Source organism: Dendrobates tinctorius, unplaced genomic scaffold, assembly GCF_039654945.1.
Source record: "Dendrobates tinctorius isolate UK_male_01 unplaced genomic scaffold, ASM3965494v1 ptg000062l, whole genome shotgun sequence".
NCBI lineage: Eukaryota > Metazoa > Chordata > Amphibia > Anura > Dendrobatidae > Dendrobates > Dendrobates tinctorius.
The window spans coordinates 14147733-15182515 of NW_027361730.1; the positions used below are offsets into that span (position 1 = coordinate 14147733).

General features: G+C 44.4%; 3 protein-coding genes and 1 long non-coding RNA gene across 9 annotated transcripts; 1 reads left to right on the forward strand and 3 right to left on the reverse strand.

The window, feature by feature from the left end:
• Positions 1–17044: 17044 nt before the first annotated feature.
• On the reverse strand, positions 17045–78510 carry ARSA (arylsulfatase A). Its single transcript, XM_073579305.1, has 9 exons — positions 78359–78510; positions 77970–78234; positions 73719–73959; positions 72945–73163; positions 60379–60548; positions 57053–57177; positions 40768–40895; positions 23830–23932; positions 17045–18425 (listed from the first exon to the last, which is right to left on the reverse strand). The coding sequence occupies exons 2-9, from the start codon at positions 78191–78193 to the stop codon at positions 18127–18129; spliced, it is 1509 nt and encodes a 502-aa protein (XP_073435406.1). The 5' UTR covers positions 78194–78234; positions 78359–78510; the 3' UTR covers positions 17045–18126.
• Positions 78511–143770: 65260 nt separating this feature from the next.
• On the reverse strand, positions 143771–145675 carry LOC141093134 (uncharacterized). The gene is made up of 2 exons (XM_073579606.1): positions 145414–145675; positions 143771–145303 (listed from the first exon to the last, which is right to left on the reverse strand). Exon 2 carries the CDS (start codon positions 145066–145068, stop codon positions 143893–143895), a length of 1176 nt encoding a protein of 391 aa, XP_073435707.1. The 5' UTR covers positions 145069–145303; positions 145414–145675; the 3' UTR covers positions 143771–143892.
• A 194704-nt stretch (positions 145676–340379) lies between these two features.
• On the forward strand, positions 340380–949774 carry SHANK3 (SH3 and multiple ankyrin repeat domains 3). 6 transcript variants are annotated; one of them, XM_073579309.1, is made up of 25 exons: positions 340400–340478; positions 340810–340835; positions 457687–457726; positions 532943–533542; positions 651270–651473; positions 665582–665653; positions 729690–729798; positions 751006–751157; positions 753613–753780; positions 754964–755080; positions 764112–764189; positions 775556–775622; positions 777111–777444; positions 824131–824282; positions 874873–874986; positions 875209–875284; positions 877506–877588; positions 882445–882569; positions 883238–883373; positions 909893–909973; positions 911453–911580; positions 911725–911830; positions 912692–914924; positions 944465–944617; positions 946405–949774. In XM_073579309.1, the coding sequence occupies exons 4-25, from the start codon at positions 532943–532945 to the stop codon at positions 946931–946933; spliced, it is 5817 nt and encodes a 1938-aa protein (XP_073435410.1). In that variant the 5' UTR covers positions 340400–340478; positions 340810–340835; positions 457687–457726; the 3' UTR covers positions 946934–949774. The 6 variants fall into 6 exon arrangements, with proteins under 6 accessions (XP_073435409.1, XP_073435410.1, XP_073435408.1 ...); XM_073579308.1 differs by lacking the exon at positions 340810–340835 and having other exon boundaries at positions 340380–340478; XM_073579307.1 differs by lacking the exons at positions 340400–340478; positions 340810–340835 and adding an exon at positions 367452–367751.
• LOC141092940 (uncharacterized) lies at positions 693498–731711 on the reverse strand. The gene is made up of 4 exons (XR_012232964.1): positions 731588–731711; positions 731273–731383; positions 719469–719651; positions 693498–693733 (listed from the first exon to the last, which is right to left on the reverse strand). It is a non-coding gene; the product is annotated as an uncharacterized lncRNA (long non-coding RNA).
• Positions 949775–1034783: the final 85009 nt, after the last annotated feature.

A 1034783-nucleotide genomic window follows, 5' to 3' on the forward strand; every position in this document is an offset into this window, starting at 1 on the left:
CCAGACCCGCCCATCTTTCATAGCTACCGACAACCCGGACCCAGGTGCCCCAAACGACATCTTAGTGTTTACGTGCACTAAAGAAAATACTCCTGGGTACATCATAGAGAGCAGCCATCTCTGTGACACATACTTCCCATTGATCACACAGCCATTAGCCTATATATATATATATATTCTCACCATCTCCAGGTCCATTGTTGAGATTCCGCCTTTGCTCCTGGAATTTGATGTGCTCAGCAGCTCTGGATGGGGCATTCGCCTACGTGGAAGAGAGTATTGGCAGCCACACTGTCAGCATAACTTAAGCCAATATCAGATACTGGGAGCAGTGGTGGAGACTCAGTGCTGGACCCGGTGAGGGTGAGTAAAGTGCAGTTTGTTTTTCTATAAAGAAACTGTGCCCAGAGAGTAGGCTTTTCTTAAATGGGACAACCCCTTTAATGTTTCATTTTAAATATATAATGATATACTTTTACCATGTCAATAAAATATGTAAATCTGATAAATAATCTGAACTGAACAAATAGCCAATATGTAATTTAGTATTGTACTTCTATTTCCACATAATTACAAATTCTTGCTATAGATACAAGTTCAGAAATGTGAACCATGAGTGTAAAAGTCTCCTAGAATTTCCACCAAAAGATGCACTGACAGTCAGCTACAGTACAAGAGTTTCTTTTGTGACCTAGTTATTCATCTGCCGTCTTCTGTCAGCTCTAGTCTTGCCTTTGATACCGTTTGACTTTCTTACTGTACAGTCTCCACTGGGATTTGAAAGAATATATCTTGTTAGTTTGCTTCATCAACCAATGAACCTGTGTTTTCTGCATTTACAGATGTCATGCTGTTTGTCAGAAGCTGTTGAGGGCAGATTCCCAGGACAGTTATTTTTGATGCATCATGGTTGCTGCTCAATTGTATTTATTGCACTACCTCAATGATACACAAATTATCTGCTTTGGTAAATTATATTTTAGCAGTTGGTAGTGTTCCCTTCTGAGTGCCTGCAGTACTCAAACTAATACTAGAATTGTAGAAGCCTAGGTGCCTCATGAGGCCGGGGTCACACTAGAGAGGAATACGAACAAGTGTGAGGCATTAAAAGCACGCATTACACACGGACAAATGATTCTCTATGGGGCAGCTCCCAACAGCCGTATAATTCTCGCCCGTATTCTACGGACCGTGCCAATTGCAGCATGCTGCGATTGTCAGCGTATTACGCCCATAGTACGCCAATGCAAGTATATGGGTGTGCAAAAAATACGGATTACACACGGAGCACACGTGTGACTTGCGAGAAATACGCAGGTCTTTTGGCTGGTGACAGGAAATGGGCCAATCCATCATCAGGAAGCTTAGACATGCAAATGAGCTCAAAAAGCGCTCCAGACATCCAGGAAGTACGCCTCCACGGAGTACATCAGCGTCATGGCGCCATATTTTCTGAATGTGGAAATGTTGATTGTGTTAGTGCAGAAGCGGCCAGAACTCTGGGACCAACGTGATGCCCATTATGTGAATCGGGCAAGAAAGGAGGCATCATGGAGGCGCATATGTCGCCAGATGTTCCATGATTTTGGTGATCGGCCACGTGAGGAGCAGCAGCAACTGAGTAAGTACAACCCAAAAACTGTTTAAAAATACCTCACATCAAAAAATGCATATAGAATCAGCCCCCCCCCCTTCCTGTGCTTGTACTTTTTTCCTCATGAGGCGGGTAGATTTTGATGTCACCCATGGTTTTACACTGCCATCATTTGGCACAGGCCACAAGCTCCTCATCCTCCTAGCCAACCAAGTTATTAAGTGTCGTTACTTGATACATGAACTATTGTGAGCCTGTGTATCTGGCCTGGATGGCCCAGTTAGATATGCCTCCCTGGGTAGAAAGCACACCCCAGAAGGCCACATGCCTAGGCTACTGGTAGCAAATTTGACCTATCAAATATGTGAAATTGAGAATATTTCCTGTTACATTGCAGTGGAAGATGTGATGAGACGCTGGCGCAGCATCAGCGGGAACGTCAGCAGCGGTCCAGGAGTGGTGATGCGGGCCACATAAAGAGGAAATACGTCTATTATGACCGCCTCTCCTTCCTCGCCCCTATTCTGGATCTGAGACCGTAAGTAGCTACCTCACACCACATTACACAGATACTTTACAGGGCCAAAAATATTGATTTATTTTTGGCTCTGTTCTATTTCATAACAGAACTCAGTCCAACCTTACGGAGAGAGGAACTGGCTCAGATACAGAGCCCATCATTGATCCTGTAGGGGATGAGGTGGCTGTCCCATCTTCAACCCCTACAAGAAGCATGGGTGAAAAATCCTCTCAGGAAAACCCATTGCCTGCGTCACAAACCCCACCACCAGGACCACATCCACAACCAGGACCGTCTGCTGCTGCACCATCAGCCATACAGGAGGAGCAGGGCACCATGAGCAGCAGCCCAACTGCCCAGATCCGGGGCTCCCCACAGCCTGCTGGACCATCCCGGCGCCATATCCCTGCCCAAGATACCCATACCAATGTGGACACAGGGGTCCTCAACTATCTGTCTAGAGTCAATAATGATGGCGAGGAAGCATACTCACGCAGCCTGGCCCTTTATCTACGTGCCCTTTCCCGTGAGGTGAGGCTCCGTATTCGAGGATGTTTTCAGATCCTGCTTGATGCAAGCACACACCCCAATACCCCATATGAGTTATTTGAATATCTGGAGAGGTGGCAACTTTCACCAAGCAATCTAAAGCGCCTTAGACCACCCACACACATGCTGGCTCAAGCAGGCTCTGACGATCCTCAAATACGTGGGCCTACACCTCACCCCCTTCCTCCCCCTACCCAACCTTTACAACAGCAGCCACATATGTCTGGCTCTAGCCAACCTCACCAATATGGCCACTTTTTCCCACCCAGTGTTGGAGGCTGGTGCCAACCTGGTTGGGGACGACATGGCTATATTGGTGGGTATGAGACACGGGCCTACCCAACCCAACAAGATGCCCCTGTTCAGTATCACTCTGGGCAGTACCAAGCCCAATCCCAGGAGGCAGTACACTACCCACATCATGGGCAACAGTATGCCCCCACACAGGGCGATGGGCAAGTTGGGCAAAGGAGCCAGCAGCAAACACAGGCTGGTCTTCCGCCTTCTCCTCCCCCAATGTACCAACATTTATAATGTTTCCATTATGTTAGTGCCTCTAGTTATTTTTGGTGTTTTCTGTGTGTGAAAATTTTATTGTGACACAATGTTCACATCTGCAAAAAGGCCAATTTGGGCCATTGCCATATTTCTGATATGGCAAGAATGTTTTGCTTTAAAAAAAAAACCCCAAAAAGTAAACATTTGTCTACTACATTTTACGTCTCTGTCTCAGTTCTAACAAACCGTGTCAGCATACTAACATACGCTTACCAATGCAATTCAACAGTCATAGAATCAGAAGGGGAAGAAATATATATATTTAGACACACATAAACCAAAATATTATAACATAGACACAGCATGCTCTTGCCAAGAAGTTTCCCCCTCAGGTGACAAAGTAATTTGTGAAAATATCACGCACTTTGAGGCCAGAGAGCGGTCTACGTTGAGGGTTGATAGGTGGTCTCGCCCAACGCACATTGTCCAACCCACGCACAACACCAGCAGAGGAGGAACAATCATGTATCCTGGTGAAGTTATGAAGAACCACACAGGCTTTAACTACTTCATTAACATTTTGTTCACTCAGCTGAATGGCAGACTGGAGTACCTGCCATTTTGCACAAAGAATGCCAAAGGAACACTCCACCAGTCGCCGAGCACGTGATAGGCGCAAGTTAAAAATTCTGCGCCGGTGGTCAAGGTTGCGCTGGGGATATGGCCTCATGACATTGCGCGTTAACTGAAACGCCTCATCTGCCACAAGGACATAAGGGACAGATTCTTGAGTGGAGCCTGGTAGCTGGCGTGGTGGTGGTTGATCCAACTGGTTGGTGCGTAGCCGCCGAGCCATAATGGAAGTATTGAAGACTCGAGAGTCTCCCGTCCTTCCATAGGCCCCAATGTCAACAATTATAAACTTGCATTGAGGGTCGAGAAGAGCCAACAATACAACAGAAAAGTATTGTTTATAATGGAAGAATTGGGAGCCAGAGTTTGGCGGCTTACGCACCCGGATATGTTTGCCATCAAGGGCCCCAATACAATTAGGAAACTGGCATTTCTCCTCAAAGTCCCTTGATATCCTCAACCAGTCTTCCATCCTGGGCTCGGGCATGACGACTTGATGTAGTCTTGTCCAGATTTCACTACATACCTGACTATGCCAGAAATGGTAGATCTTCCAATCAGAAACTCATGGTGGAGGGCTGCATAAGACAGGCCAGTAGACAGGAAGCTGAAGAACAACAGAAAAGGACCATTTTATAATGCACAAATTACCCAAAAAACAGGTACATACATACCAAACTTGTTAGGATTTCAGATCTACTAACACACACATATTTGGTTGTACAATGACTAAGTGATATTCAGTACATATTACACATAACATTCTGGTCTGTAAGTTTCAACATATCTGGAATAAGATGAGGGCATTAACCCCTTACCTACAATTGACGTAATATTCCGTCCATGTGACCATGGACCTAATTACCATGGACGAAATATTACATCATCGCGATCAGTGGCGCCCACGTGGTGAGCGCCGCTGATCGCGGCCGAGTGTCAGCTAATTATCATAGCTGACACCCGGCACAATGTATCAGGGGCAGTCACGGACCGCCCCCGACACGTTAACCCCTTGCACACCGCAATCAAACACGATCGCGGTGTACCGGGGGTTAAAAGGAAGCATCGGCAGGGAGGGGGCTCCCTCGGTGCTTCCCTGAGCCCCCCACGGCAGCGCAATGTGCAGCGCTGCTGCGGGGGGCTCTTTCCCTGCAGGTCCCCGGATCCAATATGGCGACGGGGACCTCCGGGGGCCTGCAGGAATCTGGCTTCCTCAGTGCCTGCAAAGCGCAGGCATGAGGAAGCCTGTGCAGTGCCTGTGACAGATCGCTGATCTGTCACAGTGATCTGTGATGTGACAGATCAGCGATCTGTCACAGGACAGTTATGTCCCCCCTGGGACATTGTAATAAAGTAAAAAAAAAAAAAAAAAAAAAAAAAAGTTTAAAAATAATAATAAAAAAAAATCGCTAAATAAATTAAAAAAAAAACAATATTCCCCAAAAAATTGATTTTTTGCAAATAAAAAAAAACCAAAACAATAAAAGTACACATATTTGGTATCGCCGCGTCCGTAACGACCCGCCCTATAAAACTGTCCCAATAGTTAACCCCTTAAACGAACCCCTTAAAAAATAAAAATAAAAAACGAAGCAAAAAATAATGATTTATTATCCTACCGCCGAACAAAAAGTGCAATAACGCGCGATCAAAAAGACGCATATAAATATCCATGGTACCGCTGAAAACATCATCTTGTCCCGCAAAAAACGAGCCACCATACAGTATCATCAGCGAAAAAATAAAAAAGTTATAGCTCGCAGAATAAAGCAATGCAAAAATAATTATTTTTTATATAAAATTGTTTTCATTGCATAAAAGCGCCAAAACATAAAAAAACGACCTAAATGAGGTATCGCTGTAACCGTACTGACCCGAAGAATAAAACTGCCTTATAAATTTTACCACACCCGGAACGGCGTAAACGCACCACCCAAAAAAAATTCATGAAACGCTGGTTTTTGTTCATTCTGCGTCCCAAAAAACTAAATAAAAAGCGATCAAAAAATGTCACATGCCCAAACATGATACCAATAAAAGCGTCAACTCGTCCCGCAAAAAATAAGACCTCACATGACTCGGTGGGTCAAAATATGGAAAAATTATAGCTCTCAATATGTGGTGATGCAAAAACTATTTTTACAATAAAAAGCGTCTTTTAGCGTGCGACAGCTGCCAAACATAAAAACCGCCATAAATAGTAAATCAAACCCCCCGATATCACCCCCTTAGTTAGGGAAAAATAATAAAATTAAAAAAATGTATTTATTTCCATTTTCCCATTAGGGCTAGGGTTAGAATTGGGGGTTTCCACTATTTGCGCACATGAGGTGCTCTCCAAACGCAACATGGCGTCTGATCTCAATTCCAGCCAATTCTGCGTTGAAAAAGTCAAATGGTGCTCCTTCCCTTCCAAGCTCTACCATGCACCCAAACAGTGTTTTACCCCCTCATATGGGGTATCAGCCTACTCAGGACAATTTGCAAAACTACTTTTGGGGTCCTATTTCTCCTGTTGCCCTTAGGAAAATAAAAATTTTGAGGCAAAAATATCATTTTTGTGGAAAAAAAATGTTTTGTTATTTTCACGCCTGGGCGTTATAAACTTCTGTGAAGCCCTTGTGGGTTCAAAGTTCTCACTACATATCTAGATAAGTTCCTTAGGAGGTCTAGTTTCATAAATGGGGTCACTTGTGGGGGGTTTCCACTGTTTAGGTACATCAGGGGCTCTCCAAACGCGACATGGCGTCCGATCAGAATTCCAGCCAATTTTGCATTGAAAAAGTCAAACGGCGCTCCTTCCCTTCTGAGCTCTGCCATGCACCGAAACAGTGGTTCCCCCCCACATATCAGGTATCAGCGTACTCAGGACAAATTGCACAATAATTTTTGCAGTCCAATTTCTCCTGTTACACTTGGTAAAATAAAAAAAATTGAACCTGAAGTAAATTTTTTTGTGAAAAAAAGTTAAATGTTAATTTTTTTTAAATATTCAAAAAATTCCTGTGACGCACCTGAAGGGTTAATAAACTCCTTGAATGTGGTTTTAAGCCCAGGCGTGAAAATAACAAAACATTTTTTTTCCACAAAAATGATATTTTTGCCTCAAAATTTTTGGTGTCACTTTTGGGGGTATTTTCTATCATATAGACCCCTCAAAGTGGCTTCAAATGTGATGTGGTCCGTAAAAATAAAATGGTGTTACAAAAATGAGAGATCGCTGGTCAACTTTTAACTCTTATATCTTACTAACAAATAAAAATTTTGGTTCCAAAATTGTGCTGATGTAAAGTAAACATGTGGCAAATGTTACTTATTAACTTTTTTGTGTGCCATATCTCTGTGGTTTAAGGGCATAAAAATTCAAAGTTGGAAAATTGCGGAATTTTCAAAATTTTCGCCAAATTTCCGTTTTTCTCACAAATAAACGCAAGTTATATGAATGAAATTTTACCACTAGCATGAAGTACAATATGTCACGAGAAAACAGTGTCAGAATCACCGGGATCCATGGAAGCGTTTCAGAGTTATTACCTCATAAAGGGACAGTGGTCAGAATTGTAAAAATTGGCCCGGTAGTTAACGTGCAAACCACCCTTGGTAGTGAAGGGGTTAAAATTAGTCCATGAAGCAATATCTACATACTTTGGGCAACACATCATGAACATAGAGAATGTGGTTGTGTAGTACATACGGTAATGTGAGTAGAAGTCACTCCTCTGCAGATATAGCTTTGTGCATCCTTGTGTCCTGAAAGGTTATCCCAGGGCGCACTGTCTCCAAGAGTCAATCAAATGTTGCAAGGCTCATGCGACAGTATTGGTAGAATTTTGCAGGATGCTCCCGCAGAGAAGAATAGAGGTGGTGAAAATGACCTCTTGTGAGTCGTTGCCTCAAAAGTGGATGGACCCACATGCGTCTCCTCCTCAGCGGATCCACTATCACTGGGTATGGTTGACCAAAGCGGCGTGACAAAAGCCAGTTGAAGAGAACCTGCTCAGTTGTGTTGAAACTCAGACTGTTTGCCATGTTGCACATACAACACCAACACACCTAGTGAAGGCAAGGGCACAAATGGACAGAATGGAGGCTGCCACCTGTTCCTGAGGCAATAAATAGGGTGCAGTCTAATGATTTAAATAGTTTGCAGGCCTCAAAACCGTTAAATGTCCATTTTGCAAGCCTCCGAGAAAATCTCGCAATACGGATTCCATACGGATGCTGACATGCGCAAAATATGCGACCACACCTTGCTTATGGATGACATACGGAGCACTATTTAGGGGTCATTCATCTGTATTACGCATGTAAACTACGGACCGTATTTTGCGTCGGTTAGTGTGACCCCGGCCTAACTGGTAATGTGGTAACCAAAATACAAACCAAAAATGGTATCTAATTGTAAACTTGCCAATAATATTCCAAAAGAATGTAATTTTGTATCGTTTTTTGTGTATACTGGTTAATATAGCTCAGTTAAAAGAGTAATCCGGTCTTTTGACTATGTGACTGCAGATTTCTGAACCACACACTGTCAGGTTTCTCCGGTATTGCCAGCGCCAGCAGGTAGTCGTGTTATTGCAAGAGGAAAACGCAACATGCGAAACGTACGTCGGGGCAGTATTGGTGGGCTCTACTAATCTTTCCTCACAATGGGTAAGCAACACTTCATTTAATTAACCTCTCTTTGTCTCACTCTGTTTATGGCCACTTGGCCCACTTCATAATCTATGACTCATTGTGACTGGGTGCTTTTGTGTTTTACACATTTTGTTTCAATAAATGATCTTTTTTACCTTTATTGGTGGTTCATGGTTACGCTTTCTTTCTGTTCCAATTGATTACCTGCACCTGCCTGTTGTTCATGGCGCCATTCTTCACCAGCACAGAGCGGTCAGGGACCACTCCTGTTGAGGGTTCTGCTGCCTCTGTGGACGTCACGTTGTCAGAGCAGCGGATTCTTTTCTGCTTCGCTCTGTTGACAGGGTGGGACTTCCAACATCATTCTGATTGACAGCCGGATTCCCGCTGCCTAACTGGGGGAATCCGGCTGTCAATCAGAAGTTCGGAAGCCCTGCCCCGTTAACAGAGCAGGGTGGAAAAGAAGCCTTCTGTCACGGCACTGTGGCAGGATATCCCGGAGCTAGGGGCTCCTTCCCTATCCATAAAGCTAGGGGCTCCCTAGCTATACCTGCTCCCCGAATTACTTCTGATGATGAAGACGCCATGGCTGTGAACTCGCAAGACCTTTCTGATGGCACCGCGAGCATGTGAACTTTCTCATGCTCGCGATGACATCAGTGAGGTGAAAGGAGTTCACTGCAAGGCATTGACCAAGCATGCACAGCTCAGAATCTCTGCTGGATGGCAGGCTGTATAGTCGCATCATGTAGCAGAGCTAGATACGTCGTGGGTCAAATGGATTATCTCCTCTGCAGACAGGTGAGGAATATTATCAATACCATCCAAACTACAATTTAATGACACCCAATTGTGTCATTTTACATAGTAGTGGACCATAAAATATGGACACTCCACTAAGACTATATACCTACAAGAGACAGAGTACAAAGTCCAAAGTTGTAGAAACATATAAACAAGCTTTATTGCACAAGTAATAGCAATGACTCACTAAGTCCTGCCAAGCATACATAGATAGAGGGACATCTCACCCATTGTAAGCCTTTATTGGCAGTGCAGTGGGGCTTCTATCCACTGCACTGCCACTAAAGGGTTACAATGGGTGAGATGTCCCTCTATGTATGCTTGTCAAGACTTAGTTACATTCAACATAGGGTGTTATATTTGCTTCTTTATAAGGGCATTTTTTGGGACTATGTACCTATTTTATGCTATGACACATATACTAATTGAGTATAACTCCCTCTGTTTTTTGGTCATTTTGATCTTTGGCAGCTTGAATAATCCAGATGTCACTGTATATTATATTATTGTAAGCACTTGTTGTTAGCTGTACATCATATATCTCGTGCATGTTGGTGGATTTGTGCAATGGATATCTTTTGCCACTGTGCGCCATTTCCTTTTTATTATGTGAGTCATTGCTATTACTTGTGTAAGGTTATGTGCCCACGTATGCAGAAAATTTATGCTTCAAAACCAGACTCCTTCCCATAAAACGCCGTTTTATTTCCACGTGTTTTCCGCGTGTTTTTTGTGCAAACTCATAGAAAATAGCTAAAAACGCTGACTTTTCTGCAAAATTAATGAGCATGCTGTGTTTTTTACTGCAAAGCTTTTTTTTGCGGAAAAAAAACGCATCAATGTGCACAAAAAGTGCGGAATTCATTTAAAATGAATGGGATGCTTCTTGTATGCGTTTTTGAGGCGTTTTGACCGGGACAAATGCTTCAAAAATGCGAAAAAAACGCTTAGATGGGCACACAGCCTAATAAAGCTTGTTTATATGTTTCTACAACTTTGGCTTTTGTCTCTTGTAGGTCCTATAGGTGAGGAATATTGTTTATTATTTTAATGCTGTTACAGGGGAAATTGGCTTCAGTGGATTGGGCGATGACGGGAGTATGGTTTCATTTAGATTAATTAAAAAAGTCTGTGTCACTCTTTCAATTAAAGGACTTTATTCTGGGTGTGTTTTTTTTTTTTAAACAATAACACTATGGGGTTATTAATGGGGACACCTTATAGACACTTCTCCATTACTAACCTCTGGGCTTGATGTCACCTGACAATACAAAGGTGACATAAACCCCCTCATCTAATCACCCCACTTGCCTTCGCACTTGGGCAAGTGGGAAGAGCGAGGCCAAGTGCCAGAATTGGCGTTTTATGGATGCGCCTTTTCTGGGGTGGCTGAGAGCTGATGTTTTTAGTCTGGGAGGGAGGCCAATATCTATGGCCCCTACATAGGCTATTAATATGATCCCACAACTGTCTGCCTAGCCTTTGGTGGTTATTAAGTATAGGGGACCCTATGTAATTGTTTTTTTGGGGGGGAGGGTTCCCCCATTTTGATAACCAGGAAAAGCTAAGTATACAGCTGTGAGCTGAAATTAATAGCCTGCGAAGCTCCATGGGTATTACCCACCTACCAAGGCTATAAACATCTGCCCTCAGCTGTCCACTTTCCCTCTGCTGATTAAAAAATGTTAATGCTCTAACAATCCCAGTCTTCTAATCTCAGGAATCAAAGCCACATGGAGATAAAAAAAACTAAACACTTTTTTACTCATGCATGCAATTCTGTTCTTCATAGAAGTCAGAATAGATAAGAAAAAATAACTTTTTTTTTGTGTATAAAACAAATGTATGGCTACTTTAGTTTAGCTTTTATTTACAAATAGTTACGTGTTCCCAAACAAAAACCTAGTCAATATACCCTATGTCATAGCGTGTATAGAGGGCATCTCGATGAGCTGATGTCCCATAATGTCCATAATGGGGTAATTACATTTGACATCTAACAGAATAAATGAGGGGAGAAAAGTCTGAAAAATGTCAGTTAATTTGAGACTGGTCAGAAAACAGCCGTAAATTCTCTTTTCTACGAGAACTGGGTCAATTTGGCAAATTACACTCTGATCAACCGCTTGAATGAGAGAATTGGAGCACACAGTGAGAAGATGGAGGACAAACTTTCTCCTTCTTCTCTATAGTGTCAGTGCATGGAAATTTAGACTGCACACCGAGTGCAGTACAATGATTACCATGCACTCATTGACTTCCAGGGCTAAATGCAATCTGAATATTGGATCAAACTCAGATATGTGTAGGGAGGAGGGCCCCCGCAGAGTGTCCGGGCTGGAACCAAAGGGTTCCTAAGGGAACTGTACCCGGGGAACGGAGGAGGAGAGTGGACTGCTGGGAGTGACAGGACAGTAAGGGGAGGAGCGAGGATAAAAGGGACAGGGAGCGCGCAGGGGAGTCAGTTGGCGGAACGGCAGACACGAAGCAAGAGATTGTGGGAGTTTGAGAGGGCCAGAGTGACAGACGGTGACCAGAGAGGAGACCAGCGGCAGAGGGGAAATTTACAGTGGCCTGCGGAGAGGAAGCGCCGAACTTACCGACAAGAGACTGCCGCTTCATTCCAATCTGGGGTCACGACCTGCCCGCGGTCGTCCGCAGCCGTTGCCGCTGTGCTCCAGCCCGTTGCGGCCTGTCAGCCGCCTCTCGTGGCCACTGCCGCTTCACTCCAGCCCGCGGCTGCGGCCTGCCCACTGCAGCCCCGCTTCAGCCCTCAGCTGACATCACCCCGCTGCAGTCGGCAGTTGGGGCCTACTCCTTGCTTACGGAGAAACTCTTTGCCCAGGCCGTGCACGTGGCCTGCTAAGCGCCACTCCTGGGAACTGCGTTACAACCCTGCTTGGGGACTGGAGTCTGATTGAAATCGCTAACTAGCGGAACCCCGCTGTCTCTACAGGGGGTTACCTCAAAGGACTCCCTCAGGGCCTGTTGCACCCCAACTCCTCCTGGGCGCTGGGGCGCCCGAAAAATACGACAGATCTTCAGCAGCTGGGCCCATCGGCTGCGACGCCAAAGCAGCTTCATCGGAGACGCCGAGGGACGTCAGGACGGATAAGTGACACTATAGGAAATAAGGACCCATAGTCGGCCATATCGTGGCCCTATAGTAACCGGCCTTTGCCGGGTTAGTCGTGTTCTCTTTAAAAGTGTTTGTTTGTGCTGAGTCCCTGCGAGGACAATAGCTTTTACTTTGTTTTGGTTGCTTAGTATAGCCCTAGCGGCTTAAATTTATAAAAGTTTCTCCCCAAAGTACAACTCAGTCTCGCGTCTCGTCACTGCATCCTGCGTACCTGCTATTACCTACATATGCAGCAATTTTTTATTCTGTAAAACTCTGTACAAGGAAAAAAAAAGCAGCCATGTGCACGGCCCCATAGACTAACATTAGTTCGGGTGCGATCTGAGGTTTTTTCAGATTACACTTGGACCGATAACACGGTTGTCTGCACCTGCCCTTACAAGAGCTTAAAATGGTTTTCAAGCTGTGTTCAACCATTATCAGATATTAACATCCATAACTTTACAGGTGCCAGTTCAGAAGAAGGAGAGTACACAGCTTCTCTAGACAGAATACACTACCGTGTAAAAGTATAGGGTCACTTAGAAATTTCCTTATTTTTGAAAGAAAAGCCTTTTTTTTCCAATGAAGCTAACATTAAATGATTCAGAAATACACTATACATTGTTAATGTGGTAAATGATTATTCTAGCTGAAAACATCTGGTTTGTAATTCAATATCTTCATAGGTGTATAGTGGCCCATTTCCAACAACCATCACTCCAGTGTTCTTATCGTTCTTTGTGTTTGCCAACTATGTAAGAAGGCTAGTGGATGGTTAGAATACCCTTGAAAACCTTTGTGCAAGTATGTTAGCACAGCTGAAAACAGTTTGGCTGATTAGAGAAGCTATAAACCTGACCTTCCTTTGAGCTAGTTGAGAGTCTGGAGCATTACATTTGTTGGTTCCATTAAACTCTCAAAATGGCCAGAAAAAAAGAACTTTCATGTGAAACTCCACAGTCTATACTTGTTCTTAGAAATGAAGGCTATTCCATGCGAGAATTTGCCAAGAAACTGAAGATTTCCTACAACGGTGTGTACTACTCCTTTCAGAGTAGAGCACAAACAGGCTCTAACCAGAGTAGAAAGAGAAGTGGCAGGCCCCGCTGCACAACTGAGTAATAACACTCCATGACTCAGCACCACCCTACATCTCCTCCCTCCTCTCAGCCTACCACCCTACCCGTGCCCTCCGTTCTTCTAATGACCTGAGGTTAACATCCTCATTAATCAGAACCTCCCATTCCCGTCGCCAAGACTTTTCATGTGCCACACCGATTCTTTGGAATGCACTACCCAGGCTAATACGATTAATCCCCAAATCCCCACAGTTTTAAGCGGGCCTTAAAAATGCATTTGTTCAGGCTGGCCTATTGCCTCAACGCACCAACCTAAATATCCCTGTGTGACTCATTTCATAATTTTTTACCATATCCAGGTTCCTTGCATCATGCTTTTTGCATTTAATAGCCATCTGTGTCTGTACTGTTACATATTTAGACTGTTAACTGGTTCATGCAGCAACAGGAACACCCGATTCTTACACTAGGGATGGTCCAAACAATAAAAACAATAAAACCAATTGTTACCATCCACCTTTCGTGTCTCCCCTTTTTCCTTATAGATTGTAAGCTTACGAGCAGGGCCCTCATTCCTATTGATATCTGTTTTGATCTATGTGTTTATTGCTATGCTATAGCATAATGTCTATTGCCTGTAGAAGTCCCCTCTATAATGTAAAGTGCTGTGGAATATGTTGGCGCTATAGAAATAAAATTATTATTATAATAATAATAAGACAAGTACATTAGAGTCTGTAGTTTGAGAAAGCGACGCCTCACAGGTCCTCAACTGGGAGCTTCATTAAATAGTACACGCAAAACGCCAGTGTCAACATTACAGTGAAGAGGCAACTCCGGGATGCTGGCCTTCAGGGCAGAGTGGCAAAGAAAAAGCCATATCTGAGACTGGCCAATAAAGGGAAAAGATTAATATGGGCAAAGGAACACAGACATTGGACAGAGGAAGATTGGAAAAAAGTGTTATGGACAGACGAATCCAAGTTTGAGGTGTTTGGATCACAAAGAACAACATTTGTTCTGATCATACCGCAGCTGCTCGGCAGTGGAGGAAGCAAAAGAGAGTATACAGACAGGACAGCACGGGATCACAGCTGATTCTTTGAATTAAAACATTATTTAAAAAGAGGCAGGGAAATGTTTTACCTTAAAAAAAGAATCAGCTGTGTTCCCCTTCTGTAATGACTATACCTCTTTTGATCCCTGCACAGGAGATGTGGTATGATCAGACGATGTGCCGTGCACCGTCAGACACAGCCTTTACACAGTACACAGCAGGGGCACATGTATAAGATTATCTCAGCACAGGAACATTTTATTTAACACATCCAATTGTGGAACTTATTATTATACCAAGATCTATTGACGGTTTTTACCAGACATCATATATACACTACATAGATAGCATTGACGCTAAAGTTGAGTAAAATTAGCTTATAGTCATGTAGGTCCATCACTTTTACAGTATACAATGAGGTATATGATTTGAAATAGGGCGTTTCTATTAATTTGTCAACAGCTTATACTAACATATAAGATGTAAAAGTAATATCAGAAATCACGTTTAATTGTCTTTGGTTGCATATATGCATACTTACTGTTAGGGCGAGGAAAGCCAGTGGCATAATCCATAAAATGCCATAGCAAAATTGAGATTTTATGTACAAACAAATGGAACTTCATTGCCAATTTGTGTCTTCCCAGATGCTAAGGAGAATGACCGTAATGAGACCTCAGTTTAGAATGATGAAAGTGGCAGTATAGTGACCTAGCAATGCAATGGCTTAGTTTATCCCCAGTTCTACAGTGTGACACGATGATGGAATTATTTGACCCTTTTGGGACCTTTTGAGGAAAAAGGATGGCCCCTTATAGTGCCTTCAGAAACAGTATTTTCGGAAATATGCTGTGGTATTTTGCAATATCCTCTTAAGCAGGCTCTAATTTAGTATTTTTTTCATATACATCTCTATAAAAAGAAAAACTAATGGTCTGAGTATGGGAGGCAATGTTTGGACTGGCCCCGGGTCTTCTGACCCAAACTCGAAATTCTTACACATACCAATGAGGCTGTTGAATTGGAGTCAGCAAACCAATGGCCGACTCACACATCACGGTGCATGATAGGCTGGTTTCACACTTTCGATATTCACAAATGAAACAAGTAACGCATGTCAAAAATCTATGACCAAAAAACACATTCATGGTGGGTTTTTTTTACAGAGAATTACAAAGATACAGAATTAGGATAGGATAACGCTTGAAGAACCTTTTGTCCAAAGGATAAGCCAGAAACTGAAAGTCAATTAAGTTGACAAAGGCAAAAAAGTAAAGGGAAGAGATCAAATAGCAGCCTTACAAAAATTGTGGGGAAATAAGAGGAAAAAGATATTTTTCCCCACTTCCAGTCTCAGAGCTCAATCACACACAAGTGACTCGTCACTATTGGAAGTGAACTGGACGCTGGTACACAAGACGCCAACATCAATAATATGATGCCGACATCTCCAGTATAGGCAGGAACCCCTCATCAGAACTCCTGAAGGAGCGATCTACAGTTCAGACAAGCTGCTTGACCATCAAGGAAGGAGCAGCTGGCGGATGTAGGACTTGGGCAGGAGCAGTACACCAGATCTCAGCAAGCAATGGGAAGATAGTACTCGATCAGATATTATTGAAAAAAGTTGTTGGGGCAGTCTCAGTGGTAAAATGCTACTGAAGACAAAAGAAAACTACCTTCTCCAGCTTGACCAAGGCAGCACTTGGGCACTACAGGTGTCCTACGTAGTAGAGACCACTGAAACAGAAGGTGAGGATTTCCTTTTTACACCTATAGGTTTCATGTCCTAGGTGAGTAAACCACTCATGTTGGTGTTATGGGTAAAAGAAAAAAAATCCAATTTATATTTGCCCAGGATTCTGAGGCATAAATAGAAGGCAGAACCAAAAGGTTTCTATCTGAGATTTGTATTCAGTTGAGCTAATCCATGTTGCCCTACCAGTTTTCAAGCAGGCATGTCACTTGAAAGAGTTTGAAAGCCTTGCTGGGAAAAACTGAGACCTTATGCATAGAAGACTTTTTGTATGCAGAATTTAGCACACAAAAAACACGCGATTTTCATGGCAAATCTGTGCAAAAAACCACACCCTTGTTATCAGCCACCCTGACATTTGCCGTCCAAGTACAGGTATGGATCATGAGGACCAGACCAGTCACCGATTTCCTGACCCAAGCTCAAAGCCTCACAGGAGTGTAACAAGCCGCTCAGGTCAGGAGACCGCAGCCAGACTGGAGATCGCAGTCCGTGCATGGACTATAAGACTCAGATGTGTGAACGTGACTCTGCAATAAATCTTTTTGCAATCTTCTCAGCTCCACCTGATCTATAATATGATGCTTGCAGATTGCACAGCATTTCCAAGTTGACAGGTTACAATTAAGATTGTTATTAAAAATCTTCCCATTGTACTGATCTGTATTTAGAATACGTTACTTATTTTGGCTTATGAAAATGGATAAAACATTTAAATCAAACACAGAAGCGTGACCGCGGCTTTAACCCAGTTTGTAAGTATGGAGAGGAAAAAAAAGAGCAACCTTACAATATTTTATATGGGGTTTTATTAACTCTTTCAATGTCACAAATGTAAGATGATCTTGACCATGTGTTAATGAGCACAATGGCTTTTAGCTCCTATGTGCAGCAATATCTACTGAGATATAAATTAATAAACATGTTAACAGAAAAACTTCATTCGCATTGTTTAGAGGAGATACTTATTCCACTACAGTATATTCCGGTCATTTACAGTGTCAGCAGATTTTACAATGCAAACTGCGTAGATTAAGGTACATAAGGTTTGCAAACTTACTTTGATAATTTATGTCAGAATGGCTCTATAATCCTTTTTGAAACTTTTTACTCAATTTCTGCCTACAATATCTGATTGACAGCTCCTCAGTGTCCCTCCTCCCCCTGCTGCTGATAAAATCTCACACTATTCAGTACAAGCTGCAGCTGTCAGTCAGGCCGTATTGAGTACATACAGACCCATGAGCTCGCTCCCACTTTAGCTAGTTTATTTAGCCATTTTAAGATGGAATTTCAAAAGGAAGTAATCCAGCCTCATCAGTTCTGATAGATCTATTCAATAATACATGCAGTTTGCATTTTGAAATCTTTTCAGATAAACTTTAAAGTTAATGACGTTCAAAAAACCTAGAAATATTAGTAGTCATAGTGATGAGGGTCTATTCTTAATGCAACAAGAAGGTCCCATCTCCTCTTCAGACATGGTCATTCATCTGCAATCACTACACTGCAATGAATGGTTGGCACGGCAACCTGCCACTGCTCCCTGATTATAAAGGCGGCATTCACAAATTTGCTGTTAGGCTCCAATCACATATGCAGTTTTTTTTTTCCACATAGTTTTTGAAAACCATGTGTGGACCATAAAGCAGGCAATGTGAAAATGAAAGACTTCTTTCTACATCCACACCACACCTTGGAAAACAGATTGCTCAAAACTGGATGTGTGAACAGAGCACAAGAAAGAATAAAACAATGACTTGCATGCTTATCCATCCACTTCTTACAAATGCAGGCTTCTCAAGAAATATGGATTTTAAACAGACACACGACCTGAAGCACATTCAGAAAATAAGCTGAGGTTCACGTCAGAATTAGCATCGGCAACAGCTTGGCTTTGGACTGCATTGCGGGTTGCAGCACGGCCTCAACGAAGGGTCTGTGCCTTTGTTAATCTCACTTTTGGCACAAGTCATGCTTTTCAGAAATCTCTCCCGCTCCTTTTGTATTTCCTGAACAATTTGTTTTAGTTCTTCAGGGATATCTGGGTCCAGTAAGTTGTAGTTCTCGGCAGGATCTGTCTCCAGATCAAACAGCAGAGGTGGGTTATGTTCCTTGAGCAGTGCCGTGGCGTGGCAGTCTGGATCTGGAGTTGTCTCACTGTGAAATGCTCCTGTGGATATATATAAAAGTCTTAAAAGATAAATTTGAGGAATAAAACATAGGGACGAGAGTAGTGGCCCATTTAGAGAAGTCGGTGGTCATCTGTTGGCTTGTGTAAACTGATTGGCGAATTCAGGAGCACATCTTCTGTTTACACCAGACAATGTGCTGCCGAGAACCATTATTTTTAAATCTGCTTTCGAAACATCGCTACACGCTTGGCAGTCTTTGAGGTGAGCTTAGAATATCAGAATACGATTACACCCAGCAATTACCGTTTATAACCATGGATACCCTATGGTCTGCATAGGAGCTGAGGACACAAAACTCCAGGAGACTATTTATTTTACTCATTTATATAGCACCATTAATTCCACAGCGCTTTACAGACATTATTGGCTCTGTCCCCAATGGGGCTCACAATCTAAATTCCCTATCAGTATGTCTTTCAAATGGGTGAGGAAACCCATGCAAACACAGGGAGAACATACAAACTCCTTACAGATTTTGTCCTTGGTGGGATTTGAACCCAGGACCACAGCTTTGCAAGGCTGCAGTGCTAACCACTGAGCCACCCTACTTGCAAATTTACCTCGTTTATGGCGTTCAAAAATACAAAAATAGGTTATTCAAGTCAATTTCAAGTGATCACAAAAAGCTACATGACATATTTGTGGTGCACATTAGATACCTCGCAGAAAAACAGATTCTAACTTATGTGAGTTTTACTAGTTCTTATGAATGACTGAGGAAATGTTGTGTTATGCAGGAGGCCATCACATTAGCCCCTCTCCTCTTTGTCCAGCATCTGTGTCATTTCAGTAAAAATTCCATGTATTCTGCCAGCTTTGCATTCTCAGCCTTGTAAATGGAATAATGTAAAGGACATGTTCACTTGAGAATAAAACATTTTCTCATGTACTTTTTGTGTGTTGTAATATTTGCATTTGTTGACTACATATTTGTTCCATGACACATGAAGCATCCTATTTTATTAGAAACTAGATTATGGCCCGATGCTATCGCATCGGGAGGATGCGATAGCATCACACCTCTTGCCATGTTAACCCTCAACACACACACTCCTCAACACACACTCCTCTCACCATCTCCACTCACTCTTTCACTCCACATACGACCCCTTCTCTCACTCCATCTCTCATACTCACGCCGTCATCGCCGCTGCTCCACGATCCCCGACATCTTCTTCCACCGGCGCCATCCTGGATCCAGACGTTGTCCACGCCGGCGACATGTTCTTGCGGCGACGCCATCTTGAGTATCGTGAAATCCCGCGATAGTCAAGATAGCGTCGCCAGAAGAACATGTCGCCGGCGTGGACGACGTCGGGATCCAAAATGGCGTCGGCGAAATCTCGCGAGTTTTCGCCGACGCCATTTTGGATCCCGACGTCGTTCTCGCCGGCGACATGTTCTTGCGGCGACACCATCTTAACTATCGCGGGATTTCGCCGATCCAAAATGGCGTCGCCGCAAGAACATGTCGCCGGCGTGGACGACATCGGGATCCAAAATGGCGTCGGCGTAATCTCGCGAGATTTCGCCGACGCCATCTTTTTGGATCCCGAGTCGTCCACGCCAGCGACATGATCTTGCGGCGACACCATCTTGAATCTCGCGGGATTTCACGAAATCCAAGATGGCGTCGCCGCAAGAACATGTCGGCGGCCTGGAGAACGTCTGGATCCAGGATCGCGGCGGCGGAGGAAGATGTCGGGGCAGCGACGATGACGGTGTGAGTATGAGAAATGGAGTGAGAGAAAGGAACGTATGTGGAGTGAAAGAGTGAGTGGACGTGAGTGGAGGTGAAAGGTGAGAGGAGTGTGTTGAGGGTTAACATGTGCGTGTGTGTGGTGACGTCACCGGTTACAACTGGACGGAAATTGTTACAACCGGAAGCTGCTTAGGGCATTTATTATTATAGATGATGAGGAAGAAGGCGTCTGTTGTTGGCGGTGATGGCGTGTAGAGGCTTCTTCAGCCAATGTAATAGATTTAGAGTTAGGGGATTCGTGTGTGAGACGACGGCGTTTATAAGCCTTAATCTTGTCAAGTCGATGCTGTTTTTCCTCAGGAGTCTCATTAGCACGGCGTTGTTTTTGTCGTAGTGCTAAAGCTGCTTTCCTTTTACTGGCATTGGCATACTGTGCATCGGTATTGAATGGTGGTATTGATAGGGCAGAAACAGATTGCTGATTAGTTATGTCAGTGAACGGCATATGGGATGAAGTGTAGCAGTAAATTGTTCCACATGCTGATGTGGAAGCATCCTGTTGTGAGTCTAATAATAATGATGAGGAAGAGGCCGTCTGTTGTCGGCGGTGACGGCGTGCAGAGGCTTCTTCAGCCAATCTTATGGATTTAGAGTTAGGGGATTCGTGTGTGAGGCGACGGCGTTTATAAGCCTTAATCTTCTCAAGGCGATGGTGTTTTTCCTCAGGAGTCTCATTAGCACGGCGTTGTTTTTGTCGTAGTGCTAAAGCTGCTTTCCTTTCACTGGCATTGGCATACTTTTTGTTATGACTCATGTTGGCACAGCTAAAGGAGTCTATTTGGCAGTTATCTGGCAGTGAAGAAGGCGTCCTGGAGTATTGTAGAGTAAACAGATACTAATTGACCCTGTAATTGCCCAGCAGTAGTTATGAAGTGGTAGTGGCAAATTGGCCCTGTAGTTAGACACCGGCAGAGGAGCAAGGCAGCAGTAGTTATGGCGGTAGAGGCAAATTGGCCCTGTAATTAGACACCGGCAGAGGAGCAAGGCAGCAGTAGTTATGGCGGTAGAGGCAAATTGGCCCTGTAGTTAGACACCGGCAGAGGAGCAAGGCAGCAGTAGTTATGGCGGTAGAGGCAAATTGGCCCTGTAATTAGACACCAGCAGAGGAGCAAGGCAGCAGTAGTTATGGTGGTAGAGGCAAATTGGCCCTGTAATTAGACACCGGCAGAGGAGCAAGGCAGCAGTAGTTATGGCGGTAGAGGCAAATTGATCCTGTAATTAGACACCGGCAGAGGAGCAAGGCAGCAGTAGTTATGGCGGTAGAGGCAAATTGGCCCTGTAAATTAGACACCGGCAGAGGAGCAAGGCAGCAGTAGTTATGGCGGTAGAGGCAAATTAGCCCTGTAATTAGACACCGGCAGAGGAGCAAGGCAGCAGTAGTTATGGCGGTATAGGCAAATTGGCCCTGTAATTAGACACCGGCAGAGGAGCAAGGCAGCAGTAGTTATGGCGGTAGAGGCAAATTGGCCCTGTAATTAGACACCGGCAGAGGAGCAAGGCAGCAGTAGTTATGGCGGTAGAGGCAAATTAGCCCTGTAATTAGACACCGGCAGAGGAGCAAGGCAGCAGTAGTTATGGCGGTATAGGCAAATTGGCCCTGTAATTAGACACCGGCAGAGGAGCAAGGCAGCAGTAGTTATGGCGGTAGAGGCAAATTAGCCCTGTAATTAGACACCGGCAGAGGAGCAAGGCAGCAGTAGTTATGGCGGTAGAGGCAAATTAGCCCTGTAATTAGACACCAGCAGAGGAGCAAGGCAGCAGTAGTTATGGCGGTATAGGCAAATTGGCCCTGTAATTAGACACCGGCAGAGGAGCAAGGCAGCAGTAGTTATGGCGGTAGAGGCAAATTAGCCCTGTAATTAGACACCGGCAGAGTAGCAAGGTAGCAATAGTTATGGCAGTACAGGCAAATTGGTCCAGTAATTAGACACCGGCAGTAAACAGGCATAGGACCAAGGCAGCAGTAGTTATGGTGGTACAGGCAATGCCAAGCGTCCGCACAGCAAGTCGGCGTGAGGTAAATGACGCAATTTCACGAATGCAAGATGGCGTCGGCGAAATCTCGCGAGATTTCGCCGACGTCGTTAACACCTCTTGCCATGTTAACCCTCAACACACCACACCCTCAACACACACTCCTCTCACCTTTCACCTCCACTCATGTCCACTCACTCTTTCACTCCACATACGTTCCTTTCTCTCACTCCGTTTCTCATACTCACACCGTCATCGTCGCTGCCCCGACATCTTCCTCCGCCGCCGCGATCCTGGATCCAGACGTTCTCCAGGCCGCCGACATGTTCTTGCGGCGACGCCATCTTGGATTTCGTGAAGTCCCGCGATATTCAAGATGGCATCGCCGCAACAACATGTCGCTGGCATGGGCGACATCGGGATCCAAAATGGCGTCGGCGTAATCTCGCGAGATTTCGCCGACGCCATCTTTTTGGATCCCGATGTCGTCCACGCCAGCGACATGTTGTTGCGGCGACGCCATTTTAAATATCGCGGGATTTCACGAAATCCAAGCTGGCGTCCCGCAAGAACATGTCGGCGGCCTGGAGAACGTCTGGATCCTGGATCGCGGCGGCGGAGGAAGATGTCGGGGCAGCGACGATGACGGTGTGAGTATGAGAAACGGAGTGAGAGAAAGGAACGTATGTGGAGTGAAAGAGTGAGTGGACATGAGTGGAGGTGAAAGGTGAGAGGAGTGTGTGTTGAGGCGGTGTGGTGTGTTGAGGTTTAACGTGCGTGTGTGTGTGGTGACGTCACTGGTTACAACTGGACGCAAGTTGTTACAACCGGAAGCTGGTTAGGGCATTTATTATTATAGATTTAATGCATATTATACATTCTGCAGACAGCCCCTGTATAACGATGCATGGACATTGTGACTTCCCCAGATTTACTTTTCCCAATTTCTTAAATTTCTCTCTCCTGTAAATACTGTAACGGTGCTAGAGAAGTTAAGGTCCTGTTACATTTAGCGATGCACCAGCGATCCCGACAACGGTCGGCAGTCGTTACTTACCTGTCAGATGGCAGCTCTGGTGACGACTTCCTCCCGCGTCTATTGAGTCGCTCGTCTGCGCCAGCAGGAAGCCGACGACGAGAAATGGACGAGGCCAATCTCGCGCGATCAGCGATAGCCAGCGGGGGAGCCGGGTCGGATGTGTCACATGTAGCGAGATCGCTAGCGAGATCGCTGTTGCGTCACAAAATCGGTGACGCTTTAGTGATATCACTAGCGATCTCGCTATGTGTGAAGGGGGCTTAAGGCTGGGATCACACATGCGAGAAATACGGCCGAGACTCGCATGGTAATACCCGGCACTGCCGCCGGTACTCAGGAACGGAGCGTGCGGCTGCATAGAAATAAATGGAGCCGCACGCTCTACTCTCAAGTGCTGACAGCAGTGCCGGGTATTACCAGCGATATCACTAAAGCGTCACCGATTTTGTAAGCAACAGCGATCTCGCTAGCGATCTCGCTACATGTGACACCTCCGACACCTCACTAAACTAACGAAATTAAAAAGCAGAAAGCTGTAAAAATTGAGATTCTCAGATCAGAAACTGAAAAACTACTGGGTAGTATACAGATAAAAAAAAATATATACCTTGTGTATAGAAGTGAGCCTTGTATTTTCCCATCCTCAGGGCGTGGATTCCTCTTCTAGGATCAATAGATGAAGGATAATAATAAAAAGTGTTTCTTGGACTCTGAAGACATAAGAGAAACACAATTAGATTTTACGTCTGTAAAATTAGAAAAAAAATAAATTGAAATCAAGCAACAATTATCAAAAGGTATTTGTAACCCCTTCATGACATGCCGATTTTCCTTTTTTTCTTTCTCCCCATTTTTTCAAAAGCCATAACTTTTTATTTTTCTGTCAATATAGCTGTATGAGATACCAAACAAGCATTTTTTTATTTAAGTGGTGAAATAAAATTTGGAAATTTGTAAAAAAAAAAAAAAAAAAGTTCCTTGTGTCTCCATTTTTCTAGACCCATAACAATTTAATCTTTTGGGATATGGGGCTCTGTGAGGGCTTATTTTTTGTGCCATTTTTGATGATGCTTTTACAGCTTATTGCATTTTATTGCAATGTTGTGAAGGTAAAAAAAAATTAAATCTGGAATTTTGATTTTTCATTACGCCATTTACAGATTGGATTAATTTAGTTTATATTTTGATAGACCAGACTTCTAAAAAATGCAGCAATACCAAATATGCACATCTGTATTTTTTTTAATGGTTTTATTATTAATGAGGCAAAAAGAGGGTGTTTTGACCTTTTTTCCCCTTCACGTTTTACTATATTTAATAGTTCCCTTAGGGGACATGAAGCTGCGATCATCCGATCGCTTGTGCAATACATAGCAGTGAATTAGTAAAGCCATGTATAGAAAAAAACAAAACAAAAAAAAAAAAACACGATTTCCACGGGCTGGCGTTCACAGGAGGACTGTAATGACAGGCACGAGGGCCATCAACAGACCCTCTGCCGTCATGACAACCCATTGGCATCTCGCGATCAAGTCTTTTGCACTGATGGGTGAGTGGGCATGTGTTAAATGCCGCTTTCAGAGATTGACAGCGGCATTTAACAGGTTGGCAATAGGGGGCAAAGCTATGCTCCACCTGAAGATGTTAAGAGGCATGTGATGGCTGATTAAATAAGCCATCATGTGTGGAGAAAGATGCGGGCTCAGCATGCGAGCCCGCATGAAAGACAGGAACACAACATATGACGTACGTTTACATCATGTGCTGAGAAGGGGCTAAATAAAAACTGAATAATTCTGTTGATCTTCACAAATGTCCTTACAACCATCGTATGCCAGTAACATAAGTACATGTGATACATAACAAATGAGACAATTACACACTCATTAAAAAACTAGCTAAGAATGCTAGTTTTAAATTATGTACTGCACTAAAGAACCACAATTACTTACACATTATCATTTTATAATAATTTTCTATTTATGTACTGGCAGCATAGTCTGCAGATCTTTACAATTCAGAAGGTTCATGTACAAACAATATCAGGCATTTCTGAGTAATAGATAATTCAGAAATACAAACAAGAGGAGTGATGGCCTTGCTCAGAAGAGCTCAAAATCCATGAGGAAATAGGGGTGACACTAGAGATAAAAAAGACTTGTAGTGTATGGCCCAGCCATTAATAATGGAAGGGCCGGACTGGCCATCTGGCAAATGCCAGAATGGCCTGTCTGATTGTGGGCTGCCATGTCTGCTACGTTGTTAACTGAATTGGTGTTCTAAAGACACCAATACTGTTGACAGTTGTGACGGAGCACTAAGTCACTGACTCCGTCACTTACCCCAGCAGGCCACCGGTATCATCTAATATATAAAGCTCAATGTGTGTGTGTGTCCGGGATTGGCATCTGCACCATCGCAGCTACAGCCACAAAATTTGGCAGTGTCACACGTCTGGACCCCAAGAGCGTCATAGGCTATGTTGTGACGTGAAATTTTAACCCCGCGCGTTCCAATTCACCAAACAATTTTTGCCCCTATCTACATAATGGGGAAAAAGTGTAAGTATGTATTGGCATCTGCACCGTCGTAGCTACAGCCACAAAATTTTGCACAGTCACACGTCTGGACCCTGAGAGCATCATAGGCCATGTTGTGAGGCGAAATTTTAACCCCGCGCGTTTCAATTCACCAAACAATTTTGCCCCTATCTACATAATGGGAAAAAAGTGAAAGGAAAAGTGTTGGAGACAAATTGACAGCTGCCAGATGTGAACAAGGGGGACTTAAAGAAAGAGAGCGATGGCACCAAAGAGTATATTCCGTACAGTTGCTAAGGTGGGGCCCTGACATGGGATACTCACCACACACGGGGATATGAACACACACACAAAATGCGCCACACACCACCATGTGCTTCAACACATATACCACCCTCAGCACACATTTCACCACACATACACCAACCTCGCCACATAAAAGTCGAAACACAAAAGTCGCCACTCAAAACTCGCCACGCTGTCCCAGAGCTGTTTAAAAGATGAAAAATGAGCTGTGATTGGTTGCTATCAGCAACAGTTTTCTTTGTAGACAGTTGTGGTAACTGAGGCCTATTATTCTTATCATTTCTATGGTGTTATCGTCCTTCTGTAAAGCTGGAAATAACACAATTTATTACCGTGCCTACACAGACCACCCTCTGACACAGACTGCAGGGGGAGCCCAGTATCACACAGGATAGGATTAGATACACGGCTCAGCAGTCAGTATCACACAGGATCGGATTAGACACACAGCTCAGCAGTCAGTATCACACAGGATAAGAATAGATATACGGCTCAACAGACTGTATCACACAGGATAGGATTAGATACGCAGCTCAGCAGGCAGTATCAAACAGAATAGGATTAGATACACAGCTCAGCAGTCAGTATCACACAGGATAGGATTAGATACACGTCTCAGCAGACAGTATCACACAGGATAGGATTAGATACGCAGCTCAGCAGTCAGTATTACACAGGATAGGATTAGATACACAGCTCAGCAGTCAGTATCACACAGGATAGGATTAGATACACGGCTCAACAGACAGTATCACACAGGATAGGATTAGATACACAGCTAAGCACACAGTATCACACAGAATAGTATTAGATACACGGCTCAGCACAGTATCACACAGAATAGGATTAGATACATGGCTCAACAGTCAGTATCACACAGAATAGTATTAGATACACGGCTCAGCAGACAGTATCACACAGTATAGGATTAGATACATGGCTCAACAGTCAGTATCACACAGGATAGGATTAGATGCACGGTTTTTATGTGCAAAATAATCATTATAATTTGTTATAACTAACCACAGTTTGATACTATGCCCAGGCAACGCCGGGCTCTTCAGCTAGTTAGAAATATTGAGCTTGTAGTAAATCTTGACTCCTCCATCCAGGGTATTATTAGTAAGATATCCCATCTGGTGCATGGAGATGGTGACAACATGGGCCTGTATGATGGCAAATGCCAGGGCTGAATTTCAGTCCCAGTCCGTACCTGAATAATGGTATTCATGATAAGCTGTATGAACCAGAAACCATCCAGTATCTGTATACAATGTGTGTAGAATTTTTAGCCAAGTGAGTACCTTGACCATATCATGATTTTTAGACACAGTTTCCAAGCTGTATAAATGTGATAGCTTATCGGATGACGCAGATCACGTCATGTATATTAGTGTAATGAGGGAGGGTGCAGCCTAACAATACAACACCCTTTATCAAGGTGTGCAGAATTATTAGGCAGCTTGCTTTTTCTCAGGCAAAATAAGCCAAAATAGAGATTTGACTGACTCTAAAAAGTCAAAATTTGTTACAAGTCTTACAAAGGGATGCATACATGTTGCATTTGGCGCAGGTCGCCGCACCGTCAAAAGGACGCATGCGGCGGCAAAAGCATACCTGCGAACGGCCTCCGCACCCAATGCTAAAGATAGGGTACGCAGGCCGCATGCAGCGGCATGCGCCCATAGGCGGAGCTGACCGGAGGAGGCACGGCAGGGGGCGGAGTTTCACAGCGAGTGTCCGCTGCACCAGAGGCGTATCTAGGCTTTCTGGCACCCGGGGCAAGAATTTGGTTCGGCGCCCCCCCCAAAAAAAAAGGACATATGTGACTTACACACTTAGCCATGTACCCACGAGCTGCTCTCCCTAATGCTCTCAATGTTCAGTAAAAAACTGAAAGCAGGAAGAGAAGCTCGTTGTCACAAGACCACATCTATGAAAATCGCATATGAGTGAAGTGTCCATGTGATGACACTGGAACCTGCAGAGCTGAGTCCTGACATTGGAGCTTCTGAATTCTCACAATGAATGCACTGCACACTTTTAGGATTCTCCCTGGCCGATGTACAGTCATGTCAGCACAAGTATGTGATTTATATACTTCTGGCCACATTCCAACTAGACGTGCCCGGCCTCGCTCTGTTCATTTTCATTGAGTGAGGCCACACATATCTAGTCAGCATGTGACCGCATGTATGTAAATTACCGGCACGAGAGAATCCTAACAGCGTTCAGTGAGCACTGTGAGAATTCAGACGTCTGCAGTCACATAGAATGACTGTAGACTCAGCACAAACCTGGACATCCCCTTTAATGTTCCTAACAAATAAAAACATGAGAATTAGTCAGTATCACAAATAACATTTACATCCAGGTACCTTATAGATGACGTCGTCTCTGCAGTCGTTCTCCTTTTCTTCTTCTTGTCCAGACCCCATGATAAGTTTTCTCATCCACATCTCGTCTCAGCAGACTTCCATCTTCTCCGGTCTTCTGCAGCAAATCTTCACACGATGCCCTTAAAGATAGAAGTGTCATTATAATGCTCCTAAATAAAAATGTCTGCAATATACTGTCGCCTCACACTATTCCCCTCCCTCCTCATACTGTCTCCTCTATCATCCTCCTGTTCACCATACTGTCTCCTCACATACCCCCTCACTCTCTATACTGTCTGCTCACACATACCCCCGACTCCTCATACTGTGTCTGCACACATCCCATCACCCTCACTCCCCATACTGTGCCCACATAAATTCATCCGTTCGCACCCCTTACTGTCTGCACCCATCCCCCATACTGCTTCCTCATATATGCCCTCATACATACTCTTCATTTTGTGTCCTCAAATCTCCCCACACACGTTAAATACCATCCCCACTCCAAATCCACCACACACATTAAGTACCCCCCATCCCCACTCCAAATCCCCCCACACATTAAGTATCCCCATCCCCACTCAATAATCCCTTGTCCCTACTCCCAAATCCCCCCACACATTAAGTATCCCCCATCCCCACTCCCAAATCCCCCCACACATTATGTACCCCCACCCCCACTAATTAACCCCATCTCCACTCATTAAACCCCATACATTAACCCCCTACACATTAACCCCCCCCACTTATTAACTACCATCCCCACATTAACCCCCATAGCCACTCATTAACCCCCACACTCATTAACGCCCCACTCATTAACCCCCATACTTTAACCCCCACACATTAACCCCCCACTCATTAACCCCATCCCCACATTAACCCCCACACTTTAACCCCCATCTCTACATTAACCCCCATCTCCACTCATTAACCCCCCACTCATTAACCCCCATCTTCACTCATTAACCCCCCCACTCATTAACCCCCATCCCCACATTAACCCCCTCACTTTAACCCCCATCCCCACATTAACCCCCATCTCCACTCAATAACCCCCCACTCATTAACCCCCATCCCCACATTAACCCCCTCACTTTAACCCCCATCCCCACATTAAACCCCATCTCCACTCATTAACCCCCCACTCATTAACCCCCATCCCCACTCATTAACCCCCCACTCATTAACCCCCACACTTTAACCCCCCGACTCATTAACCCCCATCCCCACTCAATAACCCCCCCACTCATTAACACCCCCCCATCTCCCATCTTCGGTGGTTCTTCAGCTCCACAGAGGAGCACACTTACCACCAGCGTTTGCTCTGGGCGCCGGGGAGTGACGTCAGCAGCGTGATCACATGACATGATCACGCTGCTGACGTCGCTCTGACCCGGCGGTCAGAGCTAATTGTACAGGCGTCTGTATAGACGCCAGTACAATTGCTGCCTGGGAGCCGGCGCGGCCTCCTTCTCTGCGCTGGCTGTCAGCTTGACAGCCGTCACAGAGAACAGCCGGCTCACAGGATGGTGGGCGGCAGAGCGCAGCCGCCGGGGGGAGACACTGCGGACCGCTGCATTAGGCGGCCCGACTGCGCCCCTCTGCTGGCTGCGCCCGGGGCAACTGCCCCGGCTGCCCCCCCTGGATACGCCACTGCGCTGCACCTCCAAAAGCAAGTGTGAAACTAACCTAAGATGTTTTCTTCAAGCACTGGCGCAATAAAAAGTCTGCATATTTCAAGAAAACCATGATTTGTATACAGGACAATGGTCCATTGCATGAATCAATGTAGTCCGCGATTGGCTAGCCATTATAGGCCTTGACGATGAAAGAATAATAACGTGGCTCCCTCCTCACCTGATCTAAACTTTATCGATAACTTGTGGGCCCTTCTTAAATGCCCTTCTGAAATGGGAAATTCACAGTGAAGGTAAAGATGACGCCTCTCTGAACAGTAGGAACAATAATACCTCAATAAAATAATGTCAAAATAAATATTTTTATTATTAATTCAATATTTTAGAGTAAAAAAATTCATCACATAGACAAAGATAGCAAGTGTATAAGGCATACAGACAGTACAATCTGAGGCAACGGAATTATGTGTTAGGACCTGGTAGAAAAACACCCAATTTTTATATCCTAGCCATAAAAACCGTTATATATACAGGGATGTACCTATTGCATATGGTAACCAGTGCACTTTCTTATGTAAAATGTCCTGCACGCTTATCCTACTAGTAGGTGCCAATAAACGGTCAAACAGTCAATAGATATAAACCAAGTTAAAAAAGACAAGGAATAAGGGGGTCATACCACAATAAGTCCACCGTGCCGTCAGGTGTCGCAGCCCCAACGCGCGTTTCGCGTGGGCTTCCTCAGGGGGCCTTTTGTTACATCATTTTCAGGGGTACCATCATTTCTGTCCAGGCCTATTTCATGAGATTTTTTTTTTTTTATTAAATTCTGTGGAAGCATGGTTGAAAAACAATGTCTGACTTTTATTTGTAATTTTCATAGATTTTGAATTTATTACTTTTGTCAGATTCAAGTTATTTCTGTGACCATTGTGGGTTTTTCTGTCATTAAACGACGGGAACATCAAGGAACATCACAGTGTCAGATTGCACCATACGTTGATGTACGAGCCAAAGTGGACTTCATGGGTGATGACAAAGGAGGACACCATTGTTGAAAAAAAATGATAAAAAAAAGCCAGACTGGAATTTGCCAAACTACATGTTGACAAACCACAAAGCTTCTGGGAGAATGTCCTATAGACAGATGAGACAAAAATTTAACTTTTTGGCAAGGCACATCAGATCTATGTTCACAGCCAGAAAAATGAAGCATATCAAGAACACTGTCCCTACTGTGAAACATGGAGGAGGCTCTGATATATTCTGGGGCTGCTTTGCTGCATTCTGGCACACGATATCTAGAATCTGTGCAGGGTACAAAGAAATCTCAAGACTAAGGGATTCTAGAGAAAAATGTGCTGCCCAGTGTCAGAAAGCTTGGTCTAAAACACCCAAGAATAGCTAAGAGGAAAAGATTGGACTATTCTGAGGTGGCCTTCTAGGAGCCCTGACCTAAATCATCTTTAGAAAGAGCTGAAACATGCCATCTGGAAAGGGCAATGTTCAAACATGAGACAATTGGAGCAGTTTGCTCTTGAGGAGTGGGCCAAAATACCTGTTGAGAGGTGCAGAAGTCTCATTGACATTTACAGGAATCGTTTGATTGCAGTGATTGCCTCAAAAGGTTGTGCAACAAAATATAAAGTTAAGGGCGCAATCATTTCTGTCCAGGCCTATTTCATGAGTTTTATTTATTTAAAAAATTCTGTGGAAGCATGGCTTATACTCGGGTCGACTTATACTCAAGTATATACGGTACCTTCCTTTTCTCTCTCTGGTTGCTGCTCCTGTAAGGCTGTGTGCACACGCTGCGGATTTTGCTGCGGTCCGCAATGCAGACGGTGCGGAATGTTCCGCGCGGATTATCTGCGGTTTTCAATCCGCAGAAAGAATTGATTCTGCTGCGGTTTGCCATCTCCTCCATTGAGGAGATGAAAAACCGCAGGGCAAAACCGCAGAGCAATCCGCAGGTATTTTGACCTGCGGTTTCACCTGCGGATTTTACAAAATCTGCGCGGATGAATCCGCACCTAATCCGCAGCGTGTGCACACAGCCTAAGTCTGCCAGGCATGATTTAGATTCCATTTACCTGCAGATTGCAACTATACCTGTAGAAAAATAGCGTATTTTGCCGATGACAGGTTCACTTTAAATTTTTACATGATTGTAGTTTGTGTGGTGATCTTATTTTCCGCCACTCGTATTTCACCGAGGACAGCATATACTTCCATCAAGGTCAGATGTTTATACTCAATTTTCTTTTTGAAGGGAGTCAATCAAATGTGTATTCTCTTCTCGTTGAACCATAAAGAACAATATATTAGATATAAAAAAGCCAGCAAATAGAGGAAACACAAATGGAATATATTTATTCAGATTGCTTTGCCACCCGAGTACGAATGGTTTCTCTGAAGCGGGGTGCAAACACTTTAAAGAATTGTAAAACAAGTACACATTTAGTAATGTAGACCTAGGGAAACCAGTCTCATGAATGGATAGCAATCAGTGAAAACATTAAAAATTACTGAAAGATTGCAAAAATATCATTAATTACCTTGTGTCAATGACACTTGTCAAGGACTGGAATAAATTTAGCATCAAGTAAACAATCAAATTTCCTTAAGTTGCTTTGTTGAAGCAGGAAAACAGGTGAAGATCTAAGCAGCTTTGACAAGGGATCTAAATTGCAGTGGCCAAAAGACTAGGATAAATTAGAGCCTCTACAAACCGGCAGTCTTGTAGTGTGTTCCTGATATATAGCGGGCAGAACTACCAAAAAATAGTCAAAGGATGAACACTTGGGGGACTGTCAACAGACTCAAGGTTTTCCAGGGTTCACTAAAGTGCATGGAGATCAAAGGTTAGCCCGTCTTATCAAGTGCTGTAGTAGAATATGATGCTGAAAAAATTAATGCTGGCTATGATCGAGCAGTGTAAAATTGTGCAATGTATGAAATGATTTTTATTTCACGTAGAAGGGTGTGAGTGCATTGCTTATCTGGAGATGAGCTAGCACCAGGATGCCCTTTGTGAAGGCGTAGTGGGCAATGTTCGTTCTGCTGTGAATTCTTAGATGCTGGAGTTTTTCACAGATATTACTGTTACACACGCAAATGCCTAACACAGTAGCAGACCAAGCTCAAACCTACACAGCAATCGTGTTCTCTACTAGCAGTGTTCTAGTTTAGCAAAATAACGCGTTTTTCAACCATGCAAAAATTGTTCAGTAATGGTTTGACGAACAGGACAGTAAGTCAGGGGAACATGGTTTGAAGAACAGGAGTTCAAGGTGTTAACAAAACCTTCAAATTCCACATATCAAAATTCACTTCAGCATCTGTGGGAGATATTGGAAAAATAAGTCTGATCCACGGAGGTCTCATAGCTTACAGGACTCCGTTGCTACAGCTATTATCACAGACACCATGGGACACATTTAGGGAACTCATGAAGTCTATGCATCAATTTGTTAGAGCTGTATTGGAAGCACAAAGGGGAACCTGTACACCTTTATAGTGGACAGACAGATAAAGGTTCTCCCAGTTACTTATGCTGCTACTGGGTTTGGCTACAATAGGACACATCTGACACATCTGCTGGATGGAAAGACAGACATTTTTTAAAGATAATATTTTCTACATTGGTGTTGGGTTACCTGTCCAGCACCACAGCTGCATATGTGGTCTGTGACCCCTTAAATTAAAAATTATAGCAGTTTAAACACTATGTTTGATAAATAAAGGCTATAATTTATACATGGGTGCTTCTCACAAAATTAGAATACCATTAAAAAGTTACCGTAATTTATTTCAGCTCTTCAATACAAAAAGTGGAACTCATATGTTAAATAGCGTCATTACAAACAGAGTGATCGATTTCAAGTGTTTATTTCTGTTAATGTTGATGATTATGGTTTGCAGCCAATAACAACCCAAGTCATTAGCTCAGTAAATTAGAATAACTGAAAAAACACCTGCAAAGGCTTCCTAAGAATTTAAAAAGGTCTCTTCGTCTGTTTCAGTAGGCTCCACAATCATGGGGAAGACTGCTGACATGACAGATGTCCAGAAGGCAGTCACTGACACACTCCACAAGGAGGGTAAGCCACAAAAGGTCATGGCTAAGCTGGCTGTTCACAGAGTGCTGTATCCAAGCATATTAATGGAAAGATGAGTGGAAGGAAAAAGTATGGTAACTGCAGCCTTGAAAGGATTTTTAAGAAAAGGCCATTAAAAAATTTGGGGGAAATTCACAAGTGGACTGCTATTGGAGTCACTGCTTCAAGAGCCACCACACACAGATGTATCCAGGACATTGATTACAAGTGTCCCATTGCTTGTGTCAAGCCACTCATGACCAATAGACAACGCCAGAAGTGTCTTACCTGGGCCAAGGAGAAAAAGTACTGGACTATTGCTCAGTGGTTCAAGGTGCTGTTTTCAGATGAAAGTAAATTTTGCATTTCATTTGGAAATCAAGGTCCCACGGTCTGGAGGAAGAGTGGAGAGACACAAAATTCAAGCTGCTTGAGGTCTAGTGTGAAGTTTCCGCAATCAGTGATGGTTTGGGGTGCCATGTTATCTGCTGGTGTAGGTCCACTGTGTTTTATCAAAACCAAAGGCAGCGCATCCATCTACCAGGAAATTTTAGAACACTTCATGCTTCCCTCTGCCGACAAGCTTTTTGGAGATGGAAATTTCATTCTCCAGCAGGACTTGGCACCTGTCCACACTGCCAAAAGTACCAAATACCTGGTTTAAAAACAACAGTATCATTGTGCTTAATTGGCCATCAAACTCACCTGACCTTAACCCCATCGAGAATCTATGTGGTATTGTCAAGAAGAAGATGAGACACTCCAGACCCAACAATGTAAATGAGCTGAAGGCTGCTATCAAAGCAACCTGGGCTTCCATAACACCTCAGCAGTGTCACAGGCTGATCGCCATGCTGCATTGATGAAGTAATTGATGCAAAAAGAACCCCGACCAAGTATTGAGTGCATTTACTGAACATAAGTTCCAGTAGGCCAACATTTCGGATTTTATAATCATTTTTCAAGCTGTTGTTATACAGTATTCTAATTTACTGAGATAATGACTTTTGGGTTTTCATTGGCTGTAAGCCATAATCATCAACATTAGCAGAAATAAACACTTGAAATAGATCACTCTGTTTGTAATGACTCTATATAATATATGTTTCACTTTTTGTATTGAAGAACTGAAATAAATGAACTTTTTGATTATATTCTAATTTTGTGGGAAGCACCTGTATATCACTCAAATTGGATTAGACTGTGAAGGTCAACACAAACTCCAGCTAAATGTGTGTTTTTTCTTGGATTTTTGCATTTGGCGCAAATGAGACTGTGGCCTCCCCTCCTTGAGAAGGACATCACATTACTAAAGCTTCCCAAGGCTGAGGTGTCTAGAGATCAGGACCCAATCCTTTTTTTGCCCTTATTCACACAGGTCAGTCAAGCTCCAGCTCAATCTGTATGTTTTTCCTATGCTATAAGTGTCAAACTTAATCCGGCCCACCATGTCATACTATGCGGCCTGCGAGGATAGAACACACTTCAACACTGCTCCATACGAGGAAAGTGGATAGCTGGTCTGAGCAGTGTTGAAGTGTGGAGCGGAGCTCAAAATCTAAGATGGCAGCCACTTCCTGTGCTGGCATCATCCCCTCTACTAAGTACTGGTTGTGGTCTATATCAACACAGCCAGTGCTTAGCAGAGCTGGCATATGGAGCTGATGTGATGTTCGAATCTGAACCTATGCAGAGAGAGGAAAAAAAGAGGGGGTGGCGCCAGCACAAGGAGCAGGTGCCAGCTTTCTCAGCGTGAACAGTGCACGAACAGTCAGCCTGCACAAAAGGTGAAGCAGTTATCTCTGTCAGCCAGCACAAAAAGGTAAAGCACTTTTGTGTGGTTCCATCTCTGAATCAAAGCAGACACAACCAGCACTTAGCAAAGGGAGCAGTCAATCTTGGACTCTGAGGTCTGGCACGGCGCCCCCTGAGCCCTGCCGCACAGGGACACGGCGCCCCCTGAGCCCTGCCGCACAGGGACACGGCGCCCCGAGCCCTGCCGCACAGGGACACGGCGCCCCCTGAGCCCTGCCGCACAGGGACACGGCGCCCCCTGAGCCCTGCCGCACAGGGACACGGCGCCCCGAGCCCTGCCGCACAGGGACACGGCGCCCCCTGAGCCCTGCCGTACAGGGACATGGCCCCCCTGAGCCCTGCCGCACAAGGACAGCACTCTCTTATCATTACTACCAACTTGCCCAAGTTCTACATAACCTTTTTGGACCCAGTTTAAGAAAGTGGTTTCGCAACACATTATATAAGGAAGATAGGGATACTCTGTGTGATGACTGACTGACCACATCATTTAAGCTTGTGTCTGTGACTCCACACTCAGATCTAGTACCCAGAACTCATTGGCTGTAGAGAAAAGGACTATTTTGGAGTGAGAACCTACTTTTGAATGCAACTCCTATGGTGAGATCCACATCTTCTCCTCCATATTTAGCAGATCCCTTTGCTGTCAGGACGTCCCATTGCCCCCATACCATGGGCCATCCCCCTACCTACTCTGCAGGATTCTTTGGGTGGGCCCACAAAAGTATACTTTTAATAAAAGGAGTCTACAAACCTTCCAATCCTCTTTCCATGTGACTAAGGTGTCCCTAAAAAGATCTGAATATTTAATCAAATGAGGAAGATTTTCTTCCTTTGTATAGAGTAGATCCCTCATATTCCATGGGGAAGTCAAGGCTTTCTCCAGTTACAGGATTGAGTAATTGGTAGTATTGTGCATCCAGCTATATGCTGTGTACAATCCATTTATCACCTGTAATTGATGTGATATAATAGGAGCTATTGTGTTATTGTGGCTTCTCTGCTAAGAACAGAGGAATTTCCAGTGAGAACAGGTCTGGGCACCAGTGTTGTGGAGGTGATTTTGTCAAGTGACATATACTCACCACCAGTTGAAGTTACCTCTGTAGTCCTGGTGCCAAAACCTTTGTTCACAGTTTAGTACTATGATTTCAGTGAAGCAGCTGCAATAACACAACTGTTCTACTCACATCACTGTAGCGGTGAGTACATGTCACTGGATAAAATCACCACTGTAGCCCTGGGTGCCCGGACCCATGCTCACCGGTAATTACAGCGATCTGAGCATAGCAGTTATGTTATTGCAGCTGCTCCACTCAGATCACAGTAAATCTCTGCAGAGCGGAGTATCTAATATGATCATCTATGAGACAGTGTGCAGAGTCATGTATCTAATCCTGAAAAAACTGGGACGAAAAAGACAGCCCAACAGGGTTTTAAACAAGGTTATGCTAACCTGGGTTAGTTGTGTATACACAACATTTCCATCACTTATAAATCCAGCTTTAGCTGTTCCAATGGGTCATCAGAATGGGAAAACACAGATAAGAAGGATTTGCAGATAATCTGTGCTGCTGGTATCTTGTATAATAGATAGAAGTCCAGACAGAAAGTATATGCAGTTTTTCTTTATCTTCAGTTACCATGTTTTGAAGTACTATAGACTTCATCAGGACAAGAAAAGCATGTTTTTCTTGTCCTGATGAAGAAGAAGCCTGTAGTACTTCAAAACGTATTGACTGAATAAAGAAAAAGCGCATATACTTTTGGCCTGGAATTGGATTTATCATATGGGATACCAGCAGCGCAAATTATCCGCAAATCCTCCTTATCAATGTATCTAATCCGAACATGTGTGACACAGAGTTCTTACATGTGTATCTAATTCTATCTTGCGTGACACATACTGCTGAGCCGGTATCTAAACCTGTCAAGTTTGCTCCAGTCCACTGAGCGAGGTATCTAATCCTATTATGTGTGATGAAGTGCAAAGAACCATGTATCTAATATGATCATGTGGGATATAGACTGCAGAGCTGTGTATCTGATCCTATGTGTAATTCAGTGTGCAGAGGCACGTATGTACAGTACTTTGATCATGTGTGATACAGTCCGATGAGCTGTGTATCTAATCCTATCACATATGATCGAGTCAGCAGGTGTGTAATTACTGTGTTCTGAGTGCTGCAGCTGCAGTGATATGACTGCTCCACTCAGATCTCTGTAAAGAGCAGCGCAGCACCATCTAACATAATAGGCGCTGCCAGCCTTCCTTGGTGACAATGTCCATATCTTGGTATCACATCGCAGTCAGAAACAAAATAGCTCTGCACGGTGATCCTAAACTTTATCCTCCCTTATTCTTTTGCAAAGTCCTAGAAGGGTCGGGGAGGAGTGACATCAGACACATGTGAGCAGATTCTGCTTACATTTACTGCAGCTGTACACTAGGTTTTTATAGTAAATTTCAGCAGTTATTCCACTTAGTGTTTAAAAGTTGAAAATATGAAAACAAAAATTTTTTTTAATGGTATAAGATATGAAAAATGATTTTAGAAAGTTTTGATAAGGCGCATCTCTAAGATGCACCAATTCTGGCACTTAGTCTCGCTCTTCCCACTTGCCCTGGTGGGATGGCAAGTGGGGTGATAGTTGGGGGGTGGGTTGATGTCACCTTTGTATTTTCAGGTGACATCAAGCCCAGATGATAGTAATGGAGAGGAGTCTATAAGACGCCTCCATTACTAACCCCATAGTGACATTGTATAAAAAAAAATTAAAAAAAACCACACACCCAGAAATAAGTCCTGCAATGCGTCTAGCCCTGCTACATCTACATGGCATGTTGCATTGTTGTATGATGCGACTATACAGCCTGCTCTCCAGCAGAGACTCTGAGCTGTGCGCGCTTGCTCAGCGCCTCATGGTGAACTCCTTTCACCACACCGACGTTATCATGTGCGTGAGAAAGTTTTCACGCTCATGGTGCCATCAGAAAGATCCTGGCAGTTCACAGCCAATGAACTTTGTTCAACTCACCTACATCAGCACAAGCGCCGTGGGAAAAGTTCTAACAGTGCTCGCGCTGACTTCACTGGGTTGAACGGAGTTCATTGGCTGTGAAGTCCCAGAATCTTTCTGACAGCACCGAGAGCGAGATCCCACACTTTTTTTTTTCCCGAAAGGAATTTTTTTTTTTTTTTTTTTCACTAAATAAAGCATCCAAAATTGGACCGTTTTTTCCATAGTTATGTGTATGAGCCCTAATTCTGATATAATTTTCTCTAGGAGACTGGGAGTAATTTTAAGAATACAATTTGTCAGGTCATCTACTTTAATTCTCAGGTAAGTATCACATCATCTGCGAAAAGCCCCAATTTGACCTATTGAGAACTAACAGGTATACCTTTGTACAGATTAGAATCTTACAGAGTGAAGGCCAAGGGCTCTAAAGCCAGGGCAAATTAGACAAGGGACACCCCTGACGGGTTATCTTGGTAAGTGCAATAAGTGGCGATAAAGACAAAGCTTGTGTAACCTAGCTATGGGTGTCCTACATAGCCCCGCCAAGTACAATACACTTGAAGATATCTATCATCTCATTCAACACCAAGGCGGATGTTTTTCATGGTATGGCTGAATAATAAATGTATGTATAACCAGTAATAAACAAGACAAGATAAGACAATAAAACGGTTTATGTTCTATATGGTTTACCTCAACATAAACTCCCTTAGCGAAAGCTGTCGGGGTGATAGCTCTGTGTAATTTAAGATATCTTCATTGCTTACAGAGCTGTTGCAGAAACAGTAGGCATTTTGGAGTTCTTAGTTACAGGACAGAAGTCCAACTGGGAGATAATTGTTTATTTGTAAGTATACCGTCAAAGCAAATGTAGAAAACTGTAAAAGAACAGCTACAGTAGTCTTAATGATTCAGCAACTCTCTCCAAGTCATTTCCATTTAAATGAACTACGCAAGGAGAAATCAGATTGAGTTAGCAAAAAAGCCTAAGATTTTAAACAAAAAAAGGCAAATTATAATAAGAAAAAAATAAATTGGCTCACGTGATGAAGGACAAAACAAAGACCCAATTCCGTCATTTTTGGGGGAAAGTTTTGTCCTTGCAACATTCAATGTGTGAATGAAACGAGTCACTGAAATTTGTAGGAAAAAAAAATGTGATTTGTTTGCTTCGCCATATTTTGAGACCCACATCTTCATGGACAGGAAAATAAAAAAAAGTTGTGCGAGGGCTTTATTTGGCTTTCTGAACTAACATTTTCAATTATACAATTTTGGGTTAAAATACACTTTTTTGGCATTTTATTCTGAGAAGTGCAAAGACCAAAAATGGCAATTTTAGTGTTCCGATTTGTTTTTCTTTTCGGCATTTAATATCAGGTTTAAATTATTTTATATCTTAATGGATATATTTGGTATTGTGCCCAGAAAATTCATGTTTCTTTTTTACATTTTAAAATTCATTATTTTGGAAAGAGGAAACGGGGGTGATTTAAATGATTAAAATGTAAAACTTTTTTCCCCCATTTTATACTTTGTTTTTTAGTCCCCTTAGGGGACTTAAAGCTGAGGTTGCTCAACTGCCTATAAAGTAAACTGTAACACCATCGTGGTTCTCCTATGAAGTTCAGCCGATGGTTTCTAGAAAGCATGAGGCCTTACACCACTAAGACTACAGGGAAGCCCAACTGCTCCTAACTTATTATCTGGCCTAGGTTTCACAGTCATTTCAAATCGCTTACCTTTTCACCGCTAAAAAGAAATTTACTTAGATCATATCCATCCAATGGGACTTTAGGAAGAGGGGCGCCTGCTAAAGACGCTATTGTTGGCAGAATGTCCAGCGTACTGGCCAACTCAGAGGTCACTCCTGCAGGGGAACAGAAGACAGGGGAACAGATAATAATCAAAAACTTTATAAGGAAACAAGTTAGGCTAGCTACCGACAGGATATAAAAACCTAGAATGACAAACTTCACATTATGAATAACCATCACAAAATGTTGAAAAAAAAAAAGTAGGAACCGAGTAAATTATTCAAGTCTATGGTCTGCTTCACTCGTTGTTGGAAGGCTATACATTTTGATCATAACACAACTACGGTATTTACAGGAGTAACTATTACCAAAATCAAGCTTTTATATATATATATATATATATATATATATATATATATATATATATACTAGCTGAAGAGCCCGGCGTTGCCTGGGCATAGCAACCAACTGTGGTTAGTTATAACAAATTATAATGATTATATTGCACATAAAAACCGTGCATCTAATCCTATCCTGTGTGATACTGACTGCTGAGCCGTGTATCTAATCCTATTCTGTGTGATACTGTCTGCTGAGCCGTGTATCTAATACTATTCTGTGTGATACTGCGTGATGAGCTGCGTATCTAATCGTATCCTGTGTGATACTGTCTGCTGAGCCGTGTATCTATTCCTATCCTGTGTGATACTGATTGCTGAGCCATGTGTCTAATCCTCTCCTGTGTGATACTGACTGCTGAGCTGTGTATCTAATCCTATTCTGTGTGATACTAACTGCTGAGCCGTGTATCTAATCCTGTCATGTGTGATACTGTCTGCTGAGCTGTGTATCTAATCCTATCCTGTGTGATACTGCCTTTTGAGCCGTGTATCTATTCCTATCCTGTGTGATACTGACTGCTGAGCTGTGTATCTAATCATATCCTGTGTGATACTGACTGCTGAGCCGTGTATCTAATCCTATCCTGTGTGATACTGGGATCCCCCTGCAGTCTGTGTCAGAGGGTGGTCTGTGTTGGCACAGTAATAAATTGTGTTATTTCCAGCTTTACAGAAGGACGATAACACCAGAATAATAGGCCTCAGTTACCACAACTGTCTACAAAGAAAACTGTTGCTGATAGCAACCAATCACAGCTCATTTTTCATCTTTTAAACAGCTCTGGGACCGTGTGGCGAGTTTTGAGTGGCGACATTTGTGTTTCGAATTTTATGTGGCGAGGTTGGTGTATATGTGGTGAAATGTGTGCTGAGGGTGGTATATGTGTTGAAGCACGTGGTAGTGTGTGGTGCATTTTGTGTGTGTGTTCATATCCCCGTGTGTGGTGAGTATCCCATGTCAGGGCCCCACCTTAGCAACTGTACGGTATATACTCTTTGGCGCCATCGCTCTCATTCTTTTAAGTCCCCCTTGTTCACATCTGGCAGCTGTCAATTTGCCTCCAACACTTTTCCTTTCACTTTTTCCCCATTATGTAGATAGGGGCAAAATTGTTTGGTGAATTGGAACGCGCGGGGTGAAAATTTTGCCTCACAACATAGCCTATGACGCTCTCGGGGTCCAGATGTGACTGTGCCAAATTTTGAGGCTGTAGCTGCGACGGTGCGGATGCCAATCCCGGACATACATACATACACACCCACATTGAGCTTTATATATTAGATATATACTGTATATACTCGAGTATAAGCCGACCCCCCTAATTTTGCCACAAAAAAACTGGGAAAACTTATTGACTCGAGTATAAGCCTAGGGTGGGAAATGTTCCATAGATTATTCCCCCATATGGTGTCCCCAGAAGAAGCTCCATAGATTGTTCCCCCATATGCTGCCCCCATAAGAAGCTCCATAGATTGTTCCCCCATATGCTGCCCCCATTAGAAGCTCCATAGATTGTTCCCCATATGCTGCCCCCATTAGAAGCTCCATATTGTTCCCCCATATACTGCCCCCATAAGCAGCTCCAAGGATTATTCCCCCATATACTGCCCCCATAAGCAGCTCCATAGATTATTCCCCCATATACTGCCCCCATAAGCAGCTCCAAGGATTATTCCCCCATATACTACCCCCATAAGCAGCTCCAAGGATTATTCCCCCATATACTGCCCCCATTAGAAGCTCCATATTGTTCCTCCATATACTGCCCCCATTAGAAGCTCCATAGATTATTCCCCCATATTAGAAGCTCCTTAAGATTATTCCCCCATGTGCTGCCGCTGCTGCAGCATGTAAAAATATAAAAAAAGACATACTCACCTCTCCGTCGCTGGGTGTCAGATACTCACCTGTCCTGCGTCCATGGCTGCTCACCGCTATCTGCCACGTCATCAGTCAGTGACGTTCAGACTGCAGGGGGCGCGGCGCGCACTAATCACGTCACCGCGCCCTCTGCTGTCTCAAGTCACTGACCGATGACAGACAGCAGCGAGCAGCCATGGACGCAGGCCAGGTGAGTATCGCTATACTTACCCGTCCTGACGCTGTCGCTTGAGCCCCAAGCTTCTCCGCACTCTCTCTTCCTGCGTTCAGCGGTCAGGTGATACCGCTCATTAAAACTCATGAATATGCGCATATTCATGAGTTTTAATGAGCGGCACCACGTGACCGCTGAAGGCAGGAACAGAGAGCGCGGAGAAGCTGGGGGCTCAAGAGACAGCGTCAGGACGGGTAAGTATGACCTGACACCCCCGCCCCCTCTCCCCCTCTGACCCCCCGGTGTATATGACTTGAATATAAACCGAGAGGGGGACTTTCAGCCCAAAAAAACGGGCTGAAAATCTCGGCTTATATTCGAGTATATACGGTATATATATATTATAAGCTAGTATCACATTTGCGTCTTTGTGCGCTGCGCATCGTGCGCAAGTAGAAATGCATGCAAAAACACATGCAAACGCATGCAAATGCAGCGTTCTTTTAAAAGCATCAACGTACGCATGACAAAAAACGCAGCGTTTGCATGCCTTTTCATGCCTTTTTGCATGCGTTTGCGTTTTTTATGCGCATGTGTTCTCTAGGTGTCACATTTCACAGGAGGAAAATCCTTGAAACAGACTCCACCAATGGGAAACCAGTGGGCATGTGTCATGGGAATTCTTTATATAGACCCTGTTACAGCTGAATTCTATAGATTTTGCTGCTGTTTCCTTTGTCGCCATGGATGTGCGTTGGAAAAGTTTTCGTTTCAACTTGGATCTGGACATCGCGCTGTCTCAGGCTTTTGCATTTGCTTGCCAGCAAGAAAGGCAGAGAGAGAGAGACGGCGAAGATGGCAGCAGCGGAGTTTTTGGATACATCCGATTATTGAAGTCTGGGAGAGCCGTGGAGCGTACCACACCCTCTACAGCGAGCTCCAGGCAAACCCAGAGAAATTTAGTGACTATAACCTCATGTCCCAAGAAAGCTTCATGGATTTGCTTGGTCATGTTCAAGGAGCCATTCGGAGACAGGACACACCGCTCCGTCGTGCGATTCCTCCTGAGGAACAGCTCCTGGTCAAATTACGGTACGTAATATTTAAAAACCAATGACTGCATAATTGTTTTTGTTCTGCCATGTACTAATCCAAAGTCTGCAGAATTATTGTTCTGCCATGTAGTAAACAAAAGCCTGCAGGCTTATTGTTCTGCCATGTACTAATATTTTTTCAATTCAGTGTTTTGCAAAAACCTAGACATAAATATTAATTTTTTTCTCTCTCTGTTTGGCAGATTCCTGACTACTGGAGAGACCCTATCATCACTCCACTTCCAGGACCGGCTTGGAATCTCTACCTTGTCGGGAACAGTGTGGACACTTGCGGGGCTTTGTGGGACGTTCTCTGTCCAGAATTTATGCCCCTGCCCACTGCGGAAAAGTGGATCGAAATCGCTGAACAATTCTTGACAGTCTGCAATTTCCCCAACTGTTTGGGAGTGGTGGATGGGAAACACATCAGGATAATCAAACCCAAAAGAAGTGGATCGGCGTACTATAACTATAAGGCTGTGTTCACACACAGCGTTTTTTTCCACGGATTTACCAAAAAATCCACTTAAAAAACGCTTAAAAGAAGCTTCTCATTCATTTTAATGCATTTTGCACTTTTTGTACATATTGATGCGTTTTTTTTCCGCGAAAAAAACGCTTCGCGGTAAAAAATGCAGCATGCTCATTAATTTTGCGTAAAATTCTGCATTTCTGGCTATTTTCTATGTGTCTGGGGACGCGCGGAAAAAAATGCACAAAAGTTGCAGCAAAAACACACAGAAAAAAACGCGCGTTTTCTGCATACGTGTGCACATAGCCTAAAAAGTACTTTTCTACAGTACTCATGGCCATTGCGGATGTAGACTGTCGGTTTCCTGCCGTGGACATTGGGGCATTTGGCCGGGGCAATGACTCCCAGGCTTTTAAAAACTCGGACATGGGCCATAGGTTGTATGCAACCATTTTAATTACCCTCTGCCACGGCCTCTTCCCCACACCGAAGGTCCGCCCCTGCCATTTGTAATGGTTGGGGATGAGGCCTTTCAAATGTGCCAAAACCTGCTGAAACCCTACTCCAGCCGGGACTTGGACCACACTAAAAAAATATTTAATTACAGACTGACCAGGGCACGAAGAACTGTAGAGTGTGCCTTTGGGATTCTTGTGTCCAGATGGCGCATTCTCAGCACAGCCATTAATCTTAAACTGGAAACAGTGGGTGAGGTGGTGAAAGCATGTGTGGTTCTTCAAAATTTTGTTAAAGCTAAAGAGCACCCTAACTTTGAACTAGATGAAGCAGCTGCCAACCCATTGCCTGATTTCACTCAGCACCCTCTCAGGTCATCAGTTGAAGTTGGCCAAATGAGGGACCAATTTGCTGCCTACTTTATCTCTGATGTAGGACGGCAAGATGAAATGGTGTAAAATTGTTTTCTTGTGTGTATGTAAATAAGAAACCTGTTTTGATACCTGTACCGAGTGCACTCTGTCTTTATACACTCCAATACAATAATCACCTGCGCCCAGGTGTCCAGTGAATTCAGGATTCTGTGTTTTGTGCATCCTGACTTTACTAGGAGTCCTCACCAGGTGATTCTAGATAGAAAAGTTGTATGACCTTCATCATCTCTCCAGTCTGTGTTCAATAAGGCAGATTGCAGCGGCGGTGGAGATAATACAAATAATATTTATATCACCTGGCCTGATGTTAAAAATAGTGATTTTGGGATGCACTAGCATCCTTCACTCTTTATGACACCTGACCATGTGAGTATAAATATTAGCTGTAGTATCGCCACTGTGGCTTCAGTATGCACGCAGACTGGAGAGATGATAAAGTTTATACAACTTCTACAATCCCCTGGCCTGGTGTCATGCTGAAGTGAGGATGCCCCAAAAACCACATCCTGACTTCACAATTTTAGGACACCTGGGCAGGTGAATACACATATGAGTTAACCTCCAGCATCTCTCCAGTCTGCGTGCAATAGATAATGCAGACTGAAGCGACGCTGCAGATGACAACTCATAGGTATACTCACCTGGCCAGGTATGCTAAATAGTTACGATATCAGGCCAGGGTATTGTAGATATGACGTGTATTTTCTCCATAATCTCTTCAGACTATTCATCACAGACTGAATAGATGATGTGGTTAATTACAAGGTATAGCTAGAATCCCCCGGCCTTGTGTCACAAAGAGTGAAATTATGATGGCCAAAACACACCATCCTCAATTAACTCTTTATGATACCTGGCAAGGTGAGAATAGATATGCCTTGCACTCACCACTATCCTCTATTCAGTCTGACCAATACTAGCAGACTAAAGAGACTGGTGGTGAAAATACAAGTCATATATTTGTGTTTTTAACAACACATAGCTCCAGGACTGACACAAGAAACATGTGTCAGTACTGGTGCTATGTGGTGGCAAAACCACAAAGTGTACAGTGTAGTGTGTGTAGGCGGCGAAAGACACAATAACCAAACAGTATTAGGGGAAAACAAAAGAATATTTATTTAAAAAAAAAAATTACAAACAATTTACTGGGAGGGATGTTTAGGGAAAGATGGTGGCAACTTGGGGGTGTGGAGGGATGAGAAATGGCTTAAAGACGAGGAAGGGGTTCTAGGGGAAGGGGTGACGAAAGTAGTATGGGAGGGAGCTCAGGGATGGAACTGGAGGCATGGAGGCATGGAGCGGGTCAGACACAGTGTGGGGTGAGGGGGGAGGGTAAGAGTTTTTCTTTTTTGTGCGCACTTTTGTGCTTTCTGTGGCCTGCCTGGAGTGCCTGGAGCTGGGGGACCTCCTGGAGCTGGGGGACCTCCTGGAGCTGGGGGACCTCCTGGCAGGATCCTGTAGCTGCTGCAGCATGCTGGTAGTGGAGGTCCTGCCAGGGTCCGTGGTGACAAATATGGAATGTGGGTCCCCCAGCTGCTGCTGCTCGGTCGTGGTCCAGGCAGGAGTTGTGGCAGTGGTGGTACAGACAGGAGTGGTGGAGGTGGTGGTCCAGGCAGGAGTGGTGGCGGTGGTGGTCCAGGCAGGAGCAGCGCTTGGCATGCTTGTGGCAGAATCATAGAATCATAGAATCGTAGAGTTGGAAGGGACCTCCTGGGCCATCTGGTCCAACCCCATGCTCAAAGCAGGATTCTCTAAATCATCCCAGTCAGATGTCTGTCCAGCCTCTGTTTGAAGACTTCCATTGAAGGAGAACTCACCACTTCTCGTGGCAGCCTGTTCCACTCATTGATCACTCTAACTGTCAAAGTTTTTTCTAATATCTAATCTGTGTCTCTTCCCATTCAGTTTCATCCCATTGCTTCTAGTCTTTCCTTGTGCAAATGAGAATAAAGTTGATCCTTCTACAATGTGACAGCCCTTTAGATATTTGTAGACAGCTATTAAGTCTCCTCTCAGTCTTCTCTTTTGCAAACTAAACATTCCCAAATCCTGCAACCTTTCCTCATAAGACAGGGTTTGCAGACCGGTCACCATTCTGGTCGCTCTTTTCTGAACTTGCTCCAGTTTGTTGATGTCTTTTTTAAAATGTGGTGCCCAAAACTGGACACAATATTCCAGATGAGGTCTGACCAAAGAGGAGTAGAGGGAAATAATGACTTCACGTGATCTAGACTGTATGCTTCTGTTAATACATCCTAGAATTGCATTTGCCTTTTTTGCTGCTGCATCACACTGTTGACTCATATTCAGTCTGTGATCTATTAGTATACCCAAGTCTTTTTCACATGTGCTGTCACTTAGCACTATTCCTCCCATTCTATATATGCTTTTTTCAATTTTATTGCCCAGATGTAGTACTTTGCATTTCTCCCTGTTAAAAACCATTCTGTTAGTTGCTGCCCACTTCTCCAGTTTATTTAAATCTTTTTGAATCCTCTCTCTCTCTTCTCTAGTATTAGCTATCCCTCCTAGCTTTGTGTCATCAGCAAATTTAATCAGTTTACCCTCAATTCCTTCATCTAAATCGTTGATAAAGATGTTGAACAATACAGGGCCCAGGACAGAGCCCTGTGGTACCCCACTTGAGACATTCTTCCAACTGGATGTGCAGCCATTTACGACCACTCTTTGGGTCCGATCACTAAGCCAGTTATGAATCCACCTAACAGTTGCCTTGTCCATTCCATACTTAGTCATTTTTTCAATAAGGATTGTATGAGAGACTTTGTCAAATGCTTTGCTGAAGTCAAGATATACTATATCTACAGCATTTCCTTGATCCACCCAATCAGTGATACCGTCATAGAAGGAAATTAAGTTAGTCTGACATGACTTATTAGTTAGAAACCCATGCTGACTCTGTTTAATCACTTCATTCTTATCCAGGTATTGACATACATGTTGTTTAATAATTTGTTCAAAGATCTTTCCTGGTATAGAAGTCAGACTCACCGGCCTATAGTTGCCTGGGTCCACCTTCTTCCCCTTTTTGAAGATAGGAACAACATTTGCTCTTCTCCAGTCTTCTGGCACTTCTCCTGTTCTCCAAGAATTTTCAAAGATTATGGAGAGGGGTTCAAAAATTTCTTCTGCTATCTCCTTCAGTACTCTGGGGTGTAATTCATCTGGACCTGGAGACTTGAATTCATTTAGGTTAGCTAAGTGTTTCCTCACTATCTTTCTGTTTATAGATATCCTGGATTCTTCTATTCCCTTAATAGGACAGTGAATAACAGTTGATGTTGCATTTCCTTTCTGAGAGAAAACAGATGCAAAATAGGAATTTAAAAGTTCAGCCTTCTCAACATCCTGTCTTACCATTTCATCATTTTCATCCTGTAAAAATCCTATAGCATCTTTGACTTTTCTTTTACTTTTGACATATCCCCAAAATCCTTTATTATTGCTTTTGACATCTCTTGCAAGCCTCAGTTCATTTTCAGCTTTAGCAAATCTGATTTGTGCCCTGCAGGTTCTGCAGACAGCATTATATTCTTCTTTAGATATGCCTCCCTCTTTCCATTTTATAAACATTTTTTTCTTCCTTTTTAGCATGTGCTTAAGTTCTGTGTTCATCCATCCTGGTTTCCTTAAATGCTTCCTATTCTTCCCTCTTTTCGGAATTGTTAACAACTGTGCTTTGAGAATTTCATTTTTCAAGATTTCCCATCCTTCCTGGACATTTTTGTCTTTAAGGATATCCAGCCATTGGATCCCTCCAATTCTCTTTCTGAATCCCTTAAAATCTGCCTTTCTGAAATCTAACCTTGACGTCTGAGTCTTCACAGGTCTTCCACCTCTAGTAATCCAAAATTCTAAAATAGCATGGTCGCTACCTCCTAGGGTCCCAGCCACTTTTACCTCCTCAACCATTTCCTCCCTGTTTATAAGGATTAGATCCAAGGTAGCAGTTCCCCTTGTTTTCTCCCTTACCTTTTGGAAGATAAAGTTGTCAGCAAGAGAGGATAAGAATTTCCTTGACCTGTTAGTTTTGCCTGAGAGAGATTCCCAACAAATGTCTGGATAGTTGAAATCTCCCATGACAACTATGTCATATTTTTTGGAGAACTTGGCCATCTGATGCATAAAGAGTTCATCTATATCTTCGGCTTGCACAGGCGGCCTGTAGTAAATGCCTACAATGGTGTCCTTTCCATTGTTCTGTCCTTGTATTCTTACCCAAACAGTTTCCACAGAACTCCCAGTCTCTGAAGCTTCAATCTCTGTGCAGATATACGCGTTTCGAACATACAATGCGACACCCCCTCCTCGTTTATCAAGTCTGTTTCTTGCAAATAAGTTGTATCCTTCTAGTCTTGTATTCCAATCATGTGTATTGTCCCACCAAGTTTCAGTGATTCCAATTACATCATATTTCTGTTCCTGTGTTAGTAGTTCCAATTCTCCTTGTTTGTTGCCCATGCTTTGTGCATTAGTATAGAAACATTTTAGTTTGTGATTGGTTTCTCTTTCTCCAATATTTTTATTAATTAGATTCTTTCGTCTTTGTTCTTCCTTTCCACTTCTAATAGCAGAGTTCTCAATAGCATTTGTCAGGTGTATGGCTTTTTCTGGTCTTTTGCTTCCCTTCCCATGTTGTTCTAGTTTAAAGCTCTCCTTACAAGTGTAGCAAGGCGACTTCCAAATACATGCTTTCCAGTCTTCGTAAGGTGCACCCCATCTCTAGCAAGTAGTCCATCGTATAAGTAGTTCACTCCGTGATCCAGAAATCCAAATCGTTGCTGACGGCACCATCGACGTAGCCAGTTGTTCACCTGCAGAATCTTATTCCACCTCCTTGTTCCATGGCCATCCACTGGGAGGATGGAAGAGAAGACCACCTGCGCTCCCAGTTCTTTCACTTTCTTGCCTAAGTCTTCAAAGTCTCTGCAGATGGTTTCCAGGTCGTTTCTTGCGGTGTCATTTGTCCCCACATGTAGTAGCAGGAATGGGTAGTCATCTGTAGGTCTGAAGAGTCCTGATATCCTGTCAGACACATCTTTAATTTTTGCACCTGGAAGACAGCACATTTCTCTTGTAGTTATATCCGGTCTGCAGATAGCGGCCTCTGTTCCTCTCAGCAGGGGAGTGTCCAGCTGCACTTGGCCTTGTGGTGGTGTACTGGTGTCCGGCATGGCTTGCAATACAGGTGGCCGTGCAGTGTTATGCAGCAGAAGTCGGTAGTGAGGTGAAGTGAGTCAGTTGTGGCACAGTTGGAAATGCCACCACTGACTGCTGCAAGTACTGACTCTGCTGCTTAGCCTGCATGTAAGCAGTTTTGCAGGCCTGCATCACATTCATCTGTAGCTCAGGACTAAGGTGTTCCGCCATGCCCCGTTCGATTTGGTTAAAGAAATGGTGCGCTGGTCTGTTGAGGTTGGCCTGGAAGCGGGTTTCCATTAGGGTAAAACCGCTTTCCACTCTGTCTGACAGCGCCTTGAGGCCATTCTGAAAGACCGAGCTCAAGTGAAGGAACTCGGGTATGACAGTCCTGTCCGAGGCCTTCTGCCGCTGGCGGGAAGTGCTCGCAAAACCAGTGGCAGAGACCTGGGACAGGGGAACACCTGATTGATCAGCTTCCTGGTCTCCAGCTGTCTGCGGTGCCGACCTGCAAACTGTTTCTTGGCTGTCGGCTGGCTGGGACGGGTCCGAGGCAGCTCGATGAAGGACCGCTCCAGGAGCAAGTTGCAGGGTGCTGCTCCAGGTGATGTGAAAAGAAAAGAAAAACATTAGTATGCATTTACAATAGTCATGAGCCAACTCCTGTGGAATAGAAGAACAGAGTAAACACAATACAATACAATAACAAAGTACTTACGCTCTGGTGGCAAGGACCGGTCTTGAGAAGGCCAACGCCCGATGGTATCTGTATTTTCTGGAGGTCCTTGCTGCAGCACCACTGCAACCCTGGCTCTCCTGACGGACATCCCTGTTGAAGCGGTCCTTCATTGATCGCCAACAGGTTCTGACCTTGTTCACTGTGAAAAAAAAAAAAATTAGACAATGCACTGTAGGATGGGATAACACAAATGTGTGTGATGCTAGAAACTCGCAGGAGTTACTAGCATCACACACAGTTGTGTGATCCCGACCAAGGTCACTGCCGCATCACACAGAATTGAAATACTTACGAAATTCCTTGCGGACCCGTTGAGAGGCGTTGTCCCAGCCATCCAGCATCGTTGCGGCCACCTCATTCCAGAGCCGCCGGATCACCATCTTGCCCGAGTGCAGTGGATCATGGCTGTCCCACAACGGGACTTGCTCCTGGACTAACTGGATCAGGGCGTCATTGTCCAGGGCGAGTTCTTCATCCCGCTGTGGAGCCTAGAAAAGAAAGAAAAACATTAATCTTGGAAAGATTTGGAAATGAAAAAGATAGAAAACAAGACAGAAAAGAAGCAAGATTGAAGAGGAAAAACAGGCCAGAAAAAAGTCAGGGGGAAAAAAAAGAGTACAATCAGTCAGTCTATACTTACACGCCGTCTCCCCACCTGCACTTGCATTGGCTGCTCCTGCTGTTCCTCCGCTGAAGTGGACGATGAGGTCTGAAAAAGAAAAAAAATTATTTTGCCACATGTGTATATGCGACAGCGATTACTTACCAATCTGTAGGGAAGGAAGGTACTCACTTCACTCTCTGCTTGTGCCAGTTCACCAGGGGCCGATACAAATTCCTCTCCAGAAGACATGCTGCAATAAAAAAAAGAGACATTAGTACATAATAAATTGAGAAAAAAGGACAGGCAGACATTAGGTTTAATACTCACATTATTCCAGTTGATGCTTCTCTCTTGCAGGCTGAAGGATGCTTCTCTCTTGCAGGCTGTATAGTGGACTGCCAGTGCCAACACCTTTTATATACACTACCCCCCAAACAATGTTTCTTTGTGTAAGGGGTGGCTTAAACCAGTGCCTAGACACGTTTAGTCAAAAAAACGCATGCGCACAAAAACGTAGACAAACGTATGTCCATGCGAACGCCTGGGTTCCCATAGACTGTAATGCGTTATTTTGGCGCATTACGTGCGCAAGCGAACGCATCCGTTTTTTTAACGACTTTGGACGGACCCAAAAATGCAACATGTTGCGTCGGGCGCGCCTAGGCGCACACCTGGAAAAAACGCATGTGCACGAAAACAGACGAACGCGTGGAAACGCAAGACCATACGAACGCCATGTTAAAAATAGGTGCGCATGACGCATGCAATCGGATGCGCACGAGGCGCTGCGCAAAAAAAACCCACTAATGTGGAACCAGCCATAGAGATAATAAAATGATGCATGACCAGGTTAAAAATTCCTTACTATAGATGATTGAATATTTGAAGATCCAAATTCGCCAGCTTCGTTTACAAAAAATGCGATGGTAACTGGTGGAAATTAACAGTCTGCTTAATGTGCTGCACTGACAAACATTTTATCGTTATAAAAGCAGCCTAATACGTATCCCTTTTAGAATTTTGTGATCTGACAAACCGTTCTGTTTGCGTTTGAAAATCCAAGAGAACTGTGCTAGGAATTTACCCACCTAGGCCTGTGGCCCACGCCAAACCTGGTTGACCATGCATTTTTTTAAACTATGCGTACAGGGTCCTACAGTTGATGACAACCATGTACTCTTGTGTCACCACTCCATTGCTATTACCACTGCATGGATAACTGGTGTCATTCTTAGGGCTCATACTCACATGCGAGAAACACCGACACTCGGAACGGAGCGTTCAGCTGCATAGAAATACATGCAGCTGAACGCTCCGCTCCCGAGTGCCGGCGGCAGTGCCAGGTATTGACGTGAGAGACTCGTCCGAGTTTCTCGCATGCGAGTATGAGCCCTTAGATGTGGTATATTGGCTTCTTTCTTTCACACTACTATGTCCATTTCCAGCTTTTCTTTTATCATACATTTCGTACACAAGTATAATTAACCCCTTAATGACCGTCAATAAGTCTTTAGTTTTAACTGACCCGAGATATAAGAGAATATCATCCTCCTACAGGTGACCATCCAGCATCTGTCAGCTGTGCACTATAGCTGACAACTTGCTGCATCAGCCACTATCAGTGTTGTCACCGTCCATATCTGTTTAACCCCTTAAATGCTGCTGTCAATAGTGACTATATTATATAAATGTTTTAAAGACTGTGGCTTCTCCCTCTTTATCCAATTTGGCACTCTGAGATCACGATTGTGTGGTCCTGATGTTTGCCAAAAATAAATAAATAGCGTCCTTAGAGTCTGCCGGCTACACTGACCTGTTCAAAAGTCAGCAACATTTAGGTGTTAGGCTGGTTTCACATTAGCGCTTTTTAAGCGCACGCACGGCCGGGGGTAGCTCCGCCCCCGAGCCGGCTCTCTGCCCGGCGTGCCCGCCCCTTGCTTGTAGCGCCGCCTCCTAGCGCACAGCGGCGCCTGCGATCGGCGCACCCTATCTTTAACATAGGGTGCGCAGATCGTGCGCAGGCCGTGCGCTAGTTGCGCTTTGACCTGCGCTGCGCACTTTTGACGGTGCGCCGTGCGCGCCAAAATCCAAAAAGTTTGATTTTGGCGCGCACGGCGCACCGTCAAAAGTGCGCAGCGCAGGTCAAAGCGCAACTAGCGCACGGCCTGCGCACGATCTGCGCACCCTATGCTAAAGCTAGGGTGCGCCGATCGCAGGCGCCGCAGTGCGCTAGGAGGCGGCGCTACAAGCAAGGGGCGGGCACGCCGGGCAGAGAGCCGGCTCGGGGGCGGAGCTACCCCCGGCCGTGCGTGCGCTTAAAAAGCGCTAATGTGAAACCAGCCTTAAATATCAACTTTTTCATTCCTATCATGCCATTTTGTATTAATTCCTGAAAGGCACCTGAAGGGTTAATAAACTACCTGACAGCAGTTTTCAATAAGTCAAGGGGTGCTGTTTTTAAAATGCTATCACTTTTGGGATTTTTCCAATATATACGACCCCCAAAGTCACTTCAAACCTGTAGAGGCCCCTAAAAAAATTATTTTGTAAATTTCCATGAAAAAATGAAAAATTACTGCTATATGTTTCAACCTCCTAAAATGCTAACAAAATAAAATAACATTTTTCAAATGGTGCTGATGTAGAGCAGACATGTGGGAAATATTATTTATTAAAGTTTTGCTATAGTATGACGATCTGAATTAAAGGGATAATCATTCAAAGTTTGAAAATTGTTAATTTTTTTACATTTTTGACAAATTTCTGATATTTTTTATAAATAAACACAAAACATGTGAACCTAAATTGACCATGATCATAAAGTACAATGTGTCACGAAAAAACAATCACAAAATCACTGGATTTTGTCAAAGCGTTCCAGAGTTATTACCACATAAAGTGACACTGGTCAGATTTTTAAAATTTGGCCCTGCACTAAGGGGTTAATATTTACAACTTTTTTTGAAGGACAGTTATTTAACCCTTGACAAAAAAGGATTGAACAAGAAATGCCAGGTAGGTACAAGTGACGGCCAAAAAATATTATGCAACAACAGCCTAAATTTGATTTGAGTTAAATGGTGCACATAAATCCAACGGAAAATGTGTAGATTTTTGCAACATCGATTTGCATTTTATTAATAAACATTAAAACCTCTCCCCAAATATCATGTAACAAAAAAAAATGGCGGGTATATATATAGTGGTAAATCAGCTCACTCAGGTGCACATAAAAGGTAGACACAGGAACACTGTCTATTTAAATCTTCCACAGATTGAACACAGCGAAATACTTCTGTGACATAGTTCACCGGCGCATGCGCACTAATGCTTTTAGGCTTTGCCCGCAGTTGGGCAAAGCATACTGTGCGTGCGCGAGTCCAGATTGCAATGCGCACGCACGCAATATGGAGGCCAAGTACAGAAATTCCCAGAAATATTGCGGACAGTGGCCAAGGAAGGGTGGAGAAAAGGACCCGAAACACCGCCCATCGGACCGAACCCAAGTCATTTAAATGAGGTGACAGATTCCCTTTAACACAAAAGACCATCTCCAGAGTTTGTACCTCCAGACCCACCCCACACTGAAATGCTCTAGAAGGCTGGGTATTTATTCCTACTCCTCCCACTCTACAGCTGTTCAATCAACCTAGCACAACACATGTTTGATTAACCCCTCTCATCATTATACACACACATATACGCACATACATATACGCAACATACATATACACACAGACACACACAAATATACAACACGCTCCCTTTGGCATGGAATACATTTTTTTTTATGTTTATTTTGCCATGTTTGGTGTACGAGTTCTTTTCCCTATATTTTAACATTATCCATTAGCCAGTAGTTTAGGAGGACAGCACAAACATTTTGCAAGACTGCGGAGAATCTACTTTCTTTTTTCATTTTTACGTTATATTATATACACACACACTGTATAAATCAAATCTGCGTATAAGTATCTATTAATATACTCATCTGTTGTTGCCTTCTCCGGGATCCAAGGCCATCCTTTCGAAGTAACAGCTCGTCAGACTCTGTGGGTCACACTTGTTCTGTGTGACTCCAAAGTGGATTTCACAATGTATGCCTATGGAGTGTCAGCTTTTTTACAGGCTATGAGAGTCCCTGCTGCTTCGCAGACCTAAACAGTAAGGCTAGTTTCACACTAGCGTTTATTCCATGCAGCGCACGGCGCCGCTAAGCCCCGCCCCCTGCTGGCTCCCTGCCCGCCCCATCCGGTCATCGCCGCCTACTATCGCACATGGACGCATGCAGTCTGCGCACCCTATCTTTAGCATAGGGTGCGCAGATCGTGCGCTGGCCGTGCGCTAGTAGGATCTTAGCGTGCGCTGCGCACTTTTGAAGGTGCGCCGAGCGCGCCAAAATGCAACATGCTGCATTCGGCGCACACGGGCGCACCTTCAAAAGTGCGCAGCGCACGCTAAAATCGTACTAGCGCACGGCCAGCGCACGATCTGCGCACCCTATACTAAAGATAGGGTGTGCAGATCGCATGCGTCCATGTGCGATAGTGGGCGGCAATGACCGGATGGGGCGGGCAGGGAGTCGGCAGGGGGCGGGGCTTAGCAGCGTCGTGCGCTGCATGGAATAAATGCTAGTGTGAAACTAGCCTAAGGCATTATGAGGAAGCCCGTGAAGCAAAACAAGTCCTCCCTGACTGATGCAATCTTCGTCAATGTGTAAAATGGGGCTCGGCTACTCAAACAAAATGAATTTCAAATTGTTTGAATTCGCTGGGATGATAAGATTTGACAATTTCCATTCATGTGGAATTGATTCTCTCATCTTTACCCTTTACCTTTTTGTCAATAAACTTGACAGGCAGTGTTCTTACCTGGTTTTATCTTTCCTTCCCAATACATAATAGCAGGTTCTCGCAATCCTCCCTCATAAGTCGTACTTTTGCCACATTTCAGTAGACCCGAGCTACCCCCTCTCTCTTTACGCATGGTCTCTGGTCTGATGAAGAAAAAAAAAAATACTCTCACTCATAAAATTAAAAAGGTTTTGGAAAAGCAAAACAGATGTGGCATTCTTATATATTGCTATAAGACATCATTGTGCATATATTAGTTCCTTATATCACATTTTTATGCCGAAAAATGCTGACAATACAGTGAGAGTCCTGTCAATCACCCACAGTGGAGATGGGAGAAGTCTATTTTATATGTGCTCACCTGTTCTTTTTCTCTTTGTGGGCAGAGTCTAGCAATTCCAGATGTGTTAGTCTGATTCATCAATTACGACTTTTCAAAATGTTGCAAAATTTGGCACAACTTCACTCCAGTCTCCCCATGTTGTATGTTTTCAGTTGATCATCATTTTGGCAGAATTTTTGCAACTTTTGGTGCAAAAAGATGTAAAAACAGATCAAGACATAAAGAAAGCACGCTTTCGCCAAATTCAAGAAAAAATGGTAACCAATACCATAAGACAGGGGTGGGCAGTTAACTTTCCCGAGAGGCCACATGAGAGTCCCACGTAGCCTCCCCATGTCCTGCCCGAGAGCCCCACGTAGCTTCCCCATGTCCTGCCCGAGAGCCCCACGCTGCGTCATCATGTCCTGCTTGAGAGCCCCAAGCTGCGTCATCATCTCCTGCCCGAGAGCCCCAAGCAGCCTCATCATGTCCTGCTCGAGAGCCCCACATAGCTTCCCCATGTCCTGCCCGAGAGGCCCACACAGCTTCTTCATGTCCTGCCCGAGGACCCCACAGCCTCCCTATGTCCAGCCTGAGAGCCCCACAGCCTCCTCATGTCCAACCTGAGAGCCCCACAGCATTACCATGTCCAGGATGAGACCCCCCATAGACTGCACATGTCCAGGATGAGACCACCCATAGCCTGCCCATGTCCAGGATGAGACCCCCCCATAGCCTGCTCATGTCCAGGATGAGCGCCCCATAGCCTGCCCATGTCCAGGAAGAGACTCTCCCCATAGCCTGCCCATGTCCAGGATGAGACCCACCCATAGCCTGCCCATGTCCAGGATGAGACCCACCCATAGCCTGCCCATGTCCAGGATGAGACCCCCCCATAGCCTGCCCATGTCCAGGATGAGACCCCCCCATGTCCATGATGAGACCCCCCATAGCCTGCCCATGTCTAGGATGAGACCCCCCCCATAGCCTGCCCATGTCCAGGATGAGACCCCACATAGCCTGCCTATGCCCAGGATGAGACCCCACATAGCCTGCCCATGTCCAGCATGATGCCCTTATAACCTCCCCATGTCCAGGATGAGACCTCCCATAGCCACTCCAAGTCCAGCCAAACATCCCATACACATGATAAAAAAAGAGACCACCACATACTCACTATAGTCCCGTTCCCTCATCGCTCTGCTTCCGCCCCTGTCTCCGGTGCACTGACTCTCCGCAGTACACAGCTGACGTGACGAAATGACGTCATCGGGTCAGCTGTTTATTAACCCTTCAGTTGCTTGACAAGAATTGAAGCAATGTGGAAGGAAAAAAATGAACATTAAATTTTTCTGACAAAAATTTTACTTTAGACCCAAACTTTTTATTTTCACAAGGGCAACAAGAGAAAATAGACCACAAAATTGGATGAGCAATTTCTCCCGAGTACGCAGATACCCTATTTGTGGGGTAAATCTACTGTTTGGGTGCATGGCAGGGCTCGGAATGGAAGGAGCACCATTTGACTTTTTGAATGCAAAATTGGTTGGAATCGAGAGCGGACGCCATGTCACTTTTGGAGAGCCCTTGATGTGCCTAAACAGTGGAATCCCTCCACGAGTGACACCATTTTGTAAACCACACCCTCAAGGATTTTATCCAGGGGTATAGTGTCCATTTTGAACCCAAAGGTATGACACAGATTTTGGTAACATTAGGTCGTCATATTGAATATGTCGTCATTAGTGTTGCGCGCGAGTGCTCGCTACTCCAGTTTGCATCAGGTGCTCGGGTATTCACCAAATATCGCGGGTGCTCGAGTGACATGCTTGAGTCCCTGCCCTGCATGTTTTGCAGCTGTTAAACACCCCGAAAAAAAATGCAGGGATCTGCAATACTGTGTACATAAAAAACAAATCTGAACTGAGAAAAGTAAGTTAATGTGTATGCACAATGTAAGTGCATATTGACACATGACCATTAACCATAGCCTGCCCATAACTTACTTTTCTCAGTTCAGATTTGTTTTTTATTCATTTCATTGTGCATTCAGTGCATATATGGGTGTGACCGCCCTCTTTCTGAGCAGGGAAAGCCATCCAGTCTGGCCTAAGCTGTTACTAGTGGTTCAGCCGCTCGATCCTTATTCACATTCACGTCACTTGGCAAGTGAAAAGGTTTTAAATACTAGAGTAGGGACTGTCCCACAAGGGTTGCCGTGACGTGGCGGGATGGCTTGTACATTATTTTGATCAAAATTATGTTTACTAAATACCCTTATTATTATTATTACCTTTATGCATTATTTGCAGTATATTTTTTACTTTTTAGTTCAGGACATTTGTGTTTTTTGCTTTTTGTTTAATACTGTGTACATGCCCGAGCACCCGATGCAAACTCGAGTAGTGAGGACTTGCGCTCAAAAGTAGCTGTCAAATATTTTTTTTGCTTTTGAAAACCCTCCAATTCAAACTCCAACCCTATCACAACCCTAACCTCAACTGCAAAAAAAAAAAAGTTTACATATGGATGACAAGTGAGAAAAAAATAGTCTATGTTTTCTGGATTAAACACTGAACTAGTTTCACATACTCGTGAGAACCTACCCTTAGGGCGATCACTGGCATTTTTACACTGACCAATATTTGGGAATAAATTGGGCAAAATGCACCTTTAGATAGGGCGATACTGCACACTGTGATTTTCCAATAAGTCACAAGCTTTGTGGAATGTTACTCATTCTGACTGTTAGAAACTTAAGATCACTCCCTCTCACATACAGTCACAGTATTGAACTTAATATAAACTCCAGCAAGGATGAGTAGTAGTACAAGGTTATGAGCAGGCGTGAAACATGTCTCTGGGTATAATATGCATTAGGTTGTTACAATACAAAGCCTCAAAAGCAGAAGAAAAAAAAACATGGTGATAATGTAGAACAAACAAGAACTATAAATCGTTGTCTTTTCAGGCTACATAATGGTTAAACACATTATCGCTTCATAAGAATAGATGGCATTACCCATTGTCAGACGTAAAGATGATGAGTGTGTTGTTCTCAATTCCCATATCCCACACAGACTTGAGCAATTCTCCCACTGTTCCATCGACTTCCAGCAAAGCATCCCCAAATTTTCCCCTTGGAGAATGCCCCGTATACCGAGCACTTGCAAACTGAGGATAATGTGTATGCTGAGAAAAAAAAAGATCCATGAAACTAAATGACTAAATATCTCATTAGTTAAGTTCACCTTTACATGAAGACAAATCTTACACCAACTGATAAAGCAGAACAAATGCACCCAGAGAGTAGACAGTGGACACTGCAACTATTTATACCGCTACATTAGTGAGTAAATTCTCAGTCTGTTCTAAAACAATCTATACTTCAAATACAGTGAATTGGTGTTTTAGAGTTCCATGATGACCCAAGTAAGAATGGATAGTATACAGTGGCATGTAAAAGCTTGGGCACCCCTGGTCAAAATTACTGTTATTGTGAACAGTTAAGCAAATTGAAGATGACATTATCTCTTAAAGGCCTAAAGTTAAAGATGACACACTTCCTTTGTATTTTTAGAAAAAAATATATACATACAGCTCGGTCAAAAATTAAAAGACCACTGCAAAATTTTCAGTCTGTCTGATTTTTCTCTTTATAGGTATATTTTTGAGTAAAATAGAGTAAAATATAAATTGCTCTTTTAATTCTATAAACTACTGACAACATGTCTTCGAATTTCCAAGCACTAAATTTTGTATTTATTTTCAGAAAATGAGAAAAGGTCAAAAGAACAAAAACATGCAGCGCTTACAGACCTCAGATAATGCTAAGAAAACAAGTTCATAATCATTTAGAAACAACAATACTAATTTTCAAGGATCGCGTAACAGGTACCCACCGGTCCGTACGCATCCTTTGCAGTGCATGCAAACGGGGCTCGCAGCGTCCGGGGGAAGAGACGGGACGGCACACGACCGCTGGTGAGCAGGACCTGCAGTATGTCACCGCAGGGGGGAGGAACCGGAGCGGAGCCAACAGCAGGACGCCTGGAGGAGCTAGCGGGACACGTCGGGATCCGACCGGACCGCAGGGTGGTAAGGCGAGACGGAGCAGCCCGGTAAGAGCACCAGAAGCAGGAGAGTACTCAGGGCCAAGCCAAAGGAGTCAGGAAACCAAGAGAGGCAATAACATTACCAAGGGGACAGACAGAGCAGATAGTCAATAACCACGCAGAAGTCAAAGAACCAGGCGATCAAGCAGACAGTAGGCAAATCAGAAGGCATATACACAACGGGGAAACAGACCGGGTCAGAACCAAGAAATCACACACAAAAGGAGGCACAAGGCACAGGCACACAGGGGTCAACTAACTCAGCCGAGTGCAGGACTATAACTGAAAAGGATTCGAGATAACCAAGGCTATAAAAATCCCTCCCAGATCCAGAGAGAGGCCCCACTGATTAATCCCTGATGCGTCAGTCCCAAACCTATCATAGAAGATGCAGGATAGGAAAAAAGTGGTCAGACAATCCGCGCTGTGAATCAATTATTATTACAGTGGTCTTTATTCGACGTGTTTCAAAGTTTCACAGAACTGCTTCCTCAGGAAAAAAACCACATGCAATTATCATGAACAGGTTCTTAAATAGAAAAAACAGTACACTTGTCATTCAGGTGCTCGGCGTCTAACAGGTCACCTGATTCAAAAGGATGTCAAAGTTCATTGCTTGAACACATGATAGACACTTAATAGACAAAATATATATAAATTTCTGTTATAAAATTATTATATTTGCATTATAAAATGACTAATATATATTAATTTCTTTATTAACAACCAACGGAAAAAAATTATTAAAAGAATTCTATTTAAGAACCTGTTCATGATACTTGCATGTGGTTTTTTCCTGAGGAAGGAGTTCTGTGAAACTTCGAAACGCGTCGAATAAAGACCACTGTAATAATAATTGTTCATAGTGATTCGCAGCACGGATTGTGTGACCACTTTTTTCCTATCCTGCATCTTCTACGTTGGTCCCTTGTGGATCTGTAGTTTCTGCAGCAGCAAATCCTCCATGCTTATTACAAGCTCCATCTGGTGAGTGTATTATTTTTAAATTGATGTACCTACACTGGATAATGCACTATTGCGCTATTTCTCTTCAATAGTATCCCAAACCTATCATAGGATCATGACAGTAACCCCCTCTCAACAGGGGGCCTCCGGACCCCAGGCTTCCCCGGGTGCTTGGCATGAAATGCCAAAACCAGACGATCCATGTTAGGAATCTGGGTTCTATAATGCCTATGCGGGAATCCAGATTCACACATTTGTCTGCAGAGGCTAAGTCCTTTGTCCCAGCTTCTGAGCATGCTCATGGGACTAGCTCTCATTGGAGTTCAGGAGTCAGGTGCTCAGGTCCTGCTCCTGATTTGATTGGTTATGCTCAGGGCTCTGGAGATTTCCGGCAGGTCCCGTACGCTTTAAAAAGTGCGCATGGCCGCTATGCCATGCGCTAGTATTTTTCATACTGCTGCTGTATGTATGGTGATGGATGCTTGGACTGGTGACTGACTTATTATGAAACCCCTTTCCTCTGATATTACAATTGTGTGAGTGATTGGGCAGCCGCCAGTAGCAGCGCTAGTGTCAGCGCGCTCCAGCTATACTTTTCCAGCAGCTAGCGTCCTGCGAGTTTGCGGTGTCTCCTCTGTGGTTCCGTGCACATTGTTACGGTAGGTCTAGACGGAGCAGTCCTGCGGTTTAAGGCTATTCCTGTGACCTTAAATACCGTATCTGTGTTGCTGTAAGTCTGTGACATAGAACAGACTCAGCGTTATTGTATAATCTGTGCGTGAACAGAGCTTGCCTCAGTGCATATTGGGTGCAGTTATACACAGTGCACACTACCGCCGTAGTGCACTGCATCTGTTAGCAGTGGTCTTTCCATCTGCCACACGGTAGACCCCGGGTGGCGAACACGCTTATTTATATTTTTTTAAGCGTGTTCCGCCACCGTAACAATCCACATGCACCTGTCACGTGCCCCGTCCTGAGTGACACGGCCAGCAGGCCGGTTACTGATACAACAGGACGCGGCATGTGTAATTGTCATATGTGACGCGGCCCGCAGGCCGGTAACTAATACAATAAGACAAGGGAATAGGGAAAACCTGGGTAACAATAACAATGGTGGCCCTGCGATAGGGAATGGGGACGTGGAGACCTCCTGCACTCCCCTGAGTCAGTGTCTCTACACTCCTAACGTTCCCTAGGCCGGTTCCGCACCAGGCGCCGATCAGGAACCTCAAAACCCTGACTCGCCCTGCACCTAAACCCTCACTAGGGAATTGGTCGGTGCGGAAACTAATCCCACCACTGCACTAAACACACATAAGGAAAAATGACAAAACAGGGGAACACCACTTAGCTTTGCTCTGTTGCTTACGCTCCCAGCAGAGCCCACCAACTGCGTGCATCTTTTCCTCCAACCGGATCCAACACCATAGTGCAGCCTTGGAGTAAACAGAGTCCACCACCTGCGTGCAGCTGTCCAGAAACAGAGTCCCGCAAATGAGTCCAGCTTTTCTGCCAAAAAGTCCAGCATGCTTGAGTCCAGCTCTCAGCAACAAAGTCCAGCACTTTGAGTGCAGCTTTTGAGCAAAGAGATCACACCTGCGTGCAGCTGTCCAGAAACAGAGTCCCGCAAATGAGTCCAGCTTTTCTGCCAAAAAGTCCAGCATGCTTGAGTCCAGCTCTCAGCAACAACGTCCAGCATTTTGAGTGCGGCTCTACACCATAGCTGCCACTCCACCAATCCATGCGGGCGCTCCTTGCTGACACCATAACTGCAATTCCACCACGCCATGCCAGCCCTCCTTGCAGACACCATAGCTGACACTCCAGGAATCTCACTGAGCTGACCGTGACTCTCCTTTAGCTCCATCCTTCACCCAGGCTTGCTTGCAAATGAAGACCTTATCACAAACAGTGATTAACACACCTGATACTCTCTTATAGAGCTATCACACCTGTTACATGATTACGTGCACAAACTAAGGTAACCAAAGTGCAATGACCCTAATGGCCACCGGGGGGAAAACTACAACTGAAATCACCACAGTGCAATGACCCTAATGGCCACCGGGGCAAAACCACCTTTGGCACACAGCCAAGGGAAAAAAAAGGTTACTTTGTGCATTTACCCTGTCAGATCCAACCTGGATCATGACAGTACCAAATGAGCCGGGATCCACAAGCGATCCTCCGGCCCATACCCCTTCCAGTGAACCAGGTACTGCAAGGAGCGACGCACCAGCCGAGAATCCACAATATGTGCAACCTTATACTCCATGTAACCCTCTATTAACACTGGAGGAGCCATGGACCCAGGATCCTCCTTGACTGACCCCAATGGTTTCAAGCAGTGATTTATGGAACACATTGCGTCTCTCCGCCTCGTATAAAATATCCAATCTATATGCCACCGGATTGAATATTTCCACAATCTCGTATGGACCGATGAACTTTGGTCCCAGTTTAGCTGACTGAACCTTCAGGTTGATGTTCCGTGTGGAAAGCCAAACCTTCTCCCTCACCTAAAACATGTGCCCCTGGGCTCTCTTTTTGTCCACGAAAAATTTATACCTCCCCTGAGCCCTGGAGATATTCCACCGGACTTCAGCCCACAGATTTTTTAACCGTTGAACGGATCCCTCTGCCCCCGGGCACCTGGAATCCAATGGCGAAAATTCCCCAAAATGTGGACTAAACCCATAGCTGACAAAAATGGGGACATACTGGTGGACTGATTCACCTGATTGCTAAAGGCGAATTCGCCCAAAGGTAATGCGACATACCAGTCATTCTGTCTGTCAGAGGTCAAACACCTAATCTGTTCCAGGGACTGATTAGTGTATTCAGTCTGGCCGTTACTCTCCAGGTGATATGCAGAAGAATAAGATAAAAAAATGCCCAATTTCTTACAGAATGCCCTCCAAAATTTGGCCACAAATTGCACACCTCTATCAGACACCACCATTCAGGGGTACCCCATGCAAATGAACTACATGCTGCACAAACAACCTGGACAAAGTCTTCGCTGAGGGCAATTCCGTCAAGGGAACAAAATGAGCCTGCTTCGAAAACCTGTCCACCACCACCCATACCACCATATTGCCCTTGGAAGGTGGGCGACCGGTGATAAAGTCCATGAACAGGTGAGTCCATGGCCTATCAGGAACCAGCAAAGGCACCAGTTCTCCGGACGGCAGGCTATGAGTGTTTTCGGAACGACCGCAAACTCCACATGCAGATATAAATTTCTTGACCACGGAACCAAGTGAAGGCCACCAAAACACCCTGGCCACCGCCTCTCGTGTGGCTGTGATACTGGGATGGGCACTTAGCTTAGACTCATGAAACTCCTGCAGGAGCTTAGACCACAAATGTCCTGGAACAAACAATTTATCCCCTGGCTTAGAAGCAGGGGGTCAGAGACTGGGCCCCCCACAATTTCTCGTTCCAACTCAGACAAGACCTCTGCTACCACCGCCCCGGGACCAAGAATGGAAGATGGTGGTTCGGGGGGAGATACAGGCTCAAAACTTCTGGAAAAAGCATCCGTTTTAACATTCTTGGAACCTGGCCAAAAAGTAATAGAAAAACTGAACGTGCGAAAAAAAGCGACCAACGAGCTTGTCTAGGAGTCAGCCTTTTTCCGGACTCGATATATGCCAAATTTGTATGATCCGTGATTACCATAATCGGATAGCTGCCTCTTCCAAAAACTGCCTCCTTTTGTTAATCCTCTGGCTTGGAGTTCTGAGCCGAAGCTCCCTCTGCTCCCTCTGGTGGTTGCTGAGAGTGGTGGAGCTGGTCAGGTGGATGGAAGTTCCCCACCTGACGACGATAATTGGAAACCCGGGATTACTGGCTGGGAGCATATAATTGAGCTGGCTGCTCTTGGAGGTTGCTGGTGATTCCCTCAGTGTGCATTTGGAGCTCTTTTTTCCTCTGCCTGATCTGCATGGTTCAGCTAAGTGATTATTTTGCTAATCCTTTGCATCTAATCTGGTTGTGTCTTTTTTTTTGCTTTCTGTTTTGCTGCTAGGGTTCAGCGTGCTCCCTGCTGGGGGCAGCGCTGGGCCCTGCTTCATATGTTGCAGCTTGTTCAGTCCCCTGTTATGTTAGTATCTTTTTGCTTTGCTGCCTGTTTATACCAGAGTGCTGATCTAGCAGGGGTGAGATCTTGTAATCTCAGGTTTTTTTGTATATCAGTAGTGTTGGACTTTTTCAGGGTTTTGTGTGTGATTGCAGACAGTATCTTTTCTGTCCTGTCCTGTCTAGACAGCTTTGGCCCCACCATTTGCTCAGTCTGTTCTCTGCCTGTGTTTGTGTCTCATCTTGTCTCACCGACAAAATATTTTTGGGGGCTGTCTATTCCTTTGGGAATCTGCTCCAGGGCAGTTTAGATTTCATCTTTCTGTCTTTAGGCTTAGTTAGTCCTCCGGCTGTGACAATGCGTCTAGGGCATCGTAGGAACGCTCCACGGCTACTGCTAGTTGTGTGGATAGGATCAGGGGTCTGCAATCCGCTTAGTTACAAACCTCTCTGGTCTTCTGGTGGCTTAGGCTGTTCCTGCCATCCTCCTCGGTGACCCATTCATAACAGCCTCCATTCTTCTAATGCCAATTTGACCGCAAGAAGTTCTCTATTGCCCACATCATAATTTCTCTCGGCGGACGAGAACTTCTTGGAAAAGAAGGCACAGGGTTTGAGGTTGGTTAAAGTGGCAGGACCCTGGGACAACACTGCCCCCCCACCTCAGAAGTGTCCACCTCAACAACAAAAGGTTTGGACGAGTCTGGCTATACCAAAATCGGAGTGGACATAAAACATTTCTTAAGTACCAAGAAGGACTCCTTGTCGAGCCCTGACCAATTTCTTATATCCGCCCCCTTGCGAGTAAGATCAGTAAGTGGTTTAGCCACTTGTGAAAATCCCTTAATAAACTTCCGATAATAGTTTGCGAATCCCAAGAAATGCTGCAGCCCCTTAAGATCTCGTGGTTGAACCCAGTCTGCAATCGTCTGCACCTCCTTGGGATCCATGCGAAACCTCTCACAGGAAACAATCAGAACCAAAAAAAAAACCAGTTCTTGTACGTAAACAGAGAATTTTTCCAATTTACCGAACAATTGATTTTCCCTGAGTCTTTGGAGAACCGTTCGTAGATGTTGTAAATGAGTCTGACTGTCGGGGGAATACGCTAAAATGTCATCCAAATAAATAATAACAAGGGGGCCTATAAGGTCCGCAAACACCACATTATTGACATTTTGAAAAATAGCGGGAGCATTAGTAAGTCCAAACGGCATGACCAGATTTTCAGAGTCCCTCTGATGTGAGGAATGCAGTTTTCCACTCGTCCCCCTCCCGAACCCTTATCAGATTGTAAGCCCATCGGAGATCTAATTTAGAGAACCATTTGGCCCCTGAAAACTGGTTATACAAATCTGGGATAAGGGGAAAAGGGTAGGTGTTTCTTACAGTTATTTTATTAAGCTCCCGAAAGTCGAGGCAGGGGCGCAGACCACCATCTTTTTTCTTTAAGAAAAAGAAACCGGCAGCCACAAGAGAAACGGAAGGCCGTATATGTCCCTTACGGAGGCATTGCACAATATACTCCTTCATGGCTAACCTCTCAGGACTGGACAGATTGAACAGATGGGCTTTCGGTAACTTAGCCCCAAGAACTAACTTAATGGCACAATCAAAGGGTCTATGTGGCGGTAAGACCTCAGCTTCACTTTCTTCACTTTTGGAGAACACGTCCTCAAAGTCCTTCAGGTACTCTGGAATACCTTCCAGACTGACAGACGACACAGCGACAGACCGGTTCAGATAATAATTTAGATTCACAACAATGGTTAACACAATTAGGACCCAATTGGACAATTTCCCCCTTCTCCCAATTCATTATAGGGTTGTGGTGTTGTAACCAGGGTATACCCAACACCAACCCAGCCGGCAAATTCTCCAAAAACAAATTATTTTTTCCACATGATCAGAGCCCACTTTGAACGAGAATACTTCCGAGATGTAACAAATCCCTTATTTGGTGAGGGTTGAAGAGTCAATGGCCACCACTTTAACAGGAGTCTGGAGTCTATCTGTCCCTATCTTGCAATGGGAAATCAACTGAAGGCTGACTAAGTTCCCCTGACAGACATTCATCACCATGTCCTCAGCCAAGTGCACTCAATCGGGCTTATCGTAAATATGTCCTAGAGCCTCAAAAAACGCATTCACAGACACTCTCTCAGGGGCCGTAGAAGGAAGAGAAAACGCCCAGGCTTGCGGAGCCTCCCTAAGCAGTGTGGGGTACAGCACGCAAGCATCCCATAAGCAAAGCATCACAGAAGGTAAGCATCAAGTAAATGGCAGTTATCCATGGCAAGGAATTAACATTCATCTTCTCTCTTCACACAGGTAATCAAATCATTCAACTTCTGAACTGATCCACCCTGCATGTATTCACTCCATTCACTGTTAGCAAGCAGCCTGAATGGTACAACTCCCCACCTCTGCTGGTTGTCTTTTCTGCTGCAATATATCCAAATAGTACAACTCCATACTTCTGCTTGCTGTCTGTCTTCTGCTGCTTTACCATTTTGCTACATATTTTAATGTGCCTGCTAAAGCTTTGGTATAATTAATTTGTTGCACTGTATTTAATACTTGCTGCTTTATATCCGTGACTGCGGCCTCTCTAGATCTTATCAGGTGGAAGGTGCTACAACATATAGATGCAGCCTGGTCTAGTGCATTTGATCATCTAACCACCCCCTGGTGTGCTGGCCCCAGCTGCCAAATTATCCCCAACGAGCTCCCACAATCCCTCTCTCCTGACCCTGTAGTGTGGCCTATATATTTAGTAGTTCCTAAGGGGAAGCACACAGTGTTTGGTACAGCATGCAAGCATCCCATAAGCAAAGCATCACAGAAGCTAAGCATCAAGAAAACGGCAGTTATACATGGCAGTTAATCAAGACAGGAGTCAGGTAAACCACTTTGCTTTCCCCTTTAACCATGTGCTATATTTCTATCCTCCTGTGTTCCCTTGCCATCCAGATTCACCACCCCATCCCTCCTCTATCAAGACTCATACACATCAGCTCCTCTCTACTTCCCTCTCCCATGTATAGCTCCCACGCACTCCTCACCTTCCTGAAAAACCTCAGCCTATCTTGCCCAAACACATTGCAGAAAAAAACTACTTACAAATCCAACAACTATTTGCGCTTTATGTTCCTACTGATTTCAGGTGACATCTCCCCCAACCCTGGTCCACCATCCCCCAACCTCAACCCCTACCCTACCTCATATAGAAACCATAATAATCTTATTAATATTACTTGCACTCCCTCATCTCCATCTTTTAATTGTGCCCTCTGGAATCCACGGTCTGTTTATAACAAGCTTCCTTTCCTGCACAACTACTTTCTGAACAACTCTCTTAATCTGTTGGCCCTCACTGAAACCTGGATTAAGGATTCAGTCACTGTCTCTCCTGCTGCCATTTCCTATGGTGGCTTACAATTCTCTCATTCCCTGAGACCCACAAACAGACATGGTGGTGGTAGCTCACTCCTACCTACCACACATTCAGAAATCTACAAGCCATTATCACTCAGACACTTTCAGACTCCCTACACTCATCACTGTCCCCAATCTCCTCTTTTTCCTGTCCTGATCTGGCTGTTCATCACTACAATGATACTCTTAGAAGCAGCCTTGACCAAGTAGCTCCACTCACGCTCAAAACCTCCAAGCACAGAGTAAAACAGCCCTGGCTCACATCGCAAACTCAACTTCTCCAGTGATGCTCTAGGAGTGCTGAACGCCTATGGAGAAAAACCCACACACCAGAAGACTTCATCCACTTCAAATTTATGTTGAGAACCTATAACACTGCCCTTCACCTCGCCAAACAGACCTACTTCACCACCCTGATCTCTTAAAAACTTAAATGAGACCTCATGTCAAGCCCCAGTTCTCAGCCAGTGCTCAGGTCTCAGGGTTTTAGCTACAGTAAGGACGTCACATCGACAGCTCAGATCCACTGCTACAGCCTATTACTGAGTTCATTGGCTTATGCCGTCTCCATGGCCGAGCCGATCGGCTCAATGGTTACATACACTAGTGATGTGAGCTGTTGACTAGAAGGCCCAACTACAGCCAAAACAGACTTGAGTAATTATTAAGCAACATGTATGTCAGTACCTGGATAAGAATGAAGTGATTAAACAGAGTCAGCATGGGTTTGTAACTAATAAGTCATGTCAGACAAACTTAATTTCCTTCTATGACGGAATCACTGATTGGGTGGATCAAGGAAATGCTGTAGATATAGTATATCTTGACTTCAGCAAAGCATTTGACAAAGTATCTCATACAATCCTTATTGAAAAAATGACTAAGTATGGAATGGACAAGGCAACTGTTAGGTGGATTCATAACTGGCTTAGTGATCGGACCCAAAGAGTGGTCGTAAATGGCTGCACATCCAGTTGGAAGAATGTCTCAAGTGGGGTACCACAGGGCTCTGTCCTGGGCCCTGTATTGTTCAACATCTTTATCAACGATTTAGATGAAGGAATTGAGGGTAAACTGATTAAATTTGCTGATGACACAAAGCTAGGAGGGATAGCTAATACTAGAGAAGAGAGAGAGAGGATTCAAAAAGAAATAAATAAACTGGAGAAGTGGGCAGCAACTAACAGAATGGTTTTTAACAGGGAAAAATGCAAAGTACTACATCTGGGCAATAAAAATGAAAAAAGCATATACAGAATGGGAGGAATAGGCCTAAGCAACAGCACATGTGAAAAAGACTTGGGTATACTAATAGATCACAGACTGAATATGAGTCAACAGTGTGGTGCAGCAGCAAAAAAACCAAATGCAATTCTAGGATGTATTAACAGAAGCATACAGTCTAGATCACGTGAAGTCATTATTTCCCTCTACTCCTCTTTGGTCAGACCTCATCTGGAATATTGTGTCCAGTTTTGGGCACCACATTTTAAAAAAGACATCAACAAACTGGAGCAAGTTCAGAAAAGAGCAACCAGAATGGTGACCGGTCTGCAAACCCTGTCTTATGAGGAAAGGTTGCAGGATTTGGGATTGTTTAGTTTGCAAAAGAGAAGACTGAGAGGAGACTTAATAGCTGTCTACAAATATCTAAAGGGCTGTCACATTGTAGAAGGGTCAACTTTATTCTCATTTGCACAAGGAAAGACTAGAAGCAATGGGATGAAACTGAATGGGAGGAGACACAGATTAGATATTAGAAAAAACTTTTTGACAGTTAGAGTGATCAATGAGTGGAACAAGCTGCCACGAGAAGTGGTGAGTTCTCCTTCAATGGATGTCTTCAAACAGAGGCTGGACAGACATCTGACTGGGATGATTTAGCGAATCCTGCTTTGAGCAGGGGGTTGGACCAGATGGCCCAGGAGGTCCCTTCCAACTCTACGATTCTATGATTCTATGGTTGAGGCAGCGCTCAGTGATGTCTGTAAAATTTATTGGAAGAGTGGCTACTGGGAGAAAATGAAGTTTTATTCTCAATGCAGCCGTTCACTTCCAGTCAATGGGGCGGTGCAGGGAGCTGATACAGTCACCACTCTGTAATTTCTCCCCGGCACATTGATCAATAACTTGTGTGCAGAGCAAGCTGTGATTGCTCTGTAATCCCTCCCCTGCACAATCACTGTATAGTAAAGGCCCTGTCACACACAGCGAGATCGCTAGCGAGATCGCTAATTTTGTGATGCGCCAGCAATCTGGCTGTGTGTGACACGCATCAGCGACCGCCCCCCCCCCCCCCCGCCGGGTATCGCTGATCGTGCACAAATGTCCTGGGCCGTTTGTCTCCCGCTGGCCAGCATGCATCGTGGCGTGTGGCAGCGGAAGAGCAACGATCAGCGAGCTCCCAGCGCTGTAAGCAGACGCTGGGAGCTGGTATCCAAGGTAAATATCGGGTAACTAAACGCGCGCATCCATGGTAAATATCGGGTAATTAAGTGATGCGCGCGCTTAGTTACCCGATATTTACCTTAGATACCAGCGTCCTAGAGCAAGCACGCAGGTATCTAAGGTACACAGCGGGTAACTAAGTGATGCGCGCGCTTAGTTACCCAATATTTACCTTAGATACCAGCGTCCTCGCTGGTCCTGATCGCTGGTGAAGCTGCCTGTTTGGCAGCTCACCAGTGATCATGTAGCGAGGCACCAGCGATCCTGACAAGGTCATATCGTTGTCGCGATCGCTGGTGCAACGTTTAGTGTGACGGGGCCTTAAGTGGTGACTACCTCTCCCTGCACTGCCCAGATGACTGGAAATGAGCAGCTGCAGGGAGGATATAACTGCATTTTCTCCTGGTAGCCGCTGTTCCAATAAGCCTGCCAGATATGATTTAAAATACTATTCACATGCAGATTAACACTGTATATGTGTTTTTGAGGTTCCCTTTAAACGTATAGATGTTCTATTATGACTTGGAACACTTACGTGTGGAGCGTAGTACAGAAAGAATGGCTTCTTTTCAGTCGCTGCTTTATGAATGAAATCCTTACTGAATTCCTGATATAGAGGGACTAGTCCAGGAAAGTTCACTGGTTGCTGCAAGATCATTTCATTGATGAATACAGGAAGAAGAGTCTCCCCCAAGTCACACGTCCCATAGCACAGTGTGTTTGGTGGGAAACATGTCAAGTTCTGACAGGGACCCTATAGAAACACATGAGGTACAAATATTATACAATACGGCAATAAAATCATTACAAAAGGTCAGATGTGTTCATAATGAAGTGCAATTAAAGTTGGTGTATATCGATTCACCCCATCAAGTCCACAGGCCATGTCAGTAATCTCTGGTGGAAAGCTGGGAGAACTGCTCTAAGACTATGTTCACACGGAGATTTCTGGAGATAAAACTGAGCAGAAACTTTCCAAATCCTCTTCAAAAACTTGGGAGTATCCACTCTATTTCTGTTCTGAAAACTCAACAAAAAGACTGGGTGAGCACACACCCCTACTTACCATCATCCGTGGTTCTCTTTTGATTAGCCGGAATGGTGCAATGTCATTATTGCGTAATACACAAATGACGTTTGATTACCCAGGCCGGCTAATCAAAAGAAGAGCCAGGGAAGTCGGCAGGTAATTGGAGGTTCTCACAGTACCTATCCAGCTGCTAAAGACTACTGACATAGCCGATGGACCAATTTGTGCAAATCAAGATGTACCATCTCTATGCCCAATACCTCAATAAAACTACTTTACCTGATCATGTGAATAAGGAACTCCCAAATAGTACTGAAATCCTTGCCGCGTGGGCAGGAAAGTCCCATTACGTCCCAGTCCCAGATGCCATTTGCCTGCCATGGCTGTGACATATCCACGAGATTGTAGTACCTCAGCAATGGTAACCTCGCTCAGAGGAAGTCCCCCCACAGAGCTGGGGTAGAACACTCCAGGGTACACCCCAGAACGGGTCTGGAAACGACCTGTCAGGAGACCGGCTCTGAATAGATGGAAAATAAGACCGCAAAATTGTAAGAATATTAATATAGTAAGAGTTGGGTAAGAAATGGTCTACTCAACTGCAAATGCTTTGTACCCAAAAGAATGACCTAAGGTCAAGAAGTATAAAAATCACTTTGGCACTAAAAAAAAGGAAGAAAGCAAGATTGCTCGAGTGGTGTTTATTAGTCTCCGACCAATGGAATAGATAAATACCCAATGTGTCGGCCACACTGGTCTTTATCAAGGTTTTTCTGGGTGAAATAGTGCACATACGAACATATTAACCATATGTACAATAATGTGGCCATGATCAGAGAGCACCAACCATAATCTGCATTTATAAGCTGAACGTGATAAACATTTGTGCTCAAAAGTTTACACACCCCGGCAGAATTTTTGCTTTCTTGGCCTTTTTCAGAGAATATGAATGATAACACCAAAACTTTTTCTCCACTCATGGTCAGTGGTTGGATGAAGCCTTTTATTGTCAAACTATGTGCTTTCTCTTTTTAAATCATAATGACAACCCAAAACATCCAAATGGCCTTGATCAAATGTCCACATACCCTGGTGATTTTGAACTGATAACATGCACAGAGGTTGATACAAATGGGTTTGACAGGCTCCTAAAGATAACATCCTCACCTGTGACCTGTGACAAATGGCAGGAAAATTGTTCGGGATGCAAAGAAAAACCCACAAATAGCATCAGCTGAAATACAGGACTCTCTGAAAAGTAGCGGTGTGGCTGTTTCAAGATGCACAATAAGGACGCACTTGAAAAAAATGGGCTGCATGGTTGAGTCGCCAGAAGAAAGCCATTACTGCGCAAATGCCACAAAGTATCTTGCCTACAATACGCAAAACAGCACGGAGACAAGCCTCAAAACTTCTGGAACAAGGTAATTTGGAATGATGAGACCAAAATTGAACTTTTTGGCCACAACCATGAACGTTACATTTGGAGAGAGATCAACAAGGCCTATGATGAAAGGAACACCATTCCTACTGTAAAGCACGGAGGTGGATTGCTGATGTTTTGGGGATGTGTGAGTTTCAAAGGCACAAAAAACTTGGTGAATGTTGAAGGAAAGATGAATGCGTTAAGTTGTCAGAAAATACTGCAGGAAAATTTGCAATCATCAGCCCGGAAGCTGCGAATGGGACGTACTTGGACGTTCCAACATGACAACGATCCAAAACACAAGGCCAAGTTGACCTGTCATTGGCTACAGCAGAACAAAGTGAAGGTTCTGGAGTGGCCATCTCAGTCTCCTGACATCAATATCATTGAATACAGGAGAAAAAACTATAGCATGCGATAAGATTTGTATAAAAAATATCAAAAGCTTTTTTCAAAAATACTACAGATTACAAGTAATTGTATAATAATATAGTGCCAGTCAAAAAATGCAGATGACATTCACCCAAACATCACCAACTCCTCCCACAATGATGGAGCACCTCTCGGAAAGCAACCCCAATATGTAGCCATATCCCGAGAACATAAACCCCATATAGGTGCAGAGTCATTAAGCCCAAAGGCCGTATAGGGGGCTCAGGAACTATAAGGTAACATTAGGGAGCATTCTCACAATATATGTTGACAAGTCAAATGTACAGCGATATGATGTCCCAAATATAGTAGGGAAGCTTACCAGGGGGGAATAGGGGAGAAGGGAAGCCCGGCAGTAACACCCGAGTATGTAAACTTTTGAGCACATCTGTATACTAAAGTAAATAGATTATTATACAACAATCGGTAAAATTGTATGTGGTTCAGGCAGGAAGTCAGAAAATGGTCACCAAAAAGCCTAGGTATAAGGCAAAGCTTACAGCACTAATACTGAGTATTTAGGACTCAAATAGTGGTCCAAGAGTCACTGTAGAGAAATAGGACATGGATCTCTATGTATACAGCTAATAAATACGTTAAAGGAGAAAGGGAACATACAATACAAAAGACAGGAGGGAGAAAGATGGAGACGGTGGACAGAGGAAAACGGGAAGAGATATTATGATTGGTACTCTTTGATCATGTCAGTACATTATTGTATTTATGGTTAATATGTACATATGTGCACTATTTCACAGATAAACCTTGATGAAGGCCAGTCCGGCCGAAACGTTGGGTATTTATTAGAGTTGAGCGAATTTGTTCGGGTCCCTGCTTATTCAGCAAGCTATAGCGCTTACCAAATAAGCTACAGCGGGAACCCGGATACATGGAAAACTCTGGCTGATCGGAGCCGCAACTGCATGTGTCGTGGCTGCCTGACAGTCATGACACATATATGGACGGCATGTGTGTTGGGCTGTCCATGTATGTGTTGTAAATGTCAGACAGCCGCGACACATGCAGCTGCGGCGCCGATCAGCTGATTATCGGGAGCGCTCCAGGTATCCGGGTTCCTGCTGTAGCTTATATGGTAAGTGCTATAGCTTGCCGAATAAGCAGGGAACCGAACAAATTCGCTCAACTCTACTATTTATCTATTCCATTGGACGGAGTCTGCTAAATATCACTTGAGCAATTAACATTTCTTGCAGTTTTTCAGTGTCAAAGTGACTCTTAAATTAATATAATAATCCTTGTGTAGTGTTATGCCCGGTGCCCCTGCATGGTGTCACGTTCTGCCACCATGCAGAGACGCCAGCTTACTCACTGCACCCACCCGCGGAACTATCCCCAGTGTGCTCCTGTCCCTGCCTCCTTCCTCCTCTGTGCACGCTTCACTGTGCCTCGGCAGCGTACACACTCCCCTGTTCTTAAAGGTGCAGCGCGCACATGGTAAATGCTTGGAAGCATTGAGTAAAATGTGAATAAACCTGCAAGGTATCTCCCAGTCAACAGCTGGGAGACACCTTGTATATAAGGCACCCTCCACTACTGGCAGGTGCCTGAGCAACCCCTATAGTTCTGTTAGGTGGTGGGTAGTAACTGTATGTTGCCAGGTCCTACTTCCCTAGTCTATTAGTTTCCCGTGTTCAAACTAGTCCGCCATAGTTAGTCCTTGTCTCCTGTGACAGCTGCGGAGGTACCGGTCTGCCACCCTGGGGGCTTAATACCGAGGCCAGCAATGTAAACTTATCCCTGTGGCTGTCCTGTCTGTACAGGGAGAACCGGTCACAGTGGCCGTCCCGTGTGAACTTGCTTTGTCCAACTATCTGAAGTGACGTCTCTGTCCCTTTGGGGTCAGCGGCTACTGTCGGCCGGCGCCCTAGAGTGATACCTGACAGATACATGCCGCAAATGTCTGTCCTCACCACGAGAGGCTCTAGCAAACATCTAGGTAGCTGCTTAGTCACGTCCCTCCAGGGTAAGTACGGTCTGTGGCACAGTGGATTCACGAACTGGGTGCGCCACCTAGTAGTGTAACACCTTGCCAGTCTGTATATGTACTTGTAGTGATTGAGGGACATCATGAAGTCAGTAGGTGAAACAAATAAAAGCACACCAGTGGTACAAATAGCAAGAACTGTGGCATGCGTTATCCATCTATGGAATTGGGACAAAACTGCGGTTTCTCTGTATGAAAAACACTTTCTGTAATTTCTCCATAGATATATTTGTAATAAATCAAATATAATGAGTCATTTTAGTAAGTCACATACATTTTCTACTGGCAAGATTCCACCTCCTTCATAGAGGCAAATAGGCATGGGCCACAAAATGAGGAAAAGTTGCATATTATCAGGAGCTGTAGACTGCTGGATCATGACAGTGTGCTCATTGTCATTATTTTCCAGTGTGAGCGACGCTGTGATCCAACTTCTTGGGGGTTACATGCCATATAGACTTGTCCGGCAGCTCTCAATACAAGTGAGCTGAGAGAACGTCCACAATCACACCGTCGCTCGCACCGGGGAATCCTGACTGCGTGCACACTGTACGATTTGATTGCAGACTTTTGTCCCAAACCTGGACGACCCAACTCCGCAGAGCAATTCCACCATACCATGAGCTAGTGACATCAACCATCCCCTGGTCGACATCCTTCATATTACCTGGACGGTGAGCACACAGAGCCGGTGGTGTAGAAATCTGTAAAGCGCAGTCCTCTGGCCGCCATAATATCAAGATTAGGAGTATGGGAAGTGGGGTGTCCATAGCACCCCAGGTCACCATAGCCAAGGTCATCAGCGAAGATCAGGATGAAATTCGGGGGATCAGACGACGCGGCAGCATGACACAGAAGACACCCAAATATGAAGATGATGAAGGGGGTCATGGTGAACGAAGCGGTTTGGGGGTCCTCTTCTTCCTCAGAACCTGTGGTCATAAAAAGTTCATTATGGAGCTAATAACATTTCCATCAGGGCTTGTATCTCCTGAACACTTGGTAAATGGTGACAGTAGTGCAGCCTTATAGGGAGGAAAGACATGAATGTATTACCAGCAGGGAGCAGGAAGAAGCACTGACCCAGCAGGGCAGTAACTGCAGCTACAGGCGGGCATGGGAAAGTGTGGCTACAGAAACACGTGACAGCAGGGAAACCAGGATGTCAGAACAGCACATGCAGAAACCACTGCTGCAGGTAGGGGGCAGCACTACAACAGCACATGCTGATAACACGGCTGCCTGCAACACCCCAAGTAGCGGGTGAAAGCAATGCATGCCGGGAACTGTAGTCTCTTCTGTAGTCTCCGCCTATATCAACCCGTCTCCTCGATATTCGATAAGTCGTCTGCAGAGTTTGTGTCCTCGCCTCTGTGTGAGCAGAGAAGACGGTGTCCTCTACCGAGTAGTGCACGGACGGCCATCAGCGGCGTGTGCCTCTCCCCCTCAGGGAGCAGATAGTGGCGGCTGAGCACGGGTGATCAATGTGTGCAATTATATGCGCAGCAGGAAAATGTGGAGTAATGAGTGAGGAGCAGTACAGCCAAACTGTGTCACCACAGCACTGTGATCAGAGCTCTGTACTGTGCATCCATACGCTGTACACAGGAGCTCTGTACTGTGCACACATTCACTGCACACAGGAGCTCTGTACTCTGCATACATACACTGTACACAGGAGCTCTGTATGGTGCATACATACACTGTACACAGGAGCTCTGTACTCTGCATACATACACTGTACACAGGAGCTCTGTATGGTGCATACATACACTGTACACAGGAGCTCTGTATGGTGCATACATACACTGTACACAGGAGCTCTGTATGGTGCATACATACACTACACACAGGAGCTCTGTACTCTGCATACATACACTGTACACAGGAGCTCTGTATGGTGCATACATACACTGTACACAGGAGCTCTGTACTCTGCATACATACACTGTACACAGGAGCTCTGTATGGTGCATACATACACTGTACACAGGAGCTCTGTATGGTGCATACATACACTGTACACAGGAGCTCTGTATGGTGCATACATACACTGTACACAGGAGCTCTGTACTGTGCACACATTCACTGCACACAGGAGCTCTGTACGGTGCATACATACACTGTACACAGGAGCTCTGTATGGTGCATACATACACTGTACACAGGAGCTCTGTACTCTGCATACATACACTGTACACAGGAGCTCTGTATGGTGCATACATACACTGTACACAGGAGCTCTGTATGGTGCATACATACACTGTACACAGGAGCTCTGTATGGTGCATACATACACTGTACACAGGAGCTCTGTATGGTGCATACATACACTGTACACAGGAGCTCTGTACTCTGCATACATACACTGTACACAAGAGCTCTGTATGGTGCATACATACACTGTACACAGGAGCTCTGTATGGTGCATACATACACTGTACACAGGAGCTCTGTATGGTGCATACATACACTGTACACAGGAGCTCTGTATGGTGCATACATACACTGTACACAGGAGCTCTGTACTCTGCATACATACACTGTACACAGGAGCTCTGTACTCTGCATACATACACTGTACACAGGAGCTCTGTATGGTGCATACATACACTGTACACAGGAGCTCTGTATGGTGCATACATACACTGTACACAGGAGCTCTGTACTGTGCATCCATACACTACACACAGGAGCTCTATTCTGTGCATACAGACACTGCTCACAGGAGCTCTGTACTGGCCATACACTGCACACAGGAGCTCTGTACTCTGCATACATACTCTACACAGGAGCTCTGTACGGTGCATATCATACACTGTACACAGGAGCTCTGTATGGTGCATACATACACTGTACACAGGAGCTCTGTATGGTGCATACATACACTGTACACAGGAGCTCTGTATGGTGCATACATACACTGTACACAGGAGCTCTGTACTGGGCATCCATACACTACCTAGGAGCTCTGTACTGTGCATCCATACACTACACACAGGAGCTCTATTCTGTGCATACAGACACTGCTCACAGGAGCTCTGTACTGGTCATACTCTGTACACAGGAGCTCTGTACGGTGCATACATACACTACACAGGAGCTCTGTACGGTGCATACATACACTGTACACAGGAGCTCTGTATGGTGCATACATACACTGTACACAGGAGCTCTGTATGGTGCATACATACACTACACAGGAGCTCTGTATGGTGCATACATACACTGTACACAGGAGCTCTGTATGGTGCATACATACACTGTACACAGGAGCTCTGTACTGGGCATCCATACACTACCTAGGAGCTCTGTACTGTGCATCCATACACTACACACAGGAGCTCTATTCTGTGCATACAGACACTGCTCACAGGAGCTCTGTACTGGTCATACTCTGTACACAGGAGCTCTGTACGGTGCATACATACACTACACAGGAGCTCTGTACGGTGCATACATACACTGTACACAGGAGCTCTGTATGGTGCATACATACACTGTACACAGGAGCTCTGTATGGTGCATACATACACTGTACACAGGAGCTCTGTATGGTGCATACATACACTGTACACAGGAGCTCTGTACTCTGCATACATACTCTGTACACAGGAGCTCTGTACGGTGCATACATACTCTACACAGGAGCTCTGTACGGTGCATACATACTCTACACAGGAGCTCTGTACAGTGCATACATACTCTGTACACAGGAGCTCTGTACGGTGCATACATACTCTGTACACAGGAGCTCTGTATGGTGCATACATACTCTGTACACAGGAGCTCTGTACGGTGCATACATACTCTGTACACAGGAGCTCTGTATGGTGCATACATACTCTGTACACAGGAGCTCTGTACAGTGCATACATACTCTGTACACAGGAGCTCTGTACGGTGCATACATACTCTACACAGGAGCTCTGTACGGTGCATACATACTCTGTACACAGGAGCTCTGTACAGTGCATACATACTCTGTACACAGGAGCTCTGTACAGTGCATACATACTCTGTACACAGGAGCTCTGTACAGTGCATACATACTCTACACAGGAGCTCTGTATGGTGCATACATACTCTGTACACAGGAGCTCTGTACTCTGCATACATACACTGTACACAGGAGCTCTGTACAGTGCATCCATACACTACACACAGGAGCTCTATTCTGTGCATACAGACACTGCTCACAGGAGCTCTGTACTGGCCATACACTGCACACAGGAGCTCTGTACTCTGCATACATACTCTACACAGGAGCTCTGTATGGTGCATTCATACACTGTACACAGGAGCTCTGTACAGTGCATACATACTCTACATAGGAGCTCTGTACGGTGCATACATACTCTGTACACAGGAGCTCTGTACTGGGCATCCATACACTACCTAGGAGCTCTGTACTGTGCATCCATACACTACACACAGGAGCTCTATTCTGTGCATACAGACACTGCTCACAGGAGCTCTGTACTGGTCATACTCTGTACACAGGAGCTCTGTACGGTGCATACATACACTACACAGGAGCTCTGTACGGTGCATACATACACTGTACACAGGAGCTCTGTATGGTGCATACATACACTGTACACAGGAGCTCTGTACGGTGCATACATACACTGTACACAGGAGCTCTGTATGGTGCATACATACACTGTACACAGGAGCTCTGTACTCTGCATACATACACTGTACACAGGAGCTCTGTATGGTGCATACATACACTGTACACAGGAGCTCTGTATGGTGCATACATACACTGTACACAGGAGCTCTGTACTGTGCATCCATACACTACACACAGGAGCTCTATTCTGTGCATACAGACACTGCTCACAGGAGCTCTGTACTGGCCATACACTGCACACAGGAGCTCTGTACTCTGCATACATACTCTACACAGGAGCTCTGTACGGTGCATATCATACACTGTACACAGGAGCTCTGTATGGTGCATACATACACTGTACACAGGAGCTCTGTATGGTGCATACATACACTACACACAGGAGCTCTATTCTGTGCATACAGACACTGCTCACAGGAGCTCTGTACTGGTCATACTCTGTACACAGGAGCTCTGTACGGTGCATACATACACTGTACACAGGAGCTCTGTATGGTGCATACATACACTGTACACAGGAGCTCTGTATGGTGCATACATACACTGTACACAGGAGCTCTGTACTGGGCATCCATACACTACACACAGGAGCTCTATTCTGTGCATACAGACACTGCTCACAGGAGCTCTGTACTGGTCATACTCTGTACACAGGAGCTCTGTACAGTGCATACATACTCTGTACACAGGAGCTCTGTACAGTGCATACATACTCTACACAGGAGCTCTGTATGGTGCATACATACTCTGTACACAGGAGCTCTGTACAGTGCATACATACTCTACATAGGAGCTCTGTACGGTGCATACATACTCTGTACACAGGAGCTCTGTACTGGGCATCCATACACTACCTAGGAGCTCTGTACTGTGCATCCATACACTACACACAGGAGCTCTATTCTGTGCATACAGACACTGCTCACAGGAGCTCTGTACTGGTCATACTCTGTACACAGGAGCTCTGTACGGTGCATACATACACTGTACACAGGAGCTCTGTATGGTGCATACATACACTGTACACAGGAGCTCTGTATGGTGCATACATACACTGTACACAGGAGCTCTGTACTCTGCATACATACACTGTACACAGGAGCTCTGTACAGTGCATACATACTCTGTACACAGGAGCTCTGTACGGTGCATACATACTCTGTACACAGGAGCTCTGTATGGTGCATACATACTCTGTACACAGGAGCTCTGTACTCTGCACACAGGAGCTCTGTACTCTGCATACATACACTGTACACAGGAGCTCTGTACAGTGCATACATACTCTACACAGGAGCTCTGTATGGTGCATACATACTCTGTACACAGGAGCTCTGTATGGTGCATACATACTCTGTACACAGGAGCTCTGTACTCTGCACACAGGAGCTCTGTACTCTGCATACATACACTGTACACAGGAGCTCTGTACAGTGCATACATACTCTACACAGGAGCTCTGTATGGTGCATACATACTCTGTACACAGGAGCTCTGTATGGTGCATACATACTCTGTACACAGGAGCTCTGTACTCTGCACACAGGAGCTCTGTACTCTGCATACATACACTGTACACAGGAGCTCTGTACAGTGCATACATACTCTACACAGGAGCTCTGTATGGTGCATACATACTCTGTACACAGGAGCTCTGTATGGTGCATACATACTCTGTACACAGGAGCTCTGTACTCTGCACACAGGAGCTCTGTACTCTGCATACATACTCTACACAGGAGCTCTGTATGGTGCATACATACTCTGTACACAGGAGCTCTGTACAGTGCATACATACTCTGTACACAGGAGCTCTGTATGGTGCATACATACTCTGTACACAGGAGCTCTGTACAGTGCATACATACTCTGTACACAGGAGCTCTGTATGGTGCATACATACTCTGTACACAGGAGCTCTGTACAGTGCATACATACTCTGTACACAGGAGCTCTGTACTCTGCATACATACTCTGCACACAGGAGCTCTGTATGGTGCATACATACACTGTACACAGGAGCTCTGTACAGTGCATACATACTCTGTACACAGGAGCTCTGTATGGTGCATACATACTCTGTACACAGGAGCTCTGTACAGTGCATACATACTCTGTACACAGGAGCTCTGTACAGTGCATACATACTCTGTACACAGGAGCTCTGTATGGTGCATACATACACTGTACACAGGAGCTCTGTACAGTGCATACATACTCTGTACACAGGAGCTCTGTATGGTGCATACATACTCTGTACACAGGAGCTCTGTACAGTGCATACATACTCTGTACACAGGAGCTCTGTACTCTGCATACATACTCTGTACACAGGAGCTCTGTATGGTGCATACATACTCTGTACACAGGAGCTCTGTACTCTGCATACAGGAGCTCTGTACTCTGCACACAGGAGCTCTGTACTCTGCATACATACACTGTACAGAGCTCCTGTGTACAGTGTATGTATGCACCATACAGAGCTCCTGTGTACAGTGTATGTATGCACCATACAGAGCTCCTGTGTACAGAGTATGTATGCAGAGTACAGAGCTCCTGTGTACAGTGTATGTATGCACCATACAGAGCTCCTGTGTACAGTGTATGTATGCACTGTACAGAGCTCCTGTGTAGAGTATGTATGCACTGTACAGAGCTCCTGTGTACAGTGCATACATACTCTACACAGGAGCTCTGTACAGTGCATACATACACTGTACACAGGAGCTCTGTATGGTGCATACATACACTGTACACAGGAGCTCTGTACTCTGCATACATACTCTGTACACAGGAGCTCTGTATGGTGCATACATACACTGTACACAGGAGCTCTGTATGGTGCATACATACACTGTACACAGGAGCTCTGTACTCTGCATACATACTCTGTACACAGGAGCGCCGTATGGTGCATACATACACTGTACACAGGTGCTCTGTTCTGTGCATTGTTAGGCATCGGGTTCCTGTCGCTGGATAGCAGGAATCCTGAGCCTTGCTTCCGACGGTCTCCCATTTCTCTCCAGCCGCAGTGGAGGTTGCTCAGCAGACTCATCGGTTCCGGTGCTCTGCCCAGACTAGCGCCATGGGTTTGGTTGCTGCTGCCACCTCTGGTGCAGCTATAGCAACGCATGCTGGTCAGCAGCGAGCTATTCCAGGGACTAAGTCCTCCTTTCGGTCCACTGAGCATGCCCATGGGACGATCTCTCATTGGAGATCGGAGGTAACTGACATTTGAAACCCCTACCCTTGGTACGCATTTGTTGTGCAGCCTAGCCTGTTAAGCGCCCAGGCTTAGGTGTAGGTAAAGGCAGAGTCTGAGACTAACATCAGCGTCCACCGGTGGCTCTGCACGCCACGGTGCACGTGCTCGACACTCCACCTTAGCAGCTATAGTGGCGTCTGCAGGTGCGACGCTGCGCGCTCAGTATGTCTAGAGGGACTCAGACCTCATGTCCTTGGGGCTGAGTTCTGTGACCGCATACTGAGCGCTCTCTTGCCGAGTGCTGTGATTTTAACAGGCTCCGGCATTTATGTTCAGCGGTGGCGCGGCTCTGTGTCGTAACAGAGTTCGCTTCTGTTCACACTGGGTAACGTTAACCCACGTGTGGCCTCTTGTATACCGCTTTATACTTCCGCCATTACTAAGCAGCAGCTTACCACCCCTGCACGGTGGACCCCGGGCTGCGATCGCACCTTACTATTATTTTATTATTTGGTGCGTTCCGCCAGCCCTAACATTATACTAGCGCCAGGGTCTGGCTAGTAATGGACGAACAGCGACTGCAGCGGTACATCCAGCAGCTGGAGGGCAGGCTGGCGGCTCTTGAGCGCTCAGCCTTGGCTGTGGATGTTACCACAGTCGCTGTTCAGGCAGCCACAGAGTCTGTCTTCCGTGTGTCCCCTGCCATCCCTGCCCCAACTTTGTCCCGCCTCCCATTGCCCTAGAAGTTCTCGGGCGATAGTGCTTCTTGTAGGGGTTTCATGAGCCAGTGTACCATACATCTGGAGCTGCTGGCTGCACGATTGCCTTCCAAGCGGGCTACAGTGGGATTTGTTATTTCCCTGTTGTCGGGCAGGGCTCTGGAGTGGGCCACACCGCTGTGGGACCGTGGTGATCATGTGATGCAGAGTGCCTCGCGGTTCTTGGGCACTCTAAAGCAGGTCTTTTTGGGACCGCGAGTCACCCATGATACCGCGCTCCAGCTGCTGGCGTTATCGCAGGGCTCGTCTCTGGTCAGCCATTATGCCATCCAGTTCCGGATGCTGGCTTCAGAGCTGGAGTGGTCAGATAAGACCCTCATTCCGGTGTTCTGGAGAGGTCTGGCTGGCCATGTAAAGGACACCCTGGCCACCAGGGAGATTCCTGCCACACTGGAGGGGCTTATCACCATCTCCACCCGCATAGACCTTCGTTTTTCGGAGCGAAGGTTGGAGCGGTCCCAGTGTAGGCAGAGGTTTAGGTTGGCACCTAGTTTTACTAAACCTCCGGAACCTCCCTATTGGGCGTCCGAGCTCCAAGAGGCCATGGGGAGTTCTTGCGCGGGATCCAGGTCCCGGTCCGCGCGAGCACCTGTGGTCTGTCACATTTGCCGGCAGTCTGGTCACCCTGCCAACAGGTGCCCACAGCGGCCAGGAAAACGCTCACGTCTAGTGGCTGTTGCGGGAGGCCTACTAGATACTGCATCGTTTTCCTCCAAGCTGTCCTTTGAGGGCACGCTTGAGTTTGGCTCTTCCACTCTGACGGTGGAGGTTTGCGTGGATTCCGGGGCGGAGGGCAATTTCATGTCGTCTGCCTTTGCCCAACGGCACGCAATTCCTCTGGTTTTGCTACCTCAGACAGTCACCATCAGAGTGGTGAATGGAGTGACATTACCCTCCCAGATCACCCACCAGACCACCCCGCTGATAATCTCATTGTCTCCTTCCCATCAGGAGACGCTATCTCTCCTTGTCATGCCCGAGGGTATCGACCAGGTCCTCTTAGGCGTTCCCTGGTTGCGTCATCACTCCCCCCATATAGAGTGGTCCTCAGGGAGAATTCTCGGGTGGAGTAAATCCTGTGAGGGTAGATGTCAGAGGGAGTGCGTTCAGGTTGCCTCCACGGAAGTCCCCGCAGACCTTTCCTCTCTCCCCAAATGCTATCGACAGTATGCAGACGTATTTTCCAAGAAGGCGGCGGAGCCCTTCTGCCTCACCGCCCCTACGACTGTCATATTGACCTCTTGCCTGGTGCTGAGCCTCCCCGGGGTCGAGTCTATCCCCTATCTCTCCCGGAGACAGAGGCCATGTCTCAGTCTATCAGGTCGAATCTGGCAAGAGGATTCATTAGGAAGTCGGTGTCACCAGCGGAGGCGGGATTCTTCTTCATCCAGGAAAAGAATCGATTACAAGGGTCTTAAAGCCATCTCCATTAAGAATAAGTATCCTCTGCCCCTGATATCGGAACTGTTCAATAGGCTACGGGGAGCGAGAGTGTTTAGTAACTTGATCTGCGGGGGGCTTACAACCTGATTCGCATCCATGAGGGGGACAAATGGAAGACAGCTTTTAACACCAGGGATGGGCACTATGAATACCTGGTGATGCCCTACGGACTCTGTAACGCTACAGCTGTCTTCCAAGACTTTGTAAACAACATCTTCCGGGGTATGCTCACCACCTCGGTTGTAGTCTATCTGGATGATATCCTCATCTACTCTCCAGATATTGACTGTCACCGGAGAGATGTTTGCAAAGTTTTCGACCTCCTACGGGCAAACTCCCTCTACGCCAAGTTGGAGAAGTGTGTGTTTGAGCAGGAGTCCTTGCATTTCCTGGGCTACATCATCTCCGCCCAGGGATTGGCCATGGATCCTGCCAAGCTACAGGTGGTGATGGATTGGCAGGAGCCTCATTCTCTCAAAGCGGTGCAGCGCTTTATGGGATTCATAAATTATTACCGCCAATTCATCCCCCACTTCTCGACGTTGGTGGCCCTCATCAAGAAGGGTGCAAATCCCAAGTTGTGGTCAGAACCTGTCTCCAAGGCCTTCTCCTCCATTATGTCCTATTTCGCTAGCGCTCCCATTCTACATCACCCCGATGTAGATAAACCCTACATTCTGGAAGTGGATGCCTCTTGCGTCGGTGCTGGAGCGGTCCTGTTTCAGAAGGACACGCAAGGTCGGAAGCACCCATGCTTCTTTTTCTCCAAGACCTTCAAACCGGCAGAGAGGAATTATTCCATCGGGGACAGGGAGTTGCTAGCGATGAAGTTGGCCTTCTCGGAGTGGAGACACCTCCTGGAGGGGGCTCGCCACCCTTTCCAGGTGTTCACCGACCACAAGAATTTGGTTTATCTACAAACAGGCCAGCGGCTAAATTCTCGCCAGGCCAGATGGTCCTTGTTCTTCTCCCGGTTCCACTTCACCCTGCATTTTCTCTCCGGGGTGAAGACCATCCAGGCCAATGCTCTCTCCCGCTCCGTGGTGTCATCAGAGGAGGAGGAGCCTCGGCTGATAGTCCCATCTGAGAGCCTGAGGATAGTGGCTCCGGTCGCCCTTGAGTCTGTACCTCCGGGCAAGACTTTTGTCCCCGCCCGTCTGTGACCAGAGGTCCTCTCTTGGGCTCATTTGTCCAGGGTGGGTTGACATTTTGGGACGAAACGGACCTCTGAGCTTCTGGTGAGGACATACTGGTGGCCGCATATTGCCCGTGACGTCAGGGACTATATTCAGGCGTGCGTCTCTTGCGCCCAGAATAGGTCCGCTCGGCAGCGGCCCGCTGGGCTACTTTATCCCCTGCCGGTAGCGGACAGGACCTGGGAGATGGTTGGTATGGACTATGTGGTGGGGCTACCCAAGTCCAGTGGCAGCATGGTCATTTGGGTTGTCACCGACCATTTCTCCAATATGGTGCACCTGGTACCTCTCTCCCGGTTACCTTCTGCACGAGGCCTGGCAGCGTTGTTCATTAAGCACGTTTTCCTCCTGCACGACATGCCGGACAAGATTGCCAGCGACTGGGGACCCCAGTTTGCATCTTGGTTCTGGAGAGAGCTCTGTAGCCTGCTCAGCATTGAGCTAAATCTCTCCTCGGCCTATCATCCCGAGACGAATGGGTTGGTAGAGAGAGCCAACCAGACCCTGGTCACATATCTACAACATTTTGTCTCAGCCAGGCAGGATGACTGGGCATCTTTGCTGCCATGGGCGGAGTTTGCTTTGAATAACGCTGTGGCTGATTCCACCGGTCAGACCCCATTCCTCCTTAATTATGGCCAGCATCCACGTGTCCCTGTACCCATGCCCGTGTCGTCCACCGATTCCAGGGTGGCAGACTGGGTGGTGGAGGCACGTGACATTTGGGATCGCACTCAGAATGCTATCCGGGCCTCCAAGGAGAGAATGAGGGCCTCCGCCGACACGGGCGGGCGCCCCGCTCCGACCTTTGCTCCTGGCGACTTGGTGTGGCTCTCCGCCCGTAACATCTGGCTGCGGGTCGAGTCCACAAAATTCGCACCACGCTACATTGGCCCCTTCAAGGTCCTTGAGCAGGTCAACTCTGTGGTCTACCGTCTGGCCCTTCCACCACATTTGGCTATTTCCGACACCTTCCACGTGTCCCTCCTTAAGCCAGCCCTCATGTCCCGGTTCTCCGAGTCGTCTGCCGGGTCATCTGACATGTGCTCAGACGAGTTTGAGGTTAATGCCATCGTGGGATGCAGGGTGGTGCGTGGTATAAAGTTTTATTTGGTGGACATGACCCTGTCCAGAGGCTCGGACCTGGGAGCCAGTGGAGAACATCCGTGCTCCACTTCTCATTGCGGAATTTGAGCGGAGCGAAGCTCAGAGAGGAGGGGGCCTTGGGAGGGGGGGTAATGTTAGGCATCGGGTTCCTGTCGCTGCCCTGCGGGAATCCCGAGCCTTGCTTCCGGCGGTCTCCCGTTCCTCTCCAGCCGCAGAGGAGGTTGCTCAGCAGACTCGTCGGGGTCGGCGCTCTGCCCAGACTAGCTCCATGTGTTTGGTTGCTGCTATCACCTCTGATCCAGCTATAGCAACGCATGCTGGTCAGCAGAGAGCTACTCCTGGGACTAAGTCCTCCTTTCGGTCCACTGAGCATGCCCGTAGGACGATCTCTCATTGGAGATCGGAGGTCACATGCTCAGATCCTTCTCCAGCTCCGATTGGACCATCAGAAAGGTCAGGAAGGTCCCGGAAGGACGCGGCTATAAAAAGGTTCGCATGGCCGCTCGGCCATGCGCTAGTATAGACTGCATTACCAGACTTTGAGGAGTGAGTGTTGTATGCAAGTATGAATGTTTCTGGTGACTGACTCATTTGAAACCCCTGCCCTTGGTACGCATTTGTTGTGCATCCTAGCCTGTTAAGCACCAGGCTTAGGTGTAGGTAGAGGCAGAGTCTGAGACTAACATCAGTGTCCACCAGTGGCTCTGCACGCCACGGTGCACGTGCTCGACGCTCCACCTTAGCCAGCAGCTATAGTGGCATCTGCAGGTGCGACGCAGCGCGCTCAGTAGGTCTAGAGGGACTCAGACCTCGTGTCGTTGGGGCTGAGTTCTGTGACCGCATACTGAGCGCTCTTTTGCCGAGTGCTGTGATTTTAACAGGCTCCGGCATCTGTGTCGTAACAGAGTTCACTTCTGTTCACACTGGGTGACGTTAACCCACGTGTGACCTCTTGTATACCGCTTTATACTTCCGCCATTACAAAGCAGCAGTTTACCACCCCTGCACGGTGGACCCCGGGCTGCGAACGCACCTTACTATTATTTTATTATTTGGTGCGTTCCGCCAGCCCTAACATTCATACATACACTATACACAGGAGCTCTGTACTGTGCATCCATACACTGTCAAAAGGAGCTCTGTACTGTGCACACATACACTGCATACAGGAGCTCTGTAATGGGGCTGCCGTGCGCCCAAACAGTGGTTTATGACCACATATGAGGTATCAGTGTACTCAGGAGAAATTGCCCAACAAATTTTAGGATCCACTTTATCCTGTTGCCCATGTGAAAATGAAAAAACTGAGGTTAAAAGAAAATGTTTGTGAAAAAAAAGTACTTTTTTTTACGGATCAATTTGTGAAGCACCTGGGGGTTCAAATTGCTCATTATGCATCTAGATAAGTTCCTTGGAGGGTCTAGTATCCAAAATGGGGTCATTTGTGGGGGAGCTCCAATGTTTAGGTGCACAAGGGCTCTCCAAACGCGACATGGCAACCGCTAAATATTCCAGCATATTTTCCATTCAAAAAGTCAAATGGCGCTCCTTCCCTTCTGAGCCCTGCCGTGCGCCCAAACAGTGGTGTCATGATCCAGGACGGGATTTCGCTTTGACCCGTCCTGGTTAGACTATGGGTTAATTGTGCTGCCTCTCTCTGGCAGAAGGAGGCTATTTAGTGCTCACTGGACCTGGGTCCGGTGTCAGTTATACTCCTGCCCTCGGCTGAGTTAAGTGACCTCTTGTATACGTGTGCTTTGTGCCTGATAACTTGTTGCCTGCTTGGTTGTGATCTGGTTCTGTCCCTGTTACGAGTTCTGCCTGACCCTCTTGTACTGCGCTTCCTCTCGTGTATCACTCTCTGCTTGTGACCCGACTTCTCTCTGCTCGTCCCCTTGGTACCACGTCGCCCTCTTGTGTATGACCCTTGGCTTTGTCTGACTACCCGTCTGTTTGTCCCTCCTGTACCTCGTTTGCCCTTACTGTTGTGACCTCCGTTTTGCCTGACTCGGAGTTGTTGTATGGTGTCCTGTCATATCTGAAAGCAGGACGCTAAGCCACGCCCCCTTGCAGTCACATGACCATAGGTCCTGTGCAAGCTTGCTCATTTTCAGTGTCCGCAGGTCCCGTGCCTCTTTACTTTCCAGCGCTGACTGGACCCTGACACTATTAGCTTGAAGCACGCATTGTCACCTCTGCTGCCCTGCTCCCCAGGTAACTCTTAGCACTGCTTCTGTACTCAGGACACGCGCACTGGCTCTATGAGCAAGTGTAGTGCGGTGTCTCTGACAAGTGGTTTATGACCACATATGAGGTATCGATGTACTCAGGAGAAATTGCGAAACAAATTTTATGATCCATTTTATCCTGTTACCCACGTGAAAATGAAAAAATTGATGCTAAAAGAAAATTTTTGTTGGAAAAATTAAAATGTCCATTTTTTCCTTCCACGTTGCTTTAGTTCCTGTGAAGCACCTGAAGGGTTAATAATCTTCTTGACTGTAGTTTTGAGTAGCTTGAGGGGTGCAGTTTTTAGAATGGTGTCACTGTTGGGTATTTTCTGCCATATAGACCCCTCAAAGTGACTTCAAATGTGATGTGGTCCCTAAAAAAATGGTTTTGTAAATTTTATTGTAAAAATGAGAAATCGCTGGTCAACTTTTAACCCTTATAACTTCCTAACAAAAAAAAATTTTGTTTCCAAAATTGTGCTGATGTAAAGTATACATGTGGGAAATGTTATTTAGTAACTATTTTGTGTCATATACTTCTCTGGTTTAACAGAATAAAAATTCAAAATTTGAAAATTGCAAAATTTTCAAAATTTTCACCAAATTTCCGTTTTTTTCACAAATAAACGCAAAAATTTTCGACCTAAATTTACCACTAACATGAAGCCCAATATGTCACGAAAAAATCTCAGAATCGCTAGGATGCGTTGAAGCGTTCCAGAGTTATTACCTCATAAAGGGACACTGGTCAGAATTGCAAAAAATGGCCAGGTATTAAGGTCAAAATAGGCTGGGTCATGAAGGAGGTAATTCAAAAACAGTGTTTACTAAGAACCCTAAGTTATTTGTATGCACTATTGCTTTTACTTACTTACAGCAGGGTATATGTTCATTTTGTTTCAATCTTGGGTTTTGTCTGTCGAATGGCCAGTGTGAACATGCTCCTACATTTTGCATGCATTCCAACTAGTACATCTTTTTCGGTTAAGTAGAATTTTACAAAGCGTTAGTATGACCTCATCTGGTATATGCAGTTCAGTTCTGGGCATCAGTTTATTAAAAAAGATGCCCAGGAATTAGAAAAAGAACAGAGAAGAGCCGAATATTCAGAATTAAGAGTCCTCAGTGGTTGATACCTTTTAATGGCTAACTGAAAAGATGGCAACAAATTTCAAGCTTTCCAGACTACTCAGGTCTCTGCAATGCCTGATGAATAGACCTGAGTCTTAATTATGAATTTTTTTTATCTACTGGCTAACACGGTACAAAGATATACATCTTTCCTGTAGAGAAGAGCCGCAAATCTAATAAGGGGCATAGGGGATCCTAGTTATGAGTAAAGATTTAAATTTAGTCTTGAGAAGTAACTAAGAACATGTAGTGGCACAGGGTAATATATCGGCATTAGAGGTAAACTGTCACTATATTGTCAGTTTTAGAACAGGTATGTAGACATTGTGCTAACTGTTCTAGTATGTTTTTCCTAATGGATAATTAGGCTATATGCCTCCGATGTAATATGTAGTTCATTTATATGTATACCTATTGTTGAATATTACTTGCCCACTACCTATCTTTCTACATATATTGTTTTACATCTTTGAAGTTTATTTACCAAATGTTAGGACCTTACATTCCTTTTTAATCATATTGTTTTAAAGGTTATCTGTCTCTTTGGAAAATTCTGTTTGCCTGCAGATATAGGGTTAATCTGCATTTAAATAGGGGCAGCACGGTGGCTCAGTGGTTAGCACTTTGCAGCATTGTGATAGTGGGTTCAAATTCCTCCAAGGACAACATCTGCAAGGAGTTTGTGTGGATTTTCTTCCAGGTTCTCCACGTTCCTCTCAGACTCCAAAAACACATACTGATAGGGAATATAGATTGTTACCCCCAATGGGGACAGTGATGATAATGACTGAAAGCCAACAGCTCCTGGAAGGAAGTGAACACTTTCAATAAGGTGGTCGGACAGAATTAACCTTATATCTGCAGGCAAATAGCGTTTTCTAAGTTGGCAGGTTCCCTTTAAAGTATTTCAATAAATATTATGTTATTTTGATCCTATTTGTCTCTAGTACTTGTTGTGTTGGTTTAACTATTTTTCAAAGAATCTGAGACCATTGTTTAGATGTCACTTGATGGACTATGGGTATTTTGATAATAAATAGTTTATTCCATAACACTGTGTTACCAAGGTTTTGTCCCTCGCACAATTTTGAGTGTTCCTGATAGATTTTTTCATGCTGATTTCAGAAATTACTTCAGATTTTTCCTATCACGTAAGGTTTTTGAGAAATGATATGAAACATTATAATATTCTGTTATAATTCTAAAATCTCATATCTGAACTTTTTCTGAAACGGTATATTCTGAATTTTCCACTGAAATAACATAAATCACTGATCTACACATATGCAAGCACTTATTATGCAAATTCCGCGCAGGCGCAGTGAATCATTCGACTGATTGTGTACGGAGCATACCACATCTCCTGGGCAGGGGAGGAATCAAAAGACAATACTGACATACTTAGAGCATGGCTGAATGGATCACAACCTTCAATGCCGTTCGTTGTCCCAATGATATGGGGAGAAAAGAGAGGTCATGTAACAGATTTCTACTTCTGCCTTACAAATGTAACAGGATATTCAGCAAAGAACAAGAAATCAATAGAATATCTTAATCTTCCTTCAGCCATAAGACCAGTGCCACATGATGAAAGTCTTTGTGTTCCAAAGCCGTCCAAAGTATGGACAATGGAGGATGACGAAGATGAACTAACAATGTCAGTGGAAAATGAAACTGCTGCAGACCCAGACTTTGAGCCTTCTACATCTAATCCACATCTGTTCAGTCAAGCTGATCTGAGTGACTTGGTCAGAGATTTGAAATTGTCAAAGAGGCTGGCAGAATTATTGGGATCAAGGCTACAAGAACAGAATCTCTTATTACCATGAACAAGAGTTTCTGTTTTTCGCAGTCGTCAAGAAGACCTTAATCAATTTTTCAACCATGTCGACAGTTTAACCTTTTGCAACAACGTCTAGGGGTTCTTTGGTGCTCTTGGATGTGAACATGACCCGAAGGAATGGCGACTGTTCATTGACTCGTCAGTTTTAACTCTGAAGGCTGTTTTACTACACATCGGAAATATCTATCCTTCTATACCTATAGGACATGCCGTACACATGAAAGAAACGTATGAGAATATGGAGTTACTGATGACCCACATTAATAGAAATAACTGGAACATATGTTGTGATCTAAAAATTGTGGCACTTCTTCTTGGACTGCAGCTTGGATATACCAAGTATTGTTGTTTTGTTTGGGAGTGGGACAGTCGTGCATGAGAAATGCACTATTTCAGAAAGGATTGGCCACTCTGTGAAAATCTGGTTGCTGGACAGAAGAATGTTAAACATAATCCTGTCGTTGATCCAGCAAAGATATTTCCCCCTCCTTTGCATATTAAACTTGGGCTTATCAAGATTTTTGTCAAAGCAATGAACAAAGAATCGGAAGCCTTTTCTTACTTGCGACAGAAATTTCCAAGAATAAGGGATGCAAAGATTAAAGAAGGTATTTTTATTGGCCCAACAGATCAGAGATATAATAAATGACAGTAGCTTTGATGGTCTTTTTCAAGGTGCTGAACAAGTGGCATGGAAAGCCTTTAAAGATGTGACCTTCAACTTCCTTGGCAACAGCAGGGCACCGAACTTTGAACAACTCGTGGACAACATGCTCACAGCATATCATTTGATGAAATGCAATATGTCACTAAAAATGCATTTTCTACATTCTCACTTGGACTTCTTTCCAGCAATCTTGGTGCCGTTAGCGATGAACACGGTGAAAGATTTCACCAAGACATTGCGCTGATGGAGAAAAGGTATCAGGGAAAGTGGAGTACGTCAATGCTGGCTGACTATTGCTAGAATCTTATTCGTTAAGCATCTGATATGGATTATAAACGAAAGTCGTCTGCAAAACACTTTTGAACAATTGCTTTTGCTACTGACATCGGTGCACATGTATGTAGTGTCTCGGACGTCATAATGTAGACTATGAACTTTTATTTCTTAAAAACCTTAGGTGATACTGACTTTTGGAACACATATTCGCGTTCAGCATATCAAATTTTATAAGATACAATAACATTTTCTCAGGGGACAAGAACTTCCCTGAAATTTGTTACGCAGTGTAATTTATGCTAGTTGCTTTATATGACAGTTCTAAAAACCGTTATAAATGCTGTGGCGTCACACAGGCCATTATTCAGGGTGTCTATAAAGCTCCTTGTTTTATCGTTCTTCCCATATTTTATGAATGGAGGCAGCTGAGGGAATGTGGTAGTGGGCTGTGTATACAATGATTTTGTTATTTTACATTCTATTGTTCATTGACTCATTCATTCATGAGCAATTAGGTCACATTTTTATTTTCAGTAATTATTCAGTGTCTGATTCAGTGTATGTTGAATCTTTATGATGAGTCTGAATATACAAGCTACAGAAGTAGATTGGTGCACTAATGTGTCTCGCTACACAAAAAAAAGACATTTCTACTGAGCAACGATCAGTGTGTCAAAATTTATTATTCTCAAGCTCTGCAGGTTCTGTTTATGACCATTCGTACAGTATGGGTTTACTTTCTATGCATTTATGGCATGTGTTTAGCACATATGAATATGTGTATCTTTAAGGGCTCATTCAGATGTATAATTAGAAAGTATGCTGTCCTTGTGTGCCACAGACCGCACACCGACCCATTATAGCTATTGTGACAGTGCACATGGCCGATTTCCCACATGTACTGCTTGTCTGGGTAGAAAAAAATTGCAGTATGTGCTACTTTCATAGACCAGAATAATGCATGACATTACCCGTCCAGACTATGGATAATCAGACAAAGCCAGTCATGTTAGCTATGTAGTTGTTTGATGATCTGAAACATTTAAGTTTGACAAACATGAATTGAAATAGGAAATCAGGAAGGGGCAAACACTTTTTCACACAACTGTATGTAGACTCGAATGGCCCACTTTTCCATATGGCCTTTTGAACCCGACCAAATCAATCCTTGCTTTTATTCCACAGACTTCAAGTATATCACTGCGGCATTGTGGTGGTTGTGTTCATATTACATTGTGAGCCTTTTGTCAGATCTACATGTCCGTAGGACCGAACACATGTAGGCACATGACCGGATGCAATGCACAGAATAGCACTAGGCGGGAACAGTCAACAAACTATTGCTTCCGATATGGTAGGAATTTGCGACCTGGGACTGGGAAAGCAGTTTAACAACAGAAAAACAACACAAACACAATACGTTGGTGTCAGAAGTGATGGCCTGGCTCATTCGTGTCGTCCTATCACCGCAGGCGTGCTCCTCTGGTCGAAATCTCCTCTGGGATCTTCGGTGCTTGACCGATTGCAAATGTCTTCTGGGCATGGGGGAAAGAGGGCTGGGCTTTGGCCCTTTGCCGACGCCGTATTGCCTCTGGAACTTGACCAGAGTAGATCCGAGATTTGGGCTTTAACCGATGCAGTCTGGGCTCAGTGTCTTGACAGGCATAGTCGAGTCTTCGGATTTCACTGGGCTCCATTTGACAGCAACCAGCACTCTACCGGCACACGCTTTCTGCTGAAGCCTGTCACTCTGGCTTCAGTATCGTTCCTGGTGCATGTCCGCACTTCTCCTTTCCTTGGCACCAAATCACCCCACGGTTTGGCGCGCAGGTCCTTTATATCCGGGAACAGCTCATCCTCCTTGAAACTCTTCTTGTGCCGGTTGGTTTCACATGGTCCTGTCTAGCCAGTAGGTGGCAGCCTTCCCGCACAGATGACAAATCACACAGGGGCACTTCAGGAGTAAACTCGCCCCCTCTTACATACACACATGAGGTTACAACCTCAGGTAAAACAAATTCAAGCTGCAAACCCTCCACCAAGTAATGTTTTAATTATGTTTCTGTTGTCACTTTTCCACCCCTCAGTGTGTCTGTGCTGAAGCTGTCAGTGCTTTGATTGAGAGCTCAGCCATCCAGTCTGGCACTGGGGCGTGCTGAGCTGTCAGTGTGTTGATTGACAGCTCGACTATCCAGTCTGAAACTAGGAGGCGTCAGCTGTCTCCAAGTGTTCATTATCCCAGGTGATTGCCATGCTACTTAACTGAGCTGCTTCTTCCAGACCTCTGCCAGACATACATTCAGCTAGTGTGGTTTGTTTTCTCTGTGCCTCAAGTTCTGTATTTTGATCTTTCATTGCCTGACCTTGGACTTTGTTCTGACCATTCGTCTGTTTAAACCCTTCTGCTCTGATCTTCTCTCCTCCTGGTATTCTGACCTTGGAACGTTACCTGACTAAGCTTTTGTCTCTTCATTCTGTTTATGATGTACCCTCCTGTCTTCTGACCTTGGACTTCTTGACTATCCTGACTCACGGCTTGGCTGTGAAAAGTGCCTAGCGTCACAACTGTCTGACGGCTACCACATATATGCTGTCCATATATGGATAATTATATTATTGGAGGAATCTTATGAAATGGAATATAAAATTACTGAATATACTGTATCATTGGGATTCAGAAATGGAAAGCTGAGAATCCCATTCTCTAACTGGAGACTATTTAAAAGTCTGCCAAGTCAAGTGCTTGTCTTGCGTGAGCACCCCCTTTCCTTAGGCTAACAGAGTATGTATATATGTCACTGGAGTATACATTTGACAAAGGTCTGTGATCAATGCCATACAATGGATTTGTCACCTATAGGATCTCATTGGATTAACCTAAGGCTGGGTCCACATACCATTTTTATCTAAGTTCTGTGGCCCCATTGAGGCTCATGTCTGGTCCCCCCAACGTTAAACAGGATTTGGGTGTATCTGTGAGTCGGGTCATTGACTATAAAGATACAGATAGAGGTACTGTGTGCTATGTCGTGCATATTTTTCAGCCATAAAAGCTTATTGGAGGTGTACACTACACAAAATGCCTGTATTCTGACCTGAAGGGTTCATACCCATCAGAGACAGTGAGCTGCGTGTGATAGTAGAGTAAGCTACACAAGCACTGTACTCATACCCATCAGAGACAGTGAGCTGCGTGTGATAGTAGAGTAAGCTACACAAGCACTGTACTAATTATATATGTCACTGACATCTTTCTATCTATTCTACACTAGTGACCAAAAGGTTTGCATTTGATTGTTGTGGTGCTATTTTCTTGGTGATTTTAGTAAACTGGAAGCAAATGGTTGTCAGCTATAAGGATGAAAATTGTGTTTGACATTGTTTTATCCCTTTATGTGTTGGTTTTTGACATTTGCAGAGCCAAATGATTTGCATATTTTGTCATGGATGGTCAAATTTTTCCTAAAATTCACTTTTTTTTTTGTTTGTGTGTTTTTAGTTTAAAACATGGCAAAGACATAACCATATTTATCACCAGATGTCAGGAAGCTTATTATTCTGAGAGTGAAGTCAGACAAAGCCAAAAAGAGGTAACCATGAAATTCAACTGTTCTCAGAGTCAAGTGTCACGTATAATAAAGAAAGAAAAAGAGGAACAGCTGACAAACCTAGAAATGGACAACCACGGAAAACTTCCACCAAAGTTGTTCACATTATTAAGAAATAGTATCTGATGTCCGTAAAAGTGCTGTACAGATTTTGCACGAAATAAATGAAGAATATGGGATCAAAGTGAGGCACCAAAGAGCATTAGGGTTGAATGCCTGAGTTTCAGTCAAGAAGCCTTTCATCTCTGCAAAGAACCGGAAGGTCCGACTTGCGTTTGCCAAAGAACATAGCCAATAGAAAAAGTCAGACTGGACTAAGTCGATGTGGTCAATCTGTTTTGTAGTGATGGCAAGCACTATACATAGCACCCAATTGGAAAACGTAATGATGTAAGGTATCAAACACCTATAATGAAACATGGTGGTGGCATTGTCATGGTTTGGGGTTTCGTTTCTGCATCTGCCATTGGCTCTCTGCATAGAATTGATGGAAATATGAATGCTACCATGTACAAGGATATAATGGAGAATGTAATGCAGCCACATGGTAAAACCTAAGAAGGCAGGGGCTGGAAATTCCAGCAAGACAATGTTCTTAAGTCCACATCCAATTTAGTCAAAAATTGGTTAGTAAAGAAAAATGTTTGCCTGTTGCAATGGTCACGCCAATCACCAAATTTAAACCATTGTGGAGGGTCAGTTCACTTAGCTGCTCCCGAGGAAGACACAGGAACACTTTAGGTTAAAGTTTCTGGGTGGTATATTACTTGATAACCATAAAGCTCAAAATAGTAACAAAACAGCCTTTCTGGCACAAATCAAAATAAAAAGTCCATAGAAAGTCCTTCCCAGTATGGCTCTCACCTGCTGAGACAAACACGCACGGCAGCTCTCTTTGGAGATTCAGCTTGGAGGCTTCCCTCCTCCGAAACAGCACAGACAGAAAACAAAAAATCACTGGCTGGACAATTAACTCCCTCCAGCCACACCCTTGAGATGGAGACATGGTGAGTAGGCATTCCGCCCATCTCTTACCTACTCACTGAAACCCAGATACTGGTAATGACTGATTTACTCTCAGCACATATCATGCTGGAGGGAAACTTATGGGCTTCACATCACGCAGGATAACAACCTTTGCGATGCGACACATATCTCCCCCCACATACTGCGCCATTGACCCTGTCACACCATATAAAGCACTTTTGGTATGAGTTAGAGCAACGAGTTGGGGCCCGTACCCATAGCAATAAAGATGAATTGTTTGCAGATTTGCAAATGGAATGGAGCAAGATCCCTCAGGATGTCTTCTGAATACCTTAGTGGCTTCAATGCCCTGTCGGTGTGGTGCAGTAATTAAAGCAAGAGGTTATGCTATGAATACTAAGTTATGACATTGTAAATAGTGAATTACTCTATATGTTTTGATGAATAAATAGTATATGCAAAACTTTTGGCAGTCAGTTTTCCTTAATTAAATTACCATACCTATATTCTAAAGCATTTTGGTTAAAATTAAGGTCTTGCGTGATGACAACTTCATGCACTTTCAATTCATCACCAGGAAACTGGCATGACAACCACCAGACAGAACTAATAACGCTTTTACAAAAATGCAAACCTTTTAGTCACTACTGTATGTATACTGTATATGTCTATTTTATATGTTCTATTCTGTTGGGTCTTGCTGTGATTTTACTGCACACGGCTAATGAAATGTTGGATTTTCAAGGAGATGTGTGCATAAAAATTGGTCGGCACACACATGGTCCGTGTGCTGTGCGATTTTTTTTTTTCTTGCAAGCATTGCACTTGCATTAGTGAGTCTCGTTCATTGTATGAGGACAATCACAGAATCCTGCGATTTTCTTTTTTTTTTCTCAGTCCGATCTATATAAATAATAATAATAATAATAATAAATTTTATTTTTATAGCGCCGACATATTCCGCAGCACTTTACATTTCAGAGGGGATTTGTACAGACAATAGACATTACAGCATAACAATAATCACATACAGTAGATTATAACAAATACCAAGAGGAGTGAGGGCCCTGCTCGCAAGCTTACAGTCTATGAGGAAAGAGGTAGACACGAAAGGTGGGTGGTAACAGTTGCCCTGATTGTATGGACCAGCCATAATGTTAAGTGTGTAACAGTACAGACACAGAGGGCTAATGGATGCATAAAGCATGTGGGAACATGATGCTGGGAACCTGGTTATGGTAAAACTTTTGGCTCTGCCACACAGGGATAGGTTAGGTTAATGTGTTGAGGCGATAGGCCAGTCTGAATAAATGTGTTTTCAGGACACGCTTAAAATTGTGGGGATTGGGGACTAATCGTATTGACCTGGGAAGTGCATTCCAAAGAATTGGCGCGGCACGTGTAAAGTCTTGAAGACGGGAGTGGGAGGTTCTGACTATTGAGGATACTAACCTCAGGTCATCAGCAGAACGGAGGGCGCGGGTAGGGTGGTATACTGAAACAAGGGAGGAGATGTAGGGTGGTGCTGAGCCATGGAGGGCTTTGTGGGTGAGGGTAATAAGTTTATACTGAATTCTGGAGTGGATGGGTAGCCAGTGTAATGACTGGCACAAGGTAGAGGCATCGGTGTAACGATTGGTGAGGAATATGATCCTGGCTGCAACATTCAAGACAGATTGGAGAGGAGAGAGTTTTGTAAGAGGGAGACCGATTAGAAGAGAGTTACAATAGTCGAGACGAGAATGAATAAGAGAAACAGTAAGAGTTTTTGCAGAGTCAAAAGTAAGAAAAGGTAGAATTCTAGAAATGTTTTTGAGGTGCAGATGACAAGAGCGAGCCAGTGATCGAATTTCGGGGGCAAAGGAAAGCTCGGAATCAAGTATGACCCCAAGACAGCGGGCATGTTGCTGGGGAGTAATAGTGGAACCACAGACGGAAATGGCAATGTCGGGTGTAGGTACATTAGTAGCGGGAGGAAACACAAGGAGTTCAGTCTTTGACAGGTTCAGTTTCAGATATAGTGAGGACATGATATTAGACACAGCGTTTAGACAATCGCCAGTGTTTTCTAGAAAGGCTGGCGTGATGTCAGGAGAAGAAGCGTATAATTGGGTGTCATCAACATAGAGATGGTACTGGAAACCAAATCTACTGATTGTTTGACCAATAGGGGCAGTGTACAAGGAGAAGAGGAGGGGGCCTAGAATCGATCCTTGAGGAACCCCAACAGTAAGGGGAAGGTGAGAGGAGGAGGAACCGGCAAAAGAAACAGTAAAGGAGCGGTCGGAGAGATAGGAGGAGAACCAGGAGAGAACGGTGTCCTTGAGGCCAATGGAATGGAGCATAGTGAGGAGGAGCTGATGATCCACAGTGTCGAATGCTGCAGAGAGATCCAAGAGAATTAGCATGGAAAACTAATTCTCCGACCACGCCAAAATTCTCGGAGGACACCCGAGCATGCTTGGAAAAACCTGAGCAACGAGTATACTCACTCGTCACTAGTAACAATGTTTTGAACTTTGGAATTTCAGGCTCCATATCTCACCGCCCACTACTGCTTTCATCATGATGTACCTGTTTTGTCTGCTCTTGCCCTTAGTTCGGTTGATTCTGCCCTTAACCAAAATGGAGTTGCTGGCTTCACAGGGCCATCTTGCTTCCTGTCTGATATTTGTGGTTTCCTGTCTGCAGTGTATATAAAGAAACTCTGCACATTGTACCTTGCTTGTGTATCTTGTACCTTACTTGCTGCCAAGCTGGAAGGACCTGCAATCTGCTTGCTTCTTCTAATCTTCGGGATACCCCGCCTGCTTTGGATCTACGTACCACGGAAGAACTCTGTTGTTCTACACCCGCTCTGCACCCACCTCCGCTACGGTCTGCTTTTCTTTAGGAGCCGGCCCAGGCTCTGGCCCCGGACCCTGCATTGCTGGACTGGTCTGTACTACTTTGAGACTGTCTTATTTGCCTGCTTATCTGTAGAGTCACAGTTTGCATCTCATCTAAAGTTCATATCTCTGCAATATATAAATCTTGAACTGTGATATGCCGTGTCTGTCTTCATTTCTGACCCACGTCATCGGGCTCCATAGAACTTTAGCATAAACTTATAACAATGAGACTACTAGTGATGGGCGAGCACTGAAATGCTCAGGTGCTCGTTGCTTGGGTCGAGCAAATTGGAATGCTTGGGTGCTCAACCCGAGCAACGAGCCCAGTGAAAGTCTATGGGAAATCTGTGCATTTTTGCTGTGCCCCCCCAGGGTCTTTTTAGGGTCTAAAAATGTCCAAAATCGATGGAAACAGTGCTCAAATGACATGGGAACAACATGGGGAAGCCCCCTGGAAGCATTTCTGGCTTCCCAGGTTACAGCTCTGAACAATGTTGTGAGAGTCTTACGCCATTTTTACAGGCGTAAAATAAAACATGCAAAAACTAAACCAAAATGGATTTTCCTGGGAAATATGTTCAGGAACATCCTTTCCAGGGTAATGATTTTTATGTAATGCAAACTAAACAACCCAAAACAAAAATGTTCCTTCACCACTTAGGCTATGTTCACACGTAGCATTTTTGATGCATTTTTCAACTTTAGCATTGCCTTCAACCAAGACAAATGCATTACCTGGTAAATGTCATTTTAACATTTTACAACCTTATTTGGCCATGTGATGTGTGACATCATTAGACACATCCTGTTTTATTTATGAAGGAGGGACTCTGAAAGTCACAAAGTCTATTTTTATAGGGCCAGCAGTCGGCCCTCACTATTCTTAGAGAGCCGGCTATGCTTTGTTGTTCCCACTATTAAACCGTGGGTCCCTTATATTGTTATTGTGTATGCAGTGAGTGGCAGGACTGCCCAAAATTTGGACGCACCCCAACAACCCATTGAACAGACGTCATGGATCCCTTTTGAGTTTCGCTATAGCCCACAAAGACTCCTTGCTTTGCATGTGATTCCCACTTGGAAAGTTTTTGTTTGGGAACATATATAAACGTTTTGCTTCCAAATATCCTGAGGTGCTTCAGGTTAGGCTTCTCGCAGTCCCATAGCTCATATGGAGTTTTATTTGTGGCTTTACCTAGCACCTAGTTTTGAAGATGGCACGCCATCATGATGGCTTCTCCCCAATATGTTGTAGGTAGATTTGCATCAAGCAACATACTTCTTCCACTTCCACAGAGAGTACGGTTCTTTCTCTCTGCAATGCTATTTTGTTCTGGGTTGTATGGAATGGTAGTCTGGAACACGATTCCATCCTTTTTCAAAATGGTTTGCACCTTACCACTTGTATATTCGGTTCCATTATCTGCATGCAGGGCTTTTGGCATTCTTCCAAATTTGTTAAACACTACAGCAAGATATTCTTCAAGTTTTTGTGGAACTTCATCCTTACTGTGAAGCAGGTAAGCGACTGTATATCTGGAGTAGTCATCAATAAATGTGAGTTAATATCTCTTCTAGCTAGGAGTTTGAACACTCATTGCACCATATACATCTGTATGTATCAGATACAAAGGCTGTGCAGATCCAGTGGTGCTTATTTTAGGAAAGGATTTTCGGGATATTTTCCTTTTAAGACAGCTAGTGCACTTCATCATTTGACTACACTGGTTCATTTCAATACCATTTGCAAGTTGAGCTAGCTTCCTTACTGATTCTGGGTCTCTGTGCCCAAGACGTCTGTGCCATACATGGATACAGTTCTTATGTAGATCTTGTGTAGCACTGTACACTCTTTCTTTGCATTTTAGCTGATAAAGTTCATCTTGGATTTTTTTCTTCTGCAAGAGTGATACCCTTTGAGATGATGCAGCTGTTATCTTTAAAAGTAACTACATTCCCCTTTTGCGTGAGCTTCTTTACTGACAGAAGCTTGCTTTCAAGGCTGGGAGCATAGAGAGCATCCTTTATTGGGATCTTTCTGCTTTGTGCAGAGTAAACTGGACAGTGGAGATAGCAATCTCCTACTCCTTCTGAAGTCTTAAAGTCACCATTAGCTAAGATTACCTTTTCTGACTTGTTTTCATTAAGGTCAGTGTTATTTGTCATATGGCTGCTTGCACCAGAATCTATACACCATATATGCTTTGCAGATAGGACTGTACTGGCATTAAATGCAGTTTCACACATGCAGAATCTTCCTTTACAGCTGTTTTAGCCCTTTGATGACTGTTCTGCTTTTTAAGCTGACTCAATCTTGCTTTCCAAATTCTGCAGTCTGCTTTAAGGTGGCCAGGCTTTTTACACACAAAACATTCACGAGTTTCTCTTTTATTGCTCTTATATTTAGGAAAATCCTGCGTCTTTAATGCTGTTTCTGCTCTGGATTCATTACTGCTGCTTACATGCTGTATTTTTTCTCTTGAATTCATCAACAAGTTTGCCTTTAACATACACTAATGTCAGCTCATCATCTGTCCATGCATCTAGTGCATTCATGAGTGTGTCATAACTTTCTGGAAAATCACTTAATAGAAGTTTCGCCTCCGGAAGAAGCTGACGGTGAAACGCGCATCAGGGTGAGGGTACACTGCTTGGGACACGCACATTGGTTTTACATCCTTTCAAGGTAATGCAATAAGTTATTGAATTCACGTTCATTTGTTGGAGCAGAGTCCTTTTGGGATATATGCAGCACAATAGCACTTTATGATTGTATATTCTGGTACCTAATCCTTCAATTAGTAGAGCTATCATGCAGACTTACTACTGTTGGACTTATTGATTATAGGGAGGATTAACTTTGACTGCACATGGTAATATTTTTGCTATGCACCCTACCTAGAAAACTATGACATATCTTTACAACAACAGTGTAATATAACATCTTATTTATTTAGTATGTGTGACTCTGTCAATAGAGTTTTGGATGTAATAGGACAGGGGATTAATTTTTTCTATGTATGGCTAGTTTCACACTAGCGTTTATGAGCGCAGCGACGGCCTGCGCACGGCCGCCGCTAAGCCCCGCCCCCTGACGCGCCTCCGCCGGTAGCTCCGCCCACCGGCGCATGACGCTGCATGCGCCCTGCGTACCCTATCTTTATCACAGGGGGCGCAGGCCGTGCGCAGTATGCGTTTGGCGGCGCATGCACCTTTTTGACGGTGCGCCGACGCAACCAAACTGCAGCAGGTTGCGTTTGGCGCAGGTCGGCGCACCGTCAAAAGGACGAATGCGCCGCCAAACGCATACTGCGCACAGCCTGCGCCACCAGTGATAAAGATAGGGGACGCAGGGCGCATGCAGCGTCATGCGCCGGTGGGCGGAGCTACCGGCGGAGGCGCGGCAGGGGGCGGGGCTTAGCGGCGGCCGTGCTCAGGCCGTCGCTGCACTCATAAACGCTAGTGTGAAACTAGCCTAAGATTTGATCAATTTTTCTTTTTTATATAATCAATAGAATATTTTTTTGTCTGATAATATATGGATAGATAATTTTATATAAATTATTGCATTATGATGATGGGCAGGAGTTTTAATATAGGGGATAAGTTTACCCAGATATATGACTTATTGTCCTATCTTTCATTATTCCTTGTATAATGGATGTTCATGTGTCTTTTTAACAGCATCCCCTACATGACATTTTGTTAGTGTATTTATTCTGGGTAATTTTTCTAGTTGTTTGTTATACATCAATAAAGTAATTTTAAATTGGGATCTCTTCGTAGGACTGCACCTCTTTTTTTACTAAGAATTACAGTTCGTCTCTGTGTAGTCACTTAATAGAAGTGCAGCAATATGAAAATCTTTAATTTCTTCTCCAATACCCCTGAGATGCTCTGCAATCTCTAGAATGATTCTTATATAATCCTGGATATTCTGTCCATCACTTAGCTTAGACTGATAGAGCTTTCTCATGAGATAAAGCTTATTGCTGAGATTTGATCTTTCATGCACTTTCTGTCACTATCCCACATCTCCTTGCATTTGCATATATGCATAATCTGATTATCATCTACACTGAGGGAGATCGTTCTTTGTGCTTTCTGATCCTTCTCTAGCCAATCATCTGATAATGGATGATGCACTTGTTCCTGAATATATTTCCATCTACCTTCTCTTGTGAGCAGAATCTTCACCTTGAATTTCCAGGACTGGTAGTTCTGGTTAGTGAGGATTGGCATTGAGAATTTGACAGGATTGCTGCTAGTGGACATATTCTCTGTTGCTCTGTGCTGCTTTTTGCTTTGGACTTCTGTTGCTGTGTCACTCTGGGCCCATAACCTGTTAGCAGCGGTTTATTCATGATACTCTATAAGCTTGTGACAGCAGAGCTTCTTTATTCAGGAACAAACAGGAACAATATATGATAAGCTTAATAGATCAGGAATAAATCATTTGTGCATTTCTATCTGTGCAGCATCTACAGCAGGCTGCTTCTCTCATACACAGACACAGGAAAAACAGGAAATAAAGTCACATAATCTCCCTATGTGATCCTCTGGGAGTTTTTTTTTTGTTCTAACTTTATAAACAGCATACAAATCTAGCAACTAAACACTCATACAGGAATGGAGTTGTTGCACCAAACATATTCCAACAATGCTCCCATATCTACCTTTTTCTGTGAATTTAGGGTGATATGCAGTTTCTTTTGGCCTCCAAACATGGTGTGTATTATGGCATCCAAAGAGTTCAATATTGGTTTTATCTGACCAGACTATATACTCCCAGTTAGAGTTGAGCGACTTTTGTTTTTTTAGGGTCGCGTTCGTTTCGTGAAACCCGACTTTTCCAAAAGTCGGGTCGAGCAAGATCGTCCGATTATAGGGAAAAGTCGGGGTCGTCCCGAAACACGAAACCCAATGTAAGTCAATGGGGAATAAAAGTCGGCAGTGAGAGGAGGACAGGAAACACACCTACAGTGCCCATTTGAATGCCAAAAGCATCAATTCTTCTTACTTAAGCTTGTCAACCTTAATTAACTTCATAATATAAGTTACGCACTGAAAAATGGGGGTTATTTGGCTAAAGTTGTGGGGGGGGGAGGGCTGGCTGCAGGTTTTCATGTGCCCTGGGCGAAAGAGCGCCCCTTTAACACATACCACAACTCATCATGCTCCGATACGGCAGATAGATAGCGGTATAGTACAATGAAAAATACCTCACTTTTTACATCTCATGACGAGGCCCATCTATTTCTCCATACAGAATCATTGGTCCCATATAATGTTTGAAACAGTATATGATGAGCTCCACATAATGCTACAGTATATGTTGGTCCCCATGGATGAAGCTCCACTGTCTTATGGGCCCAAATAATGCTCCAAACATAATGGGCCCCATTTCTAATGCTCTAGTGTATAATGGGCCCTGTAAATGCTGCTCCAGTGTCTGATGTCCACCTTTGGAATGTTCCAGTGTATGGTGGGCCCCATCTATCATTCTCCAGAGTATAGTGCTCCCCAAAAATTGCTGTCCCAACATTGAAAACAATCAAATAAGTCTCCTCGCTAGGGAATCCCTGTACTTGTCTGGACAGGTGCTGCAGCTTGCTTAACAGCTCGCCAGCCGTTCTCACGCCCAGTATGGATTGCACGTGATTGCACAAAGGTTAGAAAGGGTACCGTATCCCTGGATAACATGTATGGATAGCGTACACATTCAAAATATATGTCTATACAGCATGAGGCAGGCTCAGACGGTGTTAGGCCCAGTATGGATTGCACGTCATTGCACAAAGGTTAGAAAGGGTACCGTATCCCTGGATTACATGTATGGAAAGCGTACACATTCAAAATATATGTCTCAGGAGGCAGGCTCAGACGGTGTCAGGCACAGTATGGATTTGACGGCCCAGATTACACAGCGGAGGAGCAGGGAGAGGTAAAGATTGCAAATGCTGGGGCCCTGCCCAAGCAAGGGGGGCCCACTCGTGGGCGTCGGTACTGGCACTGGGCCCCTCATAGTACAGCGGTGTGTCTGACGGCGGGTGTGCACCACCACTGTCAGAGACACTTGATTGCACTATGAGGGACCCTGTGCCAGTGCCCGCTCCCAAGAGTCGGCCTACCCACCTGTCCAGGGCAACGGCACTCGCACGGTGTCGTGCGCTAGGTGGTTACCCCGGCCATGGGGGGGGAGGCAGCACAGTTAGGGAGTTTTAGAAAGTGGCATATGTTGATGTTGGACATTCAGCTGATGCAAAAGGCGAAATAGGTGAAGTACCAGGAAGAGGTGGACCAAAGCAAGCCATTTTTCTGTCACCCTATGTGTCATCAGGGGAAGGTGGGACAAAATCCTTGGAAACCCATGCGTGGTTCATTTTAATGAAGGTTAGATCATCCACATTTTGGGTTGACAGACTGGTCCTTTTTTCTGTCAGGATTGATCCAGCTGCACTGAAGACTCTTTCCGATAGCACACTTGCAGCTGGGCAAGCGAGCTCCTGTAAGGCATATTGGGCCAATTCAGGCCAGGTGTCCAGTTTAGCGGCCCAATAGTCAAAGGGGAATGACCTGTGTGGGAGAACATCGATATGGGAGGAAAAGTAGTTTGTAACCATAGTTCACAACTGCTGTCTCCTGTCACTTTCCATCGATGCAGTATTACCAGTTGTGTGAGCGGTATTTGAAAAATCAGTCCACAACATTGTCATGAAACCCCTGTCTCCAACGCCACTTCTGCTGTGTGCACCACGAACACCTCTGCCAAGCTGCCCCCGGCCCGTACGGCTCGTGTGAGAACCATCACCGCTGCTGTGTGCTGGGAATGCCTCAAGCAACCGATTTACCAGAGTTGCTTGTTTATTAGCCAATATTAGGTCAAGGTTCTCCTGTGGCATGATGTTTTGTAATTTGCCTTTATAGCGTGGATCCAGGATGCTGGCCAACCAGTAGTCGTCATCGTTCATCATTTTGGCAATGCGGGGGTCCCTTGTTAGGATCCGCAAGGCATAATCTGACATGTGGGCCAATGTTCCCGGTGTCAATGATGCACTGCGAGTGCTGGGTGGAGGAGCACTTTCTGGCAAATCCACATCCCTCCAGTCACGCACAAACCCTGTACCAGACCTTGCCACGCCAACATTTTCACTTGCCCCACGAGATGCATCCTCCTCCCCTAAGTAATCATCCCCATCATCCTCCTCCTCCTCCTCCTCTTCTTCCTCCACCTCGTCCAGGAGAGGTCCCTGAGCAGACAATGGCTGAATGTCATCAAGGATTCCCTCCTCCTCTTCCTCCTCATCAACATTGGCTGCAGACGCCTGCTCCTTAAGGTGCGTCAAAGTTTGCATGAGCAGACGCATAAGTGGGATGCTCATGCTTAGGATGGCGTCGTCTGCGCTTACCAGCCATGTGCATTCCTCAAAACACTGAAGGACTTTACAAAGGTCTTTCAGCTTCGACCACTGCACGCCTGTCAACTCCATGTCTGCTCTCAAAGTGCCTGGCCGTGTATCCTCCCACAAATGCATTATGGCCTGCCTCTGCTCGCACAGCCGCTCCACCATGTGCAGGGTGGAGTTCCACCTTGTTGCAATGTCGATAATGAGGCGGTGGTTGGGAAGGTGGAGCAATCGCTGCAGCTTCTGCATACGAACGGAGTGTACAGGCGACCGGCGGATGTGCGCGCACAGTCTTCGCACCTTCTGGAGCAGGGCTGTTAACTCCGGATAATTTTTGAGGAAGCACTGCACCACCAGGTTCAAGGTGTGAGCCAAGCAAGGTATGTGGCTGAGTTTTGAAAGGGCTATGGCTGCCACAAAATTACGGCCGTTATCACTAACTACCTTGCCTGCCTCAAGATGTACACTGCCCAGCCATGACTCAGTTTGTCGCTTCAAGTACTCGGCCAGCACCTCGGCGGTGTGTCTGTCGCCCAAACACATCATCTGCAACACAGCCTGCTGACGCTTTCCACTAGCTGCTCGATAGGGGGACACATCGTGTGCAACAGTGGCAACTGCAGATGGAGTGCTCGTACGACTGCGCTCTGTGGACGAGCTTTCGCTTCTGGAGGAGGAGGAGGAGGAGGAGGAGGGTCGAACGCCTACAGCCAACTGTTTCCTATACCATGGGCTAGGCAGCACTGTCCCACCACCGCTGTCCCCTGTGGACCCTGCATCCACCACATTAACCCAGTGCGCAGTGATGGACACGTAACGGCCCTGGCCATGCCGACTGGACCATGCATCAGTTATGAGGTGCACCTTTCCGCTCACTGACTGCTTGAGTGCATGGACAATGCGGTCTTTCACATGATGGTGGAGGGCTGGGGTGGCTTTGCGAGAGAAGAAGTGGCGACTGGGTAGGTCATAGCGTGGTACTGCATAGGCCATGAGTTCGCGGAAAGCTGTGCTTTCCACCAACCGAAAGGGCATCATCTCAAACGAGATTAGTTTGGCAATGTGGGCGTTCAAACCCAGTGTACGCGGAGGAGAGACTGAGTACTTTCTTGACCTACTCATAGTGTCTGGGAGGGTGAGCTGGACTTGAGAGCTGCATATGGTGGAAGTAGCGGTGGACAGGGCGGACTGAGAGAGGGTTGGTGATGGTGATGGAGTTGGTGTTCTTTCTGATGGCCTAGAATCAGTCTTTCGTTGATATAACAGTGGGATTCCCTGACTGCTGTGGCCTTGGAACGACACCTCAACATTTGCTGCTGTGCTAACCGGTGGGCTTACAGTGGGGGAAACAATGTAGCGTTGCTGACTACCTTCGTTGTGATCAGTTGCACATGTGGCACTTGAGGTTTGGTGTTGTGTCCACGCTTGCAAGTGCATGCTGGTTAAATGTCTAAGCATGCAACTGGTATTCAAATTTTTCAGATTTTTCACTCGGCTAAAGGTCTTTGCGCACTTCTTACAGATAACCTTGGCCTGATCATGAGGATTTTGTTCAAAAAAGTGCCACACTGCACTCTTCCTACTTTGGCAGACATTTTGCGGCCTAGCATGCTGTGATCTTTTGACCCTCTGGACAAGCTGTCCAGCAACTCTTTTGATGTTTGGAACCTGTCTTTGGAGTGCTCCGGGCCTGCCAGATAACAGCTGTTGCGATGTCGATGTCTTCTGTGGATGCTCCTCATCTGAGCTATTGGAAGCAGCACCCTCTTCCCCCAATGGATGCCAATCTGGGTCAACAACTGGGTCATCCATCACCTCCTCTTCTATGTCATGTGCACCTTTCTCTGTGTCACCGTGTATGGTGGTATAGTGTGCGGGAAGGGGCACCTGAGTCTCATCAGGGTCAAAATCTGGCTCTGTACACTGCGAGGACAATGTAGTGCTCTGAGTGAATGTACCAGCAGAATCATCCATCAGCGGCTGTGCATCAGTGCACTCCATGTCAGATTCATCTTGGCCTGGGTAATTCACCATTTGACTTGATAATCCAGGCATGGTATGTGAAAACAGCTCCATGGAGTAATCAGTAGTATGGCCTGCGTCATCCTTCAATCTTGGTTGGGGTGAAGGACACAAGGAAAGGTGTGGTTCATGAACATGAGCCTCCAATGACGACTCAGTGCTTTTACTTTTTACAACTGAAGAAGAGGAGGCGATAGAGCTGGAGGCTGAGTCAGCAATGTAAGACAAAACTTTTTCCTGATGCTCTGCCTTTAAAAGCGGTTTGCCAACTCCTAGAAAACTAAGCGTTCGAGGCCTTATGTAGCCAGACGATGACGCAGGGTCAGCACCTCCTGCATTCGGTCCTATTTTGCTCTTGCCACTACCATCAGATCCACCACCAACACCATCATTACCAGCTGCCAACCCCCGCCCAATTCCACGGCCTCTTCCACCAGCCTTCCTCATTTTTGGTATTAATGTAGACAAAATCCAACAAACTATATAGTAATGTAAAACAAGGTACAAGGTGTCTATAGGACAGGGGAGATTTAGAATTTCTGCACACACTTGTGGACAGTGGACACTTTTGGATTGTGTGAGGCCCACTGATATCTGAGCGCTATGTGACACGCTCGATGGCACAGCTGCCTGTGACCAAAGTGACGAGAGGATAATGGAGATTTTGAATCTCTGCGTACACTTTTGGACACTGGACACTTTTGGATTGTGTGAGGCCCACTGATATCTGAGCGCTATGTGACACGCTCGATGGCACAGCTGCCTGTGACCAAAGTGACGAGAGGATAATGGAGATTTTGAATCTCTGCGTACACTTTTGGACACTGGACACTTGTGGATTGTGTGAGGCCCACTGATATCTGAGCGCTATGTGACACGCTCGATGGCACAGCTGCCTGTGACCAAAGTGACGAGAGGATAATGGAGATTTTGAATCTCTGCGTACACTTTTGGACACTGGACACTTGTGGATTGTGTGAGGCCCACTGATATCTGAGCGCTATGTGACACGCTCGATGGCACAGCTGCCTGTGACCAAAGTGACGAGAGGATAATGGAGATTTTGAATCTCTGCGTACACTTTTGGACACTGGACACTTGTGGATTGTGTGAGGTCCACTGATATCTGAGCGCTATGTGACACGCTCGATGGCACAGCTGCCTGTGACCAAAGTGACGAGAGGATAATGGAGATTTTGAATCTCTGCGTACACTTTTGGACACTGGACACTTGTGGATTGTGTGAGGCCCACTGATATCTGAGCGCTATGTGACACGCTCGATGGCACAGCTGTCTGTGACCAAAGTGACGAGAGGATAATGGAGATTTTGAATCTCTGCGTACACTTTTGGACACTGGACACTTGTGGATTGTGTGAGGCCCACTGATATCTGAGCGCTATGTGACACGCTCGATGGCACAGCTGTGACAAAAGTGACTAGAGGATAAGGGAGATTGGATTGCTTTTAAAAAAGCAGTTTGCGGAGCAGTGGGTAAACAGCAATGCCAGCGTGTCAGGAAGCCTTAAAAGGCAGCCCAACAACCAACACCACTGATACACCACAATATAGCCTCCCCTTGCACTGCACACACAGTGACTTGTGTGTTGTGCAGGCCAAATCGTTAGCAGCAGAAGCAGTTTTTTTGTCTTCTTCCATGCCTAACGCTCTCCCTACAGAATCAGCAACAACCTCTCCCTATACTAAGATCGGCAGAAGTAAGATGGCGGTCGGCGTGCACGCCCTTTTATACCCCCTGTGACGCCCACCAAAGCAAGCCAATCACTTGCATGCCCTTTTGAAAGATAGTGGTGACCCGTGCCTAGGTCATCACGTTTCCCACAGTGTCCGTGGATCCTGATTGGCTGAAAAAGAGCGCAAAACAAACTTTTGAAACGCGACTTTGGCGCGTAAGTCGCCGACCTCGTGGCCGACCTCATCCTAGGGTCGGGTTTCGTTTCATGAAACCCGACTTTGCCAAAAGTCGGCGACTTTTGAATTTTTTCGACCCGTTTCGCTCAACTCTACTCCCAGTATTTCACAGGCTTCAAGTAAGCTTTAAATGTACTTGAACATGGTTTTTGTTCAGCAATGGAGTCTTTCATAGTGAGCGTGCATACAGGCCATAGAGTTTGAGTGCATTACTTATTGTACAATAAGTAATGCACTCTATTGTTTTCTTTGAAACAATTGTACCTTCTGTTTCCAGGTCTTTCTTTAGCTCTCGACAGGTGGTCCTCGGCTCTTGGACAATGCTTGTGTGCTTTTTGCTTGAACCAAGCAATTCCTAATACTCCCATGCTTGTTTCGAGTAACGAGTATAAAGGGAGTCAATGGGAAATCCGAGCTTTTTTCCGTCAGACCCTACAAAGAGTTCAGGACAATAAAACATTCCAAACCGATGAGAAATTTAATATTACAGGAAAAAAAAGTTAAGCATTTTTTCCTGTATAATGACTTATATAAGGCTATTTAGAATTGAGAGTCCTCAGTGGTTGATACCTTTTAATAGCTAACTGAAAAGATGGAAACACATTGCAAGCTTTCGAGACTACTCATGTCTCTTGCGTTATTTCTGTGCTGTTTTGTGTATAATTATGTGATTCTTCAGATGTTGTATTAATCATAGAATCATAGAATCGTACAGTTGGAAGGGACCTCCTGGGCCATCTGGTCCAACCCCCTGCTCAAAGCAGGATTCGCTAAATCATCCCAGTCAGATGTCTGTCCAGCCTCTGTTTGAAGACTTCCATTGAAGGAGAACTCACCACTTCTCGTGGCAGCCTGTTTCACTCATTGATCACTCTAACTGTCAAAAAGTTTTTTCTAATATCTAATCTGTGTCTCCTCCCATTCAGTTTCATCCCATTGCTTCTAGTCTTTCCTTGTGCAAATGAGAATAAAGTTGATCCTTCTACAATGTGACAGCCCTTTAGATATTTGTAGACAGCTATTAAGTCTCCTCTCAGTCTTCTCTTTTGCAAACTAAACATTCCCAAATCCTGCAACCTTTCCTCATAAGACAGGGTTTGCAGACCGGTCACCATTCTGGTCGCTCTTTTCTGAACTTGCTCCAGTTTGTTGATGTCTTTTTTAAAATGTGGTGCCCAAAACTGGACACAATATTCCAGATGAGGTCTGACCAAAGAGGAGTAGAGGGAAATAATGACTTCACGTGATCTAGACTGTATGCTTCTGTTAATACATCCTAGAATTGCATTTGCCTTTTTTGCTGCTGCATCACACTGTTGACTCATATTCAGTCTGTGATCTATTAGTATACCCAAGTCTTTTTCACATGTGCTGTCACTTAGCCCTATTCCTCCCATTCTATATATGTTTTTTCCATTTTTATTGCCCAGATGTAGTACTTTGCATTTCTCCCTGTTAAAAACCATTCTGTTAGTTGCTGCCCACTTCTCCAGTTTATTTAAATCTTTTTGAATCCTCTCTCTCTCTTCTCTAGTATTAGCTATCCCTCCTAGCTTTGTGTCATCAGCAAATTTAATCAGTTTACCCTCAATTCCTTCATCTAAATCGTTGATAAAGATGTTGAACAATACAGGGCCCAGGACAGAGCCCTGTGGTACCCCACTTGAGACATTCTTCCAACTGGATGTGCAGCCATTTACGACCACTCTTTGGGTCCGATCACTAAGCCAGTTATGAATCCACCTAACAGTTGCCTTGTCCATTCCATACTTAATCATTTTTTCAATAAGGATTGTATGAGAGACTTTGTCAAATGCTTTGCTGAAGTCAAGATATACTATATCTACAGCATTTCCTTGATCCACCCAATCAGTGATACCGTCATAGAAGGAAATTAAGTTAGTCTGACATGACTTATTAGTTACAAACCCATGCAGACTCTGTTTAATCACTTCATTCTTATCCAGGTATTGACATACATGTTGTTTAATAATTTGTTCAAAGATCTTTCCTGGTATAGAAGTCAGACTCACCGGCCTATAGTTACCTGGGTCCACCTTCTTCCCCTTTTTGAAGATAGGAACAACATTTGCTCTTCTCCAGTCTTCTGGCACTTCTCCTGTTCTCCAAGAATTTTCAAAGATTATAGAGAGGGGTTCAAAAATTTCTTCTGCTATCTCCTTCAGTACTCTGGGGTGTAATTCATCTGGACCTGGAGACTTGAATTCATTTAGGCTAGCTAAGTGTTTCCTCACTATCTTTCTGTTTATAGATATCCTGGATTCTTCTATTCCCTTAATAGGACAGTGAATAACAGTTGATGTTACATTTCCTTTCTGAGAGAAAACAGATGCAAAATAGGAATTTAAAAGTTCAGCCTTCTCAACATCCTGTCTTACCATTTCATCATTTTCATCCTGTAAAAATCCTATAGCATCTTTGACTTTTCTTTTACTTTTGACATATCCCCAAAATCCTTTATTATTGCTTTTGACATCTCTTGTATTAGTCTAGCCTGATGAAGAGACCTGAGTAGTCTCGAAAGCTTGCAATGTGTTACCATCTTTTCAGTTAGCCATTAAAAGATATCAACCACTGAGGACTCTCAATTCTAAATATTTTTCTTTCTACTGGCTAAGGCTAGTTTCACACTAGCGTTTGGAGGTGCAGCGGACGCTCGCCGTGAAGCTCCGTCCCCTGCCGCGCCTCCTCCGGTCAGCTCCGCCTATGGAGCCTATTTGAATTGTTTATGCTATCTCCTGCCTATGGTGATCCCCTGCTTTGTGGCCTATTTCTTTTTTCTTTGTTAATCACTTACTCTGCTATAGGTCTAGGTTGGATCCCCTTAATAGTTCGGTAGTGCCCCCGTTTCTTGTTTCAGCTCCGCCTATGGGCACATGACGCTGCATGCGACCTGCGTACCCTATCTTTAGCATTGGGTATGCAGGCCATGCGCAGGTATGCTTTTGCCGGCACATGCGTCCTTTTGACGGTTCACCGACCGCACCAAAATGCAACACTATGCATTTGGCATAAGAAGGGCGAATGCGCTGGCAAAAGCATACCTTCGGACGGCCTGCGTACCCAATGCTAAAGATAGGGTACGCAGGTGACATGCAGCGTCATGCGCCCATAGGCGGAGCTGACCGGAGGAGGCACGGCAGAGGACGGAGCTTCACGGTGAGCGTCCGCTGCGCCTCCAAACGCTAGTGTGAAACTAGCCTTACACGGTAAAAAAGATAAAAAAATGAAATTTAAGTGAACCTAAAAACAAAAAAAAACAAAACAGTACTTATCTGTGAATATATACTCCTTCATAATGATATTCATAAGGTCCATGATAACATCATTCCTCAGATATAGTCCGCACACTCTCAATGGCAGCCTTATCAGTTGGATTAGTCTCCACTGCCAGACCGCTCTGACCAATATGCATCTCTCCTGATGAACCCGCAGTAGGGGGAAACGCGTTGAGTGTGCGGACTATATCTAAGGAATGATGTTATCATGGACCTTATGGTTATCATTATGAAGGAGTATATATTCACAGATAAGTACTGTTTTGTTTTGCTTTTTTTGTTTTTTTTTCCCATGAATGGGCTTATTGTCAGTATCTGGTGATTTAAACTACGGGTATGATATATATCTGATATCTGGAGTGGCTGTAGCACCCCTACTAATTTACACTGAGACTTGAAAATCTGGTACATTCAGTGGTGTCTTTGTTTGCTTTCATGATTTCTGACAATTTGTTATCAGATAAGCCGTTCCTGTTTACCTACCATTGATTCATCATTGTGTCTAATAGGCAGTTTTTTATCTGGGTACTTGATGTGACAATTTTTATATATACTTCATATACATAACATTGTGGTTTTGGGAAAGAGCATAATTTGCTACAAATTTATATGTAACTGGTTCTACTGTGTGTGACTGTTATGCATCTATTCAGAGTGTCTGGACGTTCTACCTTTCCTCACATGCATATATGATTGTATAAATCTACTTTACTGCATTCATGAAGATATTCTAAGCAAATGGATTCAGGCCATCTGGCCCTCTGTTTCTAATCTGTCGTCTTATAGGATGATATAGGAGATTAGGGATGGCCATCGCACGAGCGGGGGCGCCATTCTTGTATTTCTTAGGGTGCCAACCTCTGCACCTAGGTAGGTGTTCAGATAGTCATTTTGTATAGTGCCAGGTCACTCTTTTCTTCACATCGACTGAGTGAAATTGTTATCAGATGGTAGCACGTATTATCAATTTTTATACATCTTCTTTATGTCCATTTCCCCTTTTTTTTCCGGTTTTTGGGCTATAATAGTATTGTGCAGTTTTTAACTGCTATGATTCAGGGTTTTTCTGACCACATGATTGGATTGGCAGATTCAGCTGGTTAGATTTGGTTTGACTGCTATACCTTATCTCTTTCCAGCAATACAATAGCCCGTTTTTTACTAGGCTTTATAATAGGGGACATCTGTGCAATTTTATATTGCTATTTTTGTACTTAATAAAAGTTATATTTTAATAGGGTTTTTTTTCAGTTAGTCGGTTATAGGTAACCCTTGTTCACATTATACTTGTTAGTTAATACCCTATGTATGAACAATATGATACCAATACATTTTCAACACTTTATTTTGAGGGTTATATACCAAAAAAATGTACTCTAGACCATTTAATATTCTATAGGTGAGCAATATAATACTGATACATTTTTTAACAAGTTTTTTGAGGGTTATATACCAACAAAATGTACTCCAGACCACAGAATAGTCCATAGGTTTTTTGAGGCTAATACAGCAACAAAATGTACAAAGGAATATGTAAAAGTCTATTGATGAGCAATATATTATACCAATCAATTTTTTAATAAGTTTTTTGAAACTTAGATACCACCAAAATCTACCCAAGAATATTTAAAATTCTATGGATGAGCAATATAATACCGATACATTTTTTAACAAGTTTTTTAGGGTTATATAATAACAAAATGTATCCCAGAAGATTCAATAGTGTATGGGTGATAAATGTAACACAACAAAAAAATGTAAAGCTTTTTTGGAGAGTTAGATATAATAAAAATGTAACCCAGAACAAGGAAGAGTGTTTTGGTGAGAAATGTAGCTCAGCTAAATTTTGTAAAACTTATTGGAAGTGTTATATATTATAGAAATATACACAAGACCACATAATACTCTATGGCTGCAAAATTTAACCAAGCAAAATTTATTAATTTTTTTTGAGTGTTATATATGACAAAAATGTACCCCAGGCCACAGAATAGAGTATGGGTAAGAAATGTAACCCAGCCAAATATTTAAATGCTTTTTTGGAGTGTTATGTATCCATAAAATGTAACCCAGAGCACAGAATAGTGTATGGGTAAGAAATGTAACCAAGCCAAAGTTTTTAAAGTTTTTTTGTACTGTTATATACCACCAAAATGTAAAAGAAAGCATATAATACATGGATGTGTAACCTAATCCAGAAATCTTTTTCAACACTTTGTGAGTTGTACATATCACCATAATGCAATAATAACCATGTTAAACTATATGGATGACTCATTGAATCCATGAAAAAAATTAGAACGTAAATATTTTGAAACTGCACATTATGTACTTATACATTCAGGAAGGATTTGCAGAAAGTGCAAAACCAGTAAAAATTTGAGAGTCATCCATAGACCCCTGAAAGGCAACCACTGGTAGGTCTCATTCAAATATTTTAAAAGTGTACTTGCTGTACTCCTACACTCATAAAGGCTTTGCACAACGTGCAAAGACAAGAAAACATTATAAGGACGGATGGTCATCCATAGGCCCCTGAAAGGCAACAACTAGCAGGGCTCATTCAAATATTAAAGTGTACTTGCTGTACTCCTGCACCATAAAGGCTTTGTACAAAGCCAGTAAAAAATTATAAGCAGGATAATACAATAATCCTCTTCAGGTGTCTGCTTCTTCTTATCCACCTGCTTCCTGGAGCCCAATTCCCAGGTGCCTGGACTGTAAGTGACCAAGCTCTAGCTTGTGTCAGAACCCTTGACATATAGAAATGGGCAACAGCCCCCAAGTGACCTGCACCATCAGTTGCTCATGCATAGGAGGTGGGGAACCCCAAGGCCAATGACATTACAATCTCTCGGGGGGTGGTAATAGTTGTGTCTTGAGCTGCCTCAATAAGCCTCTCCCAGGCCAGTTTATTCCTCAAGAAGGGTTCATCATGCTCCCTTCCTTCTGGGATCACACAGACTGCATACCATCAATGTTGCCCCCATTTTGTAGACCATGACACTAGTTTCAGCTGTCAGCTCTTGAAGCCTTCGATGATTGAACGAGATGTGATGACGGGTCACAAAATCTTCAATGAACCCCCTTTTTCGCTGATGGTCATAAGTAAATACCAACTCCTGGCATAACAACTCTCAGAACCTTATGGCTATCAGGCCTGATAACATTTATCCAGACCAGGTCGTGGCTCGCCTCTTGTCTCTTCTGTCAAGCCTAGGCCCCGCTGTTCACTCACCATTTCCTGATTTTTGTCTCTCCCATCTGCAGTCCACAAGCATTCCAGCAGTAAAGGATACGGCCTGTGTTCGTGCCTTGGTGGCTCCGGGACCACAAGCTCCTACCACCTCTGCTGTTGTGCCAGCTTCCTCTGGCTCCGATATTCCTCCCGTCACTCCCTCGGAAGTCTTTTCACTCTTCTTTTGCAAACTGCTCCAGGTCTCTTATATTTTTAGTGCGCCTTCTCACAACTGCAATTTTAAGATCACTCCACAGGTGTTCAATGGGATTTAGATCTGGATTAATTGCTGGCCACTTCAGAAGTCTCTAGCGCTTTGTTTTCATCCATTTCTGGGTACTTCTTTAAGCATGTTTGGGGTCATTGTCATGCTGGAAGACCCATGACGTGGGACGCAAACCAAGCTTTCTAACGCTGGGCACTACATTGAGACCCAAAACCCAGAGACAACAAAACAGCCTCAAACATCTTTAATCCTCCATCACATTTTACTCTAGTTAGGGTGGTTTCACATTAGCGTTTCAGGGCGCAGCGACGGCCTGTGCACGGCCGCCGCTAAGCCCCGCCCCCTGCTGCGCCTCCTCCGGTAGCTCTGCATGACGCTGCATGCGTCCTGCGTCCCCTATCTTAATCACTGGGGATGCAAGCCGTGCGCAGTATGCGTTTGGCGGTGCATGCGTCCTCTTGACGGTGCGCCGAGCGCAACCAAATTGCAACAGGTTGCGTTTGGCGCTGGTCGGCGCACCATCAAAGGACGCATGCGCCACCAAACACATACTGCGCACGGCCTGCGTCCCAAGTGATAAAGATAGGGGACGCATGCGCCGGTAGGTGGAGTTACCGGAGGAGGCGTGGGAGGGCCTTAGCGGTGGCCGTGCGCAGGCCGTCGCTGCGCCCTGAAACGCTAATGTGAAACCACCCTTACTGTGTTCTTTTCTTTGTAGACATCATTCTGTTTTTCGTAAACAGTAGAATGATGTGAACTGACAAGGAGAAAAAGAAATGCCTCACCGTGCGATAAGTCATATGGCTGCTCTCATTAAGTATGCATGGATCCAGTAACTGTTGACCACAAGTAATAGATGCATAAGGTAAAAATGAGCCACATCACAAAAGAAAATAAATTAAAATTCAAGCCTTATTCTATCCAGATTAAAAATTTAGACATCCATGGCATAGGATTAAAAACATGTTCATTCTGACGCGTTAAAAATGAGTATGTTTTTAATCCTATGCCATTGATGTCTAAATTTTTAATTTGGATGGAATAAAGACTTCAATTTTATTTTATTTTCCTTCTTGATGCTGATCCCTTTTCCCTTATGTAGTAGAATGATGTGCTTTATCTTAAAGCTCTATTTGAACTCATCTGTTCATATGATGCTTTACCATAAGGATTTCGGCTTACTCACATACATTTTGGCAAACTGCAGTGTAGTTTTTTTATGTCTGTGTCAGCAGTGGGGTTCTCCCAGGCTCCTGCCATAGCGTTTGATTTCATTCAAATGTTTGACAGTTAGTTTGCGCTGACACTGATGCACTCTGAGCCTGCAGGACAGCTTGAATTTCTTTGGAAGTTGATTGGGGCTGTGTCACGGGTTAATCACTGAAGAAAAAATATCTCTTTCTTACTTTTTTCTTAAGGGCAAGAGCACGGTGAGGATAGAAAGGAAAGCAATATTGAATTGTGTGGATAAAATAAATCTTGTTTAATTATTCAAAAAAGGATTACAAAAATGAAGAAAAGTAAGTTCATAGCACACAAAATATAAATATTGGATTAAAAGAAAAAAAAACAAGCATTCATTGGTTCTTACATATGGTCTTGAGGCATGTGTTACGTGTTCGAGATTCTCTAGATATGGGAGATCTGACTAGGTCGGCTTTTATACTATTTTGACCTATAGACTTGCATTAGTGTCTATTTTTCCTGTCTCATAACCACATATGGTGATCTGCCGCTATGTTCGTAGCTTCTTCCATATTAGAACAACAGTAGTAACTTATAGAATATGCATATTAGTTATTATGCATTACCTTATTCTGAAAAACTTAAGCCTATGGCCTTTGACCTTTGGAACCATTTACAACCTCCAAATAGTCACATATTGACAGTTCTGACAAATTCCCTATAGTTCTGACAAACAGAGAACAGATGTACCAGCCAAAATCCTCAGAATAGCTCACTCATCCACTAGCCAGAGTTTCTGCTTCCCTGCTTATTTTTTATTATAGAAATACTGATATTTTACAATCACCACAGAGAGGGGCTGGAAGACTGCAGCATCTGATTAATTCTATACCTGTACTGATTCAAAGCACTTTAACTCCTGCACTGCTAAACAAAATCTGCACCATTTAATATGAAGGTAATCTGCTCATTTGAAAGCTCTTGGAAGCTTTTCTGCATTAAGGCTCACAGCTGTTCAATTTTAGCCACTCCCATCTCCTATATAATATGTGCAAGCAACCATTGTCAGAGTAGCTTTTGCCACTTGGTAGGAGGTTTTTAGTTGGTGGTTGTTATTTGGTGGACTTATCTGTGACTGTTGCTAGGTTTTCGGTGTGTGGTAATTTACCCTCCTTCTCTTACTTTAGTTTCACCCTATCATCCATGTCCCGGTGCATTCCTCTGTTGTTTGTGTGTATATTTGTATGATTAGTATTTTCCTTTATCCCTGTTTGTATTTACCTTGTTAGTCTGGTTGGTGTACTATGGTACATTACTACTCCCCTCTTCCCTGATGGGGGAAGGGTATAGACTGAGAGCAGATTCAGGAGCTAAGGCAATGTACATGGCCCCAGCGTCTCCACCATCAGAAGTAACCCGGGGAACAGTGCGAGCTAGGACACCCCAAGTATTAGGGACAGGGAAGGAGCCCTTGCTCCTGGGAAACATAGTTACATAGCTACATAGTTAGCAAGGCCGAAAAAAGACATTTGTCCATCCAGTTCAGCCTGTATTCCATCAGAATAAATCCCCAGATCTACGTCCTTCTAAAGAACCTAATCACTGTAAGATACAATATTGTTACGCTCCAGGAAGACATCCAGGCCTCTCTTGAGCCCCTCGAATGAGTTCACCATTGCCACCTCCTCAGGCAAGGAATTCCAGATTCTCACTGCCCTAACAGTAAAGAATCCTCTTCTATGTTGGTGGAAAAACCTTCTCTCCTCCAGACACAGAGAATGCCCCCTTGTGACCGTCACATTCCTTGGTATAAACAGATCCTCGGAGAGATATTTGTATTGTACCATTATATACTTATATATTGTTATTAGATCACCCCTCAGTTTTTCTTTTTTCTATACTAAATAATCCTAATTTTGCTAATCTCTCTGAGTATTGTAGTTCCCCCATCCCCTTTATTAATTTTGTTGTCCTCCTTTGTACCGCTCTAGTTCCATTATATCCTTCCTAAGCACCGGTGCCCAAAACTGTACACAGTACTCCATGTGCGGTCTAATCAGAGATTTGTACAGAGGCAGTATAATGCTCTCATCATGTGTATCCAGGCCTCTTTTTATGCACCCCATGATCCTGTTTGCCTTGGCAGCCGCTGCCTGGCACTGGCTGCTCCAAGTAAGTTTATCATTAACCAGGATCCCCAAGTCCTTCTCCATGTCAGATTTACCCAATGGTTTCCCATTCAGTATGTAATGGTGATATTGATTCCTTCTTCCCATGTGTATAACCTTATATTTATCATTGTTAAACCGCATCTGCCACCTTTCGGCACAAGTTTCCAACTTATCCAGATCCATCTGTAGCAGAATACTGTCTTCTCTTGTATTGACTGCTTCACATAGTTTTGTATCATCTGCAAATATCGATATTTTACTGTGTAAAACTTCTATCAGATCGTTAATAAATATGTTGAAGAGAATAGGTCCCAATACCGACCCCTGCAGTACCCCACTGGTCAGAGCAACCCAGTTAGAGAATATACCATTTATAACCACCCTCTGCTTTCTATCACTAAGCCAGTTACTTATCCATTTACACACACTTTCCCCCAGGCCCAGCATTCTCATTTTGTGTATCAACCTCTTTTGTGGCATGGTATCAAACGCTTTGGAAAAATCAAGATATGCCACTTCGAATGACACACCTTGGTCCAGTCTATAGCTTTCCTCTTCATAAAAACTGATTAGATTGGTTTGACAGGAGCGATTCCTCATAAACCTATGCTGGTATCGAGTTAAACAGTTATTCTCATTGAGATAATCCAGAATAACATCCTTCAGAAACCGTTCAAATATTTTACCAACAATAGAGGTTACACTTACTGGCCTATAATTTCCAGGTTCACTTTTAGAGCCTTTTTTAAAAATTGGTACCACATTTGCAATGCTCCAGGCCTGTGGAACAGACCCCGTCTCTATAGAGTCCCTAAATATCAGAAATAATGGCTTGTATTTACTTGTAATTACTTAGTGTCAGGAACACCGCACTGCACTTGCTCACTGAGCCAGTGCCCGTGTCCCGAGTAAGACAAACTGTGCTCAAAGATACCTGAGGAGCGGGCAGCAGCAGTGAAGATGTGTGCTTCAGACCAGCAGGACCTAAAGCACGTGATGCTGGGGACGTGGCCTAAACTCCAGAGAGCTAGGAGCTGCAGGAAAACTCCTAGAATAGTAACTATGGGACAAAGTTACCAAGGGGCATAGACAGGGACGTAAACAGATCAGGCCGGGGTCAAAGCACGAGATAGCACGACAATACCAAAGGATTAGACAGAACGGATAGTCAGGACGTAGCCAAGAAGTCAAAAACCAGAGAACCAGATATACAGTACAGAATCAACAGACAAACTCACAACAGGGGACAGAAGCGGGTCAGAACCATATAAGCAAACTAGAAGACAACGAACAAGCACAGGGGTCACCACACTCGGCCAAAGGCAAAAGTGTAACTGACAGGGATTGGAGTTTCCCAGGGCTATAAGAAGCTCTCCCTGAACCAAAGAGGCCACAATAATTAACTCCAGGCGTGCAGGTCAAAGCCTGCACTTGGCTCAAGACATTAACCCCTGACGTGCAGGTCAAAACCTGCACTGGGATCATGACAGTACCCCCCTCTCAACGGGGGGCCTCTGGACCCCCAGGTTTCCCCGGGTATTTAGCATGGAAAGCCTGAATCAGGCGATCTGCATGTACAGAGTGAGCAGGGAACCATAAGCGATCCTCTGGTCCATATCCCTTCCAGTGGACCAGGTATGCAAGGAGAGGTGCACCTGCCAAGAGTCCACAATATGTCCGACCTCATACTCCAAGTGACCCTCCACCAACACTGGAGGAACAACCGACTCAGAGTCCTCCTTGACAGACCCCACGGGTTTCAACAGAGATTTATGGAACACATTGGATATTTTTAAGGAGGCGGGGAGACGCAACCTATATGCCACTGGGTTGACTATCTCCATAATCTCGTACGGACCAATGAAATTTGGTCCCAATTTAGCTGATGGTACCTTAAGTGGATGTTACCTGTGGAAAGCCAAACCTTCTCCCCCACCTGAAACATGTGTCCCGGGGCTCTCTTTTTTTCAGCAAAATATTTGTACCTCCCCTGGGTCCGAGAGATATTACGCTGGACTTCAGCCCCGAGGTTTTTTAACCGTTGAACGGACCCCTCTGCCCCTGGACAACCGGAATCCCCCAGTGAAAACTCCCCAAAATGAGGATTAAACATAAATTAATCAGGAATGGAGACAGGTTGGTGGACTGACTCACCCGGTTGTTAAAAGCGAATTCTGCCTACGCATCACACCAATCCTCCTGTCTGGCGGAGGTCAGACACCTGAGAATTTGTTCCAGGGATTGATTGGTGCGTTCCGTCTGACCATTACTCTCCGGGTGATATGCCGACGAGAAGGAGAGTGAGATGCCCAATTTCATACAGAATGCCCTCCAAAATTTGGCCACAAGCTGCACACCTCTATCAGACACCACATTCAGGTGCCCCCCATGCAATCAGACCACATGCTGCACAAACAACCTTGACAATGTTTCTGCTGAGGGTAATGCTGCCAAGGGGATGAAATGGGCCTGCTTTGAAAACCTATCCACCACCATCCAGATCACAGTATTGCCCCTGGAATGTGGAAGACCGGTAATAAAGTCCATGGAGAGATGAGTCCATGGCCTATCAGGAACCGGTAAAGGTATGAGTTCTCCAGCCGGCCAGTTATGCGAGCTTTTGGAATGGGCACACACACCACAAGCAGAAATTAATTTCTTGACATCAGACCCCAGGGAAGGCCACCAAAAAACCCTAGCTACTGCCTCTCTAGTGGCCGTGATACCGGGATGAGCACTCAGCCTAGACTCATGAAACTCCTGCAGAAGTCTAGGCCGCAATAAATCTGGAACAAACAATTTATCCCCTGGCCTGGTTGCCGGAGCTAGGGACTGAGCCCTTAAAATTTATTTTTCCAACTCTGATGAGACCCCCGCCACTACCACCCCTGGGGGAAGAATGGAGGACCGCGGTTCGTGGGGAGACACCGGGTCAAAACTTCTGGACAGGGCATCCGTTTTGACATTTTTGAACCCCGGTCAAAAAGTAATGGAGAATTGAAATCGTGAAAAAAAAAAAAGTGACCAACGGGCTTGTCTAGGAGTAAGCCTCTTAGCAGATTCAAGGTATGCCAAATTTTTGTGATCCGTGATAACAGTGATAGGGTGAGCCGCCCTTTCCAAAAAGTGCCTCCATTCTTCGAATGCCAGCTTGACCGCAAGATGTTCTCTATTGCCTACATCATAGTTTCTCTCGGCTGAAGAGAACTTCTTGAAGAAGAAGGCACAGGGTTTGAGATTAGTAAGGGTGGCCGGACCCTGGGACAGCACAGCCCCCACCCCCCACTTCAGAAGCATCCACCTCCACAATGAATGGCTTGGACGGGTCTGGTTGGACCAACACCGGGGCGGACATGAAACATTTCTTAAGAGCTGAGAAAGACTCCTTAGCGAGTACAGACCAATTTTTTACATCAGCCCCCTTCTGGGTAAGATCCGTGAGTGGTTTAACCACTTGTGAGAAATCTTTAATGAATCTCCAGTAATAGTTTGCAAATCCTAAGAAGCGCTGGAGCCCCTTGAGATCTCAAGGCTGAACCGTCAGCGATTGCCAGCACCTTCCTAGCATTCATACGAAACCCCTCACAGCACGCAATCAGCCCCAAAAAAGACAGTTCCTGTATGAAAAATGAACACTTTTCGAATTTAACAAACAATTGGTTCTCCCTGAGTCTCTAGAGAACTGTCCGTAGGTGTTGCAAGTGAAACTGACTGTCCGGGGAATACACCAAAATGTCATCCAAATAAATGATAACAAAACGACCTATCAGGTCAGAAAACACAACATTGATAAAATTCTGGAAAATAGCGGGTGCATAAGTTAACCCAAACGGCATTACCAGGATTTCAGAGTCCTTCTGACATGAGGAACGCAGTTTTCCACTCGTCCCCTTCCCGAACCCTTATCAGATTGTAGGCCCCCTGAAGATCTAACTTGGAGAACCATTGGGCCCCAGATAACTGGTTGCATAAAACACAAGAGAAAAGGTCCTCCAACGAAGGTTAAAAAATTTATATTTTATTAATCAAATAAATACAAGATAAAATTAGACTTGGCAAACCATACAGAAATAGGATAGCAGAAAACAAGCACACTGGGTGACACAATGAATAACTGGTGACAAACTACATTATTAATATCACATGAGAAAGCACATAAAAAAATTGTATACATTTTTTTATATATATATAAAGTGCTTAGTGCAAGAATATTATTGAACAATATGTTTCAAAACTCCAGGCAGATTTAAATTAATCCAAAAAATGCATGAAGAAATACATAAAATGATGGTGAAGTGAGGAAACTATAAGCAAAAAGTATTATAATTAGATAGTGTATTTCATAACTCCAAATATATCCATATCAATCCATAAAAGTGCATAGAGAAATACATAAAGTGCTGGTGCAGCAAAAGAATTAAAGGCAAAAATATAAATTCATGACAAGATCATGCACATAAAAGTTAATCATATACTGGTATTGCTAGTTTTTCCCATATCTGGTTTCCTCAGAAAGGGATCAAAGCCCTTAAATCTGTAATGCATGATGTACATATACTGAGAGAGCCAGGTATAAGGAAGTGCACCTCATGGCTGTAAAGAAAAACTGTATATAGATTATATTTACCACAATAGAATATCACCCAGGGTCCCCCTAATGCGTGTTTCGATGGATATCTTCCTCAGAAGGTTATATCTTCCTCAGAAGAGTTCTAACTTGGAAAACCATTGGGCCCCAGATAACTGGTTACATATGTCTGGGATGAGGGTAAGCGGGTTAGTGTTCCTAACCGTTATCTTGTTAAGTTCCCAAAAGTCGAGGCAAACCACCATCTTTCTTCTTCACAAAGAAGAATCCTGCTGCCATGGGTGACACAGAAGGCCTGATATGCCCTTTGCGGAGACTCTCAGTTATGTAATCCTTCATGGCTTGGTGGTCAGGCCTGGACAAATTGAACAACCGAGCCTTAGGTAACTTGGCTCCGGGTACTAACTCAATGGCACAATCGTAGGGTCTATGTGGTGGCAGCGCCTCAGCCTCACTTTCGGAAAAAACGTCTTCGAAATCCTTCAGGTAATTCGGAATACCTTCCAGACCAACAGACGACACAGATACGGATTTAAAACAGATACCGTCCTGGGTAAGAGGGGACGAGTCAATTGCCACAAGTTTAACAGGATCCTGAAGCCTGACTGTCCCTATCTTATTAAAAGTCATAATTCGGGTATCAATCAGGTTCACAGCAGAACCACAGTCAACAAAAGCAGTAGTCTGAACAGGACCATAACCAAGTTCCAGTTCCACCTGTGAGGAAAATTGTACCTGAAGGTCTGGGTAGCCTCCTCGACTACTACCCAGACCTAGTAGTTTCCCGCCATCTTGGAGGATGACGGACAGGAGGGGCAGTCCTTGTTCCAATGTCCAGATTACCCACAATAGAAGCATAACTGCTTTTCCCGGCGTCGTCTTCTTTCCTTCTCCTCACAGGTGACAGCGCTCACCTCCATAGCCACTGGAGGAGTCCGGGTCTCACCTCCACTGGAGAATAATGGTGTTTCAAGTTGCATAACACCTCTTGCCCGCAGTCTGCGATCCATGCGAACCGCTTGGGTCATGGCATCCTCCAGAGAGTCAGGTGGAGGATGGAGTGCCAGGGCATCCTTCAGACATTCACACAGGCCTCTACGGAATAGCCCCCGAAGGGCGGCATCACTCCAAGAAATCTCAGCTGTCCAACGTCTAAATTCAGAACAGAACCACTCGGCCGAGTGCTCCCCCTGACAGACACTCATCACCTTGTCCTCAGCCAAATGAACTCTATCAGCCTCATCGTAAATAAGCCCTAAGGCCTCAAAAAACGCATCCACAGTCATTCTCTCAGGGGCAGAAGTTAAAGAGAAAATGCCCAGGCTTGTGGGGACCCCCTAGGCAGGGACATAACTACACACACCCTCTTTCTCATCCCCAGAGGAAGGGGGTCTCAAGGAGAAAAAGAGCTTACAGCCCTCCTTAAATGCTCTAAATTCATTTTGTTACCAGCAACCGTATCTGGTAACTTAACCGGGGATTCAGGTGGCACTAAAATGACATCTCTATTCCCCACCTGCTGAAAGTGTGCGGAAAGCGCGCCCTGAACCATGTCCGCAACCTGCCATTGGGACTGGGCCAGAGTTTGGTGTTCCAAACTTAGCTTCTGCAGCGACCGAGTCAAGCAATTCAACTGCTCAGATAAAGCATGCATTGGGTCCATGCTGCAGAAGTGAGGAAAAAAAAAGTTCATGGTCAGTTATAATGTCAGGAACACCGCACTACACTTGCTCACTGAGCCAGTGCGCGTGTCCCGAGTAAGACAAACTGTGCTCAAAGATACCTGAGGAGCGGGCAGCAGCAGTGAAGATTATTATTATTATTATTTATTATTATAGCGCCATTTATTCCATGGCGCTTTACATGTGAGGAGGGGTATACATAGTACATACAAGTACAGTAATCTTAAACATTACAAGTCACGACTGGTACAGGATGAGAGAGGACCCTGCCCGCAAGGGCTCACAATCTACAACGGGATGGGTGAGGATACAGTATGCGAGGGTAGAGATGGTCGTGCAGCGGTTTGGTGGATCGGTGGTTACTGCAAGTTGTAGGCTTGTCGGAAGAGGTAGGTTTTCAAGTTCTTTTTGAAGGTTTCCATGGTAGGTGAGAGTCTGATATGTTGTGGTAGAGAGTTCCAGAGTAGAGGGGATGCGCGGGAGAAATCTTGTATGGGATTGTGGGAAGAGGAGATAAGAGGGGAGTACAGAAGGAGATCTTGTGAGGATCGGAGGTTTCGTGCAGGTAAGTACCGGGAGACTAGGTCACAGATGTACGGAGGACTCAGGTTGTGGATGGCTTTGTATGTCATGGTTAGGGTTTTGAACTGGAGTCTTTGGGTAATGGGGAGCCAGTGCAGGGATTGACAGAGGGGAGAGGCCGGGGAATAGCGGGGGGACAGGTGGATTAGTCGGGCAGCAGAGTTAAGAATAGATTGGAAGGGTGCGAGAGTGTTAGAGGGGAGGCCACAGAGCAGGAGGTTGCAGTAGTCAAGGCAGGAGATGATGAGGGCATGGACTAGAGTTTTTGCAGATTCTTGGTTGAGGAATGTACGGATCCATGAAATATTTTTGAGTTGAAGTCAGCAGGAAGCGGAAAGGGCTTGGATATGTGGTTTGAAGGAGAGATCAGTGTCAAGGATAACCCCGAGGCAGTGAGCTTGTGGGACTGGAGAGAGTGGGCAGCCGTTTACTTTAATGGATAGGTCCATTGGGGGGGTCACGTGAGATGGGCGAAAGATGATTAATTCTGTTTTGTCCATATTAAGTTTTAGAAATCTAGCGGAGAAGAAGGATGAAATAGCAGACAGATATTGAGGGATTCTGTTTAGTAGGGAGGTGATGTCTGGTCCAGAGATGTAGATCTGTGTGTCATCAGCATAGAGATGATACTGAAAGCCATGAGATTCTATGAGCTGTCCGAGGCCGAAGGTGTAAACGGAGAAGAGCAGGGGCCCTAGGACTGAACCTTGCGGGACTCTGACGGATAGGGGGCGCGGTGAGGAGGTGGTGTGCGAATGAGAGACACTGAATATCCGGTCTGCTAGGTATGACGCAATGCAGATAGGGCCAAGTCTGTGATACAAAGAGATGAGAGGGTCTGTAGTAATAAGGAATGGTCCACTGTGTCAAAGGCAGAGGACAGGTCCAGGAGGAGGAGGACAGAGTAGTGGGCATCTAGTAGGTCATTGGTGACCTTAGTTAGGGCAGTTTCAGTGGAGTGGTGTCGCCAGAAGCCGGATTGCAAGTGGTCAAGGAGGGAGCAAGAAGAGAGGTGGGAGGATAGTTCAAGATGGACGTGTTGTTCCAGTATTTTTGAGGCATAGGGGAGAAGTGATATAGGGCGATAGCTAGATACAGAGGATGGGTCAAGAGAGGGCTTTTTGAGGATAGGTGTGATTGTGGCATGTTTAAAGCTTGAGGGGAAAGCACCAGTTGTTAGTGATAGGTTGAAGAGATGGGTTAGGGTTGGGATGAAGACTGTGGTGAGGTTTGGGATGAAGTGGGATGGGATCGGGTCAAGTGCACAGGTAGTGAGATGTGATCTTGAGAGTAGAGTGGAGAGTCGATCTTCTGTAATGGTGGAGAAGTTGGTTTTCGGGGATTAGGGCAGGGCAGATAGGAGGAAGGGCACTGGGGGTTGTTGACCAAAACTGTCTCTGATGTTATCAATCTTCTCCTTGAAAAATGAGGCAAAGTCTTCAGCTGTGTTGAGTGGAGAGGGAGGAGGTGCTGGGGGCGGAGGAGAGAATTGAAGGTGTTGAATAACTGTTTAGGGTTGTGAGACAGGGAGGATATGAGAGATGAGAAGTAGGTTTGTTTTGCTGCAGCGAGTGTGGCCTTGAAAGTAGTGAGGGACTGTTTGAATGTGATGAAGTCCTCATTGGAGTGGGATTTTTTCCATCTCCGCTCAGCAGCCCGGAAGCCCGCCTCAGTTCTTTGGTCAGACTGGTGTGCCAGGGCTGTCTGTTGATTTTGCGAGTTTTGGTATGTTTGAGAGGGGCAACTGATTACAAAGCTACAGCTATTGTGGTGTTATATAGAGCGGCAGCGGCATCCGCATTGTGTAGGGAACTTATGTCTGTAAGAGGGAGGATGGATTCAGACAGTGAGTGTAGATCGAGGTGTTGAAGATTTCTGCGAGGGTGTGCGAGTTTTTGAGGTGGGGATTGTGGACCTGAGGAGGAGAGGGAAGAGAATGTAAGTAGGTTGTGGTCAGAGAGAGGAAGAGGTGAGTTAGAGAGGCTAGATAGGGAGCAGAGGCGGGTGAAGATGAGGTCTAGTGTGTGGCCATCTTTGTGAGTGGCTGCAGAAGACCATTGAGTGAGGCCAGAGGAGGAAGTGAGAGATAGAAGTTTAGTGGCAGCTGAGAGGGAAGTGTCAATGGGGATGTTGAAGTCACCCAAGATGATAGTGGGGATATCAGTGGAAAGGAAATGAAGTAGCCAGGTGGTGAAGTGGTCAAAGAAGGTGGTGGCTGTCCCTGGGGGGCGGTATATGACAGCTAGTTGGAGGTTGGAGGGGGAGTAGATGCGCACAGAGTGCACCTCGAAGGAAGGGAGGGTAACAGAGGGTGGCAGTGGGATTGGGGTGAAGGAGCAGTTATCTGACAGGAGAAAACCAACTCCTCCACCATGCTTGCAGCTGGGGCGGGGGGTGTGGGAAAGGTGGAATCCACCATATGAGAGTGCAGCAGGAGAGACTGTGTCAGAGGAGGTGAGCCAGGTTTCGGTGATGGCGAGGAAGGAAAGTTTGTTAGTAATAAAAAGATCATGGATGAAAGAAAGTTTGTTGCAGACAGAGCGAGCGTTCCACAGAGCTCCTGTTAGAGGGACTGGGGATGCTGGGGCTGGGCGAATGTGTATAAGGGTGGAGTGGTTACGGAAAGTTGTGATTGGGTGTGGATGGGAGGTAGAAATGACTGTGGGAATGTGGTGAGGAGGACCAGGATTTGGAGAGATATCGCCAGCAGTGAGGAGGAGCAGAGAGAGTGTTAGCATGTGGGAGCAGGAGAGGGCATGAGGGGGCTGTCTGTGTTTGGAGACAGAGGATTGTATGTTGATGAACAGATCTGAGGAAGAGGCGAGATGGATTGGAAGGATTGAAGAAGAGATGAACAGTTCCCTACTAGGTGTAGGGATTAGTGGCGTTATCAGAAAGTGAAGGATTATAGGGGTTAGAGTGGAAACAACCAGAAACATTGTTTAAAGTGACTCTTTCCAGTTACCTTCTGTTCCCGTCTGGTTCAATTCTGGATTAATTCATATCTTCATATCATCTCACACTTTTAAGATACACACTTCTAGGATACACACTGCAGACTAAAGTCTTGGCAGACTTGTGCTATGCAATATATGTGCTACAAAGTGCATTCAAGTGTGAAGCTGAGAGGAGTGGTCTGTGCTCCTCTTGGTCAGATAATTAAGAGTGAACCAGATGCATATGATCAAGCCAAAGTAAACAAGGTCATAAATAATACTGGGGTAAAGCAGGGGGTTAGTTGAGAGACATACCAAGTGAATGCTATGTGCAGATGTAAGAAGTCTTTGTGGAAAGCTGAGTGACGTACCAAGTGAATGCTATGTGCAGAGGTAAGAAGTCTTTGTGGAAAGCTGAGTGACATACCAAGTGAATGCTATATGCAGAGGTAAGACGTCTTTGTGGAAAGTTGAGTGACGTACCAAGTGAATGCTATGTGCAGAGGTAAGAAGTCTTTGTGGAAAGCTGAGTGACGTACCAAGTGAATGCTATGTGCAGAGGTAAGAAGTCTTTGTGGAAAGCTGAGTGACGTACCAAGTGAATGCTGTGTGCAGAGGTAAGAAGTCTTTGTGGAAAGCTGAGTGACGTACCAAGTGAATGCTATGTGCAGAGGTAAGAAGTCTTTGTGGAAAGTTGAGTGACGTACCAAGTGAATGCTATGTGCAGAGGTAAGAAGTCTTTGTGGAAAGCTGAGTGACGTACCAAGTGAATGCTATGTGCAGAGGTAAGAAGTCTTTGTGGAAAGCTGAGTGACGTACCAAGTGAATGCTATGTGCAGAGGTAAGAAGTCTTTGTGGAAAGCTGAGTGACGTACCTGTAGGGAGAATAGATAGACATGCTGGTTATAGTGTGATGGTGGCAGATGAGAGGGCACAGTCTGTATGCATCATTCTGGATTAATTCATATTTTCATATCATCTCACACTTTTAAGATACACACTTCTAGGATACACACTGCAGACTAAAGATGTGTGCTTCAGACCAGCAGGACCTAAAACACGTGACTGCTGGGGGCGTGGCCTAAACTCCAGAGAGCTAGGAGCTGCAGGAAAACTTCTAGAATGGTAACTACAGGACAAAGTTACCAAGGGGCATAGACAGGGACGTAAAGAGATCAGGCCGGTGGTCATAGCACGAGATAGCACGACAATACCAAAGGATTAGACAGAACGGATAGTCAGGACGTAGCCAAGAAGTCAGAAACCAGAGAACCAGATATACAGTACAGAATCAACAGGCAAACTCACAACAGGGGACAGAAGCGGGTCAGAACCATATAAGCAAGCTAGAAGACAATGAACAGGCACAGGGGTTACCACACTCGGCCAAAGGCAAAAGTATAACTGACAGGGATTGGAGTTTCCCAGGGCTATAAGAAGCTCTCCCTGAACCAAAGAGAGGCCACAATAATTAACCCCAGGCGTGCTGGTCAAAGCCTGCACTTGGCTCAAGACATTAACCCCTGACGTGCAGGTCAAAACCTGCACTGGGATCATGACACTTAGTTCTCTTAGTACTCGTGGGTGTATGACATCCAGACCTGGAGATTTATCTATTTTAATCTTATTTAGCCAGTTTCGCACCTCCTCTTGGGTTAGATTGACCCTTAATATAGGATTTTCTTTGTCTCACGGCATTTCACCTAGCATTTCATTTTCCACCGTGAATACTGTGTAGAAGAAGGTGTTTAATATATTAGCTTTTTTCTCGTCATCTACAACCATTCTTTCCTCACAAATTTTAAGGGGCCTGTTGTGAATTCTCTTGCTCGGATTTCTGCGCCGAAGCTCCCTCTTCTCCCTCTGGTGGTTACTGAGAGTGGTGGAGCTGGCAAGGTTGATGGACCTGACGACGATAATTGGGAACCTAGGATTACTGGCTGGGAGCATATAATTGAGCTGGCTGCTCTTGAAGGTTGCTGGTGATTTTTCCTCCTTGTGCATTTGGAGTTCTTTTGTCCCCTGCCTGATCTGCATGGTTCAGTTAAGTGATTCTTTTGCTAATCCTTTGCATCTAATCTGGTTGTGCCTTTTTTTTGCTTTCTGCTTTGTTCAGGGGTTCAGCGTGCTCCCTGCTTCAAATGTTACAGTTTGTTCAGTCCCCTGTTATGTTAGTATCTTTTTGCTTTGCTTCCAGGTTATACCAGAGTGCTGATCTAGCGGGGGTGAGGTTATGTGGCCTCAGATTTTTTTGTATATCAGAAATGTTGTTTTTTAGGGTTTTGTGCGTGTTTGCAGACAGTATCTTTTCTGTCCTGTCCTGTCTAGACAGCTTGGGCCCCACTGTTTGCTCAGTCTGTTCTCTGCCTGTGTTTGTATCTCATCTTGTCTCACCGACAATATGTTTGGGGAATGTCTATTCCTTTGGGGATCTGCTCCGGGGCAGTTTAGATTTCACCTGTCTTTAGGCTTAGTTAGTTCTCCGACCGTGATGAAGCGTCTAGGGCACCGTTGGAATGCTGCACGGCTGCTGCTAGTTGTGTTGATTGAATCAGGGGTCTGCAATCCGCTTAGTTACCTGTTAGGCGTTGGATTTCTGTGTTTACTCCGCAGGGATCCAGATCCTCACATTCTGCAGTCTCCTGCTGTTTATCTACTGCAGAGGAGATTGCAGAGGAGATTGCCTTGCAGCAAATCTCTCCTGAGGCTAAGTCCTTCAGTCCTCCTACTGAGCATGCTCATGGGATGATCTCCCATTGGAGATCGGGAGTCATGTACTCAGGTCCCGCTCCAGATCTCATTGGTCCATCTCAGAGATCTGGAAGCTTGCGGAAGGTCCCGGCTGCTATAAAAGGCGCGCATGGCTGTTCCGCCATGCGCTAGTATAGACTTACTTGCTGCTGTGTGTATGAGGACGGATGTATGATTCTGGTGAATGACTCATTATAAAACCCCTTCCCTCTGATATTACGTATGTGGTTAGGGACTGCGTTTAGAATCAGTGCCAGCGCTCCTCTGCTGCAACATCCACAGCTGCTAGCGTCCGACATTGTGCTTGCGCCTTAGCTTTGTCGCTTAGCGCCAGTGTCCACGCCGCGCTGCAGTAGCAGCCCTCTTTGCATTCGCAGTTGCGACGCTGCACACACGGTAGGTCTAGATGGACGTATTGCCGCCGTCTTGGGCTACTCCTGTGACCTGATACCGTGTGTGCGTTTTTACTGAGTACTGTGACTTCAACAGGCTCAGTCCTTTGTGTTTGTACTTGTTTGACATCTCTGAATTAACTGAGATTGCTCTGCGCACCTGGGTGAAGTTTAACCCTGTGCGCATTTCCGCCATATTGCTCCTGCCACCACTTAGCAGCGGTTATATCATCTACTGCACGGTGGACCCTGAGCGGCGAACGCACTTTATTATTATTTTTATTTATTGCGTTCTGCCGTTCTTAACAGTTACCAACCTCTCTGGTCTTCTGATGGCTTAGCCTTTCCTGCCATCCTCCTCGGTGACCCATTCATAACAGAATCACCAGCCAAAGCTCTAGGGTACTCAAAAGAAGGAAAGAATTGTTAAAAAAAAAAAGTGTCAGAATTTTTTATATATTTTTTCCTTTTTTTTCTCTGGGGCTGTAGGAGGATTTTTTCTTTAATGGAGACTAAGCAATTCTCCGATCATGTTGAGCAGCTCGCTGCTGAAGTGCGGGGAATTTCTGCCTATCTCGCTCAATCATCTGCTGTAGAACCAAAGATCCCTACTCCTGATGTGTTTTCGGGGGATAGGTCAAAATTTTTGAATTTCAAGAAGGACTGTAAACTATTTCTTGCTTTGAAGCCTAATTCATCAGGGAGCACGGTGCAGCAGGTTAAAATTGTCATCTCCCTGCTGAGCGGCAATCCCCAGGTTTGGGCTCTTTCTCTGACACCTGGAGATCCTATTCTGGCTAATGTAGATGCATTTTTTCAGGCCCTGGGGTTGTTGTATGATGAACCTAATGCTATTGATCAAGCTGAGAAGACCTTATTGGCATTGAACCAGGGTCAGGATGCTGCAGAGTTATATTGCCAGAAGTTCCGAAAGTTGGCGGTCCTTACTAAGTGGAATGACGATACCCTAGCAGCTCTCTTTCGGAAAGGTCTGGCAGAAACTGTAAAAGATGATATGGTGGGATTTCCTGTCCCCTCTGGTCTTAACGACTCCATGTCATTTGCCATTCAAATTGATCGACGTTTACGTGAATGTAAAAATACGCGAGAGGCGGTGCTGCCTTTTGAACAAACTTCTGAACTCATGCAGTGTGATAGGGTTTTGTCTAGGGCGCAATGTCAAGAGTTCAGAAGGCGTAATAAAATATGCTTCTTTTGTGGGGACGCCTCTCATGTTATATCTGTCTGCCCTAAACGAGAAAAACGTTTTGCTCACGCATTTGCGGTGGGCAGTGTACAGCCTAGGTTCCAGTTGGCAGTTACTTTGATTTGCTCCTTGTCTACATTTTCTGCTAAGGCCTTTGTTGATTCAGGAGCAGCTGTGAATCTGATGGATCTTGACTTTGCCAAGCGTTGTGGTTTCCCCATGGTGCCCCTGAGAACCCCTATTCCCTTGAGGGGGATTGATGCTACCCCTTTGGCAGAGAATAAACCCCAGTTTTGGACCCAGGTAGTAATGCGGGTCACCCCGGACCATCAAGAGAATTGTAAATTTGTGGTGTTGCACAATCTACATGATACTATTGTTCTGAGTTTTCCTTGGTTGCAAACCCATAATCCTATTTTGGATTGAAAATCTTTGTCTGTGGTGAGTTGGGATTGTCAATGTGGTCTTATTGAAACTCCTGTTTTCTCCACCTCTCCCCAGTCTCAAGACGTTCCTGACTATTTGGCTGATTTTTCTGATTTATTTAGTGAGAGTAAGTCCGCGTCTTTGCCTCCTCATAGGAATTATGACTGCGCAATTGAGTTAATGCCCGGTTGTAAATTTCCCAAGGGTCGGCTTTTCAACTTATCTGTACCTGAACATGATGCTATGCGATCTTATATTAAGGAATCATTGGAGTAGGGTTATATCAAACCATCCTTTTCACCTTTGGGTGCTGGTTTTTTCTTTGTGGCCAAAAAAGATGGCTCATTAAGGACATGTATTGACTATCGTTCCCTTAACAAAATATCAGTACCCGTTACCCCTGTTTTCTGATTTATTTTCCAGAGTTAAAAGTGCCAAACTTGACCTCAGGGGGCATATAATCTCATTCACATCAAGTACGGGGATGAATGGAAGACGGCATTTAATACTCCGGAGGGACATTTTGAGTACCTGGTGATGCCTTTTGGGCTCACTAATGCCCCTTCCGTCTACCAATCTTTTATGAACGATATTTTCCGGGACCATGTGGATAAGTTTTTGATCATTTATCTGGATGATATTTTGATTTTTTTCCAGTGATTGGGATTCTCAATGGGAAAATACTCTGTATGTTAAGGGATCGAAATGTCTTTTTGGTGGACAGAGGATTTCGTTTTTGGGATTCATTTTGTCCCCGTCTGCTATTGAAATGGACCCGGCCAAGGTACAGGCCATTTATGATTGGGTTCAGCCCACTTCTCTGAAGGCTCTTCAGAAGTTTTTGGGTTTTGCTAATTTCTACCGTAAATTTCTAAGTTATTTTTCTGGTATTGTTAAACCACTGACGGATTTGACCAAAAAGGGCGCTGATGTGGTGAATTGGTCTCCAGAGGCAGTTGCGGCATTTCAGGAGCTTAAGGAGAGATTCACTTCTGCTCAGGTTCTATGGCAACCTGATGTTTCACTCCCATTTCAGGTTGAAATAGATGCTTCTGAGATTGGTGCAGGAGCTGTTTTGTCTCAAAGGGATCCGGTAACCTCTAAGTAGAATCGCTATGCCTTCTTATCTTGAAAATTTTCTCCATTTTTGTATATCAGAAGTGTTGGACTTTTTTAGGGTTTTGTGCGTGATTGCAGACAGAATCTTTTCTATCCTGTCCTGTCTAGACAGCTTGGGCCCCACTGTTTGCTCAGTCTGTTCTCTGCCTGTGTTTGTTTCTCATCTTGTCTCACTGACAATACATGTTTGGGGGCTGTCTATTTCTTTGGGGATCTGCTCCGGGGCAGTTTAGATTTCACCTTTCTGTCTTTAGGCTTAGTTAGTTCTCCGGCTGTGACGAAGCATCTAGGGCACCGTAGGAACGCTCCTGCTAGTTGTGTTGATAGGATCAGGGGTCTGCAATCCGCTAAGGCTAGTTTCACACTTGCTTTTTTTTGCAGCGCGTTTTTCCCGCAAAAAAACGCATTAAAAAAACGCATACAAATGCATACAAACGCTGCGTTTTTTTCAAGCATTTTTGTGCGCATGCAGGAAAAAAACGCAGCGTTTTTGCGCGTTTGTATGCGTTTTTTGTGCGTTTGCGTTTTTTTACAGATTTTGGAAAAACCCCACAAAAATGAAAAAACAACCATTCAACAACACACAAGACCAATGGGACTTCATTGTGGGTGTGGTATGTTAATATATAGACCCTGTCTACAGTATTCTTCACATTTGCTTGATTCTTCTCGTGACCATGGATCTGCGCTGGAAGAGTTTTCACTTCAACTTGGATTTGGACATCGCGATGGCTCAGGCGTATGCAGTTGCTTGCCATGAACAAAGGAAGAGAGAGAGGCAGCGAAGACGGCGGCGTATGTGGATACATCCGATTGTTGAACTCCAGGAGAGCCGTGGGGCATACCACACCCTCTACAGCGAGCTACAGGCAAACCCGGAGAAATTTACAGATTATATCAGGATGTCCCACGAAAGTTTCATGGATTTGCTTGCTCGTGTCCAACAATCCATCCGGAGACAGGACACACAGCTCCGTCGTGCGATTCCTCCTGAGGAACGGCTACTGGTGACATTACGGTATGTTTTAAAAACCAAGGGGTGCGGTCTGATGGTTTTTTTTTAAATTTAGTATTCAAAACCGTGGGTAATTAGTTTTCGTGAATGTACTAATATTTTATTTTATAGTTTTTTAAAATAATATACATAAATATTAATTTTACTTCTTTGTCTGTTCACAGATTCCTGGCGACTGGAGAAACCCTATCTTCACTACACTTCCAGTACCGTATTGGAATCTCTACCTTGTCTGGAATTGTTGCTGACACCTGCCGGGCTCTCTGGAATGTTCTTTGCCCAGAATTTATGCCCCTGCCCACCGCTGAAAAGTGGATGGAAATTGCTGACAAATTCTGGACAGTATGCAATTTTCCCAACTGTTTGGGAGCTGTTGATGGTAAACACATACGGATCATCAAACCCCAAAGAACGGGATCTGAGTACTATAATTACAAAAAGTACTTTTCAATAGTACTCATTGCGATTGCGGATGCCGGATGTATGTTTGTAGCAGTGGACATTGGAGCATTTGGCCGTGGTAATGACTCACAGGCTTTTAAAAACTCAGACATGGGCCGGAGGTTGTATGGCAACCAATTTAATTTCCCTATGCCACGGCCTCTTCCTCACACCGAAGCTCCGCCACTGCCCTTTGTAATGGTTGGCGATGAGGCTTTTCAAATGTGCGGAAACTTACTGAAACCCTACTCCAGCCGGGACTTGGACCACACCAAAAAAATATTTAATTACAGGCTGACCAGGACCAGAAGAACTGTCGAGTGTGCTTTTGGGATTCTTGTTTCCAGATGGCGAATTCTGGGCACGGCCATTAATCTTAAACTTGAAACAGTCGATGAGGTGGTGAAGGCCTGTGTGGTTCTACATAACTTTGTGATGGCTAAAGAGCACCCGACCTTTGAACTGGACGATGATGCTCCTAACCCATTGCCGGAATTCACTCAGCACACTCTCAGGTCATCCGTTGAAGTTGGCCAAATGAGGGACCAATTTGCGGCCTACTTTATTTCTGATGTAGGACGGGTGCACTGGCAAGATGAAATGGTGTAATATTTTTGTTTGTTTATGGTAATAAAAAACCTTATTTGATACCATTACTGAGTGCACTATATTTTTTAAACTCCAATTTAATAAACTTCCCATGTATAACTGAATTTTTTGATGTTCACACACCTGGGCAGGTAAATACACATATGAGTTAAAATGCAGCATTGCTAGTCTGCGTGAAATATATTGGAACGAGCAAAGCTGCAGGCCATGAATCAGGAAACCATTTTTTTTCAAGAGAAAATTGTGCAACTAGTTGAAAACAAAGTATGTGATTTTCTCAAAACACAACCCTCAAAACCCAACCCCAATGAAAGTCCATGGGGAATACAAGTCAGCATTGAGTGGATGAATGTAATCTGCTCCATTCCAACTTACAAGTTATTACACTAGGCCTTTGAATGACTATACTAGGCCGTGGTATTTCAAATATGAGTATAGTAGGCCTTGGGCCTACTAGTATAGTCATATGTGAAATACCACGGCCTAGTATAGTCATACCAAGGCCTACTGTAATAACTCGATTTTTAACAACTAGCATCTTGTTTCACAAAAAACAAACTGGTGAAACTAGAAAGAAACTTATAAGTTTCAACAGTTTGTTTTTCATGAAACCAGATTCTAGTTGGTAAAACTAGAGTTATTACACTAGGCCTTGGAATGACTATACTAGGCCGTGGTATTTCAAATATGAGTATAGTAGGCCTTGGGCCTACTAGTATAGTCATATGTGAAATACCACGGCCTAGTATAGTCATACCAAGGCCTACTGTAATAACTCGATTTTTAAAAACTAGCATCTTGTTTCACAAAAAACAAACTGGTGAAACTAGAAAGAAACTTTTAATTTTCAACAGTTTGTTTTTCATGAAAACAGATTCTAGTTGGTAAAACTAGAGTTATTACACTAGGCCTTTGAATGACTATACTAGGCCGTGGTATTTCAAATATGAGTATAGTAGGCCTTGGGCCTACTAGTATAGTCATATGTGAAATACCACGGCCTAGTATAGTCATACCAAGGCCTACTGTAATAACTCGATTTTTAACAACTAGCATCTTGTTTCACAAAAAACAAACTGGTGAAACTAGAAAGAAACTTCTTTTTAAGACAAGTTTCAACAGTTTGTTTTTCATGAAACCAGATCCAAGTTGGTAAAACTCGAGTTATTACACTAGGCCTTGGTATGACTATACTAGTCCGTGTTATTTCACATATGACTATACTAGGCCTTGGGTTGGTTTTTAACATGTATTTACCCATCAGTGTGTGTGAGCGGCGCAAACAACATTAATGAAACTTAGTAATGGTGAACCACAAATGTAAATTTATTTTTTATCACAAAAATAAACCAAAAAATTATTTTTTCCGGCGTTTGGGGGCAGATGGTTTCAATTTGGGGGTGTGCAGGGAATATGCAACACTTGCTGTTGAAGACGGTGTTTGAGGGGAAGGGGCAACAAAACTTGTGGGGGAAGGTAGTCCAGTTAAGGGAATCAAACTAGGAACACTTGGAGGAGAGGAAATCTGTTCAGGTACATTAGTTGTAATGGCATGTCGCCGTAGGCTTGTGTGCCTGGACCGACTTTGGCCCAATGCCCGCCTTGATGGATTTCGCCTTGAAGTAGGGGCAAATATTGAGTGTAGGTCCCCCGTCTGCAGGTGTGGCTGCTGCTGCTGCTGAGGTGGCGGCTGCTGCTGCTGAGGTGGCGGCTGCTGCTGAGGTGGCGGCTGCTGCTGAGGTGGCTGCTGCTGCTGAGGTGGTTGCAGCTGCTGCTGAGGTGGTTGCAGCTGCTGCTGAGGTGGCTGCTGCTGCTGAGGTGGCTGCTGCTGCTGAGGTGGCTGCTGATGAGGTGGCTGGAGCTGCTGCTGAGGTGGCTGCTGCTGCTGCTCTTCGTTGTCAGTGCTCGTCCTTGCAGGAGGACTGGTGGCGGCAGTGATGGTCCAGGTTTGCAGAGTGGTGGTGGCAGGGCTACTACACGTTGTTGTAGCGGCAGGGCTGTTCCATGTTTGCCTAGTGGTGGCTGAGCTCCACGCATGCATGGGAGTGGCGGTGGTGCTCCAGACAGGAGCAGCGCTTGCCATGGTGGTGTCGGTGAAGTGACCAGCTGCACTCAGACTTGTGGTGGTGTAACGGTGGGTGTCCTGGCTTTGAATAGAGGTGTCCGTGCAGTGGTATGCAGCACAAGTCGGTAGTGAGGTGAAGCGAGTCAATGGTGGCACAGGTGGAAAGGACACCACTGACTGCTGACCGTACCGATTATGCTGCATAGCCTGCAAGAAAGCATTGTTGCAGGCCTGCAGCACATTCAGCTGTTGATCAGGACTAAGGTGTTCCGCCATGCCCTTTTCAATCTTACTAAAAAAATGGTGTGCTGGTCTGTTGAGGTCGGCCTCCAGACGGTCAAGGCGCTGTTCTACAGAATTGAAGCGGTGTTCAAAGTGGTTAAAACCACGTTCCATGAGTGCAAAACCGCTTTCAACTCTGTCGGACAGTGACTTGAGGCTGGAATTAAATGTCTCGCTCAAATGCATAAACTCGGGCAAGACATTCCTGTCCAAGGCCCTCTGCCGCTGGCGGGTAGTGCCCGCATAACCAGTGGCAGAGACCTGGGACAGGGGAACACCTGATGGCCCAGCTTCCTGGTCACCAGCTGTGTGTGTGGTTGACCTGCAAGGTGCTTCCTGGCTGTCGGATGGCTGGGACGGGTCAGAGGACGTCCGAGGAAGGACCGCTCCAGGGCCAGGTTGCAGGGTGCTGCTCCAGGTGCTGTTGAAGAAAGGAAAATCATTACTACCATGCCTTTACAAGAAGCATCAGCTGTGGATTAGAAAAACACAGATTAATAAAAATAAAAACCCAAAATTTATAATACTTACGATCTCGTGGCAAGGACCGGTCTTAGGAACTGCAACGCGTTATAGTGACGGTATCTAGTTCTGGTCCTTGACGCAGATCCACTGCGAACCTGGCCCTCAGCACGAACATCACTGTTGAAGCGGTCCTTGATCGAACGCCAACGTGTTCGGACTTTGTCCACTGTTGATAAAAAAAAAACAGTGCCGTCAAGGACAACAGTCACTGCGGCACAATGTAGCAATACAATACTCAAAGCAGTCACTGTAGACCACGATGACACTGTTGGGTTTCCTGCTAGAATACACCTAGCACGAAACCCAACAGTGCCGTCAAGGACAACAGTCACTGCGGCACAATGTAGCAATACAATACTCAAAGCAGTCACTGTAGACCACGATGACACTGTTGGGTTTCCTGCTAGAATACACCTAGCACAAAACCCAACAGTGCCGTCAAGGACAACAGTCACTGCGGCACAATGTAGCAATACAATACTCAAAGCAGTCACTGTAGACCACGATGACACTGTTGGGTTTCCTGCTAGAATACACCTAGCACGAAACCCAACAGTGCCGTCAAGGACAACAGTCACTGCGGCACAATGTAGCAATACAATACTCAAAGCAGTCACTGTAGACCACAATGACACTGTTGGGTTTCCTGCTAGAATACACCTAGCACGAAACCCAACAGTGCCGTCAAGGACAACAGTCACTGCGGCACAATGTAGCAATACAATACTCAAAGCAGTCACTGTAGACCCCGATGACACTGTTGGGTTTCCTGCTAGAATACACCTAGCACGAAACCCAACAGTGCCGTCAAGGACAACAGTCACTGCGGCACAATGTAGCAATACAATACTCAAAGCAGTCACTGTAGACCACGATGACACTGTTGGGTTTCCTGCTAGAATACACCTAGCACGAAACCCAACAGTGCCGTCAAGGACAACAGTCACTGCGGCACAATACAGAGCAGGGAAATACTCACTAAACGCCTTTTTGGAGGATGCTGTGGCGCTGTCCCAGCCATCCATCAACGCTGCGGCCACCTCATTCCATAGCCGCCGGGTCACCACAATGTCCTTGTGCAGCCGGTCACGGCTGTCCCACAACGGCGAACGCTCCTGGACCAGGCTGATGAGCTGCTCATTATCCAGGTACACGTCTTCATCTCGTTGTGGAACCTAGACAAAACACATTCATTAGAATAATCCAATTTAAATTGAATAAAAAGTTACAAAAAAAGAAACATAAAAAAGAGTAAAAATAGAAGATAAAAAATAAAGAACATTACAAATCATTTGATACTTACATTCCGTATCACCACCGGGACTTGGCTTCGCTGCTCCTGCTCTTCGCCCTCACTAGTCCCGTCCACAGAAGAGGATGATGACGATGTCTTAAAAAAGTTGAAAAAAACGTAAGAGATTTGGAGAAGCAGCAGATATACTTACCAGATGCACAAAAATAATCACCTCACGGTCTGCTTGCGCCAATTCCTGCCGCGATGGGGAATACTCTGATTCTGAAGACATACTGCATGTAAAAATAATAAAAATCATTAGTACATACATAATTTAAAAGGACAGGCATATAATGTAATATACTCACATTCTTCGCTGATATAATGGGTTCTTGGTTGACTGTCTGCTCTTCAATCTGTCAGTGTAGTAGTGGCAGAGTTTTGGCAGGCACCTCCTTTATATAGACTTTTTTTTTTTGACTTTAGAAGATTATAACTAGGACAACAAGTGGACACCACCAAAAAAACGCAGCGCTAAAAAAACGCATACCTGCGCATGCCAGTGCGCACGTATGCGCATCCATAGGCTATAATGGCCATTTTTAGCGCAAAACGTGCGCATACGTGCGCATGCGCTTTTTTCAAGGGCCAAAAAATGCAACATGCTGCGTCTGGAAAATACCAACGCACACCCCAAAAAAACGCAGCGCATGAAAATCGCATACATGCGCTGACCAGTGCGCAGGTATGCGCACCCATGTTAAATATAGGGGAAAAAACGCATGCGCAGGTATGCGTTTTTTTCCAGCGCTAAAAAACGCAAATGTGAAACCAGCCTTAGTTACCAACCTCTCTGGTCCTCTGGTGGCTTAGCCTGTTCCTGCCATCCTCCTCGGTGATCCATTCATAACAGGGGCCTAGACTTTCACTTATGATTCTTTTACTATTGCTATAGTTGAAGAACAGTTTGGGTTTAGTTTTACTCTCCTTAGCAATGTGCTTCTTTCTCTGTTTCCTTTTTGGCAGCTTTAATTAGTTTTTTTAGATAAAGTATTTTTTCCCTAAAGTTTTTTAGAGCTTCAACAGTGCCATCCTGCTTTAGTAATTTAAATGCTTTCTTTTTACTGTTAATTGCCCCTCTTACTTCTTTGTTTAGCCATATTGTGTTTTTATTTCTTGTCTTTTTTTCCAGCAAGTTATAAACCCCTTACAGTGCCTATTTAGGATGTTCTTAACCATTTCCTATTTATTATCTGTATTCTTATTTCTGAGGACATTGTCCCAGTCAACCAGATTGAGGGCATCTCTAAGCTGGTCAAATTTTGCCTTCCTAAACTTCAGTGTTTTTGTGACTCCCTGACAAGTCCCCTTAGCGAAAGACAAGTGAAACTGTACAATATTGTTGTCGCTATTTCCTAGATGCCCGACAACCTGCAGAATTGAAATTTTCTTACCTCCCTTCTGAGTATGTTGCATTGAGTCTTCTTTGCCGCACCTCATATTCTTCATCAGTATACAGTATTTTCTGGCTTCATGTGCGAGTCTAATGTTTTTCTTCCCGTCCCCTCTTGTTCTAGTTTACCGCCGTCCTGATGAGTGTGGCAAGTCTTCGGGCGAATGTGTGTTTTCCAGGTTTGTTGAGGTGTAGTCTGTCTCTGGCGAGGAGTCCGTCATACAGGTAATTCACACCGTGGTCCAGGAATCCAAATCCTTGTTGACTGCAATATCATCTTAGCCAGTCGTTCGCATCAAGGATCCTGTTCCATTTCCTGGTGCCTTGCTCGTCTACTGGAAGGATAGAAGAAAAACACTACCTGTGCATCCAGTTCCTGTACTTTCTTCCCCAACTCTTCAAAGTCCTTGCAGATTGTCGGTAGGTCCTTCCTTGCCATGTCATTGGTGCCAACATGTATCAGAAGAAACAGGTGGACATCCTTGGAACTGATGAGCTTTGGTATCCTATTGGTCACATCCTTGATCTTCGCACGTGGGAGGCAGCATACTTCTCTTGCGGTTATGTCCGGTCTGCAGATGGCTGTTTCTGTGCCTCTCAGTAGTGAGTTTCCTACCACTACCACTCTTCTTTGCTTCTTGGCTATACTTTATGTTGTCACTTCTGGGTGTTGCTGTGTGCCCTTTTCTTCTTTGCTTGCTGGTAGTGCCTCATCCTTAGGTTTGCCATCTTCATCCTCCACAAGGCATTGGTATCGGTTTCTCAGTTGTGTGGTTGGTGATGTCTCCATGGTCTTCTTGCTTCTTTTGGTCACATGCTTCCACTCACCTGCTTTTGGAGGTTCTCTGACACTTTCTTCCCATTCTGTGACCGGTAGAGAGGTTCCTGTTCTGTCTAGGAAGTCTTCATTTTCTTTGAGTTTCAAAGTTGAAATTCTTTCTTCCCCACAATGTTTCTTCTAAAAGGGCCAATAGTCTAAACTTCTGGCAGGTGAAGTTGGATTCTTCTTCTGGTTGATCTGTGAACGTGTAGTACATGTTGCACCTCATTATGTAGGTTGTCACATCCGCCATGTTGCTCCTAGATCCTGCTAACTTGCTGTGTGTCTTCCTTCTTGTGTAATCTACTGTGTGTATCCTTCTTGTGTAATCTGCTTTGTGTTTTCCTTCTTGTGTAATCTACTCAATCAGCCAAGCTTTCTTGCAATAATATCCTAGAGGAAAAAATACGGCGCGTGGTATGGCGATGCTTTCCAAGCAGCTGGTCCCGGCTGTACCCAACGATCTTCTTGCTGAGGGAGACGCTTCGCTTTTCCCAGAAGGCACCTGGAATATGCACATTGTCTTCTTCAAGCTTCAATCCCTGGTTCAAACCTGCAACAGAGCCGTGACAACCTGCTTATCCACCATCTGTACCACCCTGCGTTGCAACCTTTTATAAATTTTTCTCTGCCGTTCCACTACCAGGGAGATTAGCTACAGTGACATGGGTTGTAAACCTCTTGATTATGTTGCTTAACGTCGACAAAAGAACATCAAGATCTCTGGACATGGATTTGTAACCTTGAGATTAATATTTTTCAACAGGTTTTGTTCTCAATTCCTCACACAGTTCTACTCTTGTCTTTCTGTTCTCTATGCTTAGTGTGGCACACACAGACACACAATGCAACGATTGAGTCATCTTCTCTTTTTAGCTAGTTTCAGGTGGATTTTCATATTGCCCACACTTGTTACCTGCCACAGATAAGTTTGTATGAGCATTACATGTGTGAAACAAAGTTGTTTACCCACAATTTTGGAAAGGTGCCACAATTTTGTAAGGCCTATTTTGGGGGGACTTGGGTGAAATTATGTCCAATTTGCCTTTTCTCTCTGTTTTTTTGTGTTGTTCCAATACACACTAAGGAAATAAGGATGTATATAACAAACATATGTAATTGCAATAATTTTCTGGGAGAAACACTTCATTTTCTGGAACAGTTTCAAGGGCGCTAACACTTTCGGCCATGACTGTATATATATTGTGACAGGGTCACTGGCAATGTAAGTGAGGGGATATACAGTATGTATCTTCCATTAAGTAAAAACCCAGAAGTTTTGCTTCAGCATGTTATGAGCAGAGAGGGGTTTATCAACCATGACAAGGTTTGGCTTTTTTGTGAGTGGCTATAAGAGATGGGCCAGACTGTCACTCACCATATCTTTTCCCCAAGGTTGTGGTTTGACTAGGGATGAGCGAGTAGTGAAATACTCAGACTTGCTGTACTTGTTACGAGTAGCTCCTAATACTCGGGTACTCGTAACGAGTAGCGAGTCCAATGTAAGTCTATGGGAAATGCGAGTAATGGGCAGAGAATGTGTGTGGGTGGAGGCTATGTGTGCATGAAGAATGTGTGCGGGGGTATGTGGGGCTGTGTGTGTGCGGGCTGTGCTGGATCTGTGCGGTGGCTGTGCGGGCATCGTCCAATGGGACTACTTGTCTCATCCGGCTATGCCCGCTACAGTGACAGCATTAGCGGATGATGGGAAAGTAGTATTCCCATCATCCGGCTAATGTGGTGAATGTAAAAAAAAAAAGGACATACAGAACATACAACATATAACATATAACATACAGTACATACACATAACATACAACACATAACATAAAGTACATACTCACCGCACACATTCCCTGCCATTGATCACCTGTAAAGAAGTTAAAATAATAAAGCAACCTATACTCACCTTTCCGCTGTAATCTCATTAATAACAAAGGTTCCATGTCAATCTCCCGTGGAGAGCAGCCGCATCAGCTGATGCGACTGCTCTCCAGGGGCTCCAGCGATATAGTGATGCTGCGCGGCCAGCCAATCACAGTAATGCCACAACAAAGAAGGCCGTGGCTGTTAGGCATCAGGTTACTGCCTCTGTACAGGAGGAATCCCAGGTGTTATGATTGGGTCACCGAGGAGGAAAGCAAGACCAAGCTAAGCCACAGAAAACCAGAGAGGTTGGTAACTAAGCAGATTGCAGACCCTTGATCCTATCCACACAACTAGCAGTAGCCGTGGAGCGTACCTACGATGATTCTAGACGTCTCGACACAGCCGGAGAACTAAATAAGCCTAAAGCAAGAAAGGGGAAATCTAAACTGCCCCAGAGCAGACCCCAAAGGAATAGACAACCCCCAAACATATAGTCGGTGAGACAAGATGAAAACGCAAACATAGGTAGGAAAATAGGCTGAGCAAACGATGGGGCCCACACTAACTAGAGAGCAGAGGCGTATCCGGGGGGGCAGCCGGGGCATTTGCCCTGGGCGCAGCCAACAGAGGGGCGCCATCGGGCCTCCTGATGCTGCGGTCCAGGGAGGAGGCTCTCAGTCGGCGGCATTCTGCCACCCCCACACAGATTCTCCCATTCTCTGAGCGGGCTGTCAAACTGACAGCCGGCTCAGAGAAAGTGCTGCACGTCGGTCGGTGACTCGCTGTACAAGCGTCTTCAGGTGTCAGACGCTAGTACACGTGATTCACTTGTTGCTGTATTCTCTGACCGCCGCCGGGCGCCGGCACTTCTGCATGAATGAAGCACCAGCAGCGTGATCAGGTCAGATGATCATGCTGCTGACGTCACACGCCGGCTCTTCACAGGCGAAGACACAGGGCACAGGCAGCGTTGCGGTTGGTGGTAAGTGCTCCAGCTCCAGATGGGGTAATGGAGCTGAAGACACCGAAGATCAATGGTGGAAATGTAAGGACATGCTCTGGGGGCTAGGAAGGGATGGTTGGGGTCGGGGACGCTATATGGAGTGCATCGGTGGATGGGTGCAGACAGATGCATGTGGTGTGGAAACAAATGGGGAGAAGGGGACAGAAATCTGAGGACATTATAGGGGGGGACACTTTATGTGAGGGTGGATTTGGAGTGGGGATGAGGGGGGTACTTTATATGTGGGGTTATTTGGAGTGGGGATGAGGGGGTACTTTATGTATGGGGAGATTTGGAGTGGAGATGAGGGGGTACTTTATGTGTGGGGGGATTTGGAGAGGGGATGAGGGGGTACTTTTTGTGTGGGGAGATTTGGAGTGGAGATGAAGGGGTATTTTATGTGTGGGGAGATTTGGAGTTGAGATGAGGGGGTACTTTATGTGGGGGGGGATTTGGAGAGGGTATGAGGGGGTACTTTTTGTGGGGGGAGATTTGGAGTGGAGATGAGGGTGTACTTTATGTGTGGGGGATTTGGAGTGGGGATGAGGGGGTACTTTATGTGTGGGGGGATTTGGAGTGGGGATTAGGGGGTACTTTTTGTGTGGGGGAATTTGGAGTGGAAATGAGGGGGTACTTTATGTGTGTGTGGATTTGGAGTGGGGATGAGGGGGTACTTTAAGGATGTGGTTAATTTGGCGTGGGGATGGGGGGTACTTAATGTGTGTGGGGGGATTTGGAGTGGGGATTAGGGGGTAATTTATGTGTGTGGGATTTGGAGTGGGGATTAGGGGGTAATTTATGTGTGGGGGATTTGGAGAGGGGATGAGGGGGTACTTTTTGTGTGGGGGGATTTGGAGTGGGGATGGGGGATTTAATGTGTGGGGAGATTTGAGGACACAACGAATAGTATGTATGTATGTATGAGGGCATGTATGAGGAAACAGTATGGGGGATGGGTGCAGACAGTATGGGGAGCGAATGGATAAATGTATGTGGACACAGTTAGTAGCGATGGGAAAAATGTATGGGGAGTGAGGGTGATGGGATATGTGCAGACACAGTATGGGGAGTCAGGGGTATGTGTGAGCAGACAGTATAGAGCAGTGATGGCGAACCTTTCTGAGATCAAGTGCCCAAACTGCAACCTAAAACCCAATTATTTATGACGAAGTGCCAACACATGTCAAATGCCCCATCATTGTCCCCTTCATGTAGAAATATGCCCCATAATGATCCCCTTTATGCAGAAATATGCCCCATCATGATCCCCTTCATGTAGAAATTGCCCATTCCACCACCTCCATCATTTCCTCCACCCCATCACCCCATCATTGTCCCTCTCCCCATCATTCCCATCACTGGCCTTCTCCCCATCACTGGCCTTCTCCCCATCACTGGCCCTCTCCCCATCGGCCATCTCCCCATCACTCCCATCATTGGCCCTCTGCACATCACTGACAAACACACACACCACAGCGGCCACATTCACCGCCACACTCACCACACACAAACACACACACCACAGCGGCCACACTCGCCAAACACACACATCACAGCGGCCACACACACACCAGCGGCCACACTCACCTCTCCGCGCACCGTGTGAGAAGCAGGAAGTTCAGCTTCGGATTAGTGAGGCGAGGCCGCGTGCCCTCTCTGGCACACGTGCCATAGGTTCGCCATCACTGGTATAGAGAGTGAGGGGGTAAATATATAAGGAGACAGTGTGGTGAACAGAGAGATGTTAGAGGAGACAGTATGAGGAGGGAGGGGAATAGTGTGAAGCGACAGTGTATTGCAGACATTTTTATTTAGGAGCATTATAATAACACTTCTATCTTTAAGGGGATCGTGTGGAGATTTGCTGCAGAAGACCGGAGAAGATGGAAGTCTGCAGAGATGAGATGTGGATGAGAAAACTCATCATGGGGTCAGGACAAGAAGAAGAAAAGAAGAGCGACGTCATCTATAAGGTACCTGGATGTAAATATTATTTGTGATACTGACTAATTCTCATGTTTTTATTTGTTAGGAACATTAAAGGGGTTCTCCAGGTTTGTGCTGAGTCTGCAGTCATTCTATGTGACTGCAGACTTCTGAATTCTCACAGTGCTCACTGAACGCTGTTAGGATTCTCTCGTGCCGGTAATTTACATACATGCGGTCACATGCTGACAAGACATGCATGGCTTCACTCAATGAAAATCAACCGAGCGAGGCTGTGCACGTCTAGTCGGAATGTGGCCAGAAGTTTATACATACATGTGCTGATATATGACCGTGTACTCTTGCCACCGGTACTGGAGAATCCTAAAAGTGTGTAGTGCATTCGTTGTGAGAATTCAGAAGCTGCAATGTCAGGATTCAGCTCTGCAGGTTCCAGTAGTCATCACATGGACACTTCACTCATATGAGACTTTCATACTTATGGTCCTGTGACAACGAGCTTCTTTTCCTGCTTCTCTCAGTTTTTCACTGAACATTAGGAAGAGCAGCTCGTGGGTACAGGACTAAGTGTGCAAATCGCATGTGTGTGTGTGTGTGGGGGGGTGCCGGACCGAATTTTTGCCCCGGGTGCCAGAAAGCCTAGATACACCTCTGCTAGACAGGACAGGAAAGGAAAGACACTGTCTGCAATCACGCAAAAAACCCTGCAAAAGATGCCCAACACGTCTGATAGAAAAATACTGAAGTCACTAGACTTCGCCCACTATATCAGCACTCTGGCATATTCTGAGAGCAGAGCAAAAAGAGGCCAATCTAGTAAGGGACAAAAACAAACTGGCACAAGCAGTAACATAAGGATGGAAATTCAGCACAGCCCCAGCCAGGACTGGCTGACCACACAAAACTGAATAGACAAAACCAAATCAAATGTGAACAATAGCAAAAGAACACTTAGCTTGAGCATGCAGGGACTGAGCTGGAACTAAGACCTCAGGAGGCAGGAAAAAATCACCAGCAGGGATAGAGGGAATCGGTTGTCTTAAATCCAGTTAAAAACTCCAGATGTTCAATCGTCCTCCTCATTATCAGGTGGCAGGCCTCTGTTAATTAGATCAGCTCCATTACCTCCTGTAATCACCAGAGGGAGCCCGGAAAGAGAACTCGCGACCCCTCTGTCAATATAACCAACTCCACTACCTTCACTAGTAACCAGAGGTAGGCCAGAAAGTGAATTCACAACAGTACCCCCCTTGAGGAGGGGTCACCAAACCGTCATCTACGCCACCAGGCCGATCAGGATGGACCCGGTGAAAAGCACGAACCAATCTATCGGCATGAATGTCAGAAGCAGAGACCCAAGAATTATCCTCCTGGCCATAACCCTTCCATTTGACCAAGTACTGGAGTCTCCGTCTAGCCAAACGAGAATCCAATATTTTCTCTACCTCATATTCCACATTGCCTTTAACCAATACAGGGTCAGGAGGTGCTGCCATAGGAACTACTGGCTCCACAAACCTCTTCAACAGAGATTTATGAAACACGTTATGGATCTTAAACGTTACTGGAATAGCCAATCGAAAAGAAACAGGATTAAGAATCTCCAAAATCTTATAAGGTCCAATGAATCTTGGCTTGAACTTTGGAGACGCAACCTTCATAGGAATATTCTTTGACGACAACCAAACCATATCACCCACTTTAAACCGGGGACCAATGGTCCTATGCCGGTTGGAAAACCGTTGGGCTTTTTCCTGAGAGAGGGACAACTTATCCACCACTTGGTCCCAAATCTGCTACATTCTCTCTACCACAGTGTCCACACTTGGGCAGGTCGAAGATTCCACTTGCCCTGAAGAAAATCGAGAATGAAACCCAAAGTTACAGAAAAAGGGCGACATCAAAGTGGCAGAACTAGCTCTATTGTTTAGCACGAATTTGGCCAAGGGCGAAAATGAGACCCAGTCATCCTGATCAGCAGATATAAAACATCTCAAATAGGACTCCAAAGTCTGGTTTGTTCTCTCAGTCTGCCCATTGGTCTGAGGATGAAACTCAGAGGAGAAAGATAACTGAATTCCCAGATTGGAACAAAAAGTTCTCCAAAATCTGGAAACAAACTGGACTCCTCTGTCTGACACAATGTTCTCTGGAATCCCATGCAACCGAACCACCTGTTGTCAAAACAAGGGCACCAACTCTGAAGAAGATGGCATCTTTCGGAGTGGTACAAGATAGATCATCTTAGAAAATCTATCACAAATCACCCAGATAGTCATTCTCTGAGAGACAGGAAGATCAGAAATAAAATCCATTGAGATATGGGTCCATGGCCTCCTGGGCACCGGCAGGGGCATCAACAACCCACTAGAACGAGAACAGGGTTTAGACCGAGAACAAGTCCCACAGGACTGCACAAAATTCCTGACATCACGAGATAAGGCAGGCCACCAAAAAGACCGATTCATCAAATCTCTGGTACCAAAAATACCTGGATGACCAGTCAACACGGAGCAATGAATTTCAGACATCACTCTCTTCCTCCACTGGTCAGGAACATACAATTTTCCCATATGGCAACGCTCAGGTTTGTCCCCCTGAAATTCCTCCAGGGCACGTCTCAAATCGGACGAGATGGCGTAAAGAACTACCCCCTCACCTAGAATGGGAGTAGGCTCGGTCACAATAAGAGAATCCGCAAAGAAACTCCTAGAAAGGGCGTCTGCCTTAACATTTTTAGTGCCTGGACTAAAAGAGACCACTAAAATAAAACGCGTGAAAAGCAAGGCCCACCTAGCCTGTCTAGGATTCAAGCGTTTGGCTGATTCAAGATAAATCAAATTCTTGTGGTCGGTGAGGACCACAACTTGATGTCTAGTTCCCTCCAACCAATGTCTCCTCTCTTCAAATGCCCATTTCATGGCCAACAATTCATGACTCCCCACATCATAGTTACGTTCAGATGGGGAGAATTTGAGAAAAGAAGGCACAGGGATTCATTTTAGAAGTCACCGGATCTTTTTGGGACAAAACAGTGTCAGGAACACCGCACTGCACTTGCTCACTGAGCCAGTGCGCATGTCCTGAGTACAAACCTGTGCCCAAAGATACCTGTGGAGCGGGGCAGCAGTGGTGACAATGCATGCTCCAGGCTCACAGGACCTGTGTCACTGAAGGTAGAAAGCAGTGAAGGACCTACGATCATGTGACTGCAGGGGGCGGGGCATAGCATCCTGCTGCTGGAGATAAGAGCAGGATTCTACTACAGGGATCCTCAAATCAGACAAATGGTGGTCATACACAGAGAGGGCAGTGCGGTACCAGAGGGACAAGCAGAGAGTAGTCAGAACGTAAGCAATGAGTCATACATGGAGATAGCAGCACAGTACAATAGGGGCAATCAGAGACTTAGTCAGGACATAGGCAATGAGTCAGAAACCAGGAGAAGAAGATAAACAGTACAGAATCAAGAGACAAACTCACAACAGGGGACAGAACCGGGTCAGAACCATATAAGCAAGCTAGAAGACAATCAGAAGGCACAGGCACACAGGGGTCACCACACTCGGCCAAAGGCAAAAGTATAACTGACAGGGATTGGAGTCTCCCAGGGCTATAAGAAGCCCTCCTTGAGCCAAAGAGAGGCTACAATTAAGCTCCTGAAAAACCGAGACTGCCTCTGGAGACCAATTCACCACATCAGCGCCCTTTTTGCTCAGATCAGTCAGTGGTTTGACAATACCAGAAAAATTACCTATAAATTTACGATAGAAATTAGCAAAACCCAAAAACTTCTGGAGAGCCATCAAAGAAGTGGGCTGAACCCAATCATAAATGGCCTGTACCTTGGCCGGGTCCATTTCAATAGCCGACGGAGACAAAATAAATCCCAAAAATGAAATCCTCTGTACACCAAAGAGGCATTTCGATCCCTTAACATACAGGGAATTTTCCCTCAAAATCCGGAACACAGTCCGTACATGTTCCACCTGAGAATCCCCATCACTGGAAAAGATCAAAATATCATCCAGATAAATGATCAAAAACTTATCCACAAAGTCCCGGAAAATATCGTTCATAAAGGATTGGAAGACAGAAGGGGCATTAGTGAGCCCAAAAGGCATCACCAGGTACTCAAAATGTCCCTCCGGAGTATTAAACACCGTCTTCCATTGATCCCCATGCTTGATGCGAATAAGATTATACGCCTCCCTGAGGTCAAGCTTGGTAAACCAGCAGGCACTTTTAACTCTGGAAAATAAATCAGAAATCAGGGGTAACGGGTACTGATATTTAACAGTGATTTTGTTAAGGGAACGATAGTCAATACAAGGCCTTAATGAACCATCTTTCTTGGTCACAAAAAAAACTCCAGCACCTAAGAGTGAAGAGGATGGTCTAATATGACCCTTCTCCAACAACTCCCTGATATAAGATCACATAGCATCATGTTCGGGTACCGATAGGTTGAAAATCCGACCCTTTGGAAATTACACCGGGGCATTAACTCAATTGCACAGTCATAACTCCTATGAGGAGGCAAAGACGCTGACTTACTCTCACTAAATACATCAGAAAAATCAGCCAAATAATCAGGAATATCATGAGACTGGGGAGAGGTGGAGAAAACAGGAGTGTCCCTAAGAACACACTGACAACCCCAACTCACCACAGACACAGATTTCTAATCCAAAACAGGATTATGAGTTTGCAACCAGGGAAATCCCAGAACAATAGTATCATGCAAATTGTGCAGCACCAAAAATTTACAATTTTCTTAGTGGTCCGGGGCGACCCGCATTATCACCTGGATCCAAAACTGGGGTTTATTCTCCGCCAAAGGAGTAGCATCAATACCCCTCAAAGGGATAGGAGTTTGCAGGGGTATCATAGGAAAACCACAACGTTTAGCAAAGTCCAAATCCATCAGATTCAAAGCTGCTCCTGAATCTACAAAAGCCTTAGCAGAAAATGTAGATAAGGAGCAGATCAGAGTAATTGCCAAAAGGAACTTAGGTTGTACACTGCCCACAGCAAATGTGTGCGCAATACGTTCCTCTCGTTTAGGGCAGACAGAAATAGTATGAGGCGTCCCCACAAAAAAAAACACAGCTTATTACGCCTTCTAAGCTCCTGACGTTGCGCCCTAGACAAAACCCTATCACATTGCATGGGTTCAGACGTTTGTTCAAAAGGCGGCAACGCCTCTCATGTAGTTTTACGCTCACATAAATGCTGATCAACTTGAATAGCTAATGACATAGAATCATCAAGACCAGAGGGAACAGGAAATCCCACCATAACATCTTTTACGGTTTCTGATAAACCCTTCTGAAAGAGAGCTGCTAAGGCATCGTCATTCCACTTTCGGAATTTTTGACAGTGTAACTCTGCAGAATCCTGACCCTGGTTCAATGCCAATAGGGTTTTGTCAGCTTGATCAATAGCATTAGGTTCATCATACAACAACCCCAAGGCTTGAAAAAATGCGTCCACATTAGTCAGAATAGGATTTCCAGGTGTCATAGAAAAAGCCCAATCCTGGGGATCAACGCGCAGCAAGGAGATGACAATTTTAACCTGCTGCACAGAGCTCCCCGATGAGTTAGGCTTCACGGCAAGAAATAGTTTACAGTTATTCTTAAAATTCAAAAATTTAGACCGATCCCCAGAAAACACATCAGGAGTAGGGATTTTTGGTTCAACAGCAGGTGATTGAGCGAAATAGGCGGAAATTCCCCACACTTCAGCAGCGAGCTGCTCAACACGATGAGACAATTGCTTAATCTCCATTAAAGATAAAAACCTCCTACGGCCCCAGAGAAAAAGAGGAAAAAATATATATTAAAAAGAAAATTCTGACACTTTTTTTTTTTTTTTTACAATTCTCTCATGCTTTTGAGTACCCTAGAATCTGCGGTTTGGGCTGGCTGAGCAGGCTCCTCTGCGGCTGGAGATGAATGGGAGACCGCAGAAGGCAAGGCGTGGGTGTTGTGAAATCACTTTCTGGCCTACCTCTGGTTACTAGTGAAAGTAGTGGAGCTGGTAGTTACAGGAGGTAATGGAGCTGATCTGATTAACAGAGGCTTGCCACCTGATAATGAGGACGACGATTGGAGATCTGGGGTTTCAGACTGGATTTAAGACAGCCGACTCCCTCTATCTCTGCTGGTGATTTTTTCCTGCCTCCTGAGGTCTTAGTTTCCAGCTCAGTCCCTGCATGCTCAGCTAAGTGTTCTTTTGCTATTCTGTTCACATTTGATCTGGTTTTGTCTATTTCAGTTTTGTGTGGGTCAGCCAGCTCCGGCTGGGGCTGTGCTGAATCACCATCCATATGTTACTGCTTGTGCCAGTTTGTTTTTGTCTCTTATTAGATTGGCCTCTTTTTGCTCTGCTTTCAGAATATACCAGAGTGCTGATATAGTGGACGAAGTTGTGCGACTTCAGTATGTGTTGGACCTTTTTGCAGTGTTTTTTTGCGTGATTGCAGACAGTGTCTTTCCTTTCCTGTCCTGTCTAGTCAGTGTGGGTCCCATCGTTTACTCAGTCTATTTTCCTACCTGCGTTTGTGTTTTCATCTTGTCTCGCCGACAATATATGTTTGGGGGCTATCTATTTCTTTGGGGTCTGCTCTGGGGCAGTTTAGATTTCCCCTTTCTTGCTTTAGACTTAGTTAGCTTTCCGGCTGTGCCGAGGCGTCTAAGATCATCGTAGGCACGCTCCTCGGCTACTGCTAGTTGTGTGGATAGCATCAGGGGTCTACAATCCACTTAGTTACCAACCTCTCTGGTTTTCTGTGGCTTAGCTTGGGCTTGCTCTCCTCCTCGGTGACCCAATCATAACAGATTCCCCTTTGGGCGGGCTAAGGTGGGATTTGTCATTTCCCTCTTGTCGGGCAGGGCTTTGGAGTGGGCCACACTGCTGTGGGAGCATGGTGATCATGTGGTGCAGAGTGCCTCGCAGTTCTTGGCCACTCTGAAGCAGGTCTTCTTGGGACCGCGAGTCACCCATGACACCGCGCTCCGGCTGCTGGCATTATCACAGGGCTCGTCCATGGTCAGCAACTTCGCCATCCAGTTCCGGACACTGGCCTCTGAGTTTGAGTGGCCAGATAAGGTCCTCATTCTGGCATTCTGGAGAGGCTTGGCTGGCCATATGAAGGATGCTCTGGCCACCAGGGAGGTCCCTGCCACACTGGAGGAGCTTATAACCATCTCCACCCGTATAGACCTTCGCTTTATCGAGCGAAGGATGGAGCGGTCCCAGTGTAGGCAGAGGTTTGGGTTGGCAGCTAGTGTCACTAAACCTCTGGAACCTCCGGATTGGGCGTCCGAGCCTCAGGGGGCTCCTCGTGCGGGATCCAGGTCCCAGTCCGCTTGAGCACCTGTGGTCTGTCATGTTTGCCGGCAATTTTGGTCACCTTCCCATCCGGTGCCCACTGCGGTCGGGAAAATCAGCGGCGTTTTCCTCCAAGCTGACCTATAAGGGAGCGCTTGAGGTCGGTTCATCCACTCTGGCGGTGGAGGTATGCATGGACTCCGGAGCGGAGGGCAATTTCATGTCTTCTGCCTTCGCTCAAAGGCACGCAGTACCTCTGGTTATGATGGCCAAGCCAGTCACCGTGAGGGTGGTGAACGGCGCAACTCTACCCTCACAGATTACCCACCAGACCGCCCCGTTGATACTCTCTGTGTCTCCATCTCATCAGGAGATGATATCCCTCCTCATCATGCCCGAGGGTATCGATCAGGTCCTTTTAGGGGTTCCCTGGTTGCGGTTCCACTCTCCCCATATAGAGTGGTCCTCGGGGAGGATTTTTGGTTGGGGTAAAGCCTGTGAGGGTAAATGTCTGAGGGAGTGCGTTCAGGTTGCTTCCACCGAAGTCCCTGCAGATCTTCCCTCTCTCCCCAAACACTATCAACAGTACGCAGACGTGCTCTCCAAGAGGGTGGCGGAGACCCTTCCACCGCACCGCCCCTATGACTGTCCTATTGACCTCTTGCCTGGTGCTGAGCCTCCCCGGGGTCGAGTCTATCCCCTATCTCTCCCGGAGACAGAGGCCATGTCTCAATACATCAGGGAGAATCTGGCCAGAGGATTCATTAGGAAGTCAGTGTCACCAGCGGGTGCGGGATTCTTCTTCGTCCAAAAGAAGAGTGGGGAACTACATCCCTGCATCGATTACAGAGGTCTTAACACCATCACCGTTAAGAATAAGTATCCTTTGCCCCTGATATTGGGGAGCGAGAGTGTTTACCAAACTTGATCTGCGGGGGGCTTACAACCTGATTCGCATCCGTGAGGGGGACGAATGGAAGACGGCATTTAACACCAGGGACGGGCACTATGAATACCTGGTGATGCCCTTTGGGCTCTGTAATGCCCCGGCCGTCTTCCAAGACTTTGTCAACGATATTTTCCAGGGTATGCTCACCACTTCGGTTGTAGTCTATCTGGATGATATCCTCATCTACTCTCCAGATATTGACTCCCACCGGAGAGATGTTTGCAAAGTTTTTGAACTCCTGCGGGCAAACTCCCTCTATGCCAAGTTGGAGAAGTGTTTGTTTGAGCAGGAGTCCTTGCCTTTCCTGGGCTATATAATCTCCACCCAGGGATTGGCCAAGCTACAGGCGGTGATGGATTGGCAGGAACCCCATTCTCTCAAAGCGGTGCAGCGCTTTATGAGGTTCATAAATTACTATCGCCAATTCATCCTCCACTTCTCGACTTTGGTAGCCCCCTTCGTAGCCCTCACCAAGAAGGGTGCAAACCCGAAGTTGCGGTCGGAACCTGTCTCCAAGGCATTCTCCTCTATTAAGTCCCATTTTGCTAGCACTCCCATTCTACATCTCCCCGATGTGGATAAACCCTTCATTCTGGAGGTGGATGCCTCTTCCGTCGGTGCTGGAGCGGTCCTGTTCCAGAAGGACTTGCAAGGTCGGAAGTACCCATGCTTCTTCTTCTCCAAGACTTTCACACCGGTGGAGAGGAATTATTCCATCGGGGACAGGGAGTTGCTAGCGATGAAGTTGGCCTTTTCAGAGTGGAGACACCTCCTGGAGGGGGCTTGCCACCCTTTCCAGGCGTTCACCGGCCACAAGAACTTGGTTTATCTACAAACAGGCCAGCGGCTAAATTCTCGCCAGGCCAGATGGTCCTTGTTCTTCTCCCGGTTCCACTTCACCCTGCATTTTCTCTTCGGGGAGAAGACCGTCTGGGCCAATGCTCTCTCCCGCTCCGTGGTGTCACCAGAGGAGGAGGAGCCTCGGCTGATAATCCCATCTGAGAGCCTGAGGATAGTGGCTCCGGTCGCCCTTGAGTCTGTACCTCCGGGCAAGACTTTTGTCCCTGCCCGTCTGTGACTCGAGGTCCTGTCTTGGGCTCATTTGTCCAGGGTGGGTTGACATTTTGGGACGAAACTGACCTCTGAGCTTCTGGCGAGGACATACTGGTGGCCACATATGGCCCGTGATATCAGGGACTATATTCAGGCGTGCGTCTCTTGCACCCAGAATCGGTCCTCTCAGCATCGGCCTGCTGGGCTACTCTACCCCCTGCCGGTAGCGGACAGGCCCTGGGAGATGGTCGGTATGGACTTTGTGGTGGGACTGCCCAAGTCCAGTGGCAGCACGGTCATTTGGGTTGTCACGACCATTTCTCCAAGATGGTGCATCTGGTACCACTTACTTTGTTACCTTCTGCATGGGGCCTGGCAGCGTTGTTCATTAAGCATGTCTTCCACCTACACGGCATGCCGGACAAGATTGTCAGCGACCGGGGTCCCCAGTTCGCGTCTTGGTTTTGGAGAGAACTATGTCACCTGCTCAGTATTGAGCTGAACCTCTCCTCGGCCTATCACCCCAAGACGAACGTGTTGGTAGAGAGAGCCAACCAGACCCTGGTCACATATCTACGATATTTGTCTCGGCCCGGCAGGATGATGGGCATCCTTGCTGTCGTAGGCGGAGTTCGCTTTGAATAACGCTGTGGCTGATTCCACCGGTCAGACCCCATTCCTCCTTCATTATGGCCAGCATCCGCGTGTTCCTGTGCTCATTCCCGTGTCGTCCACTGACTCTAGGGTGGCAGACTGGGCGGTAGAGGCACGTGACATTTGGGACCGAACTCAGGATGCCATCCGGGCCTCCAAGGAGGGAGTGAAGGTTTCTGTTGACACTCACCAGCGCCCCGCTCCGTCCTTTGCTCCCAGCGACTTGGTGTGGCTATCCGCCCATAACATCAGGCTGCGGGTTGAGTCCACTAAGTTCGCGCTTCACTTTATTGGTCCCTTCAAGGTCTACCATTTGGCTCTTCCACCACACCTGGGTATCACTGACACCTTCCATGTGTCCCTTCTTAAGCCCGTTCACATGTCCCGGTTTTTGGAGTCACCTACCGGGACATCAAGCTTGTTCTCGGACAAGTACGAGGTGAACGCCATCGTGGGGTGTAAAGTGGTACAGGGCAAAAAATATTATCTAGTGGACTGGAAGGGTCATGGCCCAGAGGATAGGACTTGGGAACCTGTGGAGAATATTCATGCTCCCTTGCTCATTGCAGCCTTTGAGCATAGCAAGGCACAGGGGGAGGGGGCCCTATTGGGGGGGTAATGTTAGGCGTTGGGATCCTCCTCTGCACAGAAGGAATCCCGGGCCTTGCCTTCTGCGGTCTCCTATTCCTCTCCAGCCGCAGAGGAGCCTGCTCAGCAAAGACGTAGTTCCCGGCGTTTTGCTCAGTCTACTACTGTTTGCTTGGTTACTGCTGCCAATCGGGGTTCAGCTATAGTAACCTGCAATAGCCAGCAGCGAGCAGCTCTTGGGACTAAGTCCTTCTTTCATAGAATCATAGAATCGTAGAGTTGGAAAGGACCTCCTGGGCCATCTGGTCCAACCCCCTGCTCAAAGCAGGATTTGCTAAATCATCCCAGCCCAGACAGATGTCTGTCCAGCCTCTGTTTGAAGACTTCTGTTGAAGGAGAACTTACCACCTCTCATGGCAGCCTGTTCCACTCATTGATCACTCTGTCAAAACGTTTTTTCTAATATCTAATCTGTGTCTCCTCCCATTCAGTTTCATCCCATTGCTTCCAGTCTTTCCTTGTGCAAATGAGAATAAAGATGATCCTTCTACAATGTGACAGCCCTTGAGATATTTGTAGACAGCTATTAAGTCTCCTCTCAGGTTGCTCTTTTCTGAACTTGCTCCAGCTTGTTGATGTCTTTTTTAAAATGTGACGCCCAAAACTGGACATAGTATTGCACATGAGGTCTGACCAAAGAGAAGTAGAGGGCAATAATGAATTCACATGATCTAGACTGTATGCTTCTGTTAATACATCCTAGAATTGCATTTGCCTTTTTTGCTGCTGCATCACACTGTTGACTTATATTCAGTCTGTGATCTATTAGCATACCCAAGTCTTTTTCACATGTGCTGTTGCTTAGTTCTATTCCTCCCATTCTGTATATGATTTTTTCATTTTTATTGCCCAGATGTAGTACTTTGCATTTTTCCCTGTTAAAAACCATTCTGGTAGTTGCTGCCCACTGCTCCAGTTTATTTATATCTTTTTGAATCCTCTCTCTTCTCTAGTATTAGCTATCCTTCCTAGCTTTGTGTCATCAGCAAATTTAATCAGTTTACCCTCAATTCCTTCATCTAAATCATTGATAAAGATGTTGAACAATACAGGGCCCAGGACAGAGCCCTGTGGTACCCCACTTGAGACATTCTTCCACCTGGATGTGCAGCCATTTACGACCACTTTTTGGGTCCGATCACTAAGCCAGTTATGAATCCACCTAACAGTTGCCTTGTCCAGTCCATACTTAGCCATTTTTTCAATAAGGATTGTGTGAGATACTTTGTCAAATGCTTTGCTGAAGTCAAGATATACTATATCTACAGCATTTCCCTGATCCACCCAATCAGTGATTCTGTCGTAGAAGGAAATTAAGTTAGTCTGACATGACTTTTTAGTTACAAACCCATGCTGACTCTGTTTGGCCACTTCATTCTTATCCAGGTACTTACATACATGTTGTTTAATAATTTGTTCAAAGATCTCTCCTGGTATAGAAGTCAGACTCACCGGCCTATAGTTGCCTGGGTCCACCTTCTTCCCCTTTTTGAAGATAGGAACAACATTTGCTCTTCTCCAGTCTTCTGGGACTTCTCCTGTTCTCCACGAATTTTCAAAGATTATGGAGAGGGGTTCAAAAATTTCTTCTGCTATCTCCTTCAGTACTCTGGGGTATAATTCATCTGGACCTGGAGACTTGAATTCATTTAGGCTAGCTAAGTGTTTCCTCACTATCTTTCTGTTTATAGATAGTAACATAGTAACATAGTTATTAAGGTTGAAGAAAGACTTTAAGTCCATCTAGTTCAACCCATATCCTATCCTAACTTGCCCTAACAGGTTGATCCAGAGGAAGGCAAAAAAAACCCATGTGGCAAACAGTAAGCTTCACATTGGGGAAAAAAATTCCTTCCCGACTCCACATACGGCAATCAGACTAGCTCCCTGGATCAATGCAATATTAAGGAAACTAGTGTATATACCCTGTAATATTATACTTTTCAAGAAAGGCATCCAGTCCCTTCTTAAATTTTATTAGGGAATCACGCATTACAACATCATATGGCAGAGAGTTCCATAGTCTCACTGCTCTTACAGTAAAGAATCCGCATCTGTGGTTATGCTTAAACCTTCTTTCCTCCAGACGTAGAGGATGCCCCCTTGTCCCTGTCACAGGTCTAAGAGTAAAAAGATCATTAGAAAGGTCTTTGTATTGTCCCCGTATATATTTATACATTGTAATAAGATCACCCCTAAGCCTTCGATTTTCCAAACTAAATAACCCCAAGTGTAATAACCTGTCTTGGTATTACAGACCCCCTAGTTCCCTAATAACCTTGGTCGCTCTTCTCTGCACCCGCTCCAGTTCAGCTATGTCTTTCTTATACACCGGAGACCAGAACTGTACACAGTATTCTAAGTGTGGTCGCACTAGTGACTTATATAGAGGTAAAATTATGTTCTCCTCATGAGCATCTATGCCTCTTTTAATGCATCCCATTATTTTATTTGCCTTTGCAGCAGCTGCCTGACACTGACCACTAAATGTGAGTTTGTCGTCCACCCATACACCCAGGTCTCTTTCAGTGTCAGTTTTGCCCAGTGTTTTACAATTAAGCACATAATTATACATCTTGTTCGTTCTACCCAAGTGCATGACCTTACATTTATCCCCATTAAAGCTCATTTGCCTTTTATCAGCCCAAGCTTCTAGTTTACATAAATCCTCCTGTAATATAAAATTGTCCTCCTCTGTATTGATTACCCTGCAGAGTTTAGTGTCACCTGCAAATATTGAAATTCTACTCTCTATGCCCCCTACAAGGTCATTAATAAATATGTTAAAAAGACGCGGGCCCAAAACTGACCCCTGTGGTACCCCACTGCTAACCGTGACCCAGTCCGAGTGTGCTCCATTATTAACCACCCTTTGTTTCCTATCCCTGAGCCAGCTCTTAACCCACCTACACATATTTTCCTCTATCCCCATTGTTCTCATTTTATGTATCAACCTTTTGTGTGGCACCGTATTAAAAGCTTTTGAAAAGTCCATGTACACCACGTCCACTGCATTCCCTTGGTCCAGTCCTGAACTTACCTCTTCATAAAAGCTTATCAGATTAGTCTGACAGGAACGGTTCCTTGTAAACCCATGTTAATATTGGGTCATGAGGTTATTCTTCTCCAGATACTCCAGTATAGTATCTCTTAGAAAACCCTCCAGGATTTTACCCACAGTTCAGGTTAAACTTACTGGCCTATAATTTCCAAGTTCAGTTTTTGTCCCCTTTTTGAATATTGGCACCACATTTGCTATACGCCAGTCCTGTGGTACAGACCCTGTTATTATGGAATCTTTAAAGATTAAAAATAATGGTCAATCTATGACTGTGCTTAATTCCTGCAGTACTCTGGGGTGTATCCCATCCGGGCCCGGGGATTTGTCAATTTTAGGACAACGAAGAACAGTTGATGTTACATTTCCTTTCTGAGAGAAAACAGATGCAAAATAGGAATTTAAAAATTCGGCCTTTTCAACATCCTGTCTTACCATTTCATCATTTTCATCCTGTAAAAATCCTATAGTATCTTTGACTTTTCTTTTACTTTTGACATATCCCCAAAATCCTTTATTATTGCTTTTGACATCTCTTGCAAGCCTCAATTCATTGTCAGCTTTAGCTAATCTGATTTGTGCCCTGCAAGTTCTGCAGACAGCATTATATTATTCTTTACATATGCCTCCCTCTTTCCATTTTATAAACTTTCTTTCTTCCTTTTTAGCATGTGCTTAAGTTCTGTGTTCATCCATCCTAGTTTCCTTAAATGCTTCCTATTCTTCCCTCTTTTCGGAATTGTTAACAATTGTGCTTTGAGAATTTCATTTTTCAAGATTTCCCATCCTTCCTGAACATTTTTGTCCTTAAGGATATCCAGCCATTGGATCCCTCCAATTCTCTTTCTGAATCCCTTAAAATCTGCCTTTCTGAAATCTAACCTTGACGTCTGAGTCTTCACAGGTCTTCCTCCTCTAGTTATCCAAAATTCTAAAATAGCATGGTCGCTACCTCCTAGGGTCCCAGCCACTTTTACATCCTCCACCATTTCCTCCCTCAACCATTTTTGGCCCACTTAGCATGCCCGTGGGAAGTCTTCTCATTGGAGGTCTGAGGTCACATGCTCAGGTCCTATTGCTGCTCCCATTGGACCACTAGGAAGGTCCCGGAAGGACGCTGCTATAAAAGGTTTGCATGACCGCTCGGCCATGCTCTAGTATAGACTCAAATACTTATGGAGTGTATGATGATGGGTGCATGTATCTGGTGACTGACTCCTTATGAAACCCCTACCCTTGGTTGTGTCTGTTGTTAGGATTTAGCGGTTAGAGTCAGTGCCTGTCAGTGGCTTGTGTATACACCACAGTGCATTCCAGTTTTCTGCACACTAGGGTCCGATGGTGTTGCCCACTGCAGGGCACTATCGTACCGCGGCAAGTGACAGCCACACCTGTGCAGCGCCTTGTGCAACCTGTGCGCTTATCTGGCCCAATCCTGGGCGATTAGTGGCATCCGCCTGAGCGGCACTGTGCACACTTGCACGCGTTATCTATTATAGTAACTCTTATAGTAACTCTTGCTGGCACCGGAGTCGCAGCGCCGAGTGCTAGCGGTCTAGAGGGACTCCAGTCCTGCGGTCTAAGGGCTGAGTCTTGTGACCTTACGATATGCGCTTCCTCTGCGGATTCTTGTGGGGTTAACAGGCTCTGGCTTTTCTTTCAGCGGTTCTGTGGAGTAACAGAGTTCGCCCCAGTGCACACCGGGTCAGTGGTTAACCTGCCGGTGTTCACTTAGTACTCCGCCATTACTAAGCAGCAGTTTCCATCTCTGCACGGCGGACCCCGGGTTGCGATCGCACTTCCTTATATTTTATATTTAATGCAATCCGCAACCCTAACAGCGGCTTTACTGTGATTGGCTAACACATGCCAGTGGGAGATCCGAATATTGCGAGGCGATTAGTGAAATTTACTCGCTAGGATTCGAGTACCGCGAGTACCTCATTACTCGCCGAGTACCGAATCCTAACGAGTATACTCGTTCATCCCTAGATTTGACAAGTTAAATGTCTGACCACTGAGTTTTTTTTTTCTCTGTCTGTGGATCTGGAGGCAGGAGAGTTCCAGAGAAATGTTTTTTCCAGCTTTTTTCCCCATAGTATACAGACATATACAGGTATATCTGCATCTACCAGTACATTATCCATGTGCTATACACAGATAAAAATTCTTTTATATACAGCAATAAAGCGTATTACTCACGATTAATGTTTCTGCCTTCCACATCAGAGGTTTTAAGTTTAAATTCCAGCAGTGACAAGTTACAAAAAATTCTGAGAATTAATTAAATATAAAGAGGTTACATCTGAACTGTCACGCTGCCAAGATGGCTTCTCCTCCCCATGATCTCTGAAGGAGGATTTTCCAGGTTGAAAGAGCACAACAGTATTTGTATACAGCGGTACATAAATGGAGTCATATAGTAATCTGGTCAGTATGTATCCATCTACCTGATGTGGCTCTTTTACCTAGTGGGCCCTATGGCTGCCCCTGGTTCCCATCTCTTGACATGTGCCACTAAAACAAAATGAAGAACTTTTTTAATTATTCCTTTCACCTTATGACTTTTTTCATAGGAGAAAATTGGAACCTGGTGCTTCCATTTGTTCTTTGTTTTGCTATTTTAGTGACAGGTACATGATTAGTTCAGTTCTTTGCAACATTAGCATCACTAAGTTATTGCCATGGAAGCCTGATCGGGGAATAGCAATCTGCAATTAAAACTAATCAGCAATAAAACTGCCAATTTAAATATATAGATTGCAGACAAGAAGGGATTATGCACCTTACTGTTATGATTTTTATAGACAGGTTATAGACTATCTTTACATTTTAAAAAATGTATTAGATTTTTTGTGGCTCCTGAGAACAATTCCATATTAGAGTCGAGACAGCATGCCCTTTCAGTGATACATGCTGCATACTCCTCTGCCAGCTGTGTGAAATTGTAACCACCTCACTTTTTAATACCCCCTTTCACTACTCTATGTGGAAATGTCTCATCTCCTTGTTGCTGCTGCTGAGATGGTTGTTTCCGGTTATTACAGCCTGATGTGACATCTAAAAGAGAATGTAACCTCTCAAACAGTGGCTAGATGGCTAGAGAACCGTCCATTTCCAAAGGATCCTAAAATTTGGGCTACACGGTGACATGTGAAACAACATAAATTTTTAGTCAGGTTGCAACACCAGAAACATTTGAGCAACTTGTCTGTGACTTTCTGTCACATAACTATTTTAGAGCTCAGTAGTTGATACCTTTTAATGGCCAACTGAAAAGATGGTAACAAATTGCAAGCTTTCCAGACTACTCAGGTCTCTTCATCAGGCTAGACTAATACAAAATCTGAAGTCACATATTTATGCACAATACAGCCTAGAAAAAATGCAATAGATAAGACAAGTGACGTGAAGCAGAACTATCAATATGGGAGAGGGAGAAACATAAATATAAACATTGGACCAGTTCATAGATAAGGAGTCCGGATGTTTTATGGTCCTCTGATTGGGGTCTAGTTCTGTGTTGTGATGCCCCCACAAGGTTTTAAAAGGAAATTCCTTAATTGATGTAAAAAGACATAAATCCATGCGACACATTCATTCCAGCACTGAGAGTGTCAAAGTTCGTCATAAATTTGTACTTATGACGAACTTTGACACTCTCAGTGCTGGAATGAATGTGTCGCATGGATTTATGTCTTTTTACATCAATTAAGGAATTTCCTTTTAAAACCTTGTGGGGGCATTACAACACAGAACTAGACCCCAATCAGAGGACCATAAAACATCTGGACTCCTTATCTATGAACTGGTCCAATGTTTATATTTATGTTTCTCCCTCTCCCATATTGATAGTTCTGCTTCATGTCACTTGTCTTATCTATTGCATTTTTTCTAGGCTGTATTGTGCATAAATATGTGACTTCAGATTTTGTATTAGTCTAGCCTGATGAAGAGACCTGAGTAGTCTTGAAAGCTTGCAATGTGTTACCATCTTTTCAGTTAGCCATTAAAAGGTATCAACTACTGAGGACTCTCAATCCTGAATATTTTTCTATCTACTGGCTAACACGGTACAAAGATATACATCTTTCCTGTATTTTAGAGCTGCGATTTTCCTGCAGAGGAAACTTGATGTGACTTACAATGAAGTCTATGTCAAGTTTGTCACATGAGACTTGCAACCGGCGATAAAAAACACATTTAGAAACATTTAAAACTACATGCTGCAGTAAGTTGCACTTTGCAATTGGACACTATAAGAAATCATTAGATGTGACACCGGAATCTCAATAATGTGCGACACAAGTCACAATTTAGCTATAGCCTAAGGATATCTCCTTCAGTGGTTTACCCTTAACTCTTTTACGACTAATGACGGACACAGCACATCATGAGTGGGTGTAAGTTCCCGCATCATGACATGCTATGTCCATCATGCTTTAAAATTGTCACTTCATGTAAACACGCAGTGACAGATCAGTACCAACAGCTGTCACTGACAGATGAGCGTCACTGGAGGAGGTGTAGGGACCCATGTCAGCGGTCCCTGAACTCAGAGCATTGTGATCGCTATACCTAAATATATGATTCATATGGAGTTCCCGATGGAAGATTCCCTATGATGAGGCAGATGGAGACTCTGTAAGGGTGTGGAATGATACTATTGCCTTGCTCTTCCTCCTTTAATGTTCTTAATGTTTTTTTAATAATTTAGTGGTACTGCTACATGTTGTCATGTACAGTATTATCACCCAGAATTAATGGTATTGCCACACTGTGATATGTGTTACCATGTGCTGTAAATATGTTGTGCTTCATTGTAATATGCTATGTTTTAGATAAGGAAAGGGAAGTGCATCCTTTGGACACTAGAGGGGTGCATTTCATATATAGAGCTCTTGGTAGGATAGGGTTAAGTGTAGGAGGGGCTGCTGGGAGTTAAGGTTAGATGGGAAGGAAATTAGTTCAGACAGGGCCAGAGTGCCAGAAGTGTCCACATGGTCTATAGGCCCAGGATGGCTCAGCAGCCAAGCTACATTAAGCAGCAACAGTCCAAATTATCCACGGTTATTGGACATCAGTTTAATGGACCAAAGCAGTAGAGAAAATGTGGCGACTCATAGCCTGGGAGGACGCTCTTAGGGCGGGAGTCGGACAGAGTGAGGAACAGAAGGATGCTGTAGCTTCGCAGGGAGCGGTACAGATGGTCGGATGCTTTTCCAGAGGCAACCAAACCAGGTGGCGGATGATTCCAAGTCTGGGGCAAAATAGGCAGAAGGAATTGTCATCATGGCAAGGTTAGGCCAGGAAGAAGCTGGGAAGCAGTCTAAGACGGTCCGGTCCGGGCACGTGCCAAATAGAAGTGTCAGCAAAGTAGGGAACGCTGAGGAAGCAAGTAAAGACGAGTATGTAATCTATGATGAGCCAACTGTGGATATATTGTGTGAAGTTGTCAGTAAAGAAACCGTTCAAGTTACCATGGACTGTGTCTTAATTACTGTGAGTCGCCTCAGAGAGGGGCCATCGCCGGTTGGGAAGTGCCCAGGGGGACCTGAACCTGAAGACGCAGGTACGCCGTACACTGATGCTTTAGTGTCTCTGGCCACGACTATAGTCCTGGCCGACGCTTGCAACACTGTCAATGCCGTCTGGCCTATGATTTGGCACTGTCTCTCTTTCTAGGTGTGCATAAAAGCACGGTCAGCCACCGTTTTGTGCACATCTGAAAATCCAAATGTTAGCGTGGGTGGTCAGGAGCGGGAGCTCCGAGAGTGGACCCTCTGGACCGTGGCACCGAGGGACCCCGGGCGAGCTGCCAGGTGGAACCGACCCCTATACAGGGACCGTTAGGAGCAGGCCCAGGGGTTCGAGTACCACGGTAGCCGGTACCGAGAGGGGCGGCTCAGGATGGACCGGAGTAAGACTGAGACTGGAGTAGGACGGCAGGAGCACTGAAGACAGGACTGGAGAAGGACGGCAGGAACACAAGGCAGGACTGGAGTAGGACGGCAGGAACAGTGAAGGCAGGACTGGAGTAGGACGGCAGGAACACAAGGCAGGACTGGAGTAGGACGGCAGGAACAGTGAAGGCAGGACTGGAGTAGGACGGCAGGAACAGTGAAGGCAGGACTGGAGTAGGACGGCAGAAACACAAGGCAGGACTGGAGTAGGACGACAGGAACACGGGTAGCAGGACTGAGAAGCTGCTGTGAGGAGCAGCCGAGACAGGAACTGCAGGAGCAGAGTGTGCACGATGGAGCGAGGCCAGAGTGTCAGGAAACACAACGATCAGGCGCCTCCCTCAGGGGGAAGCGGCCTGATATGGCCCCGTCTGGACAGCCATTGGTCCAAATGTGCTTCCGGGTCAGGGCACAGCCGGAGCATAAGAAGCAGGAAGGAGGCGCGGCCGCGGCCTATGGCGCATGCGCATAGCATGCAGGGAAGGCATCGGTCGCGGGTCTGTCTCAGGTGACCGCCGCGGCCGTCGGGTGGAGGGCGACTGCGGCGTGGGAGCGGAGGCCGGGTGAGTATGGCGGAGCGGTGTAACAGTACCCCCTCCCCTAAGCCGCCCCCCCCGGAGATTAACAAGAAACCTCTTGAGGATACGGGGAGCATTAATATTCTCCCGAGGCTCCCAGGATCTCTCCTCAGGACCAAAGCCCTTCCAATCAACGAGAAAGAAAGTCCTACCTCTAACCCTTTTCACAGCGAGGATGTCCTGCACTTCAAAAACGTCGTCGGCACCCACCGGCTGAGGACCAAGATCAAGCGAGGAATGGAAACGATTCAGCACCACAGGCTTCAGGAGAGAGACGTGAAAGGTGTTCGGGATCCGGAGCGAAGCAGGCAACCTCAATTTGTAGGCAACTTCGTTAATACGTCCCAGAATTTCAAACGGACCGATGTAGCGTGGACCCAACTTGTAGGAGGGCAGTTTTAGTCGGACGAATTTGGAGGAGAGCCAGACCTTGTCGCCAACACGATACGGAGGAGAATCCAACCTCTTTTTGTCTGCATAGTTCTTCATCTGATCAGCGGATCTCTTGAGTGATGTGTTGGTCTCAGCCCAAATCTTAGAAAATTCCGAGGACAAGGCATTGGCCGCGGGTACCCCAGAGGCAGGGGTTATCGGAAGAGGGACACCAGGATGTCTGCCAAAAACAATGAAAAACGGAGACTTGGCCGAAGACTCACCAGCATGGTTGTTATAAGCGAACTCTGCCCAGGGGAGTAAGCTGACCCAATCGTTCTGGTGGGCGTTAGAGAAGTGGCGTAAGTATCCCGTAAGCGTCTGGTTGGTACGCTCTACTTGTCCGTTGGACTGTGGATGGTAGGCCGAGGAGAAGTCGAGGGAAACGTTCATAAGCTTACAAAGCGAATGCCAGAACTTGGAGGTAAACTGAACCCCTCGGTCAGACACAATGCGTCGAGGTAGTCCATGAAGCCTGAAGACTTGATGAATGAAGATCTCGGCCAGCTCCGGCGCTGAGGGAAGACCGGGCAGAGGGATGAAGTGAGCCATCTTGGAAAAACGATCCACCACCACCAGAATGACTGAGCAGCCCGCAGAGCAGGGTAGGTCGGTGATGAAATCCATGGCGATGTTCTCCCAAGGAACCGTAGGGACAGGCAACGGAAGCAACAAGCCAGACGGAGATCTCCGTGGTACCTTGTTCTTTGCACAGGATGGACAAGAAGCCACAAAATCGAGTACATCTTGGCGAAGTGAGGGCCACCAGTAGTGACGTTTGATAAGATCAAGGGTCTTCTTAGTTCCGGCATGGCCGGCCAGTTTGGAGGAGTGCCCCCATAGAAGAACCTTTTGCTTGAGATTCTCTGGCACAAGCGTCTTGCCAGGCGGAGGAGTAAGCCAGTTCACTGGAGCCACGGTGATGATCCTAGTGGGATCAATGATATGTGACGGTTCCTCCGTGGATTCGTGTGGTTGGAAGACCCTGGACAGGGCGTCGGCTTTGGAATTCTTGCTGCCGGGACGGAATCGGAGCTCGAAATCAAATCGGGCAAAAAATAAAGACCATCTGGCCTGGCGAGGGTTTAGTCTCTGGGCAGACTGGAGATAGGCCAGATTCTTGTGGTCCGAGAAGATGACAAAAGGATGGACAGCTCCTTCCAGGAGGTGGCGCCATTCCTCCAAGGCCAACTTGATGGCCAAAAGTTCCCGGTCACCGATCGAGTAGTTACACTCGGATGGAGAAAAGGCCTTCGAGAAGAAGCCACAAGGGTGCAGGCGACCGGAGGCGGTTCTCTGGGACAGCACCGCCCCGGCACCAGTCGAGGAAGCGTCCACCTCGAGTACAAAAGGTCGATCGCTCTCAGGGCGATGCAGGACCGGAGCCGTGGAGAAAGCCCGTTTTAGGGACAGAAAGGCCTCCTCTGCCTCAGGAGACCAATCCTTGGAAGTAGACCCTTTATGGGTGAGCACAGAAATGGGTCTTGTGATCGCGGAGAAGTGGGAGACAAATTGCCGGTAATAGTTGGCGAACCCGAGGAATCGTTGTATCGCCTTTAATCCGACGGGGCGAGGCCATTTGAGGATGGCAGACAACTTCTCGGGATCCATCCTTAGACCAGCGTCGGAGATAATGTATCCCAGAAATGGCAGAGAGGTCTGTTCGAAGAGACATTTCTCGATCTTTGCATACAGACGGTTCTCCCGAAGACGCTGAAGCACCAGGCGGACACTCTTTCTGTGGGACGAGAGGTCCGGCGAGAAGACGAGGATGTCGTCTAAGTACACGACCACACAGGAGTACAAGAGATCCCGGAAGATCTCGTTGACGAACTCTTGAAAGACTGCAGGAGCATTGCAAAGACCGAAGGGCATGACCAGGTACTCGTAATGGCCATCTCGAGTGTTGAAAGCGGTCTTCCACTCGTCACCTGCACGGATACGGACCAGATTGTAGGCTCCTCTGAGGTCCAGCTTGGTAAAGATCCGAGCCCCTCTGAGACGGTCAAACAGTTCCGGAATGAGTGGAAGAGGGTACCTGTTCTTGATGGTAATCTCATTCAAGCCCCTATAGTCAATGCATGGCCGTAGAGTCCCGTCCTTCTTTTTGACGAAGAAGAACCCGGCTCCCGCGGGCGAAGAGGATTTCCGTATAAAGCCTTTGGCGAGGTTCTCTCGGACGTACTCGGACATGGCGGTGGTCTCCACGGGAGACAGAGGGTAGATTCTGCCCCTTGGGGGGGTTGAACCAGAAACAAGTTCAATTGGGCAGTCAAACGGCCGGTGTGGAGGGAGGACCTCTGCTTCCTTCTTATCAAAAACATCGGCGTAGGAGCTGTAAGCTGGAGGAAGACCCGGGAGGTCTGGAGGTGACCGTGGAGCGGCCGCCAGGCGGACAGGAGTCAGACAGCGAGCTTGGCACGGGTGCCCCCAGCGGAGTATCTCCCCAGAAGACCAGTCGAGAACAGGCTGATGAGTCCTTAACCATGGAAGACCGAGTAGAATGGCGTGAGAAAGCTTAGGTAAAACGTAAAAGGCTATCTTCTCTCGATGTAAGGCTCCGATTTGCAATTCCACCTCTTCAGTGACCAAGGTGACGGTCACCTGTAGCGGTTTGCCATCCACGGTGGCAATCTGAATTGGGTTAGATAGAGTGACTACAGGAATTTGGTATTTGTCTACCTCTTCCGGCCGAATGAAGTTACCCGCTGAGCCCGAATCCACGTAGGCCACCTCGGAACCACGCCTCCCTCCTGAAACCAAAAGCACAGAAATCGTAAGGGGTTGAGAGGAATCATCATCATCACCTAGGAAGGCCTCTCTTACCTGACCTAGGTGGAGTCGTTTCCCTGTCTCTTAGGACAGGTGCGGATATAGTGTGACGAATGACCGCAATAGAGGCACAGACCTTGTGCCCGTCTCTCTCTCTGACGTAACTCGGCCAACCTGAGATGATCTATCTGCATGGGCTCACCCGAAGAGAGGGAAGAAGATCCGACTGAACGTGAGCTGGCCGACTGAGTGAAAGGAGGAACTGACCTGGAGGAGCGCCTGTCTCTCACTGACTCCCGAGCGCGCTCCAGGAAGCGCAGGTCAATGCGGGTAGCCAGCGAGATAAGGTCCTCTAAGGTGGACGGGGTATCTCGACCAGCGAGTTCATCCTTTATTTTACTAGAAAGACCGCGCCAGAATGCCCCCACCAAAGCTGCGTTATTCCAGCCGAGCTCAGAGGAAATAGTGCGAAAGCGAATAGCGTACTGTCCGACCGTGAGAGAGCCCTGGTGTAAGTTAAAGAGTGACTCAGTGAGAGAGGCTAACCGGCCCGGCTCATCGAAAACCTTACGAAACGTATCCAGGAAAACCGGGAGACTCGAAAAGACCGGGTCGTCACGTTCCCAGAGCGGGTTTACCCAAGAAAGGGCCTCTCCCTCCAGATGGGACATGATGAAGGCCACTTTGGCCCGGTCCGAGGGATATTGCTGCGGCAGCCATTCAAAGTGGAGACTACACTGATTTAAGAACCCCCTACAGAGCTTGGGATCCCCGGTGAAACGAGGCGGCTTGGCGAGGCGGGGCGTCGGATGAGCAGCAGACGCAGGGGGAGGAGACGGCACTGCAGCGGCAGCCTGGAGGGCCGACAAGCGACTATCAAAGGAGGCCATGTAGGACAAAATGTGGGTTTGAGTATCTTGCTGCTGGCCCAGCTCCTGTTGGAGACTGGCCAGCTGAGTGGCATTTCCAGGATCGGCCACCTGTAAGGCCGACAAACGGGTGTCCATCGACTTCATGATTGACATAATGCGCCCCTGATTCTCCCGTAGGAATAGCAACTCTTTCTGGGTAGCAGCCGTAGTACCGGCGGAGTCCATGGCCTGATCGTACTGTTAGCGTGGGTGGTCAGGAGCGGGAGCTCCGAGAGTGGACCCTCTGGACCGTGGCACCGAGGGACCCCGGGCGAGCTGCCAGGTGGAACCGACCCCTATACAGGGACCGTTAGGAGCAGGCCCAGGGGTTCGAGTACCACGGTAGCCGGTACCGAGAGGGGCGGCTCAGGATGGACCGGAGTAAGACTGAGACTGGAGTAGGACGGCAGGAGCACTGAAGACAGGACTGGAGTAGGACGGCAGGAACACAAGGCAGGACTGGAGTAGGACGGCAGGAACAGTGAAGGCAGGACTGGAGTAGGACGGCAGGAACAGTGAAGGCAGGACTGGAGTAGGACGGCAGGAACAGTGAAGGCAGGACTGGAGTAGGACGGCAGAAACACAAGGCAGGACTGGAGTAGGACGACAGGAACACGGGTAGCAGGACTGAGAAGCTGCTGTGAGGAGCAGCCGAGACAGGAACTGCAGGAGCAGAGTGTGCACGATGGAGCGAGGCCAGAGTGTCAGGAAACACAATGATCAGGCGCCTCCCTCAGGGGGAAGCGGCCTGATATGGCCCCGTCTGGACAGCCATTGGTCCAAATGTGCTTCCGGGTCAGGGCACAGCCGGAGCATAAGAAGCAGGAAGGAGGCGCGGCCGCGGCCTATGGCGCATGCGCATAGCATGCAGGGAAGGCATCGGTCGCGGGTCTGTCTCAGGTGACCGCCGCGGCCGTCGGGTGGAGGGCGACTGCGGCGTGGGAGCGGAGGCCGGGTGAGTATGGCGGAGCGGTGTAACACCAAATACCACCAAACTGAAGCCAGACAGAGTCCAGAGTAACTCTGCTGCCTCATTATAGTGAATGGATCCCTCAGGGGTTTTATCCAAAACAGGTATTTTGTAGATTAAATGGAAACCCCTATGTAAGTGCTCAGCATAGAGCACAGGATAAATGTGAACTGATCCAAAAATGTTCTGTACTTCAAAATGCAAAGAATAAAAGCTACTACTCAAGCCACAAAAAAGCAAGTTTCCACTCAGGTTTGTCATCTGTTAACAAAATTTTAGGGGGTTTCCACATTACTGGTAGCACACAGAATCTGGAAAAGTGACTTTGCTCTCACCAAAAGAAATCCAGCAAAATCTGCTCTCCCAAATCCAAATGACTCTCACCTCCTGAGCCCCACAGTTTGCCTAAACTGCAGTTAGCATCCACATCTTTATCATTATTGTAGCAAGGAGTGTGAAGGGTTAAAACGAAAATAAAAATATCCTGAAATCCTGATCACTGTTAGTGTCGGGCGTGGTGAAGTGATCGAAGATTGGGTAGGATACGTAACTCAGGTATATATAGATAGATATATATAACCAGAGGTGTCCGGAGGGATAGTTTGAGACGCCCTCCTCCTTTCACTGAGTACCGTGTTGAATTTTGGGTATTCCAGAGGGGGATTATTGACCCAGTGGAACAGAGACTGAAATGGCCGCCAGTACTGTGCACAACTGAAGTAAGGATATTTAGCGCTAAATGAGAGAATCCGTGGAAGGAAAAGAAGAATTTTGTGGCTTGGCATATGAATTGTGTGACGAAGGTGTTAGGAAGAACAGAAAAAGTGAATTCTGATTGTTTCTGTTCCTGCTATGTTGAAGAAGGAAAAATTGTCTATTATTATGGCAAGGACTGGATGTTTTGTGGTTCAAGAAAGTGACTGTGGTGTGAGAATTGAGGAAGTGATTAAAGAAGAAGCGGATATCGGGACTGATGTGTCAGGCAGACACATAGTTTAGAATGATTTGAAAGAAGAGGTCTCCCTGCTAGATGACAATTGTACCAGGAGACCGGGAGACGCTGACGGTACCTATTATCATCCGCCGCCAGCCTCAGTCCCCACTATGCCTAATATTGCTAGTGGTTATGAGTATACTCCCTTCACCCCATCTCAAATAGACACCCTTTGCAATCAATTACCCAATCCAGAGACTTCCCCTATGGCTTTCTACAGGCAAATGGCAGCAAATCGAGAGATTTATTCCATTCCCCGAAGAGATCTATTACACATACTTCGAGTAAAAGCTGGGGAGAGGTATTTTCCAATTATTGAGGGTGGCATAATATATAATATGAATCTGGATGGGGAAACCTATGAGAGTGGTGTTGATTTCTGCAAGGCCTTAATGGTTTGGGCACAAGATAGATTAGCGGACCAAGCTACCTCTCTCACAGATGTCACACAGGCCAAGAGGGAGACTGCCGAGAATTTCTATGGGCGTCTTATGGTAGTATTTAGAGATCAGGGATTCTCACTGTATAATAAAGCCCATACACATCTTTTTGTGGCAGCTTTGATGTCCGGCCTTAAACCTGAATTGCAAGAGATGATAATGTCTGTTAGACCTGATGTCGAGAATTACACTCCGGATCATGCATTGAAAGTAATAAAAAGTTTTCATAAGAATTTAACCCGCTCTGCAGCAGCAAGGAAACAATAAAATAAATCAACAGCGGCAGCTGTGACAGCCCCTGCTCTAACAGCAGCCCCCACCATCGCGCCTAGCGCGGCTGCGTGCACACAGCAAACTCTGGCCCCCCCCTCAGACTTCAGCTCCCTACTCTCCTAATCCTGTGACTAGGAACCTTAAGGGCCTGTCACACTAAGCGATATCGCTAGCAATATAGAATCGTTCGGCAAACGACACTGTCAATCTGGCACTGAAGTACATTTTGGATCATACAGATGAACTGCACTCATATGTCCGGATTCTTTTCATGGACTTTAGCTCAGCGTTCAATACCATTGATCCGAATTTACTTCATAAGAAAATGGTAGCTCTTGGAGTCCCTCTTAACTTATGCTGGTGGATTTATAACTTCCTGACAGCCAGGATACAGAGTGTAAAAGTTGGACCATTCACTTCGGACACCTTGGTCACAAACATCGGGGCACCTCAGGGGTGTGTTTTGTCCCCGTTACTGTTTTCTCTCTATACGAATGATTGCATCTCTTCAGCAGACTCAGTAAAAATCTTGAAATTTGCCGATGATATGACACTGATTGGTCTCATCAGGGGAAATGCTGAAGACTTGTATCGGAGTGAGGTGGAAAGAATATGTGACTGGTGTAAAGCCAATAATCTTGTACTCAACACTAAAAAAACTGCTGAGATGGTTGTGGATTTTAGGAAAGATCAACATGAGATACTTCCAATCTACATCCATGACGAAGTGGTTCTTAGGGTCACAGAGACCAAATTCCTTGGTGTTATCATCTCTCATGATCTTAAATGGGGGAAAAACGTGGATGCTGTTATAAGAAAAGCACAACAGAGGATGTTCTTCCTGCGTCAGCTGAAAAGATATGGTTTGTCTAAGAATCTGCTGATCTTATTCTTTAATGCTGTCATCAGATCTGTGATTTGTTCCTCTCTGATAGTCTGGTATGGGGGAGCCACTGCGCATGACAAACTCCGCTTACAAAGGACTTTCAGAACAGCAGAGAGAATTATAGGTTCCCCCCTGCCTAAAATCCAGGATCTTTATGATAAGAGTATTCGATCCCACGCATTGAAAAATTCATCCGATCCCTCTCACCCGGGACACTCCTCATTCCAACTACTCCCTTCAGGACGTCGCTTCAGAGTCCCCAAATGCAGCACCAACCGCCATATGAACAGCTTCTATCCACTCTCTGTTCAACAATTAAATCGTCATGTGTAGACTATATACTGTATCTGTCTTGTTAGATGTTACTTGTTGTATCTGTTGTTATATATTATGTTGCCTCTTTGCCACAAAGAATTCCTTGTATATATGTAATATGTACTTGGCGATAATAAATTTGATTTGATTTGATTTGATATCTCTGTGTGATACTTACCTGCGACCCTCTCCCCTGCTGCTTATCGCTGATCACGCGAGAACAGGCTGGACTGTTTCACGTCGTCAGCTTCCTGCTGGGCTTCCTGTGGAGAGATGAGCGACGAGCGTGGAGCCGGGTGGGATCGCCTAGTGTGACAGGTAAGTAGCGACCCCTGTCCCCAGCGATGTCGCTGGTGAGATCTGCCTGTGTGGCAGCTCACTAGCGACCACTTAGCGATGTACCAGCGATCCTGACCGCGTCATATCGCTGGTCGGGATCTCTGGTACATCGCTGAGTGTGACAGAACCCTTACTCCCCAGATCCACCGTGCCAATTCTCATCTGCAATGTTGGCGCTGTGGCCGACTCAGTCACTTTCAGAGAGACTGTCACACTCCCGCTGATAGATGCTACACTCAAGTTCCCTCTTCTAATCGTAATCTAAATACTCCCAATTAACATACTTTTACAAACCCCATCCCTGTGGGACCCTTCCCCGAGGTTACTACTCAATTTGTAATCTCTCCCACATGTCCAGTAAATTTACTAGGGGCAGATTTATTATCACAGTTCCGCTCCAGAATGCAATTCCAAGATGATGGTCAGATGGTTCTTAAGTTATATAATCCCTATGTAGATGAAGACAGTGAGGAAATCTGTATTTTGCATGCCTTTCCCACAGATGCCACAAGGGGACCAAAACAGTCCCAACTAGTTTGCAAAAAAAAAAAAAAATATGAGCAGGTGTCTTTTGCCAATCCTGCCACTGTTAGCCTCTTCAAGCATCTGGCAGCACTGAATTGTCGGGTTTCGGCCTCGAGACTTCAGTTCTGCCTTGGTCAAGTGATATTCTTGGGTCACTGTCTCCCTCAGGGTGCCAGACACCTCGCAGAAGAAGGAAAAATAGTTGTCAACTCCCTTTCCCAAAAGATGAAACTGAACTCCAGCGTTTTCTTGGACTATGCACTTATTGTTGTCAGTGGATACCGGATGCATCCCCCATCATGCAACCCCTTTACAATGCCTTGAAAGACGGTATAATGAACTATAAGGAAAGATGGCAGTGATGAGGATTACCTCCAATATGATTGTTCCCAACTTCTGACTGAAGAAACAGCTACTCCACCAAATGTCAGTGAGAATTCACTCCCAAATCCTGATCTGGTGTTATACACGGATGGTTCAAGATATGCTGACGAGTTTGGTAGATTCCACACGGTATATGCTGTTACCACAGAGGACACTGTAGTGCACGCAGCTGTGCTCCCGCCATCACAGTCAGCACAAGAAGCAGAACTCCAGGCTCTGTCTACTGCATGTACTTTGGCCAAGAACAGATGGGCTAATATATACACGGACTCACGGTATGTATTTGGTATTGCTCACGATTTTGGGGCTCTATGGGCCAATCGAGGGTTTATTACTCCTGCCGAAACTCCAGTGAAAAATTCTGACGCTGTTAAAACCCTCATGGACTCGATCAAATTACCTATTCAGGTGGCTATTATCAAAGTTAAGGTGCACGGTCCTAGGATCAGTCCACAGACTGTTGGCAACGCATTTTTGGATATGCAAGCAAAAGCCGCCGCTCTCTTACCCGTTGAACCAACCATACCAACTATGGTGACCACACGCTCTCAGTGTAAACAGTTACAAGAAGCATTGACCCTACAAGAACCTGATGATCTACGACAGACTGAAGTTTTCTGTTATATGCAGATATAGGGTTCCAGAAGTTGTTGAAAGTGATCAAGGTCTGTCCTTTTCTTCTCATGTGTACCAAAAAGTTCTGACAATGCTTGGATCCACTGTAGCCCTCCATACTTCGTACCACCCCCAATCCTGTGGGGAAGTTGAGAGGCTGAACGGCACACTGAGGGCACACTGAGGGGACAATTGACCAAAATGATGCAGGAGACTACGGCTCCATGGCCAGAACTCCTACCCATTGTACTATACCACATTCGTACTACCCCTATTGCAAAACATGGCCAGTCCCCATATGAGATATTGTTTGGTGCTAGGCCCCCAGTTGCAAATTTCCAGCCTCAGCAGTTATCAGAAGAAACTGACCGTGCTGTTCAATGTGTTATATAAAAATCTTGCTAACACCCATGCTCTAGTTTCTTCTTTTCTTCCAGATTCAGCAGAAACCGACACCTGTCATAACCTGAAGCCTGGTGATTTGGTAGTCGTGAAAAGGCATGTCAGGAAGCATGGACTAGAACCCTTGTATGACGGTCCCTATCAAGTTCTCCTCATCACCCAACAAGCCAATAGCAAATAAAGGGGACATAATGTTTTGGTTTTTTGCATTTTCCATATTATTATTGGTAGAAGTTAAAAGTTAAAGTTAGAAGATATTCAAAGACTCAGAGATCAATACAATAAAGACAATGATCGTAATAAGGACAGTTGGTGGTCAGACACCTTCTCCTTTCTCAATCCAGCCAATTGATTTAAGGGAATTGGGGGCTGGATAGCTGGGATCTTACAAAGCTTGTTGCATATTGCTTCCTGTATCCTTGTTGCATATGTGATACTAAAACTTGTTCTTTGGTGTATTTCTGTATGTATTAGGAAATTCTGCACTAAGACAGCTAATGATGATACCAAAGGTGTCGTTGCCCCTGCTCTTCTCTGCACCGATTGCAAAAGGCTACCTTCAAAAGATCTCCACCACCGCCATCAAAAATTGTTATTCGTGAATTGCAGTATACAGGGGGGACGGGTGCGCCGCAACAGCCATGACTGGTAACACAGCATCAGTCATGTGAAGACCAGTACCCCTCAAGCTGTTAGCTTGGGATAGCACCTCTGATTCTGCATATGTGTTAAAAAATTTTATCTAGGGGGGATTGTGAAGGGTTAAAACAAATCAGAGCTGAAGTTTCATTTTCTCCATTCTCTGAAGGTTTCGTTTCTTCATTTTTGTTGCTGTAAGATAAATTTTTGTAATTTGGATGAAAAATTTCAGGCTGTCATGAAACCAGACTGTTCCCATCAGGTGCAAGATAAGGGAACCGGGGGTGTAGAACTCTGAAGAATATGCCATTATACTACTTTCCATGCTATTTGGATATGGACATATATGCAGTTTCTGGTTTTCTTGCAATATTATTGGCTTATAAAGTGAAATGATACTATTGGTAGTTGAGAACTTTGCATAATTAAGCAAAATATTATAAAAGAAGTGACTAAAATAAAGGGGCTAGTGATCTGTCTGGATCCTCCCGTACAGAGATAAGATAAGATAAGATAAGATAATCCTTTAATCGTCCCACCATGGGGAAATTCAGAGACCATTCCCAGTTGCTAGCAACGCCCTGTGGATTAATTTGGAAATCACTGGATCAACCGTGAAGGGTTAATTTAGCCCTCCCTAAATAGCTACCTCGACAGGAGAACTCACTTAATTTACGGGGTGCGTCTCCAGAAGCACAAATTTGGCACAATGTATGAGCACTACAATGTACGGGGAACTACAATGTACTGGGCACTACAATATATGGGCACTACAATGGCATATTTGCATTTTAATTTAGCAACATTCATTGCTGATTGTTTCTGGAAAATACCCACGGAATCAAAATCATCACTACACCTGTAGATAAATTCCCAGAGCGGTGTAATTTCCAAATTTGGGTCAATTGAGGGGGATTTTGCCCTTCTGGCACTAAGGGGCTCTGTATATAAAGTCCACAAATCATCCTCTGAAAATGTGTTCTGCAAGAGTCAAATAGCGCACCTTCTGTCCCGAGCCTTGTTGTGTGGCCAAACAGTACTGTACAACCACATATGGGGTATTGCCTCATTGAGAAAAAATTGTGTAACAAATTATGTGGTAATTTTTACCTATTTCTCCATGTGAAAATGTAAAATCTGGGGGGTTTCCATTGTTTAAGCACATCAGGGGCTCTGGAAATGCGACATGGCATCCACTATCTATTCCAGACAATTTTGCACGCGGAAAGTCAGATAGCGCTTCTTCCCTTCCAAGCCCTGCCGTGCGCCCAAACAGTAGTTTTACACCATATATGGAGTATTGGCATCCAAATTTTTAGGTCCATTTTTTCCTGTTACCGTTGGGAAAATGAAAAATTTGGTGCTGAAGCAACATGTTTGCGGTAAAAAAAATGCATTTTTTCATTTTCACGGCTCACCATTATAAAATTCTGTGAACCCCTGTTGGTTCAAGGTACTCACTACACCTCTAGATTAGTTCCTAGAGGGGTGTAGTTCCCAAAATGGGGCCACTTGTAAGGGATTTAAACTGTTTAAGCATATCAGCAGCTCTGTAAATGCAATATGTCTTCTGCTATCAATTCCAGCCAATTTTGCACTCCAAGACAAATGGTGCTTCTTCCCTGCCGTGCACCTGTCACGCCACCTGTCACGACGCTCTCACCTGGGGGCGGGACCTCTGGCCCAACGTCACCTCTTCCGGTGCCGCGACCCCATTCCGGGGGTCCCGTCGGGTACGCAAGCGCACCTCTCGTACTTAGTTCCATGTCTGCGCAAGGTTCTTTGTGCGCATGCGCGCTCCTCTCTGCTCTGCCTCCGGTCATGTCCTCTCTATGGTATTGGAGGACCTGACCCAGAATTCCTAGTGCTCATGTGCTATATCAGGCTTCCTCTTCCTATGGGAGGTGAATGATTATTGTTGTGCTTCCTGGCTTGGTCTGCCTTGTCCTTGCTTGGCTGTGCACTGTATTCAGGTCCCCTGCCTTATGCTCTGTTGTGCCTCCTGGCACATGCTCTGCTCTTGTATTCTGCCTTATACTCTGTCGTGCATCCTGGCACATGCTCTGTTCCTGTCCTCTGCCTGGTGCTCCATTCCTGTACTCGGCCTAGTGCTCTGCTCCTGCACTGTGTTCAGTCGTGCCTCTCGGCAAACGCTCTGCTCTATGCTCTGTTGTGCCTCCTAGAACGCCTCCTGCCTAGCCTTGCACTCTGGCGTGCTTCTCTGCGCACGCTCTGTCTAACTTTGTACCCTGACGTGCTCCTTTGCACGCACCCTGCTTTGCTCGCACCTGGGCGTGCTTGTCTGTGCGCGCCATATGTGCTCTTGTGTACCCGCCTTGCACTATCCTGTATCTAGCGTAATCCTGTGTACCGTCCTGTATCCTGCGTGTCCATGTGTCCATGCTTTGCATGTTCCTGCAGACACACTCACTCGTGTCTCCTGTGCGCTAGCCACCTGGTGCCAGCAGTTGTGGTACCTTACCCCCTTTGGCGTGCCCCTGACACTCCCTGTATAGGGGGTGGTCCTCACTAGGTCAGCTCACCCTGGGAGGGTTGGTGTCATGACCCAGATGGTCCACTCCAGGAGTCGTCACAGTATAATCAGGCCATGGACCCCGCTGGTACCATTGCTCCCATGCAAAAGGAGCTGGTGTTTCTTCGGGAAAACCAGACTAGGATTATGTCATTTCTGAAGTCCATGGAGTCCTGTTTATTGGCCTTACAGTCCTCTGATCCAGGAAATGCTTCCCAGTTGGCCAGCCTCCAGCAAGAACTCACGCAGCAACGCGATACCCAGGCCCACATCCTCAACTATACTGTATGGCGTCGGTAGACAACCATCTTCTTTCCCTACAATCTGTTGCCTCTGCTTCTGCCCAAGACTCTGCCCCTCACCCATTGCCTGGTTTATGCAAACCACCCCGATATAGTGGTGATCCTAAGTTTTGTCGGGGATTTTTGAACCAATGCCGGTTACATTTTGAGCTCTTGCCGCAGCACTAGCCCACCGATCACGCTAAAATATCCTTTATAATTTCCCACTTAGAAGGGGAGGCGTTAGCGTGGGTGAATCCCCTCTGTGAGCCTAATAATCCACTCGTCTCTCAGCTCTCCACCTTTTTGGACACCTTTCGCAAGGTGTTCGACGAGCCGGGTCATCTGGCTTCCACCACTGAGTCCCTCTTTAACCTTTATCAGGGTACCCTATCGGTAGGACAATATGCCATCCGTTTTCGTACCTTGTCCTCCGAACTTGGTTCGAACAACAAGGCCCTCGTAGGGGTCTTTTGGCTTGGCCTGTCCAGTCGGATCAAAGATGAACTAGCAGGTCAGGATACCCCTACCTCTTTAAAGGATCTGATCTCTCTGGCCACACTCATTGATCTGCGCTTCCAAGAGCGTACCCGTTAAGCGGCCAGAGAGAGAAGGGCTCCTCGTCTCCCTCGGACCACCCGCAGACCTCTCAACTCGCGCCCCTTCTTCTGTGGTCCCCGTACTAGAGTCTATGGAGGTTGGTCGTTTCAAGATGGTCGAACGGCATCGCGAAGAGAGGCTTACATTAGGTCTCTGCTTTTTCTGTGAGAGCCCCTCTCATTTCCTTTGCTCTTGTCCTAAGAAGCCGGGAAACTTCTCCGCCTAGGATTGGTAGGAGAGTCCTCCCTAGGTATACTTGACACCTCTCCTCCCCTGGTCGTGTCTGTTTTGCTGAATCTTGGTACCAAGCATTATTTAAAGGAGGCCTTTACAGATTCAGGCATGGCTGGGAATTTTATGCTAAAGTAGCATTTTTCTGAAAAAAGTAAAAATGTTCAGTTTTTTTCGTTCGATATTCCTTTAATTCCTGTGAAGAACCTGAAGGGTTAAAAAACTTATTGAATGTGATTTTGAGCACTTTGAGGGGTTCAGTTTTTAGATTGTTGTCATTTTTTTGTATTTTCTATCAAGTGGGCCCCTCAAACTCACTTCAAATGTGATGTGGGCCCTAAAAAAATAGTATTGTAAATTTTGTTGGATAAATGAGAAATTGCTGATAAATTTTAACCCTTCTAACTTTCTAACAGACAAAAATGTTTAAAAAATGCTTCAGATGTAAAGTAGACATATAGAAAATGTTACTTATTAACTATTTTCTCATCCCTGTCCTCCTCACCTGGCACCCATGTCCAGCAACACGAGCACCCCCGCAGAAACCTTGCACACCTAGACACCCACGCGCTCTCTGACTCTATTCTACCACTGGCATCCATATCCTCACTCCATGACACAGACGGTGCCACTGCTTTCTACAATGCCACTCTCGCATCAGCTATTGACACGGTTGCCCCTCTCGTTCATGGCAGAATGCGACGTATCAACAGACAACCCTGGCACAATAACACCACTAAAATGCTCCGGCAAGTGCAGAGCGGCGCTGGAAGAAAACAAATTCGCAAGATGACTTTACCACATTCAAACAGGCAACACTCAATTTCAAATCTGCCCTCACCTCTGCTAAACAGGCCTACTTCACAACACTCGTATCTTCCCTATCTTACAACCCCAAACAGTTATTCAAAACTTTTACCTCCCTCCTCCGCCCAGCACTGCCTCCTCCAACCTCCCTCATCGCTGCCGAGGACTTTGCCACACACTTCAAAAACAAGATTGAACAAACAAGGCAAGTCTTAATCACTCAACCACCACAACCCTTTTGTATACCAGACCAATGCCCAAACCCCATAACCTCACTCTCCAACATCACTGAAGGGGAGCTTAATTGTCTCTTCTCCAAATCGCACCTCACAACCTGTGCACTCGACCCTATCCCATCCCACCTCCTCTCCAACCTCACCACCACACTTATCCCATCCCTAACCCACCTCTTCAACCTATCACTAACGTCCAGTACCTTCCCTTCTGCTTTCAAACATGCCACAATCACGCCTATCCTTAAAAAGCCAACCCCCGACCCAACCGCTATGTCCAGCTATCGCCCAATATCGTTGCTCCCATTCGCTTCCAAACTCCTGGAACAGCACGTCCACGCTGAACTTTCCTCCCACCTATCATCTAACTTGCTCTTTGACAATCTACAATCTGGTTTCCACCCCCATAACTACTCTGAGACAGCCCTGACCAAAATTACTAACGACCTACTTACAGCCAAATTAAATGGGACAATACTCTATACTCCTGTTTCTAGACCTGTCCTCTGCATTCGACATAGTTGACCACTGCCTCCTACTACAGATCCTCTCCTCCTTCGGCATCAAAGGCCTTGCCCTATCCTGGATCTCCTCATACCTTTCCAACCGCACATTCAGTGTCTCCCACTCCCACACCACCTCCTCATCCCACCCTCTCTCTGTTGGAGTCCCCCAAGGCTCTGTTTTAGGACCCCTACTCTTCTCAATCTATACACTTGGTCTGGGGCAACTCATAAATTCCCATGGATTCCAGTACCACCTTTATGCTGATGACACTCAGATCTACCTCTCTGGCCCAGACGTCACCTCTCTGTTGTCCAGAATCCCAGAGTGTCTATAATAATAATAATAATAATAATTATAATCTTTATTTATATAGCGCCACCATATTCCGCAGCGCTTTACAGTTTAACAGTTTCAAAACACAAGTCATGAGTAGCAATGTTAACAATACAATAATTAAAGCAAAATAAGACGAAATAAGACGGCCCTGCTCGTGAGAGCTTACAATCTACAATGAGGTGAGGGAGATACAAAGTACAGGTGTGTATTTACAATTGTGTATTTACAATGAAGGTCCAGCCATCTTGAGGGAGTGAAGGATGGATGGAGATAGTGAATGGGCTACACACGCACACTTACACATAGAATGACTTTGATTAGTGAACGTGATAGGCCGCTCTGAACAAATGTGTTTTGAGGGAGCGCCTAAAACTATGCAAATTGTGGTTAGTCTTAATTTCTTGGGGTAGAGCATTCCAGAGGATAGGAGCAACACGGGAGAAGTCTTGGAGTCGGGAGTGGGAGGTATGGATTAGTGCAGAGGTTAGTCGAAAGTCGTTTGCAGAGCGCAGCGATCGGCTAGGCTGATAGACTGAAATGAGGGAGGAGATGTAGGGGGGTGCTGCACTGTGGAGAGCTTTGTGGGTGAGAACAAGTACTTTTAATTGGATCCTATAATGAATGGGCAGCCAGTGTAATGACTGACGAAGAGCGGACATGTCCGAGTACCGATTAGCCAGATGGATTACCCTGGCCGCTGCATTAAGTATGGACTGGAGAGGGGATAGTCGAGTGACGGGGAGGCCAATTAATAGAGCGTTGCAGTAATCCAGGTGGGAGTGGATCAATGCTACAGTGAGTGTTTTTGCTGTTTCCATGGTGAGAAAAGTGCGGATTTTAGAGATGTTCTTTAGGTGTAAGCGTGTCTATCAGCCATATCCTCCTTCTTCTCCTGTCGCTTCCTCAAGCTCAATGTGGACAAATCTGAACTCATCATCTTTCCTCCATCTCACAGATCTTCATTACCCAACCTAGCTATAACAATTAATGACATCACACTATTCCCAGTACCGGAAGTCCACTGCCTCGGAGTAACCTTTGACTCTGCCCTGTCCTTCAAACCGCACATCCAAGCTCTTTCTACCTCCTGTCGCCTCCAGCTCAAAAATATTTCCAGAATCCATCCTTTCCTCAACCCTCAATCTACTAAAATGCTTGTGCATGACCCCATCACCTGCCACCTCGACTACTGCAACATCCTTTTCTGTGGTCTTCCTGCTAACACACTCGCACCTCTCCAGTCCATCCTTAACTCTGCTGCCTGATTAATTCATCTCTCTCCTCGCTACTCATCCGCTTCTCCCCTCTGCAAATCTCTTCACTGGCTCCCACTCCCTCAGCGTATCCAGTTCAAATTACTAATACTGACCTACAAGGCCATCTATAACCTGTCTCCCCCATATGTCTCTGAACTAATCTCCCGATACCTTCCCTCACGTAATCTCCGGTCCTCCCAAGACCTCCTTCTCTCCTCCACACTTATTCGCTCCTCACCCAATCGCCTCCAAGACTTCTCCCGAATAGCCCCTATTCTCTGGAATTCTTTGCCCCAGCAAGTCCGACTTTCAACCACATTTGGATCCTTCAGACGGAACATGAAAACCCACCTCTTCAAGAAAACCTACAGCCTGCAATGACCCCGCTACCTCCTTCTCTCTCACCACTACCGGTGATATCACCTCAACCAACACCGGAACTGCTGCAACCCACCAACCTACTGTCTCCTTCCCCACCATCCTGTAGCATGTAAGCCCGAAAGCGCAGGGTCCTCTCTCCCGCCTGTATCAGTCTGTCTTTGTGGTTTGTTTACTGTAAGTGATATCTGTAATTTTTATGTAACTCCTTCTCATGTACAGCACCATGGAGTCAATGGTGCTATATAAATAAATAATAATAATATAACTATCTGATTAAGGCTGTGTGCCCAAGATGCGATTTTTAAGCGTTTTTGCCACGATTTTCGGCGCGAAAACGCTGCGAAAATGTTTAAAAATCGTGTACAGAATGCCCCCCATGCATTCCTATGGCATTCTGCACATGCTGTGCTAATGCTGCGCTTTTTTCCGCTTTTTTTCGCAGCATGATCATTCTTTTGTGCGGAATCGTAAAGAATTGCCGTGATTCCGCACCCATAGGAATGCATGAGAATCGCTTACTTCCCGCATGTGGCTATGCCCACCATGCGTGAAGTTAAGCGTCTCATGTGCGGTTGGTACCCACGGTGTGGAGGAGAGGAGACTGTCCTCCATGCCCTGGGTACCATACCCCTGTAAAAAAAAGAATAAAAAATAAAAAATCGGAGTATATTTACCTTCCGACGTCCCGCGCTGCATTCCCGGCCTAGCGTTCCCAGTAATGCCTTGCGGCAAGGTCCTGTGATGACGTAGTCTCGCGTGACTCTAGCGGTCTCGCGAGACCGCTATAGTAACACGAGACCAACGTCATCACAGGTCTCGCAAGGCATTACTGGGAATGCTGATGCCTGGGATGGCAGCGCGGGACGTCGGAAGGTAAATATACCCCGATTTTTTATTTTTTTAGCATTTTTAACATTCTATCTTTTACTATTGAGGCCGCATAGGCGGCCTCAATAGTAAAAAGCTGGTCACACTTGTCAAACACTATGTTTGACGAGTGTGACCAACCTGTCAATCACTTTCCAAGCGATGCTTCAAATCGCTTGGAAAGTGCTTGAGAAAATCGCGGCAAAATCGCGAACAGAATCGCAGTGAAATAGCGTGGAAAAAAACGCGCAATTTCTGTGAAGGAGTCCGGTTTTCAGTGTGCGTTTTAACACGCAACGTGGGCACATAGCCTTATGGCTACTTTCACACTTGCGTTTTTTTGCTGCGTGTTTTTTGCGCACACAAATGCATGAAAAAAGTGCATCATGCGTTTGTGTGCGTTTTTTGCGGGTTTTGGTGCGTTTTTTGGAATACCGCAGTTACACCCACTACACAGCAACTCTACTCAAAAATTGATCAAATTTTTTACATCAAAGAACTAGCAGCAAGAGTAATTCATAGTTCTGTTAAATTTAATAGTATTTGGAGATATTGGTCCCAATTTAGGACACAAAAATCCTTTCACTCAGTAATTACACTGTAATTCTTTATTAGACACATATCCCAAGGTGCTATCCCCATTCCTAATTCCCTTTTCCACTGCATAACTCCCCCCTGCTCTTCTGATCCCATCCTATCTTTCCTATCTTTCCTTTATTTATCTCTTGTTGTTTCTCGTTAACAAAAATTGAAAACTGCAACTGTCCACAATTCTTTTGTTTGCAGGGATTGAGAATATGACACACAAAATAACTTCTGTGTCCCTGTTAAATATTTGTACTACTGTTTCTAATGCTGATTTGATTGTGTTCTCAACCACTGTTTGCTATTTGCAAATTTTTCAATAAAAAGAATGTTGAAAGAAAGAAAACAGTCTCAGATAGGCACTGCCCCATAGTGTAACATTGGGTCGAGTGCTATCCCATAAAACATCAGATAGCACTCGGTCGTGTTATATTCTCGTGCTAGAGAGCTCTTAGTTTTGGGGTCATTTCTTTTAATGCTAATTGTTTTTATACAGCGTTGAAGGGTTACTGCGGCCACCGCCATCAGTGGCTTATCTACAGCATTCTGTAATGCTGTAGATAAGCCCCTGATGAAACCTGAAAGATAAGAAAAAAGAGTTAGATTATACTCACCCCGGCGTTCGGTCCGGTCCGATGGGTGTCGACGTCCCGTCTTCATACGATGATGTCCTTCTCCTTGCTTCTCCCTTGGCTCCTGCACAGGCATACTATATCTGCCCTCTTGAGGGCAGAGTAGAGAACGGCAGAGCGCAGGCGCTGGGAAAGGTCGGAGAGGTCCGGCGCCTGCGCACTGCAGTACTTTACTCTGCCCTCAGCAGGGCAGATATAGTATGCCTGCGCAGGAGCCGAGGGAGGAGTAAGGAGGAGGACATCATTGTATGAAGATGGGAGGCGCCGGACCGGACCACGACACCCACCGCACACGACCCCACCTTTTCTTTCAGTGCTCATTATTTGAGGTCCTAATCTCTTAATTTGGCCTCAAAATATTCTGCAGCACTTTGCAAATAATTGGAATATTAGGCTATAATTCATGCATAGCAATCTATAAAAAGGACACAAATATTTAGCATGTTGTTAGATTTAATTCGATTATAGTAGGTAAATATTTCCAAATGTTCCAAGTACACAAATTCTGCACAAGATTATTATTTTGTCTTTTAGCTTTTCAGACAAGATATTAATTTATTTTACAAGAAGAGTAATAATTTTTTTATCTGTTGAACACAATATAGTTCACCTTTTCGCATTCGTTTTCCTGTGGTTAGAAGGATTATTTGCTGGAAAACTGCGTCTTTATGATTAGAAAGAGGTAAGCCTCCCCAGTGGTATGATTGACTTCAGTGCGGTGAATGCCAGCTTAGTAACTCCTCTAAAGCCATCTGGCAGGTTTTTGTCCAAGGACAATGGCTTAGGTTTGTACATTTTCTGTTGCTTCTGAAGTGTGTTCTGCTCCTTGAGCAACATATTGTAAGGAGCAGGGAAATAATATTACTTTTAGAAGTTTATTGTTGAAGGTCAGCGAAGTATAACATAGAGTAGGAAAGAAAAATATTAGGAAGGTATCACTTAGCCCCTGACATGTACAGCATAAAGTGGTGCCTCCATGTAGATGTGGTTTGCGCCTTCTAAAAATTGTTGGGTGCATTTTTTTCAATTCACATACAGTCATATGTTAAAGTTTGGGCACCCCTATTAATATTAACCTTTTTTCTTTATAATAATTTTGGTTTTTGCAACAGCTATTTCAGTTTCACATATCTAATAACTGATGGACTCAGTTATATTTCTGGATTCAAATGAGGCTTATTGTACTAACAGAAAATGTGCAATCTGCATTTAAACAAAATTTGACCGGTGCAAAAGTATGGGCACCCATATCATTTTCTTGATTTGAACACTCCTAACTACTTTTTACTGACTTCCTAAAGCACTAAATTAGTTTTGTAACCTCATTGAGCTTTGAACTTCATAGACAGGTGTATCAAATCATGAGAAAAGGTATTTAACCCCTTCACTCCCAAGGGTGGTTTGCACGTTCATTACCGGGCCAATTTTTACAATTCTGACCACTGTCCCTTTATGAGGTCATAACTCTGGAACGCTTCTATGGATCCCGGTGATTCTGACATTGTTTTCTCGTGACATATTGTACTTCATGATAGTGGTAAAATTTCATTCAAATAACTTGCGTTTATTTGTGAAAAAAATGGAGATTTGGCGAAAATTTTGAAAATTTCGCAATTTTCCAACTTTGAATTTTTATGCCCTTAAATCGCAGAGATACGGCACACACAAAACTTGATAAGTAACTGTTGTGAGTTCATTTTCCCCTTCGTCACTGAGGATACCGCGTCCACACTCCACAAACCACCACGCAGTGGGACGGCTTCATGTGCCTCCTCACAGGATTGGTCTATCTCACAAAGCCCAGTCACTAAGAATCTCACAGTACAATATATCGTACATTGATGAAGGTCCTAGACCGAAACATCTGTGTATGTATGTACTGTTGTATAATTAAAAATCACCTTTCTTCCTCAGAAACCTTTGGTGTGTGCCAAGTTTATATACATTTACGGACTGGATATAAGGCTGCCGATGCCCTTCTGCCCTGCGGGTGATTTCTCTGTGGACTTCTAGGACACCAGTCTGATTCCTGCTCCTCTAAAGCTAAGTTTTCTGTTTTGCCTGTTAGCATTTTTGTTTTGTTTTTTGTTTTCCTTGCTTTTCTGTATTCTGCCATTCCCTGCTGGGGTGAGCTGAATCTCCTTTTGCCTGTAGCTCTGTCTTCAGAATATTCCTGAGTACTGACTTAGTTTTTTTGAAGCCTAGCGTCTTCAGGGCCTTTTTCACTGTCAGTCTGTTGGCTCTTATTTTCATAGGGTTTTTCACGGATTGCAGACAGCAGCCTTCCTGTCCTTTTCTATCTAGCTAGCTTGGGCCCCGTCTTTGCTCAGTCTATCTTTCTGTCTGTGTTAGTGTTTTCACCTTGCTTCACCGTCATTATATTATGGGGGCTGCCTATTGCTTTGGGGTCTGCTCTGGGGCAGTTTAGATTTCCCCTTTCTTTCTTTAGGCCTATTTAATTCTCCGGCTGTGATCGAGGGGTCTAGGGCATCGTAGGAACCCCCCACGGCTACTGCTAGTTGTGTTGATAGGTTCAGGGGTCTGCAATCCGATAGCTGCCAACTTCTCTGGTTTTCTGGACTTAGCTAGCATTTCTGTTTAACAGAATCACCCGCCATACTGCAGATCCTAGGGTACTCAATAGCAGGAAAGAATTGTGTTTAAAAAAAAAAAAAAAAAAAAGTGTGTGTATATTCTTTCCTCTATATCTCTGAGGCCATAGGGGGAATTTTTTTTTCCTCTCTCAATGGAGATAAAGCAATTGTCTGATCGTGTGGAGCAGCTCGCTGCGGAAGTGCGGGATATTTCCGCCTACCTTGCTCGTTCGCATGTTGAACCAAAGATCCCTACACCTGATGTATTTTTTGGGGATCGATCTAAATTTTTGAGTTTCAAAAATAATTGTAAATTATTTTTTGCCTTGAAGCCTAACTCGTCAGGGAGCTCCGCGCAGCAGGTTAAAATTGTCATCTCTTTGCTGCGTGGTGATCCCCAGGATTGGGCGTTTTCTTTGAAACCAGATGATCCTATTCTGACCAATGTGAACGCATTATTTCAAGCTTTGGGGTTGTTGTATGACGAACCTAATGCTATTGATCAGGCTGAAAAGACCCTGTTGGCATTGAACCAGGGTCGAGATTCTGCAGAGTTGTACTGTCAAAAGTTCCAAAAGTGGGCGGTCCTTACTACCTGGAATGATAATGCCTTGGCTGCTCTCTTTCGGAAGGGTTTGTCAGAAGCCGTAAAAGATACTATGGTGGGATTTCCTGTTCCCTCTGGTCTGGACGATTCTATGTCATTAGCCATTCAGGTTGATCGGCGTTTACGTGAACGCAGGATTGCACGAGAGGTGTTGCCACCGGTTGAACAGACGTCTGAACCTATGCAATGTGATAGAGTTTTGTCTAAGGCGCAACGTCAGGAGTTCAGAAGGCGTAATAAGCTGTGTCTTTTCTGTGGAGATGCCTCGCATATTATTTCTGTTTGTCCTAAACGAGAGAAACGCTTTGCACACACGTTTTCTGTTGGTGGTGTTCAACCTAAGTTTCTTCTGGCAATTACTCTGATCTGCTCCCTGTCCACATTTTTTCCGCCAAGGCTTTTGTGGATTCGGGAGCAGCGCTAAACCTAATGGACTTGGATTTTGCTAAACGTTGTGGATTTCCAATGACACCTCTGCAGACGCCTATCCCTTTGAGGGGGATTGATGCTACTCCTTTGGCTAAAAATAAACCTCAGTTTTGGACCCAGGTGGTCATGCGGGTCGCCCCAGACCATCAAGAAAATTGCAGATTTTTGGTATTGCTTGGTCTGCATGATGCCGTTGTTCTGGGGTTTCCCTGGTTGCAAATTCATAATCCAGTTTTGGATTGGAAATCTGTGTCTGTGGTGAGTTGGGGTTGTCGGTGTGCCTTTAGTGAGGCTCCGGTTTTTTCCACCTCTCCTCAGTCGCATGATGTTCCTGACTATTTGGCGGACTTTTATGATGTATTTAGTGAGAATGAGTCTGCGTCCTTGCCTCCTCATAGGAGTTATGACTGTGCAATTGAACTAAGCCCGGGGAGTAAATTTCCCAAGGGTCGGCTCTTCAATTTATCTGTACCCGAGCACGAGGCTATGCGGTCCTATATTAAGGAGGCGTTGGAGAAGGGTCATATTAGACCATCCTCTTCACCCTTAGGTGCCGTTTTTTTTTTGTGGCCAAAAAGGATGGTTCTTTAAGGCCTTGTATTGATTATCGTGCCCTCAATAAAATTACTATTAAATATCAGTATCCGTTACCCCTGATTTCGGATCTATTCTCTAGAGTTAGAGGTGCTTGCTGGTTTACCAAGCTTGACCTCAGGGGGGCGTATAATCTTATCCACATTAAGCAGGGGGATGAATGGAAGATGGCGTTTAATACTCCGGAGGGACATTTTGAGTACCTGGTGATGCCTTTTGGGCTCACTAATGCCCCTTCTGTCTTCCAGTGCTTCATGAACGATATTTTCCGAGACTTTGTCGATAAATTTTTGATTATCTATCTGGATGATATTTTGATCTTCTCCAAGGATTGGGATTCTCATGTGGAACATACTCGGACTGTGTTCCGGATCTTGAGGGAGAATTCCTTCTATGTCAAAGGATCGAAATGCCTTTTTGGAGTACAGAGGATTTCATTTTTGGGATTTATTTTGTCTCCGTCAACTATTGAAATGGACCTGGCCAAGGTACAGGCCATTTATGATTGGGTTCAGCCCACTTCTTTGAAGGCCCTCCAGAAGTTTTTGGGTTTTGCTAATTTTTATCAGAAATTTATAGCAAAATTTTCTAGTATTGCCAAGCCATTGACTGATCTGACTAAGAAAGGTGCTGATGTGTTGAATTGGTCTCATGAGGCTATTGCTTCCTTTCAGGAGCTGAAGCGAAGATTTACCTCCGTCCCGGTTTTGCGGCAACCTGATGTCTCACTCCCGTTCCAGGTAGAGGTGGATGCTTCTGAGATTGGTGCAGGAGCTGTTTTGTCCCAAAAGGATCCTGTAACATCTAAAATGAATCCCTGTGCTTTCTTTTCCCGAAAGTTCTCTCCATCTGAACGTAACTATGATGTGGGGAATCGGGAACTGTTGGCCATGAAATGGGCATTAGAGGAGTGGAGACATTGGCTGGAGGGAGCTAAACATCAAGTTGTGGTCCTCACTGACCACAAGAATTTGATTTACCTTGAGTCGGCTAAACGCTTGAACCCTAGACAGGCTAGGTGGGCCTTGTTTTTTACACGTTTTGATTTTGTGGTCTCTTTTCTTCCTGGAACTAAGAATGTCAAGGCAGACGCCCTCTCTAGGAGTTTCTTTGCTGATTCTCCTGTGGTGACCAAGCCTGCTACCATCTTAGGCGAAGGGGTAGTTCTTTCTGCCATCTCGCCCGATTTGAGACTTGCTCTGCAAGAGTTCCAGGAGGACAAACCTGAGCATTGTCCCTGTGGAAAGTTGTATGTTCCTGACCAGTGGAAGAAGAGAGTGATGTCTGAAGTTCATTGCTCTGCATTGGCTGGTCATCCAGGTATTTTTGGTACTAGAGATCTGGTGAGTCGCTCTTTTTGGTGGCCCACCTTGTCTCATGATGTCAGGAATTTTGTGCAGTCCTGTGGGACTTGCTCCCGGTCTAAATCTTGTTCTCGCTCTAGTGGGTTGTTGATGCCTTTGCCGGTCCCCAGGAGGCCATGGACCCATATTTCAATGGATTTCATCTCTGATATGCCGGTCTCTCAAAGAATGACTGTTATTTGGGTGATTTGTGATAGGTTCTCTAAGATGGTTCATCTTGTACCATTCCCTAAGTTGCCATCTTCCTCTGAGTTGGTGCCCCTGTTTTTGCAACAGGTGGTTCTTTTACACGGGATTCCTGAGAACATTGTATCTGACAGAGGAATTCAGTTTGTGTCTAGATTTTGGAGGACCTTCTGTTCCAAGCTGGGAATTCAGTTGTCCTTTTCCTCTGCTTTTCACCCTCAGACCAATGGGCAGACAGAGAGAACAAACCAGACCTTGGAGTCGTATTTGAGATGTTTTATTTCCGCTGATCAGGATGATTGGGTTTCATTTTTGCCCTTGGCCGAATTTGCTTTAAATAATAGAGCTAGTTCTGCCACTTTGATGTCACCTTTTTTTTGTAACTTTGGGTTTCATCCTCGATTTTCTTCAGGGCAGGTGGAGCCTTCTGCCTGCCCAGGTGTTGACACTGTGGTGGAGAGAATGCACCAGATCTGGGACCAAGTGGTGGATAAGTTATCTCTCTCCCAGGAAAAGGCCCAGCGGTTTTCCAATTGACATAGGACCATTGGTCCCCAGTTTAAGATTGGTGATATGGTGTGGTTATCAGCAAAAAATATTGCTATGAAGGTGGCTTCTCCTAAGTTTAAGCCTAGATTTATTGGACCTTACAAGATTTTGGAGATTTAATCCAGTCTCTTTTCGTTTGGCTCTTCCTGTCACATTTAAAATCCATAATGTGTTCCATAAGTCCTTGTTGAAGAGGTTTGTTGAACCAGTTGTTCCTGGGGTGGCACCTCCAGACCCTGTATTGGTTGAAGGTAACATGGAATATGAGGTAGAGAAAATACTGGATTCCCGTCTGGCTAGACGGAGACTCCAGTATTTGGTTAAGTGGAAGGGTTATGGTCAGGAGGATAATTCCTGGGTCTCTGCCTCTGATATTCATGCCAAAAGATTGGTGCGTGCCTTTCATCGGGCTCCCCCTGATCGCCCTGGTGGCGTGGTTGAGGGTTCGGTGACCCCTCCTCAAGGGGGAGGTACAGTTGTGAGTTCATTTTCCCCTTCGTCACTGAGGTCTGGTGAACTCCCTATTCTGGTGAAGGAAGGTAGTGAGCCTGATTATCAGGCACCTGAGCCTAATGAGGATGATTGGCTGAGTGGAGTCACGGACTGGATATAAGGCTGCCGACGCCCTTCTGCCCTGCGGGTGATTTCTCTGTGGACTTCTAGGACACCACTCTGATTCCTGCTCCTCTAAAGCTAAGTTTTCTGTTTTGCCTGTTAGCATTTTTGTTTTGTTTTTTGTTTTCCTTGCTTTTCTGTATTCTGCCATTCCCTGCTGGGGTGAGCTGAATCTCCTTTTGCCTGTAGCTCTGTCTTCAGAATATTCCTGAGTACTGACTTAGTTTTTTTGAAGCCTAGCGTCTTCAGGGCCTTTTTCACTGTCAGTCTGTTGGCTCTTATTTTCATAGGGTTTTTCACGGATTGCAGACAGCAGCCTTCCTGTCCTTTTCTATCTAGCTAGCTTGGGCCCCGTCTTTGCTCAGTCTATCTTTCTGTCTGTGTTAGTGTTTTCACCTTGCTTCACCGTCATTATATGTTGGGGGCTGCCTATTGCTTTGGGGTCTGCTCTGGGGCAGTTTAGATTTCCCCTTTCTTTCTTTAGGCCTATTTAATGCTCCGGCTGTGATCGAGGGGTCTAGGGCATCGTAGGAACCCCCCACGGCTACTGCTAGTTGTGTTGATAGGTTCAGGGGTCTGCAATCCGATAGCTGCCAACTTCTCTGGTTTTCTGGACTTAGCTAGCATTTCTGTTTTTGCCTCCTACGGTGACTCAATCATAACAAGTAACATTTCCCACATGTTTACTTTACATCAGCACAATTTTGGAACCAAAATTTTTTTTGTTAGGAAATTATAAGGGTTAAAAATTGACCAGCGATTTCTCATTTTTTGCAACACCATTTTATTTTTACTGACCACATCACAATTGAAGCCACTTTGAGGGGTCTATATGATAGAAAATACCCAAAATTGACACCACTCTAAAAACTGCACCCCTTAAGGTGCTCAAAACCACATTCAAGAAGTTTATTAACCCTTTAGGTGCGTCACAGGAATTTTTTGAATATTTAAAAAAAAATGAATATCTAACTTTTTTTCACAAAAAAAAATTTCAGGTTCAATTTTTTTTATTTTACCAAGGGTAACAGGACAAATTGGACTGCAAAAGTTATTGTGCAATTTGTCCTGAGTACGCTGATATCTGATATGTTGGGGGAAACCACTGTTTCGGCGCATTGCAGAGCTCAGAAGGGAAGGAACGCCGTTTGACTTTTTCAATGCAAAATTGGCTGGAATTCAGATCGGATGCCATGTCACGTTTGGAGAGCCCCTGATGTACCTAAACAGTGGAAACCCCCAACAAGTGACCCCATTTTGGAAACTAGACCCCCCAAGGAACTTATCTAGATATGTGGTGAGAACTTGGACCCCACAAGGGCTTCACAGAAGTTTATAACGTACAGCGGTACAATTAAAAAATCATATTTTTTCCACAAAAATGATCTTTTCACCCCCAATTTTTATTTTCCCAAGGGTAACAGGACCCTAAAAGTTATTGTGCCATTTGTCCTGAGTACGCTGATACCCCACATGTGGGGGTAAACCACTATTTGGGCACATGGCAGAGCTCGGAAGGGAAGCAGCGCCATTTGACGTTTTTGGCTGGAATTGAGATCGGACACCATGTCGCGATTGGAAAACCCCTGATGTACCAAAACAGTGGAAACCCCCACAAATGACACCATTTTGGAAACTAGACCCCCCAAGGAACTTATCTAGATGTGTGGTGAGAACTTTGAACCCCCAAGGGCTTCATAGAAGTTTATAACATACAGCCGTACAATTAAAAAATCATATTTTTTCCACAAAAATGATCTTTTCACCCTCAATTCTTATTTTTCCAAGGGTAACAGGACCCTAAAAGTTATTGTGCAATTTGTCCTGAGTACGCTGATACCCCACATGTGGGGCTAAACCACTATTTGGGTGCATGGCAGAGCTCGGAAGGGAAGTAGCGCCGTTTGACGTTTTTGGCTGGAATTGAGATCTGACACCATGTCGCGTTTGGAAAGCCCCTGATGTACCAAAACAGTGGAAACCCCCCACAAATGACACCATTTTGGAAACTAGACCCCCAAGGAACTTATCTAGATGTGTGGTGAGCACTTTGACCCCACCAGTGCTTCACAGAAGTTTATAACGCCCGGGCGTGAAAATAAAAAATTCTTATTTTTTCCACAAACCTGATCTTTTAGTCACCAATTTTTTTATTTTCCCAAGGGTACCAGGAGAAATTGGACCCTAAAAGTTGCTGTCCAATTTGTCCTGAGTACGTTGATACCCCTTATGTGGGAAAAAAACTACTGTATGGGCACATGTCGGGGCTCAGAAGGGAAGTAGTGACGTTTTGGAATGCAGACTTTGATGGAATGGTCTGCGGGTGTCATGTTGTCTTTGGAGAGCCCCTAATGTACCTAAACAGTGGAAACCCCCCACAAATGACCCCATTTTGGAAACTAGACCCCCTAGGGAACTTATTTAGATGTGTGGTTAGCACTTTGAACCCCCAAGGGCTTCACAGAAGTTTATAGTGCCCAGGCATGAAAATAAAAAAATCGTATTTTTTCCACAAACATGATCAATTAGTCCCCAATTTTTTTATTTTCCCAAGGGTAACAGGAGAAATTGGACCCCAAAAGTTGTTGTCCAATTTGTCCTGAGTACGCTGACACCCCATTTGTGAGAGAAAACTACTGTATGGGCACACGTCGGGGCTCGGAATGGAAGTAGTGACGTTTTGGAATGCAGACTTTGATGGAATGGTCTGCGGGTGTCATGTGCGTTTTGAGAGCCCCTGATCTACCTAAACTATTGAAACTCCCCACAAGTGACCCCATTTTGGACACTAGACCCCCCCACGGAACTTATCTAGATGTGTGGTGAGCACTTTGAACCCCCAAGGGCTTCACAGAAGTTTATAATGCCGGGCATGAAAATAAAAAAATCGTATTTTTTCCACAAACATGATCAATTAGTCCCCAATTTTTTTATTTTCCCAAGGGTAGCAGGAGAAATTGGACCCCAAAAGTTGTTGTCCAATTTGTCCTGAGTACGCTGACACCCCATTTGTGAGAGAAAACTACTGTATGGGCACACGTCGGGGCTCGGAATGGAAGTAGTGACGTTTTGGAATGCAGACTTTGATGGAATGGTCTGCGCGTGTCATGTGCGTTTGGAGAGCCCCTAATCTACCTAAACTATTGAAACTCCCCACAAGTGACCCCATTTTGGACACTAGACCCCCCACGGAACTTATCTAGATGTGTGGTGAGCACTTTGAACCCCCAAGTGCTTCACAGAAGTTTATAACGCCAGGGCATGAAAATAAAAACAATCATTTTTTTCCACAAAAATGATATTTTTGCCCCCAATTTTTTATTTTCCTAACGGTAACAGGAGAAATTGGACCCCAAAAGTTGTTTTGCAATTTGTCCTGAGTAGACTGATACCCTACATGTGGGGGTAAAACACTGTTTGGGCGCATGGCAGAGCTTGGAAGGGAAGGAGCACCATTTGACTTTTTCAACTCAGAATTGGCTGGAATTGAGATCAGATGCCATGTTGCATTTGGAGAGCACCTAATGTGCCCAAACAGTGGAAACCCCCAATTCTAACTCTAACCCTAACGCCAACAGACCCCTAACCCTAATCTCAGCCCTAACCCTAACCCTAGCCCTAACCCTAACCCTAACCCTGTCAGTCTCTTGGCTCTTATTTTCATAGGGTTTTTCACGGATTGCAGACAGCAGCCTTCCTGTCCTTTTCTATCTAGCTAGCTTGGGCCCCGTCTTTGCTCAGTCTATCTTTCTGTCTGTGTTAGTGTTTTCACCTTGCTTCACTGTCATTATATGTTGGGGGCTGCCTATTGCTTTGGGGTCTGCTCTGGGGCAGTTTAGATTTCCCCTTTCTTTCTTTAGGCCTATTTAATTCTCCGGCTGTGATCGAGGGGTCTAGGGCATCGTAGGAACCCCCCACGGCTACTGCTAGTTGTGTTGATAGGTTCAGGGGTCTGCAATCCGATAGCTGCCAACTTCTCTGGTTTTCTGGACTTAGCTAGCATTTCTGTTTTTGCCTCCTACGGTGACTCAATCATAACAAGTAACATTTCCCACATGTTTACTTTACATCAGCACAATTTTGGAACCAAAATTTTTTTTGTTAGGAAATTATAAGGGTTAAAAATTGACCAGCGATTTCTCATTTTTTGCAACACCATTTTATTTTTACTGACCACATCACATTTGAAGCCACTTTGAGGGGTCTATATGATAGAAAATACCCAAAATTGACACTACTCTAAAAACTGCACCCCTTTAGGTGCTCAAAACCACATTCAAGAAGTTTATTAACCCTTTAGGTGCGTCACAGGAATTTTTTGAATATTTAAAAAAAAATGAATATCTAACTTTTTTTCACAAAAAAAAATTTCAGGTTCAATTTTTTTTATTTTACCAAGGGTAACAGGACAAATTGGACTGCAAAAGTTACTGTGCAATTTGTCCTGAGTACGCTGATACCTGATATGTTGGGGGGAACCACTGTTTCGGCGCATGGCAGAGCTCAGAAGGGAAGGAGCGCCGTTTGACTTTTTCAATGCAAAATTGGCTGGAATTCAGATCGGACGCCATGTCACGTTTGGAGAGCCCCTGATGTACCTAAACAGTGGAAACCCCCAACAAGTGACCCCATTTTGGAAACTAGACCCCCCAAGGAACTTATCTAGATATGTGGTGAGAACTTGGACCCCACAAGGGCTTCTCAGAAGTTTATAACGTACAGCGGTACAATTAAAAAATCATATTTTTTCCACAAAAATGATCTTTTCACCCCCAATTTTTATTTTCCCAAGGGTAACAGGACCCTAAAAGTTATTGTGCCATTTGTCCTGAGTACGCTGATACCCCACATGTGGGGGTAAACCACTATTTGGGCGCATGGCAGAGCTCGGAAGGGAAGCAGCGCCATTTGACGTTTTTGGCTGGAATTGAGATCGGACACCATGTCGCGATTGGAAAACCCCTGATGTACCAAAACAGTGGAAACCCCCACAAATGACACCATTTTGGAAACTAGACCCCCCAAGGAACTTATCTAGATGTGTGGTGAGAACTTTGAACCCCCAAGGGCTTCATAGAAGTTTATAACATACAGCCGTACAATTAAAAAATCATATTTTTTCCACAAAAATGATCTTTTCACCCTCAATTCTTATTTTTCCAAGGGTAACAGGACCCTAAAAGTTATTGTGCAATTTGTCCTGAGTACGCTGATACCCCACATGTGGGGGTAAACCACTATTTGGGTGCATGGCAGAGCTCGGAAGGGAAGCAGCTCCGTTTGACGTTTTTGGCTGGAATTGAGATCTGACACCATGTCGCGTTTGGAAAGCCCCTGATGTACCAAAACAGTGGAAACCCCCCACAAATGACACCATTTTGGAAACTAGACCCCCAAGGAACTTATCTAGATGTGTGGTGAGCACTTTGACCCCACCAGTGCTTCACAGAAGTTTATAACGCCCGGGCGTGAAAATAAAAAATTCTTATTTTTTCCACAAACCTGATCTTTTAGTCACCAATTTTTTTATTTTCCCAAGGGTACCCAGGAGAAATTGGACCCTAAAAGTTGCTGTCCAATTTGTCCTGAGTACGTTGATACCCCTTATGTGGGAAAAAAACTACTGTATGGGCACATGTCGGGGCTCAGAAGGGAAGTAGTGACGTTTTGGAATGCAGACTTTGATGGAATGGTCTGCGGGTGTCATGTTGTCTTTGGAGAGCCCCTAATGTACCTAAACAGTGGAAACCCCCCACAAATGACCCCATTTTGGAAACTAGACCCCCTAAGGAACTTATTTAGATGTGTGGTTAGCACTTTGAACCCCCAAGGGCTTCACAGAAGTTTATAGTGCCCGGGCATGAAAATAAAAAAATCGTATTTTTTCCACAAACATGATCAATTAGTCCCCAATTTTTTTATTTTCCCAAGGGTAACAGGAGAAATTGGACCCCAAAAGTTGTTGTCCAATTTGTCCTGAGTACGCTGACACCCCATTTGTGGGAGAAAACTACTGTATGGGCACACGTCAGGGCTTGGAAGGGAAGTAGTGATGTTTTGGAATGCAGACTTTGATGGAATGGTCTGCGGGTGTCATGTGCGTTTTGAGAGCCCCTGATCTACCTAAACTATTGAAACTCCCCACAAGTGACCCCATTTTGGACACTAGACCCCCCCACGGAACTTATCTAGATGTGTGGTGAGCACTTTGAACCCCCAAGGGCTTCACAGAAGTTTATAATGCCGGGCATGAAAATAAAAAAATCGTATTTTTTCCACAAACATGATCAATTAGTCCCCAATTTTTTTATTTTCCCAAGGGTAGCAGGAGAAATTGGACCCCAAAAGTTGTTGTCCAATTTGTCCTGAGTACGCTGACACCCCATTTGTGAGAGAAAACTACTGTATGGGCACACGTCGGGGCTCGGAAGGGAAGTAGTGACGTTTTGGAATGCAGACTTTGATGGAATGGTCTGCGGGTGTCATGTGGGTTTGGAGAGCCCCTGATCTACCTAAACTATTGAAACTCCCTACAAATGACCACATTTTGGACACTAGACCCCCCACGCAACTTATCTAGATGTGTGGTGAGCACTTTGAACCCCCAAGTGCTTCACAGAAGTTTATAATGCCCGGGCATGAAAATAAAAAAATCATATTTTTTTCCACAAACATGATCAATTAGTACCCAATTATTTTATTTTCCCAAGGGTAGCAGGAGAAATTGAACCCTAAAAGTTGTTGTCCAATTTGTCCTGAGTACGCTGACACCCCATTTGTGGGAGAAAACTACTGTATGGGCACACGTCGGGGCTCGGAATGGAAGTAGTGACGTTTTGGAATGCAGACTTTGATGGAATGGTCTGCGGGTGTCATGTTGCCTTTGGAGAGCCCCTAATGTACCTAAACAGTGGAAACCCCCCACAAATGACACTATTTTGTATACTAGACCCCCCACGGAACTTATCTAGATGTGTGGTGAGCACTTTGAACCCCCAAGTGCTTCACAGAAGTTTATAACGCCCGGGCATGAAAATAAAAAAAATCATTTTTTTCCACAAAAATGATATTTTTGCCCCTAATTTTTTATTTTCCTAACGGTAACAGGAGAAATTGGACCCCAAAAGTTGTTTTGCAATTTGTCCTGAGTAGACTGATACCCTACATGTGGGGGTAAAACACTGTTTGGGCGCATGGCAGAGCTTGGAAGGGAAGGAGCACCATTTGACTTTTTCAACTCAGAATTGGCTGGAATTGAGATCAGACGCCATGTTGCATTTGGAGAGCACCTAATGTGCCCAAACAGTGGAAACCCCCAATTCTAACTCCAACCCTAACGCCAACAGACCCCTAACCCTAATCTCAGCCCTAACCCTAACCCTAGCCCTAACCCTAGCCCTAACCCTAACCCTGGCCCTAACCCTAGCCCTAGCCCTAACCTTAATGGGAAAATGGAAATAAATACATTTTCTTTTAATTTTATTATTTTTCCCTTACTAAGGGGGTGATAACGGGGGGTTTGATTTACTATTTATGGCGGTATTTATTTTTGGCGGCTGTCGCACGCTAAAAGACGCTTTTTATTGTAAAAATAGTTTTTGCATCACCACATATTGAGAGCTATAATTTTTCCGTATTTTGACTCACTGAGTCATATGAGGTCTTATTTTTTGCGGGACGAGTTGACGTTTTTATTGGTACCATTTTCGGGCATGTGACATTTTTTGATCGCTTTTTATTCCGATTTTTGGGACGCAGAATGAACAAAAACCAGCGTTTCATGAATATCTTTTGGGGGGGTGCGTTTACACCGTTCTGCGTGCGGTAAAATTGATAAAGCGGTTTTATTCTTCGGGTCAGTACGGTTACAGCGATACCTCATTTAGGTCGGTTTTTATGTTTTGTCGGTTTTATGCAATGAAAACTATTTTATATAAAAAATAATTAGTTTTGTATTGCTTTATTCTGCAAGCTATAACTTTTTTATTTTTTCACTGATGATGCTGTATGGTGGCTCGTTTTTTGTGGGACAAGATGACGTTTTCAGCGGTACCATGGCTATTTATATGCGTCTTTTTGATTGCGTGTTATTGCACTTTTTGTTTGGCGGTATGATAATAAATCATTATTTTTTGCTTCGTTTTTTATTTTTATTTTTTAAGGGGTTCGCTAAAGGGGTTAACTAATGGGATAGTTTTATAGGGCAGATCGTTACGGACGCGGCAATACCTAATATGTGTACTTTTATTTTTTTTTTTAATTTAAAAAAAATGGATTTATTGGGTGAATATTTTTTTTTTCTAATTTATTTGGCGATTTTTTTAAAATTATTTTAACACTTTTTTTTTTTTTTTAACTTTGTTACATAGTCCCAGGTGGGACATCACTGTCCTGTGACAGATCGCTGATCTGTCACATCACAGATCACAGCAATCTGTCACAGGCAGTTCTGCAGACTTCCTCATGCCTGCGCTTTGCAGGCACTGAGGAAGTCAGCTCCCTACAAGCCCCCGAAGGCCCCCGTCACCATCTTGGATTCGGGGGCCTGTGGGGAAAGAGACCCCCGCAGCAGCGCTGCACATTGCGCTGCCGTGGGGGGCTCAGGGAAGCACGGAGGGAGCCCCCTCCCTGCCGATGCTTCCCTTTAACCCCCGGTACACCGCGATCATGTTTGATCGCAGTGTGCAAGGGGTTAACGTGTCGGGGGCGGTCCGTGACTGCCCCTGACACATAGTGCCGGGTGTCAGCTGTGAGAATCAGCTGACACCCGGCCGCGATCAGCGGCACTCACCACGTGGGTGCCGCTGATCGCGGTAGACGTACTATCCCGTCCATGGGCATAGGGGCCCGGGTCCCATGGGCGGGATAGTACGTCTGATGTCAGGAAGGGGTTAAGGTGGCCATTTGCAAGTAGTTCTCCTATTTGATTCTCCTATGAAGAGTGACATCATGGGCTCCTCAAAACAACTCTCAAATGATCTGAAAACAAAGATTATTCAACATAGCTTTTCAGGGGAAGGATACAAAAAGTTGTCTCAGAGATTTAACCTGTCAGTTTCCACTGTGAGGAACATAGTAAGGAAATGGAAGAACACAGGTACAGTTCTTGTTAAGACCAAAAGTGGCAGGCCAAGAAAAACATCAGAAAGGCAGAGAAGAAGAATGGTGAGAACAGTCGAGGACAATCCACAGACCACCTCCAAAGACCTGCAGCATCATCTTGCTGCAGATGGTGTCACTGTGCATCGGTCAACAATACAGCGCACTTTGCACAAGGAGAAGCTGTATGGGAGAGTGATGCGAAAGAAGCCGTTTCTGCAAGCACGCCACAAACAGAGTTGCCGAGGTATGCAAAAGCACATTTGGACAAGCCAGTTACATTTTGGAAGAAGGTCCTGTGGACTGATGAAAAAAAGATTGAGTTGTTTGGTCATACAAAAAGGCGTTATGCATGGAGGCTAAAAAACACAGCATTCCAAGATAAACACTTGCTACCCACAGTAAAATTTGGTGGAGGTTCCATCATGCTTTGGGGCTGTGTGGCCAATGCCGGCACCGGGAATCTTGTTAAAGTTGAGGGTCGCATGGATTCAACTCAGTATCAGCAGATTCTTGAAAATAATGTGCAAGAATCAGTGATGAAGTTGAAGTTACGCAGGGGATGGATATTTCAGCAAGACAATGATCCAAAACACGGCTCCAAATCTACTCAGGCATTCATGCAGAGGAACAATTACAATGTTCTGGAATGGCCATCCCAGTCCCCAGACCTGAATATCATTGAACATCTGTGGGATGATTTGAAGCGGGCTGTCCATGCTCGGCGACCATCAAACTTAACTGAACTGGAATTGTTTTGTAAACAGGAATGGTCACAAATACCTTCATCCAGGATCTAGGAACTCATTAATAGCTACAGGATGCGACTAGAGGCTGTTATTTTTGCAAAAGGAGGATCTACAAAATATTAATGTCACTTTTATGTTGAGGTGCCCATACTTTTGCACCGGTCAAATTTTGTTTAAATGCAGATTGCACATTTTCTGTTAGTACAATAACCCTCATTTGAATCCAGAAATATAACTGAGTCCATCAGTTATTAGATATATGAAACTGAAATAGCTGTTGCAAAAACCAAAATTGTTATAAAGAAAAAAGGTTAACATTAATAGGGGGGCCCAAACTTTAACATATGACTGTATACTGTATACTGCAGGGTTATTTACTTCTGGGACATTTATGGTAAGATAATGCAAGTTCTACTTTAATCTAGTGCCAACTGGGAAGCCGTATATTACAGCAGACCTCTTTTCCGAAAATCATTGACAATACATAAGGTAAAAGATGGTACACAGACAACTTTCATGAGATCATTCTATAGAAGGCATATGAACTTTGATGACAAGTTTAGCCGGCATCCAACATCTAATAAAATGATCAGACCTCGGGTGCCTAAATCATTTGATTCAGGAATTCTGAACATAAACAACCTGTGAAATTATTGCTAATAAAGAGTGTATCAATCATTGTCACGGCATGTGTCTATGAGCAGATAGTAAGTGTGAATTTACAGCTACAGAAGTTATACTGATGGCAGAAGACATGTCAGATCTGATAAGGCAGTATAGCCATTATGTATTGGATTCATTGACTTTGTAAAGGGATAATAGGTGCCACATCATGATTAATAGTTGGAAAGAACAATTGGCATATGACATATTTTTAAGACTTATGCATACAGATGATTAGGGAGGAAGAGGAGAAGGGATCACAGAAAGAGCAGTAATTATATGTGGCAGAGAAACTGGAGATTATACTGAAGGTAAAACTTGGTGCTACATTCTTCAGTGCCTCAAGTGGAAATTTGAACTTTATTGAGCAGAAATGCACATTCTATTTGGCGTCTTAGGCTGGTTTCACATTAGCGTTTTTTTGCGCAGAGCACCGTGTGCGTCCATGCGCATGCGTCATGCGCACCTATGTTTAACATGGGGGGCGCATGGTCTTGTGTTTGCACGCGTTCGTATGCGTTTTCGTGTGCATGCGTTTTTTTAATGTGTGCGCCGAGGTGCGCCAAACGCAACCTGTTACATTTTTGGGTCCCTCCAACGGTGTCAAAAAAACGCATGTGCACACTTGTGCATGGAATGCAACAAAATAACGCATTACAGTCTATGGAACGCAGGACATGGACATGCGCACGCCTGCGTTAAAAAACGCAAGAGTTTTAAGAGTTAACATGGCTAGAAACTGGTTAAAATGCATGCACCTAAAAAACGCGAACGCATGCAAAATGCATGATGCGTTTTTTGCATGCATTTCTTTTGCGCACGAAGCGCTGTGCTAAAAAACGCTAATGTGAAAGTAGCCTTAAAGGAGTTTTTCACCTTTCGGGATATTTTTTTTTTTTTACTTAAGTGCATGTAATTAGATTTTTGCAATTAGGTTTCATTAAAAATTTAACCCTCTATAGCATGTGTGCATTGTCATTTGCTGACTGCAGAATGAGTTAACTAATGATTTAGTAAGCCCTGTAAGAAAGAAGGAGGTAAGGTTACTAATACTGACATTGATTTTTTTTACCGGATTTTGGTCCTAGGATTTAGGAGTGACGAAAAGAGCCTGGGTGGGATAGGTCACTCCCATACTTCCATCCTGGTCTTGTAAGTCTAATAACAGTCAGCTGGGTTAGTTCAGCAGAGTGAGTTGCGCTGGAGCTAATCAGAGGTGTTTTCAGTGCCGTAACTATAAACTTCGGGGCCCCGGGGCAAAACTTCATAGTGGGGCCCCTCAACATTTCAATTACTAGAGGTTGTGCGGAACGTGGTGAAGCCTGCTACGCATTGCTGTATACAACACACAGGCTTCACCACGTTCCGCAAGACCTTTAATAGATTTTGTTTATGATGCAAGTTTTAGAAGTTAAATATTCAGTGAATATGTTTGGAAAATTAATAAGGTGAATAATTCCAAATATTGCACAATTTTCAAATAACTGTATATGTTTATTAAATATTAAGTAGTTTTAAACAGTAAATATTTCATCTTTGTTCACTTAAACATAACATTACTTAAACAAACATTACCAATTTCTTCAGTTTTAAACAGCTACTTAAACATTTGTTTCCGAACTGTCAGAGAAGCGAATTAATCAATTACTTTGTCAACGTTGATCTGTTGAGCTCGATCATTCTCAACAGAAAGTAAAGCTAAGCGGCTGAGTCTTTCTTGAGCCATAGTACTTCTCAAGTAGTTTATGATGAGTTTAAGCTTAGCGAAGGATCGTTCAGCCTTAGACACAGTCACAGGAGCAGTCAAATACATGTCTGGATAGCTTGATGAAAGTGAAGAATGCTCAACTATTAGGAAATCAGCAAATTCCTTAACACTTTTCATTTTTTCCAGTTGCTTTTGAAACGAATTTTGGCCGCTGACCGATGAGCAATGGCCAATGAGCAGTTCAGCAGTTGGGGTAAACAAGACCTCAGTGTCAGTGCACGTCGCGGCCGCTGCCTGAACTATTGGCTGAGTCACCGCCTGGCGCGACAACACCACACGATCAGATAACAGTCTACTGTCTGCCATAGAGCTCCTGTTACTAAGCGAAATAGCGTTTCCCCGTGTAAGGTATAAACAAACAAAAAACATTTACGCTTGCACTTTCATGGATCTTTTCGTTATTTTTATTAACTTCAAACACAAATAATATAGGAGCTGGGTATTTTATGAGAAATTAAAGAATTAAAATACAATTTTTTACCATCAGTTTGGGGCCCCTTGGGTGGTTGGGGCCCCGACTGCCCCGGTTGTAGTTACGGCCCTGGGTGTTTTTGTTGGTAAAAGCATTTAAAACTACTTGAGCTGCCACTACCTGCAGTACCGAGATTAGCGAGACTGCTACATTTACTTTGTTGTTTTGGGTGAAGAAAGTACTGTTCATGTTATTCACTTGGGCTAGAGAAAGGCTGTTTTCATTTTTGAGCTATAAAGATTATGAAGAAAAACTCTATGCCTGTGGGTATCCAAACGACTACCAAAGAGCTGAACCCCTATAGATTGGTGTTTAAATGTGGGCATGAAGCCCCAAAGAGTCCAGATGATTACAGTTTGGACCCCAAATCAGTTTGTTTTTGGCATAATTCTGTAAATATGGAAGGGAGGTAATCATCTATTTCAGTAGCTTCCTTGCTCACTCGCTCCTCCCTCCTCATCACGAGATGTGGCGTTGAATTCACATGCCACAGCAAGGTATGCATGACTAATATTGTAAGTATTTTGGCATAACTAACTGAATGTTAATAGCATTTGGAGACGTGACAGGTTCCCTTTAACCCCTTTACCCCCAAGGGTGGTTTGTATGTTAATGACCAGGCCAATTTTTACAATTCTGACCACTGTCCCTTTATGAGGTAATAACTCTGGAACGCTTCCATGGATCCCGGTGATTCTGACATTGTTTTCTCGTGACATATTGTACTTCATGATCGTGGTAAAACTTCTTTGCTATGACTTGTGTTTATTTGTGGGGAAAAAAAACAGAAATTTGGCAAAAATTTTGAAAATTTAGCAATTTTCCAACTTTGAATTTTCATGTCCTTAAAACAGAGAAATATGTCACATAAAATAGTTAATAAATAACATTTCCCACATGTCTACTTTACATCAGCACAATTTTGGAACCAACAAATTTTTTTTGTTAGTAAGTTATAAGGGTTAACAGTTGACCAGCGATTTCTTTACAACACAATTTTTTTTAGGGACCACACCGCATTTGAAGTCACTTTGAGGGGTCTATATGATAAAAAATACCCAAAAGTGACACCATTCTAAAAACTGCACCCCTCAATGTGCTCAAAACCACATTCAAGAAGTTTATTAACCCTTCAGGTGCTTTATAGGATTTTTTGGAATGATTAAAAAAAAATGAACATTTAACTTTTTTTCACAAAAAATTTACTTCATATCCTATTTGTTTTATTTTCCCAAGGGTAACAGGAGAAATTGGACCCCAAAAGTTGTTGTACAATTTGTCCTGAGTATGCTGATACCCCAAAAGTGGGGGTAAACCACTGTTTGGGCACATGGCAAAGCTTGGAAGGAGCGCCACTTTCAATGCAAAATTGGCTGGAATTGAGATTGGACGCCATGTCGTGTTTGGAGAGCCCCTGATGTGCCTAAACAGTGGAACCCCCCACAAGTGACACCATTTTGGAAAGTAGACACCCTAAGGAACTTATCTAGATGTGTGGTGAGCACTTTGAACCCTCAAGTGCGTCACAGAAGTTTATAATGTAGAGCCGTAAAAATAAAAATTAATATTTTTTTCACAAAAATGATCTTTTCACACCCAATTTTTTATTTACCCAAGAGTAACAGGAAATATTAGACCCTAAAAGTTGTGCAATTTGTCCTGAGTATGCTGATATCCCATATGTGGGGGTAATCCACTGTTTGGGCGCATGGCAGCGCTCGGAAACTAAGGAGTACCGTTTGACTTTTCAATGTAAAATTGGCTGGAATTGAGATCAGATGCCATGTCACGTTTGGAGAGCCCTTGATGTGCCTAAACAGTGGACACCCCCCAATTCTAACTCCAACCGTAACCCCAACCATAACCCTAACCACAAACCTAACCCTAATCCCAACCCTAACCCTAATCCCAACTGTAACCCTAACCCTAACTTTAGCCCCATCCCTAACCCTAACTTTAGCCCTAACCCTAACTTTAGCCCTATCCCTAACCCTAGCCCAAACCCTAACCCTAATGGGAAAATGGAAAAAAAAACATTTTTTTATTTTAATATTTTTACCTAAGGGGATGATAAAGGGGTGTTTGAATTTAATATATATAGTGGGTTTTTATGGTGGGTTTTATGTTTGGCAGCTGTCACACACTAAAAGTCGCTTTTTATTGCAAAAAATACGGTAGTTTTTGCATCACCACATTTTGAGAGCTATTATTTTTCCATATTTTGGCCCACAGAGTCATGTGAGGGTTTTTTTTTGCGGAACGAGTTGATGTTTTTATTGGTACCATTTTCGGGCACATGACATTTTTTGATCGCTTTCTATTCTGATTTTTTTGTTTGAGGGGGGTTTGTTTGATAAAGAAGGTTTATTCTTTGGGTCAGTATGATAACAGTGATGCCTCATTTATAAATTTTTTTTATGTTTTGGGGCTTCTATACAATAAAAACTACCATATATACTCTCGTATAAGCCGAGATTTTCAGCCCATTTTTTAAGGCTGAAAGTCCCCCTCTCAGCTTATACGTGAGTCATATACCAGGGGGGAGGGGGAGCGAGGGTGTCAGAGACCATACTCACCCCCTCCTGGCACGTCTCTGCAGCCCCTGCTTCTCCGTAGGACTCCTGCGCCAGTGTTCAGGGTTACGTGGTACCGCTCATTAAATTCATGCATATTTATGACTTTAACCACTTCAAGACCAAGCCTATTTTGACCTTAATGACCAGACCATTTTTTGCAATTCTGACCAGTGTCCCTTTATGGATAAACTGCATAATGATCACTTTGAACCCCCAGGTGCTTCACAAATTGATCTGTAAAAAAAAAAAGTACCGTGTTTTTCGCTTTGTAAGACGCACTTTTTTCCCCCAAATTTGAGGGGAAAATAGGGGTGCGTCTTACAATGCAAATATACCTTTTATTGTGCTGCCGCTACGGGTGTCTGTTACTTGCCGCCACCGCGCTGGGTCCCACTGGTGCTGCCGCCACCGTGCTGGGTCCCTCAGGTGCTGCTGCCTCGCTGTGTCCCCCGGTGCCTGCTGCCGGGCTCCGTCCCGTGCTGCATGGGGGGCTCTGCCATTCCATCCATGCCTGTGCGGTGGATTGCTTCCTGGAAAATGGCCACCGCGCAAGCGCAGATTGAGATCTCGGCACTGAAATCTCGGGAGATGAGACTTCAGTGCTGAAATCTCATCTCCTGAGTTTTCAATGCCGAGATCTCCATTTTTTCATTTTTTCCTCAAAAATTATTTTTTAGCACACTATTTTTAATTTTCACAAGGCTAACAGGAGAAATTGGACCCCAAAAGTTGTTGTCCAGGTTGTCCTGAGTACGCTGGTACCCCATATGTGGGGGGAACCATTGTTTGGGCGCACGGCAAGGCTCAGAAGGGAAGGAGCGCCATTTAACTTCTTGAAATGCAAATTACTTCTAATCGTTAGCGGACACCATGTAGTGTTTGGAGAGCCCATGTGTACCCCCCACAAATGACCCCATTTTGGAAACTAGACCCCCTAAGGAACTTATCTAGATGCATAGTGAGCACTTTGAACCCCCAAGTGCTTCACAAAATTTTCAAAGCCGTGAAAATAAAAAATATTTTTTTTTCCTCAAAAAATTATTTTTTAGTGCACAATTTTTTATTTTCACAAGGGTATCAGGATAAATTGGACCCCAAAGGTTGTTGTCCAGTTTGTCCTGAGTATGCTGGTGCCCCATATGTGGGGGGGAACCACTGTTTCGGCACACGTCGGGGCTCGGAAGGGAAGTAGTGACATTTTGAAATGCTGACTTTGATGGAATGGTCTGCGGGCATCATGCTACATATGCAGAGCCCCTGGTGTACCTAAACTGTGGAACTCCCCCACAAGTAACCCCATTTTGGAAACTAGACCCCCCACGGAACTTAACTAGATGTGTGGTGAGCACCTTGAACCCCCAAGCGCTTCACAGAAGTTTATAACGCGGAGCCGTGAAAATAAAAAATAATTTTTTTTCCTCAGCAAAAATGATTTTTAGCCAGCAATTTTTTTTTTCACAAGGCTAGCGGGATAAATTGGACCCCAAAAGTTGTTGTACAGTTTGTCCTGAGTACGCTGGTACCCCATATGTGGGTGGGGACCACTGTTTGGGCACACGTCGGGGCTCGGAAGGGAAGTAGTGACATTATGAAATGCTGACTTTGATGGAATGGTCTGCGTGCATCATGTTACATTTGTAGAGCCCCTGATGTACCTAAACTGTGGAACCCCCCACAAGTGACCCCATTTTAGAAACTAGACCCCCCAAGGAACTTATCTAGATGTGTGGTGAGCACCTTGAATCCCCAAGTGCTTCACAGAAGTTTATAACGCAGAGCGGTGCAAATAAAAAATATTTTTTTTTCCTCAAAAAAAAGATTTTTAGCCAGCAATTTTTTTCACAATGGTACCAGGATAAATTGGACCCCAAAAGTTGTTGTACAGTTTGTCCTGAGTACGCTGGTACCCCATATGTGGGTGGGGACCACTGTTTGGGCACACGTCGGGGCTCGGAAGGGAAGTAGTGACATTATGAAATGCTGACTTTGATGGAATGGTCTGCGTGCATCATGTTACATTTGTAGAGCCCCTGATGTACCTAAACTGTGGAACCCCCCACAAGTGACCCCATTTTAGAAACTAGACCCCCCAAGGAACTTATCTAGATGTGTGGTGAGCACCTTGAATCCCCAAGTGCTTCACAGAAGTTTATAACGCAGAGCGGTGCAAATAAAAAATATTTTTTTTCCTCAAAAAAAAGATTTTTAGCCAGCAATTTTTTTCACAATGGTACCAGGATAAATTGGACCCCAAAAGTTGTTGTCCAGTTTGTCCTGAGTACGCTGGTACCCCACATATGGGGGGAACCATTGTTTGGGCACACGTAAGGGCTCGGAATGGAAGTAGTGACATTTTGAAATGCAGACTTTGATGGAATGGTCTGCGGTCATCGTTATGTTTGCAGAGCCCCTAATGTGCCTAAACAATAGAAACCCCCCACAAGTGACCCCATTTTTAAAACTAGACCCCACAAGGAACTTATCTAGATGCCCGGTGAGCACTTTGAACCCCCAAGTGCTTCACAGAAGTTTATAACGTAGAGACGTGAAAATAAAAAAAAACATTTTTTCCCACAAAAATAATTTTTTAGCCCCCAATTTTTTATTTTCCCAAGGGTACCAGGAGAAATAAGACCCCCAAAGCTGTTGTGCAATTTTTCCTGAGTACGCTGATACCCTATATGTAAGGGGGTTTATTTACTTTTCATTCTATTTTGATAACTGTGAGAATTTATCACAGTGATCAAAATGAATGAAAGGAAATAGAAGCTGGCGGGCGCATACGCATTTTCCTATATGGCGGCGCCTATGGTCCGGGACCGCGGGACACCGGGAGCCATAGTGGCACTCAGTGAGCACCGGGGGGGTGGGAGGGGGGGAGCGGAGGGAAGGCGGGGGGGCAGTTGATGACAGCGGCGGCACATCACCGCTGTCATTTAGTGGCGGGGGGCAGATCGCCCCCGTTAACCGTGGGGGGGTTGGATCGGTGTCACCAGCCATGTCCGATGCTACAGCAGTGTCGGACATGGCTGGATTGTAATATTTCAACAATTTTCATTGATGAAATATTACTATCGCTCTGATTGGCTATTTCACTTTTAATAGCCAATTAGAGCGATCGTAGCCACATGGGGGCGAAGCCACACCCCCGTGGTGAAGTACAAAGCCCCCTGTATCTGCGGGTCAGGTGACCTTTCAGTGACCTAGGTCACCCGACCCGCAGGGGGGCTTTAAAGTCATGACACCTCATAGGCGTCACTGGTCAGATTGGTTCCAGTTTTCATGACGCCTATGTGGCGTCATTAGTCGTGAAGGGGTTAATGAGCAGTACCACATGACCGCAGAACGCAGGAAGAAAATGACCGAGGGAGAAGCAGGGGCTGCAGAGAAGACCTTGCGCTAGGAGGGGGGTGAGTATGATGGGGGGGGCAGAGCAGTATTCACCTGTCCCCGTTCCACCGCCGTGCACCGCTCTGTCTCCGGGTCCTCTGGCTGTGACGTTCAGCAGAGGGCGTGATGACGTAGTCAGTGCGCACCCTCTGCTGAACGTCACTGCAGAGACCCGGGAGACACAGCGTCGCTCAGCGATGGATCAGGGACTGGTAAATATCGCCAGTGCCGGGGGCCTGAGCAAGCGGCGACACCGGCACCTGACCCCCAGCGATGAGAGGTGAGTATTTTTTGCAGCAGCAGCAATATATGGGGGGTATTTATGGAGCATCGTCTTGGGCCAGCGTTAACCCTTGTGCAGCAGCATATGGGGGGTATTTATGGAGCATCTTCTTGGGCCACCATTAACCCTTGTGCAGCAGCATATGGTTTTTTTTTTATCTATGGAGCATCTTGTTGGGCCACAATTAACCCTTGTGCAGCAATATATGTTTTTTTAATGTATGGAGTATCTTCTTGGGCCACCATTAACCCTTGTGCAGCATTTTATGGGTGGTAATTATCAATGGAGCATCTTCTTGGACCACCATTAACCCTTGTGCAGCATCACCCTCGGCTTATACACAGGTCAATAAGTTTTCACAGGTTTTTGTGGCAAAATTAGGGGGTCGGCTTATACGAGGGTTGGCTTTTACACGAGTATATACAGTATATTATATAAAAAATAATTATTTTTGCATCGCTTTATTTTGAGAGCTATGACTTTTTTTTATTTTTTTGCTGATGACGCTGTATGGGGGCTTGTTTTTTGTGGGACAAGATGTCATTTTCAGTGTGTTATTCCACTTTTTGTTCGGCGGTATGATATAGCATTGTTTTCGCTAGTCACCTTCCACGACAGCCACATCGGAGGATGTCTCCCCGCCCTAATGGGGGACAGGAAATGCACAAGAGGTTAAATAACCCTCCCCTTCCTGCTATCTCCAGTGTTTTTCCTGTCCCCTATGGGGCATGAAGAGGTCCTGATAGTGCTGCCGTGGCCAGCGACCGGAGGCACTACAACATCAGAATACCTGTAATGCCGGGCAGTCAACGGTAGAGGACTCTGCTCTCCTCTGTAGGAAGGCTGCTCCCATCTCCACTTCGGTTGTACTTGGGACCCTTGCTCGCCCCTCCTGCGCCCCCTCAGCGGGGTAAAGCGGGGTGGTGCTGTGCAGCTGGGGTCCTCCTGGAACTCCCCAGCATCCTCCTCCCCAGGCGGCTTGTGATCCGGGGCTGCGCGCTCACACACACCGGAAGTGGCGTCGGGACTGGCGTCGAACTTCTGGTTTGCCTTCCACCTGCCAGGCTGGAGCACACGCGAGGCCGGGAGATACCGGACCGCGGGCGCGGTCCGGGGCCCCACCACAACAGCGAACACCGCCAACCCCCACAGGGAGCCTCCCGACAGGGTGAGTGTGCAGGGGCAGTCGCTGATCAGCTGGAGAATCAGCTGTGGAGGAGGGGTGATTGAAATGACCCCCACCCGTGGACCGAGGGGAGGAGGAGCACACAACACGCTGGATGGACCTCGGTTATTCTAATCCTGGTCTGGGTGCATCCAGGTTAGGCCATTATCTGTACAGGTGACTGTGACAGACTGACCATGGACGGCGACAAATCCTTACTGCCTGCAGAGCACAGCGTCACCCTCCTACTGTAAGTAGCAGGGTGGGTCCCCCCTTTTCTGTCCAGGGTAGTCTCGGAGGTGACTTAGTATGCCTTCTCTCGCTCTTGTAGGGAGACAAGGCCTCTGACCCTAAAAAGAATAAACCAGGTGTGGTTCCAGGCTTCCCTCTTCATATAGGAGAAGCTTTGTCAGCCCTGCACGGACGATGTATTACGTGCAGAGCAGCCCTCCCTACTGGACAGTATAAAAATTCTCATCGGACAAGAAGTCCAATCTTCTATGACGACATTTTCCCAGCCACAGCCCCCTCCTGCTAGGAGAAAATCGACACCTGTGGAATCTGATTGACTCGGATTCGATACCTCTAACTCAGAGGATGCGTGAAAAAATGAGGGTTCCACTTCCACCCCCAGATCTGAAAATACTATTTCTCTTCCGAAGGTGCCACCGGCCATTCTAGACTGAGCGTGACTACATTCGTCACGGCCGCTAAGCAGCTTGAGGCTGGGCCGAGTCCGGAATGGGAGACCAGATTAGTTGGTATGGTGAGGAGAAAGTGGAATTCTCTATACAGGATGAGATGTTTGGGGGGGCTGAAGCCTAAAGCCCAAAAGGGGTTTCCCATTCACGACAACCTCAAACTAATGGGTTATTCGCACCCACCAGCCATTCTAGGCTGAGCGTGAGTGCGTTTGTCAGGTGGCAGCCGCTAAGCAGCTTGAGCCTGGGTCGGGACCAGAATGGGAGCTTTCACGATGGACTGAGATTGAAATTCGAGAGTCCTCCCCCTCAATGGCTAAGAGTGATGTCCTTGCAGGCGCATCTCCAAAAATCCTTGCTGTCAGACCTAAAGACACTTCTGCAAGCAAGAGTGATCTCCCCAGTTCCACAACAGGAGATAGACAGAGGCCACTACTCTCGCCTCTTCGTAATTGTAAAACCCTCAGGAAAGCAGGGTTATAATAAACTTAAAACCATTGAACCAAGTGGTAAAGTACAGACGATTCAGGATGGAGTCAGTTAAGTCAGCAATCCCCCTCATAGGACAAATTGGGTGTTGGCCACAATAGACCTGAGGGACGCTTAATATCACGTCCCGATTCGTCCAGACCACAGGAAATTCCTCTGATTTGTGGTTTCCCAGGATCTCTGGGTCAACCACTACCAGTTCAATGTCCTGCCGTTCGGGGTGTCATCAGCCCCTCGAGTGTGTACCAAGATAAGGGTAGAGGCAGTGATCTTCATTCGCCAGCAGGGGATTTGCATTGTCCCATACCTAGACGACTTTCTAATAATGGCTCCATCCATATCTCACCTGAACCAGGACGTAGAAAAGTCCCAGGAGATTTTACTGTCCTTGGATTGGATCCCCAACCAGAAGAAATCAGACCTTCTTCCCTCTGCATGGAAGAAGTTCTTAGGGATACTCCTGGACTCAGAAAAGCGAACATCTTTCTTACCCAGGGAACGACAACGACAACTTGACCTTTTCAGAGAATCTCCAGGTTCAGAGACCAGAGGGCACCAACCCCGAGAGACTCAATGTCCATCCTAGGATCGCTTACAGCGTGCATCCAAGCTGTTTCCTAGGCTCAAGCCCATGCTCAGATCCTTCAGGTACTCCGGTGTTCAAAGAAGTATCAGAATACACTGACCTAGAGAACCCCTCTTCCTGGTCATGTGAAGGCATTTCTCCTATGGTGGCTGGACTACCAGAACCTCCAGCGGGGCGTCAGCGGGGATCAGCTCCCCCTGAAAATCGTCACCACAGACGCCAGTCAGAGAGGCTGGGGTGCTATAGTGGAGAAATCACACTTCCAGGGAGTATGGCCCCCAGACGTCAGAGCCAGCTCCTCAAATGTGAGAGAACTGAAAGCTGTAGAAGAAGTGTTGAAAGCAGCGTCAACCCTTGTCCAAAATCATAATGTACGTGTCTGCTCAGACAAAATGACTACAGTGTCCTACATCTGACACCAAGGAGGCATGAAATTCTTGAACCTAAAATTGGCTGCAAGAATTTTTTCTTGGGTAAAGAAACATCTGTTGTCCATATCAGCAGTACATCTAAGGGTAGGCGGACTTCCTCAGCAGGAAAGACGTTCATCCCGGGGCCTAGACCAAACAGTTTTTTTTTTTTTGTCTCTGGTTTTTTTGTCTCTGGTGGGGAAATCCCAGTGTGGACCTTTTTGTCAGCGGTCAGAGCGCAAAAGTGGAAACATTTCCCTCAGTCCCAGCAACGGAGCGTGGGAAGTGGATGCCTTCTCCCATCCATGGCAGTTCTATCTGGCTTACGCCTTCCCTCCGATTCCCATGAGAGTGAGAACATTGCAGAAGATACGAGCAGAGCAAGTCACTACAATCCTAGTGGCTCCCTTGTGGCCAGGGAGGAGCTGGTATGGAGCCCTACAGAACATGGCTCAGGAAGACCCAATACTTCTGCCCCAGAGGGCCAGTCTCCTTTACTAGGGCCCTCTACTGCACCCAGACCCGCACAGAATGAACCTTGCGGCCTGGCTACTGAATCCGGAATTCTAAAGGCTAAAGACTTCCGAGAAATTGATCCAAACTCTACAGAAGAGTAGGAAACCAGTGACTAGCGCCATTTACGGGAAGGTTTGGAAGAAGTTCTCATCTTGGTGTTCCCCAAGTACTCCAGACCCCTTCCAGCCTAATATCGCACAAATCTTAGAGTTTCTTCAAGACGGCTTAGATCTAGGGCTCACTCCTAGTACACTAAAGGTTCAGGTGTCCGCTCTTAGTTCATTTTACGATCAAGACCTGGCAAGCCATCGATGGGTCAAGCGATTCATGACCTCAGCGACTAGAATCCATCCCAGACTCCATAGTCAGCTCCCCCGAGACTTGAACCTAGTTCTCAAAGGTTTGACCAGGGAACCGTTTGAGCCACTGTCTTCCACGGCTCTAAAAAACTTAACACTTAAAACTGTTTTTGGTAGCAATTACTACCGCAAGGCGCATAGGAGAATTACAGGCCCTTTTAATACAGGAGCCATACTTGACCATCATGGAGGACAGCATCATCCTAAGGTTAGATCCCTCCTTTATGCCTAAGGTCTCGAACTTTCATAGGTTCCAGGACATTGTATTGCCTTCCTTCTGCACAAACCCCTCCAACACGAAAGAAGAAGTCTTTCACACCCTCGACGTCTGTAGAGTAGTTCTCTTCTACCTCCAGCAGATGGAGAGTTAGAGGATTGACCATATTCATTCAAATTTCCAGTCGGAATAAAGGCAAAAAGGCGACAAAAATTACAATCGCGAATTGGATCAGGCAAGTCGTCAGCCTCACCTACTCGTAACAGAACGTTCCTCCTCCTACATCTCTGAAAGCCCACTCTACTCGTCAGTATCAATATCATGGGCAGAAAGAGGGGACGCATCTTCTGAGCAGATATGCAGAGCCGCCACCTGGTCGTCTGTACATGTATTCACCAGACACTATGCATTAAATTTCAATAGGGATTTAACGTTTGGCAGATATGTTCTGCAGGCTGTTGTCCCTCCCAAAGAAATTAGTTGTTGGTATTTCTCCGATGTGGCTGTTGTGGAAGGTGACTAGAGAAAATAGAATTCATCTTACCGGTAATTCGGTTTCTTCCATGACCTCACTAATTTCCCTCCCTATCTGATATTCTTATTGGATGATTCCTGCACCTTGGTGGTAACTACTGTATACATGCTAGTGTGTCCAGAATAAACACTGGAGATAGCAGGAAGGGGAGGGTTATTTAACCTCTTGTGCATTTCCTGTCCCCCATTAGGGCGGGGAGACATCCTCCGATGTGGCTGTAGTGGAAGGTTCCTAGAAACCGAATTACCGGTAAGACTAATTCTATTTTTTCGCCTTGTATTTTTTATGGTGTTCACTAAATTGACTAACTAGTGGGATAGTTTTATAGGGCGGGTCGTTACAGATGCGGCGATACTAAATATGTGTACTGTACTTTTATTGTGTAGGATTTTTTTATTTAAATATTTATTTATTGATTGAATAAATATTGATTTTTTTTATTTATTTTTTATTTTTTTTATTATTTTTTAAAAATATTTTTACAATTATTTAAAACTTTTTAAATTTAATTCTTAGTTTTACACCCTGTCCCACTTTGGGACACTCATTCTGTGCAGGCTGATCGCTTCCATAGCATGCATGTATACCAACTCAAATCAAGCTCACTTTTTGTGTGCTTTTTCTTTGTATTTTTGCATTCTGTGCAAGCCATGGTGTGGCCTCCCTCTCCTGAGCTGGAAATTGCATTTAAAGGCTTCCCCTGACTGGTGACCACTGGCTGGGACCTGGTCCTTTTGTCTGCCCTTATTCACACACTGACGTCAGCTTTGAGACATGATAAGGTTTTTAATATTAGACAGCAGGACCGCCCCAATCAGTCATCTTGCCGATGGTGGAATGGCTTTTATGCTATATTTGATCAAATACATTATTACTAAGAACTCTGTTACTTAAATGCACTTTTGCTTTTTATTTGTTTAAATACAGCAGGGTTTTTCTCATTTTGTCTTTTGTAGGTTTTGTATGCTATAGAAGCTGTCAGCGCTGCACAGAGTTGCACACTGACCAGAGAGACTTCCTTGTAATCACTGATCATGACAGGAAGTCTCTCAGCAGTGGAGAAAGGCACTGAAAGGCAGAGGGGCTGTCACAGCTGACAGCCCCTCTGCCTGCTCCCGGTACACTGCAATCACATTTGATCGCAGTGTGTCGGGGGTTATAGTGCCGGGAATGGTCCGTGACCGCTCCTGGCACTTAGTGCTGGGTGTCAGCTGTGATAATCAGCTGACACCCGGCCACGATCAGCCGCGCTCCCCCCATAAGCGCGGCTGATCGCATATGACATACTATTCTGTCCATAGGAATTAAGTCACAGGTCACATGGATGGAATAGCATGTCATATGTCAGAAAGGGGTTAAATTATCAAATTGGAGACGCACATCAATATTACAGGCAGGCTTGTGTTGAATTAGCATTTTTGGCCATTATGTGAACCCTGCATTGCATTTGTGGTTGATTCTGTAGTTTTCCAAGGTTGGTTATGTGCAGTAGGTGCAGCCGCCCTGGGCCCCGCGTCCCCATTACTTTCAACTGTATCAGCGTGCACAGCATCAGCAGATACAGTTGAAAACAATGATGGAGGAGGGAGTGTCAGGATGCGCTTCCTCCCCATCACTCTTTCTCGGCATCTGACGTCTCAGCATGATGATGTCACTACATGGTGTCCTCTAAGTTGAGATGTGCGATGCTTCAAAGGCCAGAGCAGCGGAGGAATGATAAAGAGAGGTGAGAACTGTATTTTATTTTATTTTTTTAGAACATTGTGGTGGCCATAAAACTGTATTGAGAACCATGAAGGGATGCATTATACTGTATGGACCATGGGGGGATTCACTATGCTATATGGGCCATGGGGGGATGCATTATGCTGTATGGACCATTGGGGGATGCATTATTTTGTATAGACCTTGTGGCGATGCAATATGCTGTATGCAACATGAGGGGATGCATTATGCTGTGGGGACCAGAGGGGATGCATTACACTGTATGGATCATGGGGGATGCATTATACTGTGAGGACCATGAGGGAAGCACTATACTATATGGACCATGGGGGAATGCAGTATACTGTATGGACCGTGGGGGTTATACTATACTGTATGGACCGTGGGGGTTATACTATACTGTATGGACTATGGGGGGATGCACTATACTATGAGGACCATGGGGGATGCATTATAATGTTTGGGCTATGTGGTGCATTGTACTGTATGGGCTGTGAGGGGGTTGCATTATACTGTATGGGCTATGGGGTGCATTATACTGTATGGACCATGGGGGGATGCATTATACTGTATGGGCTATGGGAGGATGGTTTATACTGTATAGGGCAGGGGTGGAGAATCTTTTTTTTTCTGCCAAGTGCCATTTGGATATTTATACCATCCTTCTGGGACCATACAAACTCCACCCACAAAGTACATCCTGACTCTAGCACTGGTGTCAGGACGTAATCTTTCATTGCATGCCCTTAGTGTCGGTAGTGAACACTGCGTGTGTGTGTGCTAACAGAGCAAGAAGAAATTAATGAGCTGGTGGCAATCAAAATACAACTCCCTGCCCAAGAATGTGGTCCTTGGCAATCTGCCTGGGGGCCTGATAAAAGGTCATAAATGGCCCAGGGGCCTGAGGTTCCCCACCCTTGGTATAGCATATGGGGGATGCATTATATTGTATGGGCTATGGGATGCATTGTACTGTATGGACCATGGGGAACATTGTACTGTATGGCCCATTATATTGTAAGGGCCATGAGGTGTAGTATATAATATGGACTATGGGGTGCATTTTACTATATGGGCTACGGACTGCATTATATTGTATAGGTTATATGGTGCATTATGCTGTATGGGCTATAGAGTGCGTTATGCTGTGTGGACTATGGGGTGCATTATGCTGTATGGGCTGTATGGGCTATGAGGTGCATTATGATGTATGGAGGACTATGTGTGGGTATTATATTTGGTGGCTTATGTGGGATTCTTTAAACTGCAAGCAGTTATACAGTGTGTATGTTTGTGTTGTGTCCATCATACTGTGTGAAAGGCTGTGTTAGGGCAATTTTACACTGTGGAGAGGTTTTGGCTATTGTATTGTATGCAGACTTATTATACTGCATGGAGGATTGTGTGGGGGTCACAGTTGGGAGAGCATACTGTGTTGGGATCACCATGCTTTTCCGGGGTAGTTGAGCGGTAGGGTCATCATACTGTGTGTGTGTGAGAATGGTACTGTAGAGGAATTCACTGCATGGGGTATCTGTTTTTCTGGGGCACTTTTATTGACATCATACTTTATGAATACAGTTAAAGGGGAATTTAGGGTTCTAGTAGGAGGAACATTAGAGGGCATACAGTACCACACAGTAGGTGCAGTAATAGGGACACATTTGGCAACAGTGGCTCAGCATTGGTATCAGTAGGATGAGGAGTTTGTGCAGGTTGGGAATAGATGGGGACGGTGCCTGAAATGTGAGAAGTCAAATGTGCCTTTGTTGTAATCTCTGTAGCCGAGTCCTGGATGGAAGAAGTTGCCATGTCCGCCTGGGCCAGAGAGAAAAGATGGGGAAAAGTGAATGACTCCACCAGAAAGGACATTAGCTGTAAGTCACCATCAATAACTGTACTGTAATTGGATCACCCCAGGGCTGTGGGAATCACTCAGTACCAGGCCGGTGTCTTAAATGGATGTGTTGCGGTGGCAGTGACCTGGTCCGTGGCCCTGGGTGTCCATGTAAAATAGGTGGAATGAAGCTGAATAAAGTTTATAGGTAGATAGTTTGTGACGCCACCTGTGCTACTCGGCAATGAAGGTGTTAAGCCGACACTGCAGTGCAGATCCTTTGGGACAGATAGTGTGGTGCAGCAAAGATGGAATAGCTCTCCACAGGTAGAGCTGTAGTCCTAGGGCAGTGATAAAGGATGTTGAGGTAGATGATGTAGTGTTAGGCACAGAGATGTAGCAGTGCTGAGTAGGTTGGCGCAGGAAGAAGGCAATAACACAGCCCGAGTGCAGTTCCAATGCTTTTACTCACGTTTCTGGCACAGACAGGTGCCCGCTTCAGTGCCGTGGTTGCCAGGTCAGGGGCTCAGCCAACTCCCCGGCCAATGGAATTAACCCTTCCAGCACTCCCTTTCGTGTGCCTTTTCTGAACGTCTCCTTTCTAGTGCTAGTCTGAAGTACTTGTAGTTCTGAATTACACTCAAGTTCCTCCTTCTTGATGTTACTTATAACTCCACTTGTATGACAGGCAGCTGAATCCTGCTTCGGGGACTCCATACAATCATGTCCCGGCTCTCACACGCTACTGTGTTTTCGAGTCTTAGGTGGGAATAAAGTGGTCACAACTTCTATTCCTCCGGTTTCTGCTGTAGGATCATTAATATCACACACAGCCTCGGATACCGGCGCCCGGCCATGGCGCAATAAACTTAGGAAAGGGCTCTGCACTAGCCCTAGTCCCCAGTCTCTCTCCTCCTCATGTTCCGTTCATATCTATCTTCCTTCTGAAAAACTGATTCTTCCTTATTTCTCACTTTCCTTGCCAGCAGCTCCAGCTCACAGGAGGCTGTGTTGTGAATTCTTTTTCTGGAATCCCTCTGGTGGTTACTGAAGGTACTGGAGCTGGTCAGAGTGACAGAGGTGTTGCGAGTTCTCTTTCTGGGCTCCCTCTGGTGGTTACTGGAGGTAGTGGAGCTGGTCAGATTGACAAAGGCTTGCCACCTGATAATAATGATGACGATTGGAGATCTGGGGTTTCTGACTGGTGTAATTAAGACAGCTGACTTCCTTCAATCCCTGCTGGTGATTTTCTTCCTGTGCCTTCTGAGGTCTGATGTCTCCTGCTCTGTTCCTGCATGGTTCAGCTAAGTGGCTCATTTGCTAATCTTTTTGCATTTTATCTGGTTTTGTCTATCTCTGCTTTGTGCGGGTCAGCTTGCTCGTGCTGGGGCTGTGTTGGATCACTGCCCATATATTACTGCTTGTGTCAGTTTGTTTTGTCCCCTGTTATATTGGTCCCTGTTTGCTTTGCTTTCAGTATATACCAGAGTGCTGATTTAGTGGGGGCGAAGTCGTGTGACTTCAGTGTTTTTTTGCATCAGACGTGTTGGATTTTTCAGGGTTTTTTGCGTGATTGCAGACAGTGTCTTTCCTTTCCTGTCCTGTCTAGTCAGTTTGGGCCCATCATTTGCTCAGTCTATTTTTCTGCCTGCGTATGTGTTTTCATCTTGTCTCACTGACAATATGAGTTTGGGGGCTGTCTATTCCTTTGGGGTCTGCTCCGTGGCAGTTTAGTTTCACCTTTCTTGCTTTAGGCTGAGTTAGTTCTCCGGCTGTGCCGAGGCGCCTAGGGCATCATATGTACGCTCCTCGGCTACTGCTAGTTGTGTGGATAGGATCAGGGGTCTGCAATCCGCTTAGTTTCCAACCTCTCTGGTTTTCTGTGGCTTAGCCTGGTCCTGTTATCCTCCTCGGTGACCCATTCATAACAAGGCTGCTGCAAACACGTCCTTTCCCTCCTTCCCCCAGTGGGGAACTGTCTTCCTCCCCCTCTATGGGGATTCTGACTGCAGAGAGGTCCTCTCTCTGTTTCCCCCTGTGGGGAACTGACTTACCTTCCTGTCAGCTTTCCCCTCTAGTGTAATCTAAGCTCCACCCACCACCCAGCACCCTTCATGAACCAAAGCAGCTGCCATAAAAGGTGCTTTTCTAAGGTGTCTGTGCTGGATGTAGGTGCTGGAGTCTGGTCAGGTGTTACCATCTTACCTGGGGAGTGGGATACTACGCCTCAGGAGTAGGTGCAGTACCCCTGTGGCGACTGAACCCTCAGGGGTGCCACATAATCTTATATGTTCTGCAGCACTGGTATCTACTGTACCACTATATGACAGTAATACCAGTGTTGGTCTTTGTATGGAGAATTTTTTTGTAACAGCGCAGTCATCTGCTAAGGTTCTCCTCCACTATTAGGGTGCATCACCATAGTTGTAATCTGGGTTATCTGGTTAAGGGCCCACTCAGAAGTTTGCCCCCCCCCTGAACCAAACTCCCAGCTACGCCTCTGTGCATTAACACATTTTGGTAAAGGTCTTAAAAGTTATTCTTGTGTCCAAAATGTATATTAAATCAAACTGTGGCACTGGCAACAGACATCGCACTGTGAGGGAAAAAATCCACCTAATGCCAACGCAAAAAAATGTGGGAGCCGCAAGCAGGAGGGTCAGTAAGAGGAAAATAAGTCATGCACATACTAGCTTGCACAAAATATGAATTACAGCCGTTACGTGGTTCTAACCACACCAGCTTCTTCCTATCTTTTAAGCATGAATGGGCTGAAGAGGAGGAGTTGAGAGGGAGGAGGAGATGGAGAGTCATCTTCCTGGTGGGAACAGGGAAGTCTTGCCTGTTGGGAGTCTGGCGCACATGGCTGACTTTATGTCCCTCTGCCTTTCCCGTGATGTTTATATTATAAGCATTTGAGCAACACTGATTACTCATTGTTCACCCTTCTCGACCCACGCTCCAAGGAGAACATCCCATCTCTCCTTCCTGCAACTAAGAGGGGTAGTAAAATCATTCAATACCAGAATGCCCTAGTCAAACAATTCCCATCTGACAACGCTGATGGCAGAGGTCATAGATCCTTTGGCAACCAAGGAGGAGAGATGAGAGACACACACCAAGTCCAATAGAGACAGGTGAACACTAGCAGAGGTCTGGGACAGTATCATTAGATCCTCCCAGCGCCCAGGCCCTGATGTGCAGGGTAGTCTGACAAGGAAAGTTTTTAAAGATAGTGAAGGAGTATCTAGCTGACTGTACCATCATCCTTAGTGATTCCTCTGTGCAAAATAACTATTGGGTATCCAACCTGGACACGTGGGATGAACTGTCCCTCAACTTCTTGTAGGTGCTGGCCTTCCCTGTCGCTTACATTTTGTTTAACAGGATTTTACTCCCGCCGTGGGCGTAATTGTAGCGCCCCTGAGGCTCAGTCACCACAGAGGTACTGCACCTTCTCCTAAGGTGTAGTGCCCCACCATCCAGGTAAGGTGGGAACTCCTTTCCACGCTCCAACACTCTCACCCCACACAACAGGGTAGTTCTGCACAACCACATTGCAGCTCAGTGCTTAGAGAGTAGCAGAGCACCTTTGGTGGTTCCGTGCTTGGAGTACTGGATGTGCTGGGAGGTGGGTGGAGTTTAGATACATAAAAGAGTGGGAAATTGTAGGATGTGAGGTTCAGTCTGGCAGAAGGTCAGGTGGGTAAGAAGTCACTCAGACAGGAGTGAGGATCCCTGGAAGAAGGGATGGAGGAAGGAGTGCTGCAGCTGCCTCAGTGATGTGAGCCAGCTGGCACGGGAAAGGAAAAGAAGGAGGAAGACGTAGAACTGAAAACTAAGCTTCCATAAGAGAGAAAGACATGTACGGAACGAAGGAGTAGGAGAACAGAGAGGACGTGGGTTGGAAGAGGAACCCTGCCTATAGGTTCTCAGCGCAAGGTCGGGGCCCGGTCCCTGAGGTTGTATGGACACTTATGGTTCTGCAGCAGACACCGGTGGAGTAGATAGCTGTAAATGCATTACTCCCATCTAAGACTTGGGGCACAACAGCAATCGGATAGAGAGCCGGGACTCAGGAGAAGGGAGTCCCCGAAGCAGGCTACAGCTGTCTGCCGTACAAGTAGAGTTCTTGGGAACATCTGTAAAGAGGAACTCCAGTGTATTGGCCTAACATCTCACTTGCCGAACACCACAGCCGCTACTGTGACACATCCCCCTGACACTGGCCCGGTACCGAGTACCCCACGGCCCTGGGAGGGCGCCCCAACTTGGCATCACGAACAGGATGACGAAACCCAATGCCGAACTTTTGAAAATGTGTAGAAGACCCAATTTAATAGACTGTGACATGAAAACTAAAAATGGCTGCTGGCACGGATAAGAAGGGCGTGAAAAGGTAGGAGGTCCTAGGAAAAGACTGCGAAGAGTATTGGGCCTCCCCTGCCTGAATTACTATGTGACAGTGACATGGCCCACCCCCCGAGGGGTTCGTATACTGGCTTGGTATGGAGGCGCTGGAAGAAGACGCCGCCCCCGGAAGGAGGGGCAGAAGAAGCCAGTGGCGGGAAAGGGGCCGAGGCAGGAAGAACGCCAGAACGCCATTTTGAAGAGTGAGGGAAGGAGGCCTGTAGAGCGCGCAGAGGTTAAGTCTGATCTCCCCTGGCCATGGCTGAAGGCTCCGACCCCGTCTCAGAGATGAACCGCCAGCAGCTGGAGGACGAAATTGCCCAGCTGACGCGCCGCCTGCAACTGAGGCAGGAAGCACTATGGACATTGAATCTGCAGCGTGCCCAGGAGGGGCCTACACCTGCAGTACCCGCGACACCGGTACCAGCCGCTGCTACACCGGACCTCTTCCCGGCAGACCCTGTGGAGCCTGCGGCCGCTGCCATGTCGCCGGCAGCATACCTTGTTCCCTCTCTGCAGCTGCTATCGGAGGAATTGTACACAGCCCAGGGAGCTGCAGTGGAGGAAGAGGAGCCCCTGCCCGGTCCTGCCAGCGACCCCAGCGGAGCCGGAGGTGCCAATGGCTCCGCCGCCATCCCCGGTGTCTCACCGGGCAGCGCCCATTGCCATCATGCCTGCACCGGAGCAGAGACCACACTGCCAGGAGGCACCAGGTATATACCCTGGCCCTCCTAATGGGTTGAGCTCCGAATTCACGTTGTCTGAGGGGGGTTTGCGACAACTCGAAATGGGGCAGTTGGAAGAGTCAGCTGGGGGCGCTAGTCAGTCAGGCATGGGGCGGTGGAAGAGGTCCCTACTGAGAAAGGTACGGCTGGAACAGGCACGTACGATTCGACATCTTCGGGGAATAGATGAGTCTCAGTCGCTTTGGGATAGTGACCTCGGGATCCCTTGGCGGCCGAACCCTCGTATAGTTGCTTATCAGTGCAGACAAGCTGCGGAATCCCTCGGTGCTAGGCCTCGTACCAGAGCAGCAGAATCATCTATTGAGGAGGAGCAGTTGATGGGCATTGAGATGCATCATGGGTTCCCTTTACCACAGCTTCAGTGCCCTATAGCCAGAAACCAGAATCAAGATGAAGATACCATGTCTGGTAGCAGTTCCCAATTAGCTTCCAGAACCCCAGGAGGGGACCAGCATTGGTGAATTACAGTAACTCTCATGACCCAGGAGGGTTTGTTTAACACCGTTGAGCCTTTTTGTTTTTCTACCATGGTTTTGTTTTTTCCAGAGTTGCCCTGTTTGGATTGGCAGCGTTCTTCAAAGTGAACTAGCGATCATGAACTTTGAGTGATCCAAAAACTCTTACTTGTAAATAGTTGCACCTCTTTAGGTGCCCTCTCTTGGTTTTACATAAGGACACTTTGCGAAGATGTCAAGATTTTACATAAGGACACTTTGCGAAGATGATGTCTACCTCAAAGGACACTGCAAGAGATCCCGGCTGGGAGCGGTGTCCAGCACTTACAAGAATAACTGTTGAAAGTTGAAAGTTTCAATGTGAAATGTTTTTGATAATGATGTATCTTATGAGAGTATTAGTAGCTAGGAAATTGCTTTTATATAGAACAGAAATGAGAGACTTGAATAAAGAGTTGAAAATGTGAATGGTGAACCAGGTCACAGTTGTCACTTGAAAGAGAATAGAAAATGTGCACTAGAAAGAGAAGAAGAAATGTCTACTAGAGAAGGAAAGATGACTAGTACTGAAGTGATAGTGTGTCACAGACGATAGCACTTAGAATGAAAAATTGCACTTTTGACTTTTTAATTTAGATAGTTAATTAAGAATTGTTTGCAAAGTTCAAGAAACAATGCCTCCTATATTAGGAAGTTTAGTATAAGAAATGTTTATGCAGCATTATAAAATTCTGCATGTTCCTGTACTGTCAACTTTGTTTGTCTTGCAGCCCGCGGACGTGCTGTGTTTAATGGGGGGTATGTGGCGCCCTTGAGGCTCAGTCACCACAGAGGTACTGCACCTTCTCCTAAGGTGTAGTGCCCCACCATCCAGGTAAGGTGGGAACTCCTTTCCACGCTCCAACACTCGCACCACACACAACAGGGTAGTTCTGCACAACCACATTGCGGCTCAGTGCTTAGAGAGTAGCAGAGCACCTTTGGTGGTTCCCTGCTTGGAACGCTGGATGTGCTGGGAGGTGGGTGGAGTTTAGATACATAAAAGAGTGGGAAAGTGTAGGATGTGAGGTTCAGTCTGGCAGAAGGTCAGGTGGGTAAGAAGTCACTCAGACAGGAGTGAGGATCCCTGGAAGAAGGGATGGAGGAAGGAGTGCTGCAGCTGCCTCAGTGATCTGAGCAAGCTGGCATGGGAAAGGAAAAGAAGGAGAAAGACGTAGAACTGAAAACTAAGCTTCCATAAGAGAGAAAGACAAGTACGGAATGAAGGAGTAGGAGAACAGAGAGGGCGTGGGTTGGAAGAGGAACCCTGCCTATAGGTTCTCAGCGCAAGGCCGGGGCCCGGTCCCCGAGGTTGTATGGACACTTATGGTTCTGCAGCAGACACCGGTGGAGTAGTTGGCTGTAAATGCATTACTCCCATCTAAGACTTGGGGCACAACAGCAATCGGATAGAGAGCCGGGACTCAGAAGAAGGGAGTCCCCGAAGCAGGCTACAGCTGTCTGCTGTACAAGTAGAGTTCTTGGGAACATCTGTAAAGAGGAACTCCAGTGTACCACGGTTCTGGAGATCTTCACACTTTAGGGCGCAATAGAGGAGTCATTCAGGAAAGGTACATGTTGGCGGAGTGTTGGAGAGGAGCTTTCCATCTTGCCTGGAGGTTGGCTGAGTCTCTGACCAGGAGGACACGGCCCGGAGGCAGGCACCATTGTGTACCGTAGACTGTGAGTAAAGCTTTGGAACTACAAGCCCCAGTGTCCTCCATTCATTCTTGTGCCAACCCGCTCAGCACCACTACATCTGGGTACCATCCTTTACACTGACTGCGCCTCTCCTCAGCCATTACGGCTACACGGCCCTGGGGCTACAGCTTCACCTGTGGGAGCTACACCATCTATGCTGCAACACATCACCAGCCCCAGAGGATCCGCCTGCAGCGTCGGCCTAACATCTCACTTGCCGAACACCACAGGTGGCGTCACGAACTATTCCATTCCACTTAAACTACACTACATCCCCCCCATTGATTTGGGCTCCCAGGGCCACGGACCAGGTCACCGCTGCTGTGACACATCCCCCTGACGCTGGCCCGGTACCGAGTACCCCACGGCCCTGGGAGGGCGCCCCATAATAACTGATAAACGCATCTGCCTCTCAACTGAAAATGCTGACAGTATGACTATTTTCAAAATGAACAAGGCCAGACTTCTCCATGCCACCGGATGACAGCAACGAAACATAAAGTAAATTCAAATGTTCCTTTTTTTATTGGGTATTCCCATGCAGCCCTTCCCACCCCAAACAAGGGTATACGGTCCATGTTTTTTTCTTTTTCTTACCTCCTCCTCCTACAGCATATCAACAGGGTAATCAGGTGGCCCTTACTCTAAATTATTTACAGGGTCATCCTGCAGCCCTCACTCAAAATTTATAAGGCCTGGATTGGCTCAGACATCTCAACCCCACCAGATGACAACGGAACATAAAGCCAATTCAAAATGTAGAATCATCAGGCAGCTCTCATTCAAAATCTTTATAGGGTCATAAAGTGGCCCTCACTTAAAATCTTTATAAGGTCAACAGCTGGCTCTCACTTAAAATTCTTATAGAGTCATCATGCGGCCCTCACTTTATATGAACAACGTCTTGATTGGCCCAATTTTCAGCCCTACCAGATGACAGAGACAGAGCATAAAGCCAAATCAAATGTAGGATTGTGGTATTTGCAGGTTCGCAGGATGCAGTGACGAGTTGCGAGACAATTTGGTGCTTCCTAAAATAACGTTTATAAGACTAGAGGGAACTTTCCTCAGTCTCGGCCTGATCGCCAACAGGGGTAACATGGGTTGCCCTCACAGGGGCAATAGACAAACAAACACACAGTAGGTAGAACACGACTACTTCCGGCAATAGCCGGTCACTATAGGGCCCCGGTATGGCCGACTACGGGTCCTTAATTGTAAAGTCAACTTAGCTGTCCAGACATCCCTTGCCATTCGGGTAGGTGGTCTTTCGGCGAAGTAGTTGCTGGGCCCAGTTGCTGAGGCGTTGACAGAGTCTTCGCGCCCTCCGGCGCGCTGGTGACACTGGAGCCCCACAGGCCCCGGCAGAATCCTTGGATGGGTGGGCCGCAGGCCCCAGCCTGGGGCAAGCAGTAGCGATGGATGGTGGCGAATGACAGGCCACCTGTGCAGCTAGCGGCTGCAAAGGGGAGTCCGCGGTCAGCAGAGGCCTGGCCCCTGCTGCGGACCGGAGAGGGACAGTGGTGGCCGCCGACAGCACGGTACTTGCCTCGGCCACGGGCAAGAGTGGGGTGGCGGCGGGTGGCAGGGAACAGGCCACAGCCGCAAGCTGAGGGGAGGCGGCGGTCGCCGTGGGTGACCGTGGGTAGGCTACAGCCGCGGGTTGAGAAGAGGCGGCCGTTGGTTGAACTGAGGCCGCAGTGGCCGCAGGTTGGAGCGGGGCAGCAAGTCTCGGCCGGTCGCCTTGGCACCGTCCCTCTGGAGTCCTCGGTGAGCGTCCTCTCTGGCACTGGTGCGTCGCTCTAGCTTCCAGTCGCTCCCACGCTCTCCTGCAGTCTCTGTCCCGGTCTGCTAACCCATCGTCCGGGGAATTTCCTGCCTCCTTTATACTGGTCCCTCCCCCAGCCCATCTGTCTGTCAGAACGGTCCATCCCCGAATTCTGTCCCTCCGGGACAGTTTCCCCCGGAACCCAGATGACGGATCCTTTGGTTCCGGCCCGGACACTCAACGGGGGCTGTTCCTCCCACTGGATCATCAGGCGTCCCTCAGTCAAAATTTTTAGTGAGCCATTATTGCCCAATTTTTAGAAGGTCATTATGTGTCACTCTCTCCAAATCTTTAGAGGCCCATTATGAGTCACTCCCGCTTCAGATTTTTAGTAGGTAATTATGCATCACTCTCTCCAAATTTTTAGAGGGCCATTATGCATCACTCTCTCCAAATTTTTAGAGGGTCATCATGTGGCACTTTTTCAAAATTTCAAAAAGTCTTCCAGGATATATTGCAGTCTCTCCTTCTAATCTTTGGCAACCCTTGCACTTAGTGCATAGTCTAGTAATACCACTACCTAACAATTTCTAATACAATATGTACTGTATGAGACCCTCCTTTATGTCAAATACAGGATGTATCAGAGTCCCTTTTCCTTCTAATTTTTGGCAGTTCTTGCATTATCAGAATAGGCTTTGTGAGTTTGAGTCCCTCTGTCATAAAATTAAGCAGGATGTGTCTGACCATGTCACACACACCACATGCCTAGATAAAGAAGTAAAGGGTTAAAATTGCATTTACCAGTGCCTATCGGCGGGTGTAGTTTTATATCCCTCTCTGCTGTGTCATCTACTGTACTCATAAGCAAGGTGAAATACGGTGAGAGATGGTATGGCTATTAAAGAGTGAGGAAGCGGTTTTTTTTCTGTTTTCAATTTTGCCTTATATTCAAGTCATTTCCCGTAAAATTAATTTTCTTTAGTTTTGTCTGTTTTATTGTAAGTCCGTAAAAGTCGCATAATACTCTGCCAACATTGTTCACAGCAGTGATCTGGGAGTCAGAGAAGCATTCAGGCATCTTCCTCATGCTATTCCCATTACATTCGAGCGCTATTTCTATCCATTTCAGCAATTTTACTGCCCTCCCAACCCTCTGGGTAGGGTCTTCCTGAAAAATCTCAAGTTTTCCATTGACTTCCATTATTCTTGTTACTTGAGTCGAGCCCGTCCCAGCTTCTCACCTGCTTGATTCAAGAACTGTGCCCTCAAGTATTTTAGTGCTTAATCATCCCTAGTTTCTATCTTCCATTGTGGCCGATATCTAAGACTAAGACTTTTAAAGGAGTGCAACATCTCTTTTTAGATATACATTTTGGTGGTTTCAGATGTTAATTTTTCTGGATCACTAGAGTTTTTTTTAAAAACTTTGTCAAATCTCCAATCAGAATGAACTCAGTTGTATGATAGTGATGACTACTAGAAACAATTGTATCTGCAATAGGCTTGTGATATGTTGATGTTAGTGGAGCGCCCACCAGGGCCGTGGGGTACTCGGTACCAGGCCGCTTCTTAAAGGGGCAGTGTCACAGCAGAGGTGACCCAGTCCGTGACCCTGGGCGTCCAATAAAAGGGGATATTTACAAAGGAAAAATAGAGTTTGTAAAGTGTTCGTGACGCCACCTGTGGTGTCTGATCCGAGGTGACCAGCGCTGCAGGACAGATCCTCTGGGACTGATGGTGATGCAGGAGAGTTGGTATAGCTCTTCACAGGCATATTTTTGTCCCAGGGCAGTTGTGGTAGTGAAGATGTTGTGTTTGAGGATGATAGATGTAGCAGAGTTGAATAGGTGATGCAGGAATAATTAGAGGACACAACAAAGTGAAGCTTCCTTTACCTTTTACTGAGTTGTGTAGGTACAGTCCAGGGCTCAGGTTACAGATGGTTCTGGAGTCGGTTAGCCTGAGAGCGATTTGAGAATCTCCTTATTCAGGTGGGTTGTGAGGACTTCTCTCTAGCACTATTCTCTGAGGTACTTGCTGATGTGGACTCTATTCAAACTCCTCTCTGTGTCTGCTACTTAGGTAGAACACCACTCGCATGACAAACAGCTGTAACCTACTTCAGGAATCGCTCCTATATGGCGTCTCCGGCTCACACGTGCTGCTATGTCGTCGAGTCTCAGTTGGGGACAGAGGATCCTGCAGCCTTCTGTCCTCCGGATTCTGCTGTGGGACCTTTAGTACTCACACAGCCTCGGACTCCGGCGTCCAGTCTCTGGGGATGAGCTCTGCTATGCTCCTGACCCCAGCTTTCCCTTCGCACATCCTCTTTTCCCTGTTCAGGCATTAACTCTCTACTAACTTCCTCCTCCTGACCAGAGAGAGCAGCTCCCCTGAAGTCGGGTTTAGAGCTCCCACTGCTGGCCTGGAGCAGGAACTGTGTTGTATGCTAGAACTACCTGATAAGGGGATCCCTTCTTTACTTCCAGGCATGACACCACTCCCCCTGGAGGGAGGCAAGGCCACTGTGCAACCGTACTCCTGGGGTGCCACATTAGTAATAGGCGAAATTAGTTGAGTGGTATATAATTATACACGAATTTTACAAAAATCAACATTGGGGAGAATATGGATTTTTTTTGAGATTCACGCTGTGTGAATTCAGTAAAATGCTGGCCACCATCTTGCTGAGCAGTAGAGGGCCAGCAAAAGGTTAAAAAAGTTGAAAAGTAGAAAAAACATACTCACCTGACTACTCACCTCTCCAGCCATTCGCAACCACTTCTCCGACCTTGTATTTACTCTGAGCCAGAGTTTCAGAGCCACGAGCAGGATCCAGAGTTCACTGTGCATGATCCAGGGCCTACTCCAGGCTGCAATCCCCGGCTCAGGTCGGAAATGTGTGTTGTGGACTGACCTGAGTTGGAGTAGTGATATTGCAACCACTAGGAGCAGCATCGGCAGATAGCATTGTCAGGTAGTAGCCAGAGGTCCGTACACGGAGCAGCAGTATAGTTGGGAGGATAAGCAGGTAATGTAGTCAGGATATAGCGAGATGTCAGTACACAGAGCAGCAGTATAATTGGGAGGATAAGCAGGTAACATAGTCAGGATATAGACAGAGGACGGTACACAGAGCAGTAGTATAGCTGGAAGGATCAGTAGCAGGTGGAAAAAAACTAGACTAAAGTCTGGGAGCTCAATAATCTCTCAAGGAAGGAAGTGCAGTGCCAATTTTAAGTAGGGTGTTCAATCAGTCTGCATCCCCAGCTTGTGGCTGCCGCCTACACCGTCCAGCCCCCGAGCAATGCCATACCGCCGAGAGGTGCAATGCAGAGGAACTCTTCAGGGGTCTGCTGTGCCCCCACTTCGCCTGAGCGTAGGAACGCACGAAGTCCCTGCCAGATCCTCGTTGGCTGGGCCCAGCGGCTGAAACGCTGAAGCATCACCGATCACCACTCTGCCAGACGTCAGAGAGGATAAGTGACACGTTGTAGTTAATACTCAGGACCCGTAGTCGGCCATACCGCGGCCCTATAGTAACCGGTCTTTGCCGGGTTAGCCGTGTTCGTGTTACCAGTGTATTCTTGTTTTGATCCCTGCGAGGATAACTATTGTTAGCTTGTTTGGTTGCTCAAGATAGAGAGATAGATGCCTATAGGGGCTATATATATAAAAGTTGCATTTTAAGTTCATCCCGTCTCGTCACTGCATCCCGCGTACCTGCGATCCCTACATTTGGTGTAGTCGGCAGGATGCAGTATCCAAGTGCGAGCGGAGATGCTGCAGACCAAGGAGGGGCCGTGGACTCAGCGGGCAACGATGGCCCCCTGTCCAGTATATCCTTGGGGGCTATGCTGAGCAACCTGCCCAATTTTTCTGGCACCAACACCATGCTGTGGAGCTGGACGGAATGGATGCGAGGGCTATTTAGAATGCATCCGATGACCCCTGACTTAGAAGCAGAGATGGCCCTTATGGCATTGGACGGGGAGGCCCGGGACTCTGTAATGTTGAGACCCCAGGACACCGTAACACCTTTGCTAGGGTCTTACAGATATTGGAGGAGACTCATGGAGATCCGACGAATGTGGGGGAGCTGAGAACTCGGTTGTTCAGTCGTATGCAAGGGGAAGGGGAGACGGTCACCCAGTACATGAACGTCCTTCAGGAATTGTACACGGCCATCGAGCGGAAGGATGGCGTAGGTGTGGGACCTATCGACATCACCCTACGCGACCTGTTAGTGACTGGACTCCAAGAACCTCTGACTAAGCAGGCATTACGGAAGCAAGTCTGGGTAAACTCACGTACGGCTTTCTCCGAGGTGGGGAGTCGGGCGCGCATGCGGGAGCAGGGGATGACAGTCCCTGTGGGGAAGGTCCGGTGCACGGAAGTCTCCGTGAATGCCATTGGAGAGCCCCCGATGGGTGGGAGAAATGAAACGAGATGAAGAACATCAGGGGCGAACTGGCCAAGGTGAAGAGAAGGGTGGAGGCCACCAGTGAATGGCCTGGGGTTGGCCCCTGCGACCTCGGGAATGTTATGAATGTGGAGAAACTGGCCACCTCGCCCAAGAGTGTCCACGACGTGGGAGATACCCATCCCGGCGGCCATTAAAATAGAGGGCTCTGAGCTGGGGGGACGCCGCTCGGAGCCAGAAACCACGACTTGGGGTGGTGGAAGTCCCGAAGATCTGATCGCGAAGTGTCCAGTGATATGGGCAGAGTTCCAAGGCCATGCCGTACGATGCCTAGTCGATACAGGGTCGCAAGTAACAACCATGCCAGAGACTTATTTTCGGCAGCATTTTCCCGAAGCAGTGAGACCTCAGTGGGGGTCCGTGATAAAGTTGTTAGCCGCCAACCAGCTACCAGTTCCTGTCATCGGAGTAGTCTGGATGCAGATTTCGTTATGCGGCAAACCACTCAGCCGCCAGGGAGTGATCCTGATCCAGGGAGACGCAACGACAAACATCCAGTTACCCTGGGTATGAACATATTGCAATAGTTCGGCAGCCTACTCGTCAATGAGCCCACACAAGACTCTGAGCCAGTGGGGCTCCCGCACGCCCCAAGGGTGGGTCTTCCAACCGTTGGGGGGGTGAGCGCGAGTCCTACAGGACTACCAGGTGGGCGAGGTGCTGGGGAATGTGATCGCGCCGGCGGCTCCTCCACTCGTGCTGCCGCCCGGGCAGACAGTATTGGCTTTGCCTATCCGGGCCCCTGTGCCCCTGGAGGGAGTGGAGATGCAGGTGGAGCCATGCTTCTCGGAGCGCCTACCGCCTGGAGTCCTCATGGCCCATACCTTGGCCACTGTGCGGAAAGGGACCGCTTTGGTACGTTGCGTCAACCTGGAAGACCAAAACATCGCCCTGAAACCGCGAGCTGAAATGGCGAAACTGGTGAGACCTCTGGATGAGGTGCTTCTGACCCTGCGTTCCAACTAAAAGTGCAGGCAGGGGACCCTTGGGCAGTATCTATCTGTTCTCTTCAGACCACCGGGTCCTCGGCCGAAGAAAAGGGCCGAATCGTCCTGGAGAAAATGCGAGCAGAACTCTCTGGCCTTACCCTGGCCCAAATACTCCAGATAGAAACGCTTCTAGGCCAGTACCAGGAGGTATTCGCCAACCATGAGGATGATTTTGAATGTACCACAGCCATCACGCACGGCATTCCCACTGCAGGAACGGCTCCTATCAGGGAACGATATCGACAGATTCCCTCAAAACTATACCAGGAGGTAAAAACACTACTGGGCCTAATGCTGCGAAAAGGAGTTATCCGAGAAAGCCAGAGTCCCTCGGCGGATCCCCATCGTGTTGGTCCGCAAAAAGGATGGCACCTTGCGGTTCTGTGTGGATTATCAAAAATTGAATGCCTGTACCATCAAAGACTCGTACCCACTGCCCCGGATAGAGGAGTCCCTATCCGCCCTGGGGAAGGCAACATACTTTTCGACCCTAGATCTGGCCAGTGGGTACTGGCGGGTGCCAATGTCAGAGGAAGACCGTGCCAAGACTGCGTTCATCCTACCCATGGGACTGTTTGAATTTAATCGTATGCCATTCGGGCTGGCCAACGCCCCTGGGAACTTCCAAAGGCTGATGGAGTGGTGTCTGGGAGATCTCAACTTCGAGGCCACGTTGATACACCTGGACAACATTATCTATGCCGCCACATTTGAGGACCACCTGTGGCGGTTGGGGCAGGTGCCCGAGTGGCTGCAGAAGTACGGGTTGAAGGTAAAACCCCAGAAATGCCACCTGTTCCATACACAGATCGAATACTTGGGACAAACCGTCTCCGCCGAAGGCGTTAGACCGTCCATGGAGAAGGTCGCCGCGATCCAAGAGTGGCCTACTCCCGAGTTGGTAGAAGACGTACGAGCCTTTCTGGGGTTGACTGGATATTACCGTTGCTTCGTAAAGAACTTCACCCGTCGAGGACGAGCCCTGCAAGACCTGCTGAAGGGGGCCCCTGCCGGAGCAAATGGATGGAAGATTCAATGGAGATAAACACAGGAGGAGGCCTTCCGAGATCTCAAAGCCGCACTCTCGGACGCCCCGGTGTTAGCTTATGCGGATTTCTCGCAGCCATTCATACTGCACACCGACGGGAGCCTACATGGGCTAGGAGCTGTGTTGTCACAAGTCCAAGACGGCCGGGAAAGAGTGATCGCTAACAGCAGTCGATCACTCCATGACTCCGAATGTAATCCCGACAATTACAGCTCCTCGCGGTAGTGTGGGCCATGATGGAGCGGTTCACAGAGTACCTGGCAGGCTCTGAGGTGGTGGTATGGACTGACAACAACCCGCTGGCCCACCTCGATAATGCCAAATTAGGGGCCCTGGAGCAACGATGGGTGGCCCGAATGGCCAAGTTCAAGTACAAGAGCATCTATAAACGGGGAGCCGAGAATGTGCATGCGGATGCCCTCTCCAGAATTCGACGTACAACCCCGGGGTGAGGCCGAGACAACGAACTAGAAGGAGAAGAGACACCGCTCGCTCTAGCCCCCGCTGGACTCACAGCTACGACCCGAAAACAATTCCACATAGGACTCACTAGGGGCATGTTAGAACAATCCCGGGACAAATGGATCCAGCAGCAATAAGAAGATGGAGAGATTGGGCCCCTGCGTCAATGGGTGGCCACCTGCAAAATACCTAAAGACACTCAGAGGCAGACTTTGACTCAGGACACTTTGCTAATGCTACGTCAATGGGAGAAATTGGTAATCAGAGGAGGACTATTGTACCGAAAAGCAGTATCGCGGATGACATCAGCGATAGCTTGGCAGGTAGTAGTACCAGGAGCCCAACTTAGTGAACTAGCTTGAGAGACCCATGAAAAAGGGGCTCATTTTGGGGCTCAAAAGACTTTTCAGTGTTTGCAACAAATGGCCTACCATCCTTGCTTGCAGACCGCAGTGGAAGAAGCTTGCCGTGCAAGCCGTCTGTGTGAGCTAAATAAACCACCCGCACAACGGGCCCCAATACAGACAATAGTAACGTCGGCACCCCTTGAACTTTTGATGATAGACTATTTAACCATTGGCCCCGCACACCAGGGGTATGAACACTGTCTCGTCATGGTGGACCATTTCACCAAATTCGCCGTGGTAACCCCTACTACCCCTACTCGAGATAAAACTGCAGGGTCAGCCGCCTACGCGATTTGTAAAAACTTTATCCAAGTATACGGCTACCCCCAACGGATCCATTCAGATCAGGGTGTGTGCTTCCTGGGAAAAGTCATGAAAGAACTACACCATCTATATGGTATCGATAAATCCCGGACCACTCCGTACCACCCACAAAGGAATGGAGCCTGTGAACGATTTAATTGGGCATTGATCCAAATGTTACGCACCCTAAAGAGCAACCGAAAGGCCCGCTGGCCTAAATACGTTCCTGAACTAGTGAGTTTATAACAACCGGGTACACCGAGTCACCAGTTACACTCCTTACTCGCTGCTATTTGGCCGAGAAGGCAAGGGGATCACGGAGGTGGAGTTAAATACGGAAGAGAAACAACCATGGACAGGGGTCTCCTCGTGGGTCCGAAACCACCGGCATCGGCTGCAAACCCTGCACTGAATCACCCACACAAAACTTCAGGACCTGGAACATCCAGGGAGGACTCTGCCTCAATCCATCGACCTCCAGACCGGAGATCGGGTACTCGTACGAGATCAGCGCCCTCAGAACAAGTTGGAACCCCGCTGGGAAGAGAATCCCTATCAGGTGTTGTGCTGAATAAGCCACAATGGGCCAGTGTACGAAATACAGTCTGCAAAAGGCGGGGACTGCCCTACCCGTACCGTACACTGTAATGTTACGACCCTGTACCTCCACCGACCCCGCAGGACCCGAGGCCCCTCCTCAGGTCTCAGAATCTCCGCCAGCAGTATGGGATGAAGACAACGAGGAAGACCACCCAGCAGTACAAACGGACACTTCGAGAGATAATATTTCAGCGGACCCAGTCAACCCGCCAGGCCCGGTCGACCCGCCACCTTCCACCACCCCAGAGGACTCCGCCACAGTCGAACCACGACGCTCCAAGCGGTCAACAGCTGGCCAACCCCCCAAACGCTACGAACAGGATCAGTTTGTATGGTAGAATAAACTTTCATCTCAAGAAACCGGCCCAGGCCTTACCAAGCCCTCGACCGAGGACTGGCGAGCATACAGGATGGGGGAGTCCCTGCTGTGTGCCTAGGCCAGAATCAAGGGGACTGTCACCAAGGTTCCTAGGGGGACTGTTTCCGGGGGACATAATTAGGGGATGGAGCACAGAGTTCTAGAAAGGTTGGGGGTGGAGACAGTATAAAAGGGGCTGAGGACGCCAGCAGCAGTCAGTCAACGGAGCAGGAGAGAAGGCAGAAGGAAGCTAGAGGGCGCCAGAGAGCCAGAGCGAGAGCCAGAGCAAGAAGGGAAGAGCAGCGACTGGAGAGACTGAAGGGAGACTCACCGCAGGCAAAAGGGAGATGGCACCGAGCCATCCAGCAGTGAGACACCGTCTGTCCGACCGCGCTCCTCGCGGCCGCCACCGCCCAACTTCAGCAAGCGGCTGCGGCCTGTACGCTGTTGCCCGCGGCCTCCGCAACTCGGCTCCTGTCTGCAGCTGTGGCCGGTTCGCCACCACCTGTGGCCGCCGCTGCCTGTCCCCAGCTTGTGGCTGCGGCCTACACCGCCCGGCCCTCATGCAACGCCGTACCGCCTACGCCAGGAGGCGCCAAGCAGAGGAACTCTTCAGGGGCCTGCTGTGCCCCCACTTCGCCTGGGCGTAGGAACACCCGAAGTCTCCGCTAGATCCTCTTTGGCTGGGCCCAGCGGCTGAAACACCGAAGCATCGCCGATCACCACTCTGCTGGACGTTAGAGAGGATAAGTGACACGTTGTAGTTAATACTCAGGACTAGAGTTGAGCGATACCGTCCGATACTTCAAAGTATCGGATCGGAATGGATCGGCCGATCTTTAAAAAAAGTATCGGTATCGCCGATTCCGATACCGGAAGTCCCATTCAAGTCTATGGGACTTCCGGTATCGGAATAAGAAAAATCCTGTTTTTCCCTTGTACAGCCTCTCTGGGGTCTGTACGGGCCTTTCGGGGGGCTGTGCCGGCCTGCCGGGGGGGCTGTGCAGGCTCCGGTGGTCTGTGCCGGCCTGCCGGGGGGGCTGTGCAGGCTCCGGTGGTCTGTGCCGGCCTGCCGGGGGGCTGTGCAGGCTCCGGTGGGCTGTGCCGGCCTGCCGGGGGGCTGTGCCGGCCTGCCGGGGGGCTGTGCAGGCTCCGGGGGGCTGTGCCGGCCTGCCGGGGGGCTGTGCCGGCCTGCCGGGGGGCTGTGCAGGCTCCGGGGGGCTGTGCAGGCTCCGGGGGGGCTGTGCAGGCATCGTCCGATGGGACTACAAGTCCCATCGGGCGATGCCTGCTACCATGACAGTGATTGACACATTAGCCAATGATGGGACAGTAGTAGTCCCATCATCCGGCTAATGTGTTGAATGTAAAAAAAAAAAAAAAATTACATGCTACATACATGCTACATACATACAACATGCATACTACATACATGCTACATTCATACTACATACTACATACATGCTACATTCATACTACATATATACTACATGCAACATACATACTACATATATACTACATGCAACATACATACTACATACATACTACATGCTACATACATACTACATATATACTACATACATACTACATACATACTACATGCATGCTACATACATACTGCATGCTACATACATACTACATACATACTACATGCTACATACATACTACATATATACTACATACATACTACATGCATGCTACATACATACTACATGCTACATACATACCACATATATACTACATACATACTACATACAATACATTCATACAATACATACATAGACATACAGTACATATAACATAGAGTAACATACTTACCAATACTTGTCACATTGTTCCCCGAAGCCATTGTCTTTTACGGAATAAATATTAACATAACAAACCACAAAAATACTCACCCACGATCCGAAGCAGTCCACGAGTGTGTCCCACGACGATCTTGGGTAGAGAACTGCAGCATCAGCTGTTGCTGCCGTTCTCTACGGGCTGCAGGAATCCAATGATGGAAGGTAGGTATCCTTCCACACTGTATTCCTCCGCCACTTAAAAAAAAAAAAAGTCCCTAGTCTCACTTTATGCCATTGCTGCGTGGGAATTTCCCACACAGCAATGGCATAAAGTGAGACTAGGGACTTTTTTTTTTTTAAGTGGCGGAGGAATACAGTGCGGAAGGATACCTACCTTCCGTCATTGGATTCCTGCAGCCCGTAGAGAACGGCAGCAACAGCTGATGCTGCAGTTCTCTACCCAAGATCGTCGTGGGACACACTCGTGGACTGCTTCGGATCGTGGGTGAGTATTTTTGTGGTTTGTTATGTTAATATTTATTCCGTAAAAGACAATGGCTTCGGGGAACAATGTGACAAGTATTGGTAAGTATGTTACTCTATGTTATATGTACTGTATGTCTATGTATGTATTGTATGAATGTATTGTATGTATGTATGTAGTATATATGTGGTATGTATGTAGCATGTAGTATGTATGTAGCATGCATGTAGTATGTATGTAGTATGTATGTAGTATATATGTAGTATGTATGTAGCATGTAGTATGTATGTATGTAGCATGCATGTAGTATGTATGTAGTATATATGTGGTATGTATGTAGCATGTAGTGTGTATGTAGTATGTATGTAGCATGCATGTAGCATGCAGTATGTATGTAGTATGCATGTAGTATATATGTAGTATGTATGTAGCATGTATGTAGTATATATGTGGTATGTATGTAGCATGTAGTATGTATGTAGTATGTATGTAGTATATATGTAGTATGTATGTAGCATGTAGTATGTATGTATGTAGCATGCATGTAGTATGTATGTAGCATGTAGTATGCATGTAGTATATATGTAGTATGTATGTAGCATGTAGTATGTAGCATGCATGTAGTATGTATGTAGTATGTATGTGGTATGCATGTAGCATGCATGTAGTATGTATGTAGTATGTATGTAGCATGTAGTATGTATGTAGCATGCATGTAGTATATATGTAGTATGTATGTAGTATGTATGTAGTATGTATGTGGTATGTATGTAGTATGTATGTAGTATGTATGTAGTATGTATGTAGCATGTAGTATGTATGTAGCATGTAGTATGTATGTAGCATGCATGTAGTATATATGTAGTATGTATGTAGTATGTATGTAGTATGTATGTAGTATGTATGTGGTATGTATGTAGTATGTATGTAGTATGTATGTAGTATGTATGTAGCATGTAGTATGTATGTAGCATGTAGTATGTATGTAGTATTTATTTTTTTTTTTTTTAACATTTAACACATTAGCCGGATGATGGGACTACTACTGTCCCATCATTGGCTAATGTGTCAATCACTGTCATGGTAGCAGGCATCGCCCGATGGGACTTGTAGTCCCATCGGACGATGCTTGCACAGACCCCCGGACATCAGCACAGCCCCCCGGCAGGCCGGTACAGACCCCCACAGGGTGCACAGACCACCGGCAGGCCAGCACAGCCCCCCGGCAGGCCGGTACAGACCCCCACAGGCTGCACAGACCACCGGAAGGCCGGCACAGCCCCCCGGCAGGCCGGTACAGACCCCGGGCAGTCCACACAGCCCCCCGGCAGGCCGGCAGAGACCCCCGGAAGGCCCGAAATGACGGCGCATCATGATGCGCACACACCGCGCATCATGATGACGTCAGGCTGTCAATCAACTTTGAACTTCCGATTCCGATGCCGACTTCCGATATTGAAAAAATATCGGAAGTCGGTATCGGAATTCCGATACAGCAAGTATCGGCCGATACCCGATACTTGCGGTATCGGAATGCTCAACACTACTCAGGACCCGTAGTGGGCCATACCGCAGCCCTATAGTAACCGGTCTTTGCCGGGTTAGTCATGTACGTGTTACCAGTGTATTCTTGTTTTGATCCCTGCGAGGATAACTATTGTTAGCTTGTTTGGTTGCTCGAGATAGCCCCCTATAGGCATCTATATATATAAAAGTTCATCCCGTCTCGTCACTGCATCCTGCGCACCTGCGATCCCTATATTTGTATCTGGTTTAGCAAGGAACTGTCCAGCAAACTGAAGAGCTCAGAGGGAAGAGCTGCCACCTGATGCACAAGAGCTACTGAGTTCGAGTCGCAACAATACGGTGTGAAAGAGTTGTGCTGACAGACTTGATAGTAGGCAGTGAACAGCTGTGGAGGTGAGCAATAAGACAGGTGTGTTTTCTTAACGTTTTGCCAGGATGCTTACATCTCCGGTCAACTGCACCTCTTTCTGTTTTTAATGCCATGCCATATCCCTGGCCTGATGTTACCTCCACGCTAATGCGCAGTGAACTCTGGGGCCATTTTACACCTTACATTTACTATGCTTTGGTGTTTAGAGTGACCCCCCTACATAATAGGGAACATTCAAATCGAATTTCCCAGGAAAGTCTGTGCGATTTGGCGAATTCTAATTTTAACAGATCCACTCATCTCTAGTTGATGTGGCTATAATTATGCCTAAGGCCACATGCACACATCCAGTATTTGGTGAGTTTTTTACCCCAGTATTTGTAAGCCAAAATCAGGAGTGGGTGAAAAATGCAGAAGTGGTGCAAATGTTTCTATTATGCTTTTCCTCTGACCATTGCACTCCTGGTTTTGGCTTACAAATACTGGGGTAAAAAAAAATCATCAAATACTCATTGTGTGCACATGGCCTAACAGTAGTAAGTTCATGAAATTCATTTGAGTAGCAGTGAAGTCACTGCAAAATAGAAACTAGGGAAGAGAAAAAATACAGTCGGTACATGTCAGCAGCGTCAACTCTGCCAGCATCTTAAAGGCAGGAGGAGAATGGTGTGCACTCAAGTCATAAAAGGCGAGGTGCTGGTGGAACAGGCTATGGAGCCCCAATAAATCAACTATTTAAAATCACCGCACATTCTAATAGAGAATTTTTGCAAGAAGAAGAAACAAGTTTATTCAAAGTTCAACAATTAGCCATGATGAAGGCCATGAAAAAAAAATGTTTGAAACCGAAAACCCAACGTTTCGACTCTCCCGGGTCTTAATCATGGGGTTACTTGGTTCCAGGGGAGTATATAGAAGGGCAGAATAGAGAGGAATAGAGACCCTTTGATGTATTTCCAGGCACTTATGGCAAAAGGCTGGACTCCAGGATATGTAGCCGTCTTTACATCCAGCACTACCAGCAGGGCGTGGGAGCGCCGCATACATCCACCACTTCAGTAAGGGCCAATACTGGCATGACAGCCCCAAGGATTGGCTACTTCTTTTTCAATAAAAGGCCATTCACTGTAAACTTGTTTCTTCTTCTTGCAAAAATTCTCTATTAGAGTGTGCGGTGATTTTCAATAGCTGAGCATCTTAAAGGCATCGTATGCACATACCCTTAGATCAGTTTCACACAAATGTAATATATGCCTACAGGCCAGGATTCTGTTGTTTTTCTGCTAATTGACCACTAGTCGCTGCTGTTGCATACCATGAGAAATTGTACTGCATTTCCACTTCTTACCACTGGAAGCTACTATTTTGTATCTAGAAATGCCCTTTACTATGATGGCCTTTATTGTTCTTATGGAAGCCATCTTGCTTCCTATTTGTGCCTCCTTAAAGCACAACTCCTGCTGTTTTTTTATTTTATCCCTGGAGTTGAATTACTAATGTAAATGCCCTGCCCCCAGTAATATACTCACGAGTACTCATCTGTTTTCAGCGTTGCTCCCGTCATCTTCTGCAGGTTATGACCTTCCGGATCCCTCAAGTGTTTCCTGGGCAACCCGGAAGTCACTTCTCAATGAAAGTCTATGATACGAAGAAGTAAGCTCTCATAGACGTACATTAAGAGCTTTGAACCATTAGCTTTTGACTTCCAGGATCAATCAGATGTTGCGGTCGCAAGATGGCAAATTGCGATGAGCAGAGGACATTGCTTATGTCAGAGAATTTACATTAGTGGCACCACCCTAGCTCAAAAATACAAGAAAACGCTGCAGTGGTGAGTATTGCGTCTAGCCTTCTGTCCAAGTTCCAGTTTCCAGCTGATGCAAACTGCTTATCCAGACTGTTCCTTCTCCTCTCAAAATATCTTCTACAATTTCAAATACTACTTTACAGGACTGTTACTACAACTTAAGGTGTCCTGCTCATGCTCTTCTGGCCACTGGATCTCAGCAGTGCTCCAGCATTATTGTAACTATTTATGTACGCTGATGTAGGTTCAGGTTATTAGTTCCATTGTTAGGCTGTTACTTGCAGCCATTAAAATGTAGGCGCATAAATGGGTCAGTATATGTTTGTGTGAAGCTGGCCTGCCTGATATTGGACCAACTTTTGTGTCTACCTCATTTTCATCACTCTTCGCTCTCATATTTACAGTCCATGATCTGAACTATTTTGTTACATTTTCCCCTATATTAAACACTTTCTATATGATGAGTAATGTACATAATAATTCACTATATACCGTAAGTACTGCTGCCACTTCCTTTTATGTAATCTGCTTGTGGAGCAGTTGTATTAACAAGTCTTCTTTGCATTTCATTTATTCTAACATTTCATTATTGCCATTATTTCATGGATTCAAAGATTGCTCTGAATGTCTATTTATGGAACTTGCAATGACACATCCAGAAAGCAGTAATATATAATGTGGGCTGTGACATTCTGTGGCAGAATGGATTTTTATTAGTAGGTGATCTGTTGCAACTTTTACATTTTGCAAATTCAAACCAATGCTTCTCTTTATATATATATATATATATATATATATATATATATATATACTGTATATATATATATATATATATATATATTTATATATATATATACACTACCGTTCAAAAACTTGGGGTCACCCAGACAATTTTGTGTTTTCCATGAAAACTCATACTTATATTAATCAAATGAGTTCCCAAATGAAATTAAAATCTAGTCCAGACATTGACAAGGTTCGAAAAAAAGATTTTTATTTGAAATAATAATTTTCTCTTTCAAACTTTGCTTTCGTCAAAGAATGCTCTCTTTGCAGCAATTACAGCAATTGCAGACCTTTGGCATTCTAGCAGTTAATTTGCTGAGGTAATCTGGAGAAATTACACCCCATGCTCCCAGAAGCCCCTCCCACAAGTTGGTTTGGCTTGATGGGAACTTTTTGCGTACCATACGGTCAAGCTGCTCCCACAACAGCTCAATGGGGTTGAGATCTGGTGACTGCGCTGGCCACTCCATTACAGATAGAATACCAGCTGCCTACTTCTTCCCTAAATAGTTCTTGCATAATTTGGAGGTGTGCTTTGGGTCATTGTCCTGTTGTAGGATGAAATTGGCTTCAATCAAGCGCTGTCCACAGGATATGGCATTGCAAAATGGAGTGATAGCCTTCCTTATTCAAAATCCCTTTTACCTTGTACAAATCTCCCACTTTACCAGCTCCAAAGCAACCCCAGACCATCACATTACCTCCACCATGCTTGACAGATAGCGTCAGGCACTCTTCCAGCATCTCTTCAGTTGTTCTGCATCTCACAAATGTTCTTCTGTGTGATCCAAATACCTCAAACTTGGATTCGTCTGTTCATAACACTTTTTTCCAGTCTTCCTCTGTCCAATGTCTGTGTTCTTTTGCCCATATTAATCTTTTCCTTTTATTAGCCAGTCTCAGATATGGATTTTTCTTTGCCTCTCTGCCCTGAAGGCCAGCATCGCGTAGTCGCCTCTTCACTGTAGACGTTGACATTGGTGTTTTGCGTGAGCTATTTAATGAAGCTGCCAGTTGAGGACCTGTGAGTCGTCGATTTCTCAAACTACAGACTCTAAGGTACTTGTCTTGTTGCTCAGTTGTGCATCGGGGCCTCCCACTTCTCTTTCTACTCTGGTTAGAGCCAGTTTGTGCTCTCTTCTGAAGCGAGTAGAACACACCGTTGTACGAAATATTAAATTTCTTGGCAATTTCTCGCAAGGAATATCCTTAATTTCTAAGAACAAGAATAGACTGTCGAGTTTCACATGAAAGTTCTTTTTTTCTGGCTATTTTGAGAGTTTAATGGAGCCAACAAATGTAATGCTCCAGATTCTCAACTAGCTCCAAGGTAGGTCAGGTTTATAGCTTTTCTAATCAGCCAAACTGTTTTCAGCTGTGCTAACTTACTTGCATAAGGGTTTTCAAGGGTATTCAAGGGTAACATCCATTAGCCTTCTTACACAGTTAGCAAACACAAAGTACCATAAGAACACTGGAGTGATGATTGTTGGAAATGGGCCTCTATACACCTATGAAGATATTGCATTACAAACCAGACATTTGCAGCTAGAATAGTCATTTACCACATTAACAATGTACAGAGTGCATTTCTGAATCATTTAATGTTAGGTTCATTGGAAAAAAAACTGATTTTCTTTAAAAAATAAGGAAATTTCTAAGTGACCCTAAACTTTTGAACGGTACTGTGTGTGTGCATATATTGTAAGGTAATGCTTGTCATTAAGGTAGGGGACACTCGCTAGGCAGCCAAATAACCAGGTCCGGCACAGGTTTCTCATACAACATCAACAGTCCAAGTGGTTTATTATGCAGCATAAACCATCAGTAGCAACAGAAAGTTCATATTAAAACTGCATAACGTCCATGACAGAGCTCCACTCTGTTAACCCTGTGGTCACACAGGCTTTGCTATCTCCGGTACGCAGGCTCTCTAGCCTCACAGTTATTTCCCCTGTCCGGGTTACCTCACAGCTGCTTCTCAGTCCGGATGTTCATTCCCTCTCCTGGAAACTCTCAGACACATGCAGCCATGATACACACGTGCACTCAGGAAGGCAGACACATCTTCCTCAGCACAGTTGGTCTGATGAGACCTTCCATACGGACCAACCGGGTCCAAGCATTTACTCATGTGACCTACCCTGGCCACCTTATATGGTTTGTAGCCACGCCCACTGGATCACATGGCTATGACCTCATCACAGGTCCTTCAACCATTCATACACATACTTTAGTATGGCGTTTTAGACACCCGCCCCTAGGTGGGTTTGTACGTGATTGATATCACCCATCTCACCAATCACCTAAAGGCTTCTCCCTAACACATTGGAAGAAAACATCAACTCTGCTGATCAGCACATAATCAAGCCTTCATCCCAAGGCCACCCACCTTGGGATACATAATGGTCATTTAGGACCCTGCTCCTGTTACCACTCTGGACATGACTATCCATCCTGGGACACTCACACAGCGCCCCCTAGCAGACACAGTGGTCACTACACCACATACCTCCCCCCTCTGTTCAAGCTTGTGTGGTTGAACACACAACATCACCCCGGGATCTCGAGACCGGGCACCCATGTCACCTTGCCCCACAGGCCGAGAGAACCGTCTACATCTGTTTTGTCTATCGTAGTGCCTCATCTCTACGTTAGGCCTGCCCCGCCCCCAGCGGTCAGAATATCGGTCTTGGGCTTTGGCCCTCCAGTCACAGTCTGTCTGCGTCATCAGACACTGTTTAGTCACCACACTTCTCCAGTGCGCTCCGTCACCTACTTTCCTGTCTATGCGTCTGGTAACAAATGGTACATCACCACGTCTAAGTTTGCTTTTCAATGCATTAACCTCATGGTCCATTGCATCTGCTGTCTCTGTAGCATCCTCCAGTTCAAGCTGTAATCTACGGTACAACGTATTGGCACGTTGAGCCTCTTTCTCTGCTTCTTCCACCTGGTGCTTCAGCTGTTTCAGACGAACATTATTTCCCTCTGCCAGGTCTTTGTACTGCTCAGAATTACGCCTTTTATCATCCATTTGCATTCGTCCATTCTTCAAGTTTTTCTCTGTACGACGTAGTTGTTTGCTTGCAGATTATCGCTCTTTAGTTTCAGCATAAAGCTGTTCCTCCAGTTGAGCAACCTTTGCTTTTAACCCCTTATTCTGGCGATCTAATTGTTGATGGGCATTCTCATTCTTCTCAGCATTACTACGTTCCGCAATCAGATCAGCATTCATCTGGTCAACCTGAAGTGTAGCCTTTCTCAGCCTGTCATTGGCTAATTCAACGTTGCCTTGTTCTTCCTCCAATTCTTCTTCAAGCTGTACAATGCGAGACTCTAAACGCCTCTTTTATTCCAAAGTCAGAGCATCTTTACCACTGTTGTTGTCAATTATATCGGCCAGTTCATCTCTTTCCTGCTGTGCTTGCCTTTTAGCACGCTCTACAGCAGCAAGCTCCTCCTGCATATGGATCATCTCTGCTTCCATACTCTCCAGTTTCTTCTTGTCTTCACTCTGTTCATCACTCGGGCCAGGCCGCTGTAAGTCTTCCTCCCACTTCTTCTCCCGCAGAAGACCTCTTACAGTTTCTGTGAGTACTCCTACCTCTTCTCTGAGGGACTTATTCAGACCTTGCCACGTTGCCAAGTGACCTTTGAGCTTGGAGACTTCCCTCTCTAGCTCTTCTAGTCTGTACTCCCTTTTTCTCTCAGAGCCACAGTCACCCCCAGAGACTGAGTCACCCCGATCATCCGAGTGAACCCTCCAGTTACCCTCTGGCCGTGTGTCCACTCCAGTCGTCTCATCTCCCAGCCCACCATCCGTCATGTCACAAGACGTCAGGTCCGTAAGTTGCGCAGATGTACCCCTTCTTCCGGTCACTTCTACATCAGACCTGTCCACTTTAGAAGGCGTCACCGTCTCAATGTCTGCTAGCCCAACATTAGAAACGTCTCCATCCCCCTGCCATACATCATCAAACAAAACAAAGTCCCGGCCCATCTCAAAGGCATATACTAAGTCTGGTGGTATACCGCCACCTAGGTACTCAATGCATTCAGACCCCTCAAACATTACTCTGTCTACCGCATAGGTCACAGTGACCCCATGTTTACAGCGAACCAGGATTATTTTCTCTGTCAGACAGAAAATGAGAGGAGTTCCTGTCAGTCACCTGACTCTTTGAGTCCAACCGTCCAGAGACTCCTTCTCGGTGCAACATCACAGTACACACCTGCGGCCCATCGTTATCTGGAAAGAATGTCTCACATTCTGAAAAAGTCATACACGAACACTGCGGTTCCCCAGACATGTTCACTGAGGTACCCAGTGCTGCCCTTTTCTGGACCACCCCGATTTGGGTCGCCGCCCCCCTCTGGGACTCCACCCCTTTTTGGGTTACCACCCCGATTTGGGTCACCGCCCCCCTCTGGGACTCCACCCCTTTTTGGATTACCACCCCGATTTGGGTCACCGCCCCTTTCGGGATTTCCCCATGTCACTTCTACAGGTCTCCTTAGACCACAGTTGACACAAAACAGTTTGTCTCTTGGGCCCGTACTGGCCCTTTAAGTATGATACCACACAAGTTCTTGCTGGCACCACCACAGCTCCTGCTGTCACCGATCTCCAACACCTCCGGCTGCCACTCACACACAGCTGCTGGTGTCACCTTCGTAACCCCACCCAGTTACAGCAAGCTGCTTGTCACCTTCGTAACCCCGCTGAGTTACAGCAAGTCACTTGTCACCTTCATAACCCCGCCGAGTTACAGCAAGCCGCTTGTCACTAGCCTCACAGTTATTTCCCCTGACCGGGTTACCTCACAGCTGCTTCTCAATCCGGATGTTCATTCCCTCTCCTGGAAACTCTCAGACACATGCAACCATGATACACAAGTGCACTCAGGAAGGCAGATACATCTTCCTCAGCACAGTTGGTCTGATGAGACCTTCCATACGGACCAACCGGGTCCAAGCATTTACTCATGTGACCTACCCTGGCCACCTTATATGGTCCGTAGCCACGTCCACCGGATCACATGGCTATGACCTCATCACAGGTCCTTCATCCATTCATACACATACTTTAGTATGGCGTTTTAGACACCCGCCCCTAGGTGGGTTTGTAGGTGATTGATATCACCCATCTCACCAATCACCTGAAGGCTTCTCCCTAACACATTGGAAGAAAACATCAGCTCTGCTGATCAGCACATAATCAAGCCTTCATCCCAAGGCCACCCACCTTGGGATACATAATGGTCATTTAGGACCCTGCTCCTGTTACCACTCTGGACATGGCTATCCGTCTGTCCTGGGACACCCACACAGCGCCCCCTAGCGGACACAGTGGTCACTACACTACACTATATTATATACAGTTGTGCTCAAAAGTTTACATACCCTGGCTGAATTTTTGCTTTCTTGGCCTTTTTTCAGAGAATATGAATGATAACACAAAACCTTTTTCTACACTCAAGGTTAGTGGTTGGGTGCCATTTATTCTCAAACTGCTGTACTTTCTTTTTTTTTAATCATGACAACCCAAAACATTCAAATGACCCTGATCGAAAGTTCACATACCCCATATCTTAATACCGTGTATTGCCCTCTCTAACATCAAGGACAGCTTGAAGTCTTTTGTGGTAGTTGTGGATGAGGTTCTTTATTTTTTCAGATAGTAAAGCTACCCACTCTTCTTGTCAAAAAGCTTTCAGTTCCTGTAAAATCCTGAGCTGTCTAAAATGAACTGCGCGCTTGAGATCTCCCCAGGGTGGCTCAATGATATTGAGGTCAGCAGACTGAGATGGTCACTTCAGAACCTTCACTTTGTTCTGCTGTAGCCAATGACAGATCGACTTGGTCTTGTGTCTTGGATCATTGTCACGTTGGAACGTCCAAGTACGTCCCATGTGCAGCTTCGGGCTGATGATTGCAAATTTGCCTCCAGTATTTGCTGATAACGTGCTGCATTCATCTTTCCTTCAACTTTGACGAAGTTTCCTTTACCTTTGTAGCTCACACATCCCCAAAACATCAGCAATCCACCTCCGTGCTTTATAGTAAGAATGGTGTTCCTTTCATCATAGGCCTTGTTGACCTTTCTCCAAATGTAATGTTTATGGTTGTGGCCAAAAAGTTCAATTTTGGTCTCATCATTCCAAATTACCATGTTCCAGAAGTTTTGAGGCTTGTCTCTGCTGTTTTGCGTATTGTAGGCGAGATACTTTGTATCATTTGCGCAGTTATAGCTTTCTTCTGGCGAATCGACCATGCAGCCAATTTTTCTTCAAGTGCCTCCTTATTGTGCATCTTGAAACAGCCACACCGCTAGTTTTCAAAGAGTCCAGTTTTTCAGCTGATGTTATTTGTGGGTTTTTCTTTGCATCCCAAATAATTTTTCTGGCAGTTGTGGACAAAATTTTTGTTGGGCTACCTGACTGTGGTTTTGCTTTTACAGAGTGTGACGTGAGTCACTATAGTAATAATAAGTCCCAAAAATGGATACAAAGACTACTATAACAGATAGTAATGTAATACTACTTACTGGATAAGTGAAGAGAGGTCAGATGATCTGAGGTCAGGTCCAGGAAATAGCGCAGTACAACAAGGGGTAGTCAGAGACTAAATCCCATTCACAAGCAGGGGGTCAGGAAAATCAGTAAGGCAATATAGTTTACAGGGAGCAGGCAAAGGAGAAGTCAGGTCACAAGCAAATAGTCTAAGTCCAGGAAGGGAATAAAGTCAGGCTGGGTCAGGCTCAGAGCACAGAGTGATCAGACTTACACAGGCAACAGCAAGTGCATGATTGACACAGATTGAAGGAGCTAGCATGCTTAAGTAGAAGACTAATCAAGGAAGGTGAGCACAGATGATGCAGCACAAACCCAGCAAAACCACTACACAATGTAGCATATCAGACAGGAACAGAGTGGAGATCGTGACAGTACCAATGGGTACCACCGGACCCCCAGGTTTCCCAGGAAACCTCCGATGAAAGTCCTGGACCAACCGATCAGCCCTTACAGAATGAGCTGGAACCCAGGACCTTTCCTCAGGTCCATACCCCTTCCAATGTACCAGATATTGAAGGGAATTTTGGACCATTTGAGAATCATTAAATCTTTGTACCTCATATTCCAAGTTTACCTCAAAAGACATTGGAGGAGGCAGGGGCGAGGAAGACAGAACAGGAGGAATAAACTTCAACAACGACTTGTGGAACTCAATAGGAATACAAAAAGACTGAGGGAGATTTAACCGGAAGGCAACTGGATTGACCACATGTAAAATTTCATACAGACCTATGAATCTAGGACCCAACTAGGATCCAACTTCAGCGAGGGCAACTTCAATCTAATATTCTTAGAGGATAACCATACCTTATCTAACACTTTGAAGGCGACCACTGACGAGCGCCTCCTAACGATCTTCCACTTCTGCCGATGCTGAGCCACCCCAATGTTCATTTAATCCTCCTCCAGACATCCCCCAGCTCTCGAATGGTGACATCCACCCCAGGACACCCAGAACTTACCCTGGAGAACTCATCAAAATGAGGATGAAACTGTAATTACAGAAAAATGGCGAGGTCCCAGTGGACTGATTAAACTGACTGTTAAAGGCAAACTCAGCCAGAGGAAGAAATGATGATCAATTCTCCTGCTGATCGGTGACAAAACATCTTAATATTTGCTCCAAAGACTGATTTGTCCTCTCTGTCTGACCGTTAGTTTCAGGGTGATAAGCAGAGGAGAAGGACAAATCAATCCCCAATCAATCCCTCCAAAATCTAGAGACGAAATGTACACCCCTATCCGATATAACATTTAGAGGAATCCCATGCAAACATGCCACATGAATAATAAACAGTTTGGAGAGAGTTTCAGCATTGGGTAACCTGGATAATGGGACAAAGTGAGCTTGTTTGCTGAAGCGAACGACCACCACCCAAATACCAGTCATTCCCCCAGACAACTGTAAATCTAAAATGAAATCCATGGACAAGTGAGTCCATGGTCTTTCCGGAGTTGGCAAAGGAGCCGGCCATTCTGTACTTGAGCGTGTGCACAAGTTTCACAATCAGACACAAAATCTCTAATATCCTTATGCATAGCGGACCACCAAAAGAGTCCAGCAACTGCCTTCTGGGTGGCAGTGACCCCAGGATGACTACTCAACATGGAGTCATGGAATTCTTGCAAAAGGCGTAATCTGAGATACGCAGGGACAAACAGCTTGCATCCAGGGGTATTGGAAGGAGCCAATGACTGAGCAGCACTGATTTCAGCTTCCAGCTCCTATGAAACCATGGCCACAACAAACCCTGAGGAAGAATGGCGGAAGGAGGTTCTGGAGGAGACACAGAATCAGGACTACGAGACAGGGCATCCACGCTCACGTTCTTAGACCCTGGTCTGAGCGTAATAGAAAAATTAAATTGTGAGAAAAATAAAGACCAACGGGCCTGTCTAGCTGTCAACTGCTTGGCATATTCAATATAAGCTAGATTTTTGTGATTAGTCACCACGGTGACTGGATGAACGGCTCCCTCCAAAAAACTGCCTTCAGTCTTCAAAAGCCAACTTCACAGCAAGCAACTCCCGATCACCCACATCATAGTTTCGCTCAGCAGGAGAAATTTTTTTAGAGAAGAAGGCGCATGATTCAAAATCCAGAAACGTCAGTGGCTGGATGCAAGAGTCTGTCGGGATCCCAGAAACTCACTCAGCTTTTATACGCACACTTAATACAAGCAAACAGGTCACAGGTGAGGATGTTACCTTTAGTAGCCATTCAAACCCATTTCTGTCTACATCTGTGCATGTTATCAGGCCAAAATCACCAGGGTATGTAAAATTTTGATCAGGGTAAATTGGATGTTTTGGGTTGTCATTATGATTTAAAAAGAGAAAACACAGTAGTTTGACAATAAATGGCTTCAACCAACCACTAGCCATGAGGGGAGAAAAAGTTTTGGTGTTATCATTCATATTCTCTGAAAAAAGGCCAAGAAAGCAAAAATTCTGTGGTTTAATAGCCCATAGGGGCTTCATCGATGTTTCAGCTCTAGGTGTGAGCTTTTCTCAACGCGCTGGCACTTTACAGACACGTGGTGTCCCAGTCCAGTGTGCTTCAGAATGTGGGGTGCATCACACTCATTTGTAGGCCACAGATCTCCGCTACCTCTAAACTTCCGTACTCAAGAAACGCCGTACACAATTCAGGGGACACCAAGTTCTTTACAACAGGCAAACGTTTACTGGTAAGTTCAAGCTCATCATTTGTTGACATGTGGGATAGGGCACAACATTTCACGTTTCTTCCTTCCTTAGTACAATACCTATTCAGCCATGCCACTCGTCCTGGAGTATGTCTATGCCCACCGACTCAATCAGCCTCAGTGATTTCCTGTCCACTTCAGCAGTGCACCCAGGACCGGCCACCTGCCTCCCATGTAATTCCACATCCACATCAGAAGACTAGGTCCGCTCCTTGGTACCTGGCCCTAGCCCTAAGCTCCAGACGTTACCAGAATGTCGATCAGAGATATCAGTACGGCCTCCCACTGCCTCGAACGATTGGCCCATGCTGACCTTAGCAGCCCACTGCACCTGAATTTGACATTGACACTGCACTTCTCTAACCACTCACTATCAGAAAGCACCTGCCTTTTATTAACACTAGTTCCCGCCCACTGGGCTAGTTCTATCATTAACTATATCCTATCCTATAGAGTAAACCTATTGTTGTTATCCTATGTCCTATACTGTTGCTAAACCACTTACCACTACACATATTATATATTTAACACTTTACATGACTTATGCTGTACAATACCATAACACATTATATTAGACACACATCACTATTACATGTAAAACCGCAATTGTCTTCAGGGGCAGAAATAGGATAAGATAGTCAAGATCCCTATACTGACATAAAGAAGTGATAGCACACCACCAAGTTTTCTTGTCATAGCTGCAGAAGCCCCGTCGCACCAATCACTTTGTAGTGTCTTCTTGCTGCTTCAGGACTTCTACTGCTGCCTTTGACCCATTGCTTTGTGAGCTTGTATTCCTGGCTCAAAGAGCTAAAAGGACCCTTTGTCCAAGTCAAGGTTCAGGCATCAGGCTACTGAGAGCGCTCTTAGGGCAAAAACAATCCAATGTGCAAGACAGCTGTCTAATGTCTAGAAAAGTGTATGTGTCCCCTCTACAACTAGGTAATTAAATAAATTAATTTTCAAATTCTTGTCAACACTTTCCTCTCAATCAAGAACAGCTGCTGACCTTCCTGACTTGCTGGAAGTTGCATTTTTCTCCAGAGATTGCATTCAACAAAGGAAATCTTGCTCGCATTATCTGGTCAGACCTGAGATAACTGACTTATAGGCATATTTCATGGATGTATGAAATGGGCGCTAAAGGGGTTGTCCAGGTTTTTTCACAAAAGTTTACGGTCACTCTATGCTACGGCAGACTTGTGAAACATCACATCATGTGCACTGAGCACTGAGGATTCTCCAGTGTCAGCAGTTAGACTGAGCAATAGTATGACCCCAGGTATGCACTATGCTAACTCCCGGCCACATTCTGACTAGATTTGCATTGAGCAAAACTGCGCATCTAGTCAGAATGTGCCCAGAAGTATGCATATTCGCATTCTTGCAGTAAAATTACCACACGGTCTCACCACGGTGATGTGGGAATTCACAAGTCGGCAGTCGCATAGTGACTGCAGACTTTCGTGAAAAAACCTGGACAACCCCTTTAATGGATGTGCCATCTCTAGGATTCCCACCAATTGGATGAATGGATCAGTTTCCACACACTGCTTTTTCCATATACTTTAATGGAGATGTGTCTGCAAATTTGCGAATCAGTCAGGTAATATTTGCATTAACTGGAAAGCTGTAGAGTAGACCTCAAGAATTAATTTTACTGGTGGTGGGTATCCCATTCCAACACTGGATATGTATAGTTATATAAATATGCAGAAAGAGAACCACAAACACAGGAAGAATATACAAACTTGCAGCTTTATGTCCTTGGTGGGATTTAAACCAAGGATCCGATCTCTGCAAGACTCCTTTGGATATGACTCTGATCTCCAGTTGTCTTTATAGAGCAGCATAGTGGCTCAGAGTAGAGTTGAGCGAAACGGGTCGAAAAAATTCAAAAGTCGCCGACTTTTGGCAAAGTCGGGTTTCATGAAACGAAACCCGACCCTAGGATGAGGTCGGCCACGAGGTCGGCGACTTACGCGCCAAAGTCGCGTTTCAAAAGTTTGTTTTGCGCTCTTTTTCAGCCAATCAGGATCCACGGACACTGTGGGCAACGTGATGACCTAGGCACGGGTCACCACCATCTTTCAGAAGGGCATGCAAGTGATTTGGCTTGCTTTGGTGGGCGTCACAGGGGGTATAAAAGGGCGTGCACGCCGACCGCCATCTTACTTCTGCCGATCTTAGTATAGGGAGAGGTTGCTGCTGATTCTGTAGGGAGAGCGTTAGGCAGGGAAGAAGACAGAAAAACTGCTTCTGCTGCTAGCGATTTGGCCTGCACAACACACAAGTCACTGTGTGTGCAGTGCAAGGGGAGGCTATATTGTGGTGTATCAGTGGTGTTGGTTGTTGGGCTGCCTTTTAAGGCTTCCTGACACACTGGCATTGCTGTTTACCCACTGCTCCGCAAACTGCTTTTTTAAAAGCAATCCAATCTCCCTTATCCTCTAGTCACTTTTGTCACAGCTGTGCCATCGAGCGTGTCACATAGCGCTCAGATATCAGTGGGCCTCACACAATCCACAAGTGTCCAGTGTCCAAAAGTGTACGCACAGATTCAAAATCTCCATTATCCTCTCGTCACTTTGGTCACAGGCAGCTGTGCCATCGAGCGTGTCACATAGCGCTCAGATATCAGTGGGCCTCACACAATCCACAAGTGTCCAGTGTCCAAAAGTGTACGCAGAGATTCAAAATCTCCATTATCCTCTCGTCACTTTGGTCACAGGCAGCTGTGCCATCGAGCGTGTCACATAGCGCTCAGATATCAGTGGGCCTCACACAATCCACAAGTGTCCAGTGTCCAAAAGTGTACGCAGAGATTCAAAATCTCCATTATCCTCTCGTCACTTTGGTCACAGGCAGCTGTGCCATCGAGCGTGTCACATAGCGCTCAGATATCAGTGGGCCTCACACAATCCACAAGTGTCCAGTGTCCAAAAGTGTACGCAGAGATTCAAAATCTCCATTATCCTCTCGTCACTTTGGTCACAGGCAGCTGTGCCATCGAGCGTGTCACATAGCGCTCAGATATCAGTGGGCCTCACACAATCCACAAGTGTCCAGTGTCCAAAAGTGTACGCAGAGATTCAAAATCTCCATTATCCTCTCGTCACTTTGGTCACAGGCAGCTGTGCCATCGAGCGTGTCACATAGCGCTCAGATATCAGTGGGCCTCACACAATCCACAAGTGTCCAGTGTCCAAAAGTGTACGCAGAGATTCAAAATCTCCATTATCCTCTCGTCACTTTGGTCACAGGCAGCTGTGCCATCGAGCGTGTCACATAGCGCTCAGATATCAGTGGGCCTCACACAATCCACAAGTGTCCAGTGTCCAAAAGTGTACGCAGAGATTCAAAATCTCCATTATCCTCTCGTCACTTTGGTCACAGGCAGCTGTGCCATCGAGCGTGTCACATAGCGCTCAGATATCAGTTGGCCTCACACAATCCACAAGTGTCCAGTGTCCAAAAGTGTACGCAGAGATTCAAAATCTCCATTATCCTCTCGTCACTTTGGTCACAGGCAGCTGTGCCATCGAGCGTGTCACATAGCGCTCAGATATCAGTGGGCCTCACACAATCCACAAGTGTCCAGTGTCCAAAAGTGTACGCAGAGATTCAAAATCTCCATTATCCTCTCGTCACTTTGGTCACAGGCAGCTGTGCCATCGAGCGTGTCACATAGCGCTCAGATATCAGTGGGCCTCACACAATCCACAAGTGTCCAGTGTCCAAAAGTGTACGCAGAGATTCAAAATCTCCATTATCCTCTCGTCACTTTGGTCACAGGCAGCTGTGCCATCGAGCGTGTCACATAGCGCTCAGATATCAGTGGGCCTCACACAATCCACAAGTGTCCAGTGTCCAAAAGTGTACGCAGAGATTCAAAATCTCCATTATCCTCTCGTCACTTTGGTCACAGGCAGCTGTGCCATCGAGCGTGTCACATAGCGCTCAGATATCAGTGGGCCTCACACAATCCACAAGTGTCCAGTGTCCAAAAGTGTACGCAGAGATTCAAAATCTCCATTATCCTCTCGTCACTTTGGTCACAGGCAGCTGTGCCATCGAGCGTGTCACATAGCGCTCAGATATCAGTGGGCCTCACACAATCCACAAGTGTCCAGTGTCCAAAAGTGTACGCAGAGATTCAAAATCTCCATTATCCTCTCGTCACTTTGGTCACAGGCAGCTGTGCCATCGAGCGTGTCACATAGCGCTCAGATATCAGTGGGCCTCACACAATCCACAAGTGTCCAGTGTCCAAAAGTGTACGCAGAGATTCAAAATCTCCATTATCCTCTCGTCACTTTGGTCACAGGCAGCTGTGCCATCGAGCGTGTCACATAGCGCTCAGATATCAGTGGGCCTCACACAATCCACAAGTGTCCAGTGTCCAAAAGTGTACGCAGAGATTCAAAATCTCCATTATCCTCTCGTCACTTTGGTCACAGGCAGCTGTGCCATCGAGCGTGTCACATAGCGCTCAGATATCAGTGGGCCTCACACAATCCACAAGTGTCCAGTGTCCAAAAGTGTACGCAGAGATTCAAAATCTCCATTATCCTCTCGTCACTTTGGTCACAGGCAGCTGTGCCATCGAGCGTGTCACATAGCGCTCAGATATCAGTGGGCCTCACACAATCCACAAGTGTCCAGTGTCCAAAAGTATGTGCAGAAATTCTAAATCTCCCCTGTCCTATAGACACCTTGTACCTTGTTTTACATTACTATATAGTTTGTTGGATTTTGTCTACATTTCTACCAAAAATGAGGAAGGCTGGTGGAAGAGGCCGTGGAATTGGGCGGGGGTTGGCAGCTGGTAATGATGGTGTTGGTGGTGGATCTGATGGTAGTGGCAAGAGCAAAATAGGACCGAATGCAGGAGGTGCTGACCCTGCGTCATCGTCTGGCTACATAAGGCCTCGAACGCTTAGTTTTCTAGGAGTTGGCAAACCGCTTTTAAAGGCAGAGCATCAGGAAAAAGTTTTGTCTTACATTGCTGACTCAGCCTCCAGCTCTATCGCCTCCTCTTCTTCAGTTGTAAAAAGTAAAAGCACTGAGTCGTCATTGGAGGCTCATGTTCATGAACCACACCTTTCCTTGTGTCCTTCACCCCAACCAAGATTGAAGGATGACGCAGGCCATACTACTGATTACTCCATGGAGCTGTTTTCACATACCATGCCTGGATTATCAAGTCAAATGGTGAATTACCCAGGCCAAGATGAATCTGACATGGAGTGCACTGATGCACAGCCGCTGATGGATGATTCTGCTGGTACATTCACTCAGAGCACTACATTGTCCTCGCAGTGTACAGAGCCAGATTTTGACCCTGATGAGACTCAGGTGCCCCTTCCCGCACACTATACCACCATACACGGTGACACAGAGAAAGGTGCACATGACATAGAAGAGGAGGTGATGGATGACCCAGTTGTTGACCCAGATTGGCATCCATTGGGGGAAGAGGGTGCTGCTTCCAATAGCTCAGATGAGGAGCATCCACAGCAGACATCGACATCGCAACAGCTGTTATCTGGCAGGCCCGGAGCACTCCAAAGACAGGTTCCAAACATCAAAAGAGTTGCTGGACAGCTTGTCCAGAGGGTCAAAAGATCACAGCGTGCTAGGCCGCAAAATGTCTGCCAAAGTAGGAAGAGTGCAGTGTGGCACTTTTTTGAACAAAATCCTCATGATCAGGCCAAGGTTATCTGTAAGAAGTGCGCAAAGACCTTTAGCCGAGGGAAAAATCTGAAAAATTTGAATACCAGTTGCATGCTTAGACATTTAACCAGCATGCACTTGCAAGCGTGGACACAACACCAAACCTCAAGTGCCACATGTGCAACTGATCACAACGAAGGTAGTCAGCAATGCTACATTGTTTCCCCAACTGTAAGCCCACCGGTTAGCACAGCAGCAAATGTTGAGGTGTCGTTGCAAGGCCACAGCAGTCAGGGAATCCCACTGTTATATCAACGAAAGACTGATTCTAGGCCATCAGAAAGAACACCAACTCCATCACCATCATCAACTCTCTCTCAGTCCGCCCTGTCCACCGCTACTTCCACCATATGCAGCTCTCAAGTCCAGCTCACCCTCCCAGACACTATGAGTAGGTCAAGAAAGTACTCAGTCTCTCATCCGCGTACACTGGGTTTGAACGCCCACATTGCCAAACTAATCTCGTTTGAGATGATGCCCTTTCGGTTGGTGGAAAGCACAGCTTTCCGCGAACTCATGGCCTATGCAGTACCACGCTATGACCTACCCAGTCGCCACTTCTTCTCTCGCAAAGCCATCCCAGCCCTCCACCATCATGTGAAAGACCGCATTGTCCATGCACTCAAGCAGTCAGTGAGCGGAAAGGTGCACCTCACAACTGATGCATGGTCCAGTCGGCATGGCCAGGGCCGTTACGTGTCCATCACTGCGCACTGGGTTAATGTGGTGGATGCAGGGTCCACAGGGGACAGCGGTGGTGGGACAGTGCTGCCTAGCCCACGGTATAGGAAACAGTTGGCTGTAGGCGTTCGACCCTCCTCCTCCTCCTCCTCCAGAAGCGAAAGCTCGTCCACAGAGCGCAGTCGTACAAGCACTCCATCTGCAGCTGCCACTGTTGCACACGATGTGTCCCCCTATCGAGCAGCTAGTGGAAAGCGTCAGCAGGCTGTGTTGCAGATGATGTGTTTGGGCGACAGACACACCGCCGAGGTGCTGGCCGAGTACTTGAAGCGACAAACTGAGTCATGGCTGGGCAGTGTACATCTTGAGGCAGGCAAGGTAGTTAGTGATAACGGCCGTAATTTTGTGGCAGCCATAGCCCTTTCAAAACTCAGCCACATACCTTGCTTGGCTCACACCTTGAACCTGGTGGTGCAGTGCTTCCTCAAAAATTATCCGGAGTTAACAGCCCTGCTCCAGAAGGTGCGAAGACTGTGCGCGCACATCCGCCGGTCGCCTGTACACTCCGTTCGTATGCAGAAGCTGCAGCGATTGCTCCACCTTCCCAACCACCGCCTCATTATCGACATTGCAACAAGGTGGAACTCCACCCTGCACATGGTGGAGCGGCTGTGCGAGCAGAGGCAGGCCATAATGCATTTGTGGGAGGATACACGGCCAGGCACTTTGAGAGCAGACATGGAGTTGACAGGCGTGCAGTGGTCGAAGCTGAAAGACCTTTGTAAAGTCCTTCAGTGTTTTGAGGAATGCACACGGCTGGTAAGCGCAGACGACGCCATCCTAAGCATGAGCATCCCACTTATGCGTCTGCTCATGCAAACTTTGACGCACCTTAAGGAGCAGGCGTCTGCAGCCAATGTTGATGAGGAGGAAGAGGAGGAGGGAATCCTTGATGACATTCAGCCATTGTCTGCTCAGGGACCTCTCCTGGACGAGGTGGAGGAAGAAGAGGAGGAGGAGGAGGAGGATGATGGGGATGATTACTTAGGGGAGGAGGATGCATCTCGTGGGGCAAGTGAAAATGTTGGCGTGGCAAGGTCTGGTACAGGGTTTGTGCGTGACTGGAGGGATGTGGATTTGCCAGAAAGTGCTCCTCCACCCAGCACTCGCAGTGCATCATTGACAACGGGAACATGTCAGATTATGCCTTGCGGATCCTAAAAAGGGACCCCCGCATTGCCAAAATGATGAACGATGACGACTACTGGTTGGCCAGCATCCTGGATCCACGCTATAAAGGCAAATTACAAAACATCATGCCACAGGAGAACCTTGACCTAATATTGGCTAATAAACAAGCAACTCTGGTAAATCGGTTGCTTGAGGCATTCCCAGCACACAGCAGCGGTGATGGTTCTCACACGAGCCGTACGGGCCGGGGGCAGCTTGGCAGAGGTGTTCGTGGTGCACACAGCAGAAGTGGCGTTGGAGACAGGGGTTTCATGACAATGTTGTGGACTGATTTTTCAAATACCGCTCACACAACTGGTAATACTGCATCGATGGAAAGTGACAGGAGACAGCAGTTGTCAACTATGGTTACAAACTACTTTTCCTCCCATATCGATGTTCTCCCACACAGGTCATTCCCCTTTGACTATTGGGCCGCTAAACTGGACACCTGGCCTGAATTGGCCCAATATGCCTTACAGGAGCTCGCTTGCCCAGCTGCAAGTGTGCTATCGGAAAGAGTCTTCAGTGCAGCTGGATCAATCCTGACAGAAAAAAGGACCCGTCTGTCAACCCAAAATGTGGATGATCTAACCTTCATTAAAATGAACCACGCATGGGTTTCCAAGGATTTTGTCCCACCTTCCCCTGATGACACATAGGGTGACATAAAAATGGCTTGCTTTGGTCCACCTCTTCCTGGTACTTCACCTATTTCGCCTTTTGCATCAGCTGAATGTCCAACATCAACATATGCCACTTTCTAAAACTCCCTAACTGTGCTGCCTCCCCCCCATGGCTGGGGTAACCACCTAGCGCACGACACCGTGCGAGTGCCGTTGCCCTGGACAGGTGGGTAGGCCGACTCTTGGGCGCGGGCACTGGCACAGGGTCCCTCATAGTGCAATCAAGTGTCTCTGACGGTGGTGGTGCACACCCGCCGTCAGACACACCGCTGTACTATGAGGGGCCCAGTGCCAGTACCGACGCCCACGAGTGGGCCCCCCTTGCTTCGGCAGGGCCCCAGCATTTGCAATCTTTACCTCTCCCTGCTCCTCCGCTGTGTAATCTGGGCCGTCAAATCCATACTGTGCCTGACACCGTCTGAGCCTGCCTCCTGAGACATATATTTTGAATGTGTACGCTATCCATACATGTTATCCAGGGATACGGTACCCTTTCTAACCTTTGTACAATGACGTGCAATCCATACTGGGCCTAACACCGTCTGAGCCTGCCTCATGCTGTATAGACATATATTTTGAATGTGTACGCTATCCATACATGTTATCCAGGGATACGGTACCCTTTCTAACCTTTGTGCAATCACGTGCAATCCATACTGGGCGTGAGAACGGCTGGTGAGCTGTTAAGCAAGCTACAGCACCTGTCCAGACAAGTACAGGGATTCCCTAGCGAGGAGACTTATTTGATTGTTTTCAATGTTGGGACAGCAATTTTTGGGGAGCACTATACTCTGGAGAATGATAGATGGGGCCCACCATACACTGGAACATTCCAAAGGTGGACATCAGACACTGGAGCAGCATTTACAGGGCCCATTATACACTAGAGCATTAGAAATGGGGCCCATTATGTTTGGAGCATTATTTGGGCCCATAAGACAGTGGAGCTTCATCCATGGGGACCAACATATACTGTAGCATTATGTGGAGCTCATCATATACTCTTTCAAACATTATATGGGACCAATGATTCTGTATGGAGAAATAGATGGGCCTCGTCATGAGATGTAAAAAGTGAGGTATTTTTCATTGTACTATACCGCTATTTATCTGCCGTATCGGAGCATGATGAGTTGTGGTATGTGTTAAAGGGGCGCTCTTTCGCCCAGGGCACATGAAAACCTGCAGCCAGCCCTCCCCCCCCCCCACAACTTTAGCCAAATAACCCCCATTTTTCAGTGCGTAACTTATATTATGAAGTTAATTAAGGTTGACAAGCTTAAGTAAGAAGAATTGATGCTTTTGGCATTCAAATGGGCACTGTAGGTGTGTTTCCTGTCCTCCTCTCACTGCCGACTTTTATTCCCCATTGACTTACATTGGGTTTCGTGTTTCGGGACGACCCCGACTTTTCCCTATAATCGGACGATCTTGCTCGACCCGACTTTTGGAAAAGTCAGGTTTCACGAAACGAAACGCGACCCTAAAAAACCAAAAGTCGCTCAACTCTAGCTCAGAGGTTACAACTGATGCCTTGCAGATCTTTGGTTAAATTCCAGTGAGGACAACAGCTACAAGGAGTTTGTATGTTCTCCACGTGATTATGTAGGTTTCTTCCTGGAACTTTGGTTTTCTCCATACATAGACATATTTGTAGGGAATTTACATTGTGAGCCCCAATGGTGATAGTGATGATGAGGGTTGTAAAAAGCTGTGTAATTAACGGTGCTACATAAGCAAGTAAAATAAACGAGAGGATTTTTACACCTTAATTGGCTATGTAGTTTTTCCCACAAAATCACATGGCTATTACCAGTCAATTTGAAAACTGATCTGATTGGTGATTAAGCCACATGCCGACATGGCTTTAGTGGCCAATGCAGCTGTGCTATGCCAGCTATGTGTGATCTCACCCATAAATCATTGACATTTATTTTAAAGACTATAATAACACCTATCTAGCAGGGCAGATTCTAACTTTTCTGCCTCCTGAGGAGGATAAAACAAATGGTACCTCTCCCTGCAGTGCCATTTATACTTGCAGTGAACAATTGCAACTCCATCATTGTTTTTTGGGTTTTACTTGTATGGTATTCATTCATTATTATTTACTTCCCTTAGGGGACTTGAATCTGCGATAGTCTGAACGTTTATACTACATACTACAATGCCTCAGTATTGCAGTGTATAGAAAAAAAAAATCACTGTCTCCTATAAAGGAATACAAAACCAGAACCTCCATCAGTACAGAAATAGACCAACCAACAGTACATGACTACAACACCAGAACCACCATCACCCAACATGGCGCCCTTAAAACTAATATTTTCATTATAATGCTCTGTTATGATTTGGTAACGGAGGAGGATAACAATGGGAGAATAGACTAGGCAAAGAGATAACCAGAGAGGTTGGCAGCTAAGCGGATTGTAGACCCCGAAACTGACAACACAACTAAAATTAGCCGTGGGACGTACCTACGATGCCCTAGACACCTCTGCACAGCCACAGAATTAACTAAGCCTAAATAGAGAAATGGGAAGGCTAAACTGTCCCGGAGTAGACCCCCAAAGGAATAGATAGCCCCCGGACATATATTGCCGGTGAGACAAGATGAAGCACAAAACACAGGCAGAGAATAGAGTAAGCAAATGATGCGGCCCAAACTGTCTAGATAGAACAGGATAGGAAAGGATACTGTCTGCAATCATGCAAAAAACCCTAAGAAAAATCCAACACGTCTGATATGCAAAAATACTGAGGCCACACGACCTCTCCCCCACTAAATCAGAACTCTGGTGTGAACTGGTTACTGAAAAGACTAACATACGTTGTGGCATATGGAGCAGAGTCCAGCACAGGTCCCGACAGGGAACCAGGCTGAACACACACCAGCTAAGCAAAAATCAAAGACAAGCAAAAATGGATCCAATGCAAAAAAAGATTCAAGAAGACAAATAACTTATCTGAAAGATGCATGACGGAGCAAGAGACAAGCAGACTTCAAAATATGCTCAGGAAGCAAACCAAATCACCGTCAAGAGCTGAGGGAAGGTTGTTCATTTAAATCTCCGCAGTCTGTAACACCTGACCTCCAATCATCCAGCTCAGGTGATTGACTTCTGTCAGCTAGACCAGCTGCATTACCAGCGACAACCACCAGAGGGAGGCCAGACTCAGAAGCCAGGTTAAAAGTGTTCACAACATTGCTCCTTAAAAAAATCATCTGCTACTGCTGTGAATAATAATAGCCTTTCACTGTACACCCTGTAGAAAATATGACTCCCACACCATCCCTCCTATGGTACATAGCCTCCACACTGTCCTCTCCTATTAAATATTGTATCAAACATGGTTTGTACTTGATCTATACAGTAAAACATAATCACTCTTTATGATCTATAACTGCCAAATTGTGTTTATGAACTACAGCATAGTCATGGCCAAAAGTTTGGAGACTGACACAAATTTTGGTTTTCACAAAGTTTACTGTTTAAGTGTTTTAGATCTTTTACTCGAGATGTTTCTATAGTATACTAATGTACTATTATAGGCATTTGAGAAGTATTTAAACTTTTAATAACAAGTACTTCAAGTTTATGCAAAGTCTCAATATTTCAAGAAATTACTCCTATTTTTGAAGACTTTTGCAATTCACCCTGGCATATTTTGGAAATATTCTGGGCCAAATAATCACTCATGTCAGCCAATTTGTGTATAATCATTGCTTGAAATTTATCACAATTTTTGTGTTTTTATTTATCCACTCACTTTTTCACTGTTGATACCAGGAGATTACTGGCCGTGGACAGCTATTTTCAATGTTTTGTTCACCAAGTCACTTAGGCTAGTTTCACACTAGCTTATTTTCCACGCAGCACTCGGCGCCGCTAAGCCCCGCCCCCTGCCGGCTCCCTGCCCGCCCCATCCGGTCATCGCCGCCTACTATCGCACACAGCTGCATGCGATCTGCGCACCCTATCTTTAGCATAGGGTGCGCAGACCGTGCGCTGGCCGTGCGCTAGTAGGATTTTAGCATGCAATGCGCACTTTTGAAGGTGCGCCAAGTGCGCCAAAATGCAACATGGTGCATTCGGCGCACACCGGCGCACCTTCAAAAGTGCGCAGCGCACGCTAAAATCCTACTAGCGCACGGTCTGCACACCCCATGCTAAAGATAGGGTGCGCAGATCGCATGCAGCTGTGTGTGATAGTAGGCGGTGATGACCGGATGGGGTGGGCAGGGGGCAGGGCTTAGCGGCGCCGAGCGCTGCGTGGAAAATAAGCTAGTGTGAAACTAGCCTTAGATATTACTTTAGCCTTATGATATGATGCACCTACATGTTGGAGAAAGCATTGCTCATAACCAAATTGCTCTTAGATCATTGGAAGAAATCTGCAACGTGTGCACATACCCGAATAGTCTCAAGATGTTATATTTTTGACATGACACAAGACTCACGTTAGACCTAACCTTTTGTACTCTGGACAAACATTGTTCCAGATGTCCCAAACAGTCTGAAGGAAGTACAATCAGAGAAAATAACTTGAACTCTGTCCTCTGCAGTTGAATTCCTGTACTTTATGCAGAATATTAGTCTGTCCTTGAATTTTTTGCTGTCCCTCTTTTAACCAGGCCAGTCTCCAAAAGCCTTTCCTTCTCTGTGAGTGCACACATGTGCTGACAGGTGCTTGCTGTCGTCATTCCTGATCAAGCACTACAAAGGTTTTAAATCTATCCAGTAGCTGCAGGGGTGTGATTCATGCAGTTTGGTCAGGTTCGAGTGAACTGTTTGTTCAAATTACAGTCGGTTCACTGAACCATCAAGAAGCGGCACCATGATCCGGTTCTGTGTGCCACCTACTTCAACTAAATGTGTTTCCTCAGACACCACCTGCTTCCTGCACCTCAATAGTTAGCAGCTGCCAGCCAATCGGGCCTGGCAGATGATGTAGTCGCTCATGTCGCCAGTATATAACATCACTGCCTTGTGCCGGCCTGTACATGCCGCATTTGGAGCTGGAAGAGGATGCTGCTGGACAGCGAACAGTTGAGAAAAACCTTTTTTTTATTTTAATTACCAAAGAGTGACAATATTCAGTCACACATGAGGACCAGGATGGGAGACATATAAGGACTAGAATGGGAGACACAAGAGGACCAGCATGGTAGAATTATCTTAACCAGGATAGGGGATATTTGTGGACCACGATGGGAGACATGGGAACCAGGATGGGATATATATGGGGGACCTATGGGGACCAGGATGGGAGATGTAGTGTAACCAGGATGGGAGCCACATGAGCGCCAAGGATGGAGAACATATGATGAGGATGAGTGACATATGGGGATCAGGATGGGAGACATGGGGACCAGGATGGAGTACATGTGTGGATCAAGTGGGGCACATATGAGGCGCACAATAAGTGACATGGGGACAAGGTGGGGGGACAGATAAAGTAGGAAGAACCAGGATGGGAGATATTTATGGACAAGGATGGAATACATGGGAACCAGGATTGGAGATATATGGTGGACCCGGATGGGAACATATTGGAACCAGAATGGGATATATTTTTTGACCTGGACGAGAGATATATGGGGAAGAAAACGAGAGACACATGAGGACCAGGGTAGGAGACATATGGGATCAGGATGGAGCACATATGAGGACTAAGAGCACATATAAGTATCAGGTGACATTTGGGGACACTGAAGGAGCACATATCATGAAGCAGTATGAGGGGCATATAGGGACCAGGATGGAGCACATATAAGGACTAGAATGAGTAACATATGTGGACCAGGATGGGATACATGAGGACAAGGATGGAGCAATTATGAGGACCAGAATTAGGGGAATATTGGGACCAGGATGAGGGACATATGAGGACCAGGATAGAGCACATATGGGACCAGAATGAGGGACATATGGGGACCAGGATGGGAGACATGGGGACCAGGATGGAGCGCATATGGATGGGAACAAATGGGACCCAGGATGAAGAATATTACAGAAAGGGGCCCCGGATGTGACATTTCAGCATGGGTCCAGGATGGGGACAGGATGAACACATTGTTATAAAATGCGTCTAGGATGGTGGACATTATTACAGGATGAGGGACATTATTGCAGTGTGGGACCAGAATGGAGTACATAATTACTTGTGAGGGGTTGACTAACTCAGCTGCTTGCAGAGGTAGACACAGGAACGCCTCTTGTGATAAATCACCTGCTGGTTTATTAAAGCACATCATAAACCATGGCAGGCTTCAGCAAAATAAAAATGGCCTTTCTGGCCTAATGGCAAAAAAAAAAAAGATAAAGTTCTATAGAGTCCTTTTATCCTGCAGGCTTCAGGTAACACACAAGGTCTTCAGCTCCTCCTGGATCCACGTTTGGCGTCTCTCCTCTCCAAACACACAACAGAGCAAAGAGAACAGTGGCTCAACATATTAAATTCCCAGCTACTGCCTCCTCCATCATGTGAATGAACATTTAACTCCTTAACGACCGCTGATGCGCCTTTTTAATGTCGGCATTTAAAGGTAATTAAACCACACCGCCGCTTTTTAACGGCGCTGATGAATAAGGGAATAGCGCCCCCGAGAGTCGGAATTTCTCTGGGGTCTCGGCTACTGGGGGTAGCTGAGACCCCAGAGAACATGATTCGGGTCGGTTTTTACCAACCCCGGTGTTGCAATCGCAGTTACAGTATTTGTGGTATAATCGTGACCGCAAAAAATAAAGTACGATTTTCCATTCTTCCAGGATAAAATGGCGGGCGCATGCGAGATCCTCCGGTCGGCACCCAGCAACAATAGGAAATTTTTCCTATTGGTTCACTTTGATCACTGTGATAGGGTCTATCACAGTGATCAAAATGAAAAAACTAGTAAATCAAACTCCTCTTTATCACCCCCTTATTTAGCTAAAAATAATAAAGTAAAGTACAGTATATACTCGCGCATAAGCTGAGATTTTCATACCATTTGTTTGGGCTGAAAGTCCCCCTTTCGACTTATACGAGAGTCATATACCAGGGTCGGTGGGGGAGGGGGAGTGGGGTGTCAGAGATCAAACTTTCCCCCCTGGAACGTCTCCCCTGTAGAGACTTGCCCCCCTGGAACGTCTCTACAGCCCCCCTGCTTCTCCCAGTCTTCCTTCAGTGGTCACATGGAACCGTTCATTAAAGTCATGAATATGCGCATGTTCATGACTTTAATGAGTGGTACCATGTGACCACTGAAGGAAGGAAGAGCTGCCAGAGATGCAGGGGCTGCAGAGACCGCGCCAGGAGGGGTTAAGTAAAAGCGATATTCACCTGTCCCTGGTTCATCGCTGCACCCGCTCTGTCCTCCGCATCCTCTGTCAGTGAAGTTCAGGCAGCAGAGGGCGCGAGGACATAGTTAGTGCGCACCGCGCCCTTTGCTGCCTGAACGTCACTGACAGAGGACCCGGAAGACAAAGTGGGTGCAACGATGGACTGGGGACAGGAGAATATCGCAGGTGCCGAGGCCCTGAGCCAGCGGTGACACCAGCACCTGTCCCCGCCTGCTAAGGATACCAGCACCTGGCCCCCAGCGACGAGAGGGGAGAATGTCATTTTTTTTTAATTTGCAGTAGCGGAATATGGGGCAAAATCTATGGAGCATTTTATGGGGGCATTATCTATGGAGCATTTTATGGGGGCATAATCTATGGAGCATGTTATGGAGCATCTTATAGGGGCATAATCTATGGAGCATCTTATGTGGGCATAATCTATGGAGCATCTTATGGGGGCATAATCTATGGAGCATTTTATGGGGGGCATAATCTATGGAGCATCTTATGGTGCATAATCTATGGAGCATCTTATGGGGGCATAACCTATGGAGCATTTTATGGGGCCATAACCTTTATGGAGCAGCATTTGGGGCATATTATTTTATGGAGCATCTTATGAGGCCATTATTAACCTTTGTGCAGTATTATATGGGGTGTATTTTGTATGGAGCACCTTATGGGGCCATCATGAACTGTATGGAGCATTATATGAGGCTCCTGATTCAATATGGATATTCAAAAACATTTAAAACATTTAACCTACTGATGTCTCAATTAGTTTTACTTTTATTGGTATCTATTTTTATTTTTGAAATTTACCAGTAACAGAGTAACATACATAGTAACATAGTTTTGAAGGCTGAAGTAAGACCTTATGTCCATCTAGTTCAGCCTATTTTTAGGGCATCTGTTCTGCATTGTTGATCCGGGGGAAAGCAAAAAACCCACAGAGTAGAAGCCAATTTTCTCCATAGGGAAAAAAATTCCTTCCCCTAAGCTGGGTCAACCATCTACCTATAATATTCTGTTATTCGTAACCTTCTATACTGTTACTCACAAGAAAAGCATCCATTCCTTTCTTAAATTCATTCAGTGAATTGGCCTTCACCACTTCCTCAGGAAGAGAATTACAGAGCCTCACTGCTCTTACCGTGAAGAACCCTCTTCTATGCTGGTGCAGAAATTGTCTTTCCTCCAAACGAAGAGAATGCCCCCTTGTTCTTGTCACAGTCCTTGGTACAAACAGTTCATTGGAGAGCTCTCTGTATTGCCCTCTGATATACTTGTACATATATATTAAGTCTCCCCTAAGTCTTCTCTTTTCTAGAGTAAATAGACCTAATTTAGATATCCTTTCTGGGTATTGTAGTGAACCAACTCCATTTATCATTTTAGTAGCCCGCCTTTGAACCCTTTCAAGTTCAGTAATGTCTTTCTTGAGCACCGGCGTCCAAAATTGCAGACAATACTCCAAGTGTGGTCTGACGAGTGATTTGTACAGAGGGAGAATTATGTTTTCATCTCGTGTCCCCAGACCTCTTCTAATGCATCCCATGACCCTATTTTCTTTGGTGGCAGCTGCCTGACACTGGGCACTCCAGTTTAGCTTCTTATTGACTAAGATGCCTAAGTCTTTTTCCATGTCTGATTTCCCCAGCAGTTTCCCATTTAGTAAGTAATTATAGCATCTGTTTCTCCTTCCCATGTGCATAACCTTACACTTATCTGTGTTAAACCTCATTTGCCATTTTTCAGCCCAATTCTCCAATTTACTCAAATCTGTCAGTAGTTGCAAACTGTCCTCCTTTGTGTTAACTACCTTACATAGTTTTGTATCATCTGCAAATACTGATATTTTACTGTGTAAGCCATCCACTAGATCATTAATAAATATATTAAATAGTAGGGGGCCCAATACAGAACCCTGTGGTACCCCACTAGTAACCCTGGCCCAATCTGAGTATGCACCATTAATAACCACTCTTTGTTTTCTATCACTAAGCCAGCTACCTACCCATCTACACACATTTTCCCCTAGCCCAAGCTTTCTCATCTTACTTACCAATCTTTTATGTGGGACAGTGTCAAATGCTTTAGAGAAGTCGAGATAAATGACATCCAATGATTCTCCTTGGTCCATTTGAGAGCTTACATCCTCATAGAAGCTGATCAGGTTAGTTTGACAGGAGCGATCCTTCATAAATCCATGTTGATATGGAGTTAAACATTTATTAGCAATTAGATATTCCATAATGGTATCCCTTAGAAACCCTTCAAAAATTTTACCCACAACAGATGTTAAACTTACCGGCCTATAGTTTCCAGGTTCCCTTTTACACCCCTTTTTGAATATTGGTACCACATTTGCTTGCCGCCAATCAAAAGGAACAGACACTGTTTCTATAGAGTCTTTAAATATAAGGAAGAGAGGCCTGTCTATCACATTACTTAACTCCCTTAATACCCGAGGGTGAATGCTATCAGGGCCTGGTGATTTGTCAATTTTAATCTTACTAAGGCAGTTCTGCACTTCTTCCTGGGTTAGGCAGGTAATACTTAATGGGGAGTTTACATTATCACTCTGCATTTCCCCTGGCAAATCCTTTTCCTGTGTGAACACTGTTAAGAAAAAAGTATTTAAAACATTTGCTTTTCCCACATCGCTCTCTATGATTTCACCCTCATTGTTCTTTAAAGGGCCGACACCATCAATTTTAATCTTTTTACTGTTTATATAATTAAAGAATAGTTTGGGGTTTGTTTTACTTTCCTTAGCAATGAGTCTCTCAGTTTCCACTTTTGCTAAATGTATTTGTTTTTTACACATTTTATTTTTTTCTCTATAACTTTTTAATGCTTCTTCATTGCCTTCTTGTTTTAGCTTCCTAAATGCCTTGTTCTTGTTATTTATTGCCCTTTTTACATCCTTAGTTAGCCATATTGGTGTTCTCCTGTTCCTAGCCCTTTTATTTCTGTATGGTATGGCTAGCTCGCAGTGGGTGTGTAAAACTGATTTAAATATTTCCCATTTATTTTCTGTGCTCCTATTTTTGAGGATATTGTCCCAATCAATTCGGCGAAGGTCCTCTCTAAGCTGATCAAACTTTGCTTTCCTGAAATTCAGCGTTTTCGTAACCCCCTTCCAGGGCACCTTACTGAAGGACAAGTGGAATTGTATTATATTGTGGTCACTGTTCCCTAGGTGCCCATCGACTCGTACTTCTGTTATTCTATCTGGCCTGTTGCTTAAAATTAAGTCCAGAAGGGCTGTCCCTCTAGTTGGGCCCTGCACAAGTTGTGACAGATAATTATCTTTGGTCACTGACAGAAATTGGTTTCCTTTCTGAGATACGCAGGTTTTAGTTTCCCAGTCTATGTCGGGGTAGTTGAAGTCCCCCATAATAATCACCTCATTGTGATTTGCTGCTTTGTCTATTTGTTTCAATAATACATTTTCAGTGGTTTCTGTTATATTTGGTGGCTTATAACAAACCCCTATGAGGATTTTATTACTTTTCTCTCCTTGTAGCTCCACCCATAGAGACTCTACCTCTTCATTTCCCTCTTGTATATCTTCTCTTAGTGTGGGCTTTAAAGTGGACTTTATATATAGACAGACTCCACCCCCTTTCCTTTTTTTACAATCCCTTCTAAACAAATCATATCCTTGCAAGTTAGCCGCCCAGTCATAGCTGTCGTCTAACCATGTCTCAGTTATTCCTACTATGTCGTATTTTTCCTCATACATTACCAACTACAGATCTTCAGTCTTATTGGTCAGGCTTCTTGCGTTGGTCAGCATGCAGGAAAGAAGTTTTGCTTCATTTTTCTTAGCTTCCTTCTGAGTACCCTGTCTTGGGTCCTCTTTACCACATCTAGTATCCTTGATTAGTTTGTCCTTCTGCTGCATGTTCTTGTCTGCTGTTTTTCCTCCCATCCCCTCTTCTTCTAGTTTAAAGCCCTCCTGATGAGTGTGGCAAGTCTTCTGGCGAATGTGTGTTTCCCAGGTTTTGTGAGGTGTATCCCATCTCTTGCGAGAAGTCCATTGTAGAGGTAATTCACACCATGGTCCAAGAATCCAAATCTTTGCTGCCTGCACCACCGTCGTAGCCAGTTGTTCACCTCTAGTATCCTATTCCATCTTCTGATGCCATGGCCATTGACTGGGAGGATTGATGAGAAAACAACCTGTACATTGCGTTCCTTTATTTTCTTCCCCAGAATTTCAAATTCTTCGCAGATAGTTGGTAGGTCATTTCTTGCCGTGTCATTTGTGCCTACATGTATCAGTAGGAAAGGGTAGTCGTCCTTGGATTTGAGGATAGTTGGTATCCTGTTGGCCACATCCTTGATTTTTGCTCCTGGAAGGCAGCATATTTCTCGTGCAGTTATGTCCGGCCTGCAGATAGTTGCCTCCGTGCCTCTTAATAGTGAGTCGCCCACAACTACCACTCTTCTTTTCTTTCCGGACGCACTGCTTGTTGCTCGTGAATGTTTTTGAGTGTCATTTGTTTCCGCTTTTGTTGACAGAGTAACTTTTGTTGATAGTGTGTCTTCTCTTGTAGATACGGTATCACCCTGAGCTTTGCCATTTTCGTTCTCCAACATGAGGGCTTCATACTGGTTGCTAAACTGTGTGGGTGGTGATGACCACTTGATCCGTTTGCTTCTTTTCGTCACATGGCTCCACTTTTCAGCCTCTGTATGTGCTCTGAAGCTTTTCTCACTTTCCAAATCCTGAATGGTTGCTTCTGCTTCATCCAAGAAGTCCTCATGTTCTTTAATTACCTTCAATGTTGCTATTCTTTCTTCCAGTCCCTGCACCTTTTCCTCTAAGAGGGCAACAAGTTTGCACTTCTGACAGGTAAAGTTGAGTTTTTAGGCCGGAAGATCCGTAAACATGTAGCATGTGTTGCAGGTGACCATGTGGATTTTCTTCTCTTCCATATTGCTGATGCAGGCTATGATGGGTGGAAAGTCGCGCGCGGTTTTGCGATGTCCTCAAACAGCGAGACCCGGCAAGTCCCAGCGATCGATCAGCTTTAGGCGACTCTTCTCCTCTTCCCAGAATGCACCGGAAATATGCAGATGAGCTTCCTGCTTCTCCAATCCCTGGTTTTAGCTGCTGCATTTCCCACCCTAGGCTTATACGCGAGTCAATAAGTTTTCCCAGTTTTTTGTGGCAAAATTAGGGGGGTCTGCTTATACTCGGGTCGGCTAATACACGAGTATATACGGTATTTCCATTTTTCCATTACGGTTAGGGTTGGGCTAAAGTGGGTTTGGCGTGTTAGGGTTAGGGGAATATTAGAGTTAGGGGCATGTTAGGGGTGTGGTTAGGGTTATGGTTTGGGCTGAGATTAGGATTAGGAGTGTGTTGGGGTTAGTGTTGGAGTTAGAATTGGGGGATTTCCACTGTTTAGGCACCTCAGGGGGTCTCCAAACGTGACATTGCACCACCATTGATTCCAGCCATTTTTGAGTTCAAAAAGTTAAATGGTGCTCCCTCCCTTCTGAGCCCTGCCATGCACCCAATTAGTGGCTTTTTCCCACATATGGGGTATCGGCGTATTCAGTAGAAATTGCACAACAAATTTTGTGGTCCACTTTCTCCTGATACCCTTGTAAAAATAAAAAAATGGTTCCAAAGTAAATTTTTTGTGAAAAAAATAAAAGGTTTATTTTTTCCTTCCACATTGCTTTAGCTCTTGTGAAGTACCTGAAGGGTTAATAAACATCTTGACTGTGGTTTTGCGCACCTTGAAGGGTGCAGTTTTTAGAATGGTGTCACTTTTGGCTATTTCCAGTTATATTGACCCCCCAAACTCACTTCAAATGTGAGGTGGTCTCTAAAAAAAATGATTTTGTAAATTTTGTTAGAAAAATAATAAATCGCTGGTCAACTTTTAACCCTTATAACGTCCTAACAAAAAAACATTGTTTCCAAAATTGTGGTGATGTAAAGTAGACATGTGGGAAATGTTATTTATTAACTATTTTGTATGACACAACTCTCTGATTTAAGTGTACAAAAATTAAAATTTTAAAATGGCAAAATGTTTAAAATTTTTGGCAAATTTCCATTTTGTTCATAAACAAATCCAACTTGTATCAAAGAAATTTAACCACTAATATGAAGTACAATATGTCACGAAAAAACAAGAATCAGTTGGATCCGTTAAAGCGTTCTAGAGCTATAACCTCATAAACTGACAGTGGTCAGAATTGTAAAAATTGGCTTGGTAATTAAGTACCAAATTGGCTCTGTCACTAAGGGGTTAAATCCCCAGCCACTGCCTCCTCGATCATGTGACTGATCACATGACTGTGACATCACACAGGTCCTGTCAGCACACAGTGGTGCTCTGCAGGTGGAGATAAGGTGGACATCTTCTCACCCACTCTATGGATGTCCACATAAAACAAGTCCATGTATGCAACTTTAAATTAATCATCACAACACATAGTGTGCTGGAGGAAAATACTCTGGTTTCACATCACTGACGCCATTACACGCAGTGACACATATCTCCCCTCCATTATTTTACCAGTGACTCTGTCACATACTGTATAGGGACAGAATGAGGAACATACATTATTAATTTATGGTAGCAAGTGGGTGACATAATTACGGTAGGGGCCAATCAGGGGACATTATTGCTGCTGTAAGAAATTTTACTTTTGAGGATACTGTTTTCAATGGGGAGAACATGGGATGCCCTGTTACTGTGGAGGACGGCACTATGTCATTTTTTCTTCATTTGTTAAGTGTAGAAATCGGGGAAAAAAGTTATAGATGACTGTGCTATTTTCTGTAGACGAGTCCGAGCTGGAAGATGTCTGCACCAGTTGAAGAAGAAAAACAAAGAGGAAGGACTTCAACTAGAGACCTCATTGGTGAGTCAGTGTGTTACCAGTATGCATGCACTATATACATAGCTCCTGTGTATAATGGTATTGATGGTCACTGTATTACCTGTACTGAGCTCCTGTGTATAATGTCATCTGTGATCCCTGTATTATTGCACACTGACACTATATACAGAGCTCCTGTGTACAATGGCACTGGTGATCACTGTATTACCTGTACACTATATACAGAGCTCCTGTGTATAATGGTATTGATGGTCACTGTATTACCTGTACTGAGCTCCTGTGTATAATGTCATCTGTGATCCCTGTATTATTGTACACTGACACTATATACAGAGCTCCTGTGTACAATGGCACTGGTGATCACTGTATTACCTGTACACTATATGGCAACCTATTCACAAAATATATATAGCCTTGTTGAGATAAAGCACATAAATCTTTATTAACATAATGCAAAAAATAAATATAAAAGATTTTAATCATATATAGGCACATGAAGCAAACAAACAGGGGGCAACACTGTTTAATTGTTTTTAGGTTATGCTATATGAATTTTTCTTTTGTATGAGCTATTCTTGTTCATTAATATTTTTGTTGTTTTTTCTGTATCTCCATTTAATTCAGTTGTATTTCTGATTGGAGCAAAGTATTTTCACACTAATTGATTCAAACTATGTCTACACAAGATGGACTACCTCAGCTGTAAAATGCCCTGAACTGTGTTTATTTATTGTTTGTCCTCCAGTTTTTTTCTATTGGTAACGCATAGTTGTACATTATTGCACTAGTTAACCCCTTCAAGACCCTGCCCTTTTTCGTTTTTGCATTTCTGTTTTTTGCTCCCCTTCTTCCCATAGCCATAGCTTTTTTATTTTTTGTCAATATGGCCGTGTGGGGGCTTGTTTTTTTGTGGGACAAGTTGTACTTTTGAACGACACCATTGGTTTAACCATATCGTGTACTCAAATGAGGAAAAAAAATTCCAAGTGTGGTGAAATTGCAAAAAAAGTGCAATTCCACAACGGTTTTTTGGATTTTTTTTTTACCATATTCACCAAATGCTAAAAGTGACCTGCCATTATGATTCTTCAGGTCACTGCAAGTTCATGGACACCAAACATGTCTAGGTTCTTTTTTTATTTAAGTGGTGAAAAAAATCCAAATTTGGTTAAAAAAATTGCGCCATTTCCCGAAACCCGTAGCGACTCCATTTTTCTTTATCTCAGGCTGGGTGAGGACTTCTTTTTTGCGTACTGAGCTAACGTTTTTATTGATACCATTTTGGTGCAGATACGATCTTTTGATCGCCCGTTATTGTATTTTAATGCAATATCGCAGTGACCAAAAAAAATAATTCTGACATTGACTTTTTCTCACTACGTCGTTTAGTGATCAGGTTAATCCTTTTTTTTATTGATAGACCAGGCGATTCTGAATTCAGTAATAACAAATATGTGCGTGTTTGTTTTTTTATTATTTTATTTTGAATGGGGCAAAAGGGGGGTGATTTAAACTTTTCAACATTTTTTTTTTAATATTTTGAAAAACTTTTTTTTTTTTTCAATTGTTTTCATGGGAGACTAGAAGCTGCCACAACCCAATTGGCTCTGCTACATACAGGTGATTGTCAGATGGCCTCTGTGTAGTAGAATTGCTGACTTGCAATGAGCACCGACCACTGGGCTTCCTTCATAACAATCCGGCATTGACAACCATAGAGGTCTCCAGGAGACCTCTGGTTGTCATGCCAACCGACCGGCGACCCGCAATCACGGGACGGGGGTCACCGGTGGGGGGATTTCCGGCCCGATGGCACGGGTTAAATGCCGCTGTCAGAGTTTGACAGCGGCATTTAGCTAGTTAATAGCTGCGGGTGGATCGCGATTCCACCTGCAGCTGTTCTGGGCACATGTCAGCTGTTCAAAACAGCTGACATCCCTGGAAAGATGTGGGCTTATTGCCGGAGCCCACATTAAAGGGAGGGATAAGACCTCCGCAGCACTAGTATGGCGGAGATCGTAAAGAGGTTAATATTGCATTATGCACTTTATTCTACTTATTCTTCCCCATTCTCTCTTCCTGAAAATGTTTTACATTATAAGCACATCATTGTCATCATTCATTCACATCATTGTTGTTATTACACCATATTATAGTTGGTCTTAATTAATGCACATTTTAATAAAAATATATACTGCTCAAATAAATAAAGGGAACACAATGAGCCTGTTGCAAATGGAATAGTGTTCCCTTTATTTTTTGAGCAGTATATATTTTTTCAACATATGTATATTTCTTATACACATTTTTTACATTTTTGTACCCCCTATATTTATTGCCTTTTTTTAGTGTTGATGTACTTATGCTGTACTTATCTTTGTTATAAATAATCATGTTATTCTGCTCATCTTACTCCTTTTTTTGTATTCCCCAGACCCTTTATGATATATCTCAATTGGGCTATATATATTTAATGAATAGGTTGCTTTGTGTTCTTTTATATGGCCGCATTCCTGCTCTAATTTTTGCCAGTTAAGAGTTTTTTTTCCCAATTCCTTTTTTTGTTCTGGCCATTATAGGTTACCCACTATACACTATATACAGTTCCTGTGGATAATGTCACCGGTGAACACTGTACACTTGCACTATATACAGAGCTCCTGTGTATTGGCACTGATGGTAATATTACAGTAGTGTTTTCAGTGTTGTGGTTTTTATTAATGTATAATGTACTACTATAGTGTTCAGGCAATATGTGGTCTAGTCATGGTGTGGTGGTATTTGTCCCTTGTATGTGTTATTATTCAGCCACTGAGGTGGTAATATGTGATCTGGTCATGGTGTGGCAGTGTTTTTCCCTTGTATGTGGTATAATTTGGTCACTATGTGATGGTAATACGCAGTCTGGTCATGGTGTGGTGCTATTTCTCTCTTCTATGTGGTATTATTTGGTCAATATGTGAGGTAGTATCTTGTCTGGTCATGGTGTGATGGTATTTTGTGCATATTTGGCCTGTGGCAGCTGAGGACAGAGATTAGTTGCAGCAGACAGTTGAGGTGAGAAGTGGACAAGAGGTCATTCTTTCTAATTTGAGCAGGTTCCTCAAAGTACTTATTTTCAAAACTTGTAGAAAACCCCTTTAATAGTATACACCACACTAATAAGTGACTGACAGTGACTGCAACAATGTGTGCTGGACAGGAGGCAATGAGACTATAAATAAAGGTACAGGTGGGGTAAGAAGGGTAAACCGCCTTTACTGTTAGTTATTGTTACTTGCATTTCGTTGTTGAGGAAGGTGTGCATGAAAATGAGTGTAGGTAGAATATAAGTGTGGTATGTTAATGGGCATGACTTTTTAAATGGGCATGGTTTCTAAACACAAACAAGGAACCTGTTGTTAAAAAATTTAATCCTACACCTGAGTAGCTGAATCATCTTTAGGAGATGGGTTTAGTCAGCTCCCTGTGTGCACCTATTTCTTGTTTCATAATATTTTTAAACTTCTGATGATGTTCCATTTGAGTCTCCAAGCATCCACTGGGGAGTCTCAAATGGAACATCATCACTGGGTTGAGGCTGCAGTCACTACTCCCTTATTCTTTTACAATCCTAAATAGGACATAAAGAGTGATGTCACTTTAAGGGGCTGGTCTCTATTCTAAATAGCATGCTCCCAATTCTGACAAATGCTTAGTATGCTCTCACAACTAATAGTGCTTTCTTTCTTTCACAACACACTAGTAGTTTGCTTCCTTGCTCCCTTATGTAGTTATTATTGCTGCTGCAGTGTTTGACCATTAACCTCTGTTGAATATCTGATTTTTGTATTTTTTGTTCAGATATATTGGTGAATTATCATCAGTATCTATGGTGTTCTGTCTATATATAGTATGTGCAATTTCTAAATACCCTTATTAAAGAAGCACTCTCTTCAAAGCTTTTATCTTCTTAATATTGTTATGCTTGTGTAGCAACTCACTCAGGAAAATAAGTAATATGCTAAAAAACTGCAACTGACCCTTTCAGTTCCAGTAGAGAGTAAATATCCTGATGCCACAGTTTCTAGTGATTCCTCCTGTGTGAGAAGAGATAGCCCTAACCACAAATTAGAAGATAGCATCTCAGACCAAAACTGCTTAAAAGGCCGTTGAGTTGCTTCATGTTCCTCCTAAAGAACCAGAGGGCAGAGAAGAGTGAGCATTACCTTCAAGAGGGAAAGTGTGCTGAACAAAGGAACGATACCAGAGTAAGAAAAGTAAATCACAAAATACTAAAGAAATAATAAAGCAAGTACTTTCAGAGAATATACTGCCTACTTCGTAAAGATAAATGGGAGGTGGATGGAGAGTATAGCACAGAAACAGAAAAGCGAAAACCCTTAGCTAGAATTTCACCGTCTAGCTCTAAACAGCAACAGAATGGCAGAACATCCAAATGAATCAATCACAAGCAGGAAATGCCAGCAGGGGGAAATAATGTAAAGTTGCACCTGAAAGGTGATTGGGCAGACAAATAAAAACACCAGTGTTAGCTAAACAGACTGCAGTCAGAATAACAGAACTAAAACACCTAGGAAAAAGGTGTGTCTGCAGTGGCTGGCTGAGAGAAGCCGATAACCAAACAAACTCAGGGGTTCAAACCCAAGTGCATAACAAATTTATTGCATCCATCAAATTATTTTGCACTGTATACTTACCCAGCTAATTCTTTTTTCTCAGCTTTAGAGTTTGCTAAAAAAACACATGAAGGACTCCCATACTATGAGAAATAAAATTCTCTGGTCTGATGAGACAAAGATAGAACTTTTTGGTGATATTTCTAAGCGGTATGTGTGGAGAAAACTAGGCACTGCTCATCACCTGCTCAATTCAATCACAACAGTGAAACATAGTGGTGGCAGCATCATGCTATGGGGGTGTTTTTCAGCTGCAGGGACAGGACGACTGGTTGCAATTGAAGGAAACATGAATGCGGCCAAGTACAGAGATATCCTGGATGAAAATCTCTTCCAGAGTGCTCTGGACCTCAGACTTGACCGAAGGTTCACCTTCCAACAAGACAATGACCCTAAGCACACAGCTAAAATAACAAAGGAGTGGCTTCAGAACAACTCTGTGACCATTCTTGACTGGCCCAGCCATAGCCCTGACCTAAACCCAATTGAGTATCTCTGGAGAGACCTGAAAATGGCTGTCCACCATAGTTCAACATCCAACCCGACGGAACTGGAGAGGATCTGAAAGGAAGAATGGCAAAGGATCTCCAAATCCAGGTGTGAAAAACTTGTTGCATCATTCCCAAGAAGACTCCATGGCTGTACTAGCTTAAAAGGGCACTTCTACTCAATAGTGAGCAAAGGGTCTGAATACTTATGACCATGTGATATTTCAGTTTTTCTTTTTTAATAAATTTGCAAAAACTTCTACATTTCTTTTTTTTTCAGTCAAGATGAAGATGAGATGCAGAGTGACCTTAATTAGAAAAAAAAACCTTTTTTGAATTTACCAAATGGCTGCAATGAAACAAAGAGTGAAAAATTTAAAGGGGTCTGAATACTTTCTGTACCCACTGTACATATTATAGAGCTGAAATTCGTAAAGCTTACTCCAATTAGGATGTGGATACCCTTAAATTAAAGCTGAGAGTCTGCACTTTAAGCACATAGTGATTATGTAACTGTATCTTGAATGTGTTGGTAAACAGCTAAAATGCCAAAATGAGTGTGTCACTGTCCAAATATTTCTGGACCTGATATATAAAACATTTTTAACAATACTCTGAATAAAATTCATCAATAGTTCTCTTAACAGCACAGAATAAAGTCTGTCATTTTAGCTACAACACCCAATATTTTTAGAGCTTCAGAACAGCAGGTACGCGGTATAGAATGTTCTGAATGTCAACCTAGTCCTGAATTTAGAGATAAGCAAATTAGTTGTAAAAGGTAACAGTTTTTCCTGCTTTTGCCCTTTCTTCTTTGTAATGAATTAGCACTTTCTTAAGAAAAAAAATTGAATAATGTGTTTTTTTCTCAATGTTATAATTAATTCAATGGTCCCTCTGGAACTGAGCTCGGCCAAGACAGCATGAACAGGAAGTGCTTTCCATCTTATCTTGTGATGGTTGTGTCATTTCAGCTTAACTCCTACACTCTATTTCTTCCAAAATACCCAATCTTACAATCCTGGTTCATACTTATGTACTAGGAAATGTATTACATAGATACCACTTTTTTAATATACTTCCATTATCTTTTCACTTAGAGTAAAACTAATTATTTTATTATAATTATTTTATAGAGTAAGGAGATACAGTAATTAAATTAGACATATAATGGCTTTCACTGCTGCCCTCTTGTATCATTTAATCACTTTCCCATGGCGTGTATTATGAGTATGAACTAAACTAATAATAAATGGCGCTATATAAATGCATAATAATAATAATAATAATAACTGCAGTCCATATACAGTGCTATAAATGAAAAGTACAATATTTGCCCCCTTCCCAATGTTTTATATTTTTACAAATCTGGCAAACTTTAATGTTTCAGACAATCAAACTACTTTATTATTGGACAAAGGGAACCTACGTAAGTCTGCTGGCAACTCTTGCAATATATCACATTGAGTGGTGGGCTACCATCTATATGCAAGAAATCATACAATATGTAAAGAAAAGATAAATGCATAAAAATTAAGGTACAGTCTCTTCTTGTATGTAGGTATCTTTTCGCTACACGTTTTACATTCAGCCATGATGATTTCCAGAACTGTTAACTCTAAACATCTACCAAGCAGAACCTGTGGTGGCAATTTTAAGTAGATAGAAGGTCTCAAAAAGTAGCACATGATGCCATATTCTAGGGAGATATAAGCCCAGATGTGAAACAAAGGAACTGAAATCTACTAGCATGAAAAGGGTTACAAAGAGTAGACTAAAGGCCCCGTTACACATAACGATGTCCCAGCGATCCCAGCAACGATCCGACATGGATGGGATCACTGGGACATCGTTAGGCTGATCGCTGGTGAGCTGTCACAAAGACAGCCCCTCCAGTGATCAGGACCAGCGAGCAAGCTGGTTTCCAAGGTAAACAGTGGGTAACTAAGAGCCGCGCGGCTCTTAGATACCCGCTGTTTACATTGGAAACCAGCGTCCAGCATCGCTGATCGCTGGTTTCTCGCTGCCACACGCAGCATTGCGCGCTGGCCAGCGGGAGACCAACGATCAATAAGCGGCCCAGGACGATGGAGCTCGATCAGCGATACCCGGCAGGGGGGCCGATCGCTGATCCATGTCACACACAGCGATATCGCTGGCGAGATCGCTGTAGCGTCACAAAATCAGCAATCTCGCTGGCGATATCACTGTGTGTGACGGGACCTTTAGGCTCTGGGACTCCAGTAATTCATAGTGAGAGCCATTATCTACAAATGGAAAAGACTTGAGGCTGTGGTGAACCTTTCTAGGAGTGACTGGTGTGCCAAAATTTCACCTGGAGCACACCTACAACTAAAGAACTGCAGTTATTATTTGCCTCTGTTAAAGTGAATCTGTTGGCAGGATTTCACCCCAAAACATTTATACAGTGCATTGAAAAAGTATTCATACCCCATAAACTTATATTTATTTTATTTGTATTTTATGTGATACTAGCTGAAGAGCCCGGCGTTGTCCGGGCATAGTAACTAACTGTGGTTAGTTATAACAAATTCTAATGATTACATCTATCTATATGTATATATAACTGAGTGCATAGCCCCGACCACTCTGCATAGCCACACTCACTCTAATATTTCACATCATCCCGTCAGCCAGAGCCACTGGACTACTACCCCTGATATCCCACATCATCCCGTCAGAACCACCGGACTACTACTCCTAATATCCCACATCATCCCGTCAGAGCCATCGTACTACTACCCCTAATATCTCACATTATCCCATCAGCCAGAGCCACCGGACTACTACCACTAATATCCCACATCATCCCGTCAGAGCTACCGGACTACTACCCCTAATATCCCATATCATCCCGTCAGCCAGAGCCACCGGACTACTACCCCTAATATTCCACATCATCCTGTCAGCCAGAGCTACCGGATTACTATCTCTAATATCCTACATCATCCCGTCAGCCAGAGCCACCGGACTACTACCCCTAATATCCCACATCATCCTGTCAGCCAGAGCTACTGGACTACTACTACTAATATCCCACATCATCCCGTCAGAGCCACCGAACTACTACCCCTAATATCCCACATTATGCCGTCAGTCAGAGCCACTGGACTACTTCCACTAATATCCCACATCATCTCGTCAGCCAGAGCCACCGGACTACTACCCCTAATATCCCACATCATGCCGTCAGTCAGAGCCACCAGACTATTTCCAATAATATCCCACATCATCCCATCAGTCAGAGCCACCGGAATACTACCACTAATATTCCACATCATCTCATTAGCCAGAGTCACCGGTATGCTACCACTAATATCCCACATCATCCTGTCAGAGCCACTGGACTACTACCCCAAATATCCCACATCATCCCATCAGAGCCAACATTGTCAGGTTGGCACTGTTACACCAATTAAAATGATACCTGGGTTTGAGAAATCCATCTTGTTTTTCTTTTTTAAATCTGTGTTTGAATTTTTAAGTTAGAGGATGCTTCATGCCAGACAAAGAAGTTCCTGATTCTAGGCTCCCCCTGCAGTCTGTGTCAGAGGGTGGTCTGTGTCGGCACGGTAATAAACTGTGTTATTTCCAGCTCTACAGAAGGACGATAACACCATAGAAATGATAAGAATAATAGGCCTCAGTTAGCACAACTGTCTACAAGGAAAACTATTGCTCATAGCAACCAATCACAGCTCAGCTTTCATCTTTTAAATAGCTCTGGTGAAATGAATGCGATATTCTCAGCAAATGAGAGCAGAGGAGTGATAAAATTCTTGTTTCTGCAAGGAAAGTCCATGAAGGATATTCATGGTGATATGTCGCAGACATTGTGGGATGAATGTCCTTCATATTCTACAGTTAAGAACTGAGTTGCTAAATTTAAAACAGGCCACTTCAGCACCAACGATGAGGAAAGTCCTGGATGACCGAGAGTGGTTGATGTTCCGGAGATCATTGATTCTGTGCACAACCTCATACCGGAGAATTGGCAAATGTCAGCTAAAGCAATAGCAGACATCATGGGGATTTCACGTGAATGTGCTTGCGTAATTATCAATGGACATTTGGACATGGAGAAACTATCTGGAAAGTGGGTCCCCAAATGTTTAACAATAGATCAGAAGAGCATGCGAAAGAAAACTTCCCGGTCCATTTATCAGCATTTCCAGACTGATAAGATCTTCCTGGATCGACTGGTCACTATGGACAAGACCTGGATTTATTTGTATGACCCTGAAACCAAGGAGCAGTCAGAAGAGTGGAGGCACAGTGGTTCTCCTCATCCAAAAAAGTTCAAGGTGCAAAAATCGGTCACTAAGATAATGGCGTCTGTGTTCTGGGATAAGAAGGGCGTGCTGCTAGTGGACTACCTTCAAAAGAGTTCCACCATCAATGCAAGGAATTACACTGAACTTTTGGACCAATTGAAGGCAGCTCTGAAGGCCAAAAGGCGTGGCAAGCTGTCCAAAAGAATCTTGTTCCTGCAAGACAATGCCTCTGCTCACACTGCAAAAGCGTCCAAGGCAAAACTGGTGGAGCTGGGCTTCCAGCTGGTTGACCACCCATCTTATTCACCAGATCTAGCTCCCTCCGACTATCATCTGTTTCCAAACCTGAAGAAACACCTCAAGGGTACCAAATTTCACACCATTTCTGTTGCCTGGTTTGAGGCACAACCGAAATCCTTATTTTTGCAAGGCTTAGGCTACTTTCACACTAGCATTTCCTGGAGCTGCGGAGGGATGTGCATGACCGCCGTGCAGCTCCGCCCACGGCGGCAGCTCCTCCGGTCAGCTCCGCCTATGCGCGCATGATGCTGCATGCGACCTGCGTACCCTATTTTTAGCATTGGGTATGCAGGCCGTGCGCAGGTATGCGTTTGCCAGCGCATGCATCCTTTTGACGGTGCGCCGACCTGCGCCAAATACACCATGTTGCATTTTGGTGCGCTCGGCGCACCGTCAAAAGGACACATGCGCCGGCAAACGCATGCCAGCGCACGGCCTGCGTACCCAATGCTAAAGATAGGGTACGCAGGTCACATGCAGCGTCTTGCGCCCATAGGCGGAGCTGACCGGAGGAGGTGCGGCCGTGGGCGGAGCTTCACGGCAGCCGCGCGCATCCATGCGCAGCTCTAGGAAACGCTAGTGTGAAAGCAGCCTTACAGAACTTGGAATACCGATGTAAGAAGTGTGTTAACATCAGTGGAGAGTATGTGGAGTAAGTGTAAAGTTTCATCTTCCTATCTCGTTTATTTCTCGGTAAAGCCAAAGACTTATATCTATATATCAGATATTTATTATACGGGGCTTTGCGTGTGGAGTGAGCGTGGCTATGTGGAGTGGGCGGAGATATGTGGCGTAGGCATGGCTTGATACACACACACATACACACATACATTCATACATACACTGCTCAAAAAAATAAAGGGAACACTAAAATACCACATCCTAGATATCTCTGAATGAAATATTCCAGTTGCAAATTTTTATTCATTGCATAGTGGAATGTGTTCAGAACAATAAAACATAACAATTATCAATGTAAATCAAAATGAATAACCCATGAAGGTCTGGATTTGGAATGATACTCAAAATCAAAGTGGAAAATCAAATTACAGGCTGATCCAACTTCAGTGAAAATGCCTCATGATAAGGAAAAGATGCTCAGTAGTGTGTGTGACCTCTGATAGGTTCGGGGGGCCTCTTGAGACCCTTCTAGTATGTTGGAATGGTGCCAGATCAGATATGCTAACTGTGATTAGCTACCTCAATCGATTCTGTGCTATGTGTCAAGTGCTAACTTGCGCGTTTATCAGTCATCAGGTTGTGTTGACCCAAAGAAATGTACAACTTATCTGATATGTTCAAAGTCTCACTGCAAGCAAATGTCATCTTAGATTAATAGGTACTGTTCTAACACATGAGAGTAATAGTGTTTGAGAGATATTCCTAAAAGGGTCTCTAAGTGTGTGTTAGAAGGGTAGAAGGGTCTCTGAATACCCTATCACCTCCATGTGCCTGTATGACCTCCCTACAATGCCTGTGCATGCTCCTGATGAGGCAGCAGATGGTCTCCTGAGGGATCTCCTCCAAGACCTGGACTAAAGCATCCGCCAACTCCTGGACAGTCTGTGGTGCAATGTGACGTTGGTGGATGGAGCGAGACATGATGTCCCAGATGTAGTCAATCGGATTCAGGTCTGGGGAAAGGGCGGGCCAGTCCATAGCTCAAATGCCTTCATCTTGCAGGAATTGCTGACACACTCCAGCCACATGAGGTCTGGCATTGTCCTGCATTAGGAGGAACCCAGGGCCAACCGCACCAGCATATGATGTCACAAGGGGTCTGAGGATCTCATCAAGGTACCTAATGGCAGTCAGGCTACTTCTGGCGAGCACATGGAGGGCTGTGCGGCCCTCCAAAGAAATGCCACCCCACACCATTACGTACCCACTGTCAAACCGGTCATGCTGAAGGATGTTGCAAGCAGCAGATCGCTCTCCACGGCGTCTCCAGACTCTATCACATCTGTCACATGTGCTCAGTGTGAACCTGCTTTCATCTGTGAAGAGCACAGGGCGCCAGTGGCAAATTTGCCAATCCTGGTGTTCTGTGGCAAATACCAAGCATCCTGCACGGTGTTGGGCTGTGAGCACAACCCCCATCTGTGGACGTCGGGTACTCAGACCATCCTCATGGAGTCGGTTTCTAACCATTTGTGCAGACACATGCACATTTGTGGCCTGCTGGAGGTCATTTTGCAGGGCTCTGGCAGTGCTCCTCATGTTGCTGCTTGCACAAAGGCAAAGGTAGTGGTCCTGCTCCTGGGTTTTTGCCCTCCTATGGCCCTCTCCACATTTTCTGGTGTACTGGCCTGTCTCCTGGTAGCACCTCCAGCCTCTGGACACTATGCTGACAGACACAGCAAACCTTCTTGCCACAGCTCACATTGATGTGCCATCCTGGATGAGCTGCACTACCTGAGCCACTTGTGTGGGTTGTAGAGTCCATCTCATACTACCACGAGTGTGAAAGCACAACCAACATTCAAAAGTGACCAAAACATCAGCCAGAAAGCGCTGGTACTGAGATGTGCACCTGCAGAACCACTCCTTTATTGAGAGTGTCTTGATAATTGCCAATAATTTCCATCTGTTGTCTATTCCATTTGTACAACAGCATGTGAAATTGATTGTCAATCAGTGTTGCTTCCTAAGTGGACAGTTTGATTTCACATAAGTTTGATTTACTTGGAGTTATATTCTGTTGTTTAAGTGTTCCCTTTATTTTTTGAGCAGTGTATATAGATACCAACACAAAGCAGCAAGTATTTGTGGTGTCAAGGAAATACATACATGGTTTTCTAAATATTTACTACTGCAAGTCTTTTGGGATATGTCTTTACCAGCTTTGTATATCTTGAGGCTGAATTTTTGCCCATTCTTCTTTGCAAACCAGCTCTAGCTTAGTGAGATTGGATGGAGGTGTCTGTGAACAGCAATTTTCAAGTCTTGTCACAGTTACTCAATGGGATTTAGTTCTGTACTTTGACTAGCCCATTCAAACACATGAGTATGTTTTGATCTAAACCATTCCATTGTACCTCTTACATATGTTTAAGGCCATTGTCCTGCTGGAAGATGAACCTGTCATGCCGGTAAATCGCACGGCTTGTAAGCACCACCTTAGTCATCGCATGCACTGCTCGGCTCCTCCCAGTGTCTAATAATCTCTCTCGGCTGCCTCTTGCATATACTTCCAGCACTGCTACTACTCACTGCTGTTGCTGAGAGTCCCCCCCCCCAACCCGAGATGTTCTCTTGTTTTGCTTGACCACTCGTCTCCTGACTCCGGCTATGTCTTCTGAACCTGTGCTGCCTGCCCCAACCTTGGATTGACTACGTCTCTGCCTACGCCCTTGGTGCCTCCTATTTTGGTGACTACCCTAATGGTCCAAGCCTATCCTTCCCATCAGACGCTCTATTAAAGATCAGGTCACTTACTTACACCATTCCAGGGTAAGCCAGGCCAGTGGCGCAGTGGGTCCACGACAACCATTGTCATAGTACCTATACCCCTATCTTTTGCAGTCTCTAACAGGTTTTCCTCCTGGATTGCCCTGTATTTAGCTCCATCCATCTTCCCATTAATTCTGACTAGCTTCCTTGTATCTGCTGAAAAAAAGCCTCTACACAGCATGATGCTGCCATCACCATGATTGATGGTGGGGATGTTGTTTTCAGGGTGATGTGCAGGGTTAGTTTTCTACCACACATTGCATGTCTGGCCTCTGACATACATAACACTGAGGCTGTACATTTGAAGACTCTGTCACGCCAGCTTTTTTCCTGCTCAGTTTTGGAGTGGCTGAATCAAAGTTGAGATGCTGTGGCAAAACTTTAAATAGGAACCACATGCTCAAAAAATCCTTTATTGTTGCCAAATTAAAAACAAATTCAGCAAAGAAGATCAAATTTGCTTGATTGCAATGTAAATGACATATCTTAAGTTATTGCAAATGTTTTATTGCAATATTTTCTGCCAAGTTTGGAACAATCAGTTATTAGGTTTAGAAGAGGGCAATTATTTTTTCATGTTTGATACAGGTTTTAAATAAATATTTGTCTGCATGTAACATAAACAAAATATAAAAACTGCATTTGTGATTACACCATTGTTGTTATCTTATAGTAACATTTGTAGGATGACCTGAAACATTTAAATGTGATAAATTAGAAAAAAAAAAGAAAAACTATTCAATATTAAGATACTGTAAGTAGTCATCAGTTCACAAAAATAAGAATATCATGCCCTGGACATATAATTAAAATTGAACCTAACTATACACTAAAGCCACATTTACATTGTGCAATTTATTGCACTTTTTAGCCCAAATTATAATTGGATATTAAAAGTAGCCACTTTATAACATTCTTCAGCTTTGGATCCACTTCTGACTGTGGCTACAAAAAGTTTAAAAATAAATGTGAATCTGACCTGCTGACACCAGAAAAGGAAGCGTGGAGACTGTTGGGGGACACCAGCAGCAGTAAAGAGGAATTATGGGGGTCTGGTGTTTTTTATGTTAACACCATCATTGTTCTATGTTTAAACTGTTAAAATAGTGGACAGACCCTTTTCATCTGACTATGAACAGGTAAGTAAAATGTATTTTTATCCTGTTTTTTAGTATTTTCTGTAAATGAGACTTACAAAATTAATTATTATTATTTATTTATATAGCACCAATAAATGGTGCTGCGCATGAGAAGGGGTTACATACAAATTACAGATATCACTTACAGTAAACAAACTTACAATCACAGACTGATACAGGGGGAGATGACCCTGCCCTTGTGGGCTTACATTCTACAGGATGGTGGGGAAGGAGACAGTAGGTTGGGGAGTTGCAGCAGCAATGGTGATGGTGAGACAGTAGCTCCGGTAGTGGTGAGGAGGCAGCGGGGTCATCGCAGGCTGTGAGCTTTCCTGAAGAGGTGTGTTTTCAGGTTCCATCTGAAGGATCTGAATGTGGTTGATAGTCGAATGTGTTGGGGCAAAGAATTCCAGAGGATGGGGAATATTCGGGAGAAGTCTTGGAGGTGGTTAGGTGAGGAGCAAATAAGTGTGGAGGAGAGGAGTTCTTGGGAGAACCGGAGATTACGTGAGGGAAAATATCGGGAGATTAGTTCAGAGATATATGGAGGAGACAGGTTATAGATGGCCTTGTAGGTCAGTATTAGTAATTTGAACTGGTTACGCTGAGGGAAAGGGAGCCAGAGAAGAGATTTGCAGAGGAGAGAAATGGAGGAGTATCGAGGAAAAAGATTAATTAGTCGGGCAGCAGAGTTAAGGATGGACTGGAGAGGTATGAGGGTGTTAGCAGGGAGGCCACAGAAGAGGATGTTGCAGTAATCGAGGTGGGAGATAATGAGGGTTGAGGAAAGGACGGATTCTGGAAATATTTTGAGCTGGAGGCGACAGAAGGTGGAAAGAGCTTGGATGTGAGGTCAGGTAAGGAAGATCTGTGAGATGGAGGAAAAATGATGAATTCAGATTTGTCCACATTGAGTTTGAGGAAGAGAGAGGAGAAGGGGATATGGCTGATAGACACTCAGGGATTCTGGACATCAGAGAGGTGACATCTGGGCTAGAGGTAGATCTGAGTGTCGTCAGCATACAGGTGGTACTGGAATCAATGGGACATTACGAGTTGTCCCAGGCCAAATGTATGGATTGAGAAGAGTAGAGGTCCTAGAACAGAGCCTTGGGGGACTCCAACAGAGAGAGGGTGGGATGAGGAGGTAGTGTGGGAGTGGGAGACGCTGAATGTGCGGTTGGAAAGGTATGAGGAGATCCAGGATAGGGCCAGGTCTTTGATGCCAAAGGAGGAGAGGACCTGTAATAGGAGGCAGTGGTCAACTGTGTCAAAAGCAGAGGACAGGTCTAGAAGGTGGAGTATAGTGTATTGTCCGTTATCTTTGGCTGTAAGTTGGTCATTAGTAATTTTGGTCAAGGCTGTTTCAGTGGAGTGATGGGGTGGATACCAGATTGTAGATTTTCAAAGAGCAAGTTAGATGAGAGGTGGGAAGAAAGTTCAGCGTTGACGTGCTCCAGGAGTTTGGAAGCGAATGGGAGTAGCGATATTGGGCGATAGCTGGACAGAGCAATTGGGTCGAGGGTTGGCTTTTTGTGGATATGCGTGATTGTGGCATGTTTGAAAGCAGAAGGGAAGATACCAGAAGCAAGTGATAGGTTGAAAAGGTGGGTTAGGGATGGGATAAGAGTGGTGGTGAGGTTGGGGAGGAGGTGGTATGGGATGGGGTTGAGTGCACAGGTGGTGAAATGCGATTTGAAGAGACAATTAATCTCCCCTTCAGTGATGTTTGAGATTGAGGTTTGGGATTTGGACATTGGTCTGGTATACAAAGGGGTTGTGGTGGTTGAACAATGAAGACTTGCCTTGTTTGGTCAATCTTATTTTTGAAGTGTGTGGCTAAGTCCTCAGCAGAGATGAGGGAGGTTGGAGGGGGCAGTGGTGGGCAGAGGAGGGAGTTAAAAGTTTTGAATTACTGTTTGGGGTTGTAGGTGTAGGGAAGGTGACCTGACGGATGGACGGACTTGGCAGGATAGAGAAAGGAAGGTTTGCACAGTCTAGACAGGTGTCAGTTATTACAGTGGGCAAACAGCTAGGAAAGTGTAATGGACATGCAGTACCTTGGGTTGACCATTAGAGGGCAGGGAGGAGTGTGAGCATAGGACTTGACATCAGCTTAGGGCTTACAAAACAGTTGGTCATGGGGGGCGGAGTCAGAGGGAACCGGGAAAGTTATAAATTTGACAGGAGGGTTCCAGAAAGTTCCAGTCCCCAGGGGGAGCTCAAGTGACATGAGGACTACAACAGTTTGTGCACTGTGAGAGAACCAAACCAGGGGGACTGAGGAGAGAGAAAGTCAGGGGGGTGGTCCTGACACGAAAGTACCGCAGCATTGACGAGGCAAGGAGGAAAAGCATACCGTATTGAGAGAGACGACTGATCAGCAAAAGTACTGTTGGTTTACGGGCCTAAGGCGGCCACAGTGACAGATCTGACAGGAGCGTCTAAGAGTTGTGGTGTAGTGACCACTGTGTCCACTAGGGGGCGCTGTATGGATGTCCAAAGAGTGTGAGTGGTTGAAGAGCCATTATGTATCTCAAGGTGGGTGACCTTGAGATAGAGACATATATATGTTTATTAATGCTATTGTAAAGTATATCTGTCTGTCTGAAGGACCTGTGGTGAGGTCATAGTCATGTGACCCGGTGGGCGTGGCTATGGACCATATAATGTGGCCAGGTTAGGTCACATGGGGGTGAATGCAGGGACCTGGTTGGTCCAGAGTGGAAGGTCTTGTGCAAAGAGATGTCTGTGTTCCTAACAGCACGTGTGGTCGCTGTGTAAAGGCTGCCAGAGCCTGAGAGTTCCCTGGAGGGATATGGACGTCTGCAGCATGAATGAAGCAGCCGTGAGAGAACCCTGACGGGGTGAGATAATACTGAGGCCGAAGGGCCTGTATGCTGGACATTTGCATAACCTATGTGATATAAGGATTACAGAGTGAAACTATGGACGCTATGCAGTTGTTATGAAGTTATGTTGCCTCTGTGATGGTTTATGGTGTTTAATAAACCGCATGGACTGTGTTATGGCTTATGAAGACCCGTGCTGGATCTGTTTTTGTGGCTGCTGAGCGAGTATCCCCTACTTAGATGACAGCGCTACCTCATATAGTGAAGAGGGGACGGTGCGTACATGTACGTCCCCGATGTAAAGCACAGTGTGCGTGAAGCGGCCATAGAAATGGAAGGCCGCGAAGGAAATATTGTGGTGTACTGTGAGGGCCATCAGTCGGACGGTGAGAGAATAAACTTGGACCTGTTGAACCCGAAACCTGCCTCATCTTGTGTCTTTAAGTTGCTGCGCGGTACCCAGAGGGACCACCCCCCAGTCCGGTCCACCGACCCTACATAGGATAGGGAAGATATGAGGGTTGTGAAGTACGCCTGTTTAGCAGAGGTGAGGGCAGATTTGAAAGCGAGTGTTGATTGTTTGAATGCAGTGTAGTTGTCTTGCGAATGTGTTTTCTTCCAACGCCATTGACATCTGTTCAAATTTTAGATAATAAGAAAGCCCCGTTGCTCAAAAAAGTAAAACATTTTTTTGTGGGCTGATTGAATAGGAAATACAAAAAATACCTTTAGATTGCAGAAATGTGGTTAAGCTTTATATACAAGTATTTGTGCTCTCAGAATTCACACAGTTTTTATTTGTAACTAGAACAGAATAGACATACATAGAAATCACACAAGCTGACTTCAAGTGCATCCTTTAATAAATGACTCCTGATGCCCAGAAATTCTTGGCATGACAAGGGCACATAACTACCAATATTTCAATTGGCCAGAAAGAGAAAGGGTAGAATCTGCTCCAGATATCCTTTTAATATGCTTGGTTCTGAGTAACTCAGAAGACGCGGACCAAATTACCAGCCCAAATGTTTCATCCATCTCGCCCCCTTATCTGCCTTCTCTTAGATTCTGGATACTCTTTCAGCTCATGAATTCTGTATGGAGAGGGTTAATGGAGCAGCAAGACAGTAATTACAGAGAAACTACAAATAATGACAAGTTGGTCTCAAAGCTAACTGGGTTTAAATAATGTCAATCAGCAGTCAGAGCATGCTATAAGGGGGCAAGTACAGTGAAAAACATCCACCAGAGATCAGAGGGGCACACATCACATACTTACCTAATTTGCAATGCTGATAAAAGATATGTCCATTTTCCTTATCTTAGGGAAAAAAATTCCCTCCTGACTCCAAATTTGGCAATTGGAATAGTAACCTATGACCGGCAATAGTGAAGTAATTGAAAGAAAACCTAATAGCGCATTATTGGATGAGTGGCAATGCACTCTGCTCCTACACTACTCAATCTCAAGGACCGAAGGAGCAGGATAAAAGGTTGATGCTAGAACATAAGTTTATTACATAAATTTGCTGATATTTCATTGTCAATTTTTTTTTATTGAGAGAATTGATATTGGTTGCCACATTTTTTTGGCTAACAAATATGTGTATGGAAACATTAGGGCTAGATGGCCACACAATACATATTGACATTAATGTGATGTCCTGTAGAATAAAGGTCACACATACCCAGGTCAGTTGAACCTGCTGATAATGGCAATACTCTGATAGTCTAACTTGTAAGATGACCTCCCGACACTGCACAGATGACGCTGAGAGAGACAAGGATCCGGCATGTTGGATTTCCAACAGTGAATTGTTTTATTCACCAGAAGATCAGCCTCTGCCACTAGAGTATGGCAGCAGCTCTCTTATAGAGAGCACTGGTGCACTCAATAAAGCCATGTATGGGGGAGTCAGAATAGATAGACAGCTATCTAAAGCCTATGAGCACTATTTATATTGAATCATAGACTCATAGAATCGTAGAGTTGGAAGGGACCTCCTGGGCCATCTGGTCCAACCCCCTGCTCAAAGCAGGATTCGCTAAATCATCCCAGACAGATGTCTGTCCAGCCTCTGTTTGAAGACTTCTATTGAAGGAGAACTCACCACCTCTTGTGGCAGTCTGTTCCACTCATTGATCACTCTAACTGTAAAAAAGTTTTTTCTAATATCTAATCTGTGTCTCCTCCCATTCAGTTTCATCCCATTGCTTCTAGTCTTTCCTTGTGCAAATGAGAATAAAGATGATCCTTCTACAATGTGACAGCCCTTGAGATATTTGTAGACAGCTGTGAAGTCTCCTCTCAGTCATCTCTTTTGCAAGCTAAACATTCCCAAATCCTGCAACCTTTCCTCATAAGACAGGGTTTGCAGACCGGTCACCATTCTGGTCGCTCTTTTCTCAACTTGCTCCAGTTTGTTGATGTCTTTTTTAAAATGCGGCGCCCAAAACTGGACACAGTATTCTAGATGAGGTCTGACCAAAGAGGAGTAGAGAGCAATAATGACTTCACGTGATCTAGACTGTATGCTTCTGTTAATACATCCTAGAATTGCATTTTCCTTTTTGCTGCTGCATCACACTGTTGATTCATATTCAGTCTGTGATCTATTAGTATACCCGTCTTATTCACATGTGCTGTTGGTTAGCCCTATTCCTCCCATTCTGTATATGATTTTTTCATTTTTATTGCCCAGATGTAGTACTTTGCATTTTTCCCTGTTAAAAACCATTCTGTTAGTTGCTGTCCACTGCTCTCCAGTTTATTTATATCTTTTTGAATCCTCTCTCTCTTCTCTAGTATTAGCTATCCCTCCTAGCTTTGTGTCATCAGCAAATTTAATCAGTTTACCCTCAATTCCTTCATCTAAATCATTGATAATAATAATAATAATAATAATAATAAATTTTATTTTTATAGCGCCGACATATTCCGCAGCACTTTACATTTCAGAGGGGATTTGTACAGACAATAGACATTACAGCATAACAATAATCACATACAGTAGATTATAACTAATACCAAGAGGAAAGAGGGCCCTGCTCGCAAGCTTACAGTCTATGAGGAAAGAGGGAGACACGAAAGGTGGGTGGTAACAGTTACCCTGATTGTATGGACCAGTCATAATGTTAAGTGTGTAACAGTACAGACACAGAGGGCTAATGGAGGCATAAAGCATGTGGGAACATGATGCGGGGAACCTGGTTATGGTAAAACTTTTGGCTCTGCCACACAGGGATAGATTAGGTTAATGTGTTGGGGTGGTAGGCCAGTCTGAATAAATGCGTTTTCAGGACACGCTTAAAATTGTGGGGATTGGGGACTAATCGTATTGACCTGGGAAGTGCATTCCAAAGAATTGGCGCGGCACGTGTAAAGTCTTGGAGACGGGAGTGGGAGGTTCTGACTATTGAGGATGCTAATCTCAGGTCATCAGCAGAACGGAGGGCGCGGGTAGGGTGGTATACTGAAACAAGGGAGGAGATGTAGGGTGGTGCTGAGCCATGGAGGGCTTTGTGAGTGAGGGTAATAAGTTTATACTGAATTCTGGAGTGGATGGGTAGCCAGTGTAATGACTGGCACAAGGTAGAGGCATCGGTGTAACGATTGGTGAGGAATATGATCCTGGCTGCAGCATTCAAGACAGATTGGAGGGGGGAGAGTTTGGTAAGAGGGAGACCGATTAGAAGAGAGTTACCATAGTCGAGATGAGAATGAATAAGAGAAACAGTAAGAGTTTTTGCAGAGTCAAAGGTAAGAAAAGGTCGAATTCTAGAAATGTTTTTGAGGTGCAGATGACAAGAGCGAGCCAGTGATCGAATGTGGGGGGCAAAGGAAAGCTCGGAATCAAGTATGACCCCAAGACAGCGGGCCTGTTGCTGGGGAGTAATAGTGGAACCACACACAGAAATGGCAATGTCGGGTATAGGTACATTAGTAGAGGGAGGAAACACCAGGAGTTCAGTCTTTGACAGGTTCAGTTTCAGATATAGTGAGGACATGATATTAGACACAGCGTTTAGACAATCGCCGGTGTTTTCTAGAAAGGCTGGCGTGATGTCAGGAGAAGAAGCGTATAATTGGGTGTCATCAGCATAGAGATGGTACTGGAAATCAAATCTACTGATTGTTTGACCAATAGGGGCAGTGTACAAGGAGAAGAGGAGGGGACCTAGAACCGATCCTTGGGGGACCCCAACAGTAAGGGGAAGATGAGAGGAGGAGGAACTGGCAAAAGATAGAGTAAATGAGCGGTCGGAGAGATAGGAGGAGAACCAGGAGAGAACGGTATCCTTGAGGCCAATGGAACGGAGCATAGTGAGGAGGAGCTGATGATCCACAGTGTCGAATGCTGCAGAGAGATCCAAGAGAATTAGCATGGAGTAGTGACCATTTGATTTAGCTGTTAGCAGATCATTTGAGACTTTAGTGAGGGCAGTTTCAGTGGAGTGTAAAGAGCGGAAACCGGATTGGAGAGGGTCGAGAAGAGAGTTTTCTGAGAGATAGCGGATAAGACGGGAGTGGACCAGGCGTTCCAGGAGTTTAGAGATGAAGGGAAGATTAGAGACAGGTCTATAGTTAGCGGCACAGTTTTGGTCGAGGGATGGTTTTTAAGTAGTGGATGTATGATGGCATGCTTAAATGAGAAGGGAAAAATACCAGAAGAGAGAGAGAGGTTAAATATTTTAGTTAGGTGAGGGGTGACAGCAGGGGAAAGGGACTGAAGGAGCTGTGACGGAAATGGGTCACTGGTGCAAGTAGTTGGGCGAGAAGATGCAAGGAGCCTGCTTACTTCTTCTTCTGTGACTGGTTCAAAATCAGAGAGTGAGTTCGATGCAGTGGGGGAGGGAGGACAGTGTATGGTATGAGGTGATTGGGAGATAATTTCCTGTCGGATCTGGTCAATTTTTTCTTTGAAGTAATTGGCCAGATTGTCAGCTCAGAGCTCCGTGGTTGGGGCCTGTACTCTTGGATTGAGTAGAGAATGAAAAGTGTCAAAGAGACGTTTCGGGTTATTGGACAGTGAGGTGATGAGGGTGTTGAAATAGGTTTGTTTGGAGAGGTGAAGGGCAGTGTTGTATGTTCTAAGCATAAACTTAAAATGGATGAAATCTTCGGGTAGATTGGATTTTCTCCACAGACGTTCGGCGCACCTGGAGCACCGCTGCAGGAAACGTGTTTGCACCGTGTGCCAGGGTTGTCGCCGTCTGCGTTGTGGTGTTCTATTTATAGGGGGTGCAAATTCATCCAGGGCACTTTGAAGTGTTTCATTGTAATGCTTCAATGCAGAATCAGGACAGGAGAGGGAGGAGATAGGGGCCAATGAAGACTGCAAGTTCTTCATAAGTTTCTGGGTGTTAATGGCCTGTATGTTTCTATAAGTATGGACAGTGGGGGTGACCTGAGCAGCATGGCAGTTCTTGATAGAGAATGAAAGAAGATTGTGGTCAGAGAGCGGGAGAGGGGAGTTTGCAAAATCATCCACTGCACAAAGCCGAGAGAAGACCAAGTCGAGGGAGTTTCCGTCTTCATGCGTTGGAGAATTAGTAAGCTGCGAAAGGCCAAATGAGGAGGTTAGAGATAAAAGGTGAGTAGCAGATGGTGAGAGGGGAAGAGCAATGGGGATGTTGAAATCACCCATGATGAGGGTAGGGATGTCACAGGAGAGAAAATGTGGAAGCCAAGTGGCAAAATGATCCAGGAACTGATGGGAGGGGCCGGGAGGACGATACACCACCGCCACTCGCATGGAGAAGGGGGTGTAGAGTCTGACGGCATGGACCTCAAAAGAAGGGAAGACAAGTGAGGGTACTTGAGGGATAACCTGAAAGGTACATTTTGGTGATAGGAGCAGACCAACGCCTCCACCAGCTCTATTGTCTGATCTTGGGGTATGAGAGAAGTGAAGCCCCCCGTATGAAAGAGCAGCAGCAGCGATAGTGTCTGACTGCTGGATCCAGGTTTCAGTAAGAGCCAGGAGGTTAAGAGAATTAGAAAGGAAAAAGTCATGAATGAAGGAGAGTTTGTTACACACTGAGCGAGAATTCCAAAGTGCACAATTAAGAGAGACAGATGGCATGCAGGGAATATTAATAAGATTAGAGGGGTTTCTGAGTGTAGCAGTCGGGAGGTTTGAGTTTCTATAACATGGGGGACCAGGGTTGGGAGCAATGTCTCCTGCGACTAGGAGAAGGAGGATAGAAAGAGTGAGCAGATGGTTAAGTGATTTGTGAGAGCGTCTCTGATGTTGAATGGTGGGACTGACTGGATCTGTGCAGTTTAACAACGTGAAAAGAGCATGAGTGCTATACATAGGAGAGGAAAGAAGCGAGGGGCCAATGTGGATGGAGTGTAGAGAGTTAATGCCAGGGCGGTGGATGTGTGTGAATGCAGCGGCCAGGATTAAAATTACACAAATGCATATGGCATATATTTGTTGTACTCCAAATGTACAGGGAGTAGATGTATTGATAAAGATGTTGAACAATACAGGGCCCAGGACAGAGCCCTGTGGTACCCCACTTGAGACATTCATCCAACTGGATGTGCAGCCATTTACAATCACTCTTTGGGTCCGATCACTAAGCCAGTTATGAATCCACCTAACAGTTGCCTTGTCCATTCCATACTTAGTCATTTTTTCAATAAGGATTGTGTGAGATACTTTGTCAAATGCTTTGAAGAAGTCAAGATATACTATATCTACAGCATTTCCCTGATCCACCCAATCAGTGATTCTGTCATAGAAGGAAATTAAGTTAGTCTGACATGACTTATTAGTTACAAACCCATGCTGACTCTGTTTAATCACTTCATTCTTATCTAGGTACGTACATATATGTTGTTTAATAATTTGTTCAAAGATCTTTCCTGGTATAGAAGTCAGACTCACCGGCCTATAGTTGCCTGGGTCCACCTTCTTCCCCTTTTTGAAGATAGGAACAACATTAGCTCTTCTCCAGTCTTCTGGGACTTCTCCTGTTCTCCAAGAATTTTCAAAGATTATGGAGAGGGGTTCAAAAATTTCTTCTGCTATCTCCTTCAGTACTCTGGGGTGTAATTCATCTGGACCTAGAGACTTGAATTAATTTAGGTTAGCTAAGTTTTTCCTCACTATCTTTCGGTTTATAGATATCCTGGATTCTGCTATTCCCTTAATAGGACAGTGAAGAACAGTTGATGTTGCATTTCCTTTCTGAGAGAAAACAGATGCAAAATAGGAATTTAAAAGTTCGGCCTTCTCAACATCCTGTCTTACCATTTCATAATTTTCATCCTGTAAAAATCTTATAGCATCTTTGACTTTTCTTTGACTTTTGACATATCCCCAAAATCCTTTATTATTGCTTTTGACATCTCTTGCAAGCCTCAATTCATTGTCAGCTTTAGCTAATCTGATTTGTGCCCTGCAGGTTCTGCAGACAGCATTATATTCTTCTTTAGATATGCCTCCCTCTTTCCATTTTATAAACTTTTTTTTCTTCCTTTTTAGCATGTGCTTAAGTTCTGTGTTCATCCATCCTGGTTTCCTTAAATGCTTCCTATTCTTCCCTCTTTTCGGAATTGTTAACAATTGTGCTTTGAGAATTTCATTTTTCAAGATTTCCCATCCTTCCTGGACATTTTTGTCTTTAAGAATATCCAGCCATTGGATCCCTCCAATTCTCTTTCTGAATCCCTTAAAATCTGCCTTTCTGAAATCTAACCTTGACGTCTGAGTCTAAACAGGTCTTCCTCCTCTAGTTATCCAAAATTCTAAAATAGCATGGTCGCTACCACCTAGGGTCCCAGCCACTTTTACCTCCTCAACCATTTCCTCCCTGTTTATAAGGATTAGATCCAAGGTAGCAGTTCCCCTTATTTTCTCCCCTACCTTTTGGAAGGTAAAGTTGTCAGCAAGAGAGGATAAGAATTTCCTTGACCTGTTAGTTTTGCCTGAGAGAGATTCCCAACAAATGTCTGGATAGTTGAAATCTCCCATGACAACTATGTCATATTTTTTGGAGAACTTGGCCTTTTGATGCATAAAGAGTTCATCCATATTTACAGCTTGCACAGGCGGCCTGTAGTAAATGCCTACAATGGTGTCCTTTCCATTGTTCTTTCCTTGTATTTTTACCCAAACAGTTTCCACAGAACTCCCAGTCTCTGAAGCTTCAATCTCTGTGCAGATATACGCGTTTCTAACATACAATGTGACACCTCCTCCTCGTTTATCAAGTCTGTTTCTTGCAAATAAGTTGTATCCTTCTAGTCTTGTATTCCAATCATGTGTATTGTCCCACCAAGTTTCAGTGATTCCAATGACATCATATTTCTTTTCCTGTGTTAGTAGTTCCAATTCTCCTTGTTTGTTGCCCATGCTTTGTGCATTAGTATAGAAACATTTTAGTTTGTAGTTGGTTTCTCTTTCTCCAATATTTGTATTAATTAGATTCTTTTGTCTTTGTTCTTCCTTTCCACTTCTAATAGCAGAGTTCTCAATAGCATTTGTCAGGTGTATGACTTTTTCTGGTTTTTTGCTTCCCTTCCCATGTTGTTCTAGTTTAAAGCTCTCCTTACAAGTGTAGCAAGGCGACTTCCAAATACATGTTTTCCAGTCTTCGTAAGGTGCACCCCATCTCTAGCAAGTAGTCCATCGTTTAGGTAATTCACTCCGTGATCCAGAAATCCAAATTGTTGCTGACGGCACCATCGACGTAGCCAGTTGTTCACCTGCAGAATCTTATTCCACCTCCTTGTTCCATGGCCATCCACTGGGAGAATGGAAGAGAAGACCACCTGCGCTCCCAGTTCTTTCACTTTCATGCCTAAGTTTTCAAAGTCTCTGCAGACAGCAGACTACATTACACTGTTTCTGTAATACTCATAGAAATGAATGGGTGAGCGTTACGGATGCAAAGTCACATTTTCTGTAACAGCATAGCTCCTATTCACTTCTATGACTGCTTGGCTGTTTTTGTAGCCCTGACCAACATCAGAAAATAAATGGAAAGTCACACAACTACATGAAACGGATCCTAATATGTATGTACATGATTAAAAATGCTGCATGAGGTCACTTTAATATAATTGCACCTGTGCACTATGATTGGCCCAGTGTAAGTAACCTCCAATGGTAGGGGCAAATACATGTATTTTAAAGGAGGGGCTCCAAATACGTTAGAGACCAAGAATGACAACGATGATGAAAATTCCTCTAATTTCCTGTGCTCCATTGTTTATACTTGCTTAGCTAACATAATATTAGAGCCGATGTTAAGGGCAGGCAGGCTAGGCATTTGCCTAGGGACCCTGCTCACTCGGGGCCCCCACCTAGCGGCCGCTATGGGACCGTGAGTAAGGAGGGCTCGGCGTCGCTCCCCTAATTCCGCATTGTGCATTCAACTTATCAGCATCTGATATCTATCATGGATGCCAATACAGTTGAAAGCAATGATGAAGGAGAGAATGTCAGATGACACTCCCTCTCCCATCACTTCCCCTCTGCCTCTGACACAACATGCTTGTGATGAGATCACTTCATCATGCCCCACACGGTGCCAGCGGTGGAGCTGATGAGACGCGCTGCAGAAGCCAGAGCAGCATGGTAATGGGGAGAGGTAAGTATTGTATTTATTTTCATAATACTGCGGGGCTGCATTAGAGTGTGTGTGTGTTGCATTATATTGTGTGTGTAGGCTACATTATACTCTATGAGGGGGCTGCATTATACTCTATGAAGGGCCTGTAATATACTCTATGAGGCAGCTGCATTATACTCTGAGGGGGAGCTGCATTATACTCTGTGAAGGGGCTACATTATACTCTAAGGGGACTGCATTATACTCTGATGGGGCTGCATTATATTCAATGAGCGGGCTGCATTATACTCTGGGGGGCTGCATCATTCTCTGAGGAGGGCTGCATTATACTCTATAAGGGAGGCTGCATTATACTCCATGATGGGGCTGCATTATACTCTGAGGTGTCTGCATTGTACTCTATGGGATGTCTGCATTGTACTCTATGGGATGTCTGCATTATTCTCTGAGTTGGGCTGCATTATACCCTATGAGGGGGGCTGCATTGTACTCTATGGGATGGCTGCATTATACTCTATTGAGGAGTATGGGCTGCATTATACTATTTGCACTATACGGGACCTGCATTATACTGTGAAAACTGTAGATAGGCTGCTGATACCATGATACCGTATGGGGAAAGATTGATCTAGTAGTATCCTCATCATTCTTCCTCAGACGGTGTAAAGAGGCCAGGAAACAAGCTTCAAGCGACTTCAGTAGTGTCGATCGCACTTGTTTAATGGCCTGAAATCAGCACATGTAAATATAATCAAAATGTTTCTGTGCGATGGTGCAATATGTTAGCATTCTGGGCCTCCCTTTAAACTTTTGCTCAGGGCCCAACTTTGTTTAAAAAGGACTCTGAATAATATAACTCCTGTTATATCCCTAATGGTTGAGTGGCTTAGTTCTTAATACCTAGGATCTCGTGTTCTAGGGTGATAATTGGGTTAATGTTGATATATCATACTTGATAATGTATGTTAATATCTAATAACATTTGAGGTTTAGGATAGCTCAGTGATTAACACTAAATATTCTGTATTTTACTCAATATTTTCTATTGAACTTCTAAGAGGGTTCTGGATAATAGGAAACTCCCGAATTTTCCCATGGCTGTTAACAGTATGTTGCCACTATATATTGTTATTTGATAACATTCATTTATGAATACACAAAGCTTTACCTGAGACAGTCACATGTGCGCTTCCATTTTATTATTTCTAAAAGCTTACTGGAATCAGTAAGAAATTTTCCATTTGATTTATTGTTGCTTTATTGACCAAAAATCAAGACTATAATAAAGCTGGTGGGACATTCAGCTGTAGGGCTCTGGTACACTGCTTCACAATGGTCTGTACATCATTAAAAACAGAATACAAACACCTAGGAGGAATATGGAGATGACAAGTAGTTAACACTATTCAGACAAAGCAAATCAGTTCCATACATCTCAGTAATGTTGGCTTAGCAATGTGTCCATGGACTTTACAAACCCTGTTCAGAAGAATATAACACTTCTTCAACAAATATTCCATATGTGAACAGTATAGTTTTATGGTGCATGCTGAGCTAAAATAAAAAATACATACAATTGGTAATAATCATCAATATAACTGGCATCCTCTGTGGGAATTCAGACAATAGAATGGCTGAGAATAGAATAAATCAGAAAAGGCTGCGAGAAAGCAGTTGGCCAGGAAGTGTCTTCATCAGATGGAAGAGAGAACTGGTTGTAATGTGAGGAAATAGATAAATTATGTACTATTGTAAAATCAACATTGACTATAGTCCTAAATGTTCTTTTATTTCAATTACTGTGCTTCCTACATACTGCCTCTTCCTTTCTTCTTATTGTCTTATTATTGAGAACAAGTTAATATTTATATACAGCATATACAATATATACATATATATGTGTGATATTATTATTATGTTATATATTATAGCAAATTAATAGGATATACTGTATATTAAGAATCATTTTGAATTTTCAAAATATTTGTATAAATTTGACCTAAAACTACATCTGATTTTCATACAAGTCTTAACCCCTTTCTGACATTGGGCATAATAGTACGCCCACATTAGAATCCCTCCCTTTGATGTGGGCTCTGGCGCTGAGCCCACCTCTTTCTCGGCACATGTCAACTGTTTTTGAACAGCTGACATGTGCCTCTAACAGCCGCGGGTGGAATCTCGAACCACCCACGGCTGTTAACCTGTTAAATGCTGCTGTCAATCTCTGACAGCGGCATTTAACTTGTGCTTACCGGAAGCGCATTGGAAATCCCGCCCATCGGTGACCCTGTCTTGTGATTGCGGATCACTGACGGGTTGGCATGACAACCAGTTCTCCAGCAGACCTCTATGGTTGTCATAGCCGGATTGCTATAAGCGCCGCCCGGTGGTCTGCGTTCATAGCACGTGAGCATTTCTGCTACACACAGGCGATCTGATCATCGCCTGTGTGTAGCAGAAGCGATCAGACAACTGCAGCTTCTAGTCTCCCATGGAGACTATTGAAGCATGCAAAATGTAAAGAAAGTGTTTTTAAAAATATTTAAAAAATATTCCTGAGAAATGGAGACGCTACTGGTCTTGGAAAATGGCACCTTTTTATTGCCAAAGTTTTGATTTTTTTTTCCACCACCACTTAAATAAATAAAGAACCTAGACATGTTCGGTGTCCCTGAACTCGCAATGACCTGGAGACTCATAATGGCAGGTCAGTTTTAGCATTTAGTGAATAGGATAAAAATATACAACTGTGGAATTGCACTTTTTTTTGCAATTTCACCGCACTTGGAATTTTTTCTCCCGTTTTCCAGTACACGATATGTTAAAACCAATGACGTCGTTCAAAAGTACAACTTGTCCCACAAAAAAAACAGGCCCTCACATGGCCATTTTGACAGAAAAAAAAGTTATGGCTCTGGGAAGAAGGGGAGCAAAAAAGGAAAACGCAAAAACGAAAATACCTCCGGTCATGAAGGGGTTAAAAGTGGATAAAGAAACCCAAATATAATGAGTCAAAAGCATTGAACTGCTATTTTTTTAAATGAGGAAGATTATCCAATGTCACTTGTTTGTAAGTGGCAAAAGTATATGGACCTTTGGGATTAGCAGATAATTTGATGGTGAAATTAGGGTCCGATGTTTTCAATAAATGGGATGACAATTAGGTATGAGTTGGTAACCTGTTTATCTAAAGAACAGGAACCTGTCTGATCTGACACATTTGTGGAGGTGTATCATGGCATCGCGAGGGGCCTATCGTTGCCAAGTTGTCCTGATGTCAGCAAGATGTAACAAGTTTGTCAGTGCAGCGCTGACAGTTTTCACAAGCAAAGTGAAAGTCCCACAGTGGGCCAAAGTCAAAAAGTAAAAAAAAAAAAAAAGTGAAAAACAAATTGTAAAAATATATTTATTTTAAAGATCACAAAATAATTAAAAAAAAGTAAAAATATATTGTGCCCATAAATAAATATTTTTATTAAAAAAATAAATAAAATACACATATTTTGCCACATCTGGAACACCTTAACCTATAAAACTTTATCATTAGTTAACCCCTTTAGATAACACCACAAAAAAACAAGGTAAAAAAATGATGCTTTATCACCATGCTGCCCATCAAACAGTAGACAACAACGCGATTAATAAGAAAAATGTAAATAAAAATGGTATCGTTGAAAATGTCATCTAGTACCACAAAAAAGCAAGCCATCATACTGTACAGCTCCATCAGCGGAAAAATAAAAAAAGTTTTAGCTCTCGGATAAAGCGATGGAAAAATAATTATTGCTTTCTATAACATATTTTTTCGTGTGTAAAAGTGCCAAAAGATAAATAAAAGATATAAATGTATTGCTGTAATCGTACTGACCCAAAGAATAAAGCTGCCTTATCAATCTTACCACATGAGGAACAGGCTAAAAAAAATTCCTAAATTGCTGGTTTGTGTTCATTCTGCCTCACAAAAATTGGAATAGAGCGGTCAAAAAATCTCATGTGTTCGAAAATACCAATAAAAACGTCAACTCATCTCGCTAGAAACGTCAACTCATCTCGCTAAAAACAAGCCCTCGCATGATTCAGCTGAAATATGGAAGAATTATAGCAATCAAAATATGGCAATGTAAAAACTATTTTTTTTTTAAAAGCGTCTTTTAGTGTGTGACAGCAGCTAAACATAAAAAAGATGGAAATCTGGTATCACTGTAATCACACCGACCCAAAGAATAAAGTCACCTAATCACTTATACCACACGAGAAACGGCGTAAAAAATAAATACAAACAATTTTTCACCTGCTGTTGACTGGTTCATTCTGCCTCCCAAAGATCGCAGTATGGTTCAGCTCACATTCATACTATGCTCTGCACGGTTATAGGATGGGGGCGAATTGCTGGGGGCGAGCTGCTGGGGGCAAAACATCCAAATTCCGCTCTGCACTGAGCACTTGCACCGGGATTTCCTAGCAAATCTCTGAAATACGTGAACATCCGGGGGAAGATTCCCTATAGTGAGGCAGATGGAGACACTGTGGACACTGTTTGGCTTATGATCCAGCGGTGTCCGTCATTTTAGATGTGCATAAAAACGTGGTCCGCCACAGTTTTGTGAACTTCTGAAAAAAAGGAAATTGCTGAACAGAGGTAACTCTGCTGCCTATTTATAGTGAATGGATCCTTTAGGGGTTTCATCTGAATCACGTCACTTGGAGATTTAGGTGGAAACCCCAAAGTAAATGTGTTCCCAAATGATATGTAAAATGTCCTCAATAAAAGATTCAACTCACTCCACAAAAAAAATCCCCACTCAGTTTCATCATCCGTTAATGGTGATATAGGGGGCTTCCATTTTACTGGTAGCACAAAGTCTCTGGAAAAGTGAAATGGCTCCTCGCACTCCCAAAAGAAATTCAGCAAATTCTGTGTTCCTAAATCCAAATGCCCTTCTGCCTTCTGCGCCCCACAGTGTTCCTAAACCACATTTAGCATCTACATTTTGGCATTTCTGTAGCAATGTGAGCCTGCCTAATTTATGGGTGCGTGTATCCAGAAGCATGAGCAGCGCACAATGTACTAGTCACTACAAAGTACTGATCACTACAACGGCAGTTTGCAATTTTTGCTCAGCAACATCCACTGCTACTTGTTTCTGGAAAACACACATTAAGTCAAAATCGTCACTACACCTGTAGATAAATTCTCAAAGGGGTATAATTTCCTAAATTTGGTAATTTGAAGGGGGATTCTTGTCTTCTAGTACTTTGAGGCTCTGTATATGGAGTCTGCAAGGAATTCTAGTAAAATCTGAGCCCCAGGAGACAAATAGCGCTCCGTCCCTTCCGTGTCTCGCCGTAAGGCTAAGCAGTACTGTACAGGCATATAGGGTATTTCTACATTCAGCAGAAATTGTGAGACACATTTTGATGCCCTTTTCACTCATTTCCCCATGAGAAAATGTAAAATCTGGGGCTAAAACAACATTTTGGTGGTAAAAGTGTAATTATTTTTTATCTTCACTGGCCAATGGTATATAATTCTGTCACCCACCTGTGCTGTCTCTTATGGGGGATTTTGCTGTTCTAACACCCCAGGGGCTCTGCCAATGTGACATGGCACCTTCAAATAAGTCAAGCAAAATCTTAACTCCAATATGCGCTTCTTCACCTTCTGAGCTTTGCACTGTGCCTCAAAAGTAGTTTTCGACATATGGATTATTGGTGTACTCAGGAGAAACTGCACAACAAATTTTGGGGTCCATTTTCTCTTGCTACCCTTGTGAAAATAAAAAAATTGGGCCTAAAAAAACATTTTTTGTTCGAAAAAAGTGATTTTTTTTATTTTCACAGCTCTACGTTATAAACTTCTGTTAAGCACCTGTGGGTTCAAGGTGCTCACCACACATATAGATACATTCCCTGAAGGGGCCTACTTTCCAAAATGGTGTCACTTGTGGGCAGTTCCCACTGTTTAGGTACATCAGGGGCTCTCCAAACACAACACGACATCAAAATCTGCATTCCAAAATGTCACTCCTTCCTTTCTGGGCCCTGCTATGCACCCAAATAGTAGTTTTTCACCACATATACAGTATCTGTGTACTCAGGAGAACTTGTACAGCAAATTGTATGGTGCAAGTTCTCCTGTTAACCTTATGAAAATGCAAAATTCGGGGGGCTTAAAAACATTTTTAAGGGAATTTTTTTTTTATTTCACGGTTCAATGCATTATTTAGTCTGTGAAGCACCTAGGAGTTCAAAGTGCTCACCACACATCTAGATATGTTTCCTGAGGGATCTAGTATCCAAAAATGGTGTCACTGGTGGAGGGTTTCCACTGTTTAAGCACATCAGGGGCTCTCCAAACGCGACATGTCCTCCGCATAACTCTCTGATTTAAAGGCATAAAAATTAAAAGTTTGAAAACGGCAAAATGTTCAAAATTTTTCCCAACTTACCCCTTTTTTTTTTTACAAATAAACACAAGTTACATTGAAGAAAAGTTACCACTATCATGACGTACAATATGTCTAAAAAACAAAATCTCAGAATCAGTGGGATCCATTGAAGTGTTCCACAGTTAATACCTCATAAAATTTCATTGATCAGAATTAAAAAATTTGACATGGTCATGAAGGTGAAAACAGGTTTGAGGACTGAAGGGGTTAAACTGATAGAAATATTGTGTAAGGTCCTGAGGCTAGCAGTTCATGGGAAAAATCTCACAAATATAACAGACTTGAAGCTGTATATACGGTGGGTGCGGAAAATAATCGGACCCTTTTAAATTTCTACTCTTTGTTTCATTACAGCCATTTGCTAAATTCAAAATTATACAGTAAATTCACATGGTCATAAGTATTCAGACCCTTTGCTCAGACACTCATATTTAAGTCACATGCTGTCCATTTCCTTGTGATCCTCCTTGAGATGGTTCTACTCCTTCATTGAAGACCACCTGTGTTTAATTAAACTAATAGGACTTGATTTGTAAAGGCACATACCTATCTATATAAGACCTCACAGCTCACAGTGCATGTCAGACCAAATGAGAATCATGAGGTCAAAGGAACTGGCCAAGGAGTTCAGAGACAGAATTGAGGCAAGGCACAGATTTAGCCAAGGTTACAAAAGAATTTCTGCAGTACTCAAGGTTCCTAAGAGCACAGTGGCCTCCATAATCCTTAAATGGAAGAAGCTTGGGACCACTAGAAGTCTTCCTAGACCTGGCTATCCAGTCAAACTGAGCAATCATGAGAGAAGAGCCTTGGTGAGAAAGGTAAAGAAGAACCCCAAAATCACTGTGGATGAGCTCCACAAATGCAGTAGGGAGATGGGAGAAAGTTAAACAAAGTCAACTATCACTGCAGCCCTCCACCAGTCAGGCCTTTATGGCAGAGTGGCCCAACGGAAGCCTCTCCTCAGTGCAAGACATATGAAAGCCTGCATAGAGTTTGCTAAAAAAAAACACATGAAGGACTCCCAGACTATGAGAAATTAGAGTCTCTGGTCTGATGAGACAAAGATAGAACTTTTTGGTGATAATTCTAAGCGGTATGTGTTGAGAAAAACAGACACTGCTCATCACCTGCCCAATACAATCCCAACAGTGAACCATGGTGGTGGCAGTAGGGTGCTATGGGGGTGTTTTTCAGCTGCAGGGACAGGATGACTGATTGCAATGGAAGGAAACATGAATGCGGCCAAGTACAGAGATATCCTGGATGAAAATCTCTTCCCGATTGCTCTGGACCTCAGACTTGGCTGAAGGTTCACCTTCCAACAAGACAATGACCCTAAGCATACAGCTAAAATAACAAAGGAGTGGCTACAGAACAACTCTGTGACCATTCTTGACTGGCCTAGCCAGAGTCCTGACCTAAACCCAATTGAGCGTCTCTGGAGAGACCTGAAAATAGCCATCCACCAATGTTCACCATTCAACCTGATGGAACTGGAGAGAATCTGTAAGGAAGAATGGCAGAGGATCTTCAAATCCAGGTCCTCTGCATCATTGCTGCATCATTCTCAAGAAGACTCATGGCTGAACTAGCTCAAAAGGGTGCTTCTACTCAATTCTCAGCAAAGGATCTGAATACTTATGACCATGTGATATTTCAGTTTTTCTTTTATAATAAATTTGCAAAAATTTCTACATTCTAGATTTCTGTTTTTTTTTTAACAAGATGGGGTGCAGAGTATACATTAATGAGAAAAAATGAACTTTTTTGAATTTGCCAAATGTCTGCAATGAAACAAAGAGTAAAAAATGTAAAAGGGTCTGAATACTTTCCATACTCACTGAATATACCTGGGTATTATTTGGAGAACTGGGTATTGCTTCAGATTAGGTAGACCTGCAGTCATACATAACACTGTACAAATTTAGAAATCATATTGTGAAGTGCCAAATGTCAAACTCAGCTTTTATGTATCTGTCAACCTCAAATCTACCACATCTGTATAAAGTGAAGTTTTTTTTTACTCTGCTTTATTAAATTTAACAATACAGGTGTTTTTACAGCACAACTCACAAATAATTATAGTTTATTAGTATTTTTTTCAGGTGTTATGTGTAACGTACATGACAATTCTACTTAGAGCAAAAGCTAATAGGCCTAGTCAAAAAGTTGTTCGAAGTGGCATTAAATTGGTAGCGTAAAAAGTACCATCCTAACACCAGAAAGTGACAGTGCAGTGGTACTTAACCATATAAAACTGATCTTTAAATCAGCAATCATCATAATGTAAAAGGAAGGTTCTCATCCAAAGTTGTGTGGATGTGGACATGTTCCAGGTATCTCCTCTAGGTACGCTTGATGAGCCCAGAGCGACCGAGTATATTACCTGTATTTCTCCCGACTCATTTCTTCTCAGAGATTCATCAGGGGAATCTTCTGGATTATACAGAGTGTCTCATGCTACTGAACAGCTTAGGTGGCTAATCCCTGTATGCTGTAGTAAATTGTATTTCCAGTCTTCAATCTGTATCCGGCGCGGTAACCCAACCGCGTCATATCTGGGTCATAAAGGCTTCACTTCCGTTCCTTGGAAAAGCAAAGGCCTGTGGTGAAACACATATGCCACTTCCGGTATGCGTTCCAATACAGCTGGTCATATTCTATGTGGACAGAACAAGAGGGGTCAAGGTAGAAGGCAAATACGTAATATCGGAAAACAATCTTCTCAAAGTGGACATTTTTTGGAACAAAACTATCCCGAGAAATCTATTCAATCCCACCAATCCCCACACCCCTTCAATCCACCTAGGTAATAAACTTCTCTTCTAGATCATTAACCATGGATGAGGTGGTGGTTCTAATTGAGGGTCTCTCTTTTGTTCTTTCAAAGAATATTGACACCTTTGAATGTATAAAGGATTTACATTTGTTTGTCCGTAAATTGAAATAGCAGAAACATTTCTTTAGAGAGGATAAAAAAAACATGCCTAGTCCTGTGAGTCCCTGATAGTCTCCTTCCAGATATCAGATTATTATATAATCTTAGAGATGAGAATCCGAATTTAACCACTTAACGACCAGAGCTATGTTTGGTTTTGCATTTTCATTTTTTGCTCCCCTTCTTCCCAGAGCCATAACTTTTTTTATTTTTTGATCAAAATGGCCATGTGAGGACTTGTTTTTTTTGTGGGACGAGTTGTCCTTTTGAATGACCCCACTGGTTTTACCATATCATGTACTTGAAAACTGGAAAAAAATTCCAAGTGCGGTGAAATTGCCAAAAAAAGAGCCAACCCTACAGTTGTTTTTTTTAGTTTTTTTTCACCATGATCACTAAATGCCTAAACTAACCTGACATTATGATTCTCCAGGTCATTACAAGTTCATAGACACCAAACATGTCTAGGTTCTTTTTTATTTACTGTAAGTGGCGAAAACAAAATTCCAAACTTTGTTTAAAAAAAAAAAAAAATTGCGCTTGTTTACAATACACATAGTGTCTCCATTTTTTGTGATCTCAGGTTGGGTGATGGCTTATTTTTTGCATGCCAAGCTGACGTTTTTAATGATACCATTTTGGTGCAGAAACGATCTTTTGATCATCCGCTATTGCATTTTAATGCAATGTTGCGGCAATCAAAAAAACATAATTCTGGTGTTTTTACTTTTTTTTGTTACGCTGTTAAGCGATCAGGTTAATTTTTTTTTTATATTGATTGGGTGATTCTGAACGCTGCGATAACAAATATGTGTATGTTTGATTTTTTTATTTTGAATCGGGCGAAGGGGGGGTGATTTGAACTTTTATATTTTTTTATATTTTTATATTTTTGAAAACATTTTTTTTTACTTCTGACATGCTTCAATAGTCTCCGTGGGAGACTTGAAGCTGCCATAACCTGATTGGCTCTGCTATATACAGGCGATGATCAAATCACCTGTACAGTACCTTGCGAAAGTATTCGGCCCCCTGGAACTTTTCAACCTTTTCCCACATATCATGCTTCACCAAAAATTTACATTTGGTTTCTTTATGATTGAAGAATCAACAACAAGTGGGACACAATTGTGAAGTTGAACGAGATGGAAGCGTATCATACCACTGCAAATTTACTAAGACCTGGCTTTCCCTCTAAACTTTCATCTCAAACAAGGAGAAGACTGATCAGAGATGCAGCCAAGAGGCCCATGATCATTCTGGATGAACTGCAGAGATCTACAGCTGAGGTGGGACAGTCTGTCCATAGGACAACAATCAGTCGTACACTGCACAAATCTGGCCTTTATGGAAGAGAGGCAAGAAGAAAGCCATTTTTCAAAGATATCCATAAAAAGTGTTGTTTAAAGTTTGCAACAAGCCACCTGGGAGACATACCAAACATGTGGAAGTAGGTGCTCTGGTCAGATGAAACCAAAATCGAACTTTTTGGCAATAATGCCAAACGATATGTTTGACGTAAAGGCAACACAGCTCATCACCCTGAATACACCATCTCCACTGTCAAACATGGTGGTGGCAGCATCATGGTTTGGGCCTGCTTTTCTTCAGCAGGGACAGGGAAGATGGGTAAAATTGATGGGAAGATGGATGGAGCCAAATACAGGACCATTCTTGAAGAAAACCTGTTTGAGTCTGCAAAAGACCTGAGACTGGGACGGAGATTTGTCTTCCAACAAGACAATGATCCCAAACATAAAGCAAAATCTACAATGGAATGGTTCACAAATAAACGTATCCAGGTGTTAGAATGGCCAAGTCAAAGTCCAGACCTGAATCCAATCGAGAATCTGTGGAAAAAGCTGAACACTGCTGTTCACAAACGATCTCCATCAAACCTCATTGAGCTCAAGCTGTTTACCAAGGAAGAATGGGCAAGAATTTCAGTCTCTCGATGTACAAAACTGATAGAGACATACCCAAAGCGACTTGCAGCTGTAATCGCAGCAAGAGGTGGTGCAACAAAGTATTAAGTTAAAGGGGCCGAATAATATTGCACGCCCCACTTTTCAGTTTTTGAATTTCCACAAACATTTAAAATAACCAATAAATTTTGTTCAACTTCACAATTGTGTCCCACTTGTTGTTGATTCTTCACCAAAAAATTACATTTGGTATCTTTATGTTTAAAGCATGATATGTGGGAAAAGGTTGAAAATTTCCAGGGGGCCGAATACTTTTGCAAGGCACTGTATGTAGCAGAATTGCTGACTTGCTCTGAGCGCCGACCACTGGGCGACGAGCATAGCAATCCGGCAGCGACAACCATAGAGGTCTGCAGGAGACCTCCGGTTGTCATGCCAACCCATCGGTGAACCGCGATCACGTGACGGGGTCATCGATGGGTGGAGTTCTGGTGCGCTTGCTGGAAGTGCGTGTTAAATGCCACTGTCAGAGTTTGACAGCAGCATTTAACGGGTTAATAGCTGCTGGTGGATCGCCATTCCAAGCGCGGCTGTTAGCAGCACATGTCAGCTGTTCAAAACCGCTATCATGATCCAGAAAAGATGTGGGCTTAGCGCCGGAGCCCACATCAAAGGAAGGGTGTCCAACATCGACGTATTATTATGCCTGATGTCGGAAAGGGGTTAATTCTAAGGATATGGGTGAGTGCTGCATTTCTATTCCTACTTTTTAATTCCTTTCATTACAACTTACTCCAATAGGTCACAAGATGTGAGGAAAATACTTGAAAGACATTTGCCAATTCTACAGATTGATGAGGATATTGGGATTTTGAAGGCCCCAGTCACACAAATCACCTACAAGAAAGGGAGATCTTTGAAGGACAGATTGGTCAATAGTCATTTCACACCCATGGAACATACCTCATGACTACACTCTACCATAAAGGGATGTTATAGATGTGTTGGGTGTATAGCATGTAACTCATTTAACAACCAGAAAGGACTTTAGAAGTAAGGTGATAAGAGACATCTTTTTCATTAGGTCATTTATCAACTGTCAATATAATGGTGTCATTTATAAAGCCACATGTAAATGTGGGCTAGAATATGTCAGGAGACCTAAACGAGAGATCAGGAGGAGGGTTAGTGAACATTTGAGAGACATTGCCACAAACGAATACACACCAATAGCTATACACATTAATACCGTATATGGGGGACATAGATCAGCTATTAAATTCAAGGGAATAGACCAGATCGATGTACCACAAACAGGGGAAAACTGGAACAAAAAAAATCCTATAAAAGGAGAACAGATGGATATTAAGTTGAAGACTGTAGTACCATCAGGTCTTAGTGAGCAATTATTATTTAGCTTCTTTTTATGAGTGCAAGGTGAACCAGGGTAAGGCCAGGGTCAGACTAGCGTATGGCATCCGATGCAAGAGCATTGGATGCGACATGCTAATGACCCTCGGCTCCTGCTCTGCTGCAAGATCCGAGTGTCATGCGTCTGTGCTCCGAGGCTCTTGCACAGAGAGGATCGGAGCACAGCTGCGGAGTAGGTGGAGAAATGAATTTCTCAATCTCCTCCATTGCCGGGGTCAGCGTATATCGCACATCACTCGGATGATATGGGTGCGAGTGAGCCGAGACTCGGCCGAGTGTCGGTGTCGGTGACAATCGCAGCATGAAGCGATTTCACTCTCATGTTGAAAACGGCCGAGAAAAAAAACGGTGATGGGAGCTGCCTCATAGATGAATACTGGTCCGAGTGCTATGCGTTGTTTTATCGCATAGCACTCGTCCGTATTCATCGCTAGTGTGACCCCGGCCTAACAGTGAGAGTCAGACAATGATGAGTGGGGGCGCCAACTGCACAGGTCCTAGGGTGCCAACCTCTGCTGTTAGGAAAGAATAAGAATAGCCCCAGGGCATCCAGGGGCACGTAGTTCTGTAGAACCAAACTAGTAAGTAAAAAATAACAAGAAAGTGTATTTAAATAAAAGTTTATTCAATCATGAAATATATATCTTATGACGACACCCCATTATTGTTATCTACCATAGGTTATGTTTGTTTAATTGAATAACTCCTTGGCACCTTTATTTTTTAAGGTACCATGTGTAGTCGAGTATAAGCTGAGTTTTTCAACACATTGTTTTGTGCTGAAAACTCCACCCACGGCTTATACTCAAGTTGTTGTCACAGAAGATGGAGAGGCAACGGCGAGCAGCGGGTGACAGGAATAGCAATCCGGCAGCGACAACCATAGAGCTGTGCAGGAGACCTCCGGTTGTCATGCCAACCCATCGGTGAACCGCGATCACGTGACGGGGTCATCGATGGGTGGAGTTGTGGCGCGCTTGCTGGAAGTGCGTGTTAAATGCCACTGTCAGAGTTTGACAGCAGCATTTAACGGGTTAACAGCTGCTGGTGGATCGCCATTCCAAGCGCGGCTGTTAGCAGCACATGTCAGCTGTTCAAAACAGCTATCATGATCCAGAAAAGATGTGGGCTTAGCGCCGGAGCCCACATCAAAGGAAGGGTGTCCAACATCGACGTATTATTATGCCTGATGTCGGAAAGGGGTTAATTCTAAGGATATGGGTGAGTGCTGCATTTCTATTCCTACTTTTTAATTCCTTTCATTACAACTTACTCCAATAGGTCACAAGATGTGAGGAAAATACTTGAAAGACATTTGCCAATTCTACAGATTGATGAGGATATTGGGATTTTGAAGGCCCCAGTCACACAAATCACCTACAAGAAAGGGAGATCTTTGAAGGACAGATTGGTCAATAGTCATTTCACACCCATGGAACATACTTCATGACTACACTCTACCATAAAGGGATGTTATAGATGTGTTGGGTGTATAGCATGTAACTCATTTAACAACCAGAAAGGACTTTAGAAGTAAGGTGATAAGAGACATCTTTTTCATTAGGTCATTTATCAACTGTCAATATAATGGTGTCATTTATAAAGCCACATGTAAATGTGGGCTAGAATATGTCAGGAGACCTAAACGAGAGATCAGGAGGAGGGTTGGTGAACATTTGAGAGACATTGCCACAAACGAATACACACCAATAGCTATACACATTAATACCGTATATGGGGGACATAGATCAGCTATTAAATTCAAGGGAATAGACCAGATCGATGTACCACAAACAATGGAAAACTGGAAAAAAAAAAATCCTATAAAAGGAGAACAGATGGATATTAAGTTGAAGACTGTAGTACCATCAGGTCTTAGTGAGCAATTATTATTTAGCTTCTTTTTATGAGTGCAAGGTGAACCAGGGTAAGGCCAGGGTCAGACTAGCGTATGGCATCCGATGCAAGAGCATTGGATGCGACATGCTAATGACCCTCGGCTCCTGCTCTGCTGCAAGATCCGAGTATCATGCGTCTGTGCTCCGAGGCTCTTGCACAGAGAGGATCGGAGCACAGCTGCGGAGTAGGTGGAGAAATGAATTTCTCAATCTCCTCCATTGCCGGGGTCAGCGTATATCGCACATCACTCGGATGATATGGGTGCGAGTGAGCCGAGACTCGGCCGAGTGTCGGTGTCGGTGACAATCGCAGCATGAAGCGATTTCACTCTCATGTTGAAAACGGCCGAGAAAAAAAACGGTGATGGGAGCTGCCCCATAGATGAATACTGGTCCGAGTGCTATGCGTTGTTTTATCGCATAGCACTCGTCCGTATTCATCGCTAGTGTGACCCCGGCCTAACAGTGAGAGTCAGACAATGATGAGTGGGGGCGCCAACTGCACAGGTCCTAGGGTGCCAACCTCTGCTGTTAGGAAAGAATAAGAATAGCCCCAGGGCATCCAGGGGCACGTAGTTCTGTAGAACCAAACTAGTAAGTAAAAAATAACAAGAAAATGTATTTAAATAAAAGTTTATTCAATCATGAAATATATATCTTATGACGACACCCCATTATTGTTATCTACCATAGGTTATGTTTGTTTAATTGAATAACTCCTTGGCACCTTTATTTTTTAAGGTACCATGTGTAGTCGAGTATAAGCTGAGTTTTTCAGCACATTGTTTTGTGCTGAAAACGCCACCCACGGCTTATACTCAAGTTGTTGTTACAGAAGATGGAGAGGCAACGGCGAGCAGCGGGTGACAGGAAGCAGGAGCCGGCTGCTGCAGCTAACTACTGTACCCACTGCTAAAGAGAAATTAATATTTACTGCGCTGGCAGTGAATATTCATTTCTCTGTAATAGCGCGCACAGTGTCAGCCGCAGTAGCCAGCTTCCAGCAGCAGCTGGGCGATCACAAGTGCCCAATACTTAAGAGAAATGAATATTGACCTCTCTCCACTCCGATAGGCATGGAGCACAGTGAATATTCATTCCCTTAAGTAGCGGGGACACGTGATCACCCGGCCGTTGAATCTGCTGGCACGGAACAAGATGCAGCGAGGGCGCGCAGTGATGGTAAGTAGGATGTCTTTTTTTTTTAATGCTTTTCTGATGGGGGCCATACATACAAGGATAGGGATGAGGGTGCCATGCATACCAGGATAGGGATTAAGAGCCATGCATACCAGGATAGGGATGAGATGGCCATGCATACAAGGATGGGGATGAGGATACATGCATACCAGGATGGGGATACAGAGTCTTGCATACCAGGATAGGGATGAAGAGCCATGCATACCAGGATAGGGATGAGATGGCCATGCATGCAAGGATGGGAATGAAGTGACCATGCATATAAGGATGGGGATGAGGAGCCATGCATACCAGGATAAGGATGAGAAACTTATGTATACCAGGATAGCGATGAGAAGGCCATGCATACCAGGATCGGAATGTGGGGGCCGTGCAGACCAGGATGGGGATGAGGGGACAATGCATACCCGGCTTATTCTTGAGACAATAAGTTTTCCCAGTTTTTCATGGCAAAATTAAGTGCCTCAGCTTATACTCGGGTTGGCTTATACTCGAGTATATACAGTATATCTGTTTTCCTAAAATAGTGCCCCTGTACAATACTCATTTATGTACAATGTAAGCAGGTTGCAGGATGCAGTGAGGCACGAGAGGCAGAGCAAGGGTTAACAACTTTACTTTAACAATGGGATACTCCATGCAGGGAGATAAACAATAGAATGAAAGAATCAACAGTTCAAATGCAAAAGGATAAGCAGGGTTAAGGAATGATGGATAAAGTGACGGCAGTTCTTGGGTAACTTATCGTGTCAACAGATTCTCAGGCTGTGGAAGCTGTTGGAAAGTCGATAGCTCCAACAATGGTTGGTGCAGTGCTTGTTCAATGCGGTCCTGTAGGCGACAATGGCCCGTCTTCTGGCGGCAGCGGTCATTCTCCGGTACCCTCCACTGAGCCCCTAGTCCATAGCTTTCTACAACCGGGACAGTGAAGGTCCCAGCACTGTCCAGATCCAGCGTAGACTGGAGAGTGTAAACTGGCAAAACCAGGGCGCAAGCGTCTATCCCACACCCGGTCTATTTCAAGCGGTACGTGTACTGTACTCACGGGCGCAGCGTGTATGGCACCTTGCTCTCTGATAGTCACTGGGCACACTGCACTACTCTCTCTTATCCCCACTGGTGACGGCGGAAGTCCGTGGACACAGGACAGTGCAGTCCCGATGCTCGAGGGATGGAACACACCTCTCTCCTTGTTGCGCGCTACCTGTTCTCTCCGAGACTGACTGCTTCCGCGAGCGCTGTCCCTTAGCCACAACCTCTATTTCTGAGTGCAAAGGTTGGTCCGGTCCGTTACTACTTCCCCCAGACAACAGAGGTGACAGCCCCGAAAGTTCCGGAAGCGGCATAGGACAGGTACCCATGGTCTGGTTCTCCTCTCTACATTCCTCCTCTCCCTTAGCTCGCCATCCCACAGGCGAGAGTTCCTGCAGTAGACGTTTGTTCTGCCTTCATACACGTTGACACAGTGTGCAATCCAGCGTACAGCCTAAACCACTGTTCTGTGTTCCAAATAGGCAAACTGTTCTCTGTAGTCTAACTTGTTTATTGGTGAACAGTATAGAACATGCACGCGCGGTAAAACTATAAAGAAATACAAATGACATGGGTAAGTATTGGGAAAGTGTACAGTGATGCAAACATTACATAGGAATACATAAGTCTCTGATCACATTCACCGTGAACTGGCAGCTAGACAGTTAATGACATCTAATAACATCTCATGACTGCTAAATAGTTACTAACACCTCTCTAAATCACTGTATTGCAAGAAAACACTGATTCTTAACAGATGTGCTTTACCCAGGTAATGACTCAAGAAGAGAAGTTGCAGGAAAACAAAGGTTAAACAGGAGGACAAAATAACATGTACGTCCTATGAGATCCACAAAAAGAAAATGGAGTCTCCCTCATCCCAGAATACACTGCTTCGTTCCCACAAGCATTGCTTCAATCCCACAGTGCATTGCTTCTGTTAAAGTCACAGACTATAAATGCTATCAAATACACTGCTATAAATTCAGCCACCACTAGATGGTGCTATAACTAACCCAGCACATAATACAAACATATTGCTTTATTTAGAGCACATAACACAACAGACTGCCCTACAGTATATCAGAGGGCAGAACAACTTGACACTCCTCCATCTCTTGGATGATTCGCTGCCAAATAAATTGGTCTTGTTCGTAATAGATGGGGGTATTCCAGCTGTTTGTTCTGTACAACATAAGTCAGATTTAGGCCAGGGCCACACCTGCGAGAAACTCCACGAGTCTCGCGTTTCATTACCCGGCACTGCCACCCGCACTTGGGACAGAAGTGTGCGGCTGCATGTATTTCTATGCAGCTAAGCGCTCCGGTCCCGAGTGCCGGCGGCAGTGCCGGGTATTGAGACGTGAGATTCGTGCGAGTTTGATGCAAGTGTGACCCCGGCCTTAGTAGTCGAGTCAGTTTGAGTAGTGGAGTCAGGTTGAGTGGACAAAGACAGGGACATGCCCAGATTCAATGAAGCAGCCATCTCGGAAGTTTCAGGCTCCAGTTCCTCTTCTGGGCTAATAAGTGGTGGGCCAGAAAATTCTTCTTCTTCACAGTCGAAAGTTGTATAAGGAAGTGTCTCAGGAAAGTTCAGTGGTCTCTCCGGGTGGTCTGGGTCTCGTGGCAAACAAGGACGTAGCATGCTTCAATGGACCACTTGAGTGGGGGCATCTTCTTTCCCTTCAGGTTGAACCTCATAGACAGGACCATCGGATCCAATCCAGCGTTTCACCCGGTACCGGATTTTTTCCCACCGATACTCCAACTTGCCCTGAGGTTGCTAGTCTCGAACCAGTACTCAGTCTCCGGCATTGAGAGCTGCCCGTCGAAGGGGCATCATCTCATTATGTTCAAGCTCCAGAAACTTGGTCTGTACCAATCGATATAGAGTCTGTAAATGATGTCGATGTTCACAGATCCAGGTGGACACCCTCGTCCGCGGGTAGTCCTCCTCTGGGTCCAATTCCAGCTCAGTGATCTCTCGCCAATTTTGGCCAAAGAGCAGGGTGTATGGTGTGTATCTAGTTGTGCTGTGCACCCGATTGTTGTACACCCAGACTAAATCTGACACATACTCAGGCCAACGGACTTTCCTGTCCTCTTCCAGCGTTCATAGCATCTGAATCAACGTCTGATTGAAATGCTCACAGGCCCCATTTCCTTGTGGATGGTAGGGTGTCGTTCTGGATTTCTCAATCTGATACAGACGATGTAGCTTTTTCATCACTCGTCCTTGGAAAGGTGCCTTGGTCAGAGTGAATTCTATTCAGACTACTGTATACTTGGATGAAGTCCCTGAAAAATGGCCTGTGCCGCCGATTCGGCAGTCTAATCCTGCGTCAGAGTTAATACAGCAAATTTGGTAAAACCATCGGTCATCACCAATGTTCACATCCAAGGTGAGCTGGACCCATGGTCAAGTAGTCGATCATCAATACCTCTAGGAAAGCAGAAGTCACAATGGTCTGTGTAGGGGCCCTCTGTTCCGGAGGCTTAGCTAGTTCGCAGTTCCTGCATTGTTGACAAGCTTCATCTACTGAAGTCTTTAGCCGGGGATGGTAGACCAACTTCTGCAGCCACTGGAATGTCTTCTCTGGGTCAAAGTAGGTCGCTCTCTCGTGAGCTTCAGTGGCCACCTTACTGATCAGCTTTTCAGGGAGCACCACTCGCCAGATGATTTCCCACTCTCGTGCTATTTGCACTTTTTAGGTACAATAAGCCATCTTTCAATTGCAACCTCTCCCACTGCCGGAGGATCTGTAGTGTTCCCAGGGACAGGGTGTATCTCTGTCTTCGGCTGGCAAGCTTTTTCAAGGCCACCCATTGCCTCAACTGAGCAAGTTCCCTATCCACCTGCTAAAGCCGTACCCAGTCATCACGGGGTCGTCCCATGGTGTGTTCTCCGGATGACTCCCCGATCTGTCCCTGCGTTGCCGCCAATGTCCTAGCGGGGTCCCAAAGTCCAGGGATCTTGTCATGATCCAGGACGGGGTTTCGCTTTGGCCCGTCCTGATCAGACTGGGGGTTAATTGTTCCGCCTCTCTCTGGCAGAGGGCGGCTATTTAATGCTCACTGGACCTAGGTCCGGTGTCAGTTATACTCCTGTCCTCGGCTGAGTTAGTTGACCTTGTGCGTACGTGTGCCTTGTGCCTGATATCTTGCTTGCTTGTTTGGTTTTGATCCTGTTCTGGCCCTGTTACGAGTTCTGCCTGTCCCTCTTGTACTGCGCTACCTCTCGTGTATGACTCTCTGCTTGTGACCCGACTTCTCTCTGCTCGTCCCCTTGGTACCACGTCGCCCTCTTGTGTATGACCTTTGGCTTTGTCTGACTACCCATCTGTTTGTCCCTCCTGTGCCTCGTTTACCCGTACTGTTGTGACCTCCGTTTTGCCTGACTCTGAGTTGTATGGTGTCCTGTCATATCTGAAAGCAGGACGCTAAGCCCCGCCCCCTTGCAGTCACAAGACCATAGGTCCTGTGCCAGCTTGCTAACTTCTGTGTCCGCAGGTCCTGTGCATCTTTACTTTCCGGCGCTGACTGGACCCTGACACTAATAGTTTGAAGCACGCATTGTCACCTCTGCTGCCCTGCTCCACAGGTATCTTTTAGCACTGTTTCTGTACTCAGGACAGGCGCACTGGCTCTGTGAGCGAGTGTAGTGCGGTGTCTCTGACATTATAACTGACCCATACCATTTTTTTTTCTCTGCTCCCATTCTCCTGTGTGTGTGATGGATCCTATGCACGCTCTTTCTGAGCAGGTTAAACACCTGACTCAGATGTCTCAGAAACTCCTTGGAGAACAACGAGTCCTGGCTCAGTCTCAGCAGCGATCGCTAACACTGTGTAGGGGGTATTCTCATCGGGGGCTCGGGATGTTACATTAGTTTCCCCTGAGTCTCCGGTTAAGTTACCAGATACCCTTTCTGGAGATAAATGGAAATTCAGAGTTTTCAAGGAGGGCTGTAAGCTTTTTATTTCATTGAGATCACACTCTTCTGGGGATGAAGGTCAGAGAGTGGGGTTCATTATGTCTCTGTTAAGGGGAGCCCCCCAAGCTTGGGCTTTCTCCCTTCCGACCACGGCCCCTGAGCGTATGAATGTGGATGCATTTTTTGAAGCCCTCGGGCATATTTATGATGAGCCTGATCAAATGTGTATGGCTGAGGACATGGTGATGAGTGTGTGCCAGGGGAAGCACTCAGCCAAGTGGTTTTGCTCAGAGTTCAGACGCTGGGCTGCTGAGGTCTGCTGGAATGACGCTGCCCTCCGGGGTTTGTTCCGTAGAGGCCTGTCTGAACATCTGAAAGATGCCTTGGCTCTCCACCCTCCGCCTGATTCCCTGGAAGAGGCTATGACACAGGCTGTCCGAATGGATCGCAGGCTACGGGCGAGGGGAGTGATGCAAATTGAGAGACCGTTATTCTCCCAAGGAATTGGAGCCAGTCATACATTGGAAGTCACGGAGATGGGAACCATCGACCTAAAAGAAAATGAAAGGAGACAACGGCGCATGGGAAAATGCTGTTTTCACTGTGGTGATTCTGGACATTGGAAAAAGGTTTGCCCCTCCGGTCCACTGACCAACAAACGACTGAGCCCTGGTGATTGTCATGGAGGTCACCTAGGCTCTCAGGTACCCTTTTCTGCCTTCTCTATAATGTTGTTACAAGTGGAACTTTATTGTGGGAGTGTCTCTACATCCACTTCTGCCTTCGTGGATTGCGGTTCATCATTGAACTTTATTGACTCGGACTTGGTGGCCAGGAGTAAGTTAGGGACAGTTAGGTTGGAGACTCCTATTCACATTGTCGCCATTGACAAAACACCACTGGTTAAGAATAACGTTATGTTTCGCACTGATGAGTTTCTCCTTAAAGGGAGTTCCTTACACCAGGAACATATTTCATGTTTTGTTATGGACAACCTGCCTGCGTGACTGGTGTTAGGGTTCCCCTGGTTACAATTGCATAATCCTGTAATTAATTGGGAATATCGGAACATTGTTAAATGGGGTCCCTATTGTTCTGAAAAATGTCTTGTTACGGTGTCTGTGTCGTCCGTGGGTCTGGAAGGTATTCCGGAGTGCCTGAGAGACAATACGGACGTTTTCTCCAAAAAGGAGGCTGAGGTTTTACCACCACACCGCCCATTTGATTGTGCCGTTGACCTGGTTCCAGGTGCTAAATTGCCCAAAGCCCGCTTGTATAACCTTTTGGGTCCAGAACGGGCCGCGATGAAAGAATATATTTCTGAGAGTCTCCGTAAGGTACACATTCGTCCTTCTGTTTCTCCCATAGTGGCGGGGTTCTTTTTTGTAAAGAAAAAAGATGGTGGTTTACGCCCATGCCTCGATTTTCGTGAGTTAAATAAGATAACTGTGAGGAATACGTATCCCCTTCCAATTATTTCTGATTTATACAATCAGTTGTCCGGAGCTAAGTGGTTTTCAAAGTTAGATCTACGGGGAGAGTATAACCTTATCCGAGTCCGGGACGGAGATGAGTGGAAAACCGCTTTTCTCACTACTGAAGGGTTGTTTGAAAATTTGGTCATGCCTTTCTGTCTGACCAATGCTCCAGCGGTTTTCCGAAATTTCATTAATCATGTGTTCTCTGATTTCATTGGACATTTTATGGTGGTATATTTGGATGACATATTGATCTACTCTCCTGATAAACAGGCTCACATTGGTCATGTTCGGGCAGTTCTCCAAAGGCTCCGGGAGAACTGTCTCTTTGCTAAATTAGAAAAATGCTTATTTTTTGTCCAGGAACTGTCTTTTCTGGGGTTCATTGTGTCTGCTGAGGGGTATCGCATGGATCCTAATAAGGTGCAGGCCATTGTCGAGTGGATTCAGCCTTGTGATTTGAAGGCTCTGCAGCGTTTCCTAGGATTCGCCAATTACTACCATAAATTTATAAGGGGGTTCTCACAGGTGGTTAAACCCCTCACAGACATGACTCAAAAGGGGGCCAATATCAAGAATAGGTCAACCGCAGCGGTAGCGGCGTTTCAGTTTTTAAAAAAATGTTTCATGTCTGCCCCGGTTCTTATTCAACCAGACCCGTCGGAACCATTTATTGTTGAGGTAGATGCCTCAGAGGTGGGGGTGGGGGCGGTATTGTCCCAGGGTCCCGCCACTTTGACCAATTTGAGACATTGCGCCTTTTTCTCAAAGAAGTTCTCTCCAGCGGAGAGAAACTATGATGTGGGGAATCGAGAACTTCTAGCCGTAAAGTTGGCCTTTGAAGAATGGAGGCATTTTTTGGAGGGGGCTGTCCATCCTATAACAGTAATTATGGATCACAAAAACCTAGGTTACATTGAGTCAGCTAAAAGGTTGACTCCCAGACAGGCTAGATGGTCACTTTTTTTTTCCCGGTTCAATTTCTCAATCACTTTTCGGCCCGGATCTAAAAATGTCAGAGCGGATGTCTTGTCACGCAGTCAAGATCCGGTGTCCCCCCCCGGAACCTCCGTCCTCCATTCTTCAGCCTGAGGTGGTGGTGGCAGATATTTCTAATATGTTGGAACGGGAGATTCGGCAGGCTCAGTCTCTGGCACCTCCGACTAAGCCGGTGGATAAGCTTTTCATGCCAGCTCAGTTTCGCCTCAAGGTCCTCCGGGAGTTCCATGGACATCCAGGGATCTCAGCTACCCGGAAGGCCATTACTAGAGCATTATGGTGGTCTTCTTTAGCCTCTGATGTTGGGGAATATGTGTCTGCTTGTGATGTTTGTGCCCGTGCAAAACCCCCCCATAACCGGCCGGCCAGGGAATTGGTACCACTGCCAATTCCTGAGAGACCATGGACTCATTTGTCCATGGATTTCATCACCAACCTTCCCCCCTCCAAGAGTTATACCGTCGTTTGGGTTGTGGTGGACAGGTTTAGTAAGCAGGCACATTTTGTTCCTTTGGCAGCTCTACCTAATGCGGAAACGTTGTCCAGATTGTTCGTTGAGCATGTGGTGCGGTTGCATGGGGTACCCTTGAATGTGGTGTCTGATAGAGGAGTGCAATTTGTTTCCAGATTTTGGAGGGCTTTTCCAATAGGTTGGGTATTGGTCTGTCCTTTTCATCCTCTTATCATCCTGAGACTAATGGGCAGACCGAGCGGACCAATCAATCTCTGGAGCAAATTTTGCGTTGCTTGACCTCAGCCCGACAGGATGATTGGTGTTCTGTGTTACCGTTGGCCGAGTTTGCATTTAACAACCGCATTAACCAGTCTACAGGTACATCTCCCTTTTTCTATAATTATGGGTTTTATCCTCATTTTGGAGAATTTTCCCATTTGAATTCTGGGTGTCCTGGGGCGGATGAGACGATCCAGCGGTTGGGGGAGGTATGGGGGAGGTCCAGAGTAACATTACAAAGGCCCAGGACAAATTTAAGCTTTTTGTGGACAAAAAACGATCCGCAGGACCGGTGTTTCAGATTGGGGATAAGGTATGGTTGTCCTCCAAGAATATAAGGCTCAAGGTCCCCTCTGCGAAGCTTGGACCCAAGTTTATAGGTCCCTATGTAATTACCGAAGCAGTTAACCCGGTGGCTTTTCGGTTGCGGCTCCCGCCATCTCTGCGGATCCCAAATGTTTTCCACAAGGCCCTTTTGAAACCTGTGAGGTCCGGTGGGGAGGGATTATCAGCTTCCCCACCACCGGTTTTGGTAGACGGGCAGTCGGAGTAAGAGGTGGAACGAATCATCGACTCCAGGTTGGTCCGTCGTGCCCTTCAATATCTGGTACATTGGGAAGGCTACGGTCCTGAAGAACGGTCGTGGGTTCCTGCTCGATCGGTCCATGCGGATCGGTTGGTCCAGGCCTTTCACGTCAAGTACCCTGAGAGACCTGGGGGTCCGGTGACCCCCCATTGAGAGGAGGGTACTGTCATGATCCAGGACGGGGTTTCGCTTTGGCCCGTCCTGATAAGACTGGGGGTTAATTGTTCCGCCTCTCTCTGGCAGAGGGTGGCTATTTAATGTTCACTGGACCTAGGTCCGGTGTCAGTTATACTCCTGCCCTCGGCTGAGTTAGTTGACCTTGTGCGTACATGTGCCTTGTGCCTGATATCTTGCTTGCTTGTTTGGTTTTGATCCGGTTCTGTCCCTGTTACGAGTTCTGCCTGTCCCTCTTGTACTGCGCTACCTCTCGTGTATGACTCTCTGCTTGTGACCCGACTTCTCTCTGCTCGTCCCCTTGGTACCACGTCGCCCTCTTGTGTATGACCTTTGGCTTTGTCTGACTACCCGTCTGTTTGTCCCTCCTGTGCCTCGTTTGCCCGTACTGTTGTGACCTCCGTTTTGCCTGACTCTGAGTTGTTGCATGGTGTCCTGTCATATCTGAAAGCAGGATGCTAAGCCCCGCCCCCTTGCAGTCACATGACCATAGGTCCTGTGCCAGCTTGCTAACTTCTGTGTCCGCAGTTCCTGTGCATCTTTACTTTTCGGCGTTGACTGGACCCTGACACTAATAGTTTGAAGCATGCATTGTCACCTCTGCTGCCCTGCTCCACAGGTATCTTTTAGCACTGTTTCTGTACTCAGGACATGCGCACTGGCTCTGTGAGCGAGTGTAGTGCGATGTCTCTGACAGATCTCTTCAGCCTCCAGCTCTTCATCCCGGTTAGGCCCAGGTCGGTCGTGAATCACTCTGGATAGAGCATCGCTATGTGTATTCTCATTTCCTCTCATTTCCTCTCCAATATGCGATCTTGTATCAATACTTTGCCATACGGGCCACCCATCTCTGCTCCAGGGCCCCCAGTTTTGCATTTTCTAGGTGGGCCAGAGGATTGTTATCGGTGCATACCAAGACTTCAGACCCGGACAGGTACTCAGCGAATTTTTCGGTCATTGCCCACACTATTGCCAGCAGTTCCAGCTTGATAGAGCTGTAATTATCTGAATTTCTGAGTCATGGAGAGACTGGCTTGTATAAGCAATCACTAGCTCTTTTCTGTCCTACATATGTAACAATACATCTCCTAGCCTATGTAGGCTTCCATCGGTGTGGAGGATGGAAGGTTGAGAGAAGTCTGCATAGGCCAGTACAGGTGCTTCAGTCAGGGCCATTTTCAGGGCACGTTAAGCTTCTTCCTGTCTCCCCACTGGATGGTCCGGTTCTTTGCACCGGACGGTACTCCCTTCAACAACTCGAGCAGAGGATTAGCAATACGAGTGAAGTTTTTCACGAACCGTCGATAGTACCCAGTAAGTCCCAGAAAGGACCAGACATCATGGTCTTCGGAGTGGGCCAGTCCTGTACCACTGGTATCTTCTCATGAGCCAGTCTGACTCTTTCGGCGGATACAACATGTCCCAGATATTCAATCTGCTTGTGGAAGAGGCGACACTTCTGAGTTTTCACTTTCAGGCCGTGCTTCTGTAGCCGACCCAACACCTGCTCCAGCCGTTGCAGATTCTCCTCAAAGGTGGTGGCATAGATGATAATGTCATCCAAATAGATGAGGGTAGCTTCAAAGTTCAGGTCTCCTAAACATCTCTCCATCAATCGTTGAAAGGTCCCAGGTGCGTTGGTAAGGCCAAAAGGCATCCGATTCAATTTGAACAATCCCATGGGCAGTATGAAGGTTGTCTTCGCCCAGTCTTGCTCAGACATGGGCACTTGCCAGTATCCACTGGCCATATCCAACGATGAGAAGTACTTCGCTTTTCCCAGAGCAGACAATAACTCCTCAATTCTTGGTAGTGGGTATGAGTCTCGCACGGTGTAGGCGTTCAGCTTCCAGTAATCTACACAGAAGTGCAGGGTCCCAACCTTCTTTCGTACTAAAACAATGGGAGTAGCCCTCGAGCTTTGGCTCTCTCGGATGACCCCACTCTGTAGCATATGCACCAACATGTCCTTCACCTTCTGGTACATCTATGGTGGAATTTGTCGATATCATTCTCAAATGGGTGCAGTGTTTCCTGTTAGAATCTCGTGGGTGATGGCAGCCGAATTCATCGTCATGATGAGCGAAAACATCCTGGTATTGCTCTAGCACCACTTTCACTTGTTGTACCTGTTGTGGTGAGAGTTCCGTTAGTTCAGCCCTCATCTGCTCCAGGATTCGGCGCCCTTCCTTAAGGTGAATAGCTGGTGGCTCGGAAGACACTGTTGCGGTCACTGTCCAGAGATCCCCTTGTTTCATGGCCAATTGAACGGCCGCTGGTGGTATCAACTCTTTCGGCATACCCACTATCTGTGCTACTTCACTTTTGGGCGAGAGTGTAAGATTGTCCTCTCCTAGGTTGACATATCGCAATGGCACATTACCGTTGTGAACAGTGGCTAATGTCTGTGCAATAAGGAACCCAGGTCTGGCTCTATCTGAACTTCCACTCCTTCAAGTGGAATGCAGACCTGGTGGCAAAACGAGCTAGGCAGCGGCTGGAACGACCACCTTACCCAATGTTTTTCCTTCACTCGATGTCTCTTGGGCCTGGGCCACCCATATCAACTGTTGAAACACTTTTCTCTGAGGGATGTGAGGGCTCCATCGATTCAGGAACACATCTGCAGACTCATTGACCAGGATGCTTCCGAGTTCTTTCAACACGTTCATTCCCAAAGTCACATTGGGATCATTGCCATGGTCCCCGGTGGTTAACACGACTCATTTCCGGCCCACATCTTTGCCGCACACAGTGATCTGCATCCAGACCACCCCTGTGACCGGGATGGGCAACTGATTGGTCGCCATCAATTTGATTACTGGACCCCTTCAGGCTGCATCGCCTCGGAAAAATGACGTCTAAAATAAGTCTCAGGCATAGTGGTTTCAACTAAACAGCAGATGGCCCAACCATCCAGTTCGGCCCATACGAGAGGACTCAGAGAAATCAAACTTGTGGGACTTCCTTGTCTCCTTCTTGGCTGCTCAGGCTACGGGCAGCGTCCCCCAGCCACGACGCCCGCGAGTTTAACGGACGGCAGTTGAGAGATCTCCCAAGGTGCGCGCATCCTCGGGCATAATGTTCAGTGTCTCCACATGCGAAACAGATTGGCTGCCTTTCTGCGTGAGGTTGTTTCATTTCCTTTCGAGGCTCTGGATCAGTTCTGCCCCCGGAGGGGTCCAGGGTTACTGTAGTTTTTTTCCTCGTCGGACCATTCTCCTCGCAGGTCCTGGATTTCCTTCCGGATTTCTCTCACCCTACTTGGTTCAGTTGCAAGTGGAATGAATACCTTCCCGCTCCAGACCTCTACATAGAATACTTGCATTTTATGTGCCTTTTGCTCTGATTTGTGACCTATTTTGAGTTATTTGGGCTTTTCAGGTGCAAGTGATGTGCCTTTGCTATTTGGCACTGTGGTTGTCCTTTACAACTATTAGGCATATTCACACGGTTTGTTGCTTTTCAGGAATGTATTATTTAACAATACCTATTTTTTAACTTGAACTAATAAAAGATATATGCTAATCACCCCACTATTCACTACACTTACCTTTATTGGTGGAATCCCATATAATTATACCCAGCTATGTATCGTGTTATGCGCACAGTATTGTGTAGATAGATATTTTTATGTTACATACACAACACACATATAGTACACAGTAAGGGCACACCCAGCTAGACACATAAGTTGTCGGATACACAACAATAGTGTATGGAATCATCTCCGGGAAACAGGAAGAGCGGCTACTTCCTCCAAAGGAAATGTGGGGAGGCTGGACACACATCTTTCATACTGAGCTCTGTAAATCCACACTTGTATCACAGTATATACAGAACTTAATAGAGCAACAACGCTCAACGTGTTGTTCTCGTATATTTACAATTACAGACTGAAGCACCCAGGGATCTCCAACGTTTCCTACCAGGGATGTAAGGTGAGGTTGAGGACTCTTCTATCTAGACTTGTTTTTTAGGTTGCACATATATGTGTGTAACATAACGCTCAGTATGTTTGTTCATTAGCTCAGTCTGACCCTTTTCAGCACATATTCTTATCAACTGTGCCCAGGACCATCCTTTTTGGATGGCATTGCGGTATTTTATTATGCAGTTGTGAATCCGAAATTGACTTAGCCAAACTGTATGCAAAACTATTCAGTCAAAAAGTTTTATGAAGAGTAAAATGTTTCGCACTGTATTCGGGTGTCAAGTTCAGTCTGCAGAAATAATTAATTTATATTTTTTTTTGTACTTCGTTTTATTTAGTTATGGATCCAGGGCTACCGAGATCAGTCAGTATCTTTAGTACAGGTTTGGTATCCTAAAAATACTGTATAATTTTAAAATGTGCTTATATGTTAACATGAAGTGTGATTTACAGGATTTTCTGCCAATAAAATGTATATTGATGTATAAATCAAACATAAAATGCTGATCTTACTGTTTTACATTGACCATTGTCATCTATATAATGTAGTCTTAATATATTATCACTATTAAGTGGCAGTAATGGCAATGAAAATGTATGTGATACATCAAAGAAATGAAAATGCGGAGTTTAAAGGTTAGCAATGATCTGAATCTAAGGTGACATCTTGTCTATTATATATAGACGTATGAGACAAGCCAACCTTTTCTTACCACTTTATGGTTTGAAGATATGGCCTAAAAAGGAAGGTCTGAGGTTTAGGAGTCAGAGCTCTGATGGTTTGGAAGGATAAATAACCAGAAATTGTGTAAACAGACTTGATTTTGCTTGGAAACAAGGAGCACATGTTAGGGTCAATCAGAAAGGCAGAGCAGACATGTTCCCTTTATTCTCTATCAGTGCCTGACTTTACCTGTTTAGAAGCAATCAAGATACATGTGATTCTTATGTCATGGGTACGTTACTGAGTGCAGGAGAGTGGGGGCCGATAGTCAGGATGGAAAATTAAAATGATGTCATCTGAGTTTGTCTTTTAGGTAGACGTTACACAGAGTACCTTTTGGAGAAACATTTGAGTGATGTCTAAGTTCTCTATGTGTTTGTCTCTATTTCCTGCAAGCACAACCATTTCCTCTGACTAGGCAGGAGCATGGTAGTAGTTGAATTGCTTATCTGGGTGTGAGACTACTATAAAGCCTCATGCACATTGTCTTTTCACTACTTTCATAAGACCCCAGCTTTATAAGGAGATATACTAAGGTTTTTTTCTGTTGAATTCATAATAATAATAATAATAAATTTTATTTTTATAGCGCCGACATATTCCGCAGCACTTTACATTTCAGAGGGGATTTGTACAGACAATAGACATTACAGCATAACAATAATCACATACAGTAGATTATAACAAATACCAAGAGGAGTGAGGGCCCTGCTCGCAAGCTTACAGTCTATGAGGAAAGAGGTAGACACGAAAGGTGGGTGGTAACAGTTGCCCTGATTGTATGGACCAGCCATAATGTTAAGTGTGTAACAGTACAGACACAGAGGGCTAATGGATGCATAAAGCATGTGGGAACATGATGCTGGGAACCTGGTTATGGTAAAATTTTTGGCTCTGCCACACAGGGATAGGTTAGGTTAATGTGTTGAGGCGATAGGCCAGTCTGAATAAATGCGTTTTCAGGACACGCTTAAAATTGTGGGGACTGGGGACTAATCGTATTGACCTGGGAAGTGCATTCCAAAGAATTGGCGCGGCACGTGTAAAGTCTTGGAGACGGGAGTGGGAGGTTCTGACTATTGAGGATACTAACCTCAGGTCATCAGCAGAACGGAGGGCGCGGGTAGGGTGGTATACTGAAACAAGGGAGGAGATGTAGGGTGGTGCTGAGCCATGGAGGGCTTTGTGGGTGAGGGTAATAAGTTTATACTGAATTCTGGAGTGGATGGGTAGCCAGTGTAATGACTGGCACAAGGTAGAGGCATCGGTGTAACGATTGGTGAGGAATATGATCCTGGCTGCAGCATTCAAGACAGATTGGAGAGGGGAGAGTTTTGTAAGAGGGAGACCGATTAGAAGAGAGTTACAATAGTCGAGACGAGAATGAATAAGAGAAACAGTAAGAGTTTTTGCAGAGTCAAAAGTAAGAAAAGGTCGAATTCTAGAAATGTTTTTGAGGTGCAGATGACAAGAGCGAGCCAGTGATCGAATGTGGGGGGCAAAGGAAAGCTCGGAATCAAGTATGACCCCAAGACAGCGGGCATGTTGCTGGGGAGTAATAGTGGAACCACAGACGGAAATGGCAATGTCGGGTGTAGGTACATTAGTAGCGGGAGGAAACACAAGGAGTTCAGTCTTTGATAGGTTCAGTTTCAGATATAGTGAGGACATGATATTAGACACAGCGTTTAGACAATCGCCAGTGTTTTCTAGAAAGGCTGGCGTGATGTCAGGAGAAGAAGCGTATAATTGGGTGTCATCAGCATAGAGATGGTACTGGAAACCAAATCTACTGATTGTTTGACCAATAGGGGCAGTGTACAAGGAGAAGAGGAGGGGGCCTAGAACCGATCCTTGAGGAACCCCAACAGTAAGAGGAAGGTGAGAGGAGGAGGAACCGGCAAAAGAAACAGTAAAGGAGCGGTCGGAGAGATAGGAGGAGAACCAGGAGAGAACGGTGTCCTTGAGGCCAATGGAACGGAGCATAGTGAGGAGGAGCTGATGATCCACAGTGTCGAATGCTGCAGAGAGATCCAAGAGAATTAGCATGGAGTAATGACCATTTGATTTAGTTGTTAGCAGATCATTAGAGACTTTAGTGAGGGCAGTTTCAGTGGAGTGTAAAGAGCGGAAACCGGATTGGAGAGGGTCGAGAACAGAGTTTTCTGAGAGATAGCGGATAAGACGGGAGTGGACCAGGCGTTCCAGGAGTTTAGAGATGAAGGGAAGATTAGAGACAGGTCTATAGTTAGCGGCACAATTTTGGTCGAGGGATGGTTTTTTAAGTAGTGGATGTATGATGGCATGCTTAAATGAGGAGGGAAAAATACCAGAAGAGAGAGAGAGGTTAAATATTTTAGTTAGGTGAGGGGTGACAGCAGGGGAAAGGGACTGGAGGAGATGTGACGGAAATGGGTCACTGGTGCAAGTAGTTGGGCGAGAAGATGCAAGGAGCCTGCTTACTTCTTCTTCTGTGACTGGTTCAAAATCAGAGAGTGAGTTAGATGCAGTGGGGGAGGGAGGACAGTGCATGGTATGAGGGGATTTGGAGATAATTTCCTGTCGGATCTGGTCAATTTTTTCTTTGAAGTAATTGGCCAGATCGTCAGCTTGGAGCTCAGTGGTTGGGGCCTGTACTCTTGGATTGAGTAGAGAATGAAAAGTGTCAAAGAGACGTTTCGGGTTATTGGACAGTGAGATGATGAGGGTGTTGAAATAGGTTTGTTTGGAGAGGTGAAGGGCAGTGTTGTATGTTCTAAGCATAAACTTAAAATGGATGAAATCTTCGTGTAGATTGGATTTTCTCCACAGACGTTCGGCGCACCTGGAGCACCGCTGCAGGAAACGTGTTTGCACCGTGTGCCAGGGTTGTCGCCGTCTGCGTTGTGGTGTTCTATTTATAGGGGGTGCAAATTCATCCAGGGCAGTTTGAAGTGTTTCATTGTAATGCTTCAAAGCAGAATCAGGACATGAGAGGGAGGAGATAGGGGCCAATGAAGACTGCAAGTTCTTCAGAAGTTTCTGGGTGTTAATGGCCTGTGTGTTTCTATAAGTCTGGACAGTGGGGGTGACCTGAGCAGCCTGGCAGTTCTTTATAGAGAATGAAAGAAGATTGTGGTCAGAGAGCGGGAGAGGGGAGTTTGCAAAATCATCCACTGCACAAAGCCGAGAGAAGACCAAGTCGAGGGAGTTTCCGTCTTCATGCGTTGGAGAATTAGTAAGCTGCGAAAGGCCAAATGAGGAGGTTAGAGATAAAAGGTGAGTAGCAGATGGGGAGAGGGGAAGAGCAATGGGGATGTTGAAATCTCCCATGATGAGGGTAGGGATGTCACAGGAGAGAAAATGTGGAAGCCAAGTGGCAAAATGATCCAGGAACTGATGGGAGGGGCCGGGAGGACGATATACCACCGCCACTCGCATGGAGAAGGGGGTGTAGAGTCTGACGGCATGGACCTCAAAAGAAGGGAAGACAAGTGAGGGTAGTTGAGGGATAACCTGAAAGGTACATTTTGGTGATAGGAGCAGACCAACGCCTCCACCAGCTCTATTGTCTGATCTTGGGGTATGAGAGAAGTGTAGCCCCCCGTATGAAAGAGCAGCAGCAGCGGTAGTATCTGACTGCTGGATCCAGGTTTCAGTAAGAGCCAGAAGGTTAAGAGAATTAGAAAGGAAGAAGTCATGAATGAAGGAGAGTTTGTTACACACTGAGCGAGAATTCCAAAGTGCACAATTAAGAGAGACAGATGGCATGCAGGGAATATTAATAAGATTAGAGGGGTTTCTGAGTGTAGCAGTGGGGGGGTTTGACTTTCTATAACATGGGGGACCAGGGTTGGGAGCAATGTCTCCTGCAACTAGGAGAAGGAGGATAGAAAGAGTGAGCAGATGGTTAAGTGATTTGTGAGAGCGTCTCTGGTGTTGAATGGTGGGACTGGCTGGATCTGTGCAATTTAACAATGTGAAAAGAGCATGAGTGCTATACATAGGAGAGGAAAGGAGCGAGGGGCCAATATGGATGGAGTGTGGAGAGTTAATGCCAGGGCGGTGGATGTGTGTGAATGCAGCGGCCAGGATATAAATTACACAAATGCATATGGTATATATTTGTTGTACTCCAAATGTACAGAGAGTAGATGTATATAAATGTCTTACCTGTCTCCAGCCCTGTTTAACTGCCATGTTATAACTGCCAGAAGTACTTTGATACATGTACTTCGATAACATGTGCATAAATGCCACCCCTGCATAAATGCTCCCCCTAGCTATGTCTGAATATATAGGAGGTTAAGGCTAAGTTTTTTTTTTTTTTTTGGCTCTCTCTTCTCGTTAATCAATCACACTAAATTGAGACACCAGGACCCAATAAAATGTTGTGGTCAAATAAACACATGTCCAGCACTACATGGATCATAAAGCACTTTGAAAAGTTTCTTGACCTCACAACATAAGGGGACAAGCAGAGTAAGTTGAAATAACTATATACCAGATATAAGCTTGCAGAGTTGAAAACACATAGATAGCATTCAGGATTAACTGCTTGCTGACATTGAATGGAGACACAGGAGTGGATTCAGAGCAGAGATTGGAAAAGCTGGTTACCAGATATAAGCTTGCAGAGTTGAAAACACATAGATAGCATTCAGGATTAACTGCTTGCTGACATTGAATGGAGACACAGGAGTGGATTCAGAGCAGAGATTGGAAAAGCTGGTTACCAGATATAAGCTTGCAGAGTTGAAAACACATAGATAGCATTCAGGATTAACTGCTTGCTGACATTGAATGGAGACACAGGAGTGGATTCAGAGCAGAGATTGGAAAAGCTGGTTACCTGTATGAAGAGAATAGAGATGCGTGTCACATTCATCCATGTTATAACTGCCAGAAGTACTTTGATACATGTACTTCGATAACATGTGCATAAATGCCACCCCTGCATTCATAGATTTTTATGACTTTTTAGTGGCACAGAATCCCAAGTGGCCATAAGTCAGGGGAGGTCATATCATTGGTGCAACCTGGTCCCATGAAGTAAGGGGGTCCATTTCCAACTCTTCAGTTGGTGGAATTGTGCATTATGATGAGCTATTGGATTGGAAAGGGCCAATATACTGTTCTTGCATAGGGGCTATTTGCCTTTTATAGAGCCTGTGCATATGTGTATATATATATATATATATATATATATATATATACACACCGTATATACTCGCGTATAAGCCAACATATTCAGCCCATTTTTTGGGGCTGAAAGTCCCCCTCTCGGCTTATACGCGAGTCATATACCGGGGGACGGCCGGGCGGGGGTGTAGGAGATCATACTCACCTCTCCTAGCATGTCTCTTGCAGTCCCCCCATGCTTATTCCATCTTCTCGGCACTGTTCTTCCTGCTTTCAACGGTCACGTGGTGTCGCTCATTACATATGCGCATATGTAATGAGCGGCACCACGTGATGCTGAAAGCAGGAAGAACAGCGCTGAGAAGATGGAATAAGCACGGGGCTGCAAAAGACATGCTAGGAGTGGTGAGTATAGCGGAGGGAGCCATATTCACCTGTCCCCCGTTCCACCACTGCGCATCGCTCTGCTGTCTTGGTTCCTCTGGCAGTGACGTTCAGGTCAGAGAGCGCCATGACTTAGTTAGCAGGCGCCCTCTGCCTGAACAGTCACTGTGCAGAGCTGGCAACGCTGAGGAGCAGCAGCAGGGATGAGGTGAGTATACAGGTTTTGTTTTTTTTTAATTGAGGCAGCAGCATTATAAGGGGCCACTAATAACTGTGCATCATTGTAAGGGGCCGCTCACTGTGCAGCATTATAAGGGGCCACTAATAACTGTGCATCATTGTAAGGGGCTGCTCACTGTGCAGCAATATAAGGGGCCACTAATAACTGTGCATCATTGTAAGGGGCCGCTCACTGTGAAGCATTATAAGGGCAGTAGCTTCGGCATTTTCCACCCTAGGCTTATACGCGAGTCAATAAGTTTTCCCAGTTTTTTGTGACAAAATTGGGGGGTCGGCTTATACAGGGGTCGGCTTATACGCGAGTAGATACGGTATATATATATATATATATATTAATGAAATGGTGCTTTTAGCTTGCTATGGGGCCAGATTGTATTTCTTCAATGTGGCCATTTTGCATTTCTTCCACAAAGCATACAATGCCACATGTAGGCAACATACAAACTACACATGGAGTGCCAACTGGTCCATAGTGTAGACTTATTTGAACTATGTGTGTTACATTACATATTCTGTGTACTGGACAATATCATGAAAATGGACCTTTGTTGCACGCACACACAGTCTTATTCAGATGAATTCTGCCTGGAACCCACTTGAAAAAACATTGACAAAAATCCCTGAAAATAAGGAACATATGCACCGTAGTGATGGGTGAACATGCTCGGGTGTAATCCGAGTATCCTGGGCATGCTCAGATAATATGCTCAAGTCCCTGCAGCTGCAGGTTTTATTGCTGTTAGACTGCCGCAACACATTCAGGGAATTGCCTAACAAACAGAGAATTCCGACATGTGTTGCGGATGTCTACCGCCGCATAACATGCAGCTGCAGGAACTCGAACATATTATCCGAGCACGCCCAAGATACTCGGATAACACCCGAGCATATTCGCCCATCACTAATGCACAGCAATGTTCCGTCTTTTGAAACTCCACTTAACCACTACAGGCTTTGAAAGCTGTGAAAAGACATTTCCAGTCCATTCATCTGGCCGACTCTATATTGTATATGGAATTTAAAAAAATAACAATTGTGGCAAAGAGAGGTCAGAAAGGATGCTACAGATAACACACTGTCGGTGTTTTCCTTGAGCGTCTTCTTCAAAAAAACAATATGAGCACCTTGCACTGGGAGCTTTACTAGGCCAGTGAACAATGCGAGTGCAAACTATCTTGGTAAAGTGCTTCACTACGTTGATTATAAAAAATACAATAAAATGTTCTTGAAAGCCTTTTCCAGTACTAATCCATGATAATGCCGCAGCACACAAAGCATTACCTGCCTCTCGTATGTTTGCATATTTTTCTCCATACAGGTACTTGCAGATGCTGTACATTACATATCAGCTCGCACAAAGTGTCGAGTAAGATGACAGCAAGTACATTGTAAGAAGGTGCGTGATGCATAATAGGCTGCGAGGCGCAGAACGGGCTGAGGTTTAAGAGCCGCAATTCTGCTGTTAGATGCTGGAGAATCATAGGGTAGATTCACAATGAGATTTCTGACAGATTCCACTCCAAAATTCACAGAACAAAATGCTCCTAATGGGCTCTAAATACATATGTATTTCAAAGAGAAAACACACCTATATGCACGTGACATTTATTCCATGTATTTTTTCCAGCCTTGAAAAAAAGTGTCATGTTAATTCTTGGGATGTTTTTTCATGGAAAATGCACCATTTAATCAATAGTAGCAGTAGAAAAAAAACATATCGGACACAAAAAGTTATTTTCTTTTCAGATTTTTGTGCCCAAAGAACATCCATGTCAGAAAACTCAATGTGAAAATATTACTGTCAGTTATATGGATTTGCATTGATTGTTAGCTTATTTTGCAGAGAATGTGCACTCTTATATTTCACTTTTAGATGTAAATAATCTTGCCCGTTTCCTGGTGAACTTTGCATCTAAATTCTGGCATCATGGTCCCGAGTCATCAAAGTATTTATACCTCCTCCTGGCGTAAAACATTTTGAAAATTTGCAAAATTTTTGTACAAACACAAAGCTGTGTTTTCACACAGTTCTACCCCATTTTAGCAGCGCTGGGGCAGAATGGAGCACGACAAGTTGTGGGATGCCTTACTCCACAAATCTTACTCCAGTCTCATAATTAATCAGGTTCCTCTGGCTCCAATGGCTCCAAGACGGCCCCTCATCAAGACAAAAGTTTTTCAAACAGATTTTATGGAAATTTGCAAAATTCCTTAATTATTAGTTTTAGCATTTTTTAATTGCTTTTGTTGTTTACTTTAGAATAAAATCTTTCCCAGAGGGTTGCCATTAAGGTACTGTCACACTTAGCGATGCACCAGCGATCCCGACCAGCGATATGACGCGGTCAGGATCACTGGTGCATCGCTAAGTGGGCGCTAGTGAGCTGCCAAACAGGCAGATCTCAGCAGCGACATAGCAGGGGTCAGGGGTCGCTACTTACCTGTCTGACGAGGCGATCCTGATGTCCTCCCGGCCGCGTCCACGCGTCGCTCGTCGGCGCCGCAGGAAGCTGACGACAAGAAACGGTCCAGGACGTTCTCGCGCGATCAGCGATAATCAGCGGGGGAGCCGGTCGGAGGTAAGTATCAGACATAGCAATATCGCTAGCAATATCGCTGCTACGTCACAAAACCAGTGACGTTACAGCAATATTGCTAGCAATATCGCTTAGTGTGACAGGCCCTTTAGAAGACACAAATAATACTCAAATTGGAAACACCCTCCAGAGTGATTAGTGACTGAGATGGTAATAGTAATAGTTGGAATGATTTAAGAGAATGAACATTTAACTTTTCACAAAAAAATAACTTCAGATCCAATTTGTTTTATTTTACCAAGGGTAACAGGAGAAATTGGACCACAATAAGTTGTTTTACAATTTGTCCTGAGTACGCTGATAACCTTCATGTGGGGGTAAACCACTGTTTAGGCGCATGCCAGAGCTCGGAAGGGAAGGAGCCCTGTTTGACTTTTCAATGCAAAATTGGTTGGAATTGAGATCGGATGCCATGTCGCGTTTGGAGAGCCCCTGATGTGCCTAAACAGTGGAAACCCCACAATTCTAACTCCAACGCTAACCCCAACACACTAATAAACCCTAATCCCAACAGTAACCATAACCCTAACCACAAACCTAACCCTAACATACCCCTAACCCTAATGCCAACCCTAACTTTAGCCCCAACCCTAACCCTAACTTTAACCCTAACCCTAACCCTAAAGTGAAAATGGAAATAAATACATTTTTTTATTTTATTATTTTTCCCTAACTAAGGGGATGATAAAGGGGGTTCGATTTACTATTTATAGCGGGTTTTTATGTTTGACAGCTGTCACACACTAAAAGACGCTTTTTATTGCAAAAAATAGTTTTTGCAGCACCACATTTTGAGAGCTATAATTTTTCCATATTTTGGCCCACAGAGTCATGTGAGGTCTTGTTTTTTGCAGAACAAATTGACGGCTATATTGGTACCATTTTCGGGCACATGAGATTTTTTGATCGCTTTTTATTTTGATTTTTGGGTGTTAGAATGAACAAAAACCAGCAATTCATGAATTTCTTTTGGGGGGCGTTTATACGGTTCCATGTGTGGTAAAATTGATAAACCAGTTTTATTCTTTGGGTCAGTATGATGACAGCAATACCTCATTTATATCATTTTTTAAGTTTTGCACTTTTATACAATAAAAACTATTTTATAGAAAAAATAATTATTTTTGCATCGCTTTATTCTGAGAGTTATAACTCTTTTATTTTTCCGGTGATGGAGCTGTATGGCGGCTTGTTTTTTTGCGGGATAAGATGACATTTTCAGCGGTACCACGTTTATTTATATCCATCTTTTTGATCGCGTGTTATTCCACCTTTTGTTTGGCGCTATGATGATAAAGCATTGTTTTTTTGCCTTGTTTTTTTGTAATTGTGTTCACTAAAGGGGTTAACTAGTGGGACAGTTTTATAGGTTGGGTCGTTACGGACACGGCGATACTAAATATGTGTACTTTTATTGTTTAGAATTTTTTTATTCATATATTGATTTATTGATGGAATAAATATTTATTTTTTTATTATTTTTTATTTTTGCTATATTTTTACAATTATTTATTTATTTTTTTAATTTCATTCTCTGTTTTACACCGTGTCCCACTATGGGACACTCCTTTCACTAACCTAAGAGACTTCCTGACATGCACTGCACATGACAGGAAGTCTCTGAGCTCTGGTAACCCGGATGTCACCATGACGACATCGGGTTACTATGGGAGCGATTGGGACCCCGTGTCATGCCGCGGGGTCTCCGATCCAAAGGCAGAGGGGCTGTCACAGCTGACAGCCCCTCTGCCTACTCCTGGAATACCGCAATCATGTTTGATTGCAGTGTTCCGGGGTTAAAGTGCTGGGACTTAGTGCCGGGTGTCAGCTGTGAGAATCAGCTGACACTTGACTGCGATCAGTCGCGCTCCTCCCTTGAGCGCGGCTGATTGCGTATGATGTACTATTCAATCCATGGTCATAGGGGCCCAGGGCACATGGACGGAGTAGTACGTCAAAGGTCAGAAAGGGGTTAAAAACAGCTTTCATGCATCTTGGCATGCTTGCCACCAGTCTCACACTGCTTCTGGCGCAAAAATTTAATCAGTTCTTCTTTGTTTGATGGCTTGTGACTATCCATCATCCTCTTGATTACATTCCAGAGGTTTTCAAGGGGGTTCAGGTGTGGAGACTGGGCTGCCCATGACAGGGTTTTGATGTGGTGGTTTCTTAATTTTTGCCAGAGCTGTACATGTATATCCAATACATTTAACCCTTAGGTGTGTGGGAGCAATCAATCAGCTCCACCACTGTTACATATACATGAAAACAACGGAAATAACACGAACGTCATAAATAGGTGTCTCAATGAAACCTAAACCAGACCATACATGTTGGTAAAATATCATCAAGTTAGCCAACAATTAGTCGGGCATCAAAATGGCAGCAAACACTGTCAAATAAACACAATGTGTATCTTAAAATCGAAACCTGTTGCTATGTGTAATTGTGGACTATAAAAAGATTCCCTGTGGACTTTAACACAATACACAGGATGTTCTTCAGCGTGACTGCAGAGAACAGGAATTTTACAGAGAAACAAGCCATTAATTTTATTTTGATCACCCTTCATGATAAATATCACATGGTCAACGGATTTTTTCTTTCTTTTTTATAATAATTGCTCACGTACAGTATTTAGCAATATGTACTTTTATGATGATTTGACCAATCGTACCGTTCCGTTCTGAGTTCGCAGTTTATCACTTCTTTCTTTGCATGTCGCATCGCTTGCTAGCGCTAACGTAGCTGTTATTCCTCCTTTGCTACAATACACGTGCAGTTAGTGCAGTCTCTTGCTGTATGCAATCAATAGCACCAAGCTCCAAAAATGTGCTTGTCAAGCAGTTTAGGAAACAAAATGAGGCATTTTCACCACAGTTTGAGTAGAAGTCTAATAACAACGTACACTTGTGTACATGTATTTTGCATCTCTCGCCTATGATAATTTTCGTTAAATGCCCTAGGCATTATTTAAATAAGCTGTGTGATGACCTGTAAGCCGAAGATCCCATATCACTGTAATCAAACGCGATCATACAGAGCTAATGTGCTGAAACATGCCAGACTTTCTACAGTTTGATAATATCACAGTTCTGTATCGGGCACTTGCTGAGCGTGCTTGTCAGGGATAATATGAGACATCAGTGGGCCCAGGGCAAAGATCCTGCTATTGGGCCACAAAAGCTGTTGGCGAGAAACATAAAGCAACTTGCAGATGTATAATGCATATGATTATGTCAAGTCCTCCAGATCACTAAATAGAAATTATTTCTCTGCATTTGCTTTTTTTTGTTTTTCTCTTTGGCTACAGCCTCACATCCTTTTCTGTTTTTACATTTATCAAAAATTGACTTTTCTCTCTTATGTGTCAGCATTACATCTGCATTGCAAAAATTTCTTCTCATACGATTTAAAAAAATAAAGGAGTTGGAATTTCTTAACGTATTATTATTGACTCTTAACATTGGCTAAGTAAAATATTATGGATGAAACACTGATGGACCACTGGAAAAGTGTGTTTTGTTTTGTTTTTTAACAGATCTCCATAAACTCTAAGGGTATGTGCACACGTTGCGGATTCTGCTGAGGATCCGCAGCGGATTTGGCCCTGCGGATCCACAGCAGATCCGCAGGCATTGTACAGTACAATGCTAATCAATTGGTTTTCAAAACCACAATGCACATGCTTTGGATTTTTCCGCACGGATTTGCTGTGGTTTTAAATCCGCAGCATGTCAATTCTTTCTGCGGATTCCGCAGCAGTTTGACACCTGTTCCATTGTCCAGGTGTCAAACCGCAGGGGAAAACTGCTGGTAAATCTTCAACTGCAGTTTTACCTGCAAATCCGCTCGGAAAAATCCGCAGCTGAATCCGCACTGTGTGCACTCACCCTAAAGGGAATCTATCTGCAGGTTTCTACTATGTAATCTGAAGACAATATGCTGCAGGGGTTAAAACACAGATTTGAGAGATGTCCCTTTTATCATGCTCAGTGCTTCTGTTTGCTTGCAATTATTGTTTTAGCACCAGGAGCTTATTGCTGTGACTCAGGACACGCCCCTTCCTGTGATAGGCAGCTCACTGTCTATAGACATTGTTTTTGGAGTGATGTGGGAGGGGTTAGCTTTCTCAGCTCTGCTTCATTGCTAAATCTAAACACTCTGATTGGATTGTGTCAAAACGGCTTCACCCAGTAATCTATGTAATACACTGTTAGGGCTCTTTCAGACATCAGTGTGTCTGGTACGTGTGGTTATTGCAGTGCCAGCATGAGAGAATGATGCGAGCTGTCTTCAGCACCCGGGAACAGCGTGAACAGTACCGCTGTTTCCCAAGCATCGGTCCCTGTGTTACTGATGTGGCGTATGTGCCTCACACAGTTACCACATTCATGCCATAAGTATTACACACATGTACACGCAGACAAACAGACTCTTATATTTCCGTCACTGTTTTTTCCGATACTGGAAATAACAGGACGTGTGTGTGTGAAAGAGGCCTTAGATTCAGCTTCTTTTTGCCTGCCTCAGGCTGCTCTCAGATGTGGTAGCAAAAACCTGCTGAGAGATTCCCTTTAAGGGCCAAATGTGATGCGCAAAACCTATTAGAATAGGACATGCTCTAGGTTTCATGGATTGGACACATGGATCGGATTTTTACAATGGATGTGTGTATGGATTAATGAAACTGTGGGTCAGTGTGCTGTATTAATTAAAAAAAACAGCACATGGATGTATGAAAGCAGCCTCTACGCTAGGGCTATACAGCGACTTTGGCCGGGACACCTGTCACATAGCTAAAGCTTGCTGGATGTTGTTCTTATGTCACAGCACGATACAAGTGAATGTCGTTGTATTGCGACCATGAACGTACTGCAACCTTGACAAGCAAGTCACAAAAAGTACAACTGCGTCAGATGTTACAGCCAAAATAGTGGGTAGCCCAACAATCCAGCCTGTGGAAGACATTTTATGGAAATGCAAAAGGTTGACCTAAATCAGTGGCAGAAACTTTTGAGGAGGGTGCCAGATATGAAGAATATACAGTTGAGATTTTTACTGAAATGTTTAATTTTGACTGGAGGGTCACTTTATAGCTCTGTAATTCCGAATTCAATAATATAAGGTTAATTACTGTTTCTGTGAAAATGTTTCAATTTTTTTTTATTTATTAAGCACCCTGGTTCATATTTTGCATACATTTTTTTCATTCATTTTTTATGCACTTGTGGAATATGTTTACTCATAGAGAATAAATAAAGGGATGATTCACACCTTACAAATATTGTTGCATAAAATGTTTATGAATATCTTATTCATCTAAATAGAGCTTGTAGAAATCAATGGCCCTGATTCATCACTTGCATTTTTGTTATGTCACTTTACTTTTTTTCTTGCAGTTCTCATTGTCATTTATTGTACCAACTTATTCAAAATGATGCACGTGCTTAATGAATTTTGTATAAAATAAAAGTGCTCTTTTTTCCACCTGGCGACTTTGTAGAGCAAAAAGTTGTACTTTTCATAAAATTGCACCAAAATAACCGGTGTATGTAAAATTACTCCAGAGGCTGACTGGGGTACAATCACGTAAAATTCTACAACTTTTTATAGAAAGTTGTGTTACAGAACTCCCAAGCACACCGAATAGGAGATGTATGCCCTTAATGCAGCAACCGACCGGCTGCGACCCCCTGGGCAGAGGTAAACAAGATATCCCACTTCTGATCTCCCCCCACCTTTGTAAATTCCAAGGCTATTGTAATGTATGTCTGCCATCTTAATTGCAGCCTGTTATCTACTGGCACGACACACATTGATTGTCCTGCCCTCTGTATGTTTATATACTCTGAGACCGATGAGTAAAATGCTGTCATACTGGAAATACATGGAGTAGCAGTGTCTTTTATAGGTTCCCATGTTACAAAGCCTTTCGAGCAAGCACCCTTCATTCAGAAGCGAGGAAAAGCAGAGTGGACCTCCTGAAACACGGGGTGATAATGTAAAAGGTATTACAGCACAGAAGAATCTAAACCACCTGGAAATGATGACGTAAAAATCAGAAAACTAAACAAAAGACAACTTTAACCCCTCTCTGCCATTAGACGTACTATTCCGTCCATGTGAACTGGTACTTAATTCCCGTGGACAGAATAGTACTTCATTAGCAATCGGCCGCTCACGCGGGGGGTGTGCGGCAGATCGCGGCCGGGTGTCAGCTGATTCTCACAGCTGACACCTGGCACTAAGTGCCAGAAGCGGTCACAGACCGCTCCTAGAACTTTTAACCTCTGCCTTTGGATTGGAGACCCCGCAGCATGACGCGGGGGTCCCGATCACTGCCATGGAGACCCGATGTCGTCATGATGACATCCGGGTCTCCAGAGCTGAGAGACTTCCTGTCATGCGCAGTGATGACAGGAAGTCTCTCAGGTCAGTGTGCACTGAGTGCAGTGCTGACAGCTTCTATAGCATGCAGATCTGCATGCTATAGAAGCGATCAACCTGCACAAAATGAGTGTCCCATAGTGGGACAAAGTGCAAAAGATAGAATTAAATAAAAAAATAAATAATTGTAAAAATATTTAAAATATAATATTAAAAAAATATTTATTCCATCAATAAATAAATATTTAAATAAAAAAATCTAAACAGTAAAAGTACACATATTTAGTATTGTCACGTCCGTAACGACCCGACCTATAAAACTGTTCCATTAGTTAACCCCTTTAGTTAACACCATAAAAAAAATGCTTTATCATCATACCGCCGAACAAAAACTGGAATAACACACGATCAAAAAGATGGATATAAATAAACATGGTACCGCTGAAAGCGTCATCTTGTCTCGCAAAAAACAAGCCATGATACAGCATCATCAGCGAAATAATGAAAGTTATAGCTCTCAGAATAAGGCGATGCATAAATAATTATTTTTTCTATAAAATAGTTTTTATTGTTCAAAAGCGCCAAAACATAAAAAAGATATAAATGAGGTATAGCTTTCATCATACTGACCTGAAGAATAAAACTGGTTTATCAATTTTACCACACCCGGAACGGTATAACCGCCCCCTCCCAAAAGAAATTCATGAATTGCTTGCTTTTGTTCATTCTGCTTCCCAAAAATCTGAATGAAAAGCGATCAAAAAATGTCAAGTGCCCAAAAATGGTACCAATAAAAACGTCAACTCGTCTGGCAAAAAAATAAGACCTCACAAGACTCTGGACCAAAATATGGAAAAATTATAGCTCTCAAAATGTGGTGATGCAAAAACTATTTTTTGCAATGAAAAGCGTCTTTTAGTATGTGACAGTTGCCAAACATAAAAACAGCTATAAAAACTCATTATAAATAGTAAATCAACCCCCTTTATCACCCCATTAGTTAGGGACTTATAAAATAAAAAATGTATTTATTTCCATTTTCTCATTAGGAATAGGATTAGGGTTGGGACTAAAGTTAGGGTTAGGATTAGGGCTAAAGTTAGGGTTTTGATTACGGTTACGGTTGGGAGTAGGGTTAAATGTGTGTTACGGTTAGATTTGTGGTTAGGGCTATGGTTAAGGTTGGGATTAGGGTTAGGTGTTGTGAATTCGCTTTCTGGCCTCCCTCTGGTTATTACTGAAGGTAGTCGAGCTGGTCAGATCGACAGAGGGGTTGCGAGTTCTCTTTCTGGGCTCCCTCTGGTGGTTACTGGAGGTAATGGAGCTGATCTGATTGACAGAGGCTTGCCACCTGATAATGATGATGATGACTGGAGATCTGGGGTTTCAGATTGGGATTTAAGACAGCCAACTCCCTCTATCCCTGCTGGTGATTTGCTTCCTGTTCCTCCTGAGAACCAACAGGTCAAACTTACACACATGGTATATCGTATATTACAGTACATTTACCATCTATATGTAGTACAGATTACAATTGCCTATCACCAACAACATATGAACCATACCAAAAAAAAGGTGATCACAAGGCCAAGAATTAGAAAAAAGCTCATAATTTTATTCAATAGAAATTACATAAAATCCGATTGACAGGATAATTGGGGGAAAGGATTAGAAAAAACACACATAGATATGGTAGTACACTAGCACATACAAAAAGGGACGTACTCATCCAAGTGAATATGTATATAGGCAGTGCATCAGAACAAAATAGTTCAGAATGGTGTGGATACAGTTCCACTAATGACACATGTGGGCGCTATTATATAATCATACATGTACAAATAGCTGGGGTATATGCCACAATCAATCCCCACTACCACATGCACAGTAATTCCACCCCACTGACTGCTCACAACCTCCCATAATCCTCACAAATGCACAAACCAGACCAGTGCCAAAAAATATCGGGAGGTAATTACCATTAATATCAGCAGCAGCAGGGAGCGTACCACATACCGGGATGAGCGCGTCCGCCCCGACGCGCATTTCGGACCTTCCTTCTTCAAGGGGCCTGACTCAGCTGATGACAGCCCGCTTCTTTATACCGCCCAATCACAGCGCGTTAACCACGCAACCAGAAGTAGCGGTCCCGGCCTGGAAGTGACGTGCCACTTGTCAGGACACCAGCGACGCCAGCCAACATCGACATCATGAAAGAGGAGGAGCCAAGGGCAGGCTCCGCCGCAGCATAGAGATGCCAAGAGCGGGCAGGCGCAGGAGGGACGAGACAACAGGCGCGTACAAGCCGGGAGAGCTGGTCACATCAATTTAATAATACAAATACATACATAGGATAAAATCATCACCAAAGTGACTGAAAAGGAATAGTGACATCAATCCATTAGACAAAATATATGAACAGCGGTACCTCATAATATACCCCACCACTCTTATATATGAGAGAAAACAACACCATATATACACAGAGAAAGGATAGAAGCAATACACAATAAATGACATTATTATTCATATCTTTTTTTTCTTCAAAATACATATCCGTCAGATCTTCTTCCACTGCTTCTTCATTAATAAAAACAGGGCTTGTATTCCTCATATGTCACAAAACATCATAGAAACTGCTGGTCACACTATAAGTCCAATTCGCACAGACCATCATCATGACGACAAATCACTAAAATATAAAATATTAAAAAGTGAACAACACATACCATGGGTGTTTTCTATACAGCAGAACAGTAGGATCATAGGAATGGGGCATAACTTATATGCTCATTGAGTCCAGATGGATGGACTGTGCCAAGTGTCCAAATCCATCTGGAGGTTGTGAGCAGTCAGTGGGGTGGAATTACTGTACATGTGGTAGTGGGGATTGATTGTGGCATATACCCCAGCTATTTGTACATGTATGATTATTTAATAGTGACCACATGTGTCATTAGTGGAACTGTATCCACACCATTCTGAACTATTTTGTTCTGATGCACTGCCTATATACATATTCACTTGGATGAGTACGTCCCTTTTTGTATGTGCTAGAGTACTATCGTATCTATGTGTGTTTTTTCTAATCCTTTCCCCTAATTATCCTGTCAATCGGATTTTATGTAATTTCTATTGAATAAAATTATGAGCTTTTTTCTAATTCTTGTCTGTTCCTCCTGAGGTCTGATTTCTCCAGCTCTGTCCCTGAATGTTCAGCTAAGTGGTTTATTTGCTATTCTGTTTGCATTTGATGTGGTTTTGTCTATCTCTTCTTGGTGTGGGTCAGCCAGCTCCGGCTGGGACTGTGCTGAATCACCGCCCATATGTTACTGCTTGTGCCAGTTTGTTTTATCCCCTGTTAGATTGGTCTCTTTTTGCTCTGCTTTCAGAATATACCAGAGTGCTGATATATTGGGGGGCGAAGTAGTGTGACTTCAGTGTTTTTTGCATCAGACGTGTTGGACTTTTTGCAGGGTTTTTTGCGTGATTGCAGACAGTGTCTTTCCTTTCCTGTCCTGTCTAGTCAGTGTGGGCCCCATCATTTGCTCAGTCTATTTTCCTGCCTGCGTTTGTGTTTTCATCTTGTCTCACCGACAATATATGTTTGGGGGCAATCTATTCCTTTGGGGTCTACCCTGGGGCAGTTTAGATTTCCCCTTTCTTGCTTTAGGCTTAGTTAGCTCTCCGGCTGTGCCGAGGCGTCTAGGATCATCGTAGGTACGCTCTACGGCTACTGCTAGTTGTGTGGATAGGATCAGGGGTCTGCAATCCGATTAGGTACCAACCTCTCTGGTTTTCTGTGGCTTAGCCTGGACCTGCTCTCCTCCTCGGTAACCCATTCACAATAGTTAGGGATGTGTTGGGGTTAGGGTTATGGTTAGGGTTGGGATTAGGGTAAGGGGTGTATTGTAGTAAGGGTTTTGGTCAGGGCTATTGTTAGGATTAGGGTTGTGTTGGGGTTAGGGTTGGAGTTAGAATTGGGGGGTTTCCACTGTTTAGGCATATTAGGGGCTCTCCAAACGCAACATGGCGTCTGATCTCAAATACAGACAATTTTGCATTGAAAAGTCAAACGACGCTCCTTACCTTCTGAGCTCTGCCATGCGCCCAAACAGTGGTTTACCTGCATATATTGGGTATCAGCGTACTCAGGACAAATTATACAACAACTTTTGGGGTTCAATTTCTCCTGTTACCCTTGGTAAAATAAAACTAATTGGATCTTAAGTAAATTTTTTATGAAAAAAAGTTTTTTTTCAAACATTCCAAAAAATCCTGTGAAGCACCTGAAGGGTTAATAAACTTCTTGAATATGGTTTTGAGCACTCTGAGGAGTGCAGTTTTTAGAATGGTGCCACTTTTGGGTATTTTCTATCATATAGACACCTAAAAGTGACTTCAAATGTGATGTGGTCCCTAAAAAAAAGTGTTGAAAAAATGAGAAAACACTGGTCAAATTTTAACCCTTATAGCAAAAAAAATTTTGGTTCCAAAATGGTGCTGATGTAAAGTAGATATGTGGGAAATGTTACTTATTAAGTATTTTGTATGACATATGTCTGTGATTTAAGGGCATGAAAATTCAAAGTTGGAAAATTGTGAAATTTTCAACATTTTTGCCAAATTTCCATTACTTTCCTATTTTTTTTTTCGCAAGTCATATCAAAGAAATTTTACCACTATCATGAAGTACAATATGTCACGAGAAAACAATGTCAGAATCACCGGGATCCATGGAAGCGTTCCAGAGTTATTACCTCATAAAGAGACAGTGATCAGGATTGTATAAATTTTCTCAGTCATTAACATGCAAACCACCCTTGGGGGTAAAGGGGTTAAAGAGGCGCAAATGGTTTTAATATGTCACAAAACGAAAAGTCACTTGTTGGGAGGTATCCACGCAAAAAACTGACAAAAATACAATGATGAATCGGGTACTATGTGTTTGCTGCCAAAACAACATTATTCAGATTAGTAAAACTCATTTTCAGCACATTAATATCTGCAACGAATTGGACTTGTGTGAATATATGTCCTTGTTTATCTTTTTTTAATTAAAGAGGTTATTCACTACTTTAGCATTGATGACCTATCCATAGATCATCAACGTCTGATCTGTCGGGGTCCGACACCCGGCACCCTGGCCGATCAGCTGTAATGTTATGTTGTGGAGGCGGCCGTTGGCCGGGAGGACTATTCAAATCAATAGGATACGGATGTGTAGTACCCTGCCACGGTCACTATCAGAAGAAAGCCAGTTCTGCAGGTGATTATTTCCGGCCGTCGCCGACACCGATAATGGGGCTGATCGGTGGTGGTGTCAGGTGTCAAACCCTGACTGATCAGACATTGAGGACCTATCCTAAGGATTTGTCATCAATGCTAAAGTAGTGGACAACCTCTTTAATTTCCAGTTGTAGATTAAACAAATTGAATGCCAAACTTTATCGAAATTGCAATTTGTACAAGCCACAACATGGGGAGGGCCACTTCTGGAAATGCCAAGGCAGAATTTTCAATAATGCTTTCTACTTTCTGGAGGCATAGAGACCTCCAATAGGACAATAAAATGAACCACAACACTATTTGCGGTTGATACGTAGAAACAATTGAGGGAATATATTAAAAATAGTGTAGATAAAATGTGTCTGAGCTTCCTATATTAACGAGTTAGATCCAAGTACTCATTTTTATGCGACCTTTGGGAAATGAAAGCAGTGGCCTGCATGCTTGCTTTGGGAAACCCCCTGACTTTTGCTTCTGACTATTTGTAATAAAACTCCTCAGTGACCTGTCAGGCTAATTGCACAGTGAAGTAATTAAACTATATGGAGTTATCTCATTATACAAATGAGGATTTCATTCTACAGATGCATCTCACAAAATTAGAATATCATCGAAAAGTTAATCTATTTCAGTTCTTCAATACAAAAAGTGAAACTCATATTATATAGAGTCATTACAAACAGTGATCTATTTCACGTGTTTATTTCTGTTAATGTTGATAATTATGGCTTACAGCCAATTAAAAAACCCAAAAGTCATTATCTCAGTAAATTAGAATACTTTATAGCACCAGCTTGAAAAAATGATTTTAAAATGTGAAATGTTGGCCTACTGATATGTATGTTCAGTAAATGCACTCAATACTTGGTCAGGGCTCCTTTTGCATCAGTTACTGCATCAGTGCGGCGTGGCATGGAGGCGATCAGCCTGTGGCACTGCTGAGGTGTTATGGAAGCCCAGGTTGCTTTGATTGCAGCGTCCAGCTCGTCTGCATAGTTGGATCTGGTGTCTCTCATCTTCCTCTTACAATACCCCATAGATTCTCTATGGGGTTAAGGTCAGATGAGTTTGTTGGCCAATCAAGCACAGTGATACTGTTGTTTTTAAACCAGCTATTGGTACTTTTGGCAGTGTGGACAGGTGCCAAGTTCTGCTGGAGAATAAAAATTTCCATCTCCAAAAAGCTTGTCGGCAGAGGGTAGCATGAAGTGCTCTAAAATTTCCTGGTATATGGCAGCGCTGACTTTGGTCTTGATAAAACACAGTGGACCTACACCAGCAGATGACATGGCTCCCCAAACCATCATTGACTGTGGATACTTCACACTAGACCTCAGAAATCAAGGTCCCAGGGTCTGGAGGAATAGTGGAGAGATTCACAATCCAAACTGCTTGACATCTAGTGTGAAATTTCCACAGTCAGTGATGGTTTGGGGAGCTATGTCATCTGCTGGTGTAGGTCCACTATTCTGCCTTCCTCCGCGTATGACACTGTGTGGATTCCAGCATATGGCTAAACCCTTCATCCACTCCCAGTAAAAAACTGTATGGATGCTTAAGTCTATGTTTATTAGGATGATATGACCAACAATGGGAGATGGTAATAGATGGTATAGTAGATGAGATTGGTGAACACAGTAGTAGATTAAATCAGAGATTGTTGAACACAGTAGTGGATGAATCAGGTAAAAACTATAAGGAAACAGACAGTGCAGTATGTCAGTACTGGCAGATAATATCACAGCAATAACACAAGGTGCTATCATAACAGTAAAGCAATGATACAGAGTGCTGTTATATCAGTATCATGCATTATACCGAGTGCTGTCATATCAGTAGCATGCATCACCACAGAGGCTGAACACTATAACATACAATGCAGTGAAAAGAGAGATATCTAAACAACTTATGGTTGCCAGCATTGCATTAACTGAACAGAGGTGGATCTGTCTAACATGCAGGGCAAGTAATTGATGCCAAAGGAGCCCTGACCAAGTACTGAGCGCAGTTACTGAATATACATTGCAGTAGGCCAACATTTTGGATTTTAAAATCATTTTTTCAAGCTGGTGTTATAAAGTATTCTAATTTACTGAGATAATGACTTTTGAGTTTTCATTGGCTGTAAGCCATAATCATCAACATTAACAGAAATAAACACTTGAAATCGATCACTCTGTCTGTATTGACTCTATATAATATGAGTTTCACTTTCTGTATTGAAGAACTGATATTCTCATTTTGTGAGATGCACCTGTAGATATCTGAGGCAGATATCTCTAATCACAAACTGTTGTCACCAGGTAGGTGGTGGGCCGCTCTGGTCACGAAGAGCAATTGTACAAAAGTTTTTCTGTCAGTAGTCAAAAAATGTCCTCAAATCTGGTAGAATTTCCATCTTTATTTCTAACACTTGATACCCTAACAAGGACAAATAAAGCTGAATAATCTCTAGTGAATCTACACTTAGGGTAGGTGTGCATGTTCAGTATTTGCAGCAGGAAATATGCTGCGTATAATATGCGCTTTTTAATGCTTTTTTTTTTTTTCAAATAATTTGAATGGGGGAAAAATGCACTAAAAACACTAAACGAATTGACATGCTACAGATTTGATACTGCTTTAAATCTGCAAACAAAAAATAATCAGAAATCTCATGCACTTTGCTGGTACAGTAAAACCCTATGCAATAAATTGAATAAACCTGCTCACCTGCCTTGGCTAGTGGTGCGTGGAAGCACAAGTCGCGTGTAGTCTCACGTATAAGAATCCAAAAAAAGCAATCCGATTCAGCCTCCAAAGTGTACAAAAATTTATTTGGACATAAAAACAGAGAGTGACGGACAAGCCGCACCAGAGCTTAATGGCAACCCGTTTCGAACAATAGTTGTTCTTTTTCAAAGCTCAAAAAAAAAAACTATTGTTCAAAACGCGTTGCCATTAAGCTCTGGTGCGGCTTGTCCGTCACTCTCTGTTTTTATGTTCAAATGAATTTTTGTACACTTTGGAAGCTGAATCGGATTGCTTTTTTTGGACAGTAAAACCCTGCAGTTTTTTTCGCAGCCAAAAATGCATGGAGGAAAAGCGCTAAAAATGAGGCAAAAATGTGAACATACTATTAAAGCGGACCCATCATCAGATCAAAAGTGGCCAATTTTTGCTCTTATTTTATTTCCACTGCTTACCTGAGTATTCCCTATCTTTACTTAGTGAAAAATTTGATTGTCTTTACCAAGGGGGCATTGCTTACAGGATTGTCTAGGGACTGCTCTGCATTATTACCCTGAGAGCAATACCCCATTGGTAATTACCATAAAAATTAGCCCTAAGTGAAAAGTCACATAGGTCTGAAACCATATAGCAGATTTAAAAAAATAAACAAATAGCAAAAAATTGAATATTCAGGGGAGCGGTGAGATGAAAACAGGAGCAAAACTGCCACATTTGATCTGGCGACAGCTAATATTTAAAGGGGTTGTTTCTTGTGAGACATTAATGGGATCTTGATAGGATATGTCAAAAATGTCTAATGGATTCAAATCCCACCTTTGGGACCCACACCTATGTCTAGAAATAGAGTGCCCCAATCCGACATCCAGTGAGTGGTGAATACAGACCAGCAAATACTCTTATCTGTATGAGCAATGAACTGGGAGCAGACGCATGTGCTGCCACCTCTCCACTCACTGGTGGTCTAATGCTAGCTGGATCAGGTACCCCTTTCCTGGAGATAGGTGTATGTCCCACAGCTGGAACCTAAATCTGAGCCATAAATACAGTGCTGTGCAAATTAATTGGGACAAAGCGTTTTTTTAAGTAAAATCGTAAGTTGGTTACCAGTCAGTAATTCAAACCAGTTTTACTGCTTTGAACGGGTGTGAGTGCCTGTTCAAAGCAGTTAAAACTGGTTTGAATCACTGACTGGTAACCAACTTACGATTTTACTTAAAAAAATGCTTTGTCCCAATTAATTTGCACAGCACTGTATCTCTAGTGACACAACCCTTTTAAACCCAATGATTGTATTAACTGTAACTGTGAAAAGAATGTGCAGCTTCGCTGTATTTTATGTTTGCATGAAGCAATTTACACACGTCCAGGTTTCCAGTACGTGTGGTGTCCGTTTTTTCACAGATACAACACATCCCCATTATAACCTATGGTGCTATATACATGTCTATGTTTTTATATGAACCATGTGTTTGTGTGAAACACATGGAGTCGTGCCCATACGAGTCTAAGGGTTTGGAAAAAACACATACAGCACAAGGATGGAATCAGTGTACAATCCGTGTTGACCACTGCAAAGTATAAGAGAAGCTTTGTAATTTATTACTTTCTTTAGCCATGCCAGGAAAACTCGGATGTCACACTGATGGTAAAACGGGACACATGGATGACACACTGATGGTAAAAAGGGACACACTGATGGTAAAAAGGGACACATGGATGACACACTGAAGGAAAAAAAAAGGGACACACGGATGACACACTGATGGTAAGAAGGGACACAGATGACACGATGATGGTAAAAACGGACACACGGATGGCACACTGATTGAAAACACTGATGACACCTGTACCATTTTTCATGAACATGTCAAAGAGGCCTAAATGTTGCAAAAATTAAGCTTTCATTTGGTTAGAGAATCTTATTATCACATTTGGTATCCTGTGGTTGAAACTTGCAAATGCCAGTAATTCTACACCATCAGAATTATCACAGTGTATTGATTCCAGTAAAATGAAGGAGTCACAGCAGACCCAGCTGTAGTCAATGGGATTGCAGGGGCTCTTCTGGTGCAATTAATTTTGTAGTTCTTCCTATACTTAGTGCAGACATTTCTTTGTTGTTAAGAGTTCTTTTGGATAAATTAACGACCTGCAGTTGTAATTCCTGTTGACGGGGTTGTAACTTTGCAGGGGGTATGTTCAGTCTAAAAAACTAGTTGTAGACAAAGAAGATGTGGGGCGTTCACCTCTGGGATAACCCTTGTTTATGACCCTCTGATGCCACCGAGATGTTTTTTGTCGGGTATCAGAATCAGAGTATTCTATTTCTGTGGATGACAAATCTGTTTCTCGTTCCCCTCGTTCACACCGGTCCCCCAACACCTAATATATTTCACTGTCCTTAAACCTGAAGATCGCTGAGATATTGCTTGTGCTTCCTTTAAGATGGTTTTGAAATTGCTCAATAGTGTTTTGTAATTATCTTTCTTTAGTACTGAAGTCACTTTCAATTTTACATTTCTTAGGCTACATTCACACTTGCGTTATGAGGCGCAGCGCATGGCCACTGCTATGCTCCACCCCTTGCCATGCCCCCTCCGGTCAGCTTCTCCTATGGGCACATGATGCTGCATGCGACCTGCGTCCCCTATATTTAGCGTTGGGTACGCAGGTCGTGCACTGGTATGCTTTTGCCGGCGCATGCGCCCTTTTGGGGTTGTGCCGAGCGCACCAAATTGCAACGCGGTGAGTTTGCCGCACATCAGCACAACTCCAAAAGGGCGCATGCGCTGGCAAAAGCATACCAGCGCACAGCCTGCGTACCCAATGCTAAACATAGGGAGGAGCTGACCGGAGGAGACGCGGCAGGGAGCGGAGCTTAGCGGCGGCCGTGCGCTGCACCTCATAACGCAAGTGTGAAAGTAGCCTTAGTGACTTCTGCTTGTTCGTTGTACCTATGATGGAGCAAAACAATGGAATTTAAAAATGGTACTGTGAAAAGAGCTCAAGATGACAGATCTACTCAATCTGCAATACATTGTTTCCTTGTTTCAAATCCCACCAAGGACATCATCTGCAAGGAGTTCATATGTTCTCCCCATATCTGTGTGGGTTCCCCTCCCATTCTCCAAGACATACTGATAGGGAATTTAGGTTGTGGCCCCCCCGATGGGGACAGTGATGAGAATGTCTGCTGTGCAAAATATTGGCGCTATATATGCAAAATAAATAAATCAACAAATGATAACATAAGGCAAAGCCTGATTCTGCAAGAAAATTCCTATTTTAGTAAGAAGAAGCAGGGTATTATCATGCTCCTCGCCATACCACTATGGCTCTAATATGGCTGCTACATGCATGACTAAGCTTACATAAAATCCAACTTTATATAATTGAACTTTCCTGCATAGTTTCCTCGAACAGAACAGTCACTTCCCTCCTCATCCCCCTCTATCAATTCACACGAATCCTGTGAAAAGCATTCTAACACATACATAGCCTTCCTCCCAGCACACGCAGCAATACACCCACTGACTACACACCCCCTTTCTAATCATTTCCGCAACCTCTATTTCTTGTCCATCTCACTCTTATCATCCTGTGGGTGCCTCTATTACCATTTCCCTTTTTTTATTTTCCGCCCCCTGCCACCCCATCTTTTCCATCACCCCTGCTCACACTTTTCACATTCTCTCTCTCTCCTTCTTTAGCAATCCACAACCTTATTACCATGGTGATGTCGCTCTGAGCTCTCTTTCTGAAACTGAAGAGAAGGTAAAAAAGAGAAGAGAATGAGAGAGAGGTAAGAAGAGAGTACCAAAGGATAGTCAAAGAAAGACTAGAGGAGGTCAGACGGGCTAGGAACCATGGTGGAAGAGGGACGAGGGTCTTGGAGATCAGAAAGGTGTAGTGGTTCGGGTGTGATGAGACAAGACAGGTGAAGAGGGAAGCGAAAGAGTGGTGTAGGAAGGACGACTGAAGAGGATGGTTATTCGGAACTGATGGCAAAATGTGTATACGAGGGAGAAACAGGACAGCAGGAGCAACATCTGAGAGGCCCAGATGCTCTCCCCTCTGTCACATTGTGCAGCTTCTCTTCCCGTGCCTGCCGCGTTATAGGATGTATCACACAAATGTTTGTCTCGCTTTATGTCTTCTGTGGTTTTTTCATTGTATGAATTGTGTAACTGGAAATGTGTCCTGTGTTGTCAGTGTGCACGACTGTGTATGTGGCTGTTATTAATGCAGCAGTGTGGGAAGGTAATTGCGTGGAGCATGCATGTGTGTGAGTGTGTAGGTGTACAGTATACAGCATCTACGCATATGAACGCACGTCATTGTTCATGGTAAACGTGCGCTTGTTGTGGATCTAGGTATCGGATTTTTGTCATTTTCTTGTCTGCCGATAGAATACCCATTAGATGAGATGACATGCTTGAAAATATGGCAAAAAAAAAAAAAAGTATTGCGACAAAGGTCGGGAATGTTTGCGTCTTCTGCCCTCTCAGGGACTGAGTACATCATCATCTTGCGTAATAATTCTTTCCAGAATATATTATGTTGGTGCTTAGGGTAGATTTGTGATTTGGGACACTTGATCACCTTAAATTGCAGGGTTTACAGTTTACAGTAAGAATGAATCTTCATAAAAAAAAAAAGTTTTGGTCTGTATTATGGCTTATTATGACCCAGCTGCATTAAAAAGAAATCTACTTCAGAGCTTAAATTCCCCAGCGTTCCTTGTGAATCAAAGTCTTCATAGAGCTTTTTATAGAGGTTTGTTCTCTGTGACGTGTAGTCTTTCCTAAGTATAATTGTCTCAATACATTCTAGGAGTTTGGTTAATCTGCTAGGGATACATCTGATTACAAGCCCGCTGACTGTTTCCTAGAATGACCAGCAGGACTGTCTGGACTAAAATAATGGCAGTAAGTCAGGATCAATACTAAAGAGGAATGAAATATTCTTACAATTACTCAAGAAGTTTTTATGAATTATTCTGTGTACTGTATTTTAATAACAAAAGGCAGAGATATAGGTTAAAGACAAAAAAGTTGATGCATTTTTTGTGACGAGTTACCAAGTGCTCACAAGATGTTTCTCTGATTATATATATATATATATATATATATATGTACTGCCATGTGTGGGTCACTGAAAATCACCATAGGACCACTAGCACCTTTGGTGTGATATTCCATCACTATCATTATCTTAGGGCATGCAGTAATAATCCAAGGCACCAGATCCTAAAACAGCCGATTTTACGGTAAGCTTTAAAATAAAACTCACTTCTTAATACCTGGTGCTTTGGATTCTTGGTACATGAAAGTCACCTGGCAGCTTTCCAGGCAGTATGTATTGTCTGCACAGACAAAGCCTTCTTCTTCAGAAATAGCATTGGCCTAGGAAGAAACCGATGGCCCCAAGTTATTTGATGCAGCTCAATGACTAAAGGAAACCAAATTTTTTAGTGTCATATAACATTTTTTGGATTTGTCCCAAAATCCTAATATTCACAACTTGCTAAGATCAGCATGTAGTGTCCATCTGACTCCCAAGGTTTACAGAATAACCAATACAATACAGATCTCTCTTCACCCAGTATGTTGGCATTTCCCTCTGAAATACTGTAGGGGTAGGCAATGTTCCTCAGAACCTCACTTATCACAGGAATCCTTAAGTAGGACTTGTATAACATGGGAAGAAGATGACAGATCCTGGCAGGTGGCTGAGATGATTGTGGATGCTCAGTGCCAGTCATGGCCATATTTCTAGATTATATACTGTACTGCTTAGTGTGTCATTCTGTTTGGATGAGGAATCCTTTATAATTAACTTTTATTTAATGCTCACTGGTGCTTATCATAGCTTGGAATTAGCAGCTTAGAAAATTTAGCATTCATTGACTTCATGAAGGCAAGTGGGGTGTTTTTAGTAATAAGTGTATAATACAAGATCCATTATCATTCTGAACATTAAGGTCAATGTTGAATAGAAATGTGACCTTCAACAGCACGACCAATTATGTGTAATTGCAGAGATTGTAAATTCTGCAAGTAGTCTTTGTAGGCAGAAAAGGAGCAGAGTAACATGATTTGACTAATTGATCATAATATATGTAGTTGCAGGACACTACTATGTTAGTAAACAGGAGAGTTCAAGCTGTCACTATCCATTCCTGATATCTAAGACAAAGAAAACTAGATCATTTGTGCAATCTGTAGAAGTATGGAGAAGGCTTATCCTAAGAAACTGTAAGGTACCATAATCATTTCTAAGATACATCTCAGGTAACTTTAGGTTTTTGGAATGGCTCATTTTGAAAGTATTTTTACTCTCTCTTAAATTTAACAGATAGGAATTTTTTGTTATGTCATATCAACATATTATATTTTCATTTTGTAAGGTTTCAAAATGCGTTCTTTAGTGATGTTAATTGCAAAGCTGTAATTAACCAAATATATAAATTTGTGTACTTTACTGACAATCTAGTCTACCAATAACACTGACAAACAAAACCCCTCATCTCTATTCCCAATCTATTATTTTCCTGGCTACACATAAGTGCAAAATTTAAAGTGTACAGGAATGTTTGGTATATTATGTGCACCCTCTTTTTACATATACAGTGGGGAAAATAAGTATTTGATACACTGCCAATTTTGGAAGTTTTCCCACCCACAAAAAAACAAGAGGTCCGTAATTTTTATTGTGGATACACTTCAACTGTGAGAGACAGAATCTAAAAATATAATCCAGAAAGTCACCTTGCATGCTTTTTATATAATTTGTATTTTATTGCATGAAATAAGTATTTTATACAATAGAAAAACAGAACTTAATATTTAGCACAAAAACTTGTTTGCAGTTACAGAGGCCAGATGTTTCCTGTAGTTCTTGACCACGTTTGCACACACTGCAGCATGGATTTTGGCCCACTCCTCCATACAGATCTTCTCCAGACCTTTCAAGTTTTGAGGCTGTGACTGGGCAACAGTAAGTTTCAGCTCCTGCCAAAGATTGTCTGTCGGGTTCAGGTCTGGAGACTGGCTAGGCCACTCCAGGACCTTGAAATGCTTCTTACTGAGCCAAAAATTAGTTGTCCTGGCTGTGAGTTTTGGGTTATTGTCATCCTGGAAGACCCAGCCTTGACCAATCTTCAATGCTCTTACTGAGGAAAGGTCGTTGTTGGCCGAAATCCCACGATACATGACTCCAGCCATTCTCTCTTCAATATGGTGCAGTCGTCCTGTCCCCTTTGCAGAAAAGCAACTCCACAGCATGATGTCTTTCCCTGCATGCTTAATGATTGGGGTGGTGATTTTGGGGTTGCACTCATCCTTCTTCTTCTTCCAAATTCGGCGAGTGGAGTTGATACCAAAAGGTTCTATTTTGGTTTCATGTGACCACATGACCATCTCCCATGCCTCCTCTGGATCATCCATATGGCCATTGGCAAACTTCAAATGGGCCAGGACATGTTCTGGCATGATCAGAGGACTTTGTGTGCCCTGCAGGATTTTAATCCATGACGGCGTAGTGTGTTACTAACAGTAATGTTTGAGACTGTGGTTCCAGCTATCTTAAGGTCATTGACCATGTCCTCCCCTGCAGTTCTGGCTGATTCCTGTCCTTTCTCAGAATCATCCTTACCCCATGAAGAGAAATTGTGCATGGAGCCACAGACTGAGGAATATTGACAGTCATATTATATTTCTTCTATTTTCTAAGAATTGTGTCAACAGTTGTTGCCTTCTCACCAAGCTGCTTGCCTATTGTCTTGTAGCCCATCCTAGCCTTGTGCAGATCTTTGTCCCTGGTGTCCTTAGACAGCTCTTTTGTCTTGGCCATGGTGGAGAGGTTGAGGTGTGATTGATTATGTGGACAGGTGTCTTTTATACAGGTTACAAGTTCAAACAGGTGCATTTTATACTTGTAATGAGTGCAAAGTAGGAGGGCTTCTTAAAGAAAAACTAACAGGTCTGTGAGAGCCAGAATTCTTGCTGGTTGATAGGTGATTAAATACTTATTTCATGCAATAAAATACAATTTAATTATTTAAAAATCATGCAATGTGATTTTCTGGTTCTTTGGGTAACGGATGCAGAATAAATTTGGATCCAATCAGACACCTTCCTGATGGTATAACATGGCTGACAAGTGTCTGCTGGTATGTCTTTGCATTGAGGACATCATTGATCCTGACTAAATACCCATCTCCATTAGCTGAAATGCAGCAGCAATCTTGATAGGAACCTCCACCATGCTTCACTGGTGCCTGCAGACATTTATTAGTGTTCCATTCTCCAGCACTTTGGGAAACAAACTCCTTCTGTTACAGCCAATTTTTTCAGTGTGTTACTCATCAGACCGGAGCACCTGCTGCCAATTTTTTGCAGCCCAGTTCATATGTTTTTATAAAGAATTGAGTCACTTGGTTTTTTTTTTCCCATTTCAAATGATTGGCTTTAGCAATTCTTCCATAAAGACCACTTCTGGACAGACCTCTCCAAATAGTGAATGGGTGTAGCTGGGTCCCACTGATGTGTCAGAGGATGCAGACAGTCGCACTGCTTCTGGTTGCAGAAGGTCTCTGTCGTTGGCTTTGCAGACACCTTCCTAATTCTTCTGACTCTTGGACTCAGTGTGGCAACCTACCCCTGGCTCTAATTGACACACTTGGTCTGGCTGTTTATAGACTTCCTTTCTGCTTCTGGCAGGGGGATATGTAAAAGGGTCCCTGATAATGTATCACAGGAGGAGATATGCATCACAGAAAAGTCTATTTTTTGTGATATGGGCTTGGAGGATTTGTTCCAGTATTTCATGTTCGGAGGAGTTAATCATCCATTTTCTGGGGCAAGCTTAGTGGGCGATGTAGTGCAGGAGGGAACCGCCCATGTACCCTCACTGGGTGTTGCCTGTATGTAATCAGGTCTGTTTGGCACATGGGTGAAGTGTTTGGGAGTCTGTCAGCCTGGACAAATTTCCATTTGTCCATGCTTGACACTAGAGTGGTCTGTGTGCAGAGAGGGAGAAGCCATCCTGTGTCTGTGGCTCCAGACCGAGCCTGCGTACTGGACATTGCCCGGCCTGTGTACCCACAGGCCTGAGGGAGCAGGACCCGGCTAAAAACATGTTGGTATTGTTTTGCCTGCTCTGAAGGACGTTTACCTTTTTGTTTTGCTTGTGGGGTTATGAAGTAAATAAACCCGCACGGATTTTGTCCAGGAACGCTCCTCCTGTTTTTCATCCTGCCGCACCTGAGTGAGTACAGACCCCTTACAGTACATATATCTACAGTATATATAGATAAATATCTATATATATGCAAAACAGCAATATATATGTTCTGCATAGGCTTGCACCCCCTCAGTAAGATAATTACAGAGTCTGGCTATGGATATAAGTTCAAGAGTGGAAGAACCATCAGCCACCTCCTCTACATGGATGACATCAAGCTGTATGCGAAAAACGAACGAGACCTCAGTTCACTGATTCACCTGACAAGGATCTATAGCGAAGACATCGGGATGTTCTTCGGACTGGAGAAATGCGGCTGGTTGGTAATAAAGAAAGGCAAGGTATACAGCAACCATGATGAGGAGGCGAGGAAAGCAGCAACATCCAAATACCATCAAAGGGTAAGACGGGTCCTGAAGAGCCAGCTCAATGAGAAGAATAAAATCCATGCCATCAATACATATGCCCTGCCAGTTATCAGATACCCTGCTGGCATAGTGTGCTGGCCAAAAGAAGAGATAGAAGCTGCAGATGTGAAGACACGAAAGCTCCTCACAATGCATGGAGGTCTCCACCCTAAGTCTAGCAACGAAAGATTGTGTACCAACAGAAAGGAGGGTGGTCGAGGCTTGATAAGCATCCTAGCCACCATCACAGATGAAACAAGGAGTATCCAGGAATACATCAGAAAAATGGCACCAAAAGATGAGATGCTGAGAGAGAGCCTAAGGCAGCAACAACAACAGATCTGGAAGGAAGAACAAGAACATGAAGCGCCATGGCAAGACAAGCCGCTGCATGGGATGTACCATCGACAGATAATGGAGGTGGCTGACATGGAGAAATTCTACCAATGGCTGGAGAAAGCTGTACTCCGAGACAGCACAGAGGCACTAATCATAGTGGCAAAAGAGCAAGCACTAAGTACCAGATCCATAGAAGCAGGAATCTACCACACAAGACAAGATCCAAGCTGCAGACTATGCAAAGAAACCTCAGAAACTGTCTAACACATAGTGGCAGGATGCAAAATGCAAGCAGGAACAGCTTATACCGAACGCCACAACCAAGTAGCGGGAATTGTATACAGGAACATCTGCACAGCATAAGGGCTAAGTCCCCCTAAAGTCCAGATGGGAGATCCCAGAGAAAGTGGTGGAAAATGAAAGGGCTAAAATCGTGTGGGACTTCAAGATCCAGACAGATAAGCAGGTGTTGGCTAACCAACCAGACATTGTGATAGTAGATGAGAATCAAAAGGCAGCAATGATAATAGATGTGGCATTGCCAAGTGACAGCAATATCAGAAAGAAGGAATATGAGAAGCTGGAAAAATACCAGGGTCTCAAAAGAGACTGGAGAAGATGTGGAAGGTGAAGGTAACAGTGATTCCAGTGATGATAGGAGAGATTGGAGCACTGACCCATAAGTTGGAAGAATGGCTACAATAGATCCCAGGAGCAACATCTGAGCTCTCTGTCCAGAAAAGCGCAATAGTGGGAACAACTAAGATCCTGCGCAGAAGCCTCAACGTCCTAGGCCTCTGGTAGAGGACCCGAGAATGAGAAAAGACAACAAAGACTACCCTCAGTGGGGGGTGAGAAGGAAGTTTTATATATATATACTGTATATACACAGTATAGTTGCTCACTATATTTCATAGTTTTAATGTCTATGTATGATTTCTCTACATGGTTTAAATTGCGTATTTCCTTTATTATTCCTGCATACACATTATAGTTTAAATAGTCATTTTTACAATTATAGTTTGACATAATCCCATTAATATAAGAGTTAATCTTGCATATTTATGCGATTATGTCAGTCAGTAATTAGTACAATATCACACAAATTATTACATAATTAGATATTTTAATGTGTGGGCAGAATGAAAAAAATGGAAGTACATCATGTTTACATGATGTGTATAACATGGAAAAAGAGACTGCAATGTACAGAGTAGATACTTGCATAATATATATGTGTGTGTGTACATATACAGTATATGGGGCCGATACATTAAGACTGGCATTGCGTATGACAATATAAATGAGGAGCTTGCTGGACTAGAATCCACTGAATTCATATAATGGCACACGGCATTAAATGAATTTGGTGCATCTTCTCAGTGGCGTGCGTCTCAGCAGAAATACTGCTGTCAGGGACTGGAGTAGTATTTCTGATGTAAGAATATGACAGGCAGGCATAGCCACTCACCGTCTCAACTCCTTCTCAGCGCTGCAGATTTTGGTGGCTCGGCTTGAAACTGGTTTGAAAACGGCAAAAGTCACAACATTTTTGGGCAACTCTGCTTTGTGGAAAAATTTAGCAACATTTTAATTGGTTTATCCCAGTTTTCTGTCGAAAACACTTTGATGAATCACCCACTATGTTTTTCATAATGTCCAAATCATGTAAACTGTATGTAATTCAATTTTTTATATCTGCACTGATAGCCCCTCACAATACATATGTAGATCCATAATAAATAGGTACAGAAGTGTAGAAATTAGCTTGTCACTACCTGTTCATATGATGTGTCATTCACCTTTATACAGCATCCAAGCAGACCAGCTTCTGCTATCTCTTCAGCTGAATCACAGGATCATCCAGCCAGCCTGCTTTCCCCAGTACTGAAGATTTCTCTCCCAAAAACAGTGAAATGTTGCCACAACTTGAGAGATCTCACGGTTTAAGGCCCCTTCACACAGCATTCTTGCCCACGTTCGTTGATCCTTTCGGGGCTTGCATCTGGACCCCCCTGCAAAACTGTATTTGTGCGTATGTGCAGCAACGGCGCCATAAACTATAATTGTGCCAACAAAGTCACCATTTTCTCTGACGTTGTCACACTGTGACAGTCATATGTATGGAAGGAGGGCCTCAAACTGCCCCTGGAACCCTAACTATCCCTGTTCCGGGGGTGCTTTTGAAGGTAGAGAGACCCGAATCTCCGTCCTTACTATGTTCCTGTTAATCCCTGGTCTGAACCCTCCTCCACCCCATAGAGCCTGGGACAGAAACGTAATGTGAACAAGACACAAAAGACAAGACAGGGCTTACAGAAACACCCAAACATACAAAAGCACCAACCAACAATAGGAAGGAGGATAGGGACAGGGAGGAATAAACTAAATGGGAAAAGGGAACAGGAGATAAACACATACGTACAACAGAACACCTCCAGCAACTAATATCCAAACGCTTAGATTTAGCACACAGCACAGGAAGCCGAATCTCCAATAACAACGAACTCCTATTCAGCACAGCGTCTCCTAAGAGCAAGGAAGCAGAGCTTTAACTGGCAAGACAGAGAGGGTCAGGCCAGGTTTTATAGGAAGAGTTAAGGACCAGATCAGAAGCAGCTAAAATAGAGCTGCAAGTTTCTGACCAGCATAGAAAGGGTTGTTAACCTCTTATGCGCCAAAAGAATCCAAATTCATTTAAAAAGGGATCCAATCAACCAGGCTAAATGGAATTTCTGCGGTTCACAAAGTGCAGTGATCTTCTACCCCCAGATCGCTCAGGTTGGCGTGACACACTTGTGACCGATGTGCATCATTTTCTATCTTATACGCTTAACTGGAAGGAGATACCCTGACTTAGAAGACAAACCAACTAACAACCGGCATTAGGGCCAGCTTTTAGTCAGTGCCGGGGGGTTGCAGATATAGCCGCTGCTCTCTACAACCTGAGCAGTGACTAAAACTTTGCCGGCGCCACCTCAATTGCTGGAAGCCGAACGCTGCCTAGGGAAATAAATTTCCTCCCGGCAGAGGAGTTCTCAGTGCCGGTGCTGCACGGTCTTAGAATGCTATTAACCTGCAGATTAACCCCATATCTGCAAGTTAATAGCATTATTTTACATGGTATGTTCCTTTTAACTACCACCCTATCTCTGGCATAAAGAGTAATATATGGCCATAAAATTACATAATCAAACTATATCACTGAACTGTTTAAATGATAAATATATTATCACTATATGGAGGCCCGATGCGAGGGCGTAATGTTATGATGGGGGCAGGCTTTGCAGCATTGAGAATCTCTCCCCCCATGTGCTCACCCACCTATCCACTCTCTCTTTCCCCATGTGCTGACTTCTCCCGTCTGTGCTCTCTTCTTTGACCTGTCTACCCCATGTGCTATCCCCCTTGTCTGCTGCCTCTCTCCTTCCTGTACTGTGTTCTTCCCTCATGTGCTGTCCTGTCTGAGCTGTCTCTCCCCTGTGCTCTGTCTCTCTCACCCCTGTGTCTGACCATGTACAGAACATACCCCAGCTCCTGGGCAGGGGAGAAAGCAAAATACAATACTGACATTACAGCAGGAGATCGCAGGATACATTTTTTGAGGTAAAATATTGTTTAAAAACAGTCAGTGAAATATTTTACCTCGCTAAATGAATCCTCTGTGATCCCCTGCTGTAATGTCAGTATTGTCTTTTGCTTCCTTCCCTGCCCAGGAGATGTGATATGCTCGGTACACGGTCAAACACAGACAATTTTTAAAATGAACTTTTGTTTGTGGAAAACTCCTTTAATGTGACCGGCTTCCTCTGCCTGCAGACACGTCACGCATCTGCTGCCGGGATCAGCCGAATGATTCACTGCGCCTACACGGAATTTGCGCAGGCGCAGTGTGACGGTGTTCCACTGGTTGTACCGTGCAAGAGGCTGCATGAGAGTGCGAGAGTGTGTGTGTGAGTGTATGAGTGTGAGAGTGTGTGTGAGTGTGAGAGTGAGTGTGAGAGAGTGTGTGAGTCTGAGTGTGTGTGTGTGTGTGTGTTAGAGTGTGTGTGTGTGTGTGTGTGTGAGGGTGTGAGTCTGAGTGTGTGTGTGAGTGTGTGAATGTGTGTGTGAGAGTGAGTGTATGAGTGTGTGTGTGTGTGTGAATGTGTGTGTGTGTGTGTGTGAATGTGTGTGAGAGTGTGAGAGTGATTGTGTAAGTTTGAGTGTGTGAGTGTGTGAGAGTGAATGTGTGTGTGAGTGTATGAGTGTGAGAGTGAGTGCATGAGTGTGAAAGTGTGTGTGAGTGTGATTGTATGTGTGAGTGTGAGTATGAGTGTGTGAGAGTGAGTGTGTGAGTGTGAATACGTGTGTGGGAATGTGTGTGTGTGTGAATGTGTGAGTGTGAGTGTGTGAGTTTGAGAGTGTGTTGTGTGTGGTGCATACGGCATATAGAGTGTGTGTGAGAGTGTGAGTGTGTGTGTGTGGTGTGTACGGCGTATAGAGTGTGTGTGTGGTGCGACGGTGTTCCGCTGGTGGTACAGCGCAAGAGGCTGCGTGAGTGTGTGTGTGTGGTGCGACGGTGTTCCGCTGGTGGTACCGCGCAATAGGTTGGTACCAGCAGCAGTTTCCATATTGAGACACCCATCACTTGGGTGTCCCAATATGGCGGTCTGTGAACTTCCTCCGCTTGGAATTCTGGGAGACGGTGACATCTGGACAGAACAGGAAATGAAAACATTACAAGCAATTATATAAATAGATAATCCCTCTCGATATTCAGATACATTTCTTATTCCAGTAGTTGTTCTGTAGGGAGCTCGTACCCCTCGTCGCTCCGCATAATTGAACTACAGGGCAAATAATGTAAATAGTGTATTACAGAACTGTGCTAAGGTAGGCTTGGGTGGCATGTGTAAGGGGCCATATTGCTGTAGATTCCAGAGCATGCTTTAGTTCATTGGTAAGGAAATAGCGCCTGTCAGAAAGTCATAGACTGTTATGGTCGGCGGAACGCACCAGATATAAAATAATAAGAGGTGCGTTCGCCGCCCGGGGTCCACCGTGCGGTAGTTGGTAAGACCGCTGCTGGGCAATGGCAGATGCACCAGAAGGTGAAGTAGTGCGCACGGGTTAACGTCACCCGAACGCTAGGAGCGGCTCTGTTCAGACACAGAGTCGCTTGCCAGAAATATATACAAAGGTGCTGGCCCTGTTATCGTCACAGGAGTCAGCGTGTGGCGTCGCAGCCGCGAACACCAATAGCTGCTGTTAATGCAGCGCAGCGGCAACTATAGCCGCAAGCGTCGGCGCCGAGGATCGGGCACCGACGGACGCTAGTGTAGGCGAAGGAGCACTGTGGCGTAGCTTGCCTCTACCTGGTGCTGACCTAAGAACACACTCTGTCACCAATCGTATTATCCGAGGGAAGGGGTTTCATAATGAGTCAGCCACCAGTCCATGCATCCGTCACCATTCACACACATAGCAAGATAAGTCTAGACTAGCGCATCGCCGAGCCGCCCTGCGGGCTTTTTATAGCGATGCGCTTCCGGAACCTTCCATTAGCTTGGGAAGGACCAATCAGATCCGACGCAGGACCTGAGCATGTGACCCCTGCTCTCCAGTGAGAGGTAAAGTTGCGGGCATGCCCAGTAGCACGGCATGAGGACTTAGCCTCAGGAGCGGTTCCCTGCAAAGCAGGTTGCGCTGCCATTGCTGCACCAGAGGTGGCAGCAACATCCAGGCTGCCAGAGCGAGTCTGAGCAGCAAGCCTGGCTCACCGTGTTTGCTGAGCAACACCCGGAGTGGTCGAGGAAGAATGGGAGACCACAGGATGTCTGGCTCTGGATTCCCGATGTGCAGTGCCAGGAGTCCGACACCTAACATTACCCCCCCTCCCCTCTGAGCCTCACTGCGCTCAGGAGCCGTGCATGAATGTTCTCCACCAGGTCCGAGCCTCGGGACCATGACCCTTCCAGTCCACCAAATAAAACTTTTTGCCACGGACAAACCTGCGCCCCACGATGGCGTTAACCTCAAACTCATCAGACGATAAGTCTGATGACCCGGTGGATGGTTCAGAAAACCGGACCATGTGAACCGGTTTGAGGAGGGACACATGAAACACGTCCGATATGGCCAAATGTGGAGGAAGAGCCAGGCGGTAGACCACTGAGCTAAGTCGCTCGAGGACCTTGAACGGTCCAATGTAACGTGGGGCAAATTTGGGAGACTCGACCCGCAGTTTGATATTCCGGGTGGAGAGCCACACCATGTCGCCAGGGGAGAAGCTTGGTGCGGGTCGCCGATGCGTGTCGGCGGACGCCCTCATCCTTTCTTTAGATGCCCGGATAGCATCCTGCGTGCGATCCCAAATGTCCCAGGCCTCCACTGCCCAGTCTGCCACCCTGGAGTCAGCGGAGGACACCGGCATTGGGACAGGGACGCGAGGGTGTTGACCATAATTTAGGAGAAAGGGCGTCTGACCAGTGGAATCGGCCACCGCATTGTTTAGGGCAAACTCAGCCCAAGGCAGCAAGGATGCCCAGTCATCCTGCCTGGCAGAGACAAAATGTCGTAGATAGGTGACCAAGGTCTGATTGGCCCTTTCGACCAAGCCATTCGTCTCGGGATGGTAGGCGGAAGACAGATTTAGCTCGATGCTGAGTAAGCTGCAGAGCTCCCTCCAAAAACGAGATGCAAACTGGGGACCTCGGTCACTTACGATTTTGTCCGGCATACCATGTAAATGGAATATATGCTTAATGAACAGGACGGCCAGACCTCGGGCGGAGGGTAGGCGTGCGAGTGGCACCAGATGTACCATTTTGGAAAAATGGTCGGTAACCACCCAGATGACCGTACTGCCACTGGACTTGGGCAGGCCAACTATAAAGTCCATGCCCACCATTTCCCATGGTCTATCCGCTACTGGCAGGGGAAACAAGAGCCCCGCCGGCCTCTGTCTAGAGGGCCTGTTCCGGGCACACGAGACGCATGCTTTCACGTATGCCTTGACGTCTCAAGCCATATGCGGCCACCAATATGACCTTGCCAGGAGTTCGGTGGTCCGTTTATTACCAAAATGGCCACCTAGCCTGGAGGCATGTGCCCAGGCAAGAACCTCTGGCCGTAGCCGAGGGGGCACTAAGGTCTTGCCTGGCGGTACCGACTCGAGAGCGATAGGAGCCACGGTCGTAAAACTCTCCGGAGGGAGAATTAACCGAGGCTCCGCTTCTCCCTCCTCCGCTGAGACCACCGAGCGTGAGAGGGCATCTGCTCGGACGTTCTTCTCCCCGGAGAGGTAGTGTAGGGTGAAGCGGAAGCGAGAAAAGAAGAGCGACCACCTGGCCTGACGGCAATTCAGGCGTTGGGCCGTCTGAAGATAGACCAGGTTTTTATGGTCCGTGAAGACCTGAAAGGGGAACCGGGCTCCCTCCAGGAGATGTCTCCACTCGGAAAAAGCCAATTTCATGGCCAGTAGCTCCCTGTCGCCGATGGAGTAATTTTTCTCCGCCGGTGAGAAGGTCTTAGAATAGAAGAAGCAGGGATGCTTCCGACCTTGAGCATCCTTTTGGTAAAGGACTGCTCCTGCACCGACGGAAGAAGCGTCTACCTCAAGGATAAACGGCTTATCCACATCGGGAAGGTGTAAAATGGGAGCGCCTGCAAAGTGGGACTTTAAGGAGGAAAAGGCCTTAGAGACCTGTTCGGTCCACGCCTTAGGATTAGCTCCTTTTTTCGTGAGAGCAACCAAAGGAGCTACCAGGGTGGAAAAGTGGGGTATAAACTGGTGATAATAGTTAACGAACCCTAAAAAGCGCTGCACCGCTTTAAGAGAATGGGGTTCCTGCCAGTCCATAACCGCTTGCAGCTTGGCCGGATCCATAGCCAACCCCTGGGCCGAGATGACGTAGCCCAGAAATGGCAAGGACTCCTGCTCGAACTGACACTTCTCCAGCTTGGCGAACAGGGAATTCGCCCGTAGGCGGTCAAATACCCTGCAGAAATCTTTCCGGTGGGTGGGAAAATCTGGCGAAAAGATGAGGATGTCATCCAGATAGACCACCATCGAGGTAGAAAGCATGTCACGGAAGACGTCGTTGACGAAGTCCTGGAAGACAGCGGGCGCATTACAAAGGCCGAAGGGCATGACCAAATATTCATAATGGCCATCCCGAGTATTAAAAGCTGTCTTCCACTCGTCTCCCTCGCGAATACGGATCAGGTTGTATGCCCCTCGTAGATCTAGCTTAGTAAAGAGTCGCGCCCCACGCAACCTGTCGAACAACTCGGAGATCAACGGGAGAGGGTACTTATTCTTTACCGTGATGGCATTGAGACCCCGGTAGTCGATGCAAGGGCGTAACTCTCCGCTCTTCTTCTGAACGAAGAAGAAGCCTGCCCCGGCCGGTGACACCGACTTCCTGATAAAGCCCCGTGCCAGGTTCTCCCGGATGTATGGGGACATTGCCTCCGTCTCCGGGAGAGATAATGGGTAAACACAACCTCGAGGAGGTTCTGTGCCTGGCAGGAGGTCAATCGGGCAGTCATAGGGACGGTGCGGCGGGAGTGTCTCCGCGGACTTCTTAGAGAAGACGTCCGCATATTGATGGTAAGGTTCAGGGAGCATGGAGAGGTCTGTAGGCAGCTCCGTAGACGCTACCTGAAGACTGTCCCTGAGACACCTACCCTCGCAGTCCTTGCTCCAGCCCAATATTCTCCCCGAAGCCCAATCAATGTGAGGGGAGTGACAACGAAGCCAGGGAACCCCAAGGAGTACCTGATCGATGCCATGAGGCATAATAAGCAAGGACAGGGTCTCCCGATGTGAGGGGGACATGGCGAGACCGAGTGGGACCGTCTGATGGGTCACTCGAGACGGCAATGGTGCCCCATCCACCACCCTGATGGTCAGAGGTTGTGGGAGTAATACCAGATGGATAGTGTGACTCTGGGCAAAACTCGAGGACATAAAGTTCCCCTCGGCCCCGGAATCCAGAGTGACCTCTGCCTCCCAGGTGGAGGAACCGTTATCCAGGGTACCCCGGAAATACCGGCTTAGGCGAAAAGGACTCCATCTGGGACTGGCCATCACCTACAACCATGGAACGGGGTCGTCCCTTCGGCCGCTGAGGACATGTGCCAGCCGTGTGGCCAAAGTGTTGGCAGTGATAACAGCGCACGGAGCCCCGCACCTGACGTGGCTTAGTGCCGGTGCGAGATACCTCCATGGGCTCGGTGGAGGGAGACTCCTGTGCGGAATGGCTCAGCGGTTCGGTAAAGGTGGGAGCCAGGTTAATTTTACGAGATCAATACGGGTGGAGACGGCGATCAATTCCTCCAGAGTTGTGGGAATATCTCGGGTAGCTAGAGCATCCTTGACGTGCTCAGCTAGGCTTCTCCAGAACACTGGGACTAATACTTTGTCCGGCCACTCCAATTCGGAAGCCAATGTCCGAAACCGGACAGCATAATGGCTAACCGAGAGTGACCCTTGTGTTAACGACAACAGTTGGAGAGCCGTATCGTGCGTGACCCGTGGTCCTAAGAAGACCTGCTTCAGAGCCGCGAGGAACTGAGAAGGCCCCTGAACCACAGGATCATCACGTTCCCACAATGGCGTGGCCCACTGCAATGCCTGGCCAGACAATAAGGACAATAGACATTCGCTATATAGCCACAGTAGAAAATTAGTGCTTCCATGTAAAGTGAAGTACCTGAGAAAGCATACCACAGATATATAGGTGGGTGGCCAGCAGCCCTGCATTAGGAGATGAAACTGTTTGGGTGAAAGGAGATGAAGGTTTATGGAAAGTGTGTATTATGAATAGGAATGTTAGAGATTGGTAGGGAAGGGCAGAACATGGGGCAATTAAATGAATAATGTTCCATTCAAAATCTATCATGATGAACTTCTGTGACCAACATTTGCATGTTAACAGCCACGTCCAAAGACTCGCTGCACTTTGTGCATAACTTTTTTCTGTGTCTGTGAACACTACGAATTCCTAGTGATCTGTGCACAGTAATAGTAAATGATAGGTATGTGAATGCGGATGGTAAGAAAGGCAATTTCCTCAAAAATACACAATTTTTTTTAATTCTTCTCAATTCCATAGTTTTAAATGATTCTGTATTGGTTCTATGTGTAAATAAAGTTTTGGAAGGTTCCTCTTTGGAGACAGAGATACAGTATATGTCTATATAGTATATTGATACTGTATATTACCCCAGCCTTGCAGCGCTTGTATTGTATTATTCTAGCACGGACCATTATTGTGGTCTCGCTTTATCTTTTGAGTCTCTTGCTGCAGCTGTGATTGTTATCTATAAAATAGAATATACAGTAGTTTGTGGTCAGTAAATAGGACACTGAAAAACACTATTTATATGATCGGCGGAACGTCCTGAGATATGCACATCACCATATCTTACCAAGAAAATTATCTGATGCTATATTTTTGACCTATTTTACTAAAATGTTATTTACGAACTAAAATAGGACCCAGGAAAGAGCTAACGATGCATCAGTCATTTCCATATACAGTGTGGTGTATATATATATATATATATATATATACACACACTGCTCAAAAAAATAAATGGAACACTTAAACAACAAAATGTAACTCCAAGACAGTCACACTTCTGTGAAATCAACACTGATTGTGATTCAATTTCTACTGCTGTTGTGCCAAAGGAATAGACAACAGGTAGGAATGATAGGAAGGTCACTGACATCCATGTGTCTGCTCAGTAAGAGTGTCTAGTGTTCCCTTTATTTTTTTGAGTAGTGTGTGTATGTATATATATATAAACCAAAAGGAAGGCAGCACTCAAGTATTCAAAAGTGAAAAAAGTGGAATTTATTCAGAACAACATAGCATGGCGACGTTTCGGCTCACACTGAGCCTAACTGAGAAAGGATCAGTGTGAGGCCGGGGTCACACTAGAGAGGAATATGGACGAGTGAGAGGCGTTAAAAGCACATATTACACACGGACCAATGATTCTCTATGGGGCAGCTCCCATCAGCCGTATATTTCTCGTCTGTATTCTACGGTCCGTGCCAATCACAGCATGCTGCGATTGTCAGCGTACTACGCCCGTAGTACGCCAATGCAAGTCTATGGGTGCGCTAAAAATACGCATTACACATGGGCCAGATTTGTGACTTGCGAGAAATACGCACCCAGTGTCCTTTAGGAAAGCCGGCAATTCAGTGCACGATACAGTAAAATCACACTGACAGGTTTTCTAACACAAATGAAAGAATAGATATAGACACATAGAATACATATATATATATATATATATATACACACACACATGTCATTGAGTCACATATATATATATATATATATATTTCACAGAGTTCTTCATAGCAGAATAGCCGCTAATTCAATTCCCGGCTTTTGTCAAATCATTCCCCTACCCGCATTGCTCCCGCATTGACAAATTACCGCGGGAGCCCACACATTTTTTTTCAACGAATTAACCCCTTAAATTAACACCTACACCTTCCAAATTTTACACATTAACGCTCATCTATTTACTAATGAAAGACATACAAAAAAAACATGAAATTAAATGGTTTACTGTATGTAAACCATGTGTCATTTCATGTCGGGTAGGGGAATGATTTGACAAAAGCCAGCAATTGAATTAGCGGCTATTCTGCTATGAAGAACTCTGTGAAATATAAATATATATATATATGTGTCTCAATGACATGTATATATATATGTATTCTATGTGTCTATATCTATTCTTTTGTTTGTGTTAGAAACCCTGCCATAGGGCTCAATTTTATGTCCATTTTGCAAGCCGGCGAGAAAATCTCAGCATACGGATGCCATACGGATTACATACGGATGGTTACATGCGCAAAATACGTGACCACACCTTGCTTACGGATGACATACGGATCACTATTTAGGGGTCATTCATCCGTATTACGCCTGTAAACTACGGACTGTATTTTGCGTCGGTTAGTGTGACCCCGGCCTGAGACGAAACGTCGCCATGCAATGTGGGTCAAAATAAATTCCACTTTTTTCACTTTTGAATACTGGAGTGCTGCCTTCCTTTTGGTTTTCGTCTGGATTGGGCAAGTATTGGATATTGCTGCGGATGCCTGGGCACCCGCCATGTGGTATTGTGCTGTTCCATTTTTCTGTTTTATATATATATATCTATAATAATAAATGCCCTAACCAGCTTCCGGTTGTAACAACTTCCGTCCAGTTGTAACCGGTGACGTCACCACACACACACGCACGTTAACCCTCAACACACCACACCGCCTCAACACACACTCCTCTCACCTCCACTCATGTCCACTCACTCTTTCACTCCACATACGTTCCTTTCTCTCACTCCGTTTCTCATACTCACACCGTCATCGTCGTTGCCCCGACATCTTCCTCCGCCGCCGCGATCGAGGATCCAGACGTTCTCCAGGCCGCCGATATCGGGATCCAAAAAGATGGCGTCGGCGAAATCTCGCGAGATTACGCCAACGCCATTTTGGATCCCGATGTCGCCCATGCCAGCGACATGTTGTTGCGGCGACGCCATCTTGAATATCGCGGGACTTCACGAAATCCAAGATGGCGTCCCGCAAGAACATGTCGGCGGCCTGGAGAACGTCTGGATCCTGGATCGCGGCGGCGGAGGAAGATGTCGGGGAAGCGACGATGACGGTGTGAGTATGAGAAACGGAGTGAGAGAAAGGAACGTATGTGGAGTGAAAGAGTGAGTGGACATGAGTGGAGGTGAAAGGTGAGAGGAGTGTGTGTTGAGGCGGTGTGGTGTGTTGAGGGTTAACATGGCAAGAGGTGTGAGGCTGTGTGCACACGCTGCGGATTTTGCTGCGGTTCCGCAGCGGTTTTGGCCGCTGCGGACCCGCAGCAGTTTTTGCTGCGGTGTACAGTACCATGATTCCCTATGGGAATCAAAAACCGCAGTGCAGACGGTGCGGAATTTTCCGCGCGGATTATCTGCGGTTTTCAATCCGCAGAAAGAATTGACATGTCAATTCTTTCTGCGGATTCTCCTGCGGTTTGCCATCTCCTCTATTGAGGAGATGAAAAACCGCAGGGCAAAACCGCAGAGCAATCCGCAGGTAAAACCGCAGGTCTTTTGACCTGCGGTTTCACCTGCGGATTTTACAAAATCCGCACAGATGAATCCGCACCTAATCCGCAGCGTGTGCACACAGCCTTAACGACGTCGGCGAAATCTCGCGAGATTTCGCCGACGCCATCTTGCATTCGTGAAATTGCGTCATTTACCTCACGCCGACTTGCTGTGCGGACGCTTGGCATTGCCTGTACCACCATAACTACTGCTGCCTTGGTCCTATGCCTGTTTACTGCCGGTGTCTAATTACAGGGCCAATTTGCCTATACTGCCATAACTATTGCTACCTTGCTACTCTGCCGGTGTCTAATTACAGGGCTAATTTGCCTCTACCGCCATAACTACTGCTGCCTTGCTCCTCTGCCGGTGTCTAATTACAGGGCTAATTTGCCTCTACCGCCATAACTACTGCTGCCTTGCTCCTCTGCCGGTGTCTAATTACAGGGCTAATTTGCCTATACCGCCATAACTACTGCTGCCTTGCTCCTCTGCCGGTGTCTAATTACAGGGCTAATTTGCCTATACCGCCATAACTACTGCTGCCTTGCTCCTCTGCCTGTGTCTAATTACAGGGCCAATTTGCCTATACCGCCATAACTACTGCTGCATTGCTCCTCTGCCGGTGTCTAATTACAGGGCTAATTTGCCTCTACTGCCATAACTACTGCTGCATTGCTCCTCTGCCGGTGTCTAATTACAGGGCCAATTTGCCTATACCGCCATAACTACTACTGCCTTGCTCCTCTGCCGGTGTCTAATTACAGGGCTAATTTGCCTCTACCGCCATAACTACTGCTGCCTTGCTCCTCTGCCGGTGTCTAATTACAGGGCTAATTTGCCTCTACCGCCATAACTACTGCTGCATTGCTCCTCTGCCGGTGTCTAATTACAGGGCTAATTTGCCTCTACCGCCATAACTACTGCTGCCTTGCTCCTCTGCCGGTGTCTAATTACAGGGCTAATTTGCCTCTACCGCCATAACTACTGCTGCATTGCTCCTCTGCCGGTGTCTAATTACAGGGCCAATTTGCCTATACCGCCATAACTACTACTGCCTTGCTCCTCTGCCGGTGTCTAATTACAGGGCTAATTTGCCTCTACCCCCATAACTACTGCTGCATTGCTCCTCTGCCAGTGTCTAATTACAGGATCAATTTGCCTCTACCGCCATAACTACTGCTGCCTTGCTCCTCTGCCGGTGTCTAATTACAGGGCTAATTTGCCTCTACCGCCATAACTACTGCTGCCTTGCTCCTCTGCCGGTGTCTAATTACAGGGCTAATTTGCCTCTACCGCCATAACTACTGCTGCCTTGCTCCTCTGCCGGTGTCTAATTACAGGATCAATTTGCCTCTACCGCCATAACTACTGCTGCATTGCTCCTCTGCTGGTGTCTAATTACAGGGCCAATTTGCCAATACCGCCATAACTACTGCTGCCTTGCTCCTCTGCTGGTGTCTAATTACAGGATCAATTTGCCTCTACCGCCATAACTACTGCTGCCTTGCTCCTCTGCCGGTGTCTAATTACAGGATCAATTTGCCTCTACCGCCATAACTACTGCTGCATTGCTCCTCTGCTGGTGTCTAATTACAGGGCCAATTTGCCTATACCGCCATAACTACTGCTGCCTTGATCCTCTGCCGGTGTCTAATTACAGGGCCAATTTGCCTCTACCGCCATAAGTACTGCTGCCTTGCTCCTCTGACTGTTCACTGCCTGTGTCTAATTACAGGGCCAATTTGCCTCTACCGCCATAACTACTGCTGCCTTGCCCCTCTGCCGGTGTCTAATTACAGGGCCAATTTGCCTCTACCGCCATAACTACTGCTGCCTTGCTCCTCTGCCGGTGTCTAATTACAGGGCCAATTTGCCTCTACCGCCATAACTACTGCTGCCTTGCTCCTCTGCCGGTGTCTAATTACAGGGCCAATTTGCCTCTACCGCCATATCTACTGCTGCCTTGCTCCTCTGCCGGTGTCTAACTACAGGGCCAATTTGCCACTACCACTTCATAACTACTGCTGGGCAATTACAGGGTCAATTAGTATCTGTTTACTCTACAATACTCCAGGACGCCTTCTTCACTGCCAGATAACTGCCAAATAGACTCCTTTACCTGTGCCAACATGAGTCATAACAAAAAGTATGCCAATGCCAGTGAAAGGAAAGCAGCTTTAGCACTACGACAAAAACAACGCCGTGCTAATGAGACTCCTGAGGAAAAACACCATCGCCTTGAGAAGATTAAGGCTTATAAACGCCGTCGCCTCACACACGAATCCCCTAACTCTAAATCCATAAGATTGGCTGAAGAAGCCTCTGCACGCCGTCACCGCCGACAACAGACGGCCTCTTCCTCATCATTATTATTAGACTCACAACAGGATGCTTCCACATCAGCATGTGGAACAATTTACTGCTACACTTCATCCCATATGCCGTTCACTGACATAACTAATCAGCAATCTGTTTCTGCCCTATCAATACCACCATTCAATACCGATGCACAGTATGCCAATGCCAGTGAAAGGAAAGCAGCTTTAGCACTACGACAAAAACAACGCCGTGCTAATGAGACTCCTGAGGAAAAACAGCATCGACTTGACAAGATTAAGGCTTATAAACGCCGTCGTCTCACACACGAATCCCCTAACTCTAAATCTATTACATTGGCTGAAGAAGCCTCTACACGCCATCACCGCCAACAACAGACGGCTTCTTCCTCATCATCTATAATAATAAATGCCCTAAGCAGCTTCCGGTTGTAACAACTTCCGTCCAGTTGTAACCGGTGACGTCACCACACACATGCACATGTTAACCCTCAACACACCACACGGCCTCAACACACACTCCTCTCACCTTTCACCTCCACTCACGTCCACTCACTCTTTCACTCCACATACGTTCCTTTCTCTCACTCCGTTTCTCATACTCACACCGTCATCGTCGCTGCCCCGACATCTTCCTCCGCCGCTGCGATCCTGGATCCAGACGTTCTCCAGGCCGCCGACATGTTCTTGCGGCGACGCCATCTCGGATTTCGTGAAATCCCGCGAGATTCAAGATGGCGTCGCCACAAGAACATGTCGCTGGCGTGGACGACTCGGGATCCAAAAAGTTGGCGTCGGCGAAATCTCGCGAGATTACGCCGACGCCATTTTGGATCCCGATGTCGTCCACGCCGGCGACATGTTCTTGCGGCGACGCCATTTTGAATCGGCGAAATCCCGCGATAGTCAAGATGGCATCACCGCAAGAACATGTCGCCGGCGAGGACGACGTCGGGATCCAAAATGGCGTCGGCGAAAACTCGCGAGATTTCGCCCACGCCATTTTGGATCCCGACGTCGTCCACGCCGGCGACATGTTCTTCCGGCGACGCTATCTTGACTATCGCGGGATTTCACAATACTCAAGATGGCGTCGCTGCAAGAACATGTCGCCGGCGTGGACAACGTCTGGATCCAGGATGGCGCCGGCGGAAGAAGATGTCGGGGATCGTGGAGCAGCGGCGATGATGGCGTGAGTATGAGAGACGGAGTGAGAGAAGGGGTCGTATGTGGAGTGAAAGAGTGAGTGGAGATGGGGAAAGGTGAGAGGAGTGTGTGTTGAGGAGTGTGTGTGTTGAGGGTTAACATGGCAAGAGGTGTGATGCTATCGCATCCTCCCGATGCGATAGCATCGGGCCATAATCTAGTATATATATATATATATATATACATACACAGTACACACATTTGACACCAGTATGTGACAATAGAGCACAAACAAGCAATCTTGCATTAATAATAACTGTCATATGTCCTGTGTTAGGAACAATAGAAAAGGATATGAATGCGAACATAAACCAAATGATGCCTTGAATTTTACAATTAGACCTGGACCCTACTAGTGAATCACAGCTTATTGTGAGATCATCGGATGCGATATGTTAATGACACTCAGCTCCTGCTCTGCCGTGAGACAGATGGAGAAATGTATTTCTCCATCTCCTCTGCTGCCGGCGTCGGCGGGAATCTACTGCACACCGTGTGCAGTGTAATGTTTTACATTCACCCATAGAATTATATGGGTACGTGCAATCTGAATTCAGCATGCAATCTTGTTGCAACTTTTTTCCTGTCCGATTGGAGCAAGAAAAAAAATGCAATTAAGAACAAAACAATTAGATTAAATTAGTACGAATGCAAGTGAGAGCGAGCCCTTTCTGTGCGAATTGATCAAACAGAAAAGTTCATTGCATCTTCCCTTGTATCCCTTGTGCTGTGATACAGATGTACAGGGTGCTCAGGTCAGTAGCGTTCCTGGACTTGCAATGCGCATGTTGAAAGGCGTGTGACGTGGCCATATTACCAACACGTTTCAAAGGATCTCTGCCTTTCTTCCACAGGGCGTGGTCAATGCACAGATAGTTACTTTCAATAGCCTTAGTGGTATCTGCGCCATTGATTGATGGATGGAGCTCACTGACAGGTCTCTAACACCTTCCGAGTCCACAGTCCTAGCATCGTCCATTAAGGCTATATAAAGTAACCATCCGTGCATTGGCCATATCCTGAGGAAGAAGGACAGAAATCCTTCGAAACGCAAAGGTAATGTGGCCACATCGGAACCACGTAGCTTTCTGCAGTGATGTCGCACACCTTTCAATACATGCATTACCAGTCCAGGAACGCTACCAGCCAGAGCGCCTCGTACATCTGCATCACAGCACAATGGATTACATAGAAGGACGCTCACGCAACAAGTTTGTCAGTCAGGACTTCCATTCCTCAAGCAGCACTTGAACTTTCCTGTCTGATCGATTCACACTGAATGTATAATGCACATAAGGAAAAAATTCCCCAAAATTTAAAAAAAAAACACATTTGGAAGGTTAACTCACCAAAACCCTGACTATTGCACTAGTAGGATGCAGCAGACCTCCATTGATAAAGGCTGGGGCAGCACAGGTGCAAACCACTGATGAGAACAGCCAGTAACCCAATATGGTCTGGCTGCCTAGTGGAAAAAAAAAACACAGTATGTATAACCATCAAGACATCATTTACGGGTCTTGGTACCATTGTGTTACCACTGTAACTGAACTTTGACACTGGAGCAAAATACTGACCAAAATATGCAATTATGAATGAGGCATAAGGGGGTAAATGTAAGCATCCTAAATAATTCCAAGGTTCAATGACATTTGTAAAGAACATGAATCAAAATACTAAGGCTATGTTGATGTAGCATTTTTTAAAGTATTTTCTTATAGAAATAAGAAGCTACTTTCTCCAGTACCAGCAAAAGCTGTGAGATCTCAGAAATCTCATGCACACGCTTATATTTTTTTTCGACCGAGTTTTTTAAATCTGCAGCATGTTAATAAAAAAAGTTTTTGCAGCGTTTTTGGTGAATAAAACTAACGTTATCAGGGCACGTTATTACGTGCCCTGATAACGCATTTATTCAGACTGGCCTACCGCCTCAACACATTAACCTAATCTATCCCTATGTGGCACAGCCAAAAGTTTTACCATAACCAGGTTCCCCGCATCATGTTCCCACATGCTTTATGCATCCATTAGCCCTCTGTGTCTGTACTGTTACACACTTAACATTATGGCTGGTCCATACAATCAGGGCAACTGTTACCACCCACCTTTCGTGTCTCCCCTTTTTTCCTCATAGACTGTAAGCTTGCGAGCAGGGCCCTCATTCCTCTTGGTATTTGTTATAATCTATGTGATTATTGTTATGCTGTAATGTCTATTGTCTGTACATGTCCCTCTGAAATGTAAAGTGCTGCGGAATATGTCGGCGCTATAGAAATAAAATTTATTATTATTTATTAATCATGTGCTGTAGAAAATATACACATGTAATCAACACCCCAAAAATTATGCAAATAATGCAGCAAAAACTTAACGCTTTGACTGCCAAGCGAGCGGATTTTGGCTGCCAAAAAATGATGCAAAAAAGCTGCGTTTGAACAAAGCCTTAGGGTTATACTAGTCCGAATTACAGTAAAGCAAATAGGAAATCTAATAGGAGATCATTTTTAAAAGTATTTTTGAAATTTAATTATTTTTGTATTCATAAAGAAAATAATTCAAGATATCTGTGCCAGTCCAAATGACAGTTTAGTAAATAGTAAATATATGAACATTTTTAGCTGCACCTTCCAAATTTTGAGCACATGCATGCACTGAATGCTTTCCCTGGCATATTTAAGGCCTTTAGTTTGGGTCCGGAAACCAGCAATTGGTCCGAGCACTGCAGGCTATACACATTTGTGTGACTTCAGGCTCACAGTTTTATCACATGATGTGTGTCTCTCAGTGTTGGGTTTACAATATCAAACGGTTTTCCACTACTTTCATATTGAAGACCTATCCTTAGGATTGGGGTGCACCCTTTCTGAACGCCTGATATTAACTTCGGCAGCTGTGATGTTCTACTGACTTATTAGTGGGGATGCCAGATGTCGGACCGCCACCGAGCAGATATCGGTGATCTATACAAAGAATAGATCATCAATATCAAAAGGGTCAGCTCCCTTATTTGTGCCTATTACTGTTAGCTAAGGTAGCGCAACATTCATAGCCCCTCAACCAGAGGCCTCTTGATGGCCTTGTGAAAAGTGGCACAATAATGGCCCACTGAATAGTTTAGTTAGAAAAAGCTGCTGCATGTATTATTTCTTTTCAAATCACAGAGAATTTGCCAGCTAGCTGAAATTCTTAGACCACAAGTTGCATGATACCCAATAGTGAACATTGTACAGATTTTCCTAAAAACTTGTGCGAGATTCACTTTGAAACGTAGACTATTCCTTGCTTCCTCCAATCTATACCGTAAAGTCTGAAGCAGGCAATATCGTTGTACACCAGATTGGGCACTCACTGCACTGTCTGGAAAAGTCTCAAATCACATAACGCCATCTATCATTCTTTCATCCCAGGTGTTTCGTTTTAACACTTCATATTTCATGTGTAGACTGATCCACTTAATTTGTGTTGTATTGTAGCTGAATTTGCTGGCCTTATGTTGCTTGTTTCAAAATTCCATTTCACTATTTTGTTCTTGGGCAGATTGCTACTTTTTTATTTTATGGACTGAACCGTAGCTTACAATTACTGTAACTTTCAATTACATGCTAAAGAGAAATCTCACCTGAAAAGCTGGAATTGGACAAAGCACTTAAAGAGAACCTGTCATCATGATCATCCAAGATAAACTTTAGTGTAAAAATCTGCAGCCTGGTTTTCGTTAAATCATCATGATAAATGTTGGTTTCCTCGGTGCTTTATATTTCAGGGTGGGACTTGTGGGCGGGACTGTGGGTAGGGTCTTTGGCTTACAGGGCTCAGCCACGGCCCCTCTGCTGCCTCTGTTGCATTCATCATAATGCATTCATTTAAATGTAAGGGGTTCTCTTGCAGTCTTCATTAAAATGGTACCAGCACATGCCCAGATCAACCTCTGGTGTTCTTCATGAAAATGGCGCCGGAGGTGCCACATGTGCAGAATGAGATCTTGGCGCCTGTGACATTTTCATGAAGACCACCACCAGTAAGAAAGCCACCCACAATTAAAATTAATGTATAATGATGACGAATGCAACAAAGGCAACAGAGGGGCCATGGCTGAGCCCTCTGAGCCGAAGACCCTAGCCACAGTCCCTGCCACTAGTCCCACCACAAATAACGAAGCACCAAGAATACCAAAATTTATGTTGATGATTTAACGAAAACCAGGCTGCAGATTTTTACAGTAAAGGTGTGTATTATCAGTATGACAACGCCATTCTGCCTATACCTTTAGTTTAACATGTATGATCCTGATGACAGGTTCTCTTCAAAAGGAACCTGTCACCAGGTTTGTCCCACATGAGGTAAGGCCAGTACATTTCAGCCCTCATATACAGCATTCTATAATGCTCCATATATGCTATATATGCTATATAAATAAATAATAATAACAATAATAATATATGCCCCTAATCTGGCCTGCAACAAAAGAAAAACACCTTTATTATACTCGCCTACGAGGCAATCGACTGATATGGGTGTTGCTGGTCTTGGTCCAGCACCTCCCATCTTTCGATGCCGTCCTCCTTCTGTGTTTTGTGTGGACAACGCCTCCTTTGTCATTCACACAGTCTCCCTGGCCTCACACTCCTGTGCAGGCAGACTTCTCTGGACTGACTAAGGCAGAGTAAAGAACTGCAGTGTGCATGTGCCTGGGCTCTTTGACTTTTTCCGGCGCCTGCGCACTGCAGTACTTTGCTTTGCCGTGATCAGGGCAGAGAAGTACGCCTGGAGCGCGATGCTGGGGAACACTGTGTGGATGACAGAGGAGGCGTCATTCACACAAAGCACAGAAGGAGGATGGCTTTGAAGGAAGAAGTGAGTCACCGGACCAAGACTAGCGATGCCCATCGAACCCTACCGCCCTGCAGATGAGTATAATAAAAAGTGTTTTTCTTTTCTTGCAGGCTAAATTTGGGGTATATATACAGCATTATAGAATGCTTCATATGATGGCTGAAAGGTGGTGGCCGTATCTCATATGGGACAAACCTGTTGACAGGTAATCTGTCAAAATGATCCATCACCCCCTAACTGTTTTTATGATCATGCTGTTTTCTGAAAATTAATGCCGAACATACTTATGCAATCTGTAGCTCCCTGACTGAAAAGTTGCTTTTAATTCATATGCAAATGAGGCTTAAGTGCTCTAGGAATGTCAAAGCACTTCCCAAGATTCTGCTTGCTGTCTCTATTCGCTGCACAGCCTCCATTTCTCTGATTGACTGACAGCTAACTGGCATCACTATAAAATCCTGTGAGTTAGCCATCAAACAGAGGAAGATGGGGATGACCAGCAGATAAGGCCATGGAGGCAGAGGCATGGAAAATGTTTGATACTCCTAGAGAACTTTAGCCTCATTTACAAATGAAATAAAACAGAGTTTTTTTTAGTCAGGGAGCCATAGATTGCATAAGTAAAGGTAAGGATGGCATTATCTTTCTGAGGGCAACATGACCAGATAAACAGTAATGGCTATGTGTGGTATCCTTAAAAAATTAATACTGCATGTACAGGAAACACGGACGTGTGAAGGAGACCTTAGAAAGATTTATTAAAGAGCTACAACTTTGATTCCAGACTACTGGGCAATCTTTAAAAAGGACCTGTCACCATGACAAAATCAATCAGTTTTTGCAGGCCTCCACCTCCCGCCCTGCCTGCAGTGCATGCTGGTATCTAGGGTAAACATCGGGTTTCTAAGGGCCCCACAGCACTTAGAAACACGATGTTTACATTGGTAACCAGCGTGCAGAGTCGCTCATCGCTGGCTCCTGCTGCCACATGCAGCGATGCGCGCTGGCCAACGGGAGACCAGCGATGAAAAAATTACCCAGGACGATCCAGCACGATCAGCGATACCCCGCAGGGGGGCCGATCGCTGCTGGATGTCACACAGCGATCTCGCTGATGTGTCACAAAATCAGCGATCTTGCTGGCGCTGATTTTGTGAGATCACTGTGTGTAACGGGCCCTTTACACAGATTAGCCTGATTGCTTAGCACCTGAGATCTAGTCAGGCAGTGATAATCTCCTGCTGATAAAACACATATTGTATTGAAACTACAGTACACAGCCTAATTGCTGGCACATCCCTGGAATCAGGCTATTTTGCTTTATATTATGCTGCTCTTAGATTAAATAGCAGAAAACTTCTGACAGATTTCCTTTAAGTGGTTAAAAATATAAATACATTCATAAAAAAATGTTGGTTTGTTTTGCCATTTTCATACACCCATAGTGTTTTTACTTTTCCATTCATAGAGCTTTGTTAGAGCTTGTATTTTGCATGGAGAGCTGATGGTTTTATAGATACTAATTTGGGACACATACAACCTTTTGATAAGCTTTTATTTCATATTTTTAAAGAGGTGTGATGACCAAAAAAAAATTCAGTTCTATAATTTTTTGTCTTTTTATAAAGTATACTGTCTGGGTTGATTCATTTTTTTATTTTGAGCTTGGCAATATATTTTTTAGTTTCTCTATAATGAACTGGGGAAAAGGGTGAATGATTCAAATATTTATATATATTTTTAATTAGTTTATTTTTTAGTTCCTTTATGGGACCTAAACCTGGGAATGTATGAATTACTGCAATACCACAGTATGGCAGTATATAATGAAAATCCCAGACTCCTACGACGCTCAGCCTGTGCCCCTGGATGTCATAGTAACCTATCGGTGCACCACGATTGGGTTACAGGGGAATAATGGGAGATGGAGCTGCGCACACCGGCAAACGGTCCATTTAATGTAATCAAAATGGTTAACAACAGAGTTCAGAACTAAGCTCCGCTCGCTGCGGTTAGAAACATACCAACTACGTAGTGTGCTCAGCTCAGGAGCCCCCCCACATATGGTGACCCCAGCAGAGGTATATCTAGGTTTTCTTTAACCCAAAGCAAGTATTCGGTTTGGCGCCCCTCCTCCCTAAGCATATATGCGATTTGCACACTTAGGCTATGTTCACATTTTGCATTTTTGCAGTTTTTTTATGCAAATTTTCAGCTGAATTTCACAGTGCCAGCAAAGTCTATAAGATTTCAGAAATCTCTTGCACATGTAATAAGCAGGTACTGGGATGCAGTAACACAAATGCTGCAGAGCAGGGATTAACTATATTTAATTATCCAACAGCAATAAACTCCTTGCAGGGAGATAGCAAGGGAAAAGGGGTACAAAAACTAAACTGAATAACGGTTGTTAAACTATACAGTCTTTTGATAACAGTTCACTTATTGTGGCTCCGCAGCCCGTCACTCTCTGAATGTCCCATGGGTGGTCGGTGCAGCATCTTCGGGCGTCCCTGACCAACACACGGTCCTGCTTCTGTCGGCAGTGGGCAGTCTCCAGTTTTGCCCGCTGAGACCCTAGTCCATGTAACTGCGGAGCAATAGGGTCGAGCTCTCCACAAGGTTCCACTCGGCTTGTGTCTCTCTGGATAGCAGCCATCACCCAAATGGCTGCATTGTCATGCTCTGCCAGGCGTGGACCTCCCTGGATGTCAACCGATACCGGGACGTCCATACCGCGATGTTTTGTCCGTCGCATGCTCCACTGAGCACCCGCCGGTATGGGTGAGACTCTCACGCTGTCACCCTGCCTCTGCACGCTGCGGCCTATCACTTTCCTCACTGTAGCTGCTCAGTGTTCTGGCGGGAATCTCCCCACCGTTCCCGCACAGCCCCTTTTAGCTTTCTGCCCCTGGCCACACCCTCTTCACTCAAGTTACCGGCTCGCTTCAGCTGCAATTGCATTCCCTCCCACAACAGGAGGTGCGGCCCCAGCAGTTCCAGACCCAGCACTTCAGCAGCCCTGGCAGCCCGGTTCTCCCTTCTACACCCCCGCCTTCCTTTAGCTCGCCATTCCACGGGCGAGAGCTCTTTCACTCATCGTTCAAAAATCTCAACTTCTTGGATAATTCTCTGCCAAATAAACTGATCTTGCTCTTAGCAGGTGTGAGACACTCCAGCTGTGGTTCGCTCTGACCGGCGTAATTCGGGCTGACTCTTGGGTGGTAAAGGGATGCTCTGACCCGGTGAGTCTGCTGCTTTAGCGACTTCCAGCATTGGTGACTCAGTGTTCTTTTACTCAGGAGGGGTAGGTGGCACATCATTGAGGTTTGAGCACGGAGCTAGCACTACCTAATCTCCGTCGAAGTCAGGAACCGGAGCTGAGGGCACCTCCTTGGTTCTTGGCAACTCTTCTCCACTTTTGGGTTCTTTAGACAAGCAGGGCTGCAACATGCTACGATAGACTACTCTAGTGAGTGCTCCCTCCTCCTGTTCAGACTGAACTTCATACGCTGGCCCATTAGGGCCAACCCATCATGTCACTCAGGGTGGAGTCCTCTCCCACTGGCTTTCCAATTTTCCCTGGGGCTGCTTATTCCAGACCAAGACTCGGTCCTCAGGTTTCAGAGCTGTCCCACGAATAGGTGGCGCTTCATGGTGCTTAAGTTCGTGAAACTTCATCTACACCAGTCGACGGAGAGTCTGCAATCGGTGCCGGTGTTCCTTAATCCAAGAGGACGCCCACATCCTTGGGTAGTCCTTCTCCGGGTCCAGCTCCAGATGTTGTAATCTCTTTTCCTTTTCGCCTGAACAACAAGGTGTACAGCGTGAACCCTGTCGTGCTGTGCACTTGGTTATTGTACACCCACACCAGTTCTGCCACAAACTCAGGCCACCGTATCTTCCGGTCTTCTTCCAAAGTGCGTAACATCTGGATTAATGTTCGATTGAAGTGTTCACAGGCCCCATTCCCTTGAGGGTGATAGGGAGTTGTTCTAGACTTCCCAGAACAAATGGTGGAGTTCTTCCATAGCTCACCCTTGAAAGCAGGCGCCATGATCGGAGTGAATCCTTTTCAGACAGCCATACACATGGATGAAATCTAGACAGATGGACTGTGCGGCTGATTCGGCTGTCCGATCTTTAGTTGGAGTTACCACAGCAAACTTGGTTAAGTGGTCAGTCATCACAAGAAAATGTTCGTAGCCAAGATGCGCTGGTCCTACAGTCAGGTAGTCAATCATCAAGACTTCTAAAGGGGTGGAGGTCACAATGGTCTGTGTTGGGGCCCACTGTTCTGGGGGCTTAGCCAGCTCACAGCTTCTGCATTGTTGGCAAGCGTCTCCCAACACATGCCTCAGTTGTTGGTGATACACCAATCTCTGTAGCCACTGGAACTTTTCTCTGCAGCAAAGTGAGCCCCTCACTCATGAGCCTCGGTGGCCACCACTTGATCGATTTCTCTGGGAGCATTACTTGCCAAGTGACTCCCTCTTCTCCCAACAGCTGCATTTTCCGATACAACAATTCATCTTTCTAGCAGAATCTTTACCATTGTCCCAGAATCCGCAGAGTGCCTGAGGATAATGCATTCCTCTCCCTCCGACTAGGGAGTTGCTTCAACGCCACTCATTGTCTCAGTTGAGCAGTCTCCTTGTCCATCTGCTGGAGTTGGATACAGTCATCCCAAGACCGCCCTAACACTTGTTCTTCAGACCCTTCTTCGATCTGTCCCTGCGTCGCCACCAACAAAGTGAACAGCTTCCGGAATCCGAATCTCCTCTGCTTCCAGCTCTTCATCTTGATTACGGCCAGGACATTCGTGTGTTACTCTGGAGAGGGCGTTGGCATGAGTATTCTCGGCCTTGGCCTGGTAGGCAATCTTGTGCTGATACTTTACCATGCGGGCCACCTATCGTTGCTCCAGGGCCCCTAGCCTCCGATCCAGATAGGTACTCCGCAAACATCTCTGCTCTGCCAGGTGTGCGCCTCCCTGGATGTCAACCAACACCCGGATGTCCGTACCATGATGCTCTCTCCGTTGCACACTCCCCTGCATACCCGCCAGTATGGATGAATCACTCATGCTGCTGCCTTGTCTCTGCACGTTGCGGCCTATCGCTTTACTCACTGCGGCTGCGATCCGCACCTGCTCAGCATTGTGGCGGGAATCTCCCCTCTGTTCCCGCGCAGCCCCTTTTAGCTTACTGCCCCTGGCCACGCACCCTTCACCCAGGTTACCGGCTTGCTTCGGCTGCAATTACATTCCCTCCCACAACAGGAGGTGTGGCCCCAGCAGTTCTGGACCCGGAACTTCAGCAGCCCTGGCAGCCCGGTCCTCCCTTCTACACACAGCTTTTTTTTCCTGACTGTTTTGTCATAAGAGCTTAGTGTTTGCAAAATTCCCCATGTCACTTCTTTCAGCATTTTTTCAGTGTTTTTCACCTACTGATAGCAATGTGTAGTGCAAAAACTAAGCAAAAAATGCAGGTATCAGGTTTTGCTGCGTTTTGTTCCAAAACCTGATGCAGTTGAATCTGATTCTTTTTTTTATTTGAGATGTTTGAGATGTTTTACTGTGGGGAGACGCCTCTGACAGGCGCATCAGGTGTCCTGACGGTGCCTCCCTGCTGGCTGCGTCTAGAGCACATGCCCCGCCTGTTCCTCTTGCCTAGATACCTCTCTTGCCCCCAATATTTACATACATGTACATCATTTTGCACTAAGGGCTTAATGAATGGTTATGCAAGTAGGGCATAAGTGAAAAAAATATTTAAAAAAAAAACACATGGCAAAAGCCACATATTACCATCCACTTTTACTGTACATGTTGCCTCCTTTTGCCGTACACCATTTTTTTCATATAACTTATCAGGGCATGCAGTAATACAGGTACATGCCTTGGTACCTCTCTCTATGAGCCATGGTAGAATGCTGCTGTAAATTTCACGGGGAGACATATAATTTTTTTTCATACCGTGTCACTGCAGCACAAATGGCAGCCACTTCCCTGACAATCATACAAATGGCTATTGTGATGTGTAGTAAGTTTGGTTGTTCTATGATTATAATAATGTATTCTAACCCACTTCTTTGTTAAGTAATTGTAGTAGTTTCTCTTTTCATGTCTCTTTAATTTTATTGGTGCCATTGTGAAAAATGGTATCTAATTACAGTGCTCTGAAAAAGTATTACTTCCTGATGGCACTTATTATTGCATATGTGTCAATCTCAATGGCCTCTAATTGTTACTGAGTAATTTGAATATACACATAATACATTTTATAATTATTTTTACTACAGGAAACATATCTAGGATTTGAATCATCCGTATAAAAAAGTAACTGCCCTATTTCTCCAACTTTAATGAGCAAAAAAAAATGTTTTTAATAATGCGCAAAATGTCCATCAGGGTTTCTTTGTACCACTACTTTTTCATACAGAAACAGCTATCAGTTCATGGCATTGGCTGCAGTGCTAATGTCACATTGACAGACAGTGAGTGGGCTCAGCAGCTCCAAGAGGGGCATTCCCTTGTAGATGGAACACCCTGTTCAGAAACATTGAGCTCACTGATTGGTTGCCGTCCTGTCGACATGATGTCAGCATCACAGCCAATGCTAGACACCGGGAACAATGGCGAAACTCTCTGGTGGGCTCAAGGAAAGTGAGTACAGCTCTGTTTGTTTCTTTATAATAGCCTGGAGCTGGGGATTAACTTTTAGTGAAGGAATAACTCCTTTAAGTATTCTGAAATTAGAAGGTTAAATAGCCAGGATCAAAGGAATTGTAATGATTCCACCACTCACTGTGTCTTTGACACAATGAGTGACAGTTCATCAGTTCAATCTGAAGAGTGCGAACTGTCAGTATTGTGATTGACAGCTCAGCAGTCCAATCTGAAAACTGGGGCATGCTGAGCTGTCAATGTTGTAAATGACAATCCAGCCGTCCAATCAGGGCTAAGGCCAAGGCGTGCTGGATTTCCTTCAGGTGTTCCATCCTGAGTTATTACCTGGCTATTTAGCTGGATGTCTATAACTGATTACTGCCAGTTGTAGCCATAGCTTGGTGGTGTCCATTTGCCTTGTGTGTCTCTGCTTGCCTTGTGTGTCTGTGCTCTGTTTCTGATCTATTGCTGCCTACTCTAACCATCCATTTGCTTAGCCCAGGGGTGCACAACCTTTTTTGGTCCAAGAGCCGCAATGCCATACTGAACCAATCCCAAGGGCTGCAAGAAATATTAATGGGTACTTACATGAATACATCACCAGAACTAAGTTTTGAGTATTTCTGGAGGATTTGGAGAGATTCTGCTAAAAACATAAGTGAGAATACACGCTAACTTAGGCCCCCTTCACACTTCAAGTTTTTGTGTCCGTATGCGGTCCGTTTTTTAAGGACGGCAAATACGGACGCAAGCACACCCTTTGTATTCAATTGTGGTGTGCTCATTTCAGGTTTTTACAGCATGCACATCACAAACAAAATGTGTGCTGCACACTGATGACAAACTGATGACATGACATCCATGTGTCATCAGCGTGACATTACCGGTGGCTGGGAAAAATCCGTAAGGTTCACCCTGTTACTAGGCGCCATGTGCTGAAGACAGCTCTCATCATTGTCGCCTGGTCTCCCTGAGATGAACTCAACCATTCGAAAGTGGTAGAAGTTGTATTCAGCACCCGCTGTGCACATTGTGTGTAAAATAAAGAAATAATTAAAATTGTTGTGGGCTCCAGTATAATTTTGATAACCAGCAGAGGGAAAACTCACAGCGTCGGGCTGATGTTACTATGTTGGGAAACGGGACAATATCCCAAAAGATTTGCAGGCTCTTAATAACAGCTCACAGCTGTTAGCTTAGTCTATACCGGTTAGGTTAGGTGGACCCCAGAAAAAAATGACATAGAGTTCCCCTACAAATTCAAACCAGTAAAGGCTAAACAGACAGCTGTGGGTTGATATTAATAGCCTAGGAAGGGGCCAGGGATATTGTCTCCCCTCCCAGGCTACCAACATCAGTCCTCATCCACCCCAGAAATGGCGCTTCCATAAGATCTGCCAAATCCAGAACTTAACCTTGCTCTTCCCACTTGCCATGTGGCACTGGGCAGTGGAGTAATAGGGTTGGGGTTGATGTCAGCTTTGTATTGTCAGCTGACATCAAGCCCAAGGGTTAGTAATGGAGGGCCGTCAATAAGACACCCATTACTCACCCTATAGTCATACTGTAAAAAAGACACAGCAAGAATAAAGTTCTTTAATTTAAATAAACACACCCCACCCTCATTTTCCAATTTATTACTGTTAAAATAAAAATAATAAAAAAGCATATTCCTCACCTATCTGACAATAATTCATTTGTCCCACGCCATAATTCATCTCTGCTTCATCTGGGTTTCAAGAGGTTACTGCCGGTCCCTGGCAGCTGTTCCCACTCTCATTTCTGTGTGAATTGACCGATGAACTGTGGTAACCTTCATTTTGTTACCGCTAGCACAGTGAGTAATTTCTCTTTGGGGTCACCGCAATTTATCGGCTGCTCACAATGAGCTGCCCGTGGGAACTGCAACTTCAGTGACCAGCAGTAACCTCAATGGCATCACTGCAGGTCCCTGAAGGTGCGCTCTGATGCTTAGCTCGGTGTAGTAGAAACCCGTTGACTGAATAAAGAAAAAACGCATGTACAGTCAGAGTAGATTATATGCAAAACTTTTTTTATCTGTGTTTTCCCGGTCTGATGACCTGCTGGACCTGCAGCAGCTGGATTTATAAGTGATTGAAATGTTGTGTATACACAACTAAATCAGGTTAGTATAACCTTATTTAAACACCTGTACAGTATATTCGTTGGCTAAAACCCTATTGTGCTGTCTTTTTCCTCCTAGTTTTATTCTAACTTGTTCCTTGCATATTGGTTGCAGCCAATTTTGGCATGCCTCGACCTTAGTCACATATGGCTTTTTTTTGTCCTTCCAACGATATACAGTGGGTACGGAAAGTATTCAGACCCCTTTAAATTTTTCATTCTTTGCTTCATTGCAAACTTTTGGTAAATTCAAAAAAGTTCATATTTTTCTCATTAATGCACACTCTGTACTCCATCTTGACTGAAAAAAAACAGAAATGTAGAAATTTTTGCAAATTTATTAAAAAAGATAAACTGAAATATCTCATGGTCATACATATTCAGACCCTTTGCTCAATATTGATTAGAAGCACCCTTTTGAGCTAGTACAGCCATAAGTCTTGGGAATGATTCAACAGGTTTTTAACACCTGGATTTGGGGATCCTCTGCCATTCTTCCTTGCAGATCCTCTCCAGTTCCGTCAGGTTGGATGGTGAACGTTGGTGGACAGCCATTTTCAGGTCTCTCCAGAGATGCTCAATTGGGTTTAGGTCAGGGCTCTGGCTGGGTCAGTCAAGAATGGTCGCAGAGTTGATCTGAAGCCACTCCTTTGTTATTTTAGCTGTGTGCTTAGGGTCATCGTTTTGTTGGAAAGTGAACCTTCAGCTAAGTCTCAGGTTCAGAGCACTCTGGAAGAGGTTTTCATCCAGGATATCTCTGTACTTGGCCACATTCATATTTCCTTCAATTGCAACCAGTCGTCCTGTCCCTGCAGCTGAAAAACACCCCCATAGCATGATGCTGCCACCACCATGTTTCACTGTTGGGATTGTATTGGGCAGGTAATGAGCAGTGCCTGGTTTTCTCCACACATGCTGCTTATCCATTGGAAGGGATATTCCGTTGAGGATCGGTCGTGGGTTCCAGCCAGTTCAGTGCACGCTGATCGACTGGTGTGGGCTTTTCATGCCAGATACCCTGAGAAAGCTGGGGGTCCAGTGGCCCCCCATTAAGAGGGGGGTACTGCCATGGTTAGGACATGGTTAATGTCCTGTTCTCACAGGGTTAACTTTTGCCGCCCTCTCTTTGGATCTGGGAGGGGTATTTATACTCACTCCAGACTAGCATTCTCTGTCAGCTATACTGTTATTCTGGTTTTGTGTCTGACCGACCCCCCCTGGTGTGCGTGTACTGCATTGCTTCTTTGATTCCCATGTATGACCCGGCCTGTCCCCTCACTCTGAACTCCGTCTCACGTTTTAGGTACTATTGTCTTCTCTGGTTCTGACCTCCTGGCTTGTCTATTGCTACTCCGCTACCGTTTGCCCCTATTGTACCGTCTATTGCCCGTTCTGGTTTTCTGATCTATTGCTACGTCCTGACTATCCGCTCTGTCTAACCCTTTGGTACTGTCCTGCTATCTCGTGCATTGACCCCAGCTTGATCTGGTTTCCTCCCCTGTCTATGCCCCTTGGTAACTTGTCCCGTACTTACCTTTCTAGGAGTTTCCCTGCAGCTCCTAGCTCTGTGGAGCTTAGGCCACGCCCCCAGCAGTCACATGCTTCAGGTCCTGATAGTTTGAAGCACGCATTGTCACCGCTGCTGCCCTGCTCCACAGGTATCTTTGAGCATGGTTTTTGTACTCAGGACACGCACACTGGCTCAGTGAGCGAGTGTAGTGCGGTGTTCCTGACATTATAGCTGACCGTTTCAGTTCTTTTTATTTTCTCTGAAGGGAAAAAAAAAGTGTGTTATCCTCATGGATCCCATACAAGCTTTGGCTGATCTGGTGAAGCACCTGACCCAAATGTTCCATAAACTCAATGTGGAACAGCGCATGATGGCCCATACCCAGCAACAGTTGGTGGTTGCTGTGCAGTGGGCTGTCGATGCAGGGGCTTCTAGTTCAGGGGGTAGAGATGTGTCATTAGCATGACCGAGTCTCCGGTCAAATTGCCAGACCCTTTCTCAGGGGATAAAAAGGAGTTCAGGTCTTTCAGAGAAGGATGCAAGCTTTTTTTTTCTCTAAGGCCCCGCTCCTCCGGGGATGAGTTCCAGAGGGTTGGGGTCATTATTTCCCTACTTCGGGGCGCTCCACAGGCATGGGCTTTCTCTCTCTCTTCCTCTGCTCCTGAACGTATGTCTGTGAATTTGTTCTTTGAGGCTCTGGGGCACATTTATGATGAGCCTGTTGGAGTGTGTCAGGCAGAGGATATGGTAATGAGTGTGACACAGGGGAGGCACTCTGCTGAATGGTTCTGCTCAGAGTTTAGACGTTGGACGTCCGAAGTATCCTGGAATGCCGCCGCCCTGAGAGGGTTGTTTCGCAGGGGACTGTCTGACCGTCTGCAGGACGCTCTGGCATTACATCCGCCTCCTGATACCCTGGAGGACGCCATGATGCAGGCGGTCCGTATGGACCGGAGACTCCGTGCTAGAGGAACGATGCAACAAGAGTCTCCCTTGTACCCCAAATTGTGTGACACTGCACCTGTATCTGAACCCATGGAGGTTGGGTCAGTCTTGGTTAAGGAGAAAGCGAGAAGGCACCGTAGAGACAACCTACTATGCTTTTACTATGGAGCCTCTGGACATTGGAAAAGGAATTGCCCCTCCTGCCCATCTTCAGAGAAACCATCAGATAAACGACTGAGTCTGGGCAACAATCAAGGAGGTTGTCCAGACTCCCAGGTACATTTTTTCTCAAGTATAAAAATGGTGCTCCAGGTTGAATTGGAACTTGCTGGCGGTCCTGTTATGATCACCGCCTTTGTCGACTGTGGTTCCTCCATTAATCTGATTGATGCCCAAGTTGTGACTCTTAATAAGATAGGGACAGTCAGGTTAAAAGACCCTGTTAAAATTGTGTCTGTGGATTCATCCCCTCTTACCCAGGATGGAATTTGTTTTATGTCTGTGTCATGATCCCAGTGCAGGTTTTTGAGCTGCACACCTGGGGTTAATGTCTGGAGCTCGGGGCAGGTTTTGACCTGCACACCTGGGGTTAATGATTGTGGCCTCTTTCTGGTTCTGGGAGAGCTTCTTAAACCCCTGGGACGCTTCAATCACTGCCAGTTATACTTTTGCCTTTGGCCTAGTGTGCTGACCCCTGTGTGCCTGTTTGTTGCTATAGCTTGTTTATATGGTTGTGACCCGGTTCTGTTTTCCATTGTGAGTTTGCCTGTTGATTTTGTACTGCGTTATTATCTCTGTGTATGACTCATTGCCTGTGACCTGACTACTCTCTGCTCACCCCTCTTGTACCTTTGCAGCTATCTCTGTGTGTGACTCATTGGCTACGTCTTGACTATTCTCCCTGTCTATGCCCCCTGGTAACTTTGTCTCGCAGTTACCCTGCTAGGAGTTATCTTGCAGCTCCTAGCTCTGTGGAGTTTAGGCCACGCCCCTAGCAGTCATGTGCTTCAGGTCCTGCGGCTCTGAAGTATGCATCTACTCGGCTGCTGCCCGCTCCACAGGTATCTTTGAGCACTGTTCGCTTTACTCAGGACACGCGCACTGGCTCAGTGAGCAAGTTCAGTGCGGTGTTCCTGACATTATACCTGGCCTCCAATTTTTTTTTTCTTTCCTCACTTCTGCAGCATGGACCCAATGTGTGCTTTATCTGAGCAGGTGAAATGCTTTACTCAGTCACTGCAGAAGCTTAGTTTGGAACACCAAGCTCTGGCCCAGTCCCAACGGCGGGTTGAGGACTCAGTTCAGGGGGTGCTTTCCGCAGGCTTCCAGCAGGTGGGGAATAGAGATGTCATTTTAGTCCCACCCGAATCCCCGGTTAAATTGCCACATACGTTTTCTGGTAACAAGGATGATTTCAGGACATTTAAGGAGGGCTGTAAGCTCTTTTTCTCTTTGAGACCCCGCTCCTCTGGGGATGAGAAACAGAGGGTGGGGGTGGTGATGTCCCTGCTTAGGGGGTCCCCACAAGCCTGGGCAATTTCGCTTTCTTCTTCTGCCCCTGAGAGAATGTCTGTGCATGCGTTTTTTGAAGCCTTAGGGCTTATTTATGATGAGCCTGTCCTAGAGTGCGGTTGGCTGAGGACAAGGTGATGAGTGTCTGTCAAGGGGAGCACTCGGCCGAATGGTTCTGTACTGAATTCAGACATTGGGCAGCCGAGATTTCCTGGAGTGATGCCGCCCTTTGGGGGCTGTTCCACAGAGGCCTGTGTGAACGTCTGAAGGATGCTTTGGCACTTCATCCTCCGCCTGACTCCCTGGAGGATGCCATGATCCAAGCGGTTCGCATGGATCGCAGGCTGCGGGCTAGAGGCATTATGCAACGGGAAACACCATTATTCTTCAGTGGAGATGAGACCCGGACTCTTCCTATGGCTGTCTACAAATATCTAAAGGGCTGTCACATTGTAGAAGGATCATCGTTATTCTCATTTGCGCAAGGAAAGACTAGAAGCAATGGGATGAAACTGAATGGAAGGAGACACAGATTAGATATTAGAAAAAACTTTTTGACAGTTAGAGTGATCAATGAGTGGAACAGGCTGCCAAGAGAAGTTGTGAGTTCTCCTTCAATGGAAATCTTCAAACAGAGGCTGGACAGACATCTGACTGGGATGATTTAGCGAATCCTGCTTTGAGCAGGGGGTTGGACCGGATGGCCCAGGAGGTCCCTTCCAACTCTATGATTCTATGATTCTATGGAGGTGAGCGCTGTCACCTGTGAGGGAAAGGAAAGAAGACGCCGCCAGGAAAAGCAGTTGTGCTTCTATTGTGGGAAATCTGGACATTGGAAGAAGGACTGCCCCTCCTGTCCGTCATCCTCCAAGATGGCGGGAAACGACTAGGTCTGGGTAGTAATCGAAGAGGCTACCCTGACCTTCAGGTACAATTTTCCTCATGTGCAAAAATGGTGCTGCAGGTGGAACTGGAACTTGGTTATGGTCCTGTTCAGACTACTGCTTTTATTGACTGCGGTTCTGCTGTGAACCTGATTGATACCAAGGTTATGACTCTTAATAAGATAGGGACAGTCAGGCTTCACAATCCTGTTAAACTTGTGGCAATTGACTCGTCTCCTCTTACCCAAGACGGTATCTGTTGCAGGTCTGAACTTTTTTCTCTAAAAGTGGGTTCCACTCATGTGGAAAAACTAAGTTGTCTTGTGCTAGATAACTTGCCTGCAGGACTGGTACTGGGGATGCCTTGGCTTCAACGCCATAATCCTACCATTGATTAGGTCGCAGGGGAAATCACTCAATGGGGATGCAATAATAAATGTGGTAACCTGGGACATCTTGTTAACGCTGTTAAATCTGTGTCTGTGTCGTCTGTTGGTCTGGAAGGTATTCCGGAGTACCTGAAGGATTTCAAAGACGTTTTTTCTGAAAGTGAGGCTGAGGCGCTGCCACCACATAGATCCTACGATTGTGCCACTGATTTTGTACCCGGAGCCAAGTTACCTAAGGCTCGATTGTTCAATTTGTCTGGGCCTGAGTGCCAAGCCATGAAGGAGTACTTAGCTGAGAGCCTCCTCAAAGGGCATATCAGGCCTTCTGTGTCACCTGTGGCAGCAGGGTTCTTCTTTGTGAAGAAAAAAGATGGTGGTTTGCGGCCGTGCCTCGACTTTCGGGAACTGAACAAGATAATGGTTAGGAGCTCTTACCCGCTTCCCCTCATCCCAGACTTATGTAACCAGTTAGCTGGTGCCCAATGGTTCTCCAAGTTAGATCTGCGGGGGGCCTACAATCTGATAAGGGTTCGGGAAGGGGACGAGTGGAAAACGGCATTCCTCACATCAGAAGGACTCTTTGAGAACCTGGTAATGCCGTTTGGGTTAACTAATACACCCGCTATTTTCCAAAATTTCATCAATGTTGTGTTTTCTGATCTGATAGGCCGTTTTGCTATTATTTATATGGATGATATTTTGGTGTATTCCCCGGACAGTCAATCTCACTTGCAACATCTAAAGACAGTTCTCCAGAGACTCAGGGAGAACCAATTGTTCGCTAAATTGGAAAAATGTTCGTTTTTTGTACAGGAGCTGTCTTTTTTGGGGTTGATTGTGTCCTGTGAGGGGTTTCGTATGGATACTAAGAAAGTGCTGGCGATCGCTGATTGGGTTCAGCCTCGAGATCTCAAGGGGCTCCAGCGCTTCTTAGGATTTGCAAACTATTACCGGAGATTCATTAAAGGTTTCTCACAAGTGGTTAAACCACTCACGGATCTTACCCAGAAGGGCGCTGATGTAAAACATTGGTCTGCATTCGCTAAGGAATCCTTCTCAGCGATTAAGAAATGTTTAATGTCTGCACGGTGTTGGTACAACCTGACCCGTCCAAACCATTCATTGTGGAGGTGGATGCTTCTGAAGTGGGGGTGGGGGCTGTCCCAGGGTCCGGCCACCCTTACCAATCTCAAACCCTGTGCCTTCTTCTCCAAGAAGTTCTCTTCAGCTGAGAAAAACTATGATGTAGGCAATAGGGAACTTCTTGCGGTCAAGCTGGCGTTTGAGGAATGGAGGCACTTTTTGGAAGGGGCGGCTCACCCTATCACGGTTGTCACGGATCACAAAAATTTGGCATACCTTGAATCCGCTAAGAGGCTTACTCCTAGACAAGCCCGTTGGTCACTTTTTTTTTCATGATTTCAGTTCTCCATTACTTTTCGACCAGGGTCCAAAAATGTTAAAGTGGATGCCCTGTCCAGAAGTTTTGATCCAGTGTCTCCCCCTGAGCCACAGTCCTCTATTCTTGCCCCAGGGGTGGTAGTGGCGGGGGTCTCAACTGAGTTGGAACAAGAAATTCTAAGGGCTCAGGCCCTAGCTCTGGCAACCAGGCCAGGGGATAAACTGTTTGTTCCAGATTCATTGCGGCCTAGACTTCTGCAGGAGTTTCATGAGTCTAGGCTGAGTGCTCATCCAGGTATCACGGCCACTAAAGAGGCAGTAGCCAGGGGTTTTTGGTGGCCTTCAATAAGGTTCGATGTCAAGGAATTTGTTTCTTTTTGCTTGTGGTGTGTGTGCCCGTTTCAAAAGCTGACATAACCGGCCGGCTGGGGAACTCATACCTTTACCCGTTCCTGATAGGCCATGGACTCATCTTTCCATGGATTTTATTACCGGCCTTCCACCTTCCAGGGGCAATACCGTGATCTGGGTAGTGGTGGATAGGTTTTCTAAACAGGCCCATTTCATTCCCTTGGCAACATTACCTTCAGCAGAAACATTGTCAAGGTTGTTTGTGCAGCATGTGGTCCGATTGCATGGGGTACCCCTGAATGTTGTGTCTGACAGAGGTGTGCAGTTTGTGGCCAAATTTTGGAGGGCGTTCTGTATGAAATTGGGCATCTCACTCTCCTTCTCGTCGGCATATCACCTGGAGAGTAATGGTCAGACAGAATGCACCAATCAATCCCTGGAACAAATTCTCAGGTGTCTGACCTCGGCCAGACAGGAGGATTGGTGTGATGCGTTACCGTTGGCTGAATTCGCTTTTAACAACCGGGTGAGTCAGTCCACCAACATGTCCCCATTCCTGATTAACTATGGGTTTAATCCGCATTTTGGGGAGTTTTCTCGGGTGGATTCCGGTTGTCCAGGGGCAGAGGGGTCCGTTCAACGGTTAAAAAACCTCTGGGCTGCAGTCCAGCGTAATATCTCTCGGGCCCAGGGGAGATACAAATATTTTGCGGACAAAAAGAGAGCCTCGGGAGACATGTTTCAGGTGAGAGAGAAGGTTTGGCTCTCCACATGTAACATCAACTTAAAGGTACCATCAGCTAAGTTGGGACCAAAGTTCATTGGTCCGTACGAGATTATGGCGATAGTCAACCAAGTGGCATATAGGTTGCGTCTCCCCGCCTCCTTAAAAATATCTAATGTGTTGCATAAATCTCTGTTGAATTCCGCAGGATCTGTCAAAGAGGACTCCGAGCCTGTTGTTCCTCCAGTGCTGGTGGAGGGTCAATTGGAGTATGAGGTCGGACATATTGTGGACTCTCGGCGGGTGCGCCGCTCTTTGCAGTACCTGGTCCACTGGAAGGGATATGGATCAGAGGAGCGCTCATGGGTCCCTGCTTGCTCGGTACATGCAGATCGCCTGGTTCGGGCTTTCCATGCCAAGTACCCGGGGAAGCCTGGGGGTCCAGAGGTCCCCCGTTGAGAGGGGGGTACTGTCATGATCCCAGTGCAGGTTTTTGAGCTGCACACCTGGAGTTAATGTCTGGAGCTCGGTGCAGGTTTTGACCTGCCCACCTGGGGTTAATGATTGTGGCCTCTTTCTGATTCTGGGAGAGCTTCTTAAACCCCTGGGAAGCTTCAATCACTGCCAGTTATACTTTTGCCTTTGGCCTAGTGTACTGACCCCTGTGTGCCTGTTTGTTGCTATAGCTTGTTTATATGGTTGTGACCCGGTTCTGTTTCCCGTTGTGAGTTTGCCTGTTGATTTTGTACTGCGTTATTATCTCTGTGTATGACTCATGGCCTGTGACCTGACTACTCTCTGCTCACCCCTCTTGTACCTTTGCAGCTATCTCTGTGTGTGACTCATTGGCTACGTCTTGACTATTCTCCCTGTCTATGCCCCGTGGTAACTTTGTCTCGCAGTTACCCTGCTAGGAGTTATCTTGCAGCTCCTAACTCTGTGGAGTTTAGGCCACGCCCCTAGCAGTCACGTGCTTCAGGTCCTGTGGCTCTGAAGTACGCATCTACTCGGCTGCTGCCCGCTCCACAGGTATCTTTGAGCACTGTTCGCTTTACTCAGGAAACGCGCACTGGCTCAGTGAGCAAGTTCATTGCGGTGTTCCTGACAGTCTGAAGTTTTTTTCTATGAAAGTGGGTTCCATTCATGTGGAAAATTTAAGTTGTTTCATTATGAATAATCTGCCTGCAGGACTGGAATTGAGAATGCCCTGGTTGCAATGCCACAATCCTCTTATTGATTGGGTGAAGGGGGAGATCACCCGATGGGGATGTAATGATATTGGTCTGTGTTGTAATCCGGTTCCTTTTGTCAATCCGATAAAATCTGTATCTGTGTCATCTGTCTGTCTGGAGGGTATTCCGGAGTACCTGAGAGACTTTAAAGATGTGTTTTCCGAAAGCGAGGCTGAGGCGCTCCCACCACATAGACCATATGATTGTGCTATCGATTTAGCACCTGGAGCCAAATTACCCAAGGCTTGTTTGTTTAATTTGTCCGGGCCTGAGCGCCAAGCTATGAAAGAGTACATTAAAGAAAGCCTTCGCAAGGGGCATATTTGGCCCTCGGTCTCACCCGTGGCAACAGGGTTTTTCTTTGTAAAGAAAAAAGATGGTGGGTTGCGACCGTGCCTCGACTTTCGAGAACTGAACAAAATTACTGTTAAGAACACGTACCCTCTCCCGTTGTTTCTTGATCTATGCAATCAACTCACGGGGGCCAAATGGTTTTCTAAGCTCAATCTACGAGGGACTTATAACTTTATATGGATGCGGGAGGGGGACGAATGGAAAACAGCGTTCCTGACAACTGAGGAGCTGTTTGAAAACCTGGTTATGCCCTTCGGCCTCACTAATGCTCCTGCGGTTTTTCAGAACTTTATTAATGTGTTTTTTTCTGACTTGATTGGACATTACGTAGTCATTTACCTGGATGACATCTTGATTTACTCTGAGGACAGTCAGTCACACTTGCACCATCTGCGTACGGTTCTTATGAGATTCTGTGAGAACCATTTGTACGCTAAGCTGGAGAAGTGCTAATTTTTTTATGCAAGAACTATCTTTTCTGGGTGTAATTGTATCAGGGGAGGGATTCTGCATGGATCCAGGAAGGGTTCAGGCCATTACAGATTAGGTGCAGCCTCATGACCTGAAGGGGTTGCAGCGATTTCCGGACTTCGCTAATTATTATAGGAAGTTCATTAAAGGGTTCTCGCAGGTGGTGAAACCCTTGACGGACCTCACTCTTAAAGGGGCAGATGTAAAAAATTGGTCCGTGGCCGCAAAAAATTCCTTCCTGGCATTAAAGAAGTGTTTTACTACAGCCCCTGTGTTGGTACAACCCAATTAGTCAAGACCTTTTATCGTCGAGGTCGACGCTTCGGAGGTGGGGGTGGGGGCAGTATTGTCACAGGGCCTCTCTACCCTGATTAACCTCAAACCCTGTGCCTTTTTCTCTAAGAAGTTCTCTTCGGCCGAGAGAAACTATGATGTCGGTAACAGGGAATTGTTAGCAGTTAAATTGGCCTTCGAAAAATTGAGGCATTTTTTGGAGGGGGCCGCTCATCCCATTACGGTCATCACTGATCATACAAACCTGGCCTATATCGAGTCTGCTAAGAGATTGACCCCCAGACAGGCTCAGTGGGCACTTTTTTTTCTCGATTTCATTTTACCATCACGTTCCGACCAGGGTCTAAAAATGTATAGGCGGATGCCTTATCCCGAAGTTTTTATTCTGTGTCCACTCCAGAACCTCCTTCCTCCATTCTTCAACCGGGAGTGGTTGTAGCCGAAATCTCCTCTGAGTTACAGAGAGAGATTCTGGAAGCACATGCTCCCAGGAATAAACCCCAGGTAAATTGTTTGTAGCCGAACAATGCCGTCCCACACTCCTTCAAGAATTTCATGATTCTGTGTTAAGTGCACACCCTGCTCTTGCAGCTACCCGGGGGGCAGTAGCTAGGGGTTTTTGGTGGCCCTCTATAGGTACTGATATAAAAAGGTTTGTGAATACTTGTGGGCTGTGCGCACGCTCTAAAAGCTCTCAGGTCCGGCTGGCCGGGGAATTGGTGCCTTTGCCAATTCCGGATAAACCATGGACACACCTGTCCATGGACTTTATCACTAATCTTCCATCTTCCAAGGGCAACTCAGTGGTATGGGTAGTGGTTGATAGATTTTCTAAGCAAGCCCACTTTGTGCCATTACCTGCATTACCATCTGCTGAAACCTTGGCCCGCTTGTTCATACAGCACATTGTTCGACTGCATGGAGTGCCTGTGAACGTGGTGTCGGACAGGGGTGTGCAATTTGTGGCCAGGTTTTGGAGAGCGTTTTGTATGAAGTTGGGGGTCACGTTGTCATTCTCCTTTGCCTATCACCTGGAATCCAACGGACAAACTGAACGCACCAACCAGTCATTGGAGCAGATTCTGAGATGCCTGGCCTCCTCCAGACAGGAAGACTGGTGTGAGGTATTACCCATGGAAGAATTTGCATTCAACTGTCGGATTAATCAGTCTACCGGAAAGTCTCCATTTCAGGTCAATTATGGGTTTGTTCCGCAGTTTGGGGAATTTTCCCGTATTGATTCAGATTGCCCTGGTGCCGAGGGGATGGTGCAACAATTAAAAACCCTCTGGAAGGAGGTGCAGGGGAACATCTCCAAAGCCCAGAAGAAGTTCAAACATTTTGCAGACAGGAGGAGGGGGGTGGTTCCTGCATGGACAGTGGGGGAAAAAGTCTGGTTGTCCACCCATAACATCAAACTTAAAATACCCTCTATGAAGTTGGGCCCCAAATTTATTGGCCTATACAAGATTGTAGAGGTGATCAACCCCGTGGCATACAGATTACAGTTGCCCACCTCCTTCAAAATCTCTAACGTCTTCCACAGGTCCCTATTAAAACCTGTGGGGACAGTTAGAGAAGATCCCTCATCTGTGGCTCCACCAGTGTTGGTAGAGGGTCAACTTGAGTACGAGGTAGGGCACATCGCTGATTCGCGGTGGGTGCACCGGAGATTTCAGTACCTTATCCATTGGAAGGGATATTCCGTTGAGGATCGGTCGTGGGTTCCAGCCAGTTCAGTGCACGCTGATCGACTGGTGTGGGCTTTTCATGCCAGATACCCTGAGAAAGCTGGGGGTCCAGTGGCCCCCCATTAAGAGGGGGGTACTGCCATGGTTAGGACATGGTTAATGTCCTGTTCTCACAGGGTTAACTTTTGCCGGCCTCTCTTTGGATCTGGGACGGGTATTTATACTCACTCCAGACTAGCATTCTCTGTCAGCTATTCTGTTATTCTGGCTGTGTGTCTGACCGACCCCCCTGGTGTGCGTGTACTGCATTGCTTGTTTGATTCCCATGTATGACCCGGCCTGTCCCCTCACTCTGAACTCAGTCTCACGTTTTAGGTACTATTGTCTTCTCTGGTTCTGACCTCCTGGCTTGGCTATTGCTACTCCGCTACCGTTTGCCCCTATTGTACCGTCTATTGCCCGTTCTGGTTTTCTGATCTATTGCTATGTCCTGACTATCCGCTCTGTCTAACCCTTTGGTACTGTCCTGCTATCTCGTGCATTGACCCCAGCTTGATCTGGTTTCCTCCCCTGTCTATGCCCCTTGGTAACTTGTCCCGTAGTTACCTTTCTAGGAGTTTCCCTGCAGTTCCTAGCTCTGTGGAGCTTAGGCCATGCCCGCAGCAGTCACATGCTTCAGGTCCTGATAGTTTGAAGCACGCATTGTCACCGCTGCTGCCCTGCTCCACAGGTATCTTTGAGCACTGTTTTTGTACTCAGGACATGCGCATTGGCTCAGTGAGCAAGTGCAGTGTGGTGTTCCTGACATCTTTGTCTTATCAGACCAGAGAATCTTATTTCTCATAGTCTGGGAATCCTTCATGTGTTTTTAGCAAACTCTATACGGGCTTTCATATGTCTGGCACTGAGGAGCGGCTTCCGTAGGGCCAGTCTGCCATAAAGGCCCAACTGGTGGAGGGCTGCATTGATAGTTGACTTTGTGAAACTTTCTACCATCTCCCTACTGCATCTGTGGAGCTCAGCCACAGTGATCTTGTGGTTCTTCTTTACCTCTCTCACCAGGGCTCTTCTCCCGCGATTGCTCAGTTTGGCTGGACGGCCAAGTCTAGGAAGACTTCTGGTGGTCCCAAACTTCTTCTATGTAAGGATTATGGAGGCCACTGTGCTCTTAAGAACCTTGAGTACTGCAGAAATTCTTTTGTAACCTTGGCCAGATCAGTGCCTTGACACATTTCTGTCGTTGAGCTCCTTGGCCGGCTCCTTTGACCTCATGATTCTCATTTGGACTGACATGCACTGTGAGCTGTGAGGTCTTATATAGACAGGTGTGTGCCTTTACAAATCAAGTCCTATCAGTTTAATTAAACATAGCTGGACTCCAATGAAGGCATAGAACCATCTCAAGGAGGATCACAAGGAAATTGACAGCATGAGACTTACGTATGAGTGTCTACTCAAAGGGTCTGAATACTTATGACCATGTAATACTTCAGTTTCTCTTTTTTAATACATTTGCAAAAATGTCTACATTTCTGTTTTTTTTAAGTCAAGATGGGTGCAGTGTGTACTTTAATGAGAAAAAATAAATTTTTTTGAATTTACCAAATGGCTGCAATGAAACAAAGCGTAAAAAATTTAAAGGGGTCTGAATACTTTCCATACCTACTGTAGCTCAAGTATTTTGCCTCATCTTTTTTCATGGCGCACTTCTTATTTTATTTATTAATTTTACTTCTTTGGATTTATTGTAAACCCTGCCTTCCTCATTGCATCAAGTACCACCTTAATCTTCTGCAGATGATTTCCCCAATTTGGGCTGAAGATCACAATATTGTCCAGGTAAGCTGCAGCTTACTTTTTGTGAGGTGCTAGAATCCGTTTAAATGGCCCTCTGGAAGGTACCTTGGGCCCCTTGCAGCCCAAATGGCATCCTGGTATACAGGCAGCAACTGTCAGGTGTAGAGAAGGCCGTCTTCTCCTTGGCAATTTGGGACAGGAGGATTTGCCAGTAGACTTTCGTTAACTCCAGAGTGGTGGTATATCTGGCTGACCCTAGCCTCTCAATGAGTTCATCAATGCAGGGCATCGGCTATACGCCGAATTTGGACGTCTAGCTACCTGTAATTGTTACAGAAATGCCATTCTCCATTAGGCTTTGGTGCCACCATAAACGGAACGGGCAGGGCCAGCTGCTCTTTGACTCCTCGATAGTGCCCAGGCTCAACATTCTTCTCACCTCCTTCAAAATCACCTTGCAGTGAGCTTTGGGAATTCAATACTGCTTTTGGTTCACCCATACATGCAGTTCCATCAGGATTTCATGCTCAACAACCTGTGTACATCCTGGCAACTCTGAAAACAGGTCCCAGATCGGCTGAAGGAGTTCTCAGAACTGTTGTTTCTGGGCAGGTGACAGTGTCTCTGCCACTCTGACATCCTTGACCTTGGCTTCAGGATTGGCCACCAGGCACATAGTTTCCACAGGTTCCCTGTCTCGCCACAGTTTAAAATCAAAGAATCATAGAATGTTAGAGTTGGAAGGGACCTCAAGGGTCATCGTGTCCAAGCCCTTACCCAATGCAGCACAGTATTCTCTAAACCATCTGAGGCAGATGTCTGTCCAGCCTGTCTGAAGACTTCCATTGAAGGAGAACTCACCACTTCTTGTGGCAGCCTGTTCCACTCATTGATCATCCTCACTGTCAAAAAAAAATTTCTAGTATCTAATCTGCATCTTCTCCCTTTCAGTTTCATTCCATTACTTCTCTTGTTTCAATGATCAAATGATGATATGAATGATTCCTCTACACTGTGACATTTTTTCAGATACTTGTAGACAGCTATTAAGTCTCCTCTTATCCTTCTTTTTTGCAAGCTAAACATTCCAAGATGCATTAACCATTCCTCGTAGGACATACTTTGCTCCAGTTTTTCAATGTCTTTTTTTTAAATATGGTGCCCAGAACTGGACACAGTATTCCAGAAGTGGGCTGACCAAGGAGTAGAGGGAGATAATTACTTCATGTGATCAGTATTCCAGAAGTGGGCTGACCAAGGAGTAGAGGGGGATAATTACTTCATGTGATCAGTATTCCAGAAGTGGGCTGACAAAGGAGTAGAGCGGGATAATTACTTCATGTGATCTTGACTCTATGCTTCTCTTAAAACATTCTAGAACTGTGTTTGTTTGTTTATTTGTTTGTTTGTTTTTTTGCTATTGCATCATTTGGCAAACCACTAGGAGGGATTGATCCTCAAGTGCCTTTCATGCTACATGTTGTATCATGCGAACCAGCAAGACAGCTGATAGCTAAGTAGTCTCTATACATTATTTTCACTCCTGATAAACATTTTATAGGGAAAACGCGTTGAGTGGTCAAGCAGAGTACTTAGTAAACCATATATGTATAATTTTCTTTATTTATCATCTCATTTCATTTCCATGGCTTATCTTACTCTTAGCACCATGCCGGCTTCCCGGCTTGTCAGTTCACTCACTCGTGCTGCAGTTGGTTCCTCTCCCCCTCATGCTCCGCATGTTCCCAGCAGTACTTCCAGCAGGGCCTCTGGCCATGTTCTAAGGGTACATGTGCACGCACTCCCGCCCTCTTAAAGGGCCAGTGCGTGCACTTGCTATTTCCTCCCCAGCCAATGGTTTTGAGACATTATGTATATATTGCTTCTTCTCCACTGGGGAGGTGCCTGAGCAACCTATCTGTTTCTGTCTGTTGTGTAAGGTCGCATGCAAGTACAAATCCTGCCTGCTGTACTCTAGTGCAAATCTCACTTTCTGCACTCTGAAGCAAATCCCACTTGCTGCACTCTTGTCGGAGCTGTTTTCGTTCTGACCCAGAGTCAGATATGCTAGATCACCAATGAGGCCAAATTAGGAGTTTACGCCCTTAATTTACAAGCGCTTGGAGACAAAAGAGACTGCACACGGGCAGTGGGCTAATCACTTTATCTGACGTAATGAACCACAAGGCAATATTTTATACCATTTACAACAATATGTAATTCTATGGAGCTCATGTGGTCCCCACCATTTATCCCAGGGTCATACCATGTTTACCATGTACCCAGAACATGTTGTTGCTGACTAATGAGAACATATACAGTATGATAACAAGTATAGGCTCCCTGAAGCAGAGACTAAGGCTGTGTGCACACGCTGCGGATTTTGCTGCGGTTCCGCAGCGGTTTTGGCCGCTGCGGACCCGCAGCAGTTTCTGCTGCGGTGTACAGTACAATGATTCCCTATGGGAATCAAAAACCGCAGTGCAGACGGTGCGGAATTTTCCGCGCGGATTATCTGCGGTTTTCAATCCGCAGAAAGAATTGACATGTCAATTCTTTCTGCGGATTCTCCTGCGGTTGGCCATCTCCTCCATTGAGGAGATGAAAAACCGCAGGGCAAAACCGCAGAGCAATCCGCAGGTAAAACCGCAGGTCTTTTGACCTGCGGTTTCACCTGCGGATTGTACAAAATCCGCGCGGATGAATCCGCACCTTTTCCGCAGCGTGTGCACACGGCCTAATAATCTGCTGTGTCATCAGAATAAAAAAAAACATAGCAGTGAAAGGCAAAAGGCAATTGAAGAATGAAAGGCAGTTAAAGGCGTATAAAGGCAAACCATTAACCCTTCAATATCAATTTCCCCCTTTTGTAAATGGTATAACCTTTGCCACAGGGTCAGCTGATGTCCACAAAGCAGCTACTGTCTCATGGATCTAGTACCCATTAGGGGGCTTCCTACCTGCTTCGCCCATCCACCCTCAGTGTGGACACTCACTTTCCCCATCAGCAATGGCTATCTAGGGTCTATGATACACTACAGAAGGTTCAGCCTTAGATTCCTTTTTCACACATACATTATTCAGTAGCTTAAGTAATACATATATTAGCGCTTTTACGGCTACATAAAACAATAAGCAAAACAACAAAATTTGCATACAAGTCTGTACAATGCCAAAAATCCAACCTGCCATTAAACCAATTTGCTGGATTTAAAAAAGAGAGTGTGTTACCCCACCAGGAGTCTCTGCTTGCACTGTGTTGTTTTAACCATTGGTCTCTAAGGGTATGTGCACACACTGCAGATTCACCTGCGGGTTTTTTCCTGCGGAACCGCAGGTAAAACCACAGGTAAAGTGACCTGCGGTTTTGCTGCGGTTTGCCCTGCGGTTTTGCCCTGCGGTTTGACACCTGGACAATGGAATAGGTGGCAAACCGCAGCAGAATCCGCAGAAACAATTGACATGCTGCGGAAAAAAACCCGCAGCTTTTCCGCAGGTAAAAAACCGCAGCGTGAGCACTTCGGTTTTGAAAACCCATAGGCTAACATGGTACTGTACCATGTCTGCAGAACTGCTGCAGTTCTGCAGGGCCAAAACCGCAGCAAAACCGCAGCCTGTGCACATGGCCTAAGTTCACCTATTTTGTCTATACTGGCCCTGATCTGGAGATTGCCAGCAGGAAAATCTGGAAAATCTGATCATCCAGGTAGTCGGTAGCTTCCACTAATTAACCCACATGTGTGTTATGAAGGGGTATATTAGCATACTACTGAATATTTTATTTGTTATCCCCATTTCTACTGGATGCGGCCTACCATTTGGCCGGGGCTTATTGTCTGTAGCCCTTCTATACAAAGTATGAATTGGAACTGCTGCAGTGTCTATTTTACTATGAGGAACTATGAAAGTGGCTGGCGTTAGTTTGGCAAGAGTGCAAACTCCTCTTATGTTTGGGCTCACCCACCTGTAGGCTCGATGTCCGCAAACCAAGAATACTCCTTCTGGGAGAACACAAACGTGACCAGGGGTTTGTATACATTGGTATAAACTCAAAAGTCCTGACAAAGGTTTATGGGCGCACCAAGTATTATTCATTTGTTTTCCACTTATACCAGATGTACATTTACCCCTTTCTTTCCTTATTATTTTACTCGTAGATGCTTTACAACCTTTAACACCATCTTGGTACACCGTCTCATTAACCTGTGTTTGATCATGAGTGTATATACGGAAGCAATTATTGTCCTCACCACAGGTATTTGCTCCAGTGTGTTGAAGACTGAACCACAGTCCATCATTGGGAATGGGGTCTGAGTGAGGGATTTCAGTCCTCCTCCTGGCGACCATATTTCCGATGTCTGAATCATATTCCCGCCACCACATTTGTACCTTTAGGCCGCGTTATATTAAACTGAAACCAGGGATTAGCGGCTCATCCGATTATAGCCAATAAGGCAGATATATCACGGGACACATGTTTTCCCCAAAACCTAGATTGAGTCCAAGTCTCATTGTGTATGCAGTGTGGGTTAATACCTTCCATTGCTCCAGAGGTAGGGCTAAGTATTGCATAGTCCTTGCAGATACTGGGTTGTGTGTACAGATCTAACTGTCTTTCGGTTTCTGTCCTTCCATGTCCTTTATAACAACAGCATGATGCCGAATAAGTTTGTTGTCCCAGTCAACATTTAACAGTTTATCCTGTGTCTCTGTAGAGTGTAGTAACCCTGTCACTGCCAGCAAGGTGATTAGGAGAACAGTCATTCTGCTGTTGAAAGAACCTTCTTGCAGTGACTGGCGTGGATCCAGGTGGGCTTTCCCTCAAGTTTTACTGAGGTGGATGTGGTCAGCTGGACTTGGAAGGGGCCATCAAATCGTGGGTCCAGGCTCCTTCTCACGTGTCTGCGTATAACCACCCAATCGCCTGGATTCAGCTGATACACATCTGCACTGACATTAGGATCTGGAATGGATGAAAACACATGTTTATGTACCACATTAAGTCTTTCCTGTAAGGCCTGGACATTGGCTGTCATAGAACCGTGTTGCATTGTAGCACTTGTGGGAAGTACAGACCAGTCTTTGGTGCACTACCAAACAGGACTTCAAAAGGAGACAAGCCTGTTTTTCTATTTGGAGTGTGTCTGACTGAAAAGAGTGCAAGAGGCAAGCACTCTACCCAGCTCTTTCCTGTCTCTGCCATGGCCTTTTGAATTTTCAGTTTAAGTGTCCCATTTAGTCTTTCCACTTTCCCACTACTTTGTGGCCTATATGGTGTATGAAATGCTTGCTGTACACCCAGGGCCTGCATGACTTCCCTCATTATTTCTCCCGTGAAGTGTGTACCCCTATCGCTTTCTATGGTTTCTGCGACACCATACCTGCAGATCAGTTCTTTCATCAGTTTGTCTGCAGTCATTTTAGCAGTTGCACATTTTACCGGATAGGCTTCTGGCCAACCAGAGAAGAGATCTACACATACTAGGACGTATTCATACACTCCTACCTTGCTGTATGTCGTCAATCTGCAATCTCTGAAACGGGTAGAGAGGCCTAGGTGTCGCTTTCTTAGGGACTTTTACTGTTTTACCTGGGTTGTGCTGAGCACAGATGAGGCATGATTGTACAAGTTTCGCGGCTGCGTAACTGAAACCAAGAGCGATCCAGAAGGCATCTACCATGGCACACGTGACTTTTTGAGGCATGAGTGGGGCCATGTGTTGCTTGCACCATGATTGGGAACAGGGACTTCGGTAGGCACAATTTATCCTTATTCTCCCTTACTCCATTTGAGTTCAGCTCAGCTCCCAGTCTCCCCCAGTGTACCTTCTCTGTTTGGGCAGCCTGTTGCTGGAGGGATTTCAGGACATCTAGGCTCAATGTGGCTGGAATACGCTGACTCCCAGCCACCGTCCACTGCTCCCTAGGCCGCCTTGCTGCTACTTTAGCAGCCTCGTCCGCCCTTCTGTTGCCCTCTACCTCCACGGAGTCACCGTTCGTATGTGCTTTTACCTTGACAATGCCAACCTGGACTGGTAACATCAATGCCTCCATCAATTGTTTCACCAGCTCTGCATTTTTAATGGGCTTACCGGCTGATGTAAGAAACGCTCTGCTTCTCCAGATAGGGCCATAATCATGGGCTATTCCCCATGCATAATTTGAATCTGTGTAAATATTAGCGACTTTACCTGCAGCGGCTCTACAAGCCTCAGTGAGTGCCATCAACTCTGCCTCCTGTGCCGACATGTGAGGAGGGAGTGGTTCAGCTCGGATTACCTCATGTGAGGATACTACTGCATATCCAGTGTAGAATCGTGCATCCTGGTGGTATCTGGAGCCATCTACAAAAAAAACCCTCAAAATCTGCATTAGGAACAGGTTTTTCATGAACGTGTGCAAAACCCACTGTCTCCTGACTCATCAGTTCTATCCAGTAATGTTCATGCGTCATGTCAAAGTACTCTTCCTCATTTGCTAATACGGTAACCAATTTGCTAATACAGTCACCAATTCCCCCTTTTCTGAATCCTCAGGCAGGAGGGTAGGGTGGCGGGATTCAGAACGTTACACCTTTTGAGGGTGACATACTCAGGAATTAGTAGAGCACATTCAAGTCGGAGCTGTCTGGCCATATACAGATGTTTTGGTTGAACTTGTACGAGTATGGAATGGATGTCATGTGGGGAATAAATTGTCAAAGGAAAAGTCAGCGTGATCTCACATGCTTTTCCTAGTAGTAGTGCAGCTGCTCCTACCGCACGGACACAAGTAGGTGACCCTCTGATCACTGGGTCTAATTGTACTGAGTAGTAAGCTATTGGGTTTTTTTTCCCTCCATGTTGTTGTGTCAGTACTGCGGTAGCATGTCCTCCCTGCTCTGTGAAAAACAAGAAAAATGGCTGGTCATACTTTGGAATGCCTAAGGCCGAGGATGACACAAGCAGTCAGAGTGGTTGCATCATTTGTGAAGCAGACCTTATCCAAGGCCTGCAGTAGGTCACCAAGCCTAGGAAAGTGCGTAGATGCTGATGTGACCTGGGTAGAGGGAGATTTTGAATTGCCTGTTTCCTGTCTTCAGTCAGGTGTCTGTTGTACCTTCGGCAATACAATGTCCCAAAAATGTCACCTTTTGCTTGCAGTACTGTAATTTGTCACGTGAGACCTTGCAACCATTTTCTGCTAAAAAAACATAGCAAGGAAACTGTAGCTTCCCTGCAGGACCTCTGGTCCAGGCAGAACAGCAAAAGGTCATCCACGTACTGTAAATGTTAGGCATAGGGTTCCTGCCACTGCACAGCAGGAATCCAGAGCCTTGCATCCAGCGGTCTCCCATTCTTCTTCAGCCACAGTGGAGCCTGCTCAGCAGATTCATCGGTCCCAGCGCTCTGCCCAGGCCAACTCCGTGGGTTTGCTAGCTGCTGCCACCTCTGGTACAGCTATAACTATGCATGATGCTCAGCAGCGAGATTCTCCAGGGACTAAGTCCTCATGTCGGGCCACTGAGCATGCCCGTGGAGTGATCTCCCATTGGAGATCGAAGGTCACGTGCTCAGGTCCTGCTTGTGTTCGGATTGGCCCATCCGAGAAGCCAGGAAGGTCCTGGACGCTCGCGGCTATAAAAGGTTCGCATGGCCGCTCGGCCATGCGCTAGGATAAGACTGTGTTTACAGACTATGTGGAGTGAGTGATGTATGCACGCATGAATGTCTCTGGTGAATGACTCATTAAGAAACCCCTACCCTTGGTATGCATGTGTTGAGCAGCCTAGCCTGCTAGTGCCCAGGCTTAGGTGTAGGTAGGACAGAGGTTGAGTCAAGCATCAGTCCTTACCAGGGACTCGGCACGCCTCAGTGCACGTGCTCCATAGCCAGCGTCTATAGCGGCGTTCGCAGCAGCGACGCCACGTGTTCAGTGGGCCTAGAAGGACTCTAACTCCGTGTCCTTGGGGTAGAGTTCTGTGGCCGTACACTGTGCGCTCTTTTGGCCGGGCTCTGTGAGCTTAACAGGCTCCGGCATCTACGTTCAGCGGTTGTGCGGCTCTGTGCATTAACAGAGTTCGCCCCTGTTCACATTGGGTGACGTAACCCATGTGTGACTGGTTTTACACCGCTTAATTCTTCCGCCATTACTTAGCAGCAGTGTACCTCCTCTGCACGGTGGACCCCGGGCTGCGAACGCACCTACTATTATTTTATAATTTGGTGCGTTCCACCAGCCCTAACAGTAATAGTACAATCTGCAAATAAGGTGATTGCCACTACTCAAGGATCCCTGCCATCGCTGCTGAATAGATGGCAGGGGATTTCTTTCCCCCTTGTGGGAGGACAGTCCAACAATATTGTTTACCTTTATGAGTAAAAGAAAAAAAGATACTGACAGTCAGGGTGCAGGGGTACAGAGAAAAATACATTCGCCACTGTGAAACATGTTGACGTTGCTGGGATCTGTGACAGTAATGTGTGTGGATCAGGGACAATTGGGGTCACACTCTCTGTAACATCATTAATAGCCCTTAAGTCATGAACCTTTCTGTAAGTGTCAGCGAACCCTTGGGTCATTTTTTCATAATGGGATACAAAGGGGTGTTGCAGGGAGAATATCTTTGCACCAGAACCCCTGCGTTATCATACTCTTTAATATCTCTGCTCGTGGCCATTGATTTGGCTAGGCTCAAGGAGTATTGCTTTAAACAAGGAGGAGTGGTTCCTTCTTCCAATTTAATCATGACAGTAAATTCATAGGGGTATTGTCACTAACAATAAGTATTGTAAGCACCACAATTCCAGCACCTCACTGTTTCTAGGTCCCTAGGTCCCTTACTACGTCTCCACTGTCTTCCTTGTGCTCCAGCATACATGACAGGTTGTCTTATCGTCCTTGTTTGCTCAACTACTTTAGCTACCTAAGGCCGGTTTCACATTTGCGCTTTATAGCGCAGCGACGGCCTGCGCACGGCCGCCGCTAAGCCCCGCCCCTGCCATCTCCCAGCCCGCCCCTTCCGATCATTGCCGCCTACTAGCGCACATGGACGCTTGCGATCTGCGCACCCTATCTTTAGCATAGGGTGCGCAGATCGTGCGCTGGCCGTGCGTTAGCAGGATTTTGCCGTGCGCTGCGCACTTTTGAAGGTGCACCGTGCGTGCCGAAATGCAACATGCTGTGTTCGGCGCACACGGGGGCACCTTCAAAAGTGCGCAGCGCATGGCAAAATCCTGCTAGCGCACGGCCAGCGCACGATCTGCGCACCCTATGCTAAAGATAGGGTGCGCAGATCGCAAGCGTCCATGTGCGCTAGTAGGCGGCGATGACCGGATGGGGTGGGCAGGGAGCCAGGAGGGGGCGGGGCTTAGCAGCGGGCGTGCGCAGGCCGTCGTGCGCTATAAAGCGCAAATGTGAAACCGGCCTTAAGGAGGTCTTTCGGATCTACATATCTCCATTCAGGTCTGTCTGTACTGCATCTCGAAAGCCTTTGCTCATACCGTCAATGAATGCATTTACCAGTATTTTAACATCGAGTGGGCTTATGGGACTGTACCCCATGTCTGTCCATTTCAGCTGTAACTGTCCAAAGTACATCTCTACGCTCTCTCCTTTTTGCTGTCACGTCAGTCAGGAGTGCAGACTGCTCTAATTGTTTCACTATAGCCCATTGTTTTAGTGATTCACAATATGTCTCCCCAGACCGTGCAGATTTATCATCCATGCCCCGAGCTTGATCCTTCGCCACATCTGTATAGGCCCTTTTACATTTAGCGATGCACCAGCGATCCGACCAGCGATCCGACCCGGTCAGGATCGCTGGTGCATCGCTAAATGATCGCTAGTGAGCTTTCACACAGAAAGATCTCACAGCGATGCAGCAGCAATACAGCGGACGATACTAACCTTTCACACACAGCGATGAAGACGTCCTCCCGCCCGCCTCCACGCATCGCTCGTCGTCACAGCAGGAAGCCCCAGCAGGAAGCTGACGACGAGAAATGGAGCCGGACATTCTCGCGCGATCAGCGATAACCAGCGGGGGAGCCGGTCGGAGGTAAGTATCACACATAGCGATATCGCTAGCGATATCGCTATAACGTCACAAAATCGTTGACGTTATAGCGATATCGCTATGTGTAAAACCCCCTTATGTGTCTTAATTATGTGTCCTAGTACGTCACCTTCCTTTGAACTCACCAAGCTCTCTAGGTCTGCGCAGGTACACTTATACAGTCATGGCCAAAAGTATTGACACCCCTGCAATTCTGTCAGATAATACTCAGTTTCTTCCTGAAAATGATTGCAAACACAAATTCTTTGGTATTATTATCTTCATTTAATTTGTCTTAAATGAAAAAACACAAAAGAGAATGAAGCAAAAAGCAAAACATTGATCATTTTACACAAAACTCCAAAAATGGGCTGGACAAAAGTATTGGCACCCTCAGCCTAATACTTGGTTGCACAACCTTTAGCCAAAATAACTGCGACCAACCGCTTCCGGTAACCATCAATGAGTTTCTTACAATGCTCTGCTGGAATTTTAGACCATTCTTCTTTGGCAAACTACTCCAGGTCCCTGATATTTGAAGGGTGCCTTCTCCAAACTGCCATTTTTAGATGTCTCCACAGGTGTTCTATGGGATTCAGGTCTGGACTCATTGCTGGCCACCTTAGAAGTCTCCAGTGCTTTCTCTCAAACCATTTTCTAGTGCTTTTTGAAGTGTGTTTTGGGTTATTGTCCTGCTGGAAGACTCATGACCTCTGAGGGAGACCCAGCTTTCTCACACTGGGCCCTAAATTATGCTGCAAAATTTGTTGGTAGTCTTCTGACTTCATAATGCCATGCACACGGTCAAGCAGTCCAGTGCCAGAGGCAGCAAAGCAACCCCAAAACACCAGGGAACCTCCGCCATGTTTGACTGTAGGGACCGTGTACTTTTCTTTGAATGCCTCTTTTTTCTCCTGTAAACTCTATGTTGATGCTTTTGCCCTAAAAGCTCTACTTTTGTCTCATCTGACCAGAGAACATTCTTCCAAAATGTTTTAGGCTTTTTCAGGTAAGTTTTGGCAAACTCCAGCCTGGCTTTTTTATGTTTCGGGGTAAGAAGTGGAGTCTTCCTGGGTCTCCTACCATACAGTCCCTTTTCATTCAGATGCCGACGGATAGTACGGGTTGACACCGTTGTACCCTCGGACTGCAGGGCAGCTTGAACTTGTTTGGATGTTAGTGGAGGTTCTTTATCCAACATCCGCACAATCTTGCGTTGAAATCTCTTGTAAATTTTTCTTTTCCGGCCACATCTAGGGAGGTTAGCCACAGTGCCGTGGGCTTTAAACTTCTTGATGACATTGCACACGGTAGACACAGGAACATTCAGGTCTTTGGAGATGGACTTGTAGCCTTGAGATTGCTCATGCTTCCTCACAATTTGGTTTCTCAAGTCCTCAGACAGTTCTTTGGTCTTCTTTCTTTTCTCCATGCTCAATGTGGTACACACAAGGACACAGGACAGAGGTTGAGTCAACTTTAATCCATGTCAACTGGCTGCAAATGTGATTTAGTTATTGCCAACACCTTTTAGGTGCCACAGGTAAGTTATAGGTGCTGTTAATTACACAAATTAGAGAAGCATCACATGATTTTTCGAACAGTGCCAATACTTTTGTCCACCCTCTTTGTTATGTTTGGTGTGGAATTATATCCAATTTGGCTTTAGGACAATTCTTTTTTGTGTTTTTTTCATTTAAGACAAATTAAATGAAGATAATAATACCAAAGAATTTGTGTTTGCAATCATTTTCAGGAAGAAACTGAGTATTATCTGACAGAATTGCAGGGGTGTCAATACTTTTGGCCATGACTGTATGCCCGCTGTATTTCCTTTATTTGTCTATAAAATGGGAAAGGTTGGTTTTCAGGGTTAGGCAACTGTTTTAACATAGCCAGCTGGTCAGAGGGGCTCCAGGGATAATACTCCTGTATCTGACTTATTCTAGTCACCCTTCTTGGTCTCAATGTGGATGTTTCTCTGGTCATGGGTCTGGTCATGGAGGTGACTGGATGATCGTGGGGGTGACATGCTGTTCCACAGCTTCCTCTTCCTCATGACCACTTCTATCTTCTTCCCCAAAGGTCAATGCTCCCACTAATGAGTCAGCTTCCTCTGCAGGCCCGGATTGGTAATATTACCAACCGGGCATTTTCCCGCTGGGCCGCTGTCATGTGGGCCGCTTGCCAGCTGGCTGTTGTTCCTGCCGCCGGCCCCCTGCGGGCATGGCGGTTATAGTTTCCAACCCTCCCGCACTGCAGGGAGATAAGCCGCCACGCCTCCCCACGCACCCCATGCTCCCCCCCGCAGCCACTCACAGCGTCGCTTGCCTGCTCTCTTCTCTGTACACAGGACCTGTGATGAGGTCACAGGAGGGGAGGAGTCAGCGGTCACATGATCAGGAGCCTTTGTCCAGACCCCTGATCATGTGACCCCTGACTCCGCCTCTCCTGTGACCTCATCACAGGTCCTGTGCACTCAGCCTTGCCTCTTGGTATCTGCCGGACTCTGCTGTGCTGGTTGTCATGGTGCTGGATGAGGTAAGTATGTGTGGGGTCAGGAGGGGTTTACAGGGTAGATGTAGCAGAGCTGTGTGTGTATGATGTGTACGGAGCCGAGCCGTGTGTGTATGATGTGTACGGAGCTGAGCCGTGTGTGTATGATGTGTACGGAGCTGAGCCGTGTGTGTATGATGTGTACGGAGCTGAGCCGTGTGTGTATGATGTGTACGGAGCGGAGCCGTGTGTGTATGATGTGTACGGAGCGGAGCCGTGTGTGTATGATGTGTACGGAGCGGAGCCGTGTGTGTACGAGGTGTACGGAGGGGAGCCGCGCGTGTACGGAGAGGAGCCGCGCGTGTACGGGGTGTACGGAGAGGAGCCGCGCGTGTACGGGGTGTACGGAGAGGAGCCGCGCGTGTACGGGGTGTACGGAGAGGAGCCGCGCGTGTACGGGGTGTACGGAGAGGAGCCGCGCGTGTACGGGGTGTGCGGAGAGGAGCCGCGCGTGTACGGGGTGTACGGAGAGGAGCCGCACGTGTACGGGGTGTACGGAGAGGAGCCGCGCGTGTACGGGGTGTTCGGAGAGGAGCCGTGCGTGTACGGGGTGTTCGGAGAGGAGCCGCTCGTGGACGGGGTGTTCGGAGAGGAGCCGCGCGTGGAGGGGGAGGAGCCGCGCGTGGACGGGGTGTACGGAGAGGAGCCGCGCGTGGACGGGGTGTACGGAGAAGAGCCGCGCGTGGACGGGGTGTACGGAGAGGAGCCGCGCGTGGACGGGGTGTACGGAGAGGAGCCGCGCGTGGACGGGGTGTACGGAGAGGAGCCGTGTGTGTACTTGGTGTACACAGAGTGGAGCCGTGTGTGTACGGAGTGGAGCCATATGTGTACGGGATGTATGGAGCGGAGCCAAGTGTGTACGAAGCATACAAAGCAGGCTTTTCACACGGACACAGGAGTACACGGCGGAGCCCCGAGGAGCATTTTAAAACTCACACATGACGTTCCACCGGAAGTGATATGCTGGAAGCTGACCGGAAATTAGATCATTTCAAGAGGAGATTGTTACGGAACTAGGAATGCTTCCGTTCCGTCACCATGTCCTCCGCGGACAGCGGGATCGCCTTGGAATCGGGGATGCCGGCCATGTGAGCGGATCATGATATGTCCTGCATTGGGAGGCTCAGGTGGGCACTACAATGGGAGCCAGGCTGCTATAGTATCTTTATAGAATCTTTCTTTATTTCTTTCTCTCCCTTTCTTTCTTTCTCTGCTCTTTCTTTCTCATTCTCTATTCTGTCTTTCCTTCATTTTCTTTCTCTCTCTCTGTTCTTTCTTTCTCTCTCTAATCTTTCTTTTTTCTTTCTCTGTTTTTTCTTTCCTCTCTTTCTCTCTGTTCTTTCTTTTCTTTACTTCTTTCTTCCTCTCTCTGTTCTTTCTTTCCCCTCTTTCTCTCTCTGTTCTTTCTTCTTTCTCTCTCTGTTCTTTCTTTCTCTCTCGCTCTCCTTTCTTTCTCTCTGTTTTCTTTTTTCTCTCTCTCTGTTTTCTCTCTTCCTTAGTGCCAGTCAGTGTGCCCATAATGCCAGCCACTGTGCCCTCAGTACCAGTCAGTGTGATCAGCAGTGCTAAATGGGTGCGGTTGGGAGTGGACATGGTTGTGACTAGTTGTGAAATGGATGTGGCCGGGACGTGGCCTAAAATTTGCAGCGGCGCTGTCTTTCTCCCTCTTTCCCTTCTTCAAAAGTTGGGAGGTATGATAGGGGCGGCTATGACCAGGGGGTCTGGTTGCCCAATGGATAGCAGTTCTGCCAGGAATTCTGTCACCGTGCGTACAAAAGGGGACAGAGCTTTAGGAGGAGTACTGCAACTAAAAGCAATAAATAGGACTGAGCTGAAATTCTGGACACAGCTCTGACTACATGTTATATAGTCGTGTTAATCTCCTCTCACTTCTTGTAACCTACAAGTGTACAAAGATATTATATAGTCACCATATGACTAGTGGGCCTGTGTAACTTCAAATGCCAGGGCTGAATTTTAGTCCCAGTCCGGCCCTGTTCCTCTGTCACTACATGTGATCTTGTCCAGACAGGATTTAGGGCAATTTGCTTAGGTCGGGTTGCAGCACAGGTCAAACAAGTGTTTCTCCAGTCTAAGTTTGGCTGACCACAGTGTTTACAATTCCAACTGGCATGTCTCGGTCTCTGATTATTCAGAGGTGGGGCGCTAGCGGTCATAGATTTTTGTGCATCAAAACAGTCATCATACACCTTACGTCCCACTGTAGTCTCTTTACTTCCATACTGTTGTATTTCCTCTGCCACACAACACCATTTATTCACTTGTTGCTCTTTCCTTTTTGTCTTTTATCCAACCCCTATTCTCCTCTCTGAAACTGTGCCATTTCTGTACATCCAAACATCCACACTCTGGCATTTTTGCCTTTTTCAATATTGGTCCCACATCTTTCACTGCTTCCTTTCCTTCTCTGTCTTTTACAATCTGCATAGCTTTCTTGGATCCCATTGGGGGCACCGACTGTACACAGAAAAAGTTGCCCATGGCTTCAACTTTTTCTCCCGACAGCTCACCTTTATTCTGAAATGCCCCTCTAGTGTGCCTGGACCCTGTCTTACAGGCCACACGTAGCAAGTCAGAGCGAGCCCGCCAAGATGTAGCGGGAAGGCTCCTTGTCTCTCACTCGGTAGACCTACAGGATATAGCGAGAAGGCTCTCTGCCTCTCACCCGTTAGATCAGCTGGCTAGAATAGGAATAGGCCTTTTTCCTTACAGCCCAGCTCCATGAAACGTGGGAAGGCTGCTTCAACTTAGACAGCTTACCTCTGTTCTGAAATGCTCTTCTAGTGTGCCTGGACCTTGACTTACAGGCCACACATAGCAAGTCAGAGTGAGCCTGCCAAGGTGTAGGCAGAAGGCTCCTTGCCCTCGCCTCTCACCACAACAAAAACCCTGCTGACTAAAGCAAGAAGGCCCAGGTGTGATAGGCCTCTAACCTACTTTATCAGCCATACAGACGGCTACCTCCTTTGTTGATCCACAATTAGCTACGTATCAAATCACTCAACTTGCAGCAGGTGAATCTTTTACCAATCTTTCAATCACACTTGAAGATCAAACAATCTTTCACAAATTTCTTTAAAATAGGCACAGTTCCTTTTCTCCCCTTTTTTCTTTGTACAGTACTGTTGCTTTAAACAAACCACAGATCTCTCAGCACGTACCTCACGAAGGATAGAAATACAGAAAATTTTGAGCGCAGCTCCATGCCACCTCCCATTAGGCACTCAGCATAAATAGGAGAGGTGAATCACACAAGCCATCCATCGCGTAGCAGCTTTCTTTACCCCTCCCATCAGAATTTTAGAAATGTAGTGTCCTTCACAGTAACAGAATGCAGCAGTTCTTTTGACTTACTCAAAATCAATCTCTGCAAACCCCTCATCAATCTCTGGTGACCACTGGACTTCACTTTAGGGGCAAATAACTGTATAATGTGAGTAACCACGCCTTACCCTTTTCTGGCCAAATACGTCCAGAAAACTCTCCAATGTCATACCACATATAACACAAGCTATATCATTATTCAATTCATTCAATCTCAGATGTAGATTGAAATATCTGTAACGTACCCGTCCTGGACCTTCCACAAAAACTGGAAAGGTAACAATATTAGGAGTCCATGAAAAAATTCTGTAGGGATCTGCCCCTTGACTCAGTGCCCCTAGAACTCCTCTGCAATCTTCACAGAATGGTAATGATACATTCATGCGTGCTCATTCAGGGATTTTTTTTTTCACTTTTCAGTGGTCAGTTGATTTTACAAAAAGAAGAGAACAAAAATCCCTTATCTCAATCACTCCGCCTAATTCAGCTCAAAGTGAGTTGAATAATGTCTTCTGTCACATACAGAGGACCACACCTAACGGAACCCCTCATCGATCAGGGATTTATTTATATCCCTTATTCTCAATTACTCATCTCTCATCTCATTCAGAGGTTCTCATAGACATACATACAAGGATTCACACAGCCTGCCTATTTTGCACTTTAAAATTAACACCTTATGAAACTACAGCAGTGGCCACTGATACTCTGAGAACACCAAAGCCAACTTCTTAAACAACAAGAACAACAAAACCACAAAAACCAAAAACCTCAGCCCTATACAATTTTCAGCCTCATATGATTTACTGCCAATCCAAAATCAACACTGCACGGAGTCTATCCCAGGCTCTGTGCTACACAGTACACCAGTACACAACCAGTTAGTATATTAGTAAACTGCCAGAACAGATTGACAGATAATACAGATGACAATTATTATCTTATTACTCTATTATTCAACTCTCATACGGACATACTCACTGCTCAATGGTGATGTAGGTTCTTTTGAACTGTGTTGTACAGCCTTACCCAGAGATATGTAGAGACCCAGAGAGAGATTGCAAATGCAAAGCAATCTAAGAATAAATTTTCCACCTGCTGCAGCTGCTGGATTTTGCATTTGCAATCACCCAGGAAACTCCCACATACGTATTCCGAATAGGCTGGTTTCCACGGTCCCGCGTTTGGGCGCCAAAACTGTCGTGACCCAGAGTCAGATATGCTAGATCACCAGTGAGGCCAAATTAGGAGTTTATGCTCTTAATTTACAAGCGCTTGGAGACAAAAGAGACTGCACACGGGCCGTGGGCAAATCACTTTATCTGATGTAATGAAACACAAGGCAATATTTTATACAATTTACAACAATATGTAATTCTATGGAGCTCATGTGGCCCCCACCGTTTATCCCAGGGTCATACCATGTTTACCATGTACCCAAAACATGTTGATGACTATTGAGAACATATATGATAACAAGTATAGTCTCCTTGAAGCAGAGACTAATAGTCTGCTGTGTCATCAGAATAAAAAAAACATAGCAATGAAAGGCAAAAGGCAATTGAAGAATTAAAGGCGTATAAAGGAAAACCAATAACCCTTCTATATCACTCTGAAGCTAATTCTGCCTGCTGCATTCTGAAGCAAATCCTGCTAGCTGCACTCTGACACAAACTGTCTCTGATACCAACTCTGTCTGCTGCACTCTGATACAAGCTCTGCCAGCAGCTTCACCCAGTCTGTTCTTCGGGTCCAGCTGCTGTGCGACTGTTGATCTGCCCTGGATTGGTACCTGGCATTCAGGAGCAAATGTGTGTCACACACCTCCTGATGAAGTGAGACATGAAATGTGCGTTGGGGTGAATTTGGCAGCCACTGGTTCACGGTGTAGGGCACATTATTTTTCTGGGCACATTTACTTAATTTTTTGCACCCATGAAGGAATTTATCAAGAACAATATATAGTAAAAAGTTCAAAATACATTTTTCTCCCTTTAAGGTGTATTTTGTATAGTGCTATAACACATAAAAATTATTCTGTGGATCAGCACAATTATGGTAACACAAAATTTATATACGGTAGTTTTAAGTTTTTGTTTATTTTTACAATAAAAACACTTTTTTAAGAAATCAATTTTGTCACGGTATTCTGGGAGCCATAACTCATTTTCTGTTGACAGAGCTGTATGAGAGCTTAATTTTTGTTTGACAAGCTGTAGCTTTCATTAGTACAATTTTGGTGGACACATTTCTTCCACTTGCACAAAATGTGAATGCAGCAGCCAATCAGCAGACAGTGATTGGCTGCAGTTCTTACTTGTCGCCCCATTGTGACCTTCCTGGACTCATTAATAAGCAGTTATTCAGTATTCAAAAAACTCTGATTTGCGTCTTCCTCCTGTTTTGACCAACAAAAATTAAATAGATCTGAAGGAAATTAGCCCCTGTGTTCTCTGCAGGATTTCCACTAAATAGAATTTTTTAACAGCATAGAAAAATGCAACAAACTAGGCAGGTTTATCTGCTTTTTATTTCTAAGTTTAACGTACCTTTAATTTGGCCCAAATGCAAAGCTTTAAGTAATATATTTAACCCTTTTAAAACTAAGTCTAATGGCTCTGCTTGGTGAGTACTTTGGAGTATTTTGTGTTTCGGAAGTAGATTTTATCATAGCCATTCTTATGTCCCAAACAGAATTTCTTACTGAGCAGAGATGCTGGTCTGCTCCTTTTCTAATACCAATAACCCCAAAGACCTGATAACCACTAAGTCTAGATGCACACTTGTGTTTCAGTCTTGGCTACCTTCCAACATATTGCTCTATTTTTCTTAAAATGCTGGTCACCCTATCGAAAACCAAACGGACCATGTAATAGTCAATGGGGTCTATCTGGCGCCACTTGTGTTGGTCATGTAACAGATAAGTTTCTTCAATAGGTTGTGTTACAGTTCCCATAATGAAACGGCAAAAGAACAATAGTATGAATCTGGCCCAAATTGTTTTATAATTTTATATGCTTGAAAAACGTCTGTAACATGAATGTTTCAACATGAAATAAATATATTACTATAATGCTGTAATTTGTACATCTATGCAGTAATAAGTAAATCTACGTTGTTGCTGTGACTGCCCAATTGTCTGGATCATTAAATATGTGCTAATTTATTCGTCTATTATATCTTTGCTTGTTTGTATTTTAGATTAGTATGCTACAGCTAACTTGTATATTAAACATGTTAGAAAAGTAAAAATTAAGGGTTCCTATCCAGACTTAACTGTAAAATGGGAACAATAATAATACATAACTTTTATGTGATCCAGACCTAGCATTTCAGTGGAAAAATAATAAAAAACCTTCAAGGAATGCTGACAAGAAGTACAGAAAGTGAAATCTACACTCACTGGCCACTTTATTAGGTACACCTGTCCAACTGTGTGTTAAGACTTAATTTCTAATCAGCCAATCACATGGCGGCAACTCAGTGCATTTAGGCATGTAGACATGGTCAAGACAATCTCCTGCAGTTCAAACCGAGCATCAGTATGGGGAAGAAAGGTGATTTGAGTGCCTTTGAACGTGGCATGATTGTTGGTGCCAGAAGGGCTGGTCTGAGTATTTCAGAAACTGCTGATCTACTGGGATTTTCACGCACAACCATCTCTAGGGTTTACAGAGAATGGTCCGAAAAAGAAAAAAAATCCAGTGAGCGGCAGTTCTGTGGCCGGAAATGCCTTGTTGATGCCAGAGGTCAGAGGAGAATGGGCAGACTGGTTCGAGCTGATAGAAAGGCAACAGTGACTCAAATTGCCACCCGTTACAACCAAGGTAGGCAGAAGAGCATCTCTGAACGCACAGTGCGTCGAACTTTGAGGCAGATGGGCTACAGCAGCAGAAGACCACACTGGGTACCACTCCTCTCAGCTAAGAACAGGAAACTGAGGCTACAATTTGCACAAGCTCATCGAAATTGGACAGTAGAAGATTGGAAAAACGTTGCCTGGTCTGATGAGTCTCGATTTCTGCTGCGACATTCGGATGGTAGGGTCAGAATTTGGCGTAAACAACATGAAAGCATGGATCCATCCTGCCTTGTATCAACGGTTCAGGCTGGTGGTGGTGGTGTCATGGTGTGGGGAATTTTTTCTTGGCACTCTTTGGGCCCCTTGGTACCAATTGAGCATCGTTGCAACGCCACAGCCTACCTGAGTATTGTTGCTGACCATGTCCATCCCTTTATGACCACAATGTACCCAACATCTGATGGCTACTTTCAGCAGGATAATGCGCCATGTCATAAAGCTCGAATCATCTCAGATTGGTTTCTTGAACATGACAATGAGTTCACTGTACTCAAATGGCCTCCTCAGTCACCAGATCTCAATCCAATAGAGCATCTTTGGGATGTGGTGGAACGGGAGATTCGCATCAGGGATGTGCAGCCGACAAATCTGCGCCAACTGTGTGATGCCATCATGTCAATATGGTCCAAAATCTCTGAGGAATGCTTCCAGCACCTTGTTGAATCTCTGCCACGAAGAATTGAGGCAGTTCTGAAGGCAAAAGGGGGTCCAACCCGTTACTAGCATGGTGTACCTAATAAAGTGGCCAGTGAGTGTATTTTATATTCTGATATATTCAAAAGAAAAAAAAAGAAATATTTTGCAACTTCTGCCAATCTGTGTCAAAAATAGATACAAACTTGGGCTTATGATAGATATTTTTAACAGCAAATAAAATGTTTAAGCTCCAAATGTAACCTACCGTATATACTCATGTATAAGCCGATCCGTGTATAAGCCGACCACCCCTAATTTTGTCACAAAAAACTGGGAAAACTTATTGACTCGCGTATAAGCCTAGGATGCACAGTGAGTGGCCCCAGATAATGCTGCACAGTGAGTGGCCCCAGATAATGCTGCACAGTGAGTGGCCCCAGATAATGCTGCACAGTAAGTGGCCCCAGATAATGCTGCACAGTAAGTGGCCCCAGTTATGCTGCACAGTGAGTGGCCCCGATAATGCTGCACAGAGAGTGGCCCCGATAATGCTGCACAGAGAGTGGCCCCAGTTATGCTGCACAGAGAATGGCCCCAGTTATGCTGCGCAGAGAGTGGCCCCAGTTATGCTGCGCAGAGAGTGGCCCCAGTTATGCTGCGCAGAGAGTGGCCCCAGTTATGCTGCGCAGAGAGTGGCCCCAGTTATGCTGCGCAGAGAGTGGCCCCAGTTATGCTGCGCAGAGAGTGGCCCCAGTTATGCTGCGCAGAGAGTGGCCCCAGTTATGCTGCCCAGAGAGTGGCCCCAGTTATGCTGCCCAGAGAGTGGCCCCAGTTATGCTGCCCAGAGAGTGGCCCCAGTTATGCTGCCCAGAGAGTGGCCCCAGTTATGCTGCCCAGAGAGTGGCCCCAGTTATGCTGCCCAGAGAGTGGCCCCAGTTATGCTGCACAGAGAGTGGCCCCAGTTATGCTGCACAGAGAGTGGCCCCAGTTATGCTGCACAGAGAGTGGCCCCAGTTTTGCTGCACAGTGAGTGGCCCCAGTTTTGCTGCACAGTGTGTGGCCCTGTCATATTGCTGCTGCTGCCGCTGCCTCCGTTACCAAAAAAAAAAAAAAAACTGTATACTCACCTCCATCACTGCCCCCTGCTCTTCAGCGTTGTGGGCTCTGCAGTGACTGTGCAGGCAGAGGGCGTGATCACGCCCTCTGACCTGAATGTCACTGCAGAGGGACAGGTGAATATGCCTCCCCCCCATTCATACTCACCCCTGTCCTGGCGCTTGTCTCTACAGCGCAGCCCTCCTGCTTGTTCTATGTTCTTGGCGCTATGGTTCCTGCTTCAGCGGTCACGTGGTACCGCTCATTAAACTCATGTATATGCGCATATTCATGAGTTTAATGAGCGGTACCACGTGACCGCTGAAGCAGGAAGAACAGGGGGCGCCGAGAACATGGAACAAGCAGGGAGGCTGCAGAGAAGGGTGAGTATGATCTCTGACACCCCCTCTCCCTCTCCCCCTCCCCCGCTGATCCCCCCAGTATATAACTTGTGTATAAGCCGAGAGGGTGACTTTCAGCCCACGAGTATATACGGTATTTCTTTTTAATCACTTTTCTAACAGGGATAAAATAGGTTTTTAGATTAATATCTTGTTGTCGGAGACTTTATCCGTTGTGTTTAGTTTCACTAGCTTCACATTGTATTGCTTTCCGTAAGAGTGGTTACAACTAAATTACATAAAGGAATTGCAGATATTGCATTAGTTCCTTATATTACGCCTTATAGCGACATACCGGGAGTATGCCACAATGTTAGGAGCACCAGTGCTGTCACTGTGATACTACTTTTCAATGTATAAATTGAGCCGGTTCACGGGGACACTATGAGTTGCATGCAGGTTAGTACACTATTGTGGATTGCAGCTGTCACTCAGTTAAAATTTGAAAGATGTACTACAAAACGTTGGTGGCCAAAATTGCTCATGTTGCACTTGTTGCTCTTGACAACTTAGTCAGAAGGCTATACACATGAAGTAACTGCTGAATCTGCCATATTGATGCAGTATTTTTTTTCCAATGACTTTTGGTAAGGCGGGGGATTGCAATTCCCACCTTTTAATCATAAAACTAGAGAATGACAAAAAAGGGCAATGGGGTCTTATATAGGTAAATTGTATAAATAAAATGGTCGTGTTGTGTTCGCGCAAGCATTGAAGAGGCTTGTGGTTGCTGCAGACCCATGAGGAGAAATCAAGGTAAAAACGGAAACAAATGGGTTAACGATCATGGTTGCCCTGATGAAGAACTTTCATACTTCGAAACGCGTTGACAAATAAACCATATTACTTGGATTCCTGCCTTCTCAGACAGCGCAGGTTGACCCATTTGTATCCATTTTTTCCTTGAATTCTCACCTTTTAGCTCCTTTGTGTAATACCTAGAGACACCTGTGCCAAACTTGAATGGTACAGATCTTTTATCATTGCAATTCAATGTAGAGTGAACTTGAGCTTTTTGGAGGACATGTAAAGACCTACTTTTTAATAAAATTCTCTAATTAGAACTAAGTTATTTGTATACTATTATGAGGATAAACACACTGTCCGGGATGTCTAATTCACAGTGCCATTGTACGACTGAAGTTATGGAGTTGGCAATGTGAGCCCTCTGCACAAATTATCTGATAGGACAGGGCAGGCTTTCTTAGAGCATCCTAAATAAGAGTCTGGAGATATAACGTCTTGTTAGTAAAGTATCTAGTAGTGTCTTAAAAACTTTATAATAAAATTCTCAAGGGGAACCTATAACCTTGAAATAGTGAGTGCAGCAATAGTCTAGAAATAGGAAGAGCAGGCAAAAATGTCCAGAAATCTAACAGTGATTGAGGAATGTTTTGTAACGCTGTCAAAATAGAGAATGCAAGTAACCATTAAAATATTAAATTATATGATTAGTGTAATAATGTTGTTAATTTCAGGAATGTTTGATCATAATGTAACACAGTCAAAGAGGTAAACCAAGGATATGTTCACAACACAAAGGGAATTAGGGCATGTAGGAAGATCTATATTAAAAATAGAATTTCAGAAATACTGTATTGTCCTTTTCTGTCAGTTATCATTTTTCCTTATTAGAATATTACAAAACTAATCCTTAGTCCACTAGAGGAAATGAACAACAAAAGTACTTTGGGAGAAACGGGAGTCTCTTTTTTTATGTGGATTATGATTTCCAAACTTCATGCCGAACGAGAGTGCCTGTAGTCATTAATAGGTTCCCTGCGCATTCTTACATCTCTGATACTTTTTGCCTTATTATCTTAACTAGGACTGATTCCTGACTTTTATTATAACAGATTTTTACAGTAAGAGGAAAGTGCGAAAAAATGGTTGTAAACTGATTGCATGTATTCAAATTGAGTGCCTTCATGTATCAACATCATAAAGCCTATACTCAGCACCTATGCAGGCTCCGTTCACATGGTGTCTGCACTCTCTCTCCTCGGGGCTGTGATGCAGTGTTGTGACACGTGACGCCCAATCAGCACTGGCGTCACAGTCTCCGTCTTCATGCAAACTGAACATGAAGAGGAAGCCAGGGCTGCATCTGCTCCCAGACTTCCTCTTCATGTTCAGTTTGTCTGAAGTTGGAGACAGTGACGCCAGCGCTGACTGGGTGCCGGGCTTCACATGTCATTCCAATGCATCACAGCCTACACTGCTGGAATGGCGCCGGCACGTGAGGGGAGTATAGGCTTTATTATCTTATCAGGGCCAAACATTTAGTTTAAGAAGGGGTTGTCCAAGTAGTGAACAACCCGTTTAGTGGCTTTTACTTATGTATCCTCCCTTGAGCACCAGGTCTTGCTCCCGTCTCTTATGGCCTGAGTCCTTGCAGAGTTACCTCTGACATAATTGTCCTAGTTTTTTAAGATTGGCTCAAGCAGATACCTGAGTATTCAGGAAGCATAGTTTCCAGATTCCCCATATTTTACAGAACTTTACATAATCCTTTAATTTACTCTCCGACAAAACTCCTGTTTGTTATCCAACAATTTTAAACTATTTCTTAGCCCACTTCTGTGAATCCTGGTGCTATTTTAATCTCAGCAATGCTGTAACAAGGTGCCTGAAAATGAACTCATCTTGTCTAATACTGGTGTTAGGGCTGGAGGAACGCCCCAAATTATAAATAGTAGGCGAAAGAATAGAGCGGTGTGAAAACAGTCACACGTGGGTTACGTCACCCAGTGTGAACAGGGGCGAACTCTGTTGACTCAAAGAGCCGCACAGCCGCTGAAAGTAAATACCGAAGCCTGTTTAGCTCACAGAGCCCAGCCAAAAAGTGCACAGAAAGCGGCCACAGAACTCTACCACAAGGACACGGGGTTAGAGTTCCTCTAGGCCCTCTGAGCACACGGCGTCGCTGCCGCGAATGCCGCTATAGACGCTGGCTACGGAGTGTGGAGCACATGCACTGTGGCGTGCCGAGTCACTGATGTGGACTAATGCCTGACTCCGACTCTGCCCTACCTACACCTAAGCCTGGGCGCTAGCAGGCTAGGCTGCACAACACATGCGTACCAAGGGTAGGGGTTTCATAATGAGTCAGTCACCAGAGGCATTCATACGTGCATACATCACTCCACATAGACTGTAAATACAGTCTATCCTAGCGCATGGGCGAGCGGCCATGCGAACCTTTTATAGTCACGGGCGTCCGGGACCTCCCTGGCTTCTCGGATGGGCCAATCCGAACACGAGCAGGACCTGAGCACGTGACCCTCGATCTCCAATGGGAGATCACTCCACGGGCATGCTCAGTGGCCCGACATGAGGACTTAGTCCCTGGAGAATCTCGCTGCTGAGCAGCATGCATTGTCATAGCTGTGCCAGAGGTGGCAGCAGCAAGCAAACCCACGGAGTTGGCCTGGACAGAGCGCCGGGACCGACGAATCTGCTGAGCAGGCTCCACTGCGGCTGAAGAAGAATGGGAGACTGCTGGGTGCAAGGCTCTGGATTCCTGCTGTGCAGTGGCAGGAACCCGACGCCTAACAACTTGTGTTGTTCATACCTTTATCTCTGCAAGCAAGGTATCTAATTATTATTCATCTCTGCTATTCCTAGTCTGCTCATATGCTCAGCTCTTCTGTCCATGTGAGTGATTGCATCTCAGCTGCAAGTTATCCGATTGCCTCTTCATCTACATTCCTGTTCCTAACTGCATCTCTGCTGGTTAGTAGATTGCCTATACATCTACAATTCCTGTGTGAAACCACATCTCTGCAAGCAAGTTACCAAACTGCTAATACTGTTCCTGTATATATCAGCATCAGGGCTCTGCTTCATCTGGTGTTTCTTGCTATGCTTGTCGGCCTGTTGTGTTGCTTACACCGCTGTTCTGGTCCTTGTTGATGTGAGTGCTGTCTGCCAAGACCCAATCTTGTGCACCATTATCTCTGACCTGTGCAGCTCACTTTGTTGTATGGCTTAGAGAATCTACCTCACCAGGTGAGCCTCTAATACTCAGGCTATGGATTCCAAAGGTGCGGTGGCTTCAACACCATTGCTGATGCATATGTAGGACTTAACTGGAATGGTTATGCAGTTTGCTATGAATGACTCAGCCATTGCTGTAGGAGCAGTTTGATTGAAAATGTTGTCTTAATGTAGAAATTATCACAGCATCTTCTTATTTAACCCCTTCACCCCCAAGGGTGGTTTGCACGTTCATGAGCGGGCCAATTTTTACAATTCTGACCACTGTCCATTTATGAGGTAATAACTCTGAAACGCTTCCATGGATCCCGGTGATTCTGACAATGTTTTCTCGTGACATATTGTACTTCATGTTTGTGGTAAAATTTCATTCAAATAACTTGCGTTTATCTGTGAGAAAAACGGAAATTAGCCAAAAATTTTGAAAATTTCGCAATTTTCCAACTTTGAGTTTTTATGCCCTTAAATCACAGAGATATGGCACACAAAAAACTTGATAACTAACATTTCCCACATGTTTACTTTACATCAGCACAATTTTGGAACCAAAATTTTATTTTGTTAGGAAGTTATAAGGGTTAAAAGTTGACCAGCGATTTCTCATTTTTACTACACCATTTTATTTTTAGGACCACATCACATTTGAAGCCACTTTGAGGGATATATATGATAGAAAATACCCAAAAGTGACACCATTCTAAAAACTGCACCCCTTAAGGTGCTCAAAACCACATTCAAGAAGTTTATTAACCCTTTAGGTGCGTCACAGGAATTTTTATGAATATTCAAAAAAAAATGAACATCTAACTTTTTTTCACAAAAAAAATACTTCAGGTTCAATTTTTTTTATTTTACCAAGGGTAACAGGAGAAATTGGACTGCAAAAGTTATTGTGCAATTTGTCCTGAGTACGCTGATAAATGATATGTGGGGGGGAATGACTGTTTCGGCGCATGGCAGAGCTCAGAATGGAAGGAGCGCCGTTTGACTTTTTCAATGCAAAATTGGCTAGAATTCAGATCGGACGCCATGTCACGTTTGGAGAGTCCCTGATGTACCTAAACAGGGAAACCCCCTACAAGTGACCCCATTTTGGAAACTAGACCCCCCAAGGAACTTATCTAGATATGTGGTGAGAACTTTGAACCCACAAGGGCTTTACAGAAGTTTATAACGTACAGCGGTACAATTAAAAAATCATATTTTTTCCACAAAAATGATCTTTTCACCCCAATTTTTATTTTCCCAAGGGTAGCAGGACCCTAAAAGTTATTGTGCAATTTGTCCTGAGTACGCTGATACCCCACATGTGGGGGTAAACCACTATTTGGGCGCATGGCAGAGCTCGGAAGGGAAGCAGCGCCATTTGACGTTTTTGGCTGGAATTGAGATCGGACACTGTTGTGAGTTCATTTTCCCCTTCGTCACTGAGCTCTGGTGAACTCCCTATTCTGGTAAAGGAAGGTAATGAGCCTGATTATCAGGCACCTGAGCCTGATGATGATGACTGGCTGAGTGGCATCACGGACTGGATATAAGGCTGCCGACGCCCTTCTGCCCTGCGGGTGATTTCTCTGTGGACTTCTAGGAGACCAGTCTGATTCCTGCTCCTCTAAAGCTAAGTTTTCTGCTTTGCCTTTTAGCATTTGTGTTTTGTTTTTGTTTGCCTTGCTTTTCTGGATTCTGCCATTCCCTGCTGGGGTGAGCTGAATCTCCTTTTGCCGGTTGCTCTGTCTTCAGAATATTCCTGAGTACTGACATAGCTTTTTGAAGCCTAGCGTCTTCAGGGCCTTTTTCACTGTCAGTTTGTTGGCTCTTATTTTCATAGGGTTTTTCACGGATTGCAGACAGCAGCCTTCCTGTCCTTTCCTATCTAGTTAGCTTGGGCCCCGTCTTTGCTCAGTCTATCTTTCTGTCTGTGTTAGTGTTCTTTCTTCTTGCTTCACCGTCATTATATGTTGGGGGCTGCCTTTTGCTTAGGGGTCTGCTCTGGGGCAGTTTAGATTTCCCGTTCTGTCTTTAGGCTATATAGTCCTCCGGCTGTGATCGAGGGGTCTAGGGCATCGTAGGAACCCCCCACGGCTACTGCTAGTTGTGTTGATAGGTTCAGGGGTCTGCAATCCGATAGCTGCCAACTTCTCTGGTTTTCTGGACTTAGCTAGCATTTCTGTTTTTGCCTCCTACGGTGACTCATTCATAACAGAATCACCCGCCATACCGCAGATCCTAGGGTACTCAATAGCAGGAAAGATTTGTGTTTAAAAAAAAAAAAAAAAGTGTGTATATTCTTTCCTCTATATCTCTGAGGCCGTAGGGGGAATTTTTTTTTTCTCTCAATGGAGATAAAGCAATTGTCTGATTATGTGGAGCAGCTCGCTGCGGAAGTGCGGGGAATTTCTGCCTACCTTGCTCGTTCGCATGCTGTTGAACCAAAGATCCCTACACCTGATGTATTTTTTGGGGATCGATCTAAATTTTTAAGTTTCAAAAATAATTGTAAATTATTTTTTGCCTTGAAGCCTAACTCGTCAGGGAGCTCCGCGCAGCAGGTTAAAATTGTCATCTCTTTGCTGCGTGGCGATCCCCAGGATTGGGCGTTTTCTTTGAAACCAGATGATCCTATTCTGACTAATGTGAACGCATTCTTTCAAGCCTTGGGGTTGTTGTATGACGAACCTAATGCTATTGATCAGGCTGAAAAGACCCTGTTGGCATTGAACCAGGGTCGAGATTCTGCAGAGTTGTAGTGTCAAAAGTTCCAAAAGTGGGCGGTCCTTACTACCTGGAATGATAATGCCTTGGCTGCTCTCTTTCGGAAGGGTGTTGTGAGTTCATTTTCCCCTTCGTCACAGAGGTCTGGTGAACTCCCTATTCTGGTAAAGGAAGGTAACGAGCCTGATTATCAGGCACCTGAGCCTAATGAGGATGACTGGCTGAGTGGAGTCACAGACTGGATATAAGGCTGCCGACGCCCTTCTGCCCTGCGCGTGATTTCTCTGTGGACTTCTAGGACACCAGTCTGATTCCTGCTCCTCTAAAGCTAAGTTTTCTGTTTTGCCTGTTAGCATTTTTGTTTTGTTTTTTGTTTTCCTTGCTTTTCTGTATTCTGCCATTCCCTGCTGGGGTGAGCTGAATCTCCTTTTGCCTGTAGCTCTGTCTTCAGAATATTCCTGAGTACTGACATAGCATTTTTGAAGCCTAGCGTCTTCAGGGCCTTTTTCATCTGTTATGATTGAGTCACCGTAGGAGGCAAAAACAGAAATGCTAGCTAAGTCCAGAAAACCAGAGAAGTTGGCAGCTATCGGATTGCAGACCCCTGAACCTATCAACACAACTAGCAGTAGCCGTGGGGGGTTCCTACGAAGCCCTAGACCCCTCGATCACAGCTGGAGAATTAAATAGGCCTAAAGAAAGAAAGGGGAAATCTAAACTGCCCCAGAGCAGACCCCAAAGCAATAGGCAGCCCCCAACATATAATGACGGTGAAGCAAGATGAAAATACTAACACAGACAGAAAGATAGACTGAGCAAAGACGGGGCCCAAGCTAACTAGATAGAAAAGGACAGGAAGGCTGCTGTCTGCAATCCGTGAAAAACCTTATGAAAATAAGAGCCAACAGACTGACAGTGAAAAAGGCCCTGAAGACGCTAGGCTTCAAAAAAGCTATGTCAGTACTCAGGAATATTCTGAAGACAGAGCTACAGGCAAAAGGAGATTCAGCTCACCCCAGCAGGGAATGGCAAAATACAGAAAAGCAAGGAAAACAAAAAAACAAAACAAAAATGCTAACAGGCAAAACAGAAAACTTAGCTTTAGAGGAGCAGGAATCAGACTGGTGTCCTAGAAGTCCACAGAGAAATCACGCGCAGGGCAGAAGGGCGTCGGCAGCCTTATATCCAGTCCGTGACTCCACTCAGCCAGTCATCCTCATTAGGCTCAGGTGCCTGATAATCAGGCTCGTTACCTTCCTTTACCAGAATAGGGAGTTCACCAGACCTCAGTGACGAAGGGGAAAATGAACTCACAACAGAAGGGTTTGTCAGAAGCCGTAAAAGTTACTTTGGTGGGATTTCCTGTTCCCTCTGGTCTGGACGATTCTATGTCATTAGCCATTCAGGTAGATCGGCGTTTACGTGAATGCAGGATTGCACGAGAGGTGTTGCCACCGGTTGAACAGACGTCTGAACCTATGCAATGTGATAGAGTTTTGTCTAGGGCGCAACGTCAGGAGTTCAGAAGGAGTAATAAGCTGTGTTTTTTCTGTGGAGATGCCTCGCATATTATTTCTGTTTGTCCTAAACGAGAGAAACGCTTTGCACACACGTTTTCTGTTGGTGGTGTTCAACCTAAGTTTCTTCTGGCAATTACTCTGATCTGCTCCCTGTCCACATTTTCCGCCAAGGCTTTTGTGGATTCAGGAGCAGCGCTAAACCTAATGGACTTGGATTTTGCTAAACATTGTGGATTTCAGATGACACCTCTGCAGACGCCTATCCCTTTGAGGGGGATTGATGCTACTCCTTTGGCAAAAAATAAACCTCAGTTTTGGACCCAGGTGGTCATGCGGGTCGCCCCAGACCATCAAGAAAATTGCAGATTTTTGGTGTTGCATGGTCTGCATGATGCCGTTGTTCTGGGGTTTCCCTGGTTGCAAATTCATAATCCAGTTTTGGATTGGAAATCTGTGTCTGTGGTGAGTTGGGGTTGTCGGTGTGCCTTTAGTGAGGCTCCGTTTTTTTCCACCTCTCCTCAGTCGCATGATGTTCCTGACTATTTGGCAGACTTTTATGATGTATTTAGTGAGAATGAGTCTGCATCTTTGCCTCCTCATAGGAGTTATGACTGTGCAATTGAACTGAGCCCGAGGTGTAAATTTCCCAAGGGTCGGCTCTTCAATTTATCTGTACCCGAGCACGAGGCTATGCGATCCTATATTAAGGAGACGTTGGAGAAGGGTCATATTAGACCATCCTCTTCACCCTTAGGTGCCGGTTTTTTTTTTGTGGCCAAAAAGGATGGTTCTTTAAGGTCTTGTATTGATTATCGTGCCCTCAACAAAATTACTATTAAATATCAGTATCCGTTACCCCTGATTTCGGATCTATTCTCTAGAGTTAGAGGTGCTTGCTGGTTTACCAAGCTTGACCTCAGGGGGGCGTATAATCTTATCCGCATTAAGCAGGGGGATGAATGGAAGATGGCGTTTAATACTCCGGAGGGACATTTTGAGTACCTGGTGATGCCTTTTGGGCTCACTAATGCCCCTTCTGTCTTCCAGTGCTTCATGAACGATATTTTCCGAGACTTTGTCGATAGATTTTTGATTATCTATCTGGATGATATTTTGATCTTCTCCAAGGATTGGGATTCTCATGTGGAACATGTTCGGACTGTGTTCCGGATCTTGAGGGAGAATTCCCTGTATGTCAAAGGATCGAAATGCATTTTTGGAGTACAGAGGATTTCATTTTTGGGATTTATTTTGTCTCCGTCAACTATTGAAATGGACCCGGCCAAGGTACAGGCCATTTATGATTGGGTTCAGCCCACTTCTTTGAAGGCCCTCCAGAAGTTTTTGGGTTTTGCTAATTTTTATCGGAAATTTATAACAAAATTTTCTAGTATTGCCAAGCCATTGACTGATCTGACTAAGAAGGGTGCTGATGTGTTGAATTGGTCTCCGGAGGCTGTTGCTTCCTTTCAGGAGCTGAAGCGAAGATTTACCTCCGCCCCGGTTTTGCGGCAACCTGATGTCTCACTCCCGTTCCAGGTAGAGGTGGATGCTTCTGAGATTGGTGCAGGAGCTGTTTTGTCCCAAAAGGATCCTGTAACATCTAAAATGAATCCCTGTGCTTTCTTTTCTCGAAAGTTCTCTCCATCTGAACGTAACTATGATGTGGGGAATCGGGAACTGTTGGCCATGAAATGGGCATTTGAGGAGTGGAGACATTGGTTGGAGGGAGCTAAACATCAGGTTGTGGTCCTCACTGACCACAAGAATTTGATCTACCTTGAGTCGGCTAAACGCTTGAATCCAAGACAGGCTAGGTGGGCCTTGTTTTTTTACACGTTTTGATTTTGTGGTCTCTTTTCTTCCTGGAACTAAGAACGTTAAGGCTGATGCCCTCGCTAGGAGCTTCTTTGCTGATTCTCCTGTGGTGACCAAGCCTGCTACCATCTTAGGCGAAGGGGTAGTTCTTTCTGCCATCTCGCCCGATTTGAGACTTGCTCTGCAAGAGTTCCAGGAGGACAAGCCTGAGCGTTGTCCCAGTGGAAAGTTGTATGTTCCTGACCAGTGGAAGAAGAGAGTGATGTCTGAAGTTCATTGCTCTGCATTGGCTGGTCATCCAGGTATTTTTGGTACCAGAGATCTGGTGAGTCGCTCTTTTTGGTGGCCCAACTTGTCTCATGATGTCAGGAATTTTGTGCAGTCCTGTGGGACTTGCTCCCGGTCTAAATCTTGTTCTCGCTCTAGTGGGTTGTTGATGCCTTTGCCGGTCCCCAGGAGGCCATGGACCCATATTTCTATGTATTTCATCTCTGATATGCCGGTCTCTCAAAGAATGACTGTTATTTGGGTGATTTGTGATAGGTTCTCTAAGATGGTTCATCTTGTACCACTCCCTAAGTTGCCGTCTTCCTCTGAGTTGGTGCCCCTGTTTTTGCAACAGGTGGTTCGCTTGCACGGGATTCCTGAGAACATTGTATCTGACAGAGGAGTTCAGTTTGTGTCTAGATTTTGGAGGACTTTCTGTTCCAAGCTGGGAATTCAGTTGTCCTTCTCCTCTGCTTTTCACCCTCAGACCAATGGGCAGACAGAGAGAACAAACCAGACCTTGGAGTCATATTTGAGATGTTTTATTTCCGCTGATCAGGATGATTGGGTTTCATTTTTGCCCTTGGCTGAATTTGCTTTAAATAATAGAGCTAGTTCTGCCACTTTGATGTCACCTTTTTTTTGTAACTTTGGGTTTCATCCTCGATTTTCCTCAGGGCAGGTGAAGCCTTCTGCCTGCCCAGGTGTTGACACTGTGGTGGAGAGAATGCACCAGATCTGGGACCAAGTGGTGGATAAGTTATCTCTGTCCCAGTAAAAGGCCCAGCGGTTTTCCAATCGACATAGGACCATTGGTCCCCAGTTTAAGATTGGTGATATGGTGTGGTTATCATCAAAAAATATTGCTATGAAGGTGGCTTCTCCTAAGTTTAAGCCTAGATTTATTGGACCTTACAAGATTTTGGAGATTATTAATCCGGTCTCTTTTCGTTTGGCTCTTCCTGTCACATTTAAGATCCATAATGTGTTCCATAAGTCCTTGTTGAAGAGGTTTGTTGAACCAGTTGTTCCTGGGGTGGCACCTCCGGACCCTGTGTTGGTTGAAGGTAACATGGAATATGAGGTAGAGAAAATACTGGATTCCCGTCTGGCTAGACGGAGACTCCAATATTTGGTTAAGTGGAAGGGTTATGGTCAGGAGGATAATTCCTGGGTCTCTGCCTCTGATATTCATGCAAAAGATTGGTACGTGCCTTTCATCGGGCTCACCCTGATTGCCCTGGTGGTGTGGTTGAGGGTTCGGTGACCCCTCCTCAAGGGGGAGGTACTGTTGTGAGTTCATTTTCCCCTTCATCACTGAGCTCTGGTGAACTCCCTATTCTGGTAAAGGAAGGTAATGAGCCTGATTATCAGGCACCTGAGCCTGATGATGATGACTGGCTGAGTGGAGTCACGGACTGGATATAAGGCTGCCGACGCCCTTCTGCCCTGCGGGTGATTTCTCTGTGGACTTCTAGGACACCAGTCTGATTCCTGCTCCTCTAAAGCTAAGTTTTCTGCTTTGCCTGTTAGCATTTGTGTTTTGTTTTTGTTTGCCTTGCTTTTCTGGATTCTGCCATTCCCTGCTGGGGTGAGCTGAATCTCCTTTAGCCGGTTGCTCTGTCTTCAGAATATTCCTGAGTACTGACATAGCTTTTTGAAGCCTAGCGTCTTCAGTGCCTTTTTCACTGTCAGTTTGTTTGCTCTTATATTCATAGGGTTTTTCACGGATTGCAGACAGCAGCCTTCCTGTCCTTTCCTATCTAGTCTTTGCTCGGTCTATCTTTCTGTCTGTGTTAGTGTTCTTTCTTCTTGCTTCACCGTCATTATATGTTGGGGGCTGCCTTTTGCTTTGGGGTCTGCTCTGGGGCAGTTTAGATTTCCCTTTCTGTCTTTAGGCTATATAGTCCCCCGGCTGTGATCGAGGGGTCTAGGGCATCGTAGGAACCCCCCACGGCTACTGCTAGTTGTGTTGATAGGTTCAGGGGTCTGCAATCCGATAGCTGACAACTTCTCTGGTTTTCTGGACTTAGCTAGCATTTCTGTTTTTGCCTCCTACGGTGACTCATTCATAACAGGACACCATGTCACGATTGGAAAACCCCTGATGTACCAAAACAGTGGAAACCCCCCACACATGACACCATTTTGGAAACTAGACCCCCTAAGGAACTTATCTAGATGTGTGGTGAGAACTTTGAACCCCCAAGGGCTTCACAGAAGTTTATAACATAAAGCCGTGCAATTAAAAAAAACTTATTTTTTCCACAAAAATGATCTTTTCACCCTCAATTCTTATTTTTCCAAGGGTAACAGGACCCTAAAAGTTATTGTGCAATTTTTCCTGAGTACGCTGATACCCCACATGTGGGGGTAAACCACTATTTGGGCGCATGGCAGAGCTCGGAAGAGAAGCCGCTCCATTTGACGTTTTTGGCTGGAATTGAGATCGGACACCATGTCGCGATTGGAAAACCCCTGATGTACCTAAACAGTGGAAACCCCCCACAAATGACACTATTTTGTAAACTAGACCCCCCAAGGAACTTATCTAGATGTGTGGTGAGAACTTTGAACCCCCAAGGGCTTCACAGAAGTTTATAACATAAAGCCGTACAATTAAAAAATCATATTTTTTCCACAAAAATGATCTTTTCACCCTCAATTCTTATTTTTCCAAGGGTAACAGGACCCTAAAAGTTATTGTGCAATTTTTCATGAGTACGTTGATACCCCACATGTGGGGGTAAACCACTATTTGGGCGCATGGCAGAGCTCGGAAGAGAAGCAGCGCCATTTGACGTTTTTGGCTGGAATTGAGATCGGACACCATGTCGCGATTGGAAAACCCCTGATGTACCTAAACAGTGGAAACCCCCCACAAATGACACGATTTTGTAAACTAGACCCCCCAAGGAACTTATCTAGATGTGTGGTGAGCACTTTGAACCCCCCAGTGCTTCACAGAAGTTTATAACGCCCGGGCGTGAAAATAAAAAATTTGTATTTTTTCCACAAACATGATCTTTTAGTCACCATTTTTTTATTTTCCCAAGGGTACCAGGAGAAATTGGACCCCAACAGTTGTTGTCCAATTTGTCCTGAGTACGCTGACACCCCATATGTGGGAGAAAACTACTGTATGGACACACGTCAGGGCTCGGAAGGGAAGTAGTGACGTTTTGGAATGCAGACTTTGAGGGAATGTTCTGCGGGTGTCATGTTGCCTTTGGAGAGCCCCTAATGTACCTAAACTATTGAAACTCCACACAAGTGACCCCATTTTGGACACTAGACCCCCCACGGAACTTATCTAGATGTGTGGTCAGCACTTTGAACCCCCAAGTGCTTCACAGAAGTTTATAACGCTCGGAAAATAAAAAAATCATTTTTTTCCACAAAAATGATATTTTTGCTCCCAATTTTTTATTTTCCTAAGGGTAACAGGAGAAATTGGACCCCAAAAATTGTTTTTCAATTTGACCTGAGTAGGCTGATACCCTACATGTGGGGGGGTAAAACACTGTTTGGGTGCATGGCAGAGCTTGGAAGGGAAGGAGCACCATTTGACTTTTTCAACTCAGAATTGTCTGGAATTGAGATCAGACGCCATGTTGCATTTGGAGAGCCCCTGATGTGCCCAAACAGTGGAAACCCCCAATTCTAACTCCAACCCGAACCCCAACACACCCCTAACCCTAATCTCAGCCTAACCCTAACCCTAGCCCTAACCCTAATGGAAAAATGGAAATAAATACTTTTTTTATTTTATTATTTTTCCCTAACTAAGGGGGTGATAACGGGGGGTTTGATTTACTATTTATGGTGGTTTTTATATTTGGCAGCTGTCGCACGCTAAAAGACACTTTTTATTGTAAAAATAGTTTTTGCATCACCACATATTGAGAGATATAATTTTTCCGTATTTTGACCCACCGAGTCATGTGAGGTCTTATTTTTTGCGGGACGAGTTGACGTTTTTATTGGTACCATTTTCGGGCATGTGACATTTTTTGATCGCTTTTTATTCTGATTTTTGGGACGCAGAATGAACAAAAGCCAGCGTTTCATGAATTTCTTTTGGGGGAGTGCGTTTACACCATTCCGCGTGCAGTAAAATTGATAAAGCACTTTTATTCTTCAGGTCAGTACGGTTACAGCGATACCTCATTTAGGTCTTTTTTTATGTTTTGTCGGTTTTATGCAATGAAAACTATTCTATATAAAAAATAATTATTTTTGCATCGCTTTATTCTGCGAGCTATAACTTTTATTTTTTCGCTGATGATGCTGTGTGGTGGCTCGTTTTTTGCGGGACAAGATGACATTTTCAGTGGTACCATGGATATTTATATGCGTCTTTTTGATCGCGCGTTATTGCACTTTTTGTTTGGCAGTATGATAATAAATCATTATTTTTTGCTTCGTTTTTTATTTTTATTTTTTAAGGGGTTCACTAAAGGGGTTAACTAATGGGATAGTTTTATAGGGCAGGTCGTTACGGACGCGGCGATACCTAATATGTGTACTTTTATTGTTTGTTTTTTTTATTTCCAAAAAAAAGGATTTATTTTGGGGAATTTTTTTTTTTTTTTTTTCTAATTTATTTGGCGTCTTTTTTAAATTTATTTTAACACTTTTTTTTATTTTTTTTTAACTTTATTAAATAGTCCCAGGTGGGACATCACTGTCCTGTGACAGATCGCTGATCTGTCACATCACAGATCACTGTGACAGATCAGCGATCTGTCAGAGGCAGTGCAGAAGGCTTCCTCATGCCTGCGCTTTGCAGGCACTGAGGAAGCCAGCTTCCTGCAGGCCCCCGAAGGCCCCCCGTCGCCATCTTGGATTCGGAAAGATGCAGGAAAGGAGCCCCCCGCAGCAGCGCTGCACATTGCGCTGCCGTGGGGGGCTCAGGGAAGCACTGAGGGAGCCCCCTCCCTGCCGATGCTTCCCTTTAACCCCCGGTACACCGCGATCGTGTTTGATCGCGGTGTGCAAGGGGTTAACGTGTTGGGGCGGTCCGTGACCGCCCCTGACACATTGTGCCGGGTGTCAGCTGTGATAATCAGCTGACACCCGGCCGCGATCAGCACGTGGGCGCCGCTGATCGCGGTAGACGTACTATCCCGTCCATGGGCATAGGGGCCCGGGTCCCATGGACGGGATAGTACGTCTGATGTCAGGAAGGGGTTAAACGGAACCTGCCAGCAGGATTGTGCACAGTAATCAACAGACAGTGTCAGGTCGGCGCAGTTATACTGACTAAAATGATGATACCTTGGTTGATGAAATCCGTCTTGTGGTTGTTTAATCTTTATTTTCAGTTTTGGGTTAATGATATGCTTGTGCCCTAGGGCAGCCTGGAGGGGGAGTCTTTATGTGGTGCTCTGATTAGGTATTCATAATGCAGACTGCTGACAGGTCACTAATCCGTTGTTGACCTGCCCCCTAGTGTGCATAAAGAATACCTGTATATACTGAAAAAAAAAAAACTTCTGCAGGCAGGTGTCGGCCGTGGCACCTGCGCTGCAGCATAATCTCATGTTTAATGTGCAGTTACTATATAGAGTTGAGCTTCTCCTGAGGTGTATAACAAAAAAATTAAAATGGCACCCGCCACGCCTGTACAATAACAGGTATCAGTGTACATAGCTGTGATACGATAGCTGCTATTATGTATTTCCTCCTCCAAGATGGAGCTGCCTGCACCTGATGAGTAGCAGCTCTCGGCAATAGTGGAAAACTGCTACTGCGCAAGATGGCACTGCCGGCGCCTGTGCAATAGCAGCTATCGGATCACGGTGACTGGAGTGGCATGTCATGAAAAGCACATCTGATGAAGCACCATTCCAGTCATCTGATCACTAAGACTCAAAGTCTCCAAAAATTCAAGCTAAACAGCAGAAAAAAAGGCAGCAACACTTACCTGCCCAGATCTTGGAACAAATGCACTACAGGGTGCAGCCAGCCCATAAAGCAAGATGTTTGCAACACAGGAGCAAAATACCAGATCAAACAGCCACTCTCCACCTACCCATTCCTGGAGGAGGTGACTGCCCAGTATACAAATGCACAATAAAGGCCCGCATAGGACGCTGTTCACACAAGGGTACTGCATAGTGTCTGGTTCACAACCTACTGTATTAGTCACGCCCCTACTTTTCAAATAGGCAGGCTGGGCAGCGCACTCTCAATACATCACATTATGAACACCCCTCATGCAAGACCAGATGTGTTTGGCCCTGGCTGCACCCCGAAAAATATAGTGCAATAATAGTGAGGTATTAGTTGATATTTTGGCCAAAATACATGAGCTTGTAACCCACGCCAAGGGTCCCCACACTTACGAGTCCCTACACTAAACTAATTAGCAAATCCACTAAAGAAGACTCAAAGTCACCAAAAATCAATTTAAACAGCATACAAAAAGGCAGCAACATTTACCTGCCCAGATCTTGGATCAAATGCACTACAGGGTGCAGCCAGCCCATAAAGCAAGATGTTAGCAACACAGGTGCAAAATACCAGATAAATCAGCCACTCTCCACCTACTCATTCCTGGAGGGGGTGTTCAAACTGATGCATTGAGATTGTGCTGACCAGTCTGCCTATTCGAAAAGTAGAGGCGTGACTAATAGGCTGTGAACCAGACACTATGCAGTACCCTTGTGTGAACAGCGTCCTATGTGAGCCTTTATTGTGCATTTGTATACTGGGCAGTCACCCCCTCCAGGAATGGGTAGGTGAAGAGTGGCTGTTTGATCTGGTATTTTGCTCCTGTGTTGCTGACATCTTGCTTTATGGGCTGGCTGCACCCTGTAGTGCATTTGTTCCAAGATCTGGGCAGGTAAGTGTTGCTGCCTTTTTTTCTGCTGTTTAGCAGTCAGGTACCTAAAGAAGAGGACATTATCGATTTCTATTCCCCTGAAGACCACCAGAGCATACTGTGCTGGACCCTCCACAGTTAGAGTGGATGAGTATACATCATTCTATTATGCTTGCTTCTGTAAATTATTTTTCAAAGGGAGTCTGTCACCAATTTTTTTCCACCTATTCTGGGAACAGCAAGATGTAGAAGTTGAGGTAGTGACACTAATTCTGGCAATGTATAACTTACTGGGCTGCTATGTGTAGTTTAGATAAAATCATAGTTTTTTCAGCAGTGGATTATCATTAGAAGATGAGTAAACCAGCTGCCAGGTAGTCAAGCACATTCATGAGCTCTCTATGACCACGTCCCCATTACTGATCAGTAGATTTCTGTGTACACTGTACATGGGCAGAAAGCTGCCAATCAGTGATGTGGGTGGGGTTATACAGAGCTCAACATTCAGAGAACTGCTAGATCTGCAACAGAGAAACAGTTATTTTTATAAAAAATGACAGCAAGCAGCCCAATAAATGACATATGACATATCTCTGGAATCAGGGTCTCTGCCATTGCAATATGATGCTCTCAAATGGAGTAGCAAAAAACTGGTGAGAGATTCTTCTCAAAACTGGACAACTGCTTTAACTGGAAGAAAGGCTAGCTAAACAATATGGTGTGCATTACCAGTAAAATGTATTCTTATCTGTTGTCATGCATTAACATGTTTTTTGTTTTTTTCAATTTCCAGGCACCAAAGTCCAGAACTATTTGAGCAGAACCTTAAAGAGGTAAAGTTATTTAAAATAGTTGATAAATTAAAAGTAAATTAAAAGCCATTTTTGCTGTCATGATGTTGTAATTTGCTTATTCATTAGTACATTACACGAAAAAATGTGTGACTAATTTTCTTCTAAATGACAAAAAGCAGAATTAACCATTTTACCAAGATAACCAATGGTTTGATCACGACTGCTCTGTAATTTTTTAAAGACCCGTGCAGCTTCCTCCTGTTATTCAATTCATTAGGGCTTGTTTATCAAGTGGATACAGATAGCTAAACTGAAAAGAGGATACATTGCCAGACTTCTGAAAAGCACAGAACACTTCAGCACAGACCATGAGTGTTCCTGTCTTTAGATTTGAATGAACCTCGAATTCCACTTTGAGTCTAGGCTGTATTGTGAGTCAGTGACTGCGCAGCGTGTAACCGCAGGTCATTCTACCTACCTGTTATTCTGCATCTGTTGGGTTCTAGAGGGACAAAGTGTATATGTTGCTCAATCCTGAGCCGGCTGTAAAAACATGCCGTTGGCTGAGTTTCCAGTAAATGAAGAAAAAGGATAAATGTTGATTGCAACCTTGCACTATGATTATTTTTCATCCAGTATCTAGGAATTGCTGTAATAGCCCTGCCCTATAGAATATGTACAAGGCAGCTAGAATGCAGTAAATGAACAGAGATATTATGTTAATCTACATATTGAAATTTATGAACTTTTTTAAAAAATTGAAATCTTATACTGATAAGGGGGAAAACTCATACCCTACTGCACTTTACATTAATAAAAAATGGCTATTATTGGGAGCTACTGTAGGAAAGATTTGCTGTGTAGACGCTAAGAAAGGAGATAGCAGTATTCAATAAAAGTGCTGTCATCTAGGTGCTTCGAGTCTGTTATTAAAAGGGGTATTAGAATTATTGAATGCTGTGGCAGATTAACATTAAAGCCTCTTTCACACATCCGGTTTTTGTAATCCGGCACAATTCGGCAAAATTTTTCATAACCGGATCCAGCATCGGATCCGGTTTTGTCCCATAAGCTTTCATGGTCGCCGCATCGTGCCGGATGGTTATGCGTCGTGTCCGGTTGTTGCCGGACACGGCAAAAATTAGTCGCCCGGCATCTGCAGAAAACGTTCTCTGCAACGTCTTTTGTCAGCGCTGGACCGGCTTTTTCCACAGCGCATGCCCGGACTCTGTGAATGTTAACCCCACAAGTGCCCGGCGAGAGAGAGATCTCTCTCTGTCACCCGGACACTTGTGAGAGATCTCTCTCGCCGGGCACTTGTGGGGTTAACACTCACAGTGTCTGGGTGAGAGAGAGAGATCTCTCTGTGGGGTTAACCCCACAAGTGCCCGGCAAGAGAGAGAGATTCTCTCGCCTGGACACTAAGTGTTAACCCCCCATGTCTCTCTCTCCACCCCCCTCTCCTCTCCCCTCCCCTCTCCTCTCCTCTCCTCCCCTCACCTCCCTTTCAGCAGCTGTCTCTCAGCGGCTGCCTCTGTCCACCTCCTCCTGCGGCTCCTTTAAATCATGTCCGAGCCTTATCGTCTCGCCGCATACACATCCGGTGTCACGGCTGCAGGCCGGATCCGGCGGCCCGGCTTTTCGCCGCACGCCGCCACACCCCAGACACCGGATGTGTGAAAGTAGCCTAATCCTTCATCTATTCTTTTTGATTACCATTATATGGGAAGATGGGGAGTCCCTTCTGTATGGTGTTATATCATTTTATCTTGTATCTAGTGTTCATTCATCATGGTCATGTTGTTGGTAACGTTGATTATTAGTCTTCCTTCACACGGGGGGGTTTTTTATGTTTAAAAAAATGTGCAAATAGATGTACAGAAAACTCAAATGATAATGAAATAGATAAAAAATAAATAATGCAAAGCAAAAAATCACATTGATTGTACGTTCACGACCGGGCCAATTTTTACAATTCTGACCACTGTTCTTTTATGAGGTAATAACTCTGGAACAATTCCATGGATCCCGGTGATTCTGACATTGTTTTCTCGTGACATATTGTACTTCATGTTAGTGGTAAAATTTCATTGATATAACTTGCGATTTGTGAAAAAAATGGAAATTTGGCAAAAATTTTGAAAATGTCGCAATTTTCCAACTTTTAATTTTTATGCCCTTAAATCACAAAGATATGGCACACAAAACACTTAATAAATAACATTTCTTCCCACATGTTTACTTTACATCAGCACAATTTGGGAACCAAAATTTTTTTTTTGTTAGGATGTTATAAAGGTTAAAAGTTGACCAGCGATTTCTCATTTTTACCATTTTATTTTTAGGGACCACATAAGATTTGAAGTCTATATGATAGAAAATGCCCAAAAGTGAAACCATTCTAAAAACTGTACCCCTCAAGGTGCACAAAACCACAGTCAAGAAGTTTATTAACCCTTCAGGTGCTTCACAGGAATTTTTTGAATGTTAAAAAAAAAATGAACATTTAACTTTTTTCACAAAACTTTCACTTTTATTATTTTACCAAGGGTAACAGGAGAAATTGGACGGCAAAAGTTATTGTGCAATTTGTCCTGAGTACACTGATACCTGATATGTGGGGGGAACCACTGTTTCGGCGCATGGCAGAGCTCAGAAGGGAAGGAGCGCCGTTTGACTTTTTCAGTGCAAAATTGGCTGGAATTCAGATCGAACGCCATGTCACATTTGGAGAGCCCTGATGTGCCTAAACAGTGGAAACCCCTCACAAGTGACCCCATTTTGGAAACTAGAACCCGCAAGGAACTTATCTAGATATGTGGTGAGAACGTTGAACCCCCAAGGGCTTCACAGAAGTTTATAACGTACAGCCATGCAATTAAAAAATCATATTTTTTTCACAAAAATTATCTTTTCACCCCCAATTTTTATTTTCCCAAGGGTAACAGGCCAGCAAAAGTTATTGTGCAATTTGTCTTGAGTACGCTGATACCCCATATGTGGGGGTAAAAGACTATTTGGGCACATGGTATAGCTCGGAAGGGAAGCAGCGCCATTTGACTTTTTTGTCTGGAATTGAGATCGGACGCCATGTCGCGTTTGGAAAGCCCCTGATGTGCCAAAACAGTGGAAACCCCCCACAAATGACACCATTTTGGAAACTAGACCCCCCAATTAACTTATCTAGATGTGTGGTGAGAACTTTGAACCCCCCAAGGGCTTCACAGAAGTTTATAACGCCCAGACGTGAAAATAACAAAATCATATTTTTTTCCACAAGCATCATAGTTTAGTCCCCAATTTTTTTATTTTCCCAAAGGTAACAGGAAAAATTGGACCCCAAAAGTTGTTGTCCAATTTGTCCTAAGTACGCTGATACCTCATATGTGGGAGAAAACTACTGTATGGGAACATGTCAGGGCTTGGAAGGGAAGTAGTGATGTTTTGGAATGCAGACATTGATGGAATGGTCTGCGGGTGTCATGTTGCCTTTGGAGAGCCCCTGATGTACCCAAACAGTGGAAACCCACCACAAGTGACCTCATTTTGGAAACTAGACCCCCCCCAAGGAACGTATCTAGATGTGTGGTGAGCACTTTAAACCCCCAAGTGCTTCACAGAAGTTTATAACGTAGAGCCATAAAAATAAAAAACGCCCAGGCGTGAAAATAAAAAAATCATTTTTTTTCCACTAAAATGATATTTTTGTCCCCAATTTTTTATTTTCCCAAAAGTTGTTGTGCAATTTGTCCTGAGTAGGCTGATACCCCATATGTGGGGGTAAACCATTGTTTGGGCGCATGGCAGAGCTTGAAAGGGAAGGAGCACCGTTTGACTTTTTCAACGCAAAATTGGCTGGAATTGAGATCAGACGCCATGTTGCGTTTGGAGAGCACCTGATGTGCCTAAACAGTGGAAACCCCCCAATTCTAACTTCAACCCTAACCCCAAAACAACCCTAAACTTAATCTCAGCCCTAACCCTATCCCTAATTGGAAAATGGAAATAAATACATTTTTTTTAATTTTATTATTTTTCCCTAACTAAGGGGGTGATAAAGGGGGGTTTGATTTACTATTTATGGCAGGTTTTTGGTACCATTTTCGGGCACGTGACATTTTTTGATCGCTTTTTATTCCAATTTTTGGGACGCAGAATGAACAAAAACCAGCATTTCATGAATTTCTTTTGGGGGGTGCGTTTACACCGTTCCGTGTGGGGTAAAATTGATAAAGCAGTTTTATTCTTTGGGTCAGTACGATTACAGCGATACCTCATTTATGTCTTTTTTTATGTTTTGGCGCTTTTATGCAATGAAAACTATTTTATATAAAAAAATAATTATTTTTGCATCGCTTTATTCTGCGAGCTATAACTTTTTTATTTTTTCACTGATGATGCTGTGTGGTGGCTCATTTTTTGCGGGACAAGATGACATTTTCAGCGGTACCATGGTTATTTATATCCGTCTTTTTGATTGCGCGTTATTGCACTTTTTGTTTGGCGGTATGATGCTAAAGCATTGTTTTTTGCTTTGTTTTTTATTATTTTTTAAGGGGTTCACTAAAGGGGTTAACTAGTGGGACAGTTTTATAGGGCGGGTCGTTACGGACGCGGCGATACTAAATATGTGTACTTTTATTGTTTTGTTTTTTTTATTATTTCCAAAAAATGAATTTATCAGGGAATTTTTTTTTATTATTTATTTAGGGATTTTTTATAAATTATTTTTACACTTTTTTTTTACTTTATTTTATTGTCCCAGGGGGGACATTATTGTAATGTGTCAGATCGCTGATCTGACAGTTTGGACAGCACTCTGTCAGATAAGCGATCTGATTGGCGCTGCACAGGCTTCCTCCGTGCCTGCTCTCTGCAGGCACTGAGGAAGCCGCCTCCCAGGGAAGGAGGCCCCCGAAGCAGCGCAGCAAATCTCGCTGCTCTGGGGGTCTCAGGGACGCTCGGAGGGAGCCCCTCTCTGCCGATACTTCCCTGTGATAATCAGCTGACACCCGGCCGCGATCAGCGGCGCCCCCCTCCGGGAGCGCCGCTGATCTCTTAGACGTACTATGCCGTCCCCGGTCATATGGGCCCAGGTGCCGTGGACGGGATAGTACGTCTCATGTCAGAAAGGGGTTAATTGAAGGAGTTGAAAAAAAAACTCTTCAATTGCAAAAATTTTTCAACAAAGTCTCCTCATTTCAGCGGCTCAAAGGTAATTGGAAAAATTAATTTTAGCATGAATGAAATGTTCATTTTAAATACTTTGTAGAGAATTCCTTGCAGGCAATGACTGCCTGAAGTCTGGAAGTCTTGGACATCACCAAACACTGGGTTTTCTCCTTTGTGATGCTTTGCCAGGCCCTTACTGCAGCTGACTTCAGTTGTTGCTTGTTTTGGGGTCATTGTGCTTTAAGTTTTGTATTAAAGAAGCAGTCCCATCTTAATTTTTATCCCATTAATATATTTTAAATCATAATATTATATAGCACTGTGTACTTACAGTTGCTCAATTTGCCTTTCTACTCAGCTAATTCTTCTCTTTTCCATTAGGTGTACGACAACACAAGGTTAAAAACTGACCAGCTGAATCCTTCTAAGCTCTATGTAGAAAGAGGAGGTCAGTTTTCCATGTTCGAATTATGAGTAACTGCAAAAGCCCCTAGTAGGGCGAGGAGCAGAGCAGCTGGGTCAGGAGTTGAAGAGGGAATGATAAATGCAGGGACAAGAGACTTCCTGTTTCTAAATAGCGCAGAGAAAAGAAAGGAGCTGGGCAGAAAGGCAAACTGAGCAATTGTAAGTACACAGTGCCATATAGTATAGTGACTGCAAGATATTAAGAGGATGAAAAGTTTGATGGGAGAAGTGCTTCTTTATGCATGTGAAGTGCATGCTCATTGGGGTTGGGATTTGGTGATTGACTTAGTTATTGCAGAATATCCCACTTCTTTGCCTTAAAAAACCCCTGTGTTGTTTTTGCAATATGTTTTGGGTCATTGTTTACCTGTACTTTGAAGTGCCATCCAATCCAGCGTGCTGCATTTGGTTGAATCTGAGCATAAGTTCATCCAACTGCTTCTGTCTTCCGTCACATCATCAATAAATACCAGTGACTCAGTGCCATTGGAAGCCATGCATGCCCATGCCTTCACAATACCTCCACCATGTTTTAGAGAGGATGTAATATGCTTTGGATCATGAGCCGTTTCGTGCTGCATTTGGTTTAATCTGAGCATAAGTTCATCCGACTGCTTCTGTCTTCCGTCACATCATCAATAAATACCAGTGACTCAGTGCCATTGGAAGCCATGCATGCCCATGCCTTCACAATTCCTCCACCATGTTTTAGAGAGGATGTAATGAGCTTTGGATCATATGCTGTTCCATGCCTTCTCCATACTTTCTTTTCTTCATAATTCTGGTACAGGTTAATCTGTTTCATATGTTAAAGAAAGATTTTTTTTTTTGGCAATGTCTACTCTGGCCTTTTGTATTTTAAAGGCTGACTAATGGTTTGCACCTTGTGGTGAACCCTCTATAATTTTTTCTCATGAAGTCTTCTCTATATGGTAGACTTAGATACTAAAACACCTACCTCGTGGAGCGTGTATATTGTAAAGGTTTTTTTTTTCTTCAAGGAAAGGATTCTGCGATCCACTACTGTTGTTTTACATGGACGTCCAGGCCTTTTTTGAGTTCCCAGGCTCACCACTGTGCGTTTTGCATAATATACCAAACTTTTCATTTGGCCACTCCTAACATTTCCGCTATTTCACTGATGGATATCTTCTTTTCTCAGCCTAATCATGGTCTCTTTTACTTACATTGAAAGATCCTTTGACTACATGTTGTGGGTTCACAGCAACAGCTTCCAAATGCAAATGCCACTCTTGCAATAAGCTACAGAACACTTACCTGCTTAGGCCTGTTTCACACTTCCGTTTTTGTGTCCGCCAAACGGATCCGTTTCCGTTTTTTTGACGGAAACTGATGCAAACGGATCCGTTTTTAAAAAAACGGATCCGTTTTTTTGACGGATCCGCGGTAACCACTAATGGAAGTCTATGGGACAAAAAAAACGGATCCTGCAAAAAAATGGCGGATCCGTTTTTTTACGGAAACCAACGGATTTTGACGGATTTGAAAAAACGGAAGTGTGAAACAGGCCTTAGTTGATGATTTATTAACAAGGGAGCAGCCCATGCCACCCAGTAAAGGCTTTTGAGATAATTGCCCACTTACTTTTGGTCTCTTGAAAAAGGGGTAGACACATATTAATGAACTGTAATTCCTAAACCCTTACTCTAATTAGGATATGAATATCCTCAAGAATACCCTGAGAGTCTGCATTTTTAACTCATATTGATCATATAACTGTATCTTGAATATGTTTTAGTGAACAACTTAAATTCCAAAACTTGTGTCAATGTTTTAATATTTCTGGATCTAACTGTATAATGTCAGCGTGCGAAAAGAATTTAAACATTCCTCCCATAAAAAAGTGAGTTATACTTTACCTGTGTCTAGGTAAACTGGATACCAAGCGTAATCCGTATCCTTTTACAGATGAACAAAAGTTAGTCACGTAGCTTCCCAGACTAAAAAATGGCAAATCTGCAAACATCTACCACTGATGCCGACCTTATAAAATTATGGCATACAACTGTATCTAAGCTGCTATCATAGTTGTTATTGTTTGTATGTCCAAAACTACGGTACATACTAACATACAGTGATAAGTAATGACCTAAGATTCCTTGATGGGGGGAGGAAAAAATTCATTTTAGCGGGAACTGCCCTCTAAGCACAACAAGGATTCTTAATGGTTGGCATTAGAGACTATTTCTTGGAAAACATTACAATAAATATATAAGCGAGATTGCTCTCCACTCATCACAAAGCACTTATTAACCTTCACCCTCCAGTGCAACTATTATTAAAACTATTTGTCAGTATCACCCATTCTGTTCTTCTACATAGCAGTGAGGTTGAGAACCTAGAATTGCCAATAATAGAGCAAACATCAAAAATAATAGAAAAAAAGCAGCTGGAGCCATGGGGGACATCAAATTGTTGTACACTGGAAGAAGATTAAAAATGCATAAATTATACATTTAAAATTCTTGATTTGCATCTGCTTGAGTCATATATTGATGCTTTAAAAATAAATAAGGGTCACAGAAATGGCAACTCATCTGGGTAATCTTAGTGCTAAATCTTAGTGGGCTATATTTTTGTGTTTCTTAAAAGGTAATGTGTCACCACCTGGGATATACTGTATATGACCTATTAATATGGGAATACAGGTAATAAAAATGTTACACTAGTCCTACCTGTATACCTCATATTAATGGTCTTGATGCTGAGAAATGTTATGTTCTGTCTTTGTGCTAATAATATATTCCAGGCTCTGAGGTGTAATTATGGCCCTGGAATCCTGCGCCCTGCACTCTCTCAGAAATCCACACCTATTCCTCCCTTCTTTGGGAACTGCATTTAGGGATCTTCTGCGCAGGCGCCAGGGAGTCCCTGTGACCTCCAGCATGCACGACGATAAGGTGCTCTCCCCACTTCCTCCTTGCATAGCCTTCGCTAGGAACCATGTGTACATAGTAATGACTATGCAGGTAGAAAGTGGGGAGAGCACCCACTGGCGGTCACTGGAGTGGAAGTTGCCGGAACATGCACAGAAGATCCCTGAATGCAGTTGCCATAGAAGGGAGGGTGAGGTATGGCTTTTTGAGGGAGTGCAAGGCGCAGGCGCAGGATTCTGGGCCATTACTGACGCTGATGGGAGGGGGTAATATTACAATGAAGACAGGAAGCAGGGATTTATTCCAGACACCGCACACCCGGAACCTGGAAGAAATCATTAACATACAGAATAATATAATACAGGTAGGACTAGCTTAACATTTCTATCACCTGCATGCCCATATTAATAGGTCATATAAGTCACGGGGGTGACAGATTCCCTTTAAAATTTTTGAAATGTCTTTGTTCAGAAGCTTACATGTTGTAAAATACATACCATGCTGCATAATGCTGTTCAATGTCAGTCCTGATATCTGGGTTCGCTTTTGCTCAGTCTTACCTTCAATGTGATTCTAAGCACAATTCTGATTAAGTTTTGTACAATCAGAATTAAGTTTTGATTCACATTCAGGGACAGGACAGACTTTATACTGAGATGATTGAGCTCAGTGCATGGATTGCTTAAGCAGCTTTCAATGTATTATAAAAAATGCAAGCTGCAAAAAAAACAAAAGTGCAAAATATTTCATTAAAATTAAATATATTTTTTTTTCACTTTCTACATGCAATTAAATATTTGCTACTTTTTTTCTTAGTTAGCCAGTCACTCCTGAGAGGTACACACATTCTTCCTGTGTTGTTTATATCAATGGTGCACAACCTAAAGCCCGGGGCTACATGCGGCCCACAGTGCCATTCAGTGCGGCCCTGACCGAATAAACAGAAAAATGCTAGACTGACAAGGCAGCTACACAAAGAATAGTAATGACAACCAGCTGAGGAGTAGGATTTGTCAAGTATTAATGATGCACTGTGTAGACATCTCTGGGTGCTTCATATATCAGGTGAATAGTTTTACTTAACCCGTATGGCACTCCAGAAAGGAGTATGTAAATTAGACAGGCCGTCTTCCGTGCCTGTGGCTTGTTCCACTTTAGTTTATGGGAGTTCTGAATCATTAGGCAGTAAGCAAAGAAAGCATCAGCTATTGTAGATGGCCATTTGCATGTATGACCTCTTCAGGGCCTTGTCACATCGTTTTTTATGAGGATTTAGAAGCAGATTTTAGGGGGTGTGTGCCCACGTAAGCGTTTTTTTTTGCAATTTTTAAGCGTTTTTACAGGCAAAAATGCTTAAAAAACGCTTACAAGAAGCATCCCATTCATTTTAATGAATTCTGCACTTTCTGTACTCATTCTTCCTGTATTTTTTATATCAAGGGTGCACAAACTAAGGCCCACAGTGCAATTCAGTGCGGCCGTGACCGAATAAACAGAAAAATGCTAGACTGACAAGGCAGCTACACACAGAATAGTAATGACAACCAGCTGAGGAGTAGGATTTGTCAAGTATTAATGATGCACTGTGCAGACATCTCTGGGTGCTTCATATATCAGGTGAATAGTTTTACTTAACCCGTGTGGCACTCCAGAAAGGAGTATGTAAATTAGACAAGTCGTCTTCCGTGCCTGTGGCTTGTTCCGCTGTAGTTTATGGGAGTTCTGAATCATTAGTCAGTAAGCACAGAAAGCATCAACTATTGTAGTTGGCCATTTGCATATATGACCTCTTCAGGGCCTATTCACATCGTTTTTTATGAGGATTTAGAAGCAGATTTTAAGGTGAATTTACACTGGCCGATTGGCTACATGCAAGACAATTGGTGGTTGTTTACTAGTCTTTGGACAGGTAGACCAAGCTTCCATAGGCATAGAACGATTGTTAACAAGAGCATAGAATATAATTGTTCTGGGCAGCATATGAGGTGCTGCCAAATATTATGATTTTTAATCATACTGATACATATTTTCAGATGACCAATGACCATTTTGCTCTTTCATCGGTTGATTGGTTGCCCGTTTGTAGGTTTGAAAGCCTCCACCCTTACATGTTTATGCAGGCTGATGAGTATTTCTAGAAATGCTTGTTCCTGATTACTAGCCAATGTAATTGCAACCTTACACAGTACTGGATGGTAAATGTACTTTATGGCAGCTGCAACCAATGGCAGCTAATAATCATACTCATCTGTGTCTATAGTTGCCACCTTATCAGCACCAAAAGCAGTACATTAGAGCCGATGTCACTAAATCCCCTACCCTAGTGATAACAAATCGATTAGCTGCCCACTTTCCAGTATTTGCAGCAAAGCTGGAAAGTAAGCTGCAGAAACCAGAAATGGCGACCATTGTGTGGGACTCAGCACTTTTTTGAGCCCACGAGAGGAGATAATTCTGAGTACCCACCTTACATCAGTAATGAGCATGTAATATCCCGTTTTAATTCTACCATACACCTTTAATATTGCACATAAAGATCATATCATTCATAAACTCTAATATTGCTTTGGGGTATCCATCAACTCTAGTGTTTAGTAGTTGTCTTCAAAGTCAGATCCAAATGGGGTTATATTCTGCTGAACTATATGGATCAGTAATTGTATCAGAGGCTGGGCTCACCATAAGACTTTGTGGTGGGCCAATCATATCATGGTGGCTGATGTGAAAGCTGTTTAGCAGGTATTTCCAGGTTAAAAGAAGCTTCTCCTACCATCCCCCTCCTATAATGAGGAGCAGTTCAGATGTAACATTTTGCCATCATTTTATAAGGTTAGTCTCAGTGGCAGAATATTTGCAGATTTGCCATTCATTAGACTGGAAAGTAGATGGAATGGTTCTATTAAAGTGATTATGGGAAGGAACTGATGGTTGTGTCATAGCCATATAATCATTAAAGTGACTTACATTAGGGTCTTTAAAATATATTTATGCATCCACGTCTTACACAAATGTCAATTGTTTGCTTCCTGATTTTCAGCATACTGTAGTCGGAATATAAAGATCCTTCCATGTATAAATCCTTACATATTTCTGTTTAATGAAAATAGTGAGTACAAATGCTAACACAGTATATTTTACTTTTCATTCCATTGCTGAATATTTTACAGCACTCCATGAAGATAATCCAGTGTTAATCTGACATTCCCATGTATAATATGCAATACATAATTCTATTCTTTCTGCGATGAAGAACACCTACCTCTAATGGCGTCCTCAATACTAAGCCGGTCCTGTTTGAGGCTACAATGTGCAATTTATAAAGTAGATTATACTAAGCTATATACCTCTCAGTTAACAGCAGTGGGTATGACATCACCATGGAGAACTCTGGTGCACAAAAGCCCATCTCAGCACTTAAGCTCCCAGTAACTGTTGCTAGTTGCAGTCATTTCTCCAGCAACATGATTTATAGTAATTAATACATGAAGAAGGAAAGAGAAACATCTTTGCCAAACACATGTGCTGTGTCTTCATGAGGTTACATGTGCTGTGTCTTCATGAGGATACATGTGCTGTGTCTTCATTAGGGTACATGTGCTGCGTCTTCATGGGGGTACATGTGCTGTGTCTTCATGAGGATACATGTGCTGTGTCTTCATTAGGGTACATGTGCTGTGTCTTCATGAGGATACATGTGCTGTGTCTTCATGAGGGTACATGTGCTGTGTCATCATTAGGGTACATGTGCTGTGTCTTCATGGGGGTACATGTGCTGTGTCTTCATGAGGGTACATGTGCCCTGTCTTCATGAGGATACATGTGCTGTGTCTTCATTAGGGTACATGTGCTGTGTCTTCATGAGGATACATGTGCTGTGTCTTCATGGGGGTACATGTGCTGTGTCTTCATAGGGGTACATGTGCTGTGTCTTCATGAGGGTACATGTGCTCTGTCTTCATGAGGATACATGCGCTGTGTCTTCATTAGGGTACATGTGCTGTGTCTTCATGAGGATACATGTGCTGTGTCTTCATAGGGGTACATGTGCTGTGTCTTCATGAGGGTACATGTGCTGTGTCTTCATGAGGGTACATGTGCTCTGTCTTCATGAGGATACATGTACTGTGTCTTCATTAGGGTACATGTGCTGTGTCTTCATGAGGATACATGTGCTGTGTCTTCATGAGGGTACATGTGCTCTGTCTTCATGAGGATACATGTACTGTGTCTTCATTAGGGTACATGTGCCCTGTCTTTATGAGGATACATGTGCTGTGTCTTCATGAGGGTACATGTGCTGTGTCTTCATGAGGATACATGTGCTGTGTCTTCATTAGGGTACATGTGCTGTGTCTTCATGGGGGTACATGTGCTGTGTCTTCATGGGGGTACATGTGCTGTGTCTTCATGGGGGTACATATGCTGTGTCTTCATGGGGGTACATGTGCTGTGTCTTCATGAGGATACATGTGCTGTGTCTTCATTAGGGTACATGTGCTGTGTCTTCATGAGGGTACATGTGCTGTGTCTTCATGAGGATACATGTGCTGTGTCTTCATGGGGGTACATGTGCTGTGTCTTCATGGGGGTACATGTGCTGTGTCTTCATGAGGGTACATGTGCTCTGTCTTCATGAGGATACATGTGCTGTGTCTTCATTAGGGTACATGTGCTGTGTCTTCATGAGGATACATGTGCTGTGTCTTCATGAGGGTACATGTGCCCTGTCTTTATGAGGATACATTGCTGTGTCTTCATTAGGGTACATGTGCTGTGTCTTCATGAGGATACATGTGCTGTGTCTTCATTAGGGTACATGTGCTTTGTCTTCATGGGGGTATATGTGCTGTGTCTTCATGGGGGTACATGTGCTGTGTCTTCATGAGGATACATGTGATGTGTCTTCTTGCGGGTACATGTGCTGTGTCTTCTTGGGGGTGCATGTGCTGTGTCTTCATGGGGGTACATGTGCTGTGTCTTCATGGGGGTACATGTGCTGTGTCTTCATGGGGGTACATGTGCTGTGTCTTCATGAGGGTACATGTACCCTGTCTTCATGAGGATACATGTGCTGTGTCTTCATGAGGGTACATGTGCTGTGTCTTCATGAAGGTACATGTGCTGTGTCTTCATTAGGGTACATGTGCTGTGTCTTCATGAGGGTACATGTGCTGTGTCTTCATGAGGATACATGTGCTGTGTCTTCATGAGGATACATGTGCTGTGTCTTCATGAGGATACATGTGCTGTGTCTTCATGAGGGTACATGTGCTGTGTCTTTATGAGGATACATGTGCTGTGTATTCATGAGGGTACATGTGCCTTGTCTTCATGAGGATACATGTGCTGTGTCTTCATTAGGGTACATGTGCTGTGTCTTCATTAGGGTACATGTGCCCTGTCTTCATGAGGGTACATGTGCCCTGTCTTCATGAGGATACATGTGCTGTGTCTTCATGAGGGTACATGTGCTGTGTCTTCATTAGGGTACATGTGCTGTGTCTTCATTAGGGTACATGTGCTGTGTCTTCATGAGGATACATGTGCTGTGTCTTCATTAGGGTACATGTGCTGTGTCTTCATTAGGGTACATGTGCCCTGTCTTCATGAGGATACATGTGCTGTGTCTTCATGAGGATACATGTGCTGTGTCTTCATGAGGGTACATGTGCTGTGTCTTTATGAGGATACATGTGCTGTGTATTCATGAGGGTACATGTGCCCTGTCTTTATGAGGATACATGTTCTGTGTCTTCATTAGGGTACATGTGCTGTGTCTTCATGAGGATACATGTGCTGTATCTTCATGGGGGTACATGTGCTGTGTCTTCATAGGGGTACATGTGCTGTGTCTTCATGAGGGTACATGTGCCCTGTCTTCATGAGGATACATGTGCTGTGTCTTCATTAGGGTACATGTGCTGTGTCTTCAAGGGGGTACATGTGCTGTATCTTCATGGGGGTACATGTGCTGTGTCTTCATGGGGGTACATGTACTGTGTCTTCATGAGGATACATGTGCTGTGTCTTCTTGCAGGTACATGTGCTGTGTCTTCTTGGGGGTACATGTGCTGTATCTTCATGGGGGTACATGTGCTGTGTCTTCATGGGGGTACATGTGCTGTGTCTTCATGGGGGTACATGTGCTGTGTCTTCATGGGGGTACATGTGCTGTGTCTTCATGGGGGAACATGTGCTGTGTCTTCATGGGGGAACATGTGCTGTATCTTCATGAGGGTACATGTGCTGTGTAGTGATGGGCGAATAGCATCATTGCTCGGGTGATCTCCAGACCCGAGCATGCTCGGGTGATCTCCGAGTATTTTGGCCTGCTCAGAGATTTAGTTTTCATCGCCTCAGCTGCATGATTTGCGACTTGTAGACAGGCTGAATACATGTGGGAATTTCCTAACAAACAGGCATTCCACACATGTATTTAAGCTGTCTAGCAGTCACAAATCATACAGCTGAGGTGTGACGAAAACTAAATCTCTGAGCACGACAAAATACTCGGAGACCACCTGAGCATGCGCGGGGTGACACAAGCAATGAGTATACTCGCTTATCACTAGTGCTGTGTCTTCATGGCGATATCACTTTAAAAAGGGAATATTTTAATAAATGCTGCATGAGAAAAGTATATGCTGTAATATTAAAGGCTAAACTGAATGGAATTAGGTCAGCAAATGAGAGGAGATCAGAGACCTATAATTCAGAACGACCTCTTATTTTTTCATTAGAGATCACAAGCCACACCAAGTATCCTGCAGTTTCTTTTTCTGAAAAATTTATGCGGAAAGTAAAAATCATTTGTTTAAAATTGGAAGCATATATAGGTAAAGTAAGGACCAATGTCAGGTGCCACTATAAGTGAAACATGGAGCCATAATATGGTATATAGTGGCATGTAAAAGTTTGGGCACCCCTGGTCAACATTACTGTTATTGTGAACAGTTAAGCAAGTTGAAGATGAAATGATCTCTAAAAGGCTTAACGTTAAAGATGACACATTTCCTTTGCATTTTAGTAAAAAAAAAAAAAAAGATATGCATATATTGTCTTTTTTTCATGTTAAAAATTGCATAAAAATGGATATTGCCAGATACAAAAGTTTGGGCACCCCTGGAGATTTGTGTACTCAGATAACTTTGGTTTTGTGATGCTAGTCACTACTTACAGCCAAGCCATGAGTCAGGATAGTCAAGAAGTCCAAGGTCAGAAGGCAGAAGGGTGCATCATAAACAGAAGGAAGAGACAAAAGCGTAGTCAGGCAACGTTCCAAGGTCAGAATACCAGGAGGATAGTGGATCAGAGCAGAATGGGTTAAACAGATGTTTGGTCAGAACGAGGTCCAAGCTGAGGCAACAAAATATCAACACAGACGAAACAAACCACACCAGCTTTATGTACGTCTGGCAGTAGTCTGTAAGAAACAGCTCAGTTAAGTAGCATGGCAATCTCCTGGGATAATGAACACTTGGAGACTGCAGACGCTTCCCAGTCTCAGTGTTGTGAGCTCATCTGTTCATTCATCTTTTGTGTCCGAGGATCTCCCTCTTCTGGTGAAGGAAGGTAGTGAAGCTGATTACCAAACACCTGATCAGGTGGATGGTGACTGGGTAACGGGAACTTCTGACTGGATATAAGGCAGCCGACGCCCTTCTGAGTCGCTGGTGATTTCTCTGCTGGATTCTTGGAGACCAGTCTGATTCCTGCTTCCCAAAGATAAGTTTTTGCTCTGCTATTGAACTTATTAGTTTTTGTTTTGTTTACCTTGTTTTTTGGAGTTCAGCCATCCCCGCCCGGGGGTGTGCCGGATTCTTTTTCCTTGATCAGTGTTCTCTTTTGCTCTGCTTCCAGAATATTCTGAATGCTGATATAGGGTTTGAAGTCTAGTGACTTCATGGTCCTTTTTGCTTATCAGTTGTGTTGGTAATATTTTTAGCAGGGTTTTCTCGGATTGCAGACAGCAGCTTTTCTATCCTGTCCTTTTTAGTTAGCTTGGGCCCCATCGTTTGCTCAACCTATCTTTCTATCTGTGTTAGTGTTTTCATCTTGCTTCACCGTCATTATATGTTGGGGGCTGCCTATTGCTTTGGGGTCTGCTCTGGGGCAGTCAGTTTTTCCCTTTTCTCTCTTTAGGCTTATGTAGATCTCCGGCTGTGATGAGGTGTCTAGGATCACCGTAGGAACACTCCACGGCTACTGCTAGTTGTGTGATAGGATTAGGGGTCTGCAATCCGCTAGTTTCCAACCTCTCTGATTTTCTGGGCTGAGCTTGTGTTTTGTTTTTTCCTCCTCGGTGACTCAATCATAACAGAATCACCAGCCATACCGCAGATTCTAGGGTACTCAAAAGCAGGAAGGAATTGTTTAAAAAAAAAAAAGTGTCAGAATTTTTTTTTTTGTGTATATTTTTTCCTCTTTTTCTCTGAGGCCGTAGGAGGAATATTTTTTTTTTTTTCTGATGGAGTTTAAGCAATTGTCTGATCGTGTGGCGCAGCTTGCTGCTGAGGTGTGGGGAATTTCCACCTATCTTGCTCGTTCACACGCTGCTGAACCAAAAATCCCCACTCCTGATGTGTTTTTTGGGGATCGGTCTAAATTTTTGAATTTTAAGAATAATTGTAAATTATTTCTTGTCTTGAAGCCTAACTCATCGGGGAGCTCTGCGCAGCAGGTTAAAATTGTCATCTCCTTGCTGCACGGCGATCCCCAGGATTGGGCGTTTTCTTTAGTACCAGATGATCCTATTCTAACTAATGTGGACGCATTTTTTCAGGCCTTGGGGTTGTTGTATGATGGACCTAATGCGATTACTCAAGCTGAAAAGACCCTGTTGGCATTGAGCCAGGGTCAGGATTCTGCAGAACTGTACTGTCAAAAATTCCGAAAGTGGGCGGTCCTCACCACTTGGAATGATGGTGCCTTGGCAGCTCTCTTTCGGAAGGGTTTGTCAGAAACCGTAAAAGATACTATGGTGGGATTTCCTGTTCCCTCTGGTCTTGACGATTCTATGTCATTAGCCATTCAGGTTGATCGGCATTTACGTGAACGTAAAATTATACGGGAAATGCTGCCACCTGTTGAACAAATGTCTGAACCTATGCAATGTGATAGAGTTTTGTCTAGGGCACAACGTCAGGAGTTCAGAAGGCGTAATAAGCTGTGTTTTTTCTGTGGAAATGCCTCTCATATTATTTCTGTCTGCCCTAAACGAGAGAAACGTTTTGCACACACATTTGCTGTAGGTGGTGTACATCCTAAGTTTCTTCTGGCAATTACTCTGATCTGCTCCCTGTCCACATTTTCTGCTAAAGCCTTTGTGGATTCCGGAGCAGCCTTGAACCTAATGGATTTATATTTTGCTAAACATTGTGGTTTCCCTATGACACCCCTGCGGACGCTTATTCCTTTGAGGGGTTGTCACGCTCGCGCCTTGGCTGAATGGCGCGAACCGGGGGTTGTGGCCCCACTGTGCCACAAACCAGACTACCCTGGAAGGGGCGTGACTACGACAGCTACCTCGGTCTTCACTGGAGCCTCTGATGGTGAGGTCAGGCTTGTGCGGCAGGTAGCTGTCAGGTGCCACTCCAGGGTGGTGTCTGGCTGTGGCTGCTGATCCCACTCGGGGACAAGTCACTTGGACAGGTGTGACTAACAGGCAGGCTGAGACACTGGGCAAGCAGGCACGGCTTGGTACACTGGCAGGCAGGCACGGCTTGGAGACACAGCTTGGAGACACTGGGCAAGCGGGCACGGCTTGGAGACACTGGGCAAGCGGGCACGGCTTGGAGACACTGGGCAAGCGGGCACGGCTTGGAGACACAGCAGGTAGGTGACGGCTTGAGACACAGGACAGGCGGGCGTGGAATAAGAAGGGACAGGTAAGGGCCTGTTCACACAGCAGGTGTAGGCAGGAAGGAGTGGTGTATGTTGGAACAGGATCTGGACCTGTTCACACAGGAGGTGTAGGCAGGAATGAGTGGTGTATGTTGGAACAGTATTTGGACCTGTTCACACAGGAGGTGCAGGTACGGATATAGGCTGGAGTGTGGAGTAGGCAGAGCCGCAGAGCAGGCTGGGCTGCAAGGGGGCCGTGCAGGCAGAGCGGCTAGGGAGCCGTGCAGGCAGAGCGGCTAGGGAGCCGTGCAGGCAGAGCGGCTAGGGAGCCGTGCAGGCAGAGCGGCTAGGGAGCCGAGCAGGCAGAGCGGCTAGGGAGCCGTGCAGGCAGAGCGGCTAGGGAGCCGTGCAGGCAGAGCGGCTAGGGAGCCGAGCAGGCAGAGCGGCTAGGGAGCCGAGCAGGCAGAGCGGCTAGGGAGCCGAGCAGGCAGAGCGGCTAGGGAGCCGAGCAGGCAGAGCGGCTAGGGAGCCGAGCAGGCAGAGCGGCTAGGGAGCCGAGCAGGCAGAGCGGCTAGGGAGCCAAACAGGCAGAGCGGCTAAGGAGCCGAACAGGCAAAGCTGCGAGGGTGCAGATGCACAGACAGAGAGGACACAAGGAAAGACACAGCAGGGAAGGAAGCCACGTACAAGGAGACTGACAGACAGAGGTAAGACTGAGTTCAGACAGAGACACAGGGACAAAGACACAAGGACCAGGATATTCTGCCTCCTGGCAGGCGGACAGAGAAATGCTAGGCAAGGTACCAAGACACAGGAATACGCAGTAAGAGCCTTCAGAGAAGGCAAGACATAGGACAGGGCCTGGCTAGCTCAGCAGCAAGGAGCTAACTGAGTTTAGACATTGCACAGGCCATGTTTCAGTGGGAGTGGCGAAACTAAATAGTCAAGGGCTCTAGGTGATTGGTAAGGGACATATTACACAGGTGCACCCTGACTGCATAAGAACCAGAGAGTTCAGGCGCCGCCCCCCTATACACACAGTCTGGAAACATGGAGAGCAGAGGCACAGAGCTGGCAACAGACAGAATTCGCAGCATGGCTTGAAGCAGAAAGTAAGTTGGTGTGCAGGGGATGGGAGACCATGCAGTAATGCCAGCAGGGTTGTTACAGGGGTATTGATGCTACTCCTTTGGCGAAGAATAAACCTCAGTTTTGGACCCAAGTGGTAATGCGGGTCGCCCCAGACCATCAAGAAAATTGCAGATTTTTGGTGTTGCATAATTTGCATGATACCATCGTGCTGGGGTTCCCCTGGTTGCAAATCCATAATCCAGTTTTGGATTGGAAATCTGTGTTTGTGGTGAGTTGGGGTTGTCAGTGTGCTCTTAGTGACACTCCTGTTTTCTCCACCTCTCCCCAGTCGCATGAGGTTCCTGACTATTTGGCTGATTTTTATGATGTGTTTAGTGAGAGATAGGCCGGGGTCACACTGGCGAGGAATACGGCCAAGTGAGAGGCGCTAAAAGCACGCATTAGACACGGACCAATGATTCTCTATGGGGTCCCTCACACCAGCCGTATATTTCTCATCCGTATTCTACGCTCCGTGCCAATCGCAGCATGCTGCGATTGTCAGCGTACTACGGCCGTAGTACGCCAATGCAAGTCTATGGGTGCGCAAAAAATACGGATTACACACGGCCCACACATGTGACTTGCGAGAAATACGCACCAGGTGTCTTTTAGCAATGCCGACAATTCAGTGCACTATACAGTAAACTCACACTGACAGGTTTAATAAAGAAACGAAAGAATAGATATAGACACATAGAATACATATATATATATAAATATATATATATATGCATTCTATGTGTCTATATCTATTCTTTGGTTTGTGTTATAAACCCTGTCATAGGGCTCCATTATATGTCCATTTTGCAAGCCTGCGAGAAAATCTCGCCATACGGATTACATACGGATGCTTACATGCGCAAAATACGCGACCACACCTTGATTACGGATGACATACGGAGCACTGTTTAGGGGCCATTCATCCGTATTACGCATGTAAAATACTGACTGTATTTTGCTTCGGTTAGTGTGACCCCGGCCTAAGTCTGCATCTTTGCCTCCTCATAGGAGTTATGACTGTGCGATTGAGCTGAGTCCGGGGTGCAAATTTCCCAAGGGTCGACTTTTTAATTTATCTGTACCCGAACATGAGGCTATGCGTTATTATATTAAGGAGTCGTTGGAGAAGGGTCATATTAGACCATCCTCTTCACCCTTGGGTGCTGTTTTTTTTTTTGTGGCCAAGAAGGATGGCTCATTAAGGCCCTGTATTGACTATCGCTCCCTTAACAAAATTACTGTTAAATATCAGAATCCGTTACCCCTGATTTCTGACCTATTTTCTAGAGTTGAAGGTGCTTGCTGGTTTACCAAGCTTGACCTCAGGGGGGCGTATATTCTTATTCGTATTAAGCATGGGGATGAATGGAAGACGGCGTTTAATACTCCGGAGGGACATTTTGAGTACCTGGTGTTGCCTTTTGGGCTCACTAATGCCCCTTCTGTCTTCCAGTGCTTCATGAATGATATTTTCCGAGACTTTGTGGATAAGTTTCTGATCATTTATTTGGATGATATTTTGATCTTTTCCAGGGATTGGGACTCTCATGTGGAACATGTTCGGACTGTGTTCCGGATTTTGAGGGAGAATTCCCTGTATGTTAAGGGATCGAAATGTCTTTTTGGTGTACAGAGGATTTCATTTTTGGGATTTATTTTGTCTCCGTCAACTATTGAAATGGACCCGGCCAAGGTACAGGCCATTTATGATTGGGTGCAGCCCACTTCTTTGAAGGCTCTCCAGAAGTTTTTGGGTTTTGCTAATTTTTATCGTAAGTTTATAGCCAATTTTTCTGTTATTGTCAAACCATTGACTGATTTGACTAAGAAGGGCGCTGATTTGCTGAATTGGTCTCCAGAGGCTGTTTCTTCTTTTCAGGACCTGAAGCGTAGGTTCACTTCTCCGGTTTTGCGACAACCCGATGTCTCACTTCCATTTCAGGTGGAGGTGGATGCTTCAAAGACTGGTGCAGGAGCTGTTTTGTCCCAAAAAGATCCTGTAACATCTAACATGAACCCCTGTGCCTTCTTTTCCCGAAAGTTCTCTCCTTCGGAACGCAACTATGATGTGAGGAATCGAGAACTGTTGGCCATGAAGTGGGCATTTGAGGAGTGGAGACATTGGTTGGAGGGAGCTAGACATCAAGTTGTGGTCCTCACTGACCACAAGAATTTGATCTACCTTGAGTCGGCTAAACGCTTGAATCCAAGACAGGCCAGGTGGGCCTTGTTTTTCACGCGTTTTGATTTTGTGGTCTCCTTTCTCCCGGGCACTAAGAACGTTAAGGCTGATGCCCTCGCTAGGAGTTTTTTGGCCGATTCTCCTATTGTGACCAAGCCTGCTACCATCTTAGGTGAGGGGGTGGTTCTTTCTGCCATCTCGCCTGATTTGAGACGTGCTCTGGAGAAGTTTTAGGAGGATAAGCCTGAGCGTTGTCCCAGTGGTAGGTTGTATGTTCCTGACCAGTGGAGGAGGAAAGTGATGTCTGAGGTTCATTGCTCCGCGTTGGCTGGTCATCCAGGTATTTTTGGTACTAGAGATTTGGTGAGTCGGTCTTTTTGGTGGCCTGCCTTGTCTCGTGATGTCAGAAATTTTGTGCAGTCCTGTGGGACTTGCTCCTGATCTAACCCTTGTTCTCGTTCTAGTGGGTTGTTGATGCCTTTGCCGGTACCCAGGAGGCCATGGACCCATATTTCGATGAATTTTATTTCTGATCTGCCTGTCTCTCAGAGGATGACTGTTATCTGGGTGATTTGTGATAGATTCTCTAAGATGGTCCATCTTGTACCACTCACTAAGTTGCCATTTTCCTCAGAGTTGGTACCCTTGTTTTTGCAACAGGTGGTTCACTTGCACGGGATTCCTGAGAACACTGTATCGGACAGAGGAGTTCAGTTTGTCTCTAGATTCTGGAGGACCTTTTGTTCCAAGTTGGGAATTCAGTTGTCCTTCTCCTTTGCATTTCACCCTCAGACCAATGTGCAGATGGAGAGAACAAACCAGACTTTGTAGGCTTATTTGAGATGTTTTATATCTGCTGATCAGGATGATTGGGTCTCATTTTTACCCTTGGCCGATTTTGCTTTAAATAATAGAGCTAGTTCTGCCAAGTTGATGTCACCCTTTTTCTGTAACTTTGGGTTTCATCCTCGATTTTCTTCAGGGCAGGTGGAGTCTTCTGCCTGTCCAGGGGTTGACACTGTGGTGGAAAGAATGCAGCAGATTTGGGAGCAAGAGGTGGATAAGTTGTCTCTTTCCCAGGAAAAGGCCCAGTGGTTTTCTAACCGGCATAGGACCATTGGTCCCCGGTTTAAGGTGGGTGATATGGTCTGGTTGTCATCAAAGAATATCTCTATGAAAGTGGCTTCTCCAAAGTTTAAACCTAGATTTATTGGACCTTACAAGATTTTGGAGATTATTAATCCGGTCTCTTTTCGGTTGGCTCTTCCTGTCACATTTAAGATTCATAATGTGTTTCATAAGTCCTTGTTGAAGAGGTTTGTTGAACCAGTGGTTCCTATGGTGGAACCTCCTGACCCTGTGTTGGTTGAAGGTAACATGGAATATGAGGTAGAGAAGATACTGGATTCCCGCCTGGCTAGACGGAGACTCCAGTATTTGGTTAAGTGGAAGGGTTATGGTCAGGAGGATAATTCCTGGATCTCTGCCTCGGATATTCATGCCGAAAGATTGGTGCGTGCTTTTCATCGAGCTCATCCTGATCGGCCTGGTGGCTTGGATGAGGGTTCGGTGACCCCTCCTCAAGGGGGGGGTACTGTTGTGAGCTCATGTGTTCATTCATCTTTTGTGTCCGAGGATCTCCCTCTTCTGGTGAAGGAAGGTAGTGAAGCTGATTACCAAACACCTGATCAGGTGGATGGTGACTGGGTAACGGGAACTTCTGACTGGATATAAGGCAGCCGACGCCCTTCTGAGTCGCTGGTGATTTCTCTGCTGGATTCTTGGAGACCAGTCTGATTCCTGCTTCCCAAAGATAAGTTTTTGCTCTGCTATTGAACTTATTAGTTTTTGTTTTGTTTACCTTGTTTTTTGGAGTTCAGCCATCCCCGCCCGGGGGTGTGCCGGATTCTTTTTCCTTGATTAGTGTTCTCTTTTGCTCTGCTTCCACAATATTCTGAGTGCTGATATAGGGTTTGAAGTCTAGTGACTTGAGGGTCCTTTTTGCTTATCAGTTGTGTTGGTAATATTTTTAGCAGGGTTTTCTCAGATTGCAGACAGCAGCTTTTCTATCCTGTCCTTTTTAGTTACTGTAGCTTGGGCCCCATCGTTTGCTCAACCTATCTTTCTATGTGTTAGTGTTTTCATCTTGCTTCACCGTCATTATATGTTGGGGGCTGCCTATTGCTTTGGGGTCTGCTCTGGGGCAGTCAGTTTTTCCCTTTTCTCTCTTTAGGCTTATGTAGATCTCTGGCTGTGACGAGGTGTCTAGGATCACCGTAGGAACACTCCACGGCTACTGCTAGTTGTGTGATAGGATTAGGGGTCTGCAATCCGCTAGTTTCCAACCTCTCTGATTTTCTGGGCTGAGCTTGTGTTCTGTTTTTTCCTCCTCGGTGACTCATTCATAACACTCAGATTGGATAGTCGAGCTGTCAGTCAACACACTGACAGCTTCAGCACGCCCCTCTACTAGTTTGGACGGCCGAACTGTCATTAACTGCATTCCAGACACACTGAGGGGTGGAACCGTGACAGGTTTCAGAACTTAATTAACCTGTTAGGGTTATGGCTTGATCACTATCGTCGTTAGGAAAGGCCAGGTGATGCAAATTTCCCAACTTTATAAAAACCCAGCCTTCTCTAACCTTGTGCCAACAAACAGCAACCAGGAGTTCTTCTAAGCAGCTGCCTAACACCCTGAAAATGAAATTGGTGCAGGCTCACAAAGCAGGAGAAGGCTATAAGAAGGTAGCAAAGTGTTTTAAAGTTGCCCTTTCCTCAGTTCGAAATGTAATTAAGAAATTTCAGTTAATAGGAACAGGGGAGGTCATGATAAAGTCTGGAAGATCAAGCAAAATTTCAGTGAGATCTGCTCGTAGGATTGCTAAAGAGGCAAATCAGAATCCCCGCTTGACTGCAAAAGTCCTTCAGAAAGATTTAGCAGACTCTGGATGGAGTTGTGGTACATTGTTCTACTGTTCAGAGATACCTGCACAAATATGGCCTTCATAGAAGAGTTATTAGAAGAAAACCTCTCCTGTGTCCTCACCATAAAATTCAGCATTAGAAGTAAGCAAAAGAACATCTAAACAAGCCTGATGCTTTTTGGAAACAAATCCTGTAGATTGATGAGGTTACAATAGAACTCTTTGGCCACAGTGATCAAAGGTATGTGTGGAGAGAAAAAAGGGCATATCGCCAATCATTAAGCATGGGGGGACGATCAATCATGTTTTGAGGTTGTGTTGCAGCCAATGGCACTGCAAACATTTTACAGGCAGAGGGAAGAATGGATTCAATGAAATTTCAATAAATTCTTGATGCAAACATAACATCATCTGTAAAAAAGCTGAAGAAGAAAAGAGGGAGAAAGAAAAAGTGCACCTTACACAGATCAAACAGGACATGAAATAAATAATGTTTGTGTGCTCACCTGCTTAGGTTGTACATCTCAGGCACAACACTGATCTAAGTCTCATATTGAGCCCAGATGTAAGATTAGAAGGGAAGAAAAATTCAAATGGTCAATGATAGCACAGCCAAGGATCTTCCAATTAATTGAATAATTATTTAATGTCTTATGATAAAAGATTTTCAAATAAGAGATTTTTAAGAATTACTGAACTCCGTCATTGGGATTGGAAGATCCTAGACAGTGCTATAATTGACCACCCAAATTTTTCTTCCCTTCTATTCTGAAGTTGAAAAGAGGATGGCTCCTACAAATGGATAATGATCCTAAACCCATGTCAAAATCCACAATATACTACCTCAAAAGGCGCCAGCTGAAGGTTTTACAATGGTCCTCCCAGTCCCTTGATCTGAATGTCATTGAAAATCTGTGGCTAGACCTAAAAATAGCAGTGCATGCAAGATGACCCAAAAATCTCAGAGAACTGGAAGAATTTTCCAAGAAACAATGGATGAAAATCTCTCAAAGGAGAGTGGCTACAAAAAGTGTTTACAAACTGTGATACTTTCAAAAGTGGGTGCTACTAGGTACTAACCATGCAGGGTGTCCAAACTCTTGCATCAACCCATTTTCCTTTTTGTAATTTTTAAAATGTAAAAGATGTAAACATTTTTTTTGGTCTAAAATACTAAAGGAAATTTGTCATCTTTAACGTTAGGCGTTTTAGAGATCATTTCAGCTTCAACCTGCTTAACTGTTCACAATAACAGTAATTTTGACCAGAGGTGCCCAAGCTTTTATGTGCCACTGTATGTGTGAGCCCTCATTTTAAAAGCCCATATCAAATCAATAAAACTAAGGTATAAAATTTATTATATTAATTACATTTTTGTTGCTTTTTTTTTTTTTAAGTGCAGCAGTTTTTCTGGTGTCTTTCTATAAATCGGTCTGTTGGACTTAAAGGGAATCTGTCAACAGGTTTTTGCTGCCTCATCTGAGAGCAGCTTGATGTAGCAATGAGACTCTGAATCCAATGATGTATCATTTAGTTTTCTGGGTGCAGCCGTTCTGACGCAATCAGAGTTTTAAGATTTAGCCATGCTGCAGAGCTGAGAAAGTTAATCCTGCCTCCACGAGGCTCTGCATGTATACTGTCTATACACATAGAGCTGCTTATCACAGAAGGGGTCGGAGTCAGACCAGAAGGTACACACTGCTGTAGTCCAGACAATGATGATCACAAATTGGTAAAACCTTCAGTCTAAGTAAACAACACCACACAGCCGAACACGTGACACATCATTAAAATCTGTGTTTTAACCCCTACCTCATGCTGTTCTCAGATTACATAGAAAAAAACTATTGACAGAGTATCTTTAGAAGCCTTGAAAAAAACTGTAAGGATGAGCTGCAGTCGGTGTGATCAGTGTACACGGACATGGTGATTTACACACAGGGTTCGGATCACGTAAGAGCCGTACAGCCACTTGTTCAATTAAACCTTAATCCTTTAAGAGATTATGTAGGAATCTCTGAAGTCTCAATTTACCAATAGTCTTTTGAAGATCCACAATCTTATTTTACAAGAAAATCCCATCAGCGTGTAAGGGACATTACAATCACTACCATGGACAGAGGCATCTCCTCCTCTCCTCGCAAAATGGTAACATTCCTTGGTGGCTCTCTGCATTACTACACATTCATCTTAGAGGACATGGGAACTAGATATGATAAATCATGTATTATTTACTGCATTTAGCTGCCTGTTAGCATTTCAGTATAAAGCTCAGTTGGTTTCATGAATTTGAAATTAACTCTTTTATATGTCTCCAAATTGCTGCTAGTATTTGTAGTCTTGAGTTCACGGAGCCCCCAAATATGTCTATAAATCAAGATCAGTCCTATGGAGAGGTCTTGTCGTGTCGTTACCACGGCTTTACTTTTTCATGCATAGATACATTACATTTGAAGGACCATACGCTGACATAAAGTCAGGTAGTAGAAACATAAGGAGAACTTTCCAGCTACTGCAAAGTAACATGAAAGAACAACTTTATGGAATGAACGGAAGCTGCTGTGATCACATGGTCACTTAATGGCATTGAAGTTTATCCCAAGCTTTTCACCAAAGGATATTTTAATGTTTCAAAGCTTGTATAGTTAATTCATGATCATGTGAGTTTGCATAATAGAGGGACAGAGAGAGGGAGACAAAGAAAGAGCTTTAATAATTCAATAAATGCTCATGTTACAGGCATGCATGATGCCTCTTCTTGCCAGCCTCTCTAGTGAACCTGGTTATTCGTACTCCTATATTTTTCAGTCCTTTTGTTAAATTTCAAGACAAGCATGGTTTTTCAAGGTTTTCCAAAAGATGCACTGAAGGATATCTGTGTGGGGTTGAAACAGAGGATAGTGCACATTGCCATTACCTAGCCCACACCCAAATCCACAATTTTGGGAGCTGCACAATGGATTCAGCTTGTCCTCTGAACAGAACAGTCAAACTTTGCAGTTTGGCCAATTCTCTGCTCATCACTGAGCTTGTGCCCAAATGAAACGACCAGGGTTGGCTAGATTAACATTTCCGCACACTAGACTGGGTAAGTAAACCACAACCTACAGATTGCGTGCTTATACAGATGGCATGGTTAGCATTCACTTCTTTAATCTTTTTAAGATGTCAAGGATCACTAATCTTTTGGCTGTTACATATAGTGACTATATGCATAAAATTATTATTAATGGTGTTTACCATTTCATAAACCATAAAGAACTTGTCATCTGATTCCTGCAACCTAAACCACGGGTAGCATGAATCAGTGCCTGAATGCACGATTGCAACCAGGTATATTTTTATCTGAAACACTGTAGCGTTTCGAATAAGTAATACTTTAATGATCTGGGGACCATTGACGAGACTAGGCCGGCTCCCACTCTGGCCGGCTCTTCCCAGAACTGCTAGAGGTGATTGCACATGTAGGAGAGACTTGTCAATCTTCTACAGTGATGCTGTGGAGAGACAGACAGATATTTGAAGTAGATTTTTTTTCTGAAACAACACTGAGTTTCAAAGAAAATTATACCTGGCTTCAATTGTGCAGCCAGGCTCTGATTCATGCTGCCCACTTATTCAGCATGAATCATATAACAGTTTACCTTTAAATGAACAGTTTACCTTTACCATTTTATCTGATTATAGCATTCAATAGTTATATAACTGTATTTTGATCTATACACCACCCTAGTGGCAGTGGCAAGCAGAATTTTATTATTTATGCTGGTATTACACTGCAATTTTGGCCACCGCAGAGTTCATTTGGGCAAAGCTGGCTGACACTGCTACATCGCAGCACAATGCCATGGGAGTACTTCAGGAATGGCAAGGTCTGTAACAACCACATTGCAAAAAATTCAAGTGGTTCTGATTTTTTGCGACTTGCTTAACCTCATTCACCTGCATCATGCCACTGGCATAAAGTGATATTTGGCCATGCAGTCTGTGTTATGGCTAAAGATGCCACCTAGCTTCAATCTTAAAGGTGTTGTCCACCTTTGGGAACATTTGTGTCTTCTTAAATGCATGCAATTGGGACTAAAAATAATTTTTGCAATCGGGTTTCCTTAAAAATTTTGCACCATTTGCCTTCTATAGCCGCTGTACTACACTGTCTATTGCTGGCTGTAGTTAAAGTTAATGATGTTAGCCACATTATCTTTATTTTCTCAGATATGTTGGGGACATGATTTTGCGGCACTTACAATTATATAGTTTGACAAAGTCACTGGCAAAGTACTGGAGGGGAAATATATGTCACTGAGATTGCTAGCTTCAGTGATTTGAATCTGGGAGAATGCTCCAGCACAATAAATGCTGAGAGGGGTTAATCGGCCATGTTAATGTCAGGCTTATGGTCAGGGACCGGGTAACTCCCCGACAGCTCAGGGGACAAGCACACAGGGTGGTGGAATAATATGCAGCTTCTTACCTAGCAGGGAAAAGCTGAGGCACCACGTGGATGCAGGAAAGCCGGGTCCAGGACCTGCGGGGAGGGCAGAGCGGTAGAGATGCGCTCAGTGCCTGTAGGACCTGCGGTCACTTGACCGCGTGTCAGAGGGAGGGGTAGAGCTACCGCTGAGCTCTAACAGCACTGCTGAAAACAGTGACACAGGAGTGTCACAGAGAAGTTAGACAAAGCCCAGGGGTCATACACAGAACGGGCAGCGCGGTACAAGAGGGGTGCTCAGTAGAGGGGTCAGACAAAGCCAGGGGTCATATACAGAACGAGCAGTGCGGTACAGGAGGGGTATTCAGGAGGGAGGTCAGACGTAGCCAAGGATCATACACAGCACGGGCAGAGAATACCAAATCAGCAAACCAGAGACGTAAACCGCAACAGAACAGGATCAAATACCAGGCAGACAGACAATGATTGGCGTGCAGCACGGATGGAACAGGGTCGGGCACACTCAGATAGGAGTATAAATGACAGGGGACGGCTCTCCCCTGATGCTATAAGAACCCTCCCCAGATCCACAGAGAGGCTCTTCATATTAACTCCTACACCACCTGCCCTGAACTCACAACACACTATGACAGTTAAGAGCTAGGTTTAATGAATAGCTGAATAGTAAGTGGGAGGTTGTTCACCATATCTCCACCCCAGGGTGTGGTGTAGAAGGTAAATAGTCAGTGTTCTGAATCATTGAGTGTTTGGTGTTTCTGGAGACGAGGTCTCCAAAGCTGTGCTCATTTGAAAGAGAGCGGAATTTTGTGCTTGTTTCCTGAGTGGGCGGATCCCCGTGGCAACAAGGACTGTGCCTTTTCTTATGTTTCCTGTTAGGCCAGAAAGGCCATGTTTATTTTGCTAGCTCTGCACTGGTTTATGCAATACATTTAATAAACCAGTGGAAGATTTAAAGAGACAGCGTTCCTGTGTCTACCTCTATGTGCAGCTGAGTGAGCTGATCTACCACAATAGGCATGACAGGTTCTCCTCCTGTTCCTGTTAGTGCAGCTTTCCTCACAGTCTGCACAGTTCTCCAGTCCATACAATGGCTTCTACTGGAGGAGCATGTGACCAGACTTGTCCATCAGACTCCTCCAATAGAAAAGTTTTCTCATGGGAAGTTTTCAATTGGAGAAGGCCGATGGAGAGTCCATTTTATGGACAAAGGAGCTGTGCAGTATGAGGAAATTGTACTAACAAAAGCAGGAAAAGGACTTGTTATATGATCTGTATAAGGCCGGCGTCACACTTGCCGTATGAAAAATCGGTAAGATTTTTCGGTCGAGAATCGCAGGAGTGTTCTCCGTATGGTGATCCGTATGTAATCCGTTTGCAATTTGATGATGCAATTTCTTTGCATCTAGTATCCTTATGACATCCGTATGCAATGCGATTTTAACATGAGCTTTTACATACAGCAGTTCTCTGTCATTGACAAATCGTTTTAAAACGAAATATTCTTCAAAACATATACACATTATATATATAAATATTAGATTGATAGATATATAGATAGATTAAAAGCCGGCAAATGATCTACTGCATACGGTATAATTACAGAGTGACAAGTTAGAATAGAATAGATATATACACATAGAATAGGTGACAGTGACACATGTGTGTGTGTGTGTGTGTGTGTGTGTGTGTGTATATATATATATATACACAGGAACGGACAAATATACCTACCTGGGCCTAGAGATTCACCGGTCAGGGAGCTTCAAACAAGGCATAGAGACCCTGAAAGACAAAGCATGCAAAACCTTCTATGCCATCCGCAGGAAACTCTACCATCTGAAGCCACCAGTGAGGGTCTGGTTAAAAATCTTCGACTCTATTATCACCCCAATCCTCCTGTATGGCAGCGAAGTCTGGGGTCCTCACACCTACCCAGACTGGTCAAGGTGGGATTCCAGCCCAACAGAAATATTCCACCTGGAATTCTGCAAGCACCTTCTCCAAGTCCATCGGAGTACCTCCAACAGTGCTTGCCGGGCCCAGCTGGGCAGATTCCCTCTACACCTAACGGTTCTAAAGAGGGCACTGTCATTCCGGGCTCACCTACGTAGGAGCAATCCAAGCTCCCATCACCATAAAGCCCTGACACATGTAGGTGAAACAGAAAAACCAGGATCCTCGGAACAGCCCACCCAAACCCAACCTGACCAGAACACCAATCACAACAACCTGACAAAAACCGGAATCAGGAAGATGGTAGATGAAGGCCAGGAGAGGTACGTAAGTGACTGGAAGAACGACATCATCAGCTCACAGAAACTGACCATGTACTGGAGTCTACAGAGAGACTGCAGACTGGCCCCATACCTGGAGAAACTCCCGGACCCCAGAGACCGCAAGATCCTGAGTCGGTATAGACTCAGTGCCCACAGTCTGGCCATCGAATCCGGCCGACTCAGGCAGAGCTACAAGCCCAGGGAGGAAAGACTGTGCCAACACTATGACCAGGAGGCCCTGGAGGATGAGACCCTCTTCCTGCTACACTGCCCCAAATACTCAGCAGTGAGGGACACTCACTTCAGGAGACTCTCACATCTCTTCCCGGATTTCATCACCATGAAGGAGGAAGAGAAAACATATATCCTGCTGGGGGAAGAAGAAAGAGCAGTGGAGATAGCAGCGCAATGTGTGAGCGAATGTCACAGACTGCGAGATAGAGAACTATGATATGCCATGGACTTCTATAGCCCCCACCCTGGATCAGCCCCATGCCCTCATTCACCTTCCCTATGCCATGGACTTCTATAGCCTCATCCTGGATCTGCCCCCATCCCCCATCAACCTTCCCTATGCCATGGACTTCTATAGCCTCATCCTGGATCTGCCCCCTTCCCCCCCATCCACCTTCCCTATGCCATGGACTTCTATAGCTCCATCCTGGATCTGCCCCCATCCACCTTTCCTACAGCCCCTACCCAACATCCCTACAGTCCCTATCCCTATTCCCTTTTGTACACTTGCTTTGGCAAAACTAATGTGTATTTAGTCCTGCCAATAAAGCTTCTTTGAATTTGAATTGATACACACCGTATATATATGTCTTTATATTTCATAGAGAGATAGATAGAACAATAGCCGGTAATTCATTTGTCGGCTTCTGTAAAATCACTGCAGGAGCCGACAGGATAGGAGAGATGGATTACCTACAATAAATCCATATAGAATAGGGAGATATATACACTGCTCAAAAAATAAAGGGAACACTTACACAGTGGAATATAACTCCAAGTAAATCAAACTTCTGTGAAATCAAACTGTCCACTTAGGAAGCAACACTGATTGACAATCAATTTCACATGCTATTGTGCAAATGGAATAGACAACAGATGGAAATTACTGGCAATTATCAAGACACCCTCAATAAATGAGTGGTTCTGCAGGTGGGGACCACAGACCACATCTCAGTACCAATGCTTTCTGGCTGATGTTTTGGTCACTTTTGAATGTTGGATGTGCTTTCACACTCGTGGTAGCATGAGACGGATTCTACAACCCACACAAGTGGCTCAGGTAGTGCAGCTCATTCAGGATGGCACATCAATGCGAGCTGTAGCAAAAAGGTTTGCTGTGTCTGTCAGCGTAGTGTCCAGAGGCTGGATTCGCTACCAGGAGACAGACCAGTACACCAGGAGACGTGAAGGGGGCCGTAGGAGGGCAACAACCCAGCAGCAGGTCCGCTACCTCAGCCTTTGTGCAAGGAGGAACAGGAGGAGCACTCCCAGAGCCCTGCAAAATGACCTCCAGCAGGCCACAAATGTGCATGTGTCTGCACAAATGGTTAGAAGCCGACTCCAAGAGGATGGTCTGAGTGCCTGACATCCACAGATGAGGGTTGTGCTCACAGCTCAACACCGTGCAGGACGCTTGGCATTTGCCACAGAACACCAGGATTGGCAAATTCACCACTGACGCCCTGTGCTCTTCACAGATGAAAGCAGGTTCACACTGAGCACATGTGACTGACGTGACAGAGTCCTTAGACGCTGTGGAGAGATTCAACATGACCTGTTTTTCAGTGGGTCAGAAATTCTTTGGAGGGCCGCACGGTGTTGGGCTATGAGCACAACCCCCATCTGTGGACGTCGGGCACTCAGATCATCCCCATGGAGTCGATTTCTAACTGTTTGTGCAGACACATGCACACGATTTCACTTGCACGTTTAATACGGCCAAGAAAAAAAATGGTGATGGGAGCTGCCCCATAGATTAACAGCGGTTTGAGTGCTATGTGATGTTTTATCGCATAGCACTCGTCCGTACTGTATTCCTCCCAAGTGTGACACCGGCCTAATATTGACTGTCACAAAATCAAGTCCCAAAACATCTGAAAAAATAAAAATAATGTTGCCAACCCCGGTAACTCCGTCTGCAGCCAATAGACAGAGAGGCTATAGAAGGCAATCGGTGCAAAAAGTTTAAAGAAACCCAATTGCAAAAATTATTTTTAGCCCCAATTGTATATGTTTAAATAAGATTTTTTTTTTTTTTAACAAAGGTGGACAACCCCTTTATTATCATAACAGGAAATGGGGAATTTATTTCTCTTTAGAACACAAACTGCGTTTTGATCCCTGTTATGATATATGGTGAGGTATGGATCTGTATATAAGTTGTATAAACTGTAATATATACAATACCCTAGTTAAGAGGTGAACTCCCTATTTCCACTCTTATGCTCCATTCAATGCCATGCCTCCTACAACTGCCCTTCACATCCTTCTATTCTTTCAATGGGATTGCACTGATCATTTGCCATCAGATGATCTTTCTATAGGATTTTGTTTATTAAAAAAATCTATTCCTTTCATCCCATTGTACTACAATAAGTAACTAGAACTGGATTGTTTTTCCTGCTTTGAGAGGCAGCCTTTTCACTAAATGTATCCTATCACTGGATTTCAATCTATTAATACTGCACTCATGCTGTTCTTATTGTATGCAGCTTCTTTTAGCGCCCCCACAATAGTACATATAGGGTAATATGTAATGAAAGCTGCCACCTGGGCTAACGTTTAGAGACAGAATGCTGCTAAAATATTACTTATGTAGATTAACTACTTCATGACCTGTGGATTTACCCCTTTGCGACCATCCAGAGGGCCTCTACCACAGCATTTCTGAATGCAGTAAAAAATGTCATGTGTTTCAAATGTTTACTACAAGCGCTTTTAATTCCCTTTTTTACGAGTGTGTTTGGTGCTTTGTTTTTACTTTATGAAATTTTTTTCATATTTGTAGTCCCATAGAGAAGGCTGTGGGAGAACACATCTTACCCGGAGCATGGCTGCGTTTGGAGAACACAGTACCATCCCTAAAACCGACTTTACACTACTTTTATGGTGCAGAAAATCATGGCCATTGAAAGCAAAGCAAAATGGTGTGTGATTTGTTGCCATTCCCAAACTCCAGTCCCCACGGCCGTCACCAGATCATGATATCAGGGTATTACACAGGTGACGGAATTCTAATCAAGGCATCAGAAATGGCCACATGTTCTCTCCACTGTGTAATACTAAGGAAATCCTGAAAACATGATCTGTTGGGGGCTATGAGGACTGTAGATTGGGAAACACTGGTTTACTCTAATGAAAAAAGTAAAGCAACCTTACACCCAGGTACCAAAAAGTGTCATGTATAGTCACCCTACCTGGACGTCTGGTGTAACAGAGTGCATAATGTCCGTGATTCTCTTTTTTAACCCCTTAATGACCGTCAATACGTCTTTTAACTGACCCGAGATATAAGAGAATAGCATCCCTATATAGGTGACAATCCAGCAGCTGTCGGCTGTCCACTATAGCTGACAACTTGCTGTATCACAAACGATCAGTGTTGTCACCGTCCATGTCTGTTTAGCCCCTTAGATTCTGATGTCAATAGTGACTATTTCATATAAATGTTTAAAACAGCGTGGTTTCTCCCTCTTTATCCTCATCTGCACCCTGAGATCATGATTGTGTGGTCCTGATGTTTGACATGGCAATTCATAAGCAAATAGCAGCTTTAGAGTCTTCCGGCTATAGCGGCCTGTTCAACAGTCAGCGACGTTTAGATGGTAAAAATCAACTATTTCATTCCTATCATGCCACTTTGTCTTAATTCCTGAAAAGCACCTGAAGGGTTAATAAACTACCTGACAGCAGTTTTCAGTATGTCAGGGGGTGCGGTTTCTAAAATAGTATTGCTTTTGGGGGTTTTCCAATACATAGGACCCCTAAAGTCACTTCAAACCTGGAGAGATCCCTAAAAAAATAATTTTGTAAATTTCTTTGGAAAAGTAAAAAAAATTGCTGCTACATTTTTTAACCCTCCTAAAGTGCTAACAAAATAAAATAGCATTTTACAAATGGTGCTGATGTAAAGCAGACAAGTGGGAAATATTATTTATTAATTTTTTGCTATGGTATGACCGTTTTGATTAAAGGAATAATCATTCAAAGTTTGAAAATTGCTATTTTTTTTACATTTTTGTCAAATTTCTGATATTCTTTATAAGCAAACACAAAAGATATCGACCTAAATTTATCATTATCATAAAGTATAATGTGTCACGAAAAAACATTCTCAAAATCACTGGAATTTGTCTAAGTATTCCAGAGTTATTATCACATAAAGTGACACTGGTCAGATTTTTAAAATTTGGCTCCGTCACAAAGGGGTTAAGAGATTAATGTTGTTGATACGTTCAGTGTACACATGTTGCTTCACATAACCCAAAAAGTAAAAGTCTTAGGCTGACTTCACACGTAGCGGGACTCTCGTGGAAATTACCGCGAGAATTCCGGAATTCCATTCCGCGGGAAAATCGCATTTTAAATTCCCGCGATTTTCCCGCGGAAAAAATAGCATTTTGCAAGCGTAATTAGCTTGCAGAATGCTAGCGTTTTTCAAGCGATCTGTAGCATCGCTAGGAGAACTGACTGACAGGTTGGTCACACTCGTCAAACATAGTGTTTGACGAGCGTGACCAACTTTTTACTATTGAGGCCACCTATGTGGCATCAATAGTAAAGATAGAATGTAAATAATAGTAATAAAAAAATATATATTGTTATTCTTACCTTCCGACGTTCTGCGCAGCCTTCCCGCCTCTCTCCATGCTCCTGGTCCCAGTAATCCTTTGCGACAATTACCGCGATGACGTCCCCTCTCGCGCGAATGACCGCGAGACTTTGCGATCCCGCGAGAACGGACATCATCGCTCGCAAAGGCTTACTGGGACCGTGGAGAGAGGCGGGAAGGCTGCGCAGAACGTCGGAAGGTGAGATTAACAATATTTGTTATTTTAAATTCTATTTTTTACAGGGATATGGTACCCAAAGCCCGGAGGACAGTCTCCTCTCCTCCGGACCGTGGGTACCATCCGCAAATGTTCTGCTTACTTTTCGCATGGTGTGCACAGCCACATGCGGAAAGTAAGCAGAACAATGCATTCCTATGGGTGCGGGATCGCAGCGATTCCGTGAAATTAATGAGCATGCTGCGTTTTTTACCGCCAAGCAATTCCGCCGCGGTAAAAACCGCAGCATTAGCACAGCATTGCGGAATCCCATAGGAATGCATGGGATGCTTATTTTTCGCGTTTTCGCGGCAAAATCGCTCTGTAAAAACCGCTGCGGAAACGTGAAAAAAACGCCACATGTGAACCCAGCCTAAGGGTGTCAGATCCAGGATCGTGGTATACTTGTATACTTTCCTGTGACTGGTCAAAAGTGCACCATGACTTTACAGACACATTGTATTTACCTGCAGAAATAGTGCTAGTGTGCTGGTAAATAATGTTTAATTTCTATTTAGTGGCTACAGGAGGAAAATAAGGAGCTATTAAACTGCAGTGGCTCGCTTCCAGTTGGGGTGGTACAGAGAAGAGAAAGGCCATGTGCACACCGTCAGAATGTGGTCAGTATTTTACCTCAGTATTTATAAGCTAAAATCAGGCGAGGAACAATCAGAGGAAAAGCAGAATAGAAACATTTGCACCACTTCTGTATTCTCACCCGCTCCTGGTTTTTGCTTACAAATACTGAGGTAAAAAACTGACCAAATACTGAACGTGTGACTGTGGCCTTAAAGTCACTACACTGTGAAATTGGGCACTTGTGCAGCGTGCATGTGCAAAGCAGGCTATCAGTCAATTATACCGCGGTATCTGTAGGTCAATAGCCTTTCTGGAAATGACAGGTTCCCTTTAAGCCTGAAACACACCTCTACAGTACCAGATACAGTAGGGCAGGCATGGATCCGACTTACCACTGTATTAACAAAAGAAGGAGAAAAAAAAGTTCCAGCACCAGGCGTCTCTTCATTAAAATCCTCAATATTTTATTTTCATGTCAAGAAAAAACATCTTTTGCGGTGGCGCAGCCCCTAAACGCTGACGCGTTTCGAACAAAGTTCTTAGTCATAGGTGCTGGAACTTTTTTTCTCCTTCTTTTGTTATTGCTAATGAGTGCTATCCAGCCACTTGTTCCTGGCACCTGTGTTCATCTGGATACCGGTGAGGCACCATTAATCCGTTTCCCTGTTCCCAGTATGATGTTGAATTACCACTGTACTCCCTACGTTACTGTGACCACCATCTTGGATGACAGAAGATCAAAACGAAGAGGTCAGTGAGAGGAAAATGGAAGTCACCAGGTAGACTGATTATACATGACAAATGTATAGCAAATTTTCAGTGACAGACTGAAGGTTCACTTTAAATATGGGCAGACCGGTCAATCCTTGTACCTATATAACATTATAACATTCTGAGTTATATAGCATAAATATGACAGAGTGCTAACTTCCTGTCTTCATGGAGCTCTGCACTATAAATATCCACATACAGTACACTTACTGATCTTTTTAGTCACCCATCATATCACTGTCAGGGTGCAGTAACATAGAAATCCTCTGCAATTCCCATAAAGCCTTGCCTTTATTCTTTTTAACACTGGATTTCAGCATTTTCACATTGATGGGTTATCCTTAGGCCAAGGTCACACCAGGGAATACATCAGACGAGTGCTATCTGATGTTTTATGAGATCATGCTGTGATTTCACTTTGAAATTGGAAAATACTCACATATTCAAGTCTGTGGGTGCGAGTAAAACATCAGACTGCACTTGGATGACATCTGAGTGCAGTCCCATTTCCATGGACTCACACAATGGAGAAATTGTGTTCTCTAACTTCTCCTGATGGAACACTAAGGCTCTCTCGTCTGAGAGAATTGAATATCACTAAGCTGACACTCTGTACAAACTCAGATAAGAGTTTGATCTGAGTGCCATTAGCAAAATCGACCTAAATCTCTTGGATGAGAGAATCTATCATCGTGTGACCCTAAAATTGTGATCAGTCAGATTCCAACCCCAGATACCCACATGGTCTCATGAAAGAACCCATAGGATATGCTATAAATGTCTGATGGATGCAGGTACCACCTCCAGGATGGAAATCCCTGTTCCACAATTCCAGCAGATGTCCAAACACCTTTAAGTGGGTATATCGCCACTCATTTATTGGCTTTCCCCATTCATTGCTATAGGAATTCTGAATACAGCTGAGCTTACTGTATATTTTCTGCTTCTCCCATAGCAATAAATGGAGAAAGCCAACACATGAGCTGTAACGTCTCCACTCACTGGTGGTCAGATGCTGGCTGGAAATGGGGATCAAAGGACCTCTGCCCTGGAGATGGGTGTAGGTCCTAGAGGTGGGACCCGCATCTATTCTATGGATATGCCATAAATGTCTTTTGTGAAACAACAAACTAAATTTAGGTTTTTTTAAACTACAGTCGTGGCGGAAAGTGTCGGCACCCTTGAAGTTGCTCTAGAAAATGAAGAACCGTATTTTGTGGATTATAAGACGCACCCCAAATTTTGAGGAGAAAAATAGGAACAAAAACTTTTTTTTAAATAAAATGGTGGTGCTTCTAATAATCCATGCGTCTTATTTATTGTTTACCGGGGGTGGTGGCTGCAGTGAAGCGGGGTCCCAGGGTCGCCACAGGAGGAGGCAAGAGTGGAGGTTTGCTGCAGGCCACAGGCTGGGATGAGAGGGTGTTCGGATGTGCGATGCGGCCCGCTGATGTGGGTGTTCGGTACTGCGGGTGTTCGTCGCTATGGGTGTTCGGTGCTGCGGGGGCTCTGAAGACATCTTGTGAAAGCCCAGAGCGCCCACAGTTACATGGTTTTCTGTGTGGTGGACTGGACTCTGGGTAAATGGCTGCCGGATAGAGATGGAGATCTCGGCACCAAGATCTCGGGAGATGAGATCTCAGCGGTAAGAGCTCTGGGCTTTCATAAGATGTCGTCAGACCCCCCAGCGGCACCGAACACCTGCAGCAGCACGCCGCATCGCACATCCGAACACCCCCTCATCCCAGCCTGCAGTCTGTAAGGTATATCCGCATTAGAAAACGCACCCCCATTTTCACCCCAAAATAAACATGGTACCGCTGAAAACGTCATGTTGTCCCGCAAAAAATGAGCCACGATACAGCATCATCATCGAGAAAATAAAAAAAGTTATACCTCGCAGAATAAAGCGATGCAAAAATAACAATTTTTTTATATTAAATTGTTTTTATTGCATAAAAGCGCCAAAACATAAAAAAAAATATATGAGGTATTGCTGTCATCGTACTGACCGGAAGAATAAAACCGCTTTATCAATTTTACCACATGCGGAACAGTGTAAACGCACCCCCCAAAAGAAATTCATGAAATGCTGATTTTTGTTCATTCTGCGTCCCAAAAGTCAGAATAAAAAGCGATCAAAAATTTCACATGCCCGAAAATGGTACCAATAAAAACATCAACTAGCCCTGCAAAAAATAAGACCTCACATGACTCTGTGGGTCAAAATATGGAAAAATTATAGCTCTTAAAATGTGGTGATGCAAAAACTATTTTTACAATAAAAAGCGTCTTTTAGCATGTGACAGCTGCCAAGCATAAAACCCGACATAAATAGTAAATCAAACCCCCCTTTATCACCCCCTTAGTTAGGGAAAAATAATAAAATTAAAAAAAATGTATTTATTTTTATTTTCCCCTTAGGGTTAGGGCTAGGGTTAGGGCTGAGATTAGGGTTAGGGGTGTGTTGGGGTTAGGGTTGGAGTTAGAATTGGGGGGTTTTCACTGTTTAAGCACATCAGCGGCTCTCCAAAAGCAACATGGCGTCTGATCTCAATTCCAGCCAATTCTGCGCTGAAAAAATCAAATGGTGCTCCTTCCCTTCCAAGCTCTGCCATGCGCCCAAACAGTGGTTTACCCCCACATATTGGGTATCAGCCTACTCAGGACAAATTGCACAACAACTTTTGGGGTCAAATTTCTCCTGTCACCCTTGGGAAAATAAAAAATTGGGGGCAAAAATGTCATTTTTGTGGAAAAAAATATGATTTTTTTATTTTTATGGCTCTACGTTATAAACTTATGTGAAGCACTTGGGGGTTCAAAGTGCTCACCACACATCTAGATAAGTTTCATGGGGGGTCTAGTATTCAAAATGGGGTCACTTGTGGGGGTTTCCACAGTTTAGGCACATCAGGGGCTCTCCAAACACGACATGACACACGCAGACCATTCCATCAAAGTCTGCATTCCAAAACATCACTACTTCCCTTCCGAGCCCCGACGTGTGCCCATACAGTAGTTTTTTTCCGACATATGGGGTATCAGCGTACTCAGGTCAAATTGGACAACAACTTTTGGGGTCCGATTTCTCCTGTTACCCTTGGGAAAATGAAAAAATTGGGAACTACAGATCATGTTTGTGGAAAAAATGATTTTTTTATTTTCATACCCGGGCGTTTTAAACTTCTGTGAAGCACTTGGAGGTTCAAAGTGCTCACCACACATCTAGATAAGTTCCTTTGGGGGTCTAGTTTCCAAAATGGGGTCACTTGGGGGTTTCCACTGTTTAGGCACATCAGGGACTCACCAAACGCGACATGGCGCCCGATCTCAATTCCAGCCAATTTTGCGTCAAATGGCGCTCCTTCCTTCTGAGCTCTGCCATGCGCCTAAACAGTGGTTTACCCCCACATGTGGGGTATTAGCGTGCTCAGGACAAATTGCCCAATAATTTTTGGGGTCCTGTTTCCCTTGGGAAAATAAAAATTGGGGGTGAAAAGATCATTTTTGTGGAAAAAATATGATTTTTAAATTTACGGCTGTACGTTATAAACTTATGTGAAGCCCTTGGGGGTTCAAAGTTCTCACCACACATCTAAATAAGTTCCTTGGGGGTCTAGTTTCCAAAATGGTGTCATCTGTGGGGGGTTTCCACTGTTTAGGCTCATCAGGGGCTCTCCAAACGTCACATGGCATCCGATCTGAATTCCAGTCAATTTTGCGTTGAAAAAGTCAAACGGCGCTCCTTCCCTTCTGAGCTCTGCCATGCGCCGAAACAGTGGTTCCCCCACATTTCAGGTATCAGCGTACTCAGGACAAATTGCACAATAACATTTGCAGTCCGATTTCTCCTGTTACCCTTGGTAAAATAAAAAAAAATTGACCTGAAATAATTTTTTTGTGAAAAAAAGTTAAATGTTCATTTTTTTTGTAAACATTCAAAAAATTCCTGTGAAGCACCTGAAGGGTTAATAAACTTCTTGAATGTGGTTTTGAGTACCGGCAGGGGTGCAGTTTTTAGAATGGGGTCACTTTTGGGTATTTTCTATCATACAGACCCCTCAAAGTGACTTCAAATGTGATGTGGTCCCTAAAAAAAAATGGTGTTGTAAAAATGAGAAATCGCTGGTCAACTTTTAACCCTTATAACTTCCTAACAAAAAAAAATTTGGGTTCCAAAATTGTGCTGATGTAAAGTAAACATGTGGGAAATGTTACTTATTAAGTTTTTTGTGTGCCATATCTCTGTGATTTAAGGGCATGAAAATTCAAAGTTGCAAAATTTTCACCATATTTCCGTTTTTTGCACAAATAAATGCAAGTTATATGAATGAAATTTTACCACTAACATGAAGTACAATATGTCATGAGAAAACAATGTCAGAATCACCAGGATCCATGGCAGCACTCCAGAGTTATTACCTCATAAAGGGACAGTGGTCAGAATTGTAAAAATTGGCCCGGTCATTAACATGCAAACCATCCTTGGGGGTAAAAGGGTTAAATTGAAGATGCCAATAATTTTGTCCAGCCCATTTTTGGGGTTGTGTGTGAAATTATGTCCAATTTGCATTTTTTTCTGTTGCTCCAATACACACAAAGGAAATAAACATGTGTATAACAAAAAATGTTTAATTGCAATAATTTTCTGTGAGAAATACTTCATTTCCTGGGACAAGTTCAAGAGTGCAAAACACTTTTGGCCATGACTGTATATTGCCAACTTTAGGCAACTTCTTTGATAGTAGCTTGTAGCTTCTAACCCGGGCTAGAATTGACAATTGCATTAGGTGTAGTTATCTTATCTTCAGGGGCAGACATTGACAGCTTGGGGTCCCTGTGCAAGAAATGTGTCTGGGCCCCCCTCCTTTTATGGTGACAAAGCTACATATATATATATACGTATATATATATATAGCCACACACACATGTGTATATATATATTACATAGTCTCCTTTATTATGTATGTTGCCGTTCCTTATACAGTGCCCTCTCTTGCTATTTACAGCACCGTCCTTTACATATTGGATTATATAAAGCCCTGTTTTTTATTGCATATCGTCCTCTCTATTTAGCTGTATAATACAATGATGGCTGATGGAGCATAGGAAAGCTTATTTTCTAATGGAGGAGATGATGGACTGGTAGTTTGGTCACCAGCTCCTCTATCAGCAGTCATTTTATATCTAACAAGAGAGCGGGCTATGTATTAAAAGAGACCTCTGTGAATAACAAAAATATCAAGAATACACTATGTAAGAGACTGTACATAACAGCAGAGAAAGCTATTTAATAGGGGACAGCACCACATATAACTAGAGAGGATGGCATGTAATAAGGGACGATGTTATACATAACAAAAGAGGAAACTATGTAACTAAGGATGGTGTTATACATAATAAGTGAGTACACTATATACTAAGGGACTGTGTTATACATAATAAGTACGCTATATACTAAGAAACTGTGCTAGACATAAGTTAGTACACTACAGTATATTCTAAGGGACTGCTATACATAAAAAGTGACTACACTATATATTGAGGGATGGTGATATAATAAGCGAGTATACAATATACTAAGGGACTGTGCTATATATAAGTGAGTACACTATATACTAAGGGGCTGTTCTATGTATAATAAGTGAGTACACTATATACTAAGGGACTGTGTTAAACATAATAAGCAATAATAACATCTTCCTCCACTTCCACCTGTTCCTAAATCGATAAATCCCCGTTCCTCCATTCCCAATCCCCCACACCACTCATTGTCCTTCTCCCCCGCATCCCATTATTGTCCTCTTCCCTACCCCATCATTGCCTTCTCCCCCAGCACCCCATTAATGCCCTTTCCACCACCTCTATCATTGCTTTCTCCCCCACCACCTCATCATTGCCCATCCGCCACCTCCATCATTGCCTTCTCCCCACCACTATCATATCATTGCCTTTTCCTCACCACCCCATCATTGCCCATTCCACCACCTCCATCATTGTCATTTCCACCACCTCCATCATTGCTTTATCCCCCACCACCCCATCATTGCCCATTCCAACACCTCCATCATTTCCTCCTTTCCCACTACCCCCAGTATTGCCCTTTACACCACGACCATCATTGCCTTTTCCCCATCACTCCTATCATTGCCCTTTCCACCACCTCCATCATTGCTTTCTCCCCACCCCATCATTGTCATTTCCACCACTTCCATCATTGCTTTCTCCCCCACCACCCCCATAATTGTCTATTCCACCACCTCCATCATTTCTTCCACCCCATCACCCCCATTATTGCCCTTTCCACTATGACCATCATTGCCCATTCCACCACCTCCATCATTGTTTTCTCCCTCACCACCACATCATTGTCCTTTCCACTGCCACCATCATTGCCTTTTCCCCCACTACCTCCATAATTTTCTTCTCCCCCTCCATCCCCATCATTGCCCTTTTCACCACCACCATCATTGCCTTTTCCCCAACCTCCCCATCATTGTGCATTCCACCGCCTCCATCATTTCCTCCTTTCCATCACCCCAATTATTGCCATTTTCACCACCCCATCATTGTCTTTTCCACCACCTTCATCGTTGCTTTCTCCCCCACCATCCCATCCAGAGGCGTATCTGGGGGGGCAGCCCGGCGGTCTGCAGTGTCTCCCCTGACTGCTGCATTCTGCCGCCCCCCCCAGACTGGGAGTTGGCTTTTCTCTGTGTTGGCTGTCAAGCTGACAGCCGGCGCAGAGAAGCTGCAGTGCGCTGGCTCCCAGGGATCAATCGCACTGTCGTCTGTACAGACGCGAGTAAAATTGAAGCTCTGACCGCCGGCAGCCTGATCAGGTCATGTGATCACGCTGCTGATGTCACTCGCCGGTGCCCAGAAGGGAAGAGCATCGGTGGTAATTGTGCTCCACTTTGGAGCTGAAGAAACCACCGAAGATTGAGGGAGGAGAGAGGGGGATTTGGAGTGGGGAAGTGGGGGGTACATAATGTGTGGGGAGATTTGGAGTGGGGATGGGGTGGTTATTTAATGTGTGAGGGATTTGGAGTGGGAATGGGGGGCACTTAATGTGTGGGGAGATTTGGAGTGGGAATGGGTGGTGATTTAATATGTGGGTGGATTTGCAGTGGGGATTGGGGGTTATTAATGTGTGGGGAGATTTGGAGTGGGGATGGGGGTTATTTAATGTGTGGGGAGATTTGGAGTAGGGATGGGGGTTATTTAATGTGTGGGGAGATTTGGAGTAGGGATGGGGGTTATTTAATGTGTGGGGAGATTTGGAGTGGGGATGGGTGGTGATTTAATGTGTGGGGAGATTTGGAGTGGGGATGGGGGTGATTTAATGTGTGGGGTGATTTGGAGTGGGGATGGGGGTTATTTAATGTGTGGGGAGATTTGGAGTGGGGATGGGGGTGATTTAATGTGTGGGGTGATTTGGAGTGGGGATGGGGGTTATTTAATGTGTGGGGAGATTTGGAGTAGGGATGGGGGTTATTTAATGTGTGGAGAGATTGGAGTGGAGATGGGGTTATTTAATGTATGGGGAGATTTGGAGTGGGGATGGGGCTTATTTAATGTGTGGGGAGATTTGTAGTGGGGATGGGGGTTATTTAATGTGTGAGGGATTTGGAGTGGGGATGGGGGTTATTTAATGCGTGGGAAGATTTGGAGAGGGGATGGGGGTTATTAAATGTGTTGGGAGATTTGGAGTGGGGATGGAGGTTATTTAATGCGTGGGGAGATTTGGACTGGGCATGGGGGTTATTTAATGTGTGGGGAGATTTGGAGTGGGGATGGAGGGTTATTTAATGTGTGGGGGGATTTGGAGTAGGGATTGGAGTTATTTAATGTGTGGGGAGATTTGGTGTGGGGATGGGGTTATTTAATGTGTGGGGGGAGATTTGGAGTAGGGATGGGGGTTATTTAATGTGTGGGGATGGGGGTTATTTAATGCGTGGGGTGATTTGGAGTGGGGATGGGGGTTATTTAATGTGTGGGGAGATTTGGAGTAGGGATGGGGGTTAATTAATGTGTGGGGAGATTTGGAGTGGGGATGGGGGTTATTTAATGTGTGGGGAGATTTGGAGTAGGGATGGGGGTTATTTAATGTGTGGGGAGATTTGGAGTGGGGATGGGGGTTATTTAATGTGTGGGGAGATTTGGAGTGGGGATGGGGGTTATTTAATGTGTGTGAGGGATTTGGAGAGGGGATGAGGGTCATTTAATGAGTGGGGAGATTTGGAGAGGGGATGGGGGTTATTTAATGCGTGGGGAGATTTGGAGAGGGGATGGGGGTTATTTAATGTGTGGGGAGATTTGAAGTGGGGATGGGGGTTATTTAATGCGTGGGGAGATTTGGAGAGGGGATGGGGGTTATTTAATGTGTGGGGAGATTTGAAGTGGGGATGGGGGTTATTTAATGCGTGGGGAGATTTGGAGAGGGGATGGGGGTTATTTAATGTGTGGGGAGATTTGGAGTGGGGATGGGGGTTATTTAATGTGTGGGGAGATTTGGAGTGGGGATGGGGGTTATTTAATGTGTGGGGAGATTTGGAGTGGAGATGGGGTATTTAATGTGTGGGAGAGATTTGGCGTATGTGGGGATGGGGGTAATGTGTGTGGGGGATTTGGAGTGGGGATGGGGGGATTTAATGTGTGTGGGGAAATTTGAGGACACAAAATGAAGAGTATGTATGAGGAAACAGTATGGGGGATAGTTGCAGACAGTGTGGTGAGTGGGGGGATGGGTGCAGACAGTATGGGGAGCGAACGAGTAAATGTATGTGAACACAGTATGAGTAGCGATGGGAAAAATGTATGTGGACACAGTATGGAGAGTGAGGGTGATGGGATGTGTGCAGACACAGTATGGGGAGTCGGGTATGTGTGAGCAGACAGTATAGAGAGTGAGGGGGTAAATATATGAGGAGACACTATGGTGAACAGGGGGATGTTAGAGGAGACAGTATGAGGAGGGAGGGGAATAGTGTGAGGCGACCGTATAGGGGGAGAAAAGTGAGTGTGCACAGAATAGTGACTGAGTAGGGGTGGCGTAGCATTGGGGGACTGTGTAAGGGTACAGCCAGGAGGTGACAGTATACCAAGGAGGGGGGCCTGTGATGAAAAGGTACTGTATAGAGACTGAGCCCTATAGGGAAGGCACAGTGTGAGAGGGCAGTGTGTAAAGGTATCCCAGCCTGAAAAGGAGAGGTCAGTGCGACCAGCATGTACCAAAAGAGGGACAGTGTGTGGTCATATTTTGTGCAGACAATATAGTGAGGGGCAATTATTTATTCAGGGTACATTCAGGAGCATTATAATGACACTTCTATCTTTAAGGGCATCGTGTGGAGATTTGCTGCAGAAGACCGGAGAAGATGGAAGTCTGCAGAGTCGAGATGTGGATGAGAAAACTCATCATGGGGTCTGGACAAGAAGAAGAAAAGAAGGAGAGCAACTCCAGAGACGACGTCACCTATAAGGTACCTGAATGTAAATATTTGTGATACTGACATATTCTCATGTTTTTATTTATATTAGGAGCATTAAAGGGGTTCTCCAGGTTTGTGCTGAGTCTGCAGACATTCTATGTGACTGCATATTTCTGAATTCTCACAGTGCTCACTGAACGCTGTTAGGATTCTCTTGTGCTGGTAATTTACATACATGCGGTCACATGCTGACTAGACATGTGTGGCCTCACTCAATGAAAATGAACGGAGCAAGGCCGGGCACGTCTAGTCGGAATGTGGCCAGAAGTATACAAATCACATACTTGTGCTGACATGACTGTATATTGGCAAGGGAGAATCCTAAAAGTGTGCAGTGCATTCGTTGTGAGAATTCAGAAGCTGCAATGTCAGGATTCAGCTCTGCAGGTTCCAGTAGTCATCACATGGACACTTCACTCATATGCGATTTTCATACCTATGGTCCTGTGATAATGAGCTTCTCTTCCTGCTTCTCTCTGTTTCTCACTGAACATTGAGAGCATTAGGATGAACAGCTGCAAATTGCATGTGTGCTGGGGGGTGCCGAACCGAATTCTTGCCCCGGGTGCCAGGAAGCCTAGATACGCCTCTGACCCCAACCATGCCCTCTGTCACCCCCATCATTGCCTTCTCCCCATCACCCCATCATTGCCTTCTCCCCATCATTGCTCTCTTCTCCACCTACACACAGACACACACAGCACCTTTCACCTGTCTGTACATTCCCCCGCAGCGCTACACACACATCACCACTCATCTCTACACACACACACACACGTATGTACACAAACACACACAGCATCTCTCACCTCTCCGCATGCTCTCTCACAGCCGGAGCATCACCGTCAGCTTCCTCTCTCTGATACAGCCGCGGCGCTAAATGAAGATGTCATCCAGCCGCAGCTGACTGCTGTCTGAGACGGGAAGCAGGACGGATTGCTGCAGCTCCGCTGCCATTTTCTCTTGTAGGCAGCGGAGCTGCAAGGATCTCTCCCTGCCCACTGCACATGAGGGAAATCTGGCCAGGGGCCCCCCCAGAGCCTGGGGGCTGGATAAACAGGTCAGATTGCCCTCATTATTAGCCGCCCTGCAGGGGCCCCCTGGAGCCTCTGGGCCCCTGTGCAGCCGCATCGGCCGCACATGCGGTATGTCCGTCCCTGCTTATCTTATCCATTCTGCTGTGGTGTGTTGACAAGATTTGCAGCCTTTTCAGCTATATATATGATGGGGACAATTCTCAGCCTCTGCAATATATGAACATAACTTTACTCTTTACTTATATACACCTGAAATCACCTTTGAAATTATTTAGTGCCATATTATTTAGTTACCGTAGGTGCATTTTAACCACTTGCCCACCCACGCGGAAAATGTTCTAAATCGGAGGCTGTCATTTGTTGCACCTTGACATACTTTTTTGCCATCATGAACTTGCAAGTGCAGTGAGAGGACCAAGAAGATCAGCGGCAGAAGAGAAGCTCTAATACATAACTCAGAGTGACTGCAGACATATCAGTTTTGACTGGACAGCCCCTTCATTGGATTTTTCCATTACATATATATTGATGACCTATCTTATGGATAGGACTTCAATGTGACATCGATGGGGGTCTGACACCTAGCACCCTCATGGAGTAGCTGCTATATCCTCTGGTAGCGGGCTGGATGCAAACAATGCACAGAGCAGACCCTCACAGCACTGTACACTGTTTAGTGACTGCTGCCGAGTACAGATCTGCTACTTTTCTTTTCAATAAGATATGCTCTGCAGTACCGGGTAGCCGCCACTACTGTTTATATCCAGCAGCCAACGCATGTGATTGCAGCTGATTGGTGGAGTTCTTATACTGATGATCCATCAAAAGGCTAGTTCATCAATAAAATGTACTGGAGACCCCTTTAAACCCCCAAAAATGTCCTGTTACTTAAGAAGTTAAGTAGGCTTTCAGACCCCATGTTTCATAATTTCAGAAAAAAATACAGGTTCTTACATAGCTACCCTCAGAGTTCATCACGCCTCAAGCTGCACCTGTCATTCGCATCCACTACTGATTCTGGATGTTATCTGATTGGCACATCACACACAGCGAGATCGCTAGCGAGATCGCTGATTTTGTCACGCATCAGCGATATCTCCAGCGATATCGCTGTGTGTGATGGGGATCAGCGACCAACCCCCCAGCCGAGTATCGCTGATCGTGCAGGATCGTCCAGGGCCATTTTTTGATCGTTGGTCTCCCACTGGCCAGCACGCATCGCTGCGTGTGGCAGCGAGAGACCAGCGATCAGCAACGCTGGTTTCCAACGTAAACATCGGGTAACTAAGAGCCGCGCGGCTCTTGGATACCTGCTGTTTACCCTAGATACCAGCGCACGCTGGTTTCCAATGTAAACAGCGGGTATCCAAGAGCCGCGCGGCTCTTAGATACCCTCTGTTTACATTGGAAACCAGCTTGCTCGCTGGTCCTGATTGCTGGAGGGGCTGTCTATGTGACAGCTCACCAGCGATCACCTATGTCCCAGCGATCCCATCCATGTCGGATCGTTGGTGGGATCGCTGGGACATCGTTATGTGTAACGGGGCTTTAAGATGGCCAGAGATTGTCTGCTCTTGTCACATGTTATTACTTTGTCAGCAAATACAAAAATGAAGTGGCAGGGGGCCAAGTAGCAGCAACATTTTTAAACAAATGAGACAAAACGAAGTCATAAAGTTTCTTTTTAAAACATGGTCATAAGCCTGTAAAAAAGTCTCTATGGTCAGAAACACAAAGCATGATTTTGATAAAAATATAAATATAATTTATTACACTCCAACAGCCCTAAATAATGTCAAAGAGTAAACAGGTGTTCATGTTTTATCAGGCAAGAAACCAAATGCTGCATTGAGGTGTAATCAGCTTGTAACAATCCAGGGGGTGATCGCTGGTCATGTGGGCAAAGTTGGTCCACATACAGGTGCTTCGCTCAAAATTAGAATATCATCAAAAAGTTAATTTATTTCAATTCTTCAATACAAAAAGTGAAACTGATATATAGCGTCATTACAAACAGAGTGATCTATTTCAAGTGTTTATTTCTGTTAATGTTGATGATGACTTACAGCCAATGAAAACCCAAAAGTCATTATCACAGTAAATTAGAATACTTTATAACACCAGCTTGAAAAATGATTTTAGGATCCGAAATTTTGGCCTAATGAAATGTATGCTCAGTAAATGCACTCAATACTTGGTCGGGGCTCCTTTTGCATCAATGCGTCATGGCATGGAGGCGATCAGCCTGTGACACTGCTGAGGTGTTATGGAAGCCCAGGTTGCTTTGATAGCAGCCTTCAGCTCGTCTGCATTGATGAGTCTGGTGTCTCTCATCTTCCTCTTGACAGTACCTCATAGATTCTCTATGGGGTTAAGGTCAGGTGAGTTTGCTGGACAATCAAGCACAGTGATACTGTTGTTTTTAAACCAGGTATTGGTACTTTTGGCAGTGTGGACTGTTGTGAGTTCATTTTCCCCTTCACCTTTGATGTCTGATGAACTCCCTCTGCTGGTGAAGAGAGGTAGTGAAATTGATTGGGATGGGAAGAACCTGTCATCTGAACAGGCGGAGTGTGATTGGACATCTGAAATTTCTGAGTGGATATAAGGCAGCCGACGCCCTGCAGGGTTTGCTGGTGATCCTTTCTGCTCTGAGCTCTGGCATCCAGTTTTAGTTCCTGTCTACTAAAAGCTAAGTTTTTGCCCTGCTATTATTCCATGAGATTTTGTCTGGTTTCCTTAGTGTTTGTATTCAGCCAGTCCTGGTTGGGACTGGCTGAATTCCATTTTTGTCTCTGATCAGTTGATCTCTTTGCTCTGTTTTCAGAATATACCTGAGTGCTGATATAGTGATTTTGAAGTCTAGCGACTTCAGGGCCTTTTTTCCTATCAGACGGTTGGGACATTTTTGTAGGGTTTTTTGCGGATTGCAGCCAGCAACTTTTCTGTCCTGTCCTATCTAGTTAGTTGGGCCCCATTGTTTGCTCAGCCTGTCTTTCTGTCTGTGTTTGTGTTTTCATCTGTTTTTCACCGACAATACATGTTGGGGGCTGTCTATTGCTTTGGGGTCTGCTCTGGGGCAGTTTAGTTTTCCCCTTTCTTTCTTTAGGCTTATGTAGTTCTCCGGCTGTGACGAGGGGTCTAGGGCACCGTAGGAACCCCCCACGGCTACTGTTAGTTGTGGTGAATAGGATCAGGGGTCTGCAATCCGATAGCTACCAACCTCTCCGGTTTTCTGGACTTAGCTTGTATTTTTGTTTTCTCCTCCTCCGGTGACTCATTCATAACAGAATCACCAGCCATACCGCAGATTCTAGGGTACTCAATAGCAGGAAAGAATTGTAAAAAAAAAAAAAAGTGTCAGAATTTTTTTTTGTGTATATTTTTTCCCTTATTTCTCTGAGGCCGTAGGAGGAATTTTTTCTCAATGGAGATTAAGCAATTGTCTGATTGTGTGGAGCAGCTTACTGCTGAAGTGCGGGGAATTTCCGCCTATCTTGCTCATTCACATGCTGCTGAACCAAAGATCCCTGCTCCTGATGTGTTTTTTGGGGATCGGTCTAAATTTCTGAATTTTAAGAATAATTGTAAATTATTTTTTGCCTTGAAGCCTAACTCATCGGGGAGCTCCGCGCAGCAGGTTAAAATTGTCATCTCTTTGCTGCGCGGCGATCCCCAGGATTGGGCGTTTTCTTTGAAATCTGATGATCCTATTCTGACTGATGTGAACGCATTTTTTCAGGCCTTGGGGTTGTTGTATGATGAACCTAATGCTATTGATCAGGCTGAAAAGGCCCTGTTGGCATTGAGCCAGGGTCAGGATTCTGCAGAGTTGTACTGTCAAAAATTCCGAAAGTGGGCGGTCCTTAGTACCTGGAATGATGGTGCCTTGGCAGCTCTCTTTCGGAAGGGTTTGTCAGAAACCGTAAATGATACTATGGTGGGATTTCCTGTTCCCTCTGGTCTTGACGATTCTATGTCATTAGCCATTCAGGTTGATTGGCGTTGGCGTGAACGCAAAATTGTACGAGAGGTGTTGCCACCTGTTGAACAAATGTCTGAACCTATGCAATGTGATAGAGTTTTGTCTAAAGGCAACGTCAGGAGTTCAGAAGGCGTAATAAGCTGTGTTTTTTCTGTGGAGATGCCTCTCATATGATTTCTGTCTGCCCTAAACGAGAGAAACGTTTTGCACACACATTTGCTGTGGGTGGTGTTCAACCTAAGTTTCTTGTGGCAATTACTCTGATCTGCTCCCTGTCCACATTTTCCGCTAAGGCTTTTGTGGATTCGGGAGCAGCTCTGAACCTGATGGACTTGGATTTTGCTAAACGTTGTGGGTTTCCTATGACACCTCTGCGGACGCCTATCCCTTTGAGGGGTATTGATGCTACTCCTTTGGTGAAGAATAAACCTCAGTTTTGGACCCAGGTGGTAATGCGGGTCGCCCCAGACCATCAAGAAAATTGCAGATTTTTGGTGTTGCATAATTTGCATGATACCATCGTTCTGGGGTTTCCCTGGTTGCAAATCCATAATCCAGTTTTGGATTGGAAATCTGTGTCTGTGGTGAGTTGGTGTTGTCGTTGTGCCCGTAGTGACGCTCCTGTTTTCTCCACCTCTCCCCAGTCGCATGATGCTCCTGACTATTTGGCTGATTTTTATGATGTATTTAGTGAGAATGAGTCTGCGTCTTTGCCTCATCATAGGAGTTATGACTGTGCAATTGAGCTGAGCCCTGGGTGTAAATTTCCCAAGGGTCGACTTTTCAGTTTATCTGTACCCGAGCAAGCAGGGGGATGAATGGAAGACGGCATTTAATACTCCGGGGGGACATTTTGAGTACCTGGTGATGCCTTTTGGGCTCACTAATGCCCCTTCTGTCTTCCAGTGCTTCATGAATGATATTTTCCGAGATTTTGTGGATGAATTTTTGATCATCTATCTGGATGATATTTTGATCTTCTCCAAGAATTGGGACTCTCATGTGGAACATGTTCGGACTGTGTTCCGGATTTTGAGGGAGAATTCCCTGTATGTCAAGGGATCGAAATGCCTTTTTAGTGTACAGAGGATTTCATTTTTGGGATTTATTTTGTCTCTGTCAACTATTGAAATGGACCCGGCCAAGGTGCAGGCCATTTATGATTGGGTTCAGCCCACTTCTTTGAAGGCCCTCCAGAAGTTTTTGGGTTTTGCTAATTTTTATCGTAAATTTATAGCTAATTTTTCTGGTATTGCCAAACCATTGACTGATTTGACTAAGAAGGGTGCTGATGTGCTGAATTGGTCTCCGGAGGCTGTTTCTTCCTTTCAGGAGCTGAAGTGAAGGTTCACTTCTGCCCCGGTTTTGCAGCAACCTGATGTCTCACTCCCGTTTCAGGTAGAGGTGGACGCTTCTGAGATTGGTGCAGGAGCTGTTTTGTCCCAAAAAGATCCTGTAACATCTAAAATGAATCCCTGTGCTTTCTTTCCCCAAAAGTTCTCCCCATCCGAACATAACTATGATGTGGGGAATCGGGAACTGTTGGCCATGAAATGGGCATTTGAGGAGTGGAGACATTGGTTGGAGGGAGCTAAACATCAAGTCGTGGTCCTTACTGACCACAAGAATTTGATTTACCTGGAGTCGGCCAAACGCTTGAATCCTAGACAGGCTAGGTGGACCTTGTTTTTCACACATTTTGATTTTGTGGTCTCTTTTCTTCCGGGCACTAAGAATGTCAAGGCAGACGCCCTCTCTAGGAGTTTCTTTGCTGATTCTCCTATTGTGACCAAGCCTGCTACCATCTTAGGTGAGGGGGTAGTTCTTTCTGCCATCTCGCCCGATTTGAGACGTGCTCTGGAAGAGTTTCAGGAGGACAAACCAGAGCGTTGTCCCATTGGAAAATTGTATGTTCCTGACCAGTGGAGGAAGAGAGTGATGTCTGAGGCTCATTGCTCCGCATTGGCTGGTCATCCAGGTATTTTTGGTACTAGAGATTTGGTGAGTCGGTCTTTTTGGTAGCCCGCCTTGTCTCGTGATGTCAGGAATTTTGTGCAGTCCTGTGGGACTTGCTCCCGGTCTAAACCTTGTTCTCACTCTAGTGGGTTGTTGATGCCTTTGCCGGTGCCCAGGAGGCCATGGACCCATATTTCAATGGATTTTATCTATGATATGCCTGTCTCTCAGAGAATGACTGTTATTTGGGTAATTTGTGATAGATTCTCTAAGATGGTCCATCTTGTACCACTCCCTAAGTTGCCATCTTCCTCAGAGTTGGTGCCCTTGTTTTTGCAACAGGTGGTTCGCTTGCACGGGATTCCTGAGAACATTGTATCTGACAGAGGAGTTCAGTTTGTTTCTAGATTTTGGAGGACTTTCTGTTCCAAGCTGGGAATTCAGTTGTCCTTCTCCTCTGCGTTTCACCCTCAGACCAATGGGCAGACGGAGAGAACAAACCAGACTTTGGAGTCGTATTTGAGATGTCTTATTTCTGCTGATCAGGATGATTGGGTTTCATTTTTGCCCTTGGCCGAATTTGCTTTAAATAATAGAGCTAGTTCTGCCACTTTGATGTCACCTTTTTTTTGTAACTTTGGGTTTCATCCTCTATTCTCTTCAGGGCAGGTGGAGTCTTCTGCCTGCCCAGGTGTTGACACTGTGGTGGAGAGAATGCACCAGATCTGGAACCAAGTGGTGGATAAGTTGTCTCTCTCCCAGGAAAAGGCCCAGCGGTTTTCCAACCGGCATAGGACCATTGGTCCCCGGTTTAAGGTGGGAGATATGGTTTGGTTGTCATCAAAGAATATCTCTATGAAGGTGGCTTCTCCAAAGTTTAAACCTAGATTTATTGGACCTTACAAGATTTTGGAGATTCTTAATCCGGTCTCTTTTCGATTGGCTCTTCCTGTTACATTCAAGATCCATAACGTGTTTCATAAGTCTCTATTAAAGAGGTTTGTTGAGCCAGTAGTTCCTGTGGTGGCACCTCCTGACCCTGTATTGGTTGAAGGTAATGTGGAATATGAGGTTGAGAAGATACTGGATTCTCGTCTGGTTAGACGGAGACTCCAGTATTTGGTTAAATGGAAGGGTTATGGCCAGGAGGATAGTTCTTGGGTCCCTGCATCCGATATTCATGCCGATAGATTGGTTCGTGCTTTTCATCGGGCCCATTCTGATCGCCCTGGTGGCGTGGATGAGGGTTCTGTTGTGAGTTCTTTTTCCCCTTCACCTTTGATGTCTGATGAACTCCCTCTGCTGGTGAAGAGAGGTAGTGAAATTGATTGGGATGGGAAGAACCTGTCATCTGAACAGGCGGAGTGTGATTGGACATCTGGAATTTCTGAGTGGATATAAGGCAGCCGACGCCCTGCAGGGTTTACTGGTGATCCTTTCTGCTCTGAGCTCTGGCATCCAGTTTTAGTTCCTGTCTACTAAAAGCTAAGTTTTTGCCCTGCTATTATTCCATGAGATTTTGTCTGGTTTCCTTAGTGTTTGTATTCAGCCAGTCCTGGTTGGGACTGGCTGAATTCCATTTTTGTCTCTGATCAGTTGATCTCTTTGCTCTGTTTTCAGAATATACCTGAGTGCTGATATAGTGATTTTGAAGTCTAGCGACTTCAGGGCCTTTTTTCCTATCAGACGGTTGGGACATTTTTGTAGAGTTTTTTTGCGGATTGCAGTCAGCATCTTTTCTGTCCTGTCCTATCTAGTTAGTTGGGCCCCATCGTTTGCTCTGCCTGTCTTTCTGTCTGTGTTTGTGTTTTCATCTGTTTTTCACCGACAATACATGTTGGGGGCTGTCTATTGCTTTGGGGTCTGCTCTGGGGCAGTTTAGATTTCCCCTTTCTTTCTTTAGGCGTATGTAGTTCTCCGGCTGTGACGAGGGGTCTAGGGCACCGTAGGAACCCCCACGGCTACTGTTAATTGTGGTGAATAGGATCAGGGGTCTGCAATCCGATAGCTACCAACCTCTCCGGTTTTCTGGACTTAGCTTGTATTTTTGTTTTCTCGTCCTCCGGTGACTCATTCATAACAGTGGACAGTTGCCAAGTCATGATAAAACACAGTGGACCTACACAAGCAGATGACATGGCTCCCCAAACTATCACTGATCGTGGAAAGTTCACACTAGACCTTGGAGATCAAGGTCCCAGAGTCTGGAGGAAGATTGGAGAGGGACACAATCCTAGCTGCTTGAGGTCTAGTGTGAAATTTCCACGATCAGTGATGGTTTGGGGAGATATGTCATCTGCTGGTGTAGATCCACTGTGTTTTTTCAAGACCAAAATCAGCGTAGCTGTCTACCAGGAAATTTTAGAGCTTCCCTCTGCGAACAAGCTTTTTGGAGATGGAAATTTCATTCTCAAGCAGGACTTGGCCCCTGTCCACACTACCAAAAATACCAATACCTTGCTTAACCCATTAACGTCCATTGACGGGGATAGCCCGTCATGGCAGGATGTCAGTTCCCGCATCAAGATGGGCTATCCCCGTCATGCCTTTGAACTACCACTGCATGTAAACACGCAATGGTAGTTCAGTGCCGACAGCTGTCTGTGACAGCTGAGAGGCACAGCAAGGGGTGCAGGGACCCTTGCAGTCGGTCCCTGCACCCAGAACGCTGCGATCGATCAGTCAATCTGCCTGACCGATCACAGCGCGATTGGGCAGGAGATGCTGAAATTTCAGCATCTCCTGCCCGGTAAGTGCAGGAGTTCAGCACTGCAGTGGATCAGCTTCCTGCACTTACAGCCAGGAGCGGCATCCGCACCAGCCCTGGCTGTAAACCCCGAGTGCTGCAATCGAGCGTTCATGGGGAGGCAGAGGGTCAGGGGCTCCCTCTGCGTCAGATCGGAGTCCCCGCGATGTAATCATGGGGCCCAACCTGTGCCGTGATGACTCGGGGTTGTCATGACAACATACGGGTCATCCAGTTACGGAAAGCCTCTGAAACCACGCTCACAGCATGGTCTCAGAAGCTTTCTGCATAGGGAATAATACATTGCAATGCTGGAGCATTGCAATGTGTTATACCTGCATCAAAAGTAAAAGTGAAAGTTCCATAAAGGGACAAGGTAAAAAAAAAAAAAACAACATAAAGAGTCCTGTTACCCTTGTAAAAATAAAAATTGGGTGTGAAAAGATAATTTTTGTGGAAAGAATATGATTTTTTAGTTTTTCGGCTCTACGTTATAACCTTCTGTGAAGCCCTTGGGGGTTCAAAGTGCTCACCACACATTTAGATATGTTCCGTGGGGGGTCTAGTTTCCAAAATAGTGTCAATTGTGGGGGGTTTTCACTGTTTAGGCACATCAGGGGCTCTCCAAATGCGACATGGCATCCGATCTCAATTCCAGCCAAAAAGTAAAATGGCGCTCGTTCCCTTACGTGCTCTGCCATGCTCCCAAATAGTGATTTACCCCCACATATGGGGTATCAGCGTACTCAGGACAAATTGCACAATAACTTTTGGGGTCTTGTTACCCTTGGGAAAATAAAATTGGGGGTGAAAAGATCATTTTTGTGGAAAAAAAATATGATTTTTTAATTTTACGGCTCTACGTTATAACTTTCTGTGAAGCCCTTGGGGGTTCAAAGTGCTCACCACACATTTAGATAAGGTACTTGGGGGGGGGTCTAGTTTCCAAAATGGGGTCACTTATGGGGGGTTTCCACTGGTACATCAGGGGCTCTCCAAAAGCGACAAGGCGTCTGCTCTCGATTCCAGCCAATTTGACATTCGAAATCTCAAATGATGCTTCTTCCCTTCTGAGCATTGCTGTGCGCCTAAAGATTGGTCTTCCTCCACACATGGGGTATCGGTGTACTCGGGAGAAATTGCACAACAAATATTGTGGTTCATTTGCTCCTGATACCCTTGACAAAATAAAAAAATTGCGTCCAAAGAAAATTTTTTGGGAAAAAAATTTAAATGTTCATTTTTTCCTTCCACATTGCTTCAATTCTTGTGAAGTACCTAAAGGGTTAATAAACTTCTTGAATGTGGTTTTGAACACCTTGAGGGGTGCAGTTTTTAGAATGGTGTCACTTTTGGGTGTTTTCTGTCATATTGACCCATCAAAGTGACTAAAAATCTGAGGTGGTCCCTAAAAAAAATGGTTTTGTAAATTTTGTTGTAAAAATGAGAAATCGCTGGTTAACTTTTAACCCTTACTACTTCCTAACAAAAAAAAATTTGATTCCATAATGATGCTGATGTAAAGTAGACATGTGGGAAATGTTGTTTATTACCTATTTTCTTGTGACGTATCTCTCTGATTTAAGGGCATAAAAATTAAAAGTTTGAAAATTGCAAGATTATTAAAATTTTCGCCATATTTCCATTTTTTTTTCATAAATAAACACAAGTCATATCGAAGAAATTTTACTACTAACATGAATTACAATATGTCACGAAAAAGTAATGTCAGAATCAGCGGGATCCGTTGAAGCGTTCCAGAGTTATAACCTCATAAAGTGACAGTGGTCCGATTTCAAAATTAAGGCCTGGTCATTAACCTACAAAGTGGCTTGGTCCTTAAAGGGTTAAAAACAACAGTATCACTGTATTTGATTGGCCAGCAAACTCGCCTGACCTTAACCGGTATTGTCAAGAGGAAGATGATACCATGCTTCAGCCCTGGTATTGCAGTCTACTACTGTATGAATCCCCCTCCTATACTACATACACCTGCTGGCATTTGTTGGCTATGGGTGCAGTCTCCCTTATCTAAATATGTGCAGACCCTTGTATCATCCCCTCTGTATTACATATACCAGTTGCCATACACCAGCCCAGGTATTCCAGTCTCCATATATATGTTTATATTATATACTTCACAAATCACATACACTTTGTTGCCAATTTCCAGCCTTGGTTTTACAGTCTCCTATGTCTCTCATTCCATTTCACTTAAATCTGATGCCATGATCCAGGCCTGGTATTGCAGATTACTATTTTATATGCAGTTCCTTATATTTCTCCCTCTATATTTCTTACACCTGCTGGCACACTGAAGCTCTGGTGTTGCAATCTCTTGTCTTCCATTATATGTACAGATCACATATCTCCCCTCTGTATTATATACACCCACTCCAGCCTTGATATTGTGCTCCCATACATGACTAATTATATATACACTTCACATGTCTCCATCTCTGTATTACATACACCGGCTGCCATGCTCCAGATTTCATTCTGTAGGCTCTTATAATATATATATTATATATATACTGTTATCATGCTATAGATTTGATTGTTCATTCTCTTGTAGTATGTGTGTGTACATACTATATATATATATATATATATATATATATATTGCAAGAAATAAGAGGCTGCAAAATCAAGTCTAGATATATATACATATATCTATATGTATGTGTGTATATACAGCCATCAATGTAATAAATAGAGTGTTCATGTAACGCTGCAAGAACAGGTAACCAATGAGTATGTGTAAAAATACAGACACAGAGGGCTATTAATAGCATGAAGAGTGTGAGAACAGATGATACGAGGGTCCTGGTTTTGAAGAAAATTTTGAATGGGCAACACAGGGATAGTTAGATAAGTATGTTGAGGCGGTAGACCAGTCTGACGAAATGCGCTTTTACGGCACACTTAAATCTGTGGATATTGAGGATTAATCGAATTGTCCTGGGTATTGCATTCCAAAGAATTGGTGCAGCACGCAAGAAGTCTTGGAGACGGGAGTGGGAGGTTTGGATTATTGAGGATGTTAAGCTTAGGTCATTAGCAGAACGTAGGGCACAGGTAGGTTGGTAGACTGAGACAAGGGAGGAGATGTAGGGTTGTGCTGAACCGTGGAGCGCTTTGTGAGTGAGAGTGATAAGTTTATATTGAACTTGGGAGTGGATGGGTTACCAGTGCAATGACTGGAACAGGGTAGAGGCATCAGTGTAACGGTTGGTGAGGAATATCATCCTGGCTGTTCAATTCAAGACAGATTGGACAGGAGAAAGTTTAGTACGAGGGAGACCGATTAGTAGAGATGTACAACAGTCCAGAAGAGAATGAATAAGAGCTACAATAAGAGTTTTTGCAGGGTGAAAAGAAAAGGTTGAATTCTAGAAATGTTTTTGAGGCGTAGATGACAAGTGCAAGACAGTGATCGGATGTGGGGGTGAATGAAAGATCTGAATCAAGCATGACCCCAAGACAGCAGGCATTTTGCTGGGGAGTAATGGTAGGACCACACATGGAAATGGCAATGTTGGGCATAGGTACAGTACATTAGTAGAGAGAGGAAACACAAGGAGTCCAGTTTTTGACAGGTTAAGTTTCAGATAGAGGGAGGACATGATGTTGGAGACAGCAGTAATGGCCCTTTCTCACATAGCGAGATCGCTGAAGCATCACCGATTTTGTGACGCAGCGATCTCGCTACATGTGACACGCAGCGGCGACCGGGCCCCCGCTGCGATATCACTGATTGTGCTCGAATGGCCTGGGCCATTTTTTCATCGCTGGTGTCCCGCTGGCCAGCGTGCATCGCAGTGTTTGACGCCAAAGAGCGATCTCGTTGGCGACGCAGAACACATGGACGCAGGCGGGAGTCGTCTGAATAGCAGCTGTGTGACAAGATACCGACCGGCGAGGTCGTTGTATGGATCGCTGCTGCGTCGGTGAGTATATCTGTCTGACAGCTCATTAGCGACGGACCAGCGATCCTGACCAGGTCGTATCGTTGTCGGCATCGCTGGTGCGTCGCTAAGTGTATCGGTGCCCTAAGACAACCGCTGGTGTTTTGTAATAATGTAGTTGTGATGTCAGGAGTAGAGGTGTATAATTGGGAGTCATCAGCATAGAGATAGTGCTGGAAAACAAATTTACTGATTGCTCGTCCAATGGGGCAGTATACAAAGAGAAGAGGAGGGGGCCTAGAACTGATCCTTGCGGAACCCTGACAGAAGGGGAAAAGGAGAGGAGCCAGCAAAAGTTACAGTGAAGGGGCGGTCAGAGATGTAAGAGGAGAACCATGAGGGAATGGTGACCTTGACACCGATGGAGTGGAGCATAGTGAGGAGGAGCTGATGATCCACAGTGTCGAATGCTGCAGAGAGATCCAGGAGAATTAGCATGGAACAGTGACCATTAGATTTTGCCGTTAGTAGATCATTAGAGACTTTAGTGAAGGCAGTTTCAGTAAAGAGCGTGAACCGAATTGTAGAGGGTCGAGAAGAGAGTTATCTGAGAGATAGCGGATAAGACGGGAGTGGACCAGTTGTTCCAGGAGTTTAGAGATGAAGGGAAGATTAGAGACAGGTCTATATTTAGCGGCACAGTTTTGTTTGAGGGTTATTTTTTTAAGCAATGGATGTATGCTGGCGTGTTTAAATGAGGAGGGAAAGATAGCGGAAGAGAGAGATGGTGAATATTTTTGCTAGGAGAGTTGCGACAGCTGGGGAAATGGACTAGAGGAGATGTGAGGGAATAGGGTCACTGGTGCAAGTACTAGGGTGATAAGATGCAAAGAGCCTGATCACTTCTTCTTTTGTGACTGGTTCAAAGACAGAGAGTGAGCTAGATGCAGTGGGAGAGGGAGAACAGTGCATGGTATGAGGGGATTGGAAGAAAATTTCCTGCCAGATATGGTCAATATTTTCTTTGAAATAATTGGCCAGATTGTCAGTGCTGAGATCCGTGGTTGGAGCCTGCACTCTTAGGGTACCGTTACACTTAAAGATGCACCAACGATCCTGACAACAATACGACCTTGTCAGGATCGCTGGTGAGCTGCCAAACAGGCAGCTTCACCAGTGATCAGCACCAGCGAGGACGCTGGTAACTAAGGTAAATATCAGGTTACTAAGCGGCTAATCGGGTTACTAAGCGGCTAATCGGGTTACTAAGCCGCTTAGTAACCCGATATTTACCTTAGATACCAGCTCCCAGCGCCTGCTTAGAGCGCTGGGAGCCTCGCTGATCGTTGGCTCCCGCTGCCACACGCAGCGATGCGCGCTGGCCAGCGGGAGAGCAACGATCAAAAAATGGCCCAGGACGATAGTGCACGATCAGCGAGGCCCGGCGGGGGGGGGGGCGGTCGCTGATCCCCGTCACACAGAGCGAGATCGCTGTGGCGTCACAAAATCAGCGATCTCGCTAGCGAGATTGCTGTGTGTGACAGGGCCTTTAGATTGAGGAGAGAATGTAAAGTGTCAAAGAGACACTTAGATTGTGAGGTGATAAGAGAGTTGGAAGTATGTTTGTTTGGAGAGGTGAAGGGCAGAATTGGAATATTTTAAACATAATCTTATAATGGAAGAAATCTTTGGGCAGATTGGATTTTCTCGAGATGTTCGGTGCACCTGGAGCACCGCTGTAGGAAACGTGTTTGCAGCGAGTGACAGGGTTGTCGCAATCTGTGCCGAGTTGTTATATGTATAGGATGTACAGTTTCATCTAGGGCACTTTGCAGTATTTTATTATAATGTCTGAGTGCAGAGTCAGGACATGAGAGGAAGGAGATTGGGGCCAATGATGACTGCAAATTCTTCATAAGTTTCTGGGTGTTAATGGGCTGTAAATTTCTATATTTGTGGAAAGTGGGGGTGTCCTGAGCGGGATGACAGTTCTTGACAGAGAATGACAGAAGGCTGTTGTAAGAGAGCAGGAGAGGAGAGTTGGTAAAATCATGCACTGAGCAGAGTCGGGAGAAGACCAGGTCCAGGGTATTTCCACCTTCATGCGTAGGAGAGTTGGTAAGCTGTGAAAGGCAGAAGGAGGTTATAGATAAAAAGGTGAGTGGCAGATGATGAGGGGTAAACTAGTGATGAGCGAGTATACTCATTACGCGAGATTGCCTGAGCATGCTCGAGTGATCTCCGAGTATTTGGATGTGCTCGGAAATTTAGTTTCTGTCGCCATAGATGCATGATTTGCGGCTGCTAGCCAGCCTCAATACATGTGGGGATTGCCTGTTTGTTTGCAAATACACATCCACCTCTGTTCCATATACACCTCTGTACTATACAGTATACACACACACCTCTATATCATACAAACATCTCTGTACTATATACAAATCCACCTTTGTTCCATATACCCCTTTGTACTATATACACATACACCTCTATACCATATACACCTCTGTACGATATACACATACACCTCCGTACTATATACACATACACCTCTGTACCATATAAATATACACCTTTGTACCATATACACATTCACCTCCGTACCATATACACATATACCTCTGTACTATATACACCTCCGTAACATATACATACACCTCTGTACCATACATACACCTCTTTACCATATACATACACTATATAAACAGACATCACTGTAGCATATACATGCACCTCTGTACCATATTCACATACACCTCTGTACTATATACACCTCCGAAACATATACATACATCTCTGAACTATATACACAAACGCCTCTATACCATATACATACACCTCTGTACACATACGCCTCTGTACCATATACATACACCTCGGTACCATGTACACATACAACTCTGTACCATATACATACACCCCTGTACTATACATACACCTCTGTATCATATATACACCTCCATACCATATATACCTACACCTCTGTACTAAATACACATACACCTCCCTACCATATACATAGACCTCTGTACTATGTACATATATATACAGTGGGGAAAAAAAAGTATTTAGTCAGTCAGCAATAGTGCAAGTTCCACCACTTAAAAAGATGAGAGGCGTCTGTAATTTACATGATAGGTAGACCTCAACTATGGGAGACAAACTGAGAAAAAAAAATCCAGAAAATCACAGTCTGTTTTTTTTCATTTTATTTGCATATTATGGTGGAAAATAAGTATTTGGTCAGAAACAAAATTTCATCTCAATACTTTGTGATATATCCTTTGTTGGCAATGACAGAGGTCAAACGTTTTCTGTAAGTCTTCACAAGGTTGCCACACACTGTTGTTGGTATGTTGGCCCATTCCTCCATGCAGATCTCCTCTAGAGCAGTGATGTTTTTGGCTTTTCCCTTGGCAACACGGACTTTCAACTCCCTCCAAAGGTTTTCTATAGGGTTGAGATCTGGAGACTGGCTAGGCCACTCCAGGACCTTGAAATGCTTCTTACGAAGCCACTCCTTCGTTGCCCTGGAGGTGTGCTTTGGATCATTGTCATGTTGAAAGACCCAGCCACGTTTCATCTTCAATGCCCTTGCTGATGGAAGGAGGTTTGCACTCAAAATCTCACGATACATGGCCCCATTCATTCTTTCATGTACCCGGATCAGTCGTCCTGGCCCCTTTGCAGAGAAACAGCCCCAAAGCATGATGTTTCCACCACCATGCTTTACAGTAGGTATGGTGTTTGATGGATGCAACTCAGTATTCTTTTTCCTCCAAACACGACAAGTTGTGTTTCTACCAAACAGTTCCAGTTTGGTTTCATCAGACCATAGGACATTCTCCCAAAACTCCTCTGGATCATCCAAATGCTCTCTAGCAAACTTCAGACGGGCCCGGACATGTACAGGCTTAAGCAGTGGGACACGTCTGGCACTGCAGGATCTGAGTCCATGGTGGCATAGTGTGTTACTTATGGTAGGCCTTGTTACATTGGTCCCAGCTCTCTGCAGTTCATTCACTAGGTCCCCCCGCGTGGTTCTGGGATTTTTGCTCACCGTTCTTGTGATCATTCTGACCCCACGGGGTGAGATTTTGCGTGGAGCACCAGATCGAGGGAGATTATCAGTGGTCTTGTATGTCTTCCATTTTCTAATTATTGCTCCCACAGTTGATTTCTTCACTCCAAGCTGGTTGGCTATTGCAGATTCAGTCTTCCCAGCCTGGTGCAGGGCTACAATTTTGTTTCTGGTGTCCTTTGACAGCTCTTTGGTCTTCACCATAGTGGAGTTTGGAGTCAGACTGTTTGAGGGTGTGCACAGGTGTCTTTTTATACTGATAACAAGTTTAAACAGGTGCCATTACTACAGGTAATGAGTGGAGGAAAGAGGAGACTCTTAAAGAAGAAGTTACAGGTCTGTGAGAGCCAGAAATCTTGATTGCTTGTTTCTGACCAAATACTTATTTTCCACCATAATATGCAAATAAAATGAAAAAAAAACAGACAATGTGATTTTCTGGATTTTTTTTTCTCAGTTTGTCTCCCATAGTTGAGGTCTACCTATGATGTAAATTACAGACGCTTCTCATCTTTTTAAGTGGTGGAACTTGCACTATTGCTGACTGACTAAATACTTTTTTTCCCCACTGTACCTCTTTACCATACATACACTTCCATACTATATACACATACACCTCTGTATCATATACACATATACCTCTTTACCATATACATACATCTCTGTATCATATATTCCATATACACATACAGCGTCGGACTGGAGCACCTTGGGCCCACCAGAGAAAATCATTCTTGGGGCCCACTATGTAGCTACATAGAAAGAAATACAAGACCACCAATTGTGCGGTAAAACGCGCTAATATCTGGGTATAATATAAGGCAGTACAGGTCTTAGTTATGTAGCAGGAGTTGGGGTAGCCTCCTCATAGAATATAATGCAGCCATCTCATAGAATATAATGTAGCCCCCTCATAGGGTATAATGCTGCCCCCCTCATAGGGTATAATGCTTCCCCCACTCATAGGGTATAATGCTTCCCCCACTCATAGGGTATAGCGCACCCCCTCATAGGGTATAACGCTGCACCCTCATAGGGAATAATGTACCTCCTCATAGAATATAATGCTGCCCCCTCATAGGGTATAACACTAGATAGATATATAGATAGATAGATAGAAGATAGATAATGGATAAATAGATAGATATAGAGATAGATATATAGAAATAGATAGCTATAAATAGATACAGATAGATAGATATAGATAGAGATAGATAGAGATTGATAGATAGGTAGATAGATAGGGGATAAATAGATAGATCGATGGATAGATGGATAGATAGATATGAAGATAATAGAGATATATATAGCTATAGATAGATATAGAGATAGATGGATAGATAGATAAAGGATAAATAGATCTATGGATAGATGATAGATAGATGGATAGATAGATATAAAGATAATATACATATAGATAGATATAGATAGCTATAGATAGGTATAGAGATAGATAGACTATCTATATCTATCTCTATATCTATCTATCTCTGTATCTATCTATCTCTATATCTATCTCTCTATCTATCTAAATCTATCTCTATATCTCTCGATCTATCTCTATATCTATCTCTATATGTAAGATAGAGACAGATATAGAAATAGATAGAGATAGATATAGATAGATATACAGATAGAAATAGATAGATATAGAGAGAGATATAGATAGCTAGAGATAGAAATAGATAGAGATAGATAGATATAGAGATAGATAGATAGATATAGCTATATAGATAGATAGATAGATATAGAGATAGATATAGAGATAGACAGATAGATAGAGAGATAGATATAGAGATTAATAGATATAGGGATAGAGATAGATAGATATAGATAGATATACAGATAGAGATAGATAGATATATAGAGAGATATAGATAGAGATAGATAGATATAGAGATAGATAGATATAGAGATAGATATAGATAGATAGAGATAGATAGAGAGATTGCTATAGGGATAGATATAGAGATAGATATAGAGATAGACAGATATAGAGATAGACAGATATAGATAGAGATAGATAGATATAGAGATAGATAGATATACAGATAGAGATAGATAGATATAGAGAGAGAGATATAGATAGATAGAGATAGATAGATAGATAGATATAGAGATAGACAGATATAGAGATAGATAGATAGAGAGATATATATAGAGATAGGTAGATATAGATAGATAGATATAGAGAGAGATATAGATAGATATAGACAGAGATAGAGATAGATATAAGATAGAGATAGATAGATATAGAGATAGATAGAGAGAGAGAGAGATAGAGAGATTGATATAGGGATAGATAGATATAGAGATAGATAGATAACTAGAGAGATAGATATAGAGATAGATAGATAAATAGAGATATAGAGATAGATAGATATAGAGAGAGATATAGCTAGATAGAGATAGAGATAGATAGATATAGAGATAGATAGAGAGATATAGAGATACTTTAGATAGATAGAGAGATAGATAGATATAGATATAGAGATACTGTAGATATAGAGATAGAGAGATACAGTAGATATAGAGATAGATAGATATAGAGATAGAGAGATAGATAGAGAGATAGATAGAGAGAGATAGATATAGAGATAGATATACAGATAGAAATAGATAGATAGATATAGAGAGATAGAGAGATAGACAGATATAGAGATAGATAGATAGATAGATATAGAGATACTGTAGATAGATATAGAGATAGATAGACATATAGAGATAGACAGATATAGAGATAGATAGATAGATAGATAGATGGATAAGATAGATAGATGAATATAGAGATAGATGGATATAGAGATAGATAGATAAAAAAAAATCACAATACTCACCTCTCCTCCTAACTCCCATGCTGATGCCGGCTTCAGACTCAGGAGCTGTCCCATCTGCCAGACACACAGCGGGTGCACGATGGTGACGTCATCGCGCACCGGCTGTGAGTCAGGAGCAGAGAGGACTGATGGGAGAGACGCTCTCTCTTCCACTGCAATTGAGGGCGGGGCCTGCTGCCTAGGCTGGGGGGCGGGGCCCCGGGGAGTGGAGACCGAGAGTGAAATGATATTCACTGAATATTCATTTCTCTTTAGCAGCGGGGACAGGGGCTCCTGCCTCCTGACACCCGCTGCTGCTCCGCTGGCACGGGCCCCCATAGCAGCTGTGTGGCACTGGCTGGGAGCCCCTGGAGCAGTGGGGGCCCAAGGCAACTGCTGGCCCTGTATGCCGCCAGGGCCCACCAGATGCCAGGGCCCACCGGAGAATCCTCCGGCTCCCCGGTGGGCCATTCCGACGCTGTACACATATTACATATACACAAATTCCAAAGCCAGCTTCTCCACCATGACAGAAGACCGGCTTTCCACCCTCCTGTCAAGATCACACCTCACCACTTGCGCGCTTGACCCGCTCCCGTCGCACCTCATCCCTAACATTGCCACAGTCTTCATCCCAACTCTAGCACACCTCTTCAACCTTTCACTTACAAATGGTGTCTTTCTCTCACCCTTCAAACATGCCTCAATCACACCTATCCTCAAAAAGCCCTCCCTCGACCCATCCTCTGTATCTATCGCCCGATATCTCTTCTCCCTTACGCCTCAAAACTACTGGAACCTCATGTATATCTTGAACTGTCCTACAACCTCTCCTCCTGTTCCCTTTTTGACCGGTTACAATCTGGCTTCCGACCGCAACACTCAACTGAAACTGCCCTAACTAAAGTCACTAACGACCTACTAACTGCCAAGAGCAAGCGACACTACTCTGTCCTCCTTCTCCTGGACCTGTCTTCTGCCTTCAACACCATGAACCATTCCCTCCTGCTACAGATTCTCTCATCTCTTGGCATCACAGATTTGACCCTATCCTGGATCTCATCATACCTAACAGACCGAACATTTAGTGTCTCCCTCTCACACACGACCTCCTCACCTCGCCCCTTGTCTGTCAGTGTTAATCAAGGCTCAGTCCTAGGACCCCTACTCTTCTCCACCTACACCTTCGGCCTGGGACAGCTCATAGAATACCACGGTTTGCAGTATCACCTCTACGCCGATGACACGCAGATCTACCTATCTGGACCTGATCTCACCTCCCTACTGACCAAAATCCCACAATGTCTGTCTGCTATCTCAGCCTTCTTTTCTGCTCGCTTTCTCAAACTGAACATGGACAAAACAGAATTCATCATCTTTCCCCCATTTCACTCTACCCCTCCACCAGACCTATCCATCAATGTCAATGGCTGCTCGCTTTCCCCAGTCCTGCATGCTCGGTGCCTTGGGGTGATCCTCGACTCTGCCCTCTCTTTCAAACCACATATCCAAGCCCTTGCCTCCTCCTGCCGCCTCAACCATGAAACCACAAAAACACTAGTGCACGCCCTTATCTCCCGCCTCAACTACTGTAACCTCCTACTCTCTGGCCTCCCCTCTAGCACTTTGGCACCACTCAAGTCCATCCTACACTCTGCTGCCCGACTATTCCCCAGCCTCCCCCCTATGCCAGGCCCTTCACTGGCTTCCTATTGCCCAGAGGCTCCAGTTCAAAACCGTAACCATGACATACAAAGCCATCCACAACCTGTCTCCTCCATGCATCTGTGATATGGTCTCCCGGTACCTACCCGCACGCAACCTTCGATCCTCTCAAGATCTCCTTCTCTACTCCCCCCTTATCTCTTCTTCCCACAACCGCATACAAGACTTCTCACGCGCTTCCCCCATACTCTGAAACTCTCTACCCCAACACATCAGACTCTCACCAACAACAGAAACCTTCAAGAAGAACTTGAAGACCCACCTGTTCCGACAAGCCTACAGCCCACAATGATCCTCAGTCTACTGAACCACCGCACAACCAGCTCTATCCTCTCCTAGTGTATCCTCACCCATCTCTGTAGACTGTGAGCCCTCGCGGGCAGGGTCCTCTCTTCTCCTGTACTTATGTGTCCCTTGTCTTACACGTTTATTGTACCTGTCTATATTTCCCCTTTACACATGTAAAGCGTCATGGAATAAATGGCGCTATATAAATGTATAATAATAATATACACCTACACCTCTGTACCATTTACATACACCTTTGTACTATATACACATACACCTCTGTACCATATACATATACACATACACCTCTGTACTATATATACACCTCCGTACTATACAGTATATACCTACAACCTCTGTACTATATACACATACACCTCTGTACCATATACATACACCTCTGTACTATATACACATACACCTCCGTACCATATATACCTACACCTCTGTACTACATACGCATACTGTTAGGAACGGTGGAACGCACTAAATAAATATTAAAGTGCGTTCGCCGCTCGGCGTCCACCGTGCAATAGGTGTTAAAACCGCTGCTAAACAATGGCAGATGCGCTATATGGCGGTATAATGCGCTAGGGTTCAACGTCACCCGATGAGCGCGGGGCGGACTCTGTTAAACTCACAGAGGCGCTGTAACAAAAACATACAAGTATGCACTGAGCCAGTTAGACTTCACCGGACTCAGTGAAATTGCACGCATGGTATCTGGTCACAGGACACGGTTCCAAGACAGGGGACAGGGTCCGTCTAGACCTACCATGCGTGCGGCGTCGCTGCTGTGGACGCCAGTAAGTGCTGCTACATGCAGCGCGGCGGCAGACAGTCGCTAAGCGATGGTGCCTTGAGAGACGTCACACCACCGGACGCTAGTGCAGAGGTGTGGTGTGCACAGTGGCATAAGGCTTGCCACTGACTGGCGTGGACTCTAACTATAGTTCCCTATCCACATGCGTAATATCAGAGGGAGGGGAATCTTAATGAGTCAGTCACCAGAATCATACATCCATCACCATTCACACATCTAGCAAGAATAGCCTATACTAGCGCATGGCCGAATGGCCATGCGGCCCTTTTATAGCCGTGCGCTGCCGGGACCTTCCACATCTCTGAGATGGACCAATCAGATCAGGAGAAGGACCTGAGCACGTGACTTGCCACCGGCAAGGGACACCGTAACCCAGCCGACCTCTGTTTAGAGGATCTACTCCGAGCACAGGAGGCGCATGCCTGAATATATTTTTTAGTGTCCTGAGCCCTGTGCGGCCACCAATAAGAGCTAGCCAGGAGTTTTGTGGTATGCTTGTAACCAAAGTGACCACCCACCCTGGACGCGTGTGCCCACGCGAGAACCTTGGACCGCAGGTGAGGCGGAACAAAGGTTTTGCTCAGTGGCACTGGTTCAAGGACGACAGGAGCAAAGAACTTCAGATTCCCATTGAGGGGTGCGGAATGATCCGGGGGCACCTCCAGGGAGGCTATTTGAACACTGCCCCCCATGCACCTTCCCACACAGTCCTTGCTCCAGTCCAGTATACTCCCCGAGGACCACTCAATATGGGGAGAATGGCAACGTAACCAGGGGAGTCCGAGAAGCACCTGGTTGATGCCCTTAGGAATGATGAGCAGTGACAACGTCTCGCGATCAGACGGGGAGATTGAGAACTCCAGGGGTGCTGTCTGGTGGGTGAGACGGTAAGGTAGATCCGTTAACCACCCTAACAGTCACGGGGTGAGGAAGTGGCAACAGTGGAATGGCGTGCTTTTGGGCAAAGCTCTGCCCCAGAGTCCACTGTGACCTCTACCTCCCATGAGGAAGCCCCGCTATCTAACGTCCCTCGGAATACTGGTTTGGAGGAGAACGTTTTCATATTAGGTAGATCTCCACCAACTGCCACTGGAGGTGAACGTTTTTTCGACCGCTGCAGACACCTATTAGTGAGGTAGTCCCACTGTCGACATAGGTAGCAGCGAGTGGGGCCCTATGCCGGACGTAGTTTCGGACCGGTACGGGACACGTCCATGGGTTCAGGAGGTAAAACCTCCAGATCAGGGGGCTCCAGCAGTTCGGAGAAGCCAGGAGTCGACCTGAACTTCTGATTGGATTGAGTACGCTCCAGCCCGCGCTCCGTAAAACGGAGGTCTCTACGGGTGGACATCGCTATCAACTCTTCCAGGCTAATGGGAACCTCCCTGGTGGATAAGGCATCTTTGACATGCTCAGCCAACCCTCTCCAGAACACAGGGATGAGTGCTCTATCAGGCCACTCGAGCTCGGAAGCCAGTGTCCGTAAATGAACGGCACACTGACTGACTTACTGAGTTCCCTGCGTAAGCGCAAATAACTGGAGAGAGGTATCGTGAGTGACCCGTGGGCCCAAAAAGACCTGCTTTAGAGATATTAAGAACTGAGCAGCGGTCCGAACTTCTGGGTCACCACGTTCCCACAGTGGCGTGGCCCACTCCAACTCCCTGCCCGACAGAAGGGAAACGAGGAACCCCACCTTAGCCCGTTCTGTAGGGAAACGTGCGGCCAGTAACTCAATCTGAATAGAGCACTGGCTCACAAAACCCCAACAGGAGGTGCTCTCGCCAGAAAATTTATCAGGCAACGGGAGGTGGGTAACTGTCGGTGCAGGCGTGGACACATGTGAGACAGCCTCTGGGACTGCCTGAGTAGCAGCCTCAGTAAACTTCGCAGCGGAGGCGGCACTCTCGACAGTAGCCAACCTGCCCTCCAGCTGCTGAAGCTGCTGCAAGTCAGCCATTATTAGCCAGACCCTGGCGCTAGCATAATGTTAGGAACGGCGGAACGCACTAAATAAATAATAAAGTGCATTCGCCACTCGGGGTCCACTGTGCAGTAGGTGTTAAAACCGCTGCTAAACAATGGCAGACGCGCTATATGGCGGTTTAATGCGCTCGGGTTCAACGTCACCCGATGAGCGCAGAGCAGACTCTGTTAAACTCACACAGGCACTAACAAAAACATACAAGTATGCACTGAGCCAGTTAGGCCTCTTTCACACTTCAGTTTTTTGTGTCAGTTAAAGTCCGCCAAAAGGGCGGATAGCGGATCCGGTTTAGTACTGATGACAACGGATGCCACCCGTCCGTTTTTTTGACGGAATCGCAGCCTGGAAAAGGAGAGAGAGAGAGATTTTTTTTTGTCCGGCACCCAGACAGAATTTCGGGTTAAATCAGTGTCTGGAGGATCCGCCGGCCAAAAAAACGTTGCAAGCTCCGTTTGGAAATCTTTGAGGATGTTGACAGACAGCAACATTTTGGCGGATCCGCACAAAAACGGATGCAACGGACGGCAATCCGTCAAGATCCGCCAATAATGAAAGTCAATGGGGAAAAAAAGGGATCCGCAAAGAAAAATGGAGGATCTGTTTTTTTTCAAAAATGGCGGATCTTGACTGATTGTCAAAAACAGAAGTGTGAAAGAGACCTTAGACTTCACTGGACTCAGTGAAATTGCATGCACGGTATCTGGTCACAGTACACGGTTCCAAGACAGGGGACGGTGTCCGTTTAGACCTATCGTGCGTGCGGCGTCGCTGCTGCGGACGCTGGTAAGTGCTGCTACAAGCAGCGTGGCGGCAGACACAGCCGCTAAGCGATGGTGCCTTGAGAGACGTGACACCACCGGACGCTAGTGTAGAGGTGCGGTGTGCACAGTGGCCTAAGGCTTGCCACTGACTGGCGCGGACTCTAACTATAGTTCCCTATCCACATGCGTAATATCAGAGGGAGGGGAATCTTAATGAGTCAGTCACCAGAATAAATACATCCATCACCATTCACACATCTAGCAAGAATAGCCTATACTAGCACATGGCCGAACGGCCATGCGGCCCTTTTATAGCCGTGCGCTGCCGGGACCTTCCACATCTCTGAGATGGACCAATCAGATCAGAAGGACCTGAGCACGTGACTCCCGACCTCCAATGGGAATTCGTCTCATGAGCATGCTCAGAGGAGCGCAGAGGGACTTAGCCTCAGGAGTAACTTGCTGTGAAGCAGTATGTGAGGCTCTGGACTCCAGCTGTGTAGCCGCAGGAATCCGACGACTAAGGCTAGTTTCACACTAGCGCTTTGGAGCGCAGCGACGGCCTGCGCACGGCCGCCGGTAGCTCTGCCTACCGGCGCATGACGCTGCATGCGTCCTGCGTCTCCTATCTTTATCACTGGGGGCGCAGGCCGTGCGCAGTATGCGTTTGGCGGCGCATGCGTCCTTTTGACGGTGCGCCGACCTGCATCAAACGCAACCTGCTGCAGTTTGGTTGCGCCCGGCGCACCGTCAAAGAGGCGCATGCGCCGCCAAACGCATACTGCGCATGGCCTGCGCCCCCAGTGATAAAGATAGGTGACGCAGGACGCATGCAGCGTCATGCGCCGGTAGGCGGAGCTACCGGCGGAGGCGCGGCAGGGGCGGGGCTTAGCGGCGGCCGTGCGCAGGCCGTCGCTGCTCTCCAAAGCGCTAGTGTGAAACTAGCCTAACACATACGCCTCTGTACTATATACACATACACCTCTGTACCATATACACATACAACTGTGTACCATGTACATACACCTCCGTATCATATATACCTACGCCTCTGTACCATATATACACCTCCGTACCATATATACCTACTTCTGTGCCATATACACATACATCTCTGTACCACATATACCTACACCTCTGTACCATATACCTCTTTACCGTACACATACATCTCTGAACCATATACAGCCATACACCTCTGTACTATGTACACATATTCCTCTTTACTATACATAAACCTCTGTATCATATACAGCCATACACCTGTACTATATACATACACCTCTGTAGCATATACACCTGCTGGCATGCTTTAGCACTATTGTTGACTACCATAGCTTTGATCTTACAATCTCCTGTATCTCCCCCTTTATTACATACACTTGCTGCCATGTTCCAGCCCTGGTACTGCAGGCTCCAATATTTCCATATATATATATATATATATATATATATATATATATATATATATATATATGCAGTGGATGATAGCTACACACACAGTATACATATAGATGCATGCAGTGGGTGCTATATACATATATATATACACAGGTCCCCTCTGTATCACGCGGTGCTCCAGCCCTGGCATTGCAGTGAATGATCAGGGTGCCAGTCACACTGTTCTCCATGAGGTGCAGACTTCTCCCTCCCGCCCTTTCTGACTGGCCACAGTCCTGACTCCTGTGCGGCTGCTGCCGGCGGGCGCTGTGTGCCCGGTTGCCTTGGTGTTAGCCGCTGCAGTGTCCCCCTGAGCTAGCAGGACTGATCTGCCTCCTCCATGCTCTCCCTCAGGCATGGCGCCCCTGCTTCCTGCAGCTCTCCCCATTACATGCAGTGTGTGGTGCTGTCTCTCACCCTCTCTCCCTCCCTCTCTCTACTAGATGCAGTCTCTCCGCTCCTCCCCCTCTCCTGCTCATGTTGTGTCTCCGGTTCCTGAGCTCCCGGAGCGGACCGGACCCCCCTCACCCAGCCCCCCCAAGGGGCCCCCGAGGGATCTCGGGGCTCCCCGCACTCTCCGCTCCTCTCCCGGGGGAGACCCAAAGACCCCGGAGCCAGTGGGACAGTCCCCCCGAAGAGGGAGAAGCCCCATCACCAGGGACAGACACCCCGACATCAGAGACTCCCCAGACTCAGACAGCGGAGAAGAGCCCGGCATCGGGGACACCGAGAACGGAGAGCACGGAGCCGCTGTCACGCAGAAATTCCGCTCCTCCATTGACACTGATCCCCCCACTGGCTGCAGAGGCTCCCCGATTCCTGACACCGCCGACCCCACCGGAGACAGCCCGACCAGCAACTCCCCGACAAGTGACAGGGATCCCAGCACAGACTCGGCGCGGCACGCTGCCCGAGACCCCCCGGGGAGAGACAGAGGCAGAGACCCCCCTGGCTCAGACAGAGACCCACCCGGCCGGCGGATGGAAGAGACATCGGGGAACGCGGTGATCATCAGGATCGGCATCCCGGACCTGCAGCAAACGGTGAGCCCGGTGCACGGTGTGCGCCCTGCATGTATGTGCGTGTGCCCTGCATGTGTGTGTGTGAGTGTATCCTGCATATGTGTGTGAGTGTACCCTGCATGTGTGTGTGTGAGTGTACCCTGCATGTGTGTGTGTGAGTGTACCCTGTGTGTGTGAGTGTACCCTGCATGTGTGTGTGTGAGTGTATCCTGCATGTGTGTGTGAGTGTACCCTGCATGTGTGTGTGTGAGTGTACCCTGCATGTGTGTGTGTGAGTGTATCCTGCATATGTGTGTGAGTGTATCCTGCATATGTGTGTGAGTGTACCCTGCATGTGTGTGTGTGAGTGTATCCTGCATGTGTGTGTGTGTGTGAGTGTACCCTGCATGTGTGAGTGTACCCTGCATGTGTGTGTGAGTGTACCCTGCATGTGTGTGTGTGTGTACCCTGCATGTGTGTGAGTCTACCCTGCATGTGTGTGTACCCTGCATGTATGTGTGTGTGTGTGTACCCTGCATGTGTGTGAGTGTACCCTGCATGTGTGTGAGTGTACCCTGCATGTGTGTGAGTGTACCCTGCATGTGTGTGTGTGAGTGTATCCTGCATGTGTGTGTGTGAGTGTACCCTGCATGTGTGTGTGAGTGTACCCTGCATGTGTGTGTGAGTGTACCCTGCATGTGTGTGTGTGTGTACCCTGCATGTGTGTGTACCCTGCATGTATGTGTGTGTGTGTACCCTGCATGTGTGTGAGTGTACCCTGCATGTGTGTGTGTGAGTGTACCCTGCATGTGTGTGTGTACCCTGCATGTGTGTGTGTACCCTGCATGTATGTGTGTGTGTGTGTGTACCCTGCATGTGTGTGAGTGTACCCTGCATGTGTGTGTGTGAGTGTACCCTGCATGTGTGTGTGAGTGTACCCTGCATGTGTGTGTACCCTGCATGTGTGTGTGTGTACCCTGCATGTGTGTGAGTGTACCCTGCATGTGTGTGTACCCTGCATGTATGTGTGTGTGTGTACCCTGCATGTGTGTGAGTGTACCCTGCATGTGTGTGTGTGAGTGTACCCTGCATGTGTGTGTACCCTGCATGTGTGTGAGTGTACCCTGCATGTGTGTGAGTGTACCCTGCATGTGTGTGAGTGTACCCTGCATGTGTGTGTACCCTGCATGTGTGTGAGTGTATCCTGCATGTGTGTGTGAGTGTACCCTGCATGTATGTGCGTGTGCCCTGCATGTGTGTGTGAGTGAGTGTGTACTCTGCATGTGTGTGTGTGAGTGTACCCTGCATGTGTGTGTGTGTGTGTGTGTACCCTGCATGTGTGTGTGTGTACCCTGCATGTGTGTGAGTGTACCCTGCATGTGTGTGTACCCTGCATGTGTGTGAGTGTACCCTGCATGTGTGTGTGTACCCTGCATGTGTGTGTGTGTGTACCCTGCATGTGTGTGTACCCTGCATGTATGTATGTGTGTGTGTGTACCCTGCATGTGTGTGAGTGTACCCTGCATGTGTGTGTGTGTGTGTACCCTGCATGTGTGTGTGTACCCTGCATGTGTGTGTGTACCCTGCATGTATGTGTGTGTGTGTACCCTGCATGTGTGTGAGTGTACCCTGCATGTGTGTGTGTGAGTGTACCCTGCATGTGTGTGTGAGTGTACCCTGCATGTGTGTGTACCCTGCATGTGTGTGTGTGTACCCTGCATGTGTGTGAGTGTACCCTGCATGTGTGTGTACCCTGCATGTATGTGTGTGTGTGTACCCTGCATGTGTGTGAGTGTACCCTGCATGTGTGTGTGTGAGTGTACCCTGCATGTGTGTGTACCCTGCATGTGTGTGTGTGAGTGTACCCTGCATGTGTGTGAGTGTACCCTGCATGTGTGTGAGTGTACCCTGCATGTGTGTGTACCCTGCATGTGTGTGAGTGTATCCTGCATGTGTGTGTGAGTGTACCCTGCATGTATGTGCGTGTGCCCTGCATGTGTGTGTGAGTGAGTGTGTACTCTGCATGTGTGTGTGTGAGTGTACCCTGCATGTGTGTGTGTGTGTGTGTGTACCCTGCATGTGTGTGTGTGTACCCTGCATGTGTGTGTGTGTACCCTGCATGTGTGTGAGTGTACCCTGCATGTGAGTGTACCCTGCATGTGTGTGAGTGTACCCTGCATGTGTGTGTACCCTGCATGTGTGTGTGCACCCTGCATGTGTGTGTGTGTGTACCCTGCATGTGTGTGAGTGTACCCTGCATGTGTGTGAGTGTATCCTGCATGTGTGTGTGAGTGTACCCTGCATGTATGTGCGTGTGCCCTGCATGTGTGTGTGAGTGAGTGTGTACTCTGCATGTGTGTGTGTGAGTGTACCCTGCATGTGTGTGTGTGAGTGTACCCTGCATGTGTGTGTGTGTGTACCCTGCATGTGTGTGTACCCTGCATGTGTGTGTGTGAGTGTGTACTCTGCATGTGTGTGAGTGTACCCTGCATGTGTGTGTGTGTGTGTACCCTGCATGTGTGTGTGTACCCTGCATGTGTGTGTGTACCCTGCATGTGTGTGTGTACCCTGCATGTGTGTGTGTACCCTGCATGTGTGTGTACCCTGCATGTGTGTGTGTGTACCCTGCATGTGTGTGTGTGTGTACCCTGCATGTGTGTGTGTGTACCCTGCATGTGTGTGTGAGTGTACCCTGCATGTGTGTGTGTATCCTGCATGTGTGTGTGAGTGTACACTGCATGTGTCTGTACCCTGCATGTGTGTGAGTGTACCCTGCATGTGTGTGTACCCTGCATGTGTGTGTGTGTGTGTACCCTGCATGTGTGTGTGTGTGTACCCTGCATGTGTGTGTGTGAGTGTACCCTGCATGTGTGTGTATCCTGCATGTGTGTGTGAGTGTACCCTGCATGTGTGTGTGTATCCAGCATGTGTGTGTGTGAGTGTACCCTGCATGTGTGTGAGTGTACCCTGCATGTATGTGTGTGTGAGTGTACCCTGCATGTATGTGTGTGTGAGTGTACCCTGCATGTATGTGTGTGTGTGGGTGTACCCTGCATGTATGTGTGAGTGTACCCTGCATGTATGTGTGAGTGTACCCTGCATGTATGTGAGTGTGAGTGTACCCTGCATGTATGTGAGTGTGAGTGTACACTGCATGTATGTGAGTGTGAGTGTGCCCTGCATGGATGGTTGTGAGTGTACTCTATAGATGTATGCGCAGGTATATATGTGGGTGCTGCTGGCACCACTGTGCCCCTGCATCTGTGCTGGATCTATACTGTGTGTGGCAGGTAGTGTACATACTGTGATCTGATCGTATGTGAGGTGTCTGTCAGTGGATCCATCCATCCATCCATCCTATCTATCCATCCATGCATTGTGTATTAGCCTCTGTACACTGTTTAATCATTTTTATGATTTTTTATAGGTGTACACATATACATTATATATAGATACAGTGGATAGTGGAGTATAGTGTGCGCGGAAGTACAGTGGGTGATGGGTGCTGAGTACAGTGGGTGATGGGTGCTCAGAACAGTGGGTGATGCGTGCTTAGAACAGTGGGAGATGGGTGCTACAGTGGATGGTGGGTGCTGGGAATTTGCAGTGCCTGTCCTCAGGTTCAGTGGGTGATGGGTGCTCAGTACAGTGGGTGATGGGTGCTGAGTACAGTGGGTGATGGGTGGCACGTACAGTGGATGGTGGGTGCTGGGAGTTTGCAGTGCCTGTCCTCAGGTACAGTGGGTGATGGGTGCTCAGAACAGTGGATAGTGGAGTATAGTGTGTGCAGAAGTACAGTGGGTGATGGGTGCTGAGTACAGTGGATGATGGGTGCTCAGAACATTGGGTGGTGGGTGCTGAGTACAGTGGGTGATGGGTGCTGAGTACAGTGGATGATGGGTGCTGAGTACAGTGGATGATGGGTGCTGAGTACAGTGGGTGGTGGGTGCTGAGTACAGTGGGTGGTGGGTGCTGAGTACAGTGGGTGGTGGGTGCTGAGTACAGTGGGTGGTGGGTGCTGAGTACAGTGGGTGATGGGTGCTGAGTACAGTGGGTGGTGGGTGCTGAGTACAGTGGGTGGTGGGTGCTGAGTACAGTGGATGATGGGTGCTCAGAACATTGGGTGGTGGGTGCTGAGTACAGTGGATGATGGGTGCTGAGTACAGTGGGTGGTGGGTGCTGAGTACAGTGGGTGGTGGGTGCTGAGTACAGTGGGTGGTGGGTGCTGAGTACAGTGGGTGGTGGGTGCTGAGTACAGTGGGTGATGGGTGCTGAGTACAGTGGGTGGTGGGTGCTGAGTACAGTGGGTGGTGGGTGCTGAGTACAGTGGGTGGTGGGTGCTGAGTACAGTGGGTGGTGGGTGCTGAGTACAGTGGGTGATGGGTGCTGAGTACAGTGGGTGATGGGTGCTGAGTACAGTGGGTGATGGGTGCTGAGTACAGTGGGTGGTGGGTGCTGAGTATAGTGGGTGGTGGGTGCTGAGTATAGTGGGTGGTGGGTGCTGAGTACAGTGGGTGCTGAGTACAGTGGGTGGTGGGTGCTGAGTACAGTGGGTGGTGGGTGCTGAGTACAGTGGGTGATGGGTGCTCAGAACAGTGCGTGAAGGGTGCTGAGTACAGTGGATGGTGGGTGCTGGGAGTTTGCAGTGCCTGTCCTCAGGTCCTCTGTGAATGACTAGTGCAGTAATTGGCAGCAGCTGGTCATGTTCAGTAGTAGATTGGAGATCTGTGCCAACATAGTGCAATGGACCTGTGTTCCAGGCCGATACACAGACACTCAGTGTATAATGATAATCACTAGGTGGTGGCGCCCACATCATACATGGCACACATCCTGGCGTGTGATGGACGAGTAATGGTGTGACTACATTGTGCCATCCATGGGGATGGAGGCAGTGATCGGCCTTGGCTCTTGCTGCATCGCTTTTGCTGGAGAGGGCGACAGTATTCTGCTGTAGCTCTCACTGATTTACTGTAATGCTTGCAGTTGACTACTAATACCAGGATGGCATGAACTAGACAACGCTATGATCTGCAGGGCTACTATAGACACCATGTAGGTGCCAGTGGTGTCATTTTCTCTAAGCGGTGGCCTGGCACTGCAGGTATATGTGCCTGTCTACATTGCTGTGGATCCCACACCTGGCCGTGTGAGGTGGGAATGCTTCACTGTGATTGTGCATGTAGATGGCAGTGCATCGCAGGACAGCTTTGTACCAGGATACAATCACCGACTGCTCAAATGTGATACTGTAGATGGCAGTACTACCCCTTAGTACCATGGACAGCAGTAGTAGCAGTAAGACCACACTATAGATGGCAGTGTTACAATGTGATGATACTATAGATAGCTAGACTGCCTAACATTCAAATTTTTACTGCATGATCCGCAATACGAGACGTGAATGTTACACAGGGGTATTGTATTGTCCATCCTAAGTAAGGCTGGGGTCACTTTGGTCTCAGGAGTTACGTTTTTACAAGATCCTTGCCTGAGACTGAGATTTATCCCTTTTGCAGCAGATCCTGTTTGATCCCATTGACTCATGATGGGTCTGCAAGGCATTCGTTAATTTACAAGGCAGAGTAGCACTCAGACCCACTATTCTCACCATCAGGGGCAAATAAAAGGGAACCTGTAGACACCTTTTTACATATGCAAATTGTGGTTTATTGTGGAAATAGTGGTATAGTCATGAGAAATCTAGTGTACAAGCCATACGAAAATTACGCAGGAGGTGCACTGGGAAGAAGCAGTTCAAGTGCAGTGACGCCCCCCAGTGCACTTCCAGCCTGATTTTCAAATGGCTTGTACACTAGATTTCTCATGCCTGGCACATGAGATCTACAAAATGGTATCATTGTTACTGGAGGTCGATGTCTTGTCCAGTTATACTTCTACTTCCTAATGTAAACATGTGTTTACAGGTTCCCTTAAAGGTATTGGTCATTAATTTTTATTGATGACCTATACTTGGAATAGACCATGAATATGTGATCTGGGGGTTACAACATCCTGTACCATCACCATTCACCTGTTACCAGTGCCATCCAGACATTGCCAGAACACAGCAGATCCATCATTTCTATAGTGGCCGTGGCCGGGTACTGCCAATCGTCCCCCTATTCAAATGAGGGATAGACCATCAATAAAAAAGTAGGGGCCAGCCTCTTTAAATCTAACAGAATGGAGCCATGACAGTAGTGGAAACAGAGTGGCAGGTCAAGGGGGCTAAACTGCTGTTGTGTGTACAATAGTGGTTGTCACAGTAGCAAAAGGGAACAAAGTTCTTCTGGAAGACCTAAAATCTGATCTCCTTGGCTTGTGCTCCATGCACATTGTGTAGAATGGATGTGTGATATGGCCCATTTGCCACAGGATAGCTTCGTCATTCCCAATTTTTAGCCCTGCTACGGTCTTCTGGGTCATGTGACCTGAAAACAGACTGACCGGCTCACCCTAGGGTTTGTGTGTGTGGAAGGATTTAATCCCATACAGCCTTGCTTTGGTTCTCATAGACTTTATGGAAAAGGAACTCTGCCACACATTGTGAACCGGCAATGCTGAAGAGAGGTCACGTGGCTCAAAAGTGGACTGGTGGCACTAGAAACCGCAGAAGACAGTGATCAGTAAGTATTTTCATACACTTTTGCTAAATCACATACCAAGCAATAGCTAAAGCCACAGTCTGGTGCCCATAGACCCTCTTGACTTCACTTGGTGCTCTCTATAACCCACATTCATTTCATTGGAGAGCAGCCAGTGGACATAGGAAGAACATACAAGCGTCCTTCTGAGGGTGACAATTTCAGCCTCATTTCCACCATGCAAATCCACTGTCTATGTTCCATATATCCCACCCAATGGGGTTTAATCTAATACATCTATGGACCTAATTGGGAAAAGGGCTTACAGTACTTTGATATCGCAAGGTGTTAACCTAACACATAGTCCATAGCACTTCATAGAACACGGCTTTAAGTCTCAGTCACTAAACCCGCCGGACTTCTCTTTGTCCAGTTACCATGGGCGACCGCACATCGTGCCAATGTCTCTTTCAAAGTTTTACTCCATGACACACAACATTAGATTGCAGTCTCTAAACACGCTGGACCTCACTTCGTCCAGTTAACCGTGGGTGACTGCACAGTTCATTAACTGACCCTCGTCAGTGCACACAGTCCCCCAAAATCTGGGTTACCTTCCAGGAACTCCGCTCCACACGCTGACTCCTTGTCAGTCCTGGCTTCTAGGGAAGCTGCCTAACTGGGATCATTGTCCCGGACGATGATTTGTTCCACAGGCCAAACCCGAAAGTCCAGACCCTCAGAAGGACGGTAGCCTCCCCACCAACGTTAGCTGTCACAGGCACTGCAGGTTCATGGTCTCACCCTGTGCTCTTCAGGATATGGTCCACTCGTAGGACCTTCCAACACAGAGACCATCCAGGTGCATGGCCTCACCATGTGCTCTTCAGGAATCCGGTCCACTCGCTGGACCTTCCAACACAGAGAGACTTGTCCTCTCTCAGGACCTTACAACACAGATCATGTGACCAATCCACAGTCAAATTATGTAGCTGAAAACCATCCCCATAGATGGGAGGTGTGTGTGATTAGACAGTCCTGCCCAGCTCTCCGGCTAACCATCTAAGCCCCCTTTATAAACAAAATCAAGTCTCGTGGAACTACAGGTCCCAGAGCAATATTTCTGGGTTACAGCGCAGAGAACCTTCTCCTCTGTGACATATACTGGCCATTTACAACAATACCGGTCACTGTCTCAAACCCCAAACAGTCAGAATATTATGCATTGTCTGTAATTTTTAGGCAATTCACTAGGGCTAATTGTCCCTCTAGAAAAAACTGTTGGGACTTATCAATTAGTTCTCCATTAAAATTAGTGCCTTAATTATTTTATTGCTAAAAAAGGCAGTGCCCCTTTCCCCCAACAGGTACAATCTTTACCCTCAAAGGTTTTACTATTATTTTGTATTGTTTGGTGCATTACATTGCATTTTTGGTTTTAATTGTGAATTTAAATTGAAGTAATAGATGCTCTAGGTTCTGTAATCTGACAAATGTGAGCACAGCCTTACATGAGTGGTCATGGTCTGTGGAAATGAGTGGTATCTATAGAATCTGCAGTTTTTCCATATTTCTCGTCAAATTCACTTGGTGCTTTCCATAACCCACATGCGTTACAATGGAGCACCACCAGTGATGTATGGCCTGCTGTCCTCCATGACATGTCGTGAAATGATAGATTACACTCAGTTGCTACTGAATTCTATCATTAGAATAAAAAAGAAAATGCAATGAACGCGACCTGCAATTCTGATATCACCTTATTAGCTTTTGTTAAAGCAGAACTTTGGTGATTTTTTTTTATTTTTACCTCTTTCAGTAAATAGTAATGTGTATTGCAATACTCCGTGTTCGCCGTGTTCGCCGTGTTCTGCCATTTCCAGCACCACTCTGCTCTGGCGTCATGTGACTGTATTTGTTTCCTTCCTGAAGTTTTTCCTGTTCTTTTCTCCCTGCACAGTCTTCCCTTCATAAAGCTTCTTTGGCACCATCTACCTCCACAGATTCTCATCATTTCCTTCCTTTGCAGATTTCCTGCCCTTGTTTTTCAACCATGTATGTGTAATCTCCTGCCTGTCTCTCCTCTCACTTCCTTCATCTTCTTCCTCAGACTACCTATCACTTTTTCATCCATGCAGTTTGTGTCAACTGCCTTCATAGCTTCCCATCATATCCTTCCTATCCACATCTTCTTGCTCTTCCCTTTACTTTGCAGACTCGCTGACTCTTCGTTTCTACACACATTGTACTCTTGTCTTCCCTATCTTTTTTCCTAAACGTATCTTGCTTGTATTTTGTCAACAGACTACATGTTACTTTTTATGTCCATTCATGCTATTTTTACTTCTTTCTCCAAGGTGTCCTTTGGCACTTCCTCCCTTGGCAGACTCTGCTGTCACTTACTCATCAGTCTCCCGTGTCACTTCCTCCGCAGTTTTATCTGTCACTTCCTTCCTACACAGTCTTTTGTGTCACTTCCTTCCTTCACAGTCGTCTGGCAATTCCTTCCTCCACAGTCTTCTCTCACTTCCTTCCTCCACAGTTTCCCCCTTCACTTCCTTCCTCACAGTTTCATCTATTACTGCCTTCCTCCACATTCTTATGTGACTTCCTTCCTCCACAGTCTTCTCTGTCTATTCCTTCCTCCACAGTCTTCTCTCACTTCCTTCCTTCTCAGTTTGATCTATTACTTCCTTCCTCCACAGTCTTCTGTCACTTCCTTCCTCCACAGTCTTCTCTGACACTTCCTTCATCCAGTTTTCTCTGTCATTTCCTTCCTCCACAGTCTTCTCTGTCACTTCCTTCCTTCACAGTCTTCTCTGTCACTTCCTTCCTTCACAGTTTCCTGTTGTGAGCTCATTTTCTGGTTTGCCTCTGGCTTCTGGTGAGGGTTATGGAGCTGGCTGTGCTGACAGAGGAGTAGTAAGTTCTCTCTCTGGACTCCCTCTGTTGGTGAAGGGAGGTAATGAAGCTGATCTAAATGGCATAGACCGGCCACCTGAGGAAGAGGACTGTGATTGGAAATCAGGAATTTCTGATTGGATTTAAGGCAGCCGACTTCCTAGTTTCTTGCTGGTGATTTCTCCTGACTGTGGCTTCTGGTTTCCAGTTTGGTTCCTGCCTTCTTAAAGCTAAGTTTTCTCTGCTATTGTTTATATGAGTTTTCGTCTGGTTTAGGCCGGTCTCACATTAGCGCTTTTTAAGCGCACGCACGGCCGGGGGTAGCTCCGCCCCCGAGCCGGCTCTCTGCCCGGCGTGCCCGCCCCTTGCTTGTAGCGCCGCCTACTAGCGGACAGCGGCGCCTGCGATCGGCGCACCCTATCTTTAGCATAGGGTGCGCAGATCGTGCCCAGGCCGTGCGCTAGTTGCGCTTTGACCTGCGCTGCGCACTTTTGACGGTGCGCCGTGCGCGCCAAAATCAAACTTTTCGGATTTTGGCGCGCACGGCGCACCGTCAAAAGTGCGCAGCGCAGGTCAAAGCGCAACTAGCGCACGGCCTGCGCACGATCTGCGAACCCTATGCTAAAGATAGGGTGCGCCGATCGCAGGCGCCGCTGTCCGCTAGTAGGCGGCGCTACAAGCAAGGGGCGGGCACGCCGGGCAGAGAGCCGGCTCGGGGGCGGAGCTACCCCCGGCCGTGCCTGTGCTTAAAAAGCGCTAATGTGAAACCGGCCTTACTTAGTTTTTGTGTTCAGCTAGCCCTGGCTGGGATTGGGCTGAATCCCCATTTTGTCTCTGATCAGTTGATCTCTTTTGCTCTGTCTTCAGAATATACCTGAGTGCTGATATAGGGAATTGAAGTCTAGCGACTTCAGGGCCTTTTTCTATCAGACGTGTTGGATATTTTTGGCAGGGTTTTTTGCGTGATTGCAGACAGCAGCTTTTCTTTCCTGTCCTTTCTAGTTAGTGAGGGCCCCATCGTTTGCGCAGCCTATCTTTCTATCTGTGTTTGTGTTTTCATCTTGTTTCACCGACAATACATGTTGGGGGCTGTCTATTGCTTTGGGGTCTGCTCTGGGGCAGTTTAGATTTTCCCTTTCTTTCTTTAGGCTTATTTAGTTCTCCGGCCGTGACGAGGCGTCTAGGACCACCGTAGGCACGCTCTACGGCTACTGCTAGTTGTGGATAGGATCAGGGGTCTGCAATCCGCTAGTTACCAACCTCTCCGGTTTTCTGGGCTTAGCTTGCTTTTTGTTTTTTCCTCCTCGGTGACTCATTCATAAGTTTCCCTTGTCACTTCCTTCACAGTTTCCTCTATTCCTTCCTCCACAGTCTTCTCTGACACTTCCTTCATCCAGTTTTCTCTGTCATTTCCTTCCTCCACAGTCTTCTCTGTTATTTCCTTCCTCCACAGTCTTCTCTATTTCCTTCCTCCACAGTCTTCTCTGTCACTTCCTTCCTTCACAGTCTTCTGTCACTTCCTTCCTTCACAGTCTTCTCTGTCACTTCCTTCCTTCACAGTCTTCTCTGTCACTTCCTTCCTTCACAGTCTTCTCTGTCACTTCCTTCCTTCACAGTCTTCTCTGTCACTTCCTTCCTCCACAGTCTTCTCTGTCACTTCCTTCCTCCACAGTCTTCTGTCACTTCCTTCCTCCACAGTTTCCCTGTCACTTCCTTCCTTCACAGTTTCCCCTATTACTTCCTTTCTCCACAGTGTTCTCTGTCACTTTGCAGACTCGCTGACTCTTCGTTTCTACACACATTGTACTCTTGTCTTCCCTATCTTTTTTCCTAAACGTATCTTGCTTGTATTTTGTCAACAGACTACATGTTACTTTTTATGTCCATTCATGCTATTTTTACTTCTTTCTCCAAGGTGTCCTTTGGCACTTCCTCCCTTGGCAGACTCTGCTGTCACTTACTCATCAGTCTCCCGTGTCACTTCCTCCGCAGTTTTCTCTGTCACTTCCTTCCTACACAGTCTTTTGTGTCACTTCCTTCCTTCACAGTCGTCTGGCAATTCCTTCCTCCACAGTCTTCTCTCACTTCCTTCCTCCACAGTTTCCCCCTTCACTTCCTTCCTTCACAGTTTCATCTATTACTGCCTTCCTCCACATTCTTATGTGACTTCCTTCCTCCACAGTCTTCTCTGTCACTTCCTTCCTTCACAGTCTTCTCTGTCACTTCCTTCCTTCACAGTCTTCTCTGTCACTTCCTTCCTTCACAGTCTTCTGTCACTTCCTTCCTTCACAGTCTTCTCTGTCACTTCCTTCCTTCACAGTCTTCTCTGTCACTTCCTTCCTTCACAGTTTCCTCTATTACTTCCTTCCTCCACAGTCTTCTCTGACACTTTCTACAGCCACAGTTTTCTCTGTTAATTCCTTCCTCCACAGTCTTCTCGGTCGTTTCCTTCAGCCACAGTTTTATCTGTCAATTCCTTCTTCCACAGTCTTCTCTGTCACTTCCTTCCTCCACAGTTTCCCGTCACTTCCTTCCTCCACAGTCTTCTCTGACACTTCCTTCAGCCACAGTTTTCTCTGTCAATTCCTTCCTCTAGTCTTCTCTGTCACTTCCTTCCTTCACAGTTTCCCCTGTCACTTCCTTCATTTTTCTCTATTACTTCCTTCCTCCACAGTCTTCTCTGACACTTCCTACAGCCACAGTTTTCTCTGTCAATTCCTTCAGTCTTCTCTGTCACTTCCTTCCTCCACAGTCTTCTCTGTCAGTTCCTTCCTCCACAGTCTTCTTTGTCAATTCCTTCCACAGTCTTCTGTCACTTCCTTCCTCCACAGTTTCCCGTCACTTCCTTCCTCCACAGTCTTCTCTGACACTTCCTTCAGCCACAGTTTTCTCTGTCAATTCCTTCCTCCACAGTCTTCTCTGTCACTTCCTTCCTCCACAGTCTTCTCTGTCACTTCCTTCCTCCACAGTCTTCTCTGTCACTTCCTTCCTCCACAGTCTTCTCTGTCACTTCCTTCCTCCACAGTCTTCTCTGTCACTTCCTTCCTCCACAGTCTTCTCTGTCACTTCCTCCCTCCGCAGTCTTCTCTGACACTTCCTTCCTCCGCAGTCTTCTCTGTCACTTCCTTCCTTCACAGTTTCCCCTGTCACTTCCTTCCTTCAGTTTCCTCTATTACTTCCTTCCTCCAGTCTTCTCTGACACTTCCTAAGGCACAGTTTTCTCTGTCAATTCCTTCAGTCTTCTCTGTCAATTCCTTCCTCCACAGTCTTCTCTGTCACTTCCTTCCTCCACAGTCTTCTCTGTCACTTCCTTCCTCCACAGTTTCCCTGTCACTTCCTTCCTTCACAGTTTCCCCTATTACTTCCTTTCTCCACAGTGTTCTCTGTCACTTCCTTCCTCCACAGTCTTCTCTGTCACTTCCTTCACTGTCTTCTCTGTCACTTCCTTCCTCCTCAGTCTTCTCTGACACTTCCTTCCTCCACTGTCTTCTCTTTCACTTCCTTCCTTCACAGTTTCCCCTATCACTTCCTTCCTTCTGTTTCCTCTGTTACTTCCTTCCTCCACAGTCTTCTCTGACACTTCCTACAGCTACAGTTTTCTCTGTCAATTCCTTCAGTCTTCTCTGTCACTTCTTTCCTCCAGTCTTCTCTGACACTTCCTTCAGCCAAAGTTTTCTCTGTCAATTCCTTCCTCCACAGTCTTCTCTGTCACTTCCTTCCTCCACAGTTTTCCCTGTCACTTCCTTCACAGTTTCCTCTTACGTCCTTCCTCCACAGTCTTCTCTGACACTTTTTACAGCCACAGTTTTCTCTGTCAATTCTGTCTGTTCTCTCTGTCAAGTCTTCTCTGTCACTTCCTTCCTTCACAGTCTTCTCTGTCACTTTCTTCCTCCACAGTTTCCCCTGTCACTTCCTTCCTTCACAGTTTCCTCTATTACTTCCTTCCTCCACAGTCTTCTCTGACACTTCCATCAGCCACAGTTTTCTCTGTCATTTCCTTCCTCCACAGTCTACTGTCACTTCCTTCCTCCACAGTTTCCCCTGTCACTTCCTTCCTTCACAGTTTCCTCTATTACTTCCTTCCTCCAGTCTTCTCTGACACTTCCTTCAGCCATAGTTTTCTGTCAATTCCTTCCTCCAGTCTTCTCTGTCGCTTCCTTCCTCCAGTTTCCCCTGTCACTTCCTTCACAGTTTCCTCTGTCACTTCCTTCCTCCACAGTCTTCTTTGTCAATTCCTTCCACAGTCTTCTGTCACTTCCTTCCTCCACAGTTTCCCGTCACTTCCTTCCTCCACAGTCTTCTCTGTCACTTCCTTCCTCCAGTCTTCTCTGTCACTTCCTTCCTCCACAGTCTTCTCTGTCACTTCCTTCCTCCACAGTCTTCTCTGTCACTTCCTTCCTCCACAGTCTTCTCTGTCACTTCCTTCCTCCACAGTCTTCTCTGTCACTTCCTTCCTCCGCAGTCTTCTCTGTCACTTCCTTCCTCCGCAGTCTTCTCTGTCACTTCCTTCCTCCGCAGTCTTCTCTGTCACTTCCTTCCTCCACAGTCTTCTCTGTCACTTCCTTCCTCCACAGTCTTCTCTGTCACTTCCTTCCTCCACAGTCTTCTCTGTCACTTCCTTCCTCCACAGTCTTCTCTGTCACTTCCTTCCTCCACAGTCTTCTCTGTCACTTAATTCAGCCACAGTTTTCTCTGTCAATTCCTTCCTCCACAGTCTACTCTGTCACTTCTTTCCTCCAGTTTCCATTATCACTTCCTTCCTTCAGTTTCCTCTATTACTTCCTTCCTCCACAGTCTTCTCTGACACTTCCTACAGCCACAGTTTTCTCTGTCAATTCCTTCCTCCACAGTCCTCTCTGTCACTTCCTTCCTTCACAGTTTCCTCTATTACTTCCTTCCTCCACAGTCTTCTCTGACACTTCCTTCAGCCAGTTTTCTCTGTCAATTCCTTCCTCCACAGTCTTCTCTGTCACTTCCTTCCTCCAGTTTGCCCTGTCACTTCCTTCCTTCACAGTTTCCTCTATTACTTCCTTCCTCCACATTCTTCTCTGTCACTTTCTCCACAGTCTTCTCTGACACTTCCTTCATCCACAGTCTTCTCTGTCACTTTCTTCTTCCACAGTCTTCTGTCCCTTCCTTCCACCACAGTCTTCTCTGTCACTTCCATCCTCCACAGTCTTCTGTCAATTCCTTCATCCACAGTCTTTTCTGTCACTTCCTCCCTCCACAGTATCTTGTCACTTCTTTGCATACTGCTCTGTCACTTCCACCACAGACTGTCACTTCCTTCCTTTGCAATCTCTTCTGTCTCTTCCTCTGCAGTCTCATCTGTCACTTCCTTCCTCTGCATTCTCTTCTGTCTCTTCCTTCCTCTTCCTCTACAAACTCGTCTGTCACTTGCTTCCTCTGCAATCTCCTCTGTCTCTTCCTTCCTCTGTAGCCTCCTGTGTCACTTTGTTTCTCTAGACACCTGTCACTTCCTTCCTCCACAGACTCTACTGTCATTTCCTTCTTCCTTAGTATTCTCTATCACCTTCTTTCTCTGCAATCTACTCTGTCACTTCCTACCTCCACAGTGTCCTCTATCATTTCCTTTTTCCACAGACTCATGTCGTTTCCCTGGAGACTTTCTTCCTTGACGGTTTAATTGTCTCCTTCTTTATCCATAGTGTCCCTAATTACATCTTTCTAAGTAAACCATTTTTGTCATAACTCCTGCAGTCTTCCTTGTCACTTCCTTCTTTCGCAGAGACTTTACCTCCTTCCAGCCTTTTTTTTTTTCATATACAGCCTCCTTGGTCTCATCCTCCCTCTTGACCTTCTCATGCAGGCTCCCCGTCCCATCTTTTCTAAGCATATAACTCCCATTGTATACTTGGATCTTCAGACTTCGCACTCACCATCTGCACCTTCCATTTCAATGATTTCTGCAGCTGCTGACAACAATAGCACCTATGGGATGCCCATATATTTAATGACAAATGATATGGGAATATCTTCACTGAATAATAAACTAAGAATGAGACCCATGTCACAGTGCTGTAACGATGAATCCTCCTCTTGAAGACAATCTGTAAGCAGGTTTCTTTGTGTAATCTGAGAGCAGCCTGTTGTAGGGGCAGAGACCCTGATTCCAGCGATGACACTTAATGCATTACTTGGTGCAGCTTAATAAAATCAGTCGTTTTTTAGCAGGAGATTATCACTAGAGGACTATATCTCATGCCATGTAGGCCAACCCGCCTCCACTAGCTGTTTTCTGCCCATGTACATTGTACAGATAAAGGTGCCCATCTGACACATCCTTCCTCTGCAATCTCTGGAATCAGAGTCTCTGCCCCTACATGACGCTACTCTCAGATTACATGGCAAAAAAAAGATGATAGAATCCCTTAGTATGTTAGGGACCCTTAGGGTATGTGTTCACGCTGATTATTTAGTGTGAATAAATTTCTGCAACCTTAGAAACGTCTGTTTTTATTGCGTTTTTCTTGTGTTTTTTTGCATGAGTTTTTAGACAGAAATGTAGGCTAATTGAAAAAAAAACAACATTTTCCATTCATTGAAAGCAAGCAGAAACGGTGGATGGCAAATGAAACTTCTATTACGGGTATGCATAGTTTATTTTTGTTTTAACTGTTTAACCAATGACCCATGTCAGGCTGGTGACAGGCAGGTGGCAGCAGTGGGTCGCAAGGGGTTGTTTGAAGTTTCCTCCATTAAACGATGAGCAATCTACCTTCAGGTTCTGCTCTCAATCTCTAGTTTTCTTTTGGTCAAAAACCCAAGTAAAAAGCAGCAAATCCCCAGTCATTCTTTACAACTTCATTTTTCTAACGTTTTTGACTGACTTCATTGAAGTCAGTTGGTGAAAAACACTGTGAAGAACCGCACAGAGAATTGACACACTGCAAATTATTTTCTGCCCAATATCTGAAAATCAAAAAAACGCGCCGTATGCATGACACTTCAGGTTTCTCATTCAAGTAAACCTTCCATTGATGTGGGGAGAGAAATTATATAAGTAAGGTGGTGTGCACTCAAACACGTGCCTCTTTTGCCAGAGGTAGTGAGAATGGGAGCCTATGGATGTGCTGAGCATGTACTGCAATCAGGCTCATAGACTGAACATGGCCATAAAGCGATGGGTGAATGCAGTGGAATCGGCAGCACTGGCTGGTGACCTGGTTATGTCTACAGCAGTGTAAGACGGTCCTGTATGTTATGATGATATATCATCTATTTGCTAGAGCATGCCGCTCCAGCATAGAGTAGGAGAATCCTGCACTCCTTGCTTCATACATATGCAATGGAAATAGTTAAAGGGCCAAACCTCTTTTCTTTTGCGGAGGCTGCATGTTGATTGAGGAGCCCTGTGCAGGTCCTCACTGGTCAGTGAGGGGTGCTGTGAGGCTAGTTTTGAGGTGCTCATATACCTTAGATCACCCTTGGCTGAGCTCTTGTTCAGCTCACAGGTATTTTTCCTGACGCCCCATAAACATGGACTCTCCGCTTGACCTGCAGTGCAGAGCTTCTGACCCGGAGAACAGAATGGGTCACTATCAGATTCTCTCATAAGTACGAAAGGATCAGCCATTGAAACTCAACATGCCCAGTTCTTCTTATCCTAATATTATCACTCAGGGGACTGTAGGGCATCTGTTTCTGCAGAAATTGGAGGGTCAGCTGCCAATAGTCTAATGATTATGGGCGTACTGTATAAAGGGCCCATGGCTATTGCAGGTACTTCCCCTACAGAACGTAGACCTGTAGGAGCTTCCCATAAAAGAGACCTGCCATACTTGTCAAGTTCTAGTGGGATTTGGTACCTCTCTCTGAAAGTGGTGGAGTTGTCATCATCCACAACATGAGAATTCGCTTTGAGCCGGTTGCTACTATGAGGCAATAGGAACCTTGTTAAGTAAACATCTAAATAGTGGGAAAATTATGGACAGCTGGCACCTTGATATAGAAAGTTAGGGTAAAAGAAAGGCCTAAGGTTCACAGGAACGGCAGGATGCGGTGTGCACATAACAATTCAGTATACATTATGTCTCCGGATATAATGGAAGTGCTATTCAGGTATAGGAAATCTGCATCAGCCGCCATTCAATTCACAGGCCGCAATCTGGGGAAGCGAGCTCATAAGTATCAGAGGACTTGTAATCTACCCTACTAAAGCGAGTCTTGACAAAACATCATATTTTTCACAATGGGGAAGAGTAATTTCTTCTATTGCTCTCGTCTTTCCAAAGCCATTAAACCACAAATGTATAGATGGGAAGTTCGTTTTCTTCCAAGACCCCACGAGTTGATGATCTGTAAGCGTTGATCGCTCTTCTCTGTGATTGTGGCAGAGAAGAAACTATTAGGTGTCCTGGGCAATATCACCCTCTGGCACAGATTTCACACTGCGTTAACCAATTGTTAAGTATCACAAAGTTGGTACAGATACAATTTTTTAACTTTCCTCTTGAGAATCCAAGCAGCATTGTAATTCGCTCTATCCCTGCTCTCATCGCTATCCTTTATTTATAGGACGCAAATACCTTCTTCAGCAATTTACAGTCTGGAGATTGATGAGTTCATGTCTTTAATAAGATTTCAGATCTTTCTTCGGTTGTCTCACCGAGACGTTCCAAACTGATATAGTACATGAATGGCACAAACTCGGCCAATTTTTATTTTTTGCAAAGTTGATAAGATTGTGAGATTGATGTCTAACGAAAGATGGGGATTTTATTATTTCATTATGTTTGTCTCCAAAGCTCCATAAGTGGAAACTTATATCAGTGGTCCTCGCATATGAAGAGCCCTCCCCCCCAATGTGGTGCCGCTGGAGAGGCAGTTCTGGCTGTATTCGATGGGTGCTCATCTTTTGTCTTTGGCTGCCTTTGGGCTTATTTTAGTGTTCTGACTTTTAAAACCCCACGGAAGTTTAGATGCCCTAATTTAAACCATAGGGTAACAATGTTTTGAACTTTTGACTTTCAGGCTGCATATCTCACCATCCACTACTGCTTCTAATGCAACTATTTAGCATATAATTAGTTATGCCATTGTTATGTCACTGCATTGTTATTATTTTGCTCCTAAAAATCAAAATTTTAATTTTTATTATGTTGTTTGTATTTTGTGAATCCACCTTTGACTTTCAACACTGCCTGAATCCTTCTGGGCATGCTCTTGATAAGATTCAAGCACGTCTCCACTGAAATCGGATCCAAGGTCTCTTCTACACATTCCCAAAGTTGGTGCATTCTGGTCGCCTCACTTGGGTATGTATACAGTTTTATCTTCAACTCTACCCACAAGTGTTCAATTGGGTTGAGGTCTGGGGTCTGTGGGGGCCAATCCAGCACCTCTACTTCATTGTCACTGAACCATTTCTTCTCCAATCTCGATATATGCTTCGTGTGGTTGTCTTGCTGGAACACTGTCGTCCTTTTCATACCTGTAGTACTCGAGTGTTTGAAGTTACTCGTCTTGTAAGTGTCACGTGGACCCGTCCTGTGTGACGCAACTCGCAGGCCGGTAACTGTAAACAACAAGACGCGGCACGTGATACAGTCCTGTGTGACACGGCCCGCAGGCCGGTAACTAAAACAAGACAAGGGGAAGAAAAAACAGTTACAACGGTGGGCCCTGCCCTAACGCTCCTAACGTTCCCTATGCCGGTTCCGCACCGGGAGCCGCTCAGGATACCTGTCACCCAAGCACACCCTACATCTATCCCTTGCTACGGAGCTTGGTGGCGCAGGCACTGGCCCCACCGCTGTACTAATACACACGAAGGAAAAGCACAAACAGGGAAATACCACTTAGCTTTACTCTGTTGCACTTGCTCCTGGCAACAGACTCCACCACCAGAATGCAGCTCTCCTCCTGAAACGCTGCCACCAAGCTCTGTCAGAGCTACAAGGAAATCCCCTATGACTCCTTCCACACCAGGGCTAAGACAGTGCTGCAAGGAACGTTCTCCAGCTCCTTCCTCCACCAAGGATGGTTGAAATGAATACTATCAGCAACGCTGATTGCAACACCTGTGACTCTTTTATAGCAGAGCCAGCAATCACACCTGCATTATAAACATGTGCACTTAACTAACGAAACAGAGTGCAATGACGCTCACCACCACCGGGGGCAAACTTAGAACAAACGACACCACAGTGCAATAATCCAAATGGCCACCGGGGGCAAAAACCACACTTAAGCACAGCTTAAGGAAAAAAAAAGGTTACCTGTGCTTTTATCTGTCCTGATCCAGCATGGATCATGACAGTACCCTCCCCTTAATGAGGGGTGAGGGTTGAGACTTGCCCCTACTCTCCTGCAGCACATCTGCTGCTCTCACCGGAGAGGAAGGGGTCCGTTGAAGAGAGATGGCAGAGGCAGTTCCTAGGCAGCAGCCCTCACACGACTGCCCTCAGCTGACCACTTCCCTCGCCCGCCAATCTATTACCGGGTTGTGTCTTTTCAGTCATGGGAGGCCTAAAACAATAGGTACTGACATTCCCTCCAAGACGTAGCATGACAAGGACTCCTCATGATGTCCTATACGCAGATGGATATTCTCTACGACTTGGGTCAAGCTCCCCTGGCTCAGTGGAACAGAGTTTATGGCCTGGACGCTTATAGGCTGGGCTAGCGTCCTACACCTCAGACCATGAGTCTAGACAAAGCGAGCGTCCACCAGACTGACTCCTGCTCCGCTGTCCACAAGCAGCGGTATCACCTCTGGTACCCGCCAGCCAAGGCCTCTGCTGACATGGTACCTTGGGAGGGCAAAATGGAGGAAATGTATACTTCCTGGTCACCTCCCTCCAAGCGACCAGAGGAATGTGGCTTCTCAGATGGCACAGATAATTTGGCGCGCAATGGGCAAGCTTTCAGGCCATGACCAGTCTGCCCACATTACAAACATGCCGACACCACTCCCCGAACCGTAGGCAGCTCCGAATACAAACTAGCTACTCTTACTTGCATAGGTTCGTCTGGAGACTTGGCATGAACTGGGCAGGCTCTCATAAAATGGCCAGGCTTCCCACAGGAAAAGCATACCCCCCACCGCGACGAGCCGCAGACACCCCCTTCTTTGTATCAACAACACCGGGCTGTCTGGGTTCCTTCGTCCACACTGGTGGGTCCTTCTCCCTAGCGAGGACATCAGGGGGCACTTTTTGTATATGTCTTTCTCTAAGGCGTCTATCCACCCGGATGGCAAGGGACATGGCGGCCTCCAGTGACCTGGGGGCGGCGTACTGCACCAGAGTATCCTGCAACTTTGGAGACAAACCCTGCACAAATTGACTCCTAAGTGCAGGGTCATTTCTCTGAGTGTTAGTGGCCCATCTCCTAAACTCTGAGCAGTACTCCTCAGCAACCCGGGCTCCCTGTTTACACCTACGGATCAGAGATTCCGCCAGGGCGACGCCATCAGGATCCCCATACACAAGCGCCAAAGCCGCAAAAAACTCTAATGATGGAGAATCGTCCGGTAGGGAGAATGCCCAGGATTGGGGATCCCCCTTAAGAAGGGACATAATGATTCCCACCCGTTACTCTTCACTTCCTGATGAACGAGGGCGCAGCCTGAAATACAATTTACAGGCTTGCTGGAATACCAAGAATTGATCTCTCCCTCCAGAAAATCTGTCAGGGAGGGATATCTTGGGTTCTGGCTGAGCCTGTCTCTGAACCAAGCCCCCCCAACTGCTGCAGTTGCTGCACCAACTCACCGCGCAGCCCCCTAATCTCATCAGTAAGGGTCTACAGCATTTGGGCAAAGGTCTGAACTGGGTCCATGGCTCAGCAGAAAAAAAAATTATCGGTTGGTGATAATGTCACGTTGACCCGTCCCGTGTGACACGGCCCGCAGGCCGGTAACTAAAACAACAAGACAAGGGGAAGGGAAAACAGTTACAACGGTGGGCCCTGCGATAGGGAAAGGGGATGTGGAGACCTCCTGCACTCCCCTGAGTCAGTGTCCTTAACGTTCCTATGCCGGTTCCGCACCGGGCGCCGCTCAGGATACCTGTCGCCCTAGCACACCCTACACCTATCCCTTGCTAGGGAGCTGGGTGGCGCAGGCACTGGCCCCACCGCTGTACTAATACACACGAAGGAAAAACACAAACAGGGAAATACCACTTAGCTTTACTCTGTTACACTTGCTCCTGGCAACAAAGTCCACCACCAGAATGCAGCTCTCCTCCTGAAACGCTGCCACCAAGCTCTATCAGAGCTACAAGGAAATCCCCTATGACTCCTTCCACACCAGGTCTAAGACAGTGCTGCTAGGAATGTTCTCCAGCTCCTTCCTCCACCAAGGATGGTTGAAATGAATACTATCACCAACGTTGATTGCAACACCTGTGACTCTTTTATAGCAGAGCCAGCAATCACACCTGCATTATAAACATGTGCACTTAACTAAAGAAACAGAGTGCAATGACGCTCACCACCACCGGGGGCAAACTTAGAACAAACGACACCATAGTGCAATAATCTAAATGGCCACCGGGGGCAAAAACCACACTTAAGCACAGCTTAAGGAAAAAAAAAAAGGTTACCTGTGCTTTTATCTGTCCTGATCCAGCATGGATCATGACAGTAGGATACTCACATATAGCTCAGCATTGAGACCACCATCGATCCTAATCAAGTATCAAATGCCTTTGGCTGTGAAACATCCCTATATCAAAAGGCTCCCTCCACAGAACTTGACAGTTGCTTCAATTTCTCGATCCGTTAGCCCCTTTTCCCTTGTTCCTTCCAACATTTGCACCCATCAGAGCCTATTCTATTGACTTTCTTCTCATCACTCCAAATCACCCGTTTCCAACCTTGTACTGTCCACTTTTCTGCAAACTCGCGCCAACGCTTCTTATGACAATATTGTAGTCAAGGCTTCTTCTCCATTTTCGGGCCACGATTCCGGACTTGTGTAATGTACGTCGCATGGTGCTTGCAATGACATCTGTGATCTCACGATTACGAAGCATACGAGACACCTCCACTGCCGTGCTTGTCGCACCAGGACTGATAGACCTTGAGATGAGCTGACATGTTGATACTGATATTTTGCCTGGATGTCCTCCTCTTGGCTTTTGAATGGATGGACGCACTGGCACTCAAATGATGCAGATTAGCAATTTTCTTGTCCGAGAGACCCTGATCTGGATGATGCTGTTTCTCTTTTCTTGGGAAATCTTCTTCATGGCTGCTCCTCAGTTTGAACTGGGAATCAATGTAACAACACACTGAGCTAATAGGGAATGTGAGAACTTGTAATTTGTAGTATACAGGAATGTAAAGATATTTCCACCACCAGGAGCAAAACGGTAATAATGCAGTGACATGACAAGTATTTGCATAACTAATCATATACTAAATAGTTGCAAGTCCAATTTATGTATGAGATAGCCAAGATGATAGACTATAAAATGATTATAGTCTCACGTACAAAGCATAAATCATACAAAAAGAGAGGAAACGGAAATCATATGCCATAAAAACAGTAAAGTTTTATTTGAATCTATTAAAAAGCATTGAAATACAATGCAGTGTACACTCACTGGCCACTTTATTAGGTACACCTGTCCAACTGTGTGTTAAGACTTAATTTCTAATCAGCCAATCACATGGCGGCAACTCAGTGCATTTAGGCATGTAGACATGGTCAAGACAATCTCCTGCAGTTCAAACCGAGCATCAGTATGGGGAAGAAAGGTGATTTGAGTGCCTTTGAACGTGGCATGATTGTTGGTGCCAGAAGGGCTGGTCTGAGTATTTCAGAAACTGCTGATCTACTGGGATTTTCACGCACAACCATCTCTAGGGTTTACAGAGAATGGTCCGAAAAAGAAAAAAAATCCAGTGAGCGGCAGTTCTGTGGCCGGAAATGCCTTGTTGATGCCAGAGGTCAGAGGAGAATGGGCAGACTGGTTCGAGCTGATAGAAAGGCAACAGTGACTCAAATTGCCACCCGTTACAACCAAGGTAGGCAGAAGAGCATCTCTGAACGCACAGTGCGTCGAACTTTGAGGCAGATGGGCTACAGTAGCAGAAGACCACACCGGGTACCACTCCTCTCAGCTAAGAACAGGAAACTGAGGCTACAATTTGCACAAGCTCATCGAAATTGGACAGTAGAAGATTGGAAAAACGTTGCCTGGTCTGATGAGTCTCGATTTCTGCTGCGACATTCGGATGGTAGGGTCAGAATTTGGCGTAAACAACATGAAAGCATGGATCCATCCTGCCTTGTATCAACTGTTCAGGCTGGTGGTGGTGGTGTCATGGTGTGGGGAATTTTTTCTTGGCACTCTTTGGGCCCCTTGGTACCAATTGAGCATCGTTGCAACGCCACAGCCTACCTGAGTATTGTTGCTGACCATGTCCATCCCTTTATGACCACAATGTACCCAACATCTGATGGCTACTTTCAGCAGGATAATGCGCCATGTCATAAAGCTCGAATCATCTCAGATTGGTTTCTTGAACATGACAATGAGTTCACTGTACTCAAATGGCCTCCTCAGTCACCAGATCTCAATCCAATAGAGCATCTTTGGGATGTGGTGGAACGGGAGATTCGCATCAGGGATGTGCAGCCGACAAATCTGCGCCAACTGTGTGATGCCATCATGTCAATATGGTCCAAAATCTCTGAGGAATGCTTCCAGCACCTTGTTGAATCTCTGCCACGAAGAATTGAGGCAGTTCTGAAGGCAAAAGGGGGTCCAACCCGTTACTAGCATGGTGTACCTAATAAAGTGGCCAGTGAGTGTATATATAGGAGCAGTTAATGCAAAAAAAGGCCTATAAGCCAGGTACAAAAAATTCCATAAAGAAGTATATGCATAAATAATAATCAGGTAGCCTATATATGGAGCTTTCTTAGAGTAAGGCTTCCAGGGAAATTAATTCTCAAAAACGCATATCTTAATATATAATGCCCGCATGAGCCAAAATAATAATGTGGCAGCAATGTATATGCACATATAACAGATATTATACAAAGCGTAGATATATAATCAGATTGCCTACAAAAACAGCGGCTTACAGCAATAAAACAAATCCCCAATCTCTATAAATGTAGATATTAAGTCCTGTGTATAATGCAGTAAATAGACGGGCTAGAAATAGAGGCATAATGCAGTCATGAAAGCCCAAAAGAACTGCTTACAGACAGTATAAAGTAAACTGAAACGAGATGGGGAGGAAAGGGTTAAGAGCTGCTGCTAGGCAAGATACAGTACCTGGATTGCCGAAGCACCCTGACGCGCGTTTCGCGGTAAGGCTTTATCTCAAGGGATTTTGCGTCGCGTACGAAGCAGTAGTGGATGGTGAGATATGGAACATGAAAGTGAAAAGTTCAAAACATTTTTAACTTTTTTGCTCGTCAGGTTAAGGGCTCGCACAGATGACCATATTTTCTTTAAAATTGGTAAGAAAAAAGGCCAGCCGACCCCGCCGGTATCCCTGCCAGGTATTGCTATCAAACTCGTTGTCATGATCCAGGATGGGGTTTGTCTTTGGCCCGTCCTGGTCAGACAGGGGTTAATTGTTTCTGCCTCTCTCTGGCAGAGGGCGGCTATTTAATGCTCACTTGACCTAGGTCCGGTGTCAGTTATACTCCTGCCCTCGGCTGAGTTAGTTGACCTCGTGTGTACGTGTGCCTGATAGCTTGCTTGTTTGGTTTTGATCCAATTCTGTCTCTATTACGAGTTCTGCCTGTCCCTCTTGTACTGCGCTACCTCTCTGTGTATGACCCTCTGCCTGTGACTTGACTATTCTCTGCTCGTCCCTCTGGCACCGCACAGCCCTCTCCGTGTACGAACCCTCGCTTGTCTGACCTGCGTTTTCCTCTCCTCTACTACAGTTTCCCTGCAGTAGGTACATTACATCATCTGCAGCAGTAGGACGTTAAGCCCTGTCCCCTGCAGTCACATGATCGTAGGTCCTGGGACTCCTTACTATTTTCAGTGCCGCAGGTCCTGTCTGCTTGAACCATCACTACAGTATTGGACCCCGCGCTCTCCCATAGTCTGGGTAAGTCACCCTGCTCTGCATGGCAGCTTGCCGATGCTGACAGGGTCCTGACATTAGAATCCTGATTATAACTGACCGTTACCATTTTTTTTTTTCTCCGCTCCCCTTCTCCTGTGTGTGTGATGGATCCTATGCACGCTGTTTCAGAGCAGGTAAAGCACCTGACTCAGATGTCTCAGAGACTCCTGGGGGAACAACTAGCCCTGGCTCAGTCTCAGCAGCTGATCGCTGACACTGTGCAGGGGGTTTTATCATCGGGGGCTCAGGATGTTACATTAATTTCCCCTGAGTCTCCGGTTAAGTTACCGGATACCTTTTCTGGAGATAAAAAAGAAATCAAAGTGTTCAAGGAGGGCTGTAAGCTTTTTTTTTCATTGAGACCACACTCTTCTGGGGATGAAAGTCAGAGAGTGGGGGTCATTATGTCTCTGTTAAGGGGAGCCCCCCAGGCTTGGGCTTTCTCCCTTCCGACCACGGCCCCTGAGCGTATGACTGTGGATGCATTTTTTGAAGGCCATGGGGCATATTTATGATGAGCCTGATCGGATGCGTATGGCTGAGGACATGGTGAAGAGTGTGTGCCAGGGGAAGCACTCAGCCGAGTTGTTTTGCTCAGAGTTCAGACGCTGGGCTGCTGAGGTCTGCTGGAATGATGCCGCCCTCCGGGGTTTGTTCCATAGAGGCCTGTCTGAACATCTGAAAGATGCCTTGGCTCTCCACCCTCCGCCCGATTCCCTGGAGGAGGCTGACACAGGCCGTCCGAATGGATCGCAGGCTATGGGCGAGGGGAGTGATGCAGATCGAGACCCTGTTATTTTCCCAAGGAAGGGGAGCCAGTCCTACATTGGAAACCATGGAGATGGGAACCATCGACCTCAAGGAGAAAGAAAGGCGACAATGGCGCTTGTGAAAATGCTGTTTTCACTGTGGCGATTCTGGATATTGGAAAAAGGATTGCCCCTCCTGTCCACTGACCAACAAGCGACTGAGCCCGGGTGATTGTCATGGAGATCACCAAGGCTCTCAGGTACCATTTTCTCCATTTTCAAAATGTTGTTGCCAGTGGAACTTTGTTGCGGAAGTGTCACTACATCCACTTCTGTCTTCGTGGATTGCGGATCGTAATTGAACTTTATTGACTCTGACTTGGTATCCAGGTGTAAGTTAGGGACAGTTAGGCTGGAGACTCCTATCCATGTTGTTGCCATTGACAAAACACCACTGGCTAAGAATGACATCATATTTCTTACAGAGGAGTTTCTCCTTAAAGTGAGTTCCTTGCACCTGGAACATATTTCATGCTTTGTTATGGAGAACCTGCCTGCGGGACTGGTGTTGGGGTTCCCGTGGTTACAATTACATAATCCTGTGATTAATTTGGAATCTCGGGACATTGTTAAATGGGGTCCCTATTGTTCTGAAAAATGTCTTGCTACTGTGTCTGTGTCGTCCGTCGGTCTGGAAGGTATTTCGGAGTACCTAAAAGACTATACGGACGTTTTCTCCGAAAAAGAGGCTGAAGTTTTACCACCACACCTCACATTTGATTGTGCCATTGACCTGGTTCCAGGTGCTAAATTGCCCAAGGCCCGCTTGTATGACCTTTCGGGTCCCGAGTGGGCTGCTATGAAGGAATACATTTCCGAGAGTCTCCGTAAGGGACACATTCGTCCTTCTGTCTCTCCCGTGGCGGCGGGGTTCTTTTTCGTAAAGAAAAAAGACGGTGGTTTGCGCCCATGCCTCGATTTTTGAGAGTTAAATAAGATAACTGTGAGAAATACGTATCCCCTCCCACTTATTCCTGATTTGTACAACCAGTTGCCGGAGCTAAGTGGTTTTCGAAATTAGATCTACAGGGAGCGTATAACCTTATCCGAGTCCGGGAAGGTGATGAGTGGAAAACTGCTTTTCTCACTACTGAAGGGTTGTTTGAAAATTTGGTCATGCCTTTCGGTCTGACCAATGCTCCAGCGGTCTTCCAAAATTTCATCAATCACGTGTTCTCTGATTTTATTGGACGTTTTATGGTGGTGTATTTGGATGACATACTGATCTACTCACCTGATAAACAGGCTCACATTGGTCATATTCGGGCAATTCTCCAAAGGCTTTGGGAGAACTGTCTCTTTGCTAAACTAGAGAAATGTTTATTTTTTGTTCAGGAACTGTCTTTTCTGGGATTCATTGTGTCTGCTGAGGGCTATCGCATGGATCCTAATAAGGTGCAGGCCATTGTCGATTGGGTTCAACCTTGTGATTTGAAGGCTCTGCAGCGTTTCCTAGGATTCGCCAACTATTATCGCAAATTTATAAGGGGGTTCTCACAGGTGGTTAAACCCCTCACAGACATGACTCACAAGGGGGCCGATATCAAGAATTGGTCAACCGCAGCGATAGCGGCGTTTCAGTTTTTAAAAAAATGTTTCATGTCTGCTCTGGTTCTTATTCAACCGGACCCGTCTGAACCATTTATTGTTGAGGTGGATGCCTCAGAGGTGGGGGTGGGGGCGGTATTGTCCCAGGGACCCACCACTTTGACTAATTTGAGACCTTGCGCCTTTTTCTCGAAGAAATTCTCGTGTTTGGGACCTTTGACACTCTCAGTGCTGGAATGAATGTGTCACATGGATTTATGTCTTTTTACATCAATTAAGGAATTTGCTTTCAAGACCTGGTGGGGGCATCACAACACATTAAGAGACCCCAATCAGAGGACTATAAAACATCCGGACTCCTTATCTATGTACTGGTCCAATATTTATGTTTCTCCCTCTCCCATATTGATAGTTCTGCTTCACGTCACTTGTCTTATCCATTGTATTTTTTCTGTGTTGTATTGTGCATAAATATATGACTCTTCAGATTTTGTATTAGTCTAGCCTGAAGAAGAGACCTGAGTAGTCTCGAAAGCTTGCAATGTGTTACCATCTTTTCAGTTAGCCATTAAAAGGTATCAACCACTGAGGACTCTCAATTCTGAATATTTTTCCCCTGTGGAGAGAACTATGATGTTGGGAATCGAGAACTTCTGGCTGTGAAGGTGACCTTTGAAGAATGGAGGCATTTTTTGGAGGGGGCTGTCCATCCTATAACCGTAATTACGGACCACAAGAACCTAGCTTACATTGAGTCAGCTAAAAGGTTGACTCCTAGACAGGCTGGATGGTCACTTTTTTTTTTCCCGATTCCACTTCTCTATTACTTTTCGACCAGAATCCAAAAATATCAGAGCTGATGCCTTGTCATGCAGTCTAGATCCGGTTTCCCCCGAACCTCCATCCTCCATTCTTCAGCCCGGGGTGGTGGTGGCAGGTATTTGTATTTCTAATATGTTGGAACGGGAGATTCGGGAAGCCCAATCTCTTGCACCTCCGGCTAAGCCGGTGGATAAACTTTTCGTACCAGCTCAATTTCGTCTCAAGGTCCTCCGGGAGTTCCACGACTCAGTTCTGGGTGGACATCCAGGGATCTCGACTACCCGGAAGGCCATCGCTAGAATATTCTGGTGGTCTTCTTTAGCCTCTGATGTTGGGGAATATGTATCTGCTTGTGATGTTTGTGCCAGTGCGAAAACCCCCCATAACCGGCCGGCTGGGGAATTGGTACCACTGCCAATTCCTGAGAGACCATTGTCTCATTTGTCCATGGATTTCATCACCAACCTTCCCCCCCTCCAAGGGTAATACCGTCGTTTGGGTTGTGGTGGACAGATTTAGTAAGCAGGCATATTTTGTACCTTTGGCAGCTCTACCTAATGCGTAAACGTTGTCCAGATTGTTTGTTGAGCATGTGGTGCGGTTGCATGGGGTACCCTTGAATGTGGTGTCTCATAGGGGAGTACAATTTGTTTCCAGATTTTGGAGGGCATTTTGTAAGAGGTTGGGTATTGGTCTGTCCTTTTCATCCACTTACCATCCAGAGACTAACTGGCAGACTGAGCGGACCAATCAGTCTCTGGAGCAAATTCTGCGTTGCTTGACCTCAGCCCGACAGAATGATTGGTGTACTGCGTTACCTTTGGCCGAGTTTGCGTTTAACAACCGCATTAACCAGTCTGCGGGTACATCTCCCTTTTTCTGCAACTATGGGTTTCATCCACATTTTGGAGAGTTTTCCCGTTTGGACTCTGGGTGTCCTGGGGCGGATGAGACTATCCAGCGGTTGGAGGTGGTATGGCGGGAGGTCCAGAGTAACATTACGAAGGCCCAGGATAAATATAAATTTTTTTGCAGACAAAAACAGTCCGTGGGGCCGGTGTTCCAGGTTGGGGATAAGGTATAGTTATCTACCAAGAATATAAGGCTCAAGGTCCCCTCTGCGAAACTTGGTCCTTAGTTTATTGGTCCCTATGAAATTACCGAAGCGATTAACCCGGTGGCTTTTCGGTTGCGTCTCCCGCCATCTCTACGGATCCCCAATGATTTCCATAGGGCCCTTTTGAAACCTGTGAGGTCCTGTGGGGAGGGAGCATCGTCTTCCCCGCCACCGGTTTTGGTAGACGGGCAGTCTGAGTATGAGGTGGAACTAATTGTTGACTCTAGGTTGGTCCGTCGTGCCCTTCAATATCTTGTACATTGGAAAGGCTACGGTCCTGAAGACCAGTCGTGGGTTCCTGCTCGATCGGTTCATGCGGATCGGTTGGTCCGGGCCTTTCACGCCAAGTATCCTGAAAGACCCGGGGGTCCAGTGGCCCCCCCGTTGAGAGGAGGGTACTGTCATGATCCAGGATGGGGTTTGTCTTTGGCCCCTTCTGGTCAGAAAGGGGTTAATTGTTTCTGCCTCTCTCTGGCAGAGGGCGGCTATTTAATGCTCACTTGACCTAGGTCCGGTGTCAGTTATACTCCTGCCCTCGGCTGAGTTAGTTGACCTCGTGCGTACGTGTGCCTTGTGCCTGATAACTTGCTTGCTTGTTTGGTTTTGATCCGGTTCTGTCCCTATTAGAGTTCTGCCTGTCCCTCTTGTACTGCGCTACCTCTCTGTGTATGACCCTCTGCCTGTGACTTGACTATTCTCTGCTCGTCCCTCTGGCACTGCACAGCCCTCTCCGTGTACGAACCCTCGCTTGTCTGACCTGCGTTTTCCTCTCCTGTACTACAGTTTCTCTGCAGTAGGTACATTACATCATCTGCAGCAGTAGGACGCTAAGCCCCGCCCCCTGCAGTCACATGATCGTAGGTCCTGGGACTCCTTACTATTTTCAGTGCCGCACGTCCTGTCTGCTTGAACCATCACTACAATATTGGACCCTGCGCTCTCCCATAGTGTGGGTAAGTCACCCTGCTCTGCGTGGCAGTTTGCCGACGCTGACAGGGTCCTGACATTAGAATCCTGACACTCGTGCTGTGTTGCAGGCTATTATGAAGATCCTGGTGCTTGTCCAGATTACTGACCCGTGTTAGCGCTATTAGGCACGAAACGGCCGTTGTCGGTGCGTGCTCACTCCCGGCCATGAAGTTTTAATTGTGTGCCAATAAAAGCGAACTTTCTATTTGGATCGGTGAGTGCTATGGTCCTTTTTTCTTCTGATTGTGACAATATTTTCTGTCCAGGCGTTATTGAAAAAAAAAAAAAAACACCGTATCACACTCAGACCAATGTTATTCTTCGGAGCCATGCACATGTCCGAGAAAACAATTGCAGCATGCCTGAGTTGGATCTGATTATCGGATTGCACTCGACCATGCAGGTCAATTAGTCCTTGGAAAACATTGGACTGCATTCTGGATGGTATCTGAGTGCACTTCGATTTTGACGAAAAGCCAGAATACAGAAGATAGAGAATTTTTTTTCCATCTTCTCATCCGAGAAAATCTGATCACACTATGATGATACTCTGATGAGAGTCTTACCAGAGTGCGATATCCATATTCGGCAAAATTCTCTTGGATGAGAGAAAATACACTGGTGTGCGCCTAGCCTAAATTAAAGAACCCCTTTGGAAATTTGGTGAATTATGGTGGAATCCTTGCACTATGATATAATTAAAGGAGTACCTGTCAGCAGTATATTGCTTTCCAAACCAACTAGCATGGACATGTCCTTCCTTATTTGCGTATTGATATAATGTACACCTATCAATCAAGATGAACCTGATGGGGACAAACCAAAGAGCCACCCAGCAGACTCTTCACCCTGTGCCTGGACTCTCATCCGCTTTGTTTAACTAACTTTTTTAAATTCTGTTTTCTGTGAAATGCAGCAGTGTTTTAGAATAACACACATATAGTGTTGCTTGAAAGTATGTGAATCCTTAAGAATTTTCCATATATCTGCCTAAATTTGAGCTAAAAAATTTTATCAGATTTTTGCACAAGTCTTAAAAATACAGAAAACAAAATCAAACAAATTAATGAAAAATGTAAAAGAGTGTCATGTTTAAATGAAAAAAATGATCCAGTTCGACATGTCTGTGAGTGGCAAAAATATGTGAACCTTTCTTTTCAGTGTCTTGTGGAGGAATAACTGCATTGGCTTGGAGGAATTTTTCCCTACAAAACAGCTGTTGGTGGGTTTTCTCCTATAAACGTCTCGCTTTAGGTCCTTCACAAGATTTCTATAGGATTAAGGTCACTCCAAAACTTCAAGTTTATTCTTCTTTAATCATTATTTTTTAGAATGCCTTTCCTGCTTTGGGTTGTTGTATTGCTGTATTACCCTCTTTCTCTTGAGATGCAGCTCATGGACAGATGTCCTGACATTTTCCTTTAGAATTTTCTGGTATAATTTAGAATTCAGTGTTCCATTAATGATGGAAAGTCTTTAGGGGCCAGATGCAGGAAAACAGGCCGAAAATATGATATTACCACCAATGTGTTTCTTCGATGATTTGAGTTTTTTGGCTCTAATGACAGAACCAATTTCTAAGTGGAAGGTAAGGTCTCAATTGCCTATGAACCAACAGACAAATAGGCCCCTAATAAATAACTTTTATTAATGTACTATAGTCTTTATTGTGAAAGACTCACAACAATCACCAAACAAAAAAATTAACTTATAAGAGTGTGACTAAGAAATAGCATCCTGGGGGTAGTCTATGTAGAATAGGGTAGGGTAAATCGAAGACTATCAATTCCCTACCTTGCTGCGTGAGTATATCAAAATATGTTGGCTGAACATATATTAACTTGCAATAAGTATAACAAAACTCCTTAAGCTGTGTACAAGGGGTGTAGCTACAAAATAGTATCCAGACTTGGTCAGATGGTAATATATAGAGATTAGGGTATGGTATATGGGAGACTATCAATTCCCTAGTATTACCTCTCACTTGCCGTACCTTGCTGCTGAGATTGGCACCCTGGTGTTAGCGATATTGCACCCCTGCTCAACGTCAGCATCCCTGGATGCCCTAATGAACGCCCTAGCTATATTTCGTATTAGGCGTCAGGTTTCTGCATCTGCTCTGCAGGAACCCAGAACCTCACATTCTGCGGTCTCCTGCTGTCTATCTCCCGAAGAGGAGATTGTTTTGCAGCAGATCGTTCCAGAGACTAAGTCCCTCTGTTCTCCTACTGGGCATGCTCATGAGACGATCTCCCATTAGAGATCAGGAGTCATGTGCCCAAGTCCTGCTCCAGATCTCATTGGTCCATCTCGGAGATCTGGAAGCTTCCAGAAGGTCCCGGCTATAAAAAGCGTGCGTGACCGTTCGGCCATGCGCTAGTATAGTCTCTATGATGATGGATGTTTGAACCTGCGAATGACTCATTGAGATCCCCTCCCTCTGATATTACGAATGTGTACAGGGACTTAGTTTAGAGTCAGCTGTGGGGAGGAGGGCTCCCATGCAGTGACCGGGCAGGTACCCAGGGGACCGCCATCAGGGTTCCTGAGGGAACGATACTGGGAGAACAGTAAAGGGAGAGACTTGACTGAAGTTGTCAGGGAAACAGGGGACGGGGCAAGGGTAAAAGGAGCAGGGGGCGCGCTGAAGTGGCAGTTGACAGAGAGCAGGATAACAGACAGGAAGCCGTGTGAGACAGAGAGGACCGAGGGAGCAGACGGTGTGTTGTGGAGAGACCGACAGGGTCCTGTGAAAGGAAAGCTACGGACTTACCGACTAGTGACACGTGAGAGCCTTGCACCGGCGGCCGCTCCCCTCATACGGTCACATACAGCCGCCCCCGCTGTTTCCCATCCTGCTGTGACAGGTCCACGACCTCCACTGACCGCTTCGACTAGAGATTATTCCTTTACAGCAGTCAGGACACTGCCCCCTGCCTTCTCCCACAGCTGCGGCCCTGTCATCACCGGCCCCAAGGGGCGCCACCTCGCTACATGCGGTAGTAGAGGCCCCCGTCCGGTTTGCTGAGGGATTCTGGGCAGAGACTGGTGAACGGTTACATTTAGAGACTGCGTCATCACCTCGCCCACCGGCATTGTTCCTTCAGGGCCTGTTGCGCCCCATCGGCACCATTTCTTCAGGGCCTGTTGCGCCCCATCGTCATAGTTTCTTCAGGGCCTGTTGCGCCCCGCCGTCACCATTTCTTCAGGGCCTGTTGCGCCCCATCGTCACCGTTTCTTCAGGGCCTGTTGCGCCCCACCGTCATCGTTTCTTCAGGGCCTGTTGCGCCCCACCGGTATCGTTTCTTCAGGGCCTGTTGCGCCCAGTTTCATCCTGGAGTATCGAAGCGACAAGGCAGCCGCATCAGCGACCTCTATGCGGCCACGCCTGTGAACCTGACAGACCCCTGGAAGGATAAGTTTATTATAGTAGATAAGGACCCCCTGTTTGGTCATACGTGGCCTATAGCACCCCGGGCAAACCGGGTTAGTTGCATCCATAATAAGAAAATGTTGTTAGGTTTGTTGAGTCCCTGCATTGACTGGTTATTGTTAACCCCTTTTGTTTGCTCAATATAGCCCCAGCGGCTACAGTTTATAAAAGTTGTTTCCACAAACCACACTCAGTCTCGTGCCTCGTCACTGCATCCTGCGAAGCTGCTGAACCCTACACTTGGCGTAGTCGGCAGGACACAGTCTCCGAGCACATACAGTTGTGCCCCAGATCAGGGTAGAGCTGTAAACTCTACAAATGATGAGGGTCCCCGTACCAGCTTATCATTGGGGGCCATGCTGAACAACCTGCCTAGATTTTCCAATACTATGTTATGGAGCTGGACAGAACGGATGCTGGGGCTCTTCCGGATGCACCCAATGACCCCTGATCTGGAGGCCAAGGTGGCACTCATGGCACTGGACGGGGAGGCGCGGAGGTCAGTGATGTTGAAACCTCCGGGGCACCGCAACACTTTTGAAAAAGTGTTACAGATGGTGGAACAGACCCATGGGGACCCTACTAATGTGGGAGAGTTAAGAACCCGTTTGTTTAGTCGGATGCAGGTAGAGGGGGAGATGATCACAGAGTGTATGAATGTCCTCCAGGAATTGCATACAGCTATAGAAAGAAAGGACGGGGTAGGGGCAGGACCTGTTGACATTACCCTACGTGACCTACTGGTGACTGGTTTGCGGGATCCATTAGTCAAACAGGCACTGCGGGAACAGATCAGAATGAATCCCCAAATAGATTTTTCAGAAGTGGGGAGTCAGGCACGTGCTCGAGAGCAGGAGCAGGGGATGGCGGTCCCCGTGGGAAAGGCCGAGGTGTGGAAGCCTCCGCGAATGTAGTCAAGGACCCCAGTGGGTGAAAGAGATGAAGCAAGAGCTGAAAAGTATTAAGGGCGAGTTGGCCGAAGTAAAGAGAAGAACCGAGACCGGGACTGGACGACCTAGCTTTAACCTCGGCTTCTGGGGATCACGCTCCCCGCCAGGTGGTCAACCCACACAGGCCCGGTGTTTTGAGTATGGAGAACCAGGCCACTTTGCCCAAGAGTGTCCGCGGCGTGGGAGATACCCACCCCGGCCGCCATTAAACTAAAGGGCTCCGGGCTGGGGGGATGCCGCTCGGAGCCGAAAACCACAACTAGGGGTGGTTGAAGTCCCGAAGATTTGGTGGCAAAATGCCCAGTCGTTTGGGCAGAAGTGGAGGGCCGGGCCGTCCGGTGCCTGGTGGACACGGGGTCACAAGTAACCACTATGCCCGCAACGTATTTTCAACAGAACTTCCCGGAAGCAGCACGGCCTCAGTGGGGGCCCTGTTATGAATGAGTCACCGAGGAGGAAAAAACAAAAAGCAAGCTAAGCCCAGAAAACCGGAGAGGTTGGTAACTAGCGGATTGCAGACCCCTAATCCTATCCACAACAACTAGCAGTAGCCGTGGAGCGTGCCTACGGTGGTCCTAGACGCCTCGTCATGGCCGGAGAACTAAATAAGCCGAAAGAAAGGGAAAATCTAAACTGCCCCAGAGCAGACCCCAAAGCAATAGACAGCCCCCAACATGTATTGTCGGTGAAACAAGATGAAAACACAGACACAGATAGAAAGATAGGCTGGGCAAACGATGGGGCCCTCACTAACTAGAAAGGACAGGAAAGAAAAGCTGCTGTCTGCAATCACGCAAAAAACCCTGCCAAAAAAAATGTCCAACACGTCAGACAGAAAAAGGCCCTGAAGTCGCTAGACTTCAAATCACTATATCAGCACTCAGGTATATTCTGAAGACAGAGCAAAAGAGATCAACTGATCAGAGACAAAATGGAGATTCAGCCCAGTCCCAGCCAGGGCTGGCTGAACACAAAAACTAAGTAAACCAGACAAAACTCATATGAACAATAGCAGAGAAAACTTAGCTTTAGGAAGGCAGGAACCAAACTGGAAACCAGAAGCCACAGTCAGGAAAAATCACCAGCAAGAAACTAGGGAGTTGGCTGCCTTAAATCCAATCAGAAACTCCTGATGTCCAATCACAGTCCTCTTCCTCAGGTGGCCGGTCTCTGCCATTTAGTTCAGCTTCACTACCTCCCTTCACCAACAGAGGGAGTCCAGAGAGAGAACTCACTACTCTGTCAGCACAGCCAGCTCCATAACCCTCACCAGAAGCCAGAGGCAAACCCGAAAATGAGCTCACAACAGGGCCCGTGATCAGACTAGTAGCTGCCAACCAACTGCTGGTCCCAGTTGCCGGGGTGGTGTGGGTGCAAGTGACGCTGTGCGGTAAATCCCTTGGTCGCAGAGGGGTGGTACTGACTCAAGGAGAAGCTGATAAGCAACACCCCGTCACCCTAGGCATGAATGTTCTACGAGAGTTCGGCAACCTACTGCTCAATGACCCTACACAGAGGATTCTGAAGCAGTGGGGTTCTCGCACAGCCCAGGGACAGGTATTCCAGCAGCTGGTGCGGGGAGCACGGGTACATCAGGACCGCCAGGAAGGCGAGGCTCTGGGTAAGGTCATCACGCCAGCGACTCCCCTGCTTGTGTTACCTCCTGGACAGACTGTGGTGGCCCTGCCCATTCGAGCCCTGATACCCTTGGAGGGCATGGAGGTGCAGGTGGAGCCATGTCATTTGGAGCGCTTACCTCCTGGCATACTGGTGGCCCGTTCCCTGGCTACCGTGCATAAAGGAGCCGTCCTGGTGCGCTGCGTTAACCTTGAAGACCAAGACACCGTTCTGAAAGCACGGACTGTGATGGCCAAACTAGTAAGGCCTTTAGAAGAAGTGCTGCCAGCTCCTGCGGTTCAATTACGAGTACACCCCGAGGATCCTTGGGAAGTAACAATACGAACCTTACAGGCCCACAAAGTCTCGGCACAAGAGAAGGGCCGAAATATTTTGGAGCAGATGCGGGCTGAGCTTTCTGGATTAACTGCAGCCCAACTCTCACAGATAAAAACATTGCTGGGACAGTACCATGACGTATTTGCTAGTCATGAGGACGATTTTGGGTGTACCACCGCCATCACTCATGAAATCCCCACAGCAGGAGTGGCCTCTATCCGGGAACGATATCAACAGATTCCGCCACAACTCTATCAAGAGGTGAAAACTTTGCTGGCCCAAATGCTGCGAAAAGGGGTGGTACGGGAAAGTCAATGCCCCTGGGCAGCCCCAATCGTGTTGGTCCGGAAGAAAGATGGTACTCTACGATTCTGTGTGGATTATCGTAAACTGAATGCTTGCACTATTAAAGACTCATATCCACTGCCCCGCATAGAAGAATCCCTGTTAGCCTTGGGAAAAGCAACATATTTTTCAACCCTGGACTTGGCCAGTGGGTACTGGCAGGTGCCCATGTCAGAAGAAGATAGAGCCAAGACGTCGTTCATATTGCCCATGGGACTGTTTGAGTTTAATCGGATGCCGTTCGGGCTGGCCAACGCTCCCGGGACCTTTCAGCGATTGATGGAGCGGTGTCTGGGAGATCTCAATTTTGAGGCTACGTTGATCTATCTGGACGACATCATCGTCTATGCCGCCACCTTTGAGGACCACCTGAAGCGGTTGGGACAGGTACTCAGCCGGTTGCAAAAGTACGGGTTGAAGGTGAAGCCTCAGAAATGCCACCTATTTCACTCTCAGATTGAGTATCTGGGTCATGTCGTTTCAGCAGAGGGTGTGAGGCCATCCCGGGAGAAGGTGGCTGCTATCCAGGAATGGCCTACCCCCAAGACGGTGAAAGATGTGCAGGCTTTTCTGGGGTTAGCCGGATATTACCGTTGCTTCGTAAAGAATTTTGCATGTCGAGCTCAAGCCCTGCACGACCTGCTGAAGAGGGCTCCCGCTGGGGCCAATGGGCGAAAAATCCAGTGGCAACACCCTCAGGAGGAGGCCTTCCGAGACCTCAAGGCTGCGCTCTCTGATGCCCCAGTGTTGGCTTACGCGGATTTCTCTCAACCGTTCATCTTGCACACTGACTGGAGTCTTCACGGGCTGGGGGCTGTGTTGTCACAGGTTCAGGATGGCCGGGAGAGCGTGATCGCATACGGAAGTCGCTCACTCCATGACTCCTAGCGTAACCCTGACAATTACAGCTCCTTTAAGATCGAGCTCTTCGCAGTGGTGTGGGCTATGACGGAGAGATTCGCAGAGTACCTAGCGGGCTCCGAGGTGGTAGTGCGAACTGACAACAACCCGCTGGCTCATTTGGAAAACGCCAAATTGGGGGCTCTGGAACAGCGATGGGTGGCCCGGATGGCGAAGTACAATTATAAGATTATCTACAAAAGAGGGACCGAGAATGTCCATGCAGACGCCGACTCCAGGATTCGACATACAACTCCGGGACAGAATCGAGATGAAGAATTAGAAGGAGAGGAAATACCGTTCGCTCTCACTGCTGCCGTGCTTACAACTGACAATAAAAAAAATATCTTCCTCTGAGACCCCAAGGGGCATATTGGAACAATCCCGGGATAAGTGGATACAACAGCAACAAGAAGATGAAGAGGTTGGCCTTCTCAGGACATGGGTCGCCGCTGGGCAATTACCCACTGACTCTCAACGGCAAGATTTGACTCAAGACCTGTTGCTTATGCTGCGACAATGGGAGAGGTTGGTTACTCAAAAGGGATTATTGTACCGTAAAGTAACGTCGCAAACAACCTCAATGACGGTTTGGCAGGTGGTTACGCCCCGGAGCTCAACTACACAAACTGGCTCAAGAGGCTCACGAAAAAGGGGCCCACTTTGGAGATAAAAAGACTTTGCAATGGTTGCAACAGAAAACTTATCACCCACTCTTGCCGGCTGTTGTGGACGAAGTTTGCCGGACGTGCCGCTTATGTGAATTGGCCAAACCGCCCGCTCAGCGAGCCGCAACACAGACAATTGTGACTTCAGCACCCCTTGAGCTCCTGACGGTGGATTACCTGACCATTGGTCCCGCATTCCAGGGATACGAACACTGCCTCGTCATTGTGGATCATTTCACCAAGTTCGCTGTGGTCACCCCCACTCGGGATCAGACCGCAGAGTCTGCTGCCTCCGCAATTTGTAGAAACTTTATACAAGTATACGGCTGTCATCAATGAATACATTCTGATCAGGGAGCATGTTTTTTGGGAAAAGTCATGGAAGAACTACATCACTTCTATGGAATTGACAAATCCCAGACCACACCGTATCACCCGCAAGGGAATGGGGCTTGTGAGCAATTTAATCGGACATTGATTCAGATGTTGTGCACTATGGAGAGTGACAAGAAGGCCCGTTGGCCTGAATATGTTTCTAAATTAGTTTGGGTCTATAGCAATAGGGTACATCGAGTGACTGGCTATACCCCCTATTCCCTGTTGTTCGGACGAGAAGGTAAAGGGATCACGGAGGTGGAGTTAGACCCCGAAGAGCCTCAGCCCTGGACTGAAGTGTCGTCTTGGGTCCGAAATCATCGTCACCGGCTGCAAACTCTTCACCGAATTATACACACCAAGCTCCGAGACTGGGAGCACGCAGGGAAGAATGCAACCCCACCTCCTCACCTCCAATGCAGTGACCGGGTGCTTGTACTAGATCAACGCCCCCAGAACAAACTGGAGCCGCGTTGGGAAGAAAGTCCTTATCGGGTCTTACGCCGCATCCATCCAGACCGGTGTACGAGATACGACCTGAGAAGGATGAAACATTGCCCACTCGTATTGTGCATCGTAACATGTTACGCCCATGTACTTCCTCCGACCCGAAGCAACCGGAGCCTACCCCATCGATATCCGTGCCGTCTTCCGTATGTTGGGACCCGGACGATGACGAAGATTGTCTCCCAGGACACAGAGGCCCTCCACTCAGTAATGAATCATCTGACACGATTAGCCCACCCGCACCAATCAGCCCACCGATGTCCACCACCCCAGACGACTCTACCCCAGTTGAACTTAGACGCTCCGAGCGGTCAACAGCCGGCAAACCCCCTGAACGATATGAGCAAGGTTAATTCATATGGCAACAAACATTGAAACCCCTGCAGACCGATCTCAATAGATTAAGGCCCTCGCCTGAGCACTGGCGAGCTTACAGGGTGGAGGAGTGTGGGGAGGAGGACTCCCATGCAGTGACCGGGCAGGTATCCAGGGGACCGCCATCAGGGTTCCTGAGGGAACGATACTGGGAGAACAGTAAAGGGAGAGACTTGACTGAAGTTGTCAGGGAAACAGGGGACGGGGCAAGGGTAAAAGGAGCAGGGGGCGTGCTGAAGTGGCAGTTGACAGAGAGCAGGACAACAGGCAGGAAGCCGTGTGAGACAGAGAGGACCGAGGGAGCGGACGGTGTGTTGTGGAGAGACCGACAGGGCCCTGTGAAAGGAAAGCTACAGACTTACCGACTAGTGACACGTGAGAGCCTTGCACCGGCGGCCGCTCCCCTCATACGGTCACATACAGCCGCCCCCGCTGTTTCCCATCCTGCTGTGACAGGTCCACGACCTCCACTGACCGCTGCGACTAGAGACTATTCCTTTACAGCAGTCAGGACACTGCCCCCTGCCTTCTCCCACAGCTGCGGCCCTGTCATCACCGGCCCCAGGGGGCGCCACCTCGCTACAGATGGCAGTAGAGGCCCCCGTCCGGTTTGCTGAGGAACTCTGGGCAGAGACTGGTGAACGGTTACATTTAGAGACTGCGTCATCACCGCGCCCACCGGCATTGTTCCTTCAGGGCCTGTTGTGCCCCATCGGCACCGTTTCTTCAGGGCCTGTTGCGTCCCATCGTCATCGTTTCTTCAGGGCCTGTTGCGCCCCACCGTCACCGTTTCTTCAGGGCCTGTTGCGCTCCATCGTCACCATTTCTTCAGGGCCTGTTGCGCCCCACCAGCATCGTTTCTTCAAGGCCTGTTGCACCCCACGGCATAGTTTCTTCAGGGCCTGTTGCGCCCCACCGTCATTGTTTCTTCAGGGCCTGTTGCGCCCCACCGGCATCGTTTCTTCAGGGCCTGTGGCGCCCAGTTTCATCCTGGAGTATCGAGGCGACAAGTCAGCCGCATCAGCGACCTCTACGCGGCCACGCCTGTGAACCTGACAGACCCCTGGAAGGATAAGTTTATTATAGTAGATAAGGACCCCCAGTTTGGTCATACGTGGCCTATAGCACCCCTGGCAAAGGTTAGTTGCATCCATAATAAGAAAGTGTTGTTAGGTTTGTTGAGTCCCTGCATGGACTGGTTATTGTTAACCCCTTTTGTTTGCTCAATATAGCCCCAGCGGCTACAGTTTATAAAAGTTGTTTCCACAAACCACACTCAATCTCGTGCCTCGTCACTGCATCCTGCGAACCTGCTGAACCCTACACAGCGCCAGCGCATGGCAAGCCTCAAGCCACTACACCATCATCCACAGTGCTAGCGTCCGGCATTGCGCCTGCTTCCTTGCTTTGTCGACTAGCGTCAGTGTCCTACGCCGCGCTGCAGTTGCAGCCCTTCTTTGGTGTCCGCAGTAGCGACACTGCACGCACGGTAGGTCTAGACAGACGCAGCTCCTCTGCCTTGGGTCCTGCTCCTGTGACCAGATACCGTGTGTGCATTTACCTGAGTCCTGTGACACTAACAGGCTCAGCTTTTTCTATGTTTATGTTACAGCGCCTCTGTGAGTTAACAGAGTCCGCTTTGCGCACTTCGGGTGAAGTTGAACCCGTGCGCATTATGCCGCCATATAGCACGTCTGCCATTACTCAAAAGCAGTTATAACACCTTCTGCACTGTGGACCCCGAGCGGCGAACGCACTTTATTATTTATTTATTTAGTGCGTTCTGCCGTTCCTAACAATTTCGGATACAGCACAGACCGTGAATAAGACATATCGGCAAATCTCATCTTAACTTGCACTAGATATGGCAGTGGGTCTACCCAGCTCCTCAAACTATGTAGGCGCCTTATCCAGCACAGTGTAGCAGTATTCAGGTTCAATAAATACAAAGGTCATATATTGCTCCACACACCCTCTCTACTTATTCAGTTTCCAAAAAGACAATGTTTCTGCCAAAAATTCACATTTAGTATGCTATTAAATATTTCCCATTCCTCTGCATGTCCCACAGTCAAGGACCTGTATGAATATGCCCAACAATATGGACGTCACATATCATCAGTAAAAAAGATACTTATCATTATTTGTCCCTTATCATTGTAGTTGTCCAAATGCGTTTCCCTCTGCATTTTTCAGGGTTCATCAGGGGTCCAGAGAGAGACACCAATATTTCTCCATGTGGCTAAACAGATCTTGTGTGCAGTGTGTTCCTTAGGCGCCACCACGTTATGGAGGATTAAGCAGTACCTTTCGGTTCAGAGCGCAGTTACCGCCAATCATGCAGAAGGTTTAATTTGGTCACATCCATCAACACAACATTGTTTCAGTGGATGTCTTGGCTTGTCCAGGTGTTCTTTAGCAATATGCTGATGGGCAGTGATGTTCTTTTTGAAGAACAGTGGCTTTCTTCTTGCAATCCAGCCATACACATCATTGTTGTTCAGTGTTCTCCCATTAGGGGACACCTGAACATTAAGACTATGTGCCCACAGTAGCGTTTTTGAACGCTGAGGAAACGGGCCTCCTTCTCAGAAAACGCGCGTTTTTTGCGCGTTTTTGATGCTTTTTTTTCTGCGCGTCTTTTGGACTATAGGAAATAGCCAGAAACGCAGACCTAAGCGGAAATTAATGAACATGCTGCGTTTCTTACCGCTAAGCGTTTCCTTAGCGGTAAAAAACGCATCCTTTGGTACAAAAAGGCCAAAATGCAGTAAAATGAATGGGATGCTTCTTTTAAGCGTTTTTGATGCGGTTTGACCCCGAAAAACGCATCAAAAACGCTTAAAAAATGCAACGTGGGCACACAGCCTAATACTTGCTAATGAGAAATAGGCCTTTAGTTGCTTAGAGGCTATCTTGGATTCCTTAGTTGTACCTCACTGACTATTATACACCTTGCACTTGGAGTAACCTATTTTGGGAGGGTAATAATACTTTTGAATTTACTCTATTTGTGCACAATCTGCCTGACTGTGAGTTGGTAAAATACAAGCTCTTTAGAGATGGTTTTGGTATGGTTTGGATCTGGTTCTCTTTATCTGCTTTTAAGACCTTTGTAACAATCTGATAGTTTTATGTCAAATTTATGCACAAATATGGAAAATTTGAAAGGGTTTGCAAGCTTTCAAACACCGCTGCAGCTCTCTTAACTCAGGCATCCATTTGGATTTAATGCACTTTACTCTTGCTTTGCCCCATGTAGCTTGTGCATACACATGTACACAAGCACTAAACCATGGACAGTGTGCTCGTATGATTTTGTCACATGAGTGCATGGGTGTGGCATATTATTCACAAATGGTGCACTTGGCAGTGTTGAACGCTGGGGTTAGGGACAGATTTCATAACAAAAATGTGCCAAAACTTTCTTTCCAGATCTATTTTTGGTGTATTTTAATGTAATTTTGGCCAAAAATGATACTTTTGTTTTAAATTCTACAAAGACCTTTTAATAATCCAATGCAATATAGTTACTGATAGGGCTGTGGAGTCGGTAAGTACTCTGACTCCGACTCCCCAGCACTGGTCACTACTGAGAATGTGCGTAAAGTGCAGCACAGATTCATCTCATCTAAAAGCCCAGGTCCTTAGATCAGAAGCAGAACAGACATTTATAGGACATTTCATAACTTTCCCAAATTTTTCTGAAATCATTTACAGCACATGCTGCATTGTTCTACTGTACCCAATGTATTATATAGTTTTGTAGTCGTTGCATTTTATACCGACTCCACCGAAATGGACACCAACTCCACAGTCCTGGTTATTGCTACCTATATCATAGCAGTTGGTGAAAATTCCCTCTCATAGTCTTTTCCAGCAGAAGTCGAACAGTTAAACATTTATGATGTAGCAACGCATTTTGTTCAGTAAATGGCACAGCTCAAGTATTATAATTACCAAGTGTAGTCATGTAATGCACATCTGTTGGTCTGTTCATTGTGGGCTCAGATTTATCATCTTCTGCACATCTGCTCTATGAAATATCCACAGTGGCGTCATTCATGGCAATAATTATTTCTGTGCATCTGTAGAGCACTTTATGCCATGTAAGAGGCTCTAGTTGTGTGCTGAAGGGTGAGGTGGGCTGTGTGCAGAAGCAATGTTAATGGATTCTTTGACTACTTTATGCTATGTATGGCACTTTGCTGCTTTCGGTGTATTGGTGTTCGAAAAAATACATTGACTTCCATGCAAGAAAATGGCTGGATATAATATTATTAGTTATAACACGAACTAGAAATAGCATGTATAAAATAATTACTATTTTAGTCCTTGGGGTAGGTTGTAGACCGCTATTGCTGCTCTGTGCATATCATTCTTCACTGGACCTTGTCAGTCTGGAGGACAGATTGATGCATTGACTGTTCGGGCCGTTTCTCACTTGTTACCTTGTTATCCTCTCACACATGACGCTTCATTGATTTTCTATTGAAAGAATACAGCTCATGTTGGGCTTCTCCTTTAGGCAGCTGTGAAATATAACGTAGCTTGCAGCCTATTTGTACAGATATAAAAGAACCCAAAAATGATGTTCAGGGAAAAGTGACTCCTGTCACATGTGCTACACAATTTTCCATGGTTTGCTGAAAATAGCTTCTAATTCTGTCCAATGCGAGGATGGTTATAAGCTCAGTACTGACATGAACCCAGCTGCCACCAGTGTGGATTCTGGTCCTCAACCGGAACATGTGCATGGCCAGTCTCCAATTCGAGACCTCTCCTGGTTGCTTCAGTAGAAAGCAGTTTGGATAGGGGGCATTAAACCATTCTGAAGAAGATTTCGCAGAGGTCAGTGGGAGTCGGATCTAATTTCTTTTTATGGTTTTCCAAGTGTTCACTGCTCAATATTGTAAATGGAAATGATGACAGCTCTGTCAGGTTCTTGAGAGTAGCCCAAGCCTTACAGTGGTGCCCAAAGAGTAGAATAATCCTAGTAAGGTCCATACCGTAAGTCAAGTCATGTTAACTTGGCATTTCATTTGATGTGGTCTTGTTCACTCAGTAAATAGTCCTACAGAGTATAGTATTGCCCATATACTGCCATTGCCTGGCAGATATTGTGATACCTATGTATGACAACTCTCTACCACAACATGCTGTTACGCTCAGTTCTCTAAACAAGAAGGGGTCCGGATGCCTTTATTGACAAGTATTACAGGTTATGGATACTAAATTTTTGATATGGAACGTTGATCCAGAGAAGTAGCCTGATTGCCATATGTGGAGGCAGGAAATCATTTTTCCCTTAATATGGGACAATATCTACGGTACCTCTTGGGATTTTTGCCATCCCGTGGATCAACATGTTATGATATATAGAGCATATAAATCAGGGAGTTACAATTATAAAGAAATGTATTTTATAGCTGACCTCTACTCATGCTGATCGATTGTGGTCTCACACTGCGGATGTTTTATACCAGTGGTTCCCAAACTCCAGTTCTCACGGACCCCAACAGGTCATGTTTTCAGGATTTCCTTAGTATTTCACAGATGGAAGGATCATCAAGGCATCAGGAATTCTCTCACATGTGTAACACTATGGAAATCCTGAAAACATGACCTGTTGGGGTCCGTGAGGACTGGAGTTTGGGAACCACTCTTTTACACTAACTCAGTAAGGGCAATGGCCCTGCAGTACTGGGGTCCTGAGTTCAAATCCCTCCAAGGAGTTTGTATGTTTCCCCGTGTTTGTGTGGGTTTCCTCGGGGTTCTCCGGTTTCCTCCCACACTCCAAAGACTTACGGATAGGGAATTTAGATTGGGAACCTCAGTGGGGACAGAGATGGTAATGTCTGTAAAGCGCTGTGGAAATTAATGGCGCTATATGAATGAGTAAAATAAACAAATGCCTTTTAATTAGTTTTGTAAATCAGTGCTTCACAAGCTGTGAGACTTTTTTTTAAAGGGGCTGTCTGGCTTTAGGCTACATGTCTTCTGTCAGTCTATGTAACAGCAGACTTGGGAATCCTCGCAGTGCATGCCGAGAGCGGCTGGCTTGGAATCGCAAGTATGTTATTTACATACATATGGTCATGTGCCGACTAGATGGGCGCCACCTTGATTAATGCAAGTGTATTGAGCGAGGCCAGATACAGTCTAGTCAGCTTGTGGTTGGAAGTATGCAAATTGCATATTTGCAGTCACATGACCAGTCAGTGTTGCTACCGACACCGGAAAATCCTCCCAGCGTACAGTGCATGCCACACTGTGAGGTTTCACTGAAAGTGTGCAGTGACATCAGACTTGTAGCCTAAGGCTGGACATTTAATAAAATGTATTTTTAATTTTAGCGTGGCCTTTCAGTGCAGTTTGTGAGGCCCAGGTATTGCTTTCATGGGTTTCTTGAGGCCAATGTAAAAAAAAAAGTTGACCATTAAGTACCCCTAACTAATCACTAATAGACTTTTCAGGAATATGAACACCCCTTGCTCACATCTCCAAGTAAGCCAAGGGATCAGCAATCAGAAATAAATGGGCAGAATAATCAGAACTCTAAAATACAAGGATTGTGTTTGTAGTCCATGACAACCAATTACAGTGCAGCTTTTATTTTACCAAATTAGATTTAGAAATTAAAACATTTTTGGCCAATATAAGCAAGTATGAAATACTATTTAGTTTATATAAATCTACGCCAATATGTGCGTAGATTTAGGCCTACTAGTGAGTAGCTAGGCCTACTCACAGATTGTACCCTGTGCTAAATTGTACCCAAAATTGAATCAGTAGTAATTTTACCCTTATAATAAAAGAAAGATTCCATGAAAACATGACTAAAACCTGACAAAAATGCTGCAGATCACCACGTTTCACCTGAATCCATCTGATGAATGGTCCACCGTGTAATACACCGATAGCATGGTCAGCAGAGTGGAAGCTTCTCTTCGTGAACATCGCGCTGGCTAGTAGCGCGGGAGTTATGAGTCAACCCCTGTACCTCATTATTGATATCAGTGAAAGAACATTTCCAACCATGCTAAACATTTCACAAATTAATGTTTCTTGAATTGTTCAGCCTTTTCCTCTGATACAGAAATGACAGCCATCGCAGCTGCTATAGAAGGCGGTCACTTATTTTCCCTCAATCTGTCAAGCAGTACAGTGATATAGGGGCAAATACAAAGTACAGATTTCTCAGTCCAGTAGTATACACAAATAAGTGGTATAACGTGTAAGGCTGGAGTCACACTAACCTGCGCAAAATACGGTCCGTAGTTTACATGCGTAATGCGGATGAATGACCCCTAAATAGTGCTCCGTAGGCCATCCGTAAGCAAGGTGAGGTCGCGTATTTTGCGCATGTCTGCATCCGTATGTAATCCGTGTGGCATCCGTATGCAATCCGTATGGCGAGATTTTCTCGCAGCCTTGCAAAATGGACATTTAACGGTTTTGAGGCCTGCAAACAATTTAAATCATTAGCCTGCACCCTATTTAGACACTCAGAAACAGGTGGCTGCCTCCATTCTGTCCATTTGTCACCTTGCTTTCACGAGGTGTGTTGGTGTTCTTTGTGCAGCATGGCAGAGGGTCTGAGATTCAATACAACTGAGCAGGTTCTCTTTACCTGGCTTTTGTCACGGCGCTTTGGGCAACCATACCCAGTGATAGTGGATCCGTGGAGGAGGAGACGCATGTGGGTCCATCCACTTTTGAGGCAACGACTCACAAGAGGTCATTTTCACCGCCTCTATTCTACTCTGCGGGAGCATCCGGAGAAATTTTACCAGTACTGTCGCATGAGCATTTCCACATTTGATCGACTCTTGGAGACAGTGCGCCCTGGGATAACCTTTCAGGACACAAGGATGCGCAAAGCGATATCTGCAGAGGAGCGACTTCTACTCACAATACGGTATGTACTACACAACCACATTCTCTATGTTCATAATGTGTGTGCTAAATTATGTTTTTTGGCCTTCTTGGACAAAGTTTAATGCCCTCATCTTACTCCAAATATGTTTCAACTGACACACCAGAATGTTATATCTAATATGTCCTGCATATCACTTAGTCATTGTGCCACCAAATATGTGTGTGTTATTCTCTCTCAATTCCTACCAAGTTTGGTCGGCATGTAACTGATTTTTTTTTTACTTTAGCCATTCTAAACTTAACTATTTCTGTTGTTCTACAGCTTCCTGTCCACTGGACTGTCTTATGCCACCCTCCACCATGAGTTTCTCATTGGAAAGTCAACCATTTCAGGCATAGTGAGGTCTACATATACAGAAATCTGGACAAGACTCCATCAAGTGGTCATGCCCGAGCCCAGGATGGAAGACTGGTTAAGGATATCAAGGGACTTTGAGGAGGACTGCCAGTTTCCAAATTGTATTGGGGCCCTGGATGGCAAACATATCAGGGTGCGAAAGCCGCCGAACTCTGGCTCCCAATTCTTCAATTATAAACAATACTTTTCTGTTGTATTGTTGGCTCTGGTAGACCCTCAATACAAGTTTATAATTGTTGACATTTGGGCCTATGGAAGGACGGGAGACTCTAGAGTCTTCAATACTTCCATAATGGCTCGGCGGCTACGCACCAACCAGTTGGATCTACCACCACCACGCCAGCTACCAGGCTCCCCCAAAGAATCAGTTTCTTATGTCCTTGTGGCAGATGAGGCCTTTCAGTTATCGCGCAATGTCATGAGGCCACATCCCCGGCGCAACCTTGACCACAGGCGCAGAATTTTTAACTTGCGCTTATCACGTGCTAGGCGACTGGTGGAGTGTTCCTTTGGGATTCTTTGTGCCAAATGGCGGGTACTCCAGTCTGCCATTCAGTTGAGTGAGCAAAATGTGAATGAAGTTGTGAAAGCCTGTGTTGTTCTGCATAACTTCACCAGGATACATGATTGTTCCTCCTCTGATGGTGTTGTGCGTAGGCCGGACAATGTGTGCAGGGTGAGACCACCTATGAACCCTCAACGTAGACCGCTCTCTGGCCTAAAGGTGCGTGATATTTTCACTAATTACTTTATCTCACCTGAGGGGGCAACTTCTTGGCAAGAGCATGCTGTGTCTATGTTATAATTTGTTTATTTAATTGTGTCTAAATATATATTACTCAAGCCCTCATGATTCTAGGAGTGTTTCATTGCATTGGTTTGTGTCTGTTAGTATGTTGTGAGGGATTGTGAAAAATCACACAGAGACGTTAACTAGAGTAGACAAATTTTTAGCCTTTTTTTTTTTTGGTTTGCTTAAAGGCAAACATAATATTGCCATAAGAAAATTTTGGCAATGGGCAAAATGACCCTTTGTGCCGCCTTTAACTTTTTTTAAAATTAACATTACATAACAAAACACCAACAAAGATTAGGCAATAACAACATTGCTGCATGACTAGATTAAACTAGATTTGCCAACAAAAGGTGAGCTCCATCACCAAAATAAAGGCTACAAGATAACACTCACATTTCCTCATAATGTTTTCCAATCATAGAAAGATTCCACCATGACAGGCAAGGCTACCTCACAGCTTTCACACAGATATTACCTGTCTGTAGAACAGAGAATATTTAACCATGCTATACTGGAAAGGATGAAAATACAAAACTCACTTGTTAAGACATAGAGAGAGCGTGATATTCTGAATGCTGGTCGCATTGAATTTTTTTAATAGAGATTGCTAGCAAAAAAGGTGACTACTTCACTAAGGCCAGCACGCCTTTCCTAGGCCTTAGCAAGTGAGTAGTGTATTTTCATCCTTTCATTTTACAGTATAGCACGTTTAAATATTCTCTTTTGTACACACATGTAATATCTGTCTGAAAGGCGTGAGGTAGCGTTGCCTGTCATGATGGATTGTTTCATATGTTTGGAAAACATTGTTTAAAAATGTGAATGTTAAATTATGTTCTAAATGTTGGTGATGGAGAACACCTGTTTTTTCCTTTCTATTAGGAGCACCAGTTAAAACTCACTGGACATCTCCCCCCATCAGAATCATAAATCCTCATAGGTTGGGGAAGGGGAACGTGGAAGAACAGCCTGTGGGTGCTGCTGGACACTGTGGCCAACATCGCCCTGTGTGGGGCCATACTGTTGCCCATGATGCTGGAATTGTCCTGCCTCCTGGGACTGTTGGGGATACTGGCCAGAGTAATGATGATGGTGAGGGGCTTCTTGTTGGCTGTGGTAGGCACGTGGCTCATACCCACCAAGATAGCCAGATCGTCCCCAACCAGGTTGGGACCAGCCTCCAACACTGGGTGGGTACAAGTGGCCATATTGGTGGGGTTGGCTTGAGGATGACATTTGGGGCTGCGGAATAGAAGGTTGGGTAGGGGGAGGAAGGGGTTGAGGTGTTGGCCCACGTATTAGGGGCTGTTCGGACCCTGCTTGAGCAAGCATTTGTGTGGATGGTCTCATGCGCATTAGATTTTGTGGTGAGAGCTGCCACCTCTCCAGAAATTCAAAAACCTCATATGGGGTATTGGGGGGGGGGGGGGGGGGTGCTTGCATCAAGCAGGATCTGAATACATCCCCTAATATGAAGCCGGACCTCACGGGTAAGGGCACGGAGATAAAGGGTGAGGCTACGTGCATAGGCCTCCTCCCCATCATCTGTAGTTACTCTAGACAAATAATTCAGCACCCCTGTGTCCACATTGGTCCTGCTCTCTTGAATAGTGACCTGGCGCCTTCTTCTTGTTCGCCGTGATGTAAGAGCAGCCTGTGGGGAGGACCTGATCTGGGCAGTTGGGCTGCTGCTCAAGTTGCTCGGCTCTTCCAGGATGGGTGATGTGGCAGCAGCAGACCATCCTGGTGGTGTTGTGTGTAGGCCAGCCATTGTGTTGTCCTGTGATGCCTCATCTTCAGCCATCCTTCTTGTAGGGGGAGAAGATGGGCCAGCCACCTCATCCCCTACAGGATCTATAATGGGCTCTGCTTCTGAGGCCGTTCCTCGATCCGTAAGGTTGGATTGAGTTCTGTTATGAAATAGAAAAGAGGCAAAAATACATCAATATTTTTGTCCCTGTAAAGTATTTGTGTAATGTGGTGTGAGGTATCTACTTACGGTCTCAGATCCAGAATTGGGGCGAGGAAGGACAGCCGGTCATAGTATATGTACTTCCTTTTTACTTATCCAGCATCCCCACTCCTGGACCGCTGCTGGCGTTCCCGGCGGAACTGGTCCCGGATGCTTCGCCAGCGTTTCATCACATCTTCCACTGCAATGTGACAGGAAAAATTGTCAAATAAACGTATTTGAGAGGTCACATTTTCAAAAACAGTAGTCTAGGCATGGGGTCTTCTGGGGTGTGCGTTCTACCCATGGTGGCATATGTAATTGGGCAGATACACAGAGTCTCATTAGCTACACTTAAAATAATTTGTCTAGGAGGATGAGGAGCTTGTGGCCTAACACCAAATTATGGCTGTGTGAAGCCACGTGTCATATCCAAATGTAACGGCCTCATGAGGCTAAAAGTACATGCATAGGAAGGGTGGTGCTGATTCTAGATTCTTATTTTTTTGCGCGCTAAGGTTAATGATGTTTTTAGGATTGCACTTACGAATTTTATGCTGCTCATCACGTGGTCTGTCACCAAAAGTCATGGTACATCTGGCGACAGATGCGCCTCCATGACGCCTCCTTTCTTGTCCGGTTAGCATAATTTGCATCGCGTGGGTCCCATATTTCGGGACGCTCCTGCACCAGGACAATGAGCATCTCCACATTTATGTACGTGGACGCCATGCTGCTGCTGTACTCCGTGGAGGCTGACTTCCTGGATGTCAGGAGCGCTTTTTGAGCTCATTTGCATGTCTAGGCTTCCTGATGATGGATTGGCCCATTTCCTGTCACCAGCCAAAAGACCTGCGTATTGCTCGCAGGTCACACGTGTGTTCCGTGTGTAATCCGTATTTTTTGCGCACCCATAGACTTGCATTGGCGTACTACGCGCGTAGTACGCTGACAATCGCAGCATGCTGTGATTGGCACGCAGCGTAGGATACGGATGAGAAATATACGCCTGGTGCGAGGGACCCCATAGAGAATCATTGGTCCGTGTCTAATGCGTGCTTTTAGCGCCTCTCACTCGCCCGTATTCCTCGCCAGTGTGACTCCGGCCTAAGAGTCATTTCCAACATTCACTGAAGTCACTTTTGAAAAGCAAAAAAAAGAAATAGTTGTTATTACTAATAAAACATAAATTCTTTTAGGTAAAAGTTCTCTTTAAAAATGGTTGTTCGGCAATGTGAATTCTTTATATGATTAGACATAGAAATGAAAGGGTTTAACCACTTTAACTTAATGTTTACAAATGTGATGGTGACATGATATTGTGGTACTCACCAGTATATGAGTGTTACAGGTTCTCCTCCTGTTCTTAGTGCTCCCTTTCTCACCAACTGCACGACGCTGCTGTCGATTCAGTGGCTGCTGGTGGAGGAGCGTGTCACCAGACCTGTCCATCAGCCTTCAAATGAATAATAACTCGTCATTAGATACAGCTGATTGACAGACCTGATTGCATGCTGAGGGAAATTGGAACTTATCAGATCTATATTTAGTAAATGCAGCAAAATCATGTGGCCAACCCCTTTAAAAAATGTACTTAAATTCTGAAATCTGTACCGATTGAGTGACGGTCCTGTGACTGAAGAAGCTGATCAGGCCGAGCGCTGCTCCCTTGTCTGTGTTGTAAAGTGTGCGCAGGGGATTTCTGTGTAGCTCTTTTCATTAGCTAAGCCAGCCCCCTTCTCCTACACAGCTGATGCATAGACAGACAAGGGGTCTGGCTTAGCTACTTCAGATGTTTTGATCCTGTACTTGAAAATCAACAATAAAGTATAGAAAAATCTAAAAAATAGTTTCTTTAAAACGTCATTCACCTGTAGCAGAAACTTTCACTGTGCAATTGTAGAATGCAGCAGATTTTTGCTATAATATAAGGATGAATTCCGAATTCCATGAAACACGGCCCATAATGGACAGCTTGGCTGTGAGTCTCTTGACCTGAGCACTAGAGACACATAGGCATCTATGAGGCTGATGGGTTTAGGATGGAAGACTTGCTGCAAGTCTGTACATTACAGGCGGTACATGGACCGTATTTCACAGATGTCTAAATCCCTGTCTGTACTTACCCCTTAAAGAGGTTGTCTGGCCTTAGGCTGCAAGTCTGCAGTCACTCTTTGTGACTGCAGACTTTTGAATTCTCTCATTGCCTGCACTGCACGCTCTGAAGATTCTCCAGAGCTGTGAGCAGGTGGTCATGTGACAGCAAATGTGCGATTTGCATACTTCCAGCCACATTCGCACTAGACGTGTCCGGCCTCGCTCAGCACACTTGCATTGAATGAGATTGTTCGTGTCTAGTCAGCATGTGACTGCATGTATGCAAGTTACATACTTGTGGTCACGCACCTGCCACTCCGAGTGCTGAATCGGAGAATCCTCGCAGTGTGCACGATGTAAGGATTAACAAGCCTGCAGTCACATTGCCTAAGGTCAGACAACCCCTTTAAACTACTTTCAGGGGGCAGGATTTTTGTAAGTATTTTGCTGCTGTGTTGGTAATTTAAACATTCACTGAATAGAACAAAAACAGAAAAATATCTTGATAAAATGTCCACCTCTAGGAAGAATCGGCTCTAAAAATCTGCAGCATATCTTCCACATGTGAAAATAGCCTAAGATAGTATGAGGGGAAAAGGCTTACTGGGGGCTCAAATTATCTGTGAGAGTGCTGGAGATAGCTGAGCATTGCACTTGTCCGGTTTTCGGCAATTCCAGAAGAGTCGGGACCAGTGGAGGTCCCAGGAAGTTATCCCCTATCTCAGGGGTGGGGAACCCCAGGGCCATTTACGGCCCTCGATGACCTTTTATCAGGCCTCCGAGCAGATTCTTAGGGACCGCTTTCTTGGGCAGGGAGTTGTATTTTGATTGCCACAATCTCATTAATTTCTTCTTGCTCTGTTAGCACACACACGCAGTGTTCACTATTGAACATTGAAGGGCATGCAATGAAAGATTAAGTCATGAAACCAGTGCCAGAGGCAGGATGTACTTTGTGGGCGGAGTTTGCGCGGCCCCCGAAAGATGGTATAAATATCCAAATGGCCCTTGACAGAAAAAAGATTCCCCACCCCTGACCTATCTAATGGATAGGGGATCATTCCAAATTTGGGTATCTCCCTTTAAGACTTGAGCCAATTTGGCCTGAAAAAGAAAAAAAAAATTAGATGGTGATCAGACTGGGTCAACATTTAATTCAAAATTTTTAATGCATTTATATATGATATTTTTTTTTCTTTCCTGAATCTGAGCCTCTTTTCAACAGTTGCTACAACCAGTTCCTGATGTCAACTTCAGTGAGCGCCTCACATCCATATACAATAATGAATGCTCATACCGACAGGCATATCAAATCTCCTGTTGTATCCAAACCATCATTTTACTAATGCATTCAGATAGCATGTCTCAATCAAGCAGTCTCCACCAGCATATAGAGCCATGAAAACCTTACATACAATTATTTACTGCTTAACCTCAGTTTTATATTATTAAGTCTTCATTTATAGGATATGTAGCTGTAACAAGATTCTAAGCAGATGTAGCCCAAACAAATGTCACAAACACCGAACTCCTCTGCTGGTGAAGAATAAACCTACATGCATTGTGGCCCCGAGTAATAATTTGTGGATTTTTATTAAATGATGTTTTTTTCTTATGGTATTTGTGCCAAATTCTTCAAAACACCTCACATGGATTGGGGGAAATCTAAGATGCTCTCTTTTTTGCCTTTCACCTTATCTTTCCTTTCACCCTTTTTAGAGCTAAAAGTAGCATGATCTTTAAGATGTCACACATTAGTATTCATCTGTGAAGAAATAAAATAGACTTATTTTGTATAGGATAGTGGTATAGAGTTTTGCAAAAATTGAGACATTTTGAAAAGTCACAAATGATGAGTTATGCTAAAATATCTGGATAAAGAAAAATGTGATTATGGTACATTGTTTAACAAAAAAAAAACACAAAGCCAAGTTAAGATATCTTTCAGAAAGGCGCCAATTCAATAATGGACCAGACTCAAACATAAAAGTTACCAACAGAACCATTTTTAGTCCAGAAGACAAGGAATAAAGGCAGTGATGAATTGAGGCCAATGACTTTTGGAACTAACCCTGCATTCCACATCTGAAGCTCCAGCAGGTATAAATGTGGTCATGCTGGGACTGAAAAGCAGATAGCAGCTGGAGGCCTCATTTTTTAACATTTGCTCTTCTAGTGCCACAGTAAATATAATTTTTGCTCTTTCTGGCTACATTGACAACCATTCGAATTTTTATTACAGACTCATTCTCAATAGACCATTGCTGCTGCCAGAGCGCTCCAATTTAACTGTGTTAAAGTATTTGCAAATTCATAAAATAGTACACTAATCTATAGCAAATCCCTCAATCTACAAGAATTTGCATTCATACTAGTACAAAGTGAGTGTAGGGAAGGGATTGAGACACAATAAGGAAGTACTGGTACCCAGAACATATAAAAGGCATGTAGTAATGCAGGTATGATAGGGAGAGAAAGGGGATCCATCCCATGATGACCTCCTAATCATGGTGGATCTTACCAGTGGATATAAATCATGATAATCGGCAGCATTGTACGCTAATATCTCTTGAAAGGAGCATTTTCCAAAATTTAAATAAAAGTGTTACCTGAGACCATGTTAATTTTTTCTATGGGGCTAAGAACTTACAGGCAGGTAATTGCTAACTGTTCTACCAGACAACAATCTCTGCCGGCTCAGAGTAGTCATGGGCCAGTTATTCTCTTGCTTCCGGTGACATCACATCGACAGAGCAGCTCTTTCTCTTCTCGTCTGCTCTGTTAAAGGGAATCTGTCACCTATTTTTTCGTATATAAGCTGCGGCCACCGCCATCAGGGGCTTATCTACAGCATTCTGTAGTGCTGTAGATAAGCCCCCGATGTAACCTGAAAGAGAAGAAAAATGAGTTATGTTTTACTCCCCCGGGGTCTGGTCCAGTCCGATGAGTGTCGCGGTCCGGGTTCGGCGCCTCCCATCTTCTAGCGATGACGTCCTCCTGCTTGCTTCTGTCGCGCTCCTGCGCAGGCGTACTTTATCTGCCCTATTGAGGGCACAGCAAAGTACTGCAGTGCGCAGGCGCCGGGAAAGGTCAGAGAGGCCCAGCGCCTGCGCACTGCAGTACTCTGCTCTGCCCTCAATAGGGCAGATAAAGTACACCTGCGCAGGAGCGCGACAGAAGCAAGGAGGAGAACGTCATTGCTAGAAGATGGGAGGCGCCGGACCGTGATACCCATCGGACCGGACCCCCGGGTTTGTATAATATAATTCGTTTTTCTTCTCTTTCAGGTTACATCGGAGGCTTATCTACAGCATTACAGAATGCTGTAAATAAACCCCTGATGGCGGTGGCTGCAGCTTATTTATGAACAAATAGGTGACAGATTCCCTTTAATGCGGTCACTCTACCAATGTCATGCTGCCTAACTGCGGAGAGCCGGCTGTCAATCAGCATGACATCGGAAGTGACGCCCCTTTGACTGAGCAGACTAGAAGAGAAGGCGCTGCTTTGTTGACACTAGGTGAAATGAAGCAGGAGGTAGAGAGGGTGAAGCGGAGAAGTTAACATTTCAGCAGGCGTGGGAGAGAGACTTTGGGATAAGCTTGTCTCCTCAGGAATGGGAAAAGGGGTTTCTCTTCACTCAAACTTCTTAGCGCTGGGATTGCACAAGAGAAGAACTACAAAATACTTATGAGATGGTATCATTACCCTTCTAAACTACACGCAATATATCCAGCAGTTTCAGGGGTTTGTTGGAGATGCGAGAGGGAGGTGGGCTCTATGATTCACATTTGGTGGGAATGCTCTAAGATCAAGCCATTCTGGGAGGTTTTTGACAATTATCAACGAATCACGGGAAACCATGTAGCAAGGTCCCCTCAAATAGCTCTTCTGTCAATTTTACCTTCTACAATAGGGACTCAGGAGAGAGATTCTTTGGTTTTGTCTAACAGCAGCACGGATGGTAATCCCACGGTTTTGGAAACTTACAAACCCCCCCTGACATATTAGACTGGTATAAGGAAATGGTCAATCTGTGTAGAATGGAGGAGCTGTCTGCAGACTGCAATGGTACAATGGTACTCACCTGAGTCAGGAGAGATCATCATTGGACACAACAGGCAGATAGTTAGCAACTACCTGCCTGTAAGCTCTAAGCCCTAGAGGAAAAAATAGCCCAAGTCCTGGATAACTCCTTTAAATAATAGAAAGCGATGTTTTATGAAGACCTGATGGTTTAGCTATATTTTTGTCATTTGGAAACCACAAAGACACAGAACTAGAAATCTGATAAAGCGTCAGAGATTGTGTGGGACATTTATCATTGCATTTGCGCCAAAACATTTGTGAAAATTGCATCATTTTATTGAATCTTATAAAGAATAACAGTCCAACTCGCATATAAATGGATAGATCTTTACAATTAAATACATAAAAACAAACTTAAAAATTTACATGGGAGGTTAGTATCATGTTACCAAAAGAGAATGTGAGAAGTCCTGATCAAATGCATAACCCAGTGGTCTCTAACACTAGGCAATATACTTCCACGCTTAAGAAGTTGTGGTGTGATTTGCTTCAAATTTATCATTAAGGTGCAACACTGATAAATATGGAGTGATGGAATTGAAGAGAGTACACTAAAGATTTGGCTCCAATTACAGCATCTTTGATAAATGTAGGCCAGTGTATTTTAGATATAATGTGAACCTGTCAGCAAGATTTTACTAAGTAAACTACAGACACTGTCAGGTTGGCGCCATTATACTGATTAAAATGATACCTTGGGTGAAGTAATCAGTCTTGTGGTTTTTGTGAAATCAGCGTTCGAAGTTTTCAGTTAATGAGATTCCCGTGCTTTGGGGTGATAGGGAGAGGATTAAATTAACCCTTCACGCTTGATCCAGTGATTTCCAAATTAATCCACAGGGCGCTGCTAGCAACTGGGAATGACCACACTGAGACGGGGGGATCAAGACAGATCACTAGTCCCGTTTATTTTAGTCACTTTTATAATATTTTGCTTAATTATGCAAAGTTCTCATCTACCAATAGCATCATGGTAATGCTTCACTTTATAAGTCAATAATATTGCAAGAAAACCGGAAACTACATATATGTCCGTATCCAAATAGCATAGAAAGTAGTATAATGGCATATTCTTCAGAGTACTACACCCCCGGGTCCCTTATCTTGCACCTGATGAGGAACAGTTTGGTTTCATGACAGCCTGAACTTTTACCCCACTTACAAAAATTTATCTTAAAGCAACAAAAATGGAGAAACGAAACCTTCAGAGAATGGAGAAAATGAAACTTCAGCTCTGATTTTAGTTTTAACCCTTCACAATCCCCCTATATAATTTTTTTTTAACACATATGCAGCATCAGAGGTGCTATCCCAAGCTATCAGCTTGAAGGGTACTGGTCTTCACGTGACTGATGCCGTGTTACCAGTCATGGCTGTCGCGGCGCACCCGTCCCCCCTGTATACTGTAATTCACGAATAACAATTTTTGATGACAGTGGTGGAGATCTTTTGAAGGTAGCCTGTTATGAATGAGTCACCGTAGGAGGCAAAAACAGAAATGCTAGCTAAGTCCAGAAAACCAGAGAAGTTGGCAGCTATCGGATTGCAGACCCCTGAACCTATCAACAACAACTAGCAGTAGCCGTGGGGGGTTCCTACGATGCCCTAGACCCCTCGATCACAGCCGGAGAACTGCCTAGCCTAAAGACAGAAAGGGAAATCTAAACTGCCCCAGAGCAGACCCCAAAGCAATAGGCAGACCCCAACATATAATGACGGTGAAGCAAGAAGAAAAACCACCAACACAGAAAGATAGACTGAGCAAACGATGGGGCCCAAGCCAACTAGATAGGACAGGATAGGAAAGCTGCTGTCTGCAATCCGCGAAAAACCCTATGAAAATAAGAGCCAACAGACTGACAGGGAAAAAGGCCCTGAAGACGCTAGGCTTCAAAAAGACTATGTCAGTACTCAGGTATTTTCTGAAGACAGAGCAACCGACAAAAAAGGAATTCAGCTCACCCCAGCAGGGAATGGCAGAATCCAGAAAAGCAAGGCAAACTAAAACCAAAACACAAATGCAAAAAGGTAAAGCAGAAAACTTAGCTTTTGAGGAGCAGGAATCAGACTGGTCTCCTAGAATTCCACAGAGAAATCACCAGCGAGGAGGAAGGGTGTCGGCTGCCTTATATCCAGTCAGAGATCCCCGTCGCCCAGTCTTCCTCTCCCAGCTCAGGTGCTTGGTAATCAGCCTCACTACCTTCCTTCACCAGAAGAGGGAGTTCATCAGACCTCAATGGTGAAGGGGAAAATGAACTCATAACAGTAGCCATGTGCTTGGCTTCAACATCTTCATCAAGTAGCCTTTTGAGATCGGTGCAGAGAAGAGCAGGGGCAACGACGCCTTTGGTATCATCATTAGCTGTCGTAGTGCAGAATTTCCTAATACATACAGAAATACACCAAAGAACAAGTTTTAGTATCACATATACAACAAGGATAAAGGCAGCAATATGCAACAAGCTTTGTAAGATCCCAGCTATCCAACCCCCAATTCCCTTAAATCAATTGGCTGGATTGAGAAAGGAGAAGGTGTCTGACCACCAACTGTCCTTATTACAATCATTATCTTTATCATATTGATCTCTGAGTCTTTGAATATCTTCTACCTTTAACTTTTAACTTCTACCAATAATAATATGGAAAATGCAAAAAACATAAACATTATGCCCCCTTTATTTGCTATTGGCTTGTTGGGTGATGAGGAGAACTTGATAGGGACCGTCATATAAGGGTTCTAGTCCGTACTTTCTGACATGCCTTTTCAAGACTACCAAATCACCAGGCTTCAGGTTATGACAGGTGTCGGTTTCTGCTGAATCTGGAAGAGAAGAAGAAACTAGAGCATGGGTGTTCGCAAGATTTTTACTAAGCTGAATAACACATTGAACAGCACGGTCTGTTTCGTCTGATAACTGCTGAGGCTGGAAATTTGCAACTGGGGGGCCTAGCACCAAACAATATCTCATATGGGGACAGGCCATGTTTTGCAATAGGGGTAGTACGAATGTGGTATAGTACAATGGGTAGGAGCTCTGGCCATGGAGCCATAGTTTCCTGCATCGTTTTGGTCAATTGTCCCTTCAGTGTGCCGTTCAGCCTATCAACTTTCCCACTGGATTGTGGGTGATACAGAGTATGGAGGGCTATAGTGGATCCAAGCATTGTCAGAACTTCTTGGTACACATGAGAAGAAAAGGCCGAACCTTGATCACTTTCAACAACTTCTGGAACCCCATATCTGCATATAACTTCCATCACCAGTTTCTTCGCTGTGGTTTTTGCAGTCATGTTGGTAACAGGGAATGCTTCCGGCCAACTGGAGAACATGTCAACAACAACCAAACAGTATTCATACCTTCCAGACTTGGGCAACATGATATGGTCCACCTGGAGCCTTTGGAAAGGATAGTAGGGCTTAGCAGGATACATCGGGGGTACACGTTGAAGTTGACCGGGATTACAAGTCTGACAGATATTACAGGCACGATTGAGCGCTGTCAAAACTGTGGAAATTCCTGGGGCCCAGTAGAATTTTTGCACCAGGGTGAGTGCCTGATTCTTTCCTCGATATATAGGCCCATATGGCAATAGCAGGGTACATCCGCTTAGGGAGACACACGAGTTGGTCCTTTTTCCAGAGACCATTATCCATACGTGCTCCATCAGTCTTCCATTGCTTCACCTCTTCCTTTGGAAGCATTCTCTGCATCGTGATTAAGCGGTCTCGCGAGGTCCGATAGAAAACTTCAGTCTGTTGTAGATCATCAGGTTCTTGTAGGGTCAGTGCTTGTTGTAACTGTTTACGCTGAGAGCGTGTGGTCACCATAGTTGGTATGGTTGGTTCAACGGGTAAAAGAGTGGCGGCTTTTGCTTGCATATCCGCAAATGCGTTGCCAACAGTCTGTGGACTGTTCCTAGGACCGTGCGCCTTAACTTTGATTATAGCACCTGAGTAGGTAATTTGATCGAGTCCATGAGGGTTTTAACAGCTTCAGCATTTTTCACTGGGGTTCCGGCAGTAGTAATATACCCTCGATTGGCCCATAGAGCCCCAAAATCGTAAGCAATACCAAATGCATACCGTGAGTCCGTTTAATATTAGCCTGTCTGTTCTTGGCCAAAATACATTCAGTAGACAGAACCTGGAGTTCTGCTTCTTGTGCTGACTGTGAGGGCGGGAGTGCAGCTGCATGCACTACAGTGTCCTCTGATAACAGCATATCTCGTGTGGACTCTACCAAACTCATCAGCATATCTTGAACCATCCGTGTATAACACCAGATCGGGATTTGGGAGTGGATTTTCACTGGAATTTGATGGAGTAGCTGTTTCTTCTATCAGAAATTGGGAACAATCATATTGGAGGTAATCCTCATCACTGCCATCTTTCCTTATAATTCATTATACCGTCTTTCAAGGCATTGTAAAGGGGTTGTATTATGCGGGATGCATCCGGTATCCACTGACAACAATAAGTGCATAGTCCAAGAAAACGCTGGAGTTCAGTTTCATCTTTTGGGAAAGAAAGGGAGCTGATAGCTATTTTTCTTTCTTCTGCGAGGTGTCTGGCACCCTGAAGGAGACAGTGACCCAAGAATATCACTTGACCAAGGCAGAACTGGAGTCTCGAGGCCGAAACCCGACAGTTGAGTGCTGCCAGATGCTTGAGGAGGCTAACAGTGGCAGCAATGGCAAAAGACACTCGCTCATATTTTTTTTTTGCAAACTGGTTGGGACTGTTTTGGGCCCCTTGTGGCAGAACTGTGGGAAAGGCATGCAAAATACAGATTTCCTCACTGTCTTCATCTGCGTAGGGGTTATGTAACGTAAGAACCATCTGACCATCATCTTGGAATTGTATTCTGGAGCGGAACTGTGATAATAAATCTGCCCCCAGTAAATTTACTGGACATGTGGGAGAGATTACAAACTGAGCAGTAACCTCGGGGAAGGGTCCCACAGGGATGGGTTTTGTAAGAGGTATGTTTATTGGGTCTGCCTTCTACTCCAATTAAAACAAGCTCTTGATCTAAGAATTGAATAGGGAAATCCGTAGGTACATCTGATGATTTGATTATAGAATTGGCCGCCCCAGTGTCTACCATGAACTTAACAAGGGTGTCCCCTACAGGGAGCGTGACGGATGAGCATGCCCCAGGTTTGGTGGAGGACATTGTGATGGCAGACCCTGTTTGGCCACCCCTTCAGTATGGACAATTATCAGGATTTTGGGGCTGTCCGAAACCGGGGTATCCTCTAGGGTTCCCAGTATTTAGATTACGATTGGAAGAGGGAGCTTGAGGGTAGTATCTATCAGCGGGAGTGTGGCAGTCTCTCTGAAAGTGACCGAGTCGGCCACAGCGCCAGCATTGCAGACAAGAATTGGCAGGGAGGGGCTGGGGTTTGCTGTGTGTGAACGAGCTGCGGTGGGGGCGATGTGGGAGGGGGAGCTGGGATTACTGGAGCAGCTACTGGCTGCTAGCTTGTTTTTTTTTTTTTTTTCTCTGCTGATACAGAGCAGGTTAATTTATTCTGGAAACTTTTTTTTTTTTCTTTTACTTTAATGCATCGTGCGGAGTCGGCACATTACTCTCGATTTGCTGCCATTTGCCTATAGAAAACCATGGGGGAAATCTCTGGATCGGGCAATTGATTGCAAAGGGTGTCTATTTGGGATGGGGTAAAGGGGGTGGATACTCATAACCACTAACAATATTAGGCATAATGGGGACTGAGGCTGGCGGCGGATGATAATGGGTACCGTCAGCGTTTAACAAAGGAAAGGTGGGGGCTGCTACTCCCGGTCTCCTTGTACAATTGTATCAGACCTCTCTCCACTGAAGATCAGTAACTCCGCATACAGCACAAATCCACCCGGCAGGATCATAGGGTGGGGTCGCCAGGATATATTGGTGCCTTGGGGTTAAGGGGCACAGAGCTTACAGTCGGGAGGAGAGGCTTGATTTCCTGGGGAGAGACCTTATCTAGCAGGGAGACCTCTTCTTTCAAATCATCACTTTTAACTATTTGTCCGCCTGACACATTAGTCTCAATCTCTGTTCCTTCTTAATCAATCACTTTCTCACACCAGTCACTTTCTTGAACCACAAAACATCCAGTACTTGTCATAATAGACATTTTTTCTTCTTCAACATAGTAACAGAAACAATCAGAATTCACTTCATCTGTTCTTCCTAACACCTTCGTCATACAATTCATGTGCCAAGCCACAAAATTCTTCTTTTCCTTCCATGGATTCTCTCATTTAGAGCTAAATATCCTTACTTCAGTTGTGCACAGTACTGGCGGCCGTATCAGTCTCTGTTCCACTGGGTCAATAATCCCCCTCTGGGATGCCCAAAATTCAACGCGGTACTCAGTGAAAGGAGGAGGGCGTCTTAGACTATCCCTCCGGACACCTCTGGTTATATATATATATATATATATATATATATATATATACCTGAGTTATGTATCCTACCCAATCTTCGATCACCTCACCACGCCCGATACTAACAGTGATCATGATTTCAGGATATTTTAACTATAAAGAGAGCCACAATCACTGGTCAATCCGGAGTGTCTGTTCCTTATGAGGTACGGCTCCAGCACTGGGCCCCCAACGGGACTGCACCTCTATATGATTCCACCCATGAATCACCCCACCATCAAGGACAAACCTCAGATCCTCTTTGCAGCAACAGACACAGGAATACCACACCAACGGTCAGTCTGAACAGTATGACTGCCAACTTACCGTGGTTGTCATGGTGGATGAACAGTCCCAATTTTCCAGCACCTGTGTCCGGTCCGAGGGTCCTTTGTCTTGTTGTCCTCCAGGGGCAGAGGCGTCCCTATTTGGGGGCCCCACGTTGGGCGCCAGCTGATAGGGAGAAGATTAAATTAACCCTTCACGGTTGATCCAGTGATTTCCAAATTAATTCACAGGCCGTTGCTAGCAACTGGGAATGACCGCACGGAGACGGGGGTCAATGTACAGGAGGATCAAGACAGATCACTAGTCCCGTTTATTTTAGTCACTTCTTTTATAATATTTTGCTTAATTATGCAAAGTTCTCAACTACCAATAGCATCATGGTAATGCTTCTCTTTATAAGTCAATAATATTGCAAGAAAACCGGAAACTGCATATATGTCCGTATCCAAATAGCATAGAAAGTAGTATAATGGCATATTCTTCAGAGTAATACACCCCCGGGTCCCTTATCTTGCACCTGATGAGGAACAGTCTGGTTTCATGACAGCCTGAACTTTTACCCCAATTACAAAAATTTATCTTAACCCCTTCACGACCTTTGACGCCGCATAGGCGTCATGAAAAGTCGTGCCAAAACGACCCGTGACGCCTATGTGGCGTCATGACTTTAAAGCCCCCCTGCGGGTTGGGTGACCTAGGTCACTGAAAGGTCACCCGACCCGCAGATACAGGGGCTTTGTTCTTCACCACAGGGGGCGTGGCTTCGCCCCCACGTGGCTACGATCGCTCTGATTGGCTGTTTCACTTTTAACAGCCAATCAGAGCGATAGTAATATTTCATCAATGAAAATTGATGAAATATTACAATCCAGCCATGGCCGATGCTGCAGTAGCATCGGACATGGCTGGAGACCGTGATCCGACCCCCCCCATTGACTCACGGGTCCGATTGGCCCCCGATACCGACTGACGGCGGCAATGTGCCGCCGCCATCATCATCAGCTCCCCTCCCCCTTTCTCTGGGCTCCCCCCACCTTCCGACCACCCCCTCACCCCCCGGTACCTCCGATGTCCCTCTCTGCCTCCCGGTGTCCCGCGGTCCTGCTTCATTGGCGCCGCCATCTTGGAAAACTCACAGTGATCAAAATACAATGAAAAGTAAATAAACCCTCCATTTATCACCCCCATAGGCAGGATCAACTAATAAAAGAAAGACATTATTTTTATTTTTCCATTAGGGTTAGGGTTGGAAAGAGGGTTAGGATTGGAAATAGGGTTAGGGTTGGAATTAGGGTTAGTGGAAATAGGGTTAGGGTTGGAACTAGGGTTAGGGTTGGAATTAGGGTTGGAATTAGGGTTAGGGGTGTGTTGGGGTTAGGATTATGGTTATGGTTGGGATTAGGGTTAGGGATGTGATGGGGTTAGGGCTGTGGTTAGGGGTGTGTTGGGGTTAGGGTTGGAGTTAGAATTGAGGGGTTTCCACTGTTTAGGCACATCAGGGGGTCTCCAAACTCGACATGGTGCAACCATTGATACCAGCCAATTTTGCGTTCAAAAAGTCAAACGGTGCTCCCTCCTTTCCAAGCCCCGACGTGTGCCCAAACAGTGGTATACCTCAACATATGGGGTATCAGCGTACTCAGGAAAAATTGCACAACAACTTTGGTGGTCTAATTTCTCCTGTTACCCTTGGGAAAATAAAAAATTGGGGGCTAAAAAAATTATTTTTTGGGAAAAAAATGATTTGTTTATTTTCACGTCTCTGCGTTATAAACGTCTGTGAAGCACTTGGGGGTTCAAAGTGCTCACCAGACATCTAGATAAGTTCCATGGAAGGTCTAGTTTCCAAAATGGGGTCACTTGTGGGGGGTTTCTACTGTTTAGGCACATCAGGGGCTCTGCAAACGTAACGACGACCGCAGACCTTTCCATCAAAGTCTGCATTTCAAAACGTCACTACTTCCATTCTCAGCCCTTACGTGCGCCCAAACAATGGTTCCCCCCCACATATGGGGTACCAGCGTACTCAGGACAAACTAGACAACAACTTTTGGGGTCCAATTTCTCCTGTTACCTTTGTGAAAATAAAAATTTGCGAGCTAAAATAATCATTTTTTGATGAAAAAATGATTTTTTATTTTCACAGCTTTGCGTTATAAACTTCTGTGAAGCACTTGGGGGTTCAAAGTGCTCACCAGACATCTAGATAAGTTCCTTGGGGGTCTAATTTCCAAAATGGGGTCACTTGTGGGGGGGTTCCACAGTTTAGGCACACCAGGGGCTCTGCAAATGTAACATGACGCCCGCAGACCATTCCATCAAATACAGCATTTCATAATGTCACTACTTCCCTTCCGAGCCACGACGTGTGCCCAAACAGTGGTCCCCACCCACATATGGGGTATCAGCGTACTCAGGACAAACTGGACAACAACTTTTGGGGTCCAATTTATCCTGTTACCCTTGTGAAAAAAAAATTGTGAGCTAAAAATCTTTTTTTCTTGAGGAAAAAAAATGATTTTTTATTTTCACGGCTCTGCGTTATAAACTTCTGTGAAGCACTTGGGGGTTCAAGGTCCTCGCCATACATCTAGATAAGTTCCTTGGGGGGTCTAGTTTCCAAAATGGGGTCACTTGTGGGGGGTTTCCACAGTTTAGGTACATGAGGGGCTCTGCAAATGTATCATGACGCCTGCAGACCATTCCATCAAAGTCAGTATTTCATAATGTCACTGCTTCCCTTCCGAGCCCTGACGTGTGCCCAAACACTGGTCCCCACCCACATATGGGGTACCAGCGTACTCAGGACGAACTGGACAACAACTTTTGGGGTCCAGTTTCTCCTGGTGCCCCTGTGAAAATAAAAAATTGCGCACTAAAAATTTTTTTGAGAAAAAAAAATATTTTTTATTTTCACGGCACTGCGTTATAAACTTTTGTGAAGCACTTGGGGGTTCAAAGTGCTCAATATGCATCTAGATAAGTTCCTTAGGGGGTCTAGTTTCCAAAATGGGGTTATTTGTGGGGGAGCTCCAATGTTTAGGCACACAGGGGCTCTCCAAACACGACATAGTGTCCGCTAACGATTAGAGGTAATTTTCATTTCAAAAAGTCAAATGGTTCTCCTTCCCTTCTGAGCCCTGCCGTGCGCCCAAACAGCGGTTCCCCCCCACATATGGGGTATCGGTGTACTCAGAACACATTGCACAACAACTTTTGTGGTCCACTTTCTCCTATTACCCTTGTGAAAATGAAAAATAGCGTGCTAAAATATCATTTTTGAGGAAAAAAAATTATTTTTTCTTTTCACTGCTCTGCGTTATAAGCTTCTGTGAAGCACCTGGGGGTTCAAGTGCTCACTACACATCTAGATAAGTTCCATAAGGGGTCTAGTTTCCAAAATGGTGTCACTTGTGGGGGTTTTTCACTGTTTAGGCACACGTTAGGGCTCTCCAAACGCGACATGGTGTCCGATAACGATTGGAGCTAATTTTCCATTCAAAAAGTCAAATAGCGCTCCTTCACTTACAGACCCTGCCGCGTGCCCAAACAGTGGTTTATGACCACATATGAGGTATCTGTGCACTCAGGAGAAATTGCCCAACAAATTTTAGTATCCATTTTATCCTATTGCCCATGTGAAAATTAAAAAACTGGGGCTAAAAGATATTTTTTTTTTTTTAAAAAAAGTACTATTTTTTTTTACCGATCAATTTGTGAAGCAACTGGGGGGTTCAAAGTGATCACTATGCATGTAGATAAGTTCCTTGGGGGGTCTAGTTTCCAAAATGGGGTCACTTGTGGGGGAACTCCAAAGTTTAGGCACACAGGGGCTCTCCAAACGCGACATGGCAACTGCTAAATATTCCAGCATGTTTTCCATTCAAAAAGTCAAATGGCGCTCCTTCCCTTCTGAGCCCTGCCATGCACCCAAACAGTGGTTTATGACCACATATGAGGTATCGGTGTACTCAGGAAAAATTGCCCAACAAATTTTAGGATCCATTTTATCCTGTTGCCCATGTGAAAATGAAAAAATTGATGCTAAAAGAAAATTTTTGTTGTAAAAATTAAAATGTCCATTTTTTCTTTCCACGTTGCTTTAGTTCCTGTGAAACAACTGAAGGGTTAATAATCTTCTTGAATGTAGTTTTGAGTAGCTTGATGGGTGCAATTTTTAGAATGGTGTCACTTTTGGGTATTTTCTGCCATATAGACCCCTCAAAGTGACTTCAAATGTGAGGTGGTCCCTAAAAAACTGGTTTTGTAAATTTTGTTGTAAAAATGAGAAATCGCTGGTCAACTTTTAACCCTTATAACTTCCTAACAAAAAAAAAATTGTTTCCAAAATTGTGCTGATGTAAAGTAGACATGTGGGAAATGTTATACCACTTTGTGTCACATAACTCTCTGGTTTAACAGAATAAAAATTCAAAATTTGAAAACTGCGAAATTTTCTAAATTTTTACCAAATTTCTGATTTTTTCACAAATAAACGCAAAAATTATCAACCTAAATTTACCACTAACATGAAGCCCAATATGTCACGAAAAAACACTCTCAGAATCGCTAGGATACGTTGAAGCGTTCCTGAGTTATTACCTCATAAAGGGACACTGGTCAGAATTGCAAAAAATGGCCAGGTCATTAAGGTCAAAATAGGCTGGGTCATGAAGGGGTTAAAGCAACAAAAATGGAGAAAATGAAACTTCAGCTCTGATTTTAGTTTTAACCCTTCACATGGGCAGGACAGAGTCTTATCTTCCTGCTCTAAGCCAGAGAAATCAAGGAAAGACCTGTCCACAGGCCACCCAGAAGCACAAACATATTCCTCATCATAGAAAGAGATACAGTAGACTGTGCTTTGGGGTGACCTGTGGGCAGGTCTTTCCTTCAGTCCTGCCCACATGTGCATATCAAAAACCACAAGACGGATTTCTTGACTCCAGGTATCATTTTAATCAGTATAACAGCACCAACCTGACAATGCCTGTCATTTACTTAGCAAAATCCTGCTGACAGGTTCGTTTTAAAGGACTTGTGCCCTTTCAGAAAATCCCATCCCTCAGGTGCAGTTTGTTAAAAAAATGCATTACTGACAAACCTCCGCTCTTAGAGCGGAGAGTAATGGTGGAGACTCAACTTTGGACCTGGGGAGTGTAAAGCAAATTTGTTTTTTTTTTTATAACAAACTGCATCCGCAGACCAGGTACTAGCTGAGTTAAGACAAAATGGTGTGTTTGGATGAATATTATGCATTTGTGTTTTAATTTATTTTTTTTAAGTATTTCCAAAAAAAACTAAACCGGTACAGTATAATTTTGTTCTATTTGTTCTGGTTCACTTCTGGTTGTTGCATGCTCCCAAATAGTGATGCAAAATATTGGCCATGCTATACACTTGCCCTTGTGAAAGTGTCTTTAGGCTGTTCATTATTCTGTTACAGAAAACTGTGCGACACAAGCAGTCCTTAGTCTCTAAGTACAGAACAAATACAATGTGAATACAGTACATCCAAAATGTGACAGATGTATATTTATATAGAAAATAGAGGAAATCTCTCAAGGTTTCCGGTCCCCTGGCACGTTCAAATTCCCCCAAGTGGATGGCAGCCAATGGAAAAGATATGGGGGTGTGGGAACCCTTTGCATAAATGTTTTCTCCAGCTATGTTAATTACTACTTCCTTTACTATCAAATTTGATATTTTACTGCGGATTCCTTAAGCTCGTTTTGTTGCTGCCCATAAATATACAGTCGTGGCCGAAAGTGTTGGCACCCTTGATATTGTTTCTGAAAATGAAGTATTTCTCCCAAATAATTATTGCAATTACACTTGTTTTATTATGCACGTTTATTTCCTTTGTGTTTATTGGAACAATACGAAAAAATGCGAATTGGACATCATTTCACACAAAACCCCCCAAATGTGCCTGACAAAATTGTTGCCACCCTCAACATAATATTTGGTTGCACACTCTTTGGAATAAATAACTGCAATCAATCACTTGCCATCAACTAGCTTCTTACACCTCCCATCTGGAATTTTGGACCACTCTTCTTTTGCAAACTGCTCCAGGTCTCTCCTATTTGAAAGGTGTCTTCTCCCAACAGCAATTAAAATATATCTCCACATGTGTTTGATGGGATTTAGATCTGGACTCATTTCTGGCTACTTCAGAACTCAGTGGTACATTTCCATCTATTTCTGGGTGCTTCTTGAAGCATGTTTGGAGTCATTGTCCTGCTGGAAGACCCGTGACCTTGGCCGCAAACCCTGCTTTCTGACACTGGGCACTACATTGTGACCCAAAATCCATTGGTCATGTTCAGATTTCGTGATGCCTTGCACACAATCAAGGCACCAAAAATACCCCAAAACATCTTTGAACCTCCACCATATACTGTAGATACTGTGTTATTTTCTTTGTAGGCCTCATTATGTTATCAGTAAACAGAATGATGTGCTTTACTAAAAAGCTCTATTTTGGACTCATCTGTCCACAAGACGCTTTGCCATAAGGATTTTTGGCTTCCTCATGTATATTTTGGCAAACTGCAGTCTAGCTTTTTATGTTTCTGTGTCAGCAGTGGGGTCTCCTGCCATAGTGTTTCATTTTACTATAATGTCAACTGTTTGTGCTGACACTAATGCACCGTGAGCTTGCAGGGCAGCTTGAATTTCTTTGGAAGTTGATTGGATCTGCTTATTCACCATCCAGACTATTCTGCGTTGTAACCCAACCATTCATCAATTTTTCCTCTGCCATCCACGTCCAGGGAGATTAGCTACAGTGCCATGGGTTGTAAGCTCCTTGATTATGTTGCGAATCGTGGACAAAGAAACTGTAGAGATGGATTTGTAAACCATGAAGATCTTTGGAGATGAACTTGTAACCTTGAGATTGCCTTGCTTAGTGTGGCACACACAGACACACAAAGGTTAAGTCACCTCCCCCTTTTATCTGGTTTCAGGTGTTATTTTCATATTGCCCATACCTGTTACTTACCACAGGTGAGTTTGAACGAGCATCACAGGCTTGAAACAAAGTCGTTTACCCACAATTTTGGAAAGGTAATGACAATTTTGTCCTGCCCATTTTTGGTGTTTTGTATGAAATTATGTCCAATATATATATTTTTTGGGTTGTTCCAATACGCACAAAGGAAATGAACATGTGTATAACAAAATCTGTAATAATATTCTTGGATAAATTATTATTTATTTATATAGCACCATTGATTCCATGGTGCTGTACATAAGAAGGGGTTACATACAAATTATAGATATCACTTACAGTAAACAAACTTACAATGACAGACTGCTACAGAGGGGAGAGGACCCTGCCTTTTCGGGCTTACATGCTACAGGATGGTGGGGAAGGAGACAGTTGGTTGGGGGGTTGCAGCAGTTCCAATGTTGGTTGAGGTGATATCTCCAGTAGTGGTGAGGAGGTAGTGGGGTCATTGCAGGCTGTAGGCTTTCTTGAAGAGGTGGGTTTTCAGGTTCCGTCAGAAGGATCCGAATGTGGTTGATAGTCGGACATGTTGGGGCAAAGAATTCCAGAGAATGGGGGCTATTCGCGAGAAGTCTTGGAGGCGGTTGGGTGAGGAGCGAATAAGTGTGGAGGAGAGAAGGAGGTCTTGGGAGGATCGGAGATTACGTGAGGGAAGGTATCGGGAGATTAGTTCAGAGACATATGGGGAAGACAGGTTATAGATGGCCTTGTAGGTCAGTATTAGTAATTTGAACTGGATACGCTGAGGGAATGGAAACCAGTGAAGAGATTTGTAGAGGGGAGAAGCGGAGGAGTAGCTACGAGAGAGATTAATTAGTCGGGCAGCAGAGTTAAGGATGGACTGGAGAGGTGCAAGAGTGTTAGCAGGGACACCACAGAAAAGGATGTTGCAGTAGTCGAGGCGGGAGATGATGAGGGCATGCACAATCATTTTAGTAGATTGAAGGTTGAGGAAAGGACGGATTCTGGAAATATTTTTGAGCTGGAGGCAACAGGAGGTAGAAAGAGCTTGATTGTGTGGTTTGAAGGACAGGGCAGAGTCATGGGTTACTCCGAGGCAGCGGTCTTCCGGTAATAGGGTAAGCGTGATGTCATTAATTGTGATAGATAGGTCAGATAAGGAAGATATGTGATGGAGGAAAGATGATGAGTTCGGAATTGTCCACATTGAGCTTGAGGAAGCGAGAGGAGAAGGAGGATATGGATAAGGATAAATATATATATAATATTTCCAGTCAGGAGCTGCACAAATCTGGATTCCACGGAAGAGCTGCAATTGGAAAACCACTGCTCTCAATGACAAATGTTTTGAAGCGTTTAGAGTGGTGTAGAAACCTCCAGAATTGGTTCCTCGAGCAGTGGAAACGTGATATTCTCAGACGAATCATCGTTTACCCTATTTCCGACCTCCGGCCAAGTGTACGTTTGGAGACAGCCGGAAGAAGCATTCCGTCCTGACTACCTTCTCCCAACCGTAAAACATGGCGGAGGTTCTGTGATGATCTGGGGTGCTATTTTGTGGAGATCCGCCGGGCCAATGACATCCCTTCATGGAAGAATTAACAGCCGCGATTATTTAGGCATTTTGGGCGACCAAGTGCTTCCCATGGTTCAAACACTGTTCCCGGAGGAACATCTTTCAGGATGATAATGCACCAATTCATACAGCTAGAATCATTAAAACGTGTCACGAGGAACATTGTAATGAAGTTGAGCATCTCATCTGGCCCCCACAATCTCCAGACCTCAACATTATTGAGCATTTATGGTCGATTTTAGAGATTCAAGTTAGACGTCGATTTCCGCCTCCATCGTCGCTCAAAGAACTGGAGGGTGTTTTAACTGAAGAATGGGCTACAATTCCTTTGGAAACAACTCACACCTTATATGAATCCATACCTCGGAGAATTGAGGCTGTAATCGCCGCAAAAGGTGGACCTACACCATATTAAACTAATTTTTGTTGATGTTTCCAGGTGATTCCATTATTTTGTCCAACCCATGTATATATATAAATCTCTCTCTCTCTCTGTATATATATATATATATATATATATATATATATATATATATATATGGTATTTATGTTTTGATTCTAAAGAGAAGTTTAATTCAACATCGCAGTAAGACTTTGCTTTGATGGTTTCCATATCTCTAGCAGAAAGTAAAATGTGGCATGCTCCTTCAATTGCTGTATGTAAGGAAGTTTTCTCCCCTAAAGGCATTAATTATTGGGGAGGATAGCTCCTAACAGTATATACAGCAGTATGTGCAGCGCTTGATGGAGCCTGCACAGCTACACATTGGAGGATGTAGAGTTCCCTAATTTCAGATCAATACTGATATTTTCAAGAAGCCCACTGAAATTTTAGGCTATGTTCCACGGTCCGTAACAGCAGCGCTTTCGACACACATCCGTCCAAAGCGCTGCCAGCTTTTTTACGCACACTAATTCCTCATGTGTTCATTGAACACATGTGGAATCACTGCATCCTATTCATAGACTGTGATATTTATCTTGCGGAGACTGAGCGTCTCCACAACATAAATAGACATGCTGTGGTCTATAAAGACACACCGCATGTGCGTATACGCAGATCTGCCACCTGCATCTTTAAAGGGAACCTGTCACCCCCCCCATGGACGTTTTTAAGCAAAAGAGCCACCTTCAGCAGCACTAAGGCTGCATTCTGTGAAGGTGGCTCTTCTGTTTCTGACCCCAAGTAACGCCGAAATATTAACTTTTGTAAATAGGTCCTCATACCTGTTATGCATCCCATAGGTTTGGTGTGTCCCCCTGAAGCAGCAGCCTCCCCGCCATCAATCATGTCTGCTGCAGTCTGGGCCCCGCCTCCCATAGCCGTCCATCATGCCCCTGTGCTGCCGTCTGGGCCATGCCTCCCATAGACGTCAATCATGCCCCTGTGCTGCGTTCTGGGCCCCGCCTCCCATAGCTGTCCATCATGCCCCTGCTCTGCCGTCTGTGCCCTGCCTCCTTCTGTCTCTATGGCGGCGCCTGCTCTGTGAAAACAGTTCTCGGGCATGCGCACTGAGCGCTGCCCGTGAACTGACATCAGGTGATCACGCCTGCATGTTGTGGAGGCCCCAAATCCTGCCCCACAGTGTGTGTGTTATGATGTATTCACACTGCGGGGCGGGATCTGGGGCCTCCACAACATGCAGGCGTGATCGCCTGATGTCAGTTCACGGGCAGCGCGCACTGCGCATGCCCGAGAACTTTTCACAGAGCAGGCGCCGCTATAAGAGACAGAAGGAGGCGGGGCCCAGACAGCAGCACAGGGGCATGATTGACGTCTATGGGAGGCGTGGCCCAGACGGCGAGACAGGGACATGATGGACCGCTATGGGAGGCGGGGCCCAGACGGCAGCAGAGACATGATTGACAGCGGGGAGGCTGCTGTTTCAGGGTGACACACCATACCTATGGGACGCATAACAGGTATGAGGACCTATTTATAAAAGTTAATATTTCTGTGTTACTGGGGGTCAGAAACGGAGAGCCACCTTCACAGAGTGCAGACTTAGTGCTGCTGAAGGGGGGTTCTTTTACTTAAAAACATCCAGGGGGGCTGACAGGTTCCATTTAAACGCATAGTGGAGATGGGATTTCATAAAATCCCCTCCACTATGCTGTAACATCTGGACGCTGCAGATTAGATGCTGCGGCTGTACACAGCATCCAATCCGCAGCAAATACTGAACGTGGAAACATAATACCCATAATATTGATCAACTTTTTTTGTGTAAACATATGAATACTTTTTTATATGTCAGTATTGAAAATAATTCTGAAATCCTCCAGTTTTTACACTAACGACAAAACCTCATAATTGGCTGACACTTCCTGTTTTGGTGAAATCAGAGTTTAGTATTCATCATCGTATCATCACCGGCAGGTTCTCAATGAAACGATCCACCATAAACAATCTATGCGTTTTCCTCTCTGCATAGTTACCTCTGCACAGGTCACAGAGTATACACACAACACTATCCTATTGAATTTAGTAGATCATTTCCAGTTCACAGAAAAATGATTCCATTAACCAAAAAATATATTTTTTTTAGTTATGGATTGAAACCAATGTTCCAAGCCTGTAGAACAATTAATAATTTAATGCAAATGCCTTTAATATGACAGCGGAGTCCTTAAAGAATATAACGCGAATTGTGGCACCAAGCATCATCGTCTCATATGTTCTTCCTTAGGATAGGGCAGTGGTCCCAAACCTTTCTGACCTTGAGAGCCACATTCAGCTTAGAGAGGGTTGCGAGCCACATCCAGCTCCCTGCCCCTTCAAAGTAGTGTCAACCAAAGCCCCCATTATAGGTATAATGATAACCAAAGATTTTCCACAGATATCACTCCAAAGCAGTACACTGAGATCCAGTGGTTCCCACAATACCCCCATTCAGTATTCTCCCATCAAGCACTCCCAACACACTCTCATATCCAGGTTTGAGCACCTCCTCTAACAGGTAGCACCATCCTCCAGCGTACCATACCTAAATCATCTCTAAACCCCTAAGACCAGTATATGTGCATCCATATCTGCTCTTCTGTGCAGGGCTACTCACAAAATTCACCATTTTGAGATATAGGCTGGAGTCACACTGCCATAATTCTCATGTGAGAATCGGATCGTAAAACTCGCACTGGCCGGCACCTCTCCTGACCTGAGCTTGACAGCATAATGGATTACTATGCAGCTGTCAAGCTCAGGTCAGGAGAGCAGACAGCCAGTGCAAGTTTTACGATCCGATTCTCGCACGAGAATTATGGCAGTGTGACTCCAGCCATACTCTTCATACCTGTTTGCTAGACCTGGACCTAATGCACCAAGCTGCCAGACAGTCGCGAGTCACAACTCATGGGACCGCGAGCCACATGTGGCTCCCGAGCTACAGGTTGGGGACCGCTGGGATAGAGGGACTAATGTTTCAACAAACAGCATAAAGTAACCATATAGGGCAATAGATTAATATTGGGATGCCACAACACGTTATATTCAAAGGCCTTCACTGCTATGGTAAGGAATTTTATTTTAATTACACTGTTCTTCTTCGGTTCAGTTATGAAATGAGAAATTTCTTACTGATTTTGACCTCATGAATTCAAATATGACATTGAAACTTTTGAATTGGCTTATGTTTCTATGATATCAAAGAGTTTTCTTTGGCTGCTACATATAATTGATGCATAAGAGTTTCAGTACTTTAAAACATTATTATTATTGTAAATATTTTGTTACGCCATTTAGATGCGAATGTTAGAAATGAATCTTTAACCCTTTAACCACCAGAGGTATTTTTGGTTTTGCATTTTCATTTTTTGCTCCCCTTCTTCACAGAGCCATAACTTTTTTTATTTTTTGGTCAAAATGGCCATGCAAGGGCTTGTTTTTCCCTAGCCGAGTTGTACTTTTGAACAACACCATTGGTTTTAACATATCGTGTACTTGTAAACAGAAAAAAATTGCAAGTGCATTGGAATTGCAAAAAAAAGTGCAATCCCACAGTTGTTTTTTAGATTTTTTTTTTTACCATGTTCAATAAATGCTAAAACTGACCTGCCATTATGATTCTCCAGGTCATTACGAGTTCATAGACACCAAACATGTCTAGGTTCTTTTTTATCTAAGTGGTGAAAAAAAATTCCAAAGTACGTTAAAAAAAATGGTGCCATTTTCCGATACCCGTAGCGTCTCCATTTTTCGTGATCTCGGGTTGGGTGAGGGTGTATGTTTGATTTTTTTTTTTTTTAATTGTTTTTTTTTAATCGGGGGAAAGGGGGGTGATTTGAACTTTTATATATTTTTTCATTATAGGGAGGGAGTCGGAAAGGGGTTGAGGACATGTTACAGCCAAGATACTTGCATGTTTTGAGATTTTTCACCAACTCTTCATAGTTACCTGCTTTTCAGTTTCCCCAAAAATTAGTTACCAGTAATGCGAATGCTACCCATGTAACCTTATCCTTGCCCTACAACAAATAAAGAAACTCCTTATCTTGAAGAAATTTACGAATCTGAGAACCAATTTAGGCTATGTGCACACGTTGCGGATTCTGCTGCGGATCCACAGCGTTTCAGGCTCTGTGGGTCCGCAGCAGTTTCTGCTGCGTTGTACAGTACCATTGCTTTCAATGGTAATACCAAAAATGCTGTGCACATGCTGCAGATTTTTCCGCGCGGATTTGCTGCGGGTTACAATTCACAGCATGTCAATTCTTTGTGCGGATTCCGCTGCGGTCTCACACCTTTACCATTGTGAGGTGTGGAACCGCAGGTCTAAACCGCAGCTTTTTTGACCTGAGAATTTACCTGCGGATTTTACAAAATCTGCAGCACTTCCAACTACGTGTGCACATAGACAAAGACTCCTTTTTTTATCTTTGCATTACTCAACCTTGGAAATTTATCAATGGAAGATACTTGAATGCTTTTATTTTTTTATCCATTTCCTCTGAACAGTTCTTAATTAGGCCCAACTTGACATACAATGGTGGTATCAAAATCTTATTTGAGTCAACAAGTGGTGGATGCAGGACATTTTTACTCCCTGGCTTAGGTCTGTTTCACACGTCAGTGTCTCCGGTATGTGTAGTGACAGTTTACGTACCAGAGACACTGACACACGTAGACCCATTCAAATGAATGGGTCTATGCGGATGTCAGCGTGTTTTCATGGACACGGTTCGTGTGCAAAACACGCAGACATGTCCGTTTTGACCCGGACGCACGGGCCCCAACACATGCAGCATATGTGCACACGGAGAACAGACGCCGCGTTTGCTAGATATCATCTCTTGCTTGTAAGAAAAACGTCCAGGGGGGGTGTGTTCTGGCATTGAAATGAGAACTGGTCGTTTCCTCCACAATAGTTTCACTATCCATAGATCACTGTTCAGCGTGTGTGTGGGGGAGGAGCAGCTGCTCTCTGCACTGAGGCTGCTAGAGGGGGAGGACTTGTTACTGTGTGAGGAGGGATGGGCTTGTTCATGTGGTCGGGGAGGGCCTGTTGCTATGGAGGGTGGGGTTGTTGCTATAGAGGGCATGTTTTTAGTAGAGTAGGAGGAAACTACCAGTTCTCATTTCAATGCCAGAACACCCCCCCCCCCAGATGTTTTTCTTACAAGCAAGATCTGATATCTAGCAAACCCTGCAAACTGGCCACAGAAGTTAAATTACTTATTGTCAGCATTCTGCAGCCCAGATATGCACTGAGATTATGTGAAAAGCCGGGACAACCCCTTTAAAGTTATTAGATGTTGAAATATGTGACGCCACCTGTGGTATTCTGGTCACCAGCGCTGCGGTGTTGTTCCTCTGGGATGGATGTTGGGCGCAGCTATGATGTTGTAGCCCTCCACAGGTAGGGCTGTAGTCCCAGGGCAAAGATGTTAAATAAATAGTAAAAATGGCTGTAAACGTTGGGGTGCAGATAAATGAGAGGAAGACACAGAGAGGTGCAGTTTCTTTACCTTTTTACTGGTAATAGGTTGCAGTCCGGAGTACCACATACAGGTGATGGAATGAGTCTGGCTCGCCTGAAGGCTTTCAGGGGATCCACCTTGCCAGGAGGGGATTTAAGACCTTCCTTTCTGCGCTTTGTGTGTGGGTCTCCGCTGTATATAACTATGCTGCGACCCTCTATTTGTGATGGTTTCACTAACCTGTACGGCTGCCAGCGTGAGCCTATTCCACGGGTACCGTCCTTTTCAGCATCAGCCCCAGGCTTCTTATCCGCTGACATGCCCTCAGGTGTTCAATGCGCACAGGAATTTACAATCCCCTGTACTTTCAGATTCGGCTATCAGGGCGTAGAGTTCCTGTCAGCTTAGGACTCTGATGTCCCTTTTCTCTTTATTAGCACTTCACTCAGTGGTCTGTTATATGCAGTATTTTAGCTTCCCTAGAGTCTCTCAGTCTCTGCTCTTGTCCTTTCCCTCTTCACAGATCAGCTCTGCCTATTGAGCTGCTCTCTGATCAGCTCCTTGTCTTCATCTGTCAGGATCTTCCAGAAAGATCTCTTTACCTCAGGTCCTCACGTTTAGGCTGAGTTCACACGTGTCGTTTTTTTCGCGTTTCCGCGGCTGTTTTAACCGCGCGATTTTGCCGCGAAAACGCGAAAAATAAGCATCCCATGCATTCCTATGGGATTCCGCAATGCTGTACTAATGCTGCGGTTTTTACCACGGCGGAATCGCTTCGCGGTAAAAACCGCAGCATGCTCATTAATTTGCGGAATCGCGGCGATCCTGCACCCATAGGAATGCATTGTTCCGCTTACTTCCCGCATGTGGCTGTGCACACCATGCGGAAAGTAAGCAGAACAATTGCGGATGGTACCCATGGTCCGGAGCAGAGGAGACTGTCCTCCGGGCTGTGGGTACCATACCCCTGTAAAAAATAGAATTTAAAAATAAAAAATATTGTTATTCTCACCCTCCGACGTCCCGTGCAGTCTTCCCGCTTCTCTTCATGCTCCCGTTCCCAGTAGTCCTTTGCGAAAATGCCCGCGATGGCGTCCGTTCTCGCGGGATCGCGAAGTCTCGCGGCCATTCGCGCGACGTCATCGCGAATTACCGCGAGACATCGCGATCCCGCGAGAACGGACGTCATCGCGGGCATTTTCGCAAAGGATTACTGGGAACGTATGCGCGGGACGTCGGAAGGTAAGAATAACACCATTTTTTATTTTTTTTTACATTCTATCTTTTACTACTGATGCAGCATAGGCGGCCTCAGTAGTAAAAAGTTGGTCACACTCGTCAAACACTATGTTTGACAAGTGTGACCAATCTGTCAATCAGTTCTCCCAGCGATGCTACAGATCGCTTGGAGAACGCTAGCATTTTGCAAGCTAATTACGCTTGCAAAATGCTAGTTTTTCCGCGGGAAAATCGCGGGAATTTAAAATGCGATTTTCTCGCGGACTGGAATTCCGGAATTCTCGCGGTAATTTCCGCGAGAGTTCCGGTACGTGTGCACTTAGCCTAAAACTGTCATTTTTCCTCACAGCTCACAGATGTTTCGTTTCCATGACAACTCCCTCAGCTGACTTCTAGCTGACTCACCAGCCCCCTCTACTGGCCAGAATTTATAAGGCATCTCCCTTTTCTGACTTGCAGCAGGAAATTGTGATTAAATCTATGTTACCTGGCATGGGGGTCCCTTTTCTGCCTCCAAGCTTGACTTTACCCATTAGAGGGAGGTAAAGTCACTGTGACAACCGGACTCTGGGGTGTCACAGATGCACCTAAATAAAATGGGAATGGTTGGTGATATCAACGTCCTGTTTGTGGCACATTAGTATATGGGAGAGGGGAAACTTTCAAGATGGGTGGTGACCATGGTGGCCATTTTGAATCCGGTCATTTTGGATCCAACTTTATTTTTTTCAGTGGGAAGAGGCTCATGTGACACATCAAACTTTTTGAGAATTTCACAAGAAAAACAATGGTGTGCTTGGTTTTAACATAATTTTATTCTTTCATGAGTTATTTACAAGTTTATGACCACTTATAAAATGTGTTCAAAGTGCTGCCCATTGTGTTGGATTGTCAATGCAACCCTCTTCTCCCACTCTTGGCCCACTGATAGCAACACCGCAGAAGAAATGATAGCACAGGCTTCCAGTGTCTGTTGTTTCAGATGCTGCACATCTCTTATCTTCACAGCATAGACCAATTCCTTCAGATGACCCCAAAGATAAAAGTCTAAGGGGGACAGATTGCGAGAACTTGGTGGCCATTCAACTGGCCCATGACGACCAATCCACTTTCCAGGAAACTGTTCATGTAGGAATGCTCAGACCTGACACCCATAATTGATGGTATGGTATGTTGTATATGGGGTACATGAATAGTGGGACCATTCTTCATCAATGGAAGCCTCAATGCAACTGGATATCTGAAATTGCTACATGATGATGTGTTGCCTTCTTTCTGCACTGAAGATGGCACGTTCCCTGAGTTTTTACAGCAAGATAGTGCACCACCACATTATGGGTGTCAGGTCTGAGCATTCCTACAAGGAATCTGACCCCCTTAGACTAGCACTTCTTCTGCGGTGTTGCTCTCATTGTGTCAGGAGTGGGAGAAGAGGGTTGCATTGACAATTCAACACAATGGGTAGCACTTTGAAAACATTTTATAAGTGGTCATAAACTTGCAAATAACTCATGAAACAATAAAGTTATGTTAAAACTAGTGATGAGTGAGTATACTCGTTGCTCGGGTTTCCCAGAGCATGCTCGGGTGTCCTCCGAGTATTTTGTAGTGCTTGGAGATTTAGTTTTCGTCGTCTTAGCTGTATGATTTGCGACTGCTAGACAAGCTGAATACATGTGAGGAATGCCTGTGTGTTAGGGAATTCCCACATGTATTCAGCTTGTCTAGCAGCCGCAAATCATGCAGCTGAGACGACAAAAATTAAATCTCCGAGAACGCCAAAATACTCAGAGATCACCCGAGCAACAATGCTAGTCGCCCATTACTAGTTAAAACCAAGTACACCATTGTTTTTCTTGTGAAATTCTCAATAAGATTGACGTGTCACATGATCCTCTTCCCATTGGAAAAAAATAAAGTTGGATCCAAAATGGCCAAATTCAAAATGGCCGCCATGGTCACAACCCATCTTGAAAAGTTTCCCTCCTCCCATATACTAATGTGCTACAAACAGGAAGTTGATATCACCTACCATTCCCATTTTATTTAGGTCTATCCATATAAATGGCCCACCCTGTAGATACAGTTATGCTCAAAAGTTTACATACCCTGACAGAATTTTTGCTTTCTTGGCCTTTTTTCAGAGAATATGAATGATAACACAAAAACCTTTTCTCCACTCATGGTTAATGGTTGGGTGAAGCCATTTATTGTCAAACTACTGTGTTTTCTCTTTTTAAGTCATAATAATAACACAAAACATCCAAATGACCCTGATCAAAAGTTCACATACCCCATTTCTTAGGCTAGTTTCAAACTAGCGTTTTTGCCAGCAGCACCCGACGCCGCTAAGCCCCGCCCCCTGCCGCGCCCCCTCCGGTCATCTCCGCCTAGTATCGCACATCGCTGCATGTGATCTGCACACCCTATCTTTAGCATAGGGTGCGTTGGCCGTGCGCAAGTAGGATTTTGCGTGCTCTGTGCCCCTTTGACGGTGCTCCGAGCACACCAAAATGCAACATGGTGCGTTCGGCGCACGTCGGCGCACCGTCAAAAGGGCGCAGCACACGCAAAATCCTACTAGCGCACGGCCAAGCACGGTCTGCGCACCCTATGCTAAAGATAGGGTGTGCAGATCGCATGCAGCGATGTGCGATACTAGGCTGAGATGACCGGAGGGGGGCAGCATGGGGCGGGGCTTAGCGACGACGTGCGCTGCTGGCAAAAAACGTTAGTCTGAAACTAGCCTTAATACCGTATATTGCCCCCTTTAGCATCAATGACAGCTTGAAGTCTTTTGTGGTACTTGTGGAAGAGGTTCTTTATTTTCTCAGATGGTAAAGCTGCCCACTCTTCTTGGCAAAAAGCCTCCAGTTCCTGTAAATTCCTGGGCTGTATAGCATGAACTGCGCGCTTGAGATCTCCCCAGAGTGACTCAATGATATTGAGGTCAGGAGACTGAGATGGCCACTCCAGAACCTTCACTTTTGTTCTGCTGTAGCCAATGACAGGTCAATTTGGCCTTGTGTTTTGGATCGTTGTCATGTTGGAACATCCAAGTACGTCCCATGCGCAGCTTCCGGGCTGATGATTCCAAATTTGCCTCCAGTATTTGCTGATAACGTGCTGCATTCCTCTTTCCTTCAACTTTGACCAAGTTTCCTGTGCCTTTGTACCTCACACATCCACCTCCATGCTTTACAGTAAGAATGGTGTGCCTTTCATTATAGGTGACATGTAGTCCTCTATATTCGTGAGTTGTGTAACCCCGCCCCACCACTGATTGGTATCCTACTGCCTATGCACAGTGTACACAGAAAGGTGTCAATGAAATGGTAAGACAGGATGTTGAGAAGGCTGAACTTTTAAATTCCTATTTTGCATCTGTTTTCTCTCAGAAAGGAAATGCAACATCAACTGTTATTCACTGTCCTATTAAGGGAATAGAAGAATCCAGGATATCTATAAACAGAAAGATAGTGAGGAAACACTTAGCTAACCTAAATGAATTCAAGTCTCCAGGTCCAGATGAATTACACCCCAGAGTACTGAAGGAGATAGCAGAAGAAATTTTTGAACCCCTCTCCATAATCTTTGAAAATTCTTGGAGAACAGGAGAAGTGCCAGAAGACTGGAGAAGAGCAAATGTTGTTCCTATCTTCAAAAAGGGGAAGAAGGTGGACCCAGGCAACTATAGGCCGGTGAGTCTGACTTCTATACCAGGAAAGATCTTTGAACAAATTATTAAACAACATGTATGTCAATACCTGGATAAGAATGAAGTGATTAAACAGAGTCAGCATGGGTTTGTAACTAATAAGTCATGTCAGACTAACTTAATTTCCTTCTATGACGGTATCACTGATTGGGTGGATCAAGGAAATGCTGTAGATATAGTATATCTTGACTTCAGCAAAGCATTTGACAAAGTCTCTCATACAATCCTTATTGAAAAAATGACTAAGTATGGAATGGACAAGGCAACTGTTAGGTGGATTCATAACTGGCTTAGTGATCGGACCCAAAGAGTGGTCGTAAATGGCTGCACATCCAGTTGGAAGAATGTCTCAAGTGGGGTACCACAGGGCTCTGTCCTGGGCCCTGTATTGTTCAACATCTTTATCAACGATTTAGATGAAGGAATTGAGGGTAAACTGATTAAATTTGCTGATGACACAAAGCTAGGAGGGATAGCTAATACTAGAGAAGAGAGAGAGAGGATTCAAAAAGATTTAAATAAACTGGAGAAGTGGGCAGCAACTAACAGAATGGTTTTTAACAGGGAGAAATGCAAAGTACTACATCTGGGCAATAAAAATGAAAAAAGCATATATAGAATGGGAGGAATAGGGCTAAGTGACAGCACATGTGAAAAAGACTTGGGTATACTAATAGATCACAGACTGAATATGAGTCAACAGTGTGATGCAGCAGCAAAAAAGGCAAATGCAATTCTAGGATGTATTAACAGAAGCATACAGTCTAGATCACGTGAAGTCATTATTTCCCTCTACTCCTCTTTGGTCAGACCTCATCTGTAATATTGTGTCCAGTTTTGGGCACCACATTTTAAAAAAGACATCAACAAACTGGAGCAAGTTCAGAAAAGAGCGACCAGAATGGTGACTGGTCTGCAAACCCTGTCTTATGAGGAAAGGTTGCAGGATTTGGGAATGTTTAGTTTGCAAAAGAGAAGACTGAGAGGAGACTTAATAGCTGTCTACAAATATCTAAAGGGCTGTCACATTGTAGAAGGATCAACTTTATTCTCATTTGCACAAGGAAAGACTAGAAGCAATGGGATGAAACTGAATGGGAGGAGACACAGATTAGATATTAGAAAAAACTTTTTGACAGAGTGATCAATGAGTGGAACAGGCTGCCACGAGAAGTGGTGAGTTCTCCTTCAATGGAAGTCTTCAAACAGAGGCTGGACAGACATCTGACTGGGATGATTTAGCGAATCCTGCTTTGAGCAGGGGGTTGGACCAGATGGCCCAGGAGGTCCCTTCCAACTCTACGATTCTATGATTCTAATCAGTGGTGTGGCCGGAGTTATACACAGCATAGCATTCACAGGACTGATAGATCTGCAGCAGATAAAACTGTGATTTTTATCAAAACTTATGTATGTACTAGCTGAAAAGCCCGGCGTTGCCTGGGCATAGTAACCAACTGTGGTTAGTTATAACAAATTATAATGATTATATTGCACATAAAAACCGTGCATCTAATCCTATCTTGTGTGATACTGACTGCTGAGCTGTGTATCTAATCCTATCCTGTGTGATACTGCCTGCTGAGCTATGTGTCTAATCCGCTCCTGTGTGATACTTATTGCTGACCTGTGTATCTAATTCTATCCTGTGTGATACTGACTGCTGAGCCGTGTATCTAATCCTATCCTGTGTGATACTGGGCTCCCCCTGCAGTCTGTGTCAGAGGGTGGTCTGTGTTGGCACGGTAATAAATTGTGTTATTTCCAGCTTTACAGAAGGATGATAACACCATAGAAATGATAAGAATAATAGGCCTCAGTTACCACAACTGTCTACAAAGAAAACTGTTGCTGATAGCAACCAATCACAGCTCATTTTTCATCTTTTAAACAGCTCTGGGACAGCGTGACGAGTTTTGAGTGGCGACTTTTGTGTTTCGACTTTTATGTGGCGAGGTTGGTGTATGTGTGGTGAAATGTGTGCTGAGGGTGGTATATGTGTTGAAGCACGTGGTAGTGTGTGACACATTTTGTGTGTGTGTTCATATCCCCATGTGTGATGAGTATCCCATGTCAGGGCCCCACCTTAGCAACTGTACGGTATATACTGTTTGGCGCCATCGCTCTCATTCTTTAAGTCCCCCTTGTTCACATGTGGCAGCTGTCAATTTGCCTCCAACACTGTTATGACTGAGTCACCGTAGGAGGCAGACACAAAAATAGAAGCTATGTCCAGAAAACCAGAGAAGTTGGCAACTATCAGATTGCAGACCCCTGAACCTATCAACACAACTAGCAGTAGCCGTGGGGGGTTCCTACGATGCCCTAGACCCCTCGATCACAGCCGGAGCGCTAAATAGCCTAAAGACAGAAAAGGAAATCTAAACTGCCCCAGAGCAGACCCCAAAGTAAAAGGCAGCCCCCAACATATAATGACGGTGAAGCATGATGAAAAAACACTCACAAAGATAGGCTGAGCAAACGATGTGGCCCAAGCTAACTAAACAGAAAAGGAAAGGAAGGTTGCTGTCTGCAATCTGCCAAAACCCTATCAAAGACATAAGCCAACAGCTGATATTGAAAAAGACCCTGAAGCAGCTAGGCTTCAAAAACTAAATCAGCACTCAGGTATTTTCAGAAGACAGAGCTAAAGGAATTCAGCTCACCCCAGCAGGGAATGGCAGAAATCCAGAAAAACAAAGCAAAACAAAGTCAAAGCACCAATGCAAAAAGCCGAGCAGAAAACTTAGCTTTAGAAGAGCAGGAATTCAGACTGGTCTCCAAGGATCCCACAGAGAAATCACCCACAGGGCAGAAGGGCGTCGGCAGCCTTATATCCAGTCAGTAACTCCACTCAGCCAGTCATCATCATCAAACTCAGGTGTTTGATAATCAGGCTCACTACCTTTCTCTACCAGAAGAGGGAGTTCCTCAGACCTCAGTAGTGAAGGGGAAAATGAACTCACAACACAACACTTTTCCTTTCACTTTTTCCCCATTATGTAGATAGGGGCAAAATTGTTTGGCGAATTGGAATGCGCGGGGTTAAAATTTCGTCTCACAGCATAGCCTATGATGCTCTCGGGGTCCAGACTTTGTGACTGTGCAAAATTTTGTGGCTGTAGCTACGACGGTGCAGATGCCAATACATACATACACTTTTTCCCCATTATGTAGATGGGGCAAAATTGTTTGGTGAATTGGAACGCGCAGGGTTAAAATTTCGCCTCACAACATAGCCAAATTTTGTGGCTGTAGCTGCGACGGTGCGGATGCCAATCCCGGACATACATACATACACACCCACATTGAGCTTTATATATTACCGTATATACTCGAATATAAGCTGAGATTTTCAGCCCAAAAAATTGGGCTGAAAGTCCCCCTCTCGTCTTATATTCGAGTCATGTACAAAGGGGGTCGGAGGGGGAGGGGGGTGTCAGGTCATACTTACCCGTCCTGACGCTGTGTCTTGAGCCCCCAGCTTCTCCCCGTGCGCTCTCTTCCTGCCTTCAGCGGTCACGTGGTGCCGCTCATTAAAACTCATGAATATGCGCATATTCATGAGTTTTAATGAGCGGCACCACGTGACCGCTGAAGGCAGGAAGAGAGCGCGGAGAAGCTGGGGGCTCAAGACACAGCGTCAGGACGGGTAAGTATAGCGATACTCACCTGTCCTGCGTCCATGGCTGCTTGCTGCTGTCTGTCATCGGTCAGTGACTTCAGACAGCAGAGGGCGCGGTGACGTGGTTAGTGCGCGCCGCGCCCCCTGCAGTCTGAACGTCACTGACTGATGACGTGGCAGATATCGGTGAGCAGCCATGGACGCAGGACACGTGAGTATCTCAGTGACACTGGCACCTGACACCCAGCGACGGAGAGGTGAGTATGTCTTTTTTTTTATTTTTACATGCAGCAGCAGCAGCATGGGGTCAGCATATAAGGGAACAATCTATGGAGCTTCTTCTGGGGTCAGCATATGGGTGAACAATCTATGGAGCTTCTTATGGGGGCAGCATATGGGAGAACAATCTATGGAGCTTCTTATGGGGGCAGCATATGGGGGAACAATCTATGGAGCTTCTTATGGGGACACCATATGGGGGAATCTATGGATCATTTCCCACCCTAGGCTTATACTCGAGTCAATAAGTTCTCCCAGTTTTTTGTGGCAAAATTAGGGGGGTCGGCTTATACTCGGGTCGGCTTATACTAGAGTATATACGGTAGATGTAGTCAATGTGATGTCAATGTCAATGTGATAATATACTCACCTACCGCGGTCTTCTCTGGTATTCAGCTCCACTCCACTACATTTTTGTGTGACATCATCGCTTTTCAGACTCTCCGGGTAATGCTGTGCTCTGAAGTGGCTTGTGCAATGTAAGATTTGAGTCAGAACAAGGCTCCATAGGCTTTCAACATAAAAGAGAGCACAGAGTGATCCAGACAGTCTGAACAGCAATGAAGAGAAACGGAACGGCGCTGGATACCGGAGAAGGCAGTGGTAGTTGAGTATATTAATGCACTGACACTACACTACATGCACTTATACAAAGATTTAGTGAACATTTTTTTTCATGAGAGTGATTTTTTTAAGACTGACATACAAAATACCAGCCTTGTTTTACAAGCTTTTTTAGTGGCTTTTTTTTCTTGTCACAAATAAACCATGCATTTTTTGGCACTTTTCAAGACCTACAGTACACAAAATATTCACAATAGACAGCGTCTAAGTCCAGAGTGTTCAATTAGAAGTTTATTCAGCCATAAACATGAACGTTTCGACTTGTAAGAGTTTTTTCTTATGTTTTCTGAATATCTGAGTAAACAGTGGTCTATAAGAAAAATTTCAGAAAAAATGCTTTATGTAGTGCCTTCAAAAAATGCTATAGACTTTAAAGTAACATCTTAACAGCAATGGGTTTTTTTCCTATTCAAATTTCTATTAACATTAAAAGTTAGAAACTTGGCAATTTTCACATTGGCCACTGGGTCTGTTTTAGACTCTTAACGTTCTGTTGTTTCAGGAAACAACACATGTACATAGTCACAATTAATAGATTTAGACCTTTCCTTTTAGATTGAAACAACTAATGATCTTGGTCAAAGGTCTTTGTGAAGGAAGGGAGAACAAAGTCAGCTATGACATTGCCAATTGTGAATGTTGGACCCTTGGTATTTCGGTGTTACCTGTCATTATAATCCTGACACTGATGATGTGGAAACCACTGTAAACTCTTCCTGAAAGGATAGGTAGTGTCAGGCTGAAAAAGAAGCCCAAGGTAAATTTAAAGAGAACTTGTCAAAACGATTTTGTAATGCAAATAAATACATGGCTGTAATGGCACTGTGGTACTGAATAAATAGATACCTCTTGTCAAGAAATCTGCTCCGTCATTCTTCTTTAATTACCTTTTGAAGTTTTCTGCTAATTAGATTTCAGTGCACTGTGCCTTCTCCTCCCTGTCTGGGATTCCCTTTCTCCTCTACCTGCCTTCAGTTTTTGAATGACCGGTCACTGCTGAGATTTCAATCAATAGAGGCATGCCATTCAAAGACCAGAGACAGGCGGAGGGGCTGAGGAATCACAGATAAGAAGGAGGAGAAAACCCAGTCCTGCTCCTGGGCACTGAACTAAAATTAGCAGAAAACTGCAAATGGTGATTAAAGAAGAACAACAAAGCAGACTTCTTCACCAAAAGTATCAATGTAATCAGTATTACAGCGCCCTTACAGACATGTCTTTATTGTACATTACAAAATTGTTTTGACATTCTCTTTAAGAAAAACCTGATTTAAACATTTAGGTAATTTTCTGCAATAGCTTCTCTTTAATAATACCTCTCATGGTTGAGATGTCTTGTTTGCTTTGGAGATTGAACCTTTTTTTCTCAAGACATAAGAATTGTCTTGTCTTTTGATAGGGATTTGCATGAAACGGCTTTTAACCATTTTTTGCATGGGCTATTTATGTACTAGTACAAGTAAATCATGTCACCACTTACAAGTCACTTCTCAAGACTTTGAAGTCTTTCAAGTACCGTATATACTTGAGTATAAGCCAAGGTCCCTAATTTTGCCACAAAAAACTGGGAAAACTTATTGACTCGAGTATAAGCCTAGGGTGGGAAATGCAGCAGCTACTGGTAAATTTCAAAAATAGAAATAGATACCAATAAAAGTAATTGAGACATCAGTAGGTTAAATGTTTTTTAATATCAATATTGAATTAGGAGCCCCATATAATGCTCCATACAGTTCATGATGGGTCCCATAAGATGCTCCATAAAAAATACGCCCCATATAATCCTCCATAAAGTTCATGATGGGCCCATAAGATGCTCCATGCAAAAAGTATGCCCTATGTAATGCTGCTCAAAGGTTAATAATGGCCCCATAAGATGTTCCATATTAAAATATGCCTCATATAATGCATAAAAGGTTAATGATGGCTCCATAAGATGCTCCATAGAATAATATGCCCAATATAATGCTCCATAAAGGTTGATGGCCCCATAAGATGTTCCATAGAATAATATGCCCCATATCCTGCTCCATAAAGGTTGTTGGCCCCATAAAATGCGCCATAGAATAGAGAATAATATGCCCCATATGCTGCTCCATAAAGGTCGATGGCCCCATAAGATGCTCCATAGAATAATATGCACCATATGCTGCTCCATAAAGGTTGATGGTCCCATAAGATGCCCCATATGCTGCTCCATAAAGGTTAATGGCCCCATAAGATGCTCCATAGATATATATGCCCCATATGCTGCTGCGATTAAAAAAAAAAAAAAAATAATAATGACATACCTCTCGTCGCTGGGGGCCAAGTGCCGGTGTCCTGAGCAGGCGGGGACACCAGCGCGCTATGAGGGCCAGGTGCCGGTGTCGCTGCTGGCTCAGGGCCCCGGAACCTGTGATATTCACCTGTCCCCATTCCACCGCCGCGCACCGCTCTGTCTTCCAGGTCTTTGCAGTGACTGTTCAGGCAGAGGGTGCGCACTAACCACGTCATCGCGCCCTCTGACCTAAAAGTCACAGTCAGAGGATGTGGAAAACAGCGGCGCGCGGCAGTGGAACGGGGACAGCTGAATACCGCATGGCTCCCCCCGTCCTCCCCACCCTGTCCTGGCACGGTCTCTGCACTTCTTGCATCTCCGTTGGTCTCCGGCGCCGGCAGCTCCTTCCAGTGTTCAGCGGTCACGTGGTACCGCTCATTAAAGTAATGAATATGTGTGCATATTCATTACTTTAATGAGCGGTACCACTTGACCGCTGAACACAGGATGAGCTCTGGCGCCGGAGACCATCGGAGAAACAAGAAGTGCAGAGACCATGCCAGGAAGGGGTGAGTATGATCTGTCATTCAAAAAATATATAAGCCAGCTCACCGACTTTGATAGGAGCGCGGATCACCATCCCACAATGGCTGACTCAACGAAGAAAATGAAGAAATTATCCAGCTCCACACGATATTCCATTTAAGAGTTTATTCCAATGAAGACAGTATTCAAGTCAGCTCCAGGGTTGCATAGCTCACACAGGAGCGGCATTTAGCGACGCGTTTCGATCGCTGAGTGCGATCTTTATCAAACTCTTCATTGGAATAAACTCTTAAATGGAATATCGTGTGGAGCTGGATAATTTCTTCATTTTCTTCGGTGAGTATGATCTGACAGCCACCGGCACCTGCGGACGCCATGTCGCATTGCAGAGTACACGAGGTGCAAAATCAGCAGAGACTCCATAAAAGTGACCCCATTTTGTAAACTAGACCACTTAAGGAATTTAAGGTATGGTGAACATTTTGAACTGTTTCACATAACTTTATAACTTTGGGACATGATAAAAAGAAAAAAAATATGTTTTCCAATAAAATGTTGTTTTAGCCACAAATTAGTCATTTTCACATTGGATAATAGGAGAAAGTGAACCCCACAATTTATTGTACAATTTCTCCTGAACGTAGTCATACCTCATATGTGGTCATAAACGAATGTTTGGGCGCATGGCAGAGCTTGGAAATGAAAGAGCGCTATTTGATTTTTGGAGCATAAATTTGATAGGAATAGATTGTGGACGCAGTGTTGCATTTGTGAGTGCCTGAACTGCCAAAATGACAGAATCCTCCACAAGCAACCCCATTTAGGAAAGTAAATCCCTCAAGAAATCTATCTAGGGATTTAGTAAGCTTTTTTAGCCCACAGATGTTTAAAATAATTTTCTAGCAAAATGTGAAAATTATTATTTTTTTTTTGCAATAAAATGTTACTTTAGCTTCAAATTTTTCATTCTCACTAGTGGTAATAGAAGAAAATGGTCGCCACAATTTGTTAAAATTTCCACCAAATCCCCCTTCTCTGGTTATACAATAATGATTAAAGAGAAGGCGAGGACAGCCTGGCTGTGGGAATGCAGATTTTGTTTGAATAGAATTGCATTTAGCAAAGCCCCTGCGGTACTACATATGCAAATAAAAAGAACTCATTTTGGAAAGAATACTGAAGACATTCTTAGGCCTGATCAAACATGCAGGAAACTCGGAAGAGTCTCGCATCTTAATACCCGGCACTGTCGCCGGCACTCAGGAGCAGAGTGTGCGGCTCCATGTATTTCTATGCAGACTCCCGAGTGAAGGGTATTAAGATGCGAGACTCCTCCGAGTTTCTCGCACGTGTGATCCCGGCCTTATAGATGTGTACTGAGTATTTTGAACCCACAGAGTCCTGCCATGTTTGCAAGGTGAGTTAAAGTTTTTGTTGGATCCATTTTGTGATATATAACATTTTAGATCACTTTTAAGCCTAGGTTCAAATTTTTTTCTTTGCTGAACATGTACATTAGGGCTTCTGTCTAAATCCCCCCCAAAATTATATTTTTTGACTATTAGTCACTGTTGTCAACCACACTTTTGTGCTCTAAAAAGACACCTAAACACACAGACACTGTTGGAATAGAGACTAGATGGAGTAGTGACTCCATCACTCCATATACAGAGGCCAGACAAGTCCAAAGTGCCTGATTATAATAAACAATTCTTTGGGGAGTTTCCCCAAAAATGTGATTTATACGGAAACCCAAATAGAAGTGCTTATTGTAGAGCACAGGATAAATGTGAACTGAGCCTTATATTGATTTTTGAGAGTCAGAACAAACAAATACACAGCAATTTAAGAATTGATTTTTACATGCACCGTTCGGTATAAGTAATGAGGCAACTTTGTTCTTTAGGTCAGTACAATCACAGCGATACTAAACAGAATCAAAGCAGTGCAAAGCTAAGTAAAATCTGACAACATGATCTGTTGATGGCTTTTGAGGACTGGAGTTGGAGAACACTGCTCTAGGCCATCCTCTCTATAAACTGGTGCCCAGAACTGATTTGCATATTAAAGATGAGATGCATTAATGCTTTGTAAAGTGGTAGTACTATGTCCCTGCACTGCAAATTCATGCCCTTTTAATACATGACAATAACATGCTTGCCTTAGAAGTAACATATTGATATTGGATGCTGTTATTAAGTCATTGATTATGTGGTCTACATGTGCACCCATAGTCTTCTCTACAAATTATTTTCTTAGATATATTTCTCTTAGAACAATGTTGTCCACAGTTTATTAGTGCCCATGTGCATAATTTCTTTGATCCACATTGAACCTCAACAGCCACATGGATGTAAAAACAGTCAGTTTGTCTAAGTCAGCTTGTAACTTATGAACATCTTCCATACACTGCTCTATCCTATTCAATACCATGCCACATATCTTGGTGTCATTTTCAAAAATAGAAACCACAATGTGGGTCCCATCTTCTATATTAATAAATACCAAGGGCCTAGCAATAACTGAGCTAAGTTCCTTAAGAACTCGTGGATGCAGCCCAACTATGCCCAGGGCCTTGTTCACATTGATTTTGTTTAACATAGATTGGAGCATATCTACATTTAGCCAACTGAGTATATTAGTTGATGGATTAAGAGCATTGGAATCGTCCACATCAGCAACGCTCTCTTTATTGGTATATACAAACCTGAAGAACCCATGTAGTAATCCTGTGTTCTCTTGATCCTTGGTGATCAACTCCCCGTTACCATTATGTAGGGACCCCAGAAGTACAGAACTTATTTTTTTTGCATAAAGAATATTTTGTGTTTTCTTGATTTCTTTGGCTATCTCCCATTATTTGTTTTACAGATTATGTTCAGCTCTGTAGTTTATAAATGCTAACGCTGACCACTCAGATTTATTAATTCTAACTGTCCTTTTTAACAGTAGGTGTAAGCCAAGTAGGTTTTAATTTTTGTCATTTATAATTACCTAAAGGAGATTTTGCAGTCTGAAAAGCAAATTCATGTATCATTTGTATCACTATCTGACTGCAGCTGCTCCCATTAGGCACTTTTAAAATTAAGGTTTGTCCTCCCGCCAGAGTTTTCTTTTTGAGCATATTAACCCTTTAGCTCGAAATTATATATTTGTGTGATGGTGTCCCAGTGTATGAAACGGGCTCAGGAGCTGAGCTCTATTTCACACATGTCTGATGTCGGCTATATTTCATTGCCTAACAGCAACTGAGGGAGCTGAACTTCGATTGCTGCTGTTAACCATTTATAAGCCGATTGCACACAATGGTAATTGTGGGCACTAATAGGCTATCATGGTACCCGGAAGCCTGTTGAAGCCGGTTAGAAAAAAGTTTTTACAAGTGTGTGTGTGTATATATATATATATATATATATATATATATATATATATATATATATATATATATATATATATATATATATATATATAGTGTGAATATATATATATAATATATAAAGCTCAAGTGTGTGTATGTGTGTGTATGTCTGGGATTGGCATCCGCACCATCACAGCTACAGCCACAAAATTTGGCACAGTCACACGTCTGGACCCCGAGAGTGTCCTAGGCTATGTTGTGAGGCGAAATTTTAACCCTGCGCGTTCCAATTCACCAAACAATTTTGCCCCTATCTACATAATGGGGAAAAAGTGTGTGTGTATCAAGCCCCGCCCCTCATTATCATGTCAATGGTTGCCATGGCGACACTGATGTCATCATAGGTTGCAAGCCCGCCGCTCATTATGATGTCATAATGGTTGACCATGGGATGGAGGATGTGTGATGGGTATATGGGCACTGGACTATGGGATGGAGGATATGTATGACGGGTATATGGGCACGGGACTATGGGATGGCGGATATGTATGATGGGTATATGGGCACGGGACTATGGGATGGAGGATATGTATGATGGGTATATGGGCATGGGACTATGAGATGAAGGATATGTGATGGGTGTATGGGCACGGGACTATGGGATGATAAATATGTATGATGGGTATATGGGCACGGGACTATGGGATGGAGGATGTGTGATGGGTATATGGGACTATGGGATGGAGGATATGTATGATGGGTATATGGGCATGGGACTATGGAATGGAGGATATGTATGACGGGTATATGGGTACGGGACTATGGGATGGAGGATGTGTGATGGGTATATGGGCATGGGACTATGGGATGGAGGATGTGTGATGGGTATATGGGCACTCCACTATGGGATGGTGAATATGTATGATGTATATGGTTCATAGCCACGCCCACCGGGTCACATGACTCTGACCTAATCACAGGTCCTTCAACCACTCACATATACACTTTACAATAGTGTTAATAAACACACCTCCTGGGTGGGTTTGGAGGTAACTAATTCCTGACACATTGAACCAGCACCTCAGCAGTATCACTGCTGATTAACACACACATAAGTCTCCATCTCAAGGCCACCCACCTTGAGATACACAACGGTCATTCCGTATTTCGCCATTCATCCACTCTCCTGGGACATCCATACAGCGCCCTCTAGCGGACATAGTGGTCACTACACCACTATATATATATAAATATATATATATATATATATATATATATATACTAGCTGAAGAGCCCGGCGCTGCCCGGGCATAGTAACTAACTGTGGTTAGTTATAGCAAATTATAATTATCCTCCATCCCATAGTCCCATGCCCATATACCCATCACACATCCTCCATCCCATAGGCCCGTGCCCATATACCCATCATACATATCCTCCATCCCATAGTCCCGTGCCCATATATCCATCATACATATCCACCATCCCATAGTCCCGTGCCCATATACCCGTCATACATATTCTCCATCCCATAGTCCAGTGCCCATATACCCATCACACATCCTCCATCCCATAGTCCCGTGCCCATATACCCATCATACATATCCTCCATCCCATAGTCGAGTGCCCATATACCCATCACACATCCTTCATCTCATAGTCCCATGCCCATATACCCATCATACATATCCTCCATCCCATAGTCCCGTGCTCATATACCGATCATACATATCCTCCATCCCATAGTCCAGTGCCCATATACCCATCACACATCCTCCATCCCATAGTCCAGTGGCCATATACCCATCATACATATTCTCAATCCCATAGTCCCGTGCCCATATACCCATCATACATATCCTCCATCCCATAGTCCAGTGCCCATATACCCATCATACATATCCTCCATCCCATAGTCCCATGCCCATATACCCGTCATACATATCCTCCATCCCATAGTCCAGTGCCCATATACCCGTCATACATATCCGCCATCCCATGCGACGGGGCGGATGCCAATCCCGGACATACACACACACATACATACATACATACATACATACATACATACACACACTTGAGCTTTATATAATGTGTATGTGTGTGTATATATATATATGTTTGTTATCTTCGCGCACCTAAAAGTCCAGTCTTTCAAGATATAGCAAGGAAAAAAGATGAAAATTGCAAAAACAAAATAGTGATTTTCAAGTCATCACTCCTCCATTAAAAAAAATGCAATAAAAATAGATTACAATTTCTTAAGCACCTCAAATTGGGGATAATAAAACCCTCAGCTTGCAAATGCAAAAATCAAGCCCTCACAAGGTTCAGTCAATTAATTAAAAATGTTACACGTCTTAGTAAATAGTGGCACAAACCCTAATTATTATTATTTTTTTTTTACACTTTTGAATTTTTTTCTCCACTTAAAGGGAATCTGTCAGAAGGATCAACCTTCCTAAGTCATCTGTATGTGCATATAGGTCATGGCAAGATAAATAAAATGATACTTTGTTATCTCTGATCCGATGTCTTATTTCATAGAAATTCATATTTTTCTTATGTATAAATGAGCTGTTCAGATCTATTGGTCGAACACTGATGTGCATGAGAATCTGCCTCCAGTGCTTATTTTTAAAGGTGTAAGGTAGCGCTGTCATTCAAGGTTGGGGACACTCGCTTGGCAGCCAAATAATCACGTCCAGCACTGGTTTTCCATAAACCAATAACAATTCATGCGGTTTATGCAGGCATCATAAACCCACAGCAGCAAAAAAAGTTCATATAATCAGCATAGCGTTCATGACAGGGGAAGCTGTTATCCCTGTGGTCACACAGGTTCCGCAATGTCCAGTACTCAGGCTCTTCAGCCTCACAGATATCTCACCCCATCAGGGTTACCTCATGGCTGCTTCAGCTCACTGCAGACGTTAATTCCCTCTCCCTCACAGCATTCACGTGGTGTCAGGCAGGAAGCCCCATCGTCCCAGCGGGACCTTCCACAACGGACCAACCGGGTCCAAGCATTCACTCATGTGACCTACCCTGGCCACCTTATATGGTCCGTAGCCACGCCCACTGGGTCACATGGCTATGAACTCATGACCTCATCACAGGCCCTTCACACTCACATAGTCTTTTACTACCAGCGTTTTCAGACACACCCCTGGGTGGATTTGTAGGTAGCTGGTTCTGCCCGTCTCTCCAGCTACCTGAAGACTTCTTTAAGACATTGACACGGAACCTCAGCAGTATCACTGCTGATCAACACATACACAAGTCTTCATCTCAAGGCCACCCACGTTGAGATACATTACGATAATTCAGCATCCTACTCCTATCAGGACACTGGAAATGCTTATACGCCTGTCCTAGACCACCCACACAGCGCCCCCTAGTGGACACAGTGGTTACTACACCACATACCTCCCCCCTCTGTTCAAACTTGTGGGGTTGAACACAACATTACCTGTTATGATGAGACACCGAAGGAGGAAAAAACAAAATACCAGCTAAGTCCAGAAAAACCAGAGAGGTTGGCAGCTATCGGATTGCAGACCCCTGAACCTATCCACAACAACTAGCAGTAGCCGTGGGGGGTTCCTACGGTGCCCTAGACCCCTCGATCACAGCCGGAGAACTATATAGCCTAAAGACAGAAAGGGGAAAAACTAAACTGCCCCAGAGCAGACCCCAAAGCAATAGGCAGCCCCCAACATATAATGACGGTGAAGCAAGATGAAAACACTAACACAGATAGAAAGATAGGTTGAGCAAATGATGGGGCCCAAGCTAACTACATAGGACAGGATAGGAAAGCTGCTGTCTGCCATCCGCAAAAACCCTATCAAAATGAGCCAACCGACTGATAGGATAAACAGGCCCTGAAGTCGCTAGGCTTCAAAAGACTATATCAGCACTCAGGTATATTCTGAAGACAGAGCAAAATATCAACAGATCAGAGACAAAAATGGAATTCAGCTCACCCCCGGCCGGGGATGGCAGAACTCCCAAAAAACAAGGCAAAACATAAAACTGAAGAGTACAAAGCAGAGCAGAAAAACTTAGCTTTGAGATGCAGGAATCAGACTGGTCTCCAAGAATCCAGCAGGAAAACCACCAGCCAGGAAGAAGGGCGTCGGCAGCCTTATATCCAGTCCTCAATTCCAGCCACCCAGTCATAATCTAGCTGCCCAGGTGTTTGGTAATCAGTCTCACTACCTTCCTTCACTAGAGCTGGGAGTTCATCAGACCTCAATGGTGAAGGGAAAAATGAACTCACAACAATTACCCCGGGATCTCGAGACCGGGCACTCATTACTCCAGGTCGAGAGAACCGTCTCCATCTATCATCCGGCCTCATCTCTACGTTAGGCCTCCCCCGCCCCCAGCGGTTAGAATATCGGCCCTGATCTTTGGCCCTCCAGTCACAGTCTGTCTGCGTCATCAGACGCTGTTTAGTCACCACACTCCTTTCTCTCACTGACCGGCTCTCCCGGTTGGTGCGGTCCTAAGTCTTAATCGAGCCTTCTGTCTGGCCTGAGTCTGAACCATTCAGCGTCTCACAGGAACTAAGGTCTCTCAGTATCATACAGCCCGTCGAACTGCCACTTGCTGACATTCTTCGGCCACCTGCCATGTCACTACTTGGAGGAACACTTCAGGTCCTTACATCTTGGGTTGAAGGCGGCCGCCACCTGGTGTTCCGTACCTCTTTATTGATCCGCCAACAGTCCAGCCTCAACTGCTCAATCTCTTGCAGGTACCACACTCGATACTCCAAGAGCATCCAAAAGTTTCTCAGGCTTTCCACGGAGCCAACCACCATGATGGGGGGGATCCTACCCTCTTCACTGGATACCTGGTCTTCATCATCAGGAGGTATCCTTACCCTCACCACACCAGAGATATTTACAAGGTCTTGCATTACCTTCCCGAATCTTCCAATGATTCTCCCAATCAGACCTTTGGGTACCGGAACTACATCTTTCCGCAAACCCAGCCGATCCATAGCCTCCCTTGCTAACTCTAGGCGTCGAGCAGCTTTCGTATTACTTCGCCTGACCAGCTGTGTGACGTGGAGACATTGCAAATGCATGTCTTTTAGGACAGCTACTCTGTTTGCTGTATCTTCCCTGGCTGATATTATCACCAATTGCCGAGTCTCAGGTGCCTAGTGCACCTTACACGCCTTGACCGCCTCTTTGAAAGCCTCATGCACTCCTTCCTCAGCACAGGCTTCTTGCATGTCTTCGGGTACCTCGATCACAGATTTGAAGGTCGTTGTCTTGCTCTCTTCCTGGACAGATGGCTCTGGCTTTACCATGGACACTTCCCTTACTACAGTTGACCCGACCGGGTGACTGTCTTCTTCAGCTCTTTCCTCACCAACTTCACGAAATTTTATCTCTTCACGACCCTTTGCCAAGATGGGTACTGGCAGTTCTGTCTTCTTATCAGTCGGGCTCGGCGGCTGTAAGTCTTCGTCCAAGCTCTTCTCCCGCAGAAGACCTTTTACTACTCCTCTGAGTTTGTGCATCTCTTCCCTAAGGGTCTTGTTCACACTTTGCCCGGTGGACAGGTGACCTCTGAGCTCCAAGACTTCTTTCTCAAGCCCCTCCACCCTATGCTCGGCCATTTGTCTCAGGACTCTTTCTCGTTCGAGATGTTCTTCCACTGTTTCTTTTATTAACTGTATCTCATGATCTTTTTCTCTTTTGGCCAGCACGTGTCGCACCAATACTTCTTTAATTATATTGTCAAAGGGTACTACTGGGTCAGTCCCGTCAGCCGAGTGAACCGTCCCGTTACCATCTAACTGTTTTTACCCCAGTCGTCTCGTCAGTCAGGTCACCATCCGTCATATCACGAGACGTTAGGTCCGTAAGTTGGGCAGATGTACCTCTTCTTCCGGTCAGTTCTACCTCTGACCCCACAGTCGAAACGTCTCCATCATCCGACCATACGAAATCAAACAAAACAAAGTCCCGTCCCCTCTCCAAGGCATACACTAAGTCACGTGGTATCCTGCCCCCTTGGTACTCACCACCTTTGGTCCCCTCAAACATTACTCTGTCTACTGCATAGTCCACCGTGACCCCGTGTTTACAGTGAATCCTGATGTTTTTCTCAGTCAGAGAGAAAACGAGAGGAGTTCCTGTCAGTCACCTGACTCTTTGAGTCCAACCGTCCAGAGACTCCTTCTCGGTGCAACATCACGGTACACACCTGCGGCCCGTCATTATCCGGAAAGACTGTCCCCGATTCTTTAAAAGTCATGCACACACTGCGGTTCCCCAGACATACCCATTGAGGCAACCAGTGCTGCCATTTCCTGAACCACCCCAATTTGGGTCACCGCCCCCCCTGGGACTCCACCCCTTTTTGGGCTACCTCCCCAATTTGGGTCACCGCCCCCTCTGGGACTCCACCCCTTTTTGGGTTTCCACCCAGGTTTGGGTCACCGCCCCCTTTCGAGATTTCCCCATGTCCTCTACAGGTCTCCTTAGACCACAGTTCACACAACACAGTTTGTCTCTTTTAAGATACCACACAAGTCCTTGTTGGCACCACCACAGCTCCTGCTGTCACCGATCTCCGACACCTCCGGCTGCTGTTCACACACAGCTGCTGGTGTCACCTTCGTAACCCCGCCGAGTTACAGGAAGCTTCTTGTCCCCTTTGTAACCCCACCGAGTTACAGCAAGCCGCTTGTCACCTTCGTAGCCCCGCCGAGTTACAGCAAGCAGCTTGTCACCTTCTTGACCCCCACTGAGCCACCGCAGGCTGACTTGAAAGGGAAAAGAAAAAAAAAAAACACATGCAACACAAAACTGTCGTGTCCTGTCTGTGTGCTCTTCAGGATGTCCGGCTCCTCTCCTGAGACCGTCCAACACACAGGGTGCATCAGGTGCTATTCAGGGAGCCGACCCTCCTCCCAGGGTTTCCCAACACACCGGCCTCACCAGGTCCAGGGGCTCAGCGGGTGCTATTCAGGACATCCGTCTCCACCTGAGACTGCCCAATACTCACGCCTCACCAGGTCCAAGGTCATAACACGTGCTCCAGGGATCTGACTCTTCTCCTAGAATCTCCCAACACTGACCCTCCTGGACCTTTGCTCACTGAACCCTCCAGGTACACAGTCTCTCTCACTGACCCAGGTCATTACAACACGAACACCTGTCCATTACCTGTGTCGGCCACACAGGTCCTTGGGTACCTCATATCCACAGAGGTACCCTATCACAATCCACAGTCTCCTTCTCTGACCCCGGTCAGCATATCCCACGGTTTTCACGACTGTCACCTGCGCAGGTTCTCTGACCCCTCTACTGCAGAGGTGTCCTATAAGTCTCTTCCACTAACCCCGGTCAGCATATCACATGGCTTTCAAGACCGTCAGCCCTCCTGGCTCAGCGTTGCCAGCACTGCCCCATGTGCTTTTGAAAACCGTTGCCCTTAGCAACCGAATTTTGCAGACCTTGTCCGTTACCCCTAGCAACAAGGCTACAGCATTGCCCTTTGCATTTCTCCACCAATTATAAGGTAGCGCTGTCATTCAAGGTTGGGGACACTCGCTTGGCAGCCAAATAATCACGTCCGGCACGGGTTTTCCATAAAACAATAACAATCCATGCGGGTTATTCAGGCATCATAAACCCACAGCAACAACATAAAGTTCATATAATCAGCATAGCGTTCATGACAGAACTTCCCTCTGTTATCCCTGTGGTCACACAGGTTACGCAATGTCCGGTACTCAGGCTCTTCAGCCTCACAGATATCTCACCCCGTCAGGGTTACCTCATGGCTGCTTCAGCTCACTGCAGATGTTCATTGCCTCTCCCTGGGAACTGTCAGACGCTTGCAGCCATTAGTCACAGCATTCTTGTGCTGTCAGGCAAGGAAGCCCCATCTTCCCAGCGGGACCTTCCACAATGGACCAACCGGGTCCAAGCATTCACTCATGTGACCTACCCTGGCCACCTTATATGGTCCGTAGCCACGCCCACCGGGTCACATGGCTATGACCTCATCACAGGTCCTTGACACTCACATAGTCTTTTACTACCAGCGTTTTCAGACACACCCCTGGGTGGATTTGTAGATAGCTGGTTCCTCCCATCTCTCCAGCTACCTGAAGACTTCCCTAAGACATTGACATGGAACCTCAGCAGTATCGCTGCTGATCAACACATACACAAGTCTTCTTCTTAAGGCCACCCACCTTGAGATACATTACGATCATTCAGCATCCTACTCCTATCAGGACACTGGAAATGCTTATACGCCTGTCCTGGACCACCCACACAGCTCCCCCTAGCGGACACAGTGATCACTACACCACAAAGGGAATCTTTCACCCCATTTTCGGTCTATAAGATGCAGCCACAGCCATCAGGGGCTTATCTACAGCATTCTGTAATGCTGTAGATAAGCCCCCATTGTAACCTGAAAGATAAGAAAAACAAGTTAGATTATACTCACCCGGGGACCTTGTCCGGTCTGATGGGTGTCGCGGTCCAGTGCCTCCCATCTTCTAGAGATGACATCCTCCTTCTTACTTCTGTCGCGGCTCCTGCGCAGGCGTACTTTATCTGCCCTGTTGCCCTCTCTGACCTTTCTCGGCGCCTGCGCACTGCAGTACTTTGCTCTGCCCTCAACAGGGCAGATAAAGTACGCCTGCGCAGGAGCCGCGGCAAAAGTACTGTAAGAAGGAAGACATCATCTCTAGAAGATGGGAGGCGCCGGACCGGACTTCGACACCCACCGCCCCCGCCCCCCAGTAAGTATAATCTAACTTGTTTTTCTTATCTTTCAGGTTACATCAGGGGCTTATCTACAGCATTAGCACTGGGTACGCAGGCCGTGCGCAGGTATGCTTTTTCCGGCGCATTCATCTTTTGACGGTGCGCCGACCTGCGCCAAACACAACGTGTTGCATTTTGGTGTGGCCGGCGCACCGTCAAAAGGACGCATGCGTCGGCAAAAGCATATCTGCGCACGTCCTGTGTACCCAATGCTAAAGATAGGGTACGCAGGTCGCATGCAACGTCATGCGTCCATAGGCGGAGCTGACCGGAGGAGGCGCGACGGGGCGGAGCTTCACGCTGAGCGTACGCTTAACGCAAGTGTGAAAGTAGCCTAATAAGCAGCTTTCTGCCCATGTACAGTGTACATAGAAACTTGTCAATCAGTGGTGTGGGTGGGGTTAGACTGGGCTCAGCATTAGAGAACTGATAGACAACCACTGTTTTCTCTGCTGCAAATCTATCAACTGCTGCATCCAGGAAACTAAGTGATACATCATTGGAATCAGGGTGTTTGCCTCTAAATCATACAGTTCTCAGATGATAGATTCCCTTTAAGAGGTTAACCAAAGTGAAATGATTTTGTGGTCGCTGGTACCAAGGTTTTTACAAACACAGGCATTTCCAACTCGCTGGCCATTGTTGAAAATTAACTGATCTAAAAGAGCATCGCCTTTTGTCATATCTTTCAAGAAATGGGTCTGAAAATTATCCTGCAACAAGCCGAGTTTTCTCCCCTTTCCAGTTGAAGCAGAACCATGACCCCAGTGAATATATGGGGACCCTACTGTCCCACACCATCTGATTATGCAGCTGACCTCCTAACTCCTCAAAAATGTTGTGGCAGCTATAGATTGCTCCAAAAATGACTTTTTTTGTAATTACACCCAAGGTTTCCGCCTCCTCACAACTTTCCACTTTTATTACCTCTGTCACACTCGATTTCGTAACATACTGTATACAATGTATTGAAAAGTCTTCATGGAAAGCGAGTATTCTGCATACTGTATCCTTTCCCGTTCTGCAAAATAGTTGTCTGCTTTCATACCCAACCTTCCAACCTTGGTGCTCCATTCTCCAATTACCATCGGTGCGACTACGTTGTTAGCTATTGTTGACTTCAGCATAGGTCTGACCATCACACTTGTCAGTCTCTTGCATCAATTGTTGGAATGTAAACCAATATAATTGTGGTATTAGACGTAAGTGGATGAAATTGAATAGACATCAGTCAGTCATCACAAGAATTACTTACAGTAATGTCCCTTCCTAACGTCTTTTCTGACCATGATTTGAATAGTACATGATGGGTTCTTCTGACTGGCGTAGTCTCAGTGCAGTCCATTTTAGATGGTTGATCCTTAAAATAGTGATTTGTCAATGATTCATCTGTCTTTATTACCATTTACAGTGGCTATGTGTATGAACTAGTTACGGGCTACCTCTTAAACATGCAGGCGTGAATGGGGGGACAGGGCGTTTAGACATATTGATCGGATTGGCATTAGATGGTTTGGTTAGGCAATACAGTCTGTATTAGGCTGGTTTCAAACTTGCATTTTTTTGCGCTGTATTTTAGCGCTAAAAAACGCATGCGCTTTTTTTCCTATATTTTGCATGGGATGTGCTTATGTGCGCATACACATGCGTTTGTATGCGTTTTTACGCGCATGCGTTTTTTTGTGGTGTGCGCTCGGGCGCACAAAATGCATCCTGTTGCATTTTTTGGGCGTCCAACTTGCCTCAAAAAAACACATGCGCGCGCAATGCGTTTTTTTTTACAGCAAGACACATTATAAGTCTATGGGTGAGAAAATGTGCGTATTGGCATGTTCATGTATGCGTTTTTTTGCGCATGCGTTTTTTTTGATGACCATTGGTTAGACAATGGAAATTAGGGGTTTGGGTTAGAGTTAGGGTTAGTTAAGGGGGTTTAGGGTTAGGGTTTGGGTTAGTATGGTTTGGTTAAGGGTTAGGGTTTAGGGTTAGTTAGGGGTTAGGGTTTGGTTAAGGGTTAGGGTTAGTATGGTTTGGTTAAGGGTTAGGGTTAGTAAAGTCATGGTTTGGGTTAGTGTGAGGGGCCAACTAATGTTGGAAAAAAACGCAAACGCGGTAAAAACGCACTAAAAACGCATACAAACGCTGCGTTTTTTTCATGCATGCGCATAAAAATGCTTGAAAAAAAACACAGCATTTGTATGCGTTTTTTCCATGCATTTTTTGCGGGAAAAACGCGCTGCAAAAAAAAAGCAAGTGTGAAAGTAGCCTTAGGGAGTTAAAAAAAAATGGTACTAGTCTAAGGCCTGTTTCACACATCCGTTTGGCTCCATCAGTCAAAGTCCGCCGTTTTGCGAAAAAAAACCGGATCCGCCATTTTTCTTGGCGGATCCGTTTTTTTCCCCATTGACTTGCATTATCGGCGGATCTTGACGGATGGGCATCCGTTGGATCCGTTTTTTTGAGGATCCGCCAAAATTTTGGCAACGTTTTTTCGGGCGGCCGGATCCGCATTTCTAACTGAGCATGCCCGAAAGACTTCACTCAGCCGCAAATTTAACCCTAAACTCTGTTCTGGTGGCTGAAAAATTCTCTCTTTCTCGCTCCTCTCCTCTCCTTCCCCAGGCAGCGGTTCCTTTAAAATTCTTCCTTCTACGGATTCGTTAAAATAACGGTCCGGTGCCACACGTTGTGGTCAGTACAGGAACGGATCCTTTATCCGCCATTTTAGCGGATTTTGACTGACCAAAAAAACTGATGTGTGAAACAGGCCTAATGTTTATGGCCTGTTTTAGCCATTTAATTGCCTAAACGTCTTTTTATTAAAGGGGTTGTCGTCTACTTGGGCAGCCCCTTCTCAACCACTATGTTCTCCCCTTATTAAATAATAAGACATCTGCTCACCTCTGGTGCCAGTGCCCTTCATCTGTGTCGGCACTGACTCTTCTGGGGCTCGCATGACGCTGTTATGTATGGAGTGCTAGATCTGGACTCGTCTTTCCCTTATTCACAAGGATGACCTCCCCTATGTCATTTAGGGTCCAGATTGACAAGCCCTGTCTGTAATTTAGGTAGATACATCAATTCCTTCTTTTCGTAAATCACTCATGATTTGAAGAAGACTGGATGAAGGAATTTATAAAACTTCAGACATGACCGTCATAGAGCATAATGGGATATATTCAGGGAGAAAGGAGATTGGTTAACTTTCTCCTTTTAAGTTGGTCATATATATATATATTTCATGTTCTGGGGATCCTAAAGGTTTAGATAGCTCCACTTATAGTCTTTTCCTTACCGGACCAGCTATTTTTTTGTCATTTTGTGGTGCTCCACTATATGTATGACTGGAGCAGCCAACTAAGTCACCTACAGTATTTATTTGCAAGAATGCCATGTGATACTACATGCCACTTCAGCCACAGAATGATTTAGCTCTTAGTGGGCATTACAGAGCAGGGGAATCCCTTCTGTATTTTATGTTGTGATAGAAGGAAAACCTTTTATACTACAGCAAATTATTAACTTCCGGCATTAACGGGAATCTGTGAGCAGGTTTTTGATATTTAATATGAGAGCAGCCTAATGTAGAAACAGAGAACCTTATTCCATCGATGTGCCTTTTTTTCTCAACAGCTTGCTGTAGTTTCAATACAATCAGTGTTTTATCAGCAAGAGATTATCACTGCACGACTAGGTCTCATGTGCAGGCCAGTCATTCTAATCTATGTTACCCCACTCTCACGACTGATTGGCAGCTTGGTGACAATGCACAGTGTACACAGGAAGCTGCCAATTGGGTGTGAGCTGGGTTATACACAGCTCCAGTATTCTGACCACTGCTACATCTGCCACAGGGAAAACAGGGATTCTATCAAGACTACATCAAGTATTCCGGTAAGTGATACATAGCTTGGATCAAGCGCTCTGCCCCTATATCATGCAGATCAAAGATCACATAGCAACAACCTGCTAACAGATTCCCTTTAATATGTGTACATCAAGTAGACGGGGGACACCCATACTCATTTTGCTGTTAGGCAATGCAGGTCCATATTTTGTGTAATATTTAGATGACCATTACTGTGATTGCTTCATACCGGAAAAATGGAATAAATGCAGTAGCTAAAATATAGATAAGCTTGATTCATACTTTTTCATTAGCTGGGGTTACACACAAGATCAAAGCAGTTTTATTAAGTCATTGCCTTCCCCGCCATGTCTAAGTTTCTTGTTAATGTGTTGATCTTGTTAGTTAGTCATAAATAATCAAGGACCTCTGTCTACATAGACAACTATGTCTACTTGTCATGTTTTGCCACACAAGGCAAAAGTGAAGCTCCGCTATCATTGCCAAAAGTTTTCAGATGGACCCAAATGTAGATTTTCACACGGTTTGCTACTTTATTGTTTTTAGATTTTTCAGATGTTTCTATGGCTACTGATGTACAATTAAAAGTATGTCATAAAGTTTTAGACTTTTGAGAAATTCGTCAAGTTTATGTAAAGACTCAATATTTATAGTGTTGACTCTTATTTTTCCAGACTTCTGTAGTTCGCCGTGACTGCTGGATATGCGCTTCTGAGCCAAATACTGACTAATGACGACCCATTCTTACCTAATCAGTGCTTGGATTTTATCACTATTTCTGTGTTTTTATTTGTCCTCCTGCTTTTTTGATGATTGACCTTAAGTTCTTTTTGGGATTGAGATCTGGGGAGTTTCTTGGCCATTAACCTCAAATTTCAATGTTTTGTTCACCGATTCACTTAGTGATCACTTTTACCTTGAACATGGTCTCCATCATGCTGGAAAAAACAGTATTAATCATCAGATGCTCCTGGATCGTGAAAAGTTGCCCTTGGACGATGTTTAGATAACATTCTTTATTCATAACAATGTACTTAGGTAAAATTGAGACTGAGCCCAGTGCCTTGTATGAAAAGTAACCCCACACATGAATAGTCTCAGGATGCTGTTGGGATGACACCGGACTAATGGTAGCGCTGGCCTTGTTTTTTTCTGGACCATCATACTTGCAGATGCCCATAACAATCTGAAAATGGCTTCATCAGAGAAAATAACTTTACCCCAGTCCTCTGCAGTCCAATCCTTGTATATCCTGCAAAGTTATTTTTTCTGGTGAAGCACTGTGAAATAAAAGATCCACTGCTTCAACCTTACTGCATCCCTTTAAAAAGATTGCGAGGGTGCTAACTTCGTAGTGCATGAAGGAAGCCTTTCAGCTCAATCAGGAGCCGGACCACAGGCAAAATGAATCGGAGACCTACTGCCTGTAGCTGTCTATGTTTTACACTGAAACACTGTGGCTTTTAAGAGAATACGCACTTTGAAATGCCAGCCAGCAAATATTTGTATCGGGAGAATAGTCCGTGGAAAGTCCCTGGTGGTCTCTCCCCACCCTACTTCTCTGGACTGACAGGTCTATTGCCATACTTACACATAAGGAGAAAGCTGTCACACTCCCCTTGAGAAAGTACATCCACGAAACGCGCGTCGGTGCTTTTGTGGTGTCGCGGACGGGCGGTTTACAGCACTATGGGTAAGCTCTACACTTTACCTTTTTCCATGTGGTCGGTTTAAGATGTGTTGTAACTATATGCACTTGCTTACTACTTCTTATATTCCCGGCTATATGGGCTTATCTGTACTACTACCATTACTACCTGCAGCTTGACTCTTTTCCTCTTCACCACTCTTCACCACCTCTGTCGACTTGAATACTCCCTCTATTTTTGGACTCCTCTTACATGTATCATGTTTCTTTTTGATTCATGTCTTTTTTAATGTGTGTTATTTTGTAAATAAAATTTTTCTTATTTTATCTATGGTATATCTTAATATCTCTCTTTTTGAGTGGTGGTTTTGGATAATTTGCTATCCTCTTTTTGGTGATGCAGTCTAGGTGAGTGTGGTGGCGAGAAGCCGCTGGGGACCTGCCCTGGTATGGTCATCCCAAGACGCATAAGTGCCAGCCAGCTTGTCAAAGTTAGTTTTTTTTTAAATGTGCCTAAATCTGCAGTGTTTCAGGGTAACATACATGACTGCAATGACGCAGCCAGACTCTGAATTGTGCCGCTTGTGGGTCGGGCTGCATGAATGAGCTGACAGGTTCCCTATAATGCTCCTTGTTGACTTGTACCTTTCTTCTTGCTTTGATCTACCTTGTACTTTTTTACTTTATCTAAGGTTACTTGGTTCTTCTTACTCATGTTTGTGTCACCTCCATACTGCTTTATAGCTCCGCATTTGCCAGCAGGTAAAGAATTCTGAATGAATCATACTCATCAGGAAAGGTAGATTGTTAGTGATCAGTTGTCTCTCCCACCATCTGAGGCAAATTACATATACAGACAGACTGACTAATCTGAAGAAGTTCATTTTCTATACATCTAAAGATGTAGGGTGTTGCCAGACACTGGAGTTTTGTGGGATGGGGATCTCTGTGAATCAGTTTATTTTCGGATTGATTGATAGATGGAGGTGTGGGAGGAGCACAGCATTCTTCCTCCTGTTCTCTCTGTGCTACAGAGGCGTTGGAATATGCAGTATGTCAGTAAGTCATGATAAGAAGTGGATACTATGGCACACTGTGCTCCCTACTGGAGGGCTGTACTCGCGAGGCTGCCGTTGTCTCAGGTGTGTGGGTGTCGTGATAATCTGGGAATTTCTGGGATTCTGAGTTGGCTCTGATCTGTCTCACTATATGAAAAGAGTGAGGTTTATATGGTTACATAAACCGTTATAAGATCATGAGAGGAGATGCCACGCAGTATTAATTAAGCTAACACAACGCAGTAAAGAATGGAAAATTGAAACACATATTACTTTGTATTACTATCAGCGCTAGTTCTAAATCGTCTGCGTAGAGTTCAGGATTTTCCCTTACAGCTGGATTAATGATTGAAGCTCTCTAGCCAGCATGCCTATATATTTTATACATGTGGCGTTATATTCATGTACAGTGGATAGTCAGTGTTCGATGTAGAGGCTGCAAAAACTGCTTAAAAGAAAAAAAAACTTAACAAATGCGTAAAAAATTATTTAAAACCGCTTTACGAAAAAAAAACCTCCTCACAGAAATGGTTTACACTTGAAAAATTTAACGGCCCCAATGCTTCAAAGCAATTTAGCCAAAATTTTGGCGTAAATTGCTTTGAAAAGCCACAAAAAGTTTGCACAAAATATTGTGCGACTTTTGTCTACTTCACGCAGGTTTATCCCAGCTCCACCAAAATGGTTGAAGGGACGGGGATTGGCGGGGCCCTAACGCCACAGCGCATCTAATTTATGACGAGCTTCCTTACATCAGAAGTCTTATTTCAGTCAGAGACTGGAGGAAGTTTTTTGGAAAGGTGCGCGGAGGCTCACACTACTCATCAAGATGCCCCTGATTCATCAAGTGGCATGCGCCTCTTAATGAATCAATAGCATCTGACTCCACTCTGCTCCCTCATCAAGACTGACTAAAATCACTGGTTTAAAAGGGATCAGGGCTAATGTTTTTGACTGTCTCAAAAAATCTCCATATGTATATACCATAAGCTCAGAGGGTATACATACGTTGTCATAACTGTCTTAATTTGGACAGTGTCATTGTGCCCTCTGTATAGCACTCCAGTATTATAGTAAGGTGGGCAGTGTGTGCAGTACTAAGTGATCGCTGTGGCTAAATTTAGTAAAATACAGAGCGCTGCTGTTTTTAGAACATGGAAACACTTTACTTCAATGAGATTTCAAGGCATTGTATTGTTCAGTCTAATTGCCACATCTACATATGAAGTGCTAAAGTAAGGCTGTGCATGTGTTTTTTTTAAAGGGATTGTCCATGTAAAAAATACCTTTCAGTGTGTCCAAATTAAGTATATACATATAATCTATACTTTTTTAAAGAAAGGATCTGACGATATCTCAACCTACCTTGATCCCAGCTGCTTCACTTCTGATTTGTGTTCCATACATGATCAAGTACGTCGCCAAAACCTGCATGTGTGATTCCAGCCTCACAGTGGTTATTCAGTCAGGTTACAGAGTACCATACATACTAAAACTTGATTTATCTTTGGGATTTGCCTCTTTGCGCTAAGTACAGTGGCATGTAAAAGTTTTGGCACCCCTGGTCAAAATTACTGTTATTGTGAATAGTTAAGCAAGTTGAAGATGAAATGATCTCTAAAAGGGATAAAGTTAAAGATGACAAATTTCCTTCGTATTTTAGGCAAAAAAATGTATTGTCATTTTTTTCATTTTAAAAATTACAGAAAGGAAAATGGGCTGATGCAAAAGTTTTGGCACCTGTGAAGATTTATGTTCTTAAATAACTTTGACCATGGTTTCAGACCTTAATTATCCTATTAGGGTTATGGCTTGTTCACTATCATTGTTAGGAAAGGCAAGTTTCTCAACTTTATTAAACCTCGGCCTCCTCTAACCTTGTGCCAAAAAGCAGCAGCCATGGGTTTTTCTAAGCTAGCGGGTGGGGAACCTCAGACCCGTGGCCTCGATGACCTTTTATTTGGACCCCAGGCAGATACCCTTGCTCCGCAGTGCTTGGGTCGGCAGCTGTATTTTGCCGTCCGCCGGACCATTAATTTCATCTTGCTTTGTGAGCATGTACACACAGTGTTAACTACTGAATGCTCAGGCACGTGTAAAATAAAGGATTGCATCCTGACACCAGTGCCAGCGTCAGGACGTACTTTGTGGGTGCAGTTAGTGCGCAGTGTGTACGGCCAGCAAAATATGGTTTAAATATCCAAATGGCCCTTGGCAGAAAAAAGATTACCCTCCCCTGGTCTAAGCAGCTGCCTAGCATTCTGAAAATAAAAATGGGGGAGGCCCACAAAGCGCGGAAAGGCTATAAGAAGGTAGCAAAGCGTTTTCAAGTTGCCCTGTAATTAAAGGGGTATTTCCCATCTCCAAGATCCTTTCCTAATATGTAGTAGGTATAATAATAGGAAATCCCTCCAATTAGTAATGTAGCATAGTTTTTCTGACTCGCTATGGCTCTTTCCTCATGTGCAGACATTGCAGGACCTTAGGTATCCATGGTTACAACCACTGATATAGTGACAGTTAGTTAGCTAGTTGTCGCAGCCATGGATACCTAAGGTCCTGAGATGCAACTACATATTTGGGTAGGGTCTTTGAGATGTGATGTGTTCACATGTTGTGTTTTTGCTGCAGTTTTTCTTATGCAAATTAAAAGCTGTGTTTTACAGTACCAGATTTCAGAAATCTCATACACACACTGTTTTTATTCCTGACTGAAATGGGAAACTCAGACAAATTGAGCTGGAGTTTGAGTTGATAATTATACATGTAACATATAAGCGCATGTTCACATTAGCCATTAAACGGACAAAACCTACAAAAAACAAAATTAACATAAATCCTGCTGTAACTAAATAAGTAAAAGCAAAAGTGCATATATATAACATAGGGTTCTTAGTAACACAATTTTTGATAAAAAAGAGAGGCAGACATGACATTTAACCCCTTAGTGACAAAGCCAATTTGGTACTTAATGACCAGGCCAATTTTTACAATTCTGACCACCGTCACTTTATGAGATTATAGCTGTGGAATGCTTCAACGGAGCCCACTGATTCTGAGAATGTTTTTTTGTGACATATTGTGCTTCATGTTAGTGGTAAAACTTCTTTGTTATGACTTGCTTTTATTTATTTTATTTATGAAAAAAAATGGAAGTTTGGCAAAAATTGTGCAATTTTCAAACTTTTTATTTTTGTTCCCTTAAGGCTGTGTGCCCATGTTGCGTTTAAGCGTTTTTGCCGCTGCTGAAACGCTTAAACGCTAACAAAACGCATCCCATGCAGTCCTATGGGATTCCACAGTTGCTGTGCCAGTGCTGCAGATTTTTCCGCTGCGGAATCGCATAGCGGTAAAATCCGCAGCATGTCCATTAGTTTTGCGGAATCGCGGTGATTCCGCCGCCATAGGTTTGCCTTGAAACACACACTTTACTCATGTGGCTATGCCCACCATGCGTTAAGTGAGCGCTTCATGTGCGGATGGTACCCAGGGTCTGGAGGAGAGGAGACTCTCCTCTATGCCATGGGTGCCATATTCCTGTAAAAAATAGAACTAAAATAAAAAATAGGGATAAGCTTACCCTCTGTCGGCCCCCGGAGTCCTCAGCGGCGCTACCGGCAAGTTCCGTTCCCAGGCGTGCTTTGCGGGAATGACCTCTGATGACGTAGCGGTCACGCAACCGCGATGTCACATAAGTCATTCTCGCAAAGCACGCCTGGGAACGGAACTTGCCGGCAGCGCCGTTTAGGACCGGGATCGCCGCTGAGGAGATCGGGGGCTGCCAGGAGGTGAGTATATCCATATTTTTTATTTTTTTAAATTATTTTTAACATTCTATCTTTTACTATTGATTCTGCATAGGCAGCATCAATAGTAAAAAAGTTGGTCACACTTGTCAAGCACTATGCTTGACAAGTGTGACCAACCTGTCAATCACTTTTCCAAGCGATGCTTCAAATCGCTTGGAAAAGCGCTAGCATTCTGCAAGCTAAAAACGCTTGTGTTTTTGCGGGAAAACACATGCGAATTCTACATGCGTTTTACCCACGGCGGGGAGTTGCGGAAATGCTGCGGACAATTCCGCAGCATTTCTGCAACGTGGGCACATAGCCTTAATCAGAGAGTCGTGTCACACAAAATTGTTAATAAATAACATTTCCCACATCTACTTTACATCAACGCAATGTTGGAAACATAATTATTTTTTTGTTAGGACATTATAAGGGTTAAAAGTTGACCAGCTATTTCTCATTTTTCCAACAAAATTTACAAGAACATTTTTTTAGGGACCACCTCACATTTGAAGTGAGTTTGGGGGGGTCAATATAACAGAAAATGCTCACAAGTAACACCATTCTAAAAACTGCACCCCTCAAGGTGCTGAAAACCACATTCAAGAAGTTTAGTAACCCTTCAGGTGCTTCACGAGAACTAAAATAGTATGGAAGGAAAAAATGAACATTTTACTTTTTCACAAAAAAATGTACTTTAGGCCCAAACTTTATTTTCACACTGGTATCAGGAGAAAACGGAACAAAATTTGTTGTGCAATTTCTCCAGAGTACGCCGATACCCCGTATGTGTTGGAAAGCCACTCTTTGGGCGCATGGCAGAGCTCAGAAAGAAGGGAGCACCGTTTGATTTTTTTTTTAACACAAAGCTGGCTGAAATAAATGGTGGGCGCCATGTCACATTTGGAAGACCCCCTGATGTACCTGAACAGTGGAATCCACCCAATTCTAACTCCAACCCTAATACAGCCCAACTCTAATCCCAAACCTAACCCTAATTACAACCATAACCCCAACACCCTAACCCCAACACACAAACCTTAACCCCAACACCCAAACCCTAACTCCAACACCACAACCGTAACCCCAAAACCACCGTAACCCTAGCTCTAACCCTAGCCCAACCCTAAGCCTAGCACTAATCCTAACCCTAGCCCCAACCCTAACTGCAAAGAATGGAAAAAATTGCAATTTTTTTAATTTTATTATTTTTATCAAACTAAGTGGGTGACAAAGGGGGGTTTGATTTACTATTTTTTTTTTTATTTTGATCACTGTTATCGAGTTTATCACAGTTATCAAAGTGAACCAATAGGAAAAATCACCTATTGTTGCCGGCTACCGGCTAGCAGATCTCGGCAGGCGCACTGGCATGTGCCCGCTATTTTCTTCCAGGAAGAAGACGCCGGGGGGCAGAGCCCAATGGTCTAGGGATCGTGTAGGTAACGTGGGTGTCTCTCCTCTAGTATGCTAGATCATATCAAATGAGAGAAAAATGAATGGGAAATCAGACTTTTTTTTTTGCTTTTGATCAGAAGACTGGGAACGGTAAAAAACGAACCAAATCATGTTCTCTTGGGTCTCGGCTACCCCCGGTAGCCAAGACCCAGGAGATTTTCCGACGCTGGGGGGGCGCTATACCCTTATTTCTCAGTGCTGTAAAAAGTGGCACTGAGGAATAAGGCCCCTTAATTGCTGCCGTTAAAAGGCTTATCGGCGATCCTTAAGGGGTTAAAAAGCTTTCCAAGGCTGAGGTGTCCAGAGTTCGGGACCCAGTATTTTGACTGCCCTTATTCACATAGGTCACTTCTGACACATGGTAAGGTTTTAATATTAGATAGTGTTGGACCGTCCTGAATAGGGTCACCTTGCAGATGGTGGGATGGCTTTTATGCTATTTTTAATCAAAAACAGTGTTTACTAAGAACCCTAAGTTATTTATATGCACTTTTTATTTTTACTTATTTAGTTACAGCGGGCTTATGCTAATTTTGTTTTTCGTAGGTTTTGTTAATTGGAAAACTGCTGTGTTTTTGAAAACTGCAGCTTGTCATTTCTTTCATTTTTTTGCAGCGTTTTTTCACCCATAGAAAGCAATGAGTAAGTGCAAAAACGCAGCTATCTGGTTTGGCTGCAATTTTTGTGCAAAACCCTAAGGCTGAGTGCCCATGATCCAGAACTAGCAGTGCTTTGGACGCAACGTATGTTCGCTGCATCCAAAGCACTGCCTTCTATTGAATGCAAGTAAATCCGCATGTGTTCACTGAACCATGCGGATTTACTGCATTCAATACATTTCTATTGATGTAATTTATGTATCTCTGCAAGAGATATTGACATGCTTGAAAGACGGTTTCCATGGGTGATCCACAGGTGACTGTACGCATAGTGGACTTGGGATTTCTATAAATCCCATTCACTGTGCTCTCACAGCGGGCCGCTGTGGGTTTGACGTTGCATAAATACGCAGCATCAAACCCGCAACAGTTACTGATTCTGGGCACGCACCCTTAGTAAGTTGCATCATGTTTTTTGGGGGGGCACTAAACTTTATCAGCATGCACAAGATACAATAAAAACACAGCAAATACGCAGCAAAAAAAAAAAAAACCCAGAAAAACCTGCTTTTTGTAAGTAGCTTCTTTACTGCCAAGAGAGCAGGTTTTGTCTGCAGAAAAAACACACAGCAAAAATGCAACGTTTGAACAATAGACTAAGACATGGCAGTTAACAGAAACAGTGGAGGTCACGATAAGTTCTAGAAGACCAAGCAATATTTCAGTGACAGCTGCTCGAAGGATTGCTAAAGAGGCAAATCAGAACTCCCACTTGATTGCAAAAGACCTTCAGAAAGATTTAGCTTTAGATATAGAGTTGTAGTACATTGTTTTACTGTTCAGACACACCTGCACGAATATGGCCTTCATGGAAGAGTCATCAGAAGAAAACATCTCCTGTGTCCTCACCAAAATTCAGCCTCAGAAGTATGCAAAAGAACATCTAAACAAGCGTGATGCATTTTGGAAGCAAATCCTGAGGACCGACAAGGTTAGAATAGAACTCTTTGGCCACAATGATCAAAGGTATGTGTGGAGAAAAAAGTGCTTAGAATTTCAGGAAAAGAACAACCATTAAGGATGGGGGTAGATAAATCAGACCTTGCGGTTGTGTTGCAGCCAATGGCACGGGGAATATTTCATGGGTAAATGGAAGAATGGATTCAATTAAAGTTCAACAAACTCTTAATGCAAACATAACACCATTTGTAAAAAAAAAAGCTAAAGTTGAAAAGAGGATTGTTTCTACAAATGAATGTTCCTTAACAGACATCAAAATCCATAATAGACTACCTCAAAAGACACAACCTGAAGGTTTTACAATGGCCCTCACAGTCCTCTGATCTGAGCATCATTGAAAATCTGTGGCTAGACCTTAAAATAACAGTGCATGTAAGATGACCCTGGAATCTAAAGAAAGGAAGAATGGATGAAAATCTCTCAAACAAGAATTGAAAGACTTGTCTGGCTAAACAAAGCATTTACAAACTGTGATACTTTCAATAGGGCGTGCTACTAGGCACGGCCTGTTTTCATTTTTCTAAAATTTAAAATGTAAAAGATGAAAACATTTTTTATTGCCTAAAATACAAAGGAAATGTGTTATCTTTAACTTTAGCCCTTTTAGAGATTATTTCATCTTCAACTTGCTTAACTGTTGTCAATAGCAGTAATTATAACCAGGGATGCCCAAACTTTTACATGCCACTGTACAGGCAGTAGCCTGATGTAAGGGATGTGGGGTGTACAAGTTTTTTCAGTTGCCAACAATTTAGTGTATTCCATATATACCGTATTTTCCGCTTTGTAAGGTATTTGTGTTTCTCATGAGTAAGTTACATCTTTGGTTCCATACAAATGTCGAGCATGAACCATGAACTTTCTGCCATCTCCATCATGCTATGAATGATGTGGCTTAGAGTGTCTGAAATGGAGGTTGGAGAGAATGTGTTTGTAGATATTTAATGGCTCCAGTGTGAGTTCATGGCTTGTGAATGTGATTGTCTGCTGAAACCACATCGGAAACATTGTTAGCTTGACATTCACCATGTCATATTCTAGTTAGCTGAGTTGTGTATCTAAAGAGAGTGTAACACTTGATTTTGCTTCTTTCGATGTGTAGAAGTGCCTCCGGCTGAACCCTGATGCTCCAGTTTGGGTGTCCAAACAGCGCATCTTGTGCACTCTAAACCACAGCCTGAAGGACGTTCTAAATTATGGACTCTTCCAGCCAGCATTTAATGGTAGAGCTGGGAAATTCCTTGACGAAGAGCGACTGCTACGGGAATATCCACCTTCTTTGGCCACACCTGTACCCTACCTGGAGGTAAGATCATAGCTTTTCACTTGTCACTATAAAAGATCATACTTTGGTACACCTTTAGTGGAGAGCATATTGGGTCCAGAGACTCTTATTTTAGCTGCTGTCTTTTTACTAGTTACTTAACCCTATTAAGTCCCATCTTTCTTCTTGTGCTTCTCTTCTGAAAACACTCTTTTATAAGTCTTTAAAAAAAATTCCTAGTATGGGATAATACAGTTGTAATGATGCAACTTCTCTTGCAGTCTACTAGATTTGAGCATCTAAATTTGAAGAAAACTGTTCTAGCGGCCATGTTGGTAGTCCATTTTCGCAGGATTAGAGCCCTGCAAACCTCCTCCTACCTATCAACATCATCGGTGCATGTTCTGATTAGTAAGCCTGGTGCGTTATGTTTGCGTTATGTCACATTGATGACTTACTATCTGAAAAAGCCACTGGTGATACCTGCAAGTAGGAGGTTTGAAGGCCTCTGATCCAGCGGATATGGACATTGTGCTTTTTGGCCTTTATTAAACTTTTGAATGAAACTTTGAATAAATAAAACGTAGTTCATTGAAAACTTTTGCTACATTTTCACAATATTCTATTTATATAGGAGGTGGGGGACTCTGTTTTTAGCTCCTCCCTCCTTCCGTCTACATGGAATCTTATCAGTAGCAACTGTCGTCTCCTGCCTCAGGGAAAGTCTGTTTTTACAGAATACAGATTTTACCCCAGAATTGAGAATTTTGATCATGACAGGTCAATTCTGACAGATAAATAAGCAGATTTCTCTTGTAAGATATATTACAAAGTTGCTCATCTTCATGTTCCTTATTATTTTATTAAATAAAAAATTACAAAGACAGTTATGCTAATATTAGAGATCATCCACTAATTCTAGAATTGGGTAAAAACAACTCAACTCAAGTAAAAAGAAAATGCTGGTTTTAAATGTTTATCACATTTATGGAAGAAAAATATTTACTCAAAACTAAATCATACATGTAAAAAAATAAATATCCTCAATCTAATAACTGGTTATGTCACCCTTGGCAATAAAAGCTGTAATCAAACATTTGCAATAACTATTTATGGCTCACTCTTTTCTGCATAATTCTTGTAATTTGGTCAGAATGGAGGGTTTTTAGTTTAAGTTGCCCTTTTAACCCTTTTCCGACATTGGGCGTAATAGTACGCCGATGTCGGACTCCCTCTGTTTGGTGCAGTCTCCGACGCTGAGTCCGCACCTTTCCGAGCAAATGTCAGCTGATATATACTGCTGACATGTGCCCGCAACAGCCACAGGTGGAATCGCGATTCCACCCCCGGCTGTTAACTAGTTAAATGCCGCTGTCAATTTCTGACAGCGGCATTTAACTCGCGCTTACCGGAAGCGCATCGTAAATCCGGTAACCACGTCACATGATCGCGGGTCACTGATGGGTCGGCATGACAACCAGAGGTCTGAAGCAGACGTCTATGGTTGTCATTGCCAGATTGCTATGAATGCCGCCCGGTGGTCGGCGCTCATAGCAAGTGAGCATTTCTGCTACACACAGATTGTGTAACAGAGGCAGTTGAAGTACTGCAGATTCTAGCCTCCCATGGAGACTATTGAAGCATGCAAAATAAAAAATTATTAAAAATATTAAAATATAAAAGTTCAAATCACGCCCCTTTCGCCCCCTTCAAAATAAAACAAAAAATTTCAAACATACACATATTTGGTATCACCGCGTTCAAAAATACCCGATCTGTCAATATAAAATAGAATTAACCTGATCGCTAAACGGTGTAACAAAAAATTCAAAATACCAGAATTACGTTTTTTTGGTTGCCGCTACATTGCAATAAAATGCAATAACGGGCGATCAAAAGATCGTATCTACACCAAAATGGTATCAAGACCTAAAATGGAGGTAGATACGGACATGATTATAACTTCGCAATGTAACTTACTGGTTCAAATGATTGCGGAGTTATAATCATGTCCGTATCTACCTCCATTACCTCCATTTTAGGTCTTGATTGCAACACCATTTTCATATAGACCTATCATGTAGCTAGTGGTGGGTTTCATTTTATGATAGCCAAATAGCATTGATCTATAACGAATTTGATTTATACTGTTGCCATTATAATACTATAGTATTGGATGATTTGGTCCCACTAGCTTAATGGAATTCACCTATGCACTGGTACTTTAAGGGAATAGTATAGTATTTTGGGCCAGACGTCAACTCCTCTTCATTGCATGCAGATGCTGGGTGTACCTTATAGCGTACCTCACACTAGTGGAATCTGCTTTTATTATTAATGTTGTATGTCAATTTTGATAGTGGTCACTAAAGGATATATTCTGCATACAGTAACTATTTCACAGTGTTCACATCTGGCTACTTGGTTTCTATAGGAATGTTGTATAGTGGTACAGTTTGATTTATATTTGCAGAAATATTTTTCCAGGCAATAACATCACCAAACGCTGGGTTTCCTCCTGATGATTTGCCAGGCCTTTTCTGAAGTTTATTTCTGTTGTTGCTTGTTTTTGAGTCTTTCTGCTGTAAGTTTTGTCTAAAGCATCTGAAATTCATGCTCGATAGAGTTAAAATCTGGTCATTGACTCGTCCATTGCAGAATATTTGTGGCGCTATGTCCGGCGCCCCTGCACGGTGTCCCCCTTCTGCCTCCATTCAGGAATGCCGGCTTACTCACTGTCCCAGCTCTCGGCATGGTCCCCGGCGTGCTCTTGCTTCCTGTTACTTCCTGGTCTGTGTGTGCGCGTCACAGTTGCCTGTCTGCGCTCCCATGCTCCTAAAGGAGCTGCATGTGCATATAGTAAATGCCCTCAGCTTGTAGCTGAGATGCATTTAATATAATGTGAGCACTGGCAAGATAGCTCCCAGCCAATTGCTGGGAGTTAACTTGTATAAAAGACTCCTCCCTTAGGAAGTCGCCAAGCAATGAGTTGAGTCATTAGTTACCGTATATACTCGAGTATAAACCGACCCCCCTAATTTTGCCACAAAAAACTGGGAAAACTTATTGACTCGAGTATAAGCCTAGGGTGGAAAATGCAGCAGCTACTGGTAAATTTAAAAAATAAAAATATATACCAATAAAAGTAATATTAATTGAGACATCAGTAGGTTAAATGTTTTTGAATATCCATATTGAATCAGGAGCCCCATATAATGCTTCATACAGTTCATGATGGCCCCATAAGATGCTCCATACAAAATACACCCATATAATGCTGCACAAAGGTTTATAATGGCCCCATAAGATGCTCCATAGATTATGCCCCATATGCTGCTCCATAAAGGTTATGGCCCCATAAGATGCTCCATAGAATAGGCCCCATATGCGGCCCCCATAAGATGCTCCATAGATTATGCCCCCATATGCTGTCCCCATAAGATTCTCCAAAGATTATTCCCTCATATGCTGCCCCCATAAGATGCTCCATAGATTATGCCCCCATGTGCTGCCCCCATAAGATGCTCCATACATTATGCCCCCATATGCTACCCCCATAAGATGCTCCATACTGTCATGATCCATGCTGGATCAGGATATAAAAAGCACAGGTAACCTTTTTTTCTGTGCTTAGGTTTTGTTTTGCCCCTGATGGCATTATGATTATTGCACTGTGGTGTCGTTTGTTCTAAGTTTGCCCCCGGTGGTGGTGAGCGTCATTGCACTCTGTTTCTTTAGTTAAGTGCACATGATTTAACGCAGGTGTGATTGCTGGCTCTTACCTATAAAAGAGGCACAGGTGTTGCAATCAGTGTTGGTGATAGTGTTCAGTTCAACCAACCTTGGAGGAAGGAGCTGGAGAGCGTTCCTTGCAGCACTGTCTGAACCCTGGTGTGGAAGGAGTCAGAGGGGATTTCCTTGTCGCTCTGACAGAGCTTGGTGGCAGTTATTCAGGAGGAGAGCTGCATTCTGGTGGTGGACTGGTGTTGCCAGGAGCAAGTGCAACAGAGTAAAGCTAAGTGGTGTTCCCCTATTTGTGTTTTTCCTTAGTGTGTATTAGTGCAGCGGTGGGGCCAGTGCCTGCGCCACCCAGCTCCCTAGCAAGGGATAGGTGTAGGGTGTGCCAGGGCGACAGGTTCCTGAGCAGCGCCTGGTGCGGAGCCGGCATAGGGAACGTTAGGAGCGTTAGGGACACTGACTCAGGGGAGTGCAGGAGGTCTCGTCACCTTCCCCTATCGCAGGGCCCACTGTTGTAACTGTTTCCCCTTTCCCCGTGTCTTGTTTTAGTTACCGGCCTGCGGGCCGTGTCACACAGGACCGTATCATGTGCCACGTCTTGTTGTTTTAGTTAATGGCCTGCGGGCCGCGTCCCACAGGACGGGTCCACGTGACATTATCACCAACCAATAACTTTTATTTCTGCTGAGCCATGGACCCAGTTCAGACCTTTGCCCAAATGCTGCAGACCCTTACTAATGAGATTAGGGGGCTGCGCGGAGGGTTGGTGCGGCAGCTGCGGCTGTTGGTGGGCTCTGGGGGCTTGGTTCAGGAACAGGCTCAGCCAGAACCCAAGATATCCCTCCCTGACAGATTTTCTGGAGGGAGAGATCAATTCTTGGTGTTCCAACAAGCCTGCAAATTATATTTCAGGCTGCGCCCTCGTTCATCAGGGAGTGAAGAGCAACGGGTGGGAATCATTATGTCTCTTCTTAAAGGGGATCCTGTTGTGAACTTATTTTCTGGTCTACCAGTTGTGAGTTCTCCTTCCGGGCTCCCTCTGGTGGTAACAGGAGGTAGTGAGGTTGATTTAATTAGTAGAGATCTGCCACCTGATGATGAGGATAACGATTGGATCTCTGGAATCTCAGACTGGATTTAAGACAGCCGACGCCCTATTCTGGTGCTGGTGATTCCTTCTGGCTTTTCAGGTCTTGGTTTTCAGCTCTGTTCCAGTCATCTCAAGCTAAGTGTTTCTGCTAATGTTCACACTTGATTTTGTTGGTCTATTCAGTTTTTTGTGTGGTCAGCCAGCCCCAGCTGGCGCTGTGCTGAATTTCCACTCTTATTTATCTGTATTTGCCAATTTGCTTTTTGTCCCTTATTTGATTGGCCTCTTTTTGCTCTGTCTCAGAATATTTCACAGTGCTGATATAGTGGGAGAAGTCTAGTGACTTCAGGGTTAATTTTGTTATCAGAAGTGTTGGACATTATTTTTGTAGGGTTTTTTGGGCAGATTGCAGACAGAGTCTTTCCTTTCCTGTCCTTTCTAGTTAGTTTGGGCCCCATTGTTTGCTCAGCCTATTTTCCTGCCTGTGTTTGTGTTTTCATCTTGTTTCACCGTCAATACATGTGTGGGGGCTGTCTATTCCTTTGGGGTCTGCTGTGGGGCAGTTAGTTTTCCCCTTTTCTTGCTTTAGGCTTATTTAGTCCTCCGGCTGTGACGAGGCGTCTAGATTCATCGTAGGAACGCTCCACGGCTGCTGCTAGTTGTGTGGTTAGGATCAGGGGTCTGCAATCTGCATAGTTACCAACCTCTCTGGTTTTCTGTGACTTAGCTTGTTTAGTTTTCCTCCTCGGTGACCCATTCATAACAGGATCCCCAATCCTGGGCCTTCTCCCTACCGGACGATTCTCCATCATTGGTGTCCATGGACGAGTTTTTTGCGGCTTTGGCGCTTGTGTATGGGGATCCTGATGGCATTGCCCTGGCGGAATCCCGACTCCGTAGGTGTAAACAGGGAGCCCGGGTTGCTGAGGAGTACTGTTCAGAGTTTAGGAGGTGGGCCACTGACACTCAGTGAAATAACCCTGCACTTAGGAGTCAATTTGTGCAGGGTTTGTCTCCAAAGTTGCAGGATACTCTAGTGCAGTACGCCGCCCCCAGGTCCCTGGAGGCCGCCATGTCCCTTGCCATCCGGGTGGATAGACGCCTCAGGGAAAGACATATACAAAAAGTGCCCCCTGATGTCCTCGCTAGGGAGGAGGACCCACCAGTGCGGACGGAGGAACCCAGACAGCCCGGTGTTGTTGATATAAAAAAGGGGGTGTCTGCGGCTCGTCATGGTGGGGGGTATGCTTTTCCTGTGGGAAGCCTGGTCATTTTATGAGAGCCTGCCCAGTTCATGCCAAGTCTTCAGACGAACCTATGCAAGTAGGAGTAGCTAGTTTGTATTCGGAGCTGCCTACGGTTCGGGGAGTGGTGTCGGCATGTTTGTACTGTGGGCAGACTGGTCATGGCCTGAAAGCTTGCCCATTGCGCGCCAAATTATCTGTGCCATCTGAGAAGCCGCATTTCCCTGGTCGCTTGGAGGGAGGCGACCAGGGAGTGTACATTTCCGCCATTTTGCCCTCCCAAGGTACCATGTCAGCAGAGGTCTTGGCTGGCGGGGTACCGGAGCGGATACCGGTGCTTGTGGACAGTGGAGCAGGAGTCAGTCTGGTGGATGCTCGCTTTGTCCAGACTCATGGTCGGAGGTGTAGGACGCTAGTCCAGCCTATAAGCGTCCAGGCCATAAACTCTGTTCCACTGAGCCAGGGGAGCTTGACCAAGGTCGTAGAGAATATCTATCTACGTATAGGACATCATGAGGAGTCCTTGTCATGCTACGTCTTGGAGGGAATGCCAGTACCTATCGTTTTAGGCCTCCCTTGGCTAAAGAGACACAACCCGGGAATAGATTGGCGGGCGAGGGAAGTGGTCAGCTGGGGGCAGTCGTGTGAGGGCTGCTGCCTAGGGACTACTGTCTCTGCCGTCTCTCTTCAACGGACCCCTTCCTCTTCGGTGAGAGCAGCAGATGTGCTTCAGGAGAGTAGGGGCAAGTCTCAGCCCTCGCCATTGGCCAACCCTGGGAGGCGCAGACCTCGTGGTGGAAGGGGTTGGAGGGTGGTGTACCCCTTAGTGAGGTGCGGGGGTGTGAGTGTGGTAACACAGGGGGACGCCTCTGTTGTTCATCCCAGAAAGAGTTCTCCAAATGGTGACAAGCGAACGAGTGGCAATAAACGTCAGGTCCGGACCTGTGTGTGAACGAGCGTGTATGGGTGGCCACCAAAAAACATGCAGTGGAAGTGTCTTGTGGAGTGTTATCAGCTCATACCAAACATACACAACTCGTTCCCCAGGTCGGCGCTACGGAGATGTGTGTTGCCTCCAGAAACGTTGCCAATACCAGCAGGCTCGTTTGTCATGAACCTGATGTGCAGGTAGTTGCTGGGGTGAACTCTTGGTCTGGGCGTCCCCGCTGTAGGTGGTTCCCTGATGAGGAGCGGTCTAGAGGGTCCAGAGGCCCCTCATTAAGGGGAGGGTACTGTCATGATCCATGCTGGATCAGGATATAAAAAAGCACAGGCAGGGCTGTGGAGTCGGTAAGCCAAACTTGCGACTCCGACTCCTCAATTTCCCTTACACCGACTCCAACTCCGACTCCGACTCCGACTCCCACACATATTGCTTATATTTAAGTGAAAAATTTATTGTAGTACAATGTGAACCTCAGACATTTAATCATTTTTATGATCCAATAATCAAGATATTTAGATAGAACAGAATATATATTGGTGTACTACCCGGTTTTCATTCTTTTTGGTACAGATACGATATGGATAGACAGATATGGATAAATGGATAGATAGAGCAGATTTCTAATCTGCTTTTGCTATTGAAAACATTATCTATGAGCTCAAAAACCTTTCAGGTGATGCAGTTTTTTAAAAAGATGATCAGCTTTTGCAGCTGAAAAACGTATCCTCAAAAAACACAGGAAAAACACTGTGTGTGAATGTAGCCTTAGATCAGGAATATAACAGCCATTTATAGGACATTTCATAACTTTCCCAAACTCCTATGAAAAAATATTCAGCACATCCTGCATTGAACTACTGTACCCAATTTATTATATATTTTAGGAGTCGGTCCATTTTATACCGACTCCAACTCCGACTCCACCAAAATGAGCACCGACTCCGACTCCACGACTCCGACTCCACAGCCCTGAGCACAGGTAACCTTTTTTTCTGTGCTTAGGTTTGGTTTTGCCCCCGGTGGCCATTAAGATTATTGCACTGTGGTGTCGTTTGTTCTAAGTTTGCCCCTGGTGGTGTTGAGAGTCATTGCACTCTGTTTCTTTAGTTAAGTGCACATGATTTAACGCAGGTGTGATTGCTGGCTCTTACCTATAAAAGAGTCACAGGTGTTGCAATCAGTGTTGGTGATAGTGTTCAGTTCAACCAACCTTGGTGGAGGATGGAGCTGGAGAGCGTTCCTTGCAGCACTGTCTGAACCCGGGTGTGGAAGGAGTCAGAGGGGATTTCTGTGTCGCTCTGACAGAGCTTGGTGGCAGTTATTCAGGAGGAGAGCTACATTCTGGTGGTGTACTCTGTTGCCAGGAGCAAGTGCAACAGAGTAAAGCTAAGTGGTGTTCCCCTGTTTGTGTTTTTCCTTAGTTTGTATTAGTGCAGCGGTGGGGCCAGTGCCTGCGCCACCCAGCTCCCTAGCAAGGGATAGTGTAGGTGTAGGGTGTGCCAGGGCGACAGGTTCCTGAGCGGTGCCCGGTGCGGAACCGGCATAGGGAACGTTAGGAGCGTTAGGGACACTGACTCAGGGGAGTGCAGGAGGTCTCCACGTCCCCTTTCCCTATCGCAGGGCCCACCGTTGTAACTGTTTCCCCTTTCCTGGTGTCTTGTTGTTTTAGTTACCGGCCTGCGGGCCGCGTCACACAGGACCATATCAGGTGCCACGTCTTGTTTTAGTTATCGGCCTGCGGGCCGCGTCACACAGGACGGGTCCACGTGACACATACATTATGCCCCCATGTGCTGCCCCCATAAGATGCTCCATACATTATGCCCCCATGTGCTGCCCCCATAAGATGCTCCATACATTATGCCCCCATCTGCTGCCGCTGCTGCATTTAAAAATAAAAAAAATGACATACTCACCTCTCTGTCGCTGGGGCCAGGTGCCACTGCTTGCTGCTGTCTTGCACGTCATCTGTCAGTGACGTTCAGACTGCAGGGGGCGCGGCGCGCACTAACACGTCACTGCGCCCTCTGCTGTCTGAACGTCACTGACAGATGACGTGCCAGACAGCAGCAAGCAGCAATGGACCCGGACAGGTGAGTATCGCTATACTTACCGGTCCTGGCACGGTCTCTGCAGCCCCCAGCTTCTCCGCGATCTCCCTTCAGCGGTCACGTGGTACCGCTCGATACACCTCCTTAATATGCGCATATTCATGAGTGTAATGAGCGGAACCATGTGACCGCTGAAGGAAGGAAGAGAGATCGCGGAGAAGCTGGGGGCTGCAGAGACCTCGCCAGGACCGGTAAGTATGACCTCCCCCTCCGACCCCCTGGTGTATATGACTCGAATATAAGCCGAGAGGGGGACTTTCAGCCCCAAAAAATGGGCTGAAAATCTCGGCTTATATTCAAGTATATATGGTAGTTGGTGTTCTACCAGTTTAATTGTGAGGTGCCTGTGTCCTGGTGCGGCCAGGTCCTGAACCTCGTTCCCTGGTCCCAGTGCAACCAGTGCCTGAACGTAGTCCTGGAGTGTCCAGTTCTGTTTCCGAAGTCCCCTGGTCCTGGAGTGGCCTGTCCTGAATCTGAAGTCCTCTAGACCCGGCGCGGCCAATGCCTGAATATTGTGCCCCGGTCCGTGTGCGGCCAGTCCCTAACTCAGTATCCTAGACCGTTGTATCTGAACATAGCCCTAATCAGTGTCTGCGAACCAGTACCAGTTGTTGCCTAGGAGTGGTACCTGGCAGCTCCCTGCAGCCCAGTCTGTCTCCACCATGAGGAGCGCCAGTGAACACCTGGTAGCCTCTTAGTTACGCCCCTTCATAGACAGGCCCGGCCCTGTGGCACAGTGGGTCCAACAATATTCCAATTCTTTGTCTTAAAATACTCCTGGGTTGCTTTCGCAGTATGTTTTTGGTCTTTGTCCATCTGTACTGTGAAGTACCGTCCAATCAACCTTGCTGCATTTGATTGAACCTGAGCAGAAAGTATAGCCCTGTACACTTCAGAATTCATCCGGTTGCTTCAGTTCAGTCTTAAGTCACAACATCAATAAACACAAATGACCCAGTTCCATTGGATGGCATGCATTCCCATGCCATTACACAGCCTTCACCTTGTTTTACAGAGGATGTGGTGTGCTTTGGCTCATGAACTGTTCCAGGTGTTTTCCATACTTTCTTCTTCCCATCATTCTGGCACAGGTTGATCTTAGTTTCATCTCTCTAAAGAATGCTTTTCAGACCTGGGATGGCTTCTTTTCTTTAGATGTTTTTTTGGCAATGTCTAATCTGGTCTTTCCATATTTAACCCCTTAATGACCAGGGGTATTTTTGGTTTTACATTTTCATTTTTCCCTCCCCTTCTTTCCAGAGCCATAACTTTTTTAATTTTCCGTCTATATGGCCATGTGAGGGCTTATTTTTTGCGGGACGAGTTGTACTTTTAAATGAGATCATTGGTTTTACCATATCGTGTACTCGAAAACGGGAAAAAAATTCCAAGTGCGGTGAAATTGCAAAAAAAGTGCAATCCCACACTTGTTTTTTGCTTGGCTTTTTTGCTAGGTTCACTAGATGCCAAATCTGACCTGCCATTATGATTCTCCAGGTCATTACGAGTTCATAGACACCAAACATGTCTATGTCCTCTTTTATCTAAGTGGTGAAAAAAAATTCCAAAGTTTGCTAAAAAAAAAAAAAAATGCGCAATTTTCCGAGACCCGTAGCGTCTCCATTTTTCATGAGCTGGGGTCGGGTGAGGGCTTATTTTTTCCGTGCCGGACTGACGTTTTTAATGACACCACATTTGTGCAGATACGTTCTTTTGATCGCCCGTTATTGCATTTTAATGCAATGTCTTGGTGACCAAAAAAACGTAATTCTGGCGTTTTGAATTTCTCTCGCTACGCCGTTTAGCGATCGGGTTAATGCTTTTTTTTATTGATAGATCGGGCGATTCTGAACTCGGCGATACCTAATATGTGTATGTGGGATTTTGTTTTTACTGTTTTATTTTGATTGGGGCGAAAGGGGGGTGATTTTAATTTTTTTTTATTTTTAAACATTTTTTTTTTTTTTTACTTTTGGCATGCTTCAATAGCCTCCATAGGAGGCTAGAAGCTTGCGCAAACCGATCGGCTCTGCTACATATGGGCGATGAGCAGATCGCCCATATGTAGCAGATTTACTGCTGTGCTTTCAGCGCCGACCACCGGGTGGCGCTGAAAGCCTTATGCCTGGAACAACCATAGAGGTCTCAGAGACCTCTGGTTGTCCAGACAACGTGACGCCGACCCCCGATCGTGACGGGGGTCAGCGATGACGTCATTTCCGGCCCGGCGGCCGGAAATGCTATTTAAATGCCGGCTGTCAGCTTTGACAGCGGCATTTAACTAGTTAATAGGCGCGGGCGGACGGCGATTCCGCTCGCGCCTATTGCGGGCACATGTCAGCTGTTCATAACAGCTGACATGTCCCGGCTTTGATGCGGGCGCAGCGCTGGAGGCCTCATCAAAGCAGGGGAAATGTCTGATGACGGACTGTGTCCGTCATTGGACATTAAGGGGTTAAGGCTGATTAATGGTTTGCACCTTAGAAATCCTCTGTATTTGCTCTCATGAACTCTTCTCTTTATGGTGCACTTTGATACTGAAACACCTACTTCCTGGAAAGTGTTCTTCACTTGGGTTGATCTTGTGAAGGTTTTTTTTTTTTTAACCATGGGAAGGATTCTGCGATCATCCACCACTTTTCTTTTGTGAATGTCCAGGCCTTTTTGAGTTCCCATTCTCACCAGTGCTCTCTTTTTTTTTTTTGCAGAATGTACCAAACTGTTGATTTGGCCACGCCTAACATTTCTGCTATCTCTCTGATGAGTTTCTTCTTTATTTTAATCTAATGATGGTCTGTTGCACTTCAATTGAGTGCTCCTTTGATCACATGTTGTGTGTTCACGCCAACAGCTTCCAAATGCAACACCTGTAATCAGCACCAGACCTTTTACCTGCTTGATTATGGATTAACAAGGGGCCCATGCACCCCATTACAGAGCTTTTGAGATAATTTTATAATTACTTTTGGTCCTTTTAAAAAGAGGTAGCTACATATTAAAAAGCTGTAATTTCTAAACCCTTAGGGCCCCGTCACGCATAGCGACTCACCAAGAGATCCCGACAACGATATCAACGTGTCAGGATCGCTGGTGAGTCGCTACATGATCGCTGGTGAGCTGTCAAACAGACAGCTTCACCAGCGATCAGCACAGCGACACCGAGCGCACGGCGTCGCTGTGTACTTTAGTTACCTGCTCGCTGATGCAGGGAGCTGGTAACTAAGGTACACATCGGGTTTCTAAGGGGCGTGTGTCACTTTGAAAGCCGATGTGTACCTTGGTTACCAGCTCCCTGCATCAGCGTGCTGGTAACTAAGGTACACAACGGGTTTCTAGGCACAGCGCGCCCCTTTAGAAACCCCATGTGTACCTTAGTTACCAGCTCCTGGTCGCTGGTCTCCCGCCTGTCACACTCAGCGATGAGTGCTGACCAGCGGGAGACCAGCGACGCCAAAAATGTCCAGGGCTTTCCATCAACGATCAGCGATACCGGCAGGGGGGCCGGTCGCTGATCGCTGTCACACACAGCGATCTCGCTGGTGAGATCGCTGTGGCGTCACAGAACTAGTGACTCAGCAGCAATCTCGCTAGCGAGATCGCTATGTGTGATGGGGCCCTTAGTCCAATTAGGATGTGAATACCTTCAAATTAAAACTGAGAGTCTGCACTTTAAGCCCATATTGATTATATAACTGTATCTTGAATATGGTTTGGTAAACAGCTAAAATTTCAAAACTTGTCACTGTCCAAATATTTCTGGACCTAACTATATATGTACATTAAGCTCTTTCAACGACGAGTCCAGCAATACCTTTACATGGCCAGTCTGTTCCTCCGTTACTGAGAAATAAACGTCTGAATTGATATGCCGACGAGACTTTAGATCTGAAGCCTCTATCACTCCACTGCCCAGTGCTTGACTGGTGGTTCCTTTGCCTGAAGACAAATAGCAGGAGGAGGCATCCCTGGGCCTGGAATGACAGAGACTTCAGATCTACTAAAGCTCTTCAGCCTCATTTTCATAGTAATTCAAACTCTGAATTCTCAGTATTGAAGGAACGGGACTGGCCATGTAAACGTATTGCTGGACTTGTCATTGAAAGAGCCAGGGCTGTGGAGTCGGTAAGCCAAACCTGTGACTCCGACTCCGACTCCTCAATTTCCCTTACACCGACTCCGACTCCAACTCCACGACTCCGACTCCCACACATATTGCTTATATTTAAGTGAAAAATTTATTGTAGTACAATGTGAACCTCAGACATTTAATCATTTTTATGATCCAATAATCAAGATATTTAGATAGAACAGAATATATATTGGTGTACTACCCGGTTTTCATTCTTTTTGGTACAGATACGATATGGATAGACAGATATGGATAAATGGATAGATAGAGCAGATTTCTAATCTGCTTTTGCTATTGAAAACATTATCTATGAGCTCAAAAACCTTTCAGGTGATGCAGTTTTTTAAAAAGATGATCTGCTTTTGCAGCTGAAAAACGTATCCTCAAAAAACACAGGAAAAACACTGTGTGTGAATGTAGCCTTAGATCAGGAATAGAACAGCCATTTATAGGACATTTCATAACTTTCCCAAACTCCTATGAAAAAATATTCAGCACATCCTGCATTGAATTACTGTACCCAATTTATTATATATTTTAGGAGTCGGAGTCGGTCCATTTTATACCGACTCCAACTCCGACTCCACCAAAATGAGCACCGACTCCGACTCCACAGCCCTGGAAAGAGCTACATGTGCTTATAAATAGGAGATAAAAACCGTAGCTGTTTATCATTGTAAATGAACTAATCTTAGCTTGGTATTGGCATTGAAGATTTACTACATGAAAGAATAGGATGGCAATGTAGAAATATCAAGAACTGACTGATCTTGTATGAGTGATGCATTTTATATTACATGCTGAGCTGTGCAGGCATATCATAATGAAATGAATGTACATAAACATATATGTTACCTGGACCGGTGTTATCTATGTTTTTATATCTTTTTAGTTCCGCTATAAGAGAAGAGTTTACACACAGACGCTACTGGACGACAAACAGTTTGCCAAACTTCACACCAAAGTAAGAGACTGCTTTATAATCTGCTCACATGGTTTATATAGGTGGACAGTTTTCTGTGTCTTAGTATCAGGTCCAGGATTTCTCAAATATAGGGAAATTCAAAGCTAAAAACTTAGTAGATTTGTTTTGAATCCATTGTGTATAGTATTGTTCCTCTAAGTGTTTTATTAGTGTTAGACAATGTCATTAGGTTTTTGCAGCCCCATCTGAGAGCAGCATGAAGTAGACATGGAGACACTGATTTTTAACACTGCGTTATCTACTGTTGTATATGCCAGTCTTAATGAAGGGGCGTGCAGGAGTAGAATGCACTTACCGTAATTCAGTAAGATGCGCATCTTGCAAGTGTTATGATTCTTCGACAGAAATGTACTCTAGTCAGGAACTGGGGTACATTTTTGGTGAAATTTGCACCACTAAAATGGCCTAAATTTTCATGAATTAAACAGGCAGACATAGTCACTCCCCTGTCCTGCCCGTGCTCTGCCCATTTTGGTGAAAACAGCAAAAGTCGTGGAGTTTTTGTGCAGCTTCTGAGTTATTAAGGTGTTTTATTCCCGAAAACTGGCATAAACACCTTAAAGGGGTTGTCCTACTAACAAAGTACATTTTAATTATTAGATTTTGGAATAATAGTAATTTCCACAATTAGATGTTTTAAAAAATATTCCTGTGCTGAGATAATCTTATAAATGTGTCCCTGTTATATACTGTGTAATGTCTGTGTCTTGTCTGACTATTCAGGAACATGGTCAGGGTAGGAATATACAATTTATGGTGAGTACACAGATGAAACAGCAGGGCCTGGCAGTTGCTACTTTCTGAGGTAATACATTTTCCTGTCTGTTTTAACACAGTACTGATTGTTTTTGCCGTGTCTCACCAGTCCTACTCATCATAAATCAAGTCGTTGACATATAAGCTCAGCGGCTGCCGGAGCTCCTACGTCACTGACTTGACTTATGATGAGCTCGGGTGACTGGAGACCTCAGGGTGGGAAATGTGTTACCTCAGGAAGGGAAATGTGTTACCCCAGGCAGTGAAATATTTTTTCCCAGGAAGGGAAGTGTGTTACCTCAGGAAGAGAAATATGTTACCTAAGGAAGGAAAATGTTTTACCTTAGGCAGCAATTTTTTTTTTTTAACTCAGGCAGCAAAATGTTTTACCTCAGGCAGGGAAATGTTTTACGTCAGAAAGGGAAATACCTCAGGCAGGTAAATGTGTTCTATCAGGCAGCAAAATATTTTACCTCAGGAAGGGAAATATGTTACCTCAGGCAAGGAAATATGTATTTCCTCAGGCAGCAAAATATTTTCCCTCAGGAAGGGAAGTGTGTTACCTCGGGAAAGAAAATGTGTTACCTTAGGCAATTAAATGTGTTACCTCAGGAAGGGAAGTGTGTTACTTCAGGAAAGAAAATGTTTTACCTCAGGCAGGGAAATATATTTTCCCTCAGGCAGGGAAATGTTACCTCAGGAAAGAAAATGTTTTACCTCAGGCAGGGAAATGTGCTACCTCAGGATGGAATATGTGTTACCTCAAGCAACTAAATATTTTACCTCCGGAAGGGAAATATGTTACCTGAGGCAAGGATGTACAATAAAAAAATTATATTGTGGTACTGTGTTAGCCAGAAAAATATATTTTGCAAGCTTTCAAGAGCACAGGGACTCCTTCAGGCAGGGAAATATATTACCTCAGAAAGCAGCAGCTGCTGTGAGCTCCTGCTATTTCGTCTATCATAATTGATTTGTACTTCCTCTCCCCTGGCCTGGAGTGGTGGTATATGCCGACCACAAAATGGAGCAACTATTCATGGTGAGATACAGCCATTACACGTTACATAGTGGGGGCACATTTCTAAGATTATCTGAGCACAGGTAATTTTTTTTAAAACATCCATTTGTGGAACTTGTTATTATTCTTCCAAGATATATTGAATAAAATATACTTTGATTGTGGGACATTCACTTTAATGAATCGGGGGTCTTTATCTGCTGCAGGTCCTCCAGTTCTCTCAATGATAATTGATCTGTTGCCACTGATTAACAGCTATCTGAATATGCATTGCGTCAGAAGACAGATGTCAATCAGTAATACAGGCTGGGATAGACTGAGCGCATAACTGACAGGATGAGAGATAAAACGGTGATATCAAAACTAAAGCAAGGAACCCAGGAAGTGACCAACAGCTAGAATTGGGGTCTCTGCCCATAAATATGCTGTTCTCAGTACAACCTGGGAGAGATTCCCTTTATTCATGTTCAGTGTAGATGCGCCACCTATAAAAGCATACACTCACTGACATCCCTGAAGGGCTAACGCACATTACTGTAATATACTGTAGTTCCATAGTGAAGGGAGATAATATGGAACCTATACACTTCTATAGGACTCTACTGTTTATGTCTTTGAATTATGGAGGTATTTAGGTGACTTTTTCTATAGGATGTTGTAATATTAAGGCTTGTAATGGATACTGTGCTTAGTGGATGCCATTATATAGTGCTGTACAGAGACACCATAAGACACCAGAATGCAGTGCCAGATCCGACATACAGCTGATACCGACAGTTCCCAACTGACCGTATTGATTTATAATGGAATCTATCGGGATCTATCAAGGTGTCCATAGTTTTGATAGCAAAATATCTCTGCATAAATAATTCTATTTTCCATTATCCTTGGATGAATCTGCATTGGAGGCTCTTAACGACCCCCCTGACGGGGATGAATTCAGTCTGAGTGAGTCATTTTTCTATTGCTGCAGAATATGTACCAATTTTTGTACATATAGACTAAGTATGCCCATATATTCAATTTGTATAGTGGTGGAAATTGTTTTCAGGTGAAAATGGTTTTTCAACCAAAGAAATCCCTGTCATATACAATATATGCTATGCATTACCTTCTTTTAATCTATTTACTGTTTTTTTTTTTTTGTGAAAAGTGAATGTCATCTAAACAATGGGTGAACAAATGTGCCAAAAGATTACAAGAAAATTAGGTACATAATTACAACATAAGCCTCACAATAGCACTAACCCCCCACATGTAGCCATGTTTTGAACAAGAATCGGCAATTAATCCACATCAGACTGTGGAGGATTCAAAAGATTACACCCACACAGCAATTCAGTCATATAGAAAATGGTATGTTGAATGAGCTACATGCACCTGACTTGTATACATTTGGACTTAAATTGAATGGGAGCCATATAGGAAAAGGCTTAGAGGTGAGACATTTTATCTTTAACAGTGTGTCAAAGGTAATGGAGCAAGCACAGAATCCTAATTACTTGTCTAAAGAGGATGACGAGAAGATCCACTACAATCATACTGTCATATAGAAAGCCTCATTTAGTTTAGTGTTTACTCAGAATGTACTCATGCTACTGTATTTTTCAAAGGTGATTTTGCTAGACAATTCAAGACATCATACTCTCTAAGACTATACTGATTTTTAATATACAATATCTACCGTATATAGATTATATATATATATATATATATATATATATATAGTTAGATTCTATATATAACACCGATTAAAAGATTAGACAGACGTGTTTTTGCAAAAGCATGACGTAACAAATATGGAAACAACAAGTAAAGAAACACTATTGAAACAAACCAGAATATGTGTTAAACTATACATTTCTAAAATTTCCCCCTTCATCCTTTTTACTATGAAGACAGCATTACACCCCCCTGGTGTTCTCTCTAATGAACTGGTAGCCTTGTTAAAAGCTCACTTGTGGAACCACCTGCTTTCAGAAAGTGTTTGTGACCATGAGGTGTGTTTTGCAGAGGCAGTATTGGTCCTCAGCTCCAAACAGTACTGAGCACTATTTCACAACTGTTTTAAGACAGAGTATGACAAGAACCACTCAACCAAGTGAAGAGAAAAACAGTCCATCATTACTTTATGATATGAAAGTCATTCAAACTGGAAAACTCCTTGAAGTTTTCATGAAGTGCTTTCATGAAAACTATCAGTCCCTGTAACACTGTGTTGTCAAAGACACCGCACTACACTTGCTCATAGAGCCAGTGCGCGTGTCCTGAGTACAGAAGCAGTGCTAAGAGTTACCTGGGGAGCAGGGCAGCAGAGGTGACCAGGCGTGCTTCAACTATTAGTGTCAGGGTCCAGTCAGCGCTGGAAAGTAAAGAGGCATAGGACCTGCGGACACTGAAACTGAACAAGCTTGCACGGGACCTATGGTCATGTGACTGCAAGGGGGCGTGGCTTAGCGTCCTGCTTTCAGATATGACAGGACACCATACAACAACTCAGAGTCAGGCAAAACGGAGGTCACAACAGTACGAGCAAACGAGGCACAGGAGGGATAAACAGACGGGAGGTCAGACAAAGCCAAAGGTCATACACAGGATCACAGTACAGTACCAGGGATGAGACAGAGCGGATAATCAGGGCCAAGCAGAGATCAAAACCAACCAGACATAGGAGGTACCAGGCAGAATCCAAAGCGATATCCAGGGAACAGACCGAGTCATACACAGAGAATCAAGTAACCAGAACACAGCACAAACACACTCAGGGAGTCACCACACAATGCCAAGGGCGAAAGTATAACTGACAGGGATGGGAGCGTCCTGAGGCTATAAGAAGCCTCCCCCAGAACCAGGGAGAGGCCACTGTTGTGAGTTCATTTTCCCCTTCACTACTGAGGCCCGAGGAACTCCCTCTTCTGGTGAAGAAAGGTAGTGAGCCTGATTGTCAAACACCTGGGGCTGATGATGATGACGGGCTGAGTGGAGTTAATGACTGGATATAAGGCTGCCGACGCCCTTCTGGCCTGCGGGTGATTTCTCTGTGGACTTCTAGGAAACCAGTCTGATTCCTGCTCATCTAAAGCTAAGATTTCTGCTTTGCCTTTTTGCATTAGTGTTTTGTTTTCCTTGCTTTTCTGGATTCTGCCATTCCCTGCTGGGGTGAGCTGAATCTCCTTTTGCCTGTTGCTCTGTCTTCAGAATATTCCTGAGTACTGACATAGCTTTTTTGAAGCCTAGCGTCTTCAGGGCCTTTTTTACTGTCAGTTTGTTGGCTCTTATTTTCATAGGGTTTTTCACGGATTGCAGACAGCAGCCTTCCTGTCCTTTCCTATCTAAGCTAGCATGGGCCCCATCTTTGCTCAGTCTTTCTTCTTGCTTCACCGTCATTATATGTGGGGGGCTGCCTTTTGCTTTGGGGTCTGCTCTGGGGCAGTTTAGATTTCCCTTTCTGTCTTTAGGCTATGTAGTCCTCCGGCTGTGATAGAGGGGCCTAGGGCATCGTAGGAGCCCCCCACGGCTACTGCTAGTTGTGTTGATAGGTTCAGGGGTCTGCAATCCGATAGCTGCCAACTTCTCTGGTTTTCTGGACTTAGCTAGCATTTCTATTTTTGCCTTCTACGCAGGGCTGTGGAGTCGGAGTCGGTGCTCATTTTGGTGGAGTCGGAGTCGGTATAAAATGGACCGACTCCTAAAATATATAATAAATTGGGTACAGTAATTCAATGCAGGATGTGCTGAATATTTATTCATAGGAGTTTGGGAAAGTTATGAAATGTCCTATAAATGGCTGTTATATTCCTGATCTAAGGCTACATTCACACACAGCGTTTTTCCTGTGTTTGAGGATACGTTTTTCAGCTGCAAAAGTTGATCATCTTTTTAAAAAACTGCATCACCTGTAAGGTTTTTGAGCTCATAGATAATGTTCTCAATAGCAAAAGCAGATTAGAAATCTGCTCTATCCATTTATCCATATCTGTCTATCCATATCGTATCTGTACCAAAAAGAATGAAAACCAGGTAGTACACCAATATATATTCTGTTCTATCTAAATATCTTGATTATTGGATCATAAAAATGATTACCGTATTTTCCGCTTTGTAAGACGCACTTTTTTTCCCCAAAATTTGGGGGGAAAACAGGGGTGCGTCTTACAAAGCGGACATGCCTTACCTAGGCTGTGATCGGGGGTGTCCGGCGGTTGCTGGCCGCTGCTGCGGGTGTGTCCGGTGCCGCGTTGTGTGCCCGTCGATGCCCGGGGCTCTGCCAACATTGTGCGACAGGCCAGAGCCCCGGCATTTCCTCAGTTCCCTGTGTGCCGGTAAAAAGATGGCCGCCGGCGCGTGCGCAGATGGGATCTCGGGACCCAGTTCTCGAGAGATGAGATTTGAAATCTCATCTCTCGAGAGGTGGGTCCCGAGATCCCATCTGCGCACGCGCCGACGGCCATTTTCCCTGGGTTCCCTGTGTGCGCGCGGTGGTGCCTGCAAAAAAAATGGCCGCCGCGCGTGCGCAGATGGGATCTTGGGACCCAGCTCTCGAGAGATGAGATTTCAGATCTCATCTCTCGAGAACTGGTCCCGAGATCCCATCTGCGCACGCGCCGGCGGCCATTTTTTTTTTACCGGCACTTCAGCGCACATATACAGGGAACCGAGGAAATGCTGGGGCTCTGGATTGTCGAACAATGTCGGCAGAGCCCCGGGCATCGATGGGCACACAACGCCGCACCGGAGCACCCGCAGCACCGGCCTCCAACCGCCGGACAAGTGGAGAAACCTGACACCAGCACAAGACTCTGCAGCAGCAACAGCACACATCGGAGCCCCCCCTCATCCCTGAATGCGGCCTGCAGCATCACTCCACGCCTGCCTCCTCCAGCAGCGAGCCTGGGACCCCTCTACACCGCAGCCACCAACCCCGGTAAGCAATAAGATGCAAGAATTATAAGAGGCACCACCATTTTATTAAAAAATATTTTTTTCTTATTTTTCTCCTCAAAAATTGTGGTGCGTCTTATAATCCGGAGCGTCTTATAAAGCGAAAAATACGGTAAATGTCTGAGGTTCACATTGTACTACAATAAATTTTTCACTTAAATATAAGCAATATGTGTGGGAGTCGGAGTCGGAGTCGGTGTAAGGGAAATTGAGGAGTCTGAGTCGCAGGTTTGGCTTACCGACTCCACAGCCCTGACTCAATCATAACAGGCCACAATCATAGCCCCAGGTGTGCAGGTAAGCCTGCATCGGGATCACAACCTTTAACCCCAGAAATGCCAGTCATCAGCACTGGTTCCAGACATTAACCCCACGGTGCGAGTCAAACCCGCACTGAGATCATGACAGTACCCCCCTCTCAACGGGGGGGGGCCTCTGGACCCCCAGGCTTGCCCGGGTACTTAGCATGGAAAGCCCGTACCAGGCGATCAGCATGCATCAACCGGGCCGGTACCCAGGACCTGTCTTCCGGTCCATACCCCTTCCAATGAACCAGGTACTGTACCGACCGCCGTACCAACCTGGAATCTACGATATGACCAACCTCGTACTCCACCTGCCCCTCGACCAAAACATGAGAAGCAGCAGACTCGGAGTCTCCCCGGACTGCTTCAAAAGGTTTCAGTAGAGATTTGTGGAAGACGTTAGGGATCTTGAAAGAGGGTGGAAGGCACAGCCTATACGCCACTGGATTGATTTTTTTCCACAATCTTGTACGGGCCAATGAATTTGGGTCCTAACTTGGCTGACGGAATCTTTATCTTAATGTTTCACTTGGAGAGCCAAACTTTCTCTCCAACCTGAAACGTGGGACCAGGTGTTCGTTTCCTGTCCGCGAAAAACTTATACCTGCCTTGAGACCTGGATATACGCTTCTGGACTTCTGCCCATGTATCTTTTAACCGCTGAACAGAGTCCTCAGCCCCGGGGCACCCCGAATCCAGACGAGAAAACTCACCAAAATGAGGACTGAACCCATAGTTAATCAAGAAAGGGGACCTACCAGTGGATTGACTCACCCGACTATTGAAGGCAAATTCAGCCAACGGCAGTGCATCGCACCAGTCACTCTGTCTAGCAGAGGTTAGACACCTGAGGATCTGTTCCAGGGACTGGTTAGTGCGCTCCGTCTGCCCATTGCTCTCAGGATGGTATGCAGACGAAAAGGACAGAGACATACCTAATTTTTTGCAGAAAGCACGCCAAAACTTAGCCACAAACTGCACACCACGATCAGACACCACATTCAGGGGTACCCCAATAACATGCTGCACAAACAACCTGGACAACGTCTCAGCTGACGGTAGTGACTGGACAGGAGTACGAAATGAGCCTGCTTAGAAATCCTGTCCACCACTACCCATACCACTGTATTACCCTTAGATGGAGGGAGATTGGTAACAAAATCCATGGATAAGTGAGTCCATGGCCTTTCGGGCACTGCCAAGGGTATCAGCTCCCCTGCCGGCTGGCTATGAGAGCTTTTAGAACGAGCGCAGACCCCACAACCAGCAATGAATTTTTTTATGTCCGAACCAAGGGTAAGCCACCAAAAGATCCTAGCCACCGCCAGACGTGTGGCTGAAATACCAGGGTGAGCACTCAGCTTGGATTCATGGAACTCCTGCAAGAGTTTCAGGCGAAGTTGCTCTGGGACAAACAACTTCCCCTCCGGCTTGGCCGCCGAGGCCTGCGACTGGGCCCCCTGAATCTCCCGTTCCAATTCAGGCGACACCTGCTGAAAACTGCGTGATAAGGCGTCAGCCTTGACATTCTTAGACCCTGGACGAAATGTAATCGTAAACTGAAAACGGGAAAAAAAAGTGACCAACGGGCTTGTCTGGGCGTTAGTCTTTTAGCAGACTCAATGTACGACAAATTTTTGTGATCCGTGATCACCGTAACCGGGTGACTGGCCCCCTCCAAAAAGTGCCTCCATTCTTCAAACGCCAATTTGACCGCAAGAAGCTCTCTATTGCCTACGTCGTAGTTTCTTTCCACAGCAGAGAACTTCTTGGAAAAGGAAGCACATGGCCTGAGGTTGGTTAGAGTGGCAGGCCCTTGGGACAACACCGCCCCCACCCCCACCTCAGAGGCGTCCACTTCCACGACGAATGGTTTGGACGGATCTGGCTGCACTAACACAGGAGCAGACATAAAACATTTTTTCAGCGTCGCAAAGGCCTCTTTTGCGAGCGTGGACCAATTTCTCACATCCGCACCTTTGCATGTTAGATCCGTGAGAGGTTTGACCACTTGCGAAAACCCCCGGATAAATTTGCGGTAATAATTGGCTAACCCCAAGAAGCGCTGAAGACCCTTAAGATCTCGCGGTTGCACCCAATCCGCAATGGCCTGCACCTTCTTGGGGTCCATGCGAAAACCCTCACCGGATACAATTAACCCCAAAAAGGACAACTCTTGTACACAGAATACACATTTTTCCAATTTGGCATACAAATGATTTTCTCTCAGCCTTTGAAGCACAGTTCGTACATGTTCCAAATGAGAATACCTGTCGGGGGAATATATCAAAATATCATCTAAGTAGATAACGACAAAACGACCAATGAGATCCGAGAATACCACGTTGATGAAATTCTGAAATATGGCAGGGGCGTTGGTGAGACCAAACGGCATGACTAAATTTTCAAATAGTCCCTCGGTCGTGAGGAACGCGGTTTTCCATTCATCCCCCTCTCGGACCCTTATCAAATTATATGCCCCCCGAAGGTCCAGTTTAGAAAACCACTTTGCCCCTGATAGTTGGTTCCATAAATCGGGAATCAACGGAAGGGGGTACGTATTCCGTACAGTAATTTGATTAAGCTCCCGGAAGTCGAGACAGGGACGTAACCCGCCATCTTTTTTCTTTACAAAAAAGAAACCTGCCGCCACAGGTGAGACTGAAGGACGTATGTGTCCTTTGCGCATACATTCAGGAATGTACTCCTTCATAGCCAAGCGCTCAGGACCGGACAAATTAAACAGACGGGCTTTGGGTAATTTAGCCCCCGGGACCTGCTCAATAGCGCAGTCAAAGGGTCTATGTGGCGGTAACGTCTCGGCCTCGCTTTCAGAGAATACATCTTTGAAGTCCTTCAGGCATTCCGGAATACCTTCCAGCTCGACAGATGATACAGACACAGATTTAACAGGTTCAACCAGCAGTGCGGATTTATCACATAACTCAAAATCATTAAACCCCCATTGTACAATCTCCCCCGTTTTCCAGTTAATAACTGGGTTATGGTGTTGTAACCAGGGCATGCCCAACACCAACCCTGCATGTAGATTGTCCAGCACAAAACAACTTATGTTTTCCACATGAGTAGCACCCACTCTGAGCGAAAACACATCAGACATAAAGCGAATTCCCTCCTTAGTGAGGGGAGATGAGTCAATGGCCATCACCTTGATCGGAACGTTGAGCCTAACTGTCCCTATCTTGCAGTGTGTGACCAATTGGGAGTCAATAAGATTAATAGATGATCCGCAGTCCACGAAGGCTGTAGAGGAAAAAAAGAACTACCATCCACAAACAGTTCCACAGGCAGTACTACTTTAGAAAATGAGGAAAATGGTACCTGGGGGTCTGAGCAGCCTCCCCGTTGACTACCCAGACCTAATCGTTTCCCGCCGACCGGGTTTGAAGACGGGCAATTTGGGCACTCCCGTTTTACCACTGTAAAAGCATAACTGCTTGTCCTTCCGGCGTTTCCTCTCCGTATCCTTCAGGGAGAGGGCGCCTACATCCATGGGCTCAGGGGCAGTCTCTTTTCCACTGGGGAATAATGGAGTATCCACCTGCATCACCCCTCTGGCCCGCAGCCTGCGGTCCATCCGGACGGCCTGGGTCATGGCGTCCTCGAGAGAGTTAGATGGGGGATGTAACGCCAAGGCATCCTGCAGCCGCTCGGACAAGCCTCTGCGAAAGAGTCCTCGGAGTGCGGCGTCTCTCCAAGAGACCTTTGCCGCCCAGCGGCGGAACTCAGAACAAAACCACTCAGCTGAGTGTTTCCCCTGACAGACACTCATCAACATGTCCTCTGCCAATCGCACTCGGTCAGGTTCATCATAAATGTGCCCGAGGGCCTCAAAGAATGCGTTCACCGACATATACGTTCAGGAGCAGAGGAAGACCAAGAGAAAGCCCATGCTTGCGGAGCCCCCCGAAGTAGGGAAATAATGACCCCCACCCTCTGGAATTCATCCCTGGAGGAGCGGGGCCTTAGAGAAAAAAAAAGTTTGCATACTTCTCTGAAAGACCTGAACTCCTTTTTATCCCCTGAGAAAAGGTCTGGTAATTTGACCGGAGATTCGGGTGACGCTAATGACACATCCCTACCCCCAGAACCAGAAGCCCCTGCATCGGCAGCCCCCTGCACAGTAACCACCAACTGTTGCTGGGTCTGGGCCATCGTGCGTTGTTCCACATTGAGCTTATGGAACATTTGGGTCAGGTGCTTGACCTGATCAGAAGGCTTGTATGGGATCCATGAGGATAACACACACTTTTTTTTTTTTTTTTCTTAAGAAAAAAAAAAAACTGAAACGGTCAGTTATAATGTCAAAGACACCGCACTACACTTGCTCATAGAGCCAGTGCGCGTGTCCTGAGTACAGAAGCAGTGCTATGAGTTACCTGGGGAGCAGGGCAGCAGAGGTGACCAGGCGTGCTTCAACTATTAGTGTCAGGGTCCAGTCAGCGCTGGAAAGTAAAGAGGCATAGGACCTGCGGACACTGAAACTGAACAAGCTTGCACGGGACCTATGGTCATGTGACTGCAAGGGGGCGTGGCTTAGCGTCCTGCTTTCAGATATGACAGGACACCATACAACAACTCAGAGTCAGGCAAAACGGAGGTCACAACAGTATGAGCAAATGAGGCACAGGAGGGATAAACAGACGGGAGGTCAGACAAAGCCAAAGGTCATACACAGGATCACAGTACAGTACCAGGGATGAGACAGAGCGGATAATCAGGGCCAAGCAGAGATCAAAACCAACCAGACATAGGAGGTACCAGGCAGAATCCAAAGCGATATCCAGGGAACAGACCGAGTCATACACAGAGAATCAAGTAACCAGAACACAGCACAAACACACTCAGGGGGTCACCACACAATGCCAAGGGCGAAAGTATAACTGACAGGGATGGGAGTGTCCTGAGGCTATAAGAAGCCTCCCCCAGAACCAGGGAGAGGCCACAATCATAGCCCCAGGTGTGCAGGTAAGCCTGCATCGGGATCACAACCTTTAACCCCAGAAATGCCAGTCATCAGCACTGGTTCCAGACATTAACCCCACGTGTGCGAGTCAAACCCGCACTGAGATCATGACATGTGTCTCATGAGGACGCCTCAGGAAGGAAGACCAAGAATGACCTCTTCTGCAGAGGATAAGCTCATCAGAGTAACCAGCCTTAAGGGGGTTTCACACTAAGCGAGATCGCTCGCGATATTGCTCGAGCATCACCGATATTGTGACGCAACAGCAATATAGCTAGCGATCTCGCTAAGTGTGAAATGTAGCGGCGACCGGACCCCCCCGTCGGCTATCGCTGATCGTGCTCGAATGTGCAGGTCCATTTTTCCATCGTTGGCGTCCCGCTGGCCAGCACTCATTGCGGTGTTTGAAGCTTAAAAACGACGAGCGACGTCGTTAGCGACGCAGAGCTCAGCGACACAGGAGTGACTTACCGGCCATGCCTCCTCTGCCCCTATTGGTCTTTACAGCGCTCACAATGTGTGAAATGTATCCGACGTAGTTATAAAAGACAACGCTGTAGCGCCTCATTCAACACTTTGTTCCCGTGCATAGTGGATGGTATTAACCGGTTTGGCTTCAGCGTTCCTGTGTGAGTCGCTACAGCGTTCATATTTTAACGGCTTTCACACCGCGGTTGCTTCAGCGTCCCTATCTCAATCGCTATTGCGCTTTTATTTGTGGATTCTTTTTATTCATCAAAGGACAGCTTTGTTTGCCAGGTATGTTTTTCAATTGTACCGAAGTTTGCGTTCCCCCGTTTTAGTTTTCCCCTTATTTGTTGTTGACTCGTCCACCTCCATTATCTTTATTGATAAGCGTTCACTTTTACCATTTCTATGTACATTGTGTCCATACGCATTGGACTGGGCAGACATTTTTTTTTTTTAAACCGTGCCCACCGCATTCTTGCTATTTTTGAGCGTAACAATTTTAAAGCGCAGCGACCATGTATCTGCAATTCAAACTTTTTTTTTTCCTTTTCTATGTCCATTGTGTCCATACGCACTGGCCTTGGCAGCCATTTTAGGTGACAGACCGCACCCGCCCCCATGCTTGCCTTTTTGGAGCGTAATACTTTTATTGCTTAGCGACCATGTTTCTGCTATTTAAATTTTTTTTTCCTTTTGTATGTCCATTGTGTCAATACGCACTGACCTGCGCAGCTATTTTAAGTTTCAGACTGCACCCGCCCCATTTTCTTGCTACTTTTGAGCGTGACACTTTTATAGCTCAGCGACCATGCATCAGTTTTTCACTCTCTATGTTACCTATTGTATGCAAGAATGGGGGCGGGCGCGGTCTGAAAACTAAAATGGCTGCCCAGACCTGTGCATATGGACACGATGGACATACAATAGGTAAAAAAGAGTTTCAATGGAAGACACATGGTCGCTGTGCTAAAAAAGTATCACGCTAAAAAATAGCAAGAATGGGGGCGGATGCGGTGTCAAATCTAAAATGGCTGCCCTGACTTGTGCTCTAAAACAAAAATGACTGCCATGTCGCTGAGCTCTATAAGTATGACGCTCAAAAATTGCATGAATGGGGGCGGGCGCGCTCTAAAAACAGAAATGTCTGAACAGGCCTTTGCGTATGGACATACAAAAGTTTATGCTTTCAAAAAGAAAGCAATGGTGGTGAGCCCGGAAAAAAAAAAAAAAAAAAAAAAGGAAAACAAAGAAAATTGCGTACACAAAAATTATAACTTTAGACCCCAAAAAAACCTACCTTTGACGGTGTGAAAAATCCGAAAGTTATGGCGGAGAAAAAGAGAAGACGTAACTAGCACTGTTGATTCTTCAGATGGTCCCAAAAATGGAGGTGTTGGAAAATAACGCTGAGGAGTCTTCAACAGGGTTGCTGAAGGACGAATAGCAAAATCAAACCAAAAAATGCACTTGTGTCTCTAAGGAGAAAAATGCAGGTTTTGAAGCTAACCACAGCGCTCCAGAGATTTAAACAGAAAGGCTACTACGTACTCTTTAATGACGCCGCCGGCCAATGAGAGCGCAGCAGTGACCACCAATCAGTGCTTGGGGGGTGTTGTAAATGAAGCGCTGACGCACGCCCACCGAGGTCTGAATCGCTTACAATTAAGTAATGTGAAAGGTACTCAACGACCAATGAGGTCGCTATGCAGATCGCTGATCTGTCTAGAGTCGTTGATGAGATTGGACTGTTTGAAAGCTATCTAGCGATCACGTAACGACGCACCAGCGATCTATGCCTAGTCGGATCGCTATCGTTATCGCTGGTGCGTCGCTATGTGTAAAAGGCCCTTTAGTAACCACAAATTAACAATACCTCAGATAACATCTCTAACAACTTATGCACATAAATCAGGTAGCAGACACAACTATCCACTATCTAGAGGAGACTGTGATAGACAGGCCTTTATGGTCAAATTTGTGCAAAAAAAACCCACAACCCACTACTAAAAACCGCAAACAAAAAAAAGAGACTGCGATGTCTTTCTGAGACGCATAAAAGAGGAAAAGTTGAGTGGGCTGTTTCTACATGTGTGGTACCTCCTGAAGCATGGAGAGAGAGGTGTGACGGTGTGGGGCTGCTTTGCTAGTGTTGGTGATTTATTACAACTTTAAAATGATTATTCATCACTGAACAATTCCAGCTTAATCTTTTCAGAACCCAAATTAAAATAAAAACAGTGTATACTCACATCCTGCAGCACCGAAATTCCAGTGATATCGACGCCGCTGTTTCCAGCATGCATCACAGCAATGTCACCACTGGGAACAAAGGTGCTGACATTACTGAAACTTTGGCAATACAAGGAGGAGATTATACCCTTTTTTTTTTTTCCTTTTAGTATGGGTCCTGAATTGATTAAGCTTTAAGGCAGTCTTACACAGCATGGCTACCACATTTTTCTGCGATATTACATCTTATATGGTGTGCACTTCATGGGACTTTCATTGCTGTTGCAACAGGATATTCACCCAAAAAACATATTCAGGCTATATAAGGGTATGTGCACACGCTGCGGATTCTGCTGCGTTTCCGGCTCTGCAGAAACGCAGCAGATTCTGCTGCGTTGTACAGTACCTTTATTTCCTATGGAAATAAAAAAAAGCTGTGCACATGCTGCATTTTTTTTCCGCGTGGTTTTGCTGCGGTTTACAATCCGCAGCATGTCAATTGTTTGGTGCAGAAATGCTGCGGTTTTACACCTCATCCATTATGAGGTGTAAAACCGCAGGGCAAAACCGCAGAAAAAACGCAGATAAACCGCAGAAATACCGCAGCACTTTGTCCTGCGGATTTCCTGCGGTTTTCTCTACAAAATATTTCATCAATCTATTTTAAGACCTGGAAAAAATTTTTTACTTCACTCAGCACCTCTGTCAGATCAGGTCTCCATTCCGGCAATTCTGGTATTTTTGCAGAAGGGCCTAGAATTGGGGTTATCGGGTAATACCCTTAAGGTGCAGGTATCAGCACTAGGAGCGCTATATAACCACAATGTAGCAGGAGACAGATGGGTCGCTAGATTTATAAAATCCTGTGAACGCAGTAAACCGGTGCGTATTCCTAGGTTACCTCCATGGGATTTAAATCTTGTTCTAGATTCTTTGACAGGTCCCCCCTTCAAACCCTTAGACTCAGCCTCAACTAAAGTTTTGACCTTAAAAACCGCCTTGTTGATTGCCTTGACTTCCGCAAGACGGGTCAGTGATATCCAGACATTGTCTGTAGATGCTCCTTTCTTAACCCCTTCATGACCCAGCCTATTTTGACCTTAATGACCTAGCCATTTTTTGCAATTCTGACCAGTGTCCCTTTATGAGGTAATAACTCAGGAACACTTCAACTCATCCTAGCGATTCCGAGACTGTTTTTTCATGACATATTGGGCTTCATGTTAGTGGTAAATTTAGGTCGATAATTTTTGCATTTATTTGTGAAAAAAAAAGGAAATTTGGCGAAAATGTTGAAAATTTGGCAATTTTTAAATTTTGAATTTTTATTCTGTTAAACCAGAGAGTTATGTGACACAAAATAGTTAATAAATAACATTTCCGACATGTCTACTTTACATCAGCACAATTTTGGAAACATTTTTTTTTGTTAGAAAGTTATAAGGGTTCAAATTTGACCAGCGATTTCTCATTTTTACAACAAAATTACAAAACCATTTTTTTTTAGGGACCATCTCACATTTGAAGTCACTTTGAGGGGTCTATATGGCAGAAAAAAAAACAACAGTGACACCATTCTAAAAACTGCACCCCTTAAGCTACTCAAAACTACATTCAAGAAGATTAACCCTTCAGGTGCTTCACAGGGACTAAAGCAACATGGATGGAAAAATGGACATTTTTATTTTTCCAACAAAAATTTTCTTTTAGCCTCAGTTTTTTTCATTTTCACATGGGCAACAGGGTAAAATGGATCCTAAAATTTGTTGGGCAATTTCTCCTGAGTACACCGATACCTCATATGTGGTCATAAACCACTGTTTGGGCTCACTGCAGGGCTCAGAAGGGAAGGAGGAGCGCCATTTGACTTTTTGAATGGAAAATATGCTGGAATATTTAGCGGTTGCCATGTCGCGTTTGGAGAGTCCCTGTGTGCCTAAACATTGGAGCTCTCCCACATTTGACCCCATTTTGGAAACTAGACCCTCCAAGGAACTAGATGCATAGTGAATACTTTGAACCCCCAAGTGCGTCACAAATTGATCCGTAAAAAAAGAAAGTACTTTTTTTTTTTTTTCACAAAAATTTTATTTTAGCCTCAGTTTTTTCATTTTCACTTGGGCAACAGGGTAAAATGGATCCTAAAATTTGTTGGGCAATTTCTCCTGAGTACACCAATACCTCATATGTGGTAATAAACCACTGTTTGGGCGCACGGCCGGGCCCGGAAGGGAAGGAGCGCCATTTGACTTTTTGAATAGAAAATTTGCTCCAATCGTTAACGGACACCATGTCGCGTTTGGAGAGTCCCTGTGTGCCTAAACATTGGAGCTCCCCCACAAGTGACCCCATTTTGGAAACTAGACCCCCCAAAGGAACTTATCTAGATGTGTGGTAAGCACTTTGAACCCCCAAGTGCTTCACAGAAGATTATAACGCAGAGCCGTGAGAATAAAAATAATTTTTTTCCACAAAAAAATGATTTTTAGTCCGCTATTTTTTATTTTCACGAGGGTAACATGAAAAATTGGACCCCAAAAGTTGTTGTACCGTTTGTCCGGAGTATGCTGGTACCTCATATGTGGGGGGATACCACTGTTTGGGCACACGGCAGGGCTCAGAAGGAAAGGAGCGCCATTTGACTTTTTGAATGGAAAATTAGCTCCAACCGTTAGCGGACACCATGTCGTGTTTGGAGAGCCTCTGTGAGCCAAAACTTTGGAGCTCTCATACAAATGACTCCATTTTGGAAACTAGACCCCCTAAGGAACTTATCTAGATGCATAGTGAGCACTTTGAACCCCCAAGTGCTTCGCAGAAGTTTATAACGCAGAGCCGTGAAAATAAAAATAATTTTTTTTTTCCACAAAAAAATGATTTTTTAGCCCGCTAATTTTTATTTTCACAATGGTAACAGGAGAAATTGGACCCCTAAAGTGGTTGTCCAGGTTCTCCTGAGTACGCTGGTACCCCATATGTGGGGGGGGAACTACTGTTTTGGCACACGTCGGGGCTCGGAAGGGAAGTAGTGACTTTTTGAAATACCGACTTGATGGAATGGTCTGTGGGCGTCACGTTACGTTTGCAGAGCCCCTGATGTGCCTAAACAGTAAAAACCCCCCCACAAGTGACCCCATTTTGGAAAATAGACCCCCCCAATGAACTTATCTAGATGCATAGTGAGTACTTTGAACCCCCAAGTGCTTCACAGAAGTTTATAACGCAGAGCTGTGAAAATAAAAAATCATTTTTTTCCTCAAAAAATGATTTTTAAGTCCGCAATTTTTTATTTTCACAAGGGTAACAGGAGAAATTGGACCCCAAAAGTTGTTGTCCAGTTTGTCCTGAGTACGCTGGTACCCCATATGTGGGGGGACCACTGTTCGGGCACACGTCGGGGCTCAGAAGGGAAGTAGTGACGTTTTGAAATGGCGACTTCATGGAATGGTCTGCGGGCGTCATGTTACGTTTGCAGAGCCCCTGATGTGCCTAAACAGTGGAAACCACCCCACAAGTGACCCCATTTTGGAAACCAGACCGCCCAAGGAACTTATCTAGATGTGTGGTGAGCACTTTTTTACTCCCAAGTGCTTCACAGAAGTTTATAACGCAGAGCCATGAAAATAAAAAATCTTTTTTTTTTTTCCACAAAAATAATTTTAGCCCCCAATTTTTTATTTGCCCAAGGGTAACAGGAGAAATTAGACCCCAAAAGTTGTTGTGCAATTTTTCCTGAGTACGCTGATACCACATATGTGGGGGTAAACCACTGTTTGGGCACACGTCGGGGCTCGGAATGGAGGGAGCACTGTTTGACTTTTTGAACGTAAAATTGGCTGGAATAAATGATGGCGCCATGTAGCGTTTGGAGACCCTCTGATGTGCCTAAACAGTGGCAACCCTCAATTCTAACTCCAACCCTAACCACAACACACCCCTAACCCTTATCCCAACCCTAATCATAACCCTAACCACAACCCTAACACCAACACACCCCTATCCCTAATCCCAACTCTAACCCTAACCACAAGCATAACCCTAATCCCAACCCACCCCTAACCCAAATCTTAACCCTAATTCCAACCCTAACCCCAATTCCAACCCTAACCCCAATTCCAACCCTAACCCCAATTCCAACCCTAACCCCAATTCCAACCCTAACCCCAATTCCAACCCTAACCCCAATTCCAACCCTAACCCCAATTCCAACCCTAACCCCAATTCCAACCCTAACCCCAATTCCAACCCTAACCCCAATTCCAACCCTAACCCCAATTCCAACCCTAACCCCAATTCCAACCCTAACCCTAGCCCTAACCCTAACGGAAAAATAAAAATATTTTCTTTATTTTATTATTTGTCCCTACCTATGGGGGTGATAAACGGGGGGTTTATTTACTTTATTTATTTTGATCACTGTGAGTTTATTACAGTGATCAAAATAAATGATTGAATCTGCAGCTGGCAGAATCCGTCGGGCGCAGTGCGCATGCGCCTGCCATTTTCCAAGATGGCGGCGCCCATGATGCGGGACACCGGCGGGATGGCCAGAGGGACAGGAGGTACCGGGGAGGGGGAGGGGGGGATCGAAAGGCTGGGGGGGGGATCGGAGGGAAGGGGGAGGGGAGCTGATGATGACTGCGGCGACCGATTGCTTCCGTCAGTCGGTGACGGCGGCTGATCGGTTCCGTCAGTGGGGGGGTCTCATCGATGTTTGCAGCCATGGCCGATGCTATTGCAGCATCGGCCATGGCTTGATTGTAATATTTCACCAGATTTCATTGGTGAAACATGATAATCGCACTGCGCATGCGCCCGCCATTTTCCAAGATGGTGGCGCCCATGAGCCGGGATGGCGGGACACCGGGAGCCAGAGCGGGACTCTGAGGCACCGCGGAGGGTGAGGGGGGCGGGGGATGATCGGACTGCGGAGGGAGGGAAGGGGAGGGGGAGCAGATTGTGACGGCAGCAGCCAATCGATGCAGTCAGTCCGTGGCGGGGGCCGATTGCCCCCACCAGCCGGTGTGGGGGAGGGGTCAGATTAGTGTCTCCAGCCATGTCCGATGATACTGCAGCATCGGCCATGGCTGGATTGTAATATTTCATCAAATTTCATTGATGAAATATTACTATCGCTCTGATTGGCTGTTGAAAGTGAAACAGCCAATCAGAGCGTTCGTAGCCACCCCCCTGGGGTGAAGTACAAAGCCCCCTGTATCTGCGGGTCGGGTGACCTTTCAGTGACCCCGGTCACCCGACCCGCAGGGGGGCTTTGAAGTCTTGACACAGCATATGCGTCATGGGCCGGATTGGCACCGACTTTCACGACGCATACGCTGTGTCACAAGTCGGGAAGGGGTTAAGGGTCTAACAAGATAAGATAGTTTTAAAGCCTGACCCAGCCTATTTACCTAAAGCTGTTTCTAAATTTCATAGAAGCCAAGAAATATATTTGCCATCCTTCTATGATAATCCCGCTATGGTAGAGGAGCGAAGATTCCATACTCTAGATGTAAAGAGAGCAGTATTAGGGTATTTAGAAAGGACTCAGGCTTGGAGACAGTAGGGCCCTGTTTGTCTCTTTTCAGGGTCGAAGGAAGGGGTTGGGTGTCACAAGGAACACCATCGCCCGATGGATAAAGGATGCGATCTGCTTGGCGTATTCATTCAAAGGAGAATCCCCACCAGAGGAAGTGAGGGCGCACTCTGCACGGGCCATGGCATCTTCATGGGCGGAAAAGAAGGATGTCTCCATTGACTTGATTTGTAAGGCAGCAACGTGGTCGTCACCTTCCACCTTTTATAGACACTACTGCCTTGATCTGTCATCCACCTGTCATCCACCTCCAGTTTAGATTTCGGGTGATCAGTACTTAGTGCTGTGGACCCTCCCAGGTAATAGTCTCTGAAAGTCTCTCGGTGGGTGCTGTCATGGCGAAAGGAAAACCAGTCATTATGTGCCGGTAATAGGATTTTACGGAGTCCACGACAGCACCCGCACGTTCCCCTCCCGTAAATATTCACTTTAGTTTTTTCCTGCACTCTGTGGGAAGTGTGTTATAAAAGTTTTCACTCTACAGAGGTGACTGTATTTTGTAGTATAAGCAAGAAGATGATTGTATGCCAATCTGATGGCGGTTCCTCTCATACTCTGAAACACAACTGAGGAGGTGAGGGGAACCGCCCCCCTTTTAAATCTGTAGGTTCCTGTCCTGATGGTGGGTGGATCCCCTCTCTCTGGGTGCTTTCGTGGACTCTGAAAAATCCTATTACCGGTACGTAATGAACAGTTTCTCACTTGTCGACAGTATCCTACTCAGGTAGAGAACAGGATGCTTTCCTCTGTACATCTCCTGAGAAAGGACCGCTTCTAATCTGACTTTTCCAGAGAGGCCCTAACTTGTTTTTTGAGAGAGGCCAGTTCTGGATTGCATCCACTTTATTGATCTGGGGTTTTATTTTGCCTCTACCCACTATATATCACAGATATTCAGCCTCCTGCTTCTCCATGGCACATTTTTTTATTTATTTATAGAAAACCCTGCCTTTCTGAGAGCATTGAACACTGCATGGACCTTTTTGAGATGACTTCCCCAATCAGGGGTGAAGATTACAATGTTGTCCAGGTATGCTGCGGTGTAGTTCTTATGGTGTGCAAGGATCCAGTCCATGGCCTTCTGGACAGTGGCCGGAGCTCCCTGCAGTCCAAACGACATCCAGACTTATTGGAAGCATCCATTGGGCATAAAGAAAGCCGTCTGTTCCTTGTGACACCAGGATTTGTTATTATCCCTTTATTAAATCCAAGGTGGTTATGTATCTTGCCAGGCCAAGTCTGTTGATCAGATCATTGACACACGCCATCAGATATGAGTTAAACTTGGAGACTTTGTTTCAATTCTGATAATCATTACCGAATCTCCAGTCTCCATAAGGTTTTGGAACAAGGACAATGAGGTTAGACCACCCACTGTCAGATTCCTTATTGACTCCAAGTTCCAGCATATATTCTTCACTTCCTTCAAGATCAGTTCTCGGCGGGCCTCGGGAATTTGGTAGGGCTTCAAGTTCACCTGCACATGGGATTCTGTCAAAACCTCGTGTTCTATGTCATCTGTATACCCCGACAAATCTGAGAACCAGTCCCGGCTCTGCACCACCACTTCCCAACACTGCTGGTGTTGGGCCCTCAACAGAATCTTTGCTATTGTGACACCTTCAATGTCCCCTTCTAGCTTGACCAGCAATCATAGGGTTTCAATAGGGTCCCTTTTGTGACATGGCTTGGTAAGATTGACGTGGTAGACCTGGCATGGCTTACATCTTTCCGGTGATGAACCTTGTAGTCCACTTCACCCAGCTTTTCTACCACCACATGGGGCCTTGCCATTTGGCCAACAACTTACTCTTAACCCCGCTAATAATCACAAGAAATCTGTCCCCGGGGCTAAACGGTCTCACTCTGCTGACCGGTTGTAGACCCGGGATTGAGCCTTTTGGGCCAAGAGGAGATGTTCCTTTATGATGGACATTATCTTCGCAACCGTCTCCTGCATCTGTGTGACATGCTCGATGATGCTCCAATGGGGCGTGACCTCTGCTTCCCAGGTTTCCTTTGCTATATCAATGAGACTCCTACAGACCAGTTAGATGCTCATAATCAACTCGTTACCTGCATTAAAGACACCTGTCTTAAATAGTCACCTTCATAAAAAAACTCCTGACCACAGACTCAATTAGTCAGTCAGACTCTAACCTATACAACATGGGCAAGACCAAAGAGCTTTATAAGGATGTCAGGGACAAGATCATACACCTGCACAAAGTTGGAATAGGCTACACATTGGGTGAAAAGTAGTCAACTGTTGGTGCAATAGTAAGAAAATGGAAGAAATACAAAATGATTGTCAATCGACATCCGTCTGGGGCACCATGCAAAATCTCACCTCGTGGGGTATCCTTGATCATGAGGAAGGTGAGAGATCAGCCTAAAACTACACAGTGTGAACTTGTTAATGATCTCAAGGCAGCTGGGACCACAGTCACCAAGAAAACCATTAGTAGCAGATTATGCCGTAAAGGATTAAAATCCTGCAGTGCCCGTAAGGTTCCCCTGCTCAAGAAGACACAAGTGCAGGCTCGTCTGAAGTTTGCCAATGAACACCTGGATGATTCTGTGAGTGATTGGGAGAAGGTGCTGTGGATGGATGAGACAAAAATTGAGCTCTTTGGCATTAACTCAACTCGCCGTGTTTGAAGGAAGAGAAATGCTGCCTATGACCGAAAGAACACCGTCCCCACTGTCAAGCATGGGATGTAGAAATATTATGTTTTGGGGGTGTTTCTCTGATAATAGCACAGGACTACTTCATGGCAACTATGGGAGAATGGATGGAGCCATGTACCGTAAAGTCCTTAGTGACAACCTCCTTCCCTCCGCCAGGACATTATTAATGGGTCGTGGCTGAGTCTTCCAGCAAGACAATGGCCCAAAACATACAGCCAAGGCAACAAAGGAGTGGCTCAAAAATAAGCACATTAAAGGTCATGGAGTGTCCTAGCCAGTCTCTAGACCAGGGGTCCTCAAACTTTTTAAACAGGAGGGCAAGATCAAAATCCCTCAGACCATTGGAGGGCCGGAATATAATTTAAAAAAAACTATGAACAAATTGCTAATTCCTATGCACACTGCACATATCTTATTTTGAAGTAATAAAACAAAACAGAAACAAATACAATATTTAAAATGAAGAACAAGTAAAGTTAAAATCAACAAACTTACCGATTTTTTTTTAATGGGTTCCTTGAATATCCTACACCTCGAGTCAATTTTTTCTCTTTCTTGATAAAATTGTTTCCTAGGGATTCAAAATTGCTATTAGTAAAATACCAATATATATACAGTGCTACAAAAACTATATCAGCAATAAAACTGCCCACACAGAGAAATACAGACTGCACTGCCCATCAATGTCTGATCAGTGCCACCAATGTAGTCTCACCAGTGCCCATATTGGTGGAATTCCACTTTTACCTCAGGCTCAGACTGGTGTGGTGAGAGAGTCCCCAGTAGGCAGGTAAATGTCCCCAATAGGCAGCAAAAGTCCCCAATAGTCAGGTAAAGGTCCCCAATAGGCAGGTAAATGTTCCCAATCGGCGGGTAAATGTCCCCAATAGGCAGCATAGTCACCAATAGGCAGGTAAATGTCCCCAATAGGCAGCACAGGTCCCCATTAAGGAAAGTAAATGTCCCAATAGGCATCATTAGGTCCCCAATAGGCAGCATAGGTCCCCATTAAGGAAAGTAAATATCCCAATAGGCATCATTAGGTCCCCAATAGGCAGGTAAATGTCCCCAATAGGCAGCATAGTCCTCAATAGGGAGGTAAATGTCCCAAATAGGCAGCATAGTCCTCAATAGGCAGGTAAATGTCCCCAAGAGGCAGCACAGGTCCCCAATAGGACCCGGTGGTAAAAAAAAAAAAAAAAAAACAGTACTCCCCCATGTCCCCTGCTGCTCTGAAGAGGCGCCCGCTCATCTCAGTCTTCTTTCGGCACAGACGGCGTGATGTCATCAGGCCGTGCAGGCGGCGTGATGACAATCACGTCGTCTGTGTGGTCTCTGCTGCATAATAAGGGCTGTGCAGCGCCTTTCCTCGGCGCCTCGTCCCGCTCGCGATTACAGGGCCCGCCGGCATTGAACTGCAATGACGTTCAATGTCGGCCGGATAAAAGTCCCCGGCGGGCTACATGTGGCCCGCGGGCCGTAGTTTGAGAACCTCTGCTCTAGACCTTAATCCCATAGAAAACTTATGGAGGGAGTTGAAGGTTTGCGTTGCCAAGCGACAGCATCAAAATCTTAATGATTTAGAGATCTGCAAAGAAAAGCTGACCAAAATTCCTCCTGACATGTTCGCAAACCTCATCATCAACTACAAAAAAAGTCTGACTGCTGAGCTGGGTTTTGCCACCAAGTATTAAGTCTTGTTTGCCAGAGGGATCAAATGCTATTTCTCACTGCAAAATACAAATAAATTTATATAATTTATACTATGTGATTTTCAGGATTTTATTTTTGAAATTCTATCTCTCAATGTTAAAATTAACCTACCCTTAAAGTTTAGACTGTTCATGTCTTTGTCAGTGGAGAAATTTACAAAATCAGCAAGGGATCAAATACTCATTTTTCGCACTGTATAATCTTGAATAAAGCAGCAGGTGAAAAGAGAGCTTGATTAAAGGCTGGGAGCTCAGGGACATGGAGCAGGTTGCACATCTCAATGGTGGGGAGAATCAATTTGATTAAGATGATTTTGATGCCCCAGCTACTATATGTGCTACATAATGCCCCTGTTTGGATACCTAAAAGGGGGTTCCGCACCATTAGTTCTATCTTCAGAGATCTGGTTTGGGGGAAAAAGCAGGCAAGGCTTCGACTGGAAATTTTGCAGAGACCTAAGGATGAGGGGGGTTTGGCACTTCCGAAACCTTGGATTTACTATTTAGCTGTGCAGGGTCAACATATAAGGGGCTGGAGAGAAATTGATGATATGGGCTCAACGCAAAGGGTTTTAGCCCATGTTCTAGATCGGAGCCCACTGAACCAGGGCCTGGAAGCGGGATGCTTTAGGAAGTTTGGATGGGTCTACCCCACTTGTTTACTGATTCATAGGATGTGGGAGGAAATTAAGAAGATTAGGGGGGGTGGAATATCTAACTGACTTCTCTCCAATATGGCAAAATTATAATTTACCGGAGTTTATTAAAATGGGGGACTTTAAAATTTGGAAGGGTTTGGAAATATGTTACATTGGCCAGGTACAGGAACGGGCAGGAGTTGTTACCCTTTGAGAAACTACAGGAGGTTTATGGACTGCCTGAGGTCTGTAGGTTTCAGTATAGGCAATTTCACCATGCTTACAGGACTCAGAGTAAAACGGTTAATATGAGGGTTCAGGCGGATATTCTGGTAAATTATGTCTGTGCAAAAGGGGGGAGGAGAGGTGTTGTATCAGATATATACAGGGACCTACTTTTTGCCTTCCTACAAAGATATCCAATTAAAGCAAAAGAGAAATGGGAGAAAGAGGAGGGTGATATAGAGGAAGATAAATGGGAAGTAATAATGGAATATGTACATAAGCTATCAGTGAACGAACCGGCCAGACTCTCTCAGTTTATATGTGCTCCATAGAGCGTATGGGACTCCGGACAGGCTGTACAAGGCCAGATTGAGACAGACCTCTGAATGCCAGATGTGTCGGACCGAAGGGACTGGGATTGTTCACATGCTATGGCAATGTCCAAAACTAAATACGTTTTGGGTGGAGATGGCAGCCGCAGTTGGAAGCGTATATAACTGTAGAATTGAGAGGGATCCTGTGGTATGTATCTTGGGATATGTAGAAGAGATCAGGGTATTGAATTGCCATAAACTAAACTGGCAATAGCTAGATTATTATATACTAGGTGTGCCCTATCGCATCGGGAGGGCAGTAACATCACGATGCGGGCAGCTTTGTGGCGCTGGGGGTGGCGGCCCACCCACTTCCGTGCAGTCACAACCGGCAGGAAAGACGGTGTTTTGCAGCCTGTGCTGGAGATAGTGTGCGGCGCCACCAAAGGGTGGCCGCACTCAATCTCCAGCACAGGCCTCAAGCTGCGGTCTTTACTGCCGGCTGTGACTGCACGGAGGTGGGTGGGCAGGCAGCGGCGGGATCCGGTGCGTTTAGTCAAGTAGTGGGTCCTGGCGGGGGTCCGGCGGCGGCCTCCCTCTCATTACTCCCCCCCTTAGTACACCCTCTCGTTACACCCCTCTCACAGCCGGCAGGAAAGACGGTGTTTTGCGGCCTGTGCTGGAGATGGTGTGCGGCGCCACCAGAGGGTGTCCGCACACAATCTCCAGCACAGTCCTCAAGCCGCGGTCTTTCCTGCTGGCTGTGACTGCACGGAGGTGGGTGGGCAGGCAGCGGCGGGATCCGGCGCGTCTAGTCAAGCGGTGGGTCCTGGCAGGGGTCCGACGGCGGCATCCCTCTCATTACTCCCCCCTCATTACACCCTCTCATTATACCCCCCTTCTTTACACCCCTCTCATTATACCTCCTCCTTACTCCCCTTTCACAGCCTCGTGATCGCAGCTGCAGCCTGGATCCGAGCGGCAGCTGGGATCCAAGCGGCGGTCGGGATCGCAGCGACGTTCGGGATCGCAGCGGCAGCCTGGATCCTAGCAGCAGCTGGGATCGCAGCGGCTTCGGGATCGCAGCGGCGGCCTGGATCCGAGCGGCAGCTGGGATCCCAGCGACGGTTGGGATCGCAGCGGCGGCCTGGAATCGAGCGGCGGTCGAGATCGCAGCGACGTTCGGGATCGCTGCTGCGTCCTAGATCTGAGCAGCATCACTTGGGTGCTTCAAAATGGCGGTCAGCGTACTTCCGGGGCGGCGCAGTGGATTGTGGGATTCGGGGACATCCAGACGGAAGTGGATGACGGACAATTTAAGGCAATTATATATATAGATTGCGAGAAAACTGATCGCCAGATGTAGGATAAGTGAAGAGCCACCGACAATGCGGGAGTTCTGTAGACAGTCTGTGGGTATAGAAAAGAGTATATACGCTAAAAGGAAAAGGGCTGGTACCTTTGAAACAATATGGAATCCCTGGGTGGAGAGGTGCTGACCTCAGAAGATCTATGCTGCATTACTCTGTACTTTTATTTAAATAGTTGTATATTTGCTTTACAGTGGGAAGGGGAACTATATTGTAAAATTTATAACTTGCCTATTTTTGACAGATTGACTATGCTTGTTGTTTTGTACTTTGTTATACAATAAAAATTTATCTGATAAAAAAAAAAAAAAACCACACGGCTGGGAGCTTAAAAATCTGGCAAGGAAGGAAGTGCAACACCAGATTTACGTAGCGTGTTCAATCAGGAGATTACAGGGTGGAGCCAATCAGGAAGTCAGGGTGGAGACAATCTGAAACAATACAGGTACCAGTATCTGGGTTAGCAAGGAACTGTCTAGCAAGCTGAATAGCTCAGAGAGAAGAGCTGCTGCCTGGTGCACAATATCTGCTGGGTTTGAGTCCTGATAATACTTCCCTCTTCCCAGGATGGCCTCAGAATATCTCAGGCTCTGGCTTCTCTGGATGTTTCTGATGAAAGGCACTTGTAAGCCTTGATGCATGGATGTTATCTTCTCGTCTGTAACCCCTCCATTCCATCAAATACTGTAATCTTTCTCTAAATCTTCTATAGTCCAGAATTTCATCCTTAATGTACTCTTCTTCACCATGGATTTTTTTCTGGTGGAGGAGGTGGCCAAGTTCTTCCTGGAAACAGGTTCTCACTGAATGGTTTAAGCAAAGATACATGGAACACAGGGTGAATTTTCAGAAGTTTTAGGCTGTGTGCTCACGTAAGCGGTTTTTGCGTGTTTTTTGTGCGTTTTTCCATGCAAAAACGCTTAAAAATGCATACATTAAGCATCCCATTCTTATAATGCATTCTGCAATTTTTGTGCACGGAAAAAACGCAGCATTTTCATTAATTTTGCGGAAAAAACGCATCTCCAACTATATTCTATGAGAATGTGGATGCGCCGGAAAAAAACACGCAAAAAAAGTGGAAAAAAAAAAAATGCATTTCTCCATGATGCGGTTTTTGCATGCGTTTCTATTGCGCACAAAGTGCTGTGTTAAAAACCGCTAATGTGAAAGTAGCCTAGCTCTGTCTGTAACAGCAGGAACTGAAGTATTAAATGGAATAGGAATAAATACTGAATGTAAGCCATTGATAGCAAAAAATGGACTTTGGGATGTAGAACTGTGTTTGGAATCATTACAGGCAAATTCTGCAGTTGGTAAATAGTCCATCCAGTCATCCTGTAGGTAAGAAATAAAACAGCGCAGGTATTGTTCAAGAGTTTGGTTAGTTCTTTCAGTCTTGCCATTGGATTGTGGGTGGATGGCTGTAGACAAATTGACAGTGACTCCTAAAGCTGTACAGAAGCTTTTCCAAAATCTTGATGTAAACTGAACACCTCTATCAATAATTTGTCAGAAATTCCATGCAGCCTAAATATCTCTTTGACAATTAATTCTGCGGTTTGTTCAGCAATAGGAATTCCTTTAGTTGGAATAAAATGGGACATCGTTGTCTCTTTGACTTTGGTCGCCCTAACCCCTTTTTTGCCTCTGCCTCTCTGATGCCTTTTGACCAGTTCAACCAAATCATCGGCATTCCAGGGATCTCCCAGGACATTTCAAGTCTGAATCGGGCTTGGAAGGGAATGTACAAACCAGTCAATTACAAATCGCTCTACCATCAGCACTGGGGTAGTGGACACCGGCTGCAACCACTTTTGGTGCAGCAGATCAAACACTTTTGGTGCAGCCCAGTGGTGGACCCTGAGAGACATTGTCACTCCCAAGCACACCAAAATTTCCGTTTTAGATTTTGCATATTCTTTGGCATTCTGTAAGTCTAAACTAATAGCAAAGCCACAAAAGAGGGCAAAAAATCCTCCAAAAATTCAAAAATACAGAAGGGCAGCACCGCTTACCTGTCCAGGTCTTTGATCAAATGAACTACAAGATGCAGCCAGCCCATATAGCAAAGATGTTGCAATACACAGGTGCAAAATACTAAATAGACAGACACTCACCATCTAGCCATTCATAGATGGGCTGACTGCTTTGTATACATTTGCACAATAGAGGCCTGTATAGGGCGCTGTTCACATGCAGGTATGCATAGTGTCTGGTTCTCAGCTTATTAGTCACTCCCCTACTATTCGATTAGGCGGGCTGGCCAGCACTCTCTACATGCATCCCATGTGAACACCCCTGTATACAAGACTAAAAGTGCTGGGTGTGGCTGCACCCTGAAAAATAAAGTGCACAAAATACATATAAATATGTGAGGCATTGGTCGATATTTTGGCCAAGATATGCAAGCTTGCAACCCAACGTCAAGGGTCCCCACGCTTGTGAGTATCCTGTAAGTGTAAATCATAGTAGGCCTTTTGTGGCTCCCCCGTTATGTGTGGTGTCAGGACTTTTGCCCACTGCTCTGTTGGAAGTTTCTCCCTTTTGGCGACTTTCAAAAACGGTTAAAAAGGTCTCTGTTGTCTCCTGGGATCATTTTCTATAAGGCTCTCTTCACTGCCTTCCGGATAGAAAAATCATCAGCTAACCTTGAAGTCGGAGCTAACACTGTGCCTTGCACCGCCTCTGCAGGTAATTCAATCTGCTGCTGCCATTGCCTGTGCTGTTGCTGCTGGAGCTGTTGCATAAGCAGCTTATTTGTTTCCTATTTTGCCAGCTGTTGGTGCTGTAGTTGTTGCTGGAGCTGCTGCTGCTGGGCTTGCACCAGGTGTTTAACCAGGTCGTCTATGCTGTCTAACGTTGCTCTCTGGCTTATACAGTGGCACCCCTGGTCAAAATTACTGTTACTGTGAACAGTTAAGCAAGTTGAAGCTGAAATGATCTCTAAAATGCCTAAAGTTAAAGATTACACATTTCCTTTGTATTTTAGGCAAAAAAAGTGTATAAGCTTTTCTTTTTTTTTTCATTTTAAAAATTACAAAAAAGGAAAATGGGCTGATGCAAAGTAAAATGGGTCAGAAGTTGTCTTCATGTAAGAATTGTGGCCAAAAAGCCACATGTTTAAGATGGAAACTAGGCCAAGCAACTTGCCCCATTCAAAATAAAACAAAAAAAAAAAAAAAAAAAAAAAAAAAAAAAATCACACATACACATTAGGTATTGCTGCGTTCAGAATCGCCCGATCTATCAATAAAAAAGAAGGATTAACCCGATTGATAAACAGCGTAGCGGGAAAAAAAAAAAAAAAAAAAAATCTAAATTCAAGAATTAAGTTTTATTTTTTGGTCACCGCGACATTACATTAAAATGCAATAATGGGCGATCAAAAGATCATATCTGCACCTAAATGGCATCCTTAAAAACATCAGCTCGGCGTGCAAAAAATAATCCCTCACCCAACCCGTGATCATGAAAAATGGAGACGCTATGGGTCTTGGAAAATGGCGCAATTTATTTATTTTTTTTTTTAAAGCAAACTTTGGAATTTTTTTTCACCACTTAGGTAAAAAAAGAACCTAGACATGTTTGGTGTCTATGAACTCGTAATGACCTGGAGAATCATAATGGCAGGTCAGTTTTAGCATTTAGTGAACCTAGCAAAAAACCCAAGCAAAAAACAAGAGTGGGATTGCACTTTTTTTTGCAATTTCACAACAGTTGGAATTTTTTTCCCATTTTCGAGTACATGACATGCTGAAAACAATTATGTCGTTCAAAACTACAACTCGTCCCGCAAAAAATAAGCCCTCACATGGCCATATTGATGGAAAAGTAAAAAAGTTATGGCCCTGGGAAGAAGGGGAGCGAAAAACGAAAAAAAAAAAAAGTGCCGGGAGTTAAGGGGTTAAATATCCCAACAAATCCCTCTCCTTCTCTTGTTTCATATTGCAGTTATAACTGAATCTTTATATGTTCAACAAGAGCTTCCTCTCTATCCTCAAAATTTGTGTGTCTGGAAGGCAACTATCTGCTGCCGTCACGTCTACAATAGCAATATATAAAGTGCTCTCAGTGAGAGAAACAAAATAGGAATCTTGTGGGTATGATACCTTTTAAGATTCCTATTTTGTTTCTCTCACTGAGAGCACTTTATATATTTTTTTCTACTGGCCAACACGGTACCAAACCACTTTTTTCGTTTAACAATAGCAATAGAACACAAATATCATTAACCCCTTCACCACCTTGGGATTTCCCATTTTTGTGTTTTTGCTTTTTACTCCCATTCTTTCCAGAGCCATCATTTTTTTTATTTTTCCGTTAATATGGCTTGTTTTTTTGCAGGACGAGTTGTTCCTTTGAACGACACCATTGATTTTACCATATAGTGTACTGTAAAACACAGAAAAAATTCCAAGTGCTGTGAAATTGCAAAAAAGTGTAATTTCACAATTGTTTTTTTTTTCCACTATGTTCACTTAATGCTAAAACTGACCTACCATTATGATTTTCCATGTCATTGCGAGTTCGCAGATACCAAATATGTGTACAGGTTCTTTTTATTTAAATGGTGTAAAAAAAATAAATCTAAAATTTGTAAAAAAAATAAATTAATTAAAAAATGGCTACAATTTTCTAGACCCGTAGCATCTCCATTTTTTTGGAAATAGGGCTTGGTGAGGGCTTATTTTTTATTAGCATAAATGCTCATCTGCTATGAACACAATGATGAGCTCAGGTCTCTCCTGCAGACTCTGGGTTGTCATGTCAACCCATCAGCGCCCCGCAGTCATGTGACAGGGGCACTGATGGGTGGAGCTAGTGCCGCACTTCCGGTGTGGGTATGATAAATGCCGCTGTCAGAGGTTGACAGCGGCATTTATCATGGTAACAGTCGCAGGTGGCTCGCGATTACACCCGGGGCTGTTAGGGGCACATGACAGGTGATCAGATCAGCTGTCATATGCCTGAAAACATGCAGGCTCAGCTCCTGAGCCCGCATCAAAGAGCGGCAGACGACCTGTGACTTACCTATACTCAGGGCTGTGGAGTCGGTAAGCCAAACCTTTGACTTCGACACCTCAATTTCCCTGACTTCTGACTCCATGACTCCAACTCCAGAACACTGCCTCACTACTGAGTATGTACATAAAGTGCAGCACAGATTCAGGTAAACTAGAAGTCGAGATCCTTAGACTAGGAATAGAACAGACATTTATAGGACATTTCAGAACTTTCCCAAATTCTTCTGCAACAATTTACAGCCCATTCTGCATTGTACTACTGTACTCAATCTATTATATATTTTAGGACACCGACTCAGTCCATTTTATACCGACTCCACCAAAATGGTCACCGACTCTGACTCCAACACCACAGCCCTGCCGATATGTCATAGGTCATGAAGGGGTTAAAGGGAATCTGTCATGTTGAAAATGGCATCTTATCTGCTGAACTGCAGGCAGGATGTTATAGAACAGGAGGACCTGGTTAGAATTATATATATTTTTGGGTGAAATTTTTCAGCAAAACTTCAGCATCGTATTCATTGAAATTCCTGGTGCTTTAGTCCAGTGGGTGGTCCTATTTAGTGATTAACAGTCTTCCTTGTATATCTCTGCATGCAGAGACATCTGTCAATCACTGAGTTGGACCTCCCACTGGACTCGTATACATACAACACCAGGGATTTCAGTGAATAAGATACAAGTTATACTGAATCCTTTCCCACACACCTATAGATCATCCTGTTCAACATCTCCTTATAAATCCATATTTCGTGTACGTTTTTACTGTAAAATTATTGTATACCTAATGACGCTGGGTTTCAAGATGCTTTATTAACGCATTTGAATGCAATAATGAACCCAATTCAGTCCTGCTCCACAATAGTACGCTGTGGCTTGTTCTCGCAAGCATGGCCTATTAGATTGCCTGTCAGATATCACTAACGGGACTAGTACTATGGAATACTACGGTAAGTATCTCAAGCGAAGAAAAGATCACAGCTTCAAGCCCTTTAGAGTGGCTAAAAAATGAAATACAGCTCAATAGAAAAAAACATCATACAAAATAACCATTTTTTATATTTTAATTGTATTTAGTCAAAATAGTAAACTATAAAAATATTACATACTCCTTAGCAGTGCAAAAATAATGATCCTTCAATTCTAGGTCAAATATAAATAAAGTCACAGCGTCTGTAACATCCATTTACATATGTGGAGAAAAGCTTCCATCACAGTTATGTGAAATATACAATATTATATAGCTACATTTGCTGGAAGGAAGAAAAAAATAATAAATCCTTTATGTCCTTCATGGCCTCTGTCAGGGGTTTTTTTTTTTTTTTTTTTTTTTACATTGCTTCATACTCTGCTTTTCTATCCAGAGGGAGACCACAAACAATATTATACTGCATGGTATACAGTGTATATAAAAAGTCTACACATCCTTGTTAAAATGCCAGGTTTATGTCACGTAACCAATCATACCAAGAAGAATCATTTTCCCATATTTAAGGGGAATCTAACAACTGAACACAATCACATCCCTAATTATAAGAGGGTGTTAACACTAATGCACCCTCAAAATTATTTCAGTTTGTTTCTCATTTCAGAGAAAAACAGTTTAGTAATCGCCGCTGACTGAGCCACACAGGAGACTGGTCGGACAGATGGGTACCTAGCGGCTTCTAACCAACTGCTGTCGTGTAGTGACAGTTCTTTCCTTAGAAACGCATGCAGGAAAAGACCTGTCATTCACTGACAGCAGATAGAGAGAATTCGCCTGTCCGACTAGTCTCCCGTGTAGCTTGGTCGACGGCAGCTACTAAACTACGTTTTTCACTGAAACACTGCACCTCTCCAAATATACTGTATATATCTGGAATCATACAGCCACAGTCTGATACACGTTGTCCGTGGATTCTGCAGCATATATCAAGCTATCAGGTTCCCTTTAGGCTGTGTGCCCATGTTGCGTTTCTTAAGCGTTTTTGCCGCAGCGGAAGCGCTTAAAAAACAAATCCTATGGGATTCTGCAATGCTGTGCCAATGCTGCGGATTTTCCCGCTGCAGAATCACATAGCGGTAAAATCCGCAGCATGTTAATTATTTCTGCGGAATCGCGGTGATTCCGTCGCCATAGGATTGCATTGAAACTCTCACTTTTCGCATGTGGCTATGCCCACCATGGGTAAAGTGAGCGCTTCATGTGGGGATGGTACCCAGAGTCTGGAGGAGAGGAGACTCTCCTCCATGCCCTGGGTACCATAACCCTGTAAAAACTAGAATTAAAATAAAAAATGATGATATACTCACCTTCTCACAGCCCCCGGAGCCTTCCCACCACGCTGCCAGCATCTTGCGTTCCCAGGGATGCATTGCGTGAATCACCTGAGATGACATTGCCGTCTCACGAGCGTGACGTCACAAAGGTCCTTCGCGCAATGCATCCCTGGGAACGGAACGTACCGGGAGCGCCACTGAGGAGATCGGGGGCCGTCAGAAGGTGCGAATAACCATATATTTTTATTTTTTTTTAATTATTTTTAACATTCTATCTTTTACTATTGATGCTGCATAGGCAGCATCAATAGTAAAAAGTTGGTTACACTTGTCAAGCACTATGCTTCACAAGTGTGACCAACCTGTCGGTCACTTTTCCAAGCAATGTGTCAAATCGCTTGGAAAGCGCAAGCATTGTGCAAGCTAAAAACGCTTGCAAAATGCTTGTGTTTAGCGGGAAAACGCATGTGAATTCCACATGCGTTTTACCCGCGGCAGGGAGTTACGGAAATGCGGACATTTCCGCAGTTTCTGCAACGTGGTCACTTAGCCTAAATGTCACTATTGAGCTGTACAATTCCATTGACAAAAAAGGAAATAATTTTGAGGGTAAAAAGACAAATAAGGCTGATTTCACATTAGCATTTTTTTGCACAGCGCTTCGTGCGCGTCCATGCACATGCGTCATGCTCCCCTTTAACATGGGGGGCGCATGGTCTTGCGTTTGCACGCGTTCGTATGCGTTTTCGTGCACATGCGTTTTTTTTTTTTTACAGTGTGCGCCTAGGCTCGCCCGACGCAACCTGTTGCATTTTTGGGTCCGTCCAACGGCATCAAAAAAACGCATGCGCACGCTTGCGCACGGAATGCGCCAAAATGACGCATTACAGTCTATGGGAACGCAGGCGTGCGCATGGATATGCGCACGCCTACGTTTGAAAACGCATGCGTTAAACAATGTTAATTGTAGTTACTTTTCTGGGAGTAGGTTAACTGCTTTTAAAGGCGGAGCATGAGGAACTGGTTTTGGCTTACATTGCCGAAACAGACTCCAGCAAATATGCCCTCCTCTTCTGAAGTTTCAAAAAATGCAAGCACTGAGTCGTCAAGTGCTGTCTCCTGGTCAGGAAGAACCCCTTTCCTTGTGTCCTTCACCCCCACCAAAAGTGAATGATGCAGCAGGCCACACTTCACATTAGTCCATGTAGCTCTGTCATGCCATGCCTGGGTTATCAAGTCAAATCATGAATTCCCAAGTCCAAGATGAATCAGACATGGCGTGTGGGTGGCCAGCCAGGGCAGTGGGGTTAATCGGTACCAGGCCGGTGTCTCACAGGGATGTGTCACGGTGGTGGTGACCCGTTCCGTGGCCCTGGGCGTCTATGCAAAGGGGTGAATTACGTTTATAGGTGAATGATGCATGACGCCAGGCGCAGGAGAAAGATGACAGACACAGTCGTGCAGATCCTTTACCTGTACTTGGTAAGTGCCGTCCAGGACCCAGAGTACAGATGGAGAAGGCACTGGTCAGCCTGGAAGCCAATTTTGAATTCTCTCTCTGCAGATAGGTAGTGTGGCCTCCATTCTAGCGATTATCTGAGGTACTCGCAGTGCTGATTTCAATGAAGTTCCCTCTGTTGACTCTTTTGGAACTTTCTCGTATGGCAGGCAGCCGTAGCCTTTTCCTTCTGGCTCTCATACGTCGATGCTGGGGCCTCCGAGCCTTAGTTGGGTACAGAGCATTACAGCTGCTACTTCCTCCGGTTTCTGCTGCAGGAACGTCAGTTTCCCTACAAACTCGGAGACCGGAATCCGGACCATACGCTCCAGCTAGGAGTGAGCCTTAACTCTGCTCATCCTCCAGCTCCCCTTCTCACGTGCACATTCTTCCCCTTCTCTGCACAGAGTGCCCTAACTTACCTCCTCCCGACCACAGAGAGCAGCTCCTCAGCAGTCAGGTTCAGAGGTCTCCCTGCTGGCCTGGAGTGGGAAATGTGTTGTGTGTTGGTTGAACTGCTAGAGAGATCCTTCGTTGCTCCCAAGCATGACATCACACTCCCTAGGAGGAAGGTAATGCCACTGTGGCGACCGTACTCCTGAGGACGCCACAAGTGCACTGATGCCCAGCCACTGCTAGATGATTCTGCTGGTACATTGACCCAGACCACTACATTCCCCTCACACTCTACACAGCCAGAATCTGACCCCGAGGAAACTCAGGTTCCCCTTCCCGCATACTATACCACCCTACAAGGTGACAAAGAGGAAGGTGCAGATGAAAGGGCAGGTTCCTTGAGCAGGTGGGGGCATACTCATGGGCGACGGCACTTGCACAGGGCCCCTCATAGTACGCAAAAGTGTCTGCCGGTGGGAGGGCCCACCCACCACCCACTGTCAGCCACACACCGCCGTACTATGAGGGGCTCTGTGCCAGTGCCATCGCCAACGAGTGGGCCCCCCCTGCTTGCTCTGGATCACAGCACTTGCAAAGCTGAAATACTTACCTCTCCCTTCTCCACCGCCATGACGTCTTCCGCGTGTCCTGACAGTGATATTCTGATCAGAGAGCGCAATGACATCACATCTGTACGCCCTTTGCCTAAACAGCCAAGTGCAGGGAGATGGAAGATGGGGACGACGAGAAGTCCAGACTAGTACAGGGATTCCCTAGCGAGGAGACTTTAATTGTTTTCAATGTTGGGACAGCAATTTTTGGGGAGCACTATACTCTGGAGAATGATATATGGGGCCCACCATACACTGGAGCATTCCAAAGGTGGACATCAGACACTGGAGCAGTATTTACAGGGCCCATTATACACTGGAGCATTAGAAATGGGGCCCATTATATATGGAGCATTATTTGGGCCCATAAGACAGTGGAGCTTCATCCATGGGGACCAACATATACTGTAGCATTATGTGGAGCTCATCATCTACTGTTTCAAACATTATATGGGACCAGTGATTCTGTATGGAGAAATATATGGGCCTCATTACTCTGTATAGCGCACTATGCAGTACCCATAATACTGTATGGAGTAATATACTGTCCATTTTTGGAGCTATTGGAGAATTTCTTCAGTAATAAAAATTGATGTTTTTGCCATTCAAATGGGCACTGTAGGTGTGTTTAATGTCCTCCACTCCCTGCCGACTTCGCTTCCCCATTGACTTGCATTGGGTTTCTTGTTTTAGTCGGCCTTCGACTCTTCACGATAATTGGCCGATTTCGTTCGACCCGACTTTTGAGAAAGTCGGGTTTCATGAAACCCGACTCGACCCGAAAAAAGGCAAAGTCGCTCATCTCTACTCTTTACCTCTCACAATTTTTCCTTCCTTGGCCTCACTGAAACATGGCTGACACCCTCTGACACTGCCTCCCCTGCTGCACTATGCTATGGTGGCCTGCACTTCAGCCACACTCCTCGCCCTGGCAACAGACATGGTGGAGGAGTGGGCCTTCTCCTTTCTTCCAACTGCACCTTCAACCCAATCCCACCTCTTCCCTCCCTAATCCTCCCCTCTTTTGAAGTCCACTCTGTCCGCATCTACTCTCCCTCCAACCTCCAATTGGCCATCATATACCGACCTCTGGGCCCGACCACTGCCTTTATTGACCAATTCTCTACCTGGCTCCTTCACTTCCTCTCTGCTGATATTCCCACCATCATCATGGGTGACTTAAACATCCCCATTGACACCCACCAGTCAACAGCTTCCAAACTGCTGTCCCTTACTTCCTTTGGACTTACTCAGTGGTCCTTCTCAGCCACCCACACAGATGGACACATATTAGACCTGGTCTTCACCCACCTCTGCTCCCTATCTAACTTCACAACCTCCCCTCTATCTGACCATCATCTACTCACTTTCTCATCCTTGTCCTCCTCACCTGTCACCCATGTCCAGCAACATGCGCACCCCCGCAGAAATCTTGCACATCTAGACACACACACTCCGACTCTATCCTACCACTGTCCTCCATATCCTCACTCCATGACACAGACACTGCCACTAGTTTCTACAATGCCACTCTTGCATCAGCCATCGACTCGGTCACCCCTGTCATGCATAACAGAGTGCGACGAGTCAATAGACAACCCTGGCACAATAACGCCACTAAAAAGCTTCGGCAAGCATCCAGAATTGCTCAATGGCGCTGGAAGAAAGCGCATTCCCGAGACGACTTCACTGCACTCAAACAAGCAACACTTGCATTCAAATCAGCTCTCACCTCTGCTAAGCAGGCCTACTTTACATCCCTTTTATCTTCCTTATCCCACAACCCTAAACAGTTGTTCAATACTTTTAACTCCCTCCTCCGCCCACCACTACCCCCTCCAACTTCCCTAATCTCTGCTGAGGACTTCGCCATGCACTTCAAAAACAAGATAGACCAAACATGGCCAAGTCTTTATTATTCAACCACCACAACCCCTTTGTATACCAGACCAATGCCCAAACCCCATAACATCCTTATCCAACATCACTGAAGGGGAGCTTGCCCACCTTCTCTCCAAATGACACTTCACCACTTGTGCACTTGACCCCATCCCATCTTCTCCCCAACCTCACCACCACTCTTATCCCATCTCTAACCAACCTCTACAACCTATCGCTTCCATTACCTTCCCTTCTGCTTTCAAACATGCTACAATCACGCCTATTCTCAAAAAGCCAACCCTCGACCCTACCGCTATGTCCAGCTATCGCCCAATATCGCTGCTTCCAAACTCCTGGAGCAGCATGTCCACGCTGAACTTTCCTCCCATCTCTCATCTAACATGCTCTTTGATAATCTACAATCTGGTTTCCGCCCTCATCACTCCACTGAGACAGCCCTGACCAAAATTACTAACGACCTACTTACAGCCAAATCAAGTGGACAATACTCTATACTCCTCCTTCTAGACCTGTCCTCTGCCTTCGTCACGGTTGGCCACTGCCTCCTACTACAGATCCTCTCTTCCTTTGGCATCAAAGACCTTGCCCTATCCTGGATCTCCTCATACCTCTCCAACCGCATATTCAGCGTCTCCCACTCCCACACTACCTCCTCATCCCACACTCTTTCTGTTGGAGTCTGCCAAGGCTCTGTTCTAGGACCCCTACTCTTCTCAATTTTTACACTTGGCCTGGGGCAACTCATATAGTCCCATGGATTCCAGTACCACCTTTATGCCGATGATACTCAGATCTACCTCTCTGGCGCAGACATCACCTCTCTGCTCTCCGAAATCCCGGAGTGTCTATCAGCCATATCCTCCTTCTCCTCCCGCTTCCTCAAACTGAATGTGAACAAATCTGAACTGATCATCTTCCCCCCATCTCACAGATCTTCCTTACCTGACCTATCTATAACAATTGACGTCATCACGCTTTCACCCGTACCAGAGGTCCGCTACCTCGGAATAACCCTTGACTCTGCTCTGTCCTTCAAACTGCACATCCAAGCTCTCTCCACCTCCTGCCACCTCCAGCTCAAAAATATTTCCAGAATCCGTCCCTTCCTCAACCCTCACTCTACTAAAATGCTTGTGCATGCCCTCATCATCTCCTGTCTCGACTATTGCAACATCCTTTCTGTGGCCTCCCTGCTAACACTCTCGCACTTCTCCAGTCCATCCTTAACTCTGCTGCCCGACTAATTCATCTCTCTCCTCGTTACTCCTCTGCTTCTCCCCTCTGCAAATCTCTTCACTGGCTCCCATTCCCTCAATGTATCCAATTCAAATTACTAATACTCACCTACAAGGCCATCTTTAACCTGCCTCCTCCATATATCTCTGAACTGATCTCCCGATATCTTCCTCACGTTATCTCTGATCCTCCCAAGAACTCCTTCTCTCCTCCACACTTATTCACTCCTCACCCAATTGCCTCCAATACTTCTCCCGGATAGCCCCCATCCTCTGAAATTCTTTTCCCCAACATGTCCGGCTATGAACCACACCTGGATCATTCAGACGGAACCTGAAAACCCATCTCTTCAGGAAAGCCTACAGCCTGCAATGATCCCTGCTGCCCCCTCACCACTACTGGAGCTACCGCCTCGCCATCACTGGAGCTGCTGCAACCCCCTAACCTACTGTCTCCTTCCCCACCATCCTGTAGAATGTAAGTCCAAAAGGGCAGGGTCCTCTCTCCCCTCTATGTCAGTCTGTGATTGTTAGTTTGCTTACTGTAAGTGATATCTGTAATTTGTATGTAACCCCTTCTCATGTACAGCACCATGGAATCAATGGCGCTATATAAATAAATATTAATAAAAAAACAGCAACTTCAGAAGTTGAAGTCCTGGGTGCAACCGTTGGCACCAAGGCTGTGGCGCGTAAGGGGTTTGGTGTAGTCCTGGTGAAGATGGTGTCCTGGATCCTGGCATAGATTCCTCGTGGTCCCTGGGAGGGTCCTGGGTCCGGAGGATGAAGGGACGGAGAGAGGAAATTCTTTTTCCCAGGCAGAGGATGACGCTACATGGCGGTGGCTAGCGAGTTTGTCAGGACACGTTCACAGCAGATCACCCCGCTTTCCTGCTGGTAAGGGCGAGTGTCAAAGTTGCTACCGCGGGCCCTTTGACTCAGGGTCAGAGGCGTCAATGATGTCAGCGGTGTAAGTACCGATCTCTGGTAGTGACACTGAGGCCGCTCAGACTTGGGCTTGCTCTGGCACAATTCCCTGAGATAGGAGCACTGACATTGTCCTGCGCACTGCACGTTCCCGCCACGACTGACTGGTTTCCCACGCGCATTGGCTTCATCTTGGCCACGCCCCCTAACACTGAGCGCAAAGGTCTGTCTGGGGCCTTAAAGGGAATCTGTCACCTCGTTTTCACACTGTATGTGAATTAGTTGAGTCCAGTCCAATGGGCGATCTTTTTTCTCCTTCCCTTCTTGGCCGCTGTACGCAATATTTCAGGTAATTTCCTTAGTTCTTGTCCATATTTCGTGTGTGCGCATTGCAATCTCCATTAGCGCGAGCGCAGCATGCTTTGCCCAACTCCCATTCAGGCTTGGCTGCTGTGATGACTGCTCAGCACAGACTTCGGTCCTAGCGCCTTTCCCAGGCTTGTGCTGCATGTGTAGTTACTGCTGGCCCTCAAGCTAAGCCTATGGTGACTACTAGTTTACACGTGCAGCGCTGTGTTCTGGAGCTTAAGTCCATATTTCACCCTACTGAGCATGTCCATGATATATGGTGCCTTACCACTGGTGCTTGGATATCAGGTACTCTTCTGATGTGGCAGCTTCAAATTGGTCCTTGTGTATAAAAGGTCCTCAGGAACATACGCCAATGCACTAGAATCACGTGTGTTTGGTGTGTTGGTGGCTACTATACTACCCTGTGTGCACGTGTGCCGCTTATAGCACTGCGAGTGTTTTGTCTGGACAGGCAGTGTATGGTGGGAACTCCCGCTTGAACTTAACATCTGCGCCGGAAGTCCTCAGGTGCGTGTGCTGAAGCACAACCGTGTGTCAGAGCAGGGTCAACCACCAGCTTAGTCTTCCCTGGGGGGTTAAGTTATAGGGACCCCAATTAGTATTTTTCTATACGACTGTGCAGTCTAACAGGGTATCGTCCTTTTTGCTTTGTTTCATAGTACCGCTCTGTGGTGTAGCAGAGCTTGTTACTTTGCGCTCTGTGCACACTGAATGACTTTTAACTCCGTGTGCTTAACATGTTTTTTTGCAGCTTTGCTCCGCCATTGTGCTAGCTGCGGTTTTTCCATTACCGCAAGGTGGACCCGAGTTGTGAACGCACCTTATTATAATTTCTTATTTGGTGCATTCCGCCAATCCTAACACATATTCCACCATACTTCTAGAACCAAAGATGACTTGTTTTGTAACTCCCACATTGTTTTTTTATTGCAATATTATTTAACCCCTTCCTGCCATCCGACGTACTATCCCGTCCATGGGACCTGGGCCCCTATGCCCATGGACGGGATAGTACGTCTACTGCGATCAGCGGCGCCCACGTGGTGAGCGCCGCTGATCGCGGCCGGGTGTCAGCTGACTATCACAGCTGACACCCGGCACAATGTGTCAGGGGCGGTCACGGACCGCCCCTGACACGTTAACCCCTTGCACACCGGGGGTTAAAGTGAAGCATCGGCAGGGAGGGGGCTCCCTCCGTGCTTCCCTGAGCCCCCCACGGCAGCGCAATGTGCAGCGCTGCTGCGGGGGGCTCCTTTCCTGCAGGCCCCCGAATCCAAGATGGCGACGGGGGCCTTCGGGGGCCTGCAGGAAGCTGGCTTCCTCAGTGCCTGCAAAGCGCAGGCATGAGGAAGCCTTCTGCACTGCCTGTGACAGATCTCTGATCTGTCACAGTGATCTGTGATGTGACAGTTCAGCGATCTGTCACAGGACAGTGATGTCCCACCTGGGACTATTTAATAAAGTTAATAAAAAAAATGTGTTAAAATAATAAAAAAAATAAATAAATAGCCAAATAAATTAGAAAAAAAAAAATATTCCCCCAATAAATCCATTTTTTGGAAATCAAACAAAAAAAATAATAAAAGTACACATTAGGTATCGCCGCGTCCGTAACGACCCACCCTATAAAACTGTCCCATTAGTTAACCCCTTTAGCGAACCCCTTAAAAAATAAAAAACGAAACAAAAAATAATTTATTATCATACCGCCAAACAAAAAGTGTAATAACGCGCGATCAAAAAGACGCATATAAATATCCATGGTACCGCTGAAAACGTCATCTTGTCCCGCAAAAAACGAGCCGCCACACAGCATCATCAGCGAAAAAATAAAAAAAAGTTATAGCTCGCAGAATAAAGCGATGCAAAAATAATTATTTTTTTTTATATAAAATAGTCTTCATTGCATAAAACCGACAAAACATAAAAGACCTAAATGAGGTATCGCTGTAACTGTACTGACCCAAAGAATAAAGCCGCTTTATCAATTTTACCGCACGCGGAACGGTGTAAACGCACCCCCCAAAAGAAATTCATGAAACGCTGGTTTTTGTTCATTCTGCGTCTCAAAAACCGGAATAAAAAGCGATCAAAAAATGTCACGTGCCCGAAAATGGTACCAATAAAAACGTCAACTCGTCCCGCAAAAAATAAGACCTCACATGACTCGGTGTGTCAAAATACGGAAAAATTATAGCTCTCAATATGTGGTGATGCAAAAACTATTTTTACAATAAAAAGCGTCTTTTAGCGTGCGACAGCTGCCAAACATAAAAACCGCCATAAATAGTAAATCAAACCCCCCGTTATCACTCCATTTTTCCATTAGGGTTAGGGCTGAGATTAGGGTTAGGGGTGTGTTGGGGTTCGGGTTGGATTTAGAATTGGGGGTTTCCACTGTTTGGGCACATCAGGGGCTCTCCAAATGCAACATGGCGTCTGATCTCAATTCCAGACAATTCGGAGTTGAAAAAGTCAAATGGTGCTCCTTCCCTTCCAAGCTCTGCCATGCGCTCAAACAGTGTTTTACCCCCACATGTAGGGTATCAGCCTACTCAGGACAAATTGCAAAACAATTTTTGGGGTCCAATTTCTCATGTTACCCTTAGGAAAATAAAAAATTGGGGGCAAAAATATCATTTTTGTAGAAAAAAATGATTTTTTTATTTTCACGTCCGAGTGTTATAAACTTCTGTGAAGCACTTGGGGGTTCAAAGTGCTCACCACACATATAGATAAGTTCCGTGGGGGGGGTCTAGTGTCCAAAATGGGGTCACTTGTGGGGAGTTTCAATAGTTTAGGTACATCAGGGGCTCTCCAACCGCACATGACACCCGCAGACCATTCCATCAAAGTCTGCATTCCAAAACGTCACTGCTTCCCTTCCGAGCCCCGACGTGTGTCCATACAGTAGTTTTCTCCCACATATGGGGTGTCAGCGTACTCAGGACAAATTGGACAACAACTTTTGGGGTCCAATTTCTCCTGTTACCCTTGGGAAAATAAAAAAATTGGGGACTAATTGATTATGTTTGTGGAAAAAATACGATTTTTTTATTTTCATGCCCTTTCACATAAACTTCTGTGAAGCACTGGGGGGTTCAAAGTGCTCACCACACATCTAGATAAGTTCCTTGGGGGGTCTAGTTTACAAAATGGTGTCATTTGTGGGGGGGTTCCACTGTTTAGGTACATCAGGGGTTTTCCAATCGCGACATGGTGTCCGATCTCAATTCCAGACAAAAACGTCAAATGGCGCTGCTTCCCTTCCGAGCTCTGCCATGCGCCCAAATAGTGGTTTACCCCCACATGTGGGGTATCAGCGTACTCAGGACAAATTGCCAATAACTTTTAGGCTGTGTGCCCACGTAGCGATTTAAGCGTTTTTGCCGCGATTTTTGGCGCAAAAACGTTTAAAAATAGTGTACAGAATGCCCCCCATGCATTCCTATGGCATTCCGCACATGCTGTGCTAATGCTGCGCTTATTTCCGCGGCGGAAAAAAACGCAGCATGCTCATTCTTTTGTGCAGAATCGCAAAGAATTGCCGCGATTCCGCACCCATAGGAATGCATGAGAATCGCTTACTTCCCGCATGTGGCTATGCCCACCATGCGGGAAGTTAAGCGTCTCATGTGCGGTTGGTACCCACGGTGTGGAGGAGAGGAGACTGTCCTCCAGGCCCTGGGTACCATACCCCTGAAAAAAAAAAAAAAAAAAAAAAAAAAAAAAAAAAAAAAAAAAATCGGGGTATATTTACCTTCCGGCGTCCCGCGCTGCATTCCCGGCCTAAGCGTTCCCAGTAATGCCTTGCGGCAAGGCCCTGCAATGACGTGGTCTCGCGAGATCGCTATAGCAACGCGAGACTACGTCATCACAGGTCTCGCAAGGCATTACTGGGAAGGCTGAGGCCCGGGATGGCAGCGCGGGACGCCGGTAGGTAAATATACCCTGATTTTTTTTTAGCATTCTATCTTTTACTATTGATGCCGCATAGGCGGCCTCAATAGTAAAAACCTGGTCACACTCGTCAAACACTGTTTGACGAGTGTGACCAACCTGTCAATCACTTTCCAAGCGATGATTCAAATCGCTTGGAAAGTGCTTGAATATCGCACGCGAAAATCGCGGCAAAATCACGATCATAATGGCGGTGAAATTGCGCGTTTTTTCCGTGCGATTTCTGGGAAGGAGTCCGGTTTTTAGTGAGCGTTTTAAAACGCTACGTGGGCACATAGCCTTAGGGTCCTGTTACCCTTGGAAAAATAAGAATTGAGGGTGAAAAGATCATTTTTGTGGAAAAAATATGATTTTTTAATTGTACGGCTTTATGTTATAAACGTCTGTGAAGCCCATGGGGGTTCAAAGTTCTCACCACACATCTAGATAAGTTCCTTAGGGGGGTCTAGTTTCCAAAATGGTGTCATTTGTGGGGGGTTTCCACTGTTTTGGTACATCAGGGGTTTTCCAAACGCGACATGGTGTCCGATCTCAATTCCAGCCAAAAACGTCAAATGGCGCTGCTTCCCTTCCGAGCTCTGCCATGCGCCCAAATAGTGGTTTACCCTCACATATGGGGTATCAGCGTACTCAGGACAAATTGCACAATAACTTTGTAGGGTCCTGTTACCCTTGGGAAAATAAAAATTGGGGTGAAAAGATCATTTTTGTGGAAAAAATATGATTTTTTAATTGTACCGCTGTACGTTATAAACTTCTGTAAAGCCCTTGTGGGTTCAAAGTTCTCACCACATATCTAGATAAGTTCCTTGGGGGGGTCTAGTTTCCAAAATGGGGTCACTTGTAGGGGGTTTCCACTGATTAGGGACATCAGGGACTCTCCAAACGTGACATGGCGTCCAATCTGAATTCCAGCCAATTTTGCATTGAAAAAGTCAAACGGCGCTCCTTCCATTCTGAGCTCTGCCATGCGCCGAAACAGTCGTTCCCCCCCACATGTCAGGTATCAGCGTACTCAGGACAAATTGCACAATAACTTTTGCAGTCCAATTTCTCCTGTTACCCTTGGTAAAATAAAAATTGAACCTGAAGTATTTTTTTTTTTTTATGAAAAAAAGTTAGATGTTCATTTTTTTTTTTTTAAATATTCAAAAAAATTCCTGTGACGCACCTAAAGTGTTAATAAACTTCTTGAATGTGGTTTTGAGCACCTTAAGGGGTGCAGTTTTTAGAATGGTGTCACTTTTGGGTATTTTCTATCATATAGACCCCTCAAAGTGGCTTCAAATGTGATGTGGTCCTAAAAATAAAATGGTGTTGTAAAAATGAGAAATCGCTGGTCAACTTTTAACCCTTATAACTTCCTAACAAAAAAAACAAAAAAACTTTGGTTCCAAAATTGTGCTGATGTAAAGTAAACATGTGGGAAATGTTAGTTGTCAAGTTTTTTGTGTGCCGTATCTCTGTGATTTAAGGTCATAAAAATTCAAAGTTGGAAAATTGCGAAATTTTCAAAATTTTCGCCAAATTTCCGTTTTTCTCACAAATAAACGCAAGTTATTTGAATGAAATTTTACCACTAACATGAAGTACAATATGTCACGAGAAAACAATGTCAGAATCACCGGGATCCAGGGAAGCGTTCCAGAGTTATGACCTCATAAAGGTACAGTGGTCAGAATTGTAAAAATTGGCCCGGTCATGAATGTGCAAACCACCCTTGGGGGTGAAGGGGTTAATATCAGTTTTTCTAATAAAATGTTTCAAAGAAATGAGCTTATGAAGGTATGAAATTTGACTAATTTTTCTAACAACTATTTTACTTATATTAAGTTATGCATTACAGATAAAGCAGAGGCTAATTTATGAATAAACTATTCCTTCTTAAAATGATTTTTGTCTGAACTGAAGTACTCTGAATAGGGCAGTGAATATATTTAGATATAGTAATGTGTTTGTGAATTGACATGTTACACTTAGTGGTAAACTCCCACTACAATAAATGTTTATACAGTTGCATACTCCTGACTAAAATGAATAAGGAAAAAATAGTAAATAAAAATTGTTGCACTGTTTTTACGCAGGAAAAGCTCGAACAGACATATCATTGATGCAACCTGTGCAGCCAGAAAGGGAATCAGGAGCTAAAGGAGGCCTTAAAACCAGAGATGAGCAAATTTTTTCAGATTCGGTTCAGAATATGATCGGAAACGAATATTGTTTTTGCAATATTCGCCGATCATTAGAGTGAATGGGAGTAGAAATTAACGAATATGTTTGGAACCGATCATGACATGCATTCGGCACGAATAGTGTTCGAATATGGCCCGAATATGTCAAAATCAGATTCAGGGCTAAAATCCGAACAAATTTGCTCATCTCAACCCCCAAAGCAGCATGGAACTTCTGTCACAGACAGAAACAAAAAGCAGTACACTATGATCTGTGCTGCCAAGCTTCTAGAAATCCCAGGACATTCTGTGAAATTAGGGCACTTTTTGCTATGTCCATAAATAAAAATGTAAGGCTAATTTCACACTAGCGGTTTTTTGCGCTGCGTGTCTTGCGCACATCAAACGCATAACTAAAACGCATTCAAATGCTTATAAACGCTGCTTTTTTGTTGCCTCATCGTGCGCATTAAGCCATAAAACGCAGAGTTTATATGCATTTTCTAGCGTTTTCCATGCGTGTGCTTTTTTTGCGCAAAAGATAGTTTCAAAAGTAGGAAAATTCTAAAGTAAATGTTGATTGTAGTCATGCCTTGACCTAAATACTCCATAATTTGTTGCTTCTCAGCAGCTGACATTCTTTTTCTTTCCCATTTTGGCAAAAAATGTAGGCTGCTTAATAATGTGGAACAGCCTTCTTAAGTAGTCTTGCCTTTATTTGGACACACCTGCCAAACTAATTTGCACAGGTATCTGCAATTGCTTTCAGTGATATAAAGAGCCCTGACGCACATCACCATCAATGAGTTTAAATGACAAACAAAAAAATTCTAGCCTTATCACTCCTAAACTCTTTTTGCATAATAATTTGGAACACAGTTTATAGCGATATCGCTATGTGTGAAGCCCCCCTTTACTTGTTCTATGAGAAGGGGATAACCTTTCCTAATACAAATAATTTAATAAAGCCTTAATTACCATTTTTCCTTACTGACTATCAGCTCCATATATGATTTCACGTTTCATTCCTTATAAAGCATAGTCTCTAGCACTGAGGTAAAAGCCACGTACCAGAGTAAAAAAAAACAAAAAAAAAAAAAACAACACCATAAGGCTATGTGCCCACATGTGCAGAAGATTTTTATGAAAACCGGACTCCTTCCCAGAAAACGTGTTTTTGTTCGCGCAAAAAACGTGCGTTTTTGATGCGTTTTTTCCGCGTGTCCCCAGACACATAGCAAATAGCTAAAAACGCGGACTTTTCCGCAAAATTAACCCCTTCACGACCAATGATGCCACATAGGCGTCATGAAAGTCGGTGCCAATCCGACGTTAAAGCCCCCCTGCGGGTCGGGTGATCGGGGTCACTGAAAGGTCACCCGACCCGCAGATACAGGGGGCTTTGTACTTCACCACAGGGGGTGTGGCTTCGCCCCCACGTGGCTACGATCGCTCTGATTGGCTGTTAAAAGTGAAACTGCCAATAAGAGCGGTAGTAATATTTCATCAATGAAAATTTATGAGATATTACAATCCAGCCATGGCCGATGCTGAAGTAGCATCGGCCATGGCTGGAGACCGTGATCCGCCCCTCCACGACTCACGGAGCCGATCGGCCCCTGATACTGACTGACGGCGGCAATGTGCTGCCGCTGACATCATCTGCTCCCCTCCCCCTTCTCTCCACTCCCCCCCACCTTCCAACCCCCCCCGGTACCTCCGATGTCCCGCTCTGGCTCCCGGTGTCCCGCCGTCCTGTTCCATGGGCGCCTCCATCTTGGAAAATGGCGGGCGCATGCGCAGTGCGTCCACCGGCTGCAGATTCCATTCATTCATTTTGATTACTGTGATAAACTCTCAGTGATCAAGATAGAATGAAAAGTAAATAAACCCCCCCCCCCCCCCCGTTTATCACCCCCATAGGCAGGAACAAATAATAAAATAAATTTTTATTTTTCCATTAGGGTTGGAAATAGGGGTAGGGTTAGAACTAGGGTTAGGGTTGGAATTATGGTTAGGGTTGGGATTAGGGTTGGAATTAGGGGTGTGTTGGGGTTAGGGATGGAGTTAGAATTGAGGGTTTGCCACTGTTTAGGCAGATCAGAGAGTCTCCAAACGCGACATGGCGCCACCATTGGTTCCAGCCAATTTTGCGTTCAAAAAGTCAAACGGTGCTCCCTCCCTTCCAAGCCCCGACGTGCTCAAACAGTGGTTTACCCCAACATATGGGGTATCACCGTACTCAGGAAAAAATTGCACAACAACTTTGGGGGTATAATTTCTCCTGTTACCCATTGGGAAAATAAAAAACTGGGGTCTAAAAAAATTATTTTTGTGGAAAAAAAATTATTTTTTTTATTTTCACGTCTCTGCGTTATAAACTTCTGTGAAGCTCTTTGGGGGGTTCAAAGTGCTCACCAGACATCTAGATAAGTTCCTTGGAAGGTCTTGTTTCCAAAATGGGGTCACTTGTGGGGGGTTTCTACTCTTTAGGCACATCAGGGGCTCTGCAAACGTAACGATGACCGCAGACCTTTCCATCAAAGTCTGCATTTCAAAACGTCACTACTTCCATTCCGAGCCCTTACGTGTGCCCAAACAATGGTTCCCCCCATATATGGGGTACCAGCGTACTCAGGACAAACTGGACAACAACTTTTGGGGTCCAATTTCTCCTGTTACCCTTGTGAAAATAAAAATTAGCGAGCTAAAAAATCATTTTTTGAGGGAAAAAAAATTATTTTCTATTTTCACAGCTTTGCGTTATAATCTTCTGTGAAGCACTTGGGGGTTCAAAGTGCTCACCACACATCTAGATAAGTTCCTTGGGCGGTCTAGTTTCCAAAATGGGGTCACTTGTGGGGGGGTTCCACAGTTTAGGTACATTAGGCACTCTGCAAATGTAACATGACGCCCGCAGACCATTCCATTAAGTTCCATAAGCGGTCTCGTTTCCAAAATGGGGTCATTATGGGGGTTTTTCACTGTTTAGGTGCACAGGGGCTCTCCAAACGCGACATGGTGTCCGATAACGATTGGAGCTAATTTTCCATTCAAAAAGTCAAATAGCGCTCCTTCCCTTCCGGACCCTGCCGTGCTCCCAAACAGTGGTTTATGACCACATATGAGGTATCGGTGTACTCAGGAGAAATTGCCCAACAAATTTTAGGATCCATTTTATCCTGTTGCCCATGTGAAAATGAAATAATTGATGCTAAAAGAAAATTTTTGTTGGAAAAAATTAAAATGTCCATTTTTTCCTTCCACGTTGCTTTAGTTCCTGTGAAACATCTGAAGGGTTAATAATCTTCTTGAATGTAGTTTTGAGTAGCTTGAGGGGTGCAGTTTTTAGAATGGTGTCACTTTTGGGTATTTTCTGCCATATAGACCCCTCAAAGTGACTTCAAATGTGAGGTGGTCCCTAAAATAAATGGTTTTGTAAATTTTGTTGTAAAAATGAGAAATCGCTGGTCAACTTTTAACCCTTATAACTTCCTAACAAAAAAAAAAAAATTTTGTTTCCAAAATTGTGCTGATGTAAAGTAGACATGTGGGAAATGTTATTTATTAGCTATTTTGCATCACATAATTTCTGGTTTAACAAAATAAAAATTCAAAATTTGAGAATTGCGAAATTTTCTCCAAATTTCTGATTTTTTCACAAATAAACGCAAAAATTATCGACCTAAATTTACCACTAACATGAAGCCCAATATGTCACAAAAAAAAAAATCAGAATCGCTAGGATCCGTTGAAGCGTTCCAGAAGTATTACCTCATAAAGGGACACTGGTCAGAATTGCAAAAAATGGCCAGGTCATTAAGGTCAAAATAGGCTGGGTCTTGAAGGGGTTAATGAGCATGCTGCGTTTTTTTACCGTGAAGCTTTTTTTCGCGGAAAAAACGCGTCAATATGCACAAAAAGTGCAAAATGCATTAAAATGAATGGGATGCTTCTTTCAAGCAGTTTTTAAGCATTTTTGCCGGTAAAAACACTTAAAAAACGCTTACGTTAAGACACACAGCCTTAAAATTAAAAATCAATAGACTAAACAATTCCAAAAAGACAATTAGGCGGTTTTTGCCCAAAAACACGCAAAAAAAACCCTCGTGTTTTCTGGGAAGGAGTGCGGTTGTCATGCAGAAATTTTCGGCATACGTGGGCACATAGCCTTAAGGGAAACACACAAGTAAGGAAGCTGAGGTGCCATCAGTCACAGAGGGTGTAAGTATGAACATAACAGGAGCGAGGGGTTAAACACTATACAGCGCGGACGTGCTGCAATCCTGGAAGGTCTTATGTTCACTGCTTATTTAAAATTTGAATTCTCTGTTTTATAATCCTGTTGTTTGTTTGTGCTGGTGCCAACTTTTACATGGCCCAGGTTTTTGCTGTGGATTGTGAACTGCACATCTCCATGTATCAGCAGCGTCTTACCCGTCTATGCACCTGCTGCTCCTGTTACACTGGGGCGCACATTAGACTTGTCAAACATGCTCCCATTTTCCCAGCAATATATGTGCGGCGCTAATTAACATAAATAAACTCCTGGCAGAAGTCATACTTTGCTATCTTCTTAATGCACAGCCTCGTTTTATAGAAGACAAAGTATTTAATATTCTGTTTGAATAAAGCGGAATTAAATATTTAACATGGTTACACTTCTGACTGATGGGCATTTACAAAAAAATGCCAGCTGTCTAGTGGTTGGTGCATAATACACCCAGAGTGGAAGCGGGCGCCATTTATTATTTTGACGCCAACACATTTTGCAAGAACCCATGAGGCAAGAGATGTGTTGTGTCTCATTGTTCACTGGTATCAACAATTACTTAGTCAGTGGCATAAGGATAAATTGTTTCCTCTAAATGCATTTTCAGGGGTGCTTCAGAAGTGGTCGTAGTAGATTTACCCATCCGTCCCCACGTATAAGTGTTCAGCATTCAGAAAATTTGAACAAAATAATCCCTTCCGTGTTTGTGAATGGGGTTGTGTCAGTAGTATATGCATGGAAATCTCTGCAAATCCTATTCAGATGACTGGGACAGTCAGAATATTTTTTCCAAAAAATCTGCTGCATGTAATTTTACCCTCTCATTAGCCATCACATTTTGCCTTTTGAAAACAGGACTGCACATATTTGTCAGTCCCATGTGTGGTATTTTATAGACTTGTTTGTTTAGGCTCACATTCATTGAACAGTGCATACAATTAGACTTAATTGCTTCCTATTCCTCCAGTGTTTCCCCGATTATTCATTCCTTTCTTGAAGCTTTAATGTGAGACTGTTGCTCGTAGGTGAGAGAGGGAATAAACCATGAGTTGATTTACAGTTCTTTTAAAGGTTTTTTTCATTATTGTTCCTGGCTGATTGAGTAACATTTCATTTTAAAAGGGAACCTGTCAGATGATTTTTGCCCCTCACCATCACCTCATCATGTTGATTAAAAAAAAAAAAAAAGCTTAACCAGTCACCATGTTTTTGCTACCCATCAGGGAAGTAGCATGATGTAGGGGCAGAGACCCTGATTACAGTGATGTTATCACTTGGTGGGATGCTTGCTGCAATTTTGATAAAAATTACTGCTTTATCTCTTGCAGTTATACCAGTTCTTTGAATGAAAAAAAAAACATATACAAGATAACATTGAAATCAGTTATGCCAGCATATAATATCTGTGATGGTAGATATGCAAGTGACCACTAGAAAATTTAAAAAAAAAAAATAAATACATTTTTTATTTAGAAGTAATTTAAATGAATACAAATACAATAATAAGGTGCCTCAAAATGCGGGGAACGTCTGACAGAAAAAAAAAAAAAAAAAACAGTATAGGACGAACCCTAAAATATGAGCACAATCATAGCTCCAACTGTATGCATAAAATTAGTTTTGTATATTCCACACAGATTCACTTTAGTACCTTTAACAGCAAAGAGCTGTTGATCCGAACAAATACTTTTGGTCCTCAGAAATTGACCAATTTGTATGCCACGTATAGTGGAAACCGGATGGAAAGAAGTCTCATGTAAGTTGGTGGCAGTGCATTTACGATATACGTTAGTAGTGATGTTGTCATTACTAAAGGTATTGATTTGGATATCAAGGAATTCTAATTTTCTCTCAGTTTTATATGATAGTTTTATATTAATATCGTTGTCGTTTAGTCTCACCAATAGAAGATCTAGGTCCTTCACTGTGCCCTCCCACAGGAATTAGGCATCGTCGATATAACACATCCAGTGGTGGGTACTTTCAATTCCCGATTCTGGGTTGCTGCTGATAATTTCTCTTTGCCAGGCATCTAGAAAAAGTTTAGCATGCGAGGGTGCTCACAATGCACCCATGGCGGTACCCTGTAATTGCAAGTACACCTGTTTCAAGTAATAGAAGTTAAAGGTCATCAAGACGGGGTTCAATATTGCTTTATTTGATGACCCAGTAAGTTGCTGCAAGTCCATCTGAACGTTTTGATGAACGTATACAGCGACTCTACATCAGCAGTAACCATAATCATATTCTCTGAACTAAACATATTGTCTAACCTATGTAGTGCAGCCGTGGTGTCTTTGATGTTTGATGGAAGAGTAGTGACTAGTGATTTCAGGAAGTAGTCAATGGTAGCACATATTATTTCATAAAGACAACAATTGCCCACCACTATCGGTCTCCCGGGAGGTTCCAAAGGATAATTATGAATCTTTGGAATCAGATAGAATGTAGGTAACCGTGGATTCAAAGATTCAAGCATTTGTTTTGGAATGATTCCTTCAGTAACTGCTTTTTCCAAGATGGAATACAATTCGGTTTGAAAAATAGTAATAGAATTAGGAGGCAATTTCCTATAACAGTTAACATCGTTAAGTAATTTTTTTGCTTGTTTCTCAAAAATGGAATTGGCAAGAATCACCAGGTTGCCTCCCTTATCGACTGACTAAAGGGCATGTTACACTACGAGATATCGCTAGCAATATCGCTATAACTAGTGACGTTATAGCGATATTGCTAGCGATATCGCTGTGTCTGATACTTACCTACGACCGGCTCCCCCGCTGGTTATCGCTGATCGCGCGAGATCAGGCTAGACTGTTTCTCGTCGTCTGCTTCCTGCGGCGCTTCCTGCTGCGACGACGAGCGACGCGTGGAGCCAGGCGGGAGGACGCAGGATCGCTGTGTGTGACAGGTAAGTAGCGACCCCCGACCCCTGCGATGTCGCTGGTGAGATCTGCCTATGTGGCAGCTCACTAGCGACCACTTAGCGATGTACCAGCGATCCTGACCGCGTCATATCGCTGGTCGGGATCGCTGATACATCGCTAAGTGTGACAGTACCCTTAAAGACCACATCATCGCAGTTTTGAAATTCTTTTATTGCCGCTTGTTCATTTTTGGTGACATTATGTGACCATTTTTTGTTACGTGTCAGTTGGTCAACATCTTTTGTAACCAATTTTGTAAAAATATCTACTGCAGGACAAACACTGAGAGCAGGGATTTTCTTAGATTTATAGTAGAGATGTGTCAGAAAATTGTTTTCCTGGGCAGAGGTTTGACAGCGGTAGCTGTAGCCCTGCACCAATCCATAACACAGGTAGCTGAAAAGATGGTAACTATTGCAAGCTTTCAAGACTACACAGGTGTCTTCATCAGGCATATGCCTGATGAAGAGACCTGAGTAGTCTCTAAAGCTTGCAATTGGTTACCATCTTTTAAGTTACCCATTAAAAGGTATTAACCACCGAGGACTCTCAAATCTAAATATTTTTCTATGTACTGGCTAACACGGTACAAAGATTTATATCTTTATTGTAATACAGGTAACATCATTTTTCTATAACAGCTGGTCCAGCAAAATATTTCTCATGATGCACTGACACTTTATTAGAAAAGATATTCTTTGCACATATGCACTTTCCCCTTTTATTACTTCTGGTCCCATACTTCTACACTACATTACGTATCATACATTATCCTTATGCGACAGCGACCCTACATAGTCTGTTATATTAGATTTAAAAATATTATAGTGAATCTGTTGAATATACAAAACAAATTTTATGTACAGTGGGTACAGAAAGTATTCAAACCCCTTTAAATTTTTCACTCTTTGTTTCATTGCAGCCATTTGGTAAATTCAAAAAAGTTCTTTTTTTCTCATTAATGTACACTCTGCACCCCATCTTGGCTGAAAAAACAAATGTAGAGATTTTTGCAAATTTAATTAAAAAAAACCCTGAAATATCACAAGGTTATAAGTATTCAGACCCTTTGCTCAGTATTGAGTATATGCACCCTTTTGAGCTAGTACAGCCATAAGTGTTATTGGGAATGATGCAACAAGTTTTTCACACCTGGATTTGGGGACCCTCTGCCATTCTTCCTTGCAGATCCTCTCCAGTTCCGTCAGGTTGGAAGGTGAACATTGGTGGACAGCCATTTTCAGGTCTCTCCAGAGATGCTCAATTGGGTTTAGATCAGGGCTCTGACTGGGCCAGTCAAGAATGGTCACAGAGTTGTTCTGAAGCCACTCCTTTGTTATTTTAGCTGTGTGCTTAGTGTCATTGTCTTGTTTGGAAGGTAAACCTTCATCCAGGTCTGAGGTCCAGAGGACTCTGGAAGAGGTTTTCATCCAGGATATCTCTGTACTTGGCCGCATTCATGTTTCCTTCAATTGCAACCAGTCATCCTGTCCCTGCAGCTGAAAAACACCCCCATAGCATGATGCTGCCACCACCATGTTTCACTGTTGGGATTGTATTGGGCAGGTGATGAACAGTGCTTAGTTTTCTCCACACATACTGCTTAGAATTATCACCAAAATATTCTATCTTCGTCTCATCAGACCAGAGAATCTTATTTCTCATAGTCTGCGAGTCCTTCATTTGTTTTTTAGCAAACTCTATGCGGGCTTTCGTATGTCTTGCTTTGAGGAGAGGCTTCCGTCGGGCCAGTCTGCCATAAAGGCCTGAATGTTGGAGGGCTGTAGTGATAGTTGACTTTGTGGAACTTTCTCCCTTCTCCCTACTGCATCTGTGGAGCTCAGCCACAGTGATCTGGGGGTTCTTCTTTACCTCTCTCACCAAGGCTCTTCTCCCACGATTGCTTAGTCTGGCTGGACGGCCAGGTGTAGGAAGACTTGTGGTGGTCCCAAACTTCTTCCATTGAAGGATTATGGAGGCCACTGTGCTCTTAGGGACCTTGAGTACTGCAGAAATTCTTTTGTAACCTTGGCCAGATCTGTGCCTTGCCACAATTCTGTCTCTGAGCTCCTCGGCCAGTTTCTTTGACCTCATGATTCTCATTTGGTCTGACATGCACTGTGAGGTCTTATATAGACAGGTGTGTGCCTTTACAATTCAAGTCTTATCAGTTTAATTAAACACAGCTGGACTCCAATGAAGAAGTAGAACCATCTCAAGGAGGATCACAAGGAAATGGACAGCATGTGACTTAAATATGAGTGTCTGAGCAAAGGGTCTGAATACTTATGACCATGTGATATTTCAGTTTTTCTTTTTTAATAAATTTGCAAAAATGTCTGTTTTTTTCAGTCAAGAAGGGGTGCAGAGTGTACATTAATGAGAAAAAAAAAATGAACTTTTTTGAAATTACCAAATGGCTGCAATAAAACAAAGAGTGAAAAAGTTAAAGGGGTCTGAATACTTTCTGTACCCACTGTATACTGTTGGAGCTATGATTGTGCTCATATTTAGGGTTGGTTTGTTTGAATTTTGAGTTTTTTTTGCATACAAGACAAAGGGGAGAGGCTCCTTCTGTAGTCAGATGTCTCACAGTGGGACACAGGATAGTGAGGTCAGGGGGAAATAACTGATTTACTAGGACACATACAGAATATTTCTTATATATGGGACAAAATAGGAAAGGAAGCATAAAGGGATAATTTTTGCCTTTATGTACTTTTAGATATTGCACATAATACATACATTACAATGCCATCTGATATTGATCATGACAACTGATTATATTAATATTCATCTATCCATTCATTTAATTGCATTAAAGCAAAAATCATCTGTGCTAGATCATTCTGGCTGGTGCCTTTTATATGATTGGCTTATTGATAGTAATATTATGTTAATAAATAGGTCAATTACTTCTTTCAGGCTGGGGTCACATGATCGTATATTCTCTCTTGATTGAATACGTTAATGACAATCTGCTCAGATTCTGATCTGAGTGTCAGATTACTGTTATTTCGATGCTGTCACATGAGAGAAATGGAACAAAGTTGTGAAGACAGAAAACAAAATCTCTCCATTTTCTCTCCATTGTCTCAATCTATGAAAACAGACTGCACTCAGATGACATCCGATGTTTTAGGCTGGTTTCACATTTGCGTTTTTTTGCGCTGGAAAAAAACGCATACGTGCGCATGCGTTTTTTCCCCTATATTTAACATGGGTGCGCATACCTGCGCGCTGGTAAGCGCACGTATGCGATTTTCATGCGCTGCGTTTTTTTGGGGTGTGCGTTTGTATTTTCCAGACGCAGCATGTTGCATTTTTTGGCACTGCAAAAAAGCGCATGCGCACGTTTTGCGCTAAAAATTGCCATTATAGCCTATGGATGCGCATACGTGCGCACTGGCATGCTCATGTATGCGTTTTTTTGCACATGCGTTTTTTTTTTTTTTAACCATGGAATTTAGGGGTTTGGGTTAGAGTTAGGGTTAGTTAAGGGGGGTTAGGGTCAGGGTCAGGGTTGGGGTTAGGGTCAGGGTCAAGTATGGTTTGGTTAAGGGTTAGGGTCAAGTATGGTTTGGTTAAGGGTTAGGGTCAGGGTTAGGGTTAAGGTTAGTTAGGGTTAAGTATGGTTTGGTTAGGGTCAGGGTTAGGGTCAAGTATGGTTTGGTTAAGGGTTAGGGTCAAGTATGGTTTGGTTAAGGGTTAGGGTCAGGGTCAGGGTTAGTAAAGTCATGGTTAGGGTTAGTAAAGTCATGGTTAGGGTTAGGGTCAGGGTTAGTAAAGTCATGGTTTGGGTTAGTGTGAGGGGCCACCTAATGTTGGAAAAAAACGGAAACGCGGTACAAACGCAACACAAACGCAACACAAACGCAACACAAACGCAACACAAACGCAACACAAACGCAACACAAACGCAACACAAACGCAACACAAACGCAACACAAACGCTGCGTTTTTTTCATGCATGCTCATAAAAATGCTTGAAAAAAAACGCAGCAGTTGTATGCTTTTGTATGCGTTTTTTCAATGCTTTTTTTGCGGGAAAAACGCGCTGCAAAAAAAAGCAAGTGTGAAACTAGCCTTACTCGCACCAATAGACTTGTATGGTATACACTCGTGTAAGATTAGGGATTTCTTCTCCCTGTTAAAGCCACACGTGTTGGTTTGTCTTAGTACAGAGATAAGTGACGGTGCTGCTGGACTACAACAGGAATATAAGCACTGAGTATAAAGTTCAATTTTGGCTAAGTGAACCTTGTTGCACAGTTGTACAGATCACCAGACCAAACTCTAAGGGTATGTGCACACGCTGCGGATTTGGCCGCTCGGATTTTGTAAAATCCGCAGGTCAAAAGACCTGCGGATTAGCCTGCGATTTTTCATCTCCACAATGGAGGAGATGGCAAACCGCAGCCGAATCCGCAGAAAGAATTGACATGTCAATTCTTTCTGCAGTTTAGAAACCGCAGGAAAAATCCGCACCGTCTGCACTGCGGTTTAATATCCATAAGATATTATGGTACTGTACACCGCAGGAAAAACTGCTGCAGATCCACAGCGGCCAAATCCGCTGCGGAACCGCAGCAGAATCCGCAGCGTGTGCACACACCCTTATTGTTCTCTCTGCTCTGGGGAGGAAGCAGGAATAATTCACATGTTATGGGTTTGGCCGCAATTATGTACATATACACACACATTTGGATTGTGGTTCTTAAAGGGAACCTGCCAGCAGGATTGTGTACAGTAACCTACGGACAGTGTCAGGATGGCGCCATTATACTGATTAAAATGATACCTTGGTTGGTGAAATCCGTCTTGTGGTTGTTGTTTAATCTTTATTTTCAGTCTTTAGTTAATGAGATTCTCGTGCTCCGGGGCGGCCTGTGGGGGTCTTCATGTGGTGCTCAGTTTAGGTATTCATGTGTATGGCTTCTGACAGGTCACTGATCTCTCACTGACCTGCCCCCTAGTTTATATAGTGAATATTATATACAGTGCCTACAAGTAGTATTCAACCCCCTGCAGATTTAGCAGGTTTACACATTCGGAATTAACTTGGCATTGTGACATTTGGACTGTAGATCAGCCTGGAAGTGTGAAATGCACTGCAGCAAAAAAGAATGTTATTTCTTTGTTTAATTTTTTTTTAAATTGTGAAACGTTTATTCAGAGGGTCATTTATTATTCAACCCCTCAAACCACCAGAATTCTGTTTGGTTCCCCTAAAGTATTAAGAAGTATTTCAGGCACAAAGAATGAGCTTCACATGTTTGGATTAATTATCTCTTTTTCCAGCCTTTTCTGACTATTTAAGACCCTCCCCAAACTTGTGAACAGCACTCATACATGGTCAACATGGGAAAGACAAAGGAGCATTCCAAGGCCATCAGAGACAAGATCGTGGAGGGTCACAAGGCTGGCAAGGGGTACAAAACCCTTTCCAAGGAGTTGGGCCTACCTGTCTCCACTGTTGGGAGCATCATCCGGAAGTGGAAGGCTTATGGAACTACTGTTAGCCTTCCACGGCCTGGACAGCCTTTGAAAGTTTCCTCCCGTGCCGAGGCCAGGCTTGTCCGAAGAGTCAAGGCTAACCCAAGGACAACAAGGAAGGAGCTCCGGGAAGATCTCATGGCAGTGGGGACATTGGTTTCAGTCAATACCATAAGTAACGTACTCCACCGCAATGGTCTCCGTTCCAGACGAGCCCGTAAGGTACCTTTACTTTCAAAGCGTCATGTCAAGGCTCGTCTACAGTTTGCTCATGATCACTTGGAGGACTCTGAGACAGACTGGTTCAAGGTTCTCTGGTCTGATGAGACCAAGATCGAGATCTTTGGTGCCAACCACACACGTGACGTTTGGAGACTGGATGGCACTGCATACGACCCCAAGAATACCATCCCTACAGTCAAGCATGGTGGTGGTAGCATCATGCTGTGGGGCTGTTTCTCAGCCAAGGGGCCTGGCCATCTGGTCCGCATCCATGGGAAGATGGATAGCACGGCCTACCTGGAGATTTTGGCCTAGAACCTCCGCTCCTCCATCAAGGATCTTAAGATGGGTCGTCATTTCATCTTCCAACAAGACAGTGACCCAAAGCACACAGCCAAGAAAACCAAGGCCTGGTTCAAGAGGCTAAAAATCAAGGTGTTGGAGTGGCCTAGTCAGTCTCCTGACCTTAACCCAATTGAAAACTTGTTGAAGGAGCTCAAGATTAAAGTCCACATGAGACACCCAAAGAACCTAGATAACTTGGAGAAGATCTGCATGGAGGAGTGGGCCAAGATAACTCCAGAGACCTGTGCCGGCCTGATCAGGTCTTATAAAAGACGATTATTAGCTGTAATTGCAAACAAGGGTTATTCCACAAAATATTAAACCTAGGGGTTGAATAATAATTGACCCACACTTTTATGTTTAAAATTTATTAAAATTTAACTGAGCAACATAACTTTTTGGTTTGTAAGATTTATGCATCTGTTAATAAATCCTGCTCTTGTGTGAAGTTTGAAGGCTCTAACTTATTTGCATCTTATCAAACCTGCTAAATCTGCAGGGGGTTGAATACTACTTGTAGGCACTATATATATATATTCTTGGAGGAGGAAATTTTTTTATGTTCTCTAGCAAGATGCCTGCGCAGTAACAGCTATCGAATCATAATGTAATTCATTACATATGCGATCATGCTGCAGTGCAGGCGCGCCTGCCTGCTGAAGGTTTTTTTTTTTTTTTTTTAACTTTTTTACAAGATCTATAGTATTTATGTAAACTAGGAGGCAGGTCACTGAGAGATCAGTGACCTGTCAGAAGCCATACACATGAATACCTTGTCAGAGCACCACATTAAGCCACCCCCACAGGCCGCCCCAAAGCACGAGATTATCATTAACCCCTTAACGAGCAGGGGTATTTTTGGTTTTGCATTTTTTCCTCCCCTTTCCAAACCCATAACTTTATTTTTTCATTAGTGTGGCCGTGTGAGGGCTTATTTTTTTGCGGTACGAGTTGTACTTTTGAACGACACAATTGGTTTTACCATGTCGTGTACTACAAAACAGGAAAAAAATTCCAAGTGCAGTGAAATTGCAAAAAAAGTGCAATCCCACACTTGTTTTTTGCTAGGTTCACTAAATGCTAAAAGTGACTTGCCATTATGATTCTCCAGGTCATTACGAGTTCATAGACACCAAACATGTCTAACTTCTTTGTTACCTTAATGGTGAAAAAAAATTCCGAAATTAAAAAAAAAAAAAAAAAAAAAAAATTGCGCCATTTTCCAAGACCCGTAGCGTCTACATTTTTCATGATCTTGGGTCGGGTGAGGGCTTAGTTTTTGCGTGCTGGGCTGACGGTTTTAATGATACCACTTTTGTGCAGATACGTTATTTTGATTGCCCGTTATTGCATTTTAATGCAATGTCACAGCGACCAAAAAAAATGTGATTCTTGCGTTTTGATTTTTTTTTCCTCGCTATGCCGTTTAGCGATCAGGTTAATCCTTTTTTCTTATTGATAAATGGGGCGATTCTGAATGCGGCGATGCCTAATATGTGTATGTGAGGTTTTTTTTTTAAATTGTTTTATTTTCAATGGGGCAAAAGGGGCGTGATTTAAACTTATATTTTTTTAATTTTTTAAAACATCTTTTTACGTTTTGGCATGCTTCAATAGCCTCCATGGTAGGCTAGAAGCATCCACAACTCAATCGGCTCTGCTTCATACATGCGATGAGCAGATCGCCTATATGTAGCAGAAATACTGCATTGCTAGGAGCGCCTACCACCGAGTGGCGCTTATAGCAATCAGGCAGCAGCAACTATAGAGGTCTCCAGGAGACCTCTGGTTGTTATGCCAAATCATCGCTGACCCCCGATCACGTGACGGGGGTCAGCGATGCGCGCATTTCCGGCCCACCGCCAGAGCCCTCATCAAAGCAGGGGAGATGTCCAATGTTAAGGGGTAAACTGAAAATAAAGATTAAACAACAACCTCAAGACGGATTTCACCAACCAAGGTATCATTTTAATCAGTATAACAGCGCCGACCTGACACTGTCTGTAGGTTACTGTGCGCAATCCTGCCTAAAGGTTCCCTTTAACCCTATAGACCTGGCATATGAATGTACCGGAGCATAAAGATCCCATAATATGTATTCTGGGATATATTGATGAGTTGAGAGTGGATGAGGTTGGGAAAATTGCTCTTGCACGCCTCCTGTTTGCCGCGAATAAACTAATTGCTAAGAATTGGAAATTAGAGAGACCTCATCATGCAGAGAATATATCAAGTATGTGAAGTCTCTTTTTCAGGTTGAAAAAGGGGTCTATTCCAAAAGGAACAGAAGTTTATATTTTGAAAAACTTTGGACTCCTTGGATGGTTCACAACTATTAATCATTGTCCTTTAATATTGTACTAAAGAGCCCTAATAGATGCTCTATATTTATGGACTGTGTGCTGGCAAGCCGGTCCAGACAAAGTTGGGAAAGACATGTTGTTGATGTTTTGGACTTTATATCTATATGTGTACTGTTATTTGGTTTATGGTGGAGTTCGACTGGTGTTCAAAAGGGTGGGTTGGTGGTTTGGGAGGGGGAGGGTTGAGCCGGGGTTTAAATGTTCTAATTTGGATATTTTGCTTTATATCTGTAAAATGTTTTAAAATTAATAAAAATTTACTGATTTTTTTTTTTTTTAAGTTCAATTTTGTAGCAAATACACATTTATAGCAAGGTCATGGTCACAAGCATCATTACAGGGCTGATATAGCACTTCTAACAATTTCTAGGGATAAGGGTCCCTTTAATCCTGCCCATGGGGATGTCTCATTTTTGCATGTGTATGATTGCAAATGTTTGAAGAACTTTTGGCCTTAGGTGCAGCTGGATCTAGGCACATTTGTTCACAATTCCTGAGTATCTTAGAAAGTGGTTAGATGAAGTGCTGAATGATAATGACATTTTATTCTGGGATTCCTCATGTCATGATGAAATTATTCCACTGTAAAGAATTGGTTGGAGCTCATTGTACGTGATTAGATCTGCTCTTTTCTCATTGCCAGAACGTTTTATGTAGTAATGCACAGTTTACAAATGTAATTTCCAATTTAGAAATCTACCACTTCATTTTCTCTCCTAATTTTTTGTTTTCTGTTTTGTTTTTTTTTTATTTCTAATTTACATTGTAGGGGAATCTAAAGAAATTCATGGAGTACATTCAGCTTCAGAATATCGAGAAGGTGACAAGGCTGCTTGAGCGGGGTCTGGATCCGAATTACCAGGATCCAGATACAGGGGGTAAGAGAATTTCAATGTGGCAGCATAGTTTAGAAAAGTAACGGAAAGAGAAGATCATCATTATATCTTTGACTCTTTTTTTGCAGTCAGGAAATGTTATCTTTGTAATGCATTCTTATCAACACAATGGGTAAAATTTATGTTATTTCTTTGAGGAATCCACAAAAAAAGCACGTTACCGCTTTATAGAATCACAACATGTCATCAACTCTATGCAGATTGTTTTCCATGTTGTATTAGTGGACTTGTATGTAGTTGTGCAATGAAGTATCTGCATCAGATTTGCAGCATGTGAACTTGGCCTTAGGATACCATTACGGTGGTCATTGCAAGTCTAAGGCCGGGGTCACACTAACCGACGCAAAATACGGTCCGTAGTTTACAGGCGTAATACGGATGAATGACCCCTAAATAGTGCTCCGTATGTCATCCGTAAGCAAGGTGTGGTTGCGTATTTTGCGCATGTCAGCATCCATATGGCATCCGTATGGCGAGACTTTCTCGCCGCCTTGCAAAATGGACATATAATTGAGCCCTATGACAGGGTTTCTAACAGAAACGAAATAATAGATATAGACACATAGAATGTATATATATATATATATTTATATTTCACAGAGTTCTTCTTAGCAGAATAGCCGCTAATTAAATTGGCGGCTTCTATCAAATAATTCCCCAACCCGACATGAAATAACACATACTTTACATTCAGTAAAGCATTTCATTTCATGTTTTTTTATGTCCTTGACTAATAATTAGATGCGGGTTTGTGCCAAATTTGGGATTTGTAGTTGTTATTTTAAGGGGCTAATTTGTAGTTAAATGCGTGTGCTTCCGATTGCCCTGTAGCGGTGGCGAATGAGTTAAACAAAGGGTTAATGTCACCTTACAATCCCACTCGCCACCAATATAGGGCAATGGGAAGCCCACGCATTTTTGCTATGAAGAACTCTGTGAAATATAAATATATATATATGTTTGTCACAATGACATGTATGTGTGTATATATCTATTCTTTATTTATTAAACCTGTCAGTGTGAGTTTACTGTATAGCGCACTGAATTGCCGGCTTTTCTAAAAGACACCGGGTGCGTATTTCTCGCAAGTCACATGTGTGGTCTGTGTGTAATCCGTATTTTTTGCGCACCCATAGACTTGCGATTGGCACGGACCGTAGAATACGCCTGAGAAATATACGGCTGTTGGGAGCAAACCCATAGAGAATAATTTGTACGTGTGTAATGTGTGCTTTTAATGCCTCTCACTCGTCCATATTCCTCGCCAGTGTGACCCCGGCCTAAGAACACTTCAATTACCAGAAAATAAAGGTGTTCCTTAGTATTTTTCTACACATTGCTGCTCCCAGTTGCCTAAGCTCATTTAATGTACCACTTCAGCATTTTTTTTTTTTTTATTTCCCCTACCTGTTAGCTATCAGTAGTATATGTTCAATATTTAATTTAAAATTCTTACCATTGGAAATTTTTTGCCATTCCTGAGCTGCTCCAGATCTGCATTGCAGAGTGTTAGATCAGCAATCGGTCAGTGTGAAGTTGTTGTGCCATACTGGGACAATGTAAAAAACTAAAAAAAAAAAAAACAGTTAATAAAAATATATAAAAGTCACAAAATAACAAGTGTGTGTGTGTGTGTGTGTGTGTGTGTGTGTGTGTGTGTGTGTGTGTGTGTGTGTGTGTGTGTGTGTGTGTGTGTGTGTGTGTGTGTGTGTGTGTGTGTGTGTCACTAATCAGAAAAAATCCATAAAAAATCATTTGAAAGGTAACTCACCAAACCCTGACTGATGCACTGGCAGGATGCAGCAGAACCCCATTGATAAAGGTTTAGGCAGCACAGGTGCATTCCACTAATGAGGACAGCCAGTAACCAATTGTGGTCCGGCTGCCCAGTGGAAATGCACACAGATGAGGCTTGCATAAGTCACACTGATAAATGTGATGCAAAAGTGTCTGAGCAGCCTATTGATCACGCCCATAGTATTAACAGGCGGGCTGCTCTGCACTATAAATACATGCATCACACAAAGAACCAAGCCAAATATAAAGGGTTCTAGCTGCATCCTGCTGAAAAGTGCAAAAAAGATAAATAGATATGGGGTATTGGTTACTATTTTGGCCAAAGCAGATAAGCTCACAACCCAACGTCAAGGGTCCCCAGATATTGTGAGTCCCTAACACTAAATATAAACAAACACTAATCAGAAAAAAATCATTTGAAAGGTAACTCACCAAACCCTGACTGATGCACTGGCAGGATGCAGCAGAACCCCATTGATAAAGGTTTAGGCAGCACAGGTGCATTCCACTAATGAGGACAGCCAGTAACCAATTGTGGTCCGGCTGCCCAGTGGAAATGCACACAGATGAGGCTTGCATAAGGCATAAGTCACACTGATAAATGTGATGCAAAAGTGTCTGAGCAGCCTATTGATCACGCCCATAGTATTAACAGGCGGGCTGCTCTGCACTATAAATACATGCATCACACAAAGAACCAAGCCAAAGTGTGTGTGTGTCAGCAGAAAAATAAAAGAGTTATAGCTCTCAGAATAAAGTTTTTGTTGTGTAAAAGCACCAAAACATAAAAAAATATAAGTCTGGTATCGCTTTAATCGTACTGACACGAAGAATAAAGCTGCTTTACCAATTTTACCACACACATAACGGCATTAAAAAACAAAAAAAACCCACAAAACTCCTGATTTACTGTTTTTTGTTTTTTTTTCACCATTCTGCCTCGCAAAAATCAAGCTAGAAAGCAATCAAAAAATGTCATCTGCCTGAAAATGGTACCAATAAAAATGTCAACTCATCCTACAAAAAAACAAGCCCTCAAGTAACTCAATGAGCCAAAATATGGAAAAATGATAGCTCTCAAACTATGGCGATATAAGAACTTGTTTTTGCAATAAAAAGCGTTTTTATGACAGCAGCCAAACATAAAAACCCGATATATAAATCTGATATTGCACCAACTGAAAGAATAAAGTTGTCTAATTGCTTATACCACATAAGAAATTACATAAAAAATAAATAAAACCAATTATTCACCTGCTGTTGATTTTTTTTTTTTTTATTCTGCCTCCGAAAGATCGCAGTAAGGCTCGGTGCACATTTATCCTGTGTCCTACATTGAGTGCTTACATTGGGGTTTTCATGTAAATCTCTGAAATATGTGATTCAGACTGAACCCTCTTTGCAAGATTTCCTACCATGAGTCCGATGGAAACACTGTGGACACCGTCTGGCCGCCTAAAGTCCGGCGGTGTCTATCTTTGTATAGAAGCGCAGTTTGCCACAGTTTTGTGCACCTCTGAATAGAAGAACAACGTTGAATGTTAAGGCCAGACCGAGTCCAAAGTAGCTGCCACAGTATAGTGAATGGATCCCTTGGGGGTTTCATCTGAATCACTTCACTGTGATCTAATTGGTAAGCATAGAACGCCGGATGAATGATCCCAAATGTTATGTAAAATGTTCCCAACAAAAGCTTCAACACAAAAATATCAAGTCCCCACTCAGCTCTTTCATCTTTTAATGAAAATATAGGGGGCTTCCACGTTACTGGTAGTGAAAAGGCTCTGGAAAAGCGCTATAGATCCTCACCCCCCAAAAGAAATTGAGCAAATTCTGCACTCCGAAATCCAAATGCCCCCCTCCCTTCTGAGCCCCAGTGTGCCTTAACCACATTTAGCTTCCACATGTTTAGCATTTCTGTAGCGATGATAGTTAACCTAATTTACAGATGCATGTCTCCAAAAGCATGAGCTGGGCAATACATCGTACTGGGTGTTAGGCGTCGGGTTCCTGTCGCTGCACAGCGGGAATCCCGAGCCTTGCTTCCGGCGGTCTCCCTTTCCTTTCCAGCCGCAGAGGAGGTTGCTCTGCAAACTCGTCGGTCCTGGCACTCTGCCCAGACCAGCTCCGTGGGTTTACTTGCTGCTGCCACCTCTGGCACAGCTATGGCAATACATGCTGCTCAACAGCGAGATTCTCTAGGGACTAAGTCCCCATGTCGGGCCACTGAGCATGCCCATGGAGTGATCTCCCATTGGAGATCGAAGGTCACGTGCTCAGGTCCTGCTACTGTTCGGATTGGTCCATCCGAGAAGCCAGGAAGGTCCCGGATGCCCGTGGCTATAAAAGGTTTGCATGACCGCTGTATTTTCAGACTATAAGGAGTGAGTGATGTATGCACGTATGAATGTCTCTGGTGACTGACTCATTATGAAACCCCTACCCTTGGTACGCATGTGTTGTGCAGCCTAGCCTGCTAGCGCCCAGGCTTAGGCGTAGGTAGGTCAGAGTCTGAGTCAGGCATTGGTTCTCGCCAGTGACTCGGCACGCCTCAGTGCAAGTGCTTCACACTCCGTAGCCAGCGTCTATAGCGGCGTTCGCGGCAGCGACACTGCGTGCTCAGTGGCCTTGGGGTAGAGTTCTGTGGCCGTTTGCTGTGCGCTTTTTGGCCGGGCTCTGTGAGCTCAACAGGCTCCGGCATCCACGTTCAGCGGTTGTGCGGCTCTGTGAATTAACAGAGTCTGACCCTGTTCACACTGGGTGACGTAACCCACGTGTGACTGTTTTCACGCCGCTCTATTCCGCCATTGTCTAGCAGCAGTGTACCATCTCTGCACGGTGGACCCCGGCTGCGAACACACCTACTACTACTTTATAACTTGGTGTGTTCCGCCAGCCCTAACAATGGGTGCTATAACGTACTGGTGACTACAGCGTACTGGTGATTGCAATGTACTGGGAACTACAATGGTAGTTTGCAATTTTCAGTCTGCAACATCCACTGCTGCTTGTTTCTGGAAAACACCCATGAAGTCAAAATAGTCACTACACCTGTAAATAAATTCCCAAAGGGGTATAATTTACGAAATGCGGTCACGTGAGGGGGATTCTGCTCTTCTAGCATTTAGAGGCTCTGTATATGGAGTCCGCACACTATTCTAGCAAAACCTGTGCTCCAGGAGGACTTATGGCGGAAGGGGGAATTGCCAAGTGACTCAGATAGCAATATGGTCACCCTTAAAAACTCCTCATCACAGTCGGAGGCAGGTGGGGTTCCCCTTTGTGTGCTTGCGGCCAATGAGGATGAGACAGTGACCCCTGAGTCAGACATTTCTGAGTTGTGGGCTTCCAGGGAGAACTTTGGGACAGCTCAATTGAAGGACCTTGCGCTTAAAGGGGCATTTGATAATGTCACCAAGTTAAACAGGGTTTCTCAAGAGCAGGGGGCCAACACCAGGTTTCCACACTTGGGAGTAAACATGGATTTGCTATATCAAGTGACTAAGCTAGGGGGAGAAGTATTGGAACAGCTGGTAGTACCAGGGCCCTATAGGCATAGGGTGTTAGATCTGGCCCATCCTATTCTCATGTCTTGGGTGGGCTTATGGGTGTAGGAAATAGCGGACTCTTCAAAGTTTCTACTGGCCCGCATGTCACCGAGAGATTTCAAACTATTGTAGGTCCTATCTTACTTGCCAGCTAACCACCTCAGTCTCTCACTTCTGGAGTTCTCTAGTGCCATTACCCATAATAGAGGTTGTGATGACACCGCATTTAATCTTAAGTATGCCAGACGTCTATTTTCAGTTGGCCAGGAGACATAGGCTATTGTGTGAACATTGACTATTGAATTTGTGATTTTCTGCCATTGACCAAGAAACACAAACTGTTGTACCTATGAGTTGATTCTTGAAATGATGTTTGTGAATTGCTGAATGGTTGCTATCTACCTCTTATATCAGCTCTTACAGGTTATTTTCTGCTACCTTTGGAGGACAGGGACGCAGTGTCATTGATGAATTGATGTTTGCTAATATGTTGATTACCCATTGTGCAAAGCCATCCAGTTTGTCGACTTGCAAACAATGAAGGATGAACTGTGAACCCTCGAATAATGCGACATGAGCTCCTGCCACCTCCCCCCCGATCCTGTGGAAAAATGCCTGAACAAGAGCTGTGAACTATAAAAGGGGATCTGACTCTGTTTCCAAAAACACTCTATAGAACATAAGCCATGACACCATGGCTCCATCAAGATGAACTCTGCAGAACAGCTGCCAGGACCCCATGGCTCCAACAGAAGTCTCTCTACAGAACAACAGTCAAGGCACCATCAAGGGAACACAGATTTAACATTCTACAGGATGCCAGCTTAAGGGACCATGGCCCTAGCTGGGAGAATACAGATCTACTTCATTGACCATCCCCCTAACCCATAGAAACATTTGGGAAAGCCAGGATTGGGACCCAGCGATCACCTTGCCCCATGTAGACATTCTGAGAGGCCAGATTGTAACCCTCCTGTCACCAGGCCCCATGGAAACGTTCGGAGAAGCCAGGTTGTGACACTCTGGTAACCTGGCCATGTGCCTCAATGGACTGTCAGCTTCCTAAGCGTGTTGTTACTTCTTCTCTGAGGATATCCGCCAAAAGCAGAGTGCCACTGGTGGGAGTAGTTGGCCCTGGAAGCTCCAAACTCGCAGCTGCTCTAATCCTGGCGAGTCTGCGATAGGGTGATATTGTAATTTTGCCCCATCTTGGGTATTTGCTGAGACTGTTCTATATGGTATTGTCTGTGGTGGTTCAATAAAGTATTGCCACACTATTTTACCCTCACCCTGTGTTGTCTGAGTAGTATACTGGACATGGGAAAAGGAGCACTTGCGTTCAATGGGAAGAGCCCTGGTCCATGCGGTCTTGGGCCAGCGGACAAGAGCACCCACTGTGTCTCCATAGAGGTATCGTTTGACCTCATTGCAATGAATCTAGTCGGATCCTTGGTAAAATCCGCCCGAGGGCATTAATATATCCTTGTTGTACTGGACTACGCAACACTGTACCCAAAGGCGGTACCCCTAAGAAACTCCTCAGCCAGACGAATCGCCAGAGAATTGGTCCATATCATTTCCCTGACTGGCCTGCCAAAGGAGATTCTAACTGACCAAGGGAATTGTTCATATCCAAAGAGATGAGAGAGTTTGTGTAAGACCCTTCAGATTACGCAGCTCAGGACATCGGTATACCATTTGCAAACGGATAACCTGTTGGAGAGGTTAAGTAAGACCCTGAAGGCCATGCTCAAGAAGATCGTGGAGAAGGATGGTCGAGACTTTGATTGCCTATTCCCGTATCTGCTGTTTTCCATCAGGGAAGTTCCACAGGCCTCTACACAGGTCTCCTGGATGTGGCAAAGGAGACCTGGGAAATGAAGGTTGCACCCCACCGGAGCATCATCAAGCATTTGGCCCTGATGCAGAAAGGATTGTGGAGGTGATGTCTATTACTAGAGAGAACCTCGTTCAGGCACAAATTGCCCATGCAAGAGTCTTTAATTGGTCACACACTCCCCCAGGAAGAAGCAATACGAGAAACGCGCGTTGGGGCCCTGTACTGCATTCTAAGCTTGTATACCATATACCTTACTCTGCCTGTAGTTTTCTGTTTACCATTCATATTTTGTTATATTTGCTGCTACTACTTATTTCTTCATATAAGGTGGTTAACCTATATTACTTCAATCAAGCATTTACTGCACTGAATGTTTTATGTAAGCTATGTGGCATTATTATAGCACTTTAAATATCTCTTTATCTCAAAAACCTTAATCTATTTTTCACAATTGAAATGAATAAGGATGGCTGTATCTACATATTATAGTAGCACAGAAGACAATAAAAATAATATATCAGTATTTTATTAATTATACAAGATATAATAAAACAAAATAAATAGCTGAATGAAGCGGAGCACGTTTTAGATAGTATTATTACATAAAATTCATACAAAGATATATTCAAATAATCAAGTAAAATAATTTTTATATTCAAGTAATCAAGTAAAAGTGCCCAAAGAAATTTTATATAATTTACTGCACCGCACTACAATAGCATAATTATCACAATTGAAATTAATAAACAAATATATGCACCAAAAATAAAATCGTAAAAATATAATTAATAACAAATATGTAGAAACATATTAACATGCGCAAAATTAATTATTTGTATATACAGTATACCTATAAAAACGTGCTACCGGGTCCCTACGCGTGTTTCGGCGCTTTGCCTTCTTCCGGACCCGGCAGCACGTTTTTCTATTTTGCTAATTTATGCCCTTTTATTAGCTACTTTTATTGCCGCACTTTACACTTTTGTCTCTTTGCATTAAGCACTTTCTATAGTGCTTTGTATTATTGCACTGCAGCACTTTTTACACTGAAGGACTTTTTTTGCATTGAGCACTTTCTATAGTGTTCTGGATTATCGCACTGCAGCACTTTCCACAGTGTTCTGATATAATAGTGTATTTGCACTGGTGCATTTTTTCATTGCTCTTTAGATATATATGATTGCACCTCAGCACTTTTTATAGTGTCTTGTTTATTGTGGTCTCTTGCACTGTTGCACTTTTTCATAGTGTTGATTAACTCTTTGCACTCCAGCACTTTATATTATGTTAAAAATGTTTTTTTAAACTGGGGCAATTTTTGTTTATCATATATATATATATATATATATATAATTTTGCACGTTAATATGTTTCTACATATTTGTTATTAATTATATTTTTATGATTTTATTTTTGGTGCATATGTCACGGGTCCTTCTCCGATACCACAAAATCAACAGAGTGCGGGAAGTGTGAACAATCCCAAGACCTTTATTACAGGCAAAACTAAAAGGTCCATAAACAGTCCACCACACTGAGGATACAATAGTCCATAACACGAATGCAGTTCAGTAACAGGAACGATCATTACCACACAGCGTCTGACTTTACCCCGCTCCTGTCCAACCCAGCCACCTCCTTATGTCCAGGGGTAGTCAGACAGGTTGGAGCGGTTTTCAGACCTCCCAAACCTGACAAAGGTGTCTTGGGGATTAAGGCACTACAGGGGGTTCAACAAGAGACATAGATACAGTCATGCTGCAAACAGTAAGGGCCCCGTCATACATAGCGACTCACCAGCGATCCTGACAACGATATGAACTTGTCAGGATCGCTGGGGTGTCGCTACATGATCGCTGGTGAGCTGCCAAACAGGCAGCTTCACCAGCGATCAGCACCAGCGACGACGAGCGCGTGCGTCGCTGTGTACCTTAGATACTAGCGCGCTGGTGCAGGGAGCTGGTAACCAAGGTAAACAGCGAGTTTCTAAGTGCTGCGCGGCACTTAGAAACCCGCTGTTTACCTTGGTTACCAGCTCCCTGCATCAGCGCGCTGGTAACTATGGTGCACAGTGGGTTTCTAAGCACCGCGCGGCTCGTAGAAACCCGCTGTTTACCTTGGTTACCAGCTCGCTGATCGCTGGTCTCCCGCCTGCCACACGCAGAGATGTGTGCTGGCCAGCGGGAGACCAACGACCAAAAAAATGTACAGGGCTTTCCACAACAATCAGCGATACCCGGCAGGGGGACCGGTCGCTGATAGGTGTCACACACAGCGATCTCGCTGGTGAGATCGCTGTTGCGTCAAAAAACTTGTGACTCAGCAGCTATCTCGCTAGTGAGATCGCTGTGTGTGACAGGGGCTTTAGTGAGCTAATTTAATTATCAGACTTTTGGAAGGTAATTGAGACTCTAGACAATATGGGGAATACACGGAATGATACAGGGCAACAAGAGAACAATATGGAAATCCATAAAATATAAATAGACACAAAATGATACCCACATACCATATTACACCATCTCAACCTCTCCCCCCTCATAATAAGTGAGCATGCCATGAGGTCTACACAGACCTCTGGCCTGCTCACTTTAGTCCACATTGTTCAATCTTTTATAGTTCCTTGTACAGTGTCAGGGGTAGGTCTGCTGGGGAGCCTATGATTCTTGTCGAGACAGTCCATTGGCGTTCTGGTGTTGGCTTCCCCATTTGTATTGGATGGAGAAGCTGTAGGGTTGTAAGGATAAGCTCCACCGCAGCTGACTATCTACCTCCTGATGATCCAGTTAGGAGAAACGCGTTGAGGTTTTTCTTCATCAACTACTAACCTTGAGTACCTTTTAATTTACTGTTATCAACATGATCTATATGCTTTTTACCATATGGGTTATAAATGGACCATTGGTATAAAATATGCCTTCTGTTAATCTATTATTCTGCTACCCTTGTTTGATTTAATATTAGTCATATCAGGGACTTAAGGGATAGCCGTCGTGGAGCGGGGGCGCCATTCCGCTGACCAGTAGGGTGCCAACCTCCGCAGACAGGAAGGTGTTCAGTCACAGGGAACAGTATAGTCGGGTACTCATTTGTTTGCACATGTCACTTTTCGTCTTGTGTTTACAGCACGTTTTTTGCACCTTTTCTGTTGTTGCCTATTCAACTACCTATATTGGCAATACCTTTACACTCCTTTCCTGATTAAATGAGTGACTATATGCTGCACCAGTCCAGGGATATTTAGGAGCATCAGGGTTCAGCCATCGTTGAGCGGGGGCACCAATCTCGATTGTGTTTAGGGTGCCAACCTCCGCTGTTAGGCAGTTATTCATCAGGGCCCCAAAATAGGGCCATAATAGGTGACACGCTTGGTTGGTTTTTTTGTGTGGTTGTCTTGTTTTTAGCTATTTTTCAATAAAGGTTGATCTAATTTTACCTTAGTTATTGGTTCCAGTAAGGCTCCCCTTAAGCAACAATAGTGGCATAGGCAACTTCCCGATCCAGTAGTTTCCGACTGGCAAAAGGAACAGGATGTTCTTCTCCGGCGGCGTTCACTTGGCTAAGTACTGCCCCAATCCCAAAGGTGGATGCATCTGTCTGCATAAGGAACCTGCGCTTATAATCAGGGGCAGCCAAGACAGGAGCAGTGATGAGGGCGGTCTTTAACGCTGAAAAGGCATCCTCGCATGCAGTCGTCCACGTCACATTCCTAGGCATGTTCTTTGGGGTCAGGTCAGTTAGGGGCTTGGCCAAGGTGCTGAAATTAGAAACTAATTTTTGATATTAACCAGCAGTTCCTAAAAATGCAAGTACCTGCTTTTTAGTCTGGGGTCTACACCAGTTGCTAATGGCTTCCACCTTGGCAGGCTCAGGCCTTAGGGTCCCATCCCCTACTCTATGCCTGAGGTACTGCACTCCAGCCATCCCTATTTGGCATTTATCAGGGCGAATGGTCAGCCCTGCAGTAAGGATACAGTCTAGCACTATGCCCAAGTGTTTAAGATGTTCCTCCCATGTTTTGCTAAAAATGGCAGTGTCATCCAAGTAAGCACAGGCAAAGTCCTGACATTGATCTAACAGTCGATCTACCAGTCTCTGGAAAGTAGCGGGGGCAGTTTTCATCCCAAAGGGCATTCCCAGGAACTCAAAAGCCCAAATGGAGTAATGAAGGCCAAGCGCTCCCGAGCGTCCTCCGTTAAGGGTATCTGCCAGTACCCCTTGCTCAAGTCTAACGTGGTCACAAATTGGGCACTGGCCAGATGATCCAATAGATCATCAATCCTGGGCATGGGGTAAGCATCACTCTTGGTGGCATCATTTAATTGTCTGTAGTCAACGCAGAATCGTGTTGTACCATCCTTCTGGGGGACCAGGACGACAGGAGAGACCCAAGAACTGTGAGATACTGAACAACTCCCAGTCATCCAGTTCATCCTTTATCATGACTTGAACATCCTCTGGAACCCGGTAGGCAGCCTGCTGGATGGGGCGTTGTCCGGGGGTTTCCACATGGTGGCTGGTGAGAGTAATCTTCCCGGCTTTGAGGAGAAAGCAGCAGCCCTCGGCCTTAGTACGGCGAAAATATCGTCCTTTTGTATATCCGATAAATGGGAGCCCAGGGACACCTGTTCCAGTGATCCTCCCACTGGGGCTGCCAGGAGAAGATCGGGGAGACACTCATCGTCGGCGGTATCATTAGGGGGGCGGCAGACGGCTAGAACAGGCAGAGATCGGTCGTGGTATTCTTTCATCATGCTAATGTGGACGGTTTTCTGTCGTTGACCACTAGAGTCCAGGGCAATAACGTAGTTAGTGTCATTAATTTTCTTGACAACCTGATAAGGGCCTTCCCACACTGCTTGAAGCTTGTTGGCAGGGGAAGCAGTAATCATGAGCACTTGTTGTCCTTCCATAAATTCCCGGGTCCTGGCATTACTGTCGTACCAGGTTTTTTGTCTGGACTGGGCCATTCACAGATGTTCTTTAGCCAAGGTAGCTAGCTGGGCGAGACATCTCTGAACTCTAGAACATAGGGAACGATGGGCATTCTGAGATGTCTCCCTCCAAATTCCGGCTAAACAGTAGTTCGAAGGGAGAGAACCCTGTGGACTCTTGGGGAACCCCCCGATAGGCGAAGAGGAGATGTGGCAGGTATTTTCCCCAGTCTTTTTCAACATGAACAAAAGCCCTCAGCATATTTTTTAGGGTTCCATTAAAGCGTTCACATAGTCCATTGGTCTGCGGGTGGTATGGGGTGGTGTGAATGGCTCGAACACCACAGGTATGCCATAGGGACTGGACCAGATCTGACATGAACTGAGTGCCTTGATCCGATAATATTTCACTAGGAAACCCTACCCGGGTAAAGATGGTAGCAAGGGCCTCAGCTACCTTTACCGCTGTAATATTGGACAGGGCCACAGCTTCAGGATACCAAGTGGCATAGTCCACCACTGTCAGGATATATTTTTTCCCCGACCAGCTGGGGTGAGCCAGAGGACAGCTACACGTTGAAATGGTTCTTCAATTATGGGCAGGGATGGCAGGGGTACCTTATGTCGAGCTCCTGGATGCCGCATTCACTGGCACACATCGCAGGTGCGGCAATAATGGGCTACCGACTGCGAGATGCCAGGCCATTAAAAACTTTGGGTGAGTCTCGTTTCAGTCCTTTTCCTCCCTTGATGTCCAGCCAAGGGGATGTCATGGGCCAGCTGGACTAGCTGTGCCCTATACTTCTGAGGGACAATGAGTTGCCTGGTCGTTGCGTCAGGGTTACCCTTGTCACTGACCTTTGTTACACAATAATAGTCCATTTTCTCGAGTGAAGCCACCCCCATTATCTCCCTTGCGCCCAGTTTCCGCCCTTCGCCTAAGGGCTGCTAAGGTAGTGTCACCCTCTATTTCTCTCCTATACTCCTCTCTGTCCCAAGACTCTCCCAGTGTAGTAGCAGCAAACGTATTGCTTACCATCTCTGATGACGTAGTGCTTGAAGGGCCCCTATAGTCGGGTGACTGCTCCCACAAATTGGCACTGTAACTCCCCAATGTCGTTCCCAAGGAGGATATCTGCAGGAAGTCCTCCCATAACTCCAATCCAACACAGTTTTTCTCCACAACCATAATCCAAACGCACAGATGCTCGCTGTATGTATTTGCGGGCACCCCCCGCCAGGACAATGGGAATTCCCGGACCCTGGTGAATTGCCTCTGGTCGAATCACACGGGGGTCAGCGATAGTCAGGAATGCCCCTGTATCTCTAAATCCTGACACTTTGTATCAATTAAGACATCCTGCAGGTGGCGTTGCCGTTGCTCTGGGTAGCTAAAGGACAAAGGCCGTTGTCTGTACACTCCAGGAGGGGTATCTATGGTGCCGTGGTCGGTGGTCCACTCTTGTGGGGGTGGTGGTAGCTCTTCCTCAGGTGGAATGGAGTGCAGAAGATGCACTGGATGAGGTGGGGCTGTGTGGGGCTCCCTCCGAATCCTTGAGGGACAGCCAAACTGCAAATGTCCAGGTTACCTACACCCATAGCCCCCCAGTCGTGGTCGGAACTGTTGGGGCCCAGGATTGTGAGGCGTGATTGTCATCGGCTTGCAACTAGGTGGAAGGGCAGATTTAATCGGAGGGAGACAGGGCGCTGGGGCAGGCCGTGGTTCATTGTCCAGAAGCCTCTTCCATTGCGGTCGGATAGTAAGGGCTTCATCGGCCAGGGCTGCAGCTCTATCCACGGTACACGGCGTGCGCTCCCGGACCCATTCCTGTACCTCTGCGGGGCACTTGTCAAGAAATTGTTCTATAAGGAACGTCTGTATAACATCTTCCACAGTAAAGGTGTTTTCTGCTTCCAGCCATCTCTGACATGCCTGGGACATCTTATATGCATACATCCTAAACTATCCCCCCGTGGTGCATGGGAGGTCTCGCAACTTGGCCCTATATGAGTCTGGGGTGATAGCATGGTAATCCAGGATAGTCCGCTTTACAGTGTTTAATCCCGATTCTGCTGTGAGTCAGTGGTTCGGTAAGCCTCCGCCATGCTTCCGTTCAGGAGTCCCACTAACCAACACTTCCAGACAGATTGGGGCACCTCCATTACAGCACACTGCTTCTCAAAGTCCTTGAAGAACCTCTCCACATCTCCGGAAGCCTCATCATTAAACTCTGTCCGGGTCATCCGTACAGGCTCCTAGATCGTTGGGTTTACACTCCACATTGCATTACTCCCTCTTTCAAGTTCCATTGTTTCTTGTCTCCACTGTTCCTGGCGGGCAGCCTCCTCCTTGTTCTCCTGAGATATGCCTGGGCCCAGAACCGCCATCTCTTCTTCGTACCACACCAACCACTGGCTTTTTGGGGTGGGGATCCCTGTCCCCAGTGCTTGTCCTTCAGACATCTGGGAGGAGGTGGCCGGGCTAGCACCCACCAGTAGGTCAATTAAGGCTTCTTTAGTCAGTGCCTGGTAGTTCAGGCCCAGGTCTCTGGCTCTCTCCTGTAACCTGGATACAGTCCAATTTCTGTACTCACTCTGTGGGTGGTTCTCCATTGGGTTACACTCTGTTGATCCCACTGCTGCCACCAGTTGTCACGGGTCCTTCTCCGACACCACACAATCAACAGAGTGCGGGAAGTGTGAACAATCCCAAGACCTTTATTACAGGCAAAACTAAAAGAACCATAAACAGTCCACCACACTGAGGATACAATAGTCCATAACACGAATGCAGTTCAGTAACAGGATGAACGTCCAAGGAGATGAGAGTCCAATACTCCAGCAGACAGAAGATAAAATGGGTCCATATGCTTTCCCCTTCTCTCTGACGTGCCGTCTTCACAGCATATATTTGTTTATTAATTTCAATTGTGATAATTATGTTATTGTAGTGCTGTGCAGTAAATTATATAAAATTTCTTTGGGCAATTTTACTTGATTACTTGAACATAAAATTTATTTTACTTGATTATTTGAATATATCTTTGTATGAATTGTATGTAATAATACTATCTAAAACGTGCTCAGCTTCATTCAGGTATTTGTTATTTTGTTTTATTATATCTTGTATACTTAATAAAATATTGATTATATTATTATTTTTATTGTCTTTAATGCACATTTTTTTTTTATAGGATCCTATCTCAATTAGTGCTTGACAAAGTATTTTCTATACAATTTGTTCGATTTCTGATAATATTATAATAGCACGTAGGTGCATAACTCTCTGCTAGGTGTAACTACCTGTGGCTGGAATTCCATGTACTGTCATCAATATTTGAACCTTCTGATCTCTTCTACATGCATTGTCTATTCATTTTAAAGACTTAGCAGTTCCTGTGAGTCTATTTTCAATTTTCAGTATATGTAAATCCACTCTCTGCTGACACGCTGGTTTTACAATATATAACTAGTGGTACCAATGTATATTCAATTCCATTTACACCTCAGAATACAGGTTTAGAATGATCTTTTGTATCTGGACACTGGTCCTATTATTAAAGGTATACACCCCATGAATGTAGTTTAAATTTTGCATTTGTATCCCCACTAAATTTTACTTGTATTAATAAAGTCAAAGCAATCAGAAAGGTATCTGCAATGCTTTGAAACCAGAGCCTAAATGTCCGACATCGGGGACCACCTTGCTGCAGGCACATATACTAAAACTTTTGTGTGCCAATCCAACGAAAGTTTTGTCAATAATCCATGCAGAGAAATAGAAAGATGGTGGCACTCACCGTTCTTAAAATCCAGTCTTTATTCACAAATTATAAAACATCTTTGGCGGGGGGGGGGATAGTTGGAAAGGATGGAATGAATGGACGACAGCCGTTTCGCGCCCCTGCGTTTCTACGGGTCCCGCAGGAGAAGAAAAAATGCCTGGCCATCAATTGGGCAATTGCGACTCTGAGATACTACCTGCTAGGCCGAAAGTTAAGGGTAGTATCAGACCATGTGCCCTGACATGGATGAGGGAAAAAAAACGGGAAAAGAATGCTGAGTGAATTGGTGGTTCCTGGCGCTCCAGGACTTCAGCTTCCATGTGGAGCATAGGCCAGGGAAAACTACAAGTTAACGCAGATGCCCTGTTGAGGCTTCCCTGTCTAAAGACTGAACGTGCCAGATCCCCACGCCTTGGACAGAAGGGGGGTATGTAAGAGGATCACTGGTTATGTGCTGGAGGAGAGATATGTTTCACTGAGGTTATCAGCTTCAGTGACATAAGCCTGGAAGTTTTGCTCCAGTATGTTATGTGTTGAGAGGGGTTTATTTGCCATGACAGGTCAAAATCTATTATAAAAAAAAGACCTCAAGACAATAATTGGGATTATATAATCAAAAGAAACACCAGAAGCACAAAAATAACCCCTAAAATTTAGCTTTTAATTCAATCAATAAAAATATTAGTGGAAATGACTAAAAGAAGGAGGGGTAGAGGACAAAAATGGAGGGTATTGAAGATATTATTTTAGTTCTCTTCCATAATCACACATATGGGCCACCAGCTAAGTTGCCCTAGTTAGCCCTAGTTTAACCCTTCCTAGCCGCGGAGGTTGGCACCCTAGTTGTAGACGTTATGGCGCCCCCGCTCAACGTCGGTATCCCTAATGGCCCCTACGTCTCCCTACATATACAAAAAGGGACACAAAAAAAGAAAAAACACACACACACTTATTATACCGAAATAGTAAAGAGACATAAATAGTCTCATAGATAATACTAAATTGCTGTGAACTTATCTCGTAGTAATTCTAATGGTATAAAAACCCCAAAAGGAACTTATCTCGTAGTCAAAAAAATGATAGATGGGGTTAATATAAAGCAGCTTGGGGAAGGGCTTATCTCGTAGTCACAAAAATGCTAATAAGCTGCAAATGGCAGACCCAATTACCAAATAGCAAAATTTAAAAAAAAAACGGCTACAAGAAAATTCAATGAGAAGCACATATACTAATTTATTTGTCCAGAGCCCCGGACAAACATTAGAAAATGGTACAAAAATTGTACATTAAAGGCAGTAAAAGAGCAGCCTATGTAGCACATACGGCGGCCATTATCTTCAAAGTGGGGGTAAAAATCACCCTATTTCACAGGAATACAATATCCAGCTCAAATCCAATATCTGTGCATAGAACAAAACGCACCAGATTGTGCTACCTCACAAAAATCATGAATGCAAATAAATGAAAAATAAGGCTACCATATTCATCTCAGATTTTACAATGTGGTACACCGATATTCCAATAGCAATGCATACAAAATCTAAACCAACATCGCATAATTGCTCAGTAGATTAAATCTGAATAGATAGTACCACAGAGGGATCTGCCAAAAATAATGTCCAACATTATACTTATCAGCCACTTGATGCATATGGAAACCCAACGCATTTCCCCCTCCTAGTCCGCTGAGGGTTCATCAGGGGTCAAAAAGTGGGGTCTCATTACCCCTGGCCGAGAGAGCAATACAGTGTGCGGCTTACCGACGTTGAGCGGGGGCGCCATATCGTCTACAACTAGGGTGCCAACCTCCGCGGCTAGGAAGGGTTAAACTAGGGCAACTTAGCTGGTGGCCCATATGTGTGATTATGGAAGAGAACTAAAATAATATCTTCAATACCCTCCTTTTTTGTCCTCTACCCCTCCTTCTTTTAGTCATTTCCACTAATGTTTTTAGTGATTGAATTAAAAGCTAAATTTTAGGGGTTATTTTTGTGCTTCTGGTGTTTCTCAAAATCTATTATAAACAGCTGAAGAGGTGGGCGTGACAGCTGTTCACCATATCTCCACCCTAGGGAGCGATCCAAGAGGTGAAACTGAAGCCTTTGGATTTAATTATTGTTCTCTGTACTCTGGATGAAAGTTGAGCTCCAGAGCTGAGCTCTTGGTAAACAGAGCTGAGTCCTGTGTGGGCTGAAGGGCCTGTCACACTAAGCGATATCGCTATCAATATCGCTATAACGTCACTGATTTTGTGACTTTATAGCAATATTGCTAGCGATATCGCTATGTCTGATACTTACCTCCGACCGGCTCCCCCACTGATTATCGCTGATCGCGCAAGAACGTCCTGGGCCGTTTCTCTTCGTCAGCTTCCTGTGGCGCCGACGAGTGACGCGTGGACGCGGGCGGGAGGACGTCAGGATCGCCTCGTCTGACAGGTAAGTAGCGACCCCTGCGATGTCGCTGGTGAGATCTGCCTGTGTGGCAGCTCACTAGCGACCACTTAGCGATGTACCAGCGATCCTGACCGCGTCATATCGCTGGTCGGGATCGCTGGTGCATCGCTTAGTGTGACAGTACCTTAACCCCTTAGTTATAAGCACTATAGTAAGTGCTGTTTGATTTATGTCACTTAGACTGGTTATGTATATTTCTTTTGTTTGGACTGGTTTATGAAACCTATTCTAATAAACCATCTGAAAATTTAAACCAGAAGCAGTCCTGTAAATACCTCATTAAGTAGCCGAGTTACGACAAAATGTATGAAAATGATCATCATAAAATACATTTTTCACTCACTTTCAGTTTTCTATAGCTAAGACTTTATTCACTCATCAGTATTTTTTATCAGTATTCCATCAGCATTTGTATGCCAAAAGGAGGAATGTCTCCAAAACACAGAAGAGGTGTCATTCTTTCAATTATAGTTTTTTTTCTGTAAGTTGCACTCCTGGTTTTGGCATACAAACACTTGTGCAAAATATTGACCAAATACTGATGTGTGAAAAAGATCTTAGTGAGAATACAATTGTATTTCTAGGTTGCTGTGCCTCCTGCTGAATGGCTTCAGTGATATTTTACTGTGCATTGTCTTGTCCACTATAGAGTATCATATGCTGCTACTTGACATTTTTAGGTGTTGTGCTCAGCTTATTGATATGCATTTGCACTGATTTTTAATGAATACCTAATTTCTTCTATTTATTGTATCCCCCTTTTTATTTACAATTATTTCATTCCTATATTTATTGCATATTCCCTATTTGCCCTTCTGTCTCTTACTGTTTTTTATTTCTCTTATCCATGTTTTCCTGGCTGTTCTCCTCTTAATTTATACGTCCATTCTCCTTAGTCCATTCTCTTTGCTTCCTACTCTTTAGCGCCTGTCACTCACCAGCATACCCTCCTGTTACTCATCTTTCCCGGGCTCCTATACCATCCCTAATTTTTCAGCATATCCTTTATGGCTCTCTGAAATTTCCACGCATCCAACCACGCCCTCCGCTTGCATCATGCGCTTTCTCTTACCCTACACCCACTCTCTTTTTGCTTTAACTCTCTCCCATTTATCCAGGGCCGCTTTCTTCTATATGCTTGTCCGTTCCACCCACTTTGGATTCAAACACTTATGTCTTTCTTTTTATTAATATTCACATACTATTTAATTGTCATTTAAATGTATGACTGGTGTTTTTCTATTGTTTTGTATTGTACTTACTGCCTCTTATTACGGCAGTACATCTGGCATTAAAAATGTTTTGAGAAAAGTATTCAAGGTGTGATATCTTTATTTCTCTGGTTAGCCAATAAAGGTATCACACCTTGAATACTTTTCTCAAAAAAAAATTTTTGGGGACATACTGTAAGTATTTACATGCCTTATCATTGTAATTATTCTATTGTGGTTTCTTCGTGCCTCTATTTTTCTTAATCTTATATCTAAAAACATTTGTGGTTTCTTCCATATTTTAAGCCGACATGATAATGCAAGGAATGCAAGATGCTTATTGAAATCAATAAGTTCCCATATAGCTGACAGCTATATATAATATACAGTGTATTTGTACAATGCATATGCCACTCCATAGTCTACTTACTGATCACTGGACAGCAACAGGTCTGACATCTGCATGCTGGGTTTTGTTTTTTAGAAAGTCAAAGACAGATTCATTCAGGAGCATAGTTTGCTGTTGCATGCTGCTTTTCGTATAGTTAGGATACAAGACACGGTGGAATTTTCAGGAATTTTTTTTATATGAAATGTGAATTAAATCTTCAAATAAACCATCATAGAGATGTCGTATTTGTTCTTCGTACCACCGCAGGATTTTCCGGTGACAGAAAAAATAAGCGTCGTGCTAGTTGTCGTAGGAGTTTCAGAGTGGATTTCATGTGGCAGATTGCAACACACAGAATATCCCCCAGTTAAATACAAATTGCAAATCCATAGAAGAAATCCGAAAGTCAGCCTTAAAGTGGCTGTCCGCTACTCGGACAACCCCTTCTCCATCAACATCTTTGGCTCCAATAAAATACTACTTATTCTCACCTCTGGAGCTATTCCAGCAGTGTCGGCACGGTCTCTCCCGAGGATCACCTGATGTATGTCATGCGATCCCTGGGAGTGCCAGTGCCAACCCTACTGGAACAGCGCCGACACTGGAGGTGAGCATAAGTGTTATTATTTTACTGTGGGGAAACAAGTATTGAGAAGGGGTTGTCCGAGTAAATAAGGAAAAGCAAACACATAAGTAAAGTACAGTTTTTTTCACATATATTGTGTGTTCTCTCTGTTTTTGCGTATAATCTGTATTTCTCTTTCTGTTGCTGTTTTTTGCCATTCATCTCATGCTTTAATCAATAACGCATTAGCACATCACCAGGGTTTTTCTGTCATTTCATTTTGGTGTCACTTTCTATACCTGTCTGAACAGCTCCTATTCAGTTTCGCACATTTAAATCATTATCACGTTGAATATTTTCAATATTGATGATGCATGATCATTTCTTGCTGATATTTTTGTTATGTCTTCAGTGATACCTTAGTATTTCCTAGTATATTGTTCGAAACCTTCATGTATCTTTCGTTCATGCACTGTTCAAGCCTTTGTACAACCATGTGATGCCAAGTGCAAGGTATTGCCTGTATCTCTATCGATAGCCATGGTTTCTCATGGTCTTTATTCTTTAAAATGTGCATCGTCGTTTTCTAAATAACCAAAGTATAATCTTTACGACCATGAATGATGTTGACTCCATTTATTTGATGTCGATTTCATCCTCAGAGTGTCCTCTCACCTTTGCTGCGCAGCTAGAGGGAGGAGCAGAGCTGGTTAAGGTTCTGAGGAGCGGTGGTGCGCACTTGGACTTTAGAACACGTGAGGGGCTCACGGCTCTGCACAAAGCGGTGCGATACCGCAATCATGCCGTATTAATGGTGAGTAGTATTTCTTTAGATTTCAGAAAAATATAAAATTTTGAGCAATTTCTTAAAACCTAGACCCCTAGGATTTTTTTTTTAAATTTCTTGTACTTTTTGCCTAGCTTAAGTGAAAAATAAATAAAAAAAACAGTTGTGAATCCCGTGTGTGTGTGTGTGTGTGTGTGTGTGTGTGTGTGTGTGTGTGTGTGTATATATATACAGTGTGGAAAATAAGTATTTGGTTCACTGCCTATTTTGCAGGTATTCCCACAAAGAATGGAGAGGTCTGTAATTTCAACTGTGCGAGACAGAATCTGAAAATAAAAAACAGAAAATCACATTGTATGATTTAAACATAATTAATTTGCATTTTATTGCATGAAATAAGTATTTGATACAATAACAGTGTTCCCCAACTCCAGTCCTCAAGAGCCACCAACAGGTCATGTTTTTAGGATTTCATTAGTATTGCCCAGCTGATAGAATTATTGCCTGTGCAGGTAGTTCAATTATCACCTGGGCCATATTAAAGAAATCCTGAAAACATGAACCGTTGGTAGCTCTTGAGGACTGGAGTTGGGGAACACTACAATAGAAAAATAGAACTTAATATTTGGTACCGAAACCTTTGTTATCAATTACAGAGGTCAGACGTTTCCTGTGGCTCTTCACCAGGTTTGCACACACTGCAGCAGGGATTTTGGCCCACTCCTTCATACAGATTTTCTCCAGATCTTTCAGGTTTCGGGGCTGTCACTGGGCAACATTGAGTTTCAGCTCCCTCCAAAGATTTTCTGTTGGGTTCAGGTCGGAGACTGGCTACGCCAGTCCAGGACCTTGAGATGCTTCTTACAGAGCCACTTCTTAGTTGCACTGGCTGTGTATTTCGGTTATTGTCATAATGGAAGACACAGCCACGACATATCTTCAATGATCTTACTGAGGGAAGGAGGTTGACCCCATCCATCCCCCCTTCAATACGGTACAGTAATTCTGTCCCCTCTGCAGAAGAGTACCCCCAAAGTATGATGTTTTCCTCACCATGCTTCACGGTTGGGACGATATTTTTGGGGTAGTGCTCATCTTTCTTCTTCCTCCAAACACAGCGGGTGGGGTTGATACCAACAAGTTCTACTTTGATCTCCTTTAACCACATGACCTTCTACCATGCCTCCTCTGGATGTTCCTGATGGTCATTGGCAAACTTGAAATGGGTCTGGACATACGCTGGCGTGAGCAGGGGGGATCTTGCGTGCCCTGCAGGATTTTAATCTATGACGTGTGTGTTACTATCGGTAATGTTTAAGACTGTGGTTCCAGCTCTCTTCAAGTTATTGTAGTTCTGGGCTGATTCCTGACATTTCTCAGAATCATCCTTACCCCACAAGGTGAGAACTTGCATGGAGCCTCAAACCGAGGAAGATTGAAAGTCCTCTTGTGTTTCTTCCTTTTTCTAATAATTGTGCCAACAGTTGTTGCCTTCTCACCAAGCTGCTTGCCTACTGTCATGTAGCCCACCCCAACCTTATGCAGGTCTACAATTTTGTCTCTGGAATCCTAGACGGCTCTTTTGTCTTGGCCATGGTGGAGAGGTTGAAGTGTGATTGAGTGTGTGGACAGGTGTATTTTATACAGGTAACGAGTTCAAACAGGTGCAATTAATACAGGTAATGAGTGCAGAGTAGGAAGGGTTCTTAAAGAAAAATTAACAGGTCTGTGAGAGCCAGAATTTTTGGTGGTTGGTAGGTGATCATATACTTTATACATGCAATAAAATGCAACTTGATTATTTAAAAATTCTACAATGTGATTTTCATTTTTTTATTTTTTGATTCTGTCTCTCACAGAAGAAGTGTACCCACAATAAAAAAAATTACAGACCTCTCCATTCTTTGTAGGTCAGTTTAGATACGTCTATTACTATTTTGTATACTAGAGCACTTAGGTTATGTTCACATGCAGAGTTTTTACAACAATTTTCTACTGCAATTCCTGACTGAATTTGAGAACTTCTGTTTTTTTTTAAAAAATCTGAAGCAGGTCACTTCTTCAGTGTTTTTGCAGCATTTATAAAGCAATAAGAAAGCGCAAAAAAAGTTTATTTAATATGTACTGTGGTCAAAACACATATGCAATTCACACCAAACAAAACTCGCAGCAAAAGCACAGCTAAGCTTGTGTGTTGAGCACAATGATTTTACTGCCAAGGGAGCAGGTTTTGCCTGCATAAAAAAACCACTGCAAAAACGCTGTGTGTGAACATAGCCTTACTCACTTTTATCAATTTTTATTTATACTTTAAGGTTGGCTAGAAAAGCAAGCATTGCACTCATAAGCCAAAAGTATAATGTAAGAAAGGCGCAAATAATTTAATCAAGAATATTATTGTTATCGTGACTAATCTAATTGTTAACTGTCCTTTTTCTTTTACAATAATCGACACACAAACATTTTCTTACCGGACAATCAGACCCTTTTGGATTTAGGTGCTTCTCCAGACTATAAGGACAGCCGTGGCTTAACCCCACTCTATCACAGTGCAATGGTAGGGGGAGACCCATATTGTTGTGAGTTATTGCTCCGGGACTACGCCAACCTTGGCTGTGAAGATGAAAATGGATGGCAGGAGATCCACCAGGTGAGACATTGTATTTCTTTGGGACTAATCAATACAATACAGTATAACTGCTGTACAATGTGCACACTTTAAAGCGTACCTATCGTTATACTTATTAGCATACAATGGCATGATCCTCACATTTCAGCAGCCTGTAGTTCCTGATTCTCGACCTGCAGGGCCACTATAAGTATTTAGAGTCCCTGTAAAAAATCAACCCAGAGGTAACAGTAAGTATTAGACCTAGAGGAGGGGGATGCAGCTGCAGCTGCTCAGTGTTTAAGTGAAATGGCACAAGATGGGGCACTGGAGTGGAGTCAGCTCCTTGGTCAGTACATGCATCTTATCTGTGATATCACACAAGGAAGAGCATGCCCGCTCAGCAAGCATACAGAAAAACATTAGTAATCACAGAAACAAGCAGTGGGGAAAGGAAAATATCACAAATATAGAAATTAGAGGCAACATTACTATAGCTAGCATACATCTACAGCTCCCCCAAGAATGATCTTAATTTTCTTTTTTGTAACGATAGGTACTCTTTAAAGACTGCTGTTAGGTTGTGATCATCATACCATAAATTACATCCTGGGTGAGATCTTGGCTGTATGACAGGTCTGATGTTTTATGATATTTTGTTGTTTCATTGAATTTAATTTTCTTAAGGGATTTGTTTTATAAACAACATTTATCACCTACCCACCAGGTAGATCATGTATGATCCAGGGGTCTGGCCACTTAGACCCCAGTTGATCACCAGAATGGGGGTCTTAAAGGTTCCTGTGTGAATGAAGCAGTAGTAACCATCTGACCACTACTCCCTCTGCTGTCTGTAGGAGTAGTGGTCATGTATGCTCTCTTCAGCTCCATTTACACAAGGGATTTGGGGACCCCTGTTCTCTTGATCGGTGGAAGTCCCAGAGGTCCTAGTGCTCAGGTGGTAATTGGTGACATATGTTGTTTGTAGGACAACCCCTTTAAAACTATCAGTGTTTCATTGCTCTTTTTCTTTTCAATCCTTAACTCTAATATTTTTTTTTGTACTTACTGTGGGTAATCCTTTAGCCATCTGGACTCTCTGCAGTGTCTGTGGATCACTGTGCTTGTTTGAATTTGTTCGTCTTTCTTTTTCATATATTGTCTGTACTCACTAGGTATTTAATTTTGTGTCTCCATTTGTTTTCTGCCTTCACGTGTTTCGTAGGCATGCCGGTATGGACATGTTCAGCATCTGGAGCATCTCCTTTTTTACGGCGCTGACATGAGAGCGCAGAATGCATCTGGGAACAGTGCTCTGCACCTTTGTGCTCTTTATAACCAGGTGATTAAAGTTTACTGTTCTGTTCCCATCCTTCTGCTAACATGTAACAGGAAAACAAAGTGTCCATTTTATGTGTACGGTATTTACATTTGGGCGGAAAATATGATTGTTACATGTGCTAGAGGCTACCTTTAGTTCAAAAATTGCTGATTTATTCAAGCTACAGATTTTCTCTCGTGGGAGCGACTCTCTCAGTAATACAGACTGGATGTGAGGTCTGTACATATTCTGGGTGCTAATGTTTTCATTAGGCCATATGTCAGCACAGCTTCTACCCTGCACTTTTTTTACCTTCATGTGCTATTTTAATTATATGTAATCTGTTGTTATGTCTCTCCTTGATACTATTCATGCCTACTCCCGTATCCACATGTTGAGATCTGTGCACAAACCTCTTCTTGTCATTGCTGCAATCTCTGACACAGAGAGAAGAGAGTGTGAGCACAAATAAAGTGATCAGAAACGGGCAAGAGACCTGAAGGACTTGCATCAGTTCTGCGAAAGCACTCAGCTAAATAATGGACATGAATACACTTTGTATCAACAAAGTGTGTCGATAATTCACAAACAAGAATATCTGGAAAGTTCCTTAAGGCTGGGGTAACACTTGCGTGTGCAATGCGAGAAACTTGCGCGAGTCTCTCGCATCAGTATCCGGCACTGCCGCTGGCACTCGGGACCGGAGTGTGCGGCTGCATGTATTTCTATGCAGCCGCACACTCCGGTCCTGAGAGCTGGCGGCAGTGCTGGGTATTGATGCGCGAGTTTCTAGCATTGCACACGCAAGTGTGACCCCCGCCTTACTTTGCATTTAGGAAGCAATTGAACAATATAAAATTCTTTGCCAAGGTGTACACAACCTTTAACTTTACTGCATGTGCCAAAATGTGTATGAGCAATATTTAAAACCATCTTATGCTAGTATTTACATTCCTTTCAATTCATTTTGATAGATAGTTACAGGTTTTTGGATAGACTTGCAATTGGAATAGTGTGTGTCCACCTATAAATCTCAGCTCTGCTGTATAATTAACTCACAAATACTTTATATCTCTATGTATGGCAGCATCTATATTGTTCTAATGCTCCTATATATATATATTCACACTCAATATTGAAATTGCAACATGAAGAAGGAAAAGTTGTGGACTTCGGCATGTTAGTTTTATGCAAGGTATGAAATAATGGTAGCAAAATTTTCAACACATCTTAATTTATTCAGTATGAGCGCCACACACAAAAATACTAGCAGTTACACTGCTTGGCTACTATCAATAATTATTAATGGTTGTCTGGGGAATGTTCTGCTGTGCTAAATGCATTTGGGCATGCAAATCAAAGTGCAGCTTCTGGCATTTCTCTTTGCAACTGCCAACCAGTGACATTCCCGAGATACTTGATGGGAGACAAGTCCGGAGACGCTACACACCATGGAAGCAGGTTTAGGCCACATAGGCTGCTCACAGAATCATGATCAACATGAACCCTTTTGTTGTCATGTTGAAAAACAGCTTCTGGGAAACTTTAGAGAAATCAACAACATACCATGTAACGCCGAGATGTTAGTGTACTTGGAATGAAGACTGGAGGGGTCCAGCTATTGTAGATTATTCCACGCCACACCATAATCTCAGAAGAAGGACTGGTGTGATGTTCTCTCATAAAGGCCTCTTCATGTTGTTGCCCATGTGGTCACTATGTAGGGAAGGTGACCTGACGGACGGACGGACTTGTCAGAATAGAGAAAGGAAGGTTTGCACAGTTTAGACAGGTGTCAGTTACTACAGTGGGGAAACAGCTGAGAAAGTGTAGTGGACGTGCAGTACCTTGGGTTGACCATTAGAGGGCAGGGAGGAGTGTGAGCAAAGGACTTGACATCAGCTTAGGGCTTAGGAAACCGTTGGTCATGGGGGGCGGAGTTACAGGGAACCGGGAATGATATAAATTTGACAGGAGGGTTCCAGAAAGTTTCAGTCCCCAGGGGGAGCTCCAGTGACAGGAGGACTACGACAGTTTGTGCACTGTGAGGAAAACCAAACCAGGGGGACTGAGGAGAGAGGAAGTCAGGGGGGTGGTCCTGACATAAAAGTTCCGCAGTATAGACAAGGCACCGAAGTAAAGCACACCGCATTAAGGAAGACGACTGATCAGTAAAAGTACTGTTGGTTTACGGGCCTAAGGCTGCCACAGTGAGAGATCTGACAGGAGCGTCGAAGAGTGAAGAGGGGACAGAGCGTATCTGTACGTCCCTGATGTAAAGTACGGTGTGAGTGAAGCGGCCCTAGAAACGGAGGGCCGAGAAGCGAAGTGAATTGAAGTGCGGTGTACTTCGGAGGCCGTCAGGCGGACGGCAAGAGAATAAACTTGGACCTGTTGTACCCGACAATTGCCTCCATCGTGTCTCTGTTACGTCTCTGCACGGTATATAGAGGGACCACCCCCCAGCCCAGCCCACGACCCTGCACTTGGCGTAGTCGGCAGGATCAACGCCGCTAATACAAGATCTTCTGCGGCAGGCCTGCCCCAAGGGATGGAAAAAAGCTCAGACTGCTCTGTGTGGATTATAAACACCTGTGGAATACAAATTATCCACCTGTGGATTACAAATTGGGAGCGCTGTGGCGTATCTGCGTTGCCAGCAGAAGATTCGGGGAGGTACCAGGACTGGTGCAAGATGGCGGTGCTGCTTCAGCGCAGAGGAGAGTTTCAGGTGTTTGCTGTTGTTCCCAATGGACTGGGGCCCCCTCCTACGTACCCCTGGAGCCAGCGATATGTACCAGGAGGCTGGTGCTCCCACGTGCTGGACCCTGACAAGTGGGTGGAAAGGTCTGCCATCGCCCCTCCCAGCAGAGGGAGTGGCACAGGGAAAAAGTTTGGCTGCGGCTGTCTGGCGCCATTTGAGTGCTGCCCATCGGACGATATGAGATGCTGTGGATGTCGGGGCATCGGGCGCCTAAAGTGGCGGTGGCGCTGGGAGATCGAGTCACGCCAGGAAACGTTCCCCTCAGGGCCACGGGCAGGCAGCTGGATGTTGAGTGAAGGAGCGGAGCCTGTGCGGAACCACTGGGAGCGGCCACCTAAGATACCAGCGGAGAGCCTCCCTGCGGAGCCACTGAGCCTGGAGGCTAGCCCCGCCGGAAGGCGGGATGAAGAGCGGAGACTGCGGGAGGAGCCGCGTGATGAGGAGACGGAGGCCATGGCGCCGGGGAAGGTGAGAGATCCCCCGGCCCCGACAGTGGCTCCGCAAGCGGCCTCTACCATTCGGCCGCAGCGCACGGCATCCTGTGTCCCCGAGAGCCCGGCCAAGGAGGGCCCTACCATATGCGCAGAACTGAGCAGGGCCCCCGCTCCTGGTCCCGAACCACTCCACCCGGTGGCGCTGGTGCGGAGTCCGACCGTAGAAGACACTGTTGCATCCCCTCTGCCGCTAGCGACCGCATCTTCAAAGGCGGCCGCTGCCCCAGCTCCGGATGAAATTGCAGGTGCGGCCTACCCTGCGGTTGCTGTGCCGGCGCTGGAACCGGCTGCGGCCTGTTTGACAGGCCTTGTGGCCCAATCTTCCGGGAACCCGGCTGCTCCTCCTCCCCACCCGACCCCAGCGGCTGCTGGGCCGCTAACATCATTGGCCACCTCTGTCCCACTCCCTTCTTCGGGGAAGTCCCGCCCCCGGACTCCCGAGCCTGTAGCGTACCCTCTGGGTCGCAGAGTTTATAAGGAAGAAGAAGGCCCGGGAGCGGGAGATATGGAACCTGCTCCACGCAGGGGAAGAGGCTGGGATGGCGGCTAAGAGATCTAAGGGACGGCTGGTGTATACCAACATCGCAAAAGGTTACGGCTTTACTCGGGATGAGACTGGCCAGAAAGTTTATATAAATGTGACTTCCATTCGTCACGGTTGGGCTCTGAAAGAAGGAGACTTAGTGTCGTACTACAAAGAGTGCTGTCCCCGCGGTTATTATGCGGTGGCCGTACTTGCAGAGCCCGAAAGATGTGAACCCCCGTAAAGAGGACTTGTGTGGACACCCACGGTATCCCAGGAGCTCCAGGGCTGTGGAGCCCCTCACTTCTGACCACTAAAAGTGGGTTAGACTGTCAGGAGTTCGTTGCACCATTGTGCAGGTCATATGGACAGTTATGTTAAAAAAAACAAATAAACAATGTTTTGTTGTTGTGGTTTAACTTGTTTCTATGTTTCTTTTAAAGGAGAGTATTCGTAAATATGTTTGCCTGACAGAGCGGGGATACGAAGAAGAGAGGGAGTGTCTATGTTCAAGGAAGTGGGGGGGGGAGAAGATATGCAATGTTATGTTGTTATATGTTGGTTTTAAAAGCAAAGGAAAATAAAAAAAAATATATAAAAAAATGGGGTACTTGTGATATTGTAAAGTTGTTTTGTTGTATAATATGCACAAGTAAATGCAACAGGTCCGGGTAAGAGAAGGTCTGAGGGACCAAAGGGAAGTGTGAGATCCGAAAGGGGTCTATGTGCGGAGAAGGTCTGGGAGACCGAGACGCCGACCATGACATGTAATTGAAAGAAAGGTAAAAGAGATGGAAGACGTGAGAAAGACAGCCGTCCTAGGACAGGTCCCCGACACCACGGACACCCCTGAAGGGGGAAGGTGGACGCTGGTAATGATCTGGTAGGTGTGAGGCCTCGATCATGGCGTAACGGACAGTGGAAGGTGACCGAAGGGGAGAGTATGGGAAGGTACACGCCATAGAGAGAATATGGGTGTACCTAGCCCAATTTGAAAGACGTCCTGTGGCGTGCGCGCTGGTGAGTAGCAGTAGGCTGCTCAGAGCATGGTGCTCCCAGTATGATTCGGCCCCCGCGGGTAGTGGGTTTGGCCCAACAACTGGTCCGACAACAGAGTATAGGTGAAGCTTCAGAACGACGAAGGCAGGGATTACGATTGTCGAGGACGACAGTAGACAAAGGAAGGGAGAGTGTAGGGAGGGTGACCTGACGGATGGACGGACTTGTCAGAATAGAGAAAGGAAGGTTTGCACAGTTTAGACAGGTGTTAGTTACAACAGTGGGGAAACAGCTGAGAAAGTGTAGTGGACGTGCAGTACCTTGGGTTGACCATTAGAGGGCAGGGAGGAGTGTGAGCAAAGGACTTGACATCAGCTTAGGGCTTAGGAAACCGTTGGTCATGGGGGGCGGAGTTACAGGGAACCGGGAATGATATAAATTTGACAGGAGGGTTCCAGAAAGTTCCAGTCCCCAGGGGGAGCTCCAGTGACAGGAGGACTATGACAGTTTGTGCACTGTGAGGAAAACCAAACCAGGGGGACTGAGGAGAGAGAAAGTCAGGGGGGTGGTCCTGACATAAAAGTACCGCAGTATAGACGAGGCACCGAGGTAAAGAACACCGAATTAAGGAAGACGACTGATCAGTAAAAGTACTGTTGGTTTACGGGCCTAAGGCGGCCACAGTGACGGATCTGACAGGAGCGTCGAAGAGTGAAGAGGGGACAGAGCGTATCTGTACGTCCCTGATGTAAAGTACGGTGTGAGTGAAGCGGCCCTAGAAACGGAGGGCCGAGAAGCGAAGTGAATTGAATTGCGGTGTACTTCGGAGGCCGTCAGGCGGACGGCAAGAGAATAAACTTGGACCTGTTGTACCCGACAATTGCCTCCATCGTGTCTTTGTTACGTCTCTGCGCTGTATATAGAGAGACCACCCCCCAGCCCGGCCCACGACCCTACAACTAGACCAATCCTAGACTATGGCCGGGGTCAGATGTGCGAGACACTCACACGAGTCTCGCGGCACTGCCACCGGCACTCGGACAAGAGCGTGCGGCTGCATGTATTTCTATGAAGCCGCATGCTCTGGTCCCGAATGTCGGCTGCAGTGCCAGATACTGATGTGCGAGACTCATCCGAGTTTCTCCCAAGTCTGACCCCGGCCTATCCAAGAGAAAATTGGGGCACATCAATGAAGAGGATAGACCTCCATTCCAGCCTCTATTGCTTTCTCGCTCTGCATCATGATGGCCTTTGAGAGTGGTCCTGTGAGGACAATGCAACACTGGTAACTGGACTTTTGGCTTGTAGCCCATTGTCATGAAAACAACTGTAGACACTGTTTGATGCCTTAGGCTTGGTTTGTGACATCCACTTTCACATGCTGTATTGAATGGATCACTATGTGCATTTTTTTAGTCTGACGTCTGTGCAGAGGTTCACATCTGTACAATTTTGTCATTCCATTTTGACGTTGTTCTCCCAGCCACTGAGACACACAGCATTGTACAGTGCCGAGAACGCCTTGACCTCTGCACGTTGCCATTTGTGAAAAAGCAAAGTCTCTGTTTGCAGCAAGTGTCAATAGCTAGCATGTCAATGTACAGTAGATGTCTCCCAATCATCCTGCAAGACTGGTTCAAAAAATGTGCTTTTAAACTGACTCTTATGTCCCTTCCACGTGCCACAGATTCGAGCAAGGTGCTTGGCAATGTGATCATTTGCAGATTGTAGTGACACCTGCTACTTTCTCGATTTTCATGACATTATGGCTGATCCTTCTTGGTGTTGCAGTTTCAATGTTGAGGAGTGTATTTGGTTTTGTGTAGATACTAGCCACAGAAAAATATATAATTAACAGTAGCTGGGTATTTCCAGTTCTTTACACAGATTCTTGCAGTTATGTCATCAACCCTATCTTTCCCAGGACTGTTCTAGTCCTCTATTCACGCTGCTGCTATGTAGCCGCTGGAGATCACAGTTGGAAGCACAACTTCCACTGAGCACTATACTATGTTAAACGGCTGAGTAAGCTCTGATGTTTCCCAAACTGAACAGGGGAAAGCTTCCTTGTGAGCACTTTTCTGTAGAATCACAAGAGGATTTTTACACATCAGCTTACAGTGGTGCAGAAGTGGATATAAACTGGATGCAATTGCTGCCAAAATCACTCCAGTCTCTCGTGTCTGACATGTATTTCCTGACCACAAATAAAAAGTAACTTTTGTTACTCTTAAGAAGATAAGCCATGTACAGTATATTATTGATCATTGTTTAAAAACCCAGGATCATCTGTCAGGAATAGTTATAATAATGTATTAATATATGGTATTAGTCAGGGGATTACAGTCAATATGTGATCTTTTCTGAACAGTGCGGAGCATCGGGCAGCTACAGCCTGCTTGGGTCGTCTCATTTCTTTCCCAGACATTTCTATATTGGTATCACCATCAACACCTCATCATCTTATCAAAATACATTCAGTAGGCTTCCCAAAATGTTTCCCCAATCACAGGCTTCATCAGGGGGTTGAGTTTAAAAGTCAGCGTTCACTTTAAAGGTACTGTCACACTAAGCGATATCGCTAGCAATATCGCTATAACTTTATACAATATTGCTAGCGATATCGCTGTGTGTGATACTTACCTACAACCCGCTCCCCCGCTGGTTATCGCTGATCGCACGAGAACGTTCAGGACTGTTTCTCGTCGTCAGCTTCCTGCGGCGCTTCCTGTGGAGAGACGAGCGTGGAGCCGGGCGGGAGGACGCAGGATCGCCTAGTGTGACAGGTAAGTAGCGACCCCCGTCCCCAGCGATGTCGCTGGTGAGATCTGCCTGTGTGGCAGCTCCCTAGCAACCACTTAGCGATGTACCAGCGATCCTGACTGCGTCATATCGCTGGTCGGGATCGCTGGTACATCGCTAAAGGTACTGTCACACTTAGCGATGTACCAGCGATCCCGACCAGCGATATGACTCGGTCAGGATCGCTGGTACATCGCTAAGTGGTCGCTAGTGAGCTGCCACACAGGCAGATCTCACCAGCGACATCGCTGGGGACAGGGGTCGCTACTTACCTGTCACACTAGGCGATCCTGACGTCCTCCCGCCCGGCTCCACGCTCGTCTCTCCACAGGAAGCGCCGCAGGAAGCTGACGACGAGAAACAGTCCTGGACGTTCTTGTGCGATCAGCGATAACCAGCGGGGGAGCGGGTTGTAGGTAAGTATTACACACAGCGATATCGCTAGCAATATCGCTATAACGTCACAAGTTATAGCGATATTGCTAGCGATATCGCTTAGTGTGACAGTACCTTAAGTGTGACAGTACCTTTAGGGCTTGCTCACACGAGCGAATAAATTGGACGAGAACAATCTGATAAAAAATCTGATTTTACTTGGGCCAGTGTTACACTATTGGACAGTGCACATCTGCAATTATTTTCTCATGTCGACCTAGCATGCGAAAACAATCGCAGCATGCACGCACTCACACATGTCTGTGGGTGAGTGTGACATATCGCTCTGCTCTTGGATGTCACCTGAGTGCAGTTCGATTTCTGCGGACACCGGCAATGGAGGAGATGGAGAAATTAAAGCTATATGGGCCGCATTAGGGTGTGTGCAGACGCTGCGGAATCTGCTGCGGATTAATCCGCACGGATTTTGCAAAAACCGCAGATAAACCGCAGGTCAAAAGACCTGCGGATTATCTGCGGTTTTGCCTGCGGTTTGGTCCTGCGGATTCACCATCTCCACAATGGTGGAGATAGGAACCCGCTGCGGATTCCGCAGAAAGAATTGACATGTCACTTCTTTCTGCGGTTTCAAAACCGCAGCAAATCCGCGCGGATTTTTACGCAACGTCTACACAGCGTTTTTTTTAACCATTCATTTGAATGGTACTGTACACCGCAGCTAAAACTGCTGCGGGTCCGCAGCGGCCAAAAACGCTGCGGAAACGCAGCGGAATCCGCAGCGTGTGCACATACCCTGATGCTGTATATGCAAAAGTAAAAATATTGGGAAGACGGAGCATTTTGTAATACAGCTCATGTGTTTGAAAAGTTAATATTGTAATCCAAAGAAATAACAGTCCTAGTCATCAGTAACCTTCTTTGCAACAGTTGTAACCAGCCTATCTAAGCGATACATGCTGCTCATTGTTTTTGTTACCACATTTCATGCTTATACTCAGAAAATCCCGATTGGGCAGTACTGCTCATGCATCAGTATTTTTGCTTCTATCCTTGGCTGACTCTGTTTCTTCCTAGGAGAGCTGTGCCCGGGTCCTTCTCTTCCGTGGAGCAAGTAAAGAGATTAGGAACTTCAACAACCAAACAGCTTTTCAAGTAAGGACAATTACTGTTATAAAGCATGTGTTAATTTGCTGAAACCTTCCTAAGTGTACTGAAATAAGCTATCGATACCTGGCAGAAGCATTGAATGGACAGCATCAGCTGTATTGTATTGTTCTTTGCAGCGGGAAAATAAATCATTAGAAAGTATTGATAGAATTGTTAAACTCTAGTTCCATTCAAAACCTGAAAATTTTGATGTGACTGCAGTCTACCATAATATCACCCGCTCCAATCCACCTCTGAGGCCGATTGCGCACATCCGTAAAACGCTGGCCAGCTTCCGGATCTCAAGATCCGGTCCAACAAGTGGATCTCCTGACCTCAGCTTAAGTGCTCTGTATGAGGCAGTAAGCTAAAGCCAGGAGACAGGACGTTCTGGCTGGGGATGATGATCTGAGCCTAGTCACGTGTAAAGATTGGTTTCGCACACTACACTTTATCATAGAGTGCGTTTTACTTTTTTTCTCTGCAGAATTTTTCTGCCTTTTTGTTTTATTCTAATTCTCAATAGTACTTGAAAAAGTTCATTAAAAATTTGTATACAAAATGACTGTAAATATAAAAATACTAGCTAACTATCCACCCAAAAATCAGATGATTGCAATACCCTGCAGTTTGCTGACACAACCATGTTCAGCTCTCTCGGCCGCATCATGCAAGAACTATCTGCCATTAAAATGAGCATTGTCCCATCTGTAAAGCAAAAGACACAAGTGTGTTGTGGAAAATCCCTCACGTCCATTAGCTGAGTGACGTGCTCAGTGTGCTGTCCGTGTGTAGTGTCCAGGCACACTGACCGAAAATAGATTTGGTGATATTAATAATGACAGATTTAATGTAGACATTTCTGCCACTGAAAATCAGTCCCATATAGCTCAATAGAGTAGTTTCAGGAGAAACCGCACATGTATCTGAAAACCCCATTCGAGTGATTGGGGATGTTAAATATTTATTTTTCCACCTCCAGTAAGCAAAAATTGGATCCGTTTCATATGGAAGAACAACGGATGGTTAATTATCAAATCCGTTTTCTGTAGACTACAATGTTAAAAAAAATTAATCCAGTTGAAATAATTTGTTTTCAGGTGGACAAAAATGTTGGGTCTGCACAACTTTTTTGTCAATGGTTTACTGCTGGATCTGTTCTAATGGATGATTATTGGACATGTGAGCTTAGCCTAAAGGGAATCTGTGCAGGTTTTTGCACTCAGTCACCTATTAGGCTTTGAGCTGTTGTTTCAGGACATTGTGTTTTATCAGCAAGAGGTAAAGTGTTATTTATCACTGTTGGACTATCTACCCACATTCCTCCTGCTCCAACCATACCCACAGCACAGCTTGTCAGCTTCCTGACGATATAACATTTACATTAATAGTTGTGGTGTGAGCAGTATTAGCTTTCTGAGCACTGCTACATCCACAGCTGAGGAACTCTCATTGTATCACAAACTAGGTGATAAATTACTGGGATCCGGGTCTGTTTCCCTACATTCTGTTGTTCTCAGATAAGGTAGTAAAGGCCTGATGACAAATTCTGTTTAATAGAGGTGTCCAACAACATATTATACATTATTTTGGAGTAAAATGTGCCAAAAATCGGTGCAAGTACCTCCATTAGGCTACGGCCACATTATCAGTATTTAGTCAGTATTTCACTTCAGTATTTGTAAGCCAAAACCCGGAGTGGGTCAAACATTCAGAATTGGTGCACATGTTTCTATTATACCTTGTCCTCTGATAGTTCCTCACCTGGTTTTGGCTTACAAATGCTGAGAAAAAATACTGAACAAATATTGATAGTGTGGCCGTAGCCTTATTGTGGATCCTGTGTCCCTAATTAACCAGAGTGGTTGTCTGGCCAAATGATATTGATGGCCAGATGTGATCATTGATTGGAACTTGTGTGCAGTGCTTGATAGCAGCCGCTACAGATTGAGCAGAGCTGTTCAGTACTTAATAGCAGCCGCTAAACATTGAGCAGAGCTGTGCAGTGCTTCAGTTGTGGCCAAAAGTATTGACACCTCTGCAATTCTGTCAGATAATACTCAGATTCTTCCTGAAAATGATTGCAAACGCAAATTCTTTGGTATTATTATCTTCATTTAATTTGTCTTAAATGAAAAAGCACAAAAGAGAATGAAGCAAAAAGCAAAACATTGATCATTTCACACAAAACTCCAAAAATGGGCCAGAAAAAAGTATTGGCACCCTCAGCCTAATACTTGGTTGCACAACCTTTAGCCAAAATAACTGCGACCAACCGCTGCCGGTAACCATCAATGAGTTTCTTACAATGCTCTGCTGGAATTTTAAACCATTCTTCTTTGGCAAACTGCTCCAAGTCCCTGATATTTGAAGGGTGCCTTCTCCAAACTGCCATTTTTAGATCTCTCCACAGGTGTTCTATGGGATTCAGGTCTGGACTCATTGCTGGCCACCTTAGAAGTCTCCAGTGCTTTCTCTCAAACCATTTTCTAGTGCTTTTTGAAGTGTGTTTTGGGTATTGTCCTGCTGGAAGACCCATGACCTCTGAGGGAGACCCAGCTTTCTCACACTGGGCCCTACATTATGCTGCAAAATTTGTTGGTAGTCTTCAGACTTCATAACGCCATGCACACGGTCAAGCAGTCCAGTGCCAGAGGCAGCAAAGCAACCCGAAAACATCAGGGAACCTCCGCCATGTTTGACTGTAGGGACCATGTTCTTTTCTTTGAATGCCTCTTTTTTTCTCCTGTAAACTCTATGTTGATGCCTTTGCCCAAAAAGCTCTACTTTTGTCTCATCTGACCAGAGAACATTCTTCCAAAACGTTTTAGGCTTTTTCAGGTAAGTTTTGGCAAACTCCAGCCTGGCTTTTTTATGTCTCGGGGTAAGAAGTGGGGTCTTCCTGGGTCTCCTACCATACAGTCCCTTTTCATTCAGACGCCGACGGATAGTACGGGTTGACACTGTTGTACCCTCGGACTGCAGGGCAGCTTGAACTTGTTTGGATGTTAGTCGAGGTTCTTTATCCAACATCCGCACAATCTTGCATTGAAATCTCTTGTCAATTTTTCTTTTCCGTCCACATCTAGGGAGGTTAGCCACAGTGCCATGGGCTTTAAACTTCTTGATGACACTGCGCACGGTAGACACAGGAACATTCAGGTCTTTGGAGATGGACTTGTAGCCTTGAGATTGCTCATGCTTCCTCACAATTTGGTTTCTCAAGTCCTCAGACAGTTCTTTGGTCTTCTTTCTTTTCTCCATGCTCAATGTGGTACACACAAGGACACAGGACAGAGGTTGAGTCAACTTTAATCCATGTCAACTGGCTGCAAGTGTGATTTAGTTAATGCCAACACCTGTTAGGTGCCACAGGTAAGTTACAGGTGCTGTTAATTACACAAATTAGAGAAGCATCACATGATTTTTCGAACAGTGCCAATACTTTTGTCCACCCTCTTTTTTATGTTTGGTGTGGAATTATATCCAATTTGGCTTTAGGACAATTCTTTTTGTGTTTTTTCATTTAAGACAAATTAAATCAAGATAATAATACCAAAGAATTTGTGTTTGCAATCATTTTCAGGAAGAAACTGAGTATTATCTGACAGAATTGCAGGGGTGTCAATACTTTTGGCCACAACTGTAAATAGAGCATAGAGCAGAACGTGTGCCAAGAGGCACGACAGAACACAGTGCAGGAGCAGAGCGTGTTCTGGAAGCACGGCAGAGCACAGAGCAGAGTGAAGGAATGGAGCATGTGCTAGGAAGCACGGCAAGGCAGAGTACGGGAACGGAGCACAGGGCAGAGTACAGGAACAGAGCATGTGCCAGGAGGCACAATAGAGCACAAGGCAGAGGACCCGAATACAGCGCACAGCCGTGCTAGGACCAAACAGACCAAGCCAGGTAGCACCACAATAATCAGGCACCTCCCATAGGAAGAGGTAGCCTGATATAGGGCATGAGCGCTGGGACTTCCGGGTCAGATGCTCTGGACCATAGAGATGACGTGGCTGCAGACAGAGCAGAGAAGGAAGCGCATGCACGTTAGCAATACAGCACAGCCATGGAATCAGGTGCGGGAGGTGCGCGTGCGCACCCGACAGGATCCTCGGAGCGGCATCGGAAGTGGTGACGTCGGGGGGCGGGGTCCTGGCCCCAGGTGAGCGCGGCGTAATATGTGCAGTGCTTGATAGCAACTGCTACACATTGAGCAGCCGCTACACATTGAGCAGAGCTGTGCAGTGCTTAATAGCAGCCGCTACACGTTGAGCAGAGCTGTGCAGTGCTTAATAGCAGCCGCTACACATTGAGCAGAGCTGTGCAATACTTGATAGCAGCTGCTAAACATTGAGCAGAGCTGTGCAGTGCTTGATAGCAGCCGTTAAACACTGAGCAGTGCTGTGCAGTGCTTGATAGCAGCCGCTACACATTGAGCAGAGCTGTGCAGTGCTTGATAGCAGCTGCTACACATTGAGCAGTGCTGTGCAGTGCTTGATAGCAGCCGCTACACATTGAGCAGAGCTGTGCAGTGCTTGATAGCAGCCGCTACACATTGAGCAGAGCTGTGCAGTGCTTGATAGCAGCCGCTACACATTGAGCAGAGCTGTGCAGTGCTTGATAGCAGCCGCTACACATTGAGCAGAGCTGTGCAGTGCTTGATAGCAGCCCCTACACATTGAGCAGAGCTGTGCAGTGCTTGATAGCAGCCGCTACACATTGAGCAGAGCTGTGCAGTGCTTGATAGCAGCCGCTAAACATTGAGCAGAGCTGTGCAGTGCTTGATAGCAGCCGCTACACATTGAGCAGAGCTGTGTAGTGCTTGATAGCAGCCGCTACACATTGAGCAGAGCAGTGCAGTGCTTGATAGCAGCCGCTACACATTGAGCAGAGCTGTGCAGTGCTTGATAGCAGCCACTGCACATTGAGCAGAGCTGTGCAGTGCTTGATAGCAGCCGCTACACATTGAGCAGAGCTGTGCAGTGCTTGATAGCAGCCGCTACACATTGAGCAGAGCTGTGCAATACTTGATAGCAGCCGCTACACATTGAGCAGAGCTGTGCAGTGCTTGATAGCAGCCGCTACACATTGAGCAGAGCTGTGCAATACTTGATAGCAGCCGCTAAACATTGAGCAGAGCTGTGCAGTGCTTGATAGCAGCCGTTAAACACTGAGCAGTGCTGTGCAGTGCTTGATAGCAGCCGCTACACATTGAGCAGAGCTGTGCAGTGCTTGATAGCAGCTCCTACACATTGAGCAGAGTTGTGCAGTCCTTGATAGCAGCCGCTACACATTGAGCAGAGCTGTGCAGTGCATCCCCATTCAATATTTTGATTCCAATTCCACTGGGGCTATAACAGCTGATCTAAGTTTGGTATAGTGGAACCAAAGTGTCCAGGTTCATCAATCATACACTGACCATAAATGTGGGCTGCCTGGACTTTTCTTAGGTTTATATTGCAAACTGTTTTGATTCATTAACAGATTGGAAGAGAAAATGACATTGTCATACCTTTGCGTCCATTATTCTTTTAATTTATCGACCATTAACCTTATTGTTAAAAAGAAAAGAATCAAAACATTATTGGACTGATGCAAACACCGTCACCTTTGTTTGACTCTCATAGACGGTAATAGGATTAGGTAGACATGCTGGAAACTTAAAGCCCCCATCACACATAGCGATCTCGCTAGCGAGATCGCTGCTGAGTCACAAGTTTTGTGACGCAACAGCGATCTCACCAGCGAGATCGCTGTGTGTGACATTTACCAGCGACCGGCCCCCCTGCTGGGTATCGCTGATCGTCCTGGAATGACCAGGACATTTTTTTGATCGCTCGTCTCAAGCTGGCCAACACGCATCGCTGCGTGTGACAGGCAGGAGACCAGCGATCAGCGAGCTGCCGCTGGTATCTATGGTAAACATTGGGTTTCTAAGCGGCGCGTAGCGCTTAGAAACCCGATGTGTACCTTAGTTACCAGCGCGCTGGTGCAAGGAGCTGGTAACCAAGGTACACATCGGGTTTCTAAGTGCCGCGCGCCGCTTAGAAACCCGATGTGTTTCCTTGGTTACCAGCTCCCTGCGCCAGCGCGCTGGTAACTAAGGTACACAGTGGGTAACTAAGCGACGTGCGTCACTTGTTACCCACGTGTCGCTGGTGCTGATCGCTGGTGAAGCTGCCTGTTTGGCAGCTCACCAGCGATCATGTAACAACGCACCAGCGATACTGACAGGGTAATATCGTTGTCGGGATCGCTGGTGCATCGCTATGTGTGACGGGGCCCTAAGTTAGCTTCCTAAGAGATACCAATCTTTTGATTTCTATCTTTTCTCTGTTAATGTTTTTCTCCTTGTGGTGGTTCTACAGCAGTTTCCATATGTTACATAAATGTGATTGTTGTTAACATTTTTTTGTTTATAAAAACATTTTTATTGTTTGCTTTACAAATACAATATCTGTTTCGATGTGCGTTTTTCTAGTAACTTAAATTATAACATTTAACTTCATTTTAACATGAAGTAACATAATATATTGCTTTGTAGCTTTAGGAACATTTTTTTCAGGTTTTAAATGATAAAATGTCTAGAACCTATATTGGAAATTGCTCCAATACACCAGGGGCTGATTCATTAAGATTGGCATTGTAGCATTGTATATGTGCTGTAGAAGATGTGCTTTATACATTAAAGGGAACCGGTCACCAAGTTTGTCCTATATGAGGTAAGGCCAGTGCCTTTCAGCCCTCATATAGAGCATTCTAATATGCTTTATATCTGCCCCAAACCTAACCTGCAAGACAAGGAAAAGATCTTTTATAATACTCACCCGCAGGGAGGTCCGGTCCGGTGGGTGTCGCTGGTCTGGATCCGGTACCTCCTCTCTTCTTGCACTGCCGTCCTCCTCTGCTTTGTGTGAATGATGTGTCCTATGTCATGCACACAGTGCCCCCGGCATTGCTCTTCTGCACAGGCGTATTTCTCACTGCCCTGTCAAGGACAGAGTAAAGTACTGCAGTGCGTATGCGCCGGCGCTCTTTGGCCTTTTCCTGCACATGTGCACTGCAGTACTTTACTCCGCCTTTCGCAGAGAAGAGAGGGGTTCGCCTGTTCAGGAGTGGGATGGTAGGCACTGTGGATGGTGTAGGATGCGTCATTCACTTAAAGAATAAAGAATTTTCACGGTGCTTCCTTCAGAGGATCCTTAACCCAATTCTGGCGTAAGAGGGTTATAAAATAGAGGAAAAATATAATAGAAACACTTCCCCGCTTCTGTATTTATCACCCACTCCTGGTTTTGGATTACAAATACTGATGGGTAATGCTGACCAAATACTGAATGTGTGAACGTGGCCTTATAGTCGAAAAACACTGAAATACCCTGTAGATGTTTCCGACATATCTAATTTCAGATGTCCAGAAATCACAGGTGACTGCAGAGTGATGGCAGTGTAGGAGGGTAGCACCACGGGTTGTTACAAGGACACCCATGATGTCCCTGTGATGAGCAGATAATCTCTGTCTATCTATATAATCCTTTATTAATCTGGATTACTGTCAGGCTGGTGTCAGATCCCCTCCCACACTGTAACCATCTGTTGGTGATGTGTCATATATTGTTTATTTATGTGTCACAGCCTAATTGAAGTAATTAATAGTTCATTACATGAGGAATCAATGGTGCAGTGTTTTGCCTGAAGACCTATTACTTGGGGAAGTGTTCTTGAATTTGGTATTTGTACATTGAGTGCAGGTATATGTGGACATATTAGATGCATTTACAAGTATTTGAAGAACATCACTGATTTGTAATTATGCCTTCCATGGATGTGACTAAGTCAGATGAAAGCTTTAGAACATAAGTATCTAGATTAAAAGGCACCATCTGACCTCTGTAGGTAGAGCGCGCTCATTGCAAGGAGGATTACGTGTTACTAGAGAGCAGCACAGATAGCAGTTTATTTTAGGAAATTAAATACCTAGAAATTAGTGAACGGCTTAATCTCATTGAGATTATTGTGACATGTAATGTCATCATATTGCAGCATCATGACCTGTTGTATTTTGTCACATCTCATAGGTGAGGAGCAGCAGTTTGATAGTCCTGGTGTTTCAGAATGCCTATGGCAACACTTCCTGTCTTGTGATTATGGAATCATTAGGGCGGTCACTAGTGGAAATGTTGCACTTAATACCCTGTGAGATCTTCTTGATAACTGTCTACACATTTAGGAATTATGGAGGTGTCCTAACCCTAACTACATTTTATAGATATGATTCTTTTTTTTACTTTAACCCTAACTACATTTTATAGATATGATTCTTTTTTTTACTTTTTTAGTAAACCCATCATGAACATCCAGAAAATGAAGCTTCATAGTGCACTCGTGCTGCTATTATATGGCTATTACAAGGATTTTAACCCATTTTTTCGTTTTTGTTTTTTCATCCCCTTTTTCAAGAACCATAACTTTTGTTTTTCCATCCCTTTAGCCATATGATTACCTTTTTTTTTTTATGGCGAGTTGTACTTCTGAGTGACACCATTCATTTTATCATGTGATGCACTGGAAAACGGTGCGCTGAAATAGCAATAAAACAATTCCTCCATTGTTTTTTGGGTTTTGTATTTAACATGTTCACTATATGGTAAAGCTGACCTGGCAATATGATTCTCCGGGTCAGTATGAGTACGCAGATAACAAACATGTACGGTGTTATTTTATTTAAGTGGTGAAAAAAATTCATAAATTTGTAAAAAAAAAAAAAATTTCTTTGGTTTTGTCATCATTTTTCAAGATTCGTAACACTTTCAATTTTCAGCATGAGGCTCTGTGAGGGCTGTTTTTTTTTATACTATTTTGCAGTAGATATTATGTTTTCATCGCTTTTTATTGTATTTTTTGCAATGTTGCGATGTCAAAAAATATGTAATTCTGGCTTTTTGATTTTATTTCTTGCTACATTGTTTACTGATTGGATTAATTTATTTTATATTTTGATAGATCGGACATTTCGAAACGCAGTAATGCCAAATATGTGGGTTTTTTATTATTTTATTTTTAATGGGGAAAAGGGGGGGTGATTTGAACTTTTGAGGGTTTTTTTTTTTTTTCACATTATTAATTTTTTTTCTTCACTGTGTTTAATAGTCCCCTGCTGCATATAGCTAAAGTAATGATCTCCTATGAACGCCAGCCATGAGCCGGCATTCACAGAGGAATCGCAAGGACAGGTACTAAGGTCATTAGCAGACCCTCCATTGTCATGACAACTCACCCAACCAATCACGTCATGGCCGCACCTATGGACGGGTGGAATTATGCGCTCACTGCCGGGCATGTCAGAGATTCACAGTTGCATTTAACAGGTTAAGAGCCGCAGTCAGAGCACTACTGCACCTGCAGCTGTTAAACACACATGATGGCTGATTAATTCAGCTGTCATGTGCAGTGAAAGATGCAGACTCAGTGGGTGAGCCCACATCAAACATATGGATACAAAATATGACGTACATGTTTGTCAGTGGTCGTGTAGGGTTTAAGTTTAGTAATTGGAGCATATCCATACACATCTGTATGAGCTGCAGAAAGTACATACCCATACATTGTAGGCTCAACCACATAGAAATACACATAGAGAGACAGAGACACAGAGGACATCACTCACAGAGACACACAGACTTACCACCAGTCTATCTTCTGACTCTAGCAGAGTACAGTGCCTGTGGTGATATCACGGGCACATGATTATGATGTTACCAAAGGACCTGAAGTAGAGTCGCCACATCTGAAGCTTCACTGATAATGCTATTAGCAATGAATCTCCTGCCATGGGTACTGGGGTCCCCAAAGGGAGGGGAGGCCCTGGGCAATTGCCAAGTCTTCTCCCTAATGCCAGCCCTGACAATATGGTTGGAATAAGAAGTGAGGCCTCTGCATGGAATTGCAATCTGCTAGCCAAAGTGAAGAGCCCTTAAAAAGATTCACCTGATTACAACTAGGGTTCCTGACTGGTTTCTATGGTCATTTTTTTTCTATGAACTGTGTTAGTTAGGCCTCTTTCACACGTCCGTTTATTTCCGGTACTGGAGATATCCGTGTGTCCGTGTGTACAGCCGCCAGGGAAGAAGCGCTACAGTAAGCACTGTTCCCCGGCGGAAGGTGCTGAAGCTGTCATCATTCTCCTATGCTCGCTGGCTGATGACGGCTGGCTTCAGCACCTGCCGCCGGGGAACAGCGCTTGCTGTAGCGCTTCTTCCCCGGTGCCGATGTGTGTCACACGGAGGACATCAATGTGTGTTCTACGTGTGCACATGTGCGGGAAGTTTTGCCGTATGGACATGTCAGTGTGTGCACAGACCCAGTCATTTGAATGGGTCTACGTGAGTACGTGTCTCTGGTACGTGTGAAAACTGTCACCACACGTACCTGAGACACTGACGTGTGAAAGAAGCCTAAAAGAGATTCCTGACATCTGATACATGCTGCCCTCTCACCTTCAGTGATGGGTCTCTTCCTGCCTGTGCGGGCAGCGGGCTTGGAGAAGTCGCCGGGGACCCTCATGTTTGACTAGTCTCTCGTGCGGCTCAGTCCCTGTTGACTTTTAGGCTATGTGCCCATGCTAGCGTTTTTAAATGCTCAGGAAACTGATCCCCTTCCCAGAAAACGTGCGTCTTTTTTCCGCTCGTTTCTTGCGCGATTTTTGCAAAAAAGCCGTGCGTTTTTTAAGCGTTTTTTGACACACGTTTTCTGGGAACATTGCTAAGCGATTCCTGAGCGGTTAAAAACGCATGCATTGGCACAAAAAGCCAAAAATGCATGCAAATTAATTTGAAGCATCTTTTAAGCGTTTCTGCAGCATCTGAGCTGGCACAAACGCTGCGGAAACGCTTTAAAAAACGCAACGTGGGCACACAGCCTTAAGCTGTTTTTTCTCTGAAATGCCGCAGCGCATCAGAGTTAAACATATGTGACGGAGATCATACAGTCAGTGCCTGATACATGATGCTTTTGGACCAGTCAGCATGTATAGGCTGCCAGGTTCTCTTTAATGATGCACAGAAACAAAAAGCATCCTGAACGTGAAATAGAATAACAGAAACAACTGGAAACATGGAACTCTTGAAGCGTGCAAAAAATAAAAAGACAGCTTACATGTTTTGAGCTTTTAGGCATGGCGTATAGTTGAAAACTAGGTGAGAAATTGGAGCATGTACTGTGCAGTGTCCAGACTAGGCCCTGAGACGCCCCCCCCCTCCATTCTCTTCTTTACTTATGATGTCTGTACATTCCAACCCTGTATTATATATTGATTGTTTTCTAGGTTTGTTCTTATAACTCTTCTGTCTTCTCCTTTTCTTTAATCACAGGTTGCTATAATTGCAGGAAATTTTGAGCTTGCTGAAATCATCAAAACTCACAAAGAGTCCGACATTGGTAAGAGGCACAAACTTGCCAGAAGGCAATGTGATCTCTCTGATTGTGGGGTAGTCCCTCTGATTCCCATAGCATCCTCTTCTTGTGAAAATAAAGCTAAAATCATCTCATTGCTTCTTTTGATTCATGTCTTATGTTTTTTGTGATTGTGGTATAGTTTTCCTAGATGTAGATGAAATTTAGGTCTTGCTAAGTATTCATGTGCCCTACCACTTTTTTTTCACAACATCAAAAACTGCCTCAAACCCAAACTATGAGAATTTTATAAAACATTCAGTTTCACATAATACACTGTGACCTGGATTTGTTTGTACATGTTCTCCACCCCTTTTCTCATTTTCAGTCTTCGCTCTCTGAAGTTTTCCTTCTCTCTTTTCTCTTGCACTTTATGTCTGATTCAGACGTCCGTCCAGTATTTTTCACAGATAGTACACAAATACATTATAGTGCATATGACTGTTCCCATGGCTGTGTTTTTCATGACCCAGTGGCCTGGAAAAGAAAAGTGACCATTTTTGATCCAAGTCACAAATCAAGCTTGCTAATGCTAGTCAATGGGTCCATGAAAAATCACTGACAGCGCACTGATGGCATCACTGTACAGTGTTTGCACTCTGTCATTAACTGCTTCAGGACCACCCATTGACTTTCATTTAAATATCCTGGTGGTCCCGCTCCTACTGTACAGTAAAATATTACTCTAGTCTAAAATGTCACTACTTAGGAGTGCAGCTACACATGATCATGTATTTGTGGGAGCAGTATGCTGGCTTTCAGACAAAGCCGGATTTCCCATAGAGACGGTTTATTGCCCTCAGTGCCTTCTTTGGCTCTGTATACACAGTGGTAAACAAATGGTGTGTACACAATATTAGGCAGCGCGGAAGGTGCTTCCTCCTCCATATATAACAGCGGTCATTGATCACTATATAAGGAAGGAGCAGGAGCTGCTGGGCCATAGGACACCCATACAGCTCTGTTATGTAGCCAGAAGTCTACATTTCCCCTGTAACTGAGGCTAATATACCAGACCCAGGTCTTTTATTATATAAAATAAGTGAATAATAAATATATAAAAATTAATAGGTATAAATAAATGAACAAAAAAAAAATCCCAATGTCAGGCTACCCACATAAAAAAGCCCAAAACATGTCCGGTATATAAAAATATTTATTACCTAAATGTGGAACAAATTTTTAAATGTGTTTTAGTAATTCTTTGTGGTCAAAGAAAGAGACATCAGACACTTATTGCTTTTATTTTTCCACTAAAATGAAGCCCCGTGTATCAAGAAAAAAAAAAAAGACTCAAAAAATTTCCCAAAAATCTGCCTGGTCAGGAACGGGAATAAATGTCCCGGTTTTGAACTGGTTAACGTTATAATGGGTGGGAAAAGATTGGCAGGCTTCTGATGAAACACTGATGGTAAGAACTGCTAATGTACCTTTAGCTGATGACAACTTTCTCTCTCGTTTCTCTTTTACCAGTGCCTTTTCGGGAGACTCCAAGTTATACAAAACGCAGACGTGTTGTGAGCTGTGTGGGTCTCTCATCGCCGCGTTTCCTACAGCGTTCCGCCAGTGACAACAACCTCAATTCAGATGGGGCTCATTACTCTCCAGTGCCGTCGCTCCGTGGTCTGCCCCCTCAGCTGCTCACCCGAGGGCCTGACACCTCTGGAGGGGCAGCTGTGGGGGATAGTAGCCTCGCAAGCACTGCCAGCTCCCGCAGCACACACAGCCGTTCTCCATCATTACATCGTGCAAGAGAAGAGAGAGATACCGACAGCCACACTCTGCGAAGGGGAAGAGGAAAGAGCAGGTAAATGATTCATTATGGAGTTTGGTGGCAATTGTATAACTGTTTGATATGCCTCCCCTAGTGGTGACTCCAGGCCGGTGCAATGTTACCATAATTTTACATATTTAAGAGAGTCTGTCACACGCAAAATGCATTTTTAACTATCTGTACAGTGATCTTGGGGGCTTTGCCCCTATAGATATCATGCTAGCACTGGTACAGTGCCTGAGCAAATACCTTTTAATTTGTATGCAAATGAGGAGACTTCAGGGCACCTTTGGCTTGGTAAAGTGTTCCTCATTTGGCATGTTGGGGTCTTCCCCTGTTTATAGTTCTCTTCTCAGAGCAAGTGTTGCCTAAAGTCAGCTAGTATCGACATTGCCAGTGCGCACTCATGCGCACGGGCACGTTCTCCTCCTTGGCGTCTCTCTTCTGATACTTGAAAGTGTAGCGAGTAGCATCAGCAGGGAGGAAATGTGATCTGGCACAGGCAATGTCAGTGCGCACTTGCACACACAGCGGCTATCTTTAGGCAATGCTCATTTTGGGAAGTGAGCGTTGTCAGTCAGAAGTGGGGGCAGCCGTACATACACTCTAAAAAGATGTAATCATGCACCAAAATCATGACCACACTAAGGGTGCACCAAAGCTTCTCATTTGTATACAAATTAAAAGTTATGTTCTCAGGCACTTATATGTGTAAGGGCTCGCTCACACGAGAGTATAACGTGGCCGAGTGCTCTCTGATGTTTTTTCAGATAGCACTTGCCCAGTGCTATCAGTGCTGGGCCATTGCTGATCTGCAATTTTTTTCTAATGCTGATTCAGAAAGAGAAAACAATCACAGAATGCTACGGGTGCATCCAATGGTTGGACCACACGCACCCATGTGAAACATCAGATTGTACTCGGCTATCATCCGAGTGCAGGCTGATCAACACGGACACAGAGAATGGAGAGGATGGAGAAATTGTGTTCTCCATCTGCTCCACGATTCTGGCACGCGAGAGCTTCAGATCACACTAAGTTGACACTCTGTCCCAGTTTGATCCGAGTGACATTAGCATAATCTTCCCAATTATCTTATGAGGTACAGTCCTAGTATGATTTCTATCAGGGCCTATATCACTGTATAGCTTATTTACAATGCCTTTTGGGATGACAGACTTACTTTAATAATATATACCTACCACATGTCTTTGTTGTGATCTCTGCCGAGTTGACTAGTGGGATCTAAGGATCATAAAAACAAGGGGACTGCAAAAGCCCTTGTTGGCTTGCCCCGGCCTGTTCAGATATTACCAGACACAACAAAATATGTGCTAATTGCAAAATGACAATCTGTGCAATGTGTCTGATTTTGCAGCTCAGCCACACTCCCTTCTTCCAGATGAGTCTGACAGCAGGTTAATTCTGCTCATTGTCAAGTAGTAACAGAGACCCTGATTGTATGTCCATGTTACTTGCTCAACAATATTTAGTAGTGCGACCCAAGTGCTATGAGACATATGCTCATGACCTGTGGCGCCCCCTACCTCCTAATACTGGTTGACTGCTTTCTTCCTATACTGTTCATTAGGATTAAGCAGAATACAGGAGGGGTTGTTGCTCCTCAGGATTGAGGACTCCGCAGCACAAAAAAGTCAGGCTGGTGACTTTATGAGAACTAATAAATATTGCAATGTAATTAACACAGCACTGAAATCTATCAGTGATGGGGCAGCGCCCACCTGGTGCTATACCAGCCACAATGCACTGACAAGGCTACAGCTGCCGGATCACACATTTACATCACAGGTGAGGAATATGTCATTAAAGGGGTTTTCCAGGCTAGGGCTAACTTTCACCTGGCACTGTAGCATGCTGAATCCTAACAGTGTATAACATTTTATAAGTGCTCTGCTTGCCGGATGGAGCAGTCTTCACGCCACCTCTCTTCTGCCATTTTCATAACTGCGGCCACGTGCTGCCTATTATCTTTTCCTGATTCTCTCAATATTTATTGAGGAAACTAGTTAGCATTGAGAGAAGTGGGAAAAAGGCTAGTTAGCACATGACTGCAAGTATTCAATCGAATCAGAAAGCAGAGCAGTGTACATATTACGCACTGTTTAACGTGTTACAGTGCCTTATGAAGATTAGCCCTGGCCTGGAAAACCCTTTTAATACAGAAAACATTTAAAGGGGTTGTCCAGAGATAACTTATTGATTAGTGGGGGTCCGACTGCTGGGACCCTCACCATGGAGCGTCAGTGCTCATGCTTGACTTGCGGTCCATTCATTCCCTATGGAGCCGATGAGCACAGTGCCCTGGTTTCTGCAGCCCCCTCATAGACATAGAGAATGAGGGAGAATGACAGTATGGCATCTGACTGCTGTTCCATCTTGTAACTGGAATAAAAGTTCCCCTTCAGGAGTAAAAATTCTGCCAATCGGTGCAAGTCCCAACAGTCTGACCCCCATTGACCCCTGTTAATTTGTTTTACCTGGAAAACCCCTATGGATGTGGAGGAGAAGCAGGTAAGTTGGGACTCTGTAACAGAAAGACCATGATAATCAAATACACGTCTCAGTGGAGTCTTGATTAGTTTATACCTCAAAGATTGCCCAACTGAATGCCCAGAGCAAAAATGACTACGCTTCAAAAGAAATCCTCATTTATCCCAAATTATATTGGGTTATTTCAAGATACAATTGGGAAACGTACTGTAGCTTTTGAGTTATACAGTGTTAAATTTGCAGCCTACCCTACAGTAAAGGGGTGTAAGGAGTAATGAAATGTCTAACACATGAAGGTTATTAGGAAGCATAGATTAGCAAGCTGTAAACATATACCAAACCACGGCATAGATAGATCAGTAAATAGATTTTTCTTTATCCCCTCCATCACCATCATTTTCATCATTTAGTTTTTCTCCTCATGTGTCCAAAGTTCATCCTTCTTGTCTATTCCCTTCATTACTATTTAGTTTTAATTGAAATTCAGAAACTTTTAGGAAGAACATATAAAATGCAGATCACATCCTGTGCATATTGCTTGGGTTCACTCTGCAGTGTCTTACAGATTTGAACTCTGCTAGAGCGAAGTGTCAGATACTTTTTCTGGACAGTCCTATAAATGACAATTACATTTATTAGCTGCTCTTGTGTTTGTCTGAAAAATATCAGAGCGTGGGTGACATAAGACATAGCTATATTAAAAAGATATAGACTGCACATCCAGATATTATATGTTGGTTAATAATACCAAATTAACGAAACCAAACTAAACATGAGGTTCTTAGTTAACATTTTGATCAGAGTGTATAAGTACACTGCGAGGTCCTTGTCCCTTTAAGTGGGTCCTTACTCTGTCAGGCGTTGTGCCTTGTGACACTGAACCAACTGGAGCAGAGACACACAGCACCCATACAAAAGGAAAAGCCAGTATAATATTTGCATGTACTTTCCATGTTTTTTCCTACAGTTATGTAGTTGACAAAAGATTGCTCTCAGTGGGAAAAAAGAAAATCTAGTAGTTATGATACCTTTTAATGGATAACTAAAATAAAATAAATGATGTTACAAAGCAAGCTCTTCTTCAGGCATGGTACCTAAGCAGATATATCTACCATCGGCTGCTGCTCCGTATGCTTGTTATACCCTCAGGTGGCGCACATGGTTCATAGAATCGCAGTGCCACGGGGCCGGACTTATCTAGGAGGGGCATAACTAAGCTGCTTCCTGGTGTTCACTGGAGCTCCTGATGGTGGAGTCAGGTTTGAGCTGCAGGTAGCCGCCAGGTACCCTCCTAGGCAATCCCCTTTACTGCAGCTGCTGAACAGAGTGTCAGGTACACAGACATGGATAGGACTGAGGCTCCATTGAGACTACTAGGTTTTGGATCCTCTGTAGAACGGTTAGTGACACATACTCGGGCTTCGTTCAGACTACCAGGTTCACGATCCACGGATAGAACAGTAAGGCCACGGTCAGACTTGTGAGAAACTCGGACGAGTCTCGCATATGAATACCAGGCACTGTCGCCGGCCGGCACTCGGGAGCGGAGAGCGTGTGTGTGTGTGAAGGTTGCAGATCTCTGGATTGAGTGCCCTTGCTAAAGGACTAGGAAGCTGGACACCTGTGGGCTAACAAGCACTATTGTATGGACTTGTTGCTTTATGTTTTACTTTGTGATGGACAAAGGCTGTATTTAAGTTTTCTAGTGATATGGTTTATGAGGACTGAAATAAACTAGCTGGACTTTAAATAGAAATGGTTCCTGTGATACCTCAGATCGCTCCCATGTGAGTAGCATAGGGAAAGGCCAAAGCTACAAATTTCATTAGCCGCACGCTCCGCTCCCGAGTGTCGGCAACAGTGCCTGGTATTTGTCACGGTCATGTGTGTCTGGACGCAGCGAGTACCGCAAGGCGAACCCATGACACGCGTGACCCTGGATACACCGCCTCCAGTAGGGTGAATTTAAATAATAAAACGTGCAGCTGGATACACCGCCTCCAACTGACGAATTTAGGTAATACACGTTATATATACAGTAGTCTGGAAACCCCGCCTCCAGTAAGGCGAATTTAAATAATAAAGGGGAAACCTGGGTAACAATAACAATGGAGGGCCCTGCGATAGGGAAACGGGGAAATGGAGACCTCCTGCACTCCCCTGAGCCAGAGTCCCTGCACTCCTAACGTTCCCTATGCCGGTTCCGCACCGGGCGACGCACGCGTACCTTAAAACCCTGACTCGCCCTGCACCTAAACCCTCACTAGGGAATTGGTCGGTGCGGAAACTAATCCCACCACTGCACTAAACACACATAAGGGAAAATGACAATACAGGGGGAACACCACTTAGCTTTGCTCTGTTGCGTACACTCCAAGCAACAGAGCCCACCACCTGCGTGCATCTTCTCCAACCGGATCCATCACCATAACCGGATCCATTACCATAGTGCAGCCTTGGAGCAGAGTCCACCACCAGTTGCAGCTGCACAGTAAACAGTCCCAAAGATGAGTCCAGCTTCTGCCAAAAAGTCCAGCATGCTTGAGTCCAACTTTTCTGCCAATAAGTCCAGCATGCTTGAGTCCAGTTTTCAGCAACCAAGTCCAGCATGCTGAGTGCAACTCTCACCATAGTCGCCACTCCACCAAGCCATGCAAGCACCTCCTGCTGACACCATAAACTGCGACTCCACCACGCCATGCCAGCCCTTCTTGCAGACCACATCGTTGGACTCCACCAATCCATGCCAGCACTCCTTGCAGACTCCAAAGCTGCCACTTGCCCCCTCTGGCTGGGCTGCCCAGGACTCTTGCTCAGCTCCATCTTTCACCCAGGCTCTCTTGTAAATGACTAACTATCAATATCACCAACGAACATCAAACACACCTGAAACTCTTTTATAGAGCCTCACACCTGATTTGTAATACGTGCACATTAAAACTAAAGTGTAATACCACTCACCACCACTGGGGCAACTTAGAACAAACGACACCACGTGTAATAATTCCAATGGCCACCGGGGGGGCAAGCAACCCACTTTGGCACCAAGCCAAAGGAAAAAAAAGTTCACTTTGTCCATTTACTTGTCAGATCCACCTTGGATCATGACAGTACCCCCTCCTTAAGGAGGGGCCTCTGGACCCTCAAGACCACTCCTCAAAAGGGAGACCCCTACAGCGGGGACGCCCAGATCCTGGGTTCACCCCACCACCACCTGAAACTTCAGGTTTATGACAAACGCACCACTGGTATTGGCAAGGCATGTTCTGGAGGCACCACTCATCTCCACAGCGCCGACCTGGGGAACGAGTTTATGTATGTGTATGTTTGCTATGAGCTGATCAGACTCCACAACACACTTCCACAAGATGTTTTTTGGTGGCCACCCATACATGCTTGTTCACACACAGGTCCGGACCTGAACGTTTATTGCCACACATTCGTTTGTCATATTTTGGTGAACTCATTCTGGACTCGACAACAGAGGCGTCCCCCTGTGTCACCACACTCACACCCCCGCTATTCACCAAGGGACACCACCCTCCAACCCTTTCACCATGAGGTCTGCGCCTCCCAGGGTTGGTTAATGGCGAGGGTTGAGATATGCCCCCACTCCCCCGCAGCGCACCTGCTCCCCACACCTGGAGGAGAAGGGGACAGAAACATGGAGGCAATATACACTCGCTGGTCACCTCCACACGACCAGGAGGGGCGGCTTCTTCGGTGGTATTGAAGATTTGGCGTGAGCCCCGCGGACTATACACCAGTCTGCTCACTACAGGGACGTACCCCTTCACCTCGGGGAACTCCAGACAGCACCATGGGGACACCAATTCCACCCACCTGTCTGGGTGCGTCCGCCTGTATGAACAAGTCCTGCTCCCCAGCAGCGACTCTAGGGGGATTTTTGCCAGCGCCGCAGGGATATGGAGGTAATATACACTCGCTGGTCGCCTCCACACGACCAGGAGGGGCGGCTTCTTCGATGGTATGGAAGATTTGGCATGAGCCCCGCGGACTATACACCAGTCTGCTCACTACAGGAGCGTACCCCTTCACCTCGGGGAACTCCAGACAGCACCATGGGGATCACCAACTCCACCCACCTGTCTGGGTACGTCCGCCTATATGAACAAGTCCCGCTCCCCAGCAGCGACTCTAGGGGCTTTTTGCCAGACCGCAGCCGCAATTTGATTTTCTGGTGAAGCCAAAGGGAAGGCCCCAGACCCTGATAACTACTGCTGCAGCGGCTCTAACACACCATGCCGCTCCTCACTCACCTCAGTGAGGCCCGGCAGCAATTACTCACAGGTCTCCACATGGCCAAGATTCACGAGAAAAAAAAAAAAAGGATGGGTTGGTGATAATGTCACGGTCACGTGTGTCTGGACGCAGCGAGTACTGCAAGGCGAACCCATGACACGCGTGACCCTGGATACACCGCCTCCAGTAGGGCGAATTTAAATAATAAAATGTGCAGCTGGATACACCGCCTCCAACTGGCGAATTTAGGAAATACACATTATGTATACAGTAGTCTGGAAACCCCGCCTCCAGTAAGGCGAATTTAAATAATAAAGGGGAAACCTGGGTAACAATAACAATGGAGGGCCCTGCGATAGGGAAACGGGGAAGTGGAGACCTCCTGCACTCCCCTGAGCCAGAGTCCCTGCACGCCTAACGTTCCCTATGCCGGTTCCGCACCGGGCGATGCACGCGTACCTTAAAACCCTGACTCCCCCTGCACCTAAACCCTCACTAGGGAATTGGTCGGTGCGGAAACTAATCCCACCACTGCACTAAACACACATAAGGGAAAATGACAATACAGGGGGAACACCACTTAGCTTTGCTCTGTTGCGTACACTCCTAGCAACAGAGCCCACCACCTGCGTGCATCTTCTCCAACCGGATCCATCACCATAACCGGATCCATTACCATAGTGCAGCCTTGGAGCAGAGTCCACCACCAGTTGCAGCTGCCCAGTAAACAGAGTCCCAAAGATGAGTCCAGCTTCTGCCAAAAAGTCCAGCATGCTTGAGTCCAACTTTTCTGCCAATAAGTCCAGCATGCTTGAGTCCAGTTTTCAGCAACCAAGTCCAGCATGCTGAGTGCAACTCTCACCATAGTCGCCACTCCACCAAGCCATGCAAGCACCTCCTGCTGACACCATAAACTGCGACTCCACCACGCCATGCCAGCCCTTCTTGCAGAACACATCGTTGGACTCCACCAATCCATGCCAGCACTCCTTGCAGACTCCAAAGCTGCCACTCATCCCCTCTGGCTGGGCTGCCCAGGACTCTTGCTCAGCTCCATCTTTCACCCAGGCTCCCTTGTAAATGACTAACTATCGATATCACCAACGATCATCAAACACACCTGAAATTCTTTTAAAGAGCCTCACACCTGATTTGTAATACGTGCACATTAAAACTAAAGTGTAATACCACTCACCACCACCGGGGCAATTTAGAACAAACGACACCATGTGTAATAATTCCAATGGCCACCGGGGGCAATCAACCCACTTTGGCACCAAGCCAAAGGAAAAAAAAAGTTCACTTTGTCCATTTACTTGTCAGATCCACCTTGGATCATGACAGTATTCAGATGCGAGACTCGTCCGAGTTTCTCGCAAGTCTGACGCTGGCCTTACTGTTCTATCCGTGGATCCTGAACCTGGTAGTCTGAACGAAGCCCGAGTATGTGTCACTAACCGTTCTACAGAGGATCCAAAACCTAGCACCACAAACACACACACAGCCATGTGGGAGACAAACAGCTCTCAGTTTACAAAGTGAACCACACCCAGGACTGGAAATATGGTGAGCAGCCATCTCTCCCAACTCTTCAGCTCCTCATAATGAATGTGTCATGGCCGATTAACCCCTCTTAGTCCTATATGTACTAAAGCATTACTCTAAGTTTATCTTCCAGTCACTAGCTGTCCGACAGCCACCTTATAGTGTAGAAGAAAACATGTGTAATTGCAATATTTGTCTCGGAGAAAAACTTCATTTTCTGGAACAATTTCAAGGGTGCCAACACTTTCGGCCATGACTATATATACACCAGTGCTTCTCCTTAAATTAGAATATCATCAAAAAGCTAATTTATTTCAGTTCTTCAATTCAAAAGTGAAACTCATATTATATAGAGTCATTACAAGTGGAGTGATCTATTTCACTTGTTTATTTCTGTTAATGTTGATGATTATGGCTTACAGCCAATGAAAACCCAAAAGCCATTATTGACTACTGCAACATCCTCCTCTGTGGCCTACCTTCTAACACTCTCCAGCAGCAGTCCTCTCCTTGTGAATCTCCCCCAAAGTTTTGAAGACTTTTTCTTAACAATCCTTTCAAGGCTTCAGTTATCCCGTTTGCTTGTGCACCTTTTCCTACCACACTTTTTCCTTCCACTCAGCTTTCCATTACTATGCTTGGATACAGCACTCTGTGAACAGCCAGCTTCTTTAGCAATGACCTTTTGTGGCTTACCTCCCTTGTGGAGTGTGTCAGTGACTGCCTTCTGGACAGCTATCAAGTCAGCAGTCTTCCCCATGATTGTGGAGCCCACTGAAACAGACTAAGGGACCTTTTTAAACACTTACGAAGCCTTTGCAGGTGTTTTTGTTAATTATTCTAATTTACTGAGATAATGACTTTTGGGTTTTAATTTGCAAACAGGGGAAGCAGGAGTGTAGCGAGGAGAGAGATTAGTCGGGCAGCAGAGTAAAGGATGGATTGGAGGGGTGCCAGAGTGTTCAAAGGTAGGCCACAGAGGAGGATGTTGCAGTAGTCTATAGTCTAGTACAATTCTCAGCGTTTTACATTGTTATTTATGATTTTACAGATTCTAGTGAAATAACAAGTAATCATTCTTGGCTGAAATCAGTATTGATGCATTTTGCTGTTGCTGCATTTAAAGAAAAAACAAAGAAAGGCATAGAGTAAATCTGAATAATTCTGTGTTTTGTTTTTTTTGAGGAATAGGCTTGTAAATAATTGATATTGAATTTCCTTTTCAGTATTGGGGAAGCCAATATCCTGCACTTCTAGCTTCCTGTTCTGCAGAAGGGTGTCATGCTGTGTTTTTCATTAGCATTCCTATGATAGGCTCAGCAGGACCTTATGCTTGACACATGCAGGGGAAATTGTATACTCAATTAGCTAATACAATTGTACACTATGTTAGGTTTATAAAGGCGCATGGAAGGCATCTTGTTTCTAGGAATAACTGAAAGTTTAGCTGTAATCCGTAGTCCATTGTTGCATGGCAAGAGTGGAAAATTTATACATTGATACTTTGAATTTCACCAAGAGCTCGGTACAAACTATGGGTGTAGGACGTGGTTAGAAAGGTATTTAATGTGTTTTACAGTCAGTCTTAAGAATGACTTCGACTGTCAAATATTCCTTTCGTGATTTTGACACACATAAACTATTTGTTTTGCGACTGTTCCTTTGATCACCGAGCATCAGCCCCCGTGTTATAGGGTTCAGATCTTTTCTCGTGCTTGGTCGGTGTCTCACTGCGCTCTTTCCCATGGTCAGTCAATAACTACTGAAGGACAAGCGATGAGGAAGACATTTCCCTAAGATAAAATGTGTTCTCTTCATTGTAAAATTAGCAGAGATGAAATCCTACTAAAAAATATTTTATTTTCACATTTTCTAACAGCAAAAGAATAAAACAATTAGATGTTGTCTTGGGAAATCCTGACTGGTGTCTTGCAGGGATTACCTCCATGTTGTCTTAATTACTTTCCTGTTAAGATATTTAAATATCGGACAAGTACATCCACTGTATTGATTTTATGAGAGAACAACACCAACTGTGCATGCTGATTGCCGTGATCTGCCTTACTGTAGGGGAAAGCTGCAATTCATTAAATGATGCCCTCTTATAAAAGAAGAGAGTGCAATACTCCACCAAAATTAATAAAATGGAATCATTTTGTCAGCGCCAGTGCAGACAGGACTGGGCCCCCAGCTCCCACCCCCTATATAAGCAGTATGAAATGTAAAGTGCTGCGGCATATGTCGGCGCTATAAAAATGAAATTTATTATTATTATATTATTATTATGAAGCTCCATATACAGTGAGATGTTGTATACAGCATTTCATCATTTATTTAACAAACTGCAAATTTTACGATTGTCATATAAATGCATAGGCTGGATGAGATAGTGAGTTTGCTGCCTCCCTAGTCTCTAGTATCTGCATTCTCGACATTACTGCAGGAAACCTTTCCTCGTTAATTATCTTTCAGCTTCTTGCTGCTTCCTTAGGCTTGCTGTTGTGTGAGCATGTATCCCTGGCTCATAGAACTAAGAGGGACCCTAATGCAGGATGTCAGGTTACCGAAAGGGTTTCTTAGGACAGAAACAGCCTGATGCAAGTTTCCCTCTGTGGGGAACTGTAACTCCCAGCATTCCCTGACAGGATTTGCAAGCATCCCATCCAGCGGCCAGAGACTACTGACTTGGTTGATGGATCTGAGTCCCGCATATCGATCTGCCCAACTCTATTGAAAGCCTAATTTTTTATTACAGAAGCATAAAACAGCGAAGAAAGCCTACATGCCAAAATGTTGCTATTTTATGCTTCTGTGCAACATTTTTTGAACTTTGGCAGTGCCGTGTAATTTATTGCACATTCACAGACCTAACATACTGCAGCTCCATTTGATATTTGCGCATACAGTGTTGTAAAAAGTCTTTTGCTCCTCTGCAAATTCTTCTATTTTTACTTATTGTCAAAGTTAAATGTTTCACATAAGCTGAGAAAGTTAAATGTTTCACATAAGCTGTTAGTGTACGATAAAGACATTACAAGTAAGCACAAAATACAGCTTTTAAATTATCATTCCTTGCATTAAAGATAAAAATTAATTCAAAACTTGTATCATTACTATGAAAATATAAATACCCCCTTCAAACATTATAGCTTGGTTGTGCCACCCTTGGAAGCAACCACTGCAATCAAACATTTGCAATAACTTTTGATGAGGAGGAATTTCAGCCTACTCTACTTTACAGAATTTTTTAAGCAGAGAATGGAATTTATGATTTCATGAATTATGACAAGTCACCTAGATCCTGCCGAAGCAAAGGAACCCCATACCTTCTTACTGCTGCCATCATGATTGACTGCTGGTATAATATTCTTATAGTGAAATGTTATGTTCGCTTTACACCAGATGTAACAAGGCTCATGTCTTTCACAAAAGTTCCACCTATGATTCATTAGTCTACAGAATATTATTCCAGAAGTTTTGGGAGTCATCTACTTTAGCTGTTTTTTTTGGCAAATGTGAGACAAGCCTTTATAATTTTTTTTTTCCAAAAGTGGCTACAAGTTTCCCATGGATTCCATTTTTCTCCAGTAACTTTCTTATTGTGAAATTTACTGTGTCAAGCAAGACCTGCAGTTCTTTAGATGTTCATCTGGTTTCTTTTGTGACCTCTTTGGTGAGTCATTAATTTTGACCACTACTGGGAACTACTACTACTCCATTGATGGCTAATGGTTTTTACTGTAATTCGCTGGAATCCCTGAGCCTTATCAGTTGTTTTGTAACAGTTCCAATCACTTTGCTTACCATCTGCTTGTGAATCTCGTCAGAATATTGCCTCACATGGGACTTTTTGAGACCTTGTAGGCTTTTCATATTGTCAGACAAGTTCTATTAAATTGATGTTTAGATTCAACAGATCTAGTATACATCAAGGCTGGTGTGGCTATTGAAATTGAGTCCAATTTAACAGGTCCATTAGTTTTTCACACAGGGCCCAGTAGGGCTGAATAGAATTTTTCTCTCAATCTATTCTATTATTTCTAAACACTGTTTTTCGGTGATCACTTTGTTTCTCCGTTCATACTGCACCCACACACACAAATGATACACCATTTGAAAGGTAAACTCGCCCTCTTCAGCAAGAAAATAGCCAAACAAACCACACATCCACAATTTGATCACAAAATACAGTTTAAACATTAATTTTCATAAACCTGCAGTAAGGAAAAATGACCTGCAGGTGGCACCACACTACCCCAAAGCACACTACCACAAAGCTGCTTACAGACATCACAAACAAATCCAAAAATTTGCCTTGGGGGTTTCCCAGCTTGCCGAACTGCTTGCCCAGCCTATTTCAGCCAAATTGGAACATTGCACACTTCACTGCAGGTGAGTCACATATGCAAACACGTTTGTAAACATGCACTGCCTATTGAATTGCACACTTGCTCCGTTCTTACTCCACCCACAAAAGCAAATGATACAACATTTGAAAGGTCAAATAACCTGCAGGTGGCAGCACACTACATCAAAGCACACTACCACAAAGCTGCTTGCAGACATCACAAATAAATCCAAACATTTGCCTTGGGGTCTTTCCAGCTTGCCCAAGTGCTTGCCCAGCCTATTTCAGGCGCATTGGAGGATTGCACACGTCACTGCAGGTGAGTCACATATGCAAACACATTCGTAAACATGCACTGATTTTTCGCTGATGACTTCGCCCCACACACAAAAATGATACACCATTTGAAAGGTAAACTTGCCCCCTTCAGCAAGAAAAGAGCCAAACAAACCACACATTCACGATTTTATCACTAAATACCGTTTAAACATTAATTTCCATAAACCTGCAGAAAGAAACAATGACCTGCAGGTGGCACCTCAACCAATCTGCTTGCCTATTGCAGATTTAGTCTTCCCAGCTTGGTGCAGGGCTACAATTTTGTTTCTGGTGTTGTTCGACAGCTCTTTGGTCTTCACCATAGTGGAGTTTGGAGTGTGACTGTTTGAGGTTGTGGACAGGTGTCTTTTATACTGATAACAAGTTCAAACAGGTGCCATTACTACAGGTAATGAGCGGAGGACAGAAGAGCCTCTTAAGAAGTTACAGGTCTGTGAGAGCCAGAAATCTTGCATGTTTTTAGGTGACCAAATACTTATTTTCCACCATATTTTGAAAAATAAATCTTGCCAAATCAGACAAGGTGATTTTCTGGATTTGTTTCCTCATTTTGACTCTCATAGTTGTGGTCTACCTATGATGTCAATTACAGGCCTCTCATCTTTTAGTGAGAGAACTTGCACAATTGGTGGCTGACTAAATACTTTTTTCCCCACTGTATGCAATCTTGTGGCTCTACTTGCCAATTTACCGTACTTATTTGCTTGTACTGTTAGCAGGGAAGTTAGCCAAACCTTATTAGGGAGAAACCATAATTGGGGGGAAAATGGTAGAAATAGGCTCAAAAGGTGAGCTGCGGTGAAAATGTGATAGCGTGAAGGCCCTGTGTTTGCATGTTTTGTTTTGTTTCTCCTTAGAAAACTTTTTAGAAACTTACCATTTTTTTTCTTTTTGCATTGCACAATTTTCTTTTGTAACATTCATTCAAGCATATTTCAACATTATGCAAGCATTATGCTGTCTGTGGTGTTTCTTTCATTACCTTCTGAGTTGTTAGAAGCCAGGCTATTTGTACATATATCAATGATGACACAAATATTGTTTGTTACCAGCACATGATCAATTAACAATAGATTTGATAGTTAATAATGATAGTAGAGATTAATGATCATTTATCTTTGGGCATGTCTGATAACAAATCCATCAGTTTTAATTCATCGTGATTGAATGTTCTAGTTTGTTTTAGTATCATAGACATAACTATTACAAATAATCATCTATTCCCTGGTAATATATCACTTTAATTGTGTTGAAAAAGCATAATACAGTGATTTAATTTGAATCGGTGTTAGACAAAATCAGGCAACCGGAGCGTCTTTTACTGAAAGGAATCTGGTATTTAAAAACCGATTTAATCGTGTGGTGTTTTCTTGTGTAATGGTGTAGAGAATATACTAAGAATGGTGTGACTGAAGAAGAGCGTCTAGTGAAAGGGTATCCTATGGACATATAATAATTAAATATTCTGTAGCACTTATAATTTAGAGAGGATATATACAAACAATATCAGACATTACAGAGTATCACATTGAATTAACAAGAGGAGTGATGCCTTTGCGCACAAGCTTACAATCTGTGAGGAAATAGGAGTGCCAAAAGGTAAAAAAGTACTTGTATTGTATTGTCCAGTCATCATTATAATAAATAACTGTATTTAAGTAACAGTGCATGGGCCAGTCACCAGAGAGAGTCTGTATGTTACGAGTGTGTCACGCCAAACTAAGCGATCTGGGGGTAGAAGATCGCTGCGTATTGTGAAGTACAGATCTTCCATTTAGCCTTGGTATTTGGATCTTATATTAAATGAATTTGGTTTCCTTTGGTGCTGAAGAGGTCAACGACCTCTATTCTAGTCAGAAACATGCAGCTCCATTTCAGCTACTTCTGATCTGGTCATTACCTCTTCCTATAAAACTTGGTCAGATCCTCTCTGTCCTGCCGGTGAAAGCTCTGCTTCCTTGGTCTAAGGAGATGCTGTGCTGAATTGGAGTTTGTTGTCGCTATTGGAGATGTGCTGTGTGCTAAAGGTAAGTAGTTGAAGTTTGGAGTTGGAGCTGTGGTGTGATTTAGGTTGCTGTTGTACATTTGTGTTTATCTTCTGTTCCCGTTTTCCATTTAGTTTTTTCCTCCCTGTCCCTATCCTCCTCCCTATTGTTGGTTAGTGCTTTTCTATGATATACATTTTCTGTTATCTCTGTTTTGTCTTTGTGTCTGGTTTACTTTTCATTTTTGTCTCATGCTCATGCCTCATGGGGTAGGGGAGGGAACAGATAAGGGTTTTTACAAAAGCATAGTAAGGTCGGAGATTTGGGCCTCTCTACCTTTAGGAAAATTTAGGAAGAGAGAATAGGGAACAGTTTGACAAGTGGTAATTGGTGAGGTGAAAGGCCTGTGTAAAACGATGCATAAAACACTCAGAATTAAATGTATTTTATGGAGTAGTGCATTCCAGAGAACTGGACCAGCATGAGTTTTGTCTTAGAGATGGCAGAATGAGGTTTGGACTGTGGAGAAATATTAATCTTAGATCTTTAGCAGAGAGTGTGGTTTATAGAGATGAGATTTGTGGGTGAGTGTGATAAGTTTGTTTTATTCAACTGCAAATGGACAACCAATGCAATGACTGGCGCAGAGTGGAAGCTTCAGTGTAGCAGCTGCATAGAGTTATTAGCTTGACTGCTGCATTCAGGATAGATTCGAAAGGGAAATGTTTAGTATGAATGAGACTGATTAGTGGAGAATTGCATTAGTCCAGGTAAGAAAAAATTAGAGCAACAGTAAGGCTATGTGCACACGTTACAGAATTCCCACGGAAGTTACCGCGGGAATTCCAGTCCATGGGAAAACCGCATTTTAAATTCCCGCAATTTTCCAGCGGAAAAACTAGCGATTTGCAAGCGTAATTAGCTTGCAGAACACTAGAGTTTTCCAAGCGATCTGGAGCATCGCTTGGAGAACTGATTGACAGGTTGGTCACACTCGTCAAACATAGTCTTTGACAAGTGTGACCAACTTTTTACTATTGATACTGCCTATGTGTTCAATTGTAAAAAAAGAAAAAAAAATACAACATACAGTGCATACTCACCAAACACCTAGTCCCGGCGCCCTCGTTCTTCTGTAACAAAAATAAAATAATAAACCAACCTATACTTTCCTTTGCGCCGTAGTCCATTTAATAACGAGTGTCCCACCACGATCTCCCGTGTAGAACAGTGACATCAGGAGATATCACTGTTCTACAGGACTTTCGGCTATGCACTGACCGGAGATAATCCTCCGCAGTGTATCCCTCCACCGCCGGGAGAGATGTCACCTGAGTTCATGCTGTCGCCGGCAATGCTGTGTGAGAAAATTCTCACGCAGCGGTGCCATAAAGTGAGAGCACATACTCCGGTGACCTCTTCAGTGATGCACTGCAGGAGCCATTACCTCCTGTCAGTGTATCACACAGCATTACCCATACAGCATACATTATTGGCATTACCTATACCACATACAATATGGACATTACCTATGCAGTATACATTGTGGACATTACCTATACCACATTCAATATGGGCATTACCCATACAGCATACATTATGAGCATTACCTATACTGCATACATTATGGGCATTTACCTATACTGCATACAATATGGGCATTACCTATGCCACATACAATATGGACATTACCTATACCACGTACAATATGGACATTACCTATGCAGCATAAATTATTGGCATTACCTATACCACATACAATATGGACATTACCTATACAGTACACATTATGGACATTACCTATACCACATACATTGTGGATATTAGTTATACAACATTCAATATGGACATAACCTATACTACATACATTATGGATATTAGTTACACTGCATATATTGTGGTCATTATCTGCACCGCATACTTTATAGACATTACTTATACTGCATACTATATGGACCTTACCTATACTGTATACATTATGGACATTACCTATACGGCATACAGCAAATGTCCAGGCCTGTTTTAAGTTCACCAATGACAATTTGGATGATCCAGAGGAGTCATGGAAGAAGGTCATGTGGTCAGATGAGAACAAAATATAACTTTTTGGTATAAACTCAACTCGCCTTGTTTGGAGGATGAAGGATGAGTACAACCCCAAGAACACAGTACCAAATGTGAAGCATGGTGGGAGAAGCATCATACTTTGGGGGTGCTTTTCTACAAAGGGGACAGATCAACTGCACTATGTTGAAGGGAGGATGGATGGGGTCATGTATCGCAAGATTTTGGCCAACAACCTCCTTGCCTCAGTAAGAGCATTGAAGATGGGTCTTGGCTGGGTCTTCCAGCATGTCAAAGGTTTCTGTACCAAATATTAAGTTCTGTTTTTCTCTTGTATTGAATACTTATTTCATTCAATAAAATGCAAGTTAATTATGTAAAAATAATACAATGTGATTTTCTTTTTTTTTTTTTTTAAGATTCTGCTTCTCACAGTTAAGTATACCTACGATAAAAATTACAGACCTCTAAATTCTTTGTAGTTGGGAAAACTTGCAAAATCGGCAGTGTACCAAGTACTTATTTTCTCCACTGTGTATAATGGATACATTATGGATCTTACCTACACAGTATACATTACGAACATTACCTATACCTCATACAATATGGATATTACATACTTCATACATTATGGGCATTAACTATACAGCATACAATATGGACATTACATATATCGTATACATTATGGACATTACCTATACTGCATATATTATGTTATTGACTTTACCTATACCGTATACATTATAGACATTACCTCTTATGCATACTATATGAACATTTCCTATACCGCAAATATTATGGCCATTACATACTGTATAACGCATGCATTGTGCACATTTTCTATACTGCATATATTATGTACAGTACCTATACCTTATAGAATAGAGACATTACCTATACTGTATATATTATAGACATTACATATACTGCGTACTATAAGGACTTTTTCTTTACCACATATGTTTTGGACATTACTTATAAAGCATACATTATGTATATTACCTATACTCAAACTAAGTAGATTTTAATTTGTGATTTGCGATATTGGATTCACACAATCCTCGCGTTTATCACAAGTCCTGTGGATACGTAACAGCTTCTTTCTACAAACAGACCCTTATAGGGAACTTTTCATGGTTTACATGCAGTCGATCTGTGGACAGCATAATATAGATAAGGTGAAGCAGAGCAGAATGATACATAGGATTCTTGGAAAAGTTTCAGTATTACTTGTATTTTTTTCATTGAAATCTCTGGTGTCTTGTATGTAAATGAATCCAGTGAGTGGGCCTACTCAGTGATTGACAGCCATCTCTGCATGTACAGTGTCACAGTGGTAACTTGCATACTTCTTCAGCGCCGCACTACTCAAAGTGGTTGTCAGGGGGTTACCGCGACAGTGTGGAGCCAGAAGACCACAGCGTCTGATTGCTCCTACTCCGACGCTGAGAAGAAGCAGTTCGCCTTCATTTTAAGTGTGTTTATTCTGGCAGAACAGGGGTTAAATGGCCATGTTAGAAATCTCCTTTTCCTTTTATAATCTGGGCTCTGATACAAATCCTTATCATAGCAAGCATTTGCTGCATGTCTAACGGTGGGAGAGGAGTAATATGAGAGGAAGAGTTGAAGAAGTTATTAGTGACTGTTGCTTGGTTTGTATGCATGGTAATTCCTTATCCTTCTATGTTTTTGTTTATTCACCTACCTTCACACCCCGGTGCATTCCTCTGTTATATGTGAGTGAATATTTAGTATGCCTGGAGTTTTCTGTTAACCCTTGTTTGTGTTGCCTTGTTTGTTGGGTTGGTGTACTACAGTGCACAGTAGCTGCCCCACTTCCTTGGGTGGGAGAAGAGAACAGAAGGAGGGCTAAACTCAGGAGATAAGACAAGGGCGGAGGCCCCGGCATCTTCACCATCTGAGGTATCCCAGGGAGCAGGGTGAGCTAGGGCACCCCCTAGTGTTAGGGACAGGGAAGGAGCCCCTGGTTCCGGGTCGCCCAACAGCTGTTCTGTGACAATGTTCACTTCACGGCCTCTCCTCGTGTAAGGCCATCTTGCTGAGTTTGCCTCTTGGAGCACTCCTCAGCACTGCTCCATCTGCATGTTGTTTCCATTTGGCTTGGTCAATTTCTGCAGGAATTTGACCCTGCTGTGTCCTGCAGAGATTAGGTTCCCTGGCCACTTAGTCACATCCGGCCCATGACACAGTGGGTTCACACCCACCAGCATTATGTACAGTCATACAAAGAAGACTGTCAGTAACTGAGTAGGTACACCCACTGGACACATATGCACACAACTACTAGGGATTTCAATTAATAAAATGCATTTTTTACTAAAACTTTTGCCATATAAATTATATATATATCAAGCTGATCCACTCCTCCTGTTCTATAACATAATGCCTGAAGATCATATGCCATTTTCGACATGACCGGTTCCCTTTAGTTTTTTCCTTCTTAATTTTAGTTTATTTGTGGGCACCTGCTAAAGCAGTTACTGCTCAAACAACCTAGTGTTTATTTTTCAATTTTCTCCACTTAAGTCATTTACATGAACATTACCCCATGATTTCATGCTTGTTGAATTCAGGAGATTTAACCTGTGTTGTAGTGTAATTCTATTATCTAGCTGAAATAAAAATGTGTCTTTAATTTAGGTTGTCACGGCAACTAAACAGCTGTTGTTTAATAAAGTCCCAATTATACAGTCATGGTAAATACACGGTTAAATAAATCCATTTTAGGCTTAGCCTTTTTATAGATCACGGTTTTCAAACTTCAAATGAAAAATCAGAATTCATAAAAAAATTCAATTATTCTTTATCACCTGTGGTAGAGCGGCTCACTCAGCTGGACACAGAGGTATAACTGGAACACTGTGCCTTTAAGAAAAGGCTTGGTTTATTGTAGACAGAAAAAAATAAAGACAGCCCTCTGGGAAAAACAAAGAAACCGAGTCTCTTTCCCAGCGAGGATCAGCCCACTCACTGGCAGCAATTCCCACGGTTCAGATTTAGCACACACTTTTCTGGAGTGCTCCCTCTCCAGGAACACACTGAACACTGAAATCTCTGGCAGTCAGCCATTTAAGCCCAGACCATGTGACTCCTCCATCATGCAACTGATCACATGATCTCGACTTCACACATGTCCTGTTAGGACTCTGCAGGACGAGATATGGTGGGCATTCTCCCACCCGCTCTATGAATGTCCACTAAAACTAGCCCATAATATAACTTTCATTTAACCCTCCCAACACGTAGTGTACTGGAGGAAACTATTCTGGTTTTACATCACTGGCGCCATTATGCACAGTGACACATATCTTGCCTCTATCACTTCACCAGTGACTCTGTCACACACCAAATGTATAGGACTGGATCAGTGACCAGAATTGGGTGATATTACTCTGTGTAATCTCCTTCCTTTACGTATTACCGCCACTCAGGTCCCTTAAAAATAGTCAGCAATTTTTACTTGAGCCGTCCTTTTAGAACTACAGCTAGAGCAAATTGTATAATGGCATAAAAGCCATGTACAATGTGAACAACTCATGTCATTCATTTAATAATGGATCTCAACAGATTCTCAGAAATTGCCAATATATTTACACTAGATGGAGGCCCAATGCTATCACATCGGGAGGGCGCTAATGTCACGATGGGGGCAGGCTTTGCAGTGTTGAGAATCTCTCCCCCATGTGCTCACCCACCTATCCACTCTCTTTCCCCATGTGCTGGCTTCTCCCGTCTGTGCTCTCTTCTTTGACCTGTCTACCCCATGTGCTATCCCCCTTGTCTGCTGTCTCTCTCCTTCCTGGGCTGTGTTCTCCCCTCATGTGCTGTCCTGTTTGAGCTGTCTTCCCCCTGTGCTCTGTCTGTCTCACCCCTGTGCGCTTTCTTTCTTCCCCATCTGCTGTCTTTTCCTTTCATGTCATCTCTTGTTTGACCTTTGTACCCCATCACTAAACAGCCAGTGCACAGCATGTCAGGAGGAATTTCTATTTAAAGGTGTTTTCCCACAAACAAAAGTTCATTTTAAAAATTGTCTGTGTCTGACCGTGTACAGAACACACCACAGCTCCTGGGCAGGGGAGGAAACAAAAGACAATACTGACATTACAGCAGAAGATCGCAGAGGATACATTTTGTGAGGTAAAATATTGTTTAAAAACAGTCAGTGAAATATTTTACCTCAAAAAATGAATCCTCTGTGATCCCCTGCTGTAATGTCAGTATTGTCTTTTGTTTCCTCCCCTGCCCAGGAGATGTGGTATGCTCTGTACACGGTCAGACACAGACAATTTTTAAAATGAACTTTCATTTGTGGGAAAACCCCTTTAATGTGACCGGCTTCCTCTGCCTGTAGACACGTCCCGCATCTGTCGCCGGGATCAGCCGAATGATTCCCTGCGCCTGCACGGAATTCACGCAGGCGCAGAAAATCAGACCGCCGCCATCTTTCTGCAGATAGATAGCGGCGGTCACATTAAAACTGCGCATGCGCTCCTCCTATGTGTGTGTGTGGTACCACCAGCACTTTCCATATTGAGACACCCATCACTTGGGTGTCCCAATATGGCGGTCGGTGAACTTCCACCTCTTGGAATTCTGGGATCCGGACACATCTGGACGGAACAAGATGTGAAGACATTACAAGGTAATTATATATATATATATATATATATATATATATATAGATTTTGGTCTCTATAAATCAGACATTGGAGGCCCCAGCTACAGTGACTTATATCCCTAGGATAGGCGAAAACTTCTCAGGCGCTGGGCATATGATCACTGGGACCCCTACCAATCCCGAGAACCGGGGCTCTGAAGTTCCCCTCTTAAATGAAGTGATAGTCGATCATGAGCACCTCCACTCTATTTATTCTTCATGAGAGTGTGATCGGAAAGCTCTGGTGGTACCAGACAATGAGTGAAGCTCATGACTGACAACTACTCCATCTTAGACCTCATTCAGATGCCAATGTTGCACAAATGTGTTCTATCCTCTCTCTTCACGGACACAACATGTACCCTTTATAATCTATGGCTCTGTTCATGTCTGTGTTTTTTCACGGATCGTGTGCCTGTGCAGAACTCAGACATATCCATTTTTGTTCCTGTATCGAAGATGGAAAGTGCCAATATGTACAGCACATGGGTGACATCCATGTGCCATGCATGTGTTGTACGTATTTAACATTGCAAAGCATAGGAGAATCTTTGTAATTTATTTTTATTTCCATTCGTGATGACACACTGATGGTAAAATGGACACATGGCCCATACTCTGACGCACTGATCCAAAACACTGACACTGGTGCCATTTTTTACCAAAAAAGAAGTCAGCCAACTTCCAAAAAAATTCCAAAATGTATTCACAGCTGTTTTGAGAAAGAACACCCAACGTGTTTGAAGCGCGTTACTGCTACACTTGGTTGTGTGAACTATGTCCTGTCCTATCCTGTTTTTATCTGTGAATAAATAAATTTTGGAATTTTTTGGAAGCTGGTTCACTTCTTTTTTGGATTTATTGCACGTGTAACTACACGAGTTCCGTGCTTCCTCACACCACATGCTGCAGCAGGTGAACTGTTTTTTTCTTCCTTTTACTCCCCATTTTTTAACGTACATGCTTAGACACAGACGTATGTATGTGGCCTTACACGGTTTTCAGGATTGGTCAATGTCCCAGCGGTCTTTTCCCCAGCGATCTGGGATTACTTCCGTAGTTGGTACAACCTCTTTAAGTGAATTCTTATTAAGAAGAATCAAGAAAGGTCTATATAACTAATGAAAGCAGGCCTTCCATAGCTCCTTAGTATTTAAAAGCTTTTAGTTTTCTTTTTTGTTTTATTGTGTTTTGCTGATGTTTTTAATGTATTCTTGTACATGTGTGTTAGAATGTTAGAGTTGGAAGGGACTTCCAGGGTCATTGTGTCCATCTCAGACAGATGTCCATTCAGCTTCTGTTTGAAATCTTCCATTGTTGGAGAATCCACCCCCTCTAGCCTGTTCCACTCATTGATCACCCTCACTGTCAAAAAGTTTTTTCTAATATCTAATCTGTATCTTCTACTTTCCAGTTACATTAGATTGCTTCTCGTGTTTCCATGTGCAAATGGGAAAAAGGATGAACCCTCTACACTGTGACAACCCTTCAGATATTTGTAGAACACTATTAAGTCTCCTCTTAGCCTTCTTTTTTGCAAGCTAAACATTCCCAGATCCTTTATCAGTTCCTCGCAGCACATACTTTGCAGTCTGCTCACCATCCTGATAGCTCTTCTCTGAACCAGTTTTTCAATGTCTTTTTTAAAATGTCTTTAACGTAGTCGTGAAGGGGCCTAATTCTGCAGCGCCTCTTTTTAACAGCGCTGAGGAATAACAGTGTAACGCCGCTCTGTAGCTGAGTTTCCAGCTGTGTCATCTGTACATGACAGCTGACACCCTGCCGTATTGGCCCCAGCCAGTTTGCAAGCCAATCAGGGCCAATTAACCCCTTAAATACTGCTTTCAATCGCGACAGCAGTATTTAAGTGGTTAGTGAGAATCGCAGGTCCCGATGGTTACCATGGTACCCTGAGGCAGTGGCGTAGCAACTGTTTGTGGCGCCCGGGGCGGTCGAAAAATTTGCCGCCCCTTTGGTCGTTGATAATCCGGAAGCATCCGAAGAGCCCACACTACACTCAGAGATCTAATTTTTAGTCTGCTACTAACTCTGCTGTTATTATTTCTAAATTTCAAGACTTTCATCTTCTTGCAGTTCTCTCTCTCTCTTATATATATATATATATATATATATATATGTATTAGCTTGATGATGCTGGATGAAGACCTAGTGGCTTTTTTAATAATAATTTTTAATAATGTGACAGAAAAAAAACAGAAAGTACAAATTATTTTCGAAACTTGGGTAAAGTTGTTTTATTATCTTAGCTCAACCCAGGTCGATTACTGGTGTCCGCCAGAGCGGTGCTGCGCACACTTGCACGCTATATCTGTAGTGCATCTACTGCTGGCCTTGCAGTTGAGGCGCCGCTCGCTTTGCAGGTCTAGAGGGACTCTAAGCCCATGTCCTTGGGGCTGAGTTCTGTGACCATTTGCAGAGCGCTCCTCATTGCCGAGCTCTGTGAGCTTGAACAGGCTTCAGCATTTATGTTTACCGGTAGTGTGGCTCTGTGAGGTAACAGAGCCCGCTTTTGTACACACCGGGTCAGCGGTTAACCCGCCGGTGTCTAGTTAGTACAACACCATATAGTTTCCGCCATTACTGAGCAGCATTACTCTGCACGGTGGAACCCGGGCTGCGAACGCACCTTATACCATCTTTATTATTTGGTGTGTTCCGCCAGCCCCTAACACCATCAGCTGCTACCTGATCTCACTGTTATTAGCGGTAGATGTAGACTTATGGGAGGAGTAGTCCCGTCAGTCACACCTGCTCTCGCTATTATCAGTTCAAAGCAACTATCAGCATTCTCCCTTGCTAGTGCTGATCGGCAGCAGAGCAGGGGAGACTGATGAGAGCGGTCGTCAGCACCTGGCACCAGGGAACAGCGAAAACAGTACTGCTGCTTCCCAGGCACTGGTACGTGTAACACTGATGTAGCACACGGGTGGTGCATGTATCACACACACACACGTACACTGATATCTCTGGTACTGTTAATTCTGGTACCTGAACTGTGAGGATGTGTGGAAGATCCCTTAGACTGGTTCTGCAGCATTTCGATAAAGACTTGAGAGAATCAGAGTATCAAACGTCCTTTTATTGTCACCAGAAGCACTGAAATATTCTGTCTTATCCATGTGATGTACTTGTTGTACTTAAAAATATTCTTCATGACTGAATGAATTCAGAAATTTATAGTGAAGTTTGAACCATCACAAGTCAACAATGACACCTTATTTGCCTCAATATGCGGACACTAGCAGGTGCATGAAGGAAACACATTTTTCCCTAAAGCGTTTTCCAATACACATTTATGACCTTCCTACAGGATAAATTATAATATGATTGCGGGGGGGGGGGGGGGTCTAACTTTAAGGATCCCCACTAATCTCAAGAATAAGAGTCCCAAAATCACCAGTGTGAATGTCAGGGCAGATGAGACATAGATTTCTCTGATAATGATGCTGCAGTTAACCTTGAAGTGAAGAAAAAAAAATATTTCGGCATCGATTGACGACTGCCAGTGGATGTGAGATGTTCAGAGAAAGGATTAAAAGTTTTATTGAAGCAATGCCTTTTGGAGCTGATCCAACTCCTTCATCATGTACATTTAAACAGGATGACACCTCTGCCCTTTATCAATACATGTTATATAAATACTTATTTCTAAATCAGAGCTGACATTCTGTTTAATGTAACCTGATAAAGGAGTTAGATCAACTCCAAAACGTGTCGTTTCAATAAAATTAATTTTTTAACCAGTCTCTGGACACATTACACCCACTGACAGTGCAAGTCTATGCAGCAAGGCTGTCTTCTTCACTTAGCAGTATACCTTCAGCTCCAACACTTACGAGCCTTGGAACTAGTGGTCGTAGTGGTTGGAGCTGCATTGTGGATCCAGTGTTGAGCCTGTACCACACAGACAAATTAGGTTAGCGGTGCACAATGATTCACCCCACGTGCACATTCATGGGCAACGCCGAGCCACGCACGGGGCACTTACCATTTATTTTCATTAGATGACGCTGCAGTGGCACAAGCGGGAAAATGTACATTTGCAGAATGATGGAATCACACAACATGAATATATACAGGGAATGGTGTGAACATCATATCTACTAAGGTCCAAAGGAAAAGGCAGAGTAAGCCCCACTGGGTGAAACCCTTACATTATGCCACTCGCCCCCAGACTGAAGACCACTCAGCCAGCACACCAGCCCCCCTAATACCACACACACTGCTGCCCAGGATGCACATCTGCCAGTGCAATGTAAGTACATGGCAAGACTGCTAGCAAGACAGGGCACAAGCCTGGGGCATACGGGCACCCTGACTCTAAGTACAGGGCACACGCCCAGCTACTACAACAAGAGCCCAAACTGCATCTTCAGCTTCCCACTGACGGCTGCAAACCTCCCTAATACATCACTTGCTGGGAATATACCCTAAACCAGGGAGCCCCGGACCCACTTACCGGAAAAAGCAGCTATCGGTGCTCTTGTTATTCCCTGTCCCACGCTGTACACAGATCCAGACGTGAGCAATCGAGCTGAATCAAGCAGGCGCGTGTAAACGAAGGCAGAGCAATCGATAAAGCAGCTCTCGCATCGTGATGAAGAGACAGGACGCTTAGTAGATCACAGCAGCTCTGTGCTGGAGCAACGTTACCGGCTGCTGGGGGTCAGTGCTATACATATTATACATGTGCTCCTGCCGCGCCGCCCCCACACACGTGCCGCCTGGGGCGGACCGCCCCCCCCCCGCCCCCCCCACGCTACGCCACTGCCCTGAGGTCATGTGATGACCACAGGCTAAGGTGGCCTGTGAGATCCAGCTCTAAGCTGGCTCTCACAGGCTGAGTCAGTGACTCACTCACTGGTCTCCTGCACTCCTGTACACGAGTACTTTAGTGTAGAGACTAGTGATCAAAATAAAAATTATACATGTCCCGCAGTGGGACTTAGTGAAAAAGTAAAAAAAAAAAAAAAAAAGGAATCTAATATATGTAAAAAAAAACGTAAAAAGAACACAAAAAAGTGCACACAAATCGCGAAAAGCCGTTTCCCTAAAACGAAAATAAACAAAACAACTTGCACATAATTGGCATAATCCAGAATAACCCGCTGTATAAAACTGGCATGTTATTTATTCTGTATGGGAAACACCGTAAAAAAAAAATAATAAAAAAACATGACAAAAATGTCGCTTTTTCATCATACTGACTTAGAAAAAAGTGAATGAAAGGCCATCAAAAAGTGATATGTATAAAAGAATTGCATAAATGAAAACGTTAGACTGTTCCACAAAAAACAAGCCCTAATAGGGCTCAATCGGCGAAAAAATAAAAACGTTACTGCTCTCAGAATATGACGATGCAAAAACAAATTCATTTTTGTAAAATATTGTTTTTAGTCTGTAAAAATAGCAAGGCTTAAAAAAAATTATACATTTGGTATCACTGTAATTGTACAGACCCCACGAATGAATCGGTCCCTTTTAGCACATAGTGAATGGCGCAAAAAATTAAAACAATAGCTGAATTGCTGTTTTTTGTAAGCCCTCATACTGCTCTGTTGGCCAAAAAATAAAAGTTACAGCTCTCAGAATATGCTCAAAATAACCAACAAATTTTGTTCAACTTCACAATTGTGTTTCACTTGTTGTTGATTCTTCACCAAAAGTTTACATTTGGTATCTTTATGTTTGAAGCATGATATGTGGGAAGAGGTTGAAAAGTTCCAGGGGGCGGAATACCGTATTTTTCGCTTTATAAGACGCTCCGGATTATAAGACGCACCCCAAATTTTGAGGAGAAAAATAGGAAAAAAACTTTATTTTTAATAAAATGGTGGTGCATCTTATTATCCATGCGTCTTATTGCTTTCCAGGGGTGGTGATGGAGGAGGCCGGAGTGGAACATTGCTGCTGGGATGAGGGGGTGTTTTGATGTGCCGGTGTCTGTTACTGCCGCCGCCCTCTGTCCCCTGATGCTTGCCACCACCGCCACGCTCTGTCCCCCGGTGCCTGCTTGCCACCACCGCCGCACTCTGTCCCCCAGTGCTTGCCACCACCGCCACGCTGTCCCCCGGTGCCTGCTTGCCACCACCGCCACGCTCTGTCCCCCGGTGCCTGCTTGCCACCACCGCCGCACTCTGTCCCCCAGTGCTTGCCACCACCGCCACGCTGTCCCCCGGTGCCTGCTTGCCACCACCGCCGCGCTCTCCCCCGGTTCTTACCGCCACCACCGCGCTCTGTCCCCCGGTTCTTACCGCCACGCTCCTATCCCCCGGTGTTTGCCGCCATCGCCGCGCTCTGTCCCGTTCTGAGGGTACTTGCCGCGGCACTCTGTGCCCTGATGCTGCCGCTGCGCTGTCCGCCACCGCCGCGCTCCTGTCCCCCGGTGGTTTCTTCCGCCCCACCGCCGCCGCCGCGCTCTGTCCCGTTCAGCGTGGGGGGTCTCTGTCGCTCCATGCCTGCTTTCTTCCTGGAAAATGGCCGCCGCGCATGCGCAGACGGACATCTCGGCACTGAAATCTCGGGAGATGAGATTTCAGCGCTGAAATCTCATCTCCCGAGATTTCAGTGCCGAGATGTCCGTCTGCGCATGCGCGGCGGCCATTTTCCAGGAAGAAAGCAGGCATGGAGCGACAGAGACCCCCCACCCTGAACGGGACAGAGCGCGGCGGCGGCGGTGGGGCGGAAGAAACCACCGGGGGACAGGAGCGCGGCGGTGGCGGACAGCGCAGCGGCAGCATCAGGGCACAGAGTGCCGCGGCAAGTACCCTCAGTGGCAGCGCAAATGTATATCCTCTTTGTAAGACGCACCCCCTTTTTCCCCTCAATTTTGGGGGAAAAAAAGTGCGTCTTACAAAGCGGAAAATACGGTACTTTTGCAAGGCACTGTATATATACAGGTCTGGCAAAAATTAAGAGACCACTGCAAAATTTTCAGTTTGTCTGATTTTTCTCTTTATAGGTATGTTTGTGAGTAAAATGTAAATTGTTTTTTTATTCTATAAACTACTAACATGTCTTCGAATTTCCAAGCACTAAATTTTGTATTTATTTTCAGAAAATGAGAAATAGTCAAAAAAACAAAAAAATGCATTGCTTGCAGACCTCAAATAATACTAAGAAAACAAGTTCATAATCATTTAGAAACAACAATACTAATGTTTTAACTCAGGAAGAGTTCAGAAATCAATTTTTTGTGGAATAACCATGATTTTTAATCACAGCTTTCACGCATCTTGGCATGCTTTCCACCAGTCCACACTGCTTTTGGGTGATCGTATGCCACTTCTGGTACAAAAATTTAAGCAGTTCTTCTTTGTTTGATGGCTTGTGACTATCCATTTTCCTCTTGATATATTCCAGAGGTTTTCAATGGGGTTCAGGTCTGGAGATTGGGCTGGCCATAGCTGGGATTTGGTGTGGTGGTCCTTCATCCACACATTGATTGACCTAGCTGTGTGGCATTGCGCATTGTCCTGCTGGAAAAAACAGTCCTCAGGGTTGGGGAACATTGCCTGAGCAGAAGGAATCAACTGTTTTTCCAGGATAACCTTGTATGCGGTTTGATTCATATGTCCTTCGCAAAGATTAACCTACCCAATTCCAGCCTTGCTGAACCATCCCCAGATCATCACCGATCCTCCAGCAAATTTCACAGTGGGTGCAAGACACTGTGGCTTGTACGCCTCTCCAGGTCTCTGTCTAACCATTAGACAACCAGGTTTTGGGCAAAGCTGAAAATTAGACTCAACAGAGAAGATTACCTTACTCCAGTCCTCTATGGTCCAATCCTTATGGTTTTTGGCAAACTTCCGCCTGGCTCCCTTTGCTTCTCATTGATGAAAGGCTTTTTTCTAGCTTTATATGACTTGAGCCATGCCTCTAGGAGCCTGTTACAAACTGTTCTTGCTGTGTACTTCACCCCAGCTGCAATTTGCCATTCCTTTTGTAGGTCACTTGATGTCATCTTTCGGTTGCTGAGTGACATTCAAATAACATGACGGTCATCCCAGTCAGTGGAAAGTCATTTTCGCCCTCTGCCGGTCTGTAGCTTTGTTGGCCCCAATGTCTGCTGCTTGACTCTGTTGTAATGGACTGCAGTCTTAGAAATTTTAAGGATAGAGGCAACATGATGCTCACTGTATCCCTCTGCTAGTAAAGCCAGAATTGAGCCCTTCTTTTCCTCACTCTAGACTTTTCTTTTCAACTCCTTTGACATGGATATAAGTTATTTTTTCATACCTATTACTTTTGGGATATTACTAGCACTTGTTTTGCCATCCAGCTTGTCCTATTGCAAGAAGATTGTGAGCACGACAGCAGGTTTTTTTTTTTTTACTTCGTTAAATAAGATTTGGTTCAGGTGATCACCTAATCAGAAGCACATTAAGTAGAATGAGGTGTACTCTGGTGGAATTCAACTGACACTGGAATAGAATGGCTGTCAGACATGTAGAGAAGCTGATTTTTTTTAAAACTGTGCAGTGGTCTCTTAATTTTTATTAATTATACAAAGGGGGCTAAAGGAAAAAGGAAAGCGCAATAGGGTCTTATCCGGGTGGTGATTCAAAATAAATATAAAAAAAACCACTCACCTATTCCAGGAGAGATAAGGGCACATGAACCACCTGTCAGCCTGCTGCACGCCCGAAGGTCCACTCCGTGACCGCCAATGTGAATCCTTATGGATAAAGTATTTTTCTCGGACTTACTGTGCGCTGCTTGACAAAGTTCAATTTAGTACGACATGAGAAGTTTTAACTGTTTAATTCCCAACGCGTTTCGAAGTGTCTATCACTTCTTCCTCAGGGGATGACATGAAGTGAAAATATGAAAATAGCGACTGCAGCCGTAGATTAATTCATTAAGAGGTGCAATTTCTACAGTGGGGTCACTTTGGGGGGTTTTCTGCTGTTCTGTCACCTTTGGGGCTCCGCAAATGTCACCCTCAAACTATTCTAGCAAAATCTGTGCTCCAAAAGCCAAATAGAGCTCCTTCCTTCTCAGCCCTGACGTGTGGCATAAGGCTATGTGCACGTGGTGTTTTTTATGCGTTTTTGCGGCGTTTTTTCTGAGCGGAAATGGGAAACCCAGCTACTACAACAAGAGCCCAAACTGCATCTTCAGCTTCCCACTGACGGCTGCAAACCTCCCTAATACATCACTTGCTGGGAATATACCCTAAACCAGGGAGCCCCGGACCCACTTACCGGAAAAAGCAGCTATCGGTGCTCTTGTTATTCCCTGTCCCACGCTGTACACAGATCCAGACGTGAGCAATCATTGGAGCTGATAAACTCCGGTGATCTCTCTCACGAAAGCTCAGTGATACACTGTGGGAGCGATTACCTCCTGTCAGTGTATCGCCGGCTGTCTTTGAGAGCAGTCACTAATATTGTGTTTCATTATTTTATTTTGGTTGCACGAGACGTTGGCTTCAGTGGATTAAGCGTTCGGTGATTATGGTTTAATTTAGATTCAATAAAGGAGACAGTGTCATTATTTCAAATAAAGGACTCTTTTCTGGGTGTCTGTTTTTATAATATCACTATCGGGTTAGTAATGGGGGCGTCTTATAGACACCTCTACATGCCTAACCTCGGGGCTTGATGTCACCTGACAATACAATGGTGACATCAACCCCCTCCAACCATCACTCCACTTGCCACCACTTCTGGACAAGTGGGAAGAGCGAGGCTAATTGCTAGATTTGGCGTATTTTATAGTTGTGCCTTTTATGGGTGGGCTGAGAGCTGATGTTTTAGTCTAGGAGGGGCCAATATTCATGGCCCCTTCCTAGGCTATTAACCCCTTAATGCCTGGATCTTTTTTCGGTTTTGCGTTTTTGTTTTTCGCTCCCCTTTTTCTCAGAGCCATAACTTTTTTGTTTTTCTGTCAATATGGCCATGTGAGGGCTTATTTTTTGTGGGACGAGTTGTCCTTTTGCACAACACCATTGGTTTTAGCATGTCGTGTACTACAAAACAGGAAAAAAATGCAAGTGCGGTGAAATTGCAAAAAAAGTGCAATCCCACACTTGTTTATTGTTTGGCTTTTTTGCTAGGTTCACTAAATGCTAAAACTGACCTGCCATTATGATTCTCCAGGTCATTACGAGTTCATAGACACCAAACATGTCTAGGTTCTTTTTTTATCTAAATGGTGAAAAAAAATTCCAATGTTTGCTAAAAAAATAAAAAAAATTGTGCCATTTTCCGAGACCTGTAGCGTCTCCATTTTTCGTGATCTCAGGTTGGGTGAGGGCTTATTTTTTGTGTGCCAGGCTGACGTTTGTAAGGATACCATTTTTGTGCAGATATCATCTTTTGATCGGCTGTTATTGCATTTTAATGCAACGTTGTGGCGACCAAAAAAAAAAGTATTTCTGGCGTTTTGATTTTTTTTTCCTCGCTATGCCGTTAAGCGATTAGGTTAATCCTTTTTTTTTGATAGATCGAGGATTCTGAACGCGACGATACCAAATATGTCTGTTTGATTTTTTTATTTTATTTTGAATGGGGGGTGATTTGAACTTTAATGTTTTTTATTTTTTTCATATTTTTCAAAACATTTTTTTAACTTTTGGCATGCTTCAATAGCCTCCATGGGAGGCTAGAAGCTGCCATAACTTGATCGCCTCTGCTACATAGAGGCGGTTCTCAGATCGCCTCTATGTAGCAGATTTAGTGCATTGCTATGTGCGTCGACCACAGGGTGGCGCTCATAACAATCTGACACCAACAACTATAGAGGTCTCAAGAAGGCCTCTGGTTGTCATGCCGGTCACTCGACGGGGGTCACCGGTGAGCGCATTTCCATCCAGATGGCCGAGAGCGCTTGTTAAATGCCACTGTCAGAGTTTGACAGAGGTATTTAACTAGTTAATAGCTGCGGCCAGATCATGATTCCGCATGCGGCTATTGCGGGCACATGTCAGGTGTTCAAAACAGCTGACATGTCCCGGCTTTGATGCGGGCTGGAGCCCACATCAAAGCGGGGGGGCTGCAATTGGATGTACTATTCCGTCCGATGGCAGAAAGGGGTTAATATCAGCCCGCAGCTGTCTGCCTAGCCTTTGCAGGTTAGATTTTATAGGGGGACCCTATGTCAATTTATTTCTGGGGTCTCCCTGTAAACTAGCCAGTAAAGGCTAAGCCGACAGCTGTGAGCTGATATTAATAGCATGGAAACCTTTATGGCTATTGGCTCCTTCCCAGAATATTAACATCAGCCATCGGCTTTCCCTCTGCTGGTTATGAAAATTACGCGGGAATCTATGCAATTTTTTTATTTTTCCTTTACAGTTACAGCCAATACAGCCTATGTAGGGTTCATTCTGTTAACATTCCTACATAGGCTGGTGACTGTGTGTGTGCTTGTTTGTGTTTACCTATCTGCTAAGTAATGAGGGTGTCGGGCTGACACCTTTTCATTACTAAACCTAGGGCTTGGTGTCAATGACAGCTGCTGACACCATGCCCTAATCCTATTAGTCTGATGCTACAGATGCTAGTTGGTGTTGAGCCAAGAAATTGTATCACAAAACTTTTTTTTTCATTTAGCTAAAATAAGCCTGTATTGCTCTACAAAAACGCATCAAAAATCGTGGCAAAACGCGCGTTTTTGATGCATCATTTTTTGCTGCCAAGAGATGTGAAACCTTGCAGAAATTTCTGCATGCAAATACTCAGCGTACGCACATAGCCTAACAGTAATTTCTGACAACATATGGGCATCACCGCGTTCAGGAGAAATTGCACTATAAATTGTGGGTCCAGTTTCCCCTATTAACTCTTGTGCACCTGACAAATTTGCAGCAAATGTAAAAAATAACATTTTTACCACAAAAATGTCAAATTTCCACATCTCAATGATATAAAGTTTTGTGAGGCACCTATGGGTTCAACAGACTCACTACACCCCTAAATTAATTCCTTAGGCCTGTTTCACACTTCCGTTTGTGACCATCAGTCAAGATCCGCCGATTTGAAAAAAAACGGATCCGCCATTTTTCTTGGCGGATCCGTTTTCTTCCTCATAGACTTGCATTATCGGCGGATCTTGACGGATGGTCGTCCGATCAGTCCGCTTTTGTACGGATCCGCTAAGATTTTGGCGTCCGCTCAGCGGGCCGGACGGAGCATGTAACTTTTTTTGGTGTCCGGATCCGCTATTTACTGATTTAACCCGCATTTCTGTCTGGCTGCTGGATAAAAAATCTCTCTCTCGTCACCGCTACTGCTCCCGCGAGATCTCTCGTCACCGCTACTGCTCCCGCGAGATCTCTCGTCATCGCCGCTCCCGCGAGATCTCTCGTCATCGCCGCTCCCGCGAGATCTCTCGTCATCGCCGCTCCCGCAAGATCTCTCGTCATCGCCGCTCCCGCGAGATCTCTCGTCATCGCCGCTCCCGCGAGATCTCTCTCCCTCCTTTACGGCACATCATGCTGCTTCTCCACGACATCGCACCTACTGATCCCGCGACATCACCGCTGCTGATCCCGCCGTGCCCACGTCATCCCGATGACAGCTCCCACGTCAACATGCCCGCTCCCGCACTGCACTACATCACCGGTATTTTAACTTTTTTTTTTTTCACAGGCGCGGTTCCTTTAAATTTTCAACTTCTGCGGATCCGTACATCCGCCCATCCGATGCCACCCGTTCCTGTCAGTCCGCCTGCGGATCCGTTTTCCGCTATTTTAGCGGATTTGGACTGACAGGAAAAACTGAAGTGTGAAACAGGCCTTAGGCGGTGAAGTTTCCAATATGGGGTCACCTGGGGGGGGGGTTATGCTGTTCTGGCACCTCAGAGGCTCAGCTAATAAAACCCACAATCTATTCAAACGAAATATGCATTCTAAATGCTTAGTAGTGCTCTTTCCCATCAGACCTCAGATGTGTGCTCAAACAATAGTATACAGCCACATATGAGGTATTGCATAGCAAATTATGGGGTTCATTTTCTCCTATTACCCCTCGTGTAAATTATAAATTTGGTGTTAAAACAGTACTTTAAGATGGAAAAAAAAATATTTTTTTTTCTCACATCTAGAAGTTATGAAGTTTCAGGAATCACTTGTGTTAAAAATGCTCACTACACCCCTAGATAAATTCCTTGAGGGGTCTAGATTCCAAAATGGGGTCATTTGTAGGGGGTTTCTGCTGTTTTTACATGATAGGGGCTCTCCAAATGAGACATGGCATTCACAACCAATGCTAGACAAATGGCACCATTTCCTTTTCTAGCCCTGCCATGTGTCCAAACGGAAGATTTTGACCGCATAGAGAGTGTCATCACATTCTGGAGTAATGGCATAAGAAATTATGGGGTTCATTTTCTCCTATTGTCCATTGTGAAAATTACAAATTTGGGGCTAAAGCAGTTTTCAATATGACAACCTGTTATCAAATTCTGTGTAGTACCTGTGGGTTCAAAATGCTCACTATACCCCCTAGATAAAATCCTTGAGGGGTGTAGCTTCCAAAATGGAGTAGCTTGTGAGAGGTTTCCACGGTTTCGGCACATCAAGGGCTGTCTAAATGCGACATGATGCACGCTCTTGATTCCAGCCATTTTGGGGTTCAAAAAGTCACTTCTTTCTTTCCGAGGTCTGCCGTACACCCAAACAGTAGTTTTCCTCCAAATATGGGGTATCAGCGCACTTAGGATCAATTGCACAACACATTTTTGGGTCCATTTTCTCCTGTTACCCTTGTGAAAATAGAAAATTTGGAGCTAAAAGTACATTTTTGTGGAAAAAAGGTGATTTTTTTTTTTATTTTCACAGCTCTTCGTTATAAGCTTCTGTGTAGCACCAGGGAGTTATAGGTGCTCATCACACTCCTTGTTACATTCCTTGAAGGGTCTAGTTTTAAAAATGGAGTCACTTGTGTTGAGGTTTCCACTGTTTAGGCACATCAGGGGCTCTCGAAACGCAACATGGCTTCCACTCTCGATTATAGCCATATTGGCGTTCAAAAAGTCAAATGGTGCTCCTTCCCTTCCGAGCCCTGCTGTTTGCCTAAACAGTAGTTTTACCCCACATATGGGGTATGAGCATTACTCAGGAGAAATTGCACAATACATTTTGGGGTCCATTTTTTCCTATTACCATTGTGAAAATAAAAAATTTGAGGCTAAAGTAAAATTTTTGAGGAAGGAAAAGTAAAAATGTTAATTTTTTCCTTTCACATTGCTTTAGTTCCTGTGAAGTACCTGAAGGGTAAATCAACTTATTGAATAAGGTTTTGAGGTGCTGTTTTTAGAATGGTGTCACTTTTGGGTATTTTCTGTCATTTAAGCCCCCCAAAGTCACTCCAAATGTGATGTGGTCAATAAAAAATGGTTTTGTAAATTTTTTGAGAAAAATTAGAAATTGCTGATCAACTTTTAACCCTTCTAACTTCCAAACAAAAAAAGCTATGTTTCAAAAATGATGCAGATGTAAAGTAGACATGTAAGAAATGTTATTTATTAACTACCTTGTATGACAAAGCTCTCTAATTTAAGGGCATAAGAATTAAAATTTTGAAAATTGCAAAATTTTCAAAATGTTCGCCAAATTTCCGATATTTTCACAAATAAACGCAAGTCATATTGAACAAATTTTATCACTTTTGTGAAGTACAATAGCTAACGAAAAAACATTCTCAGAATCACTGTTATCTGTTGAAGCGTTCCAGAGTTACTACCACATAAATTGACAATGATCAAATTTCAAAAATGTCGCCTGGTAATTAAGGTCAAAATTTGCACCGTCACTAAGGGGTTAATGTGTTTTTCAAGTCATATCATTGAATTTATGGAGAGTCGCCATAAAAAAAACTCCATTAAGTGTGTGTATAGATATTAATATGTTCTTATTGGGATGTGTTTCTCACATTTTTCAGCCTTTGGCATCATACCTCCTCAGGAAAAAAATAATACATTTGTGGGCCACTAAGGCTGGGTTTCACATTAGCGTTTTTTAGTGCAGCACATCCTGCGCGTCCATGCGCATGCGCCGCTATGTTTAACATGGCGGGCGCATGGTCTAGCGTTTGCACACGCTCGTATGCATGCATTTTTTTGTAGTGTGCGCCTTGGCGCGCCCGATGCAACCTGTTGCATTTTTGGGTCCGTCCAACAGCGTCAAAAAAACGCTTGCGCACGGAATGTGACAAAATGATGCATTACAGTAGTCTTGGAACGCAGGCGTGCTCATGGACATGCGCACACCTGCGTTTAAAATCGCATGCGTTTTAAGAGTTAACTTGGCTAGAAACTGGCTAAAACGCATGCGCCTAAAAAAGCAAACGCATGCAAAACGCATGATGCGTTTTTTGCATTCGTTTCTATTGAGCACGAAGCGCAGCGCTAAAAAACGCTAATGTGAAAGTAGCCTAAAATGTACAAAATAATCCCCAAAATAAAAGATAATCTTTATTAATACTAATTAAAATAAGATTGCACATTCGACCCAGACTAACAATATTAATTGGCTCAAAGGGGTCACAGTCAATGTCCCTACTCCGTATTGGGCAGAGAGTAGGAGGGATAAGAGTGTGCACACGCTGCGGATTCTGCTGCGGATCCGCAGAGGTTTTGGCCCTGCGGATCCTCAGCAGTTTCTGCTGCGGTTTACAGTACCATAATATCCTATGGGAAATGGAAACCGTAGTGCAGACAGTGCGGATTTTTCCACGCGGATTTGCTGCGGTTTCTAATCCGCAGAAAGAATTGACATGTCAATTCTTTCTGCGGATTCCGCTGCGGTTTACCATCTCCTCCATTATAGAGGTGATAAACCGCAGGGCAAAACCGCAGGCTAATCCGCAGATCAATTGAAGCCCCTACATTTCATCTATATTGCAGATGAAGAATTAAATCAAAGAAGTTTTTAAAACTATTTATTATCTACATTTAAATGTTTTGCATTGTGCAAATTGCCTCTTCAGAGAGAACGAGGACTTGAACTCTATAGTGCCACCTGTTGGAAGCAGCCATCCTAGAAGTCATTATCGACCCTTTAACGAGTCTTGCAATATCACTTACGATAAATGCCAAATCAGAATATCAGTTTGCATGTTCTACATTGGCATGTCATGAGTATTGCATCCTTTTCCGACCCATATCCTGTGTCTCCACAAAGAATTTTTATTAATGGAGGCACCAACCATTCTACCCAATAACAATGGGACTTTTGATTACAACAATAGTCCCATGCTGTGTTAAATCAGTCACACAATGGACACCCACAGACTGCACTGTGGTCTGTCTGATTTTGCAGCGACATCCAGAGTTTTGATACGGGAAATCTAAATGCAGTTGTAGTTTTCCTTCATACTACAGAATTTTCGATGCAGTCTCGGTTACATATGTAAACAGGACCTTTCTCATCCCTGATAAATTCCTTTATCTATAAAAGTTGAAGAATACATGGTAAGCATGCAGGCTTGGGTTTTACAGTCAGGTGTGCTTTCCTTAGCAGGAAAAAAAAACATGTTATGATTATGAGCCATAAGACATTACTTTAGTAGGTGGATGGCAAACTCGGATATGTTTTAAAACATATTGTTTTGTTCTTGTCTCAAGGTTATGGACCTAAAAAAATGCCCTTCTGTTTTATAACCTCCTTGTTACACTGGTAATGCAGCTATGGTCTTATAAGGGGGTAGAGACCATATTTGGAAAGATTCTACAGTTATGTAAAAATACCTTCAAAACGTCTTACTATAATATTTGGAGACTCAAAAGTTATGTGTATAAAAAATCTATACAGTCCAGGGCTTGAGTTAAAAATATCAAACTTTAACGTTTATACCCATTCTATTATTGAGGTTCTCCCTGAACAGAAAGATAAAAATAAAATTATATTGCAGATAAATAGTTTTAATTTGTAAATCAAACTTGATTTGTCTAGAGAAGCAAACATTATAGTACATTAAAATGTCAGTCTCCTCCCATTGATAGAAACTGTCCTAGCATGTTAATAGCTAATATTTTATAAAAGGGCAGTTTCTAGGGAATTTTGCGAACAGGGCGAACATCGAAAAAGCGCCCCCCCCCCCCCGAACATTAACATGCTGAATACTTTAGATAAACTTAGATAAACGTGTCTTACCTTTGCATCAATCCAATCCTCGAAGGCATCACCCCCCGATATTACACACAAAGGCAGCAGGCTAAGCACCACAGTATCCTCAAAAAAATAAAATAAATACATCACTGCTGTAATAATATCCGTAATTAGCCCCTATGGTAATAATATCCCCCATCCTGACCCCTGTGTGTCTCATTCCTGACTTCAGCCATATTTTCTCTCATCCTGCCCTCATGAGTATCCATTCTGCCCCCCATATGATCTCCCGATCCTGCCCCATGATCCTGCCCCCTGTGTCTCCCATCCTGCCCCCTGTGTCTCCCATTCTGCCCCGTCCTGTGTCTCACTTTCACATTCTGCCCCCTCCTGTGTCTTACTGTCACATTCTGCCCCGTGCCTCACATTCTGCCCCTCCTGTGTATCACTGTCACATTCTGCCCCTCCTGTGTCTCACTGTCATATTCTGCCCCCTCCTGTGTCTCACTGTCACATTCTGCCCTCTCCTGTGTCATACTTTCACATTCTGCCCCTTCCTGTGTCTTACTGTCACATTCTGCCCCCGTGCCTCACATTCTGCCCCCTCCTGCATTTCACTGTCACATTCTGCCCCTTCCTGTGTCTTACTGTCACATTCTGCCCGTGCCCCACATTCTGCCCCCTCCTGCGTCTCACTGTCACATTCTGCCCCCCTCCTGTGTCTTACTGTCACATTCTGCCCCCTCCTGTGTCTCACTGTGACATTCTGCCCCCTCCTGTGTCTTACTGTCACATTCTGCCCCATGTCCATTATGCCCCCATGTCTCACATTTTGTCCCCTCCTGTGTCATTACTGTCACATTCTGCCGCATCCTGTGTCTTACTGTCATATTCTGCCCCTATGTCTCACATTCTGCCCCCTCTTGTGTCTCACTGTCATTCTGCCCCCTCCTGTGTCTCACTGTCACATTCTGCCCCCATTTCTCGCATTCTGCCCCTGCTGTGTCTTACTGTCACATTCTGCCCCTTCTGTGTCTTACTGTCACATTCTGCCCCCATGTCTTGCATTCTGCCCCCATGTCTCACTTTCTGCCCCCTCCTGTGTCTCACTGTCACATTCTGCCTCATCCTGTCTTACTGTCACATTCTGCCCCCATGTCTGAATTCTGCCCCCATCATATCTGCATTCTGCCCCCATGTCTTGCATTCTGCCCCTATGTCTTGCATTCTGCCCCCATTATGTCTGCATTCTGCCCCCATTATGTCTGCATTCTGCCCCATCATGTCTGCATTGTGCCCCATCATGTCTGCATTCTGCCCACATGTCTTGCATTCTGCCCCCATGTCTTGCATTGTGCCCCCATGTCTTGCATTCTGCCCCATCATGTCTGCATTCTGCCCCATCATGTCTGCATTCTGCCCCATCATGTCTGCATTCTCCCCCATCATGTCTTGCATTCTGCCCCAATGTCTCACATTCTGCCCCCTCCTGTGTCATTACTGTCACATTCTGCCCCCTCCTGTGTGTCACTGTCGCATTCTGCCCCCCTCCTGTGTCTTACTGTCGCATTCTGCCCCCTCCGGTGTCTCACTGTTACATTCTGCCCCCTCCTGTGTCTTACTGTCACATTCTGCCCCCATGTCTCACATTTTGCCCTCTTGTGTCATTACTGTCACATTCTGCCCCCTCCTGTGTCTCACTGTCACATTCTGCCCCCATGTCTCACAGTCTACCCCCTCCTGTGTCTCACTGTCACATTCTGCCCCCATGTCTCGCATTCTGCCCCTCCTGTGTCTCACTGTCACATTCTGCCCCCATGTCTCGCATTCTGCCCCCTGCTGTGTCTTACTGTCACATTCTGCCCCCATGTCTTGCATTCTGCCCCCATGTCTCACTTTCTGTCCCCTCCTGTGTCTCACTGTCACATTATGCCCCATCCTGTCTAACTGGCACATTCTGCCCCATGTCTGCATTCTGCCCCCATCATATCTGCATTCTGCCCCCATGTCTTGCATTCTGCCCCATGTCTTGCATTCTGCCCCCATGTCTTGCATTCTGCCCCTGTCATGTCTGCATTCTGCCCCATCATGTCTGCATTCTGCCCCCATCATGTCTTGCATTCTGCCCCCATCATGTCTTGCATTCTGCCCCCATCATGTCTTGCATTCTGCCCCATCATGTCTTGCATTCTGCCCCATGTCTTGCATTCTGCCCCCGTCATGTCTTGCATTCTGCCCCATGTCTTGCATTCTGCCCCATGTCTTGCATTCTGCCCCCATGTCTTGCATTCTGCCCCCATGTCTTGCATTCTGCCGCTGTCATGTCTGCATTCTGCCCCATCATGTATGCATTCTGCCCCCATCATGTCTGCATTCTGCCCCCATCATGTCTGCATTCTGCCCCCATCATGTCTGCATTCTGCCCCATCATGTCTGCATTCTGCCCCCATCATGTCTGCATTCTGCCCCCATCATGTCTGCATTCTGCTCCCATCATGTCTGCATTCTGCCCCCATGTCGTGCATTCTGCCCCATCATGCCTTGCATTCTGCCCCCATCATGTCTTGCATTCTGCCCCCATCATGTCTTGCATTCTGCCCCCATCATGTCTGCATTCTGCCCCATGTCTTGCATTCTGCCCCACATCATATCTGCATTCTGCCCCATCATGTCTTGCATTCTGCCCCATGTCTTGCATTCTGCCCCATGTCTTGCATTCTGCCCCATCATGTCTGCATTCTGCCCCCATGTCTTGCATTCTGTCCCCATCATATCTGCATTCTGCCCCATCATGTCTGCATTCTGCCCCTATCATGTCTGCATTCTGCCCCATGTCTTGCATTCTGCCCCCTTGTCTTGCATTCTGCCCCCATCATGTCTGCATTCTGCCCCATCATGTCTGCATTCTGCCCCCTTGTCTTGCATTCTGCCCCCATCATGTCTGCATTCTGCCCCCATCATATCTGCATTCTGGCCCCATGTCTTGCATTCTGCCCCCATCATGTCTGCATTCTGCCCCCATCATGTCTTGCATTCTGCCCCCATGTCTTGCATTCTGCCCCCATCATGTCTGCATTCTGCCCCCATGTCTTGCATTCTGCCCCCATCATGTCTTGCATACTGCCCCATGTCTTGCATTCTGCCCCCATGTCCAGCATTCTGCCCCCATCATGTCTTGCATTCTGCCCCCATCATGTCTTGCATTCTGCCCCCATCATGTCTTGCATTCTGCCCCCATCATGTCTTGCATTCTGCCCCCATCATGTCTTGCATTCTGCCCCCATCATGTCTTGCATTCGGCCCCCATCATGTCTACATTCGGCCCCCATCTTGTCTTGCATTCTGCCCCCATCATATCTGCATTCTGCCCCATCATGTCTTGCATTCTGCCCCATCATGTCTGCATTCTGCCCCCATCATGTCTTGCATTCTGCCCCCATCATGTCTTGCATTCTGCCCCATCATGTCTCGCATTCTGCCCCATCATGTCTGCATTCTGCCCCCATCATGTCTGCATTCTGCCCCATCATGTCTTGCATTCTGCCCCATCATGTCTTGCATTCTGCCCCCATCATGTCTTGCATTCTGCCCCCATCATGTCTCGCATTCTGCCCCATCATATCTGCATTCTGCCCCCATCATGTCTTGCATTCTGCCCCCATCATGTCTTGCATTCTGCCCCCATTTCTCCATATTTGCCCCTGTGTGTCTCCAGTCCTGCCCCTGAGTCTCCATTCTGCCAGGGAAAAATATTGCCCCTTTCAATAATAAAATAAAAACTTTTTTCTTACCTGGCCTCGCTCCTGCATTGAAGTTGGAGCTGCAGCTTTGTGAGGCTGAGCTGAAAGGACATGTGGTGACGTCATCGTCATGTGATCAGGGGGCGGGCTGATCAATGATGAAGGACTGTGGTAATGATGACGTCACCACAGGTCCTTCAGCTCCTCTGTAGCTTTGGATGTCGGCCGCTGTGGCGGCTCTGCTGATGTGTGCGCTGCAGGCCCGGCTGCAGCGCACACTTGGGGCCCGACCGGCAACCGCAGCGCACACTTGGGGCCTGCCTGGCGCCCCATGACATGCAGCACTTGGGGCCCAATGACTGTAAGCACAGGAGCGTGGTCCCTGATCTGCGGGGCCCCCTTCTGTACTGCTGTTCATCGGGCCCCATACAGCAGTAAGGGCTGTCATGCCCTGATGGCGGCCCTGGGCAGGCGCCCCCTGGCTTGGGTGGCGCCCCGGGTGATCGCACCCCCCGTCCCCCCTAAAAACGGCCCTGTTTTATAATATCTCCCTGTCTGGCCAACATAGCTGGCTTACTGACAGATTCTGCAACCAACAATAGACAGTGCAAAACAGAAGGTGTGGAAGGCCAAATGTGCCAAATTTTTAATGATACCCAAATGCTAAAATGTTTTAGCCCAAAATACATGCATTTAAATAAAAAAAATTGGCACAAATGGTGGACAACCCATAAAATATGTATTCTCATATTATTAAATTGCTTTAGTTAGTTACCGTAACTTGTTTCTAAGGGGCTGAGCCTCCAGACCCTGGGCCAGTGTGCTCATTAGTAAAATTCCAGAAGAGTTAACTCCTGACATCCCAGTCAGCTTTTTCCAATACATTGATCTCTATACAGCAGTTAGCTTCTCAACTCTCAGTTCTTGACAGGGGTCTTATCAGTCCTGCATAATCATATTCTCAGCCCTCAACATCAGAAGTTTCCAGAGCAGTGCTCCTAATCACAGCTCTGACTTTCTTGAGCCATGTGCTTTTGAAATGCTCTGTTATCTCTCTATGTAAATATATGATAAAAGTAATCACTTAAGCCCCCCCCCCCCCCCCCCCCCCCGTCACACATAGCGATCTCTCTAGCGAGATCGCTGCTGAGTCACTATTTTTGTGACGCAACAGCGATCTCACCAGCGAGATCGCTGTGTGTGACACTGACCAGCGACCGGCCCACTTGCCGGTTATCGCTGATCGTCCTGGAATGGCCAGGACATTTTTTTTGATTGCTGGCCAGCACGCATCGCTGCGTGTGACAGGCGGGAGACCAGCGATCAGCGAGCTGGTAACTAGGGTAAACGCAGGGTTTCTAAGCAGCGCACGTCACTTAGAAACCCCATGTGAACCTTAGCAACCAAGGTACACATCGGGTTTCTAAGTGATGCGCGCTGCTTAGAAACCCGATGTGTACCTTAGTTACAAGCTCCCTGCATCTGGTAACTAAAGTACACAGCGACGCCGCGCGCTCGGCGTCGCTGATGCTGATCGCTGGTGAAGCTGCCTGTTTGACAGCTCACCAGCGATCATGTAGCGAAACACCAGCAATTCTGACAAGTTGATATCGGTGTCGGGATCGCTGGTGAGTCGCTATGTGTGACGGGGCTCTAAGAACAGACAATGACAAACTGTTAATGTGTAGTAACAGGACAGAGCGCCTAACCAGAAATGTTACTCAAGGAGGAGCACACCACTTTCCCCAAGCAACCAGGAAGTAAGGAGACTGCAGAACTATTAGGAGACATTTTGAGAATACCCCTTTGAAGCTAGCAAGAGGGAGGGGGATGGAACCCCTTATTGTACATGCTCACTGGCACCTGTCTAATTAATATTCTAATACATGTTTTGGTCAGTGTAACAAGGCAGCTGCCATTTGAAAGTACTAAAGTGATTACCTCCTTAGGCAAACCAAGAGTGATGTTCTAACTAAATGTATTTAGGAATTTATATGTAATTTGATTATCCTTCATTCTTTACTTTTTCGTATTCCCGAAGATACGCCTCTGAGGTTCATAGACTACTTTGAACATCAACATGATAAGTATACAAATATTGAAATTCTGTATGGGAAATATCTGCACTTGGTGCAAAGAATGTTACCCCATTAGCTAACCAGTTCCTATTATCCAGGAAAGTGTCTTATTATGGCAAAGTAGGTCTTTTTATTAGCAAATCCATAATCTACTGTCTGTAACACTGGCCCCTGTGTATGTCGTATAGTGGAACCCTATGCTGGACTGGACTGACTAATACGTTTTAAAGGCAGATTGTGTAAATCATGACATTGCCATTCATTTTTGTCAGACCTGTAAATGACAATTTCTCACCTCCATTTCATCTTTGACCTTTTAAAAGTTCAAATATTTCTGACTTTTTATCTGCCTCCCTTTTGGGGGCCTGCATGTTTTTTCTTATGAATGAGCAGAATTTCTTAAGAATGTGATGTGTACGGTGACAACACAGGCTCATGTGACCTGCATTGTCTAGGTAATGTCACTTCACCTAGGCAAAAGCTCGGCCTCCTTGGCTGCAAGCCTTTACAGCCTTCCATGATCTCATTAGGACATGCACATACCGTAAGGAGCAGCCTTGTATTCCTTCCATCATATGAAGAAGTCACTGTCTGCCATGCCTGCTAGTGAAACCTGCATGTACAGACATTGACTCGGTCTAATGGAGTGGTCTCTCTGTTTAGGAGCAGTCTCTTTCTGTCACACATTTTTGCATTAATATTCAGCTCCCATCACACTCTCTCCGCAGTAATTCAAAATCTGTCAGGCAGCCGAGAGAGGAGGGAGAAGGAGCGAAAGTCAGAGGGAGGGAGGTAAGAGTGAGGGGAAGAGAGAAGGGACAAATATTGTTTGAGAGGGAATAAAAGCAACGATTAAGATATCTGTAAGGTAGGAGACATCAATGTGAAAGCATGGTTGTATCACTGCGAAGAAATGATGAACATACTAATGGAACATAGGAAGAAAAGGCACAGGAATGTCACTAGAGGTTGATAAGTGAACAGGTTGTGCAAAACGGGATGAGAAAAAAGTATGTAGGAGAAATGAACAATACATATTTCAAGAGGAAGTCAATGAGAAGTGAATGCGACTGGTCAAGAAAAATTTGGGTCTTATCTACATGGAGCATTGAAAATGAAAGATTAGGTAAGGAATAGAGTAGAGGAGGAGGAAGAAGCTGTGAGAGGTTAATCAGGAAGGAAAAGAAGTGAAAGAGAGGCCACAGAGATAGCGCCAGTGATAGACGATGAAGGGCTGTCTATTGATCAAGGTGAAGATTGGTGAGTGTGGGGCGGGGGTGAGCAGGTCTGGAGATTGTAGAATTCTGGGGGGAGAGAGAAGCATGAATGGACAACCCCCCCTTCTCCTCCCTCTGTCCTCCCTCCTCACTCTCCCCCTCTGCTGCTGACAGTTTAACTGAAACGGCAAAAGAACAGGGAGAACTGCAGACAGCCGTGCTTTCCCTCAGCTTCTTCTTCATCCAATCCTTTGACAGTCCCTCCATCTCCATAGCCCCTTATGTTTATCTTCTTGTGTTCCTATCTTGCTCATCTCTCCATATCTTCATTTATTTCCCGTCCATTTCTCATTATTGCTCCTCCTCTGCCCTTTCCTCTCTCCTTTGGATTGCTACTCCCCATCATTCTGACTCACTATATCTCTGAACAACCCTTTTGTATCCTTTTTTTCATCCCTTTCTCAGTTTAATCTTTTTTCCTCCAACCATCTTATCTTATTTACCAAACACCTTCCTTACCTTATTGCTTTTTTTCCCCACAAAATGCCTTTTTTTATTTCGCTTTGAATTTGGTGGGCTGGGTGGAGGGGAGAGGTGATTTAAGGACAAGTGGAGAGCAAAGTAGCCCTCAATAAGGTGGGGGTAGTACTTTGGAGAGAGAGGTTTGAAAGAGGTTTTATGAACATTATGAAATTGGGAAAGTGTCTGTGTCCCAGTATGCTGGTTTGGGCCCCCATGACAAGTGTTGAGGGGTACCACCCACCCACAAAGTTGAGATGTCAGTGAAAGTTTGGAGAAGTTTTGAGCTACTGGCCACCCATATGGCACGCCCACGTCCACTCAGCACCATCACCTATGTGTTTGTTTACAGCCCAGGGCCCCTGGATACAAGGAGTACCGGCCCTCGGGGGCCCAAAAGAAAACTGTACAGCGCGGTACCTGGAAGAACATTTATAGCAGTGAAGTCATATGAACCACAAGGACCTGGAGAAATCCAACTCAACAGAGGGGAGAGAGTGAAGGGTGAGTGCAAGACTCATTTCTTAGTTCAGGGGGCTCATGAAGTACACTTATTGACTAATAAGAGTGATTGCCTTGTTAGATGCACCAAACTGCATTAAAAAAATGCAACACAACTGGAAAAGTTTGTCAAAATGGCACATAACTATTAAGTCCTGCTATAAGATGATTTTCAAGTTTAATGCATGAAAATTATAAATCATAAATGCAGACTTATTAGAGACTCAAATGCAATGAAGCGATAGATGCCAGAGTTCTTGGATGGACTGCATGACCTACAGTATATTTTATAGAGATGTTGTAATAAATGATGCAAAGATGTCCATTTTGTGTCACAAAAATCCCATTGCCTCTCCTTTGAGGTACTGTATGTATCACTGGAGGCCCTTGCTTCTGAAGTTGTTATAGCAGGAGGTGCGCCACACTTCTGGAGAGCATGTGTTTCTGAAGTCCCACCCCTGAAGTGTGTATGGCAGAACCTTGACTATGTGTCACTCTTAGCGGTGCGTATTTAGTAACATATCTAAGAAACAAGGCAGGGGTTCTCTATATTGAAGACCTGATGATAATAGGAAAAAGGAAAATTGTAGTTGCTCACCTGGGAAGTTGTGCAGCTGCATGCACAACTCTGGTGAAGGATAGTGATCCAACATGCAGACTGCTGCTCCACCCGCGCAGCTGGAAAAGAGGCTCATAATTATAAAATAAGGGCAGTAAGAAGAAAAACAAGTGTCGCAATGGTGGACACAGTCATAAACAGGGTGGAGGATATTTAAGTAGAAAAAACATTTATTAGTTAGAGCAATGCATTTCAAAATTTTAGCCTGAGGATCAAATGAGACCAATTTCGAAACGCGTTGTTTTAACTAATGAATGTTTTTTCTACATAAATATCCTCCATTCTTTCTATGACAGCGCCCGCTGCAATGCTTTTTTCCTTTTTCCTGTCTTTATTTTGTATTTAGTAACATATGGCTTTCTATGAGATACATTCACTACAAGCCAACCTGCATTTCATACGTTCCTTTTATATGTATTCTAGATAATGACTTGTGGTCCTTTGTCTTTATATGAATATGACTGAAATAAAACCGCACTTTTGATCCTCTATCTGTGTACAAATCTGCATATATATACCTTCTTATGATCTGATGGAAAGGGTATATTGTGTAATTAATGTGCATATCTCCACAGGTCTGTGTGATCTTTATGTATCATAGCCACTGTCTTCTATAGCAGAAGTTTGAGAGATTATTCTAAAGTACACTTTTTTTTAATATAAAGTTAGAGTAATGCATTTATTTTTTCAATTTCTTTTGTTTGTCTACAAACAAGGAACAAAAAACAACAAACTTAAAAGCAGATCTGTTACCAAATTTGACAATATAGAATGCCTTCATTATTAAATACAGATTAAATACAGGGTGAGCCATGTATATGGATACACTTAAATAAAATGGGAATGGTTGGTGATATCAACTCCCTGTTTGTGGCACATTAGTATATGGGAGGGAAGAAACCTTTCAAGTTGGGTGGTGACCATGGTGGCCATTTTGAAGTTGGCCATTTTGGATCCAACTTTATTTTTTTCAATGGGAAGAGGGTCATGTGACACATCAATCTTATTGAGAATTTCACAAGAAAAGCAATGGTGTGCTTGGTTTTAAAGTATCTTTATTCTTTCATGAGTTATTTACAAGTTTCTCTTTGTTTACAGCCATTGACATGTCACAGAGGTTAACACGTGAGGAGCTGATAGAAATTGTGTTGCTGTCTGGTGAACACAGTACCCGGGTCATTGCAGCAGATTTCAAAGCATGACACCCTACGCAAGAAAACTGTCACCATTGCCATTTTATTTAGGTGTATCCATATAAATGGCCCACCCAAAAAGGTACTGCGTTCACCAGACATCAACACAATTTCTATCCGCTCCTCACATGTTAACCTCTGCGACATGTCAATGGCTGAAAGCAAAGAGAAACTTGTAAATAACTCATGAAAGAATAAAGTTACTTTAAAACCAAGCACACCATTGTTTTTCTTGTGAAATTTTCAATAAGTTTGATGTGTCACATGACCCTCTTCCCATTGGAAAAAATAAAGTTGGATCCAAAAGGGCCGACTGCAAAATGGCCACCATTGTCACCACCCATCTTGAAAAGTTTCCCCACTCCCATATAGTAATGTGCCACAAAAAGGAAGTTGATATCACCTACTATTCCCATTTTATTTAGGTGTATCCATATACATGGCCCACCCTGTAGATCTCTTAGTCATGATGAGGTTGGTGTACTTATTTTTAAAATTTGCTTCAGAATGGCTGAATACTAAAGGTTAACCTCAGTCTATGCCCTCCTAGACTGTTTGACAGCTGTTTGATAGCACCACATTGCCCATCATCCCCACTTTTGAGATGTCACATTGCTCAGTAGAAGCTGCAGCTGTTAAGCTATGTGAGTGGAGACTTAATTCAATTTCATTCATGAGAGGCTTCACTTTTTACATGATGATTTTAAAGGGGACTTGCCTGATGATTAATGTAGCCTGAACTATGGACAGGATTAATCTGAGATCTGCCCCTGCATTCTAAACATCTAGGATTTACAATGAAATGCTGCAACTTTTCAGTTGAGAGCGTGGTCAGGGACAAGTTGATTATGCAGATTCCTGCTGGGTTCTCCCCGCCTGATTAGCTAAACTGACTTATCTTCCCCTAAACACACACACATAGGTAAACCTGTCAGTCTAGCAAATAGGATGAGGGAGACTTCAGGGACCTTCCTCTTGGGCTCGTCACCTCATCCCCAGCTGCACTTTCAACTATATCTTTCTCTGAAATGTTGCAGCATTTCAGAGTAAACCATAGATGTTTACAATGAAGAAGTCTGTCTCTGATTCGTGATGGAACTAACAAGTTCCTTTTAATGTCAGGACTTTACAGCCATACTGACATTGATTTTCAAAGCAAGTACAGCAGCCTCATCAAGTCAAATCAATTAATTTAATAATTATTACATTATAATTTATGAACGTTGTAGTTTAATGGTTTTTCATGGTTTGCAGGACGCCTTGTTCTTTCTGCTGAAAATAATCGTTAATTATACTGACTGTATGTTTGGGGTTGTGATCCGGGTGTAAAAAATATTTGAAGTCAATAGTTTTCCTGATGGAATTACATGATGAATAAGTATCTGCCTGTATTTCTCAGCATTGAGGACACCATTAACCCCTTTCTGACATATGACGTACTATCCCGTCCATGTGCCGTGGGTCTTAATTCCCAAGGACGGGATAATACGTCACAGCAATCAGCGGCGCTCACGGGGGGAGCGCCGCTGCTCGCGGCCGGGTGTCAGCTGATTATCACAGCTGACCCCCGGCACGTTAACCCCTGGCACACTGTAATCAAACACGATCGCAGTGTACCGGGGGTTTAGGGAAGCATCAGCAGGGAGGGGGCTCCCTCCGTGCTTCCCTGAGACCACCGCGATGTGCCGCGCTGCTGCAGGGGCCTCTTTCCCTGCAGGTCCCCGGATCCAATATGGCGGCGAGGACCTTCGGGAGCCTGCAGAGAGCCGGCTTCCTCACTGCCTGCGCAGTGCAGGCATGAAGAAGCCTTGTGCAGTGCCTGTGTGAGATCGCTGATCTGTCACAGTGATCTGTGATGTGTCAGATCAGCGATCTGACACATGACAGGTATGTCCCCTCTGGGACAATATAATAAAGTTACAAAAAAAAAAAGTGTAAAGATAATTTATAAAAAATCGCTAAATAAATTTAAAAAAAATAAATATTCCCTGATAAATTCATTTATTGGAAATAAAAAAAATAAATAAATAAAAGTACACATATTTAGTATCGCCGCGTCCGTAACAACCCGCCATATAAAACTGTCCCATTAGTTAACCCCTTTAGCGAACCCCTTAAAAAATAAAAATAAAAAAACAAAGCAAAAAATAATGCCTTATTATCATACCGCCGAACAAAAAGTGCAATAACGTGCGATCAAAAAGACGGGTATAAATAACCATCGTACCGTTGAAAATGTCATCTTGTCCCGCAAAAAAGGAGCCACCACACAGCGTCATCAGCAAAAAAATAAAAAAGTTATAACTCGCAGAATAAAACGATGCAATAATTATTTTTTATATAAAATTGTTTTCATTGCATAAAAGCACCAAAACATTAAAAAATGACATAAGTGAGGTATTGCTGTAATCGTACTGACCCGAAGAATAAAACCGCTTTATCAATTTTACGGCACGTGGAACGGTGCACAAAATTATTGAAATGCTGGTTTTTGTTCATTCTGCGTCACAAAAATCAGAATAAAAAGCAATCAAAAAATGTCACGTGCCCAAAAATGGTACCAATAAAAACGTCAACTCGTCCCACAAAAAATAAGACCTCACATGACTCGGTGGGTCAAAATATAGAAAAAATTATAGCTCTCAAAATGTGGTGATGCAAAAACTATTTTTGCAATAAAAAGCGTCTTTTAGCGCGTGACAGCTGACAAACATAAATATCCGCCATAAATAGTAAATCAAACCCCCCGTTATCACCCCCTTAGTTAGGGAAAAATAATAAAATTAAAAATAAATGTATTTATTTCCATTTTCCCATTAGGGCTAGGGTTAGGGCAAGGGTTAGGGTTAGGGCTGAGATTAGGGTTAGGGGTGTGTTGGGGTTAGGGTTGGAGTTAGAATTGGGGGGTTTCCACTGTTTGGGCACTTCAAGTGCTCTCCAAATGCAACATGGTGTCTGATCTCAATTCCAGCCAAATCTGCGTTGAAAAAGTCAAATGGTGCTCCTTCCCTTCCAAGCTCTGCCATGCGCCCAAACAGTGTTTTATCCCCACATATGGGGTATCAGCTTACTCAGGACAAATTGCAAAACAACTTTTGGGGTCCAATATCTCCTGTTACCCTTAGGAAAATAAAAAATTTGGGGCAAAAATATCATTTGTGTGGAAAAAAAATATGATTTTTTTTTTTATTTTCACGCCCGGGCGTTATAAACTTCTGTGAAGCACTTGGGGGTTCAAAGTGCTCACCACACATCTAGATAGGTTCCGTGGGGGGTCTAGTTTGCAAAATGGGGTCACTTGTGGGGAGTTTCAACAGTTTAGGCACATCAGAGGCTCTCCAAACGCGATATGACACCCGCAGTCTTGAGGAGATCATCTGCATATTCCCAGTGCCTTCTGGGATAAGTGAAGAGTCTCCGCGAGCTCAACGATCACTGGGTTTTGGCTGTTGCAGCTGAAAAGAGGAAATCGGAAAACCAGGGGAAGAGTCTTGAGGAGATCATCTGCATATTCCCAGTGCCTTCTGGGATAAGTGAAGAGTCTCCGCGAGCTCAACGATCACTGGGTTTTGGCTGTTGCAGCTGAAAAGAGGAAATCGGAAAACCAGGGGAAGAGTCTTGAGGAGATCATCTGCATATTCCCAGTGCCTTCTGGGATAAGTGAAGAGTCTCCGCGAGCTCAACGATCACTGGGTTTTGGCTGTTGCAGCTGAAAAGAGGAAATCGGAAAGCCGCGCGCCGAATTTTGGCTCATCGTTCATCGTTTTTAAGAAATCTCAATATCGAAGAGGCCAGGAGCCATTTGGTGAGCTGCATTTCTTGCTACATGTTCACAGACTTACCAGTGGAAAAGCCAAACTTCACATGCCACAAATGCAAGCTTGTGTCCCTGTTGGAGGAAAAGTTGCAAAGTCTCGAAGAGAGGTTAGCTACGTTGAAGATCATTAAGGAAGGCGAAGAGTTCTTGGACAGAGCAGAATTATCTCTTCATGTTACAGAAAGAGAAGAAATTCGAAGTGCACCTGAAGAAACAGAGGAATGGAGACATGTGACCCAGAGAAGCAGGAGGATCAGGAGGCAGTCAGCACCCATACTCCTCAGGAACCAGTACCAGGCTCTCACACAGGAAACCAATGAAGAAATAGATCAGGATAAGACTTTGCCCACAAACAGCAACCTTGTACGCCTTCAGAGTCCTCCTGGATGGAGAAAGAAAAATGTTGTGAAGAAGAAACGGAGAGTGGTGGTCATGGGGGATTCCCTGTTGAGAGGAACAGAGGCCGCTATCTGCAGACCGAATATAACTTCAAGAGAAATGTGCTGTCTTCCAGGTGCAAAAATCAAAGATGTGTCTGACAGGATATCAGGACTCTTCAGATCTACAGATGACTACCCATTCCTGCTACTACATGTGGGGACAAATGACACCGCAAGAAACGACCTGGAAACCATCTGCAGAGACTTTGAAGACTTAGGCAAGAAAGTGAAAGAACTGGGAGCGCAGGTGGTCTTCTCTTCCATCCTCCCAGTGGATGGCCATGGAACAAGGAGGTGGAATAAGATTCTGCAGGTGAACAACTGGCTACGTCGATGGTGCCGTCAGCAACGATTTGGATTTCTGGATCACGGAGTGAGGTACCTTTACGATGGACTACTTGCTAGAGATGGGGGTGCACCTTACGAAGACAGGAAAACATGTATTTGGAAGTCGTCTTGCTACACTTGTAAGGAGAGCTTTAAACTAGAACAACATGGGAAGGGAAGCAAAAGACTAGAAAAAGCCATACACCTGACAAATGCTATTGAGAACTCTGCTATTAGAAGTGGAAAGGAAGAACAGGAAGAACAAAGACAAAATAATCTAATTAATAAAAATATTGGAGAAAGAGAAACCAATCACAAACTAAAATGTTTCTATACTAATGCACAAAGCATGGGCAACAAACAAGGAGAATTGGAACTACTAATGCAGGAAAAGAAATATGATGTCATTGGAATCACTGAAACTTGGTGGGACAATACACATGATTGGAATACAAGACTAGAAGGATACAACTTATTTGCAAGTAACAGACTTGATAAACGAGGAGGGGATGTCGCATTGTATGTTAGAAACGCGTATATCTGCACAGAGATTGAAGCTTCAGAGACAGGGAGTTCTGTGGAAACTGTTTGGGTAAGAATACAAGGACAGAACAATGGAAAGGACACCATTGTAGGCATTTACTACAGGCCACCTGTGCAAGCTGAAGATATGGATGAACTCTTTATGCATCAAATGGCCAAGTTCTCCCAAAAATATGACATAGTTGTCATGGGAGATTTCAACTATCCAGACATTTGTTGGGAATCTCTCTCAGGCAAAACTAACAGGTCAAGGAAATTCTTATCCTCTCTTGCTGACAACTTTATCTTCCAAAAGGTACGGGAGAAAACAAGGGGAACTGCTACCTTGGATCTAATCCTTATAAACAGGGAGGAAATGGTTGAGGAGGTAAAAGTGGCTGGGACCCTAGGAGGTAGCGACCATGCTATTTTAGAATTTTGGATAACTAGAGGAGGAAGACCTGTGAAGACTCAGACGTCAAGGTTAGATTTCAGAAAGGCAGATTTTAAGGGATTCAGAAAGAGAATTGGAGGGATCCAATGGCTGGATATCCTTAAAGACAAAAATGTCCAGGAAGGATGGGAAATCTTGAAAAACGAAATTCTCAAAGCACAATTGTTAACAATTCCGAAAAGAGGGAAGAATAGGAAGCATTTAAGGAAGCCAGGATGGATGAACACAGAACTTAAGCACATGCTAAAAAGGAAGAAAAAAATGTTTATAAAATGGAAAGAGGGAGGCATATCTAAAGAAGAATATAATGCTGTCTGTAGAACCTGCAGGGCACAAATCAGATTATCTAAAGCTGACAATGAATTGAGGCTTGCAAGAGATGTCAAAAGCAATAATAAAGGATTTTGGGGATATGTCAAAAGTAAAAGAAAAGTCAAAGATGCTATAGGATTTTTACAGGATGAAAATGATGAAATGGTAAGACAGGATGTTGAGAAGGCCGAACTTTTAAATTCCTATTTTGCATCTGTTTTCTCTCAGAAAGGAAATGTGACATCAACTGTTCTTCACTGTCCTATTAAGGGTATAGAAGAATCCAGGATATCTATAAACAGAAAGATAGTGAGGAAACACTTAGCTAACCTAAATGAATTCAAGTTTCCAGGTCCAGATGAATTACACCCCAGAGTACTGAAGGAGATAGCAGAAGAAATTTTTGAACCCCTCTCCATAATATTTGAAAATTCTTGGAGAACAGGAGAAGTCCCAGAAGACTGGAGAAGAGCAAATGTTGTTCCTATCTTCAAAAAGGGGAAGAAGGTGGACCCAGGCAACTATAGGCCGGTGAGTCTGACTTCTATACCAGGAAAGATCTTTGAACAAATTATTAAACAACATGTATGTCAGTACCTGGATAAGAATGAAGTGATTAAACAGAGTCAGCATGGGTTTGTAACTAATAAGTCATGTCAGACTAACTTAATTTCCTTCTATGACGGAATCACTGATTGGGTGGATCAAGGAAATGCTGTAGATATAGTATATCTTGACTTCAGCAAAGCATTTGACAAAGTATCTCATACAATCCTTATTGAAAAAATGACTAAGTATGGAATGGACAAGGCAACTGTTAGGTGGATTCATAACTGGCTTAGTGATCGGACCCAAAGAGTGGTCGTAAATGGCTGCACATCCAGTTGGAAGAATGTCTCAAGTGGGGTACCACAGGGCTCTGTCCTGGGCCCTGTATTGTTCAACATCTTTATCAACGATTTAGATGAAGGAATTGAGGGTAAACTGATTAAATTCGCTGATGACACAAAGCTAGGAGGGATAGCTAATACTAGAGAAGAGAGAGAGGATTCAAAAAGATATAAATAAACTGGAGAACTGGGCAGCAACTAACAGAATGGTTTTTAACAGGGACAAATGCAAAGTACTACATCTGGGCAATAAAAATGAAAAAAGCATATACAGAATGGGAGGAATAGGCCTAAGCAACAGCACATGTGAAAAAGACTTGGGTATACTAATAGATCAATAGATCACAAACTGAATATGAGTCAACAGTGTGATGCAGCAGCAAAAAAAGCAAATGCAATTCTAGGATGTATTAACAGAAGCATACAGTCTAGATCACGTGAAGTCATTATTTCCCTCTACTCCTCTTTGGTCAGACCTCATCTGGAATATTGTGTCCAGTTTTGGGCACCACATTTTAAAAAAGACTTCAACAAACTGGAGCAAGTTCAGAAAAGAGCAACCAGAATGGTGACCGGTCTGCAAACCCTGTCTTATGAGGAAAGGTTGCAGGATTTGGGAATGTTTAGTTTGCAAAAGAGAAGACTGAGAGGAGACTTAATAGCTGTCTACAAATATCTAAAGGGCTGTCACATTGTAGAAGGATCATCTTTATTCTCATTTGCACAAGGAAAGACTAGAAGCAATGGGATGAAACTGAATGGGAGGAGACACAGATTAGATATTAGAAAAAACTTTTTGACAGTTAGAGTGATCAATGAGTGGAACAAGCTGCCACGAGAAGTGGTGAGTTCTCCTTCAATGGATGTCTTCAAACAGAGGCTGGACAGACATCTGACTGGGATGATTTAGCAAATCCTGCTTTGAGCAGGGGGTTGGACCAGATGGCCCAGGAGGTCCCTTCCAACTCTACGATTCTATGATTCCATCAAAGTCTGCATTCCAAAACGTCACTACTTCCCTTCCGAGCCCCGATGTGTGCCCATACGGTAGTTTTCTCCCACATATGGGATATCAGCGTACTCAGGACAAATTGGACAACATCTTTTGGGGTCCAATTTCTCCTGTTACCCTTGAGAAAATTAAAAAATTGGGGACCAAAAGATCATGTTTGTGGAAAAAATGATTTTTTTATTTTCATACCCGAGCGTTATGAACTTCTGTGAAGCCCTTGGGGGTTCAAAGTGCTCACCACATATCTAGAAAAGTTCCTTGGGGGGTCTAGTTTCCAAAATGGTGTCATTAGTGGGGGGTTTCCACTGTTTTGGTACATCAGGGGCTTTTCAAACGCGGCATGGCGTCCGATCACAATTCCAGCCAAAAAAGTCAAATGGAGCTGCTTCTCTTCCGAGCTCTGCCATGCGCCCAAATAGTGGTTTTCACCCACATATGGGGTATCAGCGTACTCAGGACAAATTGCACAATAACTTAGGGTCCTGTTACTCTTGGGAAAATGAAAATTGGGGGTGAAAAGATCATTATTTTGGAAAAAATGTGATTTTTTTAATTTTACGGCTGTACGTTATAAACTTCTGTGAAGCCCTGGGATGTTCAACGTTCTCACCACACATCTAGATAAGTTCCTTGGGGGTCTAGTTTCCAAAATGGTGTCATTTGTGGGGGGTTTCCACTGTTTTGGCACATCAGGGGCTTTCCAAACGCGACATGGCGTCCGATCTTAATTCCAGCCAAAAAAGTCAAATGGTGCTGCTTCCCTTCCGAGCGCTGCCAAGTGCCCAAATAGTGGTTTTCACCCACATATGGGGTATCAGCGTACACAGGACAAATTGCACAATAACTTTTAGGGTCCTGTTACCTTTGGGAAAATAAAAATTGGGGGTGAAAAGATCATTTTAAACTTCTGTGAAGCCCTTGTGGGTTCAAAGTTCTCACCACATATCTAGATAAGTTCCTTGGGGGGGTCTAGTTTCCATAATGAGGTCACTTGTGGGGGGTTTCCACTGTTTAGGCACATCAGGGGCTCTCCAAATGTGACATAGCGTCCGATCTAAATTCCAGCCAAATTTGCCATTGAAAAAGTCAACCGGCGCTATTTCCCTTCAGAGCTGTGCCATGCGCCAAAATAGTGGTTCCCCCCACATATCAGGTGTCAGCGTACTCAGGGCAAATTGGACAATAACTTTTGCAGTCCAATTTCTCCTGTTACCCTTGGTACAATAAAAAAAATTGGACCTGAAGTACTTTTTTTGTGAAAAAAAGTTAAATGTTCATTTTTTTTTTAAACATTCAAAAAATTCCTGTGAAGCACCTGAAGGGTTAATAAACTTATTGAATGTGGTTTTGAGCACCGTCAGGTGTGCAGTTTTTAGAATGGTGTCACTTTTGGTTATTTTCTATAATATAGACCCGTCAAAGTGACTTCAAATGTGATGTGGTCCGTAAAAATAAAATGATGTTAAAAAATGTGACATCGCTGGTCAACTTTTAACCCTTATAACTTCCTAACAAAAAAAAATTTTGGTTCCAAAATTGTGCTGATGTAAAGTAAACATATGTGAAATGTTACTTATTAAGTTTTTTTGTGTGCCATATCTCTGTGATTTAAGGGCATAAAAATGAAAATTTGGAAATTTTCAAAATTTTCGCCAAATTTCCATTTTTTTCACAAATAAACGCAAGTTATATCAATTAAATTTTGCCACTAACATGAAGTACAATATGGCACGAGAAAACTGTCAGAATCACCGGGATCCATGGAAGCGTTTCAGAGTTATTACCTCATAAAGGGACAGTGGTCATAATTGTAAAAATTGGCCCGTTCATGAACGTGCAAACCACCCTTGGGGGTTAAGGGTTTAAAGCTAACCTGCCAGGCGAATCATGCTGCATGATTATAGTCAGGTTTATTATTCTCTGAAATGCTCCAGTGTTCAGAGAAGATGTGCTGTAAAGATCCGTCCCGAGACCACAGCTGGAAAGTAGACCTGTCAATCACCAGCAGTGGTGCTGGTATGAGCCGCCTAAGGGAGGAGCCGGACTAGTCTTGTCTCTGGCCCCTGAATTAATTTTGAAAGTATATTTTCTTGAAACGCCAGATAGTTTCAGAGTACAGTATTCCTGGCTGAAATCATGCATCCAGGATTTTATTTATGCTGCTCATGGTTTGGGAAGCATGAATCATGTGACAGCTTCCCTTTAAACTTGACCCTGTTCCAAACTCCATTTGTTGAAATGAAGCCCCAAACTTGTATTGAATTGCCACTATCAACATCAGGCAAACAAACAGCCTACTGTTAGGGCCCGTCACACATAGTGACTCACCAGCGATCCCGACGACGATATCAACGTGTCAGGATAGCTGGTGTGTCGCAACATGATCGCTGGTGAGCTGTCAAACAGGCAGCTTCACCAGCGATCAGCACCAGCGATGCCGAGTGGGCGCGTCGCTGTGTACGTTAGTTACCAGCGCGCTGATGCAGGGAGCTGGTAACTAAGGTACACATTGGGTTTCTAAGCAGCGTGCGTCACTTAGAAACCCGATGTGTACCTTGGTTACCAGCTCCCTGCATCAGCGCGCTGGTAACTAAGGTGCACATCGGGTTTCTAAGCACGCGCGCTGCTTAGAAACCCTGCGTTTACCTTAGTTACCAGCGCGCTGATCGCTGGTCTCCCGCCTGTCACACGCAGCGATGCATGTCCTGGCCATTTCAGGACGATCAGCAATAACCGGCAGGGGGGCCGGTCGCTGGTCAGTGTCACACACAGCGATCTCGCTGGAGAGATCGCTGTTGCGTCACAAAACTTGTGACTCAGCAGCGATCTCGCTAGAGAGATCGCTATGTGTGACGGGGGCTTTACAGCCAAATATTTCAAATTTTCATTCATCAGTTGATAAAAACTACTTTGGGACAGAGTTTGGTGAACATTAGGTGTAGCTTGCAGTTTTTAGCTGATGGCACTTCTGGAGATCTTACTATTTCAAAGGGAAGTAAGCATGATGTGTCTTTCATCTGATGCACTAAGTTTTCTTGGTTGCTCTACGCTTCTCTGGTCATCAGCGTTGCCCATTTCTTAGTGCCTCTTCAAAACAGCTTGAACAGCACAACTTGAAATCCCAGTATGCTTTGAAATCTTTGCCTGGGAGAAATCTTACTGATGCAGTATAGCTACCTTGTGACTTGTTGATGTGCTCAGTTTTGCCATGGTTGTATAATGTGTGACATGAAACTGTCTTCCACAACATCCCGGTTGTAGTAGAGTATTACTATTCCTCATTTAAGCCTCTCGCACGACTGTTTCTGTTTCAGTTAAATACTGTTTCTACCTACATACAAAAATGATGCTTCAGGCTAAGTTTACGCTAGGCATTTTTGCTGTGTTTTTTTTCTGCAGCAAAACCTGCACTCTTGGCAGAAAAGAAACAGGGTCAAAAGTGCATGTTTTCGTGCGTGTTTTTGGTGCGTTTTTCAGGATCCCAAAGTTCAGCTTTGCTTCCACCACAGAAGCATGAATACAATATATATGTTCATGAAAAAATACATATATAAATGTACTTAACAGCTGGGGCAGATGGATTGGTCTGGATTAATTTAACTAAGACCCTGGCATTGCATTGAGTTTGTAGGATACTGTTTAACTTTATAAAGGAAGGAGGAATTCAGCAACGAAAATTGTAAATATTTTTAAACTTAGTTTTTAAATTAAACTTTTAAATATTTTTAAAGCTAAATTTTAAAAATATTTACAAGTTTCCTGCTGTATTCCTCCTTCCTTTCTGATCATGCTGCAGCTGCTCTGGCTTTATTCCTGTGAAGAACTCCATGCTCCACACCAGTCAGGTGTTTAACTTTCACACTTTGCTAGGCCATTGGGTTGCTCACACATTGTGAAATCTCACACCTTGGTCAGCCTCAGGAATTGTTCAGTTTCACACCTCTGTGGGCCACTGTATACTTTTTTGTATACATCACTAATTTAATGAAACTATACTGATGCAAACTGCCATCTCAAGTGACCAAGACAAGATGGTAAACCAGGAAAAATCACAAAAATAAAAGGGTGTCATATACTGCTGTACATGCTTTTTTAATTTTGTCAGCTTTTTTTTTATTCACCAATTGCTTTCAGTGGTTGAAAAGTGCTGAAAAAACGCTGAAACAAGTGACCTGCTCTATGTCCAAAAAACATGAAAAGCACAAAATACTGATGGCAAAAAAACAATGTGTGTACATGAGATTTCTCATAGACATAGCTGGTACTGTAAAATGCAGCTGAAAATTAGCATAAAAAAGCATTAAAAAACGCAGCAAAAGCACCCAGTGTGAATTTAGCCTTACAGATCAATCAAGGTGGATGGACCTGCGGTGCGTGTTTGAAATCCTCAACATGTCAAAATGCGAGTAAGCTGAGTTTTATGTGTGGATTTTTCCCATAGAAATGCATTAAAAAAGGGAACGTCTTTTTAGTACGTTTCCGCTGTGAAAACGCATTAAAAACGCATGTAATCCACACATCATGATATCAGTGAAGGTTTGTCAAAGCTATATTCCAGGAAATATCAAAAACAAAGCAGCTTTACAGTATTTAAAACATGACATGCCAAAAAGAGGCAAAAATATAGCGTCAAAAATGTGTTACAAAAATTCAGTCAAAAACGCAATGAAAAAACGTAATTAACTTAATGTAACTAATAAGCATAGAAACGCTGCAGAAAATCTGCAATGTGAAAACTCCCCAACTACTCATCTTCGGGACATAGCCTAATCCTTCAGAATCACCAATTTTGTGCCTGTGTGCCTTGAAGAAGTGATGATGATCATTCTAGATATTGATTTGATTTAGATTTTGTTCATTCACTTTGCATTTTAAAAAGCTATTAACACTTTTTTTTCAAGCATTCTTAGTGTTCAGCATTTATTTTCCACACCAAACCTGCGGCGTACAACCTTTGCACAGTACTGATTGTCCATCACATTGATCTGTGCTTTGCTATTCAGCTCCATTCAATGTTTACATAAAGGCCCCGTCACACTTAGCGATGCTCCAGCGATCCCGACAAACGATATGACCTGGTCAGGATCGCTGGTGCATCGCTAAGTGGTCGCTAGTGAGCTGCCTAAACAGGCAGATCTCACCAGCGACATAGCAGCGGTCGGCGGTCGCTACTTACCTGTCAGACAAGGCGATCCTGACGTCCTCCCGCCCACGTCCATGTGGAAGTAGTCATCGCTGCGTGTGACAGGTATGTAACGACCGCCGATCACTGCTGCGTCGCTGGTGAGATCTGCCTGTTTGGCAGCTCACTAGCGACTATTTAGCGATGCACCAGCGATCCTGGGTCGTATTGTTGTTGGGATTGCTGGTACATCGCTAAATGTAACGGGATCTATAGATTCACAGTTCTTATGGTTAAGAGTAGAGTTGAGTGAATATCTTTAGTTGCCCTCTTATTCTGCAAGTTATAGCGCTTGTCGAATCAGCAACAACGGAAACCTGGCTCCCTGGATTGCGCTGGCTGAACAGCTGATCGCCACCGCTTCTGCATGTGGCGCGGCTGTGTCCCAACACACAGGCTCTCCATGCATGTGCTGTGACAGTGACACAGTCGCAACACATGCAGCTGCGGCAGCGATCAGCTGTTCAGCCGACGCAATCCAGGAAGCTAGGTTCCCGCTGTAGCTTATTCAGCAAGTGCTATAGGTTGCCGAATAAGCGAGGAACCGAAAATATTCGCTCAACTCTAGTTATGATGTCTTGTCACCTCTGGATAGCGTACCTCTTTTTGTCCTTTAAAGGGAACCTGTCAGCAGGATTGTGCACAGTAACCTACACACAGTGTCAGGTCGGCACCATTATACTGATTAAAATGATACCTTGGTTGATGAAATCCGTCTTGTAGTTGTTGTCTAATCTTTATTTTCAGGAAAAAAATCTATTGGCGATCCAATAAATGCTACTGCGCAGGTGCCAGCAGCACCATCTTGGTGGAGACAATTTTTTTTTCTCCAGCAAGATGGCACCGCCTACACAGCATCTATCGGATTCCGGTGCCATGTTGAGACAGATTTTTTTTTCTCTGAAATTTTTTATACCAGCATATGAAATCATTAAAGTCACATTACAGATCATGCTGCAGCGCAGGCGTCTGCCTGAAGGTGATTTTTGTTTCCAATATATAATATTCAACATGTAAAATAGGGGGCAGGTCAGTGAGGGATCAGTGACATGTCATAAGCCATCAGTATGAATAGCTAAGCAGAGCACCACATAAAGACCCCATACCCACGCGAAGCACGAGCATATCATTAATGCAAAACTGAAAATACGATTAAACAATAACCACAAGATGGATTTCATCACCAGGTATCATTAATCAGTATAACGGCGCCGACTTGACACTGTCTGTAGGTTACTGAGCACAATCCTACTGACAGGTTGCCTTTAAAGATGTATGAAGTCCACCCTTGTTTTATGACAAGATTCAATATAGTACAGATTTTCACATTTATTGTACAAGCCAATTATATACTTAAGTAAGATCTCGTCTAACACTGAAACATTTTTATTTGTTTTATAACGCAGGAATGGTTTTAAAACAATAAACTGGGGTATACTCACTTTCCAGCATCCCTGTGGATTCAGCTTAGGCAGCTTTGAAGGTCTGCACCAGCTTTGGAAGCGTTGCCCCATCAGTTCATGAGCCTATAGGACCACTGCTGCCTGTGATTGGCTGTAGTGGTCAGGTGACTAGAAAAGCGTGTCATCAGAGTAACATCCGAAGGTGCATTCTCCTTGTCACCTAATTGTTACATGCAATCACATGTAGCAGTGATCTTTTTCACTTACGAACCATGCTTCTTGAGCCATTGCACACCTCCAGAGCTGTCTGCAATGGATTTGAGAGGGTGCTGAAAAGTGAGTGGGTCACTGTGAGAGAATTGAATTGATTGTTTACGACACTCAAATCAAACTCTGGTCCGAGTTTGCTCAGAGTGTCAACTTAGTATGATTCGATACTCCGAAAAGATGGCAAACAAAATTTCTCCATTCTGTGAGTCCACCAAAATAAGACTCCACTCAGTTGTCATCCAAGTGCAGTCCGATGTGTTCCATGCACCCATAGATTTGAATGGGCAAGTGACATTCGACTTGTGCTGTAAATTGATTTTTTTTCCTCATACCGAATCACTATGAGAAAAAAAGTATATTCGCGTGTGAGCGAGCACCACAAATCATTCTTGTAATTGGGTTTTATTAAAAATGTTGTACCATTTTCTTCATGAGTTAACTGAATATCTGTCTTTCTGAGCTCCTGCCAGATGTTTTATCACTGAAGACTACATCAAAGATAACTATCACTGGGAAACAAAAAGCCTGTAAATGCCAAACAGTGCACCATTTTAATGAAATCCAATTGTAAAAATAGATGCATTTATTTTAAATAAAAAATATCCCCAAAGCTGGACAAATCCTTCAAATAGATGTAGGGAATATGTGTGGCAACCATGTGCCGCATCAGAATCACACGTTTCGGCGCCTGGGAATCAGCGGTACTGCCGAGAGCTGAAGACAGCTCACATCACTGTCCCCTGCTCGCGCTGCGATCAGCGCTAGCAGGTGACAATGTTGAGAGTTTTATTCAGCTGATAACAGCGAGAGCAGGCGGCTACTGATGGTAGTATTCATCAGCACCTGCGCCATAAAGAAAATTTAAAAAAAAAAAATCATGTATTGTATTTTTGATAACCAGCCAACTAAAACTGACAGCTGCGGCCTGCAGTCCTCAGCTGTCATGTTTAGCAAGGCTAGCTATCAAGAATAGAGGGGTCCCAATGCAGTATTTTTATATTATTTAAATAATTTTAAAGAACGACGTGGGGTCCCCCTCCAATTTTGGCAACCAGCCAAGCTAAAGCATACAGCTGGGGGCTGGTATTCTCAGGCTGGTAAGGGGCCTGAATATTGCCCCCCAAGCCTAAAATAGCAGATGCACCAATTAGATGCTCTACTTCTGGGACTTTGCCAGGCTCTTCCGACATGCCTTGTGGATAGTGGAGTTTCCATTTATGTGGTTAATGTCACCTTTGTATTGTCTGGTGACATCAAGCCCAAGGCTTAGTGATGAAGAGGCTTCTGTACATGTCACACTCATGACACACAGATGTCACTTGAATGGGTCTATGTGTGTAACGTGTCTCCGGTACGTGTGAAAACTGTCGCCAAACGTAGTGGACACACTGACATCTGAAAGAGCCCTAAGACTCATTTTCATCAAGTTTGATTTTTAATTAGACATCTTCTGTTCTCAGTAAAACCATGCTGGCTTTCACTTATTGTTATTTTCTTTCATATACTTCTGCAAATACATACCAAAATAAACTCTTGGCACATCACAAACTTTCTTTCAGCGCTTTGAAACTTTTATACGCAAGAAGTAAATTAACATTCACACTATATGGTATTGCGTATTAGCAAAGCTACTTTTCCTTGTTTTTTTGTTTTTTTTTGCAAAGGTACTCTAGCACACTTGCTAGATCTGTATATACAGTTGTGCTTAAAAGTTTACATACCCCAGCAGAATTTTTGCTTTCTTAGCCTTTTTCCAGAGAATATGAATGATAACACCAAAACTTTTTCTCCACTTATGGTTAATGGTTGGGTGAAGCCATTTATTGTCAAACTACTGTGTTTTCTCTTTTTAAATCATAATGACAACCCAAAACATCCAAATGACCCTGATCAAAAGTTTACATACCCTGGTGTAAGAAGTTGACACAAATTGGTTTGAATGGCTACTAAAGGTAGTATCCTCACTTGTGACAAATGCCAGGAAAATTGTTTGGGATGCAAAGAAAAACCCACGAATAACATCAGCTGAAATACTGAACTCTCTGAAAACTAGCAATGTGGCTGTTTCAAGCTGAACAATAGACGAGGAAGACAGAGCGTGGGAATAAACTCCTTCAACAGCGACTTGTGGAATAGATTAGACATAAGGAAGGACCGAGGGAGTTTTAATCGGAAGGCAACTGGATTGACCACCTCCAGAATTTCATACGGACCAATGAATCTAGAAACCAACTTCAGCGAGGGTATCTTCAATATAATATAAGAGGATAACCACTTTGAAGGCGGCCCCTGACGAGTGCCTCCTATCGGCCTTCCAACGATGCTGAGCCACCCTAATGTTCTTTTTAACCTCTCTCCAGACATCCCCCAGCTCTTAATAGTGACATCCACCTCAGGACACCCGGAACATATCCTGGAGAACTCGCCGAAATGAGGATGAAACCCGTATTTAGAGAAAAACGGCAAGGTCCCCGTGGACTGATTAACCTGACTGTTAAAGGCAAACTCAGCCAGAGGAAGAAATGATGACCAATTCTCCTGTTGATCGGTGACAAAACATCTTAAAATTTGCTCCGAAGACTGAAATGTCCTCTCTGTCTGACCGTGAGTTTCAGGTTGAGAAGCGGGGGAAAAGAACAAATCAATCCCCAATTTTCTGCAGCAAGCCCTCCAAACTCTAGAGAAGAATTGTACACCCCAAACTGATACAATATTTAGAGGAATCCCATGCAATCGTACCACATGAATAATAAACAGTTTGGCAAGAGTTTCAGCATTGGGTAACCCAGATAGTGGGATGAAGTGAGCTTGCTTGCTGAAGCGATTGACTATCACCCAAATAGCAGTCATCACCCCCAGACAGCGGTAAATCTGAAATGAAATCCATGGACAACTGAGTCTATGGTCTTTCCGGAATTGACAAAGGACCCAATTCCCTGGCTGGCCGGCAATGCTGTACTTGGGTGCAAGCACAAGTTTCCCAAGCTGACACAAAATCTCTAATATCCTTAAGCATAGTGGACTACCAAAAGAGTGGCACTGGGTGGCAGTGGGTGCCACTGGGTGGCAGTGATCCCTGCATGACCACTCAACACAGAATCATTGAATTCATGCAAAAGGCGTAATCTGAGATACAAACAGCTTGCATTCAGGGGTATTGGAAGGAGCCAAGGACTGAGCAGTACAGATTTCAGCTTCCAGCTCAGAGGAAACCATGGCCACAATAATATCCTGAGGAAGAATGGAGGAAGGAGGTTCCGGAGGAGACACAGAATCAAGACTACGAGGCAGAGCATACGCGCACACAGTCTTAGACCCTGCTCTGAACTTACTAGAAAAATTAAATCGTGAAAAAAATTAAGACCATCGGGCCTGTCTAGGTGTCAACAGCTTGGCAGATTCAATATAAGCTAGATTTTTGTGAGCTGTTACCACGGTGACTGGATGAATGGCTCCTTCCAAAAAATGCCTCCATTCTTCAAAAGCCAACTTGACAGCAAGTAACTCCCGATTACTCACATCATAGTTTCTTGCAGCATGAGAAATTTTTTTTAGAGAAGAAGGCACATGGTCGCAGGTTAGTTAAAGTTTCAGGACCTTGAGACAATACAGCCCCACCCCAACCTCAGAAACATCCACCTTCACAATTAACGGCCTGTTCTTCAAATTTTCAAAAGCTCTACCTGCTTCTGGTGACCAAATCTTTAGCTCCGTCCCTTTACGAGTGAGGTCTGTAAGAGGCTTGACGATCTGAGAAAATACTCAGTGATGATGGCCTGAACCTTCCTAGGATGCATCTTAAACTCGGAGGCTGACACAATGAAGCCCAAGAATGATATTTCTTGAACAGCATAGGTACATTTTTCAATTTTAGCTAACAAACAATTATCCCTCAACCTTTGCAGAACCAAATGGACATGTTTATAATGTGACTCCAGGCAAGGTGAAAAAATTAGAATATCATCTAAATAAACCGCAATAAATCTTTCTATATAATCAGAGAAAATATTCATAAAATTTTGAAAAACCGCAGGTGCATTCGTTAGACCAAAAGGCATGACGAGATTTTCAAAGAGACCTTCAGACGTTAAAAATGCTGTCTTTCACTCATCACCCTCACAAATCCGTATCAGATTATATGCCCCTCTGAGATCCAGTTTGGAAAACCATTTGGCCCCGGAAAGCTGATTATATAGATCGGGAGCGGATAAGTATTTTTAACCGTTATTTTGTTTAATTCTCAGAAATCGAGGCAGGAATGGAGACCTCCATCTTTCTTTTTAACAAAAAAGAATCTGGCAGCTACCAGCGAAGAGGAAGGACGAATATGACCTTTTCGTAAACTTTCATTAATATAAACTTTCATGGCTGACCGCCCAGGGCCAGACGCCAGACAAGTTATACAAGCTAGCATTGGGTAATTTGGAATTAGGAATGAGATTAATAGCACAGTCATAGGGACAGTGAGGAGGTAAGATCTCAGACTCTTTTTCTGAAAAACATCTCCAAAGTATTTCAGGTTTTCCAGAAGACCCTCCAAACTAACAGAGCAAACATGCACAGGTTTAAGGCATTTTTCAATACAATAAGGACCCCATTTAACATTATCTTTCCGATTCCAGTCAATAATCGGATTATACTTGGGCAACCTAGGAATACCCAACACAATTCCAGCAGGTAAATTGTCCAAAACATAACAAGCGATTAATTCCATATGAAGAGACCCCACTTTGAGTATGAATTCCACCGTAACTAACCAAACCAGATTTTTGAGCAATGGTGTTCTATCAATGGCCACAATTTGAATAGGGCTTTCTAGCTTAACTGTCCCTAATCCTAACTTCAGAACAAGTCCGAATCAATGAAAATAGCCGCAGATCTGCAGTCAATAAAGGCAAATGTGAACAGACTCTGATTTTGAAAAAGAAGTTCAGCATTCAGCAACATTTTATCGGAGGAGTAAAAGGGTACCTGTAAGTCTGAGTGACCTCCTCGACAATCACTTAGACTTAGGCATTTCCCGACAGCTTGTTTGCTGCAGGTCTTGCCAAGCAATCCTTTAAGAAATGTCCAGCTCGGCTGCAATAGAGACAAAGTCCAAGTTCCCGACGGCATCTCATTAATCCTTGAGCTGGCAGCACCAACCTCCGTGGGCTCCACCTTCGGTGAATGGAGACAAATTGGAAGCTCTTGTTGAACCTCTCATCTCTCGCGCATCCTCCGATCCATGTGGATACCCTGAGTCATAAGCCTCCACCAAACAACCAGGTGGAGTATGCAGAGCCAGAGGTTCCGTTAGAGACTTCGAAAGACCCCTGAGGAATTGGCATCTGAGAGCTGCGTCGTTCCACAGATCCTCAGTAGACCACTGACGAAACTCAGTACAATAGTCTTCTGTGCGGATCCCCTGTGTTAGGTTCATGATCCTTGTCTTTGCCACCTTGACCCTGTCAGGTTCATCATAGATCTGTCCTAAAGCATCAAAAAAGGCGTCCACCGAAAGACGTTCAGGAGCAAGAAAGGGTAGAAAAAATGCCCAAGTCTGAGGACCCCCCAGCAAAAGTGATATTATATTTCCCACCCACTGTGACTCACTCCCTAATGACCGGGGGCGCAAGGTAAACAATAATTTACAACCATCTTTAGAAATTCTGAACTGGTCTTTTTCCCCCGAAAATTTATCAGGAAGTGCTATAACAGGTTCAGGGGGGCTCAAAGATATGTCAGATGGTTCAGAACTAGAGGAGCGAGATTCTGAGGGGCAGTAAGGAGCAGAAATCTGGCCCGGTAACTGAGCCTGTGAGGATGCCAGTTTGTGTTATTCCAAGGCCAGATCTTGGACTAACTGAGTCAGATTCACCACCTGATCACACAAAGTACGTAACGGATCCATAAGTGAAAGAATAAAAAATGTAGTGGTCAATCGTAATGTGACGCGAGTCACTATAGTAAATATTAGTCCCAGAAGTGGAGAGAAAGACTACATTAACAGAAAGTAAAAGTATGAACTACTTACTGAATAAGTAAAGGGAGGTCAAACAATCCAAGGTTAGGTCCAGGAAATTTCGCAGTACAACAAAGGGGAAGTCAGAGATGAAATCCAATACACAAGCCAAGGTCCGCAAAGCCAGAGAGACAAGACAGTTTACAGGGAGCAGGCACAAGAGAAGTCAGGTCACAAGCAAAGAGTCTAAGTCTGGGAAGGGAATAAAGTCAGGCTGGGTCAGGTACAGAGCACAGAGGGATCGGTCTTTCACAGGCAGCAGCAAGTGTACAATTGACACTGGATGGAGGAGATAGCATGCTTAAGTAGAGGACTAATCAAGGAAAGAGAACACAGATGATGGCAGCATAGACCTAGCACAACCAAAACAGACTGACAGCCTCTACACAAAGTAACATAGCAGACAGGAACAGAGCGGAGATCGCGACATCTCCCTTATGGCACCACCGCTGCATGACAAAGTTCTCTCACAGCAGTAGTGCCATAAGTGAGAGCATCGGAGCTGATCAGCTGATGGACTCCGGTGAACTCTCTCACGGCAGCTTCTCAGTGATACGCTGCGGGAGCGATTACCTCCTGTCAGTGTATCACCGGCGGCCGGGTAGACTAGTCACATCTCCCGATGTGACTGTTTTATACGTGAGATCGCCATGGGACACTCGGGATTATGTGAACTACGGCGGACAGATGAGTATATGGTGGTTTATTATTTTTGATTATTTCTAGGAGACAAGGGCATCGGTGATTAGGCGTTAAGGTGAATATATATTGTTTTTTTATTTTACATTTTTTCTAGGAGATGAGGGCGGCGGGGATTTGGTGTTAGGTGAATATATAATATGTTTTTTATTTTTATTTAAATATGTATGTAATTATTTTACGTTTCTTTTTTAATTGTGAGCACAGGCACTGGCTAACGAGAGACTATGTCTCGCATCAGTGACTCCTGCTATCACTTATCAGTGACAGCAGACATAACCTGATGGGAGGAGTAGTCTCATCAGCCCACACCTGCTGATGTGCCATAAGCTCTTTACTGCAGATCAGCGCTGTGGGTCACATTCACAGCTGCGGGGTCCCGCTGACATCTGACAGCATGACCCCACAGCTCTCAGACCAACGGTCTTACTGGCGGTAGCGTTACCACAGGTTACAGCTGCGGGATCATGCTGACATCTGACAGCATGACCCGCAGTGCTCTGACTGATGGTCTTACTGGCAGTAGCGTTACCGCCGATCAGAAGACACCGTGGGAAACACCATAGGAAGCCCGTAAAAATGCAAACGAAAGCTCAGCAAATCCCCAGCATATCAGGCAAATGTTTTTATACCGGATTTGACTGACTCAATTGAAGTTAATGTGTGGGAAAGGCACAAAGAATTGACGTGCTGCAGAAAGAAAAACACTGCAAATACTTAAAGGCAATTTACTGATCATGTGCACAACTTTTCAAGATTATCATTGAATTCGCTTGCACAAGGTTTCCATAGCGTTTTTGATCCATTTTGGCATGGCAAAACCACTGCGAAAACGCATCAAAAATGCACTGTGTGCACATAGCCTAAAGGAGCTGCAAGAATTTCTGACAGATTGTTTGCTGCATATGACAACAATCTCATGTGTTCTTATGTGTCTGACCTGTGAGGTAGGACTGTAATACTAAAGCCTTAAAAAGACTAATGTCTCTTACAAAGAAAAACATCCAAACCTGGATATGTTTTGCCAAAACCTATGTCAGTTCTTCCTAAAGCATGTGGAAAAATGTTTTATGGTGTGATGAGATGAAGCTTGGACTTTTTATCCATAATTCCAAAAGGTTGTTTGGTGCAAAGCCAAACACTTTGCTTTACCAAATGAACACCATACCCAAAGAAAAGCACAGTGGAGTCAGCATTATACTTTGGGTCTGTTTTCAGCAGCTAGAATTGGGGTTTTAGTTGAGGTGGAGGGAATTATGAACAGCACAAACTATCAGTCAGTTTTGCATCAAAACCTTCAGGCCTCTACTAAAAAGCTGAAGATTGAAGAATTTTATCTTTCAACACAGCAATCAACAAAAGAAAGACTTTGCCGGAACATCAGTCCCGGTGAAAATCGGAGGTTAGAAGAGCCATTTATTCCATGGCGCTTTACATGTGAGGAGGGGTATACATAATACATACAAGTACAAATCCGCCAGTGTTGAAAAACGGATCCACTACATGTTTGGAAAAAACTGATGCACCGGATCCGTTTTTTTTGACGGATCCGTCAAAGCAGTTAGTGTAGGAAATTTAAAGCTACTGAATTCGAGAGAGAGAGAATTCTTCTGGGCATTCTCAGTTTGGAAAAACAGAATCTGTCAACGGATTCTGACCTGCGACGGATCCGCCGCCCATAGGCATCCATTATGCCAGATGATGGACGGCGACGGATCCGTCACCAGCCATCTTTTCGACGCAGACAAAAAACGTTACTAGGGACGTTTTTTCTGGCTGACGGACGCCAATTTTATGACGGATCGACGTACCCAATGGAAGGCCATCCGTCACAATCCGCCGCCAATACTAGTCTATGGGGAGAAAGACGGATCCGCCAGGCAAATCCGTCAGATCCGTTTTTTCCCCAAACAGCGGATTTTGACTGATGCCAAAAAACGGAAGTGTGAAACAGGCCTTAGTCTAACTTTCATCTAATGTGTATTGGGGCCTCAACCTCTGCGGTTGCTCTCATTGCTGCAGTTTAAACTCTTGGATGCTGCAGGCAATCGTGACCCCATCATAAAAGTAGTCATACAGACAACGGACCCTCTATAATGCAGTGTACTTTTTAAATGACCACATATTCATATGCCTGAGGGAAATGAAACAATATATAAATCATACTTACATTTAAAATAATGTTACATCAACATCTCCCCAGTCTATAAATAAAAAAAAATCCAAGGAATGAAAAATACAAACATATTTGCTATTGTCATGGTATTGCCATTTTTGCTTATACAGTGGGGCAAAAAAGTATTTAGTCAGTCAGCAATAGTGCAAGTTCCACCACTTAAAAAGATGAGAGGCGTCTGTAAATTACATCATAGGTAGACCTCAACTATGGGAGACAAACTGAGAAAAAAAAATCCAGAAAATCACATTGTCTGGTTTTTTTTCATTTTATTTGCATATTATGGTGGAAAATAAGTATTTGGTCAGAAACAAAATTTCATCTCAATACTTTGTGATATATCCTTTGTTGGCAATGACAGAGGTCAAACGTTTTCTGTAAGTCTTCACAAGGTTGCCACACACTGTTGTTGGTATGTTGGCCCATTCCTCCATGCAGATCTCCTCTAGAGCAGTGATGTTTTTGGCTTTTCGCTTGGCAACACGGACTTTCAACTCCCTCCAAAGGTTTTCTATAGGGTTGAGATCTGGAGACTGGCTAGGCCACTCCAGGACCTTGAAATGCTTCTTACGAAGCCACTCCTTCGTTGCCCTGGCGGTGTGCTTTGGATCATTGTCATGATGAAAGACCCAGCCACGTTTCATCATCAATGCCCTTGCTGATGGAAGGAGGTTTGCACTCAAAATCTCACGATACATGGCCCCATTCATTCTTTCATGTACCCGGATCAGTCGTCCTGGCCCCTTTGCAGAGAAACAGCCCCAAAGCATGATGTTTCCACCACCATGCTTTACAGTAGGTATGGTGTTTGATGGATGCAACTCAGTATTCTTTTTCCTCCAAACACGACAAGTTGTGTTTCTACCAAACAGTTCCAGTTTGGTTTCATCAGACCATAGGACATTCTCCCAAAACTCCTCTGGATCATCCAAATGCTCTCTAGCAAACTTCAGACGGGCCCGGACATGTACAGGCTTAAGCAGTGGGACACGTCTGGCACTGCAGGATCTGAGTCCATGGTGGCGTAGTGTGTTACTTATGGTAGGCCTTGTTACATTGGTCCCAGCTCTCTGCAGTTCATTCACTAGGTCCCCCCGCGTGGTTCTGGGATTTCTGCTCACCGTTCTTGTGATCATTCTGACCCCACGGGGTGGGATTTTGCGTGGAGCACCAGATCGAGGGAGATTATCAGTGGTCTTGTATGTCTTCCATTTTCTAATTATTGCTCCCACAGTTGATTTCTTCACTCCAAGCTGGTTGGCTATTGCAGATTCAGTCTTCCCAGCCTGGTGCAGGGCTACAATTTTGTTTCTGGTGTCCTTTGACAGCTCTTTGGTCTTCACCATAGTGGAGTTTGGAGTCAGACTGTTTGAGGGTGTGCACAGGTGTCTTTTTATACTGATAACAAGTTTAAACAGGTGCCATTACTACAGGTAATGAGTGGAGGAAAGAGGAGACTCTTAAAGAAGAAGTTACAGGTCTGTGAGAGCCAGAAATCTTGATTGCTTGTTTCTGACCAAATACTTATTTTCCACCATAATATGCAAATAAAATGAAAAAAAAACAGACAATGTGATTTTCTGGATTTTTTTTTCTCAGTTTGTCTCCCATAGTTGAGGTCTACCTATGATGTAAATTACAGACGCCTCTCATCTTTTTAAGTGGTGGAACTTGCACTATTGCTGACTGACTAAATACTTTTTTGCCCCACTGTATGTTCCCTTAATTGTCGCAATAAAAATCACCATACAGCTATATCTGCAAAAAATAAGCCCCCCACACAGCTCCTTCTACTTAAAAAATGACATGGGTCAGATCATATGGCAGCAAAAGCCAAATCATATTTTTATTTGAGGTTTTTTTTATTTTTAAATGCAGTAAAGCATAAAATATAGAAATGTGGTATTGCTGTAATCATTTTGACTCGCACACCATTTTTACTATTCCGTTTGTCCCATGTAAAAAAATACATTTATTTCCTTTTTTTACGTTATAAAAGTAATGGTATTATTGAAGACTTCAACTGTTAATGCAAAAAAAAAAAAAAAACAATATGTGGCCAGTATATGACATGGATGCTGCCAAAGTCTAGCAAATGGAACTGATCAAGAAAATGGTGACAATTCAAAAGCTAAAGTTTAAAAATTCAATAGGTCATATCAGTCAAGCAGAAGTGATCGGCCCAGGTCGACTGGCACATAGATTACAGTATATAAATCAATAACTGATAATTATGCAAAACCAATATTTAAGCCTACAAGTATGTGGGTTACTATGCATTATAGTAAGACACATAAGAGGAATCTATCAACTGGTTCTTGCTACTTCATCTGAGAATAGTATGCTGTAGGGACAGCGACCCTGACTCCAGTTATATATTATTTACTGACCTCTTACTGCAGTTTTAATAAAATTACTGCTTTATCTGCTTCAGATCTACCAGTTCTATGAATGCTAATCTCTATATAACCCTGCCAACACCACTGTTTGGCAGCTTTCTGTATACACTGTGCATAGGCAGAAAGCAACCAATCAGAGGTGGTGTGCCGAGTTTTGCATTAACATAAGATAAAATACTAGTTAAATGACCAGGCAACTCCTTTAATTTTTTGTACCATCAATGTTATTGTGCTAAGTGTCCTTTCTGAAATACTTGGGGCTACTTGGGAACCCAATCCTAGTATTCTTCTGAGAGTTGTTAATAACTCAGTCTTTACATCTCCAGCTCTAATCTTTATGTTGTGTTGTGCTAGAGAAGTACAAGTACACTACTATTTGCTATCGGTTTTATATATATCTTGCGCACACACAAGGTCATTATATATGTGTTGACGTTCTACATTTATACTAGAGAACAATGGTAGGAAATCTTTCCAATACCTGTATAGGCTCTGTGCCTGTATTGTTTGTCGTGTAATATTATGTTGCCTTTATGTGAATGTGAAGCCTGCTTTGTATTATACTGTATATTAGAACATTTTTTGTTTCTACTATTATATTGTTCTTGTGCAGATTGACAATTCTTTGTATGACTGTTGTATTGTGAGAATGTTGGATGTTCTTGTTTTCATCTCATGCTTTGTCTCACCGGCTGTTTTATTCTCCATTCTCCATTGCAGATGCTTTCGTACATAACGTAGGTAACTATCACATTCTTATCACAAGTAGATGGTGCCCCTCACCCTGTGTAGTTGTTTACCCTTTCCTTATCCTTACTTTATGTTCTGAACACCCTTTTTTAAGAGACAATAAAGAGGAAACTTAGTCTCGAAGGCTTGTTTTAGGCAAATATTTTAAACTTTGACTAGATTAGGCAAGTAGATTGACCAATCAGAATTTACTTCTAGGAAAGAAGTACCATGTAACAGAGGTTAGTTTATGAGTCAGTTAAAGTATGCTTTTTATTGTATGACAGGGTAATCAGGCTTATTGTTTTAACTACTTAGCCATGTCCAACACAGAACAAGTGAATATAGCAGAACATGGACAGCGTTGACTTGTGTGAATTCAGCATTTGCAATACCATAGTTTGATAAATGACTGTGTTTGAGTCTATAATAAAATATTTGGCCAGAAATTATTTCCTCTGTTAGGCCTTAATGGGTTTTCAACCTCTGTATTTAAGCATGGGTGCTGTTATATTAGGGCTAATCACTGGTGAGTAACATATTTTGTATGTATTTATGTTTTATATTTATTTAGAAATAGATGTGATCTTTTGATGGAATTCAACGTGTTAGGGCGCTTTCAGATGTCACTGTGGTGTGGTGACAGTTTTACACACCGGATACACTTACATCCATAGACCCATTCAAGTGATGAGTCTGTGCACATGTTTTTCCACGGATCACGTGTCAGTGGACAAAATACACTGACATGTCCGTTTTTTACCAGTAGCACGGGCCGCAAACGTTCTACACACAGATGACACACGTATAACAGCTATGTGTCATTAGTGTGACACGTGCTGGCAACTGGGAAGCAGCGGTACTGTTAGCTCTTAGCTCTGTTTCCCGGCGCCGGGTGCTGAAAACAGCTCCTCTCATTATTCTCCCCTGCTTGCAATGTGATTAGTGCTAGCAAGTGAGAATGCTGAGAGTTGTATTCAGCTGATAACAGCGAGAGCAGGTGGCGACTGATGGGACTACTACTCCCATCAGCCTAAACCTGCTGCTGCTAATAACAGTGAGAGCAAGCGGCAACTGATGGGAATATTCATCCTCCCACCTGCACTAGAAATAAATGAAAAATATGGTGTGGATTCCCCTGTATTTTTGATAAACAGCCAGGCAAAACTGTCAGCAAGGCTGGTTATCAAGAATAGAGGGGTCCCAACACTTTTTTTTTTTTTTTAAATTATTTAAATAATTTAAAAAAACGACAATGGGTCCCCCCCTATTTTTGACAGTCTACTGAGGGCTGGTACTCTCAGGCTGGTAAGGGGACATCGATATTTATGTACACTACCGTTCAAAAGTTTGGGGTCACCCAGACAATTTTGTGTTTTCCATGAAAACTCATAATCAAATGAGTTGCCAAATGAATTTAAAATCTAGTCCAGACATTGACAAGGTTCGAAAAAAAGATTTTTGCTTGAAATAATAATTTTCTCCTTCAAACATTGCTTTCGTCAAAGAATGCTCCCTTTGCAGCATTTACAGCATTGCATACCTTTGGCATTCTAGCAGTTAATTTACTGAGGTAATCTGGAGAAATTTCACCCCATGCTTCCAGAAGCCCCTCCTACAAGATGGTTTGGCTCGATGAACACTTTTTGCGTACCATATGGTCAAGCTGCTCCCACAACAGCTCAATGGGGTTGAGATCTGGTGACTGCGCTGACCACTCCATTACAGATAGAATACCAGCTGCCTGCTTCTTCCCTAAATAGTTCTTGCATAATTAGGAGGTGTGCTTTGGGTCATTTTCCTGTTGTAGGATGAAATTGGTTCCAATCAAGTGCTGTCGACAGGGTATGGCATGGCATTGCAAAATGGAGTGATAGCCTTCCTTATTCAAAATCCCTTTTACCTTGTACAAATCTCCCACTTTACCAGCACAAAAGCAACCTCAGACCTTCACATTACGACCAACATGCTTGACAGATGGCATCAGGCACTCTTCCACCATCTTTTCAGTTGTTCTGCGTCTCACAAATGTTCTTCTGTGTGATCCAAACACCTCAAACTTGGATTTATCTGTCCATAGCACTTTTTTCCATTCTTCCTCTGTCCAATGTCTGTGTTCTTTTGCCCATATTAATCTCTTCCTTTTATTAGCCAGTCTCAGATATGGCTTTTTCTTTGCCACTCTGCCCTGAAGGCCAGCATCCCAGAGTCGCCTCTTCACTGTAGACGTTGACACTGGTGTTTTGCGTGTACTATTTAATGAAGCTGCCAGTTGAAGACCTGTGAGGCGTCGATTTCTCAAACTACAGACTCTAATATACTTGTCTTGTTGCTCAGTTGTGCAGCGGGGCCTCCCACTTCTCTTTCTACTCTGGCTAGAGCCTGTTTGTGCTCTCCTCTGAAGGGAGTAGTAGACACCGTTGTAGGAAATCTTCAGTTTCTTGGCAATTTCTCGCATGGAATAGCCTTCATTTCTAAGAACAAGAATAGACTGTCGAGTTTCACAAGAAAATTCTTTTTTTCTGGACATTGTGAGAGTTTAATGGAACCAACAAATGCAATGCTCCAGATTCTTAACTAGCTCAAAGGAAGTTCAGGTTTATAGCTTCTCTAATCAGCCAAACTGTTTTCAGCTGTGCTAACATACTTGCACAAGGGTTTTCAAGTGTATTCTAACCATCCATTAGCCTTCTTACACAGTTAACAAACACAAAGTACCATAAGAACACTGGAGTGATGGTTGTTGGAAATGGGCCTCTATACACCCATGAAGATATTGCATTTCAAACCAGACATCTACAGTTAGAATAGTCATTTACCACATTAGCAATGTATAGAGTGTATTTCTGAATCATTTAATGTTAGCTTCATTGGAAAACCCTGTGCTTTTCTTTCAAAAATAAGGAAATTTCTAAGAGACCCTAAACTTTTGAATGGTAGTGTATTGTAAATAGGCACCTAGCAAGTATAAAGTCTTTTATTTGAAATAAAAACAAAGCACACTCTTCATTTTTATTTAAAAATAACAAACACAGTTATACTCACCTTATACCCATTCCCTTGAAGCCCTCATTTCCTGCAATAAAATAAAAATAAAAATCAATAATATCCCTCACCTGCCCAACATTTCTCAATGAATTTTTCTCACAGTGCTGAGGTCACCGCAGTTCAGTCCGGCTGGGAACCCAGCCTCAGTGACCCACGGTAACCTCAATGATGTCACCGCTGGTCACTTATGCTGCGCATGCAGCAGCTCATTCTCCCATTGGTTCTCATCCTGGACAGTTGCATCTTGGCACCGTCCAAGTTAAAAACTGTTTATCCCGAGACATGGATTACAGTGTGGGACAGGACGTCGGATAGGTCAGGGACATTGTTGTTTTTCATTTTTGTTGTATTACAAGAGACGAGGGCTTCAATGGAATGGGCGTTAGGTGAGTATAACTGTCTTTGTTATTTTTAAATAAAAGCGGAAAAGTGTGTTTTGTTTTTATTTCAAATAAAAGAGTAAAAACTCCCTTTGTGTTTAGTTACCATATAGCTATAGGATTAGTAATGGATAGGTTTCTTGTAGACGCCTCTTCATTACTAAGCAGTGGGCTTGATGTCACCTGACAATACAAATGTGACATCAACCCTACAAATATGAACCCCACTTGCCACCGTCACAAGGCAAGTGGGAAGAGCCGGGCAAAGCACCAGAATGTCATGTCACCGTCAGACTCGGGGACTGCTGTTCCTGCCTCGGCCACTGGGAGGCACCGGACTGTCACGTCGCCATCAGACACAGTGACTGCTGTTCCTGCTTCGGCCACTGGGAGGCGCCGTGGTTCACCCGTGGGTGATGGTGGTGACAGAGAAGGGGCTCCTGCGCAGGCATCTAGTGGGCGCAGGCTCTGCTCCTCTGTTAGTCATGAAGGGGTTGGTGCATCGCCGTCTGGCCTGGTTCTGGGGGCGGTCCAAATGAGGTCATCAGACTGTGAGCCTGTGAGGGATAGCCTGATCTTTCAAATACCTTGGGGCCTGTCTTGCAGGCTGCCAGATAGTCTTGGTTTCCCCAGTGTGCTAGTGTGTATTTGCTATTGCTGACTCTGTACCTCTGTTGCCCTCCTGGTTGAAGACTCTGACCTTGGCCTGGATTTTGACTCTGCTACTGCCTGCCGATTTTGTTCCTCTGTTGCCCTCCTGGTTTAAGACTTTGACCTTGGCCTGGATTTTGACTCTGCTACTGTCTTCCGATTTTGTACCTCTGCCGCCCGCCTGGTTTAGACTGGACTCCTGACTACGCCTTTGGTCCTGTTAATTTATCCCTTTCTGGCGGCCATCCTGCTCTGGTCCGCTGCTCTTTAACACAGACGGCTACCTCCTGGGCTCTGCTGTAATTCCAGATCCCTGTATAGGGGTAAAGGGTCTCGGGGTTGCTCAGGGTGCTGTCTGAATTGCAGTCCAGACTTGCACCAGACAGCCGTCACACAGAATTGGCGCATCTTATGGATACTCCTTTTCTGGGCATCTGCAGGCTGCTATTTTTAGGCTGGGGGTCCAATATCCATGGTCCCTTTTCAACCTGAGAATACTATTGCCCAGCTGTCTGCTTTAGAAAGACTGGTTGTCAAAAATGGGGGGGACCAGATGTTTTTTTAAATTATTTATTTAAATTATTAAAAAAAAGAAAAACAGTGTGAGGACCCCTCTATTCTTGATAACCATTCTTGCTGAAGCTTCCAGTTGTGCCTGGCTGGTTATCAAAATACAGGGGAACGCCTTTTTATTTATTTATTTACAGCTCAGGCAGCGGCTGATGAATACTCCCATCAGCCACCGTCTTCTCCCGCTGTTATCAGTTGAATACAACACTCAATATTCTCTGATCGCGCTGCCTCACAGGCGCCTCTAAGGTGAATATTATGTAAATAGGAGTCACCCATGAAATAATCCCTAAGGGGGATATAGTTGGACACCAAATACAATAAGTAAGGAGAGGGAATAAACCACAGATCATACAAGTCTAAATACTTAATCATAGAAACCCCATACATGAATGCCGAATGGCAGAGGACAAAAAGTCAGAGGTATATAAGCTTATATACCTCTGACTTTTTGTCCTCTGCCATTCGGCTTTCATTTATGGGGTTTCTATGATTAAGTATTTAGACTTGTATGATCTTTAGTTTATTCCCTCTCCTTACTTATTGTATTTGGTGTCCATATATATCCCCTGTAAGGTAGTGCTTGTTATTCAGGTTGGGGATACTCACTAGGCAGCCGGTAAATCAGGTCCGGCACAGGTTTCCCAACATAACTCGGTCCATTCGGTTTATTATGCAGCATAAACCATCAAACAGCAACAGAAAGTTCATATCAAATCAGCATAGCGTCCATGACAGAGCTCCGCTCTGTTAATCGTGTGGTCACACAGGCTTTGCTATGTCCGCTACGCAGGCTCTCTAGCCTCACAGTTATATCCCCTGTCCGGATTACCTCATGCCTGCTTCTCAGTGCAGACGTTCATTCCCTCCAGGGAACTATCAGACACATGTCTCCATGTGCACTCAGGAAGGCAGACACGTCAGCCAGACGAGACCTTCCATACGGACAAACAGGGTCCAAGCATTCACTCATGTGACCTACCCCGGTCACCTTATATGGTCCGTAGCCATGCCCACCGGATCACATGGCTATGACCTCATCACAGGTCCTTCAACCGTTCACCGTTCATACACATATACTTTACTATGGTGTTCTAGACACCCACCTCTAGGTGGGTTTGTAGGTGATTGATCCCACCCGTCTCATCAATCACCTGAAGGCTTCTCCGTAACACATTGGAACAAAAGATCAGCTCTGCTGATCAGCACATAATCAAGCCTTCATCCCAAGGCCACCCACCTTGGGATACATAACAGTCATTTAGGACCCTGCTCCTATTACCACTCTGGACATGGCTATCTGTCCATCCTGGGACACCCACACAGTGCCCCATAGCGGACACAGTGGTCACTACACCACACCCCCTTAGGGATTTTTTCGTGGGTGACTCCTATTTACATAATACTCACCTTAGATTTGTCTTTACCACATCTTATCAGTCTTTAACATCTGTTGTGGGTAAAATTTTTGAAGGGTTTCTAAGGGATACCATTATGGAATATCTCAATGTTAATAAATGTTTAACTCCATATCAACATGGATTTATGAAGGATCGCTCCTGTCAAACTAACCTGATCAGCTTCTATGAGGATGTAAGCTCTCAAATGGACCAAGGAGAATCATTGGATGTCATTTATCTCGACTTCTCTAAAGCATTTGACACTGTCCCACATAAAAGATTGGTAAGTAAGATGAGAAAGCTTGGGCTAGGGGAAAATGAGTGTAGATGGGTAGGTAGCTGGCTTAGTGATAGAAAACAAAGAGTGGTTATTAATGGTGCATACTCAGATTGGGCCAGGGTTACTAGTGGGGTACCACAGGGTTCTGTATTGGGCCCCCTACTATTTAATATATTTATTAATGATCTAGTGGATGGCTTACACAGTAAAATATCAGTATTTGCAGATGATACAAAACTATGTAAGGTAGTTAACACAAAGGAGGACAGTTTGCAACTACAGACAGATTTGAGTAAATTGGAGAATTGGGATGAAAAATGGCAAATGAGATTTAACACAGATAAGTGTAAGGTTATGCACATAAACTGCTGGGGAAATCAGACATGGAAAAAGACTTAGGCATCTTAGTCAATAAGAAGCTAAATTGGAGTGCCCAGTGTCAGGCAGCTGCCACCAAAGCAAATAGGGTCATGTGATGCATTAGAAGAGGTCTGGGGACACGAGATGAAAACATAATTCTCCCTCTGTACAAATAACTCGTCAGACCACACTTGGAGAATTGTATGCAATTTTGGACGCCGGTGCTCAAGAAAGACATTACAGAACTTGAAAGGGTTCAAAGGTGGGCTATTAAAATGATAAATGGAGTTGGTTCACTACAATACCCAGAAAGGTTATCAAAATTAGGTCTATTTACTCTAGAAAAGAGAAGACTTAGGGGAGACCTAATATATATGTACAAGTATATCAGAGGGCAATACAGAGATCTCTCCAATGAACTGTTTGTACCAAGGACTGTGACAAGAACAAGGGGGCATTCTCTTCATTTGGAGGAAAGACAATTTCTGCACCAACATAGAAGAGGGTTCTCCACGGTAAGAGCAGTGAGGCTCTGGAATTCCCTTCCTGATGAAGTGGTGATGGCCAACTCACTGAATGAATTTAAGAAAGGAATGGATGCTTTTCTTGTGAGTAACAGTATAGAAGGTTACGAATAACATAATATTATAGGTAGATGGTTGACCCAGCTTAGGGGAAGGAATTTTTTTCCCTATAGAGAAAATTGGCTTTTACTCTGTGGGTTTTTTGCCTTCCCCGGGATCAACAATGCAGAACAGCTGCACTAAAAATAGGCTGAACTAGATGGACATAAGGTCTTCCTTCAGCCTTCAAAACTATGTTACTATGTTTATTCTAGCCATATGGTTATGTAGATTTATTATTCCATCAGAATACTCTTTTGTATGCAGGGCATAAATTGTGGCTGTCTGTATGTATTTTTGTAACTGTTTTTAACTCTCTTTGTGGTTTTGTGTGTCCCTATAAAAAAATAATAAATTAGTTTTATTATTTTTCTGGTGATCCCCGCTACTAGTATGTTTCTTGTCTCTCGTTAATAAAATGTCTTTTTAGACATACTGTGGGTGGATCCTAGTACTTATATATTTTTTGATGATTGATGGTGCCCTCCTTCTTCATATATATTGTCTCACAGGCGCCGGTACATGTGTTAATGATGCGGCACACGGTTGCCACACGTATGCCAGAAGTATTACATACACTGACACTGATATCTCCAGTACTAGCTTTAAAAGGCAAATTGGATATCATTTCACACAAAAAAAAACAAAAATGGACCGGACAACATTGTTGGCACCCTCAACTTAATATTTGGTTGCACACCCATTGGAATAAATAACTGTAGTCATTTGCTTCCTATAACCATCAACAAGCTCCTTACACCTCTCAACTGGAATTCTGGACCACTCGCTCTCATATTTGAAGGGTGCTTTCTCCCAATGGCAGTTTTAAGATCTCTCCACAGGTGTTTAATGGAATTTAGATCCTGACTCATTGCTGGCTACTCCAGAACTCCAGCGCTTTTTGCATCCATTTCTGGGTGCTACTTGAAGTATTTTTGGGGTGATTGTCCTGCTGGAAGACCCATGACCTACACAGCTTTCTGACACTGGGCACTACGTTGTGACCCAAAATCCTTTGGTAATCTTCAGATTTCATGATGCCTTGATCACATTCAAGGTAGCTAGTGCCAGAGGCAGCAAAACAACCTCAAAACCTCTTTGAACATCCACCATATTTGACTGTATGTACTGTGTTCTTTTCTTTGTAGGCCTCATTCTGTTTTTTGTAAACAGTAGAATGAGGTGGTTTACCAAACAGCTCTATCTTGGTCTCCTGTGTCCACAAGATGCTTCTCCAGAAGTATGATTTTGGCTTACTTGCGTACATTTTGGCAAACTGAAATCTTTTTTTTTTTTATTTCTCTGTGTCAGCAGTGGGGTCCTCCTGGGTCTCCTGCCATAGCGTTTCATTTCATTCAAATGTTGACAGACAGTTTGCACTGACACTGATGCACCCTGGTCCTGGAGGACAACTTGAATTTCTTTGGAACTTGATTGGGGCTGCTTATCCATCATCCCGACTATCCTAGGTTGCAACCTTTCATCAGTTTTTCTCTGCCGTACATGTCTAGGGAGATAAGCTACAATCTCACTCTCACGAGTTGTAAATTTCTTGATTATGTTGCGCACCATTGACAAAGGAACATCAAGATCTCTGGAGATGGACTTGTAACCTTGAGATTGTTGATATTTTTATAACAATTTTAGTTCTCAAATCCTCAAACAGTTCTCTTCTTCTCTTTCTGTTCTCCATGCTTATTGTGGCACACACAGACACCCAATGCAATGATTCAGTCAACTTCTCCCCTTTTTATCTGGTTTCGGGTGTGATTTTCATATGGCCCACACCAATTACATGCCACAAGTGAGTTTGAACGGTCATGCTTGAAAAAAAGTTTTTTTGCCACAATTTTGGAAAGGTGACAATTTTGTCCGGTCCATATTTCCTGTTTAGTGTGACATTATGTCTAATTTGTCTTTTCTTCTCTGTATTTTTGTGTTGTTGTAATACACACAAAGGAAATAAACATGTGTATAACAAAACATGTGTCATTGCAACAATTTTATGGGAGAAATATTTTTTTTCTGGAATAATTTCAAGGGTGCCAACACTCTCTGCCACAACTGTTTGTCTCTACAGGTGCTCTTGACATGAAATTCTCACCAGTTGTTGGTAACAACCCATCCAATCCACACAGGCCAAGAAATGAAATCATGGATGTTCATAAATTAAGTTACCATATGTCCAATAATGAAAAATGACACAGGGAAAAAAGTATTGAACACACTGAAATTTAATTAATCCTTCATGCAAAAGCATTTGTTAGTGATGACAGCTTAAAGACTTCTTCTGTGTCGAGAAACTAGTCACATGGATTGCTCAGGTGTGATTTTGGTCCATTATTCCACACAAAGACACTTTAAATGCTAAGGTTTAGTGCCTTCAATACTTATTTCACCCACTGTATATATAGAACTATTGCTGGAATCCTACTGACTTGCAGAATCATGCTCCCAGGTCACTTTTATCATGCAGGGAACACTGAAAACAAAACAAAATCCCCAAAAAACCAATGGCGAAGTTGCGTTTTTCTGGCGGTGCGTATTGCTTTTTCAACATTTCATCCCACTTGTTTCTTGTTCCAATTTTTCAGTATATTATGTGGTAAAATACCATGCCATTCAAAACTACAACTCTTTTGACAAAAAGAATACAAGCTGTAATATGGCTAAGTCAATGGAACATTACAAAAGTTATGGCTCTTGGAAAAAAAAATCTCCTGATTGGAAAGGTGTTAATTTGAGTATGTTATGTCTCATCGCCTATCCAAAGGAATAGTGATAACTTTCTGATTGATGGGGTCTGACCGCTGTGACCCCACCAAACCCAAAAACTAAGGTCTGAAAAGTATCAGCTGAATGGAGCGGAGGTCGATCATATGCACTGAGTCTCCATTCATTCTAATAGGAGCATCGAAGATCAGTTGAGTGCAGCGTTTGGCAGTGTCCGGTGTTCCCATTAAGAAAGAATGGACCGGTAGTGCACATGATCGACCTCTGATCCATTCAGCTGAGGGGCTCTTAAGACTGGGGATAACTTTTAAACTGGAGAACAACCCTTTAATGTTTTATTTTGTCATTAGTGGCCTGCCACTTGGAAAAAGCAAATAATGAAATAATAAAACATTATGTCTATAATCATGCAGCTAAAACTTTTGAAACATACACTTGTGATCCTAGAAAATACCGTAGATATGATGCTCTCAATGACCACATTAAGTACTTATTCACAGTAATAGGACCCCCTTTAACACGAGAATAGTCGGAATTCTTCATAGCATAGATGTAAAGGAAACATTTGATTGTCTGTTCCATAATGACATGATAGTAAGCAGTTGCTGCACAATTATTTTCTGCTTATTCATTCTCATCCGGGGGGGTGCTCCTTTATATTGGGATCTGATGACTGGGGAGTTACTACACTGAATTCATAGTGATATTTGTGGAAACTGAGATGATGTGGATTTTCTGATATGTTTTAAGTAGCAATTAGAACACAGACTGACTGTAAAGAAGGATATCATATTTAATTGAGGCGGTAGTCAAGAGTCTCGTATGTCAAGATTACATTTTTTACAACACAACTATAAGTCTGAAGTGTTGGCACTATGGATTCATAGGGTTGATGGCCAAAGTTTGACATTTACAGTTCAATGCTAGTAGTAAGGCTATGTGCACACGTTGTTGAGTCTCCCGCGGATTTTTCTGCACAAAAAACGCAGCTCTTGACAGAAAACGCATGTGCGATTTTTATGCGTTTTTGCCGCGGGTTTGATAAATTTTTGCCGCGAATTGGTGCGGTTTTTCAGTGCGGTTTTTCCTGTGGATTTGTCTGCATTTTTGTAAGCTAAATAAAGATATGTTATTTAACAACAAAAAAAAGATTTGTGATGTCATTTCTGTCCAACCTCCTCATTTACATTGGTCCAACCCACACTCCATTACACACATAGATAGATGGATGGATAGATAGATAGAAGGATAGATAGAAGGATAGATATATGGATAGATGGATGGAAGGATAGATGGATAGATAGGGTTAGGGCTAGGGTTAGTGCTTGAGTTAGGGCTTGGGTTAGGGCTAGGGTTACAGGACCTCTTTCCCGGCGGAGGGATATACATTGCGGAGGATTACCTTCTGTCATTTCAGTGCTGGAGGCCCTGGAGTGTGGTCGCATCAGCTGATGCGGCTTTTCTCCACGGGAGATCGTCGTGGGACCCTCGATATTAATTGGACTACGACGGAGAGGTAAATATAGGTTGGTTTATTATTTTATATTTATTACAGGAGATCGATGGCTTCGGGGACCAAGGTGTGTGCGGTGAGTACATACTCTATGTTATGTGTTGTATGTTATATGTTCTGTGTGTTATATGTTCTGTATGTTACATGTACAGTATGTTCTGTATGTTGTATGTTCTGTATGTTGTATGTTCTGTATGTTATATGTATGTTCTGTATGTTATATGTTGTATGTTCTGTATCTTATATGTTGTATGTTCTGTATGTTATATGTATGTTCTGTTTGTTGTATGTTCTGTATCTTATATGTAGTATGTTCTGTATGTTATATGTATGTTCTGTATGTTAGATGTATGTTCTGTATGTTTTATGTTCTGTATGTTATTTGTTGCATGTTCTGTATGTTATATGTATGTTTTGTATATTATATGTTCTGTATGTTGTATGTTCTGTATCTTATGTGTTGTATGTTTTGTATGTTATATGTATGTTCTGTGTGTTATATGTTGTATGTTCTGTATGTTATATGTATGTTCTGTATGTTGTATGTTCTGTATCTTATATGTTGTATGTTCTGTATGTTATATGTATGTTCTGTATGTTATATGTTCCGTATGTTGTATGTTCTGTATCTTATATGTTGTATGTTCTGTGTGTTATATGTATGTTCCCTATGTTATATGTTCTGTATGTTGTATGTTCTGTATCTTATATGTTGTATGTTATGTATGTTCCGTATGTTGTATGTTCTGTGTGTTATATGTTGTATGTTCTGTATGTTATATGTATGTTTTGTATGTTATATGTTTTGGGTTTTTTTGGGTTTTTTTTACATTCAACAGGATGTGCACAGCGGTTTTCAAATCCCATTGACTTTAATGCTACTGTACAACGCAGCAGAATCTGCTGCGGACCCGCAGGGCCAAAAACGCTGCGGATCCGTGGGAGAATCCGCAACGTGTGCACATGGACTCCAGATGTTTGTTTCATGTTCTAGTTTGTCCCATTGCAGCCACCGTCTCTTGCTCCCAAGTAATATGTGCAGAGCATGCAGAGTCCCCACATGGTTGTTTCAGTCCTGTCATCTCCCTGTCAGCTTGAGCCAACTGGTCATTCTTCTCTGAACCCGCTCATTAGCAAGATGGTTTGCCCACTTCTGTACAGCATTTTCTGTAGACTCCAGAGACTATGAAAATGACCAAAACTTAAGGTACTGTCACACTAAGCGATATCGCTAGCAATATCGCTATAACTTGTGACGTTATAGCGATATTGCTAGCGACATCGCTGTGTTTGATACTTACCTACGACCCGCTCCCCCGCTGGTTATCGCTGATCGCGCGAGAACGTCCTGGACCGCTTCTCGTCGTCAGCTTCCTGCGGCGCTTCCTGTGGAGAGACGAGCGTGGACACGGGCGGGAGGACGTCAGGATCGCCTAGTGTGACAAGTACGTAGCGACCCCCGTCCCCAGCGATGTCGCTGGTGAGATCTGCCTGTGTGGCAGCTCACTAGCGACCACTTAGCGATGCACCAGCGATCCTGACCGCGTCATATCGCTGGTCGGGATCGCTGGTACATCGCTAAGTGTGACAGTACCTTAAGGTAAGGTGCTTATGTCTGAAGGCCATAGGTAAGGTGCTTATGTCTGAAGGCCATCATGTGTTGTGCTGTTTGAGGACATCACAATGTAGGATACATATGCAATGTACAGTACCGTTCAAAAGCTTGGAGCCACCTGTTCATGCAGTGGTTTTCCTTTTCCTTATTGGAATAATCACATTGTAGATTCAGGCTCAAGGCAGCAAAATCTCTAAGGAACACATATGGAAACAACATTTAAAGAATCACGTGGAAAAAAAAATCAGTATGTATTACACCCCCTTAGAATGCTCTCAAGCAGCTTCATCGGAATTATCACCTGGAGTTGCTTTCCAACAGTCTTGAAGGCGTTCCCAAAAGTGCTTAGCACTTGTTGACTGCTTTGCTTTCATTAAACGGTCCACCTCATCACAAACCATCTCAATTGGGAGGAGGTCAGGTGATTATGGAGGCCATGTCGTCTGATGCAGCACTCCGTTCCCTCCTTCTTTTTCACATAGCCCTTATAAAGCCTTGAAGTGTGTTTTGTGGCATTGTGCTGTTGCACGAACACAGGTGCATTTTATTGATGCCATTTTGAATGCACAGAGATAATGTGACAACATCCTGAAGCCCATTGTTGTGCCATTCACCACAACCATCACCCCATGTTGGAGCTTGATAATCCTTGGCCCCATGTGGCAAGGATCTGTACACCATTCCTGGAAGCTGAACACATCCCATTTCTTGATTGGCCAGCATGCTCACCAGACGTGTCACCCCTCAAGCATGTTTGCGATGCTATAGATCGGCATATTTGACAGTGTGTTCAAATTTCTACCAGTATCCAGCAACTATGCACAGTCAGTGCAGAGGCGTGGAGAGGAGTGGACCATCATTGCACAGGACACAATCAACAACCTGATCAGGTTATTATGCGTAGAAGATGTTTTGCACTGCGTGAGGCAAATAGTGGTCACACCAGATACTGGCTGGTTTTCTGACCCCCTACGACTCCCACAACACTGTAAAACTGCGCATTTTTTAATGGCCTTTTATTGTGGCCAGCTGTGCAATAATCATGCTGTATAATCGGCATCTGGATATGCCACACCTGTGAGGTGGACGAATTATATCGGCGAAGGAGAAGTGCTCACCAACAAAGATTTACACAATATTTAAGAGAAAAAGGCCTTTTGTTTACATAGAAAAAAATTTAGATCTTTGAGTTAGCTCTTGAAAAATGAGAGCAAAACCAATTCACATTGTAACATTGGCAGCGCCAGCTTGAGTTCAGTCACCACTCTGAGTATACAAAGCGGCGGCTGTAACCAATGTTGGCAGCCACAATGTTGAGCTAGTCTCAGTGAGGAACAGGGGCGCTGTTACAGCCGCTGCTCTGTATTCTCAGAGCTGTGACTGAAGCCTAGCCGACAATGCCCCCGTGACTGAAACCTTAACGCTGCAGGGGGGATAAAGTTTATTTTATCCCCACAGTGTACAGTTAAGTGTAAGCACCGGGCAGGTTAATAACGCTATTAACATGCAGATTAACCCCATATCTGCAGGTTAATAGCATTTTTTCTGGTGACAGGTTCCCTTTAAGTTACAAGTCTGCAGTCTTTCTGAGTGACTGCAGACTTGTGAATACTCACATTGTGCGCACTTCTCGGTGTGACAATTCAATGGGGGGTCTTGTGACCGCAGGTATGCCATATATGCATACTCCTGAGAGAGGCCACACCCAACTAATGTGAATCGGGTGAGAAGTAAGCATGTTGCATGCTTCTGGTTACATGACTACTTGCTCTGTACATCAGAGAATCCTCAGAGGGTGCAGTGCACACGATGTGAGGATTCACTAGTCTGTGGGCGTGATAATATAATTTGCTGGAGACATAATCGCCAGCTCCTGCTAATCACTCACGTGTGCGATGCACATTTCAGCAGTGTCACTTGCACCTTTGTAACGTCTGTTAGGTGAGAGGTTACAGGCCTCCTATACACTTCCATTGATCGGCCAGTCTCATGGAATTCTGTGGATTTTTCCTACATTAATGACGTGTATGGCCAGCTTAACTCTTGTGTCTTGTGAATTAAGTGTTAACGTGTAAGATTCACTTTTCTATTTACAATGTTGTCGTTGGAATTAGCACAGTTCCTATGATATATATTATTCTTGGACAATGCGTCTAGTGAAACTTTGAACAATACTATTTTAGATTACAGCTGTCACCATAGAAATGAACGTCTGCCAGTTGAATTTCTATGCTGCCTATCACCGCGCTCATTGGCAACTTGTATCTTTTTCTTTCAGTCCATACTTTAGATTAAGAGCAGTCATTTTTGGACTTGGCAAAAGCTGTAGTGCTATTGGATTTATTGTAAAGCAGTCATTAAAACCCCCACGTCTGGAGCGCATTAATGTAGAATAGGGGAGGATGAGCATATAAAAGGTTATTCCCAAATATTAGTTATCCCCTATACGGTATATTAGATAGGAGATAACTTGCTGATCACTAGTGGTCCAACTACTTAGACTTCCAGGGATCCCAAGAACGGGCATCTGAGCCATACCTTGAATGGAGCAAAGGTGTAATGCTCAGCCTCTGCTCAATTGATTGGCTTTTTAAGAAAGTAGAGTTGTCTGTGGGAACACCGGAGAATGCAGAGTATAAGCACTCAACTATTTTCTGCAGAGCTATAGACAATATATATACTGGAGACGGAGCATGTTCACCTCCACTCCATTCAAGTGAGGGCTTTGAAAAGCTCCACTTGTGGGATTGCCAGGGACCCTAGCTAACTTGTAATTTTGACTGTAACCTTTCAAAATAAGGAACATGGGTCAGGGAGATAATGTAGAATGTTGCAAAAAGTTATAGTAGCCAACTTAAGGAGCATCAGTATAACATGCATCATGTCATGAATGTAATTTATTGGTAGAAATCAGAAGAGATGGTCTTTGCTAGTGGAGCACGTGTGTAGCCTATTACCAATTATCCTGATGTATTTTACCAGGATCACAGCAGTAATTCTTAGAATGCTTCTTTAGAGTGCTTTCTTCTTTTGCCTTTTTAAGAGACTTTGGTCTCAATTCATCAACGCTCTTACACCAGTATGGCGTAAAAAGCTTTGATAAGTCCCATATTTTTGGCACAATCCTGCAGCTTTTGGCGGTCTGACACCATCTTCGTCTCACTCCGACAAAGTGTGCAGAGATGGGGCTGCATGAGGGCATGGCAACCTAGGCTCTTCAAATTCATTACGAGCAGTGGGGTTCGCTATGCGCAAATCTTGCTCCAGTAGGAACTGGAGTAGGATTTGTGACGAGGCGCGCACAGTGGTGTGCACCACCTCTCAGACACTCCTGATTCCTGGCGAGGCATACACCTGTCGGTCTTGGTGAATCAGTCGCATAATCTTTCACCCAAATAATTAATTTCTACCTTAAAAATGTTGTGTTCTTATTTCTCTAATGTTACATGCCTAGTATTTTACAGATATCACCTGACCTTCTTTTTATTGTATTTATTATTCAGAACATCATTGTTTGAGATTTTGTGTGTGATAGAGCAGTGCAGGTCTTTCCTTGAACAGCAGTTCATTGAATGGTGTAATGTCCTAGCTCTCCTTATTTTTGATATTTGCTGTTTGCATCTTGGTTATTAAAATGCAACTTTTGTTTTAGGTGGCTTTTCAGAATAATCTGCCTATACATGAAGAATAACACTCTGTGTACATGAAGAATAACACTCTGTCTGGCCATTGTCTGCAATCTTAACCAGTTTTTGTTGAGCACGGCTCCAGAGAGGATGTAGACTGCAATAATGTCGGTTATATAAAGTAGATACAGAGAAGTGACGATCCTGTTCCCAATCTCTGTGGCACACTTGCAAAAGCAGCAGCAGCATGGAGGATATTATTTAGCAGTACTAAGCAGTGTAACTGTAAATCCAGTGCTGGGGAGAAACAGTTAAACACTTTCTACAAAGAAGCAGCTCTATATCTGTGTGTCTTTCTGCTTTCGACTCACTTTAGCTCCTTTTTAGGCCTCTTTCACACTTCAGTTTTTTACAATCAGTCACAATCCGCCAGGTTTTGAAAAAAACGGATCCTCAATTTTCTTTTGAGGATCCATTTTTTTTCCCCATTGACTTCCATTAATGGCGGATTGTGACGGATTGCCGTCCGTTGCATCCGTTTTTTTTGCGGATCCTTTTGGCGGATTTTGACTGATGCAAAAAACTGAAGTGTGAAAGAGGCCTTATCTCCTTCCCTTCAATAGACTTTTATAGGCAGCAACTGTAATCTAATCCTTCAGTGAGCTGATAATTTATCTTAGCTGAGGGAAGATTTGGAAAATGAAATCATAGTAAATAATCAGTGTAGAAGGTAGAAGGAGAGAATTCTGATAAGCGGGGTAGGGACATTTTTCTCTATTAAGATTTATTGCAAAGTATCTTATCTTTGCTTGCACTATTGATTTATGAGAAAAAAAAGAAACAAGTTTTATTCTTTAAATTGCACTTAAAAGAGTTAATAAAAATAAATTGCAGTGTGTGCTGTTGTCCCAACTCTATAACTGTATACAGTCATATGTAAAAGTTTGGGCACCCCTATTAATGTTAACCTTTTTTCTTTATAACAATTTTGGTTTTTGCAACAGCTAGTTCAGTTTCTTATATCTAATTAGTGATGGACTCGGTTATATTTCTGGATTCAAATGAGGTTTATTGTACTAACAAAAAATGTGCAATCTGCATTTAAACAAAATTTGACCGGTACAAAAATATGGGCACCCTTATCATTTTCTTGATTTGAACACTCCTAACTACTTTTTACTGACTTCCTGAAGCACTAAATTCAGCTCATTCAGCTTTGAACTTCATAGCCAGGTGTATCAAATCATGAGAAAAGGTATTTAAGGTGGCCACTTGCAAGTAGTTCTCCTATTTGATTCTCCTATGAAGAGTGGCATCATGGGCTCCTCAAAACAACTCTCAAATGATCTGAAAACCAAGATTATTCAACATAGCTTTTCAGGGGAAGGATACAAAAAGTTGTCTCAGAGATTTAACCTGTCAGTTTCCACTGTGAGGAACATAGTAAGGAAATGGAAGAACACGGGTACAGTTCTTGTTAAGCCCAGAAGTGGCAGGCCAAGAAAAATATCAGAAAGGCAGATAAGAAGAATGGTGAGAACAGTCAAGGACAATCCACAGACCACCTCCAAAGACCTGCAGCATCATCTTGCTGCAGATGGTGTCACTGTGCATCGGTCAACAATACAGCGCACTTTGCACAAGGAGAAGCTGTATGGGAGAGTGATGCGAAGGAAGCCGTTTCTGCAAGCACGCCACAAACAGAGTCACCTGAGGTATGCAAAAGCACATTTGGACAAGCCAGTTACATTTTGGAAGAAGGTCCTGTGGACTGATGAAACAAAGATTGAGTTGTTTGGTCATGCAAAAAGGCGTTATGCATGGAGGCTAAAAAACACAGCATTCCAAGAAAATCACTTGCTACCCACAGTAAAATTTGGTGGTGGTTCCATCATGCTTTGGGGCTGTGTGGCCAATGCCGGCACCGGGAATCTTGTTAAAGTTGAGGGTCGCATGGATTCAACTCAGTATCAGCAGATTCTTGACAATAATGTGCAAGAATCAGTGACGAAGTTGAAGTTACGCAGGGGATGGATATTTCAGCAAGACAATGATCCAAAACATGGCTCCAAATCTACTCAGGCATTCATGCAGAGGAACAATTACAATGTTCTGGAATGGCCATCCCAGTCCCCAGACCTGAATATCATTGAACATCTGTGGGATGATTTGAAGCGGGCTGTCCATGCTCAGCGACCATCAAACTTAACTGAACTGGAATTGTTTTGTAAACAGGAATGGTCACAAATACCTTCATCCAGGGTCCAGGAACTCATTAATAGCTACAGGAAGCGACTAGAGGCTGTTATTTTTGCAAAAGGAGGATCTACAAAATATTAATGTCACTTTTATGTTGAGGTGCCCATACTTTTGCACCGGACAAATTTTGTTTAAGTGCAGATTGCACATTTTCTCTTAGTACAATAAAACTCATTTGAATCCAGAAATATAACTGAGTCCATCAGTTATTAGATATATGAAACTGAAATAGCTGTTGCAAAAAACAAAATTGTTATAAAGAAAAAAGGTTAACATTAATAGGGGTGCCCAAACTTTTACATATGACTGTATAATAATATAAAACTCAATATTCAAGTAAATAAAATTCCTACTTGCTAACTCTTGATCTAGAGTTCCAGTTGTCCGAAATGTAAATTACTATATCCGTACTGAAGAGTGTCTCAACACACTCGCTGACGTTCCTGCTGCAAATTAGTGGTGTCAGTTCAAATGATCTGGAATGGAAGAGAGAAGAGAGCATTACATGTCCAAATGCTCCTTATTGGAAGACTCTCCGTATAGCTTGGAAAAGTCGATCCTGTATCTCCAAGACTTGGAGCGGTGCTCCGGACAGCAGCGTCAGTACAAACAGAAAGTTACCGAGCAAACTGCTCCATGATCCGTGACATCATCAAACTACAGAAAGGTCCATAGAGCAAAAGGAAGCCGATGATCCTACTGGGATAGGTTTGGCAGATCCCTTGCTGATTGCAGGTTTGATATACACACCTGGGTGGGAGCTCTTACTGTTTTTGTCAGTAAAAAGAGTACCTGCCACCATGAAAATGCAGTCCAATCGGCAGACACCATGTTGAGTAGATCGATATATAGTTTGTGGGAAAAGATTCGGTATAGCGCGCATTTTAATAATTTATCTGTTTTTTTTTCTGGGGGTTTTGATCCAGTGGCCGATTCGATCAGTGAGTGACAGCTTTCTTCGTATTAGTGTGCATACAGTGATGGCTGTCAGTCGCTGATTGGACCGCCCACCGGACCAAAAGCCCCAGAAAGAGCATTAAACTAAATGGCGAACACAGGTTATACTGAAGCTTTTCTCATATAACTATATATCAATCTGCTCAGCTCTCTCTACTCTATAACATGCTCCCTGCAGATTGGATTGCATTTTCATGGTGACAGGTTCCCCTTAATCTATATTTTGAATATAGACTAGAAGCCTTTACTGAGTTATCAGTGGAGACATCCCTAGTGCATTCATTGGCACCATTGTTTCATGATAGGTCTTAGAAATTATAGTTAAAAAAAATCTATACATTTTTCCCTGGTGAACCTTATGGTTTCATCTCGGATAAGTAATTAACGCCAGTGTATAGTAATTCTGGTTTCTATCTAGAAGCTGAAAACATATCCAGACCTAAAACTACTATATTTAATTATTGAATTAACTTTTCTAAATGTATGATATATGCCGTTTAATGCGCATTTGCATGATGTGCAGTTCGCTGGTATCATAATTGCAGGAAGTTCATGTGTTTGGTAATGTTGTGGAAGTGAGAAAGAATATACAGTAGATTTTCCCAATCTTACATGAGAAGTAATATTGAAGTGTTCTAGTGTCGTACATTCAGTTGTGGAAATGAAAGGCATAGGAGGTGGCACAAGATTTTTTTTTATTAAGTTTTTTTTCTGATGTCAGCTGAAACACAAATCCCTATTCCAGAATGTCTAATCCATGTGTTTTATTCCGCTATGCATGTGACCTTAAGATATCCTTTCCCCTACTCTCCTGATTCCATTACTGTCCTAACCTTTCCCTTTCAGCTTTTATCAGCCAAACAGTATATTGCTTAAAGGGGTTGTAAATCCATGGTGGAATTCTTGTCAAGCATTGCAGCTTTCTGAATCCTAACACCATGTAATGTGTACACTGTTAGGATTCAGCTACGCTTGCTGGTTCTACGGTGGCAGTCGTCGTATGACAGCAAGTATGCAAATTGAATAGTCTCCTGTCGATTAGATTGTTATCTGCTTCTCTCAACAGAACATTGAGAGAATTGGATGAGAATTTATTTGGTACATGGGTCGCATGTAACAGACGTCATATAGCTGTACCAGAGTGTACCCACAAGACAGTGTATCTGTGACACCACCAGTATATACCTATATAACCTAAATACTATATCTTACCTCCTGAAAGACAGTCATCTGGTGGTCAATTGTCCAGATACACCCTTCCAAAATCTATATTTTCTTACTACTGGTAAACACTACTAACTAGTAACATCAATGTTGTACTTAAAGTGTAAACCCTGGGATTCTGGATACTACTTACATATTTTATAAAATCCATAAGACATGCAGTTCACATCTTTTAATATGTATCTATCCTAATTTATTCGTTGTTTGTCTTTTTCATCATTTTTTGCTCCGTTAATTGAACATGATGTTCATTTTACTGTCATGCAAAATAATTAATTATTTGATACTAAATGTCACTAGATAATATAATACACTTATTATGTAACAATGAATGTACAGTATAAAATAAAAAAAGTTAATGTGTCATGGAAAACTGTGTATGATACATTCCAAGAGGATGTGACATCTTCTGTCTTCAGGAGAGCCCCCCTCCTCTGATTCCTGGCTTCCTGCTTGCTGAGAGGGCGCTGAGTGCTTTGGAGGATGGACAGTTTTAGACCAATGGCAAAGCAGTGCCGCGAGTCCAAACTGTGCGATCTCTGATGATGCAGCTTTGACTCTGCTGCATCAGAGGAGCGCAGAGGCACTGAAACTCGCCGGATCCAGCTTCAGAGCAGCGCTTCCAAGCTTTATAGAAAAGAGCTTGTAAATGCTGCATTTCATGCCTAGGAGACTGGCCACGTCCGAGAGACAGCAGCGCTGGCTGGAAAATTAGGCAATGAGCAGTAATTATAATTTGAAATCTCTTCATGCTGGAGAACAAAGAAAGTTACTTTCTGGTACAGTATGCTCTATTACGATTATATCCTATGTCCATCAATAAACCTGAGAGTTGTCCCTTTATCTGTGGGCTCATGTACGTGTATTATTTTTGTCTAATTTTTTTAACTGTTTTTCTATTTGCAGTGCTGAGTATTGGTGAAGGCGGATTTTGGGAAGGATCGGTAAAGGGTCGGAGTGGATGGTTTCCAGCAGACTGTGTGGAGGAAGTGCAGATGAGGCAGCCAGATCCGCGTCAAGGTATGACAAATACAGCGGTATCCTTCAGGGAGACCTGGTGGGACCTGTATAGAAAATTCTATCCACAGACATTCATTGATGGACGATTTTACATTTTTTGCTAATTATTTTTACTATAAAGTGTCTGCTTATGTTGTACGTATCAGTAAGTGTTTCAAGGCTATACAATAATATGTGCTAGGACTTCATTGTGTCTCACACATAATCGGCTCTGTCTTTTAGAAACTCGTGAAGATCGGACAAAGCGGCTGTTCAGACATTACACAGTTGGATCCTATGACTCCTTCACTTCTCATAGGTAAAATCAGTTTATCATACAGTTATTCTCAGTTTTCAAAATCTAAGGACAAACGAATAAAGGTGGATTTACACTTGATGACTAGTGGCACTAAACGACCGCCAGTCAACTGATTTGTTTACTGATCAGCGGTCATTTAATATCCTGTTTACACTGGGTGACCCGGCTTCAGATGCGCAGTTAATGATCAGTAACAGATTGATAAGTGTGCATAAGCTGCCATTGTTGTCGGCAGCACAGGTCCTTTGCACACGGGGTGACCAGGCTTCAGAAGCACGCTGAATGATCAGTAATAGATTAATCAGTGCGCATAGGCTGCCATTGTTTTCGGCAGCACAGGTCCTGTGTTCACAGGATGACCTGGCTCCAGATGCGCATTGAATGATCTGTAACAGATCGCTAAATGTTCATAAGCTGCCGTTGTTCTCAGCAGCGCAGGTCCTGTTTACACAGGCTGACCTGGCTTCAGATACAAACTGAATGATCACTAATGTATTAATCAGTGCTCATAGGCTGCCAATGATCTCGGCAGCATAGGTCATGTGTTCACAGGGTGACTCGGCTTCAGATGCATATTGAATGATCAGTAATAGATTGCTAAATATGCATAAATTGCCCTTGTTCTCGGCAGCACAGGTCCTGTGTACACAGAACGATGCACTGTGTAAACGATTTTTCCCAATAAATGAGTGTGTTTTGCTTTGTTAGACTGCAATATTATCATGAAGTGAAGTCCCTCACAAATCTTGCAGTATAAATGGGCCTTTAGTTGGAAATATACCTTAGGCCTCTTTCACACGTCCATTTATTTCCGGTACCGGAAAAACCGGTACCCATGTCCGTGTGTGTACTACGTGTGGCAACCGTATGCCGCATCAGTACCACACGGACAGCTGCTGGGGAAGAAACGCTACATTAAGCGCTGTTCCCTGGTGGCTGGTGCTGAATCTGGCTATCATCATTCTCCCCTGATCTGCCAGCAAGCAAAGGAGTATGAGTGTTATATTAAAGTCCGAACGATAGCAGGTGGGGCCTGTGGAATACCCCGATCATCCGCACCTACTGTCACTGTTATTATCGGCAGCAGGTGTCGGATGATGGGCGTAAGAGTCCCAAAAGCCCCCACCTGCTGTCGTTCGGACTGTAAGATAACACTCATCATTCTCTGCTTGCTGGCAGAGCAGGAGAGAATGATGACAGCCGGCTTCAGCACCTGCCGCCGGGGAACAGCACTTACTGTAGCGCTTCTTCCCGGTGCCGATGCGTGTCACACGGAGGACATCAATGTGTGTTCTCCATGTGCGGACGTTTTGCCAGCGTGTTTTGCCCACGGACACACGGTCTGTGGAAACACACTGACATGTTCACAGATTCAATCATTTGAATGGGTCTACGTTGTGTCAGTGTCTCCGGTACACGTGAAAACACGTACCGCAGACATGGAAGTGTGAAAGAGGTCTAAGGCTAGTTTCACACTAGCATTCGGCAGAGCTGCGAAGGGCTACGTAATTCCTCTGTGAAGCTCCGCCCACTGCCGCACCTCCTCCTTTCAGCTCCGTCTACGTCTGCATGCGGTCTGCGTACCTATCTTTAACATTGGGTACGCAGACCATGCGGATGTATGCGGATGCGTCCGCATGCATCGTTTTGACGCTGCGGTGACCGCTACAAAATGCAACATTTTGCAGTCGCTGCAGCGTCAAAACGATGCATGCGGACGCATCCGCATGGCCTGAGTATCCAATGTTAAAGATAGGTACGCAGGCCGCATGCTGAACGGAGGAGGTGCGGCAGTGGACGGAGCTTCACAGAGGAACTACGTAGCCCTCCGCAGCTCTGCCATCCGCAAATGTGACACTAGCCTTAGAAAGGTGCTGGCTGAACTAGACAACTCTGGTAATGGCTTGTTTTCTGTGAGTAGTAAGGATTGGCGTCTAAAACCCAACATACCCAAGCCTTGTCCACATTTGATGGATAACAGGTGCTGCTGAAAGTGACTGGCCATTTAACACATATGGGCCCCTAGTGCATTGACAGTAGTAGAACTCACCAATATTGTGATAGTGATTTCACTTTGGTTTTGTAAATTGTGGTTGGATTCACGTCACAGTTTATGCACAATGCTCGGATTAGTAGTAAGATGGAGACTTCTGATATACAATACACAAGCTTCCCTTTTGCTTTTTTTCGTGGTATTGATCTGTCATGTGAATTTTTGCAGTGATTATGTCATCCAGGAGAAGGTTGCACGACTTCAGAAGCGGGAACTGGAGGGATTTGGTTTTGTGTTAAGAGGAGCAAAAGGTATGCCTGACTATCTATGGTATGACCGGCCGTAGGATTATGATATGAAAGCCTTACGTAGTTGGTAAAATAGCTGGGATAGGTACTTAAGATGAGGAAATCGGTTTACAACACCTTTATAACAGTTTGCCAACAACAAATCTAGTTTGCTCCTTTGATATCACTAGTGTCAGCCACCACTAGGCTGGTGCCAAAATGCTTCCGTTCTGCTTAGTACATTTTTTTAAGGGGTTCCCATTATGAGCAGTAGGAGTCAATTCCTGTCTGTATTGCCTCTGAGCTTTATTCAGTGTAAGCATACATTCCCATAAGTGTTTGGTGAGTTTTTGATGTTGCAGATTTTCGACATCACTTCTACCCCTATTATTTACATTTCCATTGCATTTTTGGGTGCATTTTTAGCATGTGTTTTTGCTGCTTTTTTGACGCTGTGGGCTTTTTTGGTATGACCTGCCATGTTTTGAATAAAACTGCTTTGTTTCTGATAGTTTCTGGTATTTGGCTTTGACAAAACCTTATTGATAGTGTCATGTGTGTGGATTACATGCATTTTTAGTGAGTTTCCCCACAGCGTACATGCACTAAAAACATACATGTATTTTCTACCTGCAGATTTTCTGCACCTAATGCAAATCTATGGAGAAAATCTGCACTTAAACCTCTCAAGAGGAAATGACATGTTGCAGATTTGAGACCCCCACCGCAATTTACTTTATGCTGTGTAAAAACATTGCACAGGGGGCATGAGATATTTATACACCCCATCCACATTGTTGGAACTGTAAGACGCTGCGTCTTTGTACCAGCAAAAATACGCAGTGTCAAGATCTCGCCAAAACTCGTTGTGGGAACCTAACCTAAAAGCACTGTGTCTTATTGCGAAGAATTCTCCATAGCCCCACATTAAACCAGAGGCACACAGTATAGGGCCACCAACCACATAATAAGGATCTAACTATCTATCTATATATAGTACTGTGCAAAAGTTTAGCATTTTTTCACTTGGTAAAAATAAACTATTACATCTTTATTTTTGAAAGCTTCCTTTCTTTGCAGCATTTTTTCATACCTGCCTTAAACATTTGCACAGTATTGTATATATTTGTATATGCGCGTGTGTGTGTGTGTGTATATATGTATATACAGTATATATGCTGCTAGAAGATGCTTATTTCATTTAACCTATTGAAAACACATGCACTGACTCAAGGCAGAGTTTGCAAACAAAGGGGTATCCCCTTCTTCAAGATCCTATCCCAATTTGTAGTAGATACAGTAATAACAATATTAGCAAATATCTCCAATTAGAAATGTAATACAGTTCTTCTGATTCGTCATGTCTCTTACCGCATGTAGACAGTTTTAGTAGCTTAGGTATCAATGGGTACGACCATTCATATAGTGACAGTTGGCTGTTAGTAGTCCTAACCATGGATACCTGCGCTACTGCAATGCTCTGTAAATGGGATAAGCGACATAGCAAATCAGAAGTACTGTACTATACTACATTTCTAATTGGAGGCATTTGCTATTATTATTATTATTATTATTAAACCTACATTTTGGGATAGGATTTTGAAAATGGGAATACATCTTTAATGATGGTTAGGAGGCATAGCATTTGATGGAACATTCATTCTCCTGCAGGTATGTAGGGTGTAAGTGCATCTAATACTCGTTGACTCTTTTGCTGGCCATACTGATTAGATACAGGGGTTGGACAAAATAATGGAAACACCTGGAAACTAACAAAAGTTAGTTTAATATGGTGTAGGTCCACCTTTTGCAGCGATTACAGCCTCAATTCTCCGAGGTATGGATTCATACAAGGTGTGAATTGTTTCCAAAGGAATTGTAACCCATTCTTCAGTTAAAACACCCTCCTGTTCTTTGAGCGACGATGGCGGCTGAAATCGACGTCTAACTTGAATCTCTAAAATCGGCCATAAATGCTCAATAATGTTGAGGTCTGGGGATTGTGGGGGCCAGATGAGATGCTCAACTTCATTACAATGTTCCTCGTGCCATGCTTTAACGATTCTAGCTGTATGAATTGGTGCATTATCATCCTGAAAGATGGCGTTCCCCTTCGGGAACAGTGCTTGAACCATAGGATGCACTTGGTCACCCAAAATGCCTAAATAATCGCGGCTGTTAATTCTTCCATGAAGGGATATCATTGGCCCTGCGGATCTCCACGAAATAGCACCCCAGATCATCACAGAACCTCCGCCATGTTTTACGGTTGGGAGAAGGCAGTCTGGATGGAATGCTTCTTTCGGCTGTCTCCAAACGTACACTCGGCCGGAGGTCGGAAAAAGGGTAAACGATGATTCGTCTGAGAATATCACATGTTTCCACTGCTCGAGGGACCAATTCTGGAGGTTTCTACACCACTCTAGACGCTTGGAAACATTTGTCATTGAGAGCAGCGGTTTTCTAATTGCAGCTCTTCCGTGGAATCCAGATATGTGCAGCTCCCGATGAACATTTTTCGTGGAAACTGGGTTCTGTAGGTGTTCATTGAGCTCAGCAGTGATTTTCGGAGCCGTGGTCTTGCAATCCTCTCTCACAATTCGCTTTAGAGTCCGACGGTCTCTCTCAGTCAACTTCAACTTTCGGCCGGACCTGTGCTTTGCTGCGGACGTTATTCCTTCTCTTTCAAACGCAGTCATTACTTTGGAGACAGTACCTCTTGACACGCAAAGCATTTGGGTACTTTCTGTTACACTAGCGCCTGCCATACGAGCACCAACAATTTGGCCTCTTTGAAAATCCGACGGGTCTGCCATTGGTATCAGGTTTTCATCAATGTTCTTACAATTCTGCAACACAAACAGTTAATTTACGTACACATATCACATAACACAAATAATCAACTACAAAACATTACCATATGTCACGGTTTGCATGTTTATAACATGTTCGAAGATTATGATGCCAAAACGTTAGGTGTTTCCATTATTTTGTCCAACCCCTGTAGATGTCAGTTGAACAGTACTTTGTGAGATCTTTTGGTTGACAGCCATCTCAGCCGACACTCACATACTCAGAGATGCTCATTCGGTTGAACACTGTTCTCTCTATGAGAAAGCTGCCAGCTGAGATGTCAGCCATCGGTTTATCTCAGGGAGAACAATGTGATCGGCAGTTCGAAATCAAACATGCATGACCAATGTCTCTCATGACGATCAGTCAGACAGCGTCCTTATATACATTAGACCATCAGCCAAACGCGACACGATATCAACAGGTTCAGACCACATTAGTCTAGTGTGTATGGGGCCTTTACTGTCACATAATGTGATAAAATTTCACTGCAGCTTTGGGTATGGATTCCTGGCAGGGGGTGATGTGCGATTGACTGTTTCCCATACCAGCCACATATCCTGTCACTGTGGTGGCTGCACCATCAAAACAGCAAATTATGGAGCCCCATTGGAGATAGGTGCAGGTCCTAGTGATGTAGACCCACATCTAATAGATATTCATGCATTATCTTGTAGTTATGCCATAAATATTTGTTATGAGACAACACATTTAAAGCAGATGTATCGGCATATTTCATAATGCAAACTGCATACATTAATGAATAAATGGATCTCTGTAGACCTGATAATTCTGGGATATGTACTGTGAAAATACATGTCAGAATTCCTGTAAAATTCTAAAATAAAAAATTAGCATTTTATGAGTACTGAAAAACTCAATGTAATACTAGGCAACAAAACTTCCAAAAATGATTTTACATTGATTTTCATAGTAAGTAAACCAGACTCATCAAGTCTTAGCGTTCTATATAGTAATGTATCCAGTTTGTATTGTGAAATCTGATGACAAATGCACAAACTATATGCAGATTAGAAACCTTGCAAAGTATATACAACTAATTGGTATCTGTCTATATATTAGGTGTCCTGACACTGTCTAGCTATTACAGTCTTTGACCTCATTTAGTGTTTGCATTAAGTCCAGCCCAACTATGGGTCTAATCTCTAATGGCTACAACTATCAGGACCATGAGGATATAGTTAGTCCAAGATCTGTGACAGTATTTTGGGTAAAATTACTTTATGCCATGTTCTGGATGTTTTTTTAAGCTGTATTGTATTTCCCACTCTATACACTTAAAGGGGTTTTTCCACGAACAAAAGTCATTTTAATCACTAGATCTTGAAATAATAAGTTCCACAATTGGATGTGATTAAAACAAATGTCCCTGTGCTGAGATAATCTTATACATGTGCCCCTGATGTGTACTGTGTAATGGCTGTGTCTGACCGTACAGGGACATAATATTATCATACCACATCTCCTGGGCAGGGGAGGAAGCAAAAGAGAGTATACAGACAGGACAGCATGGGATCTCAGCTGATTCTTTCTTTGAAGTAAAACATTCCTTAAAAACATGCAGTGAATTGTCACCTCACAAATAGAATCAGTTGTAATCCCATACTGTCCTGTCTGTATACTCTCTTTTGCTCCCTCCCCTGCCCAGGAGATGTGGTGCGATCAGATCATGTCCCTGTACGGTCAGACACAGTCATTATACAGTACACAGCAGTGGTACATGTATAAGATTATCTCAGCGCAGGGACATTTTTTAATCACTTCATATTGTAAACCTTATTTTCATTCCAAGATCTAGTGAATAAAATGAACTTTTGTTTGTGGGTAAACCCTTGTAAGTGTTAAGAATATGGATTATGGCGTAAATGGCAGGATAGTACATGGGTAAATAGTAGTTTATGAATTTGCTTGCATTTTCCAGTACTATTCATACAATTGTTTACAAGAAATTATGGGTTGTTTAAAATTAATATATTAATTTATTGTCAAAATAAATCTTCTTGTAGCAGAGACCCCAATCGAGGAGTTCACACCTACACCAGCTTTCCCTGCTCTGCAATATCTGGAATCTGTGGATGTCGATGGCGTAGCATGGAGAGCAGGTCTTAGGACAGGAGACTTCTTGATCGAGGTGTGGAATCAGCATGCAGTCTCATACCTTAATGCCATATTGACACATGGTAGTTTTGCTGCTTTTTCATCTCTGACTTCAATGTGGCAAAATTCAGCCTTGAAAGCTGCATGTAAAAGCACATTCTCTCTGCATATTCTGTATACACAGTAAGTAACTCTAGCATGATTGTGGCAAAACCATGGTAAAACCCACCTGTTTTGCCGTGTGTGAATTCACCCTAATGAATCCATACTGCAATCATCCTGGGATCTTCATATAAGTGCCAAGAAAAATTAATTATTTTTGAACACTGACTGCTGGTAACAACTTCTACAATTCAATCAATTGCTATGGTCAGATTCTCCACTTTTTCTTTGCACTTACATATTGTCCCCGCTTCATTTTTGTATCTCTTTGTCCATTCTGTTTAATCCTAATAACATTATACACAGTAGGAAGGATTGAAAACTAACATTATGATCTATGTAAATGAAATGGCATGCTGAATGTGTACGGAAATGATTTTTCTCCTGCTTCATTAGGTTGTTTGTGTCTCAAGGCAAGATTATCTTTTTGGAATACTTAATACATGAACCAGATAAAATCTCTCATGCCACAGTCTATAGCTCATCTATTCTCACCTGCTACTCTGTAACTATCTCTCTATCCCCATTTGTTTTCTGCAGGTGAATGGAGTAAATGTTGTGAAGGTCGGTCATAAACAAGTGGTGTCACTTATTCGCCAAGGGGGGGCTCATCTTACCATGAAGGTGGTGTCCGTGAGTCGCAGACCTGAGAGTGAGGAGGCCCTGCGCAGAAGGGGTAAGAATATACCTATGAATATATATTTGATAGCAGAGTCTACGCAATGGATATAAAAAGCCCTGTTAAAAATGCCAGGATGTTTAGCCTTGTAAAAAAAAAATTATACCAGAAAGAAATATTTCAGAAATTTTGCACCGTTAATGTCACCTATAATCTGTACAATCCAGGAAAAAAACAAACTTGTCGTTGCATAAATAATACACAGCCTTAAAGGCTTTTTCCCACGAACAAATGTAATTTTAATCAACATTTTAATCAATACAGTAGATCTTGAAATAATAATAATTTCCACAATTGGATGTATTTAGTAAAATGTTCCTGTGCTGAGATAATCTTATACTTGTGCCCCTGCTGTGTACTGTGTAATGGTCATGTCTGACCGTGCAGGGACATGGTCTGACCATATCACATCTGCTGTGCAGGGGAGGAAGGAAAAGAGTATGCAGATATTACAACACGTGAACACATCTGGATCTTTCTGTGAGGTAAAACATTGCTTAAAAACAGGTAGTGGAATGTTTTACCTCACAAAAAGAATCAGCTGTAATCCCATCCTGTCCTGTCTGTATAATCTCTTTTGTTTCCTCCTTTGACCAGCAGCTGTGGAATGATCAGACCATGTCCCTCTACAGTCAGACACAGCCATTACACAGTACACAGCAGGGGCACATGTATAAGATTATCTCAGCACATGGACATTTTAACACATTCAATTTTGGAATTTATTATTATTCCAAGAACTATTAATTAAAATGAACTTTGTTCATGGGAAAACCCCTTTAAACTGACACTTTGTTAAAGTGTCGTTTGACTTCATAATGCCACTCTTCATTTTGGGCAGTAGTCTTATCAGCATAAAATTTGAATCTTTGCCCACTCTTGCTTGCAGTAGAGCTACATATGTTATTTTTAAGGTCATCTCCTGTGTACAGCACCCTCTTCAGGTCAAACCATAGACTTTCAATTTGATTCAGGTCTGGGCTCTGGCTGGGCCACTCCAAACTTTGATCTTTTTGTGAAGCCATTCTTTTGTTGATTTGGTAGTATGCTTAGGGTTATTATCGTGATGAAAGGTGAAATTTCTCTTCATATTCAACTTTTTAGTAGAGGCCTAAATATTTTGTTGCAAAATTGACTGATACTTGAAACTGTTCAGAATTCTTTCCACCTTGAATAAAGCCCCAGTTCCAACTTCCGAAAATACCGATGTCGGACTCCCTCCCTTTGATGTGGGCTTTGGCGGTGGTCCTACATCTTTCGCAGCACATACAGTGGGGCAAAAAAGTATTTAGTCAGTCAGCAATAGTGCAAGTTCCACCACTTAAAAAGATGAGAGGCGTCTGTAATTTACATCATAGGTAGACCTCAACTATGGGAGACAAACTGAGAAAAAAAAATCCAGAAAATCACATTGTCTGGTTTTTTTTTCATTTTATTTTCATATTATGGTGGAAAATAAGTATTTGGTCAGAAACAAGCAATCAAGATTTCTGGCTCTCACAGACCTGTAACTTCTTCTTTAAGAGTCTCCTCTTTCCTCCACTCATTACCTGTAGTAATGGCACCTGTTTAAACTTGTTATCAGTATAAAAAGACACCTGTGCACACCCTCAAACAGTCTGACTCCAAACTCCCCTATAGGAAAGACCAAAGAGCTGTCAAAGGACACCAGAAACAAAATTGTAGCCCTGCACCAGGCTGGGAAGACTGAATCTGCAATAGCCAACCAGCTTGGAGTGAAGAAATCAACTGTGGGAGCAATAATTAGAAACTGGAAGACATACAAGACCACTGATAATCTCCCTCGATCTGGTGCTCCACGCAAAATCCCACCCCGTGGGGTCAGAATGATCACAAGAATGGTGAGCAAAAATCCCAGAACCACGCGGGGGGACCTAGTGAATGAACTGCAGAGAGCTGGGACCAATGTAACAAGGCCTACCATAAGTAACACACTACGCCACCATGGACTCAGATCCTGCAGTGCCAGACGTGTCCCACTGCTTAAGCCTGTACATGTCCGGGCCCGTCTGAAGTTTGCTAGAGAGCATTTGGATGATCCAGAGGAGTTTTGGGAGAATGTCCTATGGTCTGATGAAACCAAACTGGAACTGTTTGGTAGAAACACAACTTGTCGTGTTTGGAGGAAAAAGAATACTGAGTTGCATCCATCAAACACCATACCTACTGTAAAGCATGGTGGTGGAAACATCATGCTTTGGAGCTGTTTCTCTGCAAAGGGGCCAGGACGACTGATCCGGGTACATGAAAGAATGAATGGGGCCATGTATCGTGAGATTTTGAGTGCAAACCTCCTTCCATCAGCAAGGGCATTGATGATGAAACGTGGCTGGGTCTTTCAACATGACAATGATCCAAAGCACACCGCCAGGGCAACGAAGGAGTGGCTTCGTAAGAAGCATTTCAAGGTCCTGGAGTGGCCTAGCCAGTCTCCAGATCTCAACCCTATAGAAAACCTTTGGAGGGAGTTGAAAGTCCGTGTTGCCAAGCGAAAAGCCAAAAACATCACTGCTCTAGAGGAGATCTGCATGGAGGAATGGGCCAACATACCAACAACAGTGTGTGGCAACCTTGTGAAGACTTACAGAAAACGTTTGACCTCTGTCATTGCCAACAAAGGATATATCACAAAGTATTGAGATGAAATTTTGTTTCTGACCAAATACTTATTTTCCACCATAATATGCAAATAAAATGAAAAAAAACCAGACAATGTGATTTTCTGGATTTTTTTTTCTCAGTTTGTCTCCCATAGTTGAGGTCTACCTATGATGTATATTACAGACGCCTCTTATCTTTTTAAGTGGTGGAACTTGCACTATTGCTGACTGACTAAATACTTTTTTGCCCCACTGTATAATAATCTAATAATAATCTTTATTTTTATCTAGCGCTAACATATTCCGCAGCGCTTTACAGTTTGCACACATTATCATCACTGTCCCCGGTAGGGCTCACAACCTAAATTCCATATCAGTATGTCTTTGGAATGTGGGAGGAAACCCACGCAAACACAGGGAGAACATACAAACTCCTTGCAGATGTTGTCCTTGGTGTGGGATTCGAACCCAGGACTCCAGTGCTGCAAGGCTGCAGTGCTATCTACAGTGCTATCCACTGAGCCACCGTGCTGCCCATTGCCCATGTTTTGAACAGCTGACATTTGCCCCCGGCTATTAACCCGTTAAATGCCGCTGTCACCTCTGACAGCGGCATTTAACATGCGCTTCTGGCAATCGTGCCGGAAATCCACCCACTGAACCTAGACATGTTTGGTGTCTATGAACTGATAATGACCTGGAGAATCATAATGGCTGGTCAGTTTTAGCATTTAGTGAACCTAGTAAAAAGCCAAACAAAAAATAAGTGTGATATTGTACTTGTTTGCAATTTCACCGCACTTGGAATTTTTTTTTCCTGTTTTCGAGTACACGAAATGGTAAAACCAATGGTGTTGATCAAAAGTACAACTCGTCGTGCAAAAAACAAGCCCTCACATCGCCATTTTGACCAAAAAATAAAAGGGTTATGGTTCTGGGAAGAAGAGGAGCAAAAAATGAAAATGCAAAACAAAACCACAAATACCTATGGTCGTTAAGGGGTTAATATTGCCTCCACCATGCTTCACTTTGGGTAAGCTGTGTACTGATTACTATGTAACATGAGGTTAAATGTGGCTATTTCTGAACACAACCACATCCCTAATTATAAAAGTGTGTTCACACTTATGCAACCACACTATTTTAGTTTTGTTATTTTTGTTTTCCCTCTCAAAATTATTTCAGTTTCTTTCCCAATGAAGTTGTACTGAATTTTTGTGACAATAAAGGAGGAAAACGTGTGGAATAGTATATTATTTTTTTGTACATTACCAAAACCTGTAATTAGTATTGGAGTATTTAGACTTTTTATATCCACTGTATGTAGTAAGTGCATGTAATGACATTGTAATCATAGTCCTGTTGGCTGATTTATGGAAACTTTTCTTTAAGCCAGACATGTAAATGTTGCCTAAAAGGGTATATTTACGTAATTTATAATAGGTAAGATATGCTATGAATGTCTGATAGATGCAGGTCCCAGAAGTGGCACTTATCGTGAGAACGGTTGTCTTCTTGTCGCAATCACTGCAATTTCGGTCCTGAGTCTATAGGCGCTTGCATGACATTATGTCATGTGAGTACAACAGCCAATCAGTGATGGTCACTAATGGTCTGAAGCGCTCACACTTCCTTCAGACAAAACAGTTTCAGACATATTATTTAAAGACAATCTGTCACCAGGATTTTGCTATGTAATCTGAGAGCAGCTTGATATATGGGGCCGAGAGCCTGATTCTATCAGTGTGTCACTTACTGGGCTGCATGCTGTCATTTTGATGCAATCTCTGTTCTATCTGCTGCAGATCTTTCAGTGATTCGAATACTGAGCCCTGTGTAACTCTGCCCACACTACTGATTGTACTGTGTACACCTTACATTGATGGAAAGCTGCTAATCAATGGTGGGGATGGGATTATACAGAGCAGTGGACCAGAAGGAACAAATTAATCTGATTGGTAAATGGTGTAATGAGAAAATAAATCGAAACTCCAAAATTAGGGGGGTTTTTTGGCCCAGCAACATTGTAATAAAATGCAGTAAGAAGCGATCAAAACATCGTATCAACCCCAAAATGGTATCAATAAAAATATCATCTCAGGGTGCAAAAATAAGTCCTCACACAGCCGCATATCCCGAAAAAAAGAAAATGTTAGGGGTTTTGAAAATTGGCAACACAAGCAAAACATTTTTTTTACAAACTTCTTAGTTTCTTTTTCATAACTTAAATAAATAAACAAAAAAAATCATGTTTGGTATCTGCGTAATCGTACTGACCTGGAGAATAATATTGCCAGGTCAGTTTTACCATATGGTGAATCAATTGTGGAATTTCTTTTTTTCCCCAATTTTAGTGCACTTGAGATTTTTTTTCCCACTTTCTAGTGCATCACATGATAAAATGTATGGTGTCTTTCAAAAGTATAACTTGTTTCTGAAAGAATAGACCCTCATGGCTATGCAGACAGATAAATAAAAAAAGTTATGGTTTTTGGAAGAAGGAAAGGAAAAACATAAAAAAATGGAAAATAGGGGTTAAAAGTGACCTGTCAGTTCCGCTTGCATGTCTGTTTAAGGGTGGTTTCACATTAGCGCTTTTTAAGCGCACGCACGGCCGGGGGTAGCTCCGCCCCCGAGCCGGCTCTCTGCCCGGCGTGCCCGCCCCTTGCTTTTAGCGCCGCCTCCTAGCGCACAGCGGCGCCTGCGATCGGCGCACCCTATCTTTAGCATAGGGTGCGCAGATCGTGCGCAGGCCGTGCGCTAGTTGCGCTTTGACCTGCGCTGCGCACTTTTGACGGTGCGCCGTGCGCGCCAAAATCAAACTTTTCGAATTTTGGCGCGCACGGCGCACCGTCAAAAGTGCGCAGCGCAGGTCAAAGCGCAACTAGCGCACGGCCTACGCACGATCTGCGCACCCTATGCTAAAGATAGGGTGCGCCGATCGCAGGCGTCGCTGTGCGCTAGGAGGCGGCGCTACAAGCAAGGGGCGGGCACGCCGGGCAGAGAGCCGGCTCGGGGGCGGAGCTACCCCCGGCCATGCGTGCGCTTAAAAAGCGCTAATGTGAAACCACCCTTATAAATACCTGTGACAACTGGGTGCTTCCTGTTGGGGGTGTGCCCCATTACATTGTCCAATCAGTGCTCACAGTGTCAAGACCTTATAGGGACACACCTCTTTCACGAAAGGCATAGCGACACCCAGTTGTCAGATTATTCATACATTTTAGATGGAATAACGGATGATCAGCATAGCACAGAGTTGTATTAAAAGATGTTCCAGAATTGTTATTTCATAGGTGATAAAAAAAATTTTTTCGAAAAAAGGCATGTCAGAAGTGGTGACAGGTCCTCTTCAAAGTGTGGCACCGTTTTCAGGAAATATATGGAAATTGCTTTCTTATTGCCAATGACAGATGCCAGCTTCGTTTTACAACAGCCTGGAGACAGCTTATGGGCCTTGGACTTCAAGCTGGTGTAAAATCTGCTGCATCTATAGTTAGAGAGGGCAAACTGTAATAGTAATATTGAAATATTCTGCAGCTGTGTGGATGGATATTCAGATAACTAGCTGTATTTTGGAAAACGTTGTAGGAAATCACTTCAAATCACATTTTTTACCATTTAAAAATATTTTAACAAAACACACTGATATCTAACCTCTTCTAATATTGCTACATATAGGCATTTCTTAGGTGGGAGATTTTCCCCACAATGCTTTACACGTACAGCATGTCATTGTGATCATGCGGGCACAGCAGCTGTGTCTGAGTGAACACCAGCGGGAGTGAAGCTGTGATTGAGGAAACTCCATTTCCAACCATTTAACCCCTAAAGATCAATACGAAACACAATGGAGACAAAAGGATTGGGGTTCCTTTGACTTGTGTCTGTGTGCCCAGCATCACAATCTCCGAGGCGAATGTTTCTGATAGCATAAATAAACTAACAGTATATCATATACAGTACTTTAGGTGTACCCTAACATGTAGATTTTTTCTGTACATTCAGATATATTACGGTACATTTTAATAAGAAGGAGAAAAAAAAATTGTCTTAGGCTGTGTTCCCACGATGAGTATTTGGTGAGTTTTTGATGTTGCAGATTTTCTGCAGCATGTTTCCACCTATTATGTAATTTTTTTTTAGTTGAAAGCCCACTAAAAAAGTGACTAAAGGTGCGACAAAAAAGTACACTTTGATGCTGGTCTCTGAAAATACTCTAAAGATGATTTAAACAGGAGAAGGGTCCCCAAAACCATTTGCTGTACCTCCGAGCAAGAAGGCCGCAGCAAGGGTCAGGAAGTAAGTTGTCTGGCTAAGCCAAGTGAACTTCAGTTGCGCTCCCAACTTCTGCCCAGGCTTCCACGCAAGCGAGAGCTTGGAGCCTTCAATTGTCAGCTACCCTCTCAAAAAATGACAGTCAAGGATCAGTGGGGAGCTGAACTTAATGGCCACACTCTCCCCCTAGACGTAGCTGAAGGGAACCGCATCTGACAGATACAAATGTCAGACACACATTAAAAAGTGAACACACATTGAAAAAGAAATCAGTTAAGTGAAAGTTTCCACAGCGTAATGCTGGCCGGATCTTAAATTGGGAGTTCAAAAATTCCCCTGTCCTTGCCAGAAGGCTTGGACTAAGGGTGTGTGCTTAAAAAGTAAGAACATTTGAAGTGCAGAGCAAATGTGGCAAAACCTGTGGGCCTCGCAGACCCAGTGAATTAAGGCACCCCAAGGTCACCACTCCTGGGGTACTTAGCACCTTGGGCTTTCAAACTTAACTCCCTAATGGCGTCGATCCTGGGGGGGGCATGCTTTTGACATGCAGTTTTACCGCTTTTCTCTAAGGAGTAAGGTTTCTTCTTGTGGAGAGTGACAAGCCATCCCTGGCATGTCAGAGAAAAGAGACTTAGAAGCCATGCTTCTAGGAAACTACCGTATATACTCGTGTATAAGCCGACCCGAGTATAAGCCGACCCCCGTAATTTTGCCACAAAAAACTGGGAAAACTTATTGATTCACGTATAAGCCTAGGGTGGAAAATGCAGCAGCTACTGGTAAATTTCAAAAATAAAATTAGATACCAATAAAAGTAAAATTAATTAAGACATCAGTAGGTTAAATGTTTTTGAATATCCATATTGAATCAGGAGCCCCATATAATGGTCTCTACAGTTCATGATGGCCCCATAAGATGCTCCATACAAAATACACCCCATATAATGCTGCACAAAGGTTAATAATGGCCCCATAAGATGCTCCATAGAATAATATGCCCCATATGCTGCTCCATAAAGGTTATGGCCCCATAAGATGCTCCATAGAATATGCCCCATATGATGCTCCTTAGATTATGCCCCCATAAGATGCTCCATAGATTATTCCCCCATAAGATGTTCCATAAAATGCTCCATAGATTATGCCCCATAAGATGCTCCATACATTATTCCCCATAAGATAGTCCATAGATTATGACCCCATAAAATGCTCCATAGATTATGCTCCCATAAGATGCTCCATAGATTATGCCTCCATATGCTGCTCCATAGAATATGCCCCCATATGCTGCCCCCATATGCTGTTCCATAGAATATGCCCCCATATGCTGCTCCATAGAATATGCCCCCATATGCTGCTGTATATAATATGCCCTCATATGCTGCCCCATATGCTGCCCAATAGAATATGCCCCATATGCTGCCTCATAGATTATGCCCCATATGCTGCTGCAAACAAAAAAAATGACATACTCACCTCTTGTCGCTGGGGGCCAGGTGTCGGGTCCTGAGCAGGCGGGGACATCGGTGCGCTATGGGGGACAGGTGCCGGTGTCGCCGCTTGCTCAGGACCCGGCACCTGAGATATTCACCTGTCCCCAGTCCATCACTGCTTGCTGTTGTCTGCAGCGTCCTCTGTCAGTGACTGTTTAGGCAGCAGAGGACGCGGTGTGCACTAACCACGTCATCGCGCCCACTGCTGCCTAAACGTCACTGACGCAGCAAACAGCGGCGAGCAGCGATGGACCCGGGACAGGTGAATATTGGATATACTTACCCCCTCCTGGCGCGGTCTCTGCAGCCCAAACCCGCCCCCCACGCTTCTCCCACAGTCTCTCTTCCTTCAGCGGTCACGTGGTACCCCTCATTAAATTCATGAATATGCGCATATTCATGAGTTTAATGAGCGGTACCATGTGATCGCTGAAGGAAGGAAGGGAGACTGTGGGAGAAGCGGGGGGGCTGCAGAGACGCGTCAGGGGGGTTAGTATGATCTCTGACACACCCCGCTCCCCCGCCGACCCCCAGGTATATGACTCGTGTATAAGCCGAGTGGGAGACTTTCAGCCCAAAAAAATGGGCTGAAAATCTCAGCTTATACACGAGTATATACAGTAAGTATGCAAATTGAGGAGGCAATTGGCATATCACTTTTTTTTTACTTTTTTATAATACTGTGGATTTTGTCTTTTTTTTTGCCTTGTCATATTTTAAATGAAGCTGACATTTTTTCCTGATATTTGGCTTTGGCAAAACTTTATTGATAAAGTCATGTTCGGATTACATGTATTTTTACCTGTGGAGTTTCCTGTAATGCAATTCTGTATGGACAATTTGCACATAAAACCCAGTGTTTTCGTCAGAGAATATGCCATATAGCAAATATCAAACACGAGTTAGTTTATGCTGCATAAAAAAGTACAGTTGGCATGAGGTTGCTAATAATAAAAAAAAATCTAGAAAAAAAGACCATAAAAAAAATCACATTTGCAACAAATATTTGTTTTTAATTTAAATGAAAGCATCCGCATTTGAAAGCAAACAGCATACCTACTTATATGTGTTGTTGTACTCATAATAACCTGTACAGTCAAGTTATGGCTTCTATTAGGTGACCTGTAAAATGCTGTAAAATGAAAAAAAATGGAAACGAGATGAACTGTAAGCTTGCGAGCAGGGCCCTCATTCCTCTTGGTATCTGTTATGATGTATGTGATTCTTGTTATGCTGTAATGTCTATTGTCTGTACAAGTCCCCTCTGAAATGTAAAGTGCTGCAGAATGTCGGTGCTATAGAAATAAAATTATTATTATTATGGGTTAATATGAAAAAATTTCCTGCCACAGCATTTTCGATCACATTTACAGTGTATATTCAGGGCTCACCAGCTTCCTTATCTTTCTCCCTGGATTCACAGACGAACTGTTCCGCTCAGCAGACAGCGTGGGTACAGAGGGAATGTGGGCACAACCATTAGATAATTAGTGTTTTTTTTGTAGCTCTTTAATTCCTATAAATTGCCTTTTACCTAAGGGTTTGTGCAAGATTTATAGAAGACAATTCTATAGTGTGATTTTTTTTTTTTTATTATTTGTATATTTTTGTTATGTTAATTGCTTATGCTTAATATGGTTTTAATGCCAGAATTTGCTTGCGTTTTCTGTCTGTATTTCTGATGAAGGGAGATTAAACTATCCTCACCACTACATGCCTTTAAGGACCAATGATAATATTATTTAAGCTTCTGCTAGATGACACCTAAGACCTTGTCCACACATTCAGTATTTCTTCAGTATTTTACTTCAGTATTTGTAAGCCAAAACCAGGAGTGGAACAATCAGAGGAAAAGTATAACAGAAACCCGTCACCACTTATGTATCTATCACCCACTCCTGGTATTGGCCTACAGATACTAAGGTAAAAAAATGAGAAATACAGATAATGTGAATGTGGACTAAGCCACACTCTACTAGTCAGAATTACAGGACGGCTTAGGGATCATTTTATAGGGCCTATGACGCTTGAAAAACAGTTAAACCTATATTATCATTTTAGTAAGATTCACAGCAACTTGACAAAAGGAACCAAGATTATACTGCTAGATATTCTGCTGTATTTTGGAGCGAGCCATACAGTTGTGGCCAAAAGTATTGACACCCCTGCAATTCTGTCAGGTAATACTCAGTTTCTTCCTGAAAATGATTGCAAACACAAATTCTTTGGTATTATTATCGTCATTTAATTTTTCTTAAATGAAAAAGCACAAAAAGAATTGTCCTAAAGCCAAATTGGATATAATTCCATTCCACACCAAACATAAAAAAGAGGGTGGACAAAAGTATTGGCACTGTTCGAAAATCATGTGATGCTTCTCTAATTTGTGTAATTAACAGCACCTGTAACTTACCTGTGGCACCTAACAGGTGTTGGCAATAACTAAATCACACTTGCAGCCAGTTGACATGGATTAAAGTTGACTCAACCTCTGTCCTGTGTCCTTGTGTGTACCACATTGAGCATGGAGAAAAGAAAGAAGACCAAAGAACTGTCTGAGGACTTGAGAAACCAAATTGTGAGGAAGCATGAGCAATCTCAAGGCTACAAGTCCATCTCCAAAGACCTGAATGTTCCTTTGTCTACCGTGCGCAGTGTCATCAAGAAGTTTAAAGCCCATGGCACTGTGGCTAACCTCCCTAGATATGGACGGGAAAGAAAAATTGACAAGAGATTTCAACGCAAGATTGTGCGGATGTTGGATAAAGAACCTCGACTAACATCCAAACAAGTTCAAGCTGCCCTGCAGTCCGAGGGTACAACAGTGTCAACCCATACTATCCGTCGGCGTCTGAATGAAAAGGGACTGTATGGTAGGAGACCCAGGAAGACCCCACTTCTTACCCCGAAACATAAAAAAGCCAGGCTGGAGTTTGCCAAAACTTACCTGAAAAAGCCTAAAACGTTTTGGAAGAATGTTCTCTGGTCAGATGAGACAAAAGTAGAGCTTTTTGGGCAAAGGCATCAACATAGAGTTTACAGGAGAAAAAAAGAGGTATTCAAAGAAAAGAACACAGTCCCTACAGTCAAACATGGCGGAGGTTCCCTGATGTTTCGGGGTTGCTTTGCTGCCTCTGGCACTGGACTGCTTGACCGTGTGCATGACATTATGAAGTCTGAAGACTACCAACAAATTTTGCAGCATAATGTAGGGCCCAGTGTGAGAAAGCTGGGTCTCCCTCAGAGGTCAGGACAATGACCCAAAACACACTTCAAAAAGCACTAGAAAATGGTTTGAGAGAAAACACTGGAGACTTCTAAGGTGGCCAGCAATGAGTTGAGACCTGAATCCCATAGAACACCTGTGGAGAGATCTAAAAATGGCAGTTTGGAGAAGGCACCCTTCAAATATCAGGGACCTGGAGCAGTTTGCCAAAGAAGAATGGTCTAAAATTCCAGCAGAGCATTGTAAGAAACTCATTGATGGTTACCGGAATCGGTTGGTCGCAGTTATTTTGGCTAAAGGTTGTGCAACTAAGTATTAGGCTGAGGGTGCCAATGCTTTTGTCTGGCCCATTTTTGGAGTTTTGTGTGAAATGATCAATATTTTGGTTTTTGCTTCATTCTCTTTTGTGCTTTTTTATTTAAGACAAATTAAATGAAGATAATAATACCAAAGAATTTGTGTTTGCAATCATTTTCAGGAAGAAACTGAGTATTATCTGACAGACTTGCAGGGGTGTCAATACTTTTGGCCACAACTGTATGTGCCGCTCACACTGTACTACACACAAAGCCTGTAGGCCCCCATACACATTACATTCTGCCAACGGTCTGATATGTATGGGGGGCACCGTCTCACTGATGGGGGAAATGTGATCACGTATATCTGATTTTTAATTGCTGATCTCACTGTTCCCCCATAGATAAGCCGTGGGCCGACATGTCAGATGGCGGCTTTCTCATAGAGAACACATGGGCGCTCAGTTCAACGAGCACTCTTGTGTATGGGAGAGTAAGATGTTAGCCGAACAATGGACTGAAGCATCGTTCGGCTGACAGCCATCGAATGTATATTGGCCAGCTTAAAAGCGCCACCAGTAATAGCACTTTTACACCTAGTATAATCGTGATTCACGTTTGTTTTCAGCAATTGTAATGATAATAAAATCAGTGCTAAAACTGCTTGTATTAATATTAATTATATCAGTATTATTCATAAAAACAGATTTACAATTGGCCTTCCTAGGGTTCAGTGGTTCGGACTCTGTTCCCAAAGAGTCTTGTGCTGTATTCGGAATTACCTCGCACACCATGCTGTGCCAGAATCTGGAATCTGTATAGATCAGTCCTACCTCCAAAGAAAATAATTACTGTGACTAAGCATTATTACCATAACATGAATGGATAATAGCACCATAGTGTTACTATATAACACCATACAGTGACTTGTTAGCACCATAACATAATAAATAATACCACCATACCGTCAACTGGATAACACCACCATACTGTTTCTGATAAAAAAATATATATACTGTATATTGGAACATCAAAATAATCACATACTCTCAGTGAGTACTCCCGCCATATTAAGATTGAATAGTGAGCACATAATGGTCATATAATACTCAAGCATCTGCCGAGAGCACTATACTGCAGAGACTGGACACATTAATACTGTAGTAATCGGACACTAAGGCTGAGAGAGAGGCGGCTGCATGAGCGAGGTGCGTCTAGGATGCAGCTGCTTTGCTCAAATTTCAGTTGTTTCTTTAGAAGTGAACTGCAATTTCTTGTTCATTAATAATAATAATAATAATTTTATTTCTGTAGCGCCGACATATTCCGCAGCACTTTACATTATAGAGGGGACTTGTACAGACGATAGACATTACAGCATAACCATAATCACAAAGATCATAACAAATAACAAGAGGAATGAGGGCCCTGCTCGCAAGCTTACAGTCTATGAGGAAAGAGGTAGACACGAAAGGTGGGTGGTAACAGTTGCCCTGATTGTATGGACCAGCCATAATGTTAAGTGTGTAACAGTACAGACACATATCGGTTGTGCAGTTTCTGCTCAACTCTGCAGTCATTAACAACACACAAGGACTTTGAAAATAATGTCTGATATTACTGATGGGCACTGTGACCTTATGATGCATCAAATCACACCTGCACCTCAGCCTCCAGGTAGCCACACACTGGCCGCTTTGTAGGATTCCAGCTAAAGACAGAATGAAGTATAGGGTCACGTGATGCACCGGTGACATGGAGGTACCCTTTCAGAAAGCCCCATGCAGCCCAAATTGATACCAATATAGACGACATCATACCCTACAAAATGGAGCCCCCAAACAAACTCCGCAATAGGGGAAAAAGAAAAAGTTGTCTCAAATCTTGACAAAGGCTCACACCCTGAGCCGAAACGTCGGGTACTTTTGACATAGAATACATTTTTGTTTTCACGTCTCTTATTGAGTCTGGAGTGCAACCTGTTTTTCTTATAAAGATCTGGTGTATTATGCCTCACAGCTCTGTGTTCCCCCTCTCTGTGCCTGGGGGTCTTAACACCCAATCTTCCTTTTTCCCCAAACACCACCAATTTTCTCTCCAACTGAGAAAATCAGTCCTATTTTGCTAATCACACTCCGATCAGAGTGGGATCCGATTTTTTTCAGAGGTGGAGAGAAAATAAAAAGTTTCTCCACCTTCTCAATTATATCTGTCTGTGAAAATCGGACTGCATTCTTTTGTCACCTAAGTGCAGTCCAATTTTTTTCACAGACTCATAGACGTGAATGGGCAAGTGCCATACAATTCTTGGAGGCAAATTGTGAACGCTGTGATTTTTTTTTAGGTCCGAGGAAAAAATTGGACATGTGAACGGCCACATAGAATACTATGGGTACAAGTGCTATCTGTGAAAACCACGGGTAGCACTCGTCCGATCAAAATAATTATGTGCAGATGCCCTAACAGTAGCAGTATAGGCGGCAGCTCCTTCCTAAGTGGGACAGTAGCGCTTAGTGGAATGGTGAGCAGTCAGCTCTGCAGCAGCCGTACTGCGACTCTACCACTCAGCGCTGTGCACAATGATTACACAGGGTCGGGCTCTTCTCTCTCCTATTTCTCACTGATAAATTACATGACTGGTCATCACTCACTGCCTTCCCTTCTCCAACAGTCATCCAAGAGTAACAGGAGGGTGTGGTGATTGTTAGCGCCACCCCATGCTAGTGGCAAACATGGCCTTGATTTTAGGCGTCAAGTCTACGTTTTGACATATTGGTTTTATTTGAAGGAAGAAAGCTGACACAGCCGTAATCCTTCATGCACTTAGCAATGCTTTGGAATCTGATTTGCTACGTTAATTAATTCTTACGGTTATCTGCGATTATCATAAGTGTATTAAGTTGCTTCCTTTCATGTTTAAAGATCAGATGGAGTTCCGTAATCTCGTACAGTTAATAGAAACGCTGTTTTTTTCTTTCTGATGTTGAATCATTCTGTGACATTGTTCCTTGGCTGCTTTAGGTTGTATACGACTCCAAGTTCTTTCATGTACTTAATACAGCCGTGAAAAATAAAAAGCTTTGCTTTATTTTTCTACAGTAAACAGATCTGACAGATGTAATAAAATGCATTTAAAGGGTATTTTCAGAAGAAAAGTATTTCAATATTCAATCAGCATTCATGTACAAATAATGTGTAAAGGTTGGTAAATACAAATCAATCTCTTTGAATGTTTTCTTTTGGTAAAGTGTAACATTTAAACAGTCCCTGGAGGACTCCTGGTTGGTAGAGAAGCAGAGAGACGACTTATGCACACTGCCATCCACAGTGTTACATTTCATACAAGTGCCATTACTCACCACATTTTCGACTACATTGTTGATGATACAGCTGAGGTGAGATTTCTTAATGGAGTAGTGAATCATACTTGTCCTTTGTATTGAAATGCAACATGTTATTTTGAAGGATCTTTATCTGCTGGTCATACCACAGATGATGGGAAGATAGGTGGATTTTAATAAAAGTCATCATGAAGCACAAATCCGTCTCAGAGAAGCCTGGGTCATAGAATTGTAGACTAGATTTAATGAAAAGCACAAAGCAAGAGTAAAAGCTTTGTGTTTATTCAGATGTGCCCAAGGTCAGCACAGGATTTCATAGTGCAGAAGGGAGGAATTTCAAAAGGTGCCCCTCGGTCATGTTAGATGGGCAGTTTTCCAGCCAACGGCTGACAGCTCTAATGTACTTAGTAGCATTCATTTTGGCTGTTCTGAACATGGTACCTTTTGTGCTTGCAATTTATGTGTTGTTCATCTGGGAAGCATATGAACATCATAGATAGGCGTCCCATGTTTGCTTTGTAATCCAGAGTGGACAAGGGTCCATTTACACTGTGGGAAACGCAGCATTAAACATCCACTAACTGGCAACAGGTTTGCCGATCGGCCTGTGTAAATAGGCGATTAAATGACTGCCATCCCTGCTTCATATGCGCACTAACAATCTGTAATACATCGTTCAGTATGCATAGGCTGCCAGTACAGTGTGCTGCCGAGAACAATGATCTATTGGTACTAACCAAAAGATCATTTCAAAACGTTCATCCATCAGATGATCGGCAGTCTGTTTGACTTGAAACAAGCTTTCCTAAAGTCCCAATCTGGCACACCTAGCCGGTCCCATAAACATTTCCCCTACAAAGGCCAGTCTTGACTCCAGCTCTTATTGCTAGCCATTAGAGAAAGCACACGCCATAATCAGCTTCAGGCTGTTAGTTTTTATTTCTTATTGCCTCCACCCAAACCGAATGCTAGTCTGCATTAGTTATGCATATTCACTGTTCTCTTTCTTGCCCATTCCTTCCATGCGGTAACTAGACAGCAGCCACTTTAATGGGTCCACTGGCTGCTTTAGCAGCCTTTACAGCACCTCGGCAGCTTAGAAATTGAGGCTACTTTCCATTCTAGGTATCTACACTGATATACCCCAAAGGATAGTTACAAATATGTATCTCCTTCGAAGGACACTCATGGAATATACAGGAGGCAAATTTCTAGCTGCTTTATCCTGTGTGCTCCTTCTTGGCACATTTCTCCTCTCATTATGAGCATGGTTCTGCTTACTCCATGGTGGTGGCTGCTATGTTCTGAGGATAAAGTGAGTTCACATTTGTCTGTGGATTATTTTCCTCACTAATTAGTACTTTCCTTTGAAGCAGGGAAAGTGCTCGTTAGTACCTCTTGCATTGGGCAGCATTGTCAGAATGGCTGTGCTAAGAACACATTTAAAGAGGCATCATTTCTTTTAACATTAAATGGCACTTTCTCTTTAAAGATCTGGATGGCACCCTACACAGCTGCCTATCTTGTCTACACCTTGACCTCTCCCAGGATATATATATTCTGTTTGAGGCAACACATATGAAAAGACAGGTGCATTAAAGACAACACTGGATTCTAGTTACCTAAAGGGTAATTTCAAAATAATCCCCATTCCGTAGGATAAGGGATAACTTGCTGATCACCAGGGATGCGACTGTTCGGACCCCCAACAATTCCAAGTTCAGGGCTTTGTAACTCCAAAAACTTGGCTCTGCAGGTTCGCCTTAAAAGGACCATTGGGGCTTATACTCGACCTCTGCTCTATGCTTTGTCAATGGTACTATAGAACATAGCTGAGCACAGAGCTTTCTCTGGCAGTCCCATGGTCAATTTATGGAGTGGATGTCAATCTTGCTCACCTCTTATTCCATTCGAGATTGGCTTTTGTATTTCTGGGGGTACCAGTGAATGGACAACCAATGATCAGAAGCGTTTCCTTGTTTTTTGGTGAGGGGAATAATCCTTTATATTGATCTGCAAATCCTGAGAATTATAGTATAACAAGGAATTCAACGCAATCGTCTACCTCAGCTTGCAGATATAATCAGCCAGTTCACGTTGACAGTTCCTTGGCTTTCTGCCCAGCAGTCTGCTGCCACCGATGCACCCTACACCTACTGCAGAAACAAAACCTTCTCTGCTAAATAAGTTCCAAGGAAGCAGAGAAAAGATAAATTCTTGTATTCATATTGCTATAGATTCACAGTAGGTTTCTAGGTATAGCCTCCAGCTTTTTGTGATTTCTGTGTCAAGGCAAAAAGATAATAAAGGCCATTTCCACATACCATTTACAAAGAAAAATGTGGATGTCAGAGGGTTAATAATAATAGCAAATCTATACTTTATATATAGACTTAGTATATTTTGCTAGTATGTAATAGTCCGCCGAATCTATAACAGCGATGATATAGTTCATGTTAGACTCTTGTTATCCTATTCTGCTCTAGAAACAATGTTTGCATGTAAGTTCTTATAAATTATTATATGTAAGAAAAAAGCTTTGAGCGTTGAGGGAGAAAAATCTAATATATATATATATATATATATATATATATATATATATATATATATATATATATATATATATATATATATATAAAGGAAAGTGCCGGGAGGGGATCACAGAGGCGCAGAGAGGGAAATCCCGTACTCACATTGTCTGAATCTCACTGAACAGCAGGTGAAAGGAGCTCGCCTTGTATTGAATCAGATCTGCAGTATAGTGTTTGGGAGAGAAGGAAGGAAATAAGGTAAAAGTATGTAACAAAAATTCATAAAGCTTTGCAAAACCTGATCAGTTGTTATATATATAAAAAAAGGTTTAGTAACTCTTTAAGAAAGGTAGCAGAACTTACTGGAAGAATCATTGGCTTGCATGTTGTTTTTCAAAGGTAGTAATACTCAAAAACTGTTATTTTTGCCAATAACAAGTCTGTCATAATTTACAATTTTGCTTCAAAGATTAAAAGCGTGAATGTATTAAAAGATATTTTCTTAATTCTAATTCTGAACTTAACGATAGGGGTTCAATTATTCCTCCTACTCACATAATTGCTGCTCATCAGCAGACCTGTCTGCCCTGTTGCAATAGGATTAGAGGACTGCTAGTTCCTCATCTCTTTCAGGTTGTTTGCCCATTTCTTATTGATAGAACTGTGTAGAATTCAGTTTGACGCCTAACTAAGTCAAGCAGTTGTGAAATGTCTCATTTTCAAGTCTTGATGATTTTTTTTTCACACTTCAAGAAAGCTGATGGCGTTGACTCAACATGTGGACTTTTGAGGAACTTTTCGTTAATTGATCCATATAGTGATTCTTGGTGAAATGAAATATTTTTGTAAATGGAATAATACTTCTGAATATTTCACGCAATAAAACTAATACCAAACAATATATGGTAGCTAACATGTGGCTAACATTCAGGTTTTAATGGACTTCATTATTTGAAAAGCAACTATAGTAGTGTGAAAAAGTGTTTGCCCCCTTCCTGATTTCCTATTCTTCTGCATGTTTGTCAATGTCACTGATCACCGAGCAAATTGAAATAACAGAGAAAGATAACACAAGTAAACACAAAATGAACGACTTTATTATTAAGGGAAAACGAAATCCAAACTAACTCCCATTTAAAAGTTCAATATAATGGATGATAGGGGCTGCGCAGCCAATGTCCATCTCATCACTAGCCAACCTAGGGGTTTAATGGACACGTACATGCTAGCTCTCATTCCTCGGGCTTTGATTATTGAAAACTGTCTCACTGTGCCCTGACAACAAGATCCCTTAGTTTCTATTTATTTGAGAATGTATTTTTGATTGCTGATTTTGATTTGGCATTTGCAGCTCCATGAATTTGCCTTATTTTTACTGTCTGCTTTGACATCTGTTTATCATGAAGTATGATCTGTGTCAGATCTGACCTATTTTTTTGTTAGTTGGTTCTGGTTTATTTAAAGATAATCTGTAAGCAGGTTTTTGCTATGTAATCTGAGGACAGCATAAGGCAGGGAATAAAACATTGAACTCAACAAAGTGTCACTTATTAGGCTGGGTGCGGTTGATTACATACAATGAAGGTTTTATCACTAGGATATGATCATTTATTTGATTAGCTTCTTCTTGCCAATTCGTCCGACTCCTCGCCCTTCTGTGATAATCAGCTCACTGTCAGTAGATAACATACATACAGCGCCTGGTGTGGGCGGGATTAGCTTTTCAGCTCTGCTGCAGTTTATGTCTAAGAACTCTGATTATGTCACAACTGCTGCACTCAGTAAACTCAGTGATACATCACTGGAATCAGGGTGCCTTTTACTACATTATGCTACTCTCGGATAAGGTAGCAAAAACCTTCCCTTTAAGGTAAGCTTCGTTAGACCCCTTGTCTACAACTGGACAACTCCCTTTTTAACGTCTCCAGTGTGCTTAGTAAAATAACAAAAAAAATATTGTCTCCCGGTCCAGTAATGCTCAACTGCTCTGTCCCCTTGGCAATTCCATAACATTATTTATGTCTACTGTTTTAAACAAGATTGCTGGGTGACACATCACTCAAAGCGAAGGAGCGTCAGCAGTCTCGTAGGTAAGTATGCTTTTTTCTTATTATTTAGCACACTGGGGTCATTCATAAGGGGTTGCCATATAGTGAACCATCCTTTTAAATAGGTGTGCACCACTTGTTTGGCTTGATAAAGGCCCTGTGTAACTGAAACGTCGCCTGTCAGTGTTTTTTGTGTGTACAATGGTGTCAATAAAACTTTTTGGAATGAGACTACCCAATGCCTTGCATTTTTGGATTGTCCACAGGCAGCATGTATCAGACACTGGCTGTATGATTTCTGCCATATACGTTTGACCCTGAAACATTGCAACGCTTTGGAGAAAAATATACTTTGGGAGCCGCCGGGAACCAAGCTGCATAGGATACCAGTCCGAAAGCTGTCAGGTTCCGCATGCCCACTCCCCTTCAGTGACATTTCTCTCCCTGCATGCGTGTATAGGAAAAGACCTGTCAGTCATTGGCATCCGGTTGGAAGAAGCCACTCGGGACCTGCCTATCTGACTTGGTCCTCGTTGGCTTTTAAAGTTTGTTTTCCGCTGAAATATCACTGCGTTTTAGAGTCAAACATACTTGGCTGAGATCATACAGCCAATGCTCATGGATCAGACAGCATGTATGAGTGGTCTGGTTCCTTTTACGCCTCTGACTTTATAGTTATGAATCATTGGTGCCTTTAGTAGAGTATATGTAGTTGATCGTCCATGCAAAATACATTACCATCTGTTAAGCGGTTTAAAAAAACTTCTGATTTATCAGATAGAACTTGTGAAAATTCAACCCAAGATATAATCAAACCTTTGTGATCATGTGCATTTCTTAAATTTAATATTAACAAATGACCAACACTCATGGGAATATGAAGAATCTGCAGGCACATCTGTGGTAGTGTGACACTAGTCCTACTCAGGGTGAGGCAGAGTAGTCAAACTTTCCGGGGTCAGATACCAAGACAAAACGTAGTAAGCTAAAGGGGAAAGACAAAGGTGAAGTCAGGTATCGGTCCAAGGTCAGAACACCAGGAAGATAGCAGATCAGAGCAAAGGGGTTAGGCAAATGTATGACCAGAACGGGTTCCAAGGTCAGGCAGCAATAGATCAACAAACGGAGCACAGGAATACAAGGTAAACGTGCACCGCAAAGCAAATGTTACGTCTCACAGAGATCTGGGACTGACAGCTTAGCTAAGTAGCTGGGTAAGCACTCGGAACAGGTAACACCCAAAGGAAGCTCAGCACCTCCCAAACTCAGATTGGACAGCTGAGCTGTCAATCAAAATAGCAACAGCAGCACACCCCTGCACTAGATTGGATGACTGAGCTGTCAGTCACTGCATCCAAGACACTGAGCCAAGGAATCGTGACGGGTAGGGGTCTATATAAAACACTGTAATCCTTGAAGTCCCCCATTAGCATCTTCCTGCAAAAATGGGTATAGCTCACTTCTCCCCCGTTCAGCTGCACAATATATTATGTAAGGTTAGAACATTATTCACATACACTTTGTAACATACCGTATATTCAGATTGTTACAGAAGAAACATTATCTACTGTACAATGATAACAGATAATCATAGTACTTATTCACTGTGATCATGGAAGTAAAGATGATTGAGAATACATTAACTCAAATGGACCAGCACTACTAAACCCAAAGGCGCCTAGTCCGAATTACAGTAGTTACGTCAACTTATCTGAGCATAAGGGTAGTAATGACTTTACGCTGCTAGACTGTTACTATAGTGACAAAACATAGCATGTCCTTAAATAAAAGCACTTTCTAACAGTGTCTGAGGAGCAAAAGGTGTCCAAAACCCTAAATGTGACAAATGGCGCATGGGATCAATTTGAGACAGACTTCTGGCACATTTCAGTTACTAAACTCTTCTGCAATAGTCTTTGTTAGTACTTTTTTTTAATACTGATTAAGAAATTAAGAAACGGAGAAGGACACCTTTGACCCTAAGGTTGTTTTCTTATACAGGCTGCCAACATCCTTTGAATAAATTTTAGGGTTGTCATATGATAATTCTTATTAGAATATTTTTATACCTTTAAGGGGTTGTCTCTAAAAATAGCATATCACCTATCCACAAGATAGGTGATAAATACAGTATATGTTCACTGTGGGTCTGACTGCTGGTTCTCCACTAATCACAAGATTGGAGTTTCTAAAGTTACCAATGTGATTGGAGCAATAGTGTGCATGTCTGACCAGGTATATCGGAGTGGTAGTCACATGTGCTTACTATCACTTTATTCACAGAAAGGACTTTGGAATTGGTGAGAGTCACAGCAGGTGAAAGACTGAGAGGAGACTTAATTAAGACTGAGAGGAGACTTAATAGCTGTCTACAAATATCTAAAGGGCTGTCACATTGTAGAAGGATCAACTTTATTCTCATTTGCACAAGGAAAGACTAGAAGCAATGGGATGAAACTGAATGGGAAGAGACACAGATTAGATATTAGAAAAAACTTTTTGACAGTTAGAGTGATCAATGAGTGGAACAGGCTGCCACGAGAAGTGGTGAGTTCTCCTTCAATGGAAGTCTTCAAACAGAGGCTGGACAGACATCTGACTGGGATGATTTAGCGAATCCTGCTTTGAGCAGGGGGTTGGACCAGATGGCCCAGGAGGTCCCTTCCAACTCTACGATTCTATGATTAAAGTCAGCCTATCATACCTTTTTTATTTTTGTTTATCTTTCCTGTTGTAGGTAAGTGATAAATATTGTTTTATCGCTTTACAAAGTTAATTACTACAATAAATAGGTTTTATCTCCAGCATATAAAGTGGTGTTTGAATGGAGAAATTTTAAACGCCGACTCCCTACAAAACAGTTTCAACTCTGTTAGGCTGGTTTCACACTTGCGTTTTTTTGCGCTGCGTTTTTGTGTATACATGCACATGCGTTTTTTCCCCCTATATTTAACATGGGTGCGCATTGTCATGCGTTTGTGCGCGTTTGTATGCGCATGCATTCTTTTGTAGCGTGCGCCCAGGCATTTTTGGTGCGTCCGACCTGTCTCAAAAAAACGCATGCGCCCGCAAAGCGCACGGAATTCACCCAAACACACATCAAAGTTTATGGGAACGTTGACGTGCGCATAGTCATGCGCACGTCAGCGTTTAAAAACGCATGCGTTTTTTGTAAAAACCATGCACAAAAAACAAGGAAACGCATTAAAAACGCATTATGCTGGTGGATTTCTCCCATGAGCTCCTTATTTCTGGTCCTTCCACAATATTTTCATATGAAAAATGTCAGGACTTTGACTTAACCATTCCAAAAAGGTAATTTTATTCTACTTTAGCCATTCTTTTGTAGAACAACTTTTGTTTGTTGTTTTGTTGCTTAACCCATGATCGCTTAAGATTCAGCTCATGGACAGATTGTCACAGGGTTGCCACGACGAGAGGAGATGGAAATACCGTGCCATCTGATTTCTCCTACTCCTGCACTGATGAGAAGCACTTCACCTTCATATTAAACAGTGCAGGTTTCTTCTAGCAGTGCAGGGGTTAATCTACTCAGTTCAGAGCTCCTGAAAGCTTACCTACCTTTAGGCTCTCAGCTGTTCTCATTGGTCACTCCCCTCTCCTATGTAAACTGAACTCTGGCAAGCAGACATTGTCAGAGTTACCTTCATTGCTGCATGGTTCAGGAGTTGGTGTTGTGTTGTTTGACAAGGTGTTTGGTGGATTTTGGTTGTGTGCCAATAATCTCCTTCTCCTACTTTGGTTTTTCCCATCCTTCACTCCTCGGTATCTCCCTCTGTTGTTGGCGTGTGCATTTTTGTATGATTGGTACTTTCCTTTATCCCTATTTGTATTACCTTGCTAGTCTCATTGGTCTATAGCCATACACTATTACTCCCCTCTTCCCTGGGTGGGGGAGGGAACAGACTGAGGGCGGCTTCAGGAGCTTAGCAAGGTACGTGGCCCCGGTGTCTTCACCATTAGAAGTAATCTGAGGAACAGGCATAGCTAGGGCGCCACTAGCATTAGGGACAGGGAATGATCCCCTAGGCCCGGTATACCCGTCAACAGAGTCGTAACACAGTTGTCCTGATGTTTTCTTTTAAAATTTGCTTGTAGAATTCAGAATTCCTTGTTGCATCAATCATGGCAAGGCTTCCTGGCCCAGATACAACAAAATAGGCCAAAAAATCATGATACTACGACCACTGTGTTTCACAGATGGCATAAGATTTTTATGCTGTAATGCATTATCTTTCTTTATCCAAATATGACCCATCACATTTAAATCAAAAACTACTATTCCAGTCTCATCTATATACAAAACATTGTGCCAATAGTCTTCTGGCTTGTCCAGTTGATTTTTAGCAGTAGCTTTTTCCTTACAATTCTGCCATGCACACCACTGTTGTTCAGTGTCTTCCTGATGGAGGACTCATGAAGATTATATTAGCTAATGTGAGAGAGGCCTTTAGTTGCTGAGGTTACCTTGGGTTCCTTTGTGATCCTGCAACTTCCACTTGGTGTAATCTTTGTGAGTCAACCACTCCTGGTGAGGGTAAAAATGTTCTTGAATTTCTTCCATTTGGACACAATCTGTCTGACTGTGGATTTGTGGAGTGCAAACTTTTTAGAGATTTTTTTTTTTTACAAACTGATAAACATGAACAACTCTTCTCAGTGTCTCAACTCTTCTCACATCAAGTACTATTTTATTTCCACTGTAACCCTGAGTACTCAGTTGTATTATTTTTCTAATTCCGCCTCAAGATTTAAGAGTTATGGGCCTTTTTATTTAGTTCTACTTTTTATGGTCTTTGCTAAAGGTGTGTGGCTTAGGGTAATTATGAAAAGCAGAATAACTGATGGTTCAGCGGGAATATATGAAGAGGAAAAACTGGCTACTTTTGACCTGGTAACAGATCGTCTTTAAGACCAATTTCTATGAGCCAAAAGACTCAAGCCTTTATTATTGACCATTTATTTGAACGGTTGACAAGTAATACTACATTTTTCTTGTAGTGGATGCTACTGGGAGAATAATTTTGTTGATATGAATTCCCCTATGAAAACCACTCAAAAATGATGGCGTTTTTTAAGCTGGGCCTATTTTGATCAGTTGATCACTGTGTCGGCATCACACAAATAAAGAAAATGAACCCTATCGGAAGAAGGCAAGTTATCGGCAGCAGTGTGATGCTGAGACCAATGCTGTGCTGGCAGACCTGGCATTCACCGGCAGACCTAGCATTTATCTGGTGACTACTTAGATACATGCCTCCTACCTGAGCATTGCTGCAGACCAACTACATCCTTTTGTCGTAAAGGTGGTGGTCTTTTTCAGTAGGCAAATGTTCCTTGTTGCAGTGCCAAAAAAATGTTCAAGAATGTGAATGTCAATGCCTGATGAAGAGACCTGAGTAGTCTGGAAAGCTTGCAATGTGTTACCATCTTTTCAGTTAGCCATTAAAAGGTATCAACCACTGAGGACTCTCAATTCTGAATATTTTTCTGTCTACTGGCTAACACGGTACAAAGATATACATCTTTCCTGTATCAAGAATGTGAGAAACATGACAGAGTTTAAGGTGTTTACTTGGCTTCCAAATTCCTAAGAAAGGATGCCAGATTCCACAAGACCTCTGAAGGTTCCCTGTGGTGTCGAGACAAGTGGGACCTGAAAAATATGAGTCAGGTGGTTAATGTTATAGCTGACCGGTGTGTGGGTACACGGTGTTAATAAGAAGCAGCCATAGCAACCCGAACACTTGGTTCATTATAAACCTGAACTTGATGAAGTTCCAGATTATAACTGGTCATGGCAGAAAGCCGCTCCATCTCTATTGCACCGATGTAGCCTGTAGGTGCACACACCTTGTAAACCCAAGAACACCGCTATTTTGGTGCATGTATTAGGACATTGCGTGAATGAAGCTTTCTGTTTTTAGGTCATTTTTTCCATATCTACATGAATTAGTGATCATTTTAATCAGTCTGACATATGTGCTCAGTTCTTCCACGCCGGGGAGTTTCTCTCTCTTTAGCAGAGGCTGGTTGTCTTGCGGTAGTGTGAGGTCTGTAAGTGTCAGTGTCTCTTTGTGGCGTAGCCTGTCTCTCTCTCCACCTCCCTCCATCTGAAGCGTGAAGCGAGAGTTACCATGGAAACTCAGCAAGAACTGCTAACTGTATCCCAGTGCATTCAGGATAGAGGGAGGGAGAGAGACAGAGCAGAGGATGTCTAAAAAGAGGGAGATAAGGAAGATTGTCTGAGGACGAATTAGAAACAAAGAAGTTGTAAAATAATGAGAACGCGAGAAGAAAGAGGCACAGACAAAAGATGGGAAGGCTGTCGTAACTAGACAACAGGCTGTGCTTAGTATTGCGGAGACCCGTGGAGCTACTGCATGCGACGCAGGGAACCTGCAGTACAGAAATCTGTTGCTGTAGATAGGCAGAAGCCCTAAGTGACTGCAGAGCATCCGCTACCCCGTATGGCTGGGCCAGGGGTCTTAGTAATAGGCTCCCAGAATGAAGTCAAGGCGCAGGGTTGGGAAGCTGCTAGCGCAGTGCGATCCCTCGTCTCGGGAGTATGAGGAGATGGTTTTAGAAAAGCGGCGGCTCCTTCCAGACCCTCGCCGCCTGCTGGATATGACATGTAAGGTCACTTCTCTTTTTCTTCCAGCTCCTCCACCTCCAAAGAGAGCACCAAGCACCACTCTTACCCTGCGATCTAAGTCCATGACAGCGGAGCTGGAGGAACTAGGTAAGATGATGGCGGAGGGGGGGGCAAATGGGTGTTAAACTTAGGTTACTTGTATGCTCATACCAACAAGTTACCAGTAATTTATTTATTGGTTTAGATTAAATAGAGAATTTAAAAATGAAGAAACGTTAAGAATGTTTAATTATTCCAACAGAGAAATTCTCCTTGTTTGTGACCACTACATAGACGATTACAATATATACCTGTGAAGAATACCGTACAGCTATCTCAGCAATTTGTATCATAATGTCCAAGATATGGCTATAGACCAGAGGGTATAGGACTGCGGAACACAACCTGATGATATTTGTAGGTTGTCAGGATCGTGTAACGTTGAAGAGAATGGGTTTGGTGTCTGGGAAGTGACCGTGCAGGATGACAGTGCATTAATGGGTAGAATCCTGCAGACTCGTACAGATGTCCAAGATGAAATATTTCAGAATGGACTCATGTCAGGGTTTCTAACCTTTCTTGTATCTTCTGTATGCATTGTAAATGCTTGCTAAGTGCTTGATATAATAGATGACTTTAGTTATTAAACCCTGACTTGTGATGTGCTTTAATCAAACCCTTTATGTTTTAAATATTTTAAAAGCTACATTTTATGTTAAAAGATTTAACCTGAACTCGCTCAATTTATGAATTATGTATTAAAAGTGCATATTCCTTCTAATATACTCTTGGGAATACACACACAGCAGGTTGGGCAGCCCTGTAACACATTGTTGGATATTCTAGTCTATTCTACAAGTAATTTGTGGCTATCACTGATCTTATTGGGTAAAGTACACCTGGACAGGACTGAAACCGACATTACATGTATCCCTGTTCATACAGAAATGAAGGTTTTGTTCACATGTCATGTTTATGCAGCTTTTTATTTCCTACACCAAAAGTGTTGGCTGGGAAACATTTTTTAAAGGTTTTTCCCCGCATTCATTTGAATGGGGAAAAAGCGCTGCAAAATCACTGAAAGAATTGACATGCTGTGGTTTGGCAAAAATGTGCATACATTTAAGAGATCTCAATCATTCTGCTCCTAGAGTAAAAAGCGCCAAATACTCAGCAATAAAAAAACAGGAAAAATACTGCAAAAACACCACGTGTGGACATACCATTAGCTATGCACTGTGACAATGCAATATTTACAGCATGAAGCATATTTTCTTGTAATTTCTTACTGTGTTGTACCATGTCCTTTTGTACTGACTTACATTTACACATATATCAGAATATGGCAGCATGCTATAATAAATATATACACTCCCTTTTATGTTGTATACATGGGGAAAAAAAACATTTCACTTGATCTTGACAGACATGATTTTAACCATTTAAATAATTGTTTGTGATTCCTAATACTATATTTTTATTATTATTTTCCCATAAAATTATTTAAAAAAAACATAAAAGGGACATTTTGCACAATTTTCCAATTTTTCTTGTATATCGAGGAATAAACTTGTCTATTGCCTCCAGAACGATTGGATGAGATTTTGGTGGCTTCTGATCCCTCCATGAGGCCAGAGATTGCTGAAGCTGACTCAAGAGCCGCTACAGTAAAACAGCGACCAACAAGCAGGCGCATCACCCCAGCTGAGATAAGTGTAAGATCGAGCAGCAGCCTAACCTAATACACTTTATTATTACAGCTTCAGAATTACTGCAAGCTCTCCAACATATATATCGATTTTAAGTTACCTACTTCGTCTATCTCTTCATGTTCTCTTTTTTCTATTCGTCAATTGTAGTCGCTGCTAGAAAGACAGGGGATTTCTTCACATGCAATATCTCAAATCCCTGGTCAAAAATCTCATATTCCTTTCCATCATGTGATGTCTCGGACAAAGTCTGTGGGTAAGTTGTAGCGCGTCTTTGCTCAAAGATGAAAGCTTGACGGCCTTACTTCCAATCCAAAAATTTAGTCCTATGGCCACCATAGACATTGGACTAACGTTGGCCAAACCAGCTAACTGTAGCCCAACGGTCAAAATGTGTGTGGAGGTCACCTCTCTCAGATGATGTCGGGAAAGATAAGGACCCAGCATGTCTGATTTGGACTTGATGAGATAAACCACTGCCAGAGGAGCCTGGCAGCGATTCTCAGGAACGCTCAGGCTCAGTAGAGCTAGCACACCTGTGTATGGGAGCATACCATCGTTCAGCCGACAGCTATTTTTTGTGTGTTGAACCCCAAATGCTTTTAAGTAGTTCAGATTATTGATGGAAATGATTAATTGAATGATACACGTCTCCTTATCAAGTTTATCTCTTGAGGCTTGCTTGATAAGGAGAATTCAGTTTTTAAAATATTTGTCCACCCTAACTAATAAAGTAGCTTTGCTAGAGATGAATTTCCTGTACAATTGCTTTGCAGTGATTTAGGAGCCCAGTGACTTTTGCCTACTGAATCACTCATGGGTGGCAACTGTGATTGAGAGTCACCTACTGCATTAATGGCAAAGGATAGTAGAAAATTGTCATCCATCCCCTTTTAATTTATGTGATCACTTATGCCAATCAATGGTGAATGCTTATGCAGTCGGATTGTCAGCCTTGGCTATAGCATTTGCACTAGATCTTGGACTGGCCGGTGACAGCATTTCCACTAGACTGTAAATTATTATTTCCCATCAAAGTTATCATGCAGCATAATTAAAAAAAACAAAAAACTTCCTGCTATGACAACTAAGGTTGTAATTTTGTGTTTGCCTTTAGGTGAAGATGAAAAACTATCAGATCCATTCTTTGATGGAAGATTCCCTCGCAGCACCTCAATGCAGGATTCTTTAAGAGAAGGCCCTGGAATTCCACCGCCTCCGCAGAAATCTGCTCCCCCTCCTCCATCCCCATATTATTTTGACACTGGACCACCCCCAGCTTTTTCCCCACCACCGCCTCCTGGTAGGGGATATGATACAGTGCATTCCAGCTTTAAACCAGGATTTGAAGCCAGATTCCATGGGCTTCCACATGGAATGGGTTCTGCAGAGCTGTTAAGCATGGATCGTGCGCTCCCTCCTCCTGATCGACAGAAGCGTGCTCGTTCCATGATCATTCTTCAAGATACATCTCATCTCCCAGTGGAACCTACAAGCATTCCTCGACCTGGCCCATCTCCGACACCTCCAGAAAAATTGAAAAGAAGAAGTCGGGCGGTGGACAATCCCTATGCTAATATGGGTTTGTTTGCACCAATGAAGCCACAACGCAAAAAGAGTCCCCTTGTGAAACAGCTTCAAGTGGAAGATGCACAGGAACGAGCTGCTTTAGCCATGGCTGGGGGTTACTCACGCGATTCTTCACCATCTCGACGCAGCCAACGACAGAGTATGATGGAGTTAGGAAGTGCGCACCACGATCCATTAGGTAGTCCTTTTGCAACAGCACTTGCTGGAGTAATGAAGGAGCGTGAGCGACGGCTGGATGAGAAGCGAAAATCCACAGTCTTCCTCTCGGTCGGAGCATTGGAAGGAACACCACCTTCTCCAGACCTCCCCTCTCTGCAATCATCACGCTCTGTTGATGAGCGATTGTTAGGGAGTCGTGATGTCCTCCTGCCTTCTCCAGGTTCTTCACTTAAGTCTTTGATGTACAGCAGTCCCCATTCTACATTTATCCACCCCCTTACTGGTAAACCCCTTGATCCGAATTCACCTCTTGCACTTGCGCTGGCCGCAAGAGAACGTGCGCTTTCTGCCCAGGCACCCTCTCCTCCTCCACCAAGGACACCTACTCCAGTAAGGAGCCCAGATTCTGATAGAGCTCCTCCACTCTTTCTGGAAATTCAAACCAAAGAGGGGGAGGTGGGAATGGAAATAGAAGGGTCAGCATCACCTATATATAGCCCTTCTGGGGCATCTGTAAAAGGCCAGTGGGGTGTTCCATTAAGAAGAGATGGAGAGCGTCGTGCTGAGAAAAGTCCAGAACGACCTGAAAGCAGGGTGGAGGAAAGGAAACCTATGATTCTAAGCATTGTTGACACCTCTAAGCAGAAAACAGCAGGGCTTATAATGGTGCACGCTACCAGCAATGGGACCGAAGATAAAGATCAGGAGGCACCATCTGCAACTGACCAGCAAGAGGCTACACAGCCACAAGATACTGAAGAGAAGGCTCCATCAAGCTCTTCTTCTGATAAAACTCTTGGTCAGGGAAGCTCAGAGGAAGAAGTAGAGCCTTTTGGCGCTAATAATCTACCACCAGCCATGCTGTCCTCAAGTGATGAGGAAACAAGAGAAGAGTTAGCAAAAATTGGGCTATTGCCTCCTCCTGATGCTTTTGCCAATGGAGTCCTGGTCACTAAACCCGGCACCCCCATCAGCCAACTGTCTCGACCCGGTACCTTGGCTGTGCCATCTGCCAAGCAAGCTAGTGGTGCACCATCCTCAGGGAAGCCTTCTGATGCTCCACTTCCCCATCCAGAGTCAGCTACTGACTCAGGTGTAGAGGAAGTGGACACCAGGAGTTCGAGTGACCACCATCTGGAAACCACGAGCACCATCTCTACTGTGTCTAGCATGTCCACTCTGTCCTCAGAGAGTGGGGAGCCCACTGACACCTACACCTCGTACGCCGACGGTCAAACTTTTATACTCGAGAAGCCACCAGTGCCTCCAAAGCCCAAACTCAAGTCACAACTGATGAAGGGCACCGTGACCTTCAGGGACCCCCTGCTCAAGCAGTCCTCGGACAGTGAGCTTATTGCCCAGCAGCAAATTGCAGCGGGGCGTCCGCGCTACCTCTTTCAGAGAAGATCTAAGCTATGGGGAGATCCAATCGAGAGTCGGCCTCTATCACACGGGGGCCCTGTGGAAATAGAAAAGCCGTCTGTAATTGGGGAGATCAGTTCTCGACTTCAGCTGCTAAACAAGGACACAAGGTCACTTGGGGAGGAGCCATCAATCCCGGGAATGGACCCCGGCAAGAAATCTCCAGTGGTGGCGGCTCGGTAAGAAGGACCAGTTAGAATAAAAATTATTTAGATTAAAGTATAGTTGGTGAGAAATGAGTGTTATTGTTTACTGCTATAATAGGACAGATTAGCTCAAGATACGAGACCAATTAAGTGGTGCGAGAAATTGAAAATTTGTAGCTAGAATTATAGGAAGTTTTATTTATTTATTTTTATTTGTGATCATAATTGTGTTTTAGAATTTCACAATATAAAATCAGTGTTTTGTGTCAGTCTTCTCATTACACAGCAGTACCTATGAAAAGTATTCCTTACTTCATTGATTTGTTTTATCTTTTATTGGATGGAAGTGGATTTAATTTTAATTACACTGTAGAATAATGTCATTGTGAAATCAAATCTTTACATTAGTCACAACCAGAGTAGTTGTAAAATAATTGAATGCATAACTGTACATCCCCTTCATGTGCATTGCTTTCAGAAATTATTCTGTCAACAGTTAAGAGTTAAATTGTCCATTGTATTGAGGTCTAAACTCTAGGGCACACTAGAACATGAAAGAGGTTTTTGGGGAATATATTTTTCTTGGTCCACAGCCTTTGAATGGTTAGAAACAACAAAGGACTTTACTCACCATCCCTTGCTCCATCCTTCCTTTCCGCTGCTCTTACTGATTGTTTGCAAACTACAGCAGTGAAGTCATGACTTCATCGGACACGGCCACTGCAGCAAATCATTGGGCTCAGTGGCTCTGCCGATGAAGTTAGCAGAAGCCATTTATTCCAGTGATTGGCTGCAGCGGTCATGTGTGTTGTATCCGTGAATTCACCATTGCAGCTTGTAAATAATCACCATGGATAACCTGAGCTGGAGCAAGAGCTGGTGAGAATACCTATGTTGGTTATTTTTAAGCTTTGGAAGCCTATTGGCGAAAAAAAAATATTAATACAAAACTCCTTTAGTTATTAAGGGGAATACAAATTATTTTAAAATGTGACAGCAATTGTTAAAAAGATTATATTTTACATTTAGCTGTATTAAATGTTCTGGATTATTTTAGCAGTTTCTGTACTTATAAAAATAGAAATTTTCTACTTTCTTCAGCCTTGACGCCAGAGAAAACAAATCCTGTGTTGGAGAACCACGTGAGGAAGCCCCTCTAGGGCACCACCCCACTACCCTGCCCTGGTGGCCATGTAAAAACACATAATCACAACGTACTTCACCTACAGTGAAGGAAATAATTATTTGATCTCTTGCTGATTTTGTAAGTTTGCCCACTGACAAAGACATGAGCAGTCTATAATTTTAAGGGTAGGTTAATTTTAACATTGAGAGATAGAATATCAAAAATAAAATCCAGAAAATCACATTGTAGAAATTATATTAATTTATTTGCATTTTGCAGTGAGAAATAACTATTTGATCCCTCTGGCAAGCAAGACTTAATACTTGGTGGCAAACCCTTGTTGGCAAGCACAGCAGTCAGACGTTTTTTCTAGTTGATGATGAGGTTTGCGCACCTCAGGAGGAATTTTGGTCCACTCCTTTTTGCAGATCATCTCTAAATCGTTAAGATTTTGAGTCTGCCGCTTGGCAACTGGAAGCTTCAACTCCCTCCATAAGTTTTCTGTGGGATTAAGGTCTGGAGACTGGCTAGGCCACTCCATGACCTTAATGTGCTTCTTTGTGACCCACTCCTTTGTTGCCTTGGCTGTATGTTTTGGGTCATTGTCTTGCTGGAAGACCCAGCTACAGCTCATTTTTAATTTCCTGGCACAGGAAAGGAGGTTGTCACTCAGGATTTTACGGTGCATGGCTCCATCCATTCTCCCATTGATGCGGTGAAGTAGTCCTGTGCCCTTAGCAGAGAAACACCTCCAAAACATAATGTTTCCACCTCCATGCTTGACAGTGGGGACGGTGTTCTTTGGGTCATAGGCAGCATTTCTCTTCCTCCAAACATGGTGAATTGAGTTAATGCCAAAGAGCTCAATTTTTGTTTCATCTGACCACAGCACCTTCACCCAATCACTCACAGAATCATCCAGGTATTCATTGGCAAACTTCAAACGGGCCTGCACATGTGCCCTCTTGAGCAGGGGGACCTTGTGGGCACTGCAGGATAAATCTTTTCGGCGTAATGTGTTACCAGTGGTTTTCTTGGTGACTGTGGTCCCAGCTGCCTTGAGATCATTAACAAGTTCCTCCCGTGTAGTTTTAGGTTGATCTCTCACCTTTCTCATGATCAAGGATACTCCATGAGGTGAGATTCTGCATGGTGCCCCAGATTGATGTCAATTGACAGTCATTTTGTGTTTCTTCCATTTTCTTACTATTGCACCAACAGTTGTCTCCTCACACAGCGCCTTACTTATGGTTTTGTAGCCCATTCTAGCTTTGTGCAGGTGTATGATCTTGTCCCTGACATCCTTAGAAAGCTCTTTGGTCTTGCCCATGTTCTAGAGGTTATAGTCTGTAATTGAGTCTGTGGACAGGAGTCTTTTATGAAGGTGACTATGTAAGACAGCTGTCTTTAATGCAGGTAACGAGTTGATTAGGAGCGTCTATCTGGTCTGTAGGAGCCAGAACTCTTGATGGTTGATAGGGGATCAAATACTTATTTCTCACTGCAAAATGCAAATAAATATATATAATTTATACAATGTGATGTTCTTTATTTTATTTTTGATATTCTATCTCGAAAATGTTAAAGTAAACCTCCCCTTAAAATTATAGACTGTTCATGTCTTTGTCAGTGGGCAAACTTAAAAGTCAACACGGGATCAAATACTTATTTCCTTCACTGTATGTATGAAAATAAAATCTACCAGGTTTAGGTGAAGAACTCTGTGGTCACATGACTATGTAACGCTGCTGATGCTGCAGATTAAGAATAATGTGGGAAGGCCTGCCACAACCCAACTGAACTGTGGGAGGGCAAAAACCTATAGGAATCAGGTCACATTGTCAGAAACAGGATCTGTTATCTCTTGTGTCTAAATTAAAGAAAGTGGGGATAAACTGCTAAAATAACTCAGAATTTTTTATCTATTTCTGTGAATTTTAATTCCCCAGAACACTAAGAAGTAGATGTGCATTATTGGTTTCTTTTTATGGCATGTAACGTTCTAAAGATTTGTTGTCATTTTGACATTAGTTTGGTGGTTACAGGTGTGAAAAAGTGTAATGAAATCCTTCTCCATCCATTGTTGACACACAATCTATCCTGAAGAAGGCCTAAGTTAGGAGAATACTTGTTATAGGTGCTGTCTATCATCATGTCTTATATGTCTTCCATTTTTCACAAACTTGTTTGCTGTATGCTAAAAGACAGTATTCAGGTATCAGTTTCTTTTCTGACATTGTATTCATACGTATACACTGTGTAGTATATATTAGATTTTTATCATGTACATTTGTTGCCTCCAGACGGACACAATAAGATTTAGGGTTACACGGCAGCTTTAGCCACAACGGTACTGTAGGTTGTTCGGTGTGTGCCGCTACTATATTGCAGCGAAATGCAGATGAATGGAATTGCATTGGGACTCTTAGTGGATCCCGACAAGCAAGTTGCAAAACGTCGGACTTAATTGGATTTTTTTAGACTTGTTTTTCACAGTATGCTAGAGTCTCAGTGTGACCCTATTCACCTGCATTATGCTGCATTGTAGCAGCTGCACAGAGTAATATTTGTCCATGCAATCTGTGTTGTGGTCAAAGTCACCAACTAGTCCCAGCCTAAAATTTATATTGCACCTCCATCTGCACATAGTCTCACTTATTACTGTAATATTATCTCACTACGTTCAACGTGTACATAGATGCATGTCCTCTTTATTATATATATATATATATATATATATAGGGCCTCAGTACTTGCTGTTACCCATAGGTTGCTTATCCATGCTCGTCATACTTACTCTTTCTTTATTCATTGAGATGCTTATTTTTCTGGCTATTCTTTACTATGTTGCTCAGCTTTCCCATTGCGTTATAGTGACGTGCACAATCTTCTCCTGACTTCCATCTCCATTATCAACTATTCACTGCTTTTTAAACATTCATATTAACATATTAACACTTGCCAAGCCATCCATTACTTTATTGTAACTTCCAAATATATTTCCGTTTCAAAGGCTATTGGTTTTCTAGTTGGAAAAGGCATTCAGTTTAAAGGGTGCCTGCCACGAGGATGACATTGGTTTTAGATGAGGATCTTGGAATGATGTCCCAGTTCACCCAGAAGCCACTAACTGTCATCTGTTGGCTCTGCTGGACGGTTGGAAGACTTATCATAGGGAGATACATGGCTGTATATTTTCATTTCTTTCATAGTCACTTCAGAAAGCTTTTCAGCAAAATTGTGCCCTGTAGATCATTTAGCATTGATTTAGTCTGTTATATAGTCAAAAAAGCAAAAGTGGTCCAACTGGTTCCCTTTAGCCCCATCACAGGTTGTAATTTGGTAGTTTTTAAGGTATGGTCATCTAAAATATATTTTAAATTCCGGTTTTACTAATAAGAATTTTTGTGTAGGTGTCACTCTGAGACATTGGCACACCAGCTAGTATAGCATTTATTAACTCCAGAGATGTGAAATAATACACTATATCAAGTTCATTACCCCAAAGGGAGTTCCTTCGTGCTCACCAGATCTCATCCAACAGTGTGTTCTTTAACCAATGTTATTACATATGCCCAATATGACTTGTATTATGTATCTTTAGAGATAAGGGGTGAAACTTCTATGAGTGACTGGCTCCATGTATAAGCAATGTTACCCATCATTATTAGCACCAGGTCATAATGTGGGGTTGGACTTGGTGAATCAGTGTTAGCTTTGGGTGGATTTAGAGTTGGTAGAAATGTATCGACTCCAACTGACTACTAGGACCCACATCATATCAGAAAGCTAGGGAAGCCCTGTGCAAATGGAGTGGTGATCAGTCATGCTGTTCCATTCATTTTTCATGAGATACCAGAGATAGAGTTCAATGTACTTCTGGTTTTCGGCATTCCCATACGAATGATTGGAACAACAGTGCACATGATCGTCCACCATGCTTCTCTTTGGAGCCCCCGTTCTCTGGATCGGTGGGAGTCCCAACGATTGGACCCCCAGCAATAGGGAAGTTATTACCTATCCTATGGATAGCAGATAACTTTCAAACTTGTGAAATCCCCTTTATTTTCATAGGAATTTTGACATGTATTGAAATGTTAATAATTCATGATACAGTGATGATACAGTGATGTTACTATTGTAGTTAAATAAATTTGTTATTACTAATAGCCATTTTTGAAGGTTTCATAGCCCGATTCAGAGTGTGAATAAATAGAGCATTCGAAGTCGGAACCTTGATTTTCCAGTTCCACAGCCCTGGCTACTAGAGCAACAAGGACAGTGGGCCTGACCTACGTACACAAGGAGATGTATCCCAAGATTGTGTTGCCATATTGAGTAAACTTGCTGTTATCACAGTAAAGTGTATAATCATCATGTAGTTTTTAACTGAGTCATGGTACTTTTAGTTCTACATACATACTGTACACAATTAGCCTTGGATATGATGGGCAGGCCAACAGACCTGTTGTAGTGCTAGCAGAGTTTCATGGTACCATTGATTGATACTAAGCAATTGACCCAATCACAGGGACCTTTTTTCAAACAGTTATCTGTAATGTTGGCCAAGCACAGGAGTGGTTTTCTTTTTCATTTCTATGGGAAGTCAGTGCTTGTCATTAGGGTATGTGTTGTATTATTAAGTAGAAGCCTCATTGTTGGGGAATCAGGCCAGCACCCAGGAACTCTATAACAAATGTCCTCCATGTCTTATGCATCTGAATTTATGAAATTAACATTCACATATAAAAATTGATTAATTCTAACATTGGGTTAATGTTATATTTTAAGGCTGTGGGCCCACGTAGCGTTTTAAAACGCTCACTAAAAACCGGACTCCTTCCCAGAAACCGCGCGATTTCACCGCGATTATGATCGCGATTTTGCCGCGATTTTCGTGTGCGATATTCAAGCACTTTCCAAGCGATTTGAAGCATCGCTTGGAAAGTGATTGACAGGTTGGTCACACTCGTCAAACATAGTGTTTGACAAGTGTGACCAGGTTTTTACTATTGAGGCCGCCTATGCGGCATCAATAGTAAAAGATAGAATGTTAAAATGCTAAAAAAAATTAAAAAAATCGGGGTATATTTACCTTCCGGCGTCCGTGCAGCCATCCCGGGCCTCAGCGTTCCCAGTAATGCCTTGCGAGACCTGTGATGACGTAGTCTCGCGTTGCTATAGCGATCTCGCGAGACCACGTCATTACAGGACCTTTGCCGCAAGGCATTACTGGGAACGCTAGGCCGGGAATGCAGCGCGGGACATCGGAAGGTAAATATACCCCGATTTTTTATTTTTTATTCTTTTTTTTACAGGGGTATGGTACCCAGGGCCTGGAGGACAGTCTCCTCTCCACACCGTGGGTACCAACCACACATGAGACGCTTAACTTCCCGCATGGTGGGCATAGCCACATGCGGGAAGTAAGCGATTCTCATGCATTCCTATGGGTGCGGAATCGCGGCAATTCTTTGCGATTCTGCACAAAAGAATGAGCATGCTGCGATTTTTTCCGCGATGCGATTCCGCCGCGGAAAAAAGCGCAGCATTAGCACAGCATGTGCGGAATGCCATAGGAATGCATGGGCATAGCCACATGCGGGAAGTAAGCGATTCTCATGCATTCCTATGGGTGCGAAATCGCGGCAATTCTTTGCGATTCCGCACAAAAGAATGAGCATGCTGCGATTTTTTCCGCGATGCGATTCCGCTGCGGAAAAAAGCGCAGCATTAGCACAGCATGTGTGGAATGCCATAGGAATGCATGGGGGGCGTTCTGTACACGATTTTTAAGCGTTTTCGCGCTGAAAATCACGGCAAAAACGCTTAAAAATCGCTACGTGGGCACATAGCCTAAATGTCCAAGGTTATGGAGGTCCTGAGAAAATTGTTTGATGGAGATCACTATCCGACCTCTTGATCTTCATTCCATGTCAGCAAGTTGCTTGCTTCTGCATGTGGCCCCCTTTTCTTAAAGAGGTTCACTGGGAATTGAAAAAATAATAACTAAAGTATATGTAATTATAAGTAAATGCCTAATTATTTTTAATTAGTGAATGACAATTGTTTAGTCTAGAGAAATAATCAATACTTGTAGAACTAAAATGGCTACTGCCTTGTTACACTGAAATAAACCGGTTCTAGAATGTTCATCTTGTCTTTCTGAATGACTGACTATACATGGTATAGGTTATCTCCAAGACATTGTAGCGGAGCTGTCTACCAGACATGCTCATTGGCACATGTCCTATTAACTGTCTAAGACACGTTTCTAAGGCTACTTTCACACTTGCGTTTTTTTGCGCTGCGCTGTGTGCGCAGTGCAAACGCGCATAAAACATGTATCATGCGTTTTTAATGCGTTTTCTTGTTTTTTGCGCATGCTTTTTTAAACACAGATGTGCGCATGACCATGCGCACGTCAGCGCTTCCTTAGACTTTAATGTGTTTTTGGATGAATTCCGTGCGCATGCGGTTTTTGAGACAGGTCGGACGCACCAAAAATGCAACAGGTTGCATTTTGTGCACCTGGGCGCACACTACAAAAAACGCATGCGCATGCAAACGCGTACAAACGCATGACAATGCGCACCCATGTTAAATATAGGAAAAAAAACCAGCGCAAAAAAACGCAAGTGTGAAACCAGCCTAAGAAAGGTGTGGCCATTTTAATTTTATAGTGATTATCTCCCTAGACAAAACATTAGTTAAAAATATTTATAATGATATTTCCTTTGGGGTTTTTTTCTATTCCTGAAGAACCTGTTTAAAGATTTTTTTTCAACCTAGCACATCTCTCACCTATCCCTGGAGGTGTGATAACAAGATCCTCATTGGTCAAATTGGAGTTCCCATTTCTCCAGCCCCCACAAACTATAAGATCAAGGAGGAGTTTGAATTGAGCATCAGTCATGCATGTGCTTTAGTACTTCGTACAAAATCTGTGAGACTTTACAGCACATCTATTCAGACTCCTCCTTGCATCAGAATAAAAGGAGAGACCCAAGCACATTTTTGTTCACCTCTTCTCAGCTGGATAGGATGAACGATTACCTATTTGTGGATTCTAATTTTTCAGACAGTTGGCATCCCAGTGGTTAGCAGTGATTATACTACCAATAGAAACAGTGTCAAAGCTAAAATCACTGGACCTCAGCACAAATTATTTAAAGGGCTTCCAACTTTTACATTTTGTTACAGGCTTTTAGTCATGGGAAAAAATAACTGCGCTCTCTTTGAATTCTATGGTTATATATCGGGACTTAATAATAAAAAAAAAATCTGATCTTTAGGTGATCTTACAATTAAGTAAATACAACATTTCAATGGGGTTGAAGTCTGGACTTTGGTCCATTTCAACAACTTGATTATTGTCTATTTTAGCTCCTCTATAGTTGAATTGCTGGTGTGCTTGAGGGCATTGTCCTGTCGCATGTTCCAGTTTTGCTTAAGCTTTACATTTTAGATAGAAGTCTTCACATTTTACAATAGAGCATTTTCATACACAGAGGAGTTCAGTCAACTCAATCAGTGCAAGGTGTCCATGTCCTGTTTCTGCAAAACAAGTCCAAATAAATTATCATAGCTCTGCCACCATGCTTGACATTTCATGGTATTGTGCCAATACACAGAGTTTGATTTTCTCCAAATGTGGAGTAGGGTAAACCTTTCCATTTTGGTCTCTTCTTTTCAAATAATTGTGTTGCAAAGTTCTTATAGTTTAAGATGCAATTTTGCAGACTTTATTATATATAGAAAGAAGAGGCTTACTCTCAGCAACCCTTTCAAACAAGCCATATTTGTTTATTCTTTTTCTAATTGTATTGTCATGAACTTGAACATTTAAAGGTAATCTGTCATCAATCTTTTTGCCTATCAGCTGTGGCCACCGGCATCAGAGGCTTATCTACAGCATACTGTAATGCTGTAGATAAGCCCCCGATGTTACCTGAAAGAGAAGAAAAATGAGTTAGATTATACTCACCCAGGCACGTTCCAGGTCCTGTTCGGGTCTGGAGGGAGTCACGGTCCGGTCCAGCGCCTCCCATCTTGCAACGATGACGTCCTCTTCATTCCTGGCCGTCGTGGCGCAGGCGCATTGCTCTGCTCTGTTGAGGACAGAGCAGAGTCCTGCAGTGCGCAGGCCCAGGACCTCTTCCGACGCCTGTGCACTGCAGTTATCTGCTCTTCCCTCAACAGGGCAGAGCAGTGTGTCTGAGCCGCGACGGCCAGGAATGAAGAGGATGTCATCGCTGCAAGATGGGAGGCGCCAGACCAGACCGCGAATCTCTCCGGACCCGGAACTCCCCTGGGTGAGTATAATATAACTCCTTTTTCTTCTCTTTCAGATTACATCGGGGGCTTATCTACAGCATTACAGTATGCTATAGATAAGCCCCTGATGCTGGTGGCCGCAGCTGATATGCAAAAAATTGATGACAGATTCCCTTTAACATTTTAACTGAGTCCTTTAGGGTCTGAGTTGTAGTTTTGGGGGTTTTTTTTTGCAACCTCTGCACATTCTGACCTCCGGATGTATTTATGGGATGTCTGCTTTTCCACATGTGAATAATCTTTCTCACTTAAGAATGATGGACTCCAAATTGCGTGGAAATGCCTTTATAATCCTTCCTTGATTCATGGGCAGCAACATTTGCTTCTTCTTCATCATTGTATTAACATACTTGCTGATGAACAATTATTCAGGGCACTTGATTAGCAGGACACGGCTGCTACTAACCCTTTTAATGCCAATGGAGTTAATAGCTATAAGGGTATATTAACTTTTTCACACACTGCTTCTTCCTTTTTCCCTACTTTTTGTTAGATGAATAATGACACGCTATAGTTTTTCACGTGTTCGTCTGAGGTTGTATTTACCCAATTTTAAGACTTTTTAAGGACAACATTTTTTTTAATATGTCCTGATATGTAAAGTAATAGAATTCATAGAGGGTGTACATAGTTTTTTTCTCTTGACTGTATATATAAAGTCAAAAGCAAAAAACTTTTCTTTTTTTTGTGATATTTGGGGCTACTAAATGTTGCACCAGATAGTAATGCTGATGTTTGAGTGCTTATTACAGGTCAGCAAAGACCAACCATGATATTTGTACTTGCAGACCAGTAAATTCTATTGATTGAAGTGTTGGTTGGTGCTGCACTAGCCTCTAGAGCAGGGTTCCCCAACTCCAGTCCTCAAGGCCCGCCAACAGGTCATGTTTTCAGGATTTACTTAGTATTGCCCAGGTGATAATTGCATCACCTGTACAATACAAGGGAAATCCTGAAAACATGACCTGTTGGTGGGCCTTGAGGACTGGAGTTGGGGAACCCTGCTCTAGAGCTACAATGACTGTCAGACAAGATACATATCAGGTTTTCCAAGCAGATAGTTTTAGTGTGGTTCAGCCTAGTACATTCAGTGATTTAGGGGAATTATTTGCTATTCTATAATTAAAAGGCAGAAAAGTGTTTAATTTGCTGTCATTCATTAGAGACTAACAATGTTTGTCAGCTGACACAGATTAGACATTTCTCTGGGAATGGATTGTGGTAGACGCTCTTACTGTGTCACAGCGAGCATAGCAGCATCCTATATAGACACTATACAGACTATAATATGGAGTCATAATAACAAGCATAGTAGAGGAAGCTAATTCCTCCTCCTAAAGTTATGTTAATCCTTTGTGATTGAGCAGGTATCATATTTTTGCGTTATTCAGACAGTACATCTGACTATATGAAACTTTGTAAGAAATCCAGTTAGGGGAAAGTGTGATGCTTGTCACCTACTTGCATCCAATACTTCTGCTTTCTTAGCCTGCAGGCAATTTTTCAGAAATTCCCAGTCCTCAAATAATCTATAGTGCATAGAAAAGAAGATGGGAAGGTGGAGCACAGCTGCAGATTATTTTTATCTCTCCTTTACCTCATCTCTTCAGCTGTTTAAAGAGACTGATTTTTTCAATGGGAGATATTCTTTAAAGGGAATCTGTCTGCAGAATTTCAGCCCCTCATCCCGACCCCCCAAAAAAAGCTAATTTATATGCACATGTTGCTCTTTCAATGATAAGTCCAGCAATACCTTTACATGGCCAGTCTGATCCTGCAATACTGAGTACTGAGAAATCAGCATTAGCATTAATATGCAAATGAGGCTGAAGAACTATTGTAGATCGGAAGCCTCTGTCACTTCAGCTCTATTTCCTGCCCAGCGCCACCTCCTCCTGCTTGACTGACAGTCTCTCTGCTATGTAACTTTAGGCAAAGGAGTCACCAGTCAAGCAGGAGGAGCTGGAGTGACAGGCTTCAGAACAACAGCCTCATTGGCATATCAGTTCAGTTGCTGATTTCTCAGTAACAGATTAACAGACTGCCATGTAAAGGAATTGCTGGACTTAACTTTAAAGGCCCTTTTACATTTAGCGATGCACCAGCGATCCGACCAGCGATCCAAACCGGTCAGGATCGCTGGTGCATCGCTAAATGATCGCTAGTGAGCTTTCATACAGAAAGATCTCACAGCGATGCAGCAGCGACGCAGCGCACGATACTCACCTTTCACACACAGCGATCCTGACGTCCTCCCGCCCGCCTCCACGCGTCGCTCGTCATCACAGCAGGAAGCCCAGCAGGAAGCTGACGACGAGAAATGGAGCCGGACATTCTCGCGCGATCAGCGGGGGAGCCGGTCGGAGGTAAGTATCACACATAGCGATATCGCTATAACGTCACAAAACCAGTGACGTTTTAGCGATATTGCTAGCGATAGCGCTTAGTGTAAAACCCCCTTAAGGCTATGTGCATACAATGCATTTTGTACGCGCTTTCGCTGCATTTTTTCAAAGCTGAAATGGTCCAAAAAACGCAATGGAATCCTTATCCAAGGGAATTCAATGACAATCCTGAAGTGTTGTGCACATTATCAGTAAATTTCCGTACGTATTAGCAGTCCATTTTTTTCTGCAGAATGTCAATTCTTTTTGCGTTTCTGCAGCGTTTCCGCACCCATGGACTTCAATTGAGTCAGTATCAATCCGCAGGAAAAACGCAGGTATAAAAATGTTTGCGGATTTGCTAAATTTTTGTTTTGCATTTTACTGGCTTCCTATGGTGTTTCCCACGTTGTCATCTGTCAGAGCACTGCGGGATCATGCTGGCAGATGTCAACGTGTTCCCGCAGCTGTGACTATCACCCGTGGTAACGTTACCGCAGACTGTCGGTCAGAGCGCTGCGGGATCATGCTGTCAGATGTTAGCGTGATTCCGCAGCTGTGACTGTCACCCACGGTAACATTACCGCAGACCGTCGGTCAGAGTGCTGCGGGATCATGCTGTCACATGTCAGTGTGATTTCGCAGCTGTGACTTACCCAATGGCGTGAGCCAATGAAACTACTGCTCCCATCGGGCTACGTCTGCTGTCACTGATAATAGTGACAGTAGGTGCCACTGATGGGAGACGTAGTTTCTTCTGCCAGCGCCCGTGCTCACAGTTAAAAGAAAAAAAAAGTTAAATTACATACATATTCACATAGAAATAAAAACCCATTATACTGACCTAACACCAAATCCCTGACGCCCTCGTCGCCTAGACATAATGTAAAATAATAAACCAACATATATTCACCTGTCCACCGTAGTCCACGTAATCAAGAGAGTCCCACGGCGATCTCACATGTAGAACAATCACATCGGGAGATGTGACCGCTCTACCTGGCCACCGGCGATACACTGACAGAAGTTAATTGCTCCCGCAGTATATCACTGAGCTGCCATGAGAGAGTTCACCGGAGTTCATCTGCTCCGGTGCTCTCACTTACGGCACCGCTGCGTGACAACTCTCCCACGCAGCAGTGGTGCTGTAAGGGAGATCACCGGAGCAGATCAGCTGATGAACTCTGGTGAACTTTTTCATGGCAGCTCAGTGATACACTGCGGTAGCGATTACCTCCTGTCAATGTATCGCCGGCTGTCTTTGAGCGCAGTCTCATCACTGATGTGACTGCTCTCAAAGTGATGATGATCCTCGTGGGACATTATGGATTATCTTCTGTGCGGACAGATGAGGAATATTTGTGGTTTATTTTATTTTTGTTGCAGAAGACATTGGCTTCAGTGGATTATTCGTTCGATAAGTATGGTTTAATTAAGATTCCATAAAGGAGTTTGTGTCATTATTTCAAATAAAGGACTTTATTCTGGGTGTCTGTGTTTTTATGCAATATCACTATGGGGTTACTAATGGATAGGTGTCTTATAGATGTCTCTCCATTACTAACCTGTAGGCTTTATGTCACCTGACAATACAAAGGTGACATCAACCCCACAAATATGAACCCCACTTGCCACCGCTACAGGGCAAGTGGGAAGACTGAGGATAAGCGCCAGAGTTGGCATATGTTATAGATGCGCATTTTCTGGGGTAGCTGAGAGCTGATGTTTTTAGTCTGGGAGGGGCCAATATTCATGGCCCCTTCCTAGGCTGTTAATATCAGCCCTCAGCTGTCTAAATAGCCTTTGCTGGTTATTAATTATAGGAGTACCCCACTTCATTTTTTGTGGGGTCCCCCATTTTAATAACCAGTGAAGGCTAAGTATACAGCTGTGAGCTAATATTAATAGCCTGAGAAACTCCATGGGTATTACCCCCCTTCCCAGGCTATAAAGATCAGCCCCCAGCCGTCGGCTTTCCCTCTGCTGGTTATTAAAATTACGCGGGAGCGCATGCCATTTTTTTTTTTTTCTTTAAAATTAACAGTTGCTGTCTGGTTACAGCCTATGTATATTCATTCTGTTAACACTCCTACATAGGCTGGTGACAATGTTGTGTCGGGCTGACACCTTTTCATTACTAAGCCAAGAGCTACGTCTCAATGACAGCTGCTGTCCTAAATCCATTACCTTGATGCCACATTGCATCAGCATGAAAAGGTGGTGTTGAACGAAGAAATTACACCACAAAACTGCAAGCAAGTGCTCAACGTGCGCACATAACCTAAAAGAGCTAGAGGCACATCTAAATAATTTTTTGGTGTGAAATCATGTTGACAGGTTCCTTTTCAGTTGTAAATTTTAATGCGCTCTCCTAGAGAAAGTTTTTGCACACTGCTACCTACCTTTTTGAATAATGATATATATACAAAACAAGAACATAATAAGAAACTGGAAATAGGACATCCAATGACCACTGGTACAGCTGGCAACAGAGCTTCCAAAGCGATCCAGAGCCAACACACCTGTGAAACAAACAAATCTCAATTAATTCAAACCACTCAATTAATTCAGATATATCTTGATTTGTAATTGGATTTGGTTTCTGTGTGGATTTCAGCATTATTAGCTATTTATTTTTATATACAAATATTTATACAGTTGTGCTCAAAAGTTTACATACCCCGGCAGAATTTTTGTTTTCTTGGCCTTTTTTCAGAGAATATGATTGATAATACCAAAACTTTTTCTCCACTCATGGTTAGTGGTTGGGTGAAGCCATTTATTGTCATACTACTTTGTTTTCTTTTAAATCATAATGAAAACCCAAAACATCCAAATGACCCTGATCAAAAGCTTACACACCCTGGTGATTTTGGCCTGATAACATGCACAGAAGTTGACACAAATGGGTTTGAATGGCTACTAACATCCTCACATGTGACCTGTTTGCTTGCAATCCGTTTGTGTGCATAAAAGCTGAGTAAGTTTCTGGGATCCAGACAGAAGAATATTTAGAATTGAGAGTCCTCAGTGGTTGATCCAGACAGACTCTTGCATCTTTCATCCTGCCACTGACATTTCTGGATTGTGAGTCATGGGGAAAGCAAAAGAATTGTCAACGCATCTACGGGAAAAGGTAGTTGAACTTTATAAAACAGGAAAGGGACACAAAAAGATATCCAAAGAATTGATAATGCCAGTCAGCAGCGTTCAAACTATTATTAACAAATGGAAAATTAGGGGTTCTGTAAAAACGAAACCATGGTCAGGTAGACCAACATAAATTTTGTCCACAACTGCCAGGAAAATTGTTTGGGATGCAAAGAAAAACCTACAAATAACATGAGCTGAAATACTGGACTATCTGAAGTCTAGTGGTGTGGCTATTTCAAGATGCACAATAAGGAGGCACTTGAAGAAAAATGGGCTGCATGGTCGAGTTGTCAGAAGAAAGCCATTACTGTGCAAATGCCACAAAGTATCTCACCTACAATATGCAAAACAGCACAGAGACATGCCTCAAAACTTCTGGAACAAGGTAATTTGGAGTGATGAGGCCAAAATTGAACTTTTTTGGCCACAACCATAAATGTTACATTTGGAGAGATTTAAACAAGGCCTATGATGAAAGGAACACCATTCCTACTGTAAAGCACGGAGGTGGATCGCTGATGTTTTGGGGATGTGTGAGCTTCAAAGGCACAGGAAACTTGGTCAAAGGTGAAGGAAAGATGAATGCAGCATGTTATCAGCAAATACTGGAGGCAAAATTGCAGCCATCAGCCTGGAAGCTGCCAATGGAATGTACTTGGACGTTCCAACATGACAACGATCCAAAACACAAGACAAAGTCGACCTGTCATTGGCTACAGCAGAATAAAGTGAAGGTTATAGAGTGGCCAGCTCAGTCTTCTAGACTCAATATCATTGAGCCACTCTGGGGAGATCTCAAGCGTGCAGTTCATGCTAGACAGGCCAGGAATTTACAGGAACTGGAGGCTTTTTGCCAAAAGGAGTGGGCAGATTTACCATCTGAGAAAATAAAGAACCTCATCCACAACTACCACAAAAGATAAGCTGTCATTAATGTTAGAGGGGGCAATACACGGTATTAAGAAATGGGGTATGTAAACTTTTGATCAGGGTCATTTGGATGTTTTGGGTTGTCATTATGATTTAAAAAGAGAAAACACAGTAGTTGGCTTCATCCAACCACTAGCCAGGAGTGGATAAAAAGTTTTGGTGTTATCAGTCACATTCTCAGAAAAAAGGCCAAGAAAACAAAAATTCTGCTGGGGTATGTAAACCTTTGAGCACAACTGTATATGTGTGTCTATATATGTATGGAAAGGTGGCCTCGATCTGGAAGGCATAGGTATAGCTATATATATATATATATACCTATACCTATGCCTTCCAGACTGGGGCCACCCTTCCATACTTAGTACCGTGTCCTCCAACGGTGTCCGGGCATTAACATTAAGCAGGTAGTGTCACATGAGCACTGCAGCAAATCAGAGACTATGTATTAGCTGCAGCCTTCACGTTGTATCCGAAAAAAGCACTCCTGGGATTCTCCCAAAGTACCCAGTGAGATGTGAGAATAATGAGAATAGAATTATTTTCTGTATTTCTTAGACCACCTAGGACCCATTAAGATTACCATAATGTTTAAACTAGTGAACTACCTCTTTAATTTCTTTGCAAAGAAGAAATGCTATTAATACACACTAAGATAAAGTATACAGAAAATGCATTTATGAGCATAAACAAGCAAAAAGTTATATTATTCACATAAAATCCTTTTTTGTCCATATAAAGAATTTTTAGATAAAGAATTGGGACATCCTGGTCCTCTTTGTTCTTAATTGAAGAGAAATATCTCAATATTTCCCGACATTCCCAACAGAGAAAGACATAGAAAAGTACTGTCCACCTGAGCTTTTACATAGATTATTTTGTATTTTCAGAGAGTAGTGGTAGAATTTAATGTCATAAAATAATACCTTATGATAAATTGTGTTACATAAATATAAAGAATATTCTGTTTTAAGTAGGTAGACATATCACCTAAAAAGCAGATTTCCTCCTGTCTGGTCAGACAAAGTGCATGTATCTGCAGCACAAGCAATATCTCCTGTTACCCTTTTATTTGAATCGCATTACAGGGACACTAGAAATAACCTGGCATCATCCATCACTTTCATTTCCTTTGACCACTCACAGGGCGCAGTGTCAATGTGAGCCAGCGCTTGCAGATAAATGTTAGCAGGTCATCTGCCTGGTCATGCCAATACTAATCCTTTTCTCTTGGCTTACAAACACAGCAACAAATGGGTGACTAAAACCATCAATAAAGAAAGAGAGCAGGAAACAAAGTCTTGAAAATTCTCCCATTCTTGTTATTACTCTTCGCTATTGTTACTGTTGCCTTTGACTTTCACTAGTAAAGCACATGTCAAGGCTTTAGGACCCAGTTTTAAGGATTTGGATGTTTAGTATTTGATAGACATTAAAGATGGTGCAAATTGATTCATAGGACCCAGTCCAGCGGCCACATCAGTAATTTGATGGGAGCTCTCTGAACCACCTCGTACCTTCCTATTTCCGATGCCCTTTTTTGATTAGTCGGCCTGCTGTGATGTCACGTGTGCATAATGCTGCAACGATGATGTCACGACAGGCCAGCTAATGAAAAGAGGAGCCAGGAATGCTGTCATGTAAGAGGCGATTCGTAGGGCTCCCACAACTGACGTGGCCGCTGGATTTGGCCCTTCAAATCAATTCACAGCAACTAGTAGATTAGTAGTACTATGTGTTAGGAGTACTTAAGTTGACACTTACATATAAGTATTTGCAATCTCTTAAGAATAAGTCAGCATAAATCATTTGGAACATATTCCTGATATGGCTATGGTGCTTTTAATATCATGGATGGTACATGCCACCACTTAGGGTTGTCTTTATACTACTCGGGTCTCAGTCAGGATCAGTAGATCAGCTTACTAACTACAGCTAAAAGCAGGTAACATTTCCTATATCTATGGGGGGGTTGGGTAACAATCTCCATACTGCCAAAAAGTGGAGTACCACAGCCATATTTCGTATATTAGGTAAAAGATGCTCCTATTTTATTGGCTAGTTTCTTCAAATTGTAATAGTAAACATTGTTTAAAACGAGATTAACTTGCAAAGCCTTGTAAGATGAAGAAAATTATATATATAGGGAGATAAACAAATCCTTTTTTAAACTGCTTACTTTTTCATACTACCTAACTGAGAACGGGATGCAAGTTACTTAGCCTTAGGACAGAACATCAAAATCAGATTGGTGGGCACCCACATCAGTCAGCCAACAACCAGTGCCAGGTGTATGAAGTACAGCTTTGTACTCTGGCTAGTGGCCATTCTTGGGTACGTCACGCACTTCAAAGCCCCTTTACCGAGACTGGTGGGGTCCCAGCAATCAGCTGATTACAACCTATTCTATGGATAGGTTTAACCCCTTTTAACTATGTAACTTACTGCATACCATATAAATATTTATTTCAAAATGTGCTAAGTATATTACAACTGCATGTCCACTGGTGGTGGCTGAAGGCAGTTAGCATTTACATTTGAAGGTAATTGGAGCTCTGTATCAGAACAATGGAGTTTGTCCATTACCAAAATTCATGAAGAAATTCTTACAGAATTCTGGATATTATTAGACTGCTAAAACAAAATAAAAAACATAGACATTGCCTTGTACCAATAGTAATTGATTGCATTTAATATTGTGTAAGGGCTTATACAAACATCACTTTTTCTCATATGAGTGCCATCTGTGTTTTAGGCACTCGTATCTATGATAGTCTATGGGGTAGATCACATTTTCTTCAGAGTGGTCCACACAAAATCAGAGACTTGTCCAATATTGATCCAAGTGTTAGCTCAAACTTTCCAATTCAAGTCTATAAGTCCGCCAAAAAAAATAAGACAGCACTCAGATGCCATCCATGTGCTGTCTATTTTTCACAGAATGCGAAAAACAAAAAAACCCTGTTTGGAAGAGTAGAGCAGACCAAACACGGCACCCTAAGAGCGTAAATACAATATATAATAGTCTTTTATGGGTGCACAAATTAATGCACTCACTTGATGGAAGACTGATATGGCTTTAGACTGTGTATCCTTAAAAAATTCCTTTTCACAGAATGTTTGATAGGAGAAATTTGGGAAATCTCCCATCAGTTTATTTTTCCAGGACGTCCCCCTGACAGCACCATGGAGGATGTCCTCCTCCTCCTTACAGGGACAGGAAAAGCACACGAGAGGTTAAAGGGTTCCGCCCCACCCATCTCCCTCAGTGTTTTTCCTGTCCCTGCATGGAGGGACACGCGAGAGGAGTGCAGCAAGCGTACTCACCGGGCTCAGGGGGATCGTGCGGCCGGTCCAAGCCTTCCCCCTGCGAAGAAGCCCAGGGCCGAAACTTCCCGGTGGGGAGTCCCTCTGCCCCAAAGCCCAGGAGCAGGACGTCGCTCCTGGAGGAGCCGCTCCTACCGGTGGGAGGCTCTCGGCTCCATGTTTGGCCGCCGGTGTGGCGAAGGCTGGTCCCCCGCAGGCAGCTGGTCGAGCGGGCGCCGGCATCAGGAGGCGGGGCGCGTAGGAGGAAGTGGCCAGAGGAGATTCCCGGCCTATCGCAGAGAGTGTGCTTCACTTCCGTTGACGTCACACGCCGGCTTTGAAATGTCTGCGCGCGCTCCAGGAGCCTGGCATCTCTCTGGAAGCGCAGGAAAGAGGAACGCAGAGCAGACGATCGGAGGGGTAAGTGCGCCTGGCGCTGAGCTCCCTCCCCATGCCACCCTCTGCGGCCAATGTAATAGCCTGATTACCCTACCCTCTATCACCAGGAAAAGGGAACCCCAGCGCCTGCCCCGACAGTGGTCAAGGACCCAGCAAAGACCGCGTCTAAAACGGTCAAATGCCCGGTATGCAGGGTAAAGCTGCCAGACACCTACGCTAAAACCCTCTGCGGGCCCTGCACATCAAGGGTGATAGGTGAGGAGCAGCCATCCCTCCTAGCCGAGATGAGATCCCTGATTCGTGAGGAGGTCCGGGCCTCCAGAGGCAGTCTTGAGCAGCAATCCCCCAGCCCAGGGCCAAGCCGGAAGCGTCCAAGGTGGGAGGCGGAGATGTCCGAGCCAAGCTCCGAGGAGAGGTCCGACTTCCGGGACTCAGATCCAGAGGAGGAAGGGGAGATCCCGGCGGATAAGCATGATGAGGGCAGGAAATACCTGTTCAGACTTGAGGACATGGACGATTTAGTCCAGGCGGTGAAGAACACCATGCAGATGGAGGAAGTTCCTAAACCGCAATCCAGGCAGGACCTAATGTTTGGAGGTCTCGTGTCTCGAGCCCAGACAGTGTTTCCCGTAAGCGAATATATAAAGACAATGATCCGCGAGGAGTGGAAGGACGAGGAATGACGTCTGGTGCTATCCCGGGACTTCAAAGGTCGACTGCCGTTTGACCCGGAGAAAACACAGTCGTGGGAGGAGGTTTCCGAAAATTGACGTTCCGGTGGCCAAGGTCACCAAGAAGACCGCCATACCATTCGAAGACTCATCTAGTCTCCGGGATCCGATGGACAGGAAGGCGGACGTTCTATTAAAAAGAACTTGGGAGACCTCGGGGGCCCTTATCAGGGCTAACATAGCAGCCACCTCGGTGGCCAGATCTATGTTTTTGTGGTTGGGGCAGTTGGAGGATCACCTTACCAACAAGACCCCTTGATCTGAGATTCTAGCTTCACTTCCCCTCATGAAGTCGGCCACGGCGTTCCTGTCAGATACGTCGGCCGAATCAGTAAGACTTGCAGCCAGAAATAGCTCCCTCTCTAATGCCGTCCGAAGAGCGGTCTGGCATAAATCATGGTCAGGAGACAACGCCTCTAAAGCAAAACTCTATTCCCTTCTCAGGTCTAAGAGTTTTCGGACCAGCCCTGGATAATATCTTGGAGCTGGTGTCAGACAAAAATAAGGGATTTCCAGAGGAAAGGCCTAAGTGGCCCCAGCCCTTTCGGAGAGTGCCCTTCTATAGGAAACAAACATCCTAGGACCCAGGTTAGGTCTAGTAGGGGCTCGTACAGAAGTCCCCACGGCCAAGGCGGGAGAAGCAAGGGCTCTCTTTTTCCGTCAACCTCCAGATCTAGGAGGCAATGACGCCATAGGTATTGGGGGAAGACTTTGCGGCAAACTGGTCCCGGGTTACCCAGAATCAGTGGGTCCTCAGAGCAATCTCGGAGGGCTACAGGATAGAGCTCTATTCCCCCCCCCCGACAGATATACTATCCCTACTATAGTCCAGAGGTACTCACCAATGTGGGCAGACATACACGACATGATCACGTCAGAGGTTATAGTGCCAGTTCCTCTGACAGAAAGGGGAAGAGGACACTACTCCTCCCTGTTCTCCATCGCGAAGCCATCTGGCGAGGCTCGGACTATTATAAATTTAAAGCCTCTAAATACCTGGGTCAGGTGCAAAAGATTCCGGATGGAATCTATCCGGTCCGCAATACAGTTAATAGACAGAGACGCGGTCATGTGCACTCTCGACCTGAAGAGTGCGTACTGTCAGGTCCCTATTCACCCCTCATCCCAGAGTTTACTAAGATTCTCAGTGAAATTTCCAACCCGGACCTGCCACTTCCAGTTCCAATGCCTTCCATTCGGCCTGGCCTCGGCCCCCCGAATCTTCACAAAGTTGATTGCGGAGGTAGTGGCCTTCCTGAGGAGTCAGGGTATCATAATCATCCCGTACCTAGACGACTTCCCCGTGGTGGCAGCATCAGAAGAAGCGCTCATCCGAAACAGAAACCGAACAACATCTCTAATGGAGTTCCTCGGCTGGAAAATCAACTGGCAAAAATCAGACCTTATACCAGAATGCAGGAAGGTCTTCCTTGGTGTACTCTTGGATTCACAAGAGAGGATATCCCTGCTACCAGAGCGCAGGCTGAAGATAATTCAAGACAGCCAGGGACCTCTTAAAGCATCACTCTTCCATACAAGAAGCAATGGAGGTCCTGGGCCTTATGATGGCCTGCATCCCGTGTGTCAGATGGGCCCAGTCCCACTCGAGACCGTTACAAAAGCAGATCCTCGAGGTATGGAACAGGAGGCAGACTTCGCTCGACGGACCCATAACGCTGTCAGGGCCAGCGAGAAAGTCACTACGGTGGTGGACACAGGCCAGAAATCTCCAGGTCGGTGTTTTATGGACAACCTCTCCATACGTGGTACTCACCACAGACGCCAGTACATGGGGATGGGGAGCCCACGTAGAAGGGAAGATTTTCCAGGGGAGATGGCCGGCAGAGTTCGGAAACAGATCCTACAACTACAGGGAGCTCTACGTGGTCTGGGAAGCTCTGTTGCGGATTCATCCAATCATAAAGAATCGACACGTCCGGGTGTTATCCGACAACACAACAGCAGTGTCATTCCTGAAACACCAGGGAGGACCCAGGCACCAACCCCTCCAGGCCTTAGAGGGAAAAATATTCTCTTGGGCAGAAAGAACAGTGTTCTCGGTAACGGCAGTCCATCTAGACGGCTCCCTGAACGTGGTGGCAGACTACCTAAGCAGACAACAGGTCTACCCGACGGAATGGGAATTGAACGGAGAAATTTTTCATCAGCTGTGTCAACGTTGGGGAACCCCCAGTATAGACCTATTCACAAATCAAAGAAACGCAAAGGTCTCCAGATTTTATTCCCTGAACCAAGAAGACCACCCGGAAGGGGTGGACGCCCTGAGCCAGACTTGGAAAGAACCCCTCTCGTACGCATTCCCACCACTGGCTCTCATACCGACAGTGTTAAGGAATATCCACGAGGACCGCGCAAAAGTAATAGTGGTGGTTCCATACTGGCCGAAGAGAAGTTGGTTTTCCCTACTGGGAGCCATGGCAGTGGGAAACCCGGTCGAGCTACCTCCATGGAAGGACCTCATCCACCAGGGCCCGATCTGCCACCAAAATCCAGCAAGACTTCATCTCTCGGCTTGGATCCTGAAAGGAACATCTTAAAGGCAAAAGGCTTATCAGACCAGGTCATATCTACCCTACAGGCCAGCAGGAAGCCGGTTACATCCGCAATATACCGGAAGATCTGGAAGAGGTTTTGTCTGGACGGTGGCAGGTCCGATCTTGTGGGGGGTACCCCTGACCTCCCTAGTATTTTAAACTTCTTACAGGCAGGGTTTGATAAAGGTCTTAAGCCTAGCACTTTAAAAGTTCAAATTTCGGCCTTAAGCTCATATTTCGATTACCCATTAGCATCTCATCCCTGGGTAATAAGATTTGTAAGGGCCACGCAGAGGCTTCGCCCCACGATTAGACAGCTCACCCCGCCTTGGGACCTTGTCCTGGTACTCAGGTTCTTATGTAGGGATTCTGGCATTCCCGGTAAGGAGATGCCTATCTCAACTCTCACCCGCAGAACGGCCTTCCTCGTAGCCATTACCACAGCCAAAAGAATTGGAGAGATCCAGGCCCTATCCACTAGAGACCCATATCTCCGGATCAGAGAAGACTGTATAGTTCTGAGATTGGACCCGGCATTTATCCCAAAGGTAGCCTCCCAGCAAAATATAAACCAGGAGATAGTGTTACCATCATTTTGTGACCATCCACGGAACGAGAAAGAGCAGCGTCTTCACTCGCTGGATGTGAGACGCGCGGTTATTAATTATTTAGAAGTCACAAACAGTTGGCGTATCGACCCAAATCTATTCGTCCTTTTTTGGGGTAAAAATAGGGGGAAAAAAGCCTCTAAGGCAACTATCGCCAGATGGATTACGTCAGTAATCGCCATCGCCTATCAGGCGGAAGGTGCAAACCCGCCGGATACACTGAGGGCCCACTCTACCAGGGCAGTATCGGCCTCATTGGCCGAACGGGCGGGCGCCTCGGTTGATCAGATCTGCACAGCAGCAACCTGGGCCAAACTTAATACTTTCTGCAAGCACTATAAGCTTGATGTGACGGCTAGTCAGCAAACCACATTTGGGAGAAAGGTTCTACAGGCGGTAGTCCCACCCTAGGGGAGGTGCTTTGGTACTCTCCATGGTGCTGTCAGGGGGACGTCCTGGAAAATAGGTATTAGACCTACCGGTAATGATGTTTCCAGGAGTCCATCCTGACAGCACGGGTAGTTCCCTCCCTGTTATATTATATTATACTATGCTATATTATGTTATATATGTCATGTCATATGCTGTAATATGATTGTACCATTAAAATTTTACGTGCATTATCCACATTGTGGTACTTGTCAAATCACTGAGGGAGATGGGTGGGGCGGAACCTTTTAACCTCTCGTGTGCTTTTCCTGTCCCTGTAAGGAGGAGGAGGACGTCCTTCATGGTGCTGTCAGGATGGACTCCTGGAAACATCATTACCGGTAGGTCTAATACCTATTTTTGCATCCGAGAAAAACTGATGAAACTCTGACACTGACAGAACTCTGATGAAACGCTGATAAAGAACGGTCACTAAACTCAGCATGTGAGAAAAATGACTGACGTCTCAGTGAGACATTAGGGCTTGCTCACATTAGCGTATAAATTGTACTAGTGCCAGGTGAGAAAAAAATCGCATTGCACTCTGACGAATATTATTAAATGAGTCAGTGCTCATCTAAGAGTTTTCCCTGAGCTGAGGAAAAAAATACATAATGCTGCATATATCAGACGTGACTCATCAATGCAAGTCAATGGGTGCGAGAAAAATAACAAACGGCACATGGACCATTCATTTGTCGTCCAATTTGTATGCATACATCTCAAAGTAAACCTGAAATTTCATCAGCCAAGTACAGGAAGTTCACAGCCCAAACCGTCAGGATAGATTGTTGGATGGATGGACAGATATAGGTGCTTCTCACAAAATTAGAATATCATCAAAAAGTTAATTGATTTCAGTTCTTCAATACAAAAAATGAAACACATATTATATAGAGTCATTACAGAGAGATCTATTTCAAGTGTTTATTTCTGTTAATGTTGATGATTATGGCTTACAGCCAATGAAAACCCAAAAGTCATTATCTCAGTAAATTAGAATACTTTATAACACCAGTTTGAAAAATGATTTTAAAATCCGAAATGTTGGCCTACTGAAATGCATGTTCAGTAAATGCACTCAATACTTAATCGGGCTCCTTTTGCATCAATTACTGCATCAATGCGTCATGGCATAGAGGCGTTCAACATGTGGCACTGCTGAGGTGTTATGGGAAATTCTCTGTGGGGTTTTGATGATATTCTAATTTTGTGAGAAGCACCTGTAGATAGCTATCCGATAGATATTCTATAGCTATTTAATTTCCCCAGAAGTGGTTCATCACATTAGATGTGCCAATACTCTTCGCTCTTCCAGGTTGTCCAGGTGCCGTGGTAATCGGGCTTGGGTATGATGTCAGCTGTGATTTGTCAAAAATCACAGCTCTCATCAAGCTTTGGTGTATGTAATGGATAAGTGTCTAATAGACACCCCATTACTAACGCAGTGATAAAAAAAACACACAAATACTTTATTTGAATAAACACGCCCCACACTTTCCTTGGTTCACCAATTTATAAAAATAAAACAAAATAAAACATGCAGGTCCGACATAGTCCACAAATGAAAACCTGAAAAACATAAAAAGAGTGAAATAAAAACAAGACACTGTCCCTTGTTCACTAATTTATTAAAAAATAAGGATCCGACGTAGTCCAGTGCTTCCTACGATTTTCTCTTTTTCTGTTGTTAAAAACCTATGGAGACTCGTTCTGACGCTCCATAGACTTTTAGCAGCAGCCACTCCCAGCTCTTGTTGCCCTCTGCAAGTCCCGGCAGCACAGAAAGCAGCATGATCCGGGGTGACTCTGTTGACCGTTATCGTTACTGACGTCACCGCTCTTCAGAGCCACTGGGTCTCACGAAGTGCAGCATGAGCTGGGAGTGGTTGCTGCTATAAGCCTATGGACATTTAGAACGAGTCCTAAACAAAGCAATAGTATAAGGATAATAAAATATTACTCATAGAAAATTAACAAGAAATTTGAAAAATTGAAAAAAAAAAAAGTTTAAAACTATAATAATATGTTGGCTGGGACCCCTGACAATAAACATCGCAAAATTTTTCCCTTTTCCCACTCCAACTCTAGTTTCGACTCCTTAAATTGCCAATAATTAGTAATAACAATTTTACTGTAGTAACATTATTGCATCACTTTTTTTAGGGGCCTTAGAGTGATAGAACATAAAATAAAAATTAACATTTCTAAACGTCTCTAAATTAATCAATGAATTAACCAGTATTAGTAACTGAAAATTATTTATTTTGATAAAGTTGGAGTCCGTACATTCCTATACATTCCACCCACAACTATTTCCAACTCCACAGCCCAAGAACAGCGCGCACATCTGTCCTCAGGTTGTGTGAGATTTTGCAGGTTAGCCTTGTTCACTTCAGTGAAGCTGAGCTACAATATCAGAGACAACCCATGAACAGATGAACACCTGTTTCTAAAAGAAAGCCTTTTTTTTTCTTAATTTAAGTCTTAGACAAACCTATTAATTCAGAATCAAGTTGTCTGTTAAGGTCATTAATAAACAGCAGATTATTTTAATGAAAAATATCACAGTTATTTTCTTGCTGGCTTCCGAGGCCCCCTTAACTGGTACCCTGCTGACCTCTGTATAGCCTAACCTCCTGGGGTGAAGTTTCGCTCCTAACAGAGGCTTCAGTGGTCACCTGGGACTACATGCTGGGCTGCTCTGAGAGGGTACCAGTCAAAGGGACCGCTGAAACTCCAGGGGAGGTAAGTACGGTGTTGTTGCACATTGCTGCTATGGCTCTGCAGATTTTCCTATATATTCTTGTAGATTTTCTGCTGAAACTTCCCTTACAAATCCTCTGCTTGTGGACATACTCCAACAAAGTATATGATTCCCTGATAACTGAATAGAACTAAACCTGATGTTCATCATGTGACTCAATGCATTCAGTTACTAATATATTGTCAATCTGTAGACCAGGTTCACAGGGTTATGCAATAGAACTAGCATTGGAATAATGATTATTATGGTTATTAATAGAACAACCATTGTATTCAGTTATATAACTATTGTAATTTATCAATAGGATTTACGGTACTTTTTAGTTTTCATAAAAAAGAGTAGACAGGACGACCAATAAAAATATGTTCCTGCACAGAAAATAATAGACAAGCTGTGATGTGTTGTGCTCCTTCTGGGCAGTGCACCTAGATAATCCATCACTGACAGCGAAACCCTACCTCAGTCATATGAGTCTGCCCATATTCAATGTCTTATAACCCTGTTGCTAACTGAATGCCAGGGGTCACATAACTAACCTGTCAGCCCAATGATACATTACACGTGATTAATTAATCATATGCACCATTCTACTGTGCAGGGAAACAACACCGCAACATGGATATTTATCACTATTTAATGGTGTTAGCCACCTTCTGATAAAATTTCAGACATAAATTAACCTGATGTGAATTGTCATATAAAATGCTGAGTTATGGCATTGGTAAGTCAGGAACGTCTCTGAAGCCTGTATAGCTGCCCCAAGGTACTGTACTCGTATGTGTGTATGCACTAGACTAGATGTGTCGGTTGCTTCTAAGTTGGTGGCAGTCGCGGAATTTACCCACCTGACCATCACAGTGGCTATGTCCCTTTCACACATCATACCCCGGTACAGGTTGTGAAATTTCCTACATCTGCACATGTCTGGGTGATGATCATGTGGATAAGTTGTGGCAAATTCTGTATCCATGATACCCTTGGGCAAAGAGACGGAAACATCTGGTCGTGGTATTTCTTAAATCTAGTGTGAAAGTGGCCACTCCCTTAAATACACAAACATCTCAACATTGCAACACCAAGAAGGAAAAGTCGTAGAATTATGGAAATCACAGGATGAATAGACATGTTAGTGATATGCAAATGATGAACAAATGGAGACAAAATTTTCAAAACATCTCACTTTAGTTAGTATCAAGTATGAGCGCCACACATAGAAACACATGCACTTATATGCCTTGTCATTCTGTCAATATGGTTATTGTTCTGCCACTCTAAAGACACTTTGACACACAGATCATCAATATCTGATGCTGGCAGCTCGCTTTGCAATTGCTATAGTCGCACATGTAGGCCATGTTGCCTGCTCACAGCATAAATGGCGTTGCCATTGCTTATATGACTTTGCGTGTGAAAAACTGTCTTTTGGGATACTTTGGAGACATGGCCGTACTACTGGCTCCATGACCAAATTACTGTAACTCAAACTGTTAAATTACCTGAAATGAATACAATCAGGATCTGACTACCGTACATTTTACCACCCAACACCATAATCCTTGAAGTAGACCAGGTGTGATGTTCACACGAGACCTCTTTAAGTCATTACCCAAATGGTCTCCAAGTGGAGACTAGATGTTGGAATTGCGCCATGGAGGCTGGAATAGAGTTCTGTCCTTTCTAATGATACCAGCTTGTCTTGGATACAATGATTGCTGCAGACTACTTGGGCAACACCATGAAGAGACCTCTTTGAAGGAACTTCACTCTGGTCTTACTCCTGAGATTATGGTGTGGGGTGACATAATGTACAGTAGACTGACTCTTTTAGTCTTCATTCCAGGTACACTAACAGTTCGGTGTTACAATGTTTTGTGTATCCAGTTGTATGGTCATTTCCCCAGAGTGTCCAGGAGCAGTTTTTGAACATGACAGTGCAATGTTGCTAATGCTACTGTGAGCTGTCTGTGTGCTACCATGGCCTGCACCAGCTCCAGACTTGTCTCCCATTGACCACATCTGGGACATCACTGGATGGCATTTGCAAAATGGAGCTGCCAGTAGCGGATCATGATGATTTGCGTTACTTGAGTGCATTCAGTGCGGCAGGAAATGTCTCAGACAGTCATTAATTACCTCATTGAATATGCCGAGTCATATAAGTGCTTGTATTTCTGGGCATGGTGGTCATACTGAATACTGAATATATCAAGATGTTTGTAAAATTTAGTTTCTATTTTTTCATCATTGGCAAATCATTAACATGTCTATCTAACGTGATTTCCATAATTCCACAACTTTTTCTTCTTGGTGATGCAATTTTTATGTTGAGGAGAGTATATTGGAGAGGTTTATGGCTTCCTATGTATAGATAAATCCATATAGAAAATTTGTAAATTATCCTCATAAAAAGAATCCTCATTTAGTGGTTGTACAGAATTGTTATAGAAACTGAAATGAAAATGTGAAAACCTCATATATAGAAGATAGTCCAGAATCAGTCCAGGTTTGTCATATAGGAGGTCTCTGTGTTATGTTGTGTGTGATGGCTGACCATGCATCTTGTCTGACTGTAGTTTGGTAGTAGCTCCTCTGACAACTCATGGAGGAGACTGTCATGATTTATTTGTACTTGGTGCTGCAATGTTAACATTTCTCTCTCCCATCCCATTTTTCACTCCATCTCCTCCCTATCCCTCTTTTTCTGTCTTGCTATATCCCTTTTTCTCTCTCCAATTTTTAACCCTGGTTTTGACCCTAATTTGTTATCTATCGCTTGCCCCTTCCTTCTCTGGCTATATTTCTATTTCTCTTTTCCTCCCCTTTGCTCATATTGCATGTTGATCCGTCTCAGACACTCAGATGTTCGGAATTTTGGCACATTGTGTAAGTCTTTGCATGCAGCCACCAATCAGCGGCAGGCTCTGTCTGTGTGTCTGTCTTCTTCCTTGACCTGTCTTGTGATCTCCAGCCCGAGGGTCGGGGGGGTCAGTTTTCCTTCTCCGAGGTCAGTGGAGTAATATTTGGGAGTTTTATTTTCCTTGTCTATAAGCTTTTCATCAAAAATGTAAATACAAGGGAAAAATCTGTCATTGAGATTATCATACAACTGATGAGAATTGATGCCATTTGATAACCCCTTCTGTCATACTCATGTCCAACGCATGTAAAATACCTGTGTATAGATAAGGAAACCTCTACAGTCATTGCCAGATAACACTGGCTATAATATTCCCTGGGTGTAACTATGTATCATACTTCCCTCGATGTACAGTATCAGATTCTGTAATGCTTTCTGAGAAGTCCCAGGAGCAGTTATGCTGCCATTTCCTTCCTTCGTTTCACTCCTTCCATAAACCCACAGTTACTAAACGGTGGTAAGTGAATATGTGCAAAGTGTGTGGCCCTCTTAATGAAATGAGGGTGCCAGTTATTTTACACATATTCCATTGTTACAAAACCATGTATCATTTCCTTTACACTTCACAAATACTTGCTACTTTGTGGGGTATAACACATGAAATCCCAATAAAATACAATTAGGTTTGTGGGTGTAATGTGGAGACGTTCATGGGGGTGTGAATACTTTTTCAAGGCATTGTATAGATAAGTGTATGAAGGCATGAATTGATAAACTCCGAGCCTGCTCCAATTCTATATTTACTGTCAACACTGATGACATTGTCATTGGAGAGTTATAGAGCAAGGGTACCCAACCTTCTTTCCAGTTGGCCATGATTGTGACATTTGTATGTTACTTTGATGATAAGGTGATGTGAAAATATCCAAGTGGTTTCCAAAGGAATTTTATGGCTCAATTTAAATAAGCATAATAAATAACAAAGGAGACTGCTGTCGGTGCAAACATGTAATGTGTTATATTTATCCCGATCTGTCTGAATTAGTACCATGTTTTAGATGTGTCTATTTGCATGTGGATAAAGTTCTTATACGCTATGATGTATGTTGCCATATTCATTTACACCAACTGTAATTGTTTCATATATTAAGAAGCAATCCCATGTGCAGTGTATTGTACCAGTGCCCAGATTTGTACTGTGCATCATATGCTGTATGTTCCATAGCCTCCATGACAATGGCATGACAGAAGGGAATTGTAAAGCGCATGTGCATACACACTTTGATCATACTTGTGGTACTGCCGTTTAGTAACTGCCTAAACAATTATGTGGTTTCATAGTTCATGTTACACCCACATTGATTTCTTCTTTTCATTCCTTGTCTCATTTAAGTGTTTTCTTCCATTTCCCATGCCCCTCAAAGAATAGGGTCATAGAGATGCTTAAAGGGATATGATGTTAAAAAGTTTAGATTATATTTAACGCATATTACTTTCTCTCTCCTTTTTGCTCATTCTGTCTCCTTCTTTGTTTTCTATCCTTTTACTATTTTGTTGTTTGGTAACATTTCTTCCTTTATTATATGTCTTTACTTATGTGACCCCTTTCTCTTTTTTGTAATCTGACCTAATAATATCTGTGTTCCCTTTTTTCCTAAAATGTCATCCTACATTTCTTATTTTCATATCTAACTTTCCACTTGAATTATCTAATGTTTTGCTTTTATCTTTTCTGACCCATTTCTTGTGCTCTTCTATGTGTTTTTTTTATTATTTTTCACGTTGGTCGTCTTGCTATCTGCATCTGATTTCTTCCTGCCGTCTCCCTACATTTCTCAAACCCATTGATTGTTTCTCTTTATTACACTTTCCTTTTTCCCATTACTTTGTCCTCTCTACTCCCTCTCCTTATATGTTTTCTTTCCCTATCACAGCTTGTTCAGCAGTCTTGGAGAGTTGCACACTATTTCCCAGCGCAGCTATGGAACGTCCTACACCGTGCGCCCCGGAACCCGACACCCCTTGACTCGCCGAGCACCTAGCCCCGTATCACCTTCATCTGAGAGGGTGGATCCCTTGGGTGGAGCACGTTCCTATACGCTTACACCCCCCACCATACTGAAGTCCTCCAGTCTTTCAATTCCTCATGAACCCAAGGAGGTGCGTTTTGTTGTAAGGAGTGTCAGTGCCCGGAGTCGTTCTCCTTCCCCATCTTCTGGGCATCCAATGCACAGTTCTCGCCCATTCGTGCAGAAGCCCCTTTCTATGTGGAATAAGTATGATGTAGGCGACTGGCTAGAGAGTTTGAACCTTTCAGAACACCGTCTTAAGTTCCAGGACAACGAAATAGAGGGCTCCCATCTACCTGCTCTTACCAAGGACGATTTTGTAGAGCTGGGGGTAACCCGAGTGGGTCATCGCATGAACATCGAGCGTGCCCTTCGTCAACTAAGCACCAGCTGACCCGGTCAGGAGCTGCGGTCCCATCTCCCGGGAGGGCAACTCCGCACCGCTGCGGGGGGAGGAATTACTTTACATTCACATAAGGACAGTCACCGCTCAGAACATGTGAAACATCCACCTATTATACACAAATCAGAACAAGTAGCAAATACAGAATGCCTTGAACATACTGGAAATGGTTCGCATTGCTCCGAGCCTTTAAGTTGCTGTTCACACACACATACCGTGACTATTACATGTGCTAGCTTAATCACACTTAACCTGTCACATGCAGACACACTTACTCTGACACACACTGACACACAAGTGGTGACCCACACACTGACTGAAGGGAGACCATGTACAATAAGTGATAAATCAGATGCATAATATTCTGAAAGTATACACCACAACAGAAATAATCCTCTCCTTGTGCGGTGCAATGGGGCCCAGTAACTGATCCCCCCCTCCCTCTTTCTGTGCCAAGGAGGGGAGGTGGGATCAGTCACGGGGTCCCAAGGCCAGGCCACTGTGTGTTAATGCCACCTTTTTTACCTGAATCAACAAAACAATCGCAGTCAGACAGTGAGATCAGTCTGCAGGGGAACGGGGTTGAGCTGCAAACCTCCCATACCAAGATCTGACTCAAGTCCTGGAGAGAAATCCACGGATTGGGCTGGAAGAGGCCGCAGGTTCCAGCCACCGCCACTGTGGGACGCTTTTTATGCATCTTTTTAATTAGCTATATATTTGAAGAAAAAAAAAGGACTTTGCCTATATATATCTCATATAAATATATAAATATATATATCTATATATATCTATATACACGACACCCTCTCACTGGACTTTTTTATATCTGCAGATCTGGGGGTATATAGAGGTATATGCAGATTCTGCAGTACCTCATTTTGGGGTTTTGAATTTCATTTGATTATTTTTTCTTTTTATTGGAAGTAATGAGCGTTTTTACAATAAACCCCTCACCATGCCACCAGCATTCTTTAGAATGGAACATGCATCTCTACATCCGAATTCCATCTCCAAATGGGAAATCATATTTAGGGTTACTTTCATTTGTTTCTTACTTCATTTCAATGTCATATTTATTTGCACATGGGTATTCATTAAACTTGGGTCATTCATTTAAAAAAAGGTGGAAGATTTGTCCTTAAGTTGTGACTATTATGTCTGACTGTTCTGGGATATTTCTTATTGTAATATTCTTGCTGAATATCATATTTCCGTTAATGTAATATTCCATAGGGGTTACAGTTATTCTAGCATTTGACGTGACTTTTTAAGGTTTCAATTGGTTAACTCATTGGTTGGACATTTAGTTTATAATTCGGGGGTCACATTTGGATATATGGTTTTCATTTAAATTGAAAGCTTATTGAATTATTCCAGGGTTTTTGTCTATTCAGGTGTTCAGAATTAGCAATTATTTCCTCACATTGCTTTGTGTGGTTTAGCCGGAGAAAGAATAGACCCCCCCATATAAACCCTCTGAAAGTGATGTACATATTCCCAAACAAAATGTCACCAAGAGTTTCCCTCCCAGATAATTAGCATCCCAGAAACAAATGGAACTGCAATGGATATTTTGGTGATGTCCTCGCATCCATGGCCAGCTTTTTTCAGTACATTCTGTATTGTTATAATTGAGACCACTGGTGAGAGAGGAGGGAGGATCACGGAGCCGGCTGGGTCCTCTCATGTACTGTGTCCCTGTGCACCTGAGGATGGATTACCCGAGGGTGACCAACCTGGATCCGGTGTGCCTTATTGCCATGATAATCGCTTCAGGTCCCGAATGGGGAGAAGCAGTGTAATGTTATCCCATTTCCTGCAGTGCCTTATCGCCATTGTGGAGCTTAGACAAGACCCTCTGACTGTGTTACTCTAGCAGCTGCCGATGGAGCACATAAATATACAGTCCACAAGATGGAGCTATGGCTGCTGCTTCTCTGACTGGATCTCTACAGCCCAATCCCTACACACCAATGGAGCCTCATGGACAGGGTTGTCTATCCAGTTAACTGCTTAGCAGAGGGATGTCAAGGAGCGAGGCTCTTAAGGCCACATGCTTCTGCAAGGAGAGACAGGACACTCAAAATTTCAGTGTAAATTCACCCCATTGACTATGCTTCAATTACGTGAAGATTATTTTATCAAGTGTCACCTCAGTTTCCAGGTTGACTCAGCAATATAACACCAAACATTTGTTTGGGAAACGTTCCAGAACAAAAACGAAAAAAGTTGTCCCCTTTCTCATTTTTGGGAGTAGAGAGGAGATATTTTTTTTTTTGCATAGAGTACTAACGCTTCATATTTCCCGCTTCCCTCTTGGACACATATCACATAGCTTCTTACTATCTGCTAAGTCTTGCAGGAGTCCAAAACGCATTTACTAACTAACCCTAGCTTCCCAGAAACCAATTTAAAATCCATAAATGTATATTATACCGTTACAAAAAAAATCACAGCCAATAGTAGGAAATGTACCATAATACATTTTTTTTTCCACCAACAAATAAAACCACGAATTTACCTGATCAAAAGGAAAAAAAACTAAATCGCGAAGTAAAAGTGAAAAAAAAAGTGAAAAAAATATTAGTAGAATAAGAAAAACTACTATACAACTCCAGTGATGAAACACTTAAGAAATAATATATGGAATTTACCGAAAGCATGAGAGAAATGATGTGCCAAATTAAAGGTAATAAAATGTAAAAAATAAAAAAAAGTTTGCATATTTTTAATCTTTCTATAAAAAGCTTCTTTTTGTGTTGACCCCTGTTACACTGTGTACAATGTATATAGCCCTATATCTACTCTGTAAAAATTCTACAAAGCTCATCACTGATTTGTGTGAATCCTCTCCCATCCGTATACCTTTGACACTATTTTAGGCACCATAACCCAATGTTACACAGTCTGTTCTTATCCAAATCCATGTGTAACCTTGAAATGACTTTCCAGACTCACTCTCTTCTTTTTCCGGCTTTGCCAAAGCTTGAAGGGGAGGGACCGATGTTAATGTCTGATTGGGGAATCGGGATCCTGCCATGGGGTAAATATCATCTGGTGCTAAAAAGAGAGGGATGCGGTTTAATCTGCGCCTCTCGTATCTTAATGTTTTTAAGGCTTTCATACAGACAGTGTGTTTCCCACAGAGCATTGCACAGCTACTGGGGCACTTGTTCCATGTGTTGACCGTGGACCTAGAGCAATGGAGGAGTAGATCAGGTTGTGACTAAACCGCGTGCTGAAAATGATGGTTTGTTTGGCCGCAAAAGCAAAGTAGAAGCTCAATGTACAGGCTCTTGCTTCTCCAGATTATTTTACATATATGGCTGCATGGGATGGATAGCATGAGCATTACATTATGTTGTGGGACTTTATGACCAAAGAAAAAAATATTAGGACATTGCTGCTAGTAAAGCCACTGGGCACAGTGGAAACTGGTACACAGTTTTTATATATACATATATAATAGGTGTTATTTCTATTTCTAAATGTCCTTTAAGAGAAGTGGTGCCCAATTAGTCCAACCGGCCTCTGCCCACGCCACCCAACAATATTCTCCGTCCAGTGTTATCCATGTGAACATCATGCATTGATAATGAGCACAACCGAATGATTACGTTTAATTACTCAACCATTATCTCTACTACTCGTAGCCCACAGTCATCCGGTTCATTTATGGTATTTCAGCATCTTGTTTTGCATATTAACTTTTTTTTCCTCAAAAGCCATTCATTATGGCGCCCAATTGTGCACCATTGCAATACCGAATTACCATGTTGTTGAAAATGAAACTGTGATACATATATATATATATAGACCAAGGTCTTACAGTTCAATGCCATCTGGAAAATTACACATAGTACACAATGTTTAAGCACTTGAAATATTCTTAGGAATCCAATGTATATACATGTCTGTGACTGAACTTGCCATGAAGTATTAAGGCAGAACTAGAGCACTTTGGTGCATGGATTTTACAGTGCACCAGCTTTACTGATACAGCTGAGAAAAGAGAACAGAGAACCTTGTGTTCATGGTCAGTTTGCTTATCCAGGTTTTTGCACCAGGCTTTATACACTCTGGCAACAAGCACCTATCAGAAAATAAAAAAAAAACAATGTCCCTTCCATAAACTATTAGTCATTTCTCACTGCTGATAAGAATACCTGAAAAATCTACATTTCAGTGCTGAGGACTGTCTGTGAAATGCATGGGTGAAAGAGAATCCATCAGCAGGTTTTTCCTATGTAATCTGAGAGCACCATGGTGTCAGGGCTTAAGCCCCTGTCACACACAGCGATCTCGCTAGCGAGATCGCTGCTGAGTCACAAGTTTTGTGACGCAACAGCGATCTCACCAGCAAGAGCGCTGTGTGTGACACTTATGAGCGACCGGCCCCCCTGCCGGGTATCGCTGATCGTCCTGAAATGACCAGGTCATTTTTTTGATAGCTGGTCTCCCGCTGGCCAGCACGCATCGCTGCGTGTGGCAGGCGGAAGACCAGCGATCAGCGAGCTGGAGCTGGTAACCAAGGTAAACATGGTGTTTCTAAGCGCCGGGCGGCGCTTAGAAACCCGATGTGTACCTTAGTTACCAGCGTGCTGGTGCAGGGAGCTGATAACCAAGGTACACATCGGGTTTCTAAGCGCCGCGCGGCGCTTAGAAACCCGATGTGTACCTTGGTTACCAGCTCCCTGCACCAGTGCGCTGGTAACTAAGGTACACAGTGGGTATCTAAGCGACGTGCGTCGGTTGTTACCCGCGTGTCGCTGACCTGATCGCTGGTGAAGCTGCCTGTTTGACAGCTCACCAGTGATCATGTAGTGACACACCAGCGATCCTGACAAGTTCATATCGTTGTCGGGATCGCTGGTGAGTCGCTATGTGTGACGGGGCCCTTAGAGCCTGATTACAGTAATGTGCCACTTATTTGGTTGTGTTAAATCAGGGTTTTATCAGGAGATTATTACTACAGGACTAGGTTTCATTCCTCCTGGTTAACTGCTCTGTGTAACCCCGCCCCTATCTTTCTGCCTATGCATAGTGTACGCCGAAAGCTGTCAATCAGTGGTGTGCGCAGGGTTATACCTCAGCCCCTACATCATGGTGCACTCATTACATAGTAACAACCTGGTGACAGATTCCTTTGAAGTGCTGATGGCGCTTGGCAGTCACCCTCTAGTGATGCCAGCTGCTTGCAAACATTAACCAGCAGGGAGCCCGGAGGATTCCCTTCATTTTTACCGGAATTTCCTTTAGCATTTTATCTATTGAATTATATTTTCCTTATATTAGTAGAAGCTTTTAGCAATTCTCACCATGTCAGACATGCCAACATTTCTTTCCATTCGCTTCATCCCACAAGTTTATATTCCCAAGCGATTCTTGAACTAGTGTAAGCAGTGATCTAAGGTTGTGGCTTGTGCAACCCTCCAAGGAGAACTTCAAGCCTTTCTAGGTACCTACTCCTCTGAACGTTGCAGCTAAAGACCGGCATATATCTGAGTGATGGACATCTGCCCGCCAAGCTGCAGGAGGCTTTTTTGGGATATTAGCGCCTCATATTGCACTGACTTGCCCTCTATTCTGGCTTGCACTATGGTTTTTAAGCTAATATGAGCCATTTCTGGTTTGGATTATTATAGAACTTTTCAAACAGCTTCATGCAAGTAAGGTTCTCAACCATCCTGATACACACACATAACTGCCATACTGGCCTCACTTGTGCCCCCTCAGCATTCATGATGGACCCTCCATCCTGTGCAGTATATATTCATCAAAGAAATGATTGTAGATGCCAATGCATCCACTATGGGAAGGAAGAAAGCATTGCTGTGCGGAGAATAACCCTGGATCTAACACACTTCTATTTCTCTATGTGAAGCTTGATAAAAAATATCAACGTTTTTTAATAGATGATCCTAATCATGTTCTGTCACATTTTTGAATTCTATAACGAACAAGTGCATGCATCTATGGCTGAATCATCATCTGATTGTACATATATGTGATATAACGCACATGCTCCTAAAATATAATATACAGAAATATTGCGGGAGTCGTTATTGTTGCCTTTACTGCATAGGCTGACGGTCATTTATTATTCTTCAACTGTTGATGACGTCCGATCTGAAAATGATAACTCATTGGACCAGTACAAGGATGCAGACGTAGCAGAGCTGGGTTGGTAACATTACGTCACCCATTTACATATAGCTGAGTTAAGATAATGAACTGGGTTTGGCTGCAGTTTTATGTAATGAGTTGTACTAAGCTCCTCTATGCTTTATAGACAGTGAGTACAAGGTGCAGAACATAATGAATACATCAATGTAAGTGAATCATTTTTCTGCTGTCATTCAGAGAGAAATCATTTGGTTAGGCACAGGGTTATTCTCGATCTGTGTTACTTTTTCTTTATTGGAGGGGAGGGTGGGATAAGTAGACACCGTCACACCATTTAACCTAACAATAACTGATTTTATCAACTTAATGCCAACACTGCAAGAATGTTGTCCTTGCCATTGATTTGGTTGACCCTGTTTAGTGTGATATGACGTGCGGCTCCTTTGATGATAATGTAGTGGGATGCATTGGCTCTGCAGTAACACCGCTTTATTTATACAAGATAATTAGGACACATTATTAAAGGATTTCTACTAGAAGGGTAAATGTGTTTGCCTGCTGGACTAATTGCTGTAAGCTCAACATCGTATTGTAAAATGCATGGAGGATTAGAGGAGATTAACATTGGTTCACAGATTGGAGTGCTTCTTCAGATGAAAAAGTGTAGACTGCATGGGAGGACTCCTGCCTCTGGCCTCCGAGAAAGGGTCAAAATGAACGGAAAGGCTGTTTTGGGCCAATTCTTTCTTCCTTTGTGTGCACAGATGAAATGTATATGTAATGCGTGTATAAAGGTAATGTAAATCTTCTCAGTGTGTTTGCGCAAGCAATAATTGAGAGTGGAAATATGTCACTTTGAAGGGTTGAGCCTAGGAGAGTTGTTGGCACGGTGTTTCTTGGAATTCATAAGGTTCATGTTAATGGTAGCATGATGTATGTAAGTTAGCCAAAGCAGGGAAGCAATTCTGTTACCTACTGCTTTTATAAGGCCTGCCATTATACCTGCTGACATCATCAGGAGTAGGATATGGCAGGTCTACACTAATAACAATTTGGACTCCATCCGGGTATTTGTTTGACAGTTATCATGAAAGAGATCCATCAACATACATGCAATTAGTAAAATTTTGGGGTGTCCCATTTAGGTGCTCATTCTTGATGCAGAGCTTGAGGGAACTATCTAGGATTTGATGGCGGTTTGGGAATTCTTCCTCGATGTTTGTGTTGGCATCAGGTAGTTTTTATTTTGGTGATGATGTTAAGGGCGGGGTGTCTGGATTTCTTCTCTTACCCCTGCATAGGGTGTCACTTGGTGTGCTGGATGACGTAATAAATTTATAACAAATTTAACCTCTGTCGTTGTCTTTATTTTTTAATTATGAATTAAAATTAAGTTGCTATAAGTAATTTGTTAACTTTACAAAACTGCTATCTATTGCCTTGGAATGGATCCCTGAAAAATAAAAATTGTGACAAATCACTGTGCTTGTCCTTTGACTCTTAGATCATCTGACATCCAACCTCTAAAAGTGATCTTACATTCATGACAGAATGTATGTGTCTATTCACAAAGTGCAGTCAAACAGCTGCAGCAGAAAATAATGATTTTGCAATTTAGAAATTTTACTGTGATCCTGGCAGTAGACCACAATTCATTTGCATCTTGTGACTAAGGCAGAAGGAAAATCTGCCCAGAAAAGATATGAGGAAGAAAAAGGAGAAAAGCGCTCCCTGTGTGAATCGGCAACCGCGTAGGACAAGGTCCAAGTAAGTATTGCTCACCTTATCTTGTTGTGCTGATCAGGCAAAACACTGCTATAGGGCACAAAAACGAGGATTCTTGTGATCAGATGCCACACTGACCGTCAGCTCCCCACACTTACTGGGCAGTAGCTGCACAGCTGTACAGAATGACCACACTCTTGGATATAATGGATGGCATCCACGATCAGCTCCCACACCGACCACCAACACCACACGCTCCTGGGCAGGAGCTGGAGATACAATTCAGGAGAAAAAAGGGGGCAGATATGTTCCGGGTGCTTCGATTGAGGATACCAGCTTATTCACAAGATGAGACGTTTAATGCCACTATACGTTTCAAGCTCATTCTGTCCCCTTCAACACGTGCATGCAAACTAGAAACAGCCTTTTTAGAGCCAAGACAAACAGTAATTTAAATAACGTTATACATTAACCATCATAGGAAGCAGAAAAGGAACCCAACATTTTTATGTGAAGGGGACAGACCGTGCTATCAAACATCTCATCTTGTGAATAGGCTGGATTCCTCCATCGCAGCACCTGGAGCATTTCCGCCCCCTTCTTTTTCCTCCTGAAAAGAGTAAGACGCCCTAAACAACTACTGATGATTATTTAGCCTCCACTACAAGATCAGGGACAGTAAGTTTTAGACTGGTGTGGAAAAAATACTGCAAAAAGTAAGAATGAGGACAATAGAAAAAATTGGAGTCCGGCTCAACAGGACTGGAATTTTCTTTTCATTTTCAAAAGAAAATATAGTGCGTACTAAAGAAAATTTTCATGGTCGACATGATCCAGTCGATGCGTTTTAACCGCACTAAGCAGTCTTACTCATGACTAGTGGTCAAATAACATGCAGTCATTTATATATTCTTTTCCAAAGTATAACACAGATTTTCTTAATTCATTTAACAAATAGGTGTTACGTAGGGCAAGCAATGTAACAAACACTAGAATAACATTACAAAACTGCAAATTATTAGTGTCCATAAATTTTTCCACAGTGCAAGTGAAAAACTTGTTATATATAAATAAAATCACACACCAAAATTATGAAAAACACATGCAGTAGTGAAATGTTGAAATAAGAAAATTGAAATTACATATCAAAAACAAAACCCAAAATGTGTGTAATAATGACATGATAAAAATTATACCATGTTATGAAGATAAATGTATTCCAAGTAGATTATATAAAAAAATTTGTTAAGTAAAAATTTCTTTAAATTTTTATATAATTTTGGTGTTTCCGTTATTACATTTTTAAAAAAAATCCTTATTTCAGCACCTTACAGGTGAAAACACAATACAAGCATTTATAAATTGCTTAAAAAATTGAAGTGTTAATAGTTTGTTCTTATCAACTTAATGATGCAAAGTGAATGAACTTAAAAACATCATTGTTCGTCAAAATAACCTTGTATACAGTGTTTGAAAGAACTTGGCAGCTAGGTTGTCCCAGACATCATGGAGAACAAACCACAAATCTGCTGTAGGTATAAGCTTGTACAAGTCCTTCTACCTGTCCATGTAATTCTGCACAGACTCAGTGTTGAAATCAGGGCTCTGTGGGGGCTGTATCATCACTTCTTATACTCCTTGTACTTTACTCTGAAGATAATTCTTAATGACATTGGTTGTATGTTTGGGGTCAAAAGGTGATTGAAAGCACCCTCCCTCACCTCCCACCCACATTAAGAGTGCAGGACCATGTAAAGCTATCTCTGTTAATAAAAAGAAGTGGTGGTGCAATATTGCTGGATAGACTGAGCAATGCTGCTCTGGACCACCCACGGTGCACAGGTATCTAAGTAGCCCATGGATTTTGGAACTACAGGTATTTTTCTTCTCAAAGAAAGCGGCCTACATACAGTTGTGGCCAAAAGTATTGACACCCCTGCAATTCTGTCAGATAATTCTCAGTTTCTTCCTGAAAATGATTTCAAACACAAATTCTTTGTTATTATCTTCATTTAATTTGTCTTAAATGAAAAAACACAAAAAGAGTTTTCCTAAAGCCAAATTGGATATAATTCCACACCAAACATAAAAAAGAGGGTGGACAAAAGTATTGGCACTGTTCGAAAAATCGTGATGCTTCTCTAATTTGTGTAATTAATAGCACCTGTAACTTACCTGTGGCACCTAACAGGTGTTGGCAATAACTAAATCACACTTCCAGCCAGTTGACATGGATTAAAGTTGACTCAACCTGTGTCCTTGTGTGTACCACATTGAGCATGGAGAAAAGAAAGAAGACCAAAGAACTGTCTGAGGACTTGAGAAACCAAATTGTGAGGAAGCATGAGCAATCTCAAGTCTACAAGGCCATCTCCAAAGACCTGAATGATCCTGTGTCTACCGTGCGCAGTGTCATCAAGAAGTTTAAAGCCCATGGCACTGTGGCTAACCTCCCTAGATGTGGATGGCAAAGAAAAATTGACAAGAGATTTCAACGCAAGATTGTGCGGATGTTGGATAAAGAACCTCGACTAACATCCAAACAAGTTCAAGCTGCCCTGCAGTCCGAGGGTACAACAGTGTCAACCCGTACTATCCATCGGCGTCTGAATGAAAAGGGACTGTATGGTAGGAGACCCAGGAAGACCCCACTTCTTACCCCGAGACATAAAAAAGCCAGGCTGGAGTTTGCCAAAACTTACCTGAAAAAGCTTAAAACGTTTTGGAAGAATGTTCTCTGGTCAGATGAGACAAAAGTAGAGCTTTTTGGGCAAAGGCATCAACATAGAGTTTACAGGAGAAAAAAAGGCATTCAAAGAAAAGAACACGGTCCCTACAGTCAAACATGGCGGAGGTTCCCTGATGTTTTGGGGTTGCTTTGCTGCCTCTGGTACTGGACTGCTTGACCATGTGCATGGCATTATGAAGTCTGAAGACTACCAACAAATTTTGCAGCATAATGTAGGGCCCAGTGTGAGAAAGCTGGGTCTCCCTCAGAGGTCATGGGTCTTCCAGCAGGACAATGACCCAAAACACACTTCAAAAAGCACTAGAAAATGGTTTGTGAGAAAGCACTGGAGACTTCTAAGGTGGCCAGCAATGAGTCCAGACCTGAATCCCATAGAACACCTGTGGAGAGATCTAAAAATGGCAGTTTGGATAAGGCACCCTTCAAATATCAGGGACCTGGCGCAGTTTGCCAAAGAAGAATGGTCTAAATTTCCAGCAGAGCATTGTAAGAAACTCATTGATGGTTACCGGAAGCGGTTGGTCGCAGTTATTTTGGCTAAAGGTTGTGCAACTAAGTATTAGGCTGAGGGTGCCAATACTTTTGTCTGGCCCATTTTTGGAGTTTTGTGTGAAATGATCAATGTTTGCTTTTTGCTTCATTCTCTTGTGTTTTTTCATTTTAGACAAATTAAATGAAGATAATACCAAATAATTTGTGTTTGCAATCATTTTCAGGAAGAAACTGAGTATTATCTGACAGAATTGCAGGGGTGTGAATACTTTTGGCCATAACTGTAGACATGTGCTTACTGCATATGTGATTTTCCTGGCATAGTACCCTTTGCCAAATAATTGAAAATTTCTTTTGAAATTACAGTTTATTGCCTGTCTTTAAATCAGGAGTTTGGTAGCCTTCTGCACTTTCCCTCTTTGCTCTAGCCCCCAGTTTCATAAAGATGCTTCATAGCGCCCCTGCATCTCTCAAGGGACAGTAGTATTTCTTATCCACTTTTTTTGTTGAATGTATTGATTGATTTTGGTGCCTTGTTGGAGGGCAGGGCAACTGAGTTTAGCTGTGTCACATTGCAAACCATTTTATCAGCTCTACTGATTACTTCCCTGAGTGAGATAAGGGCTGTCATTAAGGTACTGTCACACTTAGCGATGTACCAGCGATCCCGACCAGCGATATGACAAGGTCAGGATCGCTGGTACATCGCTAAGTAGTCGCTAGTGAGCTGCCACATAGGCAGATCTCACTAGCGACATCGCTGGGGACGGGGATCGCTACTTACCTGTCACACCAGGCGATCCTGCGTCCTCCCGCCTGGCTCCACGCGTCGCTCTTCACAGCAGGAAGCGCCACAGGAAGCTGACGACGAGAAACAGTCCTGAACGTTCTCGCGCGATCAGCGGGGGAGCCGGTCGTAAGTATCACACACAGCGATATCGCTAGCAATATCGCTATAACGTCACTAGTTATAGCGATATTGCTAGCGATATCTCTTAGTGTGACAGGCCCTTTACACCTCTGTTCTAGACTACTTTTTAAGATGTAATGACACATTGCTATGCTCTGAGTAGAGAGCAATTATAAGTTTAGCACGACAGATATAAGTGTGACTACTGATACATGTTTGGACTGGCAGTGTGGGAGAGGGGCAGTACAGCAGAGCTGACAATGATACGAGAGCTGATATGGGTTTGTGATGTAACAGCTAAACTAAAGTGTACTGCCCTTCCCCCACACTGACTTATGACGGGTTAGAGCAGGAGATCACAGCTGTTTTATTGCATCTCACACACTGAGAAATCTGCTTTAAACTATGGTGAGAGGTGTGATCTAATACTTTGCTAATATCTCCAAAACAGAGAGGAGAAATAAAAATAAAGTTATATTCTGCTCTGCAGCCACTTTTAAATCGTGTCCAGTTCAAAATGAAAAATTTGATGTAAGGCTGGTTTCACATTTGCGTTTTTTAGCGCTGGAAAAAAACGCATATGTGCGCATGCGTTTTTTCCCCTATATTTAACATGGGTGCGCATACCTGCGCGCTTGTAAGCGCATGTATGCGATTTTCATGCGCTGCGTTTTTTTGGGGTGTGCGTTTGTATTTTCCAGACGCAGCATGTTGCATTTTTTGGCCCTGCAAAAAAGCGCATGCGCACATATGCGCACATTTTGCGCTAAAAATGGCCATTATAGCCTATGGATGCGCATATGTGCGCACTGGCATGCTCATGTATGCGTTTTTTTGCATATGCGTTTTTTTTTTTTAACCATGGAATTTAGGGGTTTGGGTTAGAGTTAGGGTTAGTTAAGGGGGTTTAGGGTTAGGGTCAGGGTTGGGGTTTGGGTCAGGGTTAGGGTTAAGTATGGTTTGGTTAAGGGTTAGGGTCAGGGTTAAGTATGGTTTGGTTAAGGGTTAGGGTCAGGGTTAGGGTTAAGTATGGTTTTGTTAAGGGTTAGGGTCAGGGTTAGGGTCAGGATTAGGGTTAAGTATGGTTTGGTTAAGGGTCAGGGTTAGGGTTAAGTATGGTTTTGTTAAGGGTCAGGGTTAGGGTCAGGATTAGGGTTAAGTATGGTTTGGTTAAGGGTCAGGGTTAGGGTCAGGGTTAGGGTTAAGTATGGTTTTGTTAAGGGTTAGGGTCAGGGTTAGGGTCAGGATTAGGGTTAAGTATGGTTTGGTTAAGGGTTAGGGTCAGGGTTAGGGTCAGGGTTAGGGTTAAGTATGGTTTTGTTAAGGGTTAGGGTCAGGGTTAGGGTCAGGATTAGGGTTAAGTATGGTTTGGTTAAGGGTTAGGGTCAGGGTTAGGGTTATGGTCAGGGTTAGGGTTAAGTATGGTTTTGTTAAGGGTTAGGGTCAGGGTTAGGGTTAGTTAGGGTTTAGGGTTTGGGTTAAGTATGATTTGGTTAAGGGTTAGGGTCAGGGTTAGGGTTAGTAAAGTCATGGTTTGGGTTAGTGTGAGGGGCCACCTAATGTTGGAAAAAAACGCAAACGCGGTAAAAACGCACTAAAAACGCATACAAACGCATAAAAACGCTGCGTTTTTTTCATGCATGCTCATAAAAATGCTTGAAAAAAACGCAGCAGTTGTATGCTTTTGTATGCGTTTTTTCAATGCGTTTTTTTGCGGGAAAAACGCGCTGCAAAAAAAAGCAAGTGTGAAACTAGCCTAAGGTCCTCTTTAAACTCATATTAAATAGTATTCTGTACACTGCTGCCATCATTTAAAGTGATTCTGATTGATTCCATATATAGTTTGGATGTTCTCGTTGGATTTTCCTGACAGTTTCTTAAGGCCCCGTCACACTAAGCGACTTACCAGCGATCCCGACACCGATATCAAGGTGTCAGGATCGTTAGTAAGTCGCTATGTGATCGCTGGTGAGCTGTCACACAGACAGCTTCACTAGCGATCAGCACAGCGATGCCGAGCGCCCGGCATCGCTTGCCATCGCTGTAAAAAATAGAATCAAAATAAAAAATATAGTTATTCTCACCTTCCGATGTCCCGTTCAGCCATCACGCCTCTCTCCACGCTACGGTCCCAGTGATGCTTTGCACGAATGACTGCGAGATGTCACGGTCTCGAGGGATAACAAAGTCTCGCGGTCATTCGTGCAAAGGATCACTGGGACCGGAGCGTGGAGAGAGGCAGGATGGCTGAACGGGACGTCGGAAGAGGAGAATAACTTTTTTTTTTATTATTATTTTTTACACCTGATCGCTGGTCTCCCGCCTGTCACACGCAGCGATGCGTGCTGGCCAGCGGGAGACCAGCGACCAAAGAAATGTCCAGAGGTTTCTTCCAGCGATCAGCGATACCGGCAGGGGGGCCGCTCGCTGATCGCTGTCACACACAGCGATCTCGCTGGTGAGATCGCTGTTACGTCACAAAAGTTGTGACTCAGCAGCGATCTCGCTACCGAGATCTCTTAGTGAGATGGGGCCTTTAGTTGCATTTTACAGCAAAAGCCATGGTCGGTAAGCCACTTACAACACAGCAAAGCGATCTCAATGTTGAAAGTGAGTACAAAAAGTTTCCAAAGCAATAGCTATACCATAGATCATTGCAGACTGTCATCAATAAGTGGCTTACATTTAGCACAACAGTGACATTACTTAGAATTTGATGTCCCTGAAAAATTTACGAAAAAAAATTGGTCCGAGAGGTTGCAAAAAGTTGACAGAAACATTAAAGAAGCTGCAAGAATTTCTGGAAAATATTGGATGTGTACTGTATGTGTCAACAATCTTCCAAATGTCTGTCTTGTGCGGTAGTGTAACAATATGGAAGCCTTTTATTACTAAACATACAAGCCAGGCTATGTTTTGCCAAAATCTACATCGTCTGCCAAAAGCATTTGGTAAAACATGTTATGTCTGATGAGACGAAAGTTAAACTTTTTGGCCACAACTGAAAAATGTATGTTTAGCAAAAAAGCAACACAGCCATTACCAAAATAAACCCCATGACCATAGTGAAGTGTAGAGGAGGCAACATTATGCTTTGGGGCTGCTGTTTAGCAGCTGGAACTGGGACTTTAAGATGCAAAATATAAACACTTCCAAAACTCAGTCAATTTTTCAACAAAGACTTCAGGCCTCTTCTGAAATGGTGAAGAGGAATTTCACCTTTCCGCATGACAATAACCCTAACTATTCCTCCAAATAAACTGTTAAGGGCCTGTCACACTAAGCGATATCGCTAGCAATATCGCTATAACGTCACTGGTTTTGTGACGTTATAGCGATATTGCTAGCGATATCGCTATGTCTGATACCTCCGACCGGCTCCCCCGCTGGTTATCGCTGATCGCGCGAGAACGGCCTGAGCTGTTTCTCGTCGTCAGCTTCCTGTTGGGCTTCCTGTGGTGCCGACGAGTGATGCGTGGGCGCGGGCGGGAGGACGTCAGGATCGCCGCGTCTGACAGGTAAGTAGCGACCCCCGACCCCTGCTATGTCGCTGGTGAGATCTGCCTGTGTGGCAGCTCACCAGCGACCACTTAGCAATGCACCAGCGATCCATATCGTTGTCAGGATCGCTGGTGCATCGCTAAGTGTGACAATACCCTTTGAAGATCAAACTTTAGGAAAGTCCCATCAAGACCCCAATCCAATTAACTTGTGTTGTCCTAAAGAGGGCGCCCCTGCAATTTGACAAATTAGGAATGCTACTGCAAAGGAGAGTGAGCAAAGATTCTAGATGTGTCATTCTGAGATTCCTACCCAAAATGACTGAATAGTGTTATAAATTCAAAGGATATTTTAACAAAGTATTAGTTTAAGAGTGTGCATATTTATGCAACCACATTATTGTAGTTCTTTTTCCACCCAAAAGTATTTCAGTTTATTTTTTCAACTGAATTGTATAAATTATTGATGTTAGAAGTGGAAACATTTCTGAAATTACCCTTCTAGGCATGATTTTTACGTGACAAAAATCTGGCATTTTAACGAGTGTGAAAACTTTTTTCTCCACTGTAGCAGGGGGACTTGGGCAGGTAATTTAGAATAAGCACACGTTATAAATAAAGCAATCTGGTGTATGAGAGAACAATTTACTGAGTCATTCTTTGGGCTTAAATGGTATAATTCCACAAGAAGTGAACAATAAACCAAAACATGAAAACTACTATAGCTCAATAACAGCATGAAAATCAATAATACATTGTTGGATTACACTTTCCCCACCCACAATTAAGCTTTTTTATATAGACTGGACAGATTTTTCTTTATCAAATGATAGTCAAACAGTTCTGCATTTGGATTAATTTCATACACCGCTCAAACTATCAAAACTGACACAATTTTAAAAGGGTTAGTTCTCCCAAAAATGTTAATGCCTATTCCTAAGATAGGGGATCCTATGAATAGGGGATAGCTTGCTGATTACTGGGGATCCAACCACTGGGACCACCAGCAAACCTTTAGTTTGGCTTTATAATGAGCTACTGCAGTCCAGAACCAAGTGGGGGTGCACAGCCTTGTTTTTAGGGTTTTAAAGCTATTATCTTGGGGTTCCTTCAATTGGAATCCCAGTGATCAGCAATTTAACTGCTATCCATGTTTTTTTGGGGGAATAACCCTTTAACATCTTGGTATTTTGGACAATTCATATAGCAGCGTTCGAAATAATAGCAGTCCAATAAAGAGTAATCACTTTTTGGTATAAATTATAATCCCACATGTTAAACAATTTACAGATTGGTGCAATAAATTCTGAGAAAACCAAGTCTCATCATTCATGATCTGCAGGTTTTTGAGTGTAAGGGTGGGTGGTGTGTTCAAAATAATAATCATTCTGAAGAAACAGGTGTGAATCAGGTGGCCCTTATTTAAGGGTGAAGCCAGGACATGCTATACATGCATTTCTCCATGAAAGCCTGAGAAATATGGGTCATCCGAGACATTGTTCAGAAGAGCAGCTTACTTTGATTAAAAGTTAATTGGAGAGGGTAAAACTTATAAAGAAGTGCAGACAACGATAGGCTGTTAAAGGATGTCCAAGGCTTTAAAATGGAAAGCCAAACCAGAGAAAAGTGGAAGAAAACCGAAGACTACCATTCGAATGAATGAATGGAAGAATGGCAAAGAATCAGCCAATGATCAGCTCCAGGATTATCAAAGACAGGCGCAAGTTACCTGTGAGGACTTGTGACAGTTAAAAGATGCCTGTGAGAAGCTAATCTCTTAGCAAGAAGTCTTCGCAAAGTCCTACTGTCACAAAAAAGACATGTACTGAAACGGATATAATTTGCCAAAAAACATCAACTGGCCTAAAGAGAAATGGAGAAACATTTTGTTTACCTTTGAAAGTAAAATTGTTTTTGGGTCCAAGGGCTGCAGACAGTTTGTCAGTAGACCCCAATCTGCATTCAAGCCACAGTACACTCTGAAGACAGTGAAGTATGATGCAAGCATCATGATAAGGGCATGTTTCTCTTACTATGGTGGCCTCTTTACCGCATATCAGGGATCATGGACCAGTTTGTATATATTAAAATACTTAAAGAGGTCATGTTGCCTCCTGCAAACCCCCAGGTTGTTATGCCAATGCCAACCCATCCGCGACAAGTGTTGTAATGGGCAGCGTTTTTTATGCGCTTCTTCAGTTAGAGTGTCAAATGCCACTGTAAGATTGACAGCGACATTTAAAATGTTAACAGTTGCGGATGGATCGCGATTCCACCCACACCTTTTAGGGGCACATTTCAGCTGACGTGTCGGAAAACATGCGGTCTCAGCATCGGAGCCCGCATGTAGTGTGGGGACGTGAACTATGATGTACTGATACATCATAGATCATAAAGAGGTTAAGTTAGGGGAAAATAAACAAGTGTGTGCATAAGGCTAGTTTCACATTTGCGTTTAAGGCCGCAGCGACGGCCTGCGCACGGCGCCGCTAAGCCCCGCCCCCTGTCACGCCTCCGGTAGCTCCGCCTATGGGTGCATGACGCTGCCTGCGTCGCCTATCTTTAGCACTGGGGATGCAGGCCGTGCGCAGGTATGCGTTTGGCGGCGCACGCGTCCTTTTGACGCTGCACCGACCGCACCAAATTGCAACAGGTTGCATTTGGCGCTGGTCGGCGCAGCGTCAAAAGGACACATGCGCCGCCAAACGCATACCTGCGCACGGCCTGTGTCCCCAGTGCTAAAGATAGGGGACGCATGCAGCGTCATGCGCCTGTAGGCGAAGCCACCGGAGGAGGCGTGGCAGGGGCGGGGCTTACCAGCGGCCATGCGCAGGCCGTCGCTGCCTCCTTAAACGCAAATGTGAAACTAGCCTGATATCTAATCTCATAGTTTTTCCTGTTACGATAAAAAGCAGCTTTTAATTTGCATTAAAAAAATGCAACATGTGAACATAGGCTTTTTATATCATAGCATACAGGCATGCCTTCAGATTGACTATGCAAATTGCCTCTTCAGAGAAGAAGAATAGAACTTTAGTGCCACCTGTCACTCTACGCAAGGAGAAATGTTACCCCTTGGATCCAGTTCTGATTGACTTACAGTACATAGGTATAGATAAATATCTAAATATTCTTTTAAAAATCTATGTAAATTAGTAATTATGTGATTATAAGTTTGAGTTAACCCTTTTATGTTTGTATAAATGTGCATCATAAAATAGAATAGATACCTGTAAGGTAGCGCTGTCATTCGGGTAGGGGATACTCGCTTGGCAGCCAATAAATCACATCCGGCACAGGTTTTCCATAAAACAATCACAGTCCATGCGGTTTATTTAGGCATCATAAACCATGACCAGCAACATAAAGTTCATATTAACAGCATAGCGTCCATGACAGAGCTTCACTCTTTTATCCTGTAGTCATACAGGTTGCGCCATGCGCAGGCTCTCTTAGCAGACATTCATTCCCTCCAGGGAACTATCAGGCACGTGCAGCCATTAAACACAACGTTCACTTGCTGTCAGGAAGACAGCCCCATCTCTCAGACGGGACCTTCCAAAACGGACCAACCAGGTCCCAGCATTCACTCCATGTGACCTACCCTGGCAACCTTATATGGCTTGCAGCCCCGCCCACCGGGTCACGGCTACTACCTCATCACAGGTCCTTAAACCACTCATACACACTTTACAATAACGTTCTTAAACACCCCCTGGGTGGGTTTGGAGGTAACTGGTCCCGCCCATCTCACCAGTTACCTGGAGACTTCCCAAACACATTGAAACAGCACCTCAGCAGTATCACAGCTGATCAACACACACACAAGTCTCCATCCCAAGGCCACCCACCTTGAGATACATAACGGTCATTCAGTATTCTGCCACTTATCCTCTCTCCTGGGACATCCACATAGCACCCCCTAGTGGACACAGTGGTCACTACACCACATACCTCCCACCTCTGTTCAAACTTGTGGGGTTGAACACACATTACACCAGGATCTCGAGACCAGGCACTCATTACACCTTGACCCACAGGTCAAGAGAACTATCTCCATCTGTCATACAGCCTCCCTATGTTAGGCCTCACCCGCCCCCAGCGGTCAGAATATTGGTCGTTGTCTTTGACCCAACAGTCACAGTCTGTCTGTGTCATCAGACACTGTTTAATCACCATCCTTTATCTAAGCGTCTTGTAACAAATGGTACCCCACCACATCTAAGTTTGCTTTTCAGTGCATTAACCTCACGGTTCATTGCACCTGCTGTCTCTGTAACATCCTCCAGTTCACTCTAATCTACGGTGCAACGTATTGGCACATTGAGCCTCTTTCTCTGCTTCTTCCACCTGGTGCTTCAGCTGTTTCAGACGCATATTATTTCCCTCCGCCAGATCTTTGTACTGCTCAGAACTACGCCTTTCATCATCCATTTCCTTTAGTACAACCTTCAGTTTTTTCTCCGTACGACATACTTGTTTGCTTGCAGATTGTCGCACTTTAATTTCTGCATCAAGCTGTTCCTCCAGTAGTGCAACCTTTGCTTCTAACTCCTTATTTTGGCGAACTAATTGCTGACGGGCACTCTCATTCTTCTGGACATTACTACGTACTGTCTTCAGATCAGCATTCATCTGGTCAACCTGAAGTGTGGCCTTTGCAGCCTGTCATTGGCTAATTCAACGTTGCCGTGTTCTTCCTTCACTTCCAGCTGAACAATGTAAGACTCTAACTGCCTCTTTTCTTCCAAAGCCCGAGCATCTTTACAACTGTTGTTGGCAATCACATCAGCCAGTTCATCTCTTTCCTGCTGTGCTTGCCTTTTAGCATGCTCGGCAGCAGCAAGCTTCTCTTGCATATGGATCATCTCTGCTTCCATACTCCCGTTTCTTCTCTGAGGGACTTATTCAGACCTTGCCACGATGCCAGGTGACCTTTGAGCTCGACGACATCTTTCTCTAGCTCATCTAGTCTGTGCTCCCTCTCTCAGAGCCACAGTCACCCCTAGAGTCTGAGTCACGCCGATCATCCAAGAGAACTCTCCAGTTACCCTCTGACCGTGTGTCCACTCCAGTCGTGTCATCTCCCAGCCCACCATCTGTCATGTCACGAGACGTCAGGTCCGTAAGTTGGGCAGACGTACCCCTTCTTCCGGTCACTTCTACAACCGACCCGTCCAGCTTAACAGGTGTCACGGTCACCATGTCTGCTAACCCAACAGTAGGAACGTCTCCATCCTCCTGCCATATATCATCAAACAAGACAAAGTCCCAGTCCCTCTCAAAGGTATGCACTAAGTTTGGTGGCATACTTCCACCTTGACAGTTAACCCCCTTTGTCATCTCATTCAGGACTCTCCACCGTATAATCCACAATGACCCCGTGGTCGCAGCGAACTCTGACGTTTTTCTCAGAGATAAAACGAGCGGAGTTCCTGTCAGAGTCACCTGACTCTGAGTCCAGCCTACCAGAGACTCCTTCCCAGTGCAGCATCACGGTACACACCTGTGGCCCGTCTGGAAAATACATGCCGCACTTCTCAAAAGACAAACACACACTGCAGTTCCCCAGACATGTCCACTGAGGTACCCAGTGCTGCCCCTTTTGCAAACTCGGCCCCTTTCTGGACCACCATCCCAATTTGGGCCACCACCTCCCTATGGGACTCCACCCCTTTTTGAGTTACCACTCCTTTTTTGGGTCATCGCCCCCTCTGGGATGCCACCCCCTTTTGGGCTACAACCCCAATTTGGGTCTCCGCCCCCTTCTGGGACCCCACCCCCTTTTGGGCTACCACCCTGATTTGGGCCACCGCCCCCTTTCGGGATTTCCCCATGTCCATTTTACCAGTCTCCTTAGACAGCAGTTCACACAACACAGTTTATGTCTCTTACGATACCACACAAGTCCTTGCTGGCACCACCACAGCTCCTGCTGTCACCGATCACCGACACCACCGGCTGCCGTTCGCACACAGCTGCTGGTGTTACCTTTGTAACCCCGCTGAGTTACAGGAATCCGCTTGTCCCCTTTGTAACCCCGCCGAGTTACAGCAAGCCGCTTGTCACCTTGATTCCCACTGAGCCACCGCAGGCTGAGTTGAGAAAAGAAAAAAAAACACCACACAAAAACTCACGTGTCCTTTTTGCGTGCTATTCAGGACGTACCGTCTCCGCCTGAGACCATCCAACACACAGGGCGCACCGGGTGCTATTCAGGGAGCGGCCCTCCCAGGGTTTCCCAACACACCGGCCTCACCAGGTCCAGGGGCTCAGCGGGTGCTCTTCAGGTCATCCATCTCCTGAGACTGCCCGACACTCACGCCTCACCAGGTCCAAGGTCATACCACGTGCTCCAGGGATCCGATTCTTCTACCAGAACTTCCCAACACTGACCCTCCAGGACCTTGCTCACTGAACCCTCCAGGTACATAGTCTTTCTCACTGACGCAGGTCAGTACAACACGAACACCTGTCCGTTGCCTGTGTCGGCCACACAGGTCCTCAAGTACCTCATATCCACAGAGGCACCCTATAGCAATCCACAGTCTCTTTCTCTGACCCCGGTCAGTACAACACGGCTTTCACGACCGTCACCTGCTGGCCGCACAGGTTCTCGGACCCCTCTACCGCAGAGGTGTCCTATAAGTCTCTTCAACTGACCTGGTGTCAGTATATCACACGGCTTTCACAACTGTCAGCCCTCCTGGCTCAGCGTTGCCAGCACTGCACCATGTGCTTTGGAAACCGTTGCCCTTAGCAACCGAATTTGGCAGTCCTTCCATTGCAACAAGGCTACAACACTGCCCATAGCCTTCACCAATTGTAAGGTAACGCTGTCATTCAGGTATGGGATACTCGCTTGGCAGCCAATAAATCACATCCGGCACAGGTTTTCCATAAAACAATCACAGTCCATGCGGTTTATTTAGGCATCATAAACCTTGACCAGCAACATAAAGTTCATATTAACAGCATAGAGTCCATGACAGAGCTTCACTCTTATCCTGTAGTCATCCAGGTTGTGCCATACGCAGGCTCTCTTAGCCTCACAGTTATATCCCCTCTCTGGGTTTACCTCATGGCTGCTTCTCCATACTGCAGACATTCATTCCCTCCAGGGAACTATCAGGCACGTGCAGCCAAAAAACACAGCGTTCACTTGCTGTCAGGAAGACAGCCCCATCTCAGACGGGACCTTCCAAAACGGACCAACCAGGTCCCAGCATTCACTCCATGTGACCTACCCTGGCCACCTTATATGGTCCGCAGCCACGCCCACCGGGTCACACGGCTACAACCTCATCACAGGTCCTTCAACCACTCATACACACTTTACAATAACGTTCTTAAACACACCCCCTCGGTGGGTTTGGAGGTAACTGGTCCAGCCCGTCTCACCAGTTACCTGGAGACATCCCAAACACATTGAAACAGCACCTCAGCAGTATCACTGCTGATCAACACACACACAAGTCTCCATCCCAAGGCCACCCACTTTGAGATACATAATGGTCATTCAGTATTCTGCCACTCATCCTCTCTCCTGGGACATCCACACAGCGCCCCCTAGCGGACACAGTGGTCACTACACCACATACCAATAAAAAAAGTGTATTCTCATATGTAAAGGAGATGCCATAAATAATCACAGCAAGCCTTAATGAAACCAGATTTTTTACAAATACTTATTTGACCAATTTATGATAATGCAAATTACTACATGAAAACCTTGTCTGATTTCCCTCCCAACCTTTTCTTTTCCTTTGATCTAAAAAACATTGGATGAAAAACAGCCAAAAGATCATTAGTAGCACAAGAGAGAGAAAACGACAACTGTCATACAGGTTCTTCTCACAAAATTAGAATATCATGAAAAAGTTAATTTATTTCAGTTCTTCAATACCAAAAGTGAAACTCATTTATAGAGTCAGTCATTACAGGTGATCTATTTCATGCGTTTATTTCTGTTAATGTTGATGATTATGATTTACAGCCAATGAAAACCCAAAAGTCATTATCTCAGTAAATTAGAATAGAGCACCAGCTTGAAAAGTGATTTTAAAATCCGAAATGTTGGCCTACTGAAACGTATGTTCAGTAAATGCACTCAGTACTTGGTCTGGGCTCCATTTGCATCAGTTACTGCATCAATGTGGCGTTGCATGGAAGCGATCAGACTGTGGCACTGCTGAGGTGTTATGGAACACTGGTTGCTTTGATAGCAGCCTTCAGCTCGTCTGCATTGTTGGGTCTGGTTTCTCTCATCTTCCTCTTGACAATATCCCATAGATTCTCTGGCGTTAAGGTCAGGCGAATTTGCTGGGTCAAGTACAGTGATGTTGTTGTTTTTAAACCAGGTATTGGTGCTTTTGGCAGTGTGGACAGGTGCCAAGTACTGCTGGAGAATGAAATTTCCATCTCCAAAAAGCTTGTCGGCAGAGGGAAGCATGAAGTGCTCTAACATTTCCTGGTAGACGGCTGCCCTGACTTTGGTCTTGATAAAACACAGTGGACCTACACCAGCAGATGACATGGCTCCCCAAACTATCACTGATTGTGTAAACTTGACTCTAGACCTCAAGCAGCACTTTTTGTATTGAAGAACTGAAATCAATTAACTTTTTGATGATATTCTAATTTTGTGACATGCACTTGTATGTAAAACAGTTTTTTATATGTATGTTTGGCTTGTTAAACTGAACAGAGCTGCTGCATTAGCATTACTGATCTCTACGTTGTGATGGAATGGGGGGGTTGCTTTCCTCCACTCTCCGTGCTCTCCTCCTTGGTCTGCCCAAATTCGGTGGTTTCATTGTACCCCCATTTTATATACAAATGAGCTATCGCACCTACCTCAGACAGATGAAGAATGTAGCTTCTCTAATTGTCTATTAGAGGTCAAATGGTTCTAATTTGGGTGCACATTTTGAAGTCTAGTAGAATTTGGATACTGGTTTCAAAGTTTGTAACAGTAGACCTCATATTCCACAAAGTCTGTTCCATTACTCAGAAGAATTGGATTCTATATACATCAATTTCCAAATTGAATTTAAGTGCCATAAAGATGTAAATTTTTATTGTTTAAATAAACTCATGGATGGTATTGTCTCAGGGCTCTTTGCATCAATTAAATCAAACTCAATCACTTGTGATAATTCGTTTGCCAGGTGAGCCAATTAAAAGCCAATTAAAGGAAAACTAATTAAGAAGGATGTTCCACATTATTAAATGGGTATTTATCACTCATATAGTGACACTTAGGTATCCATGGTTAAGACCAATGACAGCTAACTAAGTTACTGCAATATCTTACACATGGGGTAAGTGACATAGTGAATCAGAAGAACTATACGACATTTCTAATTGGGAGCATTTGCTAATATTACAACTGCTACATATTGGGATAGGATTTGGAGATCAGAATCCTCCTTTAACCCTGCTGTACTGTTCGGGTCAATATGACCCGAAATGATTTTTGAGACCCTGCAGATTTTTCTTAATGATTTGAAACTAGTGGTTCCTTGACTTCTCATTTGTGGAGCTCTACATTTTTTTTTTTGTTTTTGTATTTTTTTTTGTTTACTTTTTGCTACACGCCGATTGTTACACTTGTACTGTTCGGGTCAATATGACCTGATAGCATTTTATACTGTTCTACAGGTCTCTGATTATTTCTGACTGCAAAAGTTATGTTTTTTAATGTGTACTTCATCTCAAAATGGTGGTGGTTTCACTGTTCTTATCAGTAAGAAAGTCATTATCTAGTCTGTTTGTGAGAGAGGAGAAAGGTTTCATGAAATTTCTAGAGTACTGCGGTTTGATTCTAAAACAGAATGGAAAGAAGAGCTAAAGATAAACTAGCCCCTATTAGAAATGTTTGGAATCAATGGGTAGAGATTCTACCAAAATTGTATAATAGTGGTGAAACTGTAACTGTTGATGAGCAACTGGCGGCATTCCGAGGTAGGTGCCCATTCAGACAATATATACCAAGTAAGCCAGCAAAATATGGCATCAAGATCTGGACACTTTGCGACAGCAAAAGTTCATATGCTCTAAATGTTCAAGTGTATACAGGAAAAACCCCTGATGAAAGACCTGAAAAAAATCAGGGTATGCGTGTTGTTCTCGATTTGACTCATGGACTAAAAGGACAAAATATCACATGTGACAACTTTTTTACATCCTATCAACTAGGCCAGATGTTAAAGAAAAAACAACTTACCATGCTGGGTACTATGAGAAAAAACAAACCTGAACTACTGCAAGGTATCCTTAGCAAGAGAGAGGTGTACAGTTCTACTTTTTATTTTTCTGGAAATACAACTGTTGTTTCTTATGTTCCAAAAAAAAACAAACAGGTAATTCTAATGAGCACAATGCACCATGACAATGCCGTAAGTAATAGAGAAGACAGAAAGCCTGACATTATTTTGGATTATAATGCCACAAAGGGAGCAGTTGATACTTTAGACCAAGCAATATCAACATATACATGCAAATGCAAAACCAATCGGTGGCCAATGATTTTATTTTATAACATACTGGATGTTTCTGCATACAATGCATTTGTCTTATGGAGAGAAATCGACCCCGATTGGAACCGGAATAAGCTGCATAAAAGAAGATTATTTCTTGAGGAATTGGGAAAATCCCTGGTGAGGCCATATATTGAGAGCAGAAAAGTGACCCCCAGAAGTGATGGAGCAACAGCCATTGTAAAAAGTGTCCAGCATGCTCAAGAAAGAGACTCCACATCCACGGCCTCCACCAGCACAGCTACCAGCAAAAAAAAGGAAGAGATGTAGCTTCTGTCCATCTTCCTGTGACAATAAGACTAATCTGACATGTGCTGGATGTTCAAAATATCTGTGTAAAGGACATGTGTCTTATTATTGTGTTCAGTGTAAAAACGCATGAACATGTTCAGTTTTTTCTTTCTAAAAAGGTTGAAGTTTTATGATTTTTCATTTGTTGATTTATAAAATTTGTTTTCAAAAAGTTAAATTTCATGTTTAAGTAATAGTAATGTAAAGCTTCTTTGTTATTTGTGTGCAGAATGTCAACAATCGAAGATAATTGCAAAAAGCCGGTGTAACCTTTTTATGAAAAAAAATAAATAATTAAGTTTGAATTTAAATTTTTCATTTGTTTATGATCAACCATGTTCACATACAGTATTTTAATGAAAAAAGTATTCAAATAAAACAATTAGAGTAGCTAAAAATCAAGAATTAATAGGTCGGGTCATATTGACCCGGGAACAGTACAAGTGTATAGCAAATGCGAACAGAACAGCAGGGTTAAGTAGGCCACAGATTTTAAGGAATATGGTAAAAGAAAAAGGATCTCTCTGCTGCTGAAGAGCAATACATAGTGCAATGCATTGAACAGGGTATGAAAACATTAGGTAATTCATGAAAACAGGTGTGATCATCAAACGGTGAAGAGATTTGTGGCTGATACAAAGAACAGACAGCTTTGTGCAAATAAAGGCATAACAAGGAAGGTTTCTGCCAGACAAATTCATAGGAATAAGAGAACAGCTGCTAAATTACCATTACAAAGTAGAAAACAGGTATTTTAAGCTGCTGGTGCCTTTGGAGTTCTGCGAACCTCAAGGTGTAGAATCCTCCAGAGGCTTGTAGTTTTGCATAAAGCTACTATTCGGCCACACCTAAACAGTGCTCACAAGCAGAAATGGTTGCAGTGGGCCCAGACATACATGAAGACTAATTTTAAAACAGTCTTGTTTACTGATGAGTGTCGTGTAAGCCTTTATTTTTCAGATGGATGGAGTAGTGGATGGCTACCATGTCACAACAAGGCTCCAACATCAGCAAGGAGATGGCGGAGTGATTTTTGAGCTGGAATCATTGGGAAAGAGCTGGTATAGCCCTGAAGGTGTGAAAATGGCATTGGCAACGTACATTTGTGCTAAAAAAAAGTTTTTGCCTCTTCCTGATTTCCTGTTCTTTTGCATGTTTGTCACACTTAAATTTATTTGGTGATCTGAAACATTTAAATATTAGTCAAATAAGCACAAAGTGCAGTTTTAAATGAAGGTCTTTATTATTAAGCGAAAAAGAAATCCAGACCTACTGGGCCTTGTGTGAAAAAGTAATTGCCCCCTCCTCCTAGAGCAGACAAATTAACTGTGCTATAGTACATCTTGGTGAAGCCAAGTTCACATTCCTTAGCTAAACATAGGCCTGATTACTGCCACACCTTTTCTCAATCAGGAAATCACTTAAATAGGACCTGCCTGACAAAGTGAAGTAGATAAAAAACCTCAAAAGCTAGACATGCCTCGAATCAAAGAAATTATACAATAAATGAGAAACAAAGTAATTGAGGTCCATCAGTCTTGAAAAGGTAATGAAGCCATTTCTAAAGCTTTGGGACTCCAGCAAACCACAGTGTGAGCCACTATGCACAAATGGTAAAAACATGGAACAGTGGTGAGCCTTCCCAAGAGTGGCAAGCTGATCAAAATTACCCCAAAAGTGAAGCGACAACTCATACATGAGGTCACAAAAGACCCCACAACCCACCGTCTCGCCTCAGTTAAGGTCAGTGTTCATGAATCCAACTTAAGAGACAGGGCAAAATGGCCTGCATGGCAGAGTTGCAAGATGAAAGCCACTGCTGAGCAATAAGAACATAGCTCGTTTCAGTTTTGCCAGAAAACATCTTGATGATCCCCAATGCTTTTAGGAGTATAGTCTGTGGACTGACCAGACCAAAGTTGACCTTTTTGGAAGGTGTTTGTCCTATTACATCTGGCGTATAAGTAACACAGCATTTCAGAAAAGAAACATCATACCAACAGTAAATTGTGGTGGTCCGATAGTCTGGGGCTGTTTTGCTGCTTCCGGACCAGGAAGACTTGCTGTGGTAAATGGAACCGTGAATTCTGCTGTCTACCCATAAATCCTGTAGAAGAATGTACTTCCATCTGCTCGTGACCTCAAGCTGAAGCACACTTGAGTTATGCAGCAGGACAATGATCCAAAACACACCAGCAAGTCTAATTCTGAATGGCTTAAGAAAAACAAGACTTTGCAGTGGCCTAGTCAAAGTCCTGACCTTAATCCAATTGAAATACTGTGGCATGACCTTAAATAGGTGGTTCATGCTCGGAAACCCTCCAATGTGGCTGAATTCTGCAAAGATGGGTGGGCCAAAATTCCTCCAGAGCGTTGTAAAAGACTCATTGCCAGTTATCGCAAACGCTTGATTGCAGTTGTTCCTTTTAAGGGTGGTCCAGCCACTTATTCGGTTTTGGGGGAAATCCCTTTTTTACCCAGGGCCATGTAGGTTTGGATTTCTTTTTTTCCCTTAATAATAAAGACCTTCATTTAAAACTGCATTTTGTGTTTACTTGTGTTATCGTTGTCTAATATTTAAACTTGTTTGGTGATCTGAAACATTTAAGTGTGACAAACATGCAAAAGAATATGAAATCAGGAAGGGGGCAAACACTTTCACACAACTGTATATAGAGTTTCTGACTAGTTTCTTCCATAGTACAAAAAGAACTGCCATCTGTGGCAAAAATCGTCTTCATTTACAGTATGTCAAAGTACCATCTAATAATGAAAAGAATACCTCAGCCATTGGCTGCTATGGGCATAAAAGTGGAGAAACTCATGGTGTAACCACCATCCTCACCTGACCTTAACCCTATTGCAAACCTTTTGAGTATCCTTAAACAAAGTTGAGAGTATAGGAGGCAGTTCACATAACAACAACAGTTCTGGGATGCTATTATGACATTCTGCAAAAAAAATTCAAGCAGGAACTATCCAAATAGTCACAAGTTCAATGGATGCAAGAATTGTGAAGGTGACATCATAAAAGGGATCCAATGTTAACGTAACTTGGCCTGTTAATATGTTTTTCATTGAAAAAGCTTTTGATTCTAGTAAATGTGACCTATTAATGCTGCAAATTCAACAAATTAACATTTTCAGTTCTTTACAACCTAGAACATTTTTGGAAACTGTTGTGCATAATAATTTGGAAGGGTGCATTTTGAGGTTTTCCAGTTTTGAAAAATACTGTTATGATTTGGAGGTTTCTCAAATAAAATTAGATTTATAGTCTAATGGCTGATTATTTCAACATTATTCTGACTTATTTGCATCGACCATTTAGGAAAATTAGAGAAAAATATAATTTGCATAAGAATTTGGAACATGCTATAGAATGTCTTAAAGGCCTGAATACCTATGACCATGTGATATATCAGTTTTTCTTTTTTAATAAATTTGCAAATATTTCTACATTTCTGGGTTTTTTAAGTCAAGATGGGGTGCAGAGTGTACATTAATGAGAAAAAAAATAACTTTTTTGAATTTACCAAATGGCTGCAATGAAACAAAGAGTGAAAAATGTAAATGGGTATGAATACTTTCCGTTCCCTCTGTATATTGAGTCCTTTTGTTTTATCCTCATGGTCGTCGCAGACCTTGTTAAAGGAAAGGAGCCATAAAAAAGATTTTTCAACAATTGAAAAAATGTAAAATATTAAAGTTTTTAAATATTTTTTAATGGAATCAAATATGAAAAATAACGTAAAGTTTTGATATTTTCCACTTTTAAATACTAAGAGGAGCATCTGCTGAAAATTGCTTTGAAAATCTAGTGTACAACTAGCTCACATTACGACTGCAGTAAATGTCGGCTGAATCTGCTCACATGTGTCGATTGTCACCCCTCTTCTCTTCTGGGTGTTTGCAAGAGGATGAAGTTAGGGTCACCGTGCAGAGCCATTTTTTTGGTGACTGTAAAGTGATACTTCCTTTGATACTTCCCTTCCTGGCCTCAGAGGTTGGTTGGCACCCTAATATCCGCACGGCATTGGGTTACAAAAGGGAACACTAGGGTTAGCATCCTCTCCACCTTTACCAGTGTCTCAAACATTCACTAGCCCTTTGGTACCCAATCTAGGATGGAATCCTATTATATAGCAGTTATTGTATCTATCAATTACTGTTGTGGCCAAAACATACTACTTTATGAGGATTTCAATTTTTTCCTTCGCTGTTTTGTTTGTTGCTTTTTAGTGGTATGACCCATATTATACTTCCAATCTTTGTGGTGGTTTTGGATACCCTCCCTAGATAATGTCTGTCTGAAGAATCTCTGTATATAATATTTATCCCATGGTTACTCCCAAATAGGGATTTATAGTGACGGATGACTTGTAAGCGGGGGCGCCATTGCCATTCTGATACTTGGGTACAAACTTCCGCGGCCAGGAAAGTCACTATAGGGAACACTAGAAATAGCATCTTTTCCACTTTGACCAGTGTCGCAAGCATTCTTTAACCTTTGATACTCCAGCCGAGGATAATATCTGCTTGTACATTGGTTACTGTATCTATCATCATCTATCTATTGTGACAAAGTCATACCATTCTAAGGATTATTTTTCCTTGGCTGGTTTTGTGATTTTTAATTATATATTTTTGTGTATAATGTATATATCTACATGCTTTTTTTTTTGCACTTCACTAGTTTATGGTGAGTCTTATCTCCAGTCTTTTACAGCACACCAACATGGTGCTCTTAAAAATAAATGTCATTATAATGCTCCTGAATAAAAATATCTGCCTGTAGTGTGGATAATGGTCACATAGTCGATGGGAGGTATGTGTCACAGAGATGGCTTGTCTTTGTGATGTAAATCGGAGTATTTTCTTTAGTGCATGAAAGCACTAAGAGGTTCGTTTGTTGCACCTGGGTCCGGGTTGCGGGTAGCTATGATAGTTGGGTAGGTCTGGCTATTCACACATCTCACCTCTGGATGTGGTTACAGCCTATATAATGGAGGCTGTTTGGCACATGGTCTGTGTATTGGGAGGAACAAAGTCTCCTGTGTGTGTGACTCCAGACCGAGCGTGAGTACTGGACATTACTCCAGCCTGTGTGCCCACAGGCTTGGCAGAGCAGAGCCCTGCTATGGATATTTGTACTTTCTTTTGCCTGGCCTAAAGGCTGTTTACTTTTCTGTTTTTGCTTCTTGGTTTATGAAGCAATAAACCCACATGAACTTTTAAAAGAACAAGCCTATTTTCCTCCCACTGCACCCAAGTGAGTACAACCCCTACAACTGGTTCTAGACGTGTGGGCAGCGTTCCCAGTAGAGACGTGAGACAGCTACAGGATGGTTTGCATGTCCTGAGTGAAGGCTGTCACAAGCCAGAAAATATTACCAGACAACATGGTGGACCTGCTGAAACACCTTGTCCAGTCACAGCAGCAAGAGACCACCAGGCTGTTGTTACAGCAGAGCCAGCAGGAGTAATGGCAGCAGATGCAGCTTCTGGTAGCCGCCATCCAGGGCAGGACGAGCGCCCCCAACTCCAGGCGGTAAGACGGGCTTTGCAGAAATTGACTCCTGGGGATGATGTTGAGACGTTCCTGACGGTGTTTGAAAGGGTCGCCGAGAGGGAGAAACTCCTGCAAGAGCAGAGGTGCTGGTGCCATACTTGATGGGGGAACCCCAGAAAGCAAGCTTGTATTTAGCTTTGCAGGATGCCAAAGAGAATGGCAAGCTAAAAACAGATTCTTGCAGCTTGGGGGTAGCAATGACTCCTGTCACAGCGGGTTCACCGTTGGGCGTATCACCGGGACAAACCACTGTGCTCACAAATGTTTGAGCTGTTGCACCTGGTCCAGAAGTGGCTGCAGCCAGAATCCTCTATGCCTGCGCAGATGGTAGAACAGGTGGTAATGGACCAGTTTGTGCACTCTGCCGAGGCCCGTGCAGACTTTGGTTTGCCCAGGGTGATCCCCAGAATACCGATGAACTGGTTGGACTGATCAAGAGATACCAGGGGATGGAAGGTTCCGTGGGAAAGCAGCCCACTCCATACTGGAGATCCCAAAAGGTGGTGGGGTGCCCAAGGCCCCTACAGGTGATAATGCTTGCTGGAGATACCCAGGCCATATAGCCGCCCTTGTCCCCTGAGCAGATGGACTGCTGCATAGGATGTTCATATTATGCGTATCCGGTCTGCAGTGTGAACTGTCCACCCAGTGAGGGGAATAAAGCATGTCCCGTGAAGGTGAATGGGCGGAAGGTAACGGCACTGCTAGACTCCAGGAGTTTAGTGACCCTTGTGAGAGCCACCCTTCCGCTTCAACTGATCCCGGGGAAAAAGGTCAGCATGCGGTGCATTCATGGTGATGCTAAGGCTTATCCTATGGCCAGAGTGGACATTTAAACAGCCCACGGTACAGAGTCCCATGAGGTCAGCGTCATTCGGGACTTGCTACACACTATAATTATAGGCCGGGACTTTTGTTTATTTTGGGATCTGTGAGGGAAGGGTTCTGAGTTCACTGGCGTGAATAGGGAATCAGTGAACCCTAATAACGTATCACCACACCCAGAGGCACACGGATTTCCCTTTTGTGTCCTTGTGGGGGATGAGGATGAAGTGTCCCCTGTGTCTGACATTCCGGATTTAGGGGTGACCAGTGAGAATTTTGGGACTGCCCAACATAGGGACCAAACTCTGAAAGAACCCTTTAACAGTGTCACTGGCATTAATGGGGTTGCACAGGAGCTGGGGGCTGACACAAGGTTTCCCTATTTTATGCTGAGTGGGGAGTTGTACCGGGTCACGAAAATAAGGGAGGAGTTGGTGGAGCAGTTAATAGCCCCTATAGACGGAAGGTGTTGGACATGGCCCATTCACACATCTTGGAGTGGAAAAAACACATGAACGGATTGTGCAGAGGTTCTATTGGCAGGTCCTGCCCCACATGTCAGTTAACCACCCCCACCTCTCACTTTTAGAGTCCCCTCGTGCCATTGCCCATTATTGAAGTGCCGTTCGAGAGAATTGCTATGGATGTGGTTGGTCCCCTGGTTAAATTAGCTTGTGGGCATCAGTATATATTGGTCATCCTGGACTATGCCACCCGCTATCCTGAGGCAACTCCCCTGAGAAACTCCTTCGCGAAGAGTATAGCCCGTGAATTGGTCCAGGTATATCTTGATCTTTCCAAAGCGTTTGATACCGTGCCACACAAGAGGTTGGTACACAAAATGAGAATGCTGGGTCTGGGGGAAAATGTGTGTAAATAGGTAAGTAACTGGCTTAGTAATAGAAAGTAGAGGGTCGTTATAAATGGTATATTCTCTAACTGGGTCGCTGTGACCAGTGGGGTACAGCAGGGGTCAGTGTTGGGAACTATTTTCTTCAACATGTTTGTTAACGATCTGGTAGAAGGTTTACACAGTAAAATATCAATATTTGCAGATGATACAAAACTATGCAAAGCAGTCAATACAAGTGAAGATAGTATTCTGCTACAGATGGATCTGGATAAGTTGAAAACTTGGACCAAAAGGTGGCAGATGTGGTTTAACAATGATAAAAGTAAGGTTAGGCTAGGTTCACATTAGTGGTTGAGTTTGCAGCGTATCATCTGCATGCACAAATGCATGCAAAACGCATGTTTACTCAGCGTTTTTTATGCGCGTCATCTTATGCATGCCTGAAAAAACCCGCTGCATGTGCATGAGTTTGCGTTGTTTATGCGCATGCATTACATATGACAACAGACAAAAATGGGCGTGTCTCATGGGATTTCTATTTATATTTTGAAGAATGCATGTGTATCGAACGCATGCGTACGCATGTCCTTGCGTACCAATGCGTTCCCATAGACTAATGCATTTTTTGAGGCACTCATCCGCATGTGCATGCCTGCACATATTTGACGGATTTTTTGACGCCTAAAAAAATGCAACATGTTGCGTTTGCGGACACCACCACACGCCGTGAAATGATGTATGGGTACGCAAAAGCATGCAAACGCATGTCCCTTCATACACCATGTTAAATATATGTATGCATGACACATGCGGATCAAACGCTGCACACAAAAACGCTAATATGAAACCAGCCTTATACACATGGGAAGAAGAAAATCAATATCACCATTACACACTGAACGGGAAACCACTGGGTAAATCTGACATGGAGACGGACTTGGGGATCCTAGTTAATGATAAAACTTACCTGGAGCCAAGGCAAACAGGATCATGGGGTACATTAAAAGAGGTCTGGATACACATGATGAGAGTATTATACTGCCTCTGTACAAATCCCTGGTTAGACCGCACATGGAGTACTGTGTACAGTTTTGGGCACAAGTGCTCAGGAAGGATATAATAGACCTAGAGGAACAAAGGAGGGCAACAAAATTAATAAAAGGGATGGGGAACTACAATACCCAGAGAGATTAGCAAAATTGGGATTATTTAGTCTAGAAAAAAGACTGAGGGGCGATCTAATAACTAGAAAAAAGGTGACTGAGGGGCGATCTAATAACCATGTATAAGTATATAAGGGGACAATACAAACATCTCTCAGAGGATCTGTTTATGCCAAGCAATGTGACAGTAAGAAGGGGGCATTCTCTGCATCTGGAGGAGAGATGGTTTTTTTTCACCAATATAGAAGAGGATTCTCTACAGTTAGTGCAGTCAGAATCTGGAATTCCTTGCCTGAGAAGGTGTGGATGGCGAACTCAGTCAAGGGGTTCAAGAGAGGCCTGGATGTCTTCCTGGAGTGTAACAATATTGTATCTTACAGTTATTAGGTTGTTGAGAAGGATGTAGATCTGGGGATTTATTCTGACGGAATATAGGCTGAACTGGATAGACAAATGTATTTTTTTGGCCTTACTAACTATGTTACTATGTAGGTGTTTTCCTGGACAGGTTTACCAAAGGAGATCCTGACCGACCAGGGAACACCTTTTATGAGCAAGGTGATGAGGGAGTTGTGCAAGGTCCTGCAAATCTCCCAGTTGAGGACCTCTGTGTACCATCCACAGACAAATGGCCTTGTCAAGAGATTTAATAACACACTGAAGAGCAAGCTGAGGAAAGCCATAAAGAAAGACTGTAGAGACTAGGACTGTCTCTTACTCTATCTGCTGTTCTCCATCCGTGATGTTCCACAGGCCTCTACAGGATTCTCGCCCTTCGAACTTTTGTATGGCTGACATCTGCGAGGTCTCCTGGATATATCCAAGGAAACCAGGGAAGCCGAAGTCACGCCCCACAGAAATGTCATTGAGCATGTGGCACTGATGCAGCAGAGGATTGCAAAGGTGATGCCCATTGTAAAAGGACATCTCCAGGCACAAGAAGCTCAGACCAGGGTCTACAACCGGTCAGCCAGAGTGAGGCAGTTCCATCCAGGAGACCAAGTTCTTGCAATAATCCCTACTGTGAAGAGAAAGTTTTTCGCCAAATGGCAAGGGCTGTAAGAAGTGGTGGAGAAGCTTGGTGAGGTAAACTATAAGATTTATCAGCCAGAAAGACAAAAACCTTATCAGATCTACCATGTCATCCTCATCAAGCCATGGCAAGACAGAGAACCAACTGAAACTCCTTGCTTGCTGGGCAAGGCCGACGGCAAGGTTGGAGGTGTTGCCATAGCAGAGACGCTGTCGAAGGCCCAGAAACAGCAGTGTCGGGAATTGCTCCAGAGGAACAGGGACATGTTCTCAGAATTGCTGGGGTGCATGAAGGTTATAGGACACGAAGTTCTGACGGGGTCACATGTGTGTGTCAATGTAAGGCCTTATTGGATTCCAGAGTCCCATGGAGAAGTGCTCTCCAAAGAGGTGGAGCATATATTAAAACTCTGGGTGATTGAGGAGTCCAAGAGCAGTTGGTCGAGTTTGATTGTCCTGGTCCCGAAACTCGATGGCGAATGGAGGTTCTGCAATGGCTATCAAAAGTTAAATGAAGTCTCCAAGGTCGACACATCCCATGCCATGCGTTGATGAGCTTATCGAGAGACTTGGGCCCACAAGGTACATAACCACCTTGGATTTGACAAAGGGTTAGTGAGTGTGAATGAGCTGAGTGTGACTGGAGTGTAAGTGCCAATGGAAGGAAGGCCCAGAAACAACAGTGCCGGGAATTACTCCAGAGGAACAGGGACATGTTCAGATAATTGCCGTAGTGCGCGAAAGTCGTAGGACACGAAGTTCTGATGGAGCCACATGTGCGCGTCAATGTAAGGCCTTATTGGATTCCGGAGTCCCGTCGAGAAGTGATCTCCAAAGAGGTGGAGCATATGTTAAAACTCGGGGTGATTGAGGAGTCCAAGAGCAGTTGGTCGAGTTTGATTGTCCTGGTCCCGAAGCTCGATGGCGAATGGAGGTTCTGCAATGACTATCAAAAGTTAAATGAGGTCTCCAAGATCGACACATCCCATGCCACGTGTTGATGAGCTTATCGAGAGACTTGGGCCCACAAGGTACATAACCACCTTGGATTTGACAAAGGGTTAGTGAGTGTGAATGAGCTGAGTGTGACCAGAGTGTAAGTGCGAATGGAAGTGTGTGACTTGTGATTCAGTGAGTTTACGTGGGAGGAATTACTGAATTGCTGTTTGTATTTTATTAATACTTTGCTTTTCAATTTAACTAACATTTCTGTCTGGTGCAATCCCCCTTAGGAATGAGCTCCATTATTGACAATACCATCCAGTGTACATCTTGCCACATGTATGCCTTGAACAGCCGGTCAAGGGAGCATACTGCTGTGCGAGATGTGAGCAAGTTGTGCATTTGGAAGCCCAGATACTGGATCTAAATGTGCAGCTGGCAACACTGAGATCCATAGACAATATGGAAAAGAGTCTGCTGCAAACAGAGCAGCAGCTCACTAGGATAGATGAGTGGGGGATGGTAGTATGGAGCTGCAGGATAGTAAGGCAGCTGGGTGACAATTAGAAGGCAGGGTACAGGGAAGAGTGCCAGGGATGCTAGTACTAATCTGGTACACCTAAAATACGTTTGCAAAGTTGGAAGATAAAGGGAGTGTCGTACAGGGGTAGCACTGCTGCAGCAAGGCACGTCCTCTGAAGGCCGGAGGAGTGTCTGCTCCAGTAAGGGGGAAATTGGAGAGCAGGGCAGGCCAGACAGGTGCTGGTAGTGGGATTCAATTATTAGGGGAACAGATAGGGGAATCTATCACAAACAGGGATCGTCGAATAGTGTGCTGCCTACCTGGGGGTTGAGTCCGACACATCGCTGATTGGGTTGACAGATTACTGGGAGGGGCTGGTGAGGACCCAGCCGTCATGGCGCACATTGGCACAAATGACAAAATTAACGCCTTCACCCCCAAGGGTGGTTTGCACGTTCATGACCGGGCCAATTTTTACAATTCTGACCACTGTCCCTTTATGAGGTCATAACTCTGGAATGCTTCCATGGATCCCGGTGATTCTGACATTGTTTTCTCGTGACATATAGTACTTCATGATAGTGGTAAAATTTCATTCAAATAACTTGCGTTTATTTGTGAGAAAAACGGAAAGTTGGCGAAAATTTTGAAAATTTTGCAATTTTCCAACTTTGAATTTTTATGCCCTTAAATCACAGAGATACAGCACACAAAAAACTTGATAACTAACATTTCCACATGTTTACTTTACATCAGCACAATTTTGGAACCCAAATTTTTTTTTGTTAGGAAGTTATAAGGGTTAAAAATTGACCAGCGATTTCTCATTTTTGCAACACCATTATATTTTTACGGACCACATCACATTTGAAGCCACATATGATAGAAAATACCCAAAAGTGACACCATTCTAAAAACTGCACCCCTTAAGGTGCTCAAAACCACATTCAAGAAGTTTATTAACCCTTTAGGTGCGTCACAGGAATTTTTTTGAATATTTAAAAAAAAAATGAACATCTAACTTTTTTTCACAAAAAAAATACTTCAGGTTCAATTTTTTTATTTTACCAAGGGTAACAGGAGAAATTGGACTGCAAATGTTATTGTGCAATTTGTCCTGAGTACGCTGATACCTGATATGTGGCGGGGGGACGACTGTTTTGGCGCATGGCAGAGCTCAGAATGGAAGGAGCGCCGTTTGACTTTTTCAATGCAAAATTGGCTGGAATTCAGATCGGACACCATGTCACGTTTGGAGAGTCCCTGATGTACCTAAACAGTGGAAACCCCCTACAAGTGACCCCATTTTGGAAACTAGACCCCCCAAGGAAGTTATCTAGATATGTGGTGAGAACTTTGAACCCACAAGGGCTTCACAGAAGTTTATAACGTACAGCGGTACAATTAAAAAATCATATTTTATCCACAAAAATGATCTTTTCACCCCAATTTTTATTTTCCCAAGGGTAACAGGACCCTAAAAGTTATTGTGCAATTTGTCCTGAGTACGCTGATACCCCACATGTGGGGCTAAACCACTATTTGGGCGCATGGCAGAGCTCGGATGGGAAGCAGCGCCATTTGACGTTTTTGGCTGGAATTGAGATCGGACACCATGTCGCGATTGGAAAACCCCTGATGTACCAAAACAGTGGAACCCCCCACAAATGACACCATTTTGGAAACTAGACCCCCTAAGGAACTTATCTAGATGTGTGGTGAGAACTTTGAACCCCCAAGGGCTTCACAGAAGTTTATAACATACAGCCGTACAATTAAAAAATCATATTTTTTCCACAAAAATGATCTTTTGACCCTAAATTCTTATTTTTCCAAGGGTAACAGGACCCTAAAAGTTATTGTACAATTTGTCCTGAGTACGCTGATACCCCACATGTGCGGGTAAACCACTATTTGGGCGCATGGCAGAGCTCGGAAGGGAAGCAGCGCCATTTGACGTTTTTGGCTGGAATTGAGATCGGACACCATGTCGCGATTGGAAAACCCCTGATGTACCAAAACAGTGGAAACCCCCCACAAATGACACCATTTTGTAAACTAGACCCCCCAAGGAACTTATCTAGATGGTGGTGAGCACTTTGAACCCCCCAGTGCTTCACAGAAGTTTATAACGCCCGGGCGTGAAAATAAAAAATTTGTATTTTTTCCACAAACATGATCTTTTAGTCACCATTTTTTTTATTTTCCCAAGGGTACCAGGAGAAATTGGACCCCAAAAGTTGTTGTCCAATTTGTCCTGAGTATGCTGATACCCCATATGTGAGAGAAAACTATTGTATGGGCACACGTCGGGGCTCGGAAGGGAAGTAGTGACGTTTTGGAATGCAGACTTTGATGGAATGGTCTGCGGGTGTCATGTTGCCTTTGGAGAGCCCCTAATGTACCTAAACAGTGGAAGCCCCCCACAAATGACCCCATTTTGAAAACTAGACCCCATAAGGAACTTATCTAGATGTGAGGTGATCACTTTGAACCCCCAAGGGCTTCACAGAAGTTTATAATGCCTGGGCATGAAAATAAAAAGATCGTATTTTTTCCACAAACATGATCAATTAGTCCCCAATTTTTTCATTTTCCCAAGGGTAACAGGAGAAATTGGACCCCAAAAGTTGTTGTCCAATTTGTCCTGAGTACACTGATACCCCATATGTGGGAGAAAACTATTATATGGGCACACGTCGGGGCTCGGAAGGGAAGTAGTGACGTTTTGGAATGTAGACTTTGATGGAATGGTCTGCGGGTGTCATGTGCGTTTGGAGACCCCTGATGTACCTAAACTATTGAAACTCCCCACAAGTGACCCCATTTTGGACACTAGACCCCCCACGGAACTTATCTAGATGTGTGGTGAGCACTTTGAGCCCCCAAGTGCTTCACAGAAGTTTATAACGCTCGGACGTGAAAATAAAATAATTATTTTTTTCCACAAAAATGATATTTTTGCCCCCAATTTTTTGTTTTCCTTAGGGTAACAGAAGAAATTGGACCCCAAAAGTTGTTTTGCAATTTGTCCTGAGTAGACTGATACCCTACATGTGGGGGTAAAACACTGTTTGGGCGCATGGCAGAGCTTGGAAGGGAAGGAGCACCATTTGACTTTTTCAACTCAGAATTGGCTGGAATTGAGATCAGACGCCATGTTGCATTTGGAGAGCCCCTGATGTGCCCAAACAGTGGAAACCCCCAATTCTAACTCCAACCCAAACCCCAACACACCCCTAACCCTAATCTCAGCCCTAACCCTAGCACTAACCCTAACCCTGGACCTAACCCTAGCCCTCTTGGGAAAATGGAAATACATACTTTTTTTATTTTATTATTTTTCCCTAACTAAGGGGGTGATAACGGTGGGGTTTGATTTACTATTTATGGCGGTTTTTATGTTTGGCAGCTGTCGCACGCTTAAAGACGCTTTTTATTGTAAAAATAATTTTTGCATCACCACATATTGAGAGCTATAAATTTTCCATATTTTGACCCACTGAGTCATGTGAGGTCTTATTTTTTGCGGGACGAGTTAACGTTTTTATTGGTACCATTTTCGGGCACGTGACATTTTTTGATCGCTTTTTATTCCGATTTTTGGGACGCAGAATGAACAAAAACCAGCGTTTCATGAATTTCTTTTGGGGGGGTGCGTTTACACCGTTCCGCGTGCGGTAAAATTGATAAAGCAGTTTTATTCTTCGGGTCAGTATGGTTACAGCGATACCTCCTTTAGGTCTTTTTTTATGTTTTGGTGGTTTTATGCAATGAAAACTATTTTATATAAAAAATAATTATTTTTGCATCGCTTTATTCTGGGAGCTATAACTTTTTTATTTTTTTGCTGATGATGCTGTATGGCGGCTCGTTTTTTGCGGGACAAGATGACGTTTTCAGCGGTACCATGGATATTTATATGCGTCTTTTTTATCGCGCGTTATTACACTTTTTGTTTGGCGGTATGATAATAAATCATTTTTTGCTTCGTTTTTTATTTTTATTTTTTAAGGGGTTAACTAATGGGACAGTTTTATAGGGCGGGTTGTTACGGACACGGCAATACCTAATATGTGTACTTTTATTGTTTTTGTTTTTTTATTTCCAAAAAATGGATTTATTGGGGGAATATTTTTTTTTTTCTAATTTATTTGGCGATTTTTTTAAAATTATTTTAACACTTTTTTTATTTTTTTTTAACTTTATTACATAGTCCCAGGTGGGACATCACTGTCCTGTGACAGATCGCTGATCTGTCACATCACAGATCACTGTGACAGATCAGCGATCTGTCACAGGCACTGCACAAGGATTCCTCGTGCCTGCGCTTTGCAGGCACTGAGGAAGCCAGCTCCCTGCAGGCCCCCGAAGGCCCCCGTCGCCATCTTGGATTCGGGGGCCTGCAGGGAAAGAGCCCCCCACAGCAGCGCTGCACATTGCGCTGCTGTGGGGGGCTCAGGGAAGCACGGAGGGAGCCCCCTCCCTGCCGATGCTTCCCTTTAACCCCCGGTACACAAGGGGTTAACGTGTTGGGGGCGGTCTGTGACCGCCCCTGTCACATTGTGCCGGGTGTCAGCTGTGATAATCAGCTGACACCCGGCCGCGATCAGCGGCGCTCACCACGTGGGCGCCGCTGATCGCGCTAGACGTCCTATCCCGTCCATGGGCATAGGGGCCCGGGTCCCATGGACGGGATAGTACGTCTGAAGTCAGAAAGGGGTTAAAGGTAGGTGGACGGTCCTTAAAGATGATTTTAGGGAATTAGGCTGCAAGCTTAAAGCAAGAGCAAGGACCTCCAAGGTGGTATTCTCTGAAATATTTCCTGTACCACGTGCCATGCCAGAGAGGCAGCAGGAGATTAGGGAGATAAATAAGTGGCTCAGGAATTTGTGTAGGAAGGAGGGGTTTGGGTTCCTGGAGAACTAAGAAGCCGACTTCTCATTTGGCTACATGTTCTATGCTAGGGACGGGCTGCACCTCAATGGGGAGGGTGCAGCTATGCTGGGGACGAAATGGCTAGAAGGTTGGAGCAGTGTTTATATTAGGGATCAGGGGAGGATATTCATTTTATAGGAGGGGAACATAGTGAAGATAGTGACCTGGTCACGAAAAAAGAAAGAAGGGGGTAGGGAAAGAACAGTTAATATTTTACTAAAGGATAGAGGTACAGAGAGATACTGTACATAAAGTGCATGTATACTAATGCCAGAAGCCTCACCAACAAAATGGAGGAATTGGAGTTAATGTTGTTGGAACATAATTATGACATGGTGGGGATATCTGAGACATGGCTGGACGAGAGCCATGACTGGGCGGTTAATTTACAGGGCTATAGTCTGTTCAGAAATGACTGTACAAATAAGCGAGGGGGAGGCGTGTGTTTATAAGTAAAATCATCCTTAAAACCCATCCTGTGTGATAATACATATGAATCTAATAAAAATGTAGAGTCCCTGTGGGTGGAGATAAGGGGAGGGGGGAAAATAATAAGTTACTGATAGAGGTTTGTTATAATCTCCAAAAATAATGGAAGCAACAGAGAATATCCATGTAAAGCAAATATATGAAGCAGCGACTCAAGGAGAAGTCATTATTATGGGGGACTTCAACTACCCTGAAATACATTGGGGAACAGAGAGCTGCAGTTCCAGCAAAGGTAATAGGTTTTTGACAACTATGAGAGACAGTTACCTTTCACAACTGGTTCAGGATCCAACAAGAGGGGGGGCACTGCTAGACCTAATAATATCCAACAGGCCAGACCGCATATCAAATATAAGGGTTGGGGATCACTTGGGTAATAGTGATCACAAAATAATAAGATTTCATGGATCCTTGAATAAGATGTGTAGTAGAGGGGTTACAAGGACACTAAACTTCAGGAAGGCAAATTTCCAACAGATGAGAGATGATTTAAGTGCAATAAACTGGGACGATATCCTGAGACATAAAAGTACACACAGAAAATGGGAGATGTTTAGTAGCATCCTGAATAGGACCTGTGGACGGTATATACCCTATAAGAATAAACATGCTAGAAATAGGAGGAAACCACTATGGCTAAATAAAGCTGTTAGAGGCGCAATAAGGCTGGTTTCAGATTTGCGAATGTGAGAGCTGCGGAAGGCTGCGTACTTCTTCTGTGAAGCTCCGCCCACTGCCGCACCTCCTCCGTTCAGCTCCGCCTATGTCTGCATGCAGCCTAGGTACCTATCTTTAACATTGGGTAACCCGGCCATGCGGATGCCTCCGCATGTGTCGTTTTCACGCTGCAGCGACCCGCGTCGAACGCAACATGTTGCATTTTGTTGCGGTCACATCGTCAAAACAACGCATGCGGAGGCATCCGCATACATCTGCATGACCTGCGTAACCAATGTTAAAGATAGGTACGCAGGCCGCATGCAGACGTAGGCGGAGCTGAATGGAGGCGGTGCTGCCTCCTGAGGTCTTAGTTTCCAGTTCAGTCCCTGCACGCTCAAGCTAAGTGTTCTTTGCTATTGTTCACATTTGATTTGGTTTTGTCTATTCAGTTTTGTGTGGGTCAGCCAGCTCAGGCTGGGGCTGTGCTGAATTTCCATCCTTATGTTACTGTTTGTGTCAGTTTGTTTTTTGTCCCTTATTAGATTGGCCTCTTTTTGCTCTGCTTTCAGAATATGCCAGAGTGCTGATATAGTGGGAGAAGTCTAGTGACTTCAGAGTTTTTGCTATCAGAAGTGTTGGACATTTTTGCAGGATTTTTTGCATGATTTCAGACAGTGTCTTTCCTTTCCTGTCCTTTCTAGCTAGTGTGGGCCCCATCGTTTGCTCAGCCTATTTTCCTACCTGTGGTTGTGTTTTCATCTTGTCTCACCGACAATATATGTTTTGGGGGCTGTCTATTCTTTTGGAGTCTGCTCTGGGGCAGTTTAGATTTCCCCTTTTCTTGCTTTAGGCTTATTTAGTTCTCCGGCTGTGTTGAGGCGTCTAGAATCATCGTAGGCACGCTCCACGGCTACTGCTAGTTGTGTGGATAGGATCAGGGGTCTGCATTCTGCATAGTTACCAACCTCTCTGGTTTTCTGTAGCTTAGCTTGGTCTTGTTTTCCTCCTCGGTGACCCAATCATAACAGGGAGCTTCTTAGACATTTTGGAATCACATAAATTCACTCTCAAAATAAATTTGTCCTATAAAATAAAATAATGTATATTTTAATTCCAGCAAGAACAGGGAACCATGAACAGTGGTAAAAATAAAAATTTGATACACTGACAATTTTACAAGTTTTGCCACCTACAAAGACTGGAGAGGTCTGCAATTGTACACTTCACCTGTGAGAGACAGACTAAAAAAAATCCAGAAAATCACATTGTATGATTTATATAATATGCATTTTATTGCATGAAATATGTATTTGATACAATAGAAAAACAGAACTTAATATTTGGTACAGAAACCTTTGTTTGCAATTACAGAGGTCAGACATTTCCTGTAGATTCTGTTTCTCTCAGTTGAAGTGTACCTATGATTAAAAATTTCAGACCTCTCCATTCTTTGTAGGTGGGAATCGACAGTGTATCAAATACATACTTTCCCCACTGTATAATTGTAGATAAAAATAAAACAAACTTTGCATAAATCAATAGTACAGGTGACAAATATAAAGTTTGTAAAATATGTTATTAGATAGCTTTACTTTGAATTTCCAAGGCTTTTCTTAGGGTACAGCTCACTAAATGCTTCACAGTCTATGAAGAGGGGAGGAGGGAGGGAGCAAGTTTGTTGTGTATCATACTCCAGGAACAAAGAAACTGATAACAGAGCTAATAACTTGATGTTTTGGCTTCTATACCTATACAAGTCCTCATATAAGTCCTCATCAATCCTGTTGCTGTATTTTCCCTGTATATTGTATGCATATTGTATAAAAGCTAGTTTCCCAAAAGTATATGAGCTCAAAGAAAAAACAAACAAGCATCAAGCATACAGAGAGATCATACAGTTTACTGGACTATTGATTTATGCACAGTTTATTGAAAGTTTAAATATGCTTTAAGAAGTAATTACCTTAATCTTGTTATCTTGTTGCAGGAGTGCAGGCCTTCCTTCTTTCTGAGTGTGTTTACTTTGTACCCTTGTCTGTAGAAGAGGAGCTTCACTGGTGCTGGAGTACAACACTGACTTATCTCAGCTAAGACAAAGCTAGATCCTCAGGCTACATTCACACCATGGGCGTAGCCAGGATCAAAACTAGGGGGGCAGAACCTCATACTGTTCCGCAGAACCTCATACTGCACACCTCAGCTGCTGCAGAACCTAATACTGCACACCGCTACACTTGAAAATAAAGCCTGCACCTTAAGAAGATGTGGTGAATGCAGTCTATTTATTCCAACTATCAATTGTTGTTGATGTTATTGAAGACGAGTAATGCCTGTCCTGGACGTCCTTTTGGGCAGCTATGAGGTGTACCTGACTGGTGCTAAAAATAAAGGAGTGTTAGTCTGTGTGCTACCCGGCTTTCATTCTTTTTGGTACAGATAAGATATGGATAGACAGATATGGATAAATGGATGGATGGATAGATAGAGCAGATTTCTAATCTGCTTTTGCTATTGAAAACATTATCTATGAGCTCAAAAACCTTTCAGGTGATGTTTTTTAAAAAGCTGATCTGCTTTTGCAGCTGAAAAACGTATCCTCAAAAAAATGCAACAAAAACGCTGTGTGTGAATGTAGCCTTAAATCAGGAATAGAACAGCCATTTATGGGACATTTCATAACTTTCCCAAATTCCTATGAAAAAATATTCAGCACATTCTGCATTGAACTACTGTACCCAATGTATTACTTATTTTAGGATTCGGAGTCGGTCCATTTTATACTGACTCTGACTCCACCAAAATGAGCCCCGACTCCACAGCCCTGCATACAGAGCCTGATGTGGGCAGGATTAGCTTTCTCAGCGATGCTGCATTCCTAAATCTAAAGGCTCTGATTTTATCAGAACGGCTGCACCCAGTAATCTAACTGATACATAGCTGTAATCAAGGTCTATTTGTCTACATCGTGCTGCTCTCAGATGAGGTCGCAAAAACTTCTGAGATTCGGTTACAACACTGTCAATCAGATAACAATTGGAAACTCTGCACCTCCACTTAAATATAAGCACAAATAAAAGCAAAGTTACATCTTAGTCTAGTGCCAGGAACATTGTATGTCCTATACATGTGCTTTACTGTTTAACTTTGCACATAGTAAACAATTTCTTTATAGGGAACCTTATTTTATTTTCTCATTGACTAGAATAAAAATGATAAATAGATAGCCTGCAGTGAGTGATTAAGTAGTATTAATAAATGTAACTAACATAGGGTACTTAGTTGACATTATTTTGATCAAAAGAACATAAACACCATCTCACCACGCCAAGGTGTACCCAAAAAGGATGGTCCCTACCTTTAGGGTCTCACCTCTCTATGTGTAAACAGGCCTCAAGATGGACAGAGGCAGAACAGGACCTAGATCAGTGGTGGTGAACCTATGGCACATGTGCCAGAGAGGGAAAGCAGAGCCCGCCCAGTGGGCAACCGCGCCATCTCAGGATTGGGCCGCCAACACTCTTCTCAGCCCCCTTGCCATCTCCCTCAACACTAATACTGTGGCCACTCTCTTCTGCACGTGCGCCATCCCATCAGGTCACGCATCCTCCCATCAGTCTGCATGTGGGCTGAGGAGAGTGGCAGTGCTAGTGCCCACAGGTAGGATTGTGATATATGAAGAGACCAGATCAGTGCTGGAATGGGCAGAAGTGATTAGTTACTGTATATACTCGTGTATAAGCTAAGTTTTTCAGCACATTTCAGCTTATACACGAGTCTATGTCCCAGAAAATGGCGGAAGAGGGAGAGCAACGAGTCACAGGAGGCAGGAGCCGGCTGCTACAGCTAAAGCTTGTACAACCCCGCTGCTAAAGAGAAATGAATATTCACTGCACTTGCAGTGAATATTCATTTTTTCTACAGCGTGCACAGTGTCAGCAGCAGTTGCCGGCTTCCAGCAGTTGCTGGGCTGTCACAGGTGCCCGCTCATTAAGGTAATGAATATTCACCTCTCGCCACTCCCATAGGTGTGGAGAGGTGAATATTCATTCCCTTAACCCCTTTCTGACATCAAATGTACTATTCCGTCCATGTGACCTGGCGCAATTTGCCCTTGGACGGAATAGTACATCTAAGCGAGTCTTAGCGATCAGCCGCGCTCACAGGGGAAGCGCGGCCGGGTATCAGCTGATTCTGACAGCTGACACCTAGCACTAGGTGCCAGAAGTGGTCACAGACTGCTCCCGGCACTTTAAGCCCCAAAATACTGTGATCTAACAAGATCATAGCATTCGGGAGCTGGCACAGGGGCTGATAGCCCCTCTGCCTTTGGATTGGAGACCCTGCAGCGTGACACGGAGTCCTGATCATTGCCATGGTGAGTTGGATGTCACCAGAGCTAAGTAAACTTGCTGATCATGCGCAGTGCATGATCAGCAAGTTTCTCTCTGTCAGCTTATATGGCATGCAGATGCTGCTTCATTTGGATGCCAAAGAAGCAATCAGCTTGCAAAAAATGATTGTCCCATAGTGGGACTAAGCAAAAAAGGTAAGAAAAAATGTAAAAAAAAAAAAATTTGTTTAAATAATTGTAAAAATATTTAAAAAAAACCAAAAATAATAAAAAAATCAATATATATTATATCTCTAAATAAATATTTGAATGGAAAAAAAAACAATAGAAGTACACATATTTGGTATCGCCACTGTCCCATTAGTTAACCCCTTTAGTGAACACCATAAAAAACCAAGGCAAAAAACAATGCTTTACCATCATGCCGCCAAATAAAATGTGGAATAAAACGCGATCAAAAAGACGGATATAAATAAACATGGTACCGATGAAAACGTCTTGTCCCACAAAAAACAAGCTGCCATACAGCTCCATTATCGGAAAAATAAAAAAGTTATAGATCTCAGAATAAAGTGATGCAAAATCATTTTTTTTCTATAAAATAATTTTTATTGAATAAAAGCTCCAAAACATAAAAAAAAAATGATGTATCACTCTCATCGTACTGACCCGAAGAATAAAACTGCTTCATCAATTTTACCACACACAGAACAAAACCCACCAAAAAAAGAAATTAATGAATTGCAGGTTTTTGCTCATTCTGTCTCCCAAAAATCAGAATAGACACCGATAAAGAAAAACCCATGTGCCTGAAAATGGTACCAATAAAAACATCAGCTCATGCCACAGGAAAACAAGACCTCACATCTGTGGGCAAAAATGTGGAAAAATTATAGCTCTCAAAATGTGATGATGCAAAAACTATTTTTTGCAATAAAAAGCATCTTTTAGCGTCTGACAGCAGCCAAATATAAAAACATTAGTTTTCAACCTGGACGGTGCCAAGATGCGAACATCCAGGCTGAGAACCAATGGTGAATGAGCTGCTGGGAAAGGAACATGTGAAAAAGACTTGGGTATACTAATAGATCACAGACTGAATATGAGTCAACAGTGTGATGCAGCAGCAAAAAAGGCAAATGCAATTCTAGGATGTATTAACAGAAGCATACAGTCTAGATCATGTGAAGTCATTATTTCCCTCTACTCCTCTTTGGTCAGACCTCATCTGGAATATTGTGCTCAGTTTTTGGGCACCACAGTTTAAAAAAGACATCAACAAACTGGAGCAAGTTCAGAAAAGAGCGACCAGAATGGTGACCGGTCTGCAAACCCTGTCTTATGAGGAAAGGTTGCAGGATTTGGGAATGTTTAGTTTGCAAAAGAGAAGACTGAGAGGAGACTTAATAGCTGTCTACAAATATCTAAAGGGCTGTCACATTGTAGAAGGAACAACTTTATTCTCATTTGCACAAGGAAAGACTAGAAGCAATGGGATGAAACTGAATGGGAGGAGACACAGATGAGATATTTGAAAAAACTTTTTGACAGTTAGAGTGATCAATGAGTGGAACAAGCTGCCACGAGAAGTGGTGAGTTCTCCTTCAATGGAAGTCTTCAAACAGAGACTGGACAGACATCTGACTGGGATGATTTAGAAAATCCTGCTTTGAGCAGGGGGTTGGACCAGATGGCCCAGGAGGTCCCTTCCAACTCTACGATTCTATGATTCTATGAACGCATCAGTAACCAGGGGTGACGTCATAGAGGTTACCTCCGGTCACTGGGCTCCATTCCCAGGCAGTCTGAGCTGCATTGAGATCCGGTGACATCCCTGCTAGCACCGCGAGTGCTCACAGTGCTAGCGGGGATCTTACTGAAGTCACCTCAGTTACATCCAGTCACTGGGCTCTGTTCCCAGCCAGGCTGAGCTGCAGTGAGATCCTGGGTCACTTATAAAATTCACATACCAGGAAACAGTGGATTAGTTCCAAAAAGGAGGCACTTGTTGGGCATTGCCACTGTTAAGGCACATCTAGAAAAGTTCCTTGGGGGTCTAGTTTACAAAATGGGATCATATCAGGGGCTCTCCAAACGCGACATGACGCCCGCAGACCATTCCATCAAAGTGTTCATTCCAAAAAACGTCACTACTTCCTGTCATGGTATAGGACATGGTTAATGTCCTGTTCTCGCAGGGTTAACTTTTGCTGGCCTCCCTATGGATCTGGGAGGGGTATTTATACTCCAGACTAGGATTCCCTTTCAACTATACTGTTGTTCTGGCTGTGTGTCTGACCCCTGGTGTGCGTGTATTCTGCGTTGCTTGTTTGCTTCCCGTGTATGACCCGGTATGTCCCCTCACTCTGTTCTCTGTCTCACGTTTTGGTACTATTGTCTTCTATGGTTCTGACCTCCTGGCTTGGCTATCGTTACTCCGTTACCGTTTGTCCCTATTGCACCGTCTATTGGCTTACTGATCTATTGCTTCGTCCTGACTATCCGTTCTGTCTAACCCTTTGGTACTGTCGTATTATCTCGTGCTTTGACCCCGGCCTGATCTGGTTTACCTCTCTGTCTATGCCCCTTGGTAACATTGTCCCATAGTTACCCTTTTAGGAGTTTTCCTCAGCTCCTAGCTCTCTGGAATTTAGACCACGCTGTTGTGAGTTCATTTTCCCCTTCGTCACTGAGGTCTGGTGAACTCCCCATTCTGGTAAAGGAAGGTAATGAGCCTGATTATCAGGCACCTGAGCCTGATTATGATGACTGGCTGAGTGGAGTCACGGACTGGATATAAGGCTGCCGACGCCCTTCTGCCCTGCGGGTGATTTCTCTGTGGACTTCTGTGAGACCAGTCTGATTCCTGCTCCTCTAAAGCTAAGTTTTCTGCTTTGCCTGTTAGCATTTGTGTTTTGTTTTTGTTTCCCTTGCTTTTCTGGATTCTGCCATTCCCTGCTGGGGTGAGCTGAATCTTCTTTTGCAGGTTGCTCTGTCTTCAGAATATTCCTGAGTACTGACATAGCTTTTTGAAGCCTAGCGTCTTCAGGGCCTTTTTCACTGTCAGTTTGTTGGCTCTTATTTTCATAGGGTTTTTCACGGATTGCAGACAGCAGCCTTCCTGTCCTTTCCTATCTAGTTAGCTTGGGCCCCGTCTTTGCTCAGTCTAAATTTCTGTCTGTGTTAGTGTTCTTTCTTCTTGCTTCACCATCATTATATGTTGGGGGCTGCCTTTTGCTTTGGGGTCTGCTCTGGGGCAGTTTAGATTTCCCTTTCTGTCTTTAGGCTATATAGTTCTCCGGCTGTGATCAAGGGGTCTAGGGCATCGTAGGAACCCCCCACGGCTACTGCTAGTTGTGTTGATAGGTTCAGGGGTCTGCAATCCGATAGCTGCCAACCTCTCTGGTTTTCTGGACTTAGCTAGCATTTCTGTTTTTGCCTCCTACGGTGACTCGTTCTTAACAGAATCACCCGCCATACCGCAGATCCTAGGGTACTCAATAGCAGGAAAGAATTGTGTTAAAAAAAAAAAAAAAGAGTGTGTATATTCTTTCCTCTATATCTCTGAGGCCGTAGGGGGAATTTTTTTTTTTTCTCTCCATGGAGATAATGCAATTGTTTGATCATGTGGAGCAGCTCGCTGCGGAAGTGCGGGGAATTTCCGCCTACCTTGCTCGTTCGGATGCTGTTGAACCAAAGATCCCTACACCTGATGTATTTTTTGGGGATTGATCTAAATTTTTGAGTTTCAAAAATAATTGTAAATTATTTTTTGCCTTGAAGCCTAACTCGTCAGGGAGCTCCACGCAACAGGTTAAAATTGTCATCTCTTTGCTGCGTGGCGATCCCCAGGATTGGGCGTTTTCTTTGAAACCAGATGATCCTATTCTGACTAATGTGAACGCATTCTTTCAAGCCTTGGGGTTGTTGTATGACGAACCTAATGCTATTGATCAGGCTGAAAAGACCCTGTTGGCATTGAACCAGGGTCAAGATTCTGCAGAGTTGTACTGTCAAAAGTTCCGAAAGTGGGCGGTCCTTACTACCTGGAATGATAATGCCTTGGCTGCTCTCTTTCGGAAGGGTTTGTCAGAAGCCGTAAAAGATACAATGGTGGGATTTCCTGTTCCCTCTGGTCTGGACGATTCTATGTCATTAGCCATTCAGGTTGATCGGCGTTTACGTGAACGCAGGATTGCACGAGGTGTTGCCACTGGTTGAACAGACGTCTGAACCTATGCAATGTGATAGTTTTGTCTAGGGCGCATCGTCAGGAGTTCAGAAGGTGTAATAAGCTGTGTTTTTTCTGTGGAGATGCCTCGCATATTATTTCTGTTTGTCCTAAACGAGAGAAACGCTTTGCACACACGTTTTCTGTTGGTGGTGTTCAACCTAAGTTTCTTCTGGCAATTACTCTGATCTGCTCCCTGTCCACATTTTCCGCCAAGGCTTTTGTGGATTCAGGAGCAGCGCTAAACCTAATGGACTTGGATTTTGCTAAACGTTGTGGATTTCCGATGACACCTCTGCAGACGCCTATCCCTTTGAGGGGGATTGATGCTACTCCTTTGGCAAAAAATAAACCTCAGGACCCAGGTGGTCATGCGGGTCGCCCCAGACCATCAAGAAAATTGCAGATTTTTGGTGTTGCATGGTCTGCATGATGCCGTTGTTCTGGGGTTTCCCTGGTGGCAAATTCATAATCCAGTTTTGGATTGGAAATCTGTGTCTGTGGTGAGTTGGGGTTGTCGGTGTGCCTTTAGTGAGGCTCCGGTTTTTTCCACCTCTCCTCAGTCGCATGATGTTCCTGACTATTTGGCGGACTTTTATGATATATTTAGTGAGAATGAGTCTGCATCTTTGCCTCCTCATAGGCGTTATGACTGTGCAATTGAACTGAGCCCGGGGTGTAAATTTCCCAAGGGTCGGCTCTTCAATTTATCTGTACCCGAGCACGAGGCTATGCGATCCTATATTAAGGAGGCGTTGGAGAAGGGTCATATTAGACCATCCTCTTCACCCTTAGGTGCCGGGTTTTTTTTTGTGGCCAAAAAGGATGGTTCTTTAAGGCCTTGTATTGATTATCGTGCCCTCAACAAAATTACTATTAAATATCAGTATCCGTTACCCCTGATTTCAGATCTATTCTCTAGAGTTAGAGGTGCTAGCTGGTTTACCAAGCTTGACCTCAGGGGGGCGTATAATCTTATCCGCAAAAGCAGGGGGATGAATGGAAGACGGCGTTTAATACTCCGGAGGGTCATTTTAAGTACCTGGTGATGCCTTTTGGGCTCACTAATGCCCCTTCTGTCTTCCAGTGCTTCATGAACGATATTTTCCGAGACTTTGTCGATAGATTTTTGATTATCTATCTGGATGATATTTTGATCTTTTCCAAGGATTGGGATTCTCATGTGGAACATGTTCGGACTGTGTTCCGGATCTTGAGGGAGAATTCCCTGTATGTCAAAGGATCGAAATGCCTTTTTGGAGTACAGAGGATTTCATTTTTGTGATTTATTTTGTCTCCGTCAACTATTGAAATGGACCCGGCCAAGGTACAGGCCATTTATGATTGGGTTCAGCCCACTTCTTTGAAGGCCCTCCAGAAGTTTTTGGGTTTTGCTAATTTTTATCGAAAATTTATAGCAAAATTTTCTAGTATTGCCAAGCCATTGACTGATCTGACTAAGAAGGGTGCTGATGTGTTGAATTGGTCTCCGGAGGCTGTTGCTTCCTTTCAGGAGCTGAAGCGAAGATTTACCTCCGCCCCGGTTTTGCGGCAACCTGATGTCTCACTCCCGTTCCAGGTAGAGGTGGATGCTTCTGAGATTGGTGCAGGAGCTGTTTTGTCCCAAAAGGATCCTGTAACATCTAAAATGAATCCCTGTGCTTTCTTTTCCCGAAAGTTCTCTCCATCTGAACGTAACTATGATGTGGGGAATTGGGAACTGTTGGCCATGAAATGGGCATTTGAGGAGTGGAGACATTGGTTGGAGGGAGCTAAACATCAAGTTGTGGTCCTCACTGACAACAAGAATTTGATTTACCTAGAGTCGGCTAAACACTTGAACCCTAGACAGGCTAGGTGGGCCTTGTTTTTTACACGTTTTGATTTTGTGGTCTCTTTTCTTCCTGGAACTAAGAATGTCAAGGCAGACGCCCTCTCTAGGAGCTTCTTTGCTGATTCTCCTGTGGTGACCAAGCCTGCTACCATCTTAGGCGAAGGGGTAGTTCTTTCTGCCATCTCGCCCGATTTGAGACTTGCTCTGCAAGAGTTCCAGGAGGACAAGCCTGAGCGTTGTCCCAGTGGAAAGTTGTATGTTCCTGACCAGTGGAAGAAGAGAGTGATGTTTGAAGTTCATTGCTCTGCATTGGCTGGTCATCCAGGTATTTTTGGTACTAGAGATCTGGTGAGTCGCTCTTTTTGGTGGTCCACCTTGTCTCATGATGTCAGGAATTTTGTGCAGTCCTGTGGGACTTGCTCCCGGTCTAAATCTTGTTCTCGCTCTAGTGGGTTGTTGATGCCTTTGCCGGTCCCCAGGAGGCCATGGACCCATATTTCTATGGATTTCATCTCTGATATGCCGGTCTCTCAAAGAATGACTGTTATTTGGGTGATTTGTGATAGGTTCTCTAAGATGGTTCATCTTGTACCACTCCCTAAGTTGCCGTCTTCCTCTGAGTTGGTGCCCCTGTTTTTGCAACAGGTGGTTCGCTTGCACGGGATTCCTGAGAACATTGTATCTGACAGAGGAGTTCAGTTTGTGTCTAGATTTTGGAAGACTTTCTGTTCCAAGCTGGGAATTCAGTTGTCCTTCTCCTCTGCTTTTCACCCTCAGACCAATGGGCAGACAGAGAGAACAAACCAGACCTTGGAGTCGTATTTGAGATGTTTTATTTCCGCTGATCAGGATGATTGGGTTTCATTTTTGCCCTTGGCCGAATTTGCTTTAAATAATAGAGCTAGTTCTGCCACTTTGATGTCACCTTTTTTTGTAACTTTGGGTTTCATCCTCGATTTTCCTCAGGGCAGGTGCAGCCTTCTGCCTGCCCAGGTGTTGACACTGTGGTGGAGAGAATGCACCAGATCTGGGACCAAGTGGTGGATAAGTTATCTCTCTCCCAGGAAAAGGCCCAGCGGTTTTCCAATCGACATAGGACCATTGGTCCCCAGTTTAAGATTGGTGATATGGTGTGGTTATCATCAAAAAATATTGCTATGAAGGTGGCTTCTCCTAAGTTTTAGCCTAGATTTATTGGACCTTACAAGATTTTGGAGATTATTAATCCGGTCTCTTTTCGTTTGGCTCTTCCTGTCACATTTAAGATCCATAATGTGTTCCATAAGTCCTTGTTGAAGAGGTTTGTTGAACCAGTTGTTCCTGGGGTGGCACCTCCGGACCCTGTATTGGTTGATGGTAACATGGAATATGAGGTAGAGAAAATACTGGATTCCCGTCTGGCTAGACGGAGACTCCAGTATTTGGTTAAGTGGAAGGGTTATGGTCAGGAGGATAATTCCTGGGTCTCTGCCTCTGATATTCATGCCAAAAGATTGGTGCGTGCCTTTCATCGGTCTCACCCTGATCGCCCTGGTGGCATGGTTGAGGGTTCGGTGACCCCTCCTCAAGGGGGAGGTAATGTTGTGAGTTCATTTTCCCCTTTGTCACTGAGGTCTGGTGAACTCCCCATTCTGGTAAAGGAAGGTAATGAGCCTGATTATTAGGCACCTGAGCCTGATTATGATGACTGGCTGAGTGGAGTCACAGACTGGATATAAGGCTGCCGACGCCCTTCTGCCCTGCGGGTGATTTCTCTGTGGACTTCTGTGAGACCAGTCTGATTCCTGCTCCTCTAAAGCTAAGTTTTCTGCTTTGCCTGTTAGCATTTGTGTTTTGTTTTTGTTTCCCTTGCTTTTCTGGATTCTGCCATTCCCTGCTGGGGTGAGCTGAATCTTCTTTTGCAGGTTGCTCTGTCTTCAGAATATTCCTGAGTACTGACATAGCTTTTTGAAGCCTAGCGTCTTCAGGGCCTTTTTCACTGTCAGTTTGTTGGCTCTTATTTTCATAGGGTTTTTCACGGATTGCAGACAGCAGCCTTCCTGTCCTTTCCTATCTAGTTAGCTTGGGCCCCGTCTTTGCTCAGTCTAAATTTCTGTCTGTGTTAGTGTTCTTTCTTCTTGCTTCACCATCATTATATGTTGGGGGCTGCCTTTTGCTTTGGGGTCTGCTCTGGGGCAGTTTAGATTTCCCTTTCTGTCTTTAGGCTATATAGTTCTCCGGCTGTGATCAAGGGGTCTAGGGCATCGTAGGAACCCCCCACGGCTACTGCTAGTTGTGTTGATAGGTTCAGGGGTCTGCAATCCGATAGCTGCCAACCTCTCTGGTTTTCTGGACTTAGCTAGCATTTCTGTTTTTGCCTCCTACGGTGACTCGTTCTTAACAGAATCACCCGCCATACCGCAGATCCTAGGGTACTCAATAGCAGGAAAGAATTGTGTTAAAAAAAAAAAAAAAGAGTGTGTATATTCTTTCCTCTATATCTCTGAGGCCGTAGGGGGAATTTTTTTTTTTTCTCTCCATGGAGATAATGCAATTGTTTGATCATGTGGAGCAGCTCGCTGCGGAAGTGCGGGGAATTTCCGCCTACCTTGCTCGTTCGCATGCTGTTGAACCAAAGATCCCTACACCTGATGTATTTTTTGGGGATTGATCTAAATTTTTGAGTTTCAAAAATAATTGTAAATTATTTTTTGCCTTGAAGCCTAACTCGTCAGGGAGCTCCACGCAACAGGTTAAAATTGTCATCTCTTTGCTGCGTGGCGATCCCCAGGATTGGGCGTTTTCTTTGAAACCAGATGATCCTATTCTGACTAATGTGAACGCATTCTTTCAAGCCTTGGGGTTGTTGTATGACGAACCTAATGCTATTGATCAGGCTGAAAAGACCCTGTTGGCATTGAACCAGGGTCAAGATTCTGCAGAGTTGTACTGTCAAAAGTTCCGAAAGTGGGCGGTCCTTACTACCTGGAATGATAATGCCTTGGCTGCTCTCTTTCGGAAGGGTTTGTCAGAAGCCGTAAAAGATACAATGGTGGGATTTCCTGTTCCCTCTGGTCTGGACGATTCTATGTCATTAGCCATTCAGGTTGATCGGCGTTTACGTGAACGCAGGATTGCACGAGGTGTTGCCACTGGTTGAACAGACGTCTGAACCTATGCAATGTGATAGTTTTGTCTAGGGCGCATCGTCAGGAGTTCAGAAGGTGTAATAAGCTGTGTTTTTTCTGTGGAGATGCCTCGCATATTATTTCTGTTTGTCCTAAACGAGAGAAACGCTTTGCACACACGTTTTCTGTTGGTGGTGTTCAACCTAAGTTTCTTCTGGCAATTACTCTGATCTGCTCCCTGTCCACATTTTCCGCCAAGGCTTTTGTGGATTCAGGAGCAGCGCTAAACCTAATGGACTTGGATTTTGCTAAACGTTGTGGATTTCCGATGACACCTCTGCAGACGCCTATCCCTTTGAGGGGGATTGATGCTACTCCTTTGGCAAAAAATAAACCTCAGGACCCAGGTGGTCATGCGGGTCGCCCCAGACCATCAAGAAAATTGCAGATTTTTGGTGTTGCATGGTCTGCATGATGCCGTTGTTCTGGGGTTTCCCTGGTGGCAAATTCATAATCCAGTTTTGGATTGGAAATCTGTGTCTGTGGTGAGTTGGGGTTGTCGGTGTGCCTTTAGTGAGGCTCCGGTTTTTTCCACCTCTCCTCAGTCGCATGATGTTCCTGACTATTTGGCGGACTTTTATGATATATTTAGTGAGAATGAGTCTGCATCTTTGCCTCCTCATAGGCGTTATGACTGTGCAATTGAACTGAGCCCGGGGTGTAAATTTCCCAAGGGTCGGCTCTTCAATTTATCTGTACCCGAGCACGAGGCTATGCGATCCTATATTAAGGAGGCGTTGGAGAAGGGTCATATTAGACCATCCTCTTCACCCTTAGGTGCCGGGTTTTTTTTTGTGGCCAAAAAGGATGGTTCTTTAAGGCCTTGTATTGATTATCGTGCCCTCAACAAAATTACTATTAAATATCAGTATCCGTTACCCCTGATTTCAGATCTATTCTCTAGAGTTAGAGGTGCTAGCTGGTTTACCAAGCTTGACCTCAGGGGGGCGTATAATCTTATCCGCAAAAGCAGGGGGATGAATGGAAGACGGCGTTTAATACTCCGGAGGGTCATTTTAAGTACCTGGTGATGCCTTTTGGGCTCACTAATGCCCCTTCTGTCTTCCAGTGCTTCATGAACGATATTTTCCGAGACTTTGTCGATAGATTTTTGATTATCTATCTGGATGATATTTTGATCTTTTCCAAGGATTGGGATTCTCATGTGGAACATGTTCGGACTGTGTTCCGGATCTTGAGGGAGAATTCCCTGTATGTCAAAGGATCGAAATGCCTTTTTGGAGTACAGAGGATTTCATTTTTGTGATTTATTTTGTCTCCGTCAACTATTGAAATGGACCCGGCCAAGGTACAGGCCATTTATGATTGGGTTCAGCCCACTTCTTTGAAGGCCCTCCAGAAGTTTTTGGGTTTTGCTAATTTTTATCGAAAATTTATAGCAAAATTTTCTAGTATTGCCAAGCCATTGACTGATCTGACTAAGAAGGGTGCTGATGTGTTGAATTGGTCTCCGGAGGCTGTTGCTTCCTTTCAGGAGCTGAAGCGAAGATTTACCTCCGCCCCGGTTTTGCGGCAACCTGATGTCTCACTCCCGTTCCAGGTAGAGGTGGATGCTTCTGAGATTGGTGCAGGAGCTGTTTTGTCCCAAAAGGATCCTGTAACATCTAAAATGAATCCCTGTGCTTTCTTTTCCCGAAAGTTCTCTCCATCTGAACGTAACTATGATGTGGGGAATTGGGAACTGTTGGCCATGAAATGGGCATTTGAGGAGTGGAGACATTGGTTGGAGGGAGCTAAACATCAAGTTGTGGTCCTCACTGACAACAAGAATTTGATTTACCTAGAGTCGGCTAAACACTTGAACCCTAGACAGGCTAGGTGGGCCTTGTTTTTTACACGTTTTGATTTTGTGGTCTCTTTTCTTCCTGGAACTAAGAATGTCAAGGCAGACGCCCTCTCTAGGAGCTTCTTTGCTGATTCTCCTGTGGTGACCAAGCCTGCTACCATCTTAGGCGAAGGGGTAGTTCTTTCTGCCATCTCGCCCGATTTGAGACTTGCTCTGCAAGAGTTCCAGGAGGACAAGCCTGAGCGTTGTCCCAGTGGAAAGTTGTATGTTCCTGACCAGTGGAAGAAGAGAGTGATGTTTGAAGTTCATTGCTCTGCATTGGCTGGTCATCCAGGTATTTTTGGTACTAGAGATCTGGTGAGTCGCTCTTTTTGGTGGTCCACCTTGTCTCATGATGTCAGGAATTTTGTGCAGTCCTGTGGGACTTGCTCCCGGTCTAAATCTTGTTCTCGCTCTAGTGGGTTGTTGATGCCTTTGCCGGTCCCCAGGAGGCCATGGACCCATATTTCTATGGATTTCATCTCTGATATGCCGGTCTCTCAAAGAATGACTGTTATTTGGGTGATTTGTGATAGGTTCTCTAAGATGGTTCATCTTGTACCACTCCCTAAGTTGCCGTCTTCCTCTGAGTTGGTGCCCCTGTTTTTGCAACAGGTGGTTCGCTTGCACGGGATTCCTGAGAACATTGTATCTGACAGAGGAGTTCAGTTTGTGTCTAGATTTTGGAAGACTTTCTGTTCCAAGCTGGGAATTCAGTTGTCCTTCTCCTCTGCTTTTCACCCTCAGACCAATGGGCAGACAGAGAGAACAAACCAGACCTTGGAGTCGTATTTGAGATGTTTTATTTCCGCTGATCAGGATGATTGGGTTTCATTTTTGCCCTTGGCCGAATTTGCTTTAAATAATAGAGCTAGTTCTGCCACTTTGATGTCACCTTTTTTTGTAACTTTGGGTTTCATCCTCGATTTTCCTCAGGGCAGGTGCAGCCTTCTGCCTGCCCAGGTGTTGACACTGTGGTGGAGAGAATGCACCAGATCTGGGACCAAGTGGTGGATAAGTTATCTCTCTCCCAGGAAAAGGCCCAGCGGTTTTCCAATCGACATAGGACCATTGGTCCCCAGTTTAAGATTGGTGATATGGTGTGGTTATCATCAAAAAATATTGCTATGAAGGTGGCTTCTCCTAAGTTTTAGCCTAGATTTATTGGACCTTACAAGATTTTGGAGATTATTAATCCGGTCTCTTTTCGTTTGGCTCTTCCTGTCACATTTAAGATCCATAATGTGTTCCATAAGTCCTTGTTGAAGAGGTTTGTTGAACCAGTTGTTCCTGGGGTGGCACCTCCGGACCCTGTATTGGTTGATGGTAACATGGAATATGAGGTAGAGAAAATACTGGATTCCCGTCTGGCTAGACGGAGACTCCAGTATTTGGTTAAGTGGAAGGGTTATGGTCAGGAGGATAATTCCTGGGTCTCTGCCTCTGATATTCATGCCAAAAGATTGGTGCGTGCCTTTCATCGGTCTCACCCTGATCGCCCTGGTGGCATGGTTGAGGGTTCGGTGACCCCTCCTCAAGGGGGAGGTAATGTTGTGAGTTCATTTTCCCCTTTGTCACTGAGGTCTGGTGAACTCCCCATTCTGGTAAAGGAAGGTAATGAGCCTGATTATTAGGCACCTGAGCCTGATTATGATGACTGGCTGAGTGGAGTCACAGACTGGATATAAGGCTGCCGACGCCCTTCTGCCCTGCGGGTGATTTCTCTGTGGACTTCTGTGAGACCAGTCTGATTCCTGCTCCTCTAAAGCTAAGTTTTCTGCTTTGCCTGTTAGCATTTGTGTTTTGTTTTTGTTTCCCTTGCTTTTCTGGATTCTGCCATTCCCTGCTGGGGTGAGCTGAATCTTCTTTTGCAGGTTGCTCTGTCTTCAGAATATTCCTGAGTACTGACATAGCTTTTTGAAGCCTAGCGTCTTCAGGGCCTTTTTCACTGTCAGTTTGTTGGCTCTTATTTTCATAGGGTTTTTCACGGATTGCAGACAGCAGCCTTCCTGTCCTTTCCTATCTAGTTAGCTTGGGCCCCGTCTTTGCTCAGTCTAAATTTCTGTCTGTGTTAGTGTTCTTTCTTCTTGCTTCACCATCATTATATGTTGGGGGCTGCCTTTTGCTTTGGGGTCTGCTCTGGGGCAGTTTAGATTTCCCTTTCTGTCTTTAGGCTATATAGTTCTCCGGCTGTGATCAAGGGGTCTAGGGCATCGTAGGAACCCCCCACGGCTACTGCTAGTTGTGTTGATAGGTTCAGGGGTCTGCAATCCGATAGCTGCCAACCTCTCTGGTTTTCTGGACTTAGCTAGCATTTCTGTTTTTGCCTCCTACGGTGACTCGTTCATAACACCACGCCCTCAGCAGTCATGTGCTTCAGGTCCTGTTAGTCTGGAGCACGCATCATCACCACTGCTGCCCTGCTCCACGGGTATCTTTGTACACAGTTTTGGTACTCAGGACACTCGCACTGGCTCAGTGAGCATGTGCAGTGCGGTGTTCCTGACACTTCTCTTCTGAGCTCTGCCATGCACCCAAACAGTAGTTTTCTCCCACATATGGGGTACCAGTGTACTCAGGTCAAATTGGACAACTTTTGAGGTCCAATTTCTCCTGTTACCTTTGGGAAAATAAAAAATTGGAGGCTAAAAAGTCATTTTTGTCAAAAAAATTAAAAAAAATTTCACGGCCAGGCATCATAAACTTTAGTGAAACACTTGGGGGTTCAAAATTCTCACCACATTCCTAGATAATTTCCTTAGGGGGTCTAGTTTCCAAAGTGGGGTCACTTGTGGGGGGTTTCCACTGTTTAGGCATAGCAGGGGCTCTGTAAATGGAACATGACGCCCGCAGACCATTCCATCAAAGTCTGCATTCCAAAACGTCACTACTTCCCTTCCAAGCCCCGACGTGTGCCCTAACAGTAGGCTTGGAGTGCAGCGCTTACAAGCTCTTTGATATTGACTCTATAGAACTATAATGTACAAGTTGTCTTCCTAATCTAAAACCTCAGTATTCAGGGCACTTTGCAAAAAATAAATGGGTTTTGGATTGCAGTTTGGGCACTCGGTCTCTAAAAGGTTCGCCATCACTGACCTAGATGGAAGGGTTTTACCCTCTTATGATCAAAATGGTGTCAACTAAGTACCCTATATTTTTTAGATGTATTAATATTATTTATTTTTTTACTGCAGTGTATCGATTCATTTAGCTTTTGTCTGTTAATAGCTGCAGTGTTAATGTGCACCTACACATTGCACTATAGTAATGGCCCAGTTTTTCAGTATTGGTTCTCAACATTTGTAAATTCATTTTGGATTTTTGAAAAAAAAAAAAATACAAAACAGAAACTACATAATCATCCCATTATAATCATTAAGTCACTGTCCAGGTTCTACTTCTCTGTTTTTTTGTATTTTTTTTTCTTATACGCCACCAGGTGGCAGAACTCACTGACGTTTTATAAACCGAACTAAACTACTCTACAGCAATGCTCTGAAGATAGCAAAAACTTTATTGCATCATGTTAAACTAAGTAAAGCAGCTAAATACATGAGCGAGTATAAAACTTTGGCCCCATTTTATAATTTCCTTTGCACCTGTTATGCACTCAATTTATTATTGTATTTCCTTCTTTTTTAAGTCTATTTTATATGTGCTTGCCTGATTTTTGCTTTTTTTTTCCTGCTTTGTGGGTTGAGTCTAAAAATTCCAGAACTTTTCACCTGATACATCATGTGCAACTTTTTATAAAGTCTCAAAGTATAGTGCAACTTCATTCCAGTCTCCCCATGGTGTATTTTTGAGTATGCCTGCAATTGTGTGATTTTTTTTATGCAATTTTTGTCACTTTATGTCTTAGTTCAAGACAGACAGACCATTTTTTAATTTGCACCAAATTTGTGAATCGCCTGCACCATTTTAATGAATTTGGCTCCGAAAATGGCAACTAACACAAAAAAGGAAAGAGTAAATGAAAATGGAGGAATGAAATGAAGGAAACATCAATTTGGCACTATTTTAGCAAGATGTAATGTAGCCTGTCATGGCAGCTCTAAACACACGTGAATGCACATATTCTCATTATAAGTATAGATCTGCGACTTGCATCTTAAAACTGGAGAGCTGTGGATACGGAAACTGCCAGTGGATCATGCACATCATCTACTAGAACCAGTACTGGTTTATGAAAATCAAAGTCTTCATGGGCATTCTTGCAGAATTTTGAATTCTATTTTCATAAGTGACAGTTCTACTGCGCCACCACACACGTCACCATGTAACTGTCACGACTCATGACAGCTTTGGTTCTGCTTTAATTTAAATGTGGCTTTTGCTTTTGCACAGCAAGGGCTTGAAGCGATGGCCGGGGGACCACAACAATGCAGGGAGACTACGGTACACAAGATGAGGCGCAAACAACAAAGGGTTAATTTATTTACAGGCAAGGAATGCAGTGTTTAGGAAAATGCAGAAACGGGTGTGCGATGAAAACAGACAATTTACAAGGATAATATTCTCTAGCTGGGCCGTCAAACAGCACGGAGCACCAACTATCACAGCTCAGTGTATTTATCCAACTGGCAAGACAACACAGTAAAGGAATGTATGGTGTTACACTAATTATAACCTATCTGGCCTTTGCTAACCTAGCCACATGACTGCCGTGCTCTATCTATTGCAGCCTATCCTAAACCCTAGCATGTGCACAGAAGAGGTTAACACTCACAGTAGCGTTGGTATCTCAGTCCAATCCCCGGGGCCCCTGCAGCTTTGCAAGATGGTGCACACTTCTTCCTGGAAGCTCTGTGCAATGTGGTCTTTTCCTTGTGTGCAGGTCCAGTGATGCTCCTAGAAATGGTGGATTCCCTCCTCTGGATTCCTTTCTTGTCATTTCTTCGTGGCTCTTCACGGCAACATAGGAAAGCCACCGTGTTTTCCACAGAAGAGTTTACAAAGTCTTTTCTTCACAGCTCAGGTACGTATCATTCCTGCAGAAATCTCGTCTCTCTCCTCACACACAGAAAAACAGCCCCTCCCCTCTCCAGTGCTGGCAGAAGAGACCAAAACAGTCTTTACAGCAGGGAAGCGCAGAATGTCCCACTGCTCTAACCAAGGGGGTGCTGTCTCTTAAAGTGGCAGCTTGTCTCTACTGTCCATAGCAATGCCACCCCCTTACAGGCTAATGTCAGTTTCCTTGCTGGCAGCCTCTGTGTTGCTGGTCAGCTGATGTGAGTGGTGACCACTCCCACCATCCTTTAACCCCTTTCCGCCATCAGACGTACTATCCCGTCCATGTGCCCTGGGACTTAATTCCCAGGTGCGGGATAGTACGTCATAGCGATCAGCGGCGCTCACGTGGTGAGCGCCGCTGATCGCGGCCGGGTGTCAGCTGATTATCACAGCTGACACCCGGCACAATGTGTCAGGGGCGGTCACGGACCGCCCCCGACATGTTAACCCCTTGTACACCGCGACCAAACACGATCACGGTGTACCGGGGCATAAAGGGAAGCATCAGCAGGGAGGGGGCTCCCTCCGTGCTTCCCTGAGCCCCCCACGGCAGCGCAATGTGCAGCGCTGCTGCGGGGGGCTCTTTCTCTACAGGCCCCCGGATCCAAGATGGCGACAGGGACCTTCGGGGGCCTGTAGGGAGCTCACTTCCTCACTGCCTGCAAAGCGCTGGCATGAGGAAGTCTGTAGCAGTGCCTGTGACAGATCGCTGATCTGTCACAGTGATCTGTGATGTGACAGATCAGCGATCTGTCACAGGACAGTGATGTCCCACCTGGGACAATGTAATAAAGTTAGAAAAAAAAGTGTAAAAATAATTTAAAAAAAAAAATCGCTAAATAAATTAGTAAAAAAAAATAAAATATTCCCCAATAAATTCATTTTTTGAAAATAAAAAAACAATAAAAGTACACATATTTGGTATCGCCGCATCCGTAACGACCTGCCCTATAAAACTGTCCCATTATTTAACCCCTTTAACAAACACCTTAAAAAATAAAATAAAAAACGAAGCAAAAAATAATGATTTATTATCATACCACCGAACAAAAAGTGCAATAACGCGCGATCAAAAAGACGCATAGAAATATCCATGGTACCGCTGAAAACGTCAGCTTGTCCCGCAAAAAACGAGCCACCATACAGCATCATCCGCAAAAAAATAGAAAAGTTATACCTCGCAGAATAAAGCGATGCAAAAATAATTTTTTATATAAAAGAGTTTTCATTGCATAAAACCGACAAAACATAAAAAAAATGACCTAAATGAGGTATCGCTGTAACCGTACTGACCCGAAGAATAAAACCGCTTTATCAATTTTACCGCACGCGGAACGGTGTAAACGCACCCCCCAAAAGAAATTCATGAAACGCTGGTTTTTATTCATTCAAAAATCGGAATATAAAGCGATAAAAAATGTCACGTGTCCGAAAATGGTACCAATAAAAACGTCCCGCAAAAAATAAGACCTCACATGACTCGGTGGGTCAAAATACAGAAAAATTATAGCTCTCAATATGTGGTGATGCAAAAACTATTTTTACAATAAAAAGTGTCTTTTAGCGTGTGACAGCTGCCAAACATAAAAACCGCCATAAATAGTAAATCAAACCCCCCGTTATCACCCCCTTAGTTAGGGAAAAATAATAAAATGAAAAAAAAAAATGTATTTATTTCCATTTTCCCATTAGGGTTAGGCTGGTTTCACATTTGCGTTTTTTATCGCTGGAAAAAAACGCACACCTGCGCATGCGTTTTTTCCCCTATATTTAACATGGGTGCGCATACCTGCGCGCTGGTAAGCGCATGTATGCGATTTTCATGCGCTGCGTTTTTTTGGGGTGTGCGTTGGGATTTTCCAGACGCAGCATGTTGCATTTTTTGGCCCTGCAAAAAAGCGCATGCGCACATATGCGCACGTTTTGCGCTAAAAATGGCCATTATAGCCTATGGATGCGCATATGTGCGCACTGGCATGCTCATGTATGCGTTTTTTTGCATATGCGTTTTTTTTTTAAACCATGGAATTTAGGGGTTTGGGTTAGAGTTAGGGTTAGTTAAGGGGGTTTAGGGTTAGGGTTATGGTCAGGGTCAGGGTTGGGGTTTGGGTCAGGGTTAGGGTTAAGTATGGTTTTGTTAAGGATTAGGGTCATGGTTAGGGTCAGGATTAGGGTTAAGTATGGTTTTGTTAAGGGTTAGGGTCAGGGTTAGGGTTAGGGTCAGGGTTAAGTATGGTTTTGTTAAGGATTAGGGTCATGGTTAGGGTCAGGATTAGGGTTAAGTATGGTTTTGTTAAGGGTTAGGGTCAGGGTTAGGGTTAGGGTCAGGGTTAGGGTCAGGATTAGGGTTAAGTATGGTTTTAAGGATTAGGGTCAGGGTTAGGGTCAGGATTAGGGTTAGTATGGTTTTGTTAAGGGTTAGGGTCAGGGTTAGGGTTAGGGTCAGGGTTAGGGTCAGGATTAGGGTTAAGTATGGTTTGGTTAAGGGTTAGGGTCAGGGTCAGGGTTAGGGTTAGGGTCAGGGTTAGGGTTAAGTATGGTTTTGTTAAGGGTTAGGGTCAGGGTTAGGGTTAGGGTCAGGGTTAGGGTTAGTTAGGGTTTAGGGTTTGGGTTAGGGTTAAGTATGATTTGGTTAAGGGTTAGGGTCAAGGTTAGGGTCAGGGTTAGGGTTAGGGTCAGGGTTAGGGTTAGTAAAGTCATGGTTTGGGTAGTGTGAGGGGCCACCTAAAAATGTTGGAAAAAAACGCGCTAAAAACGCATACAAACGCATAAAAACGCTGCGTTTTTTTCATGCATGCTCATAAAAATGCTTGAAAAAAACGCAGCAGTTGTATGCTTATGTATGCGTTTTTTCAATGCGTTTTTTTGCGGGAAAAACGCGCTGCAAAAAAAAGCAAGTGTGAAACTAGCCTTAGGGCTGAGATTAGGGTTAGGGGTGTGTTGGGGTTAGGGTTGGAGTTATAATTGGGGGGTTTCCACTGTTTGGGCACATCAGGTGCTCTCCAAATGCAACATGGCGTCTGATCTCAATTCCCGCCAATTCTGCGTTGAAAAAGTCAAATGGTGCTCCTTCCCTTCCAAGCTCTGCCATGCGCCCAAACAGTGTTTTACCCCCACATATGGGGTATCAGCATACTCAGGACAAATTGCAAAACAACTTTTGGGGTCCAATTTCTCCTGTTACCCTTAGGAAAATAAAAAAAATTGGGGGCAAAAATATCATTTTTGTGGAAAAAAATGATTTTTTCATTTTCACACCCGGGCGTTATAAACTTCTGTGAAGCACTTGGGGGTTCAAAGTGCTCACTACACATCTAGATAAGTTCCGTGGGGGGTCTAGTTTCCAAAATGGGGTCACTTGTGGGGAGTTTCAATAGTTTAGGTACATCAGGGGCTCTCCAAACGCACATGACACCCGCAGACCAATCCATCAAAGTCTGCATTCCAAAATGTCACTACTTCCATTCTGAGCCCCGACGTGTGCCCATACAGTAGTTTTCTCCCACATATGAGGTATCAGCGTACTCAGGACAAATTGGACAACAACTTTTGGGGTCCAATTTCTCCTGTTACCCTTGGGAAAATAAAAAAAATTGGTGACTAAAAGATCATGTTTGTGGAAAAAAAAATACGATTTTTTTATTTTCACGTCCGGGCATTATAAGCTTCTGTGAAGAACTGGGGGGTTCAAAGTGTTCATCACACATCTAAATAAGTTCCTTGGGGGGCTAGTTTCCAAAATGGTGTCATTTCTGGGGGGTTTCTACTGTTTTGGTACATCAGGGGCTTTCCAAACGCGATATGGTGTCCAATCTCAATTCCAGCCAAAAACGTCAAATGGCGCTGCTTCCCTTCCGAGCTCTGCCATGCACCCAAATAGTGGTTTACCCCCACATGTGGTGTATCAGCACACCCAGGACAAATTGCACAATATCTTTTAGGATCCTGTTACCCTTGGAAAAATAAGAATTGAGGGTGAAAAGATCATTTTTGTGGAAAAAATATGATTTTTTAATAGTACTGCTGTACGTTATAAACTTCTGTGAAGCCCTTGTGGGTTCAAAGTTCTCACCACATATCTAGATAAGTTCTTTGGGGGGTCTAGTTTCCAAAATGGGGTCACTTGTGGGGGGTTTCCACTGTTTAGGTACATCAGGGGCTCTCCAAACGTGGCATGGCGTCCGATCTGAATTCCAGCCAATTTTGCATTGAAAAAGTCAAACGGCGCTCCTTCTCTTCTGAGGTCTTCCATGCGCCGAAACAGTGGTTCCCCCCCACATATCAGGTATCAGCGTACTGAGGACAAATTGCACAATAAGTTTTGCAGTCCAATTTCTCCTGTTACCCTTGGTAAAATAAAAAAAATTGAACCTGAATTATTTTTTTTGTGAAAAAAAGTTAAATGCTCATTTTTTTTTTAAATATTCAAAAAATTCCTGACGCACCTAAAGGGTTAATAAACTTCTTGAATGTGGTTTCGAGCACCTTAAGGGGTGCAGTTTTTAGAATGGTGTAACTTTTGGGTATTTTCTATCATATAGACCCCTCAAAGTGGCTTCAAATGTGATGGTCCGTAAAAATAAAATGGTGTTGCAAAAATGAGAAATTGCTGGTCAATTTTTAACCCTCATAACTTTCTAACAAAAAAAAATTTTGGTTCCAAAATTGTGCTGAGGTAAAGTAAACATGTGGGAAATGGTACTTATTAAGTTTTTTGTGTGCCGTATCTCTGTGATTTAAGGGCATAAAAATTCAAATTTGGAAAATTGCGAAATTTTCAAAATTTTCGCCAAATTTCCGTTTTTTTCACAAATAAACGCAAGTTATATGAATGAAATTTTACCACTAAAATGAAGTACAATATGTCACGAGAAAACAATGTCAGAATCACCGGGATCCAATTGAAGCGTTTCAGAGTTATAACCTCATAAAGGGACAGTGGTCAGAATTGTAAAAATTGGCCCAGTCATGAACGTGCAAACCACCCTTGGGGCATAAGGGGTTAAATAGTCACCTGATGCATCAGCTGACTGTTGGTGATAGTTTGCCTCTGAAAACCAGCCGAGGAGTTGGGAGTAGTGATGTGCGAGTATACTCGTTACTCTAGATATTCCGAGCATGCTCGGGTGATTTCTGAATATTTGGATGTGCTTGGAGATTTAGTTTCTGTTGCCGTAGCTGCATGCTAGACAGCCTGAATACATGTGGGGATTTCCTAACAAACAGACAATCCCCACATATATTAAGGATGGCTAGCATCCGTAAATCATGCAGCTACGGCGACAGAAACTAAATCTCTGAGCACATCCATATACTCGAATATCAACCGAGCATGATCGGGAAATCTCGAGTAACGAGTACACTCACTAATCACTAGCCGGGAGCTCTCTGGTGCCAGTGTGTATCAGCTGTTTGAGGTCCTGGTTCTGTATCCTCTGTTGGGTGCTGAAACTTGCAGCTGAAACTTGAAAGCTAAGTTTTCTTGCTCTCTGTTTTTGTCTGTCTCATGCTTGTTACTGCCCCCGTGTTTTCACCATCTGCAGTGGTGATGCTAACGTCCTTGCTGGCCAGTGCACTAGCCAGAGTATAGTGAGGGGACAGCTAGGGACCTGAAGAAGCAAGAAGCGAAACGCGCGTAGGGGTTCTTTGAAGTCCACATTACAGACAGGCTGGTTCCCTTTTATACACCTATTATTCATTTTTGGCATTTACTCATTCTGGCTCTATCTCCTTTATTATTCACTGTCTCCCACATGGGCTGTTGATTTCTTTGACTATGGCTACCAGTGGTCCCTACTTAGGATTATTTCCAACATATATAAATATATTTGTTCTCTACTGGTAGATATACTCAATCTCTTTGAACAGTAATTGTGATTGATATAGGACTATATTTTACTTTATATGCTTGGTTTTGTCCTAGTTTTGAATTTTCCCTTACTTGCACTAATGCACTTTATGTGAACTCTGAGATAATACTGTGTACTTTAGGGATACAGAGAGTAAGCCGTTTATTGTAACCTTATATATGCCTGTGTTCAGACATTGTAATCTGCACCATTACCAACATATGTGTGTGGTAACTGGGTGTCGCTGATTCCCTTATCTCTTATTTTATAATTATTTTCCTCTTAATTGTACTTCATTCTATTTTGTATTACAATAAAATCAAATATATATTTTTTAATTGCTCTTGGCTCCATTTTTTTTTCTTTTTTGGTCTATATTATTTTAATGGATGAGCTCCAATATTGATAGCCCCCTTTTGGTATTTTTGTTAATTACTCAGTATACACACTCCATGTCTGCTCTCCATCAAATAACCTGCTTAGTTGTTCACAGTGGAATTTATCCCAGCATTGTATAACTCATATCTCCATTTAGCACATACAGTGGGGAAAAAAGTATTTAGTCAACCACCAATTGTGCAAGTTCTCCCACTTAAACAGATGAGAGAGGCGTGTAATTGACATCATAGGTAGACCACAACTATGAGAGTCAAAATGAGAAATGAAATTCAGAGAATCACCTTGTCTGATTTGGCAAGATCTATTTTGCAATTTATGGTGGAAAATAAGTATTTGGTTACCTAAAAACATGCAAGATTTTTGGCTCTCATAGACCTGTAACATCTTTAAGAGGCTCTTCTGTCCTCCACTGATTACCTGTAGTAAAGACACCTGTTTGAACTTATCAGTGTAAAAGACACCTGTCCACAACCTCAAACAGTCACACTCCAAACTCCACTATGGTGAAGACCAAAGAGCTGTCGAAGGACACCAGAAACAAAATTATAGCCCTGCACCAGGCTGGGAAGACTGAACCTGATCTGCAAAAGGCAAGCAGCTTGGTGTGATGAAATCAACTGTGGGAGCAATAATAAGAAAATGAAAGACATACAAGGCCACTGATAATCACCTTCGATCTGGGGCTCCACGCAAGATCTCACTCTGTGGGGTCAAAATGATCACAAGAAAGGTGAGCAAAAATCCCAGAACCACACGGGGGACCTAGTGATTGACCTGCATAGAGCTGGGACCACCGTAGCAAAGGCTACCACCAGTAACACACTACGCTGCCAGGGACTCAGACCCTGCAGTGCCAGATGTGTCCCTCTGCTTAAGTCAATACATGTCCGTGCCTGTCTGAAGTTTGCTAGAGAGCATTTGGATTATCCACAAGTGTATTGAGAGACTGTCATATGACCTGATGAAACCAAAGAACTGTTTAGTAGAAGCAAAACTTGTTGTATTTGAAGGAGATGGAATGCTGAGTTGCATCCAAAGAACACCATACCTGCTGTGAAGCATGGGGGTGGCAACATCATGCTCTGGGGCTGTTTCTCTGCAAAGGGACCAGGACGACTGATCCGAGTACATAGAAGAATGAATGGGGCCATGTATCGTGAGATTTTGAGTGCAACTCTCCTTCCATCAGCAAGGACATTGAAGATGAAATGTGAAACACCTATGTAGCGCAAAAAGAAGTCCTCTAAACAGTAATGTATAAAAAAATACATTTTCTTGAAACATACACTTAAAAATGTTAAAAAGAAGTGTTTTGGAGATGTATACAGACCACACAGAAAAAAACAAGCAAAACACTGGGCTCAAAAAATGGATGGATAATATCAAAAGAGTAATTATATTGCATTCATAATTATAAGCAATCTGCAATTACCTGCATAATGAATTTTCGTTACAAGGTACACTTATAAAGCAGTAGTCAGCAATAATCATCTATAGAGAAAAGTGCAGAGTGCAAAAAATTGCAACAATAGGGTGCAAAATAAGTAAATAAATAAATATATATAACTGGACACTACTGGGGTTACTCCCTGGCTGTCCCTAATGAGGCTAGCAGAAGGTGTAATATTATGAATGCAATGGGTAAATACCTTAAAACATAAATCAAATAAGTAAACACCTCATGAGGGAAGCCAGAGACAAGAGAAAAATGCATACCATGGCTCAAGGTGCAGAGTAGAAAAATCTGTATCAATCATAAGTATATAATGAGGAGAGGGATGAATAGTTACCCAGAGTGTCAGAAGTCCCAGTGTACCCATGGATGGGTCTTTCAGCTTGATAATGATCCCAAGCACCCCGCCAGGGCAACAATGTAGTGGCTTCGTAAGAAGCATAAAAAATTAGGGACTGGCGTTATTGTAAATGGCCGGCATGTGTCGCAGAGGTTCTCTGCGCTGTAAGCCCAAAATGATACAGTTATGTTGAGACTTATAAGTAGTTCACAAATACTTGTGGAACTATAAGGGTGGCTTATAGGGTTAGTCAGAGAGCTGGGAGGGAATTGACTAACCACACATGCACCGCCTATCCATGGGGGTGGTTATAACCATGTGACTGAGGTCTGGTCACATGGAGAGAGTGTGTGTACCTGAATGGTTCAGGGTGCAAGGTCCTGGAAGGTCTGTGTTGGAAGATCCTGGAAGTAGGATCGGACTCCTGGAGCACGTGGTGAGACTTTGGACCTGTTGGCCTGGGTGTTGGACGAACGTCCAGAATAGCACCCGGACAGGCCATGTGTGTGCAGAGCCTGGGACGGCCCCACACTGAGAAAGACGCTATCCTGTTGAGGACCTTGGACTGACGAGGAGTCAGCCTGTGGAGCAGGAGTTCCTGAGAGGTAACCCCGGGTATGGGGAAAGAACTATGTGCATTGACAATGGTCAGTTACTAAACTGTGCGGTCACTCGGTGACTTGAGAGTCAGGCGTGACTAGTGAATGCTTTGTAAAGCCATACGTGATGAAGTAATGAACTAAGTGTAAGCTGATGATGTGCAACCTGGCTCACGGTGCGGTTTATGACGTTTAAATAAACCGTATGAACTGTTTTGTGTGAAAAACCGTGCCCGACTAAGTTAATGCGCTGCCAAGCGAGTGTTCCCCAACACACCCAGTAGGTGCTATGCCACAAGGGATTTGAAAGTCTGTGTTGCCCAGCGACAGGCCCAAAACATCACTGCTCTAGAGGAGATCTGCATGGAAGAATGGGCCAACATACCACCAACAGTGTGTGCCAACCTTGTGAAGACTTACAGAAAACGTTTGACCTCTGTCATTGCCAACAAAGTATATATATAACAAAATATTGAGATGAACTTTTGTTAATGACCAAATACTTATTTTCCACCATAGTTTGCAAAATAAATCTTGGCACATCAGACAAGGTGACTTTCTGGATTTGTTTTCTCATTTTGACTCTCATAGTTGTGGTCTACCTATGATGTCAATTACAGGTTTCTCTCATCTTTTTAAGTGGGAGAACTTGCACAATTGGTGGCTGACTAAATACTTTTTTTCCCACTGTACACAACCATATGCTTCAATATGTAAAAGTTCTATTGAGCCAACACACGCTGATAAATAACAGCTCAACTGTGCCACCAGTCACTTCATATCACTTAGCGAAGCCCCCAATTCACCTTGAGTGCCGAATTCTCTTTACTATTTGTTTTTTTTACGAATTGGGATCCTATTCGACGAGTCCCTTCACAATCTTAACCCCTTTCCAACATCGAGCGTAATAGTACACCAATGTTGGATTACCCGTTTGGTGTGGGCTCTGATGTTGAGCCCGCACCTTTCCGAGCACATTTTAGCTGATATATACAGCTGACGTGTGCCCGCAACAGCTGTGGGTGGAATTACAATCCACCCGCGGCTGTTAACTATTTAAATGCCTGTCATTTCTGACAGTGGCATTTAACTTGCACTTACTGGAAGCACATTGGAAATAGTACCCATCGGTCACCATCACATGATCGCAGGTCACCGATTGGTCAGCATGACAACCAGAGGTCTCCAGCAGACCTCTATGGTTGTCATTGCCAGATGGTCGGCACTCAGCAAGTGAGCATTTCTGCTACACACAGGCGATCTGATCATCGCCTGTGTGTAGCAAAGCAGATCAAAGTATTGCAGATTCTAGTCTCCCATGGAGACTATTGAAGCATGCAAAAAGTAAAAATAAGTTTTTAAAAATAAAACAAAACAGAAAATTTCAAATCATCCCCCATTTTGCCCCATTCAAAATAAAACATTTTTTAAAAAATCAAATATACACATATTTGGTATCGCCACATTTCAAATTGCCCAGTCTATCAATATAAAAAAAGAATTAACCCAATCGGTAAATGGCATAATAAAAAAGTCAAAACGCCAGCATTACGTTTTTTTTTATCGCTGCAACATTGCATTAACCCCTTCATGACCTGAGCTTTTTTCGTTTTCCACTCCCCTTCTTCCCAGAGCCATAACTTTTTAATTTTTCCGTCAATATGGCCGTGTGAGGGCTTATTTTTTGCGGGACGAGTTGTACTTTTGAATGAAACCATTGGTTTTACCATGTAGGGTACTCAAAAACGGAAAAAAATTCCAATTGCGGTGAAATTGCAAAAAAATGCAGTCCCATACTTGTTTTTTGTTTGACTTTTTTTGCTAGGTTCACTAAATGCTAAAACTGACCTTCCATTATGATTCTCCAGGTCATTACGAGTTCATAGACACCAAACATATCTAGGTTCTCTTATCTAAGTGGTGAAAAAAAATTCCAAAATTTGCTAAAAATAAATTAAAAAAATTGCGCCATTTTCCGAGACCCGTAGCATGTCCATTTTTCATGATCTCGGGTTGGGTGAGGGCTTTTTTTTTTCTGAGCTGAAGTTTTTAATGATACCACTTTTGTGCAGATACTTTTTTGATCGCCAATTATTGCATTTTAATGCAATGTCGTGGCAACCAAAAAAAAACACAATTCTGGCATTTTGATTTTTTTCTCGCTACGCCGTTTAGCGATCAGGTTCAGCCTTTTTTATGTTGATAGATGGGGCGATTCTGAACGTGGCGATACCAAATATGTGTAGGTCTGATTTTTTTATTTTATTTTGATTGTGGCGAAAGGGGGTTGATTTAAACTTTAGTTTTTTTTAAATTTTAAAAATTTTTTTTTTTTTTTACTTTTGGAATGCTTCAATAGCCTCCATGGGAGGCTATAAGCTGCCATAACGCAATTGCTCTGCTACATAGAGGTGATGCATAGATCACCTCTATGTAGTTGAATTACTGCATTGCCATGAGCACCGGCCACAGGGTGGCGCGCATAGCAATCTGCCATCAACAACCATAGAGGTCTCGAGGAGACCTCAGGTTGTTATGGCAATGCATCGCTGATCCCCGATCACGTGACAGGATCAGCTATGCATTTCCCGCCACGCGCCAGAAGCTCTAGTTAAATGCCCGCTGTCAGCGTTTGAAAGCGGGTTTTAACTAGTTAATAGGCGCCGTCGGATCGCGATTCTGCTCGCCCCTATTGTGGGCACGTCAGCTGTTTAAAACAGCTGACATGTCGCGGCTTTGAGATGGGCTCACTGCCGGAGCTCACCTCAAAGCAGGGGATACTGCCAGCTGACGTACTATTCAGTCAGCTGGCAGTAAGGGGTGAAATTGCAATAACAGACGATCAAAAGATCTTATCTGCACCGAAATGGTATCATTAAAAACGTTAGCTCGGCACGCAAAAAATAAGCCCTCACTCAGCCCCATATCCCGAGAAATGGAGATGCTGCGTGTATCGGAAAATGGCCCTTTTTTTTTTTTAAACTTTGGAATGTTTTTTCACCACTTAAATAAAAAAGAACCTAAACATGGTGTCTATGAACTTACAACGTCCTGGAGAATCATTATGGCAGATCAGTTTTAGCATTTAGTGAACAGGGTAAAAAAAACAAAAAGCAACTGTGGAATTGCACTTTTTTTTGCAATTGCACCGCCCTTGAAATTTTTTTACAGTACAAGATATGTTAAAACCATTGGTGTCATTCAAAAATATAACTAGTCCCGCAAAAACAAGCCCTCACATGGCCATTCTGACCGAAAAATAAAAAAGTTATGGCTCTGGGAAGGTGAGCAAAAAACGAAAGCGCAAAAACAGAAATACCTCTGGTCGTTAAGGGGTTAAAGCAGTGCCATATTCCATTACTGTGTAGTTCAATTGCACCCTTACACTTCACTATGTACACACGTGGTCAAAATTGTTGGTACCCCTCGTTTAATGACAGAAAAACCCACAATGGTGACAGAAATAACTTGAATCTGACAAAAGTAATAAGTAAAAATCTATGAAAATGAACAAATGAAAGTCAGACATTGCTTTTCAACCATGCTTCCACAGAATTAAAAAAAAAAAAAAAGTCATGAAATAGGCCTGGACAGAAATGATGGTACCATTAACTTAATATTTTGTTGCACAACCTTTTGAGGCAATCACTGCAATCAAATGATTCCTGTAACTGTCAATGAGACTTCTGCACATCTCGACAGGTATTTTGGCCCACTCCTCAAGCATAAACTGCTCCAGTTGTCTTGTGTTTGAAGGTTGCCTTTTCCAGACGGCATGTTTCAGCTCTTTCCAAAGATGTTCAATAGGATTTAGGTCAGGGCTCATAGAAGGCCACATCAGAATAGTCCAATGTTTTTCTCTTAGCCATTATTGGGTGTTTTTAGCTGTGAGTTTTGGGTCATTATCCTGTTGCAAGACCCATAACCTGCGACTGAGACCAAGCTGACACTGGGCAGCACATTTCTCTCTAGAATCCCTTGATAGTCTTGAGATTTAATTGTACCCTATACAGAATCTAGACACCCTGTGCCAGATGCAGCAAAGCAGCCCCAGAACATAACAGAGCCTCCTCCATGTTTCACCGTAGGGACAGTGTTCTTTTCTTCATGTTAGCTGATTGTTATAACTTTATATACTCTGTGTAATGGAGGTCAGTGACGTGGATCAGAAAAGAGGCCTGAGCTCATAGGTTTTCAGTTCTGTAGTATTTATCAGAATCAAGCAGGTTTACAGATAAGACACAGCAGGGTAAAAGCAGATGAAGATAATAACGCAGTGAGCAAACGTACAGACCGTGGAGACGTATGAAGTCCAAGTTGCCAGATCCAGAGACCTGGAGAGCAGGCCAGGCCTGCTAGCAGGAAACAGTCCTTGAAGTGGAGGTGGGTGCAGAGCTGATCCTGAAGAAACAAGTCTTTACAATGAGACCAAGATTCACAGGCAGGCGGGGTAACCCAAGGTAACGAAGAGACGAGCTAGGTAGCAGTCCTTCCAGCTTGATAACAAGTCCAAGAACAAGTATACTCAAGCAATGAGTAATCATACAGAGCACCCTTATATACAGAGCAGACAGGAACAAGAGAGATCAACACAGGAAATAAGATGGCCCCCGTTGAGGCTCGTGACTCCATCTTGGATGAGGGCAAAAATGAACTAAACTAAGGGCAAAGCAAAAACTGAGCGACAGACATAAGGCAAGGATTTCAGAGAAACGGATATGCAGGCCAAGTCCTTACATTACTCTCCCCTTAAAAGACGTCCTCTGGACAATCTTAAGTCCGGCTTATTGGGATATCTGCTGTGGAACAGTCTGATTAAGTGAGGAGCATGGACGTTCTCCACTGGTTCCCAGGAATTCTCTTCAGCCGAATATCCTTGCCATTTTACCAAGTATTGGAGACGTCTCCTATGAACCCGTGAATCCAAGATCCTTTCCACGATGAATTCCTCTTGCCCGTCAACGAGAACTGGGTCAGGAGGAGCAGAGGTGCGTCCGGGAAAAGGGTTAGGCACTGCCGGCTTGTACATTGGAGCTGGCTTACGGAATTTGTCTGCTGCCTTCTTGTATCTTTCCTGTGCTGAACCTAAAGTGTCTTTAAGAACTTCCAAATTGCCTTGCAAGGATGAAATGCGGTCAGCTACCGCAGGCACAGACATGTCTATTGGAAGTCGAGGAAGAATACTGGGGTGGTATCCCTTGTTGGCAAAGAATGGAGACAATTTGGTGGAAGCATTCTGAGAATTATTATATGTGAATTCAGCCAACGGAAGCAAACTCACCCATTCGTCCTGTAGGTGGCACACATAGCAACGCAGATATTGTTCCAAGGTCTGATTGGTCCGTTCAGTTTGGCCGTTAGACTGTGGATGAAAAGCAGATGACAATTTTACTTTGATGTCCAGAGCAGCACAGAAGCTTTGCCAAAACCGTGAGGTAAATTGAACCCCACGATCCGATATTACTTCATCCGGAGCTCCGTGCAAACGAAAAACATTTTGTACAACAAGATCTGCTGTTTGTTTAGCCGTTGGTACACCAGCACAGGGAATGAAATGAGCAGCTTTAGTCAGCCGGTCAACTACTACTAGAATTGTGTTTTTCCCTTGTGACAGAGGCAACTCAACAATAAAGTCCATTGAAATAGACCCCCAAGGACGAGATGGAACAGGCAGAGGTTGCAAGAGTCCTGTCGGTGAGGAGCGAGGAACTTTTGACCTGGCACATACCTCACATGACGACACATACTGAAGCACATCTTTCCGAAAGGTTGGCCACCAAAAAAACGAGACAGAAATTCCTGAGTCTTCTGAACTCCCCTATGGCCGGCAAACTTTGAGTCATGCATTAGTTTTAAGACACTCAGTTTTACTGTTTTTGGAACATACAAACGCTGTCCTTGAAACCAAAGTCCATTCTTGAAAGTTAGATTTACCTGGGTGAGGGGTAGCCCCAAAAGCGAATCTGCAGCATAAGCCTCCTTAATCTCCGTTAAAAGATCTTGATTATGTAGGACACTTACAAAGTTCTTCTCAGATAGAATGGTCCTTGGAGGCGAAGCCGGAGTTGCTTCATCTGAATGAATCCTGGACAGTGCATCAGCCTTTCCATTGCGAGAGCTCGGCCTATACGAGATGACAAAATCAAACTGGTTAAGGAAAAGATTCCACCGAGCCTGTCAGGGTTTTAGACATCTTGCTGACCTCATAAATTCGAGATTCCGGTGATCCGTGAGTATAACAATCTGTTGGGATGCTCCTTGTAACAGATGTCTCCATTCTTTAAATGCGGTTATAATGGCTAACAGTTCTTTGTTGCAAACGTCGTAATTCCTTTCGGCAGGTGATAACTTTTGAGAGAGAAAGGCACACGGATGCAAGAGATCTTTCTCACCTGTCCTTTGCGAGAGTATGGCCCCTACCGCAGTCCGAGGCGTCCACTTCCACTATGAAGGCTTTTTCTGGGTCAGGATGTACAAGAACGGGAGCTGTCGTAAATTTAGACTTTAATGTGGAAAATGCTGTTTGAGCTTGAGGTGACCAGACAAATGGTGTCTTCTTCCGGGTTAAATGAGTGATGGGTGCAACGATTGCTGAAAAATTTTTAATGAATCGTCTGTAGAAATTAGCGAATCCGATGAATCGCTGTACCTCCTTCACTGATTTGGGAGTTGGCCACTCCTGAATGGCTTGCGTCTTGCTTACATCCATGCTGAGACCCTGGGGAGAAATAACATATCCCAAAAATTGAATTTCTGTTTTGTGAAACTCACATTTCTCCAGTTTAATGTATAAATGATTTTGCCGTAGATGATCCAAAACCATTTTCACGTGTCGCTGATGATCCTCGATATTGCTGGAAAAAATTAAAATGTCATCCAAGTAAATCACAACAAAAATATCAAGTATGTCTCTGAGAACATCATTTGCCAAGTGCTGGAATGTAGCTGGTGCATTACGGAGGGCAAAAGACATAACTAGGTACTCAAAATGTCCATAACGTGATCGAAATGCAGTTTTCCACTCGTCGCCAGGACGAATCCGTACTACATTGTATGCTCCACGAAGATCTAATTTAGTGAAGATTTTGGCGCGTCGAACTCTCAAGTAACTCGGGAATTAGTGGAAGTGGGTAAGAGTTCCTGATTGTGATTTTGTTGAGCTCCCGGTAGTCAAGGCATGGACGAAGTGAACCATCTTTCTTTTTGACAAAGAAGATTGGGGCACCCGCTGGGGAGGAAGATGGTCGTATAAACCCTTTAGCTAAATTTTCGTCAATATACTCTTTAAGAGCTTTTAATTCCGGACCAGACAGTGGATAAATACTCCCGAATGGAATTGCGGCACGAGGCAATAATTCCACGGGACAATCATATGGCCGATGTGGCGGTAATTTATCCGCATTTTTCTTGTCACACACATCACTAAAATCCCGATACTCTACCGGTAGTGTCGAGTCGACCGCGGCTGCTGTTTTCACTGGAGCCAGCTCTCTGGACGCTGCTGATTCATTTGGAAATTTTAACTCCTTTGTTGTCCAATTGATCGTAGGATTACGCAGCCGTAACCAAGGCAGACCTAAAATAATAGGAAAACTAGGAGAGGAAATCAGTAAAAAAGACATTTTTTTCTGAATGATCTGCCCCCATATGGATCTTTAGTGGGACTGTTTCGAGTTTCACAGGCCCAGATATCAATGGAGACCCATCCACGGTCTCCATAAACACCGGAGAGACCCTCTTTCGTGAAAGAATGCCATGTTTCTCAGCAAAGGAAGTGTCCATGAGATTGCTGCAAGCTCCAGAGTCTATCATGGCGGAGCACGTGATCCAGCGGGAATGTACCCAGATCTTGATAGAAATGCAACAGAGCGAATCTCTCCTGGCTGTGGTAGAACTTGCAGAAAGTAAGGCGATATCCACAGGTGATGAGGCCTCCAATGAATCATCAGGGAAATCAAAATTTGCAGCCGTTATTTCCTGACTGTGTGAATGAGAACCTACCGAAGAAATATCTGAAAAGTCAAGTTCGGTCACTGCAGCTGCGGACTTGCAATTTTTCCCAGGGCACTCCGATATATAATGACCCGACTTTCCGCAATAGAAACACAAGTTCTCCTTGAAACGATGTTCCTTACGTGTATCATAGGTTCAGACTCTGTCTGGGATAAAGTCTTGCTCGACGCCTCCCTGGTGGAGGAAGGGAAAGACATGAGGTTATTACGATTAGCCTCAGCCCATTTTTCCTGTCGACATTCAGTAAGACGAATGTCAATCCGAATACAATGATGTATAAAGTCAGCTAGATTAGTAGGTGATTCTCCTCGAGCCAGTTCGTCCTTAATTGAAGCAGACAAACCTCTCCTGAACACTGCATACTTTGAAGAATCGCACCATGTCGTATCCAGCACCCACCTCCAGAACTCCATTGCATATTCCACCACCGGACGCTTCCCTTGACGAAGTGTCAGTAATGCGGTTTCTGCTGTTAAACTTCGGTTGGGGTTATCAAGCATTTGAGACATTGCGGCAGTAAAGTCATTCAAAGAATTCAGGCATACATCATTAGTCTCAATTAATGGATTAGCCCAGGCTAACGCTTTGTTTTTTAGCAACATAATCATAGTCAATACTTTATCTCGATCAGTTAAAAACTGGGCCGCACGTGCAGAGAAATACAGCTGACATTGATTAAAAAATCCCCGAAATTTCTCTCTTTCACCACCAAACCTGAATGGTGGGAGTTTAGGAAAACCCGGACTCGGAGCTGGAATTGGAGCCGGGGCAGCAACCACAGCTGCAGTCTCTACATTTGAAAGTCGAGACGCTAAGGTCTGAATAGACGTATCAGCCACACTCGCGTTATGATTGGTTTGCGATTCTAAGGTCCCCAGCTTTGTTTTAATAGCCTGTAGCTCCCCATGAAGTCCAGAAACAAATGAGCAAAGTTTCTTCATTCGTACCTCCATAGAAACTGACCAAGAGATCTCCATATTTGATGGCTTGAGTATTCTGTTATAACTTTATATACTCTGTGTAATGGAGGTCAGTGACGTGGATCAGAAAAGAGGCCTGAGCTCATAGGTTTTCAGTTCTGTAGTATTTATCAGAATCAAGCAGGTTTACAGATAAGACACAGCAGGGTAAAAGCAGATGAAGATAATAACGCAGTGAGCAAACATACAGACCGTGGAGACGTATGAAGTCCAAGTTGCCAGATCCAGAGACCTGGAGAGCAGGCCAGGCCTGCTAGCAGGAAATAGTCCTTGAAGTGGAGGTGGGTGCAGAGCTGATCCTGAAGAAACAAGTCTTTACAATGAGACCAAGATTCACAGGCAGGCGGGGTATCCCAAGGTAACGAAGAGACGAGCTAGGTAGCAGTCCTTCCAGCTTGATAACAAGTCCAAGAACAAGTATACTCAAGCAATGAGTAATCATACAGAGCACCCTTATATACAGAGCAGACAGGAACAAGAGAGATCAACACAGGAAATAAGATGGCCCCCGTTGAGGCTCATGACTCCATCTTGGATGAGGGCAAAAATGAACTAAACTAAGGGCAAAGCAGAAACTGAGCGACAGACATAAGGCAAGGATTTCAGAGAAACGGATATGCAGGCCAAGTCCTTACACTGATGTGCCTTGCCAAAAAGTTCCATTTTTGTTCATCTGTCCATAGGACATTCTCCCAGATGCTTTGTGGCTTGTCAACAAGTAGTTTGGCAAATCCAGTCTGGCTTTTTTATGATTTTTTTTCAACAATGGTGTCCTCCTTGGTCGTCTCCCATGAAGTTCATTTTGGCTCATACTACGACAGCTGGTGCGATCTGACACTGATGTTCCTTGAGCTTGAAGTTCACCTTTAATCTGATTAGAAGTTTTTCTGGGTTCTTTTGTTACCATTCATATTATCCATCTCTTTGATTTATTATCAATTTTCCTCCTGCGCCCACATCCAGGGAGGTTTGCTACAGTCCCATGGAGCTTAAATTTCTGGATAATATGTGCAACTGTAGTCACAGAAACATCAAGCTGCTTGGAGATGGTCTTATCACTTTTAACTCTAATATGTTTGTCTATAATTTTCTTTCTAATCCCGAGAAAACTCTTTCCTTCGCTTCCTCTGGTCCATGTTGAGTGTGATACAAACCATGTCATCAAACAGCACAATGACTATCGGTAGCCCTGTATACAGGCCCACTCACTGATTCCAAGAGTGTAGACACCTGTGATGCTAATTAGTGGACACACCTTGATTTAACATGTCCCTTTTGTCACATTATTGTCAGGGGAAAAAAAAAAAAAAAAATCGAACTATAGTCAGCTCACCCTTCTGTGAAGTCTTCATTAAGCAGCTGGCACTCAGCACGGTTCCATAGAGCAAATGTATTTGGGAAAAGAGAAAAAAAAAAAACAGGGAGTAGATCACAGATTAAAATATAACCTTTAATCCTTTAGGTTAAAACATGAATGGCACAGGATGGCCGGGCATGTAGAAAAACACTTTAGAAACAGATGACGCGTTTCGACATAACAGTCTTCATCAAGATCCTGTGCCATTCATGATTTAACCTAATGGATTAAAGGTTATATTTTAGTCTGCGATCTACTCGCTGTTTTTTTTCTTATTATTTTTAGGGTACCATCATTTTCTGTCCAGGCCTATTTCATGAGGTTTTTTTAAAAAAAAAAAAATTTCTGTGGAAGCATGGTTGAAAAGCAATGTCTGACTTTCATTTGTTCATTTTCATCGATTTTTTTCCTTATTACTTTTGTCAGATTCAAGTAATTTCTGTCACCATTGTGGGTTTTTCTGTCATTACACGAGGGGTACCAACAATTTTAACCTCGTGTGTAAGTAACCGTTCTATTGCACCACCACACAACACACTTCCCTTTGTAAGTAAGTTTTACTTTGCCACCACACACTTCACTATCTAACAATTATACTGCGCCACACACTTTACTATGTAACAATTAATTATACTGCGCCACCACACATTTCGCTATGTAACAATTATACTGTGCCACCACACACTTCACTATGTACCGTGTTTTTCGGACCATAAGACGCACTTTTCCCCCAAAATTTTTTGGGGAAAGTGGGGGGTGCGTCTTATGGTCGCAATATACTCATTTGCGACCATGGCTGGTGCCGCGGGGCTCTATGGTGTGGTGGTGGCGGTCTGTGCTCCGGTGCAGCGGCTCTTTGGTCTCCGAGGGGAGCTCCGCCGGCATTTCCTCAAAGCCCGGAGGCCCCCACACATCCTTTGCTGGCTGCTGCAATGTTGCGGTGGCCTCCGGGAACATGGACGCCGGGAAGATGGCCACCGGTCCGGGCACGGCGCATGCTCAGGTTCAGATCTCGTCGCGAGATCTCGGGACGAAATCTCGTTGCCAAGATTTGAATCTCATCTCCCGAGATCTCGGGACGAGATCTGAACCTGAGCATGCGCCGTCCCCGGACCGGCGGCCATCTTCTCGGCATCCATGCTCCCGGAGGCCACCGCAACATGGCAGCAGCCAGCAACGGATGTGCGGGGGCTTTGAGGAAATGCAGGCGGAGCCGCTGCTTCTGCATCAGAGCCGCCGCTCCTGCACCAGAGCAAAGCCCGCCGCCACCACCACCACACCACAGAGCCCACCTGCCCCAGCAGTGGCCCAGCTGCCCCAGCACAGCTCACCTGCCCCAGCAGTGGCCTAGCTGCCCCAGCACAGCCCACTTGCCCCAGCACAGTGCCCCAGCACAGAGCCACCACCACCACACCAGCCTGGACCACTGAATGACCCGTGACCACTCCACCTGTGCCGGATCCCTTCCCTGGTAAGCTGAATTTGGACTGTAAGACGGACCCCCATTTGACACATTATTTTTTTCCCTATTTTCCTTCTGAAAATTTGGGGTGCATCTTATGGCCCGCTGCGTCTTATAGTCCGAAAAATACTGTAACAGTTCTTCACGACCAGACTCTTCACTATGTAACAGTTCTACTCACCTGTCATTTACAACAGTACCACTTCCACCAATTTGTCATGAACAGCAAGACGGTTGTGACAAACATGCCTTGGATGGTACTGTAACGGGGAACTTAACTTCCCACACTCACTGGTCCTCTCATCTACCGCAATAGGCTGACAATAAGCTAAGTGCACACCACAGCCAGTTCTCACATTCACACCACCTTTTTTGCAGCCACCACTCACCGTTTTGATAGGCCAGCAAGACGTCACACACTAGCACACACACCACCCAGCTTTCCCATTTACCTCATAGGTACTCTTCTTGCACTCTATCATACACAAGGTCGCACAACCAATCTATTTTTGCCCACTTCATGGTTTGTGGGCAGGTTTAGAGCAGCAAGGAAGCTTATTAAATTTTAGATTCAATATATAAAAACAGTACAGTACTTAAAAAAAGGTTACAAATGGTGAAAAACAAAAAGACATACATACAGTTGTGGCCAAAAGTATTGACACCCCTGCAATTCTGTCAGATAATACTCAGTTTCTTCCTGAAAATGATTGCAAACACAAATTCTTTGGTATTATTATCTTCATTTAATTTGTCTTAAATGAAAAATCACAAAAGAGAATGAAGCAAAAAGCAAAACATTGATCATTTCACACAAAACTCCAAAAATGAGCCAGACAAACGTATTGGCACCCTCAGCCTAATACTTAGTTGCACAACCTTTAGCCAAAATAACTGCGACCAACCGCTTCCGGTAACCATCAATGAGTTTCTTACAATGCTCTGCTGGAATTTTAGACCATTCTTCTTTAGCAAACTGCTCCAGGTCCTTGATATTTGAAGGGTGCCTTCTCCAAACTGCTATTTTTAGATCTCTACACAGGTGTTCTATGGGATTCAGGTCTGAACTCATTGCTGGCCACCTTAGAAGTCTCCAGTGCTTTCTCTCAAACCTTTTTCTAGTGCTTTTTGAAGTGTGTTTTGGGTCATTGTCCTGCTGGAAGACCCATGACCTCTGAGGGAGACCCAGCTTTCTCACACTGGGCCCTACATTATGCTGCAAAATTTGTTGGTAGTCTTCAGACTTCATAATGCCATGCACACGGTCAAGCAGTCCAGTGCCAGAGGAAGCAAAGCAACCCCAAAACATCAGGGAACCTCCGCCATGTTTGACTGTAGGGACCGTGTTCTTTTCTTTGAATGTCTCTTTTTTTCTCCTGTAAACTCTATGTTGATGCCTTTTCCCAAAAAGCTCTACTTTTGTCTCATCTGACCAGAGAACATTCTTCCAAAATGTTTTAGGCTTTTTCAGGTAAGTTTTGGCAAACTCCAGCCTGGCTTTTTTATGTCTCGGGGTAAGAAGTGGGGTCTTCCTGGGTCTCCTACCATACAGTCCCTTTTCATTCAGACGCCGACGGATAGTACGGGTTGACACTGTTGTACCCTCGGACTGCAGGGCAGCTTGAACTTGTTTGGATGTTAGTCGAGGTTCTTTATCCAACATCCGCACAATCTTGCGTTGAAATCTCTTGTCAATTTTTCTTTTCCGTCCACATCTAGGGAGGTTAGCCAGGTGCCATGGGCTTTAAACTTCTTGATGACACTGCGCACGGTAGACACAGGAACATTCAGGTCTTTGAAGATGGACTTGTAGCCTTGAGATTGCTCATGCTTCCTCACAATTTGGTTTCTCAAGTCCTCAGACAGTTCTTTGGTCTTCTTTCTTTTCTCCATGCTCAATGTGGTACACACAAGGACACAGGACAGAGGTTGAGTCAACTTTAATCCATGTCAACTGGCTGCAAGTGTGATTTAGTTATTGCCAACACCTGTTAGGTGCCACAGGTAAGTTACAGGTGCTGTTAATTACACAAATTAGAGAAGCATCACAATTTTTCGAACAGCGCCAATACTTTTGTCCACCCTCTTTTTTTATGTTTGGTGTGGAATTATATCCAATTTGGCTTTAGGACAATTCTTTTTGTGTTTTTTCATTTAAGACAAATTAAATGAAGATAATAATACCAAAGAATTTGTGTTTGCAATCATTTTCAGAAAGAAACTGAGAATTATCTGACAGAATTGCAGGGTTGTCAATACTTTTGGCCACAACTGTAGAAGCAAAACAGTATAAGATAAGATAAAGATAAATGAAATACAGATACTTCTTACGAATTGGATCCGTGAGAGCCTATGGCGGACGAGAATGCCACAGGAAAGATGGATAGATCTTCAATTCTCATTGCTTCTCCTGATATTCAGTAGATGAGCTGTTATAAAGAGTCCCCTCACTTTTCTCTCAGCTGAGATATGAGGGGACAGTTGATAGATCTTATTCTAATCCAATTATAATCCATATTTCTGCTGTCAGTCATATTTTTCTCCAGGAAACTTTTGGAGACACAGGCCCGTCATCTTACCAAACATCTTTCAAGCATTCTATAGATACCACACATGAATATCATCTATTTATATAATTGCCTTGTAAAGTTTTCATTTCCTGTTCTGTCCAGATGTCACAGTGTCCCAGAATTCCAAGCGGAGGAAGTTCACCGACCGCCATATTGGGACACCCAAGTGATGGGTGTCTCAATATGGAAACTGCTGCTGGTACCACCCTATTGCGCAGTACCAGCGGAACACCGTCTCACCACACACACACAAACACACTCTATACGCCGTACGCACTACACACATTCTCACACTCTCAGTCACACTCACACATTCACACTCACTCTCTCACATTCAGTCACACTCAAACATTCACACTCAGTCACAAACACTCACATTCACACACACTCACATTCTCAGACTCACACTCACACACTCACACAGCCTCTTGCATGGTACCACCAGCGGAACACCGTCGCACTGCACCTGCGCGAATTCCACGCAGGCGCAGTGAATCATTCAGCTGATCCAGGCAGCAGATGCGTGCTGTGTCTACAGGCAGAGGAAGCCGGTCACATTAAAGGGGTTTTCCCACGAACAAAAGTTCATTTTAAAAATTGTCTGTGTCTGACTGTGTACGGAGCATACCACATCTCCTGGGCAGGGGAGGAAGCAAAAGAAAATACTGACATTACAGCAGGTGATCACAGAGGATTCATTTTGTGAGGTAAAATATTTCACTGACTTTTCTTTTTTTTTTTATCAGGTAATTTTTTATTAAACATTTTCAAAAACTGAGAAAAAACAGGTACTCACATACAGGGTAGTTCCCAAATAGTGTATTACATAAACACAATAGAACCCCACAAAAATCCCTCCCATCTTACCCCCCCACCCTCACCCGACAAAAAAAAACTTCACTGACTGTTTTTAAACAATATTTTATCTCACAAAATGTATCCTCTGCAATCTCCTGCTGTAATGTCAGTATTGTATTTTGCTTCCTCCCCTGCCCAGGAGCTGTGGTATGTTCTGTACACGGTCAGACACAGGGGTGAGAAAG

What these genes read in the sequence shown, in the direction of transcription:
- ARSA (XM_073579305.1), bottom strand. Translation starts at nt 78,193, where the DNA reads ATGACCCCCTTCATCATCTTCATATTTGGGTGTCTTCTGTGTCATGCT. An exon ending in TTCCTTATTCACATGATCAG is followed by an intron (nt 73,164 to 73,718) that starts GTAAAGTAGTTT and finishes GTGTTTCTATAG; the next exon opens with GGTCCCTGTCAGAACTTGAC. An exon ending in ATCTTTACGTCTGACAATGG is followed by an intron (nt 57,178 to 60,378) that starts GTAATGCCATCT and finishes TTTCTTCATCAG; the next exon opens with ACCAGAGACCATGCGTAAAG.
- LOC141093134 (XM_073579606.1), bottom strand. Translation starts at nt 145,068, where the DNA reads ATGCATTTGAGCGAGACATTTAATTCCAGCCTCAAGTCACTGTCCGAC.
- SHANK3 (XM_073579306.1), top strand. Translation starts at nt 504,833, where the DNA reads ATGGAAGTCTGCAGAGTCGAGATGTGGATGAGAAAACTCATCATGGGG. An exon ending in TTTGTGCTCTTTATAACCAG is followed by an intron (nt 755,081 to 764,111) that starts GTGATTAAAGTT and finishes GTTTCTTCCTAG; the next exon opens with GAGAGCTGTGCCCGGGTCCT. An exon ending in GTCTCGGACAAAGTCTGTGG is followed by an intron (nt 911,831 to 912,691) that starts GTAAGTTGTAGC and finishes GTTTGCCTTTAG; the next exon opens with GTGAAGATGAAAAACTATCA.